This window comes from Saccopteryx bilineata, chromosome 4 (assembly GCF_036850765.1).
Source record: "Saccopteryx bilineata isolate mSacBil1 chromosome 4, mSacBil1_pri_phased_curated, whole genome shotgun sequence".
NCBI classification, from domain to species: Eukaryota; Metazoa; Chordata; class Mammalia; order Chiroptera; family Emballonuridae; genus Saccopteryx; species Saccopteryx bilineata.
This window is the reverse complement of record NC_089493.1, coordinates 271,268,906-272,365,447: the sequence shown is the minus strand read 5'-3', so window position 1 is coordinate 272,365,447 and position 1,096,542 is coordinate 271,268,906. Positions and strand designations below refer to the sequence as shown.

The following is a 1,096,542-nucleotide window of genomic DNA, read 5'->3' as shown; positions in this document are numbered from 1 at the left end:
CAGATGAGCTTGTGCTCAAGCTGGCAACCTTGGGGTCTTGAACCTGGGTCCTCTGCATCCCAGTCCGATGCTCTATCCACTGCTCCACCGCCTAGTCAGGCGTCAAGTAATAATTCTGATAACATTTATCGAGAGCCTCTCTCAGCCCTGTGTCAACCTCTTTGCGTGTTTAAACTTACTTAAATCTCACTATTCCTATCTGAGGTGGATACTATTACTACCTGCATTTTACAAGCATTGGCTCAGGGAGGTAAAGCACCTAGTACAGCTAGCAAGTGGCAGAGTCAGGATGCAAATGCAAGCAACCTGGTTCCAGAGCCCACACCCTTAACCACTACTCTACCTCTCAGCAATCATCTACAGCAGTGGTCCCCAACACCCCGGGCCGTGGACCAGTACTGGTCCGTGGGCCATTTGGTACTGGTCCGCAGAGAACGAATAAATAACTTACATTATTTCCGTTTTATTTATATTTATATTTAAGTCTGAACGATGTTTTATTTTTTTAAAAATGACCAGATTCCCTCTGTTACATCCGTCTAAGACTCACTCTTGACGCTTGTCTTGGTCATGTGATACATTTATCCATCCCACCCTAAAGGCTGGTCCATGAAAATATTTTCTGACATTAAACCGGTCCGTGGCCCAAAAAATAAACGTTGGAGACCACTGATCTACACTTCCACCGGAATAGAAAGTTGTCCTGAGCATCGAGTGACAACTACTTAAGTACCTCCCTTGGATTTAGTAATCTGCTAGGTGTAATTAAAATTAGGTATGCCAAAAAAAAACCCAATAAAATAAAATTGGGTATGCCAACAAGTATAGTCAGATCACTAATTTATGGTCTTGGTGAAAATCAAGAAAAATGCACATAAAGCAATTATTTCAAGCTCTAATAAAACCTAGGAAACCTGGGTGGTAGGAGGTAGATAAGTAACGGTCTAGGCAAGATGTGCCAGGTCTGGGTTTCTAGAGAGCTGCAGAGCCCGGGCTTTTCTCTGGCAAGGTCAGTGTTTTCGCATTGAGTTCCCTTTCCTGTGTGTCACCTTTCAACAGTCTTCTGCCAGGACTTCAGGGCTTTGCATGAAGCATAGCACCCCCTAGTTATTCCGAATTGGGAAAAAGATAATTTTTATTCATTTTGGTTTTGAATCCTAACAAAGCAGTTCATTGTGTATTCAGCGTGTGTGTGTGTGTGTGTGTGTGTGTGTGTGTGTGTGTGTGTAATCTTGTTAGACATAAAAATAAATGACTGATTCTCCCTTTAGGGGTTATTAGTAATTACTGAAGATCCAAAATCGAATCATTTTCACAAACACTATTTTTGTTATGTACTGTAGAAATGGCTTTATGGCCTTGTCCTGACAAGGAAAGCCTAAAATGCCCTCTATTGGCCAGACATGGAATGACCGTTGACTGTATGAAAAAGTTTCAAGTTGAAAGCAGTAAGGAAATACATCACGAATGTGTGCAAAGCTTTCTCTAGGAAGATGTCTATGGTAGGGGAGAAGGTTGGAGGGGAAGGGTTTGGAGGGAGGGGAGGAAAGAGGGACAGATATACAGTGACGGGAAGTGATTTGGCTTTGGATGATGGGCCCGCAACACAACAGTTTGAATGCTATAGAGATGTTTACCTAAACACCATGTACACTATACTCTTATTGATCAATGTCACGCAATTAGATTTAATTTTCTAAATAAAATTAAAAAGCAAAAATGATGTCTACTGCAATGTAGTTTATAGAAACAAAAGATTAGGAACAACCTAGCCCCAGGGGATGACTCAGTGGATAAAGCATCATTCCAGTGCGCCTAGGTCACGGGTTCAATCCCTGGTCAGGGCACATAGGGGAAGGAATCAATGAGTGCCCAACTAAATGGAAGAGTAAGTGGAATGGTGAGTTGATGCTTCTTCGCCTTACCCTCTCTCTCTATCTTCTCCTTCCCCTTTCTCTCTCTTTCAAATCAATGGGAAAAGAAAAAAACTAAGAAAAAGGGAGATAGGCTAAATGGATGTGGTGCATTCACATAATAGAATACTATTCAGCGAATAAATATGATACTGAAAAAATATTTAATATCAAAAGTATTTATGTTATACTAAATAAAAAATCTGAGCTCACAAAGCTGTTCATTGTTATTCCATTTTTATTATTTAAAGCAGTGGTCCCCAACCCCTGGGCCGTGGGCCGATACTGGTCCGTGGGCCATTTGGTACTGGTCCGCAGAGAAAGAATAAATAACTTACTTTATTTCTGTCTTATTTATATTTAAGTCTGAACGATGTTTTATTTTTAAAAAATGACCAGATTCCCTCTGTTACATCCGTCTAAGACTCACTCTTGACGCTTGTCTCTTAAGTCCGACAATTATATTTAAAAATACCACAGTTTTACAAGATAACCTGGACATGTTTTCTTTGAATATATGTACCCTGATTTATTGATGTCACCCCATTAAAATTAATAAAAATTTATTTATAAAAAAATTCCACAGTTTTTACGCCGGTCACATAATTTTATCTTGTGCATTTATCCATCCCACCCTAAAGGCCAGTCTGTGAAAATATTTTCTGACATTAAACCGGTCCGTGGCCCAGAAAAGGTTGGGGACCACTGATTTAAAGGATAGAGAGAGAAGTAAATAGACTATCTAAATTGGTAGACAGCAGGAAGGACGTATGCCAAAATGTTAAGTGTCACCTCTTCAAGGTGGTGTTGTGGGAATGCATGTTTTCTTCTTTCTGCTTATTTTCTAGACGTACTAAATCAGCATGAATTAATTCTGTAAAAGAAATGCAGAAAACAATGGGAGGTTTTGTTTAAGAAAGAAACAGAGACAATCCCCTGATCTTACAGATTGAATACAAAGAACAAAACTGGAGCCTAGAGCAGAGCTGTGACTTCCCCATATCTTGTTAACACTAACCATTAGTTCATTCATTTTCTGATAAATCTCCGTATTTTAGCCAATTCATTTTATCAAAAATTAGTAATATTAATCATCTGAAGAGTTGGCTATTCATTGTTCTTCACAAATGAATAACGGAGCCTGAATCAGAAATGAAGCCGGCTGTCAGTTATCATCAGAACACTGAAGGGAGTACAATAGAAGAGATCGCGATGAAGGGGGGATTGATTTACTTCTTACACCAGGGCTGGCAAAATACTTGCAGTGAGCGAAATCTGACTCCCCCTATCGTTTCTGTCTCTCGGTGGCAGCTTTCCCTCAACAGCATAAAAATTGGACCGAGACAAAAGTGTGGCCCGCTACGCTGAAGATATTTGCTATCTAGCTCTTTGCAGAATAGTTTGCTCCTGCAGATTATTTTGATCTTCTATTGCCTTAGGATATTTAATGTTTCAGTACCCCTTAATGTTTCTAGCCAGCCGAACAGACTTTTGACGGGCAGTTCTAAACAAATGTCGGAGTTAGGAAGCCCCCAAAAGGCAGGTTGTTTTTCCCTGATACCTTTTACTGCCCCTGAGAAGGAGGCTCAAATCCAGGGCAGTCTCTAGGTGGGTGGGGATGCCTGTAGGGGGAAAGCTGTGGAGGGGTGGAGAGGCCTCAGAGATGGGAGCGTTAAGAGACAGCGCGCCTCTCCTCTCTAAAATGAATTAAAGGATAAAAGTTAAAGAAAAGAGACAGTGTGCAGGAGATTATATATAGTTTCTGCTTTTTCTCCCCATGTGTTGGAATCATGTTGAGGTTATAGATATTTAAATTGTGAACGGCTTAAACCCGAACTGATAGGTCAGTGGAAATGCCACACAGACTGGGCCTGAAGTGGGAGGGAGGACTGGAGGTGTGGCTCCAAGATGCTCACCTGCCCACCAGGGGGATTTGACTGTCCTTCCAGAGGTGATGGAACAAGTCACCTGGAGACATAAGGAAGGAATCAATGAGAACGTAATATGCAATAGTAGGTAAGACAACCATAGACCTTAAAACTAAATTCATAAAACACTATTTTCATGAAATTCTAGATGTGTTATTTTTGCATCTATATTTTATTATTATTTTGTTTTATTATAATTAAGTAATAAATGAAAAATATAAAACAACATTCATCAAAAGCCTGTGATGACGCAGTGGATACAGTGTCAACCTAGAACACTGAGATGGCCTGTTCAAAACCCTGGGATTACCTGGTCAAGGCACATAGGGGAGTTGATGCTTCCTGCTCCTCCCCTCTTCTCTCTCTCTCTCTCTCTCCTCTCTAAAATGAATAAATAAAGTCTTTAAAAAAAAGAAAACAACAACAACAAAAAAGAAACCCTGGGCTTATGACTTGATTGGCTCAAGTGAGTTAGCCCTGGGAGCTGAGGATGGCTCCATGGCCTCTGCCTCAGGCGCTAAAATATGGCTCCGGCTTCCCCAGATGGGCAGAGTATCGCCTTCTAGTGGCCTTGCCAAGTGGATCCTGGTCAGAGTGCATGCAGGAGTCTGTATCTGCCTCCCCTTCTCTCATTAAAAAATTAAAAACAAAAACAAAAAGAACCCTGGGCTTGCCCAGTCAAGGCACGTATGACAAACAACAAGCTGGCAATTAACAACTAAAGTGAAGCAGGTATGAGCTGATACCTCTCGCTCCACTCCCCTCTCTCACCTCGCTCTGTAAAATCAATAAATAAAATCTTAAAAAGAACTTGGGAAGAGAGCACTTCAAGGTCCATGTCTTTTTGCACAGTAAAGAAATCCGTAGCTACTAGCATGCACCCCAAACCAACGAGCCCGCCCGCCGTGTTCTGCTCAAAACAAGACCCCTAGAGTTTCTTACAACTTGAGGGAAGCCTGTTCCCACAGCCCAAGCATGACGACATCCTGAAATTCCCTGCCTTCATGATATCTATGGCAGCAATTCATGCTCCTATATTCTATGACCAATAAAACACATGAGAAAAAAATCTATGGCGAGAGGTAATTATTTGAACATGATCATAATACAAATTTCTTTCGTGTATTAATTTGAGTTTCTATTATGTGCCAGGCATTTTACCCGACCTTGGAGATACCACAGAGATTAATAACCCAGTCAAATGGATGCCCCCACCCTGTTATTTTTACAATACTGGGACCTTTGGTACACTCACAGCAAAAGGAAAAGTTTTAACACTTGCACATCCAAGCTTGTCCCCGAAAGAGAAGAAGCCTGGCCTCCAATGCAGCGTTCACTTCCCCCCTTCAACGCTCAAGTGCACAATTCTGCTTGGTGAGTGTTGGGTCACCTGTGGAACCCAGGATACAAAGTACTCTGGGAAAAGTAGCTCTAGATCAGTGGTTTTCAACCTTTTTATGCTTAGGGACCGACGGCCTAACTGGCGGGAAATGGAAACACTCAATAAAGTTTTATCTTACTGCTCATAGCAGTGCAACTCAGACAAACTGATGCTTGATTTCTTAACTCCACATGTACACAATATGTTGAACGCTACATAAGTTTGTCCGAATGCTTTTTGTCTGTTGCATATGATCTGTAAATGCTCTGCACGGTGCAAAAGATTGTTCCAATGAGCCTACAAGTTCCAGAGATCTCTACGACAACCTCAATAGTATTTTTACCAACAATACAGGCTGATAAGTGGCAATCACCCTGAGCATAAGCGAATTCAACTTAGATCATTGGGTGTCTAATCTTCATACAACATCAAGGTGGTTAACCCTTCCATGGACTGGCACAAAACTTCTGGCAGACTGGCAGCAGTCTGCAGACTGAGGGTCGAAAAACACTGCTCTCGATGACAAGCTTCTAGTATTCATTGAGGCACACTTCATGTGGCAGGGAAGGGGTGAGAGACTAGGTGAGACAGCCACTCTGAACATTAGCTACGTTTACGAAGCAGACAATGGGGAGAGAAGTCCAGGCTAAAGAACAGCAGTGATTAATGAAAGTGGGTGCATCGGAGGCCGAAGAGAGAGATGAGCTGGGTTGAGAGCAAGTGGGCTGTTAGCCAGGCTTTTGTGCTGGGGAAGCTGCTGGCAAATGACCTCTCTCTCAAGGCTGGGAGAGCACGGGAAGGCCAACCCTCCAATCCTCCTTGTCAATCGTGATATATCTTCCTTTGTGGCTTGTGGATGTGGAACAAGGAATTGAAGGAATTGGGTTGAATAAAGGAGAAGGTATGTACATTTGGTGGCAAGATGCTGAATTAGGTTTGGGGCATATTATGTTTGAAGTGTCCTTGGGGACATTCAGTTAGGGATGTCAAGTAATCAGTTTTATGGAAGATAAAGATCTGAAGTTCAAGAAAACAGCTAGGTTGGAAATTTAAATCTGGGACTCCGTAATTTAGTGGTTGAAACCATGGGAGTAGATGGGCTCATCTTGAGAGTATGTGTGAACAAGGCAGGAAGCAAGCCGAGGACTAATTCTGGGATCCAGCACCACACTGAGAGATTGCAGGGTGAGGGGGGGGTCTGTGAAGGAGTTGGAAAAGAGATGGAGAGAAGAGGAGGGCGAAAAGAGGTGGTGGAATTCAAAGGAGGAAGAAGTTTTAAGACAGAGAAACTGGTCGACAAGGACATGCTTCAGAGAGCTCAAAAGGGACAAATCGTTTGGCTTGGTTATTGGGAGGCCACAGCGATCCTGGGGAGAGCCGTTTCAGAGACGTGATAGGTCAGAAATCTAACTTGCAATGAGGATAAGGAAGCAGGGAAAGCAAGTGTGGACTCTGCTTGTGAGGATTCTGGCTCCAAGGTGACAGGAAAGGTGTGCTACCTGGGGAAGGATGCAGTATTTAGGAAGAATTTCTGTCCTGATGGGAGAAACTGGCACATAAAATAAAATAGGCTGCAGCAAAGAAAACAATATAGAGGGAGAGGCTGAAAATTCAGGAGAGAGAGGTGTTAACTGATGGAGCAAGTAAAAACTCGGGCATGCAAGAGCTGCACTGGAAGAATTAGACTCAAATCCAGGGAAGAGAAGCATCTTCCTGCAAAGCTGGAGGGAACGAGATTTTGCAGATATAGTTAACTCCTAGGTGAGCTGGTAGGAATTTGAAGGGGATCTTCATGCCTAAGAGCTGTTATTTTTCTATGCAATAATAAAGCCAAATCACTGTTTGCCAGGAGGGGGGATTCCCTGGAGTGAGGAGGGGTCTTGAAAAGAATGGTAATATTGGAAATAGAAAAGCAAGCTGCCTGACCAGGCGGTGGCACAGTGGATAGAGCATCAGACTGGGATGTGGAGGACCCAGGTTCGAGACCCCAAGGTTGCCAACTTGAGTGCTGGCTCCTCTGGTTTGAGCAAAAGCTTACCAGGTCGCTGGCTCAAGCAAGGGGTTACTCGGTCTGCTGAAGACCCGTGGTCAAGGCACATATGAGAAAGCAATCAATGAACAACTAAGGTGTCACAACAAAGAACTGATAATTGATGCTTCTCATCTCTATCCATTCCTGTCTGTCTGTCCCTATCTGACTCTCTCTCTGTCTCTGTAAAAAAAAAAAAGAAAAAAGAAAAAGAAAAGCAAGCTGATTTGGGTGTTGACTAGATTTATTGTGGTAATCTTTTTTGGAATAGAGACATATCGAATCATTACGTTGTACACCTGAAACTAATATAATATTATATGTCAATTATATCTCATTATAGCCTTTATTTTTTCTCTCTCTTTTATTATTTGATTTTTAGAGAGACAGAGAGAGGAAGGGGAGGGGAGAGAGAGAGAGAAGCTTTATTGTCCCGCTTAGTTGTGGATTCATTGGTCGTTTCCCATGTGTGCCCTGACCGGGATAAGAACCCACAACCTTGGTGTTTCAGGACAACACTCTAACCAACTGAGCTAAACAGCCAGGGCCTTTTTTTTCTTTCTTTTTTCTTTTTTTAAAATATGGAGTTCACAAATTTGTGTGTCACCCTTGCGCAGTGGCCATGTTAATCTTTTCTGTGTCTAATGTTAGTATGTGTGCTGCTAATGTGAGCAGCATAGCCTTTATTTTTTAAGTCTATTTTGTCTCAGATAAATGTTGCTACCCCAGTTTTTTTATTTCCATTTGCATGAAATATCTTTTTCCGTCCATTTATTTTCAGTCTGTGTGTATCTTTGGATCTGAAATGGGACTTGTGTATGGGTTCTATTTTCTTATTCATTCAGCTACCTGTGTCTTTTTATTTTATTTTATTTTATTTTTCCAGAGTGAGAAGCCGCGGGGATGGGGGTGGTGGGGAGGCAGGCAGACAGACTCCCGCATGTGCCCGACTGGGATCCATCTGTCATGCCCACCAGGGGGCAATGCTCAGCCCCTCTGGGGCATTACTGCACTGCAGGGGTCCCCAAACTTTTTACACAGGTGGCCAGTTCACTGTCCCTCAGACCGTTGGAGGGCTGGACTAAATAAAAAATATGAACAAATCCCTATGCACACTACACATATCTTATTTTAAAGTGAAAAACAAAACGGGAACAAATACAATATTTAAAATAAAGAACAAGTAAATTTAAATCAACAAACTGACCAGTATTTCAATGGGAACTATGGGCCTGCTTTTGGCTAATGAAATGATCAATGTCCGGTTCCATATTTGTCACTGCTAGCTGTAACTAGTGATATGACGCACTTCCGGAGCCGTAGCGCTTGCGTCCTGCATCACCGGAAGTAGTACTGTACATTAGCGAAGCCGCGCTTTGCAGCACCACCACATACAGTGCTCCAGGAGCACCAATGAAGTAGGTGCCCCTTCTGGAAGTGTGGTGGGGGCTGGATAAATGGCCTTAGGGGGCCGCATGTGGGCCGTAGTTTGGGGATCCCTGCTCCACTGCAATTGGAGCCATTCTAATGCCTGAGGTGGAGGCCATGGAGCCATCCTCAGTGCCCGGGCCAACTTTGCTCCAGTGGAGCCTTGGCTGTGAGAAGGGAAGAAAAAGATAGAGAGAAAGGAGAGGGGGAGGGGTGGAGAAACAGATGGGCCCTGGCCGGCAACTGAACCCAGGACTTCCACAAGCTGGGCCGATGCTCTACCACTGAGCCAACTGGCCAGTGCACCCTGTGTCTTTTGATTGGAGCATTTAACCCATTTACATTGAAAATAACTATCGATAGGTATGTAATTATTGCCCTTTTATTATTCACATATTTGATCTTTTCTATTCTTTTTTTTTTTTTTGTATTTTTCTGAAGTTGGAAACGGGGAGGCAGTCAGACAGACTCCTGCATGCACCTGACCGGGATCCACCCAGCATGCCCACCAGGGGGCGATGCTCTGCCCCTCTGGGGCATTGCTCTGTTGCAACCAAAGCCATTCTAGTGCCTGAGGCAGAGGCCACGAAGCCATCCTCAGCGCCCGGGCCAACTTTGCTCCAATGAAGCCTTGGCTGCAGGAGGGGAAGAGAGAGACAGAGAGGAAGTAGGGGGGGTGGAGAAGCAGATGGGCGCTTCTCCTGTGTGCCCTGGCCGGGAATCAAACCCAGGACTCCTGCACGCCAGGCTGAGGCTCTACCACTGAGCCAACCGGCCAGGACCCTTTTCTATTCTTTTTTGTTTTTTGTTTTTTTTCTGAAGCTGGAAACGGGGAGAGACAGTCAGACAGACTCCCGCATGCGCCCGACCGGAGGCCAAGGAGCCATCCCCATTGCCCGGGCCATCTTTGCTCCAATGGAGCCTTGGCTGCGGGAGGAGAAGAGAGAGACAGAGAGGAAGGGGGGGGTGGAAAAGCAAATAGGCGCTTCTCCTATGTGCCCTGGCCGGGAATCGAACCCGGGTCCCCCGCACGCCAGGCCGACGCTCTACCGCTGAGCCAACCAGCCAGGGCCCCCTTTTCTATTCTTAAAGAAGTCCCTGTAACATTTCTTGTAATACGATTTGATAGTGATGAACGCTTTTAGCTTTTTTTTTTTTTTTTCCTGAAAAGTTATCTGTCCTTTAGTTCTAAATGATAAGCCTTTTTGGACTGGCACAAAATTTCTGGCGGACCAGCACTGGTCCATAGACCAGCAATTGAAAAACACTGCTCTAAGGTATTCTTCATTTCAGTCATTGTATTCTTTATTTCTGACTGGTTCGTTTTTTGTTTTCTATCTCCATCTTTATGTTTTCTTTCTCTTTGTTAAAGAATAGATGAAATCATCTATTCTTCCCCTGTTCACTGAGCGTACTTACAACCAGTGTTTTGAAATCTGCATATGGTAGATTGCTTGTCTCCGTATAATTTGTTCATTTTCTGGAGTTTTGTTCTGTTTTTTTCATTTGGGGTAAATTTCTTTATCTTTTCATTTTGCTTACTCCCTGTGTTTGTGTCTATGTATTAGGTATGACTGCTATGTCTCCTGCTCTTGGTAGAGTGGCCTTATATAGTAAATGTCCTGTGGGGCCCAGTGACAAATCTTCCTCATCACCTGAGCCAGCTGCTCCAGGTGTGTCCCTTATGTGTGCCTTCTTGTTGTGGTTGAGCTTTGATTGCTCTTGGAATGTCAATGGGAGGGACTGACACTCAGGCTGATTGGCTGTGAGACTGGCCATGACTAGAGTGGAGAAGCTGTTGTGCAGGGGCTGGCCCCATGGAGCGGGATTCCATTTAGCAAGGCTCTGGTGCCTGCTGAGTCGATTCATTGGGTGTGTTGTTTGTGGAAGCGGTTGAGTGGTGTTCTGGTGTGGTGTGAAGCTGGCCACCAGGTATGTTGGTTCCGGGACTCTTGGAATGGGCTCTCGTGTAAGCCAAGGTCAGCTGCTGCCTGTGCCTGGCCCAGGACCACCAGGTATGAGCTACAGAGTTATATGCAGATGATTTCCACTTGTTCTAGGCTTGGAGGCACCTGGGAGAGGCTAAGATACAAACTAGGCGAGCTGCCGCTAGTACAAGCTAATGTTGGGGCTGCTTAGCAAGAGGTACGGAGCACAATGAAGCCAGACACTGCTTGTTTGGGGTTTGTGAACCTTTGAGAGATTTTAGGAAAGTCCACAGCATGAACCAAGACAGGCCATTTGCGTGGAACAGCTGCTAAAAGCAGCTTGGGTGGGTCTGCAGGTTTGGTGGTGCAGGGTCTTAGGGAATCACCATGGTAGGGCAACCAGCATTAGCCAGGTTGATGGAGACTCAGACTGGGCACCTGCCTGCCTGCACTTGCAGGCTGGGTGAGGGGAGGACTCAGCAAAGGAACAGTGGCAGCTGCCAGCATTCCTATCTGGGAGAATGCTCCCCTCCAGTCCTTAACCTGAAGTGAGACAATTTAGTTCCTCCCTGATGTACCTGCTGCTTTTCAAAGGGCTTCCCAAGTGCTGGGGCTCAGATCGAGTGAGTCTGTCAGTATGTTCAGTCTGTGCTTGGGCCCTTTAAGGGGGAATGCCTAGGACTCTAGCAGCCTCTGTCTCACTCAGCCATAATCCCTGCTGGTTTTCACTGCTAGAAGTTATGGAGACTTCTATTCCCAGCACTGGAACCCTGGGCTGGGGAGCCCAGTGTGGGGCCAGGACCCCTTGCTTCTCAGGGGGAGCCTCTGAGGCTGAGATATTCCTGCCGATTTTTAATCACCACACGTGGGTGTGGGACCAGTTCCTTCAGTATCTCCGCGCCCTCCTCACAGTCTCCATGTGGCTTCTTCTGTATCTCCTTAGTTACAGGATTTCTGTTCAGCTGGTCTTCAGGTGATTCTTAGTGATGCTTATTCTGTAGTTTAGTTGTAATTTGATGTGGCCATCTTGGCTGGAAATCTCCCCAGTTTCTGAGTATGCAGTTTTTAATTTAGTATACCTTTAATTTTTATATGTCTAAAATACTTAAATAAAAAGTAAAACAAAAAGAAGATAATATGGAAATTGCATGCTTCTGTTTCTGCTTTCATTTCCTTTACTGTTGTTAAATTATTTATTCAATAAATTAGAATCAGGAGAGAAAATTCAGTAGCTGAATCATTTTGGAGATTTGTCAGAATTCAAAAGTTCTTTTCTTTGGGAAGGCATTGAAAATAGAATCCAGTTTACGAATCTCAGGGCTTGATGCTTGTAGAACTATTTGTTCGGTGACTGTTGGAAATGAAATTTTATGCAGCACCCCTCTCCGTGTGGGCACCCCTCCCTCAGGGCTCACTGACTGTTCCCTGCAGCCCTCATGTGAACTGGCCTGGAAGTCATTCCACTGTGGGGTGGCGACAGCAGCGGCCAGCAAACTGCCCTGCTTTCCCAGAAAGCCTGCTCCAGCCCCTTTCTACTCACTCAGCAAGTCCTCATTCCAGGCTGCTGACCTTGGATTTCTCCCCACTGTGTAAACACAACCAACTGGGAAACCACATTCCTGAAGGAAATTCTAAGCAGAAATGGAAGATGAAAACTCCAACACATTCAGCAACCTAAAACTAATTGTCCATGGATTTCCTTATCTTCTGAACCTTTGGGCTCCCTTCTCATTTTCTGTATACAGCCTTGCATTAAGGTGTTGGAATAAATGTCTCCCTGATCGCCCTTAATTCTGTGGTTTTGTCATATGGGTGCCTAGGGGCCATCTGGCAGAGTGGATAAATGGAAGGAAGCTGGTGCAGGTAACTCCTTGTTAAGTTACTTAATGAGCTGACCCAGGATCTACTCAGACTTTTTGTTATGTAAGAGAATCAAAAATTTTTTTATATAAAACCACTTTTGGTTGAGGTTTCTATTATAGCTGAAACATCCTAATTGTCATAGGATAAAAAGAAAATTTTATTGTAATTTTTCTTCTTGTTATAGATATTTTTGAGAAAGGCTGGAGTAGGTAGTGATAGATAGAAGGCCTCTGAGGGCCAGCGTGGTGCTACTAAGAGTGTGGTTCAGCATCAGAATGACCTAGGAGTGTGTTAGGAGTGCCAAATCAAGTGCTACCTCCCAGGCCTACCAAATCAGACTGTCTGGAAGTGGGGCTGGGAACCTGTATTTTAACAAGGTCCCCTTGCAGTGATTTCAATGCAACTAAAGTTGGAGAAAACACTAACCTAGGAAGGAGACACCCACAGCTGGGAGTGTGATTGGTCCAACAGAGGAAGTGCTGTGTCTCTAGCTCATTACTCACCTCCCAGATGCTGACCTAATCCTCTAGGCCAGTGGTCCTCAACCTTTTTTGGGCCACCGACCGGTTTAATGTCAGAAAATATTTTCATGGACCGGCCTTTAGGGTGGGACGGATAAATGTATCACGTGACCGAGACAAGCATCAAGAGTGAGTCTTAGACGTATGTAACAGAGGGAATCTGGTCATTTTTAAAAAATAAAACATCGTTCAAACTTAAATATAAATAAAACGGAAATAATGTAAGTTATTTATTCTTTCTCTGCGGATCGCTACCAAATGGCCCACAGACCTGTATGGTCAGCGGCCCGGGGGTTGAGGACCACTGCTCTAGGCATCATTTTCCTTTTCTGTCACAATAATGTGAGAATCAGATGAGGCACTGAGTGTAAACATGTTCTGAGAGAGTTAAGACCTTGATCCCTAGGAGACTCCCTGCGCTGACCCAGCAGTACCAGCGGACACAGCGTTCAAGGCTGCAGACAGATGCATGGGGTCAGGCTGGACTCTGACTGGCCAGCCTGAGCTTCGTGCGGGACCGTCTCCATCTGTCTCCAGGTGCCCAGTGAGGGAACCGGCAGGGGGGAGGTGGATACTCATTGTCATTCTTAATTGAGCTCAATTGCCCCTATTTTGAGTTTTCTTTTTCAGATTCCTGCAATTGGGAAATAAAAGGAAACCCATGTTTTGCCATTGTAGTTTAAGGAGGGGCAATCCGTGGCCCAGTGCTGCCCTCCTTTTTTACAACCTCAGTGATTTCAGCCCCCAACCCCACACCTCTGTTGAAGTGACCCGCCCACCCTCACCCCAAATTTCTCTGGCCTTTCACACCTGAGGAGGCACCAGACCACTGCCCCAGAGACAAACAACTAGGTCAGGAGCTCTCACTGCTCTCAAGTTATGAGGTGTTGCCCCCACACTGAAGGGGTTCATTTGCCTGTGTGCATCTAAGCCCGGGAAGACACAAACAGTGTCTTCCAAGTTTACATCCAAGAAAGTGAAAATTTATTAAGAAAATGGCACTATGAGTCACAGATAGCTAATACTTAAAGACCTGGCTCCCTTATGGCTTCTGGGGGATGGGTTAAAAATGCTTTTGAAAATCTTTAATCATAGTGACTAAGGGAGTTAAGTTAGGGTCATGGTCAGTGTCTGGCCTCTACTGATTGGTCAGCGCTAGGGTCGGCAGGTGATCATTGCATCTCCTGATGTCAACCATGGAGTTTCTTCATCTACATAGTTTTGCAAGGATTCAGTCTGTACGGTGTTCTGGAGCTGAGGGCTAGACTGTTGGGAAACTGTCTCTGTGGTCAACAGATCTGCGGCTTTTGTTTCTAGACTACTGAATGCTGACCACAATCTCATTGTCCTGAGGGCTTAAGGATCGAACAGGGAGAGGGAGGTGGGTGAGTCAGGGCACTTCTGAGGCCAGTGTGAGTCAAGGGAAAAAAATCGAAATAAAAAGGCAGATTAAAGAAAATAAGGTTCCTATGTTGTTACGGCAGGAGCCACCCTCAAAGCCCACCAGGAGGCCCCATTCAGAGGCGGAGATCCCTCTTTCCCGCATTGCTTGAGGGACCACCGTTAGGGGAACGCTAAGGGAGGAGAGGGCGTGCCCGCTGGTCATAGAGCCAATCAGAGCAGGGCAGGCAAGCCAGCCGGTTCTAGTAGCCACTCAAGCGCAAGCTGACCGCCCTACCTGCTTTAGGACTGGGCGAGCTTTCTGCCGATCAGGGGCGGGGCAAGCGGGGGCTCTGCCAGTAGCCGGAGCCCGCGTCAGGCCGGCTCCCCGGCGGTCCGTGCGGTGGCCCGTTAAGCCCATCTGTCCGGTGTGGGAGCGGCGGCTCCGAGGCCTGCGCCGCGCTGCCCTCTCTACCCGGCCCCCGAACCGCGCCCGTTGGCTGCCCGCGTCATGCCAGGCGCTGCTCCCCGCTAGTGCCGCCCGGTCTGTTGCCCGCCTGCCCGAAGCCGCGCCCACTGCCCAGAGCCAGAGGGATGGTGGTAGTCACGGAGCGGGAGCCAGACAGCCGTCGCCCGGACGGTGCCATGTCCAGCTCCGACGCCGAAGACGACTTTCTGGAACCGGCCACCCCGACGGCCACGCAGGCGGGGCACGTGCTGCCCCTGCTGCCCCAAGAGGTACCAGGATGGAAGAGGGGCGTGGGAGGGGGCGCAGGGGCAGAGCAGGTGCAGGGCGGAGCTGACCTTGGGATGTGAGCACCGCTGGGTTTGGAGGTCAAGGGTCAGGCTGCGGGGTGCTCCAGAAGAGCCGTGCTCTCCTGCCCGCCCACCCCCCTCTCCCCCATAAAATGCACCAGCTGTGGCTTCCCTGCCCCAGAGGTCACCTGGCCCTGAACCCCATCCTTCCAGTCCTCACTGCCTGTAAGGTTGATTTATTCCGTGGAAGGGGGACCTTGGAGCTCCAAGAGATGATAGTGCCTTCCAGAAAATCCAAGAGACCTTGGTGGTTACCCAGACCCAATCCCCAGCTGCCCTGAGAGTGGAGTAAGGGACTGTGCACAGGTAAGAAGCAGGCCAGTTGGTAGATGTGTCCACACTCATCTGAAAATTCCTTGGCTTTACCCCACTAGCTGCTGTGTTGTGACTTCCACTGGCCTTAATGTGTATGACAGTATTGCATTAACACCTGAAATGACCGTTAAGAGAAGGGGTGGAGGGAAGGTGGGGCACTGGAGGGCACTGAAGACAGAGGCCAGGAAGGAGTAGCCAAGGTAGTGCCAGATCTGGGCGCATGTGATGTGTGGACACAGAGAAGAATGGACAGAGTCCCAGGGGGGCGGAGCAGGGCTGCATGAGGCTTTTGGGAAGCAGATAGTGTTTTCTAGGGATTAGAAGTCCATACCTTTAACGACATGGGACATAGGAGAATGAACAAAACTCTAGAAGTACTCTTTGCATTGGAGGGGGGAGGCATTAGAGACATACTGGTACTGTTTTCTTGTTCATTGTCATTGGGGAAATAATGTGCTTTGAAGGAAAGAGTACAGGACCCAGAGACGGTAGGTCAGGACTCCAGTGCCAGTTTCCCCCACAGATTACATTGCTCCCTGTAGATCTAAAATTGTTTTTGAGTGCTTTTTCCTCTCTGCCTCAGTCTTTTCATGTCTAATATGGAACAAACTCTTGGATTGGTATGGGTATGAGAAGTCCTTGGGAAAGGTTTAAAGAGCTCCAGAAATGTAAAGTATTATTATCTCAAAATAATACTTGAGTTCTTGGTATGCACCTAGACTAGTTTTAGAGGAGCTTATTGAAGAATACAACTAGCTTACTAGCTGTAGAATAAGCAGAAGGCATTGTCTGTCCTTTGAGTGCAGAAGGGTACATACATACGTGGTACTGTAAACACCTAATTCATTATCATTCAGTGCATATTTGGGTCTTCACTGCAAGTCAGGCACTGCACAAGGCCCTGGATTACTTTAATGTATACTTGCCCTACTTGACTCAAAGAATTTGAAAGTGGGGAAAAAGGACTTACTAGATGAATATACATAGATGTTTACTGGAGCCAGAGAGATGTTGTAATATTGAAAAGTATGCACTAGGAGGAAATTTTCGTCAATTTGGGAGGAGAGTTGGAAAACTAGAGAGAACTAGCCTTCAGTCTTTCAAAATCACAATGAGTGAAAGATAACAGAAAAGGAAAAGAACAGACAAGGTTCCAAATATTTTAGGGAGACCCCTAGAGCTTCACAGGGGAAATCTATTCCATCATTCCTCATTCTTCACCCTGCCCTTACCTCCAGAACCTTAGCTGAACTGGAGACTAATCTCACTTGACAGATTAAGAAGGAATTATTTAACAAACATCATGAAGCCTGCTGTGGATGCCTCATGATTGCTGAACACGATGTCCCTGCCCTCGGGCAGTTTGGGATCTAGTAAGTCAGCTGACAGAAGAAAATAATTACCAATGTATTGTGTTAGGCACTATATTAGAGGAGAATGTGGCATATGGTGACAGCACAGTGGAGGGAGTGTTGAGTTAACTCTGTCTTGGGAGTTTGCAAGGGACAATAGAGCAGGAAAGCTCACAGAGTAGGGGAACTTGAATTGAAGCTCTTAGAATGAGTGGATGCCACTAACCTATATGGCGCCTTGATGTGAATTGGAAAAAGGACACTGAGTGATCTGCATCTGGGCTAGCAGATCACTCTCACCCAGGCACCTCTGTGCAGTGGACAGTGTACACCACCCTGTGGGGCACTTGCATCTGCTAGGAGGACAGAGAGAGTGCTAAGAGTCTTTTAGACAGAGAAGACAGCATGAGCAAGGGCACAAAATTGGTAAATTCAGAAAGTGAAAGGAAGACGATGAAGGCTTTGGACTCTAGAGCACAGAGAGTAGGATAGGAGTGAAGAGACCTGATTTAGGAACTATCCGGGGAGGATGGATAGGACTTGGCAACTGGTGAGTGTGGGGAAGGGGGAGAGAGAAGAGTGTTTGGAAAGACTCCCGGGGCTTGGTTTTGGGTGACTGAGTGAATGGTGAGGCTTTAATCAGACCCAAGAAGTCTGCCAACAGAGCAGACCGGCTTTCATTTTTCTTGCCTGGCTGAACATGCAGCTGTTTTTATTCCAGTTTCCTGAGGTTGTTCCCCTTAACATTGGAGGGGCTCACTTCACCACACGCCTGTCAACCCTGAGGCGCTACGAAGACACCATGCTGGCGGCCATGTTCAGCGGGCGTCATTACATCCCCACTGATGCTGAGGGCCGGTACTTCATTGATCGGGATGGCACGCACTTTGGGTATGTTTCTCCCTCTACGATCATCTTTGTAGTCCTAGCAAGTGAGTGGCCTGGGCTTGGGTATGGGGCTTCAGTATTATCCAAAGTACCTAGAAGAGGCGATAACCTACTGACAGACTTTAATAAATGTGTCTATTAAGTGGATCAGAAGTTTCAGTTTCTTTTCCAGAAGAGACAAGGACAGCTGGAGAAATCCCAGGTAACACATACTGGCTGTATGTGAGGAAACTGCTTCTACTCTACATAATTTGAGACTGTGCAGTCATCATTGGTGTGGAAAGGAATAGGTGTGCAGTGGGAGAGTTCTACAGCACCTTCTTGGAGAACACCCTCAGATCAGATCTGGGGCTCAGCATTGCTGTTAGGGAGGGACTATTGTGTGTGGCTGTGGTTCCCAGAATTCTTAAAATAGTTTAAAACAAATAGAAAAGGTGAGGGAAGGGCCAACATAGGGTTTCCATCCTTTAAGGTTGCCAAGGTAAGTCTTAAAAACAATGACTAAAACATGGAGAGACAGACTCACAAAAGATAGATAACCTTTCCTGAGAAAAGACCTCCTTACACATAAACAATTTAAAGACTCTTGACTTCGATTTCCTTGTTTGTGAAATGAGAAATAATTATAGGCCTTGCAGGCCTGTTGTGTGGATCAAATAGAGCACCTTGGTGTGACCCTGGCCAGGTCCTTTCAGAATATATGGCTGAAGCTCTCTTTCCCTTCAGTGCAACTTTGGAGATGACTAAAGAATGCACATGGTCCTTGACCTTGAAATGACTAGGAGACAGAAACTCTCCAGTCACTAGGTCTCTGTGATGGGCTCCAAGTAGGAATTCCCACGTTGAGAAAATGGTCATTTTTATCCCCAGAAAGGAGCCTCTGGTCAAATAATTTGCTTTGAAGCATCTGAGTTTCCCTATTGGGTTGTCAGCTGCCTCCAGTGCTGAGAAAACAAAGTGTCACAACCACTGCAGAGCTATAAAAAGGTTTTTTGTTCTAGGCTGTGTGGGGGAGGAAAGTGCTGGCCCCAGCTGGCAGCTCCCACAACACTGGTGTCTGGGCCTTGCCCTGGGGGGGTGTTCTCCAGAGCTCACCAAGGTTTGCTTAAGGTCCTAGAGCACCAATTTTGGAAGGGGTTGTGGAGAGGGATAGGGTTTGGCTTTAAGCTGATGTACCCCTTGCCCAGGGGGCCACAGCTGGAGAGTGGCAGAGCCAGGCTAGGGTGTGGGGCAAAAAGCAGGATATTGGCATTTATCCTCAGACTGCTGGGCTCCAGGGCCCTGTGATTCAACATCAGAACATGAAGTTGTTGGAAGATTCTCACAAAGTAAAGTAGGAAGTTAGGGCGTTTGGTGGGGTAAATTTCTCTGCTGGTGTTGCTAACGTACCCCCAGCACCCACCGTGCAGCTTTCCTATTATGATCAATGAAGAGCGCTTTGGACTGCTGTCTGGACCACCGTGGGTGTGGGCTTAGAGTCAGCCATGTCTGCACCTGAGCAAGGATGTCCCTTAACCTCTTTGAGCCCCACTTTCCTCATTTATAAAATGGACATAAGACAGCACTTATTCCATAATATTGAAAAGATTCAGTGGGATAACACACAAATAGTAGCTGACAGAGATTAATACTGGGTGAGTGTTAGCTGGTGTTGCATTATGGTCATAGACTTAACTATAGAGCAGCAGTTTAATCTTGGAGTTTATTCACACATCCTTACAGAAAAGCCCTTCCCACCATGGCTGGATAGCTCCATTGGTTAGATCATTGTCTCAAAGTGTAGAGGTTGCCAGTTCGACCCTCACTCATGGCACATACAAGAACAGACGTTTCTGTCTCTCTCTCTCTCTCTCTTTCTCTCTCTCCTTCGCTCTCTGAAATTAATTAAAAAAAAGAAAAAAAGAAATGCCCTTCCCACCCCTTCCATTGATGGGTCTGATTATTCTTAGCACTATAAAATCTGAAAAGAATTAAAGGAACTGAATTTTTATTTTAAGGAAATGTAATACGTGATTTTATTCAATCCTGGAACCAGTTTGTTCAGATGTTAGGTTTAGACTTTTGATCTTCTCCTTATAGCTACAGAATAATACTAATGGCAAGGATATGTAGAAGATGTAGAACTCTTCTACATTGCTAGTGGGAATGTAAAATGCTACAGTCACTTTGTTAAACATGCACTGTGACTGAACATTTCTACTTCTAATATTTACCCAAGAGAAATTGATGCATGTATTCACAGCAAGTCTTAAATAGGAATGTTCACCACAGCTTTAATCCTAAGAGCCCCAAACTGGAAACTACTCAAATGTTCGTCAACAGGAGAATGAGGAAATAAATTATAGTAAATTTATCCAGTAGCATACAATGATATGCTACTAGCTATAAAAAGCAACTAACTGCTATTATACACAAGATAAATCTCAAAAATATCAGGTCAAGGGAAAGAAGCCAGGCACAAAAGAGAACGTACTGTATGATTCTACTTTTATGAATTTCAAGAGAGGCAAAACTAATCTTTGTTAGAAGTAGAAATAGAGTGGTTGCCTCTGTAGGACTGACTGGGACGAGGCACAAGGGAGCTTTAAGGAAACGGAAATGTGCTGTATCTTGAGCTCAGTGGTGGTTGTATGGGTATATTCACACTTACAAATTAATTGAGGCCCTGGCCATCTGACTCAGCAATAGAGCGTTGGCCCGGCATGTGGAAGTCCCAGGTTTGATTCCTTGTCAGGGCACACAGGAGAAGTAACCATCTGCCTCTCCACCCCCTTCTCTTTTTTTTTTTCTCTCCTCCTCTCCCACAGCCATGGCTTGAATGGTTGGAACACTTTTGCCCCAGGCGCTGAGGATAGTTCCATGGACTCACCTCAGGTGCTGAAATAGCTTGGTTGCCGAGCAATGGAGCAGCGGCCCCAGATGGACAGAGCATCACTCTGTAGGGGGCTTGCCAGGTGGATCCCAATTGGGGCACATGCAGGAGTCTGTCTCTGTCTCCCGCCTCTCACACAATAAAAAAAAAATTGAGTAGTACAGTTAAGATTTGTACACTTATTGAATATTAATTTGCCTCAATTAAAATATATACAAGGGGGACAAAAGTCGGTTTACAGTTGTTCTTATGGAAAATAATACAATAATTAATAATACAAGAATAAACTGTGTTTGATGTACTCACAACTGAAAACTTGATTCTGCCCCATCCTGTGTGTTAAGGGGCTAGTAATATCTTTCCATTACCTATATATGCCTAATATCTAATATGCCTAATAATAATTGTAATTATAATAATGATACTGCTAATAAGAACTGTTAACACTTATTGAGGGCTTACTTTGTGTCAGTTATTGTCAGCACTTTTTTTTTTTAAGTGAGAAGAGGGGTAATAGACTCCCTCGTGCACCCTGACCAGGATCCACCTGGCAACCCCGTCTGGGTCCAGTGCTCGAATAAACCGAACTATCCTCAGTTCCTGAGGCCAACACCTGGACCAACCAAGCTATCCTCAGTACCCGGGGCCAGCACTTGAACCAATCAAGCCACTAGATGTGAGAGGGGAAGAAAGAGAGAAGGGAGATAAAGGGGAAGAGAAGCAGATGGTCTCTTCTTATGTGTACCCTGACTGGGGATCAAACGTGGGACTTCTGCACACCAGCGGATGCTCAGTCCATTGAGCCAACTGGCCAGGGCCTAAGCACTTTTTATATACTAACTCATTTACATAATCTTCATAGTATTATGAAGTAGTTTTCTTATTTCCCTGTTTTACTGATGAGAAAATTGAGGCACAGAGAGCTTAAGTTCACGTACTCAAGGTTACACAGCTGGCAGTCTGGTTCCAGACTCTGTGCTCTAACCCATTAGCTCCCTCTCACCAGCCCTCCTTCCTTCCTGCTCAGAGACGTGCTGAACTTCCTGCGCTCAGGGGACCTGCCGCCCCGGGAACGTGTGCGGGCTGTGTACAAGGAGGCCCAGTACTACGCCATCGGGCCCCTCTTGGAGCAGCTGGAGAACATGCAGCCGCTGAAGGGGGAGAAAGTGCGCCAGGCGTTTCTGGGACTCATGCCCTATTACAAAGGTGAGGGCTGAACTGCCAGACGGGCAGGGTGTGGGGACGAGGGCTGCAAGGCATCTGTTGGCACCAAGCTCTCCGCCGGAGCAGGTGGGTCCGAGGTTCATGTGTATTACTCAGGATGGGAGAGAATCCCACTCCCTTTCTGCTCATCCCTCTTGGTCACACTGGGAAGATACAGGTTAAGGAAGGTCTACCTTGCTTGTGATAGTTACCAAATCACATTTCAAAAGGACTGAATGGTTGGAACACTGAATGGGATGGGACAGTCCTCATCCTATCCCTTTGGTTTCCTTTTGCAGTGAAGAACCACGATCCCTTTTAAGTTTGTATCCTGCATAGGCCCACAGAGCCCCTTCCCCCGGGAATCTGTTTCTTCCCTCTTGGGTCCTGCCATCCCTGGGACTCTCTCTGCCCTCCCACTGCCTCGCCCCACTCCCCACCTGCCAACCCCCATCACAGTGATAGCTGCTGTATTCACCCCATAGACCACTTGGAGCGGATTGTGGAGATTGCCCGGCTGCGTGCAGTCCAGCGGAAGGCCCGCTTTGCCAAGCTCAAGGTCTGTGTCTTCAAGGAAGAGATGCCCATCACCCCCTACGAGTGTCCACTTCTCAACTCTCTGCGCTTTGAGCGGAGTGAGAGTGATGGGCAGCTATTTGAGCACCACTGTGAAGTGGATGTGTCTTTTGGGCCCTGGGAGGCTGTGGCTGATGTTTATGACCTGTTGCACTGTCTGGTCACAGACCTCTCAGCCCAGGGCCTCGTCGTGGACCACCAGTGCATTGGGGTGTGTGACAAACACCTCATCAACCACTACTACTGCAAGCGCCCCATCTATGAGTTCAAGATCACATGGTGGTGAGTAGTCCTGGTAGGGAATAGAGTCCCTTCAGGGAGGATGTCCTTTCCCCTAGTGGCTCTGAGAGTCAGATCTCTGGAAAGGCTACTGACTGCCCCAGACCTGCTGAGGTGAGGACCGAGTCCGGAGGCACAGCTCCCAGTGGACGGAGGTGCAGCTGTAGTCTCTCCTGCTGTTCCCTAGGGTCAGGCTCAGGGCTTGTGGCCCACGGGACTTGGTACCTGCACTCACCTGGCCTTTCCTCCAGGCACGGTAGTGTTTCCCTACGGCCAGTGAGGTCTGGCTAGCTAGGGCTTGTCCAGGAAGTCCAGAGAGGTTTTGTCACTTTCTTTACCTTGCTAAAGAGTTTCTGCCCTTTTTAGAGCCATGTTACCAAAATAACACATAGGCATAATCACTTCCTCCATCGTGTTCAGGTAGTCCCTCCTGTGTTTGTGTCCAAGTGAACATAGAACCCGGTGGGGGTTTATCCAGGTTGCCACTTCATAGTCCCTGGCTGAAGAAGGAGCATCCTTTCTCCTTCGTCCCCCAGGAATAGTCCACGCTTTGTTTTAGGTGTGAAAACTCTATATTCTTCCCAAAACCTATTCTTCACTGCTTTTTGGAGATGTAACCATACTTGCCGAAACCATGCACCAGGTTGGCCTTAGAAAAGCACAATGTTTACAGCCCTGCTTTGGGCCTTGGCTTCTCTTCTCCTCCACCGACCCTCCCTGCTTGAAGGGCTGTCTCCTCACAGGGCTGGAGTGTAAGTTTCAGAGGCACCTTTTGAAGATTCCCTAGTCAAGCAGGCAAGATGTCTCCATCTGTTATCTTTGAGATGTAACATCCTTTCTGGAGGCTCAGAACATCTCGTTGGCTGCCATTTCATCTGTCAGGATCCAGTTTGTTGTGAACCTCCTTAATAGGAACCCCCTCTTTTTTTCCACCCCACCCTCTCTTTTTAAAAAATAAAATAAAACACTTTCTTTTTATTTTCAATTTGAGTTGACATACAATATTATATTAGTTTCAGGTATACAGCACAGTGGTTAGACAATTACCTACCTTACAAAGTACTCATCTGAAACCACACAGTTATCACAAATATTACTGACTTACGTGGCCTGTGCTGTACTTTCCATCCCCATGACTATTTTTTAAAGGTTTATTTTTTTAATAGTATTTTGTATAGTTTCAGCAGCATAGTGGAACCCCCTCTCTTTTTTCAGATTTTATTTATTGATTTTAGAGAGAGGAGAGTGAGAAAACTGGGGTAGTAGCGGGAAGCATCAACTCCCAGTAGTTGCTTCTCGTATGCGCCTTGACCGGGCAAGCCCAGGGTTTCGAACCAGCGACCTCAGCGTTCCAGGTCAGTCCACTGTGCCACTACAGGTCAGGCAGAGCCTCTTCTTTTTAAAACCTTGCTTTATTCCGCTAACATTCTCCTAGGAGAGCATCTGTTCTGGAAAAGTAAAGAAAGGGCTGGGTAAGAGGCACAACTATCCCAAAAGCTGTAGGAGGACATGTTCGTTCCCCAGTCTCAGAGAGAGAAAGAGATCCACCAGGTTCTGCTCCCACTTGTTTCCTTCTCACGCTGTGTGCAGCCCCTGGCCCAGAGGTGGCCGTGCATCTCCTAAGGAAGCCTGTGCGGCGGCAGCGATGTGGAATGTAACATCTGGGCTGCAATGAGGGCTTCTCTCCTGTACACACAATTGTACTAGCCTATATCCAGGTGTTCTTATAGGGAGATTTCTTTTTTTTTAATATGTGAAAAGCTGGTGTGCACAGCCTCACTGGTCTCAGTCTTACAAGACCATATTGGTGAGGTAGAGCCAGAGAGCCGAGAATGTCCACATCCTTCTGAGGAAGAGCAGGCCAAGCCCGGGGACCTTGGCTGAATTCCTTCTTGGGGCAGTGGCCTCCTGGGAACACAGATTCTTGTATTGTGTTCTTTTATGAGAGGAGCAGAGATTCAGATGGAGATCTAAGAGGAAAGTACAGTCAGTCATGCTGGTTCCGAGATATGTGTTCTCTCTACTGTTCTCACCCATAATGTATTGTCACTTTTCTGGAGCTGATGTCCCTGCTTGGAGCTTAGTCCAACCACATGGCTCTTGCCTTGTTCTAACAGTAAAGTCTTTCATGTAAGTTGTTCTGATTGGTGTTACTACCTAATACAAGTTCATTTCTTGACAGATTATGAGGCAAGGTATTTAGGAAGAAGTCAGTGTGGGTAGTGAGCAGATGATTAAACCCACTGCTTTCAGTAGTCCGGCCTTGACCCCCTCTTTTCCACGCCCAGCACATCACATCACATTGCTAGGTCATTTAGAGTCTGTACATGTGAGACTGGGAGCGGCTGGTACACTCAAATGCAGGTTTGCTCAACAGGCCCTGGAAGACTTACTTGGGACTACAGGGACGCTGTGTCTGTGCCTCTCGCTAGAGACATCCATTTCTCTGTCCCTCTGTGATGTCCTCAAGGTGGTGTGCTCTGTACCACGGTGGGGACACAGGGTTCCAGGCCAGTAGACCAGGAAGCACAGGGACACTGGCATCCAGCTTAGAGCTTTCTCAGTGGGTAAAAGAACTCAGCGGCCCAGTTTGGCCATTCTCTGATAAGAAGCCAAGGCCAGTCTGAAAAGTGCTTTTGGATGTGATGGTCTGGGGTAAAGGCCTCCAAATAAAATTTGTCTGATAAAGTGACTTCTCCCAGTTGAATTCCTTTTTAACTCTAAATGGCCAGGCCCAGAGCATAAGGATTGGGTCAGGAAGGAAAGTTCCAAGGGAAGAATGCTTCTCCCTGATTGAAAGCAAGTATATTTTTATAGAATTCTTGTGCATAAGGTCAGTAAATGCCTGTCATCCTGACAAGGGACTAGACTCATCCTGCCATGAGACAGGCCAGTGGTTATTGACGGGTCCAAGTGTCTGCCTTTGGGGCTTCCCTTTTGACTTGGGGCACCTTTCCTCCCAGGTGCTGTGCTCACTGGTTGGGAAGGTGGAACTTTTAGGAGATAGGACTGTATGGTGCCTTGCTAACTATAACGAAGTTCAATGAAAACGAAACACTTGATGGCAACAAAAAGGACAAACAAAAGCACAATGAAACACACTACATCATCCCAGTGGAGGAATTCTTTGGGTAACACTCTAAATATGTAGAAACAATAGAGGAATCCACACCATTCTTATTCTACCTCTGGTTAGTGCACCAGGCTGTATAGAGTTTATAGTTCAGAAAGCAGGCAGGTGTGCTCTGATAGTGTCTACTGTATTTCTCATTGGAGTTTAGGATATTCTGGGACCTATCTGAGCCTTGTGCCTCAGTCTAACCAGGTATTAGAATCTTCCTGGTCAGGGTTGCTCATTGGAGGACTACGAATTTGACATATGCAAACCACAAAGTGGGTGGAGCCTCAGTGTGTGATTTTGGTCTAAGCTGGCCCCTGAAGAGGTTTAGATTCACAACAACAGAACAAAAACTACTCACACTGGGCATTTTGATCCCAATTAGAATTTCAGATATCACCCTTCTGCATACCTCTGTCTGTATTTAATTCTGATACAAGTGATTAAGCTCTTTATTAAGGATACCATTTTGCTGGGGCTCTTTTATGAAGGTGGTGTGTGCCTCGTGGTCCTTAAAAGAAGGCTTTATTCATCAGAAGCCGGAGTATTGGGAACTGGGGTGGGAGAAGCACTTTTTGGAATTCTGGAAGAAACATATATGTGTACCTATGTTAATTGGAGGGAAAGTGGGTTGGCAGGGGGTTGGAGGAGGTGGGAACAATGACGGTGTAGTAGCAGGCAGTTGCCACAAGTGTGGGAGGTCACCTGGGTTCATTGTCTTCCTTCTGTATGGTGTTGGGTTTGTGTACACAGTAAAACTCTTCCTGTGTTCTTTTATGACTTGTCTGTGAGCACTTTGGTGCATGGAGCCTCAGTACCCTCACATGGCATTAAAGTCAACAATTAGAACCTGGGTGCTGTGCCTTTCTTTTTTAAAGACTTACTCTCATCCATCCTCGGCCTCCCACTTTGCCAGCAAATATGTCTTGATTTCTCCTTAAAGTGTGGTATGATTAGGGATGCCATACTTAATAAAATAGGCTCTTCCCTGAGATTAGCAGATGAACTTCTGCCCTGACTTGAAGTTAAAGAGGGATGGGCTCATGAAGGTCTTTCTGTAATTACTCTAGCCTTGCCTCTGTTCCAGGTGGCTGTGTGCCCACCTCACCTAGGCAAACAGCTCTGCCCTCTTCTGTTGAGAGGTCTCCAGGGGGAGAGGATAGCACCATTGCAGAGTCACTTGTATGGCTCATAGCTGTGTCAGATCACCTTTTTCCAAGGGGGAAATAAGTGACTCAGAGTATATGTGAGCCTCAGTGGTTAAGACCCTTCCTTGAGGGAAGTGAGTGTAAGTTGCCCTTCCTCTGAAAGCAGAGTTTTGAGACTTCCTATCTATTGAGTGTTCTCATCAACATGCACCTTGGAGTCACTTCATGGATTAACCCGGAAAGGTGAGTTCTGAAGTGCTGGGTAGCTATGCCACCTCCAACTGCTTAAACTAAAATCTCTGATTATTCTAACTTTTAAACAAAAATACTGCATCATCTGTGCCAAATGTATTCCCTGACCTAATTACTATGGAACACTCACAAAGTAATAATACACTAATAATTTCTTATGGCCCTGACAGGTTGCTCAGTGGATAGAGTATCACCTGGCATATAAACATCCTGGGTTTGATTCCCAGTCAGGCACACAGGAGAAATGACCATCTGCTTCTCTCCCCTGCCTACTCCCCCTTCTCTCTCTCTTTCTCTTCCTCAGTCAGTGGCTTGAATGGTTTGAGCTTCGGCACAGGCGCTGAAGATAGCTTGGTTGATTCGGGGTCAGCCTTAGGCACTAAAAATAGCTCAGATTCGAGCATCATCCCCAGATGGGGGGTTGCCAGATGAATCCCGGTTGGGGCGCATGTGGGAGTCTGTCTCATTATCTCCCCACCTCTCAGTTAAAATATTATTAATAATAATATCTTACAACTTAGAAACTGAAGCTCATAGAAGTATAATTTCCCCAGGGGTACATAGCTAGTAAGTGCCAGAGTCAGGATTCAAGCCCCGAGCCCTTTTCTGAAATCTTCATGGGTGTTTAACAGCAGAGCTCTCCCTTCCTCTTGGCAGCTCAGGGTCCCACTTCTGAGGCTCAGGGCTTCACCCTGCCTAACCTGTAAAGATTTAATAAGCTAGTTAATACTTTAGACCAGTGGTTTTCAACCTTTTTACACTTGAGGACTGATAAAAATAAAATTATTTCAGGGACTGCTAAGGCAGAAATCACCCTGAGTTGAGCATAAGCGAATTTGACAAGTCATTGGGTTTATAATCTTCATAAAATATCAGGGTGGTTAACTCTTTCATGGACAGGCAAAGTTCCTGGTGGACCAGCTCCGGTCTGTGGACTGGTGATTGAAAACCGCTGCTCTAGACCCAAAGATTATAGACTCCATAATCTTCATACAACATCAGGGTGGTTAACTCTTTCATGGACCAACACGAAATTTCTGGTGAAGCAGACTGGAGGTTGAAAAGCATTGCTTTAGACAGAATATTAGAAAGACTGCCTTAGATGTGTGGGTCTTAAGTAGACCTGAACATTCAGGAGGTAGATGGGGTCCCTAATATCCACTAGATAGTAAAGGGCCCCACTCATGGGACAATGAGTGGAGGATGACTTAGCAAGTGATTAATGACTCCTGGCTGGACACAGTGTGGTGGTGGGATAATCCAGGACAGCCTGAATTAATCAGACTCATGCAGCCTACAGGTCTAACCACACAGATTTGCTGTGCAGCTTGACTGTGTGGGGAGGTACACCCAGGGTCATGGCTCCTGGTGTCAAAAGAATAATTGACCATGAGACTAGCTCAGGAGACGTGTGCCTGGCTTGGGGCTCCTGGCCCTTGGACTCCAGGTTTCTGTTCTGCCTCTTTGTCCTTTGTCATCATTTTGAACATGATGACCTTTTAGCTGGCTTTACTTGCTTTTCATTTTGATTTGTATAACTTACAGCCTGTTTCTTTAGCTTTTATTTACTTACCTTTAACCTTCTGTCCTTTACTCCTTACTGTTTTGATTCTCCTGTCAGGTACCTTAACTTTCTCTATTTTTTTTTTTACAGAGACAGAGAGAGAGTCAGAGAGAGGGATAGGGACAGACAGACAGGAACGGAGAGAGATGAGAAGCATCAATCATCAGTTTTTTGCCTAACCAGGCGGTGGCGCAGTGGATAGAGCATCAGACTGGGATGCAGAGGACCCAGGTTCGAGACCCCGAGGTCGCCAGCTTGAGCATGGGCTCATTTGGTTTGAGCAAAAAGGTCACCAGCTTAAACCCAAGGTCGCTGGCTTGAGTAAGGGGTTACTCGGTCTGCTGAAGGCCTGCAGTCAAGGCACATATGAGAAAGCAATCAATGAACAACTAAGGTGTCGCAACAAAAAACTGATGATTTTTTTTTTTTTTTTTTTACAGAGCCAGAGAGAGGGATAGACAGGGACAGACAGACAGGAACGGAAAGAGATGAGAAGCATCAATCATTAGTTTTTCGTTGCGCGTTGCGACACCTTAGTTGCTCATTGATTGCTTTCTCATATGTGCCTTGACTGCAGGCCTTCAGCAGACCGAGTAACCCCTTGCTCAAGCCAGCGACCTTGGGTTTAAGCTGGTGAGCTTTTTGCTCAAACCAAATTAGCCCATGCTCAAGCTGGCGACCTCGGGGTCTTGAACCTGGGTCCTAGGCATCACAGTCCAACGCTCTATCCACTGCGCCACCGCCCGGTCAGGCAACTTTCTCTATTTTTAAAATATGATTTTAAACTTTATTTCTTTTTTTTTAAGTCAGAGCTTATGCTTCTGCTTTATTTTTTTTAATTTTTCAATTACAGTTGCCATTCAGTATTATATTAGTTTCAGATATACAACAGTGGCTAGACATCTATATAACTTATAAAGTGATCCCCCAATAAGTCTCTTACCCACCTGACACCATATATAGTTATTATATTATTGACTATATTTCCTAAGCTGTACTTTACATCCCTGTGACTGTTTGGTAACTACCAGTCTGTACTTCTTAATCCCTTCCGCTTTTTTACCCATCTCCCCAGTGCCTCCCCTAGTCCCCTCCCATCTGGTTACCGCCAATTTGTTCTCTGTATCTATGAATTTGTTTCTGATTTGTTTGTTCATTTATTTTCTTTCTTTAAGTAAAGTACATGTATGAGTAGGATGCTAATGAAGGTAGTTCTTGTTCCGAGCAAGAGTAATTATGTGCTTTTTTCTGCCCCTAGTCATTTCTACAATGACCTTATTAGCTCTAAACATTAGGTACTTTATATTTTCCTTTAGAAAAGATCTTCTAAAACCTAAATACAAGGAAAAACTGATAGTGTTATTATCAAAGTTATAGATCTGGGTTATCTACTAAAGCAGGGGTCTCAAACTCAACTCAGCATGTGGGCCGCAGAGCAAGATCACAGCCGTTCGGCGGGCCGCACTAGGTCTACAAAAGGCAACTGTTATGCAACACTTTTCTCACTCAGTTGAAAACAAAAAAAAATCAGTACAACAAGCACAATCGTACATGCAGTTTACTCAGTGTCACAAAACGACCAGAAACTGTAGTTCGCATCACAACTGCTGTTAACTAAGCTATTATCTAGCTAGGATGCTAGAGAAATGAAAAATACAAGTAGGCCCCTAGGCTTGCTTACTTTTATCCAAAATATTTTGAACTTCGTGGATTAGTCTGCAGGCCGCACAAAATTGTTCGGCGGGCCGCAGCCCACGGGCCGCAAGTTTGAGACCCCTGTACTAAAGGTAGCCAAACTCTAACCTCTGCCTCCAACAGGTCCCCTCACCCCCTATACAAAATAACAGTAAATACAACCTTAGGAACAGGGCAACTCCATTTTTGGACTGCTAAGGACTTCTTCCCTAACATACTTGGCATGATCAGAAATCCTGGGATTTCACCTCCTCCAACCACTAACACCAAGTGGGAAGAGGACTGTTGTGCACCAGGAAAAAAAGTCCAAAACAGCTGGGAGGAAGACGTTGGATTGAAACATCTTGAACCTTCAGAAACACTTCATAAAAGGGGTAATGAGATTGTGATGCACATTTTCCAGCCTGCTGTCATCTCAGTAGCAACCCGATTCATCCTCCTACAAACTCTTGACTTTTAAAAATTTTTTTACTTATTGGCCCTGGCCGGTTGGCTCAGCGGTAGAGCGTCGGACTGGCGTGCGGGGGGACCCGGGTTCGATTCCCGGCCAGGGCACATAGGAGAAGTGCCCATTTGCTTCTCCACCCCCTCCCTCCTTCCTCTCTGTCTCTCTCTTCCCCTCCCGCAGCAGAGGCTCCATTGGAGCAAAGATGGCCCGGGCGCTGGGGATGGCTCCTTGGCCTCTGCCCCAGGCGCTAGAGTGGCTCTGGTCGCAGCAGAGCAACGCCCCGGAGGGGCAGAGCATCGCCCCTGGTGGGCGTGCCGGGTGGATCCCGGTCGGGCGCATGCGGGAGTCTGTCTGACTGTCTCTCCCCGTTTCCAGCTTCAGAAAAATACAAAAAAAAAAAATAAATAAAAATAAAAAATTTTTTTACTTATTAATTTTTAGAGAGAGAGAAAGAGAAATATTTATTAGTTCTACCCATTCATGCCATCATTGGTTGATTCTTGTGCCATAACCTAGGATCAAAGCCGCAACCGTGGCATGTTGTGACAGTGTTGTAACCAGCTGAGCTACCGTGCTAGGACCAACAAACCATAACTTTTGGAGGATTCTCCTAATGTATTGCAGATCCTGATGTTTTCCTGTATCATGGGATCTCAAGAGATGGCCTGGCTCCAGTAGATTTTTGGAATAGGTGTATCTATACTTCTCTCTGTCATTGCTAAAATCAAGAAATAGAACCCCAGTGTACAACAAAAATTGGAGCTTGACCTCCATTAGAAGAAATTTATAAGTTTGGTTGAATCTTATACATTTGTTTGTGGGTTTTTTTGTTTTGTTTTTGACAGAGACAGAGAGAGGAATAGATAGGGACAGACAGGAAGGGAAAGAGATGAGAAACATCAGTTCTCCGTTGTGGCACCTTAGCTGTTCATACCTTTGTTATTTTTATAAAGGAAATGGGATGGTGCCATGAGTTGGCTTAAGTGTGTATCAATCTCTATAGATGCCTTTATTAGTGTGTTTTTCTACGTTACAGCCTGACTACCAGCTATACTGTGGCTTAGTTTATCTGCCTAGGGGCCCACCTGTGTGTGCACATTCGGGCGCTTATTTCTCTCTTCTCGCCTTGTCAGTGCCACCTTTTCCCTCTGCTCCCGACTGTCCTGTCTTTGGCATTTTATTGCTGGTTGGCCATTTCTGGCCATGCCTCATTGGCATCTGGTAGCCAGCTGTGGCAGTGACGCTGCCCAGGGCTACTCTCTTCTCAGGCAGATAAGTGCCTTTTGCACTGAGGCCCGGGACTTTCCAGTGCAGCTTTCCCACCTGGCCAGCTAGGATTTGGAGAGCATTTTTAGCCCCCTCTCTAAGCTCTGTATCCATGTCCACAGCAGCAGCAGAAGATGCCCACAGGACCCCACTGAGCAGACAAGTTAGCTTCACCCTCCTCCACCCCAGAAGGGAAGAACCAAAATACTTTACCAAGAGTTCACCAAGAGCTGCCTAACAAAAATATGAAATTCCCTGATGAGCTGAGCACACCACTATTAGCTAAAATGAGGGTGACATTATTTACTTGGCATTCCCATAAATCAAGGCAGAATATATCTGCCTCCAGGCATATTCAAGGAATGTTCCACCCAGTTGCTTAATATTATTCCTCAAAGTGCAGCTCTGTTTGGAAGCTCTTTTTGGTCTGGAGAGTCAGAACTCAGTCCCTCTGTAGTCACTTGTAGGACTATTTCCCCACTGCCATTAGCTGGGCCTTTAGCCCCAAGGATTCCACTGGGGTGGAATTTACAACCTAATTTTGAGCCTGTTAGTTCCCTTCACTGTGGGATGTGAATTCTGATCCCTTTATGGCAGCAGCACCCACCAGATAACCTGAATTTGTGGATTAAGAGCAGAGGTAGAATTCTCAGATAAGTACAGCCAAGGTATCTGCATGAAACAAAAGTGTTTCTTAGGGGGAAGGCTTTCCAAGATAAGCAACTGTACCTCAGGATTCGGGGGCTTATAGGCAGGACTGGTCATTGACTCATGGCCCTCAGCTTCCTCACTTGACAATTCTATCTTTTTAGGAGGTGGGTTCCCCTGATCCTTGCTAAGGATCCAGCATTCCAATAGCCAAAAACCCTGTACATCTTTTCTCTGATCCTGGTCTTATACCACCAGGGCACCCTTCAACACCTTGGTGGAGGTCTGAATGAAGCAGAGCATAGGCAGTGTCTGTCCCGTTCCTACATCTTCATGATCCTGGCATTGGCCAGGGTAAACAATTCTTGTAGGTGTGAGAGTTGCGTTATCAACAGACTGAAGGTCGGGAGGCCCCATTTGGAAGAACCCCTTCAGGGATATCTGTTTACACAGCTTGGAGCAGTTAGGGTGAACTGGGAGCTTGGTCCACATAGGACTGGCTATGTTTTTTAAACATTTTGGCTTCAAAGGATGCTCCATACATATGGAAAACCCCAAGAAGCCAGCAAAGGAGTTTCAGCTCTGGTTGTAGCTGACTGAGAGAAGCCACTGCAAACCGGAGGTAGGTATCCATGTGCCGCAGAGGTCAGCCAAAACTCAGAGCCTCCCAAAGTGGATACGAAAAGGAGTTGTATCCACTCATTATGTCTGATTGGTGTGTTGGAAGAGGAAACTGATCCCCCTATTGCTATCCCACATGCCTCCTCATTCATTCCAAATGGAAAATGACATAGAGACTTCTTGAGACTTTACATCCAACATATTAATCTATACTGTCTCTTTGGGTGATTGTGCCTGAATTGCATTTGGAGTCGTTTATATTAGTCAGGAGAAAATAACACGTTAATTTTGAAAAATTTATATCTTTAATATAAGTAATTATAATAGCCTTGTCATAATGAGAAATTGGCTAATAAAAAGTAACAACTAAAAAGAATACAGGAGTAGTACATATAAGTGAAAGGCAGAAACTGTGGGCCAAGCTGAAAACACAAGGCTAGTGTGTTCCAAAAAGGAAAGTTTATTAAAAAATGCCTGGGTGCAAGTGAGTTGAGACCAGCAAAGGGTGTCAGCCTGAGCATTAGATATAGGGGTTGCTGGAGGCATTTGCTGGCATGTGGTTGCCTGCACCTGGACGTGCTCAGATTACCATATCGGAGTTTGTGGGCTTGGTCACTGAGTTGATGATGAGTGGGGGCGAGGGGAGTCAGCTGCAGAAACATCTCCTTTGTAAGTTTTTTTTTTTTCTGATGTAGCACAGGCCTAATTGGCACAGTCCTATCTGATGCCCTTGGCAAAATTTGAAGACAGCTAAGAGATCAGGAATCTCCCAGGAACAGCTGGGTCCTGGCATTCTGGGCCTATGGCTAGGCTTTTACAAACAACCATTGTGATTTAAACTCCTCTAATTGTCAGGTCCCTCCACAGTGTAAGCTTTTCCTGACATTTTTTGCAAAGGTAAACTTTTTGCTACATTTCAACTTGGAGGCCAACAAGCCATTAAGAGAGACAATAGCAAGCAAATTAACTACAACCTCCCAGTGGGGGATGAGAATGTTCTGTTTTTAGCACTAGTGGGAAGTTGGGTGAGCGGAATTTGAGTTTTAAAGGGGCTCTGGATTTAAAGGAGCCCTGAACCTGAACCTGACCATAAAAAGCAGCCACTTCCCTGAGGGCTGAGAGAGAGGATCCAAACAAGAACTCCCCAGAGCTGATACTCAGATTTTTTTGGAGAGGGCATGACCATGACTTCCTGAGTGGCAGAGAAGTCACTGGGGTGCTGTGTTGTTGGAACTTGCTAGAAGTCTACCCTGTAGGGTGCTGGGAAAATCTGTTCATGGGAGATGTCTTGCCAGAGGCACTGTTCTACAAAACAACCCCAGGAGAGTGCTGGGGAAAGCTGTTGGCCTCTTTGTGCTGCTGACTAGCATGCACTGCAGGAGTTGGGTGCTGGAGCGGCTCTGTGCTGTGAGCACGCACACCAGACCAAAAGGAAAGTTGTACGTGGTGTGAGCACGCACACCAGAACCAAAAGGAAAATTGTACGTGCTGTGAGCACGCACACCAGACCAAAAGGAAAGTTGTACGTGGTGTGAATTCGCACACCAGACCAAAAGGAAAATTGTACGTGGTGTGAGCACGCACACCAGAACCAAAAGGAAAGTTGTACGTGGTGTGAGCACGCACACCAGAACCAAAAGGAAAGTTGTACGTGGTGTGAATTCGCACACCAGAACCAAAAGGAAAATTGTACGTGGTGTGAGCATGCACACCAGAACCAAAAGGGAAATTGTACTTGGTGTGAGCATGCACACCAGACCAAAAGGAAAATTGTACTTGGTGTGAATTCGCACACCAGACCAAAAGGAAAATTGTACTTGGTGTGAGCACGCACACCAGAACCAAGAAGGGAAATTATACATGCTCTGAGCAAACACACTAGCTAAAAAGGAAAATATTATATATCTTCCCTCTTACAATGTTTCACCAATGTCCTTTGCTAACAAAGCTTAATATTACGCTAATTGGCAAAGGAAAAGTTTTCAAAGGGCCCAACCCAATTTTTGCAGAGCCAATGATGACCAGGAGCAAAGAGGCAACCGACAACTGGCACAGCGTCTATCTGCTGATGACTCCCAAATCATACTCCTGCCCCGGCTTCTTTCCTCAGCCTTGAATTATACACCCATAACCTGCTCATGCTGCTACTTAAATACCTATTATCAGATATGTATATCAACTTAATACTTCCAAGTGGAATTCCTTATTTCTCCTCCCCACCCCAAATATCTTCCTAATTTAATCTGCTCTGTCTCAGAAGATGACACGGAAAATCTGAGCATCATCTTGGACGCCCCTCCTTACCTCACCTTTTACTTGCCGTTCATCACCAAGTACTTGAATTCATCTTCAAGATATATCTTGAAAACATTCACAAATTTACTTGTCCAAATCACCATCTTCCTTCGCCCTGCAGTGTTCAAAAACCTCTGGGCTTAATTTATTCTGATTAACCCCTCTAGCCTGTTCTCCAGAATAGTCTTTTGAAAGTGTGGATTGGTCCTGAATTATGCCTACTTAAAACTCTTTGCTTTTAGACTAAACTTGAAAAGACTTACCATGGCCTGGCCACGTAGCTTAGCTAGTTAAAGTGTCGTCCCAATATACCGAGGATGTGGGTTTGATCCCCAGTCAGGGCACATACAGGAATCAACCAATGAATGCATAAATAAGTGGAACAACAAATCAGTGTTTGTTTTTTCTTTCTCTTTCTCTCCCTCTTTCCCTTCCTCTTTCTAAAATCAATTTTTATAAAATGCTAATTGTGAAAAGACCATGGTCGGTATGGTTCCTGTGTACCTCTTCACCTCAGCACACCACCCTACTCCTTGTTTTCCCATCCTCCACCCTGGCCTTCTTTCTGTTCCTGCCTCAGGTTTTTGTGATTGACATTCCCTCTGCCTGGAATGACTTTCCTCCAGCCCTTCTCATTCACGGCTAGCTCATTTTCTTATTTTTTGTTCCAGCTTAAATGTCACATACTCAGTGGCACCTTCTCCATGTCATCTGAAGTACACTCCTATTACTGTCTAACATCACCCTATTTCCTTTGAGTTTTATCTCCCAATAGTTTTGCTTATATCTGTTTCTTTTTAAATAAACTCCCAGAGGGCAGAGATTTTGTCTGTATTGTTTACAACTATATCTTTGGAAAAGAGGTGCTCATTCAAGGTCTGTTAAATGATCTGTCCAGTATATGGACAGGAGACCTCATAGGGCATCTTAGTATTACTATGCCCTGTGATTAAAGTCAGTGGAAAACTACAACAACCCAATTCAGGCAGGATCACCCCCCACCAGGTAAAGAGATTAAATATGGAGACTTAGTATAATTTAAGGAGCTGCATATGGATATGAAATTGATAAAGAGTGTAATTGTGATGTTTAATTTTGTGCCAACTTGGTTGGGCCATAGTTCTTAGATACTTGGTCAAACACTATTCTGGATGTTTCTGTAACAGTGTTTTTAGATGAGATTTACATTCAAATCAGTGGCCTTTGTGTCAAGCCGGTTACCCTTTATATGGGTGGACCTTATTCAATCAATTGAAGGCCTACATAGAACAAACTTCCGACTTCTCCGAAGCAGGAGGAATTCTGAAAGCAGACTGCCTCCGGACTTCATCTGTAACACAGGCTCTTTCTGGTTCACCAGCAGACTAGACTGCCTTTGAACTGCAACTCTTCTCTGAGCCTGCTGGCCTCCCTCATCAGACTTTGCACTTATCAGGCTTCCCAAATCACATAATCCAATTCTTTATTAAAAATTATCTTCCTATATATACTATTCCTACTTATCTTAGAATCTTTCTTTCTCTCTACATATATAATATAAATATATAATATATAGAGAGAGATTTATTTGCATCCTAGGAAAATATGTATCTATAATGAAGTCCAAAGGTAGCATACTACATATTTTGTCCCCTTAAAATTCTTATTTAACAGTATCTGTTGGAGATGTGTCCATTTTAGTACATATAGAGCTGCCCTTCCCCCCTTTTAAATTTGATACTATTCCATTAAAAGTATGTTCCATGAGCCTGACCAGGGGGTTACTCAGTCTGCTGCAGCCCCACGGTCAGAGAAGGCATGCATGAGAAGGCAATCAATGAATAATTAAGGTGTCGCAACGAAAAACTAATGATAGTTGCTTCTCATTTCTCTCCATTCCTATCTGTCCCTATCTCTCTCTCTATATATAAAATAAATAAAATAAAATAAAATAAAAGTATGTTCCATGAAAGAATGTTTCAAAAGAATTTCTGCTATTTTATGAGATATACTGTAAATGCCTCTATCAACAGATTAATAAGCCTTTCCCACATTTAGGTAAACACAGTTCTCAACTTTCTTGTTCTTTTTTAAAATAAAGACTACTTGGAAACTTAAAAAAAAAAAAAAGGTAAGAGGGAGACCTTGCGTTTACCTGATTAATTTTGTCAGTGTTTATAGATTTGGGTCATGGTTGCCCACAATATGGTTTCAGCAAGAGAGAATGGACTCCTTTGCTTATTTGAATAATCTGTTTTCCCTGTTTTTGATCCTTTGGAAAATGGCCTATATTATGTGGTTCCTAAACTGTTTCTTGGGAATTTTGTTACGTGATAAGCCCTTCTGCCATAACTTTTTTTTTTTTTTTTCTAAAGTTGGAAACGGGGAGAGACAGTCAGACAGACTCCCGCATGCGCCCGACCGGGATCCACCCGGCCCGCCCACCAGGGGTGATGCTCTGCCCCTCCGGGGCGTCGCTCTGCCGCGACTAGAGCCACTCTAGCGCCTGGGGCAGAGGCCAAGGAGCCATCCCCAGTGCCCGGGCCATCTTTGCTCCAATGGAGCCTCTGCTGCGGGAGGGGAAGAGAGAGGCAGAGAGGAAGGGGGGGGGGTGGAGAAGCAAATGGGCGCTTCTCCTATGTGCCCCAGAATCGAACCCGGGTCCCCCGCACGCCAGGCCGACGCTCTACCGCTGAGCCGACGGGCCAGGGCTATAACCCTTGATTATCTCCTTGAGGCTCTCCCCTGGGTTGAACTTATGGGCATACCTGATGTGTTGTTGTGGTCAGGGGAATGGCAGAACTCACATGCCTACTCTTGGAGCCACGGGATAGGGTCATCAATGGTAAACTAACATGGACTAATGATGTAGAAAGGTGAAATTCTCCAAAGAGAAGCTAGGTAAGCAAAAAAACACATATACTCAACTAGTATTACAAAACTGTATGCTCTTTCCCTGTTCCATAGGGACCTCTGTTTATGCTGGCAAACATTAGTCATAGCTACATTATATGAGTTCAGCATAGATCCCTAGCTGTTGATGGTTTCTCAAAGTCTTGCATAATGCAAAAATAAGAAAAAAACCAATTCCCTCTGAGGGATAAAGGAGCAAAAGGGGAGAGGATCAATTTTAATGGCTTTTCTTTTTAAAGTGTATATTAAATGATTTGGTGTAGCTTTTTTTAGAATTAATTACTTTTTAGAGAGGAAGGGGGAGAGAGAAAGAGAAACATCAGTTTGTTGTTCCAGTTATTTATACATTTATTGATTGATCCTTGTATGTTCCTTGAGCAGAAACTGAACCTGCAACCATAGTGTACTGGGACAATGCTCTAACCAACTGAAATACCTGGCCACGGCTGGTGTAGTTTTTGATGAATTGAAAACTATACATAGCAAGTAGAAAACTACATATAGCAAGTAGGACATATAGTGCCCTATCATATAGCAAGTAGAAAAGGTAATCCTCCTTTATAATAATAATATAAATTTACTATCACAAACCAGCTAAGTTTCATTAAGAAAGATTTGTTTCTTTTATATCATTGCTGCTAGAAATAATGGTTTAATAATATAGAGTTAAATTTCCTGTCTTAGATACATTATTACAATTTGAAACTATAGGAATGTGTTATAACCCACTGGATAAAATGAGAATCCATGAATTCAATTTGACACAAATAATACATGAACGGTAGAAAAAAATTTTTAATTACAGTAATATGTCAACTAATAAATATAGAAAAAATGATGGGGTTAGAAAATATCCATTGTCTAGCAACCATTATAACTAATTTAGGCAAAAATCATCAGTGGATTTTAAAACTAAGAGATGAAATTTTGAAGAAAAACAAGATATTTATATAGTCTCAAAGTATTCCTGTAAAATTTACTAATTAATTACAGAGGTAAAAATAGTAACTTTACAGTGGAGACACCTGAGACTCAAATTTAATCATGTAACCAAAGTCAACATTAGTCACAATGGGAAAAACCATCATGTGCACCACCTATCTTGCCCTGAGAGGGACACATTATTTATGTGATTTTTAGAGGTCAAAAATGGGTAAATGCCTGACCAGGCGGTGGCGCAGTGGATGGAGCGTCAGACTGGGATGCGGAGGACCCAGGTTCGAGACCCTGAGGTGGCCAGCTTGAGCGCGGGCTCATCTGGTTTGAGCAAAAGCTCACCAGCTTGGGCCCAAGGTCGCTGGCTCGAGCAAGGGGTTATTCGGTCTGCTGAAGGCCTGTAGTCAGGGCACATGTGAGAGAGCAATCAATGAACAACTAAGGTGTTACAATGCACAACAAAAAACTAATGATTGATGCTTCTCATCTCTCTGTTCCTGACTGTCTGTCCCTCTCTCTGACTCTCTCTCTCTCTCTGTAAAAAAAAAAAAAAAAGGATAACCTGTATTTAATCATAAGAAAACATCAGACAAAACAAAAATGAAGGACATTTTTATGACTATCTTATACATTTCAAAATGTCAAGATCAAGAAAGACAAATTAGTCCTGGCCAATTGGTTCAGTGGATAGAGCATCAGCCCAGCATGTGGACTCCCCAGGTTCAATTCCCAGTCAGGGCATACAAAGAAGTGACCACCTGTCTCTCCCCTTCCCTCTCCATTTTCTCTCCCTCTTCCCCTCCTGCAGCCAGTAGCTCAGTTGGTTTAAGTGTTGGCCCAGGGTGCTGAAGCTAGCTTGGCAGGTACAAGTGCCAGCCTCAGGCACTAAAAGCTCGATTGATTTGAGCTTTGGCCTCAGACGGGCTGCTGGGTGGGTGCCGGTGGGGGCGCATGCAATAGTCTGCATCACTGTCTCCCCTTTTCTCACTTAAAAAAAGGAAACAAAGACAAATTACAATGGAAGAACTGCCTGACCTGTGGAGGAGCTTTATCCAGGCATTGACCTGGAACACTGAGGTTGCCAGTTTGAAACCCTGGGCTTGCTTGGCCAAGGCACATACAGGAAGCAACTACTATGAGTTGATGCTTCCCACTTCTCCCACCTCTTTCTCTCTCTTCCTCTTTCTCTCTCTCTCTTCTCTAAAAATCCATAAATAAAAAATAAAAACAAAATAAATGAAAGAACTATTCCAGATTAAAGAACATGAAAAAGCCCTGTCCAGATAGCTCATTTGGTTATAGCAGAGGTCAGGAACCTTTTTGGCTGAGAGAGCCATGAACGCCACATATTTTAAAATGTAATTTCGTGAGAGCCATACAACGACCCATGTACATTACACATTATCCAATAAAAATTTGGTGTTGTCCAGGAGGACAGCTGTGATTGGCTCCAGCCACCCGCAACCATGAATGTGAACGGTAGGAAATGAATGGATTGTAATACATGAGAATGTTTTATATATTCAATGTTTTTTGTTTTTTTATTAAAGATTTGTCTGCGAGTCAGATACAGCCATCAAAAGAGCCACATCTGGCTTGCGAGCCATAGGTTCCTAACCCCTGGGTTAGAGCATCATCTCAAAGTGCTGAGGTTGCTGGTTTGATCCCTGGTCAGGGCATATACAGGAACATATGTTCCTTTCTCTCTCTTTTTCTCCCCCTTCCTCTCACTAAAATCAATAAAGGGAAAACAGAAGAAGACTAAAGAGACATTACAATTAAGTGATTCTGGCTTAGATTTGGGGTCATGAAAAATAAGAGCTATGAAGGACATTCTTGAGACAATTGCTGAAAATTTAATAAGGACTATAGGTTAAACAATAGCATTTTATCAATGTTAAACTAATTTTGATCATTTTTGCTTTAGTTTTCTGAAAGAATATATATATTTTTTCTTTTAATTGAGGGCCAGAGAGGCAGAGACAGATTCCCCATGTGCCCTGACTGGGATCTACCGGGTAAGCCCTACCAGGCAATACTTTGCCCAGCTGGGCTGCAGCTTTGTTGCTCAGCAACTGAGCTATTTTAGTGCCTGGGGCCAAGGCCATGGAGCCATCCTCAGTGCCTGGAGCCAACTTTGCTTGAACCATTTAAGCCATGACTGTAGGAGGAGAAAAAGAGAGAGAGAGAGAGAGAGGAGGTGGTGGAGAAGCAGATGATCACTTCTCCTATGTGCCCTGACCTTGAATTGAATCAGGACTTCCACACACTGGACTGACACTCTACCACTGAGCCAACTGGCCAGGACCAGAGAATATCTTTAGTCTTAGAAAATACTAAAAAAAAATACACACACTAAATATGTAGGTATCAAGAAGCATAATGTCTGCAACAGTGTCAATTTTTTTCAGGAAAAAAGCACAAAAGCGTGTGTGAGAGAAAGACAGACTGAACAAATTGTAAAGAAAATGGGGAAAATTTACAAATTAAAGAAGCTTAAGAAACTCCAAGGAAGATAAACTCAAGAGACCTACACCATATCAAAAATGTAGAAAGCCAAAGGGAAAAGAACCTTCAGAGCAGCATGAGGGAACCATCTCATCATATACAAAGGATACGTAATAGGATTATAAACTGATTTCTTATCAGAAATTATGGTGGTCAGAAGGCAGTGGGATGATATATTCAAAGTGTTAAAAGAAAACCTGTCAACCAAGAATTCTATATCTGGAAATATTATTCTTCAAGAATGAAGAAATCAAGACATCACCAGATAAACAAGAGTGTAGGGGTTCATTACTAATAGACCTGCTTCATGAGAAATGCTAAAAGTAATCCTTCAGGCCGAAAAACAAAGAAGGCTGAAACAATAAGTTGAAACCATATGAAGATATAAAGAACACTGGTAAAGGTAAATACCCAGGTAAATGTAAAAGTTAGTATTATTGTACTTTGGTTTATAACTCCTGTTTTTTTCTATATGATTTAAATGCATATGAGTAAAACATAAAATACAAACCTGTGTTAGTAGGCACACAATTTATGAAGATGATAGCAAGATAAAATGAGAGGGACAGATGTATAAGAGCAGAGTATATACTATTTTAAGTAAGTTGTTATTATTCAAACTAAGTTTTTATAAGTTTTAAGATGTTAATTATAATTTCAAGGTAACAACTAAGAAAATAAAAAATACACAGAAAATGAGAGAAGATAATCAAAATAGTAGGCTACAGAAACACAACTAAATGGCAAAAGATTCAATAATGGGCAAATTGAGGAACAAAAATATAGAAGGCATATAGAAAACAAGTAGCAAAATGACAGAAATAAATCATTATCAGTAATTTTATTATAAATTACTTCCAGTTAAAAGTCAGATATTGGCAGAATGTATTTTGTAAAAAGTTCCATCTATATGCTGTCTATAAGACATTCACTTTAGAGACAAAGATACAAAAAGGTTGGAAGTAAAAGGATAAAAAATACAGTCCATGCCAGGGGTCCCCAAACTACAGCCCGCAGGCCACATGCGGCCCCCTGAGGCCATTTATCCAGCCCCCACCGCACTTCCAGAAGGGTCACCTCTTTCATTGGTGGTCAGTACTCAGCGGATGCATCCTGTGCTCCTGGAGTACTGTATGTGGCAGCGTCGCTCAGGTACAGTACTACTGCCAGTGACGCAGGACACACGCGTCAGGGCTCTGGAAGCGCATCATATCACTTGTTACGGCTAGCAGTGACAAATATGGAACCAGACATTGACCATCTCATTAGCCAAAAGCAGGCCCATAGTTCCCATTGAAACACTGATCAGTTTGTTGATTTAAATTTACTTGTTCTTTATTTTAAATATTGTATTTGTTCACATTTTGTTTTTTTAATTTAAAATAAGATATGTGCAGTGTGCATAGGGATTTGTACATAGTTTTTTTTATAGTCGGCCCTCCAATGGTCTGAGGGACAGTGAACTGGCCCCTGTGTAAAATGTTTGGGGACCCCTGGTCCATGCAAACAGTAATGAAAGCACAGCTGAGGTGGCTATATTATTATTAGACAGAATAAATTTTACATTAAAATGGTCATATGAAACAGGAAGGGCATTAAATACTGAAAAGGATTTATCCAATAGATGATACAATTATAAGCATATATACACATATAACAGAGCACCATATATATATATATATATATATATATATATATATATATATATATGCAACAAAAAGGGACAGAATTAAGGGAGAAATTGATAGTTCTACATAATAATTGGAGACTTTAATATTCCATTTTCAATAATAAATAGAACAACCAGAGACAAAATCAATAAGGAAAGTGAGTACCTGAATGATACTATAATCCAATTAAACCTAATGAACATATATAGAACACATTACCTAACAGTAATGGAGTATGCATTCTCCTTGAGTGCACATAGAACGTGGTTCAGGGTACATCTGTTAGGTTTACAAAATAAGTCTTAAATTTTGAAAGACTGAAATCAGACAAAGTCTTTTCTAACACAATGGAACAAAACTAGAAATCAGTAACAGAAGAAAAACTCAAAATGTGGAGATTAAAAAACATGCTTTTAAACAACCAGTGGTCAAAGAAATCACGGATATTAGAAAATACTTTGAGACAAATGAAAATGAAAACACAATATACAAAACCTATAGAATGCAGTGAAAGCAATTCTCAAAGGGAAATTTATAACTTTAAACATCTGCATTAAAAAAGATCTCAAATTGACCCTGGTCAGTTGGCTCAGCAGTAGAGCATCAACCTGGTGTGTGGAAGTCCCAGGTTCAATTCCCAGTCAGGGCATACTAGAGAGGTGACCATCTACTTCTCTCCCCCTCTCCACCCCTTTCTCTCTTTCTCTTCCCCTTCCACAGCCATAACTCGAATACATGTTAGTGTCTGGCACTGAGGATGGCTCCATTAAGCCTCTGCCTCAGGTGCTAAAACTAGCTCAGTTGCCAGCAGCCCCAGATGGGCAAAGCATCGGCTCCAGATGGGGATTGCTGGGTGGATCTTGGTCGGGGCACATGTGAGAGTCTGTCTCTGTATCTCCCCTACTGTCACTTAAAAAAAAAAAATTAAAATAAAAATAAAAGAGAATAAAAGATCTCAAATGAATAGCTAAACTATATATCTCTAAGGAACTAGAAAAAGGAAAGAAAACTGAACCAAAGCTAGCAGAAGGTAGGAAATAAAAGATTAGAGTGGAGATAAATGAGAATAGGAACATGAGAATATAGAAAATCAGCAAAACCAAAATTTTGTTTGTTTTAGGTGAGGGAAGGGGAGATAGTGAGGCAGACTCCTGCATGTGCATCTACCAGGATCCACCCGGCAACCAAGTCTTGGGCCAATACTCGAGTACAGAGCTATTTTTAGAGCCTGAGGCTGATGCTGGAACCAACCCAGCTATTCTTAGTGCCTGGAGCCAGGCTTGAACCAATTGAGCCACTGGCTGCAGGAAGGGAAAAGGAAGAGAAGGGGTAGAGGGCAGGGGTGAAGCAGATGGTCGCTTCTCCTGTGTGCCCTGACTAGTAATTGAACCTGAGATATCCATACACTGGGCCAATGCTCTATTCACTGAGCCACTGACCAGGGCCCAAACCTTGTTTTTTTTTAAAAGAGCAGCAAAATTGACAAATCTTTAACTAGACTGACTGAAAGAAAGAGAAAATTCAAACTGGTAAAATCAGAAATGAAAAAGAGGGGACATTACTGCTAACTTTAATAGAAAAGGGTATAAGAGAATACTATAAACATATATGTATACCAACAAATTGAATAACCAAATTAAATGAACTAATTCCTAGAAACATATAATCTAGCAAGTTTAAATCACAAAGAAATAGAAAAATATGCCTGTGCCAGGCAGTAGCACAGTGGATTGTCAGCTTGGGACACTAAGGATCTAGGTTCAAAACCCAGATGTCGCTGGCTTGAGTGCAGGGTCGCTAGCTTTAGTGTGGGATCATAGACATGACCCCATGGTTGCTGGCTTGAGCCCAAAGATCGCTGGCTTGAGCCTAAGGTTGCAGGCTTGAGCAAGGGGTCACTGGCTCAGCTGGAGCCCCCAGTCAAGGCTAGAGCACCCAGTCAAGGCATGAATGAGAAAGCAATCAATGAACAACTAAAGTGCCACAACTAAGAGTTGATGCTTCTCATCTCACTCTCTTCCTGTCTGTCCCTTTCTTTCTCTGTGTGTCTGTCTCTTTCTGTTGATAATATATATATATATACATATATATATAACTATGACTAATAAGGATATTGAATCAGTAATCAAAAACCTCCCAACAAAGGAAAGCCCTGCACTTGATGGCTTCCCTGGTGAATTGTACCAAACATTTAAAGAACTAATACTAATCCTTCTCAAACACTTCCAAAAAATTAAAAGTAGAGGGAATGCTTTCTAACTCATTCTTTGAGGCCAGCATTGCCCTGATACTGACACAAGCAAAGGCCTACAAGAAAACCAAACCACAGACCGATATCACACATGAACAATGACAAAAAAATCTCAGCAAAACACTATACTGAATTTAGCTGCAGCATGTTAAAAGAATTATATATTGTAACCATGTGGGATATATTCCTAGAATACAAGGATGGAACAACATATGAAAATTGATCAATGCTATAAACTATATTGGAAGAATAAATGGGGAAAAACTACCAGATCTCCTGAATTGATACAGTAAAATATTGTGACACAATTTAATGCCATTTCATGGTAAAAAGAAAGAAATAGGAACAGGGAAACAACCTCACTATAAGCCACATATGAAACCCCACAGGTAGCATTATACTCGTGGAGAAAGACGAAGCTTTTCTACTAAGATCAGGAACAAGACAAGGGTGCCCATTTTCGCCACTTCTATTCAACATAGTACTGGAAGTCCTACCCAGAGCAACTAGGCAAGAAAAAGAAATAAAAAGGCATCGAAAGGAGAAAGGAATAAAATTATCTCTGTTCAAAGATATATAATCTATGTAAAAAACCCTAAGGATTCAACACACACACAACAAAGGCAGCAAAATATCAAGATACAAAGCAACGCACAAAAATCAGTTGTATTTCTATACATTAACAATGAACAATCTGAAAAGAAAATTTACAAAAATCCATTTGCAGTAATGTCAAAAAAGTAAAACAGGAATTAACTTCAGGGGAAAGTTTTGTACACTGAAAACTACCACACGTTTATTTATTTATTTATGTTAGCAAGAGAGAGAGAGACAGGAAAGGAGAGAAATGAGAAGCATCAACTCATAATTGCCTCTGTTTGGTAGTTCATTGATTGCTTCTCATAAGTGCCTTGACTGGAGTGGGGGTGGGGCGGCTCCAGCTGAGCCAGTGACCTTAGGCTTCAAGCCAGCAACCCTGTGCTCAAGCCAAATGAGTCTGTGCTCAAGCCAGTGACCTCAGGGTTTCAAACTTGGGTCCTCTGACTACTGCTCCACCACCGGTCAGGTCTACCAAACATTTCTTTTTTTTTTTTTTTTTCATTTTTCTGAAGCTGGAAACAGGGAGAGACAGTCAGACAGACTCCCGCATGCGCCCGACCGGGATCCACCCGGCACGCCCACCATGGGGCGACGCTCTGCCCACCTGGGGGCGATGCTCTGCCCATCCTGGGCGTCGCCATGTTGCGACCAGAGCCACTCTAGCGTCTGGGGCAGAGGCCACAGAGCCATCCCCAGCGCCCGGGCCATGTTTGCTCCAATGGAGCCTTGGCTGCGGGAGGGGAAGAGAGAGACAGAGAGGAAAGCGCAGCGGAGTGGTGGAGAAGCAAATGGGCGCTTCTCCTGTGTGCCCTGGCCGGGAATTGAACCCGGGTCCTCCGCACGCTAGGCCAACGCTCTACCGCTGAGCCAACCGGCCAGGGCTACCAAACATTTCTTAAAGAAATAAATAAATGGAAAGACATACTATGGAAATCGGGTTGTTTGTTGTTAAGTTTTAGGAGTTCTCTGTATATTCTAGATAACCATGCCTTATCAGACAGGTGATTTGAAAATACTTTCTTCTATTCTGTGAATTGCCTTATTACTGTGTTGTTTGTGGTCTTTGATGCACAAAGTTTTTAAATCAGTTTTTTTTGGGGGGGAGACAAACATTGACTTGTTGTACTTATTTATGCATTCATTGGTTTATTCTTGTATGTGCCCTGCCCAAAGATCAAACCCACAACCTTGGAGTATCAGGACAATGCTCTAACCCACTGATCTATCCAACCACGGCCACAAAGCCAGCCTTCTTGTTTGCCTAGCAGCAGTGGCTTTTTGGTAGTACAGAGGGGGAAAGGTGTACTTAATCTCCAGCTCCTTGCATGTCCTCTCAAAGGCTTTATAGTTGGTCTAGGCCAGTGGTCGGCAGATTCATTAGTTAACAGAGCCAAATATCAACAGTATGATTGAAATTTCTTTTGAGAGCCAAATTTTTTAAACTTAAGCTATATAGGTAGGTACGTTCCTTATCGAGGTAGCGCCTGCACCTGGTATTTTGTGGAAGAGCCAAACTCAAGGGGCCAAAAAGCATAGTGCTTAGGAAGAACATATACAGAAACATCAAAAGTACAAAGTCCACAATACTATCTGTCCTGTTTTTGTTTTTGTTTTTTATTGTATTTTTCTGAAGTGAGAAGCAGGAAGGTAAGAGAGGCAGACTCCTGCATGCACCCAACTGGGATCCACCTAACATGCCCACCAGGGGGCGATGCTCTGCCCATCTGGGGCGTTGCTCTGTTGCAACCGGAGCCATTCTACTAGCACTTGAGGCAGAGGCCATGGAGCCTTCCTCAGTGCAGGGGCCAACTTTGCTCGGATGGAGCTTTGGCTGCGGGAGGGGGAGAAACAGACAGAAAGTAGAGGGGGGAGGGTAGAGAAGCAAATGGGCTCTTCTCCTGTGTGCCCGGGCTGGGAATCGAACCCAGGACTTCCACACACTGGGGCGATGCTCTACCGCTGAGCTAGCTGGTCTGGGCGCTATCTGCCCTCTTTTATCATCACTTTGCTAAGAGTCTCTTGTGATTTAGAGTCATACCTCTCTTCTTACAGAGAGGGAGATTTCCTTTACAAATGTATATTTCTCTTATAAAAGGGTAGCTTCTAGTTTGTTTTTAAAAGATCTCTTGCTTCTACTTTCTCAAAATAATCCTTATCCCAAAGAGGCATATTTTGGGGTGGAATGATGACAAAGAATGAGAAATTAGATTACCTGCTTAAGATCACAAAGGCAGCATTTAGCAAAGCTGGGATTCCAACCCAGGACTGTCTCCTAGAAACAGTCCTTTCTCCCTTCCTTTCATTCTCTTTCCTTCCTTTTCTTTCTGTCTCCTGTTGTGACTGCACTTTATGACATACATATATGGCATCCAAGTGAGAAACAAAGTGAAGAAGTAAAATAGAGTCACTATAGTTGAGATGCTAAATTACTAAAATCAAGTTGGTTGAGGCATGAGGAAATGATCTATTCTTGTTTTAGCTGAGCCAGGAAAGTTACAATAGGGAACAGTCCTCAAGCTGTTCCCCTCCTCTTCTCCATCTTGGCTGGAACACCACAAGATGCCACCTTCACTGACCACCTGTCCCCCAGCCTCCCTGCCCCCCAGTTCGAGAGGACCAAAAAATAAAAAAATCGTTATCTGTAGAGGAGGCACCAGGATGAGCAGTGTAGGCAGTCACCTTGCCAGCTGCAGAAGCAGAGGACCACACCAGATCACCTAACTCACGTTTAATAAAAAGCTTCCATTCAGATCCCATAGTCGTGTCTCATTCTCTGACGTTGCTTGCTTTCACTTCTTGAGTGAGAATCATTTTAATTTATTGTGCTTTGCTAAATCTTAATGTCATGCTCTTGGTGACAAGGACCTGGATTGGTTGAGGGCTCCCTTGGCTTCCCCAGATTCCTCCCGGCATCATAACTAGCCTGGGAACTTCAACTCTTTAGCTTTCCATTCAATGCTTGGATATACGTTTAACCTATAGATAACCCTCTGATTAGAGGTTATCCAGCCCTGGACTAGAGGTATCCAAACTACCTGACATCCATAATCCAGACCACCAGTCATTGAGGATTACCATCTCAGACCAATCCAGAGGCTAAGAATGCAGAATCGATTCTTTTAAAGAGTGTACTTATTGTTGTAAGAACTCTTAGTTTTCTTTCTTCTGTAAAACACTCTGGGACTCCACGATACACAATGGCCCAGGGCCCGTCAGCACTTAAAGGGCAGTCGCCCTCACTCTATTGAGAGATTCCAGAAGCAAGGACAGAGGAAAAGACTGAGAAAAGCCGGTTTTCCCGCCAGCTCCCGGACGCTCCTAGCCGCCGCCTCCTCCTTCCTGTTGTACTCGGACCTCGTGGGTGCTGTCTGTCTGTCACTCACGCCTCGCCGGGCTTCGCCCCACCCAGCGCAGATTCCAGGGGAACTAGCACCGGCATCCTCCCGGAGAGTCCAGGGCCCCGGAAGTGACGCCTGTGCGTGCGTGACGTGCGCTCGCGGCGCCGGGGGCGGGGCGCGAGAGAGGGTGGGCCGGTGTGAGGGCGGGTAGTGCTGGTGGAGCCGGGACCTGCACGGGCGGCAGCGCGGCGGTCTCGACACCAGTGGGTGCGCAGACGAGGTACGGAACTGACAGGAGCGGAGGACAGTGCTGCTCTCCGCTCCGGGCGGTGGGGCGGCGGCGCCGACCGGGCGGGGGCTGCTGGGTCATCTGTCCGAGCCGTCCACCCTGCCGGGGCCATCTCTCTTCCGAGCCTCCTGGCGTCCTCGGTCCCAGCCCGGGCGCCGGCAGCGCGGCCCTGGCAGGCCCCCTTAGTCCTCTTAGCTCAGCCTGCCCGGGCCAGGCTCTCGTCGCCAACTTCCCCACGGCCCAGCCCAACTCCGACAGACGGACGCTTATCATTTCCTGGCCGCCTCCTGCCACCGGTCATCCCCTCAGGGGACGGCTTCCCGCCGCTGTCGGAAGGGACACCTGTAGTGGCCGCCGGTCGGGGCCCTCGGGCACTCGTCTGTATTGAAAGCTCGGACCCACATCAGAGTCTGGCCTTGGCAGGGAGACGGGACTTGACGAACCCGCGTTTTTCCTGGGGAGGGAGATGTCCCAGAGCTGGGAGGGTGCTGACTTTCGTGGTGCGGAGACCTGAAGACTGGTGCAGCCTTTGTCCCTGTGGTTGGGCACCAGGAGTTAAGAGCAGAAGCCCCAGCTTTCAAACCGCCCAGAGGTGATGCCCATCACGGAAGTTTGTAGAGAGGGAGGGAGGGACCCAGACGCTTTGGAGAGTGGGTCATAGACAGCTGGTGGTGTCTCAGCGCCGGTGACCAAGCCTGGTGGTTGGGAAATGTGTCAGTGCGCGCTTGTGGGCTCTTGTTCTTGAGAATAGACGTGAAAATTTGCTAGTACTAGTTTACAACATCACCTGGGGATTTTATCTTTTTTGGAGCTGAAGAGTTTTGTTTTTTTGAGATTTAAAAAAAAAAAAAGAAAGAAAAATAGCTGTGCTTTTCCCCGGTAAACCTAAAACTGTTTAAAGTCTATTAATTGAAACAGTTGTATCAAGAAAGCTTGCCGGAGGCGCAAGAAGATTTGATTGTATTGCACTTAATAAATAACATTAACTTTTAAGAATTACTGGTTCTTAGGCGGAGTATTAAGTGTTAAGGATTTGAATTTTTACAAGAAGCAATCGTGTTTCTTCTCGCTAGAAATTAACCAGTTTAAGGAGGGAGAGAGGAAGGTATAAAGAAAGGGGAAGAGAAGGAGAGCAGAGATACTTTGAATACATGGTGGTAAGTAGTGTGAGCTAAGATAGAGCACCCTAAGTGGCCCCCCTCACCCCAAAGGACTGCAGAATATGGAGGGGTAAAGAAAGGTATCAGGGAATACCTTTCTGAAAGTATCATGAAAAATGAGTAACATTCAGGCTTAGAAAGTGGGGAGGGTATTTTAGGAATAGGTGGGAATGTGAGGGTGGGGCAACTAATGGAGAAGAGGCCAATAACTACTTGGAGGTGGTTTTTTGAAAAGTGGAAAAGTGCAGGGCAGAGAGTGGTGGCAGATAGTGGCAGAAATATTGGAGTTTGTCCTTTTATCTGATTATTACAGAACCAGGGAAAAGTTTTAGGAAGAGTTATTGTGCAGTTAAAAAGGAATTTTAACACACAGGCTGCTTATGTGGTTGATGAGGATTGTGCCCCGTAGTATTTGATTAAGTGTGATCTTGTATTTTAATCTTTCCTGCTCATTAAATGTTTGAATTGAATTCTATATTCATTTACTGATTGTGTATGAGTGATTGACCCTGCTACTTTTTCAGTTTCTATAAACAAATTCTGCTTTTGCATTCTAAATTCAAATTGGGCATTCCACAAATGTTGCATGACTCCTGTTAGCTTGATGAGAATTCTTTGATTTCTGATATTATTTTTCAGTGAAAAAAAATTCAGATAGTACTTAACTTACTTTAGTATCTACATACTGTAGACCCAAGATTCTTTTTAATTTACTGTGTCAGTTTTTGGCTAGAGACATAGAATTTCAGTCTTGACTGTGTGTTTAATTTTTGGCAGTGTTTTTATTGGTTGCAAATTAAACATGTCCAGTAGAAATAATCCATCTCTAAAATGTAGACAATATCTGTGTATAATGAGGAAACTATTGAATTTAATCTATACACACGAACAGAGCTAGCAGATTTAAGAAAAACATTAATTCAAGACAATAATACAGATGTAGACTGGATAATGAAAATTTATGAACAGGGAGGACATACAATATAATAGCCATCTATTCTGTGACTCCAAATAAAAATGCTATTAAGTGGCTTCTTAATCCATAAATAAAGTTATCACACTATGAACAAGTATCACAATAGAGGCCAAACATTTTGAAAGTCTTATTAAATGCTCATTTCTTTCATAAAGCATTGTAGAAACATTATGTTTTATATGACTGGAATACCTTGATATAAGCTATACTATTATTGAATAAACACTTAGGAGAAACAACAATTGACTTATTTTTGTCCCACTTACTGTTATGTAACTCATATTTTATGTATATGATACTTGGTAAGGTTAAAATGCTTTCGGAAAAGGTTGCATTTATGGTGCTGCTTTCAAATTACTCTAAAATATTAGCCTGTTTTTGATGAAGTTGCCGTCAGGCTAAAAAGTGTAATTTTTATTGTATAGTAGAATATTTTTCATATTTCTAGCAGCTGAAGAACTGTGATTATAATCAATTAATTAGATACATATCTAGTTAAAGTCAGAAGTTATCAGAATGACAAGTACAAATTCATGAATGGGTAAACTTACACATAGGAGAGTCTTAAGCTTTTTTATTTTCCTTAAACAACAGCAAGGAGATTGCTGACATCTCTAAAGCCGGCATGTAGTAAGAGCCTTTAGGGAGCTAAATTCTGTGCTATCTTACAGCAAGGAATGGATGGCAGCATCCTCTATGGTAGGCACAGGGCACCTCAGAAGGAGTTTTACAAGTCTTATGAATCATTTTTAAAGCAAATCTAGTCAGTTTCCATTCAGAATAAATACTCAATTGTAATTATACTTACGGTGATTTGGTCTGGCCGGTTGGCTCAGTAGTAGAGTATCAGCAAGGCATGTAGAAGTCCCAGGTTCGATTCCTGGTCAGGGCACACAGAAGAAGCAACCATCTGCTTCTCCACCCCTCCCCTTTCCCATTCCCTGGCCCCTCTCTCTCCTCCTGTAGCCATGGCTCTTGAGTCTATTGGTTCAAGCAAGTTAGCCCCAGGCGCTGAGGATGGCTCCATGGCCTCACCTCAGGGGCTAAAATAGCTTGGTTATGAAACAAAAGAGCAGAAGCTCTTTTGCCAGGTGAGAGCAGAGAGTTTGCCAGGTGAGTCTTGGTCCAGGTGCATAGGGAGTCTGTCTCTCTGCCTCCCTCCTCTCAATAAAAAATAAAAAAATAAAAAACTTTGGGGGATTTTTACACAGGGATATATTTATAATTTTCCGTGTGCCCCAAAGTTAAAAATAGGTAATGAAAGTGTTTTATTTTTATATTTCTTCTGTTGTTAGAATTTCCTAATTTTAGATATAATATTTGCTAATATGTTTTTTTTTCTTTTGGAGTACAAAAAAAATGTCTTTAGAAATTGAACTCATAAAATGTTTATTAATGAAAGAAGTTATATTGTGTTACAAATGTTGTTTAAGTGGAGCATATCATTTACTTATATCACATAGTGTTCCAGAAAAGATTCATAGTAACTTACAAAGATACATACAACATGTTGTTGGTAACATATAGAAGTAAGGAGTGATGTATTCAGGTCTGAGGGAGAAAACTTAAGATGGAAAGAGGAATGAGATCTGTACACAAATTATGTGGACTAAAGTCGTATTTGTTAACAAAATCACAAATTTAACTGTTTTTTTTTTAGTAGCTAGTTCAGAGAGAAACACAGTTATGGTTCAGTGACCATAAGAGAAAAAAACAATTTCTTCCTTAGAAGTCCCAAAGACTCCTTGTGTTGAAACTCATCTACATCCTTAAGTAAACACAGCATGCATTTCAAAGGACTGTGTTGTGTTTTACTTTGCTTTTTAGTAAAATTCCTCATTGTTTCCCTGTGTAGGTTGATGATATAACATCAAAACATAATTCAGTAAAAGCAGTCCTAGTGCTTACAAAGTAATGTGACCTAAGTACTTGGCTCTCTCAACTGATTTAATTTAAGAATCTGTTTTAGATTTTCTACATATTAAGTAGATGGGGATTGCGCATTCTTCAGGTTACCTTCCATAAATATCTGTTTCTCAGTGGAGCTTTTGTTAAGAATTTATGAGCAGTGGGGTTTGAGTTTGTGTTTCCTGATAAGTTGTTTGAATGCATCTACTTTTTATGCTGTTGGTTAATCACAGAGCCATATTTTTAGTAGGCATGCTTTATGGGGGTGGGGAGTGGTGTGAATATGGAGGAGTCTGACAAGGACAGATATCAAAATGAAAGACACTTAACCTCCACACAGAGATGGGCTGAGGGGAATACCATACAGCAGCCCCAAGATTCATTTCTGGAACTAGGTTTGGGGTGTTAGCTCTCATACAGACAGCATTGGCTTGAAAAGTCCAGGCATATAATTTATTTTTAAGATGGGAACAGATCCATTCATCTTAGATGGAATGTTCAGTAAATTAAATTCATATATTTTGCGTAGGATATAAAGTTGCCCTTGATAGTAATGATAGTTTAAATTTATCAAGTGCTAGCATGGGTCAGGCACTGTATTAATAACAAGTTCTTTACATGCGTTATTTGCTGTCCTCTCCCCTGTCCCTGTCTTAAAAGAAAATATAAACAAATGTGGCTCACAGCAGTAACTTGTTTGAGGTCATACAAGAGGTGATAGAGATTTGAACTCAGGTAGTCTTTACCTAACTATGACTTGATACTACCTGAGGTGGACTAGACTGGGCCTACAAGATGGGGCTGGACTCATACACTTAATAGAAGTAAACACATTAGCAAATATCAGCACCCACCATTACAAAGGGCCTTGAAAGATTCTGGATCTTCCCATCCAGAAAATGGTCTGGGAGCTACAAATTCAGGGCATTTGGCCATGGTTTGTAAAGCTGGAGAAAAAAATACATCTTCTAGGCATCCATCAGGACTGGAGAAGTGTGAATATTATTTTATGTGTTTGTTTGTACCTAAAATGCATATTTTTTTTCTATTTGCTATAAATTTGTCTCTCGAGATTAGGAAAGCCATAATGATATATATAAATATAGCATGCCATTCTGGAAAAAGAGGTTTGTATTTACATATTACAATAAAATTTTAGCTGGTGATCTCCCTGCCATGATTTAAAATGAATTTAGGTTATACTTTTGTAGGAATATTGCTAGGTGTATGTCTTCTTAAATCTCATTTTGTGTTTTATTAGGAATTCTCTTGAATTAGAGTTGTACAGATAAACTTTTATTTATTGTGAGTTTTCATATGAGACTATTTTAGGTAATTCCAGATCATTTTATTTTAAAGTATTACAGTTTATACAGAGAGTAGTGAACATCCTTATCTATCCTTAATCAGTAAACAATGGGTGGAACTGTCTTTGCCTAAATATAGTTGTGTAACTTAGTGGTCCCTTAATTGCATTTCCATAGAGCTTTTTACATTGTTTTTTAAATGTGTTCCTGACTGAAAAAAGAATTGGGCTAGTGACCAAAGTTTTGAATTGGATAATGTAAGAAGAAACAAATTAAAAAATATGAGAACAAAATCCAAACTTTTGGCTGATGAAAATACATAGAATATGTGAAGTCCGTTGTAATTAGTGTCTTGGGGAGTAATATGCTTGGTTTTTCGTTAGCAGATTGGATTATATTTTTTATTTGAATTAACTTTTATTAGCCATTGCAATAGGGGTTGTAGTGTGATAAGTGTGTAGGGTTTCAAATGTTACATAATCATGAATAGACAGATCTTAAATATCATTTATGAGAAATAATCAGGTGGTAGTGTTTTCATACCTATATTCTGAGAATGCTCCTGCAGAACATCATTATAATATCACCTGGCCCAGGAAATAGAATGTATGATGACAGAGACAAAATTGAAATTAGTATTTATGTTCTTCGAGTATCAGCTGTATTAAGTAGACACCACTTTCTCCCAAGGGCCTACTTTTGTTCTTGGACATATATGCAGACAGATGATTTTTTTATTATTATTAAACATAAGAGGTTGTAGGCTGGCCCTGGCAGGGTATCTCAGTTGGTGGAGCATCATCCCTATGTGCCAAGGTTGTGGGTTCAATCCTTAGTCAGCCAGTGGATGTGAATAGGTAAGTGGAACAGTGAATCGTTGTTTGTTTCTCTCGCTTCCTCTTTCTTTTCAAATAATTAAATAATTAAAATTATATCCTTTTAAAAAAGTTGTAGGCTTATTCCTTTAAGAAGAATTTTTGCCTTTTCAGTACTTTAGTCTATTAACTAAATAAGTGAATTATATATATGTATGTAAAGAATCTCAACTTTTGGTATTATTTATATGGAAAGAAAATAGTGCTTTAGAAATATATTGATTCTTTTAAAGTTTCAAGTTCTTAGATTCTGACAGAAAAACTCTCAGGAGGTTGGGTTTTCCACTGGTACCTTCACTGGGCCCTAAAGAGTGTGTGAGGGACAAAAGTGAGAGGAACGTGTGTATGCAGGTACTTTGTAGTCTTCTGAATAAATCATTTACTAACATGATTTACTAATCATTAGAAACAACCTATTGAGTACTCAGTCTGTTCCTGGCACGGTGCTGTGGGTCTGTGAACCATGGAATAGACACGTAAGCAAGTATTTATGAGAAATAATCAGATGGCAATGTTTTTATACCTATATGCTAATTGCTGTAAGTAGAATGTAAGTATTATAATAGCTGTGTTTATGAAATGCTATAGGAACCAGAGAGAGAATTATTCTGTCAGTGGTAAAAGAGGAATCAGATGTTATTTGAGCAAGGTGGGATTTGAAGATGGACAAACAGAAAGCTATGCTAGTCTTGTTCATAAATTAGACAGCCATGTAATTTGTTATCCAAAACAGGTTGCTTTTGAGAATCAAAGGGGATCCATGACAATAGTCTTAAGCCAGTACTGTTCTCAGTATCTGGGATATGTGGTTACCCTATTGTGAAGAGCAGTGATGCTGTGAACCCACAGTTCTTCGTCAGGTTGTGGAAAACTCATTAATTTTAATTATTTATAGAGTTTGCAGCAATTTATAGTGAATGGTTTATTAGTTTCCCAGGGATGCTGTAACAAGTTACCACAAATTGGGTTGCTTAAAACAACAGAAATGCATTCTTTCACAATTCTGGAGGCTAGAAGTCTGAAATCAAGGTGTCAGCAGAGCCGTGCTTTCTGACATTCTCTCTGGGGACGATGATGGCTGGCAGCCCTTGGAGTTCTTGGCTTGCAGCTGCATCACATGGCCTCTGTGGGTCTTCTCTCAGGGCCTTGCCTCTGTCATTGGATTTAGCGCCCACTCTAGTCCAGTATCACCTCATTTTAACTAATCACATTTGCAAAGATTCTAATTCTAAAACAGGTCACCTTCATAGAATTGGGGTTCAGCTATCTTTTTGAGGAGATACAATTCAACCTATAACAGATGGAATGGTTTTAGAAGCTCTCGATTTTTGTAGTTTAATTGGATTAAAGTTTCGATACTTCACTTCTCGGCCTTTTGGCTAAGATCAAGTGAAGTTCCGTTACACACACCACACTTCTTAGAAGCATGTACAAATAATGCAAATATTTATTCGCACTAACAAATCTGAATCAATATATTTTTCAATCCAAGCTATTGTTTTTTGTTTTTTTCTATCTCAGAGATATGTGTATCACTCTGCCGAGCCACAGCAATTGACTATGGGTGAAATGGCTGCAGCAAAGCTAAAACTAAGATGTAACTTTGAAGAAAAAACTCTGATTGTTGAAACCACGTTACATATTGCAGTTTTTGTTACTGTAAATGGAGTTAAGAGATAGTTTTTGGTCAGTTACTTGTGGAATAAATTGACCAATAGGGAATTGGCAATGCTTCTGTGGAAGAAGGGTAGAGCATAGTTGAAGTAGAGTAATGCAGCCGGGTTATTTTGCATGTAATTTTGAGTTATTTGCCTGGAGATTGTCATGCTCAGATTGGAGTTATAATTTCACTTAGCTTGAACAGGGTGCAATTTAGTACAATAGAAAATTGTTGTCTAGAACTCGTTCCTTAAGAATGTTGCTCTGCTGGCTCTGCTCCTTCTAGCAGCATAAACTCTGCATTCTGTTCCAGGGGTTTTATTATAATTGGAAATTATTTGGGCAGGCTAGTGTTAGGATACTTTGTTTTGTTATATTTAATATTGGAACTCTGCCATGAATTCTCTATGTAACATTAACATTCATTTTGGAAGCAATGTATTAAATGATATGAAAATTGATAAAACTTGGGTAAGATTCGCCTGACCAGGTGGTGGTGCAGTAGATAGAGCATTGGACTGGGATGCAGAGAACCCAGGTTCGAGACCCCGAGGTCGCCAGCTTGAGCACGGGCTCATCTGGCTTGAACAAAAAGCTCACCAGCTTGGACCCAAGGTTGCTGGCTCGAGCAAGGGGTTACTCGGTCTGCTGAAGGCCCGCGGTCAAGGCACATATGAGAAAGCAATCAATGAACAACTAAGGTGTTGCAACAAAAAACTGATAATTGATGCTTCTCATCTCTCTCCATTCCTGTCTGTCTGTCCCTAACTATCACTCTCTCTGACTCTCTCTCTGTTCCTGTAAAAAAGAAAAAGAAAAACAAACAAACAAAAAAAACTTGGGTACAGATTTGAAGCACTAAGTCTTTGATTCAAACTATGGTGTCTTTATAACATAAAGTGAAGGACTAAAAGATAATATAAACAGAGTACCTATAAAAGAAAAAAGGATGACACAGAAAAATGAACAAAGAACATAAACAGTTTAATACCTCAAGGAAAATATATAGTAGTAATGGCCAATAAGTATCTCTAAACATGGTTAAGCCTTCTTAAGAAAATCCATATTGAAACAAGAAATTATTTTTTTTTGCCTTTTAGATTGGCAAATATAAAAGGTTAATAATTCAGTGTTTACAAGTTTGTGGGAAAGTAGGTTGTCTCATACACTGTAGGTAGGAATGTAAATAGGTACAATCTTTTTGTGGGACCAGTTGGGTAATATAACCGGTATATCAAAATTTCAAGTGCACAAACCTTTTGATATTTCCATTTCTAGGAAGCTGTTTCCATTTTGTGAATGGTCTGCTTATATCCTTATCCTGCATTCAGGGATTTATAAATCTTTCCACATATGATAAAGTACTTTATTGTCCTGTTTACTTAAAATATGTTTCCTAGTCTCTTACTTGCCTTTCTATTTTGGTTTTAAGTGGGGCCTTTCAAAAACCAGGTAGAAGTTTCAGGTTGTTCAAATCTGTTAACTGTTTGTTTTCTCCTGCAGTTTGTAAGCTTAGATAGCTTTCTCCTCTTTAGAAGTTCCTAAATATTTTATTTTAGTTCTCTCTGTTTTTTCATTTGTCTTTAAAAACTTTTAACTCTTTAAGATATCTGTAATTTATTTTGGGTCTACTAGATTGCTGACTAATTATTCCAACACTATTTATTGAAAGATCTTCCCTTCCCCCCTGTCTCTAATATTATGTGATTTTATATATTATGTTAGCATTTATTTTGGGGTCAGTTCTGTAGTGATTTGCCAGTTTTGTTGCTAAGTTTATAGTATTTTAACTATGGTAGTAAATTAATTTAGAAAATTACAGTTTTTTACCTGTTTATTATTGCTGATGAAGTATGAAATAATTTTGTAAGTTCAGAAAAGTCTTTTGGATTTTTGTTGTCATTTTCAGTAAACAAAGATTTTGAAATATTCTCCAATTTTATAATATTTAATTTTTTCATACAGTGTCCTCGTGTATGCCTTACCAACTATTTAAACCTTTTTTACATCTCAATATTTTTGTGGAGCTCACATATTAAAATACTTTCTGGGGGGTTTTCAGTTCTGATACTGTTGTGAATGAGATCTCTCTTTATATTTCCTAACTTGTTAGGCTCTTATAAGAGTTCTGTAAATTTTACTTACACATGTTTAAATTATTTCACATAGACATAAATTCTTTTGTGAAATTTTAAAATGAATTCCTCAGTGTTTATAGTGTTTTAATTTCTTTGGTGAGGATATAGTTTTATATATTTCATACTAGATCGTAAACACCATGAGGAGTGAAACTCTTTATTTACATTTGTATCCTAAGTGCCTCTCATACAGTGTAAATCAGTATATAACTATTTGTTGAATAGATGAATGAGTAAGGAATGGGGAAAGCACTACAAGGATGACTGGCCTGCTCAGGCGGTGGCGCAGTGGATAGAGCATCGGACTGGGACGTAGAGGACCCAGGTTCGAAACCCCGAGGTCGCTGGCTTGAGCGCATGCTTATCTGGTTTGGGCAAGGCTCACCAGCTTGAGCCCAAGGTCGCTGGCTTGAGCAAGGGGTCACTCAGTCTGCTGTAGCCCCCCCCCCCCCGCCCGTCAAGGCACATTTGAGAAAGCAATCAATGAACAACTAAGGTGCCTCAACAAGGAATTGATGCTTCTCATCTCTCTCTCTTCCTGTCTGTCTATCCCTCTCTTTCTCTCTTTGTCTCTGTCACACACACAAAAAAAGAATATGATTGTCTGAAGGTGATGTTTTTATTTTCTTTATACTTTATTGTCTACTTGTCTATATTGCTCAGGTATTTTGTTATGAATATACTTATTTTACTTTTATAATTGGAAAAAAAGCAAATTTAAGAAAGAAAGTTTTATTTCACAAAGAAGATAGTGGGAAGTTACTCAAATCCACAAGATGGGTTTTTCTCCCTTTTGTTTCTAAATAAGACAGATCTGGTTTTGCATGCAGAACCTTAAGAGAACACACATGACTCTAGGTTTTGTATTTCTCTGGCTTTTTTTTTAGTGTACCTCAGCCCAGATTAAATCCTAGCTCTGGCTCAGAATTCACAGGAATCTCAATTGTCTTATCAGTAGAGATCATTGTTGTTTTTTTACTCAGCCCTTCCTAATGTGAGTGTGCCATTTGAATTATGCATTCTTTATACCCAGGTTGCTCAATAAAAGCCTACTTCTTGGAGTTTAGTGCTCAAACAGGAACTGGGTGTGGTTCGTCTGACCTTTCTCCTGGCTGCAGTGATGATAGTATCTTGCCTTTGGATTGTGGCCCCACTGACTAAGGATAGGTCTTTTCTGCCTGGGAAAGACAGAAGTGAGTCTCAGCATTGATGTCGCATGTTGCTCCCTAACTGAAAAGGGTATGCTGTCTATAGAGCTCTGATGCCTACTCTGGGTGTACTCCTACCTGCTTTGTCCCACTGAGACTGAGTTGTCATCACCATGACATAGCCTTTCAAATCGTGACATGCTCTTCTGATGGTTCACTTGCTTTGTTTTCCATACTAAGAAACAGGAATGATCAAAGTAGTATGTTTAATTGTCTGATACACATTGGCTCAATCATAGGTGCTTTTATTTTTAAAATTTTAAGTGGAATTTAAAAAACCTTTAATTTGAAATTACAGATTAACAGGAAGACACAAAGATAATACAGAGATGTACAGTGTATTCTTCATACAGTTTTACTCAATGGTTACATCTTTACATAACTATAGTATAATAGCAAAACCAAGAAGTTGACATCTGTACAATGTGTGTGTATAACTATGCCATTTTGTCACATATGTAGACTACTGTAACCACCACCAGAGACAAGATGCAGAACTATTCTGTTACCAGTGAGTTTTCCCTCATGCCACCCCTTTATAATCACAACCCATGTCAGTAGTCCCCAATACTGCCCCAAGTGTGGTAATTCACTAGAGGTACTCCTGGCTATATTTTATTACAGTAAACTTATACAAATCAGGATCAATAAAGGAAAATGGTGCAATTAGCAGAGTTTGGAAAATACTAGGTACAAACTTTAAGGAGTCTTCTCCCAGTAGATTTTATTTTTTATTTTTTGTATTTTTATGAAGCTGGAAACGGGGAGAGACAGTCAGACAGACTCCCGCATGCGCCTGACCGGGATCCACTTGGCACGCCCACCAGGGGCGACGCTCTGCCCCTCTGGGGGTCGCTCTGCCACCACCAGAGCCGCTCTAGCGCCTGGGGCAGAGGCCAAGGTGCCATCCCCAGCGCCCCGGCCATCTTTGCTCCAATGGAGCCTTGGCTGCGGGAGGGGAAGCGAGAGACAGAGAGGAGGGGTGGGGTGGGGTGGAGAAGCAAATGGGCACTTCTCCTATGTGCCCTCGCCGGGAATCGAACCCAGGTCCCCCGCATGCCAGGCCGATGCTCTACCGCTGAGCCAACTGGCCAGGGCCTCCCAGTAGATTTTCACAGGGTGCATTTAACTGTTAGGGAAGCTGACTTAAATCTCAGATTCCAGGGGTTTTTTTGGAGGCTCGTCACTTAGGCACAAGTGCCTTCATAATTGACTATAGTTGCTATAACTTTAGGCCACAGAAGGAAAACAGGTGTTCTCCATGCATTACATTGTTTGCACAGACTGTCTAGACAAGCTGGTACAGTGTGGTTCAGGGCTCCAAACATACAAAGTACCCTTATCAGTTAATACGTAAGGACACTTCAAGACCTCAGTTCCTGGAAGCTGTTCAAGAGCAGTCAAACAAGCACATTCTTCCAAGAATGTACATAATTTGAGCAACTCAGGCCTGCTTAGCTTTTTCATGCTCACTCTTCCTGACCCTCCCTTATTGGAAACAGATAAGATATGGGGGAACAGTGATGAGCCCAGGGGGTAAGGGTTGGGTAGGTTGGAGTCGATACTACTTTATATAGAGTGGCCAAGGAAGACCTTTCTGAAAGTGTAACGTTAAAGCTGAGACCTAAGTGATAAGAGAGAAATCACCGTACGAAACAGCTAATAGCACAGCATTTTAAGCATCAAAACACCTGTGCAATGGTGAGAGACATCTGATGAAAACCTGTACAGTTTTCTGTTGTACCACAAACTCAGCAGCTTAAAACAACACCCATTTATTATCTGTAAGAAAAAATTCCTGGCTTAGCTGGGTATTCTGTTAAAGATCTCAAGAGGTCAAAATTAAGGGGTCAAGTAGCCTGGGCTCTTATCTTGAGGCTGTGGGGAGAATCTGCTTCCAGACACACTCATGTTGGCAGAACTGAGTTCTAAGTGGTTACAGGACTGAATTCTTCATTTTCTTTGCTGGCTGTCAGCTCCTAGAATCTACCCCCATTCCTTTGGCTCCACCTCCAAAGCAAATGTAAGTGCTCTGACTTCCCGTTATGCCCTCCTCTTCTGATTTTTATTTTAAAAACAACTTTAGTGAGGTATATACTGCATCCATTTAAAGCAGTGGTCGCCAACCCCCGGGCTGCGGAACGGTACCGGTCTGTGGGCCATTTGGTACCGGTCCGCAGGGAAAGAATAAATAACTTACATTATTTCCGTTTTATTTATATTTAAGTCTGAACGATGTTTTATTTTTTTAAAAAATGACCAGATTCCCTCTGTTACATCCGTCTAAGACTCACTTTTTTTTTTTTTTTTTTTTGCATTTTTCTGAAGCTGGAAACGGGAGGCAGTCAGACAGACTCCCGTATGCGCCCAACCAGGATCCACCCGGCACGCCCACCAGGGGGCGATGCTCTGCCCATCCGGGGCATCACTCTGTTGCCACCAGAGCCAGTCTAGCACCTGAGGCAGAGGCCACAAAGCCATCCCTAGCGCCCAGGCCATCTTTGCTCCAGTGGAGCCTTGGCTGCGGGAGGGGAAGAGAGAGACAGAGAGGAAGGAGAGGGGGAGAGGGGGAGGGGTGGAGAAGCAGATGGGCGCTTCTCCTGTGTGCCCTGGCCGGGAATCGAACCCGGGACCTCCGCACACCAGGCCGACGCTCTACCACTGAGCCAACCGGCCAGGGCCTAAGACTCTCTCTTGATGCTTGTCTTGGTCACGTGATACATTTATCCGTCCCACCCTAAAGGCCGATCCGTGAAAATATTTTCTGACATTAAACCAGTCAGTGGCCCAAAAAAGGTTGGGGACCACTGATTTAAAGGGTACTATTCAGTGGCAGCCATCACCATGGCCAACTTCAGAACATTTTCATCACCTCAAAAAGAAACCCCATACCCTTTAGCTGTCTCCTTTACTCCCATTCTCTCCCCTTCAGTCCTGAGCAACCACTAATCTATATATGATATATACTTTCTGTCTTTATAGGTTTCCCTGTTCAGGATGTTCATATAAATGGAATCATACAATATGTTGCCGTATATAACTGGCTTCTTTAACATAGCATCATGTTTTCAAGGTTAATTGTGGCAGTATCAGTGCTTAATTCCTCTTTATGACTGAATAATAACTATATTGTGTGATATACTAGATTTTGTTTATTCTTCAGCTGATATACATTTGGGTTGTTTCCACCTTTTGGCTATTGTGGATAGTGCTGCTTTAAACATTCATATATTGTACAAGTTACTGTGTGGACAAAAGTTTTCATTTCTCTTGGGCAAATACCTTGGAGGAGAATTGCTGGGTTATATTGTAAATCATATTGTAACTCTGTTTAATCATATGAGGAACTGTTGGATGGTTTCCAAAAGTGGCTGCCCCATTTTATATTCCCATCAGCAGTGTATGAGGGTTCTAATTTTTCTGCATCCTTGTTAACACTTGTTACTATCTGACTTTATTATCCTACTAGATGTGACGTAGTATCTTATTGAGGTTTTGATTTACATTCTCCTGATGACCAGAGAAGTCAAACATATTTTCCTGTGTGCTTATTGACCATATTATGTGTATGTCTTCCAGAGGGAAGTGTCTATTCAGATCTTTTACCCATTAAAAAATTAGGTTATTTTTTAAATATTGAGTCAAGACAGTTCTTTTTTTTTTAATTTTTTTAATTTTTAATTTTTTTAATTCATTTTAGAGAGGAGAGAGAGAGAGAGAGAGGAGAGACAGAAAGAGAGAAGGGAGGGAGGAGCTGGAAGCATCAACTCCCATATGTGCCTTGACCAGGCAAGCCCAGGTTTTGAACCGGCGACCTCAGCATTTCCAGGTCGATGCTTTATCCACTGCGCCACCACAGGTCAGGCTAGTCAAGACAGTTCTTAATACAGTGATTTGCAAAAGTAGGTTTACAATTGTTTGTATAGAAAACAGTGACAATCATTAATAAATAATAATATAAAAAGTTTTTTTTTCAGACCCACAGCTATAAACCTACTTTTGCCTACCCCTGTATATTCTGGATACAAATTTTCTATCAGCTATATGATTTGTAAGTATTTTTTCCCATTCTGTGGGTTATTTTTCACTTTCTTGATGAGTTCCTTGGAAGCACAAAAGTTTTAGTTCTAATGAAGTACAATTTATTTGTCTTTTGTCGCTCTTTTTTTGTGTGTGTGTTGTATCTAAGAGTTTTTGTAGTTTTAGCTTTTGCGTTTAGGTGTTTGATCCATTTTGAGTTAGTTTTTGCATATAATGTGAGGTAAGGGTCTGAGTTCATTCTTCTTATTTTTTAAGTGAAAAGAGGGGAAATAGATTCCTACATGCACCCTTACTGAGATCCACTCAGCAACCCGTTTCTGAGGCCAATGCTTGGACCAGCCTAGCTATTCTCAGTGCCCAGGGCTGATGCTTGAAGCAGTCCAGCCACTGGCTGCAAGAGGGGAAGAGAGAGAGAAAGGGGAAGAAGGAGGGAAAGAGAAGCAGATGGCCATTTCTCATGTGTGCCCTAACTGAGGATCTAACCTGGGACATCCACATGTCAGGCCAATGCTATATCCACTGAGCAAACCAGCCAGGGCCTCATTCGTATTTTTAAATTTTTATTTATTGATTGATTTGAGGCAGGGGGAGAGAGTATGGGAGAAATAGTGTGAAATAGAGAAACAGAAGCATTGATTTGTTGTTCTACTTATTCATACATTCATTGGTTGATTCTTGTACGTGCCCTGAATGGGGATTGAAACCACAACTTTGGCACATCAGGATGACGCTCCAACCGAGTGCTGGGCCAGGGCTGATTACATTCTTTTAGATATGGCTATCCAATTGTCCCAGTCCCATTTGTTGAAAAGACGATTTTTCTTTTTCTTTTTCATTGGATAGTGTTGGCACTCTTGTGGTGACCATAATGTGTGGGCTTATTTCTCATCTCATAATTTTATTTCATTGATCCATGTGTCTATCCTTGTACTAGTACTACACTGCTTTGATTATCATGGCTTTGTGGTAAGGTTTGAAATTGGGAAGTGTAAGTCATCCTACATTTTTTTCAAGGTTGCATTATTCTGGGTTTCTCTCCTCTTTTGCATTTGGGGTTTATGTGCTTGTATTGTGCCTACCTGGATAATCCAGGATAATGTCTTGATGTTAAGGTCAGCTGATTAGTAACCATAATTATCTTCAAAGCCTTTTTTTTTTTTTTTTTTGCCATGTAAGGTAACATAATCACAGGTGTGACATCAGAGGGTGAAGGTCATGGGGCACATGTGGGGCTTAGATTTGTGAAATGGTTGAGAGTGGTAGGAGCAGAAGTTGCACAGAGATCTGAATGGCAGTTTCACACTTCTAATAAGTGGCAGAGCTGGGATGTGAATGCAGATAGACTGATTGTTTTAATCTTATGTCCACACCAAATTGGTCTTCATAGACTCATAGCTACTATTACTGTTTTTATATTACTACCTATTGAGCTCTTAGTATGTGCTAAGTAGCTTTTATAGCAATCCTGTTATATTTTTCTAGCTCTAGACTATATGGACAAATCTTTGGGTGCAGCTTAAGTAGGCTCTATTGGAACAAGAATAAGAAGAAAAAAGAACGGTGGGGGATCAAGGAGATGTCTCAGAATCTCAGGGCAGGCAGGCAGGTGGACCTTAGGAGTAGACTGAAACTGAGAAATGGAAACCTCTCAGGACTGAGAGTATTTTTCTTCTGCCACTTTTCTCTGCTTCTTGGTGTGTATCTATTTCACTCTGCAGATTGGTTATCCTGTTACTCAGGTCACTTGATGGGAGATGGTCATGCCACACCTCTTCTATCTTTCAAGAAAACAGTCCAGATTAGTCTCTTTTACAAAACTTCAGTTGGGTCACATATCCATCTCTGGTTCAGTCATCTGTGGCCCTGCAGTGGCAGGTATACAAACATGTGTGCTGGCAGCCTATCTTTGTAGATTGGGATAGCAGTTCCCCAAGCAAAGGGAGTTTGCTGTCATGTGTGCTAGGCAGACTTCCTAAATGCATTCATTTTAGTAACACAGATCTGTGCTATAGTATTTGTAGTACAAAAAATTTTAAATGTACTGAATTTATATAAGGAAAAATGGATATTACGTTTTGCACATTTCTCTTGGAGTTGAAGAAAGGATCCACAGGGTGATAATGGTGAAAGATTAGCTCTGACTCAAAATAGTTTGATGGAACTCGGGACTTATAGTATAGGCACTAGTGATGTCTCTGCTACTTACTAAACCTTTTTGATTGAACAAATTACAATTTCAGTCTAAACTGTCTTCATCTTGATTGTAATAGGAGGAAGTAGATGATCTTTCAAGTTTCCTCAGTTTAACATTCTAGACTCTAGCTAGATTTAGTTATTCTTTCTTTTTACCTCAACTTCATGTACTAAATAAATAAGTATGTTAAATCTAAATACTGTCCTTGGAGGGCTTAATCCTGTAGAGGCAGTGAAGAACATTTGTAAGCTTGCTAGTCTCCCTGCCATGTGTCATTAATTAATTGTTACAGATCCCACCTACAAAGTGTGTTGCCATCACTCCCCTTTCTAGTTCCACTGCATTACCTCTATTCATATTATAATTGTCTCTAGGTCACTATCCCTATCTCCTGTTCTGCATTTTTTCTCCAATCCAACCTAGAAATTGCCTCTCTAGTTTTTTGTTTGTTTGTTTTGTTTTATTTATTTATTTATTTTAGAGAGAGAGAGACAGACAGACAGACAAGAAGGGGGAGAAATGAGAAGCATCAACTTATAGTTGAGCCACTTTCGTTGTTCATTAATTAATTCTCATATGTGCCTTGACCGGGGCTCCAGCTAACCCAGTGACCCCTTGCTTAAGTGCACCACCTTGAGCTTCAAGCCAGTGGCCCTGCACTCAAGCTGATGAGCCTGTGCTCAAACTGATGACCTCAGAGATTCGAACCTGGGACCTCTGTGTCCCAGGTTGATGCTCTGTCCATCGTGCCACCACCGGTCAGGCTCAAGTTTTTTTAAATAATACAGTAAAATTGAATTTGAGGACGTGTATTGTTCTGTGAATTTTAAAACATGTATAGATGTATGTATATACCTCCATAATCAGAATCTAGATTAGTTTCATCACCTCTCTAAAACTTTGTGCAATTTTTTTTTTTTTTTTTGCATTTTTCTGAAGCTGGAAACAGGGAAAGACAGACAGACTCCCGCATGCGTCCGACCGGGATCCACCCGGCACGCCCACCATGGGGCGACGCTCTGCCCACCAGGGGGCGATGCTCTGCCCATCCTGGACATCGCCATGTTGCGACCAGAGCCACTCTAGCACCTGAGGCAGAGTCCACAGAGCCAACCCCAGCGCCCGGGCCATTTTTGCTCCAATGGAGCCTTGGCTGCGGGAGGGGAAGAGAGAGACAGAGAGGAAGGCGCGGTGGAGGGGTGGAGAAGCAAATGGACGCTTCTCCTGTGTGCCCTGGCCGGGAATCAAACCCGGGTCCTCCGCACGCTAGGCCGACGCTCTACCGTTGAGCCAACCGGCCAGGGCCTGTGCAATTTTTTTATAGATACCCTCTACCAATCCTAATTCTTAACAGACACTGATCATACAATATGTAAACTTTTAAAACTGGCTTCATTCACTCAGTGTAAAGCTTTTGAGATTCATCCAAGTTTTCGGTTATGTCAGTACTGCCCACATACACACCTTTTTTTTTTTTTTTCCCTGAGGAACCTCCATGCATGAATGTGTACCACACATTTCGTTTATCCATTCAGTCATTGAAGGATATTTTGGTTGTTTCCTTTTTTCAGTGGTCCTGAGTAATGCTACTAGAAATAATGTGTACATATTTTTGAGTGGACATCAGTTTTAATTCTCTGGAGGAAATAAACAATTCTCTGAGTTGTATGGTAAGTGTATGTTTAACTTTTTTTTTTTTTAATTGAATTTTCTAGAGAGGATAGAAAGAGAAGGTGAGGGGAGGAACAGGAAGCATCAACTCAGTTGTTTCTCATATGTGCATTGACTGGGCAAGCTCAGGGTTTTGAACTGGTAACCTCAGTGTTCCAGGTCGATGCTTTATCCACTGCGCCACCGCAGGTCAGGTATGTTTCATTCTTTTTTCTTTTTTTTTTTCTGAAGCTGGAAACCGGGAGAGACAGTCAGACAGACTCCCGCATGCGCCCGACCGGGATCCACCCGGCACGCCCACCAGGGGGCGATGCTCTGCCCCTCCGGGGCGTCGCTCTGCTGCAACCAGAGCCACTTCAGCGCCTGGGGCAGAGGCCAAGGAGCCATCCCCAGCGCCCGGGCCATCTCTGCTCCAATGGAGCCTTGGCTGCGGGAGGGGAAGAGAGAGAAAGAGAGGAAGGAGAGGGGGAGGGGTGGAGAAGCAGATGGGCGCTTCTCCTGTGTGCCCTGGCTGGGAATCGAACCCGGGACTTCTGCACACCAGGCCGACGCTCTATCACTGAGCCAACTGGCCAGGGCCATTTCATTCTTTATGAAACTGTCAAACTGGTTTTCAGGCGCTGTCCTGTTTGCATTCCACTAGGAATGGATGAGTGTTTGGTTGCTCTGCATCCCACTTGGTATTGTTGGTATTTTTCATTTTAGCCATTCTAAGAAGTGTGTAGTGATATCTTGTGCTGGTTTTAATTTGCATGTCTCTAATGGATGATGTTGACAACTTTTCATGTGCTTAGTTGACATTTTGTCAAGAACTGTTAAGGACCTGAGTTTTTACCTTGCTTACAGGTAACAAGTGAGCCTATGATAGTTGCGTGAACACTGACAGAAGACGTGAGATCCTGAGTCAGAGACAGAGTACTTGATTATGCACAGGACATCAACAAAACAAGCTGCTTCTTCACATAAGCTTCCTTCACCCCCAAGTCCCATGGGAGTGATGCCATAGCTGAGGAACCCAAGCTTAGGGAATCCACATCTTTTAAAATGGGTAGCAAATAGACCTTTGACCTAGATGGGAACACTGTATCTTTTGTACTGGACAATAAATAAACTTGTCCTGTGCTCTGTGGGGAGACTATCATTTGTTTCTTTTAAGGATGTTAGATAGATATTCAAGGATGTTTGCAGAGGCCTCTTGGTCAGAAATGTGAGAATTGTCTCTGGGTACATATATCTTGTTTAGATTACTGTCTTTCAAGTCTTTTGCCCATTTTGTAGTTGAGTGGCTTTTCTTACTGTTCACTTTTGAGTATTCTTTATATATTCTAGATACAAGTCCTTTGTGAAATATGTGATTGCAGGCATTTTTCTCCTAGTCTGTAGTTTGTCTTATTATTTTTATTTTATTTTTTTTTGTATTTTTCTGAAGCTAGAAACGGGGAGAGACAGTCAGACTCCCGCATGCGCCCGACTTGGATCCACCTGGCACGCCCACCAGGGGGTGACGCTCTGCCCACCAGGGGGATGCTCTGCCCCTCCGGGGCGTCGCTCTGTCTCGACCAGAGCTACTCTAGCGCCTGGGGCAGAGGCCAAGGAGCCATCCCCAGCGCCCAGGCCATCTTTTGCTCCGATGGAGCCTCCCTGCGGGAGGGGAAGAGAGAGACAGAGAGGAAGGAGAGGGGGAGGGGTAGAGAAGCAGATGGGCGCTTCTGTGTGCCCTGGCCGGGAATCAAACCCGGGACTTCTGCATGCCAGGCCGACGCTCTACCACTGAGCCAACCGGCCAGGGCCTCTTTTTATTTTCTTAATGGTGCCATTGTAGAGCAAAATGTTTTAGTTTTGTTGTTCAGTTGGGGTGCACGTTCTAACCCACTCTCTGTGGGCTGTGATTCCAATGTCAGTTTATTTTTCAAAGCCTTTTCAGTACTGTTTTGATTTGTTTCATATGTCTGCCAGTCTGAAACTTGTGTGGTGGTCTCTGCTAGTTTGAATTTTTATTTTTTGTCCTGAATAGCATCAGGCCCATTATGCACAGCTATGGTGAGCCCAGGAATTGAAAGCATTTTCATGTTGTTTTCTTGAGTTCTTGTCCTTGTTTCCTCTACTTTTTTGTTCCCTTGATTCTCACCTTTACCCTGGCCAGAGAATGGTGGAGTTAGTTACTCCATTCTGTCATGTCCACTGTACTTCCACAACTGTCTGCACATTTGGGGCCAAGAAATGGAGGGATAGAGAGTGGAAAACATCGATAGTTCCCCTTTCTCAGGGGGGGTCATGCAGTCTGTCTTTCCAGCCACTGCAGCATGTGGTTGCTTGGGTGCTGTGGCTCAGAAGAAGGGGGAAACAATACAATGGAGGGATTTTCATATTTTCTTTCAGTGTTAGGAACTCCCTTTTTCCTTCTTCGAGCCCAAGTAGAGGCACTGTCTGTATTCCTTGGTGTGCATTTTGGGTTGGCTCTGTGATACCGGAGTGCAAAAATGGCAAGCTCACTGAGGGTTTGGTGACATACTGAATTCTGGTCTTCCTCAGTCCTCCTCCTCCCTTTTGCCTTGAGAATCCCCAAAAGAATTGCTCAGTGCAGACCGTCCAAGTTTTATAGCTGGACTAAAACTTCATGTGGCTCCCTGATGTCTGTGGTCAGTTTTTTTTCTTGTTTTTTTTTTTTTTTTCTTTTTAATGCTTGACTTCCTTCTAAAGTTCACCCATGTGCTTGCATACCTTAATGCTCAGCCCAAGATTGTTTTTTGTTCAAACAAAGAGTTTGTGCACAAACACCGCTGGCCAGTAAGGCTTCCTCCCACTCTGGCCAACCACACCTGTGCATACACAGAGGGAGCACAAGAGAGCCCAGCAGAAAGAGCTGGTGGCCTGAAGTTTACTTGCATTTTTTAGCTAGTGCATTGATTCATTTTGTTTATTCTTTCGGGCAGGAGGATTTATTGTCCACCTCACTTCATCATGCTGCTGGACAGAACTTCATCTCTCAAGTTTTAATGTCTTAAAATAGAGATCTTATCATGATTTCCCCTTTTCAGGAGATTTCAGTGATGCTTTAATCCAGGCTCTATAAAAAGTTTTTAGTCTTTTAAAAGCTGTCATATTTGACTTCACACCTAACTTCTTCAGTTAACTGTCTGTTTATACCACATCATTCATGCTCCTCTACCTTTGCTTTCTTGTTTCAAGCTTTTTGTAAAAGTTGTTTTTCCTATCTAGAATGTCCTTCCGCTTTGGTATCATTCCAAGACCCTCTAAGGTTCAACTGAAAGATCTTTTTTTTTTTTTTTTGTATTTTTTTTTCTAAAGCTGGACATGGGGAGAGACAGTCAGACAGACTCCCACATGCGCCCGACCGGGATCCACCCGGCACGCCCACCAGGGCCGACGCTCTGCCCACCAGGGGGCGATGCTCTGTCCCTCCGGGGCGTCGCTCTGCCGTGACCAGAGCCACTCCAGCGCCTGGGGCAGAGGCCAAGGAGCCATCCCCAGCGCCCGGGCCATCTTTGCTCCAATGGAGCCTTGGCTGCGGGAGGGGAAGAGAGAGACAGAGAGGAAGGAGGGGGGGGGTGGAGAAGCAAATGGGCGCTTCTCCTATGTGCCCTGGCCAGGAATCGAACCCGGGTCCCCCGCATGCCAGGCCAACGCTCTACCTCTGAGCCAACTGGCCAGGGCCTGAAAGATCTTTAAGGTCTACCCTTCATCCCTGGCTCAAGTGATCTCTTCATACTCTGTAAGTTAGAATGACCTTGCCTTTTCCTCCCCAACAATTTTCTATCACTGTATCTTTCTGCACTGATGCCTGTTTTTTGGTTATGAACTTCCTGAAAGGAAGGACACGTTCTATTAATTGTATTAAAAAAGGGTATCTAGCTCAGTTATGTATGCACACTTGGCGCTTAGTAAATGTTTGTGTTAAATTATGGTAGGATCCCCAAGATATAGGACTTTATTTTGTCTGAACATGTGGGTTTCTTGAATACGTGCTGTGGATTGTCACTTCGCTGTGGTTGATTAGCAGTTTGTTTTGTTTTTTAATTTTTTAAATTTAAAATTTTTTTTTATTTTTACAGAGACAGAGAGAGTCAGAGAGAGGGATAGATAGGGACAGACAGACAGGAACGGAGAGATGAGAAGATTCAATCATTAGTTTTTCGTTGCGTATTGCGACACCTTAGTTGTTCATTGATTGCTTTCTCATATGTGCCTTGACCGCGGGCCTTCAGCAGACCAAGTAACCCCTTGTTTGAGCCACTGACCTTGAGTCCAAGCTGGTGAGCTTTTGCTCAAACCAGATGAGCCCGCGCTCAAGCTGGTGAACTCAGGGTCTCGAACCTGGGTCCTTGGCATTCCAGTCCGGCGATCTATCCACTGCGCCACCGCCTGGTCAGGCAGCAGTTTGTTTATAGGAAGAAGAGTAAGGACGATTTTATTCTATGAGTTTAAATAGAAATTGTTGGGTAGCAATTTATAATACAACCCTGATGCTATGAGCATATAAGACATAATATAGTAGAGAAGAAAACTGATTTAGGAACTTAAGGTATTATTTCAAATTTTAATTCTTAACATTTATGTCCTTAGGTACCTTACCATTCAAGCTTTGTTTACTCAACTTCGAAATAGGATACTAATTCCTTGACTTTGATGAATAAATTATTTTATATTTTATAAGTACTTGCCACAAGTAGGTTTTATACATCTATTTATCCCACTCTTTCCAAACCAGTATTATTTGTTCCTGTATATAGGCAGAGGGAAAGAGCCTCTCCTCTTTCAGAGCTCTTGGTTCTTTCTCATTCCCTTAACAACCATAACATGGTAGCAGCAAGAAGAAAGTAGGGATTGGTAAAATGAGTCAACCTAACAAGATTGGTAAGATCCAGTCAATTGCCAGAGATGAAGACTAACTTAACACATTTAACTTGCCAGGTAAGGAATCTTGTGAGATAATAGCTTGCAGAAAATCCAAATTATTTAGCTGATAGTCTAAAAAGGAAAGTCATAGCTAAAAATTACTCTGATTTCATATCAACTTACAACACATTTTTAAATTGGTTTCTCCTTCTGACTTTATATCTTATGTAAGTCCTCAAATTTGTATTGCATCTTAAAGAAAAGCTTATTCACTGTTCAAATGAAGGCAGAGTAGAAAACAGCCCTTTCTCCATATGTAATTCAAAATACCTGTTGAACACCTTAGCACTATACTGTGTTTGTTGGGAATAGAAGCATTTCCTCAAGATGCTTCTAGTCTAGGTGGGAGGAAGTCAAACATAGAAATGATTCCTTATAATGAAGTAGGATGGATATATCTGTTCTTAAATTAGCAGTGTTATGAGAATGGAGGCTCAAAGTTAATTCTGGTGTAAGGAAGCTCATGGGAAGCTTTGTTGAAGAGCTGGCTCTTACAATGAGCTTTCAGTAGTGAATCATCTTTGAAAAAGCAGAAGAAAAGTATAAGAAAGAATTCTAGAATGAGACACAGACATACATGGTTTAAGAGATATCATAAGATTGAACATTATAGTGCTCAGGGATATGGGTTGAGTTTGTCAAGTAGATTGGGGACAATGTGGTACAAGCATTTTGGAAGGTCACCTCTTATTTGATCCCTTCTCTTGTGCTTGTTTTCAGTAGAGTTTACATACTTTTTTTTTTTTACAAAGACAGAGAGTGAGTCAGAGAGAGGAACAGACAGACAGGAACAGAGAGAGATGGGAAGCATCAATCATCAGTTTTTCATTGTTACACCTTAGTTGTTCATTGATTGCTTTCTTATATGTGCCTTGACCGCGGGCCTTCAGCAGACCGAGTAACCCCTTGCTGGAGCCAGCGACCTTGGGTTCAAGCAGGTGAGCTTTTGCTCAAACCAAAGGAGCCCACGCTCAAGCTGGCGACCTCAGGGTCTCGAACCTGGGTCGTCTGCATCCCAGTCCTACGCTCTATCCACTGCGCCACTGCCTGGTCAGGCTAGTTTACATGCTTTTGAAAATTCCTCTGAACCTCAGATTTCATATCTAATAAAATGGAGATAATGTCCACCTTGTTGTTTTGTTTTGTTTTGCCATAAATAAGTATTTTAAATACCTGTCACAGTATTGTGTATGTAATGAGTGATGGCAAATAGTAGGCTCATGGTACTTTGTCCTGTTGCTGAGGGCCTTGACTGCCCTCTCAGAGAGTTTTCAGGGGTCCCCAAACTTTTTACACGGGGCCAGTTCACTGTCCCTCAGACCGTTGGAGGGCTGCCACATACAGTGCTCCTCTCACTGACCACCAATGAAAGAGGTGCTCATACAGGAAGTGCAGCGGGGAGCCAGATAAATGGCCTCATGGGGCCACGTGCGGCCCGCGGGCCGTAGTTTGGGGACGCCTGGTTTAGATTGTCCTGATGCTTTAATTATACTTGTTTTCTTGGTAAATGTTGAATTATTTCATTTAAGACAAAATATTCACTTTTAGCCTGACTAGGCGGTGGCGCAGTGGATAGAGCGTCGAACTGGGATGCAGAGGACCCAGATTCAAGACCCCTGAGGTCACCAGCTTGAGCACAGGCTCATCTGGTTTGAGCAAAGCTCACCAGCTTGGACCCAAGGTTGCTGGCTTGAGCAAGGGGTTACTCGGTCTGCTGAAGGCCCATGGTCAAGGCACATATGAGAAGGCAATCAATGATCAACTAAGGTGTCGCAACAAAGAACTGATGATTAATGCTTCTCATCTCTCTTCGTTCCTGTCTGTCCTATCTGTCCCTCTCTCTGACTCTCTCTCTGTCTCTGTTAAAAAAAAAAAAAAGTTAAAAAAAAATATTCACTTTTAGCCTGACCAGGTGGTGGCGCAGTGGATAGAGCATCGGACTGGGATGTGGAAGGACCCAAGTTCGAGACCCCGAGGTCGTCAGCTTGAGCGCGGGCTCATCTGGCTTGAGCAAAAAAGCTCACCAGCTTGGACCCAAGGTCTCTGGCTCCAGCAAGGGGTTACTCGGTCTGCTGAAGGCCCGCGGTCAAGGCACATATGAGAAAGCAATCAATGAACAACTAAGAAATCACAACGCACAACGAGAAACTAATGATTGATGCTTCTCATCGCTCTCTCCGTTCCTGTCCGTCTGTCCCTATCTATCTCTGCCTATGTAAAAAAAAAAAAAAAAATTCACTTTTATATAACTGTATTTTTTTTTCTTTTTTTTTGTGACAGAGAGAGAGGGACAGACAGGGACTGACAGACTGGAAGAGGGAGAGATGAGAAGCATCAATTCTTTGTTCCGGCACCTTAGTTTCTCATATATGCCTTAACTGGGGGGGGGAGGGAGCTACAACAGACTGAATAACCTAGGGTTCCCCAAACTTTACACAGGGGGCCAGTTCACTGTCCCTCAGACCATTGGAGGGCCGGACTATAAAAAAAACTATGAACAAATCTCTATGCACACTGCACATATCTTATTTTAAAGTAAAAAAACAAAATGGGAACAAATACAATATTTAAAATAAAGAACAAAATGGGAACAAATACAATATTTAAAATAAAATAAATAAGAACAAGTAAATTTAAATCAACAAACTGACCAGTATTTCAATGGGAACTATGGGCCTGCTTTTGGCTAATGAGATGGTCAATGTGCTCCTCTCACCACCAATGAAAGAGGTATCCCTTCCAGAAGTGCGGTGGGGGGCCCGATAAATGGCCTCAGGGCCGCATGCAGCCCGCAGGCTGTAGTTTGGAGACCCCTGGAGTAACCCCTTGCTCAAGCCAGTGACCTTGGGCACAAGCTGCTGAGCCGTGCTCAAACCAGATGAGCCGCACTCAAGCCGTGACCTCGGGGTTTCAAACCTGGGTCCTCCGCGTCCCAGTCTGACGCTCTATGCACTTCTCCATCGTCTGGTCAGGCTATATAAATCTGTTGGTTGTTTTCTGTGCAGAATTAAATTTGCTATAGTCTCATTTGTCTATTTTTGCTTTTGTTACTTGTGCCATGAAGTTTTCCCCGTTTTCTTCTAGGAGTTTTATGTTTTACAGTTAGGTCTTTAATATAATATTAGACCTTTCTTAAAGTGTTTATTATATTATTGGGCAGGGAATAAGTTGTCTTCTCTTCAGTATGATTATGTCAGGAATTTGCTGTATTTAAACTTTCTTTTTCTCTCCTGTTTTTCTTCCCTCCCTCCACCTCCCTTTTCTTCCTTCTCTTCCCTCCCCTATTGCTTAAAGATATATAGACTAATTTTTGGGTCTTAATTGTTGTACTGATAGAATAATTAATTTTCAACAACACTTTCTTGTTTGTTTCTTGATTAACAGGAAGAAGATGAGCCTTAAGTCTGAACGCCGAGGAATTCATGTGGATCAATCAGAACTCCTGTGCAAGAAAGGATGTGGTTACTATGGCAACCCTGCTTGGCATGGTTTCTGTTCCAAATGCTGGAGGGAGGAGTACCAAAAAGCCAGGCAGAAGCAGATTCAGGAAGATTGGGAACTGGCAGAGCGGTAAAAGGACTTAACTAGGGGTAGTTTGATAGCAATATAACTGGATACATAGTACTGTCCTTGTCAGAATACATTTTTTTCCTCTTATCTTTTGAGCTGTCAGCAAGTTAGATTTTCCCCCTCTTTTTAGTCAACATTTAATGAATAGCTTTTACTGACTTCATTTTCTCCTTATCTTACCATTTAAGTATTTTGTGTTTGAGGTGTGTGTGTTAGTTCCTTAATACAGACAAGACACTTTCTGGAGTAGAAGAATGGAGATAAACATAGTTCATGTGGAGGTTGAATGAGGTAATATATACAATGTAGCTAGCACAGGGCTTGTCACAATGGCTCTCGTCAAGCATTGTCTTTCCCCATTTTTTGATGTGCCCAGCATGGCATCTGGCACAATCATAAACACATAGCAGTAGAAATCTGTTGATTTGTATACATAGTTCTTGAATTATGAAATTTTAACTTTTCTAAAATGAAGTTTATAGATCAGAAGTATTATTTGAGAAGTTTGTGTTATCCAGGAATATGATTTTGATAAAAATTAAAAGATGGCATACCAGGTGAGTACAGAAACTAATAAAATGCCACAAATAATGTTGATCCTTTGCCAGAGCATCCAAAAAACTAAAGCTTCTTGGTGAAGGACAAACTGAACTCTGACAGCTTGTGCAAGTTTGACATCTAATGAGCCACATTTGTGGAGTGACAGCTTTACTAGCCTCTGTAGTGAAGTCACAGAATTATAGAGTACACTCACTGCTGTCGGTGACTCCGTGGGCAATCAGAGACAAAATCCATACATAGAACACGAACTGTTCCCTCAGGTTTCTCACTGCTTTCCTGTATTCTCAGTAGCTGACCCTTTTTCATGAAGAAATTAGAACCCACAAAACATGACTTCTCTTAGAGTTCTCTCTTCACATCAAAATGTACTAATATTTGTGTTACCTTCTATTTTGTCTCAGAGAAAAATGTGTCTCTATTCCATTCTCAGACTACTGTTTGTGATTTTGTTGCCATTTTTTACTCCTTCCAATTTTAACCTTGCCTGAGGTTTTCTACAGCACAATTCTCAAATTTGAAAAGGCATGAGAATCACCTGGAAATGTTATAAAAACAATGATTGCTGGACCTCAGCCCCAGAGTCTCTGACTTTATTAGTTTGGCAGTGTGGCCTGAAAATTTGCATTTCTTACAAGTTCCTAGGTGATGCTGATGTTTCTGTCTAGGGATTTACACTTTGAGAACCATTGTTCTATAGATAGTCTGAGTTAATTACAGATACCTCAAATTCAGAAGGTCCAAGGCCAAAGTTATTGCTATTGTTTCTCTAATCCTCACTTTCCATATTTCCTATTCCTCTTTCCCTGTCACTGTTTTTTCAGTTGGCTAAAATACACTGAGTCATTCTTAATTTCTCCTTTACCTCTCATACTACCTACAACTAATTGTGCAAGTTCTACTTTTTCAAATTTAGAAAAGTCTTGAATTTCACCCTCTCCTGTTTTCCAGGTCCTTATTTTCTCTCACTTAAATCTTTGTAATATATTCTTTTTTTCTTTTTTTTTTTTTTACACAGAGACAGAGAGAGGGATAGATAGGGACAGACAGACAGACAGGAATGGAGAGAGATGAGAAGCATCAATCATTAGTTTCTCGTTGTGACACCTTAGTTGTTCATTGATTGCTTTCTCATATGTGCCTTGACCGCAGGCCTTCAGCAGACCGAGTAACCCCTTGCTAGAGCCAGTGACCTTGGGTCCAAGCTGGTGAGCTTTTGCTCAAACCAGATGAGCCCGAGCTCAAGCTGGCGACCTCGGGGTTTCGAACCTGGGTCCTTTGCATCCCAGTCCGATGCTCTATCCACTGCGCCACCGCCTGGTCAGGCTATAAGATATTCTTTTTTTTTTTCTTTTAATTTTTATTTGACCATTCTGTAATATATTCTTAATTACTGTCCCTGTCTCTAGTCTCTCTACTCCTCAAGTCGTCACTTACCTGTATTATCTTCCTAAAATACAGATCAGATAATGGTAAGTTACTGGATTTACAGTCCTTTTTGGTTTCCACCACATGATGAAATCCAGGATGATAGCGGGTTGGCAGTCAAGGTGTCTTATCACCTGGTGCCTACCTGTATGCACATCTAACATAATTCATTACATCACCAGTGCTCTGACTACGTTGAACTTGGTTTATAACAAGAACCACATGCCTTCACATTTGTAGTTTCTTTTTCCTAGAATGCCCTTTGACTTGTCAGAATCTTACTCATTGTTTAAAACAGACCTAAATGTCACCATTGTGAAACTATCTTGGACTCTTCTAGCAGGTTTAGTTATTCTTTCCTGTGTTCTCATAGCACTGGTGGTTTACTGTCTACAGTAGGAATTATAATATACTGTCCCATTATATTATAATTACTTACTTACCTTTTTCTCTCTTCTGACCTTGAGCTTATTAGGGGAAAGGACTCAACTTTATTTCTTTTATGTAACCCTAGGACAGTTGCTGAATGAACATTACCTGTGGAGAAAGTTTCTTTTAAAGTCTGTAGTAGTGGCCTTGGCCAGCTGGCTCAGTGGTAGAGTGTCAACCGAGCATGTGGAAGTCTCAGGTTCAATTCCCAGTTAGTGCACACAGGAGAAGCGACCATCTGCTTCTCCCCCTTGTATTTCCCCCTTCTCTCTCTCACTTTCTCCTCCTCCTGCAGCCATGGCTTGATTGATTACAGTGTGTTGGCCCTGGGCGCTAAGGATGGCTCCATGGAGCCTCCACCTTAGGTGCTAGAAATAGCTTGGTTGCCAGCACTAGCCACAGAGCCCCAGAAGGAGGGTGCCATGTGGATCCTAGTTGGGGTATATGTGGAAGTCTGTCTTTGTATCTCCCCTCCTCTCATTTATAAATAAACAAACAAATAAGTCCTGTAGTAGCTAGCATGTAAGATAGTTATATATCCAAGACCTCAGACCTATTTGGTATGTTTAGTCTTTATTTTTTAAAATTTAAGCTCCTCTTCAATGTGTTGCATAATCACCTTTAGCTACAAGGAGAACTTGGAGAATATCTGGGTTATTAATCCTCTCTTGAATTACAGACTACAGCGGGAAGAGGAAGAGGCCTTTGCTAGCAGTCAGAGCACCCAAGGTGCTCAGTCCCTCACATTTTCCAAGTTTGAAGAAAAGAAAACCAATGAGAAGACCCGCAAGGTTACCACAGTGAAGAAGTTCTTCAGTGCTTCTTCCAGGGTTGCATCAAAAAAGGGTAATTTTCTGATTCTCTTTTTTAATTCTGTGCCCCAGTGAAGTACAGAGCAAATCCACAATGCATGTGGGCTCAGCCTTTTAATGACTATAAGCTTTTAAAGCATGATTTCAGACTGAAATTGGGTTTGAGGGTTAGGCAATACAGGAAAACAAATAATTTTCTTTGGTCAGAGGACATTGTTTTTTAGTGAAGTTTATTTACTCTAGGAAAAATAAAGAGAATTGAAATGCATAGTTTTCTGTATAAAATTCATTCCCATCTAAATACCTTTTTGGATGTTTTATTTTTTGTGCCTTTAATTTTTGGATTTTGGTTTATTCTTTTTTGCATATTATTGTCACTATCCATGCGTTATCAGAAATGACTGTTCTTAGGCTTGAAGTCATCTAAAAAGCAAGTTTTCTGAGAGCTTATCTGAGAGACAGTGTCTTGAGAAAATATACAGTGATCATATACAAAAGACTCACTTTGGGCTTTTGAAATAGTGTGCATTTTCTAGTCTGTGGATTTATATGTACTTGATCTTATTCATCTTCTTAAAATGCCGTATAACCAGCAAAAGATTTATCACTAAAGTCACACTTGTGCTACCAGTGAGTGGACAAGCTACTTGAAATGGCCTAGCAGGAAGCAAGAAAAAAATGCCTCTTAGGGCTGGCTCTGAACCTCCCATGCTGGGAACCCGTTGTGCAGTAAATTTGGAATGCTGAGTGAGATGGACCCAACTGATGGTATCGGAAGAGCTCTTTTCTGGGAGCCCCTGTCTCACTCCCAACCCTTAGCCTGGGGTAGTTGTGATGAGAATGTTTTTTAAAATCTTTGCTAATCTTTCAGATTTGATGACTGTGTTTCGTTTTATTAAAGGGAAAGTTTACTTATAACCAAAACACAGCATTTCTTTTACAAATGCAAAGCTTTAAATAATTATTTAGCAATTTTCTCTCCTGCAGGAAGAAGGAGAATAATCAGTACCTGCTGGAGATTAAATTAAGACTGTATTTGGCTCATGATTTAGTTATTAGGAGGTAGTTTGTAGGGTGGTTAAGAACGTGAGCTTTGGGTCACCCTGGTTTGAGTCTCAGCTTTGCAGTTTATTGGCTGTGTGACTGAGAGCAAGCTAATCTCTTCAAGCCTGTCTTCTCTGAGGGGTAGTAATATTCACCATAAGACATGTCTTGAGAATTAAATGAGTTGATGTGGGTGAAGAGTTTAGCACAGTAACTGGCACACATTAAAAGTCTCCAGTAAGTGTTAATTATTTAAAAATACGTTGTTTTTCTGAGAGAATAGTCTCTGCTAGTAAGGAGTTTAAGGACATTGATTAAAGCCATTCATTCCTATTTAGCTTAAATTCTCTTTCCTGCTTTGAGAGAGTCTCACTAATTTTTTGAATAGATGGATAGATGATAGTAAAGAAATTATAAAACTGTCAGTTCTAACTGCTTCATTTTACAAATGACATGAAAGCCCATAAAGGTTAACTAATTTATCCAAGATCATGATTTGATGTGTTAGAACCCAGGTCTCCTAACTCTGGTTTAGTTTTTTTTTTTGAACTAGAGTGAGTATGTGTGTGTGTGTATATATCTGTATCTATAGCTATATATTATAGATTTTAGATTTCGGCCCTGGCCAGTTGGCCCAGTGTGCAGATGTCCTGGGTTCGATTCCCAGTCAGGGTACATCTGAGAAGCAACCATCTGTTTCTCTTCTTCTCCCTCTACCCCTTCTTTCTGTCTTCCTCTCTTGCAGCCAGAGGCTCGATTGGTTCTAGTGTCAGCCTCAGGCACTGAATATAGCTCAGTTTGTCTGAGCATCGGCCCAATATGAGATTGCTGGGTAGATCCTGGTCGGCGCACATGCAGGAGTCTGTCTCACCATCTTCCCTCCTCTCACTTAAAAAAAAAAGAAAAGAAAAGAAAAGAAAGAATTCTTTCCTTACCAGTACATAAAAGCATACGATCTTTGTTTCTAAATTATACAGTATTCCATTTTGTGGATTAAACCATAATTTATGTATTCTTTTAGTCACCATTTTGTACAGTTGCAGTATTGCTTAACATGAATAGCTTTGTACATGTTTTATTTCATACATGTGCAGTTAAATCAGTAGAAAATTTCTGAGAAATAGAATTGTTTGGTCATAGGAGAAATGTATTTTTAATTTTGATGGTTATTGCCAAATTGCACTTCATTGCAATTATTTTATTTTACATTCCCATGTCCATAGCATGAGTGCTTCCCCCCATATCCTCGTCAATATCAAACTTCAGGTTTTTGTCTAATTACTACTTTTTAATAGTACTCATAGTAGTATTAATATTTATATCTGGCCTGACCAGGTGGTGGCGCAGTGGATAAGAGTGTCAGACTGGGTTGTGGAGAACCCAGGTTCGAGACCCCGAGGTCACCAGCTTGAGTGCGGGCTCATCTGGTTTGAGCAAAGCTCACCAGCTTGAACCCAGGGTTGCTGGCTTGAGCAAGGGGTTACTCGGTCTGCTGAAGGCCCATGGTCAAGGCACATATGAGAAAGCAATCAATGAACAACTAAGGTGCCGTAATGAAAAACTGATAATTGATGCTTCTCATCTCTCTCCATTCCTATCTGTCTGTCTCTATCTATCCCTCTCTCTGACTCTCTCTCTGTCTCTGTAAAAAATAAATAAATTTATATCTGTAAACACAAGTGAGATTGGACATATTTCCTGTTTAGGATCCATTTGTTTCCTTTCTGTGAATTGTTATATTAAACTGTTTATATATTGAACTGTTAGGGTTTTTTCTTCTCTATTTGTAGGAATCCTTTTACATTAGGGAGAGTAGCCCCTTGACGATGTAATGTACAAACATTTTTTACAGTTTACAGTCTGACTTTTGACTGAATGTTTTAGCCATACATCCAGTGTTGTTTATGTGCTTCCCCCCCTTTCCTTTATTTTTCTTTTAATGTGGTTGAATTATTTAAGGGCTTCTACATTTTGTATCATAGTGAGGGAGCACCTGATAATGCCTTTATTATATTAAAACTTTATTTCAATTTTATCATCAAAATGTATATCAGGTTCTAAAGTTAAAAATAGGATTATAGGAAATTATTCTGAGAAAACGAAATAGGTTGATTTTAATACCTTCAAAAGGTACTCTTTCCTCTTAATTATCTTACTTTTTGTGTTCAAAGGAAATCATGGGTGTAGGAGGTACCTAATTCCTTACATGTATTGAATTAGAGAGCATAGTTCAAAATTAGTAGGCTTAGAATTTGATAAGAGAGCAAGTGAGTGATACTTTGTGCTTTCTGAGATTGCTTGCTCTTACATCTCCCTTACCTCTGTTCTGTGAAGGTTCTAGTTTCCTTTTAGTGTATTTATTGAGGGGGGAGGAGTTGTGTGGCCAGCTGATTAAACAGTGTTTTATTTGCTTCCCTTGCCTCTTTGCTGTCTGCTCTGTCATGATCATTATATTACTTTGAATGCATTCTTTCACTTTGAGCAGTTTGACTTGAAAACTGAATGGTCGATAAATAATTGTTAATCTCCACATAAACAAATTGGCCTTTGCCTTTTTGGCAAGTAAAATCAATTTAGAAAGGTTTATAACGTTTTATTTTATCTGACATTTTTGTACCTCTACTGGTTATTTCACTTGATTAGTTTTATAAACTCATGCCATTTTTAGTATTAATGATTAAATATGTACATAAATCAAAGCATTATATATTTTGGCTAAGAAAATACAAACAGAGCAACATTTATTCAAATAGGGATATCTTTTAGATCATGAATATAGTTTTACCTATTTGTATTCCTACCCATAAAATAGATTTAGCTTACTTTAAGGAAAGTTGTCCAAATATTTAAACATAAAATAATCTAAATTCAAGTTTGACTTTGATTAAGCATCATTTAAATAATCTTAAATTAAATACTTAAAGTAATTCCATGTCTGGCTCTTCTATGTAATAAAACTTATTTTTAATTTTCCCAGCAGAAATTCAGGAAGCAAAAGCTCCCAGTCCTTCCATAAACCGGCAGACCAGCATTGAAACGGATAGAGTGTCTAAAGAGTTCATAGAATTTCTCAAGACCTTCCACAAGACAGGCCAAGAAATCTATAAGCAGACCAAGCTGTTTTTGGAAGCAATGCATTACAAAAGGGTAGGTTGAGAATAACCACTTAGAAATAGTTTTGATTTTAGGAAGGGTCTTAGAGATAATCTAAAGCAGCTTTGTCATTTTACACCTGAGAAAATCAAGACCCAGAGATGTTAAGTTAACTAAGAAATGCCACTGAACCAAGTGAAAACCTGACTCCCAGGCTAGTACTTTTCCACTGCAACATAATGGTGTTTGGATCTTCTTTGCGTGGAAAGTGTGACATACAAGCCACTTTTCTGGCATACTTTAGTACTAAGCCTTCCTAACTTGTCTCCTTGTAAACAGTATAAACTACCATAGGTAGTAGACCTTGAACTTTTAATTTTTTTTAAATTTTTTTTTTTAATTTTTTTTAACTTTTATTAACTTTTAGAGAGGAGAGAGAATGAGAGAGAGAGAGAAAGAGGGAGAAGGGGGAGGGAGGAGCAGGAAGCATCAACTCCCATATGTGCCTTGACCAGGCAAGCCCAGGGTTTTGAACCAGCAACCTCAGCATTCCAGGTCGATGCTTTATCCACTGCGCCACCACAGGTCAGGCTAGACCTTGAACTTTTAAGTAACAATTGTTAGACCAGTAGCAATCATTGTAGGGAATTTTGTTTTTGTTTTGTTTCATACTCAGATTTTAAATTTCCTCTCCTTGCTGAGGTAGAGAAAAGGCAAAGCTAGAATTTAGATGTTGAAAGGGACCTTAGCGATTATCTGGTTTTAGTCCTTTTGTTTTATAGATGGGGAAGTTGAAAACCTGAGAGGGTGCCTTATCCAAGGTTATACAGCTAGATTCTGCCAATGTCAGAAGTAGAACTTGTGCCTTCCACCTCTGTCTCTTTTTTTTTTTTTTAAGATTTTATTTACTGATTTTATGGGGTGGAAGGAGTGAGAAGTATCAACTCATAGTTGCTTTGCTTTAGTTGTATATTGATTGCTTGTCATATGTGCCTTGACCGGGCAAGCCCAGGGTTTTGAACCAGCAACCACTGTGCCACCACAGGCCAGACCACACAGGTGGCCTTTAATCTATAATTTCTAACCGATAATTTCAGTTACAATAATTCATAAGTCTTACCTGTAGAGGGACTCATTTTTTAAATAGTGATTAATTGGTTTGTAATATACCACACCTATTAAACTTAGAATTAGCTCTGTCAGAATATTTTCTTAATACTGAATTCACTTAGTAAAAGAGAAAATAAGCTTTCTTGTTTTTTGGTGTGCAATTACATTGAGAATAAATAAGCAGGCCTTTTTTTTTTCCCTTGAAAGTGTTAATGAGCAAATACTAACATTTAGAGTTAAGTAAAGCAAGCAAGATAATATTAATATTTTGACTTAGAAGCAATGATAGATTTCTTTAATATGAAAAAATTCAGATTTTATGTAATAGACAATTTTCATTTTTTTATCAGATATTAAAACTAAAGTTTTATAGTTATTAATGCTTCAGCCCATATGAAATGTTTATAGGATAGCCATACTATATTGGCACATACTTTATATAGTACATATAACATATACACTGTATAATATTGTATTTTAAAAAACTAGTCAGCTCAATTTATTCCTTTTTCTTTTGCTCAGAAGTGTAATGTTCCCTTGTTCTGTAATAACTTAGTTGAGTTTTGGGTTTTTTTTGTATTTTTCTGAAGTTGGAAACGGGGAGGCAGTCAGACAGACTCTCGCATGCGCCCAACCGGGATCCACCCGGCATGCCCATCAGGGGGCGATGCTTTGCCCATCTGGGGCGTTGCTCTGTTGCAACCAGAGTCATTCTAGCGCCTGAGGCTGAGGCCATGGAGCCATCCTCAGCGCCCAGGCCAACTTAGCTCCCATGGAGCCTTGGCTGCGGAGGAGAAGAGAGAGACAGAGAGGAAGGAGAGGGGGAGGGGTGGAAAAGCAGATGGGCACTTCTCCTGTGTGCCCTGGCCGGGAATCGAACCCAGGACTCCTGCACACCAGGCCGACGCTCTACCACTGAGCCAACTGGCCAGGGCCCTTAGTTGAGATTTAAATTGTTATAGTAAAGTAAAGAGGTAATTAACTGGTGCAGCTACTGCTGTATTTAATTGTTTTCAAGGCATCACTAATTGATATCAGAGACATGGATATGACCTCAGAGTCCTTCTTGTTTAAGAACCACTGTGCAACCTATTTTCCATTTCTACCCTAACACCGTTTTATGGTTAAGTGGCCAAGTCCTATGCTTGTATGCTCGGCATCTAGCATGACACCTAGCACATACCTGATACTGAATAGACGTTTGTTTAAGTGAATGTCCTCGGAGAAGCCCTTCTTGTCTTTAACTGCAAGTTAATGGGTTTCAAATAAATAAAACAGATTTACACCTAAATGAAGCAACCTTACCTAACTAGCTTCAAATAATTTAATTACATAGGTTTCTTGAGAGAATTTGGTGAAGTACAACTTGGGGAGTTCCTGTGAGGTAATGAAATATGTCACAGTGCAAGGTGCCCTCTGTATTCATCCAAACGGCTTAAAAATCTGAAGTTAATATTCTCACTAAATAACTTTCTAGATACCTTATTCTTATGATCTACTAAGTATGAAATTTTTCATTCTTATCTATTTGCAACTGCCTTGTTGACACTGCCCTTAATTGATAATTCTTTCTACTGCATTCCTCAATATTATTCTTCCTCAATTTTGTGAGTTTCAGAACACTGAACACTCATCTGCATGTTTTTCTTTCTTCATTCCCGTTTTCTCCAGTCCTAGTGTACAGTGGTAAGCAGCCTTTTCTGCAGATGGGCCAGGTCTAGAAATGAATACACTACATATTTTCATAATTGTGTTAAAATTTTTTTCAGTCATTTTATCTTTATCAGGAAGTACTTCATCTACACTCAGACTTTCTTTTTTACTTTGAGAGAGAGAAACATCAATTTGTTGTTCCACTTATTTTATGTATTCACTGGTTGATTTTTGTATGTACCCTGACTGGGAATTGAACCCCAACCCTGGTGTAATAAGACAGAGCTCTAACCAACTGAACTACCTGGCCAGGGCTTGCAGTTAGACTTTTTTAGATAAATTTTCTCATCCTTAAAGAGAAACTATCAGTGTTAATAGTCAAAGGAATACACCCACTTGTCAACTTTTTAAACTACAAAAAAAAATTTTTTTAGGAAAAAATGTGAAATGATTTTATATAGACTTTATAGAAAAGATGATCCCAAGCAATAGTTAGAGAGTATTTAAGAAAAAGGGTTGCTTTACTCTGTTAGACTGTGCTTTTTCTTAGAAAATGATGAAAAAACCTTTTGGGATTTTGTAGAACCTAAGAATTAACCAAAGCAAGTCTGCTGTATCATTTAGCCCTTTGGCAAGAACTGAAGGATCTAAGATTTACCCTTACTTATAAAGTAACAAATTAGACTGCCATAGTTTTATGGATGCTGGCAGAAGACACAAGTCTCTTGGGTCAGAAAAAAAGGCTAGTTTTTAAAACAGCAGTAAGAGAGCCAGAGCTTATCATTAGCATTTGCACCAATTCCCTGAATACCAGTTCCCACAGGGCAGTGCATGTGAATGCAGTGAGTTATTTTAGAGAAAAGGACCTTTTATAATGGGCATGAGCTTGCCCGACCTTTGCCCCAGAGGGAAACATACTGGACAGTATACAATTGAGCCATTTTTTCACTTGAGGGAGGCTCTATCCTTGTGTCTCAAGGCTGTTGGTTATACAGCTGTCCTTGAAAAGAGCACAGAGCAAGGGCAGTCAGTGCCTCTCCTCACAAGATGTGTGGAAAAATAAGAGATCTATGTAGAATTGTCTCCCAACATCTTTCTAGTATGATAAACAGAATTCTGATAAATGGCTACATTCATTCCTTCTCTCATTCAGTTACAGTTGAGCACTAGCACTATGCCTGGCTCTGTTATAGGCACTGAGGATATGAGGGTGAACAGTGCCCTTGTGAAGCTGACATGTTAGTGGAGGAAACACAATAAACTGATTTATAATATAATACAATGGTAAGTCCTACAAGGAATCTAAAGCAGAATAAAAGGATAGAGTGGCAGGAGAGTTATTTTACATTGTAAAATAAACACTGTAATGAAGTGGATCTGTACATAAAAATAGAAATATAAAAATGAATTTTCTGAATTATAGTAAAATGACAGTGATTATGTGGAGCCGCAAAATAGGTGATCCATTGGTACCACTGAAACGGACAAGTTAGGCCTTTAAGAGGAAGTCACAGTATTTCTACTTCCAAGTGAGTACTAGTGATAATCATAAGAATAAATGTAGTTTATTCTAAATTAAGTGTTAGGATTTGGTACAAATGAAGGGTAAGCACCTAAGTTGCAGAAAGTATATAAAGAGTAACAAGTAAATTGTAACATCATAAAGGAAAATTAAAATATCAATTAAAATGTTAAGTAAGGGCCCCTTGATTAAAAATACCATTAAATTAATAGGTTTAATAGTCAAAAATTTTATCTCACAGACTCCATGATAGTAGTCCGTCTTTATTTAAATTTAGTTTGCTTATTGGAAAAATTTGAGATTTATAAAATGACTTAAGAATAAGAGAACAAAGGAATCATTTACTATTTAGAATTTATAAACATGTTTTGACGGACATGTTCTTCCTGTAGCTGCTGCTATGACTATTCACATGGAAGTCCAGGCATAATAGTAAAACTAGTTCTCCGAAGAAATGTCTTTCAATGGACCTAAAATTGTTTTTTTCATGGATCTTTTTGTCTGGAGATTGAGTTTTGTACAAAGGTGAAGCTTAGAGAATTTGCATTGTAAATTTTTTTGATCAATTCATAGGTTAGGGCTAGATAGGAAACAAAGACTGAAGTCTCATTAGGAATTGGCTTTACCCAAGGAAAGCCATGTATGTGACGTACCAAGCATGCTCATGTAGAGACCCACCCTTCCTCCCCATCAAGGCAGGATCAGGACTTTTCCCATAGATTAGCTATGGATCTCTTTGGGTTCACACAGCAGAAGTGAGGGAGACAGCCTTTTTCGTGACCATCATGACCATCTCATATGGGTATTAGTACAAAACAAGAATAGTTACTGCTGCTACTACCATATCTATTTCCAGATGATTGTTGGAGATAGAAGGAATAAGAAAAAGAAATGAGAGATTTACTATATGTCCATGACACTGTATCCTTCTGGCTTATATGTATCATAGAAGATAATTATTTATTTGCATTGTCTTCCCATTTAAACTGAATGCTAAGCATTTTATTGAACTTTTTTTTTTTTTTTTTTTTTTTTTCCTGAAGCTGGAAACAGGGAGAGACAGTCAGACAGACTCCCGCATGCGCCCGACCGGGATCCACCCGGCACGCCCACCAGGGGCGACGCTCTGCCCACCAGGGGGCGATGCTCTGCCCATCCTGGGCGTTGCCATGTTGCGACCAGAGCCACTCTAGCGCCTGGGGCAGAGGCCACAGAGCCATCCCCAGAGCCCGGGCCATCTCTGCTCCAATGGAGCCTTGGCTGCGGGAGGGGAAGAGAGAGACAGAGAGGGAAAGCGTGGCGGAGGGGTGGAGAAGCAAATGGGCGCTTCTCCTGTGTGCCCTGGCCGGGAATCAAACCCGGGTCCTCCGCACGCTAGGCCGACGCTCTACCGCTGAGCCAACCGGCCAGGGCCTTATTGAACTTTTATATTATTGCTTGTACAGTGTCTGGCAATTCTAATCATATAATAACTTTTTAGAATAGATAGAAATGTAATTTTCTGGAAATTCAGGGAAAATCTTATCAGGCAAACAGAATACTAATAAAGGTATAAATCTAGCAACATGGCGAGATAAAGTCTACAAAATTCAGTTAGAGTACAACATGCTAGTGACAAGCCAAGCAGTCTTAAAAAAACAGCAATTTAAAAAACAATAGCAATAAATAAGATAAAATATTAATTACTTAATCTAATAGAGAGAGAAGTTTAGTCAATGAATTGAAAGACTAAGGAATATATCTAGAATCTAGCTGAGAAAAATAAATTTACAAATACTTTGCAGGTTAATGTGAACACTTAAAATATCATTTTAATTACAATATTGTTGTTTGTTGTAGAAAAACAAGGGAGCAAATATACCATATAATCTTTTGGGGGTAGAAAATGCCAAGATTTGGGAGAGAAAGTTTCTAAAGTTAACAAACTTTAAAATATATTCTAAAGTTAAAGTGATCACAACTTTATGTGATTTTTTTACAAGTTTTTTAAAAATAAAAAATGGGCAAACCCACTTTATTACCGGAATCAAAATGCACAACAAATGGAAAAATTAATGTATTTAACCTTCACAAGTTTGAGCCCCCACAACTATATGTGACTTTGATGTTAAAAGATTACTATATAGAGGAGTGAAATAAACCAGGATTCCAGAAATAGATTCAGTTCCTCAGGAGCATATTATGTGACAACTGGAAACAAAGGAGAACAAGGTTGCTTTTTGCTAATTGCTGCTGAAAAAGACAGGAAGATTGTACACAGATTGTTTAAGGTCTTATGTTTCATACTGTACCTTACATTCTAGCCAAATAAAATAGCTGAACATGATTTAGGAAAAAAAGTAGATTAGGATATTTATTTTACCTGTGGAGAGGAGCGAAAATTGAACCGTTGAAAAATTATTCTTAATAACCAGGTAAAATGTTGAATGTTTTAACTTTTAAGCATGTGTGCTATGAAAAATAAAAGGCAGAGGCCCTGGCCGGTTGGCTCAGCGGTAGAGTGTCGGCCTGGTGTGCGGGGGACCCAGGTTCGATTCCCGGCCAGGGCACACAGGAGAAGCGCCCATTTGCTTCTCCACTCCCCCCCCCCCCCTTCCTCTCTGTCTCTCTCTTCCCCTCCGGCAGCCAAGGCTCCATTGGAGCAAAGATGGCCCAGGCGCTGAGGATGGCTCCTTGGCCTCTGCCCCAGGCGCTAGAGTGGCTCTGGTTGCAGCAGAGCGACGCCCCGGAGGGGCAGAGCATCGCCCCCTGGTGGGCAGAGCGTCGCCCCTGGTGGGCATGCCGGGTGGATCCCGGTCGGGCGCATGCGGGAGTCTGTCTGACTGTCTCTCCCCGTTTCCAGCTTCAGAAAAATACAAAAAAAATAAAAATAAAAATAAAAAATAAAAGGCAGATAAAGTGGAAGGAAACAGCAGGAAATTGTGGTGAATATTAATAGAAGCTTAACATTACAAAATGCATAAAATTTACTAAGGACAGTACTTAGTCCTTACTAGATAAAGGATCAATTCTACAATAATTCAACCAAATGGCTCTTACATAGATAACTAAGACAGTAGCAAGAGCTGTCATCAAGGTGGTCACAGAGTGCTGTATGTGCTGTGAAACCTACAAGATTTTTTTGACTAAGGAATAAGAGACTTCTTAGAGGAGATAATGAATGAACTTAACCTTAAAGGCAATAACTATTGGGAACTTTCTTGGACAGCTTTTGAAGACAGCATTCATCTGACGGACAGCCATTGGAGGTTTGAGGCACAATGTGATCAGATCGCAATCTAGCATGATCAGTTGGACTATGGTGTGCGAAAGATGGATTGAAAAGTGAGAGATTGTGTTGACTAGATAGCTCGGTTGCTTAGAGTATTATTCTGATATGCAAAGATTGGAGGTTTGGTCCCTGGTCAGTGTACGTGCAGAAACAGGTTGATGTTTTAGTCTCTATCCGTTGCTTTTTCTCTCTCTAAAATCAATCAATATAAATAAGTAAGTAAGTAAAACTGTTTAAAAGAAAAAAGATAAATGATAAGTGAGAGAGATCAAAGGTGGAGAGAGTAGCTAAATAGGTGAGGGATAACGAAGGCCCAAACCAGGAAAGAATGGAAGGCAGAGACATTGTAAAGGCAGATAAGGCAAGGTTTGGTCACTGCCCTTGATACCAGGGCATCCTTTCTGAAGTAAGCCAGAGCGCCAGAGTCTGCATGCTTTCCTGGGGGTTTTTCAGTCCGTGGCTTATGCAGAGGCAGAGGCGTCTAGGAGACAGAGGTCAATGGAATTTGCCTTTCTCCAGTGACATCTTAATGAGAATTCTTGGGAGAAGTTTCTGATGTTGGTGTCAGAATTTCACCTAAAGAATTAGTTTGCTTTTATATTTTGGACTCTTAGGTGACTATTTTCATCTTAGTGATGATTGGTAGAAAGTTTAGTTAGAGACAGATTTACAGGTTGTTGACTAAGTTTTGTATCTTCAAGGAATACATTTTTGTGTTCTCATTGCTGGCTCTGCTTTCTGTTTCCATGCTTTGTTTTTCTTCCTTTTTTTTTTTTTATCACCTTCTAGTTTATTGTGCTGATCTGTGTTTATCTTTTGTGTAGACTTCAAATATTCTTTGGAAGAAAGTAGAAAATAAGTATATATGTATTATATTTACATAGAAAATATCAGTAAAACCAAATATAAATTATAAAAGCCCAATGTTGGGGAGGCCATGGAGACATAAGCACATGTACGTGGTTTATGATGGTACAGTGCAGATTCTGAGGAGTATCTAGCACTTGTTCATACTCAGAAACTATTAATGCTACTTTTGAAATAGTGTCACAAAGGAATAACCAAAAAGAACAGTTTCACATAATTATTAGCTATAATATATAATACTGAAAAAAGGGGAGGAACCCAGATGCACAGTGATAGATGATAGTTTTAAAAATTGGTTAATATAATGGAATATTATAGAAATTTGGACAAGAGTGTGGTGGTTACAGGGGTGGGGAGGGAGGAGGGGGGAGGGGAGGGGCACGAAGAAAACCAGATAAAAGGTGACAGAGGACAATTTGACTTTGGGTGATGGGTATGCAATATAATTGAATGACAAGATAACCTGAAGATGTTTTCTTTGAACCTATGTATCCTGATTTATTAATGTCATCCCATTAAAATTAATAAAAATTTATTTTTAAAATTGGTTAATATAATGGAATATTATATAAATTTATATAAACATGTAAATTATCAAAATATGCATTATACCCATTGAATAAGACATGGGGTATTGTAATTAATGTTTATGAAAAGGCTTTTCTTCCCTGCAGAGTTAATACAATTGGTAAATACTTGAGATTGGTACCAGTTTAAGGAGTGGGATTTGGGGACTTCATAAAATTGAAGGTTTTACTCCTGATTTTTCCTCACCTACCAAGCAGCCTTTTTATTCCTTTGTTTCAGGATTTAAGCATTGAGGAACAGTCAGAGTGTACTCAGGACTTTTACCAGAACGTGGCTGAAAGGATGCAGACTCGTGGAAAAGGTAATGCTTTGTTAGGCAGCCCAAACTGAGGAATTGCTGGTGGTTGCACAGGGCAAGTCAGCAGTTTTTCTCTTTCTCTGATGGTCCTGGCTGGTATGCCTACACCATCCTATAAACTCCAGCATTTTGGTAGTTGGTCTTATACTTAGCGGTACCTTTGAATACCACCATGTATAGCATTCCAAGATAATCACAGCAATTGGGTAATTTATTGAGCAATGTTTAATAACTTTATTAGGGGTTGGGGCAGTCAGTTAAAACTCTCTGGGAGGCTTCTAAATGAAACTCAAATTTTGGAATTACCAACTTGATGAGATATTTGTTCGTGATTATATATTCCTTATGGATTAAGGCAGGAAAAAAATTGAGAATACTGATTTAGTGCTTTAGGATTTTAGGGATTCTTCTTGAATTTGATTTCCGTTTATGTTATTTTAGGATATACATAGCATATATGTATATCTGAGAACTTTGCTGCATATATGTACTTAGGAGAGATTGCTAAAGTTTTATAGTTAACCTCAGAAAAGTGAAAGTGTGAATCTTGCCAGCATTCATCAATCTTGGGAATTTCAAGTGCCTTTCTGATGGAGCAGTAGTAACCGACCCATGCTGAGGTCTTCTTCCCACTTGGGTGTTGGGAAGATCTAACACCTGTTAGGTCCTGCCCAGACAGCGTAAGTTAGAAGTGGAGATTCTTTTTAAAAGGCAATCCCAACCCGGGTTCGATTCCGGCCAGGGCACACAGGAGAAGCGCCCATTTGCTTCTCCACCCCTCCGCCGCGCTTTCCTCTCTGTCTCTCTCTTCCCCTCCTGCAGCCAAGGCTCCATTGGAGCAAAGATGGCCCGGGCGCTGGGGATGGCTCTGTGGCCTCTGCCTCAGGCGCTAGAGTGGCTCTGGTCGCAACATGGCCACGCCCAGCATGGGCAGAGCATCGCCCCCTGGTGGGCAGAGCATCGCCCCTGGTGGGCGTGCCGGGTGAATCCCGGTCGGGCGCATGTGGGAGTCTGTCTTGACTGCCTCTCCCTGTTTCCAGCTTCAGAAAAATGAAAAAAAAAAAAAAAAAAAAAAAAAAAAAGCAATCCCAAAGGTGAGTTAATTTTTTAAAAGGTATTTTTCAGTTTAACACCTTACACTTTTATTTTTGGGTGTGTTTAATGTACTTTAGCAAATTAGTTTTCTTTTATGTAGAAAATACCATGAAAGCATAGTCTTAATTTTAAATGTCCATCCTCATCTTGAGCTTTTATATCCATTTGGATATTTCAGTGCCTCCAGAAAGAGTTGAGAAGATAATGGATCAGATTGAAAAGTACATCATGACTCGTCTTTATAAATATGTGTTCTGTCCAGAAACTACTGATGATGAGAAGAAAGATCTCGCTATTCAAAGGAGGATCAGGTAGTTGTTTTTCTTTGTTTTGTTATATAGTAGTCTCCCCTTATCTGCAGGGAATTTGTTCCAAGACCCCAAATGGATGTCTGAAACTGCAGATAGTACTGAACCCTATAGATACTTTTTTCTCCTATACACACAAACCTAGGATAAAGTTTAATTTATAAACTAGGCATAGTAAGAGATTAACAACAACTAGTAATAAAATAGAACAGTTATAACAATGTACTGAAATAAAAGCTACAGGAATGCTTCCCCCGATATGTTTTATTAAGTTGAGAACTTCCACACTTTCACTTAAAGCAAGAACTTTACGATTTCTCTTCGGCATTTTCAAATTACCAGCATCACGACTCTTGCACATTGGAGCCATTAGTAAGTAAAATAAGGGTGACTTGCACACAAGCACTGCAATACCATGGCAGTTGATCTGATAACCAAGATGGCTACTAAATGGCTAATGGACAGGTAGAATGTACAGTGTAGATATACTGGACAAAGAGAAAATTCATGTCTTGGTTGAGACAGATGAGGTTTCATCACACAATTCAGAACAGCAATTTAAAACATGAATTGTTTATTTCTGAAATTTTCCTCTTAGTATTTTTGGACCATAGTTGACCGTGGGTAACTGAGACTGGAAAGTGAAACTGTGAATAAAGGGGGGACTTAATTTATTACACTATTGGAAGAATAAAGAATACATTGTGGGAAAATAGGGCACTTGAATTTTAGACCCTGAGAACAAGTAACAGCTAAGGTACCTGCCATCCTTAGCACATAAGCTGCTTTGTGGTGTCAGAAAGAGAAGGAATATGGTGCATTGATAGGAGGTAAGGTCACGTCACCGTCTTCCTTATCTGTCTGACTCCAAGCTACTTTTGGTAAGAACCATTTTTGATGTTTCAAATTGTTTAAAATCTCCATATTTTCTAAGGAGGAAATTTATTACTTTCTCATTTCATTGTACTAACTAGCTTGTCAGGCAGAAAGCTCTAAATATCCATATCAAGGCAATGAGTGTCACTTTTTCTCATCTCTAGCAGGGGGGTTCTCATTATTCATCTATTCCTCCAATCACATCTTTCCACTAGTACTGGGCTGATAACAGTTGGCAGAGCACCCAGTCTGTCACGGCCAGTGGAGTGAACCTCTGCTCTGCATTCCAGTGGCAGTGAAACACTTAGAAAATAGGCTGTCAAATTCGGGTACCACAGAAAGCCTGAGCGTGACAAGGTGTTTCTGAAGGAAGGGGACCAGACCAAGCAATATCAGATGGAGTTCCCAGACATTGGGACTTGTGATTGGTGGATCAGTACTTTATGGTGTCATACCAGAAATGAGAAGCTGATCTTGGGAAGGTGGAAGATACACCTCAAGCAACTAGATGGGCTTTGGACTGACATTGAGGGTGAGAACATTAATCAATCCAGTGGTAGCGTAGGCAGCAGAGTCTCTGGAATGAAGTTATGATGTGATCAGGGAACTCAGTGATTTAGGCTGGGGTGACACATGCTTGTTGACCTCTTACACAAGCTCTGGTATGCTTTAGAAGTTGAGGGCAGAGCCTAAAAGGGGCACCAGTGGTGGACAATGAAGGAAGGGAGCAGCAGGTTCTTTTTAAATCCTCATACTCAAATACGTATCTAGTGCTTTACAGACTTAGTATAATCTCATTACAACCAGTAAAATTCTCTTAGGCTTTTCTTGTGATAGGTGCAGAAAAGAAGCCTCATTTTCAGATTCTAGTTACATGGGAACATCAGCTGAGCTCCTGATATCTGCTGAGGTGATGTGCTTGGGCCTAGGATTGCCTGATTAGTCAGTGGTGCCCTTTTTTCCCTGTAACTGAAGGAAATGACAAGATAAATGACTACAGCCCATTCTTTGAACTCTTGTTTATTATCTTTCTCTCTTGTAGAGCCCTACACTGGGTTACACCTCAGATGCTTTGTGTCCCTGTTAATGAAGAAATTCCGGAAGTGTCTGATATGGTTGTGAAAGCAATTACAGGTCAGTGAAACAGAACTTTTATATTTGGATGTTTTTCCCCTGAAGGTAACTTTACTATCTTTTCAGCCACTGAAATAGGTATGGATTTATAAAACATAAAGTATTTCTAAAAGACAGACTGCCAAAGATATATAGGAGTGTGATAATAGTGTTAGTTTTAAGGATTTGAAGCATTCTCATTAGCAAGTAAACTACTTTTCCCTTCACTTTCCATAACCCAATCTCTTATTTCTTGGGTATTGAACTAAGCTAAGGTCACATACAGCTAGGGTAAATTTATTAAAACTCAGTTGTGAGGAGGGCAACAAGATGGCAATGGAGTAGGCAGACGTACCAACTTCCAGCTCCCAGAACCAAAGTGGATTACAACTTAATTTTAAGAACCATCATCTGGGAAAACCAACTTTGAACTAAACTAAGAGGACTCTTCAACCAAGGAGCACTGAAGAAGCCACACTGAGACTGGTAGAAAAAGCGGAAACGCAGAGAGGGCTGCCCAGCTCCCCGGAGCGAATGGCAGCCTGGAGAGACTCATGTGGTGGGAAAAGAGTTTAGCGGAGGGGAGGGGGTCCTGAATCCCAGGAACAAAGTCCCAGCCTGCAGCCCCAGAGCTTAGAAGAGGCAAATGGACAGTATTTAGCTGCGAAACAAGTTAGGATACTGTTTGTGAGAAAGAGACAGTTTTCTCAGACCCAGGATTCTTCTTAAAGGGACTGTGCAGAAAACCTCTCACAACCACCCACCTGGGGCTTCAGGGAATGGGAGAGCTGAGAGGACCGGAGTAGCAGGAAGAGAGTGTAATCTAGGAGGCACAGGGAGAAACACTTTGAGGGACAGCCACCCTAACCCCTGGGCTAAGTCACTCCCCAAATTGGAAGTGAGTATATCCCCTGGAACCAGCAGTACCAGCAAAGGGAAGCAGGACACCAGCCAAACAAGCTCTCCCACAGCACTCAGAGCAGAGCCGCTTAGAAGGGGGGAGCTTTCAGGACTACAGTATGGAGTGTTAGGGTCTGGCCTGCAGCGCCCCCACCTACACTGCTGAGGGCTTGCTGGAGGGCGGGAACCGGTGGGGCAGAATTCAGGCCAGCCATGCCTGAGGCCCAGCATGAGCTCAGTCTAGCCCAGTGGGGGTGGAGGGGACTCTGAAAGTGGTCCAACCCAGCTGTGGCTCGCCTGCAGGGGAAGGGCAGGAGCCCTGGAACAAGCGGAGATCCGCCACTGAGCAAGAGTGCGCAGCCTCGCCCCACCTGCAGAGCCGAGGTTTGTGGCCCTACACACAAGCCAGTTCCACTTGCAGGGGTGGGGCAAAAGACAAGGAAAAGGCAGAGATCTGCAGCTGAGCTCGCACCTGCAGCCCTGCCCAACCCACAGAGCCGAGGCTTGCTGCTGGACGCATAAGCGGCCGCGGGGTTGGGGTGGAATCCCTGGAACAAGTGGAGAACCACAGAAGAGCAAAGGTTCTCACCCCTGCCCTTGATGCTGAGGCTTGTGGCCTGTGCGCATCATGCAACCCCACCAGCAGTGGCAAGGTGAAGGCCAAGACCAGCTGAGGCTTGTAGAGCTGGGCACATGAACACAGCTCTTCCCAGTGGAGGAGAGGTGGAAACCACAGTGACAGCGCAGCTGGCTGGCACCTGCAACGCCCATACCTAAATGCCCTAGGCAGCAGCAGAGGGAGTGGTGGGCCTGCAGACAGAGCACACCTAGGGAACACAGAGGCAACACCCATTGGACTCCACTGGCCAAACCCTTCTTATACACAGACAAAATGGGCAAGCAGAGAAATGCAACCCAAATGAATCAAGAGAAAACCCCAGAGAAGGACTTGAATGAGTCAGAGATAACCAAATTACCAGATGCAGAGTTTAAAATAGTGATTATTAGGATGTTCAAAGAACTTAGAACAACAATAGATGGTCATTACGAACACCTAAATGAAGAGATAGCAAATCTAACAAAGGAAATTTAAATAATAAAAAAGTCAGTTAGAGCCCAGGCCAGTTGGCTCAGTGGTAGAGCGTCGGCCTGGCGTGCAGAAGTCCCAGGTTCAATTCCCAGCCAGGGCACACAGGAGAAGCGCCCATCTGCTTCACCCCTCCCCCTCTCCTTCCTCTCTGTCTCTCTCTTCCCCTTCCGCAGTTGAGGCTCCATTGGAGCAAAGATGGTCCGGGTGCTGGGGATGGCTCCTTGGCCTCTGCCCCAGGCGCTAGAGTGGCTCTGGTCACGACAGAGTGATGCCCCGGAGGGGCAGAGCATCGCCCCCTGGTGGGCGTGCCGGGTGGATCCCAGTCGGGCGCATGCGGGAGTCTGTCTGACTGTCTATCCCCGTTTCCAGCTTCAGGAAAAAAAAAAAAAAAGTCAGTTAGAAATAACGAATACAATATCAGAAATGAAGACCACAATGGAAGGAATTAAAGCAGGATGGATGAAGCTGAGGATTGAATCAGCGAGTTAGAGGACATGATAAACGAAGACACGGAAGCAAAGCAAAAAAAAAAAAGACTCAAAAAGTCTGAGGAAACTCTAAGAGAGCTCTCTGACAACATGAAGAGAAATAACATCCGCATCATAGGGGTTCCTGAAGAAGAAGAGAAAGAACAAGGGATAGAGACTTTGTTCAATCAAATCATAGCTGAAAACTTTCCTAAATTGAGGCAGGAAAAAGTCTCACATGTTCAAGAAGCACAGAGAACTTCATTAAAGAGAAACCCAAAGAAATCTATACTAAGACACATCATAATTAAAATACCAAAGCTAAGTGATAAAGAGAAAATATTAAAAGCTGCTACAGAATAAAAGGCTATCACCTACAAAGGAGCCTCCATAAAGATGACATCCGACTTCTCAACAGAAACACTTGAGGCCAGAAGGGAATGGCAAGAAATATTCAAAGTAATGCAGAAGAAGATCCTACAACCACGACTACTTTATCCAACAAGGCTATCGTTTAAAATTGAAGGAGAAATATAAAGCTTCCCAGACAAAAAAATATGCAAGGCATTCACTACAACAGGGGTCCCCAAACTTTTTACACAGGGGGCCAGTTCACTGTCCCTCAGACCGTTGGAGGGCCAGACTATAAAAAAACTATGAACAAATCCCTATGCACACTACACATATCTTATTTTAAAGTAAAAAAACAAAATGGGAATGAATACAATATTTAAAATAGAGAACAAGTAAACTTAAATCAACAAACTGACCAGTATTTCAATGGGAACTATACTCCTCTCACTGACTACCAATGAAAGAGGTGCCCCTTCTGGGTGTGTGGCGGGGGCCGGATAAATGGCCTCAGGGGGCCGCAGTTTGGGGACCCCTGCACTACAACTAAACCAATCCTGCAAGAAATGCTCAGGGTCCTGTTGTAAACTGATCAAAGAGGGAAAAGAATATAGCAAAAGAGGAATACAGCTTTAAAGAATAAAATGGCTCCCTGTGGAATTTGTACAAATGAAGTGAATGATGATCAGGATGCCATCTTTTTTTTTTTTTTTTAATTTTTTTTTTTTTTTTTTTTTTTTTTTTATTCATTTTAGAGAGGAGAGAGAGAAGGAGAGAGAGACAGAGAGAGAGAGACGGGGGGAGGAGCTGGAAGCATCAACTCCCATATGTGCCTTGACCAGGCAAGCCCAGGGTTTCGAACCGGTGACCTCAGCATTTCCAGGTCGACGCTTTATCCACTGCGCCACCACAGGTCAGGCCAGGATGCCATCTTTTGTGAAGCCTCTTGTCAAAAATGGTTTCTTCGGATCTGCACTGGAATGACTGAAACAGCTTATGGCCTGCTAACTGCGGAAGCATCAGCAGTATGGGCTGTGATACCTGTATCGCTGACAAAGATGTCCAGTTAATGCACAGTAGAGAAACTTTTGGATCACCTGCAGTGGCAGTAATGCTTAATCACAGGCGTTAACTAAAATAGGGTGTTTTTATTTTTCTAGGTATTACAGAGGTTCAGTGACACAGGGTTTTAATGTTTTACATTAAATGCACCTGCAAAAACTTAAAAAAATGGCACATATTTTTTAAGATTTAATATTTGCCATTTTATGACATATCAATAATAACCTTAAATGTAAATGGATTAAATGATACAATCAAAAGACATAGGGTAGCTGCGTGGATAAGAAAACAAGACCTTTACATATGCTGTCTACAAGAAACACACCTTAAAACAAAAGTTGCACATAGACTGAAGGTAAAAGGATGGAAAAACATATTTCATGCAAACAGAAATGAAAAAAAAGCTGAGGTAGCAATACTTATATCAGACAAAATGGACTTTAAAACAAAGGCTATAGTAAGACATAAAGAAGGACACTACATAATGATAAAGGGAGCAATCCAACAGGAAGGTATAACCATTATAAATATCTATGCACCTAATGTAGGAGCACATAAATATATAAAGCAGACTTTGATGGATATACAGGGCGAGATCAACAGCAATACTATAATAGTAGGGGATTTTAATACCCCACTAACATCACTAGATAGATCCTCAAGAAAGAAAATTAACAAAGAAACAGCAGACTTAAAGGACACACTAGATCAACTCGATTTAATAGATATCTTCAGAACCTTTCACCCTAAGCAGCAGAATATACATTCTTTTTAAGTGCTCATGGTACATTCTCTAGGATAGACCACATGTTAGAGCACAAAAGTGGTCTCAACAGATTTAAGAAGATTGAAATTATATCAAGCATCTTCTCTGATCACAATGGCATGAAACTAGAAATCAACTACAACAGAAAAAAACTGAAAATTACTCAAACACTTGGATACTAAATAGCATGTTATTAAATAACGAATGGGTTCACAATGAGATCAAAGAAGAAATAAACTCCTAGAAATGAATGATAATGAGCATACATCAACTCAAAATTTATGGAACACAGCAAAAGCAGTACTGAGAGTGAAGTTCATAGCATTACTGGCATACCTTAACAAGCTAGAAAAAGCTCAAATAAACAACTTAATCCTGTATCTAAAAGAACTAGAAAAAGAACAGCAAGTAAAGCCCAGGGGTGATAGAAGGAAGGAAATAATAAAGATCAGAGCGGAAATAAATGACATAGAAGCTAAAGAAACAATATAGAGGATCAATAAAACCAGAAGCTGGTTCTTTGACAAGGTAAACTAGATTGATGAACCTTTAACTAGACTCACCGAGAAAACAAGAGAGAGGACTCAAATAAATAAAATTAGAAATGAGAGTGGAGAAATAACAACTGACACAACAGAAATACAAAATATTAGTGTAAGAAATTACCAATGACATATCACCCAAAGCAATTTATAAATTCAATGCAATTCCTATTAAAATACCAATGACATACTTCAAAGATATAGAACACATATTCCAAAAATTTGTGGAACCAAGAAAGAACAAGAATAGCCTCAGCAATCTTGAAGAGGAAGAATAAAGCGAGAGGTATCACACTTCCTAATATCAAGTTATACTACAAGGCCATTGTACTCAAAACAGCCTGGTACTGGCATAAGAACAGGCATATAGATCAATGGAACAGAACAGAGAACCCAGAAATAAACCCACACCTTTATGGACAACTGATATTTGACAAAGGAGGTAAGAGCATACAATGGAGTAAAAACAGCCTCTTTAACAAATGGTGTTGGGAAAATTGGACATCTACCTGCAAAAAAATGACACTAGACCACCAACTTACACCATTCACAAAAATAAACTCAAAATGGATAAAAGACTTAAATGTAAGCTGTGAAACCATAAGGATCTTAGAAGAAAACAGGCAGTAAGCTCTCCAACATCTCTCGTAGCAATATATTTGCCAACTTATTACCACGGGCAAGTGAAATAAAAGACAGTATAAACAAATGGGACTAAAAGCTTTTGCACAGCTAAAGACAATAAGAACCAAATAAAAAGACAAACTACACAGTGGGAGAACGTATTCAACAATATGTCTGATAAGGGGTTAATAACCAAAATTTATAAAGAACTTGTAAAACTCAACACCAGGAAGACAAAGAATCCAATCAAAAAATGGGCAAAAGAAATGAATAGACATTTCTCCAAAGAGGACATACAGATGGCCAATAGGCATATGAAAAAATGCTCAACATCACTAATCATTAGAGAAATACAAATTAAAACCACAATGAGATATCACCTCACACCAGTCAGAATGGCGCTTATCAACAAAACAACACAGAATAAGTGCTGGCGAGGATGTGGAGAAAAGGGAACCCTCCTGCACAGCTGGTGGGAATGCAGACTGGTGCAGCCTCTGTGGCAAACAGTATAGAGATTCCTCAAAAAATTAAAAATTGAACTGCCTTTTGACCCAGCAATCCCACTTTTAGAAATATACCCTAAGAACACCATAGCACTGTTCCAAAAGGAGAAATGCACCCCATGTTTATGGCAGCATTGTTCACAATAGCAAAGATCTGGAAACAGCCCAAGTGTCAGTCAGTGGACGAGTGGATTAAAAATCTTTGGTACATATATACTATGGAATACTACTCAGCCATAAGAAATGATGACATCGTATCATTTACAACAACATGGATGGACCTTGATAACATTATATTGAGTGAAATAAATAAATCAGAAAAAACTAAGAACTATATGATTCCATACATAGATTGGACCTAAAAATGAGACTCAGAGACATGGACAAGAGTGTGGTGGTTATGGGGTGGTGGGGGCAGGGAGGAAGGAGAGGAAAGGAGTGGGGGAAGGGGCACAAAGAAAACCAGATCGAAGGTGGTAGAAGACAATCTGACTTTGGGTGAGGGGTATGCAACATAATCAAATCTCAAAATAACCTTGAGATGTTTTCTTTAAACATATGTACCCTGATTTATCAATGTCACTCCATTAAAATTAATTTTAAAAAAATTTTTTTAAATAAAAAAAAAACAAACAAACTCAGTTGCATATACCGTATTTCCCTATGTATAAGACACACCTTTCCCAAAAATCTTGGGGTCTAAAAACTTGGGTGCATCTTATACAGTGGTTGTAGATTTTTTTTACTTGTATTTCCCACTTTTTCGCACTTGTTTTTGCACTCGTTGAAGACAGGAATTCGTCATCAGACAGATGAAGACAAGCTAATGGATGGGAGTTTTGACAGGGATGAGGAGCTGTATGAATGAAACTTGAGTTCAATAACTTTATGTAATACATTTCTTTTCAAATTTCCGGCCCCAAAATTAAGGTGCATCTTATACATGGGAAAATATGGTATATATATTCAAAATAGGTTTGGAGAGAGCAAAGGAATTGGTGAGGCAAGGTAGTCCTCAAGTTAGCATTACATATTAAAATGATACTTCTAATTGGTTGTTAATCAGAGAAGTGCTTTGAATTACTTCTCTGGTTTGTTCAGGAAGTACTTAATGTGCCCTAAATTGCTGTGTGGCTCTGCCAGTCTGGACAGGTCCAGGTACCAAATAAGGTTTCTGTTTCTTACTCATAGGAGTAACTCAGCAGAAGTGTAACACAAATATTTAAAAGACAGAAACTAAAAAGAAACAAAAACTAAAAACCTCCTAATGGAGGCCAGCTTCTCCTTAGCTAAGGAGAGGAGTTGGAAAGACTTGCTCATGCAGCAGTTGTTAATGAAATTCTGCTGGAAGGAAAGGGGCCAGCAGCGTTGGAGACAGGTGATTAAGTAGGGTCCTTTGGTTATAAGGTCCAGAGACTCGCTCAGGTAACAGAAAAAATGGGGGTTTCCTTAAGATATACCAGGGTTAGGAGGGAGGCAGGACTCACAGCAACAGTTCCAGGGCCTCTCTAGAAACTGGGTTAACTGCTGTTAACCTGAATTTTCTCCACTTTCTCAGGTTCTGCTTCTCTGTGTATATCTTTGCATTTCAATTCCTGTTATTAAATGGATTATTATCTTTATTGGCCTAGCTAAATACTGCCGTCTTTGTTGTTCAAAGCTTTTCTGCTAGGCTATGTCATAAGACCAGTGAATTTAGTTCTTTGGGTCAAGGCCCACCCGCAGCCCTACCTTTTGCTCAGAGAAGATTGTAAGAGCTTGAAGGTGAGAGCCTCTAAAAAGCCTGGACGTGGACCTTTGAGACTTTTACCAAGTTCAAGAGCAACTGTTTATGTTTCAAGTACTCCATAGGAATTTATGTTGAGAACTCTTTTCTGAAAAGTCATAGGACAGACCTTGCACAACCAGAAACTACAAGTACCCAACTGTTCTTTATTAAAAATAGGAAGAGGATTTCAATACATCAGCAGTTTACTAATAGAATTTGAGGTAAAAATTTTTCTCAAGGCACCTGAGATGAGTTTCAAGAGATCTTTTTTTTCTTCTTGAGAGAGAGAGACAGAAAGGGAGAGAGATGAGAAGCATCAACTCATAGTTGCATTACTTTAGTTGTTCATTGATTACTTCTCATATGTGCCTTGACCAGGGACCTCAGGCAGAGCCAGGGACCTCTCGCTCAACCTGGTGACCCTGCACTCAAGCTGGTGAGCTCAGGCTCACACCAGATGTACTGCACTCAAACCTGAGACCTCGGGGTTTTGAGCCCAGGACCTCAGAGCCCCAGATCAATGCTCCATCCACTGTGCCACCACCGGTCAGGCAAGAGATCTTTTCTTAGTAAAAGTTCAGCCACAGTCCTGCCCGGATGGCTCAGCAGTAGAGTGTCGGCCCAGCGTGGGCATGTGGATGTCCCAGGTTCAATTTCTGGCCAGGGCACACAGGAGAAGCACCCATCTGCTTCTCCACCCTTTCCCCTCTCCTTTCTCTCTCTCTCTCTTCCCCTCCCACAGCCAAGTCTCCATTGGAGCAAAGTTGTCCCAGGCACTGAGGATGGCTCCAATGGCCTCCACCTCAGGCACTAGAATGGCTCCAGTTGCAACAGAGCAACAGCCCAGATGGGCAGAGCATCACCCCCTAGTGGGCATGCCAGGTGTATCCCACTTGGGCACATGTGGGAATCTGTCTCTCTGCCTCCTCGCTTCTCACTTTGGGGGGAAAATTTTTTTTTTTCAGCCACAAAATTGTAAAGCATTCTTAATCTTTCTCATTTTAGCCCTGACATCTTGTCAGTCCAAGTGCAAACATGTTCTGCCTCTATGCAGACCAAAGGTTATATGATTACTTTCTTCCTAATCTAAAAATGTCAGTCAGCTTATGTACTGGAGTATTTAGAGAGGATAGGCTATAATAATCATCTTTTATATGTAATAAATCCTAAATATGGAGATAGCAGTTAATTTTCTCCAAGTCATCCCATGTGCTACTAATCAGCACTATCAGTTTATAAATATACTGCATGAGGCATTGTTTTGTTGTTGTTTTTTTAAGTGAGAGGAGGGGAGATAGACAGACTCCTGATGCTTGAATCACCCAAGCTATCCTCAGTGCCTGAGGCCGATGCTCATACCAACCATCCTCAGTGCCTGGGGCCAAAGCTCGAACCAATTGAGCTACTGGCTGTGAGAGGAGAAGAGAGAGAAGGTGGAGAGGGAGAAGAAGAGAAAGAGAAGGGGGAGAGGGAGAAGGAGAGAGAGAGAGAGAAGTGGGAGAGGGAGAAGAAGAGAAAGAGAAGGGGGAGAGGGAGGAGAAGAGAGAGAGAAGGGGGAGAGGGAGAAGAAGAGAAAGAGAAGGGGGAGAGGGAGAAGGAGAGAGAGAGAAGTGGGAGAGGGAGGAGAAGAGAGAGAATGGGGAGAGGGAAGAGAACAGAAGCAGATGGTTCCTTCTCATGTGTGCCCTGACCTGGGATCGAACTTGGAACGTCCACACACCAGGCCAACGCTCTATCCACTGAGCAAACTGGCCAGGATCAGCATTTTTCATCTTAAGTTGACATCTGTCATCTAGTGGATGGAGGCCAGGGATGCTAGTAAATATCTTGCATTGTACAGAACAGTCCCCACAAAGCAGAATTTTCCAGCCCTAAATGTCAATAGTGCCCAGGTTAAGATAGCATAACCTAGAAGTACAGACTGTTTCAAAACTCCTTAAAGTGAAGTCTAGACATCTGCTAAGATAGAGTAGCCACATTCAACCCTATTTTTTCCTACTGATTAGAAGTAAAAACCATGGACAGAAGACACAAAGCAATTGTCTATGAAAAGTAAATAGCAGCTGGCAAATTGGGGAGGGGAATCATTACTAGAAGAACAGTTAATACAATAGTGAGTTTCCTGTTTTGTTTTTCTCTTGTATCTTCTAGTTTGGGGCAGTGGAGATCATGGAACTGTACTTTGGGGTGTGGGCTCCAAAAGTGTTCCAACAGAGAAACTTCCAGGCTGAAGGATATTTAGAGAGTGGAGGGGTTGCTGCAGGATGAAGAGTGGGAGAAATTCCTTAGAGTTTGGATTGCCCCCTTTTATTCTCTTCCTTTTTATACTCCTGGCCCCACCCTGTGGCAGTGGCAGCTACACGCGTGTCCAGATAAAAAATAATTTCATTCTTTTTCACTTTAAAACCAATAAAGATTGGCCCTGGCCGGTTGGCTCAGTGGTAGAGTGTTGGCCTGGCGTGCAGAAGTCCCAGGTTCGATTCCTGGCCAGGGCACACAGGAGAGGCGCCCATCTGCTTCTCCACCCCTCCCCCTCTCCTTCCTCTCTGTCTCTCTCTTCCCCTCCCGCATCCGAAGCTCCATTGGAGCAAAGATGTCCCCGGCGCTGGGGATGGCTCCTTGGCCTCTACCCCAGGTGCTAGAGTGGCTCTGGTCGCGGCAGAGTGACGCCCCAGAGGGGCAGAGCATCGCCCCCTGGTGGGCAGAGCGTGGCCCCTGGTGGGCGTGCTGGGTGGATCCCAGTTGGGCACATGCGGGAGTCTGTCAGACTGTCTCTCCCCGTTTCCACCTTCAGAAAAATACAAAAATAAATAAATAAATAAAACCAATAAAGATTAATGAGGAAATGGCTAAATGTTTAAAATAGAAAATAAAAACCAACAGTAAAAGGCTAAATAGGGTAAAAACAAAGTAGAAAATAATGGTAAAAAAAATTTTCCTGAATATTTTTTTTATAATAAGTTCTATTTAACTAGCAAAAGAAAAATAGACTGAGACATATAGTAACAATAATTATAAGCTAGAAATAAAAAATTAAAGGAACTAATAATGAAATAAGTGATTGTATAGTATAATTCATAAAAATCAGTATATAAGTAGAGAGAATAAAAGCATTGGAAAGTTAAAACAAGGCCTCTGCACTGTCCAGTGTGTCTGTTCCCCACACATGGCTGGTGGCCCTGTGAGGGTCCCTCAAGTAACCTACCTCAGGGATAGGAACGGAGAGCAAAAAGAACCTTGACCTGTGCCATTCTGTCACCTAAATATGACACTTATTCCTACTTGTGACAAGAATTGCTGTCAAATTCTGCTGCCTCAGCTGTTTTTTTTTTTGCCGGAATTCCAGATGGCAAGCATATATGCCCATCCAAAGCACACTCCATCCCCTTGCCTGCATTGTTCTGGGCCTCCGTTTGCACCTAACTTTTCTTCACCACCTCCAAGTCCTTGTGGTAAAGGGTGTATGTACATTTATAAGAACCCACCCATTGGACTTAGTGGTAGTAAGGGACAGTGAAATAATTTCTTTTCTGAGAAATAAAATGTTGTTTATGAGATTAATTGTATACCCTTGCTTTCTCCCTTCTGCTAACCAGCAGTCCATAAATGTCGTAAAGTTTCTATAGCTGTTCATAGCTGGTGGAGTGACTGTGAGGTGTGGCCACTGTGGACCTCTGTGTGATTGGTTTCAGCAGCGGTATACCAAGATGCTTTGTGTAGTAGCCATATTGCTAACAAGCAGTATGCCAAATGAGGAATTCTAACCTGGATTTTACAGTATACTAAGAAGCAGTAAAAAGACTCTTATTTCTCCATGGAATTCATAAGTACTTTGCCATCATGATTAAAAGAATGGACTTTAGAGTCAGATAGAGTTGGCTTCAAATCCCCCTCTGTTACTTGCCATCTCTGTGATCTTGGGCAAATTATTAAACTTCTCTGAACCTCAGTTCTCTTAATGATAATAGTATCCTTTGCCTTAGCTGAGGATAAAAAGAGACGTGCTTATAGAGTATAGTGTATGGTGCCTGGCTCATGGTCACGTGTTCTATAAATATTAGCCGGTATTTACGTTTCTGCGATCTAAGTTTTTTATACCCTAAGTTAACTGGTAGAGAAGGGGTTAGCGAGGTTACTTTTATAACTTCATAGGAAAAAGTGATTAATGCTTCTTTTATGTAATTATGTTCTCATTGGAAGCAGTGTCTCTTCTGTCTCATAGATATTATTGAAATGGATTCAAAGCGTGTGCCTAGAGACAAGTTGGCCTGCATCACCAAGTGCAGCAAGCACATCTTCAATGCCATCAAGGTCACCAAGAACGAGCCAGCTTCCGCCGATGACTTCTTACCCACTCTCATCTACATTGTTTTGAAGGGTAATCCCCCGCGCCTCCAGTCTAATATTCAATATATCACCCGCTTCTGCAACCCCAGCCGATTGATGACTGGAGAGGATGGCTACTATTTCACCAATCTGGTAAGGATTTGAATTCTTGGTGTTAGGGAGAAGAACCATGAAGGTATTTATTTTCGGGATATGATGGGACACTCACAGGCCTGTGACAGGAGTCAGCATAATTGCAGATGCTTGCTTGGTGTCACAGAGCCCGTGTGACCAGGCCGTGCAAACACCTCACCTCCAGTACTTGACCAGAGTCTGTGGTACTCTTGCTGGGAACCAGATAGCCCACGAGGCTCTGCTGCTGTTGGCTGTCACTCCCCAGGGTCCTGGGTATGATAGCCACTCACTCAGGTGGGTTGTTTCAACCATGAATAAGTCAGACCTTAGCCTTCGATTTCTTAATTTTAAAACTTAGGACTTACTTTTTGTTTTATTTTTATAAATTAGTACTGAAATATTTTAATGAAAGGTCAGTTTAGAGGATGTAAATGATTTTCAACTCTACAGTGCTAATTGATTCTAGGCAAGATGATATTAAAGTATGTATATGTAAGTTATAAGGCCAAATACTTCCTTTTCCTGACTGCTGAACTTCTGCTTGTTTGCCTAGACTAGAGTTACTGTCAAGCCAATGAATTTGAGCCTCAGACCCTTTATATGCTTTGTATCCTGTGCTGGGGGTTGTACAGGGTCATAGGGAGTGCAAGCCGGGGTACATGAGGAATTGTTTCTGGTAAATTGTCAAATAAGGCAAGTACTGCACTTGAATCTACAGGCATCCAGAAATTTGTTGTGATTTATTTATACATCCTAAATATGTATTCACTTTTATACCTAATTTTGTTCGACTCTTTTTTTGTTATCCTTTGAGTTCCCAAAAGCATATCAGCTTCAGGTCCCCAGAACTTGGCTCTGCCTGTGTCAGTCGTCATTCTCAGCGATGGTGTCCCCCACCTGTTACGGTCGGTAGTGCGGCCTCTGGGGGGTGGGGGTTGTAGTTCCAGGGACTTGGAAATGCTTTTTCAACATGATGCTTGCTCCAGTATTTGGAGCACTCATATTTCTTTAAGCTAAGTGAGACATGCACTTGACTACTAGAGAAGAGTCTTTTGGATTCAGTTGTTATCTAGAGAGGACTAGGCGATCTGGAAACCCTAAGTAGGATCGAGGTGGAAAGACATGGCAGTAGGAGAAATGAAGCGAGACCAGGAGGCGTTTGAGGGTGGCCTCGGTGTTGAAATGGAGGCTGCTGGTTCACCTGCACTCTGCAGCTTCTGGCGCCTTGACTTCCAGCCTTCACTAGGTTTGCACCTTCTTTCTTCATCCTGTTTCCTGACCTAGAGCCTGCTTCTGGTCTCACTTCGCCAGTGAAACTGCTCTGGCAGAAATACAAATCTGCCAGCTGCAGATCCCATGGAGAACCTAGTGTTCGTTTTACTGGTGTAACACTCCTGAGGACCCCTTGCTTCTGGAACTTCCTAAGCCCCGTGGCTCCCACAGTTCCGCTCCTGTCTCTCTGTAGGCTTTCTGTCCTCTGCTTCCTCTTGAGTGTGTCGCCCCTGGGGTTCTGTCCTCTGTGCGTCCTCTCCCTAGGCCGACTTCTCTGTTGGTTACCTGTACAGTGATGACCCACAGGTTTGTGTCACCTATTTTGACCTCCCACTGAGTTTCACTTCCAGCTATTTGTGGTGTCTCACATTTAATTTGTTCAAAACTGAGACTGCATTTTTTCTTTTCTATATACAGTTGGTCCTTGAACAACATGGATTTGAACTGCATGGGTCCACTTATATATGCAGATTAAAAAAATAAATACTGTAACTGTGTTTTCTGTTCCTTATGATTTTCTTAATATTTTTTCTCTAGCTTACTTTATTGTAAGAATACAGTGTATAATACATATAATATACAAAATATGTGTTAATCAATTGCTTGTGTTATAGGTAAGATGTCCAATCTTAGTAGTTAAGTTTTAGGGAATGTTAGTAAAATTTTAAGGGAATTAAAAGTTATATTTGGATTTTTTACTTTGTGGCTGTTGGCATTCCTAACCTCGCATTGTTTGAAGGTCTACTGTACACCCTTTCGTTAGTGACAATATTATATGTTAATTCAGCTAAGCCAGAAATGTTAGGATCATCTTAGATTCCTCCTCTGTCCAGGTAAAGGGCTTCAGCAGTTCCACACACACAATTGTAACTCACGTGAAGGATCAGATGCGCACATTCTCTCAATCAGATGAACTGATTGTAATAGATTTGCTAAATATTTCTTAATGAGATGATTTGCTTTTTTATGGGGAATAATGTAGGATCCTGTGAATTAGCTTCTCAGAAGAAATTCTGAGAGCTGCCTATTTCCCTGTTTATATTACACATCTTTCATGTGAAAATAACTTTAAAATTTTTTTTTCCTTTGATTGAGAGAAGGGGGGAAGGGAGAGAGAAGCATTAGCTGGTTTTTCCACTTAGATGTTCTATTTAGTTGTGTACTCATTAACAGCTTCTTGTATGTGCCTGACTGGGGATCGAACCTTTGACCTAGGTGTGGCAGAACGATGCTTTATCCACTGAGCCACCCGGCCATGGCCAAAAATAGTTTTTGGGGTTTTTTTGTTTGTTTGTTTGTTTTGTTTTTGGTGTGTTTTTTTGTATTTTTCTGAAGCTGGAAACAGGGAGAGACAGTCAGACTCCCGCATGCATCCGACCGGGATCCACCCGGCACGCCCACCAGGGGCAACGCTCTGCCCACCAGGGGGCGATGCTCTGCCCCTCCGGGGTGTCGCTCTGCCGTGACCAGAACCACTCTAGCGCCTGGGGCAGAGGCCAAGGAGCCATCCCCAGCGCCCAGGCCATCTTTGCTCCAATGGAGCCTTGGCTGCGGGAGGGGAAGGAGAGAGACAGAGAGGAAGGAGGGGGTGGGGGGTGGAGAAGCAAATGGGTGCTTCTCCTATGTGCCCTGGCCAGGAATCGAACCCGGGTCCCCCGCACGCCAGGCCGATGCTCTACCGCTGAGCTAACCAGCCAGGGCCCAAAAATAGTTTTTTAAAAATGTGAAATAGTGTGTGCTCCTTGTAGAAAATTTTAATCAATATAAGTATAACTAATAGATAGCTGTTTTACTAGTTGTTTGTCCTAGCATTTAATAATAATAAAATAATTTATTAATTTCTTACTACAGACCTATGAGCTAAGCACATTACAGTGTTTAATTCCCATAATCTGGGTGGGATTTCCCCCTTTTTACACATGTGGAAACGTCACAGAGCTGAGGTAACTTTCCTAGGTTACACAACTCTTGGCTGTCAAGTGACAGAAGTGATGACTCAGGTTGTCTGGTTTCAAAACTTCTTTCTTTTCTTTTTTTCTTTATTGATTTTCAAGAGAGGGAGGGAAAAGAGAAACATTGATTTCTTGTTCCACATTTTATGCATTCATTGGTTGATTCTTATATATGTCCTGACCTGGGATTGAACCCACAACCTTCATGTATCAGGACAACACTCTAACCAACAGAGCTACCTGGTCAGGGCAAAGCTTGTTCTTCTTCTTTTTTTTTTTTAAGTGAAAGGAGGGGAGATAGACAGACTCTCACATGCTCCCTGACCGGGGTCTACAACCCCTGTCTGGGGCCGATGCTCAAATCAACCGAGCTATCCTTAGCACCTGGGGCCAACACATGAACCATTAGAACCACTGGCTGTGAGAGGAGGAACAGGGGAGAATTGGGGGAGGGGGGAAAAGCTGATGGGCCGCCTCTCTTGTGCGCCCTGACTGGAAATCAAACCCAGGACATCTGTATGCCCAGCCAGTGCTCTATCCACTGAGCCAGCTGGCCAGAGCCAAAACTTGTTCTTTTAACCATGTGATTTAAAATACCTCTTCAAGGACTGTGGTCTGTGTGCTATACAGGTCTCTGGAAGCACCCACTGTCTGGCCATGTCCATGTAGGCATTGTGGGCTGGCAAGACCTCGAAAGGGAATGGTTTTACGGGGCATGCTCCCCCAATACTTGGCCCTGGAGCTCCGGCCACAACAGGGATTCCTCTGCTCTGTGCCAGGGCAGGGGCACAGAGAGCCTCCGACTTCCAGGGTGGGGCAGACACTGAGAGGCCTCCTCAGGTGGCACTCTCTTCAAGACCTTAGCACCTTTGAACAATGTAAGAAGAGAACTGAATTTCTGACAGGCTCAATGGGAGGTAGCAATTAGATTTACCTCTTTTTTATTTTTTAAGGAAGGAATGCATTGTTTCAGATGAGAACATAAAGGAAAATGATTGGCAATTAGTTTTTCAAGCTGAAGTCCATGGAGATTCATCAGACTGTTGTCTACTTTTGTTTTTAAAGTCTATTTGAATGTTTGTATCTTTCCTCATATTATAAAAATAACATTTTCTTTTTTTGTAGTGCTGTGCAGTGGCTTTCATTGAGAAATTAGACGCTCAGTCTTTGAATTTAAGTCAGGAAGATTTTGATCGCTACATGTCTGGCCAGACTTCTCCCAGAAAGCAAGAATCTGAGAATTGGTCTCCTGATGCTTGTTTAGGTGTTAAGCAAATGTATAAGAACTTGGACCTCCTGTCTCAATTGAATGAACGACAGGAAAGGATTGTGAATGAAGCCAAGAAACTTGAAAAAGACCTAATAGATTGGACGGATGGAATTGCAAAAAAGGTTCAAGACATTGTTGAGAAATGTCCACTTGAAATTAAGCCCCCAAATCAGTCTTTAGCAGCTATTGACTCTGAAAATGTTGAAAATGATAAACTTCCTCCACCATTGCAACCTCAAGTTTATGCAGGATGATAAAAATGTACATGAATAGTATTTATTTGAACCTAAGTTGTAGCTAGTTCTTACTACAGTCCATTGATTGAGATATAGACTATAACTTAATTGCTGATAAATGCCAGAGCATTCTTAAAGGTACAGTTTGTGGGGATTGTTTTTGTTTTGTTTTGTTTTCCTGGCAGGGGAAGCTTAGTAAATAATAAAGTACTATTTATTTGAGTTACTGAGATAGATTCAGTTAAGGCTTATTTGAAAGTTTTGTCTAAATCTAATTTTTCTCCACAATTTTCCTATGTGCTTCCTTGTGGTATTAAATGTGGTTTAGATTTGGGTAAATAATTATCTCTTAAAGGGTATAACAGATGAATACTTCAAAATGTATGTTTAAGGGAATTCAGTGGTACCACTATTATATAATTTGAAGTAATTTTATAATTGTAAAGATAGAAGATATATTGATAAGTAAGTGTATAAAATTGTAAATATGTAAAAAAAACCTGGTGTGTGCTGTGCATGGCATTTCATGTGTTTGTTTTTTAGTTTAAAGTGGTCTATTAAATGTTTGCCTTTAACATCATTTTACTTGGTTTGCCCCACTAGAAGTATTTAGACATACTCTCCTTAAAATGTTGGCTCCATCTTTAACAATATGGTAACCCTAAATTTGAGGTCCTGTATAGTTGGAGACTATGACACCATTGAGATTCAGGATAATTATTATATTCAGTTGAAGACTTTCAACCATGCTTTTTGGACCTCTTTCCTCTGTCCATTCAGGAGAACTGGCTTTTGGTCAAAGGACAAAGGGATGAACGGGACTCTGTGGGTGAGAGCTGATAGGGAGCCCTCAGAGCTATAAAGTGCGAGTCTTACCTTTTGCCACTACAGTATACTTTTGACTTCATGGACAATCCAGACATGTCCTATAAACCTCTTTTAGGGTTTTTCAAACTCAGTACTATTGACATTTGGGGCGGCACTCAGGTGTTTGTTTTGGGGGCTGCCCTGTGCATTGTAGGATGTTTATTCTAGCAACATCCCTAGCCTCTATACCCACTAGATGCTAGTAGAACCCACCACGGTTGTGAAAAATCATCTTCAGACATTGCCGAATGTTACGGGAGCGTGTGGGGGGGATTGCCCCAGTTAAAAACCACTGATCTATTTTGTTAGCAGGGGAGTTCTCCTGGTGGTATGATGTAACCAAAGAATATTATACTGAATGCACAGAATAATGTTAACTGGTATCTCTTTCAGTGAGGCTTTACAGCCGCCATCAGTGTGGAACCTCTTCTAATTGTAATGGAACCTTCCATGATTTAAATATGCCATTTATGATACTCCTTCCCATCAGTGGTTTCTGTGTACCTGTGAAATTCTGAGTAACTCCCAGGGCATCGTTCTTGGACAAGGTCACATCACACAAGCAGTAAAGAAAGTTTCCTTTGCTTTCCCAATATCTCGCTAATAGCGTACCACAAATTTGTAGTGCCGTAATTTTGGAATAAAACTAGGGTAAGTATAAAACTTTTTATTCATAAGTTTACATATAAAACCCATCAAGTTGACACATCTATTGTCAGAAAGCACTGAAGAAATGAAGCAGTTCACTGGATCAGCTGATCACCAGGTTCATATAGAGCAGAACAGAATGAGTTGCTGTCAAATACCAGTGAGAATCTACTCTTAGAAATGAAGGCCCAAATGGTTTTCATAGAAAGCTACCCCCCCTTTTATTTTCTATGTACTTTCTAGGTGCTAATCCAGATCTGCACACTCTTAATTCTTCTGGGAATATAGTTCTTTTACCATTGTACATTATGTTTGTTAAATAAAATGTGCATATCACCCTCCCAATAACGCTGTCTTCTTTTGATTTCTTGCATATCATTAAAGCAATTTGTCAAATTGATTTTTTTGTATGAATCTCATATTGGTTGAATTCTTCAGATATGGGCTCTTGCCTTAGGCAAGAGGCTTATACAGGGGTGAGCGAAAGTAGGCTTACAGTTAAGAGTATGTGAAGCACAGAGTTTATTCTTGTATCATTATTTATTAATTATTGGATATTTTTCCATACAGACAACTGTAAACCTACTTTTGCGCACCCCTGTATTTCTCTTAAGTCAGCATCAATACTGTGGCCAGAGTTTCTGTTTTCTCAAGCAGGAAGTATTGGTATTTTATGTACTATAATTGTGATTAGAATAAACCTTTGGAACAGAAGTCCTTATCAATAAAGTTTCATGATCCATTCTTCTAAATTGATTTTTGGTTCTTCATCTTAAGAAAATACACATTATTAATGTCTTCATGTTTAAAAGGTTTTCCTTTTTTTTTTTTTTTTACAGAGACAGAGAGAGTCAGAGTGAGGGATAGACAGGGACAGACAGACAGGAATGGAGAGATGAGAAGCATCAATTATTAGATTTTTCGTTGTGCATTGCGACACCTTAGTTGTTCATTGATTGCTTTCTCATATGTGCCTTGACCGCGGACCTTCAGCACACCGAGTAACCCCTTGCTTGAGCCAGCGACCTTGGGTCCAAGCTGGTGAATTTTTGCTCAAACCAGATGAGCCTACGCTCAAGCTGGTGACCTCGGGGTCTCGAACCTGGGTCTTCCACATCCCAGTCCGACCCTCTATCCACTGTGCCACTGCCTGGTCAGGTCAGTTTTCCTTTTAAGCCATGGACATCATTGTCATACTTTGAAAAGTTAGAGACATCCAGTTAAAAAAAAAAAGCAAGAGAATGATGTTTGCTATCACTACAATTGGCACTGTTCTGAAAGTTTTCCCCAAAGGTACTCAGTCTTTAAGCAGAAATAAAGGTAGAGACAAAAGGAATTAATCTAATACAAAGATGTTCTAGCCAGGTGGTTGAGGCAATGAACTTCAGCTGGAAAGCTTGAATTTGGTTTTGAATTTTGACTCTGTCACTTGCCTTATTAGCTCTTTGGCCTTGGGCAGGTCTCTCATGTTTCAATACCTCATCTGTGAAATGGGAATAATAATAGTATATGCTTGGCCCTGGCCGGTTGGCTCAGCGGTAGAGCGTCAGCCTAGCGTGCGGAGGACCCGGGTTCGATTCCCGGCCAGGGCACACAGGAGAAGCGCCCATTTGCTTCTCCACCCCTCCGCCGCGCTTTCCTCTCTGTCTCTCTCTTCCCCTCCCGCAGCCAAGGCTCCATTGGAGCAAAGATGGCCCGGGCGCTGGGGATGGCTCTGTGGCCTCTGCCTCAGGCGCTAGAGTGGCTCTGGTCGCAACATGGCGACGCCCAGGATGGGCAGAGCATCGCCCCCTGGTGGGCAGAGCGTCGCCCCTGGTGGGCGTGCCGGGTGGATCCCGGTCGGGCACATGCGGGAGTCTGTCTGACTGTCTCTCCCTGTTTCCAGCTTCAGAAAAAAAAAAAATGAAAAAAAAAAAAATAATAATAATAGTATATGCTTGAAGGGGTGGGTGAGGATTAAGTGACTTAGAACACTACCTAGCAATGCCAAATGCTCAAGTGATAGCTATTTTTGTAGGTGATTTTTCTATATAGAAAATCTAAGAGAATAGATATTGAAACTATTATTTCAGTAAAGTAGTGAGATATAAAATGTTAAAATAACCATTAAAAGTAACTGTACACGACCCTGGCCAGGTAGCTTAGTTGGTTAGAGCAGTGTTTTTCAACCAGTGTGCGTGAGAAATGGTCAGGTGTGCCGTGGGGAAATTAAACATGGGTCCCCAAACTACGGCCCGTGTGCCGGATACAGCCCACAGAGGCTATTTATCTGGCCTGCCGCCAGCTGCCTTCATCCGAACATAAACATTCCCCTCACAATCCCTCCAGCTATCAGTGACAGGAAGAGTGGAGGCACAGGGAACATTCACTGACCAATCACCTTCTAGGATTCATCCCGACCACTAGCGATGAACCAATAGTAGGCCGCCTCTCATCTACACCCAGGAAGGTCCCCACTCGGGCTGCTGTGCACTTGACATTGTGTGGCTGTGGCGAGTAATTGAAGCTGCTACTCCTCCCCATGGTCCCGATTTCTAATCCTGGTCAGGACTGGAGGTAAATGTTGCCACCACTAGATGAAGCCTCAGCCTCAGCTGGTTATGTCTATCCTGATGGTGTATATAGATATTTGACCTTTTTCTTTTTAAAAGAGGCCCCCCCGCAGAGGGTGATATACAACGCATCACAATGTTATCTAACTTTAAAGCTAAAGTTTGCTGATTTTCCTTTGGACAGTTTTTGGTTAACTGTTGCCAAGGAGTTCCCCATTCTGGCCAATAAAGCTGTTTTGACATTGCTCCCGTTTTCAACCACATATCTATGTGAGCTGAGCTTCTCAAGCTTGACTGCGATAAAAACTAAAAACAGAGACTGAGAACTGTTGAGGAAGAGCTTCGTGTGTGTCTTTCTACCATTCCTGCCAGGATATCCCTTTTGTGTTCATCGAAACAGGCCCAGGTTTCACACTAAGTGAGTATAAATACATTTAGAAACTATACTATTAACTATATGTATAATATGTACTGTGTTACAGTGTCATTTTGTGTCATTTTGGTAGGTGGTGTGCCCCAGGATTTTGTAAATGTAAAAAATGTGCCGCGGCTCAAAAAAGGTTGAAAATCACTGGGTTAGAGCATCATCGCATTATGCCAAGGTTGTGTGTTTGATCCCCAGTCAGGACACATAGAAGAATCAATCAATGAATGCATAATAAGTGGAACAACGAATCATTGTTTATCTCACTCTCTTTCTCTCCCCTCTGTTTCTCCCCCTTCTTCTCTCTTAAAATCAATCAATAAGTAAAAAATTGTTTTTAATTGCTTTTTTAGAAAGTAACTATGAAGTTACTTTTCTATATCATTACTAGCCAGTTAGCAAATAAAATGGGAAAAAATTATTCACAATAGAAACAATATATACTGCTCACAAAAGTTAGGGAATATTTTATAGCTTCATACTCACTTTGAAATATCCCTTGTTTTGCCTGACTGGGCGGTGGCGCAGTGGATAGAGCATCAGACTGGGATGCGGAAGACCCAGGTTTGAGACCCCAGAGGTTGCCAGCTTGAGTGAGGGCTCATCTGGTTTGAGCAAAAGCTCACCAGCTTGAGCCCAAGGTTGCTGGCTCCAGCAAGGGGTTACTCAGTCTGCTGAAGGCCCGCGGTCAAGGCACGTATGAGAAAGCAATCAATGAACAACTAAGGTGTTGCAATGCGCAACGAAAAACTAATGATTGATGCTTCTCATCTCTCCGTTCCTGTCTATCCCTCTCTGTCTCTGTAAAAAAAAAAAGAAAGAAAGAAATATCCCTTGTTTTTTGTGAGCAGTATAAATCACCAAAAGTTTTGGGGATTTATATGAAAAGAAATTACAACATTGAAATACACAGGGCCTGTGTGGTTGTATAGGGTCCTGTGCTCAGAAGGTCCCTGTGCTTGGGCTTTAATGTTTTGTCTTTGCCATCTTGAATTTCTTAATTTTAGCCCTGAATTTGTGTTTTTAAGTGAAGTCTGATGGGACAGGGGAGCATGCACTGAGGGGCTTGGAGCCTCAGCTCACACATAATCCTGCCCCTCCTATTATCCACCACCCACAGGATGGGTTCTTGGTCTCTCTGCTCCTACCCAGTGACCTTCCTAGCCAGGGCCTGGGCACCCATGTGGTTGGGGCTGGTTGTGCAATCCTGTGGAGTGGGTAGCTGTCTGGGAGCTCCATCTTGGTCTGCAGAGGGCAGGGGCACACCTCATGCTCACCCCTGATCCAGCATGTTATTTGGAATAAGGCTGAATCCAGGGCTAAGAATGGAATAAAGCCAAGGAGTGCAAAATATTTTTTATGGTACAGAATTAAAGTATTTTAAAAGCCCTGGTCAGTTGGCTCAGCGGTAGAGCGTCACCCGGCATGTGGAAGTCCCAGGTTCGATTCCCAACCAGGGCACACAGGAGAAGCGCCCAACTGCTTCTCCACCCTTCCCCCCTCTCCTGTCTTGTCTGTCTCTTCTTCTCCCGCAGCCAAGGCTCCATTGGAGCAAAAGTTGGCCTTGGGCACAGAGGATGGCTCCATCGCCTCTGCCTCAGGCGCTAGAATGGCTCCAGCCGCAATAGAGAAACGCCCCAGATGGGCAGAGCATCGCCCCCTGGTGGGCATGCCTGGTAGATCATGGTCGGGCACATGCGGGAGTCTGTCTGACTGCCTCCCCACTTCTAACTTTGGAAAAATACAAAGAAAAAAAAAAGTACTTTAAGACTAATGGGAATATCTCAATAGGACACAGCAATCAGTTTGAAAGGGTTCCCACTGGCTGAATTTGGGACTACTTGAACAAAAACAACAGCATTTAATGGTAAAAACAAAACAAAACAAAACTGAATAAATACTGTTTGGGTTTTGTTAAATGGATAAAAAAACACCCTCACTATTGGAAGTTACCATTATACCAACCCATTTGGGAAGAACTATAGGTGACACCTAATTGATGGAGGGGAAGCATTCTTCACAGAAAAATGCTAGTAAATGTAAAAAATAATAATAGATTTTTAAAAAGATTTTATTTATTCATTATAGAGAGGGGAGAGAAAGAGAGAAGGGGGAGGAGCAAGAAGCATCAACTCTCATATGTGCCTTGACCAGGCAAGCCCAGGGTTTTGAACTGGCAACCTCAGCATTTCCAGGTTGACGGTTTATCCACTGTGCCACCACAGGTCAGGCAATAATAGAATTTTAAAAACTGCTTTGGCCCATGACCAGATGACTGACTTCATTGGGGAATTCTACCATTTAAAGAATTAATATTAGTCCTTCTCAAACTCTTCTAAAAAACAGAAGAGAAGAAAACATTTTCAACAAAATATTAGCAAAACTAACTCAGCAACACATTAAAAGCTTTATATTCCATGACCAGGTGGAATTTATTTCTGGAATGCAAGAATAGTTCAACATTCCATAATCCATGCAATACATCAAATTAATAGAATGAAGGAAAAACACAGGATCATCTCAACTGATGCAGAAGATTTTGTTAAACAACAAATCTAAATGCTACTATAAAAATACTCAAACCAGGAATCCAAGGAAACTACCACAGCATAATAAATGGCACTGTATATAAAAACCCAAAGCTAACACTATACTCAATGGTGAAAGACAAAGTTTTTCCTCTAAGACCAGAAAGAAGACAAAGATGCCTGCTTTCACCACTTCTATTCAAGATAACACATATATTGGGAATTATCTGACAAGAATTTTAAAGACACTATCATAAAATGCATCAATGAGAGCCTGACCAGGCGGTGGCGCAGTGGATAGAGCATCGGACTGGGATGTGAAAGACTCAGGTTCGAGACCCCAAGGTTGCCAGCTTGAGCGGGGGGGGGGGGGGGGTCATCTGGTTTGAGCAAGGCTCACCAGCTTGAGCCCAAGGTCGCTGGCTCGAGCAAGGGGTTACTCGGTCTGCTGAAGGCCCGCGGTCAAGGCACATATGAGAAGGCAATCAATGAACAATTAAGATGTTGCAATGTGCAACGAGAAACTAATGATTGATGCTTCTCATCTCTCCATTCCTGTCTGTCTGTCCCTGTCTATCCTTCTCTTTGACTCTGTAAAATAAATAAATAAATAAATAAATAAATAAATAAATGCATCAATGAGAAAGATGAACATGCTTGAAACAAATGAAAAAGTAGAATGTCCCAGCAAAATGAAAGATATAAAAAAGCCAAATGGAAATGTTGGTACTGAAAATTACAGAAACTGAAAAACTTTTAAAGACCTCACTGTTGGGCTTTCATATCAGAATGGAGATGACAGGGAATGAATCTGTGAAGGGAAGATAGATCAATAGAAATTAGTCTGATCAACAGGGAGAAAATAACCTGACCTGTGGTGGTGCAGTGGATAAAGCATCGACCTGGAAATGCTGAGGTCGCCGGTTCGAAACCCTGGGCTTGCCTGGTCAAGGCACATATGGGAGTTGATGCTTCTAGCTCCTCCCCCCTGTCTCTCTCTTCTCTCTCTCTCTCTCTCCTCTCTAAAATGAAAAAATAAAAATTAAAAAAAATAAAAATAAAAAAAATAAAAATTAAATAAAAATTAAAAAAAAACAGGGAGAAAATAGACTAAAATTTAAAAATGAATGTAGCCTTAGGGATCTCTGAAATGATAATGAAAGGGTTAGCATTCTTGTCATTGGAGTCCTAGAAAGAGAAGAAAAAATTATGGCTAAAAAAACCCACATTAAATCATGAGTGTAAGCTTACCAAATTGACCAACAGCATAAACCCATAGATTTAAGAAGCTGCATGAATTCCAAACAGAATGAACCCAGTGAAACTATTCAAAGACATGTCATAAACTTCTCAAAATAAATATAGACCAAAAAAAAATCTTGAAAGCAGTCAGCAGGGACACATAGAGTGGAGCAATGATTTAAATGACATTCTATTTCTCATTAGGAATCATGGAAGCCAGAAGGAAATGCTGTCAAAGATGTGGAGAAAGTGATCACTACCATCCTGATGGGAATTTAATACAGTATCTGCTCTGGAAAATAGTTCGGCTATTTATAAAACTAAACGTAATTATCATACAAACCCCACTAATTGCATTGTTGGTCATTTAACTCATTTATCACAGAAATGAAGACTTATGTTCAACACAAAAACAGGTATACAAATGTTCATACCATCTTTATTTATGATAGCTCCACTCTGGAAACAATCCAGATATCCTCAACAGATGAATGTTTAAACAAACTGGTGCATTTATAAACAGACTACTACTACCTAGTAATAAGAAGGAATAAGCTACTGATAAAATAGTTTGGGCCTGACCAGGCGGTGGCGCAGTGGATAGAGCGTCGGACTGTGATGCGGAGGACTCAGGTTTGAGACCCCGAGGTCGCCAGCTTGAGCACGGGCTCATCTGACTTGAGCAAAAGCTCACCAGCTTGGACCCAAGGTCACTGGCTCAAGCAAGGGGTTACTCGGTCTGCTGAAGGCCCGCGGTCAAGGCACATATGAAAAAGTAATCAATGAACAACTAAGCTGTCGCAATGAGAAACTTATGATTAATGCTTCTCATCTAAAAAAAAAATAGGGAGCGTCGGCCTGGCGTGCAGGGGACCCGGGTTCGATTCCCGGCCAGGGCACATAGGAGAAGTGCCCATTTGCTTCTCCCCCCTCCTCCCTCTTTCCTCTCTGTCTCTCTCTTCCCCTCCCGCAGCCAAGGCTCCATTGGAGCAAAGATGGCCCGGGCGCTGGGGATGGCTCCTTGGCCTCTGCCCCAGGTGCTAGAGTGGTTCTGTTCGCGGCAGAGCGAAGCCCCTGAGGGGCAGAGCATCACCCCCTGGTGGGCAGAGCTTCGCCCCTGGTGGGCGTGCCAGGTGGATCCTGGTTGGGCGCATACGGGAGTCTGTCTGACTGTCTCTCCCCGTTTCCAGCTTCAGAAAAATACAAAATAAATAAATAAATAAATAAAAAATAATAATAAAAAAAATAGGTTGGATGTATACTAGGGGATAAATACTGAATACAAAAATTCAATTCCCAAAGGTCAGATACTATATGATTTCCTGTGTGTGTGTGTGTGTGTGTGTGTGTGTTGTATATATATAAAACAATGATAGGGATGGAGAACAACTTCGTGGTTTTTAGGGGTTCAGAAAGGGTTGAGGAAGGAGTTAAGTGTTATAAAGGGGCAATACAGTGGATTCTTTTCATGTGAAATTGTTCTGTAGCTTGACTATCATGATGATTACACAAGTTTACTTGAGATAAAATTGCATTGAACTAAACCATAAATGTTATTATGTAAGCTGGGGAAATCTGCATAAAATCAGTGCATTGTTTCAGTGTAAATATCCTGGTTGCGATATTGTACCATGGTTATGTAAGATGTTACCATTGGGGAAAATGGAGGGGGGCAGGAGGGAAGAGAAGTACTAGGCTCTATTATTTCTTGCTCCTGCATGTGAATTTGCACTGATCTCAAATAAAAAGTTGGATTTTTAAAATCTATTAAATCGTGGCAATAACTCAAGGCCCATCAAGTGATAAATGAATAAACAAAACATGGCCCTGGCCGGTTGGCTCAGCAGTAGAGCGTCGGCCTGGCGTGCAGGGGACCCGGGTTCGATTCCCGGCCAGGGCACATAGGAGAAGCGCCCATTTGCTTCTCCACCCCCGCCCCCTCCTTCCTCTCTGTCTCTCTCTTCCCCTCCCGCAGCCAAGGCTCCATTGGAGCAAAGATGGCCTGGGCACTAGGGATGGCTCCTTGGCCTCTGCCCCAGGCGCTAGAGTGGCTCTGGTCGCGGCAGAGCGACACCCCGGAGGGGCAGAGCATCGCCCCTGGTGGGCGTGCCAGGTGGATCCCGGTCGGGCGCATGCGGGAGTCTGTCTGACTGTCTCTCCCCATTTCCAGCTTCAGAAAAATACAAAAAAAAAAAAAAATTAAAAAAAATAAAATAAAATAAACAAAACAAAGGAATGTTCATCAGCCATAAAAAGGCAATACTGAAATATTCTATAACAAGGAAAATGTTCTGCTAAGTGATAAAGAAGTCAGATACAAAATACCAAATACCACATAATATATTATTCCACTTATATAAAATGTACAGAATAGGCAAATCCATTGAGACAAAGCAGATTAGTGTGCCAGGGGCTGGAGGGAGGAGAGAAAGAGGAGTGACTGCTCATGAGTACAGGGTTTCTTTTTGGGTTGATGAAATGTTCTGGAATTAAATAGTGATAATGAGCCCTGGCTGGATAGAATGTTGTCCAGAAATGACAAGTTTGAGGGTTTGACCCTGGTCAAGGCATATATAGGAAACAGCATATATAGGAATGCACAACTAAGTGGAACAATGAATGAATGCTCCTTCTCTCTCTCCCTCTCCCTCTCCCCTTCCTCTATCTCTCTAAAACCAATCAATAAATAATAAAAAAGAAAAAACAATAAATAGTAGTAATGGTTTTACAACTTTGTGAATATAATCAAAACACTAAATTGTCTACTTTAAAAGGATGAATGAATTATATGATGAAATATATTTCAATAAAACATTAAAATATCAGAATAGCTCATTGTTAGCATGTAAAAATTTTCAGACAAATTCTCCAGGCTGAACTGTGGCGTTGACTTTAAGGCCTGTCTGTACTTGAAACTATTACCATAGCAGAGTAGTTGTGCTTTAACAACAATGGACTGTACATGATTTTAGCAGCTTTTCTTTTGTTTTTTTAAAAGTTCCTCTGGTGATTTTGCTAAGGTGTTTGTAGGAATAAACATTTGCACAAAAGAAATACACTATCAAAGAGTAGAAATATAAACGGAAAATAAATATGCACTTTGCAAGTGAAAGATGCTAAATGTTTGGTCCTCTTTGCTTAAATAAAAATAGTTATGTAGAACAGTATAGTGATTACCAGAAGGAAAAAGGGGTAGGGAAAGGTAGAAGAGGGTAATATGGATATAAATGGTGATATGTACAGAGACTTGACTTGGAGTGGTAAACACATAATACAATATATTATATAAGGTCTACCGGAATGTTCTGTCCGTTTCTATCACAAGTTTCGACACATAAGCACGTTTATTTGGCGCATGCATGCTTCTCTATTTTATCACTTAATGTATACATACTGACGTAGCAAATTAACTAAAACAAAGTTGATTCACGTTAGTCTTATGTGTGAAACGATAGTATACCCATGGCTACTGATAAAGTTCATTTACGCCACTGTATTGTATACAAATTTCAACAAGGAAGAAATGCTACAGAAGCATGTAGAAATTTATTGAAAGTGTTTGGTGAAGGTACAGTCTCTGATAGGACATGCAGAAGATGGTTCGAAAAATTCAAAACAGGTGATTTCGACCTTTCTGATAAGCCACGTTCTGGGCGACCATCTTTGATCAATGATGATGTTGTTAAGACCATGTTGGAGCAAGATCCTTTTCTGACAACATTGGAAATCGCAGAAAGACTTAATTCAGCTCAGCAAACCATTTCGGATCATATTCGGAAGATAGAATTGGCGTGGAAATATATTATTTAATAAAGTTTATTGACGGTAAGAAAAATTTGTATTTTGTTTTATTCCAAAAACAGAAAGAACTTTCCAATAGACCTTTAGATGATGTATTATAGAATTGTACACCTGAAACCTATGTAATTTTTTTTCTTTTTTAGTGCTAGATTTTTAAAATTTATTTATTTTTTTGTATTTTTTTTTCTGAAGTTGGAAAATGGGGAGGTAGACAGACTCCCGCATGCGCCCGACCGGGATCCACCCAGCACACCCACCAGGGGGCGATGCTCTGCCCATCTGGGGCATCGCTCTGTTGCAACCAGAGCCATTTTAGCACCTGAGGCAGAGGCCAGAGAGCCATCATCAGCGCCTGGGCTATCTTTGCTCCAATGGAGCTTTGGCTGCAGGAGGGGAAGAGAGAGACAGAGAGTAAGGAGAGGGGGAGGGGTGGAGAAGCAGATGGGCGCTTCTCCTGTGTGCTCTGGCCGGGAATCGAACCTGGGACTCCTGCACACCAGGCCGACGCTCTACAACTGAGCCAACCAGCCAGGGTGAAACCTATGTAATTTAATTAACTAATATCACTCCAATAAATTTGATAAAGCATAAAAATAGTATGTAGATATACAAAAAATATAATGTGTATACACCATCAATGAATAAATAGGTGGAGATCAAATATAAAATACCATATTATTTACAAATGCTCAAGAATCAATATATTAAGGTATAAATATAAAAGGCATGATATACTTATGGTCAAGATGGTAGAGCAGGTAAATGCTGAGCTTGCCTCCTTTTAAAACTACATCAGGGCCTGACCAGGCAGTGGCGCAGGGGATACAGTATTGGACTTGGATGCAGATGCGGAAGACCCAGGTTCGAGGTCGCCAGCTTGAGCGCAGGTTCATCTGGTTTGAGCAAAGCTCACCAGCTTGGACCCAAGGTCACTGGCTTGAGCAAGGGGTTACTCGGTCTGCGGAAGGCCCACAGTCAAGGCACATATGAGAAAGCAATCAATGAGCAACTAAGGTGTCGCAACAAAAAACTGATGATTGATGCTTCTCACCTCTCTCCGTTCCTGACTGTCTGTCCCTATCTATCCCTCTCTCTTACTCTCTGTCTCTGTTAAAAAAAACAAACAAACAAAAAACCTATATCAGAATTACAATGAAATTATAAAACGATCATCATTGAGAACCACCTGAAGGCTAGCTGTACGGAAGTCCTATTACTAAGGATCTACAGAAGAAGCCACATCAAGAATGGTGGGAGGGTAGAGACCCAAAAACAATCAGGTCCCACACCCATGGTGTGGCAGTTAAGAGTCCAGAGGAAGCCTCACCAGTGGTGGTGTAGTGGATTAAGTATCGCCCTAAGATGCTGAGGTCCCAGGTTTGAAACCTCGAGGTTGCAGGCTTGAGCGAGGGCTCATCCAGCTTGAGTGTGGGATCATAGACATAATCTCATAGTCGCTGGCTAGAACCCAAAAGTCACTAGCTTAAAGCCCAAGGTCACTGAATTCAGCCCTAAATCGCTGGCTTAAGCAAGGGGCCACTGGCTCAGTTTGAGCCCCCAGTCAAGGCACACATGAGAAGCAATCAATGAATAACTAAAGAGCCGCGTTTATGATTTGATGCTTTTCATCCACCCCCCCACCCCCCACCCCTGCCCACGCTCACATATGCACAAAAGAAAAAGGAAAGAGGAGGAATATATCTGCTGTGGATTTCCCACCTGAGGAGAAAGGAACCCCAGCCCCAGATCTACTTCCCTGCCTGGGACACCAGTGCTGGAAAGAAGAGCCCCCATAACGTCTGGCTGCAAAAACCAGCAGAAACTATGGCTGAGAGAAATGGAAGGCTGCTGAAGACTGAGGTGCTACAGGTCTTAAAAGGACTGTGCACAAACTCACTCGCTCTGAGCTCCAACAAATGGACAGCAGCTTGAAAAGCACCCGGGGCTTATGGGGAAAGGATGAATTGACTAGCTGGAGAGTAAGGGCTGGAGGGGCAAGGGTCTGAGCAACACAACACTCAGGGACAGAAGGGCTGCAGGCACTATTGTTCCTCTGATGAGTACCCCTCCCACCCAGCTAGTTAGGCACAGGCAGGCCCCAAATCTGAGTTGTCCATTAACACGGCCAACACGGTTTGCCCCAGCCTGCTGACTCCCTGAGACCCTGCACCACCCACCAGCTCACCCAGCCTGTGCCTCCACCAGCAGCTCCTCCAAACAAGTAGCTGTCTAGGCTCATTCTGTAGACTTTATGAAAATCTTTCAAAGGTTCACAAACCGCCCAAAAGCAGCAGCTGGACTCAGCGTGCCCTGTGATTCTTGCCAAGTGGCCCCCAAGTCTGGCGTTAAGTGGCAGCCAGTCTTGACTTGGAACATAACTTTAACAAGCATCTTTAGGCCTGGCACAGATGGTGGCTGGCCTTAGCTCCCTCTGTGGTGAGCTATACAATACATTTCAAGCTTGGCACTAGTGACAGCCAGCATGGATTCACAGCAAAGCCTCTCCTGAGCACCTCCAAGCCCAGCACAAGTGGCAGCCAAGGCAGCCCCAAGTTGGGTACAAGTGGTAGCTGAACTTGGCTTGCGCTCGAGCCCCTCCAAAGGGGCTTCAGACACAACACACCTGGTGGTGGCCACTTACAGACCACACTAGAGCACCACCCAACTAGCTTCACAAATGACACACACCAAGGGAAAACGTGGCTGTCACTAAAGTCTCACTGATGGGACCCCTTCTCTATGGGGTCAACCACTAGACAACAGCTTGTTTTCTGTAGTCACAGCCAGCTCTAACAATCCATCAGCCTGAGGGTCAAACCCATCCACTGGTGTGCCAACATCCATCAGGGTTTAACAACAAGATGAAAACATACAACCACACAAGAGACACACCTGGAGCAACTAGTAAGAAGACGGTGCCACTGGGCCCTACAGGACACCTCCTATATAAAGCTACTCTGCCAAGACTGGGAGATGTAGCAGATTGACCTAATACATAAAAATAAACACAGGAGACAGCGAAAAACAGGAGACAAAGAAAGGTGTCCCTAGTGAAAGAACAGGACTAAACTCCAGGAAATAACTCAACAAAATGGAGATAAGCAATTTACCAGATGCAGAGTTCAAAACAGGCTATAAGGATACTCAGTAAATGTGGAGAAAAAATAGATGGACTCAGTGAGAACTTCAACAAAGAAATAGAAAACATCTGCCCTGGCCGGTTGGCTCAGTGGTAGAGCGTCGGCCTGGCGTACAGAAGTCCCGGGTTCGATTCCCGTCCAGGGCACACAGGAGAAGCACCCATCTGCTTCTCCACCCCTCCCCCTCTCCTTCCTCTCTGTCTCTCTCTTCCCCTCCTGCAGCCAAGGCTCCATTGGAGCGAAGATGGCCCGGGCGCTGGGATGGCTCCTTGGCCTCTGCCCCAGGCGCTAGAGTGGCTCTGGTCGCGACAGAGGGACGCCCCAAGGGGCAGAGCATCGCCCCCTAGTGGGCAGAGCGTTGCCCCCTGGTGGGCGTGCCGGGTGGATCCCGGTCGGGCGCATGCGGGAGTCTAATTGTCTCTCCCTGTTTCCAGCTTCAGAAAAAAAAAACAAAAACAAACAAACAAACAAGAAATAGAAAACATCAATGAAGATGGAAAATAAAAAAAGAACTAGTCAAAAATGAAGAATATAATCACTGAAATGAAGATTACATTAGATAGAATAAACAGCAGATTAGATGAAGCACAAAAACAAATCAGTGAGGACAAGGTAAGGGATAATAGCCAATCAGCACAGGAAAAAGAAAAAGGAATTTTTAAAAAGGGGGATAGTTTAAGGGATCTCTGGGATAATACCAAGAATACCAGCATTCACATCATGGGGTACCAGACGAAGAAAACAGAGAAAAAGATTGAGAACCATTATTTAATAAAAAATAATGAAGGAAAAATTTTCTAATCTGGCAAAGAAAATAGACATATAAGTCCAGAAAGTGCAGAGAGTCTAACCAAGATGAACTCAAGAAGCCCAGACCAAGAAACTTCATAATTAAAATACCCAAAGTTAAAAACAAGAAGCCTGACCTGTGGTGGTGCAGTGGATAAAGCGTTGACCTGGAATGCTGAGGTCGCCAGTTCAAAACCCTGGGCTTGCCTGGTCAAGGCACATATGGGAGTTGATGCTTCCTGCTCCTCCCCCTGTTCTCTCTATCTCTTTCCTCTCTCTCCCCTCTCTCTCTAATAAAAATGAATAAATAAAATGTAAAAAAAAAAAAAAACAAGAAGAAAATGAAAAGAATTGAGACAAAACCAGTTAGTTATGGACAAGGGAGCTATTATAGGACTATCAGCTGATTTTTTTTAATGTTTCTGTACTTTATTTATTTATTTTATTTTTTTACAGGGACAGAGAGAGAGTCAGAGAGAGGGATAGATAGGGACAGACAGACAGGAACGGAGCGAGAAGCATCAATTATCGGTTTTTCATTGCGATATCTTAGTTGTTCATTGATTGCTTTCTCATATGTGCCCTGACCGCGAGCCTTCCGCAGACTGAGTAACCCCTTGCTCGAGTCAGCGACCTTGGGTCCATGCTGGTGAGCTTTTTGCTCAAGCCAGATGAGCCCTGCTCAAGCTGGCGACCTCGGGGTCTCAAACCTGGATCCTCTGCATCCCAGTCCGACGCTCTATCCACTGCGCCACCGTCTGGTCAGGCTATCAGCTGATTTCTTAACAAAAACTCTTCAGGACAGAAGGGATTGGCACAAGATATTCAATATGATGAAAAGCAAAGACCTACAATGAAGATTACCCAGCAAGCTAATATTTAGAATTGAAGGAGCAATAAAGAGTTATCCAGACTAGAAAAAGCTAAAGGAGTTTATCACCACTAAACCAGTACTACAAGAAATGTTAAAGAGACTTCTTTAAAAAGAAAAGATAAAAAAATATAAGAAAATTTAGGAAAGAAGAAAATGCTCACTCACAACAGTAAATATACAGTAGCCTGTCCAGGCAGTGGCGCAGTGGATAGAGCGACAGACTGGGATGCCGAGGACCCAGGTTCGAGACCCCGAGGTCGCCAGCTTGAACGTGGGCTCATCTGGTTTGAGCAAAAGCTCACCAACTTGGAACCAAGGTCGCTGGCTCGAGCAAGGGGTTACTTGGTCTGCTGAAGGCCCACGGTCAAGGCACACATGAGAAAGCAATCAATGAACAACTAAGGTGTCGCAATGCACAATGAAAAACTAATGATTGATGCTTCTCATCTCTCCGTTCCTGTCTGTCTGTCCCTGTCTATCCTTCTCTCTTACTCTCTCTCTGTCTCTGTTAAAAAAAAAAATTAAAAAAAAAAACAACACATAGTAAAGGCAGTGGATCAACCAAGTATAAAGTTAGCAAAAAGGTTAAAAGGTGCCTGACCAGGCGGTGGCGCAATGGATAAAGCGTCGAACTGGGATGCAGAGGACCCGGGTTCAGGACCCCGAGGCCGCCAGCTTGAGTGTGGGCTCATTTGGTTTGAGGAAAAGCCCACCAGCTTGAACTCAAGGTCGCTGGCTCCAGCAAGAGGTTACTCGGTCTGCTGAAGGCCCACAGTCAAGGCACATATGAGAAAGCAGTCAATGAACAACTAAGTTGTTGCAACACACAATGAAAAACTAATGATTGATGCGTCTCATCTCTCTCCGTTCCTGTCTATCTGTCCCTGTCTATCCCTCTCTCTGACTCATTCTCTGTCTCTGTAAAAAAAATAAAAATTAAAATTAAAAAAAAGGTTGAAAGACAAATGTAGGAAGATTATGTGTATTTACAACAATAAATGAACAGATACTCACAACTCATATACACAGGGAAAAAAAAAGGACAAAAACAAACGTGGAGGGGGGTGAGTAAATATTGTAGTGATTTTAGTATGTTAGAACTTAGCCAAACACCAACTTAAAAATAATATTACTATAAAAATAGCTTGGTATATATGTAGCATATGGTAACCACATGCCAAAAATCTGCAAGAGGTACACAAGGGGAAAAATAAATAAATCCAAACACAACACTATAAAAAGCCCTCAACATACAAGAGAGCAAGAGAAAAAGAAAAGAGCAGGGGAGAACAACATAAACAATCAGATAACAATATAAATGACAATAACTACATACCCATCAGTAATTATTTCAATGTAAATGGACTAAACGCTTCAAATGACATGTGGTAGAATTGACAAAAACCAAGACTCATATATATGCTCCCTACAGGAAACCTACTTCAGATCAAGACACACACAGAGACTGAAAAGAAAGGGATGGAAAATGATATTTCATGCAAATGAAAATGAAAAAGAAAAACTGGGGTACCCATATTTATATCAGACAAAATGAACTTTAAAACAAAGGTTGTAGCCTGACCAGGCGGTAGCACAGTGGATAGAGCGTCGGACTGGGATGCAGAGGACCTAGGTTCGAGACCCCGAGCTTGCCAGCTTGAGCGCGGGCTCATCTGGTTTGAAAAAAAGCCCATCAGCTTGAACCCAAGGTCGCTGGCTCCAGCAAGGGGTTACTTGGTCTGCTGAAGACCCGCGGTCAAGGCACATATGAGAAAGCAATCAATGAACAACTAAGGTGTTGCAACGCGCAATGAAAAACTAATGATTGATGCTTCTCATCTCTCTCTGTTCCTGTCTTTCTGTCCCTGTCTATCCCTCTCTCTGACTCACTGTCTCTGTAAAAAATAAATAAATAAATAAAATAAAATAAAAACCCAAAGGTTGTATGCCTGACCTGTGGTGGCACAGTGGATAAAGTGTCGACCTGGAATGCTGAGGTCGCTGTTTTAAAACCCCAGGCTTGCCCGATCAAGACACATATGAGAAGCAACTACTATGAGTTGATGCTTCCCACTTCCCACTTTCTCTCTCTCTCTCTCTCTCTCTCTCTAAAAAAATAAATAAACAAATATAATATTTTTTAAATATTAAAAATTAGAACTATCATATGATCCAGGAATCTCACTCCTGGATATCATCTGAAGGAAATGAAATAAGTATCTTTAAGAGATATCTGCAGCCCCGTGTTCATTGAAGCATTATTCACAGTACCAAAACTTGAAGACAACCTACATGTCTATTGCTGGATGATTGAATATGAAAAATGTTTTATATATTATACCAATGGTAGGATTCAGCAGTTTGCACGAGTTCAGCAGGACTGATATGTAATTTTTGTTGAGTTCAGTGAACCGGTTGTTAAAATGGCGTTTGTAATCAGGTTTCTCTCTATAGATAAGAAAAATTGCAAGTGAGAACTCCAATCAAAAAGCAATATAAAGCCTGACCAGGCAGTGGTGCAGTGGATAGAGCATCAGACTGGGACACAGAGGTTCCAGGTTTGAATCCCTGAGGTCACTGGCTTGAGCACGGGGTCGCTGACTTGAGCAAGGGGTCACTCGCTTTGCTGTAGCGCCTCCCTCCATCAAGGCACAAACGAGAAAGCAATCAATGAACAACTAAGGTGCTGCAACGAAGATTTGATGCTTCTCATCTCTCTCCCTTCCTGTCTGTCCCTATCTGTCCCTCTCTCTGACTCTCTGTCTCTATCACAATAAATAAAAGCAATATAGAAATACCTTAAATAAGTTTTATTGTTTTTTCAGATATTATTTAATATTTTTCATTAATATTTAAAACTCTTTCATATAACATAATCTAGTTTTGTGTATCTCTTTTATTTTTTTTACTTAAGTATTAAATGAATGAAATAATAAACTACTTTTCAGTATATCATTTTTTATACTTAAAACAGTCATTAAGGCAGAGAGCTGGTTGTTAAATTACATATTTGAATCCCATATTTGTATTGTATAATACAAATATAAAATATATAATATATGCAAAATATATTATATATGCAATATGTATAAAATGAAATATTGTTTATCCATGAGAAGAAGAAAATCTTGTTATTTGCAACAAGACCGAATGGTGTTTAAAGGTATTATAGGCTGACGCGTGGTGGCGTGGTGGATAAAGCGTCAACGTGGAACTCTGAGGTCGCCGGTTCAAAACCCTGCACTGTGTGGTCAAGGCACATATGCGAGTTGATGCTTCCTGCTCTTCCCCATCTCTCTCTCTCTCTTTCTCTCTCTCTCCTATGTAAAATAAATAAAATAAATAAATAAATATTTTTAAAAAGGTTTTATAATAAGTGAAATAAGCAGAGAGAAAAACAAATACTGTGTTTTTTCATTGATACGTGCAATCTAAAAATGTTGAACTCATAGAAGCAGAGAGAAGAATGGTAATTGTCAGGGGCTGAGGGGTGAGAGAAATAGGGAGATGTTCGTCAAAAGGTACAAACTTCCAGTTATAAGATGAATAAATTGTGAGGATCTAATGTACAGTATGGTAACTATAGTTAATAATATAGTATTATATAACTAAAAGTTGCTAAGAGTAGATCTCTTATTCTCACCACAAAAAAGAAAAGTAAATAATTACAGGAGGTGATGAATGTGTTAACTAATCTTATTGTGGTAAATATTGCAAAATATAAGCATATCAAATCATCATGTTGTATACCCTAAACTTGCACAATGTTATATGTCAATTATATCATAATAAAGCTAGAAAGAAAGAAGACAAACTACTAATAAATTATAAAAAATTTGAAGTCCTTTTTCAAATAAAAAATAAGAACATTTCAATCATTTATTTATTTTTATTTTTTTATTTCTTTACAGGGACAGAGAGAGAGTCAGATAGAGGGATAGATAGGGACAGATAGACAGGAACGGAGAGAGATGAAAAGCATCAATCATCAGTTTTTCGTTGTGACACCTTAGTTGTTCATTGATTGCTTTCTCATATGTGCCTTGACCACCAGCCTTCAGCAGACTGAGTAACCCCTTGCTCAAGCCAGTGACCTTGGGTCCATGCTAGTGAGCTTTGCTCAAGCCAGATGAGCCCGCACTCAAGCTAGCAACCTTGGGGTCTCGAACCTGGTCCTTCCGCATCCCAGTCCAATGCTCTATCCACTGTGCCACCGCCTGGTCAGGCCATTTCAATCATTTAAAAATGCATACAGGTCATAAACAAGTTACCATTTAACTTACAAATGGCAACAACGGGGAAAAATATTCAACTCCATTAGTAATCCAAGAAATATAAAATGATTCAATAACAAAGTATAATTTTTCCTTGTTAAATCAGCAAAAATGAAAATTTATGATAGCATTTTATGACTATGAGTGTACAGGGAAATGTACCTCGTTGATAGAAGCACAAATTATTTCCATTTCCAGGAACTAAATTAGTATTGTGTGTCAAGCCTTAAAAATCTTTTTTACATTTTGGCACAGTAATTCATTTCCAGAAAGTAATGCTAAGAAAATAATTATAAACACAATATAAATTTTATGTAAAAATATTGTCTTCCAAAATTGAAAGTTTTCAGTGTAAATTGTTGTAAATAGGAATGTTTAAAATTAAAGGATGATTATGCGGCCCTGACCGGTTGGCTCGGTGGTAGAGCGTCGGCTTGGCGTGCGGAAGTCCTGGGTTCGATTCCCAGCCAGGGAACACAGGAGAAGCGCCCATCTGCTTCTCCACTGCTCCCCCTCTCCTTCCTCTCTGTCTCTCTCTTCCCCTCCCGCAGCTGAGGCTTCATTGGAGCAAAGATGGCCGGGGCACTGGGGACGGCTCCATGGCCTCTGCCTTAGGCGCTAGAGTGGCTCTGGTCGTGCAACAGAGCGACGCCCTGGATGGGCAGAGCATCGCCCCCTGGTGGGCATGCCGGGTGGATCCCGGTAGGGCACATGCGGGAGTCTCTCTGACTGCCTCCCCTTTTCCAGCTTCAGAAAAATACAAAGAAAGAAAGAAAGAAAAAAAAGGATGATTATGCAAAAAACTACCCGACAATAATGTTAAGCATAGTTCCAGATTTGTTTTAAAATCACATGTAATGCTAGAAAAAATAGGAAAGAAATGCAACAAATTCTTTTTTTTTTTTTAAGTGAGAGGAAGAGAGAGAGATACAGAGACAGACTCCCACATGTGCTCTTACCAGGATCCACCTGGCAACCCCCATCTGGAGCTAGTGCTCTGCCCATCTGGGACCACTTGCAAACCAGCTATTTTTAGCACCTGAGGGGAGGCTCCTTAGAATCATCCTCAGCACCGACCTGGGGTCAGCACTTAAATCAATCGAGCCAGGCTGCAGGAGGGGAAGAGAGAGACAGAGAGGGAGAGAAGGAGGAGGTGGGGAATAAAACCCGGGACTTCCACAAACGGGGTCGACATTCTACTGCTGAGCCAACTGGCCAGGGTCTATGCAGCAAAATCTTATCAGTAGTTACTATTGAATTTGAAGATTGCAGGTGGTTTTAATTTTTTCTTTTTAATATTTTCTAAATGTTTAACTTTATATAATATTATGGTTGTTTTATAATTAGAAAATTGGACAAATTATTCTAAGAGTGTAAAAACAAAAGCTATCCAAACCACTATACAACACATAATTGTAATAAGATATCAGCTATCAAAGGGACTTGTTTTTAAAAGTGGTATTGCCTGACCTGTGGTGACGCAGTGGATAAAGCGTCGACCTAGAACGCTGAGGTTGCCGGTTCAAAACCCTGGGCTTGCCTGGTCAAGGCACATATGGGAGTTGATGCTTCCTGCTCCTCCCTCCCCCTTCTCTCTCTCACTCTCTCTCTTCTCTAAAAAAATTAATAAAAAATAAATAAATAAAAGTGGTATTATATAAAGTAAAAATGATTAATATGAATAAAGTAATATAATATAAATTATCAAACTATTATATATTATGAATATTAATAAGTTAAACATATTAATATTAAAGTGGTATATGGAATTTTTTTAAAAAGTGACCTCTAAAAGGCATTTCCCAGGCAACCTCTCTGTGCTTGCCAATACAGAATGTCACCTCTAGGGATAGAATCACCTCTTGGAAGGTTCTGAGGCCTGCCCCTCTTTAAAAGAATAATGAGTTGTCTGCAGGGCTAGGTTCCTGGTTTAAATTTCCTCTAGAGAAATACACACTTGCTGAATGCTTGCTCCCTTGATAAAAAGTCGATGAAGCAGAAAGATAGCTAGTTTTTTGGATCTGGAGTGGCAGCCGGAAGACTGGTAAGCATTCTTAAATATGGAGGAGTCTCACCCTAAGAGAGTCTATTGTGAGAATTAACCTGAAATTCTGGTGGCATCTACTGTGAGCCGGTTAACGGGTGGGGGAGGGGGTCATCTGGTCATTTTCTCCTGATCTGAAAAGTCAATGGGGTGGATGGACATGATCACTATTTGAAATGAATCTTTCTCTTAGCACTTTGTCAGTAATAGGGTCTTTTTCTGAAAGCCCTGTCTTTGTGTGTCTGAATGAATGAATGAGGGGCTGGACTGGGTGGTCTGCTGAATGTTCATCCTTTAAAAGCATGTTAATTCTATACTAGAGCACCAACTACATATAAAGAAGTTGCTAGAGGGACTGTAAAAAGGCACAAGTCCTGGACTTTGCCTTCAGTTTATTTATAATCCAGGAGAAATGAGAAGGTGTAAAAATGTGAGAAGTTAAGTAGCTTAAGACGTAGTTGAGTGTAGGATACAGTGAAAGTGACAAGGGGCCAAATGCCTGTTTAACTGCCCTGTAGAATAATTACAGTAACTTACACGTGTATTTAGCCTTTATGTATCAGGTACTGTGCTAAGCAAGCATATAAAATATATTACCTCTTTAATATGTCTAACAAACCCAGTCTAGCAAGAATAATGATAAGTGGCATTATTAGTGTTTAATATATGCTAGGCGCTGTGCTAAGTACTTCACATGGAACAACACATTTGATCCTCTCAAGGTCCTTGCAGGTAAGTGTTAATATTATCCTTGGGCACAAAAAGAAAGTTGGTGCCCAGAGATGTGTGTCTCACCCCAGATCACAGAGGTGAAATGGGGAGCTAGGATTCACACCCAGGCAGGCTAGTTTCAGGATCCCAACTCTTTATTTATTTGTTTTTTCTTTACTTTTTATTGTGGTAAGAACACTTACTGTGAGATCTATCCTCCTAACAAAATTGTAAATCTACAAGACATACTGTTGACTGTAGGTTTAGTGTTGTACAGAAGATCTCTAGAGCGTACACGTCTTGCTTAACCGAAACTTTGTGCCTGTTGATTAATAACTCCCCATTTCCCATTTCCCATTTCCCCCAACTCCTGGTAACCGCCATTCTGGTCTTTGATTTTATGAAATCAGTTCCATGTGAAGATAATATTAACACTTACCTGCAAGGACCCTGAGAGGATCAAATGTGTTGTTCCATGTGAAGTACTTAGCACAGCGCCTAGCATATATTAAGCACTAATAAATGCTACTTATCATTATTCTTGCTAGACTGGGTTTGTAAGTGGAACCGGTCCTTGATTTTATGTAAGTGGAACCACATAGTACTTGTCTTTCTGTGTCTGGTTTATTTCATTTAGCGTAATATCCTTAAGGTTCATTCACATTGTCCCATGTTTCCTTATTTTTTAAGGCCAAGTAGCTTTCCATTGTGTGCTTACACATTTTCTGTATTCATTCATCTGTCAGTGGACATTCAGATTGTTTCTACATGTTAGCTATTATGAATAGTACTGCAGTGGACATGGGAGTGCAGATATCTCTTGAATGGTCCTGATTTCTATTATTTTGTGTATATACCCAAAACTGGGGCTGCTGGATCATATGGTAGTTATATTTTTAACTTTCTGAGGAGCTGCCATACTGTTTTCATAGTGGCTGTCCATTTTACATTCCCACAGAGTCCCCACTTCTAGGCTCCATTTTACAGTAATCCTTCCCAACATAGAGAGCTGAGAAAGGAAAGAATGAAGCTTTAGTCCTTGTGCTTCAGGAACATAATGAGATTTGAAAAGTTATTATTACAAAAACGATGAAAGAGGAGAGAGGATCTTTTAAGTGGGATGAGGCTGTTTAGATCCTCAGTTATTAGGTGACTAGAATTATAGTATAATTATAGTATTAAACTACAATATTTGATTTACTTTTAAACAGAATTTGTCAATTCCTAAGCAGCCACAAATTTCCAGTTGACCATGGGATGTAGCAGAATCACCCTGAGTTTCCCACAGACTAAAGCATGGGTCAGAAAATACAGCCTTCAGCCAAATCCATCCCACCACCTGCTTTTGTAAATAAAGTTTTATTAGAACACAGCCACTTCCATTTGTTTTTGTTGCTTTCATGGTACATGGCAGAGATAAATAGTTGCAATAAAGAGACCCATATGGCCCATAAAGCATAAAATAGCTTTTACAAAAAACTTTGCTGATCTCTGGCTTAACATATTACAATGGTTGTTATTTTTTTCCTAACTTTTTATGAGTCAACACTTAGATTTTCCCATATGCTCTTTCTCTTCCTCTCTCTTTTTTCTTATTTCTTTCTCCCTCTTTCCCCTTACCTTCTTTGCACCCCCACTCCCACCCCCACCACATAATCACTCTCTGGTGACTGTATTTGAGAGTTAGGTGCAAGTATTGTAACTCAATATCCATAAATACATCAGTATATATCTCCTAGGAATAAGGGCAGTCTGCAATGTAACTGCAGGAATTTAATACTAATGCAATGGACAGAGCATATCCAAATTTTCCAAATAATGTCTTCTATAAATTTTAAAAAATCCATGTTCCTGTGCAGGGTTAATCATTGCATTTAGTGGTCCTGTCTCTTTGATCTCCCTTAGTTTAGAACAATTACCCAGCCTTATTTGCTTCTTTCTCTTTTTTTTGCCCCCAACTTTATTGAGGTGTAATTGACAAAATTGTAAGACATTAAAATGTACATCATGATGATTTGATAAACCTGTGCATTGTGAAAGGATTTTTTTTTCATGACATTGATATATTTTTAAGAATGTGGGCTAGATTTTTTTTTTTTTAAGTACAGGAGAGAGAGACAGGGAGAGAAATAAGAAACTTCAACTTGTAATTGTGGCACTTTAGTGGTTTACTGACTGCTTCTCATATGTGCCTTTGATTGGGGGCTCAAGCTGAGCCAGTGACCCCTTGCTCAAGCCAACAACCTTGAGCTCAAGGTGACTATGCACTCAAGCCAGATCAGCCTGGGTGCTCAAGTTGGTCACCTCGTAGTTTCAAACCTGGGACTTCAGTGTCCCAGCTCAACGCTCTATCCACTCTGCCACCACCTGCCAGGCAAATGTGGGGTAGATGATTTACATCCCTTATTCTGGATTTGTTTGATCACTTCCTGATGGTTACATTCAGGTTTTAAGCACTTTTGGCAGGAATACCAAAGAGGTGATGTGTCCTCCTCAGTGCACGCCATCAGGAGGCTCAGTGTTAATGTACGAAACTGCATCAGTGATGATAGTTAAACCTGGCCAGTTGGCTCAGTGGTAGAGCGTCGGCCTGGCGTGTAGGAGTCCCGGGTTCAATTCCCAGCCAGGGTACACAGGAGAAGCACCCATCTGCTTCTCCACCCCTCCCCCTCTCCTTCCTCTCTGTCTCTCTCTTCCCCTCCCACAGCCAAGGCTCCATTGGAGCAAAGTTGGCCCGGGCACTGAGGATGGCTCTGTGGCCTCTGCCTCAGGTGCTAGAATGGCTCTGGTTGCAACAGAGCAATGCCCCAGATGGGCGGAGCATCGCCCTCTGGTGGGCATGCCGGGTGGATCCCGGTTGGGTGCATGTGGGAGTCTGTCTGACTGCCTCCCTGTTTCCAACTTCAGAAAAATACAACAAACAAACAAACAAACAAACAGGTTTGAATTGCTCAAGACCCAAAATGACGGGACTCAAAATGGCAGTGCTTCCAAACCTGTAGTTAATTTCAGGAAAAGGGTACAAGATAGCAACAGCATTAAAGTAAGAAAATGTATCATAGCCAAAGTCTGTCTTACCACAAAGGTCTGGAAATGAGAGGTGCACAGTCCTATTATCCTCCTTTCCTGGATCAGGAACCACTTAGATGTGCACAGAACACCCTGGAACAGACACCATGTTCATATAGACAGTCCAAATGTGCACACAGATTTCAAATGTTTGCAGCCATTTGAAGGGTCGGTATTCATTTAAACTTACAGTTTGATCCAACCAATAATACCCGCACAGACTTTTTCACACTTTACAATACTTTTCCTCCCCGATCAATGGCTATCTGTACTTTTTCTCTCTTTTATTTGTTTTTTAAAAATTAAAAATTTTTTTTCAAATACAGTTAACATGCAATATGGAATTAGGTGCACAATCGTGATTAGACATTCATATAACTTACAAAGTGGTCACCCCGATAAGAATGACTATCTGTACTTTCTGGCATGATTTTTAAATTTATTTTATTTTATTTATTTATTCATTTTTAGAGAGGAGACAGAGAGACAGAGAGGGAGAGAGAGGAGAGAGAGACAGAGAGAGAGAAGGGGGGAGGAGCTGGAAGCATCAACTCCCATATGTGCCTTGACCAGGCAAGCCCAGGGTTTCGAACCGGTGACCTCAGCATTTCCAGGTCGACGCTTTATCCACTGCGCCACCACAGGTCAGGCTCTGGCATGCTTTTTTCAGCTGATTAAACCATAACTTATCTATCATGATTACTTTGTCCCTCCCAACAAACTCTATCTTTCCTCATATACCACACATTATTTTTCATAGGAGTGTAGGGGAGAGGCCTTGTCTGTTATCTCAGGTCCAATATGTATTGAGGTCAGGGCCAAACCCCTTTATGCAGGTCAGGAGGTTTGACAGATACTGGTTCCCAGTGAGAAGGAGCCCCCAGCCGGCCTGTGTCCCCCCCACAGGAAGCACTCTGCTTCTGTTTACAATCTTCCCAGTATCTGCGGGTTGCATGCTGGGGGGAAAATGGCACCAAAATGCTAAAAGCACTTTTTTTTCTTTTTACAGAGACAGAGTCAGAGACAGATGGGAAGGGAGAAAGATGAGAAGCATCAATCAGTTTTTTGTTGTGATACCTTAGTTGTTCAATGATTAATTTCTCATATGTGCCTTGACCGCGGGCCTTCAGCAGACTGAGCAAACCCTAGCGACTTTGGGTCTAAGCTGGTGAGCTTTGCTCAAACCAGATGAGCCTGTGCTCAAGCTGGCGACCTCAGGGTCTTGAACCTGGGTCTTCCTCATCCCAATCCGACGGTCTATCCACTGCGCCACCTCCTGGTCAGGCTAAAAGCACTTTGATACTTGTATTTTCCACTAAAAATCCCGTACACTAAGACATGTCTCCCATAAGTGCATAGGTCCTGGGCTTTTGCTATGAGAATTCCTGGCCATTGTGCCTGGAACACCAAGACACCTAACCAGCTGTGTTGACCTGCCAGCTGTTTCCATTGTAGGGGTGGCTGTGCTGTCTTAGTGCCTGCTCTCACAGTACCCTGCTACCATTCTAGGTGGCTTACATGTTCTGGTCTTTCCTCCTGGATCAGGATGACTTTGAGGGAAGCCTATGAGCACTAGAAGGTCTTTTTCATGAACATGTCTCTCCTCATTAAAAGTGATTTCCTTCTGGCCAATTGCTCCTAGCCCAGCTCCTATTCTCCTAGCGCTTTTATGTTCCCAGTGGGTCCCTGCTATTTCATTCTGTAGACGTGTTATTGCCATTGAGTTCTGAATGCTTTAATACATTTAGGACATAAATAGGGGACCCCAAAATGTTGCGACCTCCTCCCCCCCAAGGTAAGATCAATTGAGTAGTAGTCTCTCCTATACAGACTTTGGTTTGAGTACGCCATGGGGCATCTCATAACTATCCATGTGGAATTTCTGGCTTTTTATTCTCAGGAATACCGGCCTACCAAATTATACCTAATCCTTTTACTTTGTCAGTGACACAAGTATCCCAATTACACATCTTCTTCTTTATGGCTTTCCACCCACAACAAGAGAAAAAGTAGCTATTTTTACTCATGATATTATGACAGACGGGACCTGCAGTGGATAACCTTCTACCTTTGTATTTTGGAAACTTTCTCAAACCATCATCATACAATTAATACCCACACAGTTTTTAAAAATAAACTTTTTGGGCTCTCAGAGTGGCCACATATGTTTCTTTGGGTTGCTATTAATTGGTATACTCTGAATTAAACCAGGTAAACGTTCCTGCAGGTTGCTTCCCAACACAGATCCTCTGTACTAGACATATTCTGTGAAACGCAAACCTAAAGCCATAGCCACTTAGTGTTGTTCCATATGGTCACACAGACCTCCCCCTGTTCATCAGTTGTGAAGAGGTAGACCACTCCCGGAAGTTCATTAGATTGGATGTTGTCAGCTCATTTTTTAAAAATTGTGGTATAAGCCCTGGCCGGATGGCTCAGTGGTAGAGCGTCAGCCTGGCGTACAGGATTCTGGGTTTGATTCCCAGCCAGGGCACACAGGATAGGTGCTCATCTGCTTCTCCACCCCTCCCCCTCTCCTTCCTCTCTGTCTCTCTCTTCCCCTCCCGCAGCCGAGGCTCCATTGGAGCAAAGTTGGCCCGGGCGCTGAGGATGGCTCTATGGCCTCTGCCTCAGGTGCTAGAATGGCTCTGGGCGCAACAGAGCAACGTCCCGGATGGGCAGAGCATCGCCCCCTGGTGGGCGTGCCGGGTGGATCCCGGTCGGGCGCATGCGGGAGTCTGTCTGACTGCCTCCCCATTTCCACCTTCAAAAAATACAAAAAAAATAAATAAAAAATTGTGGTATAATATATATTGCTGATGAAAATTAGGGGATATTTCAAAATAAATATGAAGAGATAAAATATCCCCTAATTTTTGTGAGCCGTGTATATAACATAAAGCTGATCATTTATTTATTTTTTTTGTATTTTTCTGAAGCTGGAAATGGGGAGGCAGTCAGACTCCCACATGTGCCCGACCGGGATCCACCCGGCACGCCCACCAGGGGGTGATGCTCTGCTCATCCGGGGCGTCGCTCTGTTGAGACCAGAGCCAGTCTAGCACCTGAGGCAGAGGCCATGGAGCCATCCCCAGCGCCCGGGCCAACTTTGCTTCAATGGAGCCTTGGCTGCGGGAGGGGAAGAGAGAGACAGAGAGGAAGGAGAGGGGGAGGGGTGGAGAAGCAGATGGGCACCTCTCCTGTGTGCCCTGGCCAGGAGTCGAACTCGGGACTCCTGCATGCCAGGCCGATGCTCTACCACTGAGCCAACTGGCCAGGGCCGGGAGACTCTTATGTACCTAAGTTCCTGTATCATTGTTGCTCCTCTCTGCCCCAACTCCACCACAGAAACATAGCAATATATATATATTGATACAATATATATATTTTAAATCACACAGTCCAACTTTTAACCAGACTTAAATTTTTATCTCTTCACTGTAGCATCCCCTATCCCCCTGAATTAGTTCTATTGTCCCTAAGGGGCTCATTAGTAGAGGTAGGCAGTGCTTTAACTGTGCTTCTGCATCCACCTGACCTAGAGGAGTTTCTTCTCCACTCCTGGCATGTTCACCCATATGTTGGTTAAAGGCCTTAAGAATCATCCTGGAAGATGGAGCAAGAGACTCCTAGCCTTCATGTCAATTTTCCTCCTCCATTACCACCTTGTCTATCTATTATTTTAAATTTTGAAATCTCAATCTTAAAGAAAATTTGCAAGTATGGAACAGAGAACTATTGCTTTAATATTAAAAGTGGGGCCTGACCAGGTAGTGGCACAGTGGATAGAGCATCGGACTGGGATGTGGAGGACCCAGGTTCAAAACCTCAAGGTTGCTGGTTTGAGCATAGACATGACCCCAGGGTCGCTGGCTTGAGCCCAAAGGTCACTGGCTTGAAGGTTAAGGTCATTGACTTGAGCAAGGAGTCACTTGCTCTGCTGTAGCCCCCCCCCCCCCCCCCCCCCCCCCGTCAAGGCACATATGAGAAAGCAGTCAATGAACAACTTCGGTGCTGCAACGAAGAATTGATGCTTCTCATCACTCTCCTTTCTTGTCTATCTGTCCCTATCTGTCCCTTTCTCTGACTCTCTTTCTGTCTCTGTCAAAAAAAAAAAAAAGTGGGTGTTTTGGGGGCCCTGGCCAGTTGGCTCAGTGATAGAATGTCGACCCAGCATGTGGAAGTCCTGGGTTCGATTCCCAGTCAGGGTGTACAGGAGAAGTGAACATCTGCTTCTCTTCCCTTCTCCCTACTCCCTACCCCCTCCTGCAGCCATGGCTGTATTGATTTGAGTGTATGGGCCCCAGGTGCTGAAGATGGTTAGGTGCAGACTCTGCCTCAGGTGCTAAAAATATCTCAGTGGCAAGCATAGGCCCAGATGGGCAGAGCATTGACCCCAGGCAGGGGTTGCTTGGTGGATCCTGGTCAGGGCAGATGCAGGAGTCTGTCTCACTATATCCCCTCCTCTCACTTAAAAAAAAAGTGAGTGTTTTGGATTTGATGCTGTAGGTGCATTAGAACCTTTTTCTTTCTGAACTTTCTGAGCCTTGAGCTTTTACATCCTAGGGATTTTGAGGCGACTTAGTTGTGGGACCCCCAGATTCCCATAAAATTCTATCAAAGTTTTGGTGCTACCCAGTCAATTTCTTATTTTTTCATGATGTTGGAAAATTAACTGTCAAAAGATTTCCATATGACTAGAGACTAAATTGTGACCCTTTTCTCTTGTTTTGATTTTCTTTCGTTTGTAAAGTTTTAACCTTTTAAAAAACAGCTTTATTGAGATACAATTTACATATTATACAATTCACCCAATTAAAGCGTATACTTTTTTTTTTTTTTGTATTTTTCCGAAGCTGGAAACGGGGAGAGACAGACAGACTCCCGCATGCGCCCGACCGGGATCCACCCAGCACGCCCACCAGGGGGCGACGCTCTGCCTACCAGGGGGCGATGCTCTGCCTCTCCGGGGCTCCACTCTGTCGCGACCAGAGCCACTCTAGCGCCTGGGGCAGAGGCCAAGGAGCCATCCCCAGCGCCCGGGCCATCTTTGCTCCAATGGATCCTCGCTGCGGGAGGGGAAGAGAGAGACAGAGAGGAAGGAGAGGGGGAGGGGTGGAGAAGCAGATGGGCGCTTCTCCTGTGTGCCCTGGCCGGGAATCGAACCTGGGACCCCTTGCACGCCAGGCTGACGCTCTACCACTGAGCCAACTGGCCAGGGCTAAAGTGTATAATTTAATGGTTTTTAGTCTATTCATAGAGTTGCATCATCATCACCATAACCAATTTTCTAACATTTTTATTTCTGCAAAAGAAATCCTGCTCCCCTTTCATTATCACCCCAAAACCCCCCTCTTCCCAGTTTAGGCCACCACAAATCTACTTTCTGCCTCTAGGTTTGCCTATTCTGAATATTTCATTTCAGTGGAACCATAAAATATGTGGCCTTTGTGACTGGCTTCTTTCATTTAGCGTGTTTTCAGGTTCGTCCCTGTTACAGCATGTATCAGTATTAATTGAGGAACTGCCACCAGTCTACATTCCAAAGTGGCTGCATCACCTACCTATTTATTTTTAGTTTTTAAGTCTCACGTGTAGTAGTTGGGATAAAAGATTCAAGGCTGCCTCTTTTACATTCTCTTGGGGTCTCAATAGCAAAGTCATATATGGTGTCTATGCAGGTGGGATTCCTTTAATTATAGTATTGGTCATAGGCTGGGTGAGGGGCATCCCATTAGGGAGTTGGGTGTCATCGTTATATAGATAGCCCAATACTACCTGCACATGCAATGTTTCTACAACTTCCATTTGTATTGACAAGGGACAGGTAGTGAAATTGCCTTCTCTGGATATGCTTGATGGATCCTTCTCTTAATCCATTCTAATAATTTAAGGACTTTCCCATGAACCATCCCCTCAGATGTGGTGGGCCTCAACCTTATAGTCAGCAGTGTTCAAAGCAGAGACACTGCTCTTGCCCTAAAATTCTCAGGGGTTATTTATTTATTTAATATTTAGTGAAAGGAGGGGAGGCAGAGATACAGACCGCTGAAAATCCCGTGACCGAGATCCACCCGGGAAGCCCACTAGGGCTCTGGAGCATTGCTCGGTTGCTCAGACAACTGAGCTCTTCTTAGCGCCTGAGGCAGGGGCCATGGAGCCATGCTCAGTGCCTGAGGCTAACTTTCTTCAAGACAGGACTGCAAGAGGAGAAGAGAAAGAGAGAAAGAGAAAGAGAGAGAGAGAGAGAGAGAGAGAGAGAGACAGACAGAAGCAAGAGGGGGAGGGGTGGAGAAGCAGATGGGTGCCTCTCCTGTGTGCCCTGATCAGGAATCCAACTTGGTATATCCACGCCAGGCTGACACTCCACCACTGATCCAACCAGCCAGAGCCTCAGGAGTTATTTTAACAAAGATTTATCAGGCTAAGGTCTGTAATGATCTACATACAGATGACTCAATCCTTCACTGAATAACCCCTTATATCTGTTTTTCCCCCCCCTCTATTGTCATTTTGTCCTACTTGAATTATCTTCTTAGTTGTCATGGTCTCACAGGCTTAAATGATAGAGTTATCAAAATTATAGTGCCCACCAGAGAGGTGACAGCTCAATGTAAGGAGATTCTAAACTTCCTTTAATTTTGCTAAAGCCCAAAGCAACAACCAAGGAACTGAGTTTTTAGCTGATCTGACATCAGTTTGCCTTTCCTTTCTCACCCACTTTTCTAACTCCTGAGGTTCAGATTGGTTCATTTCCAATTTCACTGGAAAGTTTTATTATCAATATCTAATTTCAAAGTCAATGCTACTTCAAACCAGCAGTACCTTGTTCATTTTTGTCCTATTTAGCATAATCATCTTTTAATTTATAAATAATGTCTTAACCATATTTTGAGTTAAGAATAAATCAGGGATCTTTCACTAAATCCTATTTCTGACATCAGCTGCATGGATGGTAGCACTTAAGCAGGGTTTAACAGGGTTTGGTTGCTGAAGAAGACTCAGGACCCTAAATAACAATGCTAACAAATCTCCAGTTTGTAATAGGGCAAAATATTGATACAATATAGCAACAATCCTACTTTTTTTTTTTCCCCTGAAGTTGGAAACGGGGAGGCAGTCAGACAGACTCCCACATGCGCCCGACCGGGATCCACCCGGCATGCCCACTGGGGGCGATGCTCGTCCATCTGGGCTGTTGCTCTGTTGCAACCAGAGCCATTCTAGCGCCTGAGGCAGAGGCCATGGAGCCATCCTCAATGCCTGGGCCAACCCTACTCCAATGGAGCTCTGGCTGCGGGAGGAGAAGACAGAAACAGAGAGGAAGGAGATGGGGAGGGGTGGAGAAGCAGATGGGTGCTTCTCCTGTGTGCCCTGGCCGGGAATCTAACCCGGTACTCCTGCACGCCAGGCCGTCGCTCTACTACTGAGCCAACCGGCCAGGGCTATCCTACTTTTTAAGAGTCAATATAGAATCCAATTTCTTTCCTGGATCAGGAAACATCAGCATGTACATGGAACAACACTTTGGAGCAGGGAACCCCAAATGGAATCTATGCTTTGTTTTTTTCCTGGTGACATAATTTACCTACTCTGCCATCTTGACTGGAAGTCCCAACAAGTATTTATTGATTCTAGTATTTTATTGAATGTAAGGCATTCACTGATTTAATAACATATTTTCAAAAAAAATAACATTGTGTACAAAAATACTGGAGTTAAAATATTTTTTTTGTTTGGACTTTGAAGTGTAGAATTGACAAAATGTTTTTCTAATTTATGACAGCATATATTTACCCTGACACAATGACCCACCACATTGCTCTTCATTGTCACAATCCAAGTTTCATTTACTTCATATATTGCCTAACCAGGCGGTGGCGCAGTGGATAGAATGTCAGACTGGGATGTGGAGGAACAAGGTTCGAGATCCTGATGTCACCAGCTTGAGCATTGGCTCATCTGGCTTGAGCAAAAAAAAAAAAAAAAAAAGCTCACCAGCTTGTACCCAAGGTCGCTGGCTCAAGCAAGGGTTTACTCAGTCTGCTGAAGGCCCGTGGTCAAGGCATATATGAGAAAGCAATCAATGAACAACTAAGGTGTCGCAACGAAGAACTGATGATTGAGCCTGACCAGGCGGTGGCGCAGTGGATAGAGCATCAGACTGGGATGCCGAGGACCCAGGTTCGAGACCCTGAGGTCGCAAGCTTGAGCGTGGGCTCATCTGGTTTGAGTGAAAGCTCACCAGCTTGGACCCAAGGTCGCTGGCTCCAGCAAGGAGTTACTCGGTCTGCTGAAGGCCCACGGTCAAGGCACATATGAGAGAGCATTCAATGAACAACTAAGGTGTCGCAATGTGCAACGAAAAACTAATGATTGATGCTTCTCATCTCTCCGTTCCTGTCTGTCTGTCCCTGTCTATCCCTCTCTGACTCTCTCTCCGTCTCTGTAAAATAACAAAACAAAACAAAAAAACCCTGATGATTGATGCTTCTCATCTCTCTGTTCCTGTCTGTCTGTCCCTATCTATCTCTCTCTCTCTCTCTCTCTCTCTCTCTGTCCCTGTAAAAAAAAAAAATTAATCCATATTCAGCAAACTGTAAATGTGCATTTAAATTACCCTTGGCTACTGGCAGCTGCTTACTACTGTACTTGCATTGGCACGCTTGTCAAAGCCTCCACCTATAATTTGAATTGTTTTAACAACTTTAAGATTTGAAGATATGATCTTAAGGATAGTTTTATTTTTAGTTTAATTACTTTCCACTAGAAGTTAAGCAGCTACTTTTGAAAGACAACCAAATGCTATTAATACACTTGTCAAAAGATATGTTTTTGGGGGGGGGTCTACCATCATTCTCCTTCATGACTCATGAATGATTCACCTCAACATCTCCTGGATTTAACCTATTTTAGATACTTAGCAATTTCTGCCTTTGTCACACAATAGGCTGTACACTCAACAACTTCCTAGTTCAATGGTGAACCACAGTGTATTTTTTATTAGCTATTTAGTAGATACAAAATATTTGTAAGTTACGCATGAAATATAAACAATAACAATTCCATAAGTGTGCCCATCATTCCTTTTAAGATGAGCATGTCCATGCCATTTGAAGTACCCTGTGCTCTTTCCCCATTCCATCCTCTTCACACTTGACATGAAGTTTGCGCTTCTTTTTCTCATGCTTTTTGTTCGAGTCCTACTAGTTTCCTACCCCTAAGATTATGATTAGATTAGTGCATTTTGGAATTTTATATAACGGAATTATGCTGCAATGTATCCTGTTTTGTGACTTGCTTCCCCAGCACATTATGTCCTGCCTCACTGTTGTGTCAGCTGTTTTCAATAATTTTCACTGCTCTTTGGCGTTAATTACATGTGAGTATACCAAAGTCTATTTTTACATTTTACTGTATGGGCACCTCCCCCCTTCCATCTTAGTGATTATTAGGTGTACTTGTGCAAGATGTACAAGTATTTCTCCAGGGCAATGTATTCTTCAGGGAGGATGTATATCTTCAAGTTCACAGAATAATGCCAAATTATTTTATAAAGAGACAGTACCAAATTATAGTTTCATCAGCAGTGATTAATACACGAGCACAAAAACACACACACACACATGCATGCACACACCCCAGACTCCCAACCATCACACACAACATTCTAAACACGTGCACAGATCCATAAAAGGATTCATGTCGTGCCCCACCCACGAATACTCGCCGAATACCCCAGACACACAAACGTACGTCACACACTCCACGCCGGCACGCGCAGAGCTCACGTACTCACACACAAGCCCCCACATGACCCAACCAGGAGGCGTGGTCTCCGCCGCCCGCAACCGAGGCATCTTGTCCCGGCCGCGCCGCCGTCGGACGCCAGGTGTCGGAGGTCGCGGCACCGTTGGCGGTGGCAGAATTTCTACCCGGAAACTACGGCTGAGGAGCCCCGACCAGCCCGTGTCGCGGCTGCGTGAGCCAGACTAGCCTCTGGTCCTCGCGTCGGCCCCGCGGAGCCGGAGACCGCTCCCGGAGCGGCGGGGAGGATGGTGCCGAGCGGCCCCAGGCCCGCCGCTCGCCGCCGCGAGTGAGCTCGGAGCGGCCACGGGCGTCCGCGGAGCAGCTGGCCGGGCTGGGCCCGGGGCGCACCGCTGCCCGCCGGGGCGGGGTGAGCAGGGGTGCGCGGCCGGGGTCTGGGCCGGAGGGGGCTACGCTGGTCGCGGGCGGCGCATCGGGTCGGGTTTCCTTATCGCCTGTGGGGGCTGCAGCCCCCGCCCCAGCTGCGGGTGGGGGTCGCCCCGCATTAACGCCTCGGCCTGGCCACCGCCACCGGGGTTTGTCCACCCTCATCCCTGGAGCAAGGATTCCCTGCCTGCGCTCGAGATGGCTGGACTTCGCACGTAGGGAGCTGAGGCTTGGGCGATTTGGATTTGGCCTGGGGAGGAGCATCTTGGTAGTTTGCCGTTTTTGATTTTGGGTAGTGTTTACGTTACTTCTACGTTTGCAAATTACGTACGTTTCAGAAAGAAGGTGGGAGGTGGGGATCCACGTATACGCAGCAACTTAAAATGAAATAGTGGTATTTTATGTGTCAGGGTTAGTAACTATTCAGAGATGGCTGGATTATTAGTTAGCTTCATTTATATTTTTATAAAGTAAATCAAGGAGCGGCTTCGAGGTAGTGGCATTTGGTTATAGTTCCTTGGATAGGCACCATCAGGAATAGAACTAGGCCTGTTGTGCTGTTTTAAATTGTGTGAACAACCATAACCGGTGGACAGCTGGTGAGGGGGCCTCTGCTGAAGAATCAGATGTCTGTAGTTTAGTTCTCAACTAGCAGATTACAGCCCTCCCCGAGTGATGAATGATGAGCTTCTTTTCCGCCTGCTTTGGCAGGAAAGATTGTGGCTCCTCCTGAACTGCTACTTTCTTGCCTCATAGATGAACCGCTATGGGAGGTACTAGGAGGCAAAACTCCAAGGCTGGTTGGTGGTGAATATTTTATGTATCGGTTTGTCCTTGGAGCGATCTTCTTGGTCAGCTTGGTGTCTGAGCATTTGTATCCCATCTGTAGATGAATGCTCTGTCAGCGTTTGAAGGGTTAAGAGCACCTTCCTGTTTCCTCATTTCATCTAAGGATTCTGAAAGGAAATAGACCTGTTGTGCAAGTAAGATACATACTTCATGACAACAAGCGTATTGACTGTCTAGGAGTAAGGAGGCAGTGTGTTGTCTTCTTAGTAAAGGAATAGGAAGAATTTCCGTGACCTAATTGAGGTGAACTGGAATCGAAGCTGCCACCCACTTCTGGGTACTGAGATCACCAGATGCCCATTGTACGCATCTTCTGTGTTTGGGCTCTAGCTGCAGCTGCTGCATGGAGGAGAGACAGACCTAAGTATAAATACAGTTTCTGCTGGCAAAGAACTTACACAGAGAAAGTAGAATGTGGCGAGACTTAGTTACATATGGAGTTACCAACTATTAGGGATTTTGTTATAGTTAGGATTTAAAAAGGCCTTATAAAGGAAGTGACTTTTAAGGTGGGCCTTGAAGGATGAGGGGGATTTGGGTCTTTCAGAATTAGCTGGAAAGTGAAAAGGCTAGGGCTAGTTGGTGGAACAGCATGCGGATTAGTGAGGTGGGCAGTGGGTGTCTAGAAATATTGTCAGTGGCAGCCAGGTAAGGGTTAAAGGCTTTTGTAAGACAGACAAGCATAAGCTTACCCACCCTGGCTTTTGTTAGATTTCTGGGTTCTAAAGAATTGTTTTCATTTGATGAGTTTGTTCTGTTCCCTTTTGTCAGCCATTTACATAAATCAGTGCCTAACTTATTTTAAGGACAATGAAATAGATGTTGTAATTCCTGTTTGGTGTTAACAATCAGGAAATTAAATTTGCTGTCTGGGAGGAATTTCAGTGCCTGTGTTTAGTTTAAAAGAAAACAACTCTGCCACTCTGGCTACAACCAAGTGATAAATAGCAAGCTCGTTAGCCATTTTCTAAGTGTTTTTAATGACACCTACATCACTTCACTGAAATGTTGTTTGTTTCTCTTACCAACATTGTTGACAAAACCTCTGAAACTGTAAAAAAAAGATGTCTTATAATTGCTCTGGAATATCATGACTAGTCTCAGGACCTCACTGGCTTCAACCTTAACCTTTTTTTCCTTGAGATATAATTGACATACATTATGTTAGTTTCAGGTGTGCAATAAAATGATTCGATATTTGTATGTATTGCACAGTGATCACCACAATAAGTCTAGTTAGCAAGTATACATAGTTTTTTTTTCTTGTAAGACAAACTCTCTTAGCAGTTTTCAAGTATGCAGTACAGTAGTATTATTAACTAAAGTCACCATGCTACTCTACTATACATAACATCCCCATGAGTTATTTTGTTATTTTTTGTTGGTACCTTTTGATTCCCTTCACCCATTTCAGCACCCCTGCCCCCAGCTAACACCAATCTGTTCTCTGTATCTATGAACTTGTTTTGCTTTGGGGGAGGAGGATATATTGTTTTTTTTGTTTTTTGTTTTTTTTTTTTAGATTTCACATGGTATTTGTCATTGACTTTTTTTCACTTAGCATAATCCCACCAAGGACCATTTTTTATGTTGCAAATGGCAAGATTTCATTCTTTATGGTTGAATTTTGTATATACACCACATCCTTAGCCTTTCTTTAAACATGCTCAGCACTGCACCATCCTAACTTTTTAATGCTTCTCTTTGACCCACTTCTTTATCTTCTTCTGACACAGCATGACAGCACAGGGAGTCAGATCTTTGGGATGTTTTTGTCAACATTAACATGCCACGGAATTCCATTGCCATGTAAGAGGGCTTTTAAATTTTTATTACTTTTTTACTATGACATTCCAATTAAAATGAAAAATAAAAAGAAAATGGAGGAAAGAGTTTTTTAGCAAATTCAATTTCCATTTAGGATTTATTTTGATAAACAGAAATCCTTAAATGATCTTTCCCAGGTACAAACTGAATAAATTTGGCAAGAGGGCTGCAGCTCTCTTTCTGTGTATAATTACTTACCTAAGTGTAGTCCCAGGGACTAGATGACAACCTTTGGTTATGATTGTCTGCACAGTGCCCTCAGTTAGACTGCTGTGCTGTTTGATTAGAGGTCCTGTTTTTTAAAAATCTCCCAGTCTTTAAACTTAGTTTGGTTATTACAGTATGTGACTTCATAATGAATTTCTAGTGTTCAGTTAAGCTTGTTATTGCTCTTGATTTTTCTTTTTTCTTTTTTTTTATTTTTAGTGAGAGGAGGGGGGGCAGACTTCCACATGTGCCCCCACTGGGATCCACCTGGGGGCAATGCTCTACTCATCTGGGGGTGGGGTGGGGGGGCTTGCTCAGTTGCTCAGCAATGAGCTCTCCTTAGCGTCTGAGGCGGAAGCTGTGCAGCCATCCTCAATGAGGGGGGCCAGCTCGCTCCCATGGGGGGGGGGGAGAGAGAGAAAAGTGAGAGGGGAGAGGGGTTTAGAAGTAGATGGGCGCTTCTCCTTTGTGCCCTGATTGGTAATTGAACCCAAGACATCCAACACACCGGGCCGATGCTCTACCATTGAGCCAACCTGCCAGGGCCATTATTTGTTTAAATAGCGTTTGTTTAATTGAGCTATAATTGACATACACTGGTTCCGGTGTACAAATAATGATTTGATAGTTATATATTGCCAAGTGATCATCACAGTAAGTCTACTTAACATTCATTACCACATGTAGTTACAATTTTTTTTAAATTGAATTTATTTGGGGGTATATTGGTTAATAACATTATGTACATTTCAAGTGTACAATTCTGTAATTGTCTGTATATTACATTGTGTGCTTACGCTTCAAGCCTAGTCTCCCTGGCTTGATAGAAATCACCATATATTTAACCCCATTTATCCTCTTCAACCCCCCAACACTCCTCTCCTCTAGTAAGCACCATAATTTGTCTCTGTTTATGAATTTGTTTGTTGCTTTCTGTATTATATGCCACATATGAGTGAAATTGTATGGTTCTTGTCCTTTTTCATCTGACTTATTTCACTTAGGATAATACTCTCAAGATCCATCCATGTTGTCACAAATGGCAGTATTTCATCCTTTCTTATGACTGAGTAGTATTCCATGGTGTATATGTATCACATCTTCTTTATCTAATTATTTATCAAAAGAGGTTTAGGTTGTTTCATGCCTTAGCTACTGTGAATAATACTGCTGTGAGCATAGGGGCACCTATATCTTTTTTTTTTTTTTGGTGAGAGGAGGGGAGATAGTGAGGCAGACTCCTGCATATGCCCCAACCAGGATCCACCTGCAAACCGGTCTGGGGTTGATGCTCCAGTCCTGAGCTATTTTTAGCACTTGAGGCTGAGTGCTCAGACCAACTGAGCTATCCTCAGTGCCTGGGGCCACACATGACCAATTAAGCCACTGGCTGTAGGAGAGAAAGAGGAAGAGAAGAGGGTGAGGGAGGGGGAGAGAAGTAGATGGTCACTTTTTTGTGTGCCTTGACTAGGAATTGAACCCAGGACATCCGTATGTGGGGCTGACATTCTGTGCACTGAGCCACTGGTCAGGGCCAGTCTTTATGAATAAATGTTTTCAAGTTTTTCAGGTAGATACCCAGAGGAGGGATTGTTGGGCCATATAGTAGCTCTGTTCTTAATTTTTTTGAGGAACCTTTGTAGTTTTCCATAGTGGCCATACCAGTTACATTTGTATGAGGGTTTCTTTTACTCCACATTCTTTCCAGCACTTATTTCTTGTTTTGTAGTCTTCATACAACATTAGGGTGGTTAAATCCTTCATGGACTGACGATTGAAAAACACTTCTGCCCTTTTTTTTTAAGCAAACATATTTTCAAGATTTTATTGTCACATAATAAAACAAAATATGAAGCTTAGAACTAGATCACTTGGCCCTTTCTCTTCTTATCTCCTCCCAGTTCAAAATGTTTGCATCTCTTAATAGCCAGCATTCTCTTAGATCTGTAGTTGGGCTTAATGCATTCAAGCCTCAGTAGTTTTAGCTTTTTTGCAGAAAATTGGCTTAGTCTGCCCACCATAGCCCCTCTGCTTCCTGTCATAATCCCACTTTCCCTGAGTATACAGAAAATTCTTACCCTTCATTTACTGTGTTATTTTGTGTAGTGGGTGCTTGCCACACTTCTTACTGAAAGTTGGGTGGGTTTTAGGAACGTTCACCATGTTTGCAAGAGTATTGTTATTGGCATGGAAAAGCCCTCTGCCTATTTTTAAATTGGAATGCTTGTTTTATTGTTGAGTTGTATGAGTTCTTATATATATTTTGGATATTAGTTGCTTATCAGAGGTGTTATTTGCAAATATCTTCTCCCATTCATTTGGTTGCCTTTTTGTTTTGTTGATTAGTTTTATGTAGCACCTGTCAATTATTTTTGCTTTTACTTCCTTTGCCTTTGGTGTCAAATTCCTAAAATCCTTTGAGACAAAGGTTCATAAGTTTAGTACCTGTGATTTCTTCTACGAATTTTGTTTCAGGTCTTATATTTAGGTCTTTGATCTATTTTGAATTAATTTTTGTGTATCATGTCAAATAATCTAGTTTCATTCTTTTGCATGTGGCTTTGCAATTTCCCCAACACTATTTATTGAACTGGCTTACTTCATTGTATCTTTTAGGCTTTTTGTCAAAAATTAGTTGTCCATATATATGTGGGTTTATTCTAGGGTCTCAGTTCTGTGCCTTTGGTCTGTGTGTCAGTTTTTCTGCCAATACCATACTGTTTTTATCATTGTAGTTTTGTAGTATAATTTGAAGCCAGGGATTGTGATTCTTCTGGCTTTGTTCTTTTTTTCTTTTTTTTTTTTTACAGAGACAGAGAGAGGGATAGACAGACAGGAACAGAGAGATGAGAAGCATCAATCATTAGTTTTTCATTGCGCATTGCGACACCTTAGTTCATTGATTGCTTTCTCATATGCGCCTTGACCGTGGGCCTTCAGCAGACCGAGTAACCCCTCGCTTGAGCCAGGGACCTTGGGTCCAAGCTGGTGAGCTTTTTGCTCAAACCAGGTGAGCCCGCGCTCAAGCTGGTGACCTCAGGATCTCGAACCTGGGTCCTCTGCTTCCTAGTCCTACGCTCTATCCACTGCGCCACCACCTGGTCAGGCTGGCTTTGTTCTTTTTCTCAGGATTGCTTTGGCTATTTGGGGTCTTTTGTAGGTCCAGACAAATTTGATGTTTTGTTGTTATTTGTATTTTTGAAAAATGCTGTTGGGATTTTGATGGGTGTTGCATTAAATCTGTGTATTGTTTTAGGTAATATGGTCATTTTGACTATGTAGATTCTTCCAATCAATGAACACAGTATCTTTTCATTTCTTTGTATCTTCTTCAGTCTTTTAACAATATCTTGTAGTTTTCAATGTTTTTCACATTTTTTCTTTATTCCTAGGTATTTTATTCTTTTTGTTGCAACTGCAAATGGAATTGTTTTTCCATGATTTTCTGAAATTTTATTCCTAGTCTATAGGAAAGCAATGGATTTTTGTACATTGATTTTTCTGTCCTGCAATTTTACTGTATTTGTGTAAAGTTTCTAGTAGTGTTTTGGAGTTTTTGGAATTTTCTATATAAAGGATCATGTCATCTGCAATAAGTGACAATTTTACTTCTTTATTCCCAATTTGGATGACTTATTTCTTTCTCTTGCTTGATTGCTCTGGCTAGAACTTTCAGTACCATGTTGACTAACAGTGATGAGAGTGGAAGCCCTTGCCTTGTTCCTGAAAGGAAAAGCTTTCAGTTTTTTACTATTGCATATGATATTAGCTGAGGGTTCGTCCTTTATGGCCTTTATTATGTTCTGGTACTTTCTTTTTATACTCAGTTTAGTGAATGTTTTAATTATAAATGGATGTTGTATCTTGTCAAATGCTTTCTTGCATGTATTGATAGGATCATATGATTTGTATTCTTTGTTTTGTCAGTGTGGTGTATCACATTGATCTGTGCATGTGTTGAACTACCCTTGTGTCCCAGGAGTAAACCCCACTTGATCATGATATATTATCTTTTTTTTTTTTTTTCATTTTTCTGAAGCTGGAAACGGAGAGACAGTCAGACAGACTCCCGCATGCGCCCGACCGGGATCCACCCGGCACGCCCACCAGGGGCCACGCTCTGCCCACCAGGGGGCGATGCTCTGCCCATCCTGGGCGTCGCCATGTTGCGACCAGAGCCACTCTAGCGCCTGAGGCAGAGGCCACAGAGCCATCCCCAGTGCCCGGGCCATTTTTGCTCCAATGGAGCCTCGGCTGCGGGAGGGGAAGAGAGAGACAGAGGAAAGCGCGGCGGAGGGGTGGAGAAGCAAATGGGCACTTCTCCTGTGTGCCCTGGCCGGGAATCGAACCCGGGTCCTCCACACGCTAGGCCGACGCTCTACCGCTGAGCCAACCGGCCAGGGCCGATATATTATCTTTTTAAGGTATTGTTGTATTTGATTTGATAATATTTTGTTTAGGACTTTTGCATCTATATTCATTGGAAATATTAGCCTGGATTTTGTGTGTGTGTGTGTGTGTGTGTGTGTGTGTGTGTGTGTCTTGGCCTTGCCAGGTTTTGGTATCAGAGTGGGGTTGGCTTCATAAAATATGTTAGGAAGTATTGTCTTTTCTTCAGTTACTTGGAAGAGTTTGCGAAGGATAGGTATTAAATCTTCATTGAATGTCTGGTAGAATTCGCTAGTGAAGCCATATGGTCCTATAGTTCTGCTTTTTGGGAGGTTTTTGATGACTGGTTTATTTTCCTTACTGTTGATCAGATTCTTTAGATTTTTCAGTTCTTCATGGGTAACGCAACAGAGGTTATATATTTTTAAGAACTTGTCCATTTCTTCTAGGTTATTAAATTTGATGGTATATATAGCCTTCCATATTATCTTGTATAGTTCTTTGTATTTCTATGATGTCTGTTGTAACTTCTCTTCTTCACTTCTGATTTTCTGTCTTTTATCTTTTTTCCTTAGTGAGTCTAGCCAGAAATTTGCCAATTTTATTAATCCTTTTAAAGAACTTGCTCTTTGTTGCATTAATTTTTCTATTGTCTTGTTCTCTATTTTGTTTAATTCTACTGTAATTTTTATTTCTTTTTTTCTACTGACTTTAGTCTCCATTTCTTTTTTATTTGAAAATTTTCTTGTTTCTTGAGGTAGGCCTGTACTAGTATATACTTCTCATTACTTTTGCTCTATCCTCAAAATTTTGATGTCATATTGTTCTTTTTGTCTTGACTCTAGATATCTTTTGATCTCTCCTTTTATTTCTTCTTTGACCTGATCATTGTTTAATAGCATGTTGTTTAGTCTCCTCATATTTGTGGTTTTTCCCACCTTCCTTTTAACAGTTGATTTCCAATTTCTAAGCATTGTGTTCGTAGAAGATACTTAAACAATTTAATCTTCTTAAATTAGTTGAGGCTAGTTTTGTGTCCCAGCAAATGGTTATTTTTTAGAATGTTCCATGTGCACTAGAGAAGATTGTATAATTTGGTGTTCTGGGATTAAAAGCTCTGTAAATGTTGACTATCCTTTTGGTCTAATATGTCATTTAAAAGCGATATTTCCATACTGATTTTCTGTTTTAATGATCTATCTATTGCTGTCAATGGGGTATTTAGCTCATATAATGGTATTTTTTGTCTGTTTCTCCCTTTAGTTCTGTTAGTAGCTGTTTTATATACAGTATTTTGATGTTCCCAGGTTGGGTGCATATATCTTAATATGTGTTGTGCCTTTGATGTATTGACCTCTTTGTCATTATAAAATGTCCATCTTTGTCTCCTGTTACTTCTTTTTTTATCTTGAAATCTATTTTATCATATATAAGTCGGCAACACTTGCTTTTCTCTGAATGCCATTTGCTTGGACTATCATTTTCCTCCCATTCACTTTGAATCTGTTTGCCTTTTCAGTTGACATGTGTGTTCTGAAGGCAGCATATAGTTGGGTTTTGTTTCTTATTTTTACTTATAATCTTTTTTATTGATTTTATTTTATTATTTTTATTTATTTTTTTTAATGTGCCTTGACTGCGGGCCTTCAGCAGACCAAGTAACCCCTTGCTTGAGCCAGCGACGTTGGGCTCAAGCTGGTGAGCTTTTTGCTCAAACCAGATGAGCCCTTGCTCAAGCTGGCAACATCAGGATCTCGAACCTGGGTCTTCCGCATCCCAGTCCGACGCTCTATCCACTGCGCCACCACCTGGTCAGGCTTTTATTGATTTTAAAGAGGGGGGGGGAAGATTGTGTGTGGGGAAGAGAAACATCAATTTGTTTTTCCACTTATTTATACATTTATCGATTGATTCTTTTTTTTTTTTATTTTATTTTTATTTTTATTTATTTATTTTTTTTCATTTTTCTGAAGCTGGAAACGGGGACAGTCAGACAGACTCCCGCATGCGCCCGACCGGGATCCACCCGGCACGCCCACCAGGGGCTACGCTCTGCCCACCAGGGGGCGATGCTCTGCCCATCCTGGGCGTCGCCATGTTGCGACCAGAGCCACTCTAGCGCCTGAGGAAGAGGCCACAGAGCCATCCCCAGCGCCTGGGCCATCTTTGCTCCAATGGAGCCTTGGCTGCGGGAGGGGAAGAGAGAGACAGAGAGGAAAGCGCGGCGGAGGGGTGGAGAAGCAAATGTGCGCCTCTCCCGTGTGCCCTGGCCGGGAATCGAACCCGGGTCCTCCGCACGCTAGGCCGACGCTCTACCGCTGAGCCAACCGGCCAGGGCTATCGATTGATTCTTATGTGTGACCTGATGGGGGATTGAACCTGCGACCTTGGCTTATCAGGATGATGCTCTAACCCAGTGGTCCCCAACCCCTGGGCCGCGGACTGGTACTGGTCCGTGGACCATTTGGTACCGCTCCGCAGAGAAAGAATAAATAACTTACATTATTTCTGTTTTATTTATATTTAAGCCTGAACGATGTTTTATTTTTAAAAAATGACCAGATTCCCTCTGTTACATCCGTCTAAGACTCACTCTTGACGCTTGTCTCGGTCACGTGATACATTTATCCATCCCACCCTAAAGGCTGGCCTGTGAAAATATTTTCTGACATTAAACCGGTCAGTGGCCCAAAAAAGGTTGGGGACCACTGCTCTAACCAACTAAGCTACCTGGCCAGGACTGAGTTTTATATTTTAATTCATCCTGCTACTCTGTGCTTTTTAATTGGTGATTTCAGTCCATTTCCATTCAGGGCGATTATTAATATATGAAGATTTCCTACAGCCATTTTATTTTTTGTTTTTTAGTAGTTGTGTGTCTATATTGTTTATTTTCTTGTGTTTTTCTCTCTGTTATTTTAGTTTGGTGGTATTCTATTTTTTCTCCATTTCCTATCTTTTTAGGTTATGTGTCTCAGTTCTAGATTTCTTTTATGTGGGTACCGTTAGGTTTATGCTGAAGAAAAGTTTCATAGTAGTCCCTTTTCTCTTTTTTTTCTGATTGTAACTTACCTCCATTGTCCTGTTCAAGTTCAATCCTTTTTCTCATCCCTTTTTATGTTTTTGCTGTCACAAATTACTCTTTTATGTTGTGAGTTTGATTCTTTCTCTCTCTTTTTTTTTTTTTTTTTAATATTTCTTAAGTGAGAAGCGGGGAGGCAGAGAGACAAATTGCCACATGCACCCAGACCAAGATTCACTGGGCAAGCTCCCTATGGGGTGATGCTCTGACCATGTGGGGCCATTGCTCCATTGCTCATCAATGGAGCCATTTTTTTAGTGCCTGAGGCAAAGACCACAGGGCCATCTTCAGTGACTGAGGCCAACTTGCTTGAACCACTCGGCCATGGCTGCGGGTGGGGAAGAGAGAGAGAAAGAGAGAGAGAGAGAGAAGGCGGAGAGGTCAAGAAGCAGATAGTTACTTCTCCTGTGTGCCCTGACCAGGACTTGAACCCAGGACATCCACACACTGGGCCAACATTCTACCATTGAGCCAACTGGCCAGGGCCTTGTTTTTGTTTTGTTTTTTAATCCTTTCTGCCACTGTATATTTTTTGATTGGAGCTTTTAGTCCATTTGCATTTAAAGTAATTATTGATAAGGGTATAGTTATTGCCATTTTATTCATTGCTTTCTGATTTGTATTTGTAGTTTTTCTCTGTTCCTTCCTTATTCTTTTATTCTTTTCTCTTGTATGTTGATGACTTTCTATAGTATTATGTTTGGATTCCTGTCTCTTAATTTCCTGTATATCTCTTGTAGATTTTTGGTTTGTGGTTACCATATTCTTCCTATGTACTAAACTGTGTGTGTAGCAGTCATTTTACTTTTTTTTTTCTTTTTTCTTTTCTTTTCCCTGTACCTTTCCGAAGCTGGAAATGGGGAGAGACAGCCAGACAGACTCCTGCATGCGCCCGACCGGGATCCACCCGGCACGCCCACCAGGGGCAATGCTCTGCCCACCAGGGGGCGGCGCTCTGCCCCTCCGGGACATCGCTCCTCCGCGACCAGAGCCACTCCAGCGCCTGGGGCAGAGGCCAAGGAGCCATCCCCACCGCCCGGGCCATCCCCACCGCCCGGGCCATCCCCACCGCCCGGGCCATCCCCGCTCCAATGGAGCCTCACCGTGGGAGGGGAAGAGAGAGACAGAGAGGAAGGAGGGGGGGCGGAGAAGCAAATGGGCGCCCCCCCCCATGTGCCCTGGCCAGAATCGAACCCGGGTCCCCCACACGCCAGGCCGACGCCCCACCGCTGAGCCAACCGGCCAGGGCCAGCAGTCATTTTACTTTAAGTTGATGTTCACTTAAGTTTGAACACATTCTGAAATCACTACAGCTTTTGCTCACCTTCTCCATATTTATGTTTTTGTCATTTTTTTACTTCTTGTGTGTTTGTGTGTATCCCTTAATTTATTGTTGTACTTACACGTGATCTTCCTAGTTTTACCTTTAAATCTTTGTAATAATTATATTGTTGGTTGATCCACAACTTTTATTATGTGTTTGCCTTTGCCAGTGATAATTTTTTTCTTTCCTATATTTGCTTATTCATGTTTTGACCTTTCCTTAAAGAAGTCTCTTCACCATTCTTGTAATACTGGTTTAGTGATGATGAACTCCTTTAGCTTTTTCTTATCCAGGAAACTCTTTATCTTGCCCTTGATTCTAAATTATAGCCTTGCTGCTGGGTAATTTTGGTTGTAGGCCCTTGCTTTTCATCACTTTGAATATTTTGTGACAATCCTCCTGGTCTGCAAAGTTTTTGTTAAGAAATCAGTTTAGGTCCTGGCCAGTTGGCTCAGTGGTAGAGTGTCTGCCTGGCGTGTGGGAGTCCCAGGTTCGATTCCCGGCCAGGGCACACGGGAGAAGCGCCCATCTGCTTCTCCTCCCCTCCCCCTCTCCTTCCTCTCTGTCTCTCTCTTCCCCTCCCGCAGCCAAGGCTCCATTGGAGCAGAGTTGGCCCGGGGCGTTGAGGATGGCTCCATGACCTCTGCCTCAGGCGCTAGAATGGCTCTGATTGCGGCAGAGCGACGCCCCAGATGGGCAGAGCATCACCTCCTGGTGGGCATGCCGGGTGGATCCTGGTCAGGCGCATGCGGGAGTCTGACTGCCTCCCCATTTCCAACTTCAGAAAAGTACAAAAAAAGAAAAAAAAAGAAATCAGTTTATAGTCCTATAGAAATTCCCTTGTACATAACTAACTGATTTTGTCTTGCTTAGTTTAATATTCTTTCTGTGTTTTTAACCTTTGCCATTTTAATTATGTGTCTAGGTGTGGGCCTCTTTTGGTTCATCTTGTTTTGGATGCAGAGCTTCCCGGATTTATATGTCTGTGTCCTTCACCAGTTTAGGGAAGCTTTCCACCATTATTTCTTCAAGTATATTTTTCAATCTCTGCTGTCTCTCTTCTTCTGGTACCCCTATGATGCAAATATTGGCACACTTGATGTCCTAGAAGTCCCTTAAACCTCGTTTTTTAAATCTTTTTTTTTCTTTTGCTGTTTTGATTGGGTGTTTTCCACTGCTTTGTCTTTCAGATCTCTGATTTAATATTCTGCTTTATCTAATCTGTTGTTGATTCCCTAATATGTTCTTCATTTCAGTTATTTTCTTAATCATATCTGACTTTTTAGTGTTTTTATCTTTTTTATGTTTAATTTTTATCTTTGTTGAAGTTCTCACTGAGTTCATCTGTTCTTCCCTAAGTTCACTGAGCATCCTTATAACCAGTGTTTTGAACTCTGCATCTGGTAGATTGGGATATGTTTCTTTATCTCCTTATTTTGGCTGACTCCCTGTGTTTGTTTCGTATTTTAGGTAGATCTGCTACATCTCCCAGTCTTGGCAGAGTGGCCTTATGTAGGTGTCCTTTGGGGCCCAGTGATACATTCTCCCTGGTCACCTGAGCTGTGTGCTCCAGGGGTGTCCTTTATGTGGGTTGTGTGTACTCTCCTTTTTTAGTGGAGCCTTAATTGTTGTTGGTACATCAGTGGGTGGGATTGATCCTCAAGTTGACTGGGTGGGGGAACTGGCCATCACTACACTGGGTGAGCTGTTGTGTGGGGTCTGACCCCACAAAGCAGGATTCACTCTAGCAGGGCTCTGGTGCCTACTGAGTTCACCCTTTAGGTGTGTCATCTGTGGAGGTAATTGGATGGTGCTCTTTTGTGCTCTGAAGCAGATCATTGGATGTGTTGGTTCTAGAGCCTCTTGGTAGGGGCTTTGCTGCAGGCCTGGGTTCATGCTGTCTGCGCCTAACCTGGAGCCACCTGATAGGAGCTACAAAGTGATCTATGGTTGGTAGGTGCCTGTGCTGAGCTTGGAGGCACCTGGAGAGGCTGTGCTGCAAATCAAGCCTTGTTGCCTCAAGCGCTAGGCAGGGAGCTGCTTAGCAAGAGGTACAGAGCATGCTGAGGACAGCTGCTCATTGTTTGAGGTTTGTGGCCCTTCAGAAATTTTAGGGAAGTCTATAGTATAGGCTGAGGTCAGCTGCTTGTGAGTAATAGCCACTGAAAAAGGTTTCAGCCTCTATGCTGTTTTGGTATGGCAGGTTCTCAGGGAATCACAAGGATGGGATGAGTTTGATGGAGACTCAGATGCAGTGTCTGCTGGTGTCAGTAGGCCAGGTTGGGGGAGGGCTTAGTAAAAGATGAATGGCACTCCCCTGCTGGCTCTGTCAGGGAAGGGTGTGACAAAGGAACAAAATGACAACTGCCTCTCCACTTTGAAGCCTTAAAGCCAGACAGTTCAGTTCCTCCCTGTATGTCCTTGATGCTTTTAGAACTGTTCCTAGCACTGGAGCTCAGAGTGAGAGTGTCATTAGCTGTACTTCTGTGTGTGGGCCTTAAACTCTAAGAGGAGGCCTAGGTCTCCAGCAGTTCACCCTCACCCTGATGGAATCTTGGATTTTCACAGCCAGCTATTGTAAAAGAGCTGTTCTTCCCGGCACAGGTTGTTCAGTCTGGGAAACCTGGTGTGGGGCTGTGATCTCTCACCCCTCGGGAGACCTTGCAGCCAAGATATCCCTTCCAGTTCTTAACCGCCACATGTGGGTGTGGGGCCAGTCTGATTTGCATCTCTCACACTCTTATCAGTCTCCATGTGACTGACTTCTTTATATCCTTAGTTTTAGGAGTTCTGTTCAGCTAGCTCTTTTTCAGGTGATTGTTAAGAGTGGCTGTTCTATAATTTAGATGTAATTTTGATGTGGTTGTGGGAGGTGGTAAGTACAGCATTTATCTATTCCACCAGTTTGAGTGGAAGTCTAGGATATTTTCTAATATATTCTGGGATTGCAAACAATTAGTCAAACTACTGAGAGTTAGACAAGAGCTAGCTCATGGTGGACTGCTACTGAAGCAGCTTGGACTTTATCCCTTGATCATTTGGAGCTCTCAGAGATTAATTAGTCACATGATTAAATTTGCATTTGGAGAAGTCACTGTGACAGCACACAGAGGATGGATTATTTTAACTAGTAGCCGGAAGATTCAGTTGACATTCTTAGTGATAATTACCATAAAAGTTGTTGATGTTCTGAAGTAAGAGGAGTAGCAGAGGAGTATGGAAATGAAGAGGCAGAAGAAAGAGGTAAGAGATGTTAATGGACTAGAATCTTTAGCACTCGTGATTCCTTGGATATGGGGTCCCGGGTGAGGCAGGAGATGTTTTCTAAAATTCTAGATCGAAATGGGGAATACCAGGAGAAAGAGTCAAATTGAGTAGGGAAGCAGATGAGTGTTGGACATGTGGAACAGACAGGTATAGATACTCAGTGGGCACTTGGATTTAGAGGTTGTAGGGCTGTAGAGATATGTAGAGGGCTGGTACAATAATCAGTCTCTGTCATCCTAACAAAAAGATGAGGCAGAGTGGGTGGATCTGAAATACATTTTCAAGAGAAAACCAACAAAATTTGCTGGTGGATTAGATTGGTGGTAGTGCTGAGGTTAAGGAATGAAGGTAAAGGAAGAGTATGTTGAAGAAAATTTATATTCTGAAATGAATATATTAGAAAAGAAGAATAAAAATATGAGATAAGGTTCTGATTTAAGAAATTATAAAAACTGAAATGAATAAGCCCAAAGAGAACAAATAGTAGAAAAATAATAAAAAATGTATAGAGGCCCTGGCCGGTTGGCTCAGTGGTAGAGCGTTAGCCTGGCATGCAGGAGTCCTGGGTTCGATTCCTGGCCAGGGCACACAGGAGAAGCGCCCATCTGCTTCTCCACTCCTCCCCCTCTCCTTCCTCTCTGTTTCTCTCTTCCCCTCCCACAGCCAAGGCTCCATTGGAACAAAGTTGGCCCGGGCACTGGGATGGCTCTATGGCCTCTGCCTCAGGTGCTAGAATGGCTCTGGTTGCAACACAGCAATGCCCCAGATAGGCAGAGCATCGCCTCCTGGTGGGCATGCTGGGTGGATCCTGGTCGGGCGCATGCGGGAGTCTGTCTGACTGTCTTCCGGTTTCTGGCTTCGGAAAAATACAAAAAAAAGAAAAAAAATGTATAGAAATTACTGAAATAGAAAACATTATCTAGCTATAATCTACACAACCAAATACTTGTTCTTTGAAAACGAATACAATAAAATTCTGGTAAGATTGACTAAAAAGAGAAGAGAAGGCAAAAATACAAAACTATTTGTAATGAAAAAGAACATAACTACAAATAAATTAAAAATTGGACAAATCACAAAATAATACTGCGCCTGAAATCTTAAAAACCAATATAAAATGGGCAATTTCCTAGGGCAATTTGGTGGATAAGAAAACCCACCAAATTATAAAACCAAACACAAACTTGATAGATTCAGATGGTTTTTTGGTTAAGATGTATCAAGCTTCCAACAAATAAAACATATATCTTATCCACATTGTTCTAGAAGATAGGTGAGTGAACAAATTAATTAATTTTATGGTATTAGGATAATTTAGTGATACTAGTCAAGGAATATGTACAGTTAAGGAGAGTATGAGAATGGCTTGTAATTTTTTTTTATCTCATCTATGAATAGATATGAAAATTTAGAATAAAATTTAGCAAACATAAATCAGCAGTGTAGTTTTTAAAAATCATGATCATGTTATGTTTATCCAAGGGATGCAAATGTATCAATATGAAAAAAATTAACATTGTTCCTATTATCAGATTAAAGGGAAAAACATGGATTGTTCAAATGACAGATAAAGCATTCATTAAAATGCAACACTTATTTATAATGAAAATCTCTTTGAAGAGTTGAAAAAGGGGATTTCCTTGATTTGGTGAGGGCTATCTATCGGAAACCTTTTACATATACCATGTTAAATAGTGAGGCATCCCATAAGGATAGTGAGTATTTCAGGATTTGTTAGACACATGGGTGTTTTTGTTTTTTCATTTTTCCCTTGATTTGAGTGAGAGAGATAGCAGAAGGGGGGGGGTAGGGAAGAGAGAAAGTGAGAGAGAAAAAGAGAAGCATCAACCTGTTTTCACTCAGTTGTTCCATCCAGTTGTGTACTTACTTACTCATTGACTGCTTCTCCTATGTGCCCTGACTGGGGTCAAACCCAGAGGTGGATTAAGGTTGGTTGAGGCCCCAGGTGCAGAAGAAAATATTGGGCCCCTTAGAAAAAAGAGACAGGGAAAATAAAAATACATGTTAACCATATATATATATATTTTTTTACAGAGACAGAGTCAGAGGGATAGATAGGGACAGACAGTCAGGAACGGAGAGAGATGAGAAGCATCAATCATCAGTTTTTCATTGTGACACCTTAGTTGTTCATTGATTGCTTGCTCATATGTGCCTTGACCGTGGGCCTTCAGCAGACCGAGTAACCCCTTGCTAGAGCCAGCGATCTTGGGTCCAAGCTGGTGAGCCTTGCTCAAACCAGATGAGCCCGCGCTCAAGCTGGCGACCTCGGGGGTCTCGAACCTGGGTCCTCCAGTCCCAGTCCGATGCTCTATCCACTGTGCTACCGCCTGGTCAGGCTTAACCATATTTTTAAGTAAATAAAAAATATTATTTACTATTAATGTTAAAATTGCACATATGGAACCAAACTTGGTGTCATTAGAAAAAAGTGTAAAGTTGGGGTTTTGTGAGGCCTTTCAGAAGTCGGGGCCCAGGGCGTGCGCCTGGTGCCCCTGCTGTTAAATCCGCCTCTGGGTGAACCTGCAACCTCTGGCGTACCAGATCAGTGCTTTACCCACTAAGCAACCTGGCCAGGGGCTTGTTAGACACGTTTCAGCCAAATACTATGAGAACATTTTAACTCTTTTCTCCTAGTTTTTTTTTTTTTTTTTTTAACAGACATTTTTTTTATTTATTCATTTTAGAGAGGAGAGGGAGAGAGAGAGAGAGAGAGAGAGAGAGAAGGGGGGGAGGAGCTGAAAGCATCAGCTCCCATATGTGCCTTGACCAGGTAAGCTCAGGGTTTTGAACCGGCGACCTCAGCATTTCCAGGTCGAGGCTTTATCCACTGCGCTACCACAGGTCAGGCTCTCCTAGTTTTATAAAAAAGAAAGATACCATCAAATCCTCATACTGTAAAGTTTTTGTTAAATAAAATAAAAAAGTGTATATTTGTGTAAAAAAAATCTATATGCCACTTTTGCTTATACAGTCAATATTTTTATAAATATATAAATACATGTCTCATACAAGGTGGAACAAAAGTAGGTTTACAGTTTATATGGAAAATTATACAATAATCAATAATGCTTGCTTTGGCAGCACATATACTAAGATTAATAAGAATACAAGAGCCTGACCAGGCGGTGGTACAGTGGATAGAGCATCAGACTAGGACATGGAGGACCCAGGTTTGAGACCCCGAGGTCGCAAGCTTGAGTGCGGGCTCATCTGGTTTGAGTAAAAGCTCACCAGCTTGGACCCAAGGTCCATGGCTTGAGCAAGGGGTTACTTGGTCTGCTGAAGGCCCACGGTCAAGGCACATATGAGAAATCAATCAATGAACAACTAAGGTGTCGCAACAAAAAAATGACTGATGCTTCTCATCTCTCTCTGTTCCTGTCTGTCTGTCCCTATCTATCCCTCTCTTCTGACTCTCTCTCTGGCTCTGTAAAAAAAAAAAAAAAAAAAAAAAAAAAAAGGAGTACAAGAATAAACTCTGTGTTTTGTGATCTCACAGCTATAAACAAACCTACTTTTGCCCCACACTCTATTTACTCATATATTTATTTCTTGTAGTGTCTTTAGTTCCCTCCTACGAATCTGAGCTTCCATTTGGGGTTATATCTCTCCAGACCGAAGGACTTCTTTATTCTTTTATTATTTCTTGTAGTATCGATCTGGTGAAGATTAAGTTACCTGATATTTATCTGAAAATGTCTTTATTTTTGTTTATTTTGAAGACTATAGTACTAAGTGTGTAATTTTAAGTTGATAGGTTATTATTTTTTTTAATTTTAGTATAAATTTTTTTTTTTGTATTTTTCTGAAGTTGGAAACAGAGAGGCAGTCAGACTGACTCCCGCATGCGCCCTACCGGGATCCACCTGGCACGCCCACCAGGGGGCGATGCTCTGCCCATCTGGGGTGTCGCTCTGTTGCATCTAGAGCCATTTTAGCGCCTGAGGCAGAGGCCACAGAGCTATGGCCAAAAGCGCCCAGGCCAACTTTGTTCCAGTGGAGCCTTGGCTGTGGGAGGGGAAGAGAGAGACAGAGGAAGAAGAGGGGGACGGGTGGAGAAGCAGATGGGTGCTTCTCCTGTGTGCCCTGGCCAGGAATCGAACCCGGGACTCCTACACGCCAGGCCGACACTCTACCACTGAGCAAACCAGCCAGGGCCAGTATAAATATTTTAAATATGCCTTCTGTTCTTCTTTATGAGAAGTCAGCTATAATTACGGTAATTTTTTCAGCTATAATTATGGTATGTTTTTCAGTTATAATTATGGTATGTTTTTCAGCTATAATTACGGTATGTTTTTTACCCTGATTTTAGTATATCTTTTTTTCTCCAGTTGTTTATAAAATTTTTCTTTTACTTTTTTTTTTTTTTTTTTTTTTTCTGAAGCTGGAAACGGGGAGAGACAGTCAGACAGACTCCCGCATGCGCCCGACCGGGATCCACCCGGCACGCCCACCATGGGGCGACGCTCTGCCCACCAGGGGGCGATAATCTGCCCATCCTGGGCGTTGCCATGTTGCGACCAGAGCCACTCTAGCGCCTGAGGCAGAGGCCACAGAGCCATCCCCAGCGCCCGGGCCATCTTTGCTCCAATGGAGCTTTGTTTGGCTGCGGGAGGGGAAGAGAGAGACAGAGAGGAAAGCGCGGTGGAGGGGTGGAGAAGCAAATGGGCGCTTCTCCTGTGTGCCCTGGCTGGGAATCGAACCCAGGTCCTCCGCACGCTAGGCTGACGCTCTACCGCTGAGCCAACCGGCCAGGGCTACTTTTAATTTTTGTTATCATGTACCAAAAATAGATTTCTTAATTTTTCCTGCTTAGGGTTTGCTAGGCTTGAATGTGTGGTTAATATCTTTCATCCATTTTGGGGAAATACTCTACCATTATTTCTTTAAATTTCCTTTGGATATAAGCATTGTAGGTCTATAAGTTCTTTCTCCATTTTCCATATAAGTCCCCACTATTTATTCAGCAAAACTCTTGTGGAAGCAAATTGGTGTATGGGAAACATTAGCTCCTGAATTTGGGATTCCTTCAGATTCTACTCCCTATATGCCAAATAGTATACAGTCATTAAGAGTTAAGTTGGTTTCTATTTGTCTTAGCAGGGGTCTGCTTCTGCCTATTGTAGGGTTACTCCTCCACTTGTTCATGCTACAAAGCCTGTTGCTTTTGTATGAACAAATTACAATAGAAATGTAATAGAAAATTACAATAGAAAATGTAATTTTTAGAATATAATACTATCAACAGTTGCTATATACATTAGTATGTCTTTGAATCAATATAATCAGATACATAAGAGAAGATTTTAAAAAAAATTCTTGTAAATAGCACGATTTAAAATAGCGTGGAACTGAAGAAGGGTGAGACATATGTAGCACTAGAACACAAGAAAAGACCTAGAAACAAATCTACTTATATGTGGGAGCTTGGTATTATGAGAGATGGCATTACAAGTCCGCAGAAATCCATGACCAATACAAAACAAGGTTTAATAAATGGCATTGGGCAATTGGCCACCTATATAAAAAAAGATTAAACTAGAACCTACCTGATTCTAGACTTCCAAATCAATTCTAAGTAGATAAGAAACTAAAAGTAAAAAGTAAAACTAAAATTTGGTAGACGAGCCCTGGCCGGGTGGCTCAGCGGTAGAGCGTCGGCCTAGCGTGCGGAGGACCCGGGTTCGATTCCCGGCCAGGGCACACAGGAGAAGCGCCCATTTGCTTCTCCACCCCTCCGCCGCACTTTCCTCTCTGTCTCTCTCGTCCCCTCCCGCAGCCAAGGCTCCATTGGAGCAAAGATGGCCCGGGTGCTGGGGATGGCTCTGTGGCCTCTGCCCCAGGCGCTAGAGTGGCTCTGGTCACAACATGGCGACGCCCAGGATGGGCAGAGCATCGCCCCCTGGTGGGCAGAGCGTCGCCCCTGGTGGGCGTGCCGGGTGGATCCCGGTCGGGCGCATGCGGGAGTCTGTCTGACTGCCTCTCCCTGTTTCCAGCTTCAGAAAAATGAAAAAAAAAAAAATAAAATAAAATAAAATTTGGTAGACGAAAACAGTGAAAAAAACTTGATGACATACAAAGATGGGAAGAGATTTTAAAATAATATACATAGATATATGTACAACCATAAAAGAAGCTGATGAATGCATTAAAATGAAGAACTTGTAACTGCCAAGGAAATGCAAATCAAATTCTCGTGAAATACCACATCATGCCCTCTGGAATGGCTGTAATAAAAAAGATAATAAGTGTTGGTGAGGTTGTGGAGAAATCGGAATGCTCATTACACTGCTGGTGAGAATGCAAAATGGAACAGTTTCTTGGGAAAATGGTCTGGCAGGACCTAAAAACGTTAAACTTAGTTACCATTTGACCCAACAAAACCACTCCTAGTTATTATGACCAAGACAAGTGAAAGCTTGCCTACAATAGCTAAAATGTGGAAAACTAAATGTTTATCAACTGATGAATAAACAGAATATTTCTGAATAAATAAAATACTTCATACAATGAATATTTTTGGCAATAAAAAGGAATGTAGTATTGATATGTGCTGCATGGATGAATCTTGAAAACGTGATGCTCATTGAGAGAAGTCCATCACAAAAGATCACATTATATGATTTCATTTGTTTGGAATGTCCAGAATAGGCACATCTATAAAGACAGAAAGTGCAGTAGTGGTTGCCAGACAGCTAGGGGGAAAAAAGGGCGACTTGCTACAAGAAATGGGGTTTCTTTATTAAATGAAGAAACTGTAAAAATTTATTATAATGATGATTTGCCCAATTCTGTGAATTGGATTGTATGTTTTAAATGGGTGAATTATATGGTATGAATTAAATCTTGATAAAGCTGTTTAAAAATATCAGGACCCTTTCATATGGCAAAAGATGCCATAAACTGTATTAAAGAAAATCCACAGATGTGAAGTAGTTATATATAACATAAAATTAGTAAAGGCTCAGTATCCAGAATATAAAAGGAATTCCTAAGCATTAATAAGCAATTGACAGACATCTTACTAGCAAATGGCCAAGATTCAGGCAGTTCACCTAGAAAAACATCGAAATGGCTGATAAAGAAGTTTGATTTTAAGGAGATGCAATTTAAAATAATGGTGAAAAAAATAATAATGGTGAGATACCATTTCACATCTGTCTTGGTCCAAATCCATATACTTTAGAATAGCAAGTGTTGCCTCGAATGTTGGGAAATAAAGTGAGCCCCTTCATTGCTTGGGGCTCACTGCAGCTTCCTTGGAGAACAATCTGACAATTGTAGATGGCACTGCCTGTGACCTAGGTATGCTAGAGCCACTCTTGTGCCTGCTGTAGTACGCTTTGTGAATGACACAGTGGGAAGTACCTAGCTGGGCTCTCAGTCCCAGATCACAAAACTGGAATACAGTTGTGCAGTGACCAGCAGGCAGAATCAATGGGCTAAATCTACACAGATGAACAGATAAATATCAGAAACAGAGTGTTGAGTGCTAATAGCACAGTGATATATACTGCTCACAACAATTAGGGGATATTTCCAAATGATATGAAGCTATAAAATATCCCCTAATCTAATTGTTGTGAGCAGTGAATATATCCACACACATTTTAACAGTGAACAAGATGGCAAAATCTCTGCTGTGCTGGAGCTCACAAATGAGGGATGAGAGTCAGTGAACAAGTAGACGGTTAATTGTACTCTTGGCTGGTACTCACCCATGCAAAGGAGCTAAAGCGGGTACTAAGAGACTAGTGGCTGAGGGGGGTCAGGGAAGGCCTGTCTGAGGAGTTCTGAGTAGAGACCTGCATTGTAAGAAGGAGCAAATTGTGGAAATTTTTAGTGGAAACATTCCAGGAAGAGGTAAAAGCCTTCAAATAGGACATGTTCTACAACTCCAAGAAAAACAAATTACATTTAGCAAAAAAAAATGCAAACTAATGCTTTGATAACTACAAAACATTGTTGAAATCAATTAAAACCCAAATAAATGAAAAGATACCCTAAGTTTGTGGACTGGAAGACAATATTGTTAAGATGGCAGTACCGTTCAGGCTGTTCCACAGATTTAGTGCTATCTCTGTCAGGGTCCCAGCTGACCTCCTACTGGAGATTGAAAAGCTGATTCTGAAAACTAGCAAGGCCATTGTGGCCATGGCCTTGAGGGGAAGGGGAAGTTGGCAGAGGTACAGTCATTGTGGTTGGTGGGGCTTCTGGATTATGAAACCCTGTGGACCATGACAGGGAGCTGTCACTGACCTCATTCTAGGTTCAGTGGGAACCCTGAGGAGGGCTGTAAGTAGGGAAGTGATAAAATTCCTTATTTATTGAGTGCCGCTCTATGCTTGGTGCTGGAATGGGCTTGAGTATGGCAGGGAACAGGACAGAATGCTGAGGAGATAGTCTTCAGCTCTCAGTGGTAGGAAATGAGAGCATCCTCAGTTTAGTTTTGTGTGTGTTGTCATGTATATATTTGTGTCATATTACTGACCTACTTAAATATTTTTTTAAGTAACATGGAACTAACATGTTCATTATAGAATAATTAGAAGATTAAACGGGAAGGAAATGCATATCTTTCAAGATCTTGCCATTTGGAAATGATGACATTAACAGTTTGTGTTTTTTCTTGTCTTTTGACGATTTATGATGAACTATTTCTGAAGTTCAATAATGAGTGACCACCTTACCCCAGGCACCATGAAAGGAAAAAGTAAGGATCGTAGGTTTTCTCCTGGCAAGTCAGTCCGTGAGTCTTCTGCTTCCTTCCTTTCAGGTGGAGCTGATCAGAAGAATGTTCAGCATCAGCCCCCTGGAGAACCTGAAGCTGCACATCAGCACTCGGCCTCCCCTGGTGGTCTTCATGATCAGTGTAAGCGCCATGGCAATAGCTTTCCTGACCTTGGGCTATTTCTTCAAAATCAAGGAGATTAAGTCACCGGAAATGGCAGAGGTATAGTCTATTCTGCGATCTCTCAGAGGGGCTGGACCTTACAGGGGGGAAAACACCTTTGGGACACACTTTTCTTTGGTTGTGAATTTTTTACCCAAGTAAGAAAGGTCAGCATTCGAATTTTTTGTCTATCTCCCTTTCTTAGAAAATATGTGGTTAGATGGTTACTGATTTAACTGAGGCTACCAGTTTCAGTTAGACTGTTTCATCAGTGAATCAGGTCTTTTAGAAGCTATATTTCCAAAATCTTTGCATCAAGACGTTAGAGAACTGGCTTCTTTTATATCTGTATGAAATGAGCTCATTGCAGTTTTTAAAAACTGTAAACATTTGTGATTTTAAAGCCCTCATCATCATCATGGAGTTTTAATCAGCTATACGGACAGCTTCCTCGTTGAACGGACACAGACAGCAGTGCGGGCGTGGGAGCTGTAGGAGGTGGGGGGGTACAGAGGGAGAGCGGTGATGGGCAGAGACTTGACTTGGGGTGGTGAACACACAACATGGTGTGCAGGGCTGTGTCGTATATTGTGTACCTGACACCTGTATAATTTTGTTAACCAGTTTACCCCAATAAATTCAATAAAGAGAAAAATGAAAACAAAAGGATGGATCCTAAAGGAATAAGACAGTAGGGTCTTATCTCCAAATACATATAATTGTCTTTTATTAAGGAAAACTTCAGTTATCTACAAACTTGCCTTCTAGATTTTACATTTTGATCAATTTAAATAAATTATTAGGGCATTGCCCTTTAAATTTTTTTTTTCTTTTTCTTTTTTTTTTGTATTTTTCTGAAGCTGGAAACGGGGAGAGACAGTTAGACTCCCGCATGCGCCCGACCGGGATCCACCCGGCACGCCCACCAGGGGGCGATGCTCTGCCCACCAGGGGGCGTCGCTCTGTTGCGACCAGAGCCACTCTAGCGCCTGGGGCAGAGGCCAAGGAGCCATCCCCAGCGCCCGGGCCATCTTTGCTCCAATGGAGCCCTGGCTGCGGGAGGGGAAGAGAGAGACAGAGAGGAAGGAGAGGGGGAGGGGTGGAGAAGCAGATGGGTGCTTCTCCTGTGTGCCCTGGCCGGGAATCAAACGCGGGACTTCTGCACGCCAGGCCGACGCTCTACCACTTAGCCAACTGGCCAGGGCCTAAATTTTTTTTTTTTTTTTTTTTTAGGATTTATTGATTTTAGAGAAAGGAGAGAGAGAAAGGCAGGAGGGAGGGAGGGACAGGAAGCATCAACTTGCAGTTGCTTCTCATATGTGCCTTGACCCGGCAAGCCCCGTAGTCTCAAACTGGTGACCTCAGCATTCCTGGTCGACGCCCTGTCCACTGTGCCACCACGGGTCAGACCCTTTAATCTAGGCACGTGATTGTGTGAGCAAAGTTAATCTTGTTTAATAGAAGTGAATTGACAGTATTATGTATTCATACATTTGTTTTACATATTGGAAATTATGCTGAATTAATGATATGGTGAATTTATTGGTGGATAAGGTTTCTTTTTCTTTGCCGAGAAAGAGAAACAGGAAGTGAGAGAGATGAGAAGCATCAGCTTGTAACTGAGTCACTTTAGTTCTTTGATTGCTTGTCATACGTGCCTTGACCAGGGATCTCCAGCCAAGCCACTGACCCCTTGCTCAAGCCAGTGACCTTGGGCTTCAAACCAGTGACCTTTGGGCTCAAGCCAGGAGTCATAGGATCATGTTGATGATCCCATGCTCAAGCTGGCAACCTCAGGGTTTGAACCTGAGTCCTCAGTGTCCCAGGTTGACGCTCTGTCCTGGCACTTAGTGGCACTGTGCCACCACTAGTCAGGCTGGATAAGGTTTCTTTTACGACAGATTTGTTTCTTTCTTAGTAGATTCCGTGAGTGCCTCCTCTTAGACTTTTCTCATGTGTGTGAGTGTTGGGAGTGGGATGAGAGTAGAGGCTGGAAGTGTGTTGTTGCTGCAGTTTGTGTGCCTTGTGAAGGAGAGGAGAGCTGTGCTCAGTGTGAAGTGGGTCACGGTTTTGTCTTGTTCTCTGTGGCGTCTAGGTCATAGTGGATCTTGGCAGGAGGGACTACCTTCATATGTGAACTCCCTAACACAGCTAAATTAACAAGTTTTAGCTACTTCTACCATGAAACCCTTTCAGAGTTTCTTACGAAGAGACATGCAGTCTGGCTTTGTCCTCTTCTCTGACCTTGCCTGAATCTTTCAAGGTTCTTGTGCAAATGGGATGTACCCATATTAGGTATGAGATGAACATTCTAGTCACAACCAAAGCTCTGCAGCACCCTGGAGTTGCTGTCCCTCAGAGCTTGAGTCCCTGGTGAACACTCGGCCAAGGCCAGTGGTTGAGCTGTAGCCTGGAAAAGTAGCCCTTAAATCAAAATAGGCCTGATATTGGCTTTGGCAGACTGTTACAGTGCACTGGAGCTCTGCAGAAAAGTGTTGCCAGATGCCGCACAACTTTGGTTATGATTAATTTAGTGGCTTTATTTTCAGACAAGGACCCTAGGTATTTGGGGCTGTGAATCAGAAAATTTAATTCTGATCCTGCCTTCAACTGTGGAATTGGAGAATCTGTCATTTGTACTGGGCCTCAGTTTCCTCGTGTCTGGGGTATGAAGGGATGACACTAGAATGTTCATTTTCAGGATGACACTAGAATGATCTTGAATGGTCTGCTAAGTGTGTAGGTGTTAGGGAAGATGTAACTTGATGCATCCAGTTAGTCTTACTAAATGCCATGAATTGATGCTTTAGAGGTAGACTTGCTTGACTACTTGAGGATTACTCTAACGGCATTTAATTAATGCTAGTGTAAGTGCAGTTGGAAGTGTGACTTGGTTTGTCTTCATATTTGGTAACTTTTGTAGACGAATGTTGCTTGGAAGAATGTCACAGCCTAGGTTAGGTTTGCTGTTGCTATTTCTGCTAAAATTAAAATAAACCCTGGTGGGTCTTTTCCTGTGTTGGTATGAGTTTAACTATGACATAATAAGCTGTTTGTGTTCTTAAAACTGCTTATGATTTAAACTATTAATACAGGGTGTAGATATCAAGAGAAGCCTGAAAACATTTTTTTTCTCTCCCTTTGGAAATTATTCTAAAGTGGCACCTAACGTCCATGAGAAGGGGTAAACAAGTCCCATGAGTATTGGTATTTATTGCACTTCACATTCTTGAGAGAGAAGGCAAGGTATATAGAATTGACCTTTTGAGGAATTATTTTGAAGTAGGCTTATTTTAAAGACATGACTAGTCGCAGCGGTTAAATGAGTTTGTGTTAATGCTTTTAATGTTTACTACCAATTGTTCAATCTTTCTTTTCATGTTTGATTCTGAGGCTAAATCATTTTCTGTAAGTATAATGCACTGTTTTGTTTTCTAACATATTTTCTGGAATGAGTTGATTTAGTCCCACAGATTATCTACTATCTTATGCCAATGAAGAGTTCATATTTTAGGTTATGAATATGAGAGTGGTTTGGAAAACCACAGTGCTATGCCAGTGCAAGAGGCTGATGGCTTGATTGTCGCTGCTATTGTTAAAGAAGTGTGGTGCTCCCACTGTGGCATGATGTCACCTTGAGCACCATGGCTAGTGACTGCAGTGGCAGCACATTCAGACTGCTCACACTTGTCTCTCTCTGTTTCATTTTACTGAAGGATTGGAATACTTTTCTGCTGCGGTTTAATGATTTGGACTTGTGTGTATCAGAGAATGAAACATTAAAGCATCTTACAAATGACACCACAACTCCGGAAAGCACAATGACCAGCGGGCAAGCCAGGGTGTCCACCCAGTCCCCACAAGTACTGGAGGATTCAGGCCCAGTGAACATCTCAGTTGCAATCACCCTCACCCTGGACCCACTCAAACCCTTTGGAGGATACTCCCGTAATGTCACGCATCTGTACTCAACCATTTTAGGACATCAGATCGGACTTTCAGGTATGTGAGTGTTAGCCAATTGCCTTTCAGACTTTCTCAAGCAACACTGTTGCAAGACAGAGTATTAGCAGTGTATGGTTTTACTCATCACACTTTCTGACATTTGCATGTGTCTCCCCTTTTGTTGAGTTCGAACTAAATGAAGTCAAGAAGGAACCATTTCTACTACATTTTCATTTATAAAGTGCTTTATACACAGTAGAGTCTCAAAAAAAAGGCTTGTAAGAATGAGAAACTGGGAAGAAACTATAAGGCCTATTTCTGGTCTTAGTATATACAAACACAAAATATTCAGGTTTATCATGTTGGAGATCACAGTACATACTGCAAATACTGCTCTTAGCCTACAGGCTTTTGAATGCCCACCATTAGCTCGGCACTAGGAGAGCTGCTCCAATGAACTAGAATATGCCCAAGATTTGGTCTCTTCCCTTTGGCATTTTGGGATTATAGAAGAGACGAGAAAAACATGAGTTAGTATTTATCGAGCACTTACAGTAGTTTTTGGCAGGGTTAGGGTTAGGGTACAAAGCAAATGCTATATAAGTGCATAGTTATAAAAATAAACAACTATAAAACTCTGAGCAGGGCCGTTTGACCAGTACTAAAGCCAGGACAGACTAAGTGATTCAGGACAAGGTTGAGAGTGGTGGGAGCTGGACTAATCAGGAAAGGCTGCATGCTGGAGACCTGGGCCTTGGAAGAATAATCTTTGGTCACCAAGAGCCTTTTAAAGTCCCTAAAGAACTTGAGAGCGCCTACCAGCCTCCTATTGGTTGTTACAGGTGAGCGCTGCTCCCATGGAAACAAGGTAAGGGCGACTTCTGGGTTCTTTATGTGTGTTGCAAGTAGACTTTTCTCTTCTGCTGTGGTGTTTGAATACCATAGTTCTCATTTAAGCTTCATCACCTACTGGTCCCAGGGCCTTACTTAAGTCTGTTGGACCCTCTGGTGCTCAGTCTGTTCATCTGTAAAAAGGGAGCTACTGCTTTGGCCATGTTCATGGAATAGTGATACAGTGTAAGCGTTTTAAGGGAAGTAATGTAAAAGCAGATTGAAATGGAAAGCTGGTGTACAAATGCTGAAGCGGTGGTGATAACTCACTCGGCCCGCAGCTCTCTAGCTGGGCACTGCCTGGCGCCTGCCCGCATGCCCGCTTGCCATTGAGGCGCTCTGCCAGGTGTGCAGGCCTGCATCCCGCTCGGGACTGGTGGTCCTGAAACCCCACAGAGCGGGAGTCCGGCTTCTGTGGGCTGAGAGTTGATTCCTGGGTGGGTATGATTTCAGGATTCATTCAAATCCCAGCGAATAATAAATATGGATTCTTGCCTTTCTTTACCAAAAAAACTGATTTCTCTTCCATAGGCAGGGAAGCCCATGAAGAGATAAACATTACCTTTACCCTGCCTGCAGCTTGGAGCTCGGATGACTGTGCCCTGCACGGTCACTGTGAGCAGGTGGTGTTCACAGCCTGCATGACCCTCACGGCCAACCCTGGCGTATTCCCTGTCACCGTGTAAGTGGTTTCCTGCGCCCACGGATGTGTGTGCGAAGCTCCATTTACCGTGACTGTGACTAGGATGCTTCAGCGGGGAGTTCTCAGGTGGCTCGCATTGCTTCTCTGTCTGTGGACCTAGGCATTCTGTCAGTTTAAGTGGGAATTCTAAAGTGGAACTTCTGTGTGTAAAAAGCAGAGAGTGAGTTCCTCAACTGGGTTAGTTGTCGCCCGTTCAATTTAGGCTGTCTCCTGTTGGTAGGAGCACATCACAAAACAGATAAGGCAGGGTGGATCCCGTGACCAGAATGACCCACAGTTAAAGATCCCCAAAGATAAAGGTTTTGTACAACTTCATTATCCAGAAGCAGTTATTTTTTAAATTGAGAGCATAAATCAAACCTTACTTGCCATGAAACAATTGCTATTTCGGAAACTTTTGCCTCATAGTTTTTGAGCAGTGGTCAGTGTTACCACTTTGCCTTGAAGGTTTTTTGCCTCTCCTTTGTCTGTAAAGGAGGTAATGACCTATAACTACATAAAATACACAAGATATAGCTTATTTAAAAAGTCCTATAGTGAATCCTTTTCTTTTTTTTCTCTTTGGAATTTTTTTCAGTAAAAATAATTAATGTGGTGGTTATCTATTTTAGACATTTAGAGGTTTGTAGGACAAGATCAAGTAAGTTAAACATTATTTACTATTGGTTATATCTGATAGGTTTGTAGGTCACACTTCCTGTTGTGACTAAGACTTTAGACAGTTTGAGAAAATGGACTTAAAGGAGCAGATTCTACTTTGGTCATATCATATGCAAGAGGACCGTGAGTTGAATTCTAAAGCAAAAATATAACACCTAACCTTTTAAATGTCAAATGCCTATTTCTTAGTCTATTTTATGTTTATTAAAAAAAAGAAAAAAAAATCCCTGAACTAAAAATGAATGGTATTTATCTCAAAGAAACATGTATGTCTTTGCTTTCTTCTTTCCACCTGTTTGGCTATGGTCACTGTTGGGCGGGGGGTGTGGTAGAGACAGTAAGTGTCTCAGGCTGCCAAGCATGTCTCTCCCTCTCTGCCCTGCAGACAGCCGCCGCACTGTGTCCCGGACACATACAGCAACGCCACGCTCTGGTACAAGATCTTCACCACCGCCAGAGATGCCAACACGAAATATGCTCAAGATTACAATCCTTTCTGGTGTTATAAGGGGGCCATTGGAAAAGTCTATCATGCTTTAAATCCCAAGCTTACAGTTATTGTTCCAGATGTAAGTGAGAAATGTCCTGTGTATATGTGTGGGTCCCGGAACAGTTAGAGCAGGTTGTGTTTATTTATTATTATTTATTTATTTTGTATTTTTCTGAAGTTGGAAACAGGGAGGCAGTCAGACAGACTCCCGCATGCGCCCGACTGGGATCCACCCGACATGCCCACCGGGGGGCGATGCTCTGCCCATCTGGGACGTCACTCTGTTGCAACCAGAGCCATCCTCAGCGCCCAGGCCAACTTTGCTCCAATGGAGCCTTGGCTGCGGGAGGGGAAGAGAGAGACAGAGAGGAAGGAGAGGGGGAGGGGTGGAGAAGCAGATGGGCGCCTCTCCTGTGTGCCCTGGCTGGGAATCGAACCCGGGACTCTGGCACACCAGGCCGACGCTCTACTACTGAGCAAACCGGCCAGGGCCCAGGTTGTGTTTAAATACTTAGGTTAGCTTAGTCACTGCCATGTTTGAGTTCTAGCTGAGTTAAAAGACTAGGTGAAATGGTAGAGACTTGGAAAAACATGCTCCTCTTTTGGGTAAGAAAACTGCTTCTGTTCTTTGTTTTCTGCTTTGCTCAGCAGCAGTTATTTATTGAGCAGCTGTTATGTGCCTTACCCACAGCTGGTACAAGAGATGCTTGTTCAGTCTTCATGCACCCAGCCACTCACAGGAGAGGAGTGAGTTAGTGTCAGTCTGAGCAGGAAGTGGTTTGGCATTCAGAGAGGTAAAAGTAAATAGGAGACAAGACTTTGGATAGATACTGAGGGCTGAATAGTGTTACTTAGGAAGGAGGAAAGGGGAGGAGTCCACTGTAATCTAGACTAGTGGGTGACACGCTGGTTTCACCTGTGGTTTACACGGGAGCCTCCTTTTACAGACTGCACTGATTGTTTGATAAATGCCCTCTTCTTCCTGTCAGTATATGTTAGGTACATTTCTTTCTTTTTTGCCTGGCCCTTTTCTCTTTCCTGTATCTCATTTTATCACGTGTAGAAGTTGGCAGGCCAGACCCTGCAGGACTAAGCAGTGGAGATCAGGTTCAGCGTTGGGCAGAGGCCAGGTTCGACAACACCCTTTGGGCCTCGCTTGAGGCATTTAGACTTTTTCCTCGGAGGAAGTGCCCCCCACTGTGTTGGGTGGTAAGGGGGAGGTAAAGCAGTGTGTTAGCAAGCCTGGTCTCCCCACTCGGTTTGTGTAATGGGAGGGAGGCTACGGCTGATGCTGTGAGGCCTAGAGAGGTGGACGGGAAAAGGAATGGCAGCATTCTCAACAGCTGCAGGGCCTGGTTACTGATGGCCTGTGGGAGGGGAGGGCAGAGGCTGTTCTCAGGCAGGGACTTGTAAAGGGGGAAAAGGCAGAAGGAAGGAAGTTGCCCCTGGGGAGAAGTGACTCAGGGGCCTTTCTGGCCAGGGAGTAGCAAGGGGTTAGGAACACAGGCGTAGGCTGTCAGCCATGCACCCCGAGGGCAGTCAGAGGAAGAGAACAGAAGAAAGAGTCTGTTTAAAGGCTCTGGGTCTCTGGGGCCTTCTCAGGGGAGGGGTGTGGGTGGGGCAGGGCAGTGGGGTGCAGAAGCCAGGGCTGAGGATGCTTTAGGAAGGGGGGCTGTGGTCTCAGGAACACTGCATCTCCACTTAATGAGATCCAGCTTTAATAGTTAGGGGACAAAAGAAGAAGCCTTCTGTTCCAGTTTAAGAATTATTAAGAATTAAAGTTGAGGCATCTCTGGAGAGAACCATGTTCCCGGAAATCCAGCATAAAAATCCGTCAGTAATTCAGTGCAGATATTTCTGGTTTGTTCTTTTTAGGATGACCGTTCGTTAATAAATTTGCATCTAATGCACACCAGTTACTTCCTCTTCGTGATGGTGATAACAATGTTTTGCTATGCGGTTATCAAGGGCAGACCCAGCAAATTGCGTCAGAGCAGTCCTGAATTTTGTCCTGAGAAGGTGAGCACGGGATGGCATCTGGCCCAGCGTTTGGCCAGAGGGCTCTGTGTGCAGAATGTCTCAGTCCTTATTGCATTGATTGTGCGTGGCAGCTTTTCTCCAGAGAATTTAGTTCCTGTCTTTTTATCAGAAGTCTTCTTCCCTTAGCCTAAATTACGGCATTGGGTTTTCAACCCGAGTCTTAGCTTTGAAAGGTACCGACTGCAAATTGCTCACAAATCCCCACTGGAGAGCAGCTGCCCCTGAAGGGCAGTGCCCCTCCACTCCGTCCGCCTGAGAAGTCATCTCACAGAGCGCTGGGCAGGGTTGGGGACGGTTAACTCTTGGTCTCAGCACAGTGGTTCCACTGATCAGCTGCTTCTGGCTGGAGACACTTTCTCCCCATTTCCTCCTGGTGAGATTTTTTCTTAGGGCTTTAATAACTCCCCTCCCAGACAGATGCATGCGGCGTGGCTCCTGGTCTGGGGTGGGGACCGGAGCCCCGTTGGTGCCGGCGGGGCCGAGCTCCCTGGGCTCCGTTGTGTGACTGGGTTACTTGTCTTGCTCTCTCCTAGGTGGCCTTGGCTGATGCCTAATCCCACAACTGCCCGTTTTCTGAGAGAGACTGAGCAACTGTAATCATTGCCTGCTGATGCCAGCCTGGGCCTGGACATTCTGTGAATATATTATCTTGCAATGTTGGGTATTCCAGCCAAAGACATTTCAAGTGCCTGTAACTGATTTGTACATATTTATAAAAACCTATTCAGAAATTGGTCCAATGATGCACGTGCTTCACACTGGGTGCAGTCCGAACCCTGCAGCCTCCCCTGTGGACGTGGCGGGATGCTTCCGTGGCGAGGATGCCTGGTCGCCCGCGTCAGAGCAGGCCCTGCTGTCTGCGCTGAGATCTCAGGGGCAGCTCAGTGCTGGTGGGGTTGAGGTTTGCTTTGGTTCGAAATAGTCTGCACCTCTGACATGATACTGCATTTCCCAAGCCACCAATCCATTCTGTGGATTTTCTGTGTCTGTGGCTTAATAATCATAGTACCAACAATAATACCTTCTTTTCCCATTTTGCTTGCAAGGAAACACACCTATCTTTCTAAGCTTTCTTTTCCTTTGGAAGAAAAATAGTCACGTTTTAGGACTACTCTAGTTAATACAGATTTGTGCTTTCATCTTGAGTAAAAAGTTTAATATTTAAAAGTCACCTATATGGTAAAGGTCTAAAGTTTCATTTTCCACATGGATGGTGAGGAAGCTGGTCTTGTGGAGTTGAGTTGGCACAGAAAGTTCCACTATCTTTTTCTCCTCTGTTGTCCCTTTCATTATAAAAGTTAAAGCAGCTTCTTCACTCAAAAGGGCTTAAAACTTGAGTAAATGTCTCTGGAGCAGAGTAAAATTAGCTGTTCTATTTTCTGGAATGCAGATGACAGTGTGGAAAGAGTGATAATTTGGTCTAATAGTTGTGAAAGGATTTTTTGTTTTCTTTGAAGCGGGAGTGGTTTTTCTTCCTCCTCCCCCTTTTTTACATTTATTTCTATGTAGTTAACATATCTTCAGAAGGAAAAAGGGAACGATTAGATCAATAACATGAAAATGATGCCTGTGAAATTTGAATGAAAGCAGTTCTGATTTGCCATTTACACTGTACCAGGAAAACACAAAACATTTTTTCTCCTATAACATTTTGATGATGTAGTTCCTATACTCCTTTTTCCTTCCAGTCTGTCTTCATTTAAAAAACAAACAAACACTGAGTGCTATCTTTTCCAGTACTTTTTTGTTACGCATATTCTTCCAATTTTTCTTCATAACTCTTTTCTTCCTTTTCGTTGACTTCTGTGTTCTTGCAAGCAGTGTTACAGCAGAAGGCCAAGTACAGCCTTGGACGTGACTGTCAGCACTTCTTTCGTTCCCTCAACCTCAAGGCTGTATAGTCTCTTCTAAATCAGACTCAGCCCTGCAATACGAAATACAGATTGGCCTAGAACATTCTATCCCAAGGCATCCTTGAATGGAAAACAATTGTGGGTTTTTACTAAAGATTGTTAAAATAATCACTGTAGTAACTTCATATGTTAATATGTATTTTTTCCTTTCAGTATATTTTAAGCACAATAATCAGACTTGCCTATCCAGTTATGTGTATGACATGAGTTGCGTACATGATGCATGACTAACCTGTTAGTTTAGTTTTCTGTTTAGAGACTTTGAGGCTCCTGTGGGATAAGACTGAGAGAGAACCTTTTGGCTTGGCCTTTAGAAACATCAGTATCATTAAGATCAACAGATTTTAGGTTAAGCTGCTACTGAATTAATAAAATCCCAATGAATGGAGTTCTAGGGATAGATTTATAACTGGCAGAGTAATATAAAAGGAGAAAGACAGGTGGAAAAAGTCAATTTCACTGGTTGTTTCAATCCAGCTTATTGCTAATATTAATTACCCTTATTTTAATTACAGGGAATGGCTGGAATCTAGCCAGGGAAGGAAGGACACTGTTAGGTGTGAGGAAAGGAAGTGCCAAATATGCCTGGACAGTATGACTTGTCATGAGGCCAGGACACACACTTTAAAATCCAGCATTTACCCTGGAAGGTAATTCTCAAAAGATTTTATGGAAACCCAGAGTCGATCAGGTGTATGAAGGAAGACGGGGCGGAGGGGAGGCTGTGAACCTGGCTGGCTGAGGAGGTCTCGTAGCTGCAGAGACTTCCACTGGGTCTCAGGAGTCCAGGGGCCTTGCTGTGGGGCGCGTACAGACAAGGCCTGGTCCTCCACAGTGTCTTGCTGGGGGCCCTCAGGATTAGAAGAGTGTCACAGGCAGGGCCTGTTTGCCGTTCCGGGGTGACCCCGCACAGGAGCACTGGCTCGTCCTCAGGCATCTTGGACTGGAGGTCCAATAAAAGGTCAGCAACTTACTATTAAAGTGGTTGTTTCAGATCATATTGATCTCTTTCCTTTTTCCTTTTGTCCTTTCACTGTATGACTTGAATCAGTTTTGATTCTATTTGTAAGTTTTTCTCATTAGGAACCTGCCATTTCTGTTGCGTTTTCTTTGGCAGTCTGTCGGGATTCAGCATCCCGGTTTTCCACCCCTCCTGCGGGCACTGTGGGGTTACAAGGGCCAGCGGGTCCATTTCACTTATCTTGCTGCATGGTCAGTAGCTGATCTGTTATGGCATTCACTCTGAGATTAATTTTCCATGTTTGAAGTGTGTGCATATGTGCTTTACAGAATAAAACATCTGAATTTATTTGCTGTCTCCGTTTCCTCCTGTCTGGTGGGTGTTTTCTTAGGGAAGAACATAGCGATAAGTAATTGAGGGTTTTTTGCAAGTAGTACCTTAAAAGTGTCGCCTATCCTCAGAATGAGGAGTGGCAGTGTTCATACTAAGCCGGCCTCAGCAAGCACACGGTCTTCTCCTGAGAGCATGAAACCTCTTTTTAGTGTTGGACCAACAAGTGCTCGCAGGCCTGACCCAGATCCGTCCCAGAAGCAGTAAGTGATACGGCCAGTAGGGGACATTTGAGTAGGAATGGGAGTGGAAAGACACCCTTCTCAGTTACACATGCCCTTCGTGTGTGCCTGGGCTGAGTTACCTGGAGCCGCCCGCCCCAGCTCTGTCTCCTGTTACAGAGCTCCCGCAAGCGCTAGACTTCCTTTGCCAGGACACCGCATCCTCCACACTTATTTGTCGAGTTATTTGTAAGGAGGGTCATGTTCACTAACGTGAATTCTTCCCTTTTCCAGTGGGCAGAGGCTCTGCGGACCTTCCCTCAACCCCCAGCAGGTGCCACAGTCGTAGAGGTCAGTCGCAGGGCACTCTGAGGGACCCGACAGTGTTGAGGAATGGGACACCTGCACGGACTCTGTTTATCTTCACTCCTTCCTGCCTTCTTGCTAATGGGTCCACTCTGCTCACAGGACGCGGTGCCACTCTCCTCTCCCCTCAGATTCAGCTGTGTGTGCCATTTCCCCACCACCGTGCGGAGCCTGGGCGAAGGAGTTCACATCCTCCATCTGCTCATGCTGTGTGTGTCAGACCGGACACTGAGCAAGCACTCAGTCAAATCAGCCAGTGCTGCAGGGTTTGCACTTTCCTGTTGAGCACGCTGCGTTGAAGTCCTTGGACACAGAGATGAGCACGGAGCACGGGCAGAGCAGGAGTGCACCAGAGGCGTGCCGTGGAGTCCCATCACACTCATTGGGAGCTTAATTCTGTCTCAAAGAAACTTGTCTCTGCCCCTCTCCGAGAGCCGTTTTTTTCATCTCTGAAAACCCCAGACTCCATTTACCCTGCTAGTGGTTGATTATGGGGTTAACTAGAGTGGTTTGACCATTGCAAGAATGGATGGCAAGTCAGTTGTGTTATGTCCAAGGGGAGAAAAGGGATTGAGTTTTGCCTTTGATAATATTCGGCTCGTTACTTTACCTCTTGCTCACTTAGTATGTGATCTATTGGCAGATAGTGACAAGATAAGAGAGTTACCAGGATAGAGGACGATGACTGATGCCTCAGTTGGGGTGACTGCAGAAGGCATCACAGACGACGTGCGATGTGAAGGCGCACACAACGGGGAATTCTGAACTGGCGTTCCATGCAGAGGGCATGGCTACGGTCTCGGTGCACGGCCCAACTCCAGGGACCCTGGCTTGGTGCTGGGTGGAGAATGAGAGTTCTGTAAGGACTTATCTCTCTACCTGAGGGTAAGATTCCTTCAGACTGCTGCCAGAGTGGCCCCTTAGGGGTCGCCTACTAGGGTCTATGCAGGGAGATGCTGTACCACCATCTGGTCCAGGAAGGGAGTTCTCTGAGTTGAAGCACAGCATGGCAGGTACGAGCCCCGCTCCAACTCCTACAGGCCGTGTAGCTGGCCAAGTGGCTTCACCTCTCTGTGCTCTGGTTTCCTTATCTGTAACGAGGATAATATGAATAGTACCCACTGGAATGTGGTAAATACAAAGTGCCTAGAACAGTGTCTGGCACTCCAATGTTGACTATAATGAAGTGGTGAGTGAGGGGAGGTGTCCAAGAGTGAGGCTAGTGAGTCAGCTCTGGTTACCTTTCGGTAGATGAGAACTCACAAAGCAAAGCGAATCTCCTTCAGCTTGAGTCTTCCATGAACGGTGGCGTTGCCTATGCTATAGATTCATGTAATTTGTTAAGAGTATGAGAACTGATGCCTGAAAGGATGTTTATATAAATTCTAGGAAATGAGAGTTGCCTTGCATGTTACACACACTGATATTTTAAAAATTTAGTCTTTTCCATTTAATTAAAAAAATGGACCTCTAAACTGATTGCACATCCAACTAATGGCAGGCAGCCTGCAATTTCAAAAACAAATTATTTATGAGAGCCTTTACGACAGAGATTTCTGAGCCTAAGCTCCAAGGTTCTAGCTACCAAGAATTAGTTTTGTCATTTTGAGCAAGTTACAATCTCTCCAGTGTCAGAAATTTGGAGCCTACATCTTGAACTCACAGTGAGCAGACCATCTTAAAGATGAGGAAGCCATTAGTTGAAAACAAAAAAGATACTCTAGGTTAAAACCTTTTGTGTCTTTAAATGCTTTCTCCATCCAACTGTTCATCACTCCCCTGCCCCCTTCATCACCAGCCTGGCTCTTGGATCACATCTGGGATCTGGAAATCCCTCTCAAAGGTGTCTTGACTTTTTTTTTTTTAATTGATTTTAATTTATTGTGTTTACATAGATTCTAGTGTTGCTCCGAATGCATCCCTCCTCCCCCGTATTCCCCTCAACATCTCCCTTACCGCCCTCCCGATAGCGCCCTCCCCCCTTCCCTTCAGCTTTATCCCATCCTATCATCCCCTTTCCCTCTGTCCTCTTTTCCTCTGGTCCCTTTGATCTCTCCTCTGTCTCAATTCTGTTCCTCAGTTCTCATTGTTCATTGGATTCCTCAAATGAGTGAGGTCATATGATATTTTTCTTTCTCTGCCTGGCTTATTTCACTCAACATAATAGTTTCCAGGTCCCTCCATATTGTTGCAAAAGGTAAGATTTCCTTCTTTTTCATAGCCCCATAGTATTCCATTATATATATGTACCAAAGCTTTTTAATCCACTCGTCCACTGACGAACACTTGGGCTGTTTCCAGATCTTCACTATTGTGAACAATGCTGCCATAAACATGGGGTGCATTTCTCCTTTTGAAACAGTGTGTTCTTGGGGTATATTTCTAAAAGTGGGGTAGCTGGGATATCCCACTTGGGGTATATTTCTAAAAGTGGGATAGTGGGATATTCGTTTATAATTTTTTGAGGAATCTCCATGTTTTCCATAGTGGTGTCTTGACTCTTTAAAAATTTAAATTGAGTTTGCCCTGGCCGGTTGGCTCAGCGGTAGAGCATCGGCCTAGCGTGCGGAGGACCCGGGTTCGATTCCCGGCCAGGGCACATAGGAGAAGCGCCCATTTGCTTCTCCACCCCTCCGCCGCGCCTTCCTCTCTGTCTCTCTCTTCCCCTCCCGCAGCCAAGGCTCCATTGGAGCAAAAGATGGCCCGGGCGCTGGGGATGGCTCTGTGGCCTCTGCCCCAGGCGCTAGAGTGGCTCTGGTCGCAATATGGCGACACCCAGGAGGGTCGCAACATGGCGACGCCCAGGATGGGCAGAGCATCGCCCCCTGGTGGGCAGAGCATCGCCCCCTGGTGGGCATGCGGGAGTCTGTCTGACTGTCTCTCTCTGTTTCCAGCTTCAGAAAAATGAAAAAAAAAAAAAAAATTTAAATTGAGTTCAGAGACGGAGAAAGAGACACATGAATTTGTTGTTCCACTTATTCATGTGTTCATTGGTTGATTTCTGTATGTGCCTTGGCCAGGGATCCAACCCGCAACCTTGGCGTATTGGGAAGATGCTCAACCAACTGAGCTACCTGGCCAGAGCCTCAAAGGTGCCAGATTCTTGATCCTTTTGTCCCGATTTTTCAACCAAATCTTGGTGTCCACTTTGTACCATGTCCATGACCATGTGACTGGTTCACATTGCCACATCTATGGAAAAGCTGGGTAACCCACCATCTCCTTGGCCCAGAGGTTCCTACTTGGGCACACGTGGTTGGCATGCGGTGATCTGCTATGTGAAATGGGATTCTTTCTGTCCTTCTTACTACTTTCCTGCTCCAGGGCTGCCCAGGGGCCACTAGTGCTGGGCAGCTGCAGACCACCAGTGAGCACACAGAAGAGCAGAATCCAAGTCACACTTAGGACATCAAGGACCCTTTGGCCTTTTCTAGCTCCTTTAGCTCTACCTTACCAGTGTTCCCTCCTGGGGACTCTAAGAGAGAAAGTTTATTCTTTCAGATTGTTGGCTGAATTACATTCCTTTCAGGTCCCCATTTGCTGAGTGTCTTTTTCTAGCTTTTGGAAGATGCTTGTTTTCTTTGACTCATGGTCCCCTTCCTCCATCTTCAGTGCCAGCAAGGACAGATTAAGTACCTCTCACACCTCAAGTCTCATCTGTCCCTTCTTCCATTGTTTCATTTCTCTGAACCAGTCCATTCTGCTTTTCTCATTTGTTTTTAAGGGCTCATGTGACTATACTGGGACCACCTGCATAATCCAGGAGAACCTCTCTATTTTAAGGAAATATATTCACAGGTTCCAGAGATTAGGGCATGGACATCTTTTGGTTAGTTGGGTGGGTGGCTGGGCGTATTATTCTACCTACTGGAGCTGCACTTATGGTATATTAGAGCATTTATTTTGGGTTTTGGATCCACACATCTTTGGGCTCTATTCTACTGATTGGGTTATCTGGTGCCGATTCTATATTGCCTTGACCATTGCAGCTTTATAGAAAGTTTTATTATTTGGTAAGACAATTTCCTTTTGATCTTTTTTTGAAATTGTCTGGGTGATTGTTATCCAAGCGCTTGTATTTCTAAAGCCTAATTTTTGTTCTGGAAGGTAAAACTCTTAGAGATGACATACATTATATTAGTTTCAGTTGTACAACATAGTGAAATTTCACATTTATATACCTTACAAAAAATCCACTGTCTGTCACCGTGCAAAGTTCTTGTGATATCATAGACTTCATTCCCTATGTGCTACTTTACATCCCTGTGACTTATATTACAACTGTAAATTTGTACCTCTTAATCTTCACCTTTTTGCCCATACCCCAACAGCTCAACCCTCTAGAAACTCAATTTTTTCTGTATCTAGGTGTTTGTTTCTTCATTTGTTTCATATTTTTTTAGATTCTACACATAAGTGAAATGATACAGTGTTTGTCTTTCTCTGACTTATTTCACTTTGCACAGTACACTTAGGTCCATCCATATTGTCACAAATGCCAAGATTTAATTCTTTTCCATGGCTGAGTAATGTTCATGTGTGTTCAATCTCTTGGCCATTGTAAATAATGAGGCAGTGAATATAGGGGGTGAATATATCTTTTTGAATTAGTGTTTTGTTTTATTTTTTTTCATTTTTCCGAAGCTTGAAACGGGGAGGCAGTCAGACAGACTCCCGCATGCGCCCGACCAGGATCCACCTGGCATGCCCACCAGGGGGTGATGCTCTGCCCATCTGGGGCATCGCTCTGTTGCATCCAGAGCCATTCTAGCTCTGGAGCTAGAGGCCACAGAGGCATCCCCAGTGCCCGGGCCATCTTTGCTCCAATGGAGCCTGGGCTGCAGGAGGGGAAGAGAGAGACAGAGAGGAAGGAGAGGGGGAGGGGTGGAGAAGCAGATGGGCGCTTCTCCTGTGTGCCCCGGCCGGGAATCGAACCCGGGACCCCTGCACGCCAGGCCGATGCTGTACCACTTAGCCAACTGGCCAGGGCCTTGTTTTCTTTAGATAAATGCCCAGAAGTGGAATTGCTGAGTCCTCCTTTGTCTCTTGTTACAGCCTTTGTTATAAAGCCTATTTTGTCTGATAAAAGTATTGCTATCCCAGCTTTTTTTTGTTTGTTTCCATTTTCATGTCTTTCAATCTGTAGTCTCATGTAAGCAGTCTATGTAAAGGTCTTGTTTTATTATCCATTCAGTCACCTTATGTTTTTTCAGTGAAGCACTTAGTCAATTTACATTTAAGTAATTATTGATAGGTATGTACTTATTGCCATTTTAATGTCCTCAGACCAGATTTTTAAGTGGTTGGTCTATCTTTATTATATGTTTGCCTTTACTAGTGAAAAAGTTTTTTCCTTCATATATTCTTATTTGTAGTTTTGGCCTTTTCTTTTCCACGTAAAGAATTCACTTTAACATTTCTTGTAATGCTGGTTTACTGGTGGTGAACTCCTTTAGCTTTTGTTGTCTGGGAAAGTATTCATCTCTTCAATTCTGAATGATAATCTTGCTGGGTAAAGTAAGATTTTGGTTGTAGGTCTTCCCTTCCATCATGTTTAATATATTGTGCCACTCCCTTCTAGCCTTATAAGGTTCTGTTGAAAAGTCAGCTGATAGTCTTTTGGGCATTCCTCTTATTTGTAACTAGTTTTTCTCTTGCTGCTTGTAAGATTCTTTAACTTTTTTTATTTATTTATTTTCTGAAGTTGGAAACGGGGAGGCAGTCTGACAGACTCCCGCATGCGCCCGGCTGGGATCCACCCGGCATGCCCACCAGGGGGCGATGCTCTGCTTTAAATAATTATTATGTGTTGTGGTGGGGTCTTTTGCATTCATCTGTTTTGGGGACTTTTTGTGCTTATTGGAGTTGGAATTTTGTTTACTTCAACAGGTTAGGGGGAAGTTCTCAGCCCTTATTTCTTCAAACAGGTTTTCTGTCCCTTTCTCTCTCCTTCTTCTGTGACTCTTATTATTTGGATGTTAGTATGCTTGATGTTGTCCCAAAGGCCCTTATGTTATTCTCATGCTTTTTTTTTTTTTTATCTTTCAATTTGGTATTTTCCACTATTCTGTCTTCCTGATTCATTCTGCATTATCTGATTTGCTGCTGATTTCCCCAAGTGTATTTTTCATTTCAGTTGTTGTATTCTTCAGTTATGATAGATCTTTATCTTGTCTGTGGAGTTCAATGACCATTTAAAATTTTTTTCAAAACTGTTTATAGATTTGAGAGAGAAAGCGGGGGAGGGGGGCAGAGAAAGCAACATCAATCTGTTCCTGTAGATGCCCTGATCAGGGATCGAACTGGCAACCTCTGTGCTTTGGGATGAATAGAGTATAGCTTGCACTGAAAAAGCGAAAGAACCAGACCGATCCTTAAAATAATCCATTATAGCCTGATCTGATGTAATGCAGTGGATAAAGCAACCTAGAATGCTGAGGTCGCCAGTTTAAAACCCGCAGCTAGCGGCCCTGGCCGGTTGGCTCAGCGGTGGAGTGTCGGCCTGGCGTGCGGGGGACCCGGGTTCGATTCCCAGCCAGGGCACATAGGAGAAGCGCCTATTTGCTTCTCCACCCCCCCTCCTTCCTCTCTGTCTCTCTCTTCCCATCCCGCAGCCAGGGCTCCATTGGAGCAGGGATGGCCCGGGCGCTGGGGATGGCTCCTTGGCCTCTGCCCCGGGCGCTAGAGTGGCTCTGGTCTTGGCAGAGCGAAGCCCCCTGGTGGGCAGAGCTTCGCCCCTGGTGGGCGTGCCGGGTGGATCCTGGTCAGGCACATACGGGAGTCTGTCTGACCCCCCCCCCCCCCCCCCCCGTTTCAGAAAAATAAAGAGAAAAACAAAAAACAAAAACTCTCGGCTTGCCTGGCCAAGGCTCATGTGGGAATTGATGATCCCCCCATTGGAAAGGTGATCGCCAACCAAAATTTTCAACTACTGTTGAGAATGACTATTATAAGGTAAACATTTTTTATAGGTCAGAAGCGTGACTCAGATGTGACCTACATCTGACATTTCTTGACATTCCAGCTTTTTAGAGATGAATAATGAGAATGAGAAAAACTTAAAGCAATCTTAAGGATTATATCAAAACAGTAGTTTAATTTCAATATTAACAGAAAGTATGTTCCTTTGTTATTAAACGAGTATTTTTTTGACACAAGAAAAAAATTTGACTTCTTAATTTCAATTGAAGTTATTTTAAAATGGGACATATCTGGGAACTTGGATTAGCAGTGAATTCCATGTGCTTTCAGTACTTGTTAAGTCAAGAACTCTTTCAGTTAAAAATTATGTCTACAAAATAAATCGGTATGTTTATTTTGAGTGAAATATGAATTTATATTCTAGAATATCTCTTTTGAGGACAAGCAGATTTTAAAAAAACTGGCACATTTCCCATTTAAGTGTTAATACTAAAGTAAGTGTAGTTACATCTCAAACATCAACTAAGATGTATCAGGTTTATCAGAATCGGTCCTGTTCTAAGCACTGCTCAGACTGACTTGTTTCATCCTGCTAACAACTCCCCAACCCTACTGGATAAGAGACAGAGGGGGGAAAAAGGAGAAAGGAAGCTGTCCAGAAACACAAGCCATAGTTTAATAAAAATAAAGAGTGGTTTTATTAATTTCATAATTTCAGATATATTAACAATATATTATAAACTTTAAGAATTAGAAATAAGTGACTATTTTCCCCCAAGAATAATCTAGGTTATGTCAACATGTTTAATGAAAATTAAGTCTTGCACAGTAATCATATCTATTTTTCAGATAATCAGGATGTCATCATCCAAGCTTTATTTTAGGCCACAATATAGTTACCCTATTCACACATTTCATTAAGTAGAAATTAGACCTTGTTTTCTTTTGCTGCAAATACTCCCTTTTTGTTATATAGACATATACTTCCAAAATTAATCTTGTTATAATGCACAAACTTAACTTTTTATCCACAGGAGCTGCCTCAAATAACCTCAGAGATAGCAAACTGCTAATCTGGACTTTGTATCTTCAATTTTTCATTTTTACCTGAAACCCCAATTTATAAATAAAACTGAATTAATCCCACATTATAATACTTAGCAAAGTCATTTTTGTTTAACACAAAGACGGAAAACATAAACTAGTTTGAGCAAGTATTTGGCAGACCACAGAAAGAAAACAGCATTGTGGGAAACGACAGTGTTTTAGTGTTTCAAAGCTGAAGAGACTGATGAATGTCATTCAAATTTCTCATCTCCTTCTTCCACATCTTTCAAATTGAGCACTTCCAAAGAACCCTTGCCTTTTGTCTCCTTTTTTATTAACTCATCGATTTCTCTGAAGCAGCCTGGGTCAATCAGACACACCTGAAACATTTAACACAGTGCTTTACCACATGAAAGGGAGCAATACAATAGAATACAAAGCTTCAACTTCCTCTAAGACAAGCACACAGTACTTTCCACGTACTCTACTCCTACAGTTCCACAGTGCAGCACAGAAGACAATGAACTGTAGTCCAGCCCGTGCCCAGGTCTGCATGGAGGCCCCTGTGACAAGACAGCAACTTTCTTGTTTAAAGACTTATCCCTCCAGAGTTCTCAGCTGTGAGATGAAGGAGTTGGCCTAGAAAACTGTTCAGTAAACTTACCTCTTTTTATTCAAGTATGCAGGAAAGAAGGTCTATGTAGAAACCATGCATGAACTTTTGAAAGGATTTTAGAAGTTCAAAGAGTGTCAGATGTGTTGCTCCACATCTAAAGCGGAATGTTCAACATTCTTCTAGAGCCCCTTTATCTCTAAAGCTGCCGCAAAGCCTAGGGACATAAATTTTCAGAAAGCTATGTCTGAAGCTATGGGGCAAAGACTCAAAGACACGATGTTTTTGCTGCTTCTTTAAAATGTTCTGTGGTAAATCGGCTTTTAATCTTTTACTTCTTCATAAGGTGAGACTCACTGTAAAATATATTTTCTCATCTAAAATCTGGGTAAGTCTTTATTTTATTTATTTATTTATTTATTTTTTCATTTTTCTGAAGCTGGAAACAGGGAGACAGTCAGACAGACTCCCGCATGCGCCCGACCGGGATCCACCCGGCACGCCCACCAGGGGCGGTGCTCTGCCCCCCAGGGGGCGATGCTCTGCCCATCCTGGGCGTCGCCATATTGCGACCAGAGCCACTCCAGCGCCTGAGGCAGAGGCCACAGAGCCATGCCCAGCGCCTGGGCCATCTCTGCTCCAATGGAGCCTTGGCTGTGGGAGGGGAAGAGAGAGACAGAGAGGAAAGCGCGGCGGAGGGGTGGAGAAGCAAATGGGCGCTTCTCCTGTGTGCCCTGGCCGGGAATCGAACCCGGGTCCTCCGCACGCTAGGCCGACGCTCTACCGCTGAGCCAACCGGCCAGGGCCTGGGTAAGTCTTTAAACAAGGAGGTTAATGCCTTGTTACATAACCAGCATGATTTTATTATAAATAACTAGAAAACAAACAAAAATCCTAAGTGTGCTTAACTACACAATTTGGTTCTACTTAGACCTTAACATTTTTTTACCTAATTCTAGGTAAAGTGGTTCTGGAAATGTTTTATTGTTCCCAGGGGCTCCCAAACTTTTTACACAGTGGTCCAGTTCACTGTCCCTCAGACTGTTGGAGGGCCGGACTATAAAAAAAAACTGAACAAATCCCTATGCACACTGCATATATCTTATTTTAAAGTAAAAAAACAAAACGGGAACAAATACAATATTTAAAATAAAGAACAAGTACATTTAAATCAACAAACTGACCAGTATTTCAATGGGAACTACGGGCCTGCTTTTGGCTAATGAGATGATGGTGTCCCTTCCAGAAGTGTGGCGGGGGGCCGGATAAATGGCCTTGGGGCCGCATGCGGCCCGCAGTTTGGGGATCCCTGGTTCACACCTTCTAAATGCTTGTTACACATTTATGACAATAGGATAAACTACTTTGGTAACATGGAGGCAAAGAAATAAGAAAAATCTTACAATTTCTAATTGTTGACTGAAGTCCTCACTTTCTACAACCTTGATCAGTGGCTTGAGCTTTTCTTTCAGCTTTTTCCCTTCGTTCACTGGAAGAATGAACCGGAGTCTCATGTGAGCACGTTCTATCTTCATTTTCTCCTTTAACTGCTTTATCACTTCCAAAGCCTGTCAAGATAGAATTGAAAATGTTTGCCATTTTGCTGCTTCTGCTGCCTTATTTTGTAAGATGTTCAAAACAAAGCTGTTTCTATCTAGCTGGACTAGGCAATGGTTTCTTAACCATGACACAGGCCTAAGGAAATAGAAAAAAACGTAGATAAATCAGAACTTAAGACAAAAAATTTTAGTGCTTCAAAAAATAGTGAAGAAAGCAAAAAGACAACCCCCAGAATGGGAAAGATATTAGCAAAGCAGAATGTTAACCCCAAGATGGCCATAATCAAAAAGGCAGATTACAAGTATTGTTAAGGACATGGAGAAATCAGTCCCCTTGTGCACTGTGGGAATGCAAAATGGTACAGGTGTCTTGGAGTATGACTGGCAGTTTCTCAAAAGGTTACATAGTTACCATATGGCCTAGCAATTTCATTCCTAGGTATAGAGAAATGAGGATACCTGTCCACAGAAAACCTGTAATGAATTTCATTGCATTGTCCACAATAGCTAAAAAGTGGAAACAACCCAAATGTCCACTAACTGATGAGTGAATAAATTTCCATACAATGGGATATTATTCAGTCATAAAAACAGTATGTCTGCAAGAAAAATATAAGTAGCAAGAACAAAGTACTGATAAATGATACAACAAGGATGAACCCTGAAAAGGTCACATACTGTATGATTCCATTCATGTGAAATGTCCCGAATAGACAAATCCAGAGACGGAGGTTGCCAAGGGCTTGTGAGAGGGAGTACCGAGGAGTGACTACTAATCGGTCCAGGGTGTCTTTCTGGGGTGATGCAAATGTTCTCAAATTAGGTGGTAGAAAAGGTTGTGAAACTTTCTAATTATACCAGTGGTCGGCAAACTCATTAGTCAACAGAGCCAAATATCAACAGTACGATTGAAATTTCTTTTGAGAGCCAAATTTTTTAAACTTAAACTATATAGGTAGGTACATTCCTTATCGAGGTAGCGCCCGCATGTGGTATTTTGTGGAAGAGCCACACTCAAGGGGCCAAAGAGCCACATGTGGTTCGCCGACCAGGGGACTATACCAATGAGCTGTACACTTTAAAAGAGTGACTTTTATATGTGAATTGTATGTTTTTTAAAAAAAAATCTAAAAAATGGAATTACAATGACTTTAAAATTCAAAGTTTTTTTTATACAGATAATTGACTTTGTTTTTTATTGATTTTAGAGAGAGAGGAAGAGGAAGAAAGGGAGGAAGAGAGAAAGAGAGAGAGGAACATCAAACTGTTCCTGTGTGTGCCCTCACTGTGGATTGAACTGGCAACCTCTGTACTTCCAGATGATGCTCTAACCAACTGACCTATCTGGCCAGGGCTAACAATTCAAGGTTTAGCTTTTAAAGTTTAATTTGGATAGGAAGATGTAAGTCCCATGTATATTTGTGTTTAGTTAAAAAAATTAAAATTTTTTTTGCCTGACCAGGCGGTGGTGCAGTGGATAGAGCATCGGACTGGGATGCCGAGGACCCAGGTTCAAGACCCTGAGGTCGCCAGCTTGAGCGCGGGCTCATCTGGTTTGAGCAAAAGCTCGCCAGCTTGGACCCAAGGTTGCTGGCTCGAGCAAGGGGTTACTCGGTCTGCTGAAGGCTCGCGGTCAAGGCACATATGAGAAAGCAATCAATGAACAACTAAGGTGTCACAACGCGCTACGAAAAACTAATGATTGATGCTTCCCATCTCTTCGTTTCTGTCTGTCCCTGTCTATCCCTCTCTCTGACTCTATCTCTGTCTCTGTTAAAAAAATAGAAATAAAAAAAGGAAAAAAAATTTAATTTTAAAGAAATTAGTTAAATTAGTTAAAGAAACTCCATTTCTCCTCTCTATAATACACATCCTTCCCCCATCCCCCACACCTATCCATTTGCTTTCAAGCAGCATCATTTTGTTAAGGCCAACTAATGATTTCCTCAGAGAAAACGGGATTTCATGGATACTTTTTGACATCAAAAATCACTAACCTGCTGTTTCGTACTCTTGTTGGTTTTGACTGAATAGTGGATGTCCTTCATCGCTCTCTCAATAAGGATAACAGTGTACGGTCTCTTTGTTTCAGGGTTCACACATTTGTCAGCTACAATAGTGGCAATGTCCCTAAACATCTGCTCCAGCTGTGTGTGCCGTTCTTTATCTGATACTTGAACCTCCCCTTTAGTCAAAATCTGAAAAAAAGAAAAAAAAATCACAACATATTTAAGAAAACAGTATCTCTGTTACATAGTATTTGTTGACTAACCTGTAAGGATAACTAAGGAGAAAATTAAATTTCATCCTCTCTAGCTACTGAAATGTAGGCAATAAGTTGAGCTTCGCGTAAAGAATGCACTGGATTATCTTGTGCTCCAAAATAACACCTATTTAGGATTTGATGGAGAAAAGCCAACCTTAGCAAAGGGTCTAAATGATGAATTACTTGAAAAGAAACTCTATTTTCTGGTATTATTACATTAAAAATATATAAATGAGCAAAATAAAGCAATTTAGTAAAATAATTTATAAAGGTTTTGGCAAAAATTATCCATGTCTTAACTATGTACGGAGACAGATGGTTACTAGAGTTACTGTAGTGATTACGTTATAAGATATATAAATGTTGGATCATTAATGCTGTATACCTGAAGCTAATATATAAATAATGTATGTCAACTATACTTCAATTTTTAAATTTTTTTTTATTTTTATTTATTCATTTTAGAGAGGAGAGGGAAAGACGAGAGAGAGAGAGAAGGGGGGAGGAGCTGGAAGCATCAACTCCCATATGTACCTTGACCAGGCAAGCCCAGGGTTTCGAACCGGCGACCTCAGCATTTCCAGGTCAACGCTTTATCCACTGCGCCACCACAAGTCAGGCTATACAATTTTTAAAAAGTCCATATTATGAATTACTGAAAGTGGTACTGTGCAGGTCACATTTTTGTGTGGTAACTGTTCACTCCAAATAATACTTAAAAGTTTAACATAGCTCTAAGTACTTAACACTACAGATGGTTATTAGGGTCAGTTATGCAGCAGCTGTTAAAACCCACCTGCTTACAGATTTCAGTTTGATCATCTGTTCCAAATGCACTGATGAGATCTTCCTTCTTTGCAACCTGGCCTTTAGAAACATTGACAAACACTGAGTGGGTCTGTAGCACTTCGTCAAGGTCCTTTTCCCTTGTGAGGACAGGAGAGAAAGTTCTAGGTGAATACACTTGAAACTTGGATATTCATTTACATTTAAATACGAGATGGCAACAATATAAATAGTGAGGAACAACAAATAATCCTAAAAGACCTTCACTGTGGAGGAAAAATTTTTCAAAACTCAGAACCGCATTTGTATCCGCACTTACTCAACGGAGGAAAACGTCGTGGGACACAAGAACGCTGGCGGGTGTGGGTGCGGCCACTGAATACCGGCCCCTAGATGGCAGCAGTGAAGACAATACGCACTTCGGTGGCACTGGGCTAAGACCTCCGACTTCAGATGTACTAATATTTGTAATTTGTAAGACTACACTCTTTGCCTTTATCATTATTCTGGCAAAAGGACCATATAATTAAGGGTGTTTGACTGTAGCCTTTGCGACAGCATCAAAGCAAAACCAAACTCCAAACTAACAACCCAAGCCCAACACCAAACAGAAAGGGAACGCTTGGTTTCGGCTCTACGCTCGAGAAGAACTGAGACTTCTCACGCTCACGGCAGGGACAAGTTTTCCATTTCCTTCCGGGAGCAGACACCCGCTTGGCCCGTTCCTGCGATCATGCGGCAGGCGGCCTCCGACGCTACCAGCTCCGCCCAGGGCCCCGAGGGAGAGGGTCACTCACACGCCGCTCCGCCAGCCGACGACTTTGTTTTTATAGCAGGCGATTTCGAAACGCTTCCCGGCGCGTTTCATGCGTACCACGGCCACATTTGTTAGGCGGATCTGGTTGGTGGGGGTGAAGATCGACATCGTGGCTGCTCACAGACCTTGGGTCGTAGGAACCGCCGCAGACTTAACTTACGCCACCAGCCTGAGAGCCCCTGACACCTCGCTGTAACGACCGGGCCGCGCGCGGCACCGTATCGCCGGTGGAGCGCGCAGCCTCGCCAGTAACCCGGCGGAGCCGGCCGCCACAACCCAGTCGGCTCACTTATTGCGCAGGCGTCAGGTTAGGCCGGGGTGGGGTGGGGGAAGCACCGAACCAGGAAAAACTGAGCAATGACGCCTGCGCATTGTGGTTCTTACGACATCGTTCAGTGCCGGAAAAGAGACACTCTTCCGGAGGTCATTTTATTTCGCCAATGAACTAGAGTTCTGATTGGTTGTTGAAGCTGACATTTGCAGACCGGGTGGGAACACAGCATCCGTGCCTCACAGTTCCGCAGAGGTCAGGGCCTTTTCATTTTGGAAAAATTTTAACATGTAAAACAGAGGAAAGTGTAATGAACGTCCATGTACCCATCGACCCGTTTCAATAATTATCAACACTTTGCCATTCTTGTTTTATTTTTTCTCCCTCAAACTTCTTTGGAGTATTTTAAAGCAAATCATCCTAAGGTTTAGCTTTAAATACATCTATCCGAAAATACACCCAGGAGGATTAACCATAATTCTTCGTATCACCTAATAGCCAATCCATAATCAAAATTCCCCTACATAATGCTCTTTTATGTTGGTGTGTTCCAACACAGATCCAAACCGGTCTACAGATCGCCTTTGGTTGATGACTTCCTTAGTCTCTTTTAGCGTCCCCTCGCACCCCCCGCCCTTTTCCCACTTCCCCTCCTCCCGTGCCACTACTGTTAGGGCCGTGTTTTGTCCGACAGATTTCTCCCTCGGTTTTAATTCCGGAGGAAGCGAGACGGCCCCCCCGGACCGCCCAGGGCTCTGGACTGGACTTCTCGTTGGGCCCGGCCTTTCCCCCTCAGAGCCAATCCGAGCAGGACCAGCAAAGCTCCGGCTTCCTCGCCCGGAGCTCTAGTCGGTGCACCTCCTGGGCCCGCCCCTTCCCTCACTGAGCCAATCCCGACGCGGCTGCGAGTGGCATGGCTGCCTCCAGCTCGGCGGTCTCAGGTTTTATGGCTAATGCTGGGAGGTAGTTCTGACAGCTTCCCGGCACCCAGACTAGCCGCAGGTTTACCAGGTCCGCACTCCCAGTCTCCTGTCCGGCCGCAGAGCCCGGGCTCTGAGGAGAATGGGTAAGGACCCCCCTGGTGGATAGCAGTCGAGAAGCGGGAGGGGAGAAACCGTTTTGTTGTTTTTTTTTTTTCTGAGACCCTGTCCCGGCGGAGTTGTGTTCCCCGGAGCCATCGGAGATTATTTCACTTGTCAGCACGGGTACCGATGGGGCAAGGGGGTATTGATCCCTGCTTTTGACTTGGCTTCTGCTTTTTGCTTCTAACCTCAAGTAAAGGGCAGAGAAAACTGACAGCCCGCCGTCCCCCCACGTGTATGGAGGACTTTTCCAGGGTGAAGCAGCACCTCCGACCCCCACATTTGAGAACTTGCCTTTTGAGATTGACCCCAGGTTTAACATTTGAGGCCAGGTCCATACATATCTACGTTTAAAAAATTGGGCGTGAGTTCAGTTATTTAAGAACCCTTTACAAAGTAGCTATGGTCTTTAAAGAATAAAATCATAAAAAAAAAATAGTTTTAGTATCAGGAAAAGCTTAAAGCTTTTCTTATGGAGCAAGCGTAGGAAAAGAAATTAACTCATAATTGCACATAAAGTGTTCTGACTCTTCTTTTCCAAATGCTATATATTTAAATAAAGGTCACATATGTAATATATGTACACATATATATGTTTGAGCTAGTATTCTTATAATTATATCATGTTACCACATCATGTATTATTATTATTATTATTATTATTTTGTATTTTTCTGAAGCTGGAAACAGGGAGGCAGTCAGACAGACTCCCGCATGCGCCCGACCGGGATCCACCCGGCATGCCCACCAGGGGGCGATGCTCTGCCCATCTGGGGCGTCGCTCTGCTGCAGCCAGAGCCATTCTAGCGCCTGAGACAGAGGCCACAGAGCCATCCTTAGCTCCCGGGCCAACTTTGCTCCAATGGAGCCTTGGCTGCAGGAGGGGAAGAGAGAGACAGAGAGGGAGGAGAGGGGGAGGGGTAGAGAAGCATATGGGCGCCTCTCCTGTGTGCCCTGGCCGGGAATCGAACTCGGGACTCCTGCACGCCAGGCTGATGCTCTACCACTGAGCAAACCGGCCAGGGCCTCGTATTATTTTTATTAGAGTGGATTTCTTATAGATTTCTTAGCCTTGTTGAATATGGAGGTGTTTTATTTTTAGTCTTAAAATAAGGGTAGATACCTTTATATATGTAATTTTAACTAAAATTACACATATGTATCATTTTAAATTTAGATTCTTCTTTGGATACATGGGACTTCTCATCTTTAATATCATTATGGATAAACAGGTTTTACATATATTTGGGCTTTGCCTTTGGTATTAGCCTTTGGATTTGTTTCCAGATTGTCATCAGGAAGCAGGTAAGTGGAGTTAGTTTTTAAAGGAGGGTATTAAACCATCAGATTTTTTTTTTTTTGTATTTTTCTGAAGCCGGAAACGGGGAGAGACAGTCAGACAGACTCCTGCATGCGCCCGACCGGGATCCACCCGGCACGCCCACCAGGGGCTATGCTCTTCCCACCAGGGGGCGATGCTCTGCCCCTCCGGGGTGTCGCTCTGCTGCGACCAGAGCCACTTTAGTGCCTGGGGCAGAGGCCAAGGAGCCAACCCCAGCGCCTGGGCCATCCTTGCTCCAATGGAGCCTTGGCTGCGGGAGGGGAAGAGAGAGACAGAGAGGAAGGAGGGGGGGGGGTGGAGAAGCAAATGGGCGCTTCTCCTATGTGCCCTGGCCGGGAATCGAACCCGGGTCCCTCGCATGCCAGGCTGATGCTCTACCGCTGAGCCAACCGGCCAGGGCCTAAACCATCAGATTTTACAGAGAATTTAGAGGGCAGATCTAAGGCATTCAGAAAAATGCAGAAAACCTAGAAGGAACTTTAAGTCACGTTTATGGTTAGTCTCCAGACACTTTTTTTTTTTTGTATTTTTCTAAAGTGAGAAGCAGGGAGGCAGAAAGACAGACTCCCACATGTGCCCTACTGGGATCCACTTGACAAGCCTACCAGGGGGCGATGCTCGACCCATCTGGGGTGTTGTTATGTTGCAACTGAAGCCATTCAGGCACCTGAGGCAGAGGCCATGGAGCCATCCTCAGTGCCCGGGCCAACTTTTGTTCTAGTGGAGCCTTGGCTGTGGGAGGGGAAGAGAGAGACAGAGAGGAAGGAGAGGGGAAGGGTAGAGAAGCAGATGGGTGCTTCTCCTGTGTGCCCTGGCTGGATATTGAACCTGGGACTTACAAACACCAGGCCGATGCTGTACTGCTGAGCCAACTAGCCAGGGCCAGACACTTTTTTTTAATGCCTAAAAAAGTTTATTCTCAGTTTTTACAGGGTAAGGTGTTATGGACTAAGTTGTATAGTTGTATTTATCTTTTCTTTGATGAGTTGTGGACGTCTCATTCGTAATATACAGGAAGATTTTGAAATGAAAAATTAAACTTTTGTGAGTGATCAAATCTGTTTTGCAGCTTTAAGGGGTAGTAGTATCTTTTCTTTCCACTAATAAAAGGTCAGAAAATAAGTTTCTACTTTTATCCCACTAAAATGCATTATAAATGAAAGTATGTATAGTTTTATCTTTGAATAATACTTTCATCTAATACTATAATGGGAATCATTATGGTCTCGAGAAATATCAGTCCTGCCTTTTAACACCTAATATACCAAGGGGTTAGTATTAAGAAAGATTAAGAGAATAATAGAATAAGTCAGTATCTGTGCCAATTTTTATTCCCACTGAAGTTGGGAAAAGATTCAAACTTGATGATTTTGTGCAGTTGTTTATCTTCAAGGACAAGAACTCACAAGGGAAATCAGTTCCAAAAACAACTCGGGATTTGATGACAAATGGTTATATCTCTCCTCAAAAGAAGGACATCTTTGTGTCTGGAGTGAAGATTTTCTATGGTTCCCAGACTGGTACAGCAAAGGTAAGAACTTTTTATTTTTTTATTTTTTTGGTATTTTTCTGAAGTTGGAAATGGGGAGGCAGTCAGACAGACTCCCGCATGCACCCGACCGGGATCCACCTGGCATGCTCACCAGAGGGCAATGCTCTGCCCATCTGGGGTGTTGCTCTGTTGCAACCAGGGCCATTCTAGTGCCTGAGGCAGATGCCACAGAGCCATCCTCAGTACCTGGGCCAACTTTGCTCCAATGGAGCCTTGGCTGCGGGAGGGGAAGAGAGAGACAGAGAGGAAGGAGAGGGGGAGAGGTGGAGAAGCAGATGGGTGCTTCTCCTGTGTGCCCTAGCCGGGAATCAAACCTGGAACTCTCGCACGCCAGGCCAACGCTCTACTGCTGAGCCAACCGGCCAGGGCCGGTAAGAACTTTTTATGACAATTTTCCTTGGATTTCCTGATCTTTTAAGAAAGATCAGGAAATTCAGTTTTTAGCAGTGAACTGAATTGGTCTTCCAGTCTTCTTTCATCTTCCTTTCTCTCTTTTCCAGCATCCATTTTTTTCTTTGTGGGATGGTAGGTCGGTTTGATCTCATGTGCCCAGTTCCATCAGATTGGTGGTGTCTGGCAGTCACTGTCATGAGGTATTTTTGTTGTGAAACTTCTGTCTCAGAGTGGAGACAGTTGCAAGTTCATTATTGATGCTTGTTGATATAGAAGGAGGAGATAGTGAAAAGAAAATGGCGGCAATAGTGTCCAGTTTGTACCTGAATTTCACAACTTCACACATCTATTTAATGAGATGTATTTTGATTTTTTTTTTTTTTTACAGGGACCCAGAGAGTCAGATAGATAGGGACAGACAGGATAGGAGAGAGATGAGAAGCATCAATCATCAATTTCTCATTGTGACACCTTAGTTGTTCATTGATTGCTTTCTCATATGTGCCTTGACTGAGGGCCTTTAGCAGACTGAGTGACTCCTTGCTCGAGCCAGCGACCTTGGGTCCAAGCTGGTGAGCTTTGCTCAAACCAGATAAGCCCGCACTCGAGCTGGCAACCTTGGGGTCTCGAACCTGGTTCCTCTGCATCCCAGTACGATGCTCTATTCACTGCGCCACTGCCTGGTCAGGCTGATTTTTTTTTCTTGTGGGAGATACAGAGAGTCAGAGAGAGGGACAGATAGGGACAGACAGACAAGAAGGGAGAGAGATGAGAAACATCAATTCTTCGTTGCGGTTCCTTAATTGTTCATTGATTGATTTCTCATATGTGCCTTGACCGGGGTTGGGGGTGGCTACAGCAGAGTGAGTGACCCCTTGCTCGAGCCAGTGACCTTGGGCTCAAGCTGGTGAACCTTGCTTAAATCAGATCAGCTCCTACTCAAGCTGGCGATCTCGGGGTCTTGAACCTGGGTCCTCCACATTCCAGTCTGATGCTCTATCCACTGCACCACCGCCTGTTCAGGCTATTTTGATTTCTAATAGTGTCAAAAGTATATTAATGATAGATATTGAGTACTGTTTAAAGTGCATACGCTGCAGATATATAGCTGAAAGTTGTTTTCCATTCTTTAGTTGTATCTGCATGCTGCCTGCTTCATTGTTGTGAAAGTCACAGCTATTTTGTGCTTTCTAGGAAATGATTCTGACATGAAAATGAATTTTAAAAAATTCAGTGTCTATGTACTGTACAAAAGAGGGTTCTACTGCCCTCTTGTGGGTATTTTGTAAAATAATACTTTTAATTTTTCAGTATTCCAGTGTGGGTACAAGATTTTGTTCCACATCAGAGTGAAAGGTCACTGATTATTAAGTTCAGCTTTAAACAACAGAGTTGGTAAACAGAGAAATGGAAAAAAGGCATCTGAGCAATCAAAACAAAATCCTTTTATGATACTCTAAAAAGATATTCATAACCTCTTTTATGAGTGTTTAAAATTTTTTAGTATCAAATTAATCCTTGCAGATGGAGAACAAATCCAGGTATTTGGAGGGTTCATTATAAAAATTACTCTCCAGGGGATTTCTCTTAACTATTTCTATTTTAGTTCCTATGATGGTTATTTCTTTAACCTTCTTGTATTATGTTTCTAGATTTATTAATTTTTAGATAAAAGTTACTGATTTCTTTTATTAGTCAGTTAACACAAACATCCCTCAAATCTCAGTTAACACTGTTGCCCACATCATAGTTGGTTTGGGTTGGGCGGTTCTCCTTAAAGCTATGCCACCTGAATTTTCTTTCTTTTGCTTTTACATTTGATTGGTTCATCTTTGGCTGCATATAGAAGACTAGGACAAAAAACTTGGTCTTACAACTTTGAAGACGTCACTTCATTGTATTCCAGCAGGCAGTACTGCTGATGAGAAGGCTAACTACCTTCATTCCTTTGTAGATGAATTGCTTTTTTTTCTTTTTTTTTATTCTGGAGGTGTTTGGAATAAAATCTTTGTTCTTGATGTTGGGGACTTTTATGAGATGATTGTCTAGGTTGGGTCCTTTTTCAGCCATTGTGCTGGACTCTTGGACTATTCTGTTTTGCAGATTTGTTTGCATTTCTCCTGCTAATATTTCTTGGATAAATTTTTTTATTTATTTATTTTTATTTTTTATTCATTGAGAGGAGGGAGGGCAGACAGACTCCCACATGTTCCCCGATCGGGATCCACCAGGAAGCCAACTAGATGGTGATGCTCTACCCATCTGGGGTGTTGCTCCGTCGCTCAGCAACCGGAGCTCTTCTTTCTTTTTTTCTTTTTTTTGTATTTTTCTGAAGTGAGAAGCAGGGAAGCAGAGAGACAGACTCCCGCATGCACCCGACCGGGATCCACCCGGCATGCTCACCAGGGGGCGATGCTCTACCCATCTGGGGCGTTGCTCTGCTGCGACCAGAGCCATTCTAGTTCCTGGGGCAGAGGCCACAGAGCCATCCTCAGCGTCCGGCCCAACTTTGCTCCAATGGAGCCTTGGCTGTAGGAGGGGAAGAGAGAGACAGAGAAGAAGGAGAGGGGGAAGAGTGGAGAAGCAGATGGGCGCTCCTCCTGTGTGCTCTGACCAGGAATCAAACCCAGGACTTCCATGTGCTGGGCTGACACTCTACCACTGAGCCAACCAGTGGAGCTCTTCTTAACGCCTGAGGGGGAGACCATGGAGCCATCCTCAGTGCCGGGGCCAACTCACTCCAATTGAGCCATGGCTGCCAGAGGGGAAGAAAGAAAGAGAGAGAAACAAGAGGGAGGGGTGGAAAAGCAGATGGGCCCTTCTTCTGTGTGCCCTGACCAGGAATTGAACTCAGAACATCCACATGCTGGGCCAACGCTCTACCACTGAGCCAACTGGCCAGGGCCATCTTGGGTAAATATTTTTTCTCTTCCATTTTTGTAGTTCTAACTGCTGTTAGCATGTTGAGGTTTTTGGATGGTCTGAGGGTCTCCTGGCTCAAACTTATTTTCTCATACTTTTTTGTAACTTTTCCTTTTTCATTCTGGGTTCTTGGATTTTAATTCCAATTTTTTTTTTTTTTTTTTTTTTTTTAGTGAGAGAGAGAGAGGAACAGATAGGGATGGACAGACAGGAAGGGAGAGAGATAAGAAGCATCAATTCTTTGTTGCAATACCTTAGTTGTTCATTGATTGCTTTCTCATATGTGCCTTGACTGGGAGGCTCCAACTGAGCCAGTGACCTGTTGCTCAAGCCAGTGACCTTGTGCTTCAAGCCAGCAACCTTTGGACTCAAGCCAGCTACCATGGGGTCATGTCTATGATCCCATGCATAAGCCAGCGACCCTGTGCTCTGCTCAAACCAGATGAGCCTGTGCTTAAGCCAGTTACCTCAGGGTTTCAAACCTGGGTCCTCTGTGTCCCAGTCTGACGCTCTATCCACTGTGCCACTGTCTGGTCAGGTTTTAATTCCAATTTTTATTTTTAAAAATAATTTTAATGGGGTGACATTGATAAATCAGGGTAATTCCAATTTTTTTTTTGACTGCCAGAAAAAAGTTCTTTAATATCCTGTTGCCATAAGAACGATACAACTGAAAACATAACTGTATGTTTGATCCTGCAGGCTGCAGTTACACACACTCTCATAGAAAATTTAGGGTGTTGATTTGGAAGAAATGGGACCCTGAGAACAGTAGAGGGGACATGTGGGTAGACTTCAGCAAATCAGGTTCCTGAACTGAGAACGAGTGTATGGTTGGATTCCCCATCGGTATTCCCATCCCAGCCCAGCTGTGCCCAAACTCGTCTTTTCGTTGCCTGCCAGGCTTCCTTAACTAGTCCTGTACCTTCTAGCTCAAGATAGAACCCAGCTCAGCCTTCCAGACGATCAGGGAAATTGCAGGAACTCTTACCTGTTACCTAAGCGGTCATAAGAGCTCATGACACAGAAGGGCACATCATTTCATGTAATTCCAATTTTTAAAAATGTTTTATGTCAGCTATTTAATTACAAAATTGTGCTCAACTTTTATAAAATTTTGTTCATAATTTAACAGTATATTTTATTTTATTTTTTAATTTTTTTACAGAGACAGAGAGAGAGTCAGAGTGAGGGATAGACAGGGACAGACAGACAGGAACGGAGAGATGAGAAGCATCAATCAGTTTTTCGTTGTGCATTGCGACACCTTAGTTGCTCATTGATTGCTTTCTCATATGTGCCTTGACCGTGGGCCTTCAGCAGACCGAATAACCCCTTGCTCGAGCCAGCGACCTTGGATCCAAGCTGGCGAGCTTTTTGCTCAAGCCAGATGAGTCTGCGCTCAAACTGGCAACCTCAGGGTCTCGAACCTGGGTCTTCAGCATCCCAGTCTGACGCTCTATCCACTGCGCCACCACCTGGTCAGGCTTAACAGTATATTTTAATGGATTCTGCCGCTGATATTTCTCTTTCCTGATGCTTGTTTTCATCATGTTCTTGGTGAGCCATGGTTTTCTGTCTGTATTTAGGACGGAATGATAGGGTAGCTAGCGTGGATTTTCTCTGTTACTTGTGTGAACGGGTTTGTTTTCTGTAATTGTAAATTCTCACTGGATGCTCTGTGCAGGATGAGTCAGAACATGCCATGTGACCTATTGATCCCCACATCTCCCTCTAACTACCACCTCCTTTTTTAAAAAAAATAAAACTCCTTGAAGTGTTGTTAGTGTTTACGATCTCCAATTTCTCTCCTCCTGGTTTTCTTGAACCACTTCAGTCAGGCTTGCATGCCCCGACATGCTCCCGGTGACTTCCATTTTGCTAATTCTCAGTCTTCATCTTATGTGACCTATTAGCTGTATGACCACTCCTTTTTTCTTGAAATACTTTATTCATTCACCTTTGAGGATATCATTCGCTGGGTTTTCTTCCTACTTTGTTGAGGCTAGTCTTCCTCATTATAATTTGCCGATTTCTCCCCATCTTCCTCTTTTTTTAAAATATATTTTTCTAAAGTGAGAAGCGATGGAAGGCAGGCAGACAGACTTCTGCATGTGCCTGACCGGGATCCACCCAGTATTCCCATCAGGGGGCGATGCTCTGCCCATCTGGGGTGTTGCTCTGTTGCAACCCGAGGCATTCTAGCACCTGAGGTGGAGGCCATGGAGCGCCCGGGCCAACTTTGCTCCAGTGGAGCCTTGGCTGCGGGAGGGGAAGAGAGAGATACAGAGAAAGGAGAGGAGGAGGGGTAGAGAAGCAGATGGACACTTCTCCTGTGTGCCCTGGCCGGGAATTGAACCCTGGACTTCCACACGCTGGCCGACACTCTACCGCTGAGCCAACCGGCCAGGGCTCTCCCCACCTTCTTGAGCTCTAAGGCTAGGCGTATCTCAGGTCACAGGCCTTGAGATTGTCTTTATCTGTTTGTACTCACTTTACTCTCTAAGGGTCTTGTTATCTAGAGCTTCAAAGTCTATTAGCTAGAACTTTGCAAAGTTTTACTGTAAAGGGCTAGATGTTTTATTTTATGTATATTTTTCAGGTTTTGTGAGCCATATGGTCTTTGGCACAATTGCTCACCACTGCTGACACAGTGTGGAAGTGGCCATAGACAATAAGTAAATAAATGGGCATGACCATGTTCCAGTAACCTTTACTTATAAAAGCAAATAGAGGACCGTGTTTGGCCTGCAAGCCTTAGTTTGCCCACCCCTGTATTAGATGGTGGGCTCTAAGTGTTTCTAATCTGAACCATTTCTCAGCTCCGGACTCTCACATTCAGTTGCCTGTCTTGGATCTTCATGTGGATGTCTAATAGATGTCTCAAAATTAATATGCTAAAACTGAACTCTGATTTTCTGCTTAAACCTGATCAATTTATAATCTTCATTTTAGAAAATGCAACTTCATTCTTCCAGTTGTCTAGTTTAGAAAAACCCTTTGACTTCTCCTTACTACCCATATCCAGTCTGTCAGCAAATACTGTTTGTTCTACTTTCAAATAGACCCGGACTGTAGTCGCTTCTCGCCACCCTCACTGCTACTCCCTGGTCCACGCCCAGTCGCCTCTCGCCACCCTCACTGCTACTCCCTGGTCCACGCCCAGTCGCCTCTCGCCACCCTCACTGCTACTCCCTGGTCCACGCCCTGTGTTTTGTCTGCATTACAGCCCTCATCTCACCGTTGGTCTTCACTCAGCACTGCTCAGCCTTTCCCCTGACTTCAGTGCATTCTCAGCTCAGCAACCACAGGGACTCTGAAAACAAGCGAAGTATTCTTCTCAGCCTAAGACCCAGCAGTGACTCCCTTGTTGACTTAGAGTAAATGCCAAATCCTCGCAGTGGCCAGTAGACCCTCACTCTGCTTCTTTATTCTCTCTCTTACCTCGTGTGCTTGGTCCCCACTTCTCTGATCTACTAACCTGCTTGCCAAGTTTGTTCCCTCCTTAGGCCTTTTCACTCACACGTTCACTCTGGTGGGGATAGCCTTGTAGTCTGTGCTTTCCTTGCCTTCCAGGTTTGGCCAGATCTTTGTCTTTGAGGCCTGCTGCAGTGTTTTCTGACACCAAATATTTGTTGCTTCCCACCCCAGTTCACTGATTCTGACACTGACCACCCAGAGTTATCAGACTCCACAGGCTTAAGGGTTCAGTCCACAAGACTGTTCCCACTTCAGATGCCAGTCACAAGTCCCAGGGGCCACCTGCATTTCTGACGGATCAGTTGTAAATTTGAGGGCTTCCCATAGTCTCCTTAGGTTTGATCATTCCCTAGGCCTAGAGTGAGTCACAGAGCTCAGGAAATTGCTTTACTTTTATTTACTGGTTTATTATAAAGGCTACAACTCAGAAAACAGACAAATGGAAGACATATCTAGGGCACAGTATGGGGTGGATATGAGTATCTGAGCACATAGGAATGTGTTCACCAACCCGTTAGGGTTTTTAGAGGTTTTGTTATGTAGGCATGATTGATTAAATCATTGGCCATTGATGATTGAGCCCACAGGCAGAAAGGGTGCTGAACGTTCTAATCACCTGGTTGGTTTTCTGGCAACCACCCCAATCCAGAAGCTACTTAGGGCCGTAATGAGTCATTCATTAGCATATCAAAGTCAGTAAGTTCCAGGGGTTTGAGGAGTCCAGGATCTGGAGACAAAGACCAAATGTTTATTCTTGATTATACACTCCCCCCCCCCCCCCCCCCCCCCCCCCCCCCCCCCGTCCTGACCCTTTCTAGTAAAATAACAACTCTTCCCTGTGCCTTCAATACTGGATCCTTCCCCTATCCTGATTTAGTTTCCTGTACAGCACTACTTACCATCTGATAGACTGAATTTTCTAATTTCTAAGTGTATTTTCTCTTTGTTCATCACAATGTTACACTCCTCGAGGGCAGGGACTAACTACATGTGCCTTATTCATTTTTGTGAATAGTGCCCAGAACTGATACTTTCATAGTAGATACCCAGTAGGTGAATACCTGCTTGGCAGGCTTAGTGGAGCAAAAGAGAGGGGTGCTTTTTCTGCAGTGCCAACATCTGGCTAGAAATTGTAGTTTTCCCCACACATTTGGTTCGTTTCCTATGAGATCTGGAGGTGCGTTGCCTGGGGATAGAGGGTAAATGTTGCTTGGGCTCTGGGCACTCCTGCCCCTCCCGTACATCGATTATCTGCTGGTGGCCCTTCTTTGCTCCACAGTTCCCCGTTTCTGCTGTGCTGGCTGACCCTGAGCCGAGAGCCTCTTTGGGGTTCTGTCAGGCACATGAACTGTCCCCTGGGACTTCCTCCTGTCTGTCAGCCTGCCCATTGGCTTTCTCTCTTCCAAATATATGTTAACATTTCTTATATTTTCTATTCTCTTCCCTCTTCGGTATGTTTTTGTATGTCTGTGTGTTTATTCTACTGGGTCCAAGGAGCTGCTGGAATGTCAAAAAGCCAGTTTACATTTAGTCCCATATATACTTAGAGAAAAATGTGATTGAATGATTGATCTCTATAAAGATGCTTGTGAAAATATTAAGAGTAAGAATAGTATATGTGTTTTTGATGACAAATATCAGTCAATGGGAAAGTTTTTCATGAGAAATGCCTCATTCTCTTGCCGACAGGGGTAAATGAAGACAGTATTTGCTTATTCAGATTATTGAATACTGTAATTTTTTTCCTAACAGGAATTTGCAACAATTCTTGCTGAAGCTGTTACCTCCCTAGGTCTGCCTGTGGCAATTATTAATTTGAAAGAATATGATCCAGATGATAATCTAGTAGAAGAGGTTGGTAATTGTATTATTTTTTCTTTAATCAAAACTCAAATGGAATTGACCTGTGTTCTGGGGTAAACAGAATCTTCAGAATGCATTTAGTTTTTATGCTAAGAGCTTCCAGTTCAGTCGGAGGTATTGAATGTGTGGTGTGGTACCCTGATTCTAAGTGGTGGGAGCCTGTCCTTCTGGTGTGTTAGACTCTCGTGGGGCGGGGGTAACGGTGGGAAAGCTGGGTGGTTTGAAGTTCCCAATGCCTCCTATTTTGGATATCATAAGTAAGGAAGATTGTTATTGATGGCAGCGTGCCGTGCATGTGAACCATGTGTATGCCTACAGAGAGGTCAGGAGCCACTGGGGTAGCAGAAGAAGTGTGGGTTTTAGAGTTAGAGAAATCTTCTAATAGTTGTGTGACCTTCCTACGTTACTAATGTCTATGAAAGTTTAATTTCTTCATCTGAGAAATGTCCTCCCTCTCCTCTTATCCTACCCAGTTAGGAAAGTCTGTTTTATAGTAGTTGTTCTCAAAGGGTAGCCCTGGAACTAGCGGTCTCAGCATCTCCTGGGGACTTGTTAGAAATGCAGATTCTGAGGTCCGACCCCAGCCCCACTGACCCAAAGTCTGGATGTGGGGCTGTGTTTTCAGAAGTGCCCCAGGTGATTCTGAAGCAGCTGGAGTTGGATGGACACACTTTTTCAGTAAAGAGCCAGATAGTAAATATCTTCAACTTTATGGGCCATGCAGCTTGGTGCTGCCTTTGAGGTACAAAACAGACAATATGTAAACAAGTAAGTGTGGCTGTGTTCCAATAAAACTTTATTGACAAAAACAGGTAGTAAGCTGGATTGAGCCTGTAGGCTATAGTTCGCCAGCTTCTTCTTAATGTATAAACTTCTAACTATAATTGTCTATTCCCCCCCCCCCCAGGAAAACACTGGAGTACAAATGAGTGAGCTTGAATCTGCTCTAAATTATTTGTGAAAAATTACTAGCAAATTTTGACACTTAGTAATTAGTAAGGGATTACTTAGAACTTACCTCAGTACTTGGCATTGTTAAAAGATACAGTAGAGCAGATGAAATATTGTGACTAGCAGACTGAAGATGTATTTTGTTTCCCCATGTAGATGAGGGTGCCAAGTTGTTACTTAGTGTTTAAAAAGTTTTATCGTTTTAATTTTTCAGCTAATTTTTTAGAGATCTTTCTGTACTGTTTCTTGACTAGCTTGCACTGTGTTTCCAGTGTGACACATTGGCGATGACAGGAAGTGGTAGGCTGAGAAATCGGGTGGAGTGGATAGATGGTGAGGGCACCAGGAGGTATTTTGCCATGGAGTTGGGCTTTCCCCCCTGTGCGAGCTGTCCTTGCTGTGTTTCCTTTCGCCTTTGAAGAACATTAATGTTTATGAAAGCATCCTTTGTCCTTAGAAATTAGTATGATAGGAGCATCAGGATTTCAAAAAGGGTTTTCTTCTTGAATATGCTTCTGAAATAATTTCTGTCTTGGTTAGGTTACTAGTAAAAATATTTGTGCCTTCCTGGTTGCTACATATACTGATGGTCGACCAACTGAGAGTGCGGAGTGGTTCTGCAAATGGTTGGAGGAAGCATCCAATGATTTTCGATTTGGCAAAACTTACCTGAAGGGTATGAGATACGTGGTGTTTGGCCTGGGAAATTCTGCCTATGCGAGCCACTTCAACAAGGTAAGTACAAAGTAGATATATGTTGAATTATAGGGATAAATTCTCTTAATTAAAAAAAAATTAGCACATACACATATATATGTATGTGAAATAATCCCTAGACTTGGGTACTTAATAATAAACTTACTGTGGTATTCTTTATATCTGAGAATTGCTACTCCTCTATACCCAATCTTGGTGTATAGTAGGCTCTCAGTAAATTTTTTTGGATAATATAAATGAATATGCCCCCTCTTCTCTAGTGTCTTGGAGGCCTGGATTTATAGGCTTTGAGTTTAGCCTTCTATCCCCAGGCAGAACCTTGTGGATGGAATATCACTGATTCTTGGATCTTTCTCAGCTGTTGTTGAATAACCTTTATCGCCCAAACTATTAATGCAGTTGAACTCATTGTCTTTTAAATATTAATTTTTAAAGGGCAATCAAGGAAAAACATTCACTGCCCTTTATGTAATAAAACATTAATTGTTTTGTTTTCCTGGATTTCTTTTTCTTTCTAAATGAAATGAACTTGGCTCCTTTTCTTTTACATTCTGTTCTCTCTACTTTAAAAAATAACAATGTGGAGCCTGCTCAGCTCCTTAGTGGTTCTAAAACATTACTAGGACTTCTGTGTGTGTTCCTTTCCCAGATGGGGGCCCAGCCTGGCATCTGTCTGTGGTAGAATGTGAGTGAAGGTAAAATTGAAGATCTTTCTTTAAGCTTGTTCTCCTTCAGTGGGTACATCAAGATGAATATTTTCTCCCACATTTTCAATGGAATTAGACAAGAAATGGTACAATTCAGATATGTAAATATTTTGTTTAGTGCCTTGCCACTCGGGAAGTCTGTTAAGGGTTTTGACTCTAACTGCACTTATTGATAACCCGTCCCTCAGCTTCATTGCTTCATATGCAGTACAGCTAGTGTTCGACTTACGACCATGATGGGTTCCGACAGACTGATTGTAACACGATTTGGTCGTAAGTTGAGTAGGCTATATGTACAGTACTGTGAAATGATGTTATAAAAATCTTTAAGTCATATTTTATCATAATTTTCTTTCATTATTGTTATATATCACAATTTTCTTTGTTCATTTTATGCCATTTGTATCATCTCTACACCATTTTGTTTCTTATTTTTACATTCGTCAAGTTTAAGTAAAACACTGCATTACCAGTACAACTGGTTTAATTTTTGCAAAACATACAAAATTACAAAATACAGGTGCATACAAAAATATAAAATACAGGTGTAAAAAATACCATAGGAAACATTTTCCCAATTGCAAAACATATCAAAATATATAAACATGTACGAAACATTTTATTGGCCAGCATTATCGTAAGCCCAGCTGGGCAACGCTTGCGCTGCCAGACGCAGAGCAGTTGTGGCTAGCGATTGTGGTCGTAAAGTCAAGTTGAATGGTCCTAAGTTGCATAGGTCGTAAGTCAATCAATACCTGTAAAGTAAATTTCTGAGTTTATGAATGGACTCCACATGCACTTTGTTATTAAATGGGCTTTGGCCCCATAGGCTTTGTTACATTTTGGAACAAATTTGTTTTGCTAATGAGTTACTTTATTCTGAGATTATTTAGAATAGTGGTTTTCAAATTCTTTTTAAGGCATTATTAACCCTTCAGTAAGAAAAAGGATTGTCTTTCCCTTTGTTTAAAAAAAAAGAAAACAAACCTTTTGCAGAATCTAATCCTGGTATATCAACTGCAGCCCCATGGGTTGTGGCTGGGCCTGGAGGGCCGCCAGCGCTTTGGGCTGAGAGCCGTTCCCTCCTCCCAGCAGCAGCGGGGTCACCGGTGCGCCAGGGTTTGCGGAGCAGTCCGCCAACCTCGGATTTAGATTGTGTTTTTAGCTCATCTGTTCTTCTTGCAGGTTGGCAAGAATGTTGATAAGTGGCTCTGGATGCTGGGTGCTCACCGTGTGATGACTCGAGGGGAGGGCGACTGCAATGTGGTTAAAAGCAAACAGGGCAGCATTGAAGCCGACTTCCGCGCCTGGAAGACCAGGTTCCTTTCCCGGCTCCAGATGCTTCGGAAAGGACAGAAGAAATCCTGTGAGGGCAACTGCAAGAAAGGCAGATGTGACTCTAATCGGCATGGCTCAGAGGATGCGGAGCCAGGGTCGCATACTCAGGACCGACTGCATGAGAGAGATGCTGAGGTGTGTAGCCTGTGTGCCCATGTCCCTGCTTTCCTGCTGGGTTCCTAGACGCTGAACCTTTCCTCTGCCTTGAGGAAAAACCTAGCTGGCTTCTGGTTAGATGGAAGACCCGAACCTCTCGCGGGGGTGTTTTAGAGTGTGGTCTTAGGAGGTAAGCCATGTGTGCGGGGCGCTTTTCTGTATCTCTTCTTTAATCGTTAATTGGCTAGAGTCTAATATATAGATTCTGCCACAATTTGCAGGTTAGGAAACAGGCCCAGGGAAGTTACCTTTGTCCGGCCTGAGCTCTTTTATCACCAAGCCACATAGTTCTCCTCCTTCCCTCTCTTGTTTAGTGACTATTAGTCACTCTGCCCTAAAGGCTGCCAGTCCTCCTGGATTCCTCTTTCATCCCTCATTCTAAACAGTTCTCTCTTCTTCCTTCAGATACCCCAGAGTTCCTCTGAAGCTCATGTCTTCAGGCTGTAGCACAGCTGTTGTGCTTTGATCACCTGGTCACTTGTGTCATTCGGGAACAACTTTACATTCTGACTCACTGTCTTATTCTCCCCCCTTCCTCCTGTCATGTTCTTCGTGGCTGAGTCAGCCATGTTGATGATTTAACACCTTGGCCTGTCAGTTTCCTGGCCTTCAAACCTCCAGTAAGCATGTTCTTCACTGACTGTGGCCTCTCACTTCCGTGGTCACTTCTGAAATTTCATGTTCCTGTTGCCCAAACTCTGACACTTTCTGGTACTCCTACTTTAAAATTCTTTTGATCCCTTATCTTTGTTTTTCATTTTTATTTTTAAATTGATTTGACATGGTGGGGGCTGTCAAGAAATATCAATGCATAGTTGCTTCACTTTAGTTCATTGCTTTGCCTTGACCAGGCAAGCCCAGGGTTTTGAACCTGCGACCTCGGTGTTCCAGGTCGATGCTGTATCCACTGCGCTGCCACAGGCCAGGCCCATATCTTTTTATTGGATAGAGAAAACTGCTTATTCCCTTCTGTTCCTACCCAGTTTAGATTTTATACTCATTCTTTTATAAACATCTTCAATTGCCTTGCCTTCCATTCCATCTCACAACACCATTGGCTGAACTCCAAGGCTGCTGGAAACCGGGTACCTGCCTTCTCCATTGCCTGCTGCTTGCTGTTTGGCCACAGGTTCAAGTATGAATTCAGAACTTCCCCACAGCCTCTGACATTCTCTTACAAGTTTTCTTTCTCACTCTCTGAGATGACTGTTTAGCACTCTTTCTCCCTATGCCTCTCTCCAGCCCTCATACAAAGCCGTCAGAGAAGAATTCTCCTATGGCCTGTGCCCCACCTGCGTATCTTCACCATCTTTTCTGCCCCAGAACACAAAGGACTTGGTTCTGTCAGAGGCCACTTTCTGTGCTTGCTCTGGAAACAAGATGCTTTGTTTATTGCATCTTTCTCCTGCATTGTTAATCTTTTCTGCTCTACTAGCTACTTCCCATAAATATATAAACATGCTCTGGAATCAACTGTGTTTAAACAAACACAAAAAGCAAGTAAAAAACAACTCTTTCCTGTGTTCTGCTTTTCAGCTGCTGTTTCATTTTTTGGTTCTTTTTATTAGCCAGTCTTTTTGTTTATAGTTGCTGATTTTCTTTCCAATTCACTTTTATTACTTTAAAAATACTTATTAACATAATGAAACGAACATTTTAAAGTATATAATCCAGTGGTATTTAGTACATTCACACCTTTGTGCAGCCACTACCTGTATCAAGATGCAGGACCTTTTCATCATCTTAGAATAAAACCATCGAGCAGTCAGACTTCACCCTTTTCCCCTAGCACTGACAACCTCCAATTTGCTTTCTGCTCCTATGGATTGACTTACTTACTCTGGATATTTCATGCAAACGGAATCACATAACATGTGACCCTTCTTTGTCTGGCTTCTTTGACTTAGCATAATGTTTTGGAGATTCATCCATTTGTACATGTGTGGACCTCCATTCCTTTTTTACAGCCTAATAATATTCCATTGTCTGGATATATCACATTTTATTGATACATTTATCTGTTGATGGACATTTGGGTTATTTCTGCCTTTTGGTTATGGGGAATAGTGCTGCTATGACATTCATGTACAAGTATTTGTTTGAGAACTTTTTAATTCTTTTGTGTATATGCCTAGGAGTGGAATTGCTGGGACATGTGGTAATTCTGTATTTAACTCTTTAAGGAACCAACAGTTTTCTGCAGTGGCTGCATTATTTTTACATTTCCAGCGGTAATGCACAAGCCTTTAAATTTCTCAACTTCTTTGTCAACACTTACTTTTGGTTTCTTGATTATAGCCATCCTAGTGAGTGTAAAGTAGTCTCTCCTTGTGGTTTTTATTTACAGTTACCTCCAATGACATGATATCGAGCATCTGTTTGGATGTGTATTGCTGGTTATATACCTTCTTTGGAGAAATGTCTATTCAGATTCTTTGCATTTTTATTTGGGTTGTTTGTCTTTTGGTTGTTGACTGGTAAGAGTTCTTTATTACATTTTAGACCTTTATCAGAGCTATAATTTGTGGATATTTTCTTCAATATAGGTCTTATTTTCATTTTCTTGATCATGTCCTTTGATGCACCAAAGTTTTTAATTTCTATAAAGTCCAGTTTATGTTTTCTTTTGTTGCTCATGTTGTTGGGATAATGAAGATAAATTCATTGCTAAATCCAAGGTAATGAAGATTTAATCCAAAGTTTTCCTCTTAAGTATTTTATAGTTTTAGGTCTTATATCTATTGTGAGTTAATTTTTGTGTGTGGTGTGATATAAAGGTCTGATTTCATTCTTTGGCATGTGTATATCCAGTTGTCCCAACGTCGTTTGTTGAGGAGAGACTATTCTTTTCCCATTAAATGGACTTGGCACCATTATCAAAAGTTTATTGTCCATAGAAGTGTAGGTTTTCTGGACTCTAAATTCTGTTTCATTGATCTGTCAGTCTATCCTGTGCCAGTCCACACTGTAGATTTGTAGTTAAGTTTGGAAACCGAGAGTTCTCCAACTCTGTTCTTCTCTTGCAGTATTGTTTTGCCTATTTGGAGTCCCTTGCAATTCCATATGAATTTGAGGAGTGGTTTTTCCATTTTTGCAAAACACATTGTTGGGATTTTGATAGGGTTTGCATTTAGTATGTTGATTGCTTTGGATAGTATAGTCATCTTAGCAATATAAAGTCTTCCAATCCATGAACACAGGATGTCTTTCTATTTATTTGTGTGGTCTTTAATTTCTTTTATCAATATTTTGACTTGTCAGTGTCCAAGTATCTCACCTCTTTGGTTAAATTTTTCTTAGGTGTTTTATTTCTTTAGATGCTTTTGAATTCTAACATGGTCAGAGAATATACTTTGGATGATTTAATTTTTTAAAATTAATTGAGATTTTCTTGGGGTCTAACATATAGCCTGTCCTGGAGAATATTCCATGTACACTTGAGAAGACTGTATAATCTGGTTTTGGGTAGAATGTTCTGAATAAGTCCATTAGGTCTAATTGGGTTATTATGTCCCAGTCCTCTATTTTTTCATTGATTTATACAGCTTTTTGTCCATTATTGAAAGTGGGGTATTCAAGTTTCCAACTATTAATGTCTTTTTCTTTCTTCAGTTATATCATTTTTGATTCATATGTTTTGGGCTTTTTTAGATGCATATATGTTTATAATTTTTAAATCTTCTTGATGTGTTAATGTCCTTTGTCTCTTGTAATAATTTTGACTTAAAGTCTAATTTGATACTAGTTGAGCTACCCTGCTCTCTTTTGGTTATGCTTTGCATGGAATAGCTTTTTCTGTTTTTCTGTTAGTCTCTTGAAGACAGCATAGAGTTGATTTGTGTTTTTTAAAATTCATTTTACTTGTTTATGCCTTTTAAAGAGATTTTTATTTATCAAGAAAGTAGCCATATATACTATGTCAGTGATGGCCACCTTCAGATTTGACCTGAGGCTGGCTGGATTTGGCCTGTGGGCCAGTTTGCTGATCTGTAGTGAAAAATATTTAATATCTATTCAGCGACCTCAGAATTTAGGAGAGGGAATTAGATGGTTTGCTACTTTGAACAATGTATTTCTAAAGCATTGATTTTCCAGGATGAGGAGCCCTTTGAGAGTTCCAGTGGGGAAGAGTCTGGTACCGAGGACCACCAGACTTCTGTTGTTGATGTTGAGGACCTCGGCAACATAATGAATCATGTGAAGAAAGAAAAGGTACTGTAATTTGGGGACACAGTAAACTTGGATCCTGCAGTGGGTTAACATCTAGCATTCTGTACTGGTGTGTAGTCCATCTGAGCTAATAATTACAGTTTTATTTATTTATCTCCTACCTTGAGAGTTTTATATGTTTTTGCTGTTTTTGCATGAGTTTTGTGAAAGTCTTTCCTCCTGGCCCTGTGAAAGTGAGCTTGTAGTAGACTAGGCAGAAGATTTTAGGACAAGAACTGAGGAAAGGCTAGATGGTAGGAGGGACTCCATTCATTGTGTAGCTGAAGATGACAGGGTGACAGCATGATAAGATTGATTAGTGTTGAGATTTTTGTCTTTTTTTATTTTTTTTCCTTTTTAAAAAAAATTGAATCTAGAGAGAGGAAGGTAGAGGGCGGGAGACAGAAACATCAATCTGTTCCTGTATGTGCCCCGGCCAAGGATCGAACCAGCAACCTGTGCATCTTAGGACGATGCTCCAGCCAACTGAGCCATCCAGCCAGGGCTAGTGTTGAGATTTCAAGTGTACTTTTGTGTCAAGTTGCTTCCCTGTCTTATGGAGTGAGTGGTGTTGGGCTCATGGATGATGGAGCTTGGTCTGTGGTCTTGAAATCAGCATGGGTGGAAGCCCTCAGAATCTAGGACATGTTAGTCTGAGTTGTCATGGTCTCAGTGACCAGATGAATGTGAGACTGTACAGTGCAGTAGGATTCTAATGATCTAAAATGGAAAGAACATAATATACTGCTCTCAAAAATTAGGGGACATTTTATCGCTTCATGGGAATTATATAAACATAAAGTCTCAATTAAGTGTGAGTTGGGAAATGAGAATATTCCAAACTAAAAATATATCAAGTGCATAAGTCTTAGAAACAAAATAAGTAAAACTATGAACTGTGGAGAAATCCAAGAAAATCAATCATAAAATTAACACAAACTCAATGAAAGGATTTAGTAAAAGATTTACTTTAGAAAAGTAGCAGGATACAATAAGGTGAAAAGTCAAAAAACTTTTATATATCCAAACAGTAACCAGTTAAATGCTGTCATGGAAGCGAAGACCTCATTTCCACATAAAAATATCACATAATAAATAGCCACATAACAAATCAATAACTACATAGAAATACATTTAAAAAGAAATTTCCTAAATCTATGTGAGGAAAACTTTAAAACATTTCTGAACAGTGTCTTGAACAATGAAAAGATAGCCTTGTTAGATATAATGAAGCAGTATTTCAAAGATGTCAGTTCTTTTAAGTTAATACAGAAATTTGGTGCAATTTATTAAGAATTCCCATAAAGTTTTTTCTGGAGCTAGACTGGTGATTCATGTGGAAAAGTAAACATGTAAGTATAGCTAGGAAAACCTCGTGGCAAAAGTAGTAATGAGAGGCCCTGGTTCGTTGGCTCAGCGGGTGAGCGTTGGCCTGGCATGTGGAAGTCCCGGGCTCAGTTCCGGCCAGGGCACACAGGAGAAGTGTCCATTTGCTTCTCCACCCTTCCCCCTCTCCTTCCTCTCTTCTTCCCCTTCGGCAGCCAAGGCTCCATTGGAGCAAAGTTGCCCCAGGCACTGAGGATGGCTCCCTGGCCTCTGCCTCAGGCGCTAGAATGGCTTCTATTGCAGTGCAGAGCATCGCCCCCTGCTGGGCCTGCTGGTTGGATCCCAGTCGGGCCCATGCCGGAGTCTGTCTGTCTGCCTCCCCATGCTTCTCACTTTGGGGGGGGGGGGGAGTAGTAATGAGAGACTAGCTCTATCAGATATCGAATCTAACTACAAGGCACCTATAATTACAAGGCTCTTGATGAGACAGACCAGTGTAACAGAATCAAATTCTAAGACTAGAACCAGGTATATATGGGAATTTCATATACGATAAAGGTGGCATCTCTTTTCCCTAATGTGAAAATATACTTTTAAGATAAATGACACTAACAAATGGATAGCTAATTGTGAAAAGGCAAAATTGGCCCTGTACTTCATATATACATCAGAATAAACTAATTGTGTCAGAGATCTAAATGTAGAAAAATATATAAGTAACAGAATTAGATGCATTATTTTATAGCTTAGAGAAAGGTTTTCTATGTGACCCAAAAATTTAGAAACAATAAAAGATTGAATCTATCAATGATTTTTTATAAAGATTTGCATGGCTATAAGCAAAATCAGAAGACAGATGATAAAGTGAAGTGAGGGAAAATACTTGCCCCTTATAAAGAAGGCATTAAATTTTCTATTACATAAAGCTCTCTTGAAAATTAAATTAAAACACAAACAAACCTAAAATCTAATAGAACTATGAGTCTCATTAGCATGAAAAAAACACTTCTGTCACTTAGGAAATGCCAAGGTTTTTGAAACTCTGTGCCAAGAACTTGGGGCAAAGGCCAGATTATTCTTTATTATGCCATAGATCTAGAAACAAACATAATAAACACTCAGATGTTAGTGGAGCAAAGGGAGTCAGACATTGAGCCTAATAAACTAGGGAGATGAATCCAATGTAAAGCTTAATAAACTAGGAAGCTGAATCAGATATTCCTGTTTCATTAGAAAGTTACAGCATTCCATTAAGCTTAATTTATTAGAAGCTATAGCATTCACATACTCATTCATACTCTCCAGGGGACCACCGTATCCTCTGCTGAGGGGACTCTAAACTGGCAGGAGAGATCTCTCTGAGAGACTGCCAGCTGGTAGTCTGGGGATTATATAGTTCTGGGGAGCAGGGGGAAAAGTTCTCTGCTTGGCATGCGCACAGTAGAAACCAGGTGATGTAGCAGAACTTTTGGACATGCAAGTAGAAGTCAAAATGGTGTAGGGGGAGGTGCTTCTTCTTTGAGGCATGTGCTATAGAAGCCAAAATGGCAACATGAACAGGTGGAATGTAGCTTGGGAAAAGAATCAGATTGGATAGGTGGCACCGAACCCTGGTAGGTCCAGGAGAGGAATTTGTTAAGGGGAGGGCTCAGCTCAGGCCCAGGAAGAATCAGGAAATGGGTTGGATGGTTTGAATGACAGCTTGTTTATTACTGAGAATCCAGAACATATGTGGAGGATTATCAGGAATCTCAGGTCAGTGGCTGCTGGAGCCTGCTCACCCTCTACATCCCTAAGGGTGTATTATTTTCTCTCACCCCAATAAAATCTTGCCACTACATTTAAACTTTTCCCATGAGTGTGCCCTTTGAAATTCCTTTCTCATCTGGCCTGTGGTGGCACAGCAGATAGAGCTTTGACCTGAAATACTGAGGTTGCTGGTTCAAAACCCTGGGCTTTACGCCTCAGGGCACATACAACAAGCAAGCAGTGAACAGCTAGAGTGAGGCAACTACTCATTCCCTGCCCCACCTCTCTCTGAAAAATTAATAAAAACATTAAAAAAGTTTTCCTTGGGATAATGCAAAAGAACCCACTTTCACCAGCAACAGATCTTGTTTTCTAAATATCATTCCCCACTGATAGGAAGCAGAGCTCCTTGGAGAAATGGCTGATTTCAGGATTGGGGAAGAGAGAATAACAGATAGACCCGGAGCATCTTGTTGAGCAAGGACTGGTAGGTCGTCCATGAGTGATGGAGATATGTCAGAAGGACATAGCATCAGCTCTGAAGAGTTCCCCACAGCGCAAATTTAGGACAATTTGAGCATTAAAAATGAGTGTAATGAACATTATGGATTGTATTAAATCAAGTTTAAAAAAAATCAATCCTTGTGTTATACATAGAGGAAGCTTGGGAGAAAGTCTTTGCAGAAAGTTTCCAGATAATAAATATACAGAGCATGATAGAATTATAAATCACCTGTTTGCAATCCCCGGTGTAATAATTGATTTAAACAAGGATTGGATGAAATGTCTTTTGGGAGCAGATATTCATAGTCTCAATATATCATCCTAGAAACAAAACCACTGAGATTTGCTAAAAATGCATACATTAGTTGAAGAAAATACCGCACCAATTATTTACTAAATACAAAGGGAAAAATGTACCTTTATAAGTGGACTGATTAGGTGATTCTCACCTCTACCAAAGAATAAATTTAGCATCATTTATGTTAAAACTTGCCCTAGGCCCTGGCCGGTTGGCTCAGCAGTAGAGTGTCGGCCTAGCGTGCGGAGGACCCGGGTTCGATTCCCGGCCAGGGCACACAGGAGAAGCGCCCATTTGCTTCTCCACCCCTCCGCTGCGCCTTCCTCTCTGTCTCTTCCCCTCCCGCAGCCAAGGCTCCATTGGAGCAAAGATGGCCCGGGCGCTAGGGATGGCTCTGTGGCCTCTGCCTCAGGCGCTAGAGTGGCTCTGGTTGCGACATGGCGACGCCCAGGATGGGCAGAGCATCGCCCCCTGGTGGGCAGAGCGTGGTCCCATGGTGGGCGTGCCGGGTGGATCCTGGTCGGGCGCATGCGGGAGTCTGTCTGACTGTCTCTCCCTGTTTCCAGTTTCAGAAAAGTGCAAAAAAACAAACAAACAAAAAAACTTGCCCTAACATTCCTCGGGATATGCTGTGTAGAAAGATGTATATAATATCGTATGTAATATCATCTATGTAGTGTTATGTCACAAATGTTTTAACTTGAGTCTAATTATGGGGGAACAATCAGGCAAATCCAGAATGTGGGACAGTGTGTGAGAAACTGGCCAGGCTCTTTAAAGAGTCAATATCATAGCCCAGGCTGGGTGGCTGGGTTGGTTGGAGCATCGTCCTGATGCGACCAGACTTGTGGGTTTGATTCCTGGTCGGGGCACATGCAGGAAGCAAACAATGAATGCACAGCTGTGGAACACAGGTTGAAGTCTCTCTCTCTCTCTCTCTCTCTTTCATCCCCCTCCCTCTCAAATCAATCAATCAAATCAATAAACTTTTGCTTGTAAAGAAAAAAAAAAAGAGACTGACCAGGCGGTGGCGCAGTGGATAGAGTGTCAGACTGGAACATGGTGGACCCAGGTTCGAAACCCTGAGGTCCCCAGCTTGAGCAAAGGGTTGCTGGCTTGAGCCAGGGGTTGCTGGCTTGAGTGTGGGATCATAGACATGACCCCATGGTCGCTGGCTTGAAGCCCAAGGTCTCTGGCTTGAGCAAGGGGTCACTCGCTCGCTCTGCTGTAGTCCCCCCAACCCCCATCAAGGCACATACAAGAAAGCAATCAATGAATAACTAAGGAGACTAAGGAGTCATAGCGAAGAATTGATGCTTCTCATCTCTCTCCTTCCTGTCTGTCTGTCCCTATCTGTCTCTCTCTCTGTCTCTCTTTCTTTGTCTCTGTCACACACAAAAAAGAAATCTCACAGAAAAATGTTTTAAAAGTACTGAATACTGATACAGTCTGTAATTACAACAGGAATTACTTTTGCAAAGTTATAAAAGCTACCTTACTTGGAGTTTTGCTGCCTCTTGCAACCAGGAAGGTTGCCTCTCTACAGAAAGGAGAGCACTTCCCTGTCTTGGGATGAAAACTCGGGCAGACTCCCTAATTTTCTGGTCGTTTTGCTAATAAAGTATTATAGGTATTTCAAAGCACAAAGTCTCGATTTGGCAGTAGAATGTATGTCGTATGTAATACTAAGTAATAATAAACAAAGTCAGAGTTTCCAGTTTAATTCAAAGCTGAAACTCCCTGTGTGTTGTCTACGTGATGACCTCTTTGCTAGCTTTTATTCTGGATCACCTTAGGATTTGGAGAGTGGATGGGGGTGGGCAGGAGAGAGAAATGGGAAAAATTTCTTTTTTTAAACTTTTACTGTATTTAATTTTTTTTTTTTTTATATAGAGACAGAGAGAGTCAGAGAGAGGGCTAAACAGGGACAGACAGAAAGGGAGAGAGATGAGAAGCATCAATCATTAGTATTTCGTAGCGCATTGCGACACCTTAGTTGTTTATTGATTGCTTTCTCATATGTGCTTTGACTGCAGGCCTTCAGCAGACCGAGTAACCCCTTGCTTGAGCCAGCGACCTTGGGTCCAAGCTGGTGAGCTTTTGCTCAAACCAGAGCCCTCGCTAAGCTGGCGACCTTGGGGTCTTGAACCTAGGTCATCGGCATCCCAGTCCGACGCTCTATCCATTGCACCACCACTTGGTCAGGCAGAAATGGGAAAATTTTTACTTGGCATTGTCACGAGATGACTTTGTGCTCTCTCTCCTCATTGGGTGTTTAAAATGGACTCAGCCAGGCAGCCTTTCCATTGCTTCTTTGGAGACATTGTCCATGGCTGTCTCCCTGCCTGGTCCCTTGCACGGAGCAGGCGTACTCTGAGAAGTGTACTTCTTGTGGTTGCTTACTCCTTCCTCTGAGCGCTGTATCTGGCTTCCTGCCTTTAGAGGTCTAGTATCTGATCTCTCTAGCTGCCCATTGGTCAGGATCTAAGATCTCCTTACCTGCACCCTGCTCCCAAAGGAACACTCCTGAGTTCTTTATTCTGGAAGGACAGGCTAGTTCCTGCCCAGCAGTAGTGCTTACCTGCTAAAGCAACTAGTCAGTCCTTTTGCTTTCTGGATTTCCTGGGCAGGAGTCAGTCACCAATCTGTGATACCCTCTGGGTGCCAGGGTGACGTAGGAGCTTCTTTGAGGGACTCCTTTGGAGACTCTCCCTTGGGGCTTGAGGTAAGGGGCACTTAGCTCCACAGCATCTCTCCATTTCAGGCAGAGAAGGCAACTTAAAATACCTTACCAACATTCTCCAAAGAAATCTTTCAAAATCCTCTCTCATTATCTCTATACTTGCTACCCTTTTATATCCTTGATGTGAATGAGGCATTTTTAAAGTTGTTAAATGGTTCTTATTTTCTTTGACAATTAATAACTTGGTCTTACCCTTTCTTTGGAATTTAATTTAATACCTTGTTTATATACATTTCAAAAATTCACAGAATACAGTCCCCTGTCTTTATTCTTCCTTAATCTACTTTTCACAGGTAATCACAGTTTGCAGGTTGGCAGTATTCTTCCAGGTACTTTACTGCCTTAGCAACACACCTGTATTTTAATATAACTTCCTTTTCTGACTACACAGATGGGATCCAAGTCTACAGACTGCTTTTTAAAAACTGAGCGTGACAATTCTGCCAGACAGACCTACCTAATTCATTTTAATGTTTATGAAGCAGTCCATAATTATGTCCCATAACTTATTTGATCCTTGTTAATGAACGTTTATGTATTTTCTAATTTCTATAATGAACATGCTTGCTCTTATGTATTTAGTGGCTGATATAGGTCTATAAGAATACATTTATAAAATTGAAATTTCTAGATCAAGGGGAATTTTAGAGTTTGATAGATATTTCAAAAAATCCCTGTAAAAAGTTAAAAATGCTTTTATTTCTAATTACAGTATAGGAGAAAGATGAGAATGCCTATTTCTCTGTATTCTTGCCAATCCCCAGGTGTTAGCAATCTTTTAAATCTTGCCAACCCAAAAAATAATAACTTTTTTCTTGTCAACCACCTTTTTCTGTCTACCTGGAGGCTGACAAACTATAAGGTCTGAGCACAGTCCCCAGACTGCTTTCACTCATGACACCATTTGTGAGATTTCTAAAAATTACCCTCAGGTTGATGATTTGCTAGAAAAACTCATGGAACTTACTGAAAGCTGTTATTTTCATGGTTGCAGTTTGCTGCTGGGAAAGGGTACAGGGAATTAGCCAAAGGAAGACACACGTTTAGCAGAGTCTGGGAAGCATTTATTTGTTGTCCTCAGGATACACACGGAGTATTGCCAACCGGGAAGCTCACCTGAGCTTCAGCGTCCACAGTCTCTATTGGGGCTTCACTGGGTAGGATGCCTGACTGACGGATTGCCCACATGGTTGCCCTCAGTCTCCAGGCCTCCATCCTGACTTTGGCATGAGTCACCTTGTTAGCGTGAACTGTCAAGTGCAGTCTGAGGGGCCTACCATGAATACGGGAATAGATACTTTTATCATTTGGAAGTTACAGGGTTTTAGAGCAGGGGTCTCAAACTCGCGGCCCGCTGAACAATTTTGTGCGGCCCGCAGACTAATCCACGAAGTTCAAAATATTTTGGATAAAATTAAGTAAGCCTAGGGGCCTACTTGTATTTTTCATTTCTCTAGCATCCTAGCTAGATATTAGCTTAGTTAACAGCAGTTGTGATGCGAACTACAGTTTCTGGTCGTTTTGTGACACTGAGTAAACTGCATGTACGATTGTGCTTGTTGTACTGATTTTTTTTTGTTTTCAACTGCAATGAGAAAAGTGTTGCGTAACAGTTGCCTAGTGCGGCCCGCCGAATGGCTGTGATCTTGCTCTGCGGCCCACATGCTGAGTTGAGTTTGAGACCCCTGTTTTAGAGGTTACTTGTTGGGAACTGGGGACAAAGGCAGTTTTCCAAAGTACCCCTCCCGCACCGCTTATAACCTTACTCCTATGTATATCGTGCATTAAATTATATTCCCCATGAATATTAAGCAAGTACATATTAATTAAATGGTACAGGACATATTAATTGGTCATCGTACATACACCATTTTATTTAATAAATCCTCGTCAACAGGACTATCCTCATCCAAAGGGTGTCTCTTGATCTACCAACCTCCGTGAAACCAACAACCCGACGGACACCACATGGTAGCACTCTTCTTGCTCCAGGCCCATTAATCGTGGGGGTTTCTAAACTGGGTCGTAAACGGCATTTGGTTCTTACCTCAGGGCCATTGGGGCGTAAAATCGCCCACAACTTGCTCTTAAATAAGACATCTCTATGGATTAGTCGCTATTAAGTCCGTGATCCCGGCATAGCTTGCACTGTCATGCCTGGGGTAGGTTTTTATTTTTTGGGGGATGCTTAGATTCAGCCTTGGCCGTGGAGGCCTCGATGCAGTCAAATAAAGTCAAGCTGGACTTACAGTCAGATTTCCTCGGACAATGAATACCACTGAGATAAGGAATAATCCATGGTTTAGGATATCAATTCAAGTAACACAATAAGATTACGTCACCCACGGTCTTGCTCTTTTTGAGCAAGACCAGATTCTTTACTACACACTGTCCTATATTCACTTTTATATTGGTTTGGCTTCAGTTGTAAGGTTTATAAGCAAAGGTATTTTAACAAGTATAAAACTCTAAACTACAATATCCAGGCTCTGGCCAAGCGGCTTAGTGGATAGAGATCTTCCCTGCACACCGAAGTTGTGGGTTCAATCCCTGATCAGGGCGCATATGAGTAGGAACCAATGAGTGCACAACTAAGTGGAACAGTGAGTTGCTTCTCTCTTCTCCCTCCCCTTTCTCTCTCTTTCTTTCTCTCCCTTTCTCTCTCTTTCTTAAATCAATGGAAAATTTAAAAGAAATGTTTAAAGTATAATATCCAAAATTACCATCTATCTTTTTTCTTTTAGCATTTTTAGTAGCTTTTGTATTGAATATTTTAGAAGCAATGGCAGAGGAGCTATTAGGAATGACAAGTGTCGCCTAACCAGGTGGTGGTACAGGATAGAGTGCCTGGGACACTGAGGACCCAGGTTTGAAACCCCAAGGTCACTGGCTTGACCGTGGGATCATAGACATGACCCCATGGTTCTGACTTGAATCCAAAGGTCACTGGCTTGAGCCCAAGGTTGCTGACTTGAGCAAGGGGTCACTGGCTTGGCTGGAGCCTCCTTGTCAAAGCACATATGAGAAAGCAATCAGTGAACAACTAAGGTGCAGCAACTATAAGTTGATGCTTCTCATCTCTCTCTCTTCCTGTCTGTCTGTCCCTCTCTCTCTCACTAAAAAAAAGAATGATAAGTGTATGGATGTAAGTTCTGGGCCTGACCTAGCTAGTTTGTTACTTGTTAATCTAAGCGCACAGCTTAATTTCCCTAGCATTGATCCCCTTGTCTGAGAAACATGGGCTGCCATTTCCGCTTTCCTTACCGAGTTGACAGAGTTGTGTGAGTCAGATGAGAACATGTACATGAAAATGCATTAAATCTCTAAAAGCCTGAGAGACGCTGAAATGAGAAGTTAGCTTAGACTTTTAAAATTTGCTTATATGTTTTTTTCTAGAGTTGATCATATAGCCTGTTTCAGGTTTTCAGCTATTATGTTATATTTTGCCCAAGTTGATATACTAGATCAAAACAAATTATAATTTATGTCCCTTAATTAAATATCTGAGTAATTTTGCATGGTTTGACTGTCTTAAACCAGGATAGATTTCAGTGTATGACAACTGATTTAAATAGATTTCTGCATTTTTCCACCAGATTAAGAAAAACTATTTAAAGCTTTATTTGTAGTGGGTGAAGAATTTGGAATAATTTTGTTCCCAACTCTATTGACATATGGTTGATAAAAATTGTATTTATTTAGATTATACATGGGATTTTTGATAAGGTTATAATGTGATGATTTGATACATGTATAAATCGTGAAATGATTACCACAATTAAGTTAACACATCCATTACCTGACATAGTTATGTAACTTTTTTGTGTGTGTGTCTTGAGAACACAATATCTAATCTCAGCAAATTTCAAGTTTACATTAAGAGTATGGAATAATATGTGGGTTCATTTTTTTATTTGCTTTTTTATCTTATGTCCATTAGAGGGCGCTGGAGAAAAGCACTAGTGAAAAATTTGGATATCCATGTAAAGTTATTTGAAATGAAATGATTTTGGACTTTATGAACTTAAAGAAATTGGTTTATGATATTTCAAGTTGCTAATAAAAAATCTCATAAAACCATTTTTTATCCCAGGTTAAAAAATTTTTTTTTCAACTTTAGTACAACATGAAAATAAGCTTATCAGTATTTGTTTTACATTATTGTTTGGTTATGGTGGAGTTTCCAAATGTCTCGTGTTTTCATTTTATATCTGATGTAGTATACTAAACTTGAGTGATGATGTTCTTACTGTTTGGCTCTTCCTTTTCATAGTTTTTTGGCATTGCCTTTGGGGTTTGTCCACACATACTCCTGAGCTGCTTTCTGCCTGATCATCATTATGCATCACACTAAATTGCTTGAGTTTTTACTGTAGAGGAAGCTCCAGTACTTAAGAGCACGGGCTCTAAAGTTGGGCCAAAGCACTCCTATTCTAAGACCTCTTTTGAATAATACTAACTTGAATGGAGTCACACTGTCTCAGCTTGTGTGTCTGTTGGCAAGTCATTTCATTTTCTCTGCTTCAGTTTTTGCATCTCTAAAGTGGGAGATGATAACAGCAACTGCCTCTTAAAGTTATTTTGAAGGTTGTTGAGCTATGGTCATTGGTGGCAATTCAGTGCCTACAGGAATCCCCACTTTGGGGTGTGGTGAAGAAGGAAACTTTATTCAGAGCAAACAGCGCCACTGTGAGGCGGCCCTTAGGTGAGGCGGCCCTTAGGTGAGGCCTCTCTCTGCCCCACTCTGCCTGCTCTGCTCTGCTCCATGTCACTCTAGTCTGTTCTGCTCTGCCTTGGTCTGCCCCGCTCTGGCCCTGTAAGATGTCTTTGGATTGGTTTTTCAGCTCAGTGGGGAAAGACAGTCTTTAGTCTTGGATGAAAAGGGAAAGTACAGTTCCCTGAACCAGAGGGGAGCTGTCCTATGTGTGACCTATGTAGAGGGTCAGTTCCAATTGGTCTTTGCTCTTGCAAATGAGGACTACAAATTCTTATAGTTTGATTGGTCTAAAAAGCACCTTCCTGATTGGTCAGTGAAGATGCTAATGAGGATATAGCTGCATGACTCTGATTGGATAGGGGAAGTCTAAGTCTTATTGGTTGAAATATGATTTTCTTTTTTCTTTTTTTTTTTTACAGAGTCAGAGAGAGGGATAGACAGGGACATACAGACAGGAATGGAGAGATGAGAAGCATCAATCATTAGTTTTTCGTTGTGCGTTGCAACACCTTAGCTGTTCATTGATTGCTTTCTCACATCTGCCTTGACCGCGGGCCTTCAACAGACTGAGTAACCCATTGCTTGAGCCAGTGACCTTGGGTCTAAGTTGGTGAGCTTTGCTCAAGCTGAGCCCGTGCTCAAGCTGGCGACCTCGGGGTCTTGAACCTGGGTCCTCCACATCCCAGTCCGACGCTCAATCCACTGCGCCACTGCCTGGTCAGGCTGATTTTTTTTAATATAACATTTGGCTCAGATTGCAGGAACACAGTGCAGGTAGGCAGTTTGGTGCAGAAGTCAGGCAGCTTAGTGCAGGCTTCTCCCCAAAGTGTGGCTTGCATGAGAGGCCCTTGTTTAGAAACTACTGCTAGGCTCTGCTTTTAAATTTGAGCCCATTTAGCCACCAGGAGCCCTTCTTGTTACGCATCTTTTTTCTCTGTGTCCACAAAATTAAACAAGTTTATCTATCCAAAGCCTTTATTTTCTTGCCTGTCACATAGTATGTACTTGATAACTACTAACTATTATTGTATAAGATATCTTCAAATTGGCTAGGTTTGGTTCAACTAGTATACCACCATGATGTTCTACCCCTCTTCCTCAGTAACAAGGTCTACGACACAAATTCTAAGGCTGAACAGAATTTGAAGGTTAGGAGTTCAGGAACAAGAGAGCTAGAGTTTGAAACATTGGAGAGTTAGGAAGATAGATGCAGAGGGAATGGTGTTTTGGGGAATTCCGAGCCGTTTTGTATGTGTAGGGGTGGGGATGTGTGGAGAGGTCGAACAGAGAAAGGAAGGGCAGGATTCTGGAGATCTTTCCATGCTCTTTCACAGGAGTGTGAGCTTTGTCCTAAAGGCAGTGGGGGCCCTGGCCAGTGGCTCAGTGACAGACTGTCGGCCTGGTGTATGGATGGCCCGGGTTTGATTTTCAGGGCACATAGGAGAAGCAACCATCTACTTGTCTCCCCCATCCCTCTCCTTCTCTCCCTCTTCCCCTCCCATAGCTAGTGGCTCAGTTGGTTTGAGCATGGCCCTGAGCACTAAAGATAACTCCATTAGTCCAAGTGCATCAGACTCAGGCGCCAAAAAAGCCCAGTACTGGAGCATTGGCCCCAGACGGTGTTGCTGGGTGGACCCTGGTCAGAGCTGGGGGGGGGGGCTCTGCCTCACTGTCTCCCCTCCTCTCACCGAAAAGCCGAGTACTGGAGCATTGGCCCCAGACGGTGTTGCTGAGGGGATCCTGGTCAGAGCACATAGGGGAGTCTGCCTCACTGTCTCCCCTCCTCTCACCGAAAAGTAAGTAAATAAAGGCAATGGGAACAATACATTCATTTTATTGAATACATGAGTGGGTGGGTGTGTGGAGAGAGAGGGTGTTCCGGTTGTGTACGTTCAGAGTATTAGGAGAAATTAGAGTGCACAGTAGGTTATTTTATTCAATCCTCATAATAACCCTGATATCCGTACTGTTACCATCTTCCCTTTACTGTTTCACAGGGTAAGAAACAGGCTTAGAGAAGTATAGCAATTTGTTCAAAGTCAGACAGCAGGCTGGTAGGTGGTGGGGATCAAGCCTAGACTCCATCTTTTTGTTTCCTGCCGCTTTGCTGCCTCCCAGGGGAGAAGTGGTTCCCGGAAGGGAAGTTAGAGAGTTTGGGTGGAGAACAATGAGTCAGGAAGGCCTGAGGATTCTTAGGTTGTTTATTTTCTGTTTCCTCTCCTGTTATGAGTTGTAAATGTAAAGGGATTGCTTTTTCCCCCTGCAGTAAGTAAATATTGCTAAACACTCCCCACAGCATGTCTGCTTAGGCAAACAAACAGTGATATCAGTATCATTAGTATTGGCAATAAATGGTGACTGCTTGGTAATTACTCACCAGAGAAACATTTCCATTTACAAAAGGATTTCCGTGTGTCCAATTCCGGTTATAAAGTTGCAGAGTACTGCAGTGGAATTACATGGAGCTAGTTCTCCTTTCCTAATTATTTTTAAGGTTTCCAGTGTTTAATTCACACAGACACAGAAGGTGACATCCCTTCAACAACAAGACACTGCCTTTAAGTCAGCCTGTTTACCCATGGCCTGTGAAGGAACAGTGAATTCCTTTGCTCAGGTTCTCAAAACAGAACCACTGGGTCAGAGGAAAACCAGTTTAAAGCTCTTGACACACCTGCTTAGTTTGGTTTTCAAAATGTTCACAAAACTTCCTTAAAACTTAGGATACACAAAAAGCTTTGAGTCATGTTGAAAACTGGTTATTTTAAAACTGAGCTCTGGCCTGACCAGGCGGTGGCACAGTGGATAGAGCATCGGACTCGGATGCGGAGGACCCAAGTTCTAGACCCCGAGGTCTGCAGCTTGAGCACAGGCTCATCCAGCTTGATTGTGGGTGGGGTCGCTGGCTTGAGCACAGGATCATAGACGTGACCCCATGGTCGCTGGCTTGAGCCCAAGGTCGCTGGCTTGAGCAAGGGGTCACTCGCTGTGCTGTGCCCCTCCCCAAGGCACATATGAGAAATCAATGAATGAACAACTGAGGAGCCACTGATGAAGAACTGATGCTTCTTATCTCCCTTCCTGTCTGTCTGTCCCTGTCTGTTCATCTTTCTGTCTATCTCTCTGTCTCTGTCACAAAAAAAACAAAAAACAAACAAAAGCCCCAGCTCTGACAAGTGAGTGGTATACACCTGGAGAAGATTTTTTTTTTTTTTTTTTTTACATTTTTCTGAAGCTGGAAACAGGGAGAGACAGTCAGACAGACTCCCGCATGCGCCCGACCGGGATCCACCCGGCACGCCCACCAGGGGGCGATGCTCTGCCCACCAGGGGGCGATGCTCTGCCCATCCTGGGCGTCACCATGCTGCGACCAGAGCCACTCTAGCGCCTGGGGCAGTGGCCACAGAGCCATCCCTAGTGCCCGGGCCATCTTTGCTCCAATGGAGCCTTGGCTGTGGGAGGGGAAGAGAGAGACAAAGAGGAAGGCACGGCGGAGGGGTGGAGAAGCAAATGGGCGCTTCTCCTGTGTGCCCTGGCCGGGAATCGAACCTGGGTCCTCCACACGCTAGGCCGACGCTGTACCGCTGAGCCAACCGGCCAGGGCATGAGAAGATTTTTTTGATATTGAAAGTTGCGAGATCTAGAGTGAGTAACTGAAAGAAGGGAGATCTGTTTTTCTAGAGCTAGAAATAGCTCTCGGTGGTTTTGAGGCATTTAAGAATTTATTTGGCCAACCTGTACTGCATGCTCACCCTGTGCTGGCATGACTCCAGGCCTAGATAGGCTGACTATAGAAAAACGACCTAGAGCAGTGGTTCTCAACCTTTCTAATGCCGTGACCCCGCAATACAGTTCCTCATGTTGCGGTGACCCCAAACCAAAAAATAATTTTGGTGGCTACTTCATAACTGTAATTTTGCTACAGTTATGATTCGGAATGTAAATACCTGATATGCATTATGTATTCTCATTGCTACAAATCAAACATAATTTAAACATAGTGACTAATCACAAAAACAATAATTATATATTGAGAAATATTTATTACTAATGGACCTCCTTACCTAGTGTATTGGGGCTACCATTCTGTAAATAGCTGCTTAACTAATGGATCTGTTTTTTCCAGATTAGTGGCAAGTTTTCCATATAGAACAGTGTGAACTACGTCATAGGATACACTGCAGTGTCTGCACAGCATGGTATCTTTCAGAGCTCTTTCACACTATAAAGCAGCGGTTTCTGCGGTGGAATCCACATCTCATTTACTTCAGTGGGAGACCTGTGGATTCCGCAGAAGAGAGATCCCCTGTACGGCAGAAATGCAGTTCCGACACATTTCTTCCTCTCCTATTCAAGTCAATGGGAGGCCGCAGCAGATTCTGCTCAAATATAGAGCATGTTGCTTATTTTTTTCCACGCTAGAACTTTTCCTAGAGCAGAAAAATTCCAAAGGTGGAATCCGCCACCCCCAATAGACTCTATAGGAGGCAGATCTTTTACACTGCAGAATCCGCACAGCAGATTCCTCAGTGTGAGGCCTCTTTCAGTCTATTGGGGGTGGCGGATTCCACCTTTGGAATTTTTCTGCTCTAGGAAAAGTTCTAGCGTGGAAAAAAATAAGCAACATGCTCTATATTTGAGCAGAATCTGCTGCGGCCTCCCATTGACTTGAATAGGAGAGGAAGAAATGTGTCGGGAACTGTCATTTCTCCGCCTCTTACTGAAATCAAAAGGAGGCTGCGGTGGATTGTGTGGTAACCCGAGATTCTCGGGAGCTTTCTTCCACAAAATCCGCCGCACTCCCAATGAAATCAATAGGAGACGGATTCAATGCTGGAAACCGCTGATTTCAGCAGTTTCCTCATTCAGAATATGGGAAAATAGTGGGAGATATGGGAGATAATTATACATTGGGGAACAATGTGAACTACATCTTATAGTGGTCTCTTATAGTATAAGACCGATGTAGTTCACACTGTGTAAATGTATGGTGCTTTGTCTAAGTGTAAGCTGCTTTGTGTACTGTGTAATGATTACACACAAAGCAGCTTACACTTACACAGTATTGTGTGTATGGTGTGTGTACTGTTTTTACATTATTAACCTTTTTTACTCCAGCCGGCTGTCTCACAGGCTGTCTTGGCTCTCCGCCTCTTGCCTCTCCGCCTCCTAGGCTTCTGTCCTCCAGCGCTTGCTGCACCCACCCGCCAGTGATGACGTCAGCAAGCGCCGACACACGTAATGCGCTGCTATGGACTGTGGAGCGTTCCCCCCCACCTCCCCCGCCGCTTAGGCCTCGGACGGATGATGCAATCACGTCTGCGCATGACCGCAGGCATTCAGTTTAGAACGCACGTCCATAATGGTGTGCATTCAAGCTGAATAGCGCTGCTGCACGCGGTAGCATGGCTTCTCAGCGGCTAAAGCCATCAGAAATATGTATTTTCCGATGGCTTTAGGCGACCCCTGTGTTTCGGTCGTTCGACCCCCGCTGGGGTCGCGACCCACAGGTTGAGAACCACTGACCTAGAGATTCTGTATGCATGTCTTCTGCCTGAACTGGTAAGGAAGGGAATCGCCTGACAGTAAACAAGGGTCAATACAGTACGTAAATAAACATTTAAACAAACGGAGACACTTTCTTTTCCCCCCAGAAGAAATGTATGCTTTGGTAATGAAAAGCCTGTTTCTTGCAAAATACCTATTTGTTCTTGTCCAGGGTAGGTGGCATTTTATCTTATGATTTTTAACAAAGCACTTTTTTGCCTTGTTTCCATCCTAGGCAATTTTGGGTAGTACTCTGGTTTCTGGGAACAGTGTGAAAATGCACTAGGTAATACTGTATAATTTTTTTTTTTAAAGAAAGTTAGTACCACTCTTTGCTCCCATTATTACATAAGATTCATGTAGTCTATTCTGTTTATAAAGAACTTTTCATTTATAGACATTGCTCAGGAAGTTAGTTTATAATCGGGTTTTCTTTTGCATGTTGAGAAACAGCAGCTGGTTGGGAGGAGTGTTTTCTTTCAAGGCAAATGTGATGGGTTCAGGAGGTGGGGAAGGGGTACAAGTAGAGGCTGGAGACAGGCAGACCATATGTAGTTTGGCTGTTGAAGTTGTCCTTTAGAAGAAACCAAGGCTTTGGGCAAAAGCAGTGGCATTGCAGATGAGGAGAACCAATAGGCTGGGAATTAAAACCTTGTTAAATGTTGTAGATAGAAGAGAGAGGAGGAAAGGTTGACCAATTCTGGGATTTTCATTTATTTCTGCTTAGGCTACGTAAGAGCTATAAAAGATACATAGGTCCTATATAGTTGTTATATTGTTATATTCTAGGCAAACTGAACAATTTCTGTAGCCAGGAGATTAGAATTAGAATTTGAATGGTGCTTTGCATGTCCTTTGGAGTGTATGAAGCATTGTATTTCTTTTTAGAAATGAAGTTGCTGCTGCTTATGAAGATAGGACTGAACTGCCATAGAGGCAAAGAATGAAAAATGTTGTTTGTCCTGAATGCTCAAGACTTTTTATCATAACCTCTGATCTCTTTTCATATAAACTTTGTGTCTAAATTATTGAATCTGGAGTAACTACACTCGTATTTTATAGTAGACACTTTCTGTAGTGATGGGACATGGACAATGTTCCATCACTGTTCTTTGGAGAGTATTTTCATTTCATAGTGGTCAACAGTTTTTTATTTTCTTTTAACTAGAAGAGGTGTCTGTAGAATTCTGAGCACAGTGGTCAGAGGCCAGTGTCACGGGCTGGGTGCAATTCTGGGTTTATGTGGCCTTTGTGGTAAGGAAATAAGCGGATGAGGTTTTGTGGTGACAGTGGCTTTCAAGAGTAAATACTGCCACCTCTCAATTCCTGCATCGTTAGTAGGGACTTACAGTAACTTGCTAAGGAATTACTTCAGAGACCTTTAAATGTGGTCAAGGTCAAGGTTGGTTCATTTTGCTCCACCACCAGACTTCCTTTTCAGCATATTTCTTTGGTTTTTAGGTCTGTAATGGACTTCTAAAAAAGCCAAAGGATTCTTTTAAAAAAAAAATCTTAAAATAATAACTGGAGCCTTTTAATTTATTAAAAATGCCCAGCATCAAACTGATTTTATAATAGATAAGAACAAATGATTGATGTTTATTTATAAGGTTTTTCTGTTCCATCTGAAAATGTGCAGTTGAAGATTCTACTAACAGAAGCCAAATTGTTCATTAATTTTGCATTTTGATTATATTTAGTACTTTGGAATGCTGACCTTTAGGACAGATAGAAATAACAGGGATTTTATTTCTCATTTGGTACATTTGACTCTCTGAAGAGCTTTTTTACTGACTTCCTATTTCAGAGCAGGTTGTTAAAGACAAAGAGATGCGAAAGAAGTTAACTCTGAGTTTCATTGCTTTATCTTTTTCTATTTAAAAAAATATTTAGTCTGTTTTACATTTTATTTATAGAGAACACTGAATCTTCACACAAGTAGACAGAATGATATAGCGAATCTCAGTTACTTACAGCCCAGCGTCAAAGATAGACCGTCTTCCCTTCTGTGTTAGTTTGATGCAGATCTCAGACATCATCTCCTTTGTGAGGCGTTTTCATTTTTAGGTAGAAAGGATGCTACTGTGAGTCTGCTCACTGATCCACTGGGGGCTGGACATTGGAAATGGAGTCATGCACTGAGGGCAGGCTAGGGCAGCGGTTTTCAACCTGTGGGAATTTTCCGATGGCTTTAGGCGACCCCTGTGTTTTGGTCGTTCGACCCCCGCCGGGGTCGCGACCCACAGATTGAGAACCGCTGGTCTAGGACTTGCTGGTAGGGCTGCTGCCAAGGTGAATTATTTTGAATTTCTGCAGCTCTTTGTCAGATTTGCTGAATGTTTCCTCTAAAGCAGGGGTCAGGAAACTTTTTGGCTGAGAGAGCCATGAACGCCACATATTTTAAAATATAATTCCATGAGAGCCATACAACGACCCGTGTATGTTACGCATTATTCAATAAAAATTTGATGTTGTCCCGGAGGACAGCTGTGATTGGCTCCAGCCACCCACAACCATGAACATGAGCGGTAGGAAATGAATGGATTGTAATACATGAGAATGTTTTATATTTTTAACGTTATTATTTTTTTTTATTAAAGATTTGTCTGCGAGCCAGATGCAGCCATCAAAAGAGCCACATCTGGCTCGCGAGCCATAGGTTCCCGACCCCTGCTCTAAAGTGTAGCATAGACTTTGTGTGTTGTTTTGAAAATATTAATTAGCCCTCTACCATCTTCAAAAAGACATTGAGATAACTTAAATACATATTTATATTATATATATACACACATATAATAAGTTTAAAAATACAGGAAGAGCCTGACCAAGCGGTGGTGCAGTGGATAGAGCATCGGACTGGGATGTGGAGGACCCAGGTTTGAGACCCCGAGGTCACCAGCTTGAGTGCGGGCTCATCTGGTTTGAGCAAAGCTCACCAGCTTGGACCCAAGGTCGTTGGCTTAAGCAAGGGTTTACTTGGTCTGCTGAAGGCCCACAGTCAAGGCACATATGAGAAAGCAATCAATGAACAACTAAGGTGCCGCAATGCGCAATGAAAAACTAATGATTGATACTTCTCATCTCTCCATTCCTGTCTGTCTGTCCCTGTCTATCCCTCTCTCTGTCTCTGTAAAAAAAAAAGCAAAAACAAAAAAACTTAAAAAAAAGTCATATAAAAAAAAATAGAGGAAGAGCCTGATCAGGCGGTGGTGCAGTGGTTAGAGCATTGGAGTGGGACGCAGAGAACCGAGGTTCAAAACCCCGAGGTCACCAGCTTGAGCGTGGGCTCACCAGCTTGAGTGAGGGGTTGCTGCTTGAGTATGGGATCATAGACATGATCCCATGATTGCTGGCTTGAGCCCAAAGATCACTGGCTTGAGCAAGGGGATACTGGCTTGGCTGGCAACCCGTGGTCAAGGCACATATGAGAAAGCTATCAATGGACAACTAAAGTGCTGCAGTGAAGAATTGATACTTCTCATATCTCTCCCTTCCTGTCTGTCTGTCCTCTCTGACTCTCTCTGTCTCTGTTAAAACAAACAAACAAAAAAAGATAGAGGAAGAAATCAGTGCAAAAGGTGAATGAAGGTTATTTTGTAATATGAAGCCACTTACAGAAACTACAAGACAGGCATGATACAAGACCATATACCATGATCAGAGGTGTTCTGCGTGATATTCTAGTGGTCAAAGTCCAAAGGAAATACAATCAGTTCTATCCTTCAGATTTATTTCTATCACAGAGGACAGATTTTCCTCACAGGATCTTGCCAAGCTAGCCATTGAGGGCAGCAGGTGGAGGTGGTGGAGTAACTTGGTCTCTGAGCAGCTTGTTGTCTGGGCAGCTGAGAGTACTTTTTTGACTTATATTTGGGTTTGCAGATACAATACCTGTAGTAGCTATAATTTATTGAACTCTGTTATGTATCAGGCATTGTGCCAGGTGATTTTATTTCATTTTAATACATTCCTGCTCCATAGATACTGCTTTCCCCCTTTTTTGAGGTGAGCAAATTAAAATTCAGAGAAATAACTTGCTGAAGTTATGCAGCTGTTTGTAGTGTGCTAAATAAAATATTTGACATATAGATACATGATTATTAATTTATATTTTAGGGTTATGTTTGACTATACTTTTTTTTGGGGGAAAAAAAGACTGGCTTGTTTTTAGATCATTGTCTGACTGGAAATGTGATCACTTCAGAGAGAACAAGGTTGTGAGCCATGGTTCGTGATGAACCTTTTTATTTATGCTGCATGTGCCTGATTGTTGTGCTGTTGTTTTCATTGCACATTGCCATTTCTGGCTTTCATTCTTTTTTTTTTTTCATACAGAGAGTAAAGGAGCAGCAGGCAGAGAAAACTGGTTTGTTCAGGAGCACACTGAAGAACGAAGCCAGCGAAAGAAGAGCTATGATAACTCCTGCTCTCCGAGAAGCCCTTACTAAACAAGGTGAAAACCCTTAGGACTTGTTATAATAATTACGCTCTTAAGAATTCTAATGTAATACCTAAAAGCGGAAACATAAAGTAGGGATTGCCAAGGGGAAAGTAGGTAGTGAAGTCCTTTTCTAGCCCCCTCTCTGTTCAGTGCGCCAGTTGTAGCTGGCTAAGGAGATGCTGTCTCGGATCACTTGTGTGTTGGCCGCCTGGGCCAGCAAGTTCCTCTTTGCTTGATTTATTGGGACGTTAGTGTCTGTGTGACTCAGATATGTAGAAGAAAGATATCATCACTGACCCTTTACAAATCATGCTTATTAAGGGAAAATTATTTTTTATTTTTACCTTTTTAAAAAATTTTTATTAAGTGAGAGGTGGGGAGGCAGAGACAGATTCCCGCATGCGCCTCAACAGGATCCACCTGGCAAGCCTCTACCAGGTGATGCTCTGCCAGTCTGGGCCGCTGCTTTGTTGCTTTGCCAACCGAACCAATTTAGTACCTGAGGTGAGACTGTGGAGCCATCCTCAGCGTCTGGGGCCAACTTTGCTAGAACCATTTGAGCCATGGCTGTGGGAGGGGGAGAGAGAAAGAGAGAGCTAGATGGGCAGAGGGTGGAGAAGCAGATGGTCACTTCTCCTGTGTGCCCTGACCGGGAATCAAACCTGAGACTTCCACACACCAGGCTGACACTTCACTGCTGAGCTAACTGGCCAGGGCCAAGGGAAAATTATTAAATTCAGAAAAAAACCCTTAAATTGATATTGCCCTGGGTTAATTAGAAGTGTTTTAGCTAGAAGTATGTCTGGATTTTTGTGGTTATACCTTTTTAAGGAGGCTGTAATTGAATGTATACATAATATTGATTTTCTATAGAAGAAAGAGGAAAATTGGGAGTCAGGCTGACTTCTTTCTTTCTTCCCTCCCTCCTTCTACATTTTTTTTAAGCAAGAGAGAGAGAGAGACAGACAAGAAGAGAGATAGATGAGAAACATCAGCTCGCAGTTACGGCACCATTATGTTCATTATTGCTTCTCATACATGCCCTGACCTGGGGGCTCCAACCAAGCCAGTGACCCCTTGTTCAACCAGTGACTTTGGGTTTCAAACCAGCGACCACGGGCTCATGTCTATGATCTCATGCTCAACCTGGAGATCCTGTGCTCAAGCTGGTGACCTTAGGGTTTCAAACTTGGGACCTCAGTGTCCCAAGTCAATTTTCTACCCACTCTGCCACAACCAGTGAGATCCTCTTTCTGTGTTTATTGAGAACCTTTTATGTGGCAGTTATGGCAATGCAGAGAAACATAATACAGTATTTCCTACAAGGAACTGTCAGCCTGTTAGAGGAGACAGATAAGACTATACAAACTTTACATATATTATAAAAAAGCCTATAAATACTACATATAAACATTATTATATATAAAGCATATTGCAAGTCTTTTAATTAGGGTATTCAGACTAAGTGATTTTATGGTAAGTATCATATCACTCTATTTTCTGTTTGTCTCATGTGTTCTTTGCTTTTCTTTTTCCTGTTTTTCTGCCTTTTAGTTAGTTTATTTATTTATTTATTTATTTATTTTTAGTGAGAGGGTCATTTCTGGGTTAGTTTTTGTTGCTAGATTATTTTCCTCATTATTGGTCATGTTTTGCTATCTGTTTACATGCTTGGTAATCTTTGGACACTAGATCTAATTTAACTTATTGGGGGCTAGATATTTTTGTATTTCTATAAACATTCCTGAGCTTTGTTCTGGGACTAAGATAAGTTACTTGGAAACAGTTTTGAGCCTTTTAATCTCTTATGATTTATTAGGTGAGACCAGGTCCAGCTCAGTATACAGCTAATTGTTTCTTGCTCTTGAGCCAAAATACATCTGTGTACTCTGCCCAATGCAGAATCTTGAGGTGTCCTGTCTGGCTGGCAGGAACAGGCACAGGTCTTAGCTGGCTGTGAGCACCAGGCGTACCTCTAATCCTGCCTGATGGTTCTTTCCACTCTGGAATAGTTTTTCTTTCACATAAGCACTAAGCAGTACTCAGGCACATCCTTGTAGGAGTCCTCTGCAGACTCTTTTTTTTAGTGAGAGAGAGGGAGAGAGTGGGACAGACAGGGACAGACAGATAGGAAGGGAGAGAGATAAGCATCAGTTCTTTGTTGTGGCACCTTAGTTGTTCAATTGCTTTCTCATTGTGCCTTGACTGGGGGACTCCAGCTGAGCCAGTGACCCCTTGCTCAAGCCAGTGACACCCTGGGCTTCAAGCCAGTCATCTTTGGGTTTAAGCCAGTGACCATGGGGTTATGTCTATGATCCCACTCTCAAGCTGATGAGCTAGTGCTCAAGTCGGATGAGCTTATGCTCAAGCCGGTGACCTTGGGGTTTTGAACCTGGGTCCTCTTCATCTCAGGATGATGCTCTATCCTCTGTGCCACTTCCTGGTCAGGCTCTGCAGTGCCTTGAATTCAATCTCTGTGTAGCTTTTGTCTCTCAGGTACTCAGTCCTGCCAACTGTAGTCATGTGGGCTTCTCATACTCTCACTTCCATCGTCCTCAACGAAGGGAGAGCACTGAGCTTTATGTGGGTTGCCTCCCTGTTGCAGGGCCTGGAGACTTTTAAGGTGGTAGGCTTGAATAATGGTGAGGTTCACCTTGTTGGGTTCCCATCTCTCTGGGATCACCATTCTTTGTTGCCTGATGTTTCTTAACAGTTTTATATATTTTATCCATGTTTTGGTATTTCAGATGGGAGAATATATCATCTGTTATTCCATCTGGTTTAGAAGCAGAATTCTGTGCTGGATTTTCAGCCACTGCGTCCTGGTGGCTTCTCTGGGCTCTGTGGCCAGCCACAGGTTCTCCTTTCTGCGCTGGGCAGTTGTTTCCATGCCTACCTAAATGCAAAAGGGTGTAGAGCTCCGTGTAGCTTGGGAAAGAATGATATAAAGAGCTAGTGATATGAACAACACATATCGTAAGAATCCAAATGAATAACTAGAATTTTCTCTGGGAATCTTTTAATGTTTATTCTCTGTCTGAGATTGGTTATCATTTGGGCTCAGTTTCATCTTCAGCTAGATAAGTGCTTTGTTTATTTATATTCAGGGTGTTTACATTAATGTGGGAGAAGATAAAAGACAAAGTTCTGTAATATTGCCACTAGAGACTTGTAATCCAAACTGACATTGCTTCATTAATCATCACACTGTGGACCAGCCACTGAGCCACGGGCTGTCATTTAGACTGTAAGTTCTCCACTCGCCTCATTTGTCTGCAAGTCAGAGCCTTTATGTGTAAGAGACTCATGATTATTTGAAGTCTCGTGAGAAGCTTTCTTAAATGTTTTCTAAAATCATAATGTTCTACTTGTTTGCTCTACTAGTTTGTTCAAAAAGGAAATATGATTATTTTGCCATGGCTTTTCCATGCTTTTCCATGTCTTATGTGGCTCAGGAATGTTAAATGATAGATTGTAGAGTGGGGCCGAGAATTCATGTTAGGTTATAGGTCCTAGAATTGGACTTTTCCACTTTTTTGGGCAATATTTCTTTATTTTAATCTCCTGTTGCCTCCCTGATTCTTCATTTGAAATATATTGCTATTTAATTTTACTTCATGGCCCAGCATATGGTTCATTTTTATAAATGTTTCTGGTTTCCTTGAAAAGCAAAATTTCTATAGTTGTTGAATGCAGTGCTGTGTACTTAAGTTTACTGTGTTGCTCAGATCTTTGATCTTGACTGAGTTTGCTCAATAAGATTCATTAGATACAGAGAGATGTGAAAATCTCTCTCTATGATTTTGGATTATCCTATTGTTTCTTTTTGTATTTTGAGTGCATGTTATTAGATGCATACACATTTTAAATTGTTTTATCCTGGTGAATTAAGCTTTAAATGTTGTCTACCATTATTGAGGCAAAGTAAAATGATTTTGCTTGTTTTATAATCATCTTTTGAAATGAAGCTGTGAATCAATTCAATTTTGTGTTCTATGTTTTCCATTTAGGTTATCAGCTGATTGGGAGCCATTCTGGGGTAAAGCTGTGCAGGTGGACAAAGGTATTGTTTTTATGTACTTTTGTGTGGCTATTATATGCAGTCTATGAATTTTACCATTTAAAGGTATTATTAACATCTAATAACATGTAATGATTTTGAATGAATTTGTTAAGTGAGTTCAGTAAATTTTCATGGATGTTGAAAACCCTAACCCACTACTCCAGTTAGGATATAGACTATGTTTCTCACCTCATAAGTTTACTTGTGCTTATTTCTAGTCAGTACCCCCCCCCCCCTTACAGCCAGGAAACTGTTGTTTGAGTTGCTCATTGTAATTTAATTTTGCCTCTTCTAGAATTTCATATGAATAGAATTATATAATGCGTAGTTTTTGCAAGTGGCTTTTTAAACTCAACATAATCTTTCTTAGCTTCCTTCATGTTGTGTGTATCAGTAGTTCATTCCTGTTTATTGATAAGTAGTATTCAGTAGTATACCACAGTGTTCAATGTGTTGATAGACATTTAGGTTGTTTTTTAGTTTTTGGCTATTAATGAATAAAACTGCTATAAGCATTCTTGTACAATGCTTTATTGTGAATGCATATTTTATTTCCTTGGGTACATACTTAGGAGTGGAATTACTAGATATATATATATTTAACTTTATAAGAAACTTCCAGTCTGTTTCCAGTGTGGTTGTACTATTTTATACTTGTACCAACAATTTATGAAAGTTCCAGTCGTTATATATTCTCCTCATCACGTGGTATCGCAGATCTTTTCCATTTGAGCCATTCTGGTGAATGTGAAGTGGTAGCATTGGAGTTTTAATTTGCACTTGCTGATGACTGCTGATGATGAGGAGCACTTTTTCATGTGCATATTGGTCATTCATATTTGTGAAGTGTCTATTTAGATCAGGGGTCCCCAAACTACGGACCCCCGAGGCCATTTATCCAGCCCCCTCTGCATTTCCGGAAGGGGCACCTCTTTCATTGGTTGTCAGTGAGAGGAGCATAGTTCCCATTGAAATACTGGTCAGTTTGTTGATTTAAATTTACTTGTTCTTTATTTTAAATATTGTATTTGTTCCCGTTTTGTTTTTTTTACTTTAAAATAAGATATGTGCAGTGTGCATAGGGATTTGTTCATAGGTTTTTTGTTTTTTTTTTTTCTTCATTTTTTTCATTTTTTTTTTTTTTCTGAAGCTGGAAACAGGGAGAGACAGTCAGACAGACTCCCGCATGCTCCCGACCGGGATCCACCTGGCACGCCCTGCCCACCAGGGGGCACGCCCTGCCCACCAGGGGGCGATGCTCTGCCCATGTTGCGACCATCCTGGGCGTCGCCATGTTGCGACCAGAACCACTCTAGCACTTGGGGCAGAGGCCACAGAGCCATCCCCAGCGCCCGGGCCATCTTTGCTCCCATGGAGCCTTGGCTGCGGGAGGGGAGGAGAGAGACAGAGAGGAAGGCGCGGTGGAGGGGTGGAGAAGCAAATGGGCGCTTCTCCTATGTGCCCTGGCCGGGAATCGAACCCGGGTCCTCCGCATGCTAGGCCGACGCTCTACCGCTGAGCCAACCGGCCAGGGCCATAGGTTTTTTTATAGTCCAGCCCTCCAACGGTCTGAGGGACAGTGAACTTGGCCCCCTGTGTAAAAGGTTTGGGAACCCCTGATTTAGATCTTTTGCTCAAATTGGGTTCTTTGACTATATTATTGGTTTGTAGGAGTTCTTTATATATTGTGGATATGAATCTTTTACCTGATGTCGTTGTGAATATTTTCTCCTTGTCTGTGGTTTCTTTTTTTTTTTTTTACTTTCCTAATGGTATCTTTTAAAGTTTATAACCTGAATGAAGTCTAATTCATCATTTTTTCTTTTATGGTTAGTGCTTTTTGTATATTGTTGATGTAAGAATATCTAAACTTTAGAGAATTTTTATAAAAACATATTTGAGACATATAAGATATGCCTGGAATAGGAGACTCAAAAATGCTTCCCAGAACGGCAGTTCGCAGCTTCTTTGATGCATTTGAAATTAAGGAGGGAATATAAAGAAGATTACATGAAGGTCTGAGAAAACAAGGCAGGGAATTGGATTACAAGATAGTTAAGGAGATTATGTGCTCTCTTGAGGGTGGTTCTGAAAAGAGGCATTTCAGCGGTGTGTTAACACAGGAGCACAGAAACAATGGGCAGGGCTTCCTAAGGCAAGGATAACCCTTTTACTAAAGAAGTTATACGCCTGCGGTGTGACTACCCACCATGTCCTGCCCATTTAGGAATTTATGATCAGTCAGCTCACCCTGTTAGGTTACTTTCTATAGAACTCCTTTTCTATCTATAATACTAAGAAATCTTTGCCAACTTCAGGGTATTCTGGAGGCTTCATGTATAGTTTTAACTTTATGTTTAAGTCTTTGATTCATCTTGAATTAATTTTTGTTGAATGCTGTCAGGTAAAGGTCAAGATTCATTTCTTCCTGCCCCCCCCCCCCCCCACGTATGTATATTCAGGTGTTTCAGCATCATTTGTTGTAAAAGACTTCCCTTTTACCATCTAATTTCAATCAGTCACTTGGATATTGGTAGACCTGTTTCTGGATTTCTCTGCTATTCTGTGCTGTTGAGGTTTTGTCTGTCCTTGTGACAATACCATGTTGACTTGATTACTGTAACTTTGTAGTAAGTCTGAAATCATGCAGTTTAAATTCTCTGTCTTGGTTTTTTTATTTCTGAGATGGTTTCCACTCTTTTAGGTCCTTTACATTTCCATTTAAATTTTAGAATCGGCCTGTGAATTTCTATTGTATATATTTGTTCTGTTTTCTTAGATTCTGTATTTGTCTATTTGGCATCCATTCTTCATAGGGCCAATTATATTAACTATATGTTTTTTATTTTATTTTTCCTGTATTCTTGATGCTCTGGCATTTGGGGGCCCTACAAACCCGGGGAAAACCTATCTCTTTCAAGGCTTGCTGATTCCTAAAGAATCTTGCCCTGAGCCTGCCTTTCCTGTGCAATCCAAACAATTCTGAATCTATAGCCAGCAGCTAGCTACCTTCTCATCTAACTCTCACACACCCAGCCAGTATTTTCCCTGCCTACATCATCCTGGGCCAGGTACCTGAGAACTAGAAAGAGCCCTATAGCCCATTCCCCAGGATTTATATATACTAGCCAGTCCTACATTGTTCACCCTGCTCTGCTTTGTCTCTCTAGAGGAAGCCCCCAAAAGGCTCTGGCCTAGCTGTTCCCCTTGCTCCTCTTTCTTTGTTGTTGCTGCTCAATCACCTCCATAAATGAGAATCCCATGGGTACAAATAAGATGGCATTTTTAATAGCTTTATTGAGATATAATTGACATATACAATTCACCCATTTAAAGTATACAGTTCAGTGGATTTTACACTGTTGGCAGGGCTATGCAGCCATTATCACAATCTAATTTTTTTTTTAAGTAAGAGGAGGGCAGATGGAGGGACAGACTGCCAGATGCACCCTGATCAGACTCACTTGGCAATCCCCATCAGGGGCCAATACTCAATCAACTGAGCTATCCTCTGTGCCTGAGGCCAGTGCTTGGACCAGCTGAGCTATCCTCATTGCCTGGGCCAATGCTTGAACCTCTTGAGCCACTGGCTGCGAGAGGGAAGGAGAGAGAGAAGGGGGAGAGAAAGGGGAAGAGAAGCAGATGATCGCTTCTCCTGTGTTCCCTGACCAGGGATTGAACCCTGGCCACCTGCACCCCAGGCCAATGCTCTATCTTCAGAGCCAACTGGTCAGAGCCCACAGTATAATTTCAGAACATTTTTGACCCCTCCTAAAAGAAGTTATGGACCCATCAGTAGTCAATTTCCATTCTCCATCATCCCTTCAACTCTAAGGAACCATTAATTATTGTCTAAATTTGCCTAATCTGGACATTTCGTATACATGGAACCGTACAATATGTGACCTTTTGTGTCTGGCTTCTCTCATTTAGCAGAATGTTTTTATGATATATTCATGAATATATCAGTCTTCCATTTTTTTATGGCTCGTAATGTTCCATGTATGAATTTATCACATTTTGTTTATCCGTTCATCAGTTGATGACATTTGGTTTGCTTCCACTTTTGGACATTATATAATGCTTTCTCCTGGAATGCCCTGAGCGCAGTGCCTCCATAATCAGCTGCCCTTTGCTTAGTACTCCGGCTGCCTGGAAAGCCCTCTCCAACAGAGGACCCGCTTCCCCAGCACCTGTTGTTTGCAGAATATCGTGTCTCAGCTTTCTCTGCGGTACCCTTCCAGTGCCTTCTCTTCCCTTAGGCCCATTGCTATTATCTGTGAGTATTTTAGAAACTTTCCTTCCTTTTTTTCACCCCTATTCCTCTGCGTTCATCATTAGGGGTCTGAACATTCCAACTGATGACACTTCTGGCACCTTCTGTCATTTAACATACTTGTCATTTTTTTGTAACTCTGCTAACATCCCATATATTTTTTTCAATCCATTGATTTTCAGTACCCTCAGACTCAATGCCTTCTGTTTGTAACCAGTATTTTATTATATTCTTTTTACTATTGATTGCTAGATTAAGTTTACAGTTTTACAAATATAATCTCACCTACATAATTTTAAAAAAAATCAGTGTTCTACCCTAGCTATAACGTAAAAAGAGAAAAAAGAAAGTACTTTATGTTAAAACAGTTTGTTTTTCTATATGAAATGCTCAACATATACACTATGGAATACTACTCAGCCATAAGAAATGATGACATCGGATTATTTACAGCAAAATGGTGGGATCTTGATAACATTATATGAAGTGAAATAAGTAAATCAGAAAAAAACAGGAACTGCATTATTCCATACGTAGGTAGGACATAAAAGTGAAACTAAGAGATATTGATAAGAGTGTGGTGGTTACGGGGGGAGGGGGGAAAGGGAGAGGGAAAGGGGGAGGGGGAGGGGCACAAAGAAAACTAGATAGAAGGTGACAGAGGACAATCTGATTTTGGGTGGTGGGTATGCAACATAATTGAAAGACAAGATAACCTGGACTTGTTATCTTTGAATATATGTATCCTGATTTATTGATGTCGCCCCATTAAAAAAATAAAATTAAAAAAAAAAAGAAATGCTCAAACACTGCTACATTAGAAGGGATAATGAAACCATCAGCTATTATAATGGGTAAGTTTATATTTAAGAGAAGTTTATGAACCAATTAGAAGTTTTTCTGATAGTGATGGATGAAGACTTGACTTGAGGGGTGAACGCACAATATGGTGTACACAGATGTGTTGTTACGATTGGGCACCTGAAACCTGTATAAATATGTTAGAGTCACCCAATAAATTAAATTTAAAAAATCTGTACAAGAATTAATAACAGGCCAGACATATATATAATAACAGGGAGAGCGGGAAATAACACTAATCGAAGTAGGGCTATCAACCAGTAAATTACAGGCCATCAGAATAGAAAAATGAGAAAGTCGGATGTACTTAGAAATGAGTGACGTCTCATTTATGTGTCAAATTGGAACAATTTCTGTGTTGTGACTTGGGAGGAGTAGTGACATATTGTCACAGAAGATATATCTCCTGTCTTGAAATTCCACATCTTGTTGACATCTGCATTCTGTCTCTAATTTGTAACAATACTTTGGCAACTCTATCCTTTGTGACAATGGGAATAGAGGATGGATTGGAAATAGAAATGGTAGTAAGAGTGGCTGAGACAAGGGTGGTAGAGCACTGATGACAGTTGCAGAATAAGATTCTAAAATGACAGGCAACCCTAAAATAAACAAGTTCATTTTCAGATAATTTTTGCAAGATAGATTTTTATTACTGTGCTATAAAATTAACAAAATACAGAATTTTTAAAGCAACTTTGATTAATGAGAAGTCTGCATTTCATATGTTTGTTTATTTAATATTTGGTTCCAAATCTACCAAGGTATCTCCAGTCTCTTCTGTAATGTATTTGATAATTACAAATATTATGCAGGCACAGCTTTGTTACTGACCGAAACACTAGAAACAACGTTGTTTTCAGTGGCATGGTTTTTCAGAATGGGGAAATTTCTTGTAAATTTTTACATAAAAATGAATGTTCTCTTCATTCAGTTTGTGTAGTAGCTATATTTGTAGAAAATTTAGTATATGGTAAAATTGTGTGGAAAATATTTGTAAATGAAGTTAGTATCTAGGCTCAAACAATTATAGTCAGGTTTTCCAAAGTATGGAGGTCTGGTGAGTCATTTGAAAGGAAGTAGACTACAGGACACATTTTTTTTTTTGGCATGGGACTATCCTGAGCATTTTAAGACATGTGAGAACCTTGACCCCACCTGCTTATTGCCAGTGGTGCCTCCCACCCATTGTGATAACAAAAATATTTCCACGAATTTCCAAAATCTCCTTAGCGGGGGTGTTGCCCACTGAGAACCCTGCCCCATGGTTTTTGTTGCCACCCTTGGGTTGTCTTCACTGCAGATAGCTTTTATTTCTTTTACTTCTGGCTGTCAGTGAACCTCCCCAACTCTGTCTCCCTGCCCAGTTTATCTGACATTACCCAGATTAATCTCTGAAGTACAGTTCTCATCTAGCTACTCCCTTCGAGAGGGCCATAGTGGCTTTCTGTTACTTTCAACTCAACATAGCCATTTGATGTTCAGTAAACACCTGGAACTTAATGTGTTAAAAACTGGTTTCCCTATTTGCTCTACAAAATGTGTCCTCAGTCTTCATGCTATCAGTTAATGGCAACAGGCCAAAAACTTGGGAGTCCTTTTCACTCTTTTTTTCTTTCTTCCCCCCTCCCACATCTAATCCTTGAGCAAATCTTTAGAAAACATATCCAGAATGCAACTACTTTTCACCAATTATACTGCTGTACCTTGGTCCAAGTCACTGTAATATGTCCCTTTTATTATTTCAGTTATTGTCTCCTAACTGCTTTTCCGGGTCCCACTCTTATCCTCATCCACTGTCTGTTTTCTACACAGCAGCCAGGTGGATCAGATAATGTCTTCCTCAGAACCTCCAGCGGCTCCCATCTCAGTCAGAATACAGGCCTGTGTCCTCCAAGGCCCTCTGCACGCTGGTCTTCCTGCTTCAGTTCAACCGTACGAGCCTTCCTGCTGTTCCCTCAATCCCCCGAGCCAGAGTCCTCCCTAGCTTCCTGGTTTCTGGTGACTGTCTTGGATCTCTGCTCAGAGAGCCTCTGTCAGAGAGGCTTTCCCTCGACACCTTATATGAAATAACAACCTTCCCTCTTCCTCCCTTATGCTGCTTGGAATTTCTATATAACACTACTACTTAATAGATCATATTTTTGTGTATATTCTGTCTCTTCCAAGACCTTACGTAGGATAGTTACCCACTTGTTTAGCTTTATTTTCCATTTTAACCTTCATATATTGTGTGCTGCTTCTCTTCCCCACTCTGATCTCCACCTGACCAATCCTACCCATCCTGGGTGAGTCAGGAAAACAGAAACACTCTGGGTGTTTTAGCAAGAATGGATTTAATAAAGTAAATCAACTAAATGCTTACCAAGCCCTTGAAAGACCTGCGTTAGTGAAGGTCAGAGAGAACTTCTGACTTTGAGAAAATCAAAAAGTGCTAGACTCACAGGACACTGCTTCGAGTGCCCTGCGCTGCTGGTGACATTGAAGTACAGTGTTTCCCAGGAGCGCCTTGGAAGCATCTGCAGAGAGGTGTTTGCTGTATGCCCTTGTATCTGCCAGCTGCTGGCAGAGACGAGGAATAGTTTCTTCTTTTGCCTTCCAAATCTTTTTTGCCTCTTATTGGTGGAGTCTAAATTAGAACCCTTCAGACAAGGGAATCTGAGAAATACGGTGTTAGGATTATTAGCCCCCGCTTGGAGGGGCGTGCAAGGCTGAGTACTAAGAGCACAGTCTACCTCTTTGCATACTCAGCATCTGCACACCCCCTTCTACCTGTGTATGCGTTTTCAAATGATACTTTAAACAAAACACTTGCTTCTGCCCAACCTGTTGCAACTATTACACATACAAGAGGAGGTATATTCACTCTCTTCCTTTAAAAGGGAGAATACTCTTTTGAGATCCTATACCTAAATGATGAAACTATATGGTTAACTACCACTGACCCATCTTATGTACAATAGTTGGAGAAGAGTACACCAGAAACTGTATCAAAGTGAGAAAGACATTGTATATAGATACAGCTCTTCTTGTCTTTGCACCTGGTCACCTGGTCATGGTTGGTATTTATAACTTTTTTTCCCCACTAGCTAAGCCATATTTCCTTTGTGTTCCATCAATACCTCACAGTGTGACGATTCCTTAACCAGGTGCGTGATCCGGTCTGCCAATGAAGAGTTTGAGTCCCTAGGGACCCCCCCCTGTAGTCTTCTGTTAACTTTTACTACTATACATGAGAGTACCAAGAGATGCCCCAGAGATCCCCCTGGTTCCTGAGGAGCTCCAAGGAGCCAGATGATATGGTTCACTGTCAAACTGCAGAGAGTCTGCTGTTTTACCTACTCACAAGCTAACAAGTTAGCCTGGTACAGTTCCATCGATGCTGGCGGAGGGCACAGGATCCAGGGTCGCACAGCAGATAGCTGGAGCTTCATGTTCACGTTGATTCCTCTGCCCTCGAAATGCTAGGAGGGTGATGTGGAGGTGGGCCCAGGGGAATGCTGGTTGCACTTCTGTTACAGTGCATTTCTGTTACAGCTGAGAAACCGCGAGTTTAGGAAACCCCTAATCTTACAAGAGGATTGCTTGCAGACCGGCCCAACCTTTAACTGGGAGGGAGACAATAACTTTTTTAAAATATTTTTTTTCAATTATAGTTGACATTCAGTGTTATTTCATATTAGTTTCTGGTGTATAGCATAGTAGTCAGACCATTATGTAATTTATGAAATGTTCCCCCCAATAATTCTAGTACTTGCCTGGCACCATACATAGTTATTATAGTATTATTGACTGTATCTCTATGCTGTACGTTACATCTCCAGGACTGTTTTGTAACTACCAATTTGTCCTTAATTCCTTCACCTTGTTTACCCAGCCCCTAACCCCTTTCATCTGGCTGCGATCAGTTTGTTCTGTTTCTGGGCCTGTTGCTGTTTTGTTTTTCATTTTGTTCTTTAGGTTTCACATACAAGTGAAACAATGTGGTATTTGTCTTTCTCAGACTTATTTCGCTTAGTACAATGCCTTCTAGGTTCATGTGTATTGTTGCAAATGGTAAGATTTCATTCATTTTTTAAAAAATTTTTATTTATTTATTTTTTACAGAGACAGAAAGTGAGTAAGAGAGAGGGATAGACAGGGACAGACAGACAGGAATGAAGAGAGATGAGAAGCATCAATCATTAGTTTTTCATTGCGTCGTTGCAACACCTTAGTTGTTCATTGATTGCCTTCTCATATGTGTTCCGACCGCGGGCCTTCAGCAGACCGAGCAACCCCTTGCTGGAGCCAGCAACCTTGGGTTCAAGCTGGTGGGCTTCTGCTCAAACCAGATGAGCCCACGCTCAAGCTGGCGACCTCGGGGTCTTGAACCTAAGTCCTCTGCATCCCAGTCCGACGCTCCATCCACTGCGCCACCGCCTGGTCAGGCAGATTTCATTCATTTTTATGGTCAAGTGATATTCCCTTGTATGTGTCCTTTTTATCCAGTCATCTATTGATGGGTATTTGGTTGCTTCCATATCTTGGCTATTGTAAATATGCTGCTGTGAATATAGGGGTGCATATATCTTCTAGAATTAGGATTTTGGATTTCTTTGCATATATACCCCCACAAGTGGAATTGCTGGGTTATAAGGTATTTCTACTTTTAATATTTTGAGGAACACCGTACTGTTTTTCATAGCGGCTGCAGCACTTTGCAATCCCACCAACAGTGCACGAAGGTTCTCTTTTCTCCACTTGCTCGCCAATGCTTTTGTTGATTTATTGATGATAGCATTCTGACAGGTATAAAGTGGTATTTTATTGTGTTTAATTTACGTTTCTTTAAGGATTAATGATGTTGAGCATTTTTTTCATGTGGGCGATGTTATCTTTAGTACGCTGATCAGGAAAGAAACCTGCCCTCTTCACTAGAGGGTTACTCTCTCTCTGTCTTCCAAGACTCTGCTCTACGGACATCGGTGAAAAGATGGTGTGTAACTGAAGCTCACCTAAGAGATGCAGAACCACCATGGAGAATTGTCCATTAACACAGCTTTCCCTGTGTTAATGTGCAGGAAGCCTTCCCTTGGGGGCCTGTAAATTGGAGTCAGTGTTCTCAGGATGGAAGGTGGCAGTGGAGAGCATGGTGCACTGGTGGTAACAGTGTGAGGAGCCACATCTACATCCATCTCTAGCGTTCTGCCAATAGGACTGTCTGCAGTGGTGGGAATGTTCTGTATCTGAATTATATAGTACAGTATACTAACCATATACCTAACACCTAACCTAATACCTAATGCCTGATACCTAACCACAAACCTGCCTAGCCATGTAACTCAGATAGCTGTTAACCATGTGTGGCTACTTAATAATTGAGTGTGGCTAGTGTGACACAGAATTGAACTTTAAATTTTATTTAATTCATTTCAATTTAAATTTCAGTAGCCATACATGGCTAGTGGCTGCTGTATTGGATAGTGCAGTTCTAGACCTTTTTACCACCCTTTGTAACTATGTAAAGCGGCTTTCCTTGTTTCCCATAATAGGAAGTAGCTTTTGACTATTTTTGCTCCAAAGCTCTGTTTCTGTAGCTCTTGGAAAGCAGTTATCAGTTTCTTTCTCATTATACAAATATTATACCTTATTGCTTCATTGGAATATACACGTATGTATATATATATATATATGTATGTGTGTGTGTATACATACATGTATATATGCTAGTGAAGCCTTCACCAAAATCAAGAGAATGAACATTCCCCCACCCCCAAAAATTTATTTGGTTTCTCTGCAATCCCTTTTTCTCTTTGCTCCTGTCCCCAGGAAACTACTAACTTGCTCTGTCTCTGTGTAGATTTATATTTTCTAGAATTTAATGTATTCACGCATTATGGTTTTATTTTTGAGCTGGCTTCCTTCATTTGGCATAATTATTTTGAGATTCATACATGTTTTGTGTGTATGAATACTTCATTTCTTGCTAAATATATTCCATTGTATGGATATGACTATAGTTTGTTTATTGATCTGTTAATGGACATGTAGATTGTTTCCAGTTTTTTTGCTGTTTTATATAAAGCGAGTTCTGTAAACATTTATGTACACGTCTTTGGACATAACACTCATTTTTCTTGGGTATACACCTCAGAGTGGAATTGTTTAAGCATATGCCTGGGTTTAGTAGATATTAAATGAACAGTTTTCTAGAGTGGTTGAATTCATATTTCAATTTTAACATTAATATTCAATTAATTTCTTTCATTTTATAATTGTACCACTTTTTTCCCCCTCAACAAAATTCTTAACTTCTAACATTGGCATAATTACTTATGGCTATTGACTTATAACAATGGTCCTTAAAGAGTGATCTGCATTCCCTTCGGGGTCCTGGAGGTCAAAACTGCAATACTATTGTAATGTTGTCTTTTTTTTGCTGTGTAGACATTTGAACTAATAGTACAAAAGCAATGGTGTGTGAATAGGTTGACCCTTTAGTATGAATTAATGCAATGTACCATCCTGTTCGAATAGTCAAGATACATGTGCTCCCTATTTTACTTTTTAAATGCCAGTTTCACTTCAGAATTAACCTTGATGAAATAGCAAAAATTATTAGTTAAAAAAGATTTCTACCTTTGACTCTATTTTTAACGTTCGGTATGAAGAAATTGAAAGTATGCACAAGCACTTTTATTGCATACCAAAATTTAGTTGTTTTCAGGAAAAGCATTCGTGCACGTAAGTTGCCGTTTTCATGGAATGTCATTTTTACATCAAAGAACAACTACGGTTATTTAGGATTAGTTATTTGGCAAATGTTTCTTAAAAATAAAGTGAGCCTGCCACTTCAAGGAAACAGCTAAAAATATTTGTTGCCAGTAGTAAAATTTGAGCTTTAAAATGAAAATTAGAATTTTGGAGGAAAAAAAAAAAGGCCCTGGCCAGTTGGCTCAGTGGTAGAGCATCGGCCTGGCGTGCAGGAGTCCCGGGTTCGATTCCCAGCCAGGGCACACAGGAGAAGCGCCCATCTGCTTCTCCACCTCTCCCCTTCTCCTTCCTCTCTGTCTCTCTCTTCCCCTCCCGCAGCCAAGGCTCCATTGGAGCAAAGTTGGCCCGGGCACTGAGAATGGCTCTGTGGCCTCTGCCTCAGGCGCTAGAATGGCCCTGGTTGCAACAGAGCAACGCCCCAGATAGGCAGAGCATCGCCCCCTGGTGGGCATGCTGGGTGGATCCCGGTCGGGCGCATGCGGGAGTCTGTCTGACTGCCTCCCCGTTTCCAACTTCAGAAAAATACAAAAAATAAAAAATAAAAAGAATTTTGGAAAACTTGTATTAGCTGCCATAAGTTTGAAAACCTCCCAATAATGATCAGATCAATTATGATATTAAATAGGGTGATTAAAAAAAATTATACAATGAAATGTATTACTATTTAGAAGATCTGCATAACTTAATGAAACAGTATTTTTCAAATGATCAATGCATGACAATCAAATTCAAAGCATAGGATAGGCAAATAGATTTTAATGTAGTAAATTATGAAAAGTTCATTAATATGGTTTCAGGATTCTACAGTACAGCTAATCTTTATGAAATTACCACTTGTCAAGTATTATTGTAGTATCGGTGTAGAACATTCACAATTTTCTAACAAAGCTTTTAAAAATATTCCTCCTTTTTCTTTCCTGCATATCTGTGTGAGGCCTGGTTTTGTTCAAATAGCTTAACCAAAACAACATATCACAATAGTTGGAATGCAGAAATTTAAGAATCCAGCTGGTTTATACTTTCTTTCTTTCTTTCTTTCTTTTTTTTACAGAGACAGAGAGAGAATCAGAGAGAAGGATAGATAAGGACAGACAGACAGGAATGGAGAGAGATGAGAAGCATCAATTATTAGTTTTTCGTTGCGACACCTTAGTTATTCATTGATTGCTTTCTCATATGTGCCTTGACTGTGGGCCTTCAGCAGACTAAGTAACCCCTTGCTTGAGCCAGCGACCTTGGGTCCAAGCTGGTGAGCTTTGCTCAAACCAGATGAGCCTGTGCTCAACCTGGCGACCTTGGGGTCTTGAACCTGGGTCCTTGGCATCCCAGTCCGACTCTTTATCCACTGCACCACTGCCTGGTCAAGTTTCATTTGTTTTTAAAAATATTTTTATAGGCCCTGGCCAGTTGGCTCAGTGGTAGAACGTCCGCCCGGTGTGTGGAAGTCCCGGATTCAATTCCTGGTCAGGGCACACAGGAGAAGTGCCCATCTGCTTCTCCACTCTTCCCCTTCTCCTTCCTCTCTGTCTCTCTCTTCCCCTCCCACAGCCAAGGCTCCATTGGAGCAAAGTTGGCCCAGGTGCTGAGGATGGCTCCATGGCCTCCAACTCAGGTACTAGAATGGCTGTGGCCACAATGGAGCAATGCCCAGATAGTCAGAGCATCGCCCCCTTGTGGGCATGCTGGGTGGATCCAGGCCCAGTGCATGTGGGAGTCTGTCTGCCTGCCTCCCAGCTTCTAACTTTGAAAAAATACAAAAAAAAATAATTTTATGAAATCATGGTCTTGTGTTAATATGTAACAGGCTTATAATTATCTTAAATGAAATAGTGTAAAAGTATTTTAAATTTTCTATGGTTCTAATACCTAATATGTACATATTAATTGATATAAACCACAAAAGTAAAAGTTCTTTTTGATCTTGATACTTTCAAGAGGGAAAGTGGTTCTTTGTAGCTCCTTTTGTTTGTAGAATGCATTTCATGAAGAGTATACATTCAAAATATGTCCTAAAGTTCTTTGGAATAAATTGAATATTACCTGTGTGATTATGGTACTAATTTGATATTTGGTTAATATAGTTAAATTTGATTTCAGTTTAAAGAATTAAAAATTTTTATTTTGCTTTTTTGAATAGGTTAAAGCTTTTCTTTTTCAAAGTAACTATAGGTTTATATATAATAAAAGATGTATATAGTGAAGTCAGAATCATTTTTTCTCTGAATCGCTTAACCAGGGATATGATAAACATATATTAAATATCTAAAATTAAGATATTTGTCTATCTAGAGAACTGCAATAATCACCAAATGTTAAAAGGATTTTGGTATAATAAGCCAAAAAATTCATCTAGAGCTGTTAGCTATTATATTGAATATAAAAGCTCTTTGTAAACTAATAAATTATCACTAATGTGAGGAATTTTTGCTTTAAGGCTTGGAGGTGAACATAATTAATATAAATGATGTAGGAATTCCATTAACTGGGTATCCCTCCATGAACCATGACTTCTAATATTCACACACTTGTTTAATTCTCTTGGCTTGGCAATGTGACCTGCTTTGGTCAGTGGGATATTAGCAAGCATGATGCAAGCAGAAGCTTGATAAATGCTTGCATATTGAGGCTTGTCATCCTGGACTGTTTCCTCTGGGAATGCAGCTACTGTGCTGAAAAGAAGCCAGGTTAGACTACTGGAGTGAAGGAGGAACAAGGTGCCCTAGCTAGCTAGCATTAGCTGTCAGAAATTTAAGTGAAGTCTTGGATGTGCAGCCCCAGCCAAACTCCCTCTAAATACAGCTACTTAAGTGGCTTCAACACATACACAGGGAGTGGAAAAACCACTGACCTGACCTACAGGACTAATAGAGAGAATAATACATGTGTCATATTAAGCCGCTGTGTTGTGTTATACAACAGTAGTTACCGGAACTGGATGATATTGGCTACTTAAGAAAGTAGTCATGGTTTGCCGCTGATTTGGTAGATGTGGCAGGGAAAACAGTCATAGTGAAGAATGACAAAATTTGAACTGTTGAATGCCCTGAGCCAAACCAAAGCAAATTACATGGTATAGATAGGGATTTAGATGAGAATGCTGAGAGAAGCACAGAAAGTGTGATTTTTTTTCTTTTCTCAGTTCCATGTCAAGGAGCATTTGCTTGGAAAGATTAAGGGCCTGGCAAGCATTCTGGCTTTGTGGCTTTTCTATTTTCATTTTCTTTCTTTTCTTTTCTTTTCTTTTCTTTTCTTTTCTTTTCTTTTCTTTCTTTCTTTCTCTCTTTTCTTTTCTTTTCTTTCTTTCTTTCTCCTTTTTTCTATTTTCCAAGTGAGGAGGAGAGTTAGTGAGACAGACTCCTGCATGAGCCCCGACTGGGATCCACCTGGCAGCACCCTTCTGGGCCAATGCTAGAATCAACCGAGCTATTTTTAGCACCTGAGGCCTTTGCTTGGACCAACTGAGCTATCCACAGTGCCTGGGACCAACATGGAACCAGTCAAGCCACTGGCTGCAGGAGGGAAAGAGGGAGAGAAGGGGGAGAAGTGGAGGGAGAGAAACAGATGGTCACTGCTCTTGCATGCCCTGGGATTGAACCGGGATGTCTATATGCTGGGCCAATGCTCTATCCATTGAGCCAGGTGGCCAGAGCCTACCTTCATTTTCTAAACCTGTATCATTTGAATGGAATTTTGGAGAGTGGAAGAGTCTTTCAGCCAGAAAAATACAACTTTAAGGTTACTGATGGAGGAGGACTTGCTTATTTGATTGTCATTTAATTTAATTGACTGTCTATTTTCCTATCCTTACTATTTCAGTGTTCTAGTCTAGAAAATAAATATGACATATTTGTCATAAATAGTATATATATATATGTACATACACATAGCTTATATATAGCATATACAGTATATACTAATGCACAGGTACAGCACATATATCATAGATGATACAGCACTTTTCCTTTTCATTGTGGAAGGTAACAGGGATATGAGGGAGGGCTGCCCCATTGACTTTATATTTCAGCTTAATGAAAAGGGTCTCTCTCCTGTCTTTACTATGTATATCTTTTTCTGTTTCCGTTTTCCCAACCCCAGATAAAACTCCAGTAAATCCAAAACCAGATCAGAAGTTAATTTGATAATAGTCATTTTATACCCTTACTTTTTCTGCATACTTGTTTTATCTAGTTCTTAGAAAGGAGTGTTGAAGACTTCAAATCTAATAGTGAATTTGCCCATTTCTCAGTTTAGTTCTATTAGTTTTTGCCTCATGTACTTTGAAGCTCTGATGTTAGGTACATACACAGTTAAGACTGTTATGTCTTCTTGGTGAATCTACCCCTTTTATCATTATGTAATGACCTTCTTTACCTATGGTAAGAGTCCTTGAAGTTTACATTATCTGATATTAATATAGCCATCCCAGCTTTCTGGTTGTTTTTTTTTTTTATGACAGAGAGAGAGAGAGAGAGAGAGAGAGAGAGAGATAGGGACAGAGACAGACAGACAGGAAGGGAGAGAGACGAGAAGCATCAAGTCTTCATTGCGGCACCTTAGTTGTTCATTGATTGATTTCTCGTACGTTCCTTGACTGGGGGTTACAGCAGAGTGAGTGATCTCTTGCTCTAGCCAGCGACCTTGGGCTCAAGCCAGCGACCTTGGGGACATATCTATGATCCTGCACTCACCAGCGACCCTGTGCTCAAGCTGGTGAGCCCATGCTCAAGCTGGATGAGCTTGTGCTCAAGCTGGCCACCTCAGGGTTTCGAACCTGGATCCTCTGCATCCTACTCCAGTGCACTATCCGCTGTGCCACTACCTGGTCAGGCCCAGCTTTCTTTTGATTAGTGTTTGTTTATGATACTTTTCCCCATCTGTTTGCCATAACCTCCTTTAGCATTTCTCTTGGAGCAGGTCTGCTGGCACTGGATTCGCTTAGTTTTTCTTCACTTGAGAATGCTTATGTTTTGCTTTCATTCTGTGTTTTGTTGTATAAAGAATTGTGGGTTGACAGCTTTTCTTTCAGCAGTTTAAAAATGTTGCACCATTGTCTTTTGGCCTTCATGGTTTCTGATGAGGAATTCTTAGTAATTCATATTATTGCTCCTTTAACAGTGAGTATTGCTAGAACATGACAGGTTAGGGGAGGGGAGTGTCTGTAAGTCTTATTGAAATGCCCAGGCACAAGTAAATGATGAAAACGCACATTGTCAGCACTTGGGAGTAGTATGGGGTAGAGTGCATGGTGACTTATGCAGGTAGCAGTTGGAAAAGCTGTTATTCTGGTAAAAAAATATCATAAGATAGTGCTTAAATTTGTGACTATATTTTGTGAAGAGATTCACAGACTTATAGATGATGCTATTTCAAGTTTATGACTCAGATCACTTGTCCTTAACAAAAATAGGTCATTATTAATATGACACGTTCTTTGTAAAAAATAAGAAAAATATAAAATAAAATTAAATTATGTTCCAGCTTGCAGAAATTTTGATGTGATTCCTTTCAGCCTTTTTTACTATTCATCTTGATGTATATATTTACATATTTGAAATCTTATTGTATGTGAAACTTTATTTTCATCTAACATAACTTAAAGCTTTTCCTATTAAAAAAATCCTTTTGGTATAATTAATAACTATTAGTTATTGATGAATGTGTCATAATTTAATTTGCCATTCACTTTGTGATGATGTGGTTATTGTTTTCTCCCCTCTAATTAATTATTTGAAAATATATGAAAAGGAATATAATTTTACATGAAGCTTTATTGGCATTTAGATTATTCCCTTAGAGTCAAAAGTTACATTACAAATTGAAAAGGTTTGCATATGACCCAGCAGTCCCTCTACTGGGTAACTACCCAAAAAAACTAAAAAACACTTGTATACAAAGACACATGCATTCCTTTCTTCATTGCAGCATTATTCACAGAGGCCAAGACAATGAAACAACCAAAGTGCTCCTCAATAGAGGACTGGATAAAGAAGATGTACACATATACAATGGAATACTACTCAGCCATAAGGATGACAATATATTGCCATTTACTACAACAGGGAGGGACTTTGAGAACATTATACTAAGTGAAATAAGTAAATCAGAAAAAGCTAAGAACTATATAGTTTCTTAACATGTCGCTGGGCTATAAAACGGAGACTCATGAATATAGATAAAAGTGAAGTGGTTACCAGGAGGAGGGAGCTGGGGGGAGGGGAGCAAAGAGAGACAAATATACAGTGAAGAAAAATGATTTGACTTTAGGTGATGGGCACACAATGCAATCAACAGTCCAAATGCTATAGAAATGTTTACCACATTTCTATATGTATTCTTATTGATCAATGTCACCCCATTAAATTTCTAAAAAAAAATTGAAAGGTTTTACTAACCTTTTCTTATAATTTCTATGAAGTGTCTGACCAGGTGGTGGCACAGTGGATAGAGCATCAGACTGGGATGTAGAGTACCCAGGTTCGAGACCCCATGGTTGCCAGCTTGAGTGCGAGCTCATCTGGTTTGAGTAAGGCTCACCAGCTTGAGCCCAACATCGCTGGCTCAAGCAAGGGGTCACTCAGTCTGCTGTAGCCCCCCAGTCAAGGCACATATGAGAAATCAATCAATGAACAACTAAGGAGCCGCAATGAAAAATTGATGTTTCTCATCTCTCTCCCTCTTTCTGTCTGTCTGTCCCTCTCTCTGACTCTCTCTGTCTCTGCTAAAAAAAAAAGAAGAAAATTTCTATGAAGTATTTGTAAAACTAACAAAGTTTGGATCTGTCATTTATTGAAACTATTTTTCTTAGATTATTTTTGCCCTTTGTTTTTGTTGTTGTTGTACTTATATATTACAAACTTATCCATTAAGTGTTACCTTTGTGTGTTCTACCACTTTTTTAAACTTACAGAATTCTATATTACCCAGGGATTTGGAAAATAGTCACTTTTGTCTTTGTACCGTGTTTCTTCATGTATAAGACGCTCCCATGTATAAGATGCACCTTACTTCTTGGGCCCGAAATTAAAAAAAAAAAGTATTACATAAAATTATTGAACTCAAGTTTTTTGTTTTTTTAAAATTTTTCTGAAGCTGGAAACAGGGAGAGACAGTCAGACAGACTCCCGCATGCGCCCGACCGGGATCCACCTGGCACGCCCACCAGGGGCGATGCTCTGCCCACCAGGGGGCGATGCTCTGCCCCTCTGGGGCGTCGCTCTGTTGCGACCAGAGCCACTCTAGCACCTGGGAGCTAGAGCACCTGGGGCAGAGGCCAAGGAGCCATCCCCAGCGCCCGGGCCATCTTTGCTTCAATGGAGCCTTGGATGCAGGAGAGGAAGAGAGAGACAGAGAGGAAGGAGGGGGGGTGGAGAAGCAAATGGGCGCTTCTCCTATGTGCCCTGGCCGGGAATCAAACCCGAGTCCCCCGCACGCCAGGCCGACGCTCTACCGCTGAGCCAACCGGCCAGGGCCTGAACTCAAGTTTTATTCATCATAAAATTCATACAGCTCCTCGTCACTGTCAAAACTCCCATCCATTAGCTTGTCTTCACCTGTGTCTGATGACAAAGCATTGTCTTCATATATTGCCTCATCCTCAGTTCTCTCTATGGCATCTGAAATGCCACAACCACAATATAAGATGCACCCAGTTTTTAGACCCAAAAGTTTTTGGAAAAGGGTGCATCTTATACATGGGAAAGTATAGTACATTTTCTTGAAGACTAATTTTTGAAGTCTGTTAAAATAAACATAATGTTTACCATAGTAACCATTTTTAAGTGAACAGTTCAGTAATACTAAATGCATTCATCTTATGCAGCCATCACTAATATCTGTCTTCATAACTTTATCATGCATAACTGAAATTTTATACCTAGTAAACAATAACTCCTCATTTCTCCCATCCTCCAGCCCCTGGCAACCACCTGATACTATCTGTCCATATGATTTTGACTACTCTATCTGTCTTTATAACTTTATCGTGCATAACTGAACTTTATACCTAGTAAACAATAACTCCCCATTTCTCTCATCCTCCAGCCCCTGGCGACCACCATGATACTATCTGCCCATATCATTTTGACTACTCTATCTGTCTTCATAACTTTATTGTACATAACTGAAACTTTATACCTAGTAAGCAATAACTCCCCATTTCTCTCATCCTCCAGCCCCTGGCGACCACCATGATACTATCTGTCCGTATGACTTTGACTAGTCTATCTGTCTTCATAACTTTATTGTACATAACTGAAACTTTATACCTAGTAAGCAATAACTCCCCATTTCTCTCATCCTCCAGCCCCTGGCGACCACCATGATACTATCTGTCCGTATGACTTTGACTAGTCTGGGTATCTTATATAAATGGAATCATATAATATTGTTCTTTTTGTGACTGGCTTCTTTCACTTTGCACATTGTCTTCAAAGCTCCTCCATGTTGTAGAATATTGCTGAATCATATTCCATTGTATGTATTGTATATACCACATTTTTGTTTATCCATTCATCCAGTGATGGACACTTGGGTTACGTCTATGTTTTAGCTATTGTGATAATGCTTTTATGACCATGGGTATACAAATATCTCTTTGAGACTCTGCTTTCAATTCTTTTGGATATAAACTCAGAAGTAGAATTGCTGGGTCATATGGTAATCTATTGTTAATTTGTTGAGGAATCACCATACTGTTTCACAGTGGCTATACCACTTTACATTCACACCAGGAGTGCACAAGGTTCAAATTTCTCCATTTTCTCACCAACACTTGTTATTTTCCTTCCTTCCTCCCTCCCCCCTCTCTCCCTTCTTCCTTTTTTCCTCCCTTCCTTCTTTGCTCCCTTCCTTCCTTCTTCCCACCCTCCTTCCCTTTCTTCTATCTTGCCTTTTCTTTCTCTCTTTCTTTCTTGTTTGGATAGTAGCCATCATAATGGGGGGGTACTATGCCATTGTAGTTTTATTTTTCATTTCCCTAATAATTGGTCATGTTAGGTATCTTTTCATGCGTGTTTGAACATTTGTATATTTTCTTTGGAAAAATATTTGTGTAAGTCCTTTGTCAACATTTGATTGGTATTAGTTTTTCTTTAAATGTCTGGGAGAATTTATCAGTGAAGCCATCAGGTTTAGGGTTTGCTCTTGTTGGGAGATTTTTAATGATTGATTTTGTTTCTTTACTACTGATAGGTTTATTCAGGTTTTCTATTTCTTTGTAATTCAGTCTTTGTAGGTTTTGTGTTTCAAGAAATTTGTTGGCCCTGGCCCGTGTCTCAGTGGATAGAGTGTTGGCCCAGAGTATGGATGTCCCGGGTTCGATTCCTGGTCAGGGCACACAGAAATGACCATCTGCTTCTCCCCTCCCCGTCTCCCCCTTCTCTCCCTTTTCTCCTCCCATAGGATACCTCTATTGGAGTGTATCAGCCTCAGGCACTAAAAATAGCTTGGTATTGGAGCATTGGCCCCAGATAGGGTTGCTGTCTGGTTCCTGATTGCGGTGCATGCAGGAGTCTGCCTCACCATGTCTCCTCCTCTTACCTATAAAAAAAATGAAATTTGTTCATTTCAACTAGTTCATTCAATTTTTTTGCATACCACTGTTCATAGTACTCTTATACTCTTTTTTATTTCTATAGAATGGTAGTAATGTTCCCACTTTCATTTCTGATGTTAGTAATTTGAATCTTCTCTCTTTTTTTCTTAGTCCATCTACCTAAAGGTTTGTTGATCCTTTCAAAGAACCAACTTTTTGTGACATTGGTTTTTCTCTTCTCTATTTCATTGATTCTGCCTTAATCTTTATTATTTCATTCCTTCCACTAGATTGGATTTGTTTGTTTTTTTTTTCTAACTTCTCATGTTATAAATTAGGTTGCTGATTTGCATTTTATTTTTTATTTAGAAATTAAATTTAATGGGGTGACATTGATCAATAAGAGTGCATTGGTTTCAGATAAACATTTCTGTAGCATTTGGACTGTTGATTGCATTGTGTGCTCATCACCCAAAGACAGATCATATTCTGTCACTGTATACTTGTCCCTCTTTTCTTCCCTTTCCCAGACTCCCTCCCCTGGTAAGCACTTCACTTTTATCTATGTCTCAGTTTTATAGCCCAGCTACATGTGAAATCATATAGTTCTTAGCCTTTTCTGATTTACTTATTTCACTTAGTATAATGTTCTCAAAGTCTCTCCATGTTGTAAGAAATGGCAATATATTGTCATTTCTAATGGCTGAGTAGTATTCCATTGTATATATGTATCACATCTTCTTTATTCAGTCCTCTATCAAGGGGCACTTTGGTTATTTCCATGTCTTGACTTCCGTGAATAATGCTTTAATGAACATGAGGGTGCATGTGTCTTTGTGTACAAATATTTTTTAGTTACTTGGGTAGATTTTATTCTTAATTTTTTGAGGAATCACCATACTGTTTTCCGTAATGGCTGCATCAGTCTACATTACCACCAGCAATGAATGAGTGTTCGTTTTTCAACACTTGTTTTTACCTGTCTTTTTGTTTGTTTGTTTGTTTTTTTGTATTTTTCTGAAGCTGGAAACGGGGAGAGACAGTCAGACAGACTCCCACATGCACCCAACCGGGATCCACCTGGCATGCCCACCAGGGGGCGATGCTCTGCCCCTCCAGGGCGTCGCTCTGTCGTGACCAGAGCCACTCGAGCGCCTGGGGCAGAGGCCACAGAGCCATCCTCAGCGCCCGGGCCATCTTTGCTCCAATGGAGCTTCGGCTGCGGGAGGGGAAGAGAGAGACAGAGAGGAAGGAGAAAGGGAAGGGTGGAGAAGCAGATGGGCGCTTCTCCTGTGTGCCCTGGCCGGGAATCGAACCCGGGACTTCCGCACGCCAGGCCGACGCTCTACCACTGAGCCAACCGGCCAGGGCCACTTGTCTTTTTTGATAACAGCCAATCTAACAAGTGTGAGGTGGTAACTCATTGTATTTTTGATTTGCATTTCTCAAATAACTAGCAAAGACGAGCATCTTTTCATATATCTGTTGTTTATATGTCTTTATGGGAGAAGTGTCTGTTCAGGTTTTCTCCCCATTTTTTAGTTGGATTGTTTACTTGTTTGTTGCTGAGATTTGTGTGTTATTTTTCTTTTTTTTAAATCTTGGTGAGAGGAGGGGAGGCAGAGAGAGACTCCCACATGTGCCCTGACCAGGATCCACCCGGCAAGCCCACTATGGGGCGATGCTCTGCCTATCTGGGGTTGCTCCATTGCAGCCGGAGCCATTTTTTAGCTCCTGAGGCAGAGGCCATGGAGCCATCCTCAGTGCCCGGGGCCAACTCACTCTAATTGATCTTTGGCTTCAGGAGGGGAAGAGAGAGATAGAAAAAGGGAGAGAGAAAGAAGCGAGAGGTGGAGGGGTTGAGAAGCAGATGAGTGCTTCTCCTGTGTGCCCTGATTAGGAATCGAACCTGGGACGTCAACATGCTGGGCCAATGCTCTACCACTGAGCAAACCGGCCAGGGCCAAGGCTTTAAATATCTTTGTTGATATTTCTATTTTATTCACATATCGTTTTCTTGACTTTCTCCACATGTTCCTTTAGTTTTTTGGGCATCTTGAGAACAGTGTTTGTTAAGCCTGTCTAATGTATGTGCCATAAAGTATTTTTCAGGGATAGATTCTGTTGAATTATTTTTTTCCTTTGATGGGCCATGCTTTTCTGTGTCTTTGTATACCTTGTGATTTGTTGTTGTTGTTGAACACTGGGCACTTGAATCTAGTAATGTGGTAACTCTTCCCCAGAGTTTTTGTTTTTTGTTATTTTTGTTTATTTGTTTTAGTTTTGTAGGATGTTTCTGTACTAAGGATCAGGATGAGTTATAAACCTAATGTCCTTTTATGTTTTATTCTGAGCCTTTCCTTGGACATGTACAGTCACTTTTTATTTTTCCTCAAACATGCTGTAATTTTTCACTGTCCTAGTCTTTTATGTGAGGCTTCTGAAAGGGGAAAAACAAAAAATAAAGGGCAATTAAAAAGGGGGAGTGGCCCTTCAAATCTCCCTGAAATCAGTTCAGCTGGAGGTGGTGGGGCTTGCAAAAATGGGAGGAGGCGCAACAACTTCTGCCCACCTCTCTTCCTGCACCTTTGTGATTGGGAGCAGCAATCCGGGATCAGCACAGATCCTTGATTTTTGGAGAACAGGCTTCTTTTTCCCTATTCTAGCTCGCACAGGCGTGTGCATGCTGTTCCAAGAAGAGGTGGACAGCTGCCTGCCCTGTGGCTTGTGCTGTGTGGGCAGCTCCTACTGTGCTAAGAGCTATAATCAACAGAAATGAACCATCTAGGCTTTCCCCTGGAAGTTGCAGGCCTTCAGCAGACCCCATAGTTTCAAAACAGTTAGACAGATTGTCCAGTGCATTTCATTTGTTTTCTATGTGGGGAAACGGATTGCCGGGGCTTCCCGCTCCTTCATCTTCCTCAAATCCTCCTTGTGTTTCTATGTTTTAAAATAAACAGTTTGGAATTTATTTTGCTCTACAGTATAAACAAACTTTTGCTTAAAGGGCCAGGTAGTGACTCTTTTAGGTTTGTGGATCATAAGATCTGTATTGCAACTTCTCAGCTCTGCCATTATAGCATGAAGCAGCCATAGACAATAAGTAAATAAATGTGGGTGACACCTCCCAATAAAGCTTTACTTACAGCATCAGACAGTAGACTAGATTTTTCAAAAATTGGATTTATTGGGAAGACATTGGTTAATAAAATTGTATAGGTTTCAGGTGTACAGTTCTGTAACACATCATCTGTACATTGATTGCATTGTGTATTCACCACCCCAAGTCTGGTCTCCTTCCATCACCATTTATTCGTCCTTAGACAATAGACTGGATTTGATGCATAGGCTGTATGTAGTTTATCAACCTCTGCACTGAGCTCTTCATTTTGTCAAAATTGAAGTAGCTTACTGTACTTGCAAGCTAACAAGTTAGCCTGCCACAGTTTCATGGATGGTTGCAAAGGATAAGGACAGTTTATTACTCATCATAATAGCTGCAGCCAGCATATCATTAGTTTCTCTGGTTCCTGAGCCCCCATTCTAATGAAGCAGTGCTATGGGGATCAGATAACATCTGTATATATGTTATAGGAGAGGACACATATAGAATATGAATCTTTTATAATTGGGAATAATCCTGCTTGCCCTTTGCCTTTGAGTGACACATCTTTATTATACTAGACAGTAAGCATAGCTATAATGTTGCTGCAGCAGAAGATACTAACTTCCAAGGCTATTCACCATATAAACCTTTCTGGAAAGAGAGTCTAGGCAGTCAGTGCTTCTTCTTGCAAGACATTCAGTGAGACCCAGTGAGAACTGTATGTCTCCATTCCTCTCCCCATATCTCTGTTTCCAAATTGATTTGCACAGAGCTGCCTAGGGATGGTGTCTTGGCTTCATTCATTGTGGCTCTGCTGGGCTACAGTTGTATTTTCTCAGGCTCTCATTTACCTCCAGGACAAGAATTCATGGATTATTGAATCCGAAGCTGTCTATATTTTTCCCTCTGGATTCATAACATGAATTCTAAGCATCTGTTGCTTATTAGTCTTTTCCCTTTCCACCTTGATCATCCACCAGTTTTCAGATGTGGGAGTACTTCCTTTGAAAATGTAATGTCTGAGTACTTCTGGTTTGGACAAAATGGCATGAACTCTTTTCTCCCTGTTCCTCCCTGTGACACACAATTCTAAACTATGGAAAACACAAGAAACAAGCAAACAAGAACTCTGGAAGACGATAAGAGGAAGTCTGGCTGGTTTGGGGCCCAGGGTGGGAGCAACAACAGGGCAACGTCACCCCACCTAAAGAAGAAGACAGCTCTGACCCCATGTTTCCTGACCTTTAATCGTGCAACAAATGGCCACCCAAGGAGGCTTATTCTTCCCCAGTATATAATGGGAATCCCTTAGACAAGATCAGGCGAGCCCAGTACCACTGGCAAAGGGGATCGATTGGGAACCCCACTAATAATAAGCAGTTGGGCAAGTACTCTCTTCTCCTGCTAGACCTGAAATTCCCCTTTTCTGCCAAAAGACACCAGGGTGGCTAAGTAAAAGTGAGATGAGAGAGATCCGTCCCCACTACCCTCTCCCTATAGCAAATGACCTGGCCTGTAAAATGCTCTTTCCTGCTGGGCCTGAGGCTTTCTTCCTCCACTGGGAGATACCATGGTGACTGGGTGGCACTGGCAAGAAGGACCCCACCACAAGAAGTGGCCCATCTAGGGAAACCTTTCTGTCCTGGTGGCCTGAGACTCCCCTCTCCCATTCAGAGTTACTAGGGCTTCCAGGGGCCATTGGCTGGCTAGATCGACTCTGCCACACAAGTAGCCTGCTCTGGGAAGCCTCCTGGCCTGAGACTCTCCTCCTCTACTGACATACCGCCAACCCTCACTAGTGGGACATCCTGGAACCCACCCCCACCCCCTCAAATGGCACCAGTAGACACCAGTGGGAGTCCAAGCAAAATGACACTGCAAACATTCTAAAAATTTAAACTGCCATTGAACCACAGAACTTAAAAGTACTCTAGGACCTGCATGCTCAACCTAAACAAAGTGACTGCCTCTTAAAATAAAAGAATTAAATAGAATCTAGAGTCTAATAACATAATAGAAAAATGTCTAGGATGCAATAAAAAGTCACCTGTCATATCAAGAACCAAGAAAATCACAACTTGAACAGGAAAACATAATGAACTGACACCAACACTAGATGAATCAGATGGTGGAATAATCTGACAAGGATTTTAAAGCAGCTGTCATAAAAATGCATCAGATATTCATTACCAATTCTCTTGAAATAAATGAAAGAATAAAACTCTGCAAATGAATGGAAGTTATAGAAAGAACCAAGAGGGAATTATAGAGTTGAAAAATATAATAACAGAAATAAAACACTCACTGAACGGGCTTCATAGTAGAGTGCAATGACAGAGCATAGAGTCAGTGACCTTACCAGGTCAGTAGGATGTTATGTAAACAGGATAGGTGAAAAGAATTTATCCAATCTAACAAAAGAGGAAACTCCAAATAAGATAAAACCAACGAAATTCACACCAGGACACCTTAAAATTAATTACCTAGAAACTGAAAAAAAAAAAAATCTTGGAAGATGTTAGAGATAAACAATGTATATTGCCTGACCAGGCGGTGGCGCAGTGGATAGAGCATCGGACTGGGATGCGGAGGACCCAGGTTCGAGACCCCGAGGTCGCCAGCTTGAGCATGGACTCATCTGGTTTGAGCAAAGCTCACCAGCTTGGACTCAAGGTCGCTGGCCCTAGCAAGGGGTCACTTGGTCTGCTGTAGCCCCACGGTCAAGGCACATATCAGAAAGCAATCAATGAACAACTTAGGTGTCGCAACAAAAAACTGATGATTGATGCTTCTCATCTCTCTCCATTCCTGTCTGTCTGTCCCTATCTATCCCTCTCTCTGACTTTGTAAAAAAACAAACAAACAGGCCCTGGCCGGTTGGCTCAGTGGTAGAGCGTCGGCTTGGCGTGAGGAAGTCCCGGGTTCGATTCTCGGCCAGGGCACACAGGAGAGGTGCCCATCTGCTTCTCCACCCCTCCCCCTCTCCTTCCTCTCTGTCTCTCTCTTCCCCTCCCGCAGCCGAAGCTCCATTGGAGCAAAAGATGGCCCGGGTGCTGGGGATGGCTCCTTGGCCTCTGCCCCAGGTGCTAGAGTGGCTCTGGTCGAGACAGAGTGATGCCCCAGATGGGCAGAGCATCGCCCCCTGGTGGGCGTGCCAGGTGGATCCCGGTCGGGCGCATGCGGGAGTCTGTCTGACTGCCTCCCCGTTTCCAGCTTCAGAAAAGTACAAAAAAAACAAAAACAAAAAAAACCCCCAAAAACAAAAACAAAACAATATATTAACATCAATTTGACATCAGATTTTTTATATGAAATCATGGAGGCCTGAGGGAAGTGGCATACATTTTTCAAGTGTTAAAAGAGCTGTCAACCATGAATTCTATGTCTGGAAAAACTATCCTTTAAGAATGAAAATAAAGACAATATCAAGTAAAAAAAAATCCAAAAGAATTTGTTGCTAGCAGATCTTCCTTTAAAAATTGGCTAAAGGAAATTCTTTAAACCTAATGAAATGATAAAAGAAAGATTCTTGGAGCACCAGGAAAGAAGACTGATGGAAAGAATAGAAATACAGGTACATATAGTAGATGATCATTTTCCTCATCAGTTTTATAAGTCATACTTGATGATTGAAACAATAGTAATAAGACCATATGATCAAGGCATCAATGTTTAATCTAAAGGAGTGAGAGTCAAAAGGATCCACATTTTACTTGAAGTAGTAGAATGTTGACATCAGTGACTGTGCTAAGTCATGTACATCTATTGTAGTACCCAGAGCAACCACTACAAACACTATACAAAGAGATTGAGTCAGTGACCTATCAAAAACACAATATGAATTAAAACAGAATCCCAAAAATGTGTAACCTGCAGGAAATCAAAAAAAGAATAACGATAATGAGAGCCAGAGGAAATGAGAGACATTTGATAATGATAAAAGGATCTATTTACAGTGAATGAATATACACTAAACATCATAGGCTCAACATAAATCAAGCAAAAATAAACATAGCTGAGTGGAGAAATTTAAAAAGAAATCCATATTTGTTGTTGGGGACTTTGCAACCTATTGTTAGAAAACTGCTAGAACTACTAAAATCAATAAGATTTTAGAAAATCTGAACAACACAACTAATAGTATCTAATTAGCATATGTAGAACATGTCACTCAATAACAGCAGAATACGTTTTTTAAAGCAGGATGGAATATTCACCAAGATAGACTATAACATAAGCGGTAGAACAAACCTCAGTAGATTTACAAGAATTAAAAATCACAGTGTATTTTCTGATCATAATGAAATTAAACTTGAAATCAATAATGGAAACGAAAGAAAACTCTCTAAGTCTGTGAAAATTAAGCAACACATTCTTAAGTGCCCCTGGTCAAAGAGGAAGTCTCAAAGGAAATTAAAAATACCTAGAATTAAGTGATAATAAAAATAAAATAGCCTGACCTGTGGTGGCGCAGTGGATAAAGCGTCGACCTGGAAATGCTGAGGTTGCCGGTTCGAAACCCTGGGCTTGCCTGGTCAAGGCATGTATAGGAGTTGATGCTTCCAGCTCCTCCCCACCTTCTCTCTCTTTCTCTCTCTCTCCCTTTCTCTCTCCTCTCTAAAAAAATAAAATAACCCTGGCTGAATTGCTTGGCTGGTTAGAGCAGTGTTCTGATATGCAAAGGTTGTAGGTTTGAACTCCAGTCAGGGCACATGTAGGAACAGTTTGATGTTTCTGTCTGTCTCTAAAATCAATCAATAAAAAAATATATCATGTAGGATGCAGCTCAAGCAGTGCTCAAAGGGGAATTTGCGGCAGTTAATGTACATTAGAAATGAGGAAAGACTCAAATCAGAAATCAGTGAAAATCTAAAATGTTCATAGATTAGAAGAATCAGTATAATAAAATGTCAGTTTTCCTCAGATTGATTGTAGGTTTAATGCAGATCCTATTAAAATCCCAGCAAAGTTTTTGTAGCAATAAACTTATGCCAAAAGTTGTCAGGAAAGGCACGGACCCTAAAATAGCTTAAATGGTGTTGACAGATAACAAAATAGAAAGAATCATACCTACTCACATTGTAGTTTATTGTCTTACTTCAGTAATCAAGACAGTATGGTTTTGGTGGAGGGATAGATATATAGATCAATAGAACAGAATAGAGATCCCAGAAATAAACCTAGAAATATGCTTACCTGATTTTTTATAAAGTTAAAAGCAATTTCTTAGAGGAAGTATACCTTTCCAACAAGTGGTGCTGTGGCATTTAGATATCCACAGGCCAAAGAAACAAACAACCCAACAACAATAAACTACACCCAAAGCACACACACAAAAAAGAGTCAGCTTAAACTTCATGTGAACCTCTTGTAATAAATTAACTGAAAATGAATAGTGAATCTAAAGTGTCTATGTATAATATTTTTAGGAAAAAAACCCGAGTTATTTAAAGAAAAACATGCATCCCTCTTCTTACCTGACCATTATTTTATCCTTTTTAGCCCTTCATTATTTGGTTTGGATATTACTCCTGTGGGATATTCTCACTGGTCACTGGTTCAAAACCCTGGGCATGCCTGGCTGGATTGGTCATCTGTCCCATGGGCTCCAGTAACATCATGATGGGTAATTGTTTCCCCTCTGCTTGCTCAGCATCTGAGTCTTTCCTTGCATGGGAAATTCCCAGTTAAATGGGTTTTATTTGGAACTAGGGTCCACTGTCTGCCCCAGAAGCCAAGGAGAACACTTTGGCAATCTGGGTATCACCTAGGATAGTCATTCTCTTCAGCCTGAGACTGTAAGTTGGGAGTGAGCAATGGGGAACTCATTCTTGTGCCCTTGGTAGCAGCATCTATGTTTTAGGTCCTGGTAATAGTATCCAGAGAGTGGGGGTGTCTGTAGCAGATGGATTCTGAAGATTGAGTGGTGGGGCTGTGGTCAGTCTTCCTTCATTCCTTTTTTTCTAGAGATATTATGAGCTGTGAGAGCCTTTCAACAAATTCCTTTTTCTGTTTAGCTAGAGTCAGTTTCTTTTGCTTGCAAAACAATCTTGATGGGTTCAATCATACTATCATAGTATTGCTATTCTGCCTGCTTACTTGCCATTTCCCTATACCAGATCATGAGTAGGGGCTTGGTCTTATTCCTCATGTACACAGCATGCTTGGGTTTATTAATTTAGAAAATAATGAAAATATGCACATCTTCAACTCTGTTTCTCCATTAGCATGATAGTGGAAATTACTCTGTGTTTGGCATTTGGTGGACTTTTAGTTTTTAATGCTCTTTATAAGATCTGAATGTTCTCTTTGCCTTCTTTTTCTCTCTTTCTCTTTCTCCCTTTCTCCCTTTCTCCCTTCCTCCCTTCCTTCCTTCCTTCTTTTTTATTAAAGATTTTATTTATTGATTTTACACAGAGGGGAAAGAGGGATGGGGAGCGAGAAGTATCAACTCCTAGTTGCTTTACTTTAGTTGTTCATTACTTGATTGTTTATCGTATGTGTCTTGACCTGGCAAGCCCAGAGTTTTGAACCTGTGACCTCAGCATTCCAGGTCAATGCTCTATCCACTGCACCACCACAAGCAAGACAATTTAGACTTCTTGAATATTTCATTGGACATTTTGAAGAATTTGTAAATACCACTGTCCGGAACAATATATTTCTGCCTTTACTCCTTTTTTCCCCCTTAATGCAAGTACATTAGACCCTTGAACAACAGGTGGCTAGGTGCCCTGACCTTGACAATTGAAAACCTGTGTATAACTTTTGACTCTTCTAAAATTTAACAACTAATAGCCTACTACCTACTGTTGACCGAAAGTCTTACCAATAACACAAGTAGTCAGTTAACACATATTTTGTATGTTATATGTATTATATATTATACTCCTACAATAAAGTAAGCTAGAGAAAAGAAAATGTTATTAAGAAAGTCACAATGAGAAAATACATACACAGTGTTTATTTAAAAAATATCCTCATCTAAGTGGACCTGTGCATTTCAAGCCTCTTTGATCAAGGATCAGCTGTACCAAGTGAGATGGATAGGGAACTCCTTTTATCAGGACAAAAAAATAAAAGACTTCCTAAACAACTGACATAGTAATCAAGCCGGTAGATTTTATGTATATTTTCTTTCATTGTGGACAGTATTACCATATTAGTACACTTATATCTCTGTTGTTGCTGTTTTTAATTTCATTATATTTCAATTATTTAGGCTTAAAATCTCACTTATCTTGGATGACTTTCTCTGTTTTGCCCCTCTAAATGGGAATATCAGAGGCTGTACCACCTACGTACCCTTCCCTTTTTCCGCTGATCTGTGAGCCAAGTTATTATGACTCCTCTTGCATAATCTCCTCACAGGTTTTATTGAAATCAAGCCAATCTTACACAAAGCTTTGGACAAATCTTATGATACTTTAAAAAGCTTGATATTATCTTGTGACTCCAACCCTAATTAATCTGCAGTATTTCTTCAAATTTTTTATTCTTACTGTTGTGTTTTACTACTCATGTATTAAATAGTGTTTTTGTTGTTGGTTTTTGTTTTGTAAATAATCTGCTGCTTATACAATATATATGAGGCGTCTCCTCAACAAGGTCAATATGTTCGAATTCTACTGCTCAGCTCCAGGACGCACTTTCTTACCCACCTTCCCTTATTCTTAGCCGAGATACCCTTTCATACGATTAGCTACATGTGTTTTCTAGAGACTGTCTTATCTATCCCTTGGCATTATGTATTACTGAACTGATACTATTTGAGACAGTTGGATAGATTTGAAAATGAAAGTATCAGTGGTACTCCCTGTAGAGCTTCAACATTATTGAATCTTAGGTTTATTTCATTGAGTTTTAGAAACTGCAAATCATTATCAAGATACTGTAATTCTATTGTGTTAATTTCCTGTATAGTGCAGATACCAGTAGGGGTATTTATGGTTTTAAAACACATGATTACTTCTTAAAAATGATGCCTTGGTGTTTTGTTTCTTTGCTCTGAGGATTTTATTTAAATTATCTCTTTTTTTTTTTTAACTCACAGTCAATGCTCCGAGGGAGAGGAGGTTGCTATAAACATACATTCTATGGCATCGAAAGCCACCGTTGCATGGAAACCACCCCAAGCTTAGCATGTGCAAATAAATGTGTCTTCTGTTGGCGGTAAGTAAAAATGAATGGCCACGGTGACCAAATATGTCATGATCTGTAATCAGTTTCTGCCCAACACTGTAGCCAAATGTGAAACATCAAACCTGAAGCTTTGATGTTTCTGTAATTAACCCCCTTTTCCATCCTTAATAGTGTGTGTGTGTGTGTGTGTGTGTGTGTGTGTGTATGCGCATTTGGTTGTTTTTCTTGACCAGTTTTATCAGGGGCTTGTCCAGTTTTAGTCTTTTCGAATAACTTGATTTTAGCTTTGTGAATCATCTTCATTATATTTTTATTTTCTTGTTCACTAATCTACTACTATTGTTTTTGTTTATCTGTTCTTTTTCTAACTTAAATTGGATCATTAACTCATTAATATTGAATATTCTATAAATCTTTCCTTGTAAATTTTTCTCTAAGTATTACTTTAGCTACCTTCCACAGATTTTGATTAGTTTATTATTCAATTGTAAATACCTCTAGTTTCCATTATGACTTCTTGGTAACTAATGGGTCAAAGCAATATTTATTCGAAATAATTACACATAAGTTAGATTTTGGGGGTTATATATTTGTTATTAACTTTTACCCAAAATGTATTATTGTTATATGGTTTGTACATGATTTCTAATACAAATTATTTAACATTTATTGGCCCTGGCCGGTTGGCTCAGAGGTAGAGCGTTGGCCTGGTGTGTAGGAGTCCTGGGTTCGATTCCCGGCCAGGGCATACAGGAGAAGCGCCCATCTGCTTCTCCACCTCTCCCTCTCTCCCCCCTCCTTCCTCTCTGTCTCTCTCTTCCCCTCCCGCAGGCAAGGCTCCATTGGAGCAAAGTTGGCCTGGGCGCTGAGGATGGCTCTGTGGCCTCTGCCTCAGACGCTGGAATGGCTCTGGTTGCAACAGAGCGATGCCCCCTGGTGGGCGTGCCGGGTGGATCCTGGTCTGGCGCATGCGGGAGTCTGTCTGACTGCCTCTCCGTTTCCAACATCAGAAAAATACAAAACAAAACAAAACAAAACAAAAAAACCAAAAAAACCCCCATTTATTGAAGAGTGCTATCTGCCTAGTATATGGTCAGGTTTCAAAAATCTATTATATATTCATGAAAACAGTATATTTTTTAATTGTCACATACTAAAACAGCAATAAAATCTATTAGTAGTCCTTATTTAGTAGTCTTCTTTATCCATAGTAATGTTTGTTGCCTTCAAGTGTATGTTTTCTGATAGTAATATAACTATCTAGATTTCATTTTTGTTATAATTGCTAGGTCTTTTTTTTTTTTTCCTTCCTTTAACCTCAACCTATATGTCTTGATATTTTAGGTGTTTCTTATATGCAAGTGTTTGGTTGGATCAATTTTTAAAAATCAACTTTATTGAAATTTTATATACATTGAAGCAAACCCATTTAAAATACACATCTCAATAAGTTTTGGTAAATGTGTATACCTGTGTGACCACAATCAAGATGTAGAACAATTTTATTACCCTTGAAGGTTCCCTTGTGCTCCACTCCCAATCATTTTCTGATTTGCTTTTTGATGATATATATATATATATATATATATATATATATATATATAGTGCTTTTCTATAGACTTTATAAAAATGGATTATTCAGTATAGATTTTATGTATTTTTTTCTCAGTAAAATTTTTTAAATTGATTTTTAGAGAGAGGGACAGGAAGCGAGGGAGAGAGAGTGAGAAGCATCAATTCGTAGTTGCTTCACTTTAGTTGTTCATTTGATTACTTATATGTGCCTTGATGAATGGGGGGAGGCTTAAACTGAGCCAGAGACCCCTTGCTCAATCAAGCCTGTGACCTTGGGCTCAAGCCAGTGATCTAGGGCTTCAAGCCAATGATCTTGGGATCATGTTGATGATTCTGCTCTCACTTGGAACCCCACGCTCAAGCCAGTGACCTCAGGATCTTAAACTGGGGACCTCAGTGTCCCAGGTTGACACTCTATCCACTGTATCACTACCAGTCAGACTATCATTAAAATGTTTTGAGATTCATCCATGTTGTTAGGTATATCAGTATTTTGTTCCTTTCGGTTGTATGGTTATTTATCCATGCACCTCTATTTGAATATTTCAGTTGCTTCAAGGTTTTGACTGGATTATGGATAAAGCTGCTGTGGACATTAGTGTATAAGTCTTTTGTAGACAAATGCTTTCATTTCTCTTGGATTGACACCTATGTATAGAATTGCTGGATTTTTAAAAATCCATTTGAACAATCTGTGTTTTAACTAGTATGTTTAGTTGGTCTTATAGTTATTGTTGAATATTAATAAATTATTGATAAACATTTATTTTTATTCTCTTATTTGTGCCATCTGTTTATTTGGTTTTCTATTTTTTTTTTTTTTTTTTTGTATTTTTCCGAAGCCAGAAACGGGGAGGCAGTCAGACAGACTCCTGCATGCGCCCGACTGGGATCCACCCGGCACGCTCACCAGGGGGTGATGCTCTGCCCATCTTGGGGCATTGCTCTGCCTCAATCAGAGCCATTCTAGCGCCTGAAGTAGAGGCCACAGAGCCATCCTCAGCGCCTGGGCAAACTTTGCTCCAATGGAGCCTTGGCTGCAGGAGGGGAAGAGAGAGACAGAGAGGAAGGAGAGGGGGAGGGGTGGAGAAGCAGATGGGCACCTCTCCTGTGTGCCCTGGCGGGGAATCAAACCCGGGACTCCTGCATGCCAGGCCGACGCTCTACCACTGAGCCAACTGGCCAGGGCGGTTTTCTATATTTTTTTCTTTATCTTTTTTTTCCTATCTAACACTACTACGGAAGTATTCAAGGGTATCTATTAGTTTAGGTAAAAGTTTTGTTGTAGTAGGCTTTTCAGGTTATCTTACAGGAAATAGAAGCTGCCCTGAATATTGTCTTTAAGCTGGCTTTAGTCCAGCATATGTTGGGAATATTTTTCCTTCCCTTTAAAAAAAATTTTTTTTAATTTAGACAATTAAATTTAACAGGGTGACATTGGCCAACCAGAGCACATAGATTTAGAGAAAACATCTCCACATCATTTGGACAGTCAATTGTGCCGTATACCCATCACCCAAAGTCAAATCATCCTCTATCACCCTCTATTTTGTTTCTGTTTAAGCCCCCCCCCCCCACTCCCTTCCCTCTCTTCCTCTCCCCTCCTCCTGGTAACCACTGCACTTTTATCTATGTCCATGAGTCTCAATTTTGTGTCCCACCTATGTATGGAATCATATAGTTCTTAGTTTTTTCTGATTTACTTATTTCACTCAGTATAATGTTATCAAAGTCCATCCATGTTGTTGTAAATGATCCGATGTCATCATTTCTTACGGCTGAGCAGTATTCCATAGTGTGTGTGTGTGTGTGTGTGTGTATACACACACACACACACACATACATACATATATATATATGTGTGTATATACACACACACACACACACACACACACACACTACATCTTCTTTATCCAATCCTCTATTGAAGGGCATTTTGGCTGTTTCTTTGTTTTGGCCACCGTGAACAATCCTGCAGTGAACATGAGGGTACATGTGTCTTTATGTACCCATGTTTTTGAGTTTTGGGGTAGATACCCAGTAGAGGGATTGCTGGGTCATGTGGTAGTTCTATTCTTAATTTTTTGAGGAACCACCATACTTTCTTCCATAATGGTTGTACTAATTTAAATTCAGTTGGGAATATTTAAGTGAAAGAAATTGCAGAACTCTTTTTTTGTATGTGCTTGATACTAATTCATTTTTCTTTTTACTGACTACTCAGTTTTCTACAGGCTCACTTGTCTTCATTTAGCTGTGATCAGTAATGACTCACCACGAAATCTAACAGAAGTGAGTTAATTCTCATCCTAATTGAACTCTAGCAAACATGGTAGAAAATAAAGATTTCTCCTATTGGATTCAGATACACCAGTCTCTTTTAGTTTTTTCTCAAACCCTTTCAGTTTCTTTTTATTTTTTCCTGTTAGCTTTTCTTTGGCTCATTGTTTGATGAATTCTCTCTGATTCTGTCCTTGGCTTTCTTTTATTGCTCTGCATTATGATGGCAGGAGTAGTAAACTATCTCCACGGCTTCATTGAATACTTGTAACTTGACACCTTTAGATTCTTTATCTCCATCTAGCCCAAGTCTTCCATCTGAGTTTTCATCCTTTTGTTTGTAGTAGCCCGTTGGCTATATTCTCTCAGATGATCCCCAGGTACTTCAAGCTCAGTTGTTCACAGTGGAGTTTATTACTCTCTCTTTTAACCTCTTCTGCCCATTTTGGTAATGGCATCATTAGCTATCCACTGGCTTAGGTTGAAAATCTCTTTTTCTCTAACTTACTATATTCCTCAGTATACCTATTCTATTGATTGTGTTTTAGATATGCATTATTTCATCCTTTAACAACTGGAATGACTTAGTACTTTCCAGTCTGTCATTCCTTAATTTATCTTTTGTATTGGTGCAAGGTTTATAATTCTTTTTAGAATTTAAAAAAATTTCATTGATTGTGAAAGTAATCCATGTTAATTGTAGAAAATATCAGAAAATACCAAAAAGTGTAAATAAAAACATCTATATTTACGTAATTCTAGTTTCTAGATAATTCATTTTTAGTTCTTTGAAGTATTTGTTTTTTGAGGCCTTTGAGTATTTAATTTTTCTTTAACCTGGTTGAAATAATTCTCTACTTTGTTTTATATCCTGTAAAAACAGTATATAAAGGTTCTTGCTCTATAATTAAAATCTTGCAGATCCAATATTTTTATTTTGAAATAATTTTAGGTTTATAGAAGAGTTACAAAAATAGCACAGTTTCTGCATATTCTTTACCCAGTTTTCCCTAGTGTTAAGACCTTATATAACCACGAGCCAATCATGAAGACCAAGAAATTAACACTGATTTAGTACTGTTAATTAAACTGGAAACTATTTGAATTTCCTTGATTTTCCCAGTAATGTCCTTCTCTTTCAAGGTCCAGTTCAGAATCCACAGCACATTTAGTTGTCACGTCTCTGTAGTTTTCTCCAGCTTATTGCAGCTCTTCAGTCTGTCCTTATCTTTCATGACCTTGACACTTTTGAAGAGTGCTAATCAGGTATTTTGTAGAATGTCCTTCAATTTGGTTTTGTCGATTGTTTTCTCATGGTTTGAGTAAAATTATGGATTTTGGAAAGAATACCCTAGAAGTAGGTGACCTTGTCAGCATGTTGTATTAGGGGGCATCAGTGTGTCTTATTACTGGTGACGTCAGTCTCCATCATTTGAGTAAGTTAGTGTGTGCCAAGTTTTCAAGTATAAAGTTACACCTTAAAATTTATCTTCCCTTTGGGGCCCTGGCTGGTTAGCTCAGTTGGTTAAAGAGTCATCCCAAAACACCAAGGTTGTGGGTTTGTCCCTGGTCAGGGCACATATGGGAAGTGACCAATGAATGCACAATTAAGTGTAATTAAAAAATATTTTGGGGGAATGATAATTTCAATAGATGCAGAAAAAGCATTTGATAAAATCCAGCACCCATTCATGATAAAAAATCTCAGCAAAGGGGAATACAGGGAACATACCTCAACATGATAAAGGCCATCTGTGACAAACCCACAGCCAACATCATACTCAATGGGCAAAAATTAAAAGCAATCCCCTTAAGATCAGGAACAAGGCAGGGGTGCCCCCTTTCACCACTCTTATTCAACATAGTCCTGGAAGTCCTAGCCACAGCAGTCAGACAATGCGAAGAAATAAAAGGCATCCAAATTGGAAAAGAAGTAAAACTATCATTATTTGCAGATGATATGATATTGTTTATAGAAAACCCTAAAGTCTCAGTCAAAAAACTAGTGGACTTGATAAATGAATTCAGCAAGGTGGCAGGATATAAAATTAATACTCAGATATCAGAGGCATTTTTATACACTAACAATGAACTGTCAGAAAGAGAAATTAAGGAAACAATCCCCTTCACTATGTAACTAAAAAAATAAAGTACCTAGCCTAACCAGGCGGTGGCGCAGTGGATAGAGCGTCGGACCTGGATGCAGAAGGACTCAGGTTCGAGACCCCGAGGTTGCCAGCTTGAGCGCAGGCTCATTTGGCTTGAGCAAAAAAGCTCACCAGCTTGGACCCAAGGTCACCAGCTTGAGCAAGGGGTGACTTGGTCTGCTGAAGGCCCGCGGTCAAGGCACATATGAGAAAGCAATCAATGAACAACTAAGATGTCACAATGAAAAACTGATGATTGATGCTTCTCATCTCTCTCCGTTCCTGTCTGTCTGTCCCTATCTATCCCTCTCTCTGTCCCTGTAAAAAAAAAATATAAATAAAGTACCTAGGGGTGAATTTAACCAAGGAGATTAAAGACTTGTACTCAGAAAATTATAAAACACTGATAAAAGAAATCAATGAAGATACAAACAAGTGGAAGCATATATAGTGCTCATGATTAGGAAGAATAAACATCATTAAAATGTCTATATTACCCAAAGCAATTTATAAATTTAATGCAATTCCTATTAAAATACTAATGACATACTTCAAAGATATAGAACACATATTCCAAAAATTTATATGGAACCAAAAAAGAACACGAATAGCCTCAACAATCTTGAAAAGGAAGAATAAAGCGGGAGGTATCACACTTTTTGATATCAAGTTATAAGGCCATTGTACTCAAAACAGCCTGGTACTGGCATAAGAACAGGCATATAGATCAATGAAACAGAACAGAGAACCCAGAAATAAACCCACAGCTTTATGGACAACTGATATTTGACAAAGGAGGTAAGCGCATACAATGAAGTAAAGACAGCCTCTTTAATCAATGGTGTTGGGAAAATTGGACATCTACCTGCAAAAAAATGAAACTAGACCACCAACTTATACCATTCACAAAAATTAACTCAAAATGGATAAAAGACTTAAATGTAAGCCTTGAAACCATAAGCATCTTAGAAGAAAACATAGGCAGTAAGCCCTCAGACATCTCTCGCAGCAATATATTTGCTGATTTATCTCCATGGGCAAGTGAAGTAAAAGACAGGATAAACCAATGGGACTATATCAAACTAAAAAGCTTTGCACAGCTAAAGACAATAAGAACAGAATAAAAAGACAAACTACACAATAGGAGAACATACTTGACAATATGTCTTATAAGGGGTTAATAACCAAAATTTATAAAGAACTTGTAAAACTCAACATTAGGAAGACAAACAATCCAATCAAAAAATGGGCAAAAGAAATGAATAGACATTTCTCCAAAGAGGACATACAGATGGCCAATTGGCATTTGAAAAAATACTCAACATCATTAATTATTAGAGAAATGCAAATTAAAACCACAATGAGATAACACTTCACACCAGTCAGAATAGCGCTCATCAACTAAACAACACAGAATAAGTGCTGGCGAGGATGTGGAGAAAAGGGAACCCTCCTGCACTGCTGGTGGGAATGCAGACTGGTACAGCCACTATGGAAAACAGTATGGAGATTCCTCAAAAAATTAAAAATTGAACTGCCTTTTGACCCAGCTATCCCACTTTTAGGAATATACCCCAAGAACACCATAGCACTGTTTCAAAAGGAGAAATGCACCCCCATGTTATGGCAATATTGTTCACAATAGCGAAGATCTGGAAACAGCCCAAGTGTCAGTCAGTGGATGAGTGGATTAAAAATCTTTGGTACATATATACTATGGAATACTACTCAGCCATAAGAAATGATGACATCGGATCATTTACAACAACATGGATGGACCTTGATAACATTATACTGAGTGAAATAAGTAAGTCAGAAAAAAACTTAGAACTATATGATTCTGTACATAGGCGGAACATAAAAATGAGACTCAGAGACATGGACAAGAGTGTGGGGGTTATGGGGAGGGGGGGAAGGAGGGGAAGGGGTGGGGGGAGGGGAGGGGCACAAAGAAAACCAATTAGAAGGTGACAGAAGACAATTTGACTTTGGGTGAGGGGTATGCAACATAATCAAATGTCAAAATAACTTTGAGATGTTTTCTCTGAACATATGTCCCCTGATTTATCAATGTCACCTCATTAAAGTTAATTTAAAAAATATTTTGGGGGAGATACTTTGAGGCTATGCAAATGTGCTGTTTTACTTAAACTTTTACTCAGTAAGTTCTTTATTCATTGGCGCAGGATCTTGCCTGCATCAGTTACAACTTGGGATTTTTTATTCCCCCCCCTTTTCTTACAATTAATAATTGAAATTCTTTTGTAAGTAAGAGTCACTTCTCCCTTATTTATTTATTTATAATTTGTTTAGATTAGTTTTGACTCAAGGATACTTATTTTTTTGGATATAATTAAATACTACTATTATTAATTTTATTTGTATTTTTCCAGCTTTGGCCATCATTGTGAGCTCTTTTGGATTGGCTTCTAAATTTTTTTCTTTTTAAAAAATGTTACTAACCAAAACCAGGCTTTTTTTTTTTTTTTAATGTTTACTCTATTGATTTTAGGGAGAGGAAGGGAGAGAGAGAGACAGGAACATCAATCTGTTCTTGTATGTGCCCTGGCTGGGGATTGAACCGGCAACCTCTGTGCTTCGGGAGGGTGCTCTAACCAACTGCACGTCCTCTTGATGCCCAGTTGCCCTTGCCTTGCCAGCCAGGGCAAAATTTCTGTATATTCTGACTTGAGAAGAGACTCCAGGCTCATTCTGTGTTTCTTCTGCCCAGCCCTGGAATCAACTATTTCTCTAAGGAACCACAGTTTCTTTTATTGAGGAATGGTATTTAGAGTTCAAAATTTGGATGCTTGCTGAGCTCATTTTTATTGGGTTGTTAGTGCTTCTAGGCCCTTTCAGCAGATAGAAGTAGGAAATAATATGTATATGCCTCTATCTATGTGTATTATAATACAAAGCTCTAAAATCATGAGTTTTCACTGAACCTCCAACTCCAGTTAGCACTATAGAGCTCATTCTAACATTCTCTCTCTTTTTTTTATTTATTTGTAAATGTCTTTTCTAACAGTGAGAAACCTGTCCTGGCTCTTCTTACTATAACATACTAATTTCAACCCTAGTATATGCATATTAAGTATTTTTGGAATTGCCAACTGACATCTTTGGGAGAAATAGATTTGTCTTTTCTTATGATATCTTTGTCTAGCTTAGGTTTAAGGGTAGTGCTGATTTCATAGAGTAAGTTAGGAAGTGTTCCTTTCTTTATTTTTTAGAAGAATTTGAGCCTGACCTGTGGTGGCGCAATGGGATAAAGCGTCGACCTGTAATACTGAGGTTGCCGGTTCGAAACCCTGGGCTTGCCTGGTCAAGGCACATATGGGAGTTGATGCTTCCTGCTCCTCCCCTTTCTCTCTCTCTCTCTCTCTGTCTTTTTTTTTTCTCTCTCTCTCCCCCTCTCTAAAAATCAATCAATAAAAAATAAAAATAAATAAAAAAAATAGAACCCCCCCCCCCCAAATTTAAAAAACAAAAAAAGAAATAGAAGAATTTGGAAAGGATTGGTGTTAATTCTTTTGATGATTAGTGGATTTTACCAGTGAAGTCTGTTCCTGGCTTTTCTTTTTTTCAGTTACTTTGTTAGAGGTTTGTTCAGATTTTCTGTTAGTATGTGAGTTACTTTTGGCAGTTTATATTTTTATTAATTCTAGTCCCCCCCCCCCCCCCCACCGCTTAATCTAGGTAAAGATTATTTGTCTGTTGATTTTTGCAAGAACTATCTTTTGGTCCCATTGATTTTTCTCTAGCGTTTTTCTTTTTCAATTTCATTTATTTTTACCTTTTATTATAACCTTCCCTTTGCTTCCTTGAGCTTTTATTTTTCTAGTTTTTTTATGGTGCATAATTAAGTTATTGATTTGAGTTTTTGTTTTTAATGTAGGTGTTTATAGCTGTAAATTTCTGAGAACTGCTTTAGCTACATTTGATAACTTTTGATAAGCTGTGCTTTTGTTTTCATTTATCTCTATGTACATATTTTAGTATTTTCCTTTGTGATTTCTTCTTTGATCCATTGATTGTTTAAAGGTATGCTATTTAATTTACACACATTGGTTAATTTTCCAGTTTTCTTTCTCATCTTCATTTCTACTTTTATTCCATTGTGGTTAAAGAAAATATATGATTTTTATAAAATTTATTGAGACTTGTTTTATGACCTAACGTATGGTCTGTCCTGGGAAATAATCCATGTGCACTTGAAAAAAAAGTTTTCTGCTTTTTAAAAAATGTATTGTTCTGTATATTTTGTAGGTATTATTGGTTTATAGTATTGTTCAAATGCTCCATTTCCTTATCTATCTTCTGCTTAGTTGTTCTAGACATTATTTAAGATGTAGTTTTGAATTATTTAATTATTTATGTAGAACTACATTTTTCTCTTCAGATTTTTAATTTTTGTTTGACTTATTTTGGTGCTCTTTTGTTAGGTATGTATATGCTTATAATTGTGACATCTTTTGATGGACTGACCTATTTATCAATATGTAATGTCCTTATTTGTCTCTTGTAACAATTAAAATTTTTTTTTTTTGCATTTTCTTTTGCATTTTTCTGAAGCTGGAAACAGGGAGAGACAGACATGCGCCCGACCGGGATCCACCCGGCACGCCCACCAGGGGCGACGCTCTGCCCACCAGGGGGTGATGCTCTGCCCATCCTGGGTGTCGCCATGTTGCGACCAGAGCCACTCTAGCGTCTGAGGCAGAGGCCACAGAGCCATCCCCAGCGCCCGGGCCATCTTTGCTCCAATGGAGCCTTGGCTGCGGGAGGGGAAGAGAGAGACAGAGAGGAAGGCGGCGGAGGGGTGGAGAAGCAAATGGGCGCTTCTCCTGTGTGCCCTGGCCAGGAATCGAACCCGGGTCCTCTGCACGCTAGGCCGACGCTCTACCGCTGAGCCAACCAGCCAGGGCAAAAAATTTTTTTATTCAATGAGAGGATGGGGGGCAGAGAGACAGATTCCCGCGTGTGCCCCGACTGGGAAAAACTCAACAAGCCCCCTAGTGGGTGATGCTCTGTTGCTCAGCAACTGAGCTCTTCTTTAGTGCCTGAGGCAGAGGCCATGGAGCCATCCTCAGTGCCCAGGGCTAGCTTGTCCAATTGAGCCATGGCTGCACAGGGGAGGGGGGAGAGAAAGAGAGAGAAGCGAAAGTGGGAGGGATGGAGAAGCAAATGGGCGCTTCTTCTGTGTGCCCTGACTGGGAATCAGACCCAGGACTTCCACACACCAGGCTGATGCTCTACTACTGAGCCAACCTGCCAGGGTCTCTTGTAACAATTTTTGACTTAAACTTTATTTTGTGTGATGCAGTGCAGCTATGTTGGCTTTCTTTTGGTTACTATATGTACCAAGGATTATTTTCTTCCTTTCTACCTTCAGTCTGTTTGTGTCTTTGGATCTAAAGTGAATCTCTTGTAGACGGAGTACTGTTCGGTCTTTTGTTTTTTAAATCTGTCAATCTGTGACTTTTCACTGGAGAATTTAATTCATTTAATTTTACCATTTGTTTTTTATATGTTTTATATCTTTTTTGTTGCTCACTTTCTTTATTACTGCTCTCTTTTGTGTTTGATATTTTGTTGTATACCATTTATTCCATCTGTTGCTTTTCTGTACAGTTTTTATTTTCTTGGTTATTACTTTGAGAATTACAGCTAACCTATTAAACTTACAACAATCTACAGTCAGTTCTCTTTATTTGTGGTAGTTATGTTCTATAAAAATATATGAATGCTATATTATGAAATAATGAACCTTTAAGGGAGATAAAGGATTAATTTCCTATAATTCTCTTGTCACAACATTTTCATCATTTTACAATACATAATCTTGTTTCATGTGTGATTCTGTTTAGAGACACCATATTTAATGTGTTGTTGATTCATTAATATTGAACTTATGCCGGAATGAAGCTTATTTAATACACATATTATCCCCATAAAGGCATATCACAACTTTCTTGCACTTAGGAACACTATATAGCACTTTGTCACTGTGCTTGGGAGCTATTTTAAATAACAAAAATGCCAACAAAAGTACAGAAATGCAAAAACTGGAACATTATATTGACTGCCTAAAGAAAACTTGCTTATAGTATGAGAGTTTAAATAAGAAGGCAGAAAGAGCACTGCCTTTAACTTTATCTGGGTATATGTGTACCAGGTGACTCAAAAAGTTTGCTTCTCTCTGCATGGCCATGGATGATTGATCACAATATGCCTCAAATATTGATTTTGGTGTTAGAAATAAATTTTAGCATGTAGATAATTTAGCAAATATGGAATCAGAAGATAATGAGGATTGGCTCTATGTTGAACTAATAGCAACTTTGGTTCTGTTAAGCCTAATCCGGAGGGACTTGAAACATTGAAGACACGAACAAAATCCGTTGATTCCACACCAGAGCTTTATTGTCTAGCTTGGCAAAGCGGTGGCAACTCCGACAGAAATCTGAGGGAGAGCGCGCCGGCCCTTTGTTCTACATAGTTTTTATAGTTTTGCAAGTGGGAAGTACAGAAGCAAAAATTGCAATTAGGTGCCTTTTACCACTATTGGTTATAGTCATATGTCCTTTAACATGATAGGACCATGTTCAATTTGTAAGCCATACATCATTTTAGAGAAAACAAATTTACAAGTCAACACAATGGTAGAAGATGTCTCTTTACATATTAAAAGGCATTCCTATATTTTCTAGTGTTTATCCGCCATCTCTCTGTCCAGAGTCACACGTGTTAACCACACGCATTTACATAGGAGAGGTAGTTTCCGTGGGGACAAATGCCCGCAAATGGCTCATTGCTATAAGAAAAGGTATATTTTGGCTTTTCTCTTCCTGCACTTGGCTAGGCATTCACTCCTTTCCCCACAGGTGTGGTAGAATGTCTGGGAATCCATGTTTTCTTTCCCTTTGCATTTACAATAATACAATGCCAAGGGCCATCCTGGTTTTAGGCCAATCACACAGTACAGAGATTATTCACAAAATTTCTCTGCACACCTTAACCCAAATTAATAAAATGTTCTTCAAGCCTCTTAAAATATTAATATTAATTCTGAAGCTTTTGGTACTTTACAACACCTGCGGCTGAAGTGGCAGTGTGGCTCCTCAGGTTCAATAGAATTAAAACTCTTTCCTTATTCAAAACTCCATTTCCCTTTATGTTGTTGTTGTCACAAAATACAAGTTTATACATTGTGTGCCCACTAACATAGGTTTATGATTGCTGTTTTGTTCCTTTGAATTATATAGGAATAAAAAAGCGGAGTTAGAATTCAAAATGCAATAATACTGAATTTTATATATGACCTATATAGTTACCTTTATGTAATTCTTAACATTTTGTATGGTTTGAGTCTGTCTAGTGTTACTTCATTTTTGCCTTTTGCATTTCCTGTAGGCAGGTCTCTAGTGATGAACTCCGTCAGCTTCTGTTTATCTGGGATGTCTTAATATTGTCTTCAGGTTTGAAGAATAGTTTTTATGAATATAAAATTCTTGGTGGACATATTTTTTCTTTTAGCACTTTAAGTATCTCATCAGGCTGACAGCTGTAGAGGGTGGGTGGGTGGCTGAGGGAGGTGAAGGGATAGAGCAAAAAAAATGACAAAAAAACCTCATGGACATGGACAATATTATGGTCACTGCTAGGGTGAGGGGAAGATGGAGGAAGAGTATAGGGGGGATAAATGGTGATGGACGAAGACTTGACTTGGGAGGGGTGAACACACAGTACTGTGTACAGAAATGTGTTGTCGAATCGGGCACCAGAAACCTATATAATTATGTTAACCAGTGTCTCCACAATAAAATTCAATGATAAGAAATAGATGTTATCCTACTTCCTCCTGACCTCCATTGTTTCTGCTGAGAAATTGTTCATTTTATTGAGGATTACTTTGATGTGATGGGTGTCTTCTCTTGCTTCTTTCAATATTCTTTCTTTGTCTTTCAACAACAGTTTGATTATAATGTGTCTTGGTGTGGACATCTTTGAATTTATCCTACTTGGAGTTTATTGAGGTTTTTGGATATCTAAATTCATGTCTTTTATCAAATTTTAAAAGTTTTCATCATTGGCCCTGGCCGGTTGGCTCAGTGGTAGAGCGTTGGCCTGGCGTGCAGAAGTCCCGGGTTTGATTCCCGGCCAGGGCACACAAGAGAAGCGCCCATCTGCTTCTCCACCCCTCCCCCTTTCCTTCCTCTCTGTCTCTCTCTTCCCCTCCTGCAGCGAGGCTCCATTGGAGCAGAGATGGCCCCGGGCGCTGGGGATGGCTCCTTGGCCTCTGCCCCAGGTGCTAGAGTGGCTCTGGTTGCAACAGAGCGACCCCCCCCCCCCCGGAGGGGCAGAGCGTCGCCCCCTGGTGGGTGTGCCAGGTGGATCCCCATTTCCAGCTTCAGAAAAATACAAAAAAAAAGAAAAAGAAAAAAGTTTTCATCATTATTTCTTCAAATAATTTTTCTGTCCCTTTCTTTCTTTCCTCACCTTCTGAGACCTCCATTATACATACGTTGGTATTCTTGGTGGTACCCCATATGTCTCTAAGGCTCTGTTCACTTTTCTGCACACTTTTTACTCAGCCTGGATGATTAATGTATCTTCAGGTTTACTGAATCTTTTTTCTCAAAGTCTACTCAAATCTGATATTGAAGCCCTCTACTGAAATTTTTATTTGTTATTAATACTTTTTAATTCTAATGTTTTTTTTTCTGGTTCCTTTTATCATTTGTATCTCTTAATTGATATTCTGTGTTTGTTGAGACATTGTTCTTCTGGTTTCCTTCAGCTTTTTAACCATGGTTTCCTTTATCTCTTTGAGCATATTTAGGGCAATTGATTTAAAGTCTTTTCCTAGTAAGTTTGATGGTTGAGTTTCCTCAGAGAGAGTTTTTGTTAATCTCTCCTGGAAGTGGGCCATACTTTGTCTTATTTCTTTGTATACTTTGTAATATTTTATTGAGAACACATTTGAATATTAGGTGTTACCTCTGGAAATAAGATTTTTCCCAGTTTTCAGGGTTTGTTTATGTTGATTGCTCTGGATTTTGGTTGTTTGCTTAGTGAGTTTTCCAAATGATTTTTGTACAGACTCTATTCTTTGTTGTGTATTATCTGTGAAATATGTTTCTTAGTAGTTAGCAAATGTGTTGCTAGACATTTTCTTGAGCACATGAACCCAGAGAATAAAAGAGTCTTTATACTCTGTGTTGGGGGGATTCCTTCAAAGGAATGAGCCAGGCTGTTTACAACTCTGCCTTAGCTTTTGCTTCCTGCATGTGCTGAACCTAAAAATCAGTTGTAGGTAAAAGTTTAGGGTCTTCTCAGGTCTTTTTAAATTGTGTATCTTGTCCTGAGCATGTTTAAAGCTTTCTAAATTCCCCGGTAAGTGTGAGCAATTTTCAGTGCTCTGATTCACCAAATAATCTGTCTCCCAGCTTTTACTCCAGGAATTTATTCAGAATGTTGTTTTCCTCAACTGTAATCTTGTGATCTTATGATACAGTCATCAGGTTGTTATTTTTCTATTGAGATCTAAGTTAGGTTCTTGTTTTAAACTTTATTAAGTTTTTTTTTTAACACAACTAGGATGACTAGCATAATAAACTTCTGTGTACGTTTAACATATGGCCAATCATGTTTCTTTCACCTACCCTAGTGCTTACTATTTTGAGGCAAATCCCAGTCATCGTAGTGTATTATCCTGTACATACTTCAGTTGACAGATAAATATATTTAAAAAAACAAGATATTTTAAAAAAGAATATAGTTATAATAACATTATCCCACATTAAGTTCTTTGCATATATTCCCTTTTCTAGTTATCCAAGGATATAGTGAAAATGCTGAAAAATATTTCTTTGGACATTCTGCTAAATCAGCTAGGGCAAAATTGCCATTTTTCACCCCATGGGGAAATGGTACATTTTACAAAGTCTGGAGACATTTTTGATCCTTAAAACTGAAGGAGGTGCTACTGTCCTGTGGGTAGAGGTCAGGGATGCTCTCAAACATCTTATAATACACAGGACAACTTTCCATAATAACTAATTTTCCCATCCAAAGTGACAGTTGTGCTGTGTTTGAGAAATATGTATGGTAGTCCAAAGGTACTTTTTTAGTAAAGGAGATTGCTGGAACATGGCACATTGAAATGAAATGATACATCAAGTCTTCTATTTAGTGATAGGGTCTGTGCTTAGAGACTTTTAAAAATATTTATATTACAAGGTGAGCACTTGCAAACAAAAGACATATGATTTTGTGGACTGAAATTTTTGAGTCACATAAAGCTTAGCTTTAGGAGAAATATCAAGTGCATTGTGTCCTAGTTCTCAGTATTTCACATTTTATGATCTCATAATTTCTTATAATTAAAAAAAAAATCAAATTTCAGGCTCTCTGTGGAGCACGCCCACATCTTTCTTCCCTCTTGGGTGTACATTTTTACTTTTCTCTTCTAAACTCTAAGAGACCCCACAAGAGGGGGGACAGTAGGCGGCAGCAGCTCACCCCAGGCTCACCCCCTGAGCCCGTTTCCAGTGCCCCTTAACAGATTCATTAGTGAGATTTAGAAAGATATAAGTAAATGCAGATATAATATTTTATTTACATGGCTTCTGGCAAAGAAATGCTAATATACTAACTTTTAAAATTAGAATTCATTCTCTGTTTCAATAATGAATAATATAATGTGGATATCAGAAAAGGCCAAGTAAAAAATTATGTAGCCTGAGCTGTGGTGGCACAGTAGATAAAGCATCGACCTGGAAACGCTGTGGTTGCCAGTTTGAAACCCTGGGCTTGCCTAGTCAAAGCACATATGGGAGGTGATGCTTCCTGCTCCTCCCCCCTTCTCTGTCTTTCTTTCTCTCTCTCCCTCCCCCCTCTCTAAAATGAGTAAATAAAAAAATCGTATGTAAAAGTTCTTTTTTTTCCATTTTAGCAGGTTCTTAAAATATCCTCTGAGCCTCAGTTTCCTAACTATAAAATAAAACAATAATACCTTTTTTTTGTATTTTTCCAAAGTTAAAAGTGGGGAGGCAGTCAGACAGATTCCCGCATGCGCCCAACTGGGATCCACTTGGCTTGCCTACTAGGGGGCGATGCTCTGCCCATCTAGGGCGTTGCTCCACATTCTAGAGCCTGAGGTGGAGGTCATGGAGCCATTCTCAGTGCCTAGGCCAGTTTTGCTCCAATGGAGGCTTGACTGCGGGAGGGGAGGAGAGAGACAGACAGAAAGGAGAGGGGGAAGGGTTCATAAGCAAATGGGCGTTTCTCCTGTGTGCCTTGACTGGGAATTGAACCCGGAACGTCCACACACTGGGCCAGTGCTCTACCGCTGAGCCAACTGGCCAGGGCCAATAATACCTTTCTTGCAGGGTTATTGTGAGACTATTAATTACTTTATTGAATTTATACATATGAATGTGTTCTTAAACTATAATAGTATGTACAAATGTGGTTTTCCAAAATGAAGTTCTTAGTTCATTTTGCTAATATGGGTAGTAGACTGTTACAGATATAAAAAATATTTCTTACTAATTCTTGGAAAAAGTTGTTAAGTGTTATATTTATAGATATTCCAAATTTTACTATTGTATGTTTCTGGCTTTTTTTTTTTTAAGATTTTATTTGTTGATTTTTGAGAGAGGAGAGAGAAAGAGATAGAGATAGAGAGAGAGAGACAACGGGGAGTAGGGAGAGGGAAGCATCAAGTCATAGTAGTTGCTTCTCATATGTGTCTTGACCAGGCGAGTCCAGAGTTTCGAACCATCAACCTCAGCATTCCAGCCAGGTTGGTGCTTTATCCACGCACCACCATGGGTCAGGCTGTATGTTTCCTATTTCTTTTTATTTAAGTGAAAATTTTGTACTTTGAAGTTTCACATTAAGAGTTTTGTCTTGAACAAATAACCTGATTACAAAAGTAGGTAAAGGGCCTTTGGCTGGTTGGCTCAGCGGTAGAGCATGGGCCAGCGTGTGGATGTCCTGGGTTTGATTCCTGATCAGGGCACACAGGAGGAGTGACCAGTGACCATCTGCTTCCCTACCCCCTTCTCTCTCTTTGGCTCTGTCTTCCCCTCCTACAATCATGGCTCAAATGGTTCCAGCAATTTGGCCTCAGTCGCTGAGGATGGCTCCATGGCCTTGCTTCAGGTGCTGAAATAGCTCTGTTCAGAGCAGCAGAGCAACAGCCTCAGGTGGGCAGAGCATCGCCCCCTGGTAGGTTTGCCAGGTGGATCCCAGTCCAGGGGCATGCGGGAATCTGTCTCTGCCTTCCTGCCTCCTCTTCTCTCACTTAATTAAAAAAAAAGAAGGTAGTGGCCCTGGCTGGTTGGCTCAGTGGTAGAGCGTCGGCTTGGCGTGCAGGAGTCCTAGGTTCGATTCCCAGCCAGGGCACACAGGAGAAGTGCCCATCTGCTTCTCCACCCCTCCCACTCTCCTCCCTCTCAGTCTCTCTCTTCCCCTCCCGCAGCCAAGGCTCCATTGGAGCAAAGTTGGCCCGGGCACTGAGGATGGCTCCATGGCCTCTGCCTCAGGCGCTAGAATGGCTCTGGTCGCAACAGAGCAACGCCCCAGATGGGCAGAGCATTGCCCCCTGGTGGGCATGCTGGGTGGATCCCGGTCGGGCGCATGTGGGAGTCTGTCTGACTGCCTCCCCGTTTCCAACTTCAGAAAAATACAAAAAAAAAAAAAAAAAAGAACGTCAAAAAAAAAAGAAGGTAAAGGATCTGACTAGACAGTTCTCCAAAGAAAGTATACAGATGCCCAATAAACACATGAAAAGATATTAATAATATATGAAAACTGGAAATAAAACAAATGTTTATCAACTGATGAATGGATATACAGAATGTGTGTGTGTGTATATATATATGTATATTCAATGGCATATTATTTGGCAATAAAAAAGAATGAAGTACTGACATATGCTACACATGGATGACTCTTGGAAACATGATGCTAAGTAAAAGAAGCCAGTCACAGAAGACCGCACATTGTATGATTGTATTCTGCTAGAAACCGAGAATAGGCAAAACCTGTGGAGACAGAAAGCAGATCAGTGGTTCTCAGAGCTGGGGTGGACATGTGGATTGAAGGTGATAGCTAAGGGGAGAAGTGCTTCTTTGTGGGATGATAAAATGATCTAAAATTGGTAATGGTGATGGATGCACAACTTTATGAATATAGTGAAAGCCACAGAATTGTGCACTTTAAATGGAATTTTATAGTATGTGAATTATCTCAATAAAGCTCTTTTACTTGTCTTGAGTAGTAAGCACAGGTTTTTTTTGGGTTTTTTTTCTGGAGCTAGAAACGGGGAGAGACAGACAGACTCCCGCATGTGCCCGACCGGGATCCACCCGGCACGCCCACCAGGGGGCGACACTCTGCCCACCATGGGGGCGATGCTCTACCCCTCCGGGGGGTCACTCTGTTGCGACCAGAGCAACTCTAGCTCCTGGGGCAGAGGCCAAGGAGCCATCCCCAGCGCCCGGGCCATTTTTGCTCCAATGGAGCCTCGGCTGCGGGAGGGGAAGAGAGAGACAGAGAGGAAGGAGAGGGGGAGGGGTGGAGAAGCAGATGGGCGCTTCTCCTGTGTGCCTTGGCCAGAAATTGAACCCGGGACTTCCACACGCCAGGCCGACGCTCTACCACTGAGCCAACCGGCCAGGGCCAAGCACAAGTTTTTAAAGTATATTTTAATGTATTTTGAAAGATCACCCGTGAATATAGTGAAAATTTCAAAATACTGTATACAAACAGTTATACCATGAAAATTGGCTTCCTTACATTCGTGTCCTCTGTCCGTTAGGTTTTAAGTGATTTTCTACACATATGCAAACCAGTCTATGTGTCTGTATACAAATTTATGTGGAAGGTGTATTTCTGTGCTTTGTATATACACACATGAATGGCAGAATACTTTACAATGTTGTGTGTCTGTCTTTTTTTGTCCCTACTCTATAGAGACCCTTTTATCAAAGTGCATAAAGATTTGGAACCAGATTTCTAATCTGCTAAATTAAATTATTGTTTGGAAAGCAGGAGAGAAATATGTTTAAAGGGTCTTTTGTTTTTAAAGTGGTTACTAAGATGCATATCTTCCACAAAAATTTTCTCAGTCACTATATTTAGGAGGGTCACAATATACAATAATTTTGATCCAAAGGAATGTTTTATTATTGTTATTGTGGTAAGAACATTAACATTAGGCCTACCCTCTTAGCAAATTTTTTTAAGTGTACAATACAGTATTGTTCATTATATGTTGTACAGTGGATCTCTAAAACTTGATAATCTTGCACAACTGAAACTTTATGTGCTCTTTGGCTCTGGTAGGAGGTAAATAGGAAACAAACTAAGTCTCCTGAGTTAAAGAACTGATACTACATACATATGTGTGGAAATACAATCAATCAAATATAATTAAAATTGGTAGAGGTTTTATTAAAAATTATATTTGTCAGATCAAAGAGAGAGGGAAAAATAATGAAAGAGAATATATATAAATATATAACTATACATTAAAGACAAAATAGAGTATTAATGAATATTTAACACTTTGGAAAAATAGTCAAATTCTTTGTGAATTTTTGGGGGGATGTAGAAGAGAGTAAAGGGGTGATAAATGGTGATGGAAGGGGACTTGACTTGGGGTGGTGAACACAATACCATCTATTATATAATTGTATACCTGACACCTGTATAATTTTATTAACCAATCTTGCCCCAATAAATTCAATAAAATGGAAAAAAATAAATAAAATGACAAAAAAAATAATACAAGAAGATTGTCATCCTGAGTAGTCCTATAACCACTACAGTATTGAATTAGTAGTTACAAATCATATCAGAAAGAAATAGGCCTAGATGGTTCTATAAGTAAGTTCTAGTGAACATTCAAGGAAAAGGAATTCTCCAGATAGCAAAGGAGTAGAGAACACTTTCCAACTCATTTAAAGACGCGAGTGTAACCTTCATACCAATCCAGAGAACAGCATGAGAAACAAAAGTTGTGGTGCACTTTCACTCCTGCACATGAATATAAAATCCTGAACAACATATTAAAATACTGAGTCCAGCATTGAAAAACAACAATGGTCTTGACCAAGATGGGCTTATTTTCTGCAAATATATTTTTAATTACTATTATAGCTGGCTGGGTAATTAATGTTTTATATACAAAGTGTTGTTTGTATTATTATATATGTGAGACAAATTATATCAATTTATACTTCTGCATGTGAATACAAATTCTTATTTCCTGTGTTTCCATCAATGTTTAGTATTTTGAAGAAAGAAAAAGTTTTCTTATATGACAAACGGCAGCCCTGGCTGTATAGCGTGGTTGGTTAGACTTAGAGCATTCATCATTCTGAAGTGCAGAGGTTGCCGGTTTGATTCCCGGAGGGGGCACATACAGGAACAGATCAACGTTCCTGTCTCCCTCTCTCTCCCTCCCTCTCTCACTAAAACCAGTAAATAAATAAAAACAACAACAATAAATTACAAAGGTAGTATAAGGACTTCCAATGTACTCTTCATTTATCTTCCCTTAATATTAACATCTTATATTACCATAGAATAATTATCAAAACCAAAAATTAACATTGATGCAATACTGTTAATTAAACTGAAGACTATTTAGATTTTGCCAGTGTTTCCATTACTGTCAGTTTTTGTTCTAGGACCCAGTCCAATATCCCAAATAGCATTTAATTTTTCTGTTCTTAGTCTGTTTATGACAGTGCCTTAGTTTTTCTTTTAAGTCCTTGATACTTTTAAAATACATTGGTTAAATATTTTGTAGAAGGTTCCTCCATTTGGTTTGTATAAATTCCTTGTGTCCTGGTCAGATAGCTCAACTGGTGAGAGCATCGTCCTGAAGTAGGGGGTATGGGTTCAATCCCCGGTCAGGGCGTGTACAGGAACAGATTGATGTTCCTGTCTCTTGTTCTCTCCCTTCCTTTCTCTAAAACCAATGAAATACACATTAAAAAAAATTTTTTTTCTTGCCACTATATATAAAGACAATTGGTTTTGTATATTGATCATGTATCTTGTGGGCTTATTAGGCTCACCTACTAGTTCTAGTATATTTTTTGTAGATTCTTTTGAATTTTCTATGTAGATAATTATCTCATTTGTGAAGAGTTTTACTTTTTTCTTCCTTTTTCTAGCCTATTTCATTTGCTAGGACTTAAACATGCTATATAGACTAGGTGAGAAAGGATAGTTTTCTCATGTTTCTTTTTTTTTTTTTTTTTTTGTATTTTTCTGAAGCTGGAAACGGGGATAGACAGACAGACTCCCGCATGCGCCCGACCTGGATCCACCCGGCACGCCCACCAGGGGGCGACGCTCTGCCCACCAGGGGGCGATGCTCTGCCCCTCTGGGGCGTCGCTCTGTCGCAACCAGAGCCACTCTAGCGCCTGGGGCAGAGTCCAAGGAGCCATCCCCAGCGCCCAGGCCATCTTTGCTCCTGTGGAGCCTCGCTGCGGGAGGGGAAGAGAGAGACAGAGAGGAAAGAGAGGGGGAGGGGTGGAGAAGAAGATGGGCGCTTCTCCTGTGTGCCCTGGCTGGGAATCGAACCCGGGACTTCTGCACGCCAGGCCGACGCTCTACCACTGAGCCAACCGGCCAGGGCCTCATGTTTCTGACAGTAAGAAGAAAGCATTCTTTTTACAGAGACAGAGAGAGAGTCAGATAGAGGGACAGCTAGGGACAGACAGACAGGAAGGGAGAGAGATGAGAAGAAGCATCAGTTTTCGTTGTGGCAACTTATTGTTCATTGATTGCTTTCTCATATGTGCCTTGACCCGGATGGGGGGTCTACAGCAGAGCAAGTGACCTCTTACTCAAGCCAGGAACCTTTGGGCTCAAACCAGCGACCATGGGGTCAATGCTCAAGCTGGCGAGCCTGCGCTCAAGCCGGATGAGCCTGTGCTTAAGCTCGGGGTTTCAAACTGGGTCCTCCACGTCCCAGTCGGGTGCTCTATCCACTGCATTACTTACTGCCTGGTCAGGCAAAAGCATTCATTCTTAAATCATTAAGTTTGATGTTAGCTATAAGGTTTTCTTTTTATTTTTGACCTCCTTCGTGAGGTTAAGGAAATTTCCTTTTAATCCTAGGTTATTTGGAGTTTTTGTCCTGAGTAGATGTTAAGTTTTGTTAGATAATTTGGCGGCTATTTAGATATCATATGGGTTTTAAAAATTTATTCTGTTAATCGCTTCTCGGCCTTTTGGCTAAGATCAAGTGTAGTAAAAATTTATTCTGTTAATATGGCAAAATATAGTGATTGATTTTTAGATGTTGAGCCAATGTTGTATTTGTGGGATAAGCTACTTGGTTGTGATATCTTTTCATTTTATATGTTGTTGGATTCAATTTGCTAGTTTTTTTGTGTGTGTATTTTATTTTTTTTAAGGTTTCTGTGTCTATGTTCATGAAAGGACATTAGTTTTTATATTTAAGGATATCTTTGTTTTTTTGTATTGGAGTAATGCTAACCTTATATATGATACATGGATCTTGTGTTTTGAACTCATCTGATAATCTCTATCCTTTAATTGGTGTGTTTAAATAATTTCTGTTGGAAGTGATTATTGCTGTGGTTTAATTAGAATCTTTTTTGTTTTCTATTTGTACTTTGTGTTTATTTAAAATTTTTTTCTGCCTTCTTTCATGTTAATTGAGCATTTTTAATGATTTCATTTTATGTTCATTCTTGACTATTTGTATATATTTAATTTTTTAAAGGTTCCCCTTGGTTTTATGATATACACCTTTATTTAATCAGAGTTTACTTTCAAATATATGTCATTTTCATTTTATATATCGTATAAGGACTTTACAAAAGTATTTATATATTTCTTGTTCCTCTCTACCATCCTTTGGCTATTGTTGGTATGTTTTACTTTTACATAAGTAGTAAACACAGTACATCAGTACTCTTTTAACTGTGTCAATTTGAGAGCAATGAAAAATAAATTTTATTTTCTCTTATATTTTCCTTTTCCGGCACTCACTATTTCTTTGTATAGAGTCAAGTTTTTACTTAGTATCATGTTTTTTGTTTGTTTGTTTGTTCAGCAGTTCCCTTTAACGTATCTTCTAATGTACGTTTGCTGATTTTCTGCAAAAGTCTTTATTTCTCCCTTTTTGAAAGATATTTTCACTGGGTATAGAATTTGGGCTTTACACAGTGTTTATTTCCTTTAAGCATTTTTCCAACGTGTCATTATGGTCTTATCTGGCTTATTTGTTTTCTGATGAGATGTCAGATGTAATTGTTATTTTTGTTCTTATATAATGTGTTTATTTTTTTCTCTAACTTAAAGATTTTCTCATTTTCTTTTGTTTTCATCAAGTTAGATATGATAGTTTTAGGCTTTTAAAAAAATATCTTGGTTGTTGTGAGCTTCTTGGATCTCTGGTTGTTTCTCATTAACTTTGGGAAATTGTTGACTATAATTATTCTACTATAGCTTCTGTTTTGTTTACTTTTTCTTTTGGAATTCCACTTATGTGTATTTTGGCCTTTGATATTGTCCCAGAGCTTTTGGATGCTATGTCCTTTATTTTACTTAAAACATTGTTTTTGGTCTTTGGCTGTGTGCTCCCTCCCCTCCCATTAATTTTTTTGGGGGAGGAGGAGAGAGACAGAGAGAGAGAGAGAGAGAGAGAGAGGGAGGGAGGGAGAGGGAGAGAAGCACCAACTTGCTGTTCCACTTAGTTGCACACTCATCGGTTGCTTCTCAGATGTGTCCTGAACAGGGATCGAATTCATGACCTGGCCAGAACTGGTCTTTCTGTTTTAGATGGCTTATTTCTATTGGTCTTTTCAAATTTTTTTACTCTTTCCTTAGCTGTTTTTTTGTATTTTTCTGAAGTGAGAAGCAGGGAGGCAGAGATAGACTGCTGCATTTGCCTGACCGGGATCAATTCGGCAAGCCCACTAGGGGGCGATGCTCTGCCCATCTGGCGTTGCTCCGTTGCAACCGGAGCCTTTCTAGTACCTGAGGCGGAGGCTATGGAGCCGTCTTCAGCACCCGGGGCCAACTGTGCTCCAATGGAGCCTTGGCTGCAGGAGGGGAAGAGAGAAAGAGAGAGAGAGAGAGAGAGAGAGAACAGAGAGGGGGAAGGGTGGAGAAGCAAGTGGGCGCTTCTCCTACTGTTGAACCTGCTACAGGCTTGTTTTTTCCTAGTTAGCATTTCTATTTGATCATGTGTTATAATTTCCATGTCTGCTGAATTTACTCATCTGTTCCTGCATGTTGCTCACCTTTTCTAATAGGGCTTTTAACTTATTAATCATGGTTTTTAAAAATTTTCTGTCAGATAGCTCTAACACTTATGTCGAGAGAGTTTGGATTTGTTAATTGCTTTCTATTGGAAATTTATTGTTTTTCTTGCTTTTTTTGTATGCCTTATTTTTTGTTTAAAGTGGGACATTTTGTTTAGTACATTAGAAACTGAGGTAAATGTTTTCTTTCTTTTTTTTTTTTTTTTTGTATTTTTCTGAAGCTGGAAATGGGGAGGCAAACAGACTCCCGATGTGCCCAACCAGGATCCACCGGCATGCCCACCAGGGGGCGATGCTCTGCCCATCCGGGGCGTCGCTCTGTCGCGACCAGAGCCACTCTAGCGCCTGGGGCAGAGGCCAAGGAGCCATCCCCAGTGCCCGGGCCATCTTTTGCTCCAATGGAGCCTCGGCTGCGGGAGGGGAAGAGAGAGACAGAGAGGAAGGAGACGGGGAGGGGTGGAGAAGCAGATGGGCGCCTCTCCTGTGTGCCCTGGCCGGGAATCGAATCCTGGACTTCCGCATGCCAGGCCAACACTCTACCACTGAGCCACCCGGCCAGGGCCATTGTTTTCAAATTGACACATTTTATCTTTCTGCTAGGCCTTTTTTGTTGGAGTTTGAGTTCATATAGTTAAGAGCTGGGCTTCAATTAAGATTTGTTATTTCTGTGCATACCCTTCCTGGCTTAAAATTCCTTTAGGGCTACCTTGTGTAGCATGGAGGCTGGTGTCCCAGAGGTTTCTCGCTCAGTATCTGAGCCATCCTAAGCGTTAAGTCTTCCCCTTGTGCTTTCTCTCAGCGAGGTCTGTCACTGTGATCTTGCAACTATTCTGGCAATATTCTACTCTTCGTTGTTATTAGATGCTTGTTAACCTCGTAGTGGGTGGCTGGGAGAAAGGGGTACATGTTTATTCATTATGAATAAACCTCAGTCTCAGCCAGACACTTCTCTTCTCTATCCACCCTCTCTGATGGGTGTCATGACTTAAATTCATTTTGAACACAGTAAGAAAATACAGCTATAAACAGCTAAGCATGTAGGGGGAAATCAACCCTAGTTTCATAGTAGATGATTAGCTGAGACCTTATTACAGGGAATCTTTTAATAACTTTTGTCTTTTTTTTTTTCTAGGCATCACACCAATCCCGTGGGTACTGAATGGCGGTGGAAGATGGACCAGCCTGAAATGATCTTAAAGGAAGCCACTGAAAACCATCAGAACATGATCAAGCAGTTTAAAGGTATTTAATTTTTTTTAATATAGAAAATGCTAATAGCCTGAATTAAATTGGTAGAGAAATTGCTTCTTTGGCAGGATTTTGTCCCCTTTGGCAAATTTTCACATAGATAAGTGCAAACTTCGTAGAGATATATGCAATTGCTCTTTTTAGTTTTTACAGATGAGTTTTACGTCACATATGATGGAAGAACTAAAAAACTTAATTTAAACTTAGCAATTTATAATACAGTCCCTCAGCCTGTTCCTTTTGCCTGGAGTGTATCATCATTGCTCTATTCTGGCTTTTTGAACACAAAGCATCCTATGAATAGGCTGAAAAGGTTAGTTAGGTCATGGGAACTTTTTTACATAATGTCAGATAGTATTGGGGAAGCATTTTTAAGTAAATGACTTATAAAAAAGGAGGGCTAATGTTAATAAAAATTTCTTCTGCATGACCCATTGTGATGCAGTAAAACTCTGCCACTCAGTTTCTAGAATTTCCTGATTTAGTTATACCTCATTCTTAAAGGCATTTGACTTTATTGGAGATTACTGGTTCTCAAGCTTTAGTGTCGATCAGAATCATGTGGAGGTCTTGTTAAAGCACAGATTCCTGGTTTCCTTCCCCAGAGAATGATTCAGTAAGTCTGAGGTGGGGACCGAGAATGTGCATCTTTTTTTTCCTTTATTTTTTTGTATTTTTCTGAAGTGAGAAGCGGGGGTTGGGGGGTGGCGGGATGTGGCAGACAGACTCCCACATGCGCCTGATTGGGATCCACCCGGCATGCCCACCAGGGAGCGATGCTCTGCCCATCTGGGGCATTGCTCTACTGCAACTGGAGCCATTCTAGCACCTGAGGTGGAGGCCATGGAGCCGTCCTCAGTACCTGGGCCATCTTTGCTCCAATGGAGCCTTGGCTGTGGGAGGGGAAGAGAGAGACAGAGAGGAAGGAGAGGGGGAAGGGTGGAGAAGCAGGCGGGTGCTTCTCCTGTGTGCCTTGGCCGGAATCGAACCTGGGACTTCCACATGCTGGGCCGATGCTCTACAGCTGAGCCAACCAGCCAGGGCCCAAGAATATGAATTTCTAACAGATTCCCAGGTATGGTGAACTGGGGGGCCATACTTTGAGACTCACTGCTTTACATAGACATAGAAAGTGATGGCTTTACCAAGACTGCTGTAGATGATGAACTATTTGTTATGCTCTCTGTAAATATGTGTGTCTCTACCACACTTGTAAATCCTTGTCTCTTGTAGTCTCCTTTCCTTTCATAGGCAGCAATAAAAGTGAATTCTGGCCATGGCTGGTTGGCTCAGTGATAGAGCATTGGCTGGCGTGTGGATGTCCTGAGTTGGATTCCTGGTCAGGGCACACAGGAGAAGTGCCCATCTGCTTCTCCACCCCTCCCCTTCTCGCTTCTCTCTCTTTCTTACTCTTCTCCTTCCCTCCTCCAGCCATGGCTTGATTAGAATGAGTTAGCCCCGGGTATGGGGGTGGGAAGGGGTGGTGGCTCCATGGCCTCTGCCTCAGGTGCTAAAAAATATAATGGCTCCTGATGCAATGGAGCAAGAGCCCCAGATGGGCAGAGCATCGCCCCCTAGTGGGCTTGCTGGGTGGATCCCAGATGGGGCGCATGTGGGAGTCTGTCTCTGAATCCCTTCCTCTCACTAAATTAAAAAAAAAAGAATTCCAACCAAGGTTGTTTTGATATAGGCACTCTTGTGCTGCTAACATCGTATTTATAAACTCCAGACATTAGTGTTTTGAAGATTAGGGGATTCTTTTATGTAAAAAAAAATTTTGTTCTGTCAGGTTACTACTTCTTGAGATTATAGTGCTTGTGCTGTTTGCTTTTTCCAATACCCCCAAGCAGTTCCCCTGTTCTCAGCAGACACTGACTGGGTGGGTGTTCTACAAATTTGATTTAATTCTGACACTATCTGGAGATGGCATCATACCCCATAGGTTAAGGATTCTGTCCTAAAAATCTGCCCTCACTTCAGGTGCCATTTGCAAGTCCAGGTTGTCACTGTGCTTCTGACTGACCAGCTATAAATGGGAGGTTTCCACAACCTCTCCCTCAGATTTGATTAATTCGTTAGAGAGGCTCACAGATGAACTCAGCAGAGCATTTACAGTAAGTCCTTATTTAACTTCGTTGACAGATTCTTGGAAACTGTGACTTTAAGTGATACAATGTGTAATGAAACCAATTTTACCATAGACTAATTGAAATAAGCAAGAATTAAGCTCCTATGGCATATTTCTGATCACAAAAACATCACCAAACTTCTAACTAAAAATGCAGAACACTTCTGTTATTAAACATTGAAATAAATGTGAGCTATGCATACATTTAGGAAAAATTAATAAAAACAAATAGATAATTGTTTCCCAACTTGCTTATTCAAGTTCAGGGTCACAAGTGGCTGGAGCCTCTCCCAGCAGCCCAGGGCACAAGGTGGGAGGGACTGAGCCTAAACAAGGTGCTGTTCCATCACAGGGCCACTCACATGCCCTCACCCATTCAGATGGGGACATTTCAGACACGCCAGTTAACCTAATGTGCACATCTTTGGAATGGGGGAGGAAACTAGAGTCCCCGGACAAAACTCCTACAAATGTTTGCACCTGTGTGAGCTCCACACAGACAGTGGCCCCAGCTGGGAATCAAGTTTTTTTTTTCCTTCTCATCAACATTATAATGAAATGACATTGACTGAAACTCTGTTACCCAAGGACCTGCTGTACTCACGTTTATTATGAGGGTTATAGAGGATATGGATGAACAGCTAGCTGAAGAGGTTCAGAGAGTGAGGTATGAGAGGGCTCTTAGCCCAGGGACTTCTGTCCTCCTTGAACTGGGTGGACCACACTCCTTGCTTGGGGATCTATTCACTAACCTGAGACTCATCAAATCTTGGTCAGGAGTTTTTATAGAGCTTACTCTGTATCCCCCTCTTCCCCTTTCCACAAGGTCTGTGAGTGTGGCTAAAAATTCCAATCCTATAAGCACTTAGTCTTTCTGGTGACCAGCCCCATCTTGAGACTATTTAGGAGTCCTTTCCTAAGTCACCTCATTAACATAAACTCAGACATTCTCAAAAGTGGCTCCTTATGAATGACAAAAGACATTCTTATCAACCAGAAAATCCTAAAGGTTTTAGGGGCTTTGTGCCAGAAAGCCAGAACAAAGACCAAATACATATAAAAAAAAATTTTTTTAAGTTTTGTTTATAGATTTTAGAAAAGAAGGGAGAGAGAAACATTAATTTGCTGTTCTACTTATTTATGCATTCATTGTTTGATTCTTGTATGTGACCTGACTGGGGATTGAACCACAACCGTGGCCTATTGGGATGATGCTCCAACCAACTGAGCTACCTGGCTAGGGCCAAATATATCTTATTATGTCATATTACTTATTATTTATTGTTCTTATTTCTTATGAGAGGTTGAGAAAACTAATGCAATAATGATTCAAGATCAGCAGTAATGTATAGTCAATAATTATACCTTTCTTTTATTCTTCATGAATTTTTTAGGCAAAGTTTACCTGTATCTATTTCTACTTGAGTGTGTCAGTGTGATGTAATTTTGTACATCTGCAAAGATGATAATAATTTTAATATTTCATCTTGACCTTTAGTCTCAAGCACTATTTTTTTTTTAAACAAATTACTTTCTCTTCTTTGGATAAAGCAGAATCTCTCACCACTCTTCTGGGAAGTTAAATGAAACTGTTTGGTGAGGAGCTAGTAAGTCTCTACATCTGGAATTTGATCAGCTGTTTTTAGACTATTGTTGACTTAGTTAATATTATTGATTGTTGATCTTCAAATAAACTGTATGACTTTTAAATAAATTTTAAGGCAAAGTTCTGTTTTCTGTTGTATAGTGTATTGGTCAGAGTTCTCCAGAGAAACAAAGTCAACAAGATTTTGTGTTGATGGGTATGTGTAGATAGAGATTACAGAGAAGTTGATTTAAGGAATTGGCTAATGTGATTGTGCAGGCTTGGTGAATCCAGGGGAAAAAATTATGTTGTGGGGTAGACCAGCAGGCTGGAGACCCAGGAAAGAGTTGCAGTTTGAGGCTAAAGGCTATCTGCTGGCAGTATTCCTTCTTGCTTAGGGGAGGTCAGCCTTTATTCTGTCAAGGTTTTCAACTGGTTGGATGAGGTTCATCCACATTCTGGATCTGCTTTACTCAGAATCCACTGATTTAAATGTTAATCTCATCCAAAAGACACCTTCACAGAAACACCCAGAATAAAGTTAACCCAATATCTGGGCACTGTGATCCAGCCAACTTGATACTTAAAACTAGCCATCACAGATAATAGTATCAGCTGCAGGTAAATGCTAGTAATTTTAGCTTTATAGTTTATTAAGTTTGTTTTGGTTTAGTGCTTATGAGGCAGTATATTTATATGTTAGAAGAATTTTTGACAAGTGGGAAAAGGGAAACTGAGACAGATGATTAGACAAATAAGGCCAAACAGTTCAAGCAATTTATAGCCAGCTATTAAATCTCAAGATCTTATCTTCCCTACTCAAGGACACTTGAAAGTGCAACCAAACCAAACCAACCAAACCAAACCAAACCAACCAAAACAAAACACACACACACACACACACACACACACACACACACACACACACACCAGTACCCAATTAGAACCAAACAAATTCAAGAGGGAGACAAAGCTACCCAGAAAATGGTCCTGGTCTCTCAATGCACTCGTTTTGGTTCAGTATACTAAAAACCAAACTTGGGAAGCTGATTCTGATGAAATCCTCCTGAGACCTCCCCTAGGATTCCCACTACAGAAGAGACTACAGTTCCCCACTAGACCTGCAATCAGGGAACATGGGCAGTGGCAACATACTCCTCTCACTGTGAGTTTTGCTTCTCATTGAACTGACAACAGCCCCACCGTGGCTTACTTGTACCCCATAATTTCTAGAGAGTCAAAGCAGCCCTGTTTAGGCTCTCTCCTGTTTCTTTTTCTATCCTAAATCTTTCCTTTATTTCACTGTCCCCAGCTTCAATAAATGTTCTCTCATAATCACCTGGACTCAGCCCTGGCCGGATAGCTTGGTTGGTTGGAGCATCGTCCTGAAGTGAAGTTGCTGATTCAGTCCCGGTCAGGGCACATACAGGAACAGATCCATGTTCCTGTCTCTTTCTCTCTCACTCTCCCTCTCTTGCTAAAATCAATTTAAAAATATTACCTGTACTTGTGTTGTGGAATCTTTCCTGCACGAAGTCAAGAACCCCTACACTGCAGATCGGACCAAGGCAGATCTGCTCTGGGCCTCGTCCCTTTCTGGCGACTCTTAGAGAGACCAGCTGAACCCTTAAATAATGGGATGATGACTAGGGATGTTTCCTGGACAGCTGAGAATCTTCCTAAATGAATTGTGCCCCAGGCAGTTTGTGTGGGGAGGAAGTAGCCCTGAGGTGTAGACATTCATTTTTCTATTCTGAGGTGTCCTTGACACAGAATGATAATCTGAGGGTTTTTTTTGTTTTTTTCTGAAGCTGGAAACCGGGAGGCAGTCAGACAGACTCCCGCATGCGCCCAACCGGGATCCACCTGGCACGCCCACCAGGGGGTGATGCTCTGCCCATCCGGGGGCATCGCTCTGTCGCCTGGGGCAGAGGCCAAGGAGCCATCCCCAGCACCCGGGCCATCTTTTGCTCCAGTGGAGCATCAGCTGCGGGAGGGGAAGAGAGAGACAGAGAGGAAGGAGAGGGGAGAGAGGGAGAGGTGGAGAAGCAGATGGGCGCTTCTCCTGTGTGCCCTGGCCGGGAATCGAACCCGGAACTCCTGCACACCAGGCCGACGCTCTACCACTGAGCCAACCGGCCAGGGCCAATAATCTGAGTTTTGATAGTAATTCTGACAGGAGCATTTCCGCAAATGCACTTTAGATAGAAACAGGTAATGAATAAATCATGAGGCAGATTTATTCACATTAATAACATGTTAGGTGAGTTCACTATGCACTTGTTCTTTGTTATGTTGACCCTGAGAATGAATGTGCTTGATGTCTAATTGGGCTCAAATTTATAAACAGAGTAAACAGAGTGTAGTAATCACTGTGAAACAGGCCTCTTATGCTCTCTGCATTTATGGGAAAAGCTACACTGCCTCCTGCACTGTGCTCCTGACCCTTTTAAATAAGCTTCTAGGCTCATAAATCAGCCAGTGGGCTGCAGACCTGCCCCAGCTAACTGGGGCTTTGCAACTAAATCTTCATTTACATTTTTACCAACTAATCAGAGTAGCTCCATTCCAACCAATCAAGACAGTGCTGTTTGGATCAATTCAACTGAGGATTTGGAGTAATTTACACAGTGCAACATAAGAAACATTCAAACCTGTACAAATTTTTATGAGTTTATTTGAGCCAAACTTACCTCAATTGCCAATAAGCAAAATCTCAATGAATTGGGATTGGAAATGGCTGTTTCACCAATTATTTTATACATCAGAATCAAAAGGGAAGATGTAAGGGGTTCTATGAAATCCACTGCTGATAATTAGGGAAGTGGAAGAAAGAAAAGTGGGGAAATCTCTGGGATTGGATCAAAAGTAAAAGGTATAGACATATACTTTTTTACATAGGTGGGTATAGGTTAGTTAACAGTGAACATTTATAGCACATAGAGATAACAATGAGGGGGTCTTTGGTGTTATGTTCTGGTGGGAGGTTGTGCCCTTGAAGGGTCTTGAAAAGGGGGATTACTCTGACATTCCAAAGCCATGTTGTCAGGTATGTTATCTTAGATACAAAAAGACAACAGGCTCAGTAAAGGTGAAGATTGACTTTAGTTAAGGAAAAACACCACCCTAGGACATGAACTGCTTTTAGTTAGGAAGTTTTCATTTCAGACCATCCTATGTGGATACTGTCAGTCTGTGAGTGTATAAGGCTGCCTTGTAGGCCTCCTCAGAACTTGTCAGGTTTAGTATGTGGTCCCTTTTTCTTCCATATTAGAAATGTCCGATCAGGGACTGGGGTGGGCAGCCTTCTAAGCCGGCTTCACCTCTGCCTCCATGGAGCACGCTTTGTTACCACTGAAGACTATATTTCACTAGCCAAAGCTATAACATGGGGGCTGGTGCTATAACACCAGCGCCACTTCCACTGCTGGTAAATGTCTGAGCTGTTCCACACCCGAGCTGTTCCACAATTGAGCTGCTTTCATTGAATAAAATCTTCCCCTTTATTCTAGGGGGGACCCCTCTAAGTTGGGGTCTCCTGTTAGCAATGAATTGGCAGGATGACCTCCTGTTGTTGTCTAATTTGTTAAGAAGGGCTTGTCCTGTGAGGAAAGTTGTGTCTCGGTAACTTTGTACTTACTTTAATCAGTAGGCACTTTAATGGTTTGTCTTCAAGTTCCCATGGCATAGAAACAAGAGTTTTAAAAAATATATTGTCTTGTAGGGGGAGCTAGCTCTAGGATTGCAGGGAGAAAGAACAGAGAGCCTGTCTGTTGGTGGTGGTGAGAATTTAAACAGCACCAGGTGTTCAGCAACCTCAGTACCTGAGTTCTGTCTAGAAAAGAATTCAGAGTCAAGACTCCAACCGTAAGAGAAAGTTTATTTAGAAAGTCACAGACATAGAAGAAATGGGCTCAGGAAATAAGTTATAGATGCAAAAGAAGGACCCTTGGAGTCTAGGGGAAAGAGAGGCAAAGAGAACACAGCTGGGGGCGAGCAGAGGTGGAGACAGGGAAAGGCACAGGTGTACTCCTGGGAGGAAGAGCAGGATGTGTCCTCTGACCTAAGGGCTTCTAAGGGTGGGGGTTTTAGGGGAGGTCCAGGGTAGGATCCCAATAGAATATTCATCAGCTCTTGGTATAGTCTTTCAGGGTCTTAGTCTCCACTAATTGGTTGGCGCTAGGTGGTCATTAGAGCAGCTGGTCCTAAGGTCAGCTGTGAGGTGGTTTTGCTGCTTTTCAGGGCCTGGAGCTAGGCTATCGTCCTTGCTCTGGGGCCTTCTGTACCAGGCCCATCATCCTTGCTCTGTCCACGCCTATCTGCCTACCACACATCTATGGACAAGCGAATTCTGAATAGCAGTTAGAATGCCTAAGGGGAAAATTTTATAACTTCAGTCTTTATCCATGGCTATAGTCTGAAGTTTTTTATGAACTCGATTTCCTCCTGCAGTCAGTGAAATCTCTTATGTTCTTTCATTCATACCTCAGGGATAAAGTATAAATAAAACAGGTCACCCTTGTTTCTGGATAGTCAGCCTCAGACTCCGGATGATGAGGCTAATGCAAGTCACGCTACCTCTTCTGAACCCAGACCTCTTTGGGTGCACGCACCCTGTGACATGGATCCTACTTTTGAACTCTAAAGTTGCAGAAATGTAACTCTAGATCTGGTTTCAGCCCCTGGTGGAGAGTCTGTTCTCTGTCTTCCCTAAATCAGAACTCCTCAGCAGAGATTGGCCTGGAGAAGCGGTTTATCTCACATGACACAGAGTTATTCACTTACAGATATCCTGCAGAAAACTAGTCCCCCTTTTTCTTTTCCACATCCATATTAGAGTTTTCTTATTGGAGCCCCAATACTACCCTTTAAGCCACAAAATTAAAAAAAAAAAAAGAAGTGTTTCTGGTTTCCTTGGTTGAACCTTAGTATACATTTTCCTATAAGAAAAATGTACAAATTTTATTATGTGATATTGAAATAGGTTTATTAGTGCTATAGTTCAGGTGTATAACAAATTAATTTGATGTTTGGGTGTTTGCATCGTTAACTTAATCTCCATTTTAATAATAATGTAGCTGTGGGAATATGAATTTCATGTTCAAACAGAAAAGCTTAGAACAGGATTTCTATAAATTGGAAATTACAAGTAAATTTCAGAGGCTGGAAGCCATTTCCTTCTTAGTTTGTTATATTCTGGGTTTCTCCACTTTAGCCTCTCTTTAGAGGTCCACTCTTAACACATTAATATACTAATTTTAGGGGATATCTTATCACTTCATATTCATTTTGCGATATCCCCTAATTTTTCTGAGCAGTACACTTTCTTTTACTTTGCTTCACAGGGTGCTTCCCCACCCCCATGATGAACGCTCGCTCTCTCCGCTCACTCTCTCCCTGGGTCTACTCCAGTCATCTTACGATTTTATTTTTGTGTAGGATGATCCTTGTTGTGGGTATTGTTACCTCTGCGTTTCCAGCTTTAGCTGAGTGGCCAGCCTTGAACAGTCTTTGAAGATTTTTTGATATTTTAAATGCTTCCCTTTTGTGCTTCTGTTCTCATTTCCGAGAGCAATCAGTCTTTTCAGTTATTTCATTGGCTCATTAAACCATTTTTCTTCTCATGACCTTTATTAGCTTTCCTTTTATACTTATGCAAAATTAACATTATGTTGATTACAAGTGGGTCAGAATTTTACTGCGACTCAGCATCTTTGTATAACGCTGCCTGCTCCCCTCTAAATACCACCGTGGCAAGGAACAGTGGATCCCAGAGAGTGGTGCTGAGGTTTCTTGAGCTCAGCAGACATCAAATGAGAGAACCCTTATAGGAATGGCTTCGGTGCTGAAAAGACATTTGTTGCTAGATGTTTTTCTTTTACCTATAGTTGAAGCCAGAAGTGAAGTTAGGCAGGTAATAAAGGGTCTCCAACAGATGGTTTTCACAACCAGGTATGCTAAAGTACACATTCAAAAGAATGTGGAGGTAGGGAAGGGAGCACCACCTGCTGATGGTTTTCTGAAGCTTGTTTATGAAAACCCTCACAGTGGCAGTGACTGTATCAAGGATATACAGTATTATAGTATATGGTGTTCAGCTAGGAGGGGGATCTTAGAAATATCTCTGGTCAGGAACTGTATTGTTATAAGAAGAAAGGAGAGAATGTTTTATTTCAAATTGGCTCAATCTTTAGAAGAATACTCGTATTTGTCAATTATACCTTAATAAAAAGGACATAAAGTATTCAGAATGTGGATACATTATTAACCATTTATTTATTTTTGCTTTTATTTTCTTGTTTTGGTGTCAAATTTATAGTTCTCTCTGAGACCAAGCTTTGTGAGTCTATTACCTGTTTCTTCTATGTATTTTATTGTGTCAGGTCTTATATTTAGTTCTTGGATCTGTTTTGAGTTAATTTTTGTGTATGGTGTCAAATAGCAGTCTAACTTCATTCTTTTGAATGTGACTTTTCAGTTTTCCCAACACCATTTATTGAAGAAGCTTTCTATTCTCTATGATATGTTTTTGGCTTCTTTGTCAAAAATTAGTTACCTATATAGAGGTGGGTTTATTTCTGGGCTCTCAGTTTTGTTCAGTTGGTCTGTGTGTCTGTTTTACTAGCAAAATGATACGGTTTTGATTATTGCAACTTTGTAGTATATATAATTTGAAGTCAGAGAGTCTGATGCCTTCACCTTTGTTGACTACCTGCCACCCTCACTGGGATTGCTTTGGCTACTCAGTGTCTTTTGTAGTTCGGTACAAATTTGAGGATTTTTGTTGTTGTTGTATATCTTTGAAGAGTACCATTCGGATTTTCATGTTAAATGCTTAAATCTGTAGATTGTTTTAGGTGTAATATGATCATTTAAACAATGTTAATTCTTCCAATTCATAAACATGGAATATCTTCCTATTTCTTTGTGTCTTCTTTGATTTTCTTTTTAGCAGTCTTGTAGTTTTTCAGTGTGCAGGTCCTTTGGTTTCATTGTTTAGGCTGTTTTAATCATAAAAATCCTATGCATTTTATCCTTTATTGCTATAGTGTAAATGGGATTGTTTCTTCATTTCCCTTTCTGATATTTATTGTTAGTATTATATAGAAACACAATGAATTTTGTACATTGATTTTGTATACTGACACTCTACTGTATTTGTTTATTGTTTCCAATAGTGTTTTGGGGAGTCCTTAGGATTTTCGATATGAATAATTATGTCACCCGCAAAAGATGACGGTTTTACTTCTTCATTCCCAGTTTGAATTCTTTTTATTTCTTTCTCTTGTCTGATTGCTCTGGCTAGGACTTGTAGTATTATGTTGAATAACGGTGATGAGAGTGAGCATCATAGTCTTTTTTCTTATCTTAGAGGAAGAGCTTTCAGTTTTTTGCCATTGAGTATAATATTAGGTAAAGGTTTGTTATATATGGCTTTTATTATGTTGAGGTTCTTTATATCCATTTATTGAGTGTTTTTTATTTTTGTTTGTTTACTTTAGTGAGAGGAGGAGAGGCAGAGAGACAAACTCCCGTATGTGCCCAAACTGGGATCCACCCAGCAAGCCCACTAGAGGGTGATGCTCTACCTCTCCATTGCTCAGCAACTGAGCCACTTTTTTTTTTTTTTTTACAGAGACAGAGAGAGAGTCAGAGAGAGGGACAGACAGACAGGAACGGAGAGAGATGAGAAGCATCAATCAATCAATCATCAGTTTTTTGTTGCGACACTTTAGTTGTTCATTGATTGCTTTCTCATAGGTGCCTTGATTGTGGGCCTTCAGCAGACCGAGTAACCCCTTGCTGGAGCTAGCGACCTTGGGTCCAAGCTGGTGACCTTTTGCTCAAACCAGATGAACCCGCACCCAAGCTGGTGACCTCGGGGTCTCGAACCTGGGTCTTCTCCATCCCAGTCCGACACTCTATCCACTGTGCCACTGCCTGGTCAGGCTGAGCCACTTTTTTAGTGCCAGCTCGCTTGAACCAATCGAGCCGTGGCTGCAGGAGGAAGGGGGGGAGAGTGAAGGGGGAAGAAGAGGGGTGGAGAAGTAGAAGGTCGTTTCTCCTGTGTGCCCTGACCAGGAATCGAACCCAGAACATCCACACGCTGGGCCAGTGCTCTACCACTGAGCCATACGGCCAGGGCCTTATTGAGTGTTTTAATCATAAATGGATGTTATACTTGTCAAATAGTTTTTCTGCATTTTCTATATGGTATATGATTTTTATATTTTATTTTGTTAATGTAATGTATCACATTGATCGATCTGCAACCATCCTTGTGACCCTGGATGAACCACAATTGTGATGTTATCTTTTAAAACTTGATAGTGTTTGTTTAGAACATTGCATCTATATTCATCAGAGATATTGGTCTGTAATTTTCTTTTTTTGAGTTGTCCTTGCCAGGTTTTGGTATGAGGATAATGTTGGCCTCATAAAACAAGTTAGAAGTTGCCTCTCTTCAATTATTTGGAAGAGTTTGGGAAGGATAGTTATTAAACCTTTTTTGAATGTTTAATAGAATTCACTAGGGAAGCCATATGGTCCTGGACTTTTACTTTTTGGGATGCTTTGATGACAGGTTTTTCTTTACTGTTGATCAGTCTATTTAGATTTTCCAGTTCTTTATGATTTAGTATAGGAAGGTTATATATTTCTAAGATTTAGTTATTTCTTGAGTTACCAAATTTGGTGGCATATACTCCATAGGATAGTACATAGTTTTTGTATACTTCTTTTTATTTCTATGGTGTCTGTTGTAACTTCTCTTTCATTTCTGATTTTGTTTATTTAAGTCTTTTCTCTTTTTTTCCTTAATGAGACTAGCCAGAGGTTTTTAATTTTATTTTCAAAGAGACAGCTCTTTGTTGTGTTCATTTTTTCTATTGTCCTTTGGTTTTTATTTTGTTTAATTCTGTTCTAATTTTTATTATTCCTTCCTTCTACTGACTTTGGGCTTTGTTTTTTTTTAGTTCTTTAAAGTGAAATGTTAGGTTCTTTATTTTAGACTTGTTTTTGAGGTAACCACTTAGTGCTATAAACTTTCCTCTTACTACTGCTTTAGCTGTATTCCCAAATTTTTTATGTCATATTGTTATTCTTTTGTCTCTGTATCTTTTGACCTCTGCTTTTATTTTTTTTATTCAGTCATTGTTTAGTAACGTGTTGTTTAATCTCCATATATTTGTGGTGTTTCCTGCCATTTTTTTTTCTTTTGCAGTTGATTTCCAGTTTAAAGGTAATGTGGTCAGATGATATGCTTGGTATGACTTTAATCTTATTTTCGCTGAGGCTAGTTTTGTGCCCGAACAAATGGTCTGTTGTTTAGGATGTCCTATGCGCACTAGCTAATAGTACATTCTGGTGTTATGGGATGAAAAGCTCTGAAATTTTAATTATGTCTATTTAATTTCATGTGTTGTTTAAGGCTGATATTTTCTTACTGTTTTTCTGTTTAGATAATCGATCCATTGCTGTCAGTGGGGTATTTAGGTTCCCTGTAATTGTGTTTCTGTCAGTTTCTTCCTTTAATTCTGTTCGTTGCTTTATATATTTTGGTGCTCCCTGATTTGGTGCATATATATTAAAGTGGTAGGCCTCTTTGATATATTGTCTCCTTTATCATTATAAAATGTCCATCTTTGTCTGTTAGCTTTTTATCTTGAAATCTATTTTGTCTGATATAAGTTGGCTACACCTGTTTTTCTCTGGATGCCATTTGCTTGCTGTATTACTATTTTCCACCCCTTTTCTTTGAGTCTTCATTGTCCTTGCAGCTGACTGTTTCTGCTGAAGGCAGCATAGAGTTGGGTTTTGTTTTTTGATCCATCCCCTGTACTTTATGTCTTTTTATTGATGAATTCAGTCCATTTACATGTAGTGTGGATTGGTATATGATGATTTCCTATAGCCATTTTATCTTTTGTTTCCTGGTAGCTCTGTGTTTCCATTGTTTCTTTTCCCTTGTGTTTCTATTATTTTAATTTGGGGGTACCCTTTGTTCTTTCCCCTCCATTTTCTCTTTATAAAAAATATTGTGTATCTTGAGTTCTAGATTTTTTTGTATGGTTACCATTAAAATTATGCAAAAGAAAGTTGCCTATATATAGTAGTCCTTTTTATCCTGATTGCATCTTATCTCCATTCCCTTGTGGAAGTTCAATCCTTTTACCACACCCTTTTTACTTCTCGTATTTTTACAAGTTATTTCTTTATATACTGTGTCTGTGTTTCCAAATTGCAGTAGCTGTTGTCTTTTATTTTTTTTGCATTTTTAAAATTAATTTTAATGGAGTGACATTGATAAATCAGGGTACATAGGTTCAGAGAAAACATCTCCAGGTTATTTTGACATTTTATTATGTTGCATACCCATTGCCCAAAGTCATATAGTCTTCCGTCACCTTCTATCTGGTTTTCTTTGTGCCCTTTCTCTCCCCCTACCCCTCTCATCCCCTCCCCACCCCTGGTAACCATCACACTCTTGTCCATGTCCCTGAGTCTCATTTTTATGTCTCACATATGTATGGAATCATATAGTTCTTAGTTTTTTCTGACTTACTTATTTCACTCCATATAGTTATCAAGATTCATCCATTTTGTTGTAAATGATCTGATGTCATCATTTCTTATGGCTGAGTAGTATTCCGTAGTATATACGTATCACATCTTCTTTATCCAGTCATCTATTGAAGGGCTTTTGGGTGTTTCCATGTCTTGGCCACTGTGAACAATGCTGCATTGAACATGGGGCTGCATGTGTCTTTACGTACTAGTGTTTTTGAGTTATGGGGGTATATTCCCAGTAGAGGGATTGCTGGGTCATATGGTAGTTCTATTTTTAAATTTTTGAGGAACCACCATACTTCCTTCCATAGTGGTTGTACTACTTTACATTGCCACAAACAGTGGATAAGGGTTCCTTTTTCTCCACAGCCTCTCCAACACTTGTTATTACCTCTCTTGTTGATAATAGCTAATCTAACAGGTGTAAGGTGGTAACTCATTGTAGTGTTGATTTGCATTTCTCTAATAACTAATGATAATGAGCATCTTTTCATATATCTGTTGGCCATTTGTATTTCTTCCTGTGAGAAGTGTCTGTTCATGTCCTCTTCCCAGTTTTTTATTGGATTGTTTGCTTGTTTGTTGTTGAGTTTTATGAGTTCTTTGTATATTTTGGATATTAGGCCCTTATCTGTGCGTTGTTTGAAAATATCATCTCCCATTTAGTTGGCTGTTTGTTTTGTTGTCACTTTCTCATGCTGTGCAAAAGTTTCTTAGTCTGATGTAGTCCCATTCATTTATCTTTGCCTTCACTTCCCTTGCCTGGGGAGTCAAATTCATAAAGTGCTCTTTGTAACCAAGGTCCATGAGTTTAGTACCTATGTTTTCTTCTATGTAATTTATTGTTTCAGGTCTTATATTTAGGTCTTTGATCCAATTTGAATTAATTTTAGTACAAGGGGACAAACGGTAGTCGGGTTTCATTCTTTTGCATGTGGCTGTCCAGTTTTCCCAGCACCATTTGTTGAAGAGGCTTTCCTTTCTCCATTATGTAGTGTTGGCCCCCTTATCAAAAATTATTTGCCTGACCAGGCGGTGGCACAGTGGATAGAGTATCGGACTGGGATATAGAGGACCCAGGTTCAAGACCCTGAGGTCGCCAGCTTGAGTGTAGGCTCATCTGGTTTGAGCAAGGCTCACCAGCTTGGACCCAAGGTTGCTGGCTTGAGCAAGGGGTTACTCGGTCTGCTGTGGCCCCACAGTCAAGGCACATATAAGAAAGCAATAAAAAATTATTTGACCATATACATGTGGTTTTATTTCTGGGCTTTCTATTCTGTTCCAGGTCTGACTGTCTATTTTTCTGCCAATACCATGCAGTTTTGATTATCGTGGCTCTATAATATAATTTGAAGTCAGGTATTGTAATGCCTTCAGCTTCGTTCTTTTTTCTTAGGATTGCTCTGGCTACTATTCAGGGTTTTTTTTTTTTGTTTGTTTTGTTTTGTTTTTTGTATTTTTCTGAAGCTGGAAACGGGAGAGACAGTCAGACAGACTCCCACATGCGCCTGACCGGGATCCACCCAGCACGCCCACCAGGGGTGATGCTCTGCCCACCAGGGGGCGATGCTCTGCCCCTCCGGGGCATCGCTCTGCCGCGACCAGAGCCACTCTAGCGCCTGGGGCAGAGGCCAAGGAGCCATCCCCAGTGCCCGGGCCATCTTTGCTCCAATGAAGCCTTGGCTGCGGGAGGAGAAGAGAGAGACAGAGAGGAAGGGGGTGGTGGTGGAGAGCAAATAGGCGCTTCTCCTATGTGCCCTGGCTGGGAATCGAACCCGGGTCCCCCGCACGCCAGGCCGACACTCTATCGCTGAGCCAACTGGCCAGGGCCATATTCAGGGTTTTTTTATAGTTCCATATAAACCAGATGATTTTTTGTTCCATTTCTTTAAAAAATGACAATGGAATTTTGATGGGAATTGCATTAAATCTGTATATTGCTTTGAGTAATATACTCATTTTGACTATATTTATTCTTCCTATCCAAGAAAAAGGAATATTTTTCCATTTCATTATATCTTTTTCGATTTCCCTTAACAATGCTTTGTAGTTTTCATTATAAGGGTCCTTTACATTCTTTGTTATCAAGTTTATTCCTAGATATTTTAATTTTTTTGTTGCAACCATGAAGGGGATTTTTTTTTTTTTTTGCTCGTTTTCTGATGTTTCATTGTTGGCATATAAGAAGGCAATGGACTTTTGTATATTAATTTTGTATCCTGCGACCTTACTGTATTGGTTTATTGTTTCTAGTAGTCTTTTTGTGGAGTCTTTGGTGTTTTCGATGTACAGGATCATATTGTCTGCAAAAAGTGAAACCTTTACTTCTTTTTTCCCAATATGAATGCCTTTTATTTCTTTCTCTTGTCTGATTGCTCTGGCTAGAACTTCCAGCACTATGTTGAATAAGAGTGGAGAGAGTGGACAACCTTGTCTTGTTTCTAATTTAGGGGTAAGTCCTCAGTTTTATGCCATTTAATATGATGTTAGCTGATGGTTTATCATAGATAGCCTTTTTTATGTTGAGATATTTTCCTTCTATACCCATTTTGTTAAATGTTTTAAACATAAAATGATGTTGTATTTTATCGAAGCCTTTTCTGCATCTATTGATAAGATCATATGGTTTTTGTTCTTTGTTTTGTTGATATGGTGTATTACATTAACCGTTTTAAGTATGTTGAACCATCCTTTTGATTTTGGGATAAATCCTACTTGATCATGATGAATTATATTTTTAATGTGTTGTTGTATTCGATTTCCTAATATTTTGTTTATTATTTTAACATCTGTATTCATTAGAAATATTGGTCTGTAGTTTTCTTTTTTTTGTGTTGTCCTTGCCAGGTTTTGGTATGAGGATTATGTTGGCCTCATAAAATGTGTTTGGCAGTATTACTTCTTCAAATTTTTGGAAGACTTTGAGTAGAATAGGAACCAAGTCTTCTTTGAATGTTTGATAGAATTCACTAGAATAGCCATCTGGCCCTGGACTTTTATTTTTGGGGAGGTTTTAATAGCTGTTTCTATTTCCTCCCTGCTTATGGGTCTGTTTAGGCTTTCTGCTTCTTCATGATTCAGTCTAGGAAGATTGTATTGTTCTAGGAATTTATCCATTTCTTCTAGATTGTTAAATTTGGTGGCATATAGTTTCTCATAGTATTCTACAATAATTTTTTGTATATCTATAATATCTGTGGTGATTTCTTCTCTTTAATTTTGTATTTTGTTTATATGAGTCCTTTCTCTTTTTTCCTTGGTGAGTCTTGCCAAGGGTTTGTCAATTTTTTTGATCTTTTCAAAGAACCAGCTCCTTGTTTCATTAATTTTTTTCTATAGTATTTCTGTTCTCTATTTCATTTATTTCTGCTCTGATTTTTATTATTTTCTTTCCTCTGCTGGTTTTGAGTTGTCTTTGTTCTTATTTTTCTAGTTCCTTAGGATGTGAAGTTAAGTGGTTTACTTGGACTCTCTCTTGTTTGTTCATATAGGCCTGTAGTGATATGAACTTCCCTCTTATTACTGCTTTTGCTGCATCCCAGTGATTCTGATACGTTGTATTGTTATTTTTGTTTGCCTGTATGTATCTTTTGATCTCTGTGCTTATATCTTCTTTGACCCACTCATTTTTAAAAAATATGTTGTTTAGCCCTGGCCGGTTGGGTCAGTGGTAGAGTGTTGGCCTGGCGTGCAGAGGTCCCGGGTTTGATTCCCGGCCAGGGCACACAGGAGAGGTGCCCATCTGCTTCTCCACCCCTCCCCCTCTCCTTCCTCTCTGTCTCTCTCTTCCCCTCCCACAGCGAGGCTCCATTGGAGCAAAGATGGCCCGGGCGCTGGGGATGGCTCCTTGACCTCTGCCTCAGGCGCTAAAGTGGCTCTGGTTGTGGCAGAGCGATGCCCCGGAGGGGCAGAGCATCGCCCCCTGGTGGGCAGAGCGTCGCCCCCTGGTGGGCGTGCCGGGTGGATCCCGGTAGGGCGCATGCGGGAGTCTGTCTCTCCCCGTTTCCAGCTTCAGAAAAATACAAAAAAATATATATATATGTTGTTTAGTTTCCACATTTTTGTGGGTTTATTTACCTCTTTTTTGCAGTTGAATTCTAGTTTCAAGGCTTTATGATCAGAAAATATATTTGGTATAATTTCAATCTTTCTGAATTTGTTGATGTTATTTTTGTGGCCTAACATATGGTCAGTTCTTGAGAATGTTCCATGTACACTGGAGAAAAATGTATACTCTGGCACTTTGGGATGAAATGTCCTGTAGATGGCTATCATATCCAATTGTTCTAGTGTTTCATTTAAGGCCAATATTTCTTTATTGATTTTCTGTTTGGAGGAACGATCTAGAGCCATCAGCAGTTTATTGAGGGCTCCAAGTATGATTGTATTTTTGTCAGTCTTTGTTTTTAGGTCAGTCAGTAGCTGTCTTATATATTTTGGTGCTCCTTGGTTTGGTGCATATATATTAAGAAGTGTTATGTCTTCTTGATTCACTGTCCCCTTTATCATTATGAAATGACTGATTTTGTCTCTGATTACCTTTCCTGTCTTGTAATCTGCATTGTTAGATATGAGTATTGCCACACCTGCTTTTTATTGGGATGTTATTTGCTTGGAGTATTGTTTTTCAGCCTTTCACTTTGAATTTGTTTTTATCCTTGTAGCTTAGATGTGTTTCTTGTAGGCAGCATACAGATGGATTTTCTTTTTTAATTCATTCTGCTACTCTGTGTCTTTTTATTGGTGAGTTCAATCCATTTACGTTTAGTGTAATTATTGACATTTGAGGGTTTCCTATTGCCATTTTATATATTGCTTTCTGATACTTTTGTATCTTGTTTGATTTTTCTCTTTTATTTTTCTATCATTTGTTTTTGTTTGGTTGTAATCCATAGTTCTTTTCTCTGTTACTTCTTTTTTCAAGCCATGTACTTCTGTGTTGGTTTTTTCAGCAGTGGTTACCATTAAGTAATGGAAAGCATACATATCATATTCATTGTAGTACATTATCTAATGAGTGCTTCTTCACTCCATCCTCCTTTGCTACTGTTAATTTTTGTTCTTTCCCCTTTTTTGTGTTTTGTTGTCACTGATTATGTTTTTATTGCGATCTTGATGGAGCTTTTACTTGTAATTTTGTTTTGTTTTGTTCTTTGTATCCGGTTGGGAAACCCCCTTTAGTATTTCCTGAAGTGGGTGTTTTCTGGTGATAAATTCCCTCATCTTTTCTGTATCTGTGAATGTTTTTATTTCTCCTTCGTATTTGAAGGATAGCTTTGATGGGTATAGTACTCTTGTCTGGAAGTTCCTCTCTTTCAGAATTTTAAATATTGGGGTTCACTCTCCTCTAGCTTGTAGAGTTTCTGCTGAGAAATCTGTTGATAATCTAATGGGCCTTCCTTTATATGTTGTATTCTTCTTTTCACAGGCCGCCTTGAGAATTTTTTTTTTTGTCATTGGTTTGTGCCAAATTCATTATGATGTGACTTGGAGTAGGTTTGTTAGGGTTAAGATAACTCGGTGTTCTGTTTGCTTCTTGAATTCGAGCCTTTAGTTCTTTCCACAGGCTTGGGAAGTTCTGGTCTATTATTTGTTTGAATATATTCTCCATTCCATTTTCTCTCTGTTCTCCTTCTGATAGACCCATTATTTTTATGTTGCTCTTTCTGATGGAGTCAAACAGTTCCTGTAGGGCTATCTCATTATTTTTTAATTCATGAGTCTCTCTGCTCGTCTCTTTGTAGTACCTCTAGTTGCCTGTCTTCTATGTCACTAATTCTCTCCTCTATGTGGCCTGTTCTATTGGCTAAGCTTGTTACCTCGTTTTTTAGTTCATGAATTGAGTTTTTCATCTCAGTTTGAATCATTTTCATAGTTTCAATTTCCTTGGTGAAGTATTCTTTCTGTTCATCGAATTGTTTTCTGAGCTCCCTAAATTGCCTTTCTGTGCTTTCTTTTATATTCCTGAATATTTTTAGGACTTCAATTTTAAATTCTCTGTCATTTATCTCCAAGGTTTCTATGCTATTGATATTTTTTTCTATAAATTTTTCCTCATCTGAGCTACATCCCTGTCTTTTTTATCCATGATATTCTATTTCTTTTTCTATAATGGCATTTTAGAGTGGTATTGTTAACACTAATAAGAGTTGATAAAGAAAATTTATTTTGAGAAAATGCAGTGAAAAACTGAAAATTCTATTGTGCTAATTGGAACAAAAATTCGTAGAACAGAGGGCCTGGGTTGTAGAGGAGTGACAAAGAGGAAAAAAATGAGGCAAGAACTGACAAAATGCCACAAGGAAAAAATTTGGATCAAGAATATAATAATTTATTTGTAAATGATTGAATGAAAGAAATAGTGTAAGAGAAAAGAAAAAGAGGGAAAAAAACATACAGTAAAAAACAAAAATTCTATTGTATTAAGTAGCACAAAAACTATAGAATGGAGAGCCAGAGTTGGGAGAAGTATGGGAAATGTTAAAGAGATAAAAAGGGAAGTCAAAGGCACACTAAATGCCACAAAGAAAAAATTTGAATCCAGAATAAAATAGTTTGTTTGTGGGTGAGATTTGAATGAGAGAAAAAGTGAAAGAGAATAAAAGTAACAAAAAAAGAGAAAAAAAGTTGAGTTAAGTTTTTTGGAATGTAACACTCATAGAAAAAAAAAGAAAAAGAATGGCAAATGTAACACCTATGGGTAATAACGTTCAAAATGAAAAGAAAAGAAGAAAAAGGAAGCCTGACCTATGGTGATGCAGTGGGTAAAAGTGACGACCTGGAACACTGAGGTCGCTGGTTTGAAACCCCGGGCTTGCCTGGTCAAGGCACATATGGGAGTTGATGCTTCCTGTTCCTCCCTCTGTCTCTTTCTCTCTCTGTTTCCTCTCTCTAAAAAAATGAATAAATAAAATGTAAAAAATAAATAAATTGTAAAAAATAAAAGAATTATTATAAAAAATTATGTAAAGAATAAAAAGGAAAGAGGATAAAATGACCAAGGTGGAAGGAAAAGAAAAAGATAAAAAATACAAGAAAAAAATTGAAAAAATTATAAAGACTATGGATTTTTCCTGGTTTTGAGAAGTTATCTTCTTCCTTTTTCTTTTTTCTCTCTCGTTTTGGCCGGTGGTGTTGTACCCCAGGTTCTGCCCCTGTGGCACTCTTAGGCAGAGATTTGCTGTTGTGTCGCTATTGTGATGACATAAACTAGGCCTCAGTTTCATTGGTAGGTGGGGCTGGTTAACATTTGCAGGTTCTGACAATGGGAGAGTTCGCTTTCCTAGAGCCTCTCCCCAAATCTCTCCTTCCTGAACCAGCAGCCTGGGACCCAGCTGTGATGTTGCCCCAGCCACTGCCTGGAGAGCAAGAGGCTCTAAGAGCTGCCAAATCCCCCCTCTATCCCTACTCAATGCAGGGTTCTGGGTAAGGCTTTGCCAGCCAGAGCCGCCAGCATCATCAGGCAGGGCCTGGAGCCAATTGCCTTTCAGGTGTTTCCTATCAGCCTCTGGGCATGTCTAGTATGCCTCAGCACTCCGCAGTTCTGCTCTCCAGAGGCTGTCTGCAAGCTGCCTGTGCGCCCTTCCCCCACCACTTCCGCAGTTCTCTTCCCCAGGACTGTGCTTTGTTAGCCTGTATGGTTGGCGGAGGTGCCATGCACAGACAGGTCCAGGTGTAGGGAAGCCGGCTTTGGTGCACTTCCTGTGCACTGTTTGGGAAGCCAGGAGTGTTTGGAAACTCTGGTCACAGCCCACACAGAGGGTCACTATTGACAGTCTCAGAGCCAGCCCCTCTGTCCAGAAATGTGGGCACCCACGCCCGAAGTGCCTGGTGGATCCACTCGCACACTGCCCTCACTCGCTGACCGGAATACCAGGAATAAATAAGGCAACTGCTCGCCTACCTCTACCCGGGTCTGCCGCTGGCATTAGCTCCGCATGGGCTGAGCCGTGGGCACACTTCTCTCCTCGGCTTAACGTCTCTGCCCCAGCCCAGCTTTTTCCCACCCTCAGCCCTCACTTTCTCTCAGTTCCAAGTGAAAGCAGCCCTTGCTCAGGTCAGTGAGGAAAGTGGACTACTCCGTTCTCCATCTTATTTCCTTCAGAGTGGGTTATATATTCAGCCACCTTTTTGCCCAGTCATACCTTTGTTTGATACATGTGTATTTCAGTTGCTCCTGAGATTGTTTTTCTGTCTGTAGTTGTTGAATTTGTTGAAGTTTCAGGGAGAGGTATTGGGAACACTCCTCAACGCACCATTTCTCTGATGTCACTCCAGCTATTGTCTTTTTTAAAAATGTTTTTACCTCCTTTAAGCTTTATGTTCCATTAAGTGTTAAATATTTTCTAAACAAGGGTTGTTACTTCTTGCTTTTGTTTGCCTGTTAGTTATGTTCCTCATAGTTTGTATTCTTTTGTCTCTCTTTTTTAAATCTGGAAGAACACCTTAAAGCAGTTCTTATAATGCAGGTCTTGAGATGTTAAGTACCCTCAACTTCTGTAAAGGATAACTTTGTTGTGTATATTATTCTTCATTGATGATAATTTTTTTTCAATAATTTGAATATTTGATTTTTTTCTCTTCTAGCTAATAGTGTTCTGTTGAAAACTCTATTGATAATTTAGTGGTGTTTCCTTTATAGGTTACCATCTTCTTTTCCATGGCTGATTTAAGATATCTTTCTTTGTTGTTACTTTTTGAAAATTCTAATATAATTTAATGTACCTTGGATGAGGCCTTTTTGGACTGAGATAACAGGTATTCTTTTAGCTTCTTAGATTTGAAGATCCAGTTCTTTCCATAGGTTTGGGAAGTTCTCATCAATTATTTTTTTGAAGAGGCTCTCTGTTCCCTTTTTCCTCTCTTCTCCTTGGGATATACCAATATTCTTATATTGCTCTTTCTAATGGAGTCATATAGTTCTTCTAGAATTATTTAATTTTTTTACTCTTGATTCTCTCTCATCTTTCACCTGAGTCATTTCTAGATTTCTATTTTCTATGTCACTAATTCTTTCCTCCATCTGATCTGCTTTATTTCTTAAGCTCACTGGTTTATTTTTCATCTCATTTCTTTGAGTTCTTCATCTCCAGAATTTTTGTTTGGTTCTTTTTTTATAGTTTTAATCTCATTAGTGAAGTACTCCTTTTGTTGACTGATTTTATTTCTGAGATTATTGAATTGTTTTTCTGAGATTTTTTTTATTGAGTTTTTGTTTTTCAGAACTGCAGTCTTGAATTCTTTGTCATTTAAATCACAGTCTTCGATGTTTTAAGTTTGTTTTCTGGAGATTTTTTATTTTATTTTTGAAGTTTCTTGTTACCTTAGTTATTAATTGTGCTTGGTGGATTCTTTTTTTAATTTTTTTTTATTTTTTTTATTTTTCTGAAGTTGGAAATGGGGAGGCAGTCAGACAGACTCCCTCATGCACCCGACCAGGATCCACCCGGCACGCCCACCAGGGATCTACCTGGCACGCTCACCAGGGGGTGATGCTCTGCCCATCTGGGGCATCGCTCTGTTGCAACCAGAGCCATTCTAGCACCTGAGGCAGAGGCCACAGAGCCATCCTCAGCGCCTGGGCCAACTTTGCTCCAGCGGAGCCTTAGCTGCGGGAGGGGAAGAAAGAGACAGAGAGGAAGGAGAGGGGGAGGGGTGGAGAAGCAGATGGGCACTTCTCCTGTGTGCCCTGGCCGGGAATTGAACCTGGGACTTTTGCACGCCAAGCCGACGCTCTACCACTGAGCCAACCAGCCAGGGCTTGGTGGATTATTTTTCTGCCTGGACATTTTTGGAAATGAAAATTTTTTTAAATGTATTTGATACTTTAGTGTTTAGCAGGTTAATATATAGAAGGCTTTCTTTTGCTTTTCAGTAGGCAATGGTAAAGCACAAATTTTCATTTTATTTTACATGCACTGTTGGGGCTTCTAGGATCTCAGTGGGGTGGTGTCACCTCAGTTGTGGACTATGTACCGTATTCCTCAAGTAGGTGGGTATCTCCTTATGACCTGGTCACCTTGGTACTCAGGCATAATTTATATGGATTGGAAATGGTGGGCTATGGGTCTCCTGTGTATTTCTGGTGTTGCCTTCCTGTAGCCAGAGACCACCATGAGAGATGCTGTGTCTGAGTTGACCATGCTGCCTCTACCAGGTTTTGCCATGATGCGTTGTGGAGGAGTTGGCAAGGGGTCCTGGATTCACACCTCTGAGCCCTGTTCTCTCCAGTGTGTTTAGCCTAAGTGAGTGGTAGAGTTGGAATTTGGACCTGGTGATTCTGACTGCTAGGTGTTAGAGCCTTGCCAGTTATTCTGCTTTCTGAGTTTTAGGTTAATTTTGTATTTCAGGTTAAATCTGCGCTTCTACTCATGTGCTCATGGGGCTTAATGTTAATAATATATTTTTACAATGAGGAAATTTTATGTTTAATTCTTAGTTGTCTTGGCAACAAGAGTGAGATAAGGATCAAGCTTAAAATTATTCATCCAAAAATACTGAGTTGAAATATATTTTCAGTATTGCAGTTTGATAGCCATAAAAGAAAACGTCAGCTGCTACTTTTAGATGGTTCTCATTTTAGCCCGTGTTGTGTTGGTCTGCTCTCTTAGGTGTTTATTTGCACCTGCTATTCCGACTTGAGTGTGCATGTGCGTGTGTGTAAAACAATACCTGTATTACTTCTTGCAAACTAAGGCACGAGCTAGCAGTGATAGCTCAGTTTCTTTTCTCTAGGCTTGTTGTTGTTGTCAAGGTGATATTGGTAACTGGGATTTAACCTTTTTTTTTTTGTATTTTTTTTTTCTGAAGCTGGAAATGGGGAGGCAGTCAGACAGACTCTCGCATGCGCCCGACTGGGATCCACCCGGCACGCCCACCAGGGGGCGATGCTCTGCCCATCTGGGGCGTCGCTCTGTTGTGACCAGAGCCACTCTAGCGCCTGGGGCAGAGGCCATGGAGCCATCCCCAGCACTCCAATGGAGCCTCAGCTGCAGGAGGGGAAGAGAGAGAGAGGAAGGAGAGGGTGAGGGGTGGAGAAGCAGATGGGCGCCTCTCCTGTGTGCCCTGGCTGGGAATCGAACCCGGGACTTCTGCATGCCAGGCCAATGCTCTACCACTGAGCCAACTGGCCAGGGCCGATTTAACCATTTTTAAGAAGCTAGGATCAAGGTGATGATAACAAATCCTTAATAATTTTTTTCTGTGTGCTAGGCACTCTGCTAAAGCCCTAATGTGCATTATCTCTTTTAATTCTAACAAAAATTCTTTGAAGTAGGTACTGTTTACAGATAAAAACAAAAAACAAAACAAAACAAAAAAACAAGCCTCTAGTTAGTAAGTGACTGAGAGGAAATATAAACAATCCTGCCCACCCCCCTATGTCTATGAGGAATCTGTATTCTTTAGAGAAGATAGTCTTCAGAAAGAACCTATAGATAATTGATAGATGTAGCTGAAATAAGGAGATACGTTTTTATTTGCCTTTTTACACTCTTTCCAAACCTTTCACATTCTGTTAGATTGAGGGACTTTCATGAATGCCTTCTGCATTGTGTCGAGAGCAGTGCTTTTCAGTCCACACTATACACTGGGATCACTTGGAAAACGTGAAAAAATACTGGTGTCTGAATCTTATCCCCAGCGATTGTGATTTAATTGGCTTGGGATACCGCCTGAATAGTCGTATTTTTAAAAGTTCTTTGGTAGTTTCAGTGTCTAAGTAGAGTTGGAAACCAGTGGTGTGTGCCAGTGGTTCCAACCCTTTTTTTGCATGTTGGAATCACCTGGGAACTTCAAACACTCCCGATGTCCGTGCTCCTCCCCAGAAACTGTGTTTTAACTGGTCTGCTCTGCGGCGAGGAATTTGGAAGGTTTAAGATTCCCAGGTGATTCCAGTGTGCAGACAAGTTTGTGGACCTCTAGCTTCTGCGATGGTTTCAACCCTGGCTGCACATTCGAATCACCAGAGGAACTTTTTCTTTTTTGTGTGTGTGTGTGTATTTTTCTGAAGCTGGAAATGGGGAGAGATAGTCAGACAGACTCCCGCATGCGCCCGACCGGGATCCACCCGGCACGCCCACCAGGGGGTGATGCTCTGCCCACCAGGGGGCCATGCTCTGCCCCTCCGGGGTGTCGCTCTGCTGCGACCAGAGCCACTCTAGCGCCTGGGGCAGAGGCCAAGGAGCCATCCCCAGCGCCTGGGCCATCTTTGCTCCAATGGAGCTTCGCTGCGGGAGGGGAAGAGAGAGACAGAGAGGAAGGAGAGGGCGAGGGATGGAGAAGCAGATGGGCGTTTCTCCTGTGTGCCCTGGCCGGGAATTGAACCTGGGACTTCTGTACGCCAGGCCGACGCTCTACCACTGAGGCAACCGGCCAGGGCCTTAAAGCTCCTGTTACCCAGCTTCCACCCACTCCAGTTAAACAAAAGCTTTGGCGGTGGACCTTGGCGGCAGGAGTTTTTGATACTCTCAAAGTGATTCTGCTGTGAAGCTAAAGGCGAGAACTGCAGGTTTCTTTTTTTTTTCTCCTCTGTACTTTTGGATTAACTATGTTTAGTTTCTCAATTCAGAATACTGCTTGAAATGAACGGGCCAGTGAATAGTCTAGAAGAGGCTTTTCCTCATGTAGATATACTGAGGTCATGTTAGACCAACAGGAAAGAAGGCAGAGCCGAGCAAACTAAGAATGCAGTATGTTCTGTGTTTCAAATAGCTAGCTAATAGAGTTAGTTTTGCCTGCTTGTATTGATTAGGTTTAATCAGTCCTAAAACCAAGAATGAGATTGCCGACTGATTTTTCTTTTTCAGTAATTCTGGATTATCTTTTCCCTCTGGCTCTCATTTTTTAATTATCTGGCTGGTATCAAAAAATAAATTTGCTCTCTAAAAGCAAGGAACATTAAATTAAGAGAAATAAATTTAATTTATTTATTTTAAAACATTTAATTAAGAAAAATAAAAGTAGTTATTCTCTCTTTGTGCCTTCCTGAGCTTGTTTTCATTGCGTTCTGCAGGAGTGCCAGGTGTCAAGGAAGAACGCTTCAAAGAAGGAATGACGGTAAAGCACTGTGCATTGTCCCTTGTGGGAGAACCCATCATGTACCCAGAAATCAACAGGTTTTTGAAGCTACTCCACGAGTGTAAAATCTCCAGTTTCCTGGTCACAAATGCACAATTTCCTGTGGAAATCAGGTGAGTCGTACAGCTTAGTAAGATATGCTGCCCGAATCTGTAGACAGACACTTAGATTGTTTCCATGTCTTGACTGTCTTTCATTAATGTTGAGGAATTCTTGAAACTAATATAATGTATGCTTTCTGAGGCCCCACCCATCCCTGGAGGCTGGTTCAGTCTTGTGAGAGTCCCAATAATTTGCATTTCTATGTGCTCTGATGCAAATGGTTTGGACCACACTTAGAGAAATACTGCTGCAAGGCTTGAAACACTGTTCTTGGGTTTCTATGACAATAGGTTTAGGCTACACTGCCTAGGAACTGGCCATTTTGTTGGAGGCATGGTGGCACAGGGCTAGGAGTACAGGCTCTGGAGTCACTTCTTGGCTTGAGTCTCATTGTTGAGATTATTAAATATAAGATTATTTACATTTTTTTTGGATCCTTAAAAAAGTTTCTTAACTTCTTTGTCAATTTTGTCATCTCTAAAATGGGCATAAGTACCATCTACCTTGTTTTATTATGAGGATTTAGTGAACTAAACAAGGAAGGTCAAACAGTGCACTCAATATATGATGAGTATTTAGTAAATGGTAAATAGTTTTCTTCTCCTCCTTCAGTCTTCTTCTCTTTTTCTCCTAAATTATTTGGCCTGATGTGAGAGCCCGGATTGTCCTAGAGATTCTGGCCTTAATAGTGTGGAAAGTTTGGGCCACTTCGGGTATTTTTTGTCCAATAGGATCATCAAACTTACTATTTAATCCACTTGATTTCTTACAAACATAAATCCCTCTCCCTTTTTTCCCTTCTGTAGAGATTTGTAGGCCTGTATTTCTATATAAGAGAAAAAAGGAAGAGGGATTTTTATGTTCAATTACAATGAATTTCCTCCCTCTTTTCTTTCTTTCTTTCTTTCTTTCTTTCTTTCTTTCTTTCTTTCTTTCTTTCTTTCTTTCTTTCTTTCTTTTCTCTGAAGTGAGAAGCAGGGAGGCAGAGAGACAGACTGCTACATGAGCCTGACTGGATCCACCTGGCAAGCCCACTAGGGGGTGATGCTCTGCCCATCTGGGACCCTTGCTCAGTTGAAACCTGAGCCATTTTTTAGTGCCTGAGGCAGAGGCCATGGAGCCATCCTCAGCACCTGGGCCAACTCACTCCAATTGAGCCATGGCTACAGGAGGGGAGGGGAACAGAGAGAAAGGGAGAGAAGTGAGAGGGGGAAGGGTGGAGAAGCTGATGGTCGCTTCTCCTATGTGCTCTGATTGGGAATTGAACCTGGGACATCCACATGCTGGGCTGATGCTCTATCACTGAGCCAAATGGCCAGGGCTACAATGCATTTCTTTTCTTTTTCTTTCTTTCTTTTTTTTTGACAGAGACAGAGAGTCAGAGAGAAGGAAAGAGAGGAAGGGAGAGAGATGAGAAGCATCAGTTCTTTGTTGTGGCTCCTTAGTTGTTCATTGATTGCTTTCTCATATGTGCCTTGATGGAGGGCGGGGTACAACAGCGTGAGCGACCCCTTGCTAACTCCAACGACCTTGTGTTCAAGCCAGTGACCTTGGGCTTCAAGCCAATGATCTTTGGCTGGTGAGCTTGTGCGCAAGCTGAATGAGCCCACACTCAAACTGGCAACTTTGAGGTTTTGAATCTGGGTCCTCCATGTCCCAGTTCGAAGCTCTATCCACTGTGCCACTGCCTGGTCAGACTACAATGCATTTCTATATATGATCATTCTCAACTCAAATTTAAAATTAACAGAATGTAGGGTCACAATAATTATATCACAATTCATTGGACATTTTTCCTGGGTATTGGGGCTTAGGATTATATATCCCGTTATGATACAGTTTTTTATTGGGATGATTTTTAAGGATAGAATGTTCTCTTGCTTTGGGGGTGCTAAACTGATGCTCTCTCTGTATGGAATGGACAAGTAACCATGGTGGGAGCCTGATTACCTGTCCTGGGGAATAGAGGCCTGTACCAGGCAGGCCTTAGACCCCTGAGCTTGGAAAATTTCTCCATGGTTCTTTTACTGCTTTTGAGTGAGTCTCTAATTCCCAGAGACTTTTTCTCTTCTCTATTCTTTCTCTGCTCCCTGGCAAGAGATCTACAGACTTCCTTAATTATAGCACTTAAGACATTTATTATTGACAAAAATTCCTTATTGGTACTGTCAGTGTCCAGGGCTTCCTTTTTTTTTGCAAATGACAGAGGTTTGTAAAATAACCATGACCTTTGGAATTTACTGTTCATAATCTTAAGTTGTATGGAGGCGTAGTGAAAAGGTCAGGCCAGTTCCCATTTTTCATTGGGCAACTTTATGACAAAGTCCCATAAGTATCAGACGATGATGGCTAGCAGTATTCATTAAGACAATCATTTTTGTTTTTATTTTTTGTCAAACATAAAGTCCTATTGAGGTAGCATAGCTTATTTGTTGTTAAAGAGGCACCCTGCAAAATAGTGATGAGACAGCCTGCTGCCATTACAGTATGTTATTGGTGTGCGTTTTTAGTAACTGACGTCTTTTGCTCAGTAGTGACACATCACTGAACTTTTAAGGATTCCCCGTGTAGCTCAGTGTGGGAGAGGGTTTAAAGCAGTGAGAATCTGCCAATATTTTAATCACCTCTTTCTTAACTTTGGTCAGAACTTCTCCACTTTTAATAACTTTAGGTTTAGACTCTTCTGACTTTTCTATGTGTCACTAAGTCAGATCATCACAATCATCTGTTTGGCCTACTTGCCCTTAAAAGTTTTTTCAGCTGAAGTCAACATCAACTAAAAAGTAGCTTTCAGTGTCTGCCAATATGGATAGATAAGAACAAGGCCGTGGCTGGTTGGCTCAGCGGTAGAGCGTCGGCCTGGCGTGTGGGGGACCCGGGTTTGATTCCTGGCCAGGGCACATAGGAGAAGCGCCCATTTGCTTCTCCACCCCCCCTTCCTCTCTGTCTCTCTCTTCCCCTCCCGCAGCCAAGGCTCCATTGGAGCAAAGATGGCCCGGGCACTGGCGATGGCTCCTTGGCCTCTGCCCCAGGCACTAGAGTGGCTCTGGTCGCGGCAGAGCGATGCCCCAGAGGGGCAGAGCATCGCCCCCTGGTGGGCAGAGCATTGCCCCTGGTGGGCGTGCCGGGTGGATCCCGGTCGGGCGCATGCGGGAGTCTGTCTGTCTCTCCCCGTTTCCAGCTTCAGAAAAATACAAAAAAAAAAAAAAAGAACAAAAATATAGTTTCTGTCTTTCAAGGTCTGCCACTCCAATATTGATGAGGCTGATACTGATAGTTATAAAAAGCACATAAGCCTAGTGTGCGGAGGACCCGGGTTCGATTCCCGGCCAGGGCACACAGGAGAAGAGCCCATTTGCTTCTCCACCCCTCCGCCACGCTTTCCTCTCTGTCTCTCTCTTCCCCTCCTGCAGCCAAGGATCCATTGGAGCAAACATGGCCCGGGCGCTGGGGATGGCTCTGTGGCCTCTTCCTCAGGCGCTAGAGTGGCTCTGGTCGCAACATGGCGACGCCCAGGATGGGCAGAGCATCGCCCCCTGGTGGGCAGAGCGTTGCCCCTGGTGGGCGTGCCGGGTGGATCCCGGTCGGGCACATGCGGGAGTCTGTCTGACTGTCTCTCCCTGTTTCCAGCTTCAGAAAAGTGAAAAAAAAAAAAAAGCACATAAGCCATTTCAATGGTGAATTTTATGGCATGTGAATTATAGCTCTGTTTTTAAAGATGCATAGACTTTGAAACAAAAAGTGCATAAATAACATTCTGGGGTAAATGCACATTGTGGAATATAGAAAATTAATAGCGGGAGGATTTGGTCACAGGATTATTAAGGAGGAGTTTTCTTTCTGGTCTAAATTATTGAAGAGAATGAACTATGAGACTCGTTTGAAGGGAGAACAGAGAGGCTTTGGAAAAAGTACAATCTGGGCTTAAAACAAAACTGGCAAGAAATCTAGTAGATAAGAATGACATTATGAAATGAGTCAGTGAAGTTGAGAGAAGTGGACAATGAGCAGTATTCATGGAAACTGATTAGAAGGCAAAGAAAAATAAGAATCTGAAACATTTATTTTTCTTCTGGGTTGTGGTCCTTTTTAAGTGTTTGATTGCAGTTGTTCTAGCTCTGCATTGCTGGAAGCTCACTGAATAGGTCATTGTTTGCCTATGCAGGCTCGGCTTTGAACCCACCCTGCTCTCAGTGGCATTGGTGTGGCTTTATGTCCTGCAAAGAAGGCTTGTACTTATGGGGTTGTTTCTTGTTCCTTAGAAATTGTACATCAGTGAATGGATGATGGGAGGTGGCCCATCAGCACAGAACCCCCCACCGCCATGATTGTGAGATTTCAGCTGTGTGAGTCTTTAGTGACAGCATTTATGGGGAAACTTAAATGAGAGCTCCCTCTAATAGTGCTGGGCTGATGGTGCCAGGCCTAAAGCTAGATCTTGTTTTGTTTATTTTCCACTAAAACCTACCGTTTGAGAGGGGTCGATGTTAAGTAATTGAATGTTTTCAGTTTATTAGGGATGGTGTTCAGTCATTTTAAAAAATAATCAACTGACATCCTATTCTGTCACCTTATTAAACTCGTTTCAGTTTTCTGGGAGAAGTAGAAGCCTTAGACCCAGTGAAGTGTTTAGTTACCATATATAGTACAGACTGTAAGTTCTACATCATGAAAAGCCTGAAATAGGCATTATATTATTTTTTTTATTGATGTGGTTATTGTTTTCGATTTCCAACGACAAGGAATCTCAAACCAGTGACCCAGCTCTATGTCAGCGTGGATGCGAGCACCAAAGAGAGCCTGAGGAAAATCGACCGCCCGCTCTTCAAGGACTTCTGGCAGAGATTCCTCGACAGTCTAAAAGCTTTGGCAGCAAAGGTAAGAATTATGACATCTTTAAAAGACAATAAAATGAAGTAGAGAGGTTTCCTTTTCCTTTTTTTTTTAAGACTAAATAAATTTTCAACCTTTATTGTTTACTGAATACTTGTTGAGGTCTTCTCAAGTTTGTAGCTCCCTGCCATATATCTGTTCTTCTTGTGTTTGGGGAGAGAGTAGCAGTCATAGCAACCTTGGAAGAGGGGTCCACATACAGTGTATGTTTAAATGTGAAGTTAATATTCCTGAAGGTCTTGAACCAAATTTCTTACTTGACAAGGAACTCAACGTCAGAATGTCCAAATGTGGTATGTTTTCCTGCAGACACTTGGCCCTTCTTAGGTGTTCTCTTGCTTCCTCTTCTTTCAGACCTGTAGTAGCCGCTGGTTCTTTCCCATTAACCTCAAGTCCCAATCGGTGGCATTTCCTGTTAGTTCTATCTCTCTTCCCTTATCGTTCTCTTTGGTTCTGCCCTGTAGTTCTTCACGCTGTACTCAAATCTGACTGAAGATGAGAATCACTACAGGAGCTTTAAAAATTACAACTTCCTATTTCTACTAGGATTTGAGAATCTGTATTTTAAACAACCCAGGTGACTTGATATGCAGCCAGTTATGGGAGTCACTGACCCAGAAAACCTTCCTTCTCCTCCTTGGCCCAGTGATTAACTTCGGCATTTCTAACCTCTGGCCAGTGTACACTTCCGGAGTCATCGCTCCTGATGCTCCCCTGGAATGAGGTATTTCCCTGCCTATGCTGCCATTTCTGCCAATGTGCCAGCACTTTTCCTGAGGCTCTCATTAACTTGTCAGAGCCTGAATGGTCCTTTCTCTCCATTTCTTCGACTTGTAGAAATTCCCTGCAACCTTCAAGGCCCAGCTTCCCACTGCCTCTGCCGTAAAGCCTTTTCCAGCTGCATTTGCTGCCCCTTCTCCCGTCCGAAGTCTTGTATCTCAGACGCTTTGCTCCTTCTGTTTTCTCCTAGCTCCTTTCCCCCTGGGTTCCTCACTCATGTCTGATTCCGCATTCTGTCTCGCACAGCACATTTCATGGTATTCGAGAAATGTTGTCTAAATGAAGGAATTTGTGGAGACTCGCCAGAGCTGGTTAGATTTTTTTCCTCTTTTATGCTGGAGAACTTAAATCGATGTCTGTTTGGCAGTTAACACTGACATTATTTAAGAAATGCAAAGTAGTCCCTGGCTGGGTGGTGTAGTGGATAAACTGTCACCACATATACCGGGTTCACAAGTTCGACCCCCAGTCAGGGCACCTGTGAGAAGCAGTTAATTAATGAGTGCACAACTAAACGGACAACTAAGTGAACAATGAGTTGATGCTTCTCTCTCTCTTTCTGTCTCCTTTCCCTCTTCTCTTGTTCTCTCTGTCTCTTCCTCCCCTCCTCCCCCCAAATCAATGGAAAAATTAAAAAAGAAAATATAAAATGGTCATTACTTTGGTTTCTGATCTGTCTTAGGTTATTTATAAGGCTATTGGTTTTGGCGCTTTTTCAGTTCCTAAAATCTTGTTGCCTCTGGACTTCGCCTTCAGCCATATTTTCTTCCCTTGTTGCTGAGACAAAAAGTAGGAGATATACGGCCTAAAAATCAGAATGGATTTAGATGGGAGTAGACAGCAGGAGCTGGCAATCTCAGACACATCAGAGACTGTTATCTGACTGTGTTCTGAGTCAGTGTGGAAAGTGAGAACTAGGCATTAGCAGAGTGGCTTAATAGCTTGCTTTTTCTCTTTTGGCCAAATTTTCAACAAAGTGAATTCTTATCTTGAAGATACAAGCCTTTGCATATTTAATTCATTTGTAAGTACTCTGGGTTGACTCACTGATAGTAATGCAGTAATGTGAAGTTCTGTAGTATTTTCTAACCTGTGAGCTTCTTATATATAATACTGTTATTGTGTCCATGTAAGTCGGGCTGTTTAAACTACCTGCCTGCAGATTAGGGCAAGTGCTTTCTAAGCATTTTGTAGCAATTAGAGTTTATGTTTCTCATTCGTGTATTGTTTATGTTATCATTTAAGAAAGATTTGTGGTAGGAAGTTGCCCTTTAAATAAAAAGTTTTCTTGAAATTAACTTGAGCTATGTTATTTCCTTTGAATATTTGGCATTATTGGTATAGTAGATAGTATCAAGAAAGGTCAGTTTTATTGTTTAATACTCAAAACTAAAACGTTGTATATACTGTAACTATATTAGCTGAGGTTAAACGTGTTACTTATATAATCTGATATCATTTAAGTTTTTAGATAAAAACTTTTAAATAAAAGTGCTATTTCAGATATTTTAATTAGAACACCTATACTGTTGTTACTTGTTTATTAGTCTTTTAGTATACCTGAACAAGAAAAGGCATTTGAAGAAGAGAGAATTTCTTGAACTTTACAATGAATTTTGATTTATCTCAAGAGTTTCAGCTTGTTTATGAACTAGTGCAACCCAAAGTAGAAGAAGATAACATTTTGTTTTTTTACTCTGGGAAAATATGATGTTTATTTTTCCTGATCTTTATCCTTTGTCAAAATGTTTCATTTCAAATATGAGGCGAGAGATACAGTGGTACTTGAGTATGTGGGGCTGAGAAGCAGTTCCTTCTGGATAACAGCAAAAATATGTGTTAGCTTCAATTTCTGTCATGACAGCTATTTGTCATGCAGTCTGTTTCTTTGAAAAGGGAAATCCATCTTATACAAAACAACGCTGCCTACCTTTGACAGTAGACTTTTCTCAGTAGTGTGTCCAGATGTTTCTGCTGACACATTGTTAAACCAAATTGAAGATTTAGTAGGAAATTGAAGTAATTAATCCTTTTCCATGTTTAAACAATAACATTAATATTCTTGAAGCCTCATTTTTGAAATTAAAAATCACAGAAATAATTTCCTGCATCACACGTTCTTGGATATCAAAACTGAATATTATTCCTCTTTCTACAGATGTGAACATGCTCTATCCTGACACTGGAGAAATGTGCCATTGTTAAGAAGGGTTTATTGTACATTCATGAAATAGCTCTGTAGCTAATATTTAAATAGACCAATGTATCCATGTGGCCACAATTTTCAGAATAAAAACAAACATTTACTATTAGATCTTTTTATCTGTGATTATAAAAATATTACACATTAATTTATGGAAACTTTGCAGAAGAGAAATACAAAGGAGCAAGGAAAGAAATTACCTATAATTCGAGGACTTTGATACAACCACTGTGAACATTTTGAAGTACTTCTATTTAATCATTTTTGGGGGGAGGGTTGAAGGGGAAGTTTTTTTTTTTATATATGATTCAATTATATATGCTTTTTATTTTTGTTAATGTTGAATCAAGCATTTTTCCATGTTATTAAAATTTCTCTGACCTTCACGTTAAAGACCACTTAGTCTTTCCTTTTGCTCAGTGTGAGATAATATTGTATATGTATATATGTCTCTGCCCCTAGTTTCTGACACAAAGCAGCTAAGACCCTTGTTTGTTTGTTTTGTTTTTTAAAAAATATTTTATTTGTTGATTTTAGAGAGAGGAGAGAGAGAAGGGGTGGGGAGCAGGAAGCATCAACTCATAGTAGTTGCTTCCTGTATGTGCCTTAACCAGGCAAGCCCAGGGTTTCGAACCAGCAACCTCAGCATTCCAGGTCAATGCTTTATCCACTGCACCACCACAGGCCAGGTACTAAGACCCTTGTAAATTCTTAAGTGATAAGAAAGAGCACTAGGAGCATCTTCTGTTTCTGTGAGATAGCTCTGGGTGGCTCTTGAATGGGGACTGGTCACCAGAAATACCAAACCATAATGAGGGGCTTGAAATTTTCAGTCCCCTCCTCCCTCTACCCACTTCTGTAGAGGGAAGAGTGGCTGGAAATTAAGTTAATGATCATTCTCGTTTACATGGGAAGCCTCCATAAAAATCCCAAAGGTACAGGTTCAGGGAGCTTCTGGGTGCTGACCAGACGGTGGTGCTGGGAGAGGGGCAGTGTGGAGGGGGTGTGGAAGCTCCTTAGTCCTTCCCAAGTACCCTGCCTTACACATCTCATCCATCTGAATGTTAATCTCTGCCCTTTTCTTATCCTCTGTAATACACCGGTGGACAGTAAGTGAACTGTTTTCCTGTGTTCTGTGAGTCACTGTAGCAAATTAATTGAACCCAGGGTGGGGATTGTGGGAATCTTCAATTTATAGGTGATCAGCTTCTGCGCAGGTGACAACCTGGACTTCTGCTTGGCATCTACTGTGGGGTGTGGGCAGCCCTGTGGACTAAGCCCTTAACCTGTGGGATCTGATGCTGCCTCCAGGTAGTTCAGAAGTGTTGTGAATATTCAGCAGTACAAAGTAAAGGAGAAACGCAGGAGAGAAAGTGGTTTTTCCTACTCATTGGCTTCACAGAGTCCTCAGAGACCTAGGTTTCTATCTTTCTCCTGACATTCAACATCTGACTTTCGTTCTGAAATTTACTTCCTGGTCCAAATGTATGCTGGAGCCCCGGCCAGTAGGTGGCATTCCTTCCGGCTTGCATTTTGAGCAGGCGGTACCAGGACGGGCAAAGGAAGGGCAGGCACTCTTCTTCCTTTCAGGATGATTTCCACCTGGTGTATTTCTCCTGGTGTATGGACTATAGATTTTCATCTGGCAGAGAGCCAGGGGAGGAAAACTCCAAGGTACCCAGGTAGTTTGAACAGACATTTTTAAAAATGACCATTACTTTCAATTTGTTTTAAGTGTTGTTAACTTTGAAATTTCAAAGATTATTAAAGGAAAACTCTTATGTTGATTAGAAGAAGTGCTTTGGGATTAAAAATGAGTGGAACCTGCCTGACCAGGTGGTGGCGTGGTGGATAGAGCGTCAGACTGGGATGCCGAGGACCCAGGTTCGAGACCCTGAGGTCACCAGCTTGAGCACGGGCTTATCTGGTTTGAGCAAAAGCTCACCAGCTTGGACCCAAGGTTGCTGGCTCGAGCAAGGGGTTACTCGGTCTGCTGAAAACCTGCGGTCAAGGCACATATGAGAAAGCAATCAATGAACAACTAAGGTGTCGCAATGTGCAATGAAAACTAATGATTGATGCTTCTCATCTCTCTGTTCCTGTCTGTCTGTCCCTATCTATCCCTCTCTCTGACTGTCTCTCTCTCTCTATTAAAAAAAAAAAAAAAAAAAAAGAGTGGAACCCACTGCAACAAATGGATAGCAAGGAAGTCTTCAGTCCTCTGTCACTAAGAGGCCAGAGGCCCTTTTTGCCTGCCACCTCATAGATTTCATCCTCTTTAATTTCCTTCAGATGGAATCATTCAAGGCTTATTTAAAATTTCTTAGCTTTAGGTATTGCCATTTTGGAGATTAAAATTGAACCGTTTTATGAGAATTGTGTTTGATTTATGAAGAAAATTGGGAAGAAAGGGAAATTAAAAAGAATGGTCAGAAGCTAATTTCTTTTGCTTATTGAAACCAGAAAGAAGAAAGCACTTCCTCAAATTGACATTTGAAGACCCTTTATTAGTGCATTAGGGAAATGAGATTGTGGAACGATGAGTTCTGTTTGATTTGTGTCAATGTGGAGATGACTTACTCTTCCAGCATGGCCCCTAAGACGCTAGTATGTGTGGCTAATCATTTGCCATCTTGATAGGCATAAAGAAATTATGTCAGTGGTTCGTTCATAGTCTGAAATATTGGATTGAAATATACCGCTCACAAAAAATTAGGGGATATTTCAAAATGAATATGAAGCGATTAAAAAAAAGAAAGCATTTGATTTTTTTTTGTTTTGTTTTGTGGCAGAGACAAAGAGAGTCAGAGAGAGGGACAGATAGGGACAGACAGACAGGAAGGGAGAGAGATGAGAAACATCAATTCTTCGTTGTGGTTCCTTAGTTGTTCATTGATTAATTTCTCATATGTGCCTTGACCCGGGGGCTACAGCAGACCGAGTGACCCCTTGCTTGAGCCAGCAACCTTGGGCTCAAGCTGGTGAGCTTTTGCTCAAACCTGATGATCCCCTGCTCAAGCTGGTGACCTTGGGGTCTCGAACCTGGGTCCTCCGCGTCCCAGTCTGATGCTCTATCCACTGCGCCACCGCCTGGTCAGGTGATTTTTTTTTTTTATTAAACAAGAATGTCAGAAAAGCAAACAAGTCAAAGAAAGTTGTTTGATTATGCAAATGAGATGCATACTCAATGATCATGCTTGAGTAGCAAGTGACATATCAAATGCTTTTTTTTAATCACTTTATATTCATTTTGAAATATCCCCTAACTTTTGTGAGCAGTGTACGTAAATACTGTTAATATTCAGTCATTGGCACTTTCACTTCATCAGGTAGGAAAGTTGTTCTACCTCTGACGAGTTAGAAATGTTAAAAATCATGTGAATAGGATTTGAGTCACCCTTGGAGTTTATTAATTAACTTTATCTCCACCAGTTTTAGACGTTTTCTCTACATTTGGAGGTTGTTACAATACCCCCCCAAAACACCTTTCTGTCTGTATTAAAAATCTGTATGTCAATCATCTTCCTCCTAACTCACAAAATGCATCTCACAATGTTGGGAAACCCTGAATTCAGTAAAGGAAGCCTTCATTTTATATAACCAAAAAGAGCATTTTTATTTTATCCTATTCCTGGCTCATGATGAAAAATTACTATATTCTGACTGTGTACTTTGAACATATTGGGTAGACACTGAAGACTCTGAAGAATCCAGTTGTAGGTCCATTTGTATATTTAGAAGCCAGTTCAAGTGCATCTTGCCCATTTTTGCCTGGGGGAAAGGCAGTGATGATGTTCAGGCTCCTGGTTGCAGCTTCTAGGGGCGGGAGGTAGTAAGAACTGAGGGCGAGGATAGGAGAAGCCTGAAGACCATGTTATTACCTCCTTGCAATCTCTAAGAGGGAAGTAGAGAAGCACAGTCCACAAAACCACCTCCTGCTCATCTTTTTAGATGGTTCCATTTAGTGGGGTTGCATTTTGAATACAGTGATTCTTTTTTTTATTTTTATCAAAAGTAAAGATTCTATTCTAAAACTCCATGTAGTAGGAAAAGTTAAGTTTGAAGAATTTAGCACTTAAAAAGGAAAATTTAGGTTGAAGTTGGGAATGATAGTGAATTAGTGAAAGACCTTCCAAATAGTATGTTCATTAAATAAAAGGACAAGGGAAATAATATTGAATATAGAGAATATTAATAACATCTTACAAATGTTTAATTAGTAATGGGTACTAGTCAATTAATTTCTACTTTTCTGTTCCTTGTTTGTGGTAACATTTTCAGACTCCCCTACAGTAATCACATGATAATTAAAAAAATTTTCTTTGTTCAGTGTTTGTGCATAGTAAATAAAGCCTTTGCTCCCCCCCTACCCCCCAGTCTGACCCATGACTAAATTATCTCACTTTCAGGTTCCACTGTGGTTCAAGGAACCCAGTGAAATTGATACTTAAAATTAAAAGCCTGGGGATAAATTTTATTTAATCCCTTTAGTCTATCATATTTTATTTTTATATATTATTTTTATTATTATTTTTTAATTTAGTGAGAGGAGGGGAGACAGAGACAGACTCCTGCATGCACCCCCCACTGGGATCCACCCGACAAGCCCACTAGGGGGTGATGCTCTGCCCATCTGGGGCTGTTGCTCTGTTGCAATCAGATCAATTTTTTAGTACCTGAGGCCAAAACCATGGCGCCATCCTCAGCACCCAGGCCAACTCACTCCAGTCGAGCCATGGCTGCAAGAAGGGAGGGAGAAGGAGAGAAAGAGATAGAGAGAAAGAGAAGTGAGAAGGGGAGGGGTGGAAAAGCAGATGGTTGCTTCTCCTGTGTGCCCTGACCGGGAATCAAACCTGGGACATCCACGGGCTGGGCTCACTTTCTACCATGGAGCCAACCGGCCAGGGCCTAGTCTATCATATTTTAAAACGTGCTCCTACCTTCTCAGGAAGGTCTTCCTTTACCATCTAATGTGAGGTAGAAACCTTTGATTCTAGGAAACTCGGATAAGTCAGTGGCTTTGGGAGCCCTGAATGGAAAGGGAAGTGTTTTCCCACTGTGCGTATTTTTGCCCGCTGAGTGCAAGCTAGGATTAAAGCAGTGGTCCAGGGGAAAAAAAAGTGCTCCTTAATGCACAGAATCAACTACCCGTATTTCCCTCCATGGAAACCTAATACCAGATGTCACCAGAATTTAGAGAAATTAGTATTTCCTGTCTCCTAATGGGTTCTAAAGTACATTTTTAAGGCCTGGGTTTCTTTTGTCCTTTTAATTTTTATTCATGACTATCATTTAAAAACCTCCACTACTCTACTCTTTCTTTTCTTTTTTTTTTTTTTTTTTTTTTTTTTAACTCTTACTAATATCCAGGCCTCTCTCTTTTCTAACATCTCCATTGGTAATGATTCAAAATTCCTGTATGTTCACAGTCAGGGAAAATGTATACAGGATTAAATCGACGAGTGGTAGAATTTTACCAATGAGGGACTGGTGCTCGAGGAGAGATTACTGTGTCCAGTGCCAGAATCTGAGAGCAGTTCTTTCCCAGGAGGAATAGTAGAGGGTGCTGTGGTGTTGGGAAACTGCAGCCCTTGGTCCAAATCTGGCTGGCACCTGTTTCCATAAATAAAGTTTTATTGGAACACAGCCGTGCTTCACTTACATACTGTCTACGGCTGCTTTCCTGCTATTCTGGCAGAACAGAGTAGTTGCCACAGAGACCAATTAGCTCTGAAACCCTAAAACATTTACTATCTAGCTTTTTACAGAAAAATATCTGCAAACTGGATTAGACTCACCACTAGGATGTTTGGAAACTACTCTGCTGGGGCTTAGCTCCCTGCCTGACACTTCTGTAACTACTTCCCAGCTGGTCCTCCTGGACTCGTACTGCTTAACCTTACACCGCTGTCTTCTGGAAACTCCTCTGTGGTTTTTTAGAACATTTCACTCTTCTCATTTTCTTTCTTGTTCTTTGCCACCTTCTCCCCCTTGAAGCTGCTTCTTCCACTCTCGCAGTGGAGGTGCTTCCTAAGCCTTCGTCCTCAGGTTCGTTCCTGATCTTACAATCTTGCTTACACACATTCTTCTTTCCTCCCCGCTGCCCCCAGCCCTGCCGTTTCCCCTCCTGAAGTCAGTGTCCTATTCTCTTAACTGAATGTGCCTCCTAGACACACTCCCAGTTGTTCTACTGGCACCTTGGTGTAAATGAGCAACACTTATTACCAAGCATGAGCTTGCCGCTCAAAGTGCGTGGGAGCTGAACCGTGGCCTCAGTTTTTGAGAAAAGAAAAGGCTTTTATTGTGAAGTCCACGGGCATGAAGACGGGAGGTGAGACTCATCTATCTGTCTGCCTCACCAAGGGAAGAAGTGGGGAACTTATGCATATTCTAGAATTATGTTATTTCAGCATAATGAGAGCTTAATGCACAGGTACTAGGGGATCATGGTGTTTCCTACGTCCCATGTTAGAATTGGGGGCGGAGGGGGAGGGTGTTTAGCATGCAGTCCAGGGTGAATTTCCACCCAGTGACATTGAAATGTTATTCTAGAATGAATTCTTTCTCTAGTGCACGTTTGATCGTCTGACTGCGTGATTTGCAGCCTTGTCCTGTCATCTCTGAAGAACGACTTGGTGTCTCCTTTGGAAGAGGACAAGGCCAGTTTAGACTGGTTGTGTGGTTATGCTGAACTGTCTTCTCGAGCTTGCTTTCCCCCTCTGCCTGTTCTTGTTAGCACTGATATTCTGCGGTCCACTTGGCAGCACGAAGAATTCATTGGCACCTTTTAAAAAATTATTTTACTTTTATTTTTATGTTTTGTATTTTTCTGAAGTGAGAAGTGGGGAGGCAGTCAGACAGACTCCTGCATGCGCCCGACCAGGATCCACCCGGCATGCCCACCAGGGGGTGATGCTCTGCCCATCTCGGGCATTGCTTCGCTGTGACTGGAGCCATTCTAGCGCCTGAGGAGTAGACCATGGAGCCGTCCTCAGCACCTGGTCAACTTTGTTCCATTGGAGCCTTGGCTGCAGAAGGGGAAGAGAGAGATAGAAGAGAGATAGAGAGAAAGGAGAGGGGGAAGTGTGGACAAGCAGATGGGCACTTTTCCTGTGTGCCCTGACCGGAAATCGAACCCGGGACTTCCACATGCTGGGCTGACACTCTACTGCTGAGCCAACTGGCCAGGGCTCATTTGCACTTTATTTCATACTTTTCATAGTTGCTAGATGATGATTATCTTATGTTTCTTGGGTTCCCTTCTAACAAAACAATACATATGGAGTGTATGTTCTTGTAACCTTATGTATGTATGTATGTATGCTTTTACAGGTATCATATTGTATATGTTGTTTTGTAATCTGTCATTTTAAGAAAGAATTACTTTGTCAAATTTCTATCAATATGAAGTACAGAACTTTAAAAATGGAAACTGCCCAGTAAATCCCCTACACTCTGCCCTTGAGTATCATTTCCCAAAGGGATCTCTGTTTACTTTGGGAATTTCTTCATTGACATGTTTAGTTAATGCAAACTATACTTCAGTATTTAAAAATATAAATTTTACATATAGGGTAGACAAAAGTAGGTTTACTGTTGTTCATGTGGAAAAATAATACAATAATGAATAAATATTGATAATACAAGAATAAACTCTGTGTTTTGTGGACTCACAGCTGTCAACCTACTTTTGTTAAACCCCGCACTATACAGGTTGCTTTTTTTGATTATCTATATATATATATATATATATAGTACCTCTTTCTGTTTGAATACAAATAATTTTACTTTATATTTTTTAAATAGCTGTACCTTATTTTATAGATATTTCATCACTTAATCAAATCCTGATTAATAGTTATTTTCATTTGTTGATTATAAACAGTTGAACATGTTTTTATTTTTATTTATTTATTTTTATTAATTTTAATGGGGTGACATTGATCAATCAGGGTACATAGGTTCAGAGAAAACATCTCCTAGTTATTTTGACATTTGATTATGTTGCATACCCATCACCCAAAGTCATATAACTTCTGTCACCTTCTATCTGGTTTTCTTTGTGCCCCTCCTCTCCCCCCACTCCATCCCTTCCCCTCCCCACCTCCGGTAACCACCACACTCTTGTCCATGTCCCTGAGTCTCATTTTTATGTCCCACCTATGTATGGAATTGTATAGTTCTTAGTTTTTTATGATTTACTTATTTCACTCAGTATAATGTTATCAAGGTCCATCCATGTTGTTGTAAATGATCTGATGTCATCATTTCTTATGGCTGAGTAGTATTCCATAGTATATATAGTGTGTCCATAAAGTCATGGTGCACTTTTGACCAGTCACAGGAAAGCAACAAAAGACGATAGAAATGTGAAATCTGCACCAAATAAAAGGAAAACTCTCCTAGTTTCATACCTATTCAGTGCAGTTCGATGTGGGCTCACGCACAGATATTTTAGGGCTTCTTAGGTAGCTATCTCGTATAACCTCTACAGACTTGTCACTGACTGATGGCCTACCAGAACTGGGTTTCTCCACCAAACTGCCGGTTTCCTTCAACTGCTTCTCCCACCGAGTAATGTTATTCCTATGTGGTGGCGCTTCGTTATAAACGCGCCAATATTCACGTTCACTTTGGTCATGGATTCGAATTTAGGGAGCCACAGAACACACTGAACTTTCCTCTGCATCGTCCACATCTTGACTGGCATGGCCGTAGGCTGCTCTGCTGTATACACGGTGTTACCTCATCATCTGCGCATGCGCACATGCTGCCACATCATCATACAGAAACTGGGAGGGTTTTCCTTTGATTTGGTGCAGATTTCACATTTCTATTGTCTTTTGTTGCTTTCCTGTGATCGGTTAAAAGTGCACCATGACTTTACGGACACACTGTATTTACCACATCTTCTTTATCCAATCATCTATTGAAGGACTTTTTGGTTGTTTTCATGTCTTGGCCACTGTGAACAATGCTGCATTATCTTTACATATCAGTGTTTTTGAGTTATGGGGGTATATTCCCAGTAGAGGCATTGCTGGGTCATATGGTAGTTCTATTTTTAAAATTTTGAGGAACCACCATACTTTCTTCCATAGTGGTTGTACTACTTTACATTCCCACCAACAGTGGATGAGGATTTCTTTTTCTCCACAGCCTCTCCAACACTTGTTATAATAGCTTGTTGATAATAACTAATCTAACAGGTGTGAGGTGGTATCTCATTGTAGTTTTGATTTGCATTTCTCTAATAGCTAATGAAGATGAGCATCTTTTCATATATCTGTTGGCCATTTGTATTTCTTCCTGGGAGAAGTGTTTGTTCATGTCCTCTTCCCAGTTTTTTATTGGATTGTTTGCTTGTTGTTGAGTTTTATGAATTCTTTGTATATTTTGGATATTAGGCCCTTATCTGTGTGTTGTTTGAAAATAACTCCCATTTAGTTGGCTGTTTGTTTTGTTGTCAGTTTCTCTTGCTGTGCAAAAGTTTCTTAGTCTGATGTAGTCCCATTCATTTATCTTTGCCTTCACTTGCCTTGCCTTTGAAGTCAAATTCATAAAGTGCTCTTTGTAACCAAGGTCTGAGTTTAGTACCTATGTTTTCTTCTATGTAATTTATTGTTTCAGGTCTTATATTTAGGTCTTTGATCCATTTTGAATTAATTTTAGTACAGGGGGACAAACTGTAGTCGAGTTTCATTCTTTTGCATGTGGCTTTCCAGTTTTCCCAGCACCATTGTGTGTTGTTGGGCCCTTTATCAAAAATTACTTGACCATATATATGTGGTTTTATTTCTGGGCTTTCTATTCTGTTCCATTGGTCTGAGTGTCTATTTTTCTGCCAATACCATGCAGTTTTGATTATCGTGGCCCTATAATATAATTTGAAGTCTGGTATTGTAATGCCTCCAGCTTTGTTCTTTTTCCTTAGGATTGCTCTGGCTATTCAGGGTTTTTTATAGTTCCATATAAACCTGATGATTTTTTGTTCCATTTCTTTAAAAAATGACAATGGAATTTTGATGGGAATTGCATTAAATTTGTATATCGCTTTGGGTAATATAGTCATTTTGACTATATTTATTCTTCCTATCCAAGAACAAGGAATATTTTTCCATTTCATTATATCTTTTTCAATTTCCCTTAACAATGCTTTATAGTTTTCATTATATAGGTTCTTTACATTCTATTTTTTTTTTCATAACTTTTTTTTAACATTCATAACTTTTTCTTTTCTTTTATTTTTTTAAGGCAGAGATAGACAGGGACAGACAGACAGGAACGGAGAGAGATGAGAAGCATCAATCATCAGTTTCTCGTTGCGCGCTGCGACTTCCTAGTTGTTCATTGATTGCTTTCTCATACGTGCCTTGACCGTGGGCCTTCAGCAGACCAAGCAACCCCTTGCTGGAGCCCACCGACCTTGGGTCCAAGCCAGTGAGCTTTTTGCTCAAACCAGATGAGCCCGCGCTCAAGCTGACGACCTTGGGGTCTCGAACCAGGATTCTTCCGCATCCCAGTCCGACGCTCTATCCACTGCGCCACCGCCTGGTCAGGCTTTACATTCTATTTTTTAATTTTATTTTATTAATTTTAATGGAGTGACATTGATAAATCAGGGTACACATGTTCAGCGAAAACATCTCCAGATTATTTTGACATTTGATTATGTTGCATACCCCTCACCCAAAGTCAGATTGTCTTCTGTCCACCTTCTATTTGGTTTTCTTTGTGCCCCTCCCGCCCCACCACCTCCTCCCTCTCCTTTCTTCCCCCCTCCCCCGTTACTATCACATTCTTGTCCATGTCTCTGAGTCTCATTTTTATGTCCAATCTATATATGGATTCATATAGTTCTTAGTTTTTTCTGATTTACTTATTTCACTCAGTATAATGTTATCAAGGTCCATCCATGTTATTGTAAATGATCCAATGTCATACTTTCTTTGTTATGTTTATTCCTAGGTATTTTATTTTTTTGTTGCAACCATGAAGAGGATTGTTTTTCTGAGCTCGTTTTCTGATGTTTTATTGTTGGCATTTAGGAAGGCAATGGACTTTGTATATTAATTTTGTATCCTGTGACTTTACTGTATTGGTTTAATGTTTCTAGTAGGCTTTTTGTGGAGTCTTTGGGGTTTTCAATGTACAGGATCATATCGTCTGCAAAAAGTGAAACCTTTACTTCTTCTTTCCCAATATGAATGCCTTTTATTTCTTTCTCTTGTCTCATTGCTCTGGCTAGAACTTCCAGCACAACGCTGAATAAGAGTGGAGAGAGTGGACAACCTTGTCTTGTTCCTGATTTTAGAGGAAGAGTCCTCAGTTTTATGCCATTTAATATGATGTTAGCTGATGGTTTATCATAGATGGTCTTTATTATGTTGAGATATTTTCCTTCTAAACCCATTTTGTTAAGTGTTTTAAACATAAAATGATGTTGTATTTTATCGAAGCCTTTTTTGCATCTATTGATATTTTGTTGATATGATGTATTGCATTAACTGTTGTGTTTTTTTTTTTCTGAAGCTGGAAACAGGGAGGCAGTCAGACTCCTGCATGCGCCCGACCGGGATCCACCCGCATGCCCATCAGGTGGCGATGCTCTGCCCATCTGGGGCATCGCTCTGTTGCAACCAGAGCCGTTCTAGCACCTGAGCCAGAGGCCATAGAGCCATCCTCAGCGCCCAGGCCAACTTTGCTCCAATGGAGCCTTGGCTGCGGGAGGGGAAGAGAGAGACAGAGAGGAAGGAGATGGGGAGGGGTGGAGAAGCAGATGGGCGCTTCTCCTGTGTGCCCTGGCTGGGAATCGAACCTGGGACTTGTGCATGCCAGGCCGACGCTCTACCACTGAGCCAACTGACCAGGGCCTACATCAGGGGTCTCAAACTCGCGGCCCACGGGCCGCGAGTTTGAGACCCCTGGCCTACATTAACCGTTTTATGTATGTTGAACCATCTTTGTGATTCTTGGATAAATCCTACTTGATCATGATGAATTGTTTTTTTAATGTGTTATTGTATTCAATTTGCTAGTATTTTGTTTAGTATTTTAGCATCTGTATTCATTAGAGATATTGGTCTGTAGTTTTCTTTTTTTGTGTTGTCCTTGCCAGGTTTCCATATGAGGGTTATGTTGGCCTCCTAAAATGTGTTTGGCAGTATTGCTTCTTCAATTTTTGGAAGACTTTGGGTAGAATAGAAACCAAGTCTTCTTTGAATGTTTGATAGAATTCACTAGAATAGCCATCTGGCCCTGGACTTTTATTTTTGGGGAGGTTTTAATAGTTGTTTCTATTTCCTCCCTGCTTATGGGTCTGTTTAGGCTTTCTGCTTCTTCATGACTCAGTCTAGGAAGATTGTATTGTTCTAGGAATTTATCCATTTCTTCTAGATTGTTAAATTTAGTGGCATATAGTTTCTCATAGTATTCTACAATAATTTTTTGTATATCTGTGCTATCTGTGGTGATTTCTCCTCTTTCATTTTGGATTTTGTTTATATAAGTCCTTTCTCTTTTTTCCTTGGTGAGTCTTGCCAAGGGTTAGTCAATTTTGTTGATCTTTTCAAAGAACCAGCTCATTGTTTTATTAATTTTTTCTATAGTATTTCTGTTCTCTATTTCATTTATTTCTGCTCTGATTTTTATTATTTCCTTTCCTCTGCTGGGTTTGGGTTGTCTTTGTTCTTCTTTTTCTAGTTCCTTAAGATGTGAAGTTAAGTGGTTTACTTGGGCTCTTTCTTGTTTTTTCATATAGGCCTGTAGTGATATGAACTTCCCTCATTTTACTGCTTTTGCTGCATCCCAGTGATTCTGATATGTTGTAATGTTATTTTTGTTTGCCTGTATGTATCTTTTGATCTCTGCGCTTATTTCTTCTTTGACCCACTTATTTTTTAAAAGTATGTTTTTAGTTTCCACATTTTTGTGGGTTTGTTTACCTCTTTTTTTGAAGTTGAATTCTAGTTTCAAGGCTTTAGGATCAGAAAATATGTTTGGTATAATTTTCATCTTTCTGATTTTGTTGATGTTATTTTTTGTGACCCAACATATGGTCAATTCTTGAGAATGTTCCATTTATACTAGAGAAAAATGTATACTCTGGCACTTTGGGATGAAATGTCCTGTAGATGTCTTATCATATCCAATTGTTCTAGTGTTTAATTTAAGGCCAATATTTCTTTATTGATTTTCTGTTTGGATGAACAATCTAGAGCTGTCAGTGGTGTGTTGAGGTCTCCAGGTATGATTGTATTTTTGTCGGTTTTTGTTTTTAGGTCAGTTAGTAGTTGTCTTATATATTTTGGTGCTCCTTGGTTTGGTGCATATATATTAAGAAGTGTTATGTCTTCTTGATTCACTGTCCCCTTTATCATTATGAAATGACCGATTTTGTCTCTGATTACCTTTCTTGTCTTGTAATCTGCATTGTTAGAAATAAGTATTGCTACACCTGCTTTTTATTTGGATGTTATTTGCTTGGAGTATTGTTTTTTAGCCTTTCACTTTGAATTTGTTTTTTTCCTTGTAACTTAGATGTGTTTCTTGTAGGCAGCACACAGGTGGATTTTCTTTTTTAATCCATTCTGCTACTCTGTGTCTTTTTATTGGTGAGTTCAATCCATTTACGTTTAGTGTAATTATTGACATTTGAGGGTTTCCTATTGCCATTTTATATATTGCTTTCTGATAGTTTTGTATCTTGTTTGATTTTTCTCTTTTGTTTTTCTATCATTCTTTTTGTTTGGTTGTAACCCATACTTGTTTCCTCTGCTGCTTCTTTTATCAAGCCATATACTTCTGTGTTGGTTTTTTCAGGGGTGGTTACCATTAAATAATGGAAAGGGTACCTATTGTGTTCATTGTAGTTCATTATGTCCTGAGTGCTTCTGTACTCCATCCTCCTTTGCTACTGTTAATCTTTGTCCTCTCTCTGTTTTTGTTCCTTTGTCACAGATTAATTTTGTTTTTATTGTGTTCTTGATGGAGCTTTTACTTGTAGTTTTGTTTTGTTTTGTTCTTTGTGTCTGGCCTGAAAACCCCCTTTAGTATTTCCTGAAGTGGGTGTTTTCTGGTGATAAATTTCCTCATCTTTTCTATATCTGTGAATGTTTTTATTTGTCCTTCGTATTTGAAGGATAGCTTTGATGGGTATAGTATTCTTGGCTGCAAGTTCCTCTCTTTCAGAACTTTAAATATTGGAGTCCACTTTCTTCTAGCGTGTAAAGTTTCTGCTGAGAAATCTGTTGATAATCTAATGGGCCTTCCTTTATATGTTGTATTCTTCTTTTCCCTGGCTGCCTTGAGAATTTTTTCTTTGTTATTGGTTTGTGCCAATTTCATTATGATGTGCTGTGGAATAGGTTTGTTAGGGTTAAGATAACTCGGTGTTCTGTTTGCTTCTTGAATTCGAAGCTTTAGTTCTTTCCATAGGCTTAGGAAGTTCTCATCTATTATTTGTTTGAATATATTCTCCATTCCATTTTCTTTCTCTTCTCCTTCTGATATACTGATTATTCTTATGTTGCTCTTTCTGATGGAGTCAGACAATTCCTGTAGGGCTATCTCATTTTCTTAAATTTGTGAGTCTCTCTCCTCGTCTCTCTGTAGTCCCTCTAGTTGCCTATCTTCTGTGTCACTAATTCTCTCCTCTATGTGGCCTGTTCTATTGGCTAAGCTTGTTACTTCGTTTTACAGTTCATGAATTGAGTTTTTCATCTCTGATTCATTTTCATAGTTTCAATTTCCTTGGTGAAGTATTCTTTCTGTTCATTGAGTTGTTCTCTGAGCTCTCTAAATTGCCTGTCTGTGCTTTCTTGTATATCCCAGAGTTTTTTTAAGACTTCAATTTTAAATTTTCTGTCATTTAACTCCAAGGTTTCTAAGCTATTGAAATTTTTTTCTATAGATTTTTCTTCATCTATATGGGCTACATCACTGTCTTTTGTATCCATGATATTTGATTTCTTTTTCTATAATGGCATTTTAGAGTGGTATTGTTAATAACACTAATAAGATTTGATTTAAAAAATTATTTTTGAGAAAATACAGTGAAAGACTGAAAATTCTATTGTGCTAAGTGGAACAGAAATATGTAAAATGGAATGCCTGGGTTGGAGGGAGTGACAAAGAGGCAAAAAACAAAGCAAGAACCCACAGAATGCCACAAGGAAAAAATTTGAATCAAGAATAAAATAATTTGTTTATAAATGATGGTCTAATGAGAGAAATAGTGTAAGAGAAAAGAAAAAGAAAAATACAATGAAAAATGAAAATTTTATTAAGTGGCACAAAAACTATAGAATGGAGAGCCAGAGTTGGGGGAAATGCTAAAGAGATAAAAAGTGAAGTAAAAAGCACACAAAATGCCACAAAGAAAAAATTTGAATCTAGAATAAAATAATTGGTGGGTGAGATTGGAATGAGAGAAAATGTGAAAGAAAAAAGAAGAAACAAAAAGAGAGAGTAGAAAAATTGAGTTAAGTTTTTTGGAATGTAACACTCAGAGAAAAAAGAGAAAAAATGGAAAATGTAACACCTATGGGTAATAACATTCAAAATGAAAAGAAAAGAATAAAAAGAAAGAGGATAAAATGACCAAGGTGGAAGGAAAAAAAATTAAAGTTAAAAAATACAATGGAAGAAGTTATAATGACTGTGGATTTTTCCTGGTTTTGAGAAGTTATCTTCTTCCTTTTTCTTTCTTCTCTCTCTTTCTGGCCGGTGGCACTGTACCCCAGGTTCTGCCCCTGTGGCACTCTTAGGCAGAGATTTGCTGTTGTGTCATTATGGTGATGACGTAAACTAGGTCTCATTCCCATTGGTAGGCGGGGCACATTAGCATTCACAGGCTCCGACAATGGGAGAGTTCATTTTCCCAGAGCCTCTTTCCAAATCTCTCCTTTCTGAACCAGCAGCCTGGGACCCAGCTGTGAAGTTGCCGCAGCCACTGCTTGGAGAGCAAGAGGCTCTAAGAGCTGCCAAATCCCCCTCTATCCCCACTCAACCCAAGGTTCTGGGTAAGACTTTGCCAGCCAGAGCTGCCATCGTAATCAGGCAGGGCTGGGAGCCGATCGCCTTTCAGGTGTCTTTCTATGAGCCTCTGGGCATGTCTGGTATGCCTCAGCACTCTACAGGTCTGCTCTCCAGAGGCTGTCTGCAAGCTGTCTGCGTGCCTTCCCCCCATCACTTCCACAGTTCTCTTCCCTAGGAGTGTGCTTTGTTAGCGTGTATGGCTGGCGGAGGTGCCACGCCCAGACAGGTCCAGGTATAGGGAATTGGCTTTCGTGCACTTCCCGTGTGCTGTTGTTTGGGAAGCCAGGATTATTTAGAAACTCTGGTTACAGCCTACACAGAGGGCCACTACTGACAGTCTCTGACCCAGCCCCTTCATCCTGCAACGCTGGCCCCCACGCCCGAAGTGCCTGGTGGATCCACTCGCACACTGCCCTCACTCACCTACCGGGATACCGGGAGTAAACAAGGCAACTGCTCGCCCACCTCTACCCGGGTCTGCCGCTGGCATTAACTCCATGTGGGCTGAGCCATGGGCACACTCTTCCTCAGCTTGAACGTCTCTGCTCTAGCCCAGCTTTTTCCGCACCCCCAGCCCTCGCTTTCTCTCAGTTCCAAGTGAAAGCAACCCTTGCTCGGGTCAGTGATGAAAGCAGAATACTCCGTTCTCCGTCTTATTTCCTTCAGAGTGGATTATTTATTCTGCCACCTTTTCGCCAAGTCATACCTTTGTTTGATATATGTGTATTTCAGATGCTTCTGAGATTGTTTTTCCGTCTCTAGTTGTTGAAGTTCCCAGGTATCGGGAACACTCCTCACGGTGTCATTTCTGTGACGTCACTCCCATGTTTTTATTTTTTTAATGAACTTGTATTTTAGAACAGGTTATATTTACAGAAAAATAAAATATGTCTTCTCTCTTCACCTTGGTTAGCCTCGGTAAGGGTTTATCAATTTGATTTCTGTTTTCTTAAAGAATAAGTTTTGTGTGTGTGTGTGTGACACAGACAGAGAGAGGGACAGATAGGACAGACAGACAGGAAGGGAGAGAGATGAGAAGCATCAATTCTTCATTGCAGCACCTTCGTTTCCTTAGTTGTTCATTGATTGCTTTCTCATATGTGCCTTGACCAGGGGGCTATAGCAGAGTGAGTGACTCCTTGCTAAAGCCAGTGGCCTTTGGCTCAAACCAGCAATCTTGGGCTTCAAGCCAACAATCTTGGGCTAAAGCCAGCAACTTTGGGCTAAAACCAGCGATGATGGGGTCATGTCTATGATCCCACTCTCATGCCAGTGACCCGGCGCTCAAGCTGGTGAGTCCCTGCTCAACCGGATGAGCCCGTGCTCAAGCTGGTGACCTCAGGGTTTCGAAGAGGAGCTCATGGTTTTGAACCTAGGTCCTCACGTTCCCAGGTTGACGCTTCATCCACTGGACCACCACCTGGTCAGGCCTATATTGCTTTAATAGTAACACATGTTTAGCACAAAAGACCCCTTTTTCTTCTTGAAAATTGTCTTGCTTATTCTTAGTCCCTTAATTAACATATTCATATTTATTCTAGAATCACACACACACACAACTTAGGGTTGGAATTGCTTTTAATTTGTAGTTTAATTTGGGAAACTTGCCATCTTTATGAAGTCATGTCTTTCATTTATCTCTTATTTTAAAGTTGCCTGTCATATCACTTTAATTTTCTTTGACTGAAATTCATATTCTAATCGTAGATGTTGGCTGTCTTTGTGAAATGTTAGATTTCCACACATCTTTTGGAATTATTGTTTGTAGACTCTTCTTAGTAGGTGGTTGTATTTGCTCACAATTGTGCTCTAGCAGGCAGCTTTATTATTTTTTTAGCCTGATTTATCTACTTAATTTTCATTTTTCATTTCATCTATGTTGCAATGGTGATGGCTCAAGAGATTAACTTAAAGTATCCTTTTGACTGCATATCCATTATATACATATTATTTGGTAAATAATACAAATTAGTTTAAGTAGGCATTTTGGATGAAACCCTTAATTTTTGGTATTTTATTGTTTGTATAGCAAGTGTCACCTATCCTTCTTCTACCAGGCTCATGTTGCTGTCATTTCTATTTTTTTATTTTTTTATTTGTTGGGTTGACATGGTTCACCAAACTATACAGGTTTCAAGTGTACAACTCAACTCAACTCATACATAACGCCATTCTGATTCCCATTCTTAGGAGTCAGACATAAGGTGGAGTTCTGTATGCACAGGCGTATCTTGTCGCTAATAAGCTTTTCAGGGAGGAAACCTTAGAGGCTTTTTGAGGACTGAGTCACCTTTTAATGAGTCCAGGGTTTTTTGTTTTTTGGTGTTTGTTTTCCAGTTAAATTTAGTCATAGGGCAGTTAATTGGTGAGTTAAAAACAATCAGAAAATTCCTTGACCACAGAGTGTTTGCATTTGGACAGTTAATTCCCAGAAAGGCAGCTCATGAATTATTATAAGTAATATTTCTAGAGAAAGAGATATATAGGATTTATTCATGTTGGGGTGTATATTTTTTGACTGCCCCATAATCTTTTCAAATTTACTTTGTGAGACATGTTTTGACTACACTGAGGTATCCTTCTCATTCCATCTTCTGCACACCTGGTGTCCAGGTGTTTATGTTTGTATCTGCTACAGAGTGGATAGACTTTACCTGAGGGTACATTGCCAGAGATTTTACTTTTTTGTCTCTATCCTAGGACATCCAAGTAGATGTGTTATTATTGTTGGTGGGAGTCTGTCTCTTCACCCTGGTGTAAGCTGTAACGTGATCTTCTGCTGACTGATGTTTATGACTGTGTTTCTCTGACTTGTATTTACTTTTCTGTAGGTAGGCTCCTCTCTCGTTCACGCTGTGGTGGTGGCTGTAGACTCTCAGTGCAGACCTTCTCCCACGTGAAAAGCAGAGAGCAGCCCTATGATTTTGTAGTCAGATCATTTTTCCTCTAGAAACCTTACCAAGTATTTATTCTCTTTCATTTGATTTTTTCTCTATCTCTATACATCCTGTCTCCGTTATTAATCATCTGTTATTATTATTCTCATTTTTTTTCCTTACATTCCCATGTTGTAAATTATTTCTGGAGGGTCTCAGGGCGCAGGTTGTTTTTACACTGAGACTGTCCTATCAGCATGCCAGTAGAGCCACCTCTTCCAACCTCCCAACCTCCAAAGGAGGAGAAACACTGCCTGTATTACTCATTCCTCGTGCTTCTCTCAGGTGTAAATACTGCTGCTCTTTCATCCTCTAATAGGAATGTTTTTTTCCTGCTGCAGAGTGTGTACTTACAAGCTCTGCTCACCCTGCTAGCTGCTGGTGCTCCCAGCTTGTTTTGTCTGTGCATTTTGCACTTCCCAGCTTTCTTTTCTGGTGCTTTCTCAAGAGATGGGCTTATAGTATCCCTTTGACCGTACGTCCACTAGGCACATTATAACTACAGTTGTGTACTTATTTATATATGTATTTATATTTATATAAAATATATGTGTGGTTTCACCCTCCTCCTGCTCCTCACACAGGCATCATCTTCCTGCAGTGCCTCAATCCCAGGAGGGCGTCAAGCCCGCCTTTTATTTTTGCTATTGGAAGTAACTCATGGAGGTACATGAATCTTCAAACTCGGGTCGCAGTCTGTCTCATAGTCTTGCTGATATGCATGGTCTTCTGAGGCTCTGCTGAACCTAAAGCAAATATTTTCCCACTTCCTTTACCAAACAGCTGGTCTTTGAGCAGGAGAATTTTGTTTAAGGCATCTGCTACAATGGATAGTTGAGATCAGACATGTTAAGTGGCTGTTAAACTGATCCAGTCTCATCTCAAGAGTCAGTACGATTAAAAAGTGTGTGTATGTGTATAAATGTTTTCTGATCCCACATTTTTTGTTGTATTTCCTTAGAAGCCTTTCCCCCCTGTATATAAATTTATGTCATTGATACTAGGGTACACGCACAATTTTTTTAGCTTTTAAAAAATTGAACGCTATAACATAAAAATTACTCCTCCTCCTCACTGAGTATTTTTCTAAAACAGTTATTCTTTATGGGGACAAGGAAACAAACAAAAGTCCACGTCCCGATTCCCCTGCCTCCCCTTTCTGAGACTCTCATCTGCATCGAGCTCTCCTTTTGTTAGGAGTGAGTTCCTCTGCTGTGTTGAGATACACAGCCCCTGCTCTGAAATATCATTTTCAGTGTTAGTTTAATAGTTTCATTATAAATCTTATAACTGTTTTTGGGATTGAACATCTTGAGAGCTTATAATATCTCATTATTATATATAAATAAAGCTGGAACGAAAATTCTTATTCATCAGTATTTGTTCACAATTTTAATAATTTCCAAAGGCTAAATTTTTAGAATTCCAACAGATTTAAATATTTTTCAGATTCTTTAATCATGTTGTCATGTAACTTTCCAAATGCTGGTGTACTAAATCACACTTCATCAGTGAATTAGTATGTCTGCCTTGCTCAACTTTAGGCCACACTGAATATTAATTACTATTACAAAAACATCTCTGCCCATTTGGTAAGCCAGAGCGGTACCTCCTGACGGCTTCAATTTGCATTTCTTTGATTACTAGTAACTCGGTACCATATTTTAGGAGACCATTTTATCTTGTTTTGACATAGCCTCTGCTCAAGTTCATCTTCAACTTCAACTGTCAAAATAAATCATTGAAATGAAGAGCTATAGTCCTGGGTTATACTGATACTATCCAGAATATGTAGCACTGAAAACTGTCTAATTAGAAGCAGCAGAACTCTAATTCATAACTGTATATTTTTAAACATGCTATTACAGATATTTAAAACACCCAAGAAAAAAAATAATATCATAAATTCCTGTGTAACCGTAACCTTAGCTTTGACAACTGTCAGCATTTTACATTTCTTCTTTCATCAGTCTTCCTACTTTTTTTTTTTTGGTGTGGGAGAAACATTGGAATATTTCAAATATTTATTATTTAAATAACAAATAGTATCTTTGATTTATGAATACTTGTGTATATACTGTATAAGGACTTTTAAAAGTTGAATGCCTCCTCCTAGCACTTTGCATATAGTTTTAAAATTTCTAATAGGATTTATTATTAGGCTATGTCATATATACAGAGAAGTATACAGAGCATAAGTGAATAGCTTGGTAAATTATATATTATTTAATGAACACACCTCTATTTTCAGCAACAGACTAAAAAAACAGAATATTAAGAGCACTCACAAAGTCCCTCTCCTGAACCACTTATGTCCCCTCCTGGTCATTTCTTGTCTAAAAGTAATCACTGTTTTTAGTTCTAACACCATAAGATAGTTTTTCCTATTTTTGAACTTTATATAGAAAGGAATTATACACTATACATTCTTTTGGAATATATATTGATTTATATATTTTTTTCTTAAGTGAGAAGTGGGGAGGCAGAGAGATAGACTCCTGAACGCACCCTGCCTGGGATACACCCAGCAAACACCCTATGGGGCCATTGCTCCATTGCTGGGTAACTGAGCTATTTTAGCACCTGAGGCAAGACCATAGAGCCATCCTCAGTGCTCGGGGCCAACTCATTCCAACTGGGCCATGGTTGTGGGAGAAGAAGAGAGAGATAGAGAGAAGGGAGAAAGGGAGGGGTGGAGAAGCAGATGGTCGCTTTTCCTGTGTGCCTGGACCTGGAATCAAACTTGGGACATCCACACGCCATGCCAATAGGCAAGGGCTGATTTGTATTTCTTTTTAGATTTATCCATGTTATGAAGAACTATAGTCTCTTACCATTGCTGTATTTTGTTATATGAATATGCTATAATTTATTTTACTATTGAAGAATACTCATATTTTTCCAGTTTTTGGCAATTATGCATAATCCTACTAATAACATTCCTGTATATGTCTTTTGGTGTTGACTCTATGGCTAGGAAATGAACAGCTGGATCATTTGGTATACATTTATTCACCATTAGTAGATAATCCCAAGCAATCTCTAAAGCAATGTATGAATTTACACTCCGTACAGCAATGTGTTCCAGTTGTTTCTCATTCTTTCCTCCTGCTGGTTTTGTCAGTCTCTGTGGTGGTTGTGAAGTAATATTTTCTTACGGATTTAATTTGTATTTCTGTTTATTGGTCATTTGGATACCCTCTCATGAAAGGGCTAATTGCTTCAAAGTTAGTGTTCTCTATCATCAAATCATAAAAACCATTCCTACTCCAGGCCATACAAGAACATTCCTAGTTTGTATTCTCTTTTTCTTACTGGCTTTTAGGAGTTCTGTATGTATTTTAGATGTGAATAAATTTCTTTTTTTTACTCTGTGGCTTGTCTCTTTATTCTCAACATGTCTTTTGATAAAGACAAGTTGCTAATTTTAATGTAGTTCAGTTTGTTATTCTTCCTTTCATGCTGAGTGCAATTTAAACTGGTTAAGAAAGTCTTGAAAAGATTCTTACATTGTTTTGTAGATACTTTTTTATTTTCCTTTCACATTCAAGTCTGTAATACATTATGAAAATATTTTTAATTGTGGATGTTTTCCCCATGCATGAGAATCCATTTGATCTAGCACTGTTTATTTAAATAACACCGTTTTCTATTTTATTCTGCACTGCCAACTGTGTCATAAATCAAGTATCCATACATGTGTGGGTCTGTTTTTAGACTCTGTATTGTTCCACTGCTCTACTTACAATGCTGCCAATGACACTCTGCCTTAATTATTATAGCTTTATTAAGTCTTGATATCTTGTAGTCCAAGTCCTTTAAATTTGTTCTTCCTTAGAAATGATTTGATTATTCTTAGACCTTAGCATTTCCACATAGATTTTAGCATTATTTTGTCAATTGGAAAAAGCCCTCTATACTTTGGATTGATTGCATTGAATCTATTGATATATTCAGTTTGGGGAGAGATTAAGTCTGTGTCAGAGGGCAACAAATATTTTAGGCTTTGCAAGCCAAGAGATGAAATAAAGGACATTATGTAGATATTGATATAATGAGAAAAAAACCGGAGTTTCACAAACTGGTATTTACAAATTATAAAATATAATAATGATATGTACACTTTTTAATATTTTTATTTATTTATTTATTTAAATTTATTTTCATGAGAGGAGGGGGAAGGCAGAGACAGACTCCTGCATGATGCTCTGCCCATCTGGGGCCCTTGCTCTGTTACAGCTGGAGTCATTTTTTTAGTGCCTGAGGTGGAGGCCATGGAGCCATCCTCAGTGCCTGGGGCCAACTCACTCCAATCGAGCCATGGCTGCAGGAGGGAAGGAGAAAAGAGAGATAAAGATATATAGAGAGAAGTGAGAGGGGATGGGGTGGAGAAGCAGATAGGCACTTCTGCGTGCCTGACCAAGAATTGAACATGAGACATATACATGCTGGGCCAAACCGCCAGGGCCAAGACCATGCATATATTTTTTATGTTTTATTCCTGGAAGTATAATCATGTTGGATCAATTGGCAAGTGATATTTTAAATTTTTATTTTTTCATTTTTCCGAACCTGGAAACGGGGAGGCAGTCAGCCAGACTCACGCACATACCCGACCGGGATCCACCCAGCATGCCCACCAGGGGGCGATGCTCTGCCCCTCTGGGGCATCACTCTGTTGCATCCAGAGCCATTCTAGCGCCTGAGGCAGAGGCCACAGAGCCATCCCTAGCGCCCGGGCCATCTTTGCTCCAATGGAGCCTCGGCTGCGGGAGGGGAAGAGAGAGAGAGGAAAGAGAGGGGGAGGGGTGGAGAAGCAGATGGGCACTTCTCCTGTGTGCCCTGGCTGGGAATCGAACCCAGGACTCCTGCACGCCAGGCCAATGCTCTACCGCTGAGCCAACCGGCCAGGGCCTAAATTTTTATTTTCTAATTATTGCAATTGTATAAAAATAAAATTGATTTTTTGTATATTTACCTTCTATCTAGCAACATCCCTAAATGACAGTATTTATCTGTAGTTTTTTTAAAAAATTCTATAATTTTTTTTTTTTTATGTTAAAGCATTGGCTTTGACATCTGGGAAAGTTTTCATTATTTCATAAGTATGAATTTTGTTGTTTTTTCATAAATGTTCTTCATCAAACTGAAGTAGTATCCTTTTTTATTTTGAAAGACTGTTGAGCTATCAAATTCTTTTTCTGTATCTATTGAGTTTATATTATTCTGCTAGTGTGATAATTGAAATACATTGATTTTGCAATACCAAATCACCTCTTTTTCTGAAATAAACGCAACTTGTTCATTATGTATTACCTATTTTTTTGTATTTTGGGATTCCTTTATATATTTTATTTTTAAAGCAGTTTCCATCTCTGTTTTTGAGAAATTCTGAACTGTAATTTTCTTTTAATGACCCTGTCAAGTTTTTGTATCAGCATTTTACAGGCCTTATAAAATAGTTTATTTTTTTTTTATTCTTTGGGAGAACTTAATATTACAGATTGAGCTCCATTAATAATTATAGGACCATTCAGATATTCTATTTCTTTTACTAGTTTTATTAAGTTGTATTTTCCTAGAACTTTGTACATTTCATTTAAATTTTCAAAATGTTTTGTATAATTTCTCATGATATTCTTTTATCTTTGTTATACCTTCTTTATTCCTGACAATAGACTATATGCATGTTTTTATTTTTAATTACTCTTTCTGTTAATTTATCTATTTCATTAATTTTATTCTACAAATAACTTCTGGCAATTTTGCTTCTCCCTGTTCCTACTTTTTATTGAGATATAATTGATAATTGACATGTAACATTGTATAAATGTAAATTGATTGATTGTTTGATTGATTTTAGCTAGAAAAGAAGAGAGAGAAAGAGACTGGAACCTCAATTCGTTCCTGTATGTGCCCTGACTGGGGATTGAACTGGCAACCTCTGTGCTTTGGGCAAATGCTCCAACCAATGGAGCTATGTAGCCAGGCACATTGTGTAAATTTAAGATGTCCAACATTTTGACCTGATACATTTATATATTGCAATATGATTACCACCATAGTATTAGCTGATGTTTCATGTCAAATAATTATCATTTTGACCCTGGCTGGGTAGCTCAGTGGATAGACTGTTGGCCTCGCTTGCAGATGTCCCTGGTTTGATTTCCGGTCAGGGCACACATGAGAAGTGACCATCTGCTTCTGTACACTTCCCTCTCCCCCATTTCTCTCTCTTCCTCTCTCACAGCAAGTGGCTTGATTGGTTTGAGTGTTGGTCCCAGGTGCTGAGGAATTCCAGTTGGTCTGAGCATTGGCCCCAGACAGGGGTTACTGGGTGAATCACAGTCAGGGCACATGAGGGAATCTCTCTATCTCCCCTACCCTCACCTAAAAAAATAATATAATTATCATTTCCTTTTTGTGGTGAGAACATTTAAGATCTAATTTCTTAGCCACTTTGAAGTAGATAATACAGTATTGCTAACTACAATCACAGTGCTGTGTCTTAGAGCTCCAACACTTATTTATCTGTAACTGCAAGTTTATATCCTTTGACCAACATTTCCCCAATCCTACCCCCACCCCACCACTAACACCTAGTAACCACTGTTATACTCTCTGTTTCTGTGAGTTTGGCTTTTGTAGATTCCACTCAAAAGTGATACCACACAATATTTGTCTTTGAATTACATCACTTATCATAGTGCCCTCAATGTCCATGTCCATCCATGTTGTCATAAATGCCACTTTCTTCTTTCTTGTGGCTGAATATTTTATTGTGTGTATAGTAAATCTTTTTAAACTGTTCATCTGTTGATTTCAAAACTTACTCAAGGCTATAGTAATTGAATTTGTTCTTTTTCAAAATAATTTTGGCTTTTTGGGTTCATATTCATTTCTATGTTCGTCTTGAGAATCAGTTTGCTTTTCTCTGTAAAATGGGCAGCTTGAGTTTTGACAGTTATTTTTAAAAAATTTTTATTGAGGTGAAATTCAAGTAATGAAAGCTAGGCATTTTAAAGTAAACACTTTATTGACATATACATTCATAATGTTGTTCAGTCACCATGTTTACCTACTTTCTAAACATTTTCATCACCCAAAAATAAAATCCTGTATTCATTAAGTAGTTACCCCCCATCCTCCCTGCCCCCAGTGTCTGAAAACTATTGATCTGCTCTCTGTTCTTATGGATATAACTATTTCAGATAGTTTATATGAATTGATTCATGCAATATGTGATTTTTTTTTATTTCTGGGGTAATTCCCACTTATTTGTGATATGGAATATTTTAATTTGTTACTGGATTTAGTTTGATAGTATTTTGTTGAGAATATCTGCGTCTGTAAGGGGTAGTGGATATTTTCTTGTGATATCTTTGTGTGGTTTGGTTTGAAGATAATGCTAACCTCAGAGAAAGAGTTAAGAAGTGTTCCTTCTATTTTTAGTTTTTTGAGGAACAACCGTACTTTCTTCCATAATGGTTGTATTACTTTACATTCCCACCAGCAGTGGATGAGGGTTCCTTTTTCTCCACAGCCTCTCCAACACTTGCTATTACCTGTCTTGTTGATAATAGCTAATCTAACAGGTGTGAGGTGGTATCTCATTGTAGTTTTGATTTGCATTTCTCTAATAGCTAATGAAGATGAGCATCTTTTCATATATCTTTTGGCCATTTGTATTTCTTCCTGGGAGAAGTGTCTGTTCATGTCCTCTTCCCAGTTTTTTATTGGATTGTTTGTTTGTTGTTGATTTTTATAAGTTCTTTGTATATTTTGGATATTAGGCCTTTATTTGAAAAGGCCTGAGCTGTTGTTTGAAAATATCATCTCCCATTTAGTTGACTGTCTGTTTATTTTCTTGTCAGTTTCTCTTGCTGTGCAAAAACTTCTTAGTCTGATGTGGTCTCATTCATTTATCTTTGCCTTCACTTCCCTTGCCTTTGGAGTCAAATCATAAAATGCTCATTAAAACCATATGACCCAGCAGTCCCTCTACTGGGTATATACCCCCAAAACTCAAAAACATTGGTACGTAAAGACACATGCAGCCCCATGTTCATCACAGCATTGTTCACAGTGGCCAAGACATGGAAACAACCAAAAAGCCTTACAATAGATGATTGGATAAAGAAGATGTGGTACATATATACTATGGAATACTCCTCAGCCATAAGAAATGATGACATCGGATCATTTACAACAAAATGGATGGATCTTGATAACATTATATGGAATGTAATAAGTAAATCAGAAAAAACTAAGAACTGCATGATTCCATACATAGGTGGAGACTAAGAGACATGGACAAGAGTGTAGTGGTTACCGGGGTGGGGGAGGGAGGAGAGGGAAGGGGTGGAGGGAGGGGTGGGGCACAAAGAAAACCAGATAGAAGGTGACAGAGGACAATTTGACTTTGGGTGACGGGTATGCAACATAATTGAATGACAAGATAACTTGGAGATGTTTTCTTTGAACATATGTACCCTGATTTATTAATGTCACCCCATTAAAATTAATAAAAATTTTTAAAAAATCAATTATATGTATTTAAAAAAAAAAGAAGTGTTCCTTCTATTTTTTGGAAGAGTTTGAGAATATTCTTCTTGGAATGTTTGGCATAATTCACACGTTAAGACATCCAGGATGGTCTGGAAACCAAAGTTTAGCCATGTAGGCAATATGTGATGAAGATCCATAAGAACTCTAGACACCAAAGGTTAATTTGGGATTTCCTGGTTGGCAATAATCCTGATGAAAAATGGCTGTTAATGTTATTGCAGATCCCTTGTATGTGATGGTTGGTGCATATATGTTTATTATTGTTATATCTTGTTGACTTAATCGTTTTTTCAATACATAAGGACTTTCCTTGTCTCATAACAATTTTTTTATGTAAGTATGTTTTATTTGATATTAGTGTAGCCACCCCAGCTCTCTCTTAGTTACTATTTACATGGAATATAGTTTTTCCATTCTTTTACTTTCAACCTGTTTGTATCTTTGGATCTAAAGTGAGACTTATAGACAGCATAGAGTTGGTTAATTTTTAAAATCCATTCTATCTGTCTCTTTTAGTTAGTGAGTTTAATCAATTTATATAAGGATGGGCGCAAAATTAGATTTACAGTTGTAATACAAGTAAATAATACAATAATAATAATACAAGAATAAACTCTGTGTTTCACATACTCACAGCTGTAAACCTACTTTTGTAATCGCCCTGTATTTAAAGTGATTATAGATAAGGAAAGGCTTCTACTATTTTTTTTGTTTGTTTTCTATATATCATAGATCTTTTTTGTTTCTCATTTCTTCCAGGACTGCCTTTTTTTATGTTTGGTTGTTTTTTTGCAGTGTACCTTTTGATTACCTTTTCATTTTCTTTTTTGTATAACTTTTAGTTATTAATGGTTATCATGGGGATCAGAACTAAAATTTTAAATATAACAGTCTAGTTTGAATTGCTAATAGGTTAATTTCAGTAACTTGCAAAAAACTGTTTCTATATAATCTCTCTTCTTTATGTTGTTAATTTCAAAAATTACATTTTATACAGTGCATGCCCATTAACATAGATTTACATATAGATATTCTTCTCTTTATATGTCTTTTTATTTTTTTTTAAAGATTTTATTTCTTGGTTTTACAGAGAGAGGAGGGGGAGGGGTGAGAATTGCTGTTGTATATGCTGTGACTAGTCAAGCCCAGAGCTGTGAACCAGTGACCTCAGCATTCCAGGTCAACATTTTATCCACTGTGCCACCACTGTCCAGACTTTATATGTCTTTTAAATCACATAGAAAACAAAAAAAAGGAATTACCAACTGAAAATAGAATAATGCTGGCTTTTATATTTACCAATGTACTTACCTTCTCAGAGTTCTTTATTTCTTCACATGGTTTCAAGTTATTGACTGATTCCTTCCATGGCATCCTGAAGGACTCCCTTTGGCATTTCTTCTAGGGCAGCTCTGCTAACAGTGAACTCCCTCAGCTTTTGCTTTTCTGGGAATTATTTAGTTTCTCCTTTATTTTTGAAGTATAGTTTTGCCAGACATAGAATTCTTGTTTGGCAGGGTTTTTTTATTTTATTTTTTTCAGCAGTATAAATATATCATTGCACTGCCTCCTGACTGCTATGGTTGTTGATAAGAAATTGCCTTTGAATGTTATTGAGGATTCCTTGAACCTTGTACATGACTAATCACTTCTGGGTTTTTTTGCTATTCTCTTTGTCTTTTGATAGTTTGATTGTAAAGTTTCTCAGTCTGGCTCTTTTTGATTTTATCACTCCTGAAGTTCACTGAGCTTTATGGATGTGTAGAGTCATATTTTTCATCAAATTTTGGAATTTTTTAGCCATTCTTTTTTTAAACGTTCTTTTTACCATTTTCTCCCCTCCATTTAAAACTTTCATAATGAATATGTTGGAACACTAATGGTGTTCTATAGGCCTTTTAAAAAGAAATATAAGTTATAAACCAACAACCCTTCTATTTCTCAGAAGTAAGAACTATTAATGGCTTGATGTGTTTTCTTCTATGATTTATTTTCCTGTTGGAATAAACATTCTTCACTGAGTCTTAAAACATTGTATTTCCCTTTTTTCCTTGATCTACATTTTTCAATTTTTTAAAGGTTTGAATGAGTTGGTTATTTAGTCAACTGATTTGGGGAGTAATTGTGTAACAGTGCTTGTGCTCATCTTCTTTGAACATTAAAAATGCTCATTTGGCTACATCGTGTGTTATATCTTTGAATTTATTTTCTCATTATTTGCTTATTTGACCTATCATGTTGATCCATTTTGTTTTGTCTCCCATAAATAGTAATGAGTATTTAAAGCCATTTCAAGAATAGGCATTTCCAAGGACTCTGATAGATTGACCAATTTCTAGTAGAAGCATTAGTGTTCCTTTACATTTAGAAACAGTGTTCTTCAATGAGGGATTTTTAATTTTAAGTTGCTTTTTGTTTTAAGTTGTTTTGATTTACTTTTTTAACAAGCATAAGATTTGATTGATAGTCTATTTGGTGTCTATCGATTGAGATCACAGCACAAAAGGCAAGAGTGGTAGAGCCCTACCTCTGCTTGTTTCCTGGTTCCTCTCCTCTTTTGGTATTACTTTTATTGCTAATTTTTGAGTCTGGTTTTGTAGAACGTAAATTACACAACAGTCAGTACTTTCTTTGTTCATTGCTATAACTCCAGCATCTAGGGTTATGCCTGGCGTACAGATGGACCCAGTGACTACTGGTTGAATTGATGCCTCTGTGAAAGAATGAATCTGAGGAGCTGCTGATGGTTCTGATTGATGATGGTAGCTGGAATTTATACGTACTTTTCCAGGTGCCACTGGCTGTATTCTACGTCCTTTTCTTTTAACTTTATAACATTATTTGATATAGATACTATAACTCTTTCTACTTTAAAAAAGGCACAGAGATTATGTAAAACCCACATAGATTTCAGAGCCTAGTAGTTTAATTGCTACTCTGTACTCTTTTCCTCATCTTACACTTTTTCTTCTTTTCTTCTGTCCTTTCTGACTACATCTCTGGCCACATAGCCTGGCTGCACATTTAATGTGGTGTTACTTATAGATACCTCTCCCCTATATTTTGTATTGTGCTTACTACTGGGTGGAAATCCTAGATTCTCAAGTAGAAAATACATGAAATTATAACATGCCAATTTCTTGACATTTTTATAAATCACTTTATGGCCTGAATAATGACTAGCTGAACTGTTATGTACCTTCATTCTCATTTTTATATTCTGTAGTATTGTACCATCCCTGCCCCTGCTACATAATATGCCACATTCAGAAAATCTTGTAGTAACCAATCTAGATCACAAGCAAATTGAAGAAATAGGTTTTATTACAATTCAGTTTATACTATACCTTTTCTCTTCAACAAAAAGAATAAAATAACAGTGTTAAGTATTTATTTTTTCAAAAGAAATTCCAGCAGTCACCTTTTAAGCAATATCTGTACTCTGTTCTAGTTTTAATCTAATCTAATTGGATTCTAACACCCTTTACTTTTCCTATAGACTTTAACAACTGCTTTAACTAATTTTAAACATACTTAAAATAAAATCTCTGAAACTCTTTCATTGAGCAAACTCCCCACAGACACAGGGAAACCCAGAAAGTGAAGTTGATAATTTGATATAAAACCTAATCAAATCTAATAACATTCTTTTTTCTATAATCCCATAGTGCTTTTCTTTGTCTTTGGCAATCTGAACATGTATGCTATATATTAAGAGGTAAATGTACTAAAATTAGTTACTTCTGTAGATCAAAACATATGAAGAAAGTGAAAATGAAAACCATAGAGTAGATGAAAATATTCCTAATACATTTATAATAGAGCTCTTATATCCCAGAATATATAAAAATTTGGGGGGGGGGGGGAAAATCAGCAGGCCAAAGATACCACAATAGAGAAATACTCAAAAACACTTGAACAAGTACTCCACAAGAGGAGAGATCCAAATGGCCAGAAACATACTCAACTTCATTAGTAATCAGGTAAATACAGAATAAAATGATGCAGGAGGGGCTAAAATTTAATTTTTAAAAATTCATTATAGAGAGGAGAGAGAGAGCGAGCGAGAGGGAGGAGGAGCAGGAAGCATCAACTCCCATATGTGCCTTGACTGGGCAAGCCCAGGGTTTCGAACCTGCGACATCAGCGTTCCAGGTTGATGTTTTATTCATTGCGTCACCACAGGTCATAGTGAGGGGCTAAAATTTAACACTCACAACCCCACGTATTGTCAAAGAAGAGAAACAGCTGCAACTCTGATACACCACAGTTGACAGTGCAGTGAAAGGACTCTGGAAACCAGTTTGGCAGCAGCTGCTAAAGTTAAAGTTAAATGTATAAACATCCTAAGTAGTGTACATCCAAGAAAAAAATGCATGCCCTTGTTCATCAGGTGTCTACAACATTGAATGACAGAAGCAAGACATAAAGGAATATACGGTTCCATTTATATAAATTTCAAACATAGGCTCAAATCTAAACTATAATGTTCAAGTCAAGAAGTTAAATCTAGGCCCTGGCTGGTTGGCTCAGCGGTAGAGCGTTGGCCTGGCGTGCAGGGACCCGGGTTCGATTCCCGGCCAGGGCACATAGGAGAAGCGCCCATTTGCTTCTCCATCGCCCCCCCCCCCCTCCTTCCTCTCTGTCTCTCTCTTCCCCTCCCGCAGCCAAGGCTCCATTGGAGCAAAGATGGCCCGGGCGCTGGGGATGGCTCCTTGGCCTCTGCCCCAGGCGCTAGAGTGGCTCTGGTCACGGAAGAGCGACACCCCGGAGGGGCAGAGCATCGCCCCCTGGTGGGCAGAGCGTCGCCCCTGGTGAGTGTGCCGGGTGGATCCCGGTCGGGCGCATGCGGGAGTCTGTTTGACTGTCTCTCCCCGTTTCCAGCTTCAGAAAAATACAAAAAAAAAAAAAAAGGAAGTTAAATCTATTGGGGGCAAAGGGAGTAGATAGTGACTAGGTGATGGGTGTTTTATTATGTTAATTTTTTGAGCTGTACATTCATGTTTTATGCACATTTCTCTTTGTATGTTTTATTTCGCAATGTAAAGATGTTTATCAAGGTAGGAAGTCTGCCCTGGATTCATACCACTTGCTTTCCTATCCCAGCGCTGTTGCTTTTCAGCCATGTCACTTTGGGAAATTTATTTAACAGCACTAGGCCTCAATTTCATATCTGAAATGTAAAGATAATAAACCTATTTTGTAAGAACTGTTGTGAGGATTAGATGAATATTGGAATTTTTGCCAAGATATGAAGCACTTCCAGTGACAGCTGGCGCATAGTAAATACTGACTCACTGCTAACTCCTGCTGCTGTTGTTGCTGTTGATACCATGGCCAGTGTATTCAATCAAAGGGATTTTAAAATTCTCTTGGAATTACATTACATTTTAAAATTCATCATGCTCTTTATGTAGATGAGTTTTTGTTATGGTCTCTCAGAAAAGTTTATTCTATTCACTATTCATGTTATTTCATAAATTAATTCTTTTATAGATGTATTTTACAATTGTAAGTAGAATTTTCTTTGCCTTGTGTTTTGTAACTGTACATGTAGTATATATTTAAGTATAAGTCTATAATGGCATATAGAAGCTAATCCAGGGGTCACCAAACTACGGCCCGTGGGCCACATGCGACCCCCTGAGGCCATTTATCCGGCCCCCGCCGCACTTCTGGAAGGGGTACCTCTTTCATTGGTGGTCAGTGAGAGACGCAAAGCATGGCATCGCTCACATACAGTACTACTTCCAGTGACGTGGGATGCACGCCTCACGGCTCCGGAAGCACGTCACATCACTTGTTATATCTGGCAGTGACAAATATGGAACCGGACATTGACCATCTCATTAGCCAAAAGCAGGCCCGTAGTTCCCATTGAAATACTGGTCAGTTTATTGATTTAAATTTACTTGTTCTTTACTTTAAATATTGTATTTGTTCCTGTTTTGTTTTTTTACTTTAAAATAAGCTATGTGCACTGTGCATAGGGATTTGTTCATAGTTTTTTTTTTTATAGTCTGGCCCTCCAATGGTCTGAGGGACAGTGAACTGGCCCCCTGTGTAAAAAGTTTGGGGACCCCTGAGCTAATCCTTGATCTGACTCACTGCTGCCAGGCTTAGTTCTCAGGGCTACATGAGTTAATATGCTTAATCCTGTGTAAAACCCTCATATTACACAGGTAGAAACTGAGAACAGGTATTAAAGAGACCTAGCACATGGTCTGGGATTCAGTGGTCCCAGAGTCCATATTTATCCCACACTCTATGTCAGGAAGGCTGCTCATTTTTTTCTTTTTATTTGGTAACTGGTTACTTTTTCTTAACTAATTTTAGTTAATTTTCTTAGATTTTTAAGAAGCCAGTTATGTCATTTGCAAGTGATTATTATTATTTTTTGTATACTATTCAATAATTCTCGTTCTTGTTTTGATTTTAGTGTTCAGAGAAGGTATATAAAAATAATAGAGTGGAAATGCCTCTAATTTTTAAATCATTAAGAAACATTGACTATTGACTGGAGAATGTTTTCTTTACGTTATGGGTGTGTTTTTTTAATTATTGAGTTTACCAAAGGGATTTTGATATGTTTATTCTGATTTGTTTTCAAAATTAAAAAACACATCCTTAACATAAATTAGGAATGGCTTTTAAACTATATCAAATGTCTTTGTGTATCTATGCAGGTAATGGTATGGCTTTTCTGTGTTGAGCTATTGATGTAATAATTTGTATTAATATATAGCCTAATGTTGAATCATCTTTGCCTTCCTAGAATTTTTAACAGTTTGACTTTTATTTGCAAAAATTTCTTTAAGAGTTTTACGTTTATAAGTTTATAAGTACAAGTGACATTGGTCTACAGTTCTCTACCTTTTCTGTTAGGTTTTGGTATTGGGTGAATTCTAGCCATGTAAAGGGACTCTGGATGATTTCTGTCTTGTCATGCATTATATATACATTTAAAAAATATTTTGGGGGTACACTTTTTCTGGAATGGCTGCTTAATACTATCTGTTGGGATTTTTTTTTATTAAAGATTGTATGTTTCTTCCTTTTTTGCTAATTATGGAAATCTTCAAACAGAAGTAAAGAGATTGACGTCACTTTATAACTCTCTTACCTCACTTTGTTTTTCTCTAGAGTATTTTGAGCCTTGCTACTTAAAACATGCTTGAGGTTTAACAGGATAGGCATTGCCTGGGACTTTGTATGGGTGAATGAACGTGATCCTGTACTCATAACCACATGCATCACATCACCGTTGCCATATTCTTCTGTTGGATGTAGGCAGATCACAGGTTCTGGCCCCACCATCGCTTTAGCTTCTAAGTTCTCTTTAGTAATATTGTTCTAAGACAGTTAGATGAGTCTTTGAATTTCTAATTTGTCTTGAGTCCTGGGAGGGAGCTACAAAGTCAAAGGGCATAATAAAAGGCTTTGATGACTACTATTCAGTTGCTTTTCAGAAAACCAGTATCTCTTTGGGTTATGTGGTAAGTAAATGGCAACACTGGCAGTTCATAAAGGTGCCTGTTCTGCCAATTAGAGTTCATTAAATAATAAGAAAGTGGTAAAGAGGACAAGAATAATTAGAAATTTTTATCATAAACAACTTGAGTAATTGGCACCTGAAAGGCTGAAGGTTAATTTTTTTTTAAGACTTATTTATTTATTTATTTATTTATATATATTTTTTGTATTTTTCTGAAGCTGGAAACGGGGAGAGACAGTCAAACAGACTCCCGCATGCGCCCGACCGGGATCCACCCGGCACGCCCACCAGGGGCCACACTCTGCCCACCAGGGGGCGATGCTCTGCCCCTCTGGGGCGTTGCTCTGCCGCGACCAGAGCCACTCTAGCGCCTGGGGCAGAGGCCAAGGAGCCATCCCCAGCGCCCGGGCCATCTTTGCTCCAATGGAGCCTTGGCTGCGGGAGGGGAAGAGAGAGACAGAGAGGAGGGAGGGGGAGGGGATGGAGAAGCAAATGGGTGCTTCTCCTATGTGCCCTGGCCGGGAATTGAACCCGGGTCCCCCGCACGCCAGGCCGACGCTCTACCGCTGAGCCAACCGGCCAGGGCCTGAAGGTTAATTTTTGACAGTCCAAAACTATTTGATTAACTTATTGTTCTTTACTAAATCTAATTCAATGGGTTTTGTCAAGAAACTTTTGGGTGCCTAATAGTGTTAAATATTGTTAGTGAAAGAAAAGAAATATGCCAGTATTCTTGCCTTTATAAGGCTAATGAGAATCTTATTACTTTGTTACATGTTTTTCATCTTTCTACCAAATATAACTTCAACTTATAGAAGTTTATACTGGATTTCACCTTACCTGGGTTCTCTATGGGTTAAAGAAATTGGAAAGTTTTCCTAGGTGTAACTACTACAAAGACATTAACAAAGTTGACTTTTCCTTTGTTTTAGCAACAGCGCACTGTGTACAGACTGACTCTAGTCAAAGCGTGGAACGTGGATGAGCTCCAGGCATATGCTGAGCTGGTGTCTCTGGGGCGTCCCGACTTCATCGAAGTGAAGGTAAGCCCCCGCTGGCCACTGCTCCGCACCTTGCCTGGGATGCTTTGTTGACCGTTCTAGAGTTAATCTTCAGAACTCTACAGGATGTCCCAGATATTTTATTCATTCATTCAGAAATATTAATCAAGAACCTGGCTCTAGGCCCTGGCCGGTTGGCTCAGTGGTAGAGCGTCGGCCTGGCGTGCAGAAGTCCTGGGTTCAATTCCCGGCCAGGGCACACAGGAGAGGCGCCCATCTGCTTCTCCACCCCTCCCCCCCTCCTTCCTCTCTGTCTCTCTCTTCCCCTCCCACAGCCAAGGCTCTATTGGAGCAAAAGATGGCCCGGGCGCTGGGGATGGCTCCTTGGCATCTGCCCCAGGCACTAGGATGGCTCTGGTCGCGACAGAGCGACACCCCAGATGGGCAGAGCATCGCCCCCTGGTGGGTGTGCCGGGTGGATCCTGGTCAGGCGCATGCGGGAGTCTGTCTGACTGCCTCCCCGTTTCCAGCTTCAGAAAAATACAAAAAAACCCCCCCAAAACCTGGCTCTGTTCTAGTCATTGGGTATGATAGCAGTAAAGAGTAAGCATTTGTTCCCGCAAAGCTAATATATTAGTGAGAGGTAGACAATCAGTACAAACTGAATAATTAAAAGCTACACAAAGTTGACCCTTGAACAATGTGGTGTTAGGAGCACACTTGAAAATTCATGTACAAGTTTTGACTCTCCAAAAGCTTAATTGCTCATAGCCTACCAATACTAGAGCCTTCCCAATAATATTGTTGGTTAACATGTATTATGTATGTTATATGTATTATATACTGTAGTCTTACCATAAAGTCAGCTAAAGGAAAAAAATTTTATTAAGAAAATCATAAGGAAAAGAGAATACATTTATAGTATTTAGTGAAAAAAATTCACCTATGTGTGGACGCATGCAGTTCAAAATTGTATTGTTCAAGGTTTAACTGTAGTACCATCAGTGTGCTGAGAAATAGAAGTATTATACTGAGTAATTGGTTGGCTTTTAAGTAAACTTTTATTATGGAAAACTTCAAACATACAAGAAGTGAAGAGACTGGTCTGTGAACCCCATTATTTCATCACTCAGCTTCAAAACTTATCAGCTCATGTTTCAGCTATATCCCTACCTGTTTTCTTGCTTCCACCATATTATTTTGAAGCGAACCCCCACACTATATCACTGATCCATAACTGTTTAAATATATAACTCTAAAAGATATTCACTCATTTTAAACACTGATTCAGAATACAGTTCTCATAAGTGAACTGTTTAAATATATAACTCTAAAAGATACTCATTCATTTTAAACACTGATTTAGAATACAGTTCTCATAACTGAACAACTTTAACAATAATTTTAAGTTTTAGAACATACAAGCTTTCTTTTTTTTAATATAAAAATATTTTTGAGAGAGGGCAGAGAGAGAGAGAGAAAGAGGGAGGTGCAGGAAGCATCAACTCCCATATGTGCCTGGACCAGGCAAGCCCAGGGTTTCAAACCGGTGACCTCAGTATTCCAGGTCAACACTTTATCCACTGCACCAGCACAGGTCAGGCCTATATTGAGGTTTCAAATTAGACCAGTTATTTAAACAATATTTTTGAATCTGGATCCAAGTAAGGGCCATTCATTGTAGTTGGATTATTTTTCTCTTAAATTTCTTTTAATCTAATTGCTCTTCCATATGTTTTTTTCCCCTTGTAATTTATTTTGTTGAAGAAAATGATTATCCTGGCTAGTTCCTCCTATTTATAATTTAGATTCTGATTGCATTTTTATGTTTCCTGTGGATTGGTAGTTAGATCAAGAGATGATTGATCAGATTTGTGTTTGTGTGTGTGTGTGTGTGTGTGTGTGTGTTTGCATTCCAAGATTATTTTATTAGTGGTATTGCATACTTCCAGCAGGAGGCATGTAATGTCTGGTTTTCAGTGTTGCATTTGCCAGTATTTCCTTGGGATGGATTCCTAAAAGTGGACTGATGTGTCAAAGCTAAATGTATATATTTTTTGCTAGATATTGTGGTTGTCTCTTCTAACTTTCATAAGCTAGGAGGCTTTTCTGAGAGGATGACTTTTTCAAAACTGATACCTAAGTACTAAGAAGCAATACAATATGCAAAGACTTAGGGTCAGATCATTCTGGCAGATGGCACAGATAGGATACGGAGGTCCTGTGTCATCTCTGTGGGGCAGTTGGAGTGGGCAGTGACATAAGATGAGTCAGAGAGGTGGGCTGGGGCCAAATTTTGTTAGGCCTTTCAACAAAGGATAAGAGAATTGGATTTTATACTGTTCCATGGTAAGCCTTTCTCTACACTAGGTTCTAAGCTGGAGAGTGATGTGATCTGATTTATGGTGATAAAGTATCACCTTGTTGTTGTCATGAGTAGGTTAGAGAGGGCAGTAGTAGAAGTAGGCAGAGCAGTTAAAAAGTTATTGCTTAACCCAAGCAAGAGATGTGGGGAAGGTCATTGGCGATATAGTTGGAGAAGAGTGGCTGCATTTGGGATAAGTTTTGGAAATAGAACCAACAGAACTTATTGGTAGGTGATAGGAAGGGAGTGAAAGAGCAAAAGGAGTCCAGAATAGCACTAGGTTTTTAACTGAAACAGCCGTGTGGGTGCGGAACAGCGCAGAGACGGAAAGACCAGTGTGGGAGGGAGGGAAGTCTGGGGAGTAATTTCATGCATTCTCTGTTGGCTTTATTAAATTTGAGGTATTTTAAAAAATATCCTGGTATAGGTTCAAATAGGCAGTAGGTTATTAAGTCTGGAGGTCAGTGATAAGACAGGGCTGGCATGAAGATTCGGAAGTCGTCAGCAGGAGGTGGTGGTTAAAGCTATGGAGTGTTGAGAGGCAAATGGTTCTCTTGGACAACTAGGAATCTATAAAATGAGAGAAAATGACCGGAAAATTCACCCAATACCTGAAAGTTCCACTCTTCAGTGTATGTGTGTGAAGTTGAATGCACTCTATATATCAGAGGATATTTCAGAGTTTTACAGCTGTCTTTTAGTAAGTTCAGCTTTCTGTGTCACTGTACTCTGAAGGGTTGGGAGTGGGAACAGGTGAAAGAGACACTGCTGTCACAGTGTGTGGCATTTATCTCTAGTCAGGTCAAACTTTTTTTCCTTAAATTGCTCTTAAACTCTAATGATGCAAAGATACAAACTATCTGAAAAATATGTTTCCTTAAGTAAACTTTGCCAACATTGGGGGTTAGTGGTATTTTAATTTATGATTTAGCTATTAAAGAATGCTGCCTCGGCCCTGGCCGGTTGGCTCAGCAGTAGAGCGTCGGCCTGGCGTGCAGGGGACCCGGGTTCGATTTCCGGCCAGGGCACATAGGAGAAGCGCCCATTTGCTTCTCCATCCCCCCCTCCTTCCTCTCTGTCTCTCTCTTCCCCTCCCGCAGCCAAGGCTCCATTGGAGCAAAGATGGCCCGGGCGCTGGGGATGGCTCCTTGGCCTCTGCCCTAGGCGCTAGAGTGGCTCTGGTCGCGGCAGAGTGACGCCCCAGAGGGGCAGAGCATTGCCCCCTGGTGGGCAGAGCGTTGCCTTTGGTGGGCGTACCGGGTGGATCCCAGTCGGGTGCATGCGGGAGTCTGACTGTCTCTCCCCGTTTCCAGCTTCAGAAAAATACAAAAAAAAGAAAAAAAAAAAAGAATGCTGCCTCAAATTACGTTACACTAAAACCTCTGTTTTAAAGCAACTTGTCAGGGTCACATGGTCACCTATTTTCATTTTCTTTCTTTCATGTTTTCTATAACGAATGAGATATCTTAAAATCTGAAGAGAATCAACATACATATATATATATATATATATATATATATATTTTTTTTTTTTTTTTTTTTTTTTTTTTTTTCCCCCCTCTGAAGTTGGAAACAGGGAGGCAGTCAGACAGACTTCTGCATGCGCCCGACCGGGATCTGGCATGCCCACCAGGGGGCGATGCTCTGCCCATCTAAGGTGTTGCTCTGTTGCAACCAGAGCCATTCTAGTGCCTGAGGCAGAAGCCATAGAGCCATTCTCAGCACCCGGGCCAACTTTGCTCCAATGGAGCCTTGGCTGCGGGAGGGGAAGAGAAAGACAGAGAGGAAGGAGAGGGGGAGGGGTGGAGTAGCAGATGGGCGCTTCTCCTGTGTGCCCTGGCTGGGAATCAAACCCAGGACTCTTGCACGCTAGGCCGATGCTCTACCACTGAGCCATCCGGCCAGGGCCTATATATATATATTTTTAACAGGGACAGAAAGAGAGTCAGAAAGAGGGACAGACAGGGACAGACAAGAATGGAGAGAGATGAGAAGCATCAATCATCAGTTTTTTGTTGCAACACCTTAGTTGTTCATTGATTGCTTTATGTGCCTTGACCAGGGGGCTACAGCAGACCTAGTAACCCCTTGCTCAAGCCAGCAACCTTGGGTCCAAGCTGGTGAGCTTTTGCTCAAACCAGATGAGCCTGCACTCAAGGTGGCGACCTCGGGGTCTCAAACCTGTGTCCTCCGCATTCCAGTCCGATGCTCTATCCACTGTGCCACCGCCTGGTCAGATACCAATATTATTTTTTAAAGAAAGATGACTACTGTGTAAACAGTGTAATTCTTTTTTTTTTTTTTTTTTTTTCCATTTTTCTGAAGCTGGAAACAGGGAGAGACAGTCAGACAGACTCCCGCATGCGCCCGACCGGGATCCACCCGGCACGCCCACCAGGGGCGACGCTCTGCCCACCAGGGGGCGATTCTCTGCCCATCCTGGGCGTCGCCATGTTGCGACCAGAGCCACTCTAGCGCCTGAGGCAGAGGCCACAGAGCCATCCCCAGCGCCCGGGCCATCTTTGCTCCAATGGAGCCTTGGCTGCGGGAGGGGAAGAGAGAGACAGAGAGGAAAGCGCGGCGGAGGGGTGGAGAAGCAAATGGGTGCTTCTCTTGTGTGCCCTGGCCGGGAATCGAACCCGGGTCCTCCGCACGCTAGGCCGACGCTCTACCGCTGAGCCAACCGGCCAGGGCCAACAGTGTAATTCTTTGATTTTTTTTTTTTACTTGGGCAAACTAGGAACATAACTAGGAAATAGATAAAACCTGTCTGTACCTGAGATGTTATAATAACATAGTTTTTTCAAACAATGTTTCCTTTTTACTATTTTATCCCTGCATTCAACAGATATTTTTGAGTTCTCTCCATGTGCCAGGCCTCATCAAAGCAAGGAGATAACAAAATTTGACATGGATATGCCATTTGGCAAACGAATGTTTTATTGAACAAGGCAAAGTCTAGAGCTACATTAAAAGATTTTATTTAAAAATTCTTGGACAAATATGTAATCTAATCATAATCTGAAATGTTTTACTTAAGTGATAAAATAGAATGTAATAGATACAGTGTGTGCGGTGTCTGGTGAAAGCACGGGACGATCGCCTCTTATGAGGACCTGCAGTGTGGCAGTGTGGGTGCTTGGGCCACAGGGGTTGAGCATGTTTGTAAAAAATCAGCCATCATTTGCCTAATGAGTTAATGAGGTATCTTCCTTTGAAACTAAAGTAGGAAAAGAGATGTTCACAGAATAAAGTATGCTATTAAGAAACAGATGGAGTTATAGAATAATATTTATTATTTGATTACATTTTAACTGTATATGTTTAGCTCTATTTACATAAGAAAAGTATGAAAGGGTATATATCAGATTGTTAACTGTTCTGTTTGGTAGAAGGGGAAGGAAACGTTTAATTTCAATACATCTGCGTTGTGTTAATTGTTTCAGTGAGCGTATATTGCTGTAATTCAGACGACTGAGATGAAATCAGTAAGTGGAGAAGGAATGCTTTCCTGTCAATAGGGTTAAACTATTTCGTCTGAGAGGCAACTTTCTGTTGTTGTTTTAGTAATTAAAGTGAAAATTTTCTAAAATGGAGTTAAAAATAATAGTAAACACACTACCAGGGGGAGGAAGATGTCAGGGAAGGGGTAGGGGTTTTGCAGGAAGGGTATAAAGAGGAACAAATATGAGGTGATGTAAAATGATTTGACTTTAGGTGATGGATATATAACATAATTGACTTCAAATGATGGACTGATGTTTGCCTGACGTCAATGTACCCTTATTGATCAATGTCACCCTGTTAAAATTAATTTTCTCAAAAACATTTGTTGAGAGCTAGCAATATGGCAGGCTACAATAACCTTAAATTCCTCCCAAACCAGACACATAGAAGTGAATACGTTCTGGTAAACATACTTCTGGGAACATAGCTAATCTGTTGGGTCTATAAGGGGACTCCTTGGGGGTTAGAAAAAGAGAGACCACCCTGGTGGAACTCCACAGCTCTGGCAGAGACAGGACTTGAGTTTCAAGGACAGAAGACTAGGCCCTTTTAATTTCAGTGAAAGGGTGAATTAGGACACAGTTTACCCACTGACACAGAATGGCACTTGGAGACTTATCCCTTCCCTATGCTGCTGGTAAAGAGAAAAAGTCTTCCAGAACTTATCCCTCAAAAGGGATTGGCATTAAAATTTAATAGTACCTCAGGGTCATATAAAGTCTCTGAAGATGTGAAAGTGACCCTAGGCTAGTGCTCTGCCCGGGGCTCTCTGCAGAAGCGGACACAATACTGTTCATATCCTCTGTCTGTACTTCCTGGACGTGTGCATGTTGGGGGGGGGGGCAGAGTCTCTCACTGTCCGCACAGGGGCATCTCGAGTGGGGAAGAGGGAGGGGCACAGCTTTAATACATTTCTGAAAGGTGCTGAAGGAGCCCGGACGGGCTACTATCTTGTTTGAGCCTAAACTCCCTTAAGTTTAAAATGAGAATAATTGTAGCAATTTAATAGCTTTGTTTTAAGAATACAGTGGGGTAATGGGTATGCCTAGATTCAGTAAATGCTTAACTTACTTTCCATTAAACACATTTATTTCAACTAAATCAATAGAAGCTATTTCTTTTTATATTGATATCCTCTTTTCTTTCATTGATAGTCTTGTAAAATACATTTTCTGTTATATTTCCTGCAGATTAAAATATTTTGGTTTCAGTGGGCTTTTATTTGGCAACCTGAGAATCTTAACTGTCATTATTGGCTTGCTTGTTTGTGAAAATGTGTTTCATGTTACAAACATCTGTCTCATTGAAAAACTTTCATAACAGTCTATTTACAAATTAAATACTGTCTTTGTATTCTCTGCTAGCATTGCACCTTGAGAATAAGTGCTCAGTAATTATTTGTTGTCAAATGATTTAATGATTTTAAACTCTCTTACCCTTAGCACTGTAACTGTCTACAGAGCTCAATCCTTGCAGAATGCGTCTTGCAAAGCAAATGTTTTAGCATAGTCTCATTCTTTCTGCACACCAAGATAAGGAATAGTACCAGTTGTTCATGTACAGAGCAATAAATACCTAACTAGTGTTTATCAGTTGGTTCAAGATCGTTAAAGAGTAGAAAAATTCTAAGTAATATGAAATTTTATATTAGATCAGAAAAGAGTTCTGAAGTTTAGCATAGATTGGTTGGGCATACAGAGAAAAATAGGCTCAGAATTTAGACATATTATTCTAGCTAGTAAGGGGTATGTACGAGACGTGATGATAGTGACATCAGATGAGGTAGGGGCTCCTGACTAGAGATTACAGAGATGATGAGGAATTTAGCCAGGTAAAGACTGGATACTGAGTGGGCAGTCCAATAAGAAGGCCTCAAAGCCATGCAGAGAAACTCGGGCTGTTCTTATGCGGGGGTCGGGGGGAGCTGTTGAAGCATTTTCAGGGTATAGGAGTGACATGTTTAAAGACATTTTTCATCAAACTGTAGGCAACAAAAATAGTATCAGGAGTCTTTAGACACCCAGTTGGTTTAAGTCAGCGATTCTCAACCTGTGGGTCACAGCCCCGGTGGGAGTCAAACGACCAAAACACAGGGGTCGCCTAAAGCCATCGGAAAATCGCGACCCACAGGTTGAGAACCGCTGGTTTAAGTAGAATAGCAAGTTGCCAAAATACTGCTTGCTCATGGGCCCTGAATCCCTAGGTAAACTTTCCAAGCAGCCTTATGGCTCCCATCTCCTAGAGCAGAGATTCCCATCTGGCAGGGACCAGTGAAATGGTGTGGGGTATGCTTTTCACTACAAACCTGAAGGTGCATAACCGGTCCCGTTCTTTAGGGAGAACAGTCTGCTTGTTACTCCTCAACCTGTAGGTTGTGGGGTAGGTGCTTTTCAGTTGCCACATTGTAGCCATCTGTTTTCTTAAGGTGTTGTTAATATTCAGGGTCTCATAAAAAGAGGGGCTGCAAAGAAATGAGGCAGCAACAGTACCGCAAGTGGAGGACCCCAGTCTCTCCCGGATTGAGGTGCCTTAGAGAGATCAGTTATCCAGTTTATTAAGCAGAAACATGACATCATGCGTAAGAAACTAACAAACAGAATACAGTGTACAATTTTATTATTTAGTTTTGCAAACCTAATTAGATTTCTCTTGCCCTTTCTGAGACATAACACTACACCATTTGCTGTCTGATTCCTGACCTGCAGAAAGCTCCAGCAGGGCCAAGCGTCCATGTCCTTGGGCCTTCCCTGGCCGTGACTGCTTTCAGTCATGTATGCTTGATCTCGACCTTCCCTTCACTTCCTCAGGATGGGGACAGAAAGTCACTCGGTGCTTTGGCTTTCCTGCAACATTAAGGTTGTTCTTTTTCACAGTTGTGAGCAATGGTGGGATTCAGCTGGTTCACACCAGTTTGGCAGAACTGATGCCTAACTTTTTGTTGAGTTCGGCTAACCAGTTGTTAAAATGGCACTTGTATTCAAGGTTCTGTCTAAGGTGGGTGCCTGGGCAGCCGCCCAATGTGGAAATCACAAATTTACATTTCTTACTCTTTCTTTCTTTCTTTCTTTCTTTCTTTCTTTCTTTCTTTCTTTCTTTCTTTCTTTCTTTCTTTCTTTCCTTTCTTTCTTTCTTTCTTTCTTTCTTTTTTTTTTTTTTTTTGTATTTTTCTGAAGCTGGAAACGGGGAGAGACAGTCAGACAGACTCCCACATGCACCCGACCGGGATCCACCCAGCACGCCCACCAGGGGCGACGCTCTGCCCACCAGGGGGCGATGCTCTGCCCCTCTGGGGCGTCGCTCTGCAGCAACCAGAGCCACTCTAGCGCCTGAGGCAGAGGTCAAGGAGCCATCCCCAGCGCCCAGGCCATCTTTGCTCCAATGGAGCCTTGGCTGCGGGAGGGGAAGAGAGAGACAGAGAGGAAGGAGGGGGGGTGGAGAAGCAAATGGGCGCTTCTCCTATGTGCCCTGGCCGGGAATCGAATCCGGGTCCCCCACACGCCAGGCCGACGCTCTACCGCTGAGCCAACCGGCCAGGGCTCCTTACTCTTTCTTAATGTTCATCTGTGCAACAGTGTATTCTGAGCACCTGTAGTGATGTTCATTCCGTCCGTAGGTGAAAAAAATTGCAAGTGAGGACGCCAATCAAGAAGTAATATGGAAATACCTTAAGTAACCGTTTTATTGGTTTTTGTCAGGTATTATTTAATATATGTTCATTAATATTTTAAAACTCTTATAATCTAGTTTTGTATTCCTCTTTTATTGTTCTTAAGTATTAAATGCATATATTTTTTATACTTCAAACAGTCATTAGGGCAGAGAACCAGTTGTTAAATCATTTGAATCCCACACTGGGTGTGAGGGCAGGACTTGATGCTGGTGGTACATGGGGAGGGTGTGGGCGTGGTGGGGGGAGGAGAAGCTGGCACACAGCCATGCTGTGAGGGCAGATGAAGTGTGTTTAGACAGTTCAGGGATACATGTGACCAGGAACAAAGTTGGGACAAGTCACTAGTAGGCTAGGACATGGGAAGAGGTGAAGTAGCTGAAGCAAAGAGAGAGAGCACCGCAGAGTAGGGCAGTAGGAGCCAAGCCGAGGGGGGCTCAGGGGTTCCCAAAAGTCACTCCACAGACTAGCCCTGCATCGGTTTCCACCGCATTCTGTCATGGTGAAGGCTCGGGCTCTGTGGATGGCCAGCAAGTTACTCATACTGCCTACTCAGAGGATGTTGTTTGGCTGAAATGAGAACTTTTATGTGAAAGGGCTTTGGAAAGTGCTATAAAGCATCATGTTAATGTATGGAAAAGTTTTATGTAAAAGCATAATAATGAACTGTGGCATTCCAAGCCAAATCTTTTCTTAATGTGTCATGATTTATTATTGCTGAATAAGAAATATTAAAATATTTTCCAAAGCCATTGTCATGAAATACAAGATATTATCTAAAATTTCTGCTCAAATGAACTAATGTTTTAATTATTAAAAATAAATTCTTTTGAATTAACTACTCTATATGTGGCTGTTCATATAATTCATACATCATAAACAGTATTTAAATAGAATTAAAGTTTATTTTTATGACCAATTTTTGATCCATTAGTAAATCATTTTTATGCTTTTTATACATTTGGGTATGTTTAGCAATTTTTCAGCCATGCTTTCTTCTTCTTCTTCCTTCTTCCTTCTTCCTTCTTCCTTCTTCCTTCCTTCTTCCTTCTTTCTTCTTCTTCCTCCTCCTCCTCCTCCTCCTTATTCTTCTTCCTTCTTCCTTCTTTCTTCTTCTTCCTCCTCCTCCTCCTCTTCCTTTTCTTCTTCTTCTTCTTCTTCTTCTTCTTCTCTTCTTCCTCTTCTTCCTCTTCTTCCTCTTCCTCTTCTTCCTCCTCCCCCCTCCTCCTCCTCTTCCTCTTCCCCTTCCTCCTCCTCCTCCTCCTCCTCTTTTTTCTTCTTCTTTTTTGTTTAGAAAATTAAATTTAATAGGATGACATTGATCAACAAGAGTACATAGATATCAGGTAACCTCTCCACATCATTTGAACAGTTGATTATGTTGTGTGCCCATCACCCAAAGTCAAATCATCCTCTGTCACCTTATATTTGTTCCTCTTTATACCTTCCCTCCAAACCCCTCTCCTCCTCCCCCACATTCTCCCCCACCCCGGTAACCACTGCTCTCTTATCTATGTCCATGAGTCTCAGTTTTATATCCCACCTATGTGTGAAATCATACAGTTCTTAGCTTTTTAAAATTTACTTATTCAGTATAATGTTCTCAAGGTCCATCCATGTTGTTGTAAATGATATTAGGTCATCATTTCTAATGGTTGAGTAATATTCCATTGTATTATGTACTATATCTTCTTTATCCAGTCCTCTATCAAGGGGCACTTTGGTTGTTTCCATGTCTTGGCCACTGTGAACAATTCTGCGATTAACATGGGGCTGCATGTGTCTTTACGTACCAATGTTTTTTAGTTTTTGGGGTAGATACTCAGTAGAGGGATTGCTTGGTCACATGGTAGTTCTAGTCTTAATTTTTTGAGGAACCACCGTATTTTCTTCCATAATGGTTGTGTTCATTTACACTCCCACCAGCAATTAATGAAGGTTCCTTTTCTCCACAGCCTCTCCAACACTTGTTATTACCTGTCTTGTGGATAATAGTCAATCTAACAGGTGTGAGGTGATATCTCATTGTAGTTTTTTTTTTTTTTTTTTCTGAAGCTGGAAACGAGGAGAGACAGTCAGACAGACTCCCGCATGTGCCCGACCGGGATCCACCCGGCACGCCCACCAGGGGCGACGCTCTGCCCACCAGGGGCGATGCTCTGCCCCTCCGGGACGTAGCTCTGCCGCGACCAGAGCCACTCCAGCGCCACTCCAGCGCCTGGGGCAGAGGCCAAGGAGCCATCCCCAGCGCCCGGGCCATCTTTGCTCCAATGGAGCCTTGGCTGCAGGAGGGGAAGAGAGAGACAGAGAGGAAGGAGGGGGGGGTGGAGAAGCAAATGGGTGCTTCTCCTATGTGCCCTGGCCAGGAATCGAACCCGGGTCCCCAGCACGACAGGCCGACGCTCTACCGCTGAGCCAACTGGCCAGGGCCTATCTCATTGTAGTTTTGATTTGCATTTCTCTAATAGCTAGTGAAGATGAACATCTTTTCATATATCTGTTGGCCATTTGTATTTCTTCCTGGGAGAAGTGTCTGTTCATGTCCTCTCCTCATTCTTTAATTTGGTTGTTTGCTTGTTTGTTGCTAAGTTTTGTCAGTTCTTTATATATTTGGAATATTAACCCCTTATCAGAGCTGTTGTTATATCATCTCCCATTTAGTTGGCTCTCTGTTTGTTTTGTTGCCAGTTTCTTTTGCTGTGCAGAAGCTTCTTAGCTCGATGTAGTCCCATTTGTTTATTTTTGCCTTTGCTTCCCTTGCCTTTGGGATCAAATTCATAAATTGTTGTCTACCAGCCATGCTTCCTTAAGGATTTTAAAAAATTATTATTTGCTTTTTAAATTTATTAAAAACTCAGACTCAGCTTAATGAATTCAGTAAATTATTGGACTAATAGAGAAGATTCTTTTATTTATTATAAACTATACTGGGTCACTTCCGGCATATGCTCAGCAGGGGTCGTCTCAGTTTAGTGTGCCCGCGATCTTTTGAACAGCCACCTGGAATAGAGGGTTTTGCAGAGCTCATCAGAGTCCTCGGCCAAGCCCCAGCTCTGCCATCTGTAGGGTCAGGTCACTCTGCAGTGTTCACTGACGGGTTTTTCATTTAGTGTCATTTTATCTCCGTTAGTATGTCCTGTGTCTTGTGTGTCTGTGTGTGAAAGAGAGTGAGTGAGAGGCAGAAAGAGAGTGTGTGAGAGGTGCACGTTTTACATTTCAGAGTTCCCTACTTAGTAGCAGCATGTCTAGGTATTCAAACCGTTTGTCAAGAAGATTTGATTCTGGGGTATTTAAAGAGCCTACAGAGTTAAGATATTCATTATTATTAGACAATTAATTATTTATCATTATGGAATCCACCACATAGAGAACTTAGTTATGAAACTTTGGGGTTTTCTATGTCTGGGCTATGAGGTAGAGTTCAAAACAGAACCAAAGTTCTCTCACTGATGTACACATAACTGTGCTTAAGTGTATGTATGTATCCCCGGATGTATTCCCTGTTTGGCATGATTCTGTTTCTTTATATGTCCAGATACAGAATGCATTACAGAGTGATATCCTTAAAGAATAAAGAATAATAATGGAATCCCTATTCAACCTTTTACAGAAAGTTTATCAACCTCAAATCTAAATTATACTGAAAAATGGGTCTCACTTTATCTTTCCAGTGAATAAGTTGTTCAGTGAATTTTTATGGATGTCAGCTATGCCTGCATTATTATACTAGGGGACTATCATCCCTTGAGAATTAAATCTACTATAGTGCCAGAATGAATCTGAATGGAAAGCTTTGTTATTGGTCCAAATATATTATTGTGACTAGACAACGAAGATTGGGACATGACACAAAGCACAGGTCCCCAAGCACCAGCGTTGTCCTGGAGTGAAAGGACATTGGCCCGGAGCGCCAGGGCTGGCTTTGTCACTGGCTCCTTGTGTTAGCTCCCGAGCAAATTTTATCCTCGTATCACTTTCTTCATTTAAAATACAGATGGGATTAGATTGAATGACTTCTAGAAGCCTTTCTGGCTCTGCAACTTTCTCTATGTGCTTTAAGTAGGTCCGTAATTGTCTCCCACTCTTATAATGTTTCCACAGGGTGTTACCTACTGTGGAGAGAGTTCAGCAAGCAGTCTTACCATGGCCAACGTGCCCTGGCATGAGGAAGTGGTACGCTTCGTGCGGGAATTGGTGGACCTGATCCCCAGCTATGAAATTGCTTGTGAGCACGAACATTCCAATTGCCTCCTGATCGCTCACAAAAAGGTAAGAGGAGTTCAGACGTGCGTGCTTCTCCCAGCCTTATTCTTGTCTCCTCTTTCCTCTTTACTTCCCCTCATGGTATAGTAATGAATATCTGCTTGTTTGCTACCTTTTCTAAAACAAATGTTAAAAAAAAACCTAGATTCTGTCTGTTAAGCTCATAATCTCTTTTTTTGTGTGAAATTACTTCATATTTAGTGCTCATGCAGGCATTTGAAGTGCTTTCTGGATTGTAATTGGGGCAGGCATGGCCAACATACGGCCCATGGGCCGGATTCGGCCCTCATAATGAGTTTATGTGGCCCATGATTAAATTTTTAATATTCTCTGCTACTTTAAAATCTCAGCCACTCAGAAGTGAAAGCGTCTTTGATTATTGGAAATCGAGATATTTAAGAATGTGGGGTGGTCAGCAATGGGGGACGGTCACGTGAGGAATCCGAACCCGAGAACTTTGGCTAGAACCGCCTGCCCACATCTAGGCGCGCCAAAAGAAACTTCCCAGGAGGCCTTTGGAAAAAGCGACTATCCGTCAGCCAGTGAGATTTCACCACGTCATATTAGCTCGACCACCCTAGAGACCCTTTAAATATCTCCCATGCCGGTCACCCTGTGCACACACTAAGGAAAGGCCCTGTGAAGCCATAGTGAGAAGACAGCTGTCAGCTGGGACCTTTGTCTTGGAATGCTAGCATCCAGAACTGTGAGAAGACGGATTTCTATTGTTTATGCCACCAGTCAGTGGTATTTTGTTATGGCAACCCTAGAAAACTAATAATATACCTACTCTTCTTGCATTTATTTGGTTTTCTAGTTTGTTTTCTTACACATTGGAAGAGTTGACAGTTTTCAGATATTAGCTTACAGTTGTATCTGTGCAATTAATTTCTTTCATTTTAAGCCAGGTTAGAATTTTATAGTCAGAATAGACCAGATGTTCTGCAGACTGCGTTAGAGTTAGGAAATCAATTTAGTATATTGCAGTCAACATTTTTTTAAATGAACTAGATTGCCTGTAGTTTTGTGAAAGTTGTATTTCTAGAATATGTCTGTGTCAGTGCATGTGTATATTAGGTTAAGACATAAGATGTATTTTTTACTGAAGGTTATGACAAAAAAAAATAGATTTAAATCTATTGCTGTAGTTTAAGCTAATCTTTTAGTCTCTTAGGATTTTGTGGCAAGTGATTATTGTTAGAGTTTGAGGGGAAAGGAAGACCAAGGTGTGGACCCTGAGAGGGGAGACACAGGGAAGAGGAGGATGCGGTTCTAGGCTTTACTTAATTGGACAGGCAGGGAGCCCCTGAGGGGACTTTAACTAGCAGGCCCAAGCTGGGGGTAGGGGGTGTAATTTATCACATCTTGCTTTGCACTCCCAAAGTTCCTTGTCTATACCCTCACACTGTTAAATGTCTGTGACTGGGTCAGGTTTATAGCTGGCACTTCATAAATGTTAAAAGGGAGGAATAAAAGGTAGGCATCATTATCAGCTTCATTCACTGTTATTCATGTTAATGGCATGTTTACTCCTGCACTAGCTGGGAAATCATCGTACCTCCAGTCATATGTGTCATGTCCTGTATCATGAATATACCATGAAAACAGTCCATACTATTCTGTGGAGCCAACAGCAGCAAAATTTCTTCCTGTCTCTCAAGATGTCAGTAGAACAGGTGGAAATTTTTTCATCATGTGGACTTCTAGCTTTGTAAAGAGGTGAGGTAAAGAGCCTAGGCCCTGTATGTCCAAGTGATAACATAAATTATAAGTCATATATATTCACAAAACTAGCAGTCTTGGCAGGGTTGAGTGGGGTAAGGGAGGTAACTACAGAAACAATTATGATATGCTCTTGTTGGGCAAGTATAGTGAAGTCCCGTGGCAGAGGAACTGTCATTTCTCAAGTGATTCGGAAAAACTTCCCAAACAAAGGACATTGATGAGGAGACCTGAGGCTTTAGTAGGTAGTAATGAGACAGAGGGAACAGCATGGAAGTCATATGATGGAGCTAGTTCACGAAGAGTCTCCAGATGGCGATTTGGTGGTTAGACTGTATGCCTATATAGTGAGGCTCTATTCTACTGTGAGTGTAGCGATCTCAGGCAGTCTGCGGAAGCTAGGAACAGCAAACACTGGAATCAGATCAGTCCGGCGGAAGACTGCTGCTGAGTCCCAGAAGTGAGGGCCCTTGTGAGCAGTGTCAGGGCGTGGTGATAGGAATGCTGCTAAGGAAGACTCCATGGGCCTGGCCGTTTGGGGGACGTGTGGGGCCAGGCACGGGAGGGGTACCTTTGACTCTAGTTTTGAGGTTCAGCACCTGGGGATGACAGTGATTGCTTTCACAGAACTAGGAAACATTCAAGAGCAGTCAGTCTTGGAAGGGAAAATGACAGAAGATACAGATTTTACATCTTGAATTGTAGAGTTCTGAGAGCCCTTGGGGCACCATTTCAAAAAAAATGGTCTTATTAGAAGAAAAACTTCATGATTCATAGATAATCTTTTCCATTTATTTGGCATTTCCCCCCTAGAAAGGTCTTAGCTGTTGGGTGAAAAAAAGTCACATTACAGCACAGGGAATATAGTTAATAATATTGTGATAATTTTGCACAGTGACAGACGTCATTGGACTTAGCATAGTGATCACATCATAAGGTATATAGATGTTGCATTACTATGTTATATACCTAAAACTAATACAATATTGTGTGCCAACTATACTTTATAAATTTTTTAAAATATCAGCTGTCATTTAGATTAGCATACTTTAATATTCTAAATCCAGGAACCTATACATTTTTAATATTTTTCTCAGCTAGGACAGGAAATTGTCACTTAAATGGTTCATAATCAGTTTTTTTTTTAAAGTTAGTGCCATAACAGATTTGTCTTTATAAATCAAGTATCAATGTATTATCTGCTTACACAAATGAATGCCAAATAGATATTTTGAATTAAAAACTTTCACAGTTCAATTAGTAGTTCCTTCTGAGTCTCCATAACTTATGTTCTGTTTTCTTCATTTCTGGTCATTATTCTACAGTGACTTTTGAGAAGCAATTTTCTTAAGAGAGTACAAATTGGATTATTTCCCTTTATTGAATTGAGATTCTTAACAAAGCTTTCCACTAATGAGATATTGTATTCATGTTGGGCTAAAAAATTAGTGTGAGTCATTAAGTTAGCATTTCAGAATTGGAAGTCATTGATTAAAGCTTCATTAATAACGCAAGCAAACTTTTAGTAATAAAATGGATTCCACTTGGTGCTACTAACCCAATCATGAAAATTAATACCAGATAAAAAGTGGCAACAATATGTACCTCACATAGGTGGGATTTAAAACTGAGACATAGGGTCACAGATAAAAGTGAAATGGCTACCTGGGGGAGTGGGGTTTGGGGGAGGGGTGGGGAGAAGGAATAAAGAGGGACAAATATATGACAGAAAATGATTTGACTTTGGGTGATGGGCATACAATGCAATCAACAGTTTAAATGCTATAGAGATGTTCCCCTGAAACCTATATACTCTTGTTGATGAATGTCACCACATTAAATTTAATTTCTAAAAAACAAAGTGACAAGAAGTAGGAATCCAAGATAGCAGAGTGCATATAAGTTGCACCTCCTCCAGTAACCACATCAAAATTACTACTAAATTATAGAACAGTCAACCTAGATAACTATATGAAAACCAGCTAGACAGAAGTTTTATAACAGGATTTACAGAAGAAGCCATGTTGAGACTGGTAGTGGGGGCAATGATGTGAAGAGGGGTGACCCCGCACCCACATGTAATGGTTGGGAATCCAGGGGAATATCTCAGTAGCAGAAGGTCTCAGCTAAGGAGCAAGGGATTTCAACCCATGCTGGGCTCTCCATCCCAGAGCACCAGTGCTGGGAAGAAGAGCCCACATAACATCTGGCTGGAAAATCAGTGGGGATTATACCGGCCTGGGTGAGTTGGGAGACAGCTAGAAATCAAGGCACCTCTTAAAGGGGCAGCACGAAAAGTCTCGCTCTGGTGGAAGGACTGCAGCTCAGAGGGTGCCGGAGTCATACAAGGAGAGACTGAATTGTGTGGCTTTAGAGAGAGGGCTGGTAGGATAGCTGCCAATGTCCCTAAGTTGAAGTCCTCTCCCACACTGCCTGTGGATGCCATTGTTCCTGAGTGGAGCAGTCCCTCATATGATATTAGCCTGGGGAGCTATACTAGCCCCCACCCTGATGACTCCCTGAGGCCCCACCTTGTCAAGCTCATACATGGCTGTGGGCTCTGCTGGAGGCAGCCAGCCTGGGCCCACATCAAAGTCTTTCTTGGAAAACTTTTGGGGAGTTCCAGGAAGGCTCTGGAGGTGCTAGAGACACACAGGAAGAGGCTGAGTTGTGTGACTTTAAGGCGAGGGCTATCTTCCTGCACTCCCCCCAGGAGCCACCTTTGCTGTTGCAGAGCCTCCTTCACAGCCAAATCTTAATCTGCTTTAGCCTAATGAACCCTACTGCTCCACCCCAAAGACTCCCTGAGATCCACACCACTGCCAAGGTCTACAGGCCCCAGGCGGGTGATGGCTGGCCTCGGGTTACCCTGAGACTTTTGCTGAGTGGTCTCAGGTCTAGCACTGGCAGCAGTTTAAGTCTGTATTAACCTGGTGCATACCACACATCCCTATCTGGTAAGTCCATGAGAACCTGCCTCATGCATCTCATATACCACCTGAGGCACTTTCTGTGGTGAGTCTAATGTGCAGTCAGCAGGCAGCGGTGGATCTTGGGATGCCTTGGGTCCTTTGCTGACCTGCGCCAGGCCTGATACTGGTACATAGATTGAACCCTCCCATGTGTACCCAGGCTGAGAACAGGCAGCTACCCACCGTGGATAGATTTGTAGATCCTAACAGGTAGCCCAAGGCTGGTCAAAGGCAGTGTCTAACATTGACCTACACCAGAGTCACTCCTGAGACACCCCAGAATCAACACACCAGGGAGCTGGCTTCAGATACAACAAGGCATGACCCACTTAGCTCCACAAGCAGCATACCCAAAGGGAGGTCTTGGCAGGCTCTGGTAGCTGCTAAGGCAAATCCCACTTTGTGGGGTCATTCTCCCTCCCCCATTCACAGCAGGTAGTACATTGTGTTTGAGGCCAGTTCTCATAGCCAGCCAGCCTGAAGGTCAGCCCCACCCTTGGACAGGCCAACAGCAATCAACTACTCAGTCAAGGCTCACATAACCCTCACAATGGATACTCCTGGAGCACCTGTCTCAGGTGATCAGTGATACTGAACCACTGAGCTCCACAGGACCCCTACTACACGAGGTCACTCTACCAAGATTGGGAGACATAGCATATCTACTTAATATATAGAAGCAAACACAGAAAGGCTGCCAAAATAGGGAAACAAAGAAACATGCCTGAAATGAAACCATGGGAGAAATCTTCAGAAAAAGAATTAAATGAAATGGAAGCAATCTACTAGGTAGAGAATCCAAAACAATAGTTATAAGGATGTTCAAGGAACTTAGGGGAATAATAGATTAACTTAATGAGAACTTCAACAAAGAGATAGTAAGCATAATAAAGAAACCATAAAAAGACCAATCAGAAATGAAGAATACCATAACTGAAATGAAGGATATACTAGAAGGAATCAATAGCACATTACATGAAGCAGAAAATGAATCAGGGATTTGAAAGACAGGTAATGGAAAACAATCAGATCAGCAAAAAGACAAGAATGTTTTAAAATGAGGATTGTTTAAGGAGCTTCTGGGACAACATCAATTGTAACAACACCTGTATCATAGGGATACCACAAGAGGAGAGAAAAGAAAAGTTTGAGAACCTATTTGAAGAAATAATGAACCAAAAACCTTCCTAACTCAATGAAGTCCAAAAAGTGGAGAGAATTTTAAACAACACGAACCCAAAGAAATTCACACCAAGACCTACCATAATAAAATGACAAAGGGTAAAGACAAAGAGAGAATCTTAAGAGCAGCAAAAGAAAGAGGGATACAGTACAAGAGAGCTCCCATAAGGCACCTGATTTTTTAACAGAAACTTTTCATGCCAGAAGTAATTGGCAAGAAATATTCAAAGTGGTGAAGAGCAAGGACCTACAACCAAGACTGCTCAACCCAGCAAAGCTGTCATATAAAATTGAAGGAAAAGTAGTTTCCCAGACAAGGAGAAGCTACAGGAGTTCATCCTCACTAAACCAGTATTACCAGAAATATTAAAGGGACTTTTAAAAGAAGAATAAAGAACATAAGTATGAATAATAAAATGGCAATAAATTTGTACCTACCAATAATCACTTTAAATGTAAATGGAGTAAAATTTCCAAACAGAACATAGCATAGCTGAATGGATAAGAAAACAATACCCATGTATATGTAGTCTGCAAGAAACCCATTTTATATGAAAAGAAGACTGAAAGTAAAGGGATGGAAAAAGGTCTTTTATGCAAAGGCAACAAACAAATAAAAAACCCTGGGATAGCAATACTTATATCAGGAAAAAAAAAAACTTCAAGAAAAAGGCTGTGATAAGAGACAAAGAAGGACATTACATAATGATTTAGAGATTAATCCAACAAGATGATATAACCCTTGTAAACATTTCTGCACCCACTGTAGGAGCACCCAAGTTTATAAAGCAAATCTTGATGAACATAAAGGAGAGAGCAGCAATACTATAGTCCTACTAAGGAATTTAACAACCCATTGACATCAATGGAAAGATCTTCTAGAAAGAAAATTCGCAAGGAAACATTAGCCTTAAATGACACACTAGATCAGAGGGATTTAATTGGTATCTTTAGAGCATTTTACCCCAGAACAGCAGAATGTACATTCTTTTCAAGTGCACATGGAACATCTTCTAGGATAGACCACATGTTAGGACACAAAACAAGTCTCAATAAATTTAAGAAGATTAAAATCATATCAAGCATCTTCTCTGACCAAATGGTATAAGACTAGAAGTTAATCAGAAGAAAAAACTGAAAAATGAACAGAGGCATGGAAGCTAAATAACATGTTACTAAACAGTGAATGGATTAACAATGAGATCAAGTAAAAAATCAAACCAGGCCCTGGCTGGTTGGCTCAGTGGTAGAGCGTCAGCCTGGTGTGTGGAAGTCCCGGGTTCGATTCCCAGCCAGGATACACAGGAGAAGCGCCCATCTGCTTCACCCCTCCCCCTCTCCTTTTTCTCTGTTTCTCTCTTCCCCTCCCGTAGCCGAGGCTCCATTGGAGCAAAGATGGCCCGGGCGCTGGGGATGGCTCCTTGGCCTTTGCCCCAGGCGCTAGAGTGGCTCTGGTTGCAACAGAGCGACACCCCGGAGGGGCAGAGCATCACCCCCTGGTGGGCAGAGCGTCGCCCCCTGGTGGGTGTGCTGGATGGATCCCGGTCGGGCGCATGCGGGAGTCTGACTGTCTCTCCCCGTTTCCAGCTTCAGAAAAAAAAAAATCAAACCATATCTTGAGACAGTTAAAAATGAAAACACATCAACTCAAAATCTTTGGGACACAGCAAAAGCAGCCCTAAGAGGGAAATTCATAGCATTATAGGCCTACTTCAAAAAAACAAGAAAAATCTCAAATTAATCTAACCTAACACCTATAGGAGCTAGAAAAAGAACAACAAACTAAGCCCAAAGTGAGTAGAAGAAAGGAAATAATATAGATTAGAGTAGAGATAAACAAAATAGAATCTCAAATATAATACTAAAGATCAGTGAAACCAAAAACTGGTTCTTCAAAAAGATAAACAAGATTGATGAACCTTTAATCAGACTCATCAAGAAAAAGAGAGGATCCAAATAAATAAAGTCAGAAAGGAAAGAGGAGAAGTGACAGTTGACACCACAGAAATACAAAGGATTATAAGAAAATATTGTGAACAGTTATATGCCAACAAATTAAACAACCTGGTAGAAATTGATAAATTTCTAGAAACATACAATCTTCTTAGATTAAAACAAGAATAAACAAAATCTGAGCAGACTGGTTACAACCAACGAAATTAAAGCAGTAATCAAAACACTCCCAACAAACAAAAGTCCCGGACTGGACGACTTCACAGGTGAATTTTACCAAACATTTAAAGATGAAAGAACACCTATCTTTCTCAAACTTCCCCAAATAAGTCAAGAGGAGAGATGACTCCCAAGCCCATTTCACAAAGCCAGCATTATCCTGATTCCAAAACCAGAGAAAGGCATTACAAAGAAAGAAAATTATAGACCAATATTTTTGATGAACATAGATTGCAGAAATCCTCAACCAAATATTAGCAAACCAAATTCATCAATATATTAAAAAGATCATACACCATGATCAAGTAGGATTTATTTCTGGGATGCTGGGTTCAATTTATTATCTGCACCTCAATTAATGTGAGATACCAAATAAACAAAATGAAGAATAAAAATCATATGTGTATCAGTAAAAGCACAAAAGCATTTGACAAAATCCAGTTTCCATTTATAATAAAAATGCTCAGCAAAGTTGGAATAGAGGGAACATACCTCAACTTAATAAAAGCCACATATGACAGACCCATAGCCAACATTATACTCAATGGGGGAAAACTAAAAGTGTTTTTTTTCTTAAGCTCAGGAGCAAGACAGGGATGTTCGCTTTTACCACTCTTGTTCAATATAGTAGTGGAAGTTCTAGCCATAGCAATCAGACAAGGAAAAAATAAAAGGCATCCTGAGTGCAAAGGAAGAAGTAGAACTGTCATTTTTAGATGACAAGATAAGATAGAACCCTAAATATTCCATTAAAAAACTACTAGAACTGATCAATGAATTGACTAAAGTAGCAGGATACCAAAATAAATATTCAGAAATCAGTTGTATTTAAGACTTCCTAATTTTTATTTTTTAAAGATTTTATTTATGGATTTTAGAGAGACAGGAGGAAGAGCAGGAAGCATCAACTTATAGTAGTTGTTTCTTGTATGTGCCTTGACCAGGCAAACCCAGGGTTTTGAACTGGCCACCTTAGCACTACAGGTAGACACTGTATTCACTGGGCCACCACATACCAGGCTCGGTGGTATTTTTATAGACCAATAATGAACTATCAGAAAGAGAAAATTAAGAAAACAATTCATTTACAATTACATCACAAAACACCTATGCTCAACGTCACTAATCATCAGAAAAATTAAAATCACCATAAGGTATCACTTCACACCTGTCAGAATGGCTATCATCACTAAATCAACAAACAGTAAGTATTGGTAAGGTTGTGGAGAAGAAAGCACCCTTGTGCACTGCTGGTGGGAATGTAGATTGGTGTAGCCTCTATGGAAAAACAGTATGGAGGTGCCTCAAAAAATTAAAAGTGGAACTGCCTCATGACTCAGCAATTCCCTTTCTGGATAATAATCCAAAGAAGCCCAAAACACTAATTCAAAAGGATATATGCACTGTTGTGTTTATTGTAGCATTATTTACAATAGCCAAGATATAGAAGCAACCTAAGTGTCCATCATTACAAGAGTGGATATAAATTTAATAGTACATGTATAGCCAATGGAACATTACTCAGCTATAAAAAAGAATGAAATTTTAGCATTTGCAGCATTATGGGTAGATCTAGAGGGTATTATGTTAAGTGAAATATGTCAGAGAAAGACATATACCATTTGATTTCACTTATGTGGAAATTAAAAAACGAAATGAACAAATATAACACTCATCTATGATGGTTGCCAGAAGTGAGAGGGGCTGAAAGTCTGGGTGAAAAAGGTAAAGAGAATAAGAAGTACAAATTGGTAGTCACAAAATAGTCACAGGCCTGACCTGTAGTGGTGCAGAGGATAAAGAGTTGACCTGGAGCGCTGAGGTCGCCAGTTCAAAACCCTGGGCTTGCCTGGTCAAGGCACATTTGGGAGTTGATGCTTCTTGCTCCTCCCTCTTTCTCTGTCTCTCTCTGTTTTTCTCTCTCTCTTTTCTCTAAAATGAGTAAATAAAATCTTATAAAAATAAAATAAAGTTGAAACATTATCAAAACAAAACAGAACAATCACAGGAAGGTAAAGGTCAGTATAGGAAATATAGTCAATAATATTGTAATAACTATGTATGGTGCCCAGTGGGTACACCTGTACTGTCGGAGATCACTTGGTTAAAGTATATGCTTGTACACCTGCAATTAATACAAAATAGTACTGAATGTAAATGAATTGGAAATGAAATTTTAATAAAGGAAAAAAACGAGCCTGACTAGGCGGTGGCGCAGTGGATAGAGTGTCAGACTGGGACACGGAAGACCCAGGTTCAAAACCCCGAGGTTGCTGGCTTGAGCATGGGCTCACCAGCTTGAGCGCAGGGTCGCTGGCTTGAAGCCCAAGGTCGCTTGCTAAAGCCCAGGGTCACTGGCTTGAGCAAGGGGTCACTTGCTCTGCTATAGCCCCCCAGTCAAGGCACATATGAGAAAGCAATCAATGAACAACTAAGGTGCCACAACAAAGACTTGATGCTTCTTATCTCTCTCCTATCCTGTCTGTCTGTTCCTATCTGTCCCTGTCTCTGACTCTCTGTCTCTCAAAAAAAGTGAAAAGAGAAATTAGAATTAGCTTAACCATTAACACGTGATTATGCCAAAAAACTTCATTAACCCTCCTTCATTGATGCTGCTCAGGATGTACCTGACTTTCATTCCAGGATGTATTCCTTTTTCAGCAGTCTGGTCTCCCAGGTTCAGTTTGGCTGGAGTCCTGAGGAAAAACAAACTCTCCTTTGACTATTTTTCTTTGCTATGGAACCATATCTGGAGTATGAAAATTTTTTCTGTACCCTGATAGGGACAGAAGATCAGGCTCATTTTTTATTTTTTGGTATTCATTTGATTTTTTTATGGATGTTTTTACTTCCGAACTGATTACTTTTTTCTTTCTAGTTTAAGATTGATAGAGAATGGTGGACATGGATTGATTATGACCGCTTCCAGGAGCTGATCCAGGAATATGAAGACAGCGGTGGATCAAAAACTTTCAGCGCAGAGGATTATATGGCCAAAACTCCTCACTGGGCACTATTTGGTGCCAATGAAAGAGGCTTTGATCCCAAGGACAGAAGATATCAGAGGAAGAACAAATCAAAGGATATTTCTGGATGTTGAGATTATCTGAATTTCAGATACTAAAGGACAAAAACAGATGGTCCCAGACTCCACTGTGACTTTTTCAAGGACAGATTACACAAATTACATCTCATACACAGGAGACTGTAAGGCACGTGGAGATGCAAGTCACGTCCGGGGACTGAGGAGACAGAAGCCACACTTGGAGTTAGTTCCACAGCCTAACAATTTCTTCCCAGGACACAGTCCCTTTCCTGATTTTACTTCTAAGAAGAAAATCATTTGGGAGGAGGGGGAGTATATACAGTCGCTAGAATTTAGCTGACAGTTTTGAATCATTGGTAAGGGTCCCTAGCCAGCTGTTCACGAGTGTGGTACGGGATGAGCATCTTCCTCCTCCCCTCGCGGGCCACGTGCCTTTGGGTTTTACTCTCCTGAGGTAAGTGTATCCACTCCCTCTGAGACCTCCACCCCTTTCTTATATCTGAAAGTAATTTAAGTTGTCTTGACTCTCAATTATTTTTGAATACTGCATAGATTACTTCAAATTTTTGCTTAGTGCCAACCATTTGGAAATTGAATTGGTTTTAAAGCTGAACTAGATCTCATTCAGTTCCTATACAAATTACCATAAAATGGGACATAAGGGCTGGATTACAGTAAAAGGAGTTACCATGTAATATCACTGAATAATTAGTCTCACAAACAAACGGAAACAATGAGCAAAGTTTGCTTTTTGTTGAGAGTCAGTGTTAAGCCCCTTGTGCGCATGCGCATAGCAGGTCTGCCCCTCCTCCACTCCTGGAGCCCTCGGCTTTCATTCAATCTGTTCCATAAGATTCATGATTTTTCTACTTGTAAACATCATTAAATACACAATAGTTTTTAAAAGTGTCATAGTTATTTTTTAAATCCCTTTCTCCTAAAAATGTAATTAATAAAAAATGTTTTGTAGACACTTAAGATACAAATTTTCTTTTGAGTGTTTTAAAGATGCTTCTAGTCCTGTGGGTCTAAGCGCTCTTAGACCTACTTCCTCCTTATATCATCTATTGCGTAACACTCTCTGTTCCCTGTGGTGGAAAATTCATGCATAATACAATCTACTGATTGAGTTGAAAACGGCACTGTCTTTCAAAATGATAAAGTCAAAACATTTCTCTCTGTTGTGACATAGGATGGGGTAGTGACAGCATCGCAGAAATCATACGTTCTCTCTTGGACCCACCGCATCTTCAAGCTTGCGTTGGGCTTGTTCTGTTGACTGATGGACGACGCTGGGGAGTGGGCGTGGTCCCGGTCAGTGAGGCAGGATCTCACGGAAGCTCAGATGTGTTTGCAATCACTGAGTAGAGATGGAAAAACAACCTGAAGTAGAATGAAATGTTTAAAGGGGAGGTACACTGAGGAGAGCCCACAGATGAGCTCCTATTTGTGCAGGTAACGGGGGCCAGTTGGAAAATCCCTCAGGGTCTGCTGGGGGGAGTATGGCCGCTGGCCGAGTCTGCGGGCTTCCTCGGCCAGGCCACTGTGCTTGTATTTTTTATGTATGAGGTTCTGCTTAAGATTTAATTTGGACAAAGATACTCTCTTGCTTCAAAGAAAAAAAAGAACAAACCTCTCAGTTCTAGTATGCCCCCTCCTGACTTCATTAACCTTAGGTAATAAATGAGTAGTTTTTATTCCCCTAGGAAATGTCTGCTTTATATTAAAAACAACAAAACATGACACATTCATCACAGGTCACACACACACACACACACACACACACACACCCCTAAGAAAAATACAGTGGAATCCAGGTGGAAAAATTCAGTACATTTGCTGAGCAGTATTAAAATAGAGGAGTACGGGGAGCTTGACCACTCCAAGAAGGTGAGCTATTTTAAAAACCAGCATTCTAAATGACCAACGGGAGTTATCACTGGAGCTTGAGGAAATGATTCTAACATTCACTCAAAAATTAGCAAAACAGGTAAAAATAGTTTCAAAATTCTAGAAAATAATTATTGAAGGAAAATTGCTTTACAAGATATTAAAACTTGTTATCTAAAATAATTAAAACTCTGAAATAAGAGGTCAACTTCTACAATGACAGGACGTCAGTGAACTCACTCTTTCTCTAAAACAATTAAAATATGAACAAAACAACTAAAATTACTGAATTTTTGAATGCTAACATTTAACCAAAGCTTCACAAGCTGAAAATCATCTTTTAAGAGAAACTTGTGAACTGCTATAAAATTCACTTGAATTCTCATCAGAAAATATGGAGGCCAGAAGACAGTGGCCTCCATATTTGATACCTTCCAAATGCTGAAAGAAAAGACTCAACTAGAAATTCTGTAACCTAAATTCTCCTTCAGAAACAAAGGAGAAATTAAGACATTAAAAGATAAACAAAAATAGGAGAATTGAGCACATGCAAACCTGCCCTGCAGGAAATACTGAGGGGAGCCCTCAGGCTTTGATTGGAGGACACTGGAAACTAGCCCAGGGGTTGGGAACCTTTTTGGCTGAGAGAGCCATGAACACCACATATTTTAAAATGGAATTCCGTGAGAGCCATATAACGACCAGTGTATGTTACGCATTATCCAATAAAAATTTGGTGTTGTCCTGGAGGACAGCTGTGATTGGCTTCAGCCACCCGCAACCATGACCATGAGCGGTAGGAAATGAATAGATAGTAATACATGAGAATGTTTTATATTTTTAACATTTTTTTAATTAAAAATTTGTCTGCAAGCCAGATGCAGCCATCAAAAGAGCCATATCGGCTCGGGAGCCATAGATTCCTTACCCCTTGAACTAGCTCAAAGCCACATGAGGAATCAGAGCACTAGTAAAAGTAACCACGTAGGTTTTATAAAAGACACTGCAAACTTACTTTTGTTTGTAACTTTTAAAATATATCTCCTTAAAGCAATAATTATAAACTGTGTTAATGGACTTACAGTGTATAACGATGTAACCTATATGACAATAATAGCTGAAAGGGTGTGGAGGGAACGTAATTATAATATTGGAGTAACTAACTACCAACTACCCACTTCTGAAATTGTTATTATCAATCCAGGGTAGATTTTAAGATGCTAATTGTAATCCCAAGAATAGCCAGTAGGAGAATAAATCAAAGAGTATAGTAAAAGAATGTCATTCTGCATTATACAGATGTAGTGATGTGTGCATTTTTTCCTCACTGCAAGCAAATCTCCAACTCTAGCTGGGTGTCCTACAATTCCATGAAATTCAGACACTGTATACCCAGGAATAGGGTGAGATACCACAGGGTAAGGGCTCAGTCCCAGAAGACTGCCCCCAACCGCTCCCCACTTACAGTCCAGGCTGTCACCTGTGCTTCTGACCAACTGGCTTAGCTTGGAGGTTCCAATGACCTCCTCCTTGGGTTCAACTAATTTGCTAGAGTGGCTCCGAAAACTCAGAGAAACATCGTACTTATTAGATTACTGGTTTATTACAAAAGAACATAACGCAGGAACATCCAGATGGAAGAGATACATAGGTTAGGTCATGGGGAAAGAGCTCAAAGCTTCCATGCCCTCTCTAAGAGCTCCATTCTCCCAGCACCTCCAGCAACTCGGAAACTCTCCAATCTCCATCCTTTTGGGTTTTTATGGAGGCTTCATTATGTAGGCATGTTTGATTAAATAATTGCCTATTGATAATTTGGCTCAAATATCCAGCCCCTTTTCCCTTCCTCAGAGGTCCCACCCTCCAGTGACAGGGTTGGTTTCCCAGGGCAGCCACCCCCACCTTAGCTTACCTAGGAGCTGTCCAAAAATCAGCTCATCAACATAACAGGAGACACCTTTTTCTTTCTCATCACTTAGGAAATTTTGAGGGTTTTAAGAGCTCTGTGCCAGGAATAGTAATGAAGACAAAATATATATTTCTCATTATTAATTGCAATATCACAGAAAAACAACAAGGAAGTTAAAAAGATACACTACAAAATATCTATTTAACACAAAATAAAGGCAGTAACAGGAATAGAACAACACAGACATAAGACATTCAAAAACAAATAGCAAAAATGTCAGGCATAAATCCTACCTTATGGGTAAGTATGTTATGTAAATAGATTAAATACCCCAATTAAAAGAGAGATGGGAGAATGGCCTTTTTTTTTTAATGTATCTTTGTTTTATTTATTTATTTATTTATTTTTATTTTATTTATTCATTTTAGAAAGGAGAGAGGGAGAGAGAAGAGACAGAGAAACAGAGAGAGAGAAGGGGGAGGAGCAGGAAGCATCAACTCCCATATGTGCCTTGACCAGGCAAGCCCAGGGTTCCGAACCGGTGACCTCAGCATTTCCAGGTTGACGCTTTATCCACTGCGCCACCACAGGTCAGGCCAGAATGGCCTTTTTTAAACGTATAATTACATACTGTCTACAAGAGACTCATTTTGGATTTTAAGACTAAAAAGATGGGGAAAGGTGCACTATGGAGGCAGTAACCAAAAGGTAACTGGTGCCTGACCAGGCGGTGGCGCAGTGGATAGAGCGTCGGACTGAGATGCAGAGGACCCAGGTTCAAGACCCCGAGGTCGCCAGCTTGAGCGTGGACTCATCTGGTTTGAGCAAGAGCCCACCAGCTTGAGCCCAGGGTCTCTGGCTCCAGCAAGGGGTTACTCAGTCTGCTGAAGGCCCGCGGTCAAGGCACATATGAGAGAGCAATCAATGAGCAACTAAGGTGTTGCAACGCGCAATGAAAAACTAATGATTGATGCTTCTCATCTCTCTCCGTTCCTGTCTGTGTGTCCCTGTCTATCCCTCTCTCTGACTCACTCTCTGTCTCTGCAAAAAAATAAATAAATAAAGGTAACGTGTGGCTTTATTAATATTAAAAAAGTAGACTAAAATAGACAAAAATTTTTACCAGGGACAAAAGAGGACATTTTATAATGATAAATTATTATAATTATATTATTCTTTGTAGTTCTATCTTACTAGAAAGATGTAATGATTGTAAACATATATGCACCTAACAGCAGAGTCCCTAAATAAGTGATGCAACACCTGACATAAGGGAGAGGGGAAAGACAATTCAATCATAATTGGGGACATACATAACCCACTTTTAATAGTGGATGGAAGAGCCAACAAAGAGGTGAAAGATTTGAGCACCACTATAAACCAGCTGCACCTACCAGAGCTCTGAAGAACACTCCGCCCAACAACACATTGTTCTTAAGTGCACATGTATGTTCTCTAGTATAGATCATATGTTAGATCATAATAAAGTCAATAAATTTAAAAGGATTAAAATTATACAAAGGGTATTCTGTGACCAGTTGAATGAACTTAGAAATCAGCAGAAATGTTGGAAAATTCACAAATACAGTCATGTGCAGTTTAACAACAGGTATATGTATATTCTCTGTCACGTTCAGCCAACATGGAGTGACAAAGGTATATGTATATTCTGAGAAATGTGTCATTAGGCAGTTTCATCATAGCATGTACTTAACACAAATCTAGACTCTACTGCCTACTACACACCTAGGCTGTATGGCATAGCAAACTCTTCCTCCGTTATAAACCTGTACAGCATGTTACTATGTTGAATACTGTAAGCAATTGTAACACATTGTTAATTATTTACATAACTAGTCATATCTAAACATAGAAAAGGTATAGTTAAAATACAGTATATAAGAAAACAATGGTACATCTGTATAGGGTACTTACCCTGAATACAGCTTGTAGGCAAAGAAGTGCTCTGGGTGAGTGGTGAGTGAATGTGAAGGCCTAAGGTATTATTTATTGTACACTATTACAGACTTTCTAACTGTACACTCAGGCTACACTAAACTTATAAAACAACACAATAAATCGTGCTTACAAGAGAAAATGATGCAATGAAGAGAGGCAGTTAAGATGAGACGTAAGAGGCTGCTGCCAGTGGAACAGGGCGTGCTGTTTTCCAGCAAATGTATTTTTTGTAAGTAGCAAGATACACTCTAATGACAAAGAGTATAGTGTACTAAGTACATAAGTCATTAACATAGTTGATTATTATCATGAATGTACTGTACATAATTGTATAAGACTGGTAGCACAGAAGGTTTGTTCACATCAACATCACACAAACACTTGAGTAATTTATTGCACTATGGTGTCATGAGGTGATAGGAATTTTTCAGCTGCATCATAATAACCTTATGGGACCACCTTTGTGTGTGCATGTGGTTCATCATTGACTGAAATTTGTTATGCAGTGCATGACAGTATGTATTAATTAAGCAATGCCCTAAATATCCAATGGGTCAGAGAAGAAATCACAGGGAAATTAGAAAAGACTTTGAAGTCATTGAAAATGAGAACACAACATACCCAAACTTATGAAATGTTGCTAGAGGAAAATTTATAGCTGTAAATGCCTACATTTAAAAAAAATCTATCTCAAATCAATAACCTAAACTTCCATCTTAAAAAACTAGAACAAGAACTGAGGCAGGATAGAAAGAAATTAGGGAAAAAATCCAGACAGGTGGAATGAGGAAAGAGCCGACATCCTCTCACCAGAGCTCCCCGCTTCTGGGCATGATCAAAGAGAAAACAGTTTATGGCGGGAAAACCCTGCAGTGGTTGTAGAGGTCAACAACAAGGACTGCCCTAAGGATCACTCCAAGATGGAGGAAAATTGACTGGAGACCCACTCCAAGCTACTTATACCATCATTATAATGAAAACTTAACACCACAAGTAGAAAGGGGGCCAAAGGGGACAAATGCCATTGACACTTCCAGATGGACCATAATAGGAATGAGACCCCTTCCCAATCAGAAGGCAAAGTCAGACAAAGTTTGGGGACAAAACCCTCCCCACCCCCATAAACACATAAAACCACGAGAAGTATCTGACCGCGTGCGCAGACTCCCTCTCAAGTTGGCTTGTGTCCACTCAGATGTGTACTTTTCACTTCTTTCACTGCGGTGCCCGAGCCCTGGACACTTTCTTTTTCTCTACTTAAGCAAAACTCGCTTTATTCTCACTCCAATATGTCCTTGAAATCTTTCCTGGATGAGTCAAGGACCTGGAGGTCTCCTGACACACAAAAGATCCTGGACAGTGGTGGGGCAGGACCAGCCCGTGGTACAGAGTGGTCCGGTCACAGAAGAACTGAACCAAACCAAATTAAGCAAAAGGAAGAAAATTATAAATGTTGGGGCAGAAATAATGAAGTAAAGGAAAGAAAACCAATAGAGGAAAAAAAAACCCGTAAAACCAGATGTTGGTTCTTTGTAAAAAATCAGATTTGACGAACATTTAGCTAGTCTCACCAAGAAAAAGATGTAAATAACTAAAATCAGCTGTGAGTGCACACCCTTGTGACTATACAGAAAACTACATCATACACTTTAAAAAGCTGTAAGAACAGAAAAAGCAGAGGCAAACCCTAATATTTATAAAAACAAACATAGGACAAACAAAACATCATATAGTTCTGTTTTTTATAGACCAAAACAAGTCAAATAAAACAAGAAAGAAAACACCTTAGGTGAGAAAGGTTTTTTAAAATTTACTTGTTTATCTATTTTGAGAAAGAGGAAGGGAGAGAGATGAGAAGCATCAACTCATAGTTGAGTTATTTTAGTTATTCATTGATTGCTTTACATGCATGCATTGAAGGGGAGAGAGGGGGACACTCCAGCCAAGCCAGTGATCCCGTGCTCAACCCTGTGACCTTGAGCTCAAGCCAATAACCTTGGTTTTCAAGCCAGCGACCTCTGGGCTCCAGCTGGCAGCCATGGGATCATGTTAATGGTCCCACTTTCAAGCTGGTGAACCTGTGCTCAAGCCAGATGAGCCCATGCTCAAACCAGTGACCTTGGGGTTTCGAACTTGGGTCCTCTCATCTAAGGCTGCTGTTCTATCCAATATGACACCACCAGTCTTTCTTGACCAGAGGCTTCCAAACTTTCTCATGTCTCAGAATCATCTGGAGGGCTTGTTAAAACACATTTTTGCACGCCCACCCCATTGTTTCTGATATTGGAGGTGTGAATGGAGAACATTTGGAATTTCTATCAGGCCTGGGATATGTAAATACTGCCAAGAGACCACATTTTCAAAACTACTTGTAGATATAAAAACAAAAAACTCATTCAGGAAAGGTAAAAAACTCTTGGTGAGATATGGTTAGGTATCTAACATCACATAAACTAAAAAGGTAAAAATTGGGAGAAATAAGTTACATGAAATATAATTGACAAATCCTTACTCTAAAATCTGCTACAATTTAGTGAAAAAAAAATTGAAGACTTGACTGGTTAAATAAACAAAAGATACAGGACATAAAGTTTTATCAAATGAGGAAATATAGATAGCTATAAAATATAAAGAACTATTCATTTACAGCAAAGAAATGTAATTTTTTATTAAATTAGCACAATTTTGATATCATTATATTAATGTAGAATACAGCCATTTCAAAAGCAATTTGATAATGAATACCAGTAACTGTTATTTTTAACATATGACTGAATGGTTTAAAGAACAAAGTAGTGTAATATTTAAAGATATTTATTATAACACATAATAGCAAAACCCAGGAAACCTAAATGTAAAATGTAGTAGGCATTTAATATTTTTTGAAAGAATGTCAAAATTATATTACACCATATTTCTTAAGTAATTTATTACTTCAGATAATGTTTCTTTTTGTGACAGAGACAGAGAGAGAGAGACAGAGAGAGGGACAGATAGAGACAGACAGGAAGGGAGAGAGAGGAGAAGCATCAATTTTTTGTTGCGGCTCGTTAGTCTCCTTAGTTGTTCATTGCTTTCTCATATGTGCCTTGACCAGGGAGCTATATCAGAGCGAGTGACCCCTTACTCAAACCAGTGACCTGAGCTCAAGCCAGTGACCGTTGGGCTCAAGCCAGCAACCATGGAGTCATGTCTATGATCCCACACTCAAGCCAGTGACCTTGTGCTCAAGCTGATGAGTCCACGCTCAAGCTGGATGAGCCCACACTCAAGCCAGATGAGCCTGCACTCAAGCTGGCCACTTCAGGGTTTTGAACCTGGGTCCTTTGCATCCCAGTTTGACTCTCTATCCACTGCACCACCACGTGACCAGGCCAGATAATGTTTCTTGAGCGCCAATTGTGTTCCAGTTACTGAGTATTCATTGGTAAGAAGAAGAGGGGAACATAATTCTTACCATTATGATGCTGACCAACATTCACCAAAGACAAAGATTAACACAATGAAGTGTTAATCATCAAACACCCTGTGATCACAACTGTGTAAATAAAGAGAATTCCTAGTTCAGGGAGGTACGTATTGACTGTGCTGGGGCCTAAGTGAAGAATCCTGATTCCAGAGGTGGGGAGGGAAGAAGAACGCTGGCTGTGTGGGGGAGGGTTACGGCCCATTTGAGTAGCTGTAGGAAGGCCGCAGTGGCTGGAGCATGCCGAAGAAGATGTTGGAAAGGGCGGGCCATTCAGAGAAACCAAGGGGGCATTTTGGATGATGACTCAGGGAGATGTAGGTCAAGCCAGGCCCTAAGAGCAATTATTCAAAGGAACAACATGATTAGATTTGTATTTTGTTTATTAATTTTTCCTTTTTTTTTTTTTTATATTTTTCTGAAGCTGGAAACGGGGAGAGACAGTTAGACAGACTCCCGCATGCGCCCGACTGGGATCCACCCAGCATGCCCACCAGGGGCGATGCTCTGCCCACCAGGAGGCGATGCTCTGCCCCTCCGGGGTGTCGCTCTGCTGCGACCAGAGCCACTCTAGCGCCTGGGGCAGAGGCCAAGGAGCCATCCCCAGCGCCCGGGCCATCTTTGCTCCAATGGAGCCTTGGCTGCGGGAGGGGAAGAGAGAGACAGAGAAGAAGGAGGGGGGGGTGGAGAAGCAAATGGGCGCTTCTCCTGTGTGCCCTGGCCGGGAATTGAACCCGGGTCCCCCGCACGCCAGGCCGACACTCTACCACTGAGCCAACCGGCCAGGGCTAATTTTTCCATTTTTAAATCATTTTTATTTTTGAATTACAGTTGCCATACATTATTATATTAGATTCAGGTGTACACCTCAGTGATTATGCATTATATAACTTACTAGGTGACAAACCCAATAAATCTCGCACGCATCTGACACCATACTTAGTTATTAGAATGTTATTGACTGTGTTCTCTGCGCTGTACTTTACATCCCTGTGACTGTACTGTAGCTACCAATTTGTACTTTTTAATCCTTTCACCTTTTCATCCAGTTCTCCACTCCCCCTCCGATCTGGCAATCAGCAAAATGTTCTCTGTATTGCCTGACCTGTGGTGGTGCAGTGGACAGAGCATTGACCCAGAATGCTGAGGTCACCAGTTCAAAACCCTGGGCTTACCCAGTCAAGGCACATATGACAAGCAATCATTCTTGAGCTCTCCTCCCCCCTAAAATCAATAAAACAATAAAAACAGTGTTCCCTGTATCTGTGAGTCTGTTTATATTCTATTTGTTTATTTTTTTATATTCAATTGATAGATACATATTTATTGCTATTTTATTGTTCATATTTTTAATCATTTTTTTTTCTTCTTAAAGAAAACCTTTTAATATTTCACACAATACTGGAGTGGTGGTGATGAACTCCTTTAGCTTTTTCTTGTCTGGGAAGCTCTTTATTTGTCTTTTGATTCTTTAAAAAAAAATTTTTTTTATTATAGTGAGAGGAGGGGAGGCAGAGCCAGACTCCTGCATACACTCTGACCGGATCCACTGGGCAAGCCCACTAGGGGGCGATGCTCTGCCCATCTGGGGCCCTTGCTCTGTTGCAACTGGAGCCATTTTTTTTTAGTGCCTGAGGCAGAAGCCATGGAGCCATCCTCAGCACCCGAGGCCAACTCACTCCAGTCGAGCCATGGCTGCAGGAAGGGAGGAGAAGAGAGAGAGAGGGAAAGAGGAAGAGAGAAAGAAGTGAGAGGGGGAAGGGATAGAGAAAAAGATGGTTGCTTCTCCTGTGTGCCCTGAATGGGAATCAAATGCAGGATATCTGCATGCTGGGCCTATGCTCTACCACTGAGCCAAAGAGCCCGGGCCTGTCCTTTGATTCTAAATGACAGCTTTGCTGGATAAAGTAATCTTGCTTGTATGTCCTTGCTTTTTATTACTTCAATATTTCTTCCTAATCCATTTTGGATTGCAAAGTTTCTGTTAAGAAATCAATCACTTGACAGTCCTGTGGAGCTTCCTTATAGGTAACTAACTGCTTTCCTCCTGCTGCTTTTAAGAGTTTCTCTTTGTCTTTAACCTTTTGCATTTTAATTATGATGTGTCTTGGTGTGGGCCTCTTAGGGTTTATCTTGTTTGGCACTTTGTGCTTCCTGGACTTGTATGTCTATTTCCTTCACCAGGTGAAGGAATTTTTCTGTCATTACTTTTCCAAGTAGGTTTTCAAGTTCTTGCCCTCTCTTGTCTCTTTCTGGCACCCCCATGACATGGATGTTGGAATGCTTGACATTGTCCCAGAGACTTCTTACACTGTCCTCATTTCTTTAAATTCTTTTTTCTTTTTTGCTGTTCTGATTGGGTGTTTTTGCTTTCTTACATTCCAAATCACTGATTTGATTCTCAGCTTCGTCTCTACTGTTGATTCCCTGTAAATCATTCTTAATTTTAGCGAGTGTATTCTTCATTTCTGACTATGCTTTTTTTTTTTTTTTTTAATGCTGTTGAGGTCCTAAGTTCAGTGAGCATCCTTATAACTAGTGTTTTGAACTCTGCATCTAGTACATTACTTGTCTCCATTTTAGTTCATTTTCTGGAGTCTGGTTCTGTTCTTTCATTTGGGACATGTTTTTTGTCTCCTCATTTTGGCAGTCTCCCTGTGTTTGTTTCTATATGTTAGGTAGAGATGCTACGTCTCTCAGGCTTGGTAGGGTGGCCTAATGTAATAGGTGTTCTAGGGTTTAGTGGCACAACCTCCCCAATCACCTAAGCTGGGCACTCAGGGTGTGCCACTCCCCTCCCTGGGTGGGCTGTGTACACCCTCCTGTTGTAGCTGAGCCTTGATTGTTGTTGGCATGTCAATGGGAGGCATTTACCCCCAGGCCAGTCAGTTGCAAGGACTGGCTGCAGCCACCATGGAGCATCAGCTGTGCAGTAGGACTTATTTCAGCAGGGCTCTGGTGTCTGCCGAGTTCACCCCTTCAGTGTGTCACTTGTGGCGGTGGTTGGGTGGTGATGCTTTGATATGGTCTGAAGCTGTCCACTGGGTGTGCTGTCTCTGGGGCTTCCAGGGAGGTGCAGGCCAAGACCAGCCCCCACCTGTGTTCTTCCCAGGGTACCTGGTATGAGCTAAAAAGCAATCTGCAGATCAGTGTTACTTGTGCTTGTCTTGGAACTTCCCAGGTGAGACCAAGCTGTGAACCATGCTGGCTGCTGCTCGTGCTGGGGCTGGGGTCACTTCATGAGAGGTACAGAGCATACTGAGGCCAGAGTTTAGGACAATCTGAAGCATGAGCCAAGATAGGCCATTCATGCAGAAAAGCCACTGGAAACCACCTGGGAGGGCCTGAGTATTGAGTGGGGCAGGGCTTCAGGGACTCACTAGGGCAGAGCCAACAGTGCGAACTGGGTTGATGGAGACTCAGATATGGTGCCCGCCTTCTGGTTCTGTAAGGGGAGGGCTCATCAGAGAAACAATGGTCTCTGCCAGCACTTCTGTTTGGGAGAAAGCTGCCCCCAGCTCTTCCGCTGATGCTGAACAATTCAGTTCATCCCTAAATATCTCTGATGCCTTTCCAGCTGCTGTCTGAGTGTTGGAGCTTTGAGGAAGTGAAAATGAGTAAGTCTGTGTACGGGCTTTTAAGAGGAACTTCCGGGACTTCAACAGCCCTCTTCTGTATCTCTCAACTTCAATCCCTGATGGTTTTTACAGCCAGTAGTTATGGGGACTTCTCTTCTGGGCTCTGGAACCTGGGCTAGGAGGCCTGATGTGGAGTTGGGACCTCTTGCTCCTCACTGGGGACCTCCACAGCTGAGACATCCCTCCAGATTTTTATCAGCCACACGTGGGCATGGGACCAGCCCATTCCATGTCTCCATCCCTCCCACCAGTTTCTGTGTGGCTTAATTCCCTAGTTGCAGGACTTCCATTCAGCTCAATTTCAGGAGGTTCTGAATGATGATTGTTCTGTAGTTTAGCTATAATTTTGATGTGGTTGTGGGAGGAGGTAATAAGTACTGTATTTACTTATGCTATTTGTTATCTTGACTGGAAGTCTGTAGATTTGCATTTTAATAAGATCACTCCAGCTGCACATCGAAAAATGGCTTGGAGAGATCTAACAGGAAGATGAGTTGCTAAGTGTTCTTTTAGAACAGGCAGGAGTCCTGGGTGGTGGCATTTGTGCAGTGTACACCCTACATGCTGACCCTGGGGGTTGGGGTGAAGACCAGTGGATGGATTTGAAAGAGACCTTAGAAGGGAACACTTAAGGATTTGGCCACAAATTGGTTAGACTGGCAAGAAGGGATGAAATGTCCGGGGTGACTTCTGGCTTGAGAACAGGATGGAGACAGTGCCATTCTCCAGGCTGGCTGACCCTGGAAGAGGGCCAGGCTTGGGGAGATCCTGAGTTGATTTGTGCACACATAGGCCTTGACTTTGAAGGGGAAGGTCGAGACACTTCTCAGGCATACAGGTCTGGGGCGGAAGGTGACATGTGTGGGTATCATTATAAGTTATAATCAGAGTCTCAAGGAGGCCTGAGGTCCCCTGAGGAGACAAAAATGAGAGGAGGAGAGGTTATGCCTCTGGGAGCTCTGGCAGGTAGTGGCAAGGCAGAGGAAGCAGGCGAGTTGACTGGGGAGACAGGCAGAGGGAAACCAGCCCCTAAGTCACAGAAACCCGGCGAGGAGGGTGGCTCAGGAAGACTGGTCGGCAGAGCCTGCAGCCAGTGAGACGTGAACTAGGGAGGATGACAGAACAATGTCCTTTGAATGGGGACCATTGACAACCTAACCAACACTTTTAGTGGAGTGCTAGCACCAGTGGACATTTTTGAAGGATTTTTAGTAAAACAAGTTTATGCTATACAAGGCTAAGTTTAAATAGAGAATACAATTTATCTTCTCTTTGGGTTGGTGAACACACAATACAAGGTACAGATGATACATTATAGAATTGTATGCCTGAAACCTATATACTTTTATTAACCCATGTCACCCCGATAAATTCGATAAAAATTTTAAAAAGAAAAATGATATAGAATGAAGACAAAATTACAACATCACAGTTATCTTAATTATGTAAAAAGCATTTGTATGAGGAAACATAGGACTATGTATGTCACATATGATTATGTACTTATTTTAATGACAGTAACACAGTAAACGGTATAAGGAAATGCATTGTGTGCTTTTCCTTTGTGGAGTAAGCCTCTAGCTAACCTTTTTCTTCTAAGATCCTGAAATTGGAATTCAGCTTACAGTTGGAGTTAAATATATTCAAAACAGCATACTTTGTCAGCTGGAAGATTATTTAATCGTTTTTGTTCTTTCAGTGTGCTGGGTTGTTTTTCTCACTTTTTATTTAAATTCAAATTGATGAACTCTTCCTGGGGCCCCACTGACTTAATATAAGTTGGCAGTGACTAATGCTGCTGGCTATTAGCCAGCTTAGAGCTTTTGTCCTTTGCCGATTTCTTTTCATTTAATATAATAAATCATATTACTAGGTTTTGAGATTTTGGTACAGTGTTGTACATTCATTACATTTTCTAGAGAAAAAAGACTCATTTAGGAGGAACCCTGGTGCACTTAGATGGATACTTATCGATTTCCGGAATTCTGGCTTTGATGTTAGAAAAACTGAGCATGACCACAGACCTCATCATAAGGCAACTATGTTTGCAGCTGACTTGAGGGAAACAGTTCACTTCTGGGTGAGAAGAGACAGTACGTGTTGTAGAAAATCTGAACAGGCAAACATTCTGCAATTCCTTCTCTGGTTTTTGCAGATTCTTGTTACGAAACCGTGAAACCCCATTAATACCTTCTCCTTCCCCCTTAGTGAGAAGATAATTGCGTGGCTAATTAACTGGCTCTCAGTGAGAAGTACTAAAAGTTGATACTCTGATTATTGGCTAAGGAGAAGTTGGATAAAATAACTTGAGTTGTTGTAAAATCGAAATGTTCTTTCTGACAGGTGGTCCCTCCCCTCTCCTCTGCTACAAGGGGAAGTTCTTTGATCTGCCTGTCACTTGGGCAGTTAGAGGGCCTGGCTATCTCCCAACAAGGGATCCCTTGTCTTCCCCTTTGGAGAAGGGCTGAGTGAGGGCAGAGCGAGCATCTCCACTGTCCAATTCACTCTGGAGCAGCCCGGCATAAACAGCTTCATGATTATGTAACAACAGGATAAGCTAGGACCATTAAAATAGCGGCCTGAGCACCGTGTTGAGGGTGTTCAGCACACATGGGTTTAGCAAGAGTGCTGTGGTCAGGTGGTGATGTCTGCAGTACAAAGGGCGGTCTTGAAACTCTTGTTCCTTATTTGCTGCATGCACATAGAACTCCTGGTGAAAGGCTGAGGCGCCTGGGACATTGGGACTTGGGCTCCTCTGACTTGTCTCTGACCTGGAGCCTTCCCAAGTAACCAGTAATCAGTGCTTCCTCTGCAACAGTCAGCTTCCCCCGAGTCAGGGAATGGGAGCTGGAATTCAAGATGAAAAGCAAGGCCCACGTGAGTCTGGTAGAATGTGAAGGTGAGAGATGGGGAGGGCAGACCTGGGAGGGGCGGGTGCGGCAGAAAGGCCTGTGGTAGCTGGTATGGGCAGTGTCTGCTGAGCCTTTGGGGTGGGCTGTCCGGCATTGCTGATAGAAGCCTATCACTTTGGTTGATGTTCTATCAGCCTGCAGATGGTACTGGTGGATTCAGAATCCTAGAAATATTAACAGTGGCCATTGACTGAGCCCTGCCTGCGTACCAGGCACAGCACATGGCCCACGCCCTCCAGACTCAGGGTTTTAAGGGCAGGCACTGGTCGGAACTGTAACTCTGTGCCTCACTCCAAACTCCATCTCCCTCCTTCCATCCAGCCACCAGACAGGCTGCCAGAGCGAGGGCTCTAGAATGCACATCTGACCATGTCCTGTCTGCCCAAACCCTCCCGTGTTCCCTTCAAGCCTGTAGGCAAGTGCAGAGCCCTCAGCCTGCCACAGAGGCTGCCCACACCCTGCCCTCTGCTGTCTGGTACACCTCACTGCCCAGCCCTGCAGAGCGGCAGGCTGATCTGGGAACCAGTGGGCTGTTCCGACTGTAATTCCCATCCTCGCCTCCATTCTGAACCAGCAACTCCTCAGTTTCTAAACTCAGACTTCTGAGTTTAATGTCATTCAAATTATTTCACTGGCTTGCTGGTTAAGGTACATATGTATTTGCTTCAATTTTTTTTTTTTTTTTTACCCATGGCACCTTAGTACAGAGCCTTTCAACATATTTGCAGAATTCACAGGAGTTGTGCGTATTGAGGGAGAGATTGCCCCAGGGACCGAGCACTTATTCCCGTTGTCCTGTCTTCAGGGCCGAGCCCTGGGGAGAGGAGCGGAGCAGGACTGCGCATGCTCAGCTGGCTGGCCTTTGGTTATATGCTCAAGTCACAGACCATTATTTTTTTTTTTTTGAGGTTAAACATCTCGATGACTTGTAATTCTTTTATTGGTTGATTGATTGATTGACTGCATTTACATAGATTCTAGTGTTTCCCCGAATGCATCCCCCCTCCCCCATATCCCCCTTAACATCTCCCTTACCCTCCTCTCATCAGCTCCCTCCCCGCTTCCCTTCAGGTTTAATTCCATTCCTCAGTTCACTTTGTTCCTTGGATTCCTCAAATGAGTGAGGTCATATGATATTTTTTTTTCTCTGCCTGGCTTATTTCACTTAACATAATAGTCTCCAGGTCCATCCATGTTGTTGCAAAAGGTAATATTTCCTTCTTTTTCATGGCCCCATAATATTCCATTGTATAATATATATGTACCACAGCTTTTTAATCCACTTGTCCATTGATGGACACTTGGGCTGTTTCCAGATCTTCGCTATTGTGAACAATGCTGCCATAAACATGGGGGTGCATTTCTTTTTTTTTTGAACAGACCATTATTATAAGATTATTAACATTATTGTAACATTATTATCACAAGACCTGGTCCTGGCCCTGTGCCGGAGAAAAGCAGTACCCGTGAGCCAGAGATTAAAATTCAGCAAGGCAAATGCAAAATACTCTTGGAACCTGGGAACAAGACTCTGTGCTGAACTTGAAATAATTGATAGTTGGAAACAAAACAGGGGTGATATTTTAATAATTATCGATTTTGAGGTGTTTTTGTCTCCGTAGTTTTCTAAACTGGTGCTAGACGGGGAAAAGATGTTGTTTATACTATAGAATACAGTCATTGTGAGCACAAACACTACAGCAACATGCTGTCAGCTACCAGTAACAGAATTACCCACTAAAAGTGGTTTTAAATACGAGGTATTTTTACTGTCTCCTATGAACAATGTGCAAGTAGGTGGTTCACAGGTCGGATCTAAGGGTGAATGATCAAAGATCAGGCACATTCCAGTTTTCCACTGCACCATGTGAAACATGTTGGCTTTTCTCTTCAGTTGGTTGGACCCATGGTCTCAACATGGCTGCCACAGCTCCAGGAATCACGCTCTCACAGTTGTGTTCAAAGACGGGAAGGAAAGGGCAAGGAAGAGAGCGCTTCTCTCTCAAGTTGTGCTATTTATTGAGAAGGGGGGAAAGCCCCTTGGAGACGTCTCTTAGTTTTATTAATCATAATCATTTATATAATCATTGTAACCCCCCAGTTGCAAGGGAAGCTGAGAGTGTATTTTCAGCCTCTGTTGTGGGAAGTGGGTTCTATTAGGAGAGAAGAAGATAGATGACAACTTCATCTGCCACAGAAAATATTTATATATTCTTGCCTGTGGAGTTTATCTACTCACCAAACAGATATGGAGCCCCTGTGGTGAGCGTCCAGTTCTTGTTCTGGGTGTGGGAAGAGGAGTTTCACGCCAGTGAGACCCAATCCCGGCCCCACCCATGGAGAGAAGCAGTACTCGTGAGCCCGCGATGCACACTCAGTGAGGTAAATGCACAATGCTTGAGGAGACAGGGAGCAGGCCTGAGAAACGACCTTGGTCTTGGAGAATTGAGAGCTTCACAGAGCAGGTGACATTTGAGCTGTGTCTTGAAGGATGAATAGGAGTTTGCCAGATGAAGAAAACAAGAAAAGTCAGTTTGGGCCATGGGACAGCCCCGGTGGATGGATCTAGGACTCTGCGAAAGCCTGCTGTTGTTTTTATCGACAACACCCCTCCACCCCACCCCTTACCGCCAGCTCTGTAGGAATTCCCTTTTTCAGAGGAGAACTCCACAGCCGTATTGGCCGTTCCTGGAGCAGCCGCCATATTTTGCTCATTTCTCAGTGGGTAGTCTTCGTTTGCAAGGCCGTCAAGTCCCTCAGAACCGCAGTGGGTGGTGTGAGCTGCTGTGTGGGCTGTGTACTCTTTGTCAGACCACGATGACATCCTTGCTTTTGGGGGTTGCACTGGCTCTCACCCATTGCACAGAGCTTGAGGTGAACACTACCTTCATCCTGACCGCGAGGTTGACCTATAACCAGGGGTCCATTGCTGTACCCACCCCCTGGCTATGGCGATGGGTCCAGCTGTGAGCAGGACTCGGCTGAGCCAGTTGAAGGCCTTCCCTGGATATACTCAAATCAAGCTGAAAGGCTTTCTGCCCCCTTTGGGCAGCACCGGCTGTGAGGATGGAAGGTCAGGGCTCGCCTCCTCGGCCCTGGCCACATGCGGAGGCTGACCCGGGAGATGGGGCGCTCATCCTGTCGGGGCCGGGTCCCCTGTCCCGGCATCCCTCGGCGCACCTCCCTGCACACCCCAGCCGTGGTACTTGGATCCGTTGCAGCTGGTTCTGTCACCTGCAATGAAGTCTTGGCTAATGTAATAGCACCTTGTCAGCAAAAGCCCACTGTCCGCTACCTGGCTGTCGCCGCTCCTGGAAGTGGCCCTGTCCCCACGCTGTCTTCTCTTTTGCTCTGCTGAGACTGCTGGGGAAGAAAAGCTCCCATGAGGCCTGTCTCGGCCTCTCTGCTCCCATCCTTCCAGGACCTTCCTTCTCCAGCTCCTCTCCACTCCCGTCAAATGGCTCCTGTGGGCCCAGCAGGGGTGGCCTTGTTGCTGGCCAGTGTCCTGCCCACAGCTGTGTGGGTGCCATACCACCCAGGACGTTTTTTCAGGAGCAGCTGGGTCTGTTGCAGGTGATAAGACTCGCTCCACCTCTTCAGTCCCTTAGAGCAGTGGTCCCCAACCTCTTTTGGGCCACGGACTGGTTTAGTGTCAGAAAATATTTTCACGGACCAGCCTTTAGGGTGGGACGGATAAATGTATCACATGACCGAGACAAGCGTCAAGAGTGAGTCTTAGACGGATGTAACAGGGAATGTGGTCATTTTTAAAAAATAAAACATCGTTCAGACTTAAATATAAATAAAACGGAAATAATGTAAGTTATTTATTCTTCCTCTGTGGACCGGTACCAAATGGCCCACGGACCTACCGGCTGCGGCCCGGGGGTTGGGGACCACTTCCTTAGGGGGAGTGTTCACAGCCCTACGTTTGGGGGTCCGCCGGCTGGAGCCCGTGGACTTGCTGACATGCAGGCCAGAGCACCGAGGCACCGCACAACCACCAACGCTCTGCTGCCTCGTGGATCTGAGAGTTGCCTTCTCTGGACAGCCGCCCCGCCTGGGCTTCCTCCACACAGTCATCAACAAGGTCACGTCTGGTGACGTGGCTTTCTGGTGACGTCTGTTCCACCCAAACCTCCCAGAGAAAGGAGCATTCACTGTGTGCTCGTGCGTGGGGACTTTGAGTTTACAGGGGGCAGAAAAGGACACTGCTTAACACCAGAGAAATCGCTGTAAGCGCTGACATCTCAGACATCTGAGGGGACTTCTTAGGGAGGGCTGGGATTCTGATCCCTTCCAATGACAGCGCATGTCAGCGGAGCTTCAGGCACAGAGACTGACCCAGGCCAGCCGCTGGCCGCTCCTGCTCCTCCAGCGCTCCTTCTCCTGTCCCCAGCTTGGGGCTGCCTGTCCCCCGCTGGGGGCTGCCCGATGGGTACCCGCCTGGCTCCATAAACAAAGGCCCGCATCTTCCCCCTTCCTGGGCCAGCTGTTGTTTCTGCCTTGCCGTGAGGGTTCAGGAAACTAACCGGGACCTTGGACCAGGATGTCTTTGAGACCACCGTGGCCGCCTGCCACTGATTTTCCATTTGGAACATCAAGTGTCTAGCTGCTGCCATTGCCCACAGGCTCACCTGGCTTGGTTATAAGGCAGGGTCACCCCGGATTCCTTTCTGAGTCCTGCGGCCTGCCACCAACTGCTCTTCCGGCTGGCAGCCCTGGGAGGCACCAGGAGAACCATCAGGCTGGGTGCCCGGGAGCATCTGAATGGCAGGTGGGCAAGTGCCAACCACTGATGGGGGCCGTTGATGGAGGAGACCACAGGGCCTGTCAGTGTGCACTTGGTGTTGAGTGACAACCCCATGTCGAGAGGGGTTGAGCACAGAAGACGTGCAATCACACATCGGGTGGGTGTGCTGCATTTGCCTCGGTGGCTCAGCAATGGCGACAAGACCCAGACTCTCTCCTTCCATTTTACTGTCCTCACAGTATGGTCACTGTCGTTTCAGGCAGGACATTCACATTTGAAGGCAAGAAAGCCGGGGCAGCAGACGACTTCATGCTTGCCTGGCCCTGCCCGTTTCAGGGAGTGAGGCCTTTACCAGAGACCTCCACGCTGACCTCTGCACGCATCTCCCTGGCCAGACACCTTGCACACACCCACCGTTAGGCTGCGACCAAGACTGACTTCATACCAAACAAGGGGACTCTGCCTGGCACCTAAGCAAGAGCCCGGCTGTGTTAGCAGCGGACGGGGATGGCTTCTGGGAAAGGGGACCCGAGGGTTCCCTGCCAGGTCACAGCCTGCAGTAGGTACCCTGGAGGGGCAGGTGCACAGAGCAGGCTGGGGAGGGGGATGCAGTTCAGTGCCCTGGGGGGAGGAGGCTCGCCTGTGGGATGGCTAAGAGCAGAGGGGTCTGGGGATCAGAAAGCTGGAAGGCCGGGATGGGACGAGTACCCTCAGGGCCTATAAAAAGCCTCCGGTTGTGGGGTGGAGCCTTGTACACAGGCCTAAAAGGAGAGAAGGTTTGCTCCTCCCCCTGCCGCCCGGCAGTTCCTTCCCCTTCTCAGGGTCTCCCTGTATGAAATGCTGACCTTGATGAGCCAGCCGGCCAGGCTCTGGCTGACGGGCAGTGCTGATGCTGCTGGCCTCTAAGGGTGTCACCAGGTCTTGTAGTTTGGCTTCCGGAGCAGTTTCCTCCCCCCACCCAGTGTCCCCTCTTCCCAGGCCTACCCCAGCCCCAGAGAGACCTCTTCTCAGCAGGACCTCCTCTCACCAGAGGGTGGTCTCCTAGACCCGTGTTTGCCCTTGAGCGATTTTCTGGGTAATTGCACAATTATAGTTCCCCAGGAGGTCGTCTGGATTCCCTAACCCTTGCTGGAAGGGATCCTGGGACATCTTTTTTTTCAGCCTGTCCCAAGGATTGTGCGTGCTCGGTCTTCGTGGGTTCCTTCTGGCTCCTTTGTGGGGGGGGGGGGGGAGAGGAGAGGGGTGCTGCTGGAGGTAGTAGAGCTCTACCCAGCTTCTGTTTTAAAAGCCTATTATTTTAATTCCTAAAGCTTTTACAGGGAACAGGCAACAAATGCAGCAATAGTAACATACTCTGTCTGCCTTCTAATTATGACAACTCATGACTCAGAATCTCAAATTGGCCATTTCTTTGGTCACTGCATCCTGCGCCACATTTCCCAGCATGCCCTCCAAAAGAGCCAGCCCATCTCTCCAGGAGGGGACGCTGATGTCATTCATCGCAGTACAGCGTGTCCTGCAGAGGCAGAATATCGATGCTGTTTGCACCAAGGCCGGGGGTGACAGGAAGGACTAAAACTTATTTCATTGCAAACCAAGGGAAATCACACCCGCCTCTCATCCCTGAACACTCATTTAACTGTGTTCTGTTTGCTAAAAACTAATGCATGTTTATTTAATTTCATTGGAAAATAAGAAAATACCAAACCTCCCCTAACAGGGAAAGAACGGATAGGTTTATAATGCCCGTAGACTTTATCTCATTGAGGCACGGCTTCCGGGGCCTGGCGTGATCCTGACTGGCACCCGCGGGGGAGGAGAGGCGGGCGTGGTGTCCTGGTGCAGAGAGCTTCCGGCGGGGGGGACAGGCCCCCAACTCCTTGCAGCGTCAAGTTCCCCCCACCCTGCCACCCTCCCTCTGTTGTTAAAAAGCTTCAAACAAATTCTCCCTTTTTTTTTTTTTTTTTTTTTTTTTTTTCATTTTTCTGAAGCTGGAAACAGGGAGAGACAGTCAGACAGACTCCCGCATGCGCCTGACGGGGATCCACCCGGCACACCCACCAGGGGCGACGCTCTGCCCACCAGGGGGCGACGCTCTGCCCATCCTGGGCGTCGCCATGTTGCGACCAGAGCCACTCCAGCGCCTGGGGTAGAGGCCAAGGAGCCATCCCCAGCGCCCGGGCCATCCCCGCTCCAATGGAGCCTTGGCTGCGGGAGGGGAAGAGAGAGACAGAGAGGAAAGCGCGGCGGAGGGGTGGAGAAGCAAATGGGCGCCTCTCCTGTGTGCCCTGGCCGGGAATCGAACCCGGGTCCTCTGCACGCTAGGCCGACGCTCTACCGCTGAGCCAACCGGCCAGGGCCAAATTCTCCCTTTTATGAGCCCTGAACCTGTCCCTCATGATTTCCGGTTTCCTCCAAAGAACTGGAAATTTTTCTCTAAATTGCAGCTTTGTTTTTCCCATTCTGATGAACGAACAATCAGGCAAGGTGAGAAAACCTCTTTACTCATCTCCAATTGGTCCCCTGTTGAGTCTGCTCCCACCTGGCTTTATTCCCAGTCCCACCACTGGCTCGGCCTTAGCCGGGTCTCCGGGGTCACCCCAGCCTCAAATGCAACAGACACCCTTCTCCGTCACCCCGTCTGCTTCTGCAGCATCGGACACCAGTGTGGCTTCGCTCTTACCGCCCCCTTCCCGGGGGCCCTGAGCCCTCTGCCTGCTCCTCTGGCCACCGAGGCCTTCCCCCCCCCCCTTCACTCCTCCCTTTCTACCCCGACCCACAGGAGCTCATCCTCCTTCCCTGTGCCCTCTGGGGCTTGGTCACTCTCAAATGGATGGCCCCAAGCCTGAATTCTCTTCTGGACCATGAGCCTGTTTGCCCAACTGCTTTACGTGCCCATCAGCTCCTCGCCCTCGGAGAACCTGCTCTCACAGCCCCTTCCTGAATGGCTCCCCACCCGGACCACACCTCAGGGCCTAGCGACAGAGGATGACAGGCCTTTCCACTGAGCTCCACACTCACCTGTGCCCTGACAGCCGGCCGCCACTGCCTCCTCACCTCCTGCTGGGCCTTCGCAAGTCTCCCCACAGCCCCCACCACCCGCCTCTCTGCCAGGGGCCTCCAGGCTTTTATTGATCATACACCTTCTCAGAAACAGCCCTAGCATGCACTCCCAGGGCACACGTGGGAGTGTACGCACCTTATTCATAAGCCTTGCACTAGTGTAAACAGGAATACAAATGGGGCCCGAGCTGCTGTGCCCGAGGGGCTGCCCGTGCGCCTCTCAGGCCTGGAATCGTTGGAATGTTGAAACAGGGCAAAGTAAACTTTGGATCGGGCCTCGGCTGCATTGTTTCCCAAAGAACTGTTTGCAAAGATAACATGAAAGAAATTCCAGAATAAGCAGGGAGATTTGGAATTCGGAGACGGGGCTCAGCCAAGTTCATCCGGTGCAAAGCCTGGTGCTGAGGGGCCGGGACAGACCCCCGCTGGGACTGAGCATCGGTCGACCAGCAGGGCAGTCCTGGGTGGTCTTCTGTGGAGTCCCTTTATAGTCGCCACAAGAGAGCAGTTATTGTGACTCCCGGACTGAACATTAAAAGCATGGTTTAGCATTCACCACACTACTTTATGCTCTCTGCACCGATAGAAGCGCCTTCCTTCTATTGATGTTTCCTTTCTCTTTCTCAGAAATCCCCTGGTCTTTGTTTTCCAATTGACACAATTCAGGCTTCTGCCTGAATTAATGATTCCAGAATAGCTATTCTGATTGATCTCAAATAAATGCTCGTTTGCTTTTCACTTTGAAAGGCCTTTTTATTTTTAAGTTAACGCTAGTGTACCAAAAAACATTTACCAAAATAGACTTTCAGAAGGATGCAGTACAAAACAGATAAAAATACAAGTTCTAGTATTTTCTCTGGCAGCTCCGGGGTTCTCGTGCTACCTGGAATCCTCTGGTCCAGGCGCTGGCTGCTCCGAGACCTGCCCTCTGTGATCTGCCCTCCGTGACATGCTCTGTGATTGTGGCAAATAATTCCCGCAGCCAGTGGCTTAAAACAACACAACCTTATTCTCCTACGGTTCTGAAGGTCAGAGTTCGACATGGGTCAGGGGGCCAAAGCCAAGGTGGCCGCGGAGCTGTGCTCCGTCTGCAGACTCCCCGGGAGTCCGTCTCTGAGCCCTGCCCGGTTTCTAGAGCTGTGTCTTGGCCCCCTTCCTCCATCTTCAAACCCAGCAGCGCAGCCTCTTCAGACCTCTCTCTGCTTCCCCTGTCAGGTCGCCTTCTTCCTCTTCTGTGGTCAGATCGCCACCTGCCCTCTCTTCTAAGGACCCTGGTGACTACTTCGGGCCCACCCAGGTAACCCGCTTCCCTCCCACCTCAAGGTTCTTCATCACACCTGCAAAGCCCCTTCTGCCACACAAGGTAACATTCACAGGTTCCAGGGAGTAGGACCTGGCTATTTTGGGGCCCGTATTCAGCGTCTCACACCCTCCCAGCAGCCAAGGTGAGCTTCTAGACCTGCTGCGCGAACACTCCCTTTCCCCGGCCCTCCGTGACCGGCTGTCAGCGGGCATGCGAGACCCTTGGCAGTTTGGCTCTACCCACCTTTTAAAGCACATCTCCCCTTACTGTTTCTGCTTCCCTTCATCACCACCCCCTAACACACAGGGCCCAGCCACCCCCGCTTACACTTTATGTTCTTGTGATACTAAATGCTCGGAGTCCCGTCAGCAAGGCTGTGGTGGACAGGTGCCCGGGCTGCAAACTGAATGAGGAAGCTCAGGGAAGGAGGGTCCCATCACGGACACCCTACGAATCTATCCGAGAGCACAGAGGCCATCCCACAGAAACTCCCTCCCATGTAAACTTTTGCAGACACACATGGAGAAGAGCGCACAATAACATTCCTAACTGATATTTAAAGCTCTGTAGAGGTGGTGTCTTGTCTGATGCACACAGTGTGTGCCGTGCAGCTAGAGGCAGCCCCGTTCCACGTGCACTGAGCCGTCTGACATCTTCTTGCCTCTGAGCTTGCTCGGCCCTTCACCGTGAGTGCCCTCCGGCTTTCCCCTTTCTTGCCGGCCTGTTTGCCTTTCAGACTCCAGCCCAGACATGACTGCCCCTCAGAGGCCCTCCAGGCCCCATGGAGGGGAACTGCCCCTTCCATCAGCACATACCTCTAGTATTGTCCCTTCACGGGGTTGCAGTTTATTGGTTTAAATATTTGCCTCCTCTTTCCACCAAGACCTGAGCCCCTGAGCTGCCAACTCTGCTGAAATCGCCTCCCTCTCAGCAGTGCCGAGTTCTGTGCAGGCCCCTCGCAAAACCCTTCTAACTCTCTGCCAAAGAATGAACGTAGGAATAATTTCCTTTGGCAAGCTCACAAAATAACAGATTTCTAACTGCCCTAATTATCTTCCCTTCCCTCCTATTCCACCAGTTCTCAGAGCCCTAATATATCATGACTACTTTCTAATGGACTCATTTATAAAATCATTCTCTTTTTTAATAAGTCGGGGGTAACTCGCCACGTATATTACTAATGGCCTCTTGCAAAATGCCTTGGCTCCTCTTTTGGGTCTGAAAGGTTCTAAATGTTTTTCTCAGTTTTAGCAGGACCAATTTATCCTTTTAAGGTATATCAATCTACCACAGGAACATTTCTGAATGAGTCATAAAATCTATATTGCAGCTTTCTTGCAGTGGATTAAATACTTTGGTCTTTTTGATATTCCTGTACTGATATGCCTGGTCTGCAGGGCCCCCTTTCAGGTGGCCGTGGCTCCCTGGGATCTTCAGTAGTTGATTTGTCCCACACGTTCACTGCCCTTTTCTGGGCCCATCACTTCTGCATCCTCCCTGGTACCTCTCCCTTGGCAGGGGGGCGGGTAGACTTCCCTCCCGTCCCATGGGCTTTAAGCTTGGCTAAGTCAACTTACTTTGGTCAATGACATGTGAGTAGATATGACATAAGTCATATCCCAGCAGAAGTTTTAAGAATCAGTAAGTGCCAGGTAGCTCAGTTGGTTAGAGCATCATCCTGATATGCCAAGGTTGTGGGTTCAATCCCTGCTCAGGGCACATTCAAGAATTAACCAATGAAAACATGGATAAGTGGAACAACAAATCAATGTTTCTCTCTCCCTCTCTTTCTCCCTTCTTCTCTTCCTAAAATAAATAAATAAACATATTTTTAAATTAATAAGTGTTGTCGACACATAGATCAATGGGACAGAGTAGAAATAAATCCATAGCAATATAGTCAATTAATCTATGATAAAGGAGGCAAAAATATACAGTGGGGTAAAGAGAATGTCTTCAATAAATGGTAATGGGAAAACTGGACAGATACATGCAAAAAGAAAAAGAAAAGAAACTAGACCACTTTCTTATACTGTATACAAGAATAAACTCAAAATGGATTAAAGACTTAAACATAAGACCCAAAATCATAAAACTCCTGGAAGAAAACATAGGCATCAAACTCTTTGACATAGCTCTTAGTCATATATATATATATGATATATTTCCTCAGGCAAGGAAACAAAAGAAAAAAAATCAACAAATGGATCTACATCAAACTAAAAAGATTTTGCACAGCAAAGGAAACCATCACCAAAATGAAAAGACAGCCACCTGACTGGGAGAGGATATTCTTCAGTGATACATCTGATAAGGGGGTTAATATCCAAAATGTACAAAGAATTCATAAAATTAATACCAAAACAAACCAACCAACCAATTAAACATTGGGCAGAGGACCTATATCAAGAAACAACAGTTTTGGTGAGGATGTGGAGAAAAGGCACCCTTGTGCACTGTTGGTGGGAATGCAGATTGGTGCAGCCACTGTGGAAAGCAGTGTGGCGTTTCCTCAAGGAATTAAAAACTACCTATGGCCCAGCAATTCCACTCTTGGGTATTTATCTCAAAACATCCAAAACAATAATTCAAAAAGACATACATACCCCTGTGTTCATTGCAGCATTATTTAAAATAGCCAAGATATGGAAGCAGCCTGTGTCTATTGATAGATAACTGGATAAAGAAGATGCGGTCCATACCAAAGTAATACGACACAGCCACACAAAGAACGTAGTCTTACCATTTGTGACAACATGAGTGGACCTAAAGAGTATTATGCTAAATGAAGTAAGTCAGAGAATGACAAATATTGTGTGATTTCACTTACATGTGGAATGTAAGAAAAACAAAATAAAAGAACTAACAAAATAGAAACAGATTCATTGATACAGAGAACAAACTGATGGTTGCCAGATGGGAGGGGGGTTGCGAGGCTGAGTAAAAAAGGTGAAGGGATTAGGAAATACAATTTGGCAATTAGGAGGTAGTCATGGGGATGTTAAGGACAGCATAGGGAATATAGTCAATAATGTTGTAATAACTATATATGGTGCAAGGTAGGTTATAGACTTATCAGGGGGATCACTTTGTAAGTTGCTTAAATGTCTAACCACTGTGCTGAAAGTATATACTATAGAACAGTGGTCCCCAACCTTTTTTGGGCCACGGACCAGTTTAATGTCAGAAAATATTTTCATGGACCGGCCTTTAGGGTGGGACGGATAAATGTATCACATGACCAAGACAAGCATCAAGAGTGAGCCTTAGACGGATGTAACAGAGGGAATCTGGTCATTTTTTTAAAAATAAAACATCATTCAGACGTAAATATAAATAAAACGGAAATAATGTAAGTTATTTATTCTTTCTCTGAGGACCAGTACCAAATGGCCCACAGACTGGTACCGGTCCGCGGCCCCGGGGGTTGGGGACCACTGCTATAGAATGTCAACTGTAATTGAAAAAAATTATATAAAATAAAAACAAAACAAAACGACTGAGTGTATCTACAGGCCATCTTTCTTGCCCCTTTTGCCAAGCAAATGGCCTGTCCCAGGTTACAGCGGCTACTTCAGCTTGTCTCCCTAGTGATGCAAATACTCAGACCAGAGCCACTGCCAGGTCAACTTGTAATATGAGCAAGAAACAAAAGTTTGTAGTTATAGGCTCCTGCGGTTTTAGGGTTGCTCGTTGCTGCAGCTCTCCATAGCAAAAGCTGACTGATGCAGAAGCTCAGGGTCACATAAAGAAGACAGAGATTTATGGTTTTGAAAACTCCAAGGTTTTCTTATCAACCCATTGGAGCATAGGACAGCTGCTAGCTTGCTAAAGGGGGTACATTTCAAAGAAGACTCATTAAACTTCCAAAACCCCCTTTCCCATCGCAACATGTCTCCCAGTTTTAGCATCTTTTCCTTCCATCACCATAGCAACACATATTCTGAGGCAGGAGTGGGAATACCCTTGAAAGGCGTGGGGAAAGCAACTTTCACTACCTCCTCTGACCCCTGAAGCCTCATCTTATCTTATAGCAGGGGTCCCCAAACTACGGCCCGCGGGCCACATGCGGCCCCCTGAGGCCATTTTTCTGGCCCCCACTGCACTTCCTGAAGGGGCGCCTCTTTCATTGGTGGTCAGTGAGAGGAGCACAGGAGTACTGTATGTGGCGGTGCCGCAAAGCACGACATCACTCACGTACAGTACTACTTCCGGTGACGCAGGACGCACGCATCACGGCTCCGGAAGCGCGTCATATCATTTGTTACGGCTAGCATTGACAAATACGGAACCAGACGTTGACCATCTCATTAGCCAAAAGCAGGCCCATAGTTCCCATTGAAATACTGGTCAGTTTGTTGATTTAAATTTACTTGTTCTTTATTTTAAATATTGTATTTGTTCCCGTTTTGTTTCTTTACTTTAAAATAAGATATGTGCAGTGTGCATAGGGATTTGTTCATAGTTTTGTTTTTTTTTTGTAGTCCGGCCCTCCAACGGTCTGAGGGACAGTGAACTGGCCCCCTGTGTAAAAAGTTTGGGGACCCCTGTCTTATAGCTTTATCACCTACCTATGGTAAAGATGAAGGTGAAGTGCTTTAAGTCAGAGCGAGTACAGACCAGGGATCTGCTTAGGTGTGAGTAAATGTCACCATTGTGCCGCTTGGAGGAGAAGGGGAAGAAAGATTACTCAGAGCAGGTTGGACTGCAAGGGAACCACATATATATATGTGGGGTTGTAAACGACATCCTCTAAATCCAACAGAACCACACTCCACAGTAGCAGCTCTCAGGTGGTACTTTGTTGGGCATGTGACTTGATAGGGGGTCCGCCCTGCAGGTCACTAGGATCACCCACATCTTGCAACCACTATCTCTAGATGTTCTGATGAATCTTGTGTACGTTGAATTTGTTGAATCTTGACCCATGCAAACAGCTGTATCTGTCAGGACCTCGCAGGTGTATCCATTCCCTCTTTCATGCCAAGTCCTGGTCTTGGTTTTGTTTTGTTTCAGTGAAGAAATACACCTGATTTTTTTTAAAGGAGAATGATCAACACTGGGCTTTGGAAGTAAATGTCCTGATTGATAACTTCCCATGCTCTCACCCGACTCAGAGCAAAACCAGGGCAGACAGGAGCCCATGTCAGTGCCGTGTGCTTGCTTCTGGTTCTGGAGAACTTGGCTTTGAGGCACGGCGGAGGGGCTAGGCAGCATGGGACTGCTGTACCAGTCAGGGAGTTCTTAAGAGTAAGAGAACCAAAAGGGGATTATATATGTTAATTAAGAGGAATTGGCTTGTGCAGTTATCGGGGGCTGAGAAGTTTGATGATCCAGCATCTGCAAGCAGAGGCCCAGGAAAACCAGTGCTGTCATTCAGTCCGAAGGCCTAGGAACCAGGGGAGCCAATGATGTAAATTCCAGTCCTAGAGTAAGAGAACATGACATGAGCTGTCCCAGCACAAACAATGAGGCAGGTAAAAAGGGGGTGAATTTTTCCTTCTTCCCACTTTTGTTCTATTCAATTAATTGCATGATGCCCACCCACATTGGGGAGGGTCAGCTACTGAGTCTGCCAATCGAAATGCTAATCTCATCTGGAAATGCCTTCAAGACACACCCAGAAATAATGTTTCATCTGGGCACTATGAGGCCAGTCCAGTCGGTAAAATGAACAATCACAAGAGTGAAGCCGGAAGTAGACCCAAGGCCGACCCAGAGGGGTGATGTCAGGAATCGGGAAGAGCATGTAGAGGCTGGGCTCACGACGAGGCCTGATGAGGCAGGGTGGGCTCAGCCCAGGACAGGGGTTTGGAGGCCTCAACAGTGTGGTCTCAGGGTTATGCATTGTCAGCCAGACTCTCACCAGCAGCTGGAGCAGAAAGTGAGGGGGGGGGGTGTTGGGAAAAGAACCCAGAGGAAGGTGGGTGGCAGGAGGTGTACAGGAGGCAGAGCTGGACTTCCCATAGGACCTTCCTGGAGTGCTCTGAGAGAAACCAAGGCAAATCTCATGAGGCCAGATTTGCACTGGACGAATATACTGAGGGGGCCTACCTAGGGCTGGAGGACCCTGCAACTTGTGAGCTTTGGGACCCCCAAGGTTGCTCCAAGAAAGTTGGGACACAGAGGCTTTGCTGGAACAATCCTTTCCAGCCTTGCCCTTGGTGAGCCAGCTCACTGCCCTGGTGGTCACAAGGTCTTAGGGGACTGTGTGGGGGAGGAGCCCACATACCTGGAGCCCACGTGTTTCGCTCTCTGATCCTGGCAACCATGCCTGACGCTTTCTCTCTCCTGGGCTGTTATGATGTTCGTTTCCTTTCAGGTACAGATGGAAATGAGATGGAATAAAGTGCCCTAGAATCATTGATGTTTTTCTAATCTGATTTTCAGCAGCTCTCTGAATCTGATCATCTCATCATTGCCACGGAACAAGATGAGACGTCTCAGAGCGAGACAGACAGAGCCTTTCCTACTTTGTCACAGATAGATTCTATAAATTAATTGAAAGGCATTGGGGTTTATTCTGAGGGAATATTAAGAACATTGTGTTCCTGCTTAGGATCAATTTCTATTAGTTTCCTCTTGCCTGTTTTCCCGAGGAGAGATGTCTGCAGGAAGGCATCATTCCGGAGTCACAGTAAAAAATTGTTGGACCTACAATAAATTGTACATATTTAAATTGTACAATTTGGTAAATATGGAATGTATACATCCATGAAACTACCACCTCAATCAAGGTAGTGAGCACATCCATTTGCTTGCATCCTGCATATCTCTAGTCTCCCTTTATGAACTCTCCTCCTCCCTCCCAGGAAGCTACTACTCTGCTTACTGTCACTGAAGATTAGTTTGCATTTTGTAGAGTTTTATATAAATAGAATCATATGGTACATACAATTTTGTCTGGCTTCTTTTACTCGGTGTATTTATTTTGAGATCCATCCATGTTGTATATATTAACACTTATTCCTTTTGATTGCTGAGTAGTGTTCCCTTGTGGGGATAGACCACAGTTTATTGTTCCTTTCACTTGTTAATGGATATTTGGGTTGTTTCCAGTTTGAGACTATTACAAACAAGGCCGTTATGAGCATTCACGTACAAATCTTTGTATGACACATTCTATCTTTTCTTGAGTAAATATCTAGAAATGAAATAGCTGGGTTGTAAGGAAGGCATGTACTAACTTCTAAGGAAAATGCCAAATTTATTTCAAAAGAGTTAGTCCCATTTTACATTGCTCATACTAGAATATGAGAGTTCCAGTTCTTCCACATCCATACCAATAAGAGGTATGTCTTAGCCATTTTAATAGGTATGTGGCGATATCTCACTGTAGTTCTAATCTGAATTTCCATAATGACTAATGATGTTAAGTATCTCTTTGTCTTCTTATTTGCCATTTACATATCTTCTTTAATGAAGTTCAAATCCTTCACCCATTTTTACAAATTGGGTATTTTGTGAGGTTGCTGGCTTGAGCGCAGGCTCCTAGACGTGATGCCAAGGTCGCTGGCTTGAGCAAGGTGTCACTGGCTTGCCTGGAGCCCCCTGGTCAAGGCACATATGAGAAGCAATCAATGACCAACTAAAGTACCACAACTACTATTCTCATCTCTCTTCTGTCTGTCTCTGTCTCTCTGTCGGAAAAAAAAGGGGTATTTTGTTTGCTTGCTAAATTTTGAGAGTTATTTATAAATTCTAGATAAAGTTTTTTTTATAAGACATATGCTCTATGATATTCTAGTCTGTGTAATATTTTTCCTTTTTATTCTCTTAATAGTGTTATTTATAGAGTAAAGATTTTTTAATTTTGATAGTGTAATTACCTTATTCTTTTATAGATCATACTTTTGGTGTTGTATTTAAGAAATGTTTACCTAATGCAAGGTAACAATATTTTTTATTGTTTTATCTTAGAAGTGTTATAGTTTTAAATTTTACAATTTGGTCTCTGGTCCATTTTGAATTAATTTTTTCATGTAGGGCAAGGTATATATCAAAGCTCACGCTCTCTCTCTCTCTCAACATAATAGCTATCCTCCTGTTCCAGGATCATTTGTTGAAAAGAGTATTTTTATTCTCTTTAATTACCTTTGCATCTTTATCAAAAATTAGTTATTCATACATAAATGGGTCTATTTCTGAATGTTTTCCAGTTTCATTGATTTATTTTTCTATCTTTACTCTAATGTCACAATGTTTTGATTACTGTGTCTTTATAAGTTTTGAATTTGAGATGTGTTAGTCCTCCAACTTTGTTCTTCTTTTTAATTATTGTTTTGGTTAATTGTGGGCCCTTGGAATTCCATATAAATTTGAAAATTGGCTTTTCCATTTCTGCAAAATGGCTGTTGAAATTTTGATAAGGGCCTGACCTGTGGTGGCGCAGTGGATAAAGCGTCGACCTGGAAATGCTGAGGTTGCCGGTTCGAAACCCTGGGCTTGCCTGGTCAAGGCACATATGGGAGTTGATGCTTCCAGCTCCTCCCCCCTGTCTCTCTCTCCTCTCTCTCTCTCTCTCTCTCTCTCTCTCTCCCTCTCTCTCTTCTCTCTAATTGAATAAATAAAATAAAATAATTAAAAATAAAAAAAAATAAAAAAAAAGAAATTTTGATAAGAATGGCATCAAATTTGTGGAGAATTGACCTATTCACAGCATTGACTCCTTTGACTCATGAACAAGGTATTGAGCTTTCCATTTATTAGGTCTTTAATTTCTTTCAGCAATATTTTGTTGCTGTCAATAGACAGGTCAGATCTTTGGTCAGATTTTCCCCTTAGGTTCTATCTATCTATCATCTATCTATCTATCTATCTATCTATCTATCTATCTATCTATCTATCCAACCATCCATCCATCTACTTACTTGAGATATAATTGACATATAACATATTAGTTTCAGATGTGCAAAGAATGATTTGATATTTGTATATATTGTGAAATGATCACTACAATAAGTCTATGCAATATAAGTCACCATATATAGTTAGAAAAATATTTTTATTGTGATGAGAACTTTTCAGATCTCTCTTGACAACTTTTAAATATGCAATACAGTATTATTAACTACAGCCACCATGTTATACATTACATCCCCAAGACATTTCTATTATAATGGAAAATGTATGCCTTCGACACCCTTTACCAATGTTTTTGTCCTCCACACCCCTGCCTCTGGTAATCACCAGTCTTTTCTCTGTTTCTATTAGCTCAGCTTTTTCATTAATTTTTTTAAAAATTTTACATATAAGTGATATGCAGTATTTTTTTTCTCTATCTGTCTTATTTCACGTAATAAAGTACCCTTAGTGTCCATTCACGTTGTCGCAAATGACAAATTTCCTTCTTTTTTTACGGTTGAGTAATATCCCATTGTATATACATAAATTTTTTTTATTCATTCATCTATTGATAGGCACAGGTTTTATCAATATCTTGGCTATTGTAAATAATGCTGCAGTATCTTTTCAAGGCAGTGTTTTTGTTTTCTTCAGATAACTACTCAGAAGTAGAATTGCTGGGTCATATAGTAGCTCTATTTTTTTTTTTTAAGGTGAGAGGAGGGAAGATACTGAGACAGACTCCTGCATGTGCCCTGTCCAGGATCTAACTGGCAACACTGGCTGGGGCCGATGGTCAAGTACTGGATTATTTTTAGCACCTGAGGCTGACATGCCTGGACCAACCATGCTATCTTCAGCACCTGGGGCTATGCTCAAACCAACTGAGCCACTGGCTGCAGGAGGGGAAGAGGGAGAAAATGGGGAGTGGGGGGAAAAGCAGATGATCTCTTCTCCTGTGTGCCTTAAATGGGAATCGAACTCAGGATGTCCATATGCTGAACTGTCGCTCTATCCACTGAGCCATTGGCCAGGGCCTCAATATTTATTTATTTATTTATTTATTTATTTGGAACCCTCATGGTATTTTTCAAAGTGGCTGCACCAATTTACAATCTCACAAACAGTGCACAGGGGTTTCCTTTTCTCCACATTCTTGCCAACACTTATCTCTTTCTGTTAATAACCATTCCAAAGGCTTTGAGGTGATATTTCATTGTGATTTTGATTTGCATTTTCCTTAGTGATGTTGAGACCATTTTAATGCACCTTTTGGCCCATCTGTATGTCTTCTTTGGATAAATGCCTATTCAGATCTTGTGTTCATTTTTAATCAGATTGCTTGTTCCTTTAGTTTGTATTTTTTATGCCATATATATGTCATTGTAATTTATTTATTTCAGTTTTCAATTGTTCTTTGATAGTAAATGGAAACATTATTTTTTTGTATATTAATCTTGTATTCTGCAACCTTGTTTAACTCATTTGTTACTTCTGGTAGCTCTTTCATAGATTTTACTAATCATGTCATCTGTAAATACAGTTTTACTTATTCCTTTCTAATCTGGATGACTTTTATTTCTTTTTCTTGTTGTATTCCACTGTTAGAACCTCCAATACAATGTGATATAGCAGTGGTAAGAGCAGAAATGACTATCATCTTCTTGATTGTATGGGGAAACTATTCAGTCATAAGTATGATGTTAGCTATCAGTACTTTGTAGATGGCCTTTTTCAGGGTTGAGGAAGTTCCTTTCTATTCCTAGTTTAATGTGAGTTTTTATTAGGGACGGATGTTGGATTTTGCCAAATGCTTTTCTGCATCTATTGAGAATGTGCATTTTTCCTTTTTTATTTAGTTTATTAATATGATGAATTACACTGATTGGTTTTTGAATATTAAACCAACCTTATGTTCCCAGGTTAAACTTCACTTGGCCATGATGTATTCTTTTTTTTTTTTTAATCATTGGATTCAATTTCCTAAAGTATTGTTAAAACTTTTGCCTCTATATTCATAAGAGATATTAGAATGTAGTTTTATTTTCTTGCAGTGTCCTTGTCTAGGTTTAAAAACAATGCTGTACTTGTAGAATGATATGAGAAATATTCCCTCTCATTCAACTTTCTGGTAGAGATCAATTAGAATTAGTTTTATTTCTTTGTTAAGTGGTGGAATTCAACAATGAAGCTATTTGGACCTAGAAGTTTCTTTGTATGAAGTTTTAAAACAAGAAATTTAATTCCTTTGATATAAATTTTTTAGGTTATTTATTTATTCTTCAGTGAGCTTTGTGATTTTCAATGAATTTGTCCATTTCATCTAAATGATTGACTTTATAAGTGTAAGGTTGTTAATCATATTTCCTTATAATACTTGTCACCCTGGCTGTATAGCTAGGTCAGTTAGAGCATTGACCCAAAGTGCAGAGGTTTCCAGTGTGATCCTTGGTCAGGAAACATACAGGAACAGATAGATGTTCCTTTCTCTCTCTCTCTCTTGCTCGCTAAAATCAATAAATATATTTTTTTAAAAAAGAAAAAAGAATCCTTGTATTATCTATTGAATCTGTAGTAATATCATCTCTCTTATTCTAAATATCTGCTCTTTCTCATATCACTTGATTACTTATAAACTTATTGCAACGTGCTTTATGGTCTAGAGCCGTGATGGCGAACCTTTTTATAAAACCCACCCACTTTTGCAGTGCTGGTCAACCTGGTCCCTCCCTCTCACTAGTGGGCATTCCAGCTTTCATGGTGGGCAGTAGTGGAGCAACCAAAGGCACCGCGATTGGCCCACCATGAAATTCCTCAAAGAATTAAAAATCAAACTGTCTTTTGACCCAGCTATCCCACTTTTAGGAATATACCCTAAGAACACCAGAGAACTGTTGCAAAAGGAGAAATGCACCCCCATGTTTATGGCAGCATTGTTCACAATAGTGAAGATCTGGAAAAGTGGGTGGTTTTTATTAAAAGGTTCGCAATCATGGGTCTAGAATATGGTCTTTCTAAATGCAGGTTCTTTGTGCACCTGAAAATAATATGTAGTCTTTTGTGGTTGAAGGAAGTGCTTTACAAATGTCAATCAGGTCAAGCTAATCTTGTTCAAATCTACTGTATCTTTGTTGATTCTGTCTACTTATTCTATCAGTTATTGAAAGAGGAGGTAATGAAATATCTGACTATAATTGTGGATTTTTATATTTCTCCTTGCAAACTCTCAGTTTTCTTTTCTTTTTTTTTATTAAAGTTTTGTTGTTCCATTGATTTTGAGAGGGAGAGAGAAAGAGGGAGAGAGAAAGGAGAGAGAGAGAGAAAGAAAGAGAGAGAGAGAAATAGAGAGGGGAAAAGGAGAGAGAGAGAAGCATCAACTTGCTGTTTCACTTAGTTGCTCCATCTAGTTGTGCACTCATTGATTGCTTCTCCTCTGTGCCCTGGCTGGGGATTGAACCTGTGACCGTGGTGCCTGGGGTTAACACTCTTTTCACTGAGCCACCTGACCAGGGCCTCAGTTTTTGTTTCATTTATTTATTTATTTATTTATTTATTTTTATTTATTTGTATTTTTCTGAAGCTGGACAGTCAGACAGACTACCGCATGCGCCCGACCGGGATCCACCTGGCACGTCCACCAGGGGCGACGCTCTGCCCACCAGGGGGCGATGCTCTGCCCCTCTGGGGCGTCGCTCTGCTGTGAGCAACCAGAGCCACTCTAGCGCCTGGGGCAGAGGCCAAGGAGCCACCCCCAGCGCCCGGGCCATCTTTGCTCCAATGGAGCCTTGGCTGTGGGAGGGGAAGAGAGAGACAGAGAGGAAGGAGGGGTGGGGGTGGAGAAGCAAATGGGTGCTTCTCCTATGTGCCCTGGCCGGGAATCGAACCCGGGTCCCCCGCATGCCAGGCTGACGCTCTACTGCTGAGCCAACCGACCAGGGCTGTTTCATTTATTTTAAAGCACTGTTATTCACATCTAGAATTATGTCTTCTTGATTAATTGACCCCTTTACTATTATGAAATGATCTTACGAGTAATATTCTTTACTCCTATATTAATATATCGACTCCAGATTTTTTTTGACTACTGTTACATGGTGCAACTTTTTCAATTTATTTACTTTTTTGTTTATTTGCATTTGTTTGTTTATATTTAAGTGCAATTTAAGGACATTATATAATTAGGTATTTTTTAACCCAATTTGACTATTTATGTAGGATGTTTAGAGCAATTTAAATTTAATGTGAGTTTAAATCTATTAACTTGCTATTTGTTATTTATTTGTCTCATCTGTTCTTGGTCCTTTTCTCTTCTTTTTCTGCCTTCTTTTGGTTGAATGAGTATTTTTTATGATCACATTTTATCTCCTTTGTTGGCTCATAAATTTTTATACTGTTAAAATATTTTAGTGGTTGCTTCAAGGTTTATTATTGAGTACATTAAGTGATATAACTTCACATAGAAGGTAAAAACTTTTCAAGAGTATACTTCCATTTCTCCCCCATAACTTTTATGCTATTGCAGCCGTTTTACTTCTACATTTGTTATAAACTCCACAATACATTGTTTTATTTTTTGTATAGCTGATCAATGGTCTTTTAAAGTGATATATACCACAACAAATTTATATTTACTATTTTTTTGGTGTTCTGTAATCCTTGGTGTGGATCCATACTTTCATTTGGTATCATCTTCCTTCTACCTGAGGGAAATTCTTTAACATTTTTGTACTGGGATGCTGCTAATAATTAATCCTTTTAGCATTTCCATGTCTGAAGACTTCTTTCTTTCACCTTCATTTTTTGAAATATGTTTTCACCAGGCACAGAATTCTGTTTTCAGCCTTCTCCCTCCCCCAATTACTTTAAAGATGTTGCTCTTTTAGCCCTGGCCGGTTGGCTCAGTGGTAGATTGTCTGCCTGGCATGCAGGAGTCCCAGGTTCGATTCCCGGCCAGGGCACACAGGAGAGGCGCCCATCTGCTTCTCCACCCCTCCCCCTCTCCTTCCTCTCTGTCTCTCTCTTCCCCTCCCGCAGCCAAGGCTCCATTGGAGCAAAGATGGCCCGGGCGATGAGGATGGCTCTGTGGCCCCTGCCTCAGGTGCTAGAAGCCATTCTGGATGCAACAGAGCGACCTCCCAGAGGGGCAGAGCATTGCCCCCTGGTGGGCCTGCCGGGTGGATCCCGGTCGGGCGCATGTGGGAGTCTGTCTGACTGCCTCCCTGTTTCCAGCTTCGGAAAAATGCAACAACAAAAAAAGATGTTGCTCTTTTGTTTTTTACTTGTTTCTGACAAGAAATCTGCTATCATTTTTATCCTTGTTCCTGTGTGTGTGGTATATCTTTTTTTTCCTCTGGCTGCTACTTGTAGGGTTTTCTTTTCTTTCTTTTTTATTTAGGTTTTTTTTTTTTTAGTCCTGGTTTTGAGCAACCTGTTAATGATATAGTTGGGTGTGGTGTTCTTCATGTTTCTTGTTTATAGTTTTCATCGCAGTTGAAAACTTTTCATTTTGTCCCTTCCCCCATTTTGGGGGTCTAGAATTAAATGTATATTACAATAGTCACTTGAAGTTGCCACAGCTCACTGAAACTTTTTAGTTAAAAATCTTTTCTCTGTATGTTTTATTTTGGATAATTTTTCTTGCTAAATAGTTGAGTATTCTTTTCTCCTACTAGATCTAATCAGCTATTAATTAATCCTATCTATCTTTGTCTTTTGTCATTGTAGTTTTCATCTTTAGAATCTTTTTCAAACACCTCTGGTGTCTCTACTTTTTGAATTTACAGAACACAATTATAATGACTATTAATATTTCTGTCTAATAATTCTAATATATGTCAGTTCCAGATCATTTTTTATTTATTTATTCATTTTAGAGAGGAGAGAGAGAGAGAGAAGGGGGGGAGGAGTTGGAAGCATCAACTCCCATATGTGCCTTGACCAGGCAAGCCCAGGGTTTCGAACCAGCGACCTCAGAATTTCCAGGTTGACGCTTTATCCACTGCGCCACCACAGGTCAGGCTCCAGGTCATTTTTAAATGGATTGCCTTTCCTCCTTCTGATGGGTCCTCTTTCCAACTTTTTTTTTTTTTTGCATGCTTTGTAATCTTTGCTTACATACAAGACATTGTAAATTTTACCTTACTGGGTGCTGGATATTTTTGTATTTTTATATTCTTTTTAAAATTTATTTTAGAGAGAGAGTGAGAAACATCAATTTGTTGTTCTACTTATTTATGCATTCAATGGTTAATTTTTTTTATGTGCTCAGAATCGAACCCACAACTTTTGCTTATCAGGGCGATGCTCTAACCAACTGAGCTACCCAGCCAGGGACTTCTTATATACTTGACTTTTGTTCTGGAATGGAGTTAACTAACTTGGGAACAGTTTGGTATTTAGGGTTTGTTTTGTTTTAAGATTTGTCAGGTAGAACCAGAGCAGTATTTACTGTAGGGTAATGATTTTCCACTACTAAGAAAAGACCTTCCTGAACACTCTCCACAATGGGCTATGAATTATGTTTTTCCATTTGACTAGTGGAAGCGGGCATATTTCTGTGCCTGTGTGAACACCAGGCATTGCTCGCTCTGATCCTTCAGATGGTTCAATGGGATTGATTGCCTTTCACACTGGTAGTCTCTATGCAGCTTTGGCGGAGGGTAAGTCCTTTTCCAAAAGATATCATGCAGGGGATCATTCTGAAAATATTAAATTTAAAATTTAAATAAAAAACAAGACAACAAAATAAACTGAGTGTGCAAAATACCTGCCAGAGAGAAGTGGAGTAGAAGCAGCACATTTAAAAATAAAAATAAGAGTATTAGTTGACATCATTTGAATCAGAATTGATATGGCTGCCAAAAAAACCAAACACCAAAACAAAACAAGTTAATGTGACCTCAGGTTGTGTTAAAAGAAATACTATGTCTAGGACACAGAAGGTGACATTTGCTCCACTTTGGAACCCTCCTGAGCAGCCAAGAGCCTTGATGATCCTGTGAACCTGCTCACCAAATACAGATATACTTCCCTCTATGCTTTTTGACTTAATAGATAATTAAAGATCTGTAATTTAAAGCTGCTTTTGGCTGGACATTTGATTACTTGTGGCTGAGTACATCTTTATTAGTGCAACCTTCCCAAGGAAAATTAATTGATTCCTGCTATGAATGAGTATGTGCTTCACTGCTAGACTATGATCTTAAGGCACTAAACCAGGGGTCCCCAAACTACAGCCCGTGGGCCGCATGCAGCCCCCTGACCATTTATCCGGCCCCCGCCACACTTCCGAAAGGGGCACCTCTTTCATTGGTGGTTAGTGAGAGGAGCACAGGAGCACTGTATGTGGCAGCGCTACAAAGCACGGTATCGCTCACGTACAGTACTAATTCCGGTGACACGGACGCACGTGTCATGGCTCCGGAAGCGCGTCATATCACTTGTTACAGCTAGCAGTGACAAAGATGGAACCGGACATTGACCATCTCATTAGCCAAAAGCAGGCCCATAGTTCCCATTGAAATACTGGTCAGTTTGTTGGTTTAAATTTACTTGTTCTTTATTTTAAATATTGTATTTGTTCCCCCCTTTTTTTTTTACTTTAAAATAAGATATGTGCAGTGTGCATAGGGATTTGTTCATAGTTTTTTTTTTATAGTCCGGCCCTCCAATGGTCTGAAGGACAGTGAACTGGCCCCCTGTGTGAAAAGTTTGGGGACCCCTGCACTAGACTCATTGACACAGAGTAGGAAATATAAATATGTATTGAATTGAATAGTGTATTAGAAAGGGGAATCCTCTACACAGCTGACAGTGTTGCCCACTTGCCCCCATTGATGATTAATGGCAGAAAATGGAGAAGTGGTTCTTAGAGTCCAATGTGTATGACTTACAGGTGTGTATTAAACTCTAGATTTTAGGCACCACTGCCCAGAGTTTTACCTTGGTATATCTGGGGTGGGGAACTCTAGTGTCCGCATCTTATATCAGCACCCAAGAAAATTCTAATATGGAGGGTCCATGGGCTACTTTGACAAACACTGGCATAGAGAACCAAGGATTGCTAAAGTATGTACATGGAAATTTCCCCAAGTTTGGAGGGTAAATTTTGCAGTCACTGCCCAAATTATCTTTAAAGAGTCTTCCTGTGTCTGTAAGGCTTTTAAAAAAATGTGTTTTTAAGTGCTATAGAGCAGAATCTCTTTTCCAGAATATCATAAAGACCTGGTGCAGCCCAGCCGTGCCCATTCACAAGACAGGGGTTGTCTCGGGATGGCCCTCTGAAGTCTTGTTCATGCCTAGTCTTCAGCACGGCTCAGCAACTTCTCCTTGCCATTTCCTAGAACTCCTTGACATCACGCATTCTGTTTCCTGCTGAACAGGTTAGTCTCCTAAGCTGGGACTGGATCCTTGTTTGAAGTCTAGAACACAGAAGAGAGGGAGAGAGGGAGAGAGGGAGAAAGAAAAACTGTCAAGCATAGGGGGTCCACTAAGTCTTTTTCTTTCCTTTAGAGAGTTAATTCAGCTCTTCTGGTTGATCTTTTAAGAACTTTTGAAAATATTTCCTTTTAATTCAAAAGAAAAATCTATGCACGTCAACATTTGCATAGCAGGAAGGCCCCAACAGAAAGGGACATTGGGATAAAAAACATGGTGTTGGAATAAGAAAAGCATATTTGCAGTCCCATAGGCCACATACAAGTTATGCAGAAATTAAAACTTTTTGAAAGGAAATATTTAGTGTTATTTTTTATCGTATTTACTATAGAATATTTAGGTAATATATAAAAATACAAGGGAAATAAATATCATTAACAACCCAGATATAACCATAGTTAGAGTTCTATGCTTACATAAACATAGACATTTTAACTCTCAAAAAATTGGAATGATAATGTTTAACCTGTCTTCCACTTCAATTTTTTATGAACATTTTAATGCAAATATTTTCTAAAAACCTACTTTTTTTATGGTTGAAATAGAGTACCACGTGGTTTTTTTATTTTTTTAAATTTATTTATTAAATTTAATGCAGTGACATTGATAAATCAGGGTACATATGTTGAGAGAAAACATCTCTAGATTATTTTGGCATTTGATTGTGCTATATACCTCTCCCCCAAAGTTAAATTGTCTTCTGTCACCTTCTATCTGGTTTTCTTTGTGCCCCTTGATAACATTATATGGAGTAAAATAAGTAAATCAGAAAAAAAAACTAAGAACTATATGAATCCATACATAGAAGGGACATAAAAATGAGACTCAGAGACATGAACAAGAATGTGATGGCAACAGGGGTGGGGGGGTGGGGGGAGGGGGGATGGGGTGAAGAAGGAAACAGGGCTTGGGGGAGGGGAGGGGCACAAAAATAAAAACCTATTTTTAATGACTAAACAATATGCATACATCATGATAGATATAATACTAATGTCTGCCTATTGCTGAATCTAGATTATTTCTCTCTCTCTTTTTTTTTATTTTATTAAAACTCTTCATTTCCCCATTCCCCTCTCTTTCTCATGTTGTCTTTCTTTCCCTTCTCCTTCATGTCCTGCTTTCTCTCTTGGTGTGAGGATGTCGCCCTGCAGCTCCCAGGGAAGCTGGCTGGCCAGGGAGGGGCCGGGCAGAGGCCCTGGTACAGTGCCGCCAGGCACTGCTGAAGCAGGCGTGTGACACAGTGGAGTTGGTGGTAATGTCCCCAGCAAGTTTTGCCCATATTGCTAATTAATCCCTAGATATAGACTTAATAGGTCTGAGGGGCTGCATTTTTGAGGATTTCCAGAATTGTTAGTGACTTCATACTCTTACTTTCAGTGTATGGTGACCTGTTTAATAACATCAGATTAGTATTATTCCATAAATCATTGCCAGTGTGATACGTTTTACATATATAGACAGTCCCCGGGTTATGAACGAGATATGCAGGTTTGTTCTTAAGCTGAATTTGTATGTAAGTTGAAACAGGTACATTTACTTATTAAATGGAACTTAAACAGGTATTTGTCTTGATATAGTATTTATTTTTACCTTTCTGTGCATGTAAATACTTAAACGTTTTCAAATACAACCTTGAACAATCTTGGATGATGCAGAAGATGGTAGGCTTGTTGGAGAGGGTGGGGCTGGTGTTAGGGAGTCGGGGGTGTGTGATTCTGCTGCTGGGGTCAGTTTCTTGAAGTAGCCCACCAGGGAGGTTTGTACTGTAGAGCTTTTCCTTTTTCTCATCATAAATGGCCCTGTAGCATCTCAGGAACGTCTCTGGTAACTGCACAATAAACTTTGGTGATAAACTTTACAATAAACTTTGTATCAGGACCTTGCTCCTCTAACTTTGCCATTCCTATTTCAATGAGATAAAAAACTCTTCTATAGAAAATGTTTTTGTGTCTGGAGTTTCTAGGTCCCTGTTTTCTTCCCTAAATGCTGTCATCTGCTGCTTTAGTTCTATAAGGTCTTCACTGGTTAGTTCTTTGCTGTGGGAGTTGAGTAACCCTATGATATCATTTTCACTGATGTCCAACTGCAGTTGATTACCAATAGCCCTAATGGCATTCTGTTTGTAAGTATGCATGGTATGTAAGTTGGATGTTTGTAATTTGGGGACTTACTGTATGTGTATATATATGTACATAGGTGTGTGTATATATGTATATATATCTTTGATTCCAAGTAAGTTTCAAAGTTCTTTATTAGCCAATAAATAGTATTTCTTTTTTTAAAAAATTGTTCATGTTCTTTATCTATTTTTAAAAAAACTGATGGGTTAGTATTTAACACAGATTTTTAAAAAACTAATGGTTTTAAAGGCTATTACTCCTTTGTTTCCTTGGAAATATTTTTTGTCATATTGTAAGTTTCCTATTTTCTTTTCCATTTTTAAATATGTAACAATGATTTTTACATAGTCAAACTATAAATCTTCTAAAAGTAATGTATCTTGGAATTGAATACATTGGATCTGGAACAGAAAAAAGACATTAGTAGAAAACTTGGTGAACTTAGAGTAAATGTAGAGTTTAGTTAATAGAAATGTATCACCTGACTAGCGGTAGTGCAGTGGATAGAGCATTGACCTGGGACGCTGAGGTCCCGGGTTTGAAACCCTGAGGATGCAGGCTTGAGCACAGGCTCACCAGCTTGAGTGTGGGATCATGTCAGGTCTCTGGCTTGAGCCCAAAGGTCACTGGCTTGAAGCCCAAGGTCACTGGCTTGAGCAAGGGGTCACTGGCTTGGCTTGAGTACCCCCATTCAAGGCACATACAAGAAGTAATCAATGGACAACTAAAGTGACTCAATTACTAGTTGATGCTTCTCATTTCTCTCCCATCCTGTCTCTCTCTATATAAAAAAAAACCAATGTCAGTTTCTTAGTTTTGATAAAAATACCATGATAATGTAGAATGATGACATTAGGGAAAATGGGTGAAGGGTATATGGCAGCCTTTCTGCAAATCTGAATTTGTTCCAAAATAAAACGTTTTTTAAAAACAAGCAGAAAAATCAATCTTTTATTTTTTACTTTTACTTCCTTTCATTATTTTAGACTTGGACAATTTTTGCCCATATGGAGATCATGAATATATTCATCCATATTTTCCTCTAATATTTGCATGTTGTAAGGTTTTGCATTTTACTCTTTTGTCTATCTGTAGCTTATTTTGGTGTATGGCATAAAATCGAGGTCTCATTTGTATGTGCCTGGCTTCCAGACTTTGCTATTGGTCAAGAAGGAGTAACAAAGACGGATTTACTCTCCGGCCTGAAATAAGCAAATACTGGGCAAAATATTAGACAGACTATATGAAATAATGACTCATGACAGTGGGCACCAGGCAATGAAGAATAGTGTGCCCTGAAAGACAGGAAATAATGAGATAATCCCTCTGTTTACCACAGCTGATAGTCTAAGGAAAGTTTTCAGGCATAGCCATGAAAGGGGAAACCCAGACAAAGCCCAAGGTCTCCCTGCCCCGAGGATACAGAGCTAAGAGTCCACAAACACCAAGATGTGTAGAGTTTCCAGGAAAGAGTACTGGAGAGAAAAGAGGCTGGCTGCATAAAGAGAGAATGCCAGAGGGTATGCAGTCTTTAGCTGAGTTCTGAACAAGGTGTTCATGTGAAGAACTACTTGGCGTTGGGAAAGGACACTCTGAAAAGATTAGTAGGAACAATCCTCAGAGGTCAGACAGGACCAGGAATAGTTTCTGCTCCTACCAGCCACAACGCATTGGATAGAGTACTGAGAAGCGTTTTACCACAGTGGTAAGGAAAACAGAACAGAGTGTATGAGAGAAAGAGAAAACAAGTAGCAAATGGTAGAATTAAATTCTACCAAGTCATTAATCATATTTAATATAAGTAGTGTAAACACCTGTTTAATTTTTTTTAAATTTTATTGATTTGAGAGAGAGAGAGAGAGAGAGAAACATTTTGTTGTTCCACTTATTTATGCATTCATTGGTTGATTCTTTTATGTGCCCTGACCGGGGATAGAGCCTGCAACCTCAGTGCATCGGATTGACACTTTACCTACTGAGCCACCCAGCCAGGGCAACACCTGTTTAACAGACATATACAGACATCTTTTTAGTTAGAAGACAGAGATGATCAGATCAGACAAAAAAAAAAAAGACCTAACTGTACACTGTCTTTAAGGAACTCACTTAAATATTAATATATAAATAGCTTAAAATAAAAAAGAATAAAAGAATATGCCGTGTCAACTCCAATTTTAATAACACTGGAGTAGCTTTATTGATATCAAAGCAGATTTCAGAACAAAGCATATTATCCGAGATAAAAAGGTCATTTCACAGTGATTAAGAGCTCGATAAATTAGGAGGACACAACAACCCTGAACACTTGTGCATCTACAAGGAGAACTTTGAAATGTCTGAAGGAAAAAGCAATGCAGGCAGAAATGGCTATAACCACAATTATAGTAGAATATTTCAGCCATCCTCTAAATCAGCAATTTTCAACCGCAAGAGGCACTCTGGTGTGCCGCAGGAATTTTTAAAACATGCAATACCTGACTATTTAGTCAGGGGCACTGACCTTTTTTCCCTTAGATTGTCAAATAAAAAAAATGACAGCAACCAACACAACAATAGCTGTCCAATGTGAATGAAGCAAAATTATACTTTTTTAAATGTTGTATCAGTGGCAGAATTTTAGTAATTAGTTTATATGTGCCATGAGATTTAAAAAAAAAAGTTTAACACTGCTGTTCTAAATAACTGATAAGACAAATAGACAGAAAATCAGTAAGGATGTAGAACTTACACAATACTATCAATCAACTTGATGTTTATATCAATCCAACAACAGTGTAGGGGAGGAAAAACTTCTACTCTCTTAGTTCCTGTGACCAGCCTAAAAATTAAACTGACATACAAGAAAGATTAACAGGAGAAGGGCATATAGACTTATGTCATATTTTAACATGGAGGTAGGAGTTTCCTGAAGAAAAATCAAGACCTGAAGAAGTTGTTAGGCCCCAAAGCTTATTACCTTTCACACAAATAACGATAAAGTTTGGGAATGTGACAAGGGCTATGAGCAGTGAATTGTGGGACAGTGATCAGGAAATATATGGGAGAAACTAATAGAAGATAAGGGTTATTTTGTTAAGTTTGCTTGTTCAGATGAAGTTTTGTTATTGACTCCCAGTTTCTAGTAATAAGAATGTTCTTTTCCTGGTGCAGAGAGATCACCTTCTTATAGGAAATTTTATGATCTGCTTTTAGGTCAGAGAGTCCTGGTCATCTGCTGCTCTTCAAGTTCCTTCAACTCAAAATAATTCATATACCAAATGGCATGTTTTTTTGTTTGTTTTTTGTATTTTTCTGAAGTTGGAAACGGGGAGGCAGTCAGACAGATTCCCGCATGCGCCCGACCGGGATCAACCCGGCACGCCCACCAGGGGCGAAGCTCTGCTCACCAGGGGGCGATGCTCTCCCTCTGGGGCGTCGCTCTGCCACGACCAGAGCCACTCTAGCGCCTGAGGCAGAGGCCAAGGAGCCATCCCCAGCGCCCGGGCCATCTTTGCTCCAATGGAGCCTCGGCTGCGGGAGGGGAAGAGAGAGACAGACAGGAAGGAGGGGGGAGGGGGGAGAAGCAAATGGGCGCTTCTCCTATGTGCCCTGGCCAGGAATCGAACCCGGGTTCCCCGCACGCCAGGCCGATGCTCTACCGCTGATCCAACCGGCCAGGGTGAGCGTCTTTTCATATGTTTATTGCCCATTTGTATTTCTTTTTTGGAGAAGTGTCTATTCAAGCAATTTACCCATTTTTAAATTGAATTGTTCTCTTTTGGCTGTAAATAACACTCTGAAGAACTCATGGGTCAAAGAAGAGATCATAAGAGAAATTAGAAAGTATTTTTGAATTAAATTAAAACAAAAATAAAATATATCAACATTTGACATTCTAAACACAGCTTATCAGGATATTTATAGCAATAAATGCTTCTTTTTTTGTGACAGAGACAGAGAGAGTCAGAGAGAGGGACAGATAGGGACAGACAGACAGGAAGGGAGGGAGATGAGAAGAATTAATTCTTCATTGTGGCACCTTAGTTGTTCATTGAATGCTTTCTCATATGTGCCTTGACCAGGGGGGCTACAGCAGACTGAGTGACCCCTTGCTTGAGCCAGTGACCTTGGGTCCAAGCTGGTGAGCTTTGCTCAAACCAGATGAGCCTGCGCTCAAGCTGGCGACCTCGGGGTCTCAAACCTGGGTCCTCCGCATCCCAGTCTAATGCTCTATCCACTGCAGTACCACCTGGTCAGGCAATAAATGCTTATATAAGAAAAAGAGATCTTAAACCAGTTATTGAAACTTTTATATCAAAATACTAGAAAAAAGAATATCAAAACAAATCCAAACCAAACAGGAAGAAGAAAAATATGAGCATAAATTAATAAAATTATGAGAAAACAATAGAGAAAATCAATGAAACTAAAACTTGTTCACTGTAAAGATCATTAAAATCAATAAACTTCTAGCAAGATAGACCAAAAGAAAGAGAGAAGGCACAAATAACTAATATCAGGAATAGAATAGGGGATATCACTACATACTCCACACAAATTTAAAAAATAAAAAGGAAATACCTCAAATATCTTTATGCCCATACATTTGATAACCTAGATGAAGGACCAATTCCTTAAAAAGCTACAAACTACTAAAACTTATTCAAGATCAAATACATACTCTTAATTGTCCAATAACTATTAAAGACACTAAATTTGTAGTTTAAAACTTTCCAAAAAATAAACCTCTAGCTGAATTAATTAGCTAGTGCCGTCATAACAAAATATCATATAGTAGGTGGCTAAATGACAAAAATTTATTTTCTCGTAATTCTAGAAGCTAGAAGGCAAGATATCAGTAATGTTGGTTTTTTGAGGGTTATCTCCTTGACTGGCAGATGACTGTCTCCTTCCTGTGTCTTTACATGGCCTTCCTTCTCTGTGTGTCTATATTCTATCTCTGTGGAAGGACACCAGTCATACTAGATTAACACCCATTCTAATGACCTCATTTTACCTTAACTAACTCTTATAAAGTTATATTATGAGGTGCTGGGAGGTAGGGCTTCAACATACGAATTTTGGGGGACACAATTAAGTCTATAACAACAGTCCAGACAATTTTAGTTGTAAATGTTACCAAAAATTTAAAGAAGAAATAATAGCATTTCTATATAATCTCATTAAATAGAAAGGAAACACTTCCCAACTAATTTTATAAGGCCAACATTATTCTAAGATTGAAATCAGAGAAAGACAGTACAAAACACACCCACACACCCACACACCCACACACACAGAGCAATATCCCTCAAAAGATTGGTATAAACATACTAAATAAAATACTAGTAAGTCAATTACAACCATATATAAAAAGAATGGGCTTTATTCCAGAAATGCAAGGTTGATTTAGCATTCAAACACCAATCAAGGTGGTTTATCATTAACAGTCAATGGAAGAAAATCACCACATGGTTGTATTAATTGGTGTAGAAAAACATTAGACTAAATTTAAAGAAATTCATGTTTTGGGTGATGGACACACAACACAATCAACAGTTCAAATGCTATAGAAATGTTTACCTGAAGCCCATGTACTCTTATTGATCCAATGTCACCCTGTTAAATTTAATTTTCTAAATAAAATTAAAAAAAAATCTTAGTAACTATAAATAGAAGAGAACCAATTTCCTCAACTGGATAAAGAGCATCTATCTACAAAATACCTATAGGTAATATTATAATTTATATTGAAAAATTAAATGACTTACTCTTAAAATTAAGTACAAGGCAGCCTGACTAGGTAGTGGCGCAGTGGATAGGGTGTCAGACTGGGATACAGAAGACCCAGATTTGAAACCCTGGGGTTGCTGACTTGAGCGTGGGATCATAGACATGACCCCATGGTTGCTGGCTTGAGCCCAAAGGTTGCTGGCTTGAAGCCCAAAGTTGCTGGCTTGAGCTCAAGGTTGCTGGCTTGAGAAAGGGGTCAATTGCTCTGCTGTTGATCTGCCCTCCCATCAAAGCACATATGAGAAAGCAGTCAATGAACAACTAAGGTGCTGCAATGAAGAATTGATGCTTCTCATCTGTCTTCCTTCCTATCTGTCTGTCCCTCTCTCTATCTCTCTCCCTGTCTCTGTCACAAAAAATAAAATAAAATAAAATAAAATAAAGTACAAGGCAAAATATATGTTTTTACTACATATATTTTATATAGTACTAAAAATCTTAGCCACCTGACCTATGGTGGCACAGTGCATAAAGCGACCTGGACCACTGAGGTTGCTAGTTTGAAACCCTGGGTTTATCTTGTCAAGGCACACATGGGAGTTGATGCTTCCTGTTTCTCCCTTTTCTCTCTCTCTCTCTCTGTGTGTGTGTCTCTCTCTCTTTCCATCTCTAAAAATGAATAAAAATAAAATCTTAAAAAATTTTTTAGCCAGTGCAATAGGAAACAAAAAGAAGTAAAAGGCATACATATTCTAATGGAAGAAATAAAACTGTCTACATAATTATCTATGTAGAAATCTACAACAAAACTGCTAGAACTAATAAGTGAGTTTTTCAAGGTCACAAAATATAAGGTAAGCACAAAAATATAATTGAATGGCTATATATTAGCAAAGAGCAATTGAAAACAAAAATTAAACACATAATACTGTACAGAATAGCCCCCCACCCATTAAATACTTTGATGTAAATCCAAGAAAGCATATACAGGATTTGTATGCTGAAAAGTGCAAAAAAGTGATGAAAGAAATCAAAGAAGCAGGGATTTCTGGACAGAATAGCAGAGTAGGTAAATGCTATGCTTGCCTCCTCCCATGGCCACATCAGAATTACAACTAAATTACAGAAAAAACACCCTTGAGATTCCACCTAGTTGAACAGAACTCCTATAACTAAAGATATAAAGAAGAAGCCAGTTAGAGACTGGAAGGAGGGGAGGAGACACAAAATAAGCAAGTCCTATACCCACTTCATGGAGGTTAAGAAATGAGAGGGATATCTTGGCTTCAGAGGTCCCCTGTGAGGAGTTAGAGGTCACAGCCCAACACTGAGCTTCCAGTCCAGGGCTCTAGTCCTGGGAAGAGGAGTCTTTGTAACTTCTGCCTATGAAAACCAGTGGGGATTGTGGCTGAGTGAGATTGCTGGAAACCAGGTGCTGCAGGTCTTAAAAAACCTGGACTTGCTCACTGATGGACTCATTTGCTCTGAGATCCAGCACTGTGGCAGCAGCTTGAGTAGCAACAGGACATTTGAGGAAGAGCTGAATTGACTAGCTTCAAGGCAAAGGCTAGAGGGGCCAGAGTTAGGGCAGCGCGTATCTGGGACAGAAGTGCTAGCAGACACCACTACTCCTTTGTTGAGTGTTCCCCACCCCCTCTAAACCCTCACAGACAGCAGACACAAGAGGGACTGTATCCCAGTATCCAGTAACCTGGCTAACACTGTTTGCCCAGCCCTGGTGATTCCCAGAGACCCAATTCGACTTGAATGCCCAGCACAAACCTCTTCCAGTGGCTTTTCATAGAAATGGCTTGTCTTGGCTTATGCTGTGAAATTCCAAAAAAAATCTCTTCAGGGTCCACAAACTCCAAACTAGCAGCAAATGGCCTCTGTGTGCCTTGTACCTCTTGCTGAGTGGTCTCAAGCCCGGTCTTTGCAGCCCAGCCTCTGCCAGGTGCCTATAAGCCCAACATAGGTGGCAACCATTTGCAGATCAGTTTACACTTACTACTACGTGGTGGCTCCAGGCCAGGCACAGTCAGTGGCTAAACTTGGCCTGTACCAGAACCCCTCCCAAGAGGTCCCGTTACTCAGCCATACAAAGAATAAAATCTTGTCAAATGTGACAACATGGATGAACCTAGAGGATATTATGTTAAGTGAAATAAGTCAGACAGAGAAAGGTAAATACCATATGATTTTACTTATATGTGGAATAAAAAAATTAAAAGAGTAAACAAACAGAAATAATCTCATACATACAAAGAACATTTTGAAAATTGTTAGATGAGAGGCAGTTTGGGGGAGTAGGTGAAAAAAGGAAAGAGATTAGATGTACAAATGGCCAGTTATAAAAAAATAGTGACAAGTATGTAAAGTATAGCATAAGGAATATAGTAAATAATATTTTAATAACTATATATGTGTCAGATGAATACTTGACTTACCTGGGTGATCATTTTGTAAGTTTTAGAACTGCCTAATCATTATGTTGTACACTTGAGACTAATAGAATATTGTATGTCATTGCAATTTAAAAATAAAAATAAAATTTAAAAAGCTATAAAAGTAGACGTAAATAAATGGAGTAAAATACTATGTTCATGGATTGGAAGAGTCAACAAATTGTCCCCAGATTGATCTATAGAATAGGTAATAAACTTGGCCATTGTCCTTGACTCACTTATAAACTTTTGTCATTTCCCAAGTGTCTTTGTTATTCATGGTGAGCCCCTCAGGCCAAACAAAATAGTTTAAGGTAATGAGTTTCTTCATAATTGAATCCTTGGACCATGTAATATGAGCTTAATAGCCAGGGAATAGGGTTTGGGGGCTGGAGATTGAGTTCAACCATTAGGGCAATGAATCAATTAGACATGCCTATATAATGAAACCTCAATAAAATCCCTGGGCACAAAGCTTGAGTGGATTCCGTGGTTGACTATTGTTTTTGTGTATTGTGAGACGTGATGGCTCAGAAGACGTAACACCATCCATGGCTTCATGGGGAGAGGATGACCCATCTTAGGCTCTGCCTTACTTGTTTCTTCCTTTGGCTGGTTCTAATTTGTATCCTTTGCTCATAATAAATTTGACCATAAATAGAATAGTTTTTAATGAGTGCTGGGAGTCTTTATAGCTGATTATTGAAACTGTGGGTGGTTTTGGGAACCCCCCAAACCTACAGTTGGTTTCAGAATTCTTGAGCTGACTTGGCAATCTGAAGGACTTTGCTCTCAAACTTTGTAGTCTGGCTAACTCCAGATAAAGATTATTGCAGTTTCTATCAAAATTCCAGGAGGAATTCCTTGTGATAAGTAAGTTGATTCTAAAACTTACATGGAAAGCCTAAAGGAACCAGAATAGCTAAAACAATTTTGAGAAAAGAAAAATCAAATTTGAGAACTCACACTATTCATTTATAAGAATTACTAGAAAGCTACAATAATCAAGACCATATGGTATTGTCAGAAGGAGAGAAGCATATCAATAGAATAAACCCACACAAGTATAGCTGACTGAATTTTGAACAAGATGTAAGAGCCATTCAATGGGGAAAGAAACATCTTTTTACAAATGGTGTTGAAACAATTCAACATCCATTTGCAAAAAACCAAACCTCAATCTCACTGTCACACCCTTTACAAAATAGCTTCTCAAAATTTATCATAGATCTAAATAGAAAACGTAAAACTTTTGAATGAAAATACAGGAGGAAGTCTTGGAAACCGGAGATTATTTGAATTTCTTAGCCATTACACAAAAAGCACAATTAGTAAAAGATAAACAATGATACATTGAACTTCATCAAAATTAAAACTTTTGCTCTGTGAAAATAATGTTAAAAGAATGGAAGAAGAGCTACAAACTAGACAAAATATTTGCATATTGTATATTCAACAGATGTGTATCTTGAATATATAAAGAACTGTTTAAATTCTAAAGAAAACAATGCAATTTAAAAATTAGCAAAAGACAGGAAGAGACATTTCACTAAAGACGGTGTGAGGGTAAACAATAAGCACATGAAAAATGTTTTATATCATTAGCTCCCGGGAAAAGGCAAATTAAAGCCTTGATGAGATACCACTATATATCTATTAGAAAAAGATAAATTTAAAAATACTGACAAAATGAAGTGATGGTGAGAATATGGAGAAACTGCAACTCTGATATATTGCTGATGGGAATGCAAAATGACATAGCCACTCAGGGAAGCAGTTTGTCTATTTTCTTAAAATGTTAAATATATACTTACCATATCACTCAGAAATTTTATTCCCAAGAGAACTGAAACTTATGCTCACACAGAAACGGGTACACAAATATTTATAGAAGCTTTCTTTGTAATCGCACACACTTGTTTGCAACTCACATATCTCCCAATAGTTGATTGGTTAATCAGCGGTTCTCAACCTGTAGGTGAAATATGGTACATCCATGTAATGGAATACTATTTAGCAACAATATAAAAGGAACTATTGATGCATGCAACAAATTGGATGGATTTCAAGGACACTGTGCTGAGTGAAAAAAAGTCAAACCCAAAAGGTTATATACTGCATAATTTCACTATATAATATTGTAAAATGACAAAATTAGAGCGTTGGAGAACAAAGTAGTGATTGCCAGGATTAGGAGAGGGTGCAATCTGAGAGGGATAGCAGGAAGGAGCTTTTTTTTTTTTGGAAATAATGGAACGTATCTATATCCTGATTGTGGTTACACAAATATATACATGTTATAAAGTTTATAGAACTAAACATGAAAAAAACCCTCACCCGAGTGCATATAAAACTGGTAAAATCCAAATGAGATTTATAGGTGAGTTGATTGTATTGTATCAATGCCAGTGTCCTGGTTTTGATCATTGTACTACAGCTATGCAAGGGAAGACGAGTGAAACATACACAAGAACTCTAGACACTATTTTATCAACTTTGATATGTCTAAAAATATTTCAGAGTAGAAAGTGAATAAAAAAACAGTTGGCTCCGGCCCTGGCCGGTTGGCTCAGCGGTAGAGCGTCGGCCTAGCGTGCGGAGGACCCGGGTTCGATTCCCGGCCAGGGCACACAGGAGAAGCGCCCATTTGCTTCTCCACCCCTCCGCCGCGCTTTCCTCTCTGTCTCTCTCTTCCCCTCCCGCAGCCAAGGCTCCATTGGAGCAGAGATGGCCCGGGTGCTGGGGATGGCTCTGTGGCCTCTGCCTCAGGCGCTAGAGTGGCTCTGGTCGCAATATGGCGACGCCCAGGATGGGCAGAGCATCGCCCCCTGGTGGGCAGAGCGTCGCCCCTGGTGGGCGTGCCGGGTGGATCCTGGTCGGGCGCATGCGGGAGTCTGTCTGACTGTCTCTCCCCGTTTCCAGCTTCAGAAAAATGAAAAAAAGAAAAAAAAAAAAAAAAAAAAAAAAAGGCAGTTGGCTCCTCAGCACCTAACCTGGCTGTGCAGCTGCAATTTCCTTTCTCCCTGCTGGTAGCAGGACAGAGGTTTATTAAATGAGAAGCACGTGTGGGTTGTGGCGGATGGGGGCATGAACCCAATTGAAGACAGGTGAACTGAACTGAAATAAAATGAACATTTATATTCCGATTCAGAGACCTACCCTCAGCCTTTTTTCCTTACTTAATTCCCAGTATTGCAGACAACTTCCTACAGACGATCTTGACCAGCTCAGGGAAAAGACTAGAAGATCCTGACATAAAGTTATTTTCAACAAAACGGCCCATTCAACCACCTTCCATGGTAGGCCATACTCTGAGGGTCCCCAGGCTCCAACCAGTTCCTTGGCCCTCACCTCCTAGACATGAGTAGAACACCAAGAACTTTCAGATGGCTAAGGAAATGCTCTAATGTGAAAAATTATAATGCAACAAACAAACATCAAGCACCTAGGAGGTAACAGAGACGACTCAGGAAAAAGAAAACTTTAAAAAAAGAATAATCAATAATCTCAGAGAGGTAACAAACCATAATACTCTCATTAAGCAAGAAGATAACAGGATGCCCCCCAACAACACACACTCACACGAAACACCCAGAACAAAAATGAATGCCTGGAAATTAAGATAGAAGACATGACAAATTCAATGTGGAATGTTTAGAAGATAAAATTAAATAAAGTAGAACAAAAGGTGATGGTAATAAGAAAGAAAAAAAAATTCATGGACTACTAAAAATAAACTACACCCAATATCCAAATAATGGAAGTTCTAGAGATAGAGCACAGAGAAAGAGAAGGGTGCATGTAATGAAGCAAACAGCTCCAGAACTTTTATTAGAACTGAAGATATAAATGAAAGTAGACCTATGCCATGGACATTCATTCATTCATTCATTCATCTATCAATGGATGCTTACTGTGTCCTCACATGACTTTTCCTGTAAATACACAAAGACAGAGAGAGCTCCAGATAGGGACACCAGACTTATCATATTAGGGCCCCACCATTATATGACCTCATTTAACTTCAATTACTTTCTTAACGGTCCTATGTCCAATACAGTCACATTGAGTGGTGGTGAGGTGGTGGTGATTGATGGTTGTTAGGGCTTCAACATATGAGTTTCAGGGAAACACAATTCAGTGAGAAACAACTCCCAATATCAAATTTCATAGCAAGATTCATTTTTGACACACTTGCACTTTTTAGATATATATTATGTGCAGCTATTTATTATTTTGTTTACTATTATACATTTTGAGTTCATGTGAAGTCTTTTTGCATCAGTCAGAACTTTTACAACACTATAAAATAATAATCATGCTTTTCACAAACAACCGATTTAAGCGAAGGGAGAATAAGGACATTTTCAAACGCAAAGTTCTCAAACTACAACCCCTCTGCCATTGCATCTTCTTTCTTAGTGCTACCAGAGAATGCACTCCAACAAAATATGTCAGGCAGAAAAAGTTAGGAATCATTGACTACTCAGATGTGGGACATAAAACGGAAAGTAACAATTGAACAAACAAGAAAAACAAACAAAAACTCATAGACACAGACAATAGTATGGTGGCTACCAGAGGGAAGGGGGTGTTGACTGTTGAACATTTGACTTTGGATGGTGGGCACACAATGAAATATACAGATGATATATCATAAAATTGTACACTTGAAATTTATATAATTTTATTAACCAATGTCACTCCAATAAATTATGTTAAAAAACAAAAAAAATTAAAAGAGAGAAAACTAAAAAATAAGAAGACCTGGGACCCAAGAAACAGGAAATCCCACACTGATGCCTGTCACCAGGGCCAGGGAGCAACAGGTCCCTGGGGGAGCAGGTCAGAAGACACCCAGAGATAGTTTTTCTTTTTTCTTCCTTCCTTCCTTCCTTCCTTCCTTCCTTCCTTCCTTCCTTCCTTCCTTCCTTCCTTCCTCCCTCCCTCCCTCCCTCCCTCCCTTTCTCTCTCCCCTTCCTTTCTTCTTTCCTTCCTTCTTCCTCCCTCCCTCCCTCCCCCCTCCCTCCCTCCCTCCCTCCCTCCCTCCCTCCCTCCCTCCCTCCCTCCCTCCCTCCCTCCCTCCCTCCCTTCCTTCCTTCCTTCCTTCCTTCCTTCCTTCCTTCCTTCCTTCCTTCCTTCCTTCTCCCCTTCCATTTCTTATGAGAGGAAGGGAGATAGAGTGTTTCAAGAATATGAAATTGACAAATATATGTTGCATTGTAATAGGAGGAGAGGAGTTGCAGACAACTGAAGGAACATTTAGTTTTGAATTAGTGCTAAGTATAAAGCAAAGTGTAATGAGACAGTAGAAAGATCAGTAGTTACTGAGGTTCTGGGGAAAGGGAAGAAGGGAGGGAGGGATGAAGAGGTGGATGAAGCACAGTGGATTTTCAGGGCAATGAAACTGTTCCATATGGTCCTGAAATGGTGGATACATGTCATATATTTGTCAAAATGCATAAACAGACAACACAAAGAACTAACTCTTAATGTAAACCACAGAGTTTAGTTAGTACTAAAGTATCAATATATTGGCTCATTGATTGTAACAAATGTGCCACAGTAATGCAAGATGTTAAAATATGGGTAATTGTGTGTGTAGGCAGAGAGAGTATGTGAGAACTCGCTGTACTTTCCACTCAGTTTTTCTATGAACTTAAAACTTCTCTAAGAATAAAGTCTATTACTTTTTTAATGTGCTATGAAAAAAACAAGAAATGTATTAACTCCAGGAGAAATAGCAGTTGTTTCTAAAAAGAAAATGATTCATTTATATAGCCAGAGAATACCTGTGTATACATCATAGTATTAACATACTGTGAACATGAGGGGTGAGGGCAGTGTGTGGGCATGGCGGGGACAGGCATGAATGAGAGCAAATCCCATCTTCCATGGTGGAAAGTCCATAAAAATGCTGGAAGCCAAAAGGCCAAGAAGTAGCCATATTTCAGGGAATTGGACGTTGAAGGTGAGGAGAGTCTTATAGAACTCTGGCTTTTTAGAGTGTATACAACACTTTTTAGTCAAAGTAATACCTTTAAAGACAATTCTACATCAAAAATATATTCAATCTTAATGCTATTAAAAGTCTCAGAGAAAATTCTTGTTAAGTTTATTTTAAATATTTTTCTGTTGTTGTTTTGAATAGATTCTTTCCCCACTTTCTTTTTTTAAAATTGATTTTAATTTATTGTGTTTACATAAATTCTAGTGTTGCCCCGAATGCATCCCTCCTCCCCCGTATTCCCCTCAACATCTCTCTTGCCCTCCTCCCCATAGCGCCCTCCCCCCTTCCCTTCAGGTTTATCCCATCCTATCATCCCCTTTCCCTCTGTCCTCTTTTCCTCTGGTCCCTTTGATCTCTCCTCTGTCTCAATTCTGTTCCTCAGTTCACATTGTTCATTGGATTCCTCAAATGAGTGAGGTCATATGATATTTTTCTTTCTCTGCCTGGCTTATTTCACTTAACATAATATTTTCCAGATCTATCCATGTTTTCACAAAAGGTAAGATTTCCTTCTTTTTCATGGCCCCATAGTATTCCATTATATATATGTCCCATGGCTTTTTAATCCACTTGTCCACTGATGAACACTTGGGCTGTTTCCAGATCTTCGCTATTGTGAACAATGCTGCCATAAACACGGAGGTGCATTTCTCCTTTTGAAACGGTGCTATGGTGTTCTTAGGGTATATTCCTAAAAGTGGGATAGCTGGGTCAAAAGGCAGTTTGATTTTTAATTTTTTGAGGAATCTCCATACTGTTTTCTACAGTGGCTGCACCAGTCTGCATTCCCACCAGCAGTGCAGGAGGGTTCCCTTTTCTCCACATCCTCGCCAGCACTTATTCTGTGTTGTTTTGTTGATGAGCACCATTCTGACTGGTGTGAGGTGATATCTCATTGTGGTTTTAATTTGCATTTCTCTAATGTTTAGTGATGTTGAGCATTTTTTCATATGCCTATTTGCCATCTGTATGTCCTCTTTGGAGAAGTGTCTATTCATTTCTTTTGCCCATTTTTTTTTTTTTTGTATTTTTCTGAAAGTGGAAACGAGGAGGCAGTCAGATGGACTCCCGCATGCGCCCGACAGGGATCCACCCGGTACGCCCACCAGGGAGCGATGCTCTGCCCATCTGGGGCATCACTCTGCCACAATCAGAGCCATTCTAGCGCCTGAGGCAGAGGCCGCAGAGCCATCCTCAGCGCCCGGGCAAACTTTGCTCCAGTGGAGCCTTGGCTGCGGGGGGGGGGGGGGGGGGGGGGGAGAGACAGAGAGGAAGGAGAAGGGGAGGGGTAGAGAAGCAGATGGGCGCTTCTCCTGTGTGCCCTGGCCGGGAATCAAATCCGGGACTCCTGCACGCCAGGCCAACGCTCCACCACTGAGCCAACTGGCCAGAGCCTTTTGCCCATTTTTTGATTGGATTGTTTATCTTCCTGGTGTTGAGTTTTACAAGTTCTTTATAAATTTTGGTTATTAACCCCTTATCAGACGTATTGTCAAATATGTTCTCCCATTGTGTAGTTTGTCTTTTTATTTGGTTCTTATTGTCTTTAGCTGTGCAAAAGCTTTTTAGTTTGATATAGTTCCATTTGTTTATCTTGTCTTTTATTTCACTTGCCCATGGAGATAAATGAGCAAATATATTGCTGCGAGAGATGTCTGAGGGCTTACTGCCTATGTTTTCTTCTAAGATGCTTATGGTTTCATGGTTTACATTTAAGTCTTTTATCCATTTTGAGTTTACTTTGTGAATGGTGTAAGTTGGTGGTCTAGTTTTATCCAATTTTCCCAACACCATTTGTTAAAGAGGCTGTCTTTACTCCGTTGTATGCTCTTACCTCTTTTGTGAAATATCAGTTGTCCATAAAGGTGTGGGTTTATTTCCAGGTTCTCTGTTCTGTTCCATTGATCTATATGCCTGTTCCTATGCCAGTACCAGGCTGTTTTGAGTACAATGACATTGTAGTATAACTTGATATCAGGAAGTGTGATACCTCCCGCTTTATTCTTCCTTTTCAAAATTGCTGAGACAATTTGTGTTCTTTTTTGGTTCCATATAAATTTTTGGAATATGTGTTCTATATCTTTGAAGTATGTCATTGGTATTTTAATTGGTATTGCATTGAATTTATAAATTGCTTTGGGTAAATAGACATTTTGATGATGTTTATTCTTCCTAACCATGAGTATGGTATATTCTTCCACTTATTTGTATCTTCCTTGATTTCTTTTATCAATGTTTTATAATTTTCTGAGTACAAGTCTTTAATCTCCTTGGTTAAATTTACCCCTAAGTACTTTATTTTTTTGGTTGCAATAGTGAAGGGGATTGTTTCCTTAATTTCTCTTTCTGACAGTTCATTGTTCGTGTATAAAAATGCCTCTAATTTCTGAGTATTAATTTTATATCCTGCCACCTTTGTGAATTCATTTATCAGGTCCAATAGTTTTTTGACTGAGACTTTAGGGTTTTCTATATACAATACCATATCATCTGCAAATAATGATAGTTTTACTTCTTCTTTTCCAATTTGGATGCCTTTTATTTCTTCTTCTTGTCTGATTGCTGTGGCTAGGACTTCCAGAACTATGTTGAATAAAAGTGGTAAAAGGGGGCACCCCTGCCTTGTTCCTGATCTTAAGGGAATTGCTTTTAATTTTTGCCCATTGAGTATGATGTTGGCTGTGGGTTTGTCATAGATAATATTTATCATGTTAAGGTATATTCCCTGTATTCCCACCTTGCTGAGAGTTTTGATAATGAATGGGTACTGGATTTTATCAAATGCTTTTTCTGCATCTATTGAAATTATATGGTTTTTCTCCTTCCTTTTGTTTATGTGATGAGTCACATTGATTGATTTGCAAATATTGTACCAGCCTTGCCTCCCAAGAATAAATCCCACTTGATCATGATGTGTGATTTTTTTCATATATTGCTGGATCCGGTTTGCTAATATTTTGTTGAGGATTTTAGCATCTAAATTCATCAGGGATATTGGCCTATAGTTTTCTTTCTTTGTGTTGTCTTTGCCTGGTTTTGGAATCAGAATTATGCTCACCTCATAAAAGGAGCTTGGAAGTCTTCTTTCCTCTTGAATTTTTTGAAATAGCTTGAGAAGGATAGGAGTTAGTTCTTCTTTGAATATTTGGTAGAATTCACTTGTGAAGCCATCAGGCCCAGGACTTTTCTTTGTTGGGAATTTTTTGATAACTGTTTCGATCTCATTTGTTGTAATCGGTCTGTTTAGGTTTTCTGATTCTTCCAGATTGATTTTTGGAAGATTATATGTTTCAAGGAATTTGTCCATTTCATCTAGGTTATCTAATTTTTTGGCATACAGTTCTTCATAGTATTTTCTTACAATCCTTTGTATTTCTGTGTGTCAGTTGTTATTTCTTCATTCTCATTTCTAATTTTATTTATTGAGTCCTCTCTCTTTTTTTCTTGGTGAGTCTGGTTAAAGGTTTATTGATCTTGTTTACCTTTTCAAAGAACCAGCTCCTGGTTTCATTGATCCTCTGTATTGTTTCTTTAGCCTCTATGTCATTTATTTCTGCTGATCTTTATTATTTCCTTCCTTCTACTAGCTCTGGGTTTTACTTGCTGTTCTTTTTCTAGTTCTTTTAGATGCAGGGATAAATTTTTTATTTGAGTTTTTTCTAGCTTCTTAAGGTATGCCTGTAATGCTATGAACTTCCCTCTCAGGACTGCTTTTGCAATGTCCCATAAATTTTGAGTTGTTTTATGCTCATTGTCATTTGTTTCTAGGAATTTTTAAGTTTCTTCTTTGATCTCATTGTTAACCCATTCATTATTTAATAGTTTCCAAGTGTGTGAATATTTTTCAGTTTTTCTGTTGTGGTTGATTTCTAGTTTCATGCCATTGTGATCAGAGAAAATGCTTGATATTATTTCAGTCTTCTTAAATTTGTTGAGAATGCTTTTGTGCCCTAACATGTGGTATATCCTAGAGAACGTACCATGAGCACTTGAAAAGAATGTATATTCTGCTGCTTTAGGGTGAAAGGTTCTGAAGATATTTATTAAATTGAGTTGATCTAATGTGTCCTTTAAGTCTGCTGTTTCTTTGTTAATTTTCTTTCTTGAGGATCTATCTAGTGATGTTAGTGGGGTATTGAAATCCCCTACTATTATAGTATTGCTGTTTTTTGTTTTTTTTTGTACTTTTCTGAAGCTGGAAACGGGGAGAGACAGTCAGACAGACTCCCACATGCGCCCGACCGGGATCCACCCAGCACGCCCACCAGGGACAACACTCTGCCCACCAGGGGGCGATGCTCTGCCCCTCCGGGGCATTGCTCTGCCGTGGCCAGAGCCACTCTAGCGCCTGGGGCAGAGGCCAAGGAGCCATCCCCAGCACCCGGGCCATCTTTTGCTCCAGTGGAGCATCAGCTGCGGGAGGGGAAGAGAGAGACAGAGAGGAAGGAGGGGGTGGGGGTGGAGAAGCAAATGGGCGCTTCTCCTGTGTGCCCTGGCCGGGAATCGAACCCGGGTCCCCTGCACGCCAGGCCGACGCTCTACCACTGAGCCAACCGGCCAGGATAGTATTGCTGTTGATCTCACCTTTTATATCCATCAAAGTCTGTTTAATATATTTAGGTGCTCCTATGTTAGTTGTGTAGATATTTAAAACAGTTATATCTTCCTGTTCAATTGCTCCCTTTATCATTATGTAGTAACCTTCTTTATCTCTTACTATAGCCTTTGTTTTAAAGTCCATTTTGTCTGATATAAGTATTGCTACCCTAGCTTTTTTTTCATTTCCATTTGCATGAAATATTTTTTTTCATCCTTTTACCTTCAGTCTATGTGCATCTTTTGTTTTAAGGTGTGTCTCTTGTAGACAGCATATGTATGGGTCCTGTTTTCTTATTTACGCAGCTACCCTATGTCTTTTGATTGGATCATTTAGTCTATTTACATTTAAAGTTATTATTGATATGTAGTTGTTTGTTGCCATTTTATTCTTTAAAGCTATATTCCTCTTCTACTATATTCTTTTCCCTTTTGCTCTGTTTACAACAGGCCCCTTAGCATTTCTTGCAGCCTTGGTTTAGTTGTAATGAATTCCTTGAGGTTTTTTTTGTCTGGGAAGCTTTTTATTTCTCCTTCAATTTTAAATGATTGCCTTGCTGGATAAAGAAGTCTTGGTTGTAGATTCTTGTTCTGCATTACTTTGAATATTTTTTGCCATTCCCTTCTGGCCTCAAGTGTTTCTGTTGAGAAGTCGGATGTCATCCTTATGGGGGCTCCTTTGTAGGTGATAGCCTTTTTTTCTCTAGCAGCTTTTAATATTTTCTCTTTATCTCTTAGCTTTGGTATTTTAATTATGATGTGTCTTGGTGTAGATTGCTTTGAGTTTCTCTTCAATGGAGTTCTCTGTGCTTCTTGAACTTGTGTGACTTTTTCCTGCATCAATTTAGGGAAGTTTTCAGCTATGATTTCATTGAACAAGGTCTCTATCTCTTGTTCTTTTTCTTCTTCTTCAGGAACCCCTATGATGCGGAAATTGTTTCTCCTTAGGTTGTCACAGAGCTCTCAGAGTTTTCTCAGATATTTTCAGCCTCGTTTCTCTTTGTTGCTTCACTTTTGTGTTTTTGTTTATCTTGTCTTTTAAATTGCTGAGATTCTATCCTCTGCTTCATCCAGCCTGCTTTTAATTGCTTCTAGTGTAGTTTTCATTTCTGATATTGTATTTGTCATTTCTGACTGGTTCTTCTTTATTTTTTCAATGTCTTGTTTTATACTTGCTATCTCTTTATTTAGCTGTTCGTTATGTTTATCTATTGTTGTTCTAAGATCTTTGAGCATCCTAACAATTATTATTTTAAACTCTGCATCCGGTAATTTGTTTATATCTGACTCATTCAAGTCCTTTCCTGGGGATTTCTCTTGATTCATTTGGGTTGCATTTCTCTGCCTCACCATTTTGTCTGTGTATAAGAAGGGTGTGGCCACTGGAATCCAATGAGTGTGGCCTCTGTGTTCCCTAGGTGTAGTCTGTCTGCAGGCCTGCCACCCCCTCTGCTGCTATCTCGGGCGTTCAAATATGGATGTTGCTGGTGCCAGCTTGCTGCGGCTGTTGCTGTGGTTTTCGCCTCTCTTCACAGGAGGGGTTATATTCACTTGCCTGGGTCTATCTACAAGCCTCAGCTGGCCTCAGCCTTTGCCCCAACCCTGCAGGTGGGGCTGCGTGCTGAGCCCGGGGCTTCAAGCCTTGGCACCGTGGGCAGGGCTGTACACCTATGCTCAGCCATTGGTCTCTGCCTGTTCCCAGGTTTTTGCCTCGCCCTTGTGGGTGGAGCTCTGCTAGAGTGTCGGGCTGCCATGGGTGGGGCAGGGCTGTGTACCCACACTCAGCCATGGGTCTCTGCAATTCCAAGGCTTTCGCCTTGCCCCTGCAGGCGGGATTGCAGGCAGGACCACTCTTGCTCTCCTGGCCCTGCAGCTGGGTCAGACCACTTTTGTGCATCCCCTCCACCCCCGCCTGGCAAGACTGAGCTCACACCAGGCCTCAGTCATGGCTGGCTCCGCTCCCGCCCCTGCCTACACGACTGCGCTTCCATGGCCTGCCACTGTTCATCCTCTGGGAGCCCTCAGCAGTGTGGGTGGGGGAGCTGCAGCTCAGACCTAAGCACTCAATACTCTATTCCTGATAGCTCCCTCCTTCTAAGCGACTCTGCTCTGAGTGCTGCGGGGGAGCTTGTTTGGCTGGTGTCCTGCTTCCCTTTGCTGATATTGCTGGTTCCAGGGGAAATATTCACTTTAGATTTGGGACGTGACTCAGCCCAGGGGTTAGGGTGGCTGTCCCTCAAAGTGTTTCTCCCTGTACCTCCTAGATTACACTCTCTTCCTGCTATTCTGGTCCTGTCATCTCTCCCCATCCCCCAAAACCCTGGGTGTGTGGTTGTGAAAGAGGTTTTTTGTGCGGTCCCTTTAAGAAGAATCCTGGGTCTGAGAAATCTTTCTCTTTCTCACAAACAGTATCCTGTCTTGTTTCGCAGCTAAATACTATCCATATGCTTCTTCTATGCTCTGGGGCGGCAGGCTGGGGCTTTGTTCCTGAGGCCCAGGGCCCCCCTTTCTCTGCTAAACTCATTTCCCACCACACGATTCTCTCTGGGCTGCTGTTCGCTCCTGGGAGCTTGGCAGCTTTCTCCACATTTCCGCTTTTCCTACCAGTCTCAGTGTGGCTTCTTCAGTGTTCCTTAGTTAAAGAGTCCTCTTAGTTTAGTCCAAAGTTGGTTTTTTGAGCTGATGGTTCTTAAAATTAAGTTGTAATCCACTTTGGTTCTGGAAGGTGGAAGTTGGTACATCCGCCTACTCTAGCACCATCTTGCTGCCCACCAGGAATTGAATATTATTCTCTTTCCCCACTTTCTATTTTTTTCTAAAAGGAAAACATTAATTTTAAAAGTTCTTCCCTCTTTGTTGAATTTTCTTGTTAACTCAGAGTTTGATTTTGACACTTTTGGATTTTTAAAAAAGATTTTATGTATTGATTTTTAGAAAGAGGAGAGAGAGAGAGAAAGTAGAGAGGAGCAGGAAGCATTAACTTGTAGTAGCTGCTTCTCAGATGTGCCTTGAGCAGGCAAACCCAGGGTTTTGAATTGGTGACCTCACCATTCCAGGTCAATACTTTATCCACTGCACTAGCACAGGTCAGACCTTGACACCTTTGGATTTCTTAGGTATTTGATAATATGTGCTAATATTTATTCCTTGTGTCTGTTTCAAATCCTTTTACATTAGTCAGAACTTCTGCAACTCTGTAAATCTCTAAGCATGCTGGCAGGCATCTTTGTATTACTCTTGATTTTATGGTCATACCCCAGTCAAAAGTGTTCTATACTGTAAATTACACTGCTGGCTATTGAATTAAGATATAATATCTTTATCATGCTAAAGAAAAATTTTTTTAGTTTTAGTTATTGTGTTTCATCAAGAATAAATATTAAATAGCATAGGTCTTTTTTTTTTTTTTTTGCATTTTTCTAAAGCTGGAAACAGGGAGAGACAGTCAGACAGACTCCCGCATGCGCCCGACCGGGATCCACCCGGCACGCCCACCATGGGGCGACGCTCTGCCCACCAGGGAGCGATGCTCTGCCCATCCTGGGCATCGCCATGTTGCGACCAGAGCCACTCTAGCGCCTGGGGCAGAGGCCAAGGAGCCATCCCCAGCACCCGGGCCATCTTTGCTCCAATGGAGCCTTGGCTGCGGGAGGGGAAGAGAGAGACAGAAAGGAAGGCGCGGCGGAGGGGAAGAGAAGCAAATGGGCGCTTCTCCTGTGTGCCCTGGCCGGGAATTGAACCCGGGTCCTCCGCACGCTAGGCCGACGCTCTACCGCTGAGCCAACCGGCCAGGGCCAATAGCATAGGTCTTATGAGGCTTCTTTGAAATTATGATATAATTTTTTTAATTGGTTCTAGTTTTTGTGACATTTTTTATTAGACATCATTTTTATTTCAGATGAGAGGAGGGGAGATAGTGAGGCGGACTCCCCCATGTGCCCTGGCTGGGATCCACCTGGCAACACCATCTGGGGCTGATGCTCGAGTACTGAGCTATTTTTTTTTTTTTTTTGTATTTTTCTGAAGCTGGAAACAGGGAGAGACAGTCAGACAGACTCCCGCATGCGCCCAACCGGGATCCACCCAGCACGCCCACCAGGGGGTGACGCTCTGCCCACCAGGGGGCGATGCTCTGCCCCTCCGGGGCATTGCTCTGCTGCGACCAGAGCCAACCAGCGCCTGGGGCAGAGGCCAAGGAGCCATCCCCAGCGCCCAGGCCATCTTTGCTCCAATGGAGCCTTGGCTGTGGGAGGGGAAGAGAGAGACAGAGAGGAAGGAGGGGGGCGGGGTGGAGAAGCAAATGGGCGCTTCTCCTATGTGCTCTGGCCGGGAATTGAACCCGGGTCCCCCGCACGCCAGGCCGACGCTCTACCGCTGAGCCAACCGGCCAGGGCCAGTACTGAGCTATTTTTAACACTAGGGGGCAATGCTCTGCCCATCTGAGGCATTGCTCTGTTGCTCAGAAACCGAGCTCTTCTTAGCGCCTGAGGCAGAGGCCATGTAGTCATCCTCAGCACATGGGGCCACCTTGCTCCAATGGAGCCATGGTTACAGGAGGGGGGGAAAGGGAGAGAGAGAGAGAGAGAGAGAGAGAGAGAGAGAGAGAGAGAAGTGAGAGGGGGAGAGGTGGAGAATCAGACGGGTGCTTCTCCTGTGTGCCCTGACCAGAAATCGAACCAAGGACATTCACATACCAGACATACCAGGCTGACACTCTACCACTGAGCAACTGGCCAGGGCCATCATATAAATTTTAAGACCAGCCTCCCCCCCCACACACAAAAAAGCCAGCTGAGGCTTTTTATTTCAGCTTGGGAATGTTGTTAGATACCTCTGATTTGTTCCATCCATTCTCCTTGTACCTTTGTTTTCTATGGCTTGTGTTGTCAGGTGGTTCATAAAAGCTGTTGTCACTGGAAGATTTGATGAAGATACATTTAATATCTGAGTGTGTTCGGGCAGGACAAGTAGGCCCTCTGTGTCACTGGACTAAAGTGATTGTGAATCTTCAACTGTTGACATACATTGATTTTAGAAAAGTTAAAGTATGAAAAGAATGTGTATGTTAGAATTGACAAAATATGGTATCTGATTTCCTTTTTCCATTCTTGCCTCAAAGTATATTTTAAAAAGTAAGTTGAACCATATAACTTATTGGTTTAAGACCTCCCTGATGACTTCCCATGTCAGTCATCATAAAATCCAAACTCTCTACCATCGTGTTCAAGACTTTATGGAATGTGATTTCCATGAAAAAAATCAGCCTCTGAGATGGCGTTTCCTACAGCTCTCCCTCTGACGGTTCTGCTCCAGTCCCCCTGCTCTCCTGTCACTCCTCAAACGCGCCAGGCACATTCCTATTTCAGGGCCTTGGCACTTGATGCTCCCTCTGCCTGGAGGGTTCTTCTCAAGATACCTACGCAACTTACTTATTCGCTTCATTTAGTTCTCTGCTCAAATATCACCTCTCAGAAAGGCCTCTGCCCAACCAATCTAGAAGAGCCCCTCCTCCAAACACTGTCTCCTTCCTCTCTTATTTTCTCATTTCACCACCATCACCTTCTTCCCCACCTAGAGTGTGATCTCCATGAGAGCAGAGAATGTGTCTGGTTGTTACCTTGTGTTTAGAATGACCAGCGTGTATTAGGTGCTCAATCAGTATTTGATGCATCTATGAATAGATGTGCAGAGCACAGTGGTGTTTACCCCTTTGTTTGAACAGCTGAACCAAACTTTGGATCAGGAGCAGACAATTCAAACATGTGACTAGGCCTAAGCCAGTAGAGAGCAGTGGGGACTGTGGAAAACTGGAAGGTGTGGGGCTTATGACAAGGGATCCTGTTAATGTTTTCCTAAAGCATGTTTGTGGCTGAATTTGGCTTAGTGTATGTGTGTGTTTGGGGAGGCCTGGAGGGAAATAAAGTAGATTCTTTTTTTTTTTTTTGTATTTTTCTGAAGCTGGAAACGGGGAGAGACAGTCAGACAGACTCTGCAAGCGCCCGGCAGTCAGACAGACTCCCGCATGCGCCCGACTGGGATCCACCCGGCACGCCCACCAGGGGCGACGCTCTGCCCACCAGGGGGCGATGCTCTGCCCCTCCAGGGGCGTTGCTCTGCCGCAACCAGAGCCACTCTAGCGCCTGGGGCAGAGGCCAAGGAGCCATCCCCAGCGCCTGGGCCATCTTTGCTCCAATGGAGCCTTGGCTGTGGGAGGGGAAGAGAGAGACAGAGAGGAAGGAGGGGGTGGTGGAGAAGCAAATGGGCGCTTCTCCTATGTGCCCTGACCGGGAGTCGAACCCGGTCTCCCACATGCCAGGCTGACGCTCTACCGCTGAGCCAACTGGCCAGGGCCATGAAGTAGATTCTGATCAAAGGTAAAATGAAATTGGATGACTCGCTTGGGAATGGTACGGTTCCCCATGAGGGTTTTGGCATCTTAGAGCTATGGTCTCCATAGAACCATTCATCAGGTGAAGCTCAAAGCAATCCTCCAGCCTGTGAGAAGCAAATATTAGGGCTTTTATTTATATTTATTTTTATGAAGATAAAAAATTAAACTCTAGTAATATTTACCATACGGATTGACCCTGGCCTCCTCACTTTCTGTTTGTGTCTGACCATCATGGGCCATGCGTGTCACACAAGAGCTCCTAAGGGGAGAATGAGAGTAAGAACTTCAAAGGTCCTAGTACCTTCCCTCAGTTATTCATTTTCAGGACATTTTGGTGTATTGCAGTTTGCATATTGGATGGCTGAGTAGATACATGGATTATATCATCTAGTTTAATCTGACAAAGCCCTCACAAAATGGACAAGTAGCTTCAAAATTTTCTGCAGAGAAACTGTAGATGAAAGATAATACTGTTCAAAAGAGGGAACGGCACCACAAACAGAATAACAAAGCCAGACTTATCACCAAGTAAGAACAACAATAATCACTTCAGATTTATAGATTCGCTTCCCTTACTCAGATCATTTACTACAGGTAGGAAAGAAATATATTTTTACACTATTATATTTGTTAACCTAAAAATAAGGCATCTTTCAAAGTGAGAGGCAACAAGCATTTATTTGAAATCAATACGAGTAGCTATTTGAGACACCCCTGATTCAGGCAGAGGTCCAGAAAGTGTTCTGATTGGGAGGCAAAGTCAGTGGGGATTTATGAGAAAGGGAAGGGGATGATTACATCAATATAAGGAAGGTATTTCTATTGGTGCGGATAATATAACATAGAGATACTAATTCCAACAATATTCTTAAATTTCCAGTCTGGTAGTCATCAGTCCAGTGGTCATAATAACTGCTTTCTTGTTATCTTTGCCACAGTTTTTTGGGGCACGATGTTGTGTTAAACCCAGTTCAAAGGTATTTTGCCCTGTTTTAACATTCCAAAGGTTTGAAACTTAAGATGTGCAGTGCAGTTCCTCTGGCATTGGCGGCTCTGGCTCCACTTCAAAGTGCTTCCATTTATTATTATTTTTTGACACATTAAAAATTTTTTTACTCATACTTACCAATTCTTTGGCAAATCCTTTTACAGTTTCTACTTGTGTAATTTTCATGTACATAATAAACTGGTACAGCTGTACATGAAATTTGTAGTTGATTAAACATATATCGAGATTGTATGCAAATTTTAAAGTTTTTACTGATAAGGCTGTAATGTTGGCCCTTGGGGGCCCAGCAAGCCTGGCTGAGCCACACCCAAAAGCTTAAAGAGAAGGGTGCAGATTAGTCTGTTCACCTTTCCAGAGTCACAGGGGAAAGGCTAGCTAGAAATATATGCCAATCAATGTCAGAAGAAGTAGGATCAGCTTCCCTTACTAAGCAAACTACCTTTTTTTTCATAAATATAAAGGTCTTCACATATTTTTAAAAAGTCAACAGCATATAAGACAAGGATCAAGATGAATAAACAGACCAAGGAAACCCAGTTAAATTGGTAAAAAAAGAAATTACAAAATTCTAATTAACATCATCAGAAAGACTAGAGGAGAACTTGTATAGAATAAGATTCTAAAATTGGGCCCTGGCTGGTTGGCTCAGTGGTAGAGTATCAGCCTGGCGTGCGGGAGTCCCGGGTTTGATTCCTGGCAAGGGCACACAGGAGAGGTGCCCATCTGCTTTTCTACCCCTCCCCGCTTTCTTCCTCTCTGTCTCTCTCTTCCCCTCCCACAGCCAAGGCTCCATTGGAGCAAGGTTGGCCCGGGTGCTGGGGATGGCTCTGTGGCCTCTGCCTCAGGTGCTAGAATGGCTCTGGTTGCAGCAGAGCAACACCCCAGATGGGCAGAGCATCGCCCCCTGGTGGGCATGCCGGGTGGATCCCAGTCGGGTGCATGAGGGAGTCTGTCTAACCGCCTCCCCATTTCCAACTTCAGAAAAATACAAAAAAAAAAAAAAAGATTCTAAAATTGGAACAGTATGCTAAGGAAAGGGAATAATGAGAGAATAAACAATGTAAGATACATTTCAGATACAAGGTGACAATCTAAGAAATTTGAATATGCCTCTATCAGGCATTCTAGAAAAAGCGAAATCTAGGAAGTATATTTATCTTTTTTCACTCTTTCTAATTATTTATACGAAGCAAATATAACATTGACACTAAAACTTGCTAAGGACAGTTCAAATAAGAAAATTATTGACCTAAATCACTAATAAATGCTCTCTATGAAAGAATCCAACACCCCATTAGTAAAATGATACATCATGACCAAGTGGGATTTGTTTTAGGAATTCAAGGTTGGGTCAATATTTGAAAAGCCAAACTATAATATACTACATTAAGAAATGTAAGTAAAATATTATATGAGCATCTTTATATGTTCTGAAAAAATTTTCCACAACATTCAACAACCTTTCCTGATAAAAACACTCAAGAAAATAGAAATGGATAACTATATATATTTTATAAAACTATATTTATAATTAAACTTAAATATAATTATAATTAAAATATATAATTTATATATTTACACATTTATATATAAATTCATGTATACATTTATCAATATATTTATATAATATATAAGTATATGTAAATATATACATTTATATATCTCTAAATATGTTATATTTAAAGTACATAATTATATAATATATATTATATGTATTCCTAAATTAATTTATAAATCCAATGCAATCTCAATAAAAATACCAACAAGCTTTTATATGAAACTAGACAGGTTAAAACTAAATTCCCAATTCATTTGGAATTTTTTCTTATATATGATGTGAAGTATGGATTTAATTTTATCTTTTTCTAAGTGGCTAACCAGTTTTCCTACCACAATTTATTTAAAAAGTCCAACTGATTTGAGATGTCACCTTTTTTATTCACTAAAATTCTGCATATGCTTGCATCCATTTCTGGATATTCTCTCTCTTTTTTTTCTTAAGTGAAAAGTGGGGAGGCAGAGAGACAGATGCCTACATGCTTCCTGACCGACCAGGATCCACCCCACAAGTCCTCTATGGGATGCTGCTCTGCCCATATGGGACTGTGGCTCTGTTGCCTAGCAACCGAGCTATTTTAGTGCCTGAGGTGAGGCCATGGAGCCATCCTCAGTGCCTGGGGCCAATTTGCTCTAACCAAGCCATGGCTGCAGGAGGGGAAGAGAGAGAGAAGGGAGATGGCGAAGGCTGCAGAAGCAGATGGATGCTTCTCCTGTGTGCCCTGACCGGGAATCAAACCCAGGACATCCCCACTCTGGGCCAACCAGCCAGGGCCCATTTCTGGCTATTCTATTCTTGTGCACTAGCTGGTTTTCTGTTCAGGTACCAACACTACACTATTTTAATTATCAAAGCTTTGTAGTGTATTTTAATATCTGAGAGGGCTAGTTACCTCTTATAGTTTCTATTTTGTAGTGGTTTCCTGGCTATTATTGAATGTTTATTTTTCATATGAAGTGTTTTGTGTTTTTTTTTAAAGATTTTAGGGAGACAGAAACAGGAAGGGAGAAAAAAGGAGGAGAGAGATGAGAAGCATCAACTTGTAGTTGCTTCACTTTTGTTGTTTATTGATTGCTTCTTATATGTGGCTTGACCATGGGGCTCTAACTGAGCCAGTGGCCTCTTGCTCAAGCCAGTGACCTTTAGGTTTAAGCTAGCAGCCTTGGGATTGTGTTGATGAACCTGCACTCAAGCTGGTGACTCCATGCTCAAGCCAACAAGCCCACACTCAAGCTGGTGATCTCAGGATTTCAAATCAGGGATCTCAGTGTTCTGGGTCAACACTCTTTCCACTGCACCACCATGAGCCAGGTGATATGAAATTTATTATTATTCACTGATAATTTCCTTGTTACCTAATATATGATCAGCTCTTGTGAATATTCCATGTATGCCTGACAAGACAGATTTTCTATTATTGGGGTGGAGTTTAATACATATCCATAGGTCTATGTTTTTTATTATGATGTTAATTTATTTTATAGTCTTAATTATTTTTGTCTGCTTATTTAATGCCATTGAACAAGTGAAACTTATCCAAAGGATAATTTAATGCTGATGACCTTGGAGTTTAGCCTTTTTTCCACCAGTGAGAGATTTTCATTGGTCCATGTTGTGCTTTGTAGAACTTCACCTGGACACACTGTTTATACAGCACCTGCTCTCCTTATCGTTTTCCTTAAATGAACACTATGATACTTGGCTTCTCTTTCCTCCCACACTCCCATCAATCAGTTGTAAAGTTATGTTTCTGGCAAAAAAATTATGGTGATCCTGAAATAATAGTTTAATACCATTTATATCATTTCCTGATGTGTACATAAATCTGGGAAAGAGAGAGTATTTTGGGATATGGTACTGAGGCACAATCTGGGGCAGAGGTGAGCTAAGGTTTCCAGATATGGTCATAGGAAGAGAGTTGGGGAGTTTCTAGAGGCTTTGGGTACTTGGTACCCTGGAAATGTTGGACAAATTCTGGAGGCACCTGACAGAAGTGAAATGAACTTCACGCCAACCTCTTTTTGTTTCTCTGGATTTGCTTTCTGCACATTTGACTCCCAGAGAGACCTAGAACCATGCTTGGAAGGGAGTGAGTTCCAGCATAGCAATTTGAGTGGACTTTCACCACCCCTAGGTCTCCATTCAAAAGTTAGGGGAGAGTGGCAACTGGTGACAAAGAAGATGACTTTTTTTTTTTTTTTTTTTTTTTTTTTTTTTTTTTTTCTGAAGCTGGAAACGGGGAGAGATAGTCAGACAGACTCCCGCATGCGCCCGACCGGGATCCACCCGGCACGCCCACCAGGGGCGACGCTCTGCCCACCAGGGGGCGATGCTCTGCCCATCCTGGGCGTCGCCATATTGCGACCAGAGCCACTCTAGCGCCTGAGGCAGAGGCCACAGAGCCATCCCCAGCGCCCGGGCCATCTTTGCTCCAATGGAGCCTTGGCTGCGGGAGGGGAAGAGAGAGACAGAGAGGAAAGCGCGGCAGAGGGGTGGAGAAGCAAATGGGCGCTTCTCCTGTGTGCCCTGGCCGGGAATCGAACCCGGGTCCTCCGCACGCTAGGCCGACGCTCTACCGCTGAGCCAACCGGCCAGGGCAGAAGATGACTTTTTTAATGTCACAGAAGACCAAGGATCTGGGGCACTGGCTCTCCTCTTTATTCTGCTACCCCTGTATAAATCTCATTCTCTTCTCCAGGGTGTGTTTTATAAACTTTTAACCTGAATTTCCATATTGGGGTAACCTGGGGTGACTGGCTTCAGCCTCACTTTCTTCCTCTGGGCTCAGAGCCATGGGGCCAGCTCCGGCCCATGGGGTGAGTGTGCGTGGGCTGGACAGGTGGAGGGGGAAGAGGGGTGCAGAGAGCTGTTCTGGAAGGAGGCAGGGCATTCATTTGCAGGCAGTGGCAAAGTCATCTGAATCACCAAGCGAAAACGTATATTATGAAAGAAAATTATACTGCCAACCTTGAAGTGGGGAATTCAGATGACATCCATTTTTACAAAGCCTGTGCTTTGATTCATTTCAAGTACTCACTGGAGTTAATCTTTTAAGTTTCATAATTTGTCAGCCAACTGGCCTTGTAGAATGATATTTCATAATGAAAATAGACATCAGAGAGGGGTAAGATGAATCAAAAACACATGAGATTTATGACACACCAGTCAGACTGAGGCATCAGTTACCGTCATAATCCTAGCCTTTATGTTTTAGGAGTCTAAGTCTGAGCCTCTACTGTGGCGACCCATGGAGTTCACCAAGGTGTGAGGTCTACCCACTCGGGAAGTGGACACCCTAACGGAGAGTCAGAACATAGCAGGACAACTGGCCATTTGTTTTTCTCTCTTTCTTTCTCCCTCTTTATGCCCTCTATGGGTGAATGGATTTGTTTCTAGACTCTTTGAAATAAGAGCAGTTATAAAAAGATATTATTTTATGACATTCTCTGTGAGCCATTAATAAACAGGCACTTCCCCCATGACTGACAGCCCAGGGGGGAGCATTAGCATTTCTAGCGCATCCTCAGCTCTCAAGAGATCTTCACAGCAAAGGGGGAATGAGATGATGTGTGGGACCAAGGCTGCTGTGGGATTCATGTCCAGGTGCTGCTGAGGAAAGCATGACTGTTAAGTTTAATAGATTGGGAAACAGACTCAGAAGGTTGCTGGTACTGGATTCATCGATTTTTCAAGCAAAGTCTTAATACAAATAAAATTAGGGAAGCTGGAAATAAGAAGAATAGATGGAAAGAAAGTTAGCAGATTGGAGAAAACAGAAACTCAAGGTTACACTGAGTTGCATGTCTGAACTCCAGAAGGTCACAGGTAACTCTGAAAGTGGGGGTATGGATTGGGTTCAAATACAAGGATTGCTGAAAAGTCTATAAGAAGAAATTGGATCTCCATACTGCCTCCCTCCCCATCTCCCACCAAATCCTATAACTTTGGTGACTCTGTCCCCTTAACGAACATTGCAGCATTCCTCTTAGGAGAGATTGACCTAAATGGAATCTGGACTCAGGGACACTGGGCCAAGTACTGCAGTGACAGCATGGGGATTAATTACAAATGAACACTGAACAGTCCTTGACCCTCATTTACTACCTAGAATAACTAACAGCCAGGATTGTACAATTACACGCAGTTACTGATAGGGGTAGCAAACAAGCAAATGAAAACATTGAATAATCATTATTAACTCTAAGGTAAAGAAAATGTTCATAAGAGAGAAATTGTTTCCATAGTATAACCCTCGGCCATGAATAATATTTATGTAAGCGCTGAATATTGATTCAACAAAAAATCATACTGGAACAACATTGTGAGAATGTGGGAAGATTTATAAAAAATTTAAATCTTCATTTCCATATTAGGAAGTGAATAGCTAGTGCTTAAAACTCAGAAATTAAGAAATAGTAGGCTAAATATGCAATTCTATAATGTAAACATTGTAGACACACAGCTACAACATGGTGAGAGTATTCACCCTGTGCAGCAGGATTGGGGAATGGTGGAATTTATTTTAAAGTCCGAATATGTATAATAGTAGTTAACAGAGACAAGATAAGATATTTGAGTTATAATTATATATAATATATATTATATACACCATATGTGCATACACACATAATATGTAGTAGTAGATCAAGAAGATGCCGCAGTTTATTTATGTATTTATTTATTTATTTTTTTACAGAGACAGAGAGAGAGTCAGAGAGAGGGATAGATAGGGACAGACAGATAGGAATGGAGAGAGATGAGAAGCATCAATCATCAGTTTTTTGTTGTGGCACTTTAGTTGTTCATTGATTGCTTTCTCATATGTGCCTTGACCGTGGGGCTACAGCACACCGAGTAACCCCTTGCTCAAGCCAGTGACCTTGGGTCCAAGCTGGCGAGCTTTGCTTAAACCAGATGAGCCCGCATTCAAGCTCGCGACCTCGGGGTCTCGAACCTGTGTCCTCCACATCCCAGTCCGATGCTCTATCCACTGTGCCACCGCCTGGTCAGGCAAAGATGCCACAGTTTAAAAGATATGTCAAAGTGCTCCAAAGTTTAAAAAATTATACCTCATAATTTTAGACTTCAACCATAAAATGTTCTGAAGATTCTAAAGTCAAATATCTACCATCACTGTATTTTTTTTCTTGTATTTTTCTGAAGCTAGAAACGGGGAGAGACAGACAGACTCCCTCATGCGCCCGACCAGGATCCACCCGGTACGCCCACCAGGGGGCGATGCTCTGCCCACCAGGGAGCGATGCTCTGCCCCTCCGGGGCGTTGCTCTGTTGCGACCAGAGCCACTCTAGCACCTGGGGCAGAGGCCAAGGAGCCATCCCCAGCACCCGGGCCATCTTTGCTCCAATGGAGCCTAGGCTGTGGGAGGGGAAGAGAGAGACAGAGAGGAAGGAGAAGGGGAGGGGTGGAGAAGCAGATGGGCGCTTCTCCTGTGTGCTCTGGCCAGGAATCAAACCCGGGACTTCTGCACGCCAGGCCGACGCTCTACCACTGAGCCAACCGGCCAGGGCCCATCACTGTATTTAAATGAAATAATTCCCCCTAAGCAACTAAGCAATGAAAACATCATATTCAGATCTCCCACCTCCCAAAGTTATAAGGTTTCTTCCAATAATAAAGACAGCAGGAAAATACATTTCAGTAATTTATGAATGTGTAATTCAAAAAAAATTGAAGCCCTAAGTACTGGCAACCCCCCCAAAACAACAACAACAACAATTGTCAGCAATTAAAAAGTAACTCTAGTGTTTACTTCCATCATTTAAAGGACATTATAATGAATTCATTCATAGCCCACAGCTACAGTTCTAGCTACTCCAAAGTCACCCGATCTTTTTTTTAAGATCTTTTTTTTAAGCGAGAGGACAGGAAAGAGACACACCCAACCTGGATCCACCTGGCAACACCCCTCCTCTGGGGGAAGTGCTCGAACCAGTGGAACCACTAGCTGCAAGAATGGAAGAGAGAGAGAAAAGAGGGAGAGGGAGAGGAAGAGAAGCAGATGGTGATTTCTCATGTGTGCCCTGACTGGGAATTGAACCCAGGACATCTGCACACCGGGCCAACAGTCTATCCACTGAGCCAAGGGACTGATGAGCTGATACTCTATCTGCTGAGCCAACTAGCCAGGACCCAAAGTCACTCAGTCTTGAAGACTTTGATTTTTCACTCTATCTTATTTCTAAGCCTTTTACCTCTCCACTTCCGGTGTCTTTCTACCCATTGTCCCGATTTGGTGTCACCAAAACTCTTCTTGAAAGTTGTGGGCAGAGACAAAAGACAAAACTGTCTTCAGATTAAAAAAAAAGAGAAACAGGTCATAGCAATATTTATTAATTAATGACTTTTGTTTTCATCACAAATGCAAAAATTTATTTTTAACCAATTCCTCATTATGATAGAGTGATAATATAGGTATAGTTTCTTTGAATGTTTTTAATAAACATCCTTATAAATTATTCATAAAAATTATTGTTTTGGAAAATTGGTTTAAGGCTAATTGACTAATAGCTATTGACTAATAGTCACTAATATACAGTGACTCTGAAATGAAAATATTTGGAAATTCTTAACAAAAGGTTTTAAAATATAAAAATTCCCAAAGAATAAATAATAACAGTGCCTCGCCACTCAGAACTAATATAGGCTAACAGGTTTTCATGTTTGATTTAAACATTTTTTTAATTTTAAGAAATAAGATTAAATTAAATAAATTACATGTTAAATTATTTTAAAATATTTTATTATTACTATTTTCTTTTTTATTGGATTTATTGGGGTAACATGGTTTATAAGATTATATAAGTTTCAGGTGTACAGTTTTATAACACATCACCTGTATATTGTGTTGTGTTCACCACCCCAAGTCAAGTCTCCTTCCACCACTATTTATTACCTCTTTACTCTCTTTTACCTCCTCCCATCCCCTTTTCCCTTTGGTAATCACCCCACTGTTGTTTGTGTCTATGAGGATTTTTTATTTCTAAATCCCTGCACCGTTTTCACCCAGCCCCAAGCTCCACTCCACTCTGACAGCTGTCAGTCTGTTCTCTAAGAATCTGTTTCTGTTTTGTTAGTTACTTTTTTTCATTAGATTCCACATATGCATGAAATCATATGGTACTTGTCTTTCTCTGACTGGCTATTTCACTTAGCATAATGCTGTTGCAAAGGGTAAGGTTTCCTTCTTTTTTATGGCTGAGCAGTATTCCATTGTATAAATGTACCATAGCTTTTTATCCACTCATCTACTGGTAGACACTTGGGCTGCTTCCAAATCTTGGCTATTGTAAATAATGCTGCAATGAACATAAGGGTGCATATATTATTTTGAATTAGTGTTTTGTATTTCTTCAGATATATAGTGTGTCTGTGAAGTCATGGTGTACTTTTGACAGGTCACAGGAAAGCAACAAAAGACGATAGAAATGTGAAATCTGCACCAAATAAAAGGAAAACCCTCCCAGTTTCTGTAGGATGATGTGGCAGCATGTGTGCATGCACAGATGATGACGTAACACCGTGTATACAGCGGAGCAGCCCACGGCCATGCCAGTCGAGATGTGGACGGTACAGAGGAAAGTTCAGTGTGTTCTGTGGCTCGCTAAATTCGAATCCGTGACCAAAGTGCAACGTGAATATCAGCGCATTTATAATGAAGCGCTACCACATAGGAATAACAGTACTCGGTGGGATAAGCAGTTGGAGGAAACCGGCAGTTTGGTGGAGAAACCCCGTTCTGGTAGGCCATCAGTCAGTGACGAGTCTGTAGAGGCTATACGGGATAGCTACCTAAGGAGCCCTAAAAAATCTGTCTGTGAGCCCACATCGAACTGCACTGAATAGGTATGAAACTGGGAGAGTTTTCCTTTTATTTGGTGCAGATTTCACATTTCTATCGTTTTTTGTTGCTTTCCTGTGACCAGTCAAAAGTGCACCATGATTTTAGGGATACACTGTATTTCATGAAGTGGAATCACTGGGTCATGAGGGAGTTCCATTAAGAAAATTTTGAGGTAACTCCGTACTGCTTTCCACAGTGGCTGCACTAATCTGCATTCCCACCAACAGTGCAGGGGGGTTCCCTTTTCTGTACATCCTCGCCAACACTTGTTTTTTGATTTATTGATGATGGCCATTCTGACAGTCGTGGGGTGATAACTCATTGTGATTTTAGTTTGCATTTCACTGATGATTAGTGACGTTGAGCATCTTTTCATATATTCATTGGCCATCTGTATGTCCTCTTTGGAGAAGTGTTTATTCAGGTTCTTTGCCCATTTTTAAATTGGATTGGGCTTGTTTGTTTGTTTTTCTGGTGTTGAGTTTTATAAATTCTTTATAAATTTTGGATATTAACTCATCAGATATGTTGGTGAATACGTTCTTTAATTCAGTGGTGTGCTTTTTCATTTTGTTGACAGTTTCCTTTGCAAAACCTTTTTAGTTTGATGTAGTCCTATTTGTTCATTTTTTCTTTCAGTTCCCTCACATCAGGCAATATATCAGAAAAAAAACTACGAGAAGTGTCCATGATTTAATTGCTATGTTTTCTTCTAGGATTTTGTATGGTTTTGAATCTAACATTTAAGTCTTTAATCCATTTTCAGTTTATTCTTGTGTATGGTGTAAGAAGGCGGTCTAATTTCATTTTTTGTACAAATCTGTCCAATTTTTCCAACACCATTTATTGAATAGACTCTCTTTACCCCATTCTATGTTTTTGCTTCTTTGTCAAATATTAATTGACCATAAGGTTTATTTCTGGGCTCTCTGTTCTGTTCCATTGATCTAGATGTCTGTTTTTATGCCAGTTTTGTGCTGTTTTGGTTACTATGCCCTTAGTCTTGTGCTGCCTAATCCTAAGGCATGGACCTTTTAGAGTTTTGTTGAAAAGCCTGAAGTGTTACCCAAACTCCTCTAATTTGGGGAGACTTGAATTCTAAAGTCCATCTTTCCAGTGAAATTTCTGTTCTACATTTTCTACCTTCCAGCTGTTCTTTTCCTCTGGGCTCATTGGAGGCTTCCCTGTGCATATGCATTTTCAAAGTCAGAAAGTACTTGAGGGGTGTTTATATATAGATATGGTGAGCCCTGCCCATTATTTTTTGTATTTCCCAACCTCTCAATTGCAAACTTCTCTGGTAGCTCCAAACTCTCATCTCTGACCCCTCAGGTAAATAAGACTGCTGCCTTTTGCTTGAACTTCAGTCCCCATTCTCTAGACCAAGGGTCTCCAAACTTTTTACACGAGGGGCCAGTTCACTGTCCCTCAGACCTTTGGAGGGCCGGACTATAAAAAAAAAACTATGAACAAATCCCTATGCACACTGCACATATCTTATTTTAAAGTAAAAAAACAAAACAGGAACAAATATCTACAATATTTAAAATAAAGAACAAGTAAATTTAAATCAACAAACTGACCAGTATTTCAATGGGAACTATGGGCCTGCTTTTGGCTAATGAGATGGTCAATGTCCACCAATGAAAGAGGTGCCCCTTCCGGAAGTGTGACAGGGGCTGGATAAATGGCCTCAGGGGCCGCATGCGGCCTGCGGGCCGTAGTTTGGGGACCCCTGCTCTAGACAAACTGGGAAATACCTTTAGGAGAAAAGCTGGTTAAACGTGAATCTCACAGAGTTTACTTCTGCTCTTCCAAGGCTTGTATACCCCTAATTTCTTACTGCTTTTGGTTACCCCCTAAGGACATTATACAGTTATTTTAACATGTTTTCTATGATCTATAATTGTCATCAGCAGGTAGGTTTTGTTTGATACAAGCTACCCTGCCATTATTAAAGATCAAAGAAAAAATAATTGAGAAAAAGAATTAAGAAATAAAGTAGTCTATTACCATTACTTCTACAGTATTCTATTATACTGGAGGTCTAAACAAGTGCAATAAAATAAGAAAAAAGAAAAAGTATATAAATTGGAAAGGAAGAGAGAGAACTTGAATTGTTTGCAGATGATATGTAAATTCAAAATAATCCATAAGGAATCTTTAATTATAATAAAAGGTAATAAAGATGCTAGATATTAGAGAATTTTTTTTTTTTTTTTTTTTTTTTTTTTTTTACAGGGACAGAGAGAGTCAGAGAGAGGGATAGACAGACAGGAACGAAGAGAGATGAGAAACATCAATCATCAGTTTTTCCTTGCGACACCTTAGTTGTTCACTGACTGCTCTCTCATATGTGCCTTGACCGCGGGCCTTCAGCAGACCGAGCAACCCCTTGCTCAAGCCAGCGATCTTGGGTCCAACCAAGCTGGTGAGCTTTTTGCTCAAACCAGATGAGCCCACGCTCAAGCTGGCAACCTCGGGGTCTCGAACCTGGGTCTTTCCGCATCCCAGTCCGATGCTCTATCCACTGCGCCACCGCCTGGTCAGGCTTAGAGAAATATTTTAAAATCTCTTCTTTTGGGTCTCTTAAATTTTATTTTAAATACAATATAATTTGTCTCAGATTCAGGGCAACCTTACCCTCCCAATTTTCATTCACGTTTATCTGGTTTCATGAAGCAAGCTGAGTTTTGCCCTCTGTCATTTGCTACCAGAACAGCTTTGGTTAAAAGAGAAGGAATTTCTCTGCAGTCAGGTAGGGAGAAGATGGATAAGGGTTCCCCGGCTCTCGTGGTGTGGCATGGGCCTGCTGGGATAGCGTGAGGAAGCGAAACCGAAATGAGTTTTTGGAGGCAGAGACTGTATCTTGTTTACCACGGTATCCCCACCACTGGGTCTGGTGCAGAGTATGTCTCAATTACTGTTTATTGGAGAAATATGGTTGTTATTTTCAAGTATTTGAAGGTCTCATAAGGAGGAGGAACTGACTCAACCTACAAAGGACCTCTAAAAGGGTCAGTGCTATCTGAGGACTGAGGTCAGAGTTGAAGGACCTTGAACTCCTACCCACAAGGACTCAAGCAGAGGTTGGATGATTACCTGGCCGAGGTGTAAAGAGGGGGATTCAAACAGCAGCTAGACAGCTAGGAGTTTGGACTTAGATCTTCAGGGTAGTAAACGGGGGGGGGGGGCAGAATAGTAGTATGGTAGCCAGCCTCCAAGATGGCCTTCAGTGATTTTTGCCTTCTAGTTTTCATGTCTTTGTGTGGGCTCCTTCCACATTGGATAGGGGCTGGCTGTGTGACCAATAGAATATAGCAGATGTCTCGGTAGGGGACTGCTAAGACCAAGTCATAGAAGGCACTGCAACTTACAGCTGGGTCTCTTGCATTACTTATTCTGGGAGAATGGGGAAAGGGCAGTCCAACAGTCCTGTGGAAGGCCTACGTAAAGAGGGGCAATTTTGCCAGCATCAACTTACTATGTAAGTGGGCCATGTTGGAAGTACATTATCCAGCCCCAGTCAAGCTTTCAGATGATTCCAGCCCCAACTGACATCTGACTACAACTTAAAAGAGACCCTTAGGCAGAACCACTTAACCGAGCCACTCCTGAATTCCTGACCCATGGAAGAAACTATGAGAGATGATAAATTACAATTATTGCTTTATGAGACTTGGCTTTAGGGTGATTTGTTACCCATAACTTTGAGGTTTGGGACTGTCGAATCTCACCCCAATTCTCTTCAGCTCTAACCATCTGTGCTGCTTTTACATTTTATCACCTTCCTTTGGGGTGCCTTTGACATGGCACTAGTGACAAATGTTCTGGGCAGTGTCCAGTTTCAGCAGATTATTGAAGTTGGGGAGGCTGTGTTGAGCAGGAGTTCCAGCATGTGACTGAGAGAACTTCTCCACTATCCAGGAATTCCTAGCAAACAAGAAATACAGCACATGTTTACATTACTACTAGTACAGTGCTTGACACAGTGTAGATGCCCATTAAATATTCTTTGATCCTTTTTTCATTTTGAAATTAAATTTAATGGGGTGACATTGATCAATAAGAGTATATAGGTTTCCTGTGAACATCTCTAGCATTTGAACTGTTGATTGCTTTGTGTGCCCATCACCCAAAGTCAAATCTTTTTCCACTGCCATATATTTGTCCCTCTTTACTACCCCCTGCCCCCCCTCTGGTAACCATTTAACTTTTATCTATGTCCACGAGTCTCAGTTTGATATCCCACCTGTGTATAAAATCATATAGTTCTTAGCTTTTTCTGATTGACTTATTTCACTTAGTATAATGTTCTCAAGGTCCATCCATGTTGTCATAAATGGCAATATGTCAACATATCTTACGGCTGAGTAGTCCATTGTATATATGCACCATATCTTCTTTATCCAATCCTCTATTGAGGGACACTTTGGTTGTTTCCATGTCTTGGCCACTGTGAACAATGCTGCGATGAACATGGGAGTGCTTATGTCATTGTGTACCAGTGTTTTCGAGTTTTTTTTTTTTTTTTGGTAGATAGCCAGTAAAGGGATTTCTGGGTCCTATGGTAATTCTATTCTTAATTTTTTGAGGTACCCTTATACAGTCTTCTGTAATCTCTGTACCAGTTTACATTCCCACCAGCAGTGAATGAGGGTTCCTTTTTCTCCACAGCCTCTCTAACATGTCACTAGCTGTCTTGTTGATAATAGTCAATCTAACAGGTGTGAGGTAGTATCTCATTGTAGTTTTGATTTGCATTTCTCTAATAGCTAGTGAAGATGAGCATCTTTTCATATATCCGTTGGCCATTTGTATGTCTTTTTGGAAGAGCAGTTCAGGACCTCTCTACATTTTTTAATTGGATTATTTGCTTGCTTGTTGCTATGCTTTGTGAGTTCTTTATATATTTTAGATATTAACCCCTTATTGGAGTTGTTTGTGAATATCAACTCCCATTTGGTTGGCTGACATTTTATTTTGTTGTTGGTTTCTTTTGCTGTGCAGAAGCTTTTTAGTTTGATATAATCCAATTAATTTATTTTTGCCTTTACTTCTCTTGCCTTTGGGATTAAATTCATAAATTGTTCTCTATGGCCCAGGTCTATAAATTTAGTACTTATGTTTTCTTGTATGTAATTTATTGGGTTTTTTTTTTTGTTGTTGTTTGTTTTTAAGGCAGAGGAGGAGAAATAGACACATTCCTGTATGCTCACTGACTGAGATCCCCCTTGCAACCCCTGTCTGGGGCTGATGCACGAATCAATCGAGCTATTCTCAGTGCCCAGGGATGATTCTAGAACCAATTGAGCCAGTGGTTCTGAGAGGAGAAAAGAGAGAAGGGGGAGAGGAAAGGGAAGAGAAGCAGATAGTCACTTCTCATGTGTGCCCTGACTGGGGATTGAACTCAGGATGTCTGCATGCCGGGTCAATGCTCTATCCACTGAGCCAACTGACCAGGGCCATAATTTATTGTTTCAGGCCTTATATATAGGTCTTTGATTCATTTTGAATTAATTTTGTGCAGGGGGACAAACTGTAGTCATGTTTCATTCTTTTGCATGTGGCTTTCCAATTTTCCCAGTACCATGTATTGAAGAGGCTTTCTTTTCTCCATTATGTGTTTTTGACTCTTTTGCCAAAGATTATTTGTCCATATGTATGTGGTTTTATTTCTGGTTATCAATTCTGTTCTATTGGTCTATATGTCTCTTTTTCTGCTAATACTATACTGTTTTGATTATTATGGCTCTATAGTATAATTAGAAGCCATGTAGTGTCATACCTCAGGCTCTATTCTTTTTTTTTTTCCTCAGATTGCTTTGGTTATTTGGGGTCTTTCATAGTTCCATACAAACCTGGGATTTTTTTTGTTCTATTTCTTTAAAAAAACTGACATTGGAATTGCATTAAATTGTATATTGCTTTGGGTAATATGGCCATTTTAACTATGTTGATTTTTCCAATGCATAAACATGAAATATTTTTTCATTTCATTGTGTCTTTTCGATTTCTTTTAAAAATGCTTTGTAGTTTTCAGTATATAGGTCCTTCACATTCTTTGTTAAGTTTATTTCTAGGTATTTCATTTTTGGAAGTTTCATTGTTAGTGTATAGGAAAGCAGTAGACTTATATGTTAGTTTGTATCCTGCAACTTTACTGTATTTGTTTGTTATTTCTTCCGAGATCAGACAAGTTCGGGCGCGTTCAAGGTGGTATGGCCGTAGACTGTTTGTTATTTCTAATAGTTTTTCAGTGGACTCTTTGAGGTTTTCTATATACATAATCATGTCATCTGCAAAAGTGATACCTTTACTTCTTCTTTCCCAATATGGATGCCTTTTATTTTTCCCTTTTGCCTGATTGCTCTGGCTAAAACTTCCAATACTATGTTGAATAAGAGTGGAGTGAGTGGTTATTCTTGTCTTGTTCTTAATTTTAGAGGAAAAGCTTTCAGTTTTTACCATTTAATATGATATTGGCTGGTGGTTTGTCACATATGGCCTTTATTATATTGGGGAACTTTCCTTCTATACCCATTTTATTGAGTGTTTTAAACATATATGAGTGTTGTATCTTATTGAACACCTTTTTCTTTGCATCTATTGATAGGATCATATGATTTTTGTCCTTTGTTTTGATGTGATCTATTACACTGATCAATTTGCATATATTTAACCATCTTTGTGTTCCTGGAATGAATTCCACTTGATCATGATGTGTTATTTTTTTAGTGTATTGTTGTATTAGATTTGCCAGTATTTTGATTAGGATTTTTTCATCTATTATTAGAGATATTGGTCTTAGTTTTCTTTTTGTGTGTTGTCCTTGCCAGGTTTTGGTATCAGGTTTATGAGGCCAGGTTTTTTGCCTCATAAAATGTGTTAGGGAGTATTGCTTCTTCTTCTATTTTTTGGAAGACTTTGAGAAGGATGGGTACCAAATCTTCTTTGAATGTTTGATAAAATTCACTAGTGTAGCCATCTGGTCCTGGACTTTTATTTTGGGAAAGATTTTTATAGTTGTTTCTATTTCCTCCCTGCTTATAAATCTATTTAGGTTTTTCACTACTTTGTAATTCAGGCTAGGAAGATTATATAGTTCTAGGGACTTATCCATTTCTTCTAGATTGTTGAATTTGGTGGCATATAATCTTTCATAGTATTCTAGTATGATCCTTTGTACATCAATGATGTGTGTGGTAATTTCTCATCTTTTATTTAGGTTTTTTAAAAAAATTTTATTTATTCATTTTAGAGAGAGGAGACAGAGAGACAGACAGACAGAGAGAGAAGGGAAGGAGGAGCAGAAAGCATCAACTCCCATATGTGCCTTGACCAAGGAAGCCCGGGGTTGAACCGGCGACCTCAGTTTTCCAGGTCGATGCTTTTACCTACTGCGCAACCGCAGGTCAGGCTAGGATTTTGTTTATATGAATTTTTTCTCTTTTTTCCTTATTGAGTCTAGCCAGGGGTTTGTCAATTTTATTGCTCTTTTCAAAGAACCAGTTCTTTGTTTTATTAATTTTTTTCTATAGTTTTTTTTTTGTTCTCTATTTCATTTAGTTCTGCTATAATTTTTACTATTTCCTTTCTTCTGCTGACTTTGGGTTGCCTTTGTTCTTCTTTTCCTAGTTCTTTCAGATGTGATGTTAAGTTGTTTACTTGAGATCTCTCTTATTTCTCAATATAAGCCTGTAACGATATAAATTTCCCTCATTACTGTTTTTGCTGCATCTCAGAAGTTTTGATATGTTGTATTATAATTCTTGTTTGTCTGTATATATCTGTTGGTCTCTGCTTTTATTTCTTCTTTCACTCAGTCATTTTTTTAGAGTATGTTATCTAATTTCCACATTTTATGGGTTTCTTTACTTTCTTTTTGCAGTTGAATTCTAATGTCAAAGCCTTGTGGTCAGAGAATATGCTTAGTATAATTTCAGTCTTCTTAAATTTGTTGGGTTAGTTTTGTGGCCCAAAACATGGTCTATTCTTGAGAATGTTACATGCACACTGGAAAAGAATGTATGATCTGTTGTTCTGGGATGAAATGTTCTGTAGATGTCTATTATGTCCATTTGGTCTAATGTGTCATTTAAGGCCAATATTTCTTTATTGATTTTCTGTTTGGATGATCAATCTAAAGCCATCAATGGTGTATTGAAATCTCTAAGTATGATTGTGTTTCTGTCTGTTTCTATTTATAGATCTGTTAGTAGATGCCATATATATTTTGGTGCTCCCTGATTTGGTGCCTATATATTAAGAAGTGATATGTCTTCTTGATATAGTGTCCCCTTTATTATTATAAAATGCCCATCTTTGTTTTTTGTTACCTTTGTTGTCTTGAATTCAGTATTGTCAGATATAAAGTATGGCTACAGTTGCTTTTCTTTGGGTATTATTTGCTTGGAGAATCATTTTTCAACCTTTCACATTGAGTCTACTTTTGTCCCTGCAGCTTAGATGTGTGTCTAAAAAGACAACATATTGGATTTTGCTTTTTGATCCAATCTGCTACTCTGTGCCTGTTTATTGGTAAGTTCAGTCCATTTACACTTAGGGTAATTATTGAAATATGAGGATTTCCGATAGCCATTTTATGTTGTGTGTTCTGTTAGCTCTGTGTTTCTTTTGGTTCTTTTCTTCTGTATTTATGTCAGTTTTTGTTTGGTGGTATTCCATGCTTCTTTCTTGTATTTCCTCTTTTTTTAAGCTATGTATTTCCTGTTTTTTTTTTTCATGGATAGTTACCATTAAGTTGTTGAACAAAAAGTTTTATACATACAAGAGTCTTTGTCTTGTGAGTGCTTCTGCACTCCACCCTCTTTTGCAACTTCACACCTTTATCCTCTCCTTTTTATGTTTTTGTCATAGATTATCCTTGTTTATTTGTAACCTTGTTGAAGTTTTTACTTGTAGTTTTGTGTTGTTTTTTTCTTTGTATTCAGTAGAAGAACCCTCTTGAATATAACCTGAAGTGGAAGTTTTCTGGGATAAATTCCTTCAGCTTCTGTATGTCTGGAAAAGTTTTTATTTCTCCTTCATATTTGAAGGACAACTTTGATGGATATAGTATTCTTGGCTGGTAATTCCTCTCTTTTAGTACTTTGAATGTTTGAGTTCACTTTGGCTAGTATAGTTTCTGCTGAGATGTCTAATGATAACATGAGGGGCCTTCCTTTAAATGTCATGTTCTTCTTTTTCCTAGCTGTCTTGAGGATTCTTTCTTTGTGACTGATTTTTGACATTTTTATTACAATGTGCTTTGGAGAGGCCTATTTGGATTGAGGTAACTAAGCATTCTGTTTGCTTCTTGAATTCAAGGATCTCTTTTCATAGACTTGGGAAATTCTCATCAATTATTTGTTTGAAAAGGCCTTCCCTTCCCTTCTTCCTCTCTTCTACTGAAATACCCATTAGTCTTTTTTTTTGGGGGGGGGTAACAGAGACAAAGAGAGACAGAGAGAGGGACAGATAAGGACAGATTAGCAGCAAGGGAGAGAGATGAGAAGCATCAACTGTTGCAGTTCCTTAGACTCCTTAGTAGTTCACTGATTGCTTTCTCATATGTGCCTTGACCAGGGGGCTACAACAGAGCAAGTGATCCCTTGCTCAAGCAAGTGACCTTGGGCTCAAGCCAGTGACCTTGGGCTCAAGCCAGCGACCATGGGGTCATGTCTATGATCCCACGCTTAAGCTAGTAATCCCACGTTCAAGCTGGTGAGCCCCTGATCAAGCTGGATGAGCCTGTGCTCAAGCCAGCAACCTTGGGGTTTCAAACCTGGGTCCTCTGCATCCCAGTTCAGTGCTCTATCCACTGCACCACCACCTGGTCAGGCGAAATACCCATTATTCTTATATTGCTTTTTCTGATAGAGTCAAATAATTCTCATAGAGTTTTCTCATTTTTAAAAATTATTTAGTCTCTCTCTTCTTCTCTCTATAGCATTTCTAGTTGCCCGTCTTTGATGTCATTTATTCTCTTCTCTATCTGGCTTGTTCTATTAGTTAAATTTGCTAGCTCATTTTCCAATTCACGTATTGAGTTCTTTATCTCTGTAAAGTTTCAGTCTCCTTGGTGAGATATTCATTTTGTTTTCTGATCTCATTAGGTTGTCTATCAGTGTTTTCTTGCATCTCGTTGAGTATTTTTAGAATTTCAATTTAGAATTTTTTCTCTCCAAGGTTTCCATGTGATTAAGATTGCTTTCTGGAAATTTTTTATTTTCTTTCTGAACTACTCCTTTTTCTTGGGTAGTCATAGTATTTTTTTTTCTTCCTTGAGGGCATTTGAAAGTGGTATTGTTAAGAAATCAAGCAAAAAAAAAAAACAATAAAAAGAATTAATTTAACAATAAAATAAAAAATCAGAGAGAAAAATTACAAAAACAAAGACCAAAGAAATAATCAAAAACAAACAGAACAACAACAAAAAGAACTAAAGGAAAACAAAAAATTAGAAGAAAAATTTCTGAGAGGGTTTTCTATCTTTTTCCAGTAGGTGTCACTGTATTACAAGTTTTAGCACTGTAAAATCCCAGGCTGAACTCTGCTGAGAAGCTGCTGTTGCAAAGGTGGAGGCGGGGCTGCAGTTGCACTGATGGGTGGGACTTGTTGTAAAAGCTTTGTGGCTTTCACAATGGCAATCTCAGGCCTTGAGGTGCTCTTCCCTGTATCTGAACAGAGCAGGGGACCAGACACAGAACATCTCTGTTCTTTAGCATTGGGATATGTCTCTGCCACTATCCATACCTGGGAGGGGAGGGAGGTGGTGGGTTGCACTTTGTATTTTTGTGTCTCTGTCCCAGTGCCGGCTGCCAGCAGACCATGGGAACACTAGCAGGGACCCCATGCTTTATCACTTTGGTTCAGTATCACACCAAATTCCCGCAATCTCTCTGGTCCTCCAGGGACAGGAAGACCTAGTCACTCAGGGTTTCTCCCCTCTCTGGATTCCTGGCTGATGAAAGCCCAGAAGTCTGGGCCTCATTCTGTCTCTGGAGCCCAACTTCCAGTGCTTCTTCTCTTCTGCCCCCCATTCTTGACCCTTCCCACTTTTAGTCGATTGGGAGCACAGATCTTTCAGACAAGTCTGTGAGCCCAGCTGAGGTTCCTTCACTGAATTAGAGTGGTTCAATTTGTTGAAATTTCAAGGGGAGAGATCACAGGTATCTCTCACACTGCCATTACTCTGACATCCTAAGTGTTTTTTTGAATAATGAACAAATAATGGTTAGTTTGTCAGAAATAGATCTGCTGGTATCTCTTCATATTCTTCTGATGTTTAGTCTTCCTGGCATACTACTCAGCAGAGGGCAGTGTAATGCATCCTGAGATGTATGAAAATTCATCTGTTGAAATAGGTTTTCCCGTTTCATGGCTATGTTATTTTGGAGATATATATATATATTTTTTGCAATTAGCCCTATATTTATATATGAGTAGAAAGCTGTACCCATAGAAAATAGCTAAACATTCCTAAAGTAAAGGTATTTAGTGGCTATCAATGTAGATGTATACAAATTAACTTAACCCATCTTGTTAAAAATATGATGCCACCTATATTAGCTCACTAAAAGCTTGAATAAATAGACTTTATTTTTATTCTGATGTATAAGAGCAACAAAAATGTTTGAGGATGGCCCAGAAGGCACTATAAGATCAAGAAAAGATGCTGTAAGAACTATGAAAAGGAGGATTAATCTTTAGCAGCGATCTTCAGCTGGTGTGTGTGGCACACTGGTGTGCTGCAAGAATTTTTAAAACATGCAATAATACTTGACTGGTTAGTCAAGGGCACTGACCTCTTTTCCCTTAGATTGTCAAGTAAAAAAATGACAACAGCCAACACAGCAATAGCTGTTCACTGTGAATGAATCAAAATTAGACCTAATTTTTTTTTTGTCAGATCAGCAAAAAATATAATACTTTTTGGTGTGCTGCAGAAGTTTAATGATTAGTTTATGTGTGTCATGAAATTAAAAAGGTTGAAAACCATTGATCCGCAGAATGGATGAACCTTGAAAATTTTGCTAAATAAAAGAGATCAATCACAAAGGACCACATATGATATGATTCTGTTTCTACGAAATGTCCAAAATAGGCAAATCCATAGAGACAGAAGGTACATTAGTGTCCTGGGGCTGGAGGAATGGGGCATGACAGCTAAAGGATGTGAAGTTTCTTTTGGGGGAAGATTAAAAATGCTCTAAAATTAGGTTGAGGTGATCATTATAAAATTTTGAGAATAGGGTGACGTCACGGAAATGGCGCCGTGAGCAGCGCGTCCGACAGCTATCCCCTAAATCACAACAAATTTATCAACTAGAAACAGAAAAATTTATCCTCGGAGCATTCCGGAGTTCCACACAAACTGATAGCGAAAGGACTGTTATCACTTGAATCTGAGAGACGAGGGTGTGGAGGAATCTACCACAGGGACGTTCTTTCAAACCGCAAGGAAGTGCGCCTGTGGTGAGTCAGCCCATATACTTGGGAACCGTGAGCGGCCACCGCGAGCTGCCCCGAGCCCCTGCGAGCCGCCGCCGCGAACCGCCGCCGCGAGCAGCCGCGCGCGCGCCCGGTCCGGTTGAGCACTGCTGACGTTCCCAGCGGCCTGCACACTGCGATTGGGGGTCGCCGGCCACCGGTGCCCGGAGCGCCCCATTAGCGTGCGTGCCTTGGGCATTCCACGTGCCCAGGGCGCCCTGCCGGCCCGCACACCCAGGGGGCTCCATTATCCTGCACCTGGTGCGGTCCAGCCGCCAGCGGCGGGGCGCGGGAGAGGCTTGGGAGATTCTCTCCGTGGGCGGGGCACCTCACCCAGCCATTCAAGCTAACAATCAAGCGTTGGGGGAGGGGCGCATGCAGGCAGCCTAAAATACCTTCGGAAGCACAGCTGCGACCCAATCACTGAAATTAGCTTAACCCATAAAATCTGCGCACCCTCGGTTCTAATTGATAAGATCTCTCTCAGTTCAGCGATCCAAGACAAGAGGCGTGATATTTTTTAGTGCCTCTCGCTAAAGGGGCGGGGGCAACTTCTGATTGATAGAGCCTCCATATTCGGGGATAAACGCTAACAAGAAGGACTTGGCAGATAATAAGGTCTATACTACACTAGTCGTAAGCAGAGACTAGTGCCTCTTCTTCCCTGCAAAAACAGGCTACAAAGTGTGGAAAGCCTGGGTTGAGAGGTCCAACTAAATGATAGGCGCTGAACAGTCACCTTGACAACAATTGACTCCCACCCCCGCCTGATTACACTGGAGGCCCTGACTGTCAGAGCCTTTCCCAAAGCCTTGCACTGAGTGGGGATAGAGTGGGGATTTCCCAGCTCTTTGAGCCTCTTACTCCCCAGGCAGAAGCAGTTGCAGCCTTATAGCTGGATCACCAGGCTGCTAATTCAGAAAGGGGGGACTAGGAGAGAGAATCCAGGAAAGCAAACTCTCTCATCGTTGGACCCTGCAAACGCCAACAAGCCTTTACTTCCAGCAAGACTAAAGCCAATTATATGACATTGCCATAGAATCCCATCAACTGCAAATCCCTACCTAAGAGTGACACAGGGGCAGAGCCTGGGGTACAGAGTCACCGACTAGGAAGAGGGAGAGAAAAGAAAAAGGAAGAAGTTAACCTCTCAAAATCAAGAAAAACCCACAGACTTTACAACTTGATCCACTAATTTTGTTGTTGTTGTTGTTGTTGTTTGTTTCTTCTATCTTTTAGCCTTTATTTCCTCCACCTCGGTCCTTCTATTCTCTGCCCATCTTATGCTTCCCCTTTCTTGAACTACACTACCCATGAGTGTTGCATTTTATTTTTCTTCTTCATCCTCACCCTCCTTTAAGGTTATACTCCAAAACACTTAACTCTCACTCTCTCCTCTTTTGTTTGTTTTTTTTTTGTCTTGCTTTATTTTGTTTTTTTCTCTTCCTATTTTATTTCTTCCTTCGTTTTTCTCTTTTTCTTATTTTTTCCTTTCTATTCGTTTTTTCTTTTCTCATTTTACTTTCCTCCCATATAATCCTCAATCACGAACAAATTAGTTAATTTGGGACTCAAGGCTTTTTTTTGGCTTTATTTCTCTTTTTTGCTTTTTTTTTTTTTTTTTTTTTGTTGTTTGTTTATTTTTGTGGCATTTTGGGTCCTCCCAACCCAAGGTCTCCATTGTATTTAGTCTTCGCTCCACTTAATACAACAGATTTTTACTTATTATTTTTATTTTTTCTTCTTTATTATTCTTTTTTGGTCCTTTTTTCTGATTCCCTCTTATCCCTCTCATTATATCTCTTAGTTGACCATCACTTACAAGCAAATCATCTTATGCTTGTCTAAGATTTTCTTCCTTTTTTTTTTTTTTGCATTTAGTAGGTCCCTACTCCCTTTTTTTTGCCCCTTGAACTCTTCACCCCAAATCAGGCCCTCCATTATAGGCACGATATTTCCCTGAGGAGGGGAGAGGAGGGAAAGAGAAGAGAGAAAAAAAGGGGGAAATAATTTATTATTATTTTTTTTTTGTGGGGTGTGTTACCTTTTTTTTTTTTTTTTACTTTTTATTCTTTATTAATTCTAATTAGTGCTATCAATAAGACCACCCTCAGATGCTGATAAGAAAGAGGAAATCGAATATTATGGATACAAAAGAAAGAGAGGTAACACAAATAGATGTGGAAAAATCTATGGAGAAAAGACTTAACATATTGGAAGCCTTGGAGCTAAATGACAGAGAATTTAAAATAGAAATCTTAAAAATACTCAGAGATATACAAGAAAACACAGAAAGGCAATATAGGGAGATCAGAAAACAACTCAATGAACACAAAGAATATATTACCAAGGAAATTGAAACTATAAAAACAAATCAAACAGAAATGAAAAACTCAATTCACGAGCTGAAAAACGAGGTAACAAGCTTAGCTAACAGAACAGCCCAGATTGAAGATAGGATTAGTGAAATAGAAGACAAACAACTTGAGGCACAACAGAGAGAAGAAGAAAGAGACTCAAAAATAATAAAAAACGAGAAAGCCCTACAGGAATTGTCTGACTCCATCAGAAAGAATAACATAAGAATAATAGGTATATCAGAGGGAGAAGAGAAAGAAAATGGAATGGAGAATATACTCAAACAAATAATAGACGAGAACTTCCCAAGCCTGTGCAAGGAACTAAAGCCTCAAATTCAAGAAGCAAACAGAACACCAAGTTTTCTTAACCCCAACAAACCCACTCCAAGGCACATCATAATAAAGATGACACAAACCAATGACAAAGAAAAAATTCTCAAGGCAGCCAGGGAAAAGAAGAGTACAACATATAAAGGAAGGCCTATTAGATTATCATCAGATTTCTCAGCAGAAACTCTACAAGCTAGAAGAGAGTGGACCCCAATATTTAAAGCCCTGAAAGAGAGGAACTTTCAGCCAAGAATACTATACCCATCAAAGCTATCCTTCAAGTATGAAGGAGATATAAAAACATTCACAAATACAGAAAAGACGAGAGAATTTATCAACAGAAAGCCCCCACTCCAGGAAATACTAAGGGGGGTTTTCCAACCAGATTCAAAGAACAAAAGAAAACAACACCACAAGTAACAGCTCCACCAAGAACACAATAAAACCAAACTTAAACTGTGACAACAAAGGAAAAAAAGGGGGGAGAGGATGGAGATTAACAGTAGCAAAGGATGATGAAGTGCAGAAATACTTATAAGATAGGGTACTACAATGAATATGGTAGGTACCCTTTTCATTACTTAATGGTAACCACCCTTAAAAAAACCACCACAAAAACACTTGACTTAAAAAAGGTAGCAACAGAGGAAAGAAGTATGGAACACAAACAAACAAAAACAAATGATAGAAAAACAAAAGAGAAGAATCAAACTAGATACAAAACTAACAGAAAGCAATTTATAAAATGGCAGTAGGGAACCCACAAGTGTCAATAATTACACTAAATGTAAATGGTTTAAACTTACCAATAAAAAGACACAGAGTAGCAGAATGGATTAAAAAAGAAAATCCAACTATATGCTGCCTACAAGAAACACATCTAAGCAACAAGGATAAAAACAAATTCAAAGTGAAAGGCTGGAAAACAATACTCCAAGCAAACAACACCCCAATAAAGGCAGGCGTAGCAATACTCATATCTAATAATGCTGACTACAAGACAGAAAAAGTACTCAGAGACAAAAATGGTCATTTCATAATGATTAAGGGGAAGTTGAATCAAGAAGACATAACAATCCTTAATATATATGCACCAAACCAAGGAGCACCAAAATATATAAGACAGCTACTTATTGACCTTAAAACAAAAACTAACAAAAATACAATCATACTTGGAGACCTCAATACACCGCTGACGGCTCTAGATCGGTCATCCAAACAGAGAATCAATAAAGATATAGTGGCCTTAAACGAAATACTACAACACCTGGATATGATAGACATCTACAGGACACTTCATCCCAAAGCGACAGAGTATACATTTTTCTCTAGTGTACATGGAACATTCTCAAGAATTGACCAAATGTTGGGCCACAAAGACAATATCAGCAAATTTAGAAAAATTGAAATTGTACCAAGCATATTTTCTGATCATAAAGCCTTGAAACTAGAATTCAACTGCAAAAAAGAGGGGGGAAAATCCACAAAAATGTGGAAACTAAACAACATACTTCTAAAAAATGAATGGGTCAAAGAAGAAATAAGCGCAGAAATCAAAAGATATATACAGACAAATGAAAATGAAAAGACGACATATCAGAATCTCTGGGATGCAGCAAAAGCAGTAATAAGAGGAAAGTTCATATCACTTCAGGCCTATATGAACAAACAAGAGAGAGCCGAAGTAAACCACTTAACTTCACACCTTAAGGAACTAGAAAAAGAAGAACAAAGACAACCCAAAACCAGCCGAAGAAAGGAGATAATAAAAATCAGAGCAGAAATAAATGAAATAGAGAACAGAAAAACTATAGAAAAAATCAATAAAACAAGGAGCTGGTTCTTTGAAAAGATCAACAAAATTGACAAACCCTTGGCAAGACTCACCAAGGAAAAAAGACACAGGACTCAAATAAATAAAATCCAAAATGAAAGAGGAGAGATCACCACAGACATCATAGATACACAAAGAATTATTGTAGAATACTATGAAAAATTATATGCCACCAAATACAACAATCTAGAAGAAATGGATAAATTCCTAGAACAATACAACCTTCCTAGACTGAGTCATGAAGAAGCAGAAAGCCTAAACAGACCAATCAGCAGGGAGGAAATAGAAAAAACTATTAAAAATCTCCCCAAAAATAAGTCCAGGCCCAGACGGTTATACTAGTGAATTCTATCAAGCATTCAAAGAAGACTTGGTTCCTATTCTACTCAAAGTCTTCCAAAAAATTGAAGAAGAAGCAATACTTCCAAACACATTTTATGAGGCCAACATAACCCTCATACCAAAACCTGGCAAGGATGGCACAAAGATAGAAAACTACAGACCAATATCTCTAATGAATACAGATGCTAAAATACTAAACAAAAATACTGGCAAACCGAATACAACAACATATTAAAAAAATAATACATCATGATCAAGTGGGATTCATCCCAGAATCTCAAGGATGGTTCAACATACGCAAAACGGTTAACGTAATACACCATATCAACAAAACAAAGAACAAAAACCACATGATCTTATCAATAGATGCAGAAAAGGCTTTGGATAAAATACAACACAATTTTATGTTTAAGACTCTCAACAAAATGGGTATAGAAGGAAAATATCTCAACATGATAAAGGCCATATATGATAAACCATCAGCCAACATCCTATTAAACGGCATAAAACTGAGGACTTTCTACCTTAAATCAGGAACAAGACAGGGTTGTCCACTCTCTCCACTCTTATTCAACGTGGTGCTAGAAGTTCTGGCCAGAGCAATCAGACAAGACAAAGAAATAAAAGGCATCCATATCGGAAAAGAAGAAGTAAAGCTATCACTTCTTGCTGATGATATGATCCTATACATCGAAAACCCGAAGGACTCCACAAAAAGATTATTAGAAACAATAAACCAATACAGTAAGGTCGCAGGATACAAAATTAACATACAAAAGTCCATAGCCTTTCTATATGCCAACAATGAAATATTAGAAAACGAACTCAAAAAAATAATCCCCTTCACGATTGCAACAAAAAAAATAAAATACCTAGGAAGAAACATAACAAAGAACGTAAAGGACCTATATAATGAAAATTACAAAGCATTGTTAAGGGAAATCGAAAAAGATACAATGAGATGGAAAAATATTCCTTGTTCTTGGATAGGAAGAATAAATATAATCAAAATGGCCATATTACCCAAAGCAATATACAAATTTAATGCAATTCCCATCAAAATCCCTATGAGATTTTTTAAAGAAATGGAACAAAAAATCATCAGATTTATATGGAACTATAAAAAACCCCAAATAGCCAAAACAATCCTAAGGAAAAAGAATGAAGCTGGGGGCATTACAATACCTGACTTTAAACTATATTATAGGGCCACGATAATCAAAACAGCATGGTATTGGCAAAAAAATAGACACTCAGACCAATGGAACAGAATAGAAAGCCCAGAAATAAAACCACATATATATGGTCAAATAATCTTTGATAAAGGGGCCAACAACACACAATGGAGAAAAGAAAGCCTCTTCAACAAATGGTGTTGGGAAAACTGGAAAGCCACATGCAAAAGAATGAAACTCGACTACAGCCTGTCCCCGTGTACCAAAATTAATTCAAAATGGATCAAAGACCTAAATATAAGACCTGAAACAATAAAGTACATAGAAGAAGACATAGGTACTAAAATCATGGACCTGGGTTTTAAAGAACATTTTATGAACTTGACTCCAATGGCAAGAGAAGTGAAGGCAAAGATAAATGAATGGGACTACATCAGAATTAAAAGTTTTTGCTCAGCAAGAGAAACTGATATCAAAATAAACAGACAGCCAACTATATGGGAACTGATATTTTCAAACGACAGCTCAGATAAGGGCCTAATATCCAAAATACAAAGAACTCATAAAACTCAACAACAAACAAAAAAACAATCCAATAAAAAAATGGGAAGAGGACATGAACAGACACTTCTCCCAGGAAGAGATACAAATGGCCAACAGATATATGAAAAGATGCTCAGCTTCATTAGTTATTAGAGAAATGCAAATCAAAACTACAATGAGATACCACCTCACTCCTGTTAGATTAGCTATTATCAACAAGACGAGTAATAGCAAATGTTGGAGAGGCTGTGGAGAAAAAGGAACCCTCATTCACTGTTGGTGGGACTGTAAAGTAGTACAACCATTATGGAGGAAAGTATGGTGGTTCCTCAAAAAACTGCAAATAGAACTACCTTATGACCCAGCAATCCCTCTTCTGGGTATATACCCCAAAACCTCAGAAACATTGATACGTGAAGACACATGTAGCCCCATGTTCATTGCAGCACTGTTCACAGTGGCCAAGACATGGAAACAACCAAAAAGCCCTTCAATAGAAGACTGGATAAAGAAGATGTGGCACATATACACTATGGAATACTACTCAGCCATAAGAAATGATGACATCGGATCATTTACAGCAAAATGGTGGGATCTTGATAACATTATAAGGAGTGAAATAAGTAAATCAGAAAAAAACAAGAACTACATGATTCCATACATTGGTGGAACATAAAGGTGAGACTGAGAGACATGGACAGGAGTGTGGTGGTTACCAAGGGTGGGGGGGGGAGGGAGGACATGGGAGGGAGGGAGGGAGGGAGTTAGGGGGAGGGGGAGGTGCACGGAGAACTGGATGGAGGGTGACGGAGGACGATCTGACTTTGGGCGAGGGGTTTGCAACATAATTTGATGACAAGATAACCTGGACATGTTTTCTTTGAATATATGTACCCTGATTTATTAATGTCATCCCATTACCATTAATAAAAATTTATTAAAAAAAAATTTTGAGAATATACTAAAAATTATTGAATTGTATATTGTAAATGGGTGAATTGTATGGTGTGTGAATTATCTCTCAGAGCCGTAAGAAAGAATTTCTAATGTTTAGCTAAGTGTTTACACTTATCTTGTTATTTCCCTGGTTTAGTCTCTGAAAATGCATTAGTCATCTGTGATGGAGATGATGACTTTCTAAGGGCCAAACATATCACTGCCCATCCATCCTGGATAGCACATATCAGCAAGGATCCATGTTTAAACATTACTCTTCTGGTGCTGGGCAGCCAGTCTCCATTCTGGTCATTGGTGCTATGAGGGGCTCATCTGCTATCTCCATTCACAGATAATGATCAGGCTAGGACGAGAGTCAAGGTTTTCATTCCAATCACTGGTCCCATTACTGGAATCATGGGGGCAAACCTGGAGGTTGGCATGGTGCCCTCCAGCCCTGCTGTCATTACCCAGGGCCCTGAAAGAGCCTGTGGCCCTGAGAAATAGCAATCCCAGGGTACACACAGGCAGCAAGACTTTGCTTCCAATTCTCACTCAGCTTGCACCCAAGATCTGCCTTCTTCCAATTTACATGACTCCTGTAGTAAGTACTTTCAAGAAGACGGTACTCTCTGGACTGATAATCTCAGCAATTTTGATCAAAGCATAAATCCATCTATAGAGAAAGCATCCCTGGCTGGGAATTAGGAGGCTTGGCTTCTAGTCCTGGCTCTGACAGTCGAATTGAACAAGACCATTCCTTCAGTTCTCTCTGACCTTGAGCATGTTAGTAAATCAAACTTCCTATGGGGAATCAAGGCTTAGAACTGTAAGGTCGTTCTCAGTTCTAAATTTCATGAGCTGTTGGTTCACACTCTGGGGGACATTTGCTGTTCAGGTGTTGAAGGCCAGCAGAAAAGGTGGCAAAACTCTAAACTTCTCTTTCTTGTTTGCTCTCTCTGCTGCTTGCAGTAGTCATCCTTTGAGAAGCTGTGGCTACTTTGTCGACTTCCCGGGTTAGACAACTGACCCTTTGTGCCTCGCAGCGGGGCTGAGGCTGGGAGACTGACGGGGCACTGGAGCAGCTGCCTCTGACAGCTTGAGCCTCTTGTGTGGCCTCCCTGGTTTGACCCCTATCTGATTAAGGGGAAATCCTCCCCATTACGCAGCCTTTGCAGGAAGGGAATGTGACCACTAGCACCTTCACTATTACACAGCCTGAAAGGGTGTCTCAGCACCTTCTACTTCCACAAAAATATGACCCTTGATGTTCTTTGGCTCCTTGGTCACATAGCAAGCGGAAAACAATGCAGATGTGTGCAGTGGCCTTCCTCGCTCCTCCCGTGGTTACCACTGCCCCGCCCCCTCCCCACTACAGCCGAAGCCAGCACTGTGTGCACGCAGCAGTCCTGAAGTCCCTTGTGAGGAACTCCGTTGAATGAGCTAAGATGGAAAGAACTCTTGCCAGGCTGCTGAGCCTGATGTAGAGTAAACAATATATGCTCCTTGTACAAAAATGTGGACAACAGAAAAAAAAAAAAAATAGAAGGAAAAAGTCGCCCCTAGTCTCACCACTCATAAACCACAGTAGTGGATAGTTTCTAATTTTTTGTGCATTATTGTGAGTACTAGGCACTCTGCTGTGTAATGGCATACATAATATAATTTTCACAACTCTCTGAGGTATTATTTACATGCTCTTATTTCCTTCTGTAGAGGGAAACTGAGGTTCAGAGAAGTTAGACAACATGCCCGAGGCGACATAGCCGCTGATGCCAGAGCTGAGGTTACAATCCAAATGCGACTGACTCCAAGGGCGTGATAGTAACCAACCTTCCCTCCTAACATTCTATAGTCTTTTCTGCCAGTCTTTTTGTCTGCACAGGTTTTCTTTTGTTTTATTGTTGCATAATTGTGGTCACATTGTGTTTTCTAGAGGTCTTCGACCTGCCAGCCTCCCAGGTTTCTTACGGGCTCCTGGGTGTTAGATCTATGTAGAAATTCCCACTGTAGATGAAACCATTTCTGGAGGATTTGAGTGCACTCTGTTTGGCAGGGAGAAGCCATGGTCTCTTTTTCAATCTTTCTTCAGTCCCTAATCTCCTAAAGCTTCACTTGTAATTCCTTTGCCTGAAAAAGCAAAGACTGAAAAGAGAGCTGCCTGTGTCTGGGTGTCTGGGGTGATGTATGCTTGGCTGTCCAGGGGACCCTGGCTGGGAGCACCCAGACACGTGTGAGCAACTTGATACCTGAGATGCACAACAAACACATTGGAATACAGTCCCACCAGCCCTGGGGTGGGGGGTGCTAAGTAAAGTTCTGTGTGGGGCCCCTGCTGGGAATGCAGCCATATGGCCACGAGGGAGCCAGCACCTATGCCCCGCCAGGGGTGCTCCAAGGTGGGGCTGTGTCGTGGGCCTGGCCCTGGATGGGGCGTCTCCACGTTGACCTGAGCTGGTCCCACCCATCCTCACACAAATGCTCGACTCCTGCAGCACGCTCGAACGCCCCACGCCCTCCTTCCCTTTTCTTGTCGTTCCTTCCACTTTTCAGGAATCGCAAATAAAGACTCTTTCAAGGGCCTCCCATGAGGCAAACATCCAAGAAGCAGCAGTTAGTTCTGCATTTCCTGCAGGTGAGCCAGCTCGATGGGCTTCAGCCATTTTAACAGAGAGGCTCTCCACGGAGTTCAACTGTGCTGGGCCCGGCCCGCCACTTCGCAGGACATCAGGACTCAGCCTGAGATCAGACTCTGTGCTGGGCCCGGCCCCCCACTTCGCAGGACATCAGGACTCAGCCTGAGATCAGACTCTGTGCTGGGCCCGGCCCGCCACTTCGCAGGACATCAGGACTCAGCCTGAGATCAGACTCTGTGCTGGGCCCGGCCCCCCACTTCGCAGGACATCAGGACTCAGCCTGAGATCAGACTCTGTGCTGGGCCCGGCCCCCCACTTCGCAGGACATCAGGACTCAGCCTGAGATCAGACTCTGTGCTGGGCCCGGCCCGCCACTTCGCAGGACATCAGGACTCAGCCTGAGATCAGACTCTGCTGGGCCCGGCCCCCCACTTCGCAGGACATCAGGATTCAGCCTGAGATCAGACTCTGTGCTGGGCCCGGCCCCCCACTTCGCAGGACATCAGGACTCAGCCTGAGATCAGACTCTGTGCTGGGCCCGGCCCCCCACTTCGCAGGACATCAGGGTTCAGCTCGAGATCAGACTCTGTGCTGGGCCCGGCCCCCCACTTCGCAGGACATCAGGACTCAGCCTGAGATCAGACTCTGTCCTGGGCCCGGCCCCCCACTTCGCAGGACATCAGGGTTCAGCTCGAGATCAGACTCTGTGCTGGGCCCGGCCCGCCACTTCGCAGGACATCAGGATTCAGCTGTGAGAAACAGCTTAGGAAGAAAATGTGAGTAAAACAGAAAAACTCCTGTTAAGAATATTTACAGATAAAATTGCGTCAGCTGTCGAAGCCCCGTGAGGGCCAGAGTCCCGGGTTCTCAGCTAGTGCGCCTTGAATTGAAGTTAGAGAAGCTACGATGATCTTTTCGGTAAAGAGGGGTGGTTGTTCCTTTCTTCTGTGTTTCCAGGGAGGAGGCACCCTCTGGTCTGCACCCTGGAGGAGGAGTATTGGAGTGAAAGCCTCCACCCTGATTCCTGCCACATGCTGGGGAGTGGCTGATGTCCTCAAAGACCCCAACAGTCATTGATCCTTGTCACCAGAGGTTGACTCACTGTGCTTCTGAAGCAAAGAATCTTTCCCCACCACATCTACCTAGACTACCTGCCCCATGGGAGGGGAAGAGAGTCCGTGGGTTCCCCTCAGCTCAGGCTCCTGGGAGTCAGCACCCCTAGGTCAAGATAGGGTCCAGTTTCGAGAAGTAACTGGCTCTGTGAGGCAGGCCTGTGGTCCTCCATGAAGCAGGCGGGCTAAGAGGAGACCCACCAGGAATCTGGTCCATGGCAAAGCTCTACCAGTTCAGCAGACAGGCCTGTTCTTTGGGGTCACTGGGGCTCTGGGGCTCACCGATGAGGATGATTCCCTGGTATCCATTTGTCTACTCCTTGAGTGTGTTCTCTTATTACGCTGCAGTCCCGGAGAAAAGGGGGAGTGAGCTTTTTATATGTGTTAAACCTTATAACTTATTTTGGTCCTCCTCCGGTGCCTACCCATCTTTTCTTTTTTCATACTATTCTCCCCAATTGTCTACCCCTGTAGACTTTTGTCCATCAGTGGCCACATCAAAGAACAAATAGAGACACATGACATCTGTGATAATTATACTTATCACGCTTAAGTGTGATACATGCATGATGCATTCGGTGCACCATACTCCCTTGAATATTGCTGGACTTGACACCTTTAACATTTATTAGTTTTTATTTTTATTTTTTAATTGTATTTATTAGAGTGACACTGGTTAACAAAATTATACAGGTTTCAAGTGCACTATTCTACAGCACATCTTCTGTACATTGTACAGTGTGCTCCCCCCTCAATCAAGTCTCGGTCCATCACCATTTATCTTCTCTATACCCTTCTTCACCTCCCGCTCACCCCCCGACAGCTGTCAGCCTGCTCTCTAGCTGTGAGTCTGTCTCTATTTTGCTTGTTAGTTCATTTAGTTCATTAGATTCCACATATGAATGAAACCATATGGTACTTGTCTTTCTCTGACTGGCTTACTTCACTTAGCATAGTGCTTTCCAGGTCCGTCCATGCTGTCAGAAAAGGTAAGATTTTCTTTCTTTTTTTTTTTTTTTTTTTGGCAGAGACAGAGAGAGTCAGAGAGAGGGACAGATAGGGACAGACAGACAGCAAGGGAGAGAGATGTGAAACATCAATTCTTCGTTGTAGTTCCTTAGCTGTTCATTGATTGCTTTCTCATATGTGCCTTGACCGGGGGGCTACAGCAGACTGAGTGACCCCTTGCTTGAGCCAGCAACCTTGGGCTCAAGATGGTCAGCATTGCTCAAATCAGATGAGCCCGCGCTTAACCTGGTGACCTTGGGGTCTCAAACCTGGGTCCTCCACATCCCAGTCCGATGCTCTATCCACTGCGCCACCGCCTGGTTAGGCAAGATTTTCTTTTTTTTTTTTTATGGCTGAGTAGTATTCCATTGTGTAAACGTTCCACAGCTTTTTTTATCCACTTATCTACAGATGAACACTTGGGCTGCTTCTAAATCTTGGCTATTGTGAACAATGCTGCAATGAACATAGAGGTGCATATATTTTTTCAAATTAGTGTTTTGGGCTACTTTGGATACATTCCCAGAAGTAGAATTGCTGGGTCATAAGTCAGTTCCATTTAAAAGTTTTGAGGTAACCCCATAGTGCTTTCCACAGTGGTTACAACAATATGCATTCCCACGAACAGTGCAGAAGGGTTCTCTTTTTTTACACATTGTTGTCAACACTTGTTGTTTGTTGATTTACTGATGATAGCCATTCTGACAGTCATGAGGTGATATCTCATTGTGGTTTTAATTTGCATTTCTCTCATGATTAGTGATGTTGAGCATTTTTTCTTATATCTGTTGGCCATTGTATGTCCTCTTTGGAGAAGTGTCTATTCAGGGCCTTTTCCCGTATTTTAATTGGATTGTTTGTTCTTTTTTGGTGTTGAGTTTTATAAATTCTATATAAATTTTGAATATTAACTCCTCATCAGGTATATTGATGAATATGTTCTCCCAATCAGTAGGTTGTCTTTTCATTTTGTTGATGGATTCCTTTGCTGTACAAAACCTTTTTAGTTGGATGTAGTTCTATTTGTTTATTTATTTTTTTTTGTTTTTCTTGCCTGAGGAAATATGTCTGAAAAAATATTGCTAAGAGAAATGTCTGAGATTTTACTACCTATGTTCTTCTAGAATTTTTTATGGTTTCAAGTCTAATATTTATGTTTTTAATCCACTTTGAGTTTATTCTTGTATATGGTGAAAGAAGGTGGTCTAAGTGTCACTTTTTTGTACATATCTGTCCAATTTTCCCAACTCCATTTATTAGATAGACTATCTTTACCCTATTGTATGTTTTTGCATTCTTTATCAAATATTAATTGAATAGCATGGGTTTATTTCCAAGCTCTATATTATGTTCCATTCTATATGTTTCTTTTTATGCCAGTACCATGCTGTTTTGATTACTATCATCTTGTAGGGTAGTTTGATATCAGGTAGCATGATTCCTTTAATTTTGTTTTTCTTTCTGAAGATTTCTGTTGCTATTTGGGGTCCTTTGTGGTTTTATATAATTTTTTTTAATATTTGTTCTAGTTCTGTGAAATAACACCATTGGTATCTTGATAGGAATATCATTGAATCTATAGATTGCTTTGGGTTGTATGGACATTTTAATGATGCTGATTCTTCCTATCTGTAAACATGGTATATACTTCTACTTACTTGTATCTTATTCAGTTTCCTTCTTCAGTATATCTTATTTCCCAAGTACAGGTCTTTTACATCCTTGGTTAAGTTTATTTTGCTATAGTTGTAAATGGGATTGTTTTCTCCATTTTCCTTTCTGATAGTTTATTATTGGTATATAAAAATGCAACTGATTTCTGGGTATTAATTTTTTACCCTGCTATGTTACTGAATTCATTTATCAGTTCTAGTAGTTATTTTTTTTTTTTTGTGAAATATTTAGGATTCTCTATGTACAGTATTAAGTCATCTACAAATAATGACAGTTTTACATTTTTCTTTTTAATTTGGATGCATTTTATTTCTTCTTTTTTCCTTTAACTTTTTTTTTATAGAAGCAAAGTAAATGGTTCCCCAGATGCATGTTATAACTTTGTAATTAAAGGAGCCATTAAAATAATTAAATTTGGTGTTTTATAAGTAAATCTTCTAGCATAATACATTGTAGGCTGTGTGGTCCTTATGTGGAACATGAGATAAAATAATCTTTGTTCAACATTTTTTTGAAAAGTTTAAATGAGATAAGATCAATAAGTGAATTAAGACAAAGACTGGCATATGTCAAGAACTGATAGTTGGTAGTGTTGCCAGGGTGACCACTACTTATACTGAATTGGGTGGGTTTAATTCCCCAGGCTTGGGAAAGTCAAAGAAGGATTTCTGGAGTAATTACCCCTTTAGGCATATCATGAAGTTAGCACAGGAGTAACTCAGATGAACAAGTGGAGGAAGATGCTTCAGATTCAGGGAATGATGAGGCTTAGGCAAAGTCAAGGTTGGAAGAGACCAATATGCTCAGGGGTCCTCATGGGCCAAGGTTCCTAGAAGAGGGCTGCTGAAGGGCTCGGAGCCTGCAGGCTGTGTGTGTCCTGCCCAAGAGTTGGCAACAACTAGGTGCCTCTGTCAGATTTTAAACACTGCGGATCCATGTTTGCAGCCATTGTTCTAAAAGTCTAGCTTTCCCAGGTCTTAGAGAGACCTTCACAACCCATCCACAGAGTTAAGAAAAAAATATTGCAAATAAGGCAAAGAAAGAAAAATATCTTCTTTCAATGTTACACAGAGGCACCGTTTAACGAGCCCTCCGAGCAATAGTTAATTATGGAGGAACATACTGTTGTCGGGCTCATTATTCATCATTGATTAAAAGCCCAGACATTGCGGAGTTACATGTTAACTTGATTTTTTTTTTTTCTGGTGGAGATGCAATTGATTTCTGTCTGGTAGAAAAGATAAGTCCAAAGGTAATGGTTTTATGGTACTATTAGGACATTAACCAGTTTTGTATCTAAACTAATGACTTTATCCTAACATCTTTCATAAACCTGTAAATACCCAGTTCCTCAAATGCTTTTTGAATCAGCTTTACCCAGCCCTCTGATTCTCTCATCAATAAGGTGAATAAATCTTTCCTGTGCATTCTTTTTATATTTTCATAGGACCATATTATTAACTTTTTGAAAGTCATACTCTGATGCTGGTATTTCAGCCAAAAATTCCTGTGAAAGAGTAAGTGATAGAACTGAAAAACCTGGGAGCACTTTTTTTTTCAGTGTGAGACTTAAGATGCCCAGCTGAGAAGTCACCAGGGAGCTCCTGCAATAGTTGGAAAGGTTACTTTGAGGATTAGGAGGGGGTGTCTTGACTCACGTGGGCATTCTGGGACCTCAGCAGCTTTGATTGATGGACAGGTGAGCTGATTCAGGTAAGTGTGAGTGCATGGGGTTTGGTTGGGGTCAGCAGATGGGGCAGGCAGGATTTTCTGCAGCAGGTAGTATCAAAGTAGTAGCACCCTTCCCTGTGTGTTGCTGTATGTACCTCTATTGAAGGCAGGACTTGAGCCAACAGCTGGCCAACATTCAGGAATACAGGCAGCAGATTCAGCCCCTGTGGGAAGGGTAGCAAAGTGTTTAAATCCCAGCAACTCACATTTCAATGGGGAACTGAAAAGAAGGCAAAAGCTCCATCTTTCTGATCTGGCCAGTGGGTTTGGGGCAGTTGAAAGTATGAAAACTACAGCTTAGGAACATGTGGGGTCCCGAGGCTCAATCTGAAATAAGCCACATGTTGTGCCTTAGGTGAATAAGATCTGCCTACACCGTCTCGTTTGTTCGTTCATTCGTTCGTTCATTCATTCAACCAAGATAAATTGCCTAACAAATGTCAAGCATAGATGGCAGGTGGGAGGGTTTCTGTGGCTATAATTGATTGGGCTAGGGAAGGTGACACTGTCATAGTCTGTCTTTCTTTTGGTCCATTTCCCTTGCCTAAACGTGAAGAGATTGGGAGAAGAGCAGTATTTTGTTTACCAAGACTAAATAGGACCTCATCATGACACCTCACTGATGTGCAACTGTCAGTCTTTTTAACACTTAGCTCCTTTGACCACCCAACCTGTGTTGGGAGAATTCTCCCCAACATAAAGCTCAGGAATAAGCTTCTCTAGCCCCCCTGCAACTGGAGACAGGCATGTGACCGAGGCTGTGCCGGTCATATGCTCCCTGGACAAACCTCAGTGTGAAGTATAGACCCACAGAGGCAGGGGCCATGTGGGCTCCACTCCAGCAAAGGTGTAGTACAGAGACATGCAGCCTCCAGAAGCAGAGCAGGTCCAGCTGTGCCCAGCGATGGTGTGGGCGTGTGTCCTTAGGTAGTATATGGGATAGGCACCTGCTGGTTGTTGGCAGTCCCTCTGCAGGACTTGGCTCAAGCCAGTTGCCCTGCAGCCCTGGTTTCTAGGCCCTGAAATTGGGTACTTCTCCTAGGAGATCCAATTCATCTGTCTCCATTTAAGGATTTACCTAAACGTCTAGAGATGTTTCACACAAAAGACATTCTGGGAAGCAGTTGGAAAACCTCATAAGCTCTGTCTTGCCTGTTTCTTTAGTAGAAGTGTGGGATGACGAGTGACATTGCATCCCTTCCATCAGGGAGGGGACAGTGATTGGTTATAACTAAAATAGACTCTCATTATGGATATGAGTTGGCCTTCCTTGCTCACCAAGCTTCGGACAACAACAGTTTGTATGGACTTTCAGAAAATTTTACTCACTGTTATGGTATTCTGTGTAACATAAAAAGTTAATTAATTAATTAGCCAAGGAGCTCATTTACAGCAAAGGAGGTAAGGCCATATAAAAGACTAATGCTGTCTCTTCTGGCTCGACTCAGGGTATGCCTGAGTCAAAAGATCTACCCTCGGTGCACATCTTTCTAGAACAGTTATATCAGATCTTGTAGTCGTCAGGATATGCCAAGTTTCCATGGTCATTTCCCGGTTCCATTTTGTACTGTTTACTGAGAAGAAACTCTGGGCTGGGTGCTTTATGTCCATTGTCGCACACGTGCAGTTCTTACATCAGCCCATCTTCCATCTGACAAAAACTGAGGGCCAGAGAAGTAAGTTGTCCGAGACTATAGAGCTGGTAGGCTTCGTAGCTGGGCTTGAAACCCACCTGCGCCCATTTTCCTTTCACTGCATTGTGCCCCTCCTGTTTATGGAGAATTGAAGAAGGCAGTTTTCTCATGGCTCTTTCCCTTCCCCCTCCCTCTTCTTACCCTGACTTCAGATTACAGCCATAATCCACAGTTTCAAAGGACATTTGAGGATAGGGATACTTATGAGGTATTTCATTTAGGAAGAGGAACACTGATTCAGGTCACCTCCCCTTGACTGGGTTTAGATAAGATTAGGGAAGAGATTTTACAACTTATTAGAAAGCTATAGTAATCAAAAACAGTGTGGTACTGGCACAAGATAGACAGCTATATCAACAGAATAGAATTGAAGATCCAGAAATAAGCTTATACATCTACAGCAAGTGACTTTTGACAAGGGTGTCAAAACAAATCAATGGGAAAAGAATAGTCCCTTCAACAAATGGTGCTGGGACAACTGAAACTTTGCATGAAAAAGAATGAAGATGGACCCCTGCCTCACACCATACGTAAAAGTATAAGCTCAAAATGGATCAAAGATCTAAGTACTGTATAAGAATGAAAACCTTAGGACCCCTGGAAGAAAACATGGGGGTGTGTATTCATGACCTTGGATTTGGTCATGGATTCTTAGATATGATACAAAAAGTATAAGCAACAAAAGAAAAACATGGATAAATTGGACTTGATCAAAATTTAAAACTGCATCAGAGAACATTATTGAGTAAATGAAAAGACAACCTAGAGAACATGAGAAAATATTTGCAAATTCTATGTCTATAAGCATCTAGTCTTGAGAATATAAAAAGAAATCTTACAACTCAACAACAAGAAGACAGTCCAATTTAAAAATGGGCGAAAGACGTTAAGAGACATTTATCCAAAGAAGATATACAAATAGCCAACAAGCGTTTGAAAGGATGCTAAACATCATTAGTCATTAAAGAAATGCAAATCAAAACCCCAGTGAGACAGCACTTCACAGTGACAATGATGGCTATTAAGAAAAAATGTTGGTGAGAATGTGGAGAAATTGAACTCTTATCATTGCTGGTAGAAATATACAATGGTTCAGCTACTGTGGGAAACACTTTGATGATTCCTCAAAAAATTAAACATAGAACTATCATATGATCCTGTAATTATACTCTTAGACTCATATCCCAAAAACCTAAAAAAAAAAATACTCAAGTAAATTGTTGTACCTAAATGTTTATAGTAACACTATTTACAATAGCCAAAAGGTAGAAGAAATCCAAATGTCCAACAGTGGATGAATGGATAAACAAATTGTGGTATATATATACAATGGAGTACTATTTGACCATAAAGAAGAAAGAAATACTGATACACTCAACAATGTGGGTGAACCTTGAAAACATTATGCTAAGTGAAAGAGACACAAAAAGTCACACTTTGTATGATTCCATTTAAATGAAATGTCTAGAACAGGCAAATCCACAGAGAGAGAACACTAATTGTGGTGCCAGGGGAAAGGGCACTAGCTACATACTTAATAGGTATAGGGTTTCCTTTTGTGATGATGAAAATATTTTGCATCTAGATAGAGGTGGTGGCTGCCCAACATTGTGGATGTATTAAGTGCCACTGCATTGTTCGTTTTATGTCATGTGCATTTTACCTCAATAAAAATTATATTTAAAAGAAGAGTAAAGTGAAACAACAGCCAGCCTTGTAGCAAGGGACTCTACCCAGAGTGTGCTGGTGGGGGTCCTGCTCAGGTTCAAGCACAGCTGGAGGCATGGGGTGAGAGAGACGACCCCACCCCAGCCTGCGCTGGCAGCCCTCTGGTTCCACAGCTTCTCGGGGGTTAATCTGATCCTCCGGAGGTTTTAAGAGGCTCTCTGTCCAGCTCCTCCTCCACCTGCCCTCTGGCCAGAGAGGCCTGGCTGGGCTCCAGGGTGCTCCCAGCTCACTTCTCCCGCTTGCCATTGAGCAGGCGGCTTAGCCAGGGTCTCGCACCGCTTCAGTGGGCTCCAGGGAGCCGGTCTGGGGGCAGCTCTGGAGCGGGGCTCCCTGGTGCGTGGACATCGCACTTCCATTTTCTCAGCCCAGCGAGCAGGACTGGGACCAGAGAAAGGTTTGGGACCCCCTCCACAATCACAGGTAAGTGAAAAGGGCCTCATCAGGGGAATGAATAGGCTGTAAGACATCTGAGTGTGTGTGACCCCCACACTAGCTTCCTCATCTTAGACATGCAGGAGGGCTGTAGCTGTTCTCCAGGGGTGGGGGATATTTCAGGGACCTGCTTCTGGTTAGTTTCTACGTGATCTTCAGAGCTCAACACGGACATCACATTCTCTAGGAAGCCTTCCTGAGCCCTAAAGTGCTCTTTCTCTGTGTCCTCAAAGCTGCTTGTACTTCTGTGCAGCATTTCTACACTCTATTTTAAAAGCCTAATGACCCCTTGGTTCCCCAGAGGTACCGGACTGTGAACGCCCTTGTAGCTGCTGCCCACACCAGCTACAGGTTGATACACTCCTTCACGTCAATGACCCTATCGGCGTCTTGGCTCCTGCTATTGACCTGGGGAAGGAGAGCTGGTTTCTTCTCTTACTTTGCCAGACAAGTGCCTGTTCATACATATGTGCATACACACACACAGACACACATACGGCCTCAAGAAAAGTTCAGTTGGTGCTTCAATCCAGTTCCCTCGGATAGAATTTAAACTATACTGAACTGGAGTGGCAAAGGACCAAGGTGTGGGTATTGTGGCCTCAAACTAATTAGCTCAAACCCTTGCATAATACCAAGCATAGTATTTAGGTTGTTGGCCCCATGTGGATGTCCTTTTGGTTGACCAGATCTCCCACTTTTATCTGTCTTTCATCCTCATTCTGCTCTATTTTGCTTTGCTCCTTTCCCAGGCTGGGGTCATTCATTCCCTTGGTTGGGATGTCAGTCCCAGCCCCTTATCAGTATAAGAATCCCCAGGCATTTTACTGCTGCTCAGAGTGAGGGGAAGGCTTGGAACCTAGAGTCAGATTAGACCTTGTTCTCCGGATGGAAGTTTGCTTTTTCTTCTGTTCCTTTATGTTCATCCCAAATTACTTTAAACAACAAATCACTTACACTGAAAGTGTTAATCTCATGCCCACAGACTTCAGAGACCTACAGACAAGATTCATGTCTTCCTGCTAGCATAATTTTGGGGCGTTATGATAAAAAAGTATCTGCCTCTTTCCCAACCTTGACTGTGACATTACAAAATCCTCTTCTGTTGGTTTAGCCTTGGAGAGCTCTGTTTTCAACCCCCTCTTCTCAATTTCCCTGGCTGCAGCAATTAGAGGTAGGGGTAAGTGGAAAGATGTTAATCTTGGCACAAATAGACATAGGCCATATTTTAAAACTCAAATTGGGACTGGGGGCACCCAGCCTATGGCAGATGTAGGAGGTCACTGCTATAACCTCTCATAACAGCCAGTAAGGCCAAGCCTCTGGGGCTCAAAGTGCACAGTCTAGCATGTGTTTGGAAGCAGAGAAGTGGCCAGGAATTCACAATACAATGTGGTAAGTCTAGATAAGGAGTACATGATGCTTTGAGAGTGCAGAGAACAGGAGGCTAACCTTGGGCATGACAGAAGACTTCCTGAATGAGGTGATGTCTGAGTTGAGCCAGGAAGAACAAATAAAAGTTATGCAGGAGCATGTTTGTCTGCACCCTGATTCCAGAATTCTTGCTCTCTCTCAAACTATGGAGAGACCAGGGAGAGGCCCTTGAGATAACCAGCTGTGCCTCGTCCAGGATTTTTGGATTTGATAGCCTGGACTCTGAAGCATTAGCTGAACCGAGAGGGCCTGTGGATATTCCTCTGGGACCAGGGCCAGATGTGGAGACATCAAGAGGGACTGGGCATTCTCAAAAAGCCTTGGGGGGCTGACTATGTGGTACCACTCCTGATTTCTGTCTAGGAGATTCTCAGATATGGGTTGAGTCCCAGATTTGGTAGAGGGTCTTGGTGGTTTCTGCCTTCAGTATCTTTGCTAAGTGATGGTGTCTATCCCAAGGACTAAAACTGAGGAATCTAAGTGGGAGCCATAAGCCATCCCAATAGCACCTCTTCCTCCTGTGGCCGAGGGAGGGAGCTGGGGATATTGTTCTAACTTTATTTGGGTAGTGGAGTTGTTCAGGACACAGTATTACCCCGGGCAGCTGCAATCGGAGAGTCTAGAGTGAGCCTTGCTCCTCTAGGTTTGATGAGCCATCTTAGATGGGCTTAGGATTGCCAAGCTGCAGGCTTTGGTGAAACCTTGGCCACAAGAGGCAGAGAGCAAGAGGGAAAAGCCAGGAATATGGGGGATTAGCAAGAAGAGATGGCCCAGTAGTGGGGCGCCCATGGGTTGGATATGCCTAACGTTGCTATTCGGACGCACTAATATGAATTCAAGGAAAAGACCTCCTGCTCCTCTCCCTTCCCCTTTCTTCTCTTCCTTCTCCTCCTCCTCTAGCTCCTCCTTCTTCGTCTTCTTCATCTTCTTCCTGCTCCTCCTCCTTCTCTTATTATTACTACTGTTGAGGGGGCTGAGGTGGGCTGGGAAATTATAATATACAAAACAGGAATGGTGCTTTTTTATTTTGGAAGTATTGACCCTACTTGCCCTGGCTTTTTGCCATGTCCCCGAGTTGAACTGCTTACAAGACTCCATAGAGATACCTATCTATTCATATCTACACAAGGACCCAGCAGAGCCTTATGTTACTTACTGGTTTTCTGTGCTTTGGGTCACATCACATTTCCAGTCTCTCTCTCTCTCTCTCTCTCTCTTTCTCTCTCTGAAAGGAGACCATATAAGCCTCTGCACAAGCTACGCTAGGGCGGTGGGGGCTGGGAGCAGTTTGCTTTAACATCCGGCTAAGTTGTGACACAGTACTAGATGAGATCTGTCCTGTTCCCAGCCAGTTCAAATCTGTCTCAGATGCTTCCATGTTTTCCCCTTTGGGCTTATAGTAATCTTCCTCTCTAATCTTAAAGTGATTTTCCTCCATCCCCTCTGAGCTGTCCTTTAATTCTTGGAGTTATCTAAGTCCCGGGTAGAAATGGTAGTTGGCTCCAGGATGGTCTTTATCTCTTAAAATGTGCTAGTTCTAGAACCTGAGAAGGCAGATAAGTCTGGTCTTGGCCTCCAAGGTCAGCCTGCCCAAGCAGGTGTTGGGCCCTGTGCAGGCGGGGCACAGACAGGCTGGGTCCTCCATGAGAGGCTCAGAGCCCAGCCACCTCAGGGCTGGTGCTGGTTGCAGTTGTATGAAGATGCATGGTGGGGGGCCCTGGCCGGTTTGCTCAGTGGTAGAGCATTGGCCTGGTGTGCAGGAGTCCGGCGTTCGATTCCCAGCCAGGGCACACAGGAGAGGCACCCATCTGCTTCTCCACCCCTCCCCCTCTCCTATCTCTCTGTCTCTCTCTTCCCCTCCCGCAGCCGAGGCTCCATTGGAGCAAAGTTGGCCGGGTGCTGAGGATGGCTCTGTGGCCTCTGCCTCAGGCACTAGAATGGCTCTGGACGAAACAGAGCGACGCCCCAGATGGGCAGAGCATCACCCCCTGGTGGGCGTGCTGGGTGGATCCCGGTCGGGTGCATGCAGGAGTCTGACTGCCTCCCTGATTCCAACTTCAGAAAAATACAAAAAAAAAAAAAAAAAAGAAGAGATGCATGGTGGGGAAGGGAGCTTTGGCCAGGCTCTCACCAGCAATGAATGAAAACAATGGCAGTGAATCTGGTATTTGGAGACTACCGCTCTGTGCTTTCTGACTTTCAACGATGAACACGTATTAGTTGTGTAGCAGTTGTGTGCAATTAATAAGGACTCTGACCAGGGAAAACAAATGCAGTCTGAACCTCAGGATGGACCATGACAAGTAGCTGGGCTACTTGTCTTTTGATTTGGGGAGGAGAGAGGGTGCTCTGAGCATCCCGGCAGCTCCTATCCCTTTCCCCATTCAAGCCTCCCTGCATGGCTCCCATCTCTTGACCAGAAAGGACCTTGGTTATAGGGCTGGCTTGTGTTTGTTCACAACCCTGACAGGGCTGCCTTTTGCCCAGAACCCCATAGCTTGACTGCAGCTCTCTCCACACTGGGTTTTCTGTGTTTGGACCCAGGATACTGAGGCTATGGACATGCTTCTCCTTCGCTCCTTCTGGTCTCAGCTTGTGTCTGTAACACAGGCTTGTTTGACTGATTTGTTTTCTTACAAGCCGATGGTTTTATTTTTGAGTTTGGCATCTCTTCTGGCTATGAGATAACGAGAGGAAGGTGGGCCTTTGAGTTCTGGTAGCTGGCCTTGCCAAGTGACAGCAGCATGATTTAGGGAAATAACACTGCCACTCACAATGTACATTATCCAGAGTGCCCTGCCGGGGCTGCTCTACTCCGAGAGACCTGGATTGCATAGCCGGCTGTGCTGGTGGCCAAGGTCAGGTGGGTGGAGCAAGGCTATTTGTCAAGCAGTTTGTAAGCTGCTCATCACCTCCAGGAAGTTCACCTGGAGATGCCTCCCCATCTCCCTCCCTCTGGGGGCTGCAGCATAAACCAGCAAGCAGCTTGGAAACCCAATGTCTGCTCAGGCTGAACCACTGTGTCTAGACTTAGAGGGGGCTCCTGAGGCACAGAGGTCCCCCCACACTCTGGGGACTGATTTCACTACTGACAGTTTAATTCTTTACCTGTGAAGTTTAAGCTTTGAATTTGTCAAACCCTCTCATAAGGTATTCTGTGACACAGGAGCGCCACTCTCTCAGCTTGGGGAGTGGGGTAGAGAGAAGGAAGGAGGAGGGAGAGGGGAACAGGCGAGAGAGAAATCTGGGATGGTTGAGGAGAACAAAACAGGGTGCTGTTTCCTCTGGTCCCTTGATCTTCAAAGCCATAGGGCAGAGACCAGATTCATGGGTGATTCAAGAAGGCAGATCTCTGTGCCCTGCTGTGGGGGTTGCAGGTGGTGGTGGGGAAAACACGTGTATCAAATCCATGTCCACCGGGTAAAGGTGGCCATGGAGCCTGACCCATGATATGTCAGAGAACAGGGCCTAAGGGCTCATTATGAAGTCAGATCTGGGACTCAAGGTGAGACTTTGATCAAGACCTTACATTTATACAATTGATCCCAAGTGGTCCCAAAGATCTCATGAGGTGGGACGTGTGGGGATTTTCATATTCACTTTCTCATTCACAGAATGAGGTGAACATCTTTCTGCCTTCACAGGAGGAGACTGTAAGTTGACACTTTGGCACTTTTGTAGGCTGGTCACTCCGTGTCTCCTATACCTATATTTCATGTGCATGGAAGCCTTGCTATGTTAGACTGCGCATTTTTAAAATTGGAATCTTAGACCCTGGCCGGTTGGCTCAGTGGTAGAGTATTGGCCAGGCATGTGGATGTCCCAGGTGTAATTCCTGGTCGGGGCACAGAGGAGAAGCAACCATCTGCTTCTCTACCCCTACTCCTTCCCCTTCTCTTTCTTTCTCTATCTCCTGCCTTCCACAGTCATGGTTTGATTGGCTTGAGCAAGTTGGCCCTGGGTACTGAGGATGGCTCCATGGCCTCCACTGTAGGCGCTAAAAATAGCTCAGTTGCTGAGCAATGGAGCAATGGCCCAGATGGGCAAAGCAGTACCCCATAAGGTGCTTGCCGGGTGGATCCCCATCAGGGCACATGCTGAGTCTATCTCTCTGCCTCCCCTGCTCTCAATTAAAAAAACAAATTGGAAACCTATACATTTCTTTTGATTTAGCAACTCATGGGCAAGACTAGAGTAGCAGTTCCCTCCAGGAGGCCTTTTGTTCTTCATTTGGGTTGGTCCACTTCTGCAGATAGGGACACAGTGAAACAACTCTAGAAAATTTGACTAATGTGAAGAAAATGAGAAAATTAAAGAATCATGACTTGTGCTTTATTCTGACAAATCAGACAACTATTTACTTACTGAACAGACTTTCCCTTGATTACAGATCATTAGTGGTTACAGATTGTTGACATTTTATTAGAACTTCACAAATGTGAGTTTTACGAATTTTTAATTTTATGCCAGGGGGCTAAACTCACTTAGCTTATTAATGTGGAAATATATGCTTCAGTTCATTTTAACTAAACTTGTTGTGAGCTCACCCTATACCAGGCACTGAGAATAGGAAGGTAAAGGACACCTGTTGCTACCCGTATAGAGTGGGAGATATTCGTATGTCATGTAAGAGAAAAAAATGGATGCATAGTGTGCTGATTGCTGTAAGAGAGGTAGGTACCCCTTTCTGCCTGGGAGATGAGGGTGGTAGGGGGAAAGTTGGTCCTTGGTAGAAGGTTTGCTAGAGAATGTGGAATCTGCCGTCTGAGTAGGGCATTGATGAATAAGTAGGAGTTCACTAGGGTAGGAAAGAAGGGCATTACAGGCTGGAGGAACAGCATGTGCTAAGGCCCAGAAATGTGTAAGACTGGCCTGTTATGGGAGTTACCAGTAGTTTCATGTGGCTGTGGCTGTTGTGGATTAGGGGACCTGGAAAGAGAGGAGAGGTAACAAAAGACAGACCAGGGCCAGCAGCTTATAGAAGGGCCTTTTAGGTAGATTAAGGAGTTTGATTGTATCCCAGACAGCTTGGGTAGCAAATGTTTTGTATATTAGGAAGATTGACCCACTTGGAAACCCTTGTTTAAATTTCCTGAGTCGTTTACCTGGATGGTGCAAAAATACTTCAGAACTCCCATCTAGATGGAGAATCTTTTGTAAAGGCACCTCTCTCGTTGTGGCACGATCCAGCTTAGCCCCATCGCAGCTGTCTTTCTCCCTCACCATGAAGTCTGCAAGCCTCCCGAGGGCTCCCTGCCTGCCTCTTCATCGACCAGGAACCAGCTCCTCCTTGATCGGTGTCGTCTTTCCTCCATTCTGCACCTGTGTGGTGCCTGCTTTGTCTGCTGGGAGCCATCCCTTCTCCACCGCCACGTCAACACCGACTTATCCTCCAGGTTCCTGCATTCCCACCACTCTCAGAAGCCTTTCCTGCTTCCCTCCGAGTCAGTCAGTCCTGTGATGAGAATCGGTTGCGGCAGTCTTCATTTCCTGTTCTTTGTCCTTGTCTCCTTTGCAGTTGCTGGAGATTTGTCTTTCTGCAAGCTCCTCAGCGCCCCCCCCCCCCCGGGCTGGGCTTCCTCTCCCCTGAGTGCCACCGTATTTCTGATACCTAGCAAGACACCAGGCACTGTCTGCGAATGGGCGGGGGTGGGGGATGCCTGTAGAAATTTCTTGGAGGAGACCAGACGAGAGATAAAAAAGGCTCGAGTGAAGCCAGCGGTCGTGGGCATGGAGCGGAGGGCCTTGCGAAGGCCAGGCCTCTAGGGCAGCACACGCTGGGTCCTACTGGACCTGGCATCCTGGAAGAATGGGAGGAGGGACAGAGGATGATGTGAAGGACTACAGAAACGTTTTGCCCTCTCTCATTCTTACCGCTGCCTGTAGAAGAGGGAACGATTTTTTTTTTCTTCCATTTTTCCGAAGCTGGAAACGGGGAGGCAGTCAGACAGACTCCCGCATGTGCCCGACCGGGATCCACCCGGCATGCCCACCAGGGGGCGATGCTCTGCCCATCTGGGGCATTGCTCTGTTGCGTCCAGAGCCATTCTAGCGCCTGAGGCAGAGGCCACAGAGCCATCCCCAGCGCCCAGGCCATCTTTGCTCCAATGGAGCCTTGGCTGAGGGAGGGGAAGAGAGAGACAGAGAGGAAGGAGAGGGGGAGGGGTGGAGAAGCAGATGGGCGCTTCTCCTGTGTGCCCTGGCCAGGAATCGAACCTGGGACTCCTGCAAGCCAGGCGGACGCTCTACTGCTGAGCCAACCGGCCAGGGCCGGAACGATTTTGCTCTCTGTGTTTTTTTGCCTTTTTGCAGCCCTTCTCTACAACAGCCTCCCCAGAGGAGGAGGCCTTGCTGATCCCCAGGCATAGGCAGGGTCCGGCTCCTGAGCTCGGAAAGTTCATCGCTGTGGCGGGTCACTGTGTCGCTCTCTCTGTCTTTTTGCAGACAGCCCAGCTAGACGGGGCGCCGCTCAGAGCAGGCCTTGTTCCTCCTCTATCTGCATCTGCGTGGATGTTGGTCCAAGGCTTGCTCTCGGGTCTAATCAGCAGGTGTTCAGTGTGGAGAAGACACCGGGGTGCTCCCTCGAAACCCCCAGCCTTGCACACTTTGTCCAGGCTCTGCCCAGGGGTCCTTTATTCTCACTGGGCTGTTCTCAGAGCACAGACCCCCAAGGGGATGAAATTAGAGATGAATTAAGGCTTTCCAATTGCCCAATATCCTACACTGTCCAAGTTCCAAAAGATTAGTGAAATGTACTAGCATTACCTAATGCATCTAACACAGCTATATGATAGGCAGAATGAGAATGTATGTTACCCAGAGCCCTCCCTGCTGGGCTGGCGTGCAGTTTAGTTCTCTCGAGGTTGACTTCCTAAATTGCACCGTAAAGATTTTTTGTTTTGAATTCGGTTGATCTAAAATTAGTCTGGGAATATTTTTTTCTTTTTAATATGTACAAATGTGGTATACTAAATAACAAATATGTAATGTAAGACTGTGCCAATGGGCTCCAACCGGCAGAATGATCTTAAAACTTGACCCTCTCTTGTAATTTTCTTTAATCTGTTAACATTTATACTCAAAAATATCTAATATGTGCCAAAATGTTCAGATTATCACTTGATCATGATTATCAATACACTCCAATTTGAGATCTCCAGGGAAAATTCTTGTCCAGTCAGGAAAACAAAACCACGCTACATATTTCAAACAGATGGCGTTAAATACAGAGAATTAGTTACACCGGACTTGCAAAGCTGAAATAACCAGGAATTAATCATTGCAAGAATAGCTACTATCCACAGGGCTGGGAAAACAAAAGGGAAGGAGTGGTCTCACCTGGCCTAGGAGGGCTCCTCGGGGGCTGGTGCTCAGACCCCTGAGGGAGGCACCAACCCAGCAGGACTGCCACACAGAGGGGACAAGGGGGTGGGGGGTGGATTGTGGCCTGGCTGGTGGTCTGACCACTGAGAGTCATGGCCCAGCTTCTCCTGGCACCTCTACAAGGTGGGCGGAGCTGGTGCTGGACTTGGAAGGAGGTGCAGTGAGGCTGGTCGTAGCAGTGGCGAGGCTTTCGCCCTCTGGGCCAGCCCTCCTCCCTCTGAGTCCTCGCTTGGCTGAGCCAACAGGAAGCCAGTGGGCGGGGATGCCTGGGAGAGGGGTCTGCAGGGCCCGGCGCAGCACGGCAGCGGGTCTGTGGGTGGCCCGAGCTGAGGGGCTACAGAGAATAACCAGTCACAAAAGCAGATTTGTGGACAGGCTAATCTTCAAGCTCACGAAATCACTGCCACCATGTACAGAGATTAGGCCTTCTGTTTGCATTCTGATAAGCTTATCTAGTACAAGTCCAATAAGTTAAGCTTCTACAGATAGAGACAAAATGGTGGACATCCCCATTTGTCAATCACTGGAGAAGAGGCAGGTCATTATTTGAGTCAAAAGGGTGCAAATGGTGGATCTCAAGCTGGCAGTGGGTTTGGGGGTGGTAGGGGGGGTAGGGAATGCCTTTAGTTTGGACTTTGAGAGGTCAGGGGCCTCTCAAGGGCACTCCTGGTGGTTGGTGGATGTGGCAGACAATCTCCCTCTCCCGTGCTCAGCTGGGGGCTGAGGCAGAGCTGAGTAAGCCATTGCCTCTGCTGAGGGGGCCTAGCTTTCCCCTCTTCTCTGGTACGTGGCCCTAGCTCTGAGGAACCATGAGAGAGATGAAAAAAGACTTACGGGGCACGGAGGCCCCGGGAGGGACCTAGGACGAGCTCACTAGGGCCCCTAGAGGCCATCAGGGTGTTAGCTAGAGAAACTTGGGAAGAGCACTCCAAGTGCACCCCTAAGCAGAGGCGTGACATGGCCATGCATGGTTCTTGCCCACGTGAGCGTTCTCTTCGTTGTTAGTCTCAGAATTGTGGGACTTAATCTTTATTAATGAACGTGAGAAAGAAATGCCAAGGATTAGAGGGGGGCAGGTGGTAGGAATAGAGCTTGGAATGCCCCTCAGATGTTTCCTTGTCAAGTGGTTCTTCTTGGGCATCTCTCTACCATGCCAGCCTGTACTGACTCGAGTCTGCTTTCCTCGGGGATGCCCGTGAGCTGCCACAGAACTCTGGGATTGTAAGTCTGGGGACACTCTTCATGCCAGGCACACATCTCTCACCTCCACCCCCTGCTCCGATGCCCCAGTTTTCCTGGTTCACTTTCTTTACAGGTTAGGGAGGGGCCATATGCAGGTCTCTCTGGAAGGAGACAGGAAGTTACACTGCATGGATGTCTGAATGGGTGATAACCGATTCTTTGCTGACAAGGTTTTTATTGCCCATGGGCGTGAGGGCTCTGGCATCTGAGGACAGGAGGAGAATGCCAGGCAGGGCAAAAGTGGGCACGGGGAGAGTTCTGCTGGAAAGCTGGGGAGAGACAGTATCACTCAGTAATTTTGCCTAAGGTCAGCTGGAAGGTGCTGTCTCTTTCTGACCTTGGGCTGTCTGAGGAGCTGGTTGTGTGCAGACCCCATTTCTCAGAGCAGAGGCTGCGGCCAGGGATCAGGGCGAGTGTGTCTATCCTGCTCCATTGCTCACTGACTCCGAGGCCCTGGGAGATGATTTTGCACAGTGTTTCTCAAGATTTTTTAGCGCACGCCTTCTGCTGTATCTGTCCCCACAGCCAAGATTCAGTTAAGCTTAGAACATGCTTTCTAAAGTCCCTGTGCTTCGACTTTTGCGTCCTCTTTCTGTTAAGAGCACTGCGGTTTAGTTTAAAGCTGCCATTTTATAAATGAGAAAATCCAGGCTCGGGAGGGGAAGGATCACACACGTGGGCTCCCTCCTGGACATGCTCTGCGTCACTGTTTCTCTTGGTGATCAACCTGTAAAATACAGGTGTACGGAGAGGTCCTCTGGCTGGCTGCAGGCCAGGTGCCTTCGCATCTGGGTGTTTGGAAGGTGGGCATGTGTGTGTACATGGAAGGCATGTGTGGACACGGGCAGGCATGTGTATACATGGACGTGCATGTGTGTGCATGGGCAGGCATGTGTGTGTACATAAGTAACTATGTGGATAAGCATGTGTATACCGGGGCATGTGGGCAGGGGCATATAAGCATGTGGGCAGGCATGTGTACACCAGGGCAGACATGCATGTGCATGGGCAGACATGTTTATACATGGGCAGACATGTGTGTACATGGGCAGGCATGTGTATACCTGGGCAGATGTGCCTGTGCATGGCAGACATGTTTGTACATGGGCAGGCATGCGTGTGCAGCTTACGTAGTGGCTTCACCCCGAACTGCTCTTAGAAGAGGAACACACACTTTCCCGGGGCACTGTTTGTCCAGTGGAGAGGGTGGCCCTTGCACCCACGGGCCCAGCCTTTCTCCCTGGTCTGAGGGACAGCCTGTGGACCCGTGGTTCTGATTCAAGCCCTGCAGCTCGCGACCTTCCTGGCTGCACTTTCCCACCTTCACAGCTCCGTCTCCTCGCTGAAGCGAGAGGTCTGCAGGACGCTGTTCCAGCAGCAGCCACGGCAGCAGCAGGAGCAGCACCGGCACCCTCCAAATTGGGACTCTAGCCCTTTAAATCTGCTCAGTTACCAAAAAAGAAGAGGCATCAGACCCTGTTAATTAAAGCTCGCCCTGGTCCATCATTCTGAGGAGCTGCAGTGCACTGCTCCTTCCTGATGGCTCAGAGATTCTCCTGAACTCCCAGCCATGGATCTTGGAGAATTTCCCCCGAGATCAGCAGGAGGTATGATCCTTATCGATGGCACTCTGGGGCTTCTGTGGCTCTAAATCAATATACAACTGACTGCATGGGTGCTGCCTGGCCCCCCTTCCTTCCCCTCTTCCCCTCTGCCTCCTCTCCAGTTCCCCAGCTTGTGTATAGTTGAGACAAATCAAGTTTTCATGGGTTGCAGTGGAAGGGGAGGGGTCGGGGTCTGGAGGTAGCTCCCAATGTGTTCGCTTTGGTCCTGGCTTCACCCAGCTGCCAAAGGGGCTTGGAGGAGCCAGGAAACAATGTTTCTCAAGCTGGGGATCATGCAAAACCATTTCTTCCTGGCTGGGTTCCTTCCCTCAGGGTAGAATTAAAAGGGCAAAACCCTGACTTGACTTGCTCCTTAAATCAGTGAGCTGCTACTTTGGTCAGTCGGAAGATGGCTGGGCGGCCGTTTCGGTTATTGGAAAACTCATTGCATACAACTTTCTCTCTGTCCATCGTCCGTCGTCCCGGCGGGAGCACCTGTCCTCCAGCCTCCCCTCCCCTTTCCTTTCCTGTCCTTTGATTGCTGCTCGGTGACAATGTTTGCTGTAGGATTTCAGGAATTCATAACCCTTTCCCTGTGCCTTTTGAGGAAACTCACTTCCAGACGAGTTGAAGGTTCTGTTGCAAAGAGTTGTTTTTTGTTCAGGAATCTGTTCTAGCCTGGCAGGGAGAGGGAGATTTATCTCCTTTTACATTGCCTTTTGTAAATTGTACTTGAGCCCAGAGAACATCTATCTGCAAATTCTTCATTGATTTGTTCTTGCCCCTACAGCTTCCTTCCTTCTGGGTGAGATGCTCTCTCGAGGCAGACCCGAAGGAAAGGTTTCCTTTCAATCAGCTGGACACGACTTCACAGATGTCCCTGAAAGCCAGGCCCTGGCAGAGGGAGCCATTTTCGTTGTCCTGAGTAGCAGTCCCCAGAAGCCCGGAGCAAGCCCCTTGGGAGGGGGCTTCCCAGCTACCCTTCTGAGCCCAGGAGAGTAGCTTAGGAGGGCAAGCACTTTTATTGATTTTTTCCAGGGGCTTAAAAACACTGTGGACGATTAAAATTGCTTCCCAAGTCTTGAGAGGGATCTGAGCCAGAACCCAGCTCATAGGAGCGGGGATTTTCCCCCAAAGTTATGGCCTGCCGCCTCCTAAACTGTTGACACAAACGGCAGTTATGGTGTGTGTGCAGCGAAATCCTCTTCAATCCCCCAGCAAAGGATGGGAACTTTCTCTGGCGAATGTCACGGAAGTCAGCAGCATATCTGCCTCCCGGACACTGTGGGTTCAATGTGATTCGTATTCTCAGAATAATAAAACTCCCAGCCTCCCGGACAATGTGGGTTCAATGTGATTTGTATTCTCAGAATAATAAAACTCCAGCCGTGGCAGAGGCAGTTCGGTTAGGAGAGACTATCCAAAGCCTACAAATGAGGCACTGGATGGAATTTCTAATCACGGCTCCCATCGGTGGATTCGTGTGATAAGTGGAGGTGCAGAGGGAGGCAGCCAGGAAGGGATATTTCCTGCGGACACCAGGGAGGCCAGCCGAGGGGAGCCCCGAGCAGAATGAGGGGAGGAGGCCTGTGAGAGGCGGCCTTCGGGTCTGGAGCTCTCTTCCGGGGCTATGAAAGGCTTCGCTGGGGGTCGGCTCGCACCTGGAGTTGGGGATGTAAGGAGGACCATGGCCATGGAAGCGGGGTGACGTCCTGAGCTCATACACAGAGGGTCCAACCAGGGAGCTCCTCTCATGGCTCTTCTCCCCCGACCCCCTGGGAGACTAAACTGCCTGGGTCCTCTGCCTCTCCAGGTAGTATTGCTCAAGAGTCAACACGGAAAAGAACCTGGGCTTCACAAAAGCCCCCTCCTAGGGCAGGGAGAGGCCTGGGCTAGATGCTGCTATTGTGCAATGGCGTCCTTGGACTGGCGGGACCTGTGAACAATAAGGAAATGAGTAGATTGTTCCTTTCTGTCAATTTTCCTTTTCAACTTAATGACGTGTGTATGTGTTTTGTTTTCTAATTTACTGCATGGCTGCTGGCTTTCAAGGAGCTGTAAATAGCTCCCAGTGGGGTTTGTTTAGACCTGGCAACTTGGTAGTTTTGTGGTCCGTGGGCATTCTTGTCCTGGCCTCAGTGGGTGTTCCCATTACCTGGGTGTTGGGGTGGAAAGGGCGTGGCCTCTGGGAAATGACAGATCTTCGTTGGCATCTCAGCTCCACTTACTGTGTGTGGCTTAGGCGGCTTAGTTATCTAATCTCTCGAGCCTCAGTTTCTTCGTCTGTGATATGGTGACCTTATAAGGATTAGATGGAATAATTTAGCTAGAGTCTGTGCACACAGCAGGTGCAAAATAAATTTTCTTCTTTTCTTCCAATAAAGGCAGCTGCCTTCTGTTAAGTTCACTTTAACCCGAAGAATGAAGCCACAAATAGGTCCAATGGCTCCTTCACTGACCAGTGGACCTGTGTTCTCTAGGGGAGGGGCAGCCTCTTCATGTCATTGCTCCCCTCCCAGTAGCTAACACAGGCTCAAGGAGGGGTTGCAACTACAGAAAAATTTATGCAAGAAGGTCTTTGGACATTTAACCTTCAACATAGGTGATTTTTAATGACTAAGCGAAACTACTTCTCACTCAGTCACTTAAGAAATACAGCTGAGCCACGCAGATCAAAGCATCCCGTGACTATAATAAATTTCCACGAAAATAGATATCCTTTTGAGAATGTGGTAAAAAACATCTCGTGCAGCAGGACCTGCACCAGATGCCTGTGGATTCCCGGAGGGTCCCTAGAGCCAGTCTGGTTGCTGGGGAGGGTCCAGGTGACTCCGCCTTCCCTCATCATTGCTACTTTCTCTTTTTCATGCTTTAAAGAAGAAGAGAGGCCCAGAAAAAAAAAAGGAAAAACAGCTCTAGTTGGAGAGGGGTACTTACCTTGTCACTCCGGTGTGTAGAATAAGTCAATCAGTTAATCATAAGTTGGTCTGTATGTAGCCACTACCTATTGGGGAGCGTCATCGATTAAATAAATATATATAAAAAATAATGACATAATAATAGCAACGAATACCACCACTACCACCTAATATTCACCGGGTGTCTCGTAGGCACAAACTGGGGGTTCCTACCAAAGAGTGACAGCTCCTCCGCTCTGAAGCAGGGGACAGGGGAGTAAACAGTGTTCCCTGGCAGATTGGTACAGGCTATGACAAGGAAGAGTTGAGTCCTCTGTGGGGACACAGGAGAGGCACTTTAAAATGGTTCTTCTAGTAAGTGTGTTGAGAGAAGATTGTTGGTGGCCAGGGTGGAAGCAGGCAGATGGACTTGAAGGTGAAGAGAACTATCCCAGTGAGAGGGGACAGCTGGGGAGCGAAAGTGCTGGGAATCTGCCTTTCTTTCTTCCTTCCTTCCTTCCTTCCTTCCTTCCTTCCTTCCTTCCTTCCTTCCTTCCTTCCTTTCTTTCTTTCTTTTTCTTTCCTTCCTTCCTTCCTTCCTTCCTTCCTTCCTTCCTTCCTTCCTTCCTTCCTTCCTTCCTTCCCTCCCTCCTTCCCTTCCTTCCTTCCTTCCTTCCTTCCTTCCTTCCTTCCTTCCTTCCTTCCTTCCTTCCTTCCTTCTTTCCTTCCCTCCCTCCCTCCCTCCCTCCCTTCTTCCTTCCTTCCTTCTTCCTTCCTTCCTTCCTTCCTTCCTTCCTTCCTTCCTTCCTTCCTTCCTTCCTTCCTTCCTTCCTTCCTTCCTTCCTTCCTTCTTTCTGATAGAGACACTGGGATTTGCTGATGGATTGGGTAGTGGTGTAAGAGAAAGAGATGAGCCGAGGGTGACTCAAGCTCCCTTGGCATCCCGTGGGGATGCCGAGGCTGGAGCAGAAGATCAGGAGCTCCATGCTCCCCCCCCACCCCCGTTAACTTCAAGATGCCTGCTGAGCGTCCCCGCAGAGATGTTGAGTAAGCAGTCCTGAGTTCACAGCAGAGACCTGGGCTGGCTTCAGGGACTTAGGAGCTGACAGGGTACAGGTGGCATTTACAACCATATCAGGTCATCAGGAGATGGACTGTGGATGGAGAGGACTGAGGGCTGAGGGCTGAATTCCTGAGGCATTGCAACTATACGGCTCACAAAAATCAGGGGCTGTTTTATCGCTTCATATTCATTTTGAAATATCCCCTAATTTTTGTGAGCCGTATATTTACAGGTTAAAGAGAGGAGGTGAAGTCAATTGAGGTGACCGAAGAAGAGAGTCTCTTCTGTTGAAGACAATTTTCCCCTTCCTGTATCCTATTTCCTCCTCTCTCCTGAGAGCAAGATTCATAAATTGCTCTCCCTATTTTCAACTTAATCCCTTTCTCCTGGTTTTTCCCTACAGCCTTAGAGATGGCTCAGGTGGCTCTCATCTTAAAAATAACCCTTCCTTCACTCCTCAGTGCTCCATTAGCTTTTATCCTATTTTTTCTTCCCTTTATAGATAAACTTGTCTTTCTTTCAACATTAATTAAGTAACTACTGTATGCTAGGCATGAAGGAAGTAGAAACAGAAAATAGACTTTATCCTACTTGAAAGGATATATATTTATTTTTACCTTTTCTGCTGCCATAAACTATTTTAGATAGCATTTTGGATGTGTCTATATAATGGAATAGAAAACATATAATCATAAACTAAGCATAACAATTTTGTACTAAGAAAAATACAATTTAGACTAGAAGAGCAAGGTCAGAAAAAAATATAATGTGCAAATAAAGGTCAAAAGATTGGACAAGAATATAACTGAGCCGTCAATCCAATCTGAACTTCCTGGTCAGAAAAAGGAAAATGGAAATTTCTTCTAAAAATTTACTGATATATAAAACACATAAAAAAAAAAAGCCCTCCTATCATCATTTCATGGATCTATACCTTTTTATATACAAGCTGAACACCCAATTTGACCAGCACCCAGATCAAGAAATAGGACATTATTCACACCCCAGGCCCTTCCTTTGTAGTTATTTCTAGTCAGTACCTTCCCCCAGGGGACTGACACTATCAATTTTCCTGTTTCAAGCTTTCTGGGAATTACTTTTTGAGTTCCATTGTTCATGAGATGATAGGCTAGTTCCTCAAGGAAAACAAGTTTTCTGGGATTTAATTCTAAAAATATTTCCGCCCCCCCCCCGGGCTTTCTTTCATTTAAGAAATGCAAAGAATTAGATAGACTATACCTTGTCTGTTTCCATAATATATTTTAGATGACATACACATATATGCGTTTATGTAACGAAACATAAAATATAAAATTAGACACAAACGATAAAAAAAGGGGGGAAGAGTGGCTGTTATTTAGCGTCATTTGAAGCCCAATAAGGGACAGTCAGAAGGCGGGACCCCGAGAGGGCGGTGTGTCCATGCCAGGGAGCTGGGGCGAGACTGGGCCGGGGAGTGCCCCGTGGATTTGGGAAGTAGGAGGCAGCTGGCCCAGTTTCCTGGAGTGAGGGAGGCAGGAGCCACATTGAGGGAGGACAAGAATAGAATTGGAGGTTTGAAGTGATGGCTCTGAGTGGAGACCTCTATTTCTAGAAGGTCCATTTTCATGGAAAGAAGAGAGAGGGTGGTAGGCAGAGAAAGTTGCAAAACTGAAGGAAGGGTTTTGTTTATTTCTCAACAAAATGGGAGGGAATCATGTTCTTGGAGAAATAGGTAGTCAGGAGAGAGGAGAGAGAAAGAGGGGAGAAAAAAGGGAAAGGCAGCAAGGACCTAGGTGAGTTCTCATCCTGCACACGCAAGCACACATGCACACACACTCAGACACTGCACACACACACACACGCACAGACACATGCACACACATGCAGACACTGCACACACACGCACACGCAGACACTGCGCACACACGCACACACACATGCACGCACACACACGCGCATGCACACACACGCACACGCACAGACACATGCACACACACTCATGCACACTCACACACATAGACATGCACTTAACCACTGACTTGGTTTCTCCCTCTCTAATCTTTTTTTGGTCATGGACCCCTCTCCTTGCCATCGACTTCCTTTGCTTTGGAGCCAAGGTGGCCCTTAGCAAGCGCATACCCTGTGGGGGCTGTAGGATGCGGTCCAATTGGGCCTGTCCCTAAAGGGAGGAGCACTGTGGGGTATCCGCTGGACTTCATCTCAGCCATCTGGGCCAGAATGTCAGGGCTGCAGGGCGCCTTAGCGAGCATCCAGTCTGTGTCCTTATTTCCAAATGAGGACGCTGGGGCCCCGCTTTCCTGTCGAGGCAGAGCCAGCAAGGCCAGAGCTAAGCTCTGGACCTCTGGACCGCTCCATCCCAGCTTCAGTGGGCATTTCCAGAACCCCACAGCCACCGATGATCTCTCCAATTTGGGTGCTTCTCAGATTTCAGCATGCATTCCAACCACCTAGAGGGTTGACTAAACCCCAGATTCCCTGGGCCCCACTCCAGAATTTCAGATTCAGTAGGACTGAGGTGGGGCCAAGAATTTGCATCTCTAACAGCTTCCCAGCTAATACAGAGGCTGCTGCTCTGGGGGCCACACTCTGAGGACACTGCTGGGCAGAGGGGACAGGGAGGGAGGCAGGAGGCAAGAGGCAGCAAAGCTGAACGTGGCTCCTAGGAGCTTGTCCTCTGGGCTGCTCTCGTTGCCCTTAGTGAGGCCCGAAAGAGGTGGACGTGGCCAGCTGCCACCGTGAGAAGATGAACCACCAAAGATCCGAGGAATGCGGTGGGGCAGGCTGCACTCTGAGACTAATCCTGGCAGCGCGGGCTGTTGGTAAACACAGCACAGTCTGGGCTATTGCATCTCTCCGCCAGCCCTGGGAAGAGTCACAGGGAAACCCACTGCCTGGACCCTGGCTGGGGTTCAGAGATCACACTCCACTTCCCGCAACTCTGAGAGCTGCTCCCCGTCCCGGTCCCCAAGGGAAGGGGAGTGCCATGCTGGGTGTGACCCAAGGTTTTTCTTCCACATATTCCATTATCTTGGCACTCAGAGCGTATGTCAAGTGAATTCTGTGTCTCTGGCAGGTTATTACGCACTGAATTAGTGTGGTGAAATAAAAACTATAATAAAGCTGTACCAGACTCTTAAATTGTTAAAATTTATTGTAAAATGTGCATAGTTATTAACTGATTTTTGCCTATGTGCGTCTGCCTGCGCCCGAAGGCAGAGAAGATGAAAAGTGATTCTGTCAAAAGGCAGGCCGGGTGTTAGCTTCTGGAATTCTCCAGAGAGTCCCAATGGGGCAGCAAACTCATCAATTCACGGAGAGCACGGCCGGCCTCTTCCTGACACCGGTGCCCACGCTCTCCAGGGCTGAGAGTCACCGTCCCAGGGGAGGGGACCCCATCTGTCCACTTCAAGGAGATCCCGGCGGGCTAGCCGAGGGAGGCATGCATTAATAGGGCCTCCAGTTTCTCTGGAGTGTTTACACTCGGAGGCCCATTACTCACCCTCTGTAATCCTGGGACCGAATGTTCGAGCTCTGGAAAGTCACTGCAGATGGGCTTCCCCCGCGTTCTCGTCTGCTGTATCCTCAGGCCTGTTTCCTACTCTGCCTTTTGAGAACCACTGGAAGGTGCCAAATTATCCTCGGCTCAGCTAAGACTGTTTCCTGACTGGCCCGTCACCGAGGAGCTGGTCACTGGGCTGTCCAGGCCTCCCGAGTCTCCTCCAGAAATGAGGTTAGTGTTTTCCCTGAAGCTGGAGGATGCCGTTTTGTTTCCCTTGTTGTGGAGAGAGATGCTCTGTAGTGACCTCGGGGTGGAGGGGGCTTCCAATGCGCATTTAGAATCGGGTCCCAGGTTGCTATATTGACCTTGGTTCTAACCCCCTAACAGGTGTTTTTGCACTTTTGAGTGACATCCTCGTTGTATTTTTTTTTTTTTTTTAGCCTGGGTCCTTATTGCCACCTGGGGCCCAGCTAGGTTGTAAATTCACTTGACACTGGAGACACTTCTGCCTAAGAAAGAGTGGGGAAGCTAATGTTTCCCCAACACCAGGGCTGGAAGCGTCCTTGTGTCTCTGCCACTGTGCCCTGGCGTTGCCTTCGTGCTGCGTTGTGGATTTCCACCCAGAGCATCCAGGAATCACAGGTACTGCCTTAAAGCACTGGGGGCTTTGGGCCCTGAGTGTGGGGGGCTCTCAGCCACGCCGTGATCTGTGTGATCCTCGGGCCAGCGTGGGAGAGCCCTTTGGTCTACAGTCCTTCTGGGAGACGACCTCCTCCGGGCTGTGTCCAGGGTCCTGCTGACGCCTGAGCCCGAGTTCACCATCACACTAGGAGCTGGGGAGTCCGCCAGCATCTGAGGTCCTGCCTTCCTGTGCATGTACTGCTTTCATCGGGAGACTAGTCAGTCCGTTTTTCTGACCTTAGGACACTAAGGCTACCACTTGGGTGGGAAGTTGCTTTTAAAGATTGTTGGGTGGTGCAGAATGCTTTCTCCCTGGTGGTCACTGATGCAGAGAAAATGAAATACCCGCCGAAATGTAAGATACCTAAGTCCAGTGACTGTCCAGCACCCCAGTCCTCCCTCTCCTTCCCTGTGCCCCACCAAAGCCTAAAGACAGTCCGCGGGCAGTGCAGGGAGAGCAACAGACGTTTGGATTCAAGCAGTCATAGGCTTCTTCCTTCCCCACCTCCCCTTGGCATGGCTGTGTGGTGCTCACAGAACAGAACAAGATTGCATCAATATATAACACTGTGAAGTCTACCTAGTTCATCAGCATCGTCTCGTTGGCCTGGCAAAGTGATTTCCTAGTTTTAAAAGACAGGAAAATTACCGATGTGAGAGCTGGGTCTGCTGAATTCTACTATAATGTGGCCAACTTCAGAGAGCCGTGGGGCACTGCAGAAATCCCACGGCCCGGGTCCGTTTACCTGTTCTCCACATTGTCCCCCAAAGAGGCGAGGTGGTTCGCACAGATGCATATCCCGCTGTGAGACATAATTAAATGAAAATTAAATGGAGAAAGTAAAGAAGACAAAGGGAAAAGCAGGACAGGGAAAGTAAGAATGGGTCCGGGAATGAGGTTAGGATGCAACATTCAAGATATCAGACCCTGGACTTTTGCTGGAGGTGAAACTCTGGGGAGGTCCTGAGCTTCCTCTCAGCCGAACAGAGAGAGAAAAACAGTCCCTTACTGCAGGCCCAGCATCCATGCAGTAAAAGCAAAGCTACTGCTCGGCAAAGACACAGCTACCCCTGTCATTGGAGGCAGGGCAGAACACTCCCTTCACAGAGAGTATGTACACGGCAACCAGCAGTGTCCGCAACGGCCTCGCTGGCCACATGGCCAGGACTGTAATAGGGCTACCTCTTGGAACATTCTTCAAGGTGGCGAGGGTTGTCAGGGGAGAGAGCTGCCCCAAAATACACTCTGAAGGTCTGACTGGACCAGAGATTAGATTATCTATGACAGGCTGCCTTTCTTTAAAGCTAATTTCATGATGAGTGACTCCAGGGGGTGGTGTCAGAGGCTGCTGTCCAGTTTAAGGTGTGTGTGTGTGTGTGCATTGAGGCAATGGTAAAGAATAGGGGTGCACTGAGTGTTTATGTGACCCAAACTCTCAACTTTGTTCCTATAATTTTTTACATTGGGGTTCCTCGCAAGATTTACTCGAAGAAAGGGGTCCCCACTACTAACAGTAGCTTAAAAATCTTTAGAAAAAACTGGATTGACGTAATTCGATGGGTGGTTGTTTTCCAAACAGTGTGAGCGTTGGGCAACGGATTTTGAGCTAATTCTCCTTGACAAGTAGTTGGAGGGCAGCATCCCCAGGCTGCTGGTTGGGAACAGCCCCATATGCTTTAACAGTTGGTGGAGCTGGAGGTGGCCCTGAAATCCTCTCCTTAAAACTGAGGAGGTAACCAGGACACCTTCCGGAACAGCACCCTCTCCAGGACATAGCTACTGCCAGACCAGGTCCTGAGAGCGGGCCTCTGTTCTGATTGGTTGGTGTGCCACTAGCACCCCGTTTTGACTGGTCAGTGCCTGCCCCCTGAGGGTCATGACACATTTTGAGTGTTGGCCTGCCTGGAAGCAGGCCTGCGAAACTCCTTAAGGAGAAGTAGGGGTCCCTCGTGGAGTCCAGACCGAGGGTCTTAGAATCCCCCAAACTCTGGCCATGGCATAAAAACCTTTTTTTTTTTCTTTTTAGAGAGAGGCAGGGAGAGAGAGACAGTAACATTGAGCTGTTCCAGTATGTGTTCTGACCAGGGATCGAACCAGCAACCTCTGTGTTGGACAATAATCCAACCAACTGAACTATCCAGCCAGGGCTTAAGTTTTTATTTATTGCTTGATTTTTAGAGAGATGGCGAGAGGAGGGGAGAGAGAGGGGAAAGGAAGCATTCATTTGTTGTTTCACTCAGTCATGCATTCATTGGTTGCTTCCCATGTGTGCGCTGAGGATTGAACCCGCAACCTTGTTGTTTCGGGACGATGCTCTAACCCAGGGGTCCCCAAACCCTTGGGCCGCAGACCAGTACCGGTCCGTGGCCCATTTGGTACTGATCCGCAGAGAAAGAATAAATTACTTACATTATTTCCGTTTTATTTATATTTAAGTCTGAACGATGTTTTATTTTTAAAAAATGACCAGATTCCCTCTGTTACATCCGTCTAAGTCTCACTCTTGACGCTTGTCTTGGTTACATGATACATTTATCCGTCCCACCCTAAAGGCTGGTCCATGAAAATATTTTCTGACATTAAACTGGTCCATGGCCCAAAAAAGGTTGGGGACCACTGCTCTAACCAACTGAGCTAACTGGTCAGGATTAAAAAACTTTTAATCTAAAAAAAGTTTAAATAACTACTTCAGTTGTTAACCTCTCTATAAAAATCCATTATGTTTCACTTTAAACATCATAATTTCCTCTCATATAAACTGGCCACCACTTAAACACTGAGGTCCTGAAATGAGCTAACTTTATACACATTTTTCTTCTTCTTCTTCTTCTTTTTTACTCTAAGGCAGTTCGGTGATGAAGAGTGTTTTTTTGAGAAACGGTGACATTGGGTTTCAAAATAGCTGATCTCCATGCTTTCTTTTTGGCAATAATTAGAGATCAAAGCCACTTGTCTGTAATAGCCACTACTAATTCACAATCATACAACCATGCCCTGCGTTTAGAGGGGAATAATGATTATTCTGTTCTCTGTCAGTGTTCAGCTCATCTGGGAGGGGTTTGAAATGATGAGATAGAAGATAAGGAGGAAAGACTACGATTCTGCTTTGCCCCACAGGCATATTTTTGGGTGCTTTCTGTGCACCATTTCCTGTCCCAGGTGCTGGGCAGAGAGTGATAAGGTTCCTGCTCTTACAGAGCTCACACTCTCATGGTGAAAAGACAGGCAATCAACATTTAGCAAATACATCTTTTATGATATGAGCTAATTCCAAAATCTGAATCAACTGGAGGTTAGCGTCGATCAGTTTCCCTTTCTCTTGAGTATGGATCACATTCTCCTGTTTGTTCCTCCAAAGATTCCGAATTGTGTCCTGGGCTTTGTGAGTGAGGTGCTGCAGAGATGTGGGTTCTGCTAATGTTCATCTGTAGAGTATTGATGTATTTGTCAGTTTGTTTGTTTCACAGGAAGTTAATTTGTCTGGACAGCAGCTGAAGTGTCCTGTCTTCTGAGGTTTAGCTGAGCTGCTTGAGTCTTGCCCTGGGAGTTGACCAGGAGTTTGGCAGAATTATGATTTTGGGGTCTCCCCCTCTATGATTCTCTCTGTTGCAAATACATCCCTCTTTATCTGCTGGGGAAGTTCTGAATTCTGTCTTCTGACTCCTCAGTTTTTTGCCTCTCAGGTCACTGATGGGGGCGGAGAGGGGGGCTGCCTTCAGGTGAAAACCATAAAAATGGGAAATTACTTGGTGGCTTTCTAATTTTCAACTATCAACTCCCCTTCAGTTTCTTCCTGGTTTTGGTCACTCTCCAGGGCCTTTGGGGCATTGTCTTTTACATATTTCCCAGAATTTATGATTGCTACTGAATGCTACTTGCAGGAGAGTTGGTCTAATACAGGGGTCCCCAAACTGCGGCCCCCCGAGGCCATTTATCCGGCCCCCGCCACACTTCCTCTTTCATTGGTGGTCAGTGAGAGGAGCACTGTATGTGGCGGCCCTCCGACAGTCTGAGGGACAGTGAACTGGCCCCCTGTGTAAAAAGTTTGGGGACCCCTGGACCAGCTACTCTGTGATTATTAGAAGTAGAACTCCCAAACTTAGAAATAACTAAATAGATCAGATCATCGCAGATAGTGATAAGCGCTATGATGGAAAAAAAAAATAGGACAGAAGAGCAGAGTGTGTATGTTGAAGGGGGTACTTTACCTGAGTAACTGGGGAGCGTCTCTCTTAGGAGGTGACACTGAGCTGAGACCTGAGTGATAAGGAGAAGCCAGATGTCAATGGATTTGGGCACGAGTCCTCCAGAGGGAGCGTCAGGTATCCACATGCCCAGGCAGCAAGGGGCTCGGTGTGCTGCAGAGACAGGCAGTGGGGACAACACAGCAGGTGGGTGACAACGCGATCACACAGGACCCCACAGGCCATGGAGCAGCACTGAGGTTTTATTCCACATATGATGGGAAAGCACAGGAGGATTGTAAGCAAGGCATCATGGGATCTATTTTATGCTTTCAAAAGATGGCTCTGGCTCTGCAAGGGAACAGGCAAGAGTAGGAGCAGCTGCGGGTGTCATCCAGGTGGGGGAAGACAGAGGCTTGGGCAGCGGCGACACCCACAACAGGCCCCACCCACTGTGGGTGATGGGTCCCAGCAGTGTAGAGTCTGGGCACGCAGCAAACACCAGGGGTCAGTGCTGACCGTCGCTGGTCACTGTCCCCAGAACCAAGACCTAGATGAGGCTGACAGAGGGATTCCTCACAGACCACTCACAGCAGAACAGCCCTGTCCAGCCCTGCCTGTCTCTCTGCGGAGTCTGGCCTGGAGTTCAGGCTCACGATTTTTCAAGCAGGGACCTAGCAGGCCTCAGTTGGGCCTAGAGCCTATTCAGGCCAGGCTGGGCTGGGCCCACACCTGCTTCTGGTCCCTCAGCCTGGTGGGGCTCTTCCAGTCAGTCCTGGGGGAGGTGGACTCAACTCTGGACCTCATGTCCTGCCACATTTCTTTCAGTTTCTGGAACACAAGGCAAACCCCTCCTGGCTTCCCTGTCTGAGCGGAGGTCCTGGCGCAGCCCAGCGGGGAAGCCCCAGCAGGGGCCCCAGCTCCCCTTTAGGCTGAGCTGCTCCTTCTCAGCTGGGGTTCTTGACAGGTGTGGCTCCTTCGGAGGATACCATGGCGAGAGGATGACCATTACAATTATTGGAACCTCCTTCCCAATGCCAACAGGAGGCGCCCCCTGGGCTGAGAGGGGCAGTGGGCAGCTCGTGCTGGGGACTCTGTGTACAGACAGGCCTGGATTCACCTCCGGCTCCACCACTTTCCGGGTGTTCACCATCAGCCTCATTCTGCAATCCCTCTCCAATCCCTGTTTCCTCATCTGTCAGTGGGAGAGGAACACCCCCTGCTTCATGGGGTGGCTATGAGGCTCCGAGGAGACACTGGTAACTGCCCGCTAAGTGCTCGACAGGACCGGGCCACAAGATGAACTCAATCAAGTTAGCGGCAATAATAATAACAATACATACCACTTTTCCTAATTAAGGCTGGCCGATCCGCCAGAATGAGAACGTATTCCCAGTGTCATGCAGACCGGAGGTCCCTGGAGCGATGCTAGAACTGATGCGGTGTGCCACCTGGGGAATCCCTGGTAGATCTGAACAGGAGGAGGCCTCAGAGACACGGGGCAGGCCGGGTAGGGTAGACACCGTGGCAGGACGGCAGCAAGCGTTCTCTCTCGAGGTCCCGCAGCCACGTAGATGCCGGGAGGGGGGGCGGGGGTGGGGGGGTCCTGCCAGTGAGGCTCCGAGCCTGAGAGTTGATTACATCACTGCACAGCAGCCTCATCCCCAGGAAAGAGCCCTCAGAGACGGGCCCAGCCTGAGCCCCACCTGACGGCCTAGAATTACATGGTTCATATGGCGTGGGCCTCAGTGATAAAGGTGGAAAATATACACAATAGACACAACCGTCCTGCTTTCTGCCACAGTTGTGTTTTTGCGGGGCCTGTGGTTTGGAGGTCAGAGGCTGGGTGGGGTCAACTTGTCTAAAATTCACCCCCCTGATTTACAATTGCCACCAGGTCAGGGCGCTAAAGAGTTTTAGTTCCCCAATTCTAGGAATTTTAAACTTTAAAACAAGTGAAATACGGGAAAGCCCCAGGTGTTAGCACTGCACTGAGGCTGAGCTGCCTGCTGGAGCCGGTGGGTCAGCTTCTCACACACCTGAGTGCGGAGGCCAGAGGCATCATCTGTTTATTATTTGTTTCAATTACAGTTGACAGACAATATTATATTAATTTCAGGTGCACAACGTAGCGATTAGACAGTCCAATCCCCTAGGAAGTGATGTCCCGATGAGTCTGGTACCCGTTGGACAGCACACAGAGTTACTAGGATATTACCGACGACATTTTCTGTGCTGTACAATAACATCCTGTGACGTCTGGATCATTGGAAGTGTGGACTTCAGAAGCGTCTTCTTAAAATCCCTCACCACAAGGGGTCTCAATCTGGAACTCGTCCCACCAGGGAGGCCGGTGCTGGCGTCTCTCTCTGCCGCCTCTCCTGGGACTTGGCCTGTCTCAGAGGCTCCCGCTCGGTCAGGCGCAGGAAGCCGGGCTCCTCCCGCCCCTGGCAGGAGGGCACAACTTGGGATGCCTGTATTTTCCAGAGCGGCTGGATTATAAGCTGTGTGGCCTCCTTCTCCAATGCCTGAGCGGCGTGGGGCAGAGGATGCAGGAGCCTGTGGCAGAGTGGCTGTGTCTCCTGTGGGAGGTCCCAGTGCCACCCTGTCTCAGGTTCACTGTACCCTGAGTCTCTTGAGGTCAGGCTCTCTGGAAGGACTGGGCAGAAGGAGTAACGTCTCCCACCTCCGCGCTGTGAGGCCTGGCCCTCCCTGCCTTGGGGTTCGGCTTTCCGCTGGCTTCCCCTGATAATAAGAAAGGAAAGAGCAGATGGAGGCAAACAAGGGGAGCCCGTGGGTCCAGTGAGGTAGGAATGGTGGAAAGTAGGAAAACTGGGATTTGGGGTTGAAGGAAGAATAGAGGGAGTGAAGAGAAAAGGGAATAAAACAGAAATGCAAATTCTGAATAACTAAACAGGTGAAAATAAAGATCAGGTGATAGAAATAAGATGAAGCCAATGAGATGGGTGTCAATGATAAAGCCAGCAGGACAACAGAAAGGTTAAAAAGGAAGAAACAGGATGGAAAAGTAAAAATTTACACAAGGGATTAAGAATAAGAAGGAAGAGCAGTCCTGTTTTCTCTGGGGTCTGGGTTGTGTCAGCTCCCGAACTCATGTCCCTGTGCCGAGGTGCCAGGCAGAGAGGAGAGCGCAGTGAGGACCTGCCCAGGCTGCTCTGCCCAGGGCTCCCCGCAGAGAGCAGCTCCGGCAGGCCCAGCTCTAAGCACGGTTGTCCTTGCCCAGCGACCTTAAGAGGGAAGTCCCTCCCCCCAGGGAGCAGGTGCTCCGTGAATGCAGGTTCTCTCCTCTGTACCCCAGCTCCCCTGCCCCTGGGCATCTGAGGGTAAAGGAGCCCTGAAATTCAGGCCTCCATCTGCAGTGAGCGAGGCCTTTTGGGCAGCATCTACCCAGCCAAAGCGAAACGGGCCTGTTTGAGGGTGCAGCAGGTGTTGCTGCTTGTGGGGTGCGGGGTGAGCTCAGGTCACTATTTCATCCTGGGCTGGAGCAAAGCCAGGGTGAGCGCTAGTTGTGTCTGAAACTTATACACCTGGCCACAACTTGTCTTCTTTTTCCAAGCTGCTTTCTGGTTATGTCTTTATACAACCCTAGGCTCCGGATGATGGTTAGGGTCACAGTGAGCTCCTAATCTCCGTACCCACTCTGGGAATGCGGGAAAATAGGTAGGTCCCTAGGATGACTCCAAGCTGGGGAAAGCCTGGGCTTTCTGAGACACCAGTTTTCTGCAGTCAGTTCAAAGGGAGGAAACCAGCTCCCCAAACGCAAACCTGAGAAGATCTAGACAAAAGCCCTGAGTTAAAGGTGACCGGCAAATGCCCTGTCCCGATGCACCATGGGACACCAGTGGAGGGTGACTGATGTTATTGGGGATCTTTTTTCTTTCTGGCTCTTCAGTAGGTTGGGCTCTGCCAAACCACCAACCAAAGTTATCATTAAGGGGTGTAAAGACTTTAAACCACTGGAAGCTCGTCCAGATTTGGTCGGCCAAAAGAATTGCAATCCCTGTAGAAAGCTTTCTCTAAGCTGGAGGAGCCCTAGGTGCATTAGGAGGAAGGCTGAGAAGGATGAACCTTTTACAAAGATGAGGAGCGGGCAGGAACAGCCAGGCAGAGCAGGGAGCTCCAGGCGGAACTTGGACACCCCAGGATCCCTTAGAGGGGCTCAGGGCACAAGGTTGCTGTGCTGAAGTCTAAGGCCCATGTGTCTCAGGGCGGCCAGGGTCACCTCAGACCCATTCATGTGGCCCCACAACCGTGACCAAGGAATACAGAGAATGAATGGACTTCTCTGCATTCTCAGAGCTTCTGCCAACACTGCTATCAAGAGTAATAAGCATGTAAAAACTAATTATACATCTGAAAAAATCTGTTTCAGTCTACTGGATTGAACATAATCATATTACAGTCTAATGAATACATTCCAACACACAATGCATGATGGAATAACCACTTAGGAACCAGCACTGGCGGAGGACGCCGGCGGCTAACGGAGTGGGGCAACGAGAGCCCGGGTCTGCGGCGCCGTGGGAGCAGAGGCCCTGCAGGCCTGTAATTGGTGTCTATGGCAGTTTGGCTTAGGTCCTAATCTTCTGCATTCCACTCTGATGCAGTCTTGTCCACACAAATTAGTGATGGTTCTGCACCCTGATTTTGTTGTCTGGTGTTTTTTTTTAAGCGAAACAGACAGACAGACAGACAGGAAGGGAGACAGATGAGAAGCATCAACGCAGCACCTTAGTTGTCCATTGATTACCTTCTCATATGTGCCTTCACTGGTGGGCTCCAGTCAAGCCAGGGACCCCTTGCTCAAGCCAGCGACCTTGGGCCTCAAGCCAGCAACCATGGGGTCAGGTCTGTGATCCCACACTCAAGCCGGATGAGCTCATGCTGAAGCCGGCAGCCCTGGGGTTTTGAACCTGGGTCCTTAGTATTCCAGGCCGATGCTCTATCCACTGCACCACCGCCTGGGCAGGCTGTTGTCTGCTGTTTAATCTTTTTCTCATTTGGGGTGCAGAGGTGGAGAAAGGGTTGTAGGGTGTTTCTGGCATGCTGGTGCCCACATCCCTTCACCCTCTGCGCAGCCAAAGTCCACTGAAGAGGTGGCCTTGCCAATCCCATTGCCTGGGCGTCCTCACCCATATTCTCCCTAGGAAGGGACCAAATAGCACTGGGCCTTCCCAGACCCTCAGCCCCCAGACGCCAGCCTGCACCTTCCTCCTCTGCTGTGCTCGCTGAGCATGTGCCCTGGTCTCCATCCCGGATTAGACCCAGGCCTCTCCTGGGAAGCCCCGAGAAGCCGAGCCTCCTCCGACTGCTGACCTGGACCTGGAGCCGGTCTGGGCTAAGCACGTGCTAGATCGAGGCCTCGGATACAACTCCCCATGGCTTCTTCCTGCTGCCCTGCACTTCTCTGCCTCCTGTCCCAGCCCAGCCCAGCCCAGCCCAGTCCTCAGCTGAGTGTGATGTCACAGGAGCAACTGGAAAGTGCCAAGGGTGGAGCGGAGGGGCCCATGCAGGCACGAGCAGTCGACTTCGGGAAGAGCAGCACCACAATGTGAAGACAAGCTGAGTCTGGCCGACACTTGCTGGGGTCCAGCCCCGGGGGGGGGGATCCAGGGGTCCCACAGGAGGAGACGGCGTTGGCGAAAATCGAGTGAGAGAGCCGAATTCTTTTCTTTCTCTTTATTCTCTGGTTAGCATTTACTGCCAGGCATCTCCGCCAATGGCTGGTCTAACATTACTTTTTATGCACACACACTAAGTTACAATCACATGGTATTTTGAATACATCATTGTTTTAGTTTCACTATGGTTACATATTTCTAGATAACAGTTAATTCATATCTATAAGCTATAAATCAGGTAGTAAGTTATTCAAAGTACAGTTATACAATAACTTGAATAGTAATAACAATATCGGTACAAACTTCTAAAAGATTAGTACTAATTAATAACTCTATTTTACTCTTGTTGTGAGTCAAGGGCACAGAAAGAGATAGCAGACGAAATCATCAAGGACTAGCAAAGGACCACTGCTTGCTCAGGCAAATAGCCTTGAGTTCATGTAGTGTCCTAATTCTTTCTTCACAAGACTACAAAAGGCTTGCTATTTAAGAAACTAACATAGCATTAAGAGTAACTTTTACTTAAAGATATATAGAGTGCACCTGCAAAATAGCTAGTAGCAACATAATATCAGAAGGCATTAGTTGCTATTGCTGCTATGAATCCCACCACATTCCTCTCCTTATTCTTGGAAAATGCAAAAATCTCATGAGAATGTTTTACTGAGAAAAGCCCAGCAACTGTCTTCAGTGACAAAACAAGTCTTTTAACAAAACATTCTTTACTAGCCAGCTGCACTCCTATCCAAGGCCATGCAACAGGCCACTCCACTACACTTTACCTAAGATTCTAATGTCTAGTTAAACTTTATTCATTTACTATATTCATATACTAGCTAAGTTTTAACTTTATTCTTTCTAACATGATTAATAAGAAGAAATTCTCCTACAAACTTAACCCTTTATGAGGGATATCATGGCCAGCCTCTTATGTTTATGAGCCCAGTTCAAGGGGCTTACAGGCTTTTCTGTGCAACTTACACCTTCTGTCTCATTTCCAAAGAAATTACTACAAATCTACAGGGAAAGCACAGTACTATTATCCTTGTGCCATAAATAATAGCACACACCCAGAAAAAGGGGGGAATATAAGGCCAGATTAATTCAAAAGATTAAAGGGGGAAATATCGTTGTGCCTTTCCTTTGCGGTGACTTTGTCAACCCGCAGCTGTTGGTCTTCACTGCGGTGACTCTATCAACCAGTAGCCATCGATCTTCTTTTGCTGTGACTTTGTCAACCAGCAGTTGTGGATCTTCTCCTGCTGTGACCTAGTTAGCCAGCATTAGTGGATCGGCTCCTGACAGACACTGTTTCTGTGCTGCCCCTACATTGGGGGTGGGGTCCTGGACCACTGGACATGCATCAGAGACACGGTGACTGCTGGGGAGGGGGTCCTGGACCACTGGACATGCATCAGAGACACGGTGACTGTGGGGGGTGGGTCCTGGACCACTGGACATGCATCAGAGACACGGTGACTGTGGGGGGTGGGTCCTGGACCACTGGACATGCATCAGAGACATGGGGACTGCTGGGGGTGGGGTCCTGGGCCACTGGACATGCATCAGAAACACGGGGACTGCTGGGGGTGGGGTCCTGGACCACTGGACATGCATCAGAGACACGGGGACTGCTGGGGAGGGGGTCCTGGACCACTGGACATGCATCAGAGACACGAGGACTGCTGGGGGTGGGGTCCTGGACCACTGAACATGCATCAGAGACACAGTGACTGCTGGGGGTGGGTCCTGGACCACTGGACATGCATCAGAGACACGGTGACTGCTGGGGGTGGGTCCTGGACCACTGGACATGCATCAGAGACATGGTGACTTCTGGAGGTGGGGTCCTGGACCACTGGACATGCATCAGAGACACGGTGACTGTGGGGGGTGGATCCTGGACCACTGGACATGCATCAGAGACACGGTGACTGTGGGGGGTGGGTCCTGGACCACTGGACATGCATCAGAGACACGGGGACTGCTGGGGGTGGGGTCCTGGACCACTGGACATGCATCAGAGACATGGGGACTGCTGGGGGTGGGGTCCTGGACCACTGGACATGCATCAGAGACACGGGGACTGCTGGGGGTGGGGTCCTGGACCACTGGACATGCATCAGAGACATGGGGACTGCTGGAGGTGGGGTCCTGGACCACTGGACATGCATCAGAGACACGGGGACTGCTGGGGGTGGGTCCTGGACCACTGGACATGCATCAGAGACACGGGGACTGCTGGGGAGGGAAGCCACAGGTGAGAGGGCCTGATAGGAGTTCCCGACCGGGTCCCCGTGTCAGACCTGTTTGTGCCCTACGGACACCCACACTCTCACAGGCCTCTTCCCTCGGCCCGGGTCCCACCGCGTTAATCACTGCTCTGGCTTCTGGTGGCTCCCAGCCAGAGCCAGACCCCCAACGGCTTGCTGCTGCTGCTGCTGTTTGGTCCTGTAGTGTTGTGTTTTAAAGTAGTGTTCGCAAAGTGTTTTAAAACTTTGAAGCTGTTGCCAACATTTAAAAATCAGCTGGCGTACTATTTTACCAGTCTGGGTTTCCAGCTTCTCTTTAAACGTTACATCTGGCCCTGCTGGGCTGCACCCCCTCACAGCAGCAGTCCTTTGGTGACAAGCTGTGTGGCTACCCCTGGGGACAAGGTGCATCATTCCACCATGGCCTCCTGCCACCTCCAGGATTGACATCTGGCTGCTTTGCCTTATTTTATTACAGCCCAGTCCTGCAGGCGTTTGAGTCACTGTGTCACCACACCCTGCTGGGTACTGAGAAGGGGACAGTAGGTCACACACAGTGTAGCTCAGCCTCTGGTGCCCCAGCTGAGAGAAGTGTGTTAACCTTGTGTTAGTCATGGGGGTGGGGGTGGGGGCTGCATAACAACATTCCATTCGCTGGGGGAGGGGGGCTTACACAGCAAACACTCATCTTCTCACCGTTCTGGTGGTGGGCCTCTGAGAGCAGGTGCCGGAGTGGTCAGGGGCTGCTGAGGCCTCTCTTCCTGGCTTGCGATTGCTGATGACTTCTCACTGTGTCCTCATATGGCAAGCAGAGGAGGGGGGTGGAGGGACGGAAGGAGGGAAAGGGTGGGGAGGGGCGCGGAGAAGGGAGAGATATCACTTCCTTTTCTTATTAGGCCACACAAAATCCCAGGAGATGAAGGCCCTACACTTATGATGTCATTTAAACTCACTTCTTTAAAGGCCTTGTCCCCAAATACAGTCACATTGGAGGTTAGTGCTACTACAATTTATGAATTTGTGGCAGCATCATTCAGTCCAGAGCATACCTGGAATTCAGGATGTACGTTTGGAGGCGAGAGGACAGCTGTGGGGAAGACACTGGGAGTCACAGGCCAGCCAGGCAGGCCGTGAAAATGGAAACGAACAGCAAACAAACAAACGCATGGCATGAGAGGGATGGACGCAGCAGCTGGAAGGCTGGGGGTGCAGAGCTCGGCTTCCCCGGTTGACAGCTCGGGCCTCTCAGCGGTTCCAGGAGAGGCAAAATTTATGGAAAATCTTGAATACACTCCAAACGTTTGCTTGGACCATCCTTATGGCAGTTTATATTGGACATTTCCAAACTCTGCTACTCTGTCACATCTCTGGAAAGTTCTGTGCTTCCATGCTGGGGTGAGGGTAAGGGCAGTGGTGGCACCAGGGAGAGTGGCATGAGGACCTTCCCACCGCCCACCACAAGAGCCCCTGGCGTCTCGTACAGGCAAGGACTCTGGCCTGTGAAAGGAGCTGTGTGACCTCAGAAATTTCTCAGCCTCTCTGAGTCTCAGTCTTCCAGCTGTGAGTTGGGAAGTGACTGGGTCGGTCTCCTTTGCAGGTGGCCTTTTGGATTTTAGCATATAATTTTAATCCTTGGTTAGGGACCCAGCCCCGCTGTGGGCACACAGGATGAGTGGTCGGCCTCTGTCCCACTGTGGACGGACCAGCCCTCCCGTTAAACCCCCTGAGTCTGGGTCCTTCCGTAGTCTGGTTCCAGGGTGTGAACCAGCCTCCACACCGCTGCTCCCAGCAGGTGAGGGCGGTGGGAAGGTACGGTATTAGCTGGTAATTAAGTTATTAGCTGTCAAAACTTCATTGCTCTTGGGAGTATTTTAATTTTTAATAGGGGACTCTTAGAAAGCCCCAGAGCGCGCAGCAGGCAGGGCACGTGTGTGTGTGTGTGTGTGTGTGTGTATATGTGTGTGTATGTGTGTGTGTGTGTGTGTGTGTAGCAGAACCTGCTTCCGCCACTCTGCCGGGACACCCAGCTGTGAAAATGCAGGTACTCACGTGCACCTGTGCAGGAGGCAGCCCCCAGCTCTGAAGAGTTCCGTGTGCCAGCCTGCATGGCCTTCAGGGAATGTGCTCAGGAAGTTGGCAGGAATAGGACCAGCTGCTGGCCGGATGCAGACAGATGAGTAGTGTTCTATCTGGAGAGCATAGGCCTGGGGCTATGGCCTCCATGATCGGAGAGCTTCTGTTGGGAGTGGGAGAGGGATCTTCCAGAGGCTGCTGGGGGCACTGGGGAGTTCTCTGTCTTATGATTGACTGGTGTTTTGGAACTTTTACTGAGGCTGGGGACAAAGGGCTTTGACTAACACTTGTGGCTTTATTTGGAATGCAGGTTCAGGTGGGACAAGGTGGGGGAGAGAGGGGCTGGGGGTCAATTCATCTAGTGCAGTGGTTCTCAACCTTTCTAATGCAATACAGTTAGTTCCTCATGTTGTGGTGACCCCAAACCAAAAAATAACTTTGGTGGTTACTTCATAACTGTAATTTTGCTACAGTTAAGATTCGGAATGTAAATACCTGATATGCATTATGTATTTTCTGATGGCTTTAGGCGACCCTGCTGGGGTCGCGACCCACAGGTTGAGAACCGCTGACTTAGTGGCTGGCCCTGGATGGCACGGAAACCGAAGGGCATGAAGGCGCATCTCTGTGTTACAGATGATAACTGGGACCTGGCTGGGCCAGGGTGGGATTCAGGGGACAGTCAGCACTCTGAGTCCATAGTTGAGAGCCATTTTAGTACCTTTGGTTGTCTGGGAAAGAGCTCTAATGTGGCCTGATTCTAGCTGGGGAGCCTGGTGCCCAGGGGGCAGCTCCCTAGTGAGGGGAACATGGTGGAGGAGGCAAGGACCCAGAGTCCACACAGGGTTCATGACAGAATACTGGGCACCCAGAAACAAAGATGATGTTCCTGGTGCCCGGACACCCTGGTATGCTGAGAGCCAGTAGATTGCTGTGTTTGCCAACCACGGACATGCCATGGCACACACAGCAAGTGAAAGGTTTGTTTGTTTGTTTTTTGCAAGTGACATTTGTACAACATGTGAGGTAAAGAGAGAGGCTGCTGGTGGCCAGAGGGACCGTGCCAGGATACTCTGGTGATCCCCAAAGGACGAAGGGCAGGGACACTAGCCTGGCATACCTGAAGCCTATTTGCGGAAACTTCACAGCAGATCAGGTGAGGATCCACATTTGGGAGCATGGCTTGCAAGTTCCTAATTCCGCCACTCACCAGATCTGAGCCTGGTGCCTCAGTTTCCTCATCTCTAAAATATTAATCTCAGTCTCTGCCTCCTAGGGTTATGATCAGGATTAAGTGAGGGAATTCATGTCAAGTACCTAGAGTGTGCCTGGCATGAAGTACTGAATTGGTGTCGGCCATTCCTAGATATTTCACCCAACTCAGGCATCAATAATTGTAAAAGGCGCCCTGATTTCAGAGATGTTAAAACATGAAAATAACTAGTCTTGGAGCTATTTAAATTTGGTATTATTCTGTGTTCATTATAAGGGAATCAGTTCAAAGGGGCTTTGCATAAAGGGGAGCTAGAACCTATGACCTGTGTCAACACAGCAAATAGGACACAACGTGACTTCCAGTCCACTGACCTCAGGTCAGAGGATGGATTTGGGACCAAGATGGCAGGGACTGGGTGAGATTAAGTTGGGAGGGGCAGCATGGGGGCCCAGCAGAGCTATCTGGGGCCTGGAGGCCAGGCCGGGTGGAAATACTGAGCACCAAGTCCTGCTGGGTCCCCCAGCCACACTAGAATCTTAAGCAGGGCCCAACCTACTGGGCGGGGCCTTTGAAGACCAGGACAAGGCAATAGTGTCCACTCCTTTCTCACTATTCCATGCAGGATTCTCTGATTATGCTACTATCCTTGTACTATGAAGCAAGACTAATGATGCATTACTCTTTCTTTTTTCAATTGAATTTATTAGGGTGACGTTGGTTAACAAAATTATGTTTCAGGTGTACAATTCTATAACACATCATCTGTATATTGTATTGTGTTCACCACTCTAAGTCAAGTCTTCTTCTGCCACCAGTTTATCCCTGTTTTGCCCCCTCATCCTCCCCCACCCCCTTTTCCTCTGGCAACCACCATACTGTTGTCTGTGTCTGTTTATTTTGCTTAATCTTATCACCTTTTTCACCCAGCCCCCAACCCCCTTTTTCTCTGACAGTGTCAGTCTGTTCTCTGTATCTATGAGTCTCTTTTTTGTTTGTTAGTGTATTTTGTCATTGGATTCCACATATGAGTGAAATCATATGGTATTTGTCTTTCTCTGACTGGCTTATTTCACTTAGTATAATACTCTCTGGGTTCATCCATGCTGTTGCAAAGGGTAAGGTTTTCTTTTTTGTGTGGGGGCTAGTAGTATTCCATCGTGTACAGCAGGGGTAGTCAACCTTTTCATACCTACCGCCCACTTCTGTATCTCTGTTAGTAGTAACATTTTCTAACCACCCGCCATTTCCACAGTAATGATGATTTATAAAGTAGGGAAGTAACCTTACTTTATAAAATTTATAAAGCAGAGTTACAGCAAGTTAAAGCATATAATAATAAATACTTACCAAGTACTTTATGTTGGATTTTTTGCTAAGTTTGGCAGAATAAATCTTTATAAAACAACTTACTCTAGTTAAATCTATCTTTTTGTTTATACTTTGTTTGCTCTGCTACCGCCCACCATGAAAGCTGGAACGCCCACTAGTGGGCGGTAGGGACCAGGTTGACTACCACTAGTGTAAATGTACCACAGCTCTTTTATCACTCATCTACTGATGGGTACTTGAACTGCTTCCAAAACTTGGCTATTGTAAATAATGCTGCAATGAACATAGGAGTGCATAGATTCCTTCGAATTAGTGTTTTGGGTTCCTTTGGATGTATTCCCAGAGGTGAAATTTCAGGGTCGTATAGTGTTCTATTTTTAATTTTTTGACAAAGCTCCCTATTGTTTTCCACAGTACCTGCACCAATTTACAATCTCACCAGCAATACACAAGGCTTCCCCTCTCTCCACATCCTTGCCAACACTTGTTTGTTGACTTATTGATGATGGCCATTCTGACAGGTGTGACATGATATCTCATTGTGGTTTTAATTTATTTTTCTCTAACGATTAGTGACATTGAGCATCTTTGCATATGTCTACTGGCCATCTGTATGTCTTCTTTGGAGAAGTGCCTATCCAGGTCCTTTGCCCATTTTTTAATTGGATTTTTTTTCTTCGTGTTGAGTTTTATAAGTTCTTTATAAACTTGGAAATAAATCACTTATTAGATGTATCATTGGCAAATATTTTCTCCTATGCAGTGGGTTGTCTTTTCATTTTGTTGCTGGTTTCTTTTGCTATGCAAAAACTTTTTAGTTTGATATAGTCTCATTTATTTATTTTTTCTTTTTTCCCCCTTGTCCAAAGTGATATATCAGAAAAGATACTGCTACAAGAATTGTCTGAGATTTACTACTTATGTTTCCTTCTAGGATTTTTATGGTTTTGTAACTTACATTTAAATGCTTAATAAATTATAAGTTTATTCTTGTGTATGGTGTAAGGAGGTGGTCTAGTTTCATTTTTTTTTTCATGTACTTGTCCAATTTTCCCAACACTATTTATTGAATGGACTGTCTTTACCCCACTTTATGTTCTTGCCTCCTTTGTCAAATATGAATTGACCATAAAGTCATGGGTTTATTTCTGGGTTCTCTATTCTGTTCCATTGATCTGTATGCCTGTTTTCATGCCAGTCCAATACCGTTTTGATTACTATGGTCTGGTAGTATAGTTTGATATCATGTAGTAGGATACCTCTAAATTTGTTCTTCTTTCTCAAGATTACTGAGACTACTTGGGTTTTCTGTGGTTCCATATAAATTGTGGGTATATTTGTTCTAGTCCTGTGAGATATACCATTGGTATTTTAATAGGAATTGCCTTGAATCTATAGATTGGTTTGGATAGTATGGACATTTTAATGATGTTAATTCTTCCTATCCATGAACACAGTATATGCTTCCACTTATTTGCATCTTCTTCAGTTTCTTTCTTTAGTATCCTAATTTTCTGAGTACAGGTCTTTTATTTCTTTGGTTAAATTTATTCCTACATGCTTTTTTAAAAAAATTATAGTAGGATTATTTCTTTTAGTTTTCTTTCTGGTAGTTCATGATTGATGTGTAAAAATGTCACTGATTTCTGACTATTAATTTTGTATTCTGCTATTTTATTGAAATTGTTTATCAGTTCTAGTAGTTTTCTTGATAGAGCTTTCAGGGTATTCTATATACTATAATGATACACTTCTTTTAAATTGCTTTACTATTATTAGGAACAACGTACTTGTCACTTACCTTATAACCAATTGTGTATGACACACCATTGCACAGAGACACCATGTTTAAGAACAATTGCTATAACAATGCCATGGGCCAAAGGAGTGTCTATAACTGGAAATTTTAGCCATTGTGATAGGCTTGTGTAAAAGGGATAATTTTGAGTGGGGAAAGATTGTTTGGAATGCACCACAGCACTTCCTGTATATGGTTGACTTAACAACATCTGACATTCATTCAACAAACATTTGCTAAGTGTCTACTAATGCCAAGCCCTGAGCATATTTGTAGGGACAGGCCTAGTAGCTACCATGTCAATGATCATAGCAAGGTGAGAGAGAGAAACCCTCTTAGGCCATCTTACTTAGCCCAGGAAAGCTAAGAAAAGAGCCCTGTCCTGTGCGCAGGTTTCTAACCTGGCTTCTGCATTTCCAAAGCAAACACTATTGAATGTCAACCCCACTTGAATGCAGAACTGACTATATGTATCTAAATCATATTTCTTTTCCTTTAATTTACAGAAAAGATACCTTGCCAAGATCCAGCACACCAAGTCCTGTTTCTTACCACTTTAAAAAAAAATTTCATACTGTGGAGATTTCCAAATATACACAAAAGTAGAGAGACTACTATAATGAAGCTACATGTATCCAAACACAAACTCCAATAATGATATTCTCCCAATCTTGTTTTATGTTTCTTATACAACATACAGTTTCACATGTGAATACTTCATTATGTATCTCTAAATTATAAGAATGTTTTAATTTGACATAACTAACATACCATTATCCCTCACAACAGAATTAACAGCAATCCCTCAATATCAGATTTATCTTTTATTTTCTCCGTTGCCTCAATTATGTAGTTTATTCAAATCAGGATTCAAATCAGGTCCACAGCTCACAACTGATAGTTCCTTTAAGTACATTTTTGTCTGTAACAGTGCCCTCGTTTTCTTTCCCTGCCATTTGTCTGTTACAGAAATAGCGTAATTAGTCCTGTAGGACTTCCCACGTTCTGGTTTGGGCTCGCTCTATTCTTGTGGGTTGTTTAACATATTTCTCCGTGCTCTCATGACTCTATATTTAAATATAGCTTCATATTCTGTTATTTATATAAATTATACTTATAGGTTGTGCTGTGTGCTTCCTATTATCTCACATCAGAAGGCACTTAATATCTGGTTGTCCCACATCATTTATTTTTCAATATTATTAAAAAATATATATTATATTAACATGATTCATCAAACCGTACAGGTTTCAAATATAGAACTCAATATAACACCATCCACACACATCATGTACACTCTGCCCCAAGCAGTCTCTTTCATTCCCCTTCCCCCCACCACTTTGCCCTCCTCTCCTTACCTCCACCCTTTCCCCTCTGGCTATTGCTACTTCATTCATTTTACAATTAAGGTTCTGTCATCCTGATTCATACATGCTCAAATCCTCTACTGACCTTACACCTAATGATTTTAGTCGCCATTGATGATCATTACTTAGATCTCTTATTTCTTTAGAGGTAGCAAAATGGTGATGTTCTAATTCTATCATTTTTTTTCTTAATTTATTAGGTATGATTCCTCTCTAAAGAAGAACTTTGTCTTATCAACTATTTGATTACCTTATAATATAGTCTGCATAGAAAATTAGTAGTTACAAAGTAGTCATGAGGATGTAAAGTGCAGCGTAAGGAATGTAGTCGATAGTATTGTAATAACTATGTATAGAGCCAGGTGGGTACTAGACACAATGGGAGATCACTTCGTAAACTATATAAATCAGTGGTCCCCAACCTTTTTTGGGCCACGGACTGGTTTAATGTCAGAAAATATTTTCACGGGCCGGCCTTTAGGGTGGGATGGATAAATGCACAAAATAAAATTATGCGACTGGCGTAAAAACTGTGGCATTTTTAAATATAATTGTCGAACTTACGATATTTATTGGGCTAAGTTAAAGGAGGAACGAGCATGTCCACATTATTCAGGCTGTATTTATATTTGTTATTCTGACAACATTTCATGTTATTTATTCTTTCTCTGTGGACCGGTACCAAATGGCCCATGGACCAGTACCAGTCTGCAGCCCGGGGGGTTGGGGACCACTGAATATTATAAATGTCTAGCCACTATGCTGTACACCTGAAACTAATGTAATAATGAATGTTGTCTGTAATTAAAAAATAAAAATTTAGAAAAGAATAACAGGGTAATTGCTGGATACTTTCATTTAACATTTAAAAAGAATAATTAGTTGGTGCCTTAAAAGTTACATTGATATCAATTTTCAGAATAATGAATTGTCCCATATCTGGCCATTAGATGTCTTCAAGTTGTTTCCTCTGTCACCTGATATCACTGGAAGCTTACCTGTGTTCGGGCCTGACAAGAATTCCCAGCTTAATTTTCACATTGCCTCCTCAGAGATGATTATTTACAGCTGGAAATGATATTTAGAGACCACAGATTGAGTGCTGGTGGTGTTCATTGTAACTGAGTTACATTACTTTGAAGCCTTTTCAGTGTCAGACCTGGTATATGGTCAGAATGCATATTCTTGAAAGAAAAAAAAAAACAAATTCTGAGTTCATACTAGTATTCTTATTCAAATTAGATTTCAGGGTTTTTAATTCACTTTAAAAATGTATATTTATATCTCTTTTCTCTAATACAGAACATCTTGGTTCCTAATGATATTAATTTATTCATGATTTTTCTGTAGTTCTCTTTGTTCTTAGGATCTGTCTCACTTGGAAAGTACAGTCAAAATGTTATGTTTTAACATAATTAAAAAATTCTCTCCTTAGGTAAGCCATCAATCTGAAATACAATTAAATTTTCCTGTTTTCATTTATTTTCTATTTTTAGGAATTGCTTTGCCTTTTCTCTTTGATATACTTTTTAAATATGTAAAAGTTCTAATTTATTTAATTATTTTTTGCCATAACGAATAGGTTCTGCTCATATATTATTTCTTCTCAGTATTGTTTCTGTATATGAAGTCTAATAGGTTCTATATATTATTCTGAAATCCTGCAAACTTACTAAATTCTCTTATTTGCAATAGGTTTTTCAAGGATTCTTTGATTCCCAGACACATAATCATACTATCTTTAAGGAGAGATACTTTTATTTTGTTTCTTCTTTTCCAATCTTGTGCCTCTAATTACTTATTTAATCATGTTGATTAATGCCTACGGTACAGTGTTAATTGTAGTGGAGACAGTAAGCAATACAGTGAATAGTACTGGTGACAGTTACTTTTTCCTGGTTTTAGCAATTAAGACTCTGGTGTTTCCTCGAAAGTAAGAGGCTAGATGCTGGCTTTTGGATTAATGTGGGTTTATGTGTTTATGTTAAGAAAATATCCATTATTTTTTTATTTTATTGTAATTTTCAACTTTAATTGCTCTGAGCCATTTATAGTTCTTGGTTTTCATTTTGAGGAACCAGGCAGGATTCAGGACGTTTACTTCCATGGATCTGAGCCAGGACGTGTCGGGGACATTAGGCTACTGAGAAGTAGTCCTTGCTGAGTTGTATGCAGGTGCTTCCAAGGAGTCAGTTCTAGGCTTCACACTTGGGCTTAGAGATTTGGCTTTACCTGGGCACACATTTTAATCTTCATGGGATCAAATTGGTTTGGGATGGAAACAGGGAGAAAGTGAACTTAAAAAAAACAATTTTTTCCCCATTGATTTGAGAGAGAGAGAGAGAAAGAGAGAGAGAGAGAGTGAGAGAGAGAGAGAGAGAGAGAGAGAGGAAAGGAGAAGGGGAAAGGGGGAGAGAGAGAGAGAGAGAGAGAGAGAGAGAGAGAAGCATCAACTCGTCATTTCACTTAGTTGTTCCATTTAGTTCTATACTCACTGATTACTTCTTGTATGTGCCCTGACCAGGGGTCAAGCCCGTGACCTCTGGCATGCTGGGTCAACAATTCATCCATTGAGCCACCCGGCCAGGATTGAAAATAAACCTTTTTAAAAGTTAAATTTATTGGGGTGACACTGGTTAATAACATTATGTAAGTTTCAAGCATACAATTCTATAACACACTTCTGTATATTGCATTGTACTCACCACCTAAAGTCTACTCTCCTTCTGTCACCATATATTTGAACCTCTTTTCTCTCTTCATCCTCCCCTCTGGTAACCACTCTTCTGTTGTCTGTGTCTGCTGAGTGTGTTTGTTTTGTTTATTCATTTGTTGCTTTTGTATATAACCCACATATGAATGAAATCATATACAATAGTTCTTGTCTTTTTTCCATTTGATTTGTTTTGTTTAGCATGATACTCTCAGATCCATTTGTTTTTACATGACATTTAAGGTAGCATTTAGCATATGCTTTTGCATTTTCACAGGAGTTGAGTTAATATTTTCTACATGCTAGACTAGCAGTTAATTTTTATCTTTCATATGTGCTTTGACTACTCCTTAGTATTAAACTATTTTAAGGCTGAGAACAATCACTTCTACAGGATGATAGTGTCTCAGGCTCAGCATAGGGCAGTGGTTAGACTTTGTTGCTCATCAGCACTTTGAATGGAGTGTTTACTTCTTTGACAACCTCTCTATGTAGAAGGGGCATCAGTACTCATATGCTAAATGCAGGACTTGGCTTTGGGGCTAGTTAAACCTTACACTATGCCTCTGACTTCTTGTTCTTAGCAAACTGTACTCCACTAAACATCATGTGGCATGACTCATTTCACTCAACATTTTGTCCAAAAGGTACCAAAACAGAATTATATTAAAGGGAACACTGTGCACTGTTGGTGAGAGTATAATACCACAACCACTGTGGAAAACAGTTCAGAGGTTCCTCCAAAAATTAAAAATAGAATTAACATAAGATCCAGCAGTCCCACTTCTGCGTAGATACACAAAGGAAATAAAATCACTATCTCGAAGAGATATCTAGACCTTCATACTCTTTGCAGTGACCAAGATATGAAAACAACCTATGTGTCCACCAATAGGCTAATGGATAAATAAAGTGTAACACATACATACAGTGACATATTAACTCCACAAAAAGAAGAAAATCCTGCCATTTTCTACAACATGAATGAACCTGGAGGGCAGTATGCTAATTAAAATAAGCCAGACACAGAATGACAAATACTGCATGATCTCACTTATCTGTGAATCTAAAAAAAAAAAAGTCAAAATCATAATAACAGAGAATACAGTGGTGGTTACCAGAGGCTGAAGGGTGGGGGGGGGGGGGGGAGAAAGGGAGGTGTTGGTCAGAGGGTACAAACTTTCAGTTATAAGGTGAAGTTCTGGAGACCTAATGTATAGCATGATGACTAGTTAATAATAATACATTATATACTTGAAATATGCTAAAAAATAAGTTTAAAAATAATGAATAAAAAATAAGAATTATTATATTCAGTTGTAGCAAAAATAAATTTTTCTTGTGAATCAAATTTGACGCCATGTACGGAGGGTTTTGAGAGAAAAGACCCACATACAAAACCCTTGTCAAGCATCACAGAGGATACAGTTATGATATAACATAGCCATCAACAACTGTAAAATGTAGCAGAAAGCCACAGACACAAAAGACTCTAACCTGATGATACCCAATGTGGTCAGAACGAGGGAGTGCTTCTTGGTGAACATTTGAACTGAACCTCAGAGTATCAGTCTGGGAATCCTTGTTCTGGGGTTCCCAGAAACTAAGTAGAACCGTCTACCTCATATTTATGAATTATTCATGCCAATAAAAATTCATGTTCATACACTTTGTTCATAAACATTTGATTTTCAGCCATCCCTTGCTCCCACGGTGATTGTAATTTTAGACACTCCAAAAAGGACCAAAATCCACGAAGGACTATGTTTTCCTGTGACCTATGCATCCAGCTAAATGCTCGCAGTCACATGTGCTGAGTGATGAGGTTGACCAGTTCACCCAGACTGTATGCCTCTGTCTCCCTTCCTCAAAGGCAATAACAAGGATCCATTGAAGAACAAACTTTGTGGCATTGAAGAGGAGAATCTAAACCTCTTCTCCCAGATACCTTCAGGGGCAAACTGACTCTTTGAACTGAACGAGTAGGAGCAGCCTCCTTCTCTGGGCTGTGTGTTTGTGTTCATGTCCCCAGCTTGATTCTGAGCTCCACGAGGCCAGATCTGTGGTGGAGTCACTCTATACATCTGAGAAGAGTGGGTACTCAGCCACTTCCTGTTAGGTACAAAAGGAAGGAATGAATAATGATAGCTAGCACATGTAGTACAATACTTACTCTGTGCCAAACACTAGACAATCATCGTAAAAAGTAGGTGCTGTTATTATCAATCCCATTTTGCAGAGGAGGAAATTGAGGCACAGAGAGGTTGAGTAACTTATCCAAGATAGCACAGCTCATAAGTGGCAGAGCCAGGATTTGAACTGCATGATTTGATCAAATTAGCTATGTTCTTAACCACATCACTACCCCAATCTCTGCATATTGTGGGTTGGTGAAAGTAATGGAGCCAATGGAACACCTTGAGGATGGAACCAAGGTATTGTCATATTTTGGGGGCCCAAAAGTGCCTCACACTGCGTGTCCAATTTTTAGGGAACATTTCAGGCACTAAAGGAAGTTGGCGGGTCATTTTCTGAAAACAAAAGCTGAAGAGGACACCAATGTGGGTCCAGGAATCAGCACAAAGCTCTAACTTCAGGACCTGGGCTCATAAACCAGCTCTGGGCCGACCTTTTAGGTGATGACAATAAAGACAAATGGGCTTGGAGAGGAAATTCTGGGAATTAATTGCCCTTAGAACTCTCATTAGGAAATGAGGCAACCAGTGAATCTGGAGACCGAGTCATTTTTTTAGTAGGTATTTACCGTGGGTCCCAAGGTGCCTAAGGCCACTGGGGACTTGGGAGGTGCGTACATTACGGCGTCTGTCTTTGAGGAGCTCCTAGTGAGATGGGGAGATGCAGGTTCATCTTATGTGCGACTGTCACCTTAGGCTGCTTCGTTAGCTGCCTGTAGTTGGTCAGTCCCGACCAGTGGAGGGCAGCTTGGCTTCCCTTGCTGTGTGTCAGGCCAGCCACGGCCTGCAGAGGAGCATTCTGGTGAGATGGCTTCTGGCTGGAGGAGCCGACTCCCTTTTTGGCTGAGGGTCAGCCCCCTGGCTTTGTGACTTTCTGGCACAAAGTCAGTGCTGCAGCAAAGGGCACCAGAGGCCAGCCAAGCAGCAGGAGCAATTGTCCCTTATGGAGAACTGCCACCTCCAGGGCCACGCTCCTGTTGAGCTCTGAGCAAGTTCCAAGTAGTTAAGTGGATTGGGTTCTCAAACCATTGTGACTATCAGCTTGAACATCGTTGCTGAGAGCTCCTGGCAGGCAGGTCCCATCGCTGGCGTGGCAGCCAGAGTGGCATTGTAGGGTGGCCCGGCCCTGGTGCCCACTCTGCCTGGGGGGGACTGATGAGGGAGAACACTCAATGTGTTTGGAAGGTCTTACATATTGGGAGCTAATTACTCTCTTTTAAAATCTGTATTTGCCACCAATCACAGCTTTCCTGGTGTGGGGACTGTCATGGCAACTAAAAGCATATCTGAAAATAAAATGTCACTCCCCCCCCCCATTTCTACTGTAATGACATGGGAAAATTGCTTTCCTTTTTAACTTAACATGATAACTAAAGATGAGTAAAAAATATAGGTGTGTGCAGCTTGTGTGGATAGGCAGGTGCCACTGTGTGTGAACACGTGAGCCGTGAGTGTGTGTGTGTGAGGGTATATATTGGTGCTCTCACTGATGGGGATAGTGTGTGTGGCTGTGTGAAGCTGTGTGTCTGTGAAGTGAGTCCTTGTTTGTATGTCTGAGGATGGGCTGAATCTAGGACTGAGGTCATACATAAGCTATGAGTGTTTGAAGACTGGTCTGTGAACATGAGTGTGTGTGTGTGTGTGTGTAACTGAAGACAAGTGGTATTGATTGGGGTGTGTGTCTGAAGACACTTGCTATTGCATGGATGTGTTGTACCTATATTGTTGGGTAAGAAAAGGTTTTTGCCTTTCTTTTCATATGGTATCACTGTGGGAGGTTCCAGCCCAGTCATAAGAGATAGAGCCCCTCTTTTGGGGAGGGCCCAACTCCCTGCCACAACCCTAAGAAAAGCAGAGATCTTCCAGATCATGAGCCCCCAGGCACCATCTGGCACTTGTTACAGCATAGAGCTGATCTTATCTCATTGGACTGGAATGGGACTGACAGATTTACAATCATAATTTACAACAAAAATGACATTTGCACACACCTCTTTAAGGCTCCGTGCTTCCTAAAGTCATCTTCTGAGTCCCATCTCCTGTGGGCTGACTTCTACAAAAGAACACTTCCTGGGCGTGGATTTGTATCACTGATCAGAATCAAGAGGCTGGAAGCAGAGCAGGGGGCTTCCTCCCAGGAGGTGATGTGCAGGGCTGCGCAGGGCAGGTGGGGCCTGCTTGTTGCTGGGAGAGGCCGCTGCCCGCTGCAATGTGCAGCCACCCCCTGGGGCCAGTGTTCTCAGGCAAGGTCCGTCCATGATGAGCAAGGCTCATTCTATTCATCGCCACAGCTCGCCCAGTTAAATCCTGTACTTCACATCTCCTGAGTCTTTGTTTCATTATTAAATTTTAAACTTCAGTAAAGAGAACCAATATTGATTAAATGTGAGTTTAATAAGTGTTTATTGAGCACCAATTATTTTAAGGTTGTCTCTGCCTGGGCCCAGATGACCCAGCGTGCATCTGAATTACTCTCTGCCTGGAGCTTTTCTCAGCGCAGTGTTGGGGGAAGAGAGGGACAGAGGTCACGTTCAACCACAGAAGTAGGTGGAGATGAGGGGTGCCATAACCTCACCACTCGGAAAGGACCAGTAGGGGTTGACACCAGATGTCAGGGAGACATGGTGACATTCCAGGCACCCAGAGGCTCTCTATATGGGGGAAGCAAGTCTGGACATCTGGACTGGTAAAGGGACTCTAGTCTTGGATGCTCTTTGCTTTGTCTAAGGAAGTTAAGATTGCCTGGGGATTGTGAGTAGCATCGCAAGCTTCGGAGGTTTGGCGAGAATCCTCTCTGTAAGACGGCTATTTCTAACTCTGCCTCCCCCCCCCCCTCCACTTTGCTTCTGTGGCTCTGTTGATGTCAATGGCAGGAAACAAATTATGCTGGCAAGGAGCTGGGCTTTCTTGCAAGTTGCAATCACATTGGCGGCTGTACTCTCCGCATCGCTTATACCATGCAATTCCCGCGGGAGTGTGAATGGAAAAGTACCTGTAAGCACGGAGGTTGGTTCCAAAGGCACAGTATTGGTTTATTGTGTAATACCCTCTGGTGACATTGAGGCCTTATTAATAACTAAACATCTGTCACAACTGTAATTATATTTCTTGTGCCAGGATTGTGTTTCTAGCATTGTCCTGTTTAAACACGGAAGGGAGGGTGTTGAATTATTTAGACAACTGACTGTGAGTAAATAATCAACCAGCATTGTGCAGGCAGTAAGTTTCTGTCAACTCCTTGCAGAGCCTCAGTGTCACGGCTGACGTTCCCTTGATGTGCTCACAAATCTCTCTGAGAACATCGCCCTGGACCCCCGATGCGGCTGCCCGAGCAACCTGGAGAGGGGAAGCCTGAGAATGAGGAAAAAGGGGGCAGAGGAGCCCCTGGAGGGGGAGAGGAGACGCCGAGGAGCCAGGCCCCCGACTTCCCCACTTGGCAAGTCTTCTCCCCCCAAACCCCCTGGACAAACGAGCTTTCTCAAGTGTTTGCTCGGGACTTGATTGTTTTCTGCCCTCAGGTAGGGGGGCGGTTGCAGGGGCCGGGAGCCTTTGCTGCTGAGTGTCGGGGGAAGAGGAGACCTGTGGGCGGGACATCTGGGAGGGGTCCTGAGAGGACACACGTCTGAGCTGGGTACAGAGATTATATCTCGAGCCTGACCGTTTCGAGATGCATGGATGGGAAAGGTAGGGTTTGAAAGCTGACTATCAGGTACTGATTGAGTTGGAAGGTGATACTCATTGTTAGAAAAGCAGCAACAAATATCCTTTATAGAGTGGGACCATGTGTCAACATGGAAATGGGCGTGTTGCATAGATAATTTCAACTGATGCTCATAATAAACCTGTAAGGGTGTTGTTATTAATGCCATTTTTACAGGAGAAAAGTAAGACAGACGTTAATCAACTTGCTCCAGATCACACAGGCAGTGGTAAACCCATGGTTCCTACCATGGGTCTCTGAGTCCCAAAACTAATACTTGTTACCACTGGGCAACCCTGTCCCTCCTCACTTACAGGTGAGAAGGTCAGTTCAGGGGAAAGGGTTTCATATGTTACCAAGCCACAGGCTTCCCTGGCTTTGACCCTGCTATCATTCTTCTCCTTGGAGACTTTCCTTGCTGTATGAACTCAAGAGGAATTTCAACTCCTGGTGGTTTCGTACAGAAGGGAATTTTGATCTGTGTGATGTTGGCATTGAGGAGTTGGTCTGCGGCGAGGCCTGTAAACGTGCATGTTCTGAAATGGTCTTCTTAAGGCTGTTGGAATGGGATTACCAGCCCTCTCTGCCACCAACTCTTAATGGTGACAGAATATGTTTATGATGGGGACCATGAGTTTAAGTTTAGGCTTACAGGGGAAAAAAGGAAATAGAGATATTTCTGACTATACTTCCTGATTTTTAGCAATTTCTCTCAGAAGCTGGGGGCTGGGCCCAGCACAGGATGCTATAAGAGTCTATTCAGAACCTTCTCCAATACAACCCATTGGGAACTCCAAAGTGGGAGCTGATGGGACCCCTGGGCCAGGGCACGCTGACCTGCAGGGGGAGCCCTTCCACTCTGAGGAAAGGTCTGGAAGAGGACAGCATGATGCTGGGAATAGCGTAGGCTACAGGGAAGCTCAGCAAGAGTTCTGCTCAAGAAGGTTGGACAGAAACCAGTACAACCCGGGCTGGGCCTCCTTATCTCAGCTCACCCCTGCCAAGAGAGGAGCCCTGGTGGGAGGAATGGTCTAGTTCAAAGGTAAAATTCCTGGTTGACTTTTCCTCAGGCTGAGATAAGTGATCGAGTCCTGGGCACTTGTCCCGGGGAAGGGGAGCGTGTTGAGGGAAAGAGGTAAGGACAAGGGATGCCAACCATTTCTGCATGTCTTACTGGTGCTGTATGAATGACAGGCGTGGGGGATGCTACAGAGGAAAAGGACAGCTTTCTACCGCAGCGGATCTGAAGGTGTCCTATAGCAAACAAAGAAGTCTGATGGAATCAGAAAGACCATTTTTGCTCTATATACTCTCAAATTAAAACAAAAATGTCCCCCATTTATTCCTGTAACTTTGGGATTTAGAATTTTGGGGTCAAAACTGTGATGGGCATGAATTAGGCTGTTTACTTTCGCCCATCTCTGGGAGTAGCGATAGCCCAGGTGGAATGAACCGGCTTTTTCAAAATCAGCAGCTTCTCCTTGGGGCATTAACTCTTTCTGGACCCAAGACTGAGGGTCTGTAAGGCTCCTGGCTTGTTCCCATTACTCAGTCCACTCATGCCCACACACATAACACGTTTGCTTACCCCTTCCTTGGGAGCATACCCACACAGTTCTCACAGATTTCTTGGTGCAGTGAGCAGGGAGATACAGCTAAACAGGAGAGGGATGAGATGGGGAGGGAGTCCCACTGTTGTGGTCTCGGCAGCAGTGATTGGTTAAGAGGGGAAGGCCCCACAGCTTGTCTGGAAGATGCTCCCGCCTCTGTTTCCAGCAGTGAGGTCTCTCAGAGCCCTGCCTTCCTGTCCTTCTGTCCCTCAGCTGGGGATCTTCTTCAGATAAAGGACAGGCTGGGTATGGGGACTAGCCCACAGAACATCAGGGGTCTCCTTAGATCTCAAGCCCTCTGGGCAGTTGACTAGGCCGTTGTGCCTGATGTGAAAAGTATCAAGTAGAGAGGAGTCTCTTTGATGAATCCCATCTTCCCAGCCCAGGTCATTTTCACACTTCCTGATGCCATTTTGGTTAAAAGTAACAGAAGCCCAGAAGAGCTCTCCTCAGTGAAAAGAGAAACATGTTAGAAAGACTCAGGCCGGGGTTGGGGGAGATGTCTCATAGAATACAAGGCCTCAGGGATGGCTAAGCTGAGGGCCCAGAGGGATTTTAAAAACTAAATAAAGCTGCTTCTCTCTGCCTGTCCACACCACTCTGGTTTCCCTAACCTTGTGACCTGTCCATACCATTCTCATTTTCCTGACCTTGTGACCTGTCCACACCATTCTGGTTTCCCTTTCCTTGTGGCCTGTCCCCACCACTCTGGTTTCCCTTTCCTTGTGGCCTGTCCCCACCACTCTGGTTTCCCTGACCTTATGACCTGTCCACACTATTCTCATTTGCCTGACCTTGTGACCTGTCCACACCACTCTGGTTTCCCTGACCTTGTGACCTGTCCACACCACTCTGGTTTCCCTGACCTTGTGACCTGTCCACACCACTCTGGTTTCCCTGGCCTTGTGACCTGTCCACACCACTCTGGTTTCCCTGGCCTTGTGACCTGTCCACACCACTCTGGTGTCTCTGTGAAAATTACTCTGGTCAAAAGCTTCCAATTTGGCATCCAACCTCAATTGAGAATCAGTATTGTCTCAATTCCAAATTCCCCATGAACGGACTCATTGTTGTCCACTCCTGATCAAATAAATAGTGTCCAGGGGAGAAAGGCCAGAGGTTACGAAAATGGCTGCTTCCACTATAAATATGTGGATGGAAAAAGGGGGGAGGCAATGACCAGAGTGATGGGGCACTTCTTCACCCCAGTTCTTACGATATTGATTTTGTATTCCATTCTTGAAATTGGTTAGCTTTCCATTAGGTGCTGTTAAGGTGTTTGCTATCAATGCTTTAAGCTGAAGTCTTTAAATGACAGTGGTCCTCATGAGACCCAGAGGAGCTATCGCTGGCAGTCGAGCACGGTGGGGTAGATAAAGCTGGCTGGAGGCACTGAAGTGGATGGAGTGTGGAGAAAGACCTTATGCAGAGGGCAGGGACTGGGGAAGTAAGATCTACTCCCAGTGTGTTCTCCTTCTGTTAGCAGAGCACTGGAGAATTCCCTAGCCTGTCTATTCCTATGTCTTTGCCAGGCTTTGGCCAAGCTTTCTTTTGACATGTCTGGAGGAGATGACCTGTAGACAGGAACCTCTTTCTCTTCTTGCAAAGGCACACAGCAATGACACCCTGACTTGTCTCGGGTCTGCCAAGGTGCCGACTCCTCAATCTAATGGCCTGCAAAGATAGTCTCCACCTTTTGTCCAGACTTTGAGATCTGGGGTTCTTTGGGGCAAGTATGGAGCTAACTTATGGATGGTCAGTAGCTAGAAGAGCATCCCTAGGGAATAGCTGCCCAGGTGGCTTCAACAAGCTATAGCTAAATAATTAACCCTACTACTATGGTGCTGCTCCAACCCAATGTGAAGGAAACTTTTCTAATATGGGGAGAAATGGATGTGCGCTATTGATATATGAGCTAAGAATAGCCCATGTTCCAAACAAAGTGTTTTTTAGTATTTTGAAATAAAAATGTGTAGACAAAGCAAGGAATTAGAATGCATGACTCATTAAATTGCTGGCTCTGAAAGCAATGGAAATTCAAAGGGAATTTTTCTCTCCCTAGTTATCCCTCCCACCCCTGTTCTGAATTGCTTATAAAATGAGTCTCTACATAAACAGGACCCATAAATGCTTTTATGATTTGAGGTCCAGCACAGTGAGAGGCAGGAAGAACTGAACCTTTATTGCCTGGTTACTAAGCTGGCCTCCCCTGCTAGACTGGAATCACTGACCAGAGCCACCAGGGCCTGCCCACTTTCCTTTCTCCTCCTCCTGTCTCTTTGTCCTGTCCCTGCAGGTATCTAGATAATTCTATGGAGCCATGTAGCCACTGCTCCTCACTCCCCCAGTGTCTGGCTCTGCTGGACCTCAGCAGACTCAACTCATCAACCTTCAGAAAGACATTTCATCAACAAGCACTATCTGTAGGGGCTATGTCTTAGGGGAGAGTACACACTGTACCGTATTGTAGCAGGGTGCAGCAGTGGGCATGTCTATCGACTCACTGGGTAGAATGGAAGGATTGGGCCTCATCCGTGGTATTCAATTTTTTTGCTCACAAAAACCTTTCTAAAGTAAATCTTATGTGAAATCCAGTACTTAAAACATAAAAGAGAGGTGTGTGTGTGTGTGTGTGTGTGTGTGTGTGTGTGTGAGTATGTGTGAAAGAGAGAGGATGGGGAGGTCTTCCAAGACCCCTGAGAAGAACAGCAAGATGTTTCACTTGAAGGAACTATTGTTCAACCTTCATAGAATGATTGCTTAAGAATTGTGTAAAGGCTCTGGCCAGTTGGCTCAGTGATAGAGTGTCAGCCTGGTGTGTGGATATCCCAAGTTTGATTCCTAGTCAGGGCACACAAAAGAAGCACCCATCTGCTTCTCCACCCCTCCCCCTATCTCTTCTCTCTCTCTTTCTCTTTCTCTCTTCCTCTCCTGCAGCAATGGCTTGATTGGAGCAAGTTGGCCCCTAGTGCTGAAGATGGTTCCATGGCCTCTGCCTCAGGTGGTAGGAAGAGCTTGGTTGCTGAGCAACAGAGCAATGCTCCAGATGGGAAGAGCATCACCCCTTAGTGGGCTTGCTGGGTGGATCCCAGTCGGGGCACATGCAGGAATCTGTCGTTCTGCCTCTCCTCTTCTCACTGAATGATTAAAAAATAAATAAAAAGAATGGTGTAAAATTCTCACCTCTGACCTCTCCTTGCTGCACCTGCTTTCTTTCTGATCAATCCCATGCTCCTTAAATACTTTATCAGCTTGCTCAGTCTTTCTCTGCCTCAAACCTTGATGTCATATGGGAAAACTGAGATGACCAGGTGGATGACTAGGCAACATTTTCATCTCATGTTGCCTCAACTTCAACTCTGTGTCTTTCTTTCCTCTTCGCTTTCACTCCCACAGCCTCCACCTTACTCTTGTCACCCTCTAGAGTACCTCACCTCTGAAAGTGCACTCCGCAATACTCCTCCTCTCTTTGACAACCTCCTCCACAGCGGTTTGCCATCGCTAGTCCTATTTTGGATTGAGTAGCATACTGAGAGAAAATCCTACGCGCATATAGGACATGGAAAGCTGACCCAAAATACTCATAGCCTTCAACTCCAATAAATCTCTGGTGTGGCTCAGCAGTTCTTCTAGTGGTCAGGTGACCTCCCCATTCTCCACCATGACTATTTCACCCCCCACCCCCACCCATTTTTCTAAAAGCAATGTCACTTCCTCATTCACATAAAACACAAGTGTCCCAGCCCTGGCCGGTTGGCTCAGCGGTAGAGCGTCGGCCTAGCGTGTGGAGGACCCGGGTTCGATTCCCGGCCAGGGCACATAGGAGAAGCGCCCATTTGCTTCTCTACCCCTCCGCCGCGCCTTCCTCTCTGTCTCTCTCTTCCCCTCCCACAGCCAAGGCTCCATTGGAGCAAAGATGGCCCGGGCGCTGGGGATGGCTCCTTGGCCTCTGCCCCAGGCGCTAGAGTGGCTCTGGTCGCAACATGGCGACGCCCAGGATGGGCAGAGCATCGCCCCCTGGTGGGCAGAGCGTCGCCCCCTGGTGGGCGTGCCGGGTGGATCCCGGTCGGGTGCATGCGGGAGTCTGTCTGACTGTCTCTCCCTGTTTCCAGCTTCAGAAAAAGGCAAAACAAACAAACAAACAAACAAACAAACAAAAAAACAAAAAACAAGTGTCCCAGAAGGAAAACTCTTTAACTTCCTGCTCACTGTCTCTGTCACCTTTTCTTCAGTCATGTCCTTCTTCAACTCTCTGCCCATCAGTGTGGAAGAGTGGACCCTGTATCAGTCTAAAGACCATCTACCAAAAATGTTTGGACATCTGTTTCCTGTCATCTCTCTTAAGGGACCTTATTCTATCAAATGTAACTTCCTCTGTTATTCTTCAACTTGTTGGTTCTTCCCGTAAGCACAAATATTTGTTCTAATGTCACCCATCGTTTTCTTTTTTTTTAAGCAGATATGAAAATCTCCTCAAGCCTTTTGGAAGAATTGCTTGCATATGTTTGATTTCTTCCCCTTTCATTTACATATCGCCCCTCACTCCCTGTGATCCGGCTGCTGCCGCCGTCAGCCCACCACTCACCTGGCTGGAACAAGGGATAGTGAGAGAGCAGAAGGAACAATGCCGAGAAATGTGCCCGCTCAAGTGGGCTCATCATCAGCCTGCACCTACTGTCTATAAAATCTGTATGTGCTTGTGGACTCTGCCTGCTAGGTCAGCAGCTTTTTCAAGCAGGACCCAGAAGTCTGCTCCCACCAGTTCCCTTCTCCCTGCTACCTTCCCTGACAGCCGTGCCAAGTCCCCAAGTGCCCCAGTCAGGAGGGTCCCTGCTGCCATGATGCCACACTACCAGATTTGCTTTGCCCGCTCTTGTCACATTGGCCAAATCCTTTTCCTTTCCCCTTCCTTATCGGTTCTGGCCATCCAATTGAAATTTCAAGTAACCTTAGCTAAGAAACTTTTAATCACCCTTCTGGAGATTTTCTGATGCTCATCTCTTAGAAATCTTCCTTTCGCCTAGGACCTGCTCTCTTCCTTTGTGATTCTTCTAACGCAGCATGTTACAGATGGATGATCCCCAGAAGATCAATGTAAACAAATATCCTCTAAAAGTGCTTCATGGTCAGTAAAATTCTGATGATGCTCTATACTAGATCTACATCTTGGAGAATGGCCCTACAGTAAAGAAAATGGCTTATCTTTGTCTAACTCAGCTTTTCCAAACACAGTTTGAGCCAAGAACACTGGGTGAGAGTGAGTGTGTGTATATGAAAGCCTAGAAACCACATGCTAAGTGCTTATTTCATCTTCCTCGGGCATTTCTAGTTCTCAGGTCAACACAAACGATAAGTAACTAACTTCTTCTGGGCCCAATAAATGGTTATACTGGTATTCATTCAAATACCATTAATTGATGTGCCAGGCTCTGTGCTGGGTGCATGGGGGGGGTAAAGAGATGAATAATCCCTTTCCTTTGGCAGTTTATAGGCTCGTAGAAAAGACAGATTAGTACTCACCATAGATTTTATGTGTTGGGATAAATTCATGCACAGGGTGTGCTTAGGAGCTTGGCAAGGGACACACACACACACACACACACACACAGAGTCAGTTGTAGAGCTACAGGGTATATCATTCATTCATAAAACAAGAATACGATGTGACTTATATTCCATAAAGTGATGCAATATAATAGAATGGACATAGGGCCATCTGAATATGCATAGTTTGTTGTTTTTAATGTGACCATTGCTATGCAAGGTTTTTTAACTCAAAAGTTTATTACCAACATCCCTTTCCATTGGACAGTGATTTATTTAGCCAGTCTCTTGGTGGTGGTGGTTTCGGTGGCTCTGTTAGCCTTCCCAAGCAGGGCTGCGATGAGCTTCCTCATATATTTATCCCTATGAACTTGTACAACTGTATCTAAATATAAATTTTCTAGAAGTAAAATTTCTGGGTCATAAAGTATACACATTTTTTTCCTTCTGCTAGACTTGCCAAATTGCTCCAGTATTATTATCTAAGGTAGGTCCTCTGAGGACAGGGGACACTGGCATGGAGGGGAAGGAGGCGGGCGAGGAGAAGGGCTTGAAGGTGATCATTCATGGAGTCGTGTCCCTCAGGAAAGTGAGAGGGCGTAGGATCAAGACCATACTCTTCATGAAGAAAGACATTTTATATGCCAAGCCAGAGTGTGACGAATGCACTCGGCAGACAACAGTACCGATGGTCTTAGTGAGGCATTTGCAGCACTCTTTGATCCTCCTGGAGATTCTTGGGCCCAGTCTCTTAGAAATCCTTGTCCTGCAGAACCCACTGACTTTCTGCATGATGCTTTTTTTTTTTTGTATTTTTTTTTTCTGAAGCTGGAAACGGGTAGAGACAGTCAGACTCCCGCATGCGCCCAACCAGGATCCACCCGGCACGCCCACCAGGGGCGTCGCTCTGCCGCGACCAGAGCCACTCTAGCACCTGGGGCAGAGGCCAAGGAGCCATCCCCAGTGCCCGGGCCATCTTTGCTCCAATGGAGCCTCGGCTGTGGGAGGGGAAGAGAGAGACAGAGAGGAAGGAGGGGGGGGGGTGGAGAAGCAAATGGGCGCTTCTCCTATGTGCCCTGGCCGGGAATCGAACCCAGGTCCCCCGCACGCCAGGCTGACGCTCTACCGCTGAGCCAACCGGCCAGGGCCTTTGCATGATGCCTTTAATAAAATATACTATAGACCGAAGATTCACATCAATATGAATAAATATTTCTCTAAAAGCACTTCCTGATCAGTAACCCTAATGGCCCCTAGGCACCTGATACCTCTGGAAGAGCTTTGGGCATCAGGATTCCACATGCCTGTCCTGACCTTTGCACGGGGGAAGCAGAGCGTATCCACCCAGTATCATAGGGTAAACAAGATACGTGTTCATGTGATGTACATTTCAGCTCATGGCAGCTAATCTGAGACAGTTTAATACTGAAACAAGACTTGGTATGTTATGGGGCAGAATGCTAGTTTTTTTAAGACAAAATGCTGGACTTCAAAGGTAGTGTTTTGCTTGCAGGGGACTGTTTTGGACTATGACCGCATAATGGTCTATCATCAGAAGCCCTTTAATAGAAAAATTTGGAATCACTGGGGCCAGTCATATTTATCTAATATATTCCTGGTGATTGTATCAAATTACAATCGGGGCGTTTTACTCCCATTGAGGAACTGAGGCAGGGGGAGGAGACAGTGGAGATCATGCCCTAATAGACCTGCTATTTGCAAAAGGCAGCACTTTATCTTAAGTTCAAGGCAGTCTCGCCCATTGCTGAGTCCAAAGGGAACTGGAGAGACACAGAGGGCCCTCAGGCCTGTCCCACCAGGGGTTCCTCCCCCAGTCTTCCCCCTTGACACAAGTCCAGCTCTCTGTCTATGGTCCACCCATGTGGCCATTGTAAGAGCCTCTTCCTCCCGAACCTCTCATCTCTTAGTCCAGCTACTATTGCTTGGTAATAAACCACCCCAAACTCAATGGCATAAACCAACAAACGGCTTATGCTCATGGAGTCTCCGGGTCAGGAATTCAATGCGAATTGGCTTATTTGCCCCATGATGTCTATCTAGTGCCTCTGTCGGAAAGGCTCAGACAGCTGGGGGCTGGGATCATTTGGTCACTCCTATGTTTGATACCTGAGCTGGGAACGCTGAAGGGTCAACTTAGCTGGGAGCACCTACCTATGACTTCTCCATGTGGCTTGTGCTTTTCACAGCGTGGCATTTGGCTTGTAAGGTGAGCGTCTGGTAATAAACCTCACAAGAGGATCAGCTGGGACCTGGTTGGCCTTTTATGACTTCTCCTCATAAGCGGCACTTCTGGTGTGTTTTAGTGGTCAAAACCATCAAATCCTCCCAGGTTCAGGGTCTGGAAGCATAGACAGCACCTGTCTGTGGGAGAAGGTTGGACATATTTAAGGACCATAAAGTACAACTACGCTCTTCCTTCATGGATCCCGGGTCCTCCGCCAGAGATGTTCTAGGTGAGGCATCTCTCTTAGCGCCTTCTGGTTTCCCGCTGGGTGGCATGGGCAGATAGCATGCTGGGGGAGTCAAGATACGGGGCCTTTCCAGGGATCTGCAAATCCTGTGGATAGCTGGGAACATAATTATGTTAGAAAAGTATTAGTCTCCTTAGGTTGTCCTAACCTGGTGTGTGCCAGACTCCAGGAAGAGGAAGGACAAGGGGGAAAAACACATGCTGACCCATCTAGGAACTTTAACCATACGAGCTTAAGACAAGAACCAGGAAGGGCTTTCAGGAAAAGTGATGAAAAAGCACATTTCAGGAGGGAGAGTGGCCAGGTCACGGCATAGCCTTACGCACGTGTTACTCTCCACAGCTCTAGGGGGGCTCTTAGAGAATAGGCTTATTGGGCCCTGGTCACGCAGACCTTTGATGGGACTTATTTAAGGGAAAGCGGTCATTGGTTCCACTGGACCGTTGTTACTCAAATGTCGGCCACAAGTTCATCTTCTCATACCGTATTTGGGGAAACAGCTGGAATTCAGACCTGTCCGTGAGTCAGTCCACTCTGCAGCTCATTCTGGTGACCTGTTCCCCTCCACGGGCTTCGCACATCTCAGCCCGGGCAGCTTTGCCTGGCCCGGGACTCTGGGACCCCCATCCTCTGAATATGCAGCCGCCGCCAAGTCCCGAGTCTCCAGGGGTGAGAGGCTGGGAGAAAGCTCAATTTCCTTTCCTGTACCCTCTCCCCATTCCCCACGACGCCACTAACACACAGCAGATGTATATAAATCACAGATTTTTACCGAAGGCTGGGGAATAACCGGGGAATTTCAATGCAGGGAAAGAAATTACAATATACAAAAAAAAAAAAATCTTTTTCGAGTCAAAAAAATAAAAATATCCTTAAGGGGTCTTTTTATGCAGAGAACCCTTTGCCAGTCTGACGAAGCCTGTGAATTATGTTTTAAACTGCCTGAAATAGAGTAATTAAGGTAACCGCGAAGGAAATCAATTTAAGTACAGTATCGAAATATTAAACAAAACACACGTGGGACATAATAAATAATGCATGTTGATGCGTTAAATAATGAGAGCTGGTGGTGGGTGTAATAACCGTCATAATTTTGCAGTCCTGTAGCGGTGAGCGTAAACAACAGTGTGAAATAATGTGCAGCGACAGTAACCCGATCGAGATAGATGGGAGGCCACGTCACAGAGCCGCCTGCTCCCCCCGGGCCTGTGGCTTGCACTCACGATTGGGAAAAAAAAAAAAAATTAAAAAAGCTAGATTCCATCTAGAAGTTTATGAAAATAAAGGTATTTCTTTTTCCATCCAAATTCATGGGGCCCTTGAATCCTATCCACAAGCACCCAGGCCCCCCAGGACCCCCCGGCTGGTGTGTTTCCGGCATAAGTGGCAGCCCTGCCCTCTCAGTTCTCAAGCTAGTGCTCCTTCCTTCGGTCCTTCTAGGGCGTTCTCCCTCCTTTTTTAGGAAATTGGATCCCCCCAGACGGAATCCACTGCCTCTGACCTCCTCTCCCTCAGGGACAATCCGTAGCCCTCAATCCCCCTTGTCATAGGTACCAGGAATGATCCGGCAAAGTATTGCACTAGCGCATGCTAATATTCAGTCTGAGCCCAAGTCAATGACTTCTTACCTCAGGTCAGAACAGCAGGTGCTTGACTTCTTAGGGAGACAGGAGGCTTTAGGCCAACCCTTCTAGGCAGAGAAAACTTGGAAAATTAAAGATTTAGACCTCTGAATTCTTTTCTTGGTGTAAAGAAGATCCCTTTGACTGCCTTTCAGGTTTATTTTTTTATTCAGTGAGAGGAGGAGAGGGAGAGACAGACTCTCGCATGTGCCCTGACTAGGATTCATCTGGTAAGCCCACTAGGGGGCAATGCTCTGCTCATCTGGGGGTTGCTCCATTGCTCAGCAACTAAGCTCTTCCTAGTGCCAGAGACAGAGGCCATGGAGCCATCCTCAGCACCTGAGGCCAACTCACTTCAATCGAGCTGTGGCTGCAGGAGGGGAAGAGGGATAGAAGCAAGAAGGGGAGGGGTGGAGAAGCAGATAGTTGCTTCTCCTGTGTGCTCTGACCAGGAATCAAACCCAGGACATTCACATACTAATCAGCGCTCTACTACTGAGCCACTGGCTAGGGCTGACTGCCTTTCAGGTTTAATGGTGAGGCTGGAGCCAGGAAGGAGGAGTGTATACTACAGGAGAAATAAAGGAAAACTCTCTCCATTTTCTGGTGAGGGGTTAGAGGGAGAAGGACAACTGATGAGGAAGGTATTCTGCTTCTGCCTCTTTCTCAGCATTCAGGCACAAGGGCTTCTGCCTCACCCATTCATGGGGACTTTGGGAACCCACCAAACAGGGCATCTGTCCCAGGATGCTGCCTCTAGTCTAACTAAATGTGCGGAGAGTGGAAAAAGGTGACTCCCCCACGTCTCTCAGTGGGCAAACACTGAATGAAGAGTTTGCTAATCTGCTGAGTGGGCACAGAAAGGTATGCCTAGAACAGAGGATGGATGCTCTCTTCCCTCCAGACCTGGATGGAGGGCAAAGCAGAGACCCAAGGATGTGCAGCCGAATAGAGTGGAGAGGAGCCAAATAGCAAGGGCAGGGACCAGGACTCCTGAAAGCATTGTACACACTAGAAGAAGGAGCCTGAGTTGCCAGTTCTACACTTGATCTTAGCCAAAAGGCCGAGAAGCGATCTGAGTTGCCAGTTCTAAACTTCAGGTTTGAAGGCCAGCAGGTGTCTGTGACCCTGTGACAAGACACATTGCCCTGGGAGACAGTATGAGAGACTAAACATTCTTTAAAGCAAACTTTATTTTGGAGGGAAACATCTTTAGGTTTACAAAAAGTTTGAGAAGGGGGTAGTATAGAATTCCCCTATAACTAACACTCATTTTTCTTTTAGCATTGCACATGAATAGGATGCACTTGTTACAATTAAGAAACCAATGTTGATACGCTATTATTAACTAAGGCCCATACTTTATTCCCATTTCCTTAGGTTTTATCTTATATTCTTTTTCTCTTCTAGGATCTTATCCAGAATATGAGGTTACATTTAGTTATCACATCTTTTTTTTTTTTTTGTATTTTTCTGAAGCTGGAAATGGGGAGAGACAGTCAGACAGACTCCTGCATGCGTCCGACCGGGATCCACCCGGCACGCCCACCAGGGGGCGATGCTCTGCCCCTCCGGGGCATCACTCTGTTGCGACCAGAGCCACTCTAGCGCCTGGGGCAGAGGCCAAGGAGCCATCCCCAGTGCCAGGGCCATCTTTGCTCCAATGGAGCCTCGGCTGCGGGAGGGGAAGAGAGACAGGGAGGAAGGAGAGGGGGAGGGGTGGAGAAGCAGACGGGCACTTCTCCTGTGTGCCCTGGCCAGGAATTGAACCTGGGACTTCTGCACGCCAGGCCGACGCTCTACCACTGAGCCAACCGGCCAGGGCTAGTTATCACATGTTTTTAGGCTTCTCTTAGCTGTGAGAGTTTCTCAGACTTTCCTCGTTTTTGATGACCTTGAAGTTTTGAGGAGTCTTGTAGGTCAGGTATTTTGCAGAATCTTCTCAGTTGGGATTTGTCTCACGGTTAGACTGTGGTTAGAAGATTGGGGGAGGAGGACCACAGTGGTGAAGTGCCATTTTCATTACATCATATCATTACGTACTATACATGTGATGTCACTGTTGATGTTGATCAACCTCTCCCGAGGTAATGTGTGTCAGCATTCTCCACTGTAAAGTTACTCATTGCCCCCTTTCCATATGGTCTTCTTTTGAAGAAAGTCCCTATGGACGGACTACACTTAAAGTGAGGAGTTATGCTCCACCTCCATGAGGACCGAGTATCTACATAAACTATTTAGAATCCTTCTGTTCAGGAGATTTTGTCTCTTCTTCCCTATTTATTCATCTAATCATGTATTTACAGACATATGACTTATGGGTATTATTTTATATTTTGGGTAATAATCCAATACAACTTGATTTGTTTTGTTGCTCTAATGGCCGTAGCCTTGGCCATCGGGAGCTCTTGGTTCCTGTTCTGAACACTTACTTTCTGGCGCTAGAATATGCTCATCTTGTGTATTTCCTGTCTCAGCTCCCTGGCCTGGTTCCCTTTATTAGAGAATGGTATTAGAAACCAAGATCTGAGCACTAGGTGTGTTTGTTGCTGCTCGGTATTATTGCTTCTAGGTTCTCTCAGCTGACAGAATAGGGAACTATAGCTGTGTGCATTAACTTTTGTGTACGCACACATTTATACGTATTTCTAAATGAAACCATCTGTATCCAGATAAAGGTAAACATGGGCTTAAACTGATGTCTCCCACTCTAATCCTGTGCCTCATGGATCATTCCAGCATCCTCCCCCCCCCTTACCTATTTGTAAACTCCCAGTCTAACAGGGAGAAATCTGGCTCCCCCTATCCACCATCCATTTATAGTTGGCCCTTGAACATTGCAGGGGTTAGGGGCACTGACCCCCACGCAGTTGAAAATCCATGTATAACTTTAGATTTTGCCAAAACTTAACTACTAATAGCCAACCGTTGACTGGAAGCCTTAGTGATAATGTGAACAGCCGAATAACACACATTTTGTATGTTAGCTATAATATATACTGTATTTTCATAATGCTAAACTAGAGAAAAGAAACTGTTATTAAGAAAATCATAAGGAAGAAAATTACATTTAGAGTGTTTACTGAAGAAAATTCATGTATAAGTGGACTCATGCTGTCCAGACTGTGTTGTTCAAGGGTCAACTGTACTTAATTGTTTAATTGCAATACAGATGTATAGTAGTAGTACATGATCATTAACACATACACTGGTGGAAAACAACTTGATCAACTAAAATGCTTATGTATAGTTCCTTTGCCTGTAGTGTTACAGACTCCACTCATTTCCACAGTAACTTATGTCAGCACTCCCCCACACTGCTCCCTTCAGGGAGATTGCTTCATACATTGTAACACAGATTAATTTGTCCATTCTGCATTTCACCCTGGGATTCTATGGGCCTGCTCAATGATTCTGAAAATTTGCACACATTAAGGTTCACTCGGTGCTGCAGTTCAATGGGTTTTTTGCCAAATGCATATTGTCATGTATCCACAATTACAGTAGCATGGGGAATAGTTTCTCTGCCCTAAAATAACCCTGTGCTTCCCCTATTTAACCTAACTCCTGAACTCCAGAAACTACTGATCTTTTTATGCCTCTGTAATTTTGTCTTTTCCAGGACATGATATAATTGAAACCACCCAGTATGTAGTCTTTTCAGACTGTCTTCTCTCACTTACACATATTCGTTTAGATTCATCCATGTCTTTTTGTGGCTTGATACCTCATTTTTATCGCTGGATAATATTCCATGTTATAGATGCACTCACAGTTTGTTTACTCACCTACTGAAGGACATCTTGGTTCCATTCAGTGTTTGGTGATTATAAATAAAGCTGCCAAATATGTATAAATCTTGATAGATTTATAAATAAATGCTATAAGCCTGATTGCATATTTTTGTGTGGATGTAACTTTTGAAATTAGTTGGGTAAAAAATGAGGAGTGTGATTGCTGGATAGAATGATAAGACTATGTTTAGCTTTGTAAGAAACTTCCAAACTATTTTCCAATGTGGCTGTACCATTTTTGCATTCTCACCAGCCAGGAAGAAGTTCTCTTGCTTCATATTTTCACTAGCAACTTGTACTGTCTTTTCATTTTTAGATGTTAGCCACACTAATATGTATGTAGTAGTGTCTCGTTGTTTTAAATTTGCATTTCCTAGTGACATATGATGTGGAGCATCTTTTCATATGCTGTTACCATCTGTATGTTTTCTTTGGTGAAATGTCTGTTAAAATATTGTCCCCACTTTTTTTTTCCATTAAGTTATTTGTTTTCTTATTATTGAGTTTAATGATTTCTTTGTATAATTTGGTTATAAGTACTCTATCAGATACATGTTTTTCAAATATTTTCTCCCAGTTTGTGGTTTGTCTTTTCACACTCTTAGCAGTGTCTTTTGCAAGCAGATTTTAATTTTAATAAAGTCCAACTTATCAATTTCTTTCATAGATCATGCTTTTGGTGTTTTATCTAAAAGCTCATTACCAAACACAAGATCATTTCTTTCTTTCTTTTTTTTTTTGTGTTGTTTTGAAGTGAGAATCAGGGAGGCAGAGACAGTCTCCCGCATGCGCCCAACCAGGGTCCACCTGGCAAGCCCATTATGGGGCAGTGCTCTGCCTATCTGGGGCACTGCTCCATTGCAATCGGAGCCATTCTAGCGCCTGAAGTAGAGGCCATGGAGCCATCCTCAGCACCTAGGACACCCTTGCTCCAATGGAGCCTTGGCTGCAGGAGGGGAAGAGAGGGTTAGAGAGAAAGGAAAGGGAAGGGTGGAGAAGCAGATGGACGCTTCTCCTGTGTGCCCTGGTCGATAATCAAACTCAGGACTTCCACATGCCGGGCCGACAAGATCCAATCAACCAGGGCCCACAAGATCATCTTGATGGTCTCCTATATTTTCTTCTATAAACTTAATGGTTTTGCATTTTACATTTAGATCTATAATTCATTTTGAATTACTTTTTATGAAAGGTATAAGTTCTATGTCTAGGTTAATTGTTTTGCATATGGATGTTTAATTGTTCCAGCACCATTTCTTGAAATCAATGTTTGCTTTTCACTTCCCCTGTGGTCTTCTGGTCTCCCAGGACTGGCCCTTGTAGAAATATGTATGCATGTGCACATTTGCAGACACTCACCTCCCAAGGACAAACAGTATCCCCAAAGATAGCTCTGTATGAGTCCACATAAAAGGAGAGAATTATTTTATTAAAGTCAACATAATCTGCAAAATGTTCCTAGAGAAAGGAGCATTTTGCCTCCTTTCTCTAGGTCATACTTAGAGATGCAATTTTGCACCTGAAGTGAGGATTGTTGTGTCAATAATGCAACAACAGAGCGAACTGTTCTACATCCTTATTTCACTGTGGATTGGCTATTTGCTGTGAAGTCACTGGCTTTTCTATTGACTGGGCAGGAACCAATTTTTAGATAAGGCTTTTATCCTCTTGAGTATAAAGACACACTCCCATTTCCTTCCAGAAAAACCTCTGGGAGGCGTAAATGAAATATGTACTTGTAGTTAAACAAGGACCCTCTGTGCCAGCGGCTAGGGGCTAAAGTGAAGACAGCATCACATAAGTCCTACTCTTCAAGCTCACGTTCTAACTAAAAAGTAGACTTGAGTTAAAAATGCAGTGGTAAGAACAGTCACCAAGCAGCATTTTTCTGCCTGCCTGGCACTCTGGAACTCAAGCTTCCCAATGTCTCCAGCACACTGTTTCTCACACATCTGTGTACCCGGGTTTAAGACACTCTTACCCAGTGGTCACCATTTTTCTCCTGTCATCATCAAGGTGATGCTTCCTCTTCTGTGAGTGTCTGCTCTCTTTCTTGACAGTCAAGTTTCCATGGCTGTCCCTCATGGATGTGACCACTGTTGGGACACAGCGGGACAATGCCCAGGGACTGAATCAGCTGAAGGGCTTACCACCAGCACTTACTGTTTCGATTCACCTGAATCTTAGAGGGACTCCTCTAAGAGACTTGGTTTTTCTTTTTTTGTTTTAGATGATTTCTTCCTACACACTCCAGTGATTCCCCACCTCCATCCTTGAATTGTAAAAGTTTTACCAGTGTGTATCTCCATGTGAATCTCTCCTTATTAATTTTGCCAGGAAGGGGTGATCCACTGTGATCTTCATACGTACTCTTAATCAATTCAGAAAAAAATTTCTATGATTGTATTTTATTATTATTATTCCTTTTCTATAGCTTGGGTTTATTTCTTGAGAACACCTATCATTTTTAGGTTGCATCTCCATTTCTTTGCCCTACACACCTAACACATTTTTCTTTTAACATGTTTATATCTTTTTTTTTTTTTTTTTGTATTTTTCTGAAGCTGGAAACAGGGAGAGACAGTCAGACAGACTCCCGCATGCGCCCGACTGGGATCCACCCGGCACGCCCACCAGGGGCAATGCTCTGCCCACCAGGGGGCGATGCTCTGCCCCTCCGGGGCGTCGCTCTGCCGCGACCAGAGCCACTCTAGCACCTGGGGCAGAGGCCAAGGAGCCATCCCCAGCGCCCGGGCCATCTTTGCTCCAATGGAGCCTTGGCTACAGGAGGGGAAGAGAGAGACAGAGAGGAAGGGGGGGTGGAGAAGCAAATGGGCGCTTCTCCTATGTGCCCTGGCCGGGAATTGAACCTGGGTCCCCCGCACGCCAGGCTGACGCTCTACCGCTGAGCCAACCGGCCAGGGCCTAACATGTTTATATCTTTGTCCTTCCTTTCTTTCTTTCTTTCTTTCTTTCTTTCTTTCTTTCTTTCTTTCTTTCTTTCTTTCTTTCTTTCTTTCTTTCTTTCTTTCTCTTTCTTTCTTTCTTTCTTTCTTTCTTTCTTTCTTTCTTTCTTTCTTTCTTTCTTTCTTTCTTTCTTCTGGGAGAGCTCTTCCAATTGTTCATAACAACCCTTTGGTTTCTTTTCAATGAAATGTCGACCCTTTGTTGCTTCTGATATGCCTTTTAAATCTGCTGCCAGATGTTTCTTTGCTTCCTTCTCATTTTTCTATCTGTATTTCTGCCTTCCCCTTAGTCTGTTCTCTCCCTGCCTCAGTATCCCAAAGTCTGTGTCTTCCTGTATCTTTTATAGTGACCCACGGACAGTTTCTAAAATTTATTTCTGTTTTTTAAGACGTCATCATCAAGAATAGCTTTCTTTGAGCTTTTGAGACAATATTTTCCTCTCTACATGTTGCAATGTCATCTGATAGGCTGCACATTTGACTTTTTCATTCTTACTGAAGCTTGGTATTTGCTCATTTGTGGAGTTTGATACCCATTTGGCCGGGGGCTGTGGGACTGGGCAGGGATCTTCTCTCCTGACTGTGGGATTTCCCGACTCAGTTGAGACTTCCTAAAATTAATAAACAAAATATGTACTGCTTCCAACTCTCTATTTATAATGATTTTCATATATATTATATTTTAATAACAAATATGCTATTTATAATAATTTTTCTTCTTTTGCATATGCCAGGAGGTATACTTGGTTTCTTGCACAATAAGTTGTGTAGTGAATTAAAGCAGAAAGAAGAGCTGGATTATAGGGACAAAGAGTTGCAAATGATGTTAACAGGCTCAGAAAATATTCTTATGCACCTGAGTGGTGTGGCGGACACCTCGTTTTCAGGTCCCTGTAGCCTCCATGTTCTAGAATCAGAGTCAGACTAAGGAACACACCATCTGTACTGTTGCTCAGGTTCTAGACCAGGGGTAGTCAACCTTTTTATACCTACTGCCCACCTTTGTATCTCTGTTAGTAGTAAAATTTTCTAACTGCTCACCGGTTCCACAGTAGTGATGATTTATAAAGTAGGGAAGTAACTTGACATTATAAAATTTATAAAGCAGAGTTACAGCAAGTTAAAGCATATAATAATAATTACTTACCAAGTACTTTATGACTGATTTTCGCAAAGTTTGGCAGAATAAATCTTTATAAAACAACTTACTCTAAATCTATCTTTTTATTTATACTTTGGTTGCTCCACTACCGCCCACCATGAAAGCTGGAACGCCCCCTAGTGGGCGGTAGGGACCAGGTTGACTAACACTGGTTTAGATAGGTAGATAGAATTATAATTCTCTACTACATGTGTATAATTTTATCTGTCACTTTCTATGCAACAAAACAAGTGTGCCTCCTGGTATATGCTATTCCAGGAAAAGTGTTGTAAATGGGTTATTTTTTATTGAAAAATATTGTATGTTTTTCAATAGTTGGAATTCAAATATCGAAAGCATTGTAATAGAGAGATAGATATAGTTATGAATATAGAATTATAATTACAATTTATCTATCTTTCTATAGAGGGCTAAAATTACTGAAACAAATGAGAAGTTTGGTGGCTATTAACTGATTTTCACACATAACACCTAAGTAACTAGTAAAATATTGGTTCTACTATTACTAAAATGAGAGTTTCTTCAAGTTGTGTAAAGTCAAGTCCTCCTTGGTAGTGTCCTATTTCTGTTGGATACTTTTGTGAATGTGTTTACGCAAGGTGAAACTTGGTCTATGTCACCAACATTGTGACTAGAGAAAAACTGATACTACCTAGAGCTGACAGTCTTAGTTAGAATTCTGAAATAATATAAGGAATGGTGGAGTGTTATTTACAGAGGTTGAGCAATTTTCTAAGTATAACTCTTGTATTAAGCGAGATAATTCAGAGAGAGCATTTAGCCCAGTGTCTGGAACATGGTAGACATCCTGTAACTGTTAGCTAGCACCACTGTCATTAATTGAATATACTTTCTCTAAGGTTAAACCATTTAATAAGCCTTCTAAAAACTGTCTTATTATTAGAGAAAATAAGAATGAACTATGTCATTAAGATAGACTTTGTCATACTAACCTAAAATCTTATTGGCTTAATAAAATAGATATATGTGTGACTCCCATGAAGTCTAACACAGATGGAGACATTCTTCCCTATCTTGTAACTCTTCCATGGAGATCACAGGGTCTTCAAGGGTCATCTTGCAGAAGAAGAAGGGGAGGATCACACCAGGTTTTAATTGCTCTGAAGGAAATGGTTTAGGTCATTTCAGAATGCATCTTGCAACCCAGAACTAGTCACCTGGCACCAATAACTGCAAGAGAGGATGAGAAAGACAAAGGAGCTCATAGAGAGATCATGAGTCCTCATTGATTCCACCACAGGCTAAAAAGGAGGGAATCTGAACTTTGGACAAGAATTCAAAATCAAATTTACATAAATTATTTTTATATTATTCAGACAAGGATTAAATTTTAGCCAATTCTGTGGAACAGGGAAACACACAAATTAATAATAGTTCAAAAGGAGAAGGTTATAATGTTTAAAACCCATTAAGTACCTGTAAAAAACACCTTAGTTTGAAAATACAAAGGTGATTCTAAAACAAAAGTTTAAGTTTCAAATCCCCACTAACCATTGACCAATATTGGGGGAAAAAAATCATTTTGAAGAAGGTTCAAATGACTAGCTTTCCAAGATACTCTGGAGTCTAGAACCGGCTTTCCTGGGAGTCAGAAATAGATAGTAGGTTTGAATCGAACCCTATTCAATGTATTCTGGAATTACTTGTCCTGTTCAAATAAAGAAGTGAATGTATTTAATTTAAAAATGGTATTGCCTTTTTAAAAAATTTTATTTAGAAAAATAAATTTAACAGCATGATGTTGATCAGTAAGAGTACATACTTTTCAGGTAAACATTTTTATAGCATTTGAACTATTGATAATGTTGTATATTCATCACCCAAAGTCAAATCATTTTCCATCACCTTATATTTGCTCCTCTTCATACCCTTCCCCCACCACTCCCCTACATCCCACTTCTCCTGGTAACCACTTTACTTTTATCTATGTCCATGAGTCTCAGTTTTATATCCCACCTATGTGTGGAATCATACAGTTTTTTCTTTATCCAATCCTCTATGTAGGGACACTTTGGTTGTTTCCATATCTTGGCCACTGTGAATAATGCTGCAATGAACAGGGGGGTGCATGTGTCTTTATGTACCAATGTTTTTGAGTTTTGGGGGTGGATACCCAGTAGAGGGATTGCTGGGTCATATGGTACTTATAGTCTTAATTTTTTGAGGAACCATCATACTTTCTTCCATAATGGTTGTACTAATTTGCATTCCCACCAGCAGTGAATGAGGGTTCCTTTTTCTCCATAGCCTTTCCAACACTTATTATTACCTGTCTTGTTGATGATAGCCAATCTAACAGGTGTGAGGTGGTATCTCATTGTAGTTTTGATTTGCATTTCTCGAATAGCTAGTGAAGGTAAGCATCTTTTCATATATCTGCTGGCCATTTGTATGTCCTCTTGGGAGAAGTGTGTGTTCAGGTTCCTATTTTTTAATTGGATTGTTTGCTTTTTTGTTGCTGAGCTTTGTGAGTTCTTTATATATTTTGGATATTAACCCCTTATTGGAGCTGTTGTTTGCAAATATCTCCCATTTCGTTGTCTGCCTATTTGTTTTCTTGTCAGTTTCTTTTGCTGTGCAGAAGCTTTTTACTTTGATATAGTTCCATTCATTTATCTTTGCCTTTACTTTCCTTGCCCTTGGTGTCAAATTCATAAATTGTTCTTTATGGCCAAGTTTAGTACCTATGTTTCCGTCTATGTAATTTATTGTTTCAGATCTTATACTTAGGCTTTTGATCCATTTTGAATTAATTTTTGTGTAGGGTATATACAGTCTTTCATTTCTGATGCAAGTAATTAAAAAATTATACAAGTAGTTAACAATTATATCTTCAAACAACCCATTTTGGGTTTCATTGATTTCTGTTTTCAATTTTATTGATTTCTGCTCTTTATTTTTCCCCTTTATTCTGCTTGTTTTGTATTTATTTTACTTTTCTTTTTCCAAGTGTCTTAAGGTGAAGCTTAGATGACTAGTTTGCGACTGTTCCATTCTCATGTAAGCATTTAATGCTATGTCTGTAAACAGATCAATTCCACAAGTGTATTTTGAATTTTGTTTAGCTCAAACTATTTCTTAATTTTCCTTGAGACTTTCTCTTTGTCTCATGGATTATTTGTAAATGTGGTATATAATTTATTTGTAAATGTGGTATATAATCTATTTAGACATTTCCCACAATCTTTTGGTATTGATTTTTAGTCTAATTCCATTCTCTGCATGATTTAAATTACATTAACTTTATTAAGGCTTTTTTCTTTTCTTTTAATCACCCAGAATATAATATAACTTGGCAACTGTTCCATTTGGACTTGAAAAGAATATATATTTTGTTCTTGGGTTTAGAGCTCTATAAACATAAGTTAGACCAGTTGATTGATGATATTATTCAGTTCTACATTTTTGCTGATTTTCTGCTTATTCATCCTATCAATTACTGAGAGAGGAGTGTTAAAGTCTATATTGGAGATTTGTCTACCTCTCTTTTTCAGTTTGCCAGGTTTTGCTTTGTGTATTTTGAAGCTCTATTGTTATGTGCACACACATTTAAGATAATTATATGTCTTGGTGAATTCATTCATCATATAATGTGCCTCTTTCGCCTTGTAATTCTTTTACTTGGAAGTCTACTTTATCTAATATTAGTATAGCAATTCTAGCTTCTTCTTAATTAATATTTACATTGTATATCTCTTTTCTATCCCTTTACTTTTAGCCTACCTCTATTATTGATTTGGAGCGAGTTTCTTGTATACAGCATATAGTTGGGTCATGATCATTATCTATTCTGGCAATCTCTGTTTTTTAATTGTGTTTAAACTATTGACCTTTAATATAGTTATTAACATATTTGGATTTCTGCCTATAATTTTATTGTTACTTATCTATATATATCCTCTGTTTTTCATTCTCTTCCCTTTTTTATTCCTTTGGGTTAAACATCTTTTTAGTATTCCATTTTAATTTGTTATTATTATTGACTATGTCTCTTTGTATAATATTTTTACCTTTGCTGTAGGAATTACAATATACATATTTTCACAATCTAATTAGAATCCATATTTTAAAATTATTTATCGAAATATGTTTTATTGACATAAAAGATACATAGCATGAAATAAAATCCATACATTTAAAAATCTATAACTGCCCTGGCCGGTTGGCTCAGCGGTAGAGCGTCGGCCTAGCGTGCGGAGGACCCGGGTTCGATTCCCGGCCAGGGCACACAGGAGAAGCGCCCATTTGCTTCTCCACCCCTCCGCCGCGCTTTCCTCTCTGTCTCTCTCTTCCCCTCCCGCAGCCAAGGCTCCATTGGAGCAGAGATGGCCCGGGCGCTGGGCATGGCTCTGTGGCCTCTGCCTCAGGCGCTAGAGTGGCTCTGGTCGCAATATGGCGACGCCCAGGATGGGCAGAGCATCGCCCCCTGGGGGGCAGAGCACCGCCCCTGGTGGGCGGGCCGGGTGGATCCCGGTCGGGCGCATGCGGGAGTCTGTCTGACTGTCTCTCCCTGTTTCCAGCTTCAGAAAAATGAAAAAAAAAAAATAAATAAATAAAAAAATAAATAAAAAAATAAAAATCTATAACTGAGGCCTGACCTGTGGTGGAACAGTGGATAAAATGTCGACCTGGAAATGCTGAGGTCACCGGTTCAAAACCCTGGGCTTGGCTGGTCAAGGCACATACGAGAGTTGATGCTTCCAGCTCTTCCCTCCTTCTCTCTCTCTGTCTCTCTCTCCTCTCTCTCTCTGTCTCTCTCTCCCTCTCTCTCTCCTCTCTAAAAATAAATAAATAAATACAAAATAAAAAATAAAATAAAATAAAAATCTATAACTGAGGGCCCGAGCTGGTTGGTTCGGTGGATATAGTGTCAGCCTGGCATGCAGATGTCCTGGGTTCAATCCCCAGTCAGGGCACACATGAGAAGCAACCATCTGCTTCTCCTCCTCTCCCTCTACTCCCTCTCTCTCTCTTCCCCTCTTGCAGCCAATGGCTTGATTGGTTTGAGCGTAGGCCCTGGGGGCTGAGGATAGCTCAGTTGGTTTCAGCATTGGCCCCAGATGGGAGTTGCTGGTGGGATTCCAGTCAGGGTGCATGTGGGAGTCTGTCTTTCTAGCTTCCCTCCTCTCACTTAAAAAAAATATATATATATTTGAGTAGTTGATAGTATATTTACAATATTGTACAACTATCACAGCTATCTAATTTCAGAACATTTCTGTGGCTTCAAACAGAGATCCCGTACCTCCCATTTTTCTCTTCTCTTCTTTCAGCACAACCATTAATCTTCATTTTGTGTCTACAGATTTGCCTATTCTGGACATTTTTAATAAATGGAATCATATGGTATTTGGCCATTTGTCAGATTTATTTCACTTAACATAATGTTTTCGGGTTCAACCATGTTGTAGTTTGTATCAGTACTGCATTCCTTTATTTGGCAGAATAATATTTCATTGTGTGAATATACTGTGTTTTGTTTATTTAGTCATCATTTGATAGACCTTTTGGGCTGCTTTCAATATTTAGCTATTATGAATAATAGTGCTATGAACATTCATGTACTCAATTTTTATGGAAACATATGTTTTCAATTATTTTTTTGTATATCCTAGAAGTTGAATTGCTAGGTACAATAGTAATGGTATGTTTAATTTTTGGAGGAACTGCCAAGCTATTTTCCAAAGTAACTACATCATTTTATATTCTCACTAGTAATGCACAAGAGTTGTAATGTCTCCATATCCTTGCTAACACTTGTTAATTTTGTTATTATTATTATTATTATTATTATAGTCATCCTAGTGGATTCTGTTCTCATTGTGGTTTTGATTTGTATTTCTCTAATGACTAACTATCTTTTCATATGATTATTGATCACTTATATATCTTATTTGGAGAGTAAATCTTTTGCTCATTTTAAATGAATTAATTTTTGTTATTGAGTTGGAAGAATTATTTATATTCTAGATATTAACCCATTATCAAATATATAATTTGAGAATATTTTATCTCAATCTGTAGGTTGTCTTTTCACTTTCTTGATAGGGTTCTTTGATTCACAAAAGTTTCTAATTTTGATGAAGTGCAATTTACCTATTTATTTTTCAATTGCTTGTATTTTTTGTCATATTTAAAAGGCTGTTGCCTAATCAAAGATCATGTAGATTTACAACTGTTTCCTTCTAAGAGTTTTAATTCTTACATTTAGATTTTTGATAAATTTTTAGTTCACCTTTGTATGTGGGGTGAGGTAAGGGGTCCAAATTTTTCCTTTGGCATTGTGGATAGTCACTTGTTCCAGCATCATTTATTGAAAAGACTGTTATTTCCATAATGAATGTCTTGGTACTCTGGTCAAAAATCAATTAATCATAAATATATAGTTTTTATTCTAGAATTCTCAGTTCTATTCCTGTTTCTTCTTATGCCAGTACCAAACTGTTTTGATAACTGTAGGTTTGTAGTAAACTTTGAAATCAGAGTCAGTACACCAACTCTCCAACTTTGTTCTCTTTTCTAAGATTGGCTACTCAAGATCCCTTGAAATTTATGTGAATTTTAGGATAAGTCTGTATATTTTTGCAAAAGACAATGGAATTTTGATAGATGTCAAATTTAGAGAGTATTGTCCTTTAGTTATAATTTAGATATAATTTCGGTTGGCTTTTTGAACATTTTCAAAATAGTATTTTTGAAGTCTGTGTCTAGTAAGTCCAACATCTGGGTTTCCTCAAGTATAATTTCTGTTGATTGTCTTTTTTCTTTATGGACCATATGGATCATATATTTCTTTGCATGTCTTGTAATTACAATGGAATAATTTTGGAAATTAGATCTTTTCCCTCTCCTCAGGATATGTTGTTGCTGTTTGTTTTAGACTTTGTTGTTTGTTTAGTGACTTCTCTAACTCAGCATTATAAAGTCTGTATATTTTTGTCATGTGTTGCTTCTAAAGTCTCTGTTCTGTTAACTTAGTAGTCAACTACTGAACAGAGATTTCCTTAAGCTCTTGAAACCAAAATATCTCCTGGTCTTTGCAGAGGGACTCTTTGAGGAGGCATGCCATCAACACTAAGTCAGGAAGTTGATGACTCTCCCATAGTCTTTACTTTCCACTTGCATAGAACCTGAAGATTGGCCAGAGATGTGTACTTTGGGCCTTCTTAGGTCTTTTCTGAGCATGCTTACAGTCCTGGGAATGTATGTTACCTCCTAAAGCCCTGGGAATATGTTGGAGCTTTTCAAAATATTTCCCCCTAAAAATGTTTTATTTCCAAGGATTTCCATTTAAACGTTCAGGTTAGTCTTACTGTTTACCCTAATTGTTATTCATTTGCTCAGGCAGTAGTGACTGAAACATTTGTCTGTAAATGTTTTCAACTAATGAAAACATTTGTCTGTAAATGTTTTCAACCTGGGTAGTGGCTTTCACACTGATGCATTTTAAGTTAGGTGAGATAAAGTCAAGATTTTTGAGCCACCAGACAAATAAAAGCAAAATAATTATAATTCTTTGTGAAAAGTTTTATTTTTCTATCTCTGGTACCAATATTGGGGTAAGCTATTATTTTTTTTCCTTTTTGTATTTTTCTGAAGCTGGAAATGGGAAGGCAGTCAGACAGACTCCCGCATTCGCCCGACCAAGATCCACCCGGCATGCCCACCAGGGGGTGATGCTCTGCCCATCTGGGGCGTTGCTCTGCTGCAACCAGAGCCATTCTAGCACCTGAGGCAGAGGCCACAGAGCCATCCTCAGCACCCGGGCCAACTTTGCTCCAATGGAGCCTTGGCTGTGGGAGGAGAAGAGAGAGACAGAGAGGAAGGAGAGGGGGAGGGGTGGAGAAGCAGATGGGCGCCTCTCCTGTGTGCCCTGGCCGGGAATCAAACCCGGGACTCCCGCATGCCAGGCCGACGCTCTACCACTGAGCCAACCAGCCAGAGTGAGCTATTATTTTTAAGGCTACTAGATGATCTGGGAATCAGAAAGTAGGAGTTAACATGCCACAAAATTTTGTTCTTACCAATATTCAGCTCTTTATCTTGAATAAGTGGTTCCTGGATTTCTGCAAATTTAGCTATTTTGCAGACTTCCAAAAGAGATTAATTCCAACTTTTAAAAATTCTGCCTTTTTTGTATTAATTCATGAGGAGCAGAATTTTAGAGTTCCTTACTCTGCCATTTTCACTGATGTCATCCATATCTTACCACTTCAAGTGGAATGTAGATATTTCATTACTTTATAGGACCCTTTATTCTCTCTTATTATGTTGTAGTTGTTTTATATCTTACTTTTACCTGCATTGGAAATCTCATCAGATAATGTTATGATTTTTACTTTTACCCACAAAGCATATTTCAACAGGAGAAGAATAGTCAGTCTATTATATTAACCCAAATACTTACCTTAATATTATTTTCCTTTATTCCCAATGTTACCAGTTTCCTTTTTGTATCATTTACTTTTTGTCTAAAGAACTCCTTTTAACAATTCTTTTAGAGCAGGTCTGCTAGCAAGAAATTATCTTTGTTTTCCTGTATCTGAGAATGTCTTCATTTCCTGAAAGATATTTTTGTTGTCTATAGAATTCTTAGTTAACAGTTCTTTTCTTTCGGCACTGTAAAAGTGTTGTTACACTTCTTTCTGGCTTTCCTGATTTTTCATGAGAAGTCCAAAGTTATGTGAATCACCATTCTCCTATAAGCAATTTTTTGTTTGCATTGCATGATTTTTATGGATCTATCTTCAAGTTCTCTGGCTCTTTCCTTATTATCTTATGTGGAGCTTATCAAATGCGTTTTCATTTTGGTCACTGTATTTTGAAGTTCTGGAATTTCTATGTGGCTATTCTTTCTATCTTCTATTTCTTAGCTGAGAATTTGTATCTTTTCATGTTTTAAAAAATATTCACCTTTACTCCTTGGAGCATTTTTTTATAACTGTTTTAAAGCATTTGTTAGATAATTTTAATGTTTATTCCTCTTGGCATTAACATATGTTGGTTATCTTTTTCTAGACAAGTTTAGATTTTTCTGGTTCTTTGTATTTTGAGATTTTGGGACTGTTTCCTGGCCATTTAGAATATTACTTACATGACTCAGGGTTTTATTTACACACTTTGGACAATGTTTTTTTTTTTTAGCTAGGAAGTCAGACTGGTTGGTTTCAGACCTCATGTTATACCCAGTTTTATATTAGTTGTGATTCCAATTTCAGTTAAGTTTTCAAAGGCTTTGTATTGCTGTTCAGATCTGTTCTGTGTATGACACTGGCTAGTTTGCCAACTGGGCTATTGTCTAATATATTGTTCAGTTCTCAAAGTCTCTATGTGCTCATGATCAGTCTGCTCATGTGGGGTTAAGCTCAGAAGTTTAAAAACAACTCAAAGTAGTCTTTTAACAAACTTTTCCTTATCCATGGATTTGTTAGCACTTTTCATTTCCCTGGAACTCCACTGTGGTCTTCCAACTAGAAAGCTACACCTTAAGTTATCCCACAGTCTACTGTCCCCTTATTTTTTATTTATTGGTTGTCAGAGAGAGAGAAGAAGTAAGACAGAAAGAGAGAGAGAGAGACATCAATTTGTTGTTCTTCTTACTTACATTCATTGATTGATTATTATGTATGCTCTGACTGGGAATCAAACTCACAAACTTGGTATGTTGGGATGACTCTAACCAACTGAGCTACCTGGCCAGGGCCTACTGTACCCATCATGCAACTGCATGTTCTCATTCATCAAGTCAGAATTTGAGGCATCTCCTGGAGCTTTCTCTGCTGTGCTAATACTTACTTTCAAATTTCATGTTGCACTGCATTCAGGCATGGAAGTACCAGAAGAAAGAAATGATAAACTCATCACTAGTTGGTAGTCCTTTGAATTCTGATGTTCTTCATTATCTACCTGTTAGTATTTATTTTCAGAATCCTCAAATAGCCACTTCATGCACTCTTTCATAATTTTGGGCTGCATGCAGTGGGAGATATAGGGTTATATTCGTTTCATCTTATACAGAAGAGAAAGCCTAATCAATTGATTATTTAAAAACAAAAGTGTTTTAAAGACATATCAATGGAGAAAGGATAATTGTGTCAACAAAACTTCCAGGTAGCTATATGTAACATGCATACATGTATACATATGTACATACATACTTCAATTCAACATCTTACCATAAATATAATACTTAACTCATAATGAATCATAGGCTTAAATGTAAAGCATAAAATCATAAACTTCTAGAAGAAAATACAAGAGAAAACTTTGTGACCTTGGGTTAGCAAATATTTGAAAATATATGATTCCCCCAAGTATTTCCATAAAATTTATTAATTTAATATACTAGACTTATTTAAATTAAAAACTTTCTCTTTGAAATACACTGTTAAGAGAATGAAAAGACAAACCACAAAGTGAAAATATTTGCAGATCTCATTTTATAAGCGATTTGTATCCAAAACATATAAAGAGCTCTTCAAATTCAATAAGAAAAGAATCTAATATAAAAGAGAGTGAAAGATATAACCAGATAATTAATCAAAGAAAGTATACATGTGGCAAATAAGCACCTGATAAGATATTCAACATTATCAACATTAGGAATATGCAAATCAAAAATACAATGAGATGGAATTACACACCTATTAAAATGTCCAAAATTAAAATGGCTAACTATATTAAATGATGGTGAGAAAGTATAGCCACTGAAATGCTCATACACTGCTGTGGACATATAAAATGGTACAATCACTTTGCATAAAAATTCAACAGTTTCTCAAACTGTTAAACACATATCTTAGTGAATACATTAGTTAATACATTCTTAATACATCTGTCATATAACTTGCCATTCAACCTCTAGGTATTTAATCAGTATAAATAAAAGATTTGTTCATACAAAGATTCAAACATGATTGCTTATTGCAACTTTATTTGTAATAGTCAAAAATTGGAAGCAACCTAGATGTCCACCAAGAGATCAGTAGATTAACAAATTATGGTATATTCATACAATAAAACACTACTCATCAAACTATTTTTATATACACAATTATGGATGAATTTCAAAATAATTATGCTGAAATAAAGAAGCCAGATAAGAAGAATGCATACAGCACATTCTGTTTCTGTAAAGTTCTAGAAAATGGAAACTATAATGATCCTTATGGGTGGAGAGAGAAGATGAAAGAAGTGGGCAGAAAGGGGGCCCTGGCCACTTGGCTCAGTGGTAGAGTGTTGGCCCATCATGTGGATGTCCTGGGTTCAATTCCTGGTCAGGGAACATGGGAGAAGCGTGATCTGCTTCTCCACCCATCCCCCTCTCGCTCCTCTCTTTCTCTTTCTCTCTCTCTCTCTCTTCCCCTCCTGGAACCGTGGCTAAATTGGAGTGAGCTGGCCCCAGGCGCTGAGGATGGCTCCATGGCCTCTGCCTCAGGCACTAAAAAATGGCTGCTGTTGCCACGGAGAAAGGACCCCAAATGGGCAGAGCATCACCCCCTAGTTGGCTTGCCCGGTTGATCTTGGTTTGGGTGCATGCAAGAATCTGTCTCTGCCTCCCCTCCTTTTGCTAAATAAATAAATAAAATAATTAAAAAAAGAAGTGGGTAGAAGGGGTTAAAAGGAAACAAAAGACTTTTGGGGGCAATAGATATATTTATTATTTATTACCTTGATTTTGGTGGTGCTTTCATGGGTATAGCATGTATTAAAAACTTATCAAACTGTGTACTTTATATGCAGTTTATTACATGTCAATTATACCTCAATAAGTCTGTTTTACAAATGGGTTTTCAAATCATTCTCTGTGTTGGTTAAGTCAGCATAAATTCCTTTAGTTTTTTGGCTTATGATTAAATTGCTATTTTCTGTGTGTGTGTGTGTGTGTGTGTGTAAATTCACAATTTCATTAGTGGTCATTTGATAGAAAGTATATCAACCACTTTTGGTCTCCCTCCATATTATCTTCTAGTTCTTACTTTTATTGCTTCATTCATCTTATGTTCCCATTTATAACTGTTTTTTTTTGTTAGTTCTTGAATTAAATGGTTGGTTAATTTATTTTCATCCCTTCTGTTAAATTGTGTTTTTATGTATGTAAACCTGTTGGAGTGGCCAAGTGCACAGAAGGAAGTCAAAGTCATGTTGGATCCCTCTCCAGGTAAGGACACTATGAACTATTCTGCTAACATGCTTCCTGTCATCTCTGTGCATGCATATGCTTTGCATGTATGGATGTATCTCTGTGTTTGTGTATGCAGAAAAATACCCAATCATAAATATACAGATTACCACAAACTGAACATACCCATCTAACCAGCACTCAATCAGTTAAAAGAACATTGCCGACATCCACATCCCAGAAGCCATCTTTGCATACACTTCCAGTCACAACCTACTCCCCACAAACCCAAAGATAACTATTGTTTTAACTTCTAATGACATAGATTACTTTTGCCAAATTTTAAATTTTATTGAAATATAATCATGAAACATGTATCTTACTTTATCTGTCTTATTTCTCTCAATATTTGTGAGTTTCACGCATATAGTTTTAGAGGGTTGTAATTCACTCACTATCATTGAAACATATTCTTTCTCTATTGTGTGAATATATCATAATTTACTTGTCCATTTTCTTGTTAATGGGCACTTGGGTGGTTTCCAGTTTGGGCCTATTATAAATACTGCTGCAATAAATATTCTAGTGCAACTTTTATGAGCATATAAATGCTTTTGTTATTGGTTATATACATAAAAGATATTGTTGGGTCATATTCATGCAATTGAGATGTATATAACTTTGAATTAATGGCATCATATTAGACAAAATATTTTTTAACTTACTTTAATCACTGAAAAATAAGTTATAGACATCTTTCCAAGCCAATTTATAGTATTTATTCTATGAATGTACCATACTTTAATCACTCATTTACTTTGCTTATGATTTTGCACAAATATAAATGGTGCTATATTCCATATCTTTATTTAATTAACTGAAAATCATTTTATAGTAAGTACTTTGAACTGCATCCAAGGGTATATCCATGTACATTTAATATCTGATACATATTATTGAGCTTACTTTTTGAAATGAGGCACAATTTACATTTTCACCAATATTGATGAAGAGGAAACATTTTCTTATACTCTCATTCACACTGGATTTTCACAGTTTTGAGTCTTGTCAATCTGATAGAAAAACAATAACCTCATATTTTTGCTTTAAGTTATATTTCTTATAAATATATTTCTCATTTATGTACCTTACTAATTATTTTATTATCTTTTTCTCGTTGATTTATAGTTCTTTAGCCCCCCCCCCCCTTATTGATTTGTGTGTGTGTTTGTGTGTGGGAGAGAGAGGGAGAGGGGAAGAGGAAGGGAGACTGAGAGTGAAGCATCAATTTGTTATTCCACTTAAGTTATTCCATTTAGTTGAGCACTCATTAATTGCTCTTGTATGTTCCCTGACTGGAGATAGATTCTATGACCTCGGTGGACCAGGACAACACTTTATCCATTGAGCCACCTGGCCAGGGCCTGATTTTTAGTTCTTTATGTGTTCAGAAAAATAATAATTTGACTAATATTTATATTGTGAATAATTAGTTCAGGCTTTTGTTTACCTATTACCTTGGTTATATATGTCGTGTTTGCTGCCATTTTGGCATACATTTAGATTGTTGTCATTGTTACTAATATTATTTTCTTTTTTCAGTAATAGAGTCAACTTTATAAATCTTTGCCTTGGTGTCAGGCTTTTATTTTATACTTATTTGAAAAGATAACTATGTATTTAGGCATCTTCTACAATAATTCCAAATAATTTCAAAATTTTCAATAATAAAATACATTTTATACTAGCAAGGTATAATGTTTTTCGGGAAAGGGAAAATACATATTTTTAAATATTTATTTTTAAATTATTAGTTGATATTAAGTATTATATTAGTTTCAGGAGTATAATAACATAGTGCTTAGACAATTATATAACTTACAAAATGTTCCCCTAATAAGTTTAGTACCCACCTGGCCATCATAGTTATAATTTTATTGAGTATATTATTTGTACTGTAATTTATATCCCTGTGACTATTTGTCTTGTTTTCTTTTAAGTGAGAGGAGGGGAGATAGTGAGACAGACTCCTACATACTGTCTGACTAGGATCCACCCAGTGATCCCAGCCTGGGGCCAATGCTCAAATCAGTTGAGCTATCCTCAGCACCTGAGGCTGATGCTCAGACCAACCGAGCTATCTTCAGCTTACAGGGCCAATGCTTGAACCAGTCGAGCCACTGGCTGTGGGAGAGGAAAAGAGAGGGAAGGGGGAGATGGAGGGGAAGAGAGATGGTTACTTCTTATGTGTACCCTGATCAGAGATTGAACCCAGGATGTCTACCCCTGGGCCCATGCTCTAGCCACTGAGTTGACTGGTCAGGGCCATTCCTGTGACTATTTGTAACTATCAATTTGTATTTTTTTATTGATTTTAATTTATTGTGTTTACATAGATTCTAGCATCACCCGAATGCATCCCCCCTCCCCTGTATCCCCCTCAACCTGTCCCTTGCCCCTATCCCCATAACGCCCTCCCCCTTCCCTTCAGGTTTATCCCATCCTATCATCCCCTTTCCCTCTGTCCCCTTTTCCTCTGGTCCCTTTGATCTCTCCTCTGTCTCAATTCCGTTCCTCAGTTCACATTGTTCATTGGATTCCTCAAATGAGTGAGTTCATATGATATTTTTCTTTTTCTGTCTGGCTTATTTCACTTAACATAATAGTTTCCAGGTCCATCCATGTTGTCGCAAAAGGTAAGATTTCCTTCTTTTTCATGTTCCCATAGGATTCCATTGTATATATGTACCACTGTTTTTTAATCCACTTGTCCACTGACAGACACTTGGGCTGTTTCCAGATCTTCGCTATTATGAACAATGCTGCCATAAACATGGGGTGCATTTCTCCTTTTGAATCAGTGGATATGGTGTTCTTGGGATATATTCCTATAAGTGGGATGGCTGAGTCAAAAGGTAGTTCCATTTTTAATTTTTTGAGGAATCTCCATACTGTTTTCCACAGCGGCTGCCAGCACCAGTCTGCATTCCCACCAGCAGTGCAGGAGGGTTCCCTTTTCTCCACATCCTCGCCAGCACTTATTCTGTGTTGTTTTGTTGATGAGCATCATTCTAACTGGTGTGAGGTGATATCTCATCGTGGTTTTAATTTGCATCTCTCTAATGATTAGTGATGTTGAGCATTTTTTCATATGCCTATTGGCCATCTGTATGTCCTCTTTGGAGAAGTGTCTATTCATTTCTTTTGCCCATTTTTTGATTGGATTGTTTATCTTCCACATGTTGAATTTTACAAGTTCTTTATAAATTTTGGTTATTAACCCCTTATCAGACATATTGTCGAATATGTTCTTCCATTGTGTAGCTTGTATTTTTATAAATTGGACAGCTACCTACAAAAAAATGAAACTAGACCACCAACTTACACCATTCACAAAAAACTCAAAATGAATAACAGACTTAAATGTAAACCATGAAACCATAAGCATCTTAGAAGAAAACATAGGCAGTAAGCTCTCTGGCATCTCTTGCAGCAATATATTGTATTTGCTGATTTATCTCCACGGGCAAGTGAAATAAAAGGATAAACAAATGGGACTATATCAAACTAAAAATCTTTTGCACAGCTAAAGACAATATGAACAGAATAAAAAGACAAGCCACACAATGTATTCCTTTTTTTGTGTGTGTGTGTGTGGCAGAGACAGAGAGAGGGACAGACAAACCAGAAGGGAGAGAAATGAGAAGCATCAATTCTTCGTTGAGGCACCTTAGTTTCTCATTGCTTGCTTTCTCATATGTTCCTTGACTGTGGGGCTACAGCAGACTGAGTGACCCCTTGCTCAAGCCTATGACCTTGGGCTCAAGCTGGTGAGCCTTGCTCAAACCAGATGAGCCCGTGTTCAAGCTGGCAACCTCGGGGTTTCGACCCTGGGTCCTCCACAACCCAGTCCGACACCCATCCACCGTGCCACCGCCTGGTCAGGCTCAATTTGTAGTCTTAATCCTTAATCCTTTTGCTTTTTTCACCAAGCTCTCCAAAACCCCTCCTATCTGACAACCATCAGTTTATTTTCTGTATCCGTTAATTTGTTTCTGTTTTGCTGTTGATTTGTATTTTAGATTCCACATTTAAGTGAAATCACATGGCTCTTGTTCTCTTTCAACTTATTTTCACTTAGCATTATATCCACTAGGGCCATATACATTGTCACAATGGTAAGATTTTATTCTTTTTATGACCTCATAATGTTCCATTGTATATATGTACCACAGCTTTATTCAATCATCTATCAATAGATACTGGCTGCTTCCACATCTTGGCTGTTGTAAGTAATGCTGCAATGAACATAGGGATACATATATCTTTTTGAATTAGTATTTTGGATTTTTTTCAGATAAATACTCAGAAGTGGGATAGTCAAGTCATGTGGTAGTTCTGTTTTTAAGTTTTGAGGAAACTCCATAATGTTTTCCACAGTGGCTGCACCAACTTGTCATCCCACCAATAGTACAGGAAGGTTCCCCTTTCTCCACATCCTTGCCAACACTTGTTTGTTGATTTATTGATGATAGCCATTCTGACAGAAGTGAAATTATATCTCATTGTAATTTTTTTTTTTTTTTTTTTTTTTACCGAGACAGAGAGAGAGAGTCAGAGAGAGGGATAGATAGGGACAGACAGACGGGAACGAAGAGAGATGAGAAGCATCAATCATCAGTTTTTTGTTGTGACACCTTAGTTGTTCATTGATTGCTTTTTTATGTGTCTTGACCATGGGCCTTCAGCAAACCAAGTAACCCCTTGCTCAAGCCAGCGACCTTGGGTCCAAGCTAGTGAGCTTTGCTCAAACCAGATGAGCCTGCACTCAAGCTGGCGACCTCAGGATCTTGAACCTGGGTCCTCTGCATCCCAGTCCAGTGCTCTATCCACTGCGCCAGCACCTGGTCAAGCTCATTGTAGTTTTAATTTGTGTTTCTCTGATGGTTAGTAACATTGAGCATCTTTTCATATGTCTATTGGTCATCTGTATATTTTCTTTGGGAAAATGTCTATTCAGGTCCTCTACCTGTTTTTCAATTGGATTGTTTGTTTTTTTGTTGTTAAATTGTATGAGTTCCTTATATATTTTGTATATAAACCTGGTAATTGATGTATCACTGACAAATACAGTCTTCATTCAGCAGGTTATCTTTTCATCTTATTGATAATTTCCTTTGCTGTGCAAACGATTTTTAGCTTGAAGTAGTTCTCTTTGTTTTCTGTGCCTAAGGAGACCTATCCAAAAAATATTACTAAGAGTAATGTGTGAAACTTTCCTACCTATGTTTACTTCAAGGACATTTATGGTTTCAGCTCTTTCACTTAAGTCTTTAATCCAATTTTAGTTTCTTCTTGTATATGGTGTAAGAAAGTGGTCCAGTTTTATTTTTTGCATGTATCTGTCTAGTTTCCCAATATCATTTATTGAAGAGAATGTCTTTAGCCTGTTGTATATTCTTGCTTCTTTTGTCGTGTATTAATTAACCATATAAGAGTGGGTATATTTTTTGGTTCTCTATTCTGTTCCATTGATCTATGAGTCCATTTTTATGGTAGTACCATGCTATTTTAATTACTGTAACCTTGATATCAGGTAGTGTGATATCTCCAGTTTTGTTCCTTTTTCTCAAGATTGCTGTGTTTATTTGGGGTCTTTTAGAATTATTTTTTCTAGTTCTGTGAAAAATACCATTGGAATTTTGATGAGATTACATGGAATCTATAGATTGCATTAGGTAGTATGGAAATTTTAATTATTTTAATTTTTCATCTCTATGAGCAGGGTGTATGCTTCCATCTATTTGTATCTTCTTCAGTTTCTTTTTTCAATGTCTTCTAACTTTTTCAATATTTTTTTTAACCTCCTTGGTTAAATTTCTTCCTTGAAATTTTATTCTTTTTGATACAATTGCAAATGAGATTATTTTCTTATTTTCTCTTTCTGATAGCTTGTTATTGGTGTATAAAAATGCAATTGATTTATGAATATTAATTTTGAATCCTGCTATTTACTGAATTTATTTATTAGTTCTAACAATTTTTGGGTGAAGTCTTAAGGGTTCGCTCTATATAGAATTATGTCATCTGTAAATAATGACAATTTTACTTCTCTCTTTTTAACTTGGATGCCTTTTATTTTATTTTCTTGTCTGATTACTGTGGCTAGAATTTCTAATAATATGCTAAATAAAAGTAGTAAAAGTGGACATCCTTGTTTGTTCTTGATTTAAAAAATGCCTTTACCTTTTGCTTGTTGAGTATAATGCTTATTGAGTATATGGCCATTACTATGTTGAGGTATGTTCCCTATGTTTCCACTTTGCTGAGAGTTTTTATCATAAATGGATACTAGATCTTGTCAAATGCTTTTTCTGCCTCTATTAATATAATGGTATGATTTTATTTCTTTATTTTGTTTATGTGGTATATCCTGTTAATTAATTTGTAGATGTTGAACCAAACTTGCCTCCTGAGAATAAATTCTATTTGATTATGGTGTATGATTTTTATAAGGTATTGCTGAATTCTGTTTGTTAATATTTTGTTGAGGATTTTTGCATCTATGTTTATCTGGCATGTTGTCCTATAATTTTATTTTTTGTGAAGTCTTTTTCTGGTTTTGGAATCAAGATAATGCTGGCTTAGTAAAATGATTGTGAGAGCCTTCCATCTTTTTGCATTTTTTGGAGAAATTTGAGAAGGATAGGTTTTAGTTCTTTTCTGAATTTTTGGTAAAATTCACCTGTGAAGTCAGCTGGTTCAGCACTTTTGTTTGTTGGGAGTTTTTGATAACTTACTAAGTTTTGTTGGTAGTAATCAGTTCAGATTTTCAGTTTCTTCTCAATTCAGTCTTGAAGGATTATATCATTCTAAAAATTTATCCATCTCTTTCTGATTGCCTAATTTATTGGTATATAATTCTTTGCAGTATTTTCTTATAATCCTTTGTATTTCTGTGGTGTCAGTTGTCACTCATCTTTAATTTTTTATTTTATTTATTTGGGTTTTCTCTCTCTTTTTCTTGATGACTTTGGTTAAATGTTTATCAATTTTGTTTATATTTTTCAAAGAACCAGCTCTTGGTTTCATTTATATTTTGTATTTTTTTAAGATTCAGTTTTGTTTATTTCTGCTCTAAGCTTTATTATTTCTTTTCTTTTACTTTCTTTGGGCTCTATTGTTCTTTTTCTTGTTCCTTTAGCTATAGGGCTAAAGTGTTTGAGATTTTTATTGCTTCTTGAGGTAGCTTGTAATGCTGTGATTTCCCTCTTAGGACTGCTTTCATTGTGTCCCCTAGATTTTGGGGTTGTTTTTTTTTTACAGAGACAGAGAGAGAGAGTCAGAAAGAAGGACAGATGGGGACAGCCAGACAGGAACGGAGAAAGATGAGAAGCACCAATCATCAGTTTTTTGTTGCGACACCTTAGTTGTTTATTGATTGCTTTCTCATATGTGCCTTGACCGTGAGCCTTCAGCAGACCGAGTAACCCCTTGCTTAAGCCAGCGACCTTGGGTCCAAGCTGGTGAGCTCGGGGTCTCAAACCTGGGTCCTCCGCATCCCAGTCCAACGCTCTATCCACTGCGCCACCGCCTGGTCAGGCATGTCCCCTAGATTTTGGGGTGTTGTGTTTTCATTTTTAGCTGTCTCAAGAAATTTTTAATTTTTTCCTTGGTCTCATTGTTTATCTATTTACTGTTTGTGAATATATTACTTAGTCTCAATGTGTTTGGCTGTTTTTTTTTTAAGTTTTTTTTTCCTTATAATTGATTTCTAGTTTCATACCATTGGGTCAGAGAAAATACATGATAAAATTTCAATCTTCTTAAATTAATTAAGATGTGTTTATGTCCTAACATGTAGTTTATTCTAGAAAATGTTCCATGTGCACTTGAAAAATATGTATATCTTGCTGCTTTTTGGTAAAGTGCTCTGAAAATATTAATTTAATCTACATGGTCTAATGTGTCATTTAAGGCAGTGGTCTCCAATCCCCGGGCCACAGACCAGTACCAGTCTGTGGGCCGTTTGGTACTGGTCCGCAGAGAAAAAATAAATAACTTATATTATTTCCATTTTATTTATATTTAAGTCTGAATGATGTTTTATTTTTTAAAAAATAACCAGATTTCCTCTGTTAGAGCCATCTAAGACTCACTCTTGACTCTTGTCTCGGTCACATGATGCATTTATTCATCCCACCCTAAAAGCCAGTCTGTGAAAATATTTTCTGACATTAAACCGGTCCGTGGCCCAAAAAAGGTTGGGGACCACTGATTTAAGGCCACTGTTTCCTTGCTGATTTTCTTTCTGAAAGATCTGTCTATTGATGTCAATGGTGTGTTAAAGTCACCTGTAAGACTAGTCAATCTAGTATTACTGTCAATCTCTCCCTTTATGTCCATCAAGATTTGCTTTACATATTTAGATGCTCTTATGTTTGGTGCATAAATGTTTACAAGGATTATCTCTTCTTGTTGGATTTACCTCTTTATCACTATGAAATGTTCTTTTTGTATCTTATTATATAGTCTTTTAAAGTCATTTTTTTCTGATATAAGTATTGCTACCCCAGCTTTTTTACATTTTTGTTTGTATGAATTTTTTTTTTCCTGTCAGTCTGTGTGTGTCTTTCAATCTGTCATTTATAAACAGCATATGTATGGGTTTTGTTTTCTTATCCATTCAGCTACCCTAAGCCTTTGAATTGGAGCATTTAATTCATTTACATTTACAGTGATTATGGATAGGTACATAATTATTACCATTCTTTTATTTATATTTATGTTCTCGCCCCTGCCTTTCTTCTTAAAGAAGTTCCTTTACCATTTCTTATAATACTGACTGGGTGGAGATGAACTCCTTTAGCTTTTTCTTGTCTGGGGAACGTTTTATCTGTCTTTTGATTCAAAACGATAGTTTTTCTGGGTAGAGTGGTCTTTGTTGTAGGTCCTTGTTTTTCATCACTTTGAATATTTCATACCAATCCATTCTGGTCTGCAAAGTTTCTATTAAGATTTCAGCTGACAGCCTTATGGAAGCTCCCTTATGGGTAACTAACTGCTTTTCTCTTGCTGACATTAGATTCTTTTTGTTTTTAATCTTTGGCATTTTAATTGTATTTGCTAGTGTGGGCTTATTTGGGTTCATCTTGCTTGGGACTTTCTGACCTTCCTGGACTTGTATTTCTATTTTGTTTCCCTGGATAGGGAAGTTTTCCATCATTATTTTTTCAAATAGGTTTTTAAACCCTTGATCTATCACTTTTCCTCTGGTACCCCTATAATATGAATGTTTTATGCATGATATTGTCCCAGAGGTCCCTTTAATTATCCTCATTAAATTTTTTTCTTTTTTTCTTTTCTGTTAGGGTGATTTTTACTACCTTGTCTTCCAAATTACTGATTTGATCCTCTATTATATCTAACCTGCTATTGATTCCATCTACTATATTCTTCCTTTTAGTAATTGTACTTTTTTCTGACTGTTTCATTTTACGGTCCTACATCTTTATGCAAGTTCTTACTGAGTTCATCTGTTCTTTCCTTAAGTTCACGAGCAGCTTTATATCCTGTGTTTTGAACTCTATATCTGGTACATTGCTTTGCTCCATTTTGTTTAGTTCTTTTTCTGGGGCTTTGTTCTGCTCTTTCATTTGGGATATACTTCTTTGTTTCCTCATTTTGGCTGACTCTCTCTTTCCTTCTTCCTTTTTTTCTTCCTATGTGTTAGGTAGATCTGCTCTGTCTCCTACTCTTGGTAGGGTGGCTTCATGTAATCAGTGTCTTATAAAACTCAATGGCACAGTCTTCCTGTTCACCTGAGCCAGGTTTTTTATTGGGTCCCTTGTGTGGGTTGTGTGTGCCTTCCTATTGTAGTTGAGCTTTGAGTGCTATTGGCATGTCAATGGTGAGATTAACTCTCAGGCTGACTTACTCTGAGAAATGGCTGTGACTTCAGTGGATGAGCTATTGTTTAGGGGCTGACTTCACAGAGTGGGATTTACTTTAGCAGGGCTCTGATACCTGTTGAATTTACCATTTGGTGTGTCATTTGTGGAGCTAATTAGGTAGTGCTCTGATGTGGTTGGAAGCTAGCCACTGAATGTGTTGATCCTGGGGCCTCTTGGGAGTGACCCTGGTGTAGACAAAGTTCAACCACTGCCCTTTGCCTGGCCAAGAGCCACCTGGTAGGAGCTAGAAATTGATCTGCAGTTGGTAGCTGGCTATGTTGGTCTTGAAGGTGTCTAGGAAAGGCTATGATGCAAACTGAGGCTGGCTGCCATTAGTGTCAGGCTTTGGGCTGCTTAGCAAGAGGTCCAGGGCGTACTGAGGCCAGCTGCTGCTTGTATGGGTTTTGTGGATTTTTGAGAGAGTTCTTTGAAATTCTGCTGCACTGGCCAAGGCTGGCCAGTTGTGTGGAGCCTTTTCAGGAAGAGGTTAGGGATGATGCACCAGTTGGATGTGGTGGGGTCTCAGAGAATCACAAGGGTAGGGTGGTTGGTGTTAACCAAGTTAATGGAGACTTAGATTTGACACCCATCTTCTCTTGCAGACTGGGTAGGGGAGGGCTCAAGAAAGGAACAAATGTGCCTGCCAGCCATTCTGTACAGAGAGAGCTGCCCCTCCAGCACTTACTCTGAAGCCAGGCAATTCAGTTCCTTCCCATATCTCCCTGGTGTTATTTGAGATGGTGTTCATTTGCTAGAACTTTTGGTGTTTGTGTGGAAGTAAGTCTGTGCTTGGGCTTTTTAGGAGGATGCTTGGGTCTACCACTGCTCTTTGTTCCACCTGGATATAATCCTTCCTGATTTTCACAGCCAGATGTTGGAGAAATTCCTCCTGCCATTAGTTCTCCGGCTTGAGGAGCCAATGTGTGTCTGGGACCTCTCTTCCACAGCTGAGATATCCCTCCTGAATTTTACCTTACCTCCCACACATGGGTATGGGACCAACCCATTCCAAGTTTTTGCCCCTCCTACAGGTTTTAACATTGCTTCTTAATTTCCTAAGTTATAGGAGTTCTGTTCAGCTAGTCTTCAGGTGGTTCTCAATAATAGTTGTTCTACAATTTAGTTGTAATTTGGATGTGGTCATGAGAGGAGTCTAGCACAGCATTTGTCTACTCTGCCATCTTGACCAGAAGTCCCAATTTCATACTTTAAAAAGCATCTTGCATTTTAAGATTATAACAGAAATCTCTATTTTTCTTATAGTATTATTATAATCTTATGTTTTACTTTACATTTTGATCCAACTGGAATCTGTTTAACTATACGGAATAAAGAGTTTAGTTTAATTTCTTTCCAAACAACTAGTCAGCTGGTCTAATATGTTAATCAATTGTTTCTACTTTAATTTGAAATATCACTTGATCATTGTCTGAAATCACTAAGTATTTGTGTGTGTCTATTTCTGTACTGAGAATTCATTTCCATTGCTTTGTTCATCCATTCATACAACAAATATTTATGTGCCAGGATTTTTCTGAGCACGCAAGCTACCTGAGTAAAAAAAAAAGAGACTGAACTCTTCTCCTCATAGAGAGAGATATAAAGACAGATAATAATCCATAAACATTATTTTTATTTTATTTCCTGACTTACTACAATGAGGTGTTAATTATTATAGATTTATAGTTTATTTTAATATCAGGAAGAGCTAGCTCTTTCAGATTAATTAATTTGCCTTTGTAAATATTAAGTCTTACAGATGTACTTTAGAATTATTTGACAGATTCCAATATTAATCCCACTGGGGTTTCAATTGTGATTGCCTGGAATTTTGGAATTAATTTAGGGAGATTTGACATCTTTACAATAGTTGTTTCTTATCAAATAATAAGGTATGCTTCTCTATTTAAGTTTTCTTTTACTCAAGTGTTCTTCTATGACCCTTAGTAAGATTTGTAATTTTTCTCCATATAGGTTGAATACATTCTTGTTTGCTATTGTAAATTAAATTTTATTTTTTACATGTTATACCTTGTTATTGTTGTATATGAGTGCTATTGATTTTGGAAAAGATATATATAACCTCCCACATAGGTGATTTCCTATATTGTTCCTAATAATTTTGCACTTGATTTGTTCTTAGGTTATTTGTCGTATAATGGCACCTTACAAATATCTTAACTGTGGGATATATTCATCATTACTAAAATATTCTCTTTGTTCCATTAACCATTTTCATTTTAAATTTAATTATGTTTGATATTTAAATTGGGGGCTTTATTTTCTTGTTTGAATTGGCTTATATTACCTACACTTTCACTTAAAAAACTTTTTTCTATTACAAATATATGTATACACTTGTTATTCAGACATCAAAAATTCTGTTCTAACCCCAAATGATTATTGCACTTCAATTCTAACACTAACCACCTGGAGACAGCACAGTCCCTGCAAGTTAAGGGCTCCGTCCTCTGTAAGACTGCCCTACTTCAGATGCCAGCCTACAGTTCATGTGGCTCCCAGTCCTCACCCACTTCTGACTAACCAACTGCAAATTTTGGGGGTCCCAGAATCCCATCAGTTTCAATAATTTGCTAGAATAACACAAAGAATTCAGGAAAGTGCTATACTTATGATTTCAAAGGATTCAACTCAAGAATAGCCAAATGAGGAGACATATAGGGTGAGATCTGGAAGGGCTACAAATGCAGACCTTTTATAGCGTCTTCCCGTGGCATCAGGGAACATCACTGTTTTGCCACCCTGGTGCTCCACCAAGTCTCAGTTTTCAGAGTTTTTACTGGGCTCTCTTTCCATAGGCAGGTTTGATTAAATCACTGGACCCATGATTGAACTCAATCTCCAGCTTCCTCCCCACCCTGGAGGTTAGTCTAGCTTAAGGTCTCAATCTCTCTAATTACATGGTTGGTCTTTCTGGTGACCTCACCCGCATTCTGAAGCTACCTTGGGTCATACCATGAGTTATTTCATTAGTGTGAACTAGGGTGTGATGTAGGGGAGCTTATGAATAAAGACACTCCTATCACTTGGAAAACGTGAGAAGTTTCAGAAGCTCTGTGCCAGGAATTGGGGACAGAGACCAGAAAAATTCCTTACTACACAACACTCATGTAAAAGTTTAACAACATAGAAAATGTTTATATAGAAAATAAGAGTTACTCATAATCCACAACCCAGAGAACCAATGCTAAAGTTGAAAAGTTGAATGAATGTTCTTCTAGAGTTTTTCTCTGTGCACGTCACTATGTGAGTTAAACTGCTTTTATGCAACTGTCACTATTTAATGTACTATTTTGAAATTTAGCTTTTTTCAGTTAATAATTTACTTTAGATCTCTCTCTATATCACTAAATATAAACCAACCTTGATCTCATTATTTTAAACTGTTTTATTAAGTGCACTACTGATTGTTTTCTAAAACAAAAACAAAATCACAAACACAAACACACTTTAGTGGGAATTAGGGTAATTTCTAGGTTTTTCCCTTCTTTTGGAAATTACAATTTTCCTATCAATACCTTTGTGTATTTGTTCAAATATAAATGTAAGATAAATGCTTATAAAAGAAATAGATGAATAAAACTATACATGCATTTTAAATTTTACCATATGTTGCAAGTAGCCCTTTAAAAACATATAATTAATGTATATTCTCACCAATGAATGGCTGCTATCAATTCTTTTACTTTTAACTTCTTGTGTCTATTAATTATGAAACCTAGCCTGACCCTTTTTTCTTATAAAAGGTGAATTTTATGTATATTTTAAAAAATATATCAAAAAAATCTTTTTTTCTTTGGTGATTTGGAATGTATATTATATGGATATTTAGTCCCAATAATTTATTACTTTACGTGCTTAAACTTATATTTTCAATTAACTCATTTAATTGAAAGTGTTTCTCGTTGAACTTTTCCTGTGGAAGATAAGAAAACAGTATTTTTTCCCAACTCTAACACCTTCTCCTCTGTTCCCCCCCTCAGTTGGCTCATCCTAAATTCAGCATATTATTCAGTAAACATTTGGTAAACTATGCTAGCATAAACACAATATCATTTGGTCCAGAGTATAAAATCATGTTAAACTTTTAAAAAATATATACATGTGCAAATACATATCTGAATTTATAGGTGAAATAATTTTTATTTAACATCCTTTCTATATATTAATAGACCCTATGGGAAATAGTATTCAAAGTAGTTAGCATCCAGCCTTTGGGACCAGTGTTCTGGATACTTCTTACTGAGCCCTGGTTGTTGGATCTGAGAAGTCCCACCCCGCTTGGAGGTTACTTGGAAAGACTTGATATTTAATCCTGATTTGCACATAACTAATCTATGAAATTGGTGTTGTTGTTGTTTTTTTTAGTGAAGAGTTAGCTTTTGTGGACTCAAATAATAAAAAACTATACATTCTCATTGTAACAAATGCCAAAAGCAGGACTAAATAGAGGTAGTAATGTTCCAGTATTTACTCCTCTATCCAGTCCTACCCCAGCCCACCCATGAAAGGGGACTGACAACCAATCTTACCAGTTGGTTTTTATTAAGCCCATTTTTTTCTATGCCTATATAACAAGAACGATTTCTTCATTCTTTCTTCAATTTTTTATTTTAAAAAATGTCAAACCTAGAAAAAAAATCGCAAAACTTATACAAAAACACCTAGATACCTTTCACATTTTCTTTCTTTCTCTTTCTATCTCTTTGGAACCATTGGAAAATTAGAGGAGAATACATTGAAGACATCATAACAGACTTCGCCACTAAGTATTTAACACATACTTCCTAAGATTCATTAGAGTGGACCTTTGAACAACACGGATTTGAACCATGCGGATATACTTATCTGAAGTTTTTCAGTAAATATCCGTACTGTTTTGGATCCATGATTGAGAGTCTGCAGATGCAGAGGGCTGACGGTAGGCGCTGTTCTACACCATTTTATATAGGGGACTTGAGCATTTGCAGATGTTGTTTTCCTGGCAGGGGTGGAGGAGGGTCTTAGCACCAATCCCCTGTGGATACTGAGGGGCAACTAAGTTTTGGGGGCATTATATGGAATATGGACTATGTGGGGGTTGGCACCTCTAACTCTCGTTTTGTTTAAAGGTTGATTGTACATTCTTCTACTTGACCATTGTACTGCACCTGGAATTAGGTAGTTTACCACCTGGCCAGTCACTAGAGGTGTGGGACTGCATGCAAGCTCAAAGCCAAACTATTCTTTGCAGGCAGGAATAGTCCACGAGAGAGCACGTCCCTTTCCTTCTTCCAAACTCACCAATTAGAGGAGTGAGTGAGGAAGCAGTGTTACACTAATTGATACGGCTCCACGTGGAAACATGAAATCCAAGTAAGAAGCGTTATCTCATTATGGAGATGTTTTTCAACTACAGTTGCCCTGGACTCATTTTTGTAGATTCTGATTCAGTTGGTTTGGCATGACTCCCATTTGTGCATTAAAAAACATTCAAAAATCTCATTCCTGGTGATCGTGTTCTATAGTTAACATTGTAAAAGCTCTAACATGTTATCAGGGGTGGGTGGGCTGCCGTCAGCAAATGCTTCCCTCTGCCTTTGATTTCATGCTTTGATTAGAAAGTTGCTTTATTTCTAATCTAATCCCTTCCTTTTCTAATCAGAAAGCTGGGGTACATTCAAATGGGTGGTGGTGGGTCCCATGAGGTCCCCCTCCCCAGCCTGTGATCTGTCGCTGCTCTGAGGTTAAGGAGACACGTTGCCCTTTCTGAGGCCCAGCCTCACCTGCAGATCTCTGCTCTAGCTTGGGGAGGGGGGCACTGTCCTGGAGGCCGCTTGGCCTGCAGCGCTGTGCTGGCTCTCCAACCCAGGAAACGTGGTCAGCCCCCAGCGTCTTATTTCATTTTGGTTCAAGTTGTTGCTGTATCTGGCAACTGTTCTTCAACATTTGTAGGAAAAGGTTAAGGTTATCCGAAGTTTCAGTTTAGTTTTCATTTTAATTGTTAGTGCCTTTGTTGATTTTTGTAGGTTTCCTGGAGGAGGCTTTAAAAATGTCTGCTTACTCTGCCATATTTCCTGGAACTCCCTCCTTCCTTCCCTGAATTAAAAAAGAAAAAGAAAAAGACAAAAAAGCTCAGAAGTGTTTTTGTTGAAAAGCAGTGATTCCTAGCTCCAGGCTTTCTCAACCGCCCTGAAGCAGCTATGTTTAAACAGATGTTTCAATATGCACAGATTAAATTATATGCTCAGATATTTTTCTTAATTTATAGATTTTAGATAAATATTTTGATTCTCATATTTTTATTTCTATTCTATATTTAGATCTTTGATTAGTTATTGGATCAGTCAGATTGGGCTAGGCTATGTTTCTAATTCTATTTATTTTGCTTTATATATTTTGAGCATATGTTATAAGGTATATCTAATTTTAGAAAATACTATATTTTCCTGGGAGATTGACACTTTTATCATTATAAAGTGACATTCCTTAGCTTTAGTAAAACCTGTTTACCTTAAAATTCACTTTGTTAGCCCTGGCCGGTTGGCTCAGTGGTAGAGCATTGGCCTGGCGTGCAGGAGTCCCGGGTTCGATTCCTGGCCAGGGCACACAGGAGAAGCGCCCATCTGCTTCTCCACCCCTCCCCCTCTCCTTCCTCTCTGTCTCTCTCTTCTCCTCCCGCAGCCAGAGCTCCATCGGAGCAAAGTTGGCCCTGGGTGCTGTGGATGGCTCCATGGCCTCTGCCTCAGGCACTAGAATGGCTCTGGTTGCAACAGAGCAATGCCCCAGATGGGCAGAGCATTGCCCCCTGGTGGGCGTGCCGGGTGGATCCCGGTCGGGCGCATGTGGGAGTCTGTCTGACTGCCTCCCCGTTTCCAGCTTCAGAAAAATAGAAAAAAAATTCACTTTGTTTTTCTGGCTGGTAACTCCACTGATTAGAGCATCTTCTTGATATGCTAAAGTTTTGAGTTTGATACCTGATCAGAGAGCACTTACAAGAATCAACCAATGAATGCATAGATGAGTGGAACAACAAATCAATATTTCTCTTCCTCTTTCTCTGTCTCCCTTCCTCTCTCTCTCAAATCAATTTTAAAAATTCACTGGTGAGCATGCAATAGAGTATACAGATTTTGAACTAAAATGTTGCACACCTGAAATTTATGTTATTTAATTTTAAAAATGAGAATTTCATAAACCAAAGATTATCATTAATTCAATCCTGTGCCCCTGCATAGAATATTTTGTCTATAAACAAACAAACAAACAAATAGTAAATAATAGGAATGGAGACTTAGAGGTCCAAGCTTTCACATTTCTTCCCTGATCATCCCCATCAAGCTCCTTAAATGTCTGTATTATTTAAAGGTGTAAATAAAGTTCACTACTGAGAGAGCTTGGAAAAAGATTCCTGTATTTGACATTAATATACCTGTGTCAGCTTTCTTTCAGTCAGTGTTTGCATACAGCATCCTTTCATGCTTGAAAATCCTCATATTTAACATGTATTTATTATAAGCAAAATCTAGTTGTACATTTGTATATTCAAATCTAATCTAACAGTCTTTGTCTTGAAATCAGAACATACTGAGTCCAATAATGATGAATACAGTTAGTTAATGATTCATTTGGATTTCAACTTACAATCTTACTATTTACCTTCCCTTTATCTGTTTTATGTTCCCCTTAAATCCTTTCTTCTTTTTTGTGGAATTAACCGAATATTTTTGGTATGACATTTCCTTCTTATTAGTTATACAATCTTTTATTCTTTTACTGATTACCCCAGAGGTTGCCACATGTATCCTTGACCCACTGGCATATACCCTAAATTAGTACAATTGTTGCTTTGATTGGATGCAAAGACCTGAGAGAACTTTAACCCTATTTACAGTACCTCACTTTCACCTTTTGTGTGATTGTTGTGCTTTATTTTTTCTTTTATTTATTTTTTTTTTCTTTTCATTTTTCTGAAGCTGGAAACAGGGAGAGACAGACAGACTCCCGCATGCGCCGGACCGGGATCCACCCGGCACGCCCACCAGGGGCGACGCTCTGCCCACCAGGGGGCGATGCTCTGCCCATCCTGGGCATCGCCATGTTGCGACCAGAGCCACTCTAGCGCCTGAGGCAGAGGCCACAGAGCCATCCCCAGCGCCCGGGCCATCTTTGCTACAATGGAGCCTTGGCTGCGGGAGGGGAAGAGAGAGATAGAGAGGAAAGCGCGGCGGAGGGGTGGAGAAGCAAATGTGCGCTTCTCCTGTGTGCCCTGGCCGGGAATCGAACCCGGGTCCTCCGCACGCTAGGCCGACGCTCTACCGCTGAGCCAACCGGCCAGGGCTGTGCTTTATTTTTTCATGTATTTAAAAACCTACCAAACGTTTTGATGTATTATTATAGTTAGATTAAAATATAATTATTATTATTTGGATCTACTACATATTGACCATTTCCAGAGTTCTGTATTCTTTGTCTCCATTCCTTCCTGTGGACTTATATTTCATCTACCTGAATAACTCACTATAGTATAGAATGTAGAATGGTTTGTGACAAATTTTCTGTCTGTATATCTTAAAATGTATTTGCTTCATCTCAAAGTTTTTTTCCATTCATCATTTTTTTTAAGGTTTCCCTTTTCTCTTTATTTTTTTTTTCTTTCATTTTTCTGAAGCTGGAAACAGGGAGAGACAGTCAGACAGACTCCCGCATGCGCCCGACCGGGATCCACCCGGCACGCCCACCAGGGGTGACGCTCTGCCCACCAGGGGGCGATGCTCTGCCTATCCTGGGCGTCGCCATGTTGCGACCAGAGCCACTCTAGCGCCTGGGGCAGAGGCCACAGAGCCATCCCCAGCGCCCGGGCCATCTTTGCTCCAATGGAGCCTTGGCTGCGGGAGGGGAAGAGAGAGACAGAGAGGGAAAGCGTGGCAGAGGGGTGGAGAAGCAAATGGGCGCTTCTCCTGTGTGCCCTGGCCGGGAATCGAACCCGGGTCCTCCGCTCTTTTCTCTTTATTTTAAGAAAGTCAACTTTAGTCAGGATAATTTTCATACAATAAAATGCACTCATTTTAAGGGTGCTGTTTGATGAGTTTTGACAAATGTATAAAACTCTGTAACCATTACCATAATCAGGACGTAAGCATCTCCATCAGTCCAAAAGTTTCTTTGTTCCTTTTGCAGTCAACCCCTCTCCTAGTCATCCATTGATTTACTTTCTGTCACAATAGATCAGTTTTACCTGTTCTAGAGTGTTGTAAGAATGAAATAACGGAATATATGTTATTTGTGTATAATCTTTCTATCTCTATCTATCTATCTATCTATCATCTATCTATCTCTATACTTTGTCTGGCTTCTTTCACCCAGGATATTGCTTCTGAGATTCAACCATGTTGTTGTGTGTAACTAGTTTGTTCCTTTTAGTTGCTGAGTAGTATCTCATTGTATGAAAATTTTATAATTTGTTTATCCATTCACCTGTGCACGAACATTTGGATTGTTTTTAGCTTTTGGCTCTTATGAGTAAAGCTACTATGAACATCCATGTAAAAGTCATGTTGTGAACTTTATTTCTCTAAGAAAAATAACCTAAGAGTGAAATTACTGGATCCTAGGTAGTTATGTGTTTAACTTTATGGGAAACTGCCATACAGTTTTTTAAAAATTATTGAACTCTTTACGTTCCCAGCATTATTGTATGGCAGGTGCTAGTTGCTCCACATTTATGCCAAGACTTGGTAATGTCGGGTGTTTTAATTTTATCCACTCTACTGGTTGTGCAGTGTATTCTATTGTGGTTTTAATTTACATTCCCTTATAACTAAAACTGTTGAGCATTTTTAAAAAATGTGCTATTGGCCTTTCATATATCTTGTGAGGTGTTATTCTAAACACTTGCCTATTTAAAAAAGAGTTGTTTATTTTTATATTATGAGTTGCAAAACTATATATATATATATATATATATATATATATTTTTTTTTTTTTTCCCCCACCTGTCTGTGGCTTGTCTTTTCATTTTTTCAAAGGTGTCTTCTGAAGAGCAGTTTCAATTTAGATGAAGTAAAATTATCATTTTCTTTTATTATGTGTGTTTTCTTGTATCCTATGTAAAAAATTTCTGATTACTCAAGGTTGCAAAGTGTTTCTCTATTTTTTTTTCTCAAAAGTTCTGTGGCTTTAGCTTTTACATTTAGGTCTATGATCTACTTTGAGTTAATTTTTTGTGTATGGGAAAAGGTAAATAGCAGAGTTAAATTATTTCTACATAATATATCAAGTTGGCCAGTACAATTTGATGAAAAAACTATTCTTTCCCGCCATTGAATTAACTTGGCACTTTTGTCAAAAGTCAATTGATCATGAATGTGTAGATCTATCTGCTCTTTATCTATTATGTGCTTTGGGTCTTTTTGTCTATTCTTTTGCTAAAACCACTCTCTCGACTAGCTTTATACTAAGGGTTGAAATCAGGAAGTCTTTTTCAAATTTCTTGGTTTTGAAAATTATTCTAGCTATTGTATGTTCTTTGAAGTTATATATAAATTTTCGAACCAGTTTTCAAATTTTGCAGGAAAGGCTTTCTGGCATTTTGATTTGAACATGTTACATCTTTCCATTTATTTTTGATCTTTAATTTCTCTCAACAGTATTTTGTAGTTTTTAATATACAGATCTTACACTTATTTTGTTAAACTCATTCCTAATATTTTACAATTTTTTTCCAGATTTTATTTTATTTTTATTTTTTTAAGCCTCTCAATCTATATTTTATTATGGTAGCCCAAGCAAATTAATACATTATACTGTTTTTTATAATCTTGAGATAATTTTATTTTATTTTTTTTAATAAATTTTTATTAATGGTAATGGGATGACATTAATAAATCAGGGTACATATATTCAAAGAAAACATGTCTAGGTTATTTTGTCATCAAATTATGTTGCAAACCCCTCGCCCAAAGTCAGATTGTCCTCCGTCACCCTCTATCTAGTTCTCTGTGCCCCTCCCCCTCCCCCTAACTCTCTCCCTCCCTCCCTCCCATGTCCTCCCTCCCCCCCTCACCCTTGGTAACCACCACACTCTTGTCCATGTCTCTTAGTCTCATTTTTATGTTCCACCAATGTATGGAATCATGTAGTTCTTGTTTTTTTCTGATTTACTTATTTCACTCCTTATAATGTTATCAAGATCCCACCATTTTGCTGTAAATGATCTGATGTCATCATTTCTTATGGCTGAGTAGTATTCCATAGTGTATATGTGCCACATCTTCTTTATCCAGTCTTCTATTGAAGGGCTTTTTGGTTGTTTCCATGTCTTGGCCACTGTGAACAGTGCTGCAATGAACATGGGGCTACATGTGTTTTCACGTATCAATGTTTCTGAGGTTTTGGGGTATATACCCAGTAGAGGGATTGCTGGGTCATAAGGTAGTTCTATTTGCAGTTTTTTGAGGAACCACCATACTTTCCTCCATAATGGTTGTACGACTTTACAGTCCCACCAACAGTGAATGAGGGTTCCTTTTTCTCCACAGCCTCTCCAACATTTGCTATTACCCGTCTTGTTGATAATAGCTAATCTAACAGGAGTGAGGTGGTATCTCATTGTAGTTTTGATTTGCATTTCTCTAATAACTAATGAAGCTGAGCATCTTTTCATATATCTGTTGGCCATTTGTATCTCTTCCTGGGAGAAGTGTCTGTTCATGTCCTCTTCCCATTTTTTTATTGGATTGTTTGTTTGTTTGTTGTTGAGTTTTATGAGTTCTTTGTAAATTTTGGATATTAGGCCCTTATCTGAGCTGTCGTTTGAAAATATCAGTTCCCATATAGTTGGCTGTCTGTTTATTTTGATATCAGTTTCTCTTGCTGAGCAAAAACTTTTAATTCTGATGTAGTCCCATTCATTTATCTTTGCCTTCACTTCTCTTGCCATTGGAGTCAAGTTCATAAAATGTTCTTTAAAACCCAGGTCCATGATTTTAGTACCTATGTCTTCTTCTATGTACTTTATTGTTTCAGGTCTTATATTTAGGTCTTTGATCCATTTTGAATTAATTTTAGTACACGGGGACAGGCTGTAGTCGAGTTTCATTCTTTTGCATGTGGCTTTTCAGTTTTCCCAACACCATTTGTTGAAGAGGCTTTCTTTTCTCCATTGTGTGTTGTTGGCCCCTTTATCAAAGATTATTTGACCATATGTATGTGGTTTTATTTCTGGGCTTTCTATTCTGTTCCATTGGTCTGAGTGTCTATTTTTTTGCCAATACCATGCTGTTTTGATTATCGTGGCCCTATAATATAGTTTAAAGTCAGGTATTGTAATGCCCCCAGCTTCATTCTTTTTCCTTAGGATTGTTTTGGCTATTTGGGGTTTTTTATAGTTCCATATAAATCTGATGATTTTTTGTTCCATTTCTTTAAAAAATCTCATAGGGATTTTGATGGGAATTGCATTAAATTTGTATATTACTTTGGGTAATATGGCCATTTTGATTATATTTATTCTTCCTATCCAAGAACAAGGAATATTTTTCCATCTCATTGTATCTTTTTCGATTTCCCTTAACAATGCTTTGTAATTTTCATTATATAGGTCCTTTACGTTCTTTGTTATGTTTATTCCTAGGTATTTTATTTTTTTTGTTGCAATCGTGAAGGGGATTATTTTTTTGAGTTCGTTTTCTAATATTTCATTGTTGGCATATAGAAAGGCTATGGACTTTTGTATGTTAATTTTGTATCCTGCGACCTTACTGTATTGGTTTATTGTTTCTAATAATCTTTTTGTGGAGTCCTTCGGGTTTTCGATGTATAGGATCATATCATCAGCAAAAAGTGATAGCTTTACTTCTTCTTTTCCGATATGGATGCCTTTTATTTCTTTGTCTTGTCTGATTGCTCTGGCCAGAACTTCTAGCACCACGTTGAATAAGAGTGGAGAGAGTGGACAACCCTGTCTTGTTCCTGATTTAAGGTAGAAAGTCCTCAGTTTTATGCCGTTTAATAGGATGTTGGCTGATGGTTTATCATATATGGCCTTTATCATGTTGAGATATTTTCCTTCTATACCCATTTTGTTGAGAGTCTTAAACATAAAATTGTGTTGTATTTTATCAAAAGCCTTTTCTGCATCTATTGATAAGATCATGTGGTTTTTGTTCTTTGTTTTGTTGATATGGTGTATTACGTTAACCGTTTTGCGTATGTTGAACCATCCTTGAGATTCTGGGATGAATCCCACTTGATCATGATGTATTATTTTTTTAATATGTTGTTGTATTCGGTTTGCCAGTATTTTGTTTAGTATTTTAGCATCTGTATTCATTAGAGATATTGGTCTGTAGTTTTCTTTCTTTGTGCCATCCTTGCCAGGTTTTGGTATGAGGGTTATGTTGGCCTCATAAAATGTGTTTGGAAGTATTGCTTCTTCTTCAATTTTTTGGAAGACTTTGAGTAGAATAGGAACCAAGTCTTCTTTGAATGTTTGATAGAATTCACTAGTATAACCGTCTGGGCCTGGACTTTTATTTTTGGGGAGATTTTTAATAGTTTTTTCTATTTCCTCCCTGCTGATTGGTCTGTTTAGGCTTTCTGCTTCTTCATGACTCAGTCTAGGAAGGTTGTATTGTTCTAGGAATTTATCCATTTCTTCTAGATTGTTGTATTTGGTGGCATATAATTTTTCATAGTATTCTACAATAATTCCTTGTATATCTATGATGTCTGTGGTGATCTCTCCTCTTTCATTTTGGATTTTATTTATTTGAGTCCTGTGCCTTTTTTCCTTGGTGAGTCTTGCCAAGGGTTTGTCAATTTTGTTGATCTTTTCAAAGAACCAGCTCCTTGTTTTATTGATTTTTTCTATAGTTTTTCTGTTCTCTATTTCATTTATTTCTGCTCTGATTTTTATTATCTCCTTTCTTTGGCTGGTTTTGGGTTGTCTTTGTTCTTCTTTTTCTAGTTCCTTAAGGTGTGAAGTTAAGTGGTTTACTTCGGCTCTCTCTTGTTTGTTCATATAGGCCTGAAGTGATATGAACTTTCCTCTTATTACTGCTTTTGCTGCATCCCAGAGATTCTGATATGTCGTCTTTTCATTTTCATTTGTCTGTATATATCTTTTGATTTCTGCGCTTATTTCTTCTTTGACCCATTCATTTTTTAGAAGTATGTTGTTTAGTTTCCACATTTTTGTGGGTTTTTCCCCCTCTTTTTTGCAGTTGAATTCTAGTTTCAAGGCTTTATGATCAGAAAATATGCTTGGTACAATTTCAATTTTTCTAAATTTGCTGATATTGTCTTTGTGGCCCAACATATGGTCAATTCTTGAGAATGTTCCATGTACACTAGAGAAAAATGTATACTCTGTTGCTTTGGGATGAAGTGTCCTGTAGATGTCTATCATATCCAGGTGTTCTAGTATTTCGTTTAAGGCCACTATATCTTTATTGATTCTCTGTTTGGATGACCGATCTAGAGCGGTCAGCGGTGTATTGATTTCTCCAAGTATGATTGTATTTTTGTTAGTTTTTGTTTTAAGGTCAATAAGTAGCTGTCTTATATATTTTGGTGCTCCTTGGTTTGGTGCATATATATTAAGGATTGTTATGTCTTCTTGATTCAACTTCCCCTTAATCATTATGAAATGACCATTTTTGTCTCTGAGTACTTTTTCTGTCTTGTAGTCAGCATTATTAGATATGAGTATTGCTACACCTGCTTTTTTTGGGGTGTTGTTTGCTTGGAGTATTGTTTTCCAGCCTTTCACTTTGAATTTGTTTTTATCCTTGTTGCTTAGATGTGTTTCTTGTAGGCAGCATATAGTTGGATTTTCTTTTTTAATCCATTCTGCTACTCTGTGTCTTTTTATTGGTAAGTTTAATCCATTTACATTTAGTGTAATTATTGACACTTGTGGGTTCCCTACTGCCATTTTATAAATTGCTTTCTGTTAGTTTTGTATCTAGTTTGATTCTTCTCTTTTGTTTTTCTATCATTTGTTATTGTTTGTTTGTGTTCCATACTTCTTTCCTCTGTTGCTACCTTTTTTAAGTCAAGTGTTTTTGTGGTGGTTTTTTTAAGGGTGGTTACCATTAAGTAATGAAAAGGGTACCTACCATATTCATTGTAGTACCCTATCTTATAAGTATTTCTGCACTTCATCATCCTTTGCTACTGTTAATCTCCATCCTCTCCCCCCTTTTTTTCCTTTGTTGTCACAGTTTAAGTTTGGTTTTATTGTGTTCTTGGTGGAGCTGTTACTTGTGGTGTTGTTTTCTTTTGTTCTTTGAATCTGGTTGTAAAACCCCCCTTAGTATTTCCTGGAGTGGGGGCTTTCTGTTGATAAATTCATCTTTTCTGTATTTGTGAATGTTTTTATATCTCCTTCATACTTGAAGGATAGCTTTGATGGGTATAGTATTCTTGGCTGAAAGTTCCTCTCTTTCAGGGCTTTAAATATTGGGGTCCACTCTCTTCTAGCTTGTAGAGTTTCTGCTGAGAAATCTGATGATAATCTAATAGGCCTTCCTTTATATGTTGTACTCTTCTTTTCCCTGGCTGCCTTGAGAATTTTTTCTTTGTCATTGGTTTGTGTCATCTTTATTATGATGTGCCTTGGAGTGGGTTTGTTGGGGTTAAGAAAACTTGGTGTTCTGTTTGCTTCTTGAATTTGAGGCTTTAGTTCCTTCCACAGGCTTGGGAAGTTCTCGTCTATTATTTGTTTGAGTATATTCTTCATTCCATTTTCTTTCTCTTCTCCCTCTGATATATCTATTATTCTTATGTTATTCTTTCTGATGGAGTCAGACAATTCCTGTAGGGCTTTCTCATTTTTTATTATTTTTGAGTCTCTTTCTTCTTCTCTCTGTTGTGCCTCAAGTTGTTTGTCTTCTATTTCACTAATCCTATCTTCAATCTGGGCTGTTCTGTTAGCTAAGCTTGTTACCTCGTTTTTCAGCTCGTGAATTGAGTTTTTCATTTCTGTTTGATTTGATTTTATAGTTTCAATTTCCTTGGTAATATATTCTTGGTGTTCATTGAGTTGTTTTCTGATCTCCCTATATTGCCTTTCTGTGTTTTCTTGTATATCTCTGAGTATTTTTAAGATTTCTATTTTAAATTCTGTCATTTAGCTCCAAGGCTTCCAATATGTTAAGTCTTTTCTCCATAGATTTTTCCACATCTATTTGTGTTACCTCTCTTTCTTTTGTATCCATAATATTCGATTTCCTCTTTCTTATCGGCATCTGAGGGTGGTCTTATTGATAGCACTAATTAGAATTAATAAAGAGTAAAAAGAAAAAAAAAAAGGGTAAAACACCCCACAAAAAAAAACAGTAATAATTTATTATTTCCCCCTTTTTTTCTCTCTTCTCTTTCCCTCCTCTCCCCTCCTCAGGGAAATATCGTGCCTATAATGGAGGGCCTGATTTGGGGTGAAGAGTTCAAGGGGCAAAAAAAAGGGAGTAGGGACCTACTAAATGCAAAAAAAAAAAAAAAAAAAAAAAAAAGGAAGAAAATCTTAGACAAGCATAAGATGATTTGCTTGTAAGTGATGGTCAACTAAGAGATATAATGAGAGGGATAAGAGGGAACCAGAAAAAAGGACCAAAAAAGAATAATAAAGAAGAAAAAATAAAAATAATAAGTAAAAATCTGTTGTATTAAGTGGAGCGAAGACTAAATACAATGGAGACCTTGGGTTGGGAGGACCCAAAATGCCACAAAAATAAACAAACAAGAAAAAAAAAAAAAACAAAAGCAAAAAAGAGAAATAAAGCCAAAAAAAAGCCTTGAGTCCCAAATTAACTAATTTGTTCGTGATTGAGGATTATATGGGAGGAAAGTAAAACGAGAAAAGAAAAAACGAATAGAAAGGAAAAAATAAGAAAAAGAGAAAAACGAAGGAAGAAATAAAATAGGAAGAGAAAAAAACAAAATAAAGCAAGACAAAAAAAAAACAAACAAAAGAGGAGAGAGTGAGAGTTAAGTGTTTTGGAGTATAACCTTAAAGGAGGGTGAGGATGAAGAAGAAAAATAAAATGCAACACTCATGGGTAGTGTAGTTCAAGAAAGGGGAAGCATAAGATGGGCAGAGAATAGAAGGACCGAGGTGGAGGAAATAAAGGCTAAAAGATAGAAGAAACAAACAACAACAACAACAACAACAAAATTAGTGGATCAAGTTGTAAAGTCTGTGGGTTTTTCTTGATTTTGAGAGGTTAACTTCTTCCTTTTTCTTTTCTCTCCCTCTTCCTAGTCGGTGACTCTGTACCCCAGGCTCTGCCCCTGTGTCACTCTTAGGTAGGGATTTGCAGTTGATGGGATTCTATGGCAATGTCATATAATTGGCTTTAGTCTTGCTGGAAGTAAAGGCTTGTTGGCGTTTGCAGGGTCCAACGATGAGAGAGTTTGCTTTCCTGGATTCTCTCTCCTAGTCCCCCCTTTCTGAATTAGCAGCCTGGTGATCCAGCTATAAGGCTGCAACTGCTTCTGCCTGGGGAGTAAGAGGCTCAAAGAGCTGGGAAATCCCCACTCTATCCCCACTCAGTGCAAGGCTTTGGGAAAGGCTCTGACAGTCAGGGCCTCCAGTGTAATCAGGCGGGGGTGGGAGTCAATTGTTGTCAAGGTGACTGTTCAGCGCCTATCATTTAGTTGGACCTCTCAACCCAGGCTTTCCACACTTTGTAGCCTGTTTTTGCAGGGAAGAAGAGGCACTAGTCTCTGCTTACGACTAGTGTAGTATAGACCTTATTATCTGCCAAGTCCTTCTTGTTAGTGTTTATCCCTGAATATGGAGGCTCTATCAATCAGAAGTTGCCCCCGCCCCTTTAGCGAGAGGCACTAAAATATATCACGCCTCTTGTCTTGGATCGCTGAACTGAGAGAGATCTTATCAATTAGAACCGAGGGTGCGCAGATTTTATGGGTTAAGCTAATTTCAGTGATTGGGTCGCAGCTGTGCTTCCGAAGGTATTTTAGGCTGCCTGCGCGCGCCCCTCCCCCAACGCTTGATTGTTAGCTTGAATGGCTGGGTGAGGTGCCCCGCCCACGGAGAGAATCTCCCAAGCCTCTCCCGCTCGCCCTGCCGCTGGCGGCTGGACCGCACCAGGCGCAGGATAATGGAGCCCCCTGGGTATGCGGGCCAGCAGGGCGCCCTGGGCGCGTGGAATGCCCAAGGCGCACGCGCGAATGGGGCGCTCCGGGCACCGGTGGCCGGCGACCCCCTCTCGCAGTGTGCGGGCTGCTGGGAACGTCAGCGGTGCTCAACCGGACCGGGCGCGCGCTTGGCTGCTCGCGGCGGCTCGTGGCAGCCGCTTGCGGCGGCGAGGCGGCTCGCGGCGGCGGCTCGCGGTTCCCAAGTATATGGGCTGACTCTCCGCAGGCGCACTCCCTCGCGGCTTGAATGAGCGTCGCTCCGGTAGCTTCCTCCACACCCTCGTCTCTCAGATTCAAGTGATAACAGTCCTTTTGCTTTCAGTTTGTGTGGAACTCCGGAATGCTCTGAGGATAAATTTTTCTGTTTCTGGCCCTGGCCAGTTGGCTCAGCGGTAGAGCATCGGCCTAGCGTGCGGAGGACCCGGGTTCGATTCCCGGCCAGGGCACACAGGAGAAGCGCCCATTTGCTTCTCCACCCCTCCGCCGCGCTTTCCTCTCTGTCTCTCTCTTCCCCTCCCGCAGCCGAGGCTCCATTGGAGCAAAGATGGCCCGGGCGCTGGGGATGGCTCTGTGGCCTCTGCCTCAGGCGCTAGAGTGGCTCTGGTCGCAATATGGCGACGCCCAGGATGGGCAGAGCATCGCCCCCTGGGGGGCAGAGCACCGCCCCTGGTGGGCGTACCGGGTGGATCCCGGTCGGGCGCATGCGGGAGTCTGTCTGACTGTCTCTCCATGTTTCCAGCTTCAGAAAAATGAAAAAAAAAAAAAAATTTTTTTTCTGTTTCTAGTTGATAAATTTGTTGTGATTTAGGGGAGAGCTGTCGGACGCGCTTCTCACGGCACCATTTCCGTGACGTCACTCCAGATTTTATTTATTCATTCTTTTTAATAGAAGAGAAAGAGAGAGGGGGGGGGAGCAGGAAGCATCAATTCTCATATGTTCTTTGACCAGCCAAGACCAGGATTTTGAACTGTTGACCTCAGTGTTCCAGGTTGACACTTTATCCCCTGTGCCACCACAGGTCAGGCTAATATTGATATTTTGTGTTTTTGATACTATAATATTTTGAATGGTGCTATTTTTCAAATTTCATTTTCTAAATGCTTATTTTTGGTATTGATCTTTTATTCTATGACCCTGCTAACGTCACTTATTCATCTTAACAGCTTTCTTTTGTATATTCTATGTGCATAATTATGTTGACCTTGAATGGAAACAGTTTTACTTTTTTCTTACCAATATATTTGCACTTTTTTTTCTTTTAATTGCCTTATTTCATTGTTGGGTCTTCCAAGAAATGTTTAATTGAAGCCTTGTTGCTGATCTGACAGGGATAGCATTCAATCTTTTATCATTCAGTGTGATGGTAACTGTGTCCTTTGTAGATGTTCTTTATCAAATTCCCTTCTATTCCGAGTTTTAAAGCTACCATCTTGCTTTTCTCTTCTATTGGTCTCATCTATTCTTTGTTCACTCTTTCTTCTTTCCATGCATGACTTTACGGACACACTGTATGTATCTTCAATATATAGCAGTCTAATTTCAACTATTATGCCACTCATAGATAATGTAAAACTTTATGGTATAACAGTATACTTCAATTTTCTCCTTCCCATTCTTTGCAGTGGTGTTATTGTGTATATTTTACTTATAAAAATATCATAAATTTCATAATAGATGGGTTTATTTTGCTTTAAAGAGTCAACTATATTTTAAAGCAACTTATAGGTGAGAAAAGTTGTTCATATTTACTCGCCAATTCCAGCCCTCTTCAATTCTGAGTTTCTAACTGTTGCATTTTACTTCAGCTTCATGGCTGTAAATTCTTTTTCTTGTTTATCTGAAAAAATCCTTATTTCACCCACATTTGGGGAATATTTTTGCAGGGTAGAGAATTTTAGGGATTTTTGTTTTCTTTGTTTTGTTTTTAAGCCATTCATGAGGCTGTTTGATTATATTCTAGCTTGCATTATTTCTGAAAAGAGGAGGATGATTTCTTATTTTTGTTCTCATGAGATATATACTATGCCTTTTGCCTCTGGTTGCTTTAAGATTTTACTCTTTGTCACTTTTTTTTTTTTTTTAGTAATTTGGTTACAGTGTACCATGGTGATATGGTTTTACTTGTTTTCTCCTGCTTGGGGTATATTGAGCTACTTGGGTCTGTGCATTTATAGCTTTTATCAAATTTAGAAAATTTTAGCCATTACTCAAAATTTTTTTTTGCCTAACTTTCTTACCCCCCCCCCCCCATACACACACACATGCACACCCTCTTTGGGTATTAAAATCAAAGATGTTCGGTCGCTTGATAGTGTCTCACAGGTCACTATTATTTTCATCCATTTTTCTCTCTGTGCTTCAGTTTCTATTACTGTGCTCTGAAGTTCACATTTCTTTTTTCTACAGCATTGAATCTTATGTCATGCCCATCAAGCGATTTTTAGATATTAAATTTTCAGCTGGAGGATTTCATTTGCTCTTTGAATAGTTTTCATTCCTTCGTTTATTGCATTCATGTTTTCCTATAATTCCTTGAGCATAGTTATAATAGTAATATGAAAGCACCTGCCTGTTAATTTCTGCTTCTGTTTCTATGGACACTGTGAATATTACAGAATATAGTTTTTGAATTTTATTTTTGTCTTTTAAGAGTTTGGAAGTTTGTTTGTTAGGTAGACAAGTTACTTGAGAATTAGCTTTATCCATTTGATGATGTTTAAAGCTTTTTTAGGGTAGTAGAAAAGCCTCTATTCTAACACAAGTTCAGCCTATTACTCAGGTGCATTCTACCTGGGTCTCGACTGTAATCTCAGATGTTTTCTTCACTTATCTTCACCATTATCTTGCAGCTTTTGGTAAGTGTCTTTTTACTTTTTTCCTTTATAGTTGTCCCTCGCCATATTGCGGTTCACTTTTCACGGTCTCACTGTATCACGGATTTTAAAATTGTATATAACTAATTTTGTATTGTGGATTTTTTGCTATATCATGGGGTTTTGCAGTATATAGGTATTTTTATATATTTATTATTTTAATTATTTTTGCAGTAAAATAAGCACTTTCTAGAGTATAGAAAGTGTTTAAGAGCATAGGAAGTGTTTATAAGAGTGTGGGAAAGGTTAATAACAGTGTTAGAAAGGTTTATAAGAGTGTGGGGAGGGTTTACAAAGCCTTAAAGTATATATAAACAATAAAATAAATATTAGGTTGCTACTTTGCGGATTTTCGCCTATCGCAGGGGAGTTCTGGAGCCTAACCCCCATGATAGATGACGGACCACTGTATTTATTTTTTAGGTGAGAGGAGGAGAGATAGTGAGGCAGACTCCCACATGCACCCCAACCAGGATCTACCTGGCAACACCCTGTAGGGCTGATGCTCCAGCACCAAGCTATTTTTAGTGCCTGAGACTGATGCGCTCCAACAGAGCTATCCTCAGTTCCAGGGGCCATGCTCGAACCAATCTAGCCACTGGCTGTGGGAGAGAAAGAGGGAGAGAAGGGGGAGAGGGAGGGAGGGAGAAGCAAATGGTTGCTTCTCCTATGTGTCCTGATCCGGAATTGAACTTGGGACATCCACACACCCGGGCCGACACTCTATCCACTGAGCCACTTGTTAAAGCCTGAGACGTGTCTTTCAAGGTACTTCTAGCTTCTGCTCATTGTCCAATTCCAAAGTCAGTGTTTTAAGTTTTTGTTACAGCAGCACTCTACTTCCAGATATCAAATTGTGTTCTGCTATTTGTTGCTGCCTAACAACCCACTCTAAAGCCTCTTTTCTCAATGTAGAGAATAGGTGTTGGAAAGAATCCAAAGCATTCTATACTCTGTATTTAATGGAATACATGAAAAACTTTACCTTTCAACATATGTTTGCCCAAATGATTTTTCTTTTTCTGCCTATTTCTATTCAGAATATAACACACCACTTCAACACTCTCTACCCCAGGCTGTCTTGGGCATTGGAAGTAGATTTACTTACTGAAAGTAAAACAAAAGAAGAAATGCTAGGGGAAGGAAAGAGATAGAGGCAGGAATGACTTTGGCCATGTCAGGAAGTTATTTCCATGTGGTAAGGTAGCAATTGTCCAGGAGTCTGATTTGTGTACCTCTGAGTTCCAAAGCTAGAGACAGGTGGTTGAACAAAGTTAATGTTTATTCCCCCCTGTTTTCTGAAGGGCTGAATTATTCTAGGTTGGAGAGAGTACTTATTGCTAGATCCAGCTGCAAGTGTATGAGAAAGGAAAGCCCTTCCCACCCATTCTATTAATTAATTAATTAATCAATCATATTTTTTATTTAGAAAATTAAATTTAATGGGCTGATATTGATCAATAAGAGTACATAGGTTTCCAGTAAACATCTCTATAGCATTTGAACTGTTGATTGTGTTGTGTGGCCATCACCCAAAGTCAAATTACTCTATAGGTCACCACATCCTTGTCCCTCTTTACTCCCCTCCCCCACACCCCTCCCCTACAACCCCTTTCCTGTGGTAACCACTTCACTTTTCTATGTCCATGTGTCTCAGTTTTACCCATTTTGTTCTACTTTGATTTGAGCTTCCATTCTTACACTAGGTACAAGGTTTTCCTTGGCATTTTAACAAGAAGGAGCTGACACATGTAGACCCTTAATAAATATATATTGAACAAAAGAGTAAAAGTTGGAGCAAGGGTGTCAAGACCTGTGAACCAGCACCTCCTGGAAGTCTCAAAAGATGACTTTGAGATGGAAGTCTCAAAGTCATCATAGTTGATGAGGGACACAACACTGCATTTGGCAGCTCACTGAAGTTTGCAACCTGGCTTCTCTAGATCTTTTTATTTTATTTTATTTTTGTATTTTTCTGAAGCTAGAAACGGGGAGAGACAGTCAGACAGATTCCCACATGCGCCCGACCGGGATCCACCCGGCACGCCCACCAGGGGGCGACGCTCTGCCCCTCCGGGGCGTTGCTCTGTTGCAACCAGAGCCACTCCAGCGCCTGGGGCAGAGGCCAAGGAGCCATCCCCAGCGCCCAGGCCATCTTTGCTCCAATGGAGCCTCGGCTGCGGGAGGGGAAGAGAGAGACAGAGAGGAAGGAGAGGGGGAGGGGTGGAGAAGCAGATGGGCGCTTCTCCTGTGTGCCCTGGCCGGGAATCAAACCCGGGACTTCTGCACGCCAGGCCGACTCTCTACCACTGAGCCAACTAGCCAGGGCTGGCTTCTCTAGATCTTGATGTTCCTTGATCCCTCCCCCCCCCCACACACACAAGGTAATGTCTTTGATATGTATCCATTACTCATAATGCCAACATTTTTTAAAGCTTATGTTATGCCTGGCACTGAGTTAGCTGAAGGAACTGCAATTCATGTTATCACTGAATCTTCACAACAACCTTATGGGGTGTAAATACTGTAATTGTTTCCATTTTACAGATGAGGACAGTTGCGATTTAGAGAGAACAAACAACTTGCCCAACTTCACACAGCCAGTGAAAGCAGAGAACTTCTGCCAGATATGTTCCACCCTGGTTAAATGGTGACCCTACATTCTAACATGTATGTATATAGACTTGCCAAGGAGCTTTGGTAACACAGTTGCCATCTGGAAAGCGACAATTACGCGCATAAGCAACACATTGTTAGAAGATGCAGCCTTCATCCAAACTAAGAGATCAGAGGGAAGGAGCATACTGAGACCCCCACCAACTCTATCAGTTTATCTGCCCATGACCCTTATTAGAAACCTCTGGAAATGTCTTCTGTGCACATCTCTGAACTATGTACATGAGATAGCCTGGGGCTGAAAAGGTTATTATAATAGATAAGTTGGGAAGTAGAGCTGGTACAAGAAAAGAGGAATAATTCAGGGCAGCAAATGCTAAACGACAAAAGTTTGATCCACAATAAGTACTATGAGGACTCAGGAACCAGGTCAGGAGGTGCAGCTAAGGAGGGGACCCTGATTAACCTGTGCCGCTGGCTGGCAGCGCCAATGTCCATACTTCCTTGGCAGCTGTTACCAGCCAGCAGAGAGGTGAGAGCTGAGCTGTTTGGATGAGATGCTTGTGGCAGTATTGTCTACTTCATTTCTGATTGGTGTAAGAATTTTTATGCTGTATCTTTTCTTTGATTCTGGGAATTGGAGTTATCTGAGCTGATGAGCAGTCTTTCTGCCACCTAGAACAGGCAAGAAATGGGAAAGGAGAGTGCTGCAAGCAAAGACTAGCCTGCTCTAGCCAGGTGGGTTGCTTCTTCTCCCTTAGCACACTCAGGGAGGATTAGAAAGGAACTGACAAGCTTCTGACTTTGTCTATGGGACAGTCTGAGATCCAACTTGCTATTTTGGTTTTGATTTTTAGTTACAGCACAAACCTTTCCTTCACTGTATATTCTGTCAACTCTGGGCACATGGGACAGGTGAGACTAGGAAAGGTGACTGGAGACTCGAAGCTGATACGCTGTCCTTGAGTCATGGGGCAGAAAAGAAAAAAGGGGTCTGTCTGCGAATGGTCTTGACAGAGGTCAGCGCTGGGCGGCTTGTAGATAGTCTTCAAGATTTCTAGCACACACCTGTGTCTAAGCACCCTCGTCTCCTCATCAAACCTATTATTTGACCTTGATGGTTAGCGGGCAGTGGCCAAAGACGTGCCTCCCTAGAAAGTGGTAGGGGTGGGCACGACGATCCTCCAACTCCTCCACCCATTCCGGCTGCCCCAGCGCAGATGCAGGTGTGATTGTGGCCCAGGGGTGTAGGCTCCGGGGATGAAGTAGTTAAGGTGGGGGGCGCTTGGGAGAGCTGTCCAATACCGAGGAACAGCAGTTTGCCAGAGTTAACGTGGGCAGCTTCTTTGGGTAGGAAAGGAAGGAGGACCGTCTGCCAAGCTCCAGCTCGCACCCCGCGTGTGCCTGTGTGTGCGCGCACGAGTGTGAGTGCGCGCGCGCCGAGGCGTTCCTCAGGTTGTGCTGCCTGGAAACCAAGGGAGCTATTGGCAAGGCGACCGAGTGGGGGTGGGGGCTCCCCGACCCTCGGAGGAGCTCGGCGCGGGCTGCCGAGGCGAGCCCTGTCACCCTCGGCTCTAGCTCCCGCGCGCTCAGGCAGAGCGGGGCGGGCGTTGCAGGCGGCCTCCAGGCCCCCGGGGGGCCCGCTGGGGAGGAGCTGGGGAGGAGGCCGTAGCTGCATGGAGTTTCTAGGGCGCGCAACTCCAGCGGGGCCTCGGCCACTGGGCTCAGGGGCGCAGCGAGGCAGCAGCGCACATGGGCTGAGCCCGCGCGCCAGGGCTCTGCACGGCCAGCGGGAGCGGGAGGGGTAGAGGAGCGCGCCGTGCCGGGGTGCGGGGCACACGTCCCCAGACGGGAGCGGAGGACAAGGACAGGGAGGCACGCGCCCAGAGAGCGCTCCGAGCCGACGAGGGGCTCGCGCCGGCTGGGCACGCGCTAGGAGAGCGGCCCGGGGCGCCGTGGGAGCCGGCGGCAGCGAGGATGCCGGTGCAGCGACGCGGCTGCCGGCTGGGGGTGTGAGCGCGCGGCGGAGAGCTGCCCGCCGGCGCCCGCATCCGCGCCGCCCCCTCCCTGCGGGCCTCGGAGGGAGCCCCCTGCGCCGCGCCGAGGCGCCTTGGAAACCGGGCTTCGGGGCTGCGGGCCCGCGCGGCCAGCCCCGGCCCTGCGAGAGGTGAGTGCCGCCGCCCGCTGGCTCCCTGCCCTCGCCTTACCCTTACGTTCTCGCCCCTCTCCACGGTGCCCGAAGCCCGCAGCTGTCACTGGCCCCAGTCCCCGGAGTGGGTGGGCGGGAGGGCAGCGGACAATACCTCTCATACCTGTTGGCCCAGGCAGAGGGCATCTCAGCTCGTCTGAGCCACCTTGCTCTCCCTTGGGGTGGCTCCTGGACGCCCGCCCGGGGGCGTGGGGCTGGGAAAGGGTCGTGGGTGTCCCATTCGGGTGTTCAGGAGCTTTGCGGGCTGTAGGCTGGGAGCCGGGCGCCTGGGCGGTGGGAAAGGAAAGGAGGGCAGGGAAGCCGCACCACAGCCCAGGTGGGAGAGCGGCGCGGCTCCCAGGTCTTCGGGAAGCCGGGAGTCATGGCGATCAGGGGAGGTGGGAGGCAGGAGGCAGGATTCCCTCCATCTCCAGCCCCTAGCGCGGGCTGCTAGCTTTCCTGGGCGCACGCTCCTCGCCACTACGGATCGGATCGGGGTCCGGGGTCCTGCGGAGTGCGGGATAACCCAGGAGGCCTCTGGCAGCCCAGACTGGGACCTGGATGCTGCCCAGCTGGCCCCTCGGCCCCAAGCAGCTCCAGGAGTCCGGTGCCTGGGTAGCGGCGGGCTCCGGCTCTCAGGGTGGTTTGGGTTGAACGCGCGTTCCACCTCCCTGGACTGGCGCCACGGGGAGTGAACTTCCTCAGACTTGGCCTGAGGACGTCTAGGCAGCAGCAGGTAGCTCTGGGTCCGGGGCCGGGGGCTGGGGCGAACGGGGAACATCTTACACCGCGTCACACCGACGGGATGATAGCGCGGCAGGTGGACCAAGGGGCCGGCTTTGCCTCCTAGGTGCCAGCCACGTGCGTTCTCTGCCCCTACCCGCAGCAGCGTTTCCCACTGCTCTTTTTGCTTTGGGGAGGAGTGTGTCAGGAAGGCGCCTTCCCTGCCATTGGTTTGAAGCCCTCAGCCCAGGTGAAACGGTGACTGCAGTTCCTTAGGTGCCAAGACTGGGGCGCCATCCCCAGTCCCTGAGCCCGTTTTTCCGCAGGAAAAGGACACTTTCCTGAGCCCAGAGAAGAGCGGCTCCGTACTGACTGCGAGGCTGTGTTGGGTCGTGAAGTCTGGTTAGTATTTATAATAACGATTCTAGAAGAGCAGCCTCGGGGTAGAGGTGAGGTGACCTTCTCCAGAAGAATGGTTAGATTCCCACCCTCTGTACCTCCAGACACACCCAGCACTTGTGCAACTGCGAACACTCATAACGCAGGATTTCCGTGTTCTGCTTGTTTAACTGCTTTCATTCAAAAAGATAAACTCTTTTTTTTTTCAATTCAGGCATCAGATCATTGGAAAGGGTTTTAAAGCCATTTGGTGTGAAATTGTCTTGAGGCTAGAGGCTAGAGCGGGACAGTTTGTGTGTGTGTGTGTGTGTGTGTGTTTTAAACCACAGCCGGACTCCAGCCCTCCTCCTTGGCTTGTTGGTTTTTATTTCATCTTTGTGGGTTGGATGTAAGTGTTGGTGGAGTCTCAATTTTATTTGCCACTTATTTATCTGAGGCTTTTACTGAAGCCTAGATGGCAACTGAGACCCGCCCTGTGCTTGCAGCTCAGCTGTGACACCCAGTTGAGGGTTCGTTCCTGGGCTCCAGCAGCTGCACAGCTTTGCCAGTCCCTTAGGCCATCGGCGGTGGCCCCCCTCAGTGCCCCGTGGATGCCCCTGGGCTGCGCTCCTCCAGCGGCCCCTTCTGCTGGAGACCCAACAGCGTGGCCCTCGCTCTGTGTTCTCTGCGGACGGTGTGGGTTTTTCGTGGCACTAGCTGTCTGAGGAACAGCTCTGTTTACTGAGGAGCTGGTCTCTGACCCTGAAGTTGGTTACTGGATATATCCAAGTGGAGTAATGAAAACAAAACTCTCAGGAAACCCAATCCCGAGGCTATTTTATTGGAAGAGCACTAAATCCTCTTAGAATTGTTCATCAAGATCACCTTTCTCTGAACTCGGAACGAAACTATTGCCAGTAATCAGGCCTTCAGTGCGGGTGGAGAATGAGGGCTTTTTAGAAAGAAAACAAATTAAATCAGCTGGTTCTGTGGAGACAATGATGGGCAAGAAGACTTGATGAAGATGCACCACTTCCTTTCCTCTCGAAGGGGTGGTGGGAGTTGGGATGGAATAAGGGCGTGTGTATGTGTGTGCGTGTGCGTGTGTTTGTGTGTGTGTGTGTGTGTGTGTGTGTGAGACAGCTGCGTGGTTGACTTTAATATTTATCTCCATGGCAGAAGGCCTCTGATCAGTGCTTAATATTGGGGGAGGTTGGGCTCCAATCTAGAAATCTCTGCTCCATACCAAGAGGACAGTGGGTCAGCAGCCGGCGAGAGAGGCGTCTGTGCGCTGGTACTTACTTGAGCCTGCAGGCCAGGCCTTCCAGCTCAGTCCTCTACTGACAGCCCAGGCAGTGCTCTTGGGTAGCAGAAGGGGGCGCTAGTTCTTATACTGAGAGAAGTTCTTGTGGTTCTGATAGAACTTGGGATATTTAAGGTCTTCCAAGACCCTCTTTTTTAAAAAAAATGTAATTTTTATTGATTTTAGAGAGACAGAGAAAGGAAGGGAGAAAGAGAAAAATCATTCATTTGTTATTCTACTTAGTTGTAAATTCATTGGTCACTTCCAGTATGTGCCCAGACCAGGAATGGAACCCACAACCTTGATGTTTCGTGAGGACTCTCTAACCCATTGACCTAACCAGCCAGGGCCCAAAGACCCTCTTAACTCAGATTTCTGAGCCTCTACTTGGTACTAGCCACTTGCACACATTTGAGCTCACATAATACTCATTTTTCATATTTGGAAACTGATGCTAAGGGAAGTTAAAAAACTCTCCTCAGTAAATAACTTGACTTAGCTTGTGAATAAGGGGCAGGGCTATAGTTTGATTCTAAAAGGCTGGGCTTTCTCAGTCTGCAGCTCTTTCCACACTGCTGCTTATTATCTGAAGAGTATTTTAGTAACCTCTGACCTTTGGTGCCTCTTTTAGAGTCAGAACCATAGTTGGTGTCCTGTCTGTGTTTGCCGAACCAATCTAGGTCAGCATCTTATTCCTCATTCCCGATGAGGAAGCTCAGGCATTGGGGGCAGGAGGGGGGAGCGGACTGTGTGCAGCGGGGCAGGGGAGGGGCCCTGCCCTCCAGCGGTGCCCATTCTCCGGCCATGTGAGGTTCCAGTTCAGATTTGGTTTGATTGCAGGCTACTGCTTCTTTGTTTGTTTTCATGTTTCCAATCTGTGCTCACATTAGTATGGGGTGGATGGCGTCTTTAACTTTCACTCGAGGCTTACGCTAATGTAGTCAGAGTGTCTGAAATGTGCTTTCATGGTGGAGAACCATTAGGCAGTGCAATAAGCAATAGCCTCCAATGCTTGTTAAAACTGTATGAGTCCTGGCTATCAAGCAATGAAACCATCTTCAAGATGGGCGGAGCCTAGACTGATCCTTTAGTCGCTCATTTTGAGAGTAATTCTGAATTGTGGTTAGAAAGGAGGAAATTGAAAACGCAATTGTTGCTTCCAACCTGCAGTTTTTAAAGTGAATTATGTTTTTAATCATTTTAAGAAAATCATCTAACAAGTGGTAAGTTAACACATCATCTGACAAAAGTGTATTCAGTGCCTATTATGTGGTATGGATATTGAGATAAATATGACACAGTGCCTGTCATCAAAATATGCACAGACCACGTATTGGGGCACAGGCCTGTGAGCAGCGACCGAGGCAGCTCTCCTAGGTGGGAAGTGATGTCCGAGCTGAGCTTAGAGGGCGAGGATGAAGTCGTCAGCCTTAAGTGGGTATCCCAGTGCAGAGGAAAGAGGGTGGGCACAGGGCGAGAGGCAAGAAAACAGAAAATACGAGGAAGCAGCTGCTCGTTTGGAGTTCCTGGAGCTTAAAGGTTGAGGCAGGGAGTGGCGAGAGAAGAGGCTGGAGTGACGGTGGAGGCTTTTGGTCAGGACATGGGGCTCATCAGCACGGTCAGATTGGAGTTTTAGGTCAGACTGGTTGGGGACCTTGTGGAGAGTGGATTTGGCAGGAGGAAGGCCAGAGGTGTGGCTTCCAGTGAGGCGGCTTGTGCTGAGGCCATGTGGGGGGATGGAGTAGAAGAGATTCTCGGGGTTCCTGGGCTTCATGCAGCAGAAACCAACTCTGTACAATGACTAGAGCACAGAGAATGTATCAGTACTATTGATGGGAACCCACAGGACTGAGGACTGAAGAAGCCAGGCTTGGAGCAGACAGGAATTAGGCAGTTGAGGGGATCTTGGTGGCAAAAATTACCTACGGTTTCCTTTAGGTCAGGGGTCCCCAAACTGCGGCCCCCTGAGGCCATTTATCTGCCCCCCCGCCGCACTTCTGGAAGGGGCACCTCTTTCATTGGTGGTCAGTGAGAGGAGCATAGTTCCCATTGAAATACTGGTCAGTTTGTTGATTTAAATTTACTTTTGTTCTTTATTTTAAATATTGTATTTGTTCCCATTTTGTTTTTTTTACTTTAAAATAAGATATGTGCAGTGTGCATAGGGATTTGTTCATAGTTTTTTTTATAGTCCGGCCCTCCAACGGTCTGAGGGACAGTGAACTGGCCCCCTGTGTAAAAAGTTTGGGGACCCCTGCTTTAGGTGACACTATGGGAGCAAATGGTCTCCTTTTCCTCCTCCATCACCATCATCACCAACACCAACACCATCACTGTCACCATCGCCATCACCATCATCATTGTCATTATTATTGTCATCATTATGGTATTATTCTGCTGCATTCAAAATGCTCAGATAAATGTCCACTTGGCATAGCTTTGGGTCTTCATATCTAGTAGCAGTTTTCTGAATGGTCGTTGAAGTGGGGAGGGGTAGTTTTCTGAAAGGATCTGCAATGATCCTGTGAAAACCCAGTGACTTAGACGTTGGGCTTGTCTTCCACAGGAGGGGAAGTTGGTGAGACTTACTGATGAATTGGTCACACTGGGTTTCTGATTTAGGTAATGGGGTGGATTGAAAAAAATGAAACTGTGACCAAGAGTAAACTCACTTTTTTTTTCCCGCCTGTAGGACAGTGGGCAGCTCTGAGTGACCGGGATGCTTGAGAAGGTGACGACCTATTTTTAAAAGTCTCCTGCCCTGGCCGGTTTGCTCAGTGGTAGAGCGTCGGCCTAGCGTGCGGAGGACCCGGGTTCGATTCCCGGCCAGGGCACACAGGAGAAGCGCACATTTGCTTCTCCACCCCTCCGCCGCGCTTTCCTCTCTGTCTCTCTCTTCCCCTCCCGCAGCCAAGGCTCCATTGGAGCAGAGATGGCCCGGGCGCTGGGGATGGCTCTGTGGCCTCTGCCTCAGGCGCTAGAGTGGCTCTGGTCGCAATATGGCGACGCCCAGGATGGGCAGAGCATCACCCCCTGGTGGGCAGAGCGTTGCCCCTGGTGGGCGTGCCGGGTGGATCCCGGTCGGGCGCATGCGGGAGTCTGTCTGACTGTCTCTCCCCGTTTCCAGCTTCAGAAAAATGAAAAAATGAAAAGAAAAAAAAAAAAAATAAATAAAAGTCTCCTTAAGGGGCTGTGCTGCTGTCAATAAGACCATTTAAGTAGTTACTTTATCTCATGCCCCACAAAACTGGGTGGTACTTTGAATACATTTTCATTCATTCAGCCACTAGTTATTATGCATCTCTGGCTTAGGTACTGGGGAAAATGGTGAATTAGACAGAGGTCGTATACTCCTATTCTAGTGGTATAAAACAATAAAAAAATAAAGATAGAAAATAAAACTAGATGATAAAACAGAGACAGGTGCAGTGGTTCCTTCAGATTAGGCAGTCTAGAAAGTTCTCACTGAAGAGCCACGTTTCATCAGGGTACGCTGAGGGAAAGGTCTAGAGAAGAACGTCCAGGCAGTGGGAGCATTCAGTGCAAAGGTCCTGAAGTATGAGCAAGCTGGATGCATTAGAGGAACAGGAAAGAGGCTTGTATGGCAGGAGATGAGTTCAGAGAAGCAGGGACTAGTTCATGGAGGGCCTCAGAGGTCACCTTGTAGAGTTTGAGTTCGATACTAAGTTTTATGGGAGCCAGTGGAGGCTTTTAAATGGGGGAGTGTAGTGACAAATTGTTTTCAAAAGATCCCACTGGCACCTGAGCAGTCTGTATGCATTGTCTTGCTACAATAGAGTCTTTGTTAGAGTGTAAAATGAAATATGTAATATTTAAGAGTAACAGATGGAGAGAGAATGCTTCGATGACCTTAATTTAGTGGTTTCTAATGTACCAATTAAATATGGGTACAGACAACCACATTTTAGAAGAATAATGAAAATAAGTGAGCTAAAAATGTTTGCACTGTCCAAAGATGTTGGAATTTGAATGATTGTTATTTTTTTTGAAAATGAGTGCCTGACCTATAGTGGCACAGTGGATAAAACGTTGACCTGGAATGCTGAGGTTGCTGGTTCAAAACCCTGGGCTTGCCTGGTCAAGTCACATATGGGGAGTTCATGCTTCCTGCTTCTCCCCCTTTTTTTCTCTCTCCTCTCTACAATGAATAAAGAAAATCTAAAAAAAGAAAGAGAAAATGAGCACATACTTATTTTATAATCAGAAAAAAAATTGATTGAAAATATAGATACTGATGACCACAAATGTCTTGAATGGGGTGTTGTGACAAGGGTACTAATTTTTCCTACCATTTCATTTCTAGAAATATTTTGCACCAGCTGCCCCAATGGGCGGCTCTTTGTTTTATTCTTTTTTTTTTTTTTTTTTACAGAGAGAATCAGAGAGAGGGATTGATAGGGACAGACAGACAGGAACAAAGAAAGATGAGAAGAATCAATTATCAGTTTTTCGTTGCGACACCTTAGTTGTTCATTGATTGCTTTCTCATATGTGCCTTGACTGTGGGGCTACTTACAGCAGACCGAGTAACCCCTTGCTCGAGCCAGTGACCTTGGGTCCAAGCTGGTGAGCTTTGCTCAAACCAGATGAGCCCGTGCTCAAGCTGGTGACCTCGGGGTCTCGAACCTGGATCCTCTGCATCCTAGTCCGACGCTCTATCCACTGTGCCACTGCCTGGTCAGGTTGTTTTATTCTTAAAACATATTTTTAGTTATGAAAGTAAAAGTCTTTTTGAAAAAATTAAAGCAATACATAAAGCTTACATTAAAAAACGATTGCACTTTTCTGCACTCTCATTCCCAGACCATTTCTATACATCTATTGTTAGAACTTTTTCCTATGCATTTGAAATATACTTCTATATTTTGTTGAAGGATTTTGGAATATTGCTGTAACAAGTTACCCTAGAGCCAAATTACTCCTCCAAATTCCTTCCTCTATAGCTTGAAACCTTGATGACCTCCCTCCCCCTTCCACTCGAAACAAAGCCATTAGGAAACTTGAATATATAGCTTAGCTAGGAGCAACTGTCTTTTCTTTTTAGTAGTCAGAGTGTTCACCAAAAGTATGCTTTATACTTATAAAGAATAGAGCAATTAAATATTCATTAAAAGTTTATTTCTGAGCATTTAAACATATTGCTCTAATGTTTGTGTCTAAAGTTGGTGGTGTCATGATTACAAATCACTTGCAGTTTTTCATTAACAAAGGTTAGCCAATATGAAAACTTAGAAGTGCAAAGCAGGGAGCTTCGCTAATTGTTTTGGTGACATGTTTATTACTGTGGAATACTATCCTTTGAAAACAAGAAAAGGAAACCATTCAATGAAGTGTGACTTAGAGCCATGGACATGTTTGGGAAGAGCTAGCTGTGTGGTCTCACCGTGCAGACAGGGCGTGGGGTGAAGTGTTGGGAATGAAACTCAGTGTTCGTGTAATTGAACAGTGTCGGATTGGTCTCATTATGCGACTCAGCAGAATTATTACTTTCTCATCATTATTTTAATTACACACTTCCTGTCTTGGTGAAGAGAAGAGCAAATATGTGCTTAGAAGGGAACGATTGTAAAGTAGAAGAACCATGGAGTTTAAGGGGGAGCAGGGACCTGGTTATCTCATTTTACAGATGGGAAAAATGAAGACCAGAGGGAGTCAACGACATGCACCTGTCAAACAGTGGGTTCGCTCACTCTTTGTACCCCTCCCCTACACTCCGCAGTAGCTCTCCGTTGTTAGAAAATGTGTTTATTTTGGTAAACCCAAGAATTAGGAAAGCTCTCTGAACCTGATGAAAGATGGGAGGGTGTTTGAGCTGTTCATCCGTTCTGTAAAGTGTAATCTGTTTGTGTACTGATACCAGGCCCGACTGCTGCGTAAACATTTTTACAGCCTGGTAAAACCTCAAACATCTGTACTGCACATTGGTGTAGCATTGCAGCCTCCAGCATTCCTACTGCTTGTTCTTACGACCAGTTGTTCTGTTGTTTAATCTGCTTTATAGTTGACAATTCATTTTATAGATAGACTCACAGACACACATTCCATATCCAGCAGGAAGTGACAAGTACTGCTCTACCTCCGATCGTTAGTATCTCCCCGTTTTACATATGAAGAAATGAAGATGCACTGAGGTCGGATAACTCACCCAGGGTCCCAGGTTAGCCTGCGGTGGGTGGGAACCACCACCACCACCACCACCACCACTGCCTCGCTTCAGAGGCTTGTGACACGATGCTAACATCTCTACCTTCTCTTGCCTTTCAGAGACAAGCAAACATTCTGTAAGAAAGAGCAGAATCTGACTCTGTGAAATCATTTTAATAAGTTAAATCACTTTTTGTCTGGATAGACTGAGTCATGGATGTGTAACTTGAAATATTTCTTCGCAGGGATTGTGTTTTCAAGTCTCTTTTGTGAGTTCTTTCCAATCCTGCCCTTCCTGAGTCACTTGCTGGTCACAGGTCAAGGCCGGATCATCTTCCTTCCGCTGAGGCTGGTGGTTCTCTTTTTGACCCAGTCCTCAAGTTAGTTGCACAGATGCTAACCTGCTTTGAGCTCTGTTAGGTCCAAGTACAGTTGGTTTCCAGCTGGGCCCTGTGTTATCTTTTAACAAACACCGAAGTTCTCTACTCACACGCAAGATAAAGACTTCTTTCAAAAACCTAGAGGAACAGAATCCATGCGGCCCTCAAAGGGCAGGAATCACAGGGGAGGAATCACAAAATTAAAAAGGAGGGAAATATAAATGCTGGCAGACACTATGGTTCTTCACTCAGAGATCTCAGCCTTAAATGATTAGTTACAGGACAGGCTGACTCAGTATCTTGCACACCAGAAGGGACGGGACCAAGGTGCACTTGCCACAGACTCTTCTCCTCCTTCCATTTTAGCCTCTGGCCTTGGAGTCCATGTGCTGGGAGATCCCTACATGAGAGGTGTTGCTAAGAGGAAAGTTCTGTCCTCTGACTTGGAAGAGTGCAGTTGCCGTGAGAATCAGGGAGAGAGAGAGAGAGAGAGAGCTAAAAACTAAAAGGTGGTTTTCTCTGGGAATGGCCACATTCTACGGGAGCTGAGAGGTCTGGGGAGTAACCCTAGACATGAAGGCAAATGCAAGAGGCAGGTCCTGACTTAGGATGGTGACCTGTCATCATTTAGAACTGCAGTGAGTGGAGTGGATGACCCTGCTGTGTTCTTGGGAAAGGTGATACAGACCTTTCCAGAGGGAAGTCGGCCGGCCCTGGATTTCAGTTGTAGAACCTGAAGTGGAGAATTTAGTTCAGTGTTTCTCAAGTTTTGCTGCATGTGAGAATCTTCTGGGGAGCCTTAAAAATGTCCCAGTGCCCCACTGCATGCCAGACAAATGACGTCAGATTCTTGGGAGGGATGGGACCCAGCCCCTCTGACTCTCCATAGAGTTATCTTTGGGAACCAGTGAACCAGACAGCTTTTCTCAAACTGAGGTACCCTGAAGATCCCCTAGGGAGGTTGCTTAAACGCAAATTCTGATGCCCAGGTCTGGAGCAGGCCTGGAGCCTGCATTCCATCAAGCTCCAAGTGCTGCACTGGGAGGGCCAGGCCACGTAAGGAAATGAGCTTCCTGACTTGTTCCGCTTCAGACAGAGGGCTTCTGGAACCATTCTCTTTTCATGGGATTACAGCATCTTTGCTTCATTCTACATAGAGTTGGGGAACAAGGACCCTAGACCCTGGCTCTCCCCTTTATATATGCTACTCATAAAAATTAGGGGATCAGGCCCTGGCTGGTTTGCTCAGTGGTAGAGTGTCGGCCTGGCATGCAGGGGTCCCGGATTTGATTCCTGGCCAGGGCACACAGGAGAAGTGCCCATCTGCTTCTCCACCCCTCCCCCCTCCTTCCTCTGTCTCTCTCTTCCCCTACTGCAGCTAGGGCTCCATTGGAGCAAAGTTGGCCCGGGCGCTGAGGATGGCTCTGTGGCCTCTGCCTCAGGTGCTAGAATGGCTCTGATTGCAGCAGAGTGATGCCCCAAGATGGGCAGAGCATCGACCCCTGGTGGGCATGCCGGGTGGATCCCGGTTGGGCACATGCAGGAGTCAGTCTGACTGCCTCCCTGTTTCCAGCTTTGGAAAAATACCAAAAAAAAAAAAAATTAGGGGATTAGAAACCATGCAGATACTCCAGTACTTTCAGCCTTTTATATACTGCATTTTCACCAATGAAATAAAAGTTGGTTTTGCATCTCATTTGCATAATCAAAAACTTTCTTTGACTTGTCGTTTGCTTTTCTGATGTTCTTGTTTCATGAAAAAAATAAAAAATGCTTCTTTTTTTAATTGCTTCATATTCATTTTGAAATACCTCCTAATTTTTGTGAGCAGTATATTATAAAGACTAGAGCCATTAACTATTCATTAAAAGTTCATCTCTGACCATTTAAACATTACTGGCTCTAGTATGGAGCCCAACGTTGGTATCATAATTACAAATCCCTTGCAGTTACTTATTCTTGAGAATTCAGTGTCTTCTCTTGTCCCTGGAGAGCTGCAAGGGACCCAAGCAATTATCTAGTCTAAATCACTCAGCTTTGAAAAGGAGGAAACAGATTCGTTCAGAGTGGACAGATAGATCATCAGGTGAGGGCTGCTGTGGACTTAAGACCAGGAGGAGGGACGTGGTAGGATGTGCTGCTCCCCATGCAGGGCAATCATGAGACAGAGGCACCCAGAAGGATTGAGGATGTAGTCGCATTAAAAGCACTTGTGCGTTGAGAGACGTTGCTGTTAATCGTACCTGTGATTTTCCATCCCCTTCCTCCAGCCGACTTTAGTTAGCTACAGAGAAGCTTGACGAAGTTCTTTGCTTCCGTGGTTGGAGTTGACACCTTGACAGATGTGTGGCAGCTTGTCCCCAGGTGGGGAGCTGATGCAGGCTGCCCTACTTGATGCAAAATAATTACATTTACTGTTTTCACCCCAAATATTTTCCTCCTGTCATCGAAACAAATAGAGAACATTCTCGACATACAGGTTTCTTGAATTCGTGGGGAATATGTTAAACTTGCTGTAAGAATAGTTCATAATTGATGTTCTTGGCATTTATCACCTAGCCGTGATGTGTTCAGCATATGATGACTAATAGATTATATTTTGCTGGATCCTTTTTGTCTGCTTTTTTTTTTTTTTTTTCAACTATAGGCACCTGTTTCAGCATGTCAGTGTTCAAGGCACCTGTTTCAGCATTTCACTGTTGACAGGGACAATTTCCTGCCGCTCTCTTTAGGCTTTGGAAACTGACTTGACATGAAGGCTCAGGGACTAGAAGGGACATTGCTTTCTCAGGTGGTGTGTCGTGCCCTAGAAGATCAAGTCTTTAAATAGAGTCAGAAAAGACTTAGGGGCACATGAAAGTTAGCATAAAGATTCAGTATAATTATAGCTAATGGTTATGTAAGTGCTCCTCTCTAAGTGCTTCACATATGTTAACTCTCTGAATTCTCTCAACAACCCCGTGACATGAGGTAGATACCAGGACTGTCTCCATTTGTATAAATGAGGATACCTAACCGAAGAGAAGTTAAGGATCCTGCTGAAAGTCATATAGCTAATGAGTAGTGAAACTTGCCTCATGCCTCTAGATGCCATGCTCTTAATGCCACTGGGCCACACTGCCTCTGTCATGCTGATTGTCCCGGATGCTTATTCCCTCACACCATTGGAGTGGGTCCTGTTGGTGTTGGCCCTGTCCCATTTCCCCAGTCTTTACATTTCTAGCTCTCTGTAGATGTGTCCATTGATGGGCACACATAGGGGCAAACCCTAGTTCATAAAGAAGAGAGTCACAGCAGTTGATAAGGTTGGAATGTCAGTTGGGGCAACCATGTATATGGTAAGCCCCAGATACCTATTTTTGCATTTGACTTACTTCAGTCCTGGAGTCAATTTTAGCTTTCATTATTTTCTGTTGGCCACCATCTGCTCATGTTGTCCTCCCAGGACTGAGCATGGCAGTCTCTGTGTCATTCCTGCTGGATCGTTCAGATGATGGGTTACGTTCCCCCAATATGAATTTCTAGTGAGGGTTCTGCCCCGGGTGGACTGATGGAACCCCGTGGGTTCTCCCTCATTTCAGGTCTGGTCTCTGGACTGGATTTTCGGAGTCCATTCCTTGATTTGATTGCTCTGCCCTTAATCATGGGCCACCTGATGGCTCATTGTCTCCAGCTCATGCCCACTGTCTTGGTCATCAGCTTGCCTGGTCTTGGTGCTCCCATTCTTCTTGCTTGCCTGATGTTGCTGCCTAATTTTCACACTACAGCCTGTCCTTTAGTGGTTGGCAAAATTTTTCTTTAAAGGGGCAGATAGTATTTTAGGCTTTGTGAGTCATTACAATTCTTGTTGTAATTACTCAGTTCTGTGGTTATAGCTGGAAAGCAACCATGGACAAAATGTAAATGAATGATTGGGGCTGTGTTGCAATAAAACTTTATTTACAAAGACAGAGGTGGACTTGATCTTGGCTATAGTTTGCTGATTCTGCTTCTGGATTACTATTCACTCCCTCTTTCAGACTTCTAACCTGCAATGACCTGTGTCTTTAGAGGTCATTTGCAAGGCTAGTCTAGAACCCTCAATCACATTCTGATTCTCTAGAACCCTGTACTGGTTGGCCTTTCCGTCCTATTGCTACATTCACTTTGTAATCCTTGACCTAGAATGATATTAACCATTCACTTGTTTTTGAATGCCTGTGCCCTGTCCTTGGGCTGAAATGGCAGCAAAAATAGCATTTTTTAAATTTAGAAATTAAATTTAATGGGGTAACATTGATCAGTAAGAGTACATAGGTTTTAGCTGAACATCTCTATAACATTTGAACTGTTGATTGCATTGTGTGTCCATCAGCCAAAGTCAAATCCTTTTCTATCACTGTATATTTGTCCCTCATTATTCCCTTCCTCCCCACCCTCTCTCCAGGTTACCACTTAACTTTTTTTTGTTTTTTTTTTTTGTATTTTTTTGAAGTTGGAAATGGGGAGGCAATCAGACAGACTCCTGCATGTGCCTGACCGGGATCCACCCGGCACACCCACCAGGGGGCGATGCTCTGCCCATCTGGGGTGTTGCTCTGTTGTAACCAGAGCCATTCTAGCACCTGAGGCAGAGGCCACAGAGCCATCCTCAACACCTGGGCCAACTTTGCTCCAATGGAGCCTTGGCTGCGGGAGGGGAAGAGAGAGACAGAGAGGAAGGAGAGAGGGAGGGGTGGAGAAGCAGATGGGTGCTTCTCCTGTGTGCCCTGGCCGGGAATCGAATCCGGGACTCCTGCATGCCAGGCTGACGCTCTACCACTGAGCCAACCGGCCAGGGTTACCACTTAACTTTTATTTATGTCCATGAGTCTCAGTTTTATGTCTCACCTATGTCTGAAATCATATAGTTCTTAGCTTTTTCTAATTTACTTATTTCACTTAGTGTAATGTTCTTAAAGTCCCTCCATGATGTTGTAAATTCAACCATTCACTTATTCAAGTTCTCAGTCAGCTAACTTGATTCCATGAAAATTATATGTTTGTTCAACTACAGGGAGGTCCTAAATTATTTTTATTAATCCTCCTATTGGAGTCTTGGATGATTTCTCATCCTGTTGCCTGTGGCTATATACCTGAATCTTCTTCTCTTTGGAATGTTATACTCCCCTCCCCGACAATTGTTCTTTGCAGATGACCTTGGCTCTGACTGTGATAGATTTGAGGGTATGGATTCCATCACCTCTTCCCTTGACTCCAAGATTCTCCATCCTTTCTACTTCAGAATTTCTCCATTCTTCCTGTTTCAAAAGCAGCACCCTTACTCATTTATAAGGAAAGCGTGGCTGTGTGATCAATCTAGTAAGTTTTCATTTCTCCTCAGCTCAAATCCAAAATTTTCCTTTTTTTAGCTCATAAACATACCTCTCCCCACACTTTGCTTGACCTCACTGCCTCCCAAGCTGCCATCTCATTTCACTCCCCTATTTACTGCAAAGCTTCTGAAAAGGGGGGGATTGTCTGCCTCTGTCGCTCTCCTTTGTGTACTTTATTTCAGTCTTGTCCCTTACCTCTTTGTGGGTGGCCAATCCTACGATTGACCCCGTACTGTGTTAAGTCTCAGATACTTAACGTATAATATACTTGCTTTCCAAAGGTCACCGACACCCTCCCTTTAACGAGGTGGACTGATTCTCACACTGCGTAATAATTGACATCATCCAGCAACCTTTCCTTTATAGAACTGCCCTGAATGAACACTGCTGGGCTTATTCTCACCCCTTGGGTTTTGATACTAGTTTTCTAGGGCTGCCATAACAAAGCACCACAGGCTGGGTGGCTCAAACGACAGAAATTTATCTTCTCCCAGTTCTGGAGGCTGGAAGTCCAAGGTCCAGGTGTCAGCAGGGTGGTTCCTTTTGAGGGCCCCGAGGGTTCCTTCTGCCAGGCCTCTCCCCTTGGCTTGTAGATAGATGGCTGTCTCCTCTGTGTCTTCATATGGTTTCTTTTGTATGTGTCTGTGTTCAAATTTCCTCTGATAAGGACACCAGGTATATTGAACCAGGACCCACTCAACCTCATTTTAACTTAATTACCTCTGTAAAGCCTATCTCCAAATACAGTCACATTCTGAGGTTATGAATTCACCGTATGAGTTTGTTGGGAGACACAGTTCAGCCCGTAACATTGGGTTATCTCATGTTTCCCTTTTCAACCCTCAAACGTAGGTGTTCCCACAGTTCATGCATTTGCCTCTTTCTTTTCGTGCTGTGTCTAGTTTTTCTCTTTGAACGATCTTCGTTCTCCTTTATGCTTTAACTATCACTTGCACATCACATCTTGTCAAACTTTAGATGTCCAGTCCCATGGGCACTCCAAACTCAACAGGTCCAAAGAGAACGGACCATTTCCTTCCCAGTCGGCAGTGTGTTCTCCTGCCTGGCCTGAAACCTCCGGCCCCACAGACACTCAGAATCAGAAACTCGTCATCTCCGGCCCCCCCTCTCCCTGGCCACATGTGCTTGATCAGTGTGTCAGTTCTGTTGTTTGGCTCCAGTGTTTTGACCCCACTGCCATTGCTGTTGTTCCCAGCTCCGATCGCTCCATCCACTGAAAAGATAAGGCGAGTCATGCCATTCTGGTCTTCCAGAAACTTCCAGTTATAATATAAATTGTTAGTGATTTCATCTGGACTTCTTGGGCATTGAATGCTGCCACTGCTGTGTCTTCAGGTTCCACTGATGGGCAACATTTGTGTCCTTGTTGATGCCGTTTCTGCTCCTTTTCATGCAGAGGCCAGATTACATCCGACCTTCCCTGTGAAGCTGAATTTAACTTCTCTCTCCTCTGAGTTTGTATAAATATTTACCTAGACATTTACCCCAATGCTTATTGGCTTCTGCCAAGTATCGTGTTTAGAGTGACAGAGTCCTGGCAAAGCAAAATTATAGGGATTTTAGAAGACGTATTTTTGAATGAGGGAATAATAGATCCGCCATGAGCTAACTTGTAGTTATATCTCTTTTTCCTCTTCTTTACTGTGAACTTTTAATTAAAAAAATTTTTTTTTAATTTTTATTGATTGAGTTTAGAGAGAGAAGTGGGGAAGGGAGAGAGAACATTTTGTTGTTCCACTTATTTATGCATTCATTGGTTAATTATTTTATGTGCCCTGACCAGGGGTCGAACCTGCAATCTTGGCATAGCGGATGATGCTCTAGCCAACTGGACTACCTAGCTGGGGCTAAATTGTGAGCTTCTTAAAGGAACTTGGTGTGTGTGAGCTTTATGTGTGTGTGTTTTCTCCACAGCCCTTGGCACAGAGCTTTGCCTGTAAGACATGTTTAGAGATGTTTCTTTAGTTGGAGGGCAGTATTGTGGGGACCTAGCTGTGGTCTTAAGAATCAGGCATCAGTGTGGGAAGAGCAAGCCTGTGTGGGTTTGCGTGATGGTCTCACTGCAGTAATCTTTGTCTCCATCATTTGCTCTGTGCTTATTTGTTCAGTGTAAAATGGAGATACTACTTTGGACACTTCTCCTGCTGGGGAGCTGACTGGTAGGGGAGGAGTGGATGTGAGTTAAATGAACTACCTCTTTTAGTACTTTGAATTCTTTGGAGAAGAAGCAGGAAAGAAAACAATGTAAAATCAAAGTATTTCTTAGAGCAGGGGTCCCCAAACTTTTTACACAGGGGGCCAGTTCACTGTCCCTCAAACCATTGGAGGGCTGGACTATAAAAAAAACCCAACTATGAACAAATCCCTATGCACACTGCACATGTCTTATTTTAAAGTAAAAAAACAAAATGGAAACAAATACAATATTTAAAATAAAGAACAAGTAAATTTAAATCAACAGACTGACCAGTATTTCAATGGGAACTATGGGCCTGCTTTTGGCTAATGAGATGGTCAATGTGCTCCTCTCACTGACCACCAACGAAAGAGGTGCCCCTTCTGGAAGTGCGGCGGGGGGCCGGATAAATGGCCTCAGGGGGCCGCATGCACCCCGCGGGCTGTAGTTTGGGGACCCTTGTCTTAGAGGAACCCTTTAGGTAGATCTGAACAGAGGAATAAGGGAGTAATTATTTACATTGAAATTGAGTAATTCACGGTAGGGGCCTCTTAAACAGGAACTCCCCTCATAAATTTGAATGGAGTTTCCAGATCATTAGGTAATTGGCAAAAGGACGGGAAGGCAGTGAAAATCATCTGTGTGAACAGCAACAGAAAGCACAATCAGAAATAGCAGCAAGCAGGTCAGATATTATAATGCAAATCACCGGGAAATAGAGATTGGATTTATTGCACAGAGTAAAATGTTCTTTGGAAAGGGTGTGGTGGTTTAACCTTTTTTCCCCCCTGCCTTTCCAATGCATGAAATCTTCAGGTTTTACTGTTCTCCAGGGAGCTCTTTGGATTCCTGTCTGTATTGGGACTGGTGATCGGGGCCTTTTGGAGAGGACGTTGAGCCCTTCACCCTGGACAGTCAGGAAGTAACAGCTCGCTGGTCACACAGCCCTCAGCCTTTGCGTCCCTCTGGCTCAGTGCTTCCCTCTGGCTCTTGCATTGTCTGAGGGCGAGGGGACCCGGCTGTCTGGGTGCCACAGGCCCACCCCCTTCCCCATTGTGGTCACAGCTCGGTAGATCCTGGCTGTCATCAGTCTCCTGGTGGAGCCAGCCTGGCAAAGCAAACCGTTTTGGGAGTAGTTGTATCACCAGATTGCCCAGCTCAGACCCATTCAGCCTTCTCTCAGAAAGGCCCTGCGGGGTGATGGGCCCTCAGACTTACCCGCGACAGGGCTTTCCGAAGGAGAAGGCTGCTTGCCATCGGATCGGATCATGGCTGTCCTGTATGTAAATGTTAATTAAGTGCAGAAGTAAACCATTTGTGGACAAAGCTCAGAAAGTAAGCAAACAGAAGAAGGTAAAATGCACTTTTAATCCCATGATCCCAGAGATAACCAGGGACCACAGTTTGGGGATAAAAATCTCCTTGAGTTTATGTGTGTGTGTATGTACGTGTGGGTGTTGTATACATTTAGGAGGCATTCCTCTCTTTACCAGAAGGGGTTTGAGGCAAATACTCTTGTCTAAGCCGCTTTTCTTAACTTAATATTTTGCATGTATCTTTCCAGGTTGTTACATATGCTCCTGCCTATCCTGTTTAATGAATGCTTTCTATTGCTCAGATAGAGGTGTGTTATTTTTGAGCTTGACTTGACTGTTGAAAAGGGGAATGATCAGGTCAAGAATTTGGATTTGGATACTTTTCCTCAAGATTCTTCCCATTCCACTTCCAGCCGCAATATGAGAGGGCTCAATTTCATGAATCCTCACCAACATCTGATATTGACGTGAACTGTGTTTGAAATTTGATAGTCTAAAATGGTTCCGAATTGTTGTTTTATCCTGGATTTCTGGGGTCAGAATGTACATTTTTAAAATGTACTTATTGGCCATTTGATTTTTTTTTTGAGGAGGGAGTGGTATACTGAGGTTTTATATCTATTTTTCTATTGAGGTATTGCTTTCTAAAAAAAATAAATGCCTTGTAAGAACTCTAGTAGAAAGAACAGTACCTTTTATTTATTACTTTTTTTTTTTAAGTAAGAGGAGGGGAGATAGAGAGACAGACTCCCGCATGGGCCCCAACTAGGATCCACCTGCCAACCACTGTCTGGGGCCGATGCTCAAATCAACAGAGCTATTCTCAGCACCTGAGCTGATACTGAGACACCTTTGTTTATGAATGTTGCAAATTTTTCCAAATTTGCTGTTATTTATTTCTTTTATATTATTTTTAACTTTAAAAAAAATACTTAATAAAATATTCTATCCTTTCCTGTTAAATATTGATATTTAAGTTTTGGAGTAATGCTTAGAAAATTCTTCCTCATCCTAAAGATTACATAAATATTTACTTCTAAATTAAAATTTTTTCTTCCAAGTAAAAAAATTTTTTTTATTAATATAGTGTATTTCAGATAGCTTAAAAGTTGAATAAACAACTTCTAATACCAAGTGGCAGTCCCTTGCTATCCTGGGAAGCCATGCTGTGGGGCAGTGTTCCCAGGAGCTTGGGTGCAGGACGTCTGCCATCAGACTGGGGGACGAAGGTGGAGGGCCCCTAGGTTCTGTGCACAAACTGGACCCTGTGTTCTTCTTGTTCACAGAAGGCACCTCACCCCAGCCCTGCACGTGGCCTGGTGTGCATTCTTTTTCATTTCAGCTGAAGCTGGCCCGCTGGCTCCCGGGACGCAGGGCACAGGAGCAGTGAGCTAGCTCTGGGCAAGGGACATGGCTCTGTGTGTCTGCCTCTGAGCAGGGCCTCCCACAGCATGGGCACAGCCCCTGTGTGCTTCTCCCAGTACAGACCAGGACAGACACAGAGTCTGGCCTGTCCTCCCTCCGCTAAGGCGCTACCCTGCCTTGTGCTGTCTTCCTTCCCGGACTCCTAGAGACTTCTCCTTGCCCTCCTCTCTGTCCTTGTGTCTTGGAGAGGAATGTCTCCCTGCCTCCTGTCCTTCGCCCTTCCTTCCTATTTCAGCAGTGTTTTGGAAAGAGAAAAGCATCGAATATGTGACACTGATTTGCCAGTTTTTCCCAGAAGTCTAATATATATTTTTATCATTACATTTAAAGAATCCACCTACTCTTAATTTTGGCTATGGCATGATATAGGGAATCTAACTTGATTATTTTTTAGAATGATCTTCAGTTTTTCCAATACTGACTAGTCCACCTACTGATTTAGACAGGTCAGTTTTGTATTATACTGAATTGCCACACTCATTTGGGCAGAACTTGTGATCTGTAGGTTCTGTTGGACTATTCTTCCACTTGTTCTTTTCCTGGTGCTATTCTGGTTTAATTATAGTAACTTCAAAAGTCTGTGATAGGGCAGATTTTCCCCTTATCCTTTCTTATATTTTTAAATTACAAATTTTTTTTTCCAGTGGAAAAACAATGACGATATTTTTGGTTACTATTGATCCAGATTTTCCAGGGCCAACTTGCCAAAACCATTTTTTAAAAATGATGCCTTTGTCATTTTTTTTTCTTTGACTCATCTTTCCTAAATTTTCTCAACCTAAGGTGCCATTTCCAAAATTATATTTTAAAAAAGTTATATTTCAGAAAAAAAATCCACTGGTATGAGAATTTCTTGATGTTATGTGGTTCAGCTGTGACCCAATTTTCTGTCCCCTCTACTTTAAAGTGACACAGTCCTGTATATTATGGGGAACACAGCTTGTGGGGACACCCCCAAGCCAAAAAACAAAAACATCATAATATAGGGGAGCGACTCATTGAGACCAGAATTCTCCTTGCAGTCTAGGGCAGATGGCCCTCAAGAACGCTGAGAGAAGTCAACTGTTATGTTCCAGGTGTCACTGGATCTCACCTGCTCAGAAATGGCTCCCTGTGACAGTTTGCCTGTGTCATCATTGGTTTGTCCCTTCCCTCGTTTTCTCACCACTCGACTGTGCACATTTCTTGAGTCTTTTCTATTTCCTTGAATCGTTCCTATTTTTCTTTGAAGTCTGGATGCTGCGTTGGCATCCACACCTTTACAGATCACCTTCCTCCTCTAAAATAGACATAGTCCGCATTTTTTACTCCTTTCATAGGCCAGCTTCATTTTCTTGTTGGCCACTTCTAAAACTCCTTGCTCTGGCTGTTGTCTTTTGATACTGATGTCATCAGGTGCATCAAAGTGCCTCACTGCCATCCCAGTTCATGACTGAAGCATGCACCTACCCACGGTGTTGTCTAAAGTGGTGCCAGGGTGATACCAACATTACAGCCACCAAGGTCATACTTTTTTGTGACCTCCCTGCTCAGGCCTTCCTTATCTGATGATGTCCCTGAGTGTTGCTGTGCTGAGGCCGTGGCTATGGGTGTTTGGCAGGATCTGAAGTGCCAGGGCTGGGTGCATCTTACCACGTGCCACTCTCTATGCTGAGTATTCTCTGGATAATTCCAGTTAATGCTCATGCTCGCTCAGTGAGGTCGATGCATTACAACTCGAATCCTATTGACGAGAAAACGAAGACGTAGAAGGGTTGCATCATCTAGGGTTTCACAGCAGTAATGTGGCAGAGCCAGGACTGGGCCCTGGGTCTTTAGCTTGAATACTCATCTCTGTATGGTTAGAGACCTAATGGTTGAGAAGGGCCTCCCCCCACCCCCACCCCAAGTGCATCTGTGAGCTGGACGAGGAAGAAGGGCCCCATTAGCAGTCAGAGAATGAAGGGATGGTGAGTGGGCATGGCTGGGAGGGAGCTGGAGGCGTCAGCACCTTGAGCGGAGTCTGTGTTGCTCTTCGCAGTCTGACGTGAAGCCCCCCACGCTCCGACAGTCTGAGCAGAAGTACAGGTGCGGTACAGGTGCGGCGCCTTCTTCAGACTTGGAACCTTTCCCTGGACTCGGTGAGGGAGGTCATTTCAGGAGAGCGTGGAGAGGAGATGACTAAATTAGATTGGCTTTTGTACCTCTTTGGCATGGAGAGGAGTGTGGGAAGCCATCCAGGGTGGCTTTTCCTCGCTGGCTGGGGGCAGGAGAAGACAGCACACAGTGGGAGACATTGCATTCCTGTTTGTCTTGCCTCTTGGTGACCTTCCCTGCCTGCTGCTCTGATCTGTCATCTTCCTTCTGCTGCCCTCAGCCAAGGGCTTGTGAAGGTGGCTTTCTCTCATCAGTCATGGCACCCCCTTGTGTCCCTTGAGTCCCTGTTTGTGTAACCACGTGGCTGCTCCCTCCCCTTCTTTTCTGTAGTGCCTTTTATACGCCACCTGACCTTGTCTCAGACCTCTTGCTTTCCCAGAGGAGAGGGTCCCATTTCTGACTTCCTCGAGCCCTTTTGAACCTCCTGCTAGCCCTCACTGTCTTTATTTGCAGACAGACTAGTGTGTGTGTTTCCAGTGACAAACGCTCCACCTCACATTATGGCTTCAGAAAGACGATCGGGCCAGCAGTCAGCACAGATTTCTAGGATGAGCAAATAAATGCCTTTAGCGACGGCTCTCTGTCTTCTCAGGGTCAGCCTCTGTAGATGTCGTCTTAGGCATCGCCTCTGGAGCCAAGCCACGTGGGTTTCACCTCCCACTCCCCCACTGCTAACCCTGCAGTTTGGGACCAGTTATTCAATTTGTCCAGTCCTCACTTTTCTCATCTGTAAAATGGGAATGGTATGAATCCTGCCCCACCAGGTATAACAGAGATGTTATTTAACATCGCCTAGAATCGCTTGTCACATAAAAATGTTCACTGGTTTCCCTCTAAAAATGTTCACTGTTTTCATGCCTGACCTATAGTTAGCAATGTTCCTTTGGCATATCATGCCAGATGGTCATGATCCCCAGAGAAACTTCTAGCATCATTATGACTTCATGAGAGTTTCTGCTCTGAAGTTTTACTTTTCTGCCGCCGCTGGCCCTGGGGGTGAGTTTTGCTGCAGGTTTATGGTGGAGGGGAGAGTTGCTTCAGGGGAGGTATCGTCTTAGTTCCTCTGCGATGGTGATTCTCAGAAGGACAAGCTCCTTCACACCACTCATTCATGTATGCACGCATGTATGCATGCCACAGACGTTTGTGAGTACACCTCACGTGCCTGACTCTGGGCTCCATGCTGGGAGAGCATTGTGTCCAAGGAGCCCATAGTCTGGTTGCATTTTGTGGACCCTTTTTTTGTGTTGATCATGTTTTGTTTTTTATGTCTCTTGAGTATAGAAAGGCTTCTTATTTCTTTTAGCACATTCCTCTCCGTCACACGTCTATGAGAGGCCGCATGAGGTGTCCTCCTGGTGAACTCACCATCTTTAGCTTGTGCTTATTTTTGGCTTCTGCCTTTTGCTTCTCCCATCAGCTGGGACCTTCCTCTTGCCAGATTTCCGCAAGGTGACTTTCATCCTGCATTCACTGTCCTCTGCCTGGCTGTACTGTCCTCTGCCTGGCTGTTGGGATGACCTTGTGTCCTATTTGTGATATTCCTGATGCTGCCCCCTGTGGGGCATGGCTGTCGCGGGGCAGCAGTCTCTAGCCTGCAGGTGAGAGTTCTGTGACCAGACTCAGCCTCCCCATACCACCTGGACTGGAGGCTCAACCAGGCTGCTTGATTCTGGATGCCAGTCTTCTCTGCCTGAGTATTCATCATTCTCACAGTTGCCTGGCCCAGATATTACTTAGTCTCTGGGACTCATATCTCAGTAGTTTGTAACTTTTTGAGGACTTGGGCTGTGATTTCTGCTGTAATACCAGCCTGGATTATAGCATATGCTTTAAGTTCCTACCACACAAAAAACTGAATGTGTGAATTGACCATTCTTGTGGCTAGATCTATTTCAGCCTTCTCTGGGCACACTCTCAGAATGAGGAAAAAACCTCAAAAAGGATGAAGACCTTGTCCTCAGCACTATAGACTTATTTCTAAATATTTATGTCGTCAAGTGCAAAATAATGGGTGAATTCTCAATCACTTTTTACCTGAATGATGGATTGAATTAATCTACTTTACATGCTTTTCATTTAATTTTAGATTGGTCAAAATGAGGGTTTATCTCCAGGGGTCTCATACTTTCTATAGGAATCTCTTATAGCCTCTTTCTGATAAGATAGGGCTAATTCAAGTTTAAAAGCCCCCCAAAACAACAGGCTTTTAGATGCCTGCTTGAGGTTGTCCCTCTTCAACCATATTTACTTTCAACTTGGTCACTGTTATAGACCAAATTCTGTCTCTTCCAAACTGCATATGTTGAAGCCCTAAACCACAAAGTAATGGTTTTTGGAGGTGGGGCCTTTGGGAGATGATTAGGCTTGGAAGAAGTCCACAAAGGTGGGGTCTTCATGACGGGGTTGGTGCCCTCGTAAGAAGAGATGCTAGAGAACTAGCAGCTAGCTTACACTCTCTTCCTGCCACATGAGAGCACAGCCATCTACCAACCAGAAAGAGAGCTCTTGAGATAATCTGACCATGCTGACACCTGTTACCTTAGACTTCTTACTTCTATAATTTTGAGAAAGTAACTTTCTGTTGTGTGAACTCCCCAGTCTCTATGATATTTGTTGTGGCAGTCTGAGCAGACTAAGAGAGCCAGTAAAGAATTGGAAGAGCGCCTTGGCCGGCAGGCTCAGCGGTAGAGCATTGGCCCAGCGTGTGGAAGTCCCAGGGTCGATTTCCGGCCAGGGCACATAGGAGAGGCGCCCATCTGCTTCTTCACTCCTCCCCCCTTTCTCTCTATCTCTCTCTTCCTCTCCTGCAGCTAAGGCTCCATTGGAGCAATGTTGGCTCGGGTGCTGAGGATGGCTCCATGGCCTCCGCCTCAGCGCTAGAATGCCTCCGTTGCAACGGAGCAATGCCCCAGATGGGTAGAGCATCAATCCCGGTGGGCATGCCGGGTAGATCCCGATCGGGCACATGCGGAAGTCTGTCTCTGCCTTCCTGCTTCTCACTTAAGAAAAATACAAAAAAAAAAAAAAAGAGAAAGAATTGGAAGAACCATCTGGAGAAGTTTCCACAGGCAATGTTGGGTACCGTGTGCAGGCATTTCCCACAGACCCAACAACCTCTTGCCCCACACTGTCTTTGGGAAAGGGCCCCCGATTCAGCCAACAGGATCACTCACCTTTGCAGAAAGGTATCGTAGGGCTTTTAGTTTGATACATAGGCCTGAGCAGCCAGAAATGTCTGGAAGAGTTAGCAGGACAGCCTTATATGAGGATCTCAAAGGAAGATACATAAAATTTTATTAAAGTGAAATCCTTTAATATTCAAGTTCTTAATTAAAAATGATTAAAATAGCCTTAAGGGGAAGTCTTAAAAAGCAGCTGAACTTTTGTCTAATTATTTCAGAACTACTCAAATGATCTGCCAAGAAACATCTCTATTGGCAGGTACGCTTCAGCTTACCCTATGACACTGGAGTAGAACTCCTTCCAGCAGGTGCATCCACCTAATTAACTGCAGGCCTTTGATCCTGGGACATTTTGGGGGAGACAGAGCCACTCAAAATCAAAATTGATATGGGAGATGCACATCTGTTCCAGTCAACACACCAGTTGTTAACACTAGCCCTTAACATTCTCTGGCCAAGGCTCTGTCTCCCGAGGCATGTGCTGCAGACACAATGTGTGTTGGCACATGATGGCTGCGGGTCTCTTGAGCCCTGGACTTGAAGCAAACTTGGTGCTGTCTTCAGGCTCCCTGGAACATGTGGAGGAAATCACAGGCAGGCTCTTGAGTTTGTAAAATCACATTAGTTGTTTTTATAGCTATAAAAAGGAATTAGACCCATGGTACTATGAGTGGAAAGTTCAAACAAATGAGGATTCAATGACAGTAAATCCATCACTCAGCAATAACTAGCATGTACATTTTGGTTTATTTCTTTCCAATCATTTTTCCCATGAACATACATATAGGTACACATATACATAAACATTAATATGCATGTGGATATATATGACTAGACGATTACATTTATGTAGTTGTGATAGGCTCTCCACATAACTTTATGACTTGACCTTATGAATATAATACAGGAATAAGATAATAAAAAACAATATAAGTAGGTACAAATAAAAAGTAAGAGTTCCCACCGGGTACACCCACATGTCAGAGGCGAGTACTTTATTGTTAGTGCCTTAGGTGGAGGAAATCCCTCCAGAGGAAGCGCCTCGGCAGTGGGATCCACTTCCACTGGCATGCCTCCGTCCTCTCCTGGGAAAGACAAGGAGCGCCCAGAGGCCCTGTAGCAGTTTCCCCCTCCCCCGCCCCCTCCAACCTCTTCCAGTCACAGTTTTATCTCCAAATCTTTGACTTAAGCTTTATCGCTATAGCTCCCGTACTTAAATCTTTATTGCTTAACTTCAAACAGTGCCTTTTGACACCCCACTGTGAGAGCTAGCACCTCACATTCCTTCACACCCTCTTCTCAACCAGTTTTATCCCAAGGCTCTTAGGGTGCCAAGCACAAACCCTGCTCCAGGTCTGCAACTCAAATGTCTATGGTGCATCCATCAAGTTCAGATTCGAAAACAAAACGGTTAGTGTCTGTAATACTATGATTGTTTAAATATTGTTCACTGCAGAAACACATATTGTCTCGTTAATCCTGTGCCATGTGTCTGTAGGAGAAATATGAAAAAGCATCTCACAAATGAGAAGGGAGATTGAAGGAGGGGGCGGAGCCCACTCTCTTGTATTTGACATTTGATTCCTGCATTTGGCGACTCCTCTCTTCTTGCTATGAGACCCAGCTTCAGCTTGCTGTTGGTGGCCCCAAGTCCCCCTTCTCCCTGCCCCTCAGCACTTGGCACTTTGGGTCAGACATGCTCCCGCAGTGGTCCTCTGCAGCACGCCGCATTGTTAGATTTTAAAAACCCACGGGTTGGAATCCAAGTTCTCTCATTTCTTGGATTCCTTGTGTGTTTGGCTAACAGAATGCATGAAGTGATTCTGTTAAGAAATGTCTGTGACATAGAAACTTGCTAGGCCCCTCTCTTGATTGGATGTCGATGGGGTATAAGTTAATTTTTCCTGTGAGGTTTCAAGGGCTTGCCCCCCTGTCACCCAGTATTGGATGGCGCTGAAGGGCATCTAAGGAGAGCATGATCATCTTTCATTAGAAAGTTGTCTATTCTTCCTTCTAGAAGCTTTAAAGTGCTTTTTTTAAAAAAATTTTAATCCTTGTGTTCTGAAACTGTATGAAGTTTTGGACTATTTGAAAAGCCTTTTTAGTCTGAAGGTTTATGTCATCAGCTCTGGAGATTTTTCTTCTTCTTATTTCCTCTCCTCCATGTTTTGTTCTCTTGTTGTGAAATGTTTATAAGTGGATGTAGCTCTTCTGCATTAATCCCTAGTATTTATTAATTAAATTTTCCCTCACATTTTCTATTTCTACTTTTTTATATTATTCTGCATGATTTCTGTGAATTTTTCCTCTAGTCCTTTTTTAGATTTTCTTTTCAATAAAAATTTTAACTTCCCCTGAATTTATTATTATCTCAAGACTACTCATTTTTCATAGCCTCTCAGATCTCCCCGAAGTGTTACATTAAAATTCTTCCAAGGTGTCTTTTCTTTCCAGAATCCACATTGTTGTCGCTGGCGTCACCTTTTCTGTTCTGCAGTTGGTGATGCTGATTTTTCTGACAGTGCTCATTTGGCCATTATCATTCTGACAGTTCTAAATGGAATGTGCCCATAAGAGTCAGAGTGATGGTTGCGCACCTTTAGATGGGTGGGACGTGTTGAGGAGCAGGATGCATTTTAGGCTGCAAGATGGGGAAGGGTTGAATAGGTTGCCCACACGCCAATGCCAGAGGAGGAGGCCCTTACCCTGGAGCATCCAACCCACCCTCAGGCAGATCACTCCTTTAATAGGACCGTTTCCTTGGGGTGGGAGACTCACCCAGCTGTTCCAAGTATAGCTATATGTACATAACACACATATTCAGAGGTATATGGTCTCAGAGGAACAAGAGGAGTGGAGGTAGGAGAGAGGAGCAAAGGGGGAGAAGTGGAGGTAGAAAGAGGCTTTGCATGGGGCAGGTGGGCATGATGAGGGGGTATATACATTGTTATATTGAGTGGGATACTTGAAACCATGTCAACATAATAAATTAAAAATAGAGAAAGCTCTGGCCAGTTGGCTTCATGGTAGAGCGTTGGCCTGGTGTGTCGATGTCCCTGGTTTGGTACCCTGTCGGGGTGCACAGGAAAAGCACCCATCTGCTTCTCCATTCCGACCCTCTCTCACTTCTCTCTCTCACTCTCTCTCTCTCTCTCTCTCTTCCTCTCCCATAGCCATGGCTCAATTGGAGTGAGTTGGCCCCAGGCTCTGAGGATGGCTCTGTGCCTCTGCCTCAGGCACTAAGAAAAAGCTTGAGTGCTGAGCAATGCCCCAGATGGGCAGAGAATTGCCCCACAGGGGGCTGGCTGGGTGGATTCCAGTACAGACCTTAGCCTGAAGTCTGTCTCGGCCTCCCCACCTCTCACTGAATTAAAAAAGGGAAGAGCCCTGGCCGGTTGGCTCAGCGGTAGAGCATTGGCCTGGCGTGCAGGAGTCCCGGGTTTGATTCCCGGCCAGGGCACACAGGAGAGGCACCCATTTGCTTCTCCACCCCTCCCCCTCTCCTTCCTCTCTGTCTCTCTCTTCCCCTCCCATAGCAAGGCTCCATTGGAGCAAAGATGGCCCGGATGCTGGGGATGGCTCTGTGGCCTCTGCCTCAGGCACTAGAATGGCTCTGGACGCAACAGAGCGACGCCCCCGAGGGGCAAAGCATCGCCCCATGGTGGGCATGCCGGGTGGATCCCAGTCAGGCGCATGTGGGAGTCTGTCTGCCTCCCCATTTCCAGCTTCGGAAAAATGAAAAAAAAAAAAAAAAAAGGAAAGAAACAACAAAAAAAGGGGGCTTAATTGTCACCCTCAGCCCCCCCCATCTTCATTCCAGTTGTTAGTGCCTGCCAGTGTGGCTGCTCCGTGGTCCCGTGGCTCTCCCCCTGACATGCTTTCAGCCCTACCTGGCTCTGCTCAACCTTGTCTGTCAAGATGAGCAAAATAATTCTGCCTTCTGGATATTTTTCTGTTTTTTCTTTTGACTGATGGACCCCCCTTTTCCATATTCGACACTTTTATAAACTTATTCTGTTTTCTTTCTCTGTCCCTTGAGTTTCATAGGATTTTAGGAGAAGTTTTAGGAAGTTTTGAGTTTTGCTATAAAGATTTCTGACATCATTCAAATTTCAGTAAACATCATTGATATACAACATATTCTGATATAAGTGTACTTTGCTTATAATTTCTATATATTTTCTTGTCTTTCTTCCTTTTTTTTTTTAAAGTTTTTTTTTTTTGCTTTTCTGAAGCTGGAAACGGGGAGAGACAGTCAGACAGACTCCCGCATGCGCCCGACCGGGATCCACCTGGCACGCCCACCAGGGGCGACGCTCTGCCCACCGGGGGGCGACGCTCTGCCCACCGGGGGGCGATGCTCTGCCCCTCCGGGGCGTCTCTCTGTCGTGACCAGAGCCACTCTAGTGCCTGGGGCAGAGGCCAAGGAGCCATCCCCAGCGCCCGGGCCATCTTTGTTCCAATGGAGCCTTGGCTGTGGGAGGGGAAGAGAGAGACAGAGAGGAAGGAGGGGGTGGGGGTAGAGAAGCGAATGGGCGTTTCTCCTATGTGCCCTGGCCGGGAATCGAACCTGGGTCCCCCGCACGCCAGCCCGATGCTCTACCGCTGAGCCAACCAGCCAGGGCCTCTTCCTTTTTTTAATCTCTGTTTTTCCATTTAAAATATAACATAATGCAGTATTTTGGTGCACAAACCTTTGACAGAATCTCAGGATAGATTTGAAACGATAGAATTACTGTGTCCAAGGATGAAAACCATTTCTTAGACTCCATACATAATTATTTTATTGTTTTCTCCAACCTTTTACTTCAACTGCTGTAGAGTACCAGTGCCATTACATTCTTACCAGCGGATTAAAAACAGAAGACAAACAACACCTTCCCATATTGAAAAAGCAGATAATACCACAATTATATTTCTTTGGTTACTTGTGAGATCAAGCATTGTTTTCAAATATTTTTAATTTTGTTTTTCCTGTTTCATGAATTGTCTGCTTCTTATGTCTTTTTTGTACTCCTTCTTTGCCTGTGACTTTTATTTATGCTGTTTATAACATTCAACGGTTTATATGTTTAACTGGCGAGGCTCTCAATCTTTTCTTTGGTAATTCTTTAAGTTACATTTTGACTGTGTCCTTTTACTATGAAAAACGAGTTAAATATTTACATCTCTTTCACTCTAGGTTTTTGATTATTGGATGTTTTTCTTGGTTAATTTCTTTTAAATAGTCTCTTAGCTTTGTTCATGTTTCACTACATTAAGTAGAATTTCTAGGAAGGGATTAGTTAATTACAGAGGTAACCGGTATCTTGTCTTCCCCCTGATCTTAATGGCAGTATCTTTGCAGGGATTTTCAGAGTGAGATGTGTTAGGTGTTCCTTGAGGGTGTAGGAAGAAAAGAGAAGAGGAAGCACTCGCTCTTGACTAATCATCTCCTGTATAGAGAACACTAACACCTCCGTTGTCCATATGCATGCTGGTCCAGTGTGTGGGAATGACGTGTTCAGGGAACGAAGGCCTTCCATATGAGGGGTCATTGGCAGTAGGACCTTCCTCATGTACTTTGTTTTAAAGTGATTTGTGACATAAGTGCCTGGCCAGGGGGCTTTACAGATTGTATTAATTAGTTTTAAGTAGATTAACACTCAGAGAATAGGCAAGATGTGTGCTGGGAAGCCCCTACTTTGGGTCGTGGGATCATGCAGACCCAAGTGGACCTCAAGAGGATGACCAAGTTGGCATGTCCTGTGGCCCCCAAAGGAGACTTTCATCAGACCCTTTCTGAGTTAAAACACTGACAGGCTCATCGGATTGGACAAAAGTTGGCCAAAATGGTTTTAAAACTTCAAAAAGACTTTACAATGTTGATCTATATTTATACTCATGAATAACGAAGCCTGGTTTAAGTCTTTGAAATGGGATGGAAAATGACTGCAGATGGCTCTTATACCACATGCAATGTATGGCTTCTTTCAGGGCAAAGTGCTTGGGAGAGTTGTCAAACACAAAGAGGAGCCGCCCACTTCTTGTAAGCAGGCGAACGATCCTCATTGGCTGGTCTTTTCCGAGAAGGCAAGATGTCTGCCCTCTGAACAAAGACTGAGGAAGAATAACTGCTCTTTGAAGGAAACTCGTGCTATAGGAGCATTTTTGAAACTGGATGTCTTTTTGAGATGTTTCAACCATTTTATGATTTTATTGCTTAAAAAAATAAAGAGCTGAGTATGTGCTATCTACAAACCCAAATCTGTGAAGTTAAAAAAACAACAAGAAATGATTTTTTTCAACTGTTTAAGAATCTTTCAAATGAATTAATCAAGTATTTTTTAGAACCATTTGTTAAAAATTTGAAAATGAACCTGTGTCCATCAGTTTACAAGATCATCCACTGATTATAGGGAAGATGAAACTTCACCAGCCAAATAGCAGCAAAAAAATGTTGACACACATGTGGGATGAAATTGAAAAAGGAATATTGTGACTCAGTAAACACTACCAATGACGTTTTTCTTCTGTTTGGATCTACGTCATTTTCTGAGGCGTAGTTTTGGTTTGGCAGATGTTAAAATCAAGTCTGGAAATACACCCAACATAAAATCAGATATTCAGATCACTGTATAACAAAGTATTATTTCAAGATTTTTAATAAGCATGAATAAATATATTGTTTTACATTTATTTTCTATGCATTATATATTAACTATACATATAAATAATTATATTGTTTTAATAAGCATGAATTAAATTTTATTATTTCTAATAAGAAAATCCAATTTCCATATTTTGAGAGAAAAACATTCATTTAAGCAGTTTTAAACTTATTGGTCTAGATTACCCATAGAGTTTTCATATTTCAGAGTGTTGTTATCTGTGCTTTCTCTATTTGTTTTAATAAACTTGTCAGAAATTTGTCTAGTTTATTGCTTTTGTTTCAGAGAACAAGCTCCTTTAATTTATTTGTTTTCTAATATGTCTTTCATTATTTCCTTTCTTTTCTTGTCTCTATTTTGTTGTTATTTTTCTAAGAAGTTAACACTGAACATTTATTTAGTATTTATTTTTCTCTTTAAAATAATGAGACCACTTAATACCTCACATTTTATCTGAATACTGCTTTGCTGTACCTCATATGCTTTTTAAATACAAATTATTTTTATTTTTTTGTTCATTTTAAGATAACCTTTATTTTTAATTCAAATTTTAATTAAAACTTTGATCTAAGAAGTGTTTAAGACAGTGTATTAAAAAGTTCAATTTCAATGAATACGTTCTGGGGATCTAATATACTGAGTGTGATTATAGTGAATAACATTATATCATCTGCTTGAAAGTTGCTGAGAGAGTAGATATTAAATGTTCTCATCATAAAAATAAATATGGTATGATGAGTTAGTTAAAGCTAAGGTGGTAATCATTTTGCAGTTATTAACCGTATCAAATCAACATGTTCTGCACTTTAAATTTACACAGTGTTGTATGTCAAAAATATTTCAATAAAGCTGGAAAAAATTTTGATTTTAGTTTTTAAAATAATTTTAGTTTTTAAATTGTTTTCACTTACTTTCAGCTGTGTTAGATCTGCTTTTGAATACCTTTACCAAAGTTTGCTTTATGATCTTACATTTGATAAGTTTTTTGCATGTTCTACAGACATCTAAAAAATGAACTCTTGGGGAATTACACACACACACACACACACACACAATTAGCCTTCATAGAAAATGTGTACATTATTCATATCCTCTTTGTTTTTATTTTCTTCTCTTAAAGTCTTCATTAATTTTTTATCACCACTTTTTAAAATCAGTTTTTCTTTATGCTTAAATTATTTTTACTTTATAACAATATGATATATAATTCATAGGGGTTTGTGACTAATGTGTTATCATTTTGGATTTTACTCTTTTAAAACATAAACTGACTTTCATTGTAGTTCAGTGCTTTTTATTTTGAACTGTTTTGAAGTTGAACTTTCTTTTCTTTTGCCTTAAAGTCTTTCCCCATAATTTAATTTTAAACTTCTTTTCTCATTTGACTTTAAGGGACCCTTTAAAGGCAGTGGCGGGGAGCTGCATGACATTCTGAACCCCATTTCATTTGCCCTTTGTGGGTAGTCTGTATTTTCTATATGGATGCTCAGAGAACTTTTCCTCACCTTTGAAATTAAGAAATGTCATAAAGATAACCTAGTTCTGTCAGTGTGGTCACTAAGCTAGCATGAATTCTTTTCCTTTTATCAACACAGGGATGCTAGATAAAACATAACGAAACTTACATGTGTCACTCTGCCCTTAGTTTGCCTGCTTGCTAACATATTATCCTCCTTCCTCCTGCTCCATTCGGTTCTGTAGGGACCAAGCTGCATGTCCAGATTCCCCGGGCAAAGGGAGGCAAGCAGCCAGAGAGGAGAAGGCGGGGATAGAGATCGAGGCTCCCTGCCTCTATGTGCCTTAGACAAACATTTCTGGGAATGCCTCTCAGGTTCTGGCTGGATCTTGGCAGAGCCGAGCTCCTCCTCCCAGCGTTCCGGCTCCTGTTGGGCAGCCCCTATCATGGTTCTGGCTCCTTCTGGGCACCCCCAGCATTGAGGTTCTGGTAATGCCACCCACCTTCTCTGTATGTCCCTCCAGACCAGGGATGGGAACCATTTGCTGCTATTGCTCGTTCTGCTAACCATTCTCTGTTGGGCTTTTCAGCCCTTCTCACCACTCAGAAGATAGCTCACTCTTTTACATCTTTTTATTGAACTGCCTGACACGGGCTCTGTTTTCCCGACTGTGCTCTGACTGGTAAAAACAACTGAATGTGGGAGGAGACTGTCCCTGAAGTGTGCTTGCACCCCCGCACCTTTCTCTTAACCTCCTGAAGGAGTGAGCTCTTGAAGCTGTGATCTAAAGAAGCTGGTGCTGTTCTGCTGCCATTACGACTGCTGCTTCTCAGCCAGGAAGCCGAGCGTGGAGAATGCAACGTGGCTGCAGGAGAAGACTGTTTCCATGACCTTTGCCCTTGTAGTAAAAGCCAGAAGTGGTCAGGAAAAGGGCCCTCATCTAGTGGCATGCTAGAGTCAGCTCATACCAGCTTATAAAAGCCAGTAAAGTTTTAGCAATTTTATGAACATAGCCATCTTAAATCAATGATAAATGAAATGTAAACCTACTTTTTTTTTTTTTAAGCAAAGGAGAGAGCGAGAGAAAGACAGGAAGAGAGAGAGAGGAGAAGCATCAACTTATAATTGTGGCACCTTAGTTGTTCATTGATTGCCTCTAATATATACCTTGACTGGGGGGCTCCAGCTGAGCCAGTGGCCCCTTGTTCAAGCCAGTGACTTTTGGGCCCCAGCCAGCGACCATGGGGTCATGTCTATGATCCCACACTCAAGCTGGTGACCCTACGCTCAAGCCGGATGAGCCTGCGCTCAAGCCAGCAACCTTGAGGTTTTGAACCTGGGTGCTCAGTATCCCAGGCCGATGCTCTATCCACTGCACCACCGCCTGGTTAGGCTAGATCAGGGGTCTCAAACTCGCGGCCCACGGGTTTGAGACCCCTGGGCTAGATGGACATTCTTAAATAAAGCATAGACATAATTAAATTATATTAAAAACAAAGGTAATAAAATAGCAAAACCCTACCTCTTCCTCATTATGTGACTGCATTTTATGACCTATGATTTTGTGGCTAACTTAGTCTATGGCAGTATATGGTGGAAACACTGTACAATGAGCGGTGTGCTGGTACACTACTGCACAGCTCTCCCCAAGTTTGTATTCAGTGACACCGTGTTGGTAGCTTGGAACTGGCCTTTTGGAAGTATTTATACCATGAAAGTAGGCAAATGCTGCAAATCAAGACTTTTTTGAGACCCAGTTAGTAAACATTTACCAGTACACTGCTTCCATTTTACGTCTGCTTTCAAAACTGTGCAAATGCTTTTGAATATGAGAACTATAGCTCATCTAGAACTTTTGTAGCAAGAGAGCCTAAAAAAAATGCAGTTATTACCTTTTCAGCTTCTTCAATCGATGGAAGAGGAATGAGTATTGCATGAACCATTCAAGAGTATCAAGCTTGAATGAAGAGGTCCAACATACATCCAGAAGAGTTGACAAAAGAGAGATTATAAAGATTAGGGGAGAGTGCCATCTGAAAATGGCAATTTAGAATTGTCCAGGATGAATCTTAATAGGTGAACAACAATTCAGCTTCTCCATAGAGGGCTCCACAGGAATTGAGAATATTTGCGGACAGTCAAGTGAGTGAACCGCCTTGGAGGTGGGTCCCCCAACCCCAATCATGCCTTCTGATGGTTAGTATCTTTACTGCAACCTCAGGAACAAAATATCTTCAGAGTTCTAAAACAATAATACATTTATAATTTTCTGCAAACTAGAACTATAATCCAAAAGAAATTGAAATAAAGACTTTTTAAAAAACACTTAAAAAGATTTCCACTAACTGTCCTTCAATGAAAAAATTGCTAAATTCCCCTCATTAAGGAGGGATTTGAACCCAGAAGGAGAAAGTGCCCTGCAAGAAGCAACAATGAGCAGAGAAATAGGTAAACTTGTGGAAAAGTCTCGGTAAGCATTGGTTGTAAGATGTAACAATAACAACAAAAACAATGACTAATGTGGGGGGTTTAAAAGTAAGGTTGAACTGAAATATTAGACAACAATAACATGGAAGAGCAAAGCAATCCAAAGGCAACAAACAACCCAATAGATAAAGATGAAAAGCAAGTCTGTAGAAGAGGAAATCAGAATAGCGCCAAACTTTACAATGAGATGCCTGAACCAGCTATCCAGGGAATCTGATTAAGAAAAATGGAACTGTCTGATAATACCAAGTGCTGACAAGGCGATGGGGAAATGGACATGCTGTTAGAATTATGGTGGGTCTGCACATTGCCACAACCCCTAGGATGGTTTCAAAATATATTCACAAATTCTTTGATACTCCATCTTTCAATAGGTGGAGCCTAATTTTGTAAGTGTGGCTGCACTTGGTGACTTGCTTCTCATAAATAGAATGTGTTTTGAAAGTGACGGTGTATGATTTCTAAGACCAAATCATAAAATTTTCCTCCTGTCTCTTGAGTCACTTGCTTGGGAAAAGCCAGCTGCCATTTAATAAGAACACTTGAGCAGACCTATGGAGGGATCCACAGTAAGTGAGACTTTTTCTGAACGGTCAAGTGAGTGAACCATCTTGGAAATGTAACCCCAGCCCCAATCGTTTGATGGTCAATGTCTTCTACAACCTCCTGAGCCAGAACCACTTAGCTAAGCAACTCCCAATTCCTGACTCAGTGAGATAATAAATATCTGCTGTTTTAAGTCACTAAGTTCAGAGGCAATTTCTTAATGTATCAATAGATAACTAATCCAACCACTTTGGAGCAATTTGGCAAAATTCTGTAATATTTCATCTAGGTATATAGGCTAGAGGAGTTTCTGCAAATGTATACAAGGAGACACACAGAAGTTATTCATTGCAGAATGCTTTTTCTTTCAATTGGATAATTGATAAGTAAGTTGCAATATATTTATACAATGGAAAACTATGGCGCGATTAAAAATAAATTAACTTAAGTTACAGTGTTGTTCCAATACACAAAGGTTGCAGATTCAATTCCCAGTCAAGGCACATACAGGAATTAACCAATGAATGCATAATAACTGAAACAACAAATAGATGTGTTTCTCTTCTCTCTCTTTTCCTTCTTCTCTCTCTAAAATCAATAAAAAATTAAAAAATTAATACCAAAAAATAAATAAATTAACTAGGTATATAGGTGTGCATTTGGATAGAGTGCAATATTGCAAGTTGCAAAAGCATTATGTGGTATGATAGCACCGAAATAAATTTAAAGATATATACATATATAGCAATACTATAATATAATATATTCTATATAGTTACACCCAATGTAGGAAAATTTAAAACTGTGGAAGGGAAGGATACATTCTTTTCCAGTTATCATAGTGGAGGGAGGGAAGTGGAGGAATAGAGTAGGTGGGCAGGGCTTCAATGTGTAATATTATATATTATTAAAAAAAATAAAACTAAAGTAAGTAATGCAAAATATTAGCCTGTGTTTAATCTGGTGGATGGGTCTGTGGATGTATTATATTATTTACTAAAATTTCCATTGGCTTGAAATATTCTTTATTGCCATTAATGTATGTAGATTTCCATTCTGTTTCTATTTTTGGATTTGTTGTTTGCTTTGCAGAGACCTGCACCTTTCCCAAATTAGCTTGCCTCTCAGCAGGCTCTCTTTGCTTTTTGACTTGATGTCTCCTCACCTTACTCTGATATTTACTTAGGCGTTGGCATTCTTATTTCATAGACACTCCACTTTCTCAATTGTTGTTAAGGACATAACCAGAAACTTTGTAAAATTGTCTTTTTTTCTCATATTATTGTTGACGATATACTTTTTGGCTTTACATCTTCTTGAAAGTACTTACTCTTCTAATGATGCAGAACTTTTGTACAGATCCCTACGTTGGTGTTTTCTGCTTACTCATTCCTGTCTGATTTGAGCTCTAGCCAAATCCTGTTTGCCAACTGGCATGCCCCTGCAGGATCTTAACAAGGGAACACAATTGTTTTATAAGTGCTTAGCCAAGTGCTCAGTGTCTAGTGCATCTTTGCTGGTTCTTCTTGTCCCCATGATTTAACTCTTGGACTCTGAAGAGGAGATGTCCATTTCTGGGGGATTCTAAGGTCTACTGAAATACTTTTTTAATCAAAAGCAATATGTGGCCTTGGCTGGTTGGCTCAGCATTAGAGCATCAGCCTGGCGTGTGGAAGTCCTGGGTTCGATTCCTGGCCAGGGCACACAGGAGAAGCACCCATCTGCTTCTCCACTCCTCCCCCTCTCCTTCCTCTCTATCTTGCTTCTCTTCTTGCAGCCAAAGCTCCATGGGAGCAAAGTAGGCCTGGGCACTGAGGATGGCTCCATGGCCTCTGCCTCAGGCGTTAGAATGGCTCCAGTTGCAGGGGAGCAGCGCCCCAGACGGGCCGAGCATCGCCCCCTGGTGGTCATGCCAGTGGATCCTGGTTGGGCACATGCGGGAGTCTGTTTGCTGCCCTCCACTTCTCACTTTGGAAAAAATAAAATAAAGCAATATGTGAAAAACCATAATATTCCCACTGGCCATTGTTCCTAGGGCTCTTGTCATTGACACTTTTGCCTGTAGTAAATTTCACATCTTCATGTGCCGGGCCCGTGCCTCCGACCCTCCCATTCCTAGCCATGTTGCATATTGGTAGGTATGATCCCCGAGTAGCCAGAAGAAGGGGTTTGCTGCTTCACAGTGGTGCTAAGGGTATTTGACCTTGGCTACTTTTCAAAAGAAGTTCCTTGCCTGACCTGTGGTGGCGCAGTGGATAAAGTGTCAACCTGGAAATACTGAGGTCGCCAGTTCGAAACCCTGGGCTTGCCTGGTCAAGGCACATATGGGAGTTGATGCTTCCAGCTCCTCCCCCCTTCTCTCTCTCTGTCTCTCTCTCTCGCCCTCTCTCTCTCCTCTCTAAAAAAATGAATAAATAAAAAAAATCAATAAATAAAATCTTTAAAAAAAAAAAAAAGAGAAAAGAAAAAAAAAAAAAAAAAAAAAAAAAAAAGAAATTCCAATATAGTCTGAAGGATAATTGGCTGCTGTCATAGTTGGCCATCCTTGCCATAAAATGGAAGGGAATTGGGGTAGATCAATCTCTTCTTATCCCTTTACTATCTGGCTGTATTTAGTTTCTGAATTCTGATTCTTATTCTAATCCTAACTGTGCTGACTTAATGGAAGCTGCTTCTACACCTGTCAGGGGTAGCATCGGTTTTGTGTGCCTTCATGGGTATATTTAGGGGAATTTGACAAAGGCCCTATCGGGATTGGCTAGGCTCTTTACCTTTTAGAATGCCAGATGAGTGTCACCCCTTGTATCAGAGGACAGGAACTCCTGGGAAGTGTGTAGCAGATTGCATGCATACTCCAGGTACTCTACAGAAAGCCTATTCTTCCATTGAGGGCTTGCACCTCCTTTCTTAAGTCTTATTTCTCTGTGTGTGGTCCAGTACCAGACTCCTATGCAACTAAAACAGTAGTTCAGAGCAGTGCCGCTCACACTCATTTGTGGGGAAGGATTAGCTCTTTTTATTTTAAATTTCAGTTCTTGGAAGACTGATACTTTTGTAAAATACAGTTAGAATGAATTACTAGAAAAATAAAATTAAAAAAGCAAGGATATAAAAATCATATCAACTGGTCACATGCCTAGATGTTGGGACAATGCTATAGATTGCTCTAAAAATTTCAGTGCTGTCTTCTCAGTTTCTGTCCTTAGCTCATTGCAGACCAGCAACACACAGTGTCCTACTGGGAGTGTCCACAAGGCACACTTGGAGCAGCACTGCTGTGGAGGCCCTGCAGAATTCTGCTTTGGTACCCTCTTTGTCTGTAGTAATAGTATCAGCCTACAGCAATATGCTTGGGTCTTTGGTACTGGAGAAAAAGAAAAGGGAGGTGTATTGGTCTAGGTTCTCCAGAAAAACATAACCAATAGGACATGCATAAATAGAGAAAGATTTATTATTAGGAATTGTCTCATGTGGTTATGGAGGCTGAGAGTCTCACAGTCTGCAGCTTGCAACCTGGAGACCACGGAGAATTGATGGTGTAAGCTCCAGTCTGAGACTCAGTTCAAGTCCCAAGGCAGAAGACCAATGTTCCAGCTTCACAGTAAGGCAGAGAGAATGAATTCTCCCTTTAACACAGTGGTCGGCAAACTCATTAGTCAACGGAGCCAGATATCAACAGTACACGATTGAAATTTCTTTTGAGGCCCTGGCTGGTTGGCTCAGTGGTAGAGCGTCGGCCTGGCGTGCAAGGGTCCCGGGTTCGATTCCCGGCCAGGGCACACAGGAGAAGTGCCCATCTGCTTCTCCACCCCTCCCCCTCTCCTTTCTCTCTGTCTCTCTCCTCCCCTCCTGCAGCGAGGCTCCATTGGAGCAAAGATGGCCCGGGCGCTGGGGATGGCTCCTTGGCCTCTGCCCCAGGTGCTAGAGTGGCTCTGGTTGCGACAGAGCGACGCCCTGGAGGGGCAGAGCATCGCCCCCTGGTGGGCATGCCGAGTGGATCCCGGTCGGGCGCATGCGGGAGTCTGTCTGACTGTCTCTTCCTGTTTCCAGCTTCGGAAAAATACAAAAAAAAAAAAAAAAAAAAAAAAAGAAATTTCTTTTGAGAGCCAAATTTTTTAAACTTAAACTATATAGGTAGGTACATTCCTTATTGAGGTAGCGCCAGCATGTGGTATTTTGGCCCCACTCAAGGGGCCAAAGAGCCGCATATGGCTCACGAGCCGCAGTTTGTTGACCACTGCTCAACAGATTGGCTGAGGCCCACCCACATTAGGAAGGGCAGTCTGCTTTGCTTAGTCTATGGATTCACATGTTAATCTCACCCAGAAACACCCTCACAGACAGAGGCAGATTAAGGTTGGTTGAGGCCCCAGATGCAAAAGAAAATATTGGGCCCCTTAGAAAAAAGAGAGAGAGATAGGGAAAATAAAAATACATGTTAACCATATTTTCAAATAAATAAAAAATATTCTGTACTATTAATGTTAAAATTGCACATATGAAACTAAACTTGATGTCATTAGAAAAAAGTGTAAAGTTGGGGTTTTGTGTGGCCTTCAGAAGTCGGGGCCCAGGGTGCGCACCTGGTGTGCCTGCCTCTGCTCACAGACACACCCAGAGTAATGTTTGACCAAATATCTGGGCACCCTCTGGCCCAGTCAAGTTGGTCCATAAAATTACCATTGCAGAAGGGCAGCATCTTGTGTCAATGTGAGTGGGGCTCTTTGGTTTATTGCTCTGCCAAGAGCAATGGCCCTGAAAGCAGGAACCGCCCCTTTTACTTTTAACATCCTGACACCTTGTCCATTATGTGACCATCGAATCAGGCTGCCTGGTGCCCAGGAAATAGGCTGCTTCAGCTCCTGTGCTTCCCATTCAGAGCCCCCCTCCTCCCGGTGCAGCCAGATGCTTGCTGACACCACTCACACACACCAGTGGTACTGGTACTACTAAGTCGATAACACACCTGCTCCCTCAGAACCGTGGTGCAAAGTGCCAGCCAGCTTCTCTCTGAGGCTCCCCTCTGCTGTGTCCTCACTGACCCTCCTGCAGAACCCAGAATACTTCAGCTTCAGTCTAATATATTTGTGACCTCTTTTCCCTGTATCTTGCTTCATATAATCCTTAGCAAACAATTACTGATATTTATTTATTTATTTATTTTGTATTTTTCTGAAGCTGGAAATGGGGAGAGACAGTCAGACAGACTCCCGCATGCGCCCGACTGGGATCCACCCGGCACGCCCACCAGGGGCGAGGCTCTGCCCACCAGGGGGCGATGCTCTGCCCCTCCAGGGCGTCACTCTGCCGCGACCAGAGCCACTCTAGCGCCTGGGGCAGAGGCCAAGGAGCCATCCCCAGCACCCAGGCCATCTTTGCTCCAATGGAGCCTTGGCTGTGGGAGGGGAAGAGAGAGACAGAGAGGAAGGAGGGGGGGCAGGGGGTGGAGAAGCAAATGGGTGTTTCTCCTATGTGCCCTGGCCGGGAATCGAACCTGGGTCCCCCGCACACCAGGCCGACGCTCTACCGCTGAGCCAACCGGCCAGGGCCAATTACTGATATTTATTGAGAATGTGCCTGGTATTAAAATCTATACATTATTTTATATTTATAAGCATACTAGTCAGTACGTATCAAAACCCCTTTTACGAAGGAGTAAACTGAGGCATATGGAAGATAAGAAACTTACATGGCTATCAGGGGCAGAACTAGGATTGAAATCTAATGCTGTTTTTGTCCTCAAAAGCCCTAATTCTTCACCATGAAATCCTTTTGCCTTACAGAAGATACAGAAAGATTATTCACATGATAACCAATCTCAATGAGTAAAGTTGCTGTTGAAAATATATACATGCATGTGCATATATCTATATTTTGTGCATTGCCCTCCATATAAGGATCCATCTTTAAGTGTTAGTTCAGGACCACACTTGTCTTTGCCGATGAACTTACGTGTTTTCCTTCCTTCGCCAAAGAGAAAATCTTGCTTGGGTTTCCCCAGGTGGCTTGGAGTGAAATTTAATCCTTAATTGCAGCAGCTGTTTTTAGCTTAGTTGAGATAATGTTCTTCCCTTTTTTTGAACATGACTTGATTTATCCGTATGGATGGTTCAATTGCACATGTTTTCTTTCCTAGACGTTGAATATTTTGGGTGCAGAGACTGCAGGAACTGAATATGTATCTAATTTTGTCAGCTGCTTTTCCCAGAAGCAAATGATGTTGATATATCAAATAGGATTCAGTTATGATCCATTTATTTATTTATTTTTCTGCAAAGGACTCAAGAGTTTATTCTGTGGCTGTACACTTGGTGGGGTGTGGCTGGGAGTTGTTCGTTGGAGTATAATTTCGTTACTAAGCGGTGAACATTGGTATGGCGGTCCAAAGCTTCAGCCAGCCAGGTTAAAAGGTGATAACGGAAAGATATTTACAAACCGCTTAGGAACTAGAGTGATGAGTGGTGAGATGTGAAGGCACGTTTTCAGTGTTTATGTGACTCCACCAGGTAGGGAAATTAGATAAGATCAGTGCAGGTGTCTTTCTATGTTTACGAAGAACTTAAATGATTGTTATTGAGGCAGCCCGGGTCCTGGGGCCAGTGCTGAGAGAGAGTTGAAAATACTCAGGCAGCGTTAGCCAGCGTTGACTTCCCATTCCCTGAATCATAGAAATCTCCTTGCTCCAATGGTCACGGCGCCTGGTCCCCCAAAGCAGGATGGGTGTTAGGAAAAAGGAGAGTGAATCTAACTCATACATCTGATAACCACCTGTAAACCTGTTTGGTCTGAAATTAATTTGGAGAAAAAGAGGAGATGGTAATCTAAATGTTCTTTCAAAAAAAATTTTTTTTCTTGTTTTCTATTTATGTGTATGAGTCGATTTGGCTTGGGAGGAGGAAGCCTGACTTAGAATCAGCTGAAAATGTACGTCTTATAATTGGGAAGTGTGTGTGCTCCATGTGACTAGCCTCCTGCCATTTATGACCGGCCTGTGGACAGATGTTCTGTGAGCTGCACAGAGGGAGGGTGGTTTGGAGGCTGATGCCTGGCTCTGGCCTCCGCTGTGTGTCTGTTTAACTTTTGAGGGACCAGAACTTTTGTGAGAGCTGTCCCAGTTGTTAGGATGAATGAAAACTACCTTTGATAGAAATAGAGAAATCAGGAAGTGTGGCCTATTTTTGAGGAAGATAATTGATTCGTTTTTAGACATCTTGAGTTTAAAATGAGAGTTTGACATCCGGATGGAAATATCTTGGCTCAGCTCTGGCTGCTTAGTGGAAACAGCACTTGAGAGGCTGGTGTTCTAGAAAGGGTTCTCACACTAACCGGTTTTGTGCTCTTTCTTGGTCAAGTTCTATACTTTTTGGGAGTCTCATTGGTCGCTGTCAGCCCCAGTAAGGACATGCAATGTGCGCTCTAGACTGGGGAGAGGGGGGATGTGCAGCCGTGCCTGTCCCTTTGTGGTGTCCCAGGGAAAAGCAGACAGGGGCCCCCACCCCTTGGTGCATGCTTGCTCCAGCCTCACATGAGCAGGGTTGGTTGCCACCATGTGGATTTTTTTGAGTGTGGTTTGACGGTCAGCAAGGTTTGGGTGTCTTGAACAGTCATTCTCAGAGGCTGGCTCTCTGTTGGCATCTTCCTGTAATTAACACCCCATCTTAGCAGTGCCCAGAGGGGCTGCTCGGGCCACCCCAACTTATCCTACAGACACACACTTTAGTGCTGGAAGGCCCTCTATAAGTGACTTATAGAAGGCCCTTCTATAAGTGAAGAAGGGTAGCTGTGTGGGGAGAGAATACAGGGGCCATTTCCCTTTCACAGAGCTGCTGGCAGGGAGGCACTCATTCTCTGCTTGTATGCCCCAAGTGGTGGGGAGATTACTCCTTCCTGTGCTGCCTGCTTCACCTTCTGAGAGCTCTGTAGAGAAGTTCGTTACCCACACCCTGTGATTGACTCCTGTGCTTCCTACCTGTTTCCTCATTCTGCTCAGTGGTTTACTAGTCCTCTTAGCCCCCTTTCCAGATGGGGAAACAAGCAGACCCTGTCATACTCGGTGGCTCGCTCATTGAAACCAGGGGTGTTCTTTCTGCTGTGGAGGCTCCATCTTTCTTACTGCCTTTCCTCTTCCTCCTCTGTACCTGCCCTTTCATTCTTCTCTCCATGTCTCCTTCCCTTAGCCTGAAGCCTCGGGCCAGCCGTGCACTCCTGGGAACTTCAGAAGCCCAGTGGTGGCGGCGGTTGGGGCAGAGGAGCTTTGCCTAGAGGGTTTGCTAGTCTGGTGTACAGCAATGCTTTCATTTCTCGGGGAAGAGCTGGAAGCTGCTTAGTTCTGAAACCCCGTGAGGCATACCTTTATAGTAGAGCAGGTGTATGCGGCGTCTCGGGGATGTCCCCATAAGCCAGTGGTGCAACCCTAGACAGGTGTGGGGTCGCTTCTCAGAGGTGCAGATTATTGTGCATTTTTCCTTTAGAGCCTGGTGTTCCCTACCTGCGGGGAGGGCTGCGTGAGTGGAACACCTGCTTTACCAGGGAAAAGTAAAACACTTGGGTCTTTTCAGGGTCACGGCCCAGACGTCCAGTCCCTGGGCAGCCCGGCATTTTTGGGGGTGCACAGTCCTTTCTTATGAACACTGAGAGAGTTTATCAGGATAGGAGAGGAGCAGAGAGTGTTCCTGTCTGCACGGAGAGACAGCTCGATGACGACACGATGTCCCACAGTCTGCAAGGACAACATGGTTCCCATTCATAATTAAATGGGAAAAATGAAGTAAGACAAAATGTGAAGGGAGGGCTGGAACCTGAGGTCATTTGGGAACTGTTCAGGCCACGGGTACCCCGGAGTTTTCTGCCTTGCCCTCTAGAAATGTTTTTATTTCAAAGCTAACACTGGCCATCTGAAAAGCGGGGTGGTCCTTTAAGGAAGGAAAGGAGGAATGAATGCCAATGTCTTTTCCCCTTCTCTTGTGGACAGGGAGAAGATGCCTTTCCACCACGTGACCGCTGGCCTGTTGTACAAGGGGAATTACCTCAACCGGTCTCTGTCTGCCGGCAGCGACAGCGAGCAGCTTGCTAACATCTCTGTGGAGGAGCTTGATGGTAAGGAGCCCACCCTGTCTGGGAGCTGAGCCGCCCAAGAGAGGCATTTAGGGCCATTGTGCATCTCAGGTGAAAGGGCCAGGCTCGGGCCACCCGTAGTGGCCAAGGCTAACTACGGTGTGACAGGAAAGAGTTCAGAGGTAAATTCACCCTAGATGACCCCTTTGTGTGGGATAGACCTGGTAGCCTGAAAATGTTATGGTGGATATTTCCGTTTCCTTGGATACCGACTGGGAGGACAGCCTCGAACTTCCTAAGTGTATTTTCCAGTTTATGGAGTCTTTATCACCAGTGGTGTTGTCATGTTTCCATATTGTCATTTACGATGGGGCTCAGCTGGAGGGGAGGGTTGAGCCCTGCTAACGGCTGTCTCTTGACTTGTGGCCATGGTGCTTTGAATCCTTCCCAGGTCAGAATCATCTGGAAGCTGTGTTGAGGCAGGAATGGACAGCCATTATTTTTATTGCCTCTGTTCCTTCATAACACAATATAGCCCTGTGTGTTCATGGCAGGGTGAGGGGTGGGACAAAAACCTGAGAACAGGCCTGACCTGTGGTGGCGCAGTGGATAAAGCGTCGACCTGGAAATGCTGCGGTCGCCGGTTCGAAACCCTGGGCTTGCCTGGTCAAGGCACATATGGGAGTTGATGCTTCCAGCTCCTGCCCCCTTCTCTTTCTCTGTCTCTCTCTCCTCTCTCTCCCTCTTTGTCTCTCTCTCTCCTCTCTAAAAAAAAATGAATAAATAAAATAAAAAAAAATTAAAAAAAAAAAAAACAAAAAAAAACCTGAGAACACAGTGACTACATTTGCCCTGGGCCTGTGCCCCATTGCATCCTTATTGGTAAGCCAACCCTCGACTTAAAAAAATCAAAATGAGGAAGAAATCATATTTTTCTAGAATAGAGGATTAGATTGATTTAGCCAGATGTTCGCTTTGGTGCCACAACTGCTGAGGCCAAAGCAGAACTGGATTTTCCCTAGTGTTTCGGAGGGCTGTGTTCCTTGTGACACATTCTAAAACATGAAGTCTAAATTTACTGTCTAAAGGAGAGAAGTCAAAATTGCCCCAGATGGCTCACATCTTTGCTTGCTAAGTATCATGGTCCGACCAGCGAGCTTTCTCCGTGTGCACTTCTCCCAAGGGGCAGGTGGGAAGTTCAGCGCTGGGCCGGGGAAGGCAAATTGCATCATGATCGGCAGGAGATGAGGGACAGGAAGGATAGGGCTGTCTGATAGCGTTTCCTGTCCGTGTTGATTTCATGGGCTTGCTTACCTAAAAGGCTTCTTATTTACATGTGCCAGCCGGGAAGTAGCAGAGGACGGTGGGCGGGGCCCAAGGAGAGGCTGCGAGGTCAGGGGGAGGGGGAATGATGTGGGCAAGGCCAGGCTCCTGAATTCCAGCACCTGTTTGTTCACTGTGGTCTGGACAGACTGGTGGCCAAAGAGGACAGCAGGATCCTCAGGTCTCCTGGCCTTTAGCTGACCAGAGAACAGTCAGCGGGAGGACACGGATGCAGCACGAGAGCCCTAACGGCTCCGGAGTGACCCCCTCCTGTCCTTGTGACTACAGAGAAGGCTGAGGTTGGGCGAGAGCTGTTGGGCAGGTGAGGCGAGCCTCAGGCTTTCTCACGCCCAGAGGAGTCCACTCCCGGTGGAGATTAGGGCAGGTGGTGCATTACGTGGTGGGGCTTGTGCTTGTGTGTGCTTAGGTCCCCTGGGTTTATCAGTTAGCAGGAGCCCCAGAGACCGGCAGCTCTTGAAGAGGCTGAGATTCCTAACCAAGTGGAGTTTGAAAATCTTCTGTGGCATCCCATATCTTGCTTTCCGTTTCCCTCGCTCCTTCCTCCCCGCTCCCAGCTTTGCCATGAATAATCAAGAATGATTTCTCCAAGACGTCTCAGAGCAACAGTGTTTTCTCCATTAAATCTGGGCCACATCTGGGTCGCGTGGCTTTTGGAGAGGATGGCTGGCTAGATCTCAGCCCCTCTCTCCACTTCGGGCACCTGACTGAAACACCCTCTCTGTTCAAGCACCAGAGCCCAGCAGCTAGTTCACTGAGGTCCAGGAAGGTGAGCAGGACTGAAAGGGGCCTTCTTAGCAGGTGAGATGAGCAGGGAGTGACTCAGCAACCCTCACGCCCAGGTGGGCAGGCTCAGCAGCAAAGCCTTGGGGAAGGGGCCCTGGTGGAGTGAAGTGGGACTTTGTGACCTGCAGGCGGCTGGTGAAGATGCTGTGTTTGTCCTTCAGGAAGGTGATCTGGGCTCTTGGCCTGGAGAAGGAGCTGTTTCTTTTCTGATGGAAGATTTCTTCTACTTCTTCATTTTTTTTGCCAAGGTGACCCCTGAGTTATGACTGCTCCTGCTTTCTTACAAGCATCACCGTGAGGCTCGGGCCGGGCTGTGCAGATGTGCTCTGAGTTTAGAGCAGGCGGGCAGGGTCTGAAAGCCTCCTGGTGTGAATCAGTTCGGATGACTGCACGTTGGTGCTCTGGGGAGCCAAGGTTTGCGAGGTTCTGCCCGTTTGCTGTTCTCGTGGGGCTGCCTCCTGTCAAGCTGGGTCCTGAAGTCCTGCTGTTCGAGGCCACTCATTTACCCTCAGAGGTCTGGTGGTGTTGCAAAGGGAGTTGATGTGTTGGACACTGGTGGACACTGAAGCGTCCTTTGTGGTCTGGCTCCCTCCGGTGCAGACAGTCGCCGGGCCCCGTCCTCATCTCTGCTCCCCTCTCTTCTCCCCGCAGCGCTGCGGCCTCCTGCTTACGGATCGCCACGGGACAGGCTGCTTGCTATCTGTCATCAGGGACAGAAGAGGCCCCTTTCCATCAATGTCAGGGTCAAAGTGCCCAGTCCATGGGTGGGTCCCCTCTGAGAACAGGTGTGACAAGAGCCTCTCTCCACGACCAGGCCATCTCCAGCTGCCATGCTCTCTGGGAAGTTTCTATTTCTTCTCTTTACACAAAGCTCAGGAGGAAATCATGCAAAGCTGCCTCAGGTTGGCCAGATTAGAGTTGGAAAGCACCCAACAAACAGCCACAATGAATCGGTTGAGACGATCATTCATTTATTCATCCCTGTTCATTCATTCGGTTACAGCAGTGTGTACCCGAATGCCTTCTGGGTGGAAGAGGAAATCTACTAAGTATATTATTGATTGCCTGACTCCAAAGCGTTTGTAGTCTACCCAGGGAGCTCATGTATGTACACAGTTAACCAGCAGTACCTTGCACTCTTATAGGGTGTCATGTGAAATTTTATTAGACATATAAATTATAATTAAAAAAACACACCCAGTTTTTGAAATGCTATTTATTGAATAATCTTGTGATGACATCTTAATCTTTAAACTAAATTCACCTCTCTCTGAAATTTATTCATTTTCATGAATAGGTGGTATTCCATTTAATATAACTCAATTTCTATAACCATTCCATTCAGGACGGACATTTGGGTTTCCAGTTTGGGGCCATTAAGATCGAATCCAGCCGTCGCCCTTCTGTTGTGGCTGTGATGGCAGGGTGTGCCCTCCCCACGGCTTCCTCGTAGGAGTCGTAACACATCTGCGTGTCGGTATTTCCTGTTATTTTTGCCAGTAACAGCGTCAGCTCCCTGGGTTGCCGTTTGGGTCTTTCTTTGAACTTAGGTCCGTTTGCTCTCACATCCATAATGGTTATTATTTCTGTGTCTTCTTCAGGAATACTTCTCATTTTCATTCGTTTTTCATATGAGTATCTCTTCTCACGTCATTTTTCTCTTTTTTGCACGAGTGCATCCTGCCTTCCTTCTTGAGTGTGTCTCCCACATTATGGATTTAGCTGTCTGCTATCCTTTAACAATTTTAAATTCTTTATTATAAATTTTAAAATAATTTGTAGATATAAAACCTTTTTATCCGCGTTTCCCAGCTAATGCTACCTTTATTCAGCATTAGAAGATGTTTTATTTATTTATTTATTTTTTATTTTTCTGAAGTTGGAAATGGGGAGGCAGTCAGACAGACTCCCACATGCGCCCGACCGGGATCCACCCGGCATGCCCACCAGGGGGTGATGCTCTGCCCATCTGGGACATCGCTCTGTTGCAACCAGAGCCGTTCTAATACCTGAGGCAGAGGCCAAGGAGCCATCCTCAGTGCCCGGGCCACCTTTGCTCCAATGGAGCCTTGGCTGCAGGAAAGGAAGAGAGAGACAGAGAGGAAGGAGAGGGGGAAGGGTGGAGAAGCAGATGGGCGCCTCTCCTGTGTGCCCTGGCCGGAAATCGAACCCGGGACTCCTGCATACCAGGCCGACGCTCTATAAGATGTTTTTTATATGATTCCTTTTGCTTTTTCTATTTTCTGCTATGTGACTCAACCATTATAGTTCTTTGAAGCCCAGTATGCGTGAGCAAACAAGGTTTGTGAAGAGTCTCTAGCCTTCTTTGTTCTATCTTCACCCTATCCCAGATATGGGATAATTCCCTTTCTTTTCAGCTCCAGACTGGAGAATCCAGTTTCTAGAAAGAGTTTATCTATCTTGTTCACGGCTGCTGGTCAGAAGTGGGATCTTGATGACCCCTGCTGTTGGGTGGCCACAGAATTATAGAACTCCTTTGCTCTTCCCCTCTCCTGCTCTCTTCCTGTTCCCAAACTGGTATCCAGTATTCAGTGATTCTAGGTGCATTCTGGTTCTCCTCTCTCCTGCAAAGAATCCAGGATCGCCACCCCCACCCAGGGCTCTGGTTGCTCTCAGAGGTGTGTTCCCTAAAGGAGCTTAGAAAACGGGTGCTGCCCTGGTGGGTTTGGGTTGGGGACTAGATCACTGTGGAGAGTGGTTGCTGTGAAATAGGGAGTGACTGCTCACTTTGCCGTCAGTGTCCCTGCGGGTCCCTGGCAAGGGCAAGCAGCCGTGTTAAGTCAAACTGTTTCTTCCCAGTGTGCTACTTGTCATTCTTGGGGTGGGTGGAAGTTGTGTTTCTCCAGTTCCATTAGCGTTGCAATTAGTAAAACTTCTCCTCGGGCTCTGACACATGTACATATCTCAAAATTATATAGTATTGCTGGTGATGTGCTCATACCTATATTTTGGGGGTGTTTTCATTTCAGTTTGGGGGTGCATGTATCAGTCCGCCACCTTTCCCTCCTGAGGCCCATTTGGTCATTGGCTAACTGCGTTTGGACTGTTCCAGAGTCTCCGCTCCTCGCTGCCCAGTTTCCTGAGTGACCCCTGGTTGCCTAGCCCAGTGGACGCTCAGTATTTATTCTGGGCTTCCTGCAGCCCCTGCCAGTGTTTGTCACGTGTTTGGTTTTAAAGTTTGTCACTGCCTTGGCATCATGTCATCGCTCTCCTCCCGCCTCTTTTCGACTTCTGTCATTTTCACTGTTCCTCGTGTGCCCCTTACCTCCTGCCCGCTTCTTCCGCCCTGCTGTCTCCTGGGGCTGGTTTCTCTTGTCCTCTCTGTGGGCATCTTCGAGCGGATGGCCGGAAGGCCTATACCTTCAATGCCTGCCTGCCTCCTGAATTTTAAACTTGTTACCTATAGTCCTGTGTGGATGTCCCACAAGTTTCTTAAACTCCAAAGACCCAACGCCCCACGGATTTCATTTGAACTGCCCTTCGTGTAACTTTTCCCCGGAAATTATATCACTTTCTACCCAGTCAGCCACGGTGGTAATTTGGAAATCATCCTCAATTCCTCTTTTTGTCTTACTTTCCACATATAACTCGCCAAGTCCTGCAGATAAACTTATTTCGTAAGTGTTCCTTCCTCTCTGACCACATTGCTGTTGTGTCTGGCTGGGTCCCCACTTCCAGGACACCTGCAGCCACCAGGAGTGGCTTTCCCTGTACCTCCTCCATGATGTCAGCTGTGTCAGCTCAGCTCCATTTTACTGGAGGGACGGATGCTCCAATTACCGTACACAGTGGGTTAGGCTTTCCCTCTGCTTCTCACGTTTTTCTTCTTGTCCTACAAATATATAAACAGAAACGTATGTAATATTTCTTTAACTTTTAAAAACATTTTCAGATCCACAGAGGGTTTGGAAAGTATAGTCAATAGCTGTATACCCTTCACTTACTGTTAATATTGCAGCATTTGCTTGCTTTTTAGATGTTGTTACCTGTTACTAATTTGCTTTATACAAAACATGAGTTTCACTGTCCTATTTGTTTTTCTGAATAGAAGCCCCTTGGCCAAGACAGACCTGGGTGTCAATTTTATTGTGGGACGGGAGGAGGAAGAGGTATGGGGAAACATTTGCTTTCTTTCTCTCTCCCTTTCAAAACACACATACACAACACACACACACACACTCACAATTTTTTTCAGTTTCAGAATTTCTTAAGTTCCAGAATTTTTAAATTTGGTTCTTTCTTATAGTTCTCATTTCTGTAATAAAATACTCTGTTTACTCATTAAAACATTTAATTTAAACAATGACTGTTTAAAAAATTCTGTGGACATATTTTCCTGTTTATAATAGCTCTTAAAAGTCTTAATGCACTAAATTCAGCATCTAGGCTCCAGGCCATTGTGGGCTTGGTTTCTATTGACTTTTTTAAAAGATTATGATCAAATTTTTTTTTTGTCTCTTTGCAGGCCTACTACCATTTGACTATACACCAAACATGTGAATTCTGTGTTATAGAGACTCTGTGTTCTGTTGTCTTTCTCTGAGGAGCGCTGATTTTTGTTCTAATAGTTCAGTTACTAGCTGACCGCCTTAATGTGTATGGGTTTGGTTTTCTGCTTGGTGAGGGTAGATCTGTGGAAATCCCAAGGTGGCTCCCTGGCTCCTCTAACTTGGTAGGGACTGAGCCCCCAAACTCTAGAAGCCTCCTCTTCTAGATCTGGTAGGAGCTTGGTGTTCGTTTAGTTCCGATGGGTGTAAGGTAGGGCTTTCCAGTGCACTTCTTCCTCCTACAATGTGATCTGTCTCGTGTTTCAGCTGGATGCCTGGGGGCATTCATGAGGTTTCTCAGACATCTCCTGGGGCTGCTTAAATTCTAGTATCCAATTACTCTTCTCAAACTCACAGCAGCTGCTTCCTGCTTGCACACGTGAAGCCCAGCCGTCAGCCGAGTCTTCATAGGGAACCCACACACAGGTTCCTGGGCCTGTCGGCACCGTTTTCGTCTCTCTGCTGCCTGCCTTACCTCACAGGGTCTAGCCGAGGGGTCCCCAAACTACGGCCCGCGGGCCGCATGCGGCCCCCTGAGGCCATTTATCCGGCCCCCACCACACTTCACTTCCGGAAGGGGCACCTCTTTCATTGGTGGTTGGTGAGAGGAGCATAGTTCCCATTGAAATACTGGTCAGTTTGTTGATTTAAATTTACTTGTTCTTTATTTTAAATATTGTATTTGTTCTCATTTTGTTTTTTTACTTTAAAATAAGATATGTGCAGTGTGCATAGGGATTTGTTCATAGTTTTTTTATAGTCTGGCCCTCCAACGGTCTGAGGGACAGTGAACTGGCCCCCTGTGTAAAATGTTTGGGGACCCCTGGTCTAGCCCCTTCAGCTATCCCAAGGAGTGAACTGTCGTTGGAAATCCCGGGCAGAAAGCCAGGTGAGCACGGGGGCTCGCCATGTGCATTTCTCTTCTCCCCGCAGTTACAGCCACATCCTCCTGCCTGTGCTGTAGGGCCTGAAAATGGACGCTGATGTAGTCTGTGCATTTCTTTGGCTGTCTAGCTTCTGTTGAGAATAATATGTCTGCCTGGGTAACACATGTTCATCTTTTAAGTTTCAACATTGTCATTGTTGTCGTCAACTTCATTATCGTTATCATCATCATCAACATCATCACAGCTGAGTGCTCACTGTGTACTAAGAACCGTTCAGGGTGCATTATATGAATTAACTCATTTACTCCTTTAAAGAATCTTATGCTGCAGGTACTATTATTAGCCTTATTTTTGGCCAGTGTGGAAAAATGGAGACATTAAATCACCTAGTAGCGTCGCTAGCATGCGTTGGAACTGGAATGCAAACTGCCACCTGTCGTCAGAGCTCATACCTTTTAACCTTTATGCTGTGATCCCTCCTCCTTGCTAGATAAGACCCTTCATGCCTTCCCTGCACCCTCATGTCACCACCATACATATCACTGCCACCACTGTGACACATGGGTAGGAACTGGGCTGATGAAGCAAACTTTCAGTGGGTGGAGAGATATTTTTAAAGCTCTGTGTGAGCCCAGCATGCTCCTCTCCGAGAGCAGAGGTGCCCTGCAGCCGGGGAGGGGCTGGCGAGGGACAGGAGTTCACGCTAGAAAGGGGCTGGCATCTGAGCCATGCATCCGGAACTGTTTCTGCCCATGCCCACCCATCGAGTCCATCATTTATTTTCTTGTCAAGAAAACTCTCCCCCACTTCCTTCTGCCCTCCTCTACTTTTGCTGGTTGCTTTAAAAATCCCAGAGGCATACCCTACTTGCCTTTTGAGACACTTCCATCGACAGGAGGGGTGTTAGGGAGGCAGAAACATTGCTGTCACGAGAAGAGAAGCTCACAACTCTCATCTGAGAAGGCTGATGGCTCCAAGGCCGCTCCTCCTCCGGAGGAGGAAACCTACACAACGAACCGCTTTATCGGACAAGGGCAGGGATGTCAGATCTCCAGCTCCACTCCCAAGCTGGGAATCAGCCTTACTACTGGGGGCCTCTTACCTAGGTGGGTACTTTCCCCCTTGGAGGCTTGATGTGCCTTTGAGCCGCAAGACAGAAGTGTTTTGTGGAGGTTTGTGAAGCTTTGTTAGCAGAGCACGGAAGGATTTCTCTGATGGGAGCTGCTTCCCAGGGCCCCCTCCTTAAAAGGGCATTGATCTAAAGTCTTTTTTGTCATTTTCTGCATCTCGTTCTGAAAATGTATTTTGATAGCAGTGGCCAAGAAGGAAACCCGAGGACCGCCCCTGCCACTTTCATTTTATACATCCGTAATCGATGTGCTGCTACCTGTTTCCAAAAGTCAGGGAGGCACCACGTGATAAAGGAATCCTGAAACATGAACTGCAAAGGCTGTCAGCATAGAAAGAGAAAATACAAACCCACATATAAAGAGGAAGAAGAAAATGACAGCCCCTCAAACTAATACATATGGATAAGCATTAAAATTAGCTCCAGGCTTTCAATTGGTTGGGGCAAGATGGTACCACAAGTTTCATTATTCCAAGGATAGCCTTAATATGTCCCATTAGAAGGATAGTCTTCTCATCTGTGTTTTAAATAGGTGCCCTTGGCCCAAAAGAAAAATACCCGGTATAAAAGCTTTCTACATTGTTATTTCAGAGATGTTGGAGGCTTTCCATTTTTTCTCACCCTTAAATTTCTGGAAATTATTTAAAAAACTTATTTCTACTCATAGTAGTGGCTTATGATAGTGGTGATTGTCAATGAAGGACAAGGTGCTGATCTTAGACTCTCCAGATGCAGAGAGATAAAGGCAGATTGTAGTCTAAAAAGGCTTTCCATCACAGGGTTCTGAGTATACTGTACATGTGTCTCTGGTTCCTACCCCTAAGAGCCCTGCTTGAGACAGTAGGGAAGAGGTGACGTCTTCTGTGAAAGTTTAAGAACCTGCACCCTAAAGCATGACCTTGAGTTGGAATATTGGAGGCAGAGGAGTTCCCAACCATTTGTTTCTATCGTAAAATAACTCTGAAATTGTTCCTCTGGAAACTTCCACCTTTGGCAGAAGTTCATCCTAATAGATCTAAGGTAATTAAGCCCCACAGTGCTTTGCCAGATAATTAAATAAGTTAACCTGTTGAATAGAATTCTTCAGCATCATCCATCTGGTTGCTGAAGAGAGTTTGCCAGAACTCATTATTTTGATGTTGGCTTTGTTGATACTGGGCTGTTTCTCCAGGTGGTTATTGGCCAACAGCAGGTTCCACTGTTTCCTTGGACTTCTCAGGGATGTGGTGGTAGCAATATGCTCCAGCAGGATTGTTTTCTTGCCTTTCTTCTTCACAGCGACATCCAGGGCATCTCATCTAATCACTGCTCTAAATATATAATTCAAGGACAGGTGAGGAGCTAGGACATAGCCATTTAAAATACAAATTTTCTCTATCAAGCTGTTCATTTCTACTTTCTGTAATTCTCAAGCTGAAAGATTACTGAATTTACTTTGAGACATGTATTGCTGTGTAACAAATTACTCCAAAACTTCCCGGTTTAAAATAAAACAAAATTATCTCACAATTCCTATAAGAACTTGGGCTGGTCTGGACCAAATTCTTTTTAAAGTTTGCAGTTAAGACATTTGTGAGATTGCAGTCATCTGAAGGTTTGACTGGGGCTGGGAAATTCAATTTCAAGTTCACTCATATGGCTGTTGGTTGGAAGAGTCAGTTCCTCCCATGGGGGCCTCTCCGTAGGGCTGCTTGAGTGACTTTGGGACTTGGTATTTGGCTTTTCCAAGAATGAATGATCATTTAATGATCTTGTCTGAGATATCACAGATCGTCACTTCTGCCACATGTATTTGTTAAAAGTGAGTCACTGAACACAGCCCATACTCAAGGTAAGTGGAATTAGATTCCATCTTTTGAAGGGAGGAGAATCAAAGATTAGAAGGTATATTTTAAAAGCACCAGAGAGCCCTGGCCAGTTGGCTCAGTGTGCGGACATCCCAGGATTGATCCCCAGTCAGAGCACACATGAAAAGTGGCCATCTGCTTCTCCTCCCCTCCCCCTCCCCCTTTTCTCTCTCTTCCACTCTAGCAGCCAATGGCTTGATTAGTTTGAGTGTCACCTGCAGGCACTGAGGATAGCTTGGTTGGTCCAAGCATCAGCCCTAAATGGGGGCTGCCAGCTGGATCCCCGTCAGAGCGCATGTAAGAGTCTGTCTCACTATCTCCTCTCCTCTCACTTAAAAAAAAAAATCACCAAAGAACATACAAATTAGCTTACAGATGGTTCCTAGCTATTGAATTTAAAGCTAATTAAAGTTATGGAAAGTTATAATTCATATTTATAAGTTTCTTTATTCAGTGAAAAAGATAAGACCTGATCTTTGCTATAAAAATAGGAATGAAAGCCTTACCTGATCTTTTTATTTCTATTTACTCATTTTTTAAAATTAAATTTATTGGAGTAACACTGGTTAATAACATTATATAAATTTCAGGTATACAACCTTATGACATCTATGTATCTATTGTGTGCTCACCACCCAAAGCCTATTCTCCTTTCATCACCAGATATCTGGTCTCCTTTACCCTCTTCGTCCTCTCCCCAAGCCCACCTGACCTCGATGGAGTAGGGTCTCTGGAGTCCTTCAGATGAGGTTCCCATCTCAGTTGAACTATTTAGCAGCTGCAACAGACATGGTTAGCTCTTCCCCAATATAATTGTTATCTTAGTAGCAGAAATTTTAGCTGGACAAGTGGATGCTAGAATAAAGACTATATTTCCCCGTCTCCTTAAGAGCTAGGTATAGCCATATTAGTAAATTATGGCCAATGAGATATAAGCAGAAGTGACACTGGGTAACTCTTGGTGCACTTGACTGCTTCTTTTTCCTATCCTTTTTCTTATTGCTAGATGGGAAGGTCATCATCTGACACCGTGGCGACAAAGCGTGTCACCTTTGGATAACAGAGTGGTGAGTTGGGAGGAGCCCATTGAAATAGAGTAAAACTAACATTAATTGAGGAATTTATTGTCATCTGGACTTAAACCCATTGAATAAGCAGCTATGTGTCCAGACAAGAAATACAATCTCTAAACCTGTTTTACAATTTTTAAATTAATGTTTTACATATAATGCTACTTTTAAGAATCTCCTGCTTACTATTTTTGATGGAAAAGTATTGCAGAAGATTAAGAATGATGGACCTATAATTTCAAAGCATTGGAGAATTGTCGTTATTCTAATCTGTGCAGATGGCAGAGACTCTAGAGACCTCCGGGGGGACATTGACTTTTGGTGAGTTTGGCCCATTCTTGAGGGCAGGGCCCATATATATCATGTTCATCCCGGTAGGCAAGCATAGTGAAGTCACAGGCACATAGTGAAGACTTATTAAATAAATGAACGTCCTCTGATGAGAGACATTTGTCCCAACATGAGCTAATTATTCCTGATTATTCATTGTAAACCGGAGTGAAATTGGGATGATATATATGACAATGAAGCATTGTTGATGATACACGGCATTTAGAGCCAGATTACCTACATCAGTGCTCCATGAGAGTTGGTTTTCTCACCTGTACAATGTGGGTAATAGTTTATTTTTTCAGAGGTAATGAGGGAATACATGCAGGGTGAGTTACTATTGTGTATGTGGTATATAGTATGTACCAAGTGCATAATTAACAGTATGAGTAATAGTAATTGTTGCTATTGTTGTTATGACGGTGACAATGACTATCATGACAAGACACACCCAGACAGAAGATTATTATTCCCATCTTGGGGCAAGTTGACTCTTTAGAGGAAAAAGCAGAACACTAGTCAGTGTTAAGCAATTATCCTGTCAGGACAGGCACACGTCAGAATGTAAGTGCCCCTGATAGGGAAGTCCTGTCAAAGCGGGAGTATCTGGACACCCTGTAGCAATTCTCTGTCTGAGCTCTAAGCTCATAAGGACACCTGCCTCATCAAAACTCCTGTCCTCCTCGGTAGGGAGTCAGAGTCAAAACTGTCAAAGAAAGCAGAGGAAAAGGGACCCAATGACACTGGCTTCTAAACCTTGGGCTGTCCTGAGAAACCGAACAAGGATCTAAGACCTGGGCTTGCATGGGAAACACTTGTGGATGGCTGGAAATTCAGACCTTCCAGGTCCTCACGGTGATGCTCCCAAGGATCAGGAGTGAGCCTGGCTCACACAAATGTCCTTTAAAAATACCGAGCTGTCCTGCAGTACTTACTCTCTGGGCTGGAGGAAAGATGGTGGGAAATGGGGCTAGGAGGCTGAAATCACAGCTGGAACTCACTCCCCTTCAGGAGACATGGCCAGCTCTTTCAGTTCAACCCACTGGAAGGCAGCTTTCTAGTCCTTCCTCTCTGGAGTGGGAGCTTGTGTTGGAATCAAGACGATTCCTGGAAATGGAAGAGCTTAGCCATCCTTTTGTCTGGGTGTAGCTTTCTGTGAACAGAGCACCCCCATTTCCTGCCGTTCCCTTTCCTAGCTTTTTCCCACGCCCTTGGGGTTCCCCTGACATTGTTTGGTTAGAATTCAAGGTCATTTTTGTTTTAGTGTTTCTTCTAAACTCTACATATGAACTTCAGTGTTAATGGTTACACTAAGGTTTTATGGTGATTTGAGAAAAGTCATTTTTTTCCCCCTAAAGCTGCTATAATAAATGGCCGCAGGACCTAAAGTAATGCCGACATAAGGAGTGTGCCACCATTTGCACACTCGGGTGTAGGAATAGTTGCTAGGCTGGTGCCAGTTGTCTGTACTGTGCCGATTATTACTCTGTTGATATCCAATGACATGAGCCTCAGGATGTGTAGCTCACCTCAGTGACTGGGGTTGCCAATCTAGCGCTCTGCCTGGAAGCCCTGTAGGGAGAACGAGTCCTACAATTTTTGGTCTGGTGCCCCAAGCCATTTGTAGGAGACTTTAGAGGCTTAGTCTCTCCGCCATCCAGTGCCCGGGTAAGGGAGGTGGGGAAGGAGAGTTGTGAGGACAAACCTGAGGACTGTGTTTCCTATATACCGGTGGTCCCCAACCCCCTGGCCGCGGACCGGTACCGTTCCGTGGGCCATTTGGTACCAGTCCGCAGAGAAAGAATAAATAACTTACATTATTTCCGTTTTATTTATATTTAAATCTGAACGATGTTTTATTTTTAAAAAATGACCAAATTCCCTGTTACATCCGTCTAAGACTCACAATTGACGTTTGTCTAGGTCACGTGATACATTTATCCGTCCCACCCTAAAGGCCGGTCTGTGAAAATATTTTCTGACATTAAACCAGTCTGGGGCCCAAAAAAGATTGGGGACCACTGCTATATACCTCCATGGAGTCTCTCCTCAGCCGGCCTTGTGCAGTTTCTCAGCCAGCACCTATTGGGGACAAAAAAAAAAAACTCCTGAGAATTCCAGGTGAATGACTGATCATCATTTTATGCTAATTTCTTTAAGAACCCCTCAGAGATGCCATCAATTTCTGGGAAAAATGCCTTGAGCTTCCTGCTGAATTCTCTTGCCAGATTTTGAGGACCCTGAATATGCAAATTGAGAAACGTGTTTTTTTCGAATTTTGAATCCCCAGAGACTGAGGTTAGTCAGCCTAGAGGACAGGCTTCTGAAGAGCTATGTTGCTAAAGGCTATGCCAAAGGCTGTGCCAAGTCAGAGGCTTGGAGCCTGAGGTCTGTGTTTCTCCTAGGATTTCTGAATATTTTGTGTGTCTGTGAGTAGTGCTCTTGTCATAGTCATAAAGGGATTCAACTAAGGGGTACTTCCAATTGCTAACCTACACTTTGTGAACAGGGTGTCTCCTACTCATCACAGCATGAAGGCTTTGCTTTGTTTTGGTTTCTCTGGAAAGACTGAACAAGGTGTACTGTTGCATAATAGTGAGGTCCCACTTGTCTTTACAAAGATTGCATTGATTTGGGGGGAGTGACTCCAGAGGCTTGGGGCACCATCAGGAGCCCGTTCTCATAGTCAGGGGAGAAATGCTGAGAAGTGGGCTTGGGAAGTTAAAAAAAATGCGGACACTTGACCGTGTTTACATTATCCAATTTAATGCTCACTTTAACTTTGGGAGGCATTGTTGTCCTCATTACACAGATGAGGGAAATTAGCGTGAAAGCGATGATGTTAACTTGCCCAAGGTACATAAGTAATAATTGATAGATGAGATTCATGGTCAGCTTTCTCTGACACCAAAGTTCATGTCCTTTACTAAATGCCGTGGTATCCTGCCTGGCAGTAGCAGGTCGTGATGTATGGATGTGGGGTGGGCGAGGAGGAAGAGGACTCAGGTTCACGGCTACCTAATTAGGTAATTAATTAGGTGCAGGTGGTATCAGTCACTGAGACCAGGGACACAGGAGTTGGAATAGGAGAAGAAGAGGTGATGATAGCCAAGGTCATTTCCCCTGGAGATGGCCAGTGGGCCCTTGGACATTGAATTCTAGGGCTCAGAGTATTCAACCAGAAGATAAGGGTTTAGGAATCTTCATTATATCGCAGTGATGGATAAAAGAAAGAGGACCAAAGACTGAACCCCAAGGCCCAGCAGGCATTCGTTCCTTTGATCTCAGATGGTCGCTGGTGACGGAGTTGGTGAGGCACCACTTCTCCAGCTAAGCTTCTTCGTAGCCTTTAAATTTGCTTTAAATGTCACGTGTAGTCCCTTAGTTATATTCTCAAAAGCCGAAATCTACTTTCAGAAGGCAGAACTCTGCATTAAAAAATAGGTCACCGTTTTGTGCTCAATTAATTTGTTGATTGACAGGGCCCTTCTCTTTCAAACTTAGTTTGAGTCAGAAACTTGCTTAAACTCATTGGCTATGTTAAATTTTCAAAGTTCACTCTAGCTCTTGGCTGCATATCTCTTTTAAAGGATAACATAGGAATACATCGTAGTTTTCTCCACTAAATAGACCTGCAAAGAGGCTGCGTGACTTCAGAGGTTGCCTGCCTGTATCAGGACTGCTCCAGACAACCACCAGGCCAGGGGCGAAGAGCTGGACCTCTTGCCTTGCAGTGGTGAATTCCAGGGATTCTGGAGTTAGGCTGGATGTGATTCAAGACCCGGATCTGTTGTTTATCACCTCTGTGCCTTTGGGCACGTTTTCAACACAGGTATCTGAGTGGCTTCATCCACACAATGGGGTGTGTTGTACCCACCTTGCGAGGGAAGCATGTAGCACAATGCCTTGCACCTGACGGGGTGCACTGTAGGGGCGAAGTGTTAGGGTTGCTGCTTGGCAGACCAGGGGGGAGGAGTAAGAGTAGAGGGAAATACCGAATTTCTGTTCTCTTTCTCCTGCCTGGCCAATTAGAAAGGAGTTGATTGAACCAAACTGGAAAGTGGGAAACATCCACTTCATTTGAAAGTGAAAGAACATAACTAAGTCTTACTTGTGAATCTGGGAATTTGGTCATTTTTTCATCTTTTTCAGGTGTGTGTGTGTGTGTGTGTGTGTGTGTGTGTGTGTGTAGGGGGCAGAGGTGCTGACAGCCCTGATTCAGGCCTTGTCCATGAACCTTCTCCATAGGGCCCCTGGAGGTCCTCAGACCATAGGGTCCGTCCACCCCTCACATGCCACCATGGTTGTATGAATGTAGAATCCAACAGCATTTTGCTGATGCTATTGCGCCGGGCAGGCAGGGATATCAGGGGAGAGGGATCCACATTTAGTGAGTATTTATTTTATGCCAAGTACATATACTGAGCTATTTCATTCTTCTCTTCCTTCTTCCTCGTCCTATGACCCCACAGAGTCCCTCTGCTCCCTTACCTCGCTCTCATTTTCACATTTCCTTTTTCTGAACTTCAGAAAGATGCCCGTTCTGCTGCAGGAGAGAAGTCAAATGGGTAGGAGCACCTGCGGTTAGGAGGGTGATAACCAGGTTTGAAGGGCCCAGGGCGTATTTCCTCATCTTCTAGAAGTGACCAGGGCCAGGTTTGCCAATAATTAAGGAAGAATCATTCAGGATGGAATGTCTTTCTTGAAGCGCAGAGGCAATAAAGCCTGCCATCTAATCCGACACTAATGGTGTCCTCACAAGTGGTTAAATCTTGAAATTTACCCATCTGTTTAGTTTATCTCTCCTTGAAGGATATTTATTTAACTGAGATAAGATGTCCAGGTGGAAGCTCATGGCTTCAGGTAGACTCATGGCACATATCACGCTGTGAGCTCAGAACAGATGCTATACCTCCCCCCTCAAATAAACAAACAAATAAACCTATAGAAGAGAAGTGTTTTCCTCTGAGCCTTTGATGATAGAATTTGATTATAATGTTTTTTGGGGTTTTTTTTTGGTTGTTGTTGTTCTAAAGCATTGCTCACTCATGGCAAAACCTGTTTGTCTTCATAGAAAAAGTGATTCAGAGTGTGTGCTTGAGATGGCTACAGTTCACTCGGAGGCCCGTGAGTGGGAATGGCAGAAGACAGACCCAGGACAGGGGACTCATGCATCATGTACCTTCATGGGCTGAACAAATGACCAAACAGAGGCAAAACAAGTACACGGTCACCATCATGCTCTTTGTATTCTCCCCAGATTTGATTGAGTCCTGAGAAAGTTCTAAGGAAAAAATTAAAGACATGAAAGAAGGGTATTTGTCGAGTAGACAGCTATAAAATTGTCCTTGGCCAGGCTAAGGAAAACCAATAAAAAACACCTCACAGTGAGAGTCTGCAGGGCACTGGGGAAGAAAGACGGCACAACCGAGAGAAGGCTGAGAAGCTTCCTGCCTACTCTGGGCATTGGACGCTCTTGTTTGCCGTCAAGCAGTGTGGCACAGTGGTGGAGCCTCAGACGGGAGCAGAAACCAAGCCTCAGTTTGTCTCCGAGTAAAATGGGGGTCTTTCTCTCTGCTTCCATCCTCACATCATTTACCAACTCTAATCCCCGGGCCTCCCTCATAAAGATCCTTAGGATGGCATTGTTCCCACCGAGATAATCCAGGATCATCTCTTCATCTCAAGATCCCTAATATATTCACATCTGCAATGCACCTTTTGGCACATGAGGCGATCTATTCACAGATGCCAAGAATTAGGACATAGACATCTCTGGGGGACTTCCTTGTGGGGACATTTTTCAGTCTACCACCACATCCATTAAGTTTCAATCTGATTTTTTTTTTTCAAACATATAATCACAATCGTATTTTGAGAATCAGGACAGACAGTCAGTCTCTCATGGAGTACTTTTTGTTGCTGAGAGAAACATTTTCAAAAGGATGTTTTAAGTTTTAAGGTGTTTCAAGATATAATAGATCACCATCACCACAATCAATCCACATGAATTTAACCTATTAAATGCCAAAAACACAGCATACGATAAACTATAGGAGTTCAGGGGAAGGAGCGATCAAGTCCTGGCGTGGGATGGTGTGACTGGTCAGAGATGACTTCTAGCAGAGGGAGGTGCTTGAGTTGGGCCTTGAAGGATGAAAAAGATGGCAATCTAGGACCGAAAGTTTGATTAGGTGCTGGGGGTGGGGGCAGGCCGACAGGCAGGTGGGGCTTTAGTGGGCAGGCAGTCAGAGGAGCTGAGCTTGGATGTGATGTAAGCCAAGCTCCAGGAAGGTTGGTCTGGTCCCACTGTCTGAATGTGCCGGAGCAGAGAGGGCTGAAGGAGGACGAGGCCCTTGTCCTCAGGAAGGAAGGCATGGACACCCCGGGGGTGACTCTATTCAATGTGTGAGCAGGTTCGGGAGCCCCCCTTCATGCTTTGTAGTCCTGTCATTCAGTTCTCGCGGCTACTCTGCCAGGCCCTTGCTGTTATGATTCTCATTTCTAGATGAGGACACAGAGGCACCAAGAGGTTACGTGACTGTCTCAAGGTCACTCAGCAATTGAGATAAAACCAGGTCACAGACACAGGCTGTCTGACTCCTGAGCCCCTAGTTTTAACCTCTAATGGTTCATCCTCTCATACACATCTTAGTTAGATGATAGGATCATTTTAAAGAGAGGAGTCAGTGGATAGAAAAAAAACAAAACTGAATGCATCCAGATAGAATTTTATAGTTTAGTTAAGTTTAGGGAATGTCTGAGAGAGAACAGAAGGGAGCTGGAGGGGGATAAGAAGGATTCAGAATGAGGACTGTAGGGAATTGTGGAGAAGAGTCTATTTAAGTTAAAGGAAAGATCATAGCAGGGTCAATCCAGGTTCACTGAAGGTTTATTTTATTGTTGAAGATTCTGTGGATGGATTTGATGGCTACCAAAGGGTAAAGTGTACCTTCTGGGCTAGTTCTGCTTCTGCCTATAATTAAGCATGTGACTTTGAGCAAAGTTCTTGACTTCCTTGAACTCTGATTTCTTGATATGACAAAGGAGGTGGATTGCCTCTGCAGTGTTGGGATGGTGGTTTTGTGGGGTGTGCATGGGCAGGGATCTGGTGCTTTGCACAGGAAGATGGTGCCTCTATGGCTTGTAGCAAGTTTATTGGATTTACAGCCGCAGGGACACTGAGCCAGGCAGTGGTGGCCTTAGCCCATCCCCACTCAGAAGAAGACACTAGGCAGAGTGATGAATTTGCATGTCCATATCTAATCAAGTCAGCTGAAACTATAGGATTTCTAGGTGCTTTTGAGCACAAGCTGTGTGGTTCTTCAGTATTTCTTTTTTTTTAAATTTTATATTTTCATTTTTAGAGAGGAGAGAGACAGAGAGGGAGAGAGAGGAGAGAGAGACAGAGAGAGAGAAGGGGGGAGGATCTGGAAGCATCAACTCCCATATGTGCCCTGACCAGGCAAGCCCAGGGTTTTGAACCAGCGACCTCAGCATTTCTAGGTCGACGCTTTATCCATTGCACCACCACAGGTCAGGCCTCTTCAGTATTTCTTAATGAAGGAATCTGTGATTGGCCACTGCATGTGTGACTTCTCCTTGTTCTGTCTAGCTTTCCTTTTATCCTTTTGCTTTTCCTTGATTAAAATATTTAATTTTTGCCTTTCTATTATATCTTGGAACACCTTAAAACTTAAAACATTCTTTTGAAAATGTTTCCCTCAGCAACAAAAATTACTCTATTAAGAGATTGTCCTGATTCCCAAAATGTGATTGTGGTTATATTTTTGAAAAAAAAGTTCAGATCAAAGTTTAAAGGATGTTATGGTCGGCTGAATAATGTCCTCACAAGGAAGCCCCCAGAGATGTCCTAATTCTTGGTACTTGTGAATAGATCACCTTATGTGCCAAAAGGTGCATTGCAGATGTGAGTACATCAGGAATCTTGAGATGAGGAGATTATCCTGGATTATCTGTGTGGAAACAATGTCATCCTAAGGATACTTATAAGAGGGAAGCCTGGAGGTCAGAGTTGGTAAGTGATGTGAGGATGGAAGCAGAGAATGAGAAAGATTGGAAGATGCTTTATTGCTTGCTTTGAAAATAGAGGAAGGGGCCACAAGCTAAGGAATGTGAGTGGCCTCCAGTTGCTAGAAAAGATGAAGAAATAGAGTCTCCCCTAGAGGCTCCAGAAGGAATGCAGCCCTCCTCATACCTTGACTTTAGGTTTTCTGACCTCCAAAACTATAAGAGAATATACTAAGTTTGTGGTTATTTGTTCCAGCAGCCATAAGAAACTAATACAGATATCTAGTGGGGTGCTACGTTCCCACATCTGTATAGGGGTATGGTAATTATAACTTATATTTCATGAGAAAATGGTCTGTTGAAACTCCTGCCAGAACTCATGGTTCTCGCTCATGTGTTTGTAAAACACTACGTGGTCTCAATGCTGACTATCTGCACTGGTGCAGGGAGGCGGAGGAAGATGGCCACTGGCCATGCACTGGGCTAGTGACTGCATAGAATTTAATTTGGTAGCAGTGAGCACAGTTGGCCTGACAGTGGATAGTGGAAATCAGATAGTCCTGTATAGGGTGGCTGAAGGGCCACATCCCTATTCTGTGTCTTTTCTCTTCTCGTCACTTTCAAGCATTTCATATAATTTTTTTGTATTTTTCTGAAATGAGAAATGGAGAGACAGACTCTTGCATGTGCCCAACTAGGATCTACCCGGCATGCCCACTAGGGGGCAATGCTCTGACTATCTGGGATGTTGCTCCATTGCAACTGGAGCCATTCTAGCACTTGAGGTGGAGGCCATGGAGCCATCCTCAGTGCCCAGACCAACTTTGCTCCAGTGGAGCCTTGGCTGCTGGAGGGGAAGAGATACAGAGAAAGGAGAGGGAAAAGGGTAGAGAAGCAGATGGGCACTTCTCCTGTGTTGTGCCCTGGCCGGAAATTGAACCCGGGACTTCCACAAACTGGGCTGACGCTCTACCGCTGAGCCAACTGGCCAGGGCCCATTTCATATCTTTTTAAAAAAATTACTCTCATATCAAAATAAGCTCTCAGAAGAGAAGCTGATAATTGTAATGTGCACCTTGTATGAATGCCATGCCCCTGGAACTGTGGCTTCACCAAGTGTTGGCCTTGGAAGTGACATGGAGAACACAGGCTGACACCTCTGGGTTCAGTGGGTGCCACACTCGCTAAGGGACATGACTCGACCAAACCACATAATTCATTTGTTACATCAGGGCCCAAGGCTTCACACTTGGAGTCAGTCCAGAGCCGTTTCCAGGAAACCTCACCAATGGTGTTGGCACTTAAAGGCCAGTTCCTAAGTTTGAAATGAGAGCTTATGTCTTTTGCCAAAGAAAGGGACTTCAGTATATCTGAGAGAGGGCAGTTTCTATGGCCCTGGGGTCGTATAGGGAGTTGCTTACTTCATCCCAAACCCAACAAGAGTGGACCTAGGAAGACCTCACCTAGGTCTAAAGATATCTGGAATTACTTTTGTCAGATAACAGGAAACTGTGGGATTGGGGATGCGAGAGGGACCTGTGGGCAGGAAAGACATGAGGAGAGTCTAGGTACATCTGATGTCTGAGTGACATTTTATAGTGACATTTTTTTTCAATTAAAAAATGTGGAGGAGGCATAATGATGTGAACATTGCTACAAGGATGGGGAAACTGTGGGCAGCCGCATGTCTTTGCTGTTTGTTGCTGATGGAACAGGAAAAAAAAAAGTAGAGCTGGTTACTTGCAGAATGCTTGTGCATGCTTCCTTTGGAGGGAAGAGTTGAGCTTCTGAGTTTGGTGAGGCGCTGGCATAGCAGGGACCTGGGCTGTAGATTCCCGTGGGCCTGGGTGAAAATCCCTGCTTTGTCTCTGGCTTACTGTGTCACATCCAGCAAGTCACTTCAGCTCTCTGATCTTGGTTTACTCAACTTCAGAATGCATCAATCATGTCACTGTACACCATGTGGATATGGGGGTGAAGCCTGGGACATAGCCTGCGCCTGGTAACTGGTGGCCAGGATGAAGACTGTCCTTTTCCTGACCAGGCTGCTGGGCACAAGGATTGCAGGTGACTGAGACAGACGGGAGGAGTGAGTAGAACAGCCCATGGCTGCTCTGGAGGGAATTGGCTTGTCGGCCTCACCTGGCTTGAGCACTTTCCTCCAAGAGAACTTGTCGCAGATCTTGTTTGGGGATGGGGGAAGGTGATGAAGAGGCAGAATCACATCACCTATTATTTCCCTTGCGTGAGGAGCAGGAGGCTGGTGAAGTGTCATTTCCGTTGTTGTAGCCCATGACAAGGACAAAGCCCCGAGGAGTTGCAGTTGGAGTGAAAGGCAGAGTCAGCTAGTTTGGGATAATTTAATTAATTGGAATTTGGGTTTTCTCTTTCTTCAGAGTAAGTGCTAGGTTCCACAATTATTGCTAGCTATGGAGTTGAGAAAGGCAATGATGGTTCTCTGTCAAGAGATGTATATTTTTCTATATCCAAGCTGCTTATAAATGTGTTTTCTCTATCTGGACAGCCCTTCCTGCCTATTTTTATTTTTCTAGCTGCTGGGATCCTACCCCACCTCTGTCTCTTTCACTCACCACCTCTTCTATGAAGCCTCTAAAACCCACCCCCAGCCACACCGAATTCATTCTCTGGGCTGTGGCTTGGCTTATTCCTCACTTGTATCACAATAACAGATATAACAGATGCAGAGCTTTTTTTTTTTTCTTCCTTTTGTATGTCTTAGTTTCTCTGCTAGACTATCTCTCGAAGGGCGGGATCACGTTTATTTTTGCATTCCTTGTAGAGCTTACAACAGAGCCTCACACATTGTGGGGACCTGTTGAATTGTTTTGTATTGAACCATTTGAAATCAACTCTCAGAATTCTGAAAGAATCACATTTTGAGAGACCTTGACCCTATCCTTTTGTTAGCATCTGGCATAGATTTACCGAGTGTCTAGCACATGCTAGGCCCTGGAAATGCAGTGATGACAAACTCAAGGTCATCATGACCAAGACCGGAAATTTAACTTAGGGTTCTCTTCTGGAGTTTCATAAATGTTCAGACCATCTCTTGCACCTGGTCTCTAGCCCTAAGCAAGGAGATTTAATTTCCCAAATGGCCTGGGTCACTTCAAGAATACAGGGAATTCAAGATAGACTCTTCAGTAGTTCCTGAGAAGATCACTGTATAGGATGTGGAGAGGAAACAACAGGCATGGTGACCTTGGGCCAGCAAATAAAGGTTAAAGAGAAGGAATAGAAGAATGTAATATCTTCCAGAAATATTTTCATCTCATTTATTAAATAGACACTGTCTCTGGACCTTGGCTAGGTAGAAAAGCCACTCGTGTGGGAAGAGCACTTTCTTATGTATCAGTCAGGACCCACAGCTCCATGGCGCCTGTGCTGTCCACCTACAGGTTCTGGTACTTGTTTGGGCTCAGAGGGGTCAGGGCCCTTGCCCAAGGTCGTCCACCCAGCCAGGAGAACCACACAGTCTTATGGGTTGGGGGGGGTGTCATGTGCTCCTTCTCCCTTCCTGTGATAGGGGCTGCTCCTCTGAGTCTCCACACTACGTCTTTCCTGCCTGGCTCTCCGAGTGTAGCCGAGGTTTAGAAAACAAATAGATTGGCTATGTCCCCCAGTCTTCGTAGGGTGGCCTTCTGGAGTAGGCGTCCTGTGAGACCCAGTGATGCAGTCTCCTTGATCACCTGAGCTGGGTGCTCCAGAAGTGTCTCCTGTGTGGATAATGCGGTACCTCCCGTTATAATGGAATCTTGATTTGCTGTTGGCTTATCTGTGTGTGGGGTTGACCCCCAGACTGGCTGACTGTGAGGATGGACCCCAACCACAGTGTATGAATCGGGTGGGTACTGGAAATACCAGGGGGAACACTTTGTAAAGTGTATGATTACACTCTGCTGTGTACCTGATGTTAATACAAAATAATATTGAATGTGTACTGTCATTGAAAACATATAAAATCAGACAAAAACCAATATGCATCAGTTGGGAGTAGAAAAAAAAATCAAGTTTTCTTCTATCTGGATTATTAGTTAGGCTCAGACAGTCAAATAAAACTGGGTTTTGAGAATATTTATAAATTTAAAATGTCCTTGCTAACCTTGATATTATTTTTCTGGCAATAATGGAGGGCCAGTTTGTTTTTAAATTTTGAATGTATTTGTCCAATACTTCTAGAAGTCTCTGACTGTGTAATCATTTCATTTATTTGACTTGTTTATGAATAAGTGAAACCTGACATTTCCAAAATCACCACTGGAGTGGATTTCATTTTCTCAGCAGTGTATAAAATTTATGAATTTGTTCCTCTTACTCCCAAAGGTTAAAAATACATTTAAGATTTTAAACCCAGACATAGAATTACCATATGACCCAGCATTCTACTTCTGGGTATAAACCCAAAATAACTGAAAGCACAGACTCAAACAGATATCCACACACCCATGTTCACGGCCGCACTATTCACAATAGCCACGAGGCAGAAATAACCCAGAGGTCCGTCAATAAATGGATGGATAAACAAAATATGGTATATGCGTGCAGTGTGGAGTGTTATTCAGCCTTAAAAAGGAAGGGAATTATGCCACATGCCACAACATGGATAGATCTGAATAAAATCCAGTCACAGAGCACAACTACTGTATGGTTCCACCTATACGAGGTACCTAGAGTCATCAGAGTCATAGAGACAGGAGGTAGAATGGTAGTTGTCAGGGGCTGAGGGAAGGGATGTCACTGTTTAATGGGTACAAGGTTGCAGTTTGGGATGAAAGCCCTGGAGATGGATGGTGGTAATTAATGGTGGCACAGCAAGGTTTAATGAACTATATACTGAAAAATGGTTAGAGTGGTAAAAAAAAAAAAAAAAAAAAAAAAAAAAAAAAAGAAAAGGTTTCAACTCATAACCTTTCATCATGCTGGCCTGTGCTTTGCAGATCGCACATGCTGCCTTTGTAGAGAAAACACATCCGAGTCATGGTCTCTGTCGGTTTAGACATGACAGTGTGTCATGTTGGATGTTTTGAAACCTCCCTTGGTTATGTATGCAAGGGAGGAAGAGAATGGTGCTCTTGCCTGTCTTGACTTTTTAAAATTATTAAAAAAAGAACAAAAGGAAAACACCCGAAATCAGCAACGGGCAAGCCGGAAAGATGTTGCTGCCATTTCGCTTAGGCTCATGCCTGGCACACATCTGGTGCCCAGCACCTGCCTGTTGAATGGGTGGGTGCTGTACATTATGAAGGCTGAGTATTAACTAATGGAACTCCCAAACAAATCTACTTGAACTAAACTATTCGAATCAGCAAATATTAACTGAGAATCTACTATGTGCCAGAGAGTGCAGTTATGCTAGATAGGGTTAATGAAAGGGTTAATGCTAAAAAAGGGATTAAGACATAATTTAACTCTATTTTAGTCCATTGAGAGAGGCAACTGTGGACACTGAGACGACACATGGTAACAGATGGTAGTGTGTGGTTAGCGCAGCAGAAGTATGTGTGTACAAGGCCGGAAGAGGGAGACTCATTCTTTCATAGGAGGCGGGTGGGAGCAATCAGGAATGTTTTCTGGAGGGTTGGAGGGTCTGGTGACTGTGCTGGGCTTTAAAGGATCAGCTGTTTGTGAGGATTCAGTGTGAAGGGGCCGAGAAAATGGGCATCCCGGGCAGAAGGAACGGCAGGGGCAAAGGCAGGGAGGCAGGGTGCACTTGATGGGCACAGCTCACACCCAAACAGTTCATTCAGTCCAGTGGGCGTGAAGGCCCCCGCCCCCAATTTTCTCCGAAAAAGCTGTCCTTGCTCCATGAATGACTAGATTCCTTTTTGGGGAGCTGACTGCACGCCCTTGAGACATCCTTGGGAATATAGATGCACTCTCTGTGGAGAGTGAGCGTCGTTTTAGCACCAGCTGTTTAGAGGCCAGTTGTGTGGACCGGTTGACTAACCAAGCTGGCACTACTGCCCATGGGATTACACAGTCACCAGGTAATCCCAGATTTGTGTCCCTTGGACAGTGGCTTTCAAGGACATTCTGAAGTAGGCTCCCCTGAGTGTGTTGAGCAACAAATAGGCTAGTAGATCCTGTGGGACTTCCCTCAGCGACCCTCCTGCTCATTGGGGAGTCTGTGAAGGACCTCAGCCTCTTGTCATTACAGTGAGAACTTTAGGGGAGGGCCCTCTCCAAGATTGATTAGTCACGTGTGCAACACAATGAGCTGGCTGTGAGAGTGTCATTCGCATTTGAACTTGAGGTTTGATTTCGGTGCTATAGTGTGACTCAGGCAGAGCCCAGACTTGGAATAGAAACCACCGAGTCCTGTCGCCCTTGGCTTGAATTTGCGCTTCCTTATGTTTCCTGGTCTGCAGTTTCCAAGGCTGGCCTACGACATTTGGTAACAGGGGCGCTTTGAGGAGATGGTGGCCTTCTAAGCTTACACGCAGGCTGCCCCTGCCCCCGCGGGTGTAGAGGGCACATTTCTCAGTGAGCTGGCAGGGGCTGGCCATGCCGAATCAGCAGACAAATCATGGTTTTGGTTTTTCAGTAGAACTGTGTTAACCCACTGAGCCAACTGGCCTACAAGCTCATTTATGTTGGGGATTAGAAAATTAACACCATAGAAAAGGGAGACTTGGAGATGTCAAATTTTGCTGTTTTTATATAAAATATAGTAGTGCATTAAATTTTTCTTGTGTGTTGACATTACTGCTACTAAGTTGTGCAGAACCCCGAGTACTGTGAGGTGTCATAGGATGTAAATCCACCCCTTTGATATAAACCGTGAACTTCACATGTGAAATACATGCGGGTTCCAACAGTGTAAAAGAACGTTATCCCTGCACAGGCGCTGAGAGAGCAAAGCACCATAGAATATGCTAACGGGGAGTACCGGGGGGAATGTTAGAAATCATGGCATTATGTTACAGACGAGGAAGTGAAGACACAGACTGGTGTAGACCTACACACGACCGTTGGCTGTCAGTGTGGGCCAGGCGTCTGAGGCCCATCACTCTTGCTGCAGAACCTGGACCAGTTTTGTGGGGGATGTCTGACGACGGCAGGTTGCTGTCCCGTTACACTCTGTTTCTCTGTTACAGCCCTTCTCCGTGAATCCCTATGGAACAGGTGCTGCAGCTCAGGTCCTGTTTCTCATTGTAGCAATCTGTTTCTCTGAGTGGAGCAGGCTCTAGTTAAAATGAAAAAGGCAAAGGAAAAAAGCTGTCGTATTGAAACACAGTTGCACTGGGCTCTCATATCCAACAGAAATTCTTCCTGAGCAACAATTTTAACATTTTCCTAGGCCAGCAGAAGCCCCCCCCCCCCCCCCGCCCCTGAGCAACCAGCCCTTACCTGGAGCTTTGGTGAGCCCGCCTGTCTTACATGGCGCTTCCTTCCTTTGTGGGTCATTTTCTGCACAAGCTTCTGTAAGCTACCTCTGGTCTCAGGGTGCTTCCAGGTGCTAGATACGCACATGCATCATCCTGGCGGAAGTATTTTTCTTTTTTCTTTTTTTTTTTTTTTTTGCATTTTTCTGAAGCTGGAAACAGGGAGAGACAGTCAGACAGACTCCCGCATGCGCCTGACCGGGATCCACCCGGCACGCCCACCATGGGGCGATGCTCTGCCCACCAGGGGGTGATGCTCTGCCCATCCTGGGCGTCGCCATGTTGCGACCAGAGCCACTCTAGCGCCTGGGGCAGAGGCCACAGAGCCATCCCCAGCGCCCGGGCCATCTTTGCTCCAGTGGAGCCTCGGCTGCGGGAGGGGAAGAGAGAGACAGAGAGGAAGGCGCGGTGGAGGGGTGGAGAAGCAAATGGGCGCTTCTCCTATGTGCCCTGGCCGGGAATCGAACCCGGGTCCTCCGCACGCTAGGCCGACGCTCTACCGCTGAGCCAACCGGCCAGGGCTGGAAGTATTTTTCTTGACGCATCTGTTGCCCAGAATTCTCGGCAGGGAGGGCCATGGCAGTGCAGGCCCTTCGTGTTTTGCAGCAGCATTGCTCCCGCACTTCTTGTTGAATAGTCGCCGCTCCCCTGGCGTCTGCAATCACACCTTTCTTACAGATTCCCACACAGGTGGCCAAAGGAACTCCGATGTGCGGAGGTCCAGAGAAGGGTCCCTGTCCTTTTGCCTTGGAGTGAGGCATTTTGTGGGCTCCTAGGGAAGGAGATTCCAGCTGAGAGCCTGATGGCTCATGAATGAAGCAAGCCCAAGCACCCTCCTCACATGCCCGGCCACTCACAGGTGGCTCCTTAGACCTGCTCTGATGCTCTCGGCCTGTCCTGACACCTCATCTCCCTGCCCTGTGTGCCGGCCCCTGTATCTCGGCTCCACCCCTGCCCCTCCCCCTCTGCTGCTCTCTCTAGTCCTCTCTTCAGCTGCCTCCCGGGCCATGCGTTCCCCCCATCATCTCCCTTGCCCAGAATGAGGAGCCTCAACTCCAGCTCCTGGACAGGGCAGCGGAATTCAGACCAGCAGACATTTGCAGGATGTTCGTAAGACTGCACTTGATGACACCTTAGATCCACTAATGTCCCCACATCAGCATGGTAAGAGTTCCCCAGCTGGCTGACCTGCATCTCCTCTGGAAATCAACCGAGTTGTGCAGAACCCTGAGTACTGTGAGGTGTCATAGGATGTAAACCGGCCCTTTGATATAAACCATGAACATTGCATGTGAAACAGTAATAACTTACTTTTGTTGTGTCTTTTCCATGTGCCAGATCCTCACAAGTACCTGCATTATATCACTTAAGTTGAAAAGCAGTCACACCGTTTCCCTCTCCCCTGCTCCCCCCCCACCCCCCACCTGACCATAGCACAGTTAGCTCTGAGACAGATGGTTTGGATAATCTGCTTGTAGGGATAATAGGATTTTTAGAGAGAGTCTGGTATTATCCACCATTATGCCAAAAAAAAAAAAAAAAAAAAAAAGAAAAAGAAAAAATCTGCAACTCCACACTTCTGTTGCACACAGGTCAGAACAGGACTTGGGTTCTCACTGTGTCTTTGCTACTGTCTTTATGGGCAGGCTTTTCTGACTGCTTCCCTGGTTTATTCAGAACGTGTGAACCTCTGTACTGAGTGTCAGTCAGTAGGGCTTCCTTAGGGAGAGACCACCGCCTTTGCTGGCTTCTTCTCTAATTGATGTGGATGGTGGACAAGCTAGATGAATAAATCTAAACGCTACTTGAGTATTTTGACTGTGGGCATTTTGCATGTTCTTATTTGGCCCTACAAACGAATCAATTATTCATTAAGCACTTAATAGAAATACCAAATCTGAACAAGCCCTTATTAAAATGTGATAGGCACCGTGTGCATAGCAATCCTTCAAAGTTGGTACAACCACTAACCATTGTTTAAAGATCAGGTGTTTTTTCCTGAGATTTAGCTGCTAGTAAGGAAGGGATGGGGTCCCAGTGTACTCTCAGGCCTTTTGGACCCCAGAGCTTGGTCTGAATCAGGACAATATCGCAGCTTCATGCTTGTTCTTTGCTGTGCAGGTGGTGTGAGTACAGCGGTGTGAGAAAGGGGCAGAGGGCAGGCATGGCTCAAAGGGAGAGGTGATCATAACTTGACCTTCCAAGATCGTATGGTCAGGTTGGGGAAACAAGACAGAGGTTTGATTGACATTTAATAATAACACAAGACAATGGAACTAGAGATGTTCTGGCAGAGTTCAGGGTTAGGGGGAACTGAATAGCTTTCCCCCTGTTTAGAAATGTGCCAGGTTCTCCAAGAGGTGTCTGAGCGCTCCTGTCATCTGTCCAATGAGGGCTGCCTAGCCTTCTTCTGCACAGCCTTCTTCTGCATGGTGGGGTTGGGGGCTTTTTCTGCTGGGCCTGGGAAAGGTTTCACTTGCAAACCTATCTGTACTGCTGTTAAATAATTGTTACATCATGGATATTTCTTTAGGGGTTTCCTCCAAAATGGATTTCTGCAAAGCAGACTCCTTTAAAAATGCAGTAAGGGAGCTCAGTATTTAAATAAATTCTATAAGGCATGGCTGCACTCTAATTTGTGTGATTTATAAGTATTTATCTAGTGTGTTTCCTTAAAGCGCATCTGAGCCACTATGTTGGGAAACTCTGAAGTATTGCTTCTCTTTCATTCCTCTCTCCACCCCTCGCTGCACTCTCCGTGATGTCTGCTGAGACCCAGGGTCTGGGGTGCCCATCAGCTTGAATCAGAGGCGGTCTCTGTTCTGAAGAAGTTTGGAAAATGAGACAGTCTTTAAGTAACCATGGCAGCAACAGTTCAGGATTTATGGCAAGGTCGCCCTGACAGATTGGCCTCCGGTACGTTAGACCTTTGGAGGGATACGTGGCTGGGTGGAGGCACCGAGGTAGGGTCTCATCAGGGCTGGGCTCTCGGGACGTTTCTTCCCTCCTGCGGTGGCCATCTGAAGCCGAGCTCTTAGCGCTTCCCCGTTCTGTAAGGCTTAGCAGCCTCTCTCTACTTTCAGTAAAAGACTGAGGCCGTCTAAGCCAAGCTCTTCTCGGTGTTACTGTGGCCCTGCAGTATCGCTGTCTCCCTTTTTGGTCACATCTCCTGTCTTTGCCTCTGTCGCTGGAAAGGAAATATCTCTTCCCTTTGTTAATACTCTGTCTTTCTCTCTCCTCAAATCCTTAACTTTCTGTTCCCCCAGTCCTAACCTGTCATTCACACCCCTGTGTCTAAGAGCCCTTGACTCTGAGAAATGCTTGTCTTTAACTCTGTTTTCTGACCACGCCACCATCGAATCTCTCCCCTTCCCCTCTGCCCTCTCCCCTCTTCCTGTCACTTCTTAAGAATGTGTCTCTTCTTTCTGCACGCTCCAACTACAGCCCTCCCTTTGCATCTGACTCATGCAATGACTACTTAAATTAGCCTTTGGAGGATCACAGGGGACCTCCTTGAAACCATCTTCTCCTTTGGCTTGGACTCCACCTTCTAGCTGGCTTCTTCTTCTTCTTCCTCCAACACTTACATGTGTCCATCACTCAAACACCTTCTCCACACTCTTTGCTACTGTGCCGGTGTTTTCTCCCAGGACCTCGGTCACTTGTGGCTTTCACCTCTGCACTCAGGTGTCCCAAAGCAGTACCCTCAGTGCCGACTGCACTGCTGGGTTTTGACCCAAGTTGTGAACTCCTCAACTCCTCCCCCGAGCTTACCCATGCCCCGCCTCCTCTCGGTCCCCTCAGCACCCTGCCTGTCTGCTGCTGCCGGGCCTCCCAGCCCCCGTGGACTGCATCCCTGCTCCCATGAGCCAGCCGCATCGTCCTCTTAGACTCTTCTCCTTTGGCCTTAACCTTCAGGAGATGGTCAAGTCACACGTGATTCATTCACTTACTGTCCCAACACACACCAGCTCTTCCATGCGCCCTTCCCTACTGGTCCAGCTCCTCACCAGTTCCCCAGAACTGGTCCACAAGAACAGCATCCGCCTGGCCTCCTTGTTCCCTCACTCCTGCTGCTCTGGTGCATTTTACACACTGACAAAAACTTAATCTCACAGAAATGCAGCTCCAGTTTATCATACTTTAATTTTTTTATTTTTAATTTTTTTTTTAAGTGAGAGGATGGGAGATAAAGAGACAGAGTCTCGCATGTGCCCCAGCCGGGATTCACCTGGCTACCCCCATCTGAGGCTGATGCTCAAATCAACCAAACTATCCTCAGCACCTGAGGTTGATACTCAGACCAACTGAGCTATCTTCAAAGCCTGGGGCTGACACTGGAACCAATCAAGCCACTAGCTGCAAGAGGGGAAGGAGAGAAGGGGAAGAGGGACAAAAAGAGAAACACATGGTTGCTTCTCCTGTGTGCCCTGACCAGCGATGGAACCCCGGACATCTGCATGCTAAGCTGACACTCTCTCCATTGAGCCAACTGACCAGAGCCATCATTCCTTAAATCAATTCATACCCTGGCAGTCAAAATTTCTCCAACATGGTACCTGTATTAGTTTCTCATTGCTGCTGTAGCCTAATACCACAAACTTAGCAGCTTAAACGATACAAAGTTATTGTCTTACAGTTCTTGAGGTCAAAAGTTAGAAATGAGTTTTACTGGGCTAAACTCAAGGTCTGTCTTCCTTCTGGAGATGCTGGGAGGGAATCTGTTTTCTGGCCTTCTCTAGCTTCTAGAGGCTGCCAGCATGCTGTGGCTCATGGCCCCTTCCTCCATCTTCAAATGCATCAGGATAACAGCCTCACCTTTCAGTCTTCTATCTCTCTCTCTGACTCTCCTACCTCCTTTTCCCATTTTTTAGGAACCCTTGTGATTATATTGGGCCCAGTAAGATAATTCAGGATCATACTCCCCTCTCCTGATCCCTAACTTAGTCACAGCTGCAAAGTCGTGTGAGATAACATATTCACAAGTTCAGGGATTAGGATGTGAACATCCTCGGGGAGCCATTTTTTTCCCTACAGTGGCACCTACACTTTCCTCCACATTAATTTTTTTCTTTCCCCAGTTTTATCTTTTGTGTTGGAAAAATAACAGCAACCACCACCATGACAATAATAAAACAATAAAAGAAGCAACCAGCACCCATGGAGTGCTTGCACTGTGTCGAGCACCTTTCACCGTAACCCCGTTTAAACATCACAGGTGTTGGATAACATCAGTACTGTTGCTTTAAGTTACAGATGAAGAAACTGAGGCCCGGAGCGATAATTTATTCAAGGCCATGCACTATAAAGCGAGGTGGAGTTTTTTTTTTTTTTTTTTTTTTTTATAAAATAGCTTGATTGTACACCTGTTTTAAGTGTACAATTCAATGATTTGCCATATATTAAATTTACAGATTTGTGCATGGGTCACCACTATCCAGCTTTAGAGCATATCTGTCACCCCACAATGATCCCTAGAGGAGCTCTCAGTCCAGTGGGGAAGCCAGACATTTCAGCTGGTGGTGATATAATGTGCTAAGCTCAGGAATAGTTACCTAGGTGTATTATAGACCACAGAGGGCAGGAACATCGGTAGGGAGGGAAAGTCTCCTAGTTCTAAGACACACTGCTTTGTCTCTTTAGCTCACCTGCCATGGACCATGAACATCTCATTGACATGTGCCTAACCCCAGATAGGCTGCCATCTTGACACAAACTTTCCACAACAAGGGAAGGCAGAGCTGATAGCACTCACTGATGGGGTTCAGTGTTTCAAAGCCTGTTCTGAACTGAACCTGAAATATAAAACTGAGGAGGGGGTGTTCAGCAGAAATGGGACCAGGAGTCATGAAACACAAAGCCCCTCAGGAGCGGGTATGTGTAGGTCCTGGGACCAAAGACCTTCAGCCTGGGGCCCATGATATACCCTAGGGGAAGCTGCCCAGTGTCTCGGTGCCCCCAAGTCTCATCTTCATAATGTTTCTATGGACGATGTGGTGGGTAGTGATAACTTTCACTTGGTCCATGTGAGCCTTGAAAACACTCACATGTGGAGTTTGACCTTGGATGACATGTCTGAGCAGGAATTGTAATAATGTCCAGGGTTGAAGCTGGATCACCTAGTACAGCTGTCTCCCTCCTTGACCCTTCCTTGCAGTTTTATAGGTGAGGAAACAGGCACCCAATGGGCAGTGAAAGGACCTACAGATGTTCTAGACTCTGATCCAGATGCTTCTGTGCATTATGTCGTGATGTCACCCCTGAGAGGTAGGTGGTGACGTGCTCATTTTGCAGATGAGAAATTGTGGCTCAGAGAAGAAGGCCTGGTTTACGAACAGTTTCCACTGCTATTTCTCTCCCTCTACCCTTTCGCCCAGCAGAAAATGTGCACAGTTTAAATTGCATGCCGTAGACACTGCGGGCGCTTGCTAAGAAGAGTTCAGAAGCAACTGAGTTGGATTTTCTAGGAAAGAGCACATGGAAGTGGGGAACACACAAGATGGTGCGACATTTTATGCCCTTTCAGCGCAAGTTCTACAAAATCATCCAGGCAGCCCAGAAGGCTTGGCTTTAAAATAGAATAGACGCTAACTTATCTGCCTTCTGAGACTGAGCGGTATATGGTCTTCCTGTCCGGCCCCAGAAAACTGAGAATGACCCCTTACACGGTCTGTTCCTTGTGAAGATTGATGAATAAGACTAAAGTCCGCTGCTCATTTCTTTGAAAACGGCCCTTTTGGGGTGTCATTTCCCACTGCCGTCCTGGAGACTGGAAATGGACTCTCACTCTCAGGATAAAGTCAGTTGGAAGGAGCAGGGACATGCTGGAGGGGGTCTCTGCCCGAGGTTTAGCTTGGCCCAGAGCAGGAAACTTCTTGAGATCAGAAACAGACATCAGAGTCTGAGCTCACTGAGTGGGGGCTGGCGTGACACCACAGAAAGTCTGTGAAAGGCCAAGTTGAAGGAAAGCGCTGGGAATATCCTGCTGTTTTGAAGCAGCAGACCTTAGTCTGCCTAGAGTGCACTCGGTTTTATTGCTATTCGTGTGTAGCAGCAGTGGGAGAAATCAGCTGTCTTCTTTTCCCCTCCCGTAATGTCTATCAAACAGCCCATCACCTTCCACACCGCTTCTAAGCCGAAGGAGAGGTCTCCTTGTGTGCGATCGTGTCTTAGACAGTGTCTTCTTTGCATGTCCCTCCTCTGGGGCTTTGGAAGCCATCTGCTGTGTTTACTTCTCCCGGTGGTTTAATGGTGTGCCCAGCTCCAGCGTCAAATTCAGATCAAGTTCGGCTCTGCTGTTTCCGGAGAATGGGGTCGTCTCTGTCCCTTCTGCCCGATGGCTGCCCACCCTTCTCCTCCTGCTTTGCTGCCTCTGTCCCAGTGCTGATTGCATTCCTGGGAGCCCATCGCTCACCCCAGGCAGCAGGCCGCCCGTGCCCTCTGCACAAGCTGGTATAAAGAAAGGTCCTAGGAAGTGGGTGAGAACTCAGCACTGGCTCCCTCAAACCAGGCACCCCTGTGGTAGAGATTAGGGTGGGCACCCCAGGATTATTAGGAAAGGAGGGGCCAGTTCCTAATTCACGGGCCTGGCCACACGCCCCGGATTCCGCAGCGGTCTCTAAAGAAGCGCCAGTGTGGGAACTGGCGTAGAGCCCGTGCACAGACAAATACCAACCAAACAAAAACCCTTCCTTTTTTATTTTGTTTTTGCACCTTGGCAGCAAAGCACTGTTTTTCAGAGAAGCATGCAGCATTTTGGTGGTCAGCGCCAAGGTTTCTGTCTTCCGGCAGAGTGGGCAGGGCTGGGCTGGAGCGGGGCTTTAGGGAGGGTTTGGGGGGGGTGTCGACTTGACTGGGGCTCCGTTCCTCTTGGCCAGCCTGGGTGTCGACCTGACTGGGGCTCCGTTCCTCTTGGCCAGCCTGGGTGTCGACCTGACTGGGGCTCCGTTCCTCTTGGCCAGCCTGGGTGTGCGGGTCACCTGCTCTGCTTGCCAGTCTGTGTCCGTCTGACTTGCAGGTCATAGAAATGTCTGTGTTAGAACTTTGGTCTTTGTTCCTCCATTGGCATCTAGTGGGAAGTCTAGACACTCCATCTTAGAGGCAGCAGCCGAATGTCACTTTAACCTGGGACCAACATTCACTGATGGCGTGCCTAGCACATGCCTGGCATGCCCGTCTCAGCCAAGCTTCCAGGAAGGAGGCAGAGGTCCCTGGGAAGGCACAGGGATGGGACCGAACGCATGCGCTTTCTGCCCTCTGAGGCCTTCCGGTCTGGTAAGGGAGACTCAGGACAACCAGACACCCGGGGAGGTGGAGAGTGGGGCTGCTCCTGTTAGACGAGGCAGGAGGGAGCTTTGCCCACGGCAGTCCTCGGCCCGCTTATATAAAGCCACATACAAAGGAAGCATGAAATTGCTCTTTTATTTCAGTACTTGATAATAATGAATCTCTTCAACAAAATCACTGTATCTTCTTTTTTTTTTTTTTTTTAGCCAGACAGTAATAACTCTATTACCCAAAGCATTTCCCGTTTTGCTGAAGCTGTCAGGAATCACAGTGCTAAATGCAGAACCCGATTGTAATAATTAATCACTCCCTGGTGTCTGGTGGCAACTATTTCTCAGCCCTTATTATCCCTCCCCCTTCCATTCTTATTTTTAATTGTTCTATTTCTTTTCTCATGGGTTTTTAATCTTACAGGGAAATCAAGTCTTTTTTCGCCTTCGGGAAGAACGTAAGGGTCAAACAGAAATCCTAAATAACTGCGATTTATTGGCTAGTTCAGTATCCTCCATCTTCATATTTCTTCCTCTGTTCATTTCCTCCTTGAATATTCTGCTCCACGTTACATAATTCATCTCACATTCAGAAAATAAACTCCCGGACGGACTGCAGCCCTGAGCAGGAGGCGCAATGCTGATTGGGGCCAGCAGCTGCCCGGTGGGCCAGGCGTGGGTTACTGATGGGTCTGCATGGGGAGCACTTGCCTGGGAGACTCCAGCTGGTGGAGCCGTGCCTTTACCCTCATTTATTTGGTCCTCTCCTGTGTCAGCCACTCACCTGTATTTCCACTTTTCCGTGATCATAAGTAATGCTGTGATAAGCTGCTGTAGGAGAAATTTTTACCTGTAACTTGTGATTTATTTTTTCTTTTAAATCCAGACTTCTGTATGTGAAAACACTGGGTTAATGTGTACAAACGATTAGGGCTCTTATGATGTATTGCCAAACTGCTTCCCTGAAAGAATGTCTCAATTTTCACTCCCACCAAGCACGTAGGAAAATTCCCTTTTCGGCACATGCCCCAAATTGTATTTGTAGTTTTAAAAGTTTTTGCAAAAATTTGATAGTTTTAAATAATATTGTATTTTTGTTTGGATTACTAGTAAGGTCAGATTTTTTTTTTCCTATGTGTTGTTAGTCAAACTGTTTTTCCTGCATTCTTTGATATCTTTGTTTTGATAAACTGTTCTGGTTTAGCCGGTAGCTCTGGCCTGTTCCAGGATTTTGTTTCTTGATCTGATCCTGTTGACGACTGAGTTGTGGAAAATTTTTCATTCACATAGGACATTTCTTATTATGTTGTCTCTGTGTGTGCATATGTGTGTGTATTTGTGTGCATGTGGTGTGTGTGCATATATGTGTATATTGTGTGTATGTGTGTGCATGTGGTGTGTGTAAGTCTCTTTATGGAATTTACTGGAAAGTTGGGTCAGGAGGAGCACATGTCACACTTCTGCTCTCCATGTTGACTCAGAAGTTCTTCTGACTCTTTAAGTGAAGGGCATTTGACTCAATTACAAAGAGCTGCACAACTGTCCCTAGAGAGGAATTTTTCATGTTCTGTGCTCATGGTCAGATCTTAGAGTGACTAAAGGTAATTAGGAAATTCAACAGCTGAGAGCTTATCTAATGAGTGCATATTAGTTTAAGTGCGTGTCCTTAGACTTCGAGTCAGAATGGGGACATACAGGTGGGCACCCTTTCCTGTTTCAGTGGGTCTGCCTTTGGCATCTGCAATTATCTGCATCTTGTTGCTCTTAGAACAAAATCTGCATCTTTTTCCCCCATGACTTCCTACCTTCAGACTAGAGCAGATTCGGTGAATTTAGTCCAAGTGACACTGAATGGATCATGAGGCACACTCCCTCTTCCGAGGAAAATCAACTGGTGGACATAGTGCCTATTACAGAGTGAACGCTTGTTCCCCTCCCTCACCCCAGTTTATATGTTGAAGCCCTAATCCCCAAGTATGATGGCATTAGACCTTTGGGAGGCAATCAGAGGGTGGGGTCCTCATGATGGGATTAGCGCCCTTTGAAGAGGAAGATACACCAGGGTTTCCTCTTTCCACCACGTGAGGACACAGCAGAAAGGCAGCCGGCTGCAAGCCAGCAGGGGAGCACTCACAGAGACCTGAATCTGTTGGCACCTTGACCTTGAACTTCCAGCTGCCAGATCTACAGGAAATAAATGTCTGCTGTTTAAGCCGCCCAGGCTATGGTATTCTGTTACAGCAGCCCAAGCAGACTCAGACAGGGGCTTACAGTTACTGTTTTGTAGGACCACATCCACTACGGTCTCTAAGAGGAACTTAACGGGAACATTGCACCTGCTCTTCCCAGGGTTTCCTTTCACTTCTTTAAAGAATAGCTATGTTTATTTAGACCTGTGGACCAGAGAAAAATGATGTTTAATTTTTGGAAATGTTTTCACTGAACATGCTGTTCTCTACATGGCCAGGGTAGGGATTCCCACCAATTCCCACAACAGAATAGAAAACCAACAGATCGCAACAACGACAGACTGCAGCGCTGGATGCTTCACTGTTGCTCACGACCCTCTGGTCTGGACCTCGGGATGCCTCTTTCATCTCTTTCTTTGCCCAGACCTTCCTTGATGCTGACTTCTGAACTTTTATGTGGCTTTCTGGCCAGGGCGCCCCTTTGACATGACTTGGTGCCTGCAGTTTTTATTCTGTTTTCCAGTCTCCCACATTTGGCTCTTTGAAGTGCGCTGGTTGCCATAGAAGTGGTGATGTCAGGGCCAGGGAGAGCGCTTTATTGGCAAGCGCTTTATGGAGTTGTTTTCTGTACTGATGGTTGGGGCTGGAGTCAGTCAAGGGCTCCTAAGGTCTGCTGCTCCCTGGGGTGCTTTGCGCTCCCACCTTGGGAAGCTGGCTGTGTACCACTTGCTCTCCTGGAACTTTTTTTTTTTTTCCATTTAGCCTCATCCGACAGCGGAGTGGACACAGCCGTCGGGGAGCCTAGAGGTGGGACAGGCCTGCATCTTCGTCAGTGGGGAAGCAAGCACCCCCCAAAGGCATTTATTGCCACCTCTCTGAGTCCTTTCTGGCATTCTCACTATTTCCTTTAACATCTTGTCACATTCACACATTACTTTAAAAATGCTAAAATTGTGCCTCTTTTGGAGAAAGAGCTGGAGGGGCAGGAACCACTTAGCACACTGTCTCCTGCTTTATTCTGGGATCAGAGGAGCACCTGGCTCGACTTTTGTGCTCAGTGCCCACCAGGAGGAGGATATCTCCAGCCCTCAGTTACTTCAGACCTCAGGAGCAAGGAGACAGGCGAGGCTGAGAGTGACAGGAAGATTAGAGCCACTCACCCCAGCCTTTCTTCCTCGGAAGATCCATGCTGATCTTCTCCACCTCCCCAGGGTCCAGGCACTGCCTACTTAGAATGTGCTCTGTCGGAGGCAGAATAATAATGGCTCCTCCAAAGATGCCCACATCCCAGAACCTGTGAACATGTTATACAGGGGGGGAGGGGGGGGGAGTTAAGATTACAGCTACAATTGACATTGCTAGGCAGCTGATCTCAAGATAAAGAGATGGCCTGACCTGTGGTGGCGCAGTGGATAAAGCGTCGACCTGGAAATGCTGAGGTCGCCGGTTTGAAACCCTGGGCTTGCCTGGTCAAGGCACATATGGGAGTTGATGCTTCCAGCTCCTCCCCCCTTCTCTCTTTCTCTGTCTCTCCTCTCTCTCTGTCTCTCTCTATCTCTCCCTCTCCTCTCAAAAAATGAATTAAAAAAAAAAAAAACAACCAAAAACAAAAAAACCCTTGCAGCATAAAAAAAAAGAGATGAACTGAATGGGCCCAACAGAATCAAAGGGTTAGAAGTCAAAGAAGGAGGCAGGCGAGTCAGGACCAGTGTGGTGCAGGAGAAAGACTCAGCCAACTGTTGCTGGCTTTGAAGGTAGCAGGGGGCCTAGAGCCAAGGACTGCAGGCAGCTGCCAGCGGCTGGGAAAGTCCCAGAAACAGACTCCCCTGGAGTCTCCAGGAGGAACGGCAGCCCTGCCAGCATCTTGAGTTTGGCTCAGTGGGACCCATTTCAGACCTCTGACCTTCAGAACTCTACGATCGTTGTTTTAAGTCACCAAGTGTGTAGCCATTGTTACATAGCCACAGGAAACTGCTATATACCTCTAGGCCCATTCAAAACATCTGGCCTTCCACGGAAGGACTTTGGCCCCTTACACATCGTCCCATGGACTGTCTCCTTCTTGGCGTTCATGAACATCAGGACAGTAACTCTTGTTTCCAGAGTGAGAGGAAGACCAATGGCAGGTTTGGGTTTGGGTTTGAGTTGAGCATAGAATGACGACATCACAATGACTTTGAAGGTCACCAGGTGCGTCAGCTGGGTCCTCCTGGAAGCAGATGCTGAGATGGAGTGCAGGGGTGTAGGGAGGGAGGTAACAGTGGCTGTGAAACATGAGAGGCTGGCTGGCCAGCCGGAGGACTGGCTGGGGGGGCCTCAGACGGTGATGACGATCTGACAAAGCTGTGGCCAGACCTGTGGGAATTCTGCAGCAAAGGTCACCCATTAAGGAGTCCCTGACTGGGTAGGTCTGACCAGGACCAAGTCCTACTGGTTGGGGCTTCCCAGGGGGAGGGTGGCCATAGCATTGCAATGGCAGGTTCTTTCTTTCTTTCTTTCTTTCTTTCTTTCTTTCTTTCTTTCTTTCTTTCTTTCTTTCTTTCTTTCTTTCTTTCTTTCTTTCTCTCTCTCTCTCTCTCTCTCTCTCTCTCTCTCTCTCTCTCTCTTTCTTTCTTTCTTTTGTATTTTTCTGAAGCTGGAAACGGGGAGAGACAGTCAGACAGACTCCCGCATGCGCCCAACCGGGATCCCCCCGGCACGCCCACCAGGGGCGACGCTCTGCCCACCAGGGGCGACGCTCTGCCCACCAGGGGGTGATGCTCTGCCCCTCCGGGGCGTCGCTCTGCCGTGACCAGAGCCACTCTAGCACCTGGGGCAGAGGCCACAGAGCCATCCCCAGCGCCCGGGCCATCTTTGCTCCAATGGAGCCTCAGCTGCGGGAGGAGAAGAGAGAGACAGAGAGGAAGGAGGGGGGCATGGAGAAGCAAGTGGGTGCTTCTCCTGTGTGCCCTGGCCGGGAATCAAACCCGGGTCCCCCGCATGCCAGGCCGATGCTCTACCGCTGAGCCAACCGGCCAGGGCGGCAGGTTCTTTCTTGAAGGAAGATTCTGGTGGTGCAACCACAGCTGCCATACAAAGGTAACACCTACTTTTGGAGTTATCTCTTGGTTTTAGGTCATTTAGGTATTATGGGAAACCAGTGGTTGATGTTGAGGACCGACTGCCTTTGGTCTCCCCGACTTGAATGTTGGAGAGAGCTGCTGAGCGGAGTTTGCCATTTCCGTCTGGGCCAGGCTTCTGTGTGACATCGTCTGTGTGTCGGCATCGCACAATGTGTGCGACTCAGCTTACGCACCACGCAGATCCGTGCCCTCAGCCTCAGTCTCTGTCACCCCCGAGGTGCAAGAGACTGCTGGACCCTCTCTGGCCACATGTGCAACCCAGTAGTGCAGGGCCCAGGAGCTGGGGCCGCGTTCTTCTCCCTCCCTGTCTGAGACACACGGGTTTGGGAAGGGGCCGGGTGCGGGGATGTGGCCAGTCTGTCTAGGTTGGGGCGCCCCCTTCCTTGCTGCCTTCCCCTTTCCCTTCACTCTTGCTTCCCTGGGGATTCTGTCTTCCCATAAAGTGTTAGCCCTTAAGGTTATTTTTTAAAAACAGCTTCATGGAAGTATAATTTGTATGTCATAAAATTTACAGCACTGCGCAACTCTCACCAAAATCAATCTTAGAGCATTTCCATCACCCCCAGAGCAGCCCTAGGGACCTTACTGGCCTCCCTGTTACCCCCCCCTCCCCAGGCCTGGACAATCACTAGTCTGCTTTCTGCTTCTCTAGATTGGCCTTTTGTGGCCCATAAAGTTTTTCTTAATTTTTAAAATCTTTATTTATTGATTTTTAGTGAGACAGAGGAGGGGGGAGGAGAGGGTGAAATATCAAAACATCGCTTTGTTGCTCCACTTATTTATGCATTCATTGGTTGATTCTTGCCTGTGGCCTGACCAGGGTTTGAACCCACAGCCTTGGCCTGCCAGGATAACATTCTAACCAGTTAAGCTACCCAGTCCGGCGGGGGCTGGCCAGTAAACTTTTGCCTTAGGCTTTCTTGTTTAGGGACCCCAGTTAAGACACAAAGCAAATGATTCCGAAAATTCCTTCATCTCAAAGGATGGCCTCTTGGCCTCTTCTGACTCTGAGGCAAGAGTGATCATCCCGGACAACTTGCTGGGAGTGGAGACCGAGGAGGTGTTAACAGGTTTTGGCTATTTTTAATTGGGACACGAGGTATAATACATTAACGAGGATCGTAACAAGGCACGCTGGAACGAGTCTCAGTACTGGAAAGGTTTCTGCTGCAAGGGCCCATTTCCTGGGAGTGATTTTCACCCTGCACAGAAATTCACCACCTGATCTTACGGTCTGTGAAATGGGGGCCGGCGTCACGGACAGCCCTGCGGGTGCGGCTCTCCTGGGCGGTCCTGCCAGGTCTTTGAAAATGTTCAGGCTCCCCAATCAAATGTTAACCTCAAAGAATGTTTCCACACTCAGGGTGGAAACCAACAGTTTTGTGATAAGGTGTTCTACACCGTAATGCTGTCCAGGTCAATGTGCTACCCGGCTTAGAAATACATTCGCATTACCTTAGGGCCTCAATGTTGAACCCTAGCACGTGACAGGAGATGAGGCAGATATTAAGGACTAGCTGTGGCGGGGGACCAGGTGCTCCTCAGTCAAGCCCCTTCTGTCACTTTTGTACAGGGCACGTTTAGCCCCTCTCTGGTAATTAGGAAAAAAACAAGTGGTTCTGAAGGATAAAACAACCAGATGTCTGAGAACCGTAAAAAAAAGGTCTTTTGTCAAGCATCTATTATGAGTCAGTCTGGAATGGTCTTATAAAGCTATTTATTGTGCCTTTAATGGAGGCCAGACCATGGGCCAGGTGTTTGCTATCACGGTCTTCTTCAGTCCCTTTCACAACATGATCGTATTCGCATTGCGGAGAGGTGGGAACTGGCCCAGCTTGGGTGCCAGAGTATTAACTCAGACCCAGGCCTGAACCCATTGCAGCCATCGCATCATCAGCCAGCAACTCAGAAGAATGAGACTGAGCTCGGGGCTCACATTTTATAAGCACGGAGCAGAAATATGAACAGGCACAGTCAATGAAGGTTGACGATTATGTCTAGTATTCATCGAGCATTTATGATGTGTTTTGCAGGCACTGTTTCTTATGCTTTAGGCAAACAAGGAAGGGAACTTAAAGGAAGGGCACTTTCAGCAGAAGGCAGAGCTTCCGTGAAAGCAAGGGAATGAAGTGTACAAGACGCCCCCCTGTCTGGGCATTGGCTGGGCAGGAAGAGAGGTGCACAGACTGTGGTGTGGAGATGGGGGAGAGGTGAAGGTCAGGGACAGCCTGGAGGGTTGGACTCCAGGAACCTCAGTTAATTTTATTGGCCATGGAGAGCCTTTGGGAAGATTTAATTAGAGATGTGACAAACACATTTTTATTTTAGAATGATTACCCCGACAGTACAAAGTATCTTTACACAAAATAACTCATTCTTCACATTCAGCAGTAAGACAAGAGAAGTTTTCTTGGGGTGCAAGTAGGGGAGGCCAGAAAACTGGAACTGCTTGCCTGCCTGGAGGCTTCTCAGAGAACCCCTGTCCACACACAGGGGCCAGGGGATGGTAGGACCAAAAGGGGAAGAGGGACAAGAGTCTGAGCGAGCCTATTGTCCCTGTAATTGTCCTTCTCGGTAGGACAAGGGAAAATAGCGTGCTGAGTGGGCTGGAACGGGGTCCCCCTGCCAGGTAGCTGGAAGGGAGGGTGAGCGTTCTTCAGAAATGAGAGCCTCAGGTGGACACTGCTGGGACACTTTCTTTGGACTTTGCTTTAAATTTCCATTGTTTGGAATTTTATATTGAAGTATCCCATATGCACAGAAAAGTACATAAGTGTAATGTACAAGAGAATTTCCACAAAGTGGGGAGATTAGCACCTAGCTCAAGAAATGGAACAGGAGTCTTGGAAACATGATGCTCAGTGAGAGAACCCAGACCCAGAAGGCCACGTATTGTGTGACCCCATTTACATGAGCTGTCCAGACAGACAAGTCTATAAAGACAGAAGGCAGGTTAGTGGTTGCTAAGGGCTTGGGGCTCGACAACCAAAGGGGGTGGGGTTTCCTTTAGAAGTGAAGGAAATGTTCTCAAGTTGACTACGATGATGATGGGATGTGCACATATCTGTGAGCATACTAACCATTGATGTGTAGAAAGAAGAGAGGGAGAAAGGAAGACAGGGAGGAAGAGAACATGACCAGAATTCAGAAACCCCGGTGCGGAGGCCGCAAAGCCCCTCCACCTTCCCCAGAATCCACCCTCTTCACCTTCCAACACCATGTACTTGCTGTTTCTACTTTGCTATTTTACGTAAAGGAACCAAATGGTCTATTTCATTGTGTCTGGCTTCTTTAGATGAGCTGTATGTTTGTGAGATTCTTCCACATTGTACATGCCCTTCGGCTTTTTGAAGAATAGTTTTTTCTTCCTCATTACAGATGAACAGACATCCATAAAAAAAGAATCTCTGGAAAATAGAGACAAGCAAAAAATAAAAAATAAAAAAAGGAATAAAGATCTTCAAGCATTCCACCCCCTAAGATACAACCACTGTTAACATACATATTGGTGTATTTTTTTTAGACTCTTTTTACTTGGCACATTTACTGTCACACAATTGCCAGTAGGAGGTATATTCCTGTGGTTTATAAAACACCTTCATGAGACTGCAGTCTGCTGTGGACATGCTTCAGTGGTTGTGGGTTTTATTCCTATTTAGTGTTTTAAATATATTCCAGTATGTTTAGAGCTATAAAAAAACACATAGTCAAATGCATTATAAACCAAATTTATTAGAAACTACCTGTGTGAAAATTTGTGTAGCTTGATTAATATCTAATTCTATAATATAAGCTTAAGAATATCTTTCTTCCAAATACCCTATTCAACTGAAGAATATCATAAGAACAGGTGACAATAAAAACTGGTACCATTTGAAACTACCCATCCCTGTGAATCAGGATTTTTCTAACTATAGAAAAGCTAAATTAAAATAAGTGAATGTCGTCTGAGGCTGTCATTAAAAAGAAACTTTCATTCATACATCTCAATTTAAAATTTGTTCTCATTAAAACAGCCTCAGTATTTTATAGGTTGATTTTATAAGAAGCAAGTATTATCATCTGAACTTTAAAATACGTTGATAATTATAAAATACAGCTTTTATATGCTGGAAAAATACACAGATTTTATTTAAAAGTTATGCTGCTAAAACCATTGAAACCCAATGAGGACATATAAAATTGCATAGAGTTTTGTTTTAAAGTCCACTTTTTAAAACTATAAAAGTAATATGTATTCATTATAAAATATGAAAAAATGAAGAAAAATTAGAAGAGAAAAAAATAAGAATCACCTAGCATCCTGTCTATCTTACATAGCCATTATTTACTCAAAACGTTTATTGTTTGGCTCGCACAAAACTCTTCTAGATCCTGGAGGCTACAGTATCAAAGATAGGAGAAAGTTCTTGCTCTTACAGCCTATACTTTTGACAGGGGAGATATACATATAAGATAACAAATAAACAAGATGATTTTAGTTACTGTCAAATGCTATCAAGAAAACAAAACAGGCTAGTGAGATAGAAATGACATAGGAGAGGGGCGTGAACAATGGTCAAGGGAGGGACAGTGGAAGGGAAACCTGAAAAACAGGAAGTTGTCTGCGGGGGACTATCCCAGGTGGGAATCAGTTTGTGCTCAACGAAGAGACAGAAGGCCAGGTGGCCAGAGCACAGTAGGTGAGTGTGTGTGTGTGTGTGTGTGTGTGTGTGTGTGTGTGAGAGAGAGAGAGAGAGAGAGAGAGAAAGGGAGAGAGAGAGGGAGGGGGAGAGAGAGAACAAGAGAAAAACTGGAGAGGGGCCAGGCCACAGATCGATCTTATCAACAATTTGAGTGGTTCTTGAAAGTCTTTTAATTTTGGGCATATTTTAGCGTTGGATATTTTATCATTTATATTGATATTGGGTAGAGATGATATAGAAACTGTTTCAACAGACAATGATATAAAGAAGGGCTTCAGACAGATAAAGTCTGCATTTAGATGGATAATTAGTCGTTAGTTCTTGTCAAAGTATAGGGGCCTTGGTCATTCCATGTGATTCCAATGATGCGGACTTCCTAGCTTCCAGGTGGCCAGGCAAGAAAAATATCATCAAAGGATACATCTATTTTCATTAAAGGCTGAACAGGCCAGACTAACAAAACCCTCCATATGGAATATTTAAACAGATCTACAACATGGATGGAGATCAACATATCCTCTAAGAGTAAAGTAAAGGACATAGTTAAAAATTTTTTTTCTTCAAAAACAAACTTGATTCAACATCTGTTTTGGTTGTAGGAAAACTTAAGGAGCTATAGACTCTAAAGCAAGAGACAAAATATAAGAAAGATAAGTTTATATGATAAGGCAACAGACTATGAGGGAAATAAACTTGGTAAAATTTAGAAGTAAGGAAGCATCATTCGGAGGCAAAGCTGTATGTAGTGTTAGAAGCAGTAAGGAGCAGAATTAATATTGGAGTGAATCTGTTTAGTGATAAGGAGGATGGGTTTGAGAAAAACCCTAGAAGGTAGAAGACAAGGACAAAAATTAAATGTTGTTTATGAGGTTATGAATCAGTGGGCAGACAGTGACAATCCAACATATGAATAATTTATATTTTGGAAGAACAGTCCAAAAATCAAGTATAATAGCAGCTGCTGTGCTTCAAATATAACAACAAAATTCCAACTGGGCTTTTTTTTGGGAATGTGACAGAATTATTCTAAAGTTCATCTGAAGAATATTGCTGAAAAGAGCCAATTAAGTCATTAAAAAAAGAAAACAAAACAAAAACAAAATGGTGAGTGGGGACTTGCTGTTCCAGATATTAGAATTCACTTTAAACGATAATAATGAAAAGTGATACTAGTGTCAGAATAAGGGGGAGCCATAAAACGGAATAGAGAAGTTAGTCTGTTTGAGTTTACCTGGTTAGTAGACGGCAAAGATCTGAAATCAGTGAGATAGGATTCAGGAAACATGGTTGGGAAAATTGGTTAATATTTGATAAGAAAATGTCAGTTCTTTCCTTATGCTAATAAATAAAATAAATTGGATTTGGATTAAAGGATTAAATATGAAATATCAAATCATAGACAACTGTCAAGGATAACAATGTAGGTGAAATATGTCTCAACTTGGGTTTGGGAATGCCTTTCCAACTATAACCCCAAAGTTATACATTCTAAAGAAAAAATTTGGTAGGTTTGATGTTACAAAATTTAAATTGTTAAAAAACAAACAAACAAACAAAGAAAAAACAGCCCTGGCTGGACAGCTCGGTGGGTTAGCACATCATCCTGAATCATAGGTGTTACTGGTTCGATCCCTGATCAGGGCACATACAGGAACAGGTCAGTGTTCCTGTCTCTCTCTCTCTTTCCGCCTTCCTCTCTCACTGAAAACAATAAAAATAAAAATTAAAACAAAACATTATAAACAAATACTTATAATAATGCTAATGACAAACTTAGGTAAAGTATTTTTGGTATATAGTATGTTTATCCCCAGTACTTACTTTTATTTATTTTTAACAAGTAGAAAAATACTTCTAACAAAAACTGGGAAAAGAACATGAATAGGTTTTATATAAGGGAAAAAAAAATGATGATTAATAGGTCTTCAGAAAATATGGTCAGCTTTATGGTAATAGGAATGTAAAATAAGGTGACAAGATGTCAGGTTCACCTACTGTCTTAGCAGAGTTGTCGGAGAAAAAGTAGATTTACAGTGTTGGCAAGGCTGTGTGAAAATAGTCCCTTTCCCTCTTGGTCATGGTATTATACAACTGCACAACTTTTAGACGTCAAATTAGACAATCTGTACACAAGTGTAAAAATGTGTATTGCCTCTGGAACGAGCAATTTCATTTCTAAGAATTTCATCTTAAAAATAACTGTGTAAGGCAAGAAAGAGGTACGTATAGATGGATGCTCATTCCACACCGTAGCAAAGAACTGGACAAAGATCAACCTAAATGTTTACTTTTGATCATGTTGCAGGCGGTGTTCTAAAGTCTTTACATGTATTAATTTAATTCACACTCTCTGAATTAAGTACTGTTATAATCTCCGTTATGCTCATGAGGAAACAGGCACAGATTGTTGAATTTGTTTGCCCAACACTGCATGGCTAATAAGTGGTGGAACAGCAATTCAATCCCAGGAAATTTTGCTTACAAACCTAAATTTTGGTTACCACATTGCATAGTACGATATATAACGTGTAATATACTTCCTGTAATGTCCAAAATAAATGTTCAGTAATCAGGGATTGATAGAGTCAACTGTTAGTCAATTATTCATGGAATGGTATTCTACTGCCATCTAAAATTATTTTTTCATATGGGAATTTTAAAAACCGTGTGATATTATGTAAACAAAGAAAACTACAAAGTGTGTATAATTTAAATACATTCATATGGAAAGTGGTACTCTTATAAGAGGATATGTATGGGAAATGTTGCATGAACAATGTGAAATTTAGCGACATTTCTGTTTGGGCATTGGGATTGCGGGTACTTTTCCCCCATGGTATTTTTTCTGTATTTTTGGCATTGCACATGTATTGCTTCTGCATTTAGAAATGTTATTAAGTAATTAAGAAACAGAAAATCAGACCTCAAGTTTCTTGGAGATAAAAAATACTCTTTAAATTACTTATGTTGCCCTGTTTTATGGAAGAAGAAATAAAGCTCTTTGTATTAATTGCTTAAAAATTTTTTAAAAATATTCAGTTTTTTAAAAAATTTTATTTATTTTTATTTTTTACAGAGACAGAGAGTGAGTCAGAGAGAGAGAGATAGACAGGGACAGACAGACAGGAATGGAGAGAGATGAGAAGCATCAATCATTAGTTTTTCATTGCACGTTGCAACACCTTAGTTGTTCATTGATTGCTTTCTCATACGTGCTTTGACCATGGGCCCTCAGCAGACCGAGTAACCCCTTGCTGGAGCCAGCGACCTTGAGTTCAAGCTGGTGGGCTTTTGCTCAAACCAGATGAGCCCGCACTCAAGCTGGTGACCTCGGGGTCTGGAACCTGGGTCCTCTGCATCCCAGTCCGACACTCTATTAACCACTGCCTAGTCAGGCTAAAAAAATATTCAGTTCTAACATGGTATGCAGCAGGGTAAATAACTCAGTGTTTGGTAATTAGAATGGCACAGAGAAGCACCTACTATTGTTTGAATGGTCTTTAAACTTAGTGGGCACTGTAGGGTGCAGGATATACTGTAAAGGCAGGCTGTGATCCTGGTGTCAGGGATTAGTAAAGAAACCCCGAGGGAGAGAGGGAAGCAGCTCCTGAAAGTATCACAGGCTGCTTGGTCCAGGGCACCCAGAAATATCCCAACAATTTTTAACCCCCCCTGGATGGTGGAATTTGAGAACACCCACATTCTATTTATAACATGGCCTCCTCATTTTCTCGCATGCACTTTGATTTTTTTTTAAAGAGTTGCTCATCGGTGGTGTATATTCTGAAAGCAGAAATAGTTAAGGCTATTGCCTTCATAGGCTATGCAAGTATGTTTCCAAAATCCTGGGTTACTTCTTGGGCTTGTAATCTTTCCCCTCAATTGTTAGATGATGTTCCATTGTTTTCTAGAACTTTTTATTGCAGAGAAACTAGGGGGTCTGTATAGCTTTTAGTCCTTTCTAAGTATTTTTTTCAGATCTTTGAAGGGTTTTAACTTTTCTGATATACTGCTCACAAAAATTAGGGGATGAGGGAACGTGCAGATTCTCCAGTACTTTCAGCCTTTTGTATAGTACATTTCCGCCAATGAAATAAAAGTTGGTTTTGCATCCCTTTTGCATAATAGAACAACTTTCTTTGACTTGTCGTTTGCTTTTCTGATGTTCTTGTTTAATAAAAAAAAAACCCCAAATGCTTTTTTTTATTGCTTCATCTTCATTTTGAAATGTCCCCTAATTTTTGTGAGCAGTATATTTTAATAAATATTTTGCCAAGATATGTTCATGTGAGGCTCTTCTTTTCATGGAATATAATTTAAAGGTCAAGAAAAAAATGTTTCTTATTTCTTTTTTTTATTCATTTGTTATTTTGTTCTGTTCTATTCTTCTGAAAAAAAATCAATTATCTTTATATTGGAGTTTTGAAATTGATTTTAACATGGCTATCATTCTTATCACTTTAATTTTGTTATTCTTTTCCTCTACATTCTTGGAGAACTTTTCAAGTGTATTCTTTAACATCACTGATTTGATTTTCTGTGATATCCATCTTGCTTTACCTCCTGTGGATATTCTAATGCATTTTGATTCCTTACAATTCTTGTGTTACTCATATTCCTTTTCATCTCCTTTTCTTTTCTTTTTGCTCAAGCTTTCCTCTCTCTATAGATTTTTGCTCCTGCTTTGTGAAGATCACGTGCCCTTGAATTCTTTGGAGGTACGCTCTTTCCTGGGGACTCGAGGGTATGGTTCTGACATGGTTTGACATACCTCCCTGTCAGTTTTTACTCTTTACTTCAAAGCAAAGTCTATCCAGATACAGTCCTTGACAACAGACAGGGTATGTGGACTGTTTTGGGCTGCACTTTCTGTTTACTTGTGTGACAGGTGGTCAGCTCTCCTTCGAAAGCTACAGTTAGGTCTGATGTATGTGCCCGAAATTTCGGTCTCAGGTGCTAGCCAGCTTTCACCTAATACAACTACTGTTTGGACATAGTGACATCTTGTCATTTCCCCACTGTCTGGTTCTCTCCTATTTTAAACTGACAGAGCACTTGAAAAACAACCCTCATCACCATATCCTGCTACCCAGGTTGGTGTTTGCTGTGTCCCCATGAGCTGTCCTTTCCCCATGGTGACTGCACCTTCAGGCAGGTAGCATGGTGTGTTGATAGAAAGCCCCTCTCTTTGATGTCAGGTCTCGGTAGAAGTCCCAGCTCTCTGAGCCTCAGTTTGGTCATTCATGCAATGAGATTCAAAGCATTTTTGTGATTATTCAGTGAGACAATATGAGATACTCTTTGTAAAGTGCTTGAAACCTGAGTGCTTATTATGGCCACCCACTATTCTGAGTACTTCATATATTTTAAAATATGAGATAGGCTTTTTTTTTTTTTTTTTTTGTATTTTTCTGAAGCTGGAAACGGGGAGAGACAGTCAGACTCCCGCATGCGCCCGACCGGGATCCACCCGGCACGCCCACCAGGGGGCAATGCTCTGCCCACCAGGGGGCAATGCTCTGCCCCTCCGGGGTGTCGCTCTGCCTCGACCAGAGCCACTCTAGCGCCTGGGGCAGAGGCCAAGGAGCCATCCCCAGCACCTGGGCCATCTTTGCTCCAATGGAGCCTCGTCTGCGGGAGGGGAAGAGAGAGACAGAGAGGAAGGAGAGGGGGAGGGGTGGAGAAGCAGATGGGTGCCTCTCCTGTGTGCCCTGGCCGGGAATCGAACCCGGGACTTCTGCACGCCAGGCCGACTCTCTACCACTGAGCCAACCGGCCAGGGCCGAGATAGGCATTTTTAATATTTCCAGTTCACAGGTAGGAAGGAGGCCCTGAGAGGTGAAGGTACTTGCCCGTGGTTGCACAGCTCGTAGGTGCTGCTGCTGGGATTTATCCCAGGCAATCCCCTCCAGAGCCTGCACCTCTTCACATGATGTCCCTAAAACTACTGCCTCAGAAATGTGTCACCGCCTCTCCTTCCCACTCCCCACATTTCTTATTCATTTGGCTCTTTTTGAGTTAATCTATCTGAACATTAGAATGCATGGAGAAAGACAATGAGATAAAGAGGAGATAGGTGCTTCGACCTTAATTTCTTGGCAGCCCAGTTTTTCTCCTGTGAAGACTGAGGGAGGGAGTGAGTAGAGATTCACGGAAGCGTCCTGCTGGCTGTCCAGCTGACAAACCAGCCTTGGAACCCGGTGTGGGTCGGGCAGGCAGATTGCATCTACACTTGGGCTGTAGTTGGACCATTGGCTTAGATTTTGAGGGTTAGTTGAACACCTGTTTTGGGGGGTTTTAGCCTTTTATGGGAAGCTGGGAGAATGGGCATCAGCTCTTATCATTTAAGCCTCTACTCCTTATTCTTCAGGTGTTTCTGAAAAGATTCTTCCATGGGGTACCTTTGAAAGTACAGGGGTCAAGGTGGGTATTGGCACGGGCTTGATGACCTGGATGCCCTTCTCTGTTCGCAGCACCTCTCAGACTGTCCCTGGCATTAACATCAGCCCAGCTTTAAAAAAAGCAAGCATGAGGTCATCGGATACCTGCCTTTCACTCCTGACTGTACAGTGTGGGGAATGATAAATTTGGTGCCTGAGGACCCTTCTGCTTTTTTCTCTGGCACAATTTTGATGATGAAGTTTTTTTGTGCTTCCTTGTTCTTTTTTAGGTTGGTGCCATGCTATAAATGTCGCAGTTGGTGGAAGGCAGAATTGGTGGGAGTGGGTTATTTTAAGGGGATGGGTGTGTAACAGGCAAGGAAGAATGAGGAAGAGGGTAGGAGGGGTGGGAGGAGAATGGTTTCTATCTATAATATACTCGGAAATCCTGTTCTGTAGACTTTGATGTCAAGGCAAAGTGATCCTTGCTTGAAAAATTGCACATTATTTTAGGGAAAAGCTGGGTTTGGTTTGATAACAGTAATGTTTTTATCTAATCTCAGGTAATAAATAAAGCAAGGTACCTGCGATCCTTTGCCAAAAGTTAAACGTCAAATTGATTATGTAAGAAGCAGTGGAAAGCCAAGTCTTCTACAAGAAGGTTCATTTATATCTTTTTATGGCCATTCATTGTGCTGAGGTAAAAAGCCTTCCAAGTACTGAAGTATCTGATTACAAATGGCTGGGTTCTTCCCAGCCTTTTGAATTACAGAGACAGATTTCTCTTTTAACTTCTCAGTACATTGCTTGCATTTAAGAATGCATTATTGAGAAGGCCGTTGCTATTTTAAAAATAATTTAAGAAGAAATTGGAACTTTCTTTTTTTTTTGAAAGTCATTAAACAGTGAAATATATTTACTATATCAGAGGAGCATTAAGCACCTCCTCTGTAAGGTGGGGATGAACCTTCTTTTATAGAGTCTCTGGGTTTTTGTACTTTAAAAAAAAATTATTGGTTGACTTTTAGAGGGAGAGGGAGGGAGAGAGAAAGATAGGAATATTTGTCTGTTCCTGTATGTTCCCTGATTGGTGGTTGAAGCTGCAACCTTGGCCCTTTGGGACGATGCTCCAACCAACCGAGCTGTTCGGCCAGGGCTCTAGAGTCCTTGGGGTCTTGACAAAACTTGATAATATAGTAGATCACAGAGAAAATGGATTAAACCCCTCAGTGCAGGTACTGCAGGCCACACTGTCTGGCCATAATGTAGTGCTAAAGAAACAATGCTACCATTTGAGAATGAAAAAACTAACAGAAGGCAATCAAATAGAGCAATTATTTAGAAAAAAAAAAATGTCAGTCTGAATGACTTATGGCTGAAGTTAACTAAAAAATTACACAGAAGTAATTTCATAGATTTAAGTCCTTTCATTGTTAAAGGACATAATTATAATTTATTCAACTGAAGAATTTGAAAAGATGATCTTTTCTTGTAGAAAATGAAAAGGAAAAACTCCAATGTATCCACCAAGTCTATAAACAAAGCAAAGTGGTCAACAGTGTGGATTCTGGCACTATTCTGCTTGGGTTCCCCTGGGTTTGAGCCCCTGCTGACTGTGTGCCATTGACACACAGCAAATGACTGAAACTCTCTGAACCCTAGTTTCTCATCTCCAAATAAAAATAAAAGTATCTAACTCGTGGAAACTAAAGGAGACCATGCAGGCAGTGTGCCTGGCATAGTGAATACCACGTGGGAAGAGATTAATATGGGTTGAATTTTACCCACATCCCTACTCCTCACTTCTTGCCTGGATGGAAATCCACCATTAGTTTGGTCTATCTCCCAGTGTCTCTCTGATCCTTCCCTTTATATCATTAGTGAATCATAGTTGGTTCTAAATAGGACATATTTTTGGTGACATTTATTGAGAGATAATTCACGTACCATACAACTCACCCAGTTAAAGTGTTCAGTTCAGTGACTTTTAGTATCAATATATTCACGTAGTTGCACGTTCATCAGCGTGATTGCTTTTAGAACATTTGTATTAACCCATAAAGAAACCCTGTACCCCTGAGCCTTTACCCCTGCTTCTCCCTCCTCGTGGGCACTCAAGTCCCTGACCTCAAGTCCTAAGCAACTCACCTACTTTCTGTCTCTGTAGATTTGCCTGTTATAGGCATTTCATAGGGATGGCATTATACTATATGTGGTCCTTTGTGACTAGCATCTTTCACTTAGCCTAATGTCTTTGAGATTCATCCATGGTGTAGCATGTATTGATACTTCATTCATATTTATAGTCAAATAATACTTCATTGCATGAATATACCATATGATAGACTAAATATGATATAATATATAATGACCTTAGTTTATTGTTCATATTTCTTCACTGATGAATATTTTCATTCACCAAACATTTATTTAGAGGCTATAAAATATTAGGTGCTATGTTAGCTACCAGGAATGGGGTGATGAAAAAGGTTCTTGATTTCAGACTATTATTTTTCCAGCAGCAAGAGAATTCTGGATCTAAGCATGTGCCTGTGTTTAAGTAATGGAAGCCCATACCTAGGTCACTGATAGGGAGAGGGCAGTGGCCATTCTATCTGGGAGGGCCATGGAGGATGGCACAGAGGAACAAAGGTTCACAAGATGAAAATGTGTACGCAGTCACAGTTGGGACAGATGGTCCAGGCAGAAGTGGCAGTTTGAGCTGATGCATTGAAGGTACCTAACAATGTGCCACATTGAATAATAGGAACTATGAAGTGACGAGACGTGGTTAAAGTTGTGGGTGGGAATGGGCTGAGTGGCAAAAAATATAGCTGGAGACATGGATTGGGGCCAGACCATGAAGTGCCTTGTATGTTAGACTGAGGAGCTGGCTTTAACCTAAACCGTGTGGGACCACAGAAGAGTGAGGGAAAATAGTGGAGGAAGGAATAGGGAGTAGGAACAGAAGGTACAAGACCAGTTAGGAGCACCCCTTTTTTCCCAGACCTGCTCCACTGGGGAGGGTTTTGATTTTGTTTAATGCCTTGCCTTCTTCATCCAATCATTCATTGAGTCCTGTCGAGTTCTTCTTTCTTCAGTAATTAGATCAGGGGTCCCCAAACTATGGCCCAAGGGCCACATGCAGCCCCCTGAGGCCATTTATCCGGCCCGCCGCACTTCCGGAAGGGGCACCTCTTTCATTGGTGGTCAGCGAGAGAAGCACAGGATGTGGCGGTGCTGCAAAGTGTGGCGTCACTCACAGTACTACCTCCGGTGACGTGGAACGCACGTGTCATGGCTCCTGAAGTGGGTCATATCACTTGTTATGGCTAGCAGTGACAAATATGGAACCGGACATTGACCGTCTCATTAGCCAAAAGCAGGCCCATAGTTTCCATTGAAATATTGGTCAGTTTGTTGATTTAAATTTACTTGTTCTTTATTTTAAATATTGTATTTGTTCCTGTTTTGTTTTTTTTTACTTTAAAATAAGATATGTGCAGTGTGCATAGGGATTTGTTCATAGTTTTTTTTTTTTATAGTCTGGCCCTCCAATGGTCTGAGGGCCAGTGAACTGGCCTCCTGTGTAAAAAGTTTGGGGACCCCTGAATTAGACGCTGCCTACTATCCCCACTATTACTGTTTTGCCTTTAGTATATTATTATTATTTTTTTGTATTTTTCTGAAGCTGGAAACGGGGAGGCAGTCAGACAGACTCCCGCATGCACCCGACCAGGATCCACCCGGCATGCCCACCAGGGGGCAATGCTCTGCCCATCTGGTCGTTGCTTGGTTGCGACCAGAGCCATTCTAGTGCCTGAGGCAGAGGCCATGGAGCCATCCCCAGCGCCCCGGCCATCTTTGCTCCAATGGAGCCTTGGCTGTGAGGGAAGGGGGGGGGGAGACAGAGAGGAAGGAGAGGGAGGAAGGGTGGAGAAGCAGATGGGCGCTTCTCCTGTGTGCCCCCACCGGGAATCGAACCCAGGACTTCCGCACGCCAGGCCGACGCTCTACCACTGAGCCAATCGGCCAGGGCTGCCTTTAGTATATTATGTCTTAACAGGTCTTGATACCTCCAGTCTTCCCCTGCTCCAGACTGTCTTCCATATTGCTGACAAAGTTGTTTATCATGATCTGATCGTACCACTTTCCTACTTAAAAATCTCTGCCATAAGAAATGATGATATATTGCCATTTATAACAAGGATGGACCTTGAGAATATTATGCTAAGTGAAATAAATAAATCAGAAAAAGCTAAGAACTGTATGACTTCACACATAGGTGAAATATAAAACTGAGACTCATAAACATAGACAAAAGTGAAGGAGTCTACAGCCATACCACCCTGAATGTGCCCAATCTCGTCTGATCTCAGAAGCTAAGCAGGGTCGGGCCTGGTTAGTACTTAGAAGGGAGACAAAAGTGAAGGAGAGGTGGGGAGGGGAGTAAAGAGGGACAAATATACAGTGACAGAGAAAGATTTGAATTTGAGTGATGAGCACACAATGCAATTGACAGTTCAAATTCTATAGAGATGTTTACCTGAAACCTATGTGTTCTTGTGGACCAGTGTTATCCCATTAAATTTAATTTCTAAATTAAAAAAAAAATCTGCCATAGTCCCTGACTGTCTACAGTATGAAACCCAGACTCTAGGCAGGGCATACAAGGGCCTTGTGGTAGACAGAATAATGCCCTCATCCCCCACAGATTTTCACAACCTAATCCCCAAGAGCTGTGAATATGTTACTGTGAATATGTTACCTTACATGCAATCACAAGGCTCCTTATAAGAGGGAAGTGGGAGGGTTAGAGTGAGAGAAGATGTGATGACTGAAGCAGTGGGTCAGAGGTCAGACAGGAAAGATGATGCTACCCTCCTGGCGTTAAAGGTGGAGGAAGAGGCCACAAGCCAAGGAATGCAGGTGGCCTCTAAGCAAGGAAAGGCAGGGAAGCATTCTTCCCTAGAACCTCTGGAGAGCATACAGCCCTGTTGACACCTTGATTTCAACCCAGTGAAACCCATTTCAGACTTCTGACTGTCAGAAGTGTACAGACAATAAATTGGTGGTATTGTAAGCCACTGAGTTGGTGGTAATTTGTTGTTACAGCAGCAACAGGAAATGAACACAAGCTGAAACATGCTTACCAGCCTCACCTACCAACCTCTGCCTCTGTTCTCTACACTCCACCTTTACTTTATTCCTACACCATTCTTGTCTTCTTTGGCTGATCTGTAACTTCCTCCTAAATTGCTATGTGGTTCTCTATTGAATTTTTAGCACCCAGAGTCTTAGAAGACAGCACCAGTTTCTCCAGGCTTTGTTATTGTTGTCTTCACAGTCTGCTTGCGTGCCTTTATCATATCCCTTATAATGAGCAATTATAATTATTTGTTTATGTATCTGTCTCTCAATCTAAACCATGAATTTCCCAAAAGCAATAACTTAATCATTTTTCATGCCTGCCTTCTGCTCTACAATAGTCACTTCAAATTCTTTTTTCAATGAATGAATGCAAAAGATAAAACAAAATAAGAAGGGAGAACGTGAAAATGACAATAGCTGTGAAGCATATTTAAACATGAGAACATTCACATTCAATTGAATATGAATCAGATTTTAATCTTTAAATAAAGGGACACATTATTTTTTATAAGATTTTATTTATTGATTTTTATTTTAGAGAAAGAGAAAGGAAGGGTGGGGAGGAGCAGGAAGCATCAACTCAGGTTAGTTGCTTCTCAAATTTGGCCTGACCCAGCAAGTGTGGAGTTTTGAACTGGTGACCTCAGCGTTCCAGGTTGACACTTTATCCACTGTGCCACCACAGGTTAGGCAGGAACACATTATTTTTTTAACTGAAAATAAAAATTACCATACATTTATGAAAATAGGATACGTGACAAGGACAGGGTAAGTAAGGGCTGAGTTAAAGTTTGTAATATTTATCAAAATTCTGCCCTGTCCCATGAGACATCTGATAGAATCACAGTGAATTCTGTCAAGTTTTCAAGGTATAGATGGCTCCTATATTTTAAAAAGCCCATTGGAAACATGGACAAATTTACTGAATCTATTCTATTAGGAAAACATGATCCTGAATCCAACCCCAATAAAAGTATCTCAGAAACTAACTAACTAACTAACTAACTAACTAATCAAGTCTGACTCTTTAATTAACCAGCATTTTGAAACTGGTGTTCTGCAGAGCACTGTTCTGGGAAATGTAAATAGACGTGCTGGAAAAATGATCCATAGTTAAATAAGTCTGGGAAATGCCGCTCACTCTCCCCGTCTCTTTGAGATTCTCAGTGCGTGCTAGCCTGTTAAAGCCCCTGCGTGCTCATGCAGTGGAGACCTGCTAACATCGTTTTAGACCTCCATTTCTCAAGCTGGAGAATAAGCCCTTTTTAAAAATAAGTGCCCATTTAATCACATCTTGCTGAACGGCTTAGAAAATGTTGATATAAGCACAGAAGTGCAAAAAGAATTTACTAATGGACACAATCTGACTTTATGCATTCAGAGTATCACACCCCAAGATGGGGAAGTTTGTTGTGGGAATGCAGGAATAATGCAGTATGAAGTAATTCATTAACATAGTACATCTTATTACGAGGTTAAGAAAGAAAAGAAAAATAATCTCAATATGTATTGAAATGATTTAATAAAGTCCAGTAGTTATTCCCAAATAAAGCTTTGTAAGTCTAATATAATAAAATCCTATTTGAAGCCGGGGAACAAATATTTAGCTGATAGAGAAACAAAATCATTTTCCATAAAGCTAGGAGTAAAGCAAAAATACCTGTGATCCTCATAATGTGAAGATTATTATGTGGAATTGGACCAGCATAGAAATAGCATACTCCTTGGCTCCCTGACATCAACTCTGAGGAGGGGACACTAACATGTTAATTTCCTGTAATGATAATCCATGATGATTCTCACCCATGTCTATGGTCGTATCATTTCTGAAGCTAATTTATGCTTTTAACCTGAACATTTTTAGAGGTTAAAACTTGCTTACTTTTAGCAGTGATCATATATCACAGCATCTAAGGACCACTCATTTCTTCACTCTAATTTCTTTCTTTTTCTATTTTTTTCTCACAGCAGAACCCCCAGTCCTGAAGGCAGGGAGAGTCTTGGTGGGAAGAATACTTAGTTGCTCCTTCAGAACCAGGATGGGGGAACATCGTGTGTGGTGGGGGGTGAAGATGAAGGAACTTGCAGAATGATGCTTCCAACTGCGGGCCCTCACTGCTTACCCACCCAGCTCCCATGACAAGCCTTTGGTCAGTTAGAGTTTAGAAAGCAGAGTTATCTTGCTGTACACAGTCCCCCTGCCTGGGCTGCAGCTGGGTAGCTCAGTTGGTTAGAGCATTGGCCTGGTAAGCCAAGGTTGCAGGTTCAATCCCCGGTCAGGGCACATAGAAGAATAAACCAATTAATGCATAAATAAGTGGAACAACAAGTTTCTCTCTCTCTCTCTCTCTCTTTCTCTCAAATCAACAGTAAAAATTTAAAAAGAAAAATCCCCTGCTTGGGGAGAGCCCAGTATCAACCTCATCCTTTGGCAAGTACCATGGTTTAAGGCCCTTGTGGTCCAGAGACACTACTGTTTGTCTTACAAAGGCAGCTCCTGGGGAGGTGGAACAGGGACAGACACACCAGCCTTTGGGCTTTATTGGCCATGGTATGGTTCTATGAAAATGTGAAATCATTGCTCTTGTACAGAGACAAAATGAACATGCGACAAAGATTTTGTCATCAACTGAGGAAGCCAGTAAGATGATACAATTTGTTCCAAAGGAAAAGTCCTAGAACCACACCTATATAGGAAAGTAAGGACTGCTGAAGTGAATCTGCAAACAGATGTAAACTGGATGCGTCCACTAGGTCACTATCGCGTTCTTCTGGACACTATGAGTCTGCTTGTCTATGGATGAGAATCACGGGCATTATTATTAGTTTTCTGTAGCTTACAGATTGTATAACAGCTCAGAGTTGATGATGAAAGGCTGAGAGAACCTGCAAAAGCATGTTAGACAAGATACCCAGGAATCCCTTTCATCCATTTCTAATTTACCCCTCAGAACACGATCATCATCATCATCATTGTCGTCGTTGCCGTCATTGTCATCATCATCATCATTGTCATCATCATCATCATTGTTCCTTCTCTGCTATTCATAATTGGCTAGAGTATGCATATTCTTTTGCCAAATTCCATCAGGCTCAAATTGCTTCCACTTTCATCTTCTGAACACCTTCCCCCCATACACCCTGCATCACTTTCAGCCTCTGCTTTGTTCATTTGTGTGCTTAAACCTTCCACTCGTGCTGTTTTCTTGCAAATTCAGGGACTGTTTGTGACTTTGCTCATAGTCCCTCCTGTTTTTCACTTGTGTCTTTGTTTCCTATTGTTGCTGTAACAATGATCACAATTTGGTGGTTTAAAACAACACCAGTTTATCTTCTAGTTTCGAAAGCCAGAAGTCTGCAATGGGTCAGCAGACTGTGTTCCTTCTGCAGGCTCTACTGGGGCATCTGTTCCTTGTCTTGTTCAGCATCTAGGGGAGCCTGTGTCCTCTGTTCATGGCCCTGCATCTCTGCTTCCCATCGTCACATCTCTGCCTCTGAGCCTCCTGCCTTCCTCTTAGTAAGGACTCTTGTGAGTACATTAGACCTTCCCAGATAAGGACGATCCGCCATCTCAGAATCCTTTATTACATCTACATAGTCCCTTTTGCCACGTAAGATGCATAGTCATAGGATGTGGACATCTTTGGAGGGTCACTTTTCTGCCTAACGTAACCTGATTGCTGACCTTGAAGGGATGGATTCTGGGCCTTTCTCTGCTCACCGTGGGGCCTTTCCTGGAAAGGTTTCTGAACAATCGGAAAAGTCTCTGACTTTCCTCCACTGACCCCTTTGTCTTAGGCTCATCTTTCTTCTTTCAGTTCCTTTTTCTTAAGGCAGTCTTTAGCATTTCCAGCAATAATGTTCTTTCTTGTTATGAGTTGATGTACATTTTACCAAAGAGGGAACTCTCTATGCTGGAACTCTGGCAGAGCTGGCAGACCGAAAGAAAGGGTTATTGTCCATAGGCTATGCCCTGGCCAGGTAGCTCGATTGGTTACAATATCATCCTGATAAGCCAAAGTTGCAGGTTCAGTCCCTGGTCAGAAGACATTTAAGAACCAACCAATGAATGTGTAAATAAGTAAAACATCTCTGTGTTTTTCTCTCTCCTATTCTATCTCTAAATAAATAAATAAATAAAAGATGCCTTGGATAGGGATAGTTTCTCCTGACTATCCTGCTGCAGAAATCTCAGATGATTCCAGAGGTTCCTTGGGCAGCTCTGACGTGCACTGGAATATTTGATTACAAAATGAAACGGAAGAGTAGGAAGCAGCAGGGAAAGAACCAGAAAATCTCCCATTATTTGTGTAACAAATGCCATGTGTTTTTCTCTCCAGAATTGTCGGAGGTCACATGGAATAAGGAATACTAATCATAGCCAAGGGTTATTGAGTACTTACTATGGCTCAGCACTGTGTCAGGCACTTTAAATATATTAATATTTAATTGTCACAACACTATGAAGGAGGGGACTGTCACTCTCCATTTTACAGATGAGGAAGCTGCAGCACAGAGCCACTAACAAATTGCTCAAGGCCATATAGATAGTAAAGGTCCGCGTCAGCATTCAAGGCCAGAGTCCAGGGCCTGTGTCTTTAGCGAGTACAAGGCATGTAAGAATACAGCCCCAGATATGTCTCTCTGAGGATGATGCCTGGAAAGGTAACTGCTATGGAAGGCTGTGCTTCAGGTGTTAAACCAGTGAGGAAGGACGATCATGTGCTGGAATACATCTATTCGTGTTTTAGAAAGATTCTTGGAGAGGGTGGGGTGCCTCCTGCTGGTTGAGCAAATTCAGTTTTCTTTAAGTGAACCCAAATCATAAGGTACCATAAGATCAGTTTTTTGTTTGTTTGTTTTGTTGTTGTTGTTTTTAAATAAGGTCAGCTTGTAATGATCATTTCCCCTCCTCCAGTTGTAGATTTGTGAAAGATGGCACTGGAGGGAAAAAAATGTCAGTTTTTCTTTGCTCAAGGGGACTGGTTGCTAGGCAACCTCTACCTCAAATTTGAGAATCTTCCTTAACTCTAAGAATGGAATCCTGGCATACGGGGCATTCATAATTTACTATGAATGGAACATTAAAATTTAAAAATGGAGCAACTGTATCTGTTAGTTGCCATGCATGTATTTTCAAATGGTAATCTTGATGAGTTTATTTCTTTGAGGTGTTTTTTGTGACTTGCCTATTTGCAAATGTACTCAATATTATTTCTTAACCAATTTTCAGTCTGAATTGGCTGGTTAGTAGACAGAATCACACATCAACTGCTTCCTGTTTACGATCTGTGGCCTCGGAGTCATCCTATCCTCACCTTCTCCACAACTTCTCAAATTTTCCTCCGTCACCAATCCTGGAAGTTTTACCTTTGAAAAGCTTCTTGATTCAATTTCTCCTTCCTTTTTCCTATCTGCAAATTTGGAGATACTTCTAGGCCTCAAAATTTTTTTATCTGGACCATAGTAGGCTTCTTACATATTTTTTCTTTACTTTCTGTTCATTTTTTAAAATAAAATTTTCATTGATTTGAGAGAGTGAGGAAGGGGGGGGTGAGCATGAGACACACACAGAAAAAAGCATCAACTAGTTCTTCCACTTAGTTCTATTTAGTTGCACACCCATTGATTGCTTCTCTTATGTGCTCTGATGGGGGATCGAACCCATGACCTCGGTGTGCCAGGATGACACTTTATCTACTTAGCCACCTGACTCGGGCTGCTTTCTGTCTTTTTATTCATCTTCCTTCCTCCTCTTCCTGCCTCTCTTGAGCTGACCCTTTAAAACATAGATCTTGCTTTAATGAACGACCTTGATGGTTCCCACAGGGCTGACCCACCCTTTCCCTGTTACTTTGCAAACACATGCTATCTCCTAGGCCACACAAAACCTAGAGCTGTTGTCCATACAATGGTCACATCTCTGTGCCTTTGCAGAAGTGGATCTCCCTGCCTTGAATGCCTTTTCTTTCTTTTCATCAACACTGGCTTTCAGGTGTTCTTCAAAAGCCCAACTTGTATTTACCTTCTCACAGAGATTTTTAAATCAGGTGCTCATTGATATTTTTATAGCATTGTGAGAACATATCAAATTGTATTATATTTATCTGATGACACATTTCTATCTACACCGGTGCCTTTTTAGACCATGACACAGTTCATCAGTGATGTATGTGTATGGGACGCACTGCCATCTACTCCCTGGTCCTCTGTGTGGTGGGATGAATGGAGACGGGCAGCACTGTAGAGAGAATATTGAACCTGTTCTCATCTATTGTTTTAAACGCAAGTCATTTGCAGACATTTCTGCATTATCTATGGCATGTAGTGACTGGTTTACGACAAATTTCCCACTTGATCCTGAAGTGTGAGTTGCTATGTTCACAGACAGCAGCTCCAACCCACGAGGCTCTTAGGAACAGGGAGTGTGCTGCGCCTTACCCATCCCAGCAATCCAGCCACCATACACGGTGCCTGGCACGGGGTGGGGGTCTAATAAATTCTCATGATATTGCTATATTGGATAAGCTGAATACGTGTGTTCTCACTGATCATTTTAATGTGGGAATAAGTTTAGCTTTCATATAATCATAGGTAGAAGTCATAGAACTCCTTACTATGAGCTAGGCAGCGTGCTAAGTCCAAAGACTGATGGGTCATTCTAATGACTAGGAGTCACAAAAAGGGGCTCTGCTCCCCAAAATGGGGTAATTTAAGTATTAAAAAGAATAAGTGCAATTGGTAGAAACACATTGGAAAAAATATATAAATACTGATATTTATGCATATATATTTTTTCATTTGTTTCTACTTATATATGTAAATATATACATATGTATTTTTATATATTTTTACATTTATACATTTATACACACACGCATGCATGGGCCGGGCACACACACACACACACACATCAAGCAAACATTATCCATGGAAGAAACCATTAAACTGGTAATGGGAAATTTTACAATGGAAATTTCTGGCCTTCACCACCTGACCCTGTTGATTATCTCTATAATTAGGAAATCCAGATATTGTGGGGTCCTGATATGAAGCAATACAAAGCTCACAGCACCAAATACCAAGTTACAGTCCCTAAAAAATACAGTATGCAATCAATCAAGCCTCTAGAGCCAACTTCCATTTGCAGGAAGTCTGAAGGACAGAGGAAAAAGCTAACCGAAATCGCAAGGGCTTCCAGAATATGGGTGTCTAGGAAAAACTGTTTCCTCCGCTCTCACACTGCTACCACACTGACAACGCTTTGACACCAGGTGTGTGGGTTTATTCCCACATCAACCAGTTTTCTGACACCACCTGGGAGTCCTACATTTCAGTTCATTTCTGACGCTATCTACCTACACATAGCATTACATTGCCACAAGCTAAGGGCTCAGGCCCACAAGACTGCCCCCAGTTCAGATGCCAGTAGCAAGTCCCAGGTTGCCCCCAGTACTGCCGACTAACTGGCTTTCAATTAGGGTTCCCATGACTCTCTCCTTGGGTTCAGTAATTTTCTAGAATAGTTTTCAAAACTCAGGGCAATACTTTATGTGCATATGTAACTGTACATATGTATGCACACACATATATAAATATATTTCTTTTCTACTTCAGTTTTAATTTTCCTAGTGTTAAGTTAAATTATCCACAAATATATAAAGGGACAAGACTTTCTGTTTTGGCTGATGGACACCAGGGTCTGATTAGAGTATTAATAGTACTTTCTTTAAGCTGCTTGTTTTTTGGGTCAGCAGGGCCAGTCATTACTCTGAGTCAGAGTAGGGATATTAAGGAAAATTGTATGTACTTTAAAAAAAGAACTTTTTTTTTTTTTTTCTTTTTTCTGAAGCTGGAAACAGGGAGAGACAGTCAGACAGACTCCCGCATGCGCCCGACCCGGATCCACCCGGCACACCCACCAGGGGCAACGCTCTGCCCACCAGGGGGCGACGCTCTGCCCACCAGGGGGCGATGCTCTGCCCATCCTGGGCGTCGCCATATTGCGACCAGAGCCACTCTAGCGCCTGAGGCAGAGGCCACAGAGCCATGCCCAGCGCCCGGGCCATCTTTGCTCCAATGGAGCCTTGGCTGCGGGAGGGGAGAGAGAGACAGAGAGGAAAGCGCGGCGGAGGGGTGGAGAAGCAAATGGGCGCTTCTCCTATGTGCCCTGGCCGGGAATCGAACCCGGGTCCCCCGCACGCTAGGCCGACGCTCTACCGCTGAGCCAACCGGCCAGGGCAAAAAAAGAACTTTTAATCTTAGGCATATTAGTCTTCATACAAATGATATTAATTACTCATGAAATTTATTTAGTCTTCAGAGCTGTCCTGATTAGACATATAAATAGAATGGTTTTCTATTACTTTCTTTTTTTTATTGAATGCCCTTGAAAGTCATGAGGAGTTTATTTTAAAGAGTCTTTAATTAAGATCAGCATTTCACCTTAATAGTCCAATTAAAGTCTGAGTTCGACTTTAGAACTTACTTGCACTTGAGAAAATATGTAAATTTTACTCTGTTAATTTTAGTGTAAAAAATCACCAGTTTTCACTTAGCATCTTGTTTGTTGCAAAGGAATATATTGTTTTGGAGTCGTTCGTGATGCCTAAAGATTAAAAAAAAATTAAAGCATGGACTTCAGATTTTATCAAACAAATATAAAATTTTTTAAATGTTTTTTGATTTTAGAAAAAAACAGTGAAAGGGGAATGAGAGAGAGAGAGAGAGAAACTGGTTTATTGTTCCACTTATTGATGTATTCATGGTTGATGCTTGTATGTGCCCTGACTGAACATCGAACCTGCAACATTGGTGTATCGGGATGACACACTAACCAACTGAGCTACCCAGGATAGGGCTACAAATATAAACATTTTAATGTAAAATACAAGAGGAAAGCATTTCAGACTTTACTGTTTATCATTCGACGCACTCTAAATTTGACAAAACGAGCTCTGCATTCCCTAATTGACATAGACATGTATAATATGCTTCAAAAACATGAACCATGGGAAAAGCAAAATGGGAATATGTCAAAGAATCCATTTTCAAATTACTAATCACAGTGATTATGTGTTGGGCATTAATTAACCTGATTTCTTGCACAAAAATTAAGCACAGCCTTTTATAGTGGTTATATTTCCCATTGCCTTTTCTTTATCAGAGTTTCTCTTTAGTATAGAGCTGAACTAGTTCTCATTGCTGACGTCCCTGATCTGATTTTGCTGGGAGGGGGTCTTTCCTCCAGAGCCTGACCCTAACTTTGTTTCTTCAAGGGTTCACTTTTTTTTATTTTTTTTATTTTTTATTTTTTTGCCCCATACGTGTTGGACATCATTCTCCCTCGGAATAGCTTATGGAATTTTCCATTGCACTTTGCGGATGTTATTTGGAAGAGTTAAATGCAAACACTCTTCCCTATTCTCCTTTCAAATTAGGGCCAGGCCCATGAGATCAATGAAATTAAAAAGCCTCAGATCAAGCTATTGACCAAATGAGTTGCTGTCTTCCTTCTTCTGAGTAAGAGCAGTTGGCTGGAAAACAAATGGTTGGATTGGAGTGAATTCATTTTTTCGTCCTTGCTCAGCACCTGGTGAAGGTGCTAATATGACCACACCTGTCCACAAAGGAGAAAGCTAGAGCAGGACAAGAAAGAGCCACCTTGGTGGCTGGAGTACTGGGGAATTTCCAAAAAAATGACCCATTTTAATTTGGAGTTTGATTTAGAGGATATAAACCTCAAAGCTCTCGGGCAAGATCAGAAATTGACAACAGAAACCCTGAGCTATTTATCAGTCTAACATGGAGCCCCTTTTCAGGCCTGTGTGAAAGTTTCAGGTGGCAGCCTGGGAATTCATATTTTTAATAGATCTCCTCGCCCTGGCCGGTTGGCTCAGCGGTAGAGCGTCGGCCTAGCGTGCGGAGGACCCGGGTTCGATTCCCGGCCAGGGCACACAGGAGAAGCGTCCATTTGCTTCTCCACCCCTCCGCCGCACTTTCCTCTCTGTCTCTCTCTTCCCCTCCCGCAGCCAAGGCTCCATTGGAGCAAAGATGGCCCGGGCGCTGGGGATGGCTCTGTGGCCTCTGCCTCAGGCGCTAGAGTGGCTCTGGTCGCAACATGGCGACGCCCAGGATGGGCAGAGCATCGCCCCCTGGTGGGAAGAGCGTCGCCCCATGGTGGGCGTGCCAGGTGGATCCCGGTCGGGCGCATGCGGGAGTCTGTCTGACTGTCTCTCCCCGTTTCCAGCTTCAGAAAAATGAAAAAAAAAAAAAATAGATCTCCTCCTATGTGTATCCTTCCTCCTAAGTCAGGTGAATCACTGGAAATAACAAGAAAAACCCACACAGCTACAGCAAGGAGAGTATCCTGGCACATCCGAGTTCTCACATGTGCATGCATGAATGAATGAAGGAATGAATGAATGGAGTTCTTTTAGTTTCATCATAATGCTTAATTTTATACCCACACATGTCTCCAACACACTGTTTCAGCAGGAGGTGAAGGTGTGAGCTAGACATCACATGACAATGATTTTTGAGAGTCAGCCACCACTAGTTATAATAGGTGTCTCCACTTAGCCACCACTTTTTGTGCTAATGTCAGACAAATTATTCATGACAATATGAGCTTTTGGGAAGAAGCAAAAACAAAAATCATCTATCTTCAGTGAAAGTGTTCCTGGGCCAAAAGAAAGAAAAGGATTAGGTGCCAAGTAGAGAGGGCAGAAAATTCTTTCTGAATGCCACCCTGACATTTTAATTCTCTTTGGGTAAATCATCTGGTAATGCAAGGTGACATAACTGTGGGCCCTTCTATGCCAACAATAAACAACAAGGAAATTCAGGTCTTGTAGAATTCTAGGCTTGTAGAATTGTTGGAAGAGGCCTTCAGGGTCATCTCTACTTTTCTTTACATTTTTTTATTTATTGATTTGAGAGAGAAAAGAAGTTGGGGGGAGGTGAGAGAGAGAGAGAGAGAAAGAGAGAAGGAGAGAGGTCAATTTGTTGTTTCACTTATTTATTCATTCATTGGTTGATTTCTTGTATGTGCCCTGTCTGGGGATTGAACCTGCAGCCTTGGTGTGTCAGAATGATGCTATAATTAACTGAACTACCCAGCCAGGGCTCATCTCTACTTTTCAAAAAATGTTTCCACAAAGTCCTGGTCTTTCCTGCTGCTCCAAAAATACCTCCAGTACCCCAAACTCCTTCAGCATGGTGGCCAACTTTATCTTTGAATTATTTTTTTCGGTTAGAAAGTTATTCTTTTTTTTTAATTGTTTTTTAAATTAATTTTTAATTTATTGTGTTTACATGGATTCAAGTGTCCCACTGAATATAATTCCCTCACCCCCCACCCCTGTGTCCCTTTTTATACCCCCTTTGCCCCTCTCTCTCTAACTCCCTCCCCCCTTTCCTCTAGGATTTGCTGTCCTGTTATCTATATCTCTGTGTTATGTATACATATATATAGTTTCACTAATCTCTTTACCTTCTCTGATCCCATCCCCTCATCCCCCTTCCCTCTGACTGCTGTCCTTCCGGTTTCTGTGACCCTACCTCTGCCTCTATTTTATTCCTCAGTTCACTTTGTTCATTAGATTCCACATATAAGTGAGATCATAAGATATTTTTCTTTCTCTGCCTGGCTTATTTCACTTAGCATAATCATCTCTAGGTGCATCCATGCTGTCATAAAAAGTAAGATTTCCTTCTTTTTTACAGCCGTGTTGTATTCCATAGTATATATGTACCACAGCTTTCTAATCCACTTGTCCACTGACGGACACCTGGGCTGTTTCCAGATCTTGGTTATTGTAAACAATGCTGCAGTAAACATGGGGGTGCATATCTTCTTTTGAATAAGTGATTTGGTAATCCTAGGAAATATTCTTAAAAGTGAGATAGCTGGGTCAAAAAGCAGCTCCATTTTTAATTTTTTGAAGAAACCCCATACAGTTTTCCACAGTGGCTGCACCAGTCGGCATTCCCACCAGCAGTGCAGGAGGGTTCCCTTTTCTTCCCACCCTCACCAGTACTTATTGTGTGTTGTTTTGTTAATTTTAATAAACTCCATTTTGACAGGTGTGAGGTGGTATCTCATTGTGGTTTTAATTTGCTTTTCTCTGATGATTAGTGATGTTGAACATTTTTTCATATGCCTATTGGCCATTTGTATGTCCTCTTTGGAGAAGTGTCTATTCATTTCTTTTGCCCATTTTTTTAAATTGGATTGTTTACCTTCCTGGTGTTGAGTTTTAGAAGTTCTTTATAAATTTTGGTTATTAACCCCTTTTCAGATGTATTGGCGAGTATGTTCTCCCATTGTGTGGTTTGTCTTTTTACCTTGTTCATGGTGTCTTTTGCTGTGCAAAAGCTTTTAATTTGATATAGTCCCGTTTGTTCATCCTGTCCTTTATTTCACTTGCCCGTGGAGATAAATCAGTTAAAATATTGCTCCAAGAGATATTGGAGAGTTTACTGCCTGTTTTCTTCCAAGATATTTATGGTTTCAAGACTTACATTTAAGTCTTTTATTCATTTTGAGTTTATTTTTGTGAATGGTGTAAGTTGGTGGTCTAGTTTCATTTTTTTGCATGTACCTGTTCAATTTTCCCAACACCATTTGTTGTAGAGGCTGTCTTTACTCCATTGTATGCTCTCACCTCCATTGTCAAATATCAGTTGTCCATAGAACTGTGGGTTTATTTCTGGGTTTTCTGTTCTGTTCCATTCATCTATATGCCTGTTCTTATGCCAGTACGAAGCTGTTTTGAGTACAATGGCCTTGTAGTATAACTTGATATCAGAAAGTGAGATACCTCCCACTTTATTCTTCATTTTCAAGATTGCTGGGGCTATTTGTGTTCTTTTTTGGTTCCATATAAATTTTTGGAATATGTGTTCTATATCTTTGAAGTATGCCATTGGTATTTTAATAGGAATTGCATTGAATTTATAGATTGCTTTGGGTAATATAGAAATTTAATTATGCTTATTCTTCCTATCAATGAACATGGTATATGCTTCCACTTGTTTGTATCTTCCTGGATTTCTTTTATCAATGTTTTATAATTTTCCAAGTACAAGTCCTTTATCTCTTTGGTTAAATTTACTTCTTGATACTTTATTTTTTTGTGTTGCAATAGTGAAGGGAATTGTTTCCTTAATTTCTCTTTCAAACAGTTTATTGTTGGTGTATAAAAATGCCACTGATTTCTGAATATTAATTGTATATCCTGCCACCTTGCTGAATTCATTTATCAGGTCCAGTAGTTTTTTGACTGAGACTTTAGGGTTTTCTATGTACAGTATCATGTCATCAGCAAATAATGATAGTTTTACTTCTTTTCCAATTTGAATGCCTTTTATTTCTTCTTCTTGTCTGATTGCTGTAGCTAGGACTTTCAGAACTATGTTGAATAAGAGGCATGAAAGGGGGCACTCCTGCCTTGTTCCTGATCTTAAGGGGATTGCTTTTAATTTTTGCCCATTGAGTATGATGTTGGCTGTGGGTTGTCATAGATGACCTTTATCATGTTGAGGTATGTTTCCTGTATTCCCACTTTGCTGAGAGTTTTGATCATAAATAGGTGCTGGATTTTATCAAATGCTTTTTTTTTTTGCACCTATTGATATTATCATGTGATTTTTATCTTTAGGAAGTTATTCTTTATTTGCGAATGAAATTTTCTATCTTCAGATTCCACCAATGTATCCTGGTTTTTGCAATGAGACTGTGCAGAACCAGACTCCTGCATTTGAAGGGCTCGTTAGACATCTATTTTGTGGCAGTGATTATGCTGCCCAAGAATTTTCAGTTATTTTTCAGATGAAATGCTCTTTGCTTTCTCATTCTTATTATCTCTTACTAAAAAAACTGTACTGAGATATAGTTTACATAGAACAAACTGCACATATTTAAATTGTGCAATTTGATGAGTTTTGACAATGTATACACCTATGAAACTACAGCCATGATCAAGGCATCAAATATTTTCATCTCCCCCTAAAACTTCTATCACTTTCTCTATGTTCTCTCTTCCCTGTCCCCCCACCCTCCAGGCTAATCTGCATTCTCTCACTATAGACTGGTTTTCATTTTCTAGAATTTTATCTAAATGGAATCATACAGTATATACTCTTGTGTCAGGCTTCTTTCTCTTAGCATAATTATTTTGAGGTTCATCTGTTATGTATCAGCACTTTATTGCTTTTTATTATTGAGAGGAACTCTACTGTATGAATATTCCACAATTTGTTTATTCACCTGTTGATGGATTTCTTTTGTTATTTTTTTGGACAGGTTTTGACTTCTATAAGTAAATTATTCTTTGCAAGTCTTTCTGTAGACATGTTTCCAGTTTTCTAGGGTAAACACCTAAAAATGGAATAGTTGGTGACACAGACAATGTTTGCATTTCCTCAAAATTCCTGTGTTGAAACTTAATTTACAATGTAGTATTATGATGACATGAGGACTTTGAGAGGTAGATGCTTAGGTCATGAGGCTGGAGCCCTCACGAAAGGAATTAGTGCTCTTACAAATGAGGTTGGAGCAGTCTCTTGATCCTTCTGCTATGTGAGGACATAGCTAGAAGATGACTATCTATGAACCAGGAATATGAACCCTGACCAGCCACCACATCTGCTTGTGCCTTGATCTGTAACTTTTGGAACTGTGAGAAATAATTTTCTATTGTTTATAAGCTTCCTGGCCTATTGTATTTTATTATAACAGCCCAAATGGCTAAGACATTTGGTTGTTGTATGGTAGATGGATATTTAATGTTGTAAAGAATTGCCAAACTTTTTTCTAAGTGTTTGTACCATTTTACATTTCACCATCGGATTATGAGATCCCATTGCTCCACATTTGTACCAACAGTGGTATTGGTAATCTTTAATTTTAGCCATTCCATTGGGGCTGTAGTGGTATGTAATTGTTGTTTTTTATTTCCATTTTTCTAATGACTACTGATATGACTCTTTTCATGTGTTTATTGGCTATTTGTATTCCTAGTCAAATTTTTTATTAGGTTTGTTTTTTCTTATTTAGGTATAAGTTCTTTATATATTCTAGATATAGGTTCTTTGTTATACATGTTGCAAATATTTTCCTCCAGTTTCTAGCTTACCTTTCCACTTTCTCAACAATAGCCTTCTAAAAACAAATGCTTTTAGATTCTTTTTATAAAGTCAAATGTATCATTTTCTTATATAGTTCACACTTTCTGTTCTATCTAGTGAATCTTTGTATATCTTAAGGTCACAAATATTTCTCCTTTTTATTCCCTCTTTATTTTATATACACATAAATGGTCATATTGTCTATAAAAAGGGACAGTTTGACTTTTTTTTGAATCTTTATTTTATTTTTTGTTTATTTTATTGAAGTGACTAAGACCTATCATCCAAATGTGAATAGGAGTGGTAAGAATGGGCATCTTTGCTTTGTTCTTTATTTTAGGGAGGAAGCCTTAAGTCTTCTACTATCACTTATAATATTAGCTATAGGTTTTATTCTTTTGAGAAATTACCCACTATTCCTAGTTTACTTTAAGGTTTTACCATGAATGGTTTATTCATCCAGCCATTTATTACAAATCATCTCTAGATCACTCACCATACATTTTAGGAATGTATTTTAGGAGACTTTCAATTGTTTAGAGGTTTATAGCTCTAGTTAACGACTCTGAAGTTAGATTTTTTCAGAAGTGAGCTTGTCTTTTGGGGTTTGGGGTGACAAGTTTAAACCTGTTGAAACCTAACCTTGACCACATGGGGCCCTGCTCTGTGTGCATCATTCTATCTACAAGTTCCTATAAGTTATATATTTATTCTTAACTCAATTATTCAGTTCGCCAAAATCTATGATAAAATATATATAATAAACAGCTCTTCTCTTTCCCTGAATAGATCAAAGAAGCTGGGTATATATAGATTTAATAGTTGTTCTAAGTGCTTGGTAAAGACATAACAAATGAGAATTACTCACGGACCCCATCTTGGAGCTTGGACTCTGGACTCTTCCTTGTGCCTGATGTTTTCTGTTCCCTGGGGATATGATGGGGACAATGCCACTGGATATAACAGCGAGCCCGACATTTCTGAGACTTCAACTGAGTTGCTGAAAAATGGTCATGAACTTTTAAAAATCCTTTTAAAGTTGTTTTGCAAGTGGTTGCTGCTGCTGCTCATCTAGTTGGTTTAGAGTGGACCTCTTTGTGAAGGAACACTGAACGATGATTGCTGAAAGAATATGGGATGCTTTTTTTACTCCCTTCAGAGGCATTAAAGCTATAAATATACAAGGGAGCAGAACTGAAGGGCAGCAAAAGAATAAGTTAGAAGGAGGGGGTTTAAACAAGGGGCAAGTTGGAACTACTATAGAGAGTGAATGAGAAATTTTGTTTTGGAGCATTTTTCTCCTTCAGGTCCTTTTCATAAGAAGGAAATGCAATGTAATGAGAATTCTGGTTCTTCACGTGATAATTATTTATTTCTCTCCCACCACATCAAGGATGTGGAAATGTAGAGGAGAGGGTGACAAAGAAGGCATAGATATCACTGTCTGCATCCCTGAGGAATTTATCAACTAAACATACCCCTGTGAAACTGGCAAGTGAAGGGTACTATAGTAAATTGAATTGGCGAGTTTAAAACAAAGGAAAATATAATAGATTGAACTAGCCTGGGAAGTAGCCAGAACACTGTCCCTTTTACTCTACTAGTTATTATCCAAAATCTGATTTTGAAACTATATGAGAAGAGACAGATGGGCACAATGTCTAGATTCATGCAAACATTATAAATAAAACATTCATTGTAACCCTTGGAATTGTGTTGGTGCATTTTAAAAAGATCTATATTTTAAAGCCCTGAGCTGTAGATTCACTCGAAAATGTAATTTCACTGCTGATGCTAAACATAAATACATATCCATGTAATTTTCTACAACTTGAATAACTTTTTTTCTTCAATTTATTCACAGTCTACTTCACCAATAATAACTTTTGCATTTTCACTCTGAAGATTATCGACTTTGTGGATTGTCGAGGTGAATATATCATCTCAGGCCCTCTTCCGAATTCATGACTCAAGTCACTCTTTGTTTCCTGTCTTTTTGTGTGTGTGTGCAGAAGACAAGTGTGCATTGAGAAAATATCAACTGATGTTAGTGCTGACTTTAAGGGAGAAATAATTCTGCTGTCCAAACAAAACAAAACAAAAACAACTGCTACTGTAGCACCACTTCAAATTAAAATGGTTTCTTACCATGAACATAGATTGTCTAGAGATGACAACAAACCCACATCTTACCTGGACAATAATTCATTTCTGAAGTTCATGGCTGCTGTATTGGCATATTTAGAGTGCCTAGGAATTTATCTTTATTGACAGGATCCTGTATTCTATCTACTGCACTGGTCATTTGTGCCAAGAATTTGGAGCTTATGATAATTGGTTACTGCAGCTCCTTTGACATGACCGTAATGGTTCATAAATAGTTCATGAATTTTTACAAATCTAGCCAAATTACTTGAGTTAGACTAAATAGACTGGAAATTAAAATGTTAGATCTCAAGTGGACCCTTTGTGTAATTTTCTCCAACATTTGCCTTTGTAGGAAGAAAAACCATCTCAGAGATAATACGTGATTTCCTGAATTCACTGAGCACATGCATAGTATTGTCAAAACGAGAATGCTCATCTACTGATTCTCAGTCTGGCACTCTTTTCTCTATTACACAAATTTGGTAGCATCCCCAGACACTTGGTTGGCTCTAACATGCTTACTGGCACTGTTTCTTGACATCATCATGGTACACGAGTTCTCATCTGAATCGATAACGCAATGCATATAAATTGCTTAGAATTTAGTAAGCCACCAGTAAATGTTAACAATTCCTATTTTTCTTCTCTTCCTTCTTCTTTTTTATTAACTGCTATACTTTTCCTTTAATATTTTTATGCTAGAAGTTGCCAACAAATAGACTTAGATCTATTCATAGCCCTTGAAGAACACTTGTTATATTTACAATTCATTTGCCACCCCTTCTAATTCTCCTTTCTCTCTCCTGCTTGCTAGAACTCCTAGGTAGGATGGATAAAGCTATTATTGTAACAGTTAGGAATGCATTTGACCGCAAGTAGCAGAAATGTTGATGACCATGGTTTAAATCACAAAGATAACTATTGTTTACTTAATAAGAAAGTGGAGGTTATAGCAGATGCAGCAACACAGTGATGTCCTGAAGTTATCAGGCTTTCCCCAGCTTTCTGCCCTGTCACAAGTAGCTGCTGGCTTTTTGTCTTCATGTTTGGTGCTTCATGTTCTCAAGGTGACTGTCGAGGTCCATGCACCACACAAGCATCTGAAACATCAAGCAAAAGACAAGGGCAAAACACCTTTACCTCCTGAATCTCTCTTTGAGAATAGAAACTTTCTCCTAGTGCATTTACTGGTCAGAACTGGAAGACATGGCCAGCCCTAACTGCAAGTGAGGCAACAAGAAGAGTGACTATTTAGCTTTTTAGACTCTGAAGTATAGGATGGTAAAGGAGAAGGAGGTTGGAAATGGCTGCTAGGTCAGCCAGTTTAAAAGTTTATCATTGACCATGATGGTGGCTACTTGGTATGATACGTGCTCTTCCTTCTTACCTGCATTTAATGTAATGCATCCAACCTTCTATGATGAGACAGTCTTCATTGCTGGAATTCTATTTATTTCTGGGCAATTTTAAAGTGAGTACTACAGCTAAAGATTTTACTTAGCTGTCATTGAAAAAATCTGATGATGCTTATCCATTTCTATAACCTTTTGGTTTCTGCCATCCTTTTAATTTATTTAAAAAATTTTTTATTAATTGATTGATTTGAGAGAGAGAGAGCGAAACATTGATTTACTGTTCCACTTATTTATGCATTCATTGGTTGATTTCTGTATGTGCCCTAATTGGGAATAGATCCTGCAAGCTTGGTGTATCAGGACGACCCTTGAACTAACTGAACTACCCAGCCAGGGCTCTGCTATCCCTTTTAGATCAAACTGTATGTGCAGTTGCCTTGGAGAAGTTTGACACATTAGGTTTTGGTGGGTTGATACCATGTTTAATCTGTTTGGTTTTTTTTGCTACAGGGTCTCCAATCTCACATCTTGGAGACCTCCTTCCTTGCTTGTACTTTTTTTTAAACTACTAATTTAGAAACAATGAAATGCATACATCTTCAGCACACAGTTTGATGAGTTTTGGTAGATATGTATGCCCAGGTAACCTTGTAAATATGTGTACCCATGTCATCAGGAGTACTCGTCTCAGAAGGCTGCTTGCTGTAACCAGGTACCACAAGCGGGGGGGGCTTATACAACAGAAATTTATTATCTCAGTTCAGAGGCTGGAAGTCTGAAATCAAGGTATCAGCCGGCCACGCCCTCTCTGAACCCTGTAAGGGCAAATCTTTTCTTGCCTTTTTTTAACCTTCTAGTGATTTCCAGCATTCTTTAGAATTTTTTGCAGTTGCATAATTCTCTCTCTACACTCATCATTATATGACCCTCTTCCTGTGGGTCTCCGTCTTCTTATGACATCAGAAATTTTAAGGGTGCATGCTACTCTAGTATGACCTCACCTTAACTAATTACATCTGAAATGACCCTATTTCTAAATAAGGTCACATTCTGAGGTACTGAGAGTTAAGACTTCAGTATATCTTTTGGGGGGCATACAAGTCAACCCTTAATTCCATGTAGATATACTCACCGGTGTGTAACTGTGTGACACCATGTAATACGTTACATATTGGAACACAGATCAACAAACTTGTATTCTGTAAGAGACCAGATAGTAAATATTTTAGGGTTTGTGGGCCATGCTCTGAATCACACCTGCTAAGCTTTGCCTTTGTGGTGCAAAAGCAGTTATGATCAATATGTAAACAAGTGAGCGTGGTTGTGTTGCAATAAAATTTTATTTCAAAAAATAGGAGGGAGGCTGGATTTGGCTGATGGTCATAGTTTGCTATCTCTTATGTTAAAATATTTCCCTCACTCCAGAAAGCTCCATCGGTCCTCCCTCCTGTCCAGTCCTTACGTCCCATAGGCAAACACTGTGTAGCTTTCCTTAACTTGCTTGGTAGATGCAGGTACACAGACAATTTTATAGGCAACTGTCCAACACTTCTGCAAGGTTATGCTATTGTGTATCCTCACCCACTAGTATGAGAGAGCCAGCTGTTCCACATCTTCATTAGCATTTGGACATTGTCTTTTTAATTTTAGCCAATCTAATGGGTGTTGACTGATACTCCATTGTGAATTTAATTTGTATTACCCTGATGGCAAATGATGTTGAGGTGATTTTCTTTCGTGTGCCATTGTGCGTACTCTTTCTTTGTTTTTACTCTCTCTCTTTTTCCCTCCCTCCCTTCCTTCCTTCCTTTCCTATCAGTTCCTGAAAGAGGGATGTTAAAATCTCCAACAGTGATTGTGGATTTTTTCTATTTCTTCCTTTAATTCTGTTTATTCTTGCTTCATGCATTTTGAAACTGTTATTAGGTACCTAGGTATTTATCTTAGGATTGTTGTGACTTCTTGATGCATTGATTCTTTTTAGCAGTATGAAATGTCCCTTCCATCTTTATTAATACTCCTTGCCTTAAAATCATGTCTTTCTGATATTAATTTAGCCACACCGGCTTTCTTCTTTCTCCTACTTTGCCCCTTCTGTATTTTTTATTTAAAGTACATATCTCATAGACGCCATGTCAGTGAGTCTTGGCATTTTATCTTGTCAGAAAATCTCTGCCTTTTTAATTGGAATGTGTAGTTCACATACATAAATGTAATTATTGTATAATTGGTTTTATTTATACCTTTTTGTTACTTGCTTTCTACTATTTGATTCGTATGTACTCTCTTTTCCCTCTGTTTCTCCTTTCTGGCGTGTGTGTGTGTGTGTGTGTGTGTGTGTTGTTGTTGTTGTTGTTTTTCTTTCTGGTATTTAATTTTAATGACTTCATTACGTATTTAGATTTACTGCTTTTGTTTGTGTATGTTTGTGTGGTTTCTCTACAGATTATACATCCTTTATCACAGTTTACTTAGATTTAATATGATTTCATGTAATATGTTAGAAATTTGCAACACTATATATATTTACAGTATATTACTTATACAGTAAACCCTCACTTAATGTTGTTGATAGGGGCCCTGGCCAGTTGGCTCAGCGGTAGAGCATTGGCCAGGCTTGTGGAAGTGCTGAGTTTGATTCCTGGTCAGGGCACACAGGAGAAGCGCCCAGATGCTTCTCCACCCCTCCCCCTCTCCTTCCTCTCTGTCTCTCTCTTCCCCTCCCACAGCCAAGGCTCCATTGGAGCAAAGTTGGCCCGGGCACTGAGGACGGCTCCATGGCCTCCGCCTCAGGTGCTAGAATGGCTCTGGCCACAATGGGGCAATGCCCCAATTGGACAGAACATCGCCCCCTGGTGGGCATACCGGGTGGATCCTGGTCGGGCGCGTGGGGGAGTCTGTCTGCCTTCTTGCTTCTAACTTCGGGGAAAAAAAATTGCTTTAATGTTGTTGATAGGTTCTTGGAAACTGTGGCATTAAGTGAAATGACATATAAACAAATCCATTTTATCATAGGCTAATTGGTATTAAAAGAGTTAAGTTCCAACAGCATCACCAAACTTCTAAATTAAGATCCAAAACACTTGTAAATATAAATGCGAGCTGCATATACATTTAAGAAAGAATAATAAAAACAAGTAAGATAATTACTTTCCAATTTTTTATTTCGGTACAGGGTCGTGGGTGACCTGAGCTCAGGGTACCAGATGGAAACCAACCCTTGACAGGATGCCCTTCTACGGCGTGCACACACGCATACACTCTCCCTCATACTGGGGCAATGTAGACACTCCAGGTAACCTCACGTGCACATCTTTGGGATGTGGGAGGAAGCCTGAGCACCCTGAGAAAATGAACACAGACCTGATGGGAGATCATGCAAACTCCACACAGACACTGGCCCTGCTGAGAATTGCTTTTCCTCTCATCAACATTATAATGAAATAACATGAAATGAAATGGCATTATTTGAAGACCTCTGTAGATATGTGTGTGTGTGTGTGTGTTTGTGTTTCTCCCTGTTCTGCTTGCTTATGTTATAGTATACTTTGCTGCTACTTGTGTAAAAAAACTCCTTAATATTCAAATTTATAATTTTTTTGTCAGCAGGTTTTTTTTTGAGGGAAAGAAAAGGTAGTCTTTTTTATTTACCCAAATATTTACTATTTCCAGTACTCTTTATTCTCTCCTGTAGATTGGGTTTTCATCTGGTGTTGTAGTGCTTCTGAGCTTTAGGAAACAAGTTCTTCTAGCTTTATTTTGCCTTAATTTTTGAAGATGGTTTCACAGGATATAACATTCTGGGTTGAAAAATACTTTTTCTTTCTCTTGTAACTTCAATGATGTTTTTTCTTTTCCTTATGGCCTCTATTTCTTTTTAAGTGTCAATGGTGGTTTTTATCTTTGTTCCTTTACACATAATAATGTGTCCTTTTCTCTGGCTTTGATGTGTCTAGATTTTCTTCCTTTAGTTTTTTTTTTTTCTTTTTCTTTTCTATTCTCTTTCCTCCCTTCCTATTTTTCTCCCTCCTTCTCTCCCTTCCCTCCATCCATCCATCCATCCATCCACCCATTCTTCCCTTCATTCTCTCTTTTGTTTTTCTTTTGCATTAATCCTGCTTGGGATAGTCTGCTCTTGGATCTGGAGGTTGATTTTTTAAAAAGAAATTTGGGGAATTTTTATTCATTATACATTCAAATAGTTATTCTTTGTTCTCACTCTTGTTTTCTCTTTTGGGTTTTGATTACATGCATGTTAAATATTTTCATATCTCATAGGTCATTGATTCTCTGTCAATATGGTTCTATATCTTCTTATTTTTGTTCTTCAAAATTGGATTTTTTATGCTTATAGATGATTTCTGTTTATCTCTCTTTAGTTCAGTAATTTTTTGCCATATCCAATCTTCTGTTAAGCCTATGCAGTGAATTATTTTTATTGCTGATATTGTACTGGTCAGATCTAGAATTCTTATGTTGTTCATTTAAATAGTTTTTGTTTCTCTGCTGAGGTTTCTCATCTGTTCATTCATTAGGACATATTTTCCTTTGAGTCTATGAACTTATTTATAATTGCTGTTTTAAAGTGCTTACCTGCCTGTTCTAATATCTCAGTCATCTTAGGGTTTTTTCTATTGACTACATTTTCTTTTGACAGTGGCACATCATTTTTTTTTCTTTGCTATCTTTAATACAATTTTTTTGGTATATTGTACATTGTGGATAATACCTTATAGTAGCCTAATTTTCTTTTCCTTGAATAATGTTTTTATTTTAGCAGGCAATTATAAATTGTTGGTCAATCACTTTAAACTTATAGAGATTTGCTTTTAGTTCTTTTATGGCATTTCTTTTTTTTTTTTCTTTGTATTTTTCTGAAGCTGGAAACGGGGAGAGACAGTCAGACAGACTCCTGCATGCGCCCAACTGGGATCCACCCGGCACGCCCACCAGGGGCGACGCTCTGCCCACCAGGGGGCGATGCTCTGCCCCTCTGGGGCATCGCTCTGCTGTGAGCAACCAGAGCCACTCTAGCGCCTGGGGCAGAGGCCAAGGAGCCATCCCCAGCGCCCGGGCCATCTTTGCTCCAATGGAGCCTTGGCTGCAGGAGGGGAAGAGAGAGACAGAGAGGAAGGAGGGGGGGGGAGAAGCAAATGGGCACTTCTCCTATGTGCCCTGGCCGGGAATCAAACCTAGGTCCCCTGCACGCCAGGCCGACGCTCTACCGCTGAGCCATCCGGCCAGGGCTTTTTTATGGCGTTTCTATTACAGTTTTGTACTTTGTCTAAGGATGAATCCCTTAGTACTAGGATTTAGTCTTTATTTCAACAGAATAGCCATTGTCCAGTTTCAGAGAAAATGCCAAGATTTTTACCAATATCTTCTATTAGACAGTACTTGAATTCCAAAATGTCTCCCCCCACTAAAACTGTATATTATGCATTACATATAACATATATATACACAGAAATATACACACACACACACATACACACATAAATACATATGTATGTATACAGACACAGACACACACACACACACCACTTCCTGGCAGGATGCAGCTAAAATGTCTGCTCAGCTCTCTCAGCCTTTTAGCAATTTTGTTCTTTTGGGCTTCTTAGAGTCTTCAGTAGTTCAGAGGTAAGCCTCTGAGAGGTAAGCCATGGATTTGAGGGGCTTTACTCTCTGGAGCCCCCTTCTATTTTTGAGACATTCTCCTTTTATTTTCGACTCTTCTGACGGCTTCCAACTTTGTATCTGACACCCGAAGCCCTTTAGAGTTTGGGTTATCCTTCAGTTATAGCTGCCTCATGACTCATACAGACTCAGCATCACCTCAGAAGAGAAGTTATATAAACATGGATATCTTCTTATGATTTTTTCCCATGTCTAATCTCTTAGTTTCTGTCCACTTTGGCCACTACCCTGTGCCTTCAAATATTTCTTTTCTATTTTTTGGAATTTATTATTGTTATCTGTTGGATAGTTAGTTTGATAAAAGATACTTTGTCATTATTGGAACCAGTACTCCTTGTCACTATTTTTCTACATTTAGTTTCAGTCACAGAAGTAAGTTTGTAAAATTCAAGGCAATAAATTATGTAACTTTCAGTTAACTATGATTCCAAGATGAAGGCAGAAAACTTTAAGAAGGAACTAATACATACTAATAATCAGAATTTTCCTACCATTTCCCCTAATATACACAACTATATGTATATACACACTATACAATCTTTGTAATTTGGTAGGTACAAATCTAGGAGCTGAATCTGTATTGACTATATTGACTGATATATTATATATGTCGCTATAATATCATAGTTTAATACTATATATAGTGTTATAGTATATTATATATTATATTATATTATATATAATATTAATTCCACCATATATTATACTGTATATATATAACACTGTAATGTTAAATATAAGCTATATATTATTCTATATATAATATACTATCATATATGTAACATATACAATACCTTATAATGTTATACTATCTATCCAGGCGTCCCCAAACTACGACCCGCGGGCCACATGCGGCCCCCTGAGGCCATTTATCCAGCTCCCCACCGTACTTCTGGAAGGGGCATCTCTTTCATTGGTGGTCAGTGAGAGGAGCACTGTATGTGGCGGCCCTCCAATGGTCTGAGGGACAGTGAACTGGCTCCCTGTGTAAAAAGTTTGGGGACCCCTGAATATAATATGCTATAATACTATCTTATGTAATACTATATAAATATATTTCATATAATATAGTGTATTATATATAATAATACAATATACACAATTATATGTAATATGCTATATATTATATATAAAATTTACACACATAAACACACATATATACACACATAAATACATATATACATATACACACATGCATGCGCACACACACACACTCACCTAGGAGCTGAATCTGTTTTGACTGATATATCAACATAGTTTCAACTCCTAGATTTGCGTTCACCACATTACAAGGATCAGGAATGTTTTAGCCCAGAATAGTTAAATGTTCTCCACCTAGCAGTGTACTTTTCATTTTGACAATTCCACATTTTAGGATATTACCTGCAGCTAGCCTTTCAAGTACCAAATTCTAGATAATTTAAGATACATTTAGCTATAAGTAACCAAAGCCAATGTCTTAAACAAATAGGATGACTTGGATTGATGCCCCCTCTTCCTGTGTCTAGCATGAGAACTTGGGGGGAGCTGATGGTGGCCTCGTTTCTTGCTCAATAGAAGAGCCATGTTCTTGTGTTCTGTTGTCATTGTGTGATTGATGAGATGGGGAAATGTCCAGTGGATTTGTTTGGGTTGGTTTCCCAGACTGTTCCATGCTTTTCTGTCAATTATCTTCTGAGGCTCCTCTTGGACATCTCAAAGGAGCCTCCACATTGTCCACATCTGTTCTTCTGGTGCTCCCTAACACAAAGAATGGCAGTTCACCGGTCAAACTACTGAAGTCACAAACTTTAGAGATATTGTTTCTCTGCTGACACTAATCACCAAACCCTGCCATGTCTTCCTTTTAAATATATTTTGCACCTACCTATTTCTTTAAACTTCCACTGACAGCATGCTCGCCTTGCACATCAACTCCGTGTAGCTGGTTTTGGTTGGAATAAATAAAATACCCCCAAAGCAGCTGAATCTATAAGAAGCCTTTCCTTTATTTCTTTTTAAATCTCAAATAGTAAGAAGAAAGAGTTAGGACACTTCCAAGGCTAATTTGATGAGTTGTAAATGTCATGAAGACTCAGGTGCTTTTAAACCTTCCATTCCACTACCCTTAATGTGTCAGTGATGTAACCTGCTTCGGGTCTCCAAAGGACTGTGACAGTTCTTGGCATCACTTGCAGGCACAGCTACATCAAGCAAAGAAGAGGGACATGTCCTGCTGTGTGTCACATTTTTTTTTATGAACAAAGAAAACCTTCCAAAGACATCTCTCTGTAGCTTTATTCTCAGGTCATGACTAAGTCTCCTGTTCGTACTCTAGATAGAGAAGGCTGAGAAGTGAGTTCCTGGCATGTTCAGGTGGAATAGTGGAAAGAAGACTCTATTAAATCAGGAGGATGGTTGGGATGGGGTGTGTAGAGGGAAGGGCTGTTATTTCGTGGAGACTTTCAGTAGAATCTGTAGCACGCACGTTCATCTCACCTGAGCCGTGGCTTGAGCCTCCTGCTTTCTTCCTGGTTCTAGTCTCACTCGCCTTCAATCCATTCTTTCCGCACTCAGGCTGCCAGAGGAGTCTTTCCAATGGTAGTGTTGTTCCGTTAGTTTATGTGCTTGCTTGTTTATGGTCACTGTCTTTCATAGTTATGTAAACTGCCTGAGGGAAGAGGCCTTGTTTGTTCTGTTCATAACTCCGTACCCTAGAACAGGGCCCAACACAACAAAGGTACTCATTAAATGTGTGTTGCTTGTCTGAATGAATGCAGTGTAAACTGATTGTGTCCATCTCCTCTTAAAACCATCGAATGGTTTCCCTTTCTCTCTGAGATGAAGCAGCAGCATCTTCTGGGAGTTGTTTGTAAATCCTTTTGTGAAGTGATCTGTGCCTACATTTTCACCTCTCCCCACCCTCCCCATCCTTTCCCTCCTCCCCTCCTGTTCCCACTCCACCCCACCCCTTCCCACCCCTCCCCAGTCCTCCCCACTCCTCCACTCTTCTCCAGCTTTCTGGAACTTTCTACAGGTTTTCAAATATATCATGCGTTTTCTCCCCTCTGTCTGCCTAGAGCTGTTTTAGCTTCTCACTTTGCCTGACTAAGTCCTTTTCTAGAAGTGAATTTCAGTTTAAATGTCACCTCTTCTGGGAAATCTTCCAGACCTTTTTCTCTCACTGGGTGTTGTTGGAGCCCCTAAGTAGCACCCATAGCACCCTGGACTTCTCCATCTTAGAAGTTATCACATGCTTTTGTAACTTGTTTAGTAATTGTGTCTCTTTATCATCATGATGTTGTTTTTAAAATTCAGCTTTATTGAGAAATAATTCACATTCTATACATTCGCCTATCTAAAGTGTACAATTTACTTGTTTTTAATATAGTCACAAGGTTGTACAATCACCATCACAATCAATTTTAGAGCACTTTACTCACTCCCTTCCCCCAGACCTGGACCCATTAGCTACTCCTCATCTCCTCCCAGTTCCCTCAAACCCAGGCCACTGCCAATGGATAGATCTCTATGAATGTGCCACTTCTGGGTACTTCATAGACTGGAACTCAGCCTCCGTGCGGTCAGGAATTGTGTCCGTCCTGTTTCTCCTGTGCCCATCAGAAAGCTGGTGTGTGGTTACTGCTTCAGATATATTTGTTGATTGACTGGTTAATTGAATAATTGAAAATTAAGACACCCCCAAAGCCAATTAATTTCTTTTTTATGTAATGTATCTACAGCATTTTTATTCTTACTGCTGCTTTTATTACCCAGCATGGATGTTCGTTTACTTGTTTGTCTTCTTAGATCAGGAGTTTCTTAAGGACGAGAGCCATGCCTGATCCATCTTTGCCGATCGTTGTTAAGTGCATTGCTTGGCATGTGATGCATTTGACCAGTATTTGCCCAATGGGGTAAATAAAAGAATTAATTAGCTATGACCACTCCTTCCTATATCATCAGTCAAGGTCTCCCACTGGTTTGGCAGGCTCCATTCGGTTGTTAATTCCGCCATGTTTGTTAACCAGTTAGGACATTATTTTATGCTTCCCCTCAGCATACTATGGCTATCCAGCTCATCCATGCTAATCACCCCTCTCTGTAGGCAGAGGCCCTGTCTCTGTAATTCTGGTGTCCTCTCAAGGCCTGCACAGACTGAGGGGCTCATCAAATGCTTTGTATTTCAAGTCCATGCCTTGGAGGCTCTGAGGCACCATGGGCATCAGGGACAAGGCCAGCATGGCAATGGTGTTATGATGTTTAGCCTTGTTATTCTCAGGTGCCTTGGTAGGAATTGGTGGCTTCTGAGCCTCTGCCACCCAGAGGGCTCGCAACAGGGGAGGTCAGTCCCTCAAGGGGAAGCAGGTGTGACACAGAGAGAACACTGCCCAGGTAGTATCTGTCTGAGGATAGACATGTCCTGATGTGTGGGGCTGTACCAAGCCCTGGTTCCGAAGGTCACCACTAGGGTAAAAGGGAACCAGTGGGCCTGATCTTACCGCTGGCTTACAGAGCTGGGGCCTGCAGGCCTCCAGGTGTGGGGCATGCGCCAAGCTTTGTGGCCTAGGTCCTGCTGCCATGCACCCATGATGCTGCTGAAGGGGGCCTCATGCAGCCTGGTCTGGGGGGGGGCTTCTCCCAGCATCCTGTGCACAGGGTCCCTCTGAGCAGCCGGTCCTGTCCTATCCACGCTCTTGTGCATACAGTCCAGCTGCTCATGGTTTTCCTGGGAAACGATTTCCTGTTGCCAGGTAAACCCATGCCCTGCTCTACACGTGGCCACAGGGGCCCACTGCTGGGCCTGGACAGCCTCGCAGGTGCCTTCCTCCCTGGGCTTTGGCCTCTGGGACAGTTGTAGAACATATTTATAGATCAGACATGGCCTGTGGTAGGGTGCACAATGGCTCCTGAGATAGTCATGTCCTAACCCTGGAACTGAATCCGTCACCTTATATAGCGAAGAGGACCTTGCAGACTGAGTAGGAGTTTCTCCTGGATTATCTGGGCGGGCCCAAGGTGCCCTCAAGCCGACACCCAGGGAAGCCTGCCTTTTGCTTCTGTCCTCCAGGGCTTCACAGACCAATTTGAGGTATTTAAGGTTTTCCCGCTGGGCTGGTTTGACAGTCCTCCCTGACGGCAACTGTCACCCTCTGGGGCAGTCATTGGCGTGTGTGCTGAGAGCCCTGGGAGTTAGGATCTGGAGTTCCTGGGTAGAGTTCTTGTTGCCTGAGGCATCTCTCATGGTAATGGACAGGTGGCGCATTCTGGCATTCTGGTCATATGCCTCTCAGGTTTGTTTTCTTTATTCCCTGCCACCTTCCTTAGTAAAGGAAGCAGTTTGCTTCATTCTTAGCAGGAATGCCATCTTTCTAGGAGTTAAAACTATTTTATATCTTCATGCCCCAGCCTTCTCTGAACTAGCCCAGTGCTGGACTGGTCAAAGGATGCCTCTCACACCATTCCAGGGGCAGCGCATCATGCGACCCAGTCCTAGGAACTGCCATCCTGTGTTTAATTCATCAAAAAGTTGCTTCTGGTCAAGTCCACACCACTGTGCTGTGAACTGATGTTCAGGTGTGTCCTGGGAACCATAAGAGCCTCATCTCAGGAGCAGGACACTGTGAAAGTGGATTCTAGATGCCAAAGCCTGGTTATCCAGGATGGGCCCCTAGACCGACCTTGGGCAGAATGCTCTGATGCAGTAATAGCTGCTGAGTCAACAGGAGCCCAGGAGACTGCAGAGACCTCCTTATTCTGAGAGCCTCTTACCCGATAACTTTCTGGAAACCCCACACTGACTGCCAGCAGACGAGTCCTGACCAAGACCCAGCCACCACAGAGTGCAGAGTGCATATAGGGCCTAGCCCAGGGGTCCCCAAACTACGGCCCGCGGGCCACATGCGGCCCCCTGAGGTCATTTATCTGGCCCCCGCCACACTTCTGGAAGGGGCACCTCTTTCATTGGTGGTCAGCATCCATATCCTGTGCTCCTGGAGTACTGTATGTAGCAGCGTCGCTCACGTACAGTACTACTTCCGGTGACGTGGAATGCACGCGTCACAGCTCCGGAAGCGCGTCACATCACTTGTTACGGCTAGCAGTGACAAATATGGAACCGGACATTGACCATCTCATTAGCCAAAAGCAGGCCCATAGTTTCCATTGAAATACTGGTCAGTTTGTTGATTTAAATTTACTTGTTCTTTATTTTAAATCTTGTATTTGTCCCCGTTTTGTTTTTTTACTTTAAAATAAGATATATGCAGTGTGCATAGGGATTTGTTCATAGTTTTTTTTTATAGTCTGGCCCTCCAACAGTCTTGAGGGACAGTGAACTGGCCCCCTGTGTAAAAAGTTTGGGGACCCCTGGCCTAGCCTGTTGGAACAGTGGGGTGTATTGCCTGGTAGAGAAACCCACTTAGGTGTGGTGGCCTTGCAGTCCATGTCACACTGACAGGTGAGACCTCTGCAGCTCAGAGGTCCTACAGGCAGATTCTTAAATATACTTCTTGGGATAGAATTTGGATCTGCAAACATTAAGTGGCAGTCTTAGTAGTCACCATTGAGGCTGATTCATGAGGAAAGCTTGGGGTGCCCGCTGTGAGCACTGAGATTTTACCGTGTTCTGGTGAGTGTCCTGACTTATACTCAGCTACGAAGGGACATAGCTTCAGGCACAAGGAACAGAGCTGTGCATTGGGGTTTATTTGTCCAAGTGGCCATGGACAGTTTGGGGACACTCCTTATTTGGAGTTGTTTATTTTTTTTTCTGCATCTCCCCCGGATGGGTGACCTCAGATAACCTTCCCCAGCTTGGAAAGACTGGAATCAGCTTATGCACAGTGTAGGGGAATTTGTCCATAGCTTGGTAAAAGTTTCCATCACCTTCAGAACCCTAAGAAAAACTAGCAAAGACTCCAGTCCTGTCTTGGTCCTGTCCCTTGGCTGGTGGCAGGCAGGTGAGTCCGGAGGACCAGGGTTTTCCTGGGGACCCCTGCTCTCTTCAGGGCATCCTGTGCTTGCCTCCATGGCACCTTCAGTTTCCACTTCCACACAGCCATGGATTTCTCAAGGTTGTTCCTGTGGCTAGGCCGCCGGGTGGCTGCCACCTGTCATTCCTGAGAGTTTCCTGGCAGGGAGACAGGTGGTATCAACCCCTGTCGTTAGCCACTGGACATTGTAGGGGTGTTGGCTGGCTGGCAGTGGCTCTGGGAGGTTGTCTCCCACTTGTTGCTCTCTGGGACCATGCAAGGTCCAGCTTCCTGAAGACTGTGCTCAGTGGGGTTCCCTTAGGAAACCCGACATCTACAGAAACAGGTGGCAAACGCATGCGACCGCGACTGTCTTGAAGCCACAGCCGTCTGGCATAGAAGAACGCCCTGTTGTTGTTGTTTTTCACAAGGAAACTGGGCTCCCCCTGGGGGAGGCAGAGAGACTGATGAGTTCCCATCACAGCGTTGGGTTTGGAAAGACCGTGGATCTGCTGGGCGGGAGCATAGGTCTGGGAACAGGGGTAGTCTTTCAGGTGCACCGGTAATGTTCTCTCTGGATGGCCTGAGAGCAGGAAGTGAGAGTGGGGACCTGCCTGCGTGAGACAGTGCTGATGGTGGACTCCCAGCGCGAGGTGTGGGTTTGTTATGGATTGAATTGTGACACCCCCCGCCCCCCGTTAAGGCTTGTTGGTTTCCGGACTCCCCAATGCCTCTGGTACCTCAGAATATGACCTTATTTGGAATTAAGGTTTTAGAGAGGTAATCAAGTTGGAATGAGTTTATTCAGATGGGCCTTACGCCAATATGACTGGTGTCCTTATAAAAACAGGGAATTTGGACGAAGGCACGCACCAAGTGGAGACGGAAGCAGAGCCCGAGCCGCCCAGCAGCACCCAGGCGGCCAGCACGCCACCAGACTAGGGGGCTGGCGGGGACAGGTTCTCCCTCACAGGCTTCAGGAGGAGCCTGCCCTGCCGGCACCTTGCTTACAGACTTCTAGCCTCCCGAGCTCTGAGACGATACTCATGCTGTCTGTGCCACCCAGTCTGTGATGTCCCAGCGGACCCAGCAAACGGATACTGGGTCTTCCAGTCTTCCAGGCAGCGAGGGCCTTGTGAGAATCCAAGCCGCTGGATGCCCAGGACCTTGTGGGCCAAGGGTCACGGTGGGGTCTGTTGACTAGCTAGTGCCTAATGGTTCTGTCATTGGAAGTGCCAGCCTCCCAGTGCAGGCCCATGACAACATCCTCATGGTCGTCATCATCAATGTCATTGTCATAGCTGACGTTTACTGAGTGTCTATGTTCTTGACTCCAAGACTTTACATGTCCTATATCCCTGAGTCTTTACAACCTACAAGGTCCGTGTTGGTGTTATTCTCCTTTTACAAATGCGGAGATGGTAGCACAGAGAAGGAGGTAGTTTGCCCAAGAACTGACAGGCGGAGAGGCCTGGGTGCAGCCACTCTGGCCCCCGCCATGTGCTCAGTCCAGCCCTGTTCTCGCCGTTCCTTCGGTGTCAACGCCCTCAGGATCTTGGCATTGGCTGCTCCCCTGCTTCTGTGGGCGTCCACTTAGATTTCCACATGTCCGGCTCCTTTTTCTGGTCTGGTCTCAGCCCTAACGCTTCGTTGGCAGTGAGAGCCTCTTGCTCTCTTAGTGATCTCGGCGCAATGTGCTTTATTTATGCATTTACTTTGTCTATTCAAATCGTCCTTTTCTCTTACTTGTGAGTCAGCTGTCTTGACCCCATAGAACATAAGTTTTATGAGAACCGGGACCTTGTCTGTCTTCTTTAATCCTCTATCCTAGAAACTGCATCCGTTCCTAAAGCAGCAAAAGTGTTCAATACCTCAGTTCCTTTTACTTACTGATTCAAGTCATTTGCCACCCACCTCAACCTAATTGGAGCTCGGGCTCTCTCTTGCATTTATAATAGACTCATGAAGATCTCTCAGCAACGGCAGCCACTGTCTGTCCTAATGCTTTTGCAGTGCCAAGAAACGGGAGGAAGCTTTAACACTGGATCCCCACTCTCCCCGCCCCTCTCATTGGTCTGTAGATGGAAAAGACAGGCAGGGAAATTGACTTTAGCAATGGACAATCATTGCCACCCTCCCTGGAGGTGGAGAAGCTGGGGCCAGTGACTGTGGCCTTGGGTCAGTCAAGGTCAGGCTCAGTCCCTGGGGACTGAGTCTGCCATGGACCACACTGGTCGGAAGGGGTCCTCTATCCTCCCTTGCGGGGAGGTTCAGAATGGTATTACTTGCCTCCTCCTCATTGGAGACCAGCTGCCAGAGGGCTGCAGGTCATGGCCTCGGTGCCCTGGGATGGGCAGCCATGCTCAGCCCTGGCACACTCTCCCCTCCCTTCAGTTGTTGGGGTGGCCAGGGCTGTGTGGAGAGAGGCAGAGCCACATTCTAGTCTGTCCAGTAAGTCGATGAGCTCCAACAGGTTGCTAGCTGGGACATTCAGTGTAGACTCTGAGGTGCTGCTGAGGATACCTCACTGTCAGTGTGCAGCGCCTGCTCATACCATTCAAGATCTACTCAGCATTGCCTTGACTCACTCACTTATCCTGTCATTCAACAGTCATTTACTGAACACCACTGAGTGGGGGAGATAGATGGTGGGCCAGTAGCTACAGGAACAGTTATTAGAGACATTATTTCACTGGGACTTCTGTCATGGTCTGAAGTTCTGTTTGGAAGGCGCTTGGGATTTAGTGCCCTGAGATCCAGACTGACCACAAATTATCCGCAGGGCTAGGGTGCAGTCTCCAAGGGGGCTTCTTCCATTGTCCACTGTCCTTTGTCAAGGGGGATGGGGAAATGCCCTTACCAAGATTTCCTCTGAGAGGAGTTGTCAGTATTACTGCATGTGCCAAAGCATTTGCGCAGTTCCAACAGGAGGCACAGAGGTGAGATGGGGCTGGGGGCCAGGGTACCTCTGAGCACCCTTTCCTGGCTATTCCTCTCATCTGGTGGGGTGTCCCACAGGATTCCAGGGGAGAGAGTGAACTCTTCTCTCTCTTCCCAAGGAGAGCTTAGTAGGAAACCTGACTTTGGTTATAAATCTTAATAAATAGAAAAATATCATTTGCAGAAGCCAAAGGGAAGAGGTTATTCTGAGTAGCAGAAGAATCCATAGCGTTGAAAGAGAAGGTCTGCTCTTCATATAGCAACAAGCGGTATCTGATGTGTGGCCTGGGGTGGGTTTGGGGGTTTGAGGGTGCTGAGATGTGGGAAGAAGGTAGGCATGGCTGAGTTTGAGAAGAGCAGAGCCCAGCACACCGAGGAAGGGTTCTGACCTTGCCCTGCCCCTGGGCTGTGGGTTCTCATTTGGTTCTGAACAGCGGAACCGGCAGTGCTTGCTGGGCCAAGGAGTGAGCAGCACCCAGGGAAGGATTCGAACCCGCAGCGAACCATGGTTAGTGGTGCTGTGTTAGGCCCACAGTTCTGGATGCTGGAAGCGCAGTCATCAGGACTGGGAGGGGCCAAGGGCGAGGTTTTGAGAGGTTGAACTATATATGATGTCAAGAAACCTATGGAATGTGTTCAGGTAGAAAGAGCAGAATGACTGTTTTGTGGAGTATATTTTCTTCCATATATAGAATCTGTAAATAGTCTTGATCGAATACCCCAAAGTTAAAACAAATGTCCCAGCTTGTTTTTCCATCAAGAGAACTCATTTTTCATCAAGTGACACACCGAGGGAAAGGTTAATGAGTGAGAGGGAGGACCAGGCGGGAGACGGCCCGCCCGCAGTTTATTGACGAGCCGTTTTTATTTAGGCGTGTTGTCGTGAACCAATTTTCATGTTGAAATGGCTTTTCTCCCCTCCCAAACAAATTGCTTTTTATGTTGTTGAATGGGATGGCAGGCGTCCTCTGAAGATTAGCTAACTCAGTTCTCAGCCTGTGCTAAAATAAGCACCTTGTCAACCCATCTAGCGGCAGAGTCTGGGACTGGTTTGCTCCTCACGGTGGAATTGATTAACATGAGTGGGGAAAGAAAGAGTTTCCAGAGGAATGGGGAATGAGAACAGATGCCTCAAGTTTTGTAAAAGATTTCCGTTTGAGACTTCAGATGATCTCAGGAAACTGTTCCTCAGAATGGGGGGCGTGGCCGTAGCTAAGCCTGCGGTTCATTCATTGCTTTGGTTTCAATTTTTAAAAATAACATTTGGTTCCTATAAAAAGTTAGACACACGGAGACATTTGTAAATAAAGGAAAGTATACAGACCACCACCAACTGCCTGCAGTGGTCCGGAATGTCACCATTGTATGTTAATTAACCTCTAGGTTTTGCTGTATTTTTTCTCTGTCTCTCTTTCCCCCCTAGGCACATGGTTGTACAGTCAGAATCAAATTGATTATATAATTTTTATCCTGCTTTGTAAGGAAAATACAGTTTTCCATGTCATTTAGTAAATGTGATTTTTGATGGTACATAATACTCTACCATATGGATGCAATTAAATTGACATTCCATAGTCTTTTTTGTTTTTGCTATTTTATTTTAATTAATTGCAAATATAGAGGAAATTTTCAAGAGTAGTACAAGAACCCCTTCGTATCCTGTACCCAGTTCTCTGATTGCTGACATTGTCCACGTTTGCTTTGTTGTTCTCTCTCCTTCCTAAATCTCTACGATAGTTTTCCTTGAACCTTCGTGGAGTAAGCAGCAGACATTATGTTCCCCCCTTCCCTTGAATACTCAGTGTATATTTTCCATACTCTCCTGCAGAACCATGGCATAATCATCAGAACCAGGAAACAGCATGCAATACTACCATCTAACCCAGGGGTCCCCAAACTTTTTATACAGGGGGCCAGTTCACTGTCCCTCAGACCATTGGAGGGCCAGACTATAAAAAAACTATGAACAAATCCCTATGCACACTGCACATATCTTATTTTAAAGTAAAAAAAATAAAACAGGCACAAATACAATATTTAAAATAAAGAACAAGTAAATTTAAATAAACAAACTGACCAGTATTTCAATGGGAACTATGGGCCTGCTTTTGGCTAATGAGGTGGTCAATGTGCTCCTCTCACTGACCACCAGTGAAAGAGGTGCCCCTTCTGGAAATGCGGTGGGGGCCGGATAATGGCCTCAGGGGGCCGCATGTGGCCTGCGGGCGGTAGTTTGGGGACCCCTGATCTAACGCACAGTCTCCATTCAGATTCCCCGTTACTCCAGTATTGCTCTTTACAGCTAAATCGTCCAGTCCAGAATCCTATGTAGCATCTATCTGTGATTTCTTTTCAGTATTCTCCAATGTCAAAAGATTCCTTAGTTTTTTGTTTAACTTTCACCACCTGGACATTTTTGAAGGCGATGAGCCAGTTATTTTGTAACGTGCCCCTTATATTGGATGTTGGGTCTGTCTGCTGTTTATATTTAGATTTCAGTTATGCAGCGAGGCAAAAACCGCACAGAAGTAATGACGATGTGTCCTTCTCCTGGCATCCAGTAGGGTCACATAATGATAATTTGTCCCATTATCAGTGATAGTAACTTTGATCACTAATTAAAATGAAGGCTTCTTGCTGTGTAGTGACTCTTTCCCCTTCATAATTAATAGGTATTTTGTGGGAAAATACTTAAAATTTTTAAAATTTATTTAGTGAGAGGAAGGGAGGCAGAGACTGACTCCCGCATATATCTCAACCAGGATCCACCTGGCAAACCCACTTGGGGGCAATGCTCTGCCCATCTGGGGCCCTTGCTTTGTTGCAACTTTTTTAGCACCTGAGGTGGAGGCCATGGAGCCATCCTCAGCATGGGGGGCCCAACTCACTCTAATCAAACCATGGCTGCTGGAGGGGAGGAGGAGAGAGAGACAGAGAGAGAGAGAGAGAAAGAGAGAGAAGCGATAGACGGAGGGGTGGAGAAGCAGATGGGCGCTTCTCCTGTGTCCTGACCAAGAATCAAACCTGGGACATCCACATGCCAGGCCAATGCTCTACCACTGAGCCAACCAGCCAGAGCTCAGGAAATACTTTGGAATTATATAAAGATTATATCTTCATCAGTCTTTCACCCACTAGTTTTTTTTTTATCAACTTGTAATTCCTTCCTGAATCAGTTCTTTTTCTGAATCAATTATTATTATGCTGATTATCAAATGATGGTTTTTCTAAATTCATGATTCCTTCTACATTTATTGGCATTATTCTTTAAGCACGAGCCTTTTCTTCATTCATTCATTCATTTGTTCAATCAATATTAACACATCAGTTCCCATTTTAGTCAATAGATCATAATTTTTTATTGTCATTATTTATTTTGATCTTAGAATAGCTCCACTGGCTGTTTCCTGGGTTGTTTTGGTATAATCTCTTAACTAAAACTTATGGTCACACAATACAGGCTATATAGAAATTTATTTTATCACTTGACAATAAATGGCGAACATTTTGCATGTTGTTAGAAGTCTGCAGCATTATTTTTAGTAATTGGATTATGTCTATCATATATAATTAATGCTTCAACTTTCATAGTGGCCGAGATGGTCTGGGAGAGACCCCTCTCATGTGTGAAGACCCTCCTTTCATTAGCCAGGGACACAGTAAGTTATCAGAAATAGAGGTGCACAGCAAGAAGGAGCTGGTTCCTCTCCCTCAACTTGTAACTGTTTGTTGTAAGTTGTACGCAGCTGTTAGAGAAAGGTCCTGTCTACATGGGATGCAAGAATACTTATTATGGGGATTCCTTTCATATAAAAATTATCAGCAAACTACATACCAGTCAAATGGAGATAGAATATTATATAGTATTTAAAACAAACTAGGGGAGGGGGAGGGGCACAGAGAACTAGATAGAGGGTGACGGAGGACAATCTGACTTTGGGCGAGGGGTTTGCAACATAATTTGATGACAAAATAACCTAGACATGTTTTCTTTGAATATATGTACCCTGATTTATTAATGTCATCCCATTACCATTAATAAAAATTTATTAAAAAAAAAAATAATAAATTAACATGCTCCAAAAAAAAACACACAAAAAAAAACAAAAAACAAAAAACAAAAAAAAAAATAAATAAAATAAAACAAACTAGTTATATGGATCAATGTGTGTGTATCCATTATATTATATACAAAAGCATACACACACATACATAAATGCATATGTATTCAGAATAAAGGTAAAAATGTCCAAGGCAACAATATATACTGAACTCATGATTATGGGTACTACTGTTTTAAGTTATACTTTCATAAAGCCATTTTAAAAGAAGCCCAAAATATGGTATAATGTAATTGATAAGCCTGGATTAGGTAAACATATGTTTATTATATTATTCTCTTATTATATTTGCTAGACTCTTATGTTTGAGATATTACTTGATAAGAAATAAAGACTTTTAAAACTGTGAATGAGAATGATAAATACCAAATTAAAGAGAGTGATTATATCAGGGGAGTGAGAGAAATGAGATGAGAGGGATGGACAAGGAGCTTCATTGTGTGTGTGTGTGTGTGTGTGTGTGTGTGTGTGTGTGCGATATCTAATTTTTTTTTATTTTTCTAAAAATATTAAATGGCAAAATGTTAAGGTTTGATACAGGTTGGTTGTAGATTTATAGAGGTCTGCTTATATCATTCTTAGGTTTTTCTGCACTTACTAAAAAGGTATGCTATAGAAGTGAGAGAATAACTGAGATTGAAAGTCTCTGGACAGAAAGGAAGTAATGGCATTCATAGCATGCCTGGCACATTAACTCTAGAAAGCAGAGCCTGGGGCAAGGCTTAAATACTGATGTCTTTGGGGAAGTGCAAACCTAGGGCAGAAGAATGAGAGAAAAAAGAAGCGAGACAGGGAGGCTGGAGGGCCACACCAACTGATGCCTTGCTCGGTTGGCCACTGTTTCATGAGGTCTCAGCTATGCAGGATGTCTCCGGATAGGCTGGAGAGAAATGCCTTTAGGGGACAGTCTGTGGGTGAGAATAGAGTGGGAATTTATTTCCTAACTCTCCTTTATCCTCTTTCTGATTGGTCAAAATTGAATTTTCAGAATGTTAATACCCTTGGACTTCTGGAGTGTGTGTGTCATCTGGCCCATTTGGCTGCCACTGAGGAGGCCAGATTGCACAAAACAGCGTGGTCTTCATCCAAGTTTAGAGACTATGGGGGAGTGAGACACCCTAGTAATGGCCTCAGGCCTTGGGGCTGAATGGTTCTAAAGGAGTCTGATTTTGGATATTAGGACCTTATCTGAGCTTTTGTTTGAAAATATCATTTCCCATTTAGTTGGCTGTTTATTTTGTTGTCAGTTTCTCTTGCTGTGCAAAAACTTCTTAGTCTGATGTAGTCCCATTCATTTATTTTTGCCTTCACTTCCCTTGCCTTTGGAGTCAAATTCATAAAATGCTCTTTAAAACCAAGGTCCATGAGTTTAGTACCTATGTCTTCTTCTATGTATTTTATTGTTTCAGGTCTTATATTTAGGTCTTTGATCCATTTTGAATTAATTTTAGTACAAGGGGACAAACTGTAGTCGAATTTCATTCTTTTACATGTGGCTTTCCAGTTTTCCCAGCACCATTACAAAGCACTCATAACTTAACAACAAACAAACAAACAATCCAATAAAAAAATGGGGAGAGAACACAAGCAGACACTTCTACCAGGAAGAAATACAAATGGCCAACAGGTATATGAAAAGATGCTCATCTTCTTTAGTTATTAGAGAAATGCAAATCAAAACTACAATGAGATACCACCTCACACCTGTTAGATTAGCTATTATCAACAAAGCAGGTAATAGCAAGTGTTGGAGAGGCTGTGGAGAAAAAGGAACCCTCATCTACTGTTGGTGGGACTGTAAAGTAATACAACCATTATGGAGGAAACTATGGTTTCTTCCATATGGTGGTTCCTCAAAAAACTAAAAATAGAACTACCATATGACCCAGCAATCTCTCTACTGGGTGTATACCCCCCAAAACTCAAAAACATTGGTACGTAAAGACACATGCAGCCCCATGTTCATTGCAGCATTGTTCACAGTGGACAAGACATGGAAACAACCAAAAAGCCCTTTATTAGATGACTAGATAAAGAAGATGTGGTACATATATACTATGGAATACTACTCAGCCACAAGAAATGATGATTTCGATCATTTACAACAACATGGATGGATCTTGATAACATTATACAGAATGAAATAAGTAAATCAGAAAAAACTAAGAACTGCATGATTTCATACATAGGTGGGACATAAAAACGAGACTAAGAGACATGGACAAGAGTGTGGTGGTTACAGGGAGAGGGGAGGGAGGAGAAGGAGGGAGGGGGGAGGGGAGGGGCACAAAGAAAACCAGATAGAAGGTGACGAAAGACAATTTGACTTTGGGTGATGGGTATGCAACATAATTAAATGTCAAAATAACCTAGAGATGTTTCTCTGAACATATGTACCCTGATTTATGGATGTCACCCCATTAAAATTAATAAAAATAAATAAATAAAGGAGTCTGATTGGAGTCTCCATACTAGCAACAGCTACAGTAAAGCAAGTGGCCAAGCCTATGGGAGACTGACGAAGTTGAGCAGATCCAGATTCCCATGCAGTGAGTCCAATACAAATGGAATGGATAGCTCTTTTATCTAAAACAAGAGAGGAAATGAGAATGAACTTTGCAGTAGCTAAGTTTACAGGGGAGAAAGGGTGAAAAATTAAAACCATTTTAGACGAATAACATCTTTTTTTTTCTGAAGAGCAATGGGAGGACATTATTCACTGAGAGTATGGATGGATTTGGGAAGTAGGATTGGGAGTTTTCAGAGAATCCGGAAGATCTTGAATAACAACCTTGGGGGAGGGATTGTGTGTGGCTACAAAAGTGGAGAGGCTGCTTGGGAGGCAGAGGACAGGCCTTGCTGGACACTTGTTGGAGAGTTGGAAAGAGAGCAGTTGAACTGACTTGGGCTCCAGGTAACTTGTTTAGTTGAGTTGAATAGGAAAGGAGGGCTGATACCTAGGAGACTTGCTGAGGAACGAAGGTCTCAGCGGGTTGAAGAGCAGCCCAGTGGGAGGGACAGCTGGAAATGGATGAGGTCAGGTTATGAGAGTAAAATTTTAGACCATAAGATTTCAGAGCTACGTTGAGTGAGAACAAGGACCAGCCTCTGGCCACGTGGGGGTTTCTTGAATGGAATGGAGGTAGTAGCGACAAGAGAAGCAGTGGTTAAGGATGTGGAAGTCACTTAGGACAGTAGCAAGACTGTTGTAATGTATGGTCAAAGTTCAGAGGCATGAAGTGGAGGGGTAAGTAAATTTAGCTCAGCTCATCATGGAGGCCCAATGCAGACGAGATCGGGCACGTTCAGGGTGGTATGGCCGTAGACCATGAAGGCCCACCATGAAGGCCCAATGCAAATGACCAGGAGCTATTTGCCTGCTGAGTTACCAGGGGAGGCCAATTAACAAGTGAGGTCAACCATTTTATTCATGACACTAACCTGAATCATCACCATATAATCTTGAATCCGATTACCATCCATCTTTGAGGAGTTATACATTTTCCTACTGAAAAGTTAGTTTCCTCCCATGACCTTTACCCCCGCCCCCCCCTACAGTTTTCTGAAGCTGTGGGTATCACAGTGCTTATCACATACTGCTGTAGTTGCTTGTTCGCGTTTCTGTCACTCCCCGCCTGCCCCATGTGAGTGCTTTCAGGGCAGGGCCAGCTCTTGGCTAGCATCATGCCCTTGCTCTAGCATGGTCCCTGACGATTCGTAGGTGCTCAGTGTGCTGGAAAGAAGAGGGCTGTGGCCATGTCAGACAACGAAGTGTCCATGGGTCACCTTCAGTTTGATGGTTAAAACAAGCTCTTTGATTTAAGTGATTTCCTACTATTTTGTTCTTTGAAACATAACCTTCTCTCTGCTCCCCAAATTACATGAAATATATGTTCCTTGTAGAATATTTGGAAAATAATAATAACTACCCTCTAGCAATAACCATTCTTAATGATTCGCTGTATATTTTTAAAATCAGACATTTTATGTGTTTAATGGATAGTACATTAATGGTGCAAACTTTAAAAGGTAGAAAAGTGTATACAGTAGTTCCCCCTTATCAGTGGCTTTGTTTTACATGGTTTCAGTTACTTCTGTTCAACTGTAGTCTGAATATGTAAATAGAAAATTCTAGGAAAAAATTCAAAATATTAAACTGTGCTCTTTCTGCGTAGTGTGATAAAATGTCACTCCATCCTGCTCCATCCCACCCAGGACATGAATCATCCCTGAGTTCAGGGTCTCCACACTGTATATGCTACTCCTCTCCCTCCCCCACCCCCATTAATCGCTTAATAACTGTCTTGGTTATCAGATCAACTGTCTCAGTATCTCAGCGCTTGTATTCAAGTCACCCTTAGAGTAGCCTAATGCTCCGTCGCGGCGCATAGGTTATTCACTTCATCTCATCACGCGGACTCTGTGTCATCTCACATCTTCTCAGGAAGGGTGGTGAGTACAGTACAATAAAATATTTTGAGAAAGTGACCACAGTCACATAGCTTTTATTTACAGTTGATCATCATAATTGTTCTATTTTATTATTTGTTACAGTTATTAATTTCTTACTGTGTTGACTTTATAAATTAAACTTATCCTAGGAATGGTATATATGGGGGAAAAACCTAGCATATATAGGGTTCGGTGCTATCCGCGGATACAGGCATTCACTGGGGGTCTTGGAAGGATCCCCCGTCAGATAGGGAGGACAGCTGTAGAGTGAAAGTGGTCCTCTAGCCTTTCCCTCCTCTCCCTTCTTAGTTCCCTTCCCCAGGAGAATCATGGCTGTTTCTTGATTATTCATCTATCTACAAGCATGTTTTTATAGTCTTTTTTTTTTCTTTTTCTTTTACACACATGGTAGCATTTGACGCACACTTTTATGCATCTTGCTTTTTTCATTTAATAGTACGTCTTCCAGGTCATTCCACATCAGCATATAAAGGACAGTCTTATTCCTTTTCTAGCTGCATCCTCTTCCATTGTTTGGGTATGCTGTATTTAACCAGTTTTCTGTTAATGGGTATTTGAGTTGATGCTGATCATTTTAATGTTTTATTACAGGAAATTCAAGTGTAATGAATACCCATTATGTAGCTTTAACTTGTGTCTAAGCTTGTTGTATCTATGCTCCACTTACAAGCCCTCCTCCTCCCTTGATTATTTTAAAGCAAATCTCAGACATTATATCATTTCACCTTTAGTTATTTTAGTATAGATCCTAAAAAAGACTTTAAAAATAAATATGACCAGTATCACCCCTAACATAGTTTACAATAGTTCCTCAATATTATGAAATCTGATCTTTTAAAAAGTACATAAACAATGCTGTAACCAAGCCTGGTTCATACTTCATCACACGTGTGTGAGTATACCAGTAGCGCCCATTTCTAGAGGCGGAATTATTGGGTTCAAGTGTACATTTGTAATAGGAAAGAGATTGCCAAATGACACTTCAAAGAAATTATGCTAATTTATAATTCTTCCACCAGAGTTTGAGAGGACTGCTTCCTCACAGCTTTATCCAGTGTGATCTCAAACTTCTTGATCTTTACCTGCCTCATAGGTGAAATATATTATACAAATGTCATTTTAATTTGTCTTACTGTGAGTTGGTTTGAAGATTGTTTTACATGTTTTAGTAATTTACAATTTGTGTCCTGGAAACTGTCTGCTTATATTCCTTGAACATTTTTCTTCTGGTTTGTTGGCCTTTTTCTTATTGCTATTTAAGAACATTTTAAATATGATGGAAGGCTCTGGTTGGTTGGCTCAGGGGTAGAGTGTCAGCCTGGCATATGGAAGTCCCAGTTTCAATTCCTGATCAGGGCACACAGGAGAAGTGACCATCCGCTTCTCCACTCCTCCCCCTCCTCTCTCTCTCTCTCTCTCTCTCTCTCTCTCTCTCTCTCTTTCTTTCTCCCCATCCTCCTCCCGGAGCCATGGCTCGAAGTTTGAGCACATTAGCCCTGGGCACTGAGGATGGCTCTGTGGAGCCTCTGCCTCAGGTACTAAAAATAGCTTGGTTGCGAGCATGGCCCCAGGTGGGGATTGCCGGGTGGATCCCAGTCGGGATGCATGTGGGGTTCTGTCTCTTTATATCCCCTACTCTTACTAAAAAAAAAAAAAAGAAAGAAAATTTAGCTCCTCATTTGTAATATAAGTTAAAAAAATTTTTACTTTGTTTCCAATTTTTGACTTAGCTTACAGTGATTTTTGCCATGAGAAAATTTAAAAATTTTACTTAGAATTAGTCAGTCTTTCATTTTATGACTTTTTAAAAAAAAATGAATTTATTGGGGTGCCATTGGTGCCCAATTCTACAATACATCTCCGTACACAGTATTGGGTTTTCACCTCCCCCTGCCAAGTCAAGGCTTCGTCCATCACCATTTATTCCTCCTATACCCCCCTCACTCCAGCCCCCTTAATCACCACACAGGTGTCTGTGTCCACGAGTTCTTTCTTTTTCTTTATCGCTCTATCCCTCCACCTCCCTCACCTGGCCGCACCCCCCCATAGCTGTCAGCCTATTCTCTATGTATGAGTCCATCTCTGTGTTGCTTGTTAGTTTATTTTGTTCATTAGATTCCACATACAAATGAAAGCATATGGTACTTGTCTTTCTCTGACTGGCTTATTTCTCTTAACAAAAAGCTCTCCTGGTCCATTCATATTTTATGACTTGGTGGTTATTTCCTACTAAGCACAACCCTATCTACTCTCATATTACAAAAAAAAAATTGCTCATAGTTTCTCCTTTTACAATTATGACTTTTTAAATATATTTAATCTTTGATTCTTGTGGTATTTATTTTGGGATAAAGTACGGTGTGTACAGTAGATTTATTCTTAACATTTTCAGATATCTACTTAGCAATGAACCCATCTTTTCCCATTATTTGTAATGTCACTCTTACTGTACACTAAATGTCTTATCTATTCAGACCAATTTCTGATCTTTCTACTGTTTTCATCCAAATGACTTATCATTTATTTAGCTAATAACTATTGTTTGTGGTTTTCCATTTTTATTATTAAAAATCAGGCCAGGGTAAGTATCTTTGTAAACGAATTGTTGTATGTACCTCTTATTTTTTTTAGGATAAATTCTTACAAATAGAATTGCTGGGTCTATGGATATGCAAACATTAAAATATTTTATTATGGCAATTGTCAAACACAAGGCAGAAAGGATAGTATAAACCCTTGAGTAGCCACCACTGGGCTTCAATGATTTTCCACATTTTATCGATCATATGCCTTCTATCACCCCTGACACAGGCATCTTTTCCTGTAAAATTTTAACACAAAGCCCAGACATAATATCACTTCATCCATAATCTCGTCAGTATGGCTCTATAACTTAAATAGGCCTATTTTTCTCTTATGACTATATCAGAAATGTTCATTTCCGATTTGCTCTCATCAGGATCCAAACAAAGCTCTCTATTTTTAAGGGTTTTGATGCTTGCAGCTCTGTGGCCCTACAGGCAGAGTACGCCTGTTTACACGCTCATCACATATGCAGAGATGATTTTACCCTGTATCCTTGACAGTTCGGAGCACTTCATGGAACAGGCCTTGCCGATCTTCCAGTTGCTGCAGCTGCCAGTCTTGGAGCCTTCCTGAGCCCCTCCTTCTCTCACATCCTACATGCCATCTTTCAGGACATCCTGCTGGCTCTGCCTCCAACTCCATCCAGAACCAGATCACTTCTCCCTCCTCTGTTGCTGTCACCTGCTCCCACCTGCCCCCTGCAGCACTGGCTCTCTGCTCCCATGTCATCCCTACAGTCTGTTATCAACATGCCAGACAGAGGGATTGTTTTTTCGAGATATCATTGACTTATTATATTAGTTTCCATCATACAACATATGTATATATGTATATATGTATACATATATTTGTATATATGTCTACATATATTTGTATATATGTATATTGTGAAATGGTCACCACAATAAATCTAGATAGCATCTGTCACCATACTTAGTTACGTATATATGTTTTTCTTTTGATAAGCACATTTATGATCTACTGTTAGAAACTTTCTTTTTTAAAGTGAGAGGAGGGGAGATAGATTTCCACATATGCCCCAACCAGGATCCACCTGCAACCCTGTTTGGGCCTATTCTCTGCTCATCTGGGGCCATGCTTGCGAACTGAGCTATTTTTAGCATCTGAGGCAGAAGCTCCATGGAGCCATTCTCAGTGCCTAGAGCCCATGAGCTCAAACCAATAAAGCCACTGGCTGCGGGAGGGGAGAAAGGAGAGGGGAATGAGGATGGTGGCGAAGCAGATAGTTGTCTCTCCTCTGTGCCCTGACTGGGAATTGAACCCGGACTTCCACATGCCAGGTCGATGCTCCACCACTGCAAACCTGCCAGGGCCCTTAGAAACTTTAAAATACACAATACAATGTTATTAACTATAGTCACTATGCAGTTCATTACATCCCTATGACTTATTATTGTATAACTGGAAGTTTGTACCTTTTGATCCTTTTCCCCTATTTTATAATACATATGCCCCTACCATTGCTGCTGACAATCACCAGCCTGTTCTCTGAGTTTGGGTGGGGTTTTTTTGTTTTTGTTTGTTTGTTTTTTAGATTCCACATAAAAGTGGGATCATATGGTATTTGTCTTTCTCCTTCTCACTTATTTCTCTTAGCATAATGCCTAGAAGGTCCATCTGTGTTGTCACAAATGGTACAATTTCATTCTTTTTTATGGCTGAGTAATATGCCATTGTGTTTATATACCACATTTCTTTTTGTGATGGACACAACATCACAGAGGTTGATTCTGTACCATCGCTATTGTAAATAGTGCTGCAGTGAACACGGGGGCGCAGCTATCTTTTCTAGTTACTGGGTTTTTTTCCCCCTCTGGATAAATACCCAGCAGTGAAATTGCTGGGTCATATGCTAGTACTGTTTTTAATTTTTTGAGGCATCTTCATACTGTTTTCATAGTGGCTGCACCAATTTACATTCCTACCAACAGTGTACAAGGGTTTCTTTTTTTCCATGTCCTCATCGACACATTGTTTATCTTTTTTATTGTAGTCATTCTAACAGGTGTGAGGTGGTGCCCTACTGTACTTTTCATTTGCACTTCTGTGATCATTAGTGATATTGAGCACGTTTTTAGGTACATGTCTTCTTTAGAAAGAGGCATCCTTTTCACACACAGTGAGATCACATCATTCCTCTGCTCAGCAACCTGCCACGGCTCCCATCTTACTCAAAGTAAAATCAAGAGATAGCAATGGCCTACAGACCCCTCATGACCGGCCTTCCCACCCTTACTGTCTAATATTCCCACCTGTTTCCCCTCTCACTCACGTCATCCCTTCACCCAGGTACTCGCCATTCTCAGGCAGATCCGGCACCTGCCCACACTGGGGTTTAGCACCTGACTGTTTCCTCTTAACTGGAACTCACTTCCCCAGACAGCCCATGTCTATGACACTTACCTCCAAATGGCTTCTCACTGCCCTGCAGTTGCCTTATTCTCTGTACTTACACTGTAACCTGCTCCCCACCTCCCCACAATTCTGCGATTCTGTCTACTCTCCTCTATTTTCTTTTCCTTAGCAGTTACCGCTTTCCTACACACCATGTTATTTACTTTACAAAGTGACTATTGTTTATTGTCTTCCCTACATGGAGTGCAAGCGGGTGGGTCAGAGATCTTTGTCATGCTGTCAATCCTCTCTCTTAAAACAGAACCCGGCATATAGTGGACCCCAACCAATGTTTATCGACTGAGTATGAATCTGATAGACAAAACATGGGCTATTATGCTTCTGTTCGTTTGCACTAATAAAAACCATCATGAATGAAAAGATTAATAGTGAAATAGAATTCTATTTTATATGATTTTTTGGCTATTTGTATATTTCCTTTGGGGAAAGTCTATTTGTATCTTTCCACAGTTCTGCTGAGGCATTCAGTAAACCTTGCACAAAGATTGTCCCTTTGTCTGCCATATGTCAGTTTGTCTTCATCTTGCTTTTTATCTTCCCAGGTTCGTTCATTCCCTTCCCCTCCCCTCCCCTCCCCTCCCCCCCCTCCCTTTCTTCCTTCCAATGTGTCCATCTGTCTTCAATTCTTTAGAAAGAACTTCTTTTGTTGTCTAAGTATTATTGTTTTAATTCCTTACACTTGTTAATTTCTCAAAAGTAGCTTTGGGGATATATTGTAATGTACAGTTGTAAGTTAATATTTCCCAAGTTCTCAACTGATTATTTTTACCTCATTATTTAGTAATCCTTCTTTTATGCAAGGATTGAAATGTGGCCTTTATCAGTGTGCCTGTCCCTGATCTGAAAATACACATGAACATCCGTCCCCCCCCTTCCTCTCTCCCCCACCCCCAGGTTTCCCTCTCTTTAGTGGAAATCTGGAGTGGTTTGTGCAGGTGTGTGGGCGCATGTGCATGTGACTCACTTAGGGTTTAGTTTCTGGGTAGAAGTCCTAAAGCAGTCCCTCTCTCTTTTTCCTAGTTGCCCTTTTAATATTGCAGGGCTGGAATGGGCTCAGTCTGCCTCAGCTGGTTTTATTGTTATTTCTCAAGCTGGGGAGTGTGCGAGGCTTTGAAATGGTCCTTTCAAAGGTGCAGGCGCAGTTTGATGGAAAACCAGCATGTTAAAACAAAACGAGAGTGCTGGCAATTTTAAGCAAATAAATTGCTTCCTATTGATAATGGGATATTTATGCAGCCTGCAGTGGAGAACAATTTCTTTCATATCCAGGTCCCTTTATCAGTTATCAGGAAACCAAAATGGAGTAGGAAGTAGTGTGGCAAGGAGCAGATGGGAGGGCTATGCAGGAATTTGGTGCGCTAAGGGAGGGAGTCTCTTTGTGGGCTTTCCTTTCCGTGAGAGGCTGTGAATTAGCCCACACCTGTGCCTTTTCCTCTGCACGCTGTAGGGGGGCGGGGCTGGGGCCGGGGCTCACATTGTCATCTCAGATTTCATCTGGCTTCCTTTCTATACGCAGTAACTCCAGGGTCAATTCTATTTGCAAGGCCATTAGAAACAAGACTGAGGCCATGTTTACATGCGCCCTTACATACAAGAAAAAGAAAGACAGGTTTGATAAGAGTTACAATGGAGGGAAAGAAATCACACACCAGAAGGGGAGTTCTTTTCTGGATTGGAGCCAGTTCCTCCAACTCCCACCATTTGTCATTTTGCCCTGAGTCTCAGTGCCATGAAATATTTGGAAGATGACTTTATGAGAATTCTTTTCTCACGGGCTGAATTGCCCAAGCAAAATTTTCTGCTCAGCGTGGGCAGCTAGGAGTCTTTTGGATCCTGTTCTAAGGACCAGAGTGGCGCGTCTAAGACATTGCACAATGGGTGAATTAGGAGTGGAGAGGTCAAGCTAAGCATGTGTGACCATCACTGTCTTCTTGTTCCTTCGGGGCCAGTCTGCACAGCGGGTAAATACCTGTGGCGGGCAGAACCGGCCTGCTTCCGCCCTGTCCCTGACCCAGAGCTGAGGCTGATATGGATGGGACAGAGGGCAGATGCAGGCAGTGGCTTTGGGCTGGAGGTGCAGTGGGGAGGTTTTAGACCTTCAAGAACTAAATCTATCACTCAGCAGCCACTCTTTCTTAGAGTAGGTAGGCCTGTGGGGTTTACAAAAACAAAGACCTTTCTGTATCCTTCTAGAATGTAACACCCCTCTGGGACTCAAGGAAGATGTTAAGTAGATAACGGTAAGGAGGCAGGTGCTGTTTTGATGGTAGCGACTAGGAGCTGATTGCTCGGTGCAGAGGTAGGAAACAAGATGGTCCCATTAGAGAAGGAGTGAGGCAGGAGAACATTGACTCACAGGAATCAGAGAGATGCCTGGGATGGCCTCAGACAAGCTCCGGAGGCTGCTGGGTCAAGTGGGAAGTGGTAATCTGAAGGGGAGAAGGGTGTGTGCCAGGAAATAACAGTGCGCTAGGGGACGCTCTGTGGAAGCCAAGATGTGGGCGTGGTGGAGCTTCTCAGAGTGTGGATCCTGAACCTTGGTTTGTAGTGAGATCACTTTAGTGGAGCAGGTGTGCATTAAAAAAATATCAGAAGAAGAAAAGAAAGGAACAGACTAGGAAATACCAGCTTGTACACATATGGAAAAGGTGTGTACTGTTACAGGAGATGTGTGTTTTTAAGAGGTCGAGTAGGAAGTTTAGGAGTGCAGACTCTGAGGCCAGAGGACCTGGGTTCAGGTCACCGTGTGGTCTGGGCTGAAGGGTAATGACAGACCCTCCCTCGTGGCTTGTTGTGAGGAGCAGATGAACTAACACATGCAGTGCGTAGAGCAGTGCCTGGTACTCAGTAAGCGCACGATAGACGTTAGGTATTACATAGTAGTTGGAACCAGAAGAAATGACTGATACGGGCAATTTTTTAAACCTACACAAATGGATTTTTTTTTTTTTTTTTATTTTTCCAAAGCTGGAAACGGGGAGGCAGTCGGACAGACTCCCGCATGCGCCCGACCGGGATCCACCCGGCATGCCCACCAGGAGGCGATGCTCTGCCCATCTTGGGGCGTTGCTTTGCCGCAATCAGAGCCATTCTAGCACCTGAGGCAGAGGCCACAGAGCCATCCTCAGCGCCCAGGCAAACTTTGCTCCAGTGGAGCCTTGGCTGTGGGAGGGGAAGAGAGAGACAGAGAGGAAGGAAAGGGGGAGGTGTGAAGAAGCAGATGGGTGCTTTCCCTGTGTTCCCTGGCCAGGAATCAAACCCAGGACTCCTGCACGCCTGGCCGACACTCTACCACTGAGCCAACCGGCCAGGGCCACAAATAGACTTTTAGACAGTTCAACCTAATACCCCCCTCCATGTGTATTATAACTACATTATGCATCTCTCATGGTGTTCGCGGCATTTCTGACTATGGGTTGGAATATGAAGGCTGTGTGCTATCCTGGCTTTCCCCAGTGAGACAGTGGAAATGAGGCATCAGCTTTAATGACCAAGTTTAACATTTCCGCAGGGCTTTTGCTCTGTGGGAGTCCATGGCTAGCTCTCTGCTGTCTCCATCATTTAAGGCTGGGCTGGGTGCTGGGACCCCCCGCGGTCCACCTTACGGAGCAGCGGGTCACACAGGAGGGCCTCCCTCCTGGCTCTCCTTGATCCCTGTGTGCTGGGCTGCACCACGTCTTCTCTCCTAGTGTGGACTGACAGAATCAAAATAAAGCTGTATTGTTTTTGAAAATAATATTTTCTTCATTAAAAAACAAGACCAAACAGAGCCACCAGGTTTTCTTAAATTTAGTTCTTGGTCATCTGTTACCAAGTTTTTTTTTCGTTTCTAGCCTAGAAGAGAGTCCAGAGGTCGGGGAAAGGGCTGATTTTTAGAAGACAAATACTCTTAAAGGGCCAGAGAAAGAATCTGAGTTCCAGCCACCAAGCAGTCACCTATAGACCCTCCCCCTGTGGGGTCAGTGTGGCCCCACCTCCTCCCTCTCAATATCCTGGTTGCTATTATATCTTGATCTCTCAGAACCTGGCTCCACCACCTAGAATGGTGCCTGACACATAGTAGGTGCCCAAGAAGTATTTGTTGGATTGAGTTGAATTGAATAATCCAAAGAAGAATTTAGGTTCATGAAAGGATTCCCAAGACCCCAGGAAGGGGATGGGGTGTGAGCCAGGCCTGAGAGGCCCCCACCTGCCCTCCATTCAGTTTGCCTCTGGTTTATTTCTGGAACTTGGATCTTGTTGTTTCGGCCTCCATATTGGTGTTAAGTCCACAAAATGATTTTTTTTTTCTCAGATGTTGATTATTCTCTGATCTCAGTATATTAACATTTACTTAGGAACAGTGTGACTTAATGAAAAATTAATTGTATTGGTTATTACCATGTTGTTCACAGATAAATTTCACTCAATTTGCTGCTTGCAAATGGATCCAATACTGCCTTATGCGCCATATGATATGATGCCTCTCTTCTGCCTAGGGCTATGTACTTTGTTTTCCCTGAGAAGGTGCTATTGCCATTCGAGAAATGGCTCCCTTTGCCTGACCTGTGGTGGCTAGGTGGATACAGTGTTGACCTGGAGCACTGAGGTTGCAGGTTCGAAACCCTGCATGGCCTGGTCAAGGCACATACAGGAAGCAACCATGAGTTGAGTTGATACTCCTGTTCTTCCCCCACTCCTTGTCTTTTCTCTCTCTTTCTCTCTCCCCCCTCTTTCTAAAATGAATAAATGTTAAAAATAATGAGGAAATGGCTCCTTTTGTGGAGAAATAGGACAAACTACCTAGTGTCCTGCCTTAGAATGGGGCCCCATTAGCCTCTCTGAGCATCAGCTCCGTGTCAGCCATGCATGGGCGTTTCCTGGGTCCCGCCTTTGGGCCAGGCCTTGTGCTGAATGGGGGTCCGCTCCTGGTCCTGGCATTACCCTGCAGGTCTTTTTCAGACAACATCTGAATTGTCTACCTTTCCTCGAAGCCTCCCTTTGTAAGTAAGCATTTGGGCCTCGAACTTCCAAGAACTAAAGCCGAAGTGATAACTGGGTGAAAGACATATCTCGTGGGGACTGGATTTTTGTGCATAGAGATGATATGAAATGGAGGGTGGTGATCATTGATACTGCCATTTTGGAGGGTATGATATTGTGGTGTAATAGGAAATACATGTTGATCTTCTTCCCTGGTTCTCGGTACAGAGCTCCTAAAACCCCTGGAACCTCTAGTGCTAGCTGTCTTGTATGCTAATGAGATGACTGGCCACTGGGGTCCCTGTATAAATTCAGCATGGGGGTTGGTGGCCAGGAAGATCAAGCCATGGTAAGAAGGTTGGAACTTTTAGCCCCCATCTTCTTCCCTCCAGGGGGCTGGAGGTTGAGTTTAATTACAAATGGCCAACCTTGACTCAGTTATGTTGAAGTAATGGAGCCTGCATAAGAACCCTAAATGATGGGGTTTGGAGAGCTTCCTGGCTGGTGAAGACACTGACGTGCTGGGAGGCTGGTGTGCCCAGAATGGGTATGGAAGCTCTGTGCACTCCCTACCCCAACCCCCAGACCCAGCCCTGTGTATTTCCTTTGTTTGGCTATTCCTGAGTTGTAGCCTTTATAATAAACTGGTAAGTGTAAGTAAAGAGCTTTCCTGAGCTCTGTGAGCTGTTCTAGCAAATTATTAAATCTGAGCAGGGGTTTATGGGAACCCCTGATTTTATATCTGGTCCATCAAATGTACAGGTGGCTGAGAGGATCTACACCCTAGAGAGCCTATAGGGTCTACACTAACTCTGAATAGTAGTCTCAGAACTGGATTAAATTATGGAACACTCAACTGGTATCCACAAAGTTGGAGAATTAGTTGGTGTGGGAAAAAACTCACACATTTGGTATCAGAGGTGTTTGCAGTAGAAACATCTTAGAGAACAATTTGGCAATATGTATTAAGTCCTTTAAAAATGTTCCTGACCCAGTAGTTCATTTTTGGGATATCTTTAGGAAATAATCATGAAAATGCTTGGAAACTTTGTGTAATGGTTTCCACTGCAGCACTATTTAAAATGGGAAATGATCTAAATGTCCCTCACTCTCAACTGGTTTGTTGAAATCAGTTTGGACTACATAGTTGTTCCATAATATATTATGAAACACTATGTAGTCCTCAAAAGTGACAGATTAAGGTCTAGTAAACAATATGAAAGATTGGAACTGATAGTGTGTTAAGTGGAAAAAAAATGATGTAAAGCTATATAAGAAAGTGCATGGCCACAACTTAAGAATATCTATGTGTAAAAACACTTAGAATAAAATGTCCTAGTATTTTTTTTTTAATAAATTTTTATTAATGGTAATGGGATGACATTAATAAATCAGGGTACATATATTCAAAGAAAACATGTCTAGGTTATTTTGTCATCAAATTATGTTGCAAACCCCTCGCCCAAAGTCAGATTGTCCTCCGTCACCCTCTATCTAGTTCTCTGTGCCCCTCCCCCTCCCCCTAACTCTCCCTCCCTCCCTCCCATGTCCTCCCTCCCCCCCCACCCTTGGTAACCACCACACTCTTGTCCATGTCTCTTAGTCTCATTTTTATGTTCCACCAATGTATGGAATCATGTAGTTCTTGTTTTTTTCTGATTTGCTTATTTCACTATTGCTGATCTGTGAAGTACAGATTTTTTAAATAGATTTTGGGGACATTTTCTAGAAGAAGCATAAATTAATATGTACCTTAAAAAACAGTAGTGTTCCTGTGCAGGTAGGTCTAGCTCTAGTTTTCTGAGGGGGCTGTCCCAACCCAGAGGTCAGGTCCAGAACCCCTCAAGACAAAAAGAACTTCCCCCTTTCTGGATGTCCTCCCTCTCTTTCTCCACTCATCACCATGACATTTTGTGTAGGGACCCTCCAGTCATTCTCACTTTCATACATATTCCAACTTAATTAGTGGTTCTCTTTCCAGTCCTGCCAGGAGCATGCAGTCCATCACAGGGTGCCCCTGACCTGTTCTTTGACTGTTGGGAATTTTTCCATTAGCTCAACTGACCTGGCATGCTACAATGAATTCAGTTTCATCTGTCGAGATATAATATTTGGAGAAATATCCTTAGCTTTCAGACTGCCTTGCGCCACCCACTTTTAGGAAAGAAATGATTATTTTTCATGAGTTGGGATACTTAGTCTTTATCTTTATAATATCACCACCTAGTAAGTTATTGAAATTATTTCTTTCTGAATGCTACCTAGGGAAATAAATGGCTTTATTTTTGAATTCAAATTGTCATTCGGGCTATGAAGTATTGAAAAGAGTCAGGAGCATGGGGACACCTATAGTATGAGCATTGCATCAGTGACCCTCCAACTTTGATCACTAGGTCTTTTTTTTCTTTTTCTTTTTTCTTGTATTTCTCTGAAGTTGGAAACAGGGAGGCAGTCAGACAGACTCCCGCATGCACCCGACTGGGATCCACCCGGCATGCCCACCAGGGGGCAATGCTCCGCCCATCTTGGGGCGTCGCTCTGCGCAATCAGAGCCTGAGGCAGAGGCCATGGAGCCATCCTCAGCGCTCGGGCAAACGCTGCTCCAATGGAGCCCTGGCTGCGGGAGGAGAAGATAGAGTCAGAGAGGAAGGAGATGGGGAGGGGTGGAGAAGCAGATGGGCACTTCTCCTGTGTTCTCTGGCCGGGAATCGATCCTGGGACTCCGCACGCCAGGCCAATGCTCTACCACTGAGCCAACCGGCCAGGGCTGATCACTAGGTCTTCGAGCCATTTCCAACACTGCCTCTTGCCTGCTCCCAGGTGGACAGTGACTCCTGGTGAGTCTGGGGCTGAGAGATTACAGGAGTCCTGCTTATGCCTGGATTCGAACCTTACTCACAGGTGCAGTTATGCTCTCAGGGAGGAATGGTCACTACTGCCAGCCTTGTCCTTCTGTAGGCACTTCCCAGCTGGGCTCTCACTTCCAACCAAGGGCCCAGAGCCCGTGAACACAGCCCCTTCCTCCCCTTGCCCATGGATGCACCTGCTGGAAGCTTTCTCTGTGGCATTGATTCCAGTTCTCAGCCTCCCTTCTAGGCTCTTACGTCTCACCTCCTCCCTGTATATTTTCCCAGTGTTTCCTATTTCACCTTCTCTCATCTCACTCTAGTGCACTTGTCTTCTTTTCTCAGGTAGATGTTAATTTTTTAAACCTTCTAAAATTCTTTGTGAAACAAGAGTCAATTTAAAAAACAAATTTATACAGGAAGTGCTACCCACCCTGGGATAAGACGCCCTCTGACTTGGCTTTTTGGTATCCTGCTGCAGCATTCATCAAATTCGAACCTGGAAGAAACTCAATAAATTGGTTAAAATGGGTGAAGTCACACCTTAAACAGCAAATACTCTAGGAATGCGAATTCTTTAACCCTTTAAAACTGTACTGAGAGCTGCCAGATCTCCTTTGCCGCATCATTCTCCTTGCACCGCAGACACAGACACTGTCTTTCTTGGGTTGAGCACTCCCTTCCAGATGGCATCAGCCTGGAGGAATGCAGTAGCCCCACTTGCTGGACCTCCTGTCATCCCACCCTACAGAGCTCACGTCCTGCTAAGGAGTCAGCTGCCTGGGCTGGGGTATAGAGGTCTGGGCAGACTCGGGTATCAGTGACTAAATGGTGGGGCTTTGGAGTGGAAACCATTGCCCCCACTTTCCTGTGAACCTGACTAGCACCTTCCCCTTACGGGGGGGGATTGATAGAACCGCCCTCTGGGCTCCAGGTGGCCACATCCTCTCAACTCCCAGGGGTTCCTCCCTTCCTGGGTCTGGCAGAGTCCAGGACAGACTGAATTGTATGGCTATGGGGCAGGGGCCATTCATCCCATCTTCCACCAACCCTGACCAGCACCTCCCCCTCATAGCAGAGACACTAGACCCATCCTCCAGACTTCTGGAAGCCATGCCCTGTTCAGTTTGTGCTTCTAGGAGAATCTTGGACAGACTGAATGGTGTGGTTTTAGGACAGGGACCATTTTTCATTTGCACACCCAAATGTTACAGAGCCATCCCTTCGTGCGGCTGAATCTTGGTCTATGTGGGCCTGATTAACTCTGCTGGCCTTACCTTGATGACTTCTTGAGACACTGCCCTACCACAAAGGTCTGTGGGTACCTGGCAGGTGGCAACTAGACTCCATATACTCTAGGATATTTGCTGAGTGGCCTCAGACCCAGTACTGGCACAGAGTTTGAGCCTGTATCGTCTGGTGAACACCACTCATCCCTACCTGGTGACTCACTAAGAAACCACCTATTGCAATTTGAGTCCCACTAAAGACTCTTTCACTGACTGAGCCTATCAGGCAGACGGCCCATGAAGGCAGGTAGAAGCAGGAGTAGAGGTAGAATCCAGGATGCCTTGGGACTTTTGCTGATATGTCCCTGAGCCTGGTGCTGGTAAAAGCCAGCCTTGGTGATTGCTTGTAGCTCTAAACAGGTTGCCCAAGGCCAATCACAGACAAAGTCTGATTTTGGCCTGCACCAGAGTCCCTCCCATGAAGTCCTAGAAGAAACAGGTCCAGTGGCCAGCTTCAAACAATATCAGAGCAGGATCCAATTAGCTTCATAAGTGGCATATACAAAGGGAGCTTTGGCAGGCACCAGACCCTGCTGAGGTGAATCCCACTTTGTGTGGTCTGTACCTGCACAGCAGCTCATACACTGTGGTGGGGGTTGATCCTCACAGTCAGCCAGCCTGAGATTGACCACATACGCAAATGAGCCAAGAGCAATCAAGACTCAATTACAACAGGAAGGCCCATATAGCCCACACAAGGGACATTCTGGAAGCAGCCAGATCATATGATCAAGGAGTCTGTATCATTGGGTATTACAGGATACCTACTACGTAAGGCCACCTTAGCAAGAAGACTAGGAGTCATAGCAGATATACCTAATACATACAAACACAAAGAGACAGCTAAAATGAGGAAACATGCCCCAAGTGAAAGAATAGGAGAAATCTCCAGGAAAAGAGCTAAATGAAATGGAAGCAATAATTTACAAGATAAAGAGTTCCAAAAAGTGGTTATGTGGATGCTCAAAGAACTTAGTAAGAACTTCAACAAAGAGATTGCAAGCATAAAAAAGGACATTGAAACCACAGAAAATAACCAGTAAGAAATGAAGAATACAGTATCTGAAATGAAGACTACACTAGAAGGAATAAACATTAGGTTGTATAAAGCAGAGGATCAAATCAGCAATTTGGAAGACAAGGTAGAAAAACAATCAGAGCAGTAAAACAAAAAAAGAATCTTAAAAAATAAGGATAGTTTAAAGGACCTTTGGGACAATCTGAGGAGTAACAATATCTGCATCACAAGATGGAGAAGAGCAAGGTATCAAAAACAATTTTAAGAAATAATGACTGAAAACTTTCCTTAACCTGGTGAAGTAAAAAGACACACAAGTCCAGGAAGTGCAGAGAGTCCCAAACAAGATGAACTGAAATAGACCTACACCAAGATACAGCATAATTAAAATAAAAAAGGTTAGCCTGACCAGGCAGTGGCGCAGTGGATAGAGCATCAGACTGGGATGTGGAGGACCCAGATCTGAAAATCAGAGGTCTCCAGCTTGAGTGCAGGCTCATCTGGTGTGAGCAAGGCTCACCAGCTTGAGCCCAAGGTTGCTGGCTTGAGCAAGGGGTCACTTGGTCTGCTGTAGCCCCCTGGTCAAGGCACATATGAGAAAGCAATCAATGAAAAACTAAAGTGCTGCAGTGAAGAATTGATGCTTCTCATCTCTCTCCCTTCCTGTCTGTCTGTCTTTACCTGTCCCTCTCACTGTCTCTGTCACAAAAAAATGAAAAAAGTTAAAGACAGAGGGAATCTTAAAAGCAGCAAGAAAAAAGCAGTTAGTTACCTACAAGAGAGTTCCAATAAGACTGTTAGCTGATTTCTCAACAGAACCTTTGCAGCCCAGAAGGGATTGGCATGAAATATTCAAAGTGGTGAAAGGCAAGGACCTACAACCAAGATTACTCTACCCAGAAAAGCTGTTATTTAGAACCAAAGTGCAGATAAAGAGCTTCTGAGACAAGAAAAATCTAAAAGAGTTTGTTTTCACCAAAGTAATGTTAAAGGGTCTTCTAGAAGAAGGAGAAGGAAGGAGAGGGAAGAAGAAGGGGAATGGGAAAGGGAGGGGTAGGTGCATGGGGAAGAGAGGGAGGAGGAAAGAAGAAAAAAGAAGGAGAAGGAGGATGAAGAAGGGAAGGAAGAAGAAGAGGAAGAAGAAGAGAAGGGAGGAGGAGGAAAAGAAGAAGAAGGAGGAGGAGGAGGAGGAGGAGGGAGAGGAACATAGTTAAAAGAATAAAATGGCAGTGAATATACTTATCAACAATCATTTTGAATGTAAATGGCTTAAATGCTCCAATCAAAAAAAAAAGCTGAATGGATAAGAAAATAAGACCCATACATATGCTGTCTATAAGAGCTCCATCTCAGAATCTAGAAACAGACAATCTGGTCAAAATAAATGAACTCCTAGAAACATACAATCATCTAAAACTGAATCAGCAAGAATCAGGAAATCTGAACAGACCAATTACAACTAATGAAATTGAAGCAGTAATAAAAATAACTCTCAACAAACAAAAGTCCTGGACTGGAGGGCTTCACAGGTAGATTTTACCAAACATTCAAAGAAGTAACACTTATTCCTATCAAACTTTTCCAAAAATATTCAAGAGGAGGGAAGACTCTGAAGCTCATTTTATGAAGCTGACCTTACCCTAATTCCAAAACCAGATAAGGACAAAGAAAATTATAGGTTAATATTTCTGATGAATGTAGGTACTAAAATACTCATCAAAAAAATTGCAAACCAGGTCCAGCAATACATTAAAAAGATCCTACACTATGATAAAGTGGCATTTTCTTCTGGGGATGCAAGGTTGTTACAATATCCACAAATCAGTAAATGTGATACACCGCATAAACAAAATGAATGATAAAATATAGCTGATCATATCAATGGATAAAGATAAAACATTTGTTAAAATTCAGCACCCATTTATGATAAAAACTCTCAGCAAAGGGGGAATAGAGGGAACATACCTCAACATAGTAAAGGCTATATACCACAAACCCACAGCCAACACCATATTTAATGGCAAAAACTAAAAGCATTTCTCTTAAGATAAGGAAGAAGACAGGCATGTTTGCTATCACCACTCTTATTCAATATGTACTGGAAGTCCTAGCACAGAAATCAGACTAGAAGAAATAAAAGGCATCCAAGCTAGAAAGGAAGAAGTAAAACTGTCATTATTTACAGATAACATGATATTGTATATAGAAAATCCTAAAGATTTTACCCCAAAACTATTATAACTGAAAAATGAATTTAGTAAACTAGCAGGATATAAAATAGATATCCAGAAACAAGTTGCATTTTTATACATCAGTAATGAACTATCAGCAAGGGAGATTAAGAAAACAATCTCATGTACAATTGCAGCAAAAAATAAAATAAAATATCTAGGAACAAATTTAATCAAAAATGTGAAAGACCTGTACTTAGAAAATTTCCAGGCACTGAAGAAAGAAATTGAAGAAGCTACAAATAAGTGGGAGTATGTACCATGTTCATGGATAGGAAGAAGTAACATCATTAAAATGTCCAAAGCAGTCTATAGATTCTATGCAATTCCTATCAAGATACCAATGGTGTATTTTATAGAACTAGAACAAATATTGCAAAAATTTCTATGGAACCACAAAAGACCTCAGATAGCCACAGCAATCTTGAGGAAGAAGAACAAGGTTGGAGGAATCATGCTGCCTAGTATCAAACTATACTACATGGCCTTAGTAATCAAAACAGCATATTACACATCCGATAAGGGGTTGATATTTAAAATTTATAAAGAATTTGTACAACTTGACTCCAAAAAAATCCAATTAAATCTGTGTAAAAGACCTGAATAGATACTTCTCCAAAGAGGACAGACATGTAGATAGCCAATAAACATATGAAAAGTTGTTCAATGTCACTAATCATTAGAGAAATGCAAATTAAAACCACAGTGAGCTATCACCTCACACCTATCAGAATGGCTATCATCAATAAATTAACAAACAAGTGTTGGTGAGGATGTGGAGGAAAGGGAACCCAAGTGCACTGTTGGTAGGGATGCAGATTGGAACAGCCATTCTGAAAAACAGTATGGAGTTTCCTCAAAAAGTTAAAAGTGGAGCTGCCTTATGACCTAGTGATTTCACTTCAGGAATTTATCTGAAGAAACCTGAAACACTGACTCAAAAATATATATGTACCCCTATGTCCATTGCAGCATTATTTACAATAACCAAGTTTTGGAAGAAGCCCAAGTGCCCATCAGTAGATGAATGGATAAAAAAGCTGTGGTACATTAACACAATAGAATACTACTCAGCCATAAAAAAGAAGGAAAACTTAACTTTTGCAACAGCATGGATAACCCTGGAGAGCATTATGCTAAGTGAGATAAGCCAGTTAGAGAAAGACAAATACCATATGATTTTACTTATATGTAGAATCTAATGAACAAAATAAACCAACAAAATAGAAAAAGACTCATCGATACAGAAAACATACTGACAGCTATTAGAGGGTAGGGCATTGTGGGATTGGGTGAAAAAGTTGAAGGGATTAGGCCAAAAGAAAATGAATAAAATATATTCCCAGCATATTATCCTGGAATGAAGGTACCGTGATACTGTAGTATGAAGAAGCCAGGGTAAAAATGTGACGGGTATGCTGCCGCCCCTTCCCTGTCCTCATCCATGTGGCCTGTCCTCAGTCATCATTATTAAATGCTGGAATACTCTGAGTTTCTGCTGTGTCCTGCCTCCTCTCTGCACACCCCACCTCCTGAGGGCCCTGCCCTCTTTGTTATCTGAGCCTTCACCTCTGTGTTCCATAATTAGTGGAACCAATTAGTTGTTTTTGTAGACTGATTCATGATAATTAAATTGGAGCTCATCCACACTAAAACTTGCACTGGGACTGAACCACTGTTTTATGTGCAATTATGGTCATCCTATTACCATTTTCCTCAAATGCTAGCTGCAGGCTTCCACAAGCTCACCAGGCTGAAGCCTGGGTATCTCTCAGGGCCCTTCCTGTACTCCATGTGGTGAAAAGGCCACTTCCCTTCTCTCCCTGAAAACCTATGCTTCCTCCTGAATTCTCTCTCAGTTAATGAATGTCTTCACTATTCACCCCATGAAGCAAACTAGGAAGCCCTGCATCTCCTCGGATCCTTCCTCTCCCAGACCTTGCACACCTGCCCCCTTCCTGGACACTGACCACTCTATCAGAAAAGTCTCTCGGACCTTCCCACCAACTTCGTGTTGCTTAGCTCCAGTGTCCTCATTTCTCCATTGACTCTATGACAGCCTCCAGCTGAGGGCCCCACTTCTTATCTCTGGTCATTCTAGTCTTAGCCATCCTGATGCCAGAGCCCTCAGTTTAAAAAAAATCTGTCTTATCCTTTTTCTTTTTTAAAAATTTAAAGCCAAGTGAGGGCTCCCTGTGGCCTACAGTGGGGTTCACACTTAACTATAAAGGCCAGAGTAGAAATATTTCAAGCTTTGAGGACCAAACCATCTCTGCTATAATTTCTCAATTTTGTCTGTATAGGAAAAAAGCAGTAGACAATGGACAACAGACAGACAAACTGTATATAAATGGGGTTGTGTTCCAATAAAACTTTATTTACCAATTGCCAACCCCCAGCCCTCAGGGTAAATCTCAAAGGGCTCTGAAGGCCCTTTGCAATCTTGCCCTAGTGTACTTCTCCACCCTCGTCTCTCAGTGTTTCTACACCCATGGTGCAGCAAGTGTGTTCCGCATGCCCATCTTGGCACATTCCTTCCACTCTGCCTCCTTTCCCTGTCTCCATGGCCTTAAGATTCAAAACATTCACGGGTGACCCTTTCACCAAGCTGTCCCCCTGTCATGTCTTTCATCCCGTGGAGGGGACTTCCACGAGATTTTGCGCAGACTTGTATTACCGAGCTTGTCATTCTGTGTTATCAGTATCTGGTCACCTCTCTGTCTTTCCAACTAGAATATAAGCTTCTTTTTTTTTTTTTTTTTTAATTTATTTTTATTTTTATTTTATTTATTCATTTTAGAAAGGAGAGAGAGAGAGAGAGAGGAGAGAGAGAGAGAGAGAGAGAAGGGGGGGAGAGAAGCAGGAGGCATCAACTCCCATATGTGCCTTGACCAGGCAAGCCCAGGGTTTCAAACCGGCGACCTCAGCATTTCCAGGTCAACGCTTTATCCACTGCACCACCACAGGTCAGGCATAATATAAGCTTCTTAAAGCCTGGAATGTTTCTTTTGCTGCCTATCTATTCTGGCATAGCACTGGCATATAATAAGTAAAGAGCAGCATATCACTGGTTAATCATCTCTAAATATTCATTTCTTGTCTTCCCTAGAGAAAGTGGAAACCCTTCTAAATCTCTTTGGTCATTGACTCAGGCCCTGTCTTATTTCTTCTGAAAAACTACCTCTAAGTTTGTATCTTATATTTTCTGGTACATTTGTGTTGTCATTTAATAATTGCTTTGCATAGCCTCACTGAACTGCATCTGTCTCTAGTTTTTCAATTTCTCAATGATGTGTATTATGGAATTCATCTTGTTCATTTTTGAAACTTTATCATTTCTTATTTTTTCAATTATAGGTGACATACAAGATTATATTTTTAGATGTACACCCCAGTGATTAGACATTACATAACTTACTAAGTGATCATCCTGATATATCTTGTACTCATTTGACACCACAGACAGCTACAAGAACATCATCAACTACCTTCCCTGTGTTGTACTTTACATCCCCATGACTATTCTGTAACAACCAAGTTGTACTTCTTAGTACCTTCACTTTTTTGCATCCCCTGAACCCTCTTCCATCTGAGAACCTAGGAATTTTCTCTATATCTGAGTCTGTTTCTGTTCTGCTTGTTTATTTTGTCTTTTAGATTCAACTGTTGATAATTCTGTATGTATTGCCATTTTATTGTTTATATTTTTATCTTTTTTTTTTCTTCTTAAAGATGACCCTTTAACATGTCATGTGATACTGGTTTGGTGGTGATGAACTCCTTTAGCTTTTCCTTGTCTGGGAAGCTCTTTATATGTCCTTCTATTTTAAATGACAGCTGTGCTGGGTAGAATAATAATGGTTGTAGGTCCTTGTTTTTTTTTTTATCACTGTGAATATTTCTTGCCGTTCCCTTCTGACCTACAAAATTCCTGTTGAGAAATCAGCTGACAGTCTTATGGGAGTTCCCTTATAGGTAACAGATTGCTTTTCTCTTACTGCTTTTAAGATTCTCTCTTTGTCTTTAACCTTGGACATTTTAATTATGATGTGTCTTCGTGTGGACCTCTTTGGGTTCATCTTTTTTAGGACTCTCTGTGCTTCTTGGATTTGTATGACTATTCCTTTCACCAGGTTAAGAAAAATTTCAGTCATTATTTATTGAAATAGGTTTTTGATACCTTGTTCTCTGTCTTCTCTTTCTGGCACTGCCATGATACGAATGTTGGAATGCTTGAAGTTGTCTGAGAGGCTTCAGTTTTTTGGATTCTTTTCTCTTGTTCCTATTCTGATTGGGTGCTTTTTTCTTCCTTATATTTTAAATGAATGATTTGATTCCTGGCTTAATCTACTTTGCTGTTGATTCCCTGTCCGTTTTTCCTTTCAGATACTGTATTCTTCATTTCTGACTGGTTTGTTTTTATGGTTTCTTTGTTCTTTTTCATGCCGTTGAAGTTCTTACTAAGTTTCTTGAAGTTCTCACTAGTTCCTTGAGAATCCTTAAAACCATTGTTTTGAACTCTGTATCTGGTAGTTTACTTGCCTCTATTTTATTAAGTTCTATTTCTGGAGATATCTCCTGTTCTTTCCTTTGGGACCTGTTTTTTTTTTTTGTCTCCACATTTTGACTTTCTATGTATTAGGTAGAGCTGCTACATCTCCTGGGCTTGGTAGAGTGGCCTTGTATAGTAGGTGTACTGTAGGGCCAGTGGCACAGCCTCTCCAATCACCTGAGCTGGGCACTCCAGGTATACTCCTGTGTGCACTGTCCTGTTGTAGTTGAGCCTTGATTGCTGTTGGTGTCACCACAAGGGCCCAGCAGAGGAGCTGTTTGCTATGCAGGAGCCAACCCTACAGAGCGGGACTTGCTTCAGTGGAGCTTTGGTACCTATCGATTCCTCCACTTGAACATCACTCATGGAGGTGTTTAGGTTTACAATCTGATGTGGTCTGAAGCTGTCCACTGGGTGCACTGACCCTGGGCACTCTCAGGAGGTACAAGGTCAACCACTATCTGTGCTCTGCCTGTGGCTGCCTGGCATGAGCTATAGAGCTACCTGCAGATGGCAGCTACTTGTACTGGGCTTGCAGGTGCCCAGGAGAGGCCAATCTATGAACCAAGGCTGGTTACCACTAGTGCTAGGCCTGGAGCCATTTAGCAAGATGTACAGGGTACACAGAAGTCAGATGCTGCTTGTTGAGGGATTTTAGGGAAGTTTAATGTGAGAGGAAAGCAAGGCCATTTGTATGGAAAAGCCACTGAAATGGCTTGGGTAGGTTTGCAAGTTGCGTTGGTTGGGGTTTCAGGGACTCACCAGGTCAGGGGAAATAGTGTGAGCCAGGCTGATGGAGACTCAGATATGGTCCCTGCCTGCTGGCTCAGGGTGGGTGGTGTATGTCTCAGAAAAGGAACAATGGCCTCTGCTACCACTTTTGTCTGGCAAAAAGCTGGGGCCCCCAGGTCTTGTCTTGATGCCAGACAATTCAGTTCATTTTCATGTGTCCTTGGTTCCTTTCAAGCTGCTGTACCAGTATTGGAGCTCAAAGGGAGTGAGTCTGAGTAAGTCCCTGCATGTGCCCTTTAAGAGGAGCTGCCTGTGACTCCTGCAGCTGTCATGAAGACTTCTTCTAGCACTGGGACCCTGGGCTGAGGATGACTGGTGTGGGGCTGGGACCCCTCAACCCTCAAGGAAAGATGAGATATCCCTCCTGATTTTTATCCACTATCCGTGGGTGTGGGACCAGCTCATTCCACATCTCTGCCTCTCCTACAAGTCTTGATGTGGCTTCTTTAATTTCCTACTTGTAGGGCTTCCATTCAGCTAGATTTCAGGCAGCTGTGAATGATGGTTGTTCTTTAGTTTGGTTGTAATTTTGATGTGGTTGTGGGAGGATTGGAGTACCGCCTTTACCTATGTTGACATCTTGATCGGAAGTTGATCTTGTTCATTAATAGAGTCATCTTTTTTTGTGGTTAAAGCCCACAGTCTTCCTAAGGATACATTTCTGTGCAGGATAAACAGAATTTGCATGCAATAGGGGATTGAGTGAGAAAAACTGTTGTTCTTTATTACTAATCTTAGTTTGCCCATTAGCACTATGAGTTTCAGCTGAGTCTTCAAAGCCAGTGAATATTGGCTCTGGCTGGGGTCTGGATTTCATCTGATGCACACTCTGTTGGATGGCCTGATTGATGAGTTTGTTTCAAATAGGAGGTGTGCCCTTGCTGTTGTTACTGCTCAAATTGGCTACATTCGTAGGTGGCATTACAGAACTGAGACCTGGTTCTTAGAGGGTGCTCGGTCAGGATGTAGGTGATGCCAGTGGTGGTTGTGGATATATTTAAGAAACTAGTCATGCTGGCTTAATGCGATGTCAATCTCTTGGGCTCTAGAGCAGGAGCATGTCTAGCACAGGCCTTGCTGTGCTCCAACTTCAGCATCACTCTGGGGAAGAGAAGCACAGATCATGGCGGCAATGCAGACTTTGGTTCTGAGGGATCCCAAATGCAGAAAATGGATTTCTTTTTTCAGAAGATGTGTCTTACCATGTTTCTTTGCACACAACGGCTGTTAGACGGGCTCTGATCCCCATTACAGATGCCCTTTTGGGGGCCTGCTAGGGCATCTTGCGGGTGATAGAATTGCCATGCTGAGGGCTGCTGTGCATGTGTTATGTGAGACAAATTGAATTAAAAACCAAAATCACAGCACACTTTTGTAACTTTGAAGCACAAGGGACATTAGCCCAAAGAGGGGGTCTGTTCCAGTGAAAAGCACACCACATCACTGGGCTGTTCCTGGAAACCTGATCCGTGCTTCCCACTTCCCAAGGCTGTGGCCAGTGGCCAGGGTCCCTTCGTGCTGTGAGCAGGCCGTCTGTAGCCAGAGGCACTGGGCCCTGGCCTGCTTTCGTGTCTCCGCTGGTTTTATGGGCATATTTCTCACACCCTGTTCACTGTTAAAAGTAAAATGAGGCGCACATCATATGTCTCGAACTGCAAGACCCATTTCCTTCGAATAAGCTCTTCATTGGCCTGGGCTCTCCCTGCCCTAAGTCCCCAGAGGCTCTCATTAGAAATGTCTAGTTTTGTGCTTTCTTTTTGGTACTCTGATATTTTGGAAGAAATGAAGTTAGTGAGCTTTATCTTGGGTGCCAGGGACAGATAGTGTATGCAAGAAGAGAAGGGCAATTTTGTCCCACTGACCTGGGGGCAACAGAAAACAAAATGCTGAGCTGATATGTGCCTGCCTGGCCTGTCTTGGGCTGGAGCAGGGCCTGCCTGGTTACATACTGCAGATGGGACAAACCAGGGGGGTTTGAGGCCTCAAATGAGCATGTTCCTTCACAGCAGGGCAATGCCGGGTTGATCCCATCTTAGGTCAGTTTTACCAAATCCAGTAGCCCCAGGCTGAGGCAGTTCTGGAAGTAGCCCAGGTTGCTGGGTGGGGACCAGCAGGCGCACACACCAGCGCTCCGGTTTCCAGGCCAGGTTCTCCCACACCCCTAGCCAGGCCCCTCCGGGAGGTCCAGGACAGGGATACAGGCTCATTTGTTGGTAAGATCTAGGGCGTGCAGGGGGAATACAGGAACAAGGCTGGGTTCCTTCAGCAAAAGGGGGTCACCCTTTTAGAGTGCTAGCAACAGCCCAGGGAGTGCAGGCTGGACCCAGAGGGATGGGTAGGGAGCCGGTGCCTTGGGAAAGGCGTGGTCCAGAGAATGCGAGTCAGGGCTCTGCCTGCAGCTGACCCTCCTGCTGGTCCACCTGGGATCCTGGCCTCTTCTGTGGCCCCAGGTGAGCCACTGCCATATCATATGACATTTTCTACTGTTGCTGAGTATGTGCCAGCCCCATGTAGAACTGTAAGGCTGGAAGGAGAGAGACCCAACCAAACCTATTGTTCAGATGGAGAAATTGAGCCCAGAGGAGAAGACTGTCCCGGTTTGCAGGGCAGAGCCGGCTGGTTCCCACCTCAGGAGACCTCGTCTCTGCATGCTTCTGCTCTTGTGTCTGAGGATCTGGGCTCAGCTGAGGCTATGGCCTCTACCCCAGTGTCCTTGAGCGCTGTGTGCCATGAGCTCACAGTGAGCAGCAGCTCTGAGCTCTTCGCAGGCCGTCAGGGGCTTGATAGGAAAACATATGGCTGCTTTAGGCAATCTCGGGCATGTTTTGTTGACAACAAAACCTAAAAGTGCAGACAAATCTCTTGATTCAGAATTTGAACTGGACTAAAAAATTTTTTCTATATTGTTGATGGAAAAAAGAGGGGTGTTTGAACAGCATATTAATTGGGTATGAAAGAGAACACAGGCTTCCTGTTCCTCTCTTAAACACTTTAATGATGTCCATGGATCTACAGAAAGGAGGGCTGGAAGGACCTTAGGGATCCTCCCGGCTAATCAGCTCATTTTACACATGAACAAACTGAGGCCTCGGGGTTTGGCTGCGGACGTAATTAGCTAATACGCCTGGCCAGTTGCCGAGGGGACTGGCTCCCTGGCTGGTCCTCTCTTTGCTGGAGCTCACATTTGTTCACAGAATGCATTCAGCCTGCTGAATTAGTATCAATGATGAAATTGCTACCAATGTACGATTCTTATTTATTCAGACCCATTATCCATGGAACAGCTGCCTGTCTAGCGCCTCCTTCTGAGTGTGGATGGGAATGTACAGAGATGAATGAAGTGTATGAGGAGCTTATAGCTCAGAGGGAAAGCCCTTTTCTATGCCAGTCATCTTATTTCTAGATGGTTTGTGCTAGATGTCATGTGAAAGGCATAAGTGACCTGCTGAGTTGGTCGGTGGAAAGGGAGGTGACTTTGGCTATGGTGAGCAAAGACATTTTTGTGGGTTCCACGGCCCCTGACTTGGCCTTGAAGGGCAGGTAAAGAGGAAGGCAGGGTATGTCAGGTGAAAGAACTGGATGAGATAGTGCAGTAGTCTGACAAACAATCCCCCAAAGTATCAGGTGCACATCTCTGGAACCTGTCCACGTGACCCTGATAAAAGGGTCTTTGCAGATGTAACTAAGTTAAGGGTCTTGAGATAGGGAGATTATCCTGGATTGTCTGGATGGTCCCTAAATGCAAACACAAGGGGCCTTATAAGTGGAAGGTTGAGGGAGATCACCGACAGTGAGGAGAAGGCAGGGTAACCACAGTGACCACAGAGGCAGAGAATGTAATGATGAGGCTACAAGGCAAGGAATATCAGCAGCCACTGGACGCTGGAATTCCAGAGGCAAGAACAAATCTCCCCCCACAGCCCCCAAGCCTCCAGTGTCCTTGTCCACACCTAGAGTTTGGTCCAACGAGACTGATTTCAGACTTCTGGCCTCCAGACTGTGAGAGAATGAATTTCTGTTGTTTTAAGCCACCACGTTTATGGTGTGTTACAGCAGGAGGTTAATATAAATAGGAAAGGGCAAAACCCGTTTGGGAAAGGATTTTGTTCAAGGTATTTGCTGGGAGCAAGTCAGATATTTAGAAAAGTAGTAACTAAATGGATTGGGGCCAAGCGTCTTGTAGTAGTTTTAATAGTTCCTTCCAGTTCCTGTGTGGCTCTTACCTTCCTGCCTGGAGTGCAGGGCTCTGGAGGGGAACCGCGATGCCCAGCAGGTGGTGGCTGTTTCTCTGTGGTGCTAACACTGGTGCTCCTCCGGTACAGACAGCCAGTGCTTGCTCAATGGCGTGATGAACATTGTCAGCTGCCATGCCTGCGCTTGCACTGGTTTTATTTATTTATTTTTTTTGTATTTTTCTGAAGCTGGAAATGGGGAGAGACAGACAGACTCCCGCATGCGCCCGACCGGGATCCACCTGGCACGCCCACCAGGGGGCGATGCTCTGCCCCTCCGGGGCGTCGCTCTGCTGCGACCAGAGCCACTCTAGCACCTGGGGCAGAGGCCAAGGAGCCATCCCCAGTGCCCAGGCCATCTTTGCTCCAATGGAGCCTCGCTGCGGGAGGGGAAGAGAGAGACAGAGAGGAAGGAGAGGGGGAGGGGTGGAGAAGCAAATGGGCGCTTCTCCTGTGTGCCCTGGCTGGGATTCAAACCCAGGACTTCTGCATGCCAGGCCAACGCTCTACCACTGAGCCAACCGGCCAGGGCCTGCACTGGTTTTATTGATGATAAATTAAAGCTAGCCACGTCTGGTGCTTAGATACAATGGGCGAACCTCTTCTCTTCAGATTGTGATCTCAAATTCACCATGTCATGCCTTGCAGTGGTGTTCTGTATTAGGAAATGCTCAGCCAACCCAGAACTCATATCACAGGGACTTCAGCGGGAGGGACTCTGGGTAGGTAGCAGAGCAAGTCTGTCTGGGGCAAGAGGACGGAGCCCGCCTGCCGAGTGGGATGGCTTCATTGATAGCAGAGTCAAATTCCCTGCCAGCCCCAGAGAAGGTGATTACAGGTGTCTCTTTTGGGCTTTTATGGCACTCTTTTTGATCTAAAGTTGTTTATAACCAAAAAGACAACTATAAATTAGAGGCACGAAATAGAAGCAGCGGGATCTGTAACTTCTGTCCTACTAGGAGGTTGAAAAGGCTTTCTGCACAGTCCCTGCAGCAGCGGGGAGCTGAGACGGAAGCCTGTGTAGGAATCTCATCCTCCTTTCCTCCTAAGGGCCAAAGTGAAGAGGTAGCTTTTCTTCTCACCGACCAAACCTCATCTTTATCCTTCCTTGCTTAGGAAGTGGCCTTGGTTAACATGATTCTCTGCTGGGACCACTGTCTAATCATGTTCCTACTCCAGTGTTTAGGACCTCCTCCTTCCGAAGCTCTTTTTCTCCTCTGTCCCTTTCCCTTTTGTTCCTCCTCCTTTTTCTCTTTCATTTCCCTTTTCTCTTTCTTTCCTTTTTCCCCCCTTTCTTCCTGTTGTTGTTCCTCTTTTGGGCACTCTTTCATTGAGTTAAAGGGTTTTGACGTATCACTATTGGTAAAGCAGTTAGGAGTGTTCAGTAGTTAGATGATCAGCAATAATTTCAATGCGCTAAACCAAGCCACGTGACCATTGGACTTTCCTTTGCTTTCTCCTCGCAGAAATCCGAGAAGCCTTTCGGGTTCTGGACCGAGACGGGAATGGCTTCATCTCCAAGCAGGAGCTGGGAATGGCCATGCGCTCTCTGGGGTACATGCCGAGTGAGGTGGAGCTGGCCATCATCATGCAGCGCCTGGACATGGACGGTGAGACCCAGGCCAGCAGCCTGGCCCTGAGATGAGCCTCGACTCATCAGGGAGACTTTTGGTTTAAAGGGCCCTGTAGCCGGAGTCAAAAGACTAGGGTTCATGTCTTGGTTACCATCGAGGAGAAGAAACCTGGACTAGACCATTCCATCTAGCCCGAGGGGTCTGCAGAGGTGGTTCTGGGGCTACTAGAGGGAGCAAGGTCAGGGAGGCCAGGGTGGCAGAGCAGACAGAACACGGTTTTTGTTTGTTTGTAACAGCTTTATTGCGATAACATTTTCACATCATAAAATTCACCCATTTAAACTGTACAATTCACAGGTTTGTGCAACCAGTGCCGTAATCAATATTCTAACATTTCACCCTTCAAAATGAAGCCCTGGACCTCTTAGACATCACCTCCCAACCCCTTCCAACCCCTCCCCCGCACCTCAGCAACCAACTGCTGACGGGCTCTCTATCTTTATGGCTTTTCCCCGTCTGGAAGTCCGGACGTTTCATACAAATGGAATTATGTAACGTGGTCCTTTGTGACTGACTTCTTTCACTTCAGATCGTGTTTTCAAAGTTTATCCATAGTGTAGCATGTGTCAGGATTTTATCTTTTTATGACCAAATCATATTTCATTATATGGAAATAATACAGCTTCTTTTCTCTCGGTTTTATATGCTGGGTTTCTACATACGATCTCATGGGGAATAGAGTTTCACTGTATTTTGAAAATTCTGAGAAAACGACTGCATTAGAGAACCTTTAAGGTTTTTGGGTTTTTTCCCCCACTCTAAAACCTAAGAGTCTATCTCAAACTGGCTGTGACCCTCCTGACATTTTTATCCCACCTTGGCTGAAGGTCCAGGAAGGAGCATTCTTCTTCTTCTTACTTTAACATACACACACCCCCTTTGAAATACAGCTTGATTCCAGGTATAAGAGTTCCCAGAGAGGCAGACTGTTGGGACTCTTAGTAAAAAATGAAGTCTAGGCTAAGTGAAAAAAAGCAGAGGAGGGGACCAGGAAGTCTTTTTGGGCCAAGGCCATTGTAGGAAGGTGTTTGCTTGGCCTGCAGCCTAATTGGAAGAATGGGGTTCTGTTTTGTTACCTTATGGCACTTGTTGGGAGATTGACAGTAAGAGGCGACCGTATGGTGAGTGAACCATAGCACCAACCTCCAAGTGAAGCTGTGGACATTTTTTTTCTGGTCAGGACAGATATGTTGTATCAGGGATACTCAGTAGTGTGAGCAGACACAGCCTTGTCCTAAAGCTATGATGAATTGTGAATCATCTTGTCTTTGAAGGCTTGATTTGACCTTTCTTTGAATTTTGGAAATCTTTCTGAAAAACTAGAGCAAAGCACACATTGTACAGCAAAATCTCTTTTCCATTGACTCCCATCATTATTTTAGAGATATATTTCCAGAGAAGTGTTTCCCCTTTAAAATAATAAAAATAGGCCCTGGCTGGTTGGCTCAGTGGTAGAGCGTCAGCCTGGCGTGCGGAAGTCCCGGGTTTGATTCCTGGCCAGGGTACACAGGAGAAGTGCCCATTTGCTTCTCCATCCCTTCCCCTCTCCTTCCTCTCTGTCTCTCTCTTCCCCTCCCGCAGCCGAGGCTCCATTGGAGCAAAGATGGCCCGGGCGCTGGGGATGGTTCCTTGGCCTCTGCCCCAGGTGCTAGAGTGGCTCTGGTCGCAACAGAGCGACGCCCCGGAGGGGCAGAGCATCACCCCCTGGTGGGCGTGCCGGGTGGATCCTGGTCGGGCGCATGTGGGAGTCTGTCTGACTGTCTCTCCCCGTTTCCAGCTTCAGAAAAATACAATATATATATATATATATATATATATATATATATATATATATATATACACACACACACACACCTCTGTCTATGGAACTAAGGAGGTTTTGTGCTTTGATTCTTTCCACAACTACTAGTCAAATGGACCAAAAGCAAATGAAATTAGCACTATTTAATAAAAATCAAGTTGTGGCTATTGTCAGAGAGTAACTCCTAGAAGACTGAAGGCTCTTCATCAAAGTCAGTCCTTGTTCTTTCTACTCAGTGTCCCTCAGCTCATGGGGAATTTTTGTGTTATTGCAAATCCTCCCGGATTCCACGAGGCCTAGGAGTCCCCAGGGGTCTCGTGTGATGGATATTCAAGGGGCTCATCAGGACTCAGGCCAATGCTCCATATGGGATGCAATTAAGAGACTTCAAATTTCACCTTTTTTTTTTTTTTTTTTTGCAACCTTTCATACTCAGCTACCAATGCCTAAAGGCAGAACTTACAAGCAAATCTTGCAGAGAATTTCTATTCCAGCCTTTAACGAAAGCCCAAGTCATTAGCTATTTCACTGTGACCACATCAGGTATAAACACATTTATTTATTTCTGAAGTGCAGCTTCTTTGAAGTCTTGTTGCCTAAAAATGACTTAATACAGAACATTTGAAAACAGTGCAGCTGTGTAGGCAAAAGGAATTGCCTACACAATTTATTAAATGCCTAAGTGTGTGAAAAATGCCCAGTCTGAGGCTGAAATGTGGGTCTTGAAGTGTTTTGTAAATGATGCTGATAAGTGAAATTTCTGGGGTATGAAGTTCTGGATATGGATGGATAGACTGTTATTCAGTGTCTTTCTTTTAATGGGCTCTTTTGAGCTGTTCTATTAAAAAAAATAATCTAAGTTCTACTTATATCTTTCCTTCCTAGCTTCTGTAGCTGGGAATTCTCCACAGAGGTTTGGCTCTGCCCAATTAAGCTTCTCTTTGGTGTGAAACTTGTGGAAAGGCAGAGATTTTTATGGGGCTAATGCCCCCCAAAAGGAGTGTTTGGGCCAGACTGAGGATTCTTAGCTGTCAGATGACTGTGCCTCCTGGCCCACGGGCCCTGACCCCTGGTCCTGAGGGGCTTCAGAAGAGAGGCACTGTCTCCATCTATCCTGGCCGGCCATGATTAGGAGCAGGTCTGGCCCACACACCAGTCTTCTCTTTCTGGGGTCCCCGGTTTGCCAGACGATGAGGTCATACCTTTGGCTGAGACCCAGCTAGAATTGGCGTGAGAGTGTCTATGCGGCCTAAGTCAACACATGAGGCTTTCATTAGGTGGTTCGTTGGGATAGGGTGCCTGGCTGGCTGCGCGTGTAACAGTAACCTCCCTGGGTTAGGGAGCTCTGGGAGGGGGGGCGGTTCCTGGACACAGAGCTTGCAGGAGCCAGACAGTTCCAGTCTTGTGTGGAGCTGGTTTTCTACAGAGCAGAATGGAAGACAAGCAATAGGGTCTGGGATTGCTCTCTTGGCCCATGTCCAATTTGCCTTTAGTGCTGGGACTGACTCTGTGTGTGCGTGCGCGGGTGTGTGTATTGCATGGGCTAAACTACTCAGTAAAATACTAAAGAGAAAACCAAATCTTTTGCCCAACGCCCAGAGCTTCCTCTTTGGCTCATTATTGCAAAGGTTCTTTCTTGGAACTTGAACTCAATTCTGTACTCCCTGTTGATCACACCTTCCCAGTCCTCTTCCATCAGCCTCTGCAGCTAGGTGCCTTTTGTCCTAAAGCCAGTCAGGGACCAGGACTCCTTCTTCCTGCATGCTTTGGGCCAGCATCTCTCCATCCCAGGTTCTGGAGACCTGCGACCCTCTCACTGAGGCTCCTGGAGGCATTGAAGCTCGGTGCTCCCCCCCCCCAGGCTCTCCTTACCTGTCAGGCATCAACTGCCCTACAAGGCATCACGGTAGAAGTTACAGATACCATCCTTGGAAAGATTGCTAAAATAGTCACCCAAAAAGCATCTCCAAAGCATCAATCTTTTATAGTGGTGGGCTGAGAAAGGCTGCTTGGAAGTGACTGTGGCTCTACCACGTGCCAGCTGCTCCCACTGCTCTGTGGTCCCACAGCAGCTCCCGGGGGCTCATCCGGGCCTCCCGTGTCATCCTCTGGGGAATACAGACTTGGGATCTTCAAACCCAAGGGATGCATTTGACTGCTTTCTATAACCACACCCCTGCGGCCCTCTGGAGCGAATCCAGCTAGCTTTACCAATAGTGTCCTGAGACACTCAAACCAGGAGACGTTCATGCCCTTCATCACTCTGTCCACATTGCCTCCTCTTCATAAAGAACGGAAGTCCCTCCCTCTTCGAAACAAAGTCAGACCTTGCCCTCTTCCTCCTTAATTTGTTGTTGTTGTTGTTCCTCCAAGATGCAGAATCTCATGAAATTCCAACAAATTTGGGGTTGGGAAATGAATAACTTCTCACCAGGTTTGTAGTTTTGTTTTGTTAGTTTGTTTTGTAGGTTCACCACTGCCTGGATAGTGGATTTGATTCATGTTAGTTCAGTTTTAAAAGGATTTATCTGGTGTCCATTATGTGTGAACTGGCTTATTTTTATGGTTGACAGGATTCACTTTTTTAGTTTACTTTGAGGCATACCACTGACTGCAAAGAACAAAATGATGGCCAGAGTCCCATGGGAAAGTAAGCCGTGTCTCCCTTGTTGGCCTGTGTGTTCACATCTTTCCTCGCTCGCTACCCATTCACTGCAAGTTTTAGTCCTGGCTGAGTGGTCATGTGATTATGACCTTCCTATTTACATTGTGATCTCCTAGATAACACAGAAAGTATATGCTTACTTCTGAGTAGCACTCACTTCCACTTTCGGTTCAAATACGTCAGTGTACCTGTTGGGATGCCCTGGAGTTGGTGTGCGTCTTGTCTGAGAGCTAGAAAGCACACTTCTTCACGCCTAGTGTGGGAAGACATTCGTATACAGATTGCACACTGTGTGGCCATGGGGTGTGAGGTGGAACTAGCTGGGACTTTTTAGCCTAAAGGAGAGGCATCCAATCCTGAGAGCAATCCTGAGTGACCTTCTGTTTCTCTCCCCATCTCTCTCCCCCTCTATCCCTCTTTCCTTCCCACAGCCAGCGGCTTGATTGGTTTGAACGTGGCCCTGAGTGCTGAGGATGGCTCAGTTGGTTTGAGCTCATCAGCCTCAGGTGCTAAAAATAGCTTGGTACTCGAGCATCAGCCCAAGATGGGGATTGCTGGGTGCATCTTGGTCAAACACCAAAGAGTGTGTTCAAACGAAACAAAACAAAATAAAACAGACAAATAGATTGAGAAGCCCCAGGATGGGGACCAGGAGCCTGCTTCCTTTAACAAACCTGTCGGATTATGGACAGCAATGTATGTGCATCGGCACAACTGGGGCCCCTTTGGTCAAAACATTAAATCTAAAGCTAAGAGAAATCTTCAAGCCTGTGAACATTTGTGTGAACAAAGGTCTGAATAAGAAGTTAATGCCTGAAAGGCAGGTAAGGAGTTTTCCTCTGGGGATTGGATGAAGGAAGCGGACAGTCGGTGGGCGGCCAGCCTGCCTGAAAGTCGGCAGCCCCGCTTCCCCCCACGCAGAGGCCTCAGCTTCCTTGCTCCTCCAGTCGTGGTCCAGGGACCTGCGGGATCCACACCACCTGGGAGCTTGCTTAAAATGCCGAAATCTCAGACCCACCCTACCTGCTGCTGATCCACTGTCTGCAGTTTAACAAGAGTCAGGTGATTTGTATACACATTAAAATTGGAGAGGTGCTAGTCTGGGGCTTGCTTTGAGAAACGGGAAGCAAACCTAACTGTATCTCCTTGTTTGGGGACCCCTCCCCCTCCACGGTCTCCTGCCGTTAACTCAATGCACGAGATCTGTAGCTCTAAAAACTGGAAGTAATTCACAGAGCCCAATTTCTGGCAAAGGTCAATTATAGGAAAATACCTCTCCAAATGTTTGCATTCGTGAATAAGCATGATTGGCATTAAATCATGATGATTAAAACCATCAGTCTGTGTTAGTGAATTATTGCTGAATGTACTTTGATCTAAATGTGGTAAGTCTTAACTGGGTAATGATGATAACTAACACTTACGTAATGGTCTCCATGCCCCACAGTAACATTGGGTAACAATGATACCAGCCAGTACATTACAGAATCTTAACCATGGGCCAAGCATGGTTCTAAGCACTTAGCGTATTACCTTATTTAGTCCTCATAACAGCTATAGGTACTATTATAATAGTCATTTTAGAGATGAGAAAAATGAAGGACAGAGGTTTCAAGCAATTTGTCCAGGTCATGCTACTAGTAAGAGCCGTATGAATGTAAGATCTTAACCACATATCTTATATATATTGGTGATTTTAGTGGCTATCGGTCACTTAGAGTGACAATAGAATATTGAAACATTGACTACATGGAACACACACACAAACACACAGACACACACACACACACAGACATCTAACAAACATACATGCCAGAGGCACGATATATAGATAGTTCAAACGTATATGTAACTGTTTGGTTACCAATTACTGTTCCAGAGAGCCTCCTATCACCTCTGGCTGGGTGAAGAACCCCAGCCACTCCCCACGTTATCCTTACGTGAGTCAAGCCTGACCCCAGAGCAGAGTTTGTGATTTGAAGGTGGTGTCTTTGGGTTTCTTGTTGCTTTAGCGAGGGGAGAGTCCTTTAGCCTCTTGGGATATGTAGTGGTGGTGGGTGCTTCTGACAAATCCGCTCCAGCACTTCTGTCTCACTGAGCAGTTCCTTCCTCTGCATTATGGTGGCAAAGGTCTGTTGTCTTCATCTTGTTGACAGTGGGCCGCACTGAATCCAAATTTCAGCTAAAGACCGAACTTCCAGCTACTCAAGCCAACATAATAAAAACAGAGTTTCTGGTATGTGCACCCAGTTCAATAAGACCAGTCTTCAATAAGACTCCCCTAATATTGTATTCTGTCTCCCTTGTTTTAACTTCCTAGAATCCATTGCTAAACCTATCCCCCAGGTTTACACTAATAAAAATTAGCTACATCTTGCAACTCCGTGTTCTCCTGTATCAGACTTGTCACTTCTCCCACAATGTGCTAGTCTGATCCTAGTGACACGTTTAGAGGCGGTGAAACATGGTGGGAGTGGATTTTGAAAGTAGGCATTCAAGGCAGCTATCGCAGATGTGTTTATCATGGGTATTCAGGGTCTCTAAGTTCTTCAATTTGGCCTTGTCAGACCTCGGGAGGACATCAGAGAGGACATTGGGCAGATTTGGGCATTCAGTTTTCTAAATCCACCCAGAGGTCCCTTCCTAAGTCTCAGGGTCTCAGGTCCCATGCCTTTCCAATCAGTGCCCTAAATTTCATGAGACTTAATGAGGCTGTGATTTCAACTTAGAATTCTGCAGGCCAAACACTTAAATTTGGGGTCTTCCCCAATGTCGGAAGGAACAAGTGATTATTTTTGGGCCACCCTAGAAGCACTCTAGTTCTCTGTGACCTGAGTGGAGAGAAGTTTGAATGCCCGAGCTTCTTTTTTCTTTCAAGGGCATGTGAAAGCAGCCATCCCACCCCCACCCAGCCCTGGTAGTCACCATTGCTACCATAAAGGTCAAACATAGACACTGCATCAGGGGTCCCCAAACTACGGCCAGCGGGCCGCATGCGGCCCCCTGAGGCCATTTATCTGGCCCCCACCGCACTTCTGGAAGGGGCACCTCTTTCATTGGTGGTCAGTGAGAGGAGCATTGTTCCCATTGAAATACTGGTCAGTTTGTTGATTTAAATTTACTTGTTCTTTATTTTAAATATTGTATTTGTTCCCATTTTGTTTTTTTACTTTAAAATAAGATATGTGCAGTGTGCATAGGGATTTGTTCATAGGTTTTTTTTATAGTCCGGCCCTCCAGTGGTCTGAGGGACAGTGAACTGGCCCCCTGTGTAAAAAGTTTGGGGACCCCTGCGCTACATGGCTCTTCCAAAGCCTTGCCTTCAATAGTTAATTTAGCCCAAGAAACCACAGATAACATTTAATTAATTACGATGCCTGTGCATAACATAGATACCATCTTTCTATTTTTTATTAGCAAGAATGTTAGCACTTCATTTCCCCCCTCATCCTTTGTTCTCAGCTCTTGTTCATTTAGATAGCAAGAGGAACCAGGTTTTGTTTTGTTTTGTGTGGGAATGGTTACCCCTACCCATGAAGACGTTGAGCTGCTTACCATGGAGTTGTTATTTATAGAGGTTTTGTAATCCTCAGTGCAGGGGTAAGATTTCAAGACACTGCTGCAGTTGTTTTGGATTTTCCTATATCTAAATGGTGGTTGGTCTGATTGAGATAACTACTTTCAAAGTGATTTTATACTAATGATTTTCTAACCTATCATAGTTCTTTAAAAATTAGCAGTTTTATATATATATATATATATATATATTTATATAGTTATATATACTGATTTCTATGATATATTCATTTTCCTAATCATAAAATAATTTAATTAGCAAACTAAAAAATCAAGGTGATTTAATTAACATTTTATTGCTTCCTATCACAAGGGTAATCTTAAAAAAAAATGGAGGTGCTGGCTGGTGGCTCAGTGGATAGAGCATCAGCTGGTGTATGGATATCCTGGGTTTGATTCATGGACAGGGCACACAGGAGAAGTGACCTTCTGTTTCTCTCCCCATCTCTCTCCCCCTCTATCCCTCTTTCCTTCCCACAGCCAGCGGCTTGATTGGTTTGAACGTGGCCCTGAGTGCTGAGGATGGCTCAGTTGGTTTGAGCTCATCAGCCTCAGGTGCTAAAAATAGCTTGGTACTCGAGCATCAGCCCAAGACGGGGATTGCTGGGTGCATCTTGGTCAGGAAGCATGTGGGAGTCTGCCTCACTATCTCTCCTCCTTTTACCTAAAAAAAGAGGAAATAAAGAAAGAAAGAAAAAAAAGGAAGTGAAAGCCATCCTAGAAGTATTTGTGAGTCTGCTATGTCACTGTTTACCCCTGTCTACATCACTATATTAGCTTTGCCCTTCAAAATGTGAAAAAGCCCCCCCCCCCCCCCAGTCACTGGATATATTTAAAGCAGGTGTTCTTAGACAGCTAGGATGTGCGTGGTTAGCAGTGTCTCCTGTCAGTAGGAATGGCATTTTGGTAAGATTGCTCACCTCTCTGCTGGTCAGGCAGAAAGTACAAGTGGAATGTTAAGGCCTGAATTGGTACCTTGTGTATAAATGGTCTGGTCTGTATACCTGCCCAGCTGGTTTCCATGGTGCCACATCGTACCAGTAGTGCTGTTCACAGAAAGGACGTGACAGTAGCCTGTGGCCTACAGAGGCTGACATGCACTGTAAAATGTAAGGAGTCAACAGAGATGAAGACCTATTGTGTAAGACTTATTGTGGTCTTACAGATAGTTTCTAAAAACAAACACTCTCAGAATCCCACTTAGGAAGTTGGTTTCCTCCTGGTACTGCATACGGCATCATCGTGGAAGCAGAGACGGTGCTGGGTTCCTATAGGTAAGAGTATTACATGAACAGTGATAAGAATGATAAAACCCCTTGTATATAGATGACATTTCTCTCAGGCAAGGTTTGCTAAAAGCAATATATGAGAATGCCCATCTTAGAGCACCCCGACCAGTATTATTTAACAAATCATTATTAATATGATTGGTGAAAAGGAAGAACTTATTTTAACTTATAACTGAGATTATTTATTTTTCATATGTTGATTTGGTCATCCTTTTTTTTTTTCCTTTTGCAGATTGCCTTATTTTTTTGGATTCTTTTCAGTAAGAATAGGCTAAGTTATGCTGCAGTAAGAAATAATCCTCCCCCCCCCCAATATCAGCAGCCGGATGCCACGAAATACAAGTTCTGAGTCACCATGCTGTATGTCCGTTGTAGATTCCCTTTGTCATCCTCATTCAGGGGTCCTGCAGAAGGAGGCATCTGTGCCTGCGTTTCCATGATAGCTACGGCAAGGGAAAGAGACCCAGTGAATCAACCATACAGTGATTCTTGAAGTTTTTGTCATTCTTGTTCACATCTAATTGGCCAAAGCAAGTCACATGGCTGTGCCTAATACCAAGGGGCATTAGGAAGTAGAAACTGACTCCATGCCCAGAAGGGAGGGAACTGGAAATAATTAGTTAACAACACTAATGATGACTTAAGGATTTTAGGCTTTAAAAAACAGTGTCACATTCATTCATTGCAAAATTTTTACCTCAGGAAAAACCTTTGGAAATACTGTGAATAGGGGCAAAAACAATTGTTTTGGAGATTTAAAACATTTCTTTTAGATTGATCAAGTAGATAAAATGAAGTAAAATAATTTGATCACGTTGAATGTGTGTGTATATGTATAGACATGCATGTCTGTGTAGTATAACTTTTGTACCCTTAAAAGAGAACACCCTTCTTTTTTAAGTGATTCTGAAACATTAAAAATACATGGCTATTAGGCCACAAAGAAAGCTTAATTAAATTCCAAAGAACAAATATTAGAGGCACATTTTTTATTACATGCAACACACTAGAAATAAAAATTTGAATAAGAATCTCACCCATTTAGAAACTTAAAAATTAAAAACCCCAAACCGTTCAATTTAGTGAATAGATCCAAAAGCTGATCTTTTAAGGGGGGGGGGAGGGATACATTGACAAATATAGCATATTTAAAAGTAAAGAGAGTTATTACTAAACTAACTAGAAATGAAAAGATGTGGGAGATTTTACAAAAGAATACTTTATACAGTTTTGTGTGAATACATTTGAACATCTACATGAAATGGAGTTTTTCTGGAAAAGTATGTTATTGAAATTGATCCAAGCTGAAGTAAGTAGTCTAAATTGGAAGCTGCATATTTGCATCCTCCCAGCCAAATACAGCTCATAGCCATGTTTTATTTGGCTTACACATCATTTTATATAGCAGAGAATCTCATATTTAAAAATCTTCATTTCTCTCTCCTCTTAAAATTGGAGAATTTGGCAAAACTAGATCTGCATTTCTTCACAGCAGTAATTTGGTGGAGTTGAGCAGCTGTCCTTTATAGGCAAGGCAATTGCCCCAGTCTCTACCATTCCTTATTGTCCTATACCTACCTGCTCCTCTTTAATGGACTATATTGGCCCCATGGACTTTGGAGTTTATGACTCTGCATAAATGGACCGGTGAGTGATAAGGGCCTCTTCTATCCTTGAGGCAATTTATTTTCACTTTCCTTAGTTTTAATTGCAGGATGTTTCTGTTTTATTATTTTGTTTTCATTTCTGCTTTGCTTATTTGATGTAATTTCTAACAACTTCAGTAGATTACTTATTTTATTGATAATTCCTCATTATTTAATAATTAAGGCCTGTCCATGAACACAGAATATGCTTCCACTTATTTGTATATTCTTCAGTTTTTTTCTTCAATGTCTTATAATTTTCTGAGCACAGGCCTTTTATGTCCTTGGCTAAATTTATTTCAAGGTATTTCATATTTTTTGAAGCAATTATGAGTGGGATTGTTTTCTTTGTTTCCCTTTCTGATAGTTTATAATTGGTGTATAAAAATGCAACTGATTGCTGGGTATTTATTTTGTATCTTGCTACTTTACCGAATTCATTTATCACCACAATACATTTCATAAAATAATAATAATAATTAAGGCAACTAGGATGAGAAATTTGCTACTGTAAAGAGCTTAATGATATCTCCCAAACTGTGATAGTTTTATTTCATTGGTTCCTTTATAACATTTTATTGTATTTTTAAATTCCTTCTGCTACTCTACAGTTTTTCTTTTCTTTTCTTTTCTTTTTTTTATTTAGGAAATTATTTTATGATCTCTAACGCTGGAATTTTAACTTTCTAGGTTACATTTAAATTTTTTATTTTCATTTCATATTGGCAAATACATAGGACCTGCTATTTGCGAGGATTTTCTTTGTAAGCAGTAATACGATGAATTTTAATGAAGGTTTTGTCTCTATGGTATACGGCTTTTGGACTTGCTTAGAAATTATCTTCACATCACCCATATCCGGTCCACCTGCATTTTTGGTTATTTTATTCCAGATTACTGGGAGAGATTGAAGTCTCCCCCTGCTATGTTGCTTCTTCAGTTTACTTCCAACAGTTTTTATTTTATTTTCCAAAGCTCTGTTTGCCCTTATAGTGCAGTGGTTCTCAACCTTTCTAATGCCATGACCCCGCAATACAGTTCCTCATGTTGCGGTGACCCCAAACCAAAAAATAATTTTGGTGGCTACTTCATAACTGTAATTTTGCTACAGTTATGATTCGGAATGTAAATACCTGATATGCATTATGTATTTTCCGATGGCTTTAGGCGACCCCGCCGGGCGGGCGGGCGACCCACAGGTTGAGAACCGCTGTTATAGTAGATTGTATTCTTTATCAGTGTAAATGTCCTTTAAATGCCTTTGGGTAATGCTTTCGCTTTCTGTTGGTTTTTGACACATAACCTTTTTGCCTGTGTTTGCCTAACTTCTGTTGTTCAGTGTGGTCCTTGGGAAACATTTGCAATTATTTAGCGTATCCCAGGAACATGGTACATTGCACTCCTGACCTCTCCGTGTGGTTTTGTTAGCAGTGAAATTTTACACAATACAGGCCATTATATTTTAATTTTTAATTCCTCTGAGCGCCATTTTATTGGCATGTTTAACCTATCATTTATTTAAGAGCTTTCTGTTGGGTCTTAATGCTGTCATTTTATTTTATGCTGGTTTTGAAATTCACACTATTGAACCTCTCTCTTTCTCTTTATGAATGTAGTGAGTTTTTAAAATAATATATCATCCTCTCAGTTGTTTGGAAGTTATATATTTTACTATCACTTTTTCTAATAATGGCCATAAAGGTTTTGAACTTATCCCTAACTCCTAACATCAGTTACAAATGAATAAAACTCTATTTTATAAGAGAAATTAAATACTTCTCCCTTTCTCTTTTCTATTCTCTGTTAATTTGCATAGATGGCTGTTATAAACATATCAACTGCCCTTCCCCCCTTTTATACAATTTTTATGTTCAATTTTAAAGAATATTGTCAGTTTTAGAACCATGTTTTGAAACACTTACTTTGCCTATACCTTTTGCTGGATTCCGTGCCTACACCTTGCCAATACTTAACTCATTTTCTGTTCCTTGTTTTTTTTGTTTTTGTTTTTTTTGTGTGTGTGTGTGTATTTTTCTGAAGCTGGAAACGGGGAGAGACAGTCAGACAGACTCCCGCATGTGCCCGACTGGGATCCACCCAGCACGCCCACCAGGGGCGACGCTCTGCCCACCAGGGGGCGATGCTCTGCCCCTCCAGGGCGTTGCTCTGCTGTGACCAGAGCCACTCTAGTGCCTGGGGCAGAGGCCAAGGAGCCATCCCCAGCGCCCAGGCCATCTTTGCTCCAATGGAGCCTTGGCTGCGGGAGGGGAAGAGAGAGACAGAGAGGAAGGGGGTGGGTGGAGAAGCAAATGGGCGCTTCTCCTGTGTGCCCTGGCCAGGAATCGAACCCGGGTCCCCCGCACGCCAGGCCGACACTCTACCACTGAGCCAAACGGCCAGGGCCTGCTTCTTGTTTTAATTAATACACATTTGTTACAGCATAAACTTACCAAAATTTTCTTTTTTTTTCCAGAAAGTTTACTTCAATCCTAAATCTTCTTAGTATTATAAATCTTGACACACATAAAAACAACAACTTGATTTAGATATGGAATTTGGGGGTTATAGCCTTTTGCTTTTAAAGTTCTGATTGCCACTCCATTATTTTTGGTTTTTGAGATTGTGAAGAAGCTCAGAACCAAGCTACTCTGTGTGCCCTGTGCAGAACTAATAGTTAAAAGTGCTAACCCTTATCTGTGGAGTGTGGCCCTCGCAGCAATCTGTTTTCTTCTCCATGTCATCATTACCAGTGGTGGTTTGGTTCTACGGCTGTCCCTGTTAGTAGTTCCTTGTAAAATGGTTCACACTCTCTATTTTTAGACTGAGTTTCTTTCCTAGGAATCATTTCTTCGACCCTTTTTGTTTTCCACTTTTGCTCCATATTATCTTAGTCCCTCTTTCTAGCCTTAGATGCAGGTTAGAGCTGGACTGAGATCGCCACATTTTTTTCCTCATACCTATCTTTTCTCCATCTTATTTCTCAGTCTTCTGTGTTTCATGTGTGTGTGTCCACACACATATTTCTTCACTACTTTGATGTTTTCCAGTGAACGGTCTACTGACCACAGGATTTTATTTCTGTACCAATACTTTCTCGTCTCTGTGTAATTTCTTCTTGTCATTTTTCTAACTTGGTTTATATGACATCTTCTCAGTGTGACAGAAGGTGTAAAGTAGAAACTTCTCAAACATTCTTTGGTAAACCTGTTTAAGATCCAAACAGTTGCTGAGGTCTGAGACTGGTGGTGACTTTTTCCCCCTTCTTTTCCAAGTGAGAGGAGGGGAGATAGAGAGACAGACTCCCGCATGCGCCCTGACTGGGATCCACCCTGCAACCCCCTGTCTGGGGCTGATGCTCTGCCCATGTGGAGCCACGTTCACAACCAAACTATTTTTAGCGTCTTGAGGTGGAGGCTCCATGGAGCCATCCTCAGTGCCCAGGGCCAATGTGCTGAACCAATTGAGCCATGGGCTGCGGAAGGAGAAGAAAGAGTGAGAGAGAGAAGAGGTAGGGGTAAGGGTGGAGAAGCAGACGGTCATTTCTCCTGTGTGCTCTGACCAGGAATCAAACGTGGGACATCCACATATTGGGCTGAAGCTATCCCACTCAGCCAACTGGCTGGGGCCAGTTGGTGGTGACTTTTGAACAGCAGCATTTGTCCACAGGTCTCTGATTTTCTGAGTGAAGGCAGACCCAGCTTGCCTAATGCAGGCAACAGGCTCCACAGAGATGGATGCAGACAGTAGCCAGACCCCCTTCCTGTGCCAAGAAAAGAATGGGAAGATATAGGGGAATTATAGTCTGCAACCTCGGAAAATTGAAGAAGCCGAGTAGGTGTCTCTTAGAGTCCCAGTATGCATGGAATCCCTGTAAAAAAAAAAAAAAGACTCCCTGGGGTTTCTGAGTCTGTGTTATATGAGGTTCCTCTTATTTTCCACTTCTGTTTTATTTCAGTAGGTAGAATTTTTAGAGATCAAACAATAATAATTTCAGGCATTTTTTCTTTCTTCAGATTTTAATAGAAATGTACTCAGTTTGAGTTTACAGTTGTAAATGACATTAATCACTATATGAGATGGATATCAGTTGTGGTAAGGTAATATGTTACTTGTGGTTTACCTTTCTTTTAAATCAATTTTGTTGTTGAGTAACTTTTTGTCACATATTGAGACAATCCTATAGTTTTTATTATTTTACATGTTGATGATATATATTAAATTGGACTTTCTAAGATTAAAATAAAAAACAAACTCCTACAGTTAAGGAATCATTTCTTCTTAGGATGAATTATTCTCACAAATACCCTTTTGTGTCTGACATACTGTTTCTTTAAGTTTTTTATTTAGGTTTTTGAATATATAATAAAAAATGTTTGATTCATTGGTCTTTCTTTCCATTTGGCAGATTTTTATATCATTTTAAATGATTATATTTTTAATAACTCAATACTTTTATTATTATGAAATGCCTGATAATAATCTTCATCTTAACATCTAATTGTATAGTTTAAATATACCCACACTTAGCTATATTGCTTATCATGTGTATGGCTTACATTTTCACCTATTTTAATTTCAACTCGTTACTGTCTTTATATTTAAAATTTATTTATTATCAAGTACAAATAATTGATACTCCTCTCTATCCAGTCAGCCAATCTTTTTTAAAAACTTAGTGTTCAGCCTGACCAGGCAGTGGCACAGTGGATAGAGCATCAGCCTGGGACACAGAGGACCCAGGTTCAAAACTTTGAGGTTGCCAGCTTGAGCATGGGCTCATCCAGCTTGAGTGCGGGGTCACTAGCTTGAGCATGGGATTATAAATATGACCCATTGTTGCTGGCTTGAGCTCAAAGGTCGCTCGCTGGCTTAAAGCTCAAGGTCACTGGCTTGAAGCCCAAGGTCACTGCTTTGAGTCCAAAGTCGCTGGCTTGAGCAAGGGGTCACTGGCTCAGCTGGAGCCCCCTGGTCAAGGCACATATGAGAAAGCAATCAGTGAACAACTAAGGAGCCGCAACGAAGAACTGATGCTTCTATTCTCTCTCTCTTCCTGTGTGTCTGTCCCTGTCTGTCTGTCTGTCTGTCTGTCTGTCTCTCTCTCTCTCTAGCTTTAAAAAAAATTAGTGTTCATTTACAATTGATGTAATTATTTATAAGATTGAATTTGATTTCACCATGGTACATGCTTTTTTTTAGAACCATCTAGTCTGTGTTCTTCACTTCCTCCTTTCCTGCCATCTTTTGGGTGAAATGAGAGTTTTTGAGAATTGTAGTTTGTCCTGCTTACTACTTTACTAGCTATATTGTTTGTATATGTGTATTTGGTGATTATTATAGAGATTATTATAGAAATCTTAAACTTACATTTTTCTTTAATCTTTTTCTATTTCATGAACAATCTAATAATCTTACAATGTATAGCTATATTGTCATTTACTTCTCCACATATGATATTGTATATGTCACCTTTTTACTTTTTTCTGGTATTCTTTTTTTCTTTTTTGCATATCTGAACTTTCATCTAATTTTATTTTCTTTCACCCTAAAGGTCTTCTTTTAGCATTTCTTTTCCTGCACTTCTACTGGAGAGGAATAATCTCAGCTTCTGGTTGATAGAAAATATCTTTAAACCTTTTTTTGCATTATTTTATTGTGATGAAATATATAACAAATGTTGCCATTTTGAGCATGTTTAAGTGTACAGTTCAATGGCATTAAGTATATTCACAATGTTGTACATCCATCACCACTATCTATTCCTAAAACCTGTCCATCATCCCAAGCAAAACTATATAACCATTAAGCAATACTTACTCTAACCCCTGGTACCCTCAAAGGTACAGTCTCGGCCCTGGCTGGTTGGCTCAGCGGTAGAGCATCGGCCTGGCGTGTGGGGGACCCGGGTTCGATTCCTGGCCAGGGCACATAGGAGAAGTGCCCATTTGCTTCTCACCCCCCCCTCCTTCCTCTCTGTCTCTCTCTTCCCCTCCTGCAGCCAAGGCTCCATTGGAGCAAAGATGGCCCGGGCGCTGGGGATGGCTCCTTGGCCTCTGCCCCAAGCGCTAGAGTGGCTCTGGTCGCGGCAGAGCGACGCCCCAGAGGGGCAGAGCTTCACCCCCTGGTGGGCAGAGCGTCGCCCCTAGTGGGCGTGCTGGGTGGATCCTGGTCGGGCGCATGCAGGAGTCTGTCTGACTGTCTCTCCCCGTTTCCAGCTTCAGAAAAAAAAAAAAAAGGTCCAGTCTCTATAAATTTGTGTATTTGAGATATTTCATTTATGTGGAGCTATACAACAGTTTTCCTTTTGTGGCTAGCTCATCTGGTTCAGCATAACATTCTCAAGGTTTATCCACGTTGTCGCATGTATCAGAACTTTATTCCTTTAAATGGCTGAATAATATTCCATTGTAAGGATATATCACATTTTGTTCATTCATCTGTTGTTGGACACTGGGGTTGTTTCTACCATTTGACTGCTGTGAAAAATGCTGCAATTAGCATTGGCATACAGGTTATCTGTTTGGAGAAAATGTACTTTGTTTTCATTTCTAAAGGACATGTAAAAAGAAAGAGAGATTTTAGGTTAACAGTTTTTTCTTTTGGTACTTAGAAGAGACGTACCCAAAGAAACATCAGATGTTTCTGATGAGACGTCCACAATTACTTACTGTATAATGTTGCTACCTTTTGTTATCAAGTCTGCCTTCTCCATTGTCTGTTTTTAAGATATTTTGCATGTTTTTGGCAGTTTGTGCTATGCTTAGCCATTTTTTTTGTTTTTGTTTTTAGCATTTATTATGCCTGGTGTGTGTCATTCCTTTTGGATCAATGGACTGATTTCTTTCATTAATTTTGGTAAATCCACAGCCAGCTTATGTCTTGGGATATTTCTTTTTTCTTGTTCCCTCTCTTTTCGTCTTTGGGCTCTCCAGCTGCAGACTTGTTAGGCTGTTTGAAACTGTTTCTCGGATCTTCCATGCTGCGTTCTTTCCCCACTGCCCTTTTTTATGTGTGGCTTTCAACGGACACTTTTTATTGACCACTCTTTTTATTTGCTGTGTCCAGTCTGCTGTTAAGTCTATGTAATGAGTTTTTCATTTCTGTTATATATTTTTTTATTTATAGCATTTTAGTTGTTCCCTTTGTGTGATTCCCTTGTCTCTGCTGAAATTCTCCATCTGTTCACATGCTTTCTCTCTTTCCCACTAGATCCTTCAACATATTTATTGTAGTTATTTAAAAGTCTGATCATTAAAACACCTGGGCCATCCCATAGGTCTGTTTCTGTTGAATTTTCCTCTCTGGACTGTGTCACACTTTCTTGCTCTTTCTCATAATTTTTATTGAATGCCAGATACCAAGTGTAAAAAAAGAAAAAAACTGTAAAATAGATATGAACACAATCTATCCCTGGAGACTGGCAGGACCTCCTTCTGCCAGGCACCAGTGTTGGGGTCTTGGCCGTTCTAACCTGTGGTTGAGCTGGACGGGGGCTTTGTTACAGCTTCAGTTGGATTTGATCACAGTGACCTCAAAGGTTTGGAAGGAGGAGTCAGGACTACAGGGCCTGTGACCTGAGCTCTGACGAGACCCTGCAGATCTCCGCCTGCCTCGTGGCCGAGCTGCCCAGTGGTCTGAGGCGTGCCAGCTTTTCCGTCGTGGAGCAGTTGCCTTCACTCTCCCGCGTTACTCGGGGTTATCTCAGTTTTCAGCAGTTCTCTCTCCATCCTGCCACCTATCTGTTCCTGATCCATGGAGAGTAGGTGTGGACCCTCCAGGAAGCCTGGGGTCCTCAAAGGGATTTCTCTCCGATCTCCTGACCTACTCCCCGCCTTCACCCTACTTACTGTGGTCACTTAGTTAAGTGGGTGGGGGTAGAGTCCTCCACCACCAGGCTCCTTGTGATTCAAATCTGTCATGTTTGTTAAAAGGCTGATTCCACATTCACTCCATATTGACCATAAACAAAAGCAGCTATCAGTCTCTTCTCTCCTAGGAAGGTCTCATTACTCTCTGGAATTTAAGTCATTTAGATTTCTTTGAGTCTTCAGCTGTTTCATGGATCATAAAAGAAAGAAAGAAGGAAGGAAGGAAAGAAAGGAAGGAAGGAAGGAAGGAAGGAAGGAAGGAAGGAAGGAAGGAAGGAAGGAAGGAAGGAAGGAAGGAAGGAAAGGAGGGAGGGAGGTGGGGAGGGAGGAAGGAAGGGAGGGAGGGAGGAAGGGAGGGAGGGAGGGAGGGAGGGAGGGAGGAAGGAAGGAAGGAAGGAAGGAAGGAAGGAAGGAAGGAAGGCAGGCAGGCAGGCAGGCAGACTTGGGACTTGTCGCACTGTTCTCACTAGGTGAGGAGGACCGTCTCTGTGACCATCTGCAGTCCACCATAGTGTAGACCACCTGTTTCTTTTTGTGTGTCTTTCACAGCCCACGTTTTCTAGGAGATTCTGAAGAACATGAATTAGATTCTTCCTAAACATTTCTTGTGCTTTCTGCAGTAGAATTTGTTTCTGGGGCATGCTGCTCCTAAAGATTGTTTCTCTGTAGCACAACCTTCTCACCTGCCCTTCAGTTAGGGCACTGCCACTGCCATATGCTGGTGCTTGAATGAGAAACTGGTGACTAGGAGAGGGTGTGCGGATTGCTCTCAGCCCACACCGAAGTACCCGAGACCTACTGAACGTGGCCCTCTCTCATCCCCGGACTAGACAGAACTCATCCAGATGCCCTGCTGCTTTGAGTGTGCATCTTCCCTCTCTGTCTGAATCAGAGCAAACAGAGTGCGACCCCGGCCTGCCCCGCGCCTCTCCAGCTGGCCTGTTCTGCATTCACTTCTCCGTTCTGCTCATGTCTCCCTTCCTGAGCCAAGTGCCTTGGGACACAGAGCACCAGTGATGCTTCCGGTGACCCTCCTCACACCCTCTGCACCCGCCACTCAGAGTTAAGAGCCAATTCATTAGTTCAACAAACATTTACGGAGCACCCTCAATGTGCCCGGCACATTGGCACAGATCTGTGAGCAACACAAATGAACCAAATCCCCGCCTGTGTGGAGCGTCCATCCTAGCAGGAAAATACTCGTTTTCCCTATTGTAACTCATTTAATTCTCACAACAACCCTATGAGCTAGGTTCTTTTATTGTTCTCGTTTTCCATACGAGGCAGGGGAAGCATAGAGAAATCAAGTAAGTTGACAAAATGATATGGAGAGGGATTTCTGTGGGGACGGAATTTATTTGCAGGGCAGGAGGGGCAGTTTCCTTCCCAGTCGTGGCAGCCACTAACGTTTTCTTACCCAGAGGATCCTCTTCCGGGCAGCACGCCGGCTTTCTCCTTGTCCTCAGTATTCGTCACAGTTCCCAGTTATTGTCCCTGTATGGATTTGCAGGGTGTTTTAATTAGCCATCGGGGAGGGTAAGTCAGACCCTGCTAGTCTGCTGCCGGGACAGCTTGGAAGTCTCTTAGGCCTTCCTTAGGACACAAGACACCCACGTGGACCAAAATTCGGGCTTGCTGCTTGTGATACAGATGTTTGCTGCAGTTTTCTCAGAGGGACATAGTTCACATAGCCTGTTCCACGTGACTTTGTTTAATCCTGGCTCCCTTATCAGGGTAGCTGCAGATAAAATCACTTCAGGAGGCTACCAACAAAAATAATCACTTCTAAGGGTGACCTCTGAAAAAATAAAACGTTTAACCAAAATTTTCCTGAACATGTGCTTTTCTAATACCCCATCCGTCACTCCTGAAGCCTCAGAAAGGGCAAGCACTTAGCACAACTGACAAATGATGAATAGATTCTTCTTTCATTTACATACCTATTCATTAACTAAGATTACCATGGCAACCATGCCTTCCAGACACAGACCTGTGGGCCAGGCATAACTTCATTTTGGAAATTGTCTGGGAGCTTCGCACTACTGTCCCAATCCTTGATGGGTAAGGAGGCTTTGAAAGGTCAGGAGGCCCAGGGTTCCCAGCGGCCAACACCAGTAGTCTGTGTGTGGCTATTAGGAAGGACAGCATTTTGTTGCAGAACAGACTGTGAAACTCTGGCTTTGATTTTCTGCCTCTCTGTTCCTGGGTGCAAGCCAGGCAGGTTCAAGCACTGTGAGTGCACTCGCATTCCACCAGGGTCATTCTCCCCGGGACACGCGCCTTGTTTCACACTTGTGTGAGATCTGGTACATGTACACACACACTCACACACACACACACACACACACACACACACACACACACACACACACACACACACACACACCCATCCCTATAGAATTTTTCCAGGGAAGTCGAGACTCGTTTTGGAGAAAGGAGGGTTAGATTGAGAGAAAGTGGACAAGAGAGAGAGAGGGCTGGAGGCTGTTGAGGTGTGTTCCAAACGTTTCCCTGTCTCCAGCTGGTCCAGGATCCTGGCCCAGTTCAGTAGCCTGGGAGCCGGTTTTCCTACAGGGTTCCAGCTCTGCAAATGAGAACTTTTGGAGGGACAGCAAACAACCTCTCAAGAACAGCTGCCCGATGCTGTCTTCTTGGTAACCCTGGGGACACGGGTGGCCGCTGGACAGATGGCTCAGAAGCCTCTTTGTTGCTGCAGTTTTGCAGTTTGGAGTGAGGTTCTCAGCTACCGAAAGCTTTCCATCCCTGGAGCTTTTCACTGAGCTTGATGATCTCTTGGCCTAGAGCAGAGCCTGGCATTTTGTAGGGGCTCCCAAAGCATTTATGGAATGAATAAGTGAATAGGCCTTATCCACACTGGGCTTGTTTTCCCTCCCCTCCTGGCACCCCCACCCCAGCATGCTAGCTTCTTTAGGCCCTATGTCCTTCTGCCCAGTGCTCCCCACGCACTTCCGCCTTCCACCTCCTCCCATTGGCTCTCTCCGCTGAGCTTAGCCTCCTCCCCCACCCAGGTTGTTCTGCTATTGAAATTTCACCTCTGATAGCATGAGGCATCTGTGTTGGCTCAGGGACCTTCGGTGACATGGCAGGGAAGCCCAGAACGTAAAGCTGAATGGAACCATCTGATGGAGGAGCGTATTTGACAGTGAGACTCTTTCAAGTGTCCCAGAGAGTCTGAGTGGATAGGAGCAGAGGCAGAGCTGATCAGGGGCTGGGCCCGGGCCTGGGCAGGGTCACTCAGGAAACTCAAGGATGGTGCTGTCAAGCCAGCTCAGTGCTGGGCTGGTGGGGCACTAATTTCCCACCCAGTGTTTACTAAGATCTTTCTCTATAGCAGGGGTCGGGAAACTTTTTGGCTGAGAGAGCCATAAATGCCACATATTTTAAAATGTAATTCCATGAAAGCCATACAATGACCTGTGTACGTTAGGCATTATCCAATAAAAATTTGGTGTTGTCCCGGAGGACAGCTGTGATTGGCTCCAGCCACCCGCAACCATGGACATGAGTGGTAGGAAATGAATGGATTGTAATACATGAGAATGTTTTATATTTTTAACGTTATTATTTTTTTTTCTTAAAGATTTGTCTGTGAGCCAGATGCAGCCATCGAAAGAGCCACATCTGGCTCGTGAGCCATAGGTTCCTGACCCCTGCTCTATAGTCATTGCCCTTCAGAGAGGGCTCTATATTGATAAGGCATAGGCTCAAACTGGTACACAGAAAATTATAATTAAATAGTAAAGCTCTAAATTCTATAAAGGTTAGGAAACTTTGCTTCAGCTGGACTGAAGTGTGGAATCTTTCCAGTGTGTGTTTTTACCTTCTACACTGCTTGCCTTTATTTCCATTTACGATGGTTAATTTTACATCAATGTGACTGGGCCACAGGGTACCCAGATATTTGGTCAAACCTTATTTCAGGTGTGTATCCGAAGATATTTTTGGATGAGATGAATCTTTGACTTAGTAAACTAAGTAAAGAAAATTGCCTTCCGCATTGTAGGTGGACCTCATCCAATCTCTTGAAGGCCTGAATAGAACACAAAAGTTTATTCTTCCACCAGTACGGGGGAACCCCTGCAGCCTGCCTGCTGAACTGGAACATTGGTCTTTTTTTGTTTTCACAGTTGAACTGAAACGTCCACTTTTCTTGAATCTTAAGCCTCCTGGCTTTTGGTCAGGAGCTCCACCACTGGTTCTTCTGGTTCTCAGACCTTGGGATGTGGACTGAAATTATACTATCAATTTTCTTGGGTCTCTGGTTAGTTGCTTACAGATTTTGGGATTTCTCACCTCTATAACCTCATGAGCCAATTCTTTTTTTTTTTTTTCTTCCAGTAAGAGAAAAACAAAGACAGAGAGACAGAAAGGGAGAGAGATGAGAAGCATCAATTCGTAGTTGTGGCATTTTAGTTGTTCACTGATTGCTTCTCATATGTGCCTTGATGGGGGAGGGGGGTGCTAAGACTGAGCCAGTGACCGTTTGCTCAAGCCAGTGACCTTGGGCTCCAGCCAGTGTCCATGGGATAATGTTGATGCTCCCATGCTCAAGCCAGTGACCCCACGCTCAAGCTGGTGAGCCTGTGCTCAAGCCAGATGAGCCCATACTTAAGGCAGCGATCTCGGGGTTTTAAACCTGGGTCCTCAGCATCCCTGGTTGACTACCCACTGCGTCACCACCAGTCAGGTGAGCCAGTCCTTTGTAGTAAACCTCTTTCTTTCTTTCTTTCTTTCTTTCTTTCTTTCTTTCTTTCCTTCTTTCTAAATATAGTGACCATTTTATTGCATCCATTTCTCTGGAGATCCCTGACTATACAGATATTGAGCTTTGTTCTAGAGGAACAAAATTTTAAGGATGATTTCTTTTTTAAATTGTTTCTGGGGCTTCTGGAATTGGCTTTCTAATCTTGATTAGATATAAAAACACTAATGATTGTTTCCAGCAGTGAAGAGAGCACTGTCGGTCCTTGGTGTGTTCTGACAATAGAGATATGTGAGATACTGGCTCTTCCTAACCAACCACTTATAAGAAGTAAGGATCTGGATGACTGTGTATCGAAAACGTTCAAACATTCTTGGCAAACTAATGAATATAATGAGATTGTCTTTTTCCTCCTGATGTTGTTGGACAAAGTAGGGAAAGGAAAGGATGAGCTCAGGGATTCAAATTCCCAGCTTACGTGCCACATACATGATCCAAAAGCTTCTGTGTGTGCCCTGAAAAAACGCTTATCTCTGGTAGCTACGGGATTGAGATTGCTGAAAAATCAAGACAGAATCTCACCTTGTAAATGGCTGAATTACAGTGCAAGGTGAACTTCCAGCCCCATCTGTCTACTGTTCATGTGAGGACATTGATTGGGAAGGAATGGGATGTTGAAAGTTGGGATGGGGGTGTGTGGAAAGACCTTGATGAAGGTGGGAACATATACATAGTATATATACATAATGTGTATACTATACGTGTGTGTGTGTGTGTGTATTTGTGCATGCACATACACACACACACCCTGTTGGTTCTGTTTCTTGGGACAACCAGGTCTAATACATCACTGTTACCTCTACCTGCAGCACCTCTCTTCCCCATCCTTGTGAGTCCACATCTTTAGACACTTTCTCCTCTACAAAGCCTTTTCTAATATACACTTTCTAGTCTGGCTGGAAGTAATGTCTCCTTCTTTCAGTTTTTATAGCATCAAAGTGATAAGTATTTTATATCTGTTTATAGATCTTATCTCATGAGACTGTAACCTTCTTCAGGTATGATCTGCTCCAGTTTACATTGGCTCCCCTGACTCCCAGCACAGTGCCCTACAGCATTCTTATAAAAATATTTGCTGATCAATGGAATAAATGAATGTCCGTGACCTTGGCAAGCAGGCTGTCAGGGAAGCAAACACGCTGCCAGGTTTCCCATTAAATCTGCATTGGGGTGGGGAACTGGCCACACAGGGTCACTGAGGTGGGCGCTGCAGGGTCTGCCCTTATGACCAGGGCACTCAATGCCCTGCCTCTGAGATCTAGCTTGAACTGCATCTTCTCTCTAGAAATGGTTTTGGTCATGAGCCCTCATGTAATAGTTTCTTTCTCTGAACCCATAGCATGATTCTCAATAGGACCTCTCTGGTTCACTTTCTTAATTAACCCACTTAAAGACTGCTCTTGAGTACCTCCTCCAGAAAGACTGATGTGGTAGTTATACTCGTGTTTTCTGACCCTTTGGGTTAGTCTAATCCTTTTTTCTTAGATTAATTTTTATATTGAGATGTAATTGACATGTAAATTGTGTTAGTTTTAGGTGTGCAGCATAATGATTTGATATATGTACATATTGCAAAATGATTAACGCAATAAGTTTATTTAATGTCCGTCACCATATATAGTTACAGATTTTTTTTTCTGGTGATGAGAACTTTTAAGATTTACTCCCTTAACAAAGTTCAAATATAGGTATAATATAGATTTGTTAACCATAGTTACCATTGCTATACATTATACCCTCAGGACGTATAACTGGAATTTTGTACTTTATGACCACTGTCACTCACTCCACCTATCCCCTGCCTCAGGAAGCCAGCAATCTGCTCTCAGTATCCATCATTTCAGGGTTTTGTTTGTTTTTTTGTTTGTTTTAGATTAGACATATAAGTGATATAATACAGTCTTTACATTGACTTATTTCACTTAACAAATGCTCTCCGTTTTATTACAATGACATAATTTCCTTTTTTTTTACAAATATATAATATTCTACCATATATATATAGAGAGAATAACATACAGGGGTGGGCAAAAGTAGGTTTATTGATGACAGTAAAGAACTCTGTGCCAAACTAAGTGTGCTTGTGCAGTGATTTTCAACCGGGATGCCACAAGCATTTTTAGAACATGCGCTACCTGACTATTCAGTCAGAGGCACTGGCCTCTGTTCTCTTAGATTGTCAAATTAAAAAAAAGGACAATAGCCAGCACAACTATAGCTGTCCAGTATGAGTGAATCGAAATTATACCTATTTTTTTGTCAGATCAGCAAAAAATATATTTCTTAGTGTGCCGTGGTATTTTAGTAATTAGTTTATGTGCACTGTGAGGTGGAAAAGGTTGAAAATCACTGTTCCTGAGTATAGCAAGTAGACAACAAGACTGTATAAATAATGAAGGCCGGCAATTTGAGCACTTACGAGATTGGTCTTAAGTGCTCTGTGCCATTGCGATATTGTTTTGAGTTAATAAAGCTGTCATAATAATCATAATCATAACATGCATGTCCTTTTCTATACGAAAAACTGTAAATCTACTTTTACCCACCCCTGTGTGTGTGTGATGTGTATATGTAATATATATAATTTATCACACTTTCTTTATTCATTTGGGATCATCAACATCTTAAGGGCAATGGACCAAGCATATACATATTTGTTTCTCTCAGTGCATAACTGACCCCTTGTACATAGTAGGTGCTCAACAAATATTTGTTGAAAAAGGGACTAAATGCAATTCTAATCTCACATCTTATTCCAAAGAAACACTGTTATGATACCCGTTTCCCCAGGCTAATGTTTAACACCTACGCTTGTAGTATGAAATTGTAGGTCCTTGAAGCCCGGTGAACTAGGAAGAAAGCAGAACTGTGGGAGCCTTCCTGTCTAGATCAGTTTTGATCTTCCAGCTGAGCTCAGCCAGGCCTGGAAATGGAGTGTGCCTCTGTTTTATTTTACAGTAGGGCTTTATGAACCGAACTCCCATTGGGCTTAAGACACTGAGTCACGGATGGGGGAGAAGCTGTACTGCAACATATGACAAAGTTTAGTTGTCTCAGAATGAAGAAGTGTAGGCCAAGAGGAGACAAGATTAAAATCTACACTATTGTAGTTTGTAGACTGTTAGCCCGAGATTATACGTCAGACTTTGAAATTGATGCTTTGGGGTCCCTTTGATCTTGAATGAGAGGTTTTAGGTACAAAAACGATTCACAGGCACATAATAAACCCAGGGGGCTCTTACCCCTTGAAGAGGATAGAAGTGGAGGATATAAATGGATTCTAAAGGGGTTCAAGCAGATTCATGAAGAGCAAACCACTATGCAGAGCAGGTGGGAGATGGTGAGAGTTTGAAGTTGCCCTCAGGGAGGGTTATGGCTGAGTCCCAGGGGCCTCCGTGAAGAGCAGAGTTCCTGGCCACGTAGAGCCTCCTGGTCCTGAGGCAGTCGGACAAATTCTCTGTCCCAGAACATCCTTCCCATGTTCTGACCTGGCGTCCTGAGGACACAATATAAAAATGACGTCCCAGTGCACGTTTTTCCTGATGTTTTGGAAAGGGTGAGACTATGATAACTGCTCTGCATTCCCGCCAGCGTTCCGTCCTCCTCTGCCCTCTGCCTTCATCTGGGTTGTGGCTGACTGACCAAACTGGTCTTGACACAGAGGCTGTTTGCTTTGTAGTGACAAGAGTTTTTTCCTAAAGCAATTAGGAAAAATTAGGTGGGAGGGAGAGGAGAATAAGATGGACCGGGCTGGGGCACATGGTTGCCAGGAGACTGTGGAGCTCTGGGACTCTCCTCTGTGCCCCTCAGGGCTTGGGGGCAGATGCTATATTCCTGGGAAGGGCTGCTCATTATGGAGGCCTCTGCACATCCCCAGGAGGCCATGGCTGGGTTCTCCCTCCTTCCCTGACTGCTTTTGCACTCATATGTCACTTACATAATTCCTCGCTTTATTGGAACTGAATGCTATCGCGCATGCATAATCTGCAGGATCCCAGGATCTCAGGGTATAAGGAAACTGGGGAGAAGTGTGGGAGATGGAAAAGCAGCCCCTCAATACCATCAGGTTCTAACCTTTGGAATTTATAAATATGACCTTATTTGGGAGAAGGATCTTTGCAGATGTGATTCAGTTAAGGGTCTTAAGCTGCAGAGATGGTCCTCTGTGCTCAGGGTGGGCCCTAAATGCAATCATGTGCATTCTTGTAAGAGGGAAGCAGAGGGAGATCTGACACACAGAGAAGAGGCCACGTGAAGACGAAAGTGGAGAGCGGAGTGATGCGGCCAAAAACAAAAGCGATGCAGGCAGACCCCAGCTGCTGAAGAGGCCAGGAGTGAAGTCCTCTGCTCTTGTTTATGGTCTAGTGACAACAGACTTCAGACTTCTGGCCTCCAGAGCTGTGAGAGAATAGTATTATTGTTCTAAGCCAGTGGTTTTCAACCTTTTTATACTTGGGGATCAGTAAAATTAGAAGAAGTATTTTAGGAACTTGCTAAGGTAGAAATCACCCTCAGCATAGGTGAATTCAACTAAGATCATTGGGTCTAAGATCTTCATATCACAACAGGGTGCTTAGCTCTTTTGCAGAGCAGCACAAACTTTCTTTCAGACTAGTGGTTGAAAAACACTAAGCTACCACATGTGTGATAATTTGTTATAGCAGCCACAGGAAGCTAATACAGGGTGTCACTAATTGCAGCCACTCACCCAGGCCGATGTCCCACTAGAAGGGTCTTTGATGGATGTGTGCACGAGCAGCCCGTTTGCACCTGGCACTTTCTGTGCTGCCCTTTCCTCTGTCACGATCTCATCAACGAGTCAAGGTGGTTCTGACAAAGTCTGTAATTCACCACATGTGTCCTTAGCCACTCCTCCATGTTACCTTACCTCCCAATGTACTTTGACATCTGCTGCTCTGGTTGACTGCTTAGCTTGTCCTTAATCAGGGAGTGATTGTCACTGCACTGCACAGTTACAAGTCACTCAGCGATGGGGACTTATTCTGAGAAATGTGTTGTGTGAACATCACAAGGTGCATTTGCACAAACTAGAGGGTACAGCCTACTACACACCTAGGCTGTGCGGGATAGCCTGTTGCTCCCGGGCTACAAGCCTGTATGGCATGTTACTGTAGGCAATTGTAGTGCAATGGTATTTGTGTATTTAAATATGCCAAACCTAGAAAAGATACAGTACAAATCTGTATAAAAGATCAAGTGCGTGTCTGTGCTAGTGTAAGCACCAGCATCTTGGAGGGCAGGGGAAGGGCTGTGGAAGGAGGCGCCTTTGCAGGGAAGGTAGGTATCAGTAAGAGGGAGGGAGAGAGGGAAGGAAGAGAAGGGGAGAGAAAAGGAGAGCAGAGATTAAAAAAGACCCAAAGCTCGAGACTAAGGCGGGCTCCCGGGCTCCCGAGCGCCCCTCCTCCCCAGTCTGCTCCTCTGTCCTCTCCAACTCCAGGCTCCAGCCCTGGTCAGGCACAGGGCCGGCAGGTGGACAGCGTGCTGAGCCATCCTTGTCCATTTAAATAACCCAGAGCTAGCAGGACATTCAACGTTGTAATTGAGTTATGCCTTTTCTTTCAACATCGCAAACTTTTTGCTTATAACCCATTATAACCTATGGGACCAACTAGCATGGATGTTATTATATGCAGCCTGTCTTGATGGCACGCGACTGTACTTGAAATAGTTCTGAACTCTACCGCCACTTAGGGTCTGCTGAGAGTGCTTATTATGGCTTTCCCCCCAGCTTTTCCACAGCCACCAATACAACAACCATGATAATGAGGGTAGCATGGTTTGGCATTGACATTATGGTTTAAACCTTTTTTTTGGAGATTTTTATACCATCTCGTGTGATGTAGCTAAGTGAGTATTATTAGTTCAGTGGAAACATGTGGGAAATGAGGGGTAAACAAAGAGGAACGACTGGGCCCAGGTCTTTAAGTACTTGATATGAAAGCCATGATTATCACCTGGGATCCCGTCAATTTCATCATGGTGCATACCAGTGGGGTCAAAAGTATGGAAAATATCTACTCAAGGGTGAAAAGAAAATACTAAAACTTCGCCATATCGACTTTTAATCTAAAAGTAAGGAAAAACTAAACTTAGCTAATATTTGGCAAATAAGTAATATATGCATGGAATTTGTGAATAAATGAATGCCATGTATGTTTTAAAAATCTTTACTGATGGAAATGTATGCTTTTTAAAAAGTAGAGAGCTTAAAAAAAAAGTAGAGAGCTTTCTGTTCTCCCTGAGAATTGTCCTTTATTAGCCAAAGCTGATGTAGACACACATTGATTAGCGATAATGAGAAGACCGCATTTGACGAGGTTAAGTCATTGTCAAGCAGGGAGGCAACACATAAACAATGACCAACTATATATAGTACATATAAATGCAGAGAAGGACAGAGGGGTTGGCTTTTGAAAAATTAAGATACACCACAAAGTATGTGAGGTGGGGTAGATTTGGCTGACTTCCTTTGCCCTTGACCCCTGGTTTGTACCTGCCACTTTATGCAGATGAGAGAGGCAGCAGAAGGTGGCCTGAGGTCAGCCTCTGCTGGGCCACAGCCCACACAGTGTGCCACCATGGACATGTCAGAGTCAGGCCACTGAGTCATCACCAGGCAGCCATGCCAGTTCCTCCTTAGCAAAGTGAGTCATTGACCGATTCCCCTAGACTTTTGTGGTTGTTTCTTTCTTTCTTTCTTTCTTTCTTTCTTTCTTTCTTTCTTTCTTTCTTTCTTTCTTTCTTTCTTTCTTTCTTTTTTTTTTTTTTTGAGAGATTTATGATACAGTTCATCTTTTTTTAAAAAAATTTTTCTCTAAAAAATATTGCTCTCCACTTTGGAGAGCCGTGGGAGAGGGGTAAGGGGTCCATTCTGGCCCTGTAGATTTCAGGCCGTGGGAGAGGGGTAAGGGGTCCATTCTGGCCCTGTAGATTTCAGGCCATGGGAGAGGGGTAAGGGGTCCATTCTGGCCCTGTAGATTTCAGGCCGTGGGAGAGGGGTAAGGGGTCCATTCTGGCCCTGTAGATTTCAGGCCATGGGAGAGGGGTAAGGGGTCCATTCTGGCCCTGTAGATTTCAGGCCGTGGGAGAGGGGTAAGGGGTCCATTCTGGCCCTGTAGATTTCAGGCCGTGGGAGAGGGGTAAGGGGTCCATTCTGGCCCTGTAGATTTCAGGCCATGGGAGAGGGGTAAGGGGTCCATTCTGGCCCTGTAGATTTCAGGCCATGGGAGAGGGGTAAGGGGTCCATTCTGGCCCTATAGATTTCAGGCCGTGGGAGAGGGGTAAGGGGTCCATTCTGGCCCTGTAGATTTCAGGCCATGGGAGAGGGGTAAGGGGTCCATTCTGGCCCTGTAGATTTCAGGCCGTGGGAGAGGGGTAAGGGGTCCATTCTGGCCCTGTAGATTTCAGGCCGTGGGAGAGGGGTAAGGGGTCCATTCTGGCCCTATAGATTTCAGGCCATGGATGAGGGGTAAGGGGTCCATTCTGGCCCTGTAGATTTCAGGCCGTGGGAGAGGGGTAAGGGGTCCATTCTGGATTTCAGGCCGTGGGAGAGGGGTAAGGGGCCCTGTAGATTTCAGGCCATGGGAGAGGGGTAAGGGGTCCATTCTTACCCTGTAGATTTCAGGCCGTGGGAGAGGGGTAAGGGGTCCATTCTGGCCCTGTAGATTTCAGGTCATGGGAGAGGGGTAAGGGGTCCATTCTGGCCCTGTAGATTTCAGGCCATGGGAGAGGGGTAAGGGGTCCATTCTGGCCCTGTAGATTTCAGGCCATGGATGAGGGGTAAGGGGTCCATTCTGGCCCTGTAGATTTCAGGCCATGGGAGAGGGGTAAGGGGTCCATTCTGGCCCTGTAGATTTCAGGCCCACCCTGAGTTTCTGCTTGTATGTCCCTGTCTCCCCGTTGCTGTGCCGAGACATAGATGTAGCCTCTTCTTCCATTTCAGGCCAGTCTTAGTTGGGGGAGTAAGTACTTAAGCAATTACTTCTTCAGGGGCTCTTAACTGCTCTGGGCCTCATTTTCTCATAAGTTAAATGGGGGTTTAAAATAGTACCTCAAAGGGTTGTTGTGAAGATTAAGTGAATCGGATATTTAAGTTACTTAGAATAGTGCCGGCCACATAAGAAGTGGTCAAAGGTATAAACTAAGAGTGTCACTGCTGTAGTCAAAGTGACTGATGAAGGTGTAGATTGAAGGCTGCCATGCTTACTCAGTCTTCCATAAGTAGGGAATCCTCTTCCGGAGTCGGTGCCTGGAGGTCCCTGACCCTGAACTCCTCGGATACTGAGACTTTCCGACCCTTTCTACGCTGATGTACAGTGATGAGCCTCAATATTCCTTTAAAACTTTCTACGTGTTGTCAGACCACTAGGACAAACCTATGTCCTTAGAGCTGGGCGTTTCAAAGATTGATCCCTATTGATTTCTGGCACTTCCACTGGTTTTTGCAGAGGACAAGTCACCTAAATTCCACTGTAATTTTAATATTGTCTCTGTATTTGAATCCTTCTTAAAATAGATGGTTGGCCCTGGCAGGCTGGCTCAGAGCATCAGCCTGGTGTGCAGACGTCCCAAGTTCGATCCCCAGTCAGGACACACATGAGAAGTGACCATCTGCTTCTCTTCCCCTTCTTCTCCCCCTTTTCTCTCACATCCCCTCTCACAGCCAATGGCTCTATTGGTTCAAGCATCAGCCTTGGGCACTGAGGATGGCTTGGTTGATTTGAGCATCGGCCCCAGACAATTGCCAAGTGGATCCTGATCAAGGTACATGTAGGAATCTGTCTCTCTATTTCCCCTCCTCTCACTTAAAAAATAATAATAAAATAAAATACATAGAGTGATTGTGACCAAAGGCAGATCAAGTCATGAATGGTTATATTTGGTCATACAGCAGGAAGCAGAGAAGGATACTTGGCCCCTGGAAACGTTTGCTTTTATTGAATACATACGTATACATCTACTGAGAAGTAGTGAAAATGGCTGCCCTAGACGGAGTATATCTGGGCTTTCACCAAGGCATCTGGCCAGTTTACTTTCTCTATGAAAAAGTAAAGGACTTGCTATGACAATCAGGTAGATTTATAACCAGATGAATAACTAGACTCTAGGGAAGGCTCCCAGGAACTTGCCATAGGATTTAGTCCCCAATTGTATTTTGTTAAAAAATTCTAGCTGTGATTTGCTGAAGCCAGTGCATGATGTAATTAGGATCCAAAAAGGTCTTGACAGGCTAGAACAATTAGGCTGAACCCAACAAGCTGATATTTAACAGAAACAACTGTAAGGTCATGTACTTGTACCCAAACAAGCAACTACACCAGAATAGGAGGCAAAAAACATGACAAGACAGGGACAGCTTTCAGGACAGGTACGAATGCTTGGCACTGGGTGTGGCGTGGATCCAGAGGATGATGGAATTGTGCTGCGAGGCTGTGCTGTGAGAGGTATTGTATCACAATGGGAAAAGTAATGATGTCCCTCTGCCCTTGCAGTTTAGTTCACAGAGGCCGTGTGGGGTTCAGTTCCAGTCTCCTGACTTTAACATCCTGTAACAGAGGAAGGAGAGGACCAGGATCCCTGTGGACTCCAGAGCGTGTTCTCTAATGAATCATAGACAGGATTGATAATGCTGCTGTAGTGAGAAGAAGATTCTGTGAAGGCATGATTGTTGTCTTCAAATATTTTAGGTGTCCACTTGATATTTGAAGGCTGTCATGCTACACAAGGATTCAGTGGTTTCTGGGGCCCTCAGGACTGGAACAAGGAGCAGTGGGCGGAGGCCAGCACTGTGAAGGCAGAGTCTGATGTACAGGAAGGAGAGAACCATTACCACTAACACCTCCAGCAGTCCACAGAAGATTGGAATGGAGTGGGAGGGTGCCTTAGAAGCAGTAGCCAAGAGTTGAGATTGGTGGCCAGGATTGAAGATATATTGTTGTTGATTTAAAGGGAGCTCATGTTTTTTAGATTCCAAAAGTAGAAATGACAAAAGTCATTAAAAAGTAATAACCTGATGTGTGTCCACACCCACATTGTAGTGGTCCCAGAAGCACATAAAAGCAAGGCCGGGATTTCTTTTTTCCAGTTCACGAATCTGGGATTAGCTAAACGCCTGAGCTACTATGCACTTGACAGTGAGGAGTTCTGCATCCTGGGGTGTGAAGGAGATGACCGGAGTTAAAAGATCGGATGCCAGGATTTATAAACACCACTTTCTACGTTAAAATAATAAATTCATTGCAAAATGTACAATTTTCAGTGGGATTACATCATTGTAATTTATCAGAATGCGCTGACTACAAAACGCTCCCCCCAACTAACTGGACAGGTTAGTTGTTTAGAATTGTCTGTTAGAATTGTCTAACAGAGTTGTTTAGAATCATCCATCTGGAGAATGAAAGTACCTGCTGAACGGGATTAATTTCATGTTCTGTTAATTGGCTTTGAGTAGCTTTCCCAGTAAAAGGTTAAGCTACGCCTTGACAGTTCATAGAATCTTCATAGAGAATTTATTTTTCTTATTCGCTATTAACAAGGAGGCATGTGTCCAGTTCATCTAGAAAAGCTATGCAGGGTAGTTCTGGTTGTAGCCTCCAACTCAGACTTTTCTGGCTGCCAGTATATGAAGTGAAATGGCTTTATTACCTCTCATGACAAGCCTGGAGGTAGGCTGAGTTCCTGGCTGGTTAATTCAGCTACTCGAGATGTCAGAATTTTAAGTCCGCAACTCTGCAGTTTTCTTGGCTCCATCTCATGGAGACAAGACGGTTGTCAAATTTGTTATTTTTATATCACACATCTCCACAGGACAATGTCCAAAGCAAGGTGTGTCCCCTTTTTAGAGAAAGGAAAACTTTTCTCAAGAGACCCCCAACTCCCTTGCCTTACATTGCCTCACATGTCATACCATTTTGAAAAATTATGTCGTTTTGCAGATGTTGAAGCCGGCCAATTCGGGAAGACTGAGAGCTGGGGCCCTAGAAAATCTCATTTCTTTTTAATTTTGATTTTTTAATTAACATATGGCACAATTGACTTTTGGGGTTGTATGGTTCTATGAATTTTAGCATGTGTAGATTTGTGTAATCACTAACATGTTTAACATACAGGTTGGCTTAATCATGCCGTACACCCTCTCCTGCTTGCCCTTTGAGTCTGTGCATATGAGAGTTATTGGGCTGTAGATTTCTGTTTTGTTTTGTTTTTTCTTTGCATGTCTTTGATGCTTTTGGTAGCAGGGTAATGTTAGCCTTATAAAATAAGCTGGGAAATGTTCCTTCCTCTTTTATTTTATGGAAGAGATTGTGTAGAACTGGTATTATTTCTTCTTAAAATGTTTGGCAGAATAGGCCAATAAAGCCATTTGGGCCTCCAGATTTCTTTTTTGGAAAGTTTTTAATTATAAATGCAATTTCTTCAGTAGGATTATTCAGGTGCTGTCATTCTGTCTTTATTTTTATTTTTTATTTTATTTTTTTTGTATTTCTCCAAAGTTAGAAGCGGGGAGGCAGTCAGACAGACTCCCGCATGCACCCAACCAGGATCCACCCGGCATGCCTACCAGGGGGCGATGCTCTGCCCATCTGGGGCGTTGCTCTGTTGCCATCAGAGCCATTCTAGTGCCTGAGGTGGAGGTCATGGAGCCGTCCTCAGTGCCTGGGCCAACTTTGCTCCAGTGGAGCCTTGGCTGCGGGAGGGGAAGAGAGAGATAGAGAGGAAAGAGAGGGGAAAAGGTGGAGAAGCAGATGGGTGCTTCTCCTGTGTGCCCTGACAGGGAATTGAACCCGGGACTTCCACAGGCCGGGCTGATGCTCTACCACTGAGCTACTGGCCAGGGCTGTCATTCTGTTTTTTATCTGTGGTGTTATCTTGAGGAATCAGTTCACTTTGTCATTCTTGCTCAGAGTTTATATATAAAGCTACATTGAAAACTTCATCACACATGTTAGAACCTTTGTTTTCAACCATCAGACACTTTTTCAAGAACAAAATGAGATAAAAATCATGTATATATTTACCCAGATATTTATTATTACTTTATCTTTGATGTTCTAAGTTTTTTCTAATATCATTTTCCTTTTCCCTGAGGAACTTTCTTTAAAAATTATTTTAGTACATCTAAGTAATATAAAATTTACTCAGGAATTCTGACAATGAATTTCTATGCTCTTGTTCATCTGAACATTTCTTTATTTTACCTACATTCCTGAAGGATATTTTCACTGAATATAGAATTCTGTGTTAAGAGTTCTTTTCTCTTAGCGCTTTAAATATGTTGTTCCACGACCACCTGGTCTCCATGTTTTATGATGAGAGAGTATAGTCATTTGAATCATTGGTTTCCTACTGGTAATGCATCCTTTTCTGGTTGCCTTTGAGGGTTTTTTTTTCTTTGTTTTTACTTATCAGCAATTTGATGATAATACGTGGCATGTTTTTCCTTAGGTTTCTCATGTTTGGGGTTCACTGAGTTTCTTGAATCTGTTGATTTATTCCTATTAACAAATTTAGAAAGTTTTCAGTCATTACTTTTTTAAATATTTTTTTTCTTTGTAGCCTTTCTGATCTCTTTTTGTGACTCTGATAGAATGGACATTAATCACCAAAGGAGAAGAGAAAGACCTCTAATTTATATTGATGTATCTTCAAGTTTATTTACTCTTTCTTCTGTCGTTTCCATTTTGTAATTGAGCTCATCTGTAGAGGTATTTTGTTATTGTTATTGGTGGTAGGTATTTTCTGTTCTAAAATATGCATTAGGTTCTTATTTATATCACCTATTTCTTTGTTGAAATTTTCTATCATTTTAGTCCTTTCAAGAGCATTTGCCCTCACTTGTTGCAGTATTTCTATATAGTTTTATTAAAGCCTTTTTTCAGAAAATTCCAACACATGTCATCTGTTGATTGTATTTTCTTAATCAGGTTGAAACTTTTCTGTTTCTTCTGATGCTGAATAATTTTATCCTCTACTCTGGACATTTTAAATATCATAAGACTCGGGGCCTTCTTTAAGTTCTATGAAGAATGTTGATATTTTTGTTTAAGCGGGCACTGGATTTGGTTGGGTTTAAGGCATACATTGTGACTGGCTTTCTCTGGTTCGGATCCCTATTCCATTTTCAGAGCCTTTGCTGTGCTATTCAGATTGCTCAGCTTGTGCTCTCTCCACTGGCCTTGCTGGGACCTGAGAAGTAGTTCAGCCTGTTATCCAGGTCAAAGCCTGTGCTATGCTGTTTAGGGTCAGCCTCATGCATGAGCAGCTTGTGGGTGAGGCCAGGTTTCTGTAAACAATATTATGCAGCAGCTTTGCCTAGCTCTTCCCTCTCCTGAATCTCTCTTGCACTTTTCAGTTCTTTCCTTTTTCATTCCTACAGTTATAAGTCTAGGGTTTTATTTGTTCCATTCTGTTGCACACTTTCTGTGGCTGTGCCAGCTTCTTGGTCCAAATAAGAGAACAGAAAGAGAAAAAAGTATCGGGGGTTTTGCTCTCTTTGAGATGATGGCTTCTTTGATTAGGGGGGAAGGTCCTCTTACCTCAGAGCTTTTAGGTTCCTCTAGGTTACTGTGGTTGGGACTTGAGGGAACGAAAAAGTGAAAAAATATTAAGTATGTTCCGTACTCACTCTGAGCATCAGTAGACCCTATTTCACCCCTTGAAGCCTTCAACCCTCTAGGGTATTCCTAGAGCTCTTACTGACCATAGCAGTGCCCACCCCAGGCTTCACACTGCATTGCATCGAGCCTGGGAATACCAAAGGAGAAAATATACTAAACTCTTTGCTGGTTTGGGAGTACTTCAAATTCAGGTCTTCTTCCCAATTCTCCTGCTCCTGTTTATTTCTCAGAATCTTCAAATAGCTGCTCCATGCATTTGGTCCAAGTTTCATAGCTGCCTTCCACACAAGAGACAGAATGGAATGTTGTTCCATCTACCCCTAATCAGAAACCCTTGGAAAATGTTCACAAAAGTTTTCTTCAGCTCAAGTGATTAATTGAATATTCTGTCATAAAACAGGTCACGATATTGGAGCTTTGGAGAATCAGGGGTCTGAAAAATACTGATAAATGCCACAGGACTCAGCAGATACAGGGATAGAAGCTGTCATGAATCTTTCACTGTTGGTAAACTGAGAACATCTGGGTCCATGATTGAAAACCATTCTCAATCTTGATAGCTAAACTCTGAAAAGTAGTATAATTCAAATTATTTTTTGAAATATTGTGCTTATAATAAGATTTGAAAGCAAAGTAAATTCCAAATAACTTCCTTTAAATTTAAAGTTACTGATTTACTGGATTTTTCCTTTCAGAGGAAGCTCTTGTCAATGCAAGAATTCTTCGAGAGCTCCCTAAGTATGAGAAATGTCAGGATGTGGGGGTCAGTTTGTTCATACTTTCTTGGCATGTGTTATTATAGAAACCTTCATCACTAATATTCTCATTTGGGTGTTTCTCTCATACATTATCCTTGCAGTTGCATTGCCAAGGAAGAGACGGGGCTAGTTTTGGGAGGAAGTAATTCCCCCCTTGACCTAAGTTAGAAGGTCTAGATCTTAGAAAGAGATCAATGGAGAAAGCCTCTGAAGACCATATATGGGATGACACTCATAAGAGTGGTTTGTTCCTTTTCTTCAATAAGGATTTTTTAAGCAACCATTTAAAAGAAATACATTCTGCATGTTTTTTGTATATACTAGGATTTTTTGGAACTATTTTGTATACTTATAGAGTTTCAGTTTAAAAATATAAATAAATATAAATAAATTGGATAGTCACAATCCAGGAAGCATAACATTTAAGTCCAAATCTAAAACCTTGATTCGTCAACAAAATAGAAACATGTCAAAATGATTAGCCTTCCCCTGGGTGACAGCCAGGTTTTAAAGCCAGGCAGTTCCAGGCGTTCTTTATTTCTAACCTGTGTGTGTTTAATGCAGAATGTCATGGCTTCTTTTGCATATCACCGTCCCTTTGTATTGCATTGTGTCTCAGTGTGCCCGATGCCTGTGATCTGCATGGGCAAAGGCATATTTTTCATAGGGAATTTGGTGAAATTATTTTTCTCCATTATTTCATCTTCCAAAGTCCCAGACCCTTGTTCTTCTGCCCAGTGTGTGGACACAGCTTTATGGAGACAACCATGGGTGTGCTGTAAAGCTTCCATGTGGGTTCAGTCCTCATCTTCCCCAGCAGTCACCACACAGCATTTTACTCCTACCTTGTACTCAAGCAAGCTAGTAATACAGGAGGCAGAAAAATGGAACTAATTACCATCCAGGGACTTACTGGGGTGAGATATGTAGCAGATACAGATATTTAATGTGCTGTGATTTTTTTTTTTTATATATGTGGTATAGCAATTAGAGCCCAGAAGAGCAATTTCCTATATGATTCTAAGTTTAGTGAAATGATCAAGGTGGTGGTTCTGTGACATTCTATGTAAGATGAGTTGGTGCTAAGGGACATCTTATTTCTGTACAACATGGAAAGCTCTGGTCCATGTTCCATGGAGGAAGTCCTCAGCTTCAGCTGTGCTCCTGGTCCTTCAGAATTCTCTTAGAACTATTTCATATGGACACTTACACACATTAAAAAAATAGAGATAATTTACATTTATTACAACCTTATTGCATACTATTATAGAAACAATAAGACATTCCAAAAATGAGAGATGGATGGAGAAAACTATAGGTCTCCATAAGGTGTTATATGACCAAGTATGTTTTAAAGATTTTTAATAACATGGGAAATGTTCACAATAGTTGAGTAAAAAGGATGGGGAGATATGATTTCTTTTTTTTTTTTTTTTTTCTGAAGCTGGAAACGGGGAGAGACAGTCAGACAGACTCCCGCATGTGCTCGACCGGGATCCACCCGGCACGCCCACCAGGGGGCGACGCTCTGCCCACCAGGGGGCGATGCTCTGCCCCTCCGGGGCGTCGCTCTGTCGCTACCAGAGCCACTCTAGCACCTGGGGCAGAGGCCAAGGAGCCATCCTCAGCACCCGAGCCATCTTTGCTCCAATGGAGCCTCGACTGCGGGAGGGGAAGAGAGAGACAGAGAGGAAGGAGAGGGGGAGGGGTAGAGAAGCAGATGGGTGCTTCTCCTGTGTGCCCTGGCCGGGAATCGAACCCGGGACTTCTGCACACCAGGCCGACGCTCTACCACTGAGCCAACCGGCCAGGGCCTGAGATATGATTTCAATTGCTTTATTTATTTGCTTGAAAAAAATACTCCAATGTTATCTCTGCGTGGTGGGTTGATTGATAATTTCGTATTTATTTTCTTCATGCCTTTTTATTTTTCACTATTATCAGTAATGCTACAATGAACAACATGGTACAGAGACTATTTGTCCAAATTTCTGATTAATTTCTTAGGACAGATTCCAGACGAAGAGTTATTGAATCAAAGGAAAGAACATTTTCAAAACAAAAAAGAAAATTTTAATCTAAATGGCATTTCCAAATTAATATCCAGAAAGGTTGTGCCAAGTCCTGTTCTCATCAGTGTGAACGAGAAGCCTCAGCAGGCTGTATACACAGTCCATCTTCTCACTTAGAAATCAAAGCTTAGCATACTTGGGATGTGGAAAATGCTCTCTCATTGTGGTTTTCATTTGCACTGTTTTTCATACTATCAAAATTGGACATTTTCCACATGTTTAACAATCATAGTTTTCCTTTGTGAATTATCTGATTGCATGCTTTAGCATTTATGTCTTTTAATGAATTCCTTTGTACTTGAAGAATATTATCCCTTAGCCCTACTCATTGCCTAGTGTTCCTGGTTTTTGCTATTTAGTTTCTGGTGTTTTTAAAATGCTGAGTATGTCATTAAGTCTTATGAATCTTTACTTTTCTGCTTTCATTTTATTGACTTAAAGCTTAAATTTTTTCCTTAGTTTACCTAGAGATCCCTCTAATTTATATCTTTCATGCTTTAGAATAACATAAGAAATGAGGAGCAAAACTGATTTTTCTTTCCAAATTCTTAACCTATCTTCCCAGCATCAAATAAACCTATTTTCTATTCAGTTATTTCTACTTATTATATGTTTACTGTAGCTTATTTGTGAAGAGTCCTGTTTTATTTATCGCCTATCCATTCTTACATCAGTCCTTTTGTTCATTGTTGTAATTTTGTAATACATTTTATTGTTAGCTATAGCATTGCTGGTCTTAATTATTTTTAAAGCTTTTCTTGTCTGTTCCTTCTTCCAAATGACCTTAAGAGTCATTGGGAAAGCTTCAAAAAATTCCATAGCGATTTTTTCTTTTGGAATTGCATTAAACATGAGTTAATCTGGGAAAAATTAACATCTTTACAAAAATCTTTTCATCAAGAACCATGGTATTATTTGCCATCTTCTTTAATGGTGTTTTAAGTATCTCACTGAAGTTCTACAGATTTCTTCATACGAGTCCTAACTATTTTCAAGTTTACCCCTGGTTATCCTGTCTCTTCTTTGTGCTGTAAACTAGAGACTTTCCTCTTTAAATTAAATGGGACTCATTTACTCTACTCTTTGTTTAATTATTAATTTGGCTTTGTGCCTAAAGCCCTGGGCTCTGGAGTCAGACTGCCTGCCTTCAGACACGACCCTGCCCCAGGCCTGGCCAGGGCCAATCAGGCACAACAGGCCCTGGTTTCTGCTTGCTGATACAGGACATGCAATAATAACAATGAGACCTGCCTCATCAGCGTGCTGTGCGAGTTAAGCGAGTTAATTCACGTAATTCTGAGCGCAATAAATGCATGGCAGGAGAAAATGCTCAATGCATGTTAGCTGGTGTCCTGAATGGCATTCCTCCCCCACCTGTTCCTTTGCTCTTTCTTCAGAATTCCCACTCTCCTCGGTCAGCCCCAGGGACCCAGGCTCCCGGTAGTCCCTCAGCTCTCCCCACTGACCGCCTTCTTTCAGTGTGTCTGCCTACAGTGTGTCTCCCAGGTTGTGTCTTTGGAAATTAAGCTTTTTAGTTAATGAGAATCCTTGGTAGATTCTAATTCTACTCTGAGAGCTCATATTTCTTTCCTGTTTTCCTTTTGCTCTAAGTTCTGGTCAGGCTCTGAGTTCAGGTCCCCCAGTGGCAGTTCTGTGGGAGCCGAGTAGTCGTAAGTCTCAGTGTGGTCCCCCCTCTCGTCCCCCACTGCAGCTGGAAGTGAGCTGCTTTTTCTCCACCCGCCTGCACTGTTCTGTCCCACTCCACCCCCAGGTCGGGCCTCTCGGGCCAGGCAAAGGTGCACCCTTTCTTTCTTAGTATTTTTTTTTCAATTACAGTTTACCTTCAACATTATTTTGCATTTTTTCAGGTGTACGGCACAGTGGCCAAACCATCACAGACCTCACAAAGTGCCCGCACCCAGCCCCCCAGCACCCACCCAGCACCATGCACAGCTAGTGCCACAGGATTGACTCTACTCCCATGCTGTACCCCACATCCCCGGGACTGTTTTGTAACTACCAATGTTTACTTCTTAATCCCTTCACCTCTTTCACCCAGTCTTTCAACGCCCCTCCTCTGGCATCCTGTGTCCCCGCAGGGAACAGGGCTTGACCTCCCTGAGGATGGGGATGGGGATGGGGACCGGGTCTGGGGACAGGGACAGGGACAGGGAGGGGGACAGGATGGGGACGGGATGGGGATGGGATGCAGATGGGGATGGAGATGGGGATGGAGAAGGGGAAGGGGTTGGGGATGGGTATGGGGATGGGGATGAAGACCAGGTTGTAGACCTGGACAGGGACAGGGTTGAGGACAGGTATGGGGATGGGGATAGGTAGGGAGTGACCACTCAGGAACAGGGAGAGCCCAGCCCACAGATCAGATTTTCTGCAGGTGCTGGGGAGTCAGTGAGGTCAGGAACTGCCACCCCCACCTGCTCCTGTGAACAGGTGCGACCCTTTCCCCAGGTGAGGCCGGCTGGGTTTCTGCTGGCCACAGGTGCAGGTCCTCTCCACTCCCCCCTTCCTCTGGGAGCCTGCCTGCAGGGCCTGTGCCCATTCATTGCCCAGCAATGTGACAGGAGATTGGGCAGGAGGGAGAGTTAGGAAGGCCTCCTGCTACTTGCTCAGAAGTCCCTTGGCTCTTCTGTTAAATGTTCTGAATGTTGATCGCTGCCACACAAGAACACTATTGATTTTCTAAATGTTTGCCTGGACATCGCTTCTGTTACTAACTTCCCAGAATTACAGCTGTGCCCCTCTTGTCACCGGACACTCAGTAACACTGCTTCAGGAGCAGCGAGCACCTCTCTTCTCCATTCCTGCGGGCTTATTTCTCATTCCTGTTTCTCATCCTGCTGTTGGCCAGCACATTGAGAACAACTGGAATAAGAATGATAGTCCTGGGGTCTTGCTTCTCTGAATGCGGGTTCCTTCTTGCAAGATGACGAGGTCTGCTGTTGTCTTGCTCTAGAGCACTCTTCCTATCTTAAGGAAATGTTATTCTTTTCCCAGTTTGAAAAAGTCCCGAAGGAACACTATGTTTTACTCAGCTCCTTGGCAATATTCACAGACATTACCACTTTTGAAATTGTATCTATTGATTTGATTTGTCCTATTAATTGATTTTCCTAATATTAGATTGTGCACAAGTCCTGGAATAATTGGAACTTGGCTGTGATAGACTATGCTTTTACTGTATTTTTTTTTATTTTTTTTATTTTTTATTTTTTTCTGAAGCTGGAAACAGGGAGAGACAGTCAGACAGACTCCCGCATGCGCCCAACCGGGATCCACCCGGCACGCCCACCATGGGGCGATGCTCTGCCCACCAGGGGGCGATGTTCTGCCCATCCTGGGCGTCGCCATGTTGCGACCAGAGCCACTCTAGCGCCTGGGGCAGAGGCCACAGAGCCATCCCCAGCGCCCAGGCCATCTTTGCTCCAATGGAGCCTTGGCTGCGGGAGGGGAAGAGAGAGACAGAGAGGAAGGCGCGGCGGAGAGGTGGAGAAGCAAATGGGCGCTTCTCCTGTGTGCCCTGGCCGGGAATCGAACCGGGGTCCTCCGCATGCTAGGCCGACGCTCTACCGCTGAGCCAACCGGCCAGGGCGCTTTTACTGTATTTTAATAGAGAGTTTCCAGTTTAGGTTTTCGTAAGGAAGGTCCTACAATGGTTTTCCTTTTGTGTATTTTGGTATCCGGCTTATATTGACTCCTCTCCTTTTACATCATCCTGAAACAGGTTATATAACGTGAGACGTATCTACTCAGAAATATGAAAAAACTCACGTTATGATTTTTCTGATTTGAGAAACTTTTCGGCTATTTTTTTCTCAATTTAAATCTTACTCTATTACTTCTCTATCTTTTCTTCAGTAGTAAATTGCTCTTTTATAAAAACACTTAGTTTTACCTCAGATTTAAAAAAATATTAGCTTTCAGTTATACAGAGTATTTCATAACTTTTATTTCTTTTATATTTGTTGCTACGTAATTTCTCAGCTGCAATTTTGAGTCTTTCTGGAGTTGGTATGCCAATATGTAGTTTTTTCCCAAGAATTTTATTTTTTTCTTTTTAATACAGTGGTTACCATACTGTTTATGTTTGTCTCAATTAATTAATTCTGCTCTTACTCCAATTTTATTTATATCATTGCCTCTATATCTTTGTCTATGTTCTTTTCTAAGTCTTCCTTTAAATATTTTCTTTTCTCTTTCCCTCCAGTTTTTTTAATATAATAAAATTATTTTTAATGCTCTGAATTTACCTCTGGGAATGGCTTTGATTAATACCTACCTATTTGAGATATGTGCTGTTCTTATTGTCATTTTCTTTAAAATTCATCTCAAGTTTATACTCCTCATTGATCAGGAGAGTGTTTTGCAATTACAGAGAGGTTTAGAGAATTTTGCTTATGTGTTTACTGTTAAGTCCTAGTTTCTTTGAGTATGAGTAGGAGAATGTGGCCTGCTAAATAATTTCAGCTCTGGAGAATTAGTTGATGTTTTCTCTGTAACCTTGTATATAATCCTATATTAACAAATGCTGCTTGAATATTTTCAGGGGTGTAGTCTTTGTACAGCATTCAGTATATGGCCAATAATTTAGTCATTGCGATTATATTGTTTAAATTATCCTCTTGGGTTATGACATGACTCCAGTTCTAGTACCAATTAGTGTAAACACAGTGTGTCCGTAAAGTCATGGTGCACTTTTGACCGGTCACAGGCAAGCAGCAAAAGATGATAGAAATGTGAAATCTGCACCAAATAAAAGGAAAACTCTCCCAGTTTCATACCTATTCAGTGCAGTTTGATGTGGGCTCTCGCACAGATTTTTTAGGGCTCCTTAGGTAGCTGTCCCGTATAGCCTCTACAGACTCGTCACTGACTGATGGCCTACCAGAACGGGGTTTCTCCACCAAACTGCCGGTTTCCTTCAACTGCTTATCCCACTGAGTAATGTTATTCCTGTGTGGTGGCACTTCGTTATAAACGTGCCAATATTCATGTATGCTTTGGTCACGGATTCGAATTTAGCGAGCCACAGAACACACTGAACTTTCCTCTGTACCGTCCACATCTCGACTGGCATGGCCGTGGGCTGCCCCGCTGTATACATGGTGTTACGTCATCATCTGCACATGCGCACATGCTGCCCCATCATCCTACAGAAACTGGAAGGGTTTTCCTTTTATTTGGTGATTTCACATTCCTATGGTCTTTTGTTGCTTTCCTGTGACCAGTCAAAAGTGCACCATGACTTTATGGACATACTATATATTTTCTCCCATACCAAATAATTCTCCAACACCAGCTGGTGGTCTACAGTTCCCCTCAGACCCCACAGGTTAAGGGCTCAGTCCCACAAGCCTGCCCCCACTTTAGATGCCACTTGCAAGTCTAGGTTGTCTGTCACCTGGACTTCTGACTGGCCAGCTATAGACGGGAGGGTCTCTCAACCCTCTCCTCTGGTTTGATTAACTTGCTAGAGCAGCTCACAGAGCTCAGAGAACCATTTTCTTTACTAGAATACCCACTGATTATAAAACGATATAACTCAGAAGCAGCCAGATGGAAGAGAGGCACAGGGCGAGGGGTGGGGAGAGGGCACGGAGCTTCCATTTTCTCTGCGCATGCCACTCTCCCCAATTCTCCAGGAGCTCTCTGCATCCCGTCCTTTGGGGTTTTTGTGGAGGCTTCATTACATTGGCATGACGGAGTAAGTCACTGGCCATTGGTGACTGGTTCCACCGCCAGCCCCTCTCCCCTCCTGGAGGTAAGGGGGTAAGATGGAATGTTCTGACCTGCTGATCACACGGTTGGTTCCTGTGGCAACCAGAGGAATCTTTAGGTGTATTCCGAAACTTGCCTCATTAACATAACGAAAGACACTTTTTATTGCTTTTGTCACTTAGGAAATTCCAAAGGTTTTAGGATCTCTGTGCCAGGAACTGGATGAAGACCAAATACATACCTTTTATTATAAATCGCAATATCACAGTGGTCTAATGGAAAGAGCAAATGTCATGAAATCAAGGTCAACCAAGGCTCACATCTGGGTTTACAATTAGTGGCGTAATCTCATACAGGTGACCTAATATCTGAGTCTCCTCTGTGCTTTACTAAAATGGGGCCATCAGTCGCTACCTTGCAGTGATGTGGTGAGAAGTAAATGAGGGCCCTGAAATAAGATACCTTAGCAGTGTGCCTGGCCCCCAGTCCATCACAATCAGGGGCAACTAGGATTTATTATTGCCTGCCTGATCGGCTGTTGACTGAGAGATAGTACATCAAAGTCATATCTCTCAGCTCAGGAAAATATCTTGTAATTGTGCTTTGAGTAGTTTTGGAATCTGCATTTTCCTTTCAGTTTCTATCTTTCATTCTGTTATGTCCTCTCTCACCATTTTATTTCTCTCTTCTTTTCCTCTCTGGTTATTTAGAGTAAGTCAGGGTTGTAGGTCATTCATATGATTGTTTCTGCTTCTACTGCTACTTATTTTTGCAACTGTATTGCCTTCCCCTTACATAATATATTTCCCAAATGGCACTTTTTCTTTGCCTATATAAAATGAATATACTAATTCACCTTTTTAAAGTTATGTAAGAATAGTATACTAAGTAGTATACGAGTAAAAAGTTCATAACATGCAGATTTCAGCTTCTTGAATATATAGTGACCTCTCTTTTCTGCACCCTGCCCTTCCCTGATTTCTTTATCATATTAAATGCAGGCACTGCTCTACTAATATTTTTTGGATCTTATGACACATCCCAAAAAATGGAAATGAAAAGAATAAATACAAATAGATCTGATGGAGCTTGTAATTTTTTTCCTGGCTCTGCAGTGCATGTTCTCCAGCATTCTTGACTTGCTTCGAACTTAAAGACCACTGTCATAGACAATACCAACTTTTGCTTCTGCAGCACCTCCTCACTCCTGTTTTATTGTGTAGTGGTTAACTGATTCTTTCCATTCTAATGGAAAGTGTAAATAAAAAGTACCTATTCTTTTTTTATTGTTCTCTATAACATATGTAAAACTATGTGCTTGGTGTTTAGCTCTTGCCAGCTGGCTCCCCTCAATGCTGGAATTCTAGAGGTAGGCACACTGCTCTGGGTTGTCTGAGACTTGGTTCTGCTTTCACCAGTGGGGTGAGGATGGGGCAGATCAGGAAGTAGGAGAGCTTGATGGACATAAAAGGCCTTGGACGGAAGTAGATGAGGAAGAAACTGTGCTAGTCCTTTTGGAACAATGGCCAAGCCATGGTGCTGCACAGAGTTAAACATTTCAGATCTAGGAAGACCCTATCTGTGTCTAGCTGCAAAACTGATATTAGGGACTCTGAATTATAAAAAAAAGTGTGCATCCGTTCCTGTTGTAGGTCAAAATGTTGATTTCAATAAATTTCTGTGTCCTTGGTTTAATGGCTCAGGAACTTGCAATGAGGGTGGAGATGTGTGTGGGAAAGAGTTAGCACAGCGGGCTATCCCTAGAAAGGCCCGCTTGCAAGGTTAGACGTTGGCTGGCATCTGGGAACCTGGATTTGGGCAGGTTTTTCATCATTCCCAGAACTGTGAAGGTGAGGTGTGCTCACCACACCTAAACTGCTTGGGCACAGCATGGTTTATGCTAAGCACCTGCTTTCCTGCTGGAAGTCTTTAAGTTTAGGACATGCCAGGCACAGAGTGCCTACATGACCAGCCCCTACTGAATACTGTGGACACTGGGACTCTCAGGAGTTTTCCTGGTAGACAGGATTTCACATATGTTGCCACTACTCGTCACTGGGGGAATTAAGCATGATGTCCTGTTGACTCTGCTGGGAGAGGATTCTGGAAGCTTGTGATTGGTTTCACCCTGTGTGTCATTCCCTTTGGTGATTGTGTTCTATGTTCTTTCACAGCCATAAATCGTACCCATGGGTAGCAAGTTCTGTTAGCAAAACATTGAACTTGAGGATAGGTCTTGAGATTTCTCCAATACACGTCCCTCCTGAAGAGCTACAGTCCCCTTCTAACCATGTTGCTGCTCCTGAACCCCTTCTATGGAAAACTTCAGGTGCTGTTGTCAGGACAGGGACATGGGTTTTGGCCACTACCATCCCCAAGTCCAGCGGTCAATCATACAATGTCTCTTAGCCATTACCCTCCTTGGGTTTTTTGTGGCATTTGACATTTCTAGAGACTAGCTACCTGCCCCTTATGGAAGGTCTGTCTTGAGGTTTAGGGGTGCCCTACATCTCAAAACAGACCTGTCACACTCTATCAAGGCACAGTGTAACAGTGTATCAAAACAGCACTCTTATGTGTCAATTTTAGGTCCTAAGGTATAGGAACAATGCCATATAATAAGTGCTGAATTATCCAAGGGCCTGTTGTTCTTTTCTCCTTTATGTATTAGTCAGCTTCAGCTGCTATAACAAAATACCACGGACTGGGTGGCCTAGACAACAGAATTCTATTTCTCTCAGTTCTAGGAGCTGGCAGTCTAAGATCAAAGCCCAAGCAGGGCTGGTTTCTGGTGGGAGCCCTCTGCCTGGCTCACAGCACTGCCTTCACTGTGTCCTCATATGGTTTTCTCCATGCACAACCCTGGTGTCTCTTCCTCTCCTTTTAAGAACAACAGTCCCATCAGATTAAGGCCCTATCTTTTCTTTTTTTTTTATAAATAAATTTTTATTTTAATAGGGTAACATCAATAAATTAGGGTACATATATTCAAAGAAAACATTTCCAGGTTATCTTGTCATTCAATTCTGTTACATACCCATCACCCAAAGAGAGATTGTACTCCGTCACCTTCTATCTAGTTTTCTTTGTGCCCCTCCCCTCCCCCCTCTCCTTCCCTCCCCCCGCCCCCGTAACCACCACACTCTTGTCCATGTCTCTTAGTCTCATTTTTATGTCCCAACAATGTATGGAATCCTGTAGTCCTTGTTTTTTTCTGACTTACTTATTTCATTCCATATAATGTTATCAAGATCCCATCATTTTGTTGTAAGTGATCCGATGTCATCATTTCTTATGGCTGAATAGTATACCATGGTGTATATGTGCCACATCTTCTTTAGTCTATTTTTTTTATAGTGATTAAAGCCTTTAAGCAAACTCTTGGCCAATACAGCAAGAATCCATAAAAGAGTAGTGTCCTTAACATGTTCACCAAGTCCAAGTTGGCCCTAACACCATGCCAAATCCCTGAAAAATGCAACCCAACCCCAGTTCAGTCTGGTAGGAGCTGTCACAAGGAGCAGGAGTCCAGGAAAAGTCCACATCCAGGAAAAGTCCGCATGGCACTGGAGTTGTCACAATTCTATACTTTGCAGCTCACATCCAAGTCCCAATAACCGTTGCTTCTAGCTGGTAATGATTCAGGTAGACTGGAAAAGCCATCTGCAGCATATGTGGAGATGGAGCTTCTGTTCTCCTCTGCCTGGAGAGATGAGACCAGGTTTCTTTTCCCTGGAGCTCTGCGACTGTGACATGGTAAAGAGAACCTTGGGATACACTAAGCTGGGTGGCAAAGGTAGATTCATAATAGAAGTTGGCAAAAGGGGGAAAGAGAGCTCTAAATTAGGAGTAGGTCCCAGCCTGAAATATGAGTGGGGCATTGAAGTAGGAGGGATAAAGGAAACACTATATATTAAACAAAGCAGCAGAAAATAGGACTATCAACACCCACAACAGAGATCTTTGAGGGAAGAATAAAAAACCTGACTATTCAGGCAAGACATAGTTAAGTGGCCCTCGTGCAAATGAGATCAGTTTACCTGCTTCTTGGAAGAAATACCCTAGGCTTGTCCACAGTGTCATAGGTGGAGCTGATGGCCCTGGGCACCTTCAGCCTTCAGTGGCAAACCCCAGCATTCTGGGCAAGGTTAGGTCATAGGTGGCTTGAGCAGGGCTGGAAGAGACTGAACCATACCTTAGAGGAGCGAGGGGTAAGCCTACCTTCCAGTGTCCCTGTTTCCTCACAGCAGAGGCATGTAAGTCTGGCAGGCTTAGCTCAATGACCTTCCTTTCCACTATTGAAGCAGAACCCAGATGGCATCCTATGAGACCCCTTTGGGGCATTGGAGCCTTTAAGGGCATATCCTAAAAACTAGTAGTTCCCCTGATCTCTATTGGGCTTTTTCTGCCTCTAGGTATCTTAAAAGCCATGCTCAGAAGATCTTGCTGAGGGGTTTGAGGATCCCCATCCGCCTATATAAATATTTTCCATATATCTGGAGCTATTTGGAAAAAGACAAAACAGTGTTATTAGCTGGATCAAATAAAGAAGATAGTAATTTGCAGGCGAAAAAGATTTGGTGTCTCCTGTTCATCAGCATTCAAAAGAAATTTAATTTTTTTTAAGTAAAAAGCATGATATGGTAGACCCGTAGGAGTTCCAGGATATGACTACCCCCTTTTTAAATTTTTTTAAATTGACCTTAAAATATTTGCTGAGTACACTTTAATAATACCTTAACTTTAAAGATTGTAAGAATGACAAAATACAGTAAATGCTTTTGCTCCATATGCAGGAGCATTTTCAGTTTAGCCAGTTTAGGAAATCCAATAATAGAACAATGCATACAGACAATGAGCTATAACATGCTTAGCAGCCTCTCCTGTTCTGACAGAGGTTACTATAAATCCAGAATATGTATCCACTGTAACGTGGACATAGGACTGTTTGCCAAATGAAGGTATATGAATAACATCCATTTGCCAAAGTTGTCCTGGTAGCGGTCCTTGAGCGTTAACTCCAAATGAAGAGGCAGATTGTAGTATAGGACCCCTTGGACAGGATTCCCCAATCTGCCGTGCTGCTTCCCAAGAAAGTTGAAACTGTTTACACAGGGCTGCAGTGTTCTGGTGATGAATAGTATGAGACTGAATTGCTCGATCTGTCATGGTTGCTCCAAATAATTTTCTTTTGGGTAGCTTGATCAACAAGGGCATTCCTAGGCCCTGGCCAGTTGTCTCAGTGGTAGAGCATTGGCCTGGTGTGCAGGATTCCCCGGTTCGATTCTCGCCCAGAGCACACAGAAGAAGCGCCCATCCCCCCCCCCCCTTCCTCTCTGTCTTTCTCTTCCCCTCCCGCAGCCAAGGCTCCACCGGAGCAAAGCCACCTCAGGCGCTCAGGATGGCACCTTGGCCTCTAAGGCCCTATCTTTATCACCTCATTTAACCTAATTACCTCCTTAAAGTTCCCATCTCCTAATACAGTCACATTGGGTGTTGGGGCTTCAACCTATGAATTGAGAAGAGGGAGGTTCAGTCCCTAACACTTTATGAGGGGTTGAAGTTGAAGCATTAGGCAACATAGTTTCTTTGAAGGGAGCTGGTGGTGGGTTTGGGGTTTTCCCTAAATGCCTTGTGGTGGGGAGGGAGTGTTTCTCATTTAGTTGGAGCTAAAGGTATTTCCAAAGAGCCATTTGTAGAGACTGACTTGTGTCTGCAGGAGTTTAAAGTATTTAAGGGCTGGTGTTCATGCCACATGTGAATGGTCCAAAGGCCTGTGCTGGAGCTGGAGCTGCTGCCTGCTTTGGGTAGAGAGGACCAGGGCTGCCTTGGGAAGAGCTACCTTTCAGTGACACACGGAGCAAAGGAGGAGTCAGCCCGGAGTGCAGGATCACCTAGAGGGTTGATGACACCCCAGTAGAGGGGGATATCACCAGAAGCCAGGGGTCCAGGGAAGGTTAATAAGCTGCTAACATGATGGAGGCATGGCCAACTTGGAGAAACTGTAGCCTCCTCCCGAGCCTGTGCCATCCCAGATGTGGCCAGAAACCACAGCTGGAGAAAAGGGAAGGAAGTGGGGCCAACGACAGGATGAGGATACTAAAATCCTCTTCCCCATTCCAGGGCACTAGCCTGGGTCAGGTCCAAGTCGAAGGAAGGAAGGCATTGCCAACTAAAGGAGGTCTGGAGTTATTATGTTCAGCAGCCTGGACTGGATGTTTTATTTCTGAAGGGTCAATAACAAAGCTACGGGACCAGCCCAGCGCTTCACCCAGAGCCGGGAGAGAGCATGCCACAGGTGGCTTGAGCAGGGAGTGGTGAGAAAGCAGTTTCTGCTTGCACCCTGTGTCATCCAGGGCACCCAAGAAAACACTGTGCAGGGGCTCCCAGGGCCCACCTTGGTCTTTGCTTTCCTCTTTCCCTCTGCTCTTGATGAGAATATATATAGTCTCCTTGACCTTTTTAAACCAACTTTTAGCACACTATAATACAGTTACATACCTTGCTTTTGTTTACCTGAGACTCTATCTTGAAGGTCTTAGAGATCTTTCCATAGACTCAAAAGACTTTTCCATCCACATTTTTAGCTTAGTCACTCCTTGCATCCTCTCATTTGCCAGCACCTTAAAGCCATTGTTTCCCAAATACCTGCTCCTCCTGACTCTTCCTTTGTTCCTAATTCGTTCCATGGTCGTCCATTCAGTATCCCCGACTCAACCTCAGAGTCACCGTTGCTTCTTCCCCCTTCCTGTTCTTCCAGTCGGTTGCCAAGTGTTGTCAGTTCCCTGGATCCAGTCTTCTCCATTCCGCCTCCTCCACCCTGGCCTCCCTCTCCCGTTGTCCCCAACCCCACTTCCAGGGCTGGCTCTGCCCCTCCCACCAAGCCTGGGCACTGTGACCCGGCTGATTTTTTGTTAGTCAAGGTGGATGCTTTCATTCCCAGGTGTGGACACTTTCCACTGATTCTAGATCAAGGACAAGCGGAGGATTATCTGACCCGCCTCTCTTCCCACGTGAACGCTCAATTAAGCACAAAGGAAGGGTGGTCACGGCTCCCAGCCACCCTCCATTCTTCCTGGTGTCGCCTGTGCTGCTCACCTGATCTCCCCTTTCAGCTTGTTGGAAACCCTTTTCCCCCTTAAAGGCTCGCTGCCAAACCATTGTGAACCTCCTAACTGGAGCTTTTGCTTCCAGCCTCATCCTTCCTTAGCACAGTATTTTTAGGCCAATGATCGCACCCACCTGACTCCGTTCTGGGTAACAGATTGCAAGCGCCTGGAGGGTAAGCCAGTGCCTTATTTGCCGCCCTGTTGCCCCACAGTGCACGGCCCACAGACCTCCTTTGCAGGTGTGCATTTGGAACGTGGTTCATTGATTTGAATGGAGTCTCCGCCAGTATTTTCTCCCTCCTATCCTGTGTCCCTGTTACCCTTCAGAGCTCATCCATCTTTCTTTTCCCTTTATATTCTTTACTGTTCTTTTTATTTTGCAGTAATTTTTGTTATTATTTTTTACCTCTTTGTGAAAGTTTCCGCTGGCCGGTTTTAATGAAGGTTGTATAGTCCTGGCCCTCCTGCTGTTTCCTGCCCTAGTTCAAGTTCATTACTTCAACTTGCTTATCAGTGGGAAGCAATAAGATATTAGCAGGTTCGCTTCCTGCACTCCTTGCTAAGTGGATCATGATATTGGAAGGCCTGAGGAGGGAGAATGAAGCCTGGTAGGGGTGAATTCCATTCTTTAATTCTGCAGTTACTTGCATATTCAAGATTGATTAAAAAAAAGAATTTAACCCAAAGAAATTTTTATAGTCACATTCTGTGGAAGGTGGCCAATGCCCACTCTCTCTTTGGGGGCATGTGAATCCAGATGCCCTCCCCCCCCCATCGGGCCAATTCTTTTAGGTGGAAGGGGTTTCAGATGCCTGGAGGGTTGTATGTGAGAGACCTGCGTCCACGGAGAATTGACCATAAGGAGAATGACTGAGACCCAGACCGCAGGCAAATGAAAACGTGGGGAACAAATAAATGAATTTCAGGCGATTGTCTTTTGCATTAGAGCCCTTGAAGGCCATCTCTCCCAACCTCCCACTAAATTCCTTCCTAAATGCCCAGGTAGGAAAACATATTCTCCTCTCACACTTTGGAAAGATATATGAACCGATGCTCGTTCCTATGCTGGAGTCTCTAAGATATATGAACCGATGCTCGTTCCTATGCTGGGGTCTCTGATGCAGAAGGGAGAGGGGAGACCAGGGGGAGGTTAATGTCAGGGTTCCAAGTCGAGTTCCCGTGCTGTCCTGTTCTAGCTCTGTGGCCTTGACCTATTTGCTTTTAACCTCTTTTTGCCTAAGTTTTCTCATGAGTAAACGTGGAAGGGAAGAACCTGTTCATAGTGGGGTAAAATCAAACAAGATAATAAAACTTAATGCCCTGAGCTCAGTGTCTGGCATTAAGCAAGTGTTAAATAAATATTTCCTATTACTTACATTGTTACTCTTTTAAATGATTGAGAAAAACCTCTCTAAAAGTTGACCTGAGATGCAACAACTAGACCAGAAAGAGAAATGTAGATTTCATTTCACCTTTAGGTACCCTCTGCCAGGGAACACTGTGATCAGGGGAAAGAGGGATCAGGATTCCAGGCAGGCCCATCCTTGACCCGGCCTCCTGAGACGCAGCACAAGCACAGGCAGACTGCTGGGTGAGGAATCCCAGCTCCGCTCGCTGCATGAGCTTCTGCAAGCTACTGAACCTCTCTGTGCCTCATTCTTCTTCTCTGTAAAATGGGCTGCAGGAAGACTTATATGAACAGGTATATGGAAATTTCTTTAAACCATGCCCAGCACATTGGCAGTGCTCAGTACATGTTAGATATTTTGATTATCATCGGGCTTCCCGGACATTGCCTTGGCCTGGGAATGGTTTTCCTATAAGGGACCTGGTGGAAAACCTCTCCCTGAGATTCTACATATTTATCTCAGTTCTCCGGAGAGGGGTGGAGTGAGGAGGTAGGAATGTGGAGGCTGGTGTTCTGAAACCCAGGTGGATAGCTTGTGGAGTGTTTCCAGCTCTGTTCGTTAAACTACAAACTACTGGAGAGCTTTTCCTCACATTAATCTGAACAGAACGTTGTACTGTTGGTAGGACTGGTGTCACGCTGTGTATTAGCAGGGGGGACCTTCATTTACGGAAGGGCTGCAGAAAGTGCTGTGTACACACATGCTCAGGAGTCAGAACTGAGCAAGTCCTGAGAGACACGGAGAGATGAGGGGCCCCACCAGATTATTTCCCCAACTGTGGGCCTGCACAAGTCCCCCTTTGCTCAGTGATAGTTCAGAAGTGGGGAGAGCCCTGTTCTGACCAATAAAAAACCCCCATTGTTCCAAATGTCCTCTGCTAAATAGCTAGAAGCAAATCCTCCCCTGAACTAGACCTCTCCCCAGCAGCAGGAAGTCTCTGCCAAGCCACCTGCGCCCCTGCGCTGCCCTCGGCACTGGCCACAGGACGCTGAGCACCCCTCCCCAGCGCTTCCCCTCTGGCCAAGCGCCTGAGTCATGAGTGAGCCGCTCCGTTAGCCAGCGTCGGGACAGAGTTCTGAAGCACTGTTTCTGCTTGTCAGCTTTGGGTGTGCTGTTCTCAGCCGAAGGCACCACCTGTGAGCGTTCCTCGCTGCCTTTCACCAGAGTTCCGTGTGGACCCTTCAAGTGCACTGAGTCCGTGCCGCTTCGCTCCCATCACCCGGGGCGGGGGAAGGTTTGTAGAGGTGGGTGGTCTCTCCTCCCACCTGGAAGGTGGGCTGTTCAGAGGCTTGTTTTCCTGGCACGGGGAAGCAGGTATTTTGTCGTGTCCTATCACTCCCCTATCAGGCTCCTAACTGGGAGACAGCAGTGCCCATAACACCATGGTCAGGAGCTTGCGTGACCCAGCTTGGCAGACATATTTTACTTAAGGTCTCATAAGGTTTTCATGAAAAAACGAGAATGCCCTTGAGCTGCTAAGCCTTTATGAACTGTTAGGCCTCGTCATGGGTGACAGTGAGTCGGGACAATGCTCACCGCTAATGGCCCAGCATTCCAGAAGCAGGGTCTGGGGAAGGGAGTCGGACTAGGGACAATTTCTAGTCCAGTGTTTATCAACCTTCTTTTTTGATAGCCACTCCAGCCTCGGGAGCCTTTTAAGGCATTTGTTTCCCTAGCTGCCCCACCCCCATGACATTGTAATAGCAAAGATATACAGCATATCTGTTTATGGACTGTGGCCCCAAGAGGACCACAAACCATTGTAATATCTGAGGTTATTTTTTTGTCCCCGAAGAATCACTTTTCACTCATTGAGGGTGGTACTGTTTCTATCGAGAGTGCATATTTTAGTCTGAGACTCTTTGGCCCTCCAGCCCCAGCTATAAGAGCAGGGATGAGTAGGGGTGAGTAGAAGAAGACCAAATATGAGATGGATTGACTCTATAAAAGAAGCCATGGGCATGAGTTTACAGGAGCTGAGCTGGGCTGTTGAAGACAGGGCACTGTAGACATCACTCATTCATCGGGTTGCCAGGAGTCGGAGCCAACTCAGTGGCATGTAACACAACACAGAAGGCCAGCGCGTGTGTATAACAAGTGTGCCTGTTTGGGATTGGGAGCCACAAAGAGCCAGCTCAGTGTGAATTCTAGGACAACTGGGCCATTCTTTTTCTCCTGCTTCCAATTTTCCATTTTCACAAATACTAGATGACTATTTTTAGGCAAACATCTTGCTCTGCATTTATGATAATTTCCTTGCTTTATATATTTTTTTTATTAAAAAGTAAAGTTATGCCAAAAAGAACCAGCATGTTGCAGCATCTTAAATAATGCCAGTCTATATCCAGATGTATATACCAGGAATACAGAAGAGAGCCTATCTCCTCTCTGGACCTCTGCCAGGATTGAGCAGTATTTTTATTATTTACAAGTCTTCCCTAATTTGAAAGGCAAGATGGTAACTCATTGTTGCTTAAATTAGCTTTCTGATGGTGATCAGTGAGAGTGAAATCCATCTGCTTGGATTTTTGAATGAGGGCTCTTTAAAGGCAATTGCCCTCTGGGGAGGTGGACCAATATGTCTGCATTTTGGTGAACTTGTGTGCAGATATTGTTTGGGGGCCAAGATGTGACGAGCTCTTGGTGAAAACTCGCTCTTGAGCAGATCTGAGGTTCAGAATGCCTCACTGATGAGCCCTTGAGGGTTGGGCAGTCCCTCAAAGGTCTGCTTTTACCTCAGTTCTCTCAAGTTCACCTTTTGGTCAGTGTCAGCTCTGGCCCGAAAGATCCAATGGATGTTGAGTTGAACAAAGGAAAAACAAGCAAGAGACAGCACCCATTCATTTCATAAGAACATACTGAGGGCCCATCATGGTGGCAAATACACAAAGACGCTTCAGACTAGGCACCTGACCTTGCAGGGCTCACTGTCCAGCTTGGAGAAAGCAGGCAAAACTGTGACTGAGGTGTAGGGTGAGGAGTTCTATGATGGGTGCACATGAAGTTAGTAGTAGAGATAGAAGAAGGTTTGGCCAGCCCTGTCTATTGAGATGAGAAAGGGTCAGGAAGAAAAGGAAAAGAGAATATGATGTTTAAGCTCCATCGTAGAGAACTTGATGGTGTTTCTCAGGTAGAGAGTGGGCGAAGGCCTCCCGGACATACAGAATCGTGGAGCTTTGAAAGACATAACATTTTGTGCAGAGGTGGGCAGGAAAAGGCGGCAGAGGGTTAGTGCAACTTGCCTGCTTTCCTGAGGTGGTTTTCTTATTTTCAAAGATGCCACTGATTTGAAAAGCACAATCAGATATGTTTTGGGGAAGCGAGCTCAGAACGGTCGGGAGGATAGTGTGGAGATGAGAGAGTGAGGGCAGAAAGCAGTTTCTAGTAACAACATTATAAATTATAACCAGGAAAGTGAATTCTTGGAGTCGTTTTCCCACTGTAGTCTTTGGAAAGGGGTCAGCAATTAGATTCACGAGGAAACTAGACCAGCCGCAGGTATCTAAGAGGTGAATTCAATAAAACATGATAACTCAATGTGTGTGTGAGTGACAAAGATGAAGGAAGAAATAGGAATGAAGCCGCGTTGTCTATCACGTACCCCTGGGCAATTAGAGATGCAAGAGGTCCAGCAGGTGTGAGGTGTGGCCATCTAAGTAGTACGTACTGGCTGAGCATTTTAATAGAAATACTGACAAAAAATTAGGAATATGTGCTATTGGGTGTACTAATAATTGCCAGTAATTTCTTGTGTTTCTCTTGGTATTTTGAGAATGTTGCCCAGTTTTCAGTAATACTACTACCTATTTATTGAGGTCATGCCAAGGAGAAAACATGGAGATGTTTATTTCCTGGGGTACAGCAGGGTTAGTTTCAACTGCTTTTCTATTTATATTTGTATCTTCTCCTTCCAGGGGATGGCCAGGTGGATTTTGATGAATTCATGACAATCCTTGGCCCCAAACTGGTGTCTTCAGAAGGCCGAGATGGTTTTCTTGGAAATACAATAGATAGCATATTCTGGCAGGTGAGTGAGAATTTTTTTTAAAGATGAACTTTGACAGTAAAACATGTGTCTGGGTAAGATTTTTGACTCTGAGTTCTTGAGCTTCTGTTCCGCACATGAAGATCTCTTCTGGGTTGGAGCGACATACATTCCTTGTCTAAACTGAGGTCCATACCAGAGACTCTGGCCAAAGAATCAAAACTATACTCAGTAAAGACTTGGAGGACTGAAATATTTCCTGATTTTTTTTTTTTTTTATTTCAGAAGAGAGTTTTATATTTTGGAGAAATGAGATTTCTCCACTTCTGATTCACAAAAGTCTTTTTACTTGAGACACTTAAAAAGGACATATCAGAACTATCTGAGCCCAGTTCTGTCCCTGGTTCCTCATTCTTGGTTGAGAGGATGTCATGGTTATCTTGTGTGCTGGGATCCTATCAATACTCTTGTCCTTAATAAGACTAAATGGTTTTACCTAAGAATTTGTGTTCAGTGGTTCTCAATTCGCTTCTATTTCTGTCTTGTAAAATCTCTTAGGAAATGCCAAATATCTACCTTTGAATTATTAATGTACCATGAATCTTTAATCTTATAATGTGACTGTTATTTCATGATTATGGAATATGGGAAATGGATTATCAATGATTATACTATAAATTGGAGTCAAATAATTTGACAAGTTAGATTGACTTATTGGTTAGACATGTGAAGCACCATTCAAACACAGCATGGTTTCTTTAATTTCTTAATGTGTTTTTTTTTCTTAACAAAAGGCATTTCTCTAACCTAGATAAGGATTGCAGGAGATGCATGCCTTTCGTCTGATTCTGTTACCCATTTTGCATATAACCAACAAGTACTTAGTAAGAATGTGTTATGTGCCCCGTAGTCTAACAGTCACTGTGGATTTTACAGAAGATCTTTAACCTACACTCCTCTGGCTATGTAAGAATTTGGTTGGGGAAGCACAATTAAGAAAGAGAAAATAAAGAAGTGATTAACTAGTGTTATGGCTACTAGACTGTAGTCGTTGTAGCACTCTTAGCACTTGGCATGTTGCACACAGCAAGCCTTCAATAACATTTTTTTTCTAATAGGAGGAATAGAAGTTCAAGAAAGGAGACAAATGTGGTCTTGAGAGGTCAGATAAGGCTTCAGGAAATGGAGCCACTTGTTTCAAACCTTGAAATAAGAAGGGGATGACGTGAGGAAAGAAAGAAAGGGAGCATTCCAGGCCTGTCATGAGGAGAGTTTGAAAGGGTGGGGGCTGGGAGCATAGGAGAGTCCTTGACCACAACCAAGGTGCGGTGGAAAGGGCATGGCCTCAGGACCACCGGCAGAACAGATTGAGGTCCTGAGGAAAGAAGAGTTGAGGTGATTCCAAGGTTCACGTCTGGCTTTCACTGACAGGAATAAGATCGTGGAGAAAAGACATCCTGGTGGAATTCTAAAGTGAGCATGTTGAGTGTAAGGTGAGGCCCAGACAACTGAAAGGAGGAGGAAAGCCTATGCACAGTGAAATCAGGGTGGATCCCAGGCAAGAGGCCAGGGCTGCAAACCGTGGGATCCAGCAGAGCTGGTGGGTGAGATCAAAGGCCAGCATGGGCTCCCCGGGAGAAGCTGCATCGATGAAGGTGAACAGAGAGAACTTAGGTGCTGGGGACAGTGAGATGGGGCCTCCGATCTCCATATTGCTCACACACATTGATGAGAACGCCATCTCCTTGGACTGTGGTCATGATCGGCCCTGACTCTTCCCGGAGAAGGACCTCCATGACCCTATTCGCCACGTGATGAGAATATGCCACATGTAACACTTTAGGTATGACTCCGTACTTGGAGGGACAGGCAGGTAAAATGCACAGGCAGAAACGCTCTCCCACCTGGCCATCTTCTCATCTAGACAGATCCCCTCCGGGTGAGCACTGAGAATTCTCTCCCTGGTTTCTCTTCTTCTCTACTTTCCTCTACTCCCCACTCTGGGTGCTTTCTATCTGTTGCCTCTGCCTTCAGGGCCAAGGAGAGTGCTGCAAGATCTTCCAGGCTCTAAGCATTCTTTTTGGCCCCCATCCTGGAGATGAGAAAGCTGTGGGTACTCAGAGCCTCACATCTTCAAGGTTCTTCATAGTAGAACATCTGCCCAGAGAAGAGGTGTTTCTCTTGTAATAGATTGACTACCTCTATCATAATTTGGATAGCCTATGATGCTTACAAAGCCTCTGTGTTTTTGTTTTATCAAAGACCCTCCCCCTCCCCCAGAGTGATAAACGGGATGGGAAAATGGGAGTAAAGTGGGGAAATTTCATTCTGAAATATTTTTTTAAGATTTTTATGTTGATTTTTAGAGAGAATGAGAGAGGAAGAGAGAGAGACAGAGAGAAAGAGAGAGAAACATCAATCTGTTGTTCTACCTATTTATGCAACCATTGGTTATCAGTTGCTTCTTATATGTGCCCTGACTGGATATTGAACCTACAGCCTTGGTGTATTGGGACCACGCTCTAATGAAATATACTGCTCACAAAAATTAGGGGATATTTCAAAGTGACTATGAAGCGATAAAATACCCCCTAATATTTGTGAGCAGTATATTTAAAAGAATGTGGGAACACATTGATTTGTGGCTGTGGCTTTCCTCTCCTGCTCTTGCTCACTCGGCTCAGAATTATATGACTAGCAAAGAAGAACAGCACATCAATCAATTCTCAGCAGTCAGCTGTCCCCACCCCCACCATCTGTCCATTCAGAGAGAAAGCGAAAAATGGTGCTCAAAACAGTCAGATCATCTGGTTCTTCCTGGAAAAGCGTTCATATTTGCAGCACTTGGGTGATGTAGTGATTTTTTTTCAGGTTTAAAAGGAAGTTGTGAGTGTACAGGTTTGTATGTGCACATGTACGTGTGTCTGTTTCCTTTGCCACTGTGGTTGAAGGTGGTACAGAAGGGAAGCAGCAGAAAGGCAGCTGACTGTGCCGCGTATCGGGCCGGAGATCCAGGATACCAAGATCTAGAAAGGAAAGGACCATCCATTGAAGGCACTCTGACAAGGCTTCCCACCAGGGACAAAGTCAGCTTCCTGTGGAAATAGACTTAATGGTCCATCTGGCAGGGTGCATTAATGATCTGTTTGCTGCATAATGCATTACACCAAAAGCTAGTGGCTTAAAACAACACTAAATATTTGCTATCTCACAGTTTCTGTGGGTTAAAATTGAAAGCAGCTCAGCTGGGTGGTTCTGGCTCAAGGTCTGTCATGAGGTTGCAGTCAAGATGCTGGCTTGGGAGTGATCATCTGAAGGTTTGACTGGGGCTGGAGAACATGCTACAACACATGTTGCTGCCTGGTGATGCTAGCTGTTGGCAGGAGACCTTAGGTCTTTGCCACATGGTCATGCCATAGTGATGCTTGAGTATCCTCATGACATGGCAGCGGCTTCCCTCAAAACAACTGATTCAAGAGAGGACGTGGCAGAAGCTACAATGTTTTTTTATGAACTAGCCTTGAGTCAAACTCTATTATTTCTGCACTATCCTCTTGATTACACAGGTCATCCCTATTCAGGGTGGGCGAGGACAAATTCTGGAGGAAAGAGTCATTGGGGGCTCTGCTGGAGACTGGCTCCTATAAAGGGTAAAGACTGTAACTGGGCATCAGCTTCTGATCCAGCCTTGCTGCCACAGGCTTTCATTTCTTCCAGACTTTTGTTCCTTCCTACCTTAAAAGAGACCTCTGACCAGGGCTCTTCTCTGTGTTCTGAGAAGTGCTTCTGCCAGGCACTTGGCTCGTCTTGCTAATCAAATCTGTTTCCTGTGCTCCCTCCTTGCTGGCTTCCTAGCCAGCTTCCTAGCCTCCAGTGCCAAGGTGAGAGTAAAATCAAATGGGATTCTCTAAAAACGGTTATCTGTCAGTCGGTGCTGGTCCCAAAAGTTATGAGCACTTGGCTCTTTGCAGAAAATTGGTATCGAAGAAAGCAGAATGCAGTTGGCTAATGCAGCCTTCCTCTCAAGGAGGGTAGTCTGAAGGCCCTGCCCCAGTCTCCACCCTCCCAGGGTGGTCAGCCCTCGGCGTGTGAGGCTCACAGATTTCTTGGCAGCCAGTTTGGAACCTAAGTGCCCTGGGCCTCTGCTGGCCTGTGTGCAAGCTGGCTGTTCTCATAACTAGTTTATCCCACAGCTGTGTGCAATGTCCAAGACACTGTATATTACCCTAATGTAAAAGTGAGTGGGACACGCTTCCCCAGATTTGGTCCAGATCAGGGACTGTTTGTCACACTGACTTCTCCAACAACAGATCTGCTCAGCATCCTTTCTAAGCTGTCTCCTCCTCCCCATCTGGTGGCATAATACATAGCACGGGTCGTAAAATACCTAGAGCTGTTCCTCAGACCTTGGTCCAGGCTAGCCTTTTGTCCCTCTACCCAAAATTCGTGCTTGGGTCTCATGTCTTCCCTGGCTTTCCATTTCTGCCGTGATGCTCAACTCTTGATTTCTGGGCCATGGCAGCAATGGGTGAGGAGTTGGACTTAAAATTCTTGACTCGTGAGCAGTTGAGGGCACTTGATGCTCCATGTTCATGATATATGAAAGAAATACTGCATGAAGCTTCAGGGACAATGTAATCCATATCTGTTTTGTATAAAAGAACCAGAAAGATTTGTATCAGAACATCAACAGTGATTTTTCACGTGTGGTAGGAGAATAAGTGATCTCCGTATTGTCCAGAATCTTGACAGCGGGCATGTGTTACTTCTATAAGCAGAAAAAGAAACGTAAAAGAAAATGCAGTCCCAGCTTGCCATGTATCTATTACATTTTTATAATTTTTTTTATCTATGAAACTGGAGATTACCTGTCCCGTGAGGTTGACTCTTGATAAAACTCGTAGGAAAGCAAATGAAAACAAACAGTAGAAATGCTGTTCATTTCCCAAGGGGCATTTGTTACATGGGCCAGGACATAGAAAACACCAGGACCTTTAAGGATAACGTACATTCCAGTATGCCGAGTCTCTCCACGCATCAGCTCTGCCACCAACAGGATGGTTCTCCCCTCAATATCTTGTCAACGTGCCACTCTCTCCGGGTGTTGGATCCGAAGCTGCTGCTCCACAGTTCTTAATCATCTAGTGGAACCTAAAGAGCTTTTAGCAGCGATGCCCATCAGGAGGCCTGTTAGATTGACAGCAAGTGCTCAAATTCCCAAAGCAGCTTTACTGCATTGGAGGACAGAGATGGGAAAACGTAGCATCAGCAATGGGCACCAGGTGTGGTCCCTGAACCAGGAGCAGCAGCAGAACCTGGACGTGTTAGAACTACAGGTGCCTGGGCCCCACCCAGGAACACTGGACAGAGACTCCAGGGGTGGGCCCAGCAGTCTGGGTTTCCAATAGCCAGCCCTTCAGGTGACTGATTTTTGCCCAAATGTGGGGGCCATTGAGCCAAGGACATTTCAGTGACCTGTCCTATGAGGCAGGCATCCTGTCAGGCTTATTGGTCTGACTCAGATCTCAGTAATTTTTTTTTATAGATTTATCTGTATTTATGAGTGCACTGGTCTTTAGTCTCTCTAACATTACAGGCATACCTCAGGGATACTGCATGTTTGCTTCCAAGCCACTGTAATAAAGCGAGTATTACAGTAAAGCCAGTCTTAACCTTTTTGCCGGTGGACTTGAGTTCAGTTTGTAAAAAACACAGCATCTGTGATGCTCGATAAAGCAAAGCACAATATAACGAGGTCTGACTGCATACAAAAGTTTTCACTGTTTCTAAAGGGAGAAAACGGCATGTCAACAAGTAACTAATTTCTAACTTAGACATGCTTTTCCAAGCATTAAAGCAATAGAAGAACTCATAAATTTTAAAAAAAACTATTAAACAATTAAGTTAAAAAATATTTCAAAAACTAACAGGAAAAAAACATGAATTGGTAGACTAAAACATATGTAAAGAGCATTTCTGAAGCAACATGACTCAACATGAAAATAGAGAAATGGGATAAGAAACAACAGGTAATTGATTCAGGCTTTCAGTAAACACATTAAAACAGTTGAACCTCACTAGGAACCTAAGAAATGTCAATTAAAATAGTAAATTGTATGGCATTTTTCTCCTGTGAGATTTAAAAGAATAAAACCTCCAATAATAGTGCTGTCAAGAGTGAGATAAAATGTGCAAACTGTAGAAATGTAAATTGTAAAACTTCTGAAAGCTAGCTGGAGATACTTTTCAAATGTTTTAACCTTATAATTAATTCTACGTTCAGGACATGATCAGTTGAAATTAGAGATGTAGAAAATACAGTTACAAAGATGAAATATTATACAATGAATAAAAATAAGATTTTTCACTGTACAGTCTGTAGAGATTGACTGTAGAGTATAATTACATTGCTGTTCTACATCCGTTACGTATCCATTTATATTCACAGAGAGACAAAAACTGAAGAAAATGTAATAATTTTGACAATACTAATTATGGGTTGGAATAAAGGTAAATGTAAGTTTTCCTTTATCCTTATTTTTATTTTCTGCAATTTCTACAATGGGGCCATATGATTTATTCTGTTATTATTCATTGAAGTTAACAAAATCTCCAATTAACAAAATCACATTCTAAGACAGCTGCTTTCAGTAGTGAAAAAAGTGATTAGAGTTTCTCCTACATATGCTCATTGATATGGTAAACAAAACACAAAGTTGATATGAGAATGTAAAAGCGTATAATCAAAATTGCAGCCTCCACCCCCCCCCCCCAGCCACCAGAAGGGAAGAAATTATTTCAAGGCTTCAGAGTGACAGCTGCCCACTGCAACCTGCTGTGTGGCTCTCTGTTGTGGAAGCCACAAGGGACCCAGGGCCGGCTGCGGCCCCCCCCAACATATCAGTCACCTGATATCCAATTACTATGCTGAAAACTCACATTTTCAGAAAACATCTGAATTGGTTTTATAATCAGAAACTAAATAAGTTTTAAAGTAATTTTTAAAATAAATTCATGACCACTTCCTGTGTCTGTGGCTAGGATGGACTGACAAGTGACCTCAACCAAGAAGAGAAATAAGCCACTGGTGACATTATCAGGAAAGTACCAGCACCAGTCACTTAATTTGTCTATCCAATAGACTCCTCCCGTGTATCACATAAAGTTAGTTTCTTTCATTCACCCTGCTTACCCACAAGGGTCTAACCGGAGTCTACATATAAGATGTATACCGTAGACTCAGGAAAATGTAGCATTTTTAGCCAAAGTTACTTAAATGAAGAGGACAGGAAGAAAAGGAAAGGTGGTTGAATTAATTCTACCCAGGGTAGAATCTTGGATTACAGTTCAGGGAAGCAGAGAAAGGAGCAAGGGAGATAAGAAAGCTCTAGGGACATCCTGGGGTCCGAAAGACAAATCCTCTAAAACCTGCTGCAGGCGGCTCCCAAAGGCAGACTTCTGAACGGGACAAGGGTCTCCTGTGCTTCAGGGACTGTGTCTTGGAGACACTTAAGAAAAAACAAAACAAAACACCTTTTATTGAGTTATGATTAACATGTAAAAAGTTGTACATATTTAATGTATACGACTCAGTGAGTGGGGATATGGATACACCCCTGAAACTGTCACCACTGGTCAAGTTCATACACATATACATCTCCTGCCAAAGTGCCCTCCCCCTCTGTGTTATCATTACTAGTACTGTGGTTATTACTTTGGATGTGAGATAAGAACACTTAACATAAGACCTACCTTCTCAGCAAATGTAAAGCATGCCATATTGTTAGCTGTAGGCACTGACTATGCTGAATAGTACAGTAGATCTCCAGATCTGGCATAACTGGCTGTCCGCAAGAAAAGACCAACAATGAACAGCCGTGTTCCCAGATTTGAAAACTGAGAAGTTTGTGGCTGTCAAGAAAGGGAATTGACACCTAGGGATGCGCTGTCTTTTTCAGGGCTCATCCAGACGAGGAGTTGGGTGTGATTTTTGTAGTACAATACTCACCAGCGTGTTTTAGTGCTGGAGTGGCACGTGGTTTGCATGCAAACAGCATCTCTGCTGCTGTGTGGAAGGGGCGTAGGGAGCAAGAGTGGGAATGGGGCCTCAGGGAGCTATTTCTGGAGTTAAGGAGATGTGATGATGGCTTTACTAGGGGGAAGGGGCAGCCCAAGGCAATGAGAAGGGACAGATATAGGCTTCATTTTGGAGACAGAGATATTCACTACATCAAATGGTGGTATTTTTCTTATGTAGCCGTCATTACCACTTACACCTTATTGGCCCATTCACTACATTTGCCTTGAATGTTCCTTTTTAGATATTAATACTAACCATGTCTAGTCTTTTTATTGTCTTTTCTGGATATAGTTTTACCCACCCTTTGCCTTTAAAAATGTCGTATTTTGTTAAGTGTCCCTCTCTTTATAAAACCATAGTGTCAGGTTTGTTTCTATAAGCCAGTCTGACAGAATTGGTCTTTTCATAGTGCGGTTTAATCCATTGGCAATCCTTTTATAACTGGTGTTTGTTCACAGTTCAGTAGTCATGTTTTTCTTTCTGGTTTTAAGCTTTTTCCTTTGTTTTATATCTCTTACTATAGTGATGGTTTTGCTTGCTTTATCTTCTAAATTAAATACAAAGATAGCTCTTCTTGCTATAATCCATTTACTTATCCTTTTACCTTTATGAAATATGTGTTTAAAATGATATTTGCATGAATATTCAAGTCAAAAGAATTAATAACTTCTGACTTTTCCTAAAAGAAAATTTGGCTTCCATTTATACTCTCCTTTCACTCCCCATTTTTTTTTTTTTTTGTATTTTTGTATTTTTCTGAAGCTGGAAACGGGAGGCAGTCAGACAGACTCCTGCATGCGCCCACCAGGGGCGATCCTCTGCCCATCTGGGGTGTTGCTTTGCCGCAACCAGAGCCATTCTAGCGCCTGAGGCAGAGGCCACAGAGCCATCCTCAGCGCCTGGGTAAACTTTTGCTCCAATGGAGCCTTGGCTGTGGGAGGGGAAGAGAGAGACAGAGAGGAAGGAGAGGGGGAGGGGTGGAGAAGCAGATGGGCACCTCTCCTGTGTGCCCTGGCTGGGAATCGAACCCGGGGCTCCTGCACACCAGGCCGACGCTCTACCACTGAGCCAACCGGCCAGGGCCTCCCTCCCCAATTTTGGTAAATGTAATCTGGCATTATATATTCGGGTTTTAAAACAATTTTATCAAGGTAATTGTAAGAGTCACGTGCAGTTTTAAGAAATAATTCAGAAAGAGCCCATGTACGCCCCACCCAATCTCCTCCAACGGTAACATTTTGCAAAAGTCGTAATACAATATATAAACGAGATTTTGATGTTGCTATATGCACTAATATTCTCCAGATTTCCCCAGTTTTGCTGGTACTTGCATCTGTGTGTGTGCGTGTTTCCTGTAATTCAGTTTTACTCTATGTTGTAGGTTTGCTTCTCCATCACCCCAGTCAAGGTAGTGGACACTTCCATCACACCTTGTACCTTCAGCCCCGCCCCTAACTGCTGCCATCCATTCATCTGTTTTTCATTTCTAAAATTTTATATAAATGAAATCATACTGTGTGTAACCTTTTGGGATTGACTTTTGTTCCCCATTCAGCACAATATCCCTGAGGTTCAATCATTCAAGATGTTTTGTATCAGTAGTTTACTCCATTTAAGTGGTGTATCAATGATAATACGTATATTATGGTAGGGGTGTGTCACAGTTTATTTAACCATTCACCTGTGAATGTACATCTGGGTCATTTCAAGAGTTTGGCTCTAATGAATAAAGTTGCTATTTAACATTTGTGTGCAAGTTTTCTTTTTATAAGAAACTGCCCCACTGTTTTCCAGAGTGGCAGTAATAGTTCACATTTTTGCCAGCAATGTGTCAGTTGGTATTGTCATTCTTTTTATTTTAGGCATCCTGATAGGTGTACAGTGGTGTCTCATTGTTTAATTTGCATTTCCCTGATGGTTGATCTCTTCCAGCACTTATTTACCATTTATATATCTTCTGCTGTCCGTGTCTGCTCATGTCTTTTGCTCATATTCTCATTGGATAGTTGGTTTTGTTTGACTGCTGAGATTTGTTCATTCTTTATGCAGTCTATGTACTACTCCTTTGTTGGATATGTTGTTTGCAAATACCTTCTCTTAGTATGTAGTTTATCTTTTCATCCTCTTTACATAGGCTTTGGCAGAGCAAAAGTTTTTCATTTTGATGCAGTCCACCTTATCAATTTTTTGTATTGCCAATCATGCTTTTGGTGTCAAGTCTAAGAACTATTTGACTAGCACTAAATCACAAAGTTTTTCTTCTGTTTTTAAAAACAGTTTTACACTTTTGCATTTAAGTATATGTCTCAATTGAGTAAACTTTTATAAAAGGTGTGTGGTTTTAGTTGTGGTTTATTCTTTGCCTATGGATGTTTACCTGCTTCAGCACTATTTGTTGAAAAAGTTGTCCTTTGTCCATTAAATTACTTCGAGAACTTTGTCAAGTCAGTCGAGCATATTTGTATGGGTTGAATTTTGGGCCTCTATTTGATCTATGTATCTATCCCTCAGTGTGCTGAGAGCACACTGTTTTAGTTACTGTAACTATATAGTAAGCCCGCATATCAAGTAAATGATTCCTTCAGCTTTATTCTTTCATATCAAGATTGTTTTAGCTATTATAGGATTTGTGCTTTTCCATATAAATTCTATAGTAACCTTGTCTGTGACTACTAAGACTTTGCTAGAATTTTGGTAAGAATTATACTAAACCCCTATAGATGAATTTGAATTTGAGGAGAATTGACAACTTCATTATGTTGAGCCTTCCATTCCATGAACATGGTATATCTCTTCATTGATTTCAGTTTCTTTGATTTCTTTCATTTACATTTTGTAACTTTCAACATAAAGATTTTACACTCATCCTAACAAGTGTATACCTAGGAATTTCATCTTCTTTGGAACAAAGGTAGCGTTCATGGTTAGTAAACAGAATTGTGACCTGACCTTGTTTCTTGAGATTATGATGTGATCTGCAAGTAGAGACTGTTTTATTTCTTCTTTTCCAAACTGTATGTCTTTTATTTTCCTTTCTTATTAAGCTGGCTATAATCTCTATAACCTCCAGAATTATGTTGAATAGCTGTGATATGAGTAAATGTTCTTGGCTTATTCCCAGTCTTTTGGGAAAAGTATTCAGTCTTTCTGTCTTTCACATTAAGTGTGCTGGCTGCTGTCGCATTTTTTTTGTAGTTGATCTTTACTATGTTCAGTTAATGCTCCCTTTATTCTTGCTGAAAGTTTTTACCAAAAATGATCTGTGTCAACTTATTTGATTAAATACTTTTATTCTTTAATGCTTTGTTTTGGTCTCAACAAAAGACACATTGTTTTATTATGAAAGATTATAGACAGTGTTCACTTATGAATTTGAACATAATTAAGGTTTCTTAGCCCAGATGTTCTCAAACTTTTTTAATATATTGATCATTTAGTTTAATTTTAATTATAGTTGACATACAATATTGTATTAGTTTCAAGTGTGTAATATAGTGATTCAACACTTATTACCTTACAAAGAAATCACCACAAGAAATCTAGTAACAGTTTGTCACCATGCATAGTTATTAAAATATTAACTTTATTCCCTATGCTGTACTTTATATCCCTATGAGTTGTTATATAACTTGATGTTATATAACTGGATGATTTGGTGACTTTTACTGTTGAAGTTGCCTTGCATACCTAAACTGAATCTGACTTGGTGTATAATTTTTTAATACATTATTGGATTCAGGTTGCTAGTACTTAGAATTTTTACATCTAAGTTCATCAGAGATATAGATCTGAAGTTTACTCTTTTTTGGTATCATCAGTCTAATTTTGATATCAGGCCTCGTAAAATGACTTGGGAAGTATCTTCCATTTTATGCAAAGGATTGTGTAAAATTGGTGTTAATTATTATTTAAATGTTTGATAGAATTCTCCACTGGAACTGTTTGGGCCTGGAGATTTCTTTGTTCAGGAGCTTTTAAATTATTAATTTAATTTCCCTAATGCTTCTAGCACAGTTCAGGTACCTATTTCATTTGTCTGAGTTTTTGACAGTTTGTAATAGTTTTTAAGGAATTGGTCCAATTCTTGTAAGTTGTTGCATTTATGAATATAAGGTTTTTTACAGTATTCCCTTACCTTTTTAATGGTTGCAGGATTTATAGTGAAATATCTATTTCATTTCTGACATTTGTGATATATCTTTTTTTTAAATTTTTTGTAACTCTTGCTAGAAGCTTGCAAATTTTATTCATTTTGTTCAAAGTATCTGCTTTTTTGTTTCATTGATTTTTTTCTCTACCATTTTCCTGTTTCAATTTCATTAACTTCTAATATCTATTATTTTCTTTAAGTCTGCTTTGAAGTTTTTGTTTTTGTTTTTCTCTTTTCTAGTTTTCTGTAAACTTATATTATTGATTGATGTTATATTTTCACTTTATTCAGTTCTCCATATTTTTATTAACTTTGAGGGTCCTCTTTTGAATCATTTTACCTCTCTGAGTGGAGTGTGAAAACCACTTCCATTTGGGTCCTTTTACCTTCCTACTTGTAAGTACCATTGCCTTGAGTACCACATGGAATTATTATTTTTTTATCTCAATCATTTTATAATTGTTGAATTATGTTGTTGAATTTTCACATATGTAGAGACATTAATAGCGTCTTTCTATTACTGGTTTCCTAGTTTGTTTCCATTGTGTGTCAAAGAACACACTCTGTGTGATTTTGATTATTTAATTGTTTTATAGTCTTGGATATGTTCTATCTTGGTGAATGTTCATGAGCAGTTTTAAACATGTGCTTTTCTTCCGTTGTTGGGTAGAGGTTTCTGTTTATGGCAATTGGATTTTACTGGTTGATTGTGCTGTTTAGACCCTCTAGGTACTTGCTAATTTCTCTCTAGAGAAAATTATCATTTTCTGGCAAGTGTGTAGGAACACTGAAGTCCCCAAACATAATTGTGAATTTGTTTATTTGTCCTTTAGGTTCTATTCATTTTTGCCTCATGTATTTTGAGGCTCTTTGTTTTTTGATGTGTTTGTATTTAAGATCCTATATCCTCTTATTGATCTGTATGGTAGATTGATTCTTTTACTGTTATGTAATGTCCTCCTCTGCCTCTAGTAATTTTCTCACTCTTGAATCTACTGCATTGGATATTAATATAGCCACTCCTGCTTCTTAATATTAGTATTTGCATGGTATGCCTTTTCCCATCCTACCTATTTTGTTGAATTTGAAGTGAGTTTCTTGTAAACAGCAGATAACTGTGTAGGGTTTCTAACCCACTTTATTGATCTGTTTTTTGATTCACATATTTAGGCCATGTGCATTTAAGTTAATTATTGAAGTGCATAAGGCTGCCATTTTATTTGTTTTCTGTTTCCTCTGGTTCTTGTTCTTCTTTTATTCTTGTCTTGTCTTCTGGATTATTTGACATTTTTAAGAATCTCATCTTGATTTATTTACAGTATTTTTGAATGTATATTTTGTATAGTTCTCATGTGATTGCACTGGGTATTATGATGTCCATATGTGACATCATAATCTACAGGTATCAACATTTTACCTCTCTGAGTGGAGTGTGAAAACCACTTCCATTTGGGTCCTTTTACCTTCCTACTTGTAAGTACCATTACCTTGAGTACCACATGGAATTATTATTTTTTTGTCTCGATCATTTTATATATGACTGTTAGAACTCATGAGGAAAGGGATAGTCTATTGTATATACTCATATTTCTACTCTGTTATTCCCTCTGCCTGCTCTAAGATACTTTTATCATATTCTTTTTAAGAACGTTCTTTAAGGATAAATCTGATAGTGATAAATTTGTCTTTACTTCACTTGAGAATGTCTTGCTTTCCCCTCATTCCTCAAGAATAATTTTGCCAGTTATATGCCACAGATAATAATTCTTTTTTTTTTTTTTTTTCTTCTCGAAACTTAAAAAATGTGCCAATTCCTTCTGGCCTCCATGATTCCAGATGAGCAATCTGTTGTCATTTGCATTGTGTTTCCCCTGTAGAAATGCACCGTTTCTCTCTGGCTGCTATCCAGAGCTTTCCTGAGTTTTTAGTTACTTAAAGTTTAATTTTGATTTGTCTTGAAATGGATTTATTTGGGTGTATACAGTTTGAAGTATGATTAATTTTTTGAATTATAGGTTTTTGGAAACGTAGAGATTTTTGGCCGTCACTTGTTCGGAGACTCTTTCCCTACCTCGTTATGTCTCCTCTCCTGGGACTCTCGTGAGGGCTGGATCTTTTCAGCTCTTCCCAGGTCTCCGAGGTTCTGTTGTATTTTAAAATCAATTTTCTTTCTGTTGTTCATATTGAGTGAACTCTATTAATCTATCCTCAAGTTCACTGATTCTGACCTCTGTCATCTTTACTTTACTAGCCCATCCAGCAACTTTTTTTTTCTTATTTTAGCAATTTTATTTTTCAGTTCTACTATTTTCATGTGGTTCTTTTTCTGTAACTTACATTTTCTTGTTGAGATTTTTCTCATTTTGTATTTGTTGCAAGAGAAATTATGACTGATTTTTGAAGGTTTTTTTTTTTTTTTTATGATGCCTTCTTTTAAATCCTTGTCAGATCATTCCAACATCTGATTCATCTCTGTGTTGGTATCTATTAAGTTTCTTTTCTCATCCACATTGTGATTTTCTTGGTTCTTGATGTAATGGGTGATTTTTTTATTTTATCCTGGTCATTTTACCTAATATATTAACAGGCTCTGGGTTCTCCTTAAATCTATTATTTAAACAGGAACTCATCCTGCTTAAGATTAGTATGCAGGTCCTTGCTTTTGTGGGCCATAGTTCCAATGACAGCTTCATTTCAGAGCCGTTTTGGTGATATTTTGCTTGGTATAGTGCTGTGGGGGTGTAGTGCTGTGGCAGCCCCCACTGCTCCCTCCTTGTGCTGCTGAAAGGCTGGGAAAGGATTTTTTAGACCAGGATGACAGATGTCACTCCTTGGGTGAGAAGACCATCAGACAAGAATGGAGGAACTTCATGAGCCAGGTCCTTCTGGTAATGGGATTTTCCCCTATGGTGGGTTCACCTGGTGTAGTCTGAGGGACTCCCATTCATTCTGGGTGAGGAATGAGCCTACCTAGGTTGCCTTCTGGTATTGGGGTTGAGGGACAGGAAATGTCCGGTCTGGGTTGCCTCCTGCTGTTGAGTGGGGGGATGTTAGACGTCTTGCTACTATGTTGTTCCTTCAGTGCCAGGTCCTGAACTGGTTCTTAGCACCTTTGAGGCTTCTCCTTTGGTTATCTCTTACATCATCATCATGGGTTATAGTACTTGGCACGGAAGTAGGGAGAAACAGGTTTACACCATGTTGTCTGGGTTAGAAGTCCCATTATTATTAAATAGCTCTTTTTAATCATGAACTATTTATTCATTTTCCAGAATACTTTTAGTCTTTGTATTTAAGTTTATATCCACATTTACAACAATTAATTTTATTTATCTCTAAACAATTTTTATTTACATTGTCATTCATTATGCTCCAAATTTCTTATATTTCAATTATTAATTATAATTCATCTTTTGGTTGGCTGGAGAAATTATCTTGTAATTCTTCATAAATGGGGGTTGGGGGGTTACTTAAGCTATGTTTTTCAAGTCCTTCACAGATTTGAAAATATCTTTCTGTTAATTTTGCTCATAAAATAAAAATATGGCTGAAGATGGAGTTCTTGGGTGACAAAATGTTAACCTCAGTTTCCTATAATCATTTTCATAGTATTTTACATAGAACCCTACTTTTCCAGATAGATGCCTTCTCGAGGAACAACTAAAGTTCTTTGATCAGATAAATGGTAGAAATGCTTAGTATTTCTTGGAGATTCAGAACGCACATTAGTTTTGTGAAAACTCTGATATAGCCTTCTTTTAAGAAACTTGTTTAATTTTGTGTAGCTTATTGTTTCTCAGATAATGCAGTGCTGATGATGGAATCCCTTTTAGTCCTTTTTCTACTAATATTTATAAACTTAATGCTTTCATTTATTTATTTTTTAAAAGATTTTTTAAAATTGTTTTGAGAGAGAGAGGGAAGGAGAAACACTGATTTGTTGTTCTACTTATTTCTCCATTCATGGGTTGATGGTTGTATGTGCCCTGACTGGGGACTGACTAGGCAATCTTGGCATAATGGAACAACGCTCAGCCAACTGAGCTACCCAATCAGGATTTGCTGTTGTCTTTTCTATTGTTGCTTCTGCTCTTATTGTTTTGTCCTTTTCCTGTGCAATAGCAAAAATTCCTAACTTACATTTTTTGTTCTCTTCCTTGTTATTTGTCAACTTTTCTCTTTCTGTGTTTCATCCCTTTCCATCCTAATTCTGAGAAACTCTAACTGGTTCTCTGCATATTAATTCTGATTTCTGGGATGTATGGTCTGTTGTGTATGACCTTCAAGGTAATTTTAATTTTGCTCTTGGCTTTCCAGTTTCACATTCTCTTTTTTCATATTTAAATCCTTTTTTGTTTCTTTATTTCAACGGTTTTCCCCTCCTATGGCTTCCTATTTCTGTCCTATAGTGACCAAATCCTCTTAGGTGTTTTGAAGACTCTAAGATATTTAGACTATCATCATTTTCTGTGAACAGTGGTTTATTCTTTTCAGGGTTACTTTTATTTCCTCTAATCAGGGTAATGTTTATATTCCCCTGCTCTTTATGATCTTTTCAAAAGTATGATGTTAACTTTTTTTTTTTCCTAATCCACTTTGCTGAGTGTCCTGGGACTTGACACAGAGCACAGAGGTTATTTAGCATGGTTTCCTAGCCTCTTTGAGCCTGTGTTTTTCCTCCCGTGGCTCAGGGGGGTTAGTTGGTGTTTACTTTCTACATCCATCCCCATGGCCATTGTGGAAATTCCTCCCAGATTTTGGCCTGTTGTTTCTTATCTTCAGTCCACAGTTGGTACTGACATCTTCCCTTTGTATTTATTTCCTTGTGTACTCTTTGGGGAAATTAGCCAGGAGGTCTAGTTTGACTCCAGGCCAACACTCATCTACTTGGTGGACACTTGGGAAATTCCAGTGAGGCAGTGCGCAGTCATAGGAAACATCACAGGGCTTTCAAGGCAAATGGTCTTCCTCCAGCTCTGCCTCTTGCTTGCTTGTGTGATGGTAAGCCTGGTACTGGACCCCTCGGGGGCCTCTGCTTCTTCAGTTTCCTCGGCTGTGATAGGCATATCCACGTGAGGAGGTTGCTGTGAGGAGGAAAGGGGGCACCACATCTGAGGGGCTTGTGTATTCAACCCACCCCTCCTAGTCCTAGTCCCAACACTCTACATATGAACGGGAAGCGTCAAGTTGAACTTCCTGTCATCCAGCCCTGTTCTCATGGCCCAGATCCCATTCTTATAGCCAAGGCCTGCTTCATGTTTAGAGACATGTTCCGCAGGGACTGTGGGCTTGGGGTGCTGAATGTCCTTTCCGAGAGACCCCTCTGCCACTTTGGCTCTGGCTGTTAGGATACTCCCAACGTCCCTTTTTGACAGGCAACGTAGTGTAACGGTTAGGCTCCCAGATCTGCCTCTCAGGAGCTGTGGAACCACAGTCAGACTCCTTTTTTCTCTCTGCATCGCTTTCCTCATCTTAAAATGGAGCTGTTGATCTACCTGACACCTAGGGCTAGGTGCGCCGAGTAAAGCCCTTGGAACCCCTGCAGACACGTGGTAAGCACAGTCAGCATTTGCTGTGGTAACAATGATGATGGTGAGGCCAGTCACCACCATCATTGTCATTTAGACCCTCCTGCTGCCGATCACCACCCCTGGGCACACTGCTTGGCTGACCCGATGCCGTCTTCCACGGTTGCAGCTGAGCCTGCCACCTCTCCCCCTCCCACGCCTCCCACATCCCTGTGCCTGTTAGACCCCAGGAGTGGGGTCTGCCTCCCTGCCCCGTCTGTCTTACCCTATGACAGTCCCCTTGCCCATGCCCAGCGACATTTGTTCCACATATGAAGAATGAAGGACAGAGGATGGAGGCTGCAGAGACTTGTCCTCAGAGACACAGAGAAAGAGACAAGCCCCGCCATCTGGACAGATTTAGACATTTTTCCGCCTGAAGGCCAGAAACGGAACTGGATAAGCCTTCAAGGTCATGCCTTTGCTTAAAACCTTTCAGAGGTTCCTCTTCCTCCTCAGAACACAGGCCAAATCCCCAAGTCCTTTAGAATTCCCTGCTTCCCCCTTCAGCCCAGCCCCTCCAGCCCCCTCTCAGGCCTCCCCAGGCCACCCCCACAGTTACCCACTGCCCCTCCACACCTCGCTTCCCTAAGTGGCGTGGCCCGTGGGTTGCTCCGCCCTCACGGAGGAAGCAGACACCCTGTGCTGCCCCTGGGGCCTGCTCCCTGTGTCCTCACGGCTCCTGGCTTTGCTTATGTAACAGCACTTAGGCCTCCGACTGGTGGTTTCTTGTGGAAACAGGATGCTGAACAAGCACCACTCGTCACATCATCAAAGCACTTAATTTTCGTCCTTTGTTGCCCCTTTCAAAACATATCCAGTCACAGTCATGTCACTCTGCCCCTAGATGAAAACCCTGGCAGGCCTGCGACATTCTGGTTCACAAGACTTTTAAGAATTAAGTTTGTTACTCATACAGGAAGGTCCAGAGCAAATGTAAGAAGCACAGTGTTATATAACTCATCACCCATATTGAATAAATGAATGGTATTGTGGTACAGGATTGGCTCCAGAATTTCTTAAGAAGTTGAATATACATATTATTCTTCATCTCATGTTCCTTCCTTCCTCACATTATGCCATGATGCAAAAGTTGTTTTTTTATCTATTCCATCCACATTTTTATACTCTTACTGTGTATGCACATTCTGTAAACAATAATTTGCTTTACAGATTTATAGAAAAGGTATCCCCTGGAGGGGGTGCCTGCAAAGTCCCATGATGCATTTTAAGATCAAAACTTTGATCTCCACTCAGATTCCTACACACTCTGTGCATCTAGAACAAGATCTTGTCTTAATCGTCTTAAAGTTTTATCCACATGGGGTGATACTGCAGCTGGCTGGGTTTTTATTTTTACTCAGGGTGCTTTCTGAGATCTATCCTTGCTGTTGTGTGTAGATCTCGACCATTTTAAAGGCTGCAGAGCATCCCACTGTACTGTCATTGATATATTCTATCTCATACCATTGGTCATGCACATCATTGCCAGGATTTAGTTTTATTATAAGTAGTGCTGCTATTAAACTCTTCCTGAGTACCTATCATGAGTTCCCGTAGGGGACATGCCTGAGAATGATTGTGTGTTATGGGATGCACGTCTTCAGCTCCATTAAGAATTGCCAAATTGTTTTTTTTGTTTGTTTGTTTGTTTTTTTAAAGAACTCATTTCAATTTACAATCTTCCCAATGTTTTATGTGAGTTCCTGCTTACCCACATCCTTGGCAACTTAATCTTTGCTAAAATGCAGCATGTGAACTGGTATTTCATAGTTGTTTCCATTTATTCCGCCTTGAACACCGGAGAGGGTGACCATTTCCCCTGTGAATGGGCCATTTGGGGTTCCTCTTTTGTGATCTGTCTGTTCATATTCTTTGCCAACTTTTTGATTCGGTGGTGTGTCTTTTTCTTATTGATTTGTTTGGCTCATTTTCTGCTTCCTCTGGGTGACTCAGTGCTCCTGGGTAATAGCAAAGGTACAGAGAATAATTTAAGTCCAGGCTGCTACAAACTCAAGCTAAATCATTACAGTTCTGGGAGAGAGAACTTCCATCTCTCCCCAGTAGAAGAATCTAGAAGAAATGAACAAGATACTCAAAATAGTGTGGCTGTGTAACTGCAGGCTTTGCGCTCTGTGGTTTATTTCTTACGCTGGCCTAGGCAGCATCACTGGGTGCTGGAACTGGTCGGCAGCACCTGGATGCCTCTCTGAGTTCCTGGGGGCAGTTGTTCCCCTTCATAACATCATTCTCGCTATTTTTGCTATTGTGGTTCTTAAGGGCCACTCACTAAATCTCTCTTCAAATTACTGTTTATTCCATGGGATGAGTGGGTCTTGGAGCCAGCATAACCCAGAATGGATCACACCTTGCAGCCTTGATCAAGCATTTAACTACTTGGCTGGATTCCTATTTTCTGGGTCTCCTTATTGATGACTAAAGAATCCAAACCGTTTCTTACTTCTGCCTGTTCCCTCTTCTTTCTCTCTCCCGAACTTTCCAATAGGATCTGACTTCCCACAAGGCCTCGACAACCTGTTTTACCTGAATCTAGTGACTTCATTGGCAGGTATCCCTGTTATTTTTCTTGATCCCTTTGTAAGAGATTGTCCCTTGTATTAATTGTTTATACTTATTAATTTATAGAAAAAAAATTGAGAATATTGGCTAGAGGGCCATCCGTTTTATTAATCTATTCAAACTGTCATCTTTCGGGTTGGTTTATTACCTCCTACTTTTTAGATTCTACTTTCTTACTGTCTGCTCTTTAACAAAGTTCTATTTATTTTCAACATTTCCATGTACTATTTTAGGGTCTGTCTTTGTAAGTAGCTTGTAACTGGATTTTAAAAGTCCAATCAGATAGTCTTTGTTTTTAAATAGATACATTTAATCCACTGCCTGAGTATGTGCGATTCTATGTGAGATTATAGACACTTTGGACTCATCTATATTAGCCTTATTTTCTGTTTTTTGGTTTATCATCGGAGAGCTGCATTGTTACCTATAAAATAGTTTAACCACCTCCTTTTTTTCTCTTCTGATTTGGAAGCCATATATTGTATAAGTGTAGAAATTATATTTCTATTATTTTACAAAGAAAATATATGCTTTAATATTATTTTTACAAAATTAAGGTTTACTTAGCATCTCTGTAATCCTCATAAGTAAGAGCGTGACCACCATCTTCATGTCCTTGGCGATTATTGTCCAGAATTTAGGTGACTGATGAGATCATAGATTTAGTGTGACTGCCAGGGCAGCGTGGACATGTCCCGGTGGGAAGTTTGTCTGCTTCCTCTGCCTCAGCCCCATGGGGTGGTTGTAACTTTGTGGCCTCCTTTCCTAAATAGGAGAGCCGTGTCTAGTGCCTGAGCTCAGTGGAGAGAGAGCTCAGGTTCCTCATTTCGTGGGGGGTAGATTTACCTCTCTTACCACCAGGAGAGGAGCTCTGTACTACCTCTGAAGCCAGCAGGCTCTCAGACCACCATTTTTCTGCATCCCATTTGGGTTTATTCTGAGAGGTAGGCTCAGATTCTCATCAAGAGGCTTATGGTAAGGAAGTTCCCAGACCTAAGAAGGGACTTCCGATCCTGAGCCTGTTCTTCGCTTTTATCGTACACGCTCGTGCACGCAGATCCTGGGGAAAACTTAAGACCGAAAGTCCATTTCGGTAAGGAGGGGGCAGGGACAGACTGAAGAGGCTGGCAATTAACAGGGTTTATTAAGGGAAACTTACATAAGAGGCATGTCCTGGGTGACTGCAAGACAAAATGGATCCCCGCACCACTTGGTAGTTGCCAAAGAATTACGTAAGGTAGAGAGAGGGGGATAGTAAGGGATGCTAGTCCGTGAATGCTGCCAGTACGGGAAGTGACTTTCCAAGCTTAACTGGGTCAGGATCACACACATTCCAGGAGCCAGCACATAGCAAGAGGGGAGGGAGGGGTGCTGGTGTATGTCAGAGTGAACACCAGTTACGATCAGATAGTCGGTGAAGGGGGTTTACAGAGAGCAACCTCCCTCCTGGCCTGGATCCAGTGGTGAGACCAACAGCAGTCACGCCATAGAACAGTCTCTTCTGCAGACTCCACCCCTGGCGTCTGGCTCTTACAGCCTCACACACCCCCTCTTCTGCCAGGTGCTCTGAGTGGTCCGTGAGGGGCTTTAATAGCAGGGAGGTAGCTCGCTTAGTCGCCAGTTGGCCACGTTGGAGACATGGTTCACAGCAACAGTACAAACATAAAAGAAAAGAGACAAATTAAAAGAAACGGTCCAAGCATTCATAACAATTTTTTTTCATCCTGCTTTCCCCCAGGACCCATACTGGTGGGTCACTCGGTCCCCTAGGCTTGGGGCCGAAGTATTTAAGGCATTTACTCGAGTTTTCATACGTGCTAACAAAGAAGAAATATTAGCAGATTTATCTGGTATAAAGATACAGCATTTAGTTTGGATAATGGCACAAGGGTCTCCCAGCCTCCACCCATAACTGGATGTCACCAGAACCGCAGCAGTCTAAGGTCAGAAGGACTTCAATTGGGGGATCTTCCCCATCTCTGAGAATTACACTTGTAACCTAACCTTTGGATGGTAAAGTGGCTGCAGTCTCTGGAACCAGGCTAGACTGTGTAGACCAGGTATGTTGGCCGAGGGAAGCAGAGAGGTGGTGCTCTCTAGTGTGAGGAGGAGAATGGGATGGGCCAGTATGTCAGATTAGGACCCCTGCCTTCTCGTCTCCTTCTTGGTACATATACAGTCCTCACATAGCATGTCTTCATGGGTCCTGACTGCAGTAGGATGACAGGGTCCTGCTGGAGACTGAGAGTTCCTCCCCACCCAAAGGCATGAAGTCACTGACTCATCCCTGTGGAACAGCCCATTGTTGATTCTAGTAAATGGTCCCATCCAGGGACAATAGGGCTTGATGCCCTCGTTATCATAACTGGTTGGTCCATGGCAATTGTCACGTCTATTTCTGTGTCCTTTGTTTTCCACACTTTTACCATACCAGGTGCCCCAGCCTGAGTTCCCAGCCTGCATATGGAGCAAGAGGTCCCATGGGTCGGTCATTGAAATGTATTAATGCTTGGAAATCACTTTCATCCACCAACCAAAGTAGGTTTTTAGTCAATAACTAATCTATTGTTTTAGGATACCATTTTTCCATTCCACCAACCCTGGGAGTTCTATGAGAGAGGGGGACCTGCATTCGATAACTACACTGACCAGGTCACTATATTTCACAGGCAGCCCTTCCTTCCTCCTTACCTGTGCCCCGTCCTGCTTGGGCACGCCCACACTCACTCCTCCAGAATTCCCAGTCTGCAGTGGCAACTGACGGCTCAGCTGCTAAAGCGACTATTTCTGCCTAGACATTTGCTTCCAGGTGTCCTGGAGGTGTAGCTGCCTTATAGACAGAAACACAGAAGACAACAAGATCTGTCCCGGGCTCCTGTAGATCATCAGCCCAAATATCTTTCCACCTCTCTGTCTCCATAAAGGTTTGTTCATGCTCATCCACCCCTCCGTTCCCATCGTCCAAACCATAAAGTCAATCCCTTTAGAACTGTCAGTAGACAGGATCTGTGGCCAAGGTTCCTATGCGAATGCCAACCAGGCAGCTGTTAATTCAGCCCACTGCCTACTGTGTTGTGTTTCTGTTTCTATCCAGATAGTGTCAGTGGATGATTGGATGGCAACTGCTATTCAGGTAGATTGATTGCTTTGGCTAGAGCTGTCAGTATGTTCCACCCTTGCCAGAATTTCTCCTATTCTTTCTTTGCGGGTTGCAGGGGCCGACACAGGGATGGGGGCAGGAGCATTTCGAGGATCTATATATTCAGCAGGGCCTAGGAGCTGTGCCTTTCCGGAGACAGAGGCCTATTTGACAGAGCACTCCCCTGCTGTAGGAGGACATGCTATTTAGTCCGTGGAGGAGTCTGAGCCATGGCAGAGGCAGGGTGGTGCGACATGCTCTCCATCACTTCTTTTTTTTTTTTTTTTTCTGAAGCTGGAAACAGGGAGAGACAGTCAGACAGACTCCCACATGCGCCCGACCGGGATCCACCCGACACGCCCACCAGGGGCGACGCTCTGCCCACCAGGGGGCGATGCTCTGCCCCTCCAGGGCATCGCTCTGCTGCGACCAGAGCCACTCTAGCGCCTGGGGCAGAGGCCAAGGAGCCATCCCCAGCGCCCGGGCCATCTTTGCTCCAATGGAGCCTCGCTGCGGGAGGGGAAGAGAGAGACAGAGAGGAAGGAGGGGGGGTGGAGAAGCAAATGGGCAATTCTCCTATGTGCCCTGGCCGGGAATCAAACCCGGGTCCCCCACACACCAGGCCAACGCTCTACCGCTGAGCCAACCGGCCAGGGCCACATCACTTCTTGATGGAAGGGAACTTCTTACTGTAACGGACTGCTCTGTGGTAAGAGGCCCCACCGACAGTGGTGCTGTAAACACTGCCAATCATTGCTGGTCTGTCCGGGTGTAACTGATTTCTGTCCCCTTTCGCAACTGGGACCAAAATCCAAGGGGAACAGTCTCCTTTGGTTGGGCCTTGTCACAATGCCTAGCCCATGATTTCTGGCATCACTGAAACATCTAATTCAGATGTCAACCCCACCTGGGAGAGTCCAAGGGCTTCCATCTGTTTGACCAGTGCTCTTGCTTTATTAAAGGTAGTCCATTGTTCAGCTCTCCAGGCTCATCTATGTCCCTTTAAACTTGGCAGTGTAATGAGCAAAGGCATTGATTGCATTAAACAGGGTATATATGTTCACCAGTACCCCCAAATTCCCACAGAAGCCTGTGCCTTTTCCACATTTTTTAGAATGGGGTAGGCTTGGACTTTTTCTATGGCAGCTTCAGGGACAGCATGGGTCTTAGCCATAGAACTCCCAAGAACTTTAGTGCAGTGCCTGACCTTGAATTTCCTGCAGGTTCATTGTCCACCTTCAATGTTATAGGACCTAGGTGATCCAGCAAAGCCTGCAAGGTTTTCTGCACAGAGGCCGATCTTCACAGGTTAACATTCTGTCCTCCACAGAATGAATCCCTTTTACAGAGGTCAGGAAGGCAAACAGTGACAGGTCTTGAACCACCTTCCGCATGTGGTGGGGCTATGTAAACAGCCCTGAGGAATTACTTGGAAGGCCTTCCCAAAGTAGGAAACACATTTTATAACAGTTTCTTTGTCACTGCAAGGGTATCAGCCTTGTGGCAGGGAAAAGCTTCAACCCATCCAGAAGATATATAATACATACAAGAACATATTGATAACCCTTACTAAGTGGCAGCTGAATGAAGGCCAGCTTAAATGCACTATGATGTATAAAGGCATGCAAAAAACTAGAAAATGGGGTTTGCCAGGGAGCCTGAAAGAAGCAAGCAGCCATCATGGGATTCTTGTGACCTCGCCTATTTATTTAATTTACAATCATTGTTTACTCATCGTAGTTTCCCTGACTCAGGAGCAGATTGTGCCACTTGCAAGGACATCAGGATGGCAAAAGTCTGGCCACAAAGGGTTACTTTTGCAGAAGCAGAATGGATATTATCCATATGTGCCACGATCTTTATAGATTTTGTTACTGTTGCCTATTCATAAAGGTCAGCAGTAGGTTAGCTTTTACTACGGAGAACTTTCAATTTTTTTAAGTAATCAAACACTTGATTAAAATAACAGAAAACATTTTTGAAAAAACATTTGAATCTTTGCTTTCAGGCAGAAAGCCTGTTATTATATCTTATTAGAAGCAGACCCATAGTCCAAGAATAATTTGTTCTTTCAACAGACAGAGAACCAACTCTTATTTTGCAACTGCTTATTTTTTGATATTTAAATCCACTTCCTTAATTAAATCCATTCTAATATAAGCCAGCTTGACCATACATTAAAATCTTTCTCCAAATATATATATATATATTTTTACAAACTTTCCACTGCTAAAGTTTTCACCTAAAAATCCTTTTACTCGACTTAAATGTATTTAATTTATTAGGTCCTCACAATTATGTTGCGGTTAGCCACAAAATCTTCATGAGGCTTTAGACAAAGTTAGCCCTCCTTCCGAGTTATTCTTTTTGCTGACAAATTTATAACACTAGGCAAAATCAAAGTATAGTTCATGTTGATAACTCTAAAGACATTTCTTTTTTAAAAAAATTGAATTTCTTGCAATGACATTGGTTAGTAAAACCTACAGATTTCAAGTTGACAACTCAACAAACCACCATCTTCCCACTGTATCTGGAGCCCTCCGCCGCGAGCAGCGTCCCTTTCTGTCCCTATTCCCCTCCCCCTTTGCCCACCTCCATGTAGCCCCTCCCCCTTTGCCCACCTCCATGTAGCCCCTCCCCCTTTGCCCACCTCCATGTAGCCCCTCCCCCTTTGCCCACCTCCATGTAGCCCCTCCCCCTTTCCCTCTGGCTGTCGCACACTGTTAACTGTGTCTGTGTGGTGTACATATATGTTTTTTAGCTAATCCCTTCTCCTTCTTTCATCCAGTCCCCTACACCCCTCCCCTCTGATGGCTGTCCATCTGTTTCATATGGCCATGCCTGTTACTATTTTGTCCATTAATATTTTTTGTTCATTAGATTCCACATATAGGTGAGATCATTTGATATTTGTCTTTCTCTGACTCGCTTATTTCGCTTAGCATAATAATCTCCAAGTCCATCCATGCTGTCACGGAAGGGAAAGTTTCCTCCTTTTTATGTCTGCGTAGTATTCCACTGGGTAAGATACCACTGTTATTTTTTTTTGTCCGCTCATCTACTGATGGACACTTGGGTTGTTTCCAGGTCATGGCTATTGTATATAGCACTGCAATGAACATAAGTATGTATAGATGCTGTTTTAATTAAACCAAAAAACTTCAGTCAGCTTTAATATCAAATATTTTCTCAAATCATATGATCCAGATAAGCACTTGAATTAGTTCCTATATTTATGAAAATTTTAGACTACCCAATTCTTCATTTATATGTATAAGCACTTCATTTCTTTAAGCCAATTAAATCCAGCTCTTTTTCAAGTGAGCAATATCATCTGGAGGTCGAAAATACCACACAAATACAGCACACATCCAGACACACATGAACATACAAGCAGATGCATACAGAGACCTCATAACTACCATAAAAGAAGCAGAAACTGTTCACAGGACTGTTCCTCCTTTGCCCCCGTTATCAACCGGTCCTGGTGCTGACAGAGTTGTAGACATTCTAATGTCTGTTTCTAGTTTCAGTTCTTTTTTTAATTTTCCAACCCTAGCTTCTGGCTCTAGCTGTGCATCGACGGCCAACCAAACCGCCCTTTAGATGGGCCAGCCCACAGCTGTGACCGTAAGTTTTTCTTCCTTGCGTCTGTGTTTAATGTGCAGTTCCTCAAACAAATGCATGAGACCAGTGGCAATTGGAGGCATCCCTGAACTCACACAGTGGTCCATATGCATCTGGTGTAGGGGCCACCCCTCCCCACGTGGAATTGATGACCAGTTTGGGATTTCCCCAGTGGATGCCTCTTTCCCGAGGCCCATTTCTTCAATCTCCCGGCTCACAGTTGTTCATGCATGCAGACTCGGAGAAAAGCCCCGTGACGGAAAATCTATTTCCATAAGCCAAGGGCAAGGGAAGACAGAAGAAAGAGGCTGGCCGGTTCAGTCTGGCAATTAGTAGAGTTTATAAAGGGAAATGTACATACAGGGCATGTCTTGGGTGGTTGCAAGACAACCTGGAATCCTGTGCCCACCGGCAGTTGTCAATGAATTATACAGGGTAAAGGGGGAATAGTCACAGGTAATACGTACAGCAAATGACTTTATGTGCTTGACCAGGTCAGGACATCAGCTGGTTCCGGAAAGCAGCACATAGCAGGAGGCAAGAGAGAGGTGCTTGTTTATGTCAGAATGAGCATCAGTTATGATCAGACAGTCTCGAAGGGGGTGTGGCAGGAAACAGCCTCCCTTCTGGCCTGGGCCCAGCTTCTGGGGCAGATAGCAGCCACGTCATGGGACAGCCTCTTCTCCGGAACACATCTTCGGGAGCAGCTAATATATGGCTCAGGCTGCTTTGCTCTGATTCAGGAGCTGATGACTCAGGAAGACAGATGAGTTTGTTTTCATTTGCATTGCTTTTGTAAGCACCGCAGCACAGCTATGTCAGGTAAGCCTCTGCAGGTATCCATCACTGTGGACAGACCTGTCAGGTTGAGGGCCATATATCAACCCCTCTGACTATAAAACCTTTTGTGAGGAAGCAGGTAACCTCTACCTGCTTGCTAGTCCTCACCAAGCACACATTTTCTTTTTTTCTTTTTTTTTTTTTTTTTTGTATTTTTCTGAAGCTGGAAATGGGGAGAGACAGTCAGACAGACTCCTGCATGCGCCCGACCGGGATCCACCTGGCACGCCCACCAGGGGTGACGCTCTGCCCACCAGGGGGCAATGCGCTGCCCCTCCGGGGCATCGCTCTGCTGCGACCAGAGCCACTCTAGCGCCTGGGGCAGAGGCCAAGGAGCCATCCCCAGCGCCCGGGCCATCTTTGCTCCAATGGAGCCTCGCTGCGGGAGGGGAAGAGAGAGACAGAGAGGAAGGAGGGGGGGTTGGAGAAGCAAATGGGCGCTTCTCCTATGTGCCCTGGCCGGGAATTGAACCCGGGTCCCCCACACACCAGGCCGACGCTCTACCGCTGAGCCAACCAGCCAGGGCCAAGCACACATTTTCAAATAGGATAAGTGTCAAAGACAGGACCTTGATTGCCTCCCGTCTCTGGGAATACCTCAGTCCTCCGCCTACCTGGTCATCTTTTCCCAGCTGATTTGGACTTGGGGCATCTTCTGCATAGGAATCTGTAGAGGCGACTATTGCTTAAGGACAGAGTCCTCTGGTATTTCTGCATTGGGGGAGGGGAAGCTCTGGACAGAGAGCGGAGCTCAGCACTGGAGCCTGGGGCCCCATACCAACCCCGTCAGTGAACTCTCTGCAGGAAGGACTGCCCAGATGTCTGTCCGGTTGCCAAATTTGCCTCTTTCTCTCATTTCTCAGGCAACTATGGTGTCCATGACCAGATTCTAGTCATTACTGTGACCAGGTGGGCAATCTTGTTCTTTGCCCTCATCTGCTTCATTCATTCCACTTTATCCTGACACTCTTTTGTTCTTGACTGAAATCTTTATCTAAACAAAGTCAGGGGTTGACCCAGGCCCAAATAACCCCCTCTTCCAAAAAAAGAATGTGTATTTTGAGAATCCTGTAAATCAGCTGAGCATAGTTGGACATTGTCTCTCATGGAGCCCCAGGTCTGGCGTAATTAGCACGTACTGGAGATCTCTACTAGAGGCACCTCAATATAGCTGATCATACTGTGTGTCCTGCTGGCACAGATAGCATAGAGGATGAAGGAGCAAGAGGCTGTGAACGTCAGTGCACAGAAGAGGGACCACGGGGCACAGAGCCTTCCAGAGCCCAGCTTTTCCTGTGAAGCACGTGCTAGATGATGTACATGAATCATGTCAAGAAAATTAACAAAGGGTGATGAATGGGAGAGGAAATACAAATATTGATTTTGACATTATATTTGCACTTCATTCTTGTCTTTAGTATTGAGATATAATGTATCTATAACATAGTCTGTAGTTTCAGGTGTCCAATGTAAACCAGCACACAGCAGGAGGCGAGGGAAGGGTGCATAATTGCAGAACGATCACCGCAGTAAGCCCAGTTAACATCCTCCACCACACATTCATAATTTTTGTTCTCGTGATCAAAACTTTTAAGATCTATTCTCTTAGCAACTTTCAGTTATACAACAGAGTATTATCACCTGCAGTCATCATCTGCACATTGCATCCCTGTGACTTAGCTGTCAGTTTGTACCTTTCGACCACCTTGGTGCATTTGGCCCGCTCCCCGCCTCCTGCCCCTGGCAACCACCACTCTGTTCTCTGTACCTATGAGTTCCACTTTTTTGTTTGTTTGTTTTTAGGTTCCACGTATAAGTGCAATCATATGGTATTGTCTTTCTCTGTCTGGATTGTTTTACTTAGAATAATGTCTTCAAGGTCCATCCATGTTGTTGCAAATAAAAAGACTTTCTTCTTTATTATGGCTGAATAATATCCCATTATATATATACGTATACCACATTTTCTTTAGCCATGCATGCACTGTTGGCTACTGTGAATAATGCTGCCGTGAACAAGGGGGTGCAGATGTCTTTTTGAGTGGGTGCTTAAACTTGATTCTTTTAAATGACTGAGAACACAGATGCCACCCACCACAGGAGCCAATGTCAGACAGGTGGCACAAGAGGGAAAGAGGCTAGAACGTGGCTATAATTCATAGGCTAATGTGTGCCTGTACTGTAGCACCTCTCTCTGGGCCTGCCTGTTTGAGTGGATCTGCCCACAGACGCCCATCTGTGAATGCACAGCACCCTTCTTTCCAGTGAGAGGATATTGAACCAGTGACTAATTAGAGTCGCTGGAAGGCCCAGCTTAGGCAGCCCCGCTGTGGGTGCTTGGCTGGAGGACAGAACCTTCTTTCCCCCAGACAGAAGGTTAATGAGTACAAAGAGCAAAATATCTCAGGAGCCTTGGTCCCAGCTCCCGGAACTTCTGCCCAAATGGAGCCTGTGCTGCCTTCCAGCCTCATGGTCGGTCTGAGCAGAACAGCAATCCAGGCAGGGGCTACAGAGCCGGAGCAGAGCCAGGACCAGGTTGTAACCGGCTCCTTCCAGCCTCATGGTCGGTCTGAGCAGAACAGCAGTCCAGGCAGGGGCTACAGAGCCGGAGCAGAGCCAGGACCAGGTTGTAACCAGCTCCTTCCAGCTGACAGCAGGGCCGGGAGAGAACATCTGCTCATACATTTTCTGACTCACAGCTGTCTCTGCTGCTTCCTTGTTCCTTAGAACTGGCCAGTATGTGCCCACTTGTCCTTGGCAGCTCATCCAGGACACAGAGTATCACAGTTGCCACCACTGTCCACCACATTGTGCCCTGGAGACTTCAGACACAGAATGAATGATCAATTAGTAATAGTAGCAGAAGAAAACACCCTGAGAGATGTGCCCGAACACCTTGAGGACCTGGCCACTAGTCCAGCCAGGCAAATAGCAGTGGTACCTCTGCCTTCCATGCAAGGATGACCCAAATAAATAAAGATGACCAGGCCCTGGCCGGTTGGCTCAGTGGTAGAGCATCGGCCTGGCGTGCGGGGGACCCGGTTTCGATTCTCGGCCAGGGCACATAGGAGAGGTGCCCATTTGCTTCTCCACCCCACTCTCCTTCCTCTCTGTCTCTCTCTTCCCCTCCCGCAGCCAAGGCTCCATTGGAGCAAAGATGGCCCAGGCGCTGGGGATGGCTCCTTGGCCTCTGCCCCAGGCACTAGAGTGGCTCTGGTCTTGGCAGAGCGACCCCCTGGAGGGGCAGAGCATTGCCCCCTGGTGGGTAGAGCCTTGCCCATGGTGGGCATGCCGGGTGGATCCCGGTCGGGCGCATGCGGGAGTCTGTCTGACTGTCTCTTCCCATTTCCAGCTTCAGAAAATAACAAAATAAATAAATAAATAAATAAATAAATAAATAAAAATAAAGGTGACCATGTTGCTTACTGCCTGTTTGGTAGAACCGCATCAATTGAGACTACGTAGGGAAGTCAGCGTACGTTACACACCCCATTCCTTAGGCAATTTTAAGAAATGGGATGTTATCACAATATTTCCCCACAGTTTTGTATATCTAAGGTAATTGGAATTAACTGCTACTTTTTAAAAAAGTGTTTCTAAGAGGGAGCTCTGAGACACATTGATAATTAACATCCTTTTACACCCTCAATTAAACTGGCAAAGTCCCCGGCAGTTTTCTCTTCTCTCGCATTACAAAATTACAGAGAGCTCTGTAATTTTGTTTACTTAATTTATTTGCCCAGGAAGCTCTTTCTCAATGATAGTGAAGAGGAAGACCTAGGCCCTACTCACATCAAATTATCATAAGTTCTAAATTTGCCAAGTCCAAAAGTCTTAATTTGGGCTTACAGTTGATAAATGCCTCCTTGGTTTGAAAAGCTTACATCATGAGCAAGGAGAAGGCGCATTTCTGCTCTACCCACACAGCGAATCTCTGTATATTGGCTCACAGACCCATATCGACTAGATCAGGGGTCCCCAAACTTTTTACACAGGGGGCCAGTTCACTGTCCCTCAGACCGTTGGAGGGCTGGACTATAAAAAAACTATGAACAAATCCCTATGCACACTGCACATATCTTATTTTAAAGTAAGAAAACAAAACGGGAACAAATACAATATTTAAAATAAAGAACAAGTAAATTTAAATCAACAAACTGACCAGTATTTCAATGGGAACTATGCTCCTCTCACTGACCACCAATGAAAGAGGTGCCCCTTCCAGAAGTGTGGCGGGGGCCGGATAAATGGCCTCAGGGGGCCGCATGCGGCCCGCGGGCCGTAGTTTGGGGACCCCTGGACTAGATCATCCTTTTTTTTTTCTTTCTGTAGTGCAAACATTAGAAATAGGGACCATTTGTTGCAGGATTCAATGATCAGGAAATGCACCTGTTAAGTAGTGCAGGATTATTTTTTAAAAATCTATTCAGCATTTTTCTGTGCTGGGTGCTATGAGACCACTGACCAGAATATATCAGTGTCTGCCCTCAAAGACCCCCACCACCTATTTGGGGTTAATATGAGGGGCTGAAAGGACAAGCATGGCTGTGACCTGCTGGGTGCCTCCTGGGGTTCAGTGCCGCAGCATCACGTGATGGTTCTGAGCCGCAAAATCTGGGGAACCAGTGAGACTCACGGGAGATTGCAAGGTGGCCATGTGCTTCTGAGGTCTCCAAACCAGCTTCTCCCATCTGCAGCTGAGACAGCCGGTGCTTGATTCCTTAACCGGACTCAAATCAGGGGGGTTAAAACGCCTATCAATCACTGCCAAGCGCGTGAGCAAATGAAGCTCAAAATTAAAGTCTGCATGGTAATCAGCGGAGATTAGCTTATTAAAATACATTAAATTCCCTAATTTGAAAATTGATTGCTGCTGCCCCACACACCTGCTAAATCTACTGACAGCTTCGTCTGACATCATTTATCACTTGTGACAAAATACTAACAGAGAGGACACACCGTTGGCCAAATTATCACCCTTTAGCTTTATTTTTACTGCATGTATGGGGTTGACTGAACTCTCTCTCAGCAGACAAAAATAGAAGAAAAGGTAAAAAATGTTTCTCTTTCAGATATAAACTAAAACAATAGCCAAGAATGGCTCAGACTTCCATATAATGATTCCCCACAAAGGCCACATAACTTGGACTCTTTGGGGTAAAACAACCTTGAAGTCACATACGCACTAAGTTGCTTTTTCTTGAAGTCACATACGCACTGTTGCTTTTCCCCAGCCATGCAACAGCACGCACCCACCCACTGTTGAAACATCCTATGGGACGTTCCGAACCAGCTGAATGTTATCATTAAGCTCGGGCCCCATGTACCGATGGAAGGCTGAAGGTTTCAGAGACAGATGAAAATTACAATCTTTCAGGATCCAGATGTCTGGAAGCCATCGTGTGTCCGTTTGTTGGATTGTTTGTGGATATTAAACTGTATTCACCAATCTTTAGTTGGCTTGAACTTGAACAGATACTTAAACATTCAGAATCTCTGCATCTGCACCTGTCCAGTAGATAATAGCATGGCACTGCTTCCTGCAGTCATGAGGATCAGATGAATAATGTAGCTAGTAAACAACAAGGTCATCTTTCTTAATTTGGATCAAGTAAATAAAATACCTAGTTTGGTGCTTAACACATAGTAGGTGTTTGATAAATATTTGTTGTTCTGAGTTCTTTGTACTTCCCCTGTAAAATACTAATACTGTGGTGAAACTTTCAGATCTATGAAATTCCTGACATAAAATGCATTTGCTCTGGAGAATTTTCTTTTGGCTTTGAAGAGGTTGTTAATACCTGGTGAGGTGGCTAGATGCATTTTGACATTATACTGAGATATAATTCACATATAACATTGTGTAAGCTGTACAAAATGTTTATTTGATACACGTATATATTGCAAAATGGTCACCACATTAAACTTAGGTAACACCACCATCACCTCACATACTTTTTTGTTGATGTCTTTTGTGATAACATTTACTCTCTTAGCAGCTTCCAAGTATGTTAACTTTAGTCACCAGGATGTGCATGAGATCCCCAGAACTTGTTCATGTTATATCTGGAAATTTGTACCCTTAGACCACCATCACCCTTTGCCCTGCCCCAGCCCCTGGTAACTCTCCATTTCAGTGAGTTCAGCTTTGTTAGATTTCACATATAAATGAGATCATACTGTGTTTATCTTTCTCTGAACTATTACATTTAACATAATGCCCTTAAGGTTTGTCCAATGGCAAAATTCCCTTTCCCTCATTTTATATATATTATATAAACACATAAAAACAATGGACTATTATGTATTATATTATTATATATAATTATAGTCCATATAATATATAAGTATATATTATAGAACTATATATTATATAAATATATATTAAATGATTATACATAAAACAATGGACTATAATATATAATAGTCCATTGTGTTTGTGTGTCTATATAATTATTATTCAGCCATATTAATATCATTCCGCCATTAAAATGTTTGTTTATATAAAAAGAAGTTTGTATTTACTTTATCCATTCATCTGTTGCTATACACGTAGATTGTTTCCATGTCTTGGTTATTGTGAATAATGCTCCATTGACCATGAGGATGCAGTTATCATTTCAAGATAGTGCTTTCATTTCTTTCAGATATATACTCAGAAATGGGATTGCTGATTCTAATGGTATCTCAATTTTTAATATTTTGAGGCACTTCCAAACTGGTTTTCATCGTGATTGAACCAATTTTCATCTCTACCAGCAGTGCCCAAGGAAGTTCCCTTGTCTCCACATCTTGGCCAACATTTATCTCTTGCCTTGCTTTTTTCCCCTCTATTAAAAAGATATTTAGCAAATATAGCAGAAGGAGAAGAAAGTCAGTAGATAATACAAGATAAAATGAATCTTCCATTTCTTAACAAGGAAGAAGGGAATATGTACAAAACGTCAACATCAAGCCTAAGGCCAGTGATGTGGGCTGCCCCTCTGGTCTCATCAATCCTACATAACAAGACAGAGATTACCAGCCATAAAACATCTCATTCTCACATGGTGTCATTTCCATAAAGATGATATATAGAGAACACAATGATGAGTGCTAACTCAGGTCACTGGGGAAAAGACAAATACTCATAAAGGAGCTTTTGTTGTCAAAGTGAGGTTTTATTTTTCATATTTTAATTTTCTTTTTCTTCTTCTTTTTTTTTTTTTTTTTAAGTGAGAGAAGGGGAGATAGTGGACAGACTCCAGGGTATGCCCCTTACTGGTATCCACTCAGCAACCCCCATCTGGGGCCAATACTCAAATCAACCTAGCTATTCTCAGTGCCTGAGGCTGACACTCAGACCAACCTAGCTATTGTCAGAAACTGAGGTTCATGCTCAAACCAATCAAGCCACTGGCTATGGGAGCAGAAGAGGAAGAGAAGGGGGAGGGGAAGGGGGAGAGAAGCAGGAGGTTGCTTCTCTTGTGTGCCCTGACCGAGAATCGAACCTGAGACATCCACACACCAGGCCAGCACTCTATCCACTGAGCCAACTGTCCAGGACTAATTTTATTTTTCAACTACAGTTTATGTTCAATATTATTTGTATTCATTTCAAGTGTACAGCATAGTGCTTACTCGCATACTTTTACAAAGTATTTCCCTGATATTTCCAGTACCCACCTGGTACCACACATAGTTATTACAATATCATTGACTATATTCCCTATGCTTTCCTTTATATCCCATGACTATTTTGTAACTCCCAATTTGTACTTCATTCTTTCACTGTTTTCACCCAGCCCCCCAACGTCCTCCCCTCTGGCAACCATCAGTCTGTTCTCTCTGTCTATAAGTCTATTTCCATTTTTTATTTGTTTATTTCATTCTTTTGATGCCACATATAAGTGACATCATATGCTATTTATATTTATCTGACTTATTTCTCTTAGCATAACTCCTAGGTCCATTCATGCTATTGCAAATGTTACAATTTCATTCTTATTTATGTCTGAGTAATATTCTTTTGAATACATGTACCACAACTTTTTTATCCACTCATCTATTGATGGTCACTTGATTTGCTTCCATATCTTGGCTACTGTAAATAATACTACAGTGAACATAGGGGTGCATATATTCTTTTGAATTAGTGTTTCTGGTTTCTTTGGATATATACCCAGAAGTGGAATCGCTGGGTCATAAAGCAGTTCGATTTTTAATTTTTGTATCTCTTGTCTGATTTCCATTTCCCAGACTATGAGAGATGTTGAATACCTTTTCAAGTACCCCTTGGCCATTTATAAGTGCTTTTGGGAAAATGTCTCTTCAGGTCCTTTGTTTTGGGTCTTTTACTGCCGTTCCTTCCAGTCAATACACTCATTATCTGCTCCCCCAGCCCCTTACCAGTCTTCTTTTATAGCTATGTGCTTGCAATTCTAGTGATAATACAGTTTTGCTTTTACTCTTTCCTTTGCTTGGTTCCTAGTTTGGATAGCAGACCTAAAATGCCTTCAAGTTGTTTCTCACTGGCTCCTCAGATCTGTTGGGAACGCTGGGTGAACTCACACAGCCTTGGAATCAGACATTCAAGCCAGCCAGAAATTGTTCTCAGTTTTGCAGAACCGGTCACCCTCAGGTCCCTCATGCTGATGGAAGTGAGTTATAAATGGTAGGTCTGGCTGTTTGGCAAAGACTGGGCTTTGTCAAATGGGAAAGTGTGGGGATGGGCTGGTGTGAGCTCTCCCATGAATAAAGAACACTTCTCCTTCTCTGCTGTTTATTGATAATGTCAGGAGCTTTATTACCTAAGTGTTAAACCACAAGGACAAAGTGGGAAATCACTTAAACCTCTATTCAGAGTGCTGTATTGCCGGGCTGTTTCCAGAGGGCGAAAAAGGACAGCTGGCTGTGCAGGAAAAGGGTGTACTTTGCAAATGCCATTTGTAAAACCCTGGCTACAATTTTGGGGTTTCATTTATTAAGGTCCTGATCCTAGAATAGATGTAAGAATGTCTGCTTGCTAGAAACTTTTAACCTGTTCTAACATATTGAGATTATGATACAACCTAATATAAAAAAAACAGTTGACAAGTAAGAAAATGATATTTACTTAGTTAAAAAAAGTTTGTTTCCTATTGGAAGGGCACTGTTTTCTCATAGGATTAAGTAACTACTGAATCTTGGTATTAGAAAGAAGAGACCATTTATTTAAATGAATCTTTGTATGAGATCTCAGCCAAGTAATTATCCAATGTATGGTTATATCCAGTACAGAAACTCTCTTTCCTCGGGCAGTGCATTTCGTCTGTGCTGTGCTCCATTTAAAATATATTTTCTATTCACCCTCTATTGTTCCTGTTTCCTAAATACCCTTCAGTTTATCTTTTCCTGAGAATGCTGTGTTTGATCCTCATTACTCCTAAAGCGAGGCATCCAGAAATGAATAAAACAAGTTTGATACTGCATGATTTGTATGCTTTGATGAATTAGGATTTTATGGCATGCCCCTTTATTAATTTGTGTCAGGAGGAGACACTTCTATGATTTATTTTCTATTCCATGATCTATTTATTCAGTTATGTATACTGTACCTTACGGAAACTATTTAGTCTCTGAAGAATGCATAGATCACATTAAGGTAAAACAATTTGCTAGGAAGAAATCAAGTCAAAAGGCAAATGAAAATAGGAGAAATAAGATGACGTCAAGGGTAAGATTAGTACCCAAAATACTCGTCGGACACCCAGCTTCCGGCTTTCACAACCCAAGAAAAGAGATAACACTGGGCAGTTATCCGATTCCCAGTCTCCAAAAAGATAAAAAACAATGCAGTACTCAAGAAGAGTGTAACAATTTCTGGTACTGAGACATTTCTTCTGTAGGTCCATGGGGAAAAGGAGACTGGATAGGGTATTTTGACATAAAATTTTCCAAACTCTCTTTTTGGACACCTCTTTGAATTTTGAAAAACTTAACACACTCAAGTAACCTCTGCCACAATAAAGATATAAAATACTCTCACCCCCAAAAGTAGCTCATGCCACCCTGGAGTCAGTCCCCCCAGCCCTAGCTCCTGGCGACTACTATTCTCTCGCTTCCTATACTTTTGCCCTTTCCATCACGTCATATAAATGGAGCCATATAGTACGGAACCCCCGCCTCTGGCTTTTTTTCATCCAGCACAATGCTGCTGAGAGTCATCCATATTGTTGTTTATCATTGGTTCGTTCCTTTTCATTTTACAGCAGTGGCCTTCTAAAGTCCGCACCCAGTTCATTTATCCCTTCAACAGTGAGTGGACTGTTGAGTTGTTTCCAACTGGAGTGTGTCTTAGTTCATTTGGACTGCTATAATAAAGTATCATTGGCCAGGTAGCTTGTAAACAACAGGAATTTATCGCACGGAGTTCTGGAGGCGGGGAATTTAAGATCAAGGCACCAGCAGATCTGGTGTCCGGTGAGAACCTGATTCCTGGTTCATAGAGTGCTGTCTTTTCAATGTGAACTCTCACGGTGGAAGCAACGAGGGAGCTCTCTGGGGTCTCTTTTAGAAGGGTACTAATTCCACTCACAAAGTCTCGTAATCACCTCCCAAAAGCCCTACCTCTGAATACCATCACCTTGAGAGTTGGATTTCAATATAGGGACTTACATTCATTCACTGTAAAGTGATTATACATAAGATTGCTGTAAGCACTCACATACAAGTCTTTATGTGGGTATATTATTTTATTTTTTTTGAGTAAATACCTAGGTGTTGGAATGTTGGACCATATATATAGTAAGGGTATGTTTAACGCTATTAAAAAGTTATCAAAATGTTTTCTAAAGTGGCTATACCACTTTTCATTCCCACCAGCCATGTGTGAGAGTCCTATTTGCTTCACATCCATGTCAAGAACTTGATATTCTCAACTTTTTCTCTCTTTTAAAATCAAGACACTCTAATAGGCAGGTAGTGAGATGTTATTGTGACTTTTATTTGCTTATCTTCTTAGGTGATATATATGTTCATGTCTTTTTTTCCCATTTTTTACTATATTGTCTGTTTTATTATTATTTAGTTTGGGAGCTCTTCATATACTGACACATTTTTTTTTGTTTGTTTTTTAACAGTCCCCCCTCAATATTTTATGCCAAATTATGGCTTGTGTTTTCATTATCTTAACAATGTCTTTTCGGGGGGGGGGGGAGTATTTGATTTTTGTGATGTCCAATTCACCATATTTTCTTTTATGATTTTTGTTTTATGTGTCCCGTTTAAGAAACCTTTGCCTAACTCAGGCAGGGCCTTCTTGTTTTCTTCTATTTATTGTTTTAGGTTTAATATTTGGGTTGTGTCAATTTTGAACACTTTGTTACATTATTGGAATAAACATATAAATGAGCTTCAAAGATAGCTTTCCTAAACAGTTTTTAAAGAAAGTCAGTGACATTGTGTCAACGAATGTTCCAGAAACAGCTTCTCCTGGGGAAGCTGAACAAGGGTGTAATCTCTCTGTTGTTCTGACATAATCCAGTGATCAGTTAGAGAACATTGAGAGAATCTTGCCTTAGGGGTTTTAAATTGATAAAGTGTCACACAAAATAAATCTAGTTGAATTGTTCTGAAGTAAGGAACTATAATTTTCATCAGACTTCCAAGGGAGAGAGTGACCACCACTTGCCCCTCAAATGTTTTGAACCATTGACCAAAAGCAGGTGTCCATGACTCTCGGCCCAAGGGCCAAGCCTAGCCTGCCATCTGTTTTGTAAATAAATTCAATTGCAACATCACCATACTAGTTTGTATTGTCTATTACAGCTTTCCTACTACAACAATGAAGTTGAGTTGCTGGGACAGACACTATAGGGCACATAAAGCCTAAAATATTTGGTATCTGGTCTTTTATAAGGACATTGATATGAACTGCATATTCTTCAGGTTAACAACAACAAAAAAAAAATAGAAATTTACTCAACTAGGTTATTATTAAGTTTTATGAATGTTGAATTCAAGGTTATACCTCAGATGGTACCTGGAGAATAGATGTGTGTTGTTGACGGTTATGTGCAGAACTCCGTATTTTAACAGTTGAAAGTCGCCAGAGGCACACAGTCTGGACTGGAATGCTACCCTCCTTCTGAGGACAGAAAGAAGACCAAGGAAGATTACAAGGAAGCTTTAAGTACCAAGTTATCTTTGCAAAGTTATTTAGAGGTTACTCAAAAGAGTGACCCTGGTGCTCCATTTTTTGTCACAGAGCGTGACTGTGATAATTTTAAATTGGGAAATATTTTTTTTAATAAATAAATTTTTATTAATTTTAATGGGGTGACATCAATAAATCAGGGTACATATATTCAAAGAAAACATGTCCAGGTTATCTTGTCATTCAATTCTGTTGCATACCCATCACCCAAAGTCAGATTGTCCTCTGTCACCTTCTACCTAGTTTTCTTTGTACCCCTCCCCCGTCCCCTCCCCCTTCTTCCCTCCCCCCGCCCCCCATAACCACCACACTCTTGTCCATGTCTCTTAGTCTCATTTTTATGTCCCAACAGTGTATGGATTCCTGCAGTTCTTGTTTTTTTTTTATTTACTTATTTCACTCTGTATAATGTTATCAAGATCCCACCATTTTGTTGTAAGTGATCTGATGTCATCATTTCTTATGGCTGAATAGTATACCATGGTGTATATGTGCCACATCTTCTTTACCCAGTCTTCTATTTTTTTTTTTACAGTGATTAAAGCCTTTAAACAAACTCTTGGCCAATACAGCAAGAATCCATAAAAGAGTAGTGTCCTTAACATGTTCACCAAGTCCAAGTTGGCCCCAACACCATGCCAAATCCCTGAAAAATGCAACCCAACCCCAGTTCAATCTGTTAGGAGCTGTCACAAGGAGCAGGAGTCCAGGAAAAGTTCGCATGGCACTGGAATTGTTGTCACAATTCTATACTTTGCAGCTCACGTCCAAGTCCCAATGACCGCTGCTTCTAGCTGGTAATGGTTCAGGTAGACTGGAAAAGCCATCTGCAGCATATGTGGAGATGGAGCTTCTGTTCTCCTCTGCCTGGAGAGATGAGACCAGGTTGCTCTTCCCTGGAGCTCTGCGACTGTGGCTTGGTAAAGAGAACCTTGGGATACACTAAGTTCCCGCCACGCGAGTCTCTCCCGGCTGCCGTTTGCTCCGGGTAGCTGGGCAGCCCTCTCCATGTTTCTGCTTTTCCTACCAGTCTCGGTGTGGCTTCTTCAGTGTTCCTTGGTTGAACAGTCCTCTTAGTTTAGTCCAGAGTTGGTTTTTCCAGATGATAGTTCTTAAAATTATTTTGTAATCCACTTTGGTTCTGGGAGGTGGATGTTGGTACATCTGCCTACTCCAGCGCCATCTTGTTTTTCGGGAAATATTTTAAGTAGTCATTACCATATACCCAGCATTGAACTTGGAGCAGTGTGGCTTTTGGTTGTAGATTTAATGGTTAAAAAATGGACCTCTAGGAAATGAATCTGATTTTGTTAAAGCTACTTCTGACTCATGGCAGTAAAATTGTGTCATCTGCAACTAGGAGTTTTTGGTTTTCCTTTACAGAAGAAGGTTGGAGGAAAGGGCACACGCAAAGGATTGTATTTTGCCCAAAGTAGCATCTAAGCAATTAAAGGCACACTTTAAAGATTAATGTGAGCCTGACCTGTGGTAGTGCAGTGGATAAAGCATCAACCTGGAATGCTGAGGTTGCTGGTTGGAAACCCAGAGCTTGCCAGGTCAAAGCACATGGGAGTTGATGCTTCCTGCTCCTTTCTCTTTCTCTCTTCTCTTCTCTCTAAAATGAATAAAGTCTTAAAATAATAAATAAAATAATGTGAGCCCCGAGACACTTCTGTTTTTCTCTGAATCCTCAAATACTGTTTCTAACAACTCAGACCTTAGCATTGTTTTTAGGTGTTGATTCCGAGTTCAACCCAATCTTTAAAACCATCTTCTTCCTTACTGATTTTTCTGTGGGATAATAATAGCATATTGCATTGTTAATATTGAAAGAGCCGTATCTAAAGACCACCTCATTCAGAATATTGTTTGAGAAGCCCAGTCTTTGAATAGAGGAAAACAGGCATTCACTTTTAATGGAATGTTTAATAAGTTAAATATATTTATAATTTGGAAGGGAATAAAGAGTTGCCCTTTCAAAAATCATATTAGTGGTCACAGGGTAAAACTGGATAGGGCCATACCCATAGCCATGGAGATGATGGAAACACTTTTTTTTCTTTCCTTTTTGACTGCCTTCACCCATTTTTCCCATCCACACCCCTGCCTTTGGCAACCACCAATTTGTTCCCTTTCTGAATGAGTTTGGGTTTTTTTTAGATTCCACATATAAGTGAAATTATACAGTATTTGTCATTTTCTGTCTAATGGAAACACTTTTGAGTTGTCAAGGACTTAATCCTAAATTCAGTGTGTTTAGTCTCCATAACTTTCTTGTCCTTGCTTTGTAGCTCAGTGCCTATCACATGGTAGGAAAGAAGGAAGGGAGGGAGGGAGGGAGGGAGGGAGGAAGGAAGGAAGGAAGGAAGGAAGGAAGGAAGGAAGGAAGGAAGGAAGGAAAGGAGGGAGGAAGAAAGGAAGGAGGGAGGGAGGGAGGGAGGGGGAAAGAAGGGAGGGGGAGTGAGGGAGGGAAGAAGGAAAGGAAGGAGCAAGTTTCTTATTGATATTTGCAAAATGTTGATTCCTTATGGTGTTGTTATCCAGATTGTATGAGTTAATGTAGGCAAAGCATTTAGAACATATAGGAGTGCTCCACAGTGTTATTTATTTATAACTGTTGTTACAAAGGACTATATATAAAGACAGATCTCAAATACTTTAGCATGTGTGCAGAAGGTAAGGGAAAGGGAATGGTATTTGCAGATGAAGAGAGGAGGGGAGAAAAGTAACTTACTGTTTGGGACAGGTGACCTTCATTTGTGACACTGGGAAGAGTAAACTTTCTAGGTTTCCCTAGTATATGAGATTTCAAAACTTTAATACCACTTTCAGACATTGGATACCTGTGTCTAGACCTGTCCTTGTTATAGTATTTGAAAGCCAAACGTCGATCCTCATATAAGAATTTATGGTACCTGAATCTTTCAAGGTTACTAGAAATTTGATTAAGTGTAGAGTTGATGCGATCTCTGCTGATCTCTTCTGAATTCACTTTTCCTTGTCACTCTGTTCACCTCATCAGGGTTTGTCCTTTTTATGTTCTTGCCTGGTGATCCCTGACAGATCAGGCACTCGAAGGGGGAGACCCACATTTGCCATGACACACTGAAGATAAAACTGATTTTAAACTTTCAGCAAGTTGTAGATAAGATAGAGAAGAGAAATCTTTTTTTCAAAGCACTCAAGCTAGAATTTTGAAAAGCCGTTCAATAAGGAAAGTTTTCTAGTGGCATTTGAAATCTTCCTAGTCCATCTCATTCTTCTGAGTCCCTGATCTCACCAATGTAAAGGGTTAAGTGAGGGGACATATTCCGTCTTTATATCTTCTAGAATATCCATCCAGACATAGGTAGCAAGCACAGACTGGTCTTGGCTAGAAGTTCCCCAGTATAGAGGCAGTGTTGGTCATGAGGTTTGTTCTGGGTAATTTGCTTCTACTAGCATTAATATTTTGTGCATGTTATGATTTGCTTAAGGTTATTGCTATAATATAAATAATTTCCCTCTCCGTCACTTGCATTTTGTATTAGAATTTTATAAGGAAATAGAGTGCACCCAGATACAAATCAAGAGGCATTAATGAAGAGACTGTTTGCATGGTGTAGGCAGGTTAAAGGAACAAATAAGAGATTATGAGGTTCCCACGACTAACATAGCTGGAAGATGTTCCCACCAACCTCCACCAGGGACTGAAGGGAAAGGGTTACTAGAACTCCTCAGAGCTGTAAGAGGTGCCCCCTGGGTTAGACTGCCCTGCCAGAGTAGCACAGCCCTATCAGGAAGTGAGCGGGAGGGAAATACTCCAGCCTCTCTCGCTACTGCCCTCAGCTTTCCTGCCTCTGTCTCCCATTGGCCTAACCCAACCAGAAGCCAGTAGCAAGGTTGTCTAGGATTTGTAACCCTCAGAAATTAGCATCTCAGGGCCCAGGGAGGAGAGAGGCAAAGATGGGTTGGGGGATGGCAAATGGGGCACTGTCAGCATATATATTCCTTCCTTCCTTCCTTCCTTCCTCCCTCCCTCCCTCCCTCCCTCCCTCCCTCCCTCCCTCCCTCCCTTCCTTCCTTCCTTCCTTCCTCCCTTCCTTCCTTCCTCTTTTTTCATCTAACAAAGAGAAAGATAAGTTTGAGAATTTTATTTAAACAGTTAAATAAAAGTGTTGATGAATCAAAGAAATCCTAATGAAATACCACTACACACTTATTTGCATGGTTAAAATGAAAAAAGGGTGGCAATATTATATGTTGGCAAGGACACAGAGCAGCCAGATCTCTCATATCCTGCAAGTGCGGGAATATATGTTTTGGAAAATTCTTTGGTACTGTCTCCTAATGCTGTGCTTACCCATCCTCACGATCAGCTCTCGTGGTGTACGCAGAGACCACAAAGAGCCCCAGGACCCGTGAGTGCTGGTATTAAGAGCAGCTCTGTCTGAGCTCTGAACTAGAGACAGCCCTGATACCCATCCAAAGGAGCAAGGAAAGAAATTTGGGCGTGCTCAGTCCTTGGGGTATTACACAGCGCTGAGAAAGACGAGCTACTGCAGGAGGTACAGGGTACAGTGATACAAACATAGGTCAGTGCAATCTCAAACTTCCCAGGCAGACACCAAAGGTACCATGGTAGATGGAAAGAAAAACTTTCCAGTCTTAAAGTGAGAACTGACCTTCTTTTCCCCCTCGTTCAAAAAATAAAAATGAACAACAACAAAAATCCAGGGTATCGACCGGCTCATTTCTGTCTAACTTACCTCCTGGAAATTGTGTTCACATGCTCAAGAACTGAAGTTACATCATCAGAGGCCAGAGATTTGTAAGCTGAGGGAGGCATCTCAGGTAGGCTGTAATCAGTACAGGTGACAGCAGGCTGAGGGCCTGGTGGTGGGACTGAGGATGAAGGTCAGGGTTTGGGAGCAGAATCATGTTGGGGTTTGAGTTTTTGTAGGGTGAAATATTAATTCCCGAGTTTCCTACTGCAAAAGACTGTTCATGTTTCAAAACTTTTGTTTTACTTGCTATGCTTTTAGACCAGATTTCTTCATGTTTTCACCTTTTCAGAATCAATAATGGTAAATGTTTTTGTATTTAAGAAAAACAGGACGTTTAATCATAAATCAAAGAGCCCAGTCCCACCCTCCTCCTCCTATTAACCTTACCAAAATGAGCAAGTCAGAATCTTTCACAGCAATGGAAAAGGACTGTCACTCAAAGCCCAGTGGCTGCTAGATTGCTCCAGTGTCCAGACCTCAACCTTCACCGAGATAAAAAGATGATTAATTTCAGTGTCTCTCTCGGTCTCTCATTTAGCTTTCCCCACTCTCCACCAATTCCTAGCGCTCCCACAAAGGGAGATGAAGGGACTGACTATCAAAAAATAAAATGTAGATGTTCCTGGCTTTCTGTGTCTGCGTTGCTAAGTTCAATCAAGACTTTGAATGAGAATAACACAGAATCATAAAATTTTCAGACACTGACTCTGCAGTCTGGGCCGTGGTGGCAGCTCCGCCCCCACAGCAGGCACAGTGCTTTAGTCACACCATCTATCACAAGAGGGGTTCTGTTTTGCTATGGACATTTCAGAAGAAGTACGTAGAAGGCTCGAACTGTGCATTCTAGGTTGGGGGCTTTCACCGAAGCTGCCTGCTCTGGGATCAGCTGGGACCACTGGTGCCTTTCCATCCTGAGCCCCTAGGCCCTCCTGAAATATGTCATATTTCTGACTCTCTCCCTGGGGGGCGATTATCTCCACACTTGGCCTTAAGTGCATCATATTCAAGTTCGTACTAGAATCTGTCTCCCAGCACAGGCGCCCCTCCTGAGTTCCGGAGCATCATGGCCTGTTGAGCCTGGGTACCCTCAGCCCTTTCAGTCCATCCCATATCCTGGCCCAAAACTGATTTGGGAATCGAAGGAACCCAAGTGCATGTCCCATTCCCCATGCAGGACAGTAAGGAAAGAGCTGCTGTTGGGGTCCAACAGACCTGGGTTCGAACCTCAGCCGCACCCTTTACTATGTGGTCTCTAAGTTCCCTCACATGCAATCGTCACTCATAAAAAAGGAACTGTGCCTGCTCTGGCCGGATAGCTCAGTTGGTTAGAGCGTCGGCCTGAGCACAGGGGCTGCCGGTTCGATCCCCACTCAGCACATATAGGGACAGATCAGTGTTCCTGTCTTTCTTTCTCTCTCCCTTTCTCTTTCTCCCTTTCTCTCTCTCTAAAAATAAACAATAAAAAAAACAATGAAAAAGGAACTGCATCTGTCTCATTGAGCATTTTGAGGCTTAAAGAAAAGAACACGCGAGATATTCTTCAGCCTCTCCCTCTCCATTCCCATTAGGATAGAAATGCACAAAGACAGCTCTCATTCTAGCCAGCAAGAAACAAAACTCTGATCCCTCCTCTGCCCCCTCCAGCTTATAACGCATTTCCCTTCTCTTCTCGAACTTTCCAAAGAGTAGTCTGTGCTCACTCACTGCCATGATTCTCTCTTTGCCCGTTGACTCCTGAATTCACTCTGATTGGCTAGACTTCCATTCCTGCAGCTCCGCAAGCAGCCCTAGTCAAGGTCACTGGTGACTTCGATGTTGCTAAATGCAGCAGTCAATTCTTGGCCTCTCGGCAGCCGTGGCACAGTCGGCCATGCTGCCCTCCTGGAACCACTCCCCTTACGTGGCTTCCAGGACTTGTCTTCTGTTCCGTCACATTCTTCTTCATCTCCTTTGCTGAGTCCTCCTCACCCCGCATTGCTGAACCTCAGAAGGCCCTGACTCTTCTTGCTCTTGGGTTCATTTAATTGTGGGCCTCACCCATGACCGCCGATTTAGATTCCTCAGTATGCTGAAGGCTCCCAAATTTATACATCTAGACGTTTCCCCTGGACTCCTCCTCCAGACTCCAGTAACATCCTCACTGATGCTTTTGTCTCAACACACCACATCCAACCCATCAGCAGGTTCTATCAAACAAATCCAGACTCTGGGCACTTCTCCTATCTCCTCCGGGTCCAAGCCACCATGGTCTCTTGCCTGGTCTACTGAAATAGCCTCCTCACTGGTCTTCCGGCTTCTGCCCTTGCTGGCCTCCCCTTCACCAACCCAACCAGAGTCATCATGTTATATTGTGAGACAGATCATGTCACTGTTTTGCTCCCCCTTTTAGTCTGTTTAAAAACCAAAGCCCTTTGCTGCCTTTCCTTCTACTCTCACGGTCACTCTGCTGCAGCCCACAGTGGCTTTCTTGCTGCTTCTCAAACACACCAAGAGGATACCTGCCTCAGGGCCTTTGCACTTGCATTTCCTCTAGTTGGAAAATCCTTCCCTCAAACACCTAAGGGCTTATTTCCTTGTTCTCTTCAGATCTCTGGCCACATAGTAGAGAGATTTTTGCTGACTACTCTGTATGAAGTAGCATCTCCTTTCCCTCCCATGGCCTTCTTATCCTCCCCTTATCCTGCCTTAAAAATTAAAAAAAAAAGATTTTTATTAATTCATTACCTGCCTCGCTCACTGAAAGATAAACTCATTCAGCAAGTTATGAAACCTACATCTCAGTTTCCTGTCTAACCAAATATGTTTTAAAATCCACTTTCCATAGCCACTACCTAAAGACATTGTAAAGAGTAGACATAATACTAGCTATAGAAGTGTACTGAAAATAATTAAAATTGTTAGCATGTAAGGCATTAATTTCCATCATCATCATCTCTAAAGAAGATTCTAGGGTGTTCCTGCTTCTACTCTCTGGGTGTCTGCTTTATAGGAAGGCTTCTCTTCTCACAGCTGGAGAGGAAGCCCAGACTTCTCCTCACAGACAACAGGCAGGGTTTCCGAGGCTGCTGAGGCACTGTGCTGGCCAGCAAATGGGGTACGTGGCCACGAACAAGCCACGGTGGATTTCAGAACCTTAATTTCCAAATATGTTCCTCTGTCCTGGCTCTCAGAGTTGTTAAGATAAAAGAAATGCAAGTGCTTGGTCCCATAAAAGTTCTAACAAAGGGACTAGATGCAGAATGCTAATGCCAACATCTTCTAGTTGTCTACGCTAACCCATAACCTTGTGCAAGTTATTTTGCTCCTCTGAGCTTCTGTGTCCTCAAGTGTGAAAGCAAGGTGCTAATACAGCCCGTCTCTGCAGGTTGTAGTGCGGTTAACTGCAAAATACCTAGAATATTAGCTGGCTATCCTATTAAATGTTGCTTATCTTTATTGTTCAGATTTATATGTTCTCATTGAAGCAAGAGAAAAATGATAGAAAATACAGAAGACATAATTTAAGAGTTTGTAACATGTAGGTAATTGGAGTATCCAAAGGAGACTTGAGAATGAATTGGACAGAAGCAATATCTGAAGAGCCACTAACTGAAAAATTCACAAAATTAATGAAAAATACCAAGTCACTTTCATAAGTCACCTCCTTTCTTTGAGTCTCAGTTTCCACATTGTAAATTTGAGACTAATAATAACTTTCCTAACAGTTATTATAAAGCAATAAAATAGACTGTCTGAGACTGGAAGACACTAGGCAGAGTAGAGGGTGGGAATACTCTATTGAAAAGAGATACTTTAAATTTATTAAGTACATATTGATTGGATGCTGAGATCCTAGGAGGAGAATATGTCCAGTACAAGAAGAAAAACCTATGGATACATCAAATATTCCACAAACAAATGTCCTAGCCAGATCACCATCTGTAAACAGCAGTTGACATATGCCACCAAAGGGCTTGAAGTTTACCATCACTGTTAGCTTTTCACTCTTCAGTATGGGTAGACAACCAAGGATTGCCATTCCTCTGTGAATATCTTCAAACCTGAAAAATAGAGACCAAAACAAATAAAGAAGGAATATTTAACCTGGAGAAAATAGTTTGTGCAAGGAGAGGAAAAGTTAAAAAATCACCCTGACTGGGTGGCTTAGTGTGGAGGGTGTTGAACCCACCAGAAATGATGGGTTCACCCCCCCCCCAGTTAGGGCAGGAAGTCAGTGAGTGCACTGATAATAACTAAGTAAAACAATGAGTTGGTGCTTCTCTCTCTACCCCCCCCCCCCTTTGTCCCTCTCTCTCTCAAAAAAAATAATGGAAAAAACTTTTTAATGATTATGAATATCCTTAGAGAGACAAGAAAGGATATTGTAACCATGAAACAGGAACATGATGCTATTTCTAAGGGAAAATTCAGAGAACAGTAAGAACTATTAAAGCCTTTGAAATACGACTGCAAAAATAAAGAAGCAGAAGAAACAGAAATATAATTGGGGAACTCTTCCCCAAAAATAGACCAAAAATCAAAGATGTAGAAAAAAGGCAAAAAAAAATTTTTTTTTTAAATTAGAGAACCAGTCTAGGAGGTTCTCTAGCTGATTTTTTAATTTTTTTAGAGAGAGAAACACTAGTTTGTTGTTCCACTTATTTATGCATTCATTGGTTGATTCTTGTATGTGTCTTGACTGGGGGTTGAACCTGAAACCTTCGTATGTCAGGGCAATGCTTTAATCAGTTCATCTATACAGTCAGGGCAGTACCACATCTTAATAATGGATTTTTTAGGGAGAAACAAAACCAGAAGGGAAATACTCACCAGTAAAATAATCCAAGAAAATTTCCCAGAACTAAAGGATATGAGTTTCCTGATTGAAAACAGTCACTTAATGCCTGGCACAATAGATGAAAATAAATCAACGCAAAGCCACATAATTGTAAAATTTTAGAAGAGTGGAAGCAAAATAAAGATCTTACCAAAAAAATTAAACATAAAAGATCAGAAATCAGAATCATTTTGGATTTCTCAAGTATTGACAGAAGGCAATGAAGTAATGCATTTAAATTTTGAAATTTATTTCCAACTGAACCTACTATACCCAGCCAAATGATCAAAAAGGCATGGGGGTAAAATAAAGTCATTTTAGACATGTTGTCTCAGCCAGTTTTTGCTGCATAATGAACAACCACAAGCTCGCAAAGGCATGTACAATATGTATAGTTATTCCTTCACATGCTTATGGGTTAGCCGTGATAATCTCTTTCAGGCTCTCAGTCTGTAGGTCAGCTGGTGAGGCTCTGATTAGTGTGTAAATATTGAATATAGATCTAAGCAAGATCACAGTATAACTATATTTGGAGAATGGAAATGGAGAATATGTGTGGTGGGGCAGGAGAAGAAAGAGAGCTAAATCCTTTCTCTGAAGACAGAGTAACATAGTAGACAAAAAAAATTTTTTTAATGATAATAACTGCCCTAAATATAATAGCAATCACTCTCCATTCCCATTTTACCCTTTTTCTCTAGTGATAATGAACTAAGTGCAGTTATTCCAATAAGCCAGGTTCTTTTACCTCTGTGCCTGAGTTGGGTTCTTTTCTGCACTGCCAACTCCCACCTGTCTGGCTAGCTCCCCCTTCTCTTTTAAGACTGTCCCAAACTTTCATTTCCTCTAGGAGAAGTGTCCCCTCTATGTACCCCTATAGAAATACATGTCCACCCCCGTCAGAACATTTCCTACATGGTATGAAAATTGTTCCTGTACTTGTCAGTCTCAGTATTAAGCCTGCAAGGCAAAGTAATCATTGGACACTTGGTACCCAGCAAAATGCCTCGCACTTAAACAGCACTCACTATATAGTTATTTCTTTGCAAATTTTATTTATAATTATTTAAAACACTTTTGTACATATTGTAGAAGAATTATTATGTGGATAAAATGCCATAACAGATGTGAAAACACCTTAGAAAGCTAAAAGTACTACAAAAAGAATAATATATAGTAAAAATAAAAATAGACATTTCAGAAAATCCTTGACAATATATAAAGGAGAAGAAAGAGACAATCATATCTTTTCGTCTGCCAATGATACAGTTATTTTATTGGCCTAGAGCAGTGGTCAGCAAACTCATTAGTCAACAAAGCCAAATATCAATAGTACAATGATTGAAATTTTTGAGAGCCAAGTTTTTTAAACTTAAACTATAAATACTTATATATAGGTAGGTACATTCCTTATTGAGGTAGCACCCGCATGTGGTATTTTGTGGAAGAGCCACACTCAAGGGGCCAAAGAGCCGCATGTGGCTCGCAAGCCTCAGTTTGCTGACCAGGGGCCTAGAGTGATATTTAACCCTTTTGAAATAATCCACTTTCCTAACACCAGTGTGTGTTGATGGCATTTACTTAAACAAGGCAGGGAACAGGCTGTGTGGAGGATACATTGGTGAGCAGCAAAGTAGAGGAGATAAGCCAATGGCACCAGTAACTCAGAGTAGAAAATATGGAGGACTGAGAATCAAAGAAGCATGGAGTGGGAAGCGCTTCCTGCCACTAGAGGTATCCAAGAAGACTATTAGAGATGACTGGAAGGATGAGTAGCGACTGCAGAGGTTCTGGTGGACTTTAAATGTGAAGGTAAAAAGGATGCTGGGAACCCACAGTGCTGAGCTGACAAGCGCATGATGGAGACTTGGTTTTAGAAAGACTAATCTGGCAGGTTGTGTAAGGTGGACGGTGCGGAGCCTGGAGCTCCACTAAGGACGATCCTGTAATAGTGCATGCAGGTGAGGGCTGATAGGGTCTCGTGCAGATGGAGGCAGGGGGTGAAAGGCAGAGACGTCTAGGTGACGAAATGATTGTGGTTACTTGTGGGAGGCCACTGGGAGAATGCTGAGGCCTCGGGTGCAGCCAAGAGTGTGGAGACCCCGAGCAGGAAGATTTCATGGCGCAAGGGAGGCGCTGCCAAGTAGCTTCTGACTTCTTCAATTTCGCAGTTGCAGTCAGCACGTCCAATTCAGCAGACCCGCGACTGGATTGAGGCACGAGGAGGAAGCTGTTGGAATGGCTAGGCTGTTCATTTTTCATGCTTCAGCAAGCAATCATTTCCTTTCGAAATGCCCCAGCAAGCTGACTCCGTTCTGGGGTGGTCCCGCTCTGGTTCTCCCTCTGCAGCCAGGAGCTGTGTCTGTGAGTTTAGGCAAGAGATTGACAGGTTGAGTCTTCCCCTCCGGGGGTGGAAGGAGAAGGCTGCAAAGGTTTGACAATCTAGAGCACAGAGAAAAAAAAAAGAAAAAGAAAAAAAAAAAAAAACAGAGAAAGAAGAAGATCCACAATTGTTCAGGTCACTTGACTGCGTTTCAAAGTCAAGTGCTTTGATTACGAACGCTGGCTCAGGGTGAAGCAGTGAGAGCAAGTCAGTGAGCCAAAGCTGCTGGCTTCTCAGCTTATTGTACCGGCCTTAGTAATGGTATGAGACACCTCCAAGTCCAGAGTCCATCTCTATTTTGAGATGCTATAACAAACTAAACTGCTCACTGAGTTTTCTAGGAAGCCGAAAAGCCTTCTTTCTGCTGTTCTTCACTGGAAGTGAAGTGTTTTCCCGAAATGGCCTGGTGGAGAGCCCTTTGATCAAACCCAGAGTGCCATCCAGGAAAGGTGTGCTGTGCCCCAGGGACAGCCACGCTTGTCACCTCTCACAGAGCGAGTAAACCCATAGTTAGTAAGAGCCCACTGTGTGCCGGGCGGGTGTCGGGCATGGGCAGTGAATGAGACAGAGAGACAAATGATAAACAAGGAAATGCCCTTTACTGATGAGTGCCATGGTGGAAAGAAAACAGGATGACAGGGCAGAGACTGGGGGCACGTTGGGGATGGCTGGTGAGGGTGGGCTTCCTGGAGGAAGAGAATGGCTGAGAGAGGAATGAGAGGGTGGAGCCGGCTTGATGGAGGGAATGGCATTTTGTGCAGCAGGAACAGCAAATGTGAAGTCCTAAGGTAGATACAATACAACTTGATGTGTTCCTGGAACAGCCACAAAGCCAGAGAGGCTGGCACGTAGTTAGGTGGGCAGGTGAGCTGGGCAGATGGGTGGGTGTGTCCAGGCCACCACACGGAGCTTAGATGCCATTCTTGTGGTGGGAAGCCGCTGTGAGTTTAAACAGAAGTGTGTCCTCATTGGAGTCAGAAACCTGGGTCCTATTCTCAACCCTTCTACCTGTTCATGTGTGCCCTTGAACTCGCCCTCTGCCTCAGTTTCCTCATCTGTGAAGATGGAGTTGATGCAGGTCACATCCAGGATCCCTATGCGCCCAGGCCTGGGTTGCATGGTAACACCAGTGGGCGCTTTATCGATCCAGCGCTTCCTCTCCAGTCAGGGAACGGCTTCCTGTCTCTGAATGTGGGTCATATTCATGTCCGTCAGTCCAGGCCACACTGTCATAATGGCAGACGATACATAGGAAACCAACTCTAACAGAGTCCAGAATAGCGTCGGCAATGACTCCCTCCAGAGAGCCATCAGTTCCCCGACCTCACAGGAGGGACATCGACATTGAACATTTGGAAGACCCCTCAAGTCAGCTTTCACTTGCCGTGTGCCCCACAGAGGAACCTTTGCTGCCTGGCCCTCTTCCCCCCAACTCGTAGCAGAGTCCATGCAAGAGAACAACCCCTTCTCTGCAGGTGTTCACACCTTCCCTGGAACCCTTGCCAAGTCACCACCGTGAGGCCTGCCACCTCCCTCAGGGCTGACTCTGCATGCCCCTTCCTGCCGTGCCCCACTACCACGTCACTCGTGAGTGTGGCAGACTTCTCACCCGGGCAGACCTTGGAGCCAGTCCGCCAGTGAAGGTGCCAGCGCTCCCTGGACCTGCCCTCAGCCCCACCTGCCTGGAAAGGAGAACAGGAAGGCACGGGCACCTCGCTAAGCCTCTCTCTCTGTGTTGCTCAGGACTCCTTTGGCCTTCCTCTCATGAGTCCAGGAGGCTTGCTTTGACACTAGCTATCTTAAACTCATCCACACATCTATTCCTTCCTGTCTTCCTTCTAAATCAGTCTTAAATAGAGAGGAAAGCAAGAATCCTATGAGTGAGCTGCAGTTTTTCTTGGAAGAGGGGATACTTTTACCCAAACCTAAGGACGAGCAGATTCAGAGGTAGGGAGGAAAGAGAGAGGGCACAGATCCATAAGGCAACATTAGCAGTGGGGCCTAGAAACTGCCAAGAATCATTGGCAAAAGCTAGCCGAGTCTGTCTAAATAGTGGTCCTTAGAACAAGTAACATGTTAACAGCAAGAGATTGGTAATCCCAACAGTCACCAAAAGGGGTGAATGTGAATTAGGTATGAGGCGTTCCTACCTGGCAGTTTTTCTGAATATAACTGCGTCACGGGAATAGCATTGAAAGACAGCCTAATTTCGGTTGAAATTTTTAGAGGAAAAAATAGCTACAGTATTATTTTTTTTTTACTTTTAACTTTAATGACATTTTTAGGAATTCCAAAGACTATGGCACAGGAAAATTGGTCAGAGTCTCAAGCTTTAGTTCCTGGTCTAATTCTTTTTTTTTTTTTTTTTTTTTGTATTTTTTTCTGAAGTTGGAAACGGGGAGACAGACTACTGCATGCGCCCGACCAGGATCCACCCAGCATGCCCACCAGGAGGCGATGCTCTGCCCATCTGGGGCGTTGCTCCGTTGCAACCAGAGCCATTCTAGCACCTGAGGCAGAGGCCATGGAGCCATCCTCAGCGCCCAGGCCAACCCTGCTCCAGTGGAGCCCTGGCTGCGGGAGGGGAAGAGAGAGACAGAGAGGAAGGAGAGGGGGAGGGGTGGAGAAGCAGATGGGCGCTTCTCCTGTGTGCCCTTGCTGAGAATCGCATGCCAGGCCGACTCTCTACCACTGAGCCAACCCGCCAGGGCCCTGATCTAATTCTTATCGTATGTATTGTAACTTCAATAAGGTGCTTAATCTTCATGATCCTCAATCCCCGTCCATAAACCTGACTGGTTTCATGGTGTAGTCGCATTAACTGAGATACAGTCATCCTCCCTCATCCACAGTTTTGTTTTCCACAGTTTTAGTTACCTGCGGTCAACTGCAAAACAAAAAATATTAAATGGAAAATTCCAGAAATAAACAATCCATAAATTTTAAATCGCACACTGTTCTGTTCTGAGTAGTGTGATGAAATCCCTTGCCGTCCCGCTCTGTTCTGCCTGGGACGTGAATCATCCCTTGCTCCATGAATCCACACTGTAGACACCCCCCACCCATGAGTCACTCAGTAGCCACCTTGGTTATCAGATTGACTGTCATGAAATCACAGTGCTTGTGTTCAACTAATCCTTATGTTACTTAATCAAGTCTTATTCACGTAACATTTAATACAATATATTGTTACAATCGTCCTATGTTGTGATTAGTTGTTGTTATTCATCTCTTCCTGTGCCTAATTTATAAATTAAACTTTATCATAGGAATGCATGGATGGGAAAAAACAGTATACATAGAGTGGGGTACTATCTGCAGTTTCAGACATCCACTGGGGGTCTTGGGACATATTTCCTGTGGATAAGGGGGGATGACTCTAATGAACATAAAAGTCCTAGCAAGGGGATAACGAGTAATAGATACCAGTGGGGGGCAGATATCGTTTTAGCTGCAGTTTTCAGATTACTGCAGACTAGAAGTTTCCTTGCCATCACACAATGCTCTAGTCCGCACCAGGAACAGCCCCTCTGCTTTAAAGCCTATTTTCCATCTCAGGGGGAAAAAAAAATAGTTCTTTCAGAGCTTGCCTCATTAAGACCAGTAGAGAAAAATTTGTGCTTGTATCAAAGGTTCTTGGGGCCCTCTGGATGTAAGATACATATAAATTCAGGCTACCTTTACCGGCATCACTATTTTTATATGAATTGGATTTTGTTACTCAAGTTCTTTGGAAACAGACAAAAATAGAAATGTCTGAAGACGCCCTGATTTCCCTGCTTGAGAGGGACTTTTTTCTTTGTTGTGTTATCCAGCTAATTAAAAAGAAAATGAACACGGCGTCTATCATTTTCGTATAGAGTCTACTAATTTCAAAATTGCTTTTGGAACCTGAACTACCTAACTGATCTACAAAGTTAACACCGTGTCTTCCACCAGTGTCCTTTCCCAAGGGGCCTTGACCCTGTGCCTCCCCTCGGCAGAAGTCCTCTTAATGGATGCATCATTTAAGCAGCCCAGGGCTTCACCTGTTACAGTCTCTGAACTCCGGGAGCACTTCTGTTCCGTACTACTAGTTTTTATACTCATTGTGTTCTGCCTTGTCACAGTACTTCACTGTGTCATTTGCGTGTCTTGTTTATTTCTTTTTTAAATTGATTTTGAGAAAGGGCGGAGGGAGAGAGAGAGAAAGAGAGAAGACATCAATTTGTTGTTCCACTTATCTATGCAGTCATTGGTTGATTCTTGTATGTGCCCTGGCCAGGGATCGAACCCACAATCTTGGCATATGGGGATGATGTTCTAACCAACTGATCAACCCAGCCAGGGCCTGTATCTTGTTTATTTCACTATTTCAGTGTGATCACCTCCAAGGGAAGCCATTAATGTGCATTCTCTCCCTCTATTTCAAGGATGCTGGGAGGCAGGTACCAAATTGTTATATAATTTCTTCATGAGCACAGTTCAAAGATCAGAAAGAGGGTGGCAAGTGTTTACAAACATAACAGATTCTCAACTGGGACTTATTAAGTAATTGACTAATTTATAATTATTAATTAACTGATAAACAGAAGTTAGTTTTTAAAGAATGACAATCAGATACAGCAGGCAAATTATTACACGAATTTACTCAGCAGGCTGTTCAACACCACAGACATGTTACATCAGTGAGGTTTTCGTTTAGAATCTGAGCTCCTCTCAGAAGGTGGTGACAGTTACTACTCAGGCATGGCTAGTCCATGCCCCAGAGCCTTCTTCTGTTTTCAGTTCAACTTTTTCATGTTTAGCGGGGGGTTCAGGCTCAGAAAGCTGACTTTATTTATTCTTATCACTTCGAAGCCTACCATTGCTATCAGCCCACAAACGGTCCGTCTCCACTGATTGATTTCATTATTTTTATCTCCATCCTCACTTCCCCATTTTCATCCTAACTATATATACCCACTCCAAAAGTGTGTATTAAGTCTTTAAAAATCATACAGGTGGTCCCCAACTTAACAGTGATTTGAATTAAGGTGTTTGTTTTGTTTTTTTACTTTATGATGGTATGAAAGCAATGCACAGTCATTCAGTTGGAACTGTACTTTGAAGTTTTATCTTTCCTGGGGCTAGTGATACGCAGTACACTGCTCTCTCCTGATGCTGAGCAGAGGCAGCGAGCCTCAGCCCCTGCTCAGCCACGCGATCAGGAGGGTAAGCATTCAATACTATAGTGTACTGTGCTGCCGGAGTTTTGGGGTATTGTGTTTTGTGTTTTCACATTCCATCATGTGTACAAAACACCCATGTGCATCTTCTGCTTCTGGTAGAAGTGGAAGGTAGTTACTCTTGAGATGAAACTTAGCAAATTGCCCAGCTGGGTAGTTCATTGGATAAAGCACCCTCCCAGAGTGCCCAGGTCATGGGTTCAGTCCTCAGTCAGGGCATGTACAAGAAGCAATCAATGAACACACAACTAACTGGAACAACTAAGTAGAATGAATTGATGCTCTCCTCTCTCTCTCTCCCTCTTTCTACCCCCTCAAATCAATGAAAAAAATAAAATAAAAGATATTGCCCAAACATAAGCTAATGTAAATGTTCTGAACACATTTAAGGTAGGCAAGGCTAAGCTATAATGTTTGGTAGGTGAGGTGTATTAAAGGCATATTTGACGTATGGTATTTTCAACTTACAATGGGTTTATAGGGATGTAACTTATAAACTATAGGTCAAGGAGTACCTGTAATTCTTGCTAACTAACTGAATTGACCAAGGCCTTGTTCTAAGCACTTTATACTTTTACCTACATTATTTTTTTATATAATGACTTATTAGAGAGAGAGAGAGAGAGAAACATTCATTTGTTGTTCCACTTAGTTGTGCATTCACTGGTTTCTTCTTGTATGTGCCCTGAACAAAGATTGAACTCGCAACCTTGGTGTTTCAGGTCAGCACTCTAACCAACTGAACTGCCCGGCCAGGGCCTCCATTATCTTTTTTAATCCTCCCAACCAAGCTATAAGTCCTTGTTTTTATTTAAGAGAAGCAGCAGCTGAGGCACAGATATGTTGTCACTTCCCTAAGATCACACACTTAGTACATGGCAGAGTGAGGGCTCAACCCAGGCAACCTGTACGCAGAGTCTGAGCTTAAGCACGCTGCAGAACTGTATTGATTATGTATTTATGTTTTTAAAACGTCCTTGAATATTAACGTGCTGCTATAGCTATTTTTATACATCTTACTTTTTTCGCCCTGCGTTATGTTTTTAAGGTTCTGAACAATTGCTAAAGGTGCCTCTCCTCCGTAGGTTGCCACGGCGCATTCTGTCATATGCATCCACCTAAGTTTACTCTTATTTCCTTAGTGGTGGACACTGACAACGTCTCCCCACCCCTAATCCTCAAACATTGCTGACATAAACACCCTCGTGCATGTCTCCTTATAGACCTGTGTGAATTTCCCTAGAACGTATTTTTTGAAACAAGATTGCTTGGTTATTTCTAAATGCTTATTCCAACCCTCCCACCAGCAGTGTCAAAGTTTCTTTCTTCCCCAAATTTTCATCATTATCTACCTGATTTTTCTAATTTTAACTATTTTGATTATTATAAAGTGGTAAAACATTTATCATTTTTATTTACATTTCTCAAATCACTCATTAAATTGAATACCTCTTCATAAACTTGTGATTTCGTTGACCTTTCTATGCATTGTTTATTCAGCATTTTGCTCATTTCTTTATACTGGGTCTCCTACCGTGTTGTGTCCTAGGTCTCAGCTGTTTGTTAGTTTTAGAGGTTGGACATATGGCCTCTCATTCTTCCACCTATCGGTTAACGTTATCTGTGGTGTCCTTTGTTGAAGAAATTCTTAATATTGATATGATTATATCCACTGATTGTTCTTTTTGTTTTATATTTTAACTTTGGGTTCTTGTTTTAAAAATAACTCCTTTAGACATCTACTTCTGGATAAATGGAACAATTTTGTATGATTAAACTTCCATCACAAAGAACTATAAAATCTGGTTGAAAAGTAGAAAATTCAGTTGTTTGAAGGCATTGGAGAGTAGCTGTGATAACTAAGACTTGAGGGTCCAAAGGATTAGTGCATTGAAGTAAGCCTGATTTGCCACCACATTTTATATCTAGAGAATTTACCGTAACAAGTATAGAGGTTAAATAGCAAGCAATGGCTTTGAACTTGTGGTATTCGTACTGGGATGAATGTACAAAATTAAAGTTAAAAGCTTTCAAGTAAACCTGAACTTGAAGGGTGACTATCTCAAGAAAAAAGATTGCATGAAAAAAAAAAAGATTGCATGAAATTTTACCCCAAGGCATTCACCAACTCCTAAGTTATAAATATGTAAGTTTAAGATATCTTTGTTTCTAAGTGGTGAGAAGATAAAAATTTAATCGGAGATTAAAATCAGAGACTGTCAGACTCACAATGCCTCAGAGACAAAGATAGGAGCTCAGGGCCTGTGGAGGAAGAGGAGTCCAGGTGAGAATGTGTGGCTTCCAATGAGACTCTTAAAGAAACATGCCCTAGAAGTAAGGAGATATGCATGAAACATCTCTGACTGAATTAAGATCTTGATCCGTATGGTACCTAACTGGCAAAATACAAGTAAGGCCTCTGTGAATCAAAAATAACTAAACTACAGGAAATGGGGTCAAATGACCAAAATTGATAGAAAATGTAGACAATGGAAACAGACCCCAAAGTTAACTATAAGTTACAAGAAATGACTTCAAACGAACATGATTAAAGATGTTCAGGGAAGCCTGACCAAGCGGTGGCATAGTGGATAGAGCATTGGACTGGGATGTAGAGGACCCAGGTTCGAAACCCAGAGGTCACCGGCTTGAGAGCAGGCTCACCAGCTTGAGCATGGGGTCACTGGCTTGAAGCCCAAGGTCACTGGCTTGAGCGAGGGGTCAGTCGCTCTGCTGTAGCCCCCTGGTCAAGGCACATATGAGAAAGCAATCAATGAACAAGCAATCAATGAACAATTAAAATACCGCAATGAAGAATTGATGCTTCTCATCTTTCTCCCTTGCTGTCTGTCTGTCCCTATCTGACTCTCTATGTCTCTGTCCAAAAAAAAAGATGATGTTCATGGAAATAGAGGAAAAGATAGAAAAACTTACCAGAGGTCTGGAATCCTTTTTTTTTTTTTTTTTAACAAAGATGCAAATTAAAATTCTGGAAATGAAAAGCAATTACTGAAATTGATAAATAGGAATAGGTTTAACAGCAAATCAGACAAAATGGGATAAAGGAACTGGAAGACAAATGAGAGAAAATACTGAGATTGAAACAAGAGAAAATGATAGAAAATACAGAAAGATGTAATTTAAAAGTCTGTAACATTATATAAAAAGTATAAATAATTGGAGAATCCAAAGAATAGCTGAAAGAGAATTGGGCAGAAGGAATATCTGAAGAGTTAGTAACTGAAAAATTTCCAACATCAATGAAAATACCAAACCATTTGTGAATTTCTATCTTAGGAGTTGGCTAATATGCTTTGAGGCAAAATGTCAGGCAGTTCTTTCTTTGGGAAACCCTATGAACCTTAACCAGGAGAAATACAAAAACTATTGTACCGAAGTACATAATAGGAAAACTAAAGACAAAGAAAAAAAAATCTTAAAAGTAGAGAAGGAAACCACATTATCTTCAGAGGAGTGACAAGGACTTATAGTTGACATTTTAATAGATAGGATAAAAGTCAGAAGATAATAAATGGAATCTTTAAAGTGCTGAAAGAGAAAAAACATATTGTAAAAATGTATAACCATAAAAATAACCTTCAGAAGCGAAAGTGAAATGAAGACATTTTCAGATGCACAAAAAGAGATTGTGTTGCTCGCAGACCTGAACTTAAAGGAAACACTGAAGAGTTCTTCAGTCAGGAAAAAAAAAAAAAAAAAAAAAAAAATATATATATATATATATATATATATATATATATATATATATGATCATTCAGAAAGGAATGAAGAGAACTAGAAAGGATAAAAATGGGGTTGATATGTGGGTAAAACTAATACCTGTTAAATTTTGTTAAACAACTGATAAAATAATGGTTTTAAATATGCATAATTAAAAGCATGGCAACAATAGTACAAAAAGGAGAAGTAGGTCGGTGTCAAGTTTTGTAAGGTACTTGCATTTTCTCAGAAGGGCTGAGCATACTAATTCAGGATCATCTTTCTATAACTCCAGCCTGCAATTAACAAAATATATTTTGTTAGGCTCAAATATATCCCTAATTATATTAGCTTTACATGGAACGCTATTCCAATAAAAGATAAAGGTTTTCAGAGTCAAAAACAGTCAAAATCTAACAGTATGCATCTTACAAGAAACATAGGTTCAATATAAAGATGCGGAAACGTTGTACAGGCAAGGGTGAAAAAGTATGTACCCAAGAGACATGAGCCAAAAGGAAAATGGTGTGGCTGTGTCAATATCAAAGTGAATTTTTTTTTTTTTTTTTTTGTATTTTTCTGAAGCTGGAAACGGGGAGAGACAGTCAGACAGACTCCTGCATGCACCGACCGGGATCCACCCGGCACGCCCACCAGGGGGCGACGCTCTTCCCAGCAGGGAGCGATGCTCTGCCCCTCCGGGGCATCACTCTGTCACAACCAGAGCCACTCTAGCGCCTGGGGCAGAGGCCAAGGAGCCATCCCCAGCGCCCCGGCCATCTTTGCTCCAATGGAGCGTTGGCTGCGGGAGGGGAAGAGAGAGACAGAGAGGAAGGAGAGGGGGAGGTGGAGAAGCAAATGGGCGTTTCTCCCATGTGCCCTGGCCGGAAATCAAACCCGGGTCCCCCGTACGCCAGGCCGACGCTCTACCGCTGAGCCAACCGGCCAGGGCCCAAAGTGAATTTTAAGGCAAAAGCCTTGCTAGAGATAAAAGGGTCAATCCAACAAGAAGGTGGCTGTTGCAAAATTCTAAATGTATGTGCACCGAAGAACGTGGTTTCAAATTCATAAGGTTAAAACTAGCTCAAATAAAAAGAGAAATTAAACAAACAGTTATATTTCTACACATTTTCAGTAGAACAAGCAGGCGATTAATCAATGAGGATATGGGTGCTTTGAGCATCATGAATAACAAATATGATTTAACTAAGATAGAAATATTCACTAACTACAGCTTGTACATTGTTTTCAAGTGCATATGGAACATTTACCAATACTGTGTAGACCATACGGTGGAATTTAAAACAAGTCTCAGCAAATTTCAAAAGTGAAATAGTAATGGATGTTCTGTGATCACAGTGGAATTAATCTAAGAAACGAAAACTAACAGAGAAATTACCCCACACACACACACTGCTAAACAAGCAATGGGTCAAAAAGAAACCATAATAGAATTTAAAATATTTGGAACCGAATGAAAATTAAAATATGGCCTATCAAAATATATGGACTACATATATATTTTAAAACATTTATATTTTTTTCTGTAAACTATTGCGTTTATACCTTTTGATTGGTTGTTGGTTTTATAACTATGTAGGAGCTCTTACTATAATATGTAAGTTAGTGCTTTTTTTGTATAATTTAAGTTGCCAAATTTTTCCTGGTATGTCAGTTGGCTTTTGATTTTTTTTAAACACATAGCAAAAGTTTTTATTAAAGATGTTTCCGTCATGGAATTCGTAAGTCTTTCTTTCACGGCTTCTGGAGTTAGTGTCATAGTTAGAAAATCCACCCCACTCCATGTTTTTCTAGCACTTTCTATTTTTTTTACATTTAAATATGCATTCATTTGGAATTTAGGCTAGTATGGGGTATGCGATGTGAATTCAATCGTTTTCTTTTATCCCATTACCGTTCTTCTATTGAGGGACATTAAAGTGGTTTCCAGGACTTTACTATTACAAGCTCTTTGAAGTAATTAAATTTTATCCTTGTACTTGGTAGATTTTTCAATTGTATATGTACAAGCGTAAATGAGAAGTGCATTTTTGGAGGTAGATTTGCTCAGTCCAAGGATGTGTACATTTGTAATTTAAATCCAGTGTCGTGCTTCAGAAGTGTGATGCCAGCAGAGTCCTTGCTCCTGGGACATCTCCAGGAGGGATGCAGGAGGGAAGCCAGCAGCCCACTGGGGATTTTCACCTTATCCGCAACCAGAACCCCACCTGTGGCCCTCAGTCTGTTCTATCCTAGAGGTGAGATCATAACTGTGGAGCCAGAAGATGGGGTGTGAACCCCAAGCCCCACTCCACCGCTTCCAAGCGGTGGGATGTGGGCAGGTTACCTTTCTCCTCTCTCCGTGTCCTTATCCATAAAATAATGGGAATTTCCCTAATGGTTGTCACTGCCATCTATAAACCCTAAGTGTATTAACACTGAGGCTACTTCTGTCCCCTTAGCACTTAGCAAGCCATTTGGAAGATGGTAAGCACAGAATAAATAGTACCTATTACCTAAGAGTATTGATTCCTGAGTGACTTGCCCTTGTCTAGCATTTGTGTGATAAGAAGCTTAGCATTTATACCTGCCTTCATTCTGTCCTCTTATTCTCTTACTGGAACTTTGATGAAAATCTTTGTTCTTCTTTTGTATCATTTTGTTTCCTTTCAACATTCCATTTTAGAATCAGTTATTCATTTGTTCATTCATTCTGAAAGCATTAATTAAGTGCAAACATCTGGCTCTCTCTCGTTCCGGCAAGCCTGTGCCGCCCCGCTGCAAACCTACCTCGTCTCTCCCAGTTCTCCGTGGATGCGTGTGCTGATTTCATCCCTGCAGGGCTCCTCTCACATGCCTCCCATTCTCATCCGTGTGCACCTCTGCCTCGGATGCACACATTTTGCTTATCACCCCTAATGGAAAGCCCTTGAAAACCCTTATAAATGACTGCCCTGATTCCCGTGCTTCCTATCACTAACCTCACTTTATTCATTTGTTGGTTCATTCACCAAATGTTTATGGAGGGTGTTCTGTGTTCCAGGCACTGTTCTAGGCACTGAGGATGTTGCACGGAACAAGCAACAGATATCCTAGTCCTCATTGTGCCACTCTCATTCTGGGCAGGGCAGGGACAACTACTTATCTCTGTGTGGAAATCACTGATACAGAATGAAGGGCCAGCCTTCCACTGGAGGGTAACGCAGAAGCCCATTTGCCCTGGCGGCACCAGGAAAGAATGAAGGCAACCCTCACACCTAGGATTCTCCCCGATTTGATCTCTTGGGGACATCACCGGTTCTTTATGTGCCGAACTCTTTCTCATTCCACAAGTCCCGACTCAGATGCTGCTTAAAATGTGACACCTTCCCTGACTCCCCCGAGGCACCTTTCTGAGTGCTACAAAGATCTGTGTCAAATACAGACACGGATAAAATGAGCGTAACTCTGGAAAAGGGCCACCAGCTTGGTGGCAGCACAGGAGCTATTTCACTTGAGCAGTGATGGATGGCACCTGGATTTTTTTTTGTTGTTGTTGTTGTTGTTCTTGAAGAAGAGCAGGTTAGGAAGAAGACATGAATACAGCCTTCAAATACTTACAGAGCTTCCTAGTGGAGTGTGGGGTTGGGGGGCGAACTGGGCGATGCTTCCAGGGAGGGGGATGGTGGGCAGGATGGGAACAGCGCAGCCCAGTGGACAAAACCCAGATACCACTTTGAGCTTTTGTCCCAGCCCCACATCTAGTGTGGAGAGTCCCCGTGTAGTGGAGCCCAGCGTCCATGCTGACCTCCCACCAGAACTTCCTGAAGACCCAGGGACGGTTCAGGCGGCATCCGTGGTCCTTCTGGCTCGGTGTTCAGCAAAGTGGAGCAGAGCCCTGCACACATTTCTTTTTAAGCAGGCAGATTTATGCAGCCATGGCTAAGAGGCCCTGGGAAACCATTTCTTGTTAGATTAAACCCATGGTTTCTGGAAGCCTTTTTCTAACTCAGCATGCTATGCTGTTAGAGGCCCGACACGCTTTCTAATCATGCAGAGAAGAACTTGCAGGGTTTTTGGGGTTTTTTTTAAAAGAACATCTCAATCCTTTACACAACCTCACCCAGCACACCTGGGAGTCTCTGCTACCCTGACAAGTCAGCAGTCCCCACTGTCCTGCATTCCCAAACGAGGGTATGGGAGCAGGATCGGTGAGGAGCGGAACACTGCCGAGTGCACGTTTAACCTGCGGGTTGCACTCTGTGGCTCAGTGTCCCCAAGCCTCCAGTACCACTGGGCGGATGAGCGGCTTCACTTCACTCACAGCTAAAGAGGAGCCAGAAGGGGGAATCCGTGCCTTGTGCTGTAGCCGGAGGGGTGTCTTCATTCGCTCCTCACAGTGGCTGATCCATTCTTCAGCCATCCTTGCTCCTGGCATAGGGCCCTCTCTACTCCTCCCTCGGCCTGACTGCCTTGTCTTTCTCTCACGCAGGTAAACCATTTCTACTCTGCCTTCTGTTCACTGTGCTTCTTCCCAGCCCTTTCTGGTTTAGGGAGTGCTGAAACAACTCCTTTTCCAGATGGACACAAGTGCTAGCAGCCCTGTCCAGTCGTTCTCGGGCAAAGCCCTCTCACTATTACCTTGTCTTGGACCTCACAAGCCTTTGCATCTAGCCCAGACCTAGAGGCAACATCTACGCTAGTGACTTTGGCTTCACTCAGCTCGTGAGTGCAGGCAGCCTTCCCCAGGGTGTCCATCTATCCCAGCCCATAGGACGTTTTCAGATGTTAGATATAAAAAAAGAACAATTCTCATTCAATATGATTTCTTTGATAATTCAATTTCTTTCGGGGTGTCTTGAGAAATATTAAAGACAGAAGTTGCAAACTACTGGCTCATGAGCCTAATCTAGCCCGCAGACTTTGTCTGACAAATACAAGTTAAATTTTTTTTGAATTGGTTGACATGCTAAAACAGGGAGATTCTATCTAAAACCTCAGATGAGCTGTTCTGAGAAGAGCAGGCCTGTGTGCCCACATCGCAGCCCTCATGAAGCTGAGCATAGCGGCTTCCCTCAGATGGGCATGAGGTTCCGGAGTCCTCCAACCCTCCCTCCTGTACTGCTCTGCACCCACCCCATCTTCCCTGCCTATGACACCTGCCTGGCCTTGGAGGTAACATCCCTTGACTCCTCCTAGGCCAATAATTCCAATACTGCCGCGAGCCTCACGCTGTGACTTAGAATATTTTACTTTAAAAACGTCTCTCAGCAGAAAGCAGCTTACATTCTAACTGAAAAATAGGTTAATGTTTATCGATATGAATTAATTCTAGAATGTGAAAACTTAGAAGTGCCTAGACAGCCAACCTGGGCATTCACTGAACACATTTCATTGACATCTTATTGACGGTCGGGCACCAGGATTCAGAGTTGAGCAAGGTAAAGTGCCTGCCCGCAAAGAGCTGGCAATCTGATGGGGAAAAGATGTAAGAAACGTAACCATTTCTTTAGAACATGATATGTACACTATCTGGAATTAAGAGAAGTAGAGATCAAAGTGGAAAGAAGCTTATAAGAATTGTCAGTGCTTCCCTAGATTCTAAGACTTACACCCAGAAGTGGGATTGATAGATCATGTGGTAGTTCAATTTTTAAGTTTCTGAGGAACTGTCATACTGTTATCCATAGTAGTTGTACCAATTTACATGGCTGCCAACAGTGTATAAGGGTTCCATTTTCTCCACATCTTTACCGACTTCTGTTCTCTCTTCTCTTTTTGGTAAAAACTTCCTAATGGGTGAGAGGTGATATCTTAATTGTGGTTTTGATTTGCATTTCCCTGATGATTAGTGACGATGAGCATCTTTTCATGTACCTCTTGGCCATTGGATGTCTTCTTTGGAAAAATGTCTTTTCAGGTCCTTTGTTCATTTTTAATTAGATTATTTGCTTTTTTGCTTTTGAGTTATATGAGTTCTTTGTCTTTTTTGGATATTAACCCCTTATTGGATACATGGTTTGTGAATATTCTCTCCCATTCTATAAGTTGCCTTTTCAGTTTATTAATTCTTTCTTTTGCTGTGTGGAAGATTTTTAGTTTAATTGTAGTCCTGCTTGTTTATTTTTATTTTTGTTTCCCATACTTTTGGTGACTTGTTCAAGAAATCATTCCCTAAACCAATGTCAAGGATATTTTCCTTATGTTGTCTTTTAAGGGTTACAATTTCAGGTCTTGTATTTAAATCTTTGCTTCATTTCAAGTTAATCATTGTGAGTAATGTAAGGTATGGGTGCAGTTTCATTCTTTTGCTTGTGAATATACAGCTTTTCTAACTATGTTTATTGAAAGATTGTCCTTTCTTCGTTGTGTATTCTTGACACCCTTGGCAAAAATATTTTGACCAGTTATGTGGGGGTTATGTCTGGGCTCTTTATTCTGTTCTATTAATCTTGCTTTTTTACACCCGGACCATACTGTTTTAATTACCATAGCTTTGTAATATAGCTTAAAATCAGGAAGCGTGATGCCTCAAGCTTTGTTTTACTTTCATAGGGTTGCTTTGACTAAGGTCTTTTACCTTAGTCATAGTTTGAATAAGGTCTTTTATTATTCCAAACAAATTTTAGGATAGTTTCTTTTTTTTTCTGTGAAGAATGCCATTGGGATTTTGATCAGCGTTGCGTTGAATCTATAGATAGCTTTGAATAATGTGGACATTTTCACAATGTTATATAGAAAAACAAAATAAGCAAGGATTTAAAAACAAACTTTAAAATATTGTTTTATCTTAGATAGTTGCAAAAAGATGGGGGAGGGAAGATCCCCATGGGTGGATTCAGGAGTGTTAGTTGTACTGTGGTTCATAAAATGGATAATGGGTTCATAGGTATTTGTTTTATAGCTTTGTAAGAGATATACATTATTTTGTATATATTAAATATTGTATTAAAATTTTTTAGACTGAATTTTATATCTCCTACCAAGAAATATATTCTGTATCTGGAAAAACAGGTTTTGAATTGGGAGGAGGGGAATGAGTTTTTCCACCTGCTACAAAAATACCTGGAATCCAGTCGTAGATAGAGTGCTTCTGGTGACTGACTCATCAAAGACAGTGCTGACATTGGTGACTTTTAAAAATCAGGTGGCTATTGGGGGGACAAGTGGTATTTATTGTCTTTTGTTGACACTCTAAAAAATATTGGCATCTCTGTTTAGCTCTCTCCAGGAGAGAATGTGACGTTCTTATTTGCACTTTCTAATTTTTCAAAGAATCTGGTAATTGTATGAGAATATTATCCCTGAACCAGGTCATTGCTCTGAATCATCTTGGCACCCAGAATAAGCAATGAGCAAGCTCCTGATTTAACTTAGATAATCATTACTGTCTGCCCCTAAGAATCACAAGGAAGTTAGGGAAGTGTGGGCTGCAGATGGAACTGGTTTAATGAAGGCTTTGGAATAATAGAGTGAGTCTTCTGTATGGACCTTGCTTGAATGACACACCATGGAGGTTAATTGCATCGATGAATCGCACACATTTGCTTCCTCCTTCAATCACGAGTGCCCAAGGGAGCCATTATTTCCCAAATAAAATGCGTCGTTCCTTTGAGCTTGCTCTAGTTTGAAGCCATGATTAGGTTTCTGTTTTCACAGGGCCTGAGAGAACAAAATGGTCACATAAAATTAAGTATCAAACATAACACAGAAGTAATTGTTCAGAGGTTGGCTGTGGGCTCCTTCTGTCAGAGAGAACAGACGCACGCACATAGAGAGCATCCTCTCTGTGTCATATGGTGTGATGTCCACAGCTAGGGGACTCACTCCTTTACCTGCAGACAACAGCAGGCAGGGCAAGGTGGGGCCGAAAATCAACACAGGCCTCCCAACAGTTACCCGCTGCTTAGACCTGGAAGTCAAGTGGCAAAAGCTGTTTGGCTGTGCTGGCAAAAAATAAAAAAATAAATTGTGTGTGTGTGTGTGTGTGTGTGTGTGTGTATACAGGGTGGGGCAAAAGTAGGTTTACAATTATCCATATGGTAAATACAATAATTAATAATATAAGAATAAACTCTGTGTTACATATTCACAACTGTAAACCTAATTTTACCCCACCCTATGTATATATATAAAATATATGAAATACATATAACATATATTATATATAAAATATATATAATATATGTTTGTTTACACATATTCTCCCACTTTAAAAGAAGGTAATACCCCAAATTGTCATTAATTACTTGTCACCTTAGGCAAGCCCTGCGTCCCTCAGTTTTAACTCATGGAATTAATTCAGTCATGTAACTCATTCAGGAGGGAGTGCATGCTCAGTATATACAGGCACAGTACTCTGCTGAATTATACAGATGTGAACCAGATGTTATTACTTCAATATTTGTCAGCAGCAGACGAGACAGCAAGGTAAATAATGAAAGTACAACACCTTTGACTTTCTGTTACAACATCTCTTTTATTTCTGTATAGCACTTTTTCAATCTGTAACACTTGACCTTTCTGGTGTCTGCTGTCCCATCAGACTCTAAACTCTGGGAGGGCAGGACCACCTCTGTTTGGCTAACAGTTGTGTCTCCAGTTCCCTGGCTACAGCAGTGACTCAGTAAGAATTCATTAAATATCGCCTAATGGAAGTGTGCATGGGATGGATGCTAGAGGAGCCAAGAGGGTATATTATCTAACTCAGCCTGGGGGGGGGGGGGGGTTAAGGAGAACTTTACAAAGGAAGGATGCTTGGGCTGATGTGTGGGAGTTTTCTAGGGGGGAGAAGTGAAGAAATTTTCCAGGTCACATACGGAAAAGAGCAGCTTTCTCACCTGCTTTTAAAAACTCAAAGATTAAGATTCCTTCCAACTCTAACATGTCATAATATTAATACTAACATGGTAGATACTTCTGTTTTCAAGACCACACTTTAAATGGCTTATCTTTGAATCATTACAGGGTATTGAGTTATTCTGAGCATTACAATACCTCACTTAAGAAAATCAGTTCGACCCTGGCAATGTGTGTATTAAAGTTGTTTTTTCTTCTTTCTAGTCCCATTTTTATAATTGCTGTATTTCAGAGAATCCTTTTCTGCTGAGGTTTGGTTATCAGTACACAGAATCTTTTGAGAGCCTTTGTAAAGAAACTGCTAGAATGCTGAGAGAAGAACAGGGCTATATAACTCATAAGGTTCTTACAACTAGTTCAGCTGAAATACTAACTAGATTCATAACTGTTAGCCAGTGATAATGAGAGGAAATTCTTTAAGCCCATACCATGTGTCAGGCAGACACACGCAATCAAACCACCCTATGGAAAAAGTATATTCTATACCTATACAATATACATATGAGGATATTTTATAGGCATATATATGATGTGTACTTATGAGGAAAGTGTCCATCAAAGATGCTGAGTAAGTTGTCCAAAGTCAAACAGTAAGTGATGGAGACAAGATTCAACACCAACTCTGTTTGTCTCTGAAGCCCTGCCTTTATTACAGGCCAGTATAGGTGTGCATAAGAAGGAGAGAACTCGAGATCAGTGTTTGCAAAGCTGTTGTTTGTCATCCAGGAAGTACATGGTGATCTCATTTTCTTTGGATAAAAACATTTGAGACACTTTCAACAGCTAGTTTGATTGCAGGACTTAGCAGAACCTTTGATATGCTTATGAACACTGTAGCTTTCCAAAGTGGAGAAGAGCATGTATTTACTTTGCAGACTTTTTGAGCACTTTTTAAAGGGTTTTGGTCCTCCCAGTGATCAGCTTGATGCCTCTCAGAACCGGGCTCAGGAATACAAGTTGAAAAATATTGACATAGATAATAAATGCCACTTCACACACCTCAGGGGCCCCTTTTAGTTTGAGATCAGCTTCAACTCTGTTTTCCTGAACCACTTGTAAGTTTTTACCATGTTCTCATAACGTCTTTGTTTTTTCTACATATTTTTTTTTCTCTGTCTCAAATGTCCTCTCCTTACTCCGCCATGCTGGGACTTCTTGGAAAACCATCTGCTTCTGTCCCTTTCCTGCCAAACTTCCCCTGATTTTCCCAGGCCAACTTGCTTACCGGCTCTTCTGCACTCCTATTATCTCGTCACTCAGAGCTGGAATAGGTCCTCTATGTCTGCCAACCCACTGCATTGAGATTAAGGAGTTTATTTATATAGAGACCCCTACCACCTAACATAATGATTGGCACATAGGAGACAGTCAACCCATGCTTGGTGAATGAATGAATGAATGAATGAATGAATCAACGAGCCTCACTGGTTTGGGAATGGGTGGATTAAATGAGTTTAAATTGCTGATGGGAGTCAGCTGATGGAGAGCCTTACCTTCAAGGCTTTGAGGTTTTTGCCTTATCAGGTAGGCAGGGAAGCCTTTCAAAAATCTTTGAGGGGGAAACTTAAATAATTTACTTTAGAATGGCATTTAAAGAAGATGAATCAGGGAGGCCAATCTGAAGACAAGAGGTCTGTTAAGAAGCATTGCAGCATCCAGGCATTAGGTGGGGATGGTGAAGATCATTGCTTATTTATAGGATTGGCTTTAGATGGATGATGAAGTGAGATATTTCATTCGAAAAGCAGACACCATTATAGAGCAGGGTAAGGGACACAAAGATGAAAAATATATACTCCTTGCTCTCCAAAGTCTCATAAGAAAGATGGATTCAAGATGTACAGAATTAATACATTATAAAAAACTGTCAGTGTGCTATGTAGTGGGACAGGAAAAGAAAGGAGGGAGTACTAAAGACACCAAGGAAATTCCAAATGAAGAGGTCTGGGAATATCTCAGAAAGAAGGGAGGACTTGAGCGTGACCTTAGGAGGTAGAAGGAATTCTGTGGGGCCCAGGCTGGGATTGAGCATTTTGTCAACACCAAGAAGGGCCCTGCCCTGATGAATCTCAGCCAGTGTCCTTGGTCTAGGCTGGTTCGGGTTGGCCCTCCCCCTTCCAGGGACATGTATTTTCTGCCTGGGCAGCGAAGTGGGGGGCTGTGTCCCCCACACATTCTTCAAGAATTTCAGGCCTATGATCAATGATCTCCCCAAGTTTTCCCATTCTGGCATTTGTATAAAAGAAAAAAAAGAGCAAAACCCTTGACGTGCCTAGGTGCTCTTGGTGAGAAAGTAATCTACACATGCACCTCCTTTAATGGTCAGAAACCAGTGAGGGCCGAGTTATCGTTCCAATTTTACAGATGAAGGAACTTGAGGCTCCAAGATGTTAACGTATGTGCTCAATTCAGTCTCACATCAGCCTAATATTGAGGAGGCCCGATTCACACAGATCCATCTTTTCCAAGGGAACAGTTTCATCAGAAACCTGCCCAACAGCCCTTTGAGAGTCGTCAGCCGGAGAAAGATGGTGAGAGATGCTATTTGCCCAGGTCACCATGAAAACGGTTCACCCAGGCAGCACTCATGGGCACGTCCGGTGTTTTAATATTGGTGAGGATGGTGGTCAGAGCATGCATTTATATACTTTACAAAGCATTCGTCTATGCATTATTTAACTTGATCCTTATGCTAGCCCTATCTTCTAGGTCAGTGGTTCTCAACCTTTCTAATGCCGTGACCCTGCAATACAATTCCTCATGTTGCGGTGACCCCAAACCAAAAAATAATTTTGATGGCTACTTCTATCATTTGGAATGTAAATACCTGATATGCATTATGTATTCTCATTGCTTTAAGCGACCCCTGTGTTTTGGTCGTTTGACCCCTGCTGGGGTCGCGACCCCCAGGTTGAGAACAGCTGTTCTAGGTAATTATCCACACTTTATAGGTGAGGGATCTGGAGCAAAATGTGGAATCAAAGAGAAACATTTTGCAACATATGCCATCAAATGCACTTGCTCCTAAGCCTGAATTTTCAGATCCTGGGCTTTCTTCAAGTTCCCTAGCTCTCTACCCAAGTCCCAGCTGTCCCGTGGATCATGAAACAAGGCAGTGCTTCTGCTGCTCTGGGCGCACTGTTTCCAAAGCTCAGGGAAGCACCTTCTGAGCAAGCTCACTTCTTCTCTCTTGGGCTATTTTCATTATCTTTAGAGTGAAATGTGTTGGTTTTTTACTTCTCTGCCAGGTATAAAGTGGGAAATGGGGTTCTTTTGTCCCCGACTCCCTGGATGAGGCCCTCACAGTCTGATTAGGACCCCAGCTGTCCCCAGACAACAGGTGGTACCATTAAAGGAGGCTGCTCACGGCCCAAGGAAAGAAATTCAATGGTTGTTCAGCACCTGCACTGCTAGTCCCAAGCCTTCCTTCCCTCCCCTGTCTTCTCTGTGTCTGGCCTCTCCCTTGATGCTTAAAAAAATTTCCATTTGCTTCAGCCCTGTCCTCTGCAGGTGACTCCCTGTCTCCTCTGATAAGGAACCTACACCCCCCCACCCCACCCCCTAGGCCATCTCTCCTTTCCTGGACTGAAGTTGCTTGACTGACTACCAGAAACTTTTGTACCTCTAAGTATAGACTCAAGATACCCTTTTTTATGCTACTGTCTTAGGCGACCTTAACAAGCACAAGGCTTTGGGCTCCTGAAACCGACCTCCTACCTTGGCTCCTATCTTAACGTCCCCTGTTAACCCACTTTAATGCCAGAGGTTGAAATTTTTTAAATCAGTTCTTCAAAGATTTTCCAAAAATTCACATCACTTTTTGACAAGCTCCCAGCACGCCAGTCTCTGCAGCAGTGACTATGTGCACCGTGTGATAACATGTACCCTCAGGAGGCAGACGTGTGTGAAAAACCAGACCTCGGCGATGACCTTGAGTAGTGGGCTAGAAGTCATGTCCAAGTCACAATCGTTCCACTAATGGAACATGAGGTATAAATGGGTTAAAAGAATAACCGTTCCTTGACACTGAGTTCCACAGAAATTCTCTGTGGACACGACGGAGGTCTGCCTGCCTGGAGGTGGGTTGGAGGGACACAGTGAGGAGGAAAAAAATGCTACTGCATTGTTGCTTTAATTCATGCTCGGAATTACTGGGACTTGGGTTGTCTCTGTAGCTTCTATCTATGTGTCGCTAAAGATGTGCAGTGACAATGGTGCCCTTGGTTCAGGAGATTGGGAGGATGGGTCTGGGAAGAGCCATGTCCCTGGGAATCCCGTGTACATTCTCCTAAAGGTATTATTTTGGCCTCAGGGCCCTGCTCCATGCCTTGGTCAGATTGATATTTCTGATTTGTACTTACATTTATTTATTTATTTATTTAGTAGCTGCTAGACTTTTTCCAGGTTGTGTCCCTTCTCCTAGACGTATGGTTTCGGAGCCTTATGTGATTATTTTGAGAGGAGGAAGTGAAATGGGAAATCAACTGTCAATAACCCCGTTGGTCCACCTCTCCCAGAAGAATGCGCCACTGAGATGGCTTCGTTTATTTTCTCATGTCTAAGGAGGGAAGGGCCAGTGTTGCTCAGAGTTGATTCTTGCTTGGTCCCTTGTGCTGAGCAGCTTGAACCTGTCAGAAGGTGACGTTTGGGCCTAAAAGAGGGAATTAAGGTTACAAAGAGGAGATAACTTAGGCCTTCTTGAAAGTTGCCCATGGGAGACCCTAATCCCTTTACAATTATTGCCTTCAACAACCACAGAAACTGGCTAATTCCACATAGCATAATGCTCTCCAGATCCATCCATGCTGTCACAGAAGGTAAGGTTTCCTTCTTTTTTTATGGCCGAGTAGTATTCCATGGTAGACATGTACCACAGCTTTTTTAAACTTATCTACCGATGAGCACTTGGGCCCGCTTCCAAATCTTGGTTATTTTAAATAATGCTGCAATGAACATAGGGGTGCATATAATCTTTCACATAAGTATTTTGGGGTTCTTCAGATAAATTCCCAGAAGTGGGGATAAAAAGGCAGTTCCATTTTTAATTTGTTGAGGTAACTAACTCTCATAGCCAGAGAAAGACAAGTACCATATGATTTGACTTATATATGGACTCTAATGAACTAACAAGAAAAATAGAAACGGACTCATAGATAGAGCTGACTGACAGCTAGCTATCCAGGCAGGGGGAGCTGGGCCATGGGGTGGAGGGATTGAGCAAAAAAGAAAAAACAGAGAGGAAAAACTCATGGATACGGACAATAGTGTGGCAATTGCTGGGGAAAGGTGGGGTGGAGGCAGGTGGAGGCAGGTTAGGGGGATAAATGATGATGGATGGAGACTTGACTTGGAGGAGGTGTACACACAATACAGTGTGCAGATGATGCGTTACAGAATTGTGCAACTGAAACCTGTATAATTTTATTAACCAGAGTCACCCCAATAAATTCAATAATATGGGAAAGAAAGCCATGATGGGAGATGGCATCATGTCATGATGTCCTGTTGCCACTGCACTCTATCCATAGAGTATATATAATATATCATTCAGTAAGCGGAGACATTTTATGAACTTGAGTTTTGGAATAAGCAGTGTGGCAAATGAAAGAATTCCAGCTCTGCCCTTCACAAGCTTGTTATCCTAAGCCAAACACACTTCCGTTCTATCATCTGCAAACCAGGGACAGATGGTGGCTGACTCGCACCTTCACGGGCCTGCGATAAGGAACTGATGGACAGTGTGCATTTAAAACCTTTTGCAACGAGGAGAGTACCGTGGGCTGGGAACAGGTCTGCCGCCTCCTCTCTCTCCCGTAGAAAAGAGGAGCCAGACCCGAATTCTGTAATCGGTACCTGTGCCATAGGCACTGTCTAACTCCTCAGCAGAAACATAGTCCGCGGGGGTTATATTGACCCTTGGTGTTTTCAACAGTTCCCCACTAGAGGAGCTTCCGGAATCCTGATCTCAGAATCCTGAGTCGCTGCTGCAGGGCTTAGCCTATCGAAGCACAGAGAGCTGCCCGAGGATTATGCCCTCCAATTGCCAAGCACTTTTGCCAGGGCACCATGTCTGCTATCCTCAACTGAGGCCAAGGGACCTGCTGCCGGAAGCCACCTGGCAGGCCCTCCTTTGCTCCCTTCCTCTCACTCTTCCCCTGTCCTTCTGCCCTGGGGGGAAGCTGTCAGCAGCAGCCATGCCGCTGAGATGGCCCTGAGGGACTGTGCACAGCTGGCCTGCCTCAGCCTGTAATGGGCGTCAGCGTCAGCCTGTAATGGGAAATGCTCTTTAGTTCATCATCTGAAAATGTCTGTGCTGGATGCTGCTCCCACCTCCACTTTCGAGATGCTGGCTTGCCACCAGCTCAGCACCCCAGTCCTTTGTGTGAGGACTTCTGGTTCACTTTCAGCACGGGCTCAGCTGTGAGCCTGTCTGAGCTGACTGCTGGGTCTGTGAGCATCTCGTGTGCGCATTGTTTTTACAAGGTGATGTCCTGGCACCGACCCCTGGAAAACACAGCCCCAAGCTGCCAGATCCAGAGTTAGGGCCATAACAAGTGGTTGGATGCCGGATTCCTGGTTCCACAGGATCATCCCCACCCCCCAACCCACAGTGACCTGAGTCGGACATGTTGCTTCCTGGGTTGCACGGACATAGCTTCTGTACCTGCCAAATTCCTGGCTCTGTTCTCTCCTGCCAAGTTCAGCAGGAATTCAGTAAATCTGCTGGGTGAGTCTAGCTGAGAACCAGAACTGGGGAGAATTTTCCAGTCATGTAAAGAATCTTGTAAAGAATTCCCCACCTCCCATTAAAGGTAGACATGGGCCAAGCCACATTTCAGACATCAAACATGAACATGCACCTATTCTGCCTGGGTGATTCCTCTGCTTTTAAGTTGCTGCCAGAATAACTACTGCAACTGCATTTGAAGGCAGCTGCATTTGAAACACCGGAGAACCCGTAGTCCTAAAGCAAGCATGCCCTCAGATGGCTAAGCACTTTGTTTCAACAGCGCACAGTGTCCCCTATCCTCAACAGAGGCCAGCAGTTAGGCGGGGCATTTGCTGGGCGCATTCCATCTGGACTGTGTGCCTGGTAGAAAGCCTGCGATTTCACGCAAGGGGCCTTGGCTTGTCAGTGCCTTTTGGAATCTCTGAGCAACCAGATTTGCTCAACCACTTAAGCCTTTTTTCACTCCCCTCACCCAGAAGAGTAATGTGCACCAAGATCCACTTTAAAATGCTGGCCTGCTTGTTCTGGCGTGTAGAGGCTAAGAGCCCAGATACTGAGCCCTGTCTATTCAGGTAGCTTTGCTGAGAGGAGAAACAATCCGCCACCAGATGTTGTCCTCTGACCACAGCCTGTGGAACCAACAGCCCCCGGGTTCCTCTGGCAACCTTGATCTCCATGATTTGGTGAAGCCCCTTCATGTGTGTGAAAGGCAAAACGTCACCATTGCCCCCAGCAGAAACTGGTCTCCATCCTTACTTGTCCGGGGCAGGATATTCTAAAAAATCTCTTTTATAAATAAGTAAAAAAGTAAGTAAGTAAATAAATAAATGAGCCATAGAGAATCTACTTTGGCTGAACGCAGGAAGAATGATGTGTACACAGAGGCAGCCCTTCTGGTTTGGTGAGTCATCCATACCTCGGTGTATCACCCTTTTATTCTGCACAGGATCTTAATCAGAGCTGAAACTTGTTCACGGCGAGTCATCTAATTTTTCATCTGTGCACCCCCCGCTGCTAAGAAAGACTTTGGAGTTTTTCTCTGCCCAGCTCCTAGGGTTCTTCTAATCAGTGGCAGAGGACTGAGGGTTCTGTAATCATGACTTATATTGATATTACTATATCACAATATTCTGGAAATGTCAGGCTCTTCTGCCTCTTGGGTACTAAGCTGACGTGGAAACGAAGGGCCCCGCATCACGTTGGGAAAGTAAAGGACAGAAGGCAGATAGACAGGAAGCAGATGAGTAATGAGCCCGGTCACTTACACTGAGTGCCACCCCTGTTGCTGAGGCGAGGTCCCACCCAGGATGGAGAGCATACCTCCCGATAGATGCCAGGATTTGTGTATTTGCAATGTAAAATATAAGCAATTCTGTGATGTCCCTAAGCTAATGTAATTCCAAGAAAAACTGTAGAGTTGACAGGTTATTTATCAAAGTGTGGGGCTTGGGTTTGGTTTCAGTCAGAGGCTGAAATACAGGGGTTTGTGCTCCTTTCGGCCATCCCCAAATGACGCAGTTACGGTCCACTGGAGCCAAAAAGGACTTTGAAGATCAGCTTGTCCCAGACTCGCACTTTACTAATAAGTTTTGGGGTTTGTTCAAGTTCACACAGCGAGACAAGTGACAGAGCCGACACTGGAATCCGGTTTTCTCGGCTTCAAGCCTGATGCCCTTCCCCGTCTCCCCCTGCAAGTCCAGACCCTTCAGCCTGTCTCATAGCACCTGGCAGATCACATCAGCTGGGCATTTTGTCCCCAGAAAATTGTGGGTGCTAGTAACAGAAACCAACTCACTCAATGGAAAAGAAATATATTGGGAGAGTATTGGTCACCCTCAAAATTCATAGGAAAGCTACAGAAACAGGCTGAGCAAACGGGCAAAAACCCAGGGTAGATTTAGGAGGACTGGGTTGCAGAAAATAATTGACGGTACTAGCAGAGGGAGGCCTTTGAATGAGTCCCTTTTTCTCTTCCTTCATAACTCCACTAAAGAGCGGAGGTCCCTGGAGACCTTGATCCCCAGGCCTCGCTGATTCATTGGTATTGCAAGCTAAATAAAGGTTGGTTAGTATTTGGGACTGTAAAACTTAAGCATTCAGTGGACTGGATTTCCAGGAGAGAGTGTCCAATTGGCCCAACTTGGATGACCTGCCCGTTAGGTGTGGGTGCTGAACAGCCAACACCAACATATGTCCTGCATGTAGACATTTCCGGTGTCCACCAATATTTTCTTACCTCCTCCAACTCTAGCACACAGAAGGAATGTTTTCTCCATCCCCTGGAAGATAGAGCCATGGGGCTTAGTTTAGCTAATGAAACTTGAGCAGAAGTGATGTGGGTCACTTCTGGGATGGAGGCATTTAAGAACTAGTATGTGACTCTGTGTAGTCCCTGCCTCCCCCACACCATGCCACACCCTCAGGCCTTGAGTTAACACAATAGCATCATAAGCTAATGGAAGCTCTGTCGCCTGGGGCTCTGAGGGTAACCCAGGTCATGAACAGAGTTCCGTGGTAGTTGCAACAGCGTCACCTAGTCAACCATTGCACCCACTTGGCACAGTGCCCTTCCGAGTGTTTTTATTAAGGGAACCCAGTAAAGGCCAATGTCCCACCAAAAAAAAAAATGTGGGGAGGAATCTGGCTTGCAACTTGGAGCCTCAGCAGTATGATGACAAGATGGGTAGTCTGTCATTTTATCCCAATCCTACTCAGAAGAGTGACTGCTGAATTTCATCCTCTTCATCTGCGATGGCTAGATTTCTGGGAGCAGGATTGAATAGGAAGTTAATGTGCCCAGGATGTCAAGCACGAAATGCCTCCATGAGCAGCCAGCTTGTTCTTGTAACCAGTGAGTGTTTGTGGAAAGGAGGAACCAAGGGTGGGTTTGTATAAAGAATCTATGCCTCTCCCTACATACATGATTTTATCTCAAGGCAGTTATGTCTGAGAAATAAATCATGTTTGGAAGTACTGGATCTCCTAAAGGAGAAAAACACAGTGTGTGTCTGTGTGTGTGTGTGTGTGTGTGTGTGTGCACCCTTGATTCACCCCTGAATCAGAAGACCCAGTTAATTCATTGGTACAGAGCAGACACCCTTGATTTGGTGTCATCCAGCTCAGGCACCTGGGTTTGGGTCGACCACTGCAGGAGCCCCGGCTCAGCTTCCTTGCAGAATGCGGAATGAGCAGGACATTTCTGAGCTTGCCTTCCCCTCCTCCTTGAGAATGCGGCAAAGGTACCGAGTCAGACACAGGAGGGAAGGTTGTTGTTTTTTAAAAAAAAAGCAGCCATTTTCTGTTGTCATATTTATTTTTTCAGCACATTTCACGGTGTCCTTTTAACATATCTGCTTCTCTCCTGAATCGGAGAACTTTGAAAATCAAACAAAGTAATTTTCAGTGTCCAATCCTGGCCAGACTTTCCCAGGTCACCTCTAGGTTTGGTCTTTCTCCAAAATCCTCAGAAACCTTTCAATGTTAACTTTCTGATTTATGTTCTGTCTCCATATGGCATTGCAAGTAGTTATTCTCAACCAAACTCTCTGCTCTGTGATTGGGCCTCAACTGGAAGAAAGATAATTCCAAAACAAAACAAAGGGCTTTAAAACATATAATTACATAAAAGCGAGACTAAGAGGCATGGACAGGAGTGTGGTGGTTACAGGGGGTGGGGGGAGGGAAGGAGGGAGAGGGGGAGGGGGAGGGGTACAGAGAGCACTGGATGGAGGGTGGCGGAGGACGATCTCTCTTCGGGTGATGGGTATGCAACAGAACTAAATGACAAGATAATCTGGAAATGTTTTCTTTGAATGTATGTACCCTGATTTATTGATGTCACCCCATTAAAATAAAAATTTATTTATATATAAAAAAAAGATGAATCTCTGATGAATTTTTATAACTCTTTCAAACTTGCTTTTCTCCCAAACTTTGTATTATAAAAATTTTCAAATATATGGAAAATTTGAAAAATAATATGCTCTCTACCTAAATTGAATAAACATCAATGTGTTGCCATAAAAAAAAAAAATATATATATATATATATATATATATATATATATATATAAAATTACATGGTGTGTGTGTGAGAAAAGGTTTGCAATACCTGAAGCTCAGATTTGTTGGAGACTAGGGCCCATAATAAGAACAAGGACGGGGGCAGCAGGTCGATAAGGGAGGAAGCGAAACCAGGATTCAGTCTGAGTTACCTGCAGGTGTGAAGTGAGAAGCCAAGAAAACTCATGAGTCTGCAGGGTACCAAAAGCCCGTAAAAGTGACCAGGACAATGACTGGGAGCCTAAAACGCACGATAATTTGGCATAGGAAAGATTTTTTCATTTTGTATTGGCATCAGGTGCACAGGTAGTGATTAGACCATCATATACTTCACAGCAGTGGTCCCCAACCTTTTTTGGGCCACGGACCAGTTTAATGTCAGGAAATATTTTCACAGACCGGTCTTTAGGGTGGGACGGATAAATGTATCACGTGACTGAGACAAGCATCAAGAGTGAATCTAAGGTGGATGTAACAGAAGGAATCTGGTCATTTTTAAAAAATAAAACATCGTTCAGACTTAAATATAAATACAATGGAAATAATGTAAGTTATTTATTCTTTCTCTGCGGACTGGTACCGGTCCGCGGCCCCGGGGTTGGGGACCACTGCTTTACAGTGTTCCCTCTCAATATTTCTGGTACCCACCTGGCTTCATACACAGTTATTACAATATTACTGATCATATCCATAGATACGGAGAACACACTGATGGTTGTCAGAGGGGTGGCGGTTGGTGGACTGGGTGAAAAAGATAAAGGGATTAAGAAATACAAGTCAGCCCTGGCAGGTTGGCTCAGCGGTAGAGCGTCGGCCTGGCGTGCGGGGGACCCGGGTTCAATTCCCGGCCAGGGCACACAGGAGAAGCGCCCATTTGCTTCTCCACCCCCTCTCCTTCCTCTCTGTCTCTCTCTTCCCCTCCTGCAGCCAAGGCTCCATTGGAGCAAAGATGGCCCGGGCGCTGGGGATGGCTTCTTGGCCTCTGCCCCAGGCGCTAAAGTGGCTCTGGTCGTGGCAGAGCGACGCCCCAGAGGGGCAGAGCATTGCCCCCTGGTGGGCAGAGCTTTGCCCCTGGTGGGCGTGCCAGGTGGATCCCGGTCGGGCGCATGCAGGAGTCTGTCTGACTGTCTCTCCCCGTTTCCAGCTTCAGAAAAATACAACAACAAAAATAAAGAAAAAAAAAGAAATACAAGTCGGCAGTCATAAAATAGTCACAGGGATGTCAAGTGAGGCCGAGGGAATTCAGTCGGACCAGGTTCTTCCCGACCGCATTGCTGTGCTGCTGTTGAAGCCCTGCGCGGCGGTCATAGCTTCAGCAGGGAGAATTGCTGGCCATGGCGAGCGAGGAAGACAGCCCTGCTGTTCACGTGCCCTCCCATTTGTCCTTTGGTTTGCGTCAGGAGAATGTGTAGCGAGGGCTTCCCGGGGAATGGAGGGCCACGTTCTGAGGACGCTTGCGATGAAGCACATCAGGCCTTCATGAAGTTTCTTTTTTTCTTTTACTTCATGTCTGTTTAAATTACTTGAGCAATTTATATTGTGCCTCCCTGGACCATACTTTGTATAGTGGAACGGTCATGCAGATGTACAATTATGCTAAGCAGAAAAGGCCCTGCGAAGCCCGCACACAGCCAGGGCCACAGCTCTGTCCCCCTCCATCAGCAGGGCCTGGTCCAGTGTGGGGGGCGGGGGGACAGCGCAGGGCAGCACAAGCTGGCCCTCACCTTTGTCACCTGAACCAGGCCTGGACCCCTTCCCATCCAGACAGCCCCAAGGCAGGAAGTGGGGCAGAGCTGCCGGCCTCGAAAGCAGCCATTTCTTTCTGCAGAAAAAGATGCTGTGCTCCTGCTGGCCACCTGGGCAAGTTCATGGTCACCTGCCTCACCACCTTGCTCTGTTTTCCTCTGAGTTAGGGCCCGCCTCCTAACTCTCTCTCTCTTTGCCAGACCTATTTCCTTCGTCAGGCTCATGAAAACTTGCACTGTCTTGTCTGTTTGCCTGTTTTATGTGGGGGTTTTTTATCTTGTTTTCCAGCCCCCACTACACTGTCTGCTCCTTGATGCTAGATGGTAACATCTTGTCCCCGTCATATTCCCAGCACCTCCCAGGTGCCTGGTCTGCAGTTCCCGCTTGGTATCACTCACCAAGTCAATGAGTGAGCTCTCCAGTCTGGCTTTAACATACCATCATGGTACATTGTCCTCCTGGCTCCTGACTGAAGTTTTGTTTGTTTGCTTTTACATTGTATTTTATTGTTGTAAGAACGCATCACAGATGATCGGCCCTCTTAAGATATTTTAAATGTACATTATAATAATTATACCGGGTTGTACAGCAGCTCTCTAGAACTTACGCACTTGCGTAACTGGAACTTGTGCCCATTGGGCTTATACTGACTGACCTGTGCCTGCTGTCCTGGGCTGTGGCACCCAGTGACCTCTCATGTTCCTCCCTGAGTTCTGAATCCCAGTCCACATACATTCCAAGTCTGGTTCAGGAACTGAGCTCCCCGTCACGGCCTGGGGCTCCTGGCCCCGGAACTACATCGTCTACATCTGAACTGCACTTCCGGAGCCTGGCAGGAGGACAGTTGTGCTTGACTGCAGCCAGACTGCACAGCACAAAGTATCATATGTATGTGATGGGTGACAGTGTGCTGGATGGGCTGCACCACAAACACTGCCCCCAGCAGCTGTTGAGAAGGCTTGTTTCACAGCATTAGACACTAGATTGGTGTGGGTTTTTTTTTAAGTTTTGACAACGTCATCCTTTTTTTTAACTTTCTTATTTGAAGATACCAGTTTTTAAGATAACTATAGCTATTTGTATTTTATTTCTGGGACTGTAATGCTTTTACTTATGGATCTATATATAGAACTCCAGTACTCAGGATGATAAATGTGTTCGTCTGTCATAATCATGGAACACATTAGACAGGTGTCCCTTTGTGTTTTAGTTTTGTTTCTCATGTTTTTGAGGGGGTTTTAAATTTTTAAAACTGACAACTCTAGAGTTTTTAAAATTTTGTTATTTACTCCATCAGTTTTATGACTAAAAAGTCATTTGCCATCTAGTGATGAGTTTAAAAGTTACCTATCCTCCTAATTTTTATGGTCTATAGTTGGATTTAGTAACATATGATTCTTTATTCCTTCTAGAACTTACCTTTATTTTATACGATGAGAATTTCACTTGAGCCCCTCTATCCAAGTATCCTAATGCGCCTTCTATCTGTCAGACATACTGCGTGCCAGGGGTACACATGTTGGTTATTTTGCCATTACCACATCATGTCAATTATTCTGAACTATACTCCATGCTTTACTAGCCAGAGAGCCGTTCCTCCCACATTATTTTCCTTGTTTATTTTTCATATGAACTTTAGAATGTTTCTTTCTAATTCCAAATTAAATATCATTGCGGTGTTTATTAAATTACTTTTAAGGACTGACACCTTTAAGATATAAGCTCTTGCCATTTAGGAGCATTGAATGGCTCTCTAAATATGTATTTTCCTTTATAAATACCAGCAGAGATTTTTCAACATTTTCCATAAAAGTCTCATGGATTTCTTGTTAGCATTATTTCTTAACGTTTTATAAAAGGTGTGTGGGAGGGGATCTCAAAGGAAGAGTGAGAGAGGAACCTTGGGGGAGGGGAGATGTTGTGAGTGAGATTTTTTTCCTGATATTTTGCTGTTGGCTGTAGAGAAGCCGCTGCATTTTGCTGAGTTGTATTAATCCGATTGCATCGGAGTCTCTCGGGTTTTATAGATATATGATTGTATAGAGTTTAATAACTACAAGTTGGTCTTCTAATTTCTGATAGTTACACCCTTATGTCTGGGGAAAAAATGTTTCTAGGCAAGCAGTCCCTTTCCCATTTTCGGTGTGACAGTATCAGTTTGTCATCTTGCTTCTGTCGTCTGTCATCTACTGTCTAAATGTAATTTCATCAAGGGTAATATGTCCTCTGTCAGTCTATCTGTTACTTCTTTGAGGCTAGTTTCATTTTGTTCCCTCCAGCTGCTTTTAGGGGGTTTTCCTTTAGCTTTGATTTTTGCAGTTTTACTACAACATGTCTAGCTGTGGATTTCTTTTGCTGTGTCTTCCTTGGGCTTTGCTGGGCTTCCTCAAATCCTGGATTCCATATCTCAGCCTTAAATCTTCATGCATCGCCCCTGCCCCATCACTCTTCTCCTTCTGGAACTCTGAAATTTACTTCCGTCAGATCTTCTCGCTGTGTCCTTTACCTCTCCTGTACTCTCCTACCATTAACTGTTTTATTCATTCATTTCTCCTGGTGTGCATTTCAGTTTCTAAAGCCTTCATCAGTGATGTGGAGTCTGCTGTTAAACCCATCCACTGAGTTTTTGTTTGTTTGTTTGTTTGTTTGTTTGTTTCGTGGGAGAGACAGAGTTAGAGAGAAGGACAGAGATAGGGACAGGTAGACAGGAAGGGAGAGAGATGAGAAACATCAATTCTTTGTTGCAGTTCCTTAGTTGTTCATTGATTGATTTCTCATATGTGCCTTGACCCAGGGGCTACAACAGACAGAGTGACCCCTTGCTCAAGCCAGCGACTTTGGGCTCAAGCTGGTGAACCTTGCTCAAACCAGATGAGCTCGCGCTCAAGCTGGCGACCTCGGGGTCAAACCTGGGTCCTCCGCATCCCAGTCTGACGCTCTATCCACTGCACCACCGCCTGATCAGGCCCATCCACTGAGTTTTTAATTTCTGGTTATGATTTTTGGTTTTTGTTCTTTTTTTAATTTGTAATGTCTGTTACTTTTGATGATTTCTAATTTGTTGCCAAAATTGTCTAGCTTGGTTGATTTCACCCTGAACCATTTGTTTTATAGACTGTATACTCAGCACTGGAGCCCCTGCACATCTACTCTGTTCTCTGTTATTTCTATTGGCTCTGGCTCGTGGAGTGCTGGCTCTTCCTGTGCTACACTGTTTGTGACTGTGCTGGACATTGGGTTTGAACAGAATGTTGTATAGAAATATTTCAAGGCCTAGAATGCTATTATCTGCCTCAGCCCTTCCCCTTATTTCCCTGAGCAGGGTCTTCTTGCATCCTGTTGATATTGAGCAAATGCTCAAGTTCCTTCCTTCTGTTTCCTTAGGAACCCCATTGCAGAGATGCATGCTCACTCTGAACACTCAGTCATGTTCCCTTTACCTTGGGCTAGAGCATGTCCCATACATTCAATATAGGATTTTTGTTTCCTACTTCTTCTTTGTCTTTGAACCAGGCAGAAAAGTACACAGAACTAGTATTTACCAACACAGAGCCCGTGTGGCAAATCCTTGGCTCTGCTTATTGGCCCTTTGGATGCTGGGTAGAATCACCCTGGTAGAGCCTTGTCTGGAGACCTCATCTATTTCTAGAGCTGCTTACACATTTCCAAGGGTTTTTGTTTTTAACAAATGTTTATCAACTAAGGTTCTGCCGGACTGAGATGGGGTCTTCTCATGGACCCTGAAAAGATAAAACAAGGTAGGGGACAGAAGAAACCTCTGCCCCAGCACATTTCATTCTCCTGTCCCACTCACACGCTGTGCTCACAGGGGAAGCCCCTCCTCCCAGGAAGCAGAATGTTACCTGGGAGTTGCAGACTCTGTATGGACAGAGAAGGGAAAGAGGTTAAGATGGAAGGGAAGGCCCTGGCCGGTTGGCTCAGCGGTAGAGCATTGGCCTGGCGTGCGGGGGACCTGGGTTCGATTCCCGGCCAGGGCACATAGGAGAAGCGCCCATTTGCTTCTCCACACCCCCCCCTTCCTCTCTGTCTCTCTCTTCCCCTCCCGCAGCCAAGGCTCCATTGGAGCAAAGATGACCCGGGTGCTGGGGATGGCTCCTTGGCCTCTGCCCCAGGCGCTAGAGTGGCTCTGGTTGCGGCAGAGCAACCCCCCGGAGGGGCAGAGCATCGCCCCCTGGTGGGCAGAGCTTTGCCCCTGGTGGGTGTGCCGGGTGGATCCCGGTCGGGCGCATGCGGGAGTCTGTCTGACTGTCTCTCCCCGTTTCCAGCTTCAGAAAAATAAAAAAAATAAAATAAATAAATAAATAAAAAAGATGGAAGGGAAGATGGGAAGGAGCTAGCAGACCTCCTCCTCCCTCCCCATCCCATACACACATAAAGAAACCCAAGGCGTTAGGCAAGCTTTGCTGTTGGTTCATTCTGTGGCTCTCCTGGCCTGAGGGAGATGCTGATTTTTTCCTCCTTCCTTTCATCCTCTACAGGAGGAAGCCACACAAAGCCCCCTTTTCTGTTTGTTAACCCAGCAGCACAGTCCTCCTGTTGTGAATTCCTTCAAGATTCTGATCTAATTTCAGTGTATATTGTTTTTTGTTCTTTCACAAAAAAAGTATTTCAGTAAGACTTTCAGAACTGTTATATTAGAACTTGTAAAGCTGATTCCAGTTTAACCGGCTCAGCTATTTTTTTGGAAACCTACTCTTTTATTAAACATGGAAAAGTGCTGAGCTTGCGGGACAGAAACTACTTCTCAAGGGACCTGCGGAGTTAATAAAGAGAGCTGATGGTTCGTGACAAGTCAGCCTTCAGTTATCCAGTGTATAGGCACAGATTTCTAAGTATTCATATTGTCTAGGAGGTTCAGTGTCCTGCAAAGAAATGTGACATTGTCTATCAAGTGACATCCTTTCCCACATCTGGGTGATGACTCCAAATGAATGTAGTGTTCAAAAAAGATTTAAGTGAAACTCATTATATGTATCATTTTCATAATAATTAGTATCCTTTATAAAATTCAGTTGACTTGTGAGATGCAGCAAGCATTATATAGGCATCCTACTCCTATTTTAAAGATCTTACTGAGATCATTATTTTCAGGAAGTAAGCATAATGAGATAATTTTATGGCCAGTGTGGTTCCTAAGCTTATTAACCACTTAAATTTGTAACATCTCTCCAACTATTTTAGAATCTTAAGTTTATGATGTTGTAAAATTACTTCTTACTCGACTAAAATGGTTGTCTCCCAGTTTTTTGACTGGACCGAATTCTGAACTCAGTGGGCATGTTTGTGTCAGGCCTAATTCTTCTCAGGTCTCCTCTTTTAAAGGTGATTTTGTTCCCTGCATGTTATTCTGTTATTCTGCCACAGCTCTTAGTGACAATTACGGTGGCTGTGTAGGATGAGAGGATGAGTATAGTATTTATATCAGAATTCAGTCCTCATGAGGAGTAATCAGATTTTCACCAGGGAGTGGGGAAAAAAAATCAACCTAGCCAAAGATGATATACAGGATGTATTCCCAGCAAAGCCAAAAACAAAACAAATCATTAGTCACATGAATGAAAAAGCAGAATCATCATAATTACTTGACATTCTTCTCAAAGTTCTAGGCAATTCAATGAAATAAAAACAAGAGGAATAATTACAATTAGATAAAATTGTCAAGAGAACCATTAGAAATAACCCTAGAATTAAAAATAGAACTCAGCGAGGTAGCTGAATGCAGCATAAATATCACAGTCAGTTTTTCTTCTGTAGCAAAAAAGCAAAGTGAAAAAATAAGAAGATGGAAAAGATTTCATTCTTAATAACAACAAAAATAGGAAGCACTCAGAATACCCTGAATAATAAATATACAGAATGGATGTAAATTAAACCAAACTACTGAGAACTAAAATAAACATTGATTAAACGAAGAAGCATATGATGCCCTCAGAAAGCAAAATAAACATAGTGAAGATACAGATTTTTGTTGAAGTCATGCATAGTTTAATGCAGTTTGACTCAAAATTTCAATGGAATTGTTAATGAAATAACAGATGTGCTCTAATTTCATCTGGAAAAGTAAAAACTTGAGAATATGAAGAAGAGAAAAATATTGGTTGAGTGATGCTCAAAAGAATCATAAAGCCCTGGCCAGTTGGCTCAGCGGTAGAGTGTCGGCCTGGCGTGGGGGGGGACCTGGGTTCGATTCCCGGCCAGGGCACATAGGAGAAGCGCCCATTTGCTTCTCCACCCCCCCCTTCCTCTCTGTCTCTCTCTTCCCCTTCCGCAGCCAAGGCTCCATTGGAGCAAAGATGGCCCGGGCGCTGGGGATGGCTCCTTGGCCTCTGCCCCAGGCGCTAGAGTGGCTCTGGTAGCGGCAGAGCAACGCCCCGGAGGGGTAAAGCATCGCCCCCTGGTGGGCAGAGCTTTGCCCCTGGTGGGCGTGCCGGGTGGATCCCGGTCGGGCGCATGCGGTTGTCTGTCTGACTGTCTCTCCCCATTTCCAGCTTCAGAAAAATACAAAAAAAAAAAAAAAAAAAAGAATCATAAAGACTTTGTTAACAGGATACTAAAACATATTTTGAAACTATAGTATTTAAATCAGTGAAATCAGCAGAACAACAGATTAATCTTGAAATAAACCCTTAAGTAAATAGTAACATAGAATATGACTGAGGAGACACGATGTCAGCGAGGGGAACCCCACAAGTATGACTTGGGAATTTAGTTCAGATATCAGGTACCAGGACCCAGTTTCAGTTGCTATGGGATTCTGAATCCTGGAGAACTTGACAGAGTATAAGACCACTGATAAATCTTGGGAGATCTTATCAACATAATTTCTATCTGGCAACATCGTGGGGAGACAGCCCACACCTGATCCCCAGAGGAAACCTTCACAAGTCCCCAAAGACGACCTTTGATCCCATATTATTTCTGAGTCTGTCCTCAAGTCTGCTCTTCCAACTGAGATATTTTTATGGCCAGTGTGGTTCCAAGCTTATTAGCCACTTCCATTTTGTAGCATCTCTCCAACTTGTTTAGATTCGAAGTTAATGATATTGTTAACTATTTATATAGTGCCAAAAAAAATCAGAAGATAGAAAAATACTTCATTTCTAATAACAACAAAACTATGAAGCACCCAGGAATAACCTGAATAAGGATTACACGGAATTGATCTAAATTAAACTAAGCTACTGAGAACTAAAGTAAATATTGACTAAATGGAGACGTGTAGCATGCGCTGAGAAAGCAAAATAACCATAGGAAAGCTATGGGTTTTGTTCAAATTAATGCACAGCTTAATGCGGTTTGACTAAAAAATTCAAGTCTCCCCACAACGCCTGGAATGTTGAAATGAGAAGAATGAAAGAGGCTCAGAGGGGACCGTGAGACTTTAGCACACAGAATTTTTCTATTGGTATTTCAAGCATAGCCTCAGACTTCCCAGAAACATCTTATTTCACCAAGCGTGAACTCTCTGAGTTAAAACAGGAGTTTTCAACCTCAACGTCATTGACACTTGGGGCCAGATAGTTCTCTGCAGTTGGGGGGCCTGGCCTGAGTGTGGTAGATCATCTAGCAGCATCGCTGGCCTCTACTCACTAGATGCGAGGGGCATGTCCCCCGCTCCTCCTCACTTGCGACCATCAAAACGCATCTCCAGATATTGCCAGATGTCCTATGGGGGCTGCAAAACCTCCCCAGTTGAAAACCACTGGGTTAAAATCAATTATGGGAAAAATGTGGATTTTGACAGTGATATCCCAAAGTAATTAAACAGGACAAAAAAATGGGGAGAGTTATTAAGCAGTTTATTGGCTTTTGGGAGAATGAGCCCTTCTGGTTGAGATTCACCTCAGCCTATCGCATCCCAGTTGTCATTTTAATGACTTCATAAATGTTAGGTATTGGGGAAAATAAGAGAATGTGATCCTCATTTCCTACCATACACCAAAAGTTCTACATGGATTAGAGAATTGACTATTTTTAAAAAACTCAGGCCATACAAAAAGTTGAAAATAAAAGTGAATGTCTTTCACCTGACCAGGCGGTGGCGCAGTGGATAGAGAGTAAGTAGATCTGGAACACTGAGGACCCAAATTCAAAGCAGGCTTGAGCGTGCGTGGGCTCACCAGCTTGAGTGCAGTGTCACTGGCTTGAGCGTGGGATCATAGACATGACCCCATGGTCCCTGGTTTGAAGCTCAAAATTGCTGGCTTGAGCCCAAGGTCACTGGCTTGAGCAAGGGGTCACTAGCTTGGCTGGAGCCCCACAGTCAAGGCACACATGAGAAGCAATCAGTGAACAACTAAAGTGACACAACTATGAGTTGATGCTTCTCATCTCTCTCCCTTCCCCTACCTCACAATAAAAGTAGTAAACACCTTTCAAAACTGAACATGAGAAGGACTTCCTAAACTTCTGTCATTAAAGACCAGCATGAATGAAATTAAAAGTCTAACAACAAACCAGGAAAAATATCTGCAACAAATATGACAGAATTTTTGGATCTTTATTTTATGGGGGGAAAAAATGCTGGGATCTCAATAGTTAAGTAGGAAAAAGCAGGGATGGAAATGAGTAAACAGAAGCAGGCAGAATAAGTGCCTAATAATTATTTGAGAAAAAAAATCTGTCAACTCCACTAGTAATCAAAGGTATATACATCAAAATAAGATACAGTGTTTGACTATGAAATCAGAAAAGATTAAATAGCAATGGGAGTGCCCAATATGGCCAAGTTACTTTGCATTTCAGTGAACATTTATTTATTGAGCATCTGTATTTCAGGCACCAAGCTGGGAGCTCTGGATACCAAGATGAGCAACGTATAATGTCTGCTTGCAAGCTCCTAGTCTGGTTAGTCAATTTATTTTTTTTTTTTTTTCATTTTTCTGAAGCTGGAAACGGGGAGAGACAGTCAGACAGACTCCCGCATGCGCCCAACCGGGATCCACCCGGCACGCCCACCATGGGGCGACGCTCTGCCCACCAGGGGGTGATAATCTGCCCATCCTGGGCGTCGCTATGTTGCGACCAGAGCCACTCTAGCGCCTGAGGCAGAGGCCACAGAGCCATCCCCAGCGCCCGGGCCATCTTTGCTCCAATGGAGCCTTGGCTGCGGGAGGGGAAGAGAGAGAGAGGAAAGCGCAGCAGAGGGGTGGAGAAGCAAATGGGCGCTTCTCCTATGTGCCCTGGCCGAGAATCGAACCCGGGTCCTCCGCACTATTTAATTTAACAAACACATATTACATGATAGGAAGGCACTTTGCAAATACAGACTCTTGTAGTTCTCCTAAAAACTCTATGCAATATTTTCTCCTATTTGTTATCCTCCTATTTTACTGATGGGAAAATTGAGGCATAAAGAAGCTAAGTAGCTTACAAGGTCACACAGCTGCCAAGGCTAGGCTGCCTCCAGAGAAGGCGTGATAGAACAGGTCAGGGGCTCTCTCAGGCACTGCTGCTGGGAGGATGAGTTGGATGAGCAGTTGGTGATCTGAAAAGCAATTGGGCAGCATGCAGTGAGAGTCTTTAAAATAGTCACCATGCCTTGAACCAGTAATTCCACTTTTGGGAAGATAGAGCTGCAGGCAAAAATTACAGTCATTTGCTTTAATCCCGTTTTTAATAAACTAAAAATGAAAACAACCTAAAAATGGAAGAACGCTCCTAGATAGTGGTATGTCCACACAGGAGAATATTACACAGCTATTAAAATTAGGTGTGCAGTTAGATTTTTAATAACAGAAGGAGGTGTTTGGCAGGGAAGTTTAGGTTAAAAGCCATGAAGCAAGATTGCACACCGCTCTTAACAATATGAAACCGTGCTGGGACATAGATCAGAAGGCTATCTGCTGAGCAAGATTAGTAATTATGTCTGGATAAAGTAGTATAGATGGTTATTTTTCTTCTTAATAATTTTCTCTATTTTATATAATAAATAAATGTTGCTCTCATAAAAAGGTCTTTAAAGACTTTAACAAATTATCTATAGAGAAAGAAGAAACATCGTAGAGACAGACAGAGTTGTCAGCAGCCAGGACCTCAGGGAAAGAGGAGAACGAAGATAGCTTTAGCTCACAGCCTGGCTGGGGAGCCAGACATGCATGGGCCCAGGGCTCTTCAACAGGACCGGTCCCAGTGCACAGTGACCGCCCAGGCACCTTCTGTCTCAGTGGATGTGCCCATGTTGGAGTCTGTCACTAAAAGTTCGGTTCTCAGTCTCACTCCCTTCGTTTAGGGAGAGGAGACAAGGACTCAACTCAGATACCCTCTAAGCTGAGTATTGTTGTTAACTTTTCCAGAGTGTAGACCCCGAAGTGATTCTGTTCTTTCCAACACAGTCAGGTTCCCCCGTTCTCGATCTCCCTTGAGTCGCGGGCTTAGTGGTGCAATCCTTGAGGGGACCTTTCCTGCCCTGGCCATTGTAACTGCTACTCCTGGCTTTCACTGCTGCCTCCCTCCTCCTCCCCAGAGGCCTTCCTACTCTGAGAACAAAAGGGAGACCTCTCAGGAGTTCCAGGCCCTGGATCCCACCAGCTGTCCTTTCTCCTCTGGGGCTGTGTCCATTGGTTCATCCTCATCCCTGACATTTCTCTTCAACCTCTTACCTAATGTCTCCAGACTCCTGACCTATAAACTCTCTCATGAGTGACTGACCCAAAGAACATTCACTCCCTTCTCTCCCCGCCCACTGCCCTGTAACTTCCGTCCCTCCGCTTTGCTGGCATCTCCTTCCCAGGCCTCCTGATTGGCAAACCCAGACTCTCTTTCAAAAGAGGGACTTTGGCTCTAGGTGACACACTCACTTGCCTTCTTTTGAAACTCTTCCCTCCTGTTTTAAAAATAACAGTTTGTTTGGGGAATAATTCACATTTCACCCATTGAAATGTGCAATGTGTTGGTTTTCAGGACATTCACACAGTTGTACAATCATCACCCCAGTCAGCTTTAGAATATTTTCATCACCCCCAAAATGAACCTGTAACTGTTAGCAGTCTTTTGATTTTTAGCGTGCCTTTCTCCCCCTCATTATCCTAACTTGTTCCTTCTCAGTCTTCTCTTCTTCTTCCAGGGTCTTAAATATTTCTATTCCCCAGACCCCACCCCTCAGTCCTCTTCTCATATGGCTTCCAAACTCAAGGAGGTCTCACTCACGCTCATGATTTCAACCTAGCACCTCTATGACCCTCACGGCCGCACCTCAACCCCAGACTTCAGTCCTAGGCTTCAGTCTTCTGGTTGCACCTTCCAAATGTGCATACCCACCGCGCAGCCCTAGACAACTTCAGATTCTGTAGGTCCAGACTGAACCTATCTGGCCCTTCCATTCCGCTCACCGATTCTGCCATCAGGTGTGCCCTTCCTCCAACGCAGTGCATTCCGTACACATATCATCAGCATTGTCCACTCTGTCCCTCGAGGTCAGCTTCATCATCCGGGGCCCCTCCTCTTCCTCACTCTCCACCTGCAGCCTGTCACCAGGCCCTGATGATCCTGAATTCCTCTGCCTGTCTCCCCTGCATCCCTCCGCCCTACCACCCTGCTGCTGTCTTGGTTCACAGGTGTTTTCATCTGCTTTGACTCTTGCAGAGTCTGGTCTCCCCACCTCCCGACTTGCTGCCAGGGCTCTCTTCCTAAACTGCAGGCGTAACCATGGCCTTGCCCTCCAGACAGCTGTCAGTGATGTGTGGCCAGTGATTGTCACCTAACGGAACAAGCCAAACCCTTGCATAGAGTTTCGAGGTCCTGCCTGAGCAGCACGTTATCTGCCTTGCCGGCCTCACACAACTGTCCCCCTGTGCACCTACCCAACTGCAAGACCCCAATTCTTCAGGCATGCCGTCCTTTCTACACATTCACATATTTGACACTGTTTGGAATTCCCTCTGTTAAGAACTTCCTCTTAGCAGAACCTCTGTCTTCCTCTAAGTTGCAGAGGGAGGTAGACGCTCTCTCCTCAGTCCCCACAGCATCTTGCGCCTCATTGTATCTTGGCATATCCACATTTTTGTGGCTTTGTTTCATGTCCTTGTGCCCCGGTAGAATATGAATTCTTTAGGGACATGTGGCCTTCTCAGTCCTCTCGGATCCACAGTGCCTAATTCCACACCCACGACCTAGAAGACACGCAGTCTCTCTGTTGGTTCCTTGCACGAATGGGTGAATAAATGAGTGAGCGCACAAACTTTCCCTTGATTCCTTCCAACACGGAACACGACTGGCTAAGGGGGAGCAGGGGCGGCCGACAGGTCGGACGTTGAAAGGAAAAGCTGGCTCTGTCAATGCCTTCATGGGCGCTTTGGGCTAGGATTCTCCACTTTGGTGGCTATGACTTTGAGTTGTCATGTGGACCTAGCTGGATTTAATAATGAAGCTTTCAAAGGGGGACATGCGCCTGAGGGGGTGAAGGCTTTGTAGGTCACCTGAGATGATGAATCACTCCCTTCAAAGCAGAGAGCACTTGCTCCTCTCTTAGATCTCTGTGAAAATCGGGTTGGGTTGTTTGTTAGCACTTGGAACCCACCCTGGATTTCTGAGCTAGCTGTTTCTCTGGACCCTCAGACTGAGTTCACATTTTGAAATTGTGGATGGGATGTGTTTGCTGGAACGGATCAAATCGACTCACTCTCCTGGCAGCCCTGATGGTTCTGAGCCTGTTACTATGGAAATGAATTTGTTACTTCTGTGGTTCCTTCCTGATTTTCAGGCCGCACAGCGACATTTGCAATGCTCCTGTGACTCTCTCCCCAAAGAAGGGAGAGGATGGAAATAGAATCACAGGGACAGAGAGCCAGGGGTTTGTAAAATAGTCAGAAACATTTGGCAAATGTCTTTGCTCCAGGTCAGTGCATCTCGCTCTTGTTTGTTTTGTTTACAGTTTATGTGCTAAGCTCAGCACTTCCTGAGCTCGCTCAATCTGCCCCAACAAAGCTCACTTTATAAGAGAAAGGCAGTATTATTTTTTAAAAAGCGACTGTCTCCAGCATTCACTACCACCATCAGGAAACTGACCTGGCCCAAGGTGGGACTATGATGACTTCATGGCCCCAGTATCCACCTCCCCCAACTCTGCGGTCTGTGGCCTTTGTCTGGTTTTCATTCCATTGGTTCCCGTGGCATTCCGTGGCCTTCCGTGGCATGGCAGGGGAATGCCTCAGCCCTGTCCAGGGCGTTGGCAAAGGGAAGGACGAAGGTGCTCACACCTCCTGAGATTCGGGGACATCTCCAGCACTGCATGTGGAAGTTTCTTCAGATACCTTCTTCATTGTACTGCTAAGAATAAGTTAGGAGGAAGGGAAACAGAGAGATTTACTGTTTCAGGAACTAAAATGCTCCTGCTACTGGGAAAATGACATTAAACTAACAAACTGTGTGTGTGTACATGTGTCCCAATAACCACTCTTCTCATAGACCTTGGTGGAGAAAAAAAGGAAATGACTAAATAAATATATGATATAATAGGTCAATGCCAAGTGCTGTACAAAATAGAGTAGGATGAGGAAGTCAAGTGTGGAAGGAATAACACAAGATTGGCAAAATGGCCAAAGTGGCCAAAGCCCAAGTGTTAAGATAGGAATTAGGAGATGCAGTTGGGGTTAACCAGGTATAGTAGGCTGAATAATGGCTTCTCAAAGACATCCATGTCTTACTCCCTGGAACCTGTGACTATGTTACTACAATTAAGTAAAAGGGACTTTGCAGATCATAGTAAAACCTTGAAATTTGGGAGATTATCCTGGATTATTCAGGTGGGTCCAGTGTAATCATAGGGTCTTCTTAAGGGAAGGAAGGAGGGTCAGATAAAGAGAAGCTATGAGGAAGCAGAGGTCAGAGAGGAGAGAGATGCTATGCTCCTGGCTTTGAAGATGGAGGGAGAGGGAGGAAGAAGAAGAGGAAGGATGCGGGCAGCCTGGAGAAGCTGGAAAAATTTAAGACAACAGATCCTGCCCTAGAGCCTGTGAGCGCAGCCCTACCAACACCTTGATTTTAGACTTCTAACCCCCAAATTAATAGGAGAATAAACGTGTGTTGTTTAAGCCACTGACTTTGTGGGTAGTTGGCTACAACAGTAGGACACAAATACAGAGGTGAAATTAGGTAGTGCCTGGAAGAGGCTTGTACCCTTTTAGATAAGGCTGTTGAACTTTAATGAGTGTGAAGCAAAACCACGAAATATTCAAAGCAAAGGAGAGCCATGACCTAGTTTATGTCATATCTTCATAGTTGTTTTGGCCCTTGGGTGGGAGACAGGCTGAGAGAGGAAGAAGTTTTTAAGTATGAAGACCAGTTAGAAAGAAAAGTGATGATGGGGCAGTGAGGAGTCAGATCTGGGATTTTTTATTTGTTTGTTTGTTTGTTTGTTTATTTATTTTGCAGCAGAGAGAGAGAGAGAGGAACAGACATGAAGGGAGAGAGATGAGAAGCATCAATTCTTTGTTGTGGCACCTTAGTTGTTCATTGATTGCTTTCTCACACATATCTTGACCAGGGGTCTCCAGCCAAGCCAGTGACCCCTTGTTCAAACTAGCAACTTTGGGCTCAAGCCAACAATCTTGGACTTCAAGCTAGAGACCTTTGGCTCAAACCAGTGACCATGGGGTCATGTCTATGATCCCATGCTCAAGTAGTGACTCTGTGCTCAAGCTGGTGAGCACACACTCAAACCAGCAACGTCACGCCCTTGAACCTGGTTCCTCAGTATCCAAGGCTGATATTCTATCCACTGTGCCACCACCTGGTCAAGCAGATTTGGGATGTTTTAAAGATAGAGACAGCAGGACTTGCTAATAAACAGGACTAAAGGAATGCAAGGAAAAGAAGTAGTGAGTATAATTCCTCACAAACAGCCTGAGCAACCAACTGGTGGACTGCAGTTGCCAATACTGAAAGGCAAAAAAGCCCAGGAGGAAGGAGTGGGGGGAGGAGTGTTAATAGTTAACTGTTGGTTATTTAAGAAATATAATTTTATTTGCTATTTCTAGAGGATGGAAATGTTTAAAATTTTGTTTTGAATGCAAATTTGAGATAGTCATTAGGTGCCCAAGTGAGAAGTTTAGTAATGAATTTTATATACAAATCTAGAACTGAGGTGTGAAATAATAGAAAATACATATTCTTGGTCTCTGCCCCTGGTTCCTGGCACAGAGCTCCTATAGCCCTGGCAATTTCCTAGGTGACAAGAGTATCTTTTGTTCTAATCAGGTAACTCCTGGGTGGGCTCCTGGGTGGGGGCTGGTCACCAGAAAAGCTAGGCCATAATCACAAGCTTGGAACGTTCAACCCCACCACTACCTCTGAGAAGGAGCTAGAGTCTGGAAATTGAATTCATGATCATCAATTAATTAATGATCAATGAAGCCTCCATAAAAATTCCAGAAGTACAGGATTTGGAGAGCTTCTGGGTTGGTGAACATACCTGGCACACCCTAACTCCATGGGGACAGGGCACTTACTTGCACTCAGGGCTCTTCCAGACCTCACCTTGTGTGTCTCTTCATCTAGCTGTTCACCTGTGTTCTTATTACATCCTTTATCATATAATAAAATTGTAAACGCCCGTGTTTCCTTGAGTCCTGTGAGCCGTTCTGGCAAATAATTGAATCCAAGTCGTGCGAACCTCCAATTTGTAGCCAATTCAGACAGAAGTGTTGGGTACCCTGGGGACCTACTACATGGCATCTGAAGTGAGGGGGCAGTCTCATGGGACTGAGCCCTTACACTGTGGGGTCTGCACTAACTACGGTGAGTGTCAGAATTAAATTGAATTATAGGACAGCCAGCTGATGTTAAAGACGATTGCTTAGCGTGGGGACAAATACTTCTGACATCTGGTGTCAGAAGTGTTGTGAATGTGGCAGTTGTGTGAGACCAAAAGAAATACAGGAGTGTGTGTTTCCCACTCATCAAGGGAGAGGCTGAACCAGAGAAATGAATTCAAGAGTCATCCACAGAGAGCAGGAGAGGGTGAGGGAAGGGAAGGAGATGTGACAGGATGAATAAGCCTTGGGCTCTTCCTGAATGGAGGGCCACCTGGGCCCTGCAGCCACGGGAGGGCACAGCCAAGTGCACTCAACAGTCACGATGAGGTAATTACATTCCTCCTGAGCCAGAATCCGCACTGGAAGAGGAAATAGCATCAACTGTAGGAGATTGCGATAGACTGTAGAATTAGCAGGTTCATTTCTCTCCCAGCCTCACCTAAAGTTGATGAGCTCAATTTAAGGATCAAACTAATCAACCTTGAGCATTTGTGTAAATCTCTCCACCCTGCTTTTCATGGCTTTTCACTAACATGCTCAGAGCGGCGGTGGTTAGGGCCAAACTGTGTTGTGTTCCTGAGTGGCCGTTAATTCACTTCCCAATGAAATGGAACCTGGTCCGAAGCCTCCCTAGCCGGAGATATTGGAGCCCCCTCCTCATCCCTAGAGGTATGTGAGAATCCGATGGCACCTGGGGGTTCTGGGAGGTTCCTCCTGGCCCTGCTGTGGGGTGACACTTAGAAGCTTGCTTCTCTGCCATGGCTTCAGCTTGGATGCTTCTCAGAGTATCGCCTCCATTCAGCCCTCACTCCCTAAGCCTGAGAGAAGACCAGCCAGCCCACCAGCCTTCCTGCACGCACTGCATCTGGGGAGGAAGCTGCAAGGGGCGCCAGGTCTCCACCACTTCCAGAAACCCCAGATGTCCAGCCCTTCCTCCATTTCCGAGAGGAAAGCCTCTGTCCACAGGATACCATTTCTGCCTTCCCACCGCTAACAAGAGTTTCTCTGCCTTACCCCTCAACAGGCCTGGATTTTCCCATAAAATATTCAGAGAGGAGGGAGGTCAGGTTACTTTCTGGAGGCCAAGCTGTCCCATTTTTGGTGCTAAAACTCTACAGCTGTTAATGGCCCCCAAGATAATGGTGCCCCTACTCAGAGCTCAGAGACGGTGTTGTTCTAATGGGAAGAGGAAAGTACATCTCGATTTGTTTTATTATAATTCATTTAAATATTTTATAACATTTTTGTAACTCTGAAGTGGAACAAATACAGTCTGGAAAAAAAGCAACTGTTGCTGTCTCCCAGCGCCCCTTAGCGTGGCTCTCCCTCTGCCATCAACGGAAAATGGGCAGGTGTTTCCGGCCACTCTTAGACACTGGATCATTCTGAGCTATGGCCACCATAAGTCCCACACAGAACATTTCAATTCAGTTGTTAAAATGTCTGTCCAAAACTGCAAATTTGATTTAATATTGCCGTGTGTCCTGAACGCCTGGCCCTGCCCCGGGTTGTGGGGGCAGATGGGCAGTTAGGGAGGGGCTGGCATGTCTCTCTCCTTCCCTCCTGGTTCTCCTGCGCTTCCTCCCATTCTGCTCCGTAGCTGTGGTTTCTGAGCCACCAGGGACTGGGCTGGGGCTGGGGTGCAGGGAAGGGGCACGGGGTGTTCCTAATGACTGGCATGGCTGCCTGTTGCATCTCAGCTCTCCAGGCTTGGCGGCCGGTTAAAGCCTCCTCCTGTGTCTCATGTGGGTGTTTCCATGGTTTTCAGACACCCCCGCCCTCCTTCCTCAGGACCACTCCCCTGCAGTTCCCACGTCAAGTCAAATCCACCTCTCTGCCTGCGACGCCTTTGATCACCTCCCTCTCCTTCAGCCCCAGGCGTTCAATGGGGCTTCTGGCTTGTCTGCTCAGACGCTGCTCCTTGTTTCCTCTGGGCAACTGTCTGAGAAAAACTCCCTGTTTCTCCTAGGCTCTCACACCCACACTTCTGACGCCAGCTGTGCGGGTGTTGGAGCCACGCAATTCTGACACGGACTGCCTGGGGGCAGCCTCAGGAACCACGGGCTCGGGGCTCGGTCCCACATGACTGCCACACCCCACTACTTCTGATGCCAATCGCAAGTCTCAGGTTGTCTGTCACCTGCACCTCTGAGCAGCTTTAAATTGGGGTTCCTCCAACCCCCTCCTCGGGTTCAATAATTTGCTACAGTGGCTCATAGAACTCAGGAAAAGTTTACTTACTCTTGCCAATTTGTTACAAAAGGTATTAAAGCATACAGATGAAGTGCCCTGGCTGGCTAGCTCTGTATTTTAGAGCATCAGCCCAAAGCACAGAGTTGCTGGTTTGATCCCCAGTCAGGGCACATATAGGAATGGATTGATGTTCCTGTTTCTCTCTCTCCTTCCCTCTTTGGCTAAAGTCAATTTTTAAAAATTTACTTAAAAAAAGGAAAGAGCCTGATGAAGTGATACATTCAGTGAGGTCCAGAAGGGTCCCGAGTGCAGGGACTTATGTCCCCATTAGTGAGGGTTGTTACCTTCCTGGCAAATAGAGATGTTCACCAACCTGGAACTCTCTGAACTGTGTACTTAGGAGTTTTGTGGAAGACTCATTATGTAGGCACAATCAATCCTTAACTCAATTTCCAACCCTTTCCCCTTCCCTGGAGTGTGGAGTTTAAGGCTAAAAGTTCCAAGCTTTCAAGCATGGCTTAGTCTTTTTTTTTTTAATTGCGTTATTAGCATTTTCTCCATCACTTTTTTTACAGCTTTATTGAGGTATATTTGACAGATAAATTGTATTTAAAGTGTACAACGTGTGATTTGAGATACATATCCATTGTGAAAGGATTCCCACATGTGTTAACTGGCAGATCCCTCTCCTCACCTATTTACTTGTGTGTTTATGTGTGAACACTTGAACTCTACTCTCTCGGCATATGCCCAATATTCAATACAGTGTTATCAACTGTAACACCACGTTATACCTTAGAGCAGTGGTCCCCAACCTTTTTTGGGCCACGGACCAGTTTAATGTCAGAAAATATTTTCACAGACCGGCCTTTAGCATGGGACGGATAAATGCACAAAATAAAATTATGAGACTTGCATAAAAACTGTGGTATTTTTAAATATAATTGTCGAACTTATGAGACAAGTGTCAAGAGTGAGTCTTAGACGGATGTAACAGAGAGAATCTGGTCATTTTTAAAAAATAAAACATCGTTCAGACTTAAATATAAATAAAATGGAAATAATGTAAGTTATTTATTCTTTCTCTGCGGACCAGTACCAAATGGCCCACAGACTGGTACCGGTCCATGGCCTGGGGGTTGGGGACCACTGCCTTAGATCATCCGACCTCATACCTAATTCATCTTATAACTAAAGGTTTGTAGCCCTTCACCAAACTATCTCTATTCCCCCCACCACCACCAACCCCTTGGCCATTCTAGTCATTTTCTATGAGTTCAACTTTGTTTTTTTAGATTTCACATGTAAGTAATACAGCGCAGTACTTGTTTTTCTCTGTCCAACTCATTTACTTAATAATGCCCTCCAGGTTAATCTATGTTGTTGCAAATGATAGGGTTTCCTTCTTTTTTAAGGCTCAGTAATGTTCTATTTTGCATATATACCACCATTTCTTTATATATTCATCTGTCAGCACTTAGATTGTTTCCATATCTTGGTTATCGTGAATAATACTGCCAAGTTACATGAGAATACAGATATCTCTCTGAGATAGTAATTTTGTTTCCTCTGAGTATATACCCAGACATAGGATTGCAAGATATGGTAATTCTATTTTTAACATTCTGAGGCACCGCCATACTCTGTTCCATACTGGCTACACCAGTTACATTCCCACCAAGAGTGTTCCCTTTTCTCCACATCCTAACTAACACTTATTATCTCCTGTCTTTGATAAATAGACAGGTGTGAGGTGATAGTTCATTGTGGTATTGATCTCTCTGGTCACCAGCCCCCATTCTTAAGCTATGCAGGAGCCCACCAAGAGTCACTTCATAAAAGCAATGGTGCTCCTGTGACCAGGAATTTCCAAGGGATTTAGGAGCTGTGTGTCAGGAACCGGAACCGGGGTCAAAGACCAAGCATCAGAACAATAGACTTTGTTCTATTGGTCTAATCACTTAGGAAATTACAAGGGTTTTAAGGGTTCAGTGCCAGGAATGGGAGACAGAGACCAATATAAATATTTTCTATGATTTTTACAGTGGCCCTCCAGCCAACCCCATACCAGCTCTGTCTCATCTGGTCATCTGGACCATGAGAAACTTATCCTGTGCTTACAGAAAGCACACATCCACTTTCCCCAGAACTATCCTGTTTAGGCCCGTTTTTCCCATTTTAAATGAAAAATTCTTTGGTCATTCTACCTATTTTCTACAACTTCTGGAATGGAGAATAGCTAACACAGCCACCATTTCCTCCCTTTTCCATCCTCTACCACTTAGCAAGCCCAGGTAGAAGTCAGACCACAGTCCCATCTGCCTGAGCTGTGGAAACCTTGCTGGAGACTCTTCTCAAGGGGTGGGAGGAAGGGCAGGTGTTCCCTACTACCCCCCTTTCAGTGGGAGAACTCACAGCCTGCTGGTGGTGCTCTTTGACCATCCTCTTCCCAATGGTGCCAACCCCTGTCATGTGGGTGAATCTTAAGGGTCCAGTGCCAAGTTTCCCCACCTTCTTTTTGATCAATTCTTCGCAGCGCAAATCCATTAGAATGTGAACTACCTGTGGGAGAGGCTTTCTTTGCTGTCTAAGTCAGAGCCTCATATACACAGTAGCTGTTCCATGTGTATTTGTAGAGTGAATGTGAACTGGAGTGGCTGGCATCTCACTTTGAAAAGTGTTGTGTTTGGATTTCGCTCAAACTCCCCTTTAACACGTCATTAATTACGGCCATGTGTATAGTTTTACATGAGTGTGGTATCATACATAGTGTTAACTTTTCAGTGCTGCTTGTTTCCTTGCCATTTGGCTGAATCCCCTCCTCCTCCTCTCCTCTCCTCTCCCATCTTCATTTCCCTCAACCCATATTAACCACGCATATACAAAATATAGGTATTTACACACACGCACACACAGTATTGTATTTTCTTCAAGACCGTTTGTGCACCATACTTTTCTTACTCAGTCCCACCTCATGGATATTCTCCTTTATTAAATATTCACCTACGCCAGGCTTATTTCTAGCTTCTCTAGTCTATCTCACTGGTTTATTTGTTGTCTTTTTGTTTCCTGCCAATATTATGCTGACTTGTTACAGTAATGATTCTCAAAGCACATGCCCAAGACCAGCAGCATCAGCAGCATCTGGGAACTTGCTACAAAAGTGGATCTCGGCCCTGGCTGGTTGGTTCAGCGGTAGAGCATCGGCCTGGCGTGCAGGGGAACCGGGTTCGATTCCCGGCCAGGGCACACAGGAGAAGCGCCCATCTGCTTCTCCACCCCTCCCCCTCTCCTTCCTCTCTGTCTCTCTCTTCCCCTCCCGCAGCCAAGGCTCCATTGGAGCAAAGATGGCCCGGGCGCTGGGGATGGCTCCTTGGCCTCTGCCCCAGGCGCTAGAGTGGCTCTGGTCGCGGCAGAGTGACGCCCCGGAGGGGCAGAGCATCGCCCCCTGGTGGGCAGAGCTTTGCCCCTGGTGGGCGTGCCGGGTGGATCCTGGTTGGGCGCATGCGGGAGTCTGTCTGACTGTCTCTCCCCGTTTCCAGCTTCAGAAAAATACCAAAAAAAAAAAAAAAAAAAAAAAGTGGATCTCTGGGCTCCACCCCAGACAAACTGAATGGGAGACTCTGAGCGGGTCCAGCAGCCTGTGTAACAAGCCTCTAATAGCTGGTACAGGCTAATGATTGAGGGCGCCTCTCAATGGCTTTCTCAGATGCCCTTCCATGCTGTACTCTGTCATACAGAGAATTAGCCTTGTATTTCAGACCTTCTTGGCTCTTCTTGAGCATTTGTTCTTTCGTGTGAACATTAAAATAATTTTATTCAATTAAAAAACATAAGCCTGTGCTCCAATGAGGAATTGTAGTAGGTGATATAGAAATACTGACCTAAGTGGTGTTCTTGTGCCATTAAGTATTTATATTTGAGGACAGAAAATGTCTCTCTCTCCATTTCTCATAAATTCATTTTTATTGTTTTATTTTCCTAAAGATCTCTTGACTTTCTTGCCAAATTTATTCATAAGTAATTATAGTTTGAGATCACAATGTTGAGTTAAATACTTTCTCCATTTCCATTTCTGGATTCTCATTAGTAGAAGAGAGAGAAAACTATACAATACATAAACATTAATCTTCTATGTAGTCACATTATTAAATTATCTTGTTAAGTCTGGTAGTTTTTAATTTTCAACCAGTAATGTTTTCAACAAAAATAATAATTGCATTTTGTCCCTGCCTATGTCCTCTTCTTGATTTATGTTGTATTCACTAACCCACAACACAGTGCTAAAAAAAAAATAATATCAAAGCAAACAAAACTGTCTAGTTCCTGATTTAATTTGAAATGGCTTTATTGTTTCAACATTTAGAATAATATTTACAATTGGGCTTTGGAAGCCTTTAACACATTTGAGGGAGTTTCCTTCTAGTCCTATTTTAATTAGGATATTTATTAGGTTGGCTGTGGGGTTTTATCAAGTGTTTTTAAAGCATCTATTGATATTGATAGGTTTCTATGGTTTTTTCCCCTTTAATATGTTATTCTCATTTTTTGAGTGCCCTTTTGTAGCAAGAATGAAACAAATTTCTGTCGCAATCCATTTTCCTGTCTCATTAGTTTTACATCTTTACTTTCATTTTTATATAAATATTTTTACCAGCAAGCGAGAGAGAGAGACTGACAGACAGGAAGGGAGAGAGACGAGAAGCATCAATTCTTCGTTGCGGCACCTTAGTTGTTCATTGATTGTTTTCTCATATGTGCCTTGACCAGGGGGCTGCAACAGACCAAGTGACCCCTTGCTCAAGCCAGTGAGTGACCTTGGACTCAAGCTAGCGACCTTGGGCTTCAAGCCAGTGACCTTTGAGTTCAAACCAGTGCCCATGGGGTCATGTCTCTGATCCCACGCTCAAACCAGCGACCCCGCACTCAGGTTGGTGAGCCTGTGCTCAAGCTGGCAACCTCGGAGTTTTGAACCTGGATCCTCAGTGTCCCAGGCTGACACTCTATCCACTGCACTACTGCCTGCTCAGGCTATATTTTTAAAATTTTTAAATTGAGTTGATTGGGGTGACATGGGTTAATAAAATTATACCGGTTTAGGTGTACATTTCTATAATACATCATCTATGTATTATTGTATTGTGTGTTCACCACCCCAAGTCAAGTCTCCTCCCATCACCATCTATCCCCTCCTCTACGCTCCTCCACCTTCCCCCACCCCACTTTCCCTCCTGCAATACCCACACTGTAGTCTCTGTCTATAAGTGTTTGTCTTTGCAGCTTTTTCACCCAACCCCCCCAAGCCCCTACCCCCTTGGATAACTATCAGTCTGTTCTCTGTATCTATGACTGTTCCTATATTTTGTTTGTTAGTTTATTTTGTTCATTAGATTACACATGTAGTGAAATCATATAGTGCATGTCTTTCTCTCATTAGCTTATTTCACTTAGTATAATGCTCTCCAGTTCTATCCATGCCTTTGCAAAAGGTAAAACGGCCTTCTTTTTGTATGACTGAATAGTATTCCATTGAGCAAATATACAACTTTTTTATCCATTCGTCTACTGATGGGCACTTGGGCTGCTTCCAAATCTTGGCTATTATAAATAATGCTGCAAAGAACATAAAGGTGCATATATTCTTTTGAATTAATGTTTCAGGTTTCTCTGAATATATTCCCAGAAGTGGAATTGCTGAGTTATAAGACAATTCCACTTTTAATTGGGGGGGGGTAACTCCATACTGTTTTCCACAGTGGCTGCACCAATCTACATCCCCACAGGGGTTTTTTACAAGGGTTCCCTTGTTCTTTTTTTAAAATTTTAAACCAACTAATTTAATTGCTTACTTGAATAAGTTATTTGAAGCTGGGAGGAATCCAACGAGTCAGATAAACTTAACACACAAATGCAGACCACCTAACTCTTGGAGATGTTTCCTCTTTGATCAGCTCAACTAAGCAAAACTGCAGATAAAAAAATAATCACTTGGGACAGCAGCCATGTGGTGCATCAGAGTGCAGGTGTCCGTGTCAGACAGGTCTGGGTCCAGATTTTGGTTCTGCCACTTGTAAACCCTTCAACTCTGGGTACTGAAGCCGGCCAGCATGTGTTCCATTTTGACTATGTCCGTCTAACATTTTATGTGGATTCATTTTGGTTACTTGCTTCCCTTTCTAAATCCCATTCTTCTCTTTTATTAAACAGAGAATGTCGTGTCTTCTTCGCGGGGTTGTTGGTATATGAATTGCAAGGAATTCTAAAAAGTTAGCTCTATACTCTCAGTTAGGGATATTTCTTTTTCATGAAAAGACTTTGCTTTTCCTTTTTTAACTGCCAAAATTATCCTACCATGAAGCAGAGGGAATCACTTGTGTGGATTCTTGGTCAAATACCTAAAACCTCTTATTTGAGAAATAGTTTCCCGTGCGGGTCGGGTGCAGGCTTCTTTTGCCTGCTGGCCTTCGGCCTGTGCTCATGGTCAGGCGCATCTTCCCGGTGGACAGTGGTCCGTGGGCACTACCTTTTTTCCTCAGCACAGTGCGCTGAGCAGGAATGACAAAAGTGCCAACAGACCGCCTTCTCCCCATGGATTCTCCTGGGGACAGAGACTCATGAGGCTCCTGGAATTGGAGCCTGCTCAGTGAGAACCTTCCCTGGGCTTCTTGAGCTACCCCCGTACCCACTTCACCTTCTTCCCTTCGAAGGTGAGACAGGCAGCTCCTTGGTAACCATTCCCCAGGTTCACTCTCTATTCGGGTCCCAGTAATTGGCTTCCTGTCATGACCTCCAGCCATTGGCGCATAATTGAAGACTGTGCTTTTGAACCAGACCCTCGTACTTGGCTCCATCAGGCCGCAGTCCAACTCTCCCTCAGTGGCTTCCACGCGTTCCCCTAGGCAGCCATCTGACGGACTGCTGACTTCAGTGCCTGCCTGGGAATCCAGGCTTCCCTGTGAACTAATCTGAACCCGGTGGTGGACTTCAGCGTGGCCCCACCCTGGGGATGTTCTGTCCCAGTCCTGGTGGAACCCCAGACTTCTGCAATTGTTTCTTGCATTTGCTAACACAGCTGGTGTTGCCAATCCTTGCAGACCCTGTATAACCAACCCCCTCTCACCCCAAGACACACGCGGCCTTCCTGACTGTGCATTCCGCCGTGCTTGATGTGGCTCCTGTGACCCACACACACTTGGCCCTCCCATTGAACCCTGGTCTCCTCTAGGCCTTGTCCTCACCACTCGAAATCTCAGAAGTCACAGTAAAAACCAAGAGCTTTTCCAGAACCTCTTCCTGGTAGGAATGTCCCAGGAGAATCACAGAAGCAGCGAATTGTTCTCCTGTGACTATACAAGCCGCCAACGCTCAAGGCAGTCCCTGTCCACACACCCGCTGAAGCTCGATCACAGAGCTGTCACCTGCTCAGGGACCGAGGCTGGAGGGTGTGGAAGTACCTGCTGTACACGTGCCCCTGCTTCTCCAGTACAGTCAGACGACCTTGCTTAGCTCAAGGGACAGCCACCTCTCAGATTCCTGTTATTAGTCTCAGTGGCAAGGAGATCCTCTTAGGTCTTCGTACTTGACAAATGGCTCTTTCTCTTCCCCAGGAGGCACTGAGAGAATCTACAGACATTTTTTGACCTATAATCTGTCATTGAAACACATTTTTTATTGATTGCATCTCTACTTACAGTACAGCACAGTCAGATTAGTTGAACATATTCATATATCAGCACTTAAAATCCTCCCTTGTTTTACAACAGAGCAGTTGTTACAAGTTTATAAGTAGGAGCTGATAAAAAATAGTGTCATTCTTTCCCCTACACAACAAGGTAGCTTGCACTTCTATTTAGAAAGTAAACTTAGCACAGTGGATCTCAAACTCTACAAAACTACAGGTCTCTGGGCCCTTCTGATGCAGTACATTCTGATCCAGTGAGGAGCCAACATAGGTGATTTCTGGTAGATGGTTTTGAGCCACAGTTTTGAGAACTAATTATGTTATGTTATGTTATGTTATGTTATGTTATTTATTTAGAGAGAGAGACAGGAAAGGAGAGAAGGAGGAGAGTGAGAAGCATCAACTCGTAGTTTCTTCACTTTAGTTGTTCACTGATTGTTTCTCATATGTGCCTTGATCAGGCTCCAGCTGAGCCAGTGACCCCTTGCTCAAGCCAGAGACCTTGGGGCTCAAGGCAGTGATCTTGGGCTTCAAGCCAGTGACTATTGGGCTCACACCAGCAACTTTGGGATCATGTCAATGATCCTGTTCTCAAGCTGGCGACCTCGGGGTTTCAAACCACGGACCTCAGCGTCCAGGGTCGATGGTGTGTCTGCTGCTCCACCACCGGTCAGGCTTGAGGACTATTTTAGATGAGAGAACTTTGGACTCAGAGGAAAACACTTGTGTTTTAATTCTAGCTCAGTGGCCTTATGTTTCAGTCGTTTGATTTTCATTTTCCAGTTTCTGAAAGGAAAATAGTAAAAACTGCCCTTTCTGTTATTATAGACATTATTTTCATGAAGGTGTATAGGCAACCAACAACCTCTTTGAACAGACACATGTATACATGTATAAATGTGTCCACAGCAAAATTCTTCACAAATCTTACACATTTAACTTTGTGGGAAAATAAAAGTATCCTTGAATCTTTTCAGTTTTTTCTTTGAGAAATAAATAAGGCACATCCTGGAGACATAAAGAAAAACTTAATGATAAACAGTCAGTTAGTAGACAGACTATAAAAACCCAGCAATCTGGTGCAGTTAAAGAAAGGGTGACTTGAACGGTCTTTGAGAAAACGATTTACTGCAGCAGAGCAATTTATGTCTAGAAAAGTGACATTGAAGTTGCATAGGAACAACAAATTCTGGTAATAAATTGAGAAAAGGATACATATGGAGCTTAGAACAATTTCTAAAAGTGTTTGAAATAAACACTTTGGCACTTAAAAAACGATACACTTGAGACAGAGGTTGTTTGTTGCGCAGATATTTAGGGCATGCTGATTATGTATTCGGCGCGGAAGAAACCACCTTCATGGAGCTCACTTTGTAGTGAAGAGGGTGAGACATTACGGATATTATGTCATGAGATCATATTTACAGGCAACCAACTTTTGAACCAACTTGTGGAAAGTTAAATAAATTACAATCAAGTCTAAGCACATTGTAGACTTACTCTATCCAGTACTGTCGTCACAAGCCACATGCAGCTATCTAAACTTAAACTTATATTACTTGGGACTAAACACCATCCAAAGGTCGGCTCTTCAGTTGCACTCACCACCGTCAAGTGCTCGATAACCACACGCAGCCAGTGGCTGCCCCACTGGGACAGTGTAGAATCGGCATTTCCACCATCACAGAGAAGTTCTAATGGCCAGTGCTGACCTAGACTAGGGTAGAAGACGAAATACACTGTGGTGGGAAGTAGAGCAGGGCACGATGACAGGCCATGCGGGGGACAAGGGAGCCATCATTTGAACAGAGCTGAGAATATCTCTAAAAAGTGACATTCCGGAAAGACTTGGAGGAGAGTAAAGCATAGGAAATCAGAGGGAAGAGCTTTTCAGGAAAGGGAAAAGAAAGTGAAAATCCCCTGAGGGAGAAATGAGTGTGGGGTGGTCCAGGAGCAGCGGGGAGACCCTGTGTGGCAGGCGAGGTGGAGAGCAGGGGGAGGGGATGACGTCAGAGACGTAGGGAGGGAGGACCACCTTACCTGCGTGGTGAGGATGTCCCTTCTTGTCCAAAGAGGGGTGGACAGCCATCCCACTGTTGTATGGCCCATAGACTGAAAGGGAGCTGCAGCAGGCAGGGACCAGTTAGGAGATGGTAACACCAGTCCAAATGAGAGACGATGGGGACTTGGACAGGCTCGGTAGCACCGAGGTGGGGAGACATGGCCAGGTTCTGGATGTACTTGAAAGTGGAGACAAGAAGATTTTCTGGCTAGAAGGGGCAAGGGAGGAGAGTCAGGGCTGAGCCAGCAGGAGCTAAAGATTTGGGCCTGAGCGGCTGGCAGCAGAGGCTTGCCGTTGACTGAGGTGTACAAGACTACACAAGAAGCAGGCATGGTGAGCACAAGCAGGAGGCCAGTGCGGGGTGTGTTAAGATCGGGATGCCCAGTAGACTTCAAAGAGGTGAAATGGGTAAGAGTGATGGGTCTGGAGTTTAGAGGAAAGGATCCAGCCAGAGGTGAATCTCTGATAACCACCTGTATTGGGCCCGAGATGGGATGAGATCACTTAGCAGGTAACGGTAGACAGAGAAGAGTTCCGAGCACCCACCCGGGCATTTGAACATGATGAGGTCCGACAGGTAAGGAGGAACCAGCAAAGGAGGCAAACAGGAGGGGACTCGGGAGAGGGGTGTTCTGGAAGGTGAAGGAAGAAAGGAGTTCAAGGTGTCAAAAACCTTGACAGCTCAGATAACCACATCTCCTTCCTAATTTGCTGGACACAGTCTGGAGTCCACCTGCTATCCTGTCATAATTATTAATAGCATCCCTTCTCGTTCTCAACATTCACAGAACAGTAAATTATAACATATTATCACCCTACTGATAGGTCAAGGGAGAAACAAACTATTGGGCTTAGCAACAGGGAGCTCACTGTGACCTTGACCAGGTATTGGAGTGCCGTAGCGGAAGGCGTGGGGTCAGGGAAGAGGCTTTGGAGACAGCGGTGTTGCTGAGACAAGGAACCAGGGTGGGAGCTGGAAGGGAAATGGGGTCAAGACAGGTTTCAGATTTAGTTTTTGTTCTTGTACTGTAAGGAAAATAACAGCTCATTTGTATGCTGATGGGAAGGAGCCAGTAGAGAGGAAAATTAATGATGCCGGACAGAGAGGACTCCTGGAGAAATAAGCGAGGCTGGGCTGCGGTGGATAACCAAGGGCGGGGCCCTGTCAGGGCCACAGAAGGGTGGCCGGGCTCACTGGCTCAGGCGCACTGGCTGGGGGCAGGGCAGTGGGAGGGCGCGGTGGGATCATGTGGAAGTTCTCTTCTGTCTGCTTTAATGCTTTCAGTAAAGGAGAAAGCTCAGGTGGTCAGCTGAGAGGAAGGAAGGAGGAGTGGGGGAGGGAGAGAGGAAGGTGTGGGTCAGTTGCCTAGGGCAGTGGTTTTCAACCTTTTTTGTCTCATGGCACACATAAATTACTAAAATTCTGCAGCCCACCAAAAATGTATATTTTTTGCTGATCTGACCAAAAAAAAAAAAAATAGGTATCATTTCAATTCAGTCACACCTGGCAGGTTTTGTTGTGTTGGCTGACGTCATTTTTTCTTATTTGACGATCTAAGGGAGAAGAGGTTGGTGCCCCTGACTAAATAGGCAGGTATTGCACGTTTTAAAAATTCTTGCAGCACACCGGTTGAAAGTCAGTGATCTAGGCGGGTAGGAGAGTGTGGACAGGGCTGGACTGCAGTATGGGCGCCCCTGAGGACAGGGCTGGTGAATTCCAAGGAGACCAGCCACTTTCAGCTGTGCAGGTGCAGGGCGGGGCAGGTGGGGAGCTGGATGTGCCCAGGTTCTTTTGAGAAAGTTCTATAGGCTACAGATACCGGAAAAATGAGGCTTCATAATTTACACTAGTTGAAAAAAGAGGTCAGTCAGTGTTAGCAAATATACAGTATTTTTTAAAGAGCTTTGATTCATTAAAAATTTATCCTGTAATTGATGTTCAGCTGGGTCTTGCTACAATGAATAAATAAAGCTGTATTTAATTAGCTGAAATATTTACATTTCAACACTTAATGAGCTAACAGCTATTAAAAACAGTTTGTTCTCTTAAGTAGATGGAGAATTTCCCTGTGATTTTGTTGAGTCACTCCTTCTGCAGATGTGGGTTTTGCTGAGTCACTCCTTCAGCAGGTGTGGGTTTTCAGCCATTCAAGGACCCAGAAATTCCTGGAGTGGAGACTTTCTGCCAGGAGAAACCAAACATATAGGAAACATATTCCCTGCCTGGAAGAAACATGTGGTTGGGCCACAGGATATAATAAGAATTAAGAATAGAATGCCACCTGGTACTAATAAGCAATTCTTTCTTCACCAATTGTGTTGTCTACTAATCCATTACAATAAGCAAAGTACAAACTAATGAGATGTAACCACATTTTATGCTTGGTCATTGCCTTTTCATTTGCTGTTTTATGCCTGATCCATTTTTCTTTAGAATGCCTATTTATCTCAGTTGATTAGTTTTATGACTTTAAAACGGAATTTCCTGATTATAATTGCAACAAAGATTTAATATACATATTTTGGAAAATAAAGAAAGGAAGGAGGGAAAAAAACACATTCTACTATTTAAAGAGAGCCACTAATAATATTTTTTTCTTTCTTGTAGTCTTTTTTCTTAAATTATTTCTTTAATTATTAATCATTTCAAACCTACAGACAAGTATAACAAATAATTATCAAGCAATGCAGATTAGCAGATGTTAATATTTTGTTATATTTGCTGTAGAGCACTCTTGTTTTTATTTTTAAGAAAGAAAATATTATCCTTTCAAGTAAAACCCATGCCCTGGCCAGTTGGCTCAGTGGTAGAGTGTCGCCCTGGTGTGCAGAAGTCCTGGGTTCAATTCCCGGCCAGGGCACACAGGAGAAGCGCCCATATGCTTCTCCACCCCTCCCCCTCTCCTTCCTCTCTGTCTCTCTCTTCCCCTCCAGCAGCCAAGGCTCCATTGGAGCAAAGATGTCCTGGGCACTGGGGATGGCTCCATGGCCTCTGCCTCAGGCACTAGAGTGGCTCTGGTCGCAACAAAGCGATGCCCTGGATGGGCAGAGCATCGCCCCCTGGTGGGCATGCCAGGTGGATCCCGGTCGGGTGCATGCGGGAGTCTGTCTGACTGCCTCCCCGTTTCCACCTTCAGAAAAATACAAAAAAAACAACAACAAGAAACCTTCGCCCTTTGGTCAGTCACCCCTCCTTCCTTCTCCAGAGGTAGCTGCTGCCTTTGGCTATGGCCTGTGGTGTGCTAATCAGTGGCCATCTGGGTTTGGTGTCCTGCTTCTGGCAATGTGAAGAAACCTCAGGCGTCTGGTCAGCAAAGCTGAGGCCTGGCCCATGGAGCCGGTCATCCCTCCCCCCACCCCCCAGACTATCAGAGCAGTCATCAGTCTCACTCGCCTTTTATGGCATGTTCCAATTGTACTACAGGGTTCCATTTTCTCCTTCAAATACCTGAAGTGCCGGGTGCAAAATATACTACCTCAAGAAGTACGTTACAAGAAGAAAGATATCCCCAGGTTAGAATGGTAGTAGAGTGGCCAATTTGCTTTACGTCAGATTCACATTCAGATACTGAGTGCCTGTTTTGTTTGCTCTGAAAAATACCAAAGGACACATATAGAAGTATAGAACCCAAGACCTGAGGCTGACTATATACCACTATTTTAGGAGTATTCGCCCCAGGTCTCAAGAAGGTCTGGAACTCTGATGTACAGCTCTCGGGAATGGTAATGCTTAGGTTTCAGAATTTGTTTCTCCCACACCAGGAAAGAGGGGGGTTGCTGGGCCCTTCCCCCCTTCCCTGTGCGGCTGGCTAACTACCACTGAGGTTGCTAAAGGTGGAAATAGGTACCTCACCCATTTGTATTTGAAAAGGAGATTGTTGACTCTAAGAGGAAAGGATTCAGAATGCCAGTTTGGTCAGCTGAGCTGGCCTGTCCTTGTCTCCCGTCCTGCAGATGCTGCACGTCCCCCCAGGATCAGAGTAGGGGTGAATGCTGGTTCTTCCCATCATGTAGTTTAGTGATCTCAGCAACCCAACCTAATAGTGCCCAGGAAGTTTTTCATGGGGCCTAAGAAAGCAGTTTCTGCCTAATGGCAATCGCCCTTTGTGTGCAATGGGCCCTCTGCCTGTGCCACGGTCATTGCCAGCATGAAGGGAGGAGGTGGTGACATTGTGCCTACCTGGGCTATAGCAGCATCAGATAGGCGATTTTCAATAAAGGTGCAAAGGTGATTCTGTGGGAAAAGTTTAGTCTTTTCAACCATATAAAAAAATAAATAAACTTTTTGGGAGGGAGGGGAAGAGGAGGGGGAGAGGGAAGGGGAGAGGGAGGGAGGGAAGGAAGGAGGGGGAGAGGGAGGGAGGTCTAATTTTAGTGGTCATAAAGTGAGTGCCTTTTACGCTTCATAATATATTTAGATGTATTTTGTAGTTTTTGTTATTGTAAATGGGATCTTTTTCCTTCCTATTTTCTGATAGAGTTGTTCTGATGTGCAAGAAAGCTATTGATTTGGTATGTTTATTTTAGATCATACTCTATTAGTTCAAGTAGTGTCATGGTAAGTGCTCTTAGATTTTCTAGTAGACAAATTATCTGCAAATAGTGTATTTTTTCTTCTTCCTTCAAATAGCACCTCTTATTTCTCCTATTTGTATACCTACACTATACTGGTTTCCAAAATTCCAGAGAGATGTTAAATTACTTTGCAGTCAAAAGGCAACCTGTATTATCCTCGATTTAACTGGATCTTCTCTATGTTTCATCACGCAGTAGAATGTCGCCTAGTGGTTTCAGTTACATATTCTCATTCACGTGAAGGATTCTATTCTTTCTATTATTCGCTTGCTAAAAAGTTTAAAAATCAAACTAAATATTGTTATTTTATTAAATCTCTTTCCAGCATTGCTCAGTTATCCACATTTTTTAACCAAAAGCATATTTATGTTAATATACATAAAATAAATAGCAAAAAGGGAAAAATGTCTGTAATATGTGTATTGCACAATAAACATATAATTATATATTCTATATTATATATAATTTAAATTTGTCTAATATTAAATGACTGTTTTATTCTTCAGAAAACTTCTATTAACATACTTTTAAGTTTTATTTGCTATTTTTTTTTAAATTGGTAATTTTGTTTTGGACTTTTTTCCATTTAAATATTAAAAATGAACACATTATCGTGCCATTAAATATTATTTCACAAAAGTAAATTTAAGTAAACTTTATATTGTATCTATCGATGAATTTTCATAAGCTAACACAACTGACCAAATAGCACCCAGATCTAGAAACGAAATATTACCAACACTCCAGAAGCCCCCTAAAAGCTCCACCCAGTCACTCATCTCTGAGATTAATCATGTGACAAAATTATGTTTTTTTTTTTAATGGCTGTGTAGTTGAGTTAGGGGGAAGAATAATAGCAGATAAAGCCAGAGAGCAGGGAAGAGCCAGATAAGGCACACGTTTGGGAACCACAGTGTATTTATCTTCTTTTGCTGCATAACGGATTGCCGTAAACTAAGTGGTTCAAAACCATGCAAACTTACTATCTCCAAGTTCTCACTGCTCAGAAGTCTAGACACGGCCCAGCTGGACCCTCTGTTCATGAATTCTCAAGGTGTCCGCTGCACTGTGGTGTGCATTTGGCACCCAGGCTCATTCCACTTGGTTGTCAGAATTCAGTTCCTTGTGGCTCCAGGACTGATGTCCTTGTTTCGTTACTAGCGGTGGGCCAAGGATTGCTCTCAGCTGCTAGAGGCTGCCCACAGTTCCTTGCTGTCTGGACGATAGAGTCATTTCACAGCATGGACATTTGCTCTCTCGCAGGCCAGCAGGAATATGTTTGGTTGGCTTCACCTTCTTTTAAAAGATCCTCTGTTTGGATCAGGTTCTCCTAGTATAATTTCCATTTTGATTAACTCAAAGTCAACTGATTAGTAAGCTAATCATGGGAGTGATATCCCACACTAAAGGAGAAGGAATTATAGAAAGATGAGGGTCATTGTGGGTTATCCTAGACTTCTACCTACTGCATATGGGAAGAGATTTTTTTTTTCTGTTTGCAATGAGAAACTATTTGAAGTATTAATAACTATGGGGTGGGAGATCTGATTTAAATAGTAAATAAAACTAACATCAGTAGAAGATCTATAAAAAACAAAACTAACTGGGTGGTATATATAGAATGGAATAGGATTTTGGCTTCAGTAATTAGGAGGAGGATGGTATCGTTTTCCAAGGTCAAGAAGAGCATGGAGGTGGAAATGAAGAGTTCAACTTGGGACATGCTAAACTTTAAATTCCTGCACTGGCCAGTTTGCTCAGAAGATAGAGCACTGGCCTGGCATGTGTACATCCCGGGTTTGATCCCTGGTCAGGGCACACATAAGAAACGATCATCTGCTTTCCTTCCCCTCCCTCTCCTCCTTCTCTCCCTCTTCCCCTCTTGTAGACAGTGGCTTGATTAGTTTAAGCATCAGCCCCAGATGCTGAGGATAGCTCAGTAGGTCTAAGCATCAGCCTTAGGTGCTGAAGATAGCTCCATTGATTTGAGCATCAGCCCCAGATAAGGATAGCCAGGTGGATCCAGTCAGAATGCATGTAGAAATCTGTCTCTCGATCGCCCCTCCTCTCACTTAAAAAAAAATCCTGTTCTGTTTCGACATTCAACAGAGTTCACAGTTAAATATACATACATGGAGCTCAAAGGAGAGATCCAAGCTGGAAATGTAGATTGGGAAATGGTCAGCTGGGATAGAATGCCAAGTCCAGAGATCATATACAAATGGTAAGGGGGAAATATAGAAGGCCAATGGATTGCTGCAGATGGCAAGATTTCTTAAGTTATGATTCTTAGTCATATAACCAGCCACACACACACACACACACACACACACACACACACACACACACACACAAACAGACTCCTGACTGGAATCTGCCCAGAAGTGACCCCATTGCTTTGCAGCCAATTTTCTATGGCATCAAAGTAGATTTTATTTTCTTATTGGATCCTCTCTTAAGGCAAGTTCTATCCATATGGAGTTCTTGCCATTGAATAAGGATTGTTCTTCTCTGTCTATTTCATCACCCTGCCTCCTACCTGAATTTCTGCTCTTTAGTAGGTTCTCATCTTGGGCAGCTCTGATGTGTGCACTGTGGCCAGGTTCTTGAATAAGCTGAACCAGTTGAAACCATAAGTAACTATAGTGCCTTACTTAGAAGAAACACAGAGTAAAATTCAAGAATTTGGATCCTGGCCAAGATGATATATCTAAAGATATGAGCATGTCAAGATTGCTTGAGTCTTCCTGGCAAGTACAGATACAGAATCTGGAATAAATTTGTCTATCTATTCTAGCTCAAGATGCATAGGCCTTAGTAGTATATAATAAAGCCTCCAGCATGTGCTAATCTGATAGCCCTATACTTTATTGTTTAAGGGGGGGATGAACCAGTGGTGGGATTCAGCTGAGTCACACCAACTCAGCAGAACCAATACCTAAGTTTTTTTTTTTTTAATTTTATTTACTTATTTTTTACAGAGACAGAGAGTTAGAAAGAGGGATAGACAGGGACAGACAGACAGGAATGGAGAGAGATGAGAAGCATCAATCATTAGTTTTTCATTGCGCGTTGCAACACCTTAATTGTTCATTGATTGCTTTCTCACATGTGCCTTGACCGCGGGCCTTCAGCAGACCGAGCAACCCCTTGCTGGAGCCAGCGACCTTGGGTCCAAGCTGGTGAGCTTTGCTCAAACCAGATGAGCCTGCACTCAAGCTGGCAATCTCAAGGTCTCGAACCCGGGTCCTTCCGCATCCCAGTCCGATGCTCTATCCACTGCGCCACCGCCTGGTCAGGCCCAATACCTAAGTTTCTGTTGAGTTCAGCGATCTGGTTGTTAAAATGGCACTTGTAATCAGGGTTCTCTCCAAGGTGGACACCTGGGCAGCCGCCCAATGTAGAAATCATAAATTTACATTCCTTACTCTTTTTTTAATGTTCTTCTGTGCAATAGTGTATTCTAAGCACCCATAGTAATGTTCATTACGTCCACAGGTGAAAAAAATTGCAAGTGAGGATGTCAATCAAGAAGCAACATAGGCCCTGGCTAGTTGGCTCAGTGGTAAAGCACCGGCCCAGTGTGTGGAAGTCCCGGGTTCGATTCCTGACCAGGGCACACAGGATAAGTGACTACCTACTTCTCCCCCACTTCCTCTCCCACAACCATGGCTCAGATTGAGCAAGTTGGCTCTGGGTGCTGAGGATGGCTCTATGGCCTCAACTCAGCTGCTAGAATAGCTCAGTTGCTGAGCCATGGAACAATGACCTCAGATGGACAGAACATCAGTCCCAGACAGAGGTCATTAGGTGGATCCTGTTCGGGGTGCATGCGGGAGTCTGTCTCTTTGCCTCCCTGCCTCTCACTTGATTAAAAAAGAAGAAAAGCAATATGGAAATATCTTAAATGACAGTTTTATTGTTTTCTGTCAGGTATTATTTAATATTTTTTTCATTAATATTTTAAAACTCCTTCTTATAACATAGTTTAGTTTTGTGTACCTCTTTTATTCTTATTTAAGTATTAAATGCATGAAATAATAAACTACCTTTCGGTATATATATATTTTTATACTTAAAACAGTCATTAGGGCAGAGAATCAGTTTTTAAATTATTTGAATCCCACTATTGGGATAAGCCTTGATTCTGGAGTTGCTCAAAGTAAATCAGGCAGTTTTGCTGGTTAAGAGAGGCTAGTTCTTCCTGATAATTAGGCTCAGGATCTCTGTCCAGTCCAAAAAAGTCAGGGCAAGATCAGGTGGCCACATCTTAGAGAAAGTTAACGTTACGTTTTGAGGAACCAGGCACATCTTACATGCCAGCAGCCTTAAAACAAAGCTCCCCCATTTCCTGCTTCTGCCTGTCATATTTTTTGGATGGCCAAGGATTTCCACCTAATAGACCACCAGCTCTGGAATCCTCTAAGGAAACTTCCCTCAGTGTCAGCAGGGACCTAAAAAGGTCCATTATCAGGTTAAAGTGAAATCCTCAAGGCAGTAAATCAAATGAACATTTTTGGACATTCCTTTGAACACATATTTGATAGCCTACAGAATCCTTCTGAGAGTGGGGCCCAAATCTTTCATCTGACACTCTTAATTAATAGCTGAAGGGATTAAAAAAGAGATTCCATAAGGACAAGAAAATTAAGTGAAGAGAGCTGATTCCAAATCATGGGCAGAGCACTCATGGGCACCTTGAAGTCAGGGAGGGTATCCTCTGCATACTCATTTGGTGCCTGCTTCAGGTAGAAATGCAGGTGTTTATTGACTGATTTGTACTCACATAAGCATCACATATACACACCATGTAACACACACACACACACACACACAAACACACACACACTTGGCTTCATACATGCAAAGTAGCATTCCGGGTCTGGTTTAACCACGAGCCTCCACACACTAGAATTAGAAAAGCCCTTTTGGAGATGTGGGTAGGAAGGGTCCATTCTGTCTGACTGCTCTTCTTTCCTGGTTTTGTCCTGTGTGCCTGACCTAAATGGGCATCTTTGAAGGTCCGTACAGGACCATGTGTTAATCTAATAATGCACTAGGTGTCTTCCTTTATCACTGTTGGTAATCACGCTCAGGCATTAAGCAGCCTTGATGGAGGACTCCTTGGAATCATCCTCTTGTGCACACCCGTTGCTTTGCAGACTTCCTCACTGCCTGTTCCTGTCTTTCACTTGCACCTGTCTCCTGGCAGTGTAGATAGCCTTAAAAGTTTGCAGTACATTGACCTGGTGGTCAATGTCATGCCATTTTTTGTGGATTATGTCTAACTGTGGGTTTGTGTCAATGTGGGCTCAATTAGGGTGAACTACCAATTGAATGATTTTCCATTCAATGGTCATCCAAATGCATTAGTGGGCAGTACCAGATGGCCAGAAAGGGTGATATATTTTTAAATTTTAGTTATTGTTTTAAGAGAGAAAGAGAAACATCAATTTGTTGTTCTACTCATTTATGCATGTTTTGCTTTTTTCTGGATTTATTTTTATTTTTTTCACTTTAGAGAGGAGAGAGAGAGAAAAGGGAGGAACAGGAAGCCTCAACTCCCATATGGGCCTTGTGACCAGGCAATCCCAGGGTTTTGAACCAGTGACTTCAGCATTCTAGGTCAATGATTTATCCACTGCGCCACCACAGTTCAGGCTCATTGCTTGATTCTTGTAATGTGCCCTGGCCAGGGATCAAACCGGCAGCCTTGGCTCAACAGACAATGCTCTTACTAACTGAGCTGCCTGGCCAAGGCCTAGAAAGGCAATATTTGATTTGGTTTCTGGTTTGATATCCTGCACTGAGGTGGAATCTTTCAAGTTTGAAATGGGAAAAAGAATAAATGAGATGAATTTGGAACATGCCCACATGTAGGAGTCAATGCTTAAAGTCATTCAGCCAAGGTCATGATGTAATTTGGGAGTCAGAGGTTAAAGCTGAAATCAAAGTTCACAGGAGACTCTGTCTGGAACAATCCATAATCTTCCTCTCATAGACAGCAGTGAGTCTCAGAGACACAGCCACATAGATACAGGCTCAGGCTGACTGGGCGTTAAGAGGTAAATAGACAAAGGAAAGAGTGTCCCTGCCACTCTGAGTCAAGGGAAGCTAGTTTAGTTTAAACATTCTGTAACACCCTTATCATTGCCCGGTTTTTTATGTCCCAGGATCCTGCACTATCGCTGGCCCGCTTCTTAGAGAGCGGAAACACAGAATGAGCAATGTTCCCACACATGCAGTGTGCTCTTGGGAACCTATGAGCCATGAGGAACTCAGCTATTGCTTACTCTGCCCTTGCTTTTTCTAATTATGGTTGTATATTTTCATCAAACATCTTGGTTAAATATATCTTGGTCCTTGGGCCCTTGTCCAGTGGGAGGAATAAATCAAACAATTTACTTTTTATTAGAATGAATAAGAGAGCACAGAACCCAACCCTGGGGCCATCTGCCTTGGCCCCTAGCCTGATGAAGAGTGGGCAACACAGCTGCTGAGAGAGAGAGGGACAGGAGAGGGAAAGGAGTCAGTGAGACGGCCAGCTCCCGGAGACAAGAGTGAAGGAGTGGATGGGCGCCCGCCGCCCCTGGTGATTTTCAAGAGGATCAACCCTTTGAAACGCCCTGGACAGCAGCTCTGAGCCAGCATTTCCAGCCCCTCCATTTAGCTTTCTTTGAACACAGGCTGAATTCCTCTTTCTCAAATTTCTTATGGGTTCTTAATATCGAATCCCTAACTCTGAGCAATATAGCATGAAGACACATAATGAACATGTCTTCAAATTCTAATTATCTCATAGCCATATCAGATTCCAGATTATGGATACACCAAAACTTACTCAGCTATTGCTCATTTGTGAAATTATTTAACTCATTTCCTTTGTGATCATTGCAAATGGCTATAATAGACATCTTTAACATAAATTTTTGTGTTAATTTATGATTTTTTTATGGTCTCGTAATATAATGTAACTAACATAACAAGGTAATATAAGTACACAGTTAACTGTAATATAATGTAACTATAATATAATGTAACAACATAATGTCACATAATATAATAAAAGTACACAACTACAGAGTCATACAACATATAGCATAATATAATGTTAGCACATAGCTATTAATTTATGATTTTTTTAAAAGAATCCTGTTCCATTTGAATAACATGATTTCTATTCAAAGATTGCTATCCAATGATTACTTAAGCCCTGATAAATTTATAGTTTAAATCGGACACACACACACACACTATTATCCTGTCCAAAAGTAAGAATATTTTTATTTTTTGTAATCTTTTTACTTAGACATTCATGTATATTTTGGGGAAGACAAATATTAAAATACAAAAAAGTGAAAACTAAAACAGAATAAATAGTCTGGTCCATTTTGTCCAGATGTTTTCTTCCACATATAGATGTGTGTGTGCATGTTCATATATATGACTATTTCTCTCTAATTCTATACTCTTTGACCTCAAAAATACCAAAAATACCATCAATGTGAGAAAAGCTTTCAGAGAAAAAAAATAAAACAATAGTCAACAAGCATTGCCTTCAAAGCACATGTATTTGGGATGCTGACTGCCAACCACAGAAATCGACTCTGGCTAAATTAATCTATTTATCATAATAAAATTAATTTATTATTGATATTCTGGGTAGCTCATAGACTTGATAGGAAGGTTGGTGGGCCAGGCCTGAGGTGGGTATAGGAAATAAGTGAGACTATGCAACTAACACCACAGTCCAGATCCCCCCACAGAACTGCCCCGGGGGGGCTTCTGCCAGAGTCCCTGGACTCAAAGTGTCACTAGGTACCACGACATTACCCTCCAGTGTCAGACCGAACCTCCGGGGCGACTCTTCTGCAGTCACAGCTCTATATTAAAAGTCTGGAGTGATACATCTGATAGTCCAAGCCTGAGTCACATGCCCTATTCCCAGTTGCACGGGAGGCTGGCAGTGTTCATGGTATTTGAGGATTTTCAAGTGAAGTAGGCGATACTTCCCACGGCTCGTAGGACGGAGGATTCTCCAAAGGCAGGCAGGAAGTTTAGGAGTTGTAATGGTCAGGATTCTCCAGAGAACAAGAACCAGTGGGAGGCATATATCTTATGGTATAAAAGATCTCCTCATATATGAGTGCTCCAATAAACACATTGGAGCATGTGTTTATTTCTAACTGGCCATGACATACATTGATGCATGCAGTCTTAGATCACTTTCTTCTTTACTAGCACACAGTTTGAGTTTAAACTGTACCCACATGTGACAGGAGGAATGCTTTGAATCGCTTTTGGCCATCGGCTGTTCATTACGTGGAACCTCAGAACAAAACCCAGCCTTTTGCCTGACCAGGTGGTGGTGCAGCGGATAGAGCATCGGACTGGGATGTGGAGGACCCAGGTTCGAGACCTCGAGGTCGCCAGCTTGAGTGCAGGCTCATCTGATTTGAGAAAGGTTCACCAGCTTGAGCCCAAGGTCGCTGACTCGAGCAAGGGGTTGTCACTCAGTCCGCCGTAGCCCCCCCCCCAGTCAAGGCATATATGAGAAATCAATCAATGAACAACTAAGGAACCGCAATGAAGAATTGATATTTCTCATCTTTCTCCCTTCCTGTCTGTCTGTCCCTATCTGTCCCTCTCTCTGTCTCTGCCACAAAAAACAAACAAACACACAAAAACCCCAGCCTTTCACAGTACATAACTTTTGTCGTAACAGCTTTAGCATTGTTTTGAATCAGAGTATAATGTTGAGATGTATGAAAGAATTCTGGAGTTTTGTGCTCTTCATCTTTAAGAGAAGCCATAGTTTTTTTTTTAATTTTTTTCTTTGCTTAATTGAATTATGTTTAGCTTCACATTAGTTTCTCTTGAAAAATAAGCCCGAAGCTTATGACAGATATTACTCTCGGAGTGATAGACATTTGCAATGAGTGAATCAGCCATGGAGCTTCTCCAAGTTTGAAATTTTCTGTGATGTTTTGAAAGAGACTTGGCAATTTCTACTGCATTTAATTGCATTGTCTAGCATGGATCTGCCAACCTGCACTGTTTAAAGTAACTTTTTTTTATTGCTATGTCATAGTATATTCCTTTACTTTTTAATTGTGAAAATATTTTAGATAGGAAAAAAGAATAGGGCTTTTGCAACAAACACCAAAGTAGCCACTATGCAAAAATAACAAACATCACCCACTTTCTATAATTACTGCTTCTGGCTTTTTCTTTCTTCTTAAAATAAATAACATTATTGATCTAGTTGATATTCCTTTCCCATGGTTTATCAGTCCCTTTCCCCTCCATGTCTCTGCAGAAAAAAAACCACTGTCATGAGTTTGGGGTGTTATCTTTCAGCCCAGGTTTCATGGAAATCTTTTTTAAGCAAAAATGAAGAATCCAATTTAGCTTAAAATTCTACCATCTGCCTGGCCCCTACCTCATACTCTATACACACGAGCAAATCAATTTAGGGGTGATTCATGCACCCAAAAGGCCAGAACTATAAAGAGTCTGAAAGAAAATAGGAAAATATATTTACAACCTGGAGACAGGCAAAGGTTTTCTCAACAGAACACAAAAAAAAATCACTAACCATGAAAAAAATTGATATATTGAATTTCATCAAAATTTAAAATTTTGCTCTTTAACAAGAACCTCTAAGGATATAAAAAGCCGAGTCACGGATTAGGAAAAAATATTTTCAATACATATATCTGAGAAAAGTCTAGTCTCTCTCTTTCTCTCTCTCTCGCTCTCTCTCTCTTTCTCTCTCTCTATATACACACACACACATACACACACACATATATATGTATATGTATGTATATTTCCTATAACTCAAAAAATAAAAAGACAAGCAACCTAATGAAGAATATACACAGTATTTGGCTGCTTCACAAAAGAAAATATACAAATGGCCAATAAGCACAATAAATGTAAAGATTCACAACATAGTTTGTCTCAGAGAAAACAGCCACAAGTTAATCACTTCTTGCCCACAAAGAAGGCTAAACGACATTACCGAGTGATGGCAAGGATGTGAAGAAAACAAGGTTCTCATACCACTAGTAGCAATGCAGAGTGGGTGGTACAACCACTTTGGAAAACTGGCCATTTCTTATCAAGTTAAATGTACACTTCCCCTCCAACCCAAGCATTCCTCTCCCAGGTATTTTCCCAAGAGAAGTGAAAACGTAAGTCTATGAAATGACGTGTACAAGATTGCTCATAACACCCTTAACCATCATAGCCACAAATTAGAAGCAACCACGCGTTGTTCATTAACAATAGAATGGATAAATAAGCTTGTTGCAAATGCATACAATTAAACACTGTTCAACCATAAAATAAAATGAACCAGTCAAGCACTATCCACATTGGTGACTGTCACAACCACTGTGCCTGCCCCTTAGGATTCCACATGTATGAAGAACCTTGTATACACCCTCGTCTTCTATGTCTACAGTTTCTGCCTTCTGTCCCTGGCGTTCTGCAAAGTCATCACAGCCATGGCTTACTGTCATGAGGCTTGCGCAGGACCACTCAGGAAGAAAGCCATCTCCACATCCTCCATTTTAATCTCTGGGTTCCCGCTGGTACTTAAGAGTCAACCCTAAAGCACCCTTACTCTTTTGCCAGTTCAGAGACACTTCTGTGTTCATTTGTTCACTTCTTTGCATCAGGTACAGAGTTGATGTCATTATATTCCTCAGTGTATGACACGCACCATTTAGATGAAACACTAAGGCCTCTTATTTATTTATTCCCTATTCTCCTTACTCCCCACCTTCTCTACCACCTCCATCCCTTTTTATTGTGCATCTGTTGGGGAAAAGATGGTACTTTTGTGTTAAGTGTATGTACTTTTTTTTTTTTTTTATAATTTTATTTTTTTAATGGGGTGACATCAATAAATCAGGATACATATATTCAAAGATAACAAGTCCAGGTTATCTTGTCGTTCAATTATGTTGCATACCCACCACCCAAAGTCAGATTGTCCTCTGTCACCTTCTATCTTGTTTCCTTTGTGCCCCTCCCACCCCCTATCCCTCTCCCATTCCCCCCTCCCCCCCGTAACCACCACACTCTTATCAATGTCTCTTAGTTTCACTATTATGTCCCACCTACGTATGGAATAATACAGTTCCTGTTTTTTTCTGATTTACTTATTTCGCTTCGTATCATGTTATCAAGATCCCACCATTTTGCTGTAAATGTTCCGATGTCATCATTTCTTATGGCTGAGTAGTATTCCATAGTGTATATGTGCCACATCTTCTTTATCCAGTCATCTATTGACGGGCTTTTTGGTTGTTTCCATGTCCTGACCACTGTGAACAATGCTGCAATAAACATGGGGCTGCATGTGTCTTTACGTATCAATGTTTCTGAGTTTTGGGGATATATACCCAGTAGAGGGATTGCTGGGTCATAAGGTAGTTCTATTTTCAGTTTTTTGAGGAACCACCATACTTTCTTCCATAATGGTTGTACTACTTTACATTCCCACCAACAGTGTATGAGGGTTCCTTTTTCTCCACAGCCTCTCCAACATTTGCTATTACCTGACTTGCTAATAACAGCTAATCGAACAGGTGTGAGGTGGTATCTCATTGCCGTTTTGATTTGCATTTCTCTAATAGCTAAAGAAGATGAGCATCTTTTCATATATCTGTTGGCCATTTGTATTTCTTCCTGGGAGAAGTGTCTATTCATATCCTCTTCCCATTTTTTTATTGGATTGTTTGTTTGTTTGTTGTTGAGTTTTATGAGTTCTTTGTATATTTTGGATATTAGGCCCTTATCTGAGCTGTTGTTTGAAAATATCATTTCCCATTTAGTTGGCTTTCTGTTTATTTTGTTATCAGTTTCCCTTGCTGAGCAAAAACTTCTTAGTCTGATGTAGTCCCATTCATTAATTTTTGCCTTCACTTCTCTTGCCATTGGAGTCAAATTCATAAAATGCTCTTTAAAACCCAGGTCCATGAGTTGAGTACCTATGTCTTCTTCTATGTACTTAATTGTTTCAGGTCTTATGTTTAGATCTTTGATCCATTTTGAGTTAATTTTTGTACAGGGGGAGAGACTGTAGTCCAGTTTCATTCTTTTGCATGTGGCTTTCCAGTTTTCCCAGCACCATTTATTGAAGAGGCTTTCTTTTCTCCATTGTGTGTTGTTGGCCCCTTTATCAAAAATTATTTGACTATATATATGTGGTTTTATTTCTGGACTTTCTATTCTGTTCCATTGGTCTGAGTGTCTATTTTTCTGCCAATACCATGCTGTTTTGATTGTCGTGGCCCTATAATAGAGTTTGAAGTCAGGTATTGTTATGCCCCCAGCTTCATTCTTTTTCTTTAGGATTGCTTTGGCTATTCGGGGTTTTTTATAGTTCCATATAAATCTGATGATTTTTTGCTCTATTTCTTTAAAAAATGTCATTGGAATTTTGATGGGAATTGCATTAAATTTGTATATTGCTTTGGGTAATATAACCATCTTGATTATATTTATTCTTCCTAGCCAAGAACAAGGTATATTCTTCCATCTCATTATATCTTTTTCGATTTCCCTTAACAATGGTTTATAGTTTTCATTATATAAGTCCTTTACATTCTTTGTTATGTTTATTCCTAAGTATTTTATTTTTTTTGTTGCAATCGTGAAGGAGATTATTCTTTTGAGTTCCTTCTCAGTTGTTTCATTGTTGGCATATAGAAAGGCTATTGACTTCTGTATGTTAATTTTGTATCCTGCGACCTTACTGTATTGGCTTATTGTTTCTAGTAGTCTTTTTGTGGAAAGCCTTCAGTTTAGTGCCATTTAATATGATGTTAGCTGATGGTTTATCATATATGGCCTTTATCATGTTGAGATATTTTCCTTCTATACCCATTTTGTTGAGAGTCTTAAACATAAAATTGTGTTGTATTTTATCGAAAGCCTTTTCTGCGTCTATTGATAAGATCATGTGGTTTTTGTTCTTTGTTTTGTTGATATGGTGTATTACATTAACCGTTTTACGTATGTTGAACCATCCTTGAGATTCTGGGATGAATCCTACTTGATCATGATGTATTATTTTTTTAATATGTTGTTGTATTCGATTTGCTAGTATTTTGTTTAGTATTTTAGCATCTGTATTCATTAGAGATATTGGTCTGTAGTTTTCTTTTTTTGTGCCATCCTTGCCTGGTTTTGGTATGAGGGTTATGTTGGCCTCATAAAATGTGTTTGGAAGTATTGCTTCTTCTTCAATTTTTTGGAAGACTTTGAGTAGAATAGGAACCAAGTCTTCTTTGAATGTTTGATAAAATTCGCTGGTATAGCCGTCAGGGCCTGGACTTTTATTTTTGGGGAGGTTTTTAATGGTTTTTTCTATTTCTTCTCTACTGATAGGTCTGTTTAGGCTTTCTGCTTCTTCTTGACTCAGTCTAGGAAGGTTGTATTTTTCTAGAAATTTATCCATTTCTTCTAGGTTGTTGAATTTAGTGGCATAAAGTTTTTCATAGTATTCTACAATAATTCTTTGTATATCTACGGTGTCCGTGGTGATTTCTCCTCTTTCATTTTGGATTTTGTTTATATGAGTTCTTTCTCTTTTTTCCTTGGTAAGTCTTGCCAAGGGTTTGTCAATTTTGTTGATCTTTTCAAAGAACCAGCTCCTTGTTCTATTAATTTTTTCTATAGTTTTTCTGTTCTCTAATTCATTTATTTCTGCTCTGATTTTTATTATCTCCTTTCTTCGGCTGGTTTTGGGTTGTCTTTGTTCTTCTTTTTCTAGTTCCTTAAGGTGGGAAGTTAAGTGGTTCACTTGGGCTCTCTCTTGTTTGTTCATATATGCCTGAAGCGATATGAACTTCCCTCTTATCACTGCTTTTGCTGCATCCCATAGATTCTGATATGTCGTATTGTCATTTTCATTAGTCTGTATATATCTTTTGATCTCTGCACTTATTTCTTCTTTGACCCATTCATTTTTTAAAAGTATGTTGTTTAGTTTCCACATTTTTGTGGGATTTTTTTCCTCTTTTTTGCAGTTGAATTCTAGTTTCAAGGCTTTATGATCAGAAAATATGCTTGGTACAACTTCAGTTTTTCTGAATTTGCTGATATTGTTTTTGTGGCCCAACATATGGTCAATTCTTGAGAATGATCCATGTACACTGGAGAAAAATGTATACTCAGTCACTTTGGGATGAAATGTCCTGTAGATGTCTATCATATCCAGGTGCTCTAGTGTTTTGTTTAAGGCCACTATGTCTTTGTTGATTCTCTGTTTGGATGACCGATCTAGGGCCGTCAGCGGTGTATTGAGGTCTCCAAGTATGATTGTATTTTTGTCAGTTTTTGTTTTAAGATCAATAAGTAGCTGTCTTATATATTTTGGTGCTCCTTGGTTTGGTGCATATATATTAAGAATTGTTATGTCTTCTTGATTCAGTGTCCCCTTAGCCATTATGAAATGGCCATTTTTGTCTCTAAGTACTTTTCCTGTCTTGTAGTCAGCATTATCCGATATGAGTATTGCTACACCTGCTTTTTTTTGGATGTTATTTGCTTGGAGTATTGTTTTCCAGCCTTTCACTTTGAATTTGTTTTTATCCTTGTTACTTAGATGAGTTTCCTGTAGGCAGCATACAGTTGGATTTTCTTTTTTAATCCATTCTGCTACTCTGTGCCTTTTTATTGGTGAGTTTAATCCATTTACATTTAGTGTAATTATTGATACTTGTGAGTTCCCTATTGCCATTTTATATCTTGCTTTCTGTTAGTTTTGTGTCTTGTTTGATCCTTCTCTTTCGTTTTTCTATCTTTTGTTTTTATTTGGTTGTATTCCATACATCTTTCCTCTGTTGCTATCTTTTTTATCTCATGTGCTTCTGTGGTGGTTTTTTCAATGGTGGTTACCTTTGAGTAATGAAAAGGGTCCCTACCCTGTTCATTGTAGCGAACTATTTTGTGAGTACTTTTGCACTCCATCGTCCTTTGCTACTGTTAATCTCCGTCTTCTCCCCCTCTTTCTTTTTGTTGTTGTCACAGTTTAAATTTGGTTTTATTGTGTTCTTCTTGGAGCTTTTACTTGTGGCTCTGTTTTTTTTTGTTCTTTGTATCTGATTGGAGAACCCCCTTTAGTAATTCCTGGAGTGGGGGTTTTCTGATGATAAATTCCCTCATCTTTTCTGTATCTGTGAATGTTTTTATTTCTCCTTCGTATTTGAAGGATAGCTTTGATGGGTATAGTATTCGTGGCTGAAAGTTCCTCTCTTTCAGGACTTTAAATATTGGGGTCCACTCTCTTCTAGCTTGTAGAGTTTCTGCTGAGAAATCTGATGATAATCTAATGGGCCTTCCTTTATATGTTGTATTCTTCTTTTCCCTGGCTGCCTTGAGAATTTTTTCTTTGCTGTTGGTTTGTGTCAATTTCATTATGATATGCCTTGGAGTAGGTTTGTTGGGGTTAAGAAAACTTGGAGTTCTGTTTGCTTCTTGAACTTGAGGCTTTAGTTCTTTCCACAGGCTTGGGAAGTTCTCATCACTTATTTGTTTAAGTATGTTCTCCATTCCATTTTCTCTCTCTTCTCCCTCTGATATACCTATTATTCTTATGTTATTCTTTTTGATGGAGTCAGATAATTCTTGTAGGGCTATCTCATTTTTTTTAATTTTTGAGTCTCTTTCTTCTTCTCTCTGTTGTGCCTCAAGTTGCTTGTCTTCTATTTCACTAATCCTCTCTTCTATCTGACCTGTTCTATTAGCTAAGCTTGTTACTTCATTTTTCAGCTCGTGAATTGAGTTTTTCATCTCTGTTTGATTTGTTTTTATAGTTTCAATTTCCTTGGACATATATTCTTTGTGTTCATGGAGTTGTTTTCTGAGCTCCCTATATTGCCTTTCTGTGTTTTCTTGTATATCTCGGAGGATTTTTAGGATTTCTATCTTGAATTCTCTGTCATTTAGCTCCAAGGTTTCCAATATATTAAATTTTTTCTCCATAGATTTTTCCTCATCTAGCTGTGTTACCTCTCTTTCTTTTGTATCCATGATATTCGATTTTCTCTTCCTTAATGGCATCTGAGGGTGGTTTTGTTGATAGTATTAATGAGATTTAATAAAGAATAAAAAGTTAAAAAAAATAAAAAAATAAATCGAAAAGAGTTGTTTTTTTTAAAAAAAAATTAATAATGAAATAAAGAAAAATAAAATAAAATAAAAATTTTTTAAAAAAGGAAATTATTCCCCCCCTCTTTTTTTCCTCTCCTCTCCTCTCCCCTCTTTCTTGAGAAAATCTTGTGGTGGACTGTGAGTTATAACAAACAATGCCTGTGATGGAGGGCCTGAATTGGGGAAAAGTAATAAAGGGGCAAAAAAGAGAGAAAGAAAAAAAAAAAAAAAAAAAAAAAAAAAAAGAGCGTATGGACCCACAAAAAGCAAATAAGGAAAAAATTTGGGTCAAGAATAAAATGATTTGCTTTTAGGTGTTGGTTTTCTAAGAGTTATGATGAGAGGAATAAGAGGAAAATGAAAAAATGGGGGGACAAATTAAAAAATTACTATTGTATTTAGTGGAACAAGAACTAGATAATATGGAGAGCCAGGGATGGGAGCACTGCTAGTGAGTTAAAAAGGTGAAGTAAAAACCCCCCAAAATGCCACAAACATAGGTTTGAGTCCCAGATAAGATAATTTGTTTGTTATTGAGGTTTGAATGAGAGGAGATGTAAAGGAGAAAGGAAGAAACTAATATAGAGGGAGAAAAGAAAGAGAGAGAGAGAAAAAAAGAGGGAACCACTAAAAGAAGAAAAAAGAAAGGAGAGAGAGAGAGAGAGTTAAGGGTTTTGGAGTGCAACCCTCATAGAGAGAAAGGAAGAGAAGAGAAATGATAATGGGAGATGTAACACTTATGGGTAGTGTAGTTCAGGGAGAGGAGAGAGTAAGACCAGTAGAGAGTTAATCGGCCAAATTGGAGGAGGAAAAAAAAGTATCAAGAATGAAGATAAGAGAAACAAACGAACAAATATAATAAAATGGGATAGGTTATAAAGTCTGCAGATTATTCTTGATTTTGAGAGGTTATCTTCTTGCTTTTTCTTTTCTCTCCCTCTTCCTGGTCGGTGACTCTGTACCCCGGGTTCTGCCCCTTTGGCACGCTCAGGTAGAGGTGTGCAGTTGATAAGTCTCTATGGCAATGTCATGTATTGTGCTTTATTCTCGTTGGGAGTCGAGGCTCATTAGCATTTATAGGCTCCGACAGTGAGAGAGTCCGTGTTCCTGGAGCCTTTCTCCTAGTCTTTCCTTCCTCAATTAGTAGCCTGATAGTCCAGGTATGGGGTTGCTGCTGCCTCTGCCTGGATAGTAAGAGGCTCAAATTGCTGGCAACTCCCCACTCTATTTCCACTCAGCACAGGGCTCTGGGTAAGGCTCAGTCAGTCAGAGCTGCTAGCATAATCAGGCGGGCTTTCCGCCCACTCGAAGACCTCTGGCTCTGCCACTCTATCCGGTAACACAAGCGGACGCCCACTTCCGGGGCGCTTGGAGGAAACTCTCACTCACTGTCTGCAACCAGGATATCCGGCCAGCAGTCTCACGCTCTGAGTGAAACCCCCAACCGCAGGGAAAAGTTGCAGCGTTGGAATTGAATCTCGCTCCGTCCCCGTGTGCAGCTTTTGCAAGGCGCTGGGGCGGCCCGAGATTCCGCTTTGGCCCACACAAAGGCCCCTGACTCTGCCCCTCTGTGCGATAACACGGGCGCGCACTGCCGAGGCACTCGGAGGAATCGCTCACTCCTTATCTGCGCGCGCAAACCAGGATATGAGGCCGGCCGCGTTTCGCTCTGAGTGAAACAGCCTCCAGCACGGAAAATCTCCACCGTTGGGATTAGTTCTCACTCCCTCCCGTGCGTGGCTTTCCCAGGGCGCTGGGGCTGCCCAGAGACTCTGCCCTCAGCCCACAGAAAGGCCTCTGACCCTGCCTCTCCGTGGGGCAACACGGGTACCCACTTCCGCGGCTTAGGAAGAAATCTCTCTTCCACTAACTGCGCACCGACCAGGAGACCGGGTAAAATGGCCGCTCCGCTTGTCTTTCTTTGTTTGGGTTTGGCGCGAGTGTTAGCTTGTATTGCCCGGGTTGCCACAGGATCAGATTTTCCTCGGCTTGGATCTCTGAGCCACAGCCTGGTTTGGCCGTTTTTGCTGCGGCGGCCTGGATCTATTCACCCCCTTTGCCCGCCTCAGTTTCTATATTCACAGTTACCAGAAAAAGCCGCCCTGTTTAGGTTAGTGAGGAAGGCGGAGCATTTCTTACTCCCTATTTCCTTCGGGGTTTGGTTATATATTTAGCCAATTTTTCACTCAATCATACCTTTGGGTGTATTGCGAAGAATCTGGAAGCTCCAAGTATAGGTTTTTCTGTTTCTGGTTGAAGATCTTGTTGAGTTTTGGGGGAGATTTATCGGTATCGCTTCCTACTCCGCCATTACTCTGACGTCATCTCCAAGTGTATGTACTTTTAATGAACATAATGGTATTGTGGGGATTTTTTCATTCATTTATCAAATATTTATTGAACCCTCACTATATATGCCAGGCACTACTCTAAGCTCGGAATACTGCAGTTGGCAAAATTGACAAAATATATTTTATTCTGTGCCTTCAATCCATGCTTTTAAGAACCAGTCCTGCTGTTGTGTGTGCATCTCCCTCACCACCACTACCTGCCCGCCAACACTGGGACTCTCTGGGCCTAGCCGCTCACTACCGTCACTGTGGTATGGAAGCTTCCAGAAACTTTTCTACGCACAATCCCAGAGAGAAGGACTATTTGATGAGCATTTCCCCCCATAAACCTCATTGTATTTACTTAGCATTCTTGATTTTTACTTTACTCCATAATTGGTCAGTATATTGAAAAATCATATCTTTCAAATTATGGCATGGATTCCATGTTAAGGATGTATTTTATTTAGTCGATTTGCTGTTGTTGGGCACCTGGTTGCCATGCTTTCTCCTTGTACACAAATTCTGCAGCGAGCATGCCCATTCTTGCCTCCAGGTGCACACACATGAGGGTTTCTGGAGGGGAGACACAGGGAAGTGAAACTGCTACGTTGTAGGACAGGCACATGTACATGTTCAGCTTTAATGGAGATTGTCAAATTGCCTTTCAAAGTTGCTCTTCCAAAGCAGAAGAACTTTTCTCACCATATTCTCTCCTGCTCTTATTGTCACACTTGAAACTAACCTCACTTCTGGGATGCTTAAGTTTATGGGTCAACTTGACTGAGCCATCAGGTATCCAGATGTTCAGTCTAACATTATTCTGTGTGTCTACAAATGTGCTTTGGATGAGAGTCACATTTGAATCAAGAGACTGAGTAAAGCAGATTGCTCTCTCTAACATGGTGGGCTTTGTTCAATCAGTGGAAGGCCTGTAGAGAACAAAATGGCTAAGTAAGAGTGAATTCCTCCTGCCTGACTATCTTCTAAGTGGGGCATTGGTTTTATTTTTTCTTCCTTTGGACATGAACTGAGCATTGGCTCTTCCTGGGTTTTGAACCTGTGTATCTTTGGACTGGAGCTACACCATCAGTTCTCCTGGTTCTCGGGCTTTTAGACTTAGACTGGCATCCTTGCCTCCCCTGGATCACCAGTTTGCCACTCACCCTGCACGTCTCAGGTCTTGTTAGCCTCCGTGATGTCCTATTGGTTTAGCTTCTCTGGAGAACCCTCACTAATGCAACTTGCCAAGGAGCAGTGGTTGGTGGCTGTCCTGCTCAGGAGACCATTGGAAGTCCTTTTGTCTTCATAAGGGTTAGTGTTGCTACTTTGATATCCATGGACAGAGCCTTGTTCTGATCATAACCTCAGCCTGGCATCTCCCAAGGGTCATCTAATCTTTGTAAAATAAGATGATCAGAATCACAAAAAATTATACCATTTTAGGGGGTTTCAGTTTCTCTACCTTTGACATAAATATATGCCAAATTAGAAGTGTATCTTACCTTACAGACAATTCTTTGTGAGTGTATCCTGAATACATCAGTCAGTGCTGGAGAGCCGGCCCTCCTCATGTGTGGTGTTTGTCAGAGTGGTCAGAAGCAGACGGCATGCAGGAAGAGACAGGAGGAGAATGCCAATCTTAACCCAGAAGGAAATCCCAGGGCAGCACCAGAAGTAATGTGTCACCCAGGTCCTGGGTGCTGGGTCCCACCTCCAGAGTCCCTGGGCAGAGCCAAGAATATCCCTCTCTAATAAGTTCTCCAGTGATGCTGATAAACCTATTCATTAGGTATCAGGATTGGGGGGAAAGTGCTAGAATCAGAAGATCATAAAGCAGCAAGTCAGGAGCCTTGTAAGAAGGTCAGTCAGCAGAGGGTAAGGTCAAGGAAGGACCAGGAATTGGTCATGGACAATTCCATGATATCAAGAGCTTGTTTACGTTGGACACCAGCCTCTAAAAGTGGAGATGGGGTGGGTTATTTAAACACATGGGTCCCAACCACACTTAAAGAAAAACATAAGTGTGAGGCCTCTTCCTTAGCCCCTTCCTTCTGGTAAGTTGAGTGCATGCCAGATTGGAAAGAACAAGATATTGTGTCAATATAGATGTCCAGTATAAAATGCTGAATTGACACTGTTTTTGGACTTAGCTTGTCTTATCAGGAGGCAGAAGTCATGGGAAGCTGAATTAATAAGACACATTACAGAGCTCAGATAGGGGGGGATGTTGTCTCCTGTTAATGATGTGCAGTTATGGCAGAATTTTCTGTAGGATGCTATTTCTTCTCTGCTTCAGACATAATTTAGGGGCAACGAGTGCATGTCACAGGCACATCTTATTTCACCCAGGTTTCCTTCTTCTCTCCTCTGCCCTCCGGTCAAGCATTGTCATTCCCTCTGTCACTCCAGTCCACTTAATACTCATCTCTTTCCATCATCTTAAAAAAAACTTGCATTAGCATTTTTGATATATTGCCTACAAATTCTGGAGTCTGATTCATCAAAGTGATGGAAAAAAAAGATATTTAGGGAATGTGTCCCAATTTCAATGACTAAATTATTTTCCCGTTTGTTATTTAGCTGCTTATGGCTGGCTATTCTAATGCTTCATGTCAGATTTATACTCGAGAAGCTGGCTAGCCATAAGCCAGCTTTTCCCAGGGTGAGTGGGGCCCAAACTGGGAACCTGAGCTATGTCTCACAGTCACACATGTCTGAGTCATCAGGTAAAATCGAATCTGAAGAAATTGGGCCTCGCTTGAAGCTACTTCCATGGAAAGGGCATATTTCAGCTACCGTGACGACAGTGACACGTGACAGGAAAGGAAGTAGATCCCCTCATAAAAGGACTCCATCCCTATCCTGTTCAGATAGCTCAGTTGGTTAAAGCATCAACCAAAAGCTCAGTTGCCAGTTCAATCCCTGGTCAGGGCACATACAGGAACATGCCAGTGTTTCTGTCTGTTGGTCTCTCTCTCTCTCTCCCTTCCTCTCTTTCTAAAATCAACACAATAAACATTAAAAAACAAAAAGACTCCATCCCAGGTATGAGGCTTAAAAACTTCCCCAGGAAAATCAGCCCTCTTTGTTCATAGAAAGAAAAGACATCACAATGTGCTCCTTGTGCAGATGTGGCGTAACCACCCCCTCCCTTCAGGGCCCATATCTACAAATGCCAGGATGCCCAGTGCAGCCGTTGAACACAAAGCTGCTGAGATCAGTCCTGAGGAGCCTGCATTGTAGCGTCTTGTCTGCTACCCTGACCCTCCTTCCCTTCCCTGAAATGCCAGTCCAGTCAGGTGCACCCTACCGGACCTCTCAGGCTATCGGGGGTTCAGCCCTCAGTCAGTGCACGAGAAGAAGGGGAGTCTGAGGACAGAAATGAACGTCGACCAAGGCCTGCTGGTGGAAGGCACTAAGCCAGGCATTTAACAGCCTGGCTAATAACACAGAGTTATTAGTTAGCTGCCTCTTAGCCCCACTTTACAAATGAGAGACCCAGGGCTTAGCTTCACCATAAGGAGCTTAGCTCTCTTTTATAAATATAAATAATGTAGTACTTTATACAGCTGGTCCTCAAATAACATTGTTTTGTTATAACATTGAGATGCTGTAGAAACTTCACCCTTACTTATGTCCATTAACCTCTGGTAAAATGGGTTTGGTTATACATCATTTTGCATCAAGTCCCAGACACTATCCACAATGTGAAGTGAGGGCTAACTATATCAGTTATTGCGTATTAGTGCCAGGCAGTGTCTACTTAATTCTCATAACAATCTGACAGCACTGTTGTTGTTATCTCCGTTTTACAGCTGGGAACACTGAGGAACAGGGAGCTTAAGTAACTTGCCCTAAGTCACAGGGTGAGTCAAAGGAGTGCTAAGATTTGAATCCAGGAATTCTGGTTCAAGAGTCAGCACTCTCAACCACTTTATAATACCATAGTGTTTCTAGTTGCAAAACTGTACTGATAATTGGAATGAATGTTCACTAAATAGTAAGTGATGGAGATGAAATTTGTCTCATTTATGTCTTAACTACACCATCAAATAAGAGCCGAAGAAAGTGTGCAGGAAGTGGTCTCCTGAGAAGTGGGCTTTATACAGATGGATAACACTGTTTGGGTCTCCTCATTGGGCAGACCCGTCATCAGGTTATAGTTAACATTGATTATCAGTCTCCTTAATTCTCTCGGCATCTTTATAGGAGTCAGTTGACAAGGACTCTTTGGATTTAGAGATGCCAGATTCCCTAGTGACCTTCAACAGTAAGATAGTTCTTGGCCTACCCAGAAGAAGCTTATCCCACAATCAGCTTGAGATTTTCCTTCTTGTTTCCCCACATTTTTCTGGAACTAGACCTGTTATCACCACTCATTTACAAAAACAAAAGAAAGCAAAAAGCCCCAGAGATAGGGATTGAGACTTTTATGTTTTATACCCCGATCATGGCTGTGATACCAGAAAGCCCACCTGATCCTGCTCAAGTATAGTAAATAGCAACCAGGGAGGGACTCATCCCACTCTATTTTTTGTCCTCTTATGGAAGGATGACAAGATTGTGTACTTGATGGAAATTGCATTTGATCGCCAGTAAAGAAGACTGACTACAATGACATAAACACAAAGGGAGATTTTTCTCACCTAAGAGCCAGTTTTTGCTGTTGGCTCAATAGTTCAAGATTGTCAGGGCTGAGGTCTCAGAAATGTGATTGCTCTTTCCTTTGTGGTCTCAGGATGGCTGCTGCGGCTCCAGCCATCAGGGCTCGGCAGAAAGAGGAAGGAGGGAAGAAAAAGGATGCCCGATAACTGAGTAACCTCCTGTTCAGGAGCTTCCCCCAAACTCTGCCCACCACTGTTGCATGTATCTAAAGGGAGCCTGGGAACCTAGCCCCCACAGTGAGGTAGGATAAAGGGAAAGACAAATATTGGTTAGGCAACAAGTAATTCCTGCTGCAAATTCCTGTTGGCCCAGGGCTAGGGGGTCATCACCTCCAGCACCTTAGTACTCTAGGTCTCTGCTGCCCACTAGAAAAGCTCTGGGAACGGTGGGCTACTTTAGCATCCGCACTGGTTTGGACCAACATTCTAGGACTTGAAGAGCCCTGTGCAGTTCAAACTGTGAAAGGCTAAGATGAAGCAATCTGTTTTTCTAAAACTCATTTTTTTTAAATAAAATTTTATTTTAATGGGGTGACATCAATAAATCAGGGTACATACATTCAAAGAAAACATTTCCAGGTTATCTTGTCATTTAGTTCTGTTGCATACCCATCACCCGAAGAGAGATCGCCCTCTGCCACCCTCCATCCAGTTCTCTCTGTACCCCTCCCCCTCCCCCTCTCCCTCCTTCCCTCCCCCCACCCCGCGCAACCACCACACTCCTGTCCATGCCTCTTAGTCTCATTTCTATGTCATTTTTAAATGCAGAAAGAACCCAATTTATTTACTCTTACTCATGATTGGCGCATTGTGTGACTAGCTGCCACTTTCTGTATGTGTTAAGGATGGTGGTCCAGTGTATCTAAGAGCTGTTCCAATTTTTAAGAGATCTCTAGGAATCATAGAAAAGCAATATTTAAAGAGGGGAAGGTGACTGTCTCCTTGTTAATCAAGGGTAAGGGAAAATAAGAATAATATATAGAAATCATGGTGGATCTGATTACTATAAAATATGTTTTTTACCCACATTTCTTACTTTGAGGATGTCCAGTACCTATACCCACATCTCTAATTTTACTAGTCAAATCTTAGCAAAACAAACAAACAAACAAAAAAAACCCAACAAATTTAAAAATAACCTCTTAACACCCTATAATTCTATGTAGTCAGGATTATCCTTTGTTGATTTTCTAAGAAACATTGCAAAGCAGATAAAATCTAAATATGCTCTTATTAGGATAAAGTACAGTACTATACTGCATTCTGATGCGGTCTTGTTACAATGGAAAGGCAGTTCCAAGGAGACATAACATCAAAGTTGGCAATGCCCGGGGGGCAGGGAAGGTCCTGTAGGCTTTGGGGGGTAATTACTTACAGAAGTACTCATAGTTATAGGGTTCAAAGCCCGGAAAGCTCCAAGAGGCCTATTATCTACTTTTCCCTGATACTTTTAAGTGTATCAGGGTGATATGAAAGCCCTCCACAACAAGCACAGCTTGCAGGCATCGTCCAGGCTGCAAATGGAAGCAGAGAAGCTAATGTACCGGTGCATTTCTCTGGCTGGCTTCCAGGCTGCACTGAGGTTTACTTAATTTAGAATTGACTGTAAACTTGGGTCACCAACCATGCTGCCAGCAGCCCGGGAAGAAATCAGCGGAGCCGCAGGGGCAAAATACCAAGCGCTGTGACTCATCCCTGGATTTTCTGAAACAAGTGTGGAGTCCCTTGAGGATGGATTCTGAGTCTCTGAGAACCCACACAAAATGGCAGCTGTCAACATCAGAGCAGAAATTTGGAAGGGACACCCTGCAAATCAGAGTTGGCTCATAGGACAGCGCAAGGCCCCCACTTGTGTACTCCCTGGGAGGCGGGGGCGGAAGGGGGGCACAAGCAGCCCCAGTGAGGCAGCCTGGCATTTCTTTCTTGACTCATCCAAGTTCCCGTGCTCAAGCTGTGAGTCTGCAAATGTCACAGTCGATGAATCCTGCCCTTCTGAACAGACACGTGACTTGATGCACCCAACCTACACCCAGTCTCTCTATGTAAGGGACGAGCCATGCCTCTTTCCCACCGGCCACAGCCAGAGCCTGGAACCTTGGACCAGAGCGTGTTCATCTCATTGGAACTGGCCCTCCGCTGGCCCATTCAGTCTCTGTTGGCATGAACCGAACGGTCATGGAGGGTCCCTTCCTGCCATGGGCATGGAGAAGGAGAAAAGGCTGAGGGTCTTGGAGTCCTAAGGGTGGGGCTTAGGGAGGAGCCACCTTCCCCATTGTCTTATCCTTTACTTCTTCTCTAGGGTTCCATACAACCCCCCACCCTACCCCAGTCTTTCCAGAATAGCCCTGTTTGTTGTAACTCAGTTTGGATGGATTTCAGGTTTTGCATAATTTCTATATTTAAAATATTGAAGAATCCTTAGATTATTATTTTATGACAGATGCCTCCCTGATTTTTTATTTTAATAAGAGCATTCTTTCAGAGGGGGAGGAACGATTACTATAATAAATACCTAAAATACAGACACATGCACAAAGGCTCACCCTCAGAAAATATAGAAAGGAAATAAATATCCTAAATGTGATTTCTCCCCAAAATGCTGCCATATAATTTAATGGTTAAACTATGCCGGTCAAAGCTATCACTTATTGTTTTCTCTGTCTCCGGCACAATAATAAACATTTTACAAATGCTGGCTTATTTCATCCTCAACCATCCTATTAGTAGTAGTATCCCCATTTTGCAGATGAGGACACTGAGGCTCAGCCCTGAGAGGTTTAATAAATGCCGCCAGAAGACCCAAAGATCAAATCACAGATCTCTCTTACTTGAATGTCTCCATTCTTCACCAGTAACCAGTATACAAGCACAGTCTGGACAATTTTCTCTACACACATGGCTCTGCAGGATACTAATAGCTATTAGTTCTATTAGATCGCTGTTGCTGCAAGTAGCAAAAACACCAACTCGAACTGGCTTAAAGGGTAAGGAAATCTCTCAGAAAACAGAGGGGCAGAATTGGACAAGCGTCAGGGTTAATTGAGTCAGGGGCTTTTCCCCTCTTCCTCCTTATTAGTGTTCACGTCTGTGCTAATTATATTCTCCATATCATTGGCATTATGGCCGTAGCACTATAAGTTCTTCTGTGGTATGACCTTGCCAATCCTCCTGTAGACAGGTGGGTCTACCTTCCCACCCCTTGAATCTGGATGGGCGTGTGATTTGTTTTCATCAATAGAAGGCAGCAGAAGTGGTGCTGAGCGCCCTCTGGGGCTGGGTCAGGAAGAGCCCTGCAGCATCTGCCTTGTACGCTGGAACACTCAGACTTGGAGTTTCCATGTAAGAGATCCCACCCCGCTGAGTCCACCATCCCATAGGGAAGCAGCCGCAGGAAGAGGCCACGCGGGGCTCTATCATTGGCAATCCCAGTGTCAATCTTCCTAGCCCTGGAGCCCGACGTGTGAGTGAACGAGCCTTCAGATAACTCAACCACGGTTGTCAAGTCACGCCCAGCTTTTGAGGTTTTCCAAATGAGGCCTCAGACATTATGAAGCATAGACAGACTGTGATAACCAGAACAATGTCATTTTCCTGCTGGTAAGAAGGTGACTGTAGCTGTTTCAGACATCACATCTCTAGACATGACAATACCCAGAGCTTAAAGAGGGGCCGTCTCTTTCTGTGGCTCTCTCCCTCTCTCTCAAAAAAGACAGAATGCTTTGCAAGAACCCTCAGCAGGCATCATAACATGTCTCTGGTCATAAATGGGACACATGCCCACCTGGCACGTTAGAAGACAACCTCAATGTTTGCTACAGTATGACCCAAGAAAAGGTTTCCCTGTTTAATTATTAGCAAACCTTGCCTAAAAATGTTAAACTAATCTCTTTGACTATAAGATCGCTCAGTAACATTTTTACTAATTATAATTTTCATCTTCTGTGGGGAAGTCATAAGCCATATTTTTCATTCATATTTACCGTAATATTTTTTTTAATTTGTTTTTATTTTATGGTTTTCTTGAAGAGCACTTTGCTCCCTGAAACTACTAGGTTGGGGCAAAAACAGGTTTACAGTTGTGAGTATGTGTATTGTTATTTATTAATTATTGTCCGTACAAACACCCGTAAACCTGCTTTTTGCCCCACCCTGTTTATTTCCTAGGGAAAAAATTTGGAAGAGACAATACAGTCTTTAAAGGCATTTCCATTAAAATCAGAAATACATTAACTATGTCTATTACCACAACTGTCATTTAACATTCATCTAGCAACCAGTGCGATTAAATAAGAACTTCGCCACCGTTTAAATAATTAGTACTTTTTTCCCCCTCCTCCTTATTCCCCCAGCTCCTACTCTTTGATCTTTGTTTTCGCAGTATGGGATGTAGATTCGACTTATTATGGTGGTTTTTCATCTTATGTCTTCCATTTGAAGAAGGAGCCACCCAAGTTGCATTTTGTTCTGTAGTCATGTTTACAACAATTATCTTAAATTCTAGACTGGTGTGGTTTCAGTTCTCAGCAACAGTTCTTCTATGCCATGTGTTCTCCATTCTTGAACTCTTTATTTTGACTCATCCCTCAGTGGGCTGGTGTGCATTTTAAATAACACACTGGGGAAGGCTGGAGGATTTTATGCTTTCTGAGCTCTTGCAGAGCTGGTTTATGTTCTGCTGCCTTTGTAAATGAATCATACCCCTGCCAGGTGTCAAAGTCTTGAGTAAAAAGCCCTTTCCCCTAAACACTCAGTGATGTCTCTCCATTGGAGTTTGACGTTGTGCAGGTCATGTCCAAGAAGAACTGGTTCTCTTACCCTGCAGTTAACCTACTCTTTCTACCAAGAAGTTTGGAGAAGTATTTCTTTATTTTTGCATTTCAAACACATCATCACAATATGTCCAATTGTTGACATCTTTCAAATGATGTTGACAATAAGCCCTAAAAATCTAGAGAAATAAATTCTCAGAAAGTTTTTTATAAATGTATTTTGTTATTATTGCTTCTGTCCTACTTCTTCTTGGCTCTTCTTCAGAAATAGTGATTTTGCATATATCTCTGTTCTGTGCTCTTCATTTTATCATCTCTTATATGTTTTTCATCCCAGAATCCTCCCTTCTGCATGGCAGAGCTAATAATATTTATTTTATTTATTTTGCTATCTGAATCACTCAGTCCCTTCTCTACTGTAAATTTTGTTCTTTATGACTTCTTTGTCACTTACACTGTGGCATGATTAGATTTTTAAAACATTACTTCTTATATATGAGCTAGTTTTCTTCTAATCAACAGATATGTGTATATATGAAAAGATAGGGAACAGAAAGCAATTGCTGTGTTAAGTTCACTTTTATTTGTTATAAATATTTTTCAGAATGATATTTTCTTCAGCCTCCAAAGTGCATGCATGGTTCTCCTGCAGTTTTTATGCCTTGAATTCTTTCCACATGTTGCAAGCTCTGTTTGATGTTCATTTCCTCCAGTACACCCATCTTTCTCATAAAGAAAGATAAATAATGGAATAGAATTTGCCATAAACGAGAAGAAGTGTCAGTGAGCTGGCAACATTCCTGGAGTGTGGAGAGAGCCAGGCACATGGGCAGGTCTGTTAAGGGAAGTTTATCTCTGCGGGGGTTGCATCTCTGTGAAGGTAAGGCCAATGAGCCTGGGGTCAGCTTCACTCCCCTTGTTTTCTGTTTATCCTGACCTCCACTGCAGGGCCATGTCCAGCTGTGTGGCTGCCTTTTTCTTCATGTGCTGCTTTCTGCATCCATCATGTGGTTATTCTTACCCTTGGAAACTCCAAGCCTACCAATCAATCAATGTTGCGCCGCAATGCTGCACAGCAGATCACGTCAAAGCTCAGCGACCTATAACAAGAAGCACTTATTACTGATGTTCATGGATCTGGGAGCCCGCTGAGTGAGGCTCAACTGTTCTATCCTGAGGCTCAGCTGGGGAGCTCTGCTTTTAGAGCAGGCTGGGTTTGGGTTGGCCCTACATGTGTTCATTCAGAGCCAAGCAACAGAAACTTGGGGAAAGTTTTTCTCATTGAGACATCTTTGGTATAAGAGGGCATGCCCAACTACCTCTGCTCAAGCCACACCCATGTATATTTTATTGCCCCAAAGCAAGTCATATGGCTAAGTCCAACACCAATGGGACAGGCCCATATTCCAGTCACAGTAGAAGTTAGGGGAGTAAAGATTTGCTTTGCAATAATTCAAATTGTAACACCCAGTTCTTATCCAATGTGATGACCCACAGTGACAAAAGAACTCCAAACGGAATGTCCTGGGTCGATCCCATTGCTGCTCTGATGCCTTCACATGACCACATTGGCACTTTTCTCCCAGAATCCTTCACCTTAACTCCCTAACTTCCTCAACTTGATAGCAACCTGCCTTTTTTTTTTTTTTAACTGATAGCCATAGGCTACACAGTCTTTTTCTTAATATAATTTTTATTTTTAGAGAGAGGGGAAGGGAAAAAGAATATATAGAGAAAAACACCAATTTGTTGTTTCACTTATTCATGCCGTCGTTGGTTGATCTCCCATGTGCCCTGACTGGGAATTGAACCCACAACCTCCGCATGTCAGGACGACACTCTAATCAACTGAGATAATTGGCCAGGGCCCAGTCTGCCTTTTTAAGTGCTTATATGGAGCTGGTGATTTTATGGCCTCACTTATCTTGTTTTTATAAAATGTTTGTTTTTCTTTAGCTAATGAAATTTCACAGGCAACAAATAAAAAGATGAGGCTAGGATATATAATTGAAATTTAAAAAATTTATCATTACACTGTTTGGCTCTGTGCTCAATTTGTGATCTGAGAGGCAATACCTCCTGCCATGCATATGATCTGTTTATTCAGAGGGAGAGGCTATGGCTTAACCACAGCCTGAGTTTCTTTCTGGTTGCTAAATGGGAAATTTCTACTACTTACTCATGTGCCATGTTTGCAATCTGGTTACTAATGCAGAGCATTGTGATTCCTGGCCACATGCCTTCTTGGTGATTTGGTGAGGCAACAGAAGCACGCGTGACTTACCCATGTGCCATATTGGTGAGCCGGTTACTAAACAGAGGACCATACAGCACAACCACATGTTGTATTTGTGACCTGTTACTGAAACAGAAGGCCAGGGGCTTCACCGAGTGCCATGTTTGTGATCTAGTTACTAAAACAAAGTGCTGTATATCCCCACACACCCTATCTGGGTTGCAATTACTAAAACAAAGGGCATATGGCTTAACACAGTCTGCATCTGTGATCTGGTTCATGAACAGAAGGCCATGGCCTAGCCTTGGACTCCTGTCTGGTTTCCTGGAGAAAGAAGGCAATCTCTGAATGGTGTGGGGTTTGCTCTGGGAACCAAAACTGGGCCAAGGGCATTCCAACTAATTTGGGGCTTTAAAAGATAACCACCTTAGCCCTGGCCAGTTGGCTCAGCAGTAGAGCGTCGGCCTGGCGTGCGGGGGACCGGGGTTCGATTCCCGGTCAGGGCACATAGGAGAAGCGCCCATTTGCTTCTCCACCCCCTCCGCCTCCTTCCTCTCTGTTTCTCTCTTCCCCTCCCGCAGCCAAGGCTCCATTGGAGCAAAGATGGCCCGGGCGCTGGGGATGGCTCCTTGGCCTCTGCCCCAGGTGCTGGAGTGGCTCTGGTCGCGACAGAGCGACGCCCCAGAGGGGCAGAGCATCGCCCCCTGGTGGGCAGAGCGTCGCCCCTGGTGGGCGTGCCGGGTGGATCCCGGTCGGGTGCATGCGGGAGTCTGTCTGACTGTCTCTCCCCGTTTTCAGCTTCAGAAAAAAAAACCAAAAAACAAACAAAAGATAACCACCTTAATTTCACTTCTCATAAGAAAGTATCTTAGTTTTCTTAATTTTTAACTTCAATGGTAATATTCCTATAGCACGGAGGGACACACTGCCCTAAGTTACCTTTCTTTTCCGTCACTTCCGTGTACTCATTTCTTTTTCATTCTCAATTCCACTGACCCATTTGATTTAGGTCTTCTTCTTCTTTTTTTTTATTACTATTAAGTGAGAGTAGGGTAGATACAGAGACAGACTCCCGCATGTGCCCTGATTCTGATCCACCCCGGCAACCCCCCCGTCTGGTGTTGATGCTCTGCCCATCTGGGGCCACTGCTCCATTCCTCGGCAATGAGCTTTTTTAGCACCTGAGTCAAGGCCATGGAGCCGTCCTCAGTGCTCAGGGCCAACTTGCTCAAACTGAGTCATGGCTGCAGGAGAAGAGAGAGAGAAGGGGGGGGGTGAAGAAGCAGATAGTAGCTTCTCCTGTGTGTCCTGGACCAGGAATCGAACCCAAGACTTCTACACACCAGGCCAATGCTCTATTGCTGAGCCAGCTGGCCAGGGCCTGATTTTGATCTCCTAATTCTTTATTTTCTATTGGGTCACTTTTTCTTTTCTTTTTTTAGCCAGTTTAGAGCCAATATTTTCCATTCTGTAAGTCTCATCATTGAGGCTAGATTGTATTCATTTTCTCTTCTTTCATTCACATTTATATGTGACCATGGCCCATTTCATTGAATATTTCCATTTGCCATATGTTTCTCTTTGTGAATTTCATGGTGATTTTCCTCAATGCATTTGCTATTTTGCCCACTTCTCGAAACAATTATGCACTCATTCTTTATTGAATAAACATTGATCTAGGGCTAACATTTTCTGGGTATGGTGGAGTTAAAACTGCCAACAGGACAAATTTCTATCCTCAAGGATCTTATGGTCTAATGCAGTGTTTTTTAGCCGCAGATTCTATGGACTGGTACTGGTCCACCAGAAATTTCGTTCCAGTCTGAGAATGAGTTAACCACCCCGATGTTTGTTGTATGAAGATTATAGACCTTAGTCGAATATAGATCTTAGTTGAAGTCACTTATGCTCAGGATGCTTTCTGATTTAGTGGTCCCCAAAATAATTATCCTATTTTCACTGGTCCCCACATGTAACAAGTTTGAAAACCACTGGGTCAGAGAATGGTAGACACACGGAGGGAATCAGCAAAAGCCCAGAGACAGAAGAAAACCCGACGCATACAGCAGCCTCTCACGAGGTCAGGAGGGTCGGTGCCGGGAAGAGGCAGGTGTAGGGGTGAGTGAGGCTGGACAGGTGGCAAGGCCAGAGGATGAAAACACTGGGGAGGCTGTGTTGGAGAATTTGGACTCTGTGATGAAAACACTACTGTTCCAGCAGGTCACCTTGGCTTCTTGGGATCATTGAAGAGCAAGTACCCATATCTAGAAAGGTCACAGTCTTCAAAGGCAGAATCAAGGTCAACCCACACTTCCTTTGTTTAGCCCAAGCAGATCTCCATTTTCTTGCACACAGTTTCAGTTTGTTGCTGTTTCGCTCCTTTCCCTCCTCTCCCTCCCCTTCAGAAGTGGCTTTCTCTCTGTCTGAAGAGAGCCACGAAACTTACTCGTCTAAGGTCATGGTAGAAGGAACACTTCAGACGAAGACAAGTAATGCAATGACATCTCCTCCTCTTGCTTCGTTCGGTGCCAGATGGATGCTGTCAAGAGAATGCTGAAAGCCTAAATGACATTCTTTAAATGAGGAAAGAGCAGGTGTGTGGTAGCCATAAGGACCTTAAATCTCACTGTTCTCAGACAGAATTATACACCGGCCAACTTCAGTCTCCAGCCTACAGCAGGGATGAGTACTATAAGCCGAAAAGCAGGGACAAAATTAGACATCACATCACTAATAAGCCCATCAAAATTGTCTTTCAATGGTATTACTTTGCATTTTTATAAAAAGACTTAACAGTTATTTTATTTGATACAAAATCTCTATGAGCTCAATGAGGCAAGTATTCTTTCTATTACTATTATCTCATTATTACTATTCTTACTGTTTTTATTATTACCTGTATCTATTAAGCGAATGAGGAAACAGATGATGAGCGATTAAGTGACCTGCCTAAGGACACTCAGCCAGTTCATGGCAGAACCTGTCCGAGCTGATAAGCCCCTTAGTCCCTGCACGCAGGACATTTCCACCAACCACCTGCGCAAAGACTCTGAGCCCTTTCCGCATTGCACGAGGATGCAGAGAACTCAGCTGATGCATCTCATTTTCAGGGACTGCTGCAGTTGCCAACTAAGGTGTGGAGAGAGAACTCTGGACTTGGAAGTTCAAGGCGTCTGTTACTTAACTCTGATACGTAACTGAATGCGTTGTGTTCTGCTTGTCATGTGTGGGCCAGGAAAAAAGAAAGAGTCTGGGATGCAAAAATGTATGAAGTCCAAAGAACTGTGCCTTTTTGAATTAAAAAAAAAAAGCACTTTATCCATAGAACAACCCGATGATATAAATAACGTCATCTCAGTTTTTCACAGGGGAACATTGAGGAACAGAAGTTTAGTAACTTTCAGTGCATCACACAGCAACTATGTGGCAGTGTCTCAACAAGGTCATGGGCCCTTTCTCAATGTATTCTTCCTAATAACTTTGACACACACCACATACGCACACACACATGCACACACACCCTAGCTCCCTTCTTCATTATGCTTTCACTATCATTCAGATCTGTCACATGTGCTATCCTTAACACGCTGTTTCACATTATTAGCGTGAGCCGCTTGGGGCCATCACCACATTTTTTTAGATGTGCAAAGGGGACTTTTATACACTTTTTTATTCACAATAGTTGCTGTGAGAGCATGAATATTTTTCCTGTGCCTTCTTGCTTGTTTCCCATTTTCCCATTTCCAGATCCTCAGACACGTCAGACTCTGCACACATCTCCGAGGGACCCATTTGGGACCCTCTGCCTGTGTCTCATGGCAACTAGCCCTTTAGGATAATAGTCACGATTTACTCTCTGCCCCAAAACAATGCAGTCCAGCAACTGTGCCCCCCTCACCCAACAAACCAGTGTGCCCTGTGCCCAAACTCTCAAAGATGAGATGAGTTCTTCCCAGACCTCATTGAGCTCCTGGCAATAATGCCTTTATTCTATAAACAAAAGCCAACCATAAACCTGTGTTAGATTGTTATTGCTGCCATGGAAAATTACCACAAACTCTGTGTTTGAAACAGTTGTATTCTCCTAGAGTTCTGAAGATCCAGCATCTGAAACTAGCTCCAGTGGCTGAGATCAGGCATCGGCAGGGCTGTCTTCTTTCTGGAGGCTCTGAGGGGACACTGTCCCTTCGTCTTTTCCGTGTCTGAAAACCACCTATACTCCGTGGCTGTGGCCCCTTCCCTCACCTGCAGGTGTACCTACCACTCATCACTTTGCCTCTTCTTTTTAGTCAGCCCTCCTTCTGGCCCCCTCTTGTAAGGACCTGTGCTTACATTTAGGGTCCACTGAGATCATAGAAGATAATAATCTCCCCCCATCTCAAGGTCCTGGATTTAGTCACACCTGCAAAGTCCATTGACTCTGGAAGGGAACAGATGTACAAGTTTCCAGGGTTAGAACATGGACGTCTTGGGGGCTATTGTTCAGCCCATCACACCACCCGCTTCCAGGAGGGCAGACATTACTGTTCTCTGCAGTTCTCACAGGTCTGCATGCCTGTGGGACAGAGCGAGCCGGTGGAAGGCTGAGCACGAGTGGATTCTTATTTCAGCGGCGGCTCTGACCTCGATGGCTCTTTGAAATCAGGATCAGAGAGCCGCTAATGGGCCTGTCCTTTGAACTGTACTCAGAAACCTTCCATTTTACCCGAGACAGTGAACTCAGTGATCATCTCCGTTTTAAAAGGAGAAACACTGTCCTGTTTCTTAGGGAGACATAGTCCTTGTAGAACCATGTGCCCTCTGCTCCTGCCCAGCTGAGCCTTCCCTCAATGTCACAGCAAGTTAGATGTCCGCCCCGTGACCTTGGCACTCACCATTCCCTGTGCGTGGAATGCCCTCTGCCTGAATAGCCACATCGTCCACCCTCACCTCCTTTCTATCTCTGCCCAAAGGGCACCTTCTCAGGGAGACCTTCCCTGACGTGCTCCGTTACCACTGCACCACCTCCCCAGGAACGCCCGGCCTCCGGGGCTTCGTTGGCTCCCCACGGGGCTCCTCACCGGAGGCTCCCTTTCATCTGCTTCTTTGTGGACTTTGTCTCCCACACTATCCTGTCAGCCCACGAGGACAGAGAATTTTCTGTCTCATTCTTTGATATATTCCCAGGTCCCAGAACAGCTCCTAGTATTTAGTAGATTCTCAAATGTAGTTGTTGAATAAGTACAAGAAAAACAGAGAAAGAAACAGTCCAGCCACAAAGTCTAGAGTTGGCTAGCGGCTCTCTCCCTGTCCCAGGGCAGTGTGGACAGCACGTTGCAACAGCAGCATCGGGGAGAGTCAGGCACACACCTCGAATCCAAGATCAGATTAAAGCAGCAGAGCGCGTGATCCCTGCAGAGATGGAACAGAACACACGTGCGCAGGGACGATTCGTGCTAAATCATGCGTTTAGCTGCATCATTGCTCCTGCCTTTAGCTGCATCATTCAACCTCTGAGCTCCAACATCTTCTTCTGTAAAATGGGAATAATGTGGACTTCACCTCCTTATAGCAGTCACCCCTGTGAGGCTTAAATGAGGCCACACCTGGCACAAAGGAAGCTCTCCCTACACCCCCATCCCCTCCCATCTACCAGGCAGTCTAGCTGAAAACTAGGCATTTGGTGCCCAAACAGTCCAGTCCTGGTAGACAGCCCTTCTCAGGTCTGCAGTCAGAGGACCCCTCGTGGGCACAGCCCCTAGGCAAGCTCTCCGTGTTTACAGGTCTTCATCTAGAAAGGCGCTGTCAGATAGAAAGGACCCCTCCTTCCCACACTGCAGTGAAACGTGGCTTCTGTGGAGCCTGGGCTTTGTGACCAGGCAGAAGCCACTTAGAGTCAAAGTGAGCTTGGACTGTGGCCACACAGTTTCAGCTTGTGTGTCAGGACCAGTGTGGGGGCCACACACTAGGAAACGCGTGGAGTGGGCAATGGGAGGAGAGGGGCCGTGTCTGCATCCCTTCCAACCTTCCCTGTGGTCAGTAGCCTTAGAAGAGTTGTAGAAGGAACAGCTGGCCAGGCGGTCTGAGCTGCTTCAGGAGCAGAGATTGGGGACAGACACCCATCTGTCTGATGGTGTCTGATGGAGCTGTCTGCTCCATCACGTCTGCTCTGTCTGTACATCTTGCAGTTGGTGGAAATTTACTTCCAGACGGTGGCAGTAAATAAGCGCTCAATCTTAATTTGGGTGTGATTATGAGTTTCCAAGTTTTTCTGCATCACTGCATTCTAGGGGGAGTCTGCAGAGGCTGAGCCATGTTTGCGACCCAACCTCGTGCTAACTTGAACTCACCCCTCGCAGGGCTGAAGAACACAGGACGCTCGTTCTCCCTGGGTCCTCGTGTCCGCATACCAAGGAGGGGACACGTACAGGAGTGCCACTGGAGTCATCGCAGCTGGCACTCACTGTTTTCAGTACTGTTACCAACTCGCATTCCTTTCCCTTTCCTGCTCATCGTGCCCAAGGCTGCCCTGTGTCGGCCTCTTCACTCACGGTGGGGAGGGCCTCGCTGTGTAAGTCCTCCCGTGGGGAAAGTCTTAGAGCCAGGGAGGGCTTCGGAAGTCTCTCCGGTTACACGAGTGTTGCCCACACTTCACAGCTAGATACCACTGGCAAGCTGGTGGCAAGACACACCCTTTGGGGGAGGGCTGCTTATTGGAGAGAGGAGGCTGTGTGGCCCGTGGTGTGGGGAAGGCACCGGCAGGGGATTCTGCAGACCCAATGCCCTGCGTGACCTTGCCACCTTGGTGCTTGGGGCACACTTAGAAAATGTGGTTTTATGCTGCACTGAGATAAATGGAGGAGAGCACCCAGCCACGGGGATGGGACTCTGGCTGCCCCAGAGCCTGTCCTGACACGCCAGACGACAGGGGTTCCTACCATGGGGAACTGGAACCCAGTCCACCCCCAGCTCAGGAGCCCCGACCCACTGATCCTCGGACAGCGCTCTCTCGGGAGGATGATGCCTTGTGATGGACAGAGAAGAGAATTGAGGTAGGCAGCATTCCAAGGCTTAGTGAGCCCATCCTTCTCTCCAGAGAAAGAACTGTGCCATCAAATTAACTCCACACTTTCTGAGAAAGTTGAATTGAATTTGGATTCACCTAAAATTGGTCATGGAAGATGCAGCCCCCAGCCGTGCGGGCTCTGCATGAGGTGGACTGAGCCTGGAGGCAAAGGCGTCAGCGTGCCGGGCCTGTAGAGCCTGCGGAGAGCTCCTCCTTCCAGCGGGGAGCTCCTCCTTCCAGCGGGGAGCTCCTCCTTCCAGCGGCCGCATTGCGCCTTATCAAAAATTCCGGTCTGGACCTGAGGCTCAGGCACCCTGAGGTTCGTCTCGCGGTGGCAAAACACACTCAATTACTCTGCTCTTCTACCTTGAAATGGTAGAGAATTGAGCCTGGCAAGTCCCCTTGTGCAGTGCCTCTTCCTGGCCTTCTCGGGGACTTGGGGAGGGGGCATCTCTGAGGTAGGCACTGTCAGATGCCCTGCATGCCCACAAAGGGCTCGTCATCTACTGGTGGAGGCCGATACCAACGAAAATAACTCCCAGTAGGAAGAGTGGTTAGAGTTCTGGGCCAGCGGAGGCACCAGTGCTGCCCCCGGGAAGGCCCCTGCACTGGAGGGGGGAGGTGGCCTGAGAGGGTCCAGCTTGCAGTCAGTGTGACGCGCTCCTGCCCGGGAGTCAGACCAGGACAAAGGACCCCACAAAGGCAGGGAAATTCTCTGGCTCACCTCCCCTGTTTGCACCTCACTCCTGGACACAGTGGCTTCCCAGAAGGAAAAAACAGGGGATCCTGGCGCTAACTGGTTAGCTCAGTTGGTTACAGCATTGCCCCGAATTGCCAAGGTTGTGGGTTCGATCCTTGGTCAGGGCACATACAGGAAGCAGCTGGTGAGGGTACAACTAAGTGGAACAACAAATAAATTCTTCCCTCTTCCTCACTGTCTCTCTAAAATCAACCAATAAAAATAAAATAAAATAATTAAGTAAAACCGAAGGGACCCTGAAAGAGAGTTCTTTGCCTGTCACAGCCACAGTGCCGCCTGTCCTCCATGGCCATCACCTCCTCTGTCTAGGCACCTATTCGGAGACTGTGATCACTAGTGTACAATGAGGACTGAGCCGAGCAGGAAGGCCTGGGATGTTTTGTCACCGTGAGGGACAGCCATGTGAGGGCAGCATGCCCCCTGGGCAAAGGGTCTTCTTTCTGGACTGGAACTTCCTGTGCTTTTGCAAAACTGAGTAGACAGAGGAGGCTGCTAGGAAGCTAGTTTCACACAGGTGGCCAGGACCCACCCCCGGAGTCTCTGACTCAGGACATCTGCGGTGGGGTTGGAGAAATTGCAGTTCAGACCGGTTTCCAGGCAGTACACTTCAGAACCAGTATGCTAGAGTAAGAGGATAAAGAGCAACCTTCCCACCTGCTGAGAACCGTGCTTCCTGAGCAAGAGATCATCTGTCTCCACAAGGCAGCCACTGAGGGACTGCAAACTGGGCTCCACGGGTGTGCACAGCTCCCGATGAGCCACCAAACTCCCACCGGCTGTGCAAGGAGGGGCCAAGAATGCCCCGCCCACTTTCTCCCTTGCAAACCCTGCATCTGGGGTGCCCGCTGCTTCTTTCTCATTCACATGTACAGAAACAGAAGCAGCAGCAACTCTAAAGGGCTGCTTTAATTAATTATACCTAGCCAGCCCAAGGAAGAGGAACACAGGGAGGAGCACAGCTCTGGAGAGGGAATCAGGGGGAGAAACTGCAGAAGATTCCTGTTTGATGTACAAAGGGAATGGGCTGAAATAACAGGTGTATGGAAAGAACCAACATGAAACTACTATAGAATTAATACCTTTACTAGAGATAGCAGGAATAGAACAACCAGTACAAGAAAATTGGGGATATGAAACACAAGACAAAGAGATGAAATCTATTACAGTTGAAAAGTATGGATACCAGGAAGAGAAATTAATCAAGACTGGTTTGTGTTTCAGGGATAGGAGCTTATTGGCTAGAACAGGAGAAAGACAATAATGAAAGTGGTTTCCAGGAAATAGCCGTGAGGCAGAAAATGCTATGGGTGTAAATATTAAAAGACCCCTCACAAAAAGCTCCTGCTAAGATGAATGAAAAACCATATAGCTTAACATAGCATGGGAACCATTTTTATTTTAATTCCATGGAAAAAGAAATATTCTTGCAAGTGTCCAAGAAGGAAAAAGCAGTAATCTTCAAAGTAAAAACCTAGGCCACCATCCAACCCCTTTGCTCCTTCCCACGTTAAGCAACGGGAGGAAGAGGGGGCGTTTCCACAGAGCTTTGAGAGGAAATTGCGCGCTATTCTAGAATTGTATACCAAACACAGCGTCAGTCCTAGGAGAAGGGGTAAAGTATTATCAAATTATAAGAACTCAGACAATGTAATATTCATGAGTGCTTCATTCTCAAACTATTTTTAAAAGGTGTTTTTTTTAGCAGATACTTGGATGAAATTCAGGTACTCAGGGTTGGAATGGTCATAGAAAAATGGAAGTGAGTATTCAAATCAATTAAATATAATGAAGTAGCAATAGCCCATTATAAATTCTGTTACAAAATTAAATGCAGTTTGACCCGGCAATCCCACGCCTGGGAATATATCCTAAGAAACCTGAAACATTAAATTAAAAGCGTATATGGACACCTATGTTCATTTGCACCATTATCTATAATAACCAAGATCTGGAAACAGCCCAAGTGTCTATCAATAGATGAAGGGATAAAAATGCTATGGTACATTTTTACACAATGGAATACTACGCAACAGTAAAAAAGAGAAGGAAATCTTACCTTAGTGACAGCATAGATGGACCTAGAAGGTGGTATGCTAAGTGAAATAAGTCGGACAGAGAAAGACAAATACCATATGACCTCACTCGTATGTGGAATCTAATGAACACAATGAACTGATGAACAAAATAGAAACAGCGACCTGGGCTCATGGAACAGACTGACAGCTGCCAGAGGGGAGGGCGGAGGGAGGACTGCATGAAAGAAAGTGAAGGGATCAGCCTAGAAGCCTATATACATTACACCAGGGGTCCCCAAACTACGGCCCCCTGAGGCCATTTATCCAACCCCCACTGCACTTCTGGAAGGGGCACCTCTTTCATTGGTGGTCAGTGAGAGGAGCATAGTTCCCATTGAAATACTGGTCAGTTTGTTGATTTAAATTTACTTGTTCTTTATTTTAAATATTGTATTTGTTCCCGTTTTGTTTTTTTACTTTAAAATAAGATATGTGCAGTGTGTATAGGGATTTGTTCATAGTTTTTTTTATAGTACGGCCCTCCAACAGTCTGAGGGACAGTGAACTGGCCCCCTGTGTAAAAAGTTTGGGGACCCCTGCATTACACATAGACACGGTCAACCGTGCGGTGAGAACCAGAGGGAAAGGGGGTCGGGCTAGGAGGCGGTGAGCAGAGGGAAAGAAAAACAGAGACAGCAAGAGACATTGCCGGAGGCTGAGGGCGCCCGACGCAGTGGGCAGATGACGGTGTGCGGAGTTGTGCACTTGCAACCCGTATAGTTTTGCAAACCAATGTCATCCCAATAAATTCAATAATAATAAAAAAAATTAAATGTGGAAGCCAATTACCATTCCAAAAAAACGTGCAAATAGTAGAAAATGTGTCATCATAAATCTCAAATTCAACTTACAAAGACTGTCACATGTCAGGTAAGAAGCAGGAAAGTAAGGTGTATACATTTTCTTGTCACACACAAGAAAAGGTGAGAAAATGCAATTTTGTTTCTTGAATTTGATAATGTATGAAAATATGGCTTAAGCAATGCATTTCATAAATGGGAAGATATTCTCCAGTATAATCAAAACTAGGACAACTGTAGGCTTTGTTTTGTTCTGTTTCTTAAATAAGGAAGGCTGAACACTGGAAAGCAGGGAATGAAATCACCGTGTTTATAACAATATATGAAAATGTAATTAGACTCCGCCACTGGAAGGCAAAGCCCCAATTAGATTTTTTTTTAAGAACCCAACTTCATTCTCTTTATCAGAGACATACCTTTTTTTAAAGAGATGTGTTTAATGTAACACAGAGAGTTTACAAAGCAAAGGGGAGGCAAACACTTAGCAGAAATTCCACACAAGAAGAAAATAAGCCATACTGATATCAAAAATAGATTGTTTTTCAACAGAAGGCCTTTATATTGTTTTTATGTCTGATTTTGTATACTGATAAAGGCACACTAGGGTTCTGCACCCAATTCCAACCTATGAGTTTGTACCCAACACCACAAAACAGTTCTTTAACACCAGCTGGTTGCCCTGCCTACAATTCAACTCAATCCTTTTTTTTTAATTTAATTTTTTATTGCCCTAAAATGCACAACACATAACATTGATCATTGTAACCATTTCTAAGTGTACAGTCAGTGGCATTAAGCATATTAACATTGTTGTGAATCCATCACTACCAGAGTCTTTTCACCTCTCAAACAGAAACTCTTTACCCTTTAAACGTTCACTTGCCGTTCCCCACCCCCCCCACCCCCACCCCACAGCCCAGCAGCTCCCATTTTCCTCTCTCTCTGTGGACTGGACCACTCTGAGTGCCCCACAGACGCAGCATCATTCAGCATCGCGGCCAGGATGGGACTGGCTTATTAGCTAGCACAAGGTCTTCAACTGCCGTCCATGTTATAGCGTAGCGTGTGCCAGAGCTTAATTCCTATTTATTTATTTATCTACTTATTGTGACTGGATTATTTTATTTCCTAATGATTGAATTTAACTCAGTTCTGATACTATCCACCCTTGAGACAGCATCAGATTCCCAAAGCACACGGTCCCACGAGGCTGCCCTTCCTGTCAGTGGCCAACGGCAGGTGCAGGTTGTTACCTGTGCTTCTGAATACGTGGCTATCCTTGTTGTGTTGTGCTTTGTTTATTGTGCTTCGCAGAATTTGTAGTTTTTTTTACAAATTGATGGTTTGTGGCCTCCCTGCGTCGAGCAAATCTGTTGATACCATTTTTCCAACAGCATTTGCTCACTTTGTGTCTCTGTGTCATGTGCCGGTGATTCTTACACTGTTTCAAACTTTTGTTCATTATTATTATTATATTTACTTGGGCACCATGAACTGCGCCCCTGTGACGGTGAACATGATTGATAAATATTGTGTGTTCTCTCTCACTGCTGCACCGTCCGGCCCTCCCTCCCCACTCTCCTGGGGCCTCTCCATTCCCTGAGAGAGACACACTATCTAAATTAAGCCCATTAATAACCCTGCAAGGGCCTCTGAGTGTTCCAGGGCAAGAAAGAGTTGCGAGTCTCTCACTGTAAAGCAAAAGCTAGGAGTGATTAAGCCCCAGTGAGGAAGGCGTGTGAACGCAGAGACGGCCCGAGGCCGCCTGTGGCCAACGGCCAGGAGGTGAAGGCAGGGGAAACAGCCCTGATGGAAATGAAAAGCGACACCCTAGTTAACACACAAATGATAGGAAAGTGAAACAGGCTTATCGCCAGTATGAGTTTGAGTGGCCTGGAAAGAAAATCAAACCAGCCGCAACATTCCCTTGAGCCAAAGCCTAACTAGAGCGAGGCCCTCCCTACTCTCTTCAGTTCTGTGACAGCTGAGAGAGGTGGTGAAGCTGCAGAAGGGATGGCCTCAAGCAGAGGAGAAACAGCTCATTGACCCGGGCCACGGTGTGGGGATTGCGGGAGGGCAAGGGGTCGGGGAGGCGGAGGAGGGTAACGGGGACGAATGGTGATGGAGGGAGACTTGACTTGGGGGGGTGAACGTGCAGTGCCATGCACAGATGGAGTACTACGGAATGGGACAGCTGAAACCTAAGTGATTTTATTAACCTATATCACCTATATCATTAAATTCAATTGGACATGAAAAAAAATCTGATGCTAGCAGAGGTTGGTTCATGAGGTTTAAGGCTCAGATGATGACTACCATTTTTTTAGCAATAGTTTTAATTAAGGTAAGTACATGCTTTTGGTAGATATACTGTTATTGCATACGTAATACACAGTGTCAGCATAACTTTTGTATGCAGTGAGAAACAAATCCAAAAAATCGTGAGACTTGCTTTCTGGTGATATTTGCTTTATTGTGGTGGTCTGGGGCCAAACCTGCAATATTTCCGAGGTGTGCCTGGGAGTCAGAGGTTCCTTCTACCCTCTCTTCTGCTCCGATTATTTGCTAGAGCAGCTCACAGAACTCAGGAAACCAGTTTACTCATTGGTTTTATTACAAAGGATATGAAAGGATACAAAACGACACATCTAGATGAAGAGATACATGGGGGAGAGCCCAATGTGTCGAAGGAGCGTGTGTCCTTGTGGAGTAGGGGGCCTGGTGCACGTGGGAATGTTCTGGTTCACTCACCCAGAAGCTCTCTGAACCCCTTCAGTTTAGGTTTTTATGGGGATTTCATGATATAGGCAGAATTGATTAAATCATTGGCCACTGGGGACTGAACTCGATTGCCAGTCCCTATCCTCTCCCAGGAAGTCAGGATGAGACCGGAAGTTTCAGCCCTCTGTTCATTCTTGGTTTCCCTGGCAACAAGCATCCCCACCTTTTAGGGGCTTTCCAACCGAGGACAAATATTATAACAAAAGATGTTCCCATTGCACTTATCACTTAGGAAATTCCAAAGGTTTTGGGGTCTGTGAGCCAGGAACCATGGACAGAAAGCCAAAGCATATGTTGATTATAAATCACAGTACCACCTGCACCTTGCCTGTTCTGTAATGGAGCCAGCCCACCTGTTAATCTCGATGTCCTCACAGTGCCTTCCATGGGCTTTTTCTCACTCCCTGGATCTTGCCATCTTTTCTGATGACTTGTATCAGCATCTGTTTACAAATGACTTCCAAATCTGTATTACTAACCCAGAGCTGTACATCCAACTGCCTCCTAGGCTGTTCTATCAGGGTGTCCCTCTGGAACCTCCAGTGCATACATCCAAAATTTAATTTGTCACCTTACTCTCTAAGCCTGTTTTCCTGTGGTTACCATTCAGCTAACTTAAAACCCAGGCGTCTTTCTAATCGGCTCATTCTCCTTCAGATTCCACACACAGTGGTTCATCGTCTTATCCACCTCTCTCCTACATGCTCTTGGATTCTCTCTGCCCCCCTAGCCCACTGTAGTCTCTAAACCTGTTATTGCTTTAGTCTATCTGGTTATTCTGTCCTTTGTACCAGCAAAGAGCATCTTTTCTCAAGCTCAGAATTGATGGAGTGATTTCTCTGATGGAAATTCATTAGCGGTATCTCATTTTACCCAAAAGATAAAACCAAGCTTTACTTCTCAAAAATTAAACATAGAATTACCATATGATTCAGCAGTTCTACTTCTGAGTATATACCAAAAAAAAAATTTAAAAATATAAACTGGAAGCAGGGATATGAGCAGGTATTTTCTACCTGTATTCATAGCAGTATTAGTCACGATAGCCACAAGGTAGAAGCAAGCCAAGTGAGCATGGATGGATGACTAGATTAATCATGTAGCACAGACATACAAATTAGTGTTCAGCCTTAAAGGGGAATAAAACTCTGCAGCATGTTACATGTGCTACACCAGGGATGAACCTTGAAGATAATGCTGAGTGAATTAGCCAGTCACAAAAGGACAAAAACCGGATGATTCTACTTGCGCAAGCCACCTAGAGCAGTCAAATTCCTGCTTGACTTTCTATACAAAATAGAATGCTGGTTGCCTGGGTTTGGGGGAGGGAGAAATGCGGAAGTAGTATGTAAAGGGTGGGGAAAATGCAAAGAGTTCTGGGGAGGATGGTGGTGATGGTTGCACAACACTGTGAATGTACTTCATACCACTGAACTGTACACTAAAAGATGGATAAATGGTCAACTTTATGGTATGTATATCTCCCACAGGAAAAACATAAAAACAAAAAACAACTTAGTTTCGACCATGGCTTACAGGTCAAAATGGAGACAATGGAGACCTCTCCATTGATTAGCATCCTACCACAGCTCTCATCACACCCCCCCCAATACCTTCTCCTACTGCTCTGTCCTCAGAGGAGCTTAGCACGTGGCCAGTGAACACGTGGAGTGTGTCCTTTTAGCTGACATACCCTTCTCCCCACCCCCTCCTCCCACTCTCCTCTGTCCCCACCCCATCCACCTGGCAAATTCTTATTCCTTATAATCTTTTTTTTTTTGTATTTTTTCTGAAGTTGGAAACGGGGAGGCAGTCAGACAGACTCCCGCATGCGCCCGACCAGGATCTACCTGGCACACCCACCAGGGGGCAATGCTCTGCCCATCTGGGGCGTTGCTCTGCCGCAACCAGAGCCATTCTAGTGCCTGAGGCAGAGACCATGGAATCATCCTCAGCGCCGGGGCCAACTTTGCTCCAATGGCTGCAGGAGGGGAAGAGAGAGACAGAGAAGAAGGAGAGGGGGAAGGGTGGAGAAGCAGATGGGTGCTTCTCCTGTGTGCCCTGGCTGGGAATTGAACCTGGGACTCCCGCACACCAAGCCAACACTCTACCACTGAGCCAAGCGGCCAGGGCCTATTTCTTATAATCTTATGTTGTATTTCTGTTTTCCAGCATGACTTCTAGGACCCAATCCCCCTTCCCCAGGGGTTTTCAAGCCATCCTGTGGTTCACTTGTTTCCGTGTGTTTCACACTGAATTAAAATTGTTCATGTGCTAGTGTTTTGAGAGCAAGATCTCTGTCTCTATCTTGCTTACCTCTGTACCCATGTCTCACTATCTGGCATGGAGTGATTGGAAACTATTTGTTAAGTTAGGAAATCAATCTTTTGGCACTAAAGAATAGCCACTTAAATTTATTTTTAAAATTTTTAAAACTATTTTTTTAAATATCAGGCCCATAATCCTTAACATATATTTTTTTTAAATATCAGGACTCATTTGAAATATTAGAACTATGAGAACAATTTATGGAGATACAATTCTCTTCACTGACTTCAATATTTTACTCGTGGTCTTTGACAAATGAAGTCATCCTTTAAAAGTAAGGTTATAACCTGACCAGGTAGTGGCACAGTGAATAGACCATCAAACTGGGATGCATAGGACCCAGGTTCAAAACCCCAAGGTTGCCAGCTTGAGTATGGGCTCACCCAGCTTGAGTGCGGGGTCGCTGGCTTGAGTGTGGGATCATAGACATGACCCCATGGTCACTGTCGTGAGCCCAAGGTCACTGGCTTGAAGCCCAAGGTCACTGGCTTGAGCCCAAGGTCACTAGCTTGAGCAAGGGGTCCCTTGCTCTGCTGTAGCCCCCAGTCAAGGCACATATGAGAAAGCAATCAGTGAACAACTAAGGAGACTAAGGAGCCACAATGAAGAATTGATGCTTCTCATCTCTCTCCCTTCCTGTCTGCCGGTCTCTATCTGTCCCTCTCTCTGTCTCTCTCTCTCTCTGTCTCTGTCATACACACACACAAAAAGCAAGGTTACAGAAGATACAGACTATAACTATAAGTCTACATAATATGATTAATAAAGATAAATATATTGTGTAATTAACTTTACAGAGATTCCACCATAATGGAAAACTCCTTATGTTCCTAAAAATAAGAGATGTGTAGGTCACATCCTCTAAACAGGATTCACTAAAAACAGAATAAAATGATAAAAATAAAACCTAGGGGAAATAAAACCATGTAAGATGATAAATACAAAATGGGATATAAGATGTATTGGGAGAAATTTAAAATTATGATACTACTGTGTGTAGTTCCATGCTAATAATAACTAAAATCTTTTCACTAGTTTCCTGGAAAAAAAATACAAAATTCTAGAAAAACTAAATGGACTGATAAGTATGAAAGAAATGCTTGTTGGCATTATATCCATATAGTTTTATAGTAATTTCCTTTAAATTTGTAAAAGACAAATCTGTGTTGACATGGAATTCTACTCAACCAATTTTGTTTAAATATCCTAAAGTATGACCCAGATAGCCAAATAAAAGGGTAGCTGTAGATTTCTGGGATCTGCATTTGTCCTGCCCTTTCCATAGCCCCTGGCCAATTCTGTTCACCTACTTACTGTCTGAATTTCAGCCAGCTCTCAGCTGCTTAGGGATTTTTCATGAACTCTAGTCCTTTGATTGGTCTTCCAAGAAGTGGCTACTCATATTTTGAGTCTCTTTGATTTTGTTACTCTTCATATCTGACCGTGGCAGGAAGGTACCAATTTGCTCATCTATGAGGTCCGTCACCCTCACCACACACTTAGCCAGCCCCCTCCCCGCACCCAGGCTAGTGTCCCCTTGGTCCCCTGTCAAATCCAAGGCTCAATCCCAAGTGCATCTCAAGGTTTACTGTTATAGTCAATAAACTGGGATGCAGAAAGTACAACCACTTGACAGACTCCTCTTCGGTTGCTCTTAGTCATAGAAGTAGCTTTGAACTTGAGTCATTCATATGCCCAGCAAGTTTCAATCACCCGGTTTAATTTGTTAGAACTACTTTACAAAGAAAGCATGAAAAGAAAAGTGTCTAAAACATTCTTTTATCATCATCTGGACTAACTTAAAACATTGATTTCTGTATTTATTCTAAATTAAGTTATACTGCAGAAATCCCGAAGTCTTTGTGGCTAAAAACAAGGGTTTATTTCTCACTCAAATTCATGCCCTTCATGGGTTAGCTCTATGTTGTATTCAGTCTAGGTCCCCAGAGGAATGACCCCTATTGGGTGTACATGTTTTTGTGGCAGAAAAAATATAAAGAGGAATGGCAGAATATTCAATGTGTTTTGCGACTTTTGTCACATTGATACACCACCTTCGCTCTCTTTTAATTGGCCAAAGCCTGATGTTAATGGGCAGGGAGATATAATTTTCTCACAGGGAGAGGAAACAAAATAATATAACCTTTCACAGACCACCCTCTTGCTCATAAGTATTTATTCCCTCCTTTTCACCCATAAAATATACTCAACCCCTCCCCAAGCCACACCCTAAAAGTTCATCTAATAACAACGCTAGACTCGATATCTAGAATCTCATGAGATACAGCAAATATGGGTGTGGCTTCTCTAGTAGATATATGAACTGAAAAAAATTTTAAAAATGGAAGGTGCATAGCAGTCTGAATACTCAGAGTAATTCTGAAATCCTGTTGGGCAGACCCTGGAGTGAGAAATATTCTTTAATTAAGTCCTAGTTCTGCATTCTGGAAATTACTCTAGATTTTATTGCATATTTCCAAGCATAATTCCCAGCTTCACCATTTGGGCGATCCAGCCCTTTTCACTCCCTTGTACTCATCTAATGAGGGCATTGGAAAATAGGTCCTTCTCGGATCTGTGTAGCTTCTACTCATAATGGCGTATGCCCCTAGAAGGTTGGGAGCCCAAAGATCATAGAGTCTTAAGAGTCTTTTAATCCCAGGCTGTTGGCTCTTGACCAGTACAGCTCTCTCAACAACTTAGTCGACTGTATTTTTATCTATTTGATTCCAGTTGGTTTCTGCAAATAGCCACATCCACTATTATTTTTGAGACACACTTCTCTCTAAACTTAATAGCCAGCTTCCTGGGAGAATAGCCTAACCCCTTCAGAGGCTTTAACAAGAGACACTTCCATTTGTTCTAATAGACCTGTATTGTTATTTAAAGCAATTCTCAATTTTAGCTCTTCCTAGTTGGAGGTGAGAAATAACTACTTCCTTTCCTGCAAGTCCAGGAATTTTTGAGTTGTCTATTCCTGGCTTGCAAACCGATCAATTCTTTTCTGAGCTCAGCTCTTTCTTGTAACACCCTGTCAGACATAACCATGTGCAACCAGAGCTGCTGTTTCCTCAACTTTTTCCTCCAAAACCCACATTCAGTACATGCCTGTCTTAGAGGTTATCACAGGCAACGATTTTACCAAATGTATTGCTACTATATAAGAAGAATTATTATCTTTCTAACCTCCAATAAGTTTTCTTATTTCCCACTGCCTGACCCCAGAAGCCACATTCTAGAATTTTTGTAATGGTAGCCTGTCTTCTGTGTATATCGTTGACTTAAAGCACCTTACGCTCTGGTAGCAAAGAAGCCCAGAGTCTCTCTGGCCGATAACAAAAAGGCCATTTCTTACTCACATTATTTTTCTTTTATGGGATATCTGCAGAAATTTTCTACTTTATCCTCATTCTGGGACTCAGACAGAGGAACAGCTCCTCTCTAGGACATGCTGTTCTCATGACATAGGGAAAAGAATGAATGATAGACCCACACACTGGTTCTTAAAGCTTTCTACTGGAGGAGGCGTGTGTGGCTTCTGTTCGCATTTCATTGGCTAAGAAAGTGACACGACAGAGCCCGAGAGCAATGCCGCGGGAAAGCATAACGCTGTCATCGGGAGAGGAAGAACATACCTGGGATGCTACACCTCCCCTTCGGCTGCTCTTGCTTATAAACATGGCTTTAAGCTTGTACTTTGTCTTGTTAGAATGAGATACATACTTAAATCAAGATGGGAATCGCTGGCTTCTTGGGAGACCATAAAAGTTTTAGAGGCGTATGCATTGTCTGAAGTATGACACAACTCCCAAGTATACAGGAGGTGACAGCAGATGGCTGGATGAGTAGGAAACCAAACTAGCAGGTGGCTTTTTTTTTTCTCCAAGAATCTCAGTGGAGGAGGATACATTGTACTCACTGTATTTCCAATAAGTTACTGCACATTCACAAGAATGCTTGGAGCTGAACATGATGGAAAACTGCTCATCTGATATCCTGAAAAGCTGGCACAGGTTTCCCTAAAGGAACCTCAGAAAGTTAGAGCTTTAGGGCTTCCGGGTTGTGCCCCGAGCAGAATCCTCACCCCCATGTGCCCAGGTCCCTCTCACTCCTCTTTATCTCCACAGTTCGACATGCAGAGGATAACTCTGGAGGAGCTGAAGCACATCCTCTATCACGCCTTCCGGGACCACTTAACAATGAAGGACATCGAGAACATCATCATCAACGAGGAGGAGAGCCTGAACGATACCTCGGGGAACTGCCAGACCGAGTTCGAAGGCGGTAGGTACCCCCGCTTCTGTTCCCTTCACGGTTAGTCGGCCCCAGGCCAGCGCCACTACCAACTCTGTATGCAGAGTGAGCTCGCAGTCTCCTGGCAGGCCAGGGCCTTGTACTGGAGCCAGGAATCCTGGACTGAGGTTCAAAGATCCTTTTCTGCAAGTTGTTTTCTTTCCTTTTTTCCCTATGTTTCCCCCAAACTCTGCATTTTTGCAAAACCTTCTCTGACCTTGTCCCTCCTCCAGGGACGCTGAGGTCTGTGACTAGTTGTGTGACTCAGTGGCGTTTGCCTGGGGCTGCATCAGGTGAGGAAAGAGCCTGTTTCAACTGTCAGTGACCCTGAACCAAGTCCAGTGGCTGATTGCGTGACTGGGGCAAGGGGTGTCCCTCCCCTGAGCGTGTGTCCTCCTCTGTGAACATTGAGATGATTATACCTATCTCCCGGGATCTTTGGGAATGGATGACCTCCGTGCTGTGCCCCTGGACACACTGGCTAAAAACAGCCTTATTCAGGAAAGGACTCTCATGAACCTAACGAAGTAGTTACAAGAGAAATCGGGTTCTCCTGGGTCCAAGAGGAGACCTCTGAGAAGCTGTTTTTCTTGAGCTCATAAAAGAAAACAAAGAAAGAACAAACAGAAAAGCCTGCCTTATCCCCTAATCAATAGAGTTCCAGGGAAGCTACATGATCTAATCCCTCTTCCCAACATTGAAAATCAGAGCTGCTTCAACAGCTCTGATGAATAGAATTTTAAAATTACATTAATGCAGCATAGCAGACAACTAAGCAATTTTTAACTTAATTCAATGCTGAGGTTTCTTAAAGAGGTCAAGCTATTATTTTTCCTATTCTTTTCTTCCTGAACATAGTCAGAAGTTAATATATATAGATGGTAAGCTATATATATTGTCCACATATACAAGTCAATATATACAGCTGTCACATCGACACCAGAATGGCATTTGGTTCCCTTGTCTTAGAACTGCCACATTAGAGCCAGCCGGGCCATGGCAGGGAGGTGTCTCAGAGCCGAGCTGGTCCAGGTGGCCATGGTGATATATGTAGACCCGGGCTCCCTTCCATGGGCAGGACTAAAGGCCATGACAGGAGGAAACAGGAGATGGCTTAGACTCCAAGGTAACAGACTCGATTAACTCAAACCAGGAAATAGGGAGTGGGGGGGACTGGGGTGAACTTGAGAGCAATGTCCCCTGGTAAAGGCATTCAAATTAAAAATTTCCAACATGCTGTGTATGGCAGACGGAACCCAGCTGGGGTCCAGAAGCCATCTCGGTCTCCTTTCTTGTGACTTGGGCCATAGCATCTGTAATTGTTTCTCGAGTTGGAACCACACCGACCACACAGGACAGCAAGGTCACAACCAGTGAATGTCATTTCCAGCCAGACAGGGAAGGGGGTTGGGAAGGCGACTAGAGGTGCAGGGTGGCACTGAAACTTGGGAAGACACAGGTTGGCTCCCCTTCCATCTTCTTCCTAGCGGACAGACCATGTGCTCAAAGTGGAAGCGTTTGCGGCTCCAGCACCCCTGCTGTCAGCAAACGCTTCCCGAGATGAGAGGAAGGATGTTTCGGAGCATCTCATTTCCCACAGGAGCCTTTGTTTGTGCATCACTGTTTTGTTCAGAGAAATGTCACAAGTCTTAGTAATTTGAGAAAGGTCAGGCTGCGCTGGGAAGTAATCTGAACTTTAAGCCATGTCTTTTTATTACTCAAAAGCTCATATCTTAATGAAATAAATGACTGACAAAAAGGTTCTCAAATAGAAGTCTTAACCGGGTCTGCTTCGGTGATTCATACATTGGCAACAGCTACCCTTTGGGCTTGGTGGATGATGAGAGCCAGGCACTGTACTAAATGCTTTAAAAGTCATGATCTTATTTAATAAAAGAAACATTACTTTGTAATTAGCACATTGCTTTTGGGATGACCTCTGCGACCCTGATTACATAATCCCTTCACATATTTTCATGTCAGAGTATTGGGTTTGGGGAGGGGGGTTTACTGTTGCTGTTTTCTACCATATCGTCAGCACTACTTGGCCCCAAAAGCAAGCTCCTTGGTTTGTGTTTAGGTTTAAGATTTTTCTAGTCTCCAATATGATCGAAGTCACAGGCGCATATATTTCACGCCCATCTCTCCATGTTCAGGAAGGGGGCCCCCTGGTTGTATTTTGCGTGAGGGCGTCTAGGAAGAGGTGATACACAGGGACCGAGTTCACCCTGGTGCCCTAGGACTGAACGCGTCCGTTTAAGACCCTGTGGCTGACCCTGACCTCCTCCTCTCCATCTTTCTTGCATGCCTGGTGCCCATACACAGAGACCTGTTGGCAGCACCTCTCCCTGCTGCTCACCACGATCTGATGGCACAATTGCATGGGTCATGCCTCCTAAATCTCTTCCCCCTCCCCCTAGCCCTTTGGGGCCCCCCTGCCCCAAGCTGTCAACTCCTTGCTGTCCTTTCTTGCCCTAGCCCAGGCAGCCTGCCCTGTCCACCCGCTTCAGTCATACCCTTGCCAACGTCTCACCTACCCATCAGCCTCCACCGTGCCAAGTCTTGGTCAAGTCAATCCAGCATCTAAATCTGAAGACCCAGATGGTTTCTTCTGTCAAGTGATGGCATGCTTTCCTCTGCAAATCTAGTCTCCTTCCTAACCACTGACCAATGGGAGGAAGGGAAGCGGCAGGACGTCTCCCCCAGACTCGGTCAGGGCCCTCTGCTCCTGCTGCTCCCCACCAGGAAGCCCTTTCCTCCAGCTCCTGGGCGGCTTTGCTGCAGCAAGTACCTGCGTGCTGATCAGCTCCCTGCAGAGCCAGTCAGTGATCCACGGGCATTGGAAATCCTGCCCTTTGGTGTCAGGGGAGGGAATCAATGATGAAGAGAAAGCTAAAGGTATAGGAGGTCTTCGCGTTAAACAGGTGAAAGGTCATATTTGTGAGCAAGGAAGGAGGAGGTGGTCCATGAAACAGACGTTTCGTGGCAGCGTTGGAATTCATATAAATTCATGTCAGGTGGCGGTGAGGTCAGCAAAGCTGGAGTCACAGCTGCGTTGCTGGAGTGTGGAAAAGGTTGGAAAATGCCTCTGAGGGCAACCTGTGTGCCACGTGACAGAAAATCGTAGGGGGATGTGCAAATGCCACCAGCATCATTTTCTGACAGTGATTACCCTTGACTTTTACAGATCTCGTGTCTGATGCTTTTACAGAAGTATTCAGATTATGTCCATTAAGATAGGAAATGTCGATTGTTCCTTGCACATGAATGGAAGACTACAGAACAGAGGACTAGTCCAGGAGCCCATGGGGTGTGGAACCCTCAATGGGAGAGGTCTGGGGGGTTTTTTTGTCCTCCTTTTAGTTTTCATTTTGTTTTATTTATTTGTTTGACTTTTAGGTCAACACAAACAACAAATGCACACAGACAGCCCCTCACACATCCCACTCTGCCTTATCTTTCTGATCAGGAGGGCTCTGTCATCATAAGGAAGCAGCAATTTTTCCATCTTCTCCTAAGGAGTGGGGTGAAATTCTAAGCTACACCTAAGGAGACCTTTCCTGGCTTCTTCAGGACATCCTGATCTGGGGGCTCACTTCATGCATAGGACCCGTTTTCCTGGAGCCCCAAAGGAAGTCATCTGTAGAAACCCTTACAAGGGCAGGGAAGAGACTAGAAGAATCTAACCTCGGGGTTCTGAAGCAGACCTCCCCTGCATTCACACCTGGCTTACGGAAGGGAGGTCATTCACACTAAGTCAGGCACATGAACAGGTGCCATCTGCTGTGCTGAGGGCTTTGGGCATGAGGTCATTTAACCCCACTGAATTCAGGGCTCTGCCATCCATAGTTAGTAGTCTATATTAGAATACAGTCCAATGAGAATATTTGGCTAAAAGTAGAGCCTTCAGACAATCCCAAACCCTCAGATCTTTTTTGAATTCCTTTATTAAGATAACTTCTGCTTGATGTATTTAGGTATTAGTTGGAAACATTTGCGTTAGAATTATTTGGAAAAATAAATAGGACCATACCCATCATAATGGGTCCGATACAAGATGATGTGACTGCCCACATTGCCTGTTCACCATCCATGCTACCTGAGTTTTGAGAAGTTTTGCTTCGGTTTAACCACTTGCAATCATCATGCATTTTGTTTCTGGGGAACAGAAGCTCAGTGACACTGAGAGACAACTTCGTATTTTATTATTTGGTTCAGGTCACTGACAATATGTGGAATTGAGTGGTCTTGTGGTTGATTCATCTATTGGCTTGTCACTGATTCCTTATTAAGGGTTCTTATGACAAATTAAACTATATATCAAGTTTAGTAGTGCTTACGTTCAATGTTTACTGCTTAATCCCTATCGATACAGTTCAGGAGGAAAGTGATGGAAGAAAACTGTTCAGCGTATCAGCCAGGGGCTGCTCATTTGTCGACACATCCCATTGACCTATCAGCACAGTCAAAGGGACAAGCTCTGGCCCCGGTGGTACAGAGGAGGAAACTGAGGCTCAGCAAAGTGGAGTCATTTGTCCAAAGTCAAATAACGAGTCAGGATTTGAATCCAGGTCTAGCTGACAAATCCCTGCCCTGGCCTCTTCATTTGCCAAGGCCGTTTCCTGGGGCGTAGGCAGTACAGAGGCTCCGTACAGAATGGAGCTTTATCGTCCTTTCTCAGTTTCCGTTCTGTCGCCAATGAAATCATTACATTTGGAAGCTGAGTAGAAACGCAACAAACAAGATCTGTGTGTGCGCCCTTTCAAGACGCATGCCCCAAGTGTTGTCCCTAAGAGGGACACCAGCTGTCAGCTTTTTCTAGACATTCTGACAACAGGCACAAGAGAAGGAGGTAAAGCTTATCAAATGGGGAGTAAGTAGTTTCTGGGCATGACATAGCAGAGCTGGGCTGTACCATTCAGTGCCTCTGTCTGAGGGACAAGAGGAACAATGGCAAGGGAGGGGGGCGCAGGCCAGGTGGCCCCAGAGGACCCTTATGTAGACATGTGGGTTCTGTTCTCTGCCCTGTGTAGACTAACTGTGTGACAGTGGATAACTCATTTTAAAACTCTTTGAGCCTTATTTTCCTCATCTGTCTAATGCAAAGATTGGGCAACAGCAGTCATATCTATATTCAAAAGTTTCTAGGCTCAGCAGAAAGTCAGGAAGAATTTGTGGCCAAATCTAAAGTCTCCAGCTCAGCCATTCTGCCGAAGTCACAATGTCCCTGTCTGGATGTCACACACACAGCTGGATGGGGAGACCTGGCTCATCACCTGGTCATGCTCGTTGGGCATTTCATGCTCATCCAAGTGAAAAGGTCATGATAGGCCATCCCCACCACCTGCTCCCAGCTCTCCCGACGCTGTGACTTTCCTGAAATAAAACCTGTCCCCCTCGGGTAGACGAAGGAGGTTAAGGTATGGCAGAGGTCCGAGGCAGGCGGTGAGACAGGAGACAGTTTTCAAAGATATTTGAGGCTTCAGACCAAAAAGGATTTTTCTTCTACTTGAGGACCCTTCGCGGCAAACTGTAGGAATGTTTGCGGAGCCGTGAGTGAGCAACAATGAGATTCTGAGACACGAGACGGAAACCCAGAGGAGTGTTTTTAATGAATCTTCATGATGGTTGAGAATTCCAGCTCTGCACTCTGGGCAACTTGGCTTAAAACCTTGCCTCGCCACACGCCAGGTCACTTGAGTTCAGGTGATAAACATGAAAAGCCTAATTTTCTTCCTCTGCAAAATGGGAATCATATAATGACTTGTGGTTGCTATGAGAATTAAATGAGGCAACACGTGAAAATAAAATATTTAGCACAAAGCTTAACACATTAGTAAACACTCAAAACAAATAAATAAACAAACAACAACAAAACAAACTAGCCAGTCCCTAGCCCTAGTTTTCTTCTGAATATTATTTTTTCTCCTGGAGACATCATGGAGTACATACTACCGGAATATCATATCTTTGAAAGATGGGGCAGGGAACAAACTTACAGAGTTTGAACCATCTTGACACTTCATTCCTAAAATCAAGTCCTGGCCAACACTGGGGTTACCAAGAGTATTATTGGTCAACACTCTTTGGGTTTCAAGTTACTGAAACTCAACCCAGACCCCCTTAAGCTAAAGAGCACTGGCTCAAATAATAGAAATCAAAAGGATAAACTTTGGCTGACCTGGGCCCAAAATACTGAAGCAACATTCTCTCCCAAGTTCCACATCTCTCTCTCTCTCTCTCTCTCTCTCTCTCTCTCTCTCTCCCCTTCTCTCTGTCTGTCTCTCCTCTCTGTGGTCTTCATTCTTGGGAAGACTCTCTCTTCCTGGCGTGATAAGATTCTCTCTCTCAAGGTTCATTTCTATTCCAAGAAGGAGCTCCAATCAAACCTGCTTGGCCCATGTGCCTACTGCTGGACTAGGCCAAAGCTAGGGGGCCTCTACCTGGCCAGTGTGGTCTGTTACACCGGGAAAGGTGAAGCCCTAGATTGAGAGGTCCACTAGGGAGAGAGGTACAGATCCCAAAGAAAAAGATAAATTTTGTTACAAGAAGGGGAGGACTCCAGGAAAGGTCACAACAATGCCTGGGTCCATAGTGGGACTTCAGGAAAGGTCACAACAAAACCAAGGGTCCATAGTGGGACCCTCCTGGGCAGACACTAGAAACACAATATGATTCTGTGGTGCAGACGGGGACAGCTCCCATCCCAGCACAGCTGGCCTTCTCTAGCTCTGCCTCTTAAAAGCATCATAAAACACACCTTCAGGTCTTACTTGGGTGTCTGGGCATTTCTGATATCATTGATAGCTAGAAAAATCTCCTTCAAAAGCTTTTAATTAGTTCCACTTTAGGCCACAGAAATATCCAGTTTCGTCAGAAAGTGTTAGATCTGGAAAGATCACAGAGCAATAACAGCTCCCAGACCTGGTCAGTCTGGCTTCTTGTGAGAATCACCTGACTGGGTTTTATATTGTTTTAACCTTCTTGAGCCCCCAGTTCCCTGCCAGAACTATCACTTACATGGGTCTATGTCGGGCAGTTAACCAAAGGTACATTGATTCTGATTTGCTTCATTTGAGAGCCTGTTTATCTGAAGACTTGTAGCCCTGTTTCCAAACATCCATATTAAAGCCAGAGGGATTAAGAACCTGTAATATCCAGGGTCACCCAGCTGGTCAGTGGCAAAATCTGTGTCAACGCCTGTCTCCAGGAGAAAATCCAAGAGCCCTCAGACAAGGGGAAGGAGCGGTCTGTCCCGGAGCTCAGACACTCAGACCTACCGCAGCCGCCAGGGGTCTGTCAGTGCTCCCGGCTGGCTGACAAGCTTTCAAGAAAACCATGGCTCGCAATCATCTCCATGTGCTTTCTGGGCTCCTTCTGTGTCAAGGACTACATCAGAGAGAGAGCTCAGGCCCTTCTAGAAAGGTCGACAGAAAAGACCGCCAGCAGTATTGCCATTTTCAGGGTTCCTAAGGTTTAGAAGGGAACAGTTTCCTTAACAAGTTAAACAGTTGCCATATGACCCAGCAATTTTTTTTTTCTGTGACAGAAACAGAGAGAGACAGAAAGAGGGACCGATAGGGACAGACAGACAGGAAGGGAGATAGATGAGAAACATCAATTCTTCGTTGTGGCACCTTAATTGTTCATTTAGTTGTTCATTGATTGCTTTCTCATATGTGCCTTGACTGGGGAGACTACTGCAGACTGAATGACCACTTGCTCGAGCCAGCAACCTTGTGCTCAAGCTGGTGAGCCTTGCTCAAACCAGATGAGCCCGCACTCAAGCCGGCGACCTCAGGGTTTTGAACCTGGGTCCTCTGCATCCCAGTCCAATGCTCTACCCACTGCGCCACCACCTGGTCAGGCTGACCCAGCAATTTGACAGCCAGATTAGTACCTAAGAAAAAACATGTCCACACAAAACCTTGTATATGAATGTTCATAGTAGCTTTATTTATAACAGGAAAAAAAAAATAGAAGCAACCCAAATGTCCATCGAGTGGTGAATGGATAAACAATTGTGGCATATCCATTCAGTGGGATATCATTCAGCCCTAAAAAGGAATGAAATACTGATCCGTGCTACAACGTGATGAACCTGGAAAAGATTATGCTGAGTGAAAGGAGCCAGACACAAAAGGCTACATATTGTATGGTTTCATTTTCCTGCAATGTCAAGAGTAAGCCAATCCGTTGAGGCAACATTAACTTAGAGATTGCTGCTGGCCAGAGAGGAGGGGCAGTCAGGGGTGCCTTCTAATGTGTATGGGGTTTCTTTGTAGGCTGATGAAAATGTTCTGGAAGTAGGCGATGGTGATGGTCTCACAGCCTTGTGAAGGTACTAAATGCCCTTGAATGGCACACTCTAAGAAGGCGAGTTTGATGGTATGCAGATTCTATCTCAATTCAAGATAAATAAATATTAACAGCTAGACCATTTTAAAAATGAACAGATCAGGCCCTTTGGGAGCAGGATGTTGAAGAGACGCCTCCTGGGGAAGGTAAAGTTTGGGTTAGGCCCAGAAGCAATGAGAGGGGAGGTCAGGGACACCCCGCAGCAGAGGGAACGATGTGGACAGTGCCGCGGAGTCTCGTGTGAAGAGCAGCCGGAAAGCCTGCTTGGCTGAGACAGGCTGCTGTGGGGTGGGGGAGGGGCAGTGATCTAGGGGCAGAGGTGGGAAAGGGACAGGAGGTGACCTGTGGTCCTGCCCACTGAGCTTAGGAGCTGGATGGAACGGAACACGCTTCCCCAGCAAAGGGGAGGGAGGGTTGGAGGAAGGTTGCAGGGAGTGCTGGTGCGTGCTGAGGACTGCTTTAGCAGGGTGGATCGAGCTGGGGTTCAGGATGAATTAAGGAGGAAAGGGACCAAAACAAAGGTTTGGGGTCATCTGCTCTATCCTCAGCACTGAGCTGGAGGCTGCAGGGAACAGGATAAAAACACGCAGGCCTTTCCTCCCGCCCTCTGGGGATACAGAAAGGAAACCTTGCATTTCTCTAGCAGTTCTGGGCTGGACAAGCTTTCGCTCTTGTTATTAGCTCATTGATCTTTAAAAGAATTCTTGAGATGAGAACGGTTATCATTAGCTTCCTCACAGGGAGAGAAGCTGGGGCTCAGGGAAGTTGTCACTTGCCCAGGGCTGCCCCTACGTGGCAGTGAGGAGCAGAAACCGGAGCTGAACTCACAGTTCATCCTAGGCCGACCTGTAGTCTTGTCAGGGAAATAAAATGTAGACACCAAGAATAAATAAATACACAACAATACAGTGCAATGCAAATATGTGACAGCCAAAGATAGGCCTAGAAGTATTATCAATAAACACATGAATTAGTGCGGGATTATACTCTGCCAATCATACCAAGTGCTCAAATTGTATTTTCTTTGGATCTTTCTATTGCTGAACTTTGTCCTGCCAAGCAAAAGATTCAGAAGAGATTGTGCAGAGATTTTGAACCTGGATATTAAATTAGATGTGGGCTCAAATTCCACCTCCACCATTTGCCAAATGACCTTGGGCTCCACATCTTACAGTTCAGGTCTCTTACCTATCTAAGGAGGATGCCACACCCAGCTCATGAAGGACTGCCACGCTGCTGTTCTGCAATGGCATATATAAAGCACATAATGCATACCTAGCTTATAGACAGGGTTGCTCAATATGTAAAGGGGAGTTTTTAAAAGGTTTACAGAAGGGAATTCACCTTCATTGGGCATGAACAATATTGCAGTACCTTCGTATACCCTTAATCTTCACAAGAAGGTAGGTCTCATTATCCCATTGGATGAGGAAATTGAGGCTCAGGGACATTAGCTTGCCCAAAGTCACATAGCTAGGATGTGGGATAACCATGGTTTACATCTGGGGCTGGCTCTCAAGTCCTTACTTTTTTACAAAACCTATGGTGATGGCAGAACTGGACATAAAAGGCTTCACATCAAGTACAGCTGGGGGCGGTAACATATGGCTTGTGAGCCAGACGTGGCTCTTTTGATGGCTGCATCTGGCTCGCAGACAAATCTTTAAGAAAAAATAATAATAACGTTAAAAATATAAAACATTTTCATGTATTACAATCCATTCATTTCCTACTGCTCATGTTCATGGTTGCGGGTGGCTGGAGCCAATCACAGCTGTCCTCTGGGACAACATCAAATTTTTATTGGATAATGCATAACATACATGGATCGTTGTGAGGTCAGGAAGTAAACTTCCCGCCTTTCAATCAAGTAGTTAGCTAGCTAATTACAGAAACCCTTTTGACGAAGAAGATGGCTAAAAGAAAAAAAGATGAGAAGTATCGTACTTTTCAGCAGGAATGGACAGAGGAATTTGCCTTTGTGGAGAGAGCAGGTTCTGCAGTGTGTCTAATATGCAATGATAAAATTGCGTCGATGAAACGGTCAAATATAAAGCAGCACTTCAACACACGCCATACTACATTTGCATCGAAATATCCAGTGGGGGACAGCAGGAAGAAAGCATGTCAAGAGCTACTGTGCAGAGTGCAAGCTAGTCAGCAGCAACTCTGTGTTTGGACCCAACAAGGTGACTGGAATTTGGCTAGTTTTGCTGGTGCTTTAGCAATTGTGAGAAACGAAAAGCCATTCACAGATAGGGAGTATGCCAAAACATTCATGCTTGATGTTGCCAATGAACTTTTTGACGACTTTTCGGATAAAGACAAGATAATTAAACAAATAAAAGACATGCCTCTGTCGGCAAGAACTGTTCATGATCGTACCATCACGGTGGCAAATCAAATTGAGGCAACATAAGTGAAGGACATAAATGCAGCACCATTCTTTTCTCTCACTTTGGATGAGTCAACAGATGTAAGCCATTTATCCCAGTTCAGCGTGATTGCAAGGTATGCTGTCAGTGACACACTATGTGAGGAAAGTCTTGCTGTTTTGCCTATGAAAGAAACAACAAGAAGGGAGGATTTATTCAAGTCTTTCACTGATTTCACTAAAGAAAAAATCTACCGATGGATAAACTTATTTCGGTGTGTACTGATGGTGCTCCGTGCGCGGTGGGGAAAAACAGAGGATTTGCAGCTCTTCTTTGTGAACATGAAAAGAGACCCATCCTAAGTTTTCACTGCATCCTACATCAGGAGATGCTCTGTGCTCAGATGTGTGGCAAGCAGCTTGGTGAGGTGATGTCACTGGTCATTCAGGTGGTCAACTTTATTGTTGCCCGAGTTTTAAATGATCGCCAGTTTAAAACACTGCTGGATCAAGTTGGGAATAATTATCCTGGTCTGCTTCTGCACAGCAATGGGCGTTGGTTGTCAAGAGGGAAGGTGCTCAGCCGTTTCGCGGCTTGTCTGAGCGAAATCCAGACTTTTCTTGAAATGAAAAACATCGAGCATCCTGAGTTAGCTAACACTGAGTGGCTCCTGAAGTTCTACTATCTCGTGGACATGACTGAACATCTGAACCAGCTCAATGTGAAAATGCAAGGCATTGGAAATATAGTCTTATCCCTTCAACAAGCAGTATTTGCATTTGAAAACAAGCTGGAACTCTTCATCGCGGACATTGAAACAGGTCGTTCTCTACACTTGGAAAAACTGAGAAAGTTTAAAGATGCATGCACAGCAAGTGACCCTGCTCAATATCTTGATCTCCAGCAGCTAGCGGGCTTCACATCTAATCTCCTGCAGTCAGTCATTCAAAGCGCGCTTTGGAGAATTTCATGAGCACACTCGTCTTTTTAAGTTCATCACCCATGCACACGAGTGTGCAGTGGACAGCGCCAACCTGAGTTACATCCCCAGTGTCCTGTCAGAGGTTTTTGAGCTACAAGCTGCTGATCTGAAGGCCTCAGACATGTGGGTGAATAAGTTCAAGTCACTGAATAAAGATTTGAAAATACTTGTGTTGGGCAGATAAAATGTATTATGCTCACTTTGTTAAAGATGGAGGCTGTCGCCCAGGTGATATTAATGTGTGTTGAGAATCCTTGTAGCCTGGGGCTTGGTTTTGGGATTAAGCCTTTCCCACCCTTTTTGATGTGGGGTGGTACAATCCAATCATGCCTCAGAGAAGTGACTGTATTAGAGACTTCCCTATTTTGTATATTGGATTAGAGGTTGTGAAGCTACAATATAAAATGGGGGCGCTCTTGGTTCCTGATATTATCATTAGAAGAGAGAGCAGAGGAGAGCAGAGAAAGGCCACGTGGAGGAGGCCAGGAGAAGCAGCCAAGATGGTGGAGTGCTGAGTGAGATGCCAGTTTGTGTAGAGTTTGTATCTGGGATAAGGAAGGAGATGGGGAACAGAGGTGAATAAGTCTGGTGAGCTAGAAACCTTTGATTCTAGGAAACTCGGATAAATCAGTGGCTTTGTGAGCACTGAATGTGACTGGGTTTTGGAGCCCAGTGTGTGTTTTTACTTGCCCGCCGGGTGCAAGCTAGGATTAAAGACTATGGCCCACCAGTTTGTGGCTCCGTTGTTTCTTTACCGACTGTCCGAATCCAATGTGAATCTGCATGGGCTGGGCTGCTCTGATGGTGGCCCTGGCCGTGGCTCCTGGCTTTACACTTGCATGACAGCAAGCAGAGTTGGCGAGCAAACACAAGTGGGGAGAAATGAAAAAACTTCAACCTGCGGACCAGCTGATTGTCAAAACTTGGAACATGCTTCCCGTCACATACCACACACTGCAGCGTGTGAGTATTGCTGTACTGGCAATGTTTGGCTCTATGTATGCATGTGAGCAGTCTTTCTCACATCTCAAGAACGTTAAGACCAACCTACAATCACATTTAATGATGGAAGTCTCAACGCCTGCATGAAACTTAACCTCACCACGTATCAACCAGACTACAAAGCCATCAGCAAAACCATGCAGCACCAGAAGTCACATTAATGGTAAGAAGTACTTTATTCATCATTGGTTAGTAACAGCATACCAATGTTATTAAAAAGAATTCAGAGACTTATTGTACTTTAAAAGTGTTGGTCTTACATAAATTGCACACATTTCCTTGTATTTAGTGTTAAACATATTGTATGGCTCTCAGCGGAATTACATTTTAAAATATGTGGCGTTCATGGCTCTCTCAGCCAAAACAGTTCCCGACCCATGAAGTCCAGGGTCTGAATTATGGACAAATGATGAACTGTTTCAGAGCTCCCTAGGAATGAGCTGGAAGCTCCACTCCGCCTACAGGACTGTGGTCTGGGCCCAGATTTGCATGGCCACAGGTCCTTCCTCATCTCTTCCTTCCTCCTACTTATGGATTTTGAGATCAAAGGTGCAGCCTCTGTTCTGGGGAATAATCCTATTGCCTGGAACCTTGTTCTCTGAGTGACCTTCACAAAGAAGGGCTTGAGCAAAAACTTTCTCAGCCCAATCACACAACGGTTCTATTCCTTAAGCCCTCAGGATGGAAGGGTAGCATTTTTATGCTGCAGAGCTGCTCAGAATAAATGAACCAGTCTTCAGAAAGTGTTAGATACGCTGCTGCTACATCCGCATTCCATTTCTGCTCCAGTCCTTCCCTTCTCAAACACCTCTTGTTCTCTTCCTGAGGGCTGGTGTCTTTTTCCATTTGCCAATCCTGCGGGTGGGGTGGGGGCACATCTCTGCACAAGAGAATTTTCTTCCTCCTGCTAAGAACCTATAAGATTTTAAAACGCAGACATACATGATCAGCAAATAAAGAACTGAACCCAAATACTTTTAATTACCCAAGGGAAGCAGAAGCCCAGTGGATCCAGAAGAATTAAAGATAACACGACAAGGTTTAGGAGATGATGGCAGATATACCCAACACGCGTCAGCAAGGGAGCCGAGGTCTGTGCCCGGGCATGGGTCTCTGGGGGGCGTGGCTGCTGGTGATACTCCCTGCTGGATGTAATTTTTAGAGGCCCCTTGACAAGCCCCTGAGACCCCTTCTCTTAGGCAAAGCTCTGTCTGCTTTTGAACACATCGCCAGACTTCTACTGCTTCTCTGGTATTCCAGGGATCTGGAGGAGGGTGAAAGGTACTTGAAATTGAACATTTTTTAAGGCTCTTTTAAGGTGTATCTAACAGAAGTGTCTCCCTTTAAAATAGAAGGTAAGCTGAAAGTGTTCTATGCTGGCATTGGGTTCTTTAACATCTGAATGTAAAGAACCATCTTTCCCAATACCCCCACTCCTCTCTCTCTCTCTCTCTCTCTCTCTCTCTCTCTCTCTCACACACACACACACACACACACACACACTTGTCCCCCTAATCACCAGGAGAGCTTATTAAAACACACATTTCCTGGCCTCCGCCCCCAGAGATTTTGATTCAGTAATTCTACAGTGGGGCCTGAGAATTCGCCTTTCTATTAAACTCCCGGATAGCGGATAGCGCTGCTGCCGCTGGCCCAACGAGAAGCAGCTCTGGCGTAGAGGGCCTCCCAGCACCTCCAGGGCACAGATTTTCCCTGTAAACTAAGTGGTAAACTGTGTGCAAAGATCACTGCAGGGCAGGAGATGTAAACAAAAAACAAATAAAGGAGAGAGGGGCAGAAATCTGGTCTGGGAAGCAGTGCCTGAAAAGGAGACTCGCTCTTCCTCAGCACACGTGATCACAACTTCTCTCTTATCTCCATTTCCCTGTTTCTGGTCCTGATCAGTAACCCACTAGCTCAGGGGTCCCAAAACTATGGCCCACGGGCCGCATGCGGCCCCCTGAGGCCATTTATCTGGCCCCCGCCGCACTTCGGAAGGGGCACCTCTTTCATTGGTGGTCAGTGAGAGGAGCATAGTTCCCATTGAAATACTGGTCAGTTTGTTGATTTAAATTTACTTGTTCTTTATTTTAAATATTGTATTTGTTCCCGTTTTGTTTTTTTACTTTAAAATAAGATATGTGCAGTGTGCATAGGGATTTGTTCATAGTTTTTTTTATAGTCTGGCCCTCCAACGGTCTGAGGGACAGTGAACTGGCCCCCTGTGAAAAAGTTTGGGGACCCCTGCACTAGCTAATGCCTCATGATGAGACCCATGAATGGTATCTCATGAACCCTATAAAAACGGTGATACAAGACCTGGTCCAACAAAAGGATGAAGAGTGTGCAACCCCATGACCCAGGGTCAGACACCTGAGGCCGTGGGATCTGGGGACAGCCTATATCTGGAAAGACTGAGAGGGTTTTGCGCCTCTCTGAATCACACTGGTCTTGTCCACAGCGTATGTGGTTCCCATTTCTCAGATAAGAGCACGCATCAGGATCACCTAGTTAAACCTCAACCGCTACCCCCTCTCCCAGTCTCTGATGCAGTAGATCTGGGGTGAGGCCCCACCCCAAATCTGTATTTTTAATCAGCTCCCTGTGATGCAGATGCTGCCTGCTCAGGGACCTTTCTGTAGAATCACTGGTAGGCACATCTGAAATAATGCTGGAAGTCACTTAGAGTCATTTGGACCAGGAGCCACCCAAGTACAATTCTGGGAAAGGTAAGCTGCTTCCGGCCCAGCACGAATATCTAGGGACCTCCTCAGCTCGTTCTGTGGTCAGCCGCCTCGGACCTGGCAGCCCGGCATTCTGCAGAAACGGACACCGCTGTGCCTGGGCCATGCCCTTTGGGCAACTCGCTCTGAAATGTTGCGTGTTTCCTTGCCCAGAAAGTCACTGTAACTCTATGGTATCTGGAAGGTTATACTTACTCTGAGCATCATATTTGTCATGGTCTTTGTTATAGAAGTTCCACCATTCCGCACAATTTTCCAGCAGAGGTGATGTTCAGTCTCCTCCGAGAGCGGTCCCAGAGATGCCTGTCGACTTGCTTTGCCAGGCGACACCCCGGGGACTGCGCTCTGGGCTGGTTGAGGAGGAGGTGCACCTGTCTCACAGTGTCTTTCTCTCTTCTCTCCCCCGCCCCTCCCTCCGCTCCTCCTTGCCCTCTGCTCTCCCACCCCAGTGCATTCCCAGAAACAGAACAGACAGACCTGCGTCCGGAAGAGCCTCATCTGCGCCTTCGCCATGGCCTTCATCATAAGCGTCATGCTGATTGCGGCTAACCAGATCCTGCGGAGCGGCATGGAGTAGCAGCCGCCCGCCGCCACGCTGCCCTGCCGCGGTCCCAGCTCACTGCGCATGCGCCTGCCCTGCGGGCAGACTGTTCCTCCTCAGAGACAGGTTTGGACGGTGCAGACGTGGCAGTTTAATGAAGAACCCACGGTTGCAGTGTAACCGGTGTTGCAAGTCCACTTCCAGGGACACAAAAGGGCTGTCTTAAATGCTTTAATGGTTTTGTTTCCTAATGCAATAAATAGCCAGGAGTTCCCAATGACTGCTTCAACCATCTGCAGGAACTCCGAAGAGAAACTTCATTTTCATTTCGGAATTCCAGTGGCCATCATGGTGTACCAGAGCAAGAGAGAGGCGTGAACACGCAGTCACCACGCCTATTCTTTCAACCCAGTCGGCAACTGGAGACACCCCCCCCCCAGGGCAACCCAAGGGGCTGACGTGGGTGTTGCTGCGGAAGAGGGGGCTCGCCACCTGGCCCTGGCTTCATTCCTCCGCCTAGTGGCGCCCCCAAGGCGTGAGGGGAAAGCCGTCGGATGGGGTGCAGGACCTGGCAGTCTGCAGCTGCTCCCATGCTTCCGTTCTTACTGCCTTTTCTACAGGACTCTTGTTGGCAGAGTTGGGGAGTTCTCGGTTTCCATCTGCACTTGGCTTTCTGTTCCTAGAGCCCATCACGCACCAGCATTTTGGAATCTGCAGAGAGCCTTCCTCCCAGCTTTGCTGCCTGTGCTGCCATTAAAGAAAAAAGAAGCATAATCGTGGGCATCTCTATAATCGCATAGACGCGTAGACAGACTTATATATTTGGCTTCTTCATGTTTGACATCATTCTTGCCTAATCGCTTACTCCTAATATAAGCTGATCCTCCGACTCGCGTCCCTCCCTCTCTTGGGTGGGAGAGGTAGTTCGGGGGCTGGGGGCCTGAGACTGGAGGTGAGGAGGCGCTGCAGCCCACACCCCAGTCGTCCGCAGTAACGGAGCACCCTCCATGCCAGACGACCTCTGTAAGTTAGGGTCCTCGTGCATCTCACCTTGTTCTCACCTTACAATTTGCTTTGTAAGTTAGTCTTCCCCAGATATAAAGAGAAATACAATCTAGAGTGGAAAAATGGAAAGTTCAAACTACATAACATCTTCAGGCCTTCAGATCCTGCAAATGACTCATTTCCATGAGAAAAAACAAAGAAACAAAAAAGATGTTAGTAAGTTTAGCGGACAGGGACAGGTAATTTACTCCTGCCTGCAGAATACTTCTGTTGGGGAAGTAAACTGAACCCAGTGGTCTGTTTTCAACACCATTTCAAGTCTGCAATTTCCTGACTTTTCCTAGATACCATATCAGCTACCACTGTTAACTCAAGCTTGCATAGTCTGACTAGCCAGTAATCTTTCAATGGAATATTTCCCTTTGTACTTTTCCAAGCTCAGGTCTTTGTTTCTATAATGGAATCGTCTTGCTCCTCTTTTCCCCATTGCATTCGAAAGCTCCACGCTTTCCCCTTCTCCCTTTCCCCCGTTCCCCCAGTATTGAGGCGCCATAGTCTTTCCTCTGTCGCTGCAGCCGGGTAGGCTTCTTGGTGCGGTGTGTGTTCCCGACCCCGTCTTCAAGCCTCCCCGTCCTCTCCGCTTTGTCCCGACTGCCTTCTCAGACTTGGAGCATCCAAGGTCTCCGTTTAGGGTCTTCTTCCAATTCGCCTCTGCGTGCCCTTCAGGCAACAGCCTGGGGGCAGCTGTAGGAACTTCCCCACCATGGGAGACGGAGAATTTTCATGATGAGCACAAGAAAAACTAGGGTTTGAGCCATAGTATAGAGGAGGGAGCAGGTGTAAGCTTTCGAGAGCCCAGGGGTTTGAGAGTCTCTGAAAACGCCTGGGGTCCCGCACATCCAGGCCAAGAAAGCACCAGCCTGCCTGTTCCTCTTGCCCACCCTGTCCTGCCGCAGTACACCCTGCCCATCTGCCTCTCCTTACCTGACTCACTATACACCCTACCCCCTTAAGAATCCTGAACAAGAACGGGTCCAAACACAGCATACTAATAGGACAGTTTCATCATTAGCTCCTGCCCAAAGCATTCGACCTTCTCTCTCTCTCAATTGAACTTGGGTGGGAAGGACCCCTTGAACCACTGGACCACATCGTACTTAGGAGGGGGGATGCAGGATCCTAAGTAGATTGGATAGAGACCCCAAGGATGTTTCTTAAAAGGGCCATGCCCCCCGAGAGGGGATTGCAATGCTGTAAATGAGGCTGGATTTGAGGGCTAAAAATGAATACTTCTTCTTCAAAGGCTGATTTTCTTTAAGTTCTTCTGCTTCTCACTGGAGAATGGAGACCTTGAAGATGTGAGAGTTAACCTTTATTGGAAGACAGATCAGCCACCGTGAAGTAAGATTAAAAGGAGTTCTGGAGAGGCACCAACAGCCCGTTCCCTACAAAGTTCTCTTCATCCTGTCCCCAAAGAAGACTTCCTTCCTTTCCCAGTGCCCGGGAAGGGGAAGCCAGCCACCCTACCCAGGAGAAAGTCTAGGAGATTGCATCCCTTGTTGGGGTTGCTAGGGAGACAGGAACGAAGGAAGCCAAAGAACTCTCTTTGATGGGCTCGAAGTTAACCTCCTCCATGGTAGCCTCATACATGCTACCCACAGCCTGCAGGTGAGGAGACAAGCCAGAACAGTGGTATTCCTGAGACTTCAGGAGCTAAGAGCTTGTCCTGGTGATTTGCACCCTGGCTGCTTTGTCTGGACAGTCCGTCAAAGGAGCTGGGCTTCTTTGTCAGGCAGCGCACAATGCTGACTTCCCACATCCCGCCCCAGTCCTGCCCACACCAGGGCTGCCCCAGGGCCTCCTGCCTTGTCAGCATCCTCACCACAGGGGTCGTGATACTCGTGGATGAAGGCTCTAGAGGGTTCTGTCCCATGCCCAAGGTGTGTTGTGTGGTCCCTGTGGGAAGTGACCTTTGTAGGAAAGGAGAGGAAGGACCCCAACTCTCCTTCTGTGCCCCCAGCTAATAGACATAGAGGTATATTATGGGGCGGCGGGGTGACTGGCAAACTGAGTGTGGCTCATTCTTGTGGCAAGACTGGGTGCCCCCCAGGCCACACAATGATGATCAAGTCGGCATTTGCTTGTGAGACAAAGGATACAGGCCCTGATGCCCTTGGCTCCCAAAGAAGCGGTTACCCATCTCTCCAGAAGCAGACAGAACCCCAAACAGGACACAGCACAGGAACTATTAGCAGTGGCTTCCAGAATGTGTGTGGGTACCATGTGACCAATCTGTTAAAAAAAAAAAAAAGGGGGATGCTGCCATGGCAACCCTTGCATTCCACCCTGAGTTTGCCAAGGCACACAGAAATAGGGAACATTTTCTTAAAGAACATTTGGGTTCTGCCTGATTGCAACCTGACTCCCTGCATCCCTATCCTGCTGGTGAGGGAAATTACCCTCAGAAGTTCTCATGGTTTCTCTGCCTTTTTCTTTTGTGTTTGAACCTGCCCTCCCATTGGCTCAGGAGAACAGGAGCTACCTGTAGCCAGGTGGTATCCTCCCCACTCTCCCCCTCCCCCACCTCTCAGGGCCCGGGGCAAGGACCTGGACCTCTTCATCTGGGTGAAAAGTCAGAAATGTCATCTGGAAGGCAGACGGCATTGTAAAACCTCTATGTTCAGAAGCATCTGTTTGCCGATGGAGCGGCTCCCCCCACGAGCCAGAAATGCGAACTACGGTGAGCCAAGGTGGACCTGTGGACGTAGGCAAGTCCAGAGGTTTCAGAAGATTCTAGGTGTTTTATTGCAGAGAAGATGTGTCCCGTGAGTCTTCTTTCTCGACGCCTGCTCCTGTCTCAGATTCCACATGACAAATGGTCTGCCCTTTTGAAGATAGCCAGAAGAACCCAATGGGAGACGGCTGGTTCATCTGGACAATAATGCCGTTCCCAACCTCCCATCCACGGACTCATCAAGTCGTATAGCTAGGAACTGGGAGAAAGAAATTTCTTTTATTCCAAATGCCTTCTCAAGGCTTAAGTCCAGATTCAGATCATAAATCAGAGACTTTCGCTCTTCACCAGTAGCTAGAGCCTCCCCGGGACCACACGAAGGCGTGACCGGAAGGGTGTGACCGCCCAGCACAGCCCCTCGGGTGGGCCGGCCTGGCGTGGTGGCTGCAGGTTGTGAAGCCCTGTCCTGCTGAGCCCTTGTTCTTCACCCCCGTGGCAGCGGCTGAGCTCTGCTCCTGCCTGCTGGTGATCCCAAACCACACCGGGTCCTTTCACTGCACTATTCCTCCAAAGGCCCACAGTGATCACGTCACTCACCCCGTTCCGCTGAGATACAGAGAAGGCCTCGAACCCCGCTGTTAAAAGGAGGTGTCCCTTTTTCTATAACCCCATGGCGATGCAGATGAACTGAGCTTCAGCTTCCGGACTCGGGCACAGAGTGGTTATATTACCAGGAGGACTGCAGAGCTGCCCGGAGAACGTCCGTCTGAAATGACCGTAGATCAGAGCTTTCACATGGCCACTTCAGTGACCTCTCAGGGCTAAAAGTCTGTAACTTAAAGGCCTTGCCATAGCCACCCTTCCTCACCACCTCACAACTCCCCCAGAATGGGGGAGGGGGAAATCCATCAGAAATAGAAAAGAAACATTATTCATCAACTAGGGTTTTCAGTTTGAATTATTTAGAGCGATGGCAAAATAAAGGAGGATTTGGGCTGCCTCTTACGGACCCTGTCTCCACGATAATTCAAATGTCAGAACTGTTCAGCTTCACTTCATCCTTCCTTTGACTAAGTCACTCAGGGGACTGTCAGTTATGTGGCCTTGCCAGAGACACTTGATTTGGAGGAATAAGGTCAAGTACACAAACCAGCCAAGCATTTCTCTTAGCAGCCTATGCTCATTGCTAATGCATGCGGTCATATTTACAGCTGTGGTTTCTACTTAATATTGGTCCGGGGCCCTTTTTATATGGTCTCAAGGGACATTATAACAATGCTCAAAAACGTCTTCAAGGTGACATTAGATTCAGTTAGCTTGAAAATGGAGTCACAAGGAATCAGTCTGCCAGGCCCACAAAGACAGTCCTCTAAAACTGGGAAAGACTCGCCCAGCCGCCTGCCCCCTGCGCGTTGGGTAGCTTGCTGAGCGCCACCCCCGCCCCCTGCTGGTGTGGCCCGCATCCACCTCTTTTCCTTGAGCATGATGAGCTGGCTTTCAAACGGATGCTTCTGACATCGTTAGAAGTTATTGTCCGAGCGCAAGGAAGCAGAGGCTGGAATTTTCCAGTGGAGTAGAAGAGCAGGAAAATTAGGAAGGGATATTCCAGGGAATGCAAAATTCAAGTGTGATGTTGCTCCGTCCCTGGACCTGAGAGAGAAAAAGCAAATCTCTGAAGGGCTGCAGAGGCTGGTCTTGGAGCGTGTTGCCTGGACAGTCGGTCTACTTTGGGACCATACAGGGAGCCATGGGGCTGCTTGCCCATCAACCTGATCCCAATGACATGCGCTGAGAACTCACAGAGGAGGTTGGTAGCTCACCTCTCCTTGGGGGATGCTGACATATACCAAGCCCAAAATACCTCTTCCAGGGCTCTCGGTCTGAGCTCAGACCTGTTGAACTGATGGCAGGAGAGCAGAGCGTAGAGCCAGAAATGTGGGCAGGGCTATCAGCTGGGAAGGGCACAGGAGGCAGGACCCCAGGTGCCCCTGCCACCCACCAGCCAGATGATTTTAAGTGACTTCCCTTCTTGGCCTCAGGTTTCTCATTTTTAAAGCAAGAGGAAAGGTAAACCAGATGACCCAGAAGAGCCTTCCCCTTGTGATTGCGTTCCTCTGAAACAAGTAAAAATGAATGCCCACACTTGAGAGGACCCTTACATCCCCTATGAATTACATTAGGGACTAGTGGTTTCTTTTTTTTTTTTTTTTTTAACACAGTGCCAAGAGGCAGTTGTAATAAAGTTTCTCTTATAGTGTCCATTGTCTACAGACAAAACAATGCAAATTGGCTTGTATTGAATATGTTGTATCTTGCAGGCAAGAGGTTTTTATTTACTTTCTAAGGTCTTGCTGATTCTAGGGAACCTTGAGGATGTGTCCTGGCTTAGTTTGCGTGGAAGTTAAAGGACTTTGATCACCTTATCACAGGTCACACGAATCACAATATGTGCAGAAGTAGGGCGAAACAAAGCCAGATTCCAGGAAACAATGCCGCTTTTTCCCTGGAGGAAAGCCCATAAAAAGCTTCTGAATAAAGAGCACAACTTCCAGTCATTTTTTTTTCTTTCCTTTTTCTCTGGCCCCTGGAACAGCAGTTCCAGTATATGTATGTGGTGATGGCTTGCAATTATTTGTAACAACACTTCAGAAGGCGGACAGCCGTGACCTCTGGTGGCTGTCGGGAGCTAGATGAACAGTGTGGGAGACCAGCTGCCCGCGACGGCCCTTTAGCCGGCTGATGAGTGCAGCCACGCGCAGGTGGCTGAAGGGAGACGTGGTCCAACCGTGACGAGGGGCAGCAGGCAGAGAGAGAGAGAGCGGCTGCAGGAGCCACAAGGGTCTCCAGCCCTTCTGCCCATGAGAACATGAACTCCTAGGTTCCCGTCCTTTTCCTCTTTGTTTTCATTGCCGTCCCTCCCTGGAAAGACCTAGATGGGCCAGGAAAGGGCCCCTTCAGCTCCTGGTAGAAATTCACGAGTCCATGTCCCTCAGCACTTTCCAAAAATAAAAATAAAAATAAAAATAAAAGAATATTCTTTCTTTCTGGCCTGGGGATCAGGTTCAGAGGTCCCTGAATGCTTCTTAGTGGGGTTTGACGGTCTTCCCCAACTCTGAGTCCAGGAAGAAGCTATTTCTCCAAGGAATAACCAAAGACAATGCCCTCAGAGGGGAATCAGACCCGAAAGTCTGGTCAGGGGGTGAGGTTGGCAAACAGTCATCTGTTGGGGGCGGGGGCAGCTCAGTGTGACCCTAGGGGTCATTAGATTTGAGATGTGAATTTTTTTTTTTCTCAAAGCACAGTAGTAAATGGCCGGGTGCCACCCAGAGTGCAGCTGAGGATTATTACAACCAGGACGACCGGAGCTTGGCAGCCTCTCCAGAATGGGCCACAGAGACTGAAAGCCTGGGTCACAACCCTCCCGTTTACCTCATTCTCGCTCTAGTTTTTTGTTTTTGTTTTTCATTCAGCATTGGTTGATGATTTCTGCTATTAAGTGATGAGAGAGTCAGCAGGCTAGTCAAAAGAAAATCTTTATATAAAATGTAAATATTAATATAAATTAACTTGGCATGCAACTTCCTGATCCAATGAAGCATATATGATGAATTATGTTATCTCAGCGTATAAAGGAAAACTGACTGCCATATTTACCAGATGTTTTCTCTAACCAAACCTGTCTGTAAATATATAATCTGTATAAAAAAAAAAAGAGTCTAATTTACCATTATTTATGCAATAGAAAAAAAATAAAAGTTTTTTTTTTCCTTTTGATGAATTTCATTCCTGTGACCCTCGAGGAGAACCAGATCCATTGGGGTGGCAGGCAGTTCAGCATAACACTCTCCCCCCTCCCTTCCCAGGAGCCCCTGAGAAGGCAGTCAGGACTCTGGTCCTGCGGTGGGGCTTTGGAGGGGGATGATTGACACAAGGGGAAATAGCTGACTGTGGAGCACATGGTAAGAAACATGAAACACCTTCTGGCCAGCGAGCCGACGTAACTGAGAAAACTTTGCAGACACCAAGCTAACGTTGTCCTCCTTTTGGGATTCCATTTGCTGAATTCTTCCCAACATTTAGTGTTCGGACATTGCATAGCGTTCGCTTAAGCTTTTGGAATTTGTCATGTTATTTGAGCTTCTTGGGCAGAGAAAAAAAGGACACATTCCTTTATATCAAGAAAGAAACAAGGGAGACTGAAAAGTTCAGTGATTTGATTAAGCGCGTGTAAAGCCAGAAGCCAAGGCCAGGGCCACTATCACAGCCGCCTGGCCCATGCAGGTTCGCATTGGATTCGGACAGTCGGTAAAGAAACAACAGAGCTAAAAGCTGATGGGCCATAGTCTTTAATCCTAGCTTGCACTTGGCGGGCAAGCAAAAACACTCACTGGGCTCCAAAACCCACTCACATTCAGTGCTCACAAAGCTACTAACTTATCCGAGTTTCCTAGAATCAAAGGTTTCTAGCTCACCAGCCTTATTCTCCTCAGTTCCCCATCTCCTTCCTTATCCCAGATACAAACTCTGCACAAACTGGCATCTCACTCAGCACTCCGCCATCTTGGCTGCTTCTCCTGGCCTCCTCCACGTGGCCTTTCTCTGCTCTCTGCTGTGATCACTCTGCTCTCTCATGCTAATCATCCCAGGAACCAAGAGAGCAAACTCTCGTTCTGCCCCCATTTTATATTGTAGCTTCACAACCTCTAATCCAATATACAAAATAGGGAAGTCCCTAATACAAAGTCACTTCTCTGAGACATGATTGGATTGTACCACCCCACATCAAAAAGGGTGGGAAAGGCTTAATCCCAAAACCAAGCCCCAGGCTACAAGGATTCTCAACACACATTAATATCACCTGGGCGACGGCCTCACGTGGGCAGCGCCATTTTTAACAAAGTGAGCATAATACATTTTGTCTGCCCAACAGCGCACAAGCTGAGACCCTGCCCACATTTGGACCGGAAATCTCCAAGCACCATGAGGGCATCTCGTATTTAATGTACTTTTTATTCGTGATATCACACATTTTTCTAAATGTCTTGTACTTAAGCCAAAAACTTCTGAGTTTTCATGGGAGTAGGATCTCCCAGGTTCTCCCCGGGCCCCCAATTTTAAGTGTTACAATTTATACACCTTCATACAGAACTTGATGAAGTAAAATCACTAAGCATTTGTTATTGCTTAAAAATTCTGCAAATATAATAGAATTCCAAATTCTAGTCATAACGCACATGTTTTTCTCTCTGTTAAAGGGGGACTCCAGCAAATTCCAGGGAGATAATACCTTGGATTTTATTCTCTCTGGTCTGGGTTTTAAGATTTTTTTTTTTTTTAATTATGAGGAAACATTTGGGTATGAATATTCATTCTCTTGGGATATCTACCAGAGCAGGGCCTGTCTTGCAGGACAAAAAACCCCCAGGGGATTGACCTCTGAACGTGAGTCTCTCTGAACCCTAACCACAGCGACAGCAACCTAAAAAAGCCTGAAGATTCATTGCCTACCCCTGGCCCAGACTAAGTGACAGCGAGGTCAAACAAAGCTTGCCCTCACCATGTGAATGTATCTTTGAATCCTGGTGAGATGTTTCCATAATTTGGCGGGTAAGTGAATTTCAAAGGCTTTTCTTTCAGAAAATGTTCGCCTGTGGTCCAGCCATGTGCACAATTAGAAAGCTGTGCCTGTCGCTTCTGCCAGTTCTGGGTGGGTCTACCCATCATAGTGCATCACTTGGCCTTGAGTGGCAAAGGCGTGATGCCTCAGCTGACATGAGCACCTGAGGCCATGTTTTCAGGCCTCTCCGACACTCCCTGGTTTTAGTTCACCCCTGCACACCTGGCTGCCCTCTCTGGGTGACGGGCCGAGAGAAAGCAGCTGTCCTCCAGCCAACCCCAGCCAGGGCCCCCACGTCCTTCCGCATTGCACTGGGGGCCATGCTCTAGCCCCCGAGTGCAGCCAGTGTGTGTGATCAGAAGCCTTTCTGGCTTGGGAGGCCTCCAGCAATCAGTCCTGCATCTGCGCTTGGGGCTGGCGAGGACGCTGCTGTCACTCGGAATTTCCTAGGATGAGGAAGGAGGAGGGTGCCGGTGCCCAGCTTCAGGGCTGCGACAGGAGGACACGCTGGCCCCGACTCTCCGGGGCTCGTCACCCCACTCTGGCTCTTATACCCGTCATCTCCCGCGCTCTGCCTGTCTTTTCTGTCTGCTGTCAGGATAGCTGAAGCCAGCGGACCCTCAGGACCTCCGGGGTAATGTTCTCAGCCCCGGTTGCCCCTGGCAATGGCCTGCGGCACTTTAGGAAACCGCTGTGTCCTGGCCCTGCCCCAGATGCCCTGATTCCATTGCTCGGCGACAGGGCCTGGGCCACACAGCTCGCTCCCCCGCTCAGCTCATTCCAGTCAGGGCTAAGGATGCAGGCAGTGAACTCCCAGTCTCTCAGGCTTGGGTGATTTCTGGAGAAACAGTCCTTTTAGCAAGTGGTTCTCCAAGTGTGGTCCCTCAAATAGAACCTGGGAACTTGCTAGGAAGGCCAGTTCTCAGGCCACCCCCCCAGAAGTCAGAGGTTCAGCCTACCACCAGTAGCCACGGCCACCATCACAGCCGCCTGGCCCGTGCAGGTTCGCATTAGATTCAGACAGACGGTAATGAAACAGCGGAGCCAAGAACTGGTGGGCCACTTGCTCTAATCCTAGTTTGCACCCGGCGGGCAAGTAAAAACACACACTGGGATCCAAAACCCACTCATTCAGTGTTCACAAAGCTACTGACTTATCCGAGTTTCCTAGAATCAAAGGTTTCTAGCTCACTAGTCTTATTAACCTCTGTTTCCCATCTCCTTCTCTCTGCACGAACTGCACTAACTGGCTTCTCCTTCAGCACTCCACCTTCTTGGCTGCTTCTCCTCTCCTCCACGTGGCCTTTCTCTGCTCTCCTCCTAGAATGTAATCCCTCTTCCCCTGGAACAACAGTGATCTCTCTTCCTTTTAAAAACCTTTTGGAGTGAAAGCCCTCCCCCAACACATATTAACATAATCACGCCCATCCCAAGCAAGAAGGGCAACTAATATTATCACCTAGGTGACAGGCTTCCAGGTGGGCAGCGCCATCTTTAACAAAGTGAGCATAATATATATTTTATCTGCCCAACATTCAGCAACAAGCCCTCAAGAGTAAAAAACTTAGTGACGTACATAAAAATCAATACATAATTATGATTATTATCGGAATCATCAGGTGCTTTAAATGTGGAAAGATGCCTGGGCCTCCCCTCTGACCTCTGGAATCAGAACCCCAGGGGAAAGGGTTGGGGGTGGGGGCATTGGAAGGGGTCTGGGGCGTACTCAGAAGGGAGGTCTGAACTTGAGCCAGCTCCGCAGCCTGATGTAGCAGGGCTGGGACCAGGAGCCACTGTCTTGCGTGACCCCTCCAGCAATTCTCCTCACTCCTGGGTCTTAGGAGGTGTTTCCTGGGGCTGGTCTCCAGGTTGCCACCTGCAGCTGTCACTCACCTCCCCCAAGCATGGCAGCGGAGACCTGAGTAGGGCTGCAGAAACCTCAGCTCTCCCTCCAAAGGAGGAGCTATTGGCGTATAAACGGGAGGGTCTTCATGGCTATTGGCGTATAAACGGGAGGGTCTTCATGGCTATTGGCGTATAAACGGGAGGGTCTTCATGGCTATTGGCTTATAAACGGGAGGGTCTTCATGGCTTTCCTGCCTTTCAATGTCCAAGCCAGGGAGGACTGACTGTCCGTGGGAAGCCAGGGTGCGGGAGTAAAGAATGCCAAAATTCATGACACTCCCCTACTTTTCCCTGAGATTAATCCGGATGAGAACAGAGTAAAACTGAGCACAAAGGAGTGAAGGGCATGGTGTGTGAATTACAACTCAATAAAGCTATCATAGAAGATAAGCACAAAACTAGCATCGAAAGAGAGAAGGAAGCAAGAGTTGCTGGCTTAGGGCGTCTCTGCGCCTCCTGTGTATAAGTGGGCCTGGGGTCGGGTCGTGAGTGGGGACAGCCGGCAGAGTCCTGGCTTCTCCCAGTCCCCCAGGCAGAAGTCCTGCATCTCAAAAGCCAGGCTGCCTAGGCAAGGGCACCCCTCCCGGGGCCTCTCTGCTAGGGGCCCCCTCCAGCCTCAGCTGTTCCCAGCCGTTTGGACTGGGGCGAACCCAGCCTGACCCTGTGCTTTGAGCCTCTGTGGTCCAGAAACCACACGGACTGGTTTCTTCTGGGGCAGTGTCTCTCCAGTGCCAGCCCCCAGCCCTCCACCAGCCCTCTCTCCTAAGGGTGGCATGTCCAGCTAGAAAAGAGACTTCGGGAGCGGGGCCAGCGGTGTCTGCAGTGCCCTCGCGGAAGGGAGGAAATGGGTTGAGCTGTGCGGCCCAGGGGTGGGCTCTGTGTGGACTCCAGCCTATCTGTGACCCTGGAGGGACAAAGGGCCTCAGCTTGAGGCAAAAACAAGCTTCTTAGCCAGAGGACAGCTTCTGTTGCTCATCATTTGTATTCATAGCACCTAGCATTGTGCCAAGCACATAGCAGGTGTTCAAGAAAATATTTGCTAAATAAACAAACCAGAGGCCCTGGCCGGTTGGCTCAGTGGTATAGCGTCAGCCTGGCATGCAGGAGTCCTGGGTTCGATTCCCAGCCAGGACACACAGGAGAAGCGCCCATCTGCTTCTTTCTCCACCCCTCCCCCTCTCCTTCCTCTCTGTCTCTCTCTTCCCCTCCCGCAGCCGAGGTTCCACTGGAGCAAAGTTGGCCTGGGCGCTGGGGATGGCTCTGTGGCCTCTGCCTCAGGCGCTAGAATGGCTCTGGTCGCAGCAGAGCGATGCCCCAGATGGGCAGAGCATCGCCCCCTGGTGGGCATGCTGGGTGGATCCCGGTCGGGAGCATGCAGGAGTTTGACTGCCTCCCCATTTCCAGCTTCGGAAAAATAAACCAGATTACCTCGCATTGCTCAGCTATCTAAACTCCCCAGTGGCACAGGCAGGGTTCCTGTGTCCTCCTCCTTTCTGTTGCATTCCTCCCCCTGCATGCCCGCTCCCAGTTCCCAAGTTTGTCAGAATCAGGTGTACCCCATATCCACACAGTTGTTTTATGTCAGTTCCTCCAGCCTGCCCAGGAACCCTTTATCCTCTCTGAGGAGCCAGGTTCGGCCCCTTCAGCTTCTCCTGAGGTTGCTCTCGGCGGGCAGCTGGCCTCCTCTGGCTAGAAGACAAGCTCATCACCCTCCCCGAAAGCCACTGCATCGGTCCCCTTGGCTTGTTCCGGAGCTGGGATCTCAAGGGTTTCCCAGCTGTGACACATCCCCCCACTGTGAGGCCGGGTTGGATGCGGGTCTGCCAACTGCTTTATACATCTCTGTGCTTTTATCTCTGCAGGTCACTGCCAACACCTGCTGACTGCCAGTCCCACCAGGTAGCTGCAGCCTTCCCTCGATGGCTGCTGCTTAGAAACTCGTTCCAATAACTAGCAAGTGCCTACCAGGCACCTGCAGGATTCAGATAGACACACAAACAAGACACCAGGCTTTCAGTCTCGTAGAAAGGACAGACAAGTAAGTAAGCCTGCAATTAGAGCCCAGGGTCAGAAGCCCTAGGGAAGGAGGGAGCAGGGCTCATTTTAAAATATTTTGTATTTATAATGATGAAATATTTCATTCAAACACATGAAAAATAGTATAACAGACACAGTATAGCTATAATCCACATGTAGCAGATGTTAATATTGTGACTCGTATCTCTCTACCTTTCCTCCCTTCCCTCCCCAATAAAACCTTAGGGATGCAGCTAATGCTCCATCCCAAGTCTACCATTCTCCCTCCCCTTCTTCTTCTGCGGTGACCACCTTCCTGAAATTGATCATTTTCCTTCAAAGCTTTTGTAGGTGGATTCTTCGAAGGGAAGAACAAAGAAGTGAGTCAGCCAGAGGGGGGCAGTGCATCCCAGGCAGATGAATCAGCCTCTGCAAAGACCCATGGGCACGACACACTCACCTGAGAGATTGGTTATGAAGACTGTGTGTTAATCCAGGGGAGATATGGTATTGGCCTACGCTCAGAAAATTAAGGGGTGGGTCAAGAAAAGAGGGCAGGACCTAAAGAGATTGAGGAAGGAGAGCCTGATGATTGATTTTGTATGTAGCTTGATGGGGAGGGATGAGGGGAAAAAAAAATCTAAGTCTTTGATTTGAGAAAGGGTGAGGAAGACATTGGATTTAATTTAAGTCATGAATAATTTGAGATACCTTTAGGGAATCCAAGTAATGTCAGACGCAAAAAGATCTGGGCTATAGCTTTTGATAAAAATAAAAAAAATAAAAAACAGAAACAAGTGCATGTCGGTCTGTTTGCTCCTCTAAAAACTAGAGGTAAAGTCACCAACTAGAGAAAGTCTGATTTCAAACCTTCCCATCCATTTGTTTCTTCCTCCTCCCCCTTGTGGCCAAAGAGGGAACTTCAGCCTGTCTTGGACGCTTAACCGCGGTTCAGATGTTGGGCATGCTTGTACTTAGTGTTCAAGTTGCTCACTTTTCTTCCAGTCATTTGGAATCATGTAGACCCAGCATCAGCCTGGCTCCTGAGGACTGGGAAAAATGATGGAGTTTCATGCCAGTGACAGGCTGGAAGGTGGGAATGAAATCAAAGCCATCTTTGAGAGGGTAAACAGGTTGGTTTCATGGAGACGGAACATGGCCCGCACTGCAGGAAATCCTGCTCCAGGTTTGCCATTGTTTCCTCTGTGGCCACTGACTTCCCAGAAAATTCAGGGAGAGACTCTGTAAGGCTTTCCTGGGGCCTGGATAGGCAGAGGTGGCAACTAAGGGATTAGAACACCATCCTAAGAGCCTTTCTCTGCTCAACTCATGTGAATGGTCAGCACGGACTTGCTTAAGCTCTTTTACAATGTTTACACCTAAATCATTCGTCAATCACATTCTCAGCCATGATTGCCACCGCCCCTCCCCACACATTGCTAATCTTGCCCTTAGCTCAATTATTTAATAGATCCTTTGCCAAACCTGGGTTTTTATAAATGATTTCCAGGAAATGAGAGGGTTGAAATCAAGTTGAACTCATGTGGTGTGGTTTTTCTCTGTGATTTCTGGAACATCTTGCCGCTCAGGACTTCAGCAACCTCTGCTGGTTCGTTGTTTTGACTCTAGGAAGCTCCAAGGTAATCTATCCTATTAAACCCAAAGAGAATGTTGGCCAGGAAGGGTCTCCATCTCAGCCACACAAAAGAGTAGTTTATCTTGCCCGAGAAGTATAAAATCAAGTATCCACATCATGGGAGCTGATTTTCTTTGTTTGGCTTTTAAAATAAAATATGCTTTAAACTCCTTTCCCAGAGGTTAAAAAAAAAAAGTTACATTTCTTTGGTTGAGTCATTTTGGCAAGACCACTGCCCCTGCCTTCTATCTGCAAGTTTGGAAACTTCAGAACTTTTATGAGAGTGTCTGAATGCTGAGCCATTTCCCAAGTGTCCTCACTGCAACTCCATAGAACCACATGTCACCATAGCGAAGGGCCCGAGAATCAGTTTACACCCACGTGTCGGGAGAAAAACCTTTAGTGTCAGAACTGATGTGAAAAATGAGACCTTCACAACGCAACTTGATTATCGAGATGACTTCTGGCTTTATATGGCTGTTTCCTAGTTCCCAAATTGTATTTTAGCTCAACTGGAGTAGAATCATACACCCATAGAGATTAGTGTGAGCCCTTCCTGACAAGCATCCTCTCCGCCATTCCACAAAAGAGAGACAGCTATTCATGGCGAACCATCTTCTGTTTTCTTATCATGGTAACTCCTCCCTGCTTTTCCTTACCTCATTGCTTATCTGCAGGGTAAATGCCACTCAAGAATTTATAAGCATTGTTAAAAGATAAGGCTTTCTATTCTCTCTTCTAAGTTTCCATTAAAATAATTATGAAGATGTAAAAATAGAGGGAAAAAAATACAACACTGGAAACCAAAGATAAGAGTTTAGAGGGAAGTTTCTAAGAACCTCAGAACCAACGAGACTAAATGAAGAACTGGATGATCAATTCACATTCAACTTTTGGAGCCATAATAATGCTACCAAACCACAGGTGATAAGGAGTCTCTAACCAGCTTAAACTAGAACAGGTTATGACTCATCCCTCTGACATAATAAGGGTCCTCTTCTCTCCAACTCCTCCCCGCCAACTGTGGCTTCAGGGACCCAGAAACTATTCATCCTAGGCACAGACACTATTTTTCTCCTTAAAATCATCTGGGGAAGACAAACTAGGGCATAACAGCTGATTTATTATCAGAGACCAGAAGGGTCAAAACTAGTAGAATTATGTATTTAAAGTGTTGAAAGAAAAAGAAACTACCAATCAAGAAAAATTTTATATCTAGAAAAGCTAAAGACAGCATAAATGTATTTTTTTCTGTAACTCCTATTTTCTATCTAATTTAAAACACTGTACAAAGCAATATTTCTCATAATTGTAACAATAAGCATACAATAGTGAAAGGTATAATTTATAAAAATTAACAGCATGGGGAGATAAAAATATATAGGGGCAAAGTTACTGTATATTATTAAAAAAGTAGTTTGAAGCCCTGGCTGGTTGGCTCAGTGGTAGAGTGTCGGCCTGGCGTGTAGGAGTCCCGGGTTCGATTCCTGGCCAGGACACACAGGAGAAGCGCCCATCTGCTTCTCCACCTCTCCCTCTCTCCTTCCTCTCTGTCTCTCTCTTCCCCTCCCGCAGCCAAGGCTCCATTGGAGCAAAGTTGGCCTGAGTGCTGAGGATGGCTCTGTGGCCTCTGCCTCAGGTGCTAGAATGGCTCTGGTTGCAACAGAGCGATGCCCCAGATGGGCAGAGCATCACCCCCTGGTGGGCATGCCAGGTGGATCCTGGTTGGGCGCATGCGGGAGTCTGACTGCCTCCCCATTTCCAACTTCAGAAAAATACAAAAAAACAAAACAAAACCAAAAAAAAGTAGTTTGATATTAATCTGAACTAGTTTATTATATATTAAGATGTTATTTCAATTACCAGGGAAGCCATTAAGATAATAACTCAAAAATATAGTAAAACAAGGGAATTAAAATGGTACACTGAAAAGAATCACTAATGCAAATGAAGGCAGGAAGTAATGAAAACTGAGGAACCACAAAAGACACATAGGAAACAAGTAGTAAAATGGCATAAGTTTTTCCTATTGGTAATTGCATTAAATGTAAACGGATTAAACTCTTCAATTAAAATGTAGGAATTGGCATAATAGATTTAAAAAAAAAAACTACAATCCAAATATGTGGAATCTACAAGAGACTTCTACTTATATCAAGCATGCCCAAAGATATATACCAAAATGGTAACAGAAATTCCCCCTAGCACAAAAGGTTGGGATGATGAAGGATTTAAACTTTTAATAATATACATTCCTGGTCCTGGCTGGTTTGCTCAGTGGCAGAGCATCAGCCCAATGTGTGGAAGTCCTGGGGTTGATTCCCAGTCAGGGCACACAGGAGGAGTGACCATCTGCTTCTGCACTCTCTCCTCTCCCCTTTCTCTCTCACCCTCTCTCTTCCCCTCCCATAGCCATGACTTGATTGGTTTGAGCATATCAGCCCCAGGCACTGAGGATGGCTCTGTGAAGCCTCTGCTTCAGGCACTAAAAATAGCTCAGTTATGAGCATGGCCCAAGGTGGGCAGAGCGTCAGCCTCAGAAGGAGGTTACTGGGTGGAACCTGGTCAGGGTGCATGCAGGAGTCTGTTTCTTTATCTTCCCTCCTCTCACTTAAAATAATAGTAGTAATAATAATAATAATATACATTCCTGTATTTTATTTTTTAAATTAAAAAATATTAACTAGTTTAAAATTTTATAAAAATACACCATGATTACATTCATATGTCACTAGTGTACTTTTATTTTTTATTGGTTTTCATTTACTGTGTTTACAGATTCTAGTGCTTCCCCGAATGCATCCCCCCTCCCACTGATGTACTTTTATTAAATTAATTATTGGGATTGATTTAATAATTTAAATTAATTAAATAAAAAATTAATTTAAAACTTGGCTGTGCTCAAGAGTCTAATCAGCTAAGAACTTACCTTTTTTGAATTTCAAGGATAAAGTAGAAGGTCTTATATGTCTTCAAACAAAAAAGAGGTGACTTACCACCAAAGGAAAAAACTTGGACTGTTCTAAGAACCTCTAGTATCAGAAAACAATATATCATTGTCTCTATCAGCACTATCCGATAGAACCTTCTATAATGATGGCTCTGGTCTGTATCTGTGAGGTCCGATACAGAAGCCCATGTAGGGGTCAAGTCCTCGAAACAGGGCTAGTATGACCAAAGAATTGTATGTTTTAGTTTACTTAAGTTTAATTATTCTTAATTGATTTTAAACAGTTCATTGTGGCTAGTGGCTACTGTATTTGGACAGTGCAGGTCTAGCGTTTAAAGGGAAAACGAATAAAAATACACTCTACCAGAAATAACATACACATACAAACATATACATTATTCAAGATGTATACAGCAACCTGAGCTATCAACTCAAACCCAGCAGCTCAAAAATGGAGAAATTGTAGCATAAAAGGACCGGGAGGTGAAGCCTAGAAGAGTTAAATAGAGTGTCAAATAATTGTGGCAAATATTATAGAAAGTGTTAAGTCTCAACCCCCCCAAATTGAGAGAGATGTAGCTAGAAAAACTGGGAGCAGTAGAATACAATAACAGTAATGATGAGTACTGTGAGCACTTTGCTAAGTATTTTTTTATCACCTTGTTCAGTTCTAAGAATAACCAGATGAAACAGGTTTTTTAAAAGGGCATGCCGGTTTATTTCTTTTGACATTTTATAACTTATTCTAGTGATTTGTGAAACTGTAACCCATTAAGCTGGCCTTTAGTATGGCTTGTGAAAAATAATGACATTTTAGTCAAAGAAGCACTTCCTTTCAGTTTCTTTTTTCCTCTTTAAAATAACTGATTGGGTAGCATTGGTTAATAAAATTATATAGGTTTCAGGCGTACAGTTCGAGAACACAACATCTGTCTACTGTTTTGTGTGTTTGTCACCCCAAGTCATCTCCTCCCATCATCATTTATGCCCCTTTATCCTCCTCTACCTCACCCTGTTTTTCCTCTGGTGATCACCATACTGCTGTCTGCACCTATGAGTTTTTTGTTTAATTTGCTTATTCTTAATCCTCATCTGTCAGTAAAACAATGGGGGCTTAGAAAGTTTAACTGCCTTTTTCAAGGTTAGAGTTCATGAAAGTAGAAGGCCCTGGCCAGGTGGCTCAGTCAATAAAAGCATCATCCCAGCATGTGTTCAGGGTTTGACCCCAGTCCAGGCACATAGAAGAAGCAATCAGTGCCTGACCTGAGGTAGCGCAGTGGATAAAGCGTCAACCTGGAAATGCTGAGGTCGCTGGTTCAAAACCCTGAGCTTGCCTGGTCAAGGCACATATGGGAGTTGATGCTTCCAGCTCCTCCTCACCTTCTCCCTCTCTGTCTCTCTCTCTCCCTTTCTCTCTCCTCTCTAAAATGAATAAAAAAATAAAGATTAAAAAAAAAAAAGAAGCAATCAGTGAGCACACAAGTAAATGGTACAAAAGCATGGAATGGCAAGTTAATGCCTCTCTCTCTCTCCCCCCCCCCATCCCTCTCAAATCAATAAAAAAAAAAAAAGTTTTTTAAAAAGAAAGTAGGAGTCCTGACCAGATAGTTTGGTTTGTTACAGCGTTGCCCTGAAGCACAGAGGTTGCTGGTTCAATCCCTGGTCAGGGCACATACAGGAACGGATCAATGTTCCTGTCTCTCTCTCTCTCTCTAAAACCAATAAATAAAATTTAAGAAACAAAAGAAAGTAGAAGACTTTTTATTTAAATCTAACTTTATCTGACTCCCAGATTAATTAATGAAAACCAAGAAAAAGAATGAAAAGGGGGAATGTTAGGAAGAGACACTTAAGCTCCTTGTCTTATGTGGAAAGAGAAAAAGTCTACAGATTTTTCCTAAGCTGGAATTGTAGAGATAAATGTTTTTAAAAGTATTTTTTAAATGTAATACTTGTTTCAAAAAAAAAAAAAACCATATACATCTAAGAATACTATAAATATAATAGTGACCAAAACTCTAATGATTATTTTGAAATAAACGTGTCAGTATGAAACTCATGATTTTTTCATTTTAATGTATTCGCTGGCTTTTTCCACAGATAGGGCATAGAAGCAAAGATACTCTTAGAGCAATGAGGACATCTGGTGACCAGAGCCTGCTTTCTAAATGCTACCGAAAGGAACCCGACAGATGCGAGAGCTGGGGCTTTAAGCGTAGGAAGTGGGTCTGGGACGTGGTGTTGCACCAGTAATTAAGCGAGATTCAGGGAACAGTGGTGACATACCAGAGTCAGCATGGGGAATGACACTGGCCAATCTGGACAACTGAAAATCAAGAAGAGAAGAATGACTGTAATTTAACACAATGAATAAAATATGATGAGTTAGCAGTCAAAGAAAGCAAGCGTGGGACAGTGTTAATAATTGTTGAATTGCCCTGGTTGGTTGGCTCAGTGGTAGAGAGTCAACCTGGCATGTGGATGTCCTGGGTTCGATCACTGGTCAGGGTACACAGGAGAAGCAACTATCTGCTTCTCTACCCCTCCCCCCTTTCCCTCCTCTAGCCATGGCTTGATTGATTCAAGCACCTCGGCCCTGGGTGCTGAGGAGGGCTCCATGGAGCTTTTGCCTCAGGTGCTAAAAATAGCTCAGTTGTGAGCATGGCCCCAGATGGGCAAAGCATTGGCCCCAGATGGGGGTTGCCGGGTGGATCTCAATCGGGGTGCATGTGGGAGTCTGTCTCTGTATCTCCCCTATTCTCATTTAAAAAAATTGTTATTATTATTGAACTTAAATCAAGGCTGTAGGTGTATTTGCTTGACTATTTCCTTAAAAGTTTTTTATATGTCTAAAAACTTTAAAGATATGGAAAAAAACCCATAAATATATTTATTTCACAGAAAGCAGATAACAAAAGGTCCATGAAAAATCTCAAAGCTGAATGATAAGCGAGGTACCCACTAAAGAGAGAAAAACATCTCTGTTAAGATCAACAACAAAAATAAATGAGACTTCATTCTTAGCCAAAATAAGTAGGACTGATCATTCCACATGAAATAACAACAAAATCAAAGGGAAGCACAAGTTATATGAAACACTGGCTCCAAGACACAGGGCACAGTGAGCTCCCTGATTTGGGGAAACGGAGCTGGGCACTGGGAGGGACCCGGCTGGCTGGGTTCACCGGGCAGAGGACCAAGGGAGAGCACGGCACAGAGCCCTGTGAGGACCTGCAGGCGCTCCCGTCCAGTGTGCAGTGCAGCTCTGATCGTCACATGTGTCAGGACACTTCCAAAGGCTGGGAGAGAACATTTCTCAAATAACACCTGTTCCCAACATCCAGAGTAGGAGTCCCATACTTCAAGTATGAGCAGCAATTAGAGTTCAGTGTTTGTTTCCTAGGGCGGCTGTAGCACATTATTACAAACTGGGTGGCTTAAAACCAGAGAAATGCATTCTCTCCCAGCCCTGAAAGCTAAGAGTTTTCAATGAAGCGTTGGCAGGGCGCCCTCTGAAGGCTGTCGGGAATAACCCTTCCCGGCCTTGATCTCGTTGCTGCTGCTACTGCGGCTGCGCACCTTGACACTCTGTGGCTCCTGGCTGCGCACCAGTTCTCTCTGTTTCCACGGCCATCATTCCTGAGTCTGTGTTTTCTCTTCTTCTTAGGACACCAACCATTGGATTACACGCTAATTCAGTCTGACGTCATTTTAACTGATGACACCTGCAAAGATCCTATTTCCGAACGGGGTTGCATTCTGAAGTTCTGGGTTGACATGAATTTGGTGGGGTGGGGGTGGGGGGGATAAGATTCAACCCAATAAAAGTACTAAAAAGGGTCTTGCCTCGGTAGTGGAAAAAAGATCCCCCTGGACTGAAATGATGACTTGTTCCTACCTGACACAGCTTAAAAGCAAGACCAGAAGTTTCAAACTACTTCTAGGTAACTGAAGATCATCCCAGTACAAAGTTCAAAAATTTTGTTAGTAGTACAAAAATATCCAACTAACAAAGGACAATTCACAGTATCTTGGCATCCAATATAAAATTATATTTGAGGAAATAATGTCTAAAACTTTCCCAAATTTGATGAAAACTACAAACCATGGATCCCAGAATCTCAATGAACCCCCAAACACAAGAAACACTGAATAATATAACACTAAGGTGCTTAAACCTGGTGATAAAGAGAACATTTTTTTCAACATCCAGGGGCAAAACACATTATATATAAAGAATCAAACTAAGAATAATGCAGGTATTAAGAAACAGTCTAGAAGAGCTTCAAGAAATACCTTTAAAATACTGAAAGATCTGTTCCCCTGGGCTTCTTTACCCACTGAAACTACCGCTCAAAGAGAAAGACAAAATAAAGAGTTATCAGACATACAGAATCGGGAAGAATTTTCAGCAGGTTTTCACTGCAAGAAATGGTAAAGTAGTCCTCACAGCAGTGGAAATAATAAAGATCAGAAAGAAAAACAAATAAAAAGGAAACTGAAAAACATTAGAGAAAAATCCGTGAAACCCAAAGCTGGTTCTTGGAGAAGATTAATAAAATTGACAAATCTCTAGTCAGACTTAAAAAGAAAAAAAATGAGAAGGCACAAATTATCAATGCTAAAAGTGAGTTAGACAAGAGCCCTGGCCAGTTAGTTCTGTTGATTGGAGCATTGTCCTGATACACCAACATCGTGGATTTGACCCCCAGTCAGGGCACAAACGAGAATCAACCAATGAATATATAAATAAGTGGAACAAGAAGTCAATCTCTCGCTTTCTCTCTCAATCAATAATAATAAAAAAGCGAGTTAGGTGATACTATAGATTTTGAAAGTATTAAAAAGATGAACTTATAGTTAAAAAAATTCCCACAATGAATATTCCAACCTCAAAAGCTTTAGTGGTAAATGTTATGAAACATTCAAAGAAGCATGAATACCAAATTTACATACTCTTCCAGAAAATGTAAAAGAATAGAATAAATCCCAACTTTTCCTCTGGGGCCAGAATTACCCCAATACCAAAGCCAGAAAAGGATATTACAATAAAAAAAAACAAAACTATAGACCAATCTCCCTTGTTAACTTATATGCAAAACATTGAAATCAAGACTTTAGGGAATCAAATCTAATAACACAAAAATAACAAAACATCATAATGAACAGGGGTTTATCCCAGAAATGCAAGTTTGGTTTATCATTTGAAAATCAGTCCATGTAATTCACCTTAATAGCACACTAGAAAAGAAAAGCATATCATAATTTCAATAGATACAGAAAAGTCATGTGGCCAAAGCCAACATCCATTCCTGATAAAGACTTTTAGCAAAGCAGAAATAGAAGGGAACTTTGCCAACCTGATAAAGGGTAGCTACAAAAAGCCTACAGTGAACATCAGACTTAATAGTGACAGCATGTTCTGTGCCAAGGCCAGGAACAAAACAAAGATGTTCATTCTCACCACTTCTGTTTAGTTTTGTACTGAAGGCTTTGGGCAGTGCAATATGTCAAGACAAGGAAATGAAACACATCCAGATTAGAGAGGAAAAGGAAACTCGCCTTTATTTGCAGATGACATGATGATATATATGGAACAGCTGATAAAATTTTCAGACAAGCAACCCACTTTGGGCGGCAGTTTTCCGGGTTCTGTGCGGGCTTCTGTGCCCAGAGCACCTTCACAGCTCGGAGCGCCTGCTCACCACAGCTCCCTCAACCTCAGTGCATGACTAGGCGCCTCCCTGCGTCTTCTGCGGGCTCCACAGAGCTCTGCTGCTGGGGCTGCCATAGTGCTTCCCCCCACCAGGACTTAAGCATGGGACTGGAGGCCCCCAAACCTAATGCCAACCTTTCCTCTACACTGTCCGCTCCTCGAGGGAAGGGGATTTATTGAAGCTATTGCTATATTCCCAGAACCTAAAACAGTGTTCTGAGAATGAATAGATGGTGGTCAAGTAACCATGGAATAGAAGTCAACCATTTCAGCTCCTGTGGTTGGAGTCATATGGCCATTTTGTCCTCTCCGACCCAGGATGGGCCACAGAAGTCATAGAACTTCAACATTGAAAGGAATGCTTGACAGTCCCTCATTTTACAAGTAAAAAACAAACAAACAAACAAAAATCCCTGAGGCCCAGAGAGAAGGCTAGCATGGCAGAGCTGGGGCGGGAACCATGTCCCCCCAAGTCCTGGCCCTGCCTCGTCCCTGACAGCTTTCCCTCTCAGCGCTTTAACGGCCGCAGAATCTCAGCTCCCATTATGGGTCGGAGCCCAGCAATGAAGATAGATACTGATGAGGATGCTGGGAAAGCTGCCCCTGGAATGTCACTGTTAGGGACCACCCCTCCGTCAGACTCCCCATTTAGAGCATGGGCCTCAGCAGCAGGACTCTGGTTGCCAGCTCAGGCTGTGGACCAAAAGAGGAAGAGGGACATCGTCCTGGGGAAGGAAGGTTCTCGAGAAAACATGGACGCTGGGGAGAAAGGCTGGGCAGATGGGGGAAGCTGCAACAACAACAACAACGCAGTCAACATAGCTGCCATCAGCCTGGGGCTGGGCGAAGAGGGGAGGTGGGACCAGGCAGGAAGCAGTGGGGGACAGGGGCATGGAGGCAGGGGAGAGAAAGGAGCCCCTCTGCTTACTATGCCCATTATCCGCCCAGAGCCAGCAGAGGGACTTAATGGGCTCAAAGCCTTCAAGGGGGACTGCTCCTAAACACCACTCCCTGCCCACCACCAGTCCTGTTATTCCAGCATTAGAGATAAGTTCAGTGCTGACTTTTCAGTTTCCAGGAGAAAGCAAATATTTCTTAGCAGGTATCAGATGCCAGAGGTTCTCAGCCCTGGCTGCCCATTCAAATCATCTGGGGAACTTTGTGAAAAATACGGATGCAGAGCTCTACTGCAGATCAATTACACCGGGCGGGGTGTGTGGAGTGGGGACCAGTGCCCAGACCATAATATTTTAAAGCTCCCGAGCAGCTATAATCTGAACCAGGAACTGCTGAGGACCTGGACCACTTGTCTACTCTGAATGCCAGCAGAGAGGAACTTTAGAAACCATCAAATCCCATTTCTGCAGCTGGAGAAACTGAGGCCCAGAGAGGGGTGGACTCAGGGACTCTATGGTAGAGACCAGGCTGGAAAGATTCCCGGGTCCCTCTGTGCCCTCCTGCATAGACGCAGCTCTAAGAACACACTGTGGAGGAACCGTGGGGAGAAGAAAGGACAAGAGGTCCAGATTGGGGCTCCTGGGCTGGTGCAGGGCATCAAATGCCAGCAGTTGGCACCAGAGAGAGCTGGGAGATTCACCATTTAGCAGAAGTCTTCCTCCTTCTCACCCTGCTTCCTTTTTTCTTCCTCCTCCTTTCTCCTTAGGTGGCCTTTATTCAAAGCTCGCCTTCCTGGATTTCCCTGGGGACCTAGGAAATTATATCCTGAAATTACGACTTTACAGAAGGGTCGGGAGGGCAGGAAGGCGAGTGACCTGCACGTGCTTTCACAGCAGGCACTTCTCAGGCCGGTAGGGCTGCGGTTCTTCACCAGAGTCCTCTCTTAGCACCACCGCCATCCCGCTAGGAGTTAAGGAGGACGCTGGGCTGATGGTGACACTTGCTCTCCCTGTCAGCTGGAGGGTGGGGGGCAGGCACGGGCTGGCAGTGGTCCTCTGTGTCCACTGGCACAGACCTCTGCCCACACCACAGCCTGGGCGCATCAGGACCCAAGGGGAAAGCACTTCTTTGAGCCACCCGCCCGTTGCAGGTCTCCCAGATGACATCTGTAAAGGTGCAACCCCACGTGCGGGTAGAGAATCAGGCAGACGGCTGGACTGCCCCAGCATGGAGCCCCTGGGACCGACCAGAGTCCCTAATGTGGCACGGAGGGCAGCACGTGCCGGGGACTACAGCCCCGCGTGTTGTGGCCACAGAAGGGGCTGAGTCGAGTTGGTCAGAATGGCCCCGAGCTCAAGAAAGAGCTGACAGGAGGCCCGAGCAGGGTGATGCGGGCGTACCTGCCCGGGGCGCCGCGCTCTCAGCTGCCTGCGGGGTTGGCTGCGCCCGCTCTCCGGCTCCCAGCTGTCTCCCGCGGCGGCCACCGAGCGCCCTCTGGCGGCTCGCAGCGCTCTCTGCCGTCGCAGGGCCCCAGCCCACGCCAGACTCCCCAGCACTGGCGGCTAGGAGAGAACCTCGCTCCCCCAGCAGGTCCAGCCAGGGCTGGCTTCCAGGTTCAGCGTGTTCACCCCCGACTCCAGTTTAGCCCATCTTTGTGCTGCTGCTGTCATTGCTCCTGTAGGTGTTGTGTTGCACTCCTTTGGGACCCTGCGCTCTGAAATATTTGTGTCTATATTACTTTTCCTTTAAAAAATTGGAATTCCAAGTAGATTGAGATTGGCTGGGGCAGCAGGTATGATAACAGGAAACTGCTCTAACACTTCTGCAGCCAAAAGCAAAGAAAGAAAAGCTTTGGCTAGCCTGTGCTGCCACCAGCATAGCAGAGCGTGGCCCTGTGCCCGCACACGTGTGTGTCCAGGCTGGGGCACGTCCTCTGTCAGCCCACACAGGGCCTGCCACCAGGCTGGGTTCCTGCGTGAGTCCTGGGACTGCCACGGGACCGCCTATTTCTGCTTCAAGCCAGCCACCTGGCTAGCCTGAACCCGGATCGGCCTGGCCTCAGACCCCACCCGGACCTTTCCCTTTCTCTGGTCTTAGTTTCCTTACCTGCCACATGGCGCTCCCAGCTCCTGCCTGGCTTCCATTACTGAAGTGCCACGTGATGAAGAATCAGGGAAACCATTCAGTGATTGGGCTTAAATCTCTGTAAGCGGCCAGCATGTGTAAGGGATTGATTATTGCCTGCTCCTGGGCTGCCCGGGTCGGTCTCCTTGAGGAACAAACACTCACCACCTGGATCCCCACTGAATATTATCACTCACCAACCTGACCAGATGAAGGGAGATTTGCATATGCAAAGAAGACTCGGGTTTCTGACCGATCTAGAAGGCTACTGTCTGACTCAGCGGTTCTCACACTGGCGTGTACGTACATTGGAATCACTTGGAGGGCTCGTTGGAGCGCAGAGCTCTGGGACCACGGCAGAGTCTCTGATTCTGTGGGTGTGGGAGGGAGCCCAAGAATTCGCATTTCTAACAAGTTACCAGGAGATGCAGATTCTGTGCTCCTGGAACCACACTTGGAGAACCACTGAGTTAGCTGGAGGATTTTGAGCACCAGTAGCACTACTTAAAGGCCGAGAAAAATTAGTATAGCTTCCTTAAACCTTCTTAACACCAACCGCCAGTCACACAGACAACCAAATTAGAGCAATGTGAAGCACCCCACCCCCCGACTGTGGAGAACCTTGGGAGGCTGGGCTCCCTCCAGCCCTGTCCATGCAATCCTCCCTTAACTTCCACCAAAGCACTATTGAAGCCCTCTCTAGAACCCCCACAAACAGGAGCACATGGCGGAAGCAGGTAAAGGAGTAAGCACACAAGTTGTGTGATGCCAGGTGCCATCCTCAGGAGGCTGGTTGTCAGGGACAGAAGCTCCGTTGGCATCTCTGGGTCTTAGTGCCCAAGGCGAGATGTGGCTCTGGCTGCAGGACAGCATCACCACGAAGACACAGCCCCAGAGGCCACAGCAAGGCTGAGGGACAGGGACGGAACATGATGGGAGAAGGTGGCAGGTGTGGGTGCCTTCAGGTAAGGGATGTCCCCGTTCATCGCAAGGCTGCCTGCTTTTATTTGCTCCATTAGAACACCATTTCCCTTCAGTGCCGGAACCACGCCCTTCTTCGCAGAACTACAAGGGCATCTCAGCCAGCAGTGCCGGGGACTCTATGATATCTGCCAGCCTCTGGGTCTGACAGTCCCACTGCCAGACCACTCTAGTGAATACATGTTACCCTCCCATCCAGCCTGACTCAGCAGCTGCCGTGGTTAGGCCCCCCATGTGCAGGATTTTTCTGAGTTTAGAATGTAGAACCTTATGTTCTCCCCATTTTTACTTAAATGTGGAAGCTGTTAATACTGTGAGCTTCCTTAGCTTGCAGGTCCAGATCTCATCAACCACATAAACAGCCTTTTCTCCCCTGGTTGTAGGCTGGGGCTCCCAGCACCCTGACCTGCTAACCACCCAGGGGCATCTTTGACAGCCAGGCCACTGCTCATTGCTGGATTCTTCCACCAGCAAGACCCCCAGGGAACCCCTGCCTCCGGGCCTTTAACACTGCTCATCACACTCAGTCCCTTCTTGAACCTCGAATTGAACCCCTCTGGGATAGGTACAAGAGCACCGATCTGGCAGAAGGAAACTCTACTCCTTGTCTTATCCTTTGTACATCGTCACATTTCAATCTCAGTGTTTCTGTGTGTTGGATGCTGACAGTTATTTCTGCTTGGCCTTCCTATCCATAAAGGTGAACTCAGCAGGCCCAGGGGGCCCCAGACCCTGCATACTCCAGAGGTCTTCAGGCCCTGAACCAGTCCCCGGGAGATAACCTCTGAGCCATTGGAATATCGTGCTCGGTGGGAGTGCCATTGCGTGTCTGGGGCCTGGGGCCGTATGAGGTAGTTTAAGCTAGCAATATGTTTTATGGTGAGTGCTTTTTTTTTTTTTTTTTTTTTTTTTGGTCTGGCTTTATAATTTTGATCTCTGGGGTGTGGTGGGAGGCTGGACACTGAGTGTCTAAGTTCAGTTAGGAGCTTTATGACTACATGATGCCTGACAAAAACCCCGGACAGCAAGGTTCAAGTGAGCTTGCCTGGTTGGCGACACTTTATGCACGCTGTCGCCAGTCATTGCTGGGAGGGTTGCATGCTGTCCACGTGACTCCCCGGAGAGCACAACCGGACTCTGTGCCCATCCTCTCCGGACTCTGCCTCGTGCGCCGTTTCTGTTGCTGATTTTCACTGGCATCTTTTCCATTGAAATAAAACACACTTTTGAGTATCTTGAATTCTCTGGATGCCAAGAGTCCATCTTGTGAATCACTGCGCCTAAGGGTGACCTGGAGGACCCCTGGCGCCCTGCCTTGCAGGGGTAATGATGTTAATGATCAATCTTACTCTGTACTGTGCTCGATCATTTTACAAAGCCCCTGAAGAGAGAAGAGCCATCTCTTGGTCACGTGGTAAGCGTGGAGCACATTGTGAGGAGAGCACGGGAGGCAGCTGGCCTCCAATGAGCCCTAAGCGGAGGGATCCACACTGGCCGTCAGGACTCCGTTCTTCACACCGATCAGAGATGAAGGCCCGGAGTGCCCAGGACACGCCCTCTCATGTCACCCAAGTGGTCAGACCAAGTTTGGAGAACTCTGCTCAAGTCATTGTATTGAGGCCAGGTGCTAGAGGGCTGAGCTGGACCCTGGAGGAGAACACCTGCCCCTGTCCCACCCCTCTCTCACACTGTCTTCTCACCCCCCACACTCATGCACACACGTTGTACCAGAACCACGACAACCAAAACACTATTGTCTACCACTGGCTCTCAGCAGCGAGTGCCAGGTCCACAGAATGGGAGAGACGCTGGAGGGCCTGACTGCGGCAGGGCTCCGCGGGCCTCTGTCCAGGGGCTTCCGACCAGGACGGCTGGGGTGGGGCCATCACTCCTCAGGGGCGGCAGTGGGCACTGCCGGTGACCCTGTCACGCCAAGCCAGAGGCACAACCCTTCCCCAACTGAAGTTTTGAAAGAACTCAGTTTTATGCCTAAACCAAATACTTGAAATCTTTGTTTTTAAAAAACCTATGGATAATTTAGTTCAGTCCCTGTATGCAGAAGCATTCAAGAGCAGGTCCGCTTGCCACCACGTGGAGTTTGTTGGAAGGAAGGCTTGAGCGTCAGCACCAAGGGCGTTGTGATGCTGCAGGCTGTCCCTCTGTGGTGACCAGGCCCAGCTCAGGGACATGAGCTTGCACACTGTGTCATATGTGGCAAGGTCACATAGGGTCCACAACTGAGCACAGGCCCTTGGGGGAAGAGAAAAAGAAAAAAGAAATAGAGAAGAAAGGGAATAATGAAGGGAAGGAGAGGGGAAGGAAAGGGAAGTGATGGAGAAGAGAGGAAGGAAGGAAGGAAGGAAGGAATTAAGGAAGGGAGGGAGGGAGGAGAGAAAGGACAAGTAGGAAAACTTGCCTTAGCATGTACTGTTGGCATTTGCCAAACAATTACATATGATAATTCAGAAAAAGGATTACCTACAAGACAAGGTCCTTAATGCCCAAGAATATGATTTGTTTTGAGAGGAAGTTTTATTACCTGTTTTTTTTAAAATAAATGTTTAATGTTACTTTTAATCCCCTTTATCTTGCTTTCTGTCAAACCTTGATCTTGCCAATTATGGTTGGCAGCAACATCTTCAGGCACAGAAAGTGGTCAGAAGCTCTTCTATTTGTATTTGTAGGATGGGGAGGTCACCTGTTTCCCTGTTCCCCGAGCTCCAGAATTAATCCTGTTCCATTTATGAGGCCGCCAGTCCACAAGTCTTGTCTCTGTGCCGCTGGTGACAGCTAGGGGGCGACAAGTACCTTCCTCTTTCAGAGCTTCATTTCCTACCCTGAAAACCAGCCGAATTGGCCAAGATACTTCCCACGGCCCTATTCAAGCTGATGTTCTAGATTTGGGGGCCTTCTCTAAGCTGTAAGCTCTGTTAGCAGTGAAGAGGATTTCTAGACTCCAACAGCCTCCCTTTACAGAGCAAGAGCAAAGTGGCGCGGATGTGTGTCTGCCGGTGGAGGGAGGTTCTGCCCTGCAGGAGGAGAGCGGGCTCCCCTTCTCCTTTCACTGATGACGTTCTATTGGGGAGATTTAGTGAGGGGAGGAAAGAGAGAAGGAGCCAAAGGGGCCAGGGCTTTGGAATTTTGTGGGGAAGTAAGGTACAGCCGAGGTGCTCTATACCAGCATGTGGTGGCCAGAGTAGTGTATAGAAAGAGTGCCCAGCCCAGAGTGGCCGAGGAGGCTCCCAGTCCCCTGGGGCATGGATGGGGCCCATAGGAAGTTCAGAAGTTGTTGCAGGCACCACTGTAGGGACCTGGAATTATTGAAGGGACCAAGGATACAGAAGAAGCCTGCGGACAGGATAAGATGGCCAAAAGTATGGCACCTTTGTGCCCAGAAGTTGCCTTTAGTTATTAGAGGTGGATGCCACTCTGATTTAGTTGATTGCTGTGATCATTCATGTGACACAGGATGAGGTACATCCCAAGAGAGGTCAACAGTGACCCCGAGGACTGTATACGGACCAGGGATACCTCTGCCCTTCACACCTGCAAATACTTAAACCTGACGGTTTAAAATGATGAGAGCAACCTCAAACTAAAACTTCTGTACAGCAAAGGAAATCTTCAACAAAATGAAAAGGCAACTTATGTGACGGGATAAAATAAAGAAAATATTTGCAAACCATAGAAGGGGTTAATATCCATACTATATAGAGAGCTCCTACAACTCAATAGCAAAAGAAAAAAAAATTAAAATGGGGCAGAGGCATTGAACAGACATTTTCCCAAAAAAAGACATAAAAACGGACAACAGATACATTAAAAGATGCTTAACATCACCAGTCATCAAGGAAATGCAAACCAAAATCACAATGAGCTATCATCTCACATGCGAGGATGGCTATTATAAGAAAAATAGGAGGTAATACATGTTGGTGAGGGTGTGGAGGAAAGGGAACCTTGTATGCTGCTGAAATGTAAATTGGTACGGTCACTATGGAAAGCAATATGGAGATTCCTCAAAAAATTAAAAACTACCACAGGATACAGCAATTTCATTTTGGGAACCATATCCAAAGGAAAGAAAATTCCTACCTCGAAAAGATACCTGCAGCCCCGTGTTCACTGCAGTGTTACTCACAGTAGCCAAACCATGGAAGCAGCCTACGAGCCCGTCAACAGACGATTGGATAAAGAAGACATGGTACATATGTAGTGGAATAACCCATTGTATGGCCTTGGATGGGAACACAGCCAACAAGAAAAGAATGCTTTGCCAAGAGAATTGTTTTGTGACTTGAAGGCGGGTCACTGAAACAGGTCTATGTGACTGAAGGCAGTTGCTGGGCTTTTCTCAGTAAAACATTCTCATAAGATTTCTGTACTTTCCAAGGTTATCCCTTAAGATAAGGAGAGGAATGTTATGGGATCCATAGAAGCAATAGCAATTAATGCCTTCTGATATTATGTTGTTACTAAGCTATCTTGCAGGTGCACTCCATGTATCTTTAAGTAAAAGTTACACTTGATGTTATGCCAATTTCTCAGTAAACAAGCTTTTGAAGTCTTGTGAATAAAATTAGGACACAGGGCGAACTCGGGGTCATTTGCCTGAGCGAGTGGTGGTCCTTTGCTAGTCCTTGATGATTTCGTCTGCTGATCTCTCTCTCTGTGCCCCTGACTCACAACAACATACATATATACAACGGAGTATTATGCAGCCATAACAAAGAAGGAAATCCTGTCATTTGCAACAGCATGGGTAGATCTTAAGGGCATTATGCTAAGTAAGATAAGTCAGGCAGAGAAAGATACATACTGTATGATCTCACTTATAGGTGAGATCTAAAAAACAAACAAATTCATAGATAAGCAGAACAGTTGGGTGGTTTCCAGGGGTGGCGAGTGGGGGAAATGAGTCAAGAGGGTCCAGAAGGGACAAATTTCTAGTCATAAGATAAAATAAGTCCTGAGAATGTAACGGAGAGCATGCTGACTATATTCTGCAGGTGCATTATGTATTTGAAAGTTGCTAAGGGAGTAGGTCTTAAAAGTTCTCATGACAAGAAGAAATATGTAATTATGGGAGGTGATGGATGTTAATTAGGCTCATTGTGGTAATCCTCTCACCGTATGCACAGATATCAAGTGATTATGTTGTATACCTTGGACTAATAGAAGGTTATGTGTCAATTGTAGCTCAATAATCCTGGAAGCAAAGCAGATGAGAGTAGAAGTTTGAACTTTGAATCACCTGTTTACCTAAAAAGATTGCTTTTGAATAGAAGGGACTTTGTCACTCTGAACAGTCAAGTTCACGGTCGCCTGTCCACCCACCCCTGGTGCCGGGCACAGGAGCTCCAGAGAAGGAGGCTGAAGAGAGGAAACAGTGGGAATCTGCACTCCTGAGACCCTACATTTTAGTCTATTTTTATAAAATTATAGCTCATTCACGGACCCCTGAAGACCTGACATCAAAAAGAAGACTTGAGGCGAATGTGGAGAGACAGAGAAACAGTTTTCTTGACCCAAACTTCTTCCCAGTCAGAGCCCCTCCCCCCCACATCAAACACTCAGAGATTTCACTCCTCAACTTCAGAATGAATAAAATTCAGAGGGGTCAAGGCAGGGTCCCCCTCAGACTTCTCAGGGATCACAATACCACGAATTGACCACCGAGGTAAAGAATATTTAGATAAATTAGAAATGGCCCTTCAGGCAACTGTCAACTTCCTAATCTTCAGAATCATTACTTACGATTGACGTCTGAGACAGGGGGCCATGGAACCCAAGGCTGCAGACTGTGGGTGAATGGCATTTTCTAATTGAGGTGGGCGGCCCCAGGATGAGGGGGCGTAGCCACAGGAGGAGGTGGGTGTGGGAAGGGGATGTGGGTGGGTGGTCTGACATCTGACTGCCCTCATTCCTCCCAGAATTCCATGAATAACAGAGAAAGTCACTGAGTCTCTTCTATTTTTTGGCATCTGCTATCAACATATATTTACTTGTGAGCCTGTTCAAGCACAGCTTTGAGGGCCAGCAAATAGCTCAGTCTTCAGAACTCTCCACCACATGGGCCAGAGCAGCAGGACTCTTCTCAGTTGTGCAAGAAGGATGGCTCTAGAGAAGCCAACTAAGCTGTCCAGTGACACAGTACAGGCGACAGTCAGGGACACCACTAGGTCTCCTGATCGCTATCCAGTGTTGTGATCCGTCTGTAACGGGTGGCTTGCTTGTTGTGTAAAACTATAAAATCCAATGCAAAAGTAAAACGCAAACTTGTTTGGTGAAAGCCAGTTCCACTGAATCTGGAAAATCTACTGTGGTTAAGAATAGAAGTCGAAGCACAGCTTACGGAAATAAACTTGAATATTATCAAGTTTTTTGGTTGGGTTCGGGAGGGCCCAAGGGGCTGTCAGTGGAGTGGAGCTGCAGCTGCTGTCCGAGTCAGCAGGGCGTGGGGGCTGCCTCACCTGTGTCCTGAAGACATCACGCCCAGCAAGCACACTGTGCCAGTCAACCTCTGCTTCTCTCTCGAGACCCCATGTTCACATGGGCTAGAGTCCAAGTGAAAGCACTTACCTCTGTACCTGAAGCCAGCAGCAGTTTAAAATGGAAAAATGGAAGGAAGGAAGGAAGGAAGGAAGGAAGGAAGGAAGGAAGGAAGGAAGGAAGGGAGTAGAGGGAGGGAGGAAGAGGGAGGGAGGGAGGGAAGAAGGAGGGAGGGAGGAGGGAGCAGGAGGGAGGGAGGCAGGGAGGTGGGAGGGAGGGGAAGGGAGGAAAAGAAGGAGGGGGGGAGGGATGGAGGGGAAGGGAGGAAGAGAAGGAGGGAGGGAGGGAGGGAGGACTCAAAGAGAAGCTAAGCACTGAAAGCTTCTCCCCGAGCAGTCCTTAAGCTTTGTCTGACTCCCATACCCCGGGCAGGAGTTGCCCTGCCAAGCGATAGTCTGAGCTGGGGCAAGGGGGTGGGCATGGGCAGCAGGAGCCTGGGAGAGCCAGGTGTGGGCAGAATGTCTCCCTCGATGGGTGTGAGGCGGAGGGTGGGGGCTCTGCTGCCCCTGAAGCACTCGAGGGCAGCCCAGGGCTGACACAGGCCCTGGGGAGGGGCCCCGAGGAGAGCTGCGTCACAGAAAAGTTGTATGAGGCAAAGCTGAGCGAGCAGGGAAGACTTGATCCAAGTCTATTTCCATAGAGGAGAGAGACTGAGCCCTGCTCTGCAGGGTTTCTACGCGCTGGGGGAGCTGCTGGGAAACGAGCGAGGGTGTCGGGTGGACGGACACAGGAGGGTGGTGAGTGGGAACTGTTCGGCACGTTGAGCTAGTCCCAAGTTTGCCAGTGGTTTCTCTGTGGTCAGGTCATTTGCGTTCACCAGTTGGTACCCACTGCCCATGCCCATCGCCCATGCCCATCTATGTTAGCCTCCTAGCCCCTCCCCCCAGAACCTGGGAGATAAGGACACTGTGGTCTTTGATGACTACAGTTCAAAGGGATGGCCCCCAGCTCTTTGAGAACGACTTCCCTGTGTGGTAAAACTGGCAAGAGGCTGGAGATTTACATCCATTTCAAGGGGGCAGAGACTTTCCACTGACAAGCTTTGAAAGGAAATGCTCTGTGCAGGGGAAGCCTCGAGTCAGGAGGAAGCCTGTTTGAAGTTGAACCGAGGGGCACAGGGGAACTAGAAGGGAGCCAGGGGGCTTCGCAGCCACTTCCCACCCTTGACGCAATGGTTTCCTCGCCCAGTCTGAGGACCCTCTGCTGGTGACATTTTGTCTCTTACTCACTAGATGGCACCACCACAGTGTCTGATCCTGAATCCTTTGGGAAGGAAGCTCTCAGACTCAGGCAGGGCCCAGAAAGCAGAGAGTTGTCAAATCCTGCAGGTTCTCTATATGGTGCCCGCGGGCCTCACATTCCATATTAACCTCAGCGCTCTTCTGGGGCACAATGTCCTGTCCTAACTGAACTCTTATGCGGTTCAAGGGCTTTCCTGGCCACGCCTGCCCGTGAGCTGTGGGCACAGTAACTGGCCTCTGGACCTTGAGAATCTGCTTGTAGCCGTAAGAGCTGGTTCTTGCTCCGTGCCCCTAAGACTGCTCTGCTGTGTCTGAAGGGAGATCACAGATGTGGACGTCGTTTGCCTGACTGGACATCCAGGCCTCCCCTGGAGTTTCTGGCAGGTGAGCTACAGCTTCGCCTTAGGGGAGAATGATGGCAGGTCATTTACTGAAGTGAGAGAAGCCAGCTCCTTTTATCCTTTGTAAAATCCTGAACCCATGGACGGGTCCTCACCAGCTGCCATGCAGGACAGCCTAGAGTAGTCTCTCTGAAGGCATGGAGAAGGAGGGAAATTCTTATGCCTGACTCACAGATATACCCACTTTGTCCTCAGCTGGTTAGCACATCCATAGAAGCCTTAGAAAGACCCCACCGAAACGCTTACCCCTCTCAGTGCCTACGGAGGGCCTTCAGGGTCTGGGTCTGGGTCTGGGGTCCGCGACTGGAGCCGGCTAGCTGTGATTGCTCCTCCTCAAAGAGCCCAGGACTCGAGACCGACTGTGCCCCCAGACCACAGTCCTTTCCCTGGAGCTGTCGTGCCAGATGGGGATGTGGCCATGTGCCTTAGCTCGGTCCCCCTCAGAAACAGATGCTGAGAAGGATTTAAGGACAGGTTGTTTACTTGGGATATTCATGAAACCAGTAGGAAAGTGACAAAGGGACACAGAAAGGAATGGATAAAGCCAGCTACCACCGTGGGTAACTTGAGTTTAATCCCTCATGGGAGATTCAGGGAAATGGCCTGGATGGCCTCCCAAATTCTACTGGCTCAGATATTTTCCTTTCTGAACAGCGAGGAAGCTGGATTTTATCATTTCTCCTGTCGGGTGGCCCCAGGCAGAGATGGCAGTACTGCATTTGGAAGTTGGCCCGAGCTTGTAGCATAGCAGCTTAGGGAAACAGGCGGGCCACCAATAGCATCTGTTACCCTCCTGATCTTCCTCTGCCGTCAGGAAGGCCTAATTAAAAGGCTACACCAGGTCCTGTGTGTTCAACCGAAGGACCAGAATGCTTCCCATCTAAAGGTCTAGAGAGACACTCTGGGGCAAAGGCTCCATTGGAGGCCAAACCAGAGAAACAGGCCATCAGAGTAAGTGACATAGGTCAGTATCTTTGGCCCAAGGGAACTGAGAGCTAAGAGCAACAGGAGAAGCAGTGACCAGCGCAATTCCCAGACTGAGAGCGTCTTGCAGAGGCTCCCGGGCAAGCTGAGAGGCAGGTTCCCAGACTCTGTTCTCACCTGCCACCTCCGAGGACCTGGGTATGGTGCTGGCTGTGGTGACCCAGGCAATCAGCACCATTCTGAGCGATTGAAGGCTATCTGGGCTGGTTAGGGGTTTGGGGTGGACAGATGGAATGAGATAAAGCCCCGGCATGCTGTAGGCACTGGTATTTTTAAAATTGATTTTAATTTATTATGTTTACATAGATTCTAGTGTTGCCCCAAATGTATCCCCCCTCCCCCGTATTCCCCTCAACATCTCCCTTGCCATCCTCCCCCCTTCCCTTCAGGTTTATCCCATCCTATCACCCCCTTTCCCTCTGTCCTCTTTTCCTCTGGCCCCTTTGATCCCTCCTCTGTCTCAATTCCATTCCTCAGTTCACATTGTCCTTTGGATTCCTCAAATGAGTGAGGCCATATGATATTTTTCTTTCTCTGCCTGGCTTATTTCACTTAACATAATAGTTTCCAGGTCCCTCCATATTGTTGCAAAATGTAAGATTCCCTTCTTTTTCATGGCCCCATAGTATTCCATTGTATATATGTACCACAGCTTTTTAATCCGCTCGTCCTCTGACGGACACTTGGGCTGTTTCCAGATCTTCGCTATTGTGATCAATGCTGCCATAAACATGGGGGTACATTTCTCCTTTTCAAACAATGCTATGGTGTTCTTGAGGTATATCCCTAAAAGTGGGATAGCTGGGTCAAGAGGCAATTCAAATTTTAATTTTTTGAGGAATCTTCATACTGTTTTCCACAGTGGCTGCACCAGTCTGCATTCCCACCAGCAGTGCAGGAGGGTTCCTTTTTCTCCACATCATCATCAGCATTTATTCTGTGTTGTTTTGTTGATGAGCGCCATTCTGATTGGTGTGAGGTGATATCTCATTGTGGTTTTAATTTGCATTTCTCTAATGATTAATGATGGTGAGCATTTTTTCATATACCTTCTGGCCATCTGTATGTCCTCTTTGGAGAAGTGTCTATTCATTTTTTTTGCCCATTTTTTGATTGGATTGTTTGTCTTCCTGGTGTTGAGTTTTACAAGTTCTTTATAAATTTTGGTTATTAACCCCTTATCAGACATATTGTTGAATATGTTCTCCCATTGTGTAGTTTGTCTTTTTATTCTATTCTTATTGTCTTTAGCTGCACAAAAGCTTTTTAGTTTGATATAGTCCCATTTGTTTATCCTGTCTTTTATTTCCTTTGCCCGTGGAGATAAATCAGCAAATATATTGCTGTGAGAGATGTCGGAGAGCTTTAGGCTCTGATATTTTGGCCATAATTCTTATTCTGAAGTGCATTACTGCCACTGTTTTTATTGCTAACCAGGAGATCTTTCCTTTGAATTGCTGCATGCCTTTAATCCTGTGGGGGCATTGGCTCTGAGAAGCCTGTGTGGCATCAGGCTGTGTCTTGGCAAGGTAAGAGCTAGGCAAGAACTCTACCTCTGCAGCTTCTGAACCTCAGGTCCACGGACCCCTAGAGCCTCCATCTGCAGAATTCAGGGAGTCTGTGAACTCCGATGGAAAAACAACTGTGCCCTTAGTTTCACCTCTAAATGACACTGAGCATTTCCTACCATTGTCAAAGTAGACAACAAACCATAGTAGATGGAAAGGTACCTGTACCTTTGTCACCCATAGAAACCACACGTAGCTTCATGTCGAATAGTAAAGGGCAGATTTATTTATTTTATTTTATTTTTATTAGAGAGAGAGGCAGGGAGAGAGAGACAGAGGGACAGGACTATCGATCTGTTCTGTATGTGACCTGAACCAGGGATTGAACCGGCAACCTCTGCTTCTGGGATGACACTGTAACTGACTGAGCTAACCAGCCAGGGCCAGAAATTTTGTAACACAGTATTATCCATACTCATACAACATTTAAATCATAGCGATTGAATCTATCACTTACTTAATGAATAATTAAAAGGTATATGTGTATTTCCTAAATTATAATTAAAGTTAGTGTATTTTTACGTAATGGGGTTTGTTTGTAATCCTATGTACTTTGTCTTACACACTTCTGATGTGTTGTTCCGGGAAGGGATCCACAGCTTCCGGAGACGGCCACAGGTTTCCATGGCCAGGGAAGGGCTCAAAACCCTTGGCAGGCTGGCAAATGCTAGGAGGGGCAAGGTCAGCCCAGGCAGGGCTGGTACCAGGCAGCGCGGGTCCCCCCTGACCCGCTCCTCCCCCTCCTCATCCCTGAGGAACCACTCCAGTGTCACAAACCCCGGGTTTTCTTTGAAGTCCTTACTGAGGAAAGCAGCAACGGAAATCCTTGTCGGGCGCCGGCAGGGGGTGCAGCTGCCTCGCTCTGAACCTTCTTCCCAAGACCTTACTTCCACGGAGCCCCGACCGCATCTTTCCCCTCACACACATCCAATCGTCAACTCCCCACCCCACTGTACACCCTGCCACCGTCCTTGGCAACCATGGCAACCGCTCCACACAACAGGGACAAACAGAGCTGAGGGCAACCCGGGAGGACTCACAATTCTCTGTCCTTTTCAGTCTCCCATCTTTTCTACTGGTACCCAGAGGCGGTGCCCAAGACATTGTGGAGTGTAATTCAAACTTCCACCAGGGGGCGCCAGGTACACAGGTTCCAGAAGCGCCCACCTGCTTTTCTCTTTCCCTAAAAAACGATGTGCCTGCAAAGATAGATCTGGGTGACCAGCCCGGTCTCTTCTGCCTCTTTTTCTCTTTGCCTGTCGATCCCACTCTTGACACTCTCCTCTTCTGCCTCTTTTTCTTTCTTTCTTTTTTTGTCGCTTTTTCTGTCTTTTCACCTTTCTTTCCAAATATTTCTCCCATGTCTCTCTCTGTTTTTATTCTCTTTATTTCTCCCTGTAGTTCTGTGCTTCTTTCCCGCTCTCTTTAAACTCTGTTCATATGTGTTCCTTTTATCTCTTCCTATCCTTTCTGCCGGCCTCTCTCTCTCCCATTCTCTCTCACACTGCCCCTCCCCCACGATTCCCTTCTAAGACTATGGGGCTGGGGACCACCCTGCAGGTCATGAAACTGGACTCCGCAGCGGCTTACAGTGGGTGGGCGGGCGCTCCCGCAGACTCTCACATGATTGATTGCTCCTCCAGGGACCTCACCGCCCCTGCGATGCACCTGCAGCCTGGATGGTGGTGTGGTCAGACAAGCACAGGTGCTGGTACCTCACGGGCTGCCTCCATTTACAACTGATGACCTGAGTAACCCGTGACAAGCTACTTAACCTCCTTGGGTCTTAGTTTCCTTGTTTAAAGGGGCCTAATCCAATCAGATTAAATATTGGATTTAAGTGGGGTTCTTGTGAGGCCTAACTATGTGTGGTGACTGCTGCCTCTTGGCATCCAGGCCTTTGTGCGTCTCCTCCCTGAGCATGGCTGGACCCAGTGACTCGCTTCTAGCAAATGTAATGTGGCGAAAGTGATGGGATATCACTTCTGAGGTTCAGATACACAGGACTGGGATTTCCATCTTGGCACTCTTGCAATCTTTGGTGTTCTCGTTTGCTGCTCTGATGAAGCTGCCATGTTGCCAGCTGCCCTCTGGAGAAGGTCACGTGGCAAAGAACTGAGGCCCTCAGTTCAATTGAATCATCCCACTACTTTGGATCTTGAAAGGAGCTTGCTCCCCAGTCAAGCTTTGCCATGACTCCAGCCATAGCCAGCACCAAGCTGCAGCCTGTGAGAGGTCCTGAAGCAGAGGGGCCAGCTAAGCTGCCTTTGGAAGCTGACCCACAGAAGCTGTGACCTCCTCAATGTGTTTTTACATCTCTCAGTTTTGGGATTATTTTTTCTGCAGCAGTAGATAACTAACACACTATGTATGACCTTGTATGATATTAGCTAGGGTTGGCTAAAGCGCAGTAACAAATAGACCCAAACATGGAGCGGCTCAACAAAACAATCTTGGTTTGGGATTTAGGTCAAGGAGAGGGTCTTTTTCATACAGTCACTCAGGCTGAGAATCCTCCCATCTCATGGCTCCACTGAGACCTTATGTCCTCTGAGACCCCACTGTTGTCTGCATCCAACCCAGAAGAGGAAAGGGAGACTGGTGGAAGCAATCCCACTTCCAGAAAAGCCCAGCCCCAGAGAGACGCCCATCAAGTCAACTCATGCTCTCCTGGGCTCCAGAGGAGCCCATACCCACACCACATCTTCACCTGCAGGGGAGAACCATTGCTTCAGACAGTTTAGACCACAGTGTTTCCTGAATCAGCAGAAATTTTATTCCAAATCAGTCTTTACTAATGGCATATATCAAGAAACTAAAAACTCAGAATAAACCAAAGGTTTATTTTTCATCTTAGTTTTCTCTCATGTAAAGAAACACTTAAGGAGGTGACTCAGAGTTAGTATGGTAGCTTGCTTCATCAGGAGCCAAAGAGAACTTTCTTTTCTGCTGTACTCTTATCAAAGGTACCCTTTAATTGCAAGATGGTTGCTGCTGCTCCAGCCATCATGTCTATGTTCCAGGCAGAAGGAAAAGGAGCAAGGGCCAAAGGGTATATCTCCAAGTAGAATGGGTTTCTTTAAAGAACATTCCTGGAGGTCCCACACAGTGACCTTCACTTCTCATCAGCTATCCCTATTTGCAAAGGAAGCTAGGAAATGTACAATAGTTTCTTAGCTGGGCACTTGGCTGTAGACAGCAATACTGAGGTTTTCCTACTAAAGAAGAAGGGGATATTGGGTAGGCAGGCAGCAGTCTCTTACTTCCTGAGGGAGCAGAAAGATAGATTCTCACAGATCCAAATTCTGATTGGCTTTTCCATAGTAGTCATTAATGGTATCGACTAGACTGCCTGTATCATTGTAATTTTATGGCTTCAGCTGAAGAACGCCTCTGGGTAACAGCTTCTTTGTCACAGCTAATAGTGGCTGAGTGCAAGAGAGTGGCAGAGCTGCCTCCTGGGCACATGGACAGTCCCTTCCCAGACCCTGGAATCCAGAACCGGCCAGGGCTGCCTGAGGTGACTGGGTGAGACAATGGCCATGAAGCACTTTTTTATTAGCAGTAGTAGTATGTAGTAGGAGACTTATTTTTGAACAGTTTAGACTTACCAAGGAACTAAGCATGTAGTACAAAGAGTTCTCATAATACACCACCCTCCCCACACACACAGTTCAGCTATTACTAACATTTTATGATACATTTATTACAATTAATCAATATTGATATATTATTAACTACACTACATAATGCATTCATATTTTCTTACTTATTTTTTTTCTGTTCCAGGGTCCCATCTAAAATACCATATTACCATATTTCCCCATGTATAAGACACTACTGTGTATAAGACGCACATTAATTTTGGGGCCTGAAATTTGGAAAAAAAAATGTATCACATAAAGTTATTGAACTCAAGTTTTATTCATCATAAAATTCATACAACTCTTCATCACTGTCAGAACTCCCATCCATTAGCTTGTCCTCATCCATGTCTGATGACGAATCACTGTCTTCATATATTGCCTCGTCCTCAGTTCCATCTATGGCATCTGAAATGCCACAACCACTGTGTGAGACACACCCAGCTTTTAGACCCCAAAGTTTTCAAATAAGGATGCGTCTTATTCATGGGGAGATACGGTGAATGCTTTGTCCCCCTAGGCTAATCTTGGCTGTGCTGTTTTCTCCGACATTCCTTATTTCTGATGACCTTGACAGTTCTGAGGAGTCCTGGGCAGGTGTTTTGTAGGATGCTCCTTTACTGGATTTGGCTGATGTTTTCTTAATGATACAACTGGAGTCATGGGTGATTTGGAGGAAGACCACAGAGGCAAAGTGCCGTTTTCATCACATCGTATCCATGGTACGCACTGTCCACATGATTTGTGGCTGCTGATGTTGACCTTGAACACCTGGCGCAAGTAGGGTTTGCCTGGTGTTTCCACTGGACAGCGATTCTTTCTCCCCTTTCCGTATTCTCTTCTTTGAAAGGAATTCACATTCAAGAAGTGGGAAGTTATGCTCCCCCTCTTTATTTTTTAATTTATTTGTTATTGAGTTTACTGGGGTGACATTGGTTAATAAAATTATATAGATAGGTTTCAGGTACACAATTCTGTAACACATTATCTACACACTGTATATATAGTGCAGGGGTCCCCAAACGTTTTACACAGGGGGCCAGTTCACTGTCCCTCAGACCGTTGGAGGGCCGGACTATAAAAAAAAACTATGAAAAAATCCCTACGCACACTGCACATATCTTATTTTAAAGTAAAAACAAAACAAAACAAAACAGGAACAAATACAATATTTAAAATAAAGAACAAGTAAATTTAAATCAACAAACTGACCAGTATTTCAATGGGAACTATGCTCCTCTCACTGACCACCAATGAAAGAGGTGCCCCTTCCGGAAGTGTGGAAGTGCGGCGGGGGCCGGATAAATGGCCTCAGGGGGCCATGGTTTGGGGACCCCTGATATAGTGTGTTCACCACTCAGTCCGTCTCCTTGTCCTACCATTTATCCCCCTCTACCTGCCTCTTCCTCCCCCACCCCCTCTTCCTCTTGTCATGACCATACTGTTGTCTGTGTCTGGGAGTTGTTTTCTAATTTGTCATGCTGTCCCCTTTTTAGCGGGAAGTATTTACATAATTTATGTGCCATTTTTCTGTATAGATTAACCTCTTCCCACGGAAACATTTTAAAACCACAAGCGTCTACGAAGGGCTCCTTCTTCTCCTCTCCTTGCCAGACCTAATATAAGCCTGTTGATTTTTATTTTTATTTTTTGAAACAAAAACACAGGGATGCTCATTTTGACTTTGCCCACAACTAAATTCTCCTCTTTGTGACTCATGCCGTTAAAGAAACTATGACCTGTCGAGTCTGACCCTCCTCTTCAGAAGGGACATGTAACAGGTGGAAGTGTCACCTCACAGCTGGCATGTGCATCTCTGTGAAGAGGAGGGCTCCTGAGACCCACTTCTGTCACTCACCCAGCACCCAGCTCACGCTCTTACCTGCGCTGGAAACTGGGACAGAGCCACCATAAGGTATCTAAGAACAGCAGAGCTGTATCAGTACACGCGGGCAGTGACATTGAAGGCCAGCTACTCTGCTTGAACCTCTCCCAGAACAGAACTCAGCTTTTCCTGAGACCTCCATCCCAGCTTTGGGAGGACGGCTTCATTAGAAAGCAGATCCTTACCCTGAGCTCAAAGCCGTAGCCCGGTTCCCACCCACGTGGCCCCATTCTGACTCACGGAGTCACAAAGAACAAATCAAAACCGTGGCTTTTCTTCCATGGGTGTTCTCCAACACCCCCCCCACCCCCACCCCACCCTGTGGCCTGCTGAATCTTTAAGGCGGTGACCATCTCCTCCAAGTTCAACACACTTGGTTTCTTCCTTGACAAGACGTGATTTCTGGGTTCATTTCCACCCTGGCTGCCCTCTTGGTGTGGACTTCCCGGGCAGCAGGACAATCACTTCATCCTGCATTTTCCACGCCAAGATCCGAGTGGCTCCGCTTGGAGACTGCTGACCCATACTGAGGCAGTGATTTAATAAAGCCCGCTTCGTTTTATACTCCCCTGGCACACATTAGTACAGCTGGCTTTTTGGATCAAAGTGCGGGAAATTCCATTTATCCCATTAAAGTTTAATCATGCCACGACCCCATTACGTATCATACAGATGGAGTTATAGGGACCCATACGCACAGAAGCAATGGGAGCGACGTTCATACGCATGTCCGGATGGTGGAATTACTCGGGCTATTTTCCTTCTGTTCTGACTTACTTGTACTTACCAACAATTAATTAGAAAAATGACCAAAACCAATTTTTTTTTTCTTGCTTTTGGACTTGTTTGAACAAGATTATTTTCTTAGCCTGCTGAGGACTCATTGAACTGTTTCAGGCCGACCTGGCCATTCTTTCTTGTGAGTCTTCGAAGTAAACACATTTTTGGGTACTTCAATCTGACAATGGGGGAGCAGACGTCTGAGGAAGGAGGCCAGGGCCCAAGGCAGCACTGGCTGTTCTCAGTCCACTGCTGTCTCCGCTGCTGTCTTCCTGGGACAGGTCCTCCCAGGGCCTGGGCACGTGCTCAAGGAAGTCAGCAGTGCTGCATGAATCCCTGCTCCTCGCTGGGCTGAGGGTGCACCGCCGAGAACCCAGACGTAGTCCTGAAATGCCTCAGCCCTCCTCCTCCTCTCGTTTCTGAGGCTTTCCTGTCAGAACTGAGACAGGGGAGCAGAGCCGCCAGCTGTGCTGTGTGTCCCAATGGTTAGGAACAAGTGCTTTTGGGTGACACAGACTGAGTGTGAAACCCACACCTGCCTCTTATGGACTCCGTGATCTCAGGACAGGTTCTCGATCTCTTTGAGCCTCAGTGTCACATCTGTCAAGGAAAGCAGTAGTATCTGCTGTGAGCTCTGTAGGAGAATGAAGAGAGGATGCCCACAGGCGCTTTGGTGTGGTGCCTGGCACACAGCACATGCTCCAATAATGGTGATGGCCATAGCTATGGTGACAACTACACTTTTCTATCCACTCCCAAGGCACAGTGCCGGCTCTGTCCTAACACATCCCACCAAGCATCAGCAGTGAGAAACCAGCCCACCAACAATAGAGAGTCCATGAAAGCAATAAACACGAAACAAACAAAAATACCAAAACAAAACACACAAAAAACAAACCCACCTTGTGTTTGAGAGAAACACCTGCCGACACGTACCTTTGCCAGCCTCTAGCCGCCAGTGCCAACCTCCCTGCCCCTCTGGATAGTTCTTTTGGGTTAAGAAATATTTTTTAAAAATATTTTTTATTGATTGATTTTTATAGAGCAAGAGGAAGGGAGAGAGAGAGAGAGGGAGTCATCGATTTGTTGTTCCACTTATCCATGCGTTCATTGGTTGATTCTTGTATGTACCCTGACCAGGGATCAAACCCACAACCTTACTGGGATGACACTCTAACCAACACAGCTACCTGGCCAGGGCCAAGGAGGATTTTTAAAACATGGAAACTTAAAAGAAACAAAACCCCCCAAACAACGAATACATTCCCCAAACGGCCAGAAGCACTGCTTCCTCCTCGGGCAGAGATGACAGCTTTCTTCCACCAGGCTGTCATGACTCCTGTTTATCTCCCCGCAGCCAGGAGCCTAATGGGACAGCTCTCAGAGATTGTCACGTGCCCTGGGAGCACCTGGGAGCACACCAGCCCTCCATCAGGGTCAGGGGCGGGTGGAGCCTAGTGTTGATGGGCAGCAGGAGTTTCTGGCCCCTCCCTCCCCAGGCTCCTGCAGAGAGCTTATGTCCTCTACTGCCCTGGGCTTTGAGCCCAACACTGTGCTGGCTCCTGCTCAGAATGCACAGAAACTCTCCAGGAAGAAATGCGGGTTCGCTCCAGGGGCTGGAGCGGCAACTCTAGCCTCTAAAAGAATTCTAGAAGCAGCTCTGAGGGACGCTTGGCACCTCATTAATTTGGGCAGATTTGTGGTAGGTTAGGGTTGGGCCCGTGGGAACAAAGAGAAGCTAAATTGTAAACGGTGGCGTGGAAATACTGTTTCAGTGCACACGGGACCGGAACGTCCCTCTGGTGTCTCCCAGGCAGGGGAGCCCCTTTAAAGAACATGCAAGAAGTGGGTACAAACAGCAGAGTGAAACAACGCAGGGCCAGGCGGGTCTCCGAGGCACACAGAAGCCGGGCAGTTAAATAGCTTTGTGTTTAAACCCCCCGCATTGTCTGAGCCTTGCTCATGTGACTCAAGGTACTGGCAACGTCCACTCAAGTGTCTACAGTTCTGAACTGGAGAGGCCGTGGCTTGTAACGATGCGGAGACATTCAGTGACGGAAAGTGGGACATCAGAAGTTCATTTTGGTGACTTGGGGCAGGAGAGGGTAGTTTCATTTCCCCCCTTGTGTGTTTTCAAAGGGCAAAAAATTCTGGGGAACATGTAAAACCTGAACAGTGGGGATGCTCTTATTTGTTATCTTCATGACAGGATTATAAACGCCATTTCTTACCAGGAAACCGCACCATCGAAGTTCATGCGGATGCACACAGGACGGCTCCCTTTCCCTGCCTTCCAGGCTGGTATCCATGCCAGAGGAGAGCTCAGACCCCCGGGACAGAGGGAAGGATCAGTGTCAGCTAACAATAAACGGTTAAAGCAGGGGTCCCCCAAACTTTTTACACAGGGGGCCAGTTCACTGTCCCTCAGACCGTTGGAGGGCCGGACTATAAAAAAACTATGAACAAATCTCTATGCACACTGCACATACCTTTTAAAGTAAAAAAACCAAACGGGAACAAATACAATATTTAAAATAAAGAACAAGTAAATTTAAATCAACAAACTGACCAGTATTTCAATGGGAACTATGGGCCTGCTTTTGGCTAATGAGATGGTCAATGTCCGGTTCCATATTTGTCACTGCCGTAACAAGTGATATGACGCGCTTCTGGAGCCGTGACGTGTGCGTCCCATGTCACCGGAAGTAGTACTGTATGTGAGCGACACTGCTGACCTCCAATGAAAGAGGTGCTCCTTCCTCTCACTGACTACCAATGAAAGAGGTGCCCCTTCCGGAAGTGTGGCGGGGCCCCGGCCGCATGCGGCCCGCGGGCCATAGTTTGAGGACCCCTGGGTTAAGGTCACTAAACCCTGCACCTCACTCATTCTGACCAGTGCATTCCAAAATCCTTCCCTATGGGATCTTGCTTCACATTAAAAACTGAAATGAAAAAAAAAAAAATCTGTGATTTCACTTAGGAGATTTTGTTCTTTTCCAGGTATTGTAACAAGCTGGGGAATGACCCAAAGGTGAGCTATCATAAGAAAAGCAAGAATTGAAAACATGCCCCGTGGGAAGAACGTTCTTTGCATAGGAATTAGAGCCGTCATCAGCCTACGGACAATGGTCCTTATGGAACTCGGAAACCAGCTCCAAGTACACAAATGCAGGGACTCAGGTGCACCTCACCGGCACATGGGGGGGAGGGGCTCTGACACCAGCAGCTGCAAGATGTCTAGAAAATTTTCAAATTTTGTGTCTTCACTTTGACGGTTGTCTGAAAACGAATATAAGCCTTTTCTGAATGATCTGGATGACGAAGTTGGCGCTGATTGTGAATTTGGGACACAGGTTTTTGTAAGTGTCACAACAGCATTGGCACTAAACAGTTCTATAGTAATTGTCACAGACGAAAGTGAAGAAGAGAGTGGACAATGTAATATAAATGCGTTAGGAAAGTCGATGGAATATAGGTTCCCGGAGAGATGGGTTTCTATCTGCTTTGCCCACCACTCTATCGTTAGCTAGGCCCTAGTTGGGTAGTAATTGCTCAGTAAGTATGTGCTAAATGAATGAATGGCAAATCAGTGCTTTAAAAAACACCTGGCATACAGAAAAGTGAGTGGGAGGATCTAGTAACCACCAGGCACGGAAGAGCCTAAAGTAGAAGATGGTGGCATCACCACACACGAAGCAGCAGTGATTTTGTTTCAGTAAGCAATGCCATCACCGGCTTGAGATTTCTTTGGTTTGACTTGTAAATTTATTTTTATTTTGGAGTTGTAATGGGTCTATCGGCACAAGCCATTTTATGTTTATACATATTTGAGAAACAAAAAAATGAAAAATAAATTATGTTAACCCTGAAGGTCTATGAGGGATGCTTTTTTCTTTAGAAGGATTCCATCTGTGATTTTTCTTAAGAAGTAGTAGATAAACAATTGCCGCAGTATATGTCCAATCCAGTGGCAAATTGGGACATGGCTTCTGTAACCCAGAAAGTTAACTGCTTCTCTGGGAATGAACTCTGTCCACTGGTCAAGCTGCTGCCTACGGATATGGGTTGTTTTAGAGCTAGTTGTCTCTAGATGTTTGTTATCAGGCAGAGATGGGGTGATTACCTGGATGGGTGGGTGGGTGGGCACCTAGTGGCAGAGTGGATTAGATATAGTGATCCTGGAGCAATAGGAACCCCCTGACCATTTGTTAAAGATGCCCATACTAACTGGCTAGGCCTGGTCATCCCCCGTGTTCTGCAACCATCAGCAGCAGCAGTGACCCCTGCTGGCTTGCTCAGTTCCCCAGCGTGGCTCATTGTGCTCGGGTAGTGCTGGAGCCCGCGGCAGTTGGCAGGAATCCAACTGGGATCTACAGTGCAAGATACAGCCATCAGCCCAAGCCTCCTAAGGGAAAGAACACTGGAATATGCAAATATACCAAGTGCCTCATGTATGACAAGAGGTGTAGACCCCATTCACGACTGCCCAGGCTCTAGGGGTGGGAGGCCCAATATATTGCATCTATTTTCTTCTCTCAATAGAAGCTTTAAAGGCTAAAGGTCATGATAGTCATCACACACTTGCTCAATGTATGTTAGTTCCTCATCACTCCTCCCTCCCTCCCTCCTCCCTCTCTCTCTCCCTCCCTCCCTCCTTCCCTCCCTCCCAAAAAGTCTTAAAAAGCAAACCACAACTGAACTGAAGTGGGCCTCTATAGTCTGGGCCCACCACCGACCCCTATCCTCAGGTCCAGGAAACTTGCGGGATCAGTGAGAAAGCAAAGTGGCCAAGAGACTGGGGTTCCTGGTTCCAGAGGGAGGAAGGGGTTAGCGTTTGGAGCCGATGACCTGCCAGCCCAACCACTGACCCGGAGCTCAAATCAAAACAAGAGGCTGAAACGCCAGCCACAGGTGGGGACCAGAACCTGAGCCTGGCCACCTGGCAGTTCCCAGATTTCATGGGCCTCCTGGTTCTGGGAGCAGGCTTCAGGCCCCTCCCAATCCCACCCCCACACCGGCCTTTCTCAGAGCAGCAAAGAGGAAGGAGAAGAAACAGCAGGCAGACGAGGGACAGCGACCCCATTCCCAGCCCCTGGGACAGTCCCCAGCTCTGCCCGGGACGAACTTTTCTGTCCTTGGTGAAACGGGGATACTTTCCAAGAACAGTGGAGAAAATAGCAGCTGAATAAAAAAAAATGGCTTCAGAAACCCAAGTAAAAAGGCTTCGAGTGCTGAAGACGGTGGCTTCAGGCCCACATTGTGCTTTCCCAGCCTTTTCTATTTCTTCTCCTTTTCTAGCCCCCCAAGTAAGTATAAAGAACACATTGAAGAAATAACACCTATAGATTCAAAGACATCAGCTTTGGCGGCTTGGACATGTATCAGAAATACCATCTGTGATTTTTTTTGCCACATAAATTGAGGGTGGGGGAATAGAGGAAAGAGAAGGAGATAGCCACCATCCAGGAGAGTGGGGAACAGCAGGGAGAGGGGACTGAGTGGACGCAGGGGGACTAGCAAAGGCTGTCCGAACTCAGCTGTCTGCAGAGCCGCCTGTGCTGACCGAGAGTGAGGCAGACTGACCCGCCCCTTCACAAACTGCAGATGGTGCCGACTTCCGGTGAGGGCATATGTAAAGCCAGGAGCCACGGCCAGGGCCACCACTACAGCAGTCTTCTGGTCTATACAGGTTCGCACTGGATTCGGACAGTCGGTAAAGAAACAACGGAGCCAAGAACTGATGGGCTGTCATCTTTAATCCTAGCTTGCACTCGGCGGGCAAATAAAACATACACTGGGCTCCAAAACCCAGTCACATTCAGTGCTCACAAAGCTACTGACTTATCCGAGTTTCCTAGAACCAAAGGTTTCTAGCTCACCAGACTTACTCACCTCTGTTCCCCATCTCCTTCCTTCTCCAGCGTCAAACTGCACAAACTGGCCTCTCACTCAATACTCCGCCATCTTGGCTGCTTCTCCTGGCCACATGGCTTCTTTCTGCTCTCTGCTCTGCTCCCTCTGCTCTCTCATGCTAATCATCCAGGAACCAAGAGAGCAAGCTCCCGCTCTACCCCTATTTTATAGTGTAGAAATCCAAACCTTTAATCCAATATACAAAACAGGGAAGTCTCTAATACAAAGTCACTTCTCTGAGGCATGATTGGATTGTACCACCCACATCAAAAAGGGTGGGAAAGGCTTAATGCCAAAACCAAGCCCCAGGCTACAAGGATTCTGCCTGCCCACAGCCCGCCCCTAACACACATTAATATCACCTGGGCGACGGTCTCCACGTGGGCAGCACCATCTTCAACAAAGTAAGCATAATATATATATTTTATCTGCCCAACAGCATATAAGATGTCCCTTGAGTCACATGCTTAGAGCCTGCTACCCACAGTCCCATGCAGAGATTGGGCCTCGGGGATGTCCAAATTCCCCCCAAGGCCCGGGGAGCCCAGGCTCCCCCAGCCTCACCCAGGACCCTCCTTCTTTTCTCTCCTCCGTCTCTGGCTTCGTGAATTCCTCTTCTCTATTTTGGCCCTTGGCCTTCAGGCCCACTGGGACCCTGCAGGGCAGAGAGGGTGCTGGCTGGGACGCTGGCTTCATGCTCGGCCATTCTCCCCAGGTGGCCTCACCTCTGGGGAGACGTCCAGGTGAGTGCGGACAGCCTGTGAGGTATGAACGGCCACCCAGGCTCCTGGATGCGTAACCGGGGGTGGGAGTACAGACACTGGTGCCTGGAGGCAAAGCCGACCCTGAACCAGCTCCTCTTCCCCTCCACCAAACAAGAAACCACCCAAACACTCTGTCCTGCTGCTGGTGACACTCAAGAAGAGCCCTGTTTGTCTTTGAAGTTCCGGGACACTTCCTGCTGTCATGAGGGGTGCAGTCTGAGAGAACAGGTGAGCCCAAAATGCCATGCGCATGCTCAGGGCTTCAGGTGTCGGCTCCCATCCCATCAGCCCAGACCTGGGTCTGGACCTGGTGGGAGAACAGAGCAGTTCTTTTGGCTTCTTTGGTCTGAGGTGATTTTGGCTCCTTTCCTGTGGGAGGAAGGACCGCACAGGGGCCCACTGAGAACCTGACTGGCATCTGGGCTCAGTCTCAGCTAATGGAAGACCCACACAGGAGACAGCGTGGCTCAGCCAGGGCAGGACTCCTCCCCAAAGCACGGCCTTGTGACACGGTCTCCGCGTCTCCCTGGAGCCCACGTGGGAACCCGCAGGTCTTCAGCTCTTTCCCTTCCCTGTTCCCCTGAGCCCCTGGGTGTTCGGTCTGACGAACTTATCACCAAGCAGCAGCGTTTTCCCTCAGTGAGCTTGTAGACCC

The 1,096,542-nt window shown here is 42.8% G+C and overlaps 5 protein-coding genes, 2 non-coding genes and 3 pseudogenes across 22 annotated transcripts; 5 read left to right on the top strand and 5 right to left on the bottom strand.

Moving 5' to 3' along the window:
- Window positions 1–7,826: 7,826 nt before the first annotated feature.
- Window positions 7,827–7,926, bottom strand: LOC136337033 (U6 spliceosomal RNA; annotated as a pseudogene).
- A 2,636-nt stretch (window positions 7,927–10,562) lies between these two features.
- LOC136334449 (BTB/POZ domain-containing protein KCTD7) lies at window positions 10,563–117,434 on the top strand. Of its 9 annotated transcripts, none has more exons than XM_066274679.1 (12): window positions 10,563–10,611; window positions 17,576–17,745; window positions 21,642–21,820; window positions 22,303–22,675; window positions 77,650–77,835; window positions 80,930–81,096; window positions 85,084–85,253; window positions 94,430–94,511; window positions 95,782–95,914; window positions 97,830–97,921; window positions 110,199–110,455; window positions 114,787–117,434. In XM_066274679.1, the coding sequence occupies exons 2-12, from the start codon at window positions 17,657–17,659 to the stop codon at window positions 115,183–115,185; spliced, it is 2,127 nt and encodes a 708-aa protein (XP_066130776.1). In that variant the 5' UTR covers window positions 10,563–10,611; window positions 17,576–17,656; the 3' UTR covers window positions 115,186–117,434. The 9 variants fall into 9 exon arrangements, with proteins under 9 accessions (XP_066130776.1, XP_066130774.1, XP_066130773.1 ...); XM_066274677.1 differs by lacking the exon at window positions 10,563–10,611 and adding an exon at window positions 14,766–15,109 and having other exon boundaries at window positions 85,087–85,253; XM_066274676.1 differs by lacking the exon at window positions 10,563–10,611 and adding an exon at window positions 14,766–15,109.
- A 34,564-nt stretch (window positions 117,435–151,998) lies between these two features.
- TMEM248 (transmembrane protein 248) lies at window positions 151,999–188,140 on the top strand. Of its 2 annotated transcripts, none has more exons than XM_066274643.1 (7): window positions 151,999–152,307; window positions 176,073–176,249; window positions 179,906–180,191; window positions 181,557–181,707; window positions 182,774–182,957; window positions 184,754–184,897; window positions 185,452–188,140. In XM_066274643.1, the coding sequence occupies exons 2-7, from the start codon at window positions 176,091–176,093 to the stop codon at window positions 185,470–185,472; spliced, it is 945 nt and encodes a 314-aa protein (XP_066130740.1). In that variant the 5' UTR covers window positions 151,999–152,307; window positions 176,073–176,090; the 3' UTR covers window positions 185,473–188,140. The 2 variants fall into 2 exon arrangements, with proteins under 2 accessions (XP_066130740.1, XP_066130741.1); XM_066274644.1 differs by lacking the exon at window positions 151,999–152,307 and adding an exon at window positions 175,660–175,715.
- LOC136336458 (large ribosomal subunit protein eL42-like) lies at window positions 157,070–157,370 on the bottom strand (annotated as a pseudogene).
- An 8,161-nt stretch (window positions 188,141–196,301) lies between the features above and the next one.
- SBDS (SBDS ribosome maturation factor) lies at window positions 196,302–203,043 on the bottom strand. The gene is made up of 5 exons (XM_066274641.1): window positions 202,699–203,043; window positions 201,912–202,041; window positions 200,847–201,047; window positions 198,694–198,858; window positions 196,302–197,057 (listed from the first exon to the last, which is right to left on the bottom strand). The coding sequence occupies exons 1-5, from the start codon at window positions 202,824–202,826 to the stop codon at window positions 196,929–196,931; spliced, it is 753 nt and encodes a 250-aa protein (XP_066130738.1). The 5' UTR covers window positions 202,827–203,043; the 3' UTR covers window positions 196,302–196,928.
- An 844-nt stretch (window positions 203,044–203,887) lies between these two features.
- On the top strand, window positions 203,888–405,585 carry LOC136334441 (S-adenosyl-L-methionine-dependent tRNA 4-demethylwyosine synthase TYW1). Of its 3 annotated transcripts, none has more exons than XM_066274639.1 (16): window positions 203,888–204,055; window positions 205,249–205,376; window positions 206,807–206,944; window positions 215,513–215,614; window positions 217,115–217,309; window positions 219,184–219,471; window positions 223,588–223,704; window positions 244,919–245,036; window positions 249,035–249,087; window positions 281,672–281,790; window positions 308,227–308,336; window positions 335,637–335,814; window positions 340,546–340,681; window positions 379,649–379,759; window positions 393,357–393,524; window positions 404,445–405,585. In XM_066274639.1, exons 1-16 carry the CDS (start codon window positions 204,052–204,054, stop codon window positions 404,664–404,666), a joined length of 2,187 nt encoding a protein of 728 aa, XP_066130736.1. In that variant the 5' UTR covers window positions 203,888–204,051; the 3' UTR covers window positions 404,667–405,585. The 3 variants fall into 3 exon arrangements, with proteins under 3 accessions (XP_066130736.1, XP_066130735.1, XP_066130737.1); XM_066274638.1 differs by having other exon boundaries at window positions 206,792–206,944; XM_066274640.1 differs by lacking the exons at window positions 379,649–379,759; window positions 393,357–393,524; window positions 404,445–405,585 and adding an exon at window positions 343,635–343,769 and having other exon boundaries at window positions 206,792–206,944.
- LOC136336820 (U2 spliceosomal RNA) lies at window positions 305,015–305,111 on the top strand (annotated as a pseudogene).
- On the bottom strand, window positions 391,610–391,685 carry TRNAD-GUC (transfer RNA aspartic acid (anticodon GUC)). The gene has a single exon. It is a non-coding gene; the product is annotated as a tRNA-Asp (tRNA).
- A 110,753-nt stretch (window positions 405,586–516,338) lies between the features above and the next one.
- Window positions 516,339–1,052,038, top strand: CALN1 (calneuron 1). Of its 5 annotated transcripts, none has more exons than XM_066274633.1 (7): window positions 516,339–516,505; window positions 564,338–564,529; window positions 676,595–676,719; window positions 805,105–805,248; window positions 863,533–863,645; window positions 1,028,407–1,028,563; window positions 1,044,483–1,052,038. In XM_066274633.1, exons 2-7 carry the CDS (start codon window positions 564,411–564,413, stop codon window positions 1,044,608–1,044,610), a joined length of 786 nt encoding a protein of 261 aa, XP_066130730.1. In that variant the 5' UTR covers window positions 516,339–516,505; window positions 564,338–564,410; the 3' UTR covers window positions 1,044,611–1,052,038. The 5 variants fall into 5 exon arrangements, with proteins under 5 accessions (XP_066130730.1, XP_066130729.1, XP_066130732.1 ...); XM_066274632.1 differs by having other exon boundaries at window positions 564,338–564,533; window positions 676,599–676,719; XM_066274635.1 differs by lacking the exon at window positions 564,338–564,529.
- Window positions 576,943–577,136, bottom strand: LOC136336815 (U2 spliceosomal RNA). Its single transcript, XR_010731606.1, has one exon. It is a non-coding gene; the product is annotated as a U2 spliceosomal RNA (small nuclear RNA).
- Window positions 1,052,039–1,096,542: the final 44,504 nt, after the last annotated feature.

Bases quoted from the DNA above. Each gene is read 5' to 3' on its own strand.
- LOC136334449 (XM_066274676.1), top strand. From the start codon at position 14,966: ATGGTGGTAGTCACGGAGCGGGAGCCAGACAGCCGTCGCCCGGACGGT. The intron at 15,110-17,575 runs GTACCAGGATGG...TTTTTATTCCAG, and splicing joins TGCCCCTGCTGCCCCAAGAG to TTTCCTGAGGTTGTTCCCCT. The intron at 22,676-77,649 runs GTGAGTAGTCCT...CTTGATTAACAG, and splicing joins GAGTTCAAGATCACATGGTG to GAAGAAGATGAGCCTTAAGT.
- TMEM248 (XM_066274643.1), top strand. From the start codon at position 176,091: ATGTTCAGCATCAGCCCCCTGGAGAACCTGAAGCTGCACATCAGCACT. The intron at 176,250-179,905 runs GTATAGTCTATT...ATTTTACTGAAG, and splicing joins AGTCACCGGAAATGGCAGAG to GATTGGAATACTTTTCTGCT. The intron at 180,192-181,556 runs GTATGTGAGTGT...TCTCTTCCATAG, and splicing joins ACATCAGATCGGACTTTCAG to GCAGGGAAGCCCATGAAGAG.
- SBDS (XM_066274641.1), bottom strand. From the start codon at position 202,826: ATGTCGATCTTCACCCCCACCAACCAGATCCGCCTAACAAATGTGGCC. The intron at 202,042-202,698 runs GTGAGTGACCCT...TGTCCTCACAAG, and splicing joins GTCGGCTGGCGGAGCGGCGT to GGAAAAGGACCTTGACGAAG. The intron at 197,058-198,693 runs GTAAGATTTTTC...TAAATGTTTCAG, and splicing joins TCAGTCAACAATTAGAAATT to GTGTGTCTGATTGACCCAGG.
- LOC136334441 (XM_066274638.1), top strand. The intron at 281,791-308,226 runs GTAAGTAAAAAT...TTTTTTTTCTAG, and splicing joins AAATGTGTCTTCTGTTGGCG to GCATCACACCAATCCCGTGG. The intron at 308,337-335,636 runs GTATTTAATTTT...TGCGTTCTGCAG, and splicing joins CATGATCAAGCAGTTTAAAG to GAGTGCCAGGTGTCAAGGAA.
- CALN1 (XM_066274633.1), top strand. From the start codon at position 564,411: ATGCGGCTGCCCGAGCAACCTGGAGAGGGGAAGCCTGAGAATGAGGAA. The intron at 564,530-676,594 runs GCAAGTCTTCTC...TCTTGTGGACAG, and splicing joins GCCCCCGACTTCCCCACTTG to GGAGAAGATGCCTTTCCACC. The intron at 676,720-805,104 runs GTAAGGAGCCCA...TTCTCCTCGCAG, and splicing joins CTCTGTGGAGGAGCTTGATG to AAATCCGAGAAGCCTTTCGG.